Below are 1,146,560 nucleotides of genomic sequence, written 5' to 3'. Positions count from 1 at the left end.
AGAACATCGTTTCAGATTTTAGTTTTAATAAGTTGCATAATAAAAATGACATGATATTAATATAATTGATGCCTTAACCCTGAGTTTTTGGACACAATAAACTCGATCTGAATGAATATGCCACGGCCGTCACCGACTTCATCAAGACCTGTGTGGATGAGTGTGTGCCTTCGAGAACATATACCGAGTCTTCCCAAACCAGGAGCCCTGCATGAACCAGATTTGCAGTCTGCTGAGGGCTGGATCTGTGGCATTCAAGACCAGTGACCCAGAACCCTACAAGAAGTTGTCAGGTATGACCTACAGAAGGCCATCATGAGAGCGAAAAGGCAATTCCACGTGAAGTTAGAGACACAATCAGACACACGACAGCTGTGGCAGGGTTTGCATGCCATCAATTCCTAATAAGGTGAAACCTAACAGCATAAATGGCAGCGATGCTTCGCTCCCTGATGAGCTCAACACCTTTTATGCACGCTTTGAAAGGGAGAGTAACACTAAACCTGCGCAAATCCCCACAGCATCTGGTGACCCTGTGATCTGTGTCTCGGAGGCCGACATCAGAAGATCCTTCAAGAGGGTGAACCCTCGCAAGGCATCAGGCCCCGACGGTGTACCTGCAGGGTACTGAAAATCTGTGCCGATCAACTGGCTGGAGTGTTCAAGGACATCTTCAACCTCTCACTGCTGCAGACAGAGGTTCCCACCTGCTTCAAAAGGGCATCAATCATACCGGTGCCCAGGGAGAGCAGGGTGAGCTGCCTCAAGGACTATTGCCCGGTAGCACTCACATCTACTGTGATGAAGTGCTTTGAGAGGTTGGTCATGGCTAGAATTAACTCCTGCCTGAGCAAGGACCTGAACCTGCTGCAATTTGCCTACCGCCACAACAGGTCTGCAGTGGACACAATCTCACTGGCTCTCCACTTGGCTTTGGAGTACCTGGACAACAGCTAAACATGTCACGCTGCTGTTTATCGATTACAGCTCGGCGTTCAACACCATTATCCCCTCAGTATTAATCAACAAGCTCCAAAACCTGGGCCTCTGTACCTCCCTCTACAACTGGATCCTCGACTTCCTTATCGACAGACCACAGTCAGTATGGATCAGTAATAACATCTCCTTGCTGACAATTAACACAGACGTACCTCAAGGATGCATGCTTAGGCCACTGCTCTACTCTCTCTACACTCATGACTGTGTGGCTAGGGACAGCTCAAATTCCATCTATAAATTCACCAATAACACCACTGTTGGCAGAATCTCAGATGGCGACAAGGAGCCGTACAGGAGTGAGATAGATCGGCTGGTTGAGTGGTGTCACAACAACCACACTCAACATCAGCAAGACCATGGAATTAATTGTGGACTTCAGGAAGGGGAAGTCTGGAGAACACACACCAGTCGTCACTGAGGGGTCAGCGGTGGAAAGGGTGAGCAGCTTCAAGTTCCTGGGTGTCAACATCTCAGAGGATCCATCCTGGGCCCAACACATTGACACAATCATGAAGAAGGTACACCAGTGGCTCTACTTCATGAGGAGTTTGAGGAGATTCGGTATGTCACCAGAGACTCTTACAAATTTCTACAGATGTACGGTGGAGAGCATTCTGACTGGTGGCATCACAGTCTGGTGTGGAGGCTCCAATGCGTGGGATCGAAAGAGGCTGCAGAGGGTTGTAGACTCAGCCAGCTCTGTCATGAGCACAACCCTTCCCCCCATCGAGGACATCTTCAGGAGGCGGTGCCTCAAGAAGGCGGCGTCCATCATTAAGGATCCTCACCACCCGGGACATGCCCTCTTCACGTTACTACCATCGGGGAGGAGGTACAGGAGCCTGAAGACCCACACTCAGCATTTCAGGAACAGTTCTTCCCCTCTGCCATCAGATTTCTGAACTACCTATGAATCCATGAACATTACCCCCTTTTTCATCTTTTGCACTATTTATTTATTTTTGTAACATAGTAATTTTTATGCCTTTGCACTGTCCTTCTGCCGCAAAACAAGTTTCACGACATATGTCAGTGATAATAAACCTGATTCTGATTCTGGGGTCAAGGGAGCTACATTCAATGTTCTGCTGAATATCCGTACATCTATGTCTCATCTCTACTTATGGATAATTAAATTGCTGTTCACTCTGTGAGAGTCTGGATGATATACAAGTCAGATATGAAACTCAATATCTGCTGAAGAAGTCAGATAGCCAGAGTTTGAATGAAATTCAGATCATGACTCCCTCTTCTGGCAGAGAATGATAGACCTCAGACATAAAATTCATCTACTAGCAAGCAGTAAAGGAGAACTGGTGGATGTGGTTAATTTGGATATCAATAAGGCATTTAATAAGGTACAAAGTGTAAGGGCTCATAGCATTAAGGAGGAATATAACTGTGATGGAGGTGGTTCACCAAATGTTCACCATGTTGATTCCTGGGATGAAAGGATAGTCTTGTGAGGAAATTGAACAGGTTGGGCTAATAATCACTTGCATTTCGAAGAATAGGAGGTGATGTTATTGAAAGGAACTACATTCACCAGGACACTGAGTGGTACTGAATAAATTGTTGGAACTGCTGCCTGCCAAGTGTCCGGGTCCTGATGGATTTCATGCTAGGGGTTTAAATGAAGTGGCTTGTGAGACAGTTGATGCATTGGTTTTACTCTTCTACAGTTTGCTAGATTTGGGAAAGTTCTATTTTATTGGAAATAATGAATGTAACTCCTTTATTCAAGAAATCAGGAAACTACAGACCAGTAACAACATCTGTCATGGGGGAAACTGTTAGGAGTTATTATTAAAGGTACCTAGAAATATTCAGGGAAATCAATTTTGACCGTTACTGCCATTTTTTGAAGAAGTAACATGCACTGTGGATAAAGGGGAACTAGAGGATGCTTATCACAGCTTGGTATGGCAACTGCTCTGCCCGGGACCGCAAGAAACTGCAGAGTTGTGGACACAGCCCAGCACATCATGGAAACCAGCCTCCCCTCCATGGACTCTGTCTACACTTTTCGTTGCCTCGGTAAAGCACAATCAAAGACCCCACCCACCCCGGACATTCTCTCTTCTTTCCTCTCCCATCAGGCAGAAAATACAAAAGCCTAAAAGCACGTACCACCAGGCTCAAGGACAGCTTCTATCCCGCTGTTATAAGACTATTGAACAGTTCCCTAGTGCGATAAGACCTCACAATCTACCTCGTTATGACCTTGCACCTTATTGTCTACCTGCACTTTCTCTGTAGCTGTGACACTATACTCTGCATTCTGTATTGTATTGGTTTATTATTGTCACTTGTACTGAGGTACGGAGAAAAACTTCTCTTGCATACCGATCGTACAGGTCAATTCATTACACAGTGCAGTTACATTGGGTTAGTACAGAGTCCATTGATGTAGTACAGGTAAAATCAATAATAGTACAGAGTAAAGTGTCACAGCTACAGAGAAAGTGCAGTGCAATAAGGTGCAAGGTCACAACAAGGTAGATCATGAGGTCAGAGTCCATCTCATCGTATAAGGGAACCGTTCAATAGTCTTATCACAGTGGGATAGATGCTGTCCTTAAGTTTGGTGGTACGTGCCCTCAGGCTCCTGTATCTTCTACCCGATGGAAGAGGAGAGAAGAGAGAATGACCCAGGTGGGTGGGGTCTTTGATTTTGCTGGCTGCTTCACCAAGGCAGCGAGAGGTAAAGACAGAGTCCAAGGAGGGGAGGCTGGTGTCCGTGATGCGCTGGGCTGTGTCCACAACTCTCTGCAGTTTCTTATGGTCCTGGGCAGAGCAGTTGCCGTACCAAGCTGTGATACATCCAGATAGGATGCTTTCTATGGTGCATCGATAAAAGTTGGTGGGAGTCAAAGGGGACAAACCGAATTTCTTTAGCCTCCTGAGGAAGTAGAGGCGCTGGTGAGCTTTCTTAGCCTTGGCATCTACGTGATTTGACCAGGACAGGCTGTTGGTGATGTTCACTCCCAGGAACTTGAAGCTCTCAACCCTCTCGACCTCAGCACCGTTGCTGTGGACAGGTGCATGTACACCACCCCCTTTCCTGAAGTCAATGACCAGCTCTTTTGTTTTGTTGACATTGAAGGAAAGGTTGTTGTCATGACACCATTCCACTAAGCTCTCTATCTCCTTCCTATACTCTGACTCATCGCTGTTTGAGATATGGCCTACAACGGTGGTATCATCTGCAAACTTGTAGATGGAGTTAGAGCAGAATCTGGCCACACGGTCATGAGTGTATAGGGAGTAGAGGGCTGAGGACGCAGCCTTGTGGGGCACCAGTGTTGAGAATAATTGTGCCGGAGGTATTGCCGGCTATCCTCACTGATTGCGGTCTGTTGGTTAGAAAGTCAAGGATCCTTCTGCTACCTCAATGCACTGTGTAATGAATTGATCTGTACGAACTGTGTGCAAGACAACTTCTTCACTGCACCTCGGTAAAGTGACAATAGTAAACTAATTCCAATAACTGGGCTGTCTAGTAGGCATTTGGTCAGATGCCGCATGAAAAGATATTGTAGAAAATAAAAGCTCATGATGTTGGAGGTAACATTGGCGTAGGTAGAAGATTAGCTGGCTAACAGGAAACAGTTGGCATACATGGGGCTTTTCTGGTTGTCAAGATATAGGGAATGTGCCACAGAGATTGGTGCTGGGGCCTCAGCTTTTTACAATTTATATAAATGACTTGGATAAAGGCACTAAAGGTGTGGTTGCTAAGTTTGCTATAAAGGTAGGTAGGAAAGTAAGTTGTGAAGAGGATATAAGGAGGCTATGAATGGGAATAGAGATGGGTTAAGTGAGTAGCAAATATCTGATAAATGGGTACTCACTGGAAACCGGCTTATGGCTGATCTGATTGTAACTTCAAGTCTCCATTTCCAGTGTATACTCTTCCTGGTGCCTCGGGGGAGAAAAAGCCAACATGATCAAGGACCCCTCCCACCCTGATCATTCTCTCTCCGGTTCCCTCCCTTCAGGCAGAAGATCCAAGAACATGTACCATCAGACTCAAGGACAGCTTCCATCCCATTGTTGTAAGACTCTTGAATGGACCTCTTATACAATAAAGATGAACTCTTGACCTCTCAATCTACCTCATCATGATCCATGAACTTTATTTGTCAGCCTGCACTGTGCTTTCTCTGTAACTGTAACACTCTATTCCGCATTTTGTGTTTTTCCCCCTTTTGTACTACCTTGATGTATTTATGTATGGAATGATCAATCTAGATGCATGCAAACAGAAATTTTCCACTATATCTTGATACATGTGACAATAATATACCATTTATCCATGCTGACTTTTCACTCGTTTATTAAAAATGTCAAAAACCTGCATTGGGGTTAAAGTGAGGAAAATGCTGGAAACACTCAGCAGGTCAGGCAGCAACTGTGGAACGAGAACCAGAATGAATATTTCAGGTTGAGGTCCTTTTCGAGTTCTGCAGATGTTTTGATTTTTATGAGATGCTGAGAAGATGTTTCCCCTCGTGAGGGAAGCTAGAACCAGGGTGTATAGAATCAGAGTCAGGAAATGCCCATCTAAGACAAAGATCAGGAGAAATTTCACCTCTGAGAGTTGATAATTTATAATTCTGAGAGCTGAGCAGGCTGAACCATTGAATATAGTTAATGCCAAGATAGATTTTTGGTCATTAGAGGAACCGAAGATTATGTGGAGCCAGTAGAACTGAGGCCAAGTTCAGGTAACTATGATCTTGTTGAATGGGAGAACAAGGTCGATGGACCGCATGACTCCTTCCTAATTTCTAAGTTTATGTCAACGCTGCTGTTTGTCGGATCTTGTGCGCATTTTGGCGAATGCACTTCCTCCTTTGCAGAAATGTTTATGTTTAAAATTGTACTGAGGCTGTGGGGTGCCGCTACAGGAAAGAAGACGCACTGGAAATGGAAGCAAATGGGGTCGGAACCTTGTTCGGGAGCTGCGTGTGTGTGGGCGCCGCCGGAGCGCTGAGTGGGTGCACCGGGGGGCACGTGGTGTGCGGGCTGGTAATGGCGGTGCCTGGCAACCGCGTGTGAGAGCGGGACCCGGAGCCCCGGCACCGCGTGTGAGAGCGGGACCCGGAGCCCCGGCACCGGGTGTGAGAGCGGGACCCGGAGCCCCGGCAACCGCGTGTGAGAGCGGGCTAGGCCGGAGCAGCAGGACCCGGGCCGAGCCACACGATGGGGAAGTGCAGCCGGGTGAGTTGGGGGGACTCACGGGGACGTTGCGGCCTCAGACCCGGTCCCGGTCCGGGCGACGCCGCTCGGCTGCCTGACCTGTCACCGGGACGCACCTGAGGGATAACTCCTGACCAGGCTGACGGGCGTGGAACTTAGTAGAAGGCCATTTGGCCCTTCGGGCCTGCTCTCCCATTCTATAGGATATCGTGCGTTCCTTTATCTGGGCACTTGGAACAGTACAGGAACAATAGAGACACAAGAGACTGCAGATGATGGACTCTGGAGCAACAGATAATCTGCTGGAGGAACTCAGGGTCGAGCAGCATCTGTGTGGGGGGGGGGGGGGTGGGGTAGAGGGTAGGAATTGTCGATATTCAAAGTTGAAACCTTGCATCAGGACTGGGGCATTGAGTCCTGATGCAGGGTTTCAACCCAGAAACGTCGACAATTTCCGCCCCCCCCGATGCTGCTTGACCCACTGAGTTCTTCCAGCAGATTGTTTGTTGCTCCAGCACAGGAACAGGCCCTTTAGCCCACCATGCCTGTGCTAACTGTGACGCCAATCCAAAATAATCCCCTCTGTCTGTACGTGATCTACATTCCTCCATTCCCTGCCTGTTCACGTGCCTGCCTCTTAGACACCACTATCATATCTGCTTCCACCACTCCCCCTGGCAGCACATTCCAGGCACCCACCACTCTCGGTGTATTTAAAAAAAACTTGCTCTGCATATCTACCTTAAACTTTCGCTCTCTTACTATAAAGCTACATCCTCTAGTATTTAACAATTCCACACTGGGAAAAACACATAATTTTATAAACCTCTACCAGGTTTTCCCTCGGTCTCCAACACTCCAGAGAAAATGGTCCAAGTTTGTCCAACCTCTCCTTATGGCTACTGCATTCCTGCTCTCTCCCCACAACCTTGATGCCTTTCTGTGTCTATCTGGATCCTTCTTAAGTATATTCAGTGACTTGGCCTCCATTACCTTCTGTGGGAGAGAATTCCTCTAGTTCACCACCTTTTGAATGAAGAAATTTCTTCTCGTTGCTACACGTTCTGCCCCTTATTCTGAGAGACTGTGACTCCTCTCTTGACCCAGTCAGGGAAAATGTCCAGCCTGCTTAGCCCTAGAATAAGCAAGAGCAAAAAACAAACTGCTGGTGGAACTCAGCAGATTGAGCAGCATCTGAGTGGGGAGTGGAATTCTGCAGTTTGTTTCTTTTTTGCACCAGATTCCAGCATCTGCAGTTTCTTGTGTCTCTAGTGCTTCCTTGCTCTTCCAATAGTGCTGTGGGATCTCTCACCCAAGAGAGCAGATGTGATCTCCATTTAATGTCGCATTCACATAGGAGCACCTCTGATGTGTAGCAGTGCTCCCCTGGAGAGTGGGGTTGGGTTTTGTTCTTGGTCTTTGGAATCATGTCCATTTGACTCAGGAGGTAAGGCTGCAGCCAACTGAGCAATGGCTGGTGCTTAATCCCAGTGAAGTCCTATCCTGTGCTCAACCAACATGGTGACAAGGAAGGTGAACTACCTTCCCCTTCCCTTGGATGTTTGCAGATTTTCTGCACACTTAGGTGAAAGGCAGCCTCAGGTAAAATCCTGTTATCCGTGGAGGAAGCAGGGCTTTTGGAGCCTGTGGTTGGATAAGTTAAGATGCAGCATAGGTCTATCTGGTGAGCGGTGGGTGATGAGGCAGACTGGCGTTTGCTGAGTCTGATCATGATGTGGGTGCTTGTAAGAAGTCATAGTTGGACTCTATCTCCAAGGCATGGGAAGGGAAAATGATATCAAATTTCCAGCTTCTGTTGCATTGGAGACACTGGGCTTGACTAAGACAGATGGTATAGTCAATTGTAGATCTGAGCATGAAAAGTGGACCTGTGCACGTGGGAATTTTACACGAGAGGGATCAAAAATGGAGCCAGAAAATGTTTCATCAATTCTTAAACATAAGCACTAAAGGACTGAGGAGCTCCACTGAGAGTGTGTTTCCTTGAGGTTTTAGAATTCGTGTATCCATAGGAGATTTACCAGGTTAATTCTTGGGATGAGAGGATTATCCTGTTGAGAGAGGCTAAACTGGTTGCATCTGTGCTCTTGGGAATTAGTAGAACGTGAGGCGATCTTATTCAAACATACAAGATCCTAAGGCAGCATGAGTGTTTAGATGTTGAGGTGTTTCCACTAATGGGAGATTCTTGAATGAAGGGACACAGTTTCAAGATAACAGGAGGTCACTTAAAACCGGTGTGCAGGAATTTTTTCTCGCAGAGGGTAGTGAATCCCTGGAATTCTCTGCTCCTGTGAATTGTGTTTCTTTTTGAGGTTTTCCATAACCTCAGGATGATCCAAAGCTCTTCACAACCAAAGAAGTGATAATGCAGTATAGGCACTATTGCAATGTTTTTATTATTCAGACTGCTGTTTTAATGATTAATTTTGCTCTAAATCATGCTTCAGACTAAGAACCAGAAGAAAGCTCGGGCAAATGCAATCCACCTCGCGCAGGAGGACTTTGCCAGCGTCCCTCATTCCTTTGTCTTCCACCGAGGTCAAGTTGGACGTAATGTGCTGCAGTTGATCACAGATATGAGGCGGGTGATGGAGCCTTACACTGCCCGCTCGCTGACGGTGAGTCTTATCCTGCAATGTCTTGTAATTTAGAAACTTCCATGAGAAGCAACTAGCTACAAGCATGTGAATGGGTAAGAGCATAGGAAATAGGAGACAAGGTAGGCCATGTAAAACAAAATCATGGATGTTCCTTGACCTTGTTCACTTTCCTGTCTGATTAAGTAGGTGTCCAGAAATCAGAAGTGACCTTCTTAGGCCTATGGATTCACCTGCAGAGGAATTTCCTCATTGAACCAAACTATTAACTCCATTTCATTCTCCACAAATGCTGTCTAACCTTCTGAACATTTCTAGCACTCTTTGATTTTATTTCAGACTTCCAACATCTGCAGTTTTTTGCTTTCTGAATTTGTCTCCTGCTGACTCGGATTTAGCAATTATTTGTTTGCTTTATAAAACAAAAGTTTCATAAACAGGAATGAAGGGGAAAGGATTATAGAAAAAGTATGCTAACAACATTATGTGGATGGGCAGCAAAGTAACGGGACAAAAAGCTGACAAGTCCCCTGGATGTGACAGCTTGAACCCTCTGCTCTAAACGAAGTGGCTGACAGACAGCAGATGCATTGATTGTGGTTTTCCCAAAGATTCTGGATAGTGAATTGGAAAGCTGCAAATGTAACATCACTACTCAAGGAGGGAACTTTAGAACAGTTAAAAACACGATGATGCTGGAGGAACTCAGCAGGTCAGGCAGCATCCGTGGAGAAAAGCAGGCGGTCAACGTTTCGGGCCAGGACTGACCCAAAACATTGATCGCCTGCTTTTCTCCACGGATGCTGCCTGGCCTGCTGAGTTCCTCCAGCATCATTGTGTTTTTCATCTAGATTCCAGCATCTGTAGACCTTTGCTTCTCCTGTAGAATGGTTAGCCTCATGTCTGTCACTGGAAAGATGCAAGAATCCATTATTGTGGAAGTGGTAACAAGACACTTAGAAAATCATCAGGTGATTAGGCAATGTGGTTTTGTGAAGGGGCAATTACATTTGATGGATTTATTAACATTCTTTGAGGATGGCACAGGTAGAGTGGATAATGGAAAACTAACGGATGTGATGTGGATGGATTTCCAAAAGGCATTTGATCCCACGTAGATAGTTACCACACAAGATAAGGGACCACGGTGTTGAAGGTAATATGTTAGCGTAGATTGAGAATTGATCCCACGTAGATAGTTACCACACAAGATAAGGGACCACGGTGTTGAAGGTAATATGTTAGCGTAGATTGAGAGGATTGGTTAACTTACAGAAAGCAAAGAGTAAGATGGGATGGGTCATCTGCTCACTAACTAGTGAGTGCCACTGGAATCGGTGCGGAGGTCTCAACTATTTACAGTCCATAATGGGAAATAAACAGCTTGATCGCCAGCCAAAAACTGATGTGTTAAGCGTGGATGGGCACAGACTTGTCCAAATGGGTTGCTGAGAGGTCGTTAGCCTGGATGGTGACATCAGATTGGTCATCTATAATCTGACCATGAAACAAGCTGGCTAAGTAGATCAAAGAGAGGTGTGGCCTGACATCGCTGGAACAGGAGACATTCATCCAACTTGGCCAGAAGTGACGGAGAGATCGGAGAAAGGCGAAACAGATCAGTGGATTTCAGCATGAAGTAAATGGGAAGACTTTGTTACCAGGATCTGCTGGTCACAATAGAAAGTCAGTCACGCCCTTGTCCTTGTTCCACCGTTCAGTTAGATCATGGATGTTCAGTATCTTGACTCTGATTATTGCCTCAGCACCATAACATTGATGAGGTCTTGTGATGAGTGGGTGAAAATTTCATTTGATGTCCTCTGGAGCCATGTGGTGGGGGCAACAGCTGACTATCTCCTTCCGCCAGGTTTGGCAAGTGACTGCAGAGAAGATTTAAGCAGTGTACCACATTGAAAGTACAGGTGATCACAGGTCTGTAAGTGATGATGTGGATCACATAAGTATCTGATCAGCTTATTAAAATGGGAGATATCACTGAAAGAAAACATTAATGCTGGTGTTCCTCCAGTAACGATGGTGTTACGAGGCAACTCGGACTCAGTTTCTTAATAAAATCATTTTTCAGGTGCGGAAGAAGAACTTGCTGAAAGATTTTGTCTCGGTGGCTGGACCGCTTGGGGTGACGCACTTCTTAATTTTTACAAAATCACCGACAAGTGTAAACTTTGTAAGTAGGTGAAGCTCAGTCCCTTTTGCAAATGTTATGCCTGTTCTTCCTCTCAACAGGAAAGTGACCTGACACTAGTCCACTGGAGAGGTGGGCTTGTGAAGGTTTCGACAGTTTGTGGTGAACCTCTTCTTTCTGCCCAATGCCCGAGTAGTTCCACCTGCCTTCTCCCCTTGGCGTCAAACAGCACTGCAGATTGCAGTGAGTTCACCCCAATTGCTTTTACATACTTGGCATCCAGTCGCAAAACCAGATTAACAGAAGCCTCGGAAACAAGTTGTCTCGCGTCCCTCTAGGGCTCGGTTTGTTGCCAGGATTGGGGGAAGGTTTTACTGATAAAGGTGCAGCATTATTTTCAGATCACTCACTTGTATTTTCTTTCTTCTCCACCCCTCTCAGAAATTAGCTCGTTTACCAAGAGGCCCCACACTGACTTTCAGAGTTCGCCAGGTAAGTGTGTCCTGTTTTGTTGTATGCTCAGAGTTTCCCTTGGGTGATCGCTGTAGGTAGCGATCTTGGACTCCCACAGATCAGACATCGGTGGCTGATGTCTGATTGCCCCAACAGATAAATCAGAACTCAATGCATCTAATGTACATCAATAAATGAATCAAAATTTTAAAAAGCTGCAGATACTGAAAATGTGATTTTAAAAACAACAGAAAATGCTGGAAATATTCAGCAGATTGGGCAGAATCTCTAGCAAGAGAAATAGAGTTATGATGTTTCAGGTTGAAGGCCTTTCATCAGAACACACTATACTTCTTTCCCAGTTCTGAAGAAGGGTGTTCAATCTGAAACATTAACTCTGCTTCTCTCGCCACAGATGCTGCTTGACTTACGGAGCGTTTCTAGCATCATGTGCTCTTATTTCGTGACTGAATGGTCAGATTGCTTGGAACCAGAGAATGCACTGTGGAAAGGCAGTCAGTTTCTTGAAGCCAAAATGATAGAGATTAGTTACAATTAAGTATCTCCCGGGATACCAAAAGCTTGAATCCAAATCCCTCAGTCCAGTAGATCCAGAAGAATGTTATGCCAATATTAATCGTGTTGTGTTCTGGTATTGGCCCTACTTGTGTTCCGTTACTTAATCCCACTGATTGTTTCTGGCCTGTGTTTAGTCCTTTCTGTGGGCTGACATGATAGCTGCTCAGTTGCCAGGTTTCTTGCTGCTGGAATGGAAGGTAATTGGTTTGATAGGAGTGAAGAAACAATTAGGGGAGCTTGCGGAAAGACAAGGATTTGAGGGACCTGATGGCAGGGTAGACTTGGGGTTACTCCTCAAACAGGGACTGCATCGTTGGCACGAGTGATGGAGCGTCCTTTCCTAAGTTTTCAGATTTGATTCCCACTCCAATCTCTGCCCATATTCCAGTGTGGTGTCCATGAGCCTTATTTTCCTCTGCTGCTGGCCCAGGTGAATATTGAAGATACAGTAGGAGTCTATCACATGGAGTCAGGCACCCCCATCCCAACCCAATCCACAAACCAATCTCAGGGCCCAGAAATAGCACGTGTAACCCTTCCAACTCCCTGCCCCACTCTGGGACTATCCCTTTCCTCCCTTGTACCCTGTGTCCCTCCCTGCCCCCACTCCTCTGACCACACCTGTCCCTCTTACTTCCCCCTCCATCTTGCTTTTCTCCCTGGGCCCACACCATACTACAGCCACCCCTCTCTGCTCCATCTCTCTGGTTCCACTCCCATCTCCGTGGGCTACATCTGCCTCTTCCCCTGCCTCCCTCTCATCCTCCCACAGCTGCCAAATCTGAAAACTTAGGAAAAGCCACTCCATCGCTTGTGTCAATGATGCAGTCCTGTCTGAGGATTAACCCCACGTCCACCCTATCATCAGGTCCCTCAAACCATTGTCTTTCCACAAGCTCCTCTGATTGTTTCTTCATTCCTTTTGGCCTTCCTGGAACATCATTTTGCACCCACATGAGTAACTCCCACCTCTAAAGAACATGAGAAATAGCTGTTGGCTGGCACTGCCATTCACCAAATGGGTCCACAATGATTCTTTATCTTAATTCCACTCTCCTGCCCAATCCCCATATCCTCTCATGCCCTCAAGTGTCCAAAAACCTACTGCTCTCAACCCTCAGTACACTCTGCAACTGAGCATGCATTGCCAGCTGGGGTAGAGTATCCCAAAAATTCATAACTTCCCCCTGAGGGTTTAACCGATCTTACGATAAGGTGGGCTCTTGACCTCATAATCTATCTCAGCACCTTATTGTCTGCTGCACTGCACCTTCTCTGTAACTGTAACACTTTATCCTGCATAGTTATTGTTTTCCCTTGCACTGTCTCAATATGCTGTTGTAATGAAATGGTCTGTATGGATGGCATGCAAGACACAATTTTTCACTGTACCTCAGTACACGTGACAGTGATAGACCAATTTACCATGGTGAGCGGTTTTCCCAGATTCATCCTGTCCTTGTGATTCCCAGTATTCCTTGATGAAGGATGTCGTCTCGTCGCTGAAGAGGCACCGGATGCACGAGAGCCAGTTTACCCATCACCCTCTGCTGGTGCTGAGCAACTTTGCAAAGGCTGGCATGCACATCAAGCTGATGGCCACCATGTTCCAGAACTTGTTCCCAACAATAAATGTCTATAAGGTAGGAGGTTGCAGAAGGGGTTGAAGTGGGGCCAGGGCTGGTTATTAGGCGGGCGGGTGATGGAATTGTGATTGGCTTTGTGAAGTGATGTTTGGATCAGAGAGTGTCCTTTTCGAGAGAGAGAGAGAGAAGAGTGACAATCAGAGTTGCATCCTCCAACGCCCACTCGCCAGTCCCGACTTCTTTTGTTGTACCATTGGTGAACGTGTTTTCAGCTGGCAAGGCCCTTTGGAATTCCCTTCCTAAAACCTGTCCCTTCTTCCTTTCTTTAAGATGCTCCTTAAAACTAATGGAGTCCCAGCAAAGGAGTTGAGACTCCAGGTGGGCTAAAAATTGATGGAGGACAACTAGAAAACTGCATCTAAAAGTGGATTAAGTCATCTGGGCAAAGTGGTAGATCAGCAGTGGTGGACATTTAGGAAGACATTTCCTAGATCCCAGTGGAGGTATACTCCAGTGAGGAAGAAAGGATGAAGCATCCACGGCTGACCAAGGAAGTTAAGGGTGGAATTAAATTGAAAGAAAAGGCATTTGGTTTTATGAGGATTAGTAAAAGCCCAGAGGATTGGGAGATATTTAGAAACCAGCAAAGGATGACAAATTATAAAGAAAGAGAAGATAAAGTATGAGAGTAAACTAACAAATAATATGAAAACAGGAGAAGAAATTCTACAAAGAATAAAGTCAATGTTTGAGCCTTGGAGGGTGTGCCTGGGGAATTAAAAATGAGATATGGAGAAATGAATTCAAATGAATTATTTTGTAACTTCTCAGTAAAGACATTAAGAACATCCTTATGATAATAGCTAGAAAAAAAGTATTAGTTAAAACTAATGGCTGTGCAGGCTGCCAAGTCTCCCAGACGTGACAGCCCACATCCTAGGATGTTAAAGGAAGTGGCTTCAGAGTGGGTGCATTAGTTGTAATTGACTAAAATTTCCTCCATTGTGGAGAGGTCCCAGAGATTGGGAAACTGAAGCTGTAAGGGGACTATTCAAGAAAGGAGGCAGATAGAAAGTAGGAAATTATAGCCAGTTAGCCCAGAATGCTAGAAGCTGTCATTGATGAGGTACCGACAGTTCTGCTATAATGTGTGTTTCCATAATGTGAATTGGTTATAATGTGATTGATGGATTAGGGCTATAACCATTGCAGTCCGCATTATAGCAGAACGCTAATTCATATAATGCGGACTGCAATGGTTATAGCGCGATTAGAAAAAACCTGTTTAAACCTGAGCTTTGAAGGCAGCTACAGCCTGTTCTGCTATGACGTGACTTTCTATAACGTGAGGTTTCTTAGGAACATAGCTATCGTGTAATGGCAGGACGTTTACAAAATTATGAGGATCAAGCAGATGCAACATGAGGGTTTTTGAAAGGAAAACTGTTTGACAAATTTGCAAGAGTTCTTTGACAATGTAACAAAGAATATACTAGTAGATGTGGTGTATTTAGATTATCAGAAGATATTTGATACGGTGCTGCATAGAAGGTTAGAGGATAAGAGCACATGTGGTTGTGGTTAGTATTTTGGTTTAGATGTGGGGACTGGCTAAAGTGAATGTAAGTCCCTTGGAAGATGAGAAGGGGCAATTAATATTGGGTAATGTGGAAATTGCCAAGGCTTTGAATGACTATTTTGTGTTGGTCTTCACAGTTGAGGACATGTCTAATGTGCCAAAGAGAGATGTTATGGATGTGATGGGAGGTGAGGACCTCGATACAATCGCTATCACTAAAGAGGTAGTGCTGAGCAAACTAGTGGGCCTAAAGGTAGACAAGTCGCCTGATCCTGATGGGATGCATCCCAGGGTACTGAAAGAAATGGCAGAAGTTATAGTAGAGGCGTTTGTGATAACTTACCAAAATTCTCTGGACTCTGGGCACGTCCCGGTGGATTGAAAGACAGCGAACGTCATGCCACTGTTTTGAAAAAAAGGATGTAGGCAAAAGGGGGGTAACTATAGGTCAGTTAGCTTAACTTCTGTAGTCGGGAAAATGCTTGAGGCTATCATTAAGAAAGAAATATTGAGACATTTGGATAGAAGTGGTGCCATCAGGCAGACACAACATGAAGGGCAGGTCCTGTTTGACAAACTTACTCGAGTTCTTTGCGGATATAACGAGTGCATTGGATAGAGGGGAGCAGGTGGATGCTATATACTTGGATTTCCAGAAGGTGTTCAATAAGGTGCCACATTGTAAAAACTTATCCATACGATAAGGATGCATTGAATTGGAGTAATGTATTAGCATGGATAGAGGATTGGTTAACCAACAAAAGGCAGAGAGTTAGGATAAATGGGTGTTTCTCAGGTTGGCAATCAGTGGTGAGTGGGGTGCTGCAGGGGTCAGTGCTGGGCCGCAACTGTTCAATATATACATTAACGATTTGGAAGAGGGGACTGAGTGCAGCGTATCTAAGTTTGCTTTGACACCAAGTTGAGTGGAAAAGCAAATTGTGCAGAGGATGCGGAGAGTCTGCAGAGAGATATAGATAGGCTAAGTGAGTGGACAAGGGTCTGGCAGATGGAGTACAATGTTGGTAAATGTGAGGTCATCCACTTTTGGGGGGGAAAAAATATAACATCAGATTATTATTTAAATTGTGAAACATTGCGCCATGCTTTTGTGGAGAGGGACTTGGGAGTGCTTGTGCATGAATTGCAAAAGATTGGTTTGCAGGTGCAACAGGTTATCAAGAAAACAAATGGATGTTTGACCTTCATTGCTAGAGGAGTTGAATTTAAGACCAGGGAGGTTATAAATGACCTGGATGAGGAAGTGGAGGGGTGGGTTAGTAAGTTTGCGGATGACACGAAGGTTGGGGGTGTTGTGGATAGTTTGGAGGGCTGTCAGAGGTTACAGAGGGATATAGATAGGATGCAAAGTTGGGCTGAGAAGTGGCAGATGTAGTTCAACCCAGATAAGTGTGAAGTGGTTCATTTTGGTAGGTCAAATATGTTGGTGGAATATAGTCTTAATGGTAGGACTCTTGGCAGTGTGGAGAATCAGAGGAATCTTGGGTCCGAGTCCATAGGACACTCAAAGCGGCGGCGCAGGTTGACTCTGTGGTTAAGAAGGCATATGGTGTATTGTCCATCAATCGGGGAATTGAACTTAGGAGCCGGGAGGTATTGTTGCAGCTATATAGGTCCCTGGTCAGACCCCACTTGGAGTATTGTGCTCAGTTCTGGTCACCTCACTGCAGGAAAGATGTGGAAGCCATAGAGAGGGTGCAGAGGAGGTTTACAAGGATGCTGCCTGGAATGCGGAGCAAGCCTTATAAAAGCAGGTTGAGGGAACTTGGCCTTTTCTCCTTGGAGAGACGGAGGATGAGGGGGGACCTGATAGAGGTGTATAAGGTGATGAGAGGTATTGATAGGGTAGATTGTCAGAGGCTTTTCCTCAGGGCTGAATTGGTAGCCACAAGAAGACATGGGTTTAAGGTGCTGGGGAGTAGATATAGAGGAGATGTCAGGGGTAATTTTTTTACTCAGAGAGTGGTGAATGTGTGGAATGGGCTGCCGGAAACGGTGGTGGAGGCTGATACGATAGGGTCATTCAAGAGACTGTTAGATAGGTAATGGAGCTGAGTAAAATAGAGGGCTCTGGGTAAGCCTAGTAATTTCTAGGGTAGGGACGTGTTCGGCACAGCTTTGTGGGCTGAAGGGCCTGAATTGTGCTGTAATTGTTCTTTGTTCTATGTTCTAATGAGAGGGGATCTTATAGAAACATATAAAATTATGAAAGGGATAGTTGTTTCTGCTGGTAGGTGAGACTAGAACTAGGGGACATAGCGTCAGGATTCAGGGGAATAGATTTAGCATGGACATGAGGAGAGACTGCTTTTCCCAGAGAGTAGTGAACCTGTGGAATTCTCTGCCCAGGGAAGCAGTAGAGGCTGCCTCATTAAATATATTTAAGACACGTTAGATAGAATTTTGCATAGTACAGGAATTAAGGGTTATGGGGAAAAGGCAGGTAGGTGGTCCATGGCCAGATCAGCCATGATCTTATTGAATGGTGGAGCAGGTTCAACGGGCCAGTCAGCCTACACCTACTCCTTATTTCTTATGTTCTTATGGGTGATGTCTCACTGACAGAAAACACAATTGGCATAAATGTGTCAACTGGATTGGCGATAAGTAACTGGTTGGGTGACACAGAGACCAGTATTGGGGCCTCAACTGATTGTAACCTATATTAGTGACTGAGATGAAGGGACTGAATGTGTAAACATGCTATTTTTAATTATAAATTCAGCTGACCTATGGGCTGTTATAGTCTCTGCGATCTCAACTGCTAAGGCGTTTTTGACACCATTAAATTTCCACCCAGACGCCTTCAGTTCTCATGGATTCCTCTTCAGGGTGGCTGTGTGTTCTCTCTGTTGGGTCCCTGATGCTTCAAGGCACATGATTTGCCCAGGAGCAGCTGCACCATTAAACCAATCCCATACCTCACACTCATCCTGCACTTCATGTTCTCAATCACCATCTTCTTGGGTATCGTATGAATGTATCACTTGATCAACGTGAACCTTTTGACAACGTATCTCCCATTCCTTACGTCCAAGACATGTAAAGGCTCCCTTTTGCCACTTCTCCATGGTCTGGTGGGTGGAGTACTCTCACACTGGCCCCCCAGCTGAAACCATCTCTCTCAGCCTTGTAACTTCTGCCCCCTCTGGTGTTTCTTTTCCTCCACTTGCCTTCCCAGACTGGGCTGCACCAAACTTCCTGCTCAATGTTTCCTTCACTGTGCAGATTGTCAGCTTCCCCTTCAGATGCTGGGTGGTAAGGGGACATTAAGGTATGTTGGATTCCATCAGAACAAAGGCATGCAACGCACCGTTCCAACCTTCTCTCAGGCCTGTGATCAGAAGCCACTTCCTCAGGGAGGCTGTTGGTTGCAAAAACTCATCTCAAAGCTTCCATGATCTGATCTGTTGAGATGCATGATTCTGGTAAGACAAATAGTGTAAACAGCAGGGACCTTAAGATGTACAAATTGCATTCCCTGTTCTTTGAGGTATTAGGTGACCTCAGCCAGATGACCTCCCTCTGCAGGGGACACATCCTCAGCTAGCCAAGGGAAGTAGGTAACCGAGACCGATGCAGTAGGATGCTGTCTTGTATGAATGGCTGAGTCTGACAGGAGCAGGTTTTGTTTCTGCTGTGCTCGGGCTGCATGCTGTCCCAACCCAGCTGTGGGGCAAGCTATTTGGACCACGCCCTCCTACAGCAGCACTGGAACAGGCCCTTTGGCCCACGATGTCTGTGCTGAGCACGGTTGGATTAAACTAAATCTCTTCTGCTGGCATGTGATCCATATCCCTCCATTCCCTGCATATTTATGTGTCTATCAAAAAGCCTCTTAAGTGCCACTTTTGTATCCGCTTCCAGCACTACCCCTGGCAGCCCATTCCAGGCACCCACCACTCTCTGTGTGTAAAACAAAAACATGCCCCGCACATCTTTAACCTTTCTCCCTCTCACCTTAAGTGCATGCCCTCTAGTATTTGACATTTTGACCCTGGGAAAAAGGTTCTGAATGTCTACCCTATCTACACTTCTCATAATCTTATAAACTTCTATCAGGTCTCCCCTCAACCTCCGACACTCCAGAGAAAACAAACCAGGTTTGCCCAACCTTATAGGCAACATCCTGGTTAAACCTCTTGTGCACCCTTTCCAAAGCCTCCACATCCTTCCTGTAATGCAGTGACCAGAATTGCACACAATACTTTCTATGTTTGTTGTTGCCATGTCTTTTATGCTGTTCTTCTGTCTCCACTTACAGGTTGGCCTAAACACCATTAAGCGCTGTGTCCTGGTAAACTATAACACCACCACTCAACTGATTGAAGTCCGGCACTAGTAAGTGAGAGCTCGGCTTCCAGACTCAGAACCACAGCCTGCATATTGTTTGCAAGTTATGAATAGGTAGGGGCAGCATTCTCCCCCAGAGTTGGGGGCTCAACACACAGCCCCAGAGCAAATCAGCCTCTCTATGATCCCAGTGAGGCTGGAGAAGAATAAGTGATCGGTGGGGTGAGGGAGGAAGTCAGCGATTCAGAGTTGTTGGGAGTGGCAGTGTCAAGGTTGTTGGGAATTTGATAATCCTGGGGGGGAGTGGGTGGGGGAATCGTAAAATGATGATAAGGCAGGGTAGAATAGACCCTGGAAGACTCCACTGATTTGGAGCCCTCTCCCTCGCAGCTCCCAATTAATGGGAACAGTTTGGGGATGAGCATACCTCTGGGGAAATTTGGAAAACCCCTTGACTCCACCCTCCTGTAGAGCGAGACTGAGGGTGTGGGAGGGGCCACCAAACCTCTCACCACTGGCCTGGAGCTTTGGTGAGTCAGGGTGTCCGGAAACCAAGGACAGGTAAATGGAGTCATGCTACAGGTCACTCCTAATGGAAGAGTGGGTAGAGGGGCTGAATGGCCTCCTACTGTCCCTGTGTAACAGGCTCAAGGGGCTGAATGGCCTCCTGCTGTCCCTGTGTACAACTGAAGGAATAACTAGAGTCTCCTCTGCAGCTCCATCAAGGTGGTTCCTGCTGGGATGAGCCGCGGTGTGAAGAAACTGCTGCAGGAAAAGTTCCCCAACATGAGCAAGTTTGAAGACATCAGCGAGCTGCTGGTGAAGTAAGTCTTGCCTTTGCATTCCAACACCATGTATCTAAGGGCACTGGCCGTTATAGGGTGATAGAGTAATACAGCACGGAAACAGGCCCTTCGGCCCAACTCGTCCATGCCAACCAAGATGCCTGTCTAAGCTTATCCCATTTGCCTGTGTTTGGCCTGTATCCCTCTAAACCTTTCCTATCCATGTACCTATCCAAGTGTTTTTGAAATACTGGTATTGTACCCGCCTCTACCACTTCCTCTGGCAGCTCGTTCCATATACGCACCACCTTCTGCATGAAGAAGTTGCCCCTGAGGTGCCTTTTAAATCTTTCCCCTATCATCTTAAACTTATGCCCTCTAGTTTTTGATTACCCAACCTTGGGACAAAGACTGGGTGTATTCACCCTGTCCATGCCCCTCATAATTTTATACACCTCTGTAAGATCATCGCTTAGTCTCCTACGCTCCAAGGAATAAAGTCCTAGCCTGCCTGACCTCTCCCTTTCACTAAGGCCCTCGAGCCCTGGCAACCTTCTGGTAAGTCTTCTTTATAGTCTTTCCAGCTTAATGATGTCTTTCCTATAACAAGGTGACCACAACAGTACTTCAGGTGCAGCCTCACCAACGTCTAGTACATCTGCAACATAGTGTTCCAACTCCTCAACTCCTGTACTCAGTGCCCTGACTGATGAAGGCCAGCATGCGAAAAGCCCCCTTCACCACCCCATCTACCTGTGACGCCTGTCTGTAAGGAGTTTGTACGTTCTCCCCATGTCTGCGTGGGTTTCCTCTGGGTGCTCCGGTTTCCTTCCACTTTCCAAAGACGTACCAAAGGGTTAGGAAGTTATGGGCATGCTACGATTGCGCCGGAAGCGTGGCAACGCTTGCAGGCTGCCCCCAGAACACTCTATGCAAAAGATTGATTTCACTGTGTGTTTCAATGTACATGTGATTAATAAAGATATCTTACAGCTAGGTCCCTCTGTTCTACAACACTCCCCAGGGCCCTACCATTCTCTGTGAAAGTCCTACCGTCATTTGTCTTCCCAAAATGCACTTACCTGAATTGAATGCCATTTGCTGTTCCTCAGCCCACTTCCCCAGCTGACCAAGATCCCCCTGCAGTTTTTGATAACCTTCACTGTCTATGACACCACCTCTTTCAGTGTCATCTGTTGTTGACAGCGTGGATCCCAACACTTTCAGTGTTTAGTCACTTTTAGCCCCGAGAGGGTGAAGGAGACAGCAGTGGGGTAATGGTCCATGGACAGGGAGACGGTGATCGTGTGCAGGAGCCATCATATGGGACCAGGACCAGTGACAGGGTGTTGCTGTATGAGGGCTCAGAGTCCGGGGACTTTGTTTCATTGAAGGGAGGAAATATTTAGGCGTCACTCCCCGCGGGAGCCCGGCGGCGTCACTCCCTGTGGGATCATGCTGCCCGGCGGTGCACCCCCTGTGAAAGCAGCAGCAGGGAGTGTTTGCAGTGACAGTAACTTCACACCATGGGGAGAGATTGATGGGGGTGCATCTCTCTGCCAATGGTGAAGCAGTGACTGTGGGCTTCACTGGCAGGGGTTCAGAGTTACTGGGTGTGTCGTTCTGTTGGTTGTGGGGACTGAAACTGGAATTTAAGGAAGCTGATTGATTATGGGTTAATTATCCAAGGAGATACTTGTGAAGAATGACTGAGGTGGCATCCATGTGGATGTGGTGACTGATGGGGGTGAGATGGTTGAGACAGTTACTGGATTTGTTGCTTTAGTCAGTGAGTGTAACAGCATCGTGCTGTCGTCTCTCAGTCTGCATCTGGGTGGTTTACACGGTCACTGACTTGTGTTCCTTAACTGTAGGTGTTGCTTGGATTGAATGTTGCCTGAGCTTTTTAACTTTGCATTTCACATATTCTCATAAAACCATGAACAAATTTACTATGAGATATTGCCACATCCTTCCAACCACAGAGTGGAGCTGTTTCCTTATTTCATTCGTTATCTGCAACAAGCTGCCAGAGGAAGTGGTAGAGGCAAATGGAATTACAACATTTAAAAGGCAGTTGGGCAGGTACTGGGATAGGAAAGGCATCGGGGAATGTGACCTAAAGCAGACAAGTGGATTAGTGTCGATAAGCAAATCAGTCGTTACAGACAAGGTGGGCTGGAAGGGCCCATCTCTGTGCTGTATGATTATATAATTCAACTCTGTCATACTCACCTAGTTGTCTTATTATGTCATATATACTTCCTGTGCGTTTATAAAGTGAGGCTTGGATGCAGGCTCGCTTGCTTGCAGCTTCTTGTTTGTGCTTTGTTAATCAGCGTACTTATTTTTATTCTGCACACGGTCTTGTACTCACTTACAGTTAAATATCAGAATGCTATCTTCCCCAATGCACACGTTATGCATAATAATATATCAGGATGCCCTCACTCTCACACATTCCCTAGTAATAAAATTGAGACATATATAGTAATATACCAGGATGTGGTCAACGTCTCGCACTCTGTCTCCCCAGTCATCCTTCCCGCTCATTAATGCAGTGATTCTGGGTCATTTTTTTGCATCTGTTTGCAGAGGAGCCAATCTATCTGAAAGTGAGGCTGAGCAGGACGGAGACCACAACATAACTGAGCTACCGCAGCATTATGCAGGCCGTGGGAACTTCAAGGCTCAGCAGAGTGCGATTCGCCTCACAGAGGTCAGTAGATTTTGTATAATAAACAATCTGCTGAAAGAACCTGACGGGTCGAGCAGCACCTGCGAGAGGAAAGGAATTGTCGACGTTTTGGCTTGAAACCCTGCATTAGGACCAAAGCTTATTGTCTCTTGTGTCTCCAGGTTTGGCGCAACCCTGGCAGAGCTCAATCAGCTCTGGTGTCAGTGGTCTGCTCATACACAGCAGGTTGGAGCCCCTCTCATTCCGCTGTTGAATAGATGCACTGCTGACGTGGGTATGAAGACTGACAAATTGTTTAGGGACAGATTCCAGACTGTACTGTTGTAATACATGTCCTCTGGATCAGTAAGGGAATAAGGCCCAGGGTTATTAGAATACTATCCCCACTGCCTCTCCCCATCAACACACCATTACCCCAGCTGTGAGAGGAGATCTCCCTTCAACAAAATTGTATAACGATTTTCTAAATATTGAATTCAGCATTTCCCCAAGTGCAGATGTCAAACCAACCTGCCTAGAGTTTTGTGCTTTCTGTGACTCTTTCCAATTGATGTATTACATTTGCAGTTTTCTAGTCTGCTGAGACCTTTCCAGGGTTTAGGGAATTTTGGAACATCACAACCAATGCATTCGCTGTCTGTGCAGCCACTTCTTTGAAGATGGTAGAGTGCAGGCTATCAGGTCCAGGTGACTTCCGGCCTTTAGTTTGGCCATGTACCTGTAGGCTCCCCCATCCCTTTTGTTCCAAGCTCTTTTATTGCTGGGTTGCTTTTAATGTTGTCCAATCTACAGACAAAATATTTATTCAAAGTGACTTCCATTTCCTCATTTTCTATTGTAAATTTCCCAGTCTTATCCTCTAACAAGACCATTGTTTGCTACTTGCTTCCTTGTTATATACTAACAGAAACTATTCCCGTCTGTGTTTATATTACTTAATGGCTCGTAATCTGTTTTCTTCCTTTTTTTTGTTCTCTTTTGCTAATTTCTAAAATTCTCCCAGTTTTCTAGCTTGCTGCTAATCGTCATAACGTTGTTTGACTTTCCTTCCGATGTGATTACATCCTTATTTTAGCCAGGGATGGTTCATCCTCGTGTTGAAAATTATGAAATATCTCCTTAAATGTCTGCAACATCTTACCTTTTAATCTGTTTTCCCAGTCCACATTTTCCAACTTTATCTTCATACCCTTGTACACACTCAGATAATCTGCCATCCGACTATTTGCAAATCCCATCTGGCTCACACGGTGATGTTGGCTGCTCCCTTTCCATTGACCGGGGTTCCCATTCCTGTGCTCCCTTTCTACTTCCATGGCCCTAGTTTGCATGTTCCCTTTCAATTTCCCTGGAAAGATGAGGGTCGGTTAGGGGTAGTCAGCACGGCTGTGCGTGGACGATCATGTCCTACGAACTTGGTTGAGTTTTTTAATGATGTGACCAAGCAAGTCGATGAGGGCAGCGCAGAGGACGTGGTTTATATGGACTTCAGTAAGGCCTTTGATAAGGATCCACATGGTAGGCTGCTCTGAAAGGTTAGATCACATGGAGAGCTGGCTAATTGATTACACAATTAGCTTGATGGTAGGAAGCAGAAGGTGATGGTAGAAGATTGTTTCTTGGACTGGACTAGTGGTGTGCCTCAGGGGTCGGTGCTTGGCTCAATGTTGTTTGTCATCTATATCAACAATTTGGATAAGAATGTACAAGGCATGGTTAGTAAGTTTGGAGATGACATTAATGTAGCTGGTATAGTGGACAATGAAGAAGGTTATCAAAAATTACAGGGGGATCTTGATCAGCTGGGTAAGTGGGCCAAGGAATGGCAAATGGAGTTTAATTCAGATGAGTGCGAGGTGTTGTATTTTGGAAAGTCAAATCAAAGTAGGATTTTCACAGTGAATGGCAGGGCCCTGGCGAGTGTTGTAGAACAGAGGGACCTTGGAGTACAAGTACATAGTTCCCTGAAAGTGGAGTCACAGGTAGATGGAGTGGTGAAGAAGGCTTTTGGCACACTGGCCTTCATAAGTCAGGGCATTGAGTACAGGAGTTAGGAGGTCATGATGCAGTTGTACAGGACACTGGTGAGGCCGCACTTGGAGTATTGTGTTCAGTTTTCGTTGCCTTGCTATAGGAAAGATGTTATTAAACTGGAAAGAGTGCAGAAATGATTTACAAGGATGTTGGCGGGACTTGAGGCATTGAGTTATAGGGAGAGGTTGCACAGGCTAGGACTTTATTCCTTAGAGCATAGGAAACTGAGGGGTGCTCTTACAGAGGTGTGTAAAATCATGAGGGGCATAGATACGGTGAATGCAGTCTTTTTCCCAGGGTTGGGGAATCAAGAACTAGAGGGCATAGGTTTAAAGTGAGAGAGGAAAGATTGAATGGAAACTTGAGGGACAAATATTTTACACAAAGGATGGTATCTGTAGGGAATGAGCTGCCAGAGGAAGTGGTTGAGGCCAGTATATGGATTGGAAAAGTCTAGAAGGTTATGGGCCAAATGCTGGCAAATGGGACTAGCTTGGACAGGCATCTTGGTTGGCTTGGGCCAGTCAGGCCAAAGGGCTCATTTCTGTGCTGTATAACTCTATGACTCTATGATTCACTGGAAAATTATTCTCAACCTGTTTAACATTTTTTTAAAATGAATTAAAGGAGTGTCGAGATCTTAATAGAAATAACATCCAGTAGTCTGGAAAATCTGTCAGTCCGCCCCCTCCATAATCCTGAACATGCTGGATTATCGGAGTTTTACCTGAAACTAGTGTCTTAAATTTAAGTTTCTTCTCTCAAGCAGAATGTGAAATGTTATCATGTTAAAATTGTTCTTCCCCAGAGCATCCTTTACAATGAGACCATTAATTAATCCTGCCTTATTATACATGACCAGATTTAAAACAGCCTGCCACCGTTGCTTCCATAACATATTGTTCTGAGAAACTATCCCAAGTACAGTCCATGAATTCATCATCAAGGCAATCTTTGCATATTTGATTTGGCCAATCTATATGAAGATTAAAGTCGCCCACAATTATAGCTGTGCCTTTCTTTAAGATCCTCATTATTTCTTGATTTGTACTTTGTTCAACTGTGTTGGGAGTTTGAAGGCTGCTCCACTATTGACTCCCTTGTTATTTTTATATCCACTGAAAATGATTTTGCATCCTTATCTTCAGAGCCAAGATTTCTCACTACTTGTTTATCAACAAAGCCAACCTACCTTCTTTTCCTTTCTGTCTAACCTTCTGAAATGTCAAGTACCTCCTTCACAGGGTTGTCTCTGCAATAACTATCATACTCTTTCATTTCTGTTTGCCATCAACTTTTGGCCAACTGATTACACTTTGAGCCAAGAGAACAGACAAAATCCATGGTGAATGCTTAAAGGTTAGAAGGGATGGAGGTCCATTGTGACCTGCAGGGCCACATACAAAAATGATTAAAATGTCAGAGCTGCAAAAAATAATCTAAAAGGTTAATAAACTGTTGGCTGTAATATTCAGGAAAGATCCTTGCATTCTTATGTAGCAGTTTTCTGCAGTCTCAGAATTCAGGGACTCCACCTTGAGTACCCTGGTACCTCCCCAAGAAGTTTCAGTATGTGTGAAAGTCGACTCGCTCTGTAACAGATCAGACAGCAGCAGAACCAAAGAACATACGATTAATGCTTTATTAGTTTAACACTCACGGGAGTGAGGGGTACAGAGAAAGAGTAAACAGTGTAACTCGAGCTCTGTACTGATCCCACTCGGAGATCTGTGGTCACTGGCCCTACTCGTATACCCACTTCATGGGAAACCTTCGTGGGAAGTTGCACTTACTAAGGCAGTTGCGTACAGCAAGCTTTAGCAAAACAAGATAGTCTAAAAACTTCTTTCTTTCTCACCTGCACCTGGACATTTTTACAGCCATAACTATAGTCACCCCATGGTTGAGGCATTATCACACCATGGGAAGAATAGCTGCACACCATTAACCCTTACATTGCCAGTTGTCAACTCTTGCATTCCCAGCTATCTTTTACATGTGGAGATATTGCCACTAATCCCTGTGTGTCTGTGTGCCTCTTCTCGTAGATCGGCCCCCGCTTAACCCTGGAGTTGGTGAAGATTGAGGAAGGGATGTGTGATGGAGAAGTGATGTACCATTCGTTTGGTGAGTATCAGTGAAAGAACTGCACCCACCGCCCGTCATTGGGGATGGTGATGAGTGGGCTGGTCTGGCATCTCTGGAAAGGCCTCAAAAGGCTTACAGTAAAAGCAGGCAAATAAATAATGGTTGCTTCAGAAACCCCAGCTGTCAAGCTCAAAGTCCATTGAGAATAAATTGTATTTTCCATGGAAACATCTTAATATTTGGAAAATGGTAATGACTGTGTCTGATCCTTTATTCCAGTTGGAAAGTCAGAGGAGGAAGTCCAGCAGCTGCTTCAACGTAAAGAGAAGCGACAGAGACTGAAGGAGGAGAGAAAGAAAAGGCAAGAGGAAAATATTCGTCGCAAGAAGAAAGAGCGAGAGCAGCACAAGTAAGTGTGACAGCATGTAGACTGCTTCACCTACGCTCCCCTCCGCTCCTCGGGAGAGTGGGTTTGGTGCATTGTTGCCCAGTTCACTTTCCCTAGACTGATGGAAAGAGTGGATGCAGCCTGCTTCACCTGCTCCGGTCTCGTCTGGTGAGTCAGTGTGACTCTGCACAACAGAGCAATCCTATCGCCTGTCATTAGTGTGAACACACCCAGTCTCCACAATTACTGCTCAATCAATCCAGTTTCTCATGTTGGAAGGTCAATGACAGTCGAGATATCTAACTGTCTCCGCTCCCATTACCTGAAGGACAGTAACGTGCGTGAGCAAGAAGGCCACAGAGCGACTAGGCAGTGGCTGAAGTCTAGATAGGTATCACATTTTGACTAACCATAAAGTGCAGTTCTGGATTGTGGGTGATAACAACAGGAGTTGGTGTGGATCACTCGGGTCAGTAATTCAGCAGAGTTAGATTTCCCGGAGATTGTAGGAGTAAGTGGTGGTAGGATGAGAAGCCAGAGTAGGAAGGGGTTGTGATTGGAGTCACAAGAGACTGCAGATGCTGGAATCTGGAGCGAAACAAACTGCTAGAGGAACTCAGTGGGTCAAGCAGCATCTGTGGAGGGAAATGGTCAGTTGACGTTTCGGGTTGAGACCCAAATGAGAGGCGATTATCAACAGTCTGAGGAAAGGTTTAAGCAACGAGGGGAGCATTGCGCCTGACAGCACACTTCCTCTGTCTGAAACATTCAGGCAACGTTCAGCTCAGCCAACACATAGTCAAGGAACTATGTGGTTTAGGACTATGATAGGTTTAAAGTAAGAGGGGAAAGATTTAAAAGGGATCCAAGGGGCAACTTCACGCAGAGGGTGGTGTGTACATGCAACCAGGTGCCAGAGGAAGTAGTTGAGACGGGTACAACAACAACATTTAAAAGACGCTTGGACAGGTACATGGATAGGAAAGGTTTAGAGGAATATGGGCCAAACGCTGGCAAATGGGATTAGTTTAGATGGGAATCTTGACGGTATAGACCAGTTGGGCCAAAGGGCCTGGTTCCATGCTGTATAACTCTATGACTATAACTGCCCTCCAATATGAAGGGTCTTGACACGAAATGTCAACTGTTCATTTCCCTTTACAGATGCTGCCTGGCCTGCTGAGTTCCTCCAGCAGTTTGTTTTTCGAAGGAGTAGTGACTCTTGGCTTTAACACAGAGAAGGAATATCAGGGGTATTCATTATGAGCTGAGTCAGACGTTTGTGGATTTAAGTCCCACTTTAAAGACTTAAGCACAAAAATCCAGGCTAGCCATCCAAAGCAGCATCATTGAAGGTGGTATCGTTCAGATCAGGTGCTAGCCAAGATCCTGGCTGCGTTAAGGTGGATGAAAAAATCTAAAAATACTGCCTTAAATAAGAGCAGAGGAATTGTCCCCAAGAAAAAAATGTGGTCATTTTCAAAGGGCTGCTTGTGGGATTGTCATCTGTTTGAGTTGCCTGCTGTGTTTCCAACAACAGTGACTACATTTGAATACTGCTTTAGTTGTAAAGCAGCTGTAAAGAACTACAGAAATGGTAGCGCAGGCACGGTAGTGTAACGGTTAGCGTACGCTATTACAGCGCCAGCGACCCGGGTTCAATTCCGGCCACTGTCTGTAAGGAGTTTGTACGTTCTCCCTGTGTCTGCGTGGGTTTCCTCTGGGTGCTCCGGTTTCCTCCCACATTCCAAAAGATATACAGGTTAGGAAGTTGTGGGCATGCTATGTTGTCACCGGAAGCATGGCGACACTTGTGGGCTGCCCCCATAGCACTACGCAAAAAAGATGCATTTTACTGTGTGTTTCGATATACATGTAACTGATAAAGATATCTTATCTAAATGTAAGCTTCTTGAAGGCTCCACAGAGGAAATTTCAAAGAAGCATGGGCCTTTGTTAACACTGTATTGTAACCAATTGTTTTTTTTATTCCAGGAAGAAGAGTCTGGAAGGGATGAGGAGGAAGAAGCTTCAAGTAGGTGAGGCTGAAGGCGACAGTGAGGCTGAAGACCCAGGTACTGGCGAGAATCAGGATCAAAGTGACAAGTCTGAGGACGACTCAGACCGGGAGCATTACAGACAAGAAGTTGGAGTTGAACCAGATGACGGTAACCATTATATTTCATTTTGGAATCAGACAGGGTGCCTTTCAATCCCTCAAGTCTGTTTTACCCCTCGGTGAGGCTGATCTGTAACCTAGCCATCTATCCGCAGGGGTGCTGAAATCATTTCGTACTTGAGGTGCCGCAAGATCTGCCTCGACCCTAGTTCCTGCACTTTCATCAGACTTGTTTTAATGAAATGTGTTAACAATGTCAGGTTTATGATTAACGCTTCAGTGTTAATCATAAACAGCATCAGTTACAGCTGGTGGAAGAGCTTCCAATTCCTACCGCCCTGTTACCTTCTGTCCAATACAGATCCTCCCCAGGTTATGAACACCTGACTTGCGTATAGCCCATATGATCATGTGGAAGACAGGCGGGATAGAGTTGCCGGCTGCCGCTGGGCTTCAGACATCTTCTGCCGCCTGGGAGCTCAGTTCACGGCTGAATTACCAACTTGTGGACCGTTCAGGTTGCAAACAGTTCACAGGAACGGAACCCTGCTGTAACCTGCAGACAACCTGTATTAGATGATCCTTAGAAATGATCAGCTACCACGTTGAGGCAGTAAATGTGGTGACTTGTGGGGGTGGGGGGGGGGGGGAGTGGTGGGGGTGGTTGCTGGTCTATAGGAGGGTGCTGATCATTGACTGGACTGTAGGTGGAATGCATAGGATCTATCACTTTTACTTTCTTTCTGAGAAGCATTCTTTATGGGGGAAAACTAATGTCCCCCTCACTTATTGTTAATAAGTAAACAGATCTGTGCTTGTCCAATGGAGAGGAAAGTAGCTCGATATCTGGATCTTCCAAATGGACTTTTGCCCCATCTCTGAAGGCTATCTAGGCAGAGTTCAAAACTTGAAAGATTAAACTAATTTATCATTCTTCCTCTGTTTGTACTACTTTGATAAATATTATTCTCAAGTATATCTCTAATCAGGACTTTCCTCCAAATTTAAAAGTTTCTTTTCCATAATTTGGCTGCTACATAAGTCAATTGTTATTATTGTGCATGTTCCCTATTCCCAAACATCTGCAAAAATAAGATACAACTGTCATTACCATTTAAAATAAACAAGAACATTTTAGAAGGTTGAGAGTGAAACATGTGATTCTGAGCTGAATTGAAAGGGGAGATGCTAAGAGGTTGTTTTCTCTGCCTGGAGACTGGAGATCTTGGGGACATAGCCAACCCCTTATTCTGAGACTATTTAGGTCTGAGATGAGGAGAAATTTCTTCATTTAAGACTCTGATTGTTTGGAATTCTGTGCCCCAGAGAGCTGTGGGTGCTGTTTTTAACTGTGTTTGCAACTGAGATCAATAAATTTTGGGGCACTGAAAGAAACATTGGATAGGGCAGGAGAATGAATGAGATAGAGAATCAGACCTCATAGAACGTAGAACCATACAGCACGGGACAGGTCATTCAGCCCACAATGTTGTGCCGATCTTGATGCCAATTTGTACTAAATGCCCTCCTCCTGTGTATCATCCATATCCCTTCATTGCTTTCATATTCATGTATCTATCTAAAAGCCTCTTAAACTCCACCAAACTGCCTGCTACCCCTGGTAACCTCATTCCAGGTACCTACCACTCTGCATGGAAAAAAAAATCTCACCCCTCACGTTGCCTTTAAATTTCCCTCCGATAACTTTAAAAGCATGTCCTCTTACGCTGTTGCTTATTTTGTCCATGTCATCTTGGAGGAAAAAACTGAACGGGAGGGGCTGACTGGTGTGCTTTAGTTTCTTGTTCGTTTTTATGTTTACCATTTCAGTATGTCAAAATTTGCATATAGCAGGTCCAATCTGCAACTCCTGTCACCCCTGAAAAGCTGCCTCAAAGATATGACGTGCTTCGATGTTTATTTAACAATAATATTCAAGTTACATTTAATAGGAATGAATTCCTCAGAAAATTATTTCACCATACATAGCAAGCAGATTATACACATCACACAACAAGTCGTGACATGTTCAGACAATCGCCTTACTTGTTCCCAATCGTTAAACAAAGTCAACAAAGATTCTTTTGGGAAGTTGCTCTGATTCATCTTGACTAATTTGAACCAACTACAGCAATAGTCCTGGCCATGGATTTAACTGAGCCCAGTTTTTTTTAAAACATACACAGTCTATTGTTGTTGTTGAATACCATCCTGTATCAAATCAATTATGGGTGCAAGTGTGATGCCTGCAATATACAGCCAGCAAGATGTGTCCAAATTTAGAAGGGTATGCTGTAAAATTACAGTTTGCCAGTTATTTTGAAAATTCCAGAAATGCACAGTACTAGAACTACAAGCCTCCAGAATCTTCACAAGACCACCCTTGAATAAGCTCTCACCTGAATGGTGATTAACTTGTGCAGTGTTTACTTAATATGGTGTGCTTGAATAGCAACTGAACAACGTACGGAAGGGCAATTCTAAATGACCTTTATGAACAACACCACCTTTAAACTTGAGCTGATTTTCCTGACCAAGGAGTCAGCAACAATATCCTCCATTTATGTAGTGCCTTTAACATAACAAAATGTCCCAAAGCACTTCACAGGAGCCTTGTCAAACATAAACTCACACATGCCACCTAAGTGGGTGTTAGGACAGATGACTAAGCTTGATAAGAATTAACTGTGATGGTGAGTCTTAAAGAGAGGCAGAGGGGCGTAGGAGCGAATTCCAGAATTTAGGGCCTCGAAATGGAGGAGCAATTAAATTGGGGAATGAGCAAAAGGCCAGAGTTAGAGAACCACAGAGTTCTCTGAGAGTTGTAGGGTTGGAAGAGATGGGAAGGGATGTAACCATGGAAGGATATGAAAACCCAGGATGAGAATTTAAAAATCAAGATGTTGCTAAACCAGGAGCCAGATCAGCAGGCATGGGGTGATGGGTCAACAAATTGGTGTGAGTCACAACACAGACAATAGAGCATTGGATGACTCTTAAGGATGTAGAAGCTTTGGAATGGATGCAGAAGAGGTTTACTGGGTTGCTGACTGGATTAGAGGGTATGAGCTATAAGGAGAGTTTGGATGGACTGTTTTCTCTGGAGCATTGGAGGCTGAGGGGACACCTGATAGAAATTTATAAAATTATGAGAAGCATTGATAGGGTAGACAGAATCTTTATCCCAAATACTAGAGGAGTGCATTTAAGATGAGAGGGGGGATGTTTAAAGGAGATGTGTGTGGCATGTTTTGTTTTCACACAGAGTGGTGGATGCCTAGAACTGGCTGTCAGAGGTAGTGCTGGAAGCAGATATGATAGTGCCATTTAAGAGACTTTTAGAGAGAGACATGAATATGCAGGGAATGAGGGAATATGGATCATGTGCAGGCAGAAGGGTTTTAGTTTAATTTGGCATCGTATTCGACACAGACATTGGGGATGAAGGGCCTGTTCCTGTGCTGTACCACTCTGTTTTATGCTAAGTTCACAGAGAATAGAATGAGGGAGGCTGACCAGGAGTGATTTGAATTTGTCAGTTCTACAGGTGACAAAGACGTGGATGAAGGTTAGGTGAAGTTACTCGTGTTTAAGAATGGGACCATTCTTAACTGCCTCCTTCTTCACACTCGCAGTTCCATCACTTTGTTGCATTCATGGTCTGGGGAAAGAGTTGGTGATGGTGCTGACCTGCATCTGCTCCTGTGCTGCGCACTCTGATAGGTTACCATGATGACTTGTGCTTCTGATTGCCAGCTGCTTGTGTTGGAGTGTTTTGTCCAAGTGCTATGTCCTTGTCCTATTTGCAACTTTTCTTTTTTCCAACAGATCTGTTCCCAGGGGCTTCGAACAGGAAAAGGAAGAGAGACAGATCGTCTCAGTCTTTTGGGAAAGTCAAGAGGTGGAAGGGCCCAGAGGAAGTTCCCAACAAGCAGCACACTGAGCCAAAACCTGAAAGCAACAGAAGGAAGAATTTGCAAGGGAGGAAATCTCATCTTGTTGGCACTTCACTTGGTAAATCCAGATTCAAGAGCTCGATACTGAAGAGTAAAGTGGCATTCAAGGGCAAAGGTCGTCAACGTATGAACTCCAAGGCCAAGGGTGAACATCCAGGTTCCAAAGGCAGAGGTCAACGTCCAGACTCCAAGGACAAGGGTCAACATCCAGGTTCCAAAGGCAGAGGCCAACGTCCAGACTCCAAGGACAAGGGTCAACATCCAGCTTCCAAAGGCAAAGGTCAACGTCTGGGCTTCAAGGCCAAAGGTCAACGTCTGGACTCCAAAGGCAAGGGTCATTCTCATAAAAAGCCCCAAATGAAATCTTAATTTGAACAGAAATGGACACAAGACCGGAAGAATGCACGTACACACAAAGACTTATGATTTGCTGAACTAACTTCTCCACACTGGGGCCAGTCTTGAAGCATTCATTTACCAATGACACAGTGTAAATCTGTCAGTAAATTTCCAGTACTGGTGGTTGGTGCCTTTATGTTGAGTTCAATGCTTTCTGCAGCCTCAAGGAACTGTTGAGGAAAAGAAGTTGCTGTTAAAGATCACAGCAAGTACCACTTGTTATAACGTGTTATAAAGATCACAGCAATTACCACGTGTTATAAGGTGTTTATCAGGTGTTGTTGAATTGAGATGAAGGGTGGGATCGAAAGCCTGTTTTGGCCGTCAGTCAAAATGGGGGAGTTCTCTTATGTGTGTTAGGGCAGGTGATTATCTTTCAGCCCAGGTGATTACATTGCTGTTTAAGGTAGTCTGCTGTGCACAACCTGGATGCTGCACTTCGTAGTTGACTGCACTGAAAAGTATTTTTGACAGTAAAATGCTTTTGGGTGAACTGTCAGGGATTTGAAAGGTAGAAATGCAAGAGTCTTTTTTTCTAAGATGTTTACCTGAGAGCCTTGCAGGTTGCAGTGTTAATAATTCCCCGAGAAAGGTCCTCATTCTAAGTGGGCTCCAGCAGTGGTGGGAAAGGACCAGTCATCGACAGCTGTCCACAGTTTATCTGGAGTCTGTAAATCCTGACGTATTAATCCGGGAGTCGATGCTTCCACCCAGAGTCTGCACTGAATCAGGTGCGTCACTATAACCCCAGCGAGCAAAGGTACTTCCTGGCAGGCTGCTTGAGCAGAAGTGTCGAAGAGCAGGTAAAAGTGGAGGTGAGCTGCTGGAAATCCTTCCCTCAGTGAATGGCTGTGGAGTTACATCTAGTTGCAGTTCTCGGTATAACCTGGGATACTGATGTGAGGCAGCATTTGCCCAGAAAGCCTTGGTTTGAATTTAATGTATTGCACTGGTCCCAAGGCACAGAATGGAAGTGAATAATCAGGGGTACTGAGCTTTGGTGGGGAGGAGCTGGGGGCAAGGGTGAGGAAATAGCCCTTTGGGAAAAGGAGGATTGTGACCATTTGCTCAGTGTGCGGGGGTGGTGGTGGGTGGGCAGGTCAGGCACTAGATCAACCTAGGTGCACTGTGTGTTTCTCTGGGCTGTGGCAACTGCAGACCGTATGTGAAGTAAATGATGGAAGTGAAGTTGAGCAACTTAAATACTCTCATTTAGTACATAATAAATTAACAGGAGTTTAGTCCTGTGTTACTAGATTTGTCCAACTACAAGAATCATCAGGCTGAATTAGCAAATTGTCAAAATGTAGACTTGCCTGGGACCCATGTCAAGTGCAGAACAGATTGAATGTGGGTGGAGTTCCTTCCCATTGAAACCCTGACTGAGTGATGCTGAAAAGAAACGGAACTTCCAAATAAAAGTCCTTTTGCCTGTGCTCGGTCTCTTTCCTGCTCTCATACCTGCAATATTTGTGTGGGTGGACCAGTTAAGGTTCTGGGGGAAGTAGAAGAGAGTTGGGCTCCGGATGTACTGGATTTCACTGTTTCAATACCGTTGAATTCTTTCTCCGGCCACATCGCAGTGCAACTTCTGGTTTTGCGACAGTTCACAAACAGCCCTCCTCATGTCTATCGGTGTGTAAGGTCAGTACTGTTTGAACATGGACCCTTTATAAATGCATTTCTGGTAGTTTTGAGCGCTTGCACTGGAGCTACCAGCACTTGTGTTATACATCTTCAGTATGAAATTCCGTGCTTAATATCTCTGTGACTTACACTCGGAAATTTCTCCATCAACCAAAAGGAAATGGGAGCTTGAGTAGACAGCCACTGTTTTTGAATGCTCAGCTTTTCCCAAGTCCTGTGACCTTTCATTCTTCCTGGTATTCTTTCTGTGTTATTAAACTGTGCCTTAATTTTATTTTCTCTCCTCATCCTGATTTCTCTCGCTTCCTCTTTCCGAGTTCCCTCATTTCCTTTCCCATTTTGACTTTAATTTCTGTCTTGCTCAAATCCCTGTGTACCAGAACCCACAGTCTCTCAGAGACCTGGCTGATGTTTCTGTACCCTGGTAGGTCATTTCGTGTTCTTGTTCCTAATTCAACATCGCTGCTATAGCATGGGGGCAGTCTTCAGTGAGTGAAAGTGTGAAAGCTGTTTAATTGGTTATCTGTCTGGCAAGAGTGGATGCATGGGTAAATGTTTTTTGTGGGATATATACATAATCTTGTTGAAGGCCAGGTGATTTAACATGTAACTGAGTGTCCTCCCCTACACTGGGAGCACCCTAAACTAAGAGGAAGGACTGAACTTCGAGCCCTGGTTTAATTGCTCTGGGTTCCTTTCTCGAGGCATTCCTATACTGTGATAGGTTCTTGCTCCTGATTCAGTATCACTGCTGTAGTATGGGGGCAATCTTCAGTGAATGAAAGTATGAAACTTCTAGTTGGATATCTGTCTCACAAGACTGGACAGTTAGATAAAGTATGTTTCTTTTGGTTCCTCGAGGGATATGTGCATCACTATAAGGCCAACATTTACTCTCTGTCCCAAGTCGCTCTTAAAAAGTAGGTTCCTCTTTTGTCACCGGTTTGTATGGTGAAGGTTGGTGTTGGTATATAATTCAAGAATGAGGAAAGAGTTACTGCAATTATATGCCATAATGAGCTAAAACCTTGTTGACCCTATTACCTCAACCGATGTGTTAAACAAAAGACTCTAAACCAAGGTTTAGTACAATTTAATCTTTAGTACCACTCAAGTTACCTTCACATGCATGCATACCACTTACTTTTATTGTTCGAACTTATCACTTCTTACATTAAATCAGAAAACTTACAGCTTTGACTTAAGTACTACCTGTGTGAGAGAACACTGGTGAGGTTCAGTCCAGCAGGAAGTCTACTGAGTTCTGAACTCGGGGCCCTCCTTGCGATGGTTGTTCCCGGGTTGTCGCTGCCAATGTCTCAGGCAGCCCTTGGACAGTATTTCTTCCAATCTTCTTAAGGCTTTCTTTCTTCTTGCCAGGAGCTCACGATTCTGAAGGTATTGGTATTGGTTTATTATTGTCACTTGTACTGCGGTACAGTGAAAAACTTGTCTTGCGTACCGATCATACAGGTCAATTCATTACACAGTGCAGTTACATTGGGTTAGCACAGAGTGCATTGATTCAAGCTGTCATTCATTCAAGGACTGAACAAGACACATCTATTTCCTCTCTTCCATCCTTAATTTAGACTTGGGCCCCACTAATGTTGATCACCCATCACAGTTAACCTCCAGGATGTGGTAAACAAGAGCACATATTTTCTTATCAGCCAGAGAGTTCTTTACTTGTAAAAAGTGCCTGTGCTTCACAATTCACAAGTGTTTTGTCCACAGAATGACAGTCCCAAAACAACTTTGTTTACTTATTCTGCTCTCTGGATGGTTCATAGTGGAATAATTTACAATGGCATAGTTCACAGGGCTTTGTCAGCATAATGCTATTTCCTCACATTGAAACTGACCAAGCGTTGATCTGCTGATCTTCCTTCAATGAGCTCTTTGTTCTGCAGTTCCCAGCATCTCTTTCCAGTCAGAGTGTCCTGCCAAAGCCTGATAGGATACTTGACACCTTGTCTCCAGCTTACAACCTGAAGTACTGGGTATCATTCTGGTCTCCTTACTTGAGAGAGGAAGTGCAACAAAGATTCCCTGAACTGGTTTCAGGGATGGTGAGTTTGCTGAATGAGAGACTGAGTCAGCTGGCTCCATCTTCCCTGGCGTGTAGAAGAGTGAGAGGCAATCTCACTGCAGCTCAAAATTGTTGCAGGGTTTGACAGGCAAGATGCAGGGAGGATGTTGCCTCTGGCTGAGGAGTCTAGATCCAAAGGTCACAGTTGCAGAATAAGGAGTAAGCCGAGTAGAGTGAAGATGAAGAGAAATTCTTCTCTCAGCGAATGGTGAATTATTGGAATTCTGTACCTGGGGAACCTGTGGAGGTTCAATCATTAAGTTCATTCAAAACAGAAACTGATTTCTGGATGATAATAGGATCAAGGGGTAGTGCAAGAAAATGGTGTCAAGATCAGCCATGATCCATGGTGGAATAAACTTGAAGGGCCAAATGGCCTAACCTCGCTCCTATTTCAGAGGTCCAGGTGGCAAAGGGCCAACCATGTTAGTGACCTAGAGTCACATAGGACATGCTGGGTAAAAGTAGATCTCCTTCACCCTAGGATATCAGTGAACCAGAAAGTTTTCATTGAAATGAAATAGATTCAATAGTCACCATTACTGATGCCAGCTCTTTATTCCAAATTTAAAGTCAAGTTTATTGCCATTTGCACAAGTACATGTGTGCACAGGTGCAGTGAAAAACTTACTTGCAGCAGCATTACAGGCACATAGCATCAGATAAGGAGCATTCACAAGAGAAACCTAAAACAAATTATATACAATTTTTTTTTACAAGAAAGAACACAATTAGAACAAAAAAAGAATTACATTTTAGTGCAAAGTGGTCATAACTGAGGTAGTTAGGCTTGTGCAGGTTGGTTCAAGAACTGACTGGTTGAAGGGAAGCAGCTGTTCTTGAACCTGTCGGTGTGGGACTTCAGGCATCTACGCCTGCCTGATGGTAGCTAGTGATTTATTGGTGGAGTGCTTAGTGCTGCAGAGCAGGCTCCAGGGTGGCCTGTGTTGCAGACTGACGGCAGAATTGCCATGTGATTTGAGTGGTGAAGTGTCTCCTGATTTCAAAGCAGTCCAGCAGAAGTGACCCATGCACGAAATTAGCCCTTCAACCCACATGTCTGCATCAGCCATCCATGTGCACTGATCCTACACTATTCTCCCCACATTCCCATCATCACCTCACAGACCCTACCGCTCACCGACACACCAACTTGTACATTTTTGGAATGTGGGAGGAAACCGGAGCACCTGTGGGAAAACCCATGCAGTCACAGGGAGACCATGCAAATTCCACACAGACAGCACCACAGGTCAGGATTGAACCTGGGTCACTGGAGCTAAGAGACAGCAGCTCTACTGCCCCTCTGCTAGGGAATAGTCTCAGCTGCTAGAAAAGGGTACGGCTTCTAGTCTAATGCATCCATCACTGCCGTTCCCATTGCTGCCATTACAGTTAACCAAAGCTGGTTTACAAAAGACTGATGTGAATGGTCCAGGAGCAGCACCAGGTACACCAGAGGAGGAGGAGTACAGCTGGCAAAGCAGGCATCCTGAATGTTGAACGGTGGCACCGTTAAGACAAGCGAACCCACACCAATGGCTCAGAACGAAGTCCTGCAGGTACAAGAGCAGATGCTGGAACCTGGAGCAACAAACAAACTGCTGGTGGAATTCAGTGGGTAAGGAAGCATCTGTGGAGGCAGAAGGATGGTCAACGTTTGGTCGAGTCCCCTCCATCAGGACTAATACAGGGTATTGACTTGAAACATCAACCTGTCCCGCTGAGTTCCTCCAGCAGATTTTTTTTTGCTCCAAAGCAAGGTTCTGTTGTCCTGCCACATTAATATGTGACTGGTGGTGAACAATTAATCACATAATGGGAGAGAGAGCTCCTGGAATGCTGTGTAGCCTCTTCAACAGTGGAGTCCAGCAAATGAGTACAAGAGACAATACAGAAGTGTTGAAAGATTTTTAGCCAGAAGTGCTGAGTAAACCTACGGCTTGGTTAAGGATAGCTCCACGTGCCATCTACAAATTCGCCAATGACACCACTGCTGTTGGCAAAATCACAGATGGTGCCGAGGTGGCGTACAGGAGTGAGGTAGGTCAGCTGGGTTGAGTGTTGTCATAAAAACGTCCTTGCACTCAATGTCAGCCAGACCAAGGAAATGATTGTGGACATTAGAAAGGGAAAGTCAGGTGACCATGCACCAGTCCTCATTGGGAGGGTCTTCAGTGGAAAGGGTGGGCACTTCAAGTTCCTGGGTGTCAACATTTAGGATCTATCCGGGCCCAGCACATAGAAGTAACTGTGAAGAGGATGTGCCAGTATTTCTAAGAAATTTAAGGAAATTTGGCGTGTCATCGAAGGCTCTGACCAAACTTTTACGGACGTACAGTGGAAAGCATTCTGAGTGGTTGCATCCTGGCCTGGTAATGGAAACTCCAAAACACAGGGACACAAGAGGCTACAGCGAGTAATAGATTCAGCCAGTTCCATCACGGGTACAGCTCTCCCCACCATCGAGAACATCTGCAAGAGGCAATGTCTTGGGAAAGCAACATCTATCCTCAGGGACCCCCACCATCTGGGCCATGCCCTCTTCCCATTGCTGCCATCAGGCAGGAGGTATAGGAGCCTGAAGACCCACACCTCAAGGTTCAACAACAGCTTCTTCCCCACTGCCATCAGGTTCTTGAACTGACCTGAGAAATCTTAACACCACCTTGGACTTTATATATTTTTTCTCTCAGTGCTGTTTTGTTTATTTTGTACATGTATAAGTTATGTATAATTTATGTCAACTTGAGTTTAAGTTACCTTGTGTTTGTCCTCCATCTTATCATGCACTCTGCTGCTGCTGCTGCAAATAGCTAACGTTCATGGCATTCATACCCTGAGTATGTATGCCCATGAGAATAATGAATTTGAATGATTTATCTCAATTGTTTCCACCACTACAAAAACCAATGTTATTGACTCCTCCGAAAAACTCCCTGCCTGTGCTTCTGGCTGTTATGAAACCTTACAGCACCAACACCAACCAACGCAGTTACATCCTGTTTACAAAAGAATAACCCATTCCAGTCAATTACTATTCCATCAGCCTGCTCAGAAAGAACCAATGTTAAAGGGTCGCAGGAACAGAGAGAACAGGGAACATTAGTGTATGAATCTTTGATAGCAGCAGGACCAGGTTGAGCAAAGAGTTTAGTAAAGATTTGTTTTCTAGGCCAAAACAGAGGCACAGAATACAAAAGCAAGGGGGATTGAGTGTCTATAGCACATGATTATATGGTTTGTTGAATTTTTGGAGTGATGTGAAATGCTGGGAAAAGATGTAGAAAGTTTGAATGGTGTGAGCTCTGACATCGACAAACTGGAGATTTTTGCTTTGAAGTTTGAAGGTCAAAGGATTTGATAAGTTCAGAATCTCAAAGATGTAGGCAAAGTGAACAAGGGGAATCTACTTCCACTGGTGGAAGGGCAGAGGACATAGGTTTAAGGTGGTTAAGCAAAGAGCCAGAGTGACATGGAGCAGAAATGGAATTTAAACTGCAGATGCCCTGGGGAGTGTTGTAGAATAGAGGGAGCTAGGAGTACAAGTACATGGTTCCCTGGAAGTGGCGTTACAGGTGGACATGGTGGTGAAGAAGGCTTTTGGCACACTGGCCTTCATCAGTCAGGGCATTAAGAACATAATTGGGATGTCATGTTGCAGTGTACAAGATGTCGGTGAGGCCGCATTGGGAATCTTGTATTCATTTCTGGTCACCTTGCGATAAGGAAAGGTGCCAATTAAACTGGAAAAAGTGCAGAGGAAATTTACGAGGATGTTGCTGGGACTGAGTTATGGAGAGAGGTTGAGACTTTTTTCATTGGAGTGTAGGAGAATGAAGGGTCATCTTTTAGAGGGTGGTCTGTATATTGGAATGAACTGCCAGAGGAAGTGGTTGAGGCAGGTACACTAACAATGTTTAAAGGGCATTTGGACAGGTCCATGGATGGGAAAGGTTTATAAGGATATGGGCCAAACGTGGGGGAATGGGACTAGCTCAGGGAGGCACCCTGGTCAGCATGGACCAGTTGGGCCGAAGGGCCTGTTTCCTTGCTGTATGACTCTATGCTACAACTTGAAACAAAAATGGAAAACGCTGGAAAACAGCTCAGCAGGCCGGGCAGTATCTATGGGAAGAAAAACAGAGTGAATGTTTCAGGTCAAAGACTGAGGTTCTGACACACAACCTTGGTCTTCAGCCTGAAACATTCACTCTCTTTCCACAGATACTGCCTGACCTGCTAAATGTTCTGAGTTCTTTTTTCTGCCTTTGTTCCTCGAGGAGTGAGTAGATGTGATCTAGAATTTACTGCCTGATGGGCGGTGGAAGTAGACTCGATAACCACTTTCAGAGAGGACTTGAATGGGCACTTCAGAGAGGAAAAAACAAGGATTATGGACAAAGAGGTGGGGAACAATGACTGATGGGATTGCCTTGCAACCAGTTCAGCAGGTTGACTGGTCTTCTTTCATGCTGCAATAATCATAGATTCATTGAGTCAAACAGCACGGAAACAGGCCCTTCGGCCAACTCATCCATGCTACGCTAGTCCCATTTCCCTGCATTTGGCCCATATCCATCTAAATTTTCCTATCCACGGACCTGTCCAAAGGCCTCTTAAACGTTGTAATTGTACCCGCCTCTACCACTACCTCTGGCAATTTGTTTCCAGAACTGCCACCCTCCATGTGAAAAACTTTCTCCTCAGATCCCCTTTAAATCCTTCCTCTCTCCTTAAACCTTTGACCTCTAGTTTTAGACTCCCCCTACCCTGGGGAAAAGACTGTGAATATCTATTCATGCCCCTCAGAATTTTAGAAGCCTCTATATGATCACCTCTCTGTCCCCTATGCTCCAGGGAAAAACAGTCCCAGCCTGTCCAATCTCTCCCTCCTCACTCAACCCTTCCAGTCCAGGCAACACTCCTGTGAATCTTCTCTGCACACCCTCTAGCTTAATCACATCCTTCCTATAGTGTGGTGACCAGAACTGCACCAGTACTCCAGCTTCAGCCTAACTAACAATTTGGACAACATGATGTCCCCAACTGCTATACTCAATGCCTCAGCCAATGAAGGCAAACATACCATATACTGTACTTTCTTCACCAGTCTAACCTGGGTCTCCCATTATCAGGCAACTTTGTCCTTGTGCACCAAGGTCTCACTGTTCAACAACACTCCCCAGGCCCTGCCATTCACTGTGCATATCCTGGCCTAGTTATCTTCCCAAAGTGTATCATTTCACACTTGTCCACTTTCCAGTTGAATCTAGGTCCTGTTGTAACCTGAGACAATCCTATGATTCTGTGGGTGAGCACACGCCAACAGTCGGCACACCATCCAGCTCCCTTCATGAGCACCACCTGCACCAACTGAACTTTTACTCCTTCCACCACTTGGCACACCATGGGTTAGTTACTTACTTCAACATGATCTCAAGCCTGCAAAACTCTACAAGCAGGGCAACAGCTGTGGGGTTCTATTCCAACTTGCATGCCTCCCAAATTGGAACTAGCCCATGATCCCTTTCTCAGGGCTAATTCCTGGAACAACCTTGTCTAACAAGATTTTATACCACAGAGGTTGCAGTGAGACATTATGACTTCTCTTTGCCAATTATGGGTGATGTTAAATGCTGGCCTTGTTGGTGACGCCCACAAATGATTTGAAAAACAAATGTGAAGTTGGGTGAAAAGGTTGTGTGCAAAATCTAGCAAGATAAAGCTGAGAGAATGCGTTATGGTTGGCAGAGAACAGACGTGTTTGAGAGGTTTCATTTACTGGAAATACTCAGTTTTTACTTTCAGAAGGTTTCCCGCTACTCGTTATGTTTTACAAATCCTGAAAGCTGTAGCGTGAGCAACTGCAGTGCAGAGCTTTGACATAACAAACGAACTGGGAGCCCACCTTAGCTGTGCACTATTACCCTCTCCTTTTTCTTTGCCTTTCTCACCTGAACCCTTCTCTTTGCAGCTTACCTTTCTTCCTTCTATCTTCAGGTTCCCACCTCCCTCCCGCACCCCCTGCCCCCCACACACCAAATGAGTTTGAAAAGCCTCTCCAATAGCATTAGCAATCCCCTCCCCCACCATTCTCTATTCATGTTAAGGTGCAACCCATCTGACTTGTAAAGGTCCTACTACCTCCCCCAGAAATGATCCTATTTCCTCAGGAACTTCAAGCCCTCCCTCCGCATACCCCAGCCACACCTTCTTCTGCTCAGTCTCCCTGTATCTGAAAACATGTGGCCTCTGTAGTAATGTGCCAGGTTGCTATTTGAAGCTCGTGTTTTATAACCTCTTTCCTAGCTCCTTGAACTCTGTCTGCAAAACCTTTGTGCCAGTGCTGTTGGTACTGGTTTGGACTATGACCTCTGGCCGTTCAATCTCCCCCTTCAGTGACACCCTTGATTCTGCCTGCAGGGAGGCACCATCCTTAAGTCTCAATTGGCCACAGAAATGCTTGTCTGTCCTCTTAACTGTTGAATCTCCTGTCATTATTGCTGTCAGATTTAACCTCCCCTCGTTATAGCTGAACCACATGGTTGGACTGGTTAAGATTCTGGTCTGTGGTGACTCCCCCCCCCCCCCCCCCGCCCCCCAGGGCAGTGATAGTGTGGAACTCAACAGTGGCAATGCTATCAAATGTGAAGGGGAGGTGGTCTTGTTGATGAATGGTCATTGCCTGGCCTTATCAGGCACAAATATTACCTGCTACCCCTCAAGATAAGCAGAATGTAGAAGTGCGCTGCTTTGTTCTCTCAGGAGTTGTCACTAGCCACAGGATTACCCACCTCTGACCTGCTCATATAACCACAGTATTCTTGTGGCTGGTAGCAGCTGTGGTCATTGTGACCTCCAGGATGTTGATGGTGGGGTTCACCGTGATGGTAATGCCAGTGAATATCAATGGCAGGTGGTTAGACTCTCCCCTATTGAAGATGGACTGTGTCTGGCACTTTTATAGCACAAATGTTGCTCGCCACTTACCAAGCCATGCCTGAACATTGTCTAAGTCATCTCCTCCCATTAGTTACACAGGCACGGACAGCTTCATTTGCTGAGGAGCTGCAAATGGAGTTGAACATTGTGCAGTCATTGGTGAACGTCCCACTTCTGATGTTCTGATGGAAGAAAAGGTCAATGATGAGGCAGCAGAAGATGGTTGGGTCTAAGACACTGTCCTGAGAACTCCTGTACGGATGTCCTGTGGCTGAGATAATTGACCTCCAACAGCCTTTGTGTGAGATATGACTCCAACCATCGGAGTGGTTCTCCTTTCCTGCCCATTCAGTTTCACCAGCGTGCCTTGATGTCGAGGACAGTCACTCTCACCTTACTCCTGGAATTCAGCTCTTTGGTCCCAGATCAGACCAAGGGTTGTCATGATGTCTGAAGCAGATCGCTCCTGTGAAACCAAAGTGGGCATCGGTGAGCAGGTTGTTGGTGAGTGAATGTTGCTTGATAGTAGCTCAATAACTGCTTCCATTACTTTGATGATGCGAGTGGACATTGGGGTGATAATTAGTTGGATTGGAATGTCCTACTTTTTGTGAACGGGATACACCTTGGGCAATATTCGGGTAGATGCCAATGTTGTAATTGTACTGGAATAGCTTGTCTAGACACAGCTAGTTCTGGAGCACAAGGGCTTCAGTACTACAACTGGCCTTTACTGAATCCTGTGGTCTCAGCCATTCCTTGATACCACGTAGAGAGGAGGCGGTGGGGATCTCATGAGGGAGTCGGGATGGATCACCACCCAGAACTTTTGCTGAACATGGCCTGCGAATGCTTTGGCCTTGTCACATGCTGGGTCCCATCATGGGTTGGGATTGTTCTTAGAGACACTTTGCTCCCATAATCTGTTTCATTGTCCACCACATTCATAGTTAGATGACAACAGGGCTGAAGGCCTTTGATATGATCCTTGGTTCTGAGGTTGATTGCCTCTGTCTGTTCCATGCTGTTTCCTGATGTTTAACAGGAGTCTGCTGCAACTTTCAACTAGTTGGCACCTTAGAGGTTGTGCAGGTTGCTAGAGGAGTCCAAACTCATTGATAAATTCCTTCACAGAGGGGAACCTGAAGCTCTTGCCCATTGGAATCCTAACCCTCCTGTCACTTCTCATTCTCAGCGTAACCAAGGATTGGTTACATTGTCCACACCCGAACAACCAGTGCAAAATAACTTGTGTCAGCTGTGGCTTCAGTGGACTGGACAGTTAATCTGTGCCCTTGTTACTGTCTCAATGGTGACACAGTGGTTAGAGGCTGCTGCCTTCACAGCTCCGGAGACCCTCGTTCAATCCTGGCCCCCGGTGCTGTCCATGTGGAGCTTGCACGTCCTCCCTGTGACTATGTGGATCTCCCCCGATTTCTCTAATTTGCTCCCACATCCCAGTTGGTAGGTTAATTGGCCACTGTAAATAGCTCCTAGGGTGTAGGTGAGAGATAGATTGTGGGGAGGTTGATGAGAATGAGGGGAGAATAAAATGGAATTAGAATAGGATTAGTGTAAATGGGTGATCAATGGTCAGGCCAGACTCATGGAATGAACGGTCTTTTCCATACTGTATAATACTGTGAAATGAGTGTAAAAGAATCCCACAGCACTATTTCAATGAAGAGCAAGGCAAATCTCCCAGTGTCCTGGGGACAATGTTATTCCTCACATCACTAAAACCAGACAGTCTGGTCATTGTGGCTGTTCATGGGAGCTTGTTGTGAGCCAATTAGCAGCTGTGTTTCCTCCATTACAACACTGATCACAGTACAGAAGAATTTAATAGGCTATAAAACAATTTGGGATATCTGGAAAGGGATAGGAAAGGTGCTATAAAAATGCAAGTCTGTGTTAATTTAGTTCCTTTTAACCACAGAATCCTTTTAAACAGTTGATGGGCAATCTGAGGAGGAATAAGTTACAGGGCTACAAGGAAATGAGGAGAGGGGGAATAGGAGTGAGGGGATTGCTCTGCTGGGAGCTGACATGGGCCAAATGCCTGCTTTGGTGTTGTACTAAATAAGTATAACACAAGAGACTGCAGATGCTGGGAATCTGGAGGCTTAGCACACAAGATGCTGGAGGAACTCAGCAGGTCAGGCAGCATCTATGGAGGAAATGGACAGCCTGGACGGACGAAGGGTCTCGACTCGAAACGTTGATTGTCCCATTCCCCTCCATAGATGTTGCCTGACCTGCTGAGTTCACAAGATCACAAGACCGAGGGAGCAGAAGTTGGCCATTCAGCCCATCGAGTCTGTTCCATGAGCTAAGGAAAATTCCTCCAGCATCTCATGTGTTATGAGCATATTACATATTGAAAGCCAGCCTGTTTCTTTGTAGATGCGTTTTTGTAGAGGCAGTATTGGGCAGGACAGTGAGAAACTGTCTCCTAATAGATCTGAACGGAAATGGCTTTAGTTTTAATCTCTTAACTCAGAGTGCAAGGCTGAAACTTCAGCCCCATCTTTGTATCTTCATTATCTACCGTGAGATTTGCAGTGAGTTGATGTTGACTCAGACATCATGTGCAATCGTTGAAAAAGGTGACAGTCAAAGTGAGAGATAGCCCATCTAACGTTACTAGTGGTTTTCTGCTTGACTTCTTACAGAACACATAGTGATTGATTGGATGGAGAAGACTTATTTCTTCTCCCTGAAGGGGACTGGGCACAACCCCCAGAATTGTCCACTGTTTGGGAGTGCGGCAGTGTGTGCTGCTGACCGGGAGGTTGCTCTGAAAGGGAAGTGTCAGCAGTGCCAACTTTTGCAAACCTAATCTCTTTCAGAATGGAAATTATGGAGAGCTGCAAACTTAGATCCTGTAGGTAGATTCTTAGACTTCCTTTAGTCTGTACTGCCACATCTTGTGCATCTCTGACCAAATGATGTCAGGCTGCTTCGGTGAATGTAAGAAATGAGTGCAGGTGCCCGAATATAATCAGTGTGGGTCTGATTATCGGCCTCAGTCCCACTTTCCTGTCCGGGTCCTTGGTTGCCCTGAAGTCTAAAAATCTACCGGTTCCAAAAGATAGATTTGCATTTCCATAGCACCTTTCACTTCCCTTTGAGGGAAGTGGTTCACTTCCCTCTGTGGTTTACAACTAATTAAATAATTTTTAAAGTGTTGCCGTGTGGTAGTAATGGAAGTGCGGCAGGCAGTCAGTGCACAGCAAGCTCCCATAAACAGTAACACAATAACAACCTGACCATGTTATGTGCAGGCTAAGTATTAGACATGACTCTCTGCCCTTTTTAATAATAGCACCATAGGGTTTTCCATGTCCCCTTGTGAAAGCAGGCAAGGTGTCAACCCAACTTACCTTCCAAACGATGGCACCTCTATTGGTGCAGCACACCCTCATTGTTACTTACATCTTGTGTTCAAGTTCCCGCCAGTGGAATTTGAACTTAGAATGTCCTGAAAGGAAAGTGGAAGGTGCTATAGAAATGCAAGTCTTTGTTTGTGCTGTCATGTGCTGAATCTTAGATTTTGGAGCGATATTTGACTATATCCTAGTTATCGTATATATCATAGTTGAGCCTGACCTTGACTCAGTGATCGACAAGGAAATGGAGTCATACAGCACGGAAACAGGTCCTTCATCCCGTCGGGTCCACACCAACCATCAACCACCCATTTACACTAAACTGACACTAATTCTATTTCATTCTTCCCACATTCCCACTTCCATCAGTTCCCAGATTTCAACCATTCATCTATACCTAGAGGCAATTTACAGTGGGCCAGTTAATAAGGACAGACTGGAACATAGACCAGTACAGCACAGGAACAGGCCCTTCGGCCCACAATGTCTGTGCTGAACATGATGCCAAATTAAACTAAATCTCTTCTGCCTGCATGTGATCCATATCCCTCCATTTCCTGCATATTCATGTGTCTGTCTAAAATTCACATGAGCACCACTATCATATCTGCTTCCATCAGCGCCCCTGGCAGCCTGTTCCAGGCGCCCACACTCTCTGTGGGGGGAAAAAACTTACCCTTGCATATCTCTTTTAAAACTTTCCCCTCTCACCTTATAGGCATGTACTCAAGTATTAAACATTTCTAACCTGAGAAAAAAAGTTTCTGTTGACCCTATCTATGACTCTCATAATTTTATAAACTTTGATTGGGATGGGCTGGGACTGTTTTCCATGAGCGTAGGAGACTGAGGGGTGACCCTAATTGAGGTATATAAATCATGAGGGGCATAGATAGGGTGATTGATCAACAGTCATTTTCCCAAGATAGAGGCATCTAAAATTAGAGGGCATAGATTTAAGGTTTGAGGGTACCTGAGGGATGAGTTTTTTAGACAGAGGGTGATGGGTATAATGGAACCAGCTATCAGAGAAAGCTGTAGAGGCAGGTACAATTACAACATTTAAAAGGACCAAATGCAGGCAAGTGAGACTAGCTCACTTGGTCGGCATGGATGAGCTGGGCTGAAGGGCCTGTTTCTGTGCTGTGTAGCTCTATGACCACACAAACCTGCACGTCTTTGGGATGTGGGAGGAAACCGGAGCACCCGGAGGAAACCCACATGGTTACAGGGAGAATATGCGAGCTCCACACAGGCAAGGCCAAAGGTTAGGATTGAACCCTGGTGACTGGAAGCTGTACCACTGTGACACCCAATTACTGAAGCCTTTTCTACTCTTGGAAACAATGGGAACTAACTGTGAGCTCACTACACTAATTTAGCACAGGGTGTGATCACACACCAGGCTCTGTCAGGTCTGTAGGTGGCCTGGGACAGGAAGTTGGCCTGTGCTGTGAGATTGAGTAATATTGTCCGGTGAGATCAGCATTTAGAAGGAAAAGAAATTCAATGAAACAAAAGAGAAGCATTAGGCAGAGCAACTGCCTCGAGAGTCTAGAATTAGGGATAAGGACTCAGGACAAGTGGTCAAGCATTTGGAACTGTGGTGAGTAATCATTCAGAGGACCGTGAATCTTTGGAACTCCCCCCTCAGAGGGCTGCTGTCGCACAGCATAGATTATAAACTGGGTTGAAATGAAAGGATTGTTGGCCATTCAGGGGTTAGGATGGGGGGGAGGGCAGGATTTAGCTGCAGGAACTGCCCTGATCATTTAACAGTGGAGCAACTCAAGAGGCTGCCTGCCCTCTTCCCTGATTTATTTCTTTCTAATGTATATAGACATGCGGGAGAACTGCAAATCAATATTCAAAGTGCAATCACAGGAAACAGCCCTTAGAGCTGAGGTCTCCCCAGCAAGTGTTTACAGCTCCACCCCATGTTCTGATGTAGACCGGAGTCCTGTGTCGATTGCATTTTACCACAACAAGGTCCAAGCTCACTTGGCACAAAGGTTCAATGGAGTACTTGAACAACGTAGTGCTTCCAAAACACGCTGAGAGTTTTGGCTTCTGTGATTTTTGCAAGCAGGCAGGTGAGTATGAAGGAAATTATTCAAAACTTGCTTCAACTTGTGTTTGCACTTCCTTGTTGTCAGTGATTGTATAATAAACCCACTAAGGGTTTCTGGAGAAACCTATCTCGGGAGAACAGTGAGAACGTGGAAAGCCTAAGTGTTTTCCTTCTTTCTTTATTGGGTGAGATTTTTATTGTTTGCAGGATCAGTTGAAAATCGAATTAATTTGTTTTCTCCCTGAGGTAAAAGTAGTTCTTTCCTTCCTGCTGTTAAAATCCCCAACAAATTAAGCCATGATTCATCTGGACTAAATTACTCCCTTCCATGTTAGTTGACTTCAGTCAGTAACTGCACTCCCAAAACTCAAGCACATGTTCCAGGCCAGTGCAGCTGATGCAGTCCAGCTGCAGTCTGGATGCTACCTTCCATGTGACATGTTAAACCAAGTCTGCACTCCATGCTGAATGCAGGAGAATTACACTGAGGAAGACCCGGGGGAATTCATGTTGCCCTGACCAACGTTTACCCTTTCAGCCAGGTTTATTAACAGATTATTTGAACTTTACATCAGTGCTATTTGTGGGATCTTGCTGTGTACAACTTGACTGCTGTGCTTCCTTCATACCATTTCAACAGTCCTGAATTAATGGTGAAGTGCTTTGGGATATCCTGAAAGGGATGTTAAAAAACCCCATAACAACGCAAGTCTCTTCTGAAAGAACCAAAAGAGCCACGTAGTTGTACAGAAGCAACATCCTGAGTTTCTGCACCCTGCTGTTCACCGTCACACTTTGAGCATGGGGTTCACTGAACCTCCATTTAAACCCAGGGTGGAAAATATAGATGTTGTAGAACAGGAGAACAGCAGAAAAACAGGAAGGCCAAACCCATCCGGCAGATGTTGTGGGGACAGAAGCAGAGTTAAAGTTCTTCAAAAACTCTGTATCTCTCTCTACAGGTGCTTCCTGAATTGCTGAGCATTTACAGATTCAGATTCACATTAGTTTATTGTCATACACACCAGGGTGCAGTGAAATTCCTTGCTTGTGTGAAGCTCACAGAATAAACAGTGCACACATAATAATAAGTACAGTGATGGGCACAGAACAACAGAACGGTGCAAAGATTGTCGCACAATCTGAAGCAGCGCATCAAGAAATGCTAAAGTGACAATAACGGAAGAGGTAGAATTAAGGATACGAGAACATGGCAGCACCACCGGGAAGGGGATGTGAAGGAGGTGACTGGTTCAGATCCGATAGCAGTGGGGAAGAACCTGTTCGTGAGTCTGGATGTCTGGGCTTTCAAGCTCCTGTATCTTCTCCTGGAAGGTAGGGAAAAGGGAATGGCCAGGGTGGCAGGCATCCTTGACGATACTGTTAGCCTTCCTGAGGCAAGCACCATGAAGATGGGCTGGATGGGAAGTGACGAGCTTGTGATGGACTGGGCAGTGTTTGCCACCCTCTGCAGGTTCCGTTAGTCCAGAGCAGGGCAGTTGCAACCCTTCAGGGTACTTTCCATAGCACATCTGTAGAAGTTTGAGAAAATCTTCATGGACATGCCAAATCTTCTCAGAGGTCTAAGAAAGTACATATGTTGATGTGCTTTCTTGACCAGCGCATCAGTGTGGAGGGACCAGAAGAGGTTGCTGGTGATATAGGAACTTGAAGCTGTCGACCATCTCTACAGCAGCTCCATCGATGAGGACAGGGTCGTGCTCACACCCCTGCTTCCTTGGGTCAACAACCAACTCTTTTGTCTTGCTGACACCAAGGGTTAGGTTGTTGTTCTGACACCATGACACAAGGTTTGTGTTCTCTTTCCTGTACTCCGTCTCATTGTTGATGATCTGGCCTATAACAGTGGTATCATCGGCAAACTTAAAGATCAAGTTGGCTCTGTGTCTGGCCAAAGAGTAATGTGTATATAGGAGCAGAGCAGGGGACTGAGCACACAACTCTGGGGATATTAAGGGTCAGAATGAAATCTTATGACCAATTCTAACTGACTGAGGTCTGCCGGTCAGAAAGACTAGAAGCCAGTTTTCCAGCATCTACAGTAATTTGCTAAGTGTTGTCTATTCACTGCCAGTTTTTGTTTCATTCTGTGCGACCTGGCAAGGCCAGCATGTATTGTCCACCCTTAATTTCCCTCAAACTGAGTGCCAAGTTGGACCACTTCAGTCAACCATATTGTTGCAGGTTTGAAGCCAGATGAGGTAAGGACAACAGAGTTCTTCCCATGAAGGACATTAGTAAAATAGTTTGGTTTAATATTACTGTCACATGTACCGAGATACAGTGAAAAGCTTTTGTTTGAATGGTATCCAGACAGGTCATTCCATACATAAGTACATCGAGGTAGTACAAAAGGAAAACAAGCAAAATGCGGAATATAGTATTACAGTTACAGAGAAAGTGCAGCCCAGGAGACAATCTCAAGCTTGCCCAATGGGAGGGGGCAGAAGACAGAATGGTGGGGTGGGAGGGGTCCTATATTATGTTACTTGGTCATCATTGGTGTGGAAATGATCTGAAGACAAGAGGAGGCTGAAACCAGGGCTGTGCTGGGACAGTCCTGTTTGTGGATCTTAGGGAGGAGCTGGAAGCAGACTGTGGTGTTGCTGGGAGTTTGAGGCTGTGGGCGGAAGTTCTCTGGTAGGAAGTGAGGTCAGAAATTATGGCCTGGGTGTTCTGTGGCCTTTGGGAGGTGTGGTTGTTGTGAAGCTAATGTTAATGTTTGTGGGTTAAACAATCTCACACATTTCCTACATCACACCATGCAAAGCAGCAGCAATGGCTCTCAAGCACTCTGGAAAACTCAGAACAGAGCGTGAAAGGCTAAAGAAATAAAAATGTGAGAAATAGAGGCAGGAATAGGCCATTCAGCCCCTCATGATTGCCCTATCAATCAATAGGATCATAACTGATCTGTTATTCCAGCCCCACTTTCCTGCATTGACCCCATATCCAAATAATATCCAAAATTCTATCAATCTCTGTCTTCAATCTACTCAGGGACTGAACCTCCCACAGCTCTCTTTGGTAGAGAATTCCAAAGATTCACTGCCCTTGACTGAAGAAATTTCTTCTCAGCTCAGTCCTGAATGGTGAACCTCTTACTTTGAGACTGTGACCCTGCAAATCCTTCTTTAGCCATCTGTATTCATACTGCATTGCCAGAATTCACATGTTTTAATAAATTGGTAAATTTGTCTTATTATTGTCACATGCACCGAAGCACAGTGAAAATCTTTGTTTTGCACGCCATCCAGACAGATCATTCATTATATCAGTACATCAAGGGAAAAGCAATAACAGAATGCAGAATAAAGTGTTACAGTTACAGAGAAAATGCAGTGCAGGCAGACAATAAGGTGCCAGGGCAATGACAAGGTAGATTGTGAGGTCAAGAGGGTTGTTCAATAGTTTTACAACAGCAGGATAGAAGCTGTCCTTGAGCCTGGTGGTACGTGCTTTCAGGCTTTGTATCTTCTGCCCGATGGGAGGGGGGAGAAGAGAGAATGTCCGGGTGGGTGGGGTCTTTGATTATGCTGGCTGCTTTACTGAGGCAGCGAGAAGTGTAATACAGTATAATCTGGCAATTACTTCACAATGTTGCTCAGTTCTTCTTTGGCAGATCCTGTGAATTGAGAATGACTTGCTTTTACTCCAGTTCTATAGATCTGGGGCTACTGATGAGGCCAATGCGGACTCTTCCACAGCTGGGACAGGAGAGCGCAGACAGAGCAGATGTTTGGGTAGTTTGTGACGTGGTCCACTCCTTCCACTGCTGACACAGGGCTTCTGATGCATGGACTCGAGCACTTTCAATACATCCCCAGTGCCCCGTCTCTACTTTGACTGTTCATGGTCCAGGGATTCCCAAGAGTTAGTGGGAGTGTTGCATTTATTTTTCCCCAAAGAGCAAATCCTTGGACCTTTCCCCCGGTATCTCTTCCTGTGACAGAACCCAGAGGAGAATGTCTCTTCTTGGAGTGTGGTGTGACGACAACGTGATCTTCCCAGGGTGTAACTGGGGCCTCGGTGCTGGGGATGTTGACCTGGGAGAGGACACTGATGTTGCTTCACTGATCCTCCCAATTGCTCAGTACAGTGAACGATGTGTCCTCGGGTAGCACTGTGGCTTTGCAATTATCACTGAGTGGAGTTCCACAAGCGGTCAGTGTTGGGACCACAACTTTTCACGTTAGTGATTCAGGTGAAGGAACTGATGGCATTGCGGCCAAGTTAGCAGACGATACAAACAGAGGTGGAAGAACAGGCAGTTTTGCGGAGGCAGGGAGTCTGCAGAAGGACTTGGAGAGTGGGCAAAGAAGTGGCAGATGGAATACAGGGTAGGGAAGTGTGTACTCTGGTTGTAAAAATAAAGGTGTAGACTATTTTCTAAATGGCGAGGGAATTCAGAAATCGTAGGTGCAAAGGGACTGGGAGTCTGAGTTCAGGATCCCCTAATGGTTAATTTGCAGGTTGAGTCAGTAGTAAGGAAGGCAAATGCAATGAGAGAGAAACAAAGGACTGCAGATGCTGGAATCCAGATGAAAAACACAATGATGCTGGAGGAACTCAGCAGGCCAGGCAGCATCCATGGAGAAGGGTCCTGACCCGAAACATTGACTGCCTGCTTTTCTCCATGGATGCTGCCTGACCTGCTGAGTTCCTCCAGCATCATCGTGTTTTTCTTCTTCAAGGCAAATGCAATGTTAGCATTCATTTCGAGGGGACTAGAATATAGAAGCAAGGATGTACTGTTGAGGCTTTATAAGGTGTTGTTCAGACCACATTTGGAATGTTGTGTGCAGTTTTGGGCCTTATATCTAAGGAAGGACGTACTGGCCCTGGAGAAGGTCCAGAGGAGGTTCACAAGAACGATCCCGGGAATGAAAGGGTTAACACATGAGGAGTATTTGATGTCTCTGGGCCTGTACTCGCTGGAGTTCAGAAGGATGAGCGGGGAGGCCTGGATAGAGTGGATGTGGAGAGAATGCTTCCATTAGTAGCAGAGTCTGCCTCAGAATAAAAGGACGTCCCTTTACAACTGAGACGAGGAGGAGTTTCTCCAGCCAGAGGGTCGTGGATGTGTGGAATTTGTTGCCACACAGAGGGCTGTGGAGGCCAAGTCATTGGGTGTATTTAAGGCAGAGATTGATAGGTTCTTGATTGGTGAGGGGATTAAGGGTTACGGGGAGAAGGCAGGAGAATGGGATTGAGAAGAAAAAAAATCTGCTCCAGTATCTTACGGCCTTGTGGCTCCAGAGACCCAGGTTCGATCCTGACCTCGGGTGCTGTCTGTGCAGAGGGACATATTCTCTCCATAGCCACACACGTTTCTCCCGGGTGCTCCAGTTTCCTCCCACATCCCAAAGACCTGCTGATAAATTAATTGGCTACTGTAAATTACCTTGAGTGTAGATTAATGGCAAAAAGAATCAAAGGGGAGTTGATGGGCTTGTGTGAGAGAGAATAAGTTACAGGGTACATAGAAATAACAGGAAGGGGAGTGGGACTGATGGGGTTGCTTCCCTGGGAACCAGCACCGACCCAATGGGCCAATGTCACAGAATATTTTCTTCTTAGTAATTTGAAGGAGACACGGACAATACAATAATGGAAGGGAAACAAACATTCCCTCCACAACCGGAAGCTGCAATTACACAATGCCTTGGCCCCACAAGGAATGCTTTCTATTCAAAGTCCATTTATAAGCAAACTCAGTTTGGGACTGTTTGTTTGTAGAAGGGATATGTGGCAGATACAATATTTGTTTAGATGATAGAGGGAGGATCTGAAGGCCACCTCCCCCTCAAAATGCTGAACTTGTGGGTACTTGTTCACCGGATAAACATCACTGAAAAAGCTCAGGGCAAACTGTACTTACCTGTTGGAACCAGCTCATTTCCTGTTTATCTTCCAGGATCTCTCTGAGCCCTCATGTTGCTTCAAAGGGGAGATTAAAGCTTGGTATCTGCAAGTTCGCGCAAGTAAAAGAGGACCCTGGATCGAGGGAGAGAGGGAGAGAGAGAAGAAAACAGCCGATCCATGGAAGGACAAAAGAACAGCTTCAATGCTTCATACATAGAAAACCTACAGCACAATTCAAGCCCTTCGGCCCACAAATACGCTGACATCCAGAGGTCACTCTTGCCGCCGTTCTTTGGGGTGGAGTTTGTCGTGGCCTTTATCGGGAACACTCTCGCAATCTGCCTGTTCCTGAGGCAAAGGAGGACCTGGCATTCAGGCATTGTCTATGCCTTCAGCCTGGCTGTCAACGACTTGCTGTATGTCATCACCCTGCCCCTGCTGGTCGTGTACTACTCCATTGGCAAGCACTGGGTGTTCGGCGTGGCCCTGTGCAAAGTCGAGCGCTTCCTCTTCACCTGTAACCTGTATGGGAGCGCCCTGTTCATCACGTGCATCAGCCTCAATCGCTACGTGGGCATTGTGCACCCCATGTTTGCCCACAGCCACCTGAAGCTAAAGCACGCCAAGATCGGGAGCCTGGTGGTCTGGCTCCTCGCTGGCGCCATCACCTCACCGACCTTTGTGTTCTCGGAGGTGATGGTGAAGGAGAACAAGACCGAGTGTCTGGGCTCCGCCAGCGACGAGGCGTTGCCGAGGTACTTCACCTACAGCCTGTTCCTGGCGGTGGTGGGCTGCGCCATCCCCTTCCTCCTGACCTTCGTCTCCTACCTCTCCATTTTCAAGGAGGTGCTCTGCAGTCAGAGCGTCAGCAAGTCGGAGTGCAGGAGGGTGGGTCTGCTGGTGTGCACTGTCATCGTGCTGTACGCCGTGAGCTTCATCCCCTACACGGTCTTGCGGAACATCAACCTTTACCGTCGGCTGTACAGACTGGACAAGGGGAAGCCCAGCCCCATATACACAGCCTACCAGCTGAGCAAGGGCCTGGTCTCCCTCAACACCTGCATCCACCCGCTGCTGTACGCCACCCAGCTGGACAACCTGAAGGAGATGTTCCTGGGCTGTGGGAGACAGAGTGTTAGCACGCAGGAACATTAACCCCACCCCACGCCACCCCCCAAACCAACACCATCAAGTGCCAGAGACTGCTGCACTCTCGTTCCTTCTGTATTGCTGGTCTTTCATTGGACAAAATCCATGGTCAGAAGGGGGCTGCTTGGCTCACTGGTCGGGAAGGAACCTCCCAGCCGAACCTGCCGACACCCTCAGTCCTGGTGCGGGGTCTCAACCGGACTCGTCGACCATCCCTTTGCCTTTGCTTGGCCCGCTGAGTTCCTGGTTTCAGGTTCCGAAATCTGCCATCTCTGGTGGCCCCAGACCTGTCCCACCCCCAGCACTGGGTCCGTGGTCCTGCAGGGGACACTTCTTCGAGCACAGCTCTGACTGTGGGGAGAGGGCGGGCAAGTGTGACCGGCTGGGTTGCCCTTAGGTGGAGCTGGGATGGATGTGATGGGCCGAATGGGCTTCTTCTGTGCTGTAACCACCCTGTAACATCTGCAGGCGGAGGAGGAGGGGGAAGGGGGGTCAGAGGGATATCCCTGGATACGGAGTGTGTGGGAGAGAAGGCCAGTTGGAAATTCTCAACCACATCCTGAACTATCAAAGACGAGAAGTAAAACTCAGATAATCCAGCATCCGATCATTGGGAAACCCTGGTGGTCTGGCACCTGGCTCGCTCATTAGTCCAGAGTGTAAGTCAAGGGTCCAGAGTCTAGTGCAGCCGGAACACAGGGGTCAGGAACGTTGATGGGTTTGCGGCTGGATCCAGGGTCTGGAGTGTTTGTGTATTTCCCATCCCCTTTAAACAGTCTGGGTACACTGGAAAACTTATTAAACTACAGTGTAACAAGGAAAAAAAGTGAAATCAAAGTATATCTGTGTTTTGTAAAATGATGTGAGGTATGGTTAGGGAAGTTAGCTCGAGTCTTTTTCCCAGGGTGGAAATGTCAGACTGTTGCTTAGACCACAGTTGGAGCACTGTGTGCAGTTCTGGTCACCACACTACAGGAAGGATGTGATTAAGCTTGAGAGGGTGCAGAAAAGGTTCACGAGGATGTTGCCGGGACTGGAGGGCTTGAGTTATAAGGAGAGGCTGGATAGGCTGGGACTGTTTTCCCTGGAGTGAAGGAGGCTGAGGGGTGACCTTACAGTGGTTTCTAAAACTCTGAGGGTCATAGATAAGGTCACAGTCTTTTTCCCAGGGTGGGGGAGTCTAAAACTGGAGGTCAGAGGTTGAAGGTGAGAGGGGAAAGATTTAAAGGAAGGCAGAGGTTGGTGGGTACGTGGAATGAGCTGCCAGAGGAAGCTGCAGAGGTGGGTACAACTATAACGTTTAAAAGACATTTGAATAGGGACATGGATAGGAGAGGTTTAGAGGGATATGGGCCAAACGCAGCTAAGTGGGACCAGCCCTGATAGACATCTTGGTCAGCATGGAGAAATTGGGCCGAAGGGCCTGTTTCCGTGCTGTATGACTCGTTATGACTGGAGGGTAAAGGTTTGAGGTGAGAAGGGGAAGGTTTAAAGGAGATTTACCAGGCAGTGAGTGGTCGGTGGCTGGAACAGGTTGTGGGCGGAAGTGGTAGAAGCAGGTACAAAGGTAACGGTTAAGAGGCATTTAGACAGACACATGAACAGGCAGGGAATGGAGGGATACAGACCGCGTGGGATTAGTATAGATTGGCATCATGGGCGGCACAGACATGGTGGGCCGAAGGGCCTGTGCTGTGCTGTTCTATGTTCTCTATATATACCCAAGTACTGTATTGGTATTGGTTTATTATTGTCACTTGTACCGAGGTGCAGTGAAAAACTTGTCTTGCATACCGATCATACAGGTCAATTCATTACACAGTGCAGTTACATTGAGTTAGTACAGAGTGCATTGATGTAGTACAGGTGAAAACAGTACAGAGTAAAGTGTCACAGCTACAGAGAAAGTGCAGTGCAATAAGGAGCAAGGTCACAACTTTACTCTTCACTCTCTCCAGTGCAGTCACAACTTTGACCAGGACTGTGTGGACAACTCTGGGTGTGGCCCAACTAGTGTTGCTTCCTGTCCCGGTTTAACCTCCCGGCTCTTATATTCTGCACCTCATCTCACATGCCTTTTACACCACCTTATCAGTCTATTCTGCTAACTGAAGGATCTCTGAACAAATGCTCCAAGGTCCCTCCATCCCTCCACACCTCTCAATATCCTGTCATTTATTGTGTATTCCCCGAGCCCTGTTGTAACTTCCCAGAAGTATGACCTCACGCTTGTCTGGATTAAATTCCCTATTCCCAGTCCATCTCCATCTTCCTGTTGACTGCATCTTTCCTCCTCACCGCCTCCACGCTCAATTTTTGCATCAACTGCAAACTTCTTTATCATGCAAGTCTGAATTATTTGCATGTACCACAAAAAACAACGGACTGAGCTCCGAACCCTGTCAAACCTTGCTGGTTACAGCCTTCCCGTTCCTAGTTGCCCTTTCAAATATTTTGCTAGGCCACTTCAGCAAGCATTTTAAGGGCACACATTGGTCCTAGAGTCACCAATAAGCCTCATTCGTGTACTGGGTCATTAGTGTACCGGGTTATTCGTGTACCAGCCCGGATACTACACGGTCAGGCAGATGCACCTTCACTTTTATTGACACCAATTTTACTTTGCCCAATATAGTTGTGCTTTAATTATATTTGAAAGTTTCAGTGAGATTTGAAAACATATCTCTGGATTTTTAAATACAGGAAATTCACCAGGATGTTGCCTGGATTGGAGGACTTTAGTTCAGGGAGAGATTGGACAGGCTGGGTTGTTTTCGAAGGAGGCTGAGGGGTGACCCAAAAGAGATGGGTAATATTATAAGTGGGATGGATAGGGCAAGTAGTCAAAATCTTTTCCCCATGGTCGGGGTATCAAAAGCAAGAAGACGTGGGTTTAAGGTGAGAGGAAAGAGTTTTAAAGGGGATCTGAGTTGTTTGTGCAGAGGGTGGTTGACATCAGGAACTCGCTGTCAGAATGTTCAGATACAATCACTGCATTTAAGAGGCAGACATTTAAATAGGCAAGGCATAGAAGGATCTGGTCCTAATGCAGGCAAGTTGGATTAGTGTGGATGGGCATGGACACGATGGGCCAAATGGCCTGTTACTGCATTGTATGACTCTGTATGAGGATTCTGACATAGCTCTGGCCACACAAGTACTGATTGCCGGCACACATTCACATCATCAGTGGGCCTTCATTACAATATCTCCCACCCAAAAAAACTGGGGACACATTTACATTGAAGAAACGGCTGAGCTACTGACATCATCAGTGGAGATAACATTTGCTCAGCAGTGACTAGATACGGCCCAACAACAATGGTTCAGTGGGTTTGTCCTGAGAGGGCAGAGAGAAATTCCAACCCGTAGTTCCATCCCAGGAGCACAGACTTCCTGGAATTTGCAATCCCTCATACGACGGATAATTCTTCCATTGGCCTCATGGTCGACCAGCCACATGAGCGAAGATCAAAGAGTCAGCACAGGGCTGGACAGGCCTCTGGGATCCCTAGGCTGACAGGGACTGGTTGGTTTTGGTGACAGGGAAGGGAAGGTCAGGGGTGGGAGGATGTGGGGCATCTGTTGTCCACCTGTTACTGACGTACGTTGACGGGGTTCATTCAGGGTTACGTTTCTGGCTGGACTGAACCAGTGGGATTGGCACTAACATTTCAAGTCTCTGATGGAATGGGTCTGATGAGCAGGAGGCACCTCCATCCCAGTTCTTTCTCTGTAATGGGATCCAGGCACAGGGTAGGGACCTCTGCTCGACGTAGCCCCTTCCTCAGAGTACCGTGCACACTGGGTGGTGGTCAGAGGGAATGTCACACTACCCACTCCACAGCTGAGTGACTTCACCAAATCATGATTGAAAATTGTGCTTTTTAATTTTCTCAATTTTAAATAAAGTATTTTGCTCCCGAATCTCTTGGACAATTACTGTGTTACGGATTAAGTTACTATTGGTGAATGTCCCTTTAAGACATAGTACAGTATTGTGTGTGTGTGTGTGTGTGTGTGTGTGTGTGTGGCGTCACCACGGCAACAAAATAACAATGTGCTGACGTTTGTTCGGAGAGTCAGAATCAGAGAAAAGAGAGAGAGAGGGAGAGAGACACCCTGCCTGCTGGTCTCTGTATCGATGGATGATAAACAATAACTGTGTCTGTCACTACAATCCACGTATGGATTTTTGGAATGATCCCAGTGGAGTTCACTTTGTCGTTAACCTGTAGAAGGAAACAGGTATTTGTGTGGACGGCAACGATTCGAATGCTTTTCGGGGTGGCAGATACTTTGGAACAAAGCAGTGGAGTGGTCACTGCTGAGCAGACACTGAGGTGTCATATGGGTTCCATCGTGGAACATTTGGATTTGGTGATTACTCTCTATTTTCTCTCTACATCTTCTCTACAGTCAACGGTGGTTTTGCAGAAGCCTTTGCTCACGTTTCACCTTATGGCTTGCTGAACTGAACTTTGAGAACCATTCCTGGACTTGGAGTTTGGGAATTTGCCACACACACACCTCGGGTTTAGTTTTTGGGGTTAACGTTTGATATCTAACATTTTTACTGCTAACATTCTAACATTATTACTTTTATTTTTCTTAATATCAGAAGTAGTTTCTAACACTTATACATGACTCGGTGTGTTTCTTTTGTTGCTGGTACGTAACGACTGCAACATCTTGGTTCTTCCCTCCACAACATCGGAGTGTTGGAGTGAAGTTCAACAAATTCACATGTCAAGAACCCCAGATCAGGGGTAAGTTTTTTACACAGAGAGTGGTGGGTGCGTGGAATGCACCGCCGGTAGAGGTTGTGGGGGCGGATACATTAGGGACATTTAAGAGAATCTTAGATAGACACATGAATGATAGCGAAATGGAGGGCTATGTGGGAGGGAAGGGTTAGATAGAGCAGGATAAAATGTCAGCACAACATTGTGGGCCGAAGGGCCTGTACTGTGCTGTAATGTTCGATCCCCTCCTCTGCCTTTTGCAAGTCTCAGCCTCATCAGCTGATTATTTTTTGATTTATCTTATTTACTGTGATACAGAAGGAGGTCATTCAGCCCATTGGTTCCACACCAGCTCCCATCAGAGCAATCCCATCAGTGCCATTCCCCCCTCCTCATTCCAATAGCCCTGCAACTTATTCTGTCTCACATGCCCATCGCCTAATTCTCTGCCACTTATCTACACAGAGGGGCAATTTACAGCGGCCAATTAACCCACCCAGCTCGTCTTTGGGATGCGAGAGGGAGTCGGAGCACCCGGGGAGACCCACGCAGTCACAGTTAGAACACGCAAACTCCACGCAGAGAGCACCAGAGGTCAGGATCAAACCTGAATCGCTGGGACCATGAGGCAGCAGCTCAACATCACCAACATTTCTTCCTCTGTGCTTCCAGTCTCTGGCACTGACTGTCCGATGTCTTAGAAGTAAGCCCGGCCCTCATTTCCCAACTTGTTCAACTGATATCTCAGGGACAAGGAACACAACATCACATAATGGTTGGACTCTCTCCCAGATGGGAAGAACATTGAAAGGTAGCAATCAATTGGAAGGTGGAGTGGGAACAGGGATCTGGTGATGTCAGGACCTTGGTCACCACTGAGGTCCGACACCACAGCCATGTTGTTATCATTCTGACCTGAGAACGGAGTGAACTGCAGACATCAAAACAGCTCTGAAAATGTCCCATGACCCACAAAACCAAGTGGTTGCGCTCAGAATGCAGTGGGACAAAGGCTTCTGGACTCATCTCACACCTGTCCTGGTCCTGGGAATGACTTGATGGGGAGTGTGTTGAGGGAGCTTTATGCCGAGTCCATACTGTGTTGCCCCTGCCCTGGGAGTGTTTGGTGGGGCAGTGTCAAGGGAGCTTTACTCCAAGTCAACCCCATTTTTCTTTTGCTCTTATTTCGGGAATGCTGCATTCTCCCCCATACCCCTGGGCCTGGTAACTGGCAGTGGGCAGGGTATCGCTGGTAATCACACCGCCCCCCCCCCCCCCCCCCCCAACACCACCCACTCCTCACCACCACCCTCCCCCAGCACCCTAGATCCAGGCTGCAATATGAGGGGCTCCTCAAAATACTTCCCAGCCCAGCAGTACACTCACTACCAACTACAGACTGGATTTTGAAAAGTTTAAGATAAACTTTCACTGACCACCATCTGTTCCCACAGCACAGCTTGGGACAGTGTAGAGGGAGCTTCACTTCTATCTAGCCCCTGTTGTACCTGCCCTGAGCGTATTTGATGGGACAGTGCAGGGGGAGCTTCACTCTGTGTCTAACCTGTGCTGTACCTGCCCTGGGAGTGTTTGATGGGACAGTGCAGAGAGAACTTTATGGTAGCGTAGCGGTTAGCATAACGCTTTACACCGCCAGTGACCCGGGTTCAATTCCCACTGCTGTCTGTAAGGAGTTTGTACATTCTCCCCGTGTCTGCGTGGGTTTCCTCCGGGTGCTCCGGTTTCCTCCCACATTCCAAAGATGTACAGGTTAGGAAGTTGTGGGCATGCTATGTTGGCGCCGGAAGTGTGGCGACACTTGCGGGCTGCCCCCAGAACACTCTACGCAAAAGATGCATTTCACTGTGTGTTTCAATGTACATGTGACTAATAAAGATATCATATCTTATCTTTACTTACCCTAAGAACATCTGATTGTCAGCATAAGGAGTTTAACTCTGTACTAACCCCCTGTTTTTGGGACTATGTATAGGAAGCTATAACCTGCATCTGTACAGTGCTGTACCTGCCCTGGGAGTGCTTACTGTTGGCTCACAGTTTAAAGCTGAGGGGTGGAATGTGACTGGAGTCAGTGTGGGGTACAACTGGCTTTAAGAGCTGGATTCCTGGCCCCAAGCAACGTGCCGTTTGGGTGCTAACGACAAAAAGGCAACTTCCTTCTTTGAAATCACGAATTCTCACAAGGTGTAACAGTCCACCTTGACCTGCAGCAAAACCTTCCGCTCATTGCTGACCAGGGGCGACCAGGCCCAAACATCTGCTGCTCCTTTGTCAACCGTCTTCCTTCCATTGAAAGGTCAGAAGTGGGGATGTCCACTGATTATCGATTCCGTTCACCACTCCTCTGTCTGTACCAGTCTACTGAACACAGCTGCATGCAGTGAGAACTACACAACATGCGGGCATGGGCTGATGAGTGGCAAATGATATACATGGGAGACAAGTGTCAGGTATTAACCAACTCCAACAAGAGAGAGCGACTAACCACATCCCATTGACGTTTAACGGCATTATCTGTGCTGAGTTCCCCGTGCTCTGTGGCTTGTCATCGACCAAGAGGAACAGGTTACAAGGGTGAGTCAGGCGCTTTGGATTCTGTGGCGAGTGACTCATCTCCTGGCACCCCAAGGCCTTTCCGTCACCATCCAGGCGTGTCAATAGTGTGGTGGGTGAGTGCAGTGCCAACAACACCTTAGAACCTCAACACCATCCAGGAAAATGGAGACACAGGAGACTGCAGATGTTGGACTCTGGAGCAACAAACAAACCACTGGAGGAACTCAGTGGGTCGAGCAGTGTCTGTGGGAGTTCCTTCCGCAGATGCTGCTTGACCTGCCGAGTTCTTCCAGCAGGTTATTTGTTGCATCGCCCAGGAAAAAGCAGTCCACAATTGCTAGCCCGTCCTTGACCCAAAACGTTCACCCTCCAACCCCGGTGCACCATCTGCAGATACTCACTGGGGCTGTTCCAACAACTCCTCCCAGCCTGTGAACCCTCCACCAGGGAGACCAGCCTTGATCTTCAGGACATTTCGGAACTCCGTGTTTCATTACAGACAGTTGCGATTCCTGGACATCGAGTGGCCTTTTACTGGAGCCCCCATTGGAACTGCTGCTTGCGGTTCACGATTTGTCCCAATTTAGTGACAGGGTCTCAAACAGAAGCTCAAGGGCTGCTGTGTCAAATAAAAGCAAAATTAACTGAGCTTTAACAGATAGGTTGTAGGCCGAGATTAGAGCCAAAACCTTCCCAACAATTTCCTGCTACCTTAATGTGACATAATCAAGGTGCAGACCAATTGACTGGGACCTCCTTGCCACTGACCAAGACCTTGCTTCAAGTGTGGCCACCCCACATTAAAGTAACTCCCACACAGGCATCACCCTCTCCTGAGGATGTTGGAGTGGCAGCAAGTCCTAAACCCTGTAAAACCACCTGAGAAGAAGAGCTGGGTGTGCCAGCACACTTAGCCACTGGCCTCAGGGAACCAACATTCTGTGTTACCGCAGAACACCTTTATTACAATGGCACCTTTCACAACTTCAGGATATGCTTGACAGCCAATTATGTACTTTCTGAAACATAGAGTAGGAAATTCGGCAGCCAGTTTGTGAAGAGCAAGCTCCCACAACCACTGAGGTGATAACTTCTGGATGATCAGTTGAAGATATGTTGGGGGATTAATACTGGGAAGAACATCAGAGAGAATTCCCCTGTTTTTCTTTGGTTGATGGCTGAGTGGTTGATGGTCAGTGTGGACTCACTGGGCTCAAAGGCTTGTTTCCCTGCCGCATCTCTCTATGAATCCAAGGCTCTTTGAAATGGTGTCACGTTGACCTGAGAGAGCTGACATCTCATCTGAAAGATGGCACATCTGATGGAGTCAGATGGGTGAAGGGCTGGGGGGGCAGAGATTCAAGCAAATGGTTAAAAGATGGAACCAGAATATGAATCAGACAAAATATTCAAAGACTGTTATGATGTGGAAGCCAGTTCCTGTAGTGGAGAATTGGTGAGGGTTTTGGAAAGAAAACTGGATGGGGACTTGAAGGAAAATATAGAACATAGAACATAGAACAGTACAGCACAGTACAGGCCCTTCAGCCCACAATGTTGTGCCGACATTTTATCCTGCTCTAAGATCTATCTCACCCTCCCTGCCCACATAGCCCCCTATTTTTCTATCACTCATGTGTCTATCTAAGAGTCTCTTAAATGTCCCAAATGTATCTGCCCCCACAACCTCTGCCGGCAGTGCGTTCCACGCACCCACCACTCTTTCTGTAAAAAAACTTACCCCTGACATCCCCTTTGTACCTTCCTCCAATCACCTTAAAATTATGTCCCCTCATGTTAGCCATTGTCACCCTGGGAAAAAGTCTCTGACTGTCCACTCGATCTGTTCCTCTTATCATCTTCTACACCTCTATCGTCACCTCTCATCCTCCTTCTCTCCAAAGAGAAAAGCCCGAGCTCGCTCAACCTATCCTCATAAGACATGCTCCCCAATCCAGGCAACATCCTGGTAAATCTCCTCTGCACCCTCTCTGAAGCTTCCACATCCTTTCTATAATGAGGCGACCAGAACGGAACACGATACTCCAAGTGTGGTCTGACCAGAGTTCTATAGAGCTGCAACATCACCTCGTGGCTCTTGAACTCAATACCCCAACTAACGAAGGCCAACACTCCACACGCCTTCTTAACAACCCTCTCGACCTTTGCAAGAACCTTGAGGGATCTATGGACATGGACCCCAAGATCCCTCTGTTCCTCCACACTGCTAAGAGTCCTGCCACTAACCTTGTATTCTGCCTTCGAATTCGGTCTCCTGAAGTGTATCACTTCACACTTATCCAGGTCGAACTCCATCTGGAATATAATTGGCCAAAATACTTGGCTGATCTGTCAGGATGTTGGTTTACAAGAAGCTGGCATGGACACAGTGGGTCAAATGACCTCATTTTATGATTCTAAGCCTTCAGCACCACATTTGGGATGGCGTTTGCTTCCATAAGTTTGGTTATGAGCACCAGCTCTGGCTGCCGGGTGGAAGGGACCAAACTGGCCAATGTCTGGTTCCCCAGAAGATGCCAAGATGGATCAACCACTCACACTGCCGGCTAAGCATGGCTGCTGGTGCTGCAGCCTTGCCTTTGGTATTCCCATGCCTTCACTGAGGAGCAGGATATTCTTGGAGACCCCTCCCCCCATAACCAGATGTGGCAGCATTGCAGAGCTTTGACCTGATCCATCGGTTGCGGATTCTGTTTAGAATGCTGGGAGACCAACAATTTTCGGGCAGACCAAAGGGCATTTTTCACCAAGTTGATGACCTTCCAAGCAGCAGTTGATGTCTGCCTCCATGTGCGTCCCCGGGAACAGCCCGTAGATCAGAGAATCCTCTGTTACACAGCTGCTGGGGATGAAATGTGACAAGGACCCTTGCATCTTTCGCCACAACCTCCTTGCAAACCCACAGTCTGCAAAGAGGTGGGCGACCGTCTTGTCCCCAGCGCAGTACTCCCAGGGGCAGCGCGCGCTGGGTGTGAGGTTCCGACCATACAGGAAGGATCTGACTGGGAGGGCCCCTCTCGCCGCCAGCCAAGCGAGGTCGGTGCTTGTTGGTGAGTTCTGGAAATGAGGCATCCTACCAGATGGTCTGGGCAGTCTGCTCCGGGAACTGTCCCGCAGTATCCATCGAGTCCTTCTCCTGTAGTGTCTGCAGAATGTTCTGCGCTGATCACTGCATGATGGACTTGTGGTCAAAGGTATTGGTCTGGAAGAACTTTTCCATAGGGAATGCTGCTGACTGGCACATTCCAGGATGCAGGAGTACGTGCTGAGGGATGAACTGAAGCTGGGTGCAGCCAGTGCAAGGGCTCAGTGGGGAAGGACGACAGTTTAGGGTTCTCCTGCCACAGGAGAGGGAGGGGCGGGGTCAGGTGAGGAAGCCTCTTAAATATTGTAAATATGGGATTGGGGTATCACCCCAGGGAGCCACACAAACGGCATCGGTGCTGCGGTTTTTTATAAAAAGTAACACTAATGATTGATCCGTACATGAATGTAAAGGTTTCCACTGTTTTATTATTGTATATAGTTTGTCTTTTATTATGAATAAAGTTTATATTGAATAAAAAAAATCTGTTTAGAATGCACGTGGTCCCGCGTTGAAGCTTCACCAGCTTGGCCTTATACTATAGGTCCCCCTGGTGCTGCTCCCAGCACATCCCCTCTGCACTGCTCTTTGAGCTAAGGCTGATCTGCTGGTTTGGCAGTAACAGTAGAGAGAGGGATATGACAGGCAGTTGACAGATTGTGACAGTGTACATTTCTGCTGTTGTGCTCCATGGACACCCAGCTTTGAACTGACAGAATGGCTCTAATTCTTTCCCATTTATTACTGTGGTGATGCCACACAACAGGATCAAGGGTATAAAGATTGGACCTTGTGTCCACATGGACCATGTGGTGGTCACTTCAAGGACTAATGCATCTGCCACTGGTGAGGATGAGGTCAAGAATGTTCAATGTTGGTTCACTCCCTGCCTGCCGCAGACCCAGCCTGGCAGCTGTGACCTTCAGCTCTTGACCAGCTCAGTCAGTGCCGGTGCATCTAACCCACTCCCAGCGATGTACATTGAAATCCCCACCTAGGGGGCATTCTGTGGCTCTCCTACTTTCGGTGCTTCTTCTGCACGTTGTTCAACAATGGAGGTGCCCCGATTCATCACCGGAGGGATTTTGTCATCAGAATTTGGTTCTGAGGTCGATGCTGGGAGGCCCACTGGTTTTAATCCAGTTCAGAGTGTGGTTCAGAGTCAGCCACATTACTGTGGGCCTGGAGTCACATATAGATCAGCTTTCCCCCACCCCTGAAGGTTAATTCTGCCCCCAAGTCTCTGTCACCATCAGACCAGATGAAGGGTCTCAACCTGAAACGTCAACTGTCCATTTCCCTCCACAGATGCTGCCCGATCCGCTGAGTTCCACTGAGCTCTTTGCTTGTTGCTCTAGATTCCAACATCTGCAGTCTCCTGTATCTCCAAACCTCTGTCACTGTTCAGCGGGATCAGGGCTTGTCCCACGCTTAACTTTGCCTTATTCCTATGTCCCCACACATTTGTTGGATAAAAGACCTCTCAATCCCTGCCTTAAAAATTGACCAAGTTACCACAGCCCTCTAGGGCAAATTCATGATACTCAGAGAAGAAAATTCTCCTCAGCACCCTGCTAAATGGCGGTCCCCATATCGCTGGATTCTGGACTCTCCACGCTGGGGAAGTATCCTCTCAGTATCAACCCTGTCAACCACTCTCATGAAGTCTCAATGAGGTCACCTTTCATTCTTGTAAACTCCAGTGAGTGTAGAGCAATCCTACACAATTGCCCCCCAAAAGACAGCTTGTGAATGAACCTTCTTTGAGCTTCCTTTAAAGTAAGAACCTCCTTCCTTTGGTTAAAAAGGAAGCAAATAAGCGTCTTAGGCGACACAGTTCCAGACTTTCATTATTGTCTTGATCAGCCAGACCAGAAACCGTGGCTACAGGAGCAGGGCAGAGGCTGCCTGTTCTACAGCAAGTGACTCACCTGAAAGCCTTTCCACTGAGGCACTTCAGGAGAGAGATGGAATATTTTTGGTATTGGTATTGATATTGGTTTATTATTGTCACTCGTACCGAGGTACAGTGAAAAACTTGTCTTGCATACTGATTGTACAGGTCAATTCATTACACAGTGCAGTTACATTGGGTTAGTACAGAGTGCATTGATGTAGTACAGGTAAAACAATAACAGTACAGAGTAAAGAGTCACAGCTACAGAGAAAGTGCAGTGCAATAAGGTACAAGGTCACAACAAGGTAGATCGTGAAGTCATGGTCCATCTCATTGTATAAGGGAACCGTTCAATAGTCTTATCACAGTGGGGTAGAAGCTGTCCTTAAGTCTGGTGGTACGTGCCCTCAGGCTCCTGTATCTTCTGCCCGATGGAAGAGGAGAGAAGAGAGAATGTCCTGGGTGGGTGGGGTCTTTGATTATGCTGGCTGCTTCACCAAGGCAATGAGAGGTAAAGACAGAGTCCAAAGAGGGGAGGCTGGTGTCCGTGATGCGCTGCGCTGTGTCCACAACTCTCTGCAGTACAACTTTCTACTTGCCTGGATGAGTGCAGCACTAATTAGGTTACTCAGCACTATCCAGTACAAAGCACTCTGCCGGATTGGCACCCCATCCACCACCCAGAACGTTCTGACCCTCCACCATTGCTGCACCATGGCTGCAGTGAGCATAGCTGCAAAATGCACAGCAGTTGCCTGCCTGGGCAACACCACAGCTCCCAAACTTGCAACCTCTATCACTGTGCGGGGGACACAATGGGCGCAGCCAGCAGGTCACTGCCTCACGGTGCCAGTGACCCCGGTTCGACCCTGACCACTGGTGCTGTGAGGAGTTTGTCCATTCTCCCTGAGTGTTCCAGTTTCTTCCTGTGGGGGTTGCTAGGTTAACTGGCTGCTGTAAGTTGCCCCTAGTGTTTAGGTGAGGTGTAGAATCAGAGGGGAGTTGATGGAAATGTGGGGAAAGTTATAAATGGGATTGACGGGATTAGTGTAAATGGGTGGCTGCTGGTCGGTGCAGACTCAGCGGGCTGCCATGCTGTATCCCTCTATTATTCGATGACCGGCAGACCAACGGGAATGAGCTCAGCTGGTTCCCATTGTCATACAAAATATTAACTTAGAAATACATCGCCATTGTTTCATTGTTGCCGGCCCAAATCCCGCAGCTTCCAACCCAGCAGGACTTTGGGAGCACTTTAACCACACACACACACACACACACACACACACACACACACACACACACACACACACACACACACACACACACACACACACACACACACACACACACACACACACACACTGTAATGGTTCAACAAAGTGGCTTACCACTACAACGTCAAAGGCAGCTAGGGATGGTATTGGTATTGGTTTATTATTGTCACTTGTACTGAGGTACAGTGAAAAGCTTGTCTTGCAAACCGATCGTACTGATCAATTCATTACACAGTGCAGTTACATTGGGTTAGTACAGAGTGCATTGAGGTAGTACAGGTAAAACAATAACAGTACAGAGTAAAGTGTCACAGCTACAGAGAAAGTGCAGTGCAATAAGGTACAAGGTCACAACAAGGTAGATCGTGAAGTCATGGTCCATCTCATTGTATAAGGGAACCGTTCAATAGTCTTATCACAGTGGGGTAGAAGTTGTCCTTAAGTCTGGTGGTACGTGCCCTCAGGCTCCTGTATCTTCTACCAAATGGAAGAGGAGAGAGGAGAGAATAAATGATGAGCTTTTCAGTTACACCCACATCCTGAAAGCAAGTAAACAGAATAAAATCTATGGTCTAGGACACTCCCAGTGATCCAAAAGTGAAGCAGGTGCTGGAAATCTGAAATTACAATGGAAAATTCTGGAAATACTCAGCAACCTTTCATCAACCTGAGATTTCAACCCCGTGCTGCCTGAACTGTTAAGTATTTGCAGCATTTTGTGCTTTTACAGTTCATTTTTCAGTCCTAAAGAGTTGAGGACTCCTTCCTATTCCCGACTGATGGAAGGAACGAGTCTCCACACAGTTCCTCCCGGCCTGTGGTGGCGCTGTACCACCCGGTCCTCCCGGCCTGTGGCGGCGCTGTACCACCCGGTCCTCCCGGCCTGTGGCGGCGCTGTACCACCCGGTCCTCCCGGTCTGTGGCGGCGCTGATTCACTCGGTCCTCCCGTTCTGTGGCGGCGCTGATTCACTCGGTCCTCCCGGCCTGTGGCGGCGCTGTACCACCCGGTCCTCCCGTTCTGCGGCGGCGCTGTACCACCCGGCCCTCCCGGCCTGTGGCGGCGCTGTGGAGGGCGGCCTGTCTTTCCTTCCGTCGGCGAGCGGCGGTGCCGGGTGTGCGGCCGCTGAGCTGGTGGATCCCGCCGATGGATTTTGAGTGAGTGCTGCCGTGCGGGGACGAGGGTCGGGTCAGGGCGGGGCTGGGGTGGGTGGCCTTGGTTTGCCGCGGCTTCACTAACCGCTGCCCGTTTTCTCTCTCCCGCAGCTCGAAGCCCAGCTGGGCCGATCAGGTGGAGGAGGAGGGAGACGAGGGTAAGGAGCAGGCGGCGGGCCGGGGCGACACGTGGGGGCAGCGGAGGGCCTGAGCCCGCAGTCCTCCCACTCGCCCTTGTGGCTGCTCTCATCATTCCTTACCCTGGCTGCTAGTCTATTCAACTGTGGGAGGCATCACTCCCCACTTCCCTCTCCTCAACTCCCCCGGAGAGAGCCCTCCCCCCTCCCCCCACTCTTCCCCTCCCCCCTCCCCCCACTCTTCCCCTCCCCCCTCCCCCCACTCTTCCCCTCCCCCCTCCCCCCACTCTTCCCCTCCCCCCTCCCCCTCCCCCTCCTTCCCCTCCCCCCTCCCCCTCCCCCTCCTTCCCCTCCCCCCCCCCACTCTTCCCCTCCCCCCCCCCCCACTCTTCCCCTCCCCTAGTTGAGAAAATTATGTTTTCTCCACTAAAGCACCACCGGTAACTGCATCTGGGCAAAATGATTTGAATTGCTTCATAAGTTTGTTATCAGTAGGAATTGTATAGAGTTTGGAAGGTTTTAAAATCCTCCTGTTTTCAAGGTCTCCCTTTCTCTGCTATCTCCTCCAGCTGTAATGTCTGACACAGAAGTTTGATAAGTTGAGGGCACGTAGAGGGAGTAACATCCCATCACGGATGGAGAGAGACACAAAAGACTGCAGATGCTGGATTTAGGAGCAACAAACAATCTGTTGGAGGAACTCAGCAGGTCGAGCAGCATCCTGATGCAGGGTTTCAACCAAAATGTTGATACTTCCTTTCCCCCCACAGATGCTCTTCGACCTGCTGAGTTCCTCTAGCAGATTGTTTGTTGACCATGGATTGAGAGTTGGTTAACAGATTAAAAACAAAGGGTTGGAATAAATGGATTGGCAGACTTTGGCTGATCAGGTTCCGTAGGGACTGGTGCCCCAACTGTTCTCAATCTATAACAATGATTTCACTGAGGGACCAAATGTAATATTTCCAAGTTTGCTGCTTATACAAAACAGTAGGAATATGAGTTGTGTTCAGGAAGTAAAGAGTTCAAGAGATATAGATGGGATAAGTGAGTGGGCAGTGCTATAGATAATGAGAAACTTTTTCCCTCAATAGAGGTGTCTATAACCAGAGCTTTAAGATAAAAGACAGATGTAGAGGGGAATTGAGGAATTTTTTTCACCTGGAAGGTGGTTGAAATCAGGAACGCACTGGATAAGTGGATGATGGGGGTGGTTACCCTCAGGAGTTAAGAAATATTTAAGATGAGCACTTGAAATGTCACATAAAGACTGACTGAGTAGGGTAGGCTTCTATCCTCTGGCATCTGGGAGAATGAGAGGTGACCACATTGAAACATATATCAGGGCTTGACAGGTATGTGCAGGAATGATGTTTCCTGTGGCTAAGGAGTTTAGAACTAGGGATCATGCTCTCAAAATAAGGAGTAGGTCATTCAGAACTGAATAGTGGTGATTTGGCTTGGACTATAGCAAGTGGGTGAAGGTGCTGACGGGTAGGGAGTTGCAGGATATAGACGCAGCAACAATGAAGGAGTGGCTGAATGATGTGTGACTTGGAGGGGAAACTGCACATAATGATGTGGTCGTATGCTGCTGGGGTTGTGGGTCATACTGGTAGGGGTCACAGGTTTGAGAGGTAGTGTTGAAGAAACCTTATAGATGATGCACTCTGCAGCCAGTTGGTGAAGGAGGTAAATGTTTAGGGTAATGGATTGCAGGCTGGTCCAGTTAGGTGGTCCAGATCACCCCTTCCCCTCTCAGATAGTTCCATATTTCCTTGCAGCATAGGAGGAGGCCATTTCAGTACATCATGTCTGTGTCAGCTCACAGAACATTCCCATTCTTCACTAATTTCTCCATAACTTAATCTCCCCATGTTCCCATCAACTCCCCCAGAATTATACCGCTTGCTGACACACTAGTGGCAATCAAACTACCATTCCACACATCTATGGAATATGGTCGGAAACCAGAGCACTCAGGAAATCTGTGCATTCACAGGGAGAATAGATAGCAGCAGAGGTCAGGGCTGAACCCTGGATGCTGGAGCTGTGAGGCAGAAGAGCTAACAGTGCGCGGCTGAATCGCCTTTGCTGATGATGGTCACTGCCTGGTATCTGCATGATATGAGTGTAACTTACCAACCCATGCCTGGATGGTGGATAGATCCTGTCTACAGACATGGGCTGCTTCACGATACAAGGAGATGCAATCATCAGCAAAACATCTCAACTTGGTTAAGCGGCTTAGGAACTCTTGCAGCAAGATCTTATAGGTTGAGATGATTGGCCACCAACTTCCTTTATGATGGTATGGCTATAGCCGCTGGACAGATTTTCCATTATCTTCAGTTTTATTAAAGCTCAAATGATGCCTCAATATTAAGAAGGGTCGCTCTTGCCATGCCTCTGGAATTGTCCATGTTTTGGGCTAAGGTTGCAATGAGGTCGGGGACCACGTCACTTGGTAAAATATGAGCTCAGGGTTGGTGAGCATGTTTGGATGAATTGTAGGTGATCCCTCAAGGATTGAGAATGACTTGATTCCACTGCAGTTCTGTGGGTTCTTGAGGTGACTGGTGAGGTCATTGTGGGACCCCTGGATTTTGGTGACAGACAGGTAGGGGTAGTTTGGGAGATGGTGTGCTCCTTCTTCCGTTTACGTTGGAGTCGTAGAGATATACAGCACAGAAGCAGGCTGTTTGGCTGAACTTGTCCATGCTGACCAAGGTGCCTATGTGAGCTAGTCCCATTTGGGCTTCTTTAAGCTTCCAACACATAGCCTCAAGATTCTCAATGTCATACTGAATGTTGCTCTGCTAGTTTGAGATTTCCAGGAATCAGTGGGGATGGTTGCATTTTTTTTCCCCCAGGGAACCTTTGACAATATCTTTGAATCTTTTCCTCAGTCTGACTGGTAATCTGTTTCCCTGACAGCTTGGAAAAGGGTGTCTGATGGTGGGAATGTGTGATCCGGCCTGCCCAGTGGAACAGACTGTGTAATGAGGGCTTCAGTGTGGAGATGTTGGCCTGAGAGAGGCCGGAGACATTGGTTTGCTTATTCTGTCAGGGATTTGGAGGGCTTTGCAGAAGTAGTGTTGGTGGTACCTTTTCTGTGCTTTGATCACCAGAAAATAGCAGGAGTAGGCCACTTGCCCTCAAGCCTGCCCCACCATTCAATATGATCATGGCTGATCTATGCTGGCCTCAACTCCTCTTCTGTGCCAGTTCCTTATAACCCTCAATTTCTTGATCTTCCAGGTATTCATTTACCTCCACCTTAGATATATCCAGTGGTCCAGCCTCCACCACCCTCAGAGGCAGAGAATTCCGGAGGTTCACCACCTCTCAGAGAAGGAACTTCTACACAACTCTGTTTTAAATGATCGGCCCTTTATTTTGTTGCTCTGTCCCCTTTTGACTCTCCCACTAATGGAAACAATAATGCCAGCTGTAGGTAGTCCAAGTCTCAGAAGCATTCAGAAGGCAGGGAACACTGCTGCTCAGTGGACCACGGAGTTTGTGGCAAGTTTGAGCAGTCGAAGGCTGTACTCGTGCACTAAAAGCAGTGGTGAATTTCATCATCGATGTCCGCCTTTGCTGAGAGGTGGCTCCTGCGGTATGGGAAGTGGTTCACCTCTTCCAGGGTCTTGTTATGGACCATTAGCGTTAAGCATTGGTGTTGAACAACACAGAGGTTGGAAGAGGATGCTTGTGGATGTGGACTATAAGGTCTGTCTTCATGTACACATCAGTGAAGGAGTCAGCTGTGACTTGGAGCTCGGCCTCTGCAAGTGCAAGTGGTGTCTGCTTAATGCAGCTAGGTCACTGAGATTGAGAGACTTGGTTCTGGAGTGGGGCAATGTAGGTTGAATAGTTTCCCATTAGTCTTGTAGATTAGTTCCACTCCAGCTGGCAGGTGAGGTACAGCACTGCAGGGGGAACGAAGGAAAAAAGTGTTGGGGCAATGACACAGCCTTGCTTAACACTGGGCTGCACTGAGATTGGATGTGTTGTGGATCTGTTGGTTAAAATCACAGCTTGAATGTTATAAAGTGTGAGATAAAGACAAATTTCTGGGGGCAGTGAATACTGTGGGTTTCCCCTCTATTTCTCTCAGATTTGCTGCATTGCTTAAAATCATGTGCACAATGCCTCCAGATGAATGACATCTGCTCTGCAACGTGTTAGCACTATCAGTAGCAGCATTAGTTTGATCGAGGGTTGTCGACTGGGCAGTCATTGGCCACTTTGGGTTTGTCCTGGTTTTTGCAAACTCCCCGCATTTAGTCAATCTTCCACATTGTCTGGCAGCCACAAGTTGGAGAGCACACATCTTCTACACCACAGCTGGGATGTTGTCCCGTGCTGCAGCCTTCACTGTGTGTAGGGTTCCGTTTTCTAATGTTAGCCAGGTTCTGGCTGTTGGGAATTTCAGGAGGAAGCTGTGATGGATCATCCTCTTGACACCTCTAGTTAAAGATGTTGCATATCTAGGCATTTGTGCATTGGGTTCTGCCATCATTAAGAATGGAGATGATTTTGGAGCTGTCTCCCTCTGTGTGGTCCTGGCTCTGACCTCATGGTTGGCACCTCACTTGTAGATACATCTGGTGTTGCTTCTGGGGTGTTCCTCCACACTTCTTTTTGTTGGTGCCCGGCTTGATGGGAATGGTTGTGGAAGGGTATGCTGGGCCATGTGGTTACAGCCTGGTCCTCCTAGAGTTGTGCTCTTTATAGTTAGGACACAAGTTGTAGTAATCTCAAGTTTATGGAGAATAGATCGAAGGAGTCTGGCAAGCTGACCTGAGGAGGGTGGAGTTGGAAACGCATGGTTTAAGTGATGGTACGGAAATGTAGTGTGAAGCTTAGTGCAGAGGTGAGTCACCGAGGATGTGAGTGGCCTGGTTCAGCCTCAGCCGCAGGAGAGGGATGAGGGTGGTGGCTGTGGAACAGAGTCTATGGCAATGGCTTCAATATTCCCAGTATCTTTGGGGAGGGTGGTTTGGAATTTAACAGTAGATAAAAACTCCTGTGCCTTTAAGCATCTTGCGGAAGTGGCAAGTGGGAACCGGATTGATTCATGTGATTTTAAATGCTGTTAGAATGATTTGAAATACGGTGGATATTTGTTTTAACAAAATAGCAGGAAGGTTCTCCAATAGTTGATCTGTTTTAGTGGCACCACTTTGCTTTATGTATTGTGGGATAACCAGAGAAGAGGTTGGGAGAGACCTGCAAGCTTTGTCACTGCAGCACTGACCTGCTGTAATAAATGAGCCTTGCGGTGGCATCAGTGGGTTTGCTGAATTATGCACACTGTGCCTCATCTTGTGCTCAAAATGATAAATTCCCCCACTTTTTTCCTTCCGGGTAGCTGCTGACATCGGTAAGGCCATTATTATTGGCCCTTACAAGTGGTGAAGTAGTGATAGTTTTTGTAACTAATGTGCTGTCTTGCTCAGTCAAGCCTATTTTAATGTTACACTGGTTTCCCCCTTATAATGACTTCAGCAAGTAATGGGCAGCGTCTTAACAGCTTAGCTGTTGTAGGTAGTTTTCTTTCACTTCATGTGATTGCTGCTCTTGAACCTGCCCCGTACGGTGTGGTGCTCAGTGCCCCATCGCTTTTATTGTCCAGCAGTCATTCAGTGGAGTGTTTAACCACTTTGCCATTCCAGATAAAAATACTGACAGTACATTTGAAGGAGGTGAGGATGGATCGAGGCAGAAAGGTAGGCAGCAGAGATATATAATAGTCAAAACAGTTAAACTTTAGGATAAGTGGTTCACACTTCTCCCCATCACAACTGCACACATCTCTTACTTGGATAGACTTTGATCCCTTGCATTGAGTGGCTGTTGTGACTGTAGAGCCTAGTTGTGTTCTATCGGCAGATTGAGCGACACTCTGATTTAGAACTGTTCGGGTGATTGGGGGTGGGGAGCAGGTGTTGCTTGACATGTACCCCAACCTCTGCACAGCTCCTGCATTCACCTGAGAAGGCCAGACGCGGCTCAGTGGTTTGCATTCTTAACTCTGATTCAGAAGGTTGTGGGTTCAAGACCCACAGGTTTGAGCATGTGACCCAAGTTGATGGTCTAGTGCAGTGATGAGGGAGTGCATTGCTGTCTTTCAGATGAGAGGATAAACCAAACTCTTGTTGGTTCTTTTGAGTTGGCCAAAGACATCCTTGGTGCCCGGCACTTTTGTGGTGAGAGTGTTACTGGCCGTGTATCAGCCCATATGTGAATGTTGTCTTATTCTCGCTGAATGCAGCTGCGATCTGATTCATTGGATTAGTATGGGCTGAGGAGTTGTGAACAGAATTGCTCATCAGCAATCTCCCCACTTCTGACCTTATGGAAGGAAGGTCATTGATGAAGCAGCTGAAGATGGTTGGGCCTAGGACACGGCCCTGACAAACTCCAGCACTGAAATCCTGGGGCTCAGATGATTTACCTCCAACAACTGCAATAATTTTCATTTTAGAGGTATGACCTCAGCCATTTCCCCATGATATCTACTCAATTCATTTTGCTGGTCCTCCTTTATGCGCTGATGATTCAGATGTTGTCTTGGTATCAAGGCAATCACTTTTACGTCTAGAATTCGGCTCTTTGGTCCATGCTAGGACCAAGAGGTCTAGAGCTGGGTGGCCCTGATAGAGCCCACACTTGGCGTAGGTGAGCAGGTTATTGGTGAGTAAGTGTGGCTTGACACACTGTCTATGACACATTCAGTCACTTGCTGCTTATTGGGAGTAGACTGTACCTATATTGGATGTGTCCTCTACTTTTTTTTTGTGAACAGAACACATAACCAATGTTGTAACTACACGGGAGCAGCTTGGATAGAGGCGCTGCTTGTTTTGTGGCCCTGGTCTTCAGTACTGCAGCTGGGCTGTTATCTGGTCCCATCACCTTTGCTGCATCCAGCACTCAGAGTTGGATGGCACAGAGACAGGCCCTTCAGCCCACCATGTCCGTGTCGACTGTTCTGTCCATTCACACTAATTCCATCTGCCAGCACCAGGTCTGTATGCCTCTATGCTTGGACTATCTAGTGCCTGTTTAAATGTCTCTCGAACGTAGTGATCGTATCTGACTCATCCACCTCCTTTGGCAGTGAATTCCAGATATCAACCACTGTGTGGGGGGCAAAAACTTTCTCTCAAATCCTATTTAAAACTCCTTCCTCTCACCTTAAACTTATGCCCCCTCCTTGCACTTGTTGGGATTAAATTTCATCTGCCAGCATTCTTCCACACTTTCTATCTGATCTGTATCCTGCTGTAGCCTTAGACAACATTTCTCACTATCCACACCACCACCAACTTTCGTGCCATCCACAAACACTAATTATACCTCCTATGTATTGGTTTATTATTGTCACTTGTACCGAGGTACAGTGAAAAACTTGTCTTGCATACCGATCGTACAGGTCAATTCATTACACAGTGCAGTTACATTGGGTTAGTACAGAGTGCATTGATGTAGTACAGGTAAAAGCAGTAACAGTACAGAGTAAAGTGTCACAGCTACAGAGAAAGTGCTGTGCAATAATGTGCAAGGTCACAACAAGGTAGATTGTGAGATTGTTCAATAGTCTTATCACAGTGGGGTAGAAGCTGTCCTTAAGCCTGGTGGTACGTGCCCTCAGGCTCCTGTATCTTCTACCTGATGGAAGAGGAGAGAAGAGAGAATGTCCCGGGTGGGTGGGGTCTTTGATTATGCTGGCTGCTTCACCAAGACAACGAGAGGTAAGGACAGAGTCTAAGGAGCGGAGGCTGGTGTCCGTGATGCGCTGGGCTGTGTCCACAACTCTGCAGTTTCTTGCGGTCCCAGGCAGAGCAGTTGCTGTACCAAGCCGTGATACATCCAGACAGGATGCTTTCTATGGTGCATCGGTAAAAGTTGGTGAGAGTCAAAGGGGACAAACCAAATATCTAATGTTCATATCTAAGACACTAATATGTATCACAAACAATAACAAAGGTCCCAGCATCGATCCTGGCAGTACACCACTGGTCATAGACTTCTAAACAGAAAAGCATTCTTCTACCACTGCCCTCTGCCTCCTATCACCAAGGCAATTTTGGATCCAATAGGCGAACTTGCCTTGGATCCCACATGTCTTAATGTTCTGGACCAGCCTACCATGCAGAATCTTGTTAAGTGCCTTACTGAAGTCCATAGGGACGACTTCTACCACCTGGCCGTCGTCAATCTTCTCAAACTCCTCAAAAAAAAAACTCAGTCAAATTAGTGAGATGAGATTTCCCCTGCTGACTCGCCCTGATCAGCCCCTGACCTGACTTTCCAAATGCACATAAATACTTTTAAAGAACTTTCTCCAATAATTCCCTTACAACTGACATAAAGCTCACTGGCCTGTAGTTACCTGGTTTATCCCTGCTGCCCTTAAATTAAGGATCAACATTAGCTGGTCGTCAGTATTCTGTTACCTCACCTGTGACTAATGAAGGTGCAAAGATCTCCATTAGGCCCACAGCTCTATCAGCCCTTGTGCATCCCATGACCTCTAACACCACCTCCTTAATACAGACCTGCTCCAGATTATCCACATACCCCTCCCTGAATTCACTACCTTCCACGTCCTTTTTGGTGAATACAGATGAGAAGTATTCATTTAGGAACTTGCCCACATCACTTGGCTCCACACACAGATTACTCCTTTTGTTCCTAAGAGGACCCACTCTTTCATTGCCTACCATTTTACTCCCAGCTGCTTCTTGGTATGACATGGAGTGAATCGAATTGGCTGCAGATTGATGGAGGAAATCTCAGGAGAAGGCAGTGACGGACCATCTGGCTAAACATGATTGTAAATGTTTCAGCCTTGTCTGTAACACTCCCGTGCTCGGCCCTGCTGTTGTTGAGGGTGGAGGTGTTCTTGGAGTCACCTCCTCCTGTTAGCTGTTTAATTGTCCAGCACCTTTCACCACCAGATGTGGCAGGGCAAGTGTTTTGCAGAGTTTTGATTGGATCCGTTGGTAGTGAGGCTGCTTAGCTCTGTTTATTGCATGGTGTTTAGTCCTGTATTGTAGATTCATTTAGCTGGAAACTTATCATGTTAGGTAAGTGTGGTATTGCTCCTGGCATGCTGTCCTGTACTCATTGAGCCAAGGTTGATCCCCTCGTATTGAAATGATGGTAAAGTGCTGGCCCACGATTACCTTGGTGCTTAGATCTGTTGTTCAAAAGTGTGCCTCACAGATGCCCAATCCTGAGCCTGAGTCCATCGATTTAGCACAATTACAGTGCCACACACACAGTGAAGGGTTTTTTCAGTATGAAGTTGGGTCTTTGTCTCCACATGGTCTGTATAGTGGTCACCTCTACAAATGCTGAACTGATGCATCTGCCGCAGGTGGATTGATGAGGGTGAGTTGGCTTAACCCACTGTATCTTGTCTTATCACTGCCTGGTGCAAACCCAATCGTGGAGGTATGTCCTTTGGATCCTGACCAGCTTGGAAAAAAAAGAAGCCACTCTTGGTGATGGACATTGAACTCCCCCACCCTGGATACTTTCTGTACCTGTTTACTATCAGTGCTGCTTCTGCATGCAGTTTAACATGGAGGAGCACTGATTCATCTGGACAGCAAGTGATGATCAGGAGGTTTCTTGCTTGTGTTTGACCTGCTGCCATGGTACGTCATGGGAAGTGGAGTCGATGTTGAAGGCTCCCTTCTGTTAGAGTAGCACTGTCTCAGCACCTGTGGTGGGCTGGGACTTGCCCAGGGCTTGTGATGGTGGACCTGGCACATTTTCAGTAAGGTACAATTCTGTGAATAAACCACGCCTGGTTGTTGCTTGACTCATCTGTAGGGCAGCTCCCCCCAGTCTAGAAGCCAGGGTACAGATGTTTACGAGGACGACTTGGCAAGGTTGATTGAGCTGGGAAAGACTTTTCCATGTCCATATACGGCATTGTGGTTGATGGGTGATCCATCTGGTTTTGTTGTTTCTCTGTTTGAACACAGAAGACAACTGAGTGCCTTGCTGGGCTGTTTCAGGGATAACCACATGGGGTGGTCTGGAGTTGAGCATAGTCTAGACTAGGTAAGGACAGTGGGTTTCCTTTCCTGAAGGACATTGGAGAACCAGATGGGTTTTTACTACAGTGGAGTAGTTTTTGTGGTCAATATTATGAAGAGAACTTGTTGCTTTTAAAAATTCCAGGTTGTCAACTAAATTTAAATTTCACTACTGTCTTGGTGGGATTCGAATTCTGGTCTCTCAATTGCCTCTGGGTGGTTAACAGTGCTGGATTTGTATTGTGGAAGGAATAGACCCTGAGGCTGAAAACTCAAAGCACACATTGCTTCAGGTAGCAAGTGCTTGTGGCAGGGACTATTTCCCTTCAGTGAGGCAGCACAAGGAAGTACTGGGTGGAGAAGAGCAGGGGCTGTGTTATTAGTTTGGAATTAACACAGGGCGAGGGTGGGGGATGGGGAGAGCAGGATTATTCTGGGTTTACACTGAACAATGAAAAAAACCTTGGCAGAGGGGTTAGGTAATGGATTGATACAGGGCCATAGGAGAAAACGGGACTATGAGCTCGGTATGGTATACAGGGCTCTGGGAGTTACTGGGATTACTTGGGTATTGATATCAAACTCTGGGGAGAGTGGACCAGTGGGGTTAATAAGATATTGGACAACACTTTGGAGAGAGTGGGGCAATGGGATTAGTTCAGTATTGTTACAAAACTATGGGGAGAGAGTGGGATTAGTTTGGGATCATTACTTAGCTGTGGGGAGAGAGTGGGGCAGTGGCATTAGTTTGGGATTGGTACGTAGCTGTAGGGAAAGTGGGACAGTGGGGTTAGTTGTGAATTGGTATAGCAATGGTGGGGGGCAGTGAAATTAGTTTGGGCTCAGTGCAGGCCAGTGGGGTGAGTGCAGAAGGGGCTTTAGTTTTACATTGCACTGGGGAAGGGCATGGATATGATCTGTGTTGAAAGGCCTGTAAGTTGTGTGTAAATGTGCTGAGCTGGGGAAGTGAGACATAGGAGGCTTCTACTTTGATACCATGAGCTCTGCCTCACAGTCTCTTCGCAGCAGTGCACCAACGTGCTTTCATTAATTATATTTTTTCTCGATCTTTAGGTCCTCTGCCTTCACCCAAAGAATTGATCAAAGGGAATATTAAAACTGTCATTGAGTACAAAATTGATGAGGATGGGAAGAAATTCAAGGTGAGGTTCCCTCTGTGCTTGGAGATCTGGTATTGAAAGATCTCGCTTTAACTTGCCCTCGGTTCCTTCGTTAACTCGTTGACACGGTGATTGGAAAGTTGGCAGTGATCATTCTGAGGAAGTTACTGCAGATTGAGTCTTGCTCTGTGAGTGTGTGCGTATCATCTGCTCCACTCCATGCTTTGCAGCTTGTATGAAAGAAGGAAGGCAGTGGCACTTTCACTTCCACTTTGAAACGGGCCATGATATTCTATCATTGTTCTGGCTTGTGTGACTGGACGAGCAACTTGAAATCAAACTCACCTTGTGGTTTGTGTTGACAAACCATGAAACTGTGGGTATTGTATTAAAACTGCTTCACCAGTGTCCTTAGGAGAAGGAGACTTGCCGTCATTCAGGACTCTGGTTCACTCGCAATTACCCACCAAAATTGCCCTTGGTTTAAGCAGAGGTTCTTCATCTCTTGGGATGACTAGTGATGAGTAGGAAATGCTGGCAAAGATCACACCTCGATTCACTTAAACTGTTTCTTCCCATCAATGGAGAAGCAAATTTTGTATTGCAGATTTAGTTACATGGGTACGTTCCCTTTAGCTGCAGAGTAATATTGTGTATGATGTGGTATAGCCCTTTAATATCCTATCTTCCAACAGCTCAGGCCAGTGCCTTGGAGATAGGTTGGTCATTTTGCTGGGGTCTTGCTTCCATCACACTTGGGAGATCTGGTTTGTATTCTGCCGTTGATGTAATGCTGGCCTGCCAGTCTCCGGAGTTTTTCCCTGTGATCGTACCCCTCAGTTTGCACGGCTGTTCCAGTGATGGGCTGGCTGTCCACTCTCCCTGTTGCTACATTGGGAAGCAGTGAACCTGGATGGAGCACGCCCATTGTTCTGTAGAGTTTACCGCACACGTCATTGTCCCAGCTGGTCCATGTTGGTGCACGTGGGCTTCCTCTTACCCCTCTCTCGTGGATCCAGTTTCTTTCTCCCTCCTGTTTGTTCAGCTCCTCTTATAGAGGCACACAGCCCAGAAACTGGCCCTTCAGCCCACCGAGTCCATGCTGACCATCAAACACCCATTTACACTAATCCTACGTTAATCTCAATATTTACTCTCCCCACATTTCTATCAACAACCCCCAAATTCTACCCCTCACCTACACACAAGGGGCAATTTACAGCGACCAATTAACTTACCAACTTGCATGCCTTTGTGGGATGTGGGAGGAAACTGGAGCGCCTGTGGGAAACCCACACGGTCAAAGGGAGAATGTGCAAAACTCCACACAGACAGCACCAGAGGTCAGGATTGGACCTGGGTCACCAATGCTGAGGCAACAGCTCTACTGACTGTGCCTCTGTGCTGCCCAATAGCTCCTTGTGGGTTAAAAAGTTCCCTTTGAATTATGCATTTGATTTATCCATGACTATTGTATGTTTTTGAGTTTTCCCACAAGTCTTCTGCACATTTTCCCTGTCAAATGGCTGCATCACTTTAAGTGACTAAGTCCTCCATCAGCCTTCAGCCTTGTGGTACGAGCAGTGATTCAGCATCCACCTGGACTCGGACAGGCTGCAGCCAGGGGGAACCAGTGGGCTTGCTCGTAAGTGAAGTAAAACAGTTACTCTCAAAATGATAAACTTTGATTTTTCTGCAGATTATCCGCACATTCAGAATCGAAACCAGGAAAGCTTCGAAAGCTGTGGCCAGGAGAAAAGTGAGTGTCTTTTTGAGCTAACGTAAAACAACCACATCAAGCAGGAAGTTTTAAAGCTTGTACTCTTTAACAGTGAGCTGTTGCCAAAGGGTTTGCTTGTTTACTTGGTAAGAACAAATAATTACGTGGTCTGTGTTTGTGCGCACACTTTCCTTTATGTACGTTCACATCCATATTTCTGTAACCTCCTGAACTGATTATTTCTGCTGTGCTTCCTCAACCCACTCTGTTATATTAAGCTTTCTGAAATTCTTCTGCTGTACGCTAATGAGCACCAGAATCCACTCCCTCATCATCCCTCTGCTTGGTGATGCACACCGGCTTCTGGTTAATTAGCACTCTCTTAAAATTGACCTGTTTTCAAACCCTTCCATGGTGTGGCTCTCACTACTTCTCTTAATTTCCTCCAGCGCTGCAACTCTTGGAGACTTTTGTGCAGAAGCCTTGGGTGTGGGATTTGGATCATGAATCCACTGACTCAGAGGGAGAGTGTGACCCACTGAGCCATGATCGTCACTGCAGGAGGAGAATGTGCCAAACTGCAAACTCTGCCATTCAAACTCTGATCGGCTTTTATCTGTTTTCAGAACTGGAAGAAATTTGGAACCTCAGAATATGACCCACCAGGTCCTAATGTCGCCACAACAACGGTCAGCGATGATGTGTACATGACCTTCATCACCAGCAAAGAGGTGAGACACGAGGCGTGGTGTGACCGGTGTTCGGCAGGTTGAAGACGAGCTGCACTTGCCAGAGCTTGAGGCTACTTAGCTTGTCACTTGTGTATCAGCCTCTATAAAACTTTGGATCACTTGAGGTGCTTGTTTGGCCAATGCTATCCCAACATCGCTTCAAAATTGTTCCAGTTCCTTCCTCCCTGTTGAATCTGCTTTCACCACCTTTTCAGTCACTGTGTCCCAGATCACAACTAGTGTGAAAACATCCCCCTTCATCTCCCCACTTGGTCCTTTGATCAAAACAAATCTAGCTTCTGACCCTTCTAGTTTGTCGTATCAAATTTATAAAAGGTTTTGTATCTATTAAATCTCGCCCCCCACTTTTTCTCTGAAGCTAAATATCACCCACATCACTGAAGTCTCTCATCGCTGGGGTCATTTCTGGTAAATCTCTGCACCCTCTCCAGTGCCCTGATATCCTTCCTGAAGTGTGGAGCCCAGACATGGACACAGTGAGGGGTGACATTGCAGTGAAACGTTTCCTCTGTGGGGCATACCCTCTGTCCGACGCCTTGTGTCAGCCTGATCTCCTGCTCTGATATCTTGGAGCTGGGCTATAATTGCCCGCCAACAGTGCTGCATCTTTGTGTGTTGCAGCCTTCAGTGTTGCTGGTTCAAAAGCCTCAAACATCCATAACAACAACATGCATTTGGGAGTGTAATATCCCAAACCGATTTTCAGGAGTAGTATCAATGAAGACAGACAAGGAGATATTGGGAGGGGTGGCCAGGAGTTTGGTCAGGGAGGTGGGTTTTAAGGAGTAACAAACAATCTGCTGAGGGAACTCAGCGGGTCGAGCAGTAGCTGTGGGAGGGAAAGGAATCGTCCATGTTTTGGGTTGAAACCCTACATCAGGATCAGATGCAGATGGTTCCAGGTTCCAGCATCTCCAGTCTCTTGGATCTAGGTTTTAAGGAGTGTGTTGGAGGAGAGGGAGGTTTGAGGAGGAAATTCCAGAGCCAAGAGGGGTTTGGCAGCGGAAGGAATGATCAAGATCTCAGAGTTGGAGGAGTGGAACCACCTTCGGGGTTCTGGGGCTGCAGCTGAGCAGAGAAATTTGAAAATGAAGGCAATTTTAAAATCAAGGTTTTAGCTGGGAACCAGTGAACACAGGCGATAGTGAATGGAATACCATGAGCTTCCAGCATCCTCCAGTACTATGGCCATTGAGAGGACGTTGGGTGTGGTGGGATATCGTACAGAAGTGGGCAGTTTGAGATGGAGATGATCCTTGTTGGAACAGATGCAGAAGTGTCTCATGTTTCAGGAAGAGCCTGAGCTTACAGGTGAAGTTTAGATCAGCTCCAACGTGTGGAATGGTTCAGTATTTTTCAGGATCTCCCTGCATGTGAGGGTTTGGTTCATTCCGTGCTGGAGGTGTCTCCGATAAATTGACCCTTTTAACCCTCTCTGTAGGATCTGAATAACACCGAGGAGGACGACCCAATGGCCAAACTGAAAGGCCAGAAGATCGTGTCTTGCCGAATCTGTAAAGGGGACCACTGGACCACACGCTGCCCGTACAAAGACACCCTGGGACCCATGCAGAAGGAACTGGCCGAGCAGCTGGGGCTCACAACAGCCGAGAAGGAAAAGGGATCAGGTACCGTGGGTGTTGTACACTTCATGGATTGTAATCCAGTGCAGGAAGCCACGCTAAAGATCAGGAGACCAGTTCAAGTCCCATCCTGGCAGCTGGGGAATTTAAATCCATTTATTAAAGAAGCAATTATGAGATGGCATCAATATATTGACCGTGAATTACTGTCATTAAAAAATGGTCTGGCTTAGGCAAGGAAGGCTGCTGTCCTAACTCAGTCCGACCTATTTGTGACACCAGACCTCCAGTGTGACATGGACATGGACACAGGCCCTTCAGCCCACTGAGTCCGTGCTATCAACCACCCATTTGCACTAATCCTGTGTTAATCCCATTTTCTTCTCCCCATATCCTCATCTACTCCCCCCAGATTTTGCCACACGTCTGCACACCAGGGGCAAATTACAGCTGCCAGTTAACCTACCAACCTGTGCATCTTCGGGATGTGGGAGGAAATCCGAGCACCCGGGGTCACAGGGAGAATGTTCAGACTCCAGGTGACTGGAGGTCAGGATTGAACCCGGGTCTCTGGCACTGTGAGGCAGCAGCTCTCCCAGCCGAGCCCCTGTGCCTCTTAACTGCTGTTTGACAATGTTTTGCGCAGGCACAGATGGCAATAAATGTTGGCCCTGTCGATGGCGCCTGGATTCTGCAAATGAATGCAAAAGATGTAGCTGTATCACAGCATCATTTGTGTCGATGAGTGATTTAGTTATCTCAAGGAGTTTACTCGTACTTACTGTAGTTAGTTCCTTGATGACACATCAGACCGGCTGTTCTTCCGTTGAGTAATGTGTTAAGGTTTTTAGTCATAGGAGGCTTTCCAGGTAAATCATTGGCCTTGGAGACCATGGCCAACTCCCTCTACTTCTCCCCAGGGATTGTAGCCTGAGGTTTGAATTGTCGCCTCTCTGGTTTGGCTGCCCTTCCAGCTTGGTCACTGCCGGAGCTAAATTCCTTGTTTCTAGCTTAATCCAGTGTGTATAGGTCCATGTTGAAACTGCTCCAGATATTTCCTGTACATTTCACCTGCTTTCCCACTGTCTTCAGTCTGTGAGTGAGCCCAGAGTTGCTTTAGATTTCCATGACGTCTCTGGCAGCTGCCAATCACAGGAAAACTTCCCTGGAAGCACGTTGCAGTACTGCCAGCAACCAGGAGATGGTAGCAGAGCCCCTTGGTGCTCATTGGATTTTTTATTCCTTAATATTGTTAAACAATGGTGGTGCTCTCTGGGTAGGGTGGCTGTTTTTAAGGAGTGCAAGGGATAAATTTTTGTCAGGAAGAAGACTCCTCTCGCCTTCATACTAGTGCCATGGAAACTTTAGTATCCATCTGAGAGAAGATGGAGCTATGGTATATAGTCATGCAATTTGGTGAGAGGAAATAGAAAGGTGGATGATTATCTAAATGGTCAGAGATTTCAAAGGAATGGGGTACACGGGGATCTAAATATTCTTGTGCATGAAACACTATCGGCAGGCAGGTGCAGCAAAGTTAGGAGGACAAATGGGATTCATTGCAAGGGGGTTGGCATTTCAAAATAGAGAAGAATTGTTAAAATTGTACAGGGTGTTAGTGAGGCTGCACCTGGAATACTGTGCAGGTTTCGTTCCCTTACTCAAAGGATAAATTAGCATTGAAGGCAGTTCAGAAGAGATTCAGTGAGCTAACTCAGGATGAGATCGATGTCCTATCGCAAGCAGCTAAGGATGTTAGAACTACGTTCTTTGGAGTTCAGAAGAATGAGTGGGGATCTTATTGAAACATCAGATCCTAAGAGGGTATGACAAGTGAACATTGGGATGTTTCCACCAGATCCAAATGAGGAGGTGTAGTTAATAGATAAGGGGGCAGTCGTTTAAACCTGAGGTGTGTAGGAATGTTTTCTTGCAGAGGGTGGCAAATCTCTGGAATTCTGTACCCCAGAGAGCTGTGGAGACCAGATCACTGGAGGTATTTAATGAGGTGGGTAAACTTTTGAAAGATTGGTGAATTGAGGGCTTATGGGGAACTGGCACAGAAGAGTTGACAGCGGGGACAGATCAACCATGGTTGTGCTGAATGGTAGGTAGGGCAGGCTGGAGGGGCTGAGTGGCCTATAACTTTCTTGTCTGTGTCAACGTCTTGCATGTAAGGTGGCACCTCTTGCAGTGCAGCACTCCTTTGGCTCTCCACTGGACTGTCAGCCTGGGGTTTGTGTGCTCAAGTCTCTGGAATGGAACTTGCATCGTGAACCTTCTGACACATCGAGATGTGTGCCCCTCTGAGCCATGGCCAATACTGGACATTTTCCTGCAGTAAGGCTGAGTGGGGGCAGTGGTCTCTGTGTGGATTTTTAAAAAAAGTTTCATTCCTTGTCCCCAGATCCTGAACCAGTCCAACCAGCACAGAGTAAGACTGGGAAATACGTTCCACCCAGCCTGCGAGATGGAGCCAATCGACGGGGAGAGTCCATGCAGACAAATCGCAGAGGTGAGAGTGCTCTGACAGATGGACAGGGTTAAATAACACTACACTGTATTTCAAATGTCACATATCCACAACAGAAGCTGTCAGAGGGTTAAATTTGGCACAAGTTCTTCAATGTTTACTGCTCCTTCCTCTGAAAATGTTGACACCCCTGACCTGGTGAGCTTGTCCAGTGACCAGCCCCTGGCTCACTTATGCCTCGGTGCACCTGTAATTAATGGGGAGGTTGAGCAGGGCAGTATTTCTTTTAACCTTGAGCCTCTGGCTCCCAGAGATTGCTGTGTGTTGTTCTGATGCACCTGTTGTGCTTTGTTCCAGCGGATGACAATGCCACAATCCGTGTCACCAACCTCTCTGAGGACACACGAGAGACCGACCTGCAGGAACTCTTCAGACCTTTTGGTTCCATTTCTAGGATCTACCTGGCTAAGGACAAGAACACAGGCCAATCCAAGGTAATGTCATTAATATCTTGACTTGAGTTGGCTTTGTGTTCACTGTTTCCTTCTTGAGGGTTTAAGTGCTACTGTCTGTATTCAGAGCAATTTGATTGTGTTTTCATTTTCAGGGTTTTGCCTTCATCAGTTTCCATCGTCGTGAGGATGCTGCCAGGGCCATTGCTGGCGTTTCTGGTTTCGGTTATGATCATTTAATCCTGAATGTGGAATGGGCCAAGTAAGTGTTTAAGTACATGCTTTGCTGACAGTTGTTACTGGTGTCTGTTGTCAATGGAGGTACTGGCCACAAACACAGCATATACAAATGTGTACAGGCTTGTCTAATGAGACCCAGTAGCACACACCTCATGATGTATTGTTAGCATGTAAACCCATTGACTACCTTGTAGAAATTCCTTTGGGAATTTATTTTTACTTCCACACAAGATTGGAATAATACACGTATGACAGAAATAGCTTTAGAATTAGCTAAAACATTTAACACAAGATAACAAAAAAAAATGGAAACCTTTGTTTGTATGGTTGTGTTCTCTCCCTTTTATACTTGGATGATTTTGACTAGTTTAATCCAGTAAGAAGGTGTTTATTTCATTTTGTCTAATGATGCAAACTTTCTTTTTTTTTAGGCCATCAAACAACTAGAAGGTTATGTCAGCTGAGCAAACCAACTTCAAACTAAAGTCAGAGTCATTATCATCAAATAAAATATCTGGATCAGACGTTTGCTGAGCCTTCAATGCAAGTTACTGAAAATGAATCCTAGTGTCAAGTTGCTCTTCGTACTCAAAGAACTTCTCCCTGAAACTCATTTGCACATAGGTTTAGATGGAATTTCTATTCCTTCCAAAATTGCAGCTTAGTGACACAAGTCAGTACTACTGCCTCAGAGGCCCTGACCTCCTGTTCTGTGGGTGTGCTGCTTGGTTAATGCTACTGTAAAACTATCCTTGTAGGTAAGTGGCAAAGAGGAGACAATGGAGGGAGAGGAAATGGAGTCACTGAGTCCAGATTAAGGGTTTCAACCCAAAACGTTGACTGTCCATTTCCCTGAATTCCTCCATCAGCTCATTTTTTTTAAAAAACTATTATTGTGGAGGAAATGAACTAAACATGTGGCTGAATCCAGAATTGATGAGAATTTTAAACTGGATGGTGTAAGGAATCAGTCATCTCCACAGATGTTGAGTGTTTCCAGTCTCTTGTGCTTGTAGGCCATTTATCCCTCGTTCTGCAGTTCAGAGATCCTGGCTGATGTGACCAAAGTCCATAAACAAAAGAAAATATTATTCATTAGAAAACTAACTTCCTTAAAGCTTAATCTAGAAACATTCTGGGGCTTTTTCCACATTGTGCTTTAATTTTAAATTCCCTATCTGATTGACTTTGTCTAGTGTGCTATTTTCTATTCTAGATTGATGCATGTTAATATCAAATATTCCCTTTACAATGTTACCAGTTTAAAGGACTACACTCAGATACAAAAAGATCACAAGCTTTTTTGTAAGTCTTGCTATTTTGCCACATTTTGTTTTAAACAAAATGGAAGCAAAAATAACCTGATACCGGGTGAATTTATTAAATAGAGTGGCTTACCCTAAAAGTCTGCTTCCTAGATCTTAGCATTAACCTTTAATTTCTTAGTGGTCCTAAATTTTAAAACTGTTTTCTCAAGCTAAAGTGTTCAAAGGACTACACTCTACCCTTTTCCAAAAAGGGTAGGAACAGCAATGAGGCTAGGATCCAGATAAATTAACATTGAGCTGGAGTTATTTAAATTTCCTAGCTCCTAATCTGGAATGAAAATGGTTACCATGATTTTACATTACTGAAAACCATTGTGGTTAGTTCTCAACTATTGTCCCTGTAACTCACTAATTGTGGCAACTAGGGATATTTAAACACTGCAACATCCATAATACCATGAATGCATAAAAATAATCTGTCACCTAGATCTGTGCACATGCACAAAAGAACTTGCAAACTAAACAGGTATTCAGCACACTAGCGTTCCACTTAAGATATTTATTGAAATATTACAACATATAAAAACTACGTTTATTAAACATTGAATTACCACTGTAGAAAGTGGGCAATTATTCAAATACTGTGCATTTTAAAACCACATTAAAATCCACAATGCATGACAGCACTGCACAATCAAGAGAAAATGTTCATTAACTAAAAACAATGTTACATCTTCATTGGCTGCATCACAGCCAGTTAAAAAAGGACATCGCTTCACTGAACAGTCACAGGAATCCCATCTTCTTTCCTTCCTCCTGCCCTTGAATGTAGTGCATGAAAATTCGGTGGGAACATCAAGCTCAAGGAGATGAATTAGTTGCTCGTGTCCATAGTCTCAAGTTTGATGGGCACTGTTGGAAAGTAGTAGAGTAGAGTATTGAATTTTGTAACTGGCCGAGTCCTTATCTCCTTTCTGTAACCCTGTCCTCTACCCTCTAAATGTATTATGCCACAAACAAAAAAAACACCTCTGGCTGACTGGTCTCATCCCACAGCCCTGAGAAAGTCTGTTCAAATATTCAACTGGGAACTCCAGTTTCAAAAGCAAAGACATTACACACCCATTTACAGATTATACCTCGAGAGGGCAAGAACAGTCCAGCACAATACAGGCCCTTCGGCCCACAATGCTGTCAGAGAGGAGCAGGATCAGTTTCCCATAGCACTGTCAGAACCCAACCATAAAGAGGAAGGCCACACCTGTGAAACCTTTGGTTATATTTGAAGTTGCAAAGACTGTAGTAGTAATGGTCTCTCAAAATATGATTATTGACAACGCCCAAGCACCTCAACAGCAAATTGCTTTCAAGTCCAGAGAGGTCAATGAGCTAGCATCTATGCACAAAATTCAAAATTAATTCCCCTAGATTAGATTCATCATTTAGAGTGTGTGTGTGTGTGTGAGAGAATGTTTTAAAACACTGGAATTAACCAGTACGATTAGATTATATCCACACATCACTAGAGATTTAAGGTTTGTTTCAGTGCTTTGGTTTTGGAATGGGCTTCAAATCTACAACCTGCCGTGCGACCGATCCATCCACTGAACATTTAGTCCTGGAGTATCAAGTATCAGACTTAGAAGTCAAATGATATTTTAAAGATAATAAAATGTTATCCCTTCCTAGTATACACACTTTTTTTGGGGGGGGGGGGGGGGGGGGGGGGGGGGGAGAATACATTATTTCCACTAGAGCCACATCTCTAACCCTACCCTCAGCACTGTCCAAAGATTAACCACAAAACTAAAAGAGTTTGAGCTAGCTCACCACAATCTTCTTGACAGCAATAAATGCCAGTCTTGTCACATCATAAGAATGGACCATACTGTATTTCTCAAGTGATATTAAAGGAAGCGGTGAATCAGACAATATCAAAACCTCTTCCACCTACTACAGGTAAAAACCCACCCCATAAGACCTGGCTGGAGCCATCCCACCTCCACGACTACAACCATTCCCTGTGAACCAATTCAATTTTTTTCTTTAAAGAGGAAACATTTCCAGGGTCAATATTCTCTTCTAGGTCAGTAGTCCAATTCTGACACTAGCAACCCACCCACCACCAGCACACACTGGCTGAAGTTGTGTACAATCCACAAACTGCAGTGCAGTTACTATATCACCTCCAAGCCCAGGACCTCTACCACCAAGGAGAACGAGGGCAGCAGGAGATGAGAACACTAACTACAAATTCTCTTCCAAGTCACACACCATTCCGATTCAGAAATGTACAGCTATTTTGCTCATTGCTGTGTTTAAATGGCAGAACATGAAGGCAGTTCACCTTCACTATGGACTAGGTCCATAGGTCCTAGTCACTTAGGACTAGGAAATAAATGCTGGTCTTGCCAGCAGCACCCAAGTTCAGAAAGATAATAAATAGAAAATAGTAGTCCAAAAGGATTAAGGCAAGTTATGAAAGTTGTATACTAGCAAGTTTCACTCCATTTACCTGTGTTCCCTTTCTTCCTCTCAAGTGCGCAGAGTTTAATTTCCATGCCGATAGCTTTAGCCAGAGGTGGTGGTACTGCATTGCCAACCTGATAATTTTAAAAGTGGTAATTAGTTAATGATGGAAAATGCACAATAGGTGCAATTCCACAGTGAATGAAAGCCATTGCTTTGGGGGAGCTGCAGTGGTAGCCTGGCTCCTCCGGTGTTCAATATCCCAATGACTCTTATTTGCAGAATGCAAGAATTACAGGCCATCTGATCCCCCTACTGTACCATGATTGGCAAGCAAGTGACTTGCTCCTAAACCACTGGCGATTACACTAGATCCACTCCTCTAAACCCTGCCTACTTTCAAAAAGATTTAACTTTACTCCTGGATTCCTGCAAATATTGAGATCACAGCTCCATGCCAGTAGCTCAAGATGCAAATGTCCCTGCATTCTTATGGCAGAAAATAGTTTGAATTAAACAAGTTAATTTCAGGTTGAGAGACTGCAACAAGTGGGGGTGTCACAGGAATCAGCACTGTTCACAATCTGAATCAATGATTTGGCAGATGGGATCAAGTATAACATGTCCAGGTTTGCTGATGATTAAACACTAGATGCCAATGGTGAGGAGGATGCAGAGGGGCTTCAGGGAATAAAGACGAAGGTACGAATGTGGTAGATGGAATATAATGTCGAAAAACACGAGTTCATCCACTTTGATAGAGAAAAAAATAGAAAACTGAGTATTTTGTACATGGTGAGAAACTGAATGGTGGTGCTGCTCAGTGGATGACTTATACATGAAAATTAACATGCGGATTCAAGCAATTTGGAAGGTAAAAGAACTTGTTGGGCTTTATTACAAGATTTGAGTATAGAATAAAGATGTCTTACTGGAATCATGTAGGGGCTTGATGAGAATGTACCTGGAAGGTGCTGTACTGGTCTCATCTCCTTATCCAAGATGATATATATACACAATAAAGAGTGCAAAGATTCACCATATTGATGACTGGAATGGAGGGGTGGGTGAAAGATTACACAGACTCTTCTGAATCAGAAGAGTGAGAGATAATCTTATTGAAACAAAAAAAATCCTGAGAGGCTTGGTAGGACAGATGCAGAGACAACGTGTTCTATGACTGGGGTACTTGGAACCAGTGGTCATAGATCGAGTTGGCCATTTAGAACAGGAATTTGAAAAATGATTCTTCACTAGAGGGCAATGAATCTATAATTCTCTACCCAAGAGGGCTGTGGAGGCTTGGTCAAGATTTTGACAGATCTTGGGGGCAGCACGGTAGCGTAGTGGTTAGCGCGATGCTATTATAGCGCCAGTGATCGGGTTTGATTCCGTCGCTGTCTGTAAGGAGTTTGTACGTTCTCCTGTGTCTACGTGGGTTTTCCTCCGGGTTGCTCCAGTTTCCTCCACATTCCAAAGACGTACGGGTAGGTTAATTGGGGTTTTAAAATGGGCTGTGTGGACTTGTTGGGCTGGAAGGGCCTGTTACCACGCTGTAAATAAAATTTAAAAAAAATTTAAATTTAAAAATTTAATTTAAAAATTTTGGGTGTCAAGGGAATCAAAGGATATTGGGTTAGTGCAGGAACTAGTGCTGAAGTAGAAGATCAGCTGTGATCTTGCTGAATTGCAGAGCAGGCACAAGGGGCAAATGGCTGCTCCTGCCTCCCATTTTATTTTCTAAATGGAGCAGTGTCAGTAAAGAACAACTCTTAATGTGAAATTAATATGGTACTTCAGCAGATCTGCCAGGTGAAGGATGTCATGCCTAATTACACTCAACCACCTTTTTCAAATCACAGACAATATGAATAATTAAAAAAAATCAGTAACACCCACCTGTCTGTGCTTGTCTAAAATGTTCCCAAAGAGCCTGTATGTATCTGGGAATCCCTGGGAGCGTGCGCACTCCCGCACACTCACCACGCGGTGCTGCTCAGGATGTAGAACACGACCCTGGAAAGTGCAATGTTAGATCTCTTCATAAATACTATTTTAGCTCTTGTCCTTCCTGATCGCCCCTCTTGAGGGCACCCATTATGCCCCTGAAACAATCTCTCAGCAATCTGTAGCACTCCAGTGCTGCATTCAGGGACCACGAGAGCCCACAGAGTAAGCTGTCCACAAAAGAAATCCCATCAACTGTTGAATCACAGAATGATGGATTTTTGATATTAAAAAATATTAATGGATTCAGGAAAAAAGGGGCTAAATAGCCGTCTTCTGTGTTAGTTAAACAAAATAGCCGAGTCCACCCCCTTTCAAGCAACAGTGCCACCACATTGTAGGAGGCAGCTGACACATCAAGAGTAAAGATTATCCCAGATATTCCCCTCCACTGAAGTTGCACTCCAACTACAACGGCTGCCTGGTCAAGGTCAGACACCAAATCCAAGAGTGTTCTGGTCTTTACAACAGGTGCTGCCTTTACCTAGCAGGCAGCTCAATACATTTATTTAAAAGAAATGGACAGGCTGCAATAATGTCATGTAAATTAGTTCCCAAATTATTCATGCGGTGTAAGTAAACCATAATATAAATTTCCTTCCAAACTGGGTTTTCAAATCAACAGTCTGATCAACACTGGTTTCAGGTAATGTAAAAATAAAAGCCCAACTTTAGATACCAAGTCCAGTCTTCTCCCGAATTCTAAATCTTCCTTGAACAGCCCCTCAAACTTAAAAGTGCCAATAATAGTTCACATGTTTATTAATTTCATTTTTGACAGATCTCACCAGCAGCAGCAGCATCCTCTTGCATCTTACCTGTTTCCCCATGGGCTCAGGATTGGTGACAGTGGTGCTGAAAAATCCATCCCATTCCAGCCTACCGTACAGGCCAGCCCAGTGATTGTGTCTGTTTCCAGTGTGGGGCAGACACCATGGAATGAGCGTGTTGAACTGTCTGTCAGCTGAATCACACTGCTTACCTACAAACCAAAACGTCAGCTATAAATCATTCTGCTCCCAGAATTCTTCCTGCACTTCATGTAGGCGACAGTCATTGCAGCATGTGTGATTAGGAAAAAAAATCCCCTTGAAATAAGCATTAAAGTCAGCAATGATTTCAGTCAAGAATGGACTAATGGTAAATTTAAATCCAAGTACATTTTTCTGGAAGGTAAATTGGAGTAATTTAAATTTTGCATCTTACACCAGATAATGAGAATGCCATGATTATAAAACCCAAGAAAATTAAGTTCATGAGAGGCTACCAGTCAGTCTTCAAACAGAAAAGCTGTGCTCGTTAATTTTTTGGTTCTATCTCATTGCCCGTGCACGGACATTTAACACTTTGGAGCTCTGATCCATACCAGTCTCTTTTTAGCATCTTGGTGTGACTAAGCTGTCAAGTCCAGAGCCACACATCAACCCCAGAAGAACATCAGAAATAGTCATTTGTGTGCCTCTGCTCCTGAACCTAGTGCATTGTTCAATAAAATCTTGGCCAATCGAGTACTTAAATTCCCCTTTCATTTAAAATCTCCACACTGTCCAAAGATCTATTCATTCAAGCCTTGAATATGCTCCATGACTGAACATCTAAAGAGAATTTGAGTAAATAATTTTGAAATTTTGCACCTGCAGAACAAATTTCACATAATAGCAGTTTTAGATGGCTGACTCTTTATCCTAATACTATGATCCCAAATTAACATCAACTCCATGGCAAAAAGCAGTACTCCAGTTGTGATCTTACCAAGGTCACTTATAACTATACCATTAATTCTGTTTGTAAACCAATCCTCATGCATAACCACCACTCCAAGTCATCACTGTTGAAAGGCTGGTGTTGAGTCTCTATTCCCTCACCTCCCATTATTTAATCATTTAAAACTACCTCCTATTCCATCCTACACAACACCAAGTTCTTCTTCACCCAATCCCTCAAACTCATATGTCCCACACCCATGGTTAAATCTTACTCTCCATTTTTATAGCATCCTTCATTTCTCCCTGAAATCCCAAATCATGCTGTCCAGTTTTCTACTGAGGCACCCATCTCTTTGCCAAGCTTTTAACACCTTCCCGCTACGGGCAATTAATTCTTTGGCTTGGTACCTAAATTTTGATTATATATTTGGAGAAATATCTAGGACATTTTGCTAAAGGTGCTATACAAATTAAAGTCCTTTTTAAAAAAAATCATTATATTTGGTTCTTTTGTTTCTCCACTAACTCAATACTTCATCCAATAATCTGCAGCCCGAGCTGACTCAGACTGATGACCGCCTCTTCTCGAACTCATTCTCAGCCAGTACTTCAGAGCTACACGAGTTCAACTCCCTCAAATCCCTCGACTTTGTAAACTGGAACCTGTATTTTAATCTTCACTACATTCTATTGTACTGCAACTTTGCACCATCAATCATGCAATTTTGTCTTGACCTCAAAGAAAAAGAAGTCACACCACTCCATCAAAACTTTCAGTTCCCCCGTATTCCTGCCCGAGGAAAATGATCCTTGCTTCTCTACACAAGGACTTAATCCTAGAAAATCTCCGCACCTTTTCCAGGTTCTTGGCATTGTCCATGAATCATGGAGCTCAAAATTTAATATTCCAGCTGAGGTATAAACAATGATTTGCAAATAAGCATCATAGCTCCCTTTGTGTTTGTTAACTTATCCCGGCACCTTCAGGTTTTGATGTTCGTTATACTAGTTGATTTGTGTCACCTTTTCTTTATTCCTCCTCTCCTAATGAGTTAAGTACAAACATGCACAGAGATACACAATTGTATATGGAACACTCATCTCCACCAAGTACTTGTTCCACTAACCTTCTGCGCAAGAGCACACTCCACGTACAGCACCAGTGCTGCTATGTCCGTTCTTTTTGTCACGATGTGTGTACCTCAGCTTTTTGGTCATGGTGCCATCGGAGAGGCGCACCTCAATATTTGGAAGATCACGCCAGTCAGACCCTGGGGCAAGGGGAATGTGACGCATTCTGCCTGCGACCAAGGCACTCATATCCTGTAGAGGGGGAGCAAGAATGGATTCGGTTTGGGAAAAAGGAGACAAAGAGGGACCAGAGTAGTTTACATTTTGTGATCAGGAGAGACCTTTAGAGGATAAGAGGCTAGAATTTCATTGACATAAGAAATGACCGAGGTCATTAAAACTGGAATATTACTTGGATTAGTAATTGTGTGGATATGTACATTTGAAAAAAAAAAGTTAAAGACAGACTAGCATTTCTATAGCACCTTTCAGAACACCGCTAAAGCCCTTTTTCAGTCAATGAAATACGTTTGAAATTTCAGCACTGCTGTAATGACAAATACAGCAGCAAGTTTGCACACAAAGCTCCCTCAATATGTAATTTAATAATCAGATATTCTGCTTTATGGTTGAGGGATAAATATCAGCATGGAGTCTGATGTTTCATCCAAAAAAGTGGCATCTCTGGAAGAGAAGTCCCTCAACATCGCACTGTGGTGTTAGCCTGGATCCGGGCTCAGAACTCTGAAGCAAAAATTGAAGCCACACTTTCAGTCTGAGGCAACAGTGCAATGCACTAAGCCACAATTACACAAAAGATGATAAATCTTTGGATTAGTCAGGCAGGCAAAACAAGATCAACCAAGGCAAAGAAAATGCTGGGGATGATTTTAGGTGTTTATCCAGACTGCTTTTCCCCCCAAATTGTGTGTTTGACCTGCAAGGATTGCAAGCTTCTACAGGTGGAATTAATTCTACACGGAGCTACTGAGTCCATTGTATAAAGTCCTCCTACCTTACAAATATGATCCCGCAGAATGGGCTGGTACTGTGTGCCCCGAATCTGCCGCTGGAACCAGGACTGGGGTTCGCCATTGTACGAAATTTCCAACGCAGATGCCCCATTGCGAATTTCAGGCAGATCGGACATGGTATCTCTTACAGTGATGGTTCTGTATGGAGCCGACTTTGTCCTATGAAAGATTTAACTGTTTTTAAATCCTTCATCTTATGTCACTTCACATCATCTACGATATTAGAAAGAGCTCCTCACTGCTCATCTAATAATTGCATCATACAGCATAGTAGTGAACCTTTCAAACCAAGACATCCCAGGTGCAACACCTAGGATTAAGTTAGCTGTCTTCAGTCAAGAGACATTGAGTCATATGATCAAGAGTCCAAGGAGGTAGTAGCGTGACACTGCTTACTTGCAGGATAGAAGAAATGAGAATGCATTGTATTTTAAAAAAGATTACATTTTCTTCTTTGGGACAAGGTTCAAGGCTGCAAGGGTCTGCAGTTTAGAAGAATGAGAGGTTATCTCATAAATTGAAATTCTAAGGTGGGTTAATGGGGTAGGTGCTATGAGCATATTTCCACTGGTGGTGATGGTGGGGGAGAGGGGGTGAGGAGGGGTGAAAATCTGGGGTATAATCTCAGGATGTTAAATATATTCAAGGCTGAGATTATTGGGCCGAAGGGAAATCAAGGGTTATGGGAACCATGCAAGAAAGTGGAATTGATGCCAAAGAACAGAACTACCATCTACTGAAAAGCAGAACATGCTTGGGAGGATGCATGGTCTTCCTCTGCTCTTAATTTCTTACATCTGCCAGTTAACCCCCTACTGAAACAATGTGCATGGATAAGCTCCACCTAACCAAATGTGGTTCAACTGCCTTTAATGTTCACCATCAAGACTAGTGTAAAAAAATGGCTAGTTGGAGGAGTCAAAGGGGGAGAGTGCCACTGAAGGCAATTGAAGTCCAACAACAGCCAGCACGTTTGGGAGGGGAACAGTAATGGCCAAAAGAACAAAAATTCTGCACAGTACAAAGTAGAAGTGTCAGCACTAGAGGGTGCAGAGGATATGGTCAGAGCTGGAGAAGTTTAGTTACAAAAAGACTAACTAAACTGGGTATGATTTCTTTGAAATGGAGACAGCTAAAGGAAGATTTAATGGACACAAAAATGATGAGGGCCTAGACAGTTAATGACTAGGTCATAGATTAATGCCACTTGTAGAAAAAAAGGAAAAATCTTTAGATCCAGAGAACAGTGGGAGGTCTGAAATTCACTGCCCTGTTGGATGGGAAAGAAAGCTCATTACATTCAATAAGAATCCCATTGAGCATTTGATGAACCATAACCTACAAAGAGGGCCATGGATCAAGAGATATGAAGCAATATTGTCTGTTTACACCTAATATGATTTTACCTGGTTATGTTGCTGACAAACTTCTTATCATCCACTGCCACACTCAGCTGGCAGGCCCTTGGCGCAAAGACATGCAAAGGCTCTGGGAAGAGTGGCAGTTTCTCTCCAGGGGCAGCGGCCAGAATGATAGCTCTCCGGCGGGTCTGGGCAACTCCATACTGACCAGCCTGACCAAAACAAAACAGAATGTGTTAAATCCAGGGATTAAATCTGCTTGTAAACTAGAGGTTGAAGAGAAGAACTTTAATTTTTTCGAACTTCTACAATGCTCAGCACCACTGCCTTTCACCCATTCTATTCACTGGAGAGGGGACTAACCCACATCCTCCTATTCCACAGGAAAGCCAAGCAGCTACACTACATAAAATTATACCACACGTATTGTTTGGAATACCAAAGATGGGCAGGGCTTGTACATATAGTCTGGGGCTTGATCCCTACTTTTAAGCATTCCAATATACAGGCAGTCTCCAGGTCACGTTCCTGAGAAATGTCCATAAGCTGAAATCTTCGCAAATCAGAAGCACGTTTCCTATCGTAACCCATATCATATCGCTCTACATACACTTGCTATAATTCACAGCAAATCATTTCATTGAATAATCACCTGAACACTACCCATAATTAAACTCATGGAATATATACTGTATCCAGTCATTAGTGAATACCATGAAATACTTTGATCATTACTAACTTGAAAAATGCTTTTGAAGTGTATGAGAGATTTTGTGTAAAGTCAGATTTCCATAGGTCAGGTCATTTGTAACACGGGAACCCCTGTACATTCATTCACAGGATGCGGGGGCTGCCAATGTGGGTGGAATTTATTGCTAGTCCCCAATTGCCAATGGAGCTAATTGGCTTGTTGGGTCATTTCAGAGGGCAGTTCAGAATTAAGCACAGATTTCCTTCCCTAAAGGAGCCAGTGAATATGATGGTTTTTACAACAATCTGGTCGTTTCATGGATGCCACTATGCTTAATTAGGTACCTATGGGACACAGTAACATCGTGGTTAAGTCACAAAGTTACTTTAATGTAATTAAATTTAAATTCTTACCTGGTACCATGGGGTCCGAACTCTCATCCCCAAGAGCACTACTCTAGGTTTACTTGTCCACGAGGTGACCAGCAATGGGCCACAACACCCTAGTGCAGGGCAAGTGTATGGAGGTGGTCCCCAGAGTTCTTGCTACTGCTCACTATTTAAGGCCCTACTGGAAAACATCCTCATATTATCAGCAAGTGAGAAGCCTCTTGCTACTTTTTAGGTTCACAAATGAAGGAACACTGGGGCTGTCAGTGGAGGGAATGTAGCTCAACAGGAGCCAGAAGAAAGCAGAAAAAGTGCAATAACTAATTTCACAGTCAGATAGCAATCTTTCTCAAACAACACCAGATCAATTAAGCCATCTTATTCAGTACAAATATCTGAATAACTTAAGAGCCCATGATTTCAATTCTTGGTTTTATAATCCAGTACATGCACGAGAATTTCAGAAATACAAGAATAGTAATTAATAGTCTCACAGTAGAGAACACCGTACTAAGATTACTTGGTATGCACAAGTTCTATAGAAAACACATTCTGCTAACAGATACACGTCTGCTTCATGTGAGGAAGAGGAGAAGCTTACCTGCAACACACCGAATGTGCACTGGTAGCCCATTCGCACAAGGCACCGAAGGGTTAGCTTCAGAACCATGGAGCGCTTGAACGATACAAAGTTCCTCACATTTTCCAGCAGGAAAAACCTGGGCCGGTAATAGTCACAATAGCTGCAAGGTAAGAGAATAAACACAATTTGAAAGTTGTGCACAAGAAACAAGTCTGAAAGTAAACCATCTTAGTAATCACATGGGAGGAGATCTGCAAGTTCTGTTAGTTTCCATTTCTGAAAATTAGCAAGCTCCTTTTCTCAAGAAAGGTTGCATGGCTGGGAATCAAGGTGAAAAAAAAAATCAGACACCAAATTTTCTCAACAATATATACGCACACGACAGCAATCCAAGTGTTTATACAAGATCAAATCCAATCTAACTAGTGCTCCAGTCATTGTAATTTCCAAGAGAGCAGAGCATACTGAGTAGCAAAGTGTAGCTTAAAAAAAAGCCTTAAATGTCAGTTTCTGGCAAATGTTTCACCAACCCATCCTTGAATAATTTCTGTCTGTCCACAAAACCCTAGTCTAAGACTTGCACATCGACTTATATACCAAAATGATAATGTTTACAGTCATTAATTAATAAACAAAAAGCCATTTCTATAGCCCCTTTGAAGAGATACCAAAGTACTTTACATCTAATGAATTAATTTTGAAATGTGGTCATGAAATATAACAGACAACTTTCACACAGCAAGTTAATACAAACAGCAAATGATAACAGGCAAATGATCTTCTTTCATAATATGCTGCAAGGAATAAATATTAGCCAGTGGACATTGTACATAAACATGCTACTCTTTGACATTGTGCTGTGGGATCCTTTATGTCCACCTAAGATCAGAGGGGACTCTGGTTTAATGTGTCACCTGAAAAGTAGCACCTCCAACAGTACAATACTCTTTCAGGATTGCACAAGGTCAAGAGCCTGGAGTTTGTGCCCAGGTGTCCACAATGGAACTTGAACCCAACCACTGCCGGGAGTGCTGTCTACTGAGCCATGGTTTACACTGATCTGTTTGACTGGTTAATCAATGAACAATGCAGAATACCCAAACAAACATGCCATTAGATATGCATAGGTAGAGTCCAGCATCCAGCACACTGACCTGAGATAAGACACTACAAGGGAGTTCTTGAATTTGGAGTATGTACGGGAATTGAAGCGATTCATTCCACTGAAGCCCTGGCATGGAGGGCCACCACACAGCAATTCCACATCGCCCTTTTGTGGCAGTTTCTGTCCCAGTGAATTGGTCTTCTCCCCAGCCATGACAAGTTTCAAGAGAACGTTGCAGTCCTCTGTGAATACGGTTGCTCCAGGATTGTTCAAGCGGAAAGCCTGGGCTGCTGGATCCCACATCTCAATGGCCCAAAGGGTTTCCGAAAGACCTGTGCAGGAGGACAGTTATTTTCATGTAACATTTTACAAGAACTTCAGTGCACAGTAAAGTGGCCATTTGGCTTACTCCACCTGTGATAGTTTTTACCAACTAAATTGCACAAGTTCACTTATACATGTCCATTCAAAAATTAAAATGTTCTACAGGGTTCAAAAACTTTAATTAAGTGGAATCAACCTTAAACCCACCATCCGGTGGGGAGGGAGGAAGAGGAAGGAAGGGAAAAACAGCTCCTGCTTTACAAATTACCAGGTTCTGCCAAGATTTGCAATCTAAAACTGGGTGGCAATGTGCAGGTGTGATGAGGATACAAAGAAGTGAAGTGAATGGCTAAGAATGTAAAGAATGAAATATAATGTGGTAAAGTGGGAGGTCCTCCATCTTGATGGAAACACTTTCTTTTAAAAAAAAATTATGTGACTGAAGTGCGTTCAGACGAATCTGGGTGTCCTTGTACACAATTACTGCCTAGGTACAGCATTCCTAATTGCTTGGAAAAGCTATGTTGGCCTTTTTTGCTAGAGGATTTGATTACAAGAGCAGTCTTGCTCCAATTATATAAAGCCTTGGTGAGACCACATCCTGGAAACAATGTGTACAGGTCTGGTCTCTCTACTTTAGGACGGATATACTTGGAATAAATGGAATGCAGCCAAGGTTCACCAGATTGATTCCTGGATGGTGGGTTTGTCATACAGGTGAGAACGAGCTGATTGCCCTGTACTCTCAAGATTAGAGGAGAGGTGATCTCAGTGAAGTGTACAAATTTCTTATGGAACTTGCCAGGGCAGATCTTGTGTTAGCCTTTCCCCTGGCTGCAGTGTCTAGAACCAGGGGTCAAAGTCTCAAAATAAGGTTTAGCCATTCAGGGAAAAAAAAATCTTCGCCAAGAGGATAGTGAATCTACAGAATTCACTACTGAGAATTTTAGATATTAAGGGAATCAAGAGACATAGGGTTAGTGCAGAGAACAAGCACTGAAACAAGATGTGCAGCTCCTCCACACTAAACGAACCTGCCTGATGGAATCCTTCAGACAGCCCCCCACAGCCTGAGGAAAACATCAAGGCCTGCGAAGTTTCTCGAATTTGTTGTCCGTAACCTCTGGCTCTGTTTGTTCAGGTTCAGTTGTAGACTTCCCCTTTCCTTTGCCTGTAAATAAATAAAAGTCATTATAGCTGCTCCTTTGATAAAAACCTATAGATTTGATCTTAATTATCCCTGATTTTTGAGTCCAATCTGCATAAGCGGAGTTTTCCTGTCTCCCTCTGTGGATGCTGCCTGACCTGCACTTTTTTGTGAGTTGCTCCAGATTCTAGCATCTGCAGAATTTTTAGTGTCTCCAGCATCCTCCATCATGTGTGGCAATTGGGCATTGATGGGAATTATACTCCAGTGTTTGGAGCATTCTCAACAAAATAAAATAGCTCTGGTTGTTGGAGGTCAGTTATCACAACCTCCAAGATATCACTGCAGTTCTTTAGGGTGCCATCACCGAGTCCCTACCATCAGCAACCTGGTGGTCACCATTAACTCAACTAAGGTAGGACATGTTCGGCACAGCTTTGTGGGCCGAAGGGCCTGAATTGTGCTGTAGATTTTCTATGTTCTATGTTCTTCAATCCATCACGATACATCCAAATTCATTCATTCTTTGCTGCTTCGACCACATCACTATTCCCAACGTGCGAGCATATGCCGCAAATATATCGGATTATTTAATTACAGGGCTATTGAAAAGAGGCATTGCAAACAATTATAATACCTTCAACATCCACACAGGCAAAAGTAGTAATTAGCCTCTTGTCACTATTCCATGGGTATGAAAGCCAACCGTCATATCCAAGATTATCCAGCAGCACAGAAAGAAACGAAGTAAACATTCTAAACTTGGTCCCATGTTGCCTTTCCTAATGAAGGCTCTGGGCAAACTAGAAATCAAACCTAAAGCAAAAAACTGCAGATGCAGGAAGTTTGAAATAAAAAGAAAAAACGCAGGAGATACTTGGGTCAAATGTGTCATTATTCCTGACTCATCTTCCTCTCCCCCTCCCATCATGCTTCTTCCATGGCACTCTGGCCCACTCTTCCATCTCCACATTCCCCCCCTCACTCTCCTCCTTATGGCACCTTCCCACGCAAAAGAAAGTGCAACACTTGTCCTTAAACTTCCTCCCTTCTCACCACCATGACCAAAACACTCCTTCCAATTTAGGATACTGCAGTCAATTCTAACGGCATGTCTCCCCTGCAATAGGGAAAGCAAATGCAGATTGGACAACCACTTCTGCAGAACACTTCTGTTCAGTTTGCAAGGGTGAACCCAAGCTTCCAGTCATCTATCACTTTAACTCTCCAATGCACTTTGACTTGCGTCTTTGGTCTCCCTTAGCTGTTCCAAGAAAGTTCAGTGCAAGCTGGAGGAACAGCATCTCATATTCCAACTTGGCACATCACGTCTTTGAGTATTCAGCAACAAATTCAACAATTTCAGATAATCAGCCACTCCAGTATTGCATTTCATTTCTAGCATTTTTTCCCCTTTTCCTCTTCTAGTGTTTCACATTTACACTTCTTCCAAATATACCTTTACCAACCCTTCTCAGTAAGCATCACCACCACTTGTATAATTTAATGTCTCCTGGTCTTTGTCCCTTGACAGTTTTACTGCAACTTGCTTAATTTCTAACTTTTCCCAATTCTGATGAAAGCTCATCAACCTGCATTACAGTTGTAAAGTCACACTGGCCACTATTTAGTGCCAACCTGCAACCTCTGAACACCATACCTTTGCCTTTCCCTTTACCCTTGCCTTTGTTGGCTGAACTGCGGGCACGGTTTGGAGGGTCTTCAAAGGATTTCATCTTTGCATTGTAGGCCTGTGAATTAAAGACAAAGTACAGTGTAAGGGTCCAAACACAGAATGTGCATGCTGAAAGTGTGTACATTTTTAAAAGTATCCTTCAGCTGTATTGTTTTGGCATCCATTGTCTACCTAAAATGGACTTCATGTTTCCAACCTGGCAAATGAGACATTCACTGGCATGACGTTGAACACAGAAAATGAAGTCTTTTTTGCTAAAATAAACCATGATATATAGTACTGGTACACACTATACTATGCACATCCAGGGGTGGATTCACAGTCTGTTGAATTTAGCGACATGAAGAGAGTCATTAGCAGGGCAAGTACAAACGCTTTCCATGTATTTCGGGCATCTTGTGGATGATCAGCATTCAGCATCTTCCACTGCAAATGTACTGTATAACCACTTGGTGGTTATACAGAGACTATTTATAATCAGCACCTAGCCAAGCCGTACAGTACCTCAAGGCACCGTACAGCCAATCTAGTAATTCTGAAATTTATTCACCATTATAATGCAGGAAAGATGCAAGACAATCTATTCACAAGTTCTCACCAACAACAATTAAATAAAAACAAAAAATGATTTATTCCTCAACCAACACATCTTTAAAAGTTGCTGGAATAGCAGCAGTGGGTTTTTATTTTAAAACAGCCCTGAAGGCCAACCAAACTTCAGTTTATCTCATGTGTGAAAGCCAGTTAGTGGCTAAGCTAACAGAAGGACACAGCACAAATGGGAAGGAAACAATACCATGGACTTACTTGAGTAATTCTGCTCTCTACCACTGTAGGGATTATGGAATCTAACGGAACCCACAATACAAGGATCAATTCGCCAGAAGGAAAGTTGTTATTAAAGATGGCAGCATTATTTGTATAGTTTCCCTGCCATTTGTTATCTACAATTTTTTTTAAATGAATTAAAATCAAAACAATGTTTTCTAAAAGATCTTACCTCTAAGAAATAGAATCTGTCTGGGCCTCCAGCACAGTATTCCTGAATGGACACAGAGAGGTCTTCACCATATTCCACAGTACAGCGACCTTGGATGTCTTTAAAGTCCACAGTCACTTCTTCATCACTCCAGTATAACAAGTTGATATCAGTGTGGTAACTGGCTTTAAGACCCTGTGCGTGTTCTCAGCTCTGAAAGGAAACTTTCAATCAGTGGCACTTACAAGAGGACACCTTAAACTCTCCAAGCAATGCAAAAATGCAACAAAATGCCGACATCACAAAAATCAATAGTGTCTTTAAGTGGAAAAGATGCCTGGCATTCATCAGATTTAGATTGTCAGCTTAGTGGCATAGACTATTGCTCTGGTGCAGTACTGAGATAGCTTGCCAACATACTGAGATAGCTTGCCAACACAACAGAGTACAATGAGGGGAAATACAAGTTTATCCTTCTATGGATAAGGCACATATGACTGAGATGAGGTGGTATTTCTTCTTTCCTAAGTATGTGAATCTTTGGAATGCTTGTACCCCAAGGAACTGTGGATGTGCAATCATTGTTCAAGGCTGAGTTGGATGGTTTTTTTGAAATTCAGGGTAATGGGGATCAAGTAGGAAGTAGAGTTCAGCGCCAACATCAAATCAGCCACTATATTATAGAATGGCAGTGCAGAAGTGAGGAGATTAATGGCCCTTTTTACTCCCCATTTCCTATCTTTTTGCATTTCAAAGAAACAAGTGTATTCCAGGATGTTTACATGCACTGGCTTGCTACTGGCTGCCAAGTAGAACAGAGGGAAATTTTTCTTCAACATAGCTGTAAATCCCCAAGATTGTTTAGCTGAGGGGTCTGCGGATATTCAGCTGTTGAGTATATTCAAAATGAAAATTGATAGATTTTTGAGGTACTAAGGGAGTTTGAGGATGTGGATGGGGTGGAAAGAGTAGAAAGAGAGTGGATGTACATTCAGCCACAAAAGGCTGTAGCAGGCTCAAAGGGTACTCCCATTTATGCCTTATTCTCAAGGGTTATTGCTTCTTTTCTCCACCTCCCCCCCCCACCCCCACCAAAAGTTATGTGTTCTGGTTTTCCTGAGCGGAGAAACGGTCCAGGCTAATATAAATTTCTAATTTAGAAACCGTAAGAGTCCCAATATTCTGCAGGAAATAAGTAGAATGCCTAAACTCTTTACCCCAAAAGTTCAGATAAAGTGGAGCAAGTGGCTATAAACCAACATAACATGAACGCTCATTGATTATTCAGCAATAAGAACAGAGATTGCAAACAGAAATACTTGCAGCAGGTTGGCATCAAGGAATTCTACGTACCGATAGAATTTATTGATTCGGAGCTTAATATCTGCTTCATTGGGTTTGCCATTGCTCCGCTTATGACAGAAGATTTCTTGAATGCGGCCAATTCGGAATGGTTCGGGAATATCAAGATTGCTGCCTTTGATGTAATCAGATGACTTGCGATAGTACTCAGGGTAAAGGTCCTCATCAACGTCATCTTTTTTTATTGGTCGCTTGCCAGGACTGGATGGCTTAACACTGAAGACAAGACACCCATGGTGGAAAGTTACTACAGATGAACCATTAAGGTAGACAAAGAATGGGGAGACTGACGTGTGTGTGAAATTCCTTCCTTTGGTCATGCTTGCTTGTTTATGCACTTTGGCCTCGTTATCCATGTGGAATGGGGCATGGACTTCCTGCACATAAAAAACCATGGATACCATGAAGGTATCCAATACACTGCACTCAACACATCCCCAAATAAATATGCCTTATAATCTAAAAGCATTAACACGATAATAAACACATTAAAGCATCTAAATATTTAAAAAAGATATTAGCTAACCAGCTACTTCCATTGAAACTTAGAAGCAGTGATAGGTTTTGAAATCACAAGATACAGCAGTGTAAGCATAGACTGCTCTCTATTAGAACACTGCAGCAAGATATTTGACACAACTTGTCTGTACAAATACTGTGATCATTTTCCAGACCATGACATTAAGAATGGTGAATGGTATTTTAATACGTCTGAGTAAACATACTTGGGGGAGAAAAGTCACTTAAAGCAAGAACTAAAATAGAAAAAAAAATGGGATAGTAAAAATACACAGGGCATCTGTGGAGAGAACCATTTTGGACTACTGATCTTTCATGATTAGTTGGAAGTAAAGAAGATTTGTAAACAGAGACAAAGTAGAAGGAAAGGATAAAAGTAAACGTGCAATAAGATAGAAAACTGAAGAAAAGAAATGACCACGTATGATGGTATGAGATGAAAGAATGTAAATGGGAAAGGGAAAAAATGGACTCAGTTGTAAGTTAGAGGGGCAGAATAACAAAGGGGAACATGAGAAATCTGGCAAAGGAAGTATTTTCTGTAGTCTGAACAAGATTCATACATTAGAAGGTCTTTTTTTTCTTAGTTATAAATCTTATGTTAATGAAACAATTTGCTTTAATCATGTATCTTTCATAATACTGGTATTTTAAACTACTGAGTAATAAATTGTGTCAACAAACGAATATGCTAAGTGAGGTGACTAGAGTTGCAGAAAGAATGGAACAATAAAATGCAGAGGGCAATGCAGATATTTAATTGCAGTTTTAGAAATGTAAAGCTTTCACCAAAAGCCTTTAAATAACCAAAAATACCAATTTTTGCCACACAATATTAAAACAAATCTCCAGATCAAAATAAAATCTTAATAATCCAATCCCAGATCACACAATATTAAAAGTAATGTCTATATTACCTGCTCATTCCAATCAATCATGTTAGTTTCTTTAAAAATACATGTTTCGATCCATAGGTTAAAATCACTAACATTGGCCTTTAATGCTCAAGCTTTCAATTTAATTGTTCAGAAGGACTAAATTCATCATTTGATGTGAACCTCCCCACCAATGTCCCAAACAGTCCAACTTGCAAAGTGTTAGAATAGTAAGATAAAACCATTCTTTCACAAGTGCAGTTTATAGCACCTAACATCAAATTAGTATTGGACAAGGGAAGTGCATTGGAGACAGAAGAGACTGCAGATGCTGGAATTCTGGAGCAAAAAACAAACTGCTGGAAGAACACAGCAGATCAAGCGGCATCTGTGGATGCAAAGGGATGGTCAACATTTCAGGTTGAAATCCTGCATTAAGAACAAAGAGTGTAGTATAAGGAGGAATGAGGAAGGGTGAGATGGAGGGGGTGGTGGTGAAGAGGACGATGATGGGCAGATGATGGGGTGGGGGTGAGGGAATTTAAAGATACAGGCTGGTAGGTGACAGGTGGAAACAAATAAAAGGGAAAAAAGGGCAGATGGAGCCAGGTGGGGGGAGGGGAGAGGAGGGGGTAGGTACAGAGAGGATCGAAGGTGGGAAGTGGAACCAGATAAAGGGAAGTATATTACCTGAATGAGAATGCCTCTTGTAGGAGGTAAACACCATCTCCAACTTTATACTGCGTTCCATTCTTAGAAGCCAATGAGTAGAAAACCTTTGAATCGTCCTTTACCTCCAATGGTTCTAGTACCCGTGGCATCTCTCGTTGCCTGATTTCAGCCAACCGAGTACAGCTGTCACAGAATCTAAAAATCCAGTGGCCCAAAGAACCACAGTTATGATTGTGTAATGGTATTCAAGTTAAAAATTTGCATTGCAGAATATTTAGAATCAGCACATCTTAAAATCTTTTGGACTCTAATGCAAATATAATTCGATGTAAAATACTTGATCAAACTGCTCTCCCCACCTCAACAAAAGGGCATAGGCTTACCGTGAGAGGAAGGAGTTTTAAAAGGGGATCCAAGAGTTTTTTTAAAAATATAGAATGGTTGGTTTCTGGAATGTACTGTCACAGGAAGTAGTGGAAACAGACACAATTAGTACATTCAGGAGACTTTTAGACAGGTACTTGAATAGGCAAGGTATAGGAGGATACAGTCCGGAACCAGGCAAATGGGATCAACGTAGATGGGCCAAGAAGGTCGGCATGGACATGGTGGGCCAAAGGGGCCCATTTCTGTGCTGTATGAGCATGACCAAAATGAAATAGAATTGGAAATGAACTAATCATACACAAGGCAAGTGCCTTAATTCAGGAGATGTAAACCACTCATACAAGAACTAAGCAAAGTCAACAGCTGTATTGTCCCAGTTATTGGATAACTAATCCTGGACTCTTCACACTTTCAAGTCAGCATTATATTCTTTTGTAAAGTTTCTGAACTCTGACCATCTTTTGATTTGAGTTACAAAAGAAACCTTGAGACAAGCAAGACAGTGATAAAGGCTTGGAAAGTGAGCTGAAGGATTCAGTATCAGCGCTGGGAATTCAAGTCTTTTAACCCATTTGGCTAAGTATTGCCCAATCATCAATGAAGTGAAATCCAGATAAAGGAGTGGGCATTTTTCAGGACTCTTTAGTGCTCCTGCATCAGAGCAAACACAGCATACAGGTATAGCAAGTAATCTGGAAGGCAAAAGGAATGCCGGCCTTTACTGCAAGGGGAGTGGAGTACAAACACAGGGAGGTATTGCTGCAACCACACAGATTCTGGCGAGACCACACTGGGAGTGCTCCATACAGTTTTGTCTCCTTATTTAAGGAAGGACATACTTGCCTTGGAGGCAATGCATGGAAGGTTCACTAGTTTGATTCTAAGTATTAATGGGTTATCCATCAATGGATGATTAAAGAGACTGGGCTTGTGCTCTCTGGAGTTTATTGGATTGAAACAAGTTCATTGAAAACTAGATTCTTTGAGAGCCCTTAACAGGATACATGCTGTGAATTAAAGGGAATAACCTCAAGGTGAAAGGTTACCCATTAAAGGCTGTGATGAAGAGAAATTTCTTCTTTCAAACTATGGTGAATCTTTGGAAACCTCTAACACCAGAAGACCATGGAAGAAAGGTCAAAAAAAGTAAATTCAAAGACGAGATAAGTTTTTGGACCATGGGAATCAGGTAAGAAACTAGCCAATTTTAGGTCAAACATCAGAACAACCATGTTTCTTACTGTGGCACATGTTCAACTCCTGCTCCTATTTCTTAAGTCCAATAGCACTGTTGATCTTCATGAACCCAATGATGGATTTAAATAAAGCCTAATTTACTACACGAACTCTTGCCTTTAAAGCTCCATGCTTGACATTTCCTTATTCAGTTTCTCATTCTTCTCAATAAAAGTTTTGAAAAATTAGCTTCCAGTACTGGACCCAACATGCATCTGTGTTCTAATCAAACATAAGAGCATTGCAGGGATTTGAAAGTATCACAGTTTCAGTTTTTAAAGATGATGGTCATAAAAATATGTTTAGTGACAAAAGTCTCCCCAGAACCCTGAGAGAACAATTTTCCTAAATTAAAGTTGTGGATTCAAGTCTCACAGCAGAGACTCGAAAACAAATCTAGCCAGATGTTTAAATATGGTGCTGAGGGCCACCAACCATAAGGCATTAAATGAGTTCCCATTCCCCACCCCACACCCCCATTGTCAGATGACCACAAAAGATCCCCATGATATTATTTCAAAGAATTGGGGGGAGGTGGGAACATGTAATCTCTGATGCCTTGGGTCAGTATTTATTTCTAATAAACATGAAAGTAAAAAGACTATTTGGTCATTACCAGATTGCTGTCTATGCAAGCTTACTACATGCAAATTGGCTCCAGAGTGTCATAAAATTACAATGGTGATTCCACTTCAAAAGGATAATTTGTTGTAAAACGCTTTTTGACACAATGAAGGGGACATGAAAGCGACTGCAGAATTGCAAGTCTCCCTTTACTCACTTGTGCTTATTCTCATCCGTTGATTCAGAACTAGGAGGAATCTGGAATCGTGAATACTCCGGATCATACCACATCTGGTAGAAGTAGGTCTTTCCATCGTCTTCAACCATCTTCAGCTCAAAATTATCATCCATTCCACCCTAGGGTGTACAAGCATAAATTTCTCACTTCACAGACTGCACAGTTTAACTTAGTACATGTACCTACAAAAGGAAAACATTGAGGGTGGTACTGCGCAATGTTATTTTGTTCTCCAGGTTGTTTAATTCTAGTCTGCTAGATCAAGTCATTTCTTTGCAGAGTACAAACAGGATTTTTGTTTTGCAGTAATTTTTTTTAATTGCACCATTTTCTTTTGGATCAATAGATGATTTAAATTATGCAACTGCATTATATAAGGGTAAATTATATTTCTAAAGTTCAGTTAAAGGGTTGGTGAGTAGGGCGAGACAGATATCCATTCCTCATCAATAAAGATCAGCAGTCATCGGGCAGTATGTTGTATTCTTGCCTCCAAGTCAGAAGGGTACGAGTTCAATTATCAGTCTAGAGGTCTGAACACAAAACTGGCACCCCAGTGGGAATGCTACACTGCCAATTTGTTGTTTTGGAGCGGTGTTAAACCAAGGCTCGGTCTGGTCTCTCATGTAGATCCAAAAGATTCTGCAGCACTATTTTGAAGAACAGCTGTAGTTGGTGTTCTGGCCACTATTTAAAAAAAAATCCAGTTTTGTACATTTTCATATGCTATTTTCAAGAGCTTGCTTTATGTAATAGTTTTCCCACTTTTCCTACATATAATGCTGACAACACTGCAAAGTGCCAAGAAAACTTTAAAAGGAACATTAAAGAACAATAGATACTCCAGCCTCTTATCAGTACCATTCTAGTGAATGGAAGTTAAGCAAGGACAATTTTTCCTTAGTTTTTTTGGCAGGTTATGCTTTAACAAATCTCCTAGCTAAGGCACTAGAAGGCCAAGAAAGAAAGATAAACATTATGCACTGTGTCTTTTCATCCACTGATTGTACCTAAATTCAGAGCACGGAAATGTTGACCAAGATGCCCCATCCAAGCTAGTCCCATTTGCCAGCGTTTGGCCCATAACCTAAATCTTTCCAATCCATGTACCTGTCCAATTGTCTTTTAAAAGTTGTTATTGTACCTATGTCAACCATGTCCTCTGGCAGCTCATTTCACATAGATATCACCCTTTGTGTTAAAAAATGTTGTCCCTCACATTCCTCTTAAATCTTTCCCCTCTCACCTCAGGAATCTAACTACAGTAGCAGCAGATTGCTTCATTTCAAGCTTTTAAGATGTCAAGAATCAAAAAAAATTTAAAAATATATAAAACAGTAAGGAGACCAAAGTAGCACTTGAAATAGTCTAACAGCAGCTTGAAACTTGGGCAACATAGGTACTTGGAAACTACATTAGCAAGGTTTGAAAAGCCAGCCTTGAAGACATTGTAGGACCATATTTATGCATCAGAACAATTTGTCATTTATAGAAGAACACAATTTATGCACCTAATCTGGCTACATGAAAACAATTAGACAGAAAGCTAATGATTTGGCTTTCGGTTTCAAAGCTTCCTCACCTCCAGTGCCCAGTTCTCTGAGGCAGCCTTGTGGATAACCTTAACTTTGCTGTCTACATAAGATAACTGCATGTCTTCACACTCATCCACTAGAAAGAGCTCAAGTGGATCAGAGGTCTCACCCAGCACCGTGTCTGTGCCACGGCAAAACCAATTTGCATGGAACATCTTCCCATTGACATCTTCCCACATGGATGTGATTCTGTAGAAAAATGTACAGAGGGTCATAAAAATACCATTACATAAAATACTCAATCATGACTTTTTGGAACATCCAGACACCCTGGATGATACACGTGCCAAAAGAGCTAACCTATCATTTAATCACAGGCCAGACCACCACTAGAGACCAATAGGAAGCCATAATATAGTGAGTTTCCTGGCAGATGTATAACATAGCTGCAGAAAGTTTTAAAGTCAACCTACAGAAATTGGAGGACACCTTAAAAGCAGTGATACGTAATCTTTTCTTCTAGGCATTTTAGTGAATCTCTGGGGGACTCCAGTTCTGCAAATGCAATAAAATTGCAAGTCATCCTCTCCACACACCACATTCTAATTTTTAGAATAAACAGCCCTGTCGACCTTCAAGAAGTCACCTCAAATATAACCGACTGCAGACGTCGGAATCCAGAGCAACACAAAAGGCGCTGGAGGAACTCAGTGGGTCAGACAGTATCCATGGCGCGAAATGGGCAGTCGACATTTTGGGTCAAGACCCATCTGGACTCTAGATGAAGGACTGCGACCCAAAGCGTCAAATGTCCATTTCCCTCCATGGATACTCCCTGGCCCATTGAGTTCCTCCAGTGCTTTTTGTGTTACCTCAAATACAACTTGAGTGCAGACATAAAAATTTTAGTATAACAAATGCACAAAACAATAAATCATAAAGATTTGTAGAAACCCAATAACTTCAGTTTTCTTTCTGGGTTTGTTACAAAAACCTATAATTTAAAAAAAGATACCAACCTTGCTAAGTAAAGGGGTTTGGTGGGGTCGTCTGGGCTGACTGCCACACAGTCATTGATTGCCAGAGTTTCATCATCAACAGACACTTTCTGGTAATAGGTTTTCCTTCCATCAGACTGAAAATAAGTATCAGACAATCGCGTTTATTGTCTACTTACACTTTCAAAAGATTCTGTTAAGTTAACAGACTGCAAACGTTACTTCTATTAAAATTGTTCACTGAAATGTGAAAAAGGAATCCCATTATCTTGGTACTGCATTGTTACAAGGAGCTGCATGGATAGGGTACAAGGAAGGAAACCTGCAGTCATTAATTTAGCTGGTTGTTCATTGTGGGGGGATAAAAAAGTGAAAAGGTATGAAGGAAGGTACAGTGCAAACAAATGTGGGAGAAAACACCATTTCCCCAAAGTGGCAAGGAGGTGAGCTAGAGCAAGATACTTTCTTTCCAAACTACAAATGTGTATATTAGGATAGGGCAGGGAAGGAGAATTTAAACAAATATTTTTCCTTTTAAAACAATTTTTTGGGTATCCAAACCTACATTTAAAAATTTTCAGATTACTGATACCCAACAGCAAACAGATTCCTCTCACGCACCTTATGACCAAATAAATCGCCAACCTAATGCTGAATTATGAGTATTTTTGTACTGGCTTCACTCCAGGTTAAATTCAGATCCAGGTCACAAAAATCAAAAGAGTAACATCAAATAGACTGTTATTTGATTCTAGTGACATCTAAATTGATACCTTACTGTTGATGAAATAATCTATTGCATTGTCAAAGGTGCTGTTGTTTCAATGATTCATTAAACCAAGGCTCTCAAAGTACCTAAATGGGTTTAGATGCATAAACATTGGATGGTGCTACTTGATCCTGGGACTTCTACCAGAACTGTGGTCAACATGTGGCCAGTCCTGATGAAGGATCTCGACCAGAAACGTCGACTGTTTATTTCTCTCCACAGACGCTGCCTGATCAGAGTTCTTCCAGGTGTGTGTGTGTGTGTGTGTGTGTGTGTGTGTGTGTGTGTGTGTGTGTGTGTGTGTGTGTGTGTGTGTGTGTGTGTGTGTGTGTGTGTGTGCAGTCAACATGTGTTCCTTAACATTGCTACAAATAAATTAATAGATCAATTATCTTGTTGTTCTTTATGAGACTGTTATTTTGGCACTGATTTTAATTATAACAACCTCTAGTACTCTGTTATTACATTAAAATTGACTACTGGTAACTTCTGACACTTGTATGCACAGTTAAATGTGGAAATTTAGCAGTTGCCAACACTGATCTTGTTCTGCCACGTGCAATACTGTAGCTTTTATAGATGCAATTGCCATACATGTGATCTAACATACTACCTTTTTGCACACTACTGTCACTAAAAACCACTGTTCATTCAATGACATGTAATTGAGTTTTTATTGTACATCAAGAAAATTATAGCTAAATACCTGGTTATTCAGGGCTAGACACGTTGTGTGAGTGGACTCTCCTCTTCTCAAAATGACATCTGAAAATTCAAGGCTTTATAGAAAAACTAATTTCTCATATAAACTTATCTTCATACCATGTGCATGTCCCAATTTGTGAAGTGTGTTTAGAAATGTTATAAAAAATTAGCTGCCTGTGATCATCTTTCCCCCAACCACTTGGTTACTCAAATAGCCTGGTGTTTAACATTATAGATACCCTGCAAAGTCTCCTCACAGCAAACTGCATCAGAAAAGAGGAAACCTACACCATAGATTCTACAAGATTTGTGAGCTGGTTACTCAGAGCTTGGTGGTGAGCACTGTTCTATTGCTGTTGATTCAAAGTCTGCACAAATTCATTGCACATTAAATACACTGGGGACATATGAAAGGCATGAAACACATAAATCAAACTCTTTGTGGTTTCAACACTGCACCAAAACAAACTCCTCACTTGAAAAGAACAGAATTGAAAGTGTAGAATTGAGTAGTTCAAAGACCAGCTGTCTGGTTTTAGACCATTATTGTGAACTAAACATTGCTTACCTTGATAGCCTCTCCAATCCAAGAGATGCGGCTTTTTGACTGCTTCTTTTTTCTACCCTGCAACATTCTTTTGGGAGAAGCTTTGTCAATTATCTCGGAATCATCTTCATCGTTCTCGTCATCATCAGCCTCCTTCACGGCCAGATTTGGACACCTTCAGAAAAATGTGCAGCATGTTACACGGCCAAGCAGAGCAATCATTAAATGAAGGATTTGCCTTACATCAGTTTTACTGAATGCACCACGCATCAGTTGGAGTTTCTCTCTTATTCACACGTGTCCCACCCCTCAACCTTATTTTCCTCCCCATCATCTCCAAAACCAGCAAATTGCAACAACAGAATCCTTGCTTTTGAACTCACTTTGCAGCTTGCCCATTCTCTTTGGCTACTGGCATGTTAGGCATCAAAGTATACTTAACAAGCAGAAGCAATATTACAGCCACAAGTCAATTCTATGAAAACCATTGTACTCACTGATTCGGTTATTGTTTAATTATGTTTAACAAATCATTAATAGTTTATATTAATCACTATTAACCAAAGCCCTTAAAATCTTCGGCAGAAAAATGTCCCTGCATTCATACCACAATAATTTGACATCCTATAATGACACAGGATAGTTAATTTTACCTTCTTTGTAAGCAGGCTTGTTTGCTACGACCAAAGCCCCCAAACTTCACCATGTCCTTACAAGCTTTGCACTTCCCACAGTCAGGCTGTTGACAAACCTATTACAAAACAATAGTAAAAAAAAGTGCTGTGTGGTGGAGCAAAGAATAAATAGTTGTATTCTTCTAGTCTTCTTCCCTTAATTTGTCATTAAAATGACAGCCTCATGTCAGCATCACATATTATACCAATGGAAGGAGATCCCCACCATATTACATGTCATACATATTATAGATTACATTCACATAAATACTTCACCAAACATAATGAAATCATTGATTAGAATTAAAAAAACAGAAAATGCCACAACTACTCATCACATCAGGCGCGCATGACAAAAACAGTTAATCTGCCAGGTTGATAAAAGATCACTGTCATCAATCTAAAACATTCATTCTGTTTCTCTCCCCAAGTACCGCCCAATCTGCTGAACATTCCCGGAATTTGTTTTTATTTCCGATTTCCAGCATCTGCTGTTTTTTGCTTTGAGAAAATGTAAAGGAGATTGGGTTATAATACCTCTTGAGCCAAGAGTAATAATTAGGAGAATTTTAGTCCAAATTAAAATTTTAAAAATGTAATTAAAAATTGGACAGAAAGCTGTAGAGACTGAGATGACTCATTTACAACGCAACCTTAAATCATAGTTCAAGTATATTAAAAACTAAAAAACATATGTAACTTCATCCATTGAAATCCGTGATCAAGCAATCAAAAGATACAAGTCTTAAACTGTAGTACAATGCAAACCATTATTGATTTTGTTGTCAAGGGAACCCTGGTGTTCTATACAGAGGGAGCTTGATCAACCTGCAACAATTTCTCTGCAGCCAGCACTCGATGGGCAGACTGACACCGATGACAACTCAGGCCCCTGCTAACTTCCTACTTCATAATGATTCCACAGTGAAAGTTGCTTTTGGATTATAATATAGCCTGGCTTTCCATTAAACGCTGTATAAATACCACTAATCTGCAAGATGGTCATAAATCAGTCTACCAAATACAATATTCCCCAAGCAACAATCAAGAACATTGATTCACACAGCACATACCTCACACACTCCACAGCGCCTGCGTTTTGAACCATTCTCTTTGTCATTCTGATCAATTTCCTCAGAGAAGAAGGTATCAAAGATCTGATACACCAACTTGGTGGTAGTGGCTTTAGTGGGCCCCTTGTCCTTATCGATCTTGGTAGGGTGACGTATAGCTTGTCGTCTTGCTGCTCGCCTGGAAACAAAGTAACCGAAGTGAAGGCAATCCTCTGAGACTCATGTATCCTGGAATACTCCTCAAAACAAGTACTTCCTTTGTGGCTATAGGTTAAGCTATGATAAACAAACAGCTGGTCAAGTACTGCTGCTTTGAAGAGCAAGTAAAGGCATGATGGTAAGAATCCTGTCATATTCTACACCAGTTGTGTCAATGGCAAAAATTTAATATCCAGTTCACAGTCAAGTGCATCAAATCCAAAACGATTTCATCAATGTAAACCTAATGAGGCAAGTCAATCAATTAGAACTCACCTTTTACTAACACTCAGTATCAGGGAGCATCCACCGACTATGGGATGGAAAGATAGGAGGGTTGGGCTTTTGAATTCTGCATGGATCATCTCATTTCTCTACAGCCATGCATCTCTCCAATGTTTTGGACACAAGTTTGTTTCTCCAGCTCAAGAAATCAAAAGGTCTCAGAATACAAGAATACCTCACTGGATCTCTCTTTAATATTTTTCTCCCATCCTTCTGTACAAAGTAATTACCTTTTCCCGAGGGTGACACCAGCCAGCTTGATCAGATCTCTCATACAGGGAGTTATAATGATCGGCTGTTCATCAACATCACCAGCCTCATCATAGCTCTCCACTTGTTCCACAACAAACTGAGCATGTCTCAGCAGCGAATCCTCAGTGAAGCGAGTGAAACTCAGTCCAGCAGGAGGTACTGTGGTCTGTCAACAGAAACATGTACAATTTTAGGTTTAACCACAAGTTGCTACTGTTTCGAAAGCAATAAAACCAAAGATTTTATAAGGAGTGTTAAATTAATTTACAAAGAACAGGATGATTCCAGATGACATTACTGGCTAAGTGATCTCACTCAGGGCAAAGAAGAACCTCATATTTATGACTGAAGGTTTGGTTTGGGTGGGATTTCTTTGTTTGGAACAGAGGAGGTAGAGATTGTATTTAATTAAGAGAAGCCTAGATAGGGTGCACAGGAAGGACCTATTTTAGGAGAATTCCTCATTAACTAAAGGACAATAGGGGTGAAGAGGAGAAGGAAAAGATATTTTGACAAAGAAAATGGAGTTGAACTGCACATCTGAAATGGCTTTGGAGGCAAAATTCCTCATATTGTTAAAAAGTTCTTGGAGGAGCACTTCATGAGCTACAACTTACACAAGTTAGGAAGAGGTTGGACAACTTTTCTTGAATGGTGTGGTTACAATAGGTCCTGCAGCATATTTTTTGCGCTATAGGTTTTGTTGAAATGAAATTAGCACAGTACCTACCTCTATCTTGTTTAACAGGTCTTCATAAGTGGAATCAGGATTATTTTGTAGAAACTCGATGACTATTTTGCTTATGTGGATTTTCTCTTGCATCACAGCAAAGATGGTTGCATATTCATCACTGGGATCCATTAATATATAGTCAGCAAATGCTAGAGATGAAAGAAACATTTTAATGTCATCCAATTACCCAAAATACTGCTCCACTACTACTGCCCATTACTGAAGTAAAGAGATACTCAGCACAGGAAGCTAAATTGTATAGCAGAACCTGAGTTTTCAATATCCCATAGCTTACTATTCAGTGACAGATCAGCAGACCCCTACCTCTCTCAACCTGGGGTTGAAGTTTTGAACAAGTAAACCCAAACTACTGTGCCAAAAACATTGTATTCAAAAGGGTAGAAATCAGGAGGCAGTGAAAGTGTAGGCTTAGGTTCAGCAATGCAGTACCAGCATGAACTACTGCACACTAGCACTGAAAATATTAAGACCGGAGTTCTGAAGTGATTTCAAAGAGAATAAATCTATTATTCAATGCTTATAAATGTGAAGATCCAAAAGATCTGCAGAGAAGACAAAATTTAACAAATCAATGACTGAAGCCTACACCAGATTTAATGTCCATTTGTGCTGTATTCCTCTCAGACATGGTAGTACATCAGCAAGTAACTCCAATTCACATGGATAGGGTACAGCAGCAGAGGTTTGGAAGAAAAATCAAGCAAAATTCATCTAAACTTTGTTGCAAATTCCATGCCTTTCAAATCTGTTACAAGTCAACACAAGGGAGCAATGCACAACTCAAAAACACATGGTTTAGATCAGAACAGAAACTTTAATAGCCCTAATATTTCCTTACCTGTTGTAAACCCAATCAAAGCCTTTTCTCCACCATCAAAACCAGTTATCCACCAGGCATTTATTGGTCCTAGTTTTTTAGCTCTGACTCCACCTGTTTAAAAAGGGAAAAAAACACATTAATTCCTCACTATGCATTGCCATACCACAACCTACAAATGTCTCCACGAAGTCAATCACTCTACTGATCTAAAATTGGTTACAGTCCAGAAATAGCCAATAAAGTGTACTGGTGTTGACTAGCACATGAGAACAAATGATACACAACAATCAAGTTTTAACAACACTAAGGAGATACAACACCACTAGTGTTATTGCTGGCATTTCAGTCATACTGCCAATTTTGTTTTTTGAAAATGTCACCTTGTGAAAAAGGCAGATGGTTGTTTCCAAAATTTGGTTGCGTTTAGAGTGCATTTGAAACAACACTTCCCAGGAAGCATAATACACAACACTGTCCAGTGGACAGAGTTCTCTCTTGCAGCATGTATCAGCAATTCTCCGAAGTATGGCGACTGTAACAGCAACTAAACTATTGGACTAGTAATCCAGAGGACCAGATACACTCAAAACTGGATTGTTATTTAAATTCAAAGGAAATTTAACATCTTTACTTAAGCCTTGCAAGTACTCGACTCCAGACCACAGCAATGTTGTTGACTATTAATTGTCCTCAGAAATGATAAAAGTTGTAACAAGCCACCATGACTGTGGAAGAGCCTGCACAACACAGACTCATGTAGCAAACTGTCACCCAAGGATAAATGGGTTTAATCATTAAACCGCTCATCTTACTAGTTACATCAACATAGCCACTCTTTGATTAAAATAAAGCCCAGATAAAAGTCTTTCCACAGAGATAAGGAAATGTATTTCATAGCAACATATTACAAATAAGGAGAAATTAATAGCAAGATTTCCCCTACAGCAGATGACATGGTAATAACCAAGTATGCCTATTTTGGAAGAATACTTACTAATTCAGCATTAAAAGATAAAGACTCATTCCTTGTACTTGTGTTTAAGTACAAGGACCAAGTCTATATCTTATAATGCTGAATTAGGGACAGCATCACTGGGTCAGGTATCTGAAAGGAAACTCACTCACCATCCAGGCTAGGGTTATCATCATAGATTGGTTTCACCACACCACTGAAGTATAGCTCCACATTCTTTTCGATCAGGCCAGTATCAAAAGGACATAAGTGGCCTTTCCGATCATAAATACTGAAAAGACAATGGTCATTTAAAAAAATATTAACCAGCTTATTACAAAGAGACTGAAACTGCAAACTTAAAAACTATTTTTTTAAATGAATATAATTCACTGGTCTTCCTTGTGCTACTGCGACATTAGCTGACTTGTAAATCAACCATTACTTCACAGTACATGCAATAACTATACTGTTTTACACTGAAAAAATAATTCCACCCCACTTGAACATTTAGTGAAGTTTAACCTCAAGTGGTTTGAGGTTTAGCCAATGGGTGATCTTTGTGTTACACTTATACCACCACATCCACTCGTACTGACCTGAAGAAAGTGACTTTATGTTGAGGCAAGTCATCATAACTTTCAAACCCTTCATCATTTGTTCCTTCAAATAGTGACAAACGCTCATTAGTCAACATCTCAGGCTCTTCTAACTGTTGAGGCAATAAGATTTTTTAAGGCATTAAGCTCTTTCCCATCATTGCAGTGGAAACTTACCACCACCCAAACAGATCAGGGAACCAGCCAATTCCCAAACATTTCCTCAAATATTACACACTGATGGGCTTGCACATGAATCTTGTAAGCAGCTGTCCTTTTCAATACCAGAAGCAGTGCTTCTGGTCTGTTCCTGCTTCCTAACATGTATTTATAGAGCACTTTTAACACGGAAGTGTTATATAATGTCTAACAGAGCTACAAAGAGGACTTAAAAGGCAGATGACCAAATGTTTTTTGATCAGTGGCATGCATAGAACAATGTCCTAAAAAGGAGAGATGGGGAGAGGAAATGAGCTTTATAGAGAGAATTCCAGAGCTTAGAGCCTTAGCAGCTAAAGGCACAACCACCAATAGTGGGACAATTAACTTCGTTGATAATCAAGGAGCCACAATTGAGGCAGTAAGACATGGGAAGATCGGAATACAGGAATTAGAATTTTTTTTTAAATCAACACTCTGCCCAAGCAACAACCAGTGCAGGTCAGTGAACACATAGGTCTACGCGACTGTGTAAAATAGGACATGATCAATAGCTTAGCATGACCCTAAATTTATAGTCACCAGGGGTTTGTTGGAATAGTCAAGTCTGAAGACAACATACCCATGGGAAGATTATCAACAGATACTGCAGAGTACAAAACGAAATGCAAATTGCTTTGCCTCAACCCTAGGTACCATGGAGCATCACATCCCCAATTTACCGGAGATTCAGATCAGCCCCAATTTAAGTGAATAGCAAAGCAGACTCAAAGATCTCACTCCTGTTTTTCCACTATGTGCTATCAGCAATGTGTTAGATCTAATAACTTGAACAAAGACAGTTCAAGTACTTCTATTACTTTCAGATATGGCAACTGCATCTTAAACAGATGGCTCCTATTTCAACTGTAAGTCAATTGGAAATCTTCTCTCAGAACTCAAGGTAAAAGGTATTCCTCTTGAGATATCATTGAACACTTGGGAGCCCAAAAAGGGAACTTTATCTTACCAATAGCAGCCAGCTGAACAGAAACATTTCCAGAATATGAGAGATGCTCATAGCTTCATTTTATTAGGCAATGCACAGCATTGATAGACACAAATTTCATTGCATGGGGAAATGAAATGAAATGGTGGGCAGGCACAGTAATGTAGCGGTTAGTGTAACGCTATTACAGCTCCAGTGACCCAGGTTCAATTCCAGCCACTGTCAGTAAGGAGTTTGTACATTCTCCCCATGTCTGCATGGGTTTCCTCCGGGTGCTCCGGTTTCCTCCCGCACTCCAAAGACATATGGGTTAGGAAGTTGTGGCCATGCTACATTGGCACCGGAAGAATGGCGACACTTGCGGGCTGCCCTCAGAACACTCTACGCAAAAGATGCATTTCGCTGTGTTCCGATGTACATGTGACTAATAAAGATAGAGTATCTCTTCTTATAAATGCCCAGGTGTGCATCACTTCCCCATTTAATGCACCGTGAACTTGGACATATTCAAAGTGTAGCAATTTGCACCCCCTTAGTCCAAGATAAAATAAACCAATATAAATATGCATCAATGTCTTTGTTGATTACTAAGCTTTATAACTGGCCTCAAACACTTCTAAGCTAGCCTGAGGTCTGCTCCAGATTGCTACCCAGTGACTCTTGGTTGAAAATGTTTGCACATGGACGTCAGACAATGGTAATCTGCAGCTTACCAGAGCAGAACATCCCCTTGATATTTGGGAATCAAATATGTAGAACACAGGTGGAGAACAGTCCAGATAGGCTGCTAACTTTTGGTCAACTTCGGGTGAAAAGTGCAAAATAAAAGTTACTCACTGCATCATCAGGATCCCCCTGGAAGTATTTGAGATCTGGATCATCCAAGAGCTGCTTGCAATCTGTGCATTTGGGAGGTGGCGTCTGCAAAAATAAACAGTGAGAATAAAGCAGAAGTAGGCCATTCACCCCCTCGTTGCTGCTCTATCATTCAGTAAGTTCATAGCTAACCTTTTACCTCAGCACAATTTCACATCCTGAATTCCATTAACACAGTAATGCTTCACTTTACAAAAGATGTGTGCATTATTAAAGCAAAATGTCATTATTTGAAATGACTAGGCAAAGCACATTACTGGTATTTCACTACAGTTCATTTCTATCCATGGAAGTGGCTTGCTATTTGTTCTAGTAAAAGGCTTTTTAATTGAAGACACAACCTAATGTATCAATGGCATTAGTGAAAACTTGTCAGTCAAACATTCATAAAGTGAGAGGAAGTACTTAATGCAAAAATCTACCAATTCACAGCTTGTATATATTCAACAAGGTGTTGATGTTCAAAGGGACCTGTGTACAGTTGAACATGATAATCACTATCTGACCATTCAGAAATCCCAATGGTTCAGCTCACCAAGTGACATTTGCAATTTCCATTCATCGGAGCCCCAATTCCTGCGCTCCCTGTCCACTCTCATGGCTGTTTCACTCCCTTGAAACTTCCCTGGTTCTGTTTCCCACACTCTTTAAACTTACTGAATTCACTTAAATGTTAGTGTGCAATATCTTAAAAATAAACGAATTAAAAGTGTGTTGGGAGTAGTAATAAAATAACATCCAATAGTCTGGAAAATATGTTAGTCCACCATGCCAGATTAACAGAGTTTTATACACATCTTTGTACACATCACTGAAAATTAACTAGCATACAACAGTTAGGAAGACAGGAAGACAAAAAGTATGAAGGCCTTTATTGCAAGGGTATTTACTTCTTGCTCCAATACAGTGGGCCCTGGTAACACCACACCTAAAATATTGTATACAGGTCTGATTGGCATACCGAAGGATACATCTGCAACTGGTGGAGCGCAGCAAAGGTTCACTTCACTGACTCTTGGAATGGCATGTTTTGTGTACAGGGAAAGATTAGGCAGACTGGGCCTATGGGCTTGCATTTAGAAGAATGAGGGCAATCTCATTGAAATTTTCAAAATTCTTCAGGAGCTTTTCAAGGTATGTGCAGGGACGATGTGTCCCCTGACTAGGATGTCGAAAAGAAGCAGGATACGGTCTCAAAAAATGAGGTTAGCCAATTTGTTCAAAGAAGAGTAGTTTCTTCACCAAGAGGCTCAACACATTGATGCAATCACAAAGAAGTCACGCCAGCAGCCCTACGTCATTAGGAGTTTGAGGAGATTTAGTATGTCACCAAAGACTCTTACAGATTTCTACATATGTATGGTGGAGAGCATTCTGACTGGTTGCATCACTGCCTGGTATGGAGGCTCCAACGTGCAGGATCGCAAGAGGCTGCAGAGGGTTGTAGACTCAGCCAACTCCATCAGGAGCACAACCCTCCCCACCATTGAGGACATCTTCAAGAGGTGGTGCCTCAACAAGGCAACATCCATCATTAAGGACCCTCACCATCTGGGATGTGACCTCTTTGCGTTACTACCATCGGGGAGGTGGTACAGGAGCCTGAAGAACCACACTCAATGTTTTAGGAACAACTTCTTCCCCTCCGCCATCAGATTTCTGAATGGTCCATGAACACTACCTCGTTATTTCTCTTTTGCATTTTATTTGTAACTTACAGTAATTATGTCTTGCACTGTACTGTTGCCGCAAAACAACAAATTTCACGACATATGTCAGTGATAATTTAACTCTGATTCTGAATCTTTGGAGGTTCCTATCTAAGAGATGCCATAGAGTCGATAAACTAATTGTTTTTAGAAATGGGAATCTAGATGGGATTAGTGCGAGATCAACTGTGATCCTACGAGGTGGCGTAGGGCTGAATCCTGCTTCTATTTCTTATGCAACCTAAAAATGGCATATTTATTCTAAATTTTCCTATTAACATTTCCTCAACCCACATCTGTATATTATCCCCAATTCCACGTGCTCTAGTTTAAAAATCTCTTCTCAAAAGGCATTCCAGAAGTTCAAATATATTGCATCATCTGCTTCTCTTTTCTAATCTGTTAATTACAACCTGGAAGAAAAAATAAGATTTGTCAAACATGACTTTCCTTTCATAAATGCACAGCTTTTTCAAAACCCTGGGATTTATTAGCTTTGTGTTCTCTAATACTTTTTAAAAAAACTAATATTAATTTCATTTAGCTTCTCAATCATTCCAGACCTGTAGTTCTCTACTGAGAGGCTTTCTATGTCTTCTCCTACAAGGACAAAATATTTAATTTCTCTGCCATTTCCTTCTTCCCCAATACAAATTCTACTGCACAAGTTTGCAAAGGACCTCCCTTTCCTAACTTTTTTGTCCTTTTCATATATTTATAAAAGCTCTTACGTTTTTTAATATTTCTTGCTAAATATTCTTTTCTTTTCCATATCAATTTTCTTGGTCCTCCTTTGAAATCTAAAATTTTCCCAATCCCCAAGCTTACAGCTCTTTTTAGCAACATTCTAAATCTTCTCCTTTGATGTAATACTACCTTTAATTTATCTTGTCAGCCACAGCTGGACTTTTATGACTGGGGTTTTATGCCTAAACTGATAAATATTCAGTGTAGACTATGCATTAATTCTTTAGATGTTAGCCACTGTTCGTTAACTGTCAGACCTTTTATAGTATCCCAATCCACCACAACTTGTGCTTCATATCTTTGCAGTTTCTTTAGTTTAGATTTAAGACCCTGGTTTCAGATTGAATGAACATTTCTGAATCCTAGATTATAACTAACCCATCTTCAAATGCATAGCAGACAACAAAAGAATGGCTTTTATTTGAAGACATATCTTCAAAGGAAAGAAAAATGGTCCTGCTGTGCTGCTGATACTGCAACATGGGCATGGACATACAAATTTTATTTACTACTAGTAAATTGTTATGCATGGAATAGATTTTACTGCAGCCACTCACCAAAATAAAACAAATGCATAAAAAGTGCACAAAGTTATTTGTGGTCCCAAGAATTTAGAAGGTCAAGGAGCAAATCCATTGAAAATTTCAAGATGTTAAGTAACTGATGAGGTAAATAATACTGTTTGGGAAGTGTAGAAAAAGAGAACCAAGATTTTTAGGAGTAAAGTGAAGAAACACTTCTAAAAGCAAAAGCTGGTAAAAGTTGAAACATTTCCTCAAATGATATGTGATGCTAGGTTAATCGTTTATTTAAAATCCGTGTTTGTGACCCAACTCCATACACCCACTTTTCTCCAACTTCCTTAATAAAGCATGTTGGAGAAAAGGCAAGGATAAGGAGTCAGGTCACAGATCAGCTATGATCTCAGTGATCAGAAAAACAGGCTCATGAAGCTGAACTGACTCCTCCTGTCCCTATAAAGATATCAGAAACAACTAGGTTCTTCTAATATTAGACCAATTTTAGATGAAGCACTTGTTTAAATTATTGAGCTTCACCTTATCCTACAACATAGTGCATCCAACTGAAAGGTTTCCTTCTTGGGTAATAGATCCATGTTTAATCCTACTCACCTTAGGAGTTTGTTCAATTTTGGGTTTGCAGTCAGAGGTAGCCTTGGTCCCACTAAACAGCCTGGAAAACAAATACTTGTTCAAGCTTGTGATGAGGCAAAATTCCCCACTATCACAATCTGTCATTAATACAAGTTTCATCCCTTTTACAGCAGAGACAAATGACTACCATTTGAAGATGGACCACTTGTTTTTCTAGATTATGAGAGACCTGAGCCATCAGTTCAGTTACGTTCAAATCTACCTCTACAACTTCCTTCTACTCCCCACCACACAATTCTCACATAAACCATAATTCTCTCACCTCTCCCTCTATCTACTCCGGAGAAAAATATTGCCCTTCCAAATTTCCAGTTGCCTAGTTTTAGATCCTCAATGTTTCCTCATCTCCACCAATTAAGTCTTTCGCTTCATCAAAGCCCTTTAGTCTTTTATCTGGGTTACTCTCTTGTTCTTTCAATTCCAAAAGGTGATGATTTCATAATGCAGACTAAATTACCCCTTTGACAATGCATGGAGTGCATCAAACATCACCATTCTCATATCAAATTGCACACTATCCCCTCCAAGAGAAAAGTCCCAGACCTTTCCCCCCCACTGTCACCTTACTCACTTCTCCGTCTGATCTTACTTGGAGCAAGTGTTAGTGTTTATTCATGTCTCATTCCCAGCAAAGTCACCTTCTAACCAGACACTTTACAACTTTTAAAACTCACGTTTCAACTATTTCAGATAATCAGGTATTCCAGAGTTCTCTCTCATTTCCCAAATTCACTGTTTTGACTTCCTCCTGGTACTATCAGATTATATTCATTTCCTCCTACTTATGCCTCTCTAGAAATAGCTTGTTATTCATCTTTACTATTGTCATTCAAAGCCTGCCCTCTAATGCACCACAGAACATTCCATGTTTTCTCCACACCTCCCCATGCATTTCTCAAAACTTTAACCATTTTATCTGTAACTTTTCCTAGCTCTGATGAATGGTCATTGACCTAAAGCATTAAATTCTGTTTCTCTCTGTAGATGTTGACTGACCAGCATTTTGTTTCACTTTAGAAAGTGTGATTATAATAAAGTCATTGCTGAATGTTGAAAGGCAAAGCCGAAATGTGTGCACATTTTAATTCTTAATGTAGTATAAACTGGTAACAAAAAACAAAACACTTACTTTTGTTCTGATTCAACTTTAATTTTCTTTTCATCCTGCTCCTAAAAATGGAAAACACCCCAAAACAGTAAGGCTTTCAACAAGAAATCTCAACAAGACAAGCAATTCCACTATTAACATGCAATATACTAAAATTGGTAATTCTGATCACAAAAAGATGAAATGAAATCTCATTTAGAAGTTAGTGGTCAAACAGGACAACACTTTAACAGTAACTGCTTAAAAAACACAACTAACTTTGCTGAATCACTGCAGGAAAGTCAGTTTTACATGTAAAGGGGGCAGAGTGATTTGATTAAATATTGAACAAATCGCTGCAATACCCTCCTATCGGACTTGTTTAGCCTCCATTGTCAGCCTTCTCAATTTAAAATAATTCTACCTAGCCTACCACTAGCTAAATCTACTAGAATTTTCCAAATGAGCAGCAAAGGGAGGAATATGCTTTGTTGGATGATGCTGCACAAAAGACACCAACATCTTTTTATAATGAAAATGTACTTCCTTTAGCAGCCTTCTAAATTCCAAAGCAATGGGAATTCTTGTGCACACCAAACACTCACTAATAGCAAAGGACTAGTATTAACAGAATAGTATTGATGATAACAAAATCAATTTAACATTGAGAAGGCCTTTGAAACCAGTCTAACAAGTTTGAATCACATCTATATGCAAAATAGTGGCAAAATACTAAACCTTACAGGTCAGCAGCCAAGGTTCAATTGTGCTCAGTGACTGATCTCCCATTACCAAGAGCATAACAATTAGTGAGAATCTTGACTCAAGTAGTGTCCCCAGCATTAACTAAGGATTTTTACTGAAGAACAGTGAGGAATTCAGGAATGAGGTGTGGGTGTGATTTTCCTCAAACATCCCCAGCATTAAACCCTCTTCAGTGTAATTCTACAACGAGGATTGCAAGCAAGAGTCAGCAGGACGAGGAGGAAAAGTAGCAAAAATGAAAGTCTACATTGTTTCACTTGCAAAATTAACTTAATGCCATTACCTGCTCATCATCACATTCTTCTGCTTCAATATTTTTTGATTCTAATTCACTTAGGTCCTCTGACTTGCGTTTGTTTGCTCTAGAACAAAACGATAGCAAAAACCCATGCTTAGAATATTCATTGCATCTCCCATTTTATGCAGAGCATTCTGTGCATTTCTTGTTGATTGATGAAATGTGAGAGCCTCTGGCAAAGAAGGCATTTAATGCTTGAGCCTAACTGGCATTGAACTAAGTGGCTTGCAAAGATATTTCAACAGCATGAGGGCCTGGAGTCATATATACCACATTGGGCAAGGATAGCAGTTTTCTTTCCTTGAAGGACATTAGGTAACCAGATGGTTTTGAGAATAACCCGGTAGCTTCATGGACACCATTATTAATACCAGCTTTAATTCCAGATTCTTAAATTCATTCTAATATTTCCAAGCTATAGCATTAAATTCATACTTGGCTCAGCATCCAAGCCTCTACATTATTAGACTAGCAACAAGAGCACCATACCACGTCATGACAGCCTACTCATTGGCAATTAATTCATCATATTGTCCCTGAGCAGGCAACCTCTGATGAACTTAAATAGGTTAAGATAGTTGATCTTCAAAAAGAAAATTCTATGACTAATGTTATCACCTTCTCCTAACACCAATTCTTTCCAGCCTAGCATGGTGCTCCTGAAGCTTTCCATACACAACATTTCAGTATTCTCACAGTAACCCTATACTCATTCCTGTACGAACAACAGACCAGCATTCCTATTCTTGGATACTTCAAGGGGAACTGGTCTTAGAAACATCATTACAGTGGCAAATAATCACTTATCTATAGGCACTGAAGTTCTGTTTTTATTTGGTTCATTTTGGGGGTGATTCAGTTATTATCATTGTTCGGCAAACTGGATATTTTGTGCAACTTAATAAAACACTTTGGAACGTGCATCGACATTTGCATCCGTCAATAGATGACAATAATGTCTACACATTTTTATTAATCTATCCTCCCCATCCCCACATCCTGGTAACCTATTGTGCGTTCACAAACAAATGCAATTTGTCAGTAATCTATACACAATATCTCCGTTGTAAAAGCCACATCCTTCAAGGAAAGTTAACAAATTATATTATGAAGTATTGCCAGCAGAAGTTTTATTGGCAGAAAAAGAATACAAGAGCTTTGCTAAGAGTGTTCTTTTTATATATAAACACCATTTTTAGTTTAAAAAATTTCAAACCTTATACAGAACTGAATAGGTTACACACTTCTCCAATCTCTACCTTGTTTACATTATTCTTTATTGCCACAGTTTTATTTCAGAGAATTATTTTTTAATTACTCAATTCTTTTTCAAATGAATAGCTATACTTGAGTGAAGAACACACTACCTTAGTAATCATCAAGCACTGTATTCAGTTACACACAAAAACCTAATTTTCTTTCGGTTAAATGGAGCAATTCCTAGTTTCACCAACAGAAATTGTCAGATCATTGATCAAACTTGACCTACCAAGAACTCACAATTCATTGCAAAAGCTGCCATTGATAAAAAATAATAAACTGATCAGATAACTGCAGGCAAGTAAAATCCAGTCAGCAAATTACTTGAGCTTTACTGTTTCTTTGTGTCACCCTAATCCAACTGCTATTGCCCTGTGATCCATCAACCAGGCAGAGTCAGAACACTCACACTTTAGCAAACATGGATATAATTGTAGCTTGCTGCTTTGCTGAGTTCCTGGTGACCCTTGGACTTCCCGATAGTCCTAGAAGAGATAATACAGAAACTGTTATAGAGCTTCAAAATCAACATGGGATCTAAAAGACAGCAGCATGTGGAGAAATTGCAAATGAAAGATGTTGGCAAGCTCATTCAATCCTTGGCATTAAAAATGCATTTATAGAACACCTCCCACAGCCATGGAATATCCTGAAGTGCTTTAAAGAAACTGAAGGACATCTGAACCGTAATTATTGTAATATGGGAAATCCAGCAACCACGGTAGTGTAGCAGTTAGCGCAATGCTATTACAATGCCAGCAATCCAGGTTCAATTCCTGCCATTGTCTGTAAGGAGTTTGTACATTCTCCCCGCGTATGCGTGGGTTCCCTCCGGGTGCTCCGGTTTCCTCCCACATTCCAAAGACCTATGGGTTAAGGAAGTTGTGAGCATGCTATGTTGGTGCCGGAAGCGTGGCGACACTCGTGGGCTGCCCCCAGAACACACTATGCAAAAGATGCATTTCACTGTGTGTTTTGATGTACATGTGACTAATAAAGAGATCTTATCAATTTGTGCACAACAAGCTCCCATAAACAACGATTTGATTAGGAACCAGATTTTTGGAAGATTAATGAAGGATTCTGCACCCGCAGCAACAGAAACTGCAACATCATCCAGTACAAGAAGACAATACAAGAACCAGCACAGGTTAATGAACTCAAACATACGTTTGTTGTCTCCATTGGATTTACTTAGTCGCTTCCCACGACCCTTCGCTGTTGGGAAAACCACTGCTTCTGTTTCCATATTGCTCTCCTCTTGGCCATTTGGCTCATCAGATACACCATTGGTGTCACTTTTATCACTGTCCTTAGCTCCATTTTCTGTGCAACCATTTGAATTGACACCAAGCTCTGAATCTCCATTCCCTATTGAAAGCTCTTGGCTGAGCAATGCTTTCACTTTGGCTAGATAACCCTCCTGGGAAGAAAGACATTTGCATCAGGGTAAACTTTCCATGCAAGCAGTAAGCAATGACAGATTACTTCTAAATGAAAGAGATGAATGAATCCAGCCCGATATGCAGATGTCAACCCAACTCAGATTAACAATGATGCTTCCAAGCCTCATTGTCAAGTGGGAACATCTATCGTCTGCAAAACACACCGCAATTACTCACTAGGCTATTCTGATCACATCTCCTAAGTCTGTGACCTTCCTCAGAAAAAACAAGCAAATGGAAACACCACCTGCAGATTGCCTTACATCACACAGAATACAGACTTGGAAATACACTGCCATTCCTTCATTACTGTGTCCAAGACCCTGGAACTCCCTAGCCAACAGCATCTTCAGTACATGGATTTAGTGATTTAAGGTGATGACTGACTACCACCTTCTCAAAGGTAGTTGGGAATTAATGGTGTTCTTGCCAGCAATGCACTCAGACCTTAATTAAAAACAAAAGGTTAATTGCTTTTTGGAAGCCTGAGTTTCACAACGAAAATTCAGGCAACAGAAGACACAAGTGGTCTCTTATTTGTAAGCAACTCAGGGCTGCGAAATAAAAGTTAACTGCGAACAGTCTTGGAGAGGGATGATGTGGTTTCATAATCTGTAACCATGCACTCTTACGTTTCCCATGGATGAGAACAAGGCACCACGTTTTGCAAGAATAGCAGCAATTCAAGTTCACTAGTATCAAAATTTGGATCAAGGGGCAAAATGTTTTTCTGCACACCCATTCCCTGACCTTGCATTCTAAAGGACAGACATGCTCCCCACTACCTTATTTAACCAGACTTCTTTACCAACTTACCTCAGAGAGCTCTTCTTTCTGAAATTTTGTTTCTAGCTCGCTGAGGTCGTTTTGTGCATCTGCTTGTAAGAAGCCATGCAGCAAACTCAGCTTTTCTTTCACACATTCCTGAAAGAGATTTTTTTTTTAAAGTTGCGATTTTGTGCTTTTATGACTGTTAATACATTGAAATAAAAACTTCACAAAAGGAAGAAACAGAATATGGCAAGAAAAAAACTTCTACTTTCTTTTGCATCACCAAAACCTGGAAATAGATTTGATTTGATTTAATTATATTTATGATTAAGTAATCTATTCAATTTAATTCAGAACAGTAAAAGCAAAGCAACACACCCCAAGCATGCGAGAAAACAGGATGGTGGTGAGTTGATACTGTAAAGAGAAAACACCTTATACTAAAAATTCTGAGGTAATAAAAGATTGCAGAAGCCTACAGTAGTCACAGAAATAAAAGAGTTGATTGATCTCCCTCCACCCAGGCAACCAGTTGCCAAGTTTATTCAAATTTTTGTTTGGTGGATTATTACTGCATCTGACAAGGATCTCTCTGAAACCACTAAAATACAGATTAGAAGGCAATACTTAATATTTCAACATACCTTCTCTGTGAGACCAACTTTATCCTCAAGTGCTTGAAGCCTGCAAAAAAAGTTAATGATCAAAGCCAAAACCAAGAACGTCAAATACATTTCCTCAATATTTAGCATGCTTGCTTTTCTAACTTACCAATCAATCACACACTTAGGCCGTGTTAAATAATATATTTAAGGACCTAATGTAGTTTCACAGGGAGGTTGGTGTTAAGACCGTGACAAGCCATTCAAACACAACTCAACACCCCCTCCCCTTTTTTTAATACACAATTCATTGTCCCTAGAAATTCATTATAATCTATATAATTTCCAAACTTTGTAAATTCATCACATTATAATTGGAACCTAGCAAATGGCAGCAATTCCTAAATGGAAAGCTATTGCAGTGTATATGCATTGCATATTTCTGAAGTATATTTGGGTGTAAGAATTTATAGTGGAAATAACTGCCAGGAATTAAGAAAAGAATGAGCCATTCAACACCGAGTGTATTCCCATTCATTTAGGCTACAGCTGCTTCAAAGTTGCCCTTGCCTCATATCCCTGGGATATCTTACAAGAAAAATCAAATAGGTCTGAGCCTTGAAAGTTTCTATGGAGGCAGACAGAGAATTCAAGATTTATCTATCCCTTAAGGAAACGTCTCCCGATTTCACCAAGGATTGGTAAGGCTCCAATTTTTAGCTTACATTTCTTATTCCAAATTCTCTAACCAGAATGAAGGTTTCTCTTGTATTGAACTGTTTATTATTTCAAGTACTTCAATTATCAGATTACCAAGACAAATAGGAGATGGGCCTGAACAGCCTGCTCTACAATAAGCTAGCATGGACTTGACAGGCTGAATTGCAGACTCCTATATCGTAACAATTTCCCACCATAACCACATCACAGAATATCATGATAGAGAGAAATTCATTTGTTTAGTAATTCCGTTCCCTATTGAGCAACAAGTGACATAAAACAAGATTAGAAATGCCAATAATATCCAGCAGATCAAGCAACATCTATTGAGAGTAACAGAATTAAGTTTACAGATCAATGGCCTTCCATTGGAACTAGGAAATAAAGTTAGAAGTCAAACTTATTTCAGATACAGAATAAATGGAATGTCAGTGATAGGGCAGAGACACAAGTGGTGGATGGGGTCGGCTGAGAGAGTGTGGTAAAGATTTGTTAATCGCAGCTGGTCTGAAGATCCAAACAGAAAGATGAAAGAAACAAAAAGCCTGGAACTAGTACACATAAAACGACAGTTGCTAGAAATCTGGAATAAAAATGACTTAAGTACTCAGTGGGTCAGGTAGCAGAAAAAAGGGAAGTTAATATTACAGGTTGACAACCTTTTATCAGTACTGGCCAGTTCTCATGCTAAATGAAAAGGCTGGAAATCCAAACTAAATTCAAAGTTGAGATCCGAGGGCCGTAACATGCCTTGTCAGCAGATGTGATGTTATTCTAAGTTTATATAGGCCTCCTACACTATTCCAATGAAGCCCAAAGTAGGATGAAGAATTAAAGTGGCGGGTAACTGGAAGCTCAGAGTAACCTTTGCATACCATATGGGAGTGTAGTGCAAAGACGCCACTCAACCTGCATTTGATTTCTCCAAAATAGAGAACAGAATGTAATAAACTAAATTGAAGGTAGTATTGCTGCTTCACCTGGAAGAAGTGTTTGGAAAATGGGATGGTGGAAAGGGAGGCGGCAAGTGGACAGATGGACATTTCCTGAGGTTTCATGGGAAGGTTCTGTGAGAAGGGAAGTGGGTGTTGATGAGGATGGAAGAATGAACCAGAAACACTGAAATGCTGAAAGGTGGGGAAGATGTTTCTGGTACATCATATTTAAGGTGGCAGAAATGATGGATGAACTGTTCAATGTGGGATGCAAGGTGAGAACTAGGGGAACACTATTATTGCTCTGAGGAGGAGGAGAGAGGACGAGGACAAATGCGTGGGAAGTGAAGCAGACATAGTTGAAAGCCCCATCAACTATGTAAAGAAACTACATAATGTGGTCTATTCTACATTAGAGAAACCAAATGCAGATAAGATGGACCACTATGCATTACACCTCCATTCAGATTGCAAAAGTGACCGTGTTGCTTTAATCCCCTGTCACACTCTGACCTACGTCTTTGGCCTCATACTGTTCCAATGAAACCTAATTGGAGCTCACGGAACAGCATCACATCTTCCAGCTGGGCACATTGCAACCCTCAGAATTCAACACTTCAGAAGACCAACACTTCAGATCTGTTTCAGAACTGGCCAGTTCTAATAAAAGTGTGTCAATCTGCAACTTTAGCTCCCACTTTCTTTCTGCAGAGAGATCCTGCCTAACCTGGTGGGCATTTTCAGCATTCTCTTTTATTTCTGATTTCAAGCAGTTTCAGAGTTTAGTATCTCAGCTTCAGCACTGTTTTCTTTCAAACCTTTCTCCAGTCCTCATCCATGACTTCCTATTTGTATCTCTAGACAGATCAACTGCAATCAACAACCTACACCACCCTCTCATTCACTTTCTGTTTCCACCCCTTCCCTTCTATGCAACTTAAAATAGTAAGTGTTAGAAATCAAACCGAATTATGATGAAAGGTTATCAACCTGATACATTATGTTGCTCTCTCCACAACTGCTACATAACCTGGTGAAATATTTTGAGCATTTCAGATTGTATTTCAGATTTCCAGCATTTTTTTGTAAACTTCTCAAGCCTCTTACATGTTTTGCCATGATAAAAGGACCAACAATGCCAATATCATGCTAGACTGAAATTTAACTGTCAAAAGTGTGCCCATCCCACACTTTTCTCAGCAGACAGCACTTACACAACAATGAAGCTCTCAGTCTATGATTATGTGGGTTGTTCAGATTGGCAGTAGGGAAAACCTTGAGTATATACCAAGCATGCAGCAGAAGTAGAAGTCTGAATGCAGGCAGATTTATGCAACAGCATTTAAATCTGACTGAATTCATTGGCTACATAACATATTTTGGTGCTATATTATAACTTTAATACAGAAACTGTGTTAAAGTGTTGAGATATAAAGAAACTATAAAGAAAAAAAGCAAAAATAAATTAGACAGTTGAGAAAATATTTTAGATCAGTTAGATACTCAACTTGTTCACAGGCAGCGATGTGCTTGAGCTGGTTTTAACTAGTCTCGCCATTTTGACACAGCTCAACAGCACCACCAGGAAATCCAGCGCTAATTTAGAATCATTCTAATGTACATCAGAAATACTTCCTTTTGCTACAATTCAAAAGGTAGGATACAACCTTCATCTATACCATATTGCACAAAATATAACTTTCATCTCAAGACAAACCGTAACCAAGTATTCTCCGTGTTTTTAAAAAGCGACTCCACTATACATCAGGGTCCAAACTCAGTGAAACCAAATCCTGTGGTTGAGGCCACAAAAACAAACAACAATGGAGAACGAGAGAGAAATAAACTGCCCGACCACCATGAATCTGAATGAAAAGTAAACTTGCAGGATGATGGAATGTGCCAGGAAACAGGACTCACTCTATTGCTTTTACGTGGGCTCAATGGACCAAATAGTCTGCCATGCAATAACAATTCTGATTCTATTTTCTCCATTTTTGAAGGGGGAACAAAGCTGGTCACAATTAAATTTTTTTCACCCAAACATTACAAATTTAATCCAAGTCCAAAGTCAGGAATGCACCTATATGTCTTATGGGGTATCTGGACCAACTTTAGTTTCAGTTCTACTCAGACCCGCCTCCCTCAATTTCCACACCGCTTCCCCCCTCCGCCCCCCGAGTAAGTGCTTTATTACTTTTGCTACCAATTTCCTGCTCCCTGCTCTAACCTTCACATGGTCATAAGCTTACAGAATCTCCACTGTCTGGACTTTGCTTCCACCCACCCTGCCTCATAAGAACTCCATTCCATCCTCCCTATTCTTCCATCTCCTTCAAATTTGCTCTGAGGACTAGACTTTCCACACAGGAACCTGCAAAGTCTTCCTTCTTCCTGAACAATGACTTCCCCTGTAGCATAGATAACAGCACCTCATCTATTTCCTGCACCTCAGTCCCTCTCCTGTACAAAGCAGCAGTAGAGATCCTGTCTTCACTTCCATCCCACCAGTCTTCACATTCAACAGATCATCCTTCGCAATTTCCACCCAAAAAAAATCTTACTTGCCCTCCCCAACATTTCGAAGGTACCAAACCCATAGTGAATCTCCGGTTTGCTTTTCCATCCCCATCAACCATGCCCATCTTTCGGCACTCTCTCATGCAACCACAGGAGATGCAACACCCACCCTTTCACCTCTTCTTTTTCCATCATCCAGGGACTCTAACAGTCATTCCAAAAGCGCAGCAATTCACTTACACAGTTTTGTATTGCATTTGGTATTTGCAATGTGGTCTCTTATATTATACATATTGGAGAAACCGAACACCAACTGGGTGACTGCTTTGCAGAGGTTTGATACTCAGTCACCAGGGGCTACCTTGAACCTCTGTGGTCTCCTGTACTGTTGTAACAAGGCACAACGCAACCTTGAGGAGCAACAGTTCATCTTCCATCTCAGCACACTGCAGTCTTTCAAGCTCTATGTCGAATTCTAGGCAACTCATTTTCTGTTTTCGAAGTGGCCAATCCACCTATGACATTGGCTTCGTCTTTCCTCACTCCATTAGCATAGCCTGAGCTACTAAGCATGTCCTACAGCTCTGCATTTAGCAAAGTTTGTGTTCTCACTCTCCAACTGTCAACAATTCATAGCTTTTATGTTCTCTTGTTCAGATTCTCTCTAACTGCCTCATTTAACTCACTGACTGGATAACTTTGTTTATATTTATCCCCATGGCAACTTGAGATGCATCTTACAGATATGCCCCTTGTCCTAGTCGCCCCTCACCATTCTCTGCAACTTAAAACCAACTGTTTTCTCTTTCCCAGTTATGAAGATGAGCCTTTGACCTGAAAACTCTAATTCTCTTTCCACAGATGCCTGACCTGCTGAGTGAAGCCAGAGTTTTGCTTTTATTTCAGATTTCCAGCATTGGCAGTTTTTATTTTAATTTGACATGTCACTATTTGACATGTCCAGTTTACTAATTAATTTCTGGCAAATGTATCTTAATGGTCCATGTTGAGTTCAATACCAACAGTTAATTCAAAATCCACAGTGAATCACTGGTAAAAGATAATGATTTTATGGCATCTACATGCACAGTACTGTTTCACCAATTGCCATGGACTCAATAGAATCAAATGTAAATATTTAAATTCAGAGGTTCTGCTTGCATCACTCCAGGGAAAAAAAGCAACTGAAATACACTTACTGCCCAATTTATTTTAAGCTGCTCACAAAACTTTTCACTGAGATTCTAAGACACAGTCTAATGACCAACACCACTCACTATTAGGATCAAAATACTACTACTTCATCTTAATTTGTACATTGATATATTAACATATCATTTCTGTGCTTGCTGACCAATGCTGGCTACTGGTCCATCAAAAGCTAGTCTTAAAATTCAGCCACCTTGTGTCCAAATCCTTCTATGGCCTCAGTATTCCTTACTCTTGTAAGCATTTGAAAATTATGCATCCTTTCGACACTGGCCTTTGTCACATTCTGCACCCCACTACTGGCAACTGTAACTTTAGCTGCCGATCTTTCAAATTCCCTGCCTAATTCTCTTCACCAGATTCAAGGACAGCTTCTATCCCGCTGTTATCAGACTCTTGAACAGACCTTTCATACACTAAAGATGAACTTTCGATCTCCCAATCTACCTCGTTGTGGCCCTTGCACTTTGTTTACCTGCAATGTTCTTTCTCGGAAGCTACAATACTATATTCTGCATTCCATTTTCCTTTTTACTATCTTAATGTATGCATGATCTGACTGGATGACACTCAAACAAAAGATTTTCATTGCATCTCAGTATGTGACTATAATAAACCAATACCACCTTTGAAGCTGCACCTTAACACATACCTCTTTCACAACAGAGCCAGTCACTTGATGCAAGGTCTTACTTTGGTTCAGTTTTTCTGCCTGAAACTTTGTTGGGGAGAGTCACTATCCTCTGTGTGGAGTATTTTGGGACGGGTCACTATGTCAAGGGCACTATACAAATGCAAGTTGTTGATTATATGTCACAATCAACAATTAATTTTGTTTGCAATGATTTGAGATATCTGATGCACAGAATAAGATGCCAGTTTAAAACAAGTTATACTAAAACAACTCCACTCATTCAAACAGAGGCCTCTTTTCAATCACAGGTAATGTTGCCTGATGTTGACATTTACAGGTACTAGTGCACAGAAGCTAACATCCAGCTCCAGTACCTTACAACTGATACATATATGTAAGCTAGAGAGGGTACAGAAAAGATTCACAGGAATGTTGCCACAGGACTGGAGGGCTCAGATTATAAAGAGAGATTGGATAGGCTGGGACTGTTTTCCCCAGAGCAAAGGAGGCTGAAGGGTGACTTTAAAAAGGTTTATAAAATTATGAGGGACAGAGATAGGGTAGATAGTCTTTTTCCCCCACAGTAGGAGAGTCTAAAACTAGAGGGCATAGGTTTAGGGTGAGAGAGCAAAGATTTAAAAGGTGATCTGAGCAGCAAGTTTTTCCACACAGAAGGTTGAGTACTTGAAATGAGCTGCCTGAGGAAGTGGTAGAGGCAAATACAATTACGATGTTTAAGACATTTGGACAGATACATGGATAGTAAAGGTTTGGAGGGATACGGGCCAAAAGCAGGCAAATGGGATTAGCGTAAATAGGCATCATGGTCAGCATGGACGAGTTGGGCTGAAGGACCTGTTTCCATGCTGTATAACTCCATGCTTCTTTGTGAATTTGCAACTTCTGACACTATTTAAACTACAAAAGTAGAATTAATTTGCAGTCCCTTATAGCATGGAAATTAGCTTTCTAATCAACTGTCATTAAGAATATACTGCACCAAAGAGTAAAACTGACAGAAGAAATTGTATTAACAAACGTTGCAGTGCTGCAAACCTTTAAAGAAAAATTAAGGGAACAAATTTGTCTTAAAAAGGCAAATTTTACAGGAGGAGGCTGAAAGACAGACATATTAGAACCAGAGTGGAACAGAACAGAAACAGGCCAGTTCAGCCCACCACACCCATCTTGCCTGTTGTACCGCTCGACACTAATCCCACTTATCCGCACATTGGATTTCTATGTACAAAGTGCATTTGCACACAACACTTCTAATAGTGCCTTTCACCATGCAAGGACATGCTGAAAATTCTTCACAGCCAATAACTGTACTTTTAAAGTATGGTTACTGTTGTCATGTAGACAGCAACAGCCAATACGTACACAGCACACTCTTGCAAACACTCAAGTGATATTGCCCAGATCATCTATATTTTCTCCCCAACGTTAACAGAGGTGCAACTGGCCTTGGGACACCAGAACTCCCCTTTATTACAAAGTAAAACTAAGTTTCTTTTATATATACCCAAGAGAGCAGATGAAGCATCGCTTTAAATGTCTCCTTCAAAAAATCACTGCAACAAACAATCTGCTGGAGGAACTCAGAGGGTTCAGCAGCATCCGTGAAAGGAAAAACTGTCGACATTTCGGGTCAAAACCCTGCATCAGCACAAATGCCACTTGACCCACTGAGTTCCCCCAGTAGATTGTTTATCGCTCCAGACTGCAGCATCTGCAGTCTCTTCTGTCACTGCACTGCCTCAATATTGCATTGGAGCTCTGGTCTGGATTTATGTCTAATTTCAACAGTGGGTTTTGAACCCACCACAACCTTTCAAGTCATCTGTGAGTGTGCAACCGCATCCCACCTAGGCTTGGATACCGGTGGAAAATTAATCCAAGCTGGGACCTTTTAATCGTTCACCTCCTTGTGTAATTGATGGTCAGCCGTGCCTGGGTGGCTCACGCTCTCACCTTCGACTCACAAGGTCCACACTCCAGAGACCTGAGCACAAATTTCAGCCAGCACTCTGCTGAGGGAGTGCAGCACTGACAGAGGCGCAGTCCTTCAGATTAAACTTCGGCTCCCTAGGGGCAAGAAGCCTGACAGCCCCTGATTTTGGGGGTGGGGGTGGGGTGGGGGGGGTGGGAAGGACATTTCCACCCAACTGTCTGTGGGTTCTTGCTGTACACTAACCGGGAATCCGCGCTGCAACAGCGAGCCCAGACCCCGGAAACCTGTTGGTGGCCGTGAAGACGGTGCTGCGGTGAAAGGGACGGGAAGGGCGCCACGGCAATGTAACTTTCCGCTTCCTTCTCTACCCACCACCCCCCTCAAACCATTTGGCGCCAAAATGGTTGAGAGGAGGAGGGGTGGGAAATAAAACGTCCCGCCTGTTGTTATCAGGAACAAAACACTCAACAGATGGGGGGTGTCGATAGGCGGGGGAAGAGGGGGGGCTTCACCCGGGCACCGGGGCAACCGGGCACGGTTAAAAAAAAACCCGGGCGGGAGGCCTCAGGCCCCGGGTTCCCCATCAGCCAGAACTCACCGCTTCTTGACATCGTCGGGCAGGGGGCAGCAAGAGGGATTGCGGGTGGTGCCGGGCATGCTGGCGGTGGCCGGAGCGGAGCGGTGCGGGGAGAAGCCGCGGACGCCCGCCGCCCGCCGCCGGGAACTAACGGACGGGCAGGCGCGAGGCGGCGCGAGCGCGGGGTTTGGCGCGCGAGCCCGGCCCGGGGACAGGGCGGCCGCGCCGAGGGGTGAGCAGCCCAACCGTCACCAAACTGTACCCCTCTCCGCCCACAACAGCCCTCCTTCTCATTGCAACCTTGTATCATTCATTTTAATAGAGGAAGATAAAAGATTCCCTGCTCCTTTTATTTAAAAACTGGAACTGTTTGTAAATCTAATTTTTCTTCCCCCCCCTCCCCATCGTTCCGACTTATTCCGTCCCAAACCATTAATCATCAGACCCCGCAGATTGCCAACAGAGGGGGGGATTTTCAGTGGTTGACAATGGTTTTTTAATCTATTCCTTTTATCATAGGGAATATAATCAAGTATTTCATAGAAGTAATAATAAGATAAAAATTATTACAGAAGTGGCAAGAGTTATAACACAATATTTGATGGTCGGTGTTGTTGTTTAAGTCTTCCCCTTTTTTGAAATGGATTCACCCACAGAAAAGATGAATGGGACTGGGGAGGGAACGACCATGATGTGGTGTAGGGGGTTCCTAATATTTATAATCGTAGTAACTCGGCTGAAATATCCCAGACGTTATAATCTTCCACATTATTTCAGTAATATTAGTTAAATATTGTCCCTGTTTGAATAACTCGGTTGTAGTTCGGTTCATGTTTTAATTTCGATCTTGTACTTCAGTGACCCTCCCTCTGCGGTGTTTGAAAAAATCCACGAGTTGGGATCCTCCCTGGGCTTCCAATGACGTCAGACGGGGGAGCCACAAATCCCTCTCTGTAGCTGCAGAAAGTGTTACACCTAGTGCATCTTGTGCACGCCTACAAAATAATCTTAGCTTCACTGCAGACAGTTTTGTTTTTTGCATCCTTCCTCTCCTCCTGCATCAATGCATCGTTCGCGGACAGAGAGATTCTTATTGTTTTTAATTTCGCAGCGGTAGAGGAAAGCAATAGGATAAAACGCGGGAGGTTGGCCGCTTTTTTTATGAGCAAGGTTTATTACAACGTATTTGTATTGGTTTATTATTGTCACTTGTACCGAGGTACAGTGAAAAACTTGTCTTGCATACCGATCGTACAGGTCAATTCATTACACAGTGTAGTTACATTGAGTTAGTACAGAGTGCATTGATGTAGTACAGGTCAAAACAATAACAGTACAGAGTAAAGTGTCACAGCTACAGAGAAAGTGCAGTGCAATAAGGTGCAAGGTCACAACAAGGTAGATTGTGAGATCAGAGTCCATCTCATCGTATAAGGGAACCGTTCAATAGTCTTATCACAGTGGGGTAAGAAGCTGTGCAGGCAGGGTAGTGTAGCGGTTAGTGTAATGCTTTACAGCGCCAGCGACCCAGGTTCAATTCTGGCCACTGTCTGTAAGGAGTTTGTACGTTCTCCCTGTGTCTGTGTGGGTTTCCTTCGGGTGCTCTGGTTTCCTCCCACATTCCAAAAACGTACGGGTTAGGAAGTTGTGGGCATGTTATGTTGGCGCCGGAAACGTGGCGACACTTGTGGGCTGCCCCCAGAAAATTCTATGCAAAAGGTGCATTTCACTGTGTGTTTTGATATACATGTGACTAATAAAGATCTTATCTCTTATCTCACCAGCAGAAAAAACGGCGGCAGCAGAGTGCGGGCTGTTAAAACAAGGTGAATAAATATTTGAAAATAAAAGTCTGTTTAAAAAATAAGTTCTTTTTAAAGAAAAAAAAGTATCATAAAGGAAAGTGCCAGACGTGGGTCACTGGGTAGTCATAATTATGAGGTAATTATTGTGGAGTGGAAATTGCCTACGCGTGGTCTCTATTTGTGTGGGTAGCTATTCCACATCAGCTACCACAGACTTGACAGAGTGAGGTCTTGAGCCAATGGTTTAAAAAAAACTGGCTCTGTGGTATAGGTATTAATGACGGCCGGTACCAGGCTCCCGAGACAGATACTCTAATGTGAATACTGTTGCAGGAAGGGATTACCAAGTGGACAGAGGAAACAATTCAAGGATGTGCTAATAAAAACGCAACATCCTCATTGTCCCTTGCGAATGCCTGGCCTGTGATAGCTCAAAGTGGGGAAGGAGTGTTGGGCTTGGCACTGAGAACCTCAAATTTGGAAAAGCAAAAAGCCCAGCATAAGCGGTGGAAGGAGAGCATCGCCTCACAAACCACCAACCTGTCTGCCCTGTCAGCTATCTCCTGTCCCGTCCGTGGAAGAGTCTGACGTTCTTACATTGACTTCATCAGTCACCTTAGAACCCACAGAACTAGAGTGGGAGCAAGTCATCCTGCATCCTGTGGGATTGCTAAGAAGAATTTAATTATTAGTATGTTGTTTATTTTCCTAATAAAGCCTATTTCCTGTGAGATGATAATGCACTAGCTGGATACCTGATATTAAGACAGTGCAGGAATCCTTTGAGATGTGTCGAAGTTTGTACCTACACAGAAAAGTTTGAAAAACATGAGCAGCATCATTTTAAAGCCAGGAGAAGGTTTTCGGGTTGAAAATGTTTCACCTTTTCTCCAACACACTCCCTCGATGAACCCGCATTATGCTTTGTGTAAAAATATTCCACCTGACTACTCCCTTTACTCCTAATTTTGTAATTATTAAATATCACATTTAAAAGACAATTACAAGAAATCTATATGTTGTGGATAATCACAGAGTGGTTACTATTATTAAAGACCTAGACCAATGAAGTTGTGACATGAATTCTAATTCCACCACGGTAGCTGGTGACTTAAGTTCAGTCAAGTAAATACAAAGTGAGTTTCAATAACATTTTTCTTTCAGTTTTATTTATTCCTTTTCTTGGATCTGTGCATTGCTGATAAGGCCAGCATTTGTTGCCCAGTTCCTATTCATCCTGAATTACCCTTGAGATGATAGTGGTGAGACACCTTCAACTGCTGCCGTCCTTCTGATGAAGATATGCCCACAATTCTAGCATTTAGACCCAGAGATGATGAAGGACTGTCAAATATATTTGATAGATGAAAATTAATGCAAATAGTGCAAAAATATGCAAGTTGAGTCTTTGGAGGGGAACCTGCAGATGGTGGTAATCCTATACACATGCAGCTCTTGTCCTTCTTGGTAGTAGAAGTTGCAGGTTTGGGAGGTCCTGTCAAAGTAGCCTAGATAATTGCAGTGCATTTTATAGGTGGTAAACACTACAGCCATTGTTTGCCAGTGGTGAAGGGAAAAGAACAAATGCTAATCAAGTGGGCTGCTTTGCACTGGGTGGCATGAAGCTTTTTGAGAGTTGTTGGAACTGAAGGTCATCAACTTGGTGAAAGACGCCCTTTGGTCTGCCCAAAACTTATTGGTCTCCCAGCACTGCGAGATGTCCATAGGGGAATGCTGCAGACTGGCACATTCCAGGCTGCAGGAGTACGTGCTGAGGGACGCGCTGAAACTGGGTGCAGCCAATGCAAGGGTACGGTGGGGAAGGACGACAGTTTAAGGTTCTTCTGCCACGGGACAGGGAGGGGCGGGGTCAGGCGAGGAAGCCCCTTAAAGATTGTAAATATGGGATTGGGGTATCACCCCAGGGAGCCACACGAGTGGCATCGGTGCTGTGGTTTTTATAAAAAGTAATTGATCTGTACACGAATGTAAAGGTTTGCACTGTTTTATTATTGTATATAGTTTGTATTTTATTATGAATAAAATTTATTTTGAATAAAAAAAACTGCACTCATTTGTTAAAGTGGACAATATTACATCCTGCTCCTGACTTGTGCCTCGTAGTTGATGACAAGCTGTGAAGTGGGTCATTTGCCACAGAATTACCCAGCCTCTGTCCTGCCCTTGTAATGACAGCATTTATGTGGCTGAACCAGTTGAGTTTCTGGTCACTGGTGACCCCCAGAATGTTGATGGTCAGACATCTGATAATACCATTGAATATTGTGGGTAGGTGGCTAGACATGGTCTTGCTGGAGATGGTCTTTGCCTGGTACTTTCACGGCACAAACCTACCAGCCCATATCTAAGTGACGTCTCGTTCTTGCTGCATATAAACAGGCCTGATTCATTTGCTGAATTCAAAGTTGTGCAATCATTAGCAAACATCTGCATTTCTGGCCATGAAACCACTAGAATCAGAATCAGGTTTATTATCACTGACCTATGTCATGAAATTTGTTGTTTTGTAGTAGCAGTACAGTGCAAAGACATAAAGACATAAAAATTAAAGTCACAAAAATAAATAAATAATGCAAAAGAGGAATAATGAGGTAGTGTTCATGGATCGTTCAGAAACCTGATGGCAGAGGGGAAGAAGCTGTTCCTGAAACATTGAGTGTGGGTCTTCAGGCTCCTGTACCTCCTCCCTGATGGTAGTAACAAGAAGAGGGTATATCCTGGGTGGTGAGGGTCCTTAATGGTGGATGCTGCCTTCTTGAGGCACCACCTCTTGAAGATGTCCTCGATGGCTGGGAGGGTTGTACCCGTGATGGAGCTGGCTGAGTCAACAACCCTCCGCAGCCTCTTTTGATCCTGCGCATTGGAGCCACCATACCAGGCAGTGATGCAACTGGTCAGAATGCTCTCCACCGTACATCTGTAGAAATTTCCAAGAGTCTTTGGTGACATACCGAATCTCAAACTCCTAATGAAGTAAGTCGCTGGCATGCCTGCTTTGTGATTGCATCAATATCCTAAAAAGCCATCTGTTTCACTGATGTTCCTACCCTGGTCTGGGCATCATGTTACACCATACCCAGAGAATTGAGGTCGATTCTGAACTGTTTGCTGAAATGGCCCAGCAAGCTATTGGTTCAAAGGTGGACTATAAATACAAAGTCGAGCCTAATGTCATCTGCACGAGTACATGTATGCAGAAGTGTAGTGAAAACTTACTTGCAGCAACGTTGCAGGCACATAGCTTCAGATAAGTAGCATTCACAAGAAAAACATAAATTATACAAAATTATACAAGAAAGAACACAACTAGAACAAATAAAAAGTCCATTGTAGTGCAAAGTGGTCACAATGTTGCTATACTGGGGTAGTGATTAGGGTTGTTCAGGTTGGTTCAAGAACTGAATGCTTGAAGAGATGTAGCTGCTGCCAGTGGAGTATATAGATGAATAAAAAAAGGATGCAAAATGAACAAGGTGGGTATTGCTGACTGCGGCTGGGAGAGTTCTCCTGACTATTTCAGGGGAAGAATTGATTCTCATTCACTGATATATGTAACTCTCCAAGACCTTGCCAGAGTAACTCTTACCATGGATGAGCCTGCAGTGTGCTGATGAGCACTTTCCCCAAGGATGGCATCAGAGACGTGTCCACATTTGCTGTGAAATTGACTGAACCTTGACTCATTTCCTTTTAAGAAAAGCAGCATTGCTGCCTCACAGTCCAGTGACCTGGGTCGATCCTGACGTTGGGTGCTGCACCTTTTCTCCCCTTATTGCTTCTTTGGTTGCTTTCTGTTGTTTCTTTAAAAACTTCCGAATCCTCCAGCTTCCCACTAAAGTTTGCAATATTTTATGCCCTCTCTTTTGCTTCTATGCTGTCTTTAACTTCCCTTATCAGCCACGGTTGCCTCATCCTCCCTTTAGAATGCTTCCTCTTCTTTGGAATAAACTGATCCTGGGTCTTCTGAATTACTCCCAGAAACTCCTGCCATTGCTGCTCTACTGTCATCCCTGCTGGGGTCCCCTTCCAATCAACTCTGGCCAGCTCCTCTCTCATGCCTCTGTAGTTATCTTTACTCAACTGTAATACTGATACATCTGACTTTAGCTTCTCCCTCTCAAACTGCGGGGTGAATTCTATCATATTATGATCACTGCCTCCTAAGAGTTCCTTAAGCTCCCGAATCAAATCTGGTTCATTGCACAACACCAAGTCCAGAATTGCCTTTTCCCTAGTGGGCTCGACCACAAGCTGCTCTAAAAAGCCATCTTGTAGGCATTCTACAAATTCCTTCTCTTGGGATCCAGTGCCAACCTGATTTCCCAATCTATCTGCATATTGAGATCCCCCATGACCACAGTAACACTGTCCTTTTTACATGCCTTTTCTATCTGTCTCCTGTTGTAATTTGTACCCTACATCCCGGCTACTATTCAGGGGCCTGTATACATCTCCCATCAGGGTCGTTTTACCCTTGCGGTTTCTTAACTCTACCCACAAGGATTCTACATCTTCTGATCCTATGTCACTTCTTGCTAAGGATTTGACTTCATTTTTTACCAACAGAGCCACCCCATCCCCTCTGCCCACCTGCTTGTCTTTTCGATAGGATGTGTGTCCTTGGATGTTTAGCTCCCAGCTGTGATCTTCTTTCAGCCATGACTCTGATGCCCACAACGTTGTACCTGCCAATTTCTAACTGCGCTATAAGCTCATCTACCTTATTTCGTATAATGTGCGCATTGAAATATAACACCTCAGTCCTGTATTCATCACCCTTCTTCTTAAATTTGTTTCCATTTTGCCTGAAGTTAAATTCTTATCCCTTTCTAAACTTTCCATCTTATTCTTTATTCTGGAGACTTCAGTAACCTCTCCTACACTCTCCTTCCCTTTTACTTTATCCATACTTTTCTAATCTGTTGAACCCACCCCCCACTATTTAGTTTAAAGCCCTATCCACAGCCCTAGTTATGCAATTTGCCAGGACCTTGGTCCCAGCATGGTTCAGGTGAAGCCCGTTGCAGCAGAACAGCTTCCTCCTCCCCCAAAACTGGTGCCAATGTCCAACAAATTCAAACCCACTTCTCCCACACCAATCTTTGAGCCACGCATTTAATCCTCTAATGTTATTGACCCTTTGCAGAGATTATTGCCTTTTTGGTTCTGCTTTTTAATTTAGTCCCTAGTTGCTCAAATTCCCTCAGCAGAATCTCTTTCCTTGTTCTACCTACGTCGTTGGTACCCACATGGACCACAACAACTGGATCTTTCCTCTCCCATTCCAAATTCCTCTACAGGTCAGATGAGATGACCCGAACCTGGGCACTGGGCAGGCAACATGGCCTTCGGGTGTCTCGATCCTTGCGACAGAGAATTGTGTCTATTCCCCTGACTATACTATCCCCAATTACAACTACATTTCTCTTCTCTGACCCCTCTTCAATGGCTCCCTGAACCATGGTGCCACGGATTGGTTGCTCATCCTTCCCACAGCCCCCACTCTCATCTGCACAGGGAGCAAGAATCTCAGACCTGTTGGACAAGCTCAAGGGCTGAGGCTCCTCCAGCACTACCTCTTGGATCCCCCTACCTGTCTCACTCACAGTCACACCCTCTTGTCACTGACCACAGACTGAATTTGAAGTAATCTAATGGATGTGACTGCCTCGAAACACAGCGTCCAGGTAACTATCTCCCCCTCCCTGATGTGTTGCAGTGTTTGAAGCTCAGATTCCAGGTCATCAACTTTGAGCCTGAGCTCCTCGAGCAACCAACACTTGCTGCAGATGTTGTAACCAGGAACCACAAAGGGGTGGACCGGCTCCCACGTCATGCAGCTACACCACGTCACCTGATCCTGCATCCCTACTTTATCCCGATTTTGTGTCGGTCTTCACGGTGGAGGACACGTCTAACGTGCCAAAGAGAGATGTTATGGATGTGATGGGAGGTGACGACCTCAATACAATCACTGTCTCTAAAGAGGTACTGATGAGCAAACTAGTGGGCCTGAAGGTAGACAAGTCCCCTGGTCCTGATGGGATGCATCTGAGGGTACTGAAAGAAATGGTGGAAGTTATCATAGACACGTCACCTAAATTCTCTGGACTCTGGGCAGGTCCCAGCAGATTGGAAGACAGCGAATGTCACGCCACTGTTTGAAAACGGATGTAGGCAAAAGGCAGGTAACTATAGGCCAGTTAGCTTAATGTCTGTAGTCAGGAAAATGCTTGAAGCATTAAGGAAGAACTAGCGAGACATCCGGATAGAAGTGGTTCCATCAGGCAGATATGGCATGGATTCAGGAAGGGCAGGTCCTGTTTGACAAACTTACGGGAGTTCTTTGAGGATATAATGAGCACAGTGGATAGAAGGGAACAGGTTGGTGTTGTCTACTTGGATTTCCAGAAGGTGTTTGTGACGCATAAAAGACTTATCCATAAGATAAGGATGCATGGAGTTGGAGGTAATGTATTAGCATGGATAGAGAATTGGTTAACCCATAGAAGGCAGAGAATTGGGGTGAATGGGTGTTTCTCAGGTTGGCAATCAGTGGTGAGCGGGTGCCGCAGGGATTGGTGCTGGGCCCACAACTGTTCATGATATACAGTACATTAATGATTTGTAAGAGGGGACCAAGTGTAGCGTATCTAAGTTTGCTGATGACACTAAATTAAGTGGAAAAACAAATTGTGCAGAGGATGCGGAGAGTCTGCAGAGAGATATAGATAGGTTAAGTGAGTGGGCGAGGGTCTGGCAGATGGAGTACAACGTTGGTAAATGCGGGGTCATCCACTTTGGAAGGAAAAATAGAAGATCAGATAATTATTTAAATGGTGAAAGATTGCAGCATGCTGTTGTGCAGAGGGACTTGGGAGCACTTGTGCATGAATCGTAGAAGGTTAGTTTGCAGGTGCAACAGGTTATCAAGAAGGCAAATGGATACTTGACCTTCATTGCTAGAGGGATTGAACTTGAGCAGGGAGGTTATGCCGCAACTGTGCAGGGTACTGGTGAGGCTGCGCCTGGAGTACTGCGTGCAGTTCTGGTCTCCTTACTTGAGAAAATATATACTAGCTTTGGAGGCGGTGCAGAGGAGGTTCACCAGGTTGATTCTGGAGATGAGGGGGTTAGCCTATGAGGAGAGATTGAGTCACCTGGGACTATACTCGCTGGAATTCAGAAGAATGAGAGGGGATCTTATAGAAACATATAAAATTATGAAAGGGATAGGTAAGATAGAGGCAGGAAGGTTGTTTCCACTGGTAGGTGAGACTAGAACTACAGGTCATAGCCTCAAGATTTGGGGGAATAGATTTAGGACAGAGATGAGAAATTGCTTTTTCCCAGAGAGTACTGAATCTGTGGAATTCTCTGCCCAGGAAAGCAGTAGGGGCTACCTCATTAAATATACTTAAGACACAGTTAGAGAGATTTTTGCATAGTAGGGGAATTAAGGGATATGAGGAAAAGGCAGGTAGGTTGAGCTGAGTCCACGACCAGATCAGCCATGATCTTAGTGAATGGCGGAGCAGGCTCGACGGGCCAGACGGCCGACTCCTGCTCCTATTTCTTATGTTCTTAAGTTTTTTTGTTTCTTGGCTTTGGGCACTTAGGATTGTGTGGGAGAGTCTAGGGCCAGAGGGCACAGCCTCAGAATAAAAGTACGTCCCTTTAAAACAGAGATGAGGAGAAATTTCTTTAGCCCGAGAATGTGAATCTGTGGAATTCATTGCCACAGAGGGCTGTGGAGGCCAAGTCATTGGGTATATTTAAAGTGGAGATTGATAGGTTCTTAATTAGTAAGGGCATCAAAGGTTACAGGGAGATGGCAGGAGAATGGGGTTGAGAGGGAAAAATAAGTCAGCCAGGATCGAATGGTGGAGCAGACTCGATGGGCTGAATGGCCTAATTCTGCTCCTATGTCTTATGAGCTAATGTAGTGACCAAGCTTATTCAGTTACACTAGGGAATCTCCATCCATTTCCAATAACGTAACATCACCCAACCCATTCCCTGCCTCAGCTCTCCTCCTGCTGAAGCCCTCATTTACACCTTTGCTCTCTCCAGACTTGACCATTCCAACATGCTCCTGGCTACCCTCCCTCGTTCTACTCTCCATAAGGAGCTTGTGGTTGACGGCGAAGAGGAATGCGTTAGACTGCAGGAAGATCTAGATGGTCTGGTCAAAAACCTTGATAAATGGATTTAATCCAAGGAAATGTGAGAGGATACATTTGAGGAGAAGGGGAATAGATAATAAAAAGGAGGCCAAGTGATGTGGAAGAACTGAGTGTTCTCTGGTGCATATCCACAGGGCCATAAAGGTAGAAGGACCAGCCAATAAGATAGGTAAGGAGGCAAATAGGATGCTTTACTTGAATTGGAAAGGTATAGAGTATAAAAACAAGGACATTATACTCGAGTTGCATACAATCTTCGTTAGGCCACAGCTTGTGCACTGTATATTATTCTGGTCATCGCATTATAAGTGCAACTGTGTTGGAAAGAATGCAAAGATTTATAAAAATGTTGCTAGGAATGGAAGATTGTAGCTATAAGGAGAAGTTATACAGGCTGGGGTTGTTTGCTTTGGAACAGAGAGGCTGAGGGAAGGCTTCATGCTATAAAATTATGAAGTGTCTAGACTGAATAGGTAGGAAGGCCTATTTTGCTTTGCAAAGGGTTCAAGAACCAGGGGGCATAGGTTTAAACTGAAGGGTAGAAGGATTGGAAAGGTGATTAGGAAGCTTTCCCCCCTAATCCTGGTGGGGATCTGGAACTCACTGCCTGAACAAGTGGTAGAGCCAGGAATGCTCTTCACATTTAAATAGGGAGTGGATATAAAGTTGAATACCTGTGACCTGCAGGGCTATGGACCTCGTGTGGGAAGAATGGATTAGATTGGGTAGGTCATGGGTTGAAAGGTTTCCTTCAATGTCAAGGATTGTCGGTGATTTCCTGAACTCTGCTGTCCACATCCTAACACCCACCAACTCCATTCAAGTCAAGTCAACTCGAGTTTATTGTCACATGCACAAGTATGATGAGGTACAAGTACAATAAAAAACTTGCTTGAAGGAGTATCACAGGCACGTAGACTCAGACAATACACAGAACCTAGAACACACATCTTCCCTCCATTCTCTTACCTCCTTGAGGGTCTTGATTTTAAAATTCTCATCCTTGTTTTCCAATCCGTCCATGGCCTTACTCCTCACCTCTGTAATATCCCCCAGCTCCCAAACCTTCCAAAATCTCAGTGCTCCTTCCAAATCCAGTGTTTTGGTCTTCCCAAGTTTAATCAGTGGCCCTCTTTGGTAGTTACCTCTTCAGCTGTGAAATCCCTAAATTCTGGAATCCCCTCCCTTAAGCTCTCTGACTCTTTGGCTTAAGATGTTCTTCCAAACCTACCAAAATGGAACTCCTTACCCAGTTGTACTGTAGAAGCACCTTCACCACAAAGATGGCAACAGTCGAAAAAGGCAGATCACCACCACGTTAAAACCAAGTAAGGGTGGGTAAGAAGTGATGATTTTGTTGGTGATTCACACACCAGTTTGAAACAAAAATGAACCCCAAGCTTTTGGTCATTTGCACAACATATCCTTTTGTGACCAGCATCATTTTTGAACTTAATCATGTTGTACCACTTGATATAAATTGAAGTTCTTCAACCAATGTATTCATATCAACTTATGTTCACATTGATGCTGAAACAAGAAGGTAAGTGGTGGTATAAATCTTTTATGTAAGAGTTAGTTGCAAAATCAGCCAGGCAGAGGCTCTGCTGGTTTGATTGGTGTAGTTGTTCTTTATCAGGACACAAGATGGCAGTGTTCTCCATAAATTTAATGCTTCAGTTACTTTCAGTTACTGTGACCTGGGTTCAGGAATAAGCCCAGATATATGGAGAACCAGTCCATGGCAATTAAAAACTGTAGCAACGTTACGGCACTGAAGGAGATTATGCTAGCCAAAGAGATCAAGTATTTACAATTGTGAGATACAACCTAGCGCAGAAGATGCTGATTAATAACAGCATGGGAAAGAATGATAGTGTATAGACCCTAAACAGTAGCCACAACTGTAGGAATGGCTGTAAATCAACCACTAATTGTGGCATGTAAAAATGGTGCAGTAATTATGGTAGACTTTAATCTTCATGTGGATAGGGTTCATCAAGTTCGAAAGGGTAGCTACAAGAACACATTTATAGAGTGTATTCAGGATAGTTTCATAGAGCAACACAATACAGATCCAACTAGGGAACAGGCTATTTAAACAGATATTTTGCACCAGTCTTCAGAGTGGAAGATACTACAAATATCCTATTTATACTGAATAATGCAGGGATGGAATTCCTTACCATCACAATTACTGGAGAATTGGTATTGGGCAAAATAAAGGGGCTAGTGAACCTGGTAGGTTTAAAGAGATTGGGAAATAGACAAGCACTCCAGACCCTGGCTCCGGCCTCACACCCAGCCCACAGTCTGGATTCTGGCTCTGGCCACACATTCCACTTGCACTTTAGACCCTGACTCACATACCGGACTAATGAGTGAACCAGATGCCAGACCATTAGGATATCCGAATAATTGGATACAGGATTACCAGAGTTTTACTGTATGCAGTTAATGATCAAATAATGAGCTTCTGTGGTGTTGGCTGAGGGGCAAACATTGTCACCGAGCTACTGGGATGGTCCCTGTGGTTTTCAAAGTAGTGTGGTGGAATCTTTTATGTTCCCTTGAGAAGACATGTTTTTTAATACCTCATCTGAAAGACGGTGCCTCCAGCAATGCAGCACTGCTCCACTGCAGTCCTTAAATGTTGACGGAAGTTTTGGAGCTCCAGTCTCTGGCATGGGACTTACACCCAGAACCTGCTGACCCATAGGTCAAAATGTGACCCATTAAGCCACGGCTGACAAAATACTGACAAATGTTAACCAGCAGACCAGAACCTCCCCATACTTTTCCCAAATTATATCACAGGATTTGTTATGCACACCTGAACAGACAGACAGGGTGCAACTGCACCTCATGCAAAAAACATCTTCAACGTTGCCCACGTGTTATCTTGCAGTGGAATCCAAGCAGGGGCTGGGTCGTCCAACCTTGTATCAGAGCCTTAAGTTCTACCAGCTGAGTTGACACTTCAGCTACTTGCACGTCAAGAATAAACTCATGGGGACCTTGAGCCCCCTCATGTCGGTGTGTACAGTACAGTGCATGATAATTGCACCTACAGTAAAAGCATTTCCACCCTAGCCATAATACTGCACAGCAGCTGAAGTGGGATTTTCACATCTTTTTTTGTGCTTCAGAACCTTTACACAATAACAGGGCCTCAGGGCATCCACTCTAACCAATCCTTTTGTTCCTGTCCATTGGATTGGATTGGTTTATTATTGTCACGTATACTGAAATACAGTGAAAAACTTTGTTTGCGTGTCATCCAGGCAGATCATGCCAGATGCAAGTACATAGAGGTAGTAAAAAGCAAACAGAATATGGTGTTGCAGCTACAGAGAAAGTGCAGTGCAGTAAGCAATAAAGTGCAAGGGCTGTATGAGGTAGATCAGGAAGATCAAGAGTTCATCGTTAGCATATGCGAGGACCATTCAAGAAACTGATAACAGCAGGACAGAAGTTGCCTTTGAGTCTGGTGGTACAAGAAACTATCTTTGGGTCAGCCCAAAATCATTAGGTTAAAAACCATAATTAGTTTTACTAATTAGTAAAATTAAGGGGGCAGAATTTGTTAGGTGTGTACAGGAAGGATTCCTGACATAGTATGTAGACTGGCCGACAAGAGAGGCCATGCTGGATCTGGTATTAGGCAATGAACCTGATCAGGTAACAGACCTCTTGGTGGGCGAGCATTTCGGGGATAGTGACCACAACTCCCTGACCTTTAGCATAGCCATGGACAAAGATAGGAGCAGGCATTATGGGAAAGTATTTAACTGGGGGAGAGCAAATTACGATGGTATTAGGCAGGAACTTGGGAGTGTAAATTGAGAATAGATGTTCTCTGGTAAATGCACTGCAGAAATGTGGAGATTATTTAAGGACCACATGGGGTCTAGATAGGTTTCTCCCACTGAGACAAGGAAAGGATGGTAGCATGAAGGAACCATGGTTAACAATAGGGGTGGAAGCATATTTAAGGTTTAGGAAGCAAAATTCAGTCAGGGCTCTTGAGAGTTATAAGGTAGCCAGGAAGGAGCTTAAGAAGGAACTTAGGAGAGCGAAAAGGGGGCATTAGAAGGCCTTGGCAAGTAGGGTTAAGGAAAACCCTAAGGCGCTCTACACATGTGAGAAACAAGGGGATGATGGGGGTGACGGTAGGACCGCTCAGGGATAAGGGAGTAAAAACGTGTCTGGAGGCGAAGGAGGTAGGGGAGGTCCTAAATGAATACTTTGCTTCAATGTTCACAGAGGAGAGGGACTTAGATGAATGTGAGGTTAGCATAGAACAGGCAAATGTGTTGGAGCATGTTGAGGTTAAGAAAGAAGCCGTGTTGGGGCTATTTAAAAGCATTAGGGTAAGTCCCCGGAGTCAGATACGATATACCCCAGGGTACTATGGGAAGCGAGGGAAGAGATTGCTGGAGCATTAACGATGATTTTTGAGTCCTCCCTGGCCACAGGAGTGGTACTGGAGGACAGCAAATGTTGTTCCATTGTTCAAGAAAGGTAAAAGGGATAATCCTGGGAATTATAGACCAGTTAGTCATGCTTCAGTGGTGCAAGCTATTCGACGGGATACTTAGGGACAATATTTATGAGCATTTGGAGACGCATAGTCTTATAAGGGATGGTCAACATGGCTTTGTGAAGGGCAGGTCGTGACTCATGAGCTTAATAGAGTGTCTCAAAGAAGTGACAAATGAAGGTAGAGCAGTGGATGTGGTATATATGGCAAGGCATTTGACAAGGTTCCCCATGGGAGGCTCATCCAGAAAGTCATGAGGTGCAGGATCCATGGAAAATTGGCTGTGTGGATTCGGAATTGGCTTGTCCACAAAAGACAGAGTGTGGTTGTAGAAGGGGAGTATTCGACTTGGAGGTCGGTGGCTATTGGTGTTCTGCAGGGATCTGTTCTGGGATCCATGGTCTTTGTGATTTTTATAAATGTAGAGTAGTGGGTTGGTAAGTTTGCAGATGATACGGAGGTTGGTGGTGTAGATAGTGCAGAAGGTTGTCATAGGTTGCAACGGGACATTGACAGGATGCAGAGCTGGGCGGATAAGTGGCAGATGGAATTAAATTTGGGGAAGTGTGAAGTGATACATTTTGGAGATCTAACTTGAAGACAGAGTTCATGGTTAATGGCAGGATTCTTAGCAGTGTGGAGGAACAGAGAGATCTTGGGGTTCTAGTACATAGATCCCTCAAAGTTGCTGCGCAAGTTGATAGGGTGGTTAAAAAGGCATCTGGTGTGCTGGCCTTCATTAGCCAGGGGATTGAGTTCAAGAGAGGTAATGCTGCAGCTCTACAAGACCCTGGTTAGACCACATCTGGAATATTGTTCAGTTCTGGATATCACAGTATAGGAAGGATGTGGAGACTTTGGAGAGGGTGCAGAGATTTATAAGAATGCTGCCTGGAGTGGAGAATATGTCTTATGAGGAGAGGCTGATCAAGTTAGGCCTTTTCTCCTTGGAGCGATGGAGAGGCGACTTGATAGAGGTATATAAGATTATGAGAGGCATAGACAGCCAGCATCTTTTCCCCAGGGCGGTAATGGCCAATACTAGAGGTCACCCATTTAAGGTGCGTGGAAGAAAGTTCGGGAGGGATGTCAGAGGTAGGTTTTTTTTACACAGAGTGGTGGGTGCCTGGAATGCACTGCCCGGGGGGGTGGGGGTGGTGGCAGGTGCTAATATGATAGGGTCATTTAAGAGACTCTTAGATAGGTACATGGATGAAAGAAGAGGGTTATGGGAGGTGAAGTAGAGAGGGGAATAAATAGAATGTGAATAGGTTTATATAGGTCAGCACAACATCGTGGGCTGAAGGGCCTGTACTGTGCTGTACTGTTCTGTGTTTAATTGCAAAATCGTCCACATGGGAACTCCTTGTGTAGCCCTGCATTCTGCTGCTAACTCTGGCTTCACCTATTGTCATTTCATTTTGGTAGTTCACAACTGAAGTACTGCATCCAGTTCAGGTGGATGTAAAGGTCCTCAAAGAGTTGCAGAATAAATTTACTACCATGATTCCAGGGATGAGGACTTTCAACTAGATTGTTGAAGCAGGGGTTCTTGGTGTGGAAGCAAAGGAGATTTGAGAGGAAGTTTGTTGGAGGTGTCCATAAGCATGATAGCTTTTGGTAGTGTAATTGGAAATAACCATTCACTGATGGGAACAGTTTCAGAAATCAGGGGACATGTAACTAAATAATGGGTCAAAGATACAGGGGGGATGTGATTTTTTTTGTGTAGGTAGCAGGCACGGGTTAGTGGTTAGCGTAATGCTTTACAGCGCCAGCGACCCGGGTTCGAATCCGGCCACCATCTGTAAGGAGTTTGTACGTTCTCCCCATGTCTGTGTGAGTTTCCTCCGGGTGCTCCGGTTTCCTCCCACATTCCAAAGACGTACAGGTTAGGAAGTTGTGGGCATGCTACGTTGACGCCAGAAGCATGGCAACACTTGCGGGCTGCCCCCCAAATCACTACGCAAAAAAAGATGCATTTCACTGTGGGTTTCAATGTATATGTGACTAATAAAGATATCTTATCTTAATGATATAGAACTTACCGCCTGAAATCAAAAGCTTTCAGAAGGAAATAGAATCAATACACAAGGGAAAAAATACTTGCAGGGCTAGAGAAAGATGGGTGTGGAAAGTGCAGATGCAGTGTTCAAGGATCCAAAGGCAGTTTCCTGTGCTGTACAATTTAGATTCCATATAGAACAAACCACAGTTTTTCAATGCATTTAATGTCATCCAGCAGAACTGCAAATACAGCCACAATGTCAAGACATTCAAAAGTCAGCACTGCCTACATTTACTGCTGCAGAATCTTCAGACACATTTGTACTAAACACATTAAAAACTATTTATAAAATGGTTGTATGTCTACATAAGGTGGTTTTGGCAAATACCGCAGGCTTTAGAGAGCAAAACCATTGAATTTTGGCATGTCTTGCAACTTTGATTTCATACATGTGTAACCTGCAGTCTCCTCTTCCTCTGTTCTGAACCTTTCTTACTGCAGCTGCAGTCAGAAAGTCAACAGCAACAGGGGCCACTGGTCACCAGAAAAGTCTAGCGTTGAAATATCTTAATCACTATCAGACCTCTCACTTTATTGGTGACTCCACACAGCTGTCAAAACACAGTTACTACATCCCTCACATATCTAATTTTTACTTTTGCTGTGCTATCATGGAGTGACACCTAACAGAATATAGGCACTTCCAAACCAATATGGGAGAGAAGAGGAGGGAGGCTGCTATGCACCCAGTCCATAGTACTTGCTTGTTGCCTAATGGCAGTGGCAAAAATATCAGAACATTTGACTACTAAATTATGACCAATAAAAATAATTGGCCCTCCAACACATAGAAAAGAGAGGTTGGCTATAACTAAGGAGTTAGTAAAGGACAAGCAAATAATGAGCATTTTAGGTACAGTGTCTGGTAAAAGATTGTTCAAGAGTTACACAAAGCTTGGCTCCAGTTGATTACTTGACTGCTTGTTCAGCCCGTCACAGTGTACAGGTATTGTGCCCAGCCTTTATCCAGCCATTGGGTGCTGGCTTGCCAAAGACATTTAATTAACCACAATGAAAACAAACATTTGGTCTTCAGTCTGGCCGGGAAAAGGACGCAGAGATTTGCTGTGCTATCATGGAGTGACACCAAACAGAATAAAGTTGCCTTCTGTTTAAGAACTAAGTTAAAATTCAAAACAATAACACATTACTGTGCAAGGCACTTCAATTTGTAGTAAGGTAGTTGTATCATGTTTTAAGGTTTATAGCATCTGAATAGTCATTTCATTTAAAACGGTCAGTCGATAGGATATTCGTGATAAACTGGACCAATTTATCAAAGGATATAGTTGTTTTATTTATGATAGCAGTTGAAATGAAGGTCCAAGATTGAGGAATGTGCGTGAGCCACCTGTTTAGATAACCCATTTGAGACATGGTGCCTTCAATGTCCATTTTTACTATTAAACCTAAGAGAATATTCCAAGTACCCATGAAGTCATCTTGCTTACAGAATTCATTAAATACATTGTCTGAAACATCGAAGAGGAAGGAAGGAAATATCTCTCAGCCAATCAGCACACAGTACTGGCTGTACCACAATGTTCTGTGAAGAAAACTTGTACCAGAACTGATGCTGGTAAATTTTGGCACCGATTTAAACATGACTTAATACCCAAATACTGACAGGGAAACGAAAATGGATGTGTGGTTTTTAAATTTCACATGAAAGAAATCTGATGAAAAAAATTAAGCTTCAGACGAAGAAACTTTACGGTAGTAAAAATAATTAAAAAAATTACACAAATATATATATATATTTTTTTCTCTTCTCAGGATCCCATCACCACTTCTTTTTATGTTCGTCCATCGAGACTCCACCAGGCCCCAGTGCTACAACTAAGAGAAGGCCTCCAATTACAGACATGGTTTGGAAAAAGTCATACTTTAAGAAGTCATGCAGGGGACTGTAAACTGCAACGCGCCAGAAAGGATTCTGAATCACATTCAACACAAAGAGCCAAATGACCAGTGTGAGAGCAGCCAACTTAGTCTTGAAACCAATGGCCACGAGAATTATCAAGGTAGTGCCAACAATGTCTTGAAGAATCTAAGGAAGAAAAAACATTGCAAGATACATTTAGGGAATACTCCACTTTTTCAAAATACTCTTACATCACTGTTTCCTACAAATGTGACTCCACACACATCAATGTGGTTGAATTTCCCTCTGAAATGGCCCAGTAAGTCACTCTACTCAAGGGAATTCATGCTAAGCCTGCTGGTAAATGTCCACTTCCCAGGAATGAAACAAAGCACCGTGGACGACAGTGTCCCATCTTTGCATGGTCTTTTAATGTATGACACAACCATGAGTGGGAGGGACAGAAGTGGCCCATCAACCCTGTCCCACTATTCAATGTTTTGTATCTCAACTATTTGATGACTTCTGCAACCATTAATAGCCTTGCCCAATAAAACAATCAACTTTAGTGTTTTCGGAATTTTAATTTACCTACTTCAACAGAAGGTTTGGGTAGAAGTTTCTGAACCTGACTGTGTGAAGAAGTGCTTCCTGATTAATCGAGATATAATTTTATTATTCCATCTTGTTCTGGACTAAGCAAGGAAATTGTTCCTCTCTATATATCTAATCAAATCTTTAATCATTTTAAAACACTTCAGTTTCATCACACTTTATCTTCTAAGGTCAAGGATCTTTGTAAGTTTAACCAGTTAGCCTCAGCAGCCCTTTCAGGCTTGAAGTATAATTTGAAAGGTGGAGTGAGCAGCACCCCAAATACCAATGCACAACAGGACTATTTTACTATGACTCACTGCTGAGCAGGAATCTGTCCTTAACCAGTATCAGCATCTGTGAAACTTCTCGGTTGACAGGATAAACTTGTTGGCCAAGAGTTGATAAGCAGATGGGAGTAGCATCTAACAGTACAGGCCACCCATGGGTAACAAATAGGTTCTGTTTTTAATCAACGTCCATAAGTCGGAAAATACACAAAAATCACTCGATATGGTAACCATATCTTCATAGTTTTGTAATGAACAGAACCAAAAGCACATAAAACATAAGGATGTGGAAGCTTTGGAGAGGGTCAGAAGCGATTTACCAGGATGCTGCCTGGACTAGAGGGCTATAAGGAAAGGTTGGACAAACTAAGGTTGTTTTCACTGGAGCAGCAGAGGCTAAGGAGAGACCCAATAGAAGTATATAAAATTATAAAATTATGAGAGGTATAGATAGATTAGACAGCTGGTATCTTCCCCCCCCTCCCCACCCCCGAATGTGCAAGGCAAGTTTTTCTTTAAACACAGAGAGCGGTGGGTGCCTGGAATGTACTACCAGGGGCGCTGGTGGTGGTGGAGGTAGATACGATAGAGGCGTTTAAGAGGCTCTTATATAGGCACGTGAAAATAGAGAGAATGGAGGATATGGACCGTGTGCAATGCCATTACCTTATCATCATACCTCACAAAGGGATTAGTTTAATTAGATCGGCGCAACATAGTGGGCCGAAGGGCCTGTTCCTATGCTGTACAATTCCATGTTCGAGGACAGATAGGAACAATTACTAAAGAATGGGGGGGGAGAGGAAATTAGTTCTGCCATTCGTAGGAATGAATGTATGTATGTACGTTGGAATTTTGAATTAAATAATGTTATGGGAGCTCGTTTGTATCTAGAGGTGTCCATAAGTTGGGTGTTCATAACCCAGGACATGTAAAGGGGTAATAATATTGTGTATTTATTCAAGCCTTTAACAATGCAAAATATTCCAAGGTAATTCGCAAGAGCATTGACAAAAATAGATTGAGTGACATAAAGAGATACAAGGGAAACTGGCCAAAAGCTCGGTTAGAGAAGTGGGTTTTAAGGATCATCTTACAGAAAGAGATTGAGAGGTTCAGGGATGGAATTTAAGAGCTCAGGTCCTCAGGAACTGAAGACATGGCTGCCAACTTTGGAGCAATTAAAGTCAAAAATCGAGTTTATTGTCATATGCACAGGTACATGTATGCACAGGTGCAATGAAAAACTTACTTGCAGCAGCATCACAGGCACATAGCATCAAATAAGCAGCATATACAAGAAATCACAATTAAGTTTACGGAGTTTAAGAAGCCAGAATTACATTTCAGGGGCCATAGGGTTGGAGGAAATTACAGAGCAAAGGAGGACTGAGCCTGTGAAAGAACTTGAAAACAAAGATTAGGATTTTAATTCTCCTTTTAATTTTAGTTCTCCAAGTAAACTTTGTAAGAAACCAATTATAATTGGTGTAAAGTTTACTTTTTTTTAAAAAGTGAGGCAAATATCTTAATCAGGAACCAGCGTATCTCAGTGAGCACAAAAGCTGATAGGTGAATGGGACCTGGTGTGTCAAGAAACAGACACCAGATTTTTAGATGACCTTAAGTTTACAGATAGTAGAACTTGGAAGGGCGGCAGGAGTCTGTTGGAGCAGTAACAAATGCATTGGTGAGGGGTAAATGGAACATGTTACAGGTTCCCCACACATCTTAGGCACCCAATTTTTTTTCACTCACACACACATGCATCAAATCTGAAGCTTTATATCTGTTTTTGCACATGATGCTAAGCTGAGAAATTTGTACTGATAGGAGCAGGAAGTTGCTATTGCACATCAAAAGGGAGTGGGCAAGTCCTGGCAGAAAGAAATCAATGTGGATGAACAAGAAGATTCAAGCACTCAAACTACAATCAGAACATTCCCTGGATCAATAATAAACCAAAAGTTAAATTAATGTTTTGCTGATCTTAATTAGCAAAAGGGATACAAGGCTTACATTTGCCAAGGTTTAATTTTTAAAACACTGCTATGCACTAATATCATCAAATATCAATCACATTAATGAAACTTATTAATCAGTTTGGCTGCAGCTCCATAGGTGACGTTACTTACTTAACTGGCTGGGTATTTACTGGTTTCAATGTGGCACTCTGAACAAATGCTAACCAAACAACTGTGGGATTGGACGAAGCAACTGTGGGATTGGTAAGGTTACAGGTAGTTACACAGAAGCAAAGTTAGTCTTTAACATTTCACAACTGGTTCCAGAAGTTGAATTCAGTTCGGACCAAGACCACAGAGGCTGAAAGCTGCAATTTATTCACCAACATTGTCACAATTGAACAATGAGGTAGAAGTTTCCTGTTTACTATATGGAGCAGACCTCCCTTGTCTAATATATTGCAATACAAGGTTTTGTACCAAATTAACTAGTATTTGGCAATTTAAATAGAGGTCATTTTCAAATCACTCACCATTAGTGCATCAAGGGAGAAGTGCAACAAAGTCATAAACATCAGGACAAGTAGGACGCGACCGCCCAGCTGCATGTACTGACGTGGGGAATTAGTACCCATGGTAGGCACACCTGCAAACATGGTTTTCCCTTCTGATCGAGATTCAGCCAAGAGCAGTAGCAAGCCACCTCCAAGTGCAAGACTCCTGAATAAAGGGTCAAAGGAGATTCCATGTCATTAAATGTAATGGCTAAAATCTGCAAAACAGAGTCCGTCTTCCAAAAGTTCTCCAATTTGCAATTCACCATGAAGTACAGAAAGCTGGGACAAGAGACACTGACATCTAATCTCATCTTCAAAATGGTTCTCATCCCCAGGTTCTAGCACTTCCCTGTCTCATTACCAAGTGGCCTTGGAAGCAAGCATCATTAAAGGCCAAGTCACAGACTGAGCATTGTACTCAACCTATTTTAGTTCAATATCCACAAACACATATAACCAAAAAAAACGACTCAATACCAACTGAATGCAGGGAAGCTGGTCAACATCTCAGTAATTTTGGCTTAGAACCAAGAGAAGTGCAGCTTAGACTAGGCATGTATTCTCGAGAATTTAAAATGAAAGGAGATTTCATTGAAAAACGCAACATTCTTAAAGAGCTCAACAGACAAGATGCAGGGAAGATGTTTCCCCTGGCTTGATTAGTCTAGGACCAAGAGTATAGTTTCCAAATAAGTGGCAGATCATTTACAACTGAGATGAAAAGGAATTTGTTCACACAATGTCCAGAAACGTATAGATCCGTGTCTTGAATGGAATACCAACCAAGGCTCCACAGCCTTATTGGGAAAAGAATTACAAACTTTACCATGTATTTCTTTTCCCAATAAGGCTGTGGAGCCTTGGTTGGTATTCCATTCAAGATATAGATCTATACATTTCTGGACACTAAGGGAGCCAAAGGTTACAGGGAAATGGCACAAAGGGAGAAGATCAGCCTTGATTTTAGTGAATGGTGAAGCGGGCTCGAGAGGCTGGATGGCCAACTCTTGCTCCTATTCCTTCTATAAAAGTTTATGTACAGGTATGTATAAACAAGAGTTGGATCATCTTATTCTTACAATGGATTTCAAAATTTCCTCATCAAAAGAATTAGCTGGAATAGAAAAACCTTTCTAACTGGATCTTCAGTTTAGCCAACACAAGGAATCATGAGAATATAATTTCACACCTGAAGGCAAATCTTTAGTAACTGCCGAGTTTGCAATAACACCTACAAATTTACCTCATTAGGAATTTGAAGTCCCAGAGAATACTGTATGCAATCGTCTGTCAGGAAAAAAAAGCAACAAAATTGCATTATTGCTTGAAACCTTAACGATCAAGGCAAGTGATAAGTACATTCGTCTTGGAATCACTAGGTGTTATAGGACAGGAGACTTATCACACAAATATCCTTTCCTCATTCCCCTTTTTTCCTTTATCAAGTATATACCAAATTATAAATTCTGCTCCTGTGTTTCAAGTAAAAATAAAATCTCTTAAGCATCACTTGCCTTTCATCGGTCTCAGATTTGTACCCCCAAAACTGATTGCTGCTTAGTTACAAAGATTTGCACTTACAAAGCACTTTAAGACCTTTTCAGGGTGTCTGTTTTAAAGTCAATTAAATAATTTGTAATGCAGCAAAAACAGAAGCCAATTTATGCACAGCAAGCTCTCACAACAGTAATGACCATATAACCTGTTTTTATAAATATGGCCCAGGTCACCAAGGATAGCTCCTCTGCTCTTCTTTGAAAGATGGACCTTTTACTTCCACCTGAGGACAAGCAGCTTTGCTTCATCCAAAACAGTATCCTGAGATGTAACGCTCTCTCCAAAATGTACTCTCTCTGGGGTGGGACTTGCATTGCCCAACAAGTCACAGCTTACACTCTTATCACGTCTTTTATAACTTCTAAGCTCTAATTCATTGGATGGAGGCATTTATTTATTTATTTTTATACACATTAATGTATTATATTTCAACAGCTGCATATTTCACAGCTTCACCTTTGACTAAAGGCTGTTTGGGATGAAAGAGAAGGCTCAATGATAATGCTGCTGTTATCTTCATCAATTCTGTTTATCAGACCATTACCGACAAGACTTCGAAGCAGGGGAAGTACTCTTCAGGGCACGTGGAAAATATTATTATTTCACTTTTTTGATATCTGTCAACCATAACCAAGGCTGGATAGGAAAAAGAAAAATCAAGCATACATAAAATCAAAGAAAACCCAAAGAAGTACAGTTTAAAAACCAGGTACAAGTCTCTGTTTGACAACAGCTTAAGAGACTTATTTTCACATGGCACATTGGGAAAGGCTAATTTATTTGGCAAAATGTTGCACCCTCCCAAGAGAACATCAGATGAATAAGACACCATGTACTGTACTCAGAGGGAATATTAAATTGGGACTACAACGTTTTCTTCAACATAAACAAGGTAATATATCTCATGGAGGCAGCAACGTGATTAATTCCAGTCCATCAGCACACAGCCTTCTTGTCTAGAAGGCAGAACGTGTTAACAACACAGCATCATCACATCCTACAGGCTAGTAACTCCAGTGTGAAGATGGAGGGAAGGCTGAAAGTTCTATGAAGAGGTACTTCTATATTTCACGAGAGAAAGAATAGATTTGCTGTCCTGGGTGGGTTTTTGGAACTTACCTGCAATACAATGAGTGAAAATAGACCACAGCAAGCATAAGGCACAAACTTCCGAGTCAGCACTAGGATGCAACCACCTGTTTAAAAAAAACAAGTGACTTACAGAACATACTTCACAGCAACAAAGTTATAAACACTGCCTGCAAGAGTTTATCTAAAACATCTTCAATGAATACTTACCTAGCTTCGTCAGAAATTAGCAAGGACTGAAAAATTCAAGTGCATACCCACTATCTCAAACCACATCTCTTAGAGTCATAGAGCTACACAGCACGGAAAACAGGACCTCAGGCCCAACTCGTCCATGCCGACCAAGTTGCCTAACTGAGCTAGTCCCATTTGCCTGCGTTTGGCAAATATTTATTTTTATTAATTTATTTTGATGAAGTGAACACGAGGAAGATAAATCCAAGTACAACACAAAGTATGTACCATTAATTTTCTATGACTGCAAATAAAAATCATCCATTACTGATTATTTCTTGTTTACGCTTTTACACATTTAGAAAGATAATCAGGCAAATGCAATGTGGTTTTGCAGAAGGGAAATCATGTTTGAGCAAGTTATTGGAGTACTTTGCACTTTGGATAAAGGTGCACTTTGGATAAAGGTGATCCAGTGAATGCACTATGCATTTGATGAGGTAATGTATCCAAGGTTATTGTGAAAAATAAAACTTCACGGTGTAGGAGGTAACGTATTGGCGGGGATAGACTGGTTAGCCAACGTGAAGCAGGAAATAGATATAAAAATGTCTTTTTCTGGCTGGTAAGATTTAACAAGTTATGGGCCACAGAGACTGTTGCTCAGGCCTCATTTTTTTAAAAATTGAGAACTTATGAGAAATGACTTGGATGAAGACACCAATAGGTATGGTTGGTAAATCTGCCGATGGCACAAAGGGTGGGAAATAAGTTGTGAAGAGGACATAATGAGATATAGATAGGTTAAGTGGGCAAAGATTTGTCAAATGCGGTATAAATGGAGAAGTGAAATTGTCCATATTGGTAAGAAAAATGAAGAAGCATATTATCTAAATGGTGAGAGACTGCAGAGCTCCAAGAGGCAGAGGGACCTGGGTGTCCTAATGCATGATTCATAAAAGGTTAGTACGCAGGTACTGCTAGTAATGATGAGATCTAACAGAATGTCATTGTCTACTGCCGGGGGCACTGAATACAAAAGTAGGGAGGTTATGCTTCAGCCATATAGGCATTGGTGATACCGGTGCTGCAGTGATCTCCTTACTTGGAAGAATGTTAAAGCTTTAGAAGCAGTTCAGAGGTTTACTAGACCAAAGCTTATAATGGGAGGGTTGCCTACGGAAGAACAGGATAGGTTTGTATCAAGTGGTGTTTCCTTTTGTGGGAGAACCTAGGGTCAGGGGACGTTACCGTTTTAAAATAAAAGGGTCACCCGTTCAGGATACAGATGAGCTGTTTTTTATCCCTCACAGGGTCACGAGTCTTTAGAATTCTCCCCCTTAAAAGAGTGGTGGAAGCTGAGTCTTTGAATATTTTAAAAAACAAGGTAGATAACTACTTGATCAGCATGGCGGTGGAAGATTATTGCGAGTAGTTGGAATATAGAGTTGAGATTACAATCAGATCTGTCACGATCTCATTAAATGCTAGTGCAAACTTGATGACTGAGTGCCCTACTAATTTATAAGTTCACATACTCAGTGGCGCATCATTGACTGCAAATCCATGGAGGCAGCTTGCAGCACCATGCATTGACTTGTACCCAGCACTGGAGAGGCTGTTGTTGCCATCCTTCCTCATCTTATGCAACACAAAACATTAGCAGCACAGAAGCAGACTATTCAACCTACTGATGCCATCCCACCTTTTCATTTGAGAAACCCAGTTAGTCACATTCCTCAGTTCTCTTCCTCAACACTTTCAAATATTTTCCCTTTAATTTCTTACTCTACTCCCTTCTGAAGAGACAATTAGACATTTCCACTATCCTTTCAGGCAGCATATTCTGAACTACTTGCTGCTTAGAAATGTTTTGCCTCATCACCTTTGGTTCTCTTGCTAATCACTTTAAATCTATCCCCCTGGTTCTTTGATCCCTCCATCAACAGGAACAGTTTATCTCCATAAACTCAATCTGGACCTTTGGACATTTGTTAAATCCTATCTCAGTCTACTCTACTTTAGGTGCAGTCAATTTAGAAAACTGAAGTCCCACTTTACTGGAACCATGCTTTGCATTGTTTTTCTGCACCCTCCAAAGCCCTTCCTACGGCATGCATGGGTTTTCAGCAGTTTAACTTCCAGAGCAATGCTCATCCTGAACTGCTACTCACTCATGTGTGAGTGCTGCACTGAAGCCTATCTCTGTACAGCAATTCCTTGACTTAGAAAGGAGATGCAACTTGGAAAACATTTCGTTAAGTGAAATTTCGTAAATCTAAAAAGGCTGAGCAAAATGTATTTTGGATACTTCTGCACAGTGTTTTTCTATGCAGAGAGAACAACACACTTTTACTGCAGAAAGAGCTTTGTTAATCAAAGTCATACTCCAAAGAGTCAACAGCGTTCAGCAAAAATTTGTAAACTAAGGAATTGCTGTCGTTTAATTGGTGATCCAAAGTGCTCTCAGTGCTCCCAGCCCACCCCTGCAGTGGTGATTGTTACACCAAGTGCTGCTGGTATATTATGTTACATACAGTGTCACCTGTGACTAGCTGGAAATTCAGAAGAATGGACCATTATAAAGCCTGGGTAGTATAGATGAGACCACTCACTCCCAAAAGCACAGTGCGAGTAAGGAAGAGCTGAAGAGCAGAATACAGAGAATTGTCCCCGTCACACAAATATTCTCACTTTGTCTCTTACTTGCTCTAACGTGATGCACATAGCTACACAAGGATGGTTTTCAGATTTAGCAATCAGATACCCAAGCTGTTTGAGCCTTCTGTACTTCAGGAAATTGTTACTGATTAAGCAGGCATCCAGGCTAGATGCACATTAGAGGAACAACACCTCATATTCCGTCTTGGTAGTCTCCAACATGATGGCATCAACATCAATTTCTCTTTCAGTAACCATTCCCCTCTATTCCCCCCCACCTTTATTTTCCCTTATCCTTTTGGTCCTATTACCCCTTCTCTTCCTCCTCCCCCGCCCATCACCCACATCTTCCTCCCTCTGGTTCCCCACCTCCTTCCCTCTATTCCATGGTCCACTGTCCTCTCCTATCACATTCCATCTTGTTCAGCCCTTTGCCTCTTCCACCTATCACCACCTCCCAGCTTCTCACATCATTCCAACTCTCCCCCCTCTCATCTGGACTCATCTATCATTCGCCAACTCATGCTCCTCCTCCTCCCCCCATCCTCTTATTCTGGCTTCTGCCCTCTTTCCAGTCCTGATGAAGGGTCTCGGCCCAAAACGTCAACTGTTCATTTCCCTCCGTAGATGCTGACTAACCTGCTGAGTTCCTCCAGTACTTTTTGTGTGTTGAACCAGGCCACATTGAAGGGCCAGACAAGTCACAGTTATTCTACCCTGTGGTGTCCTACCCATTTAGTTCTGGATAATCCTCTATAAAATCTGTAGGGAATGGTGTTTTTACTGGACACGTAGCAGTGAGCATAAAAATATTCTGTGATGGTAAACTGTAGAGATTTAGCTTGTGTATCATGGGGGACTTCCCAGATTTGGTTACTGCTGACTTGCACCACATTTTCTGAACTTACTCAAGCGCAAGGCTCCCATGGGAAGATCTGCTGAGCAAACAATACCTGGTGTCTCTCTGGTCCCCAACTTTCTCATTAAATTCTTGTGTAGCTTGGTTTAGAGAGGCATAGAAAGGGGTTGTGTTTTGACTCTTGTGAACCACTCAGCCTACCAAGCTAAAGCTACTGAACTAAATGATTGTATAAAATACTTACATTGGAGTAATTACTAAAATTAGGTGGCATCTGGGAGCAAAATAAGGCCTTTATTACCAAAATTATTAAATCTTAATAATTAAATATTACTTTATATCTTTCCAATGTTCTCCTGTAGCCAAGACTGTAGGTTACAACACTTCTCTTGGAGAAATAAAACTATTGAGACCTTGAGAACTATTCATTGATAATAATGAAAATGAACTGCCCAACACAATCAATAAGCAAGTACTATACTCAGTGCTACCACGCAGAGTGCTGTTATCCGAGAGTGGAGTCACGTATAGGTATGCAACCCCGTTAAAACAAAATTGCTTACACATGTGTTGGTGAACAGGGAACTTGGTAATGAACCCCAACCATTCACTAGTGCATCCAAAGCAATGAAATGGTGATCTCATTGCTGCATGATTAAACCACTGAGACAATGAGCAATGGCTGCCTGTGGGTGCTGGTGTAATGCAGGCTGACATGGACAGCGCAGCCACACAATGCTGAGATGCGAGACTCAGGGATGGTTACTGGACTTTGAGCCTGTTAGAGAGATCCTTGGGTTGGGAGAACTGTGCGGCCAAACAAAGAGAAAGGGAGACAGCAGCTTGCATCACAGCACTTGTCCCACCCAACACTGGCAGCTAATGCACATTGCCTCAGTGGCTTACACTGCACTAATCAAGGCCAGCGGAGGGATTAGACCTCAAACAAATTCCTTGGCACAGTAGTGTGCAGCAGTAGGGAAGGCAGGGCTTTGCACCAGGTTCCCAGCACAACACCGTATTTATAAATGCTATAATGAGCCATTTTAGCACCAATTCCACTAGCACACTCGTCCCTGGGAATAAATCCTGAACATTAATCAGAATGTCAATGTACACTTTACAACCATCTGTAAAGTCACCTACGTTAGCAACATGAAATCAAAGTGAAAGATAATAATGACAAAGATGATAAGGTGAAGGCTAAAAAATTCCTCCCACATTACATCATAGCAGATATCACTACACAACATCTTCCATATAGAATTAGTGTTGCAACTTGTATTTGTTTATACCAGGGGCTTTTATTAAAGTTTCTCTAAGCAAGAATCTTTCGAAGATAAAGGAACAATTAGCACAAGACCACAGTACAAAACTGAATATACAGCTGCAAGTATGATGTAATTTTCACATTACCTGCAAGAACACACTGCAGTGGGTGGTTCTGCTTCTGTGCATCTAAATGCCACTCTCCTGGCCTGCAGACAGCATTCCATTTAGGCATCAGTACAGATTATTTTTAACCACTCTTTTAAATAAACAGTTTCTGTTAATATTTTAATAACCTACACCTTTATGCTGTTGCTTGCCCAAATTAGATGAAAGAAGAATTCCCACAATTTGATTGCAAACTTGAGAAACAAATTTCCAAGCTTATTGAGACTGAAGTGGGAAACCATTTTAAGAAGTTCAGAAGAAAAAAGGTACAATACAAATATTTATATAAAAGCAGGGTTTAAAAAAAGATCATTCACCGATGTGGGGGAGTGGTAGCAAGAAGTGAAAGAGTCAAGTGGGGGAAGGCAAGGAGAAGCATGGAGATACCCCCACGAAAAAAAAGTGGGCAGAGGAGTGGGAGGAATGAACAAAGGTGATAATCTGGGGACAACCGTAGCATTCTGGAGGGCAATGTAGGACTGCAGCTCGAAAAGGTGTAGATTTAAAGAATAAAGCCTGTACTCCACGCAGAGGGGTACATGGTGATAGGGTACTATTAAGTTAGGTGTTGTACGCTCTTGTGGAGTATAATTAAAACCTAGATCAGTTACGACAACTGGCCTGTGTCTGTGCTGAAAATACTGCATGCCTCATGCTCAGCATCAATTCCTGGAAATTCCAAAATTTCTTTTATTTCAATGCTGTTGAAACTAAATCCTCTTTTTGGACTTACCCAGTTTCTCAATGTCTTGGACTTTCTCCTAGTACACCTTTCTAGTCACCCCTTATCCATAGCTCTGGCTCTTCAATAGTCAGCTGCATAATTTTTACAGAAATAATTGCCATCTTTGATCTTTGCAACATCACATGTCTGAATCCCTACCTCTCCACCACTGCTCCTAACACTCTGACTCTTCTCCAATGTTGTCCTCTGTAAGTTACAATTCACTTAGACTTCCATGGCCCCTCTAACTATAGTCCTCTGGCAACTATCTTGCTTGATGACGAGCTTCAAAACCCACATCCTCTGCAACACTAAGATGACCTACTTTTAGACGACTAATACTCCTTACCATAGCTGCACTACTGGTCTCCTGCTCTTTAATCACCTCAAGTCTTCACTTGAAAGCCATTCCCACCAGCTTCCCAAGCTCAACATATACTCTTAGCTCATAAACATTCTTGCTCATACCCTGCTCTGCATGCACATCAGCTCTTCTCAAAATCCTTCTATTCCCTGTACCTCAGCTAATTCACACTTCCTCAGTTTTCAAATGTCCTCGAGCTACCTTCTCCAGCTACGTATTTCTACAATCCACCTTTGACATCACTCTATTCCTCTTTTCTGTGATTGTTCTTTAGTTATTTTGCCTTTCAGAATTCTCTCATAAAACAGACCTTGTCACCCACCGCTTAGTGGCCCTTTCCTAATTTATCTCTGTGTTTCTGCTCAGAGCTCCTTTCCCCTGATTAGACCAAAAGTTGGATGGCTCATGTGAAGATATCTGTTGTTGTTTTCATAAACACTTCCTTGTCTCCTATCTATTACATTTTTTCTCCTTGTAACAAACTGTTTTCCGACAAAATAAATTTAATGCTTGGCTGATTCAAGGCAATTGACTTCCTCCTCACCTCCAATCATCACTTAGCTAAGAAAACTGGGAGATGCAAAATCTACAAAATTGATTTCCCTGTCATACAAAACCACTTCCTAGGGAAATTCACCACCTACTGCATTACTGAGGCACACAGATGAGAAAGATACATGCTTCAATTCTTTAGTCTGCATTAAGTTAGTTGATTCCTATTAGGACACTACATTAAGCTACAGTATCTTCTGCTGATTGCTAACCAACAGCTTTGTCGGTTGCTATGCCAGTGAACGAACAGGACTGCACTTTCAACCGACGCACATAATTGTTTTATTGCTGGACAATGTTGGTTAGATTTGTACACAATGAACAGTCATTTCAGCAAGAATCCGTCGATCCATGTGTGGATCAGGTAAGTGCCAGGTCAACGGAAAATTTCAAGATAGATTGAAAGGTGTTTTTTTCAGTAATAGTTTCAAGGGCATTACGGGGAAAAGGGAAACTGAACAGTGTTACAGGTAAACCGTGAGCTAATAGTGTGGTTGAGTAAACTCAAAAGAGGGGCAGGCAGGGAGGAGATGGATGGGGAAAGAAATAGTCTAAACCCTTTCCTCAGACTCAGTGGAGATAATGGCAAAGCAGTACTCTTACTGGACTTGTGATGCAAAGGCATGGAGACATGAGATCAAGTCTCACCATGGCAGCTGGGAAGTTTAAATTGTTAAATAAAAATCTGGAGTTAAAAGACTAGGATCAGTAACTGTCATAAAACCAGGCTGCCCTAATTAATGCTCTTTAGGAAAGGAGATTTGCAATCCTTACCTAGTCTGGCCTTTAGGCAACTCCAGATTCAAAGCAATGTGGTTGACCCTAAACAGCTCCATGAACTTTGCCCAGCAATACCTTCAGTTCTACCAAAACTACTATACACTATTAGGAGCACCTTCACTACACTGACTACAATAGGTGCAAGGTAGTGGCTCACCACTATTAGCTCAAGGCCAATTGTAGATGGCAATAAATGTTGGCTTTGCCAGTGGCATCCACATCCTGTGAGTAAACAAAAGTACCGTGAAGTAATACAATTCCAAACAAGATCTTGAATAATACTTTTGGACCTGAACACCTGATCCAGTTTACAGCCAAATACAGAATCTTGCGCCCATCACCTGATATGACCAAATTATATACAGTTGAGCATGCTGTGAACTTCTTCACTACCATCACAATGACTCACCAAGCTGCCCGATCATGTTAACCAAAACAAACAGAGTGCCAAAGAAGGCCCCACAGTGCCAGCTGGTGCTGATGTAATCCCGCTGATCACTCCATTGGAACCACATGCGAATCCCATCTTCCAGGAATGTGCTGATCAGACACAAGTGCGCAACGTGAGGCAGGAAACGCTTTGTTACTCGCAGAAACTGGAAAATGAACAGAAATGTAGCAATTCTCAAAACAACAAACAAAATTCGGACTATACAAAGTACCTATTAATTAATCATGTCCGGGTATTTTGCACTTGCCCTGGACAATATCATTTCTGTTGCACCAGATGGTTGGTTAGTTACTTTACCTTTAGAACAAAAACAGAAGAATATTGGAAAGTGCAATAAAAGGCAGAAAATGGAATGCACTAACTCTTTAATGAAATTACTCAACTGAGGAACAAACAGCTTTTCTGAATGAATACCCCTTATGAAAATCAAAAATAAAAAGTTAAATGATAGCATTAGAATGCAGTTGTGTGGGCTATAGGAATCAATTTACAGAAGTTCAAAGAGTACAAGTAACCCTGAGGTAGAACTTGGCCAATGTTATTCTATGGACAAAAAAGGCACGTAGAAAAGAAATATTCACCAAGGAAACATAATATAAACAAAAAACTTCTGTGAGCTGTAAAATGAGATTGCATCTCAAAGATTTTTGTCCTTCAATTATTCTGTTGGATACTTGGAGCTTAGTCTGATAATTTTTAGATGCTTATTAACAAAATTTTAAAAAATCCAAAGGTCATTGTACTTAAACCAATAAAGATTTGTTTTTGTTTAAAAATATACCTATCAAACCAGCTGGGGTTCTGGGTGAGCATGTACCTATGAGGCAATAATGTCACAATGGATTAATCCCATAAAGGAAAGCTTAAGTGGTTTTCAAGAAACACCATCACCTTTCAGACACGGTCCACAAAGTATCATAAACACAGTAAACCATTCAGACTATTACATCAGTTGCAGCACAATGAAACATACCCTTCAGTCTTTTAAATTTATTTTGGAAATACTTACCCATTTTTTTTTAAAGAAAAGGTTAAGGATACAATTTCTGGTAGAGAATCTCCCTCTGCATAATAGTCTTTCTTGTCACTCCTCTTATAGTCTTATAGATAATGATATTCACTTCATGATGGCTTTTGTGCTTAAGAGTCGGTGACTCCACAATACACCATTTAATCAGTAAACTTCTGTCACCTTAGAATGTGGCCGTTTCCAAACTAATAAAATAATTTACCTTTAGCGACAGAATATTGTGGCTACATGGTGCACCACTCCCACCATCTTGAAACATGTCCTATGGTTTAATATAAACAATTTCACCACAAATCCACTCATCAGTATCATATAATTTGGTGCCCGATTTGATGAACCCCTCTATCCTGAAAGTATCAACACATGGAGGACAATTCTGGGAAATGATGGAGAGGACCAAACTCAAATCCTACCATGTGCGGCTGTGGAATTTTAATTCAGTTAATCACTCCCCCCCCCCAGGACATTGCATCTGATGTCAGATATGGCAAGATCAGATGAGGATGGCAGATTCCTTTCCATGAAGCACATCAGTGAACCTGAAAGGCTCAACAAAAACCACATTGTTTTATGCCCCACATTATTGAAACAACATTTTATCCCAGGATTCATTTAACTTAACTACCATGGTGTGATTTAAACTAACATCTTCTGAGAAACAGTCCTGTCTTTTGGATGCCAGCCCAGTAAAAACCACTATGCTACTGTATCCTCTAAATATATAATTATTTAATATGTAACGAAACATTATCTTTGACAGTGCCTCAGGGTTAAGGATTAGTTGCTTCCTCTCCAGTGTTAGTATCAGTAACGGTGCCCACTCAAGAAGAAGATCACTGTTAAAACTTATCAGATAGGCTTTCCTTCTGTAAAAGATATCCAGTATCTTCTAGAGAAGGAAATCTGTCAGCTTTAGCCAGTCTAGACTATATATGACTCCAGATCTTTTACTGCACTTTGAAATCCTGCCCCAAGGTGGTTTCCAGAGGTTTGTTCTACCTTCCTTTCCTATCAGATTCCATCGTTTAAAGTCCTTTGGTGCCTCCACCAATCACCTCCCAGCCTCTATCGCTATCTCCACCCTTCCCTCCCCCACCTGCCAATCAACCCCTCCTCCTATCCGGATCCTACCTGGATCCACCTATCACTTGCCAGTTCTTGCCCCACCCCTCCCTCTCATCCCTTTATACCAGCCATCTGCCCTCTATCGTTCAGTTCAGATGAAGGGGCTTGACCGGAAACATCAACTATCTGCTTCCTTCTACAGATGCTGCCTGACCCACTGAGTTCCCCCGTTCATTTTTTGCTCTAGATTCTAGCATCTTCAGTCTCTTGTGTCTCCAGTGGTTCTCAAGGACAATTAAGAACAAGCAATAAACGCTGGGCTTTCTAGCCACGTCCAAATCCCAGGAAGAAAAAGAACTACTTACAGCTGTGGTCAAACACATTTAAGTTTGCTTTCCTAACCCTGTGAGCACAGGCCAACTTTTGTGTTACTGAGAGCTAATGCCAACTTATACCATACATCATTATACCACATGATGCATTCTCCCTGAAAAGTCTGGATGGAACATACAATTTCTCATGCAACAATGAAGCTACTTGGTTTATCCATGTTGCGGAAAATACGTCAGGCCATTAATTAATCACAAACTGGCGACTCAATAAAGGAAGACGTAGTTGAGACTCTGCATGGGCTAAAATTGATAAATTAGAAAGGTTAGTTGTACCTCAAGTGGATAAATCACCTGGTCCATGGGAAGTAAGGGAGGAAATTGCACAAGCCCTGGCTACTATCTTCTAAATATCTAGAGATTCAGGGTGGTGCCCGAGGACTAAAAAATTGCTAATGTGACACCCCTGCTAAAACAAAGGATGTAGGGATAAACACGGTAACTATGGACCAGTCTATTTATGCTTGGTGGTGGGTAACATTATGGCAACAAAAATAGGCACAGAATAACAGTGATTTGGGCACATGGAGATTAATTGGAGAAACCCAGCATGGATTTGTTAACAGCAAATTGTATACAACTTGATAGTTAATTGATGAAGTAACAGAGAAAATTGATGAGAGAAATGAGTGGATCTTGTGAATATGGACTTCCAAGAGACACATTGTGTCACATAATAGGTTTATCATCAAAATTGAAACCCATGGAAACAAAAGGGTCAGTAGCAGCATGGATGGAAAATTGGCTATGTAACCGGAAACAGATGGTAGTGGTGAAAGATTGTTTTCAGACTGGATGGCAGTGTACAGTGGAGTTCCCCAGAGATCAGTACCAGGACCACAGCTTTTCTTATTGTCTATTAATGACACAGACCTGTGTTTAGGTGGCGCAGTTTCCAAATCTGCAGATGACACAAAACTTGGAGGCTCAGAGAAAAGTGAGGAGGACAAAATGGACTTCCAGGAGATATAGAGGCTATAGGAAGAGGCAGATAGTGCCCAGTGAAAATTAATGCTGAGAAACATGTTACATTTTGTTAAGTATAATAAGAAGCAATAGAAAGGGCACAAATCTAAATGATACAAGAACAGGAAGATCTGGGCTATGTGTGCTTTGTTCATTATTAGAGGCACCATAGATACAGAATGTGGTTAAAAAATGTTTACAGAATATGGAGTTTTATAAATAGAGGAATAAAGTACGAGGGCAAGGAAGTTATGATGAGCCTTGAAAATACTAGTTTGGCAATCACTGGAATACTGTTGTGGGTGCCACATGTTACGAATGAGGTAGAGGTTTTAGAGAAGGTGCAGAGGAGACTTACTAAAATGATTCCAGGGATGAAAGATTTTAGTTAAGTGGAAAGACTGGAGAAGCATTGTTCTCCTTAAAACCTAGGACGCTGAGGAAATATGATAGAGATATTTAAAATTATTAAGGGTATAGACAGAATAAATATAGGAAAATCTCTTCCCATTGGCAGACAGATGGACTACTAGGAATGAGGTGATTGGCTACAAGTGATATGAGAAAAAACATTTTAACAGTGAGTGGTTAGAGTCTGGAATGCATTGCCAGGGATAGTAGTGAAGGCAAATTCAACTGCAGTGTTCAAAAAGGAGCTGGATTACAACTGGAATGGGAAGAATTTGAGGCCTATGGGGAAAGAGAGGGGGAGTGGCACTAGTTAGATTACTCCTGCACCCAGCCAATGTAGACTCAATGGACTGAATAGCTCCTTTCTTGCTGTAATCATTCTCTGATTCTGAGAAGCAGTCACTTCATGCACTAAATGGTACACATGGAGTTCCTCAAGAGTTGGCAACCCTGGTCAAACATTGTTCCACACAACAACACTCTGTTCCCTACACAATAACGTCCTGAGGAAAGGACATTTAACTCAGTAATGTTTAACGTCAAAATGGACTTCTTATGTTGTTCCAAACCAACCTTTGAAGTTGATGACCCAGAATGATCTTCATGAACTAATCTGACATGGTAAATGTGGCTTTAGTGGAAGGCTTTTAGGCCTTCCAACCAAATACTGCAAAGTTTTCCAAACAGTACAACATCTGTTTTAGTGTATATTACCATATCACAAGCTATTGAATCACTGGCCAACACACAAACGTTCATGCTCTCTCCAGAACAGGTTTTAAACTGTCATCTCACAATGCATTGTTCTTTTTAAACTTTCTCTTCCACTGGGAAAAACTCACAAGGTTGCTCCCCTACTCTAGTCCTGAACTTGCAGCTTTCACCAATATCTCTTCCATCTTCCCGATGTAAGCTTTCTAAGCCCATCTCATCCACAAGACTCACCTCTTGCTCCTTTGACACTATTCTGTTAAATGTGCTGACAACTAAACTTCCCATCCTGGCTCCCAGGGCACCTGTTCTTGTTAGCAGTCCTTTCCTCAGAGACCATCCCCTGTTTCTTTGAAATCTGTTATCATCATTCTGTTAAAAATAGAACTACATAGTCCTTGCAACTACCATCCCAGTTCTAACTCTTCCCCTTCAAAATCCTTGAACGTGTTGGAGCCTCCCAACCTGGGGCTATTTCATCACAACTAATCCTTTTAATTATTTTCCCACTCTAGCTGCAGTAGAGGAACATCTGAAAGTCACTACTGACACCTTGTGACCATGACAAAGGGGATCTACACCTACCACTCCTTCATCGTCAACCTGCCAGGAGCCTTTGACACCAATGATCACACTACCCAGCTCCAAGGCCTCTCTGCCATCATCCAATTGCGTGGGACCACTTGCCTGATTCTATTTTTTGTCTATTTGGCTGTAGCCCAAGAATAATCTGTTAAAAACCTTTCTTCCCATAACCGTTTTCCACTACGACCTCAGTAGCTCCCTCCTGTTTCTCAGCTGCATTCTGAACCTTGGCAACATCATCCAAAAACTGTATCCATGTATGTCGACAATGCCCAGCTCCTTCACACCATGGTTTTAAGTTCTGATGGAAGATCATCAAGCTGAAACATTAACCATTTTTCTCTCAACAGAATCTCTGTGACCATCTGAGTACTTCCAGTACTTTGTGTTTCTACCTAACCACAACCTCTTTGACTCCTCCCCTCGCTCTAAATCAGTCTCAAACACACAGTACTAGCTGATCAAAACTTTCTTGAAAATAATATTAAGAAGACGAAGGGCATTTCTTTGTTCCTCTTCACAAACTCCATACTCCATTCAAAGCTTCATTCTTCTCTCTGATACCCTTCTGTTCTGGACAGAATGAAGAGGTAAACAAAATTATTACTAAAAACATACTGTATTTGTACAGTATTGAAGAAATTGATGGGACAGGGAATCAATACATTCCCGGGGCCTGATGACCTGCATCCCCAGATTTAGAAGCGAAGGATGTAGAGACAGTGGATGCTTTGGTTGTCATTTTCCAAAATTTCATAAATTGTAAAACGGTTTCCGCAGAATGTGAGGTAGAAAACATAACCCCACGATTGAAAGGAAGAAGAGAGGAAAGCTAAGGAGGAGTTAGCCTTGTGTCAGTAAGAGGGTAACTGCTCTAAACAATTATTAGGGAAGTGGCACCAAGGTTCTTAGAAAATAATAATAGATTGGGCACAGTCAACGTGGAGCTATGAAAGAGAAATCACATTTGACAAATATTAAGAGTTTGTTTGAGGTTGTAACCGACATTGTAAGTAAGATAGCATGAGTAGACATCATGTATTTGTACTTTCAGAAGGCCTTCGATAAGGTAGAAAATATGAGTCACTGGCTGGTTAACAGAGGAAAAACACAGTAGTGGCAATAACAGACAATTTTCAGGTTAGAAGGCTATGTCTAGTAGGGTGAAGGAACTGAGTTCAATACATCCAAGTTTGTGATGACAAAAAGCTAGACAGTAGTGCTAGCTGTCAGTAGGATGCAGACACACTCCAAGGGGATTAAAGACAGGCTAACTGAATGGGTGACAGCATGGCAAATAGAAAATATTGTGGAGAAACATTAAGTCATTCACTCTGGCAGAAAAACATAGAAAAGCAAAATATTTTTTCAAATGGTAAGAGACTAAAAAACACCAAGTATTCAGAGAGATCTGTATGCTCATATTACCAAAGCATTCAAAGCTCACATGCAGGTACAGCAAGCAATTAGAAAGCAAAATGAAATTCTGGCTCTTAGTGCAAGGGAATTCAGGTACCAGATTAAAAGCATTTTACTAAAATTATACCTAATTGTGCTATAATTCTCCTGGAGAATGGCATATAAATCTGGTCAAGGAAGGATATACTTGATGATGCAATACAACAAAGGTTCCCCCAGGCTGATTCTTGGGAATGCGAGGATTATCTGAGAGGGATTAAAGAGAATCAGAGATAATCTCATTGAAATGTACTAACTTCTAAAGGATCTTGACAGGGTGGATGTAGGGCTGATATTTCCTTTGGCTGAAGTGACCAGATTCAGGAATCAGAGTCAAAGGGGTCATTCATTCAGGTTTGAGATGAAAACAGATTTTGTCTCTCAGAGAGTAGTGAACCTTTGGAACTCTCTAACCAAGAGGACTGTGGAAGCTCAGTCACCGAGCACATTCAAGATCAAGATCTATAGACTTTTGGATATTAAGGGAAACAAAGGACATGAGTGAGCAAAGGAAAGTGGCACTGAGATGTAAAAATCAGCCATCACTTTACCATATGGTACAGCAGGCACAAAGGGCCAAATGGTCCTCTTCTAACATTGTTTTAAAACTAAACCATCTGTTTGCAACTTTGCTGTTATATTTGATCCTGCATTAATTTTTAGACCCCAGATCTATGCCATCATGAAGATTCCACTTTTCCATCTCAGACATATTATCTGATGCCATTACACCTAGCTCACTGACTGCTAAAACTCTCTTTCATCCTTGTCACCTCTAGATAAGACAATTCCAACACACTCCATGAATACACTTGAGGTCATTGAAAACTCTTCTGCCGGTATCTCAACTCACACCAAACCCTTTTCACGCATTAACTCTGTGCTTGGAGTCCAGTTAGGTAAAGCCTTGATTTTAAAAACATTCATCCTTGCTTTTGATGCCCTCTATGCTCTTGCCCCTCCCTACCTCCAATTTCTTTCAGTCCTACAATTCTCCGAGATCTCTGAATCCCCTAGCTCTGACATCTTACTCACCCTCAATTTCCACTGCTGCGGCACCAACCTCTCAAATTCCCTCCCCAAATCACTCTACAGCCCTTCTCCTTTAAGACCTCAGAACCCACCTCTTGACGAAGCATCTGGGCTCCCGTCCTTGCATCTCCTTATGGGGCTCAGCATCAATTTTTGTTTGGAAACACAGCGGGAGCTTTTGCTACATCAAAGGTGATGTGTAAATAGGGCTTTAACAAGTCAAATGCAAACTTCTGGGTAATGTTAATCTCCAAAAAGAAATATTTCTTAAGTGTGTTAAATACTGATTGATGTAGATCTGTTGGGGTTCGGCTCAGGAACCGTAACTTTTGCTTCACAGCTGTTCCACTATTTCCACAGCACCAAGTGCACAGTTATTCCCAACTGAATGGAGCCAGGATCAATGTGGATGTAACCTCTTCAACACCCAGGGCCTGGCTGAGGGAACCGACTCACGGCCGAGGTCACAGCACCCTGACTGGGCCTTGATGGGGTGGGGGGGAGATAACCGAAGCCTGAGCTGTAGCCCCCTGACAAGGCCGGGGGAGATAGGGAGGGAGCAGACGCTGCGGCCCCGACAGGGCAGGAGGGACGAGGCAGAGCCGACGGAGCTAGTATAGGGAGGCCAAGCTGAGGTTGGGGGGGGGAGGGAGGGGGACGTACCTGGTCGGCGAGGTCCTCGGCGGTCCCCATGATATCAGTCAGAGCCGCCATGTCGCTGCCGCCTCCCGCTCACTCTCGGCGCTCGGGCTCGCGAGGGGGCGGGGCCGCCGGGCGGAGGGGGCGGGGCTCCAGCCCCACTGCCACGTCAGTAGCGGGGAGCGCGGTCACGCGTGCCGGGTGCGCGCGGGGGGAATCCAGCGGGAGAGCAGACATCGAAGCGGACGCGAAGGAGAGAAACCGTCTGTGACGTATGGGGTGGGGGGGAGAAAGCGAACGTGTAAGAGCGAGTGTTAGTCGGCCTGCAAGCGCGGACCCAATAGGGAATATGCCGGCAGGGGAGGGGAGGGGAGGGGAGGGGAGGGGAGGAGGATGCGGACGCAAAAGTGACGGGGCTGCTGGAGCCGGAGAACTGCTCCAGGACACGTGATGGGGGCGGTGCCGCAGATACAGGAGGAGGGGCGGGAGCGGGAGCGCGCCTCCATCGGCGCGCGTCCTCTTGAGGGACCATTGGGAGAGCAACACGTGGCGAGAGTTGAGGCTGGTCAGAGGCCTCGCCAAGTCAATGTGGTCGTTGGGGAAGGCTTGCTTCTGCTCATCGCTATTCAGACGCAGAAGTACTGTGGGAGCGTAGTTACCTTTGTAACATAAGCAACGCAGGAATCAGTTGCTGTTGTGGGAGCAATATTGGTTGCGCACAATGTTTACATGATGCTAACTGTCATGAACCGTCTGCTTTTCTCCACAGATGCTGCCTGGCCTGCTGAGTTTCTCCAGAAGATTGCTTATTGCTCCGGATTCCAGCATCTGCAGTCTCTTGTGTCTCCATCTCGTTAACTTTGCTGCCAATTTCCTGCTCTCGGTTTACATGGCTCATATCTGACTTATTCCTTTCTTAACTATCCTATTTTCATCTCCAATGTATCAATAGCCATTACAAGCTCACAGCTATCTGGACATTGGAGGAATCAAACACAGGTTGGGTGACTACTTTGCATGACAGGTCGGTTGACTGCTTTGCATAACAGCTCTGTTCAATCTGCAGCAGTTACCTTGCGCTTCCAATTGCCAGTCACTTTAATTCCACTGCCACTCTGATCTCATTGTCTTTGGTCTCCTCCACAATTCCGATAAAACCCAATGTAAGCACCTGTGTATTACAGGTATGTTGATTCCCACGATGAAAACGTGGATGGATGGATTAGTAAATTTGCAGATGACACAAAGATTGGTGGCATTGTGGATAGTGTAGAAGATAGCCAAGGATACAGCAGGATATAGATCAGTTGCAGATATGGGTGGAGAAATGGCAGATGGAGTTTAATCCAGCCAAATGTGAGCTGTTGCATTTTGGGAGATCAAATGTAAAGAGAAAGAACACAGTTAATGGCAGGACCCTTAACAATGTTGATGTACAGAGGGATTTTGGGGTCCAAGTCCATAGCTCCCTGAAAGTGGTCACACAAGTTGATAGGGTGGTAAGGATGGTGCATGGCATGCTTGCCTTTATTAGTCAAGGCATTGAGTTCAGGAGTCAGGAAGTTATGTTGCAGCTTTATAAAACTCTGGTTAGGCCACATCTGGAGTATCGCATTCAATTCTGGTCGCCCCATTATAGGAAAGATGTGGAGGCTTTGGAGAGGGTGCAGAAGAGGTGTATGAGGATACTGCCTGGATTAGAGGGCATGTGCTATAAGGGGAGATTCGACAAACTTAGATTGTTTTCTCTGGAGCGGTGGAGGCTGAGGGGAGACTTGATAGAAGTTTATAAAATTATGAGATGCATAGATAGAGTAGACAGCTGGTATCTTTCTCCCAGGGTTGAAGTGTCCAATACAAGAGGCATGTATTTAAGGTGAGAGGGGGAATGCTCAAAGGAGATGTGTGGGGCAAGTTTTTTTTTACAGAGAGTGGTGGGTGCCTGGAATGCGCTCCCAGGAATGGTGGTGGAGGCAGATACGATAGAGGCATTTAAGTGGCTCTTAGATAGGCAGAGAATGGAGGGATATGGACCATGTGCAGGGCAGAAGGGATTAGGTGTCATTAGTTTAAGTAGTTTGGCACAACATTGTGGGCCAAAGGGCCTTTTCCTGTGCTGTACTGTTCTATTTGTAGCCTTACCCCACTTTCCTGTTCTCTCCCCGTACCCCTTGACTTCCTTGCAGTTCAAATGTCTTCCACTCTCTGCCTTGAGTATATTCAATGATCATACTTCCACAGCTCTCTAGGAGAAAGAATTCCAACAATTCATGGGATTAATGCATTGAGCCTGCTGATACGTTATATGTCACTATAATGTGTTGAATTCGAGTCCCGTCAGGTGTGTATTCCAATAAAACATCTGTGTTTGGGTGGGGCTGTGTTGTACTTTATCCAAATCAGGATGATTTACTTAGTACTCTGTGTATCCACATTTTTGATCAGAACAAGTGTTTTCTTTCCACCTTTTGCAAATGCTTCCAGCTTGGGTGGGGTCAGGTATGGAATACATTATAGGTACTTAAGCTTGGGTTGAGTTCAGAGTGTTTGGGTTAGGTCAGATTTTAATTTTACGCTTGAAGAGATGTCTCTTTGAAATGGCCCAGTAGGCAGCTGAAATCAGTGTTTAAAGACGGGTAATAGGTATTGTCCTTGGAGAATGTTAAAAAATACATATAAAACATAGAACCATACAGCACAGGAACAGTCCCACAGCGTTGTGCCGAATTTATTCAGCTAATGATGCCTAATCCCTTCTGCCTGCACATGGTCCATATCCCTCCATTCCCTGCACATACATGTGCCTATCTAAGAGCCTCTTAAATGCCTCTATTGTATCTGCCTCCACCACCACCCCTGGCAACGCATTCCAGGTGCCCACCACTCTTTGTGTAAAAAATTTGCCAAACACATCTCCTTTGAACTTTCCCCCTCTCACCTTAAATGCACGACCTCTGGTATTAGACAATTCGACAGTGGGAAAAAGATACCGGCTGTTTGCTTTATGCCTCTCATAGTTTTATAAACTTCTGTCAGGTCTCCCTCAGCCTCCACCGTTCCAGAGAAAACGACCCTAGTTTCTCCAACCTCTCCTTATAGCACCTGCCCTCTAATCCAGGTAGCATCCTGGTAAGTAAATCTCTTCTGTACCCTCTCTATAGCCTCCACATCCTTCCTATAATAGGGCGACCCGAATCGAATTTAATACTCCAGATGTGGCCTAACCAGAATTTTGTAAAGCTGCAACACGTCAAGAGATTGCTCCAGATTTGAAAGCTGAAGTTTGATATCCTATATCAGTTTGGCAGGATCAGTGTGGAATATGTTTTTTTGGTGCTTCCCTGTTAACAAGTTGTGAGCTACTCTGATTAGTTACTTATGCTAGGTGCATAGCTTCCACAGGAGAACCCACTCTGTTTACTGGCGAATGTATTACATGCATGAAGTAATTAGAGAGGGAAATCAGCCAAGAGTGCTCCATTAAATCTCTTGCCACTGATTCACTTGCCCGGCCATGCACAGGACTTCCTTACTGCTGGGGGACCAACAGACTGCACAGCAGGTTAAAAAGAATGAATTAGATTTCTTCAGAAATATTAACAACAGGAGATACTACAGTACAATTTACATCTCTTTTAAAACAATACTGTTTAAACAAGTTGATCAAATGCCTCAATAAGAAAAATATAAGCTCCTGCAAACTTCTGTTAGCCATAGCAACAGATAAACACTAAAGGAGGGCGATTGAGAAACAGAAGGAAGAGCCTTCAACCTGAAACGTTAACTCTGCTTCTCTTCCCACGGATACTGATAGACCTGTTGAGTATTTCTGTTTTTATTTTAGATTTCCAGCATCGCTGTTTCTTTGATGTTCAGGAAGACAGTTGAACAAGGAAAGGATTTTACTCACAGCCCAATTGGTAATCATTGGAAGGTTGCAGACGTAAGTTCACTTTAGAGACTCAACCATACAATTGAGGCGGAGGCTTTAGTGAAACGTTTAAGGAGTATTAATTTGTTAGAAGCTTTATTTTTCTAAAGCGTGATTAAATGGAAGCAGCATTTGGCTGTTCAGGTGGAAGGTGTGGAGGGTGATTTACTTCTACTCTGGTTTTGTAGGTTTGAGGTGGGTGATGAGGGCAGTGTAGGAACTCCAGACTCTTCCACCGATGGGGCAGGAGGTACCTGATTTGGGGGGAGGGGGTAGTTTGTGAGGGTGTTACAGTGGTGGTGAAGACTTTGCCCCTGGATAGACAGAACCTACATTATGATTCGGAGAGCAGCTTCTTGGCCATCGGAAGGAGATGGTTGAGGACTCTGGCAATGACTTTCCTTTTGGCGGACAGCAGGAAGAAGCCTTTCTAGTTGCCACAGTCAGACATGTCTCCTTTCTTGAAGATGGTCATAATTATGGCTCCTCTTGAGGTTCCTTGGAATATCCTTCTCTTTCCGGATGTGGGATTTGAGACTGGACTTGTGACTGAAGGTCTTCCCTATCACGATTTTCGATTTTAGCGGGGTTACCAACTGCTCCCAACACTTTGTTATTTTTGAGTTGGGATGTGGCCTTTTCAACTTCGTGTTGGTCAGAAGTGTGGCAAGACTGGCAGGTGTGGGATGGAATCAAGAGCACTCATGGCAAGGGCAGAGTCATGATTGAGAAGGTCTTTGAAATCTTCCTTCCAGTGGCTGTTGACTGCCTCTCAGTTCCTGGCTCTCAGTTGCGTGGGGCTTTGAGGCACAGGTGACCTTCAGTCTGCTGAGGAACCCACACAGGTCATGGTTGTCAAATGAACTACTGAGTCTCCTCCGTCCACCATCTGTTCTTTCGATCCTGAATTTTCGGCTGGACCTTGGCCTTCAGGTGCCCGTAGAGTTGTTCTTTTCCCTTGAGGGAAGATGGAGCTTCCAATTCACGAATGCCTTGCAGCTAATTAGCTCCTCGATCACCTCGTCATTCTCATGAAACCAGTATTGTTTCTCCCTGTTGGAGAAGCCAGTTCTCTTCACAGGTGAGGGTTATCGCCAGGTCATAACCTGTGGACATTTGGCAGCTCTTGTAGTCTGGGAGTCAACAGGTTGTTGGGAGGCAGTGCCTTGGGGCCCTCCAGAGCTTCAACATCGATCTTGCAGCAACACCTCTGATGTGTTAGGGACAGGCTGATTATTGAATTAGGCACAGTCGTCGGTGCCTGTCATGCCGTGGATGATGTGGACATTTTTACAGTCCCTCACTTGGACAACGATATAACCTTGTAGGAGACGGTTCTTGGACTGGGGCTCTCGTCCTTCTTGCCTTGTGGATACTCTTCCTTACACTGCCTACTCCCCAACCTTTCATTTGGTATTGGTATGAGTAGATCTGTAGAGAGCAGCTTGCAATAAGTTGCCATGCTCTGGCGCCAGCTTGCAGGCTGCTGAGATGGGCTTTCATGGGCTTTGCCATCCCCCAGTTCTGACACGTGATGTGACAGGGATCTTCTTACCTTGGCAGGATGCCCTGGATGCTTTGCCACACAATCCTGAGCTTAACCTCTTGGCCTGTGCATCTGCAGAATAAGGATCCAAGCTCTGCCGAAATTACTGAGTGGTGAGAGGATGTGGTTGGATGCTGGGAACTGGGGATTCCCTACTACTTAGACCTACTCTCCTTTTTGAGTTCCGCTGAAGAGTCTTCAACCCAAAACATTAACTGGTTTCTCTTTCCGCAGATTCCGCTTGACTGGCTGAGTTCTTCCAGCGTTTTTGTTTTTGTTTCAGATTCCAGTGTCTGCCATTTTATTTGCTTCCTGATAGGAATCAGAGCTGGAGCTCAGGGTGCATGGTTGGGTGTGTGGAGACCTGGTTCATGGTTGCATTTGCCAAAGCCAGGAGTCGGGGCATGGATGTGTGGCTGGATCTGGGGATTAGACACATGGTTGGAGAATGTGTTAGGAGCGCAGCTACAACTGAGATCAAGCACATGGTAGGGTAGTGGCCAGAGTTGGGGGTCAGGAACACATTAGGTGTGGTGGAGCGAGAATCCAAGAGCATGGCTGGGTGTGCTTTTGAAGATAGGGACCGGGAATGAGTTCGGTGCGTGGCTAGAAATGGGGTTCTATGCAGACACCCAACCCTGAAGATGCAGATGAGGCCGAGAAGGACTTCTACTCTGACCTAGTTCACAACCCAAAGGGCGATAAACTGATTGCCTGGGTAACTTCTAAACCAGGGTTGGGATGGACACACACCTCTGGCAGGTGTAGTTGGCAAGGAAGGAGAAGGGAACTCTATGTCCAACTCTATATCCTTCTTGTAACAAAATGCTTAGAGCAGGGCTTCATCGTAATAAACTCCTTGTTTTGTCAGAGGGACAAGCACAGGACCTGATGGAATTTTATATGATGCTTGTTAAGCCACAGCTCTGGTTGTGTACAAATCTGGTCGCTACATTACAGGAAAGATGTGATTGCACTGGAGAGGGTGCATTGGAGACTTACCAGGATGTTGCCAGTTCTGGAACATTTTAGCTGCATGAAAATATTGGATAGGTTGGGACAGATGGAACAGAAAAGGCTGAAGGATGACTTAATTGAGTTTTATAAAGTTATCGGGGAGGGCTAGATGGATTAAATAGGAAGGATCCATTTCATTTAGCTGAGGGGTGAAAAAAACAGGGGGTCTATATTTAAAGTAATTGGCAGAAAGGTTATAGGGGAGATGAGGAAAAATAATTTCACTCAGTGTGGTAGGGATTGGAGCTCTGCCTGAAAGAGTGGTAGAGGCAGAAAGTGTCACCAAGCATTGTGTAAAATTTGATGACATCTTGTGCTTCTGCCTCTGATGAAAGAGGAAGTTTATTTTGACCACGCTCCAAGCATCTTGTCAGGAGAAGGAGCTCATCAGAAATAGCTGCCTTTTTCCTCACCAATTACACCTTGCCAAAGTGTGTTGTCCCTTCCCACCATGGCATTGAAGTCAGCCTGGACCATCAGTTTGTCTCCTTAGGGATACAGACCAGGATTCTTTCCAGGTTTACCTATGGAGCTATGACCTGCAAGGCACTGACTCAAGTGCAGGATGATAGGTTGGGCGAGTCAACTTAAATGGCTTAAATTTGTGCTATAAGTTTTCCATGATTCCAAGTAAAAGATCCCAAGGACAGCAAGGGTGCTTTCCTGAGATCCTGGAGAATATCTGCCAACAAACCACAGTCTATAGGATTTTACCTTCGTCATGCCCCTCCTTTCTCCCTTTAAATTGGTATCCTGTCTTTGTCTCTGACCTAACAACATGCCACAAGATCTTTGTACATGAAAGCAACAAATTCATTTCCTGACTCCATCCCTGCTTCAGCTCATTGGCAGCTGGAACCCTCGTCCATGCCTCTATTAGCCCTGAACTTGATGATTCCAACACAATTTAGGCCGTTCTCCACTGAAGTCACCCAAAGCTTTGTTGCCTGTGTCCTAACTAGCATCCGGTTCTGTTCACACATCGCTTGTTAATTCTGCTCCTTGGCTAAGGAACACCACAGTGTTAACACATGGCCCTTGTTCATAAATCCCTCTATGATCGTTACCCTCACTGTGATCTCCTCCAGCCCTACAACCCTCCAAGATCTCAGCAATTTTCCCATTCACTTAAAAGCCTAGCCTGACCTTACTACCACTTCTCTTGACACTGTTTCTAAGTGTTGATCTATTTTCTTTGCTATTCAATGCTGGATAAGCAAAATTTTAACTCCACTAAGTATTGCAAACAGCAGCATAATTATGACCAGAAATCTATTTTAGCAACATTGATTGAGGGGTCAGCAAAGGCCAGGACATGAGTTTAACTAAAATAAAAGCCAAAAATGCCAGAAACACACATCAGGTCAGGCAGCATCTGTGGAAAGAGAAACAATTAAGGTTTTGGTTCTGGGACCCTTTATCAGAAGTGGGAAGGAAGGAAAACAACCAGAAGGATGAGGTAGGGATGTGCAGAACAAAGGGAATATCTCCAATAGGGTGAGACCAGATGAAATAATGTAGCAGTTAGGGTAGCAGCTATGATCAGATTATATTTCTTTGTCTGTGTAATGTGTTCCTGATAGCAAGACCCTGGGAAATGCCCAGCAGGCCAGACTATACTAACAGAGAAAGAAATACTGAACCATAGAACAGTACAGCACAAGACAGGCCCTTCGGCCCACAATGTTGTGCCGACCTTTAAACCTCACGTAAGACTATCTAACCCCTTCCTCCCACATATCCCCCTATTTTAAATTCATCCATATGTTGAGCCAAAATGTTGACAGGCCACTAATGAAGGATTGAGTTATCTAACGTTAGAGAATTTGATATTAACGTTAACTTACCTGCTTTTATTCCAAATAATGCTGAGATCTTTTATATCAAGTTCAAGTTTGTTGTAGTCATGGGCATACATACCCAGGGTATAAAAGCCATGAAAGTTAGCTATTTGCAGCAGCAGCACAGTACATTACAAGAAGAGGACAAACATAAGTTAACGTAAACTTAAATTAACATAAATTATATATAACTTACACCTAAGACAGCAGATAAATATTTGCTTTACAGCTCATCCAAGGAACAAAACCTCTGACAGAGCAACTCTCAGCACCATACTGGTGAAAGATTTTTGTACTTGAATGTCTAGAGTGAAAGTCCATCTTTGTGACTCAGAGGCAAGATTGCTACCTACTGAGCCATATTTGGCATGCCCTTGTTGGCAAACGTGATAGGACAGTGCAGCAATCCACTGTGACAGCTCCTCTTTTCCATATTTAGTTACATTTGCCACCTCAGTCTGAAGCTTTTCTTCATGCTCCATCTGTAATATGCGTAATAAAAAATAATTGTTGGCTCTGTCATTCATATGACTGTAGCTAGTGAATTTCCTCTTCATCTTTTAGTTTAAACACAGGCAAACCTGACATTTTGTCTGTTTTTAATGGCACGATAAAATAAAATTGGAAACTTGCACAGAATTAGTTAGAAAAAACCGAGCCATTATTTTTAGCTCTGGGATAAAATCCAAACAATAGCAGTACAATGCTCAGGCATACTGATGTTCCATAATAGTTCTACGTGCTGTCGCCAGTCTCAAAAATGCTATTCAATGCACAAAGTTAAATTCCATTTATGACTCCTGAGATACGAGAGCAATCAATGTCTGCATCCAAGACCTAGACAACATTCTGCCTTGGCTTGGTGAGCAGCAGGTAGCACTTATGGCAGTATAATGCCAGGCAATGACCACCGTCAACAAGACCATGTCTCCCTGACAGTTGACAGGATTATCATCGCCAAGTACCCCACAATCAACATCCTGGGTGGGGCGGGGAGCAGGGGGGGTGGTAGTGGTGAGTCACCATTGATTAGAATCTTAACTAGCCCAACCACATAAATACTGTGCCTACAAGAATAACTCAGAAGTTGGGTTTTCTGCAGTGGGTAACTCACCTCATGGTCTAAAGCCTTTGCAGCATCGTCAAGGCACAAGTGAAAGTTGGATGATAGTTTACCATCAGGTTCCTGAACCAACCTGCACCACCCTAACCCTACCTTAGCAATGGAACAGTATGGACCACCTCTGGCACTACTTTGGACTGTCTGTTTTTTACACCAGTGTCTTGTTTTGCACAGTTTTATTTTCACAGTCTTGTATAATTTATGTATAACATATTCTGTATGTTGTTTTCTGAACCAATTTGCCTGTTATGCTGCTGAAAGTAAGTTTTCTCATTGTCCCTGTACCTCACTGTACTTGTGTATATGACTTGACATGACTCTGTATTTGCTTGGCAGTAAATACAGACCTGATGACATATCATCCCCAATGCATGCTACCCTTGGGACGGCTGTGGTAGGGAAGAGACGGTCACCCACCTCTTTGCACACAGAATTAACTAAGAGGACATGGAGAGGGATGCAAGGGTCTGTGTCTCAGTTCATCCTGAGCAGCTGCGTAACAGAGGACTCCCTGATCTACAGGCTTTTCCCAGGGATACACACCGTGACAGACATCGAGTGCTGCTGGAAGGTTATCAACTCAGTGAGGGACGCCCTTTGGTCTCCCTGAAACTTGTTGGTCTCCCAGCACTGTGAGATGTCCATAAGGGAATGCTGCTGCTGGCACATTCCAGGCTGCAGGAGTACATGCTGAAGGAAGCTCTGTGGGGAAAGACCACAGTTTCGGCTCCTTTTGATACAGGACATGGAGAGGCTGAATTGGGTGGGGAAGCCCCTCAAACAATGGAAGGGTGTATCACCCCAGGGGACTACGTGATGTCAATGGTGTTATCGTTTTAAAAAATAAGTTAACACTACTAAATGTAATGACAATGAATGTAGAAGTTTTGCACTGTTTCTTCTTTTGTATATTTTTTTTATTATGAACAAAGTTTATTTTTGAAATACAAAAAAGATCCACTGACCTGAACATCCAACCAATGGGAGTTAAGGCAGACAAGTAGCCAGGTGCTGAAGGTTTCAAAGGAAGTGACTACAGAGGAGCCATTGGTTGAGGTGTTTCAAAACTACCTGAGTTCCAGGAAGGTAGCAGCAGACTGGAAAACTGCAAGAGTTTTCCATATTTCAAGAAGGGGGGGAAAGACAAAAATGAGTAACTATGTGCCTGTTAGCTTAATGTCTGTTGTTGGCAGGACGCTGGAGTCTATAATCGAGGAAGAAATAGCTAATCACATAGAGAAACTTAATGTGATCAAATCAAGTGAGCATGGTTTTATGAAAGATAAATCATGTTTGACAAATTTGCTCGAGTTCTTTGTGGATGTAACGAGCAGAATTGACAGAGGGAAACCTGTTGATGGAGCACATTAGGATTTACAAGAAGGGATTTAATAAGGTGCCACTTAAAAGGCTGGTGCATAACATAAGGGGAAGTGTGTTAGCATGGTTTGAAGGTTGATTATTGCATAAAAGACTAAGTCAGAATAAACAAGCCTTGTTCAGGCTGGAAGGATGTAACAAGTGAAGTGCCCCAGAGATCAGTTCTTGAACGTCAATTATTTCAATTTATATTAATGACCTGGAGAAGGGGCAGAGTGTATGTATTCAAGTCTCCCGAAGACATGAAAAACCATGTTGCAAAGAGGGTATTAGGACTCCGCAACTGGATTGTAGGTAGATTGAGAGAGTGAGTGGGTGAAAAATGGAGTTCATTGTAGGAAAGTGTCAGGTTATGCACTTCAGTGAAAGGAATGTGAAGACAGACCATTATCGAAATGGAGAAAGATTGCAAAGGGGTGAAGTGCAGAGGGATCTGAGTGTTCTAGTGTATGAATCACTAAAAGTTAACAGGCACGTGCAGCAAGTGGTTGGAAGATAAATGACATTTTGACCTTTCTTACAAGATGGTTGTAGTTTAGAAACAGGGAAGTATTGTTGCAATTGTACATGGTTCTTGTGGGGTTGCAGCTGGAGTACTGTGCATGGTTTTGTTCCCCTTATGTAGGAAAGGATATACTAACTTTGGAGACAGTCCAAAAGAGATTCATTTAGCTGCTTCCTGGGATGAATAGATTGTTCTATCGCAAGCAGCTAAAGAAATGAAATCTAAATTCTTTACAGTATAGACGAAGAAGTGATTTTATTGAAATCTAGATCTTTTCTGGGGAGGACAGGGAAGACATTGAGATGTTTCCACCAATGGGGGAATCTCGAATGAGAGAACGTGGATACAAGATTAGGGACAGTCATTTAAAAGTGAGCTGTGCAGGAACAGCTCCTTGCAGAGGGCGGTGAATCTCTGGAATTCGTTATTCTGGAGGGACGTGGAGGCTGGATCACTGGAGGCGCTTAAAGAGGAAGTAGTTCCGTTTTTGAAAGATCAGGGAATGTAGGGTTATGCGGAACTGGCACAGAAGAGGAAGTGAGGCCTGGGACAGATCAGTCGTGATTATGTTGACTGGCAGGGCAGGCTTGAGGGGTTGAATGACCCACTGCTGCTCCTATTGTGTTCTAGTCACTCCATCACCGAAGATTTAAAGGGATGGGTGACCGTAAGCTCTTAAGTGTTTTAAAAATTATTATTTATTTAAATTTAAATCTGAATTTACTAAATGGAAGTTTTTCATTGGACTTGTACCTCACCGTACTTGTGCACAGGACAATAAACTCGACTTGAAAGGACTAGATACATGTTCTGTTTCACCAGGAGAGTGTTTGAGGCTATGGACTGGCTGAAGGAAGGAGGTGAAAGGCCAGCACCTGCATCTCCTGGTTGCAAGGGAAAGTGCCGTTGGAGGGGAATGCCTGACAGAATAGTGGAGGCAGGATTTCTCACAACATTTAAGAAGCATCTGGGTGAGCACTTGAATCACCAAGGCATATTAGGCTGCAGACCAAGTGCTGGGAATTTAGGTTAGTAGTGATAGGTACTTGCTGGTCAGCATGGATGTGGTGGGCTGAAGGGCCTGCTTCTGAGCTGTGTGACCCTGAACCTGGTTAAAAACTCATTCGTTGATGTGCTTCAGGGAAAGAAATCTGGCACCCCTCTCTGTGCGGGCATTGTGACTCTAGACATTTGGACAGGTACATGGATAGGAAAGGTTCAGAGGGATATGGGTCAAACACAGGCAAATGGGATTAACTTAGATGGGCACCTTGGTCGGCATGGACAAGTTGGGCCGAAGGGCCCGTTTCGTGCTGTATGACTATGACCCACGATAATGTGGGTGGCTCTTTACTGCCTATGAAGCCACTCAGTTCAAGGGAGATTAGAAGCAGGCAATAAATCTTGCCTACAACACCCACAAGTGAATAAAACAGAGGCAGGTACACTTCAGTTCCAGTGCTGTACTGAAGGAGTGATTAATAATAGGACACCGGCATACCCCTGATGCTATAGTGAACAATCTGGGTGTTCGCTGCCACTCATTAGGTAAAGCTCTAACCTCTAGATTTGTCAGTTCAAATCCCACTGCAAGGACTTTTTTAATATTCCTTGCTCAGAGATTCATCAACAAATGGGAGTATCGCAAACAGTGGGACCATCATTTTATTCAGATATTGGTTATCGTGCCACCCGAAATACTCCTTAAAACCTACCTCTTTAAACAACCTTTTGGTCATCTGCCCTAATATCTCCTTATATTGCGCCTTGTTGATTTTTTTACTATTAATTCTGAATGGGATATTTATTGTATGAAAGAAGTTATATCAATGCAGATTATAGTTGTTGAAGTGTTTGCTTTGCTTTTTGCAACCAGTAGAGGTCCCCAGCACCTACATGAGGACCAGGCACTTGGATGAAATAATCTGACAGGCAAAGTACAAAGAAAAGTGAATTGAATTCCATGCAGTTTAGTTTGAGCCATGTGATACCATTCTTGCTCTGTCTTGTGCTGTATACTCGCTATATAATCCATTCACCCTCCTCGCTATAAGGATTAATACTATGGTATGCATTTACCTATTTATGCAACGCTTCTGGATCTGGTACTCACTCAACAACCTCTTAGAATCATAGAGAGATAGAACAGAGAACAGGTCTTTTGGCCCACTGAGTCTGCACCAAGCATCAACATGAACCCTGCTTATCCTCTCCACCTTCTCATCAACTCCATCCATCAGGGAGGAGGTGTGGGAGCCTGAACACCTACACTCAACGATTCAGAAACAGCTTCTTCCCCTCCACCATCAGATTTCTGAACTGTCCATGAACCCATGAACACTACCTTTTCTCTTGCACTATTTATTTATTTTTGTAGTTTATTAGTAACATGCCTTTGCACTGTACCGTTGCTGCAGAACAACAAATTTCACATCATCTAAGTCAGTGATAATAAATCTGATTCTGAACTCCCCCAGATTCTATCACTCACCTTCACACCAGGGACAATTTACAGTGGCTAATTAACCAACCAACCTGCAGGTCTTTTGGTCCCACATAATCACAGGGCTAACATGCAAACTCCACACATACAGCACCCGAGGTCAGGATTGAACCCAGGTCTGTGCCACTGTGCTGCCTCACAAGCTCTAGGTGTCAAATGAACATAAAGATAATGGAATCAATTTTTTTTTGCTAGTTTCTTCTGAATTTGCGAATGCCCATACATCTATTAAATTTTCCTGAACACCAATTAATCTCCATTTTATATTGGAATTTAAGGCGAAACACAACAACAGCTTGTCTTTGTGTGATGTCAGCTGCTGGTCAGTCAGTGCAAATCTTGCTTCTGAGTCTGAAAGTTCTCGGTTCAGGTCCCACTCAGTGCCAGTGCTTATTTTGAGTAGGTTCTACGTTTCAGCAAGCACTCCCGGTGGCTCGTCAGGCACATCTAAATTCACAGGGCAATTTTTCTGCTTATTTATGTCGATCCACAAACTCATCATTTCCACCCTTGAAGCTGTGATGAGTTGCTTCACAGCTGCAATTAGCTCTCATTCAAGTTTTGCGTAAAACAAGCTGTCCTCTGTTCTTGTACCATTCAGAATTAAAATATCTTTCTCAGTTTTTCCATATGCTTTTTTGTCATGTTCATTCACAAGACTTGTGGGGGTGGGCCTCTCAACTATGTATTACCCATCCCTAATTGCCCCTTGAACTGTATGTCTTGCTGGGCCACTTCAGTGGGCAGTTAAGAATCAACCAACCACTGGACCAGCTGCATAAATACTGTGCTTAAAGAGCAGATCAGAGGCTGGGGATCCTGTGGTGAGTGACTCAACTCCTGACACCCCAAAGCCTTTCCATTAGCTACAAGGCACAAGTTGGTAATGTAATGACCTACCCTCCACTTGCCTGGATGTGTGCTGCTGCAACAAGAAGTTTGACACCATTTAGAGCAAAGCAGCTCACTTAATTGGCCTCCCAATAACTATCCTAAACATTCATTCCCTCCAACACTTGTGCACAATGGCTGAAGTGTGTATCATTTACAACATGCACTTTGGTGACTTGCCCAGTCAACAGCACCTCGCAAACCCACGACCTTACCACCAAGGATTTAAGGCAGAGATTGATTGGTTCTTGATTGGTAAGGGGGTTAAGGGTTACAGGGAGAAGGCCAGAGAATGGGGTTGAAAAATAATCAGCCACGATTGAGTGGTGGAGAAGACTTGATGGGCCGAATGGCCTAATTCTGCACCTATATCTTTTGGTCTTTTGGGTTTGAACTCTTGTCTCTGAATCATTAGGCTCACTGTACTGAATGGATCGGTGTTCTGGTGATATAACCCCTAAATCATAGTCCGGCGAGCCCTTTCTTGGGGACTCCCAGCTGAATAACCTTATCGGACCCTGTGAAGATACACTGGAGTTCATCTTGCTGCCTGCATCAGATACACCCCGACAATCTGCTGATGTTGGTCCTGTTGAAGTGCTTGAACAGTCGCTCCGTCACCCACTGAATGTGCGTCTGATTTGAGCAGCCTTCTTTGAAGTTACTGCCACATGGACTGTGTGAACAGCATTGACCGTCATCAAGTAAGATCCACCTGTGACCTTATCAGCTTCTCTTGCTTAACGTGTGTCTGGGCAGCTTGTGTTTCTGTTTACTCATTGCTTAACATCACTAATGCAAATTATTTTGCGTGGTACAGGTTCTGATGAAGTGCAGTAAACTAAAAGAACCTTCAGTTACCTTGTAAGTATGTCCATTGAAAGAAGACTGCAGGCTTAACCACAGAATGCTAATAGTGGGAGTGTAGTGCAGTGTAGTGCCTTTATTTATAAGGCTGAATTTTTGGGTAATGCTGTAACAAGCCTGAGTGGAATTGGACTCCTGATCCTCACAATCTACCTCATTATGTTCATGCACCTTATTGTCTACCTGCACTGCATTTTGGTTACACTCTGCAACCGTAACACTTTATTCTACATTCTGTTATTGTTTTACCCTGTATTACTTCAATGCAGTGCTGTAATGAATTGATCTATATGAACGGTATGCAAGCCAAGTTTTTCACTGTATCTTGGTACATGTGACAATAAAAAAAACAATTTACCAATTTACGGAATTAGCCTTCACTCATTGCGCTGTTCTGGAGAAATTACATGGCTTTTATCAGGAGAAGTTGAAGCAGTTTTTCTTTCTTCTGCTGTTTAAATAGACACTGAGCAAACTGAAAATCAATTCTGATGAAGGGTGTTTGACCTGAAGTGTCAACTCCGTTTCTCTTTCCACAGATGCTGTTGAGGGTTTTCCACCATTTTCTGTTTCTGTTTCTGAGTAAATTGACGATGCTTGTACAGTTGACAGTGAGTCAAAAGTCATCCTTTGCCCCTTTAGTGTAATCATTCACTGGGCATCACTGGTCCTGCTGACATTTATTGGCTGTCCCTGACTGTCCCTGAGCTGAGTTAGACCATTTCTGAGGGCACTTTAGAGTCGGCCAGAGTCTAGAGTTATAAATAAGCTCAAAAATTTTCCTTCCCTAAAGACAGATGGGTTTTTACAAAAATCTAATACTCAAGAAAGTATTAATTTCATAGTTTATTCAATTAACTGAATTTAAGTTCCAATGTGGTGGGATTTGAACTCATATTTCTAATAATGTAGTCTAGTGTATTGGAGAAAACAACACTATCGTATTGTCTCGTTATCACTGAGCACATCCCTATGGGGTGGGTAGCACAGTGGTGCTGCAGGTAGTGCAGCTGCCTCACAGTGATCCAGGTTCAATCGGTTCAATTCTGACGCCCTGGTGCTGCTCATGTGGAGTTTGTGTGATCTCACTGTGACTGCATTTTTCCTCTGGATGCTCCAGTTTCCTCCCACACCCCAAAGACGAGATGTTAGGATAATTGGCCACTGTAAATTGTCCCTAGGACAGGTGAGTGATAGGAGAAACAGGGAGCAATTGATGGGCAAGTGAGGGAGAATAGGCATCAGGGAAGTAAGGGGGGAATGGGATTGCTTTGACAGACAGCATAGACCCGATGGGCTGAATGGCCTTCTATGTCAAAGAAAATATAAGAAATATGACAATGGATGGAAGGAGATAGGAGGGAAGGTAAATGGAAGGAAATTGGAGAGAGGAAACTGGAAGGAACTTGAGCAAAGGGGATGAAAATGGGAGGTAATTTCCTGTTGTTTTGCTTATTGCAAAGTGGGGAGGCCACGTAACCACCCTGCTCCTCCCTTGCCCACCAGCACCTCACTTTGATTGCAGCCACTGATATCTATAAACCATTTACATCAGCTGTTCTCTCCAGCCTTCAGAATGGTGAAAGTCAAGAAAGATGCTTGAAAAAGCCGGACTGGTGCTAACTGGAGCATAATCTGAAGGGCTCACGTTGATACCAACTCACTGTACACATCAGCGAGGTGACAGGCAGACGGAATGAGACACTAAAACCAGCCATTCAGAAAAAAAAAAGAGTCAACAGAGGTAATATTTATCGAAATGACAGGGTGCGGACTCATCGCAAAAAGCTGCACAAGCTTCCTGTTGCTGATTTCCACATTGTGATGTTGCCATAGTTCCAGGATCAGAGCGACTGACTCAAATGCTCAGCTGCACAAAGCAAATACACAGCTTGGCAGCCTGTTCTCTCATTTATTGACTGTAAAACCTGCCTATGATATATGCTGTTCCAGGCCCCTAGACAACCTTCAAGCCTTTTCACAATTGCAAAAAAAAGAAATTGGATAGATTGCAAATCCATTTTTCCCAGTCTCTTTTCCTAATCTCTTGGAAGTGTTGAATCTAACCAGTGTACACACCCATAGACAGCTCTTGAATAAGTGCCCACTATTTACTGGGCTGGAAGGTCCCACTCACTGACTAGTGGTCAGTATTTACCCAGTCTTGGGTCAGAATGTGGCTGGTTGCTCACCAGTCAAGCTGCTATCTCACCGCTCCCAAAGACCCCAGCTTGTCACCTCCCCTATCTGCTGCTCCTGCCATTGGGATAGTTTTCCTTCCTGTCACCGCCGTTTAATAGGGCACTGGACCAGGGAAAGAACATTGAGCTTGTCCAGTTCCCTGTTACTTATTATGCTCTGATATTTGTTTTGTAGCTTACTGGTAATTTTACCTGTGTTGGTTTTGGCTACTCTTACTGTTTGAAATGTACCTAAAAATGTAAATAAAGTAGATAACATTTTATTTCCTAATTACTTACAGATATGTTGTATATAACTACATGGCGAATAAAGCTTTGCAAGTAAATATTTCATATCCACCTGCTTCTATTTCGATGTGTTGTATGAAGTTAATCACAAAGAATGAAGTTACTGATGACAGTTGGTGTTAATTACTTTGGTGAAAAAAATTACTTAATTAAACTCTAAGCACTGCACCAATGTGGTACGCAGAATAAGGCCATGTGAACATAGGAGCCTGTGTTTGCCATTTCATCTCTCAGTCCCACCCAACAATGCAAAGAGATTTTGGCTTTTCTGTGTCCAAATTCCATACAGTGCACTTGCACAGATTGACAATTGGTCGGCAGAGAAGCAGAGTAGGGAGTAAATAGGTCTGTTTTGGGCTGTTGATCACTAATGGGGTGCTACAGGGATCAGTGCTTGGACCCAAGCATTCAGAGGATATATAGGGTCATAGAGCAAAGCAGCATGATACAGCCCCTTCAGCCCAGCGAATCCATGCTGACCACGTTGGATCAATATCCATGAAAGCAACAGAACATAATGTTTTTAAGTTTGCTGATGGATTGTGAACTGTGAGGGAGAGATGAGGCAACTTAGGTTAAGCAAGTGGGCAAAAACACAGCATTTGCAGTATAATGTAGATAAATGTGAAGCTGAATTCTTCAGTAGGAAAACCAGAACGGCTATGTATCATTTAGCTGTTGTGGGCAAGTGTTGATATACAAGAGACTTGGGTGTTGAACATCCGCCACAGAAAGCAAATGTGCAGGTACAGCAAGCATTTTGGAAGGCCTGTGGTATGTTAGCCTATATAGCAAGAGGGATTTGATCGCTTTATCTTTAACGTCCTTATTGTGAGCAGTTCTGGTCGCCCAGCTTGGAAGGATGTAATTAAGCTCAGAAAGGTGCAGATAAAATTAACAAGGATATTGCCGGGACTGGAGGGCTTGAGCTCTCAGGAGAGAATGGTTAGGCTGGGACTGTTTCGCTGGAGCACAGGAGGCTGAGGGGTGACCCTATAGAGGTTTATAAAATCATGAGGGGCATAGTTAAGGTGAATGGTCACAGTCTTTTTTCCAGGGAAGGGAGACTAAAAACTAGAGGGCAAAAATTTAAGGTGAGAGGGGAAAGATTTAAAAGACACCCGAGGGGCAAATCTTTCACACAGATGGTGGTGGGTGTATGCAGTGAACTGCCAGAGGAAGTGGTAGAGGTGGGTACAATTACAGTGTTTAAAAGTCATTCAGACAGGTAGATGGATAGGAAAGGTAAAGAGAAATATGGGCCAAACACAGGCAAATGGGACTCGTTGTGGTTAGGCATGGAGGAGTTGGGCTGAAGGGCCTGTTTCTGTGCTGTATGATGTTATGACTATAGAGATATACTTGCCACAGAGAGAGTGTAATGGAGGCTGATTCCTGGGATGGTGGGGTTACCATGTTAGGAGGGATTAGACTGAAAGAAATTTGGCATGTCCCCGAAGACCCTTACCAATTTTTATCATTGCATCATAGAAAGTATCTTATCCAGATGCATCATAGCAAACTGCTCTGCCCATGACCGCAAGACCTGCAGAAAGTTGTGGACACAGCTCAGCACAAATCAGAAACCAGCTTCCCCTCCATGGACTCTGTACTACACTTCTCGCTGCCTCAGTAAAGTAGCCAACATAATCAAAGACCCCACCCACCCTGGACAATTCTCTTCTCCCCTCTCCCATCAAGCAGAAGATAGAAAAGCCTGAAAGCACGTACCACCAGGCTCAAGGACAGCTTCTATCCCGCTGTTATGAGACTATTGAACAATTTCCCTAGTACGATAAGATGGACTCTTGACCTCACAATCTACCTAGTTATGACCTTGCACTTTATTGTCTGCCCTGCAATGCCACTTTCTCTGTAACTGTAACCACTTTATTCTGCATTCTGTTATTGTTTTACCTTGTACTACCTTGATGCACTGTGTAATGAATGATCTGTATGAATGGTATGCAAGACAGTCTTTTCACTGTACCTCGGTACATGTGACAATAATAAACCAATTCCAATTCCAATTGTAGTCACTGGAGTTTGAGAGAGGATTTAGTTGAAACTTACAAAATTCCAACAGGGCTCCATGGGCCAGATGTGGGGAGGTTGCTTCCCCTGACTGAGGCGTCACAGTGTCAGATTACAGGGCAAGAGATTTAGGACCGAGATGATGAGGAATGTCTTCACTCAGAGGGAGGAGAACCTGTGGAACTTGCTACCTTGTAGGGCTATTGAGGCCAAGTCACTGAATATATGTATGAAGGTGCTAAATTCCTAAATGCAAAAGCCATCAAGGTATGCGAGGAAAGAACAGAAATGTGGTCTTGTGATAGATAATTAGCCATGATCACATTGAGTGGGCTGGTGCAGGCTTTAAGGGCTGGAATGGCCTAGTCTTGCTTCCATTTTCCATGTTTCTATCTACCTTTTCTCCATATCCAATTAAATCTTTAGTTAATAAATATCTATCAATTTTAGACAAAATTTAATAATTAACCAGCTCCAAAGTTCAAAATTTCTACCACACTTTGATGTGTCCTGAAAGGCCTTGCTCTAAATGTTAAAACTATTTTAAGACAGTAAATGGTAGGACCCTTAGGAGCATTGATGTACAGAAGGAACTTGGGGTACAAGTTCTTAGTTCCCTGAAAGTGGTAGCACAAGTAGATCGGGTAGTAATGAAGACGTATGGAATGCTTGCTTTCATCATTCGGGGCACTGAGTATAAATTTGACAAGCCATGTTACAGCTGTATAAAACTTCTGGTAGGCTACATTTGATGTATTGTGTGAAGTTTTGGTTGCTAGATTACAGAAAGGATGTGGAGGCTTTGCAGAGAGTGCAGAAGAGCTTCATCAGGATATTGCCTGGATTAGAGAGCGTTAGCTCTGAGAAGATGGTGGACAGCTTGGGACTGAGAGCATTGTAGATGCCTGGAACGCAATGCCAAGGGAAGTGGTGGAAGCAGATCTGATAGCAACATTTAAGTGGCATTTAGACAGTCACATGAACAGGCACGGAATAGAGAGATATAGACTACTTGCAGGAAGATGTGCAGCTTAAATTGACATCATAGTCAGTACAGACGTGGTGGGCCAAATGGCCTGTTCCTGAGCTCTACTGTTCTGTGTTAATTCCTAATACAGAAATTGCTTCCGTTCATCCTATCTGCTCTCTTTAAAATCTTGAAAACTTCATTCAAATCATCCCTTAACAATTGAATGGTTTGTTTATTTTGTTAACTCAAACGTGTGCTGCAAACTAACCACGGACAATTAGACCTTTGTTCATTTAAATGTTGTTGCAAATGCATCAAGAGAGTGCTTGATCGTGAGTTAGATGAGACGGCAACAGCAAGTATGTAAAGTTGATTTGGTGTCGGGGTCAAAACCTGTCGTTCTGTTTTCAAAATAATCCCCAGTGGGGGGGTAAGTAACACTGACAGTGATTTGACGAATCTGAATCTGCTGAAATGTTCCGTAAGAAACTGGGTGTTTAGGGGATGGTGTGAGAAGGCCAAAAATAATTGAAAAACAAAATGTGAATGCAGAGAACCAATATAAATTAATGTTAATCAAAAAAAACACTGCGGTTGCTAGAAATCTGAAGTAAAAAACAGAAAATGCTGGGAATTTTCAGAAGGTCAGGCAGTGGTCTTGTGAAAGAGAAACTGAGTTAGTGTTTTGGGTCAAGACCCATTTGATGAATGGTCTTTGACCTGAAATGTATAGCAGTTTGAAGCTGCAGAGAGCAGTGGACTCTGCCCAATACATCTTGGGCACATCCTCCCCACCATCAGTTTGTATCTACAGGAGGTGCTGCCTCAAGAAGGCAACATCTATCGTCAAAGGTCCCCACCATCCAGGCCATGCCATCTTTTCACAGCTACCATCGGGCAGGAGGTATAGAAGCCTGAAGTCCCACACCACCAGGTTCAAGAACAGCTACTTCCCTTCAACCATTCGGTTCTTGAACCAACCAGCACAACCTTAATCACTACAGTTTAGCAATACTGTGAGCACATTTGACCACTTTGCACTAAATGGACTTTTTCTTGTTCAAATTGTGTTTTCTTGTAAAAAATAGTGTACAATTTATGCTTAACATGTTTTTCTTGTGACTGCTGCTTTTCTGATGCTATGTGTCTGTGATGCTGCTGCAAGTAAGTTTTTCATTGCACCTGTGCACACATGGACTTGTGCATATGACAATAAACTCGACTTTGACTTTGAACTCTTTTTCTCTTGCCACAGATGCTGCCTGACAGGTTGAGTATTTCCAGCATCTTCTAAATTAATGCTAAACTTGCTGAGAATGTGCTTTATTTATGCACAGTCACAGAAATAAAATGAGTCAATAATACAAAAAGAAATTCAAAAACTGATAGCAGATGAGGAGATAGCTGGGGCCCCTTGGGATATACTTCTACACTTCTCTGTTTTGGGGCACCAATTTTAATCTTTTCATTTACTTCCCTCCAGGGAACCATAAATCGCCGGGGCTCATTTTGTCTTTAAGTGGGTAGAAAGCAATTGATTGCTGCCTTGAAGTGCCTTGAAGCTTGTTTGAGGATATGCTCATTATATTTTTCAATCCTCACTGTAAATCTCATCTGAAGTCAGTCAAACATTTGTATTGCTAAGAACATCAACTTCTTTTTTGAGAGGATGTTCTATATTATTGCTTGAGCTCTATGGTTTAACCTATTTGTTTTTTGTGATTTTTTTTTGCTGCTGCTGTCATAATAGCATGGTTTTGGGGAGGTGTGCCGTTGGAATCGATGTCATCAGTGTGTAGTGAAGACTAGTCAAATGGTCTCAGGCACATGTCAATCACGCCTGCCTTGCAATGCGAATGCCAATCAAGTGGCTAGCCTGAATTTCATTGGGAGTTTGGCAGGGATAGCAAGGGAAGGAAAGGGGAGCATTGGGTACTGTCATGAGACAAGTTCGAGGTCTCAAAAGTAAAGGACTCTGAACACAGTCTGGCAAGGAAGGATTTTATTTACAAAGACAAATGCGGGTAAAGGTAATGAGGGCAACATATGCACACACGCACCGGTGATAGCACACGTGGGGAAATCGCAACAGGGGTAACACACACACACACACACACACACACACACACACACACACACACACACACACACACACAACGAACTGGGTACAAACAATCAAGGAAAAGCACTACGCTACCCGCCACCCCTTGACTCAATGCAGGCATGGCTCCACGCCCCTGGGAATCCTAACTTAAGATGCTTCTAAACCTGTCGAGGTGCACAGCTTACTGGTGGTCTCTCCAGCGTTGTTGCCCAATTCCACTTGGGCAACAAAGAGACAGAACCAACACATGGAGCACTCTTTATAGTGCTGGAGGGCTGGGGGTGGCCCAGCCCACGTAGTTTGAACGGGCTAATGGCCCAGGGCCAGGTGCAAAAGTGTTTACCGAAGCCAATCATCAAGGTGTGCCCTGATGGGTGGGGGTGGAGCCAGGCCTTGATTGACAGTGGTGTGGCTTTTGACCAGGTGCTTGGCCGTGCTGTCACATGACAGCACGGCCCTCCACAATACAGGTACCCAGAAAATAGCCAATGAGTGCTTAGATGATGCGGTCTCTTTGTTTGAGTGGTCTAGCTGGAGGTGTTGGGGAGGAGATGTGGATATCCCAGATGCACCCAATCTCTCCCTTAGTCATCCTTATTTACTTTCTAGTTGAGATTGATCAGGAGGAATTATATTCTTCTCTCTCACATTAAGAGTCATAGAATTATAAAACTTTAGAAATCCATGGCACAGAAAGAGGTTTCTTTCAGTAGCATGAATTTCTGAGGTTTGATCATTGTTGGCCCCATTGTGTCCATGCTGGGCAAAAAATAACTTGTTGGACACCACTTCCATGCACTTAGATATTAGCCCTGTGACTTATTACACATTAAAGGTTCATCCCGGTTCTTTTTAACAGGATGAGGTTTCTGTCTCCACTGTCCTTTCTCTCAGTAAGTTCCAGACTACCAGCAGCCTCTGGCAGAAAAATCTTTATCACAATTCCTCTCTAATCCTTTCACCAATTACCCTAAATCTAGCTAGAGCCATGACTCAGGGCAAAGTCAAAGAGAGATGCTTCTCAGGGAGATTTTATTCATTGATGATGATCCCCTTATGAAGACTGACTTCAAGAAGTTACAGATCGCCTTTCAAGATCTTGCCAGGCAGTTGCTCTCACAATCAGCAGAAAGGAAGCGGTTGTACTCGAACAGGTGGCTTCTCAGGGTCCATTTATCACTGTTAATGAGAACTGGTTAGAAGCAGTTCAGAAGTTCAACTACCGCAGTCTTACAATGTTCAAGTACTCAGTGTTCCCATCAGAAAACTGCTTCCACTCACAGCAAGCTAACTAAAAGAATTTGGAACAACTCCAAACTCAGCATCGAATGCTGGTGTACAAAGCATGTGTACCAGGTATGTTTGGTGGGGAATTTGGACAGCAAGAGAAGAGGTTAACCAGCTTCCATCTGCGCTACCTACGTTACACACTTTATATCAAATGCCAGGACAGAGTCACTAATGTGGAGGTTTCAAAGAGATAATTTTACCAAGTACAACAGACCTACTCAGATGAGTGATTGTTCGGCCATCTGAGCAGATTGGAGTGTGATCACATACCTAAAGATAAGCTACATGGGGAACCAATGGAACGAAGGACATTGGGATGCCCCAAACTTCACTGTAATGATGCACGGAGGTGTTTGGAATTGACCCTGACCAATGGGAAGTTCTGGTATCAGAACAAGTGTTGTCAGTGTCTCCTGCAATATGACAGGAATTGGTTTCAACAACTCGAAGAGAAAAGTATCCATAGCTTCCAAACTATCCAATAATGCCACATACACTGGTAATCATGGCTGTAGATCATGCAAGTCTTAGTTTGAACTATTTAGTCCTATGAGACATTGTAAGCCATCTGTATCTTAGGCTGTAATATCCACTATGTCCAGCAGTCAACCATGCCCTCTGGTTATTAATCTCCCTGTGGCGGGAAATACGTCCACCCTATTCCAGACCTCACATGACTTTCATACATCTTAATTAAATCTCTCTTCAGATAACAACCTCAGCCCTGCTTATCATTCTGTGTAACTAAATATCTCTTGGTAGTAACCTCAACCCTCTCTGTACATTCTCTGGAGCCATCAGATATTACGTGTAATAGCTTGAGCAGAACTCTCATACTCCTGGTCATCTATCAGAATCAGATATATTATCACTGACGTGAAATTTGTTGTTTTGTGGCAGCAGTACAGTCAAAGACGTGAAATAACTATAAATTACAAAAATAAAGAGTGCAATAAAAAAGGAATAACGAGGTAGTGTTCATGGGTTCATGGACTGTTCAGAAATCCGATGACGGAGGTGAAGTACCTGTTTCTGTTACATCACCAACGATGGGCTGATTTCAAAGACTTGGCACAGGAGGGTTGTTTCTCAGATTGGAGGCCTGTGACCAGTGGTGTGCTGCAGGGATCAGTGCTAGGCTCCTTATTGCCTGTCATATACATTAACGATTTGAATGAGAATGTAGGTGACATCCAATACCCCCTACTACTTTTCAATGGTTCTCTCAAACTATATCATGTTTAAACTTGGAAAAAATTAGGAGTGGTACTGTTGATCCTTCACTTAAACTTGAGGAAGTTTAGAATCCATTTATTCAATATTTTCACATGATATAGATCCCCTTGTAATAACCTTTCAACTTAGAGGAATGGAGTTGACGACGTAATATTGCTCTGTTTCTACTGAGAAATTCTAGTCCAGTTTTTTTTTCTGTTTGTTTTTTTTTGAATTTTTTTTTCTTTAGCTTAGTTTGGTTTGATATACTGTTTATAAATTTTCTTATTGTTTTGGGGATTTTTTTTTCTTTCTTTTATATTTTATAATAAATCTTTTTCTTTCCTTCCTTTCATATTATATTCATTCACTAAGAGATTGTTGGATCTACAGATTTTTTTTAATATACTTTATTGTTTTTTATGATTATCCATGCCATGATTGTTCTCCTGATCTCTTTGTATTACACGTATGAGCATTGATGTTATATATTAATCTGTATTAATTTGAAAACTAATAAAAAGATTGAAAAAGAAAGAGAATGTAGGTGACATGATTAGTTTGTGGATGACACAAGAATTGTTGTGGTGGAGACTGAAGAAGGTTGTCTAAGGTTACAACAGGATCTGGATCAACTGGGAAAGTGGGTAAAGGAATGGCAGATGGAATTTAACTCAGACAAGTGTGAAGTGATGAATTTTGGAAGCTTAAACCATGGCAGGACATACACAGTGAATGACAGGGCCCTGGGGGTGTTGTAGAACAGGGAGACTTAGGGGTACAAGTACATAGTTCCCTGAAAGTAATGACACAGGCAAACTGATCAATGAAGAAGGCATATAATTGCACGCTTGCCTTCATCGGTCGGGTCACTGAGTACAAGAGTTGGGATGTCATGTTATAGTTGTACAAGACATTGATGAGATTGCACTTGGAGAACGATGTGCAATGTTGGTCTCCATGCTCTTCGGAATGATATGATTAAGCTGGACAGGGTGCAGAAAAGATTCACGAGGATGTTGCCAAGACAGGAGGGCTTGAGTTGTAAGGAAAGATGGGATAGGTTGAGATTGTTTTCCCTTGAGCATGAGAAGCTGAGGGTTGCCTTTACAGAGGTTTATAAAATCATGAGGGGCATTAGATAAGGTGAATGGTCACAGTCTTTCACAGGGTAGGGGAGTCTGAAACTAGAGGATGCAGATTTAAGGTGAGAGGGGAAAGATTTAAAAGGGATCTGAGGGGTAAGTTTTTCACACAGAGGGTGGTGGGTATATGGAACGAGCTGCCAGAAGAAGTGATGGAGGTGATACATGGATAGGAAGGATTTAGAGGGACATGGGCCAAATGCAGTCAAATGGGACTAACTCTGGTAGGCACCTTGGTTGGCATTGATGAGTTAGGCCTAAAGGCCTGTTTCTGTGCTTTATAACTGTGTGATGTATTAAAGGCTGACTGGCTACCTTTAATTAATGATCCTCTAACTGCCTGGAGTTTGTGCATCTTTGTTTGGTGTATTGTGATTGGTTCTGAGCACCACACTTTGGGGAGGATATGAAAACCTTGGAGGGGACACAAGGCTAGCGAGACTGGAGAAATTGGAGCTGTTCTTCTTAGAGCAGCAAAGATATGGCAGTATTTAACAGAGGGACTCACAGTCATGGGAAGGGTTTTCACAGAGAAATTGTCAATAATTAAGAGGGGAAAGCTTTAAGGCAAATGAATAAGAGCCAAATGAAGCAATTATTTTTTGGCTGAAGTGATGTGATCTGGAAAGTGCTGCCTGAAAACTCATGAGGAAAAGATTAAATATTGGAAAACATTGTCAGTATTGTGGGGCAAGAGATGGGGGAAGGGACTAATTGCTCTTCCAAAGAGCTAGTACAGGTACATAGGGCCAAATGGCCTCTTCTTGTGCTGGATCATTTGATAAGTGCTTGAGTTGACTGGGTGGGAAAAGTACAAAATCGACCTCAAGCAGCAAACAATCTGCTGGAGGAACTCAGCGAGTCGAGCAACATCCGTGGAAGGAAAGGAATTGTTGATGTTTTCGGGTCGAAACCCTGCATCAAGACTGAGAGTGGAGAGTGGAGACGGCTGGCACAGAGACGAGAAGGGGAGTGGCAAGAACGGATTCTGAGGCGATCGATTCAAGCACCTATCTGCTACATCTACATCTATTTTTGATGGTCCTGAATTATTCTGCATTGTAGTCAACCATAAGACCATAAGAAAGAGGAGCAGAATTAGGCCATTCGGCCTGTCAAGTCTTCTCCTCCATTCAATCATAGCTGATTTTCTTTTAACCCCATTCTCCTGCCTTCTCCCCTAACCCTTAACCCCCTTACCAGTCAATGTAAATTATGCTCCATAAACTGGTTACAAAGTATGACAGTCATCTGGTCATGTTATATTTTCCTCCATGGTATCCCACTTGGAATCTAGAATAGTATTTGGAGTTGAGTTGCCATAGAGCTTGGTCTACGTTTAAAACCTGCATTAAGTGATTATAAGCATATTAGACAGTGCAAAACAAGAAATCTGTCACAGAATGTATTGAAATTAATGAGTGAAATCCAGATTTTCTGATGGAGAGACAGGGAAGAATAAACTCCCAACTGAAAGAGAACATTGTGGTAACTCCAGAAATAAGATCGAATGCTGGAAACACTCAGCAGGTCAGGCAGACAGAGAAACAGAGTTAACACTTAAGGTTTTAACTTTCAACAGTGCTGGGGAAAAGGTTTTAAAAAGCAGAGGAATGGGGGAAGTACAGGAAAGAAGAGAAGAAAGGTCAGTGATGAGGTGGGGGACAGGAAGGGTTGAATACAAAAGGGTGATGGTGCAGGGTGAACGGGGCTGAGCAGAAGGCCAGTAATAAATCAGAAGATGGGTCTGGATAAGGAAGCAGGACCAACACCTGAAGCTGTCGGAGCCAATGTTGAGCTTTTTTGGAATGTGGCTCTTGCCGTTAAGTGCAGCGTTTATTGCTCATCGTTAGTTGTCCTTGAGAAGGTGGTGGTGAGCCATCTTCTTGAGCTGCTGCAGTGCTTCTGGTGAAGCTGCTCCCCCCGTGCTGCTGGGCAGGGAATTCCAGAGTCCCGGAGACTCAACGTGATTGTCGAAAGGTGAAGTGCCAGTCCTCCAGCTTGCGTTGAACTTTATTCGAGACATCTCAAAAGCAATTGAACAGCTGTAAAATACTTTAGAACATCCTGTGGTTGTGAAAGTACATGGTACTTCTGCCATGAATAGAAAGGACAGTTGGTTATATTGGTAAGACGATAATCATTATCTGTTTGAATCAACTTCAATTTCAAACATGCTGTTATAATGTTTGCAGAACTCTGTTTAATCCTGACTAAAACAGCTGTGTTTATTTGCAAGCGCACACATCATTGAGGCTTTCTCTTCATTAAATCCACCTCCTTATCCAGTCCATTCATCTAGTTTGGATATTTTGGAGTATTGCGCACGTCATTCTGATCTGCAAGTCCAATTCACATTCCCACAGCTTTCTACACTGCCAGTCACTGATGCTGAGAAGATGTAGCATTTAGCTGCAACCCTCTCTAGGAAGAAAGGTGAAGGATTGTATTTTCATAGCATCTTTCACCTTTCTTTCAGTTTACATTCAGTGGCGTAGTTGCAGCTGTAATGGAGGATCTTGGCAGCCAATTCACAGACAGCAAAATCCTGCAAATAGCAATGCCAGAAAGACCAGGCAATTTGTTCCTTTGGCAGAGTGGTGCAGCTGATAGAGCTGTAGTCTCACAGCTCCAGCGACCCAGGTTCAATCCTGACCTCGGGTGCTGTTTGTGTGGAGTTTGCATGTTCTTTCCTGTGACCGTGTGTGTTTCCTCTGGGTGCTCTGGTTTCCTCCCACATCCCAGAGAGATGTGGTAACTTAACTGGTGCTGTTAAATGTCAAATGTGCAGATGAATGGTAGAGTCTGGGAGGGCAGTTGATGGGAATGTGGAGAGGATAAGATGGGTTAGGATGAGATTAGTGTTAAAATGGGTGTTTAATGATTGGTGTGGACTCAATCTGCTTCTGTGCTGTATCTCTCTGATTCTATGTCTGTGCCTATGACATTGATTTATGGATAGATACAGGGCACTTATTTGTTTCAATTAATGCCATAGGACTTCTTACCCCCTCAAGAGCATACAGCACCTCGGTTTAACAAGTCATCCAAAGAACGGTTCGTCTGCCGAAGCAGCAGTCTCACAGTGTTGTATGGAATTATCAGCCTAGAATTTTGTGCTCTTCTCTAAAGCGGGACTTTAACCTACAGTCTTCTGATTCAATGTTCCAATGGGTCACAGCTAGCACATATAGGAAGAATCTTAATGGGCGAATGGAGACCACCTGATGTAACACCATGAAGTGTAACACTTGATCCAAGTTTATGATCTCCCTTTCTGTAACCAGCTACTTGATTTACAGCCTTTTTATTCGGAGGGAATCGGAAGCGGGCGAACCATGGCTGGGAATGTGCTGATTTAAAAAAAAATGGGAAAAGCTGGAAAATTTTGCAAAATTAAAAATTGCATTTCTAACCGTTTTGCACAAACAAAATGACAAAATGCTCAACAGGTCAAGCAGTATGTGGAGAGAAAAGGTTTCGGGCCAATGACTTTTCACCAGCATGTTTGCATGAAGGGTCTGACTGGGACTGTGTGGTCTACAAGCATTTTCATCTTCACAGCGGTGTAATGTAGAGTTAGAGTCATAGAATTTTTATGACACAGAAAGAGGCTGTTTGTCCCATTGAGTTTATGCTGACTCTTAGTGGAACAATCCCACCCCTTCCATTCCTCTGCTCTTTCCCCACAGACCTGCCAATTATTCTCTCTCAAGTACCTGTTCAATTCTCTTTTGAAGGCATTGAGTTGACCAGCTTTCCAGATCCTAAATATCTTCTGAGTAAAATGTTCTTTCCCACATCTCCCTTGTGTCTTTTGCCCATATTTTTAAATATTTGTCCCCTAGACCTTGAACCACTCATGGGAACAGCTCGCCTCTATCTGTGCTACCTAAACCCATCACAATCTTGTCCACCTCCATCAAACCTCCTCTCAGCCTTCATTGCTCCAAGGAGAATAACCCCATGATCTCTGGTCTAATGTCGTAGCTAAAATCCCTCATCACCTGGAACCATTCCAGGAAATCTTTTCTACACCCTCTCTTGGGTCTTCATATCCTTCCTAAAGTGTGGCAACTGGCCACACCACAGGTTCAAGAACAGCGTCTTCCCTTCAACCATTCAGTTCTTGAACCAGCCTGCACAAACCTAACCACTACCCTCAGTACAGCAACACTATGACCACTTTGCACTACAATGGACTTTGTTTTTTTTTGTTCTAATTGTGTTCTTTCTTGTATAATTTTGTAGAATTTATGTTTAAGTTATGTTTTTCTTGCAAATGTTGTGCCTCTAATGCTATGTGCCTGTGAAGCTGCTGTAAGTAACTTTTTCATTGCATCTGTACATGCACGTACTTGTGCATATGACGTTAAACTCGACTTGACTTGGAATTGGATGTATTACTCCACTTGGTCTAACCAGTGTTTTTATACAGGTTCAACATAAGCTCCTTCCTTTTGCACAATATACCTCAGTTCATGGAACACAGGATCCCAAATGCTTTACTCTTCAGAACTGTGACTATATTGTCTCCCTTTATTCCTTCTGCCAAAATGTATCACTTCACTCTTCTCAGCAATAAACTTCACTTGCCATTAGTCTAGCTATTTGGTCAGCAAATGTCTTATTGCAGTCTATCGCTATCTGCCCCACTATTTATAACACTTCCATGTTCATACAAACATTTTGTTCCCATAACTGTGTATCATAGCCAACTGAGTCAGCTTCTCAGTTTACAATAGGAGGCAGTTCGTACTATACTTTTTATAAATTCATTGCATTCATTATTGCCAAGGGAGCAATTTAAAATGTTGCAAGCCAGGCACTTAATTGGGTTTGTAAACTGCATAATGCTGAGAGTGACAGTGTTTAGGAAGTGTGACACAACATAATCCTTTGCCTGTTGATTGTTTCAATATTAATTGTTCCTGGAGCCTTGCAATTCCCTGCCAAGTCTTCTTAACAGTTGTGCATGTCTGGTAGCTCTGAAAGTGCTTCCTTTTACACTGATGGCTTAGCAGTCATAATCGTTTCTCTTTGGAGACATTCCGTGTTAAATTATTGACTGCTCTTGCAACCTAGAATGCTCCAGGAGTACGTCCCGAACAGTTTGTCATGTCTCACCCAATCCATTCCAGTGCATCTCCATGTCATACTTGGCCGGAGGAGGAAGAAAATGATCAATTAAATGGAACTGGCTGGCTTGGCAATCAGAGGAGATGAGATCTGTTCTGAGACAAGGAGCAGGTCTGGCGTAGCTTTTACTGCTGCCACACACACTGATTGCTATAAGATATAATGGATCTGTCACATAACTGTAAAGGGTACAACTTCACTTAATTCTTTTTCATGGTTCATTACGGGAAAACCCAGTGGCCATTCATCTTGTGAGCTAGAAGTTAGGAGACTACTTCCAACTTTTACAAACGGCTGATCAGCAGAAACTCAGCCTCCTGGGTCCTAAAGCACACCAAGTCCTGTTCACCCATCTCCTCTGTACTTGCCAACTGCTTGAGTTAAAAACTCCCATTCATGTTTTTGAATCTCTTCCTACCCCTGTAACCTATAACCCTCTGAGGTCTCTGCAGTTCCCTAATTCTGGTCATAATTGGAATTGCTGACCCACTAGAGGTTGAGCTTTCAGTTTCCAAGGCTCTGAGCTCTGGAACTCCCTCTCTGTCTTTCACCTCCTTCCCACTTTAAGAGGCTCAATTTTCCCTCTGGGTGCATGTACCATTCAGGTTTCCAAGGAAAGACAATCTTAACACACGGAAGCCTTTCAGCCTCTCAAATGTGTTCCTCATTCAATCAGGTTAACTGCTGTCTAAAGTGGCCAGACAAGCTAATCAGTTGCACCAAAACTCTACAACCTTCACATACAGGTTGCACTGGTTCATCACCACCCCTCAGGGACAATGAGGGGTCTTGCCTGTGACACCCTCATCCCATGAGAGAAAAGGTGAAACTTGATTACATCCAATTGCCTGCTCTTAACTTTGTATTGGTCACTATCTGCTATTGAATGGGTAAAGTACTGCTGGTATGTATGGAGATATATAGAGTGTACAGAGTCAGCTCAGCAAAATAAAGATATTAAGTATGCCCTTGGCAGATCCATTCTGGCATCTGATTCATTCAGCTCACACAAAATCTGACCTAACTCAAGCCATGTTAAGGAAACACTATTGTATGGCTCATGGATTTGAAATAACTATCCATCAGCCTCTTGTAAAGAAAGAAAGTGTTTATCTTTCAAAAATTATCTTCACATAAAAGGCAGAAACACAAGAGGCAGCCTTAACATTTCTTTTAATGCTGCATCGTTATGTCTGACTCACACTGGGAGAAAGAACACATTAAATGCGAAGGAGATTCTGAAGAGAAACGTGGTTTAAAAATAATGGTGGTGCTTTTTACGTACTTACAAAAACCATCAAGCTTACGTCAGGATCTGCTTGTTTTTCTGGCCTTGGCAAAATGTAAGACGATTTTCATTATCGTCATTCGGTTTTTGAGATAAAATTAATCAAACTCAGTGAGAGTGTGTGGTCAAGCAATCTTCTACTGTCATATGGGAAAGACAGTTTCGTAAGAAGGTTGTGAATAGTTTGCCAAATTCTGACAAATTGCAAGGCAATTTCAAAAGTCCAGTACTGGACAAAGGCACAAAATGAGGAAGGACATTTTTCTTCCATTGATCTTGCTGTTTCTACAACCCACGGACAATCTTCAGTGAACAATTTGGTTTTATTGACAAAAAGAGTCACAGAGATACTCAAGTCAGAAGGACACTGTTCAGCCCAGCTTGTCCATGCTGGCCCAAAATGACCTGTTGAAACTATTCGCACTTCCCAGCTCTTGGTCTGTATTACCAGTCATCCTCAGATACTTCTTATAAATATGTTGAGGAATTGAACTTTATCACATTTTGAGGCAGCAAGTTAAAAACACTAAAACAAAATAAATAGCAGAAGGAGTAGCCCAATTGATAATTGGCTTATTATTATCACATTCCAAGGTACAGTGAAAACCTTTGTTTTGCATGCCATCCATAGAGGTCATTTCAAAACATCAGTACATCGAGGTAGAACAAAGGGAAAACAATAACAGAATGCAGAATAAGGTGTTACAGTTACAGAGAAAGTGCAGTGCAGGTAGACAATAAGGTGCAAAGCCATGATAAGGTAGACTGTGAGGGCAAGAACTTATCTTTATTGTACAAAAGGTCTGTTCAAGAGTCTTATAACAGCAGGATAGAAACTGTCCTTGAGCCTGGTGTTGTGTGTTTTCAAGCTTTTGTATCTTCTGACCAATGGGAAAGGGGAGAAGAGAGAATGTCCAGGGTGGGTGGGGTCTTTGATTATGTTGGCTGCTTTACCGAGGCAGCGAGAAGTGTAGACAGAGTCCCTGGAGGGGAGGCTGGTTTCCGATTTGTGCTGAGCTGTGTCCACAACTCTCTGCATTTTCTTGCAGTCTTGTCCAGTTGCCATACCAAGACGTGATGCATTCAGATAGGATTTTGCCCCTTGATCCTCTTCGCCGTTCAATATGGTCGTGGTTGATGTTCCATTTTCCTGCCTGTTCCCCATAACCCAAAGATGTGATCTATTTCAGCCTTGAATATGTTCAGTGTCTCAGTCCCCACAGCTCTCTGGGTAGTGAATTCCAAACACTCACAACCCTCAGAGAGAAGAAATTTCTCCTAATCTTCACCTGTGTTATTCAGAAAACATAGCCCCTAGTTCTAGACTTCCACATGAGGAGAAACATTCCTTCAGCAACTACTCAGTTGGAAGCCTCCTCAGAATTGTAAATGTTTTAATAGCAAGACCCCTATCTCACTGGGTAAAAGCCTTTTCCTTGGCTCCTCTCTAATCCGGCCATTTATCTTAAATCTCTGGTGCATGATATACCAAATAGAAAAGGTTAATCTGGAGATTATTTTGCGATAAACAATGCCTTTGGATGATGGGGCACAGGTGCAAAAAGCAAATTCTGCTCAATGTCAAGAAGTACATTTCAGACAGAGACATTAATGACTAAAACATGTTTCTGGAGAGAACACTATGGAGTCATTTCAGAGACACCTGGTGGTATGATTGCTTTCTGTATATTTCTACTGAAAGACAGGTAATGACCAGAACAGCCTCCTCCTCTATAATTCCACGATAAAGCTCCTCCGTCTTAATCTAATTTCCAGAGAAAGAACCTGCAAAATTTCTGCTGAACTCCCTGAGGGTAAGTAACTCGCAAGTTCATGCAGAATACCTCTCTGCCCTCTCATCATCCTTCTCTGTTCCATCTGGAATATTGTGGATCACGGATCTGTGCAAGGATTTAAATTTGACCTCTTTTGGTGGGGACACATCAAACATCCATGACTTGTACACAAATAAACATACATGCATGGGCTTAACATGCTCAGTGACTACTGGGGAGAACTCATGTATATTGTCTACCGGTCCCATCCACACCCCTGTTCCCAGTCGACATATTCGACAGTACAAATATTCCCTTCCATAGTTACTGTCATAGTCTTAGAGCCATACAGCACAGGAACAGGCTCTTCAGCCCCCATGTCCATGCCAACCATCGAATACCAATCCATATTAATCCCATTTACTAGTATGTGTTCTGTAGCCTTCTATGCCTTGGTGATTCAAGCGCTTGTCTATATACTTATTAGATGTTGTCAGAGTACATGCCTCCATTACCTTTTCCAACGAAGTGTTTCAGATTCCAACCACCCTTTCAATGAAAAAATTCTTTCTCAAATCTCCTGCAAACCTTCTACCCCTTTCACTAAACCCAGGACGTTTCAAGGAGGCCTGGGAACTAGGGCCCAGGTGAGTTTAAAGGGAGTGTGGGAACTGGGGCCTTGGTGTTTTAGAGGAAGCTCAGGAACCAGGACACTGGTTTGTTCATGTGAGCACAGGAACTGGGGCCACGGTATGGTAGAGGGAGTGCAGGAATCAGCAACAGTGAGTCAAATTCCAAACCTTCGGGATTTCCGAACAATTGGATAGCAGATTGTCAGAGTTTTACTGTGTTCGGTGATGATGATGGGCCACAAAAACGGGGTTGCCATCAATCACAACCCTCTCTATTGAAAACGCCCTAATATCATCAGTAATGGTTTACCATCCTGTTGTCTGACTAACTCCCAGTTGCAAGCGGTGTCATCCATTTTCAATACTCTACAAAAACAACTAGCACACAGAATGATTCACGGTTACAGTATGTGATAATGACTAAATAACATGTAAATTTATTAATCTTGATTGAGGGACAAATATTAGCCAGGATTCCTTGGGTAACTCACCTCTTCTTCAGAGTAGCGCCACAATTTATTTTACATCCACTGAGAAAACAGATGTGGCCTCAGTCTGACATCCCATTGGTAAGATGAAGCTTCCAGTACTACACTGGAACGTGAGCCTAGATTTCTGTACTCAAGGTTCTGAGTGATGCTTGAACCCACAACCTCCTAACAGTGATGGGACCCACTTAGCCACAGCTGACACTGGATGTCATCGAATGGTTCCACAGATGAGAGACTTCAGCTACAAGTATGGGCTGGGGTGATTGTCTTTGGAGTAGAGGGGTTGGGAGGAGACTTGGTAGACATGAACAGGATCATGATGGGTTTTAATAGGGTAAATAGAAAGATGGTGTGCAGTAATCAGGTGACTAAGGATACAGGTCTAACGTTAAGAGCAAAAAGTGCAGGGGGGTGTGAGAACTATCTTTTAAACACGAAGGTGTTGATGATTTGCAAGTTACTGTCTGTACGGAGAATGGAAATGGAGATTGCCAGGGCTTTCAAAAATAAATTGCACAGAAACTTGTGGGAAAATAATTTGCAGCATTGTGGGAAAAAAGTCAGAAAAATGGGACTGAGTAGATTTATCTACAGGGAGAGGTCACGGACATGACTGGCTGAATAGCCTCCTATAATACCGTAACAATTTTATGGTAAATAGATACCATAGTGTCATTGCTCTAGATTCTGATTCCCTGATTCCAACCTCGGTTCTCTATGTGCAGTTGATTATGTGCTCACATTCTTATCTCATTACTGTTCAATGGGCAGGTTTGATCGATGAACCAGTGTGTCGTTGGATGTCGTTTCAAATAAATACAACAGCAGGGACGGGGGAATCCTGATAAATGTCTTCAGTTGACCCTGTAATTGAGAACACAGATATTTGCATTTCACTCCTGGCTGTCCTGGGAAGGGAGGAATTAGGCAAGATTTTTGATTCTTGTCGCTGGTCATTGCTGGGAAGTGTAAGTAATGGACAGCAAGTATGAATAGAATGGAGAATTAGAGTGTGGGAGGCTATTCAATCCCTTGAACCTGTTCTGTCCTCCAATGTGGTTATAGCTGGCTCCACATACCTGCTTTTTCCCTGTATCCCCCCAATACCCTCAGAATCTAAAAATCTAGTAGTCTCTTTTTAAAACTAACTGTTGACCTGCCATCAATTATCATTTGCAAGGGGTTGGCAATTATGCTTCAGCTTCACAGAGCCCTGGTTGGACCACAGCTGGAGTACTAGGAGCAGTTCAGGGCACCATACTTAGGAATGATGTATTGGCCTTGGAGCAATGTATATTGACCAGAATAACACTAAATTACAATAACTAATGTTGTATTCCTTGGATTTTGAAAGCCGAGAGAGGTGTGATTGAAGTTTTCAAGATTTTAAGGGGAACTGCTGGGGTACTTGGAGAGACATTATTTCCATAGGTTGGGAAATTTTGGACCAGGGAATAAGAGTTTATCAATGTCAGTCAGGAGTGAATTTAGGAAACACATCTGCACGCAAAGTGTGGGAGCAATATAGTCGACCAACGCTCACAATGACTGGTTGCATCGTGGTCTGGTACAGCAATTCAAATGCGCAGGAATGTAAGAAGCTGCAGAGAGCAGTGGACTCTGCCTAATACATCCTGGGCACATCCCTCCCCACCATCGGTAGTATCTACAGGAGGTGCTGTCTCAAGAAGGCAACATCTATCATCAAAGATCCCCACTATCCGGGCCATGCCATCTTCTCGCAGCTACCATCGGGCAGGAGGTACAGAAGCCTGAAGTCCCACACCACCAGGTTCAAGAACAGCTACTTCTCTTCAACCATTCGGTTCTTGAACCAACCGGCACAACGCTAATCAAAAACCGGCAAAACCACTTTGATCACTTTGCACTAAAATGGACTTAGTGTATTTTTGTTCTAATTGGGTTCTAAATTGTATATAATTTATGTGTAATTTATATTTTTCTTGTGAATGCTGCTTATCTGATGCTATGTGCCTGTGATGCTGCTGCAAGTTTTACATGGCACCTGTGCATACATGGACTTGTGCAGATGACAGTTAATTCTACTTTGACATTGACTTTGAATGAAGTAATTCTTTGGGCTCGATATTATCAGAAAGATGGCTGTGGAGGTATATCCCAGGGTATTGGCATCTTCAGGAGAAGGGGAGGAAACAGTGCTCACTTCATAATGTGATGATCATCAAAGCATCTCTCTCCGATATAAAGGCACACATTGGTTCAATAAACTGTGCTCCTTGATCATCCCAAATTAACACCAATTCAAAACCTATTGGAATCCTCATTTACCAAAGAAAGTTCCTGATGGTAACAAAGACAAGCAGTGGCTCAGTTTCTTCACAGCTGTGTCCAAACAGCATACATGGCAGCATTCTACTGTGTATACAAGGTCCCTGAGGACACGAAGGAGTAAAGCTTGCTTCAGCCTTAGATACAGCACTCCTCCCTGCCTGGCCCATGGCTCGGGAGTGCAAGGCATCCATCTTCTTAAGTTTTCCACTGTTATTGATTACCCTCCAGCCCCTCCTCAGCAGATGTCCTCAGCCCCGGTTCCCCGTCATCTGCCCTCCCTCTCCTTTCGGTGGTCTTCCCATTCCCCACCCGATCACTTCCCAGACCACTTGTTCCCCCAATCAACTGCCCCAACCTTCTCCACAACACCCACTCACTATCATCCACCCAATTCCCTGCTTCCTAACTTACCGGATCCAATCAGCATCATCAGCCCAGCCACACCCACCCACCCATCTGTCCCCACCACCAATCATCTGCCAGACTCGTCGTCGAGTTTATTGTCATGTGCATAAGTACGGTGAGTTACAGGTACAATGAAAAACTTGTTTGCATCACAGGCACGTAGGTACAGACAACACACAGAATATAAATTATACATAAATTATACAAAGTGAAGAGAAAAAAAAGACAGTGCAAAGCAAGACATTTAGTGCAAAGAAGCCCACAATCAGAGACAAGTCCACGGCAGTGCAAGAGGTGGTTCTGTAGTGTTCCATTGCTGAGGTAGGGTTAGGGTTGAGCAGGTCAGTTCAAGGACCTGATGGTTGTAGGGATACCAACTTCATTTGGAACCATTCTGGGTTACATCACATGATGCGTGATGTCAGATGTTACATCCAACATAAAATGTCATGTGCTGCAATCACATTGATAACTAGCCTCCAAGCAGCAGCCAAGCAACCTCCCTACAAGCTGGGAGGGGCTCCCACTGCCCAGCCTGAGGGACATTATCTTTATGCAAGTGCAATTGTGCTGATGTACCATTGCACGTATCGGAGGGGAAGGTCCAAGCCCCTTGAATCATCAGCCCAGGTGCTTCAGTCACTGTGGGTCTGTCAGCTGGGCTGGTTCAACCTGTGGCCTGGACAAGCACCATTACCCACTGACTGACAGAGACAGCGTCAGTAGAGTGGCCTCTGAGGGCTTCTGTTTATTTCTGGGAGGCTCCTGGGCAATCCCAGATGGTTGGCAATCTTGCACCCAATTTGCAGCCCACCCTTTAAGATTTTTAAGATATCTTCATTAGTCACATGTACATCAAAACACACAGTGAAATACATCTTTTGCGTAGAGTGTTCGGGGGCAGCCCGCAAGTGTCGCCACACTTCCGGTGCCAACATAACATACCCACAACTTTCTAACCTGTACATCTTTGGAATGTGGGAGGAAACTGGAGCACCCGGAGGAAACCCACGCAGACACAGGGAGAACGTACAAACTCCTTACAGACAGTGGCTGGATTTGAACCCAGGTCGCTGGTGCTGTAAAGTGTTACGCTAACCGCTACATTACAACGGATCTTTCCCTCCAACCCCTACTCCTACTGCCCCCAGCTATCCTCTCCTCAACTCCCTTCCTCCACCTCCTCCACTCTCTATAATGGTGCAACCCATCCCACACTTTCAGGGGGCCTTATTTACCATGCTCAATGCCATGTGGGCCTCCAGAACCACAAGAAAGTGGTTGAATCTTAACTGCCATTCAAAATGCCACTCAGTTCAAGAGCAATCATTACTGTCCTTGCCAACAGTACCCATACCCTATAGATTAATAAATCTCAACTCTCTTTAACTCACCCCATCAACACATCCATATTATCTGGTTTAATCCTTAATTCACTCATCCTTAAGTCAACATTGCCTCTCGGACCATTTCCATCAGTCCTACTCTCTGTGTAAAGTCATTTCTATTGAACTCCCTATTGGATTTATTTGTGATGATAAACTCTATGTCAATCATATCAAATCCTCCCATGATCTTAAAAACCAGAATGGGGGAGCATATTCCAGCCTGAGATATTTTTACCCATTAGGTCACATGCCAAGTGTGTAAGAGCACTGACTCACGAGTCATGTTCTTTCGCTGTTCTAGCCTGGGGCAGTTATCCAGCTGTAACAGTTCCCCAATGCAACCTCATCCGAGGTCTTCCTAGACTGGGGATTAAACTGGTAACTTAATGGATGTGTATCACACCACATGGTGCCTTTCCTGAATGAGTCACCGCAGGAGCTTTCCAAACATATGCTGCCAATGGCTTTGATCTTTAACACCTATTCATCTCATTAGCAGTTGTAAATTTGAAATGCAGCAGTTGCAAAGACGCATGAGATTTAGGGTTGTTCCTCTGTGCCATAGTCATAGAGTCACACAGCATGGAAAAAGGCCATTCAACCCACCAGGTCCATACTGACTCATCTGTATTATCCCATCCACCCGCACTTCCCTTAGCCTACTCTGCCGAGACAATTCAGGTTCTTGTCTGGAAAATTTTCAAATGCTGTCAGTGCAGGTCATCTATTTCCTTCCCGCTAACATTACTCAACTTCACCCTGCCTCAGTACAATAAGATGGACTCTTGACCTCACAATCTACCTTCTTATGGCCTTGCACCTTACTGCCTGCCTGCACTGCACTTTCTCTGTAACTTTCTTTGTAACATTCTGCTATTGCTTTTCCTTGTACTACGTCAATGTACTGATGTAATGAAATGATCTGTATGGATGGCATGCAAAACACTGTAGATGTGACAATAATAAACCAATTTACCAGTCTCCTGATGAAACTAAATCTCTAAGTTTGACTATTGCAACACAGCCCTGACTGACCTCCCTCCCTCTGCTCCTTGTAAACTTGAGGCCATTCAAAGCTCTGCTGGCTGTGTCCCAACTCACACCGAGTCCCGTTCACCCACCACTCCTGTGCTTTTTGACCTTTAGCTGCGGAGTCCAGAGCCAAGGGACACAAGGGGTGCTGTTTGGAATGGATATCAGGAGAAATATCTTCACCTGGGCCAGTGAACCTGTTGAATTCTCTACACAGAAAGCAGTGAAGTAATAAGATGTATTCAATTAGGGAGAAAATATATTACTTAATGTTGAAGAGGTCAAGGGATATGAGGGGTAGGTTGGAATGGGGTACTGAGGTGGATGATCAGCCATGAATGGGGGTGCAGACCCAATGGGCCGAATGGCCTTCTCCAGCTCCTACTTTCTGTCTTTATGTTTCAACTGGCTCCAGTTTTCTCATTTCTCCTACTTTCTCACAACACACAAAGAGGCCATTCAGCCCACCAAATCTATGTTGGTTCTCGGAGCCATCCCATCAGTCCCATTCCTCCACTTATTTCCCCTGTAAACTGTCCTCTTCCACACTCCCACCAGCTCCCCTGTGATTCTCTCCTTACCCACCCACACTGGGGGTAATTGACAACAGTCGGTCAGCCTGCCAAGCCACATGCCTGTGGGAGGAAACCAGAGCACCCGGGGGAAACCCACGCGGTCACGGAGAGAACGCACAAGCTCCACAGACAGCATCCGAGGTCAGGATTGAACGTGTGTCAGTGGAGCTGTGCAGCAGCACTAGCTGATATGCCACTGTGCTGCCCTCTAATACCAGAACTTTTCGAATCCCTCTCCCCCTTCCTTTCCGTGTAACCAATCCAGCATCTGTTCTCCTCCCATTGCTCACCCTCGCATTTAATTGCTCCACCATTTGCCGCTGTGACCTCAGCTGCAAAGGTTCGAAGCCCTGGTTTCATCCCTAGACCTCTCTGCCTCTCTATTTCTCCATTAAGACACTCTTAAACCGCTCTCCCTGCACCCCCGACCAACTTTTGGTCACCTTCGCTAACATCTCCTTAACCTCAACATATGATTGATAATGCTCCAGGAACTCTTTTAGTAGATATAAATGGATATTCAGGTCAGCAGGCATCGAGCTCATTTAACATCCATGGTGGCATCAGCTGAGCTCCTTCCTGAGTTTCCTCTCTTGAAATGTACAGGGACAATTTATTAACTCTGTTGTCACACAGGAAGATTACCTAAATATGAATTGACGATCTAACTGAAGGTTTCCTTTCTTCAGTGAACAGAAAATCACTTTATAGGAGCATTTCGAAGATACAAAACAGTCTGTGTGACAGTCTGATACTTATTTGCCATCAATCAAATAATATTTAACGGTAAGGTTTCTGGTGATTGTGGACGGGCACCAGGTCCACCAAATTTCTTGGCCTCTCAGTGATGAGGATCAGCAGTCAGTAGAGTCCAGTCATACTGTATGAAGATGTCTTTGATCTCCTTCATCTACATATTCCTGATATTAAGCCGCTAATGCTTTGGTCATTCTCTCTTCTTCCCTCTCCTACTGGGTAGAAGATACAAGAGCTTGAGAGCGCGTACCCCAGGCTCAAGGACAGCTTCTATCCTGCAGTTATCAGACTCTTGAATGGACTTCTCATACACTAAAAGATGAACTCGTGATCTCCCAATCTACCTTGTCATTGCTCCTGCACTGTATTTGTTTACCTGCTCGGCACTTTCTCTGTAACTGTAACATTATATTCTGCATTCTGTTTTCCTTTTTAGTACCTCATTGTACTTACGTATGGAATGATCTGTCTGGATGGCACACAAACGAAAGCTTTGCACTATATTTTGGTACACGTGACAATAATAAACCGATACCAATACCAAACGATTGATGGATAGCACCAATTTGAGCCATGTGATCACCACCTTTCAGACAAACTCTGATGCCGACACCGGCAATTCATTCTTTGTCCGACAGCAGAATGGTTCCAACAGTTTGTACTGTAACGTCTTTGGCTCAAGCTGTTCCAGAGGCCCGTCATTCACTTTGATGAGGCCATTCCTCCTTTTGCAACGAGCAACAACAGTTGCTGTTTTCCTTGGTTTGGACACACAGTTTCCCACTTCCATTATCATTACTGTCTGAGCCATCAGAGGAAGAATTTGTTTGTCTTTAGGGGCAGCATGGTGGTGCTAGTAGAGCCACTGCCTCACTGCTCCAGTGACGTGGGTTCGATCCCGACCTCCAGTGCTGTCTGTGTGGAGTTTGCACGTTCTCCCTGTGACCCCATGGGTTTCCTCCGGGTGCTCTGGTTTCCTCCAACATCCCAAAGATGTGCAGGTGGGTAGGTTAATTGGCCCATGTAAATTGCCCCTAGTGGAGAGGTGAGTGGTGGAATCCAGGGTGGGAATGTGGGGATTGGTGTAAATGGGTGCTCGATGGTTGGTGTGGACTCAGTGAGCTGAATGACCTGCTTCTGTGTGGTGACTCCGGGATCAATCCCTACTGATTTCTGGTGCTGCTAAATAAAGACAAGGAAAGAAACTGGACATCTCAGACACTGCTGGAGTGTTTGGAGCCCTAAGGAAACTAAGGCACAGAAATGGGTTCACACTTCCGGTCTGGGACCCTTCAGCATCAACTGTTTCCTATCCACAGATGCTGCCTGACCTGCTGGGAGTGTCCAGCATTTTCTGTTTTTGTTTCAGATTTCCAGCATCTGCAGTTTTTTAGTTCTTCACAGAAATGATTGGCTGCGTTCTCACTGTACCATCTCGTCCCTTTGACTTCAGAAGGTTGTGAGTTCAAACCCTGCTCCATTGGTTTGAATACACAAATCCAGATCCAGTACTATGGAAGTGCTGCAATGTCAGTTGTGCTGACTCTTTGATGGGATGTTAAACTGACCCTTCAAAGAAGAGGGGAGGGGGAGAGTTTCCCTTGATGTCCTGATACTTGTTTATCCATTACTAAAGCAGCTTATAATTGTTGTTATCACAGTGCAGGTTGCCTTGAACAAATTGGCTGCTGAGCTTCCTGCATTGGGAGACAAAATACACTTCTGAAATACTCGATTGACTGTAAGGTAACTTTGGGATAAGATAAGATATTTACTTATTAGTCACATGTACATCGAAACTCACAGTGAAATGCGTCTTTTTGCGTTCCTGAGAGTGTGCTGGGGGCAGCCCGCAAGTGTCGCCAAACTTGCGGCACCATCTTAGCATGCCCACAGCTCCTAACCTGTACGTCTTTGGAATGTGGGAGGAAACCGGAGCACCCGGAGGAAACCCACACAGACACACGGGGAGAACGTGCAAACTCCTTGCAGACAGCAGTGGGAACTGAACCTTGGTTGCTGGCACTGTAATAGCGTTATGCTAACCGCTACACTACTGTGCTGCCCACTATGAGAAAGGCACTTTAGAAGAGCCGGCCTTTTCTTAAAATCATTTGAAAAATTAATTACCTAATTGACCCACAAGAAAGTTTTACATTTAAGTCATTTAAGTCATTTATCAGTAGCACCCTGTTGGCTAAGAGACTGGAGACAGAGCAGTGTCTCTCAGCCAAGTGTCTATTGTATTGCAGTCAAAGCAATTGACTCAGAAAACAAAGAATGAAGAAGCTAGAGACAGTACAGACTGCAGCAACACACAAGATGCCGGAGGTACTCAACGGGTCAGGCAGCATCTATGGAGGAAAAGGCACAGTCAAGGTTTCAGTTCGAAACCTTTCATTTAGATTGCAAGATGGAGGGGAAACAGCCAGTGTAAAAAAGTTGTACCCTCTTGTGTCTGCACTAGAGATGCTGGAACGCCTTCCCAATTCTGACGAAAGGTCTCTGACCTGAAACGTTAACTCTGTTTCTCTCCTCACAGATGCTGCCTGACCTGCTGAGTACTTCCAGCATTTTCTGTTTTTATTTAAGCATCTACGGCAACTTTCTCAAAAAAAGCAGGGTAATTTCTCCAGAAAAATGCAGTGAATGGAGGATTGCCCCATGAAAATGATGTGGATAAAATCAATCATCTGTTTCCTTCCACATCCCAAGCTGATTGATGGGAGAATTACCCATTTTGGCTGCTGTACTGTTGTCACAATATGCAGACTTTAAGACCCATGGAACTACAATGAAAGGACAGCCCTGAGACACTTTGAGATCCACTGTCCAAGGGGAAATCTGGAGAATGGAGACACAAGAGACTGCAGATGCTGGAATCTGGAGCAAAAGATAAACTGCTGGAGGAACTCTGCAGGTCGGGCAGCATCTGTGGAGGCAAAAGGATGGTCAAATTTTGGGTTAAGACCCTGCACTAGGAAATCTAGAGAAGGTGGAATCAGACTTTATCCCCTTCTCACATCTCCATCCAATTTCAACAGTGAATTAGTCTTGAATTACTTTCATTAACACATACAATTCTAATGAATTGGTAAATTGTAAATTGGTTTATTCTTGTCACATGCACCGAGGTACAGTGAAAGACTTTGCCATCCATACAGATCATTTCATCACATCAGTGCATTGCGGTAGTACAAGGGAAAAGCAGTAACAGAATGCAGAATAAAGTGTCACAGTTACAGAGAAAGTGCAGAGCAGGCAGACAGTAAGGCGCAAAGGCCATAACGGGGTAAACTGTGAAGTCAAGAGTAAAAACGCTGTGATTCATTTGAGAGAAAAACTTCAAAGGCCGCAAAGAGAAATGAAGAATATGCTGTCATGGACGATCTGGGTTCAAATCTCACCATTGCTGTTGAGGAGTTTAAACTCAGTTATAGAGAGTAATACAGCACGGAAACAGGCCCTTTGGCCCAACTGGTCCATGCCGACCAAGGTGCTCACCCAAGCTAGTTCAACTTGCCTGCATTTGGTCCTTATCTTCTCAACCTTTCCTACCCTTGTACCTATCCAAATGTCTTTTAAATGTCATTGTCGTACCTGCCTCAACTACTTTCTCTGGCAATGAAATAAATCCGACATAAAAAAGACATTTTCGGTAATGGTGACAATGAAGCTACCAGATTGTCATAAAGCTCATCTGATTCACTCATGGTCTCAAGGGAAGGATGTCTACTGCCTATGCCTGGTCTTACTTATCTGTGATTCCAGTCCCACCAATGTGGTTGACTCTTAATCATCTTCTGAAATGGCTGAGGCTTACGAAGAAGGTGGCTCACCACCGCCTCTGCAAGAGCAACCGAGGATGTCCGTACAATGCTGGCATTGGTAGCAATGTCAGTGTTCCAGGTTTCCTCCGGGTGCTCCAGTTTCCTCCCACGTCCCAAAGATGTGCGAGTTGGTAGGTTAATTGATTGCGGTAAATTACCCCTGTGTGCAGGTGAGTGTCAGGAGAGTCTGGGTGGAGTTAATGGGCTTGTGAGAGAGGAAAATAAGTGGGAGAATGGGATGGATAGGATCACACTGAGAGACAGCATAGATGGGGTCAGCAAACATTTGGTGATGCGCCAAATGGCCTCTTCTCTGTTGTATGAAATATGAATCATATGAAAAATAAAATGGCAAATCATTGTCCCAAGTGTCAGTTTTGCATCCTGTATCAGTAACTTTTTTCCCCAAAATTAGGAATAATGATTAATTTATTGGTTGTTTTTAGAGATTTTTCTTAAAAAGAAGTTTTGCTTACAAGACCTTTTACTTTTACAGAGTCTCTCGCGCAAAGCCCAGCTCTAATGACTCTGATGGGTGTGTCTATAGGTTTGGAGGTAAGGTGATTCCATGCCACTGATGCTCAGCAGTTCCACAGGAGCACATGGACAGGATAGCCCAATGAGGGAACCAATCCTGACCTTGACCCCGAACCTACATCCCAGGATGGAATCAAATGAAGAATCAGTGATATTAAATTACAGGGAGTCAATGAGAGGGGGGAGGCAGTCATTTTTCTCTCAAATGGATCACAACATTTTTTGTGATATTAATTGAAACTATGCATATTAATGAAAAGTAGCTCATCAAGAGTTTGAAAAGGGTGAGGAATTGGGATTAACAAAATTAAGGGATGAAGATTAGCAGAGAATTTTAATACTCCTCTCTCTCATGCTTAATTATGAGAATGCTGACTGAGCTGTTGAAGAGTTATTAAATGATGTAACTAGATATATTATGTGAGGATCATCAATGTTTCTTTGATAAACTCAGGCCCTATGAAGTCTGTGGGTGGATGACTAATATTTTTATGACTCAACTGACCTATGCTGTTGCAAGATAGGCTAACCCTATTTGCCCCTGCATTCAGTACTCACTGAAAATCCCGTGCATTCGGACATCTGGCTGGAAGAAAGATAGTTCTGATGACAAATATTTGGAAAGTTGGTTCTTGCTTGCTGGTTGTGATTAATTACAGCCAGGTTTAAAGCCAGTCACAGGATTTTGCTCTCTTCTACCCCTCCCCCAAATGGTTTCCTGCTCCCTTCTCCTGAAGACATTGTGCTGGGATTTTTAGTCACGATTCTCTGTTTCATGATCTGCTCCTGCGACCCGTCGCTGCTGCCGGCAAGAGTCTAATAAACAGACTGGATAAACACACGTACTCACTGCAGTGTTGTTGTTATCAGGAGGGAGCCTTCTTCATCTCCCACACAAGCCGTAATCAAAGGCAAGCTGGAGGAATGTAAGCCTTTTTATATAGATTGGATTTGTATGCAGTATAAAATATAGAGCTACATCCAAAAAAATAACATATGCAACAAAATGAAAATAATGGTATAAATGTTATGTTCAATGGTTTGCACCGGTACTTCTTAATTTTTCTCTGGTAGAGAGCTAGCACAGACTTGATGGGCCAAATGGCTTCCTTCTGTTCTGTAACCCTGAGCTATCTGCTCAGCAGCACCATGGGAGCACTTGGGGAAAGGCTTGGGGAACTGGGAGCTTCAAAATTTAGGGATATAAAAGTTCATAACATGGCAGAGAATTGGTTTATGATTTTATGGAGGCTGTGGGATCAAGTTCCAGCCCAGAGGTCTGTACAGAAAAATCTATGTTGATGTCCCAGTACAGTACTGAGGGAGTACTGTTCTTTCAAAGTGTGATATGTCTTAAACTACTTTACTATTAAGTCTGCACCCTCAACTAGGTGTGAAAAATTCCAATTACTACTTCAATGAAGAGTGGGTCCTTGATCAACAAACAAATTGCCAGAGGAACTCAGTAGGTCAGGCAGAGTCTGTGGAGGGAAATGGACATTTGACATTTCGGGTTGAGACCCTTCATTTGGGAGTTCCTCCAGCATCTTGTTTGTTGCTCCAGATTCCAGTATCTGCCGTCTGTCGTGTCTCCAAGTTATTCTTGATACCCGAGTCAATGATTATTTTTCCAGCATTATATGAACGTTACATTGCTGTTTCAGGGAGCCTGTCCTGCTCAAAATGGCTGCTTAGATCTATCCATTGTGCTAATAATAGTACCTCACCGTTTGTACTTCACTTTCCAATGTCCTGAAGGAGATGTAAGTGGTGCTATAAAAATGCAAATCTTTGTTGAAACCTAGAATGAATAGTTACTGTTTTATTTAAAATATTGGTGAATGAGTCAGTAATACAGACAGAATTTGAGAGATTATGGCAGGTGACTAAAAGCTTACTTAAGTGGGGATCTTGTAAGGAATCACAGAGACACAAGAGACTGCAGATGCTGGAATCTGGATCAACACACAATCTGCTGGAGAAACTCAGCGGGTCGAGCAGCATCTGTGGGGGTAAAAGAACTGTCGATGTTTGAGTCAAAACCCTGTATCAGGACACCTGAAGCATTGACAATTCTTTTCCTCCCACAGATGCTGCTCAACCCACTGAGTTCCTCCAGCAGATTGTATTTTGTAAGGAACATCTTGAAGGAGGAAGGCAGGAACGTTCAGAAAGCTGACAGCCCAGGCAGCAGGAGGCACAGCTACTAGTGAAGAATGGTGAACAGGAGGCAAACAAAATTTATGTAGCACCTCTAACCTATAAAAGTATTCCAGAAGCATCATGAAGAAGAAGTTGACATTGAACCACGTAAGGAGGTGTTAAGGCAGTTGTCCAAGAGCTTGGTCAAAGACGCAGGTTCTAAGGACCACCTTAAAGGAGGAACGAGAGGCAGAGAGGTTGAATCATAGATAGATACATCATGGAGACAGGCCCTTCAGCCCATCGAGTCTGTGTCGACCATTCAACCACCCATTTACATTGATCCTAGAGAAATCCTATTTTTATTCACCTCGCATCCTCATCAACCTTCCTCAGGTCCTACCACTTTCCTACACACTGGAGGCAATTTACAGTGGCCAACTCCTTATCAGTATAGCACCTCCAGCACCTATTTTACATCCGTCTCTATCACATCTGAACCATCCAAACCCTGGAATGTTGAGCTGCCAGTCCTGCCCCTGCTTCAACCAAGACCCTGTAATGGCTACAACATCGCAGTTCCATGTACTTACCTATGCCCTAAACTTATCTGCCTTACCAGTTGTACTCTTTGGATTAAAATAAACATACTTCAGACCATCAGTCCCACCATGTTCAGTAACCTGGTCCTGCCTGTTTTTGCTATAAGACTTGCTTGACTTAACCTACACCTTCTTCGTCTCTCCAGCCACTGAGCCAATGCTCTGGTTCCCAACCCTGCCACACTCTCAAGTAGCAGTAGCAAACCTCCCTGTGAGGATATTGGTGCCCCTTCCACTTTAGGTACAACCCATCCCTCTTGTACAAGTCCCACCTGCCCTGGAAGAGAGCCCAATGATCCAAGTACCTGAAGCCCTCCTTCCTACACCAGCTCCTTAGCTATGCCTATACCTGTACTATCTTCCTATTTCTTGCCTCGCTTGCAAGTGGACAGGGAGTAACCCTGAGATTACAACCCTGCTTTGTAATTCTCTACTAACTCCCTAAATTCCTTTTGCAGAAGCTCAGCCCTCTTCATGTCTATTTCATTAGTACAAATACGGACCACCACCTCTGGCTACTCACCTTCCCCTTTCAGAATACTATTGGAAAGAGCTCAGTTACAAACAGAGGTTCCTGCAGAGTGGGAATTCAGGGAGGAAGTGGGTTTGCATGACAAAACAGGATTGTTGTTTTGAGCGCTTTTAGCAACATTTCTTATTCAAATCATAGAAAAGTCTCTGAACATCCACAAAACCAGAACAAAAAACCAACTGCTGGAGGAACTCAGCAGGTCAGGAAGCTTCTGTGGAGGGAAGCGGACATTCGAGACATTCCCTCCACAGATGCTGCCTGACCCGCTGAGTTCCTCCAGCAGATGTTTTTTGCTCCAGATTCCAGCATCTGCAGTCTCCTCTGTATCCACAAAAGCAGGTCTGAAGGGTTGGGTTGGCTCAGTAATAGCACCACACTTTTCACAGGGACAGATGGAAAAATCCATTAGGAATAGTGCAGTGCTCCAGGATGTCTGTTGAGGCAGATGCAGACATGGTCTGTGGTCAATCGCGGATCTTTTGATGTGTATTTCAAAGGGAAATGAAATGGGAGTTGATAACAACGGGAGTGAGGGGAGGATTACAAATAACACACACACACACACACACAAATACACTGACACACGAACACACGTTGACACACACACACACACACGCAGACACACACACAAATACACTGACACACACACACACACTGACAGAGACACACACACGCACACACTCTCTCACACTGACACAGACACACACTGACACATACACTGACACACTGACACAGACACACTCACACACACACACACACACACACACACACACACACACACATGCATAGGCACAAACACACTCACTGAGACACACACACACATTACTAGTCAAACAGTGATCAAGTGTGAGAGGGTTAAAATGAACTTCCAACAAAAAGCGACTCATATTTGAAGGATCTTTCCACCAAGTTTAATCCTCTGCAGGTTGCTTGAGGATCTCCTTTCTTCCTGGTTTTATGGCTCACTCTCTGATTAGACTGAGACCATCAGATGGCAGGCTGTCTACTGTTGCTATGACAGCACACTTACTTCTGAGGCTGCTGTTTGCTGTTATATTACGGGAGGCCAGGAAACACATGAAGCAATTTGGACCACAAACCTTACCTTATTTACATCCAATCAGTTGGTAGGGCACTGGGATCAGACGGAAGAACCAGTTACTTCTCTATTACTGACAATAAGCAAAGGACTCTTTAGGTAATAAAAACATTGGGGTGGCTGTCATTGGTATTGGTTTATTATAGTCACATGTACCGAGATACAGTGAAAAGCTTTTGTTTTGCGTGCCATCCAGACAGATCATTCCACACATAATCACATCGAGGTAGTAAAAAGAAAACAATGTAGCATATAGTGCTGCAGCTACAGGGAAAGTGCAGAGCAGGGAGACAAATAAAGTGCAAGGGCCACAACAAAGTAGTTTAGGAGATCAAGAGTTCAAGGCTTCATCTTTTAGCATATGAGAGGTCTGGTCAAGAGTCTGATAACAGCGGGATAGAAGCTGTCCTTGAGGCTGGTGGTTCGTGCTCTCAGGCTTTTGTATCTTCTGCCCGACGGGAAGGGGTGAGAAGAGAGAATGTCCGGGGTGGGAGGGGTCCTTGATTATGTCGGCTGCTTTCCCGAGGCAGAGGGAAGTGTAGATGGAGTCATTGGAGGGGAGGCTGGTTTGCATGATGGACTGGGCTGTGTTCACAACTCTCTGCAACCTCTTGCAGTCTTGGGCAGAGCAGTTGCTGTACTGAGCTGTGATGCATCTGGATAGGATGCTTTCTATGGTGCATTTGTAAAAATTGATGAGTCATCAGGGACATATCAAATTTCCTCAGCCTTCTGAGGAAGTAGAGGCACTGGTGTGCTTTTTTGGCTGTAGTGTCCATGCGGCTGGACAAGTTGTTCTAGGAGCTTGAACCATCTCCACCTGAGCACCACTGATACAGATGAGGCTCCGACAGATGCATTCCCAATGAATGTGATGTATGTGTACACCTCCCTGCACATTAGTGACACGTTCAAATGTCATGAGTTCAAAACCCAACAACATCAATCTGAAAAACATAATTGAGGCTTATACTTCAGTGCAGTACTGAGGGAGTGCTACATTGTCAGAAGTGCTGTCCTTAAGATGAGTCCTTAAATAAAGGTCCCAACTCCAATCTCAAAATCAAAGTCAAAGTTGAGTTTACTGTCAGATGCACAAGTACATGTGTGCACAGGTACAATGAAAAACATACTTGCAGCAGCATCATAGGCACATAGAAATAGGGACACAGCATTCACAAGAAAAACATAAATTATACAAGAAAGAACACAATTAGAACAAAAAATAAATAAAATCCTTTGTAGTACAAAGTGGTCAAAGTGGTCCCAGTGTTGCTATAGTGAGATAGTGATTAGTGTTGTGCAGGTTGGTTCAAGAACCAAATGGTTGAAGGGAAGTAGCTGTTCCTGAACCTGGTGGTGTGGGACTTCAGGCTTCTGTACCTTCTGCCCGATGGTAGCTGTGAGAAGATGGCATGGCCCGGATGGTGGGGATCTTTGATGATGGATGTTGCCTTCTTGAGGCGGTGCCTCCTGTGGATACTTCCGATGGTGGGGAGGGATGTGCTGGTGATGTATTGGGCAGAGTCCACTACTCTCTGCAGCTTCTAACATTCTTGTGCATTGGAATTGCCGTACTAGACCTTGATGCAACCAGTCAGGACACTTCCAACAGTACATCTGTAGAGGTTAGTTAGCGTGGTTTGGTGACAAGCTGAACCTCCTTAACCTCCTAAGAAAGTGAAGGCACAGGCGTCTCAGGTGGACATTGAAGGTCCCAGGGCACCATTTTGAAGAAGACCAGGGAAAGTCTTCAATGGAACAATTAATGGAGAGGAGGGACCAAAAGGCTTGTGCTTAGAAGTTGCTCCACACCAATTTTTGGCAGTAAAGCAATGTTGTGGGTTGGCCCAATTTGGTTTGTGAATGTTGCAGTGTGAGAACCTCAGCTGCAAGCCTCACGGACAGTGTGTGCAGGGTTCCTGCATAACGCTGCCTCAAAACCAACACTGCTGCTTCTGTGCATTGTCTGCGGCCGGGATGCTGCGAATCCTTGCAGTTACAATGTCACACAGCAGATGAGATCTTTGCAGCCAGCTCTTAAAGGGACATCCCACGATGCAAGCGACCCTCTTCCAGATACAGGGGAGTGTTGTGACTGTATCAATGTATGGTGTCATGATAGGAGAGGGTGGGACAGAGCCCCTGGTGGGGTGGGTGGGTGTAGGACCTGGACAGGCTGGTGAAAAGCAGTGCTCCCAGGAGGCATGTTCTTAGTGCCAGTGGGACATAGGGTCCTTGTTGGGGCACAGACAGTGCTCCTGGCTGGAGGTCACCTGGGTGATCTCTGTAAATGAATGCTTAATGTTGATATGGGCAAACGCTCGTGTCCTGCTCCTGTGGGCTGAAGGAAGAGTAGATGAAGTCCTCTCTACGGCACTATGGAGCTTGTGTGACCACCTCAATGAGAGATGCGGCAGAAGTCAGCAGCAGAAATTGGTAAGGTCATACTTGGAGCTCTGTGTACAGTTCTGGTCGCCCTGCTACAGGAAGGATGTCATTAAGCTGGAGATGATGTGAGAAAGATTTATGAGGGTGTTCCCGGGAGGTGGAGGGCTTGGGTTGTAAGGAGATGCTGGATAGGCTGGGAATTTTTTCCCTGAAGTGTAGGAGGCTGAGGGGTGACATTATAGAGGGTTATAAAGTCATGAGAGGCATTGATAAGGTGAATGGTCGCAGTCTTTTCCCCAGGGTAGGGGAGTCTGAAACTAGAGGGCACAGGTTTAAAGTGAGAGGGGAAAGATTTAAAAGGGACCTGAGGGGCAACTTTTTCACACAGGGTGGTGAGTAAATGGAACGAGCTGCCAGAGGAAGTGGTAGTGGCGGGTACAATTACAACAGTTAAAAGTCATTTTGGCAGGTTCATAAATAGGAGAGGTTTAGAGGGACATGGGCCAAACGCGGGCAAGTGAGACTGGCTCGGTTAAGCAACTTGGTCAGCATGGAAGTGTTGGGCAGGAGGGCCTGTTTCTGTGCTGTGTGGGTCTATGACTCCGTGACTTGCAATGGCGCACGCTAGGAATCTGAGATTGAAAATGACCTTGACCTCCATGGGCTAATCAGTGAAGGCACACGCCAGTTTATGTTTAAAGTTGCAGAAAATCTCAGCTCTCATTGAGGACAAAGAGGTGTTGGCTCTTTAGCTAGCATAATGTTGGCAAAAGCTGGTTGTTCTGTGTGCAAGTAACTATTGTTCCGCAGATCAATGGGGTTGAAACTCTCACTGCAAACAAATTTGGTGTGTTGCATCACTGCTGATGTTAAATATTGGTGTTTTAGACTGGGAGGAAAAGTATCAAGGCGAATGAAAAACATTCCAAAAAGCGGGAAGACCATTTTCCCAAAGAAATATGCACAGCATTGCCCCGCTCGGGGTTACCTCAATTTTTGTTCACGTGGCATCCTTTTTTTGGGAATTGTGTGATTGAATTTATAGCTCTTGCATTTCTGAAGTCCCTTTCACATCCCTTCCTGGGCATGCCCAAAACATTTTCCATCCAATGAAATATGCCTGGACATTTCCACAGGCAGCGATGTGATATGGCCAGATAAGTTGATTTTAATTAATTGTACAAAGGATATTGACCAGGACCTTGGGGAGGTGTCCTCCAATCTCTGGATCTGTAACATGGGACCTCACTTATCCAGCAACGAGAGCAGACGCAGCCTCGGAGTGACCTAACGTCGGTATCTCCTCGGTACTGCAATGGAGCATCAGCCTGAATCCTTGTCCTCTTCCTCTTAACCCCCAGTTCCCCCTTCCTCCATTGCTCCCCTTTACCCCCAGCTCCCCCTCTCTCTCTCCCAGCCACCTCTCCCTTAGCTCTCCTCCTCTCTCTCTCCTAGCCCCCTCTCCCTTAGCTCCTCTCTCTCCCAGCCACCCCTCTCCCCCTCAGCTACCCCTCTCACCGCTAACTACCCACATCTCTCCAACCTCCCCCTCTCTCTTAGCTCCCCCTCTCCCCATCCCCCGTCTCTCCCCCAGCTCTCGGCGCCACCTCAGCTCCTCCTCTCTCCATCCGACCTCCCCCCTCGCTCCCAGCTCCCTTCCCTCCTCCCATTCTCCCCCGTTGCCCTTGCACTTCATCTCCCCTTCTCAGCTCCCCCTCTCTCTCTCCCAGCACTCCCTCCTTCCCAGCTCCTCCCTCCTTCCCTCCCTCCCTCCCAGTTCCCCCTCTCCCTCACCCCCTCCGCAGCCCCCTAACGAAGAGGTTAGATTGCAACCACTGAGTCACAATGTATCCCAAGACCAGGAACGTGCAGGTTTCAGTTTTCAGGGTGGGGCCATGAAAGTGTCTGAATCCCACAGCCTTCTCCGAAGTCCAAGATTCCTCGGATTCCCTGATCACCTCAGAGGGACTGGTCTGGTCTGTTCCATCGAACCACAGAAGTCATTGTCCATTTTGCCTGTGGTAATTGTGTGCTGTAATTTTCATCAAATGCAAGTGTTGAATGTAGAGAGACTGATTTGTTTCAAAACTCTTCAATATCTGGGTCAGTCCACAAATTATGGGCAAGCCTCTGACTTACTGAGGTCATGCGGAGCCATTTTGCTTGTGTTCAACTATCTCCTGCTGTAGAGTCTGGGTTCTGTGCCAATTCTGTCGCTTTCTGCCTGAAGAAAAATGTGTTAACTGAGGAAATAAATCTCTCCACTTCGATGTAAAAATTCAAGGCATGAACATGCTCTCTCCTCTTCTTCAGTGGTGGAGATCACACTTGTGGCAAATTGGCGGTTCATTTTGCACCCTTTTCATTTATTTTATTGCTGATCAAAGCTTTAAGCACTAAAAGCTTGACAGTAATTTGAACCCAAAACACCAGATTAGTTTTTACTCAGGGAGTTGAGCAAACCCATCAGTCCCATTCATATTTACTTGTAGCCCTTCTCTCTCACATTCCAGCAAGTCAAAGGGTCATGGAGGCACAGAGCACAGCTACAGATCCTTTGGCCCATTATGTCCATGATGACTGCTGAGTACCCATCCATCCCAGTACTTGCACTGAGACCTCCTGTGTCCTTGGTGAATCACGTGCTTGTCAGAGTCATAGAGTCATAGAGTCATAGAGCAGTACAGCACGGATACAGGCCCTTCAGCCCAACCAGTCCATGCCGACCACAGTGCCCACCTAGCTAGTCCCAATTTCCTGTGTTCGGCCCATATCCCTCTAAGCCCCGCCCCTCCCTGTACCTATTCAAGTGCTTCTTAATGATACTATTGTACCTGCCTCAACCAATTCCTTTGGCAGCTCGTTTCACACACTCATCACTCTCTGTGCAAGAAATTTGCCCCTCAGGTCCCTTTTAAATCTTTCCCCTCTCACCCTAAACCTATGTCCCCTAGTTTTGGACTTCCCTACCCTGGGGAAAAGACTTTTGCCGTTCACCTTATCTGTGCCTCTCATAATTTTAAACATTTCTATAAGGTCGTCCCTCATTCTCCCATGTTCCAAGGAATAAAGACCTCGCCTGGCCAAATTCTCCCTATAACTCAGGCCCTCTAGTCCTGGCAGCATCCTCGTACATCTTTTCTGCACTCTTTCCAGCTTAACCATGTCTTTCCTATAACAGGATGACCTAAACTGTACACAGTACTCCAAGTGCAGCCTCACCAAGAACTGCAATATAACGTCCCAACTCCTACACTCAATGCCCTGACCGATGAAGGTCAGCGTGCTAAACGCCTCTTTCACTACCCTGTCTACCTGCTTTCAATGAACCGTGCACTTGTACTCCTAGGTCTTAAATATTATGGGAGTCTCTGCCTCCCCCACCAGCTCAGGCAGTGTGTTCCAAGTTCCAAACACCCTCTGGGTGAAAGGAATCTTCCTCAGATGCTGTCTAGACCTTCCACCCCTTACCGTAAACCTATGCCCTCTAGCTTTAGCCTATGCCCTCTTAACTTTAGATCTCTCTACTATGGGGAAAGGTTAGAGTCATTGTCATAGATGTGTACAGCGTAGAAACAGGCCTTTGGTCCACCTGTTTATGCTGACCATCGTGCAGATCAGTACCAATCCCATTACCTGCATTAATTCCATATCACCTCTCTCCCTTGCTCATTCAAGTACCTGCCCAGGCGCCTCTTAAATGTTGTTACTGTTCCTGCCTCCACCACATCCTCTGGCAGCTCATTCCAACTACTCTTTGTGTGAAACATTTACCACTTTAAATCTCCTCCCTCTCACCTTAAACCTGTGTCCTCTAGTTTTAGACACCCCTACCATGGGAAACACTATCTACCCTCTCTATGCCTCTAATCATTCTATATACCTCTATTATGTCACTTCTCAGCCTCCTTCACTTCAGGGAACACAGACCCAGCCTGTTCAATCTCTCCTTATAACTCAAGCCTTCTAATCCAGGCAACATACTTCTCTGCACCCTCTCTAGCTTAGACACATCCTTCCTATAGTGTGGTGACAAGAACTGGACATGAATTTCTCACTACCTACAAACTATCTATGCCCCTCATAATTTTGTATACCTCAGTCAGATCTCCCTCAGCCTCCTCCACTCCAAGGAATACAAGTTCAGCTTATCCAATCTCTTCTCAAATCTGAAACTCTCCGTCCCAGGCAACATCCAGGTGAATCTCCTCTGCATCCTCTCCAGTGCAATCAGGTGCTTCGTATCGTGTGGTGATCACTACACAGAGTTCTCCAAGTGTGGCCTTACCAATGTTTGATATATAATTGTGCTCTTACGTTCTACATCGTGGGTAATGAAGGCAAAATTTCCAAATGCCTTCTTAACCACCTTCCCTTCCCATGTTGTCATCTTCAGGGATCCTTAAACTCATACAGTGCAGTCCCTCTGTTCCTTAATACTCCCTGGGGCCCTACCATTCATTGTGTATGTCCTGTCCTCATTAGTCCTCCCAAAATGTATTACCTCACATTTACCTTGATTAAATTCCATCTGTCATCTCTCTTACAAACTCATCAAATCAGCCTATTGCCCAAGAATACTCTCCTCACTTTCAACACCACCACCCAGGTTTTGTGTTATCTGCAAACTTATTCGTCATACCTCCTACATTCACATCACTTATATCCAAATCGTTAACATAAATGATAAACTATAGAGTCATACAGCACAGAAACAGGCCTCTTGGTCCAACTGGTCCATGCCAAGATGCCCATCTAAGCCAGTCCCATTTGCCTGTGTTTGGCCCATATCCCTCCAAACCTTTCCTATCCATGTACCTGTCCAAGTTTCTTTTAAATGTTGTTGTTGTACCTGCCTCAACCACTTCCTCTGGCAGCTCATTCCGCATACTGACCACCCTCTGGGTGAAAAGGTTGCCCTCACCTTCCTGTTAAATCTCTCTCCTCTCACCTTAAACCTATGTCCTCTTGTTCTTGATTCCCCACCCCGGGAAAAGACTGTGTGAATTGACCCTATCTATGCCTCCCATTTTACACACTCTATAAGGTCACCTCTCATTCTCCTATGCTGCAATGAGATTGAGACTGCTCAACCTCTCTCCATAACTTGGTTCCTTGAGTTCAGGCAACATCCTCGTAAATCTCCTCTGCACGTTTTCCAGCTTAATGGCATCTTTTCCAAAGCAGGGTGACCAAATCTGAACACAATGTTCCAAATACAGCCTCACTAACATCTTGTACAACTGCAACATAACATCCCAACCTCTATACTCAGTGCCCTGACTAATGAAGGCCAGCGTGCCAAGCTACGTCTTCACCAACTTGTCTACCTGTGACGCCATTTTCAGAGAACTATGTATTTGTACTCCTAGGTCCCTCTGTTCTACAACACTCCCCGGGGGCCTACTGTTCACTCTGAAATTCCTACCTTGATTTGTCTTCCCAAAATACAACACCTCACGCTTATCTGAGTTAAACTCCATTTGCCATTCCTCAGCCCACTTGCCCAGCTGATCAAAATCTCCCTGCAAGTTACTGCAGCTAATAAAAGTAAATATAACTTCTCTATAATTTTGTCCCTCTTACTTGACCATAACCTTTTGAAGGTCATCTGGCAATTTAGGTAGCGCCTGAACAGCCATCTCTAATTGCTCCTGATGCAATGTCTCGTTTGGCCATTGAGAAGGTAGTTAAGAGTCAAACACATTGCCGAGGGTTTGGAGTCACACGAGCCAGACCGCATCTCAGTGGCAGATGTCCTTCCCTGTATTGGACATCAGTGAGCCAGAAGGGGTTTTACAACACCCTGTCATTTCATGGACACATTTCTGCAGACTGATTCCAATGAAGCTGTTTCACCGGCACTTTGGATGATGCTAGTCTTTCCTCCTCTGTTTGTTCGGGCTCTACTACAGGGCCGAAAGCTGATCCAGTGCTGTTGGTTAACTCTTGAAGCTGGAGTGGGCAAGTTGTACTGGAGCCCATTGTTGGAGGGTACAGGAGACGGCACAGACCAAGGCTGGTCACAGAAGTGGGATGTGGTGAGGCGAATGGAAATATTTATAGAGGAATAAACCTTGCTTTATTTTCTTCATAAGACACCTTTTCCTAAAACGATAAACCATATTCAGTCCTGTGACATCATCCACTGCAAACCTGTCGCAGTCGTGTGCACTTGATTGAAAAGAAAAGTGGTTTTGTTTCCCATCAAAATAACTACCACATCCTAATTGATAAACAGTAAAGTTTAGCACACAGATGGGTTGAAAAGATGCTGTTAAAGTGATTGGTGGGATGCAAGTGTAGGACGTCCTCCCAGAGTACAATGCAGTCCATAAGGGGGGCTTTTCTCTGCTGCTGTGGATTGTGGGAAATGCAGCCTTCCATGGCCAAGTCATTAACTGAACGAATCCAAGTCCTGGCTCCCTCTAGGAAGCTGCAACCCGCTGCTGTCACCTCAGACACAATGTGGGTCCCACAACGTTCAGTGGGTAGCCTGGAGTTTTGCGAGCTTGTTTTGTCTGCTGTAGATGTGTGTTTGTCAGGAGACCCTGGAACAAAGGCAGTACCAGAGCTACTCTGCCTTGGATTAGGCACTTGTTGTTCAGATTGCAATACCGTTCCACACAAGCAGCAGTGAAGCAGATTTAGATTCAGCCTCCATCTCACTGAAACAAACCCAAAGGAGCAGAACGACCTCTTCCTGTTCCCCAGTCCCATTAATTCATGGCGGGAAAACAAAAGACACGGAACCACATGCCAATCACAGGTTCCCCAGGCATCAGTCAGTCAAAGGACCAATGGGAGCCCCATTGCACACACGAAGAAATGAAAACCATGAACAACTTTAAAGTCATCCTTCCAACTTCTATTATGCATGTAAATATACACAGTAAATCAAGCGTGGGAACAGGTAGCTGGAAATATTAATAAGTAGCACTCTTTCTAAACCCATGTGTCATGTTTTGCATAATATGTTTTGCATAATAATCAGGTGCTTTATAAATCCCGAAAGCTTCCGTTTCTTTCATTATGCAGTTACAAGGTGTGGATGTTGCTGACGGGACCAGCATTTATCACCCATCCCTAACTACCCTTGAATTATTTCAGGGTTATTTCAGAAAGTACATTCAATTACATTGCTGTCTGACTCATGAACAGCCCAGATAGGTTACAGACAGCAGCCTTCTCTCCCAGAAGGACGTCGGGTGGGGTTTGATGACAATCTGTTTCCGTTACTGTCTCTAGCGTTTGGTTCCAGTTTCAATGGAGTCTACAGAAAAACGGCAAAATGTAGAAGATCACAAGATCACAAGACAAAGGAGCAGAAGTAGGCCATTTGGCCCATCGTGTCTGCTCTGCCACTTCACCATGAGCTGAACTATTCTCCCATCTAGCCCCAATTCCGGGCCTTTTCCCCATATCCCTTGATACCCTGACTAATTAGATACCTATCAATCTCCACCTTAAACACACCCAATGATCGGGCCTCCACAGCTGTACGTGGCAACAAATTCCATAAATCCACGAACCTCTGGCTAAAGAAATTTCTCCACATCTCTGTTCTAAATGGGAACCCTCTAATTCTAAGACTGTGCCCGCTAGTCCTGGACTCACCCACCATGGGAAACAACTTAGCCACATCTACTCTGTCCAGTCCTTTCAACGTTCAAAATGTTTCTATGAGGTCCCCTCCCATTCTTCTGTACTCCAATGAATACAGTCCAAGAGCCGACAAATGCTCCTCGTATGTAAGCCCTTTCATTGCAGGAATCGTCTTCATAAATCTTCTCCAAACCCTCTCCAACATCAGTACATCCTTTCTAAGATAAGGGGCCCAAAAGTGCACACAGTATTCCAAATGAGGTCTCACCAGTGCCCCACAGAGCCTCATCAACTCATCCTTACTTTTATACACCATTCCTCTTGAAATGAATGCAAACATAGCATTCGCTTTCTTTACCGAAGAGAAGGTATGTTCTATCAGGAAGCAGTGTTTAGATGCAGATCAGTTAGATGCAGGTCTTCATAACAGAGGAGGCCATTCAGTCCATCAAGTCTATGCCAGCTCAGAGCAAACCCAGTGGTCTCATTTCCCCACTAGTTTCTCTGTAACCGAGTCTCTTGTATCCCCCCCCCCACCCCCAACACCCACCACCCTATTCTCCTGCCATCACCTACACTATGAGATAATTTACAGCGGCCAATTAATCTGTCAGTACACCTTAGGGATGTAGGAGGAAACTGGAGCACCCGGAAGAAACCCACTCAGCCAGAAGGAGAACGTGCAAATTCCGCACAGATAGCACCCGAGGTCAGGGACAAAGCCTGGGTGTCATGGAGCTCTGAGGCAGCAGCACTACCTGCCACGTGACTGTACCACCTTTCACTGACTGTTTCACCATTATCCATGTGGAAAATCTGCATAACAACAGCAATATCTTCTGATGAAGGGACGTCAATCTGAATCATTAACTTTCCACAGATGCTGCCTGACCTGCTGAGTGCTTTCAGCATTTTCTGTTTTTTGGTTACATCAACAGCTTCTGTTAATATAATTCCTTTACCATAGCAAAAAATCCCAAGGGGCTTCACAGTTCGATACTGAGCCACACAGAGAGATATTAAGGCTGGTGACCAAAATCAAAAGAGGTGGATTTGAAGGAGGTTTTGAAGAGGCGGGGGGGGTGAGAGGTGGAGAGGTGGAAAGGTTTAGGGAGGGAAGTCCAGAACCTGGGGCTTCTGCTTTCTGGGACATATCCGCCAATGGTGGAGTGATGCAAGTCAGAACTGGGCAAGAACAGGAGGGCCACAGAGATCTCCGAGGTTTGTGGGGCTGAGGAGATTACAGAGACAGGGGTCCATGAAGGGGTTTGAAAACAGGAGTGAGATGCATGAACAGGAGCCACTGTGGCTCAGCGAGCACGGGAACGGTGAGTGAATGGTGCAAGTTAGGACACAGGTTGTAGAGTTCCAGCTGTAGAATGAGAGGCCAATGTGTTGAAATGGTGAAGTCTAGGTGTAGGAGGCAGGGATAATCTCCAAAGTGATATAGAGCCAACGCCTCCTTAATTATAGAACCACGCAAGGTTACAATATAGAAGGAAGCTGTTTGTTCCAATGTCCATGCCGATTGTAAAGTCCCACCTCCCAGCTCTTGCAGGTTATGGTGAACAAAGTGTTCACTGAGGTACATTTGTCTGCGTGGGTTTCCTCCGGGTGCTCCGGTTTCCTCCCACATTCCAAAGATGTATGGGTTAGGAAGTTGTGGGCATGCTATGTTGGCGCCGGAAGTGTGGCGACACTTGTGGGCTGCCCTCAGAACACTCTACGCAAAAAGATGTGTATTTCGATGTACATGTGACTAATAAAGAAATCTTATCTTATATTTACCCCCTATTCAAGGCTCTCCTACCATTGGAAACATCTCAACATCTACCCTGTCATGCTCCTCAAATTCTGATATGTAAACTAAATCATCTCAACTCCTGCCTAATCTTTCAATTACCTGAAATCTGGCCCCCCAGTTTTTGACCTCTCTGTCAAGGGAGATCAGATCATCCTGTTCACTACTCCCCTCAGCCCCTGCTCTCAAGACAACCCTGGCCCAGCTAATCCCTCATAAATGAAATTCTCCAGCCCCGTAAAAGGCTCAAAATATGCTTCTTAAGGGCGGGCAGCTATAGTTCAGCACAAGGAATGAGATCTTTCAAAGATCACTCAGTCCATTGTAACTCTTGAATGACATCCCTCGTCCTAAAATAACTTTGACCCCTCATGGTCATTACTTGAACCACTTGGTCTTGATGTAAATATATAGCCCCATAATATTATGATGGGTTTACTTGGTCGAAACAGTTAAGAAGTGTTGGCAGCGACTGAGGTTCACAGGGAGCAGAGTTAACTGGGCAGAAATCCGCCACAAATGACCCGTCATCAAATCCACTCAGCCTGAGAAAATCTGTCAGTTCCTGATGGAGAAGTGTCTAGCAGCCCCTGACTGGGTTCTGCATTCACACTGGTAGGAACAAAGGCTTGGAGAGAACTTGCACGGCTAATTGTGTGGTACCAGATCAGTGTGACTGGGTGTTGAATATTCATCTGCTTGAGTAACTGCTCCTCCACACTGTAGAACACACTCCTGGCAGTCCGGAGCACATGCATGTGGAGGAAACAAAGGCAGTACTTTCACGATCAGTGTTAATACAGCTCGTTCAGTGGCGTGCTGGTCTATAAATGGAGAAGGTTTCCCTGCTGGGGGTACTGGTATAGGCATTGATAACAAAAACAGACTTGCATTTTTGTAGCACTTTTCACGTCCCTTTCAGGATGTCCTGAAGTGCTTTACAGCCAATGAAGAACTTTTGGAGTGTAAAAAGCAAAAAAAAGAAAACTGCAGATGTTGGAAAATGAAATAAAAACAGAAAATGCTCAACAAGTCAGGCAGCACCTGAAGAGAGAGAAACAAAGTTAATGTTTAGGTCAATAAAGAGCAGTTTTTCTTATCGAGAAGGAAGCACAGCTGTCAATTTCTGCACATTGTGATAATTATAAAATAAACTCTGAATCAGAATCAGAGTCAGGTTTATTATCATTGACATATGTCGTGAAATTTGTTGTTTTGTGGCAGCAGTACAGTGCAAGACATAAAGACATAAAAATTAATATAAGTTACAAAAATAAATAAATAGAGCAAAAGAGGAATAACGAGGTAGTGATAAGATAAGATATTTATTTATTAGCCACATGTACATCAAAACACAGTGAAATATGTCTTTTTGCATTGCTAAGAATGTGCTGGGGTCATCCCACAAGTGTGGCCACTCTTCCGGCGCCAACATAGCATGCCCACAGCTCCTAACCTGTATGTCTTTGGAATGTGGGAGGAAACCGGAGCACCCGGAGGAAACCGGAGCACCCGGAGGAAACCTACACAGACACAGGGAGAACGTACAAACTCCTTACAGGCAGCAGCGGGAATTGAACCCAGGTTGCTGGCGCTGTAATAGCGTTACGTTAACCGCCATGCTACAGCGCCGCCCATAGTTTCATGGGTTTATGGACTGTTCAGAAGCCTGATGGCGGAGAGGAAGAAGCTGTTCCTGCAACATTGAGTGCGGGCCTTCAGGCTCCTGTACCTCCTCCCCGATGGCAGTAATGAAAAGAGGGTATGCCCCGGATGGGGAGGGTCCTTAGTGATGGATGCCGCCTTCTTGAGGCACTGCCTCTTGAAGATGTCCTCGGTGGCGGGAAGGGTTTGTGCCCCTGATGGAGCTGGCTGAGTCTACAACCTTCTGCAGCCTCTTTCGATCCTGCACATTGGAACCTCCATACCAGGCGGTGATGCAGCCAGTCAGAATGCTCTCCGCCGTATTGTTGAGGAATAAATATTGGCCAGGATTCTGGGGAAACCTCCCTTGCTATTGTTCAATATAGTGCTCTGGGTCCATTTCTGTCCACCTGAGAGAACACCTAAGTCAGTCTAGTTTCTTGTTTGCAAGTCTCAGGACTGAGCCTTCAACCCACAATCTTCTAGCTCAGAGGCAAGAGTGAAGTACGACTGTGGAGGTAGGAGGCAAGGTTGGCTGTTCGACCAAGGTTGGAGCAGTTTGATCAGTGGGCCGATAGAAGCAAATCATGGCTAGCCAAGGCAGCAATAGAAGAATGGAGGAAGGCAAGAAGGGTTGGTTGTACATAATACAATTAACTCCATGTTTGCCAGCCTGAAAAGGAAAGCAGAAATCAATCAAGCTTCCAGTGGTATCCGTCTGTTGTTTTAGTGAAGCCATTGGCCCATTTGTTTCACATCTGCAAGCACCTGCACATCGTAGAGCGGGATGAGCATATGAACAAGAGGAGACCGCTCAGCCCTTCCAGCCTGTTCTAGCAGTCAACAATCCTCACAGTATTCTGTTGCCTTTGCTCCATATAACACAGATCTACAATTGGGTATTCATAGGATGTAGAATCACAGAAACATACAGCAGAGGAGCAAGTGCTTTCGGCCCATCTCGTCCATGCCGGCTGTGATGCCTTTCTACCCCAATCACACTTACCCGCATTATGCCCATGTCCCTCAACTCCTTTCCTATCTAAGTACATCCAAACATCTTTTAAATCTCTGTAGAACTCTGGTTAGGCGCATTTAGAGTATTGCGTACAATTCTGGTCACCTCACTACAGGCTTTAGAGAGGGTGCAGAGGAGGTTTACTAGGGTGCTGCCTGGATTACAGGGCATGTGCTATCAGGAGATGCTGGACAGACTTAGGCTTTTTTCTCTGGAGCAGTGGAGGCTGAGGGGTGATCTGTTGGAAGTGTATAAAATTATGAGGGGCATAGATAGGGTAGACAAGCAGTATCTTTTTCCCATCCAATACCAGAGGGCATGCATTTAAGGTGAGAGGGGGTAGGTTTAGAACAGACGTGAGGGGTACATTTTTTTGCTGAGTGGTGGATGCCTGGAATGCACTGCCTGTTAGGGTTGTGGAGGCAAATTCATTGGGGGCTTTTAAGAGGGCTTGGATGGGCACATGAATGAGAGGAAAATGGAGGGAAATGGGCATTCTGTAGGTAGGAGGGATTAGCTATGACGGCACAACTTTGTAGGCCGAAGGGCCTGTTCTGTGCTGTGCTGTTCTACGTTCTATGGTCTATAAATGTTGTAGTTATATCTGCCTCCACTACCTCCTCTGGAAGCTTGTTCCAAATATTCATCTTACTTGAAAAACTTACTTCTCAAATCTTCCTTTAAATTTCTCCCTTGTCACTGTAAACCTGCTCCCTCCCTGCCCCAGGAACAAGATTTTGACCATCTCTGCTGTCTATCCCCCTCATAATGTTATAAGGTCATTCCTCAGCCTCTTAGAATAAAGCCAGCCCGTCCGATCTCTCCTGGTGACTACAGCCCTCCATTCCAGGCCCTTTGAGCCACAGCAGGTTTTCAGAGCAATTCCATCCATCCCGTTCCCTCATTTATTTCCCCATAACCTCTTCTGTCTGATGTGCCTCTCAACCTCCCATTGATTCCCCAACCACCCACCTACACCAGGGGTAATTTACAATAGCCAGTTAACCTACTGACCAGCACATCTTTGGGATGTGGGAGGAGACCAGAGCTGTCGGAAGAAATGGAGAACGTGCAGGCTCCATGAAGACAGCACTCAAGCTTGCTGTTGGGCATTGTTGGAGAAATATAGGATGCCAAAGATAGAGAGGACAGAGTGGACAGAGGGAAGGAGAATTAAACTGGAAGGTCAGGGTCACCCTGCAGATGGAGCCAAGGTGTCCTGCAAAGCAGTGGCCCAATCTGTGTTTGGTTTCCCCAGTGTGGAGCAGACTGCGTCATGAACACCAAATGCAATACACTCAGTCGGAAGACGTGAAGGTGAATCCCTGTTTGGGTCCCTAGATGACAGGAAGGGAAGGGCAGGATTTTCGTTTCCTGTGCCTGGCCAATCACTTTAAATTGTTCTCTGGATCTCAACTCTTCTGTCAATGGGAACAGACTCTCATTATTCACTTTGTTTGGGTTATTGTTCAGTACACCTTGTTTCTGTTTTGTGTTTGAAAATGAACAACTTGAAATGAAGCAAACTAAAGGATAGAATTCTGATCTCTACTGTGTAAAGGGCTTGGATCAAAATGGGAATAATATTAAGGTGCTTTATTAACTGGGTTATATCCACTCTGTACTGTTAAGTTAAGCTCGGGCTTTACTCTTGCAAGCTTGATTTCACATTGACACTGACCACTGTCTAGCACAGTGACTCCAGTGCCAACAGAGACGGAATTAGAAAGTTGTCCATCAAGTTCTTTGCCCATATACAGTAGTCTCTGTACAATATTGTTTCAATTGACCAGCTCAAAGCATTAGTCATCTTCCAGGTTGCTCAGCAGACTGGTCTAAGCCAACCAACTGTAGAATTGATTGGATGGGATCCTGTGACAACTTACGAAACGTGCTTTGATACTGATGAAGATTAATGGAAAATTTTAATAAGTGACAACATCAAATACCCTTGCAGTAAATTGAGAGGGGATTTCTAGTGGAAAGGCAGACCTTTGATGGGTAGAGAGGGAGAAGGGAGAGATAGTGAAGGGTTAAGTTTTTAAACTTGAGAAACAGGGCGATCAACAGGAGCTGAGACTGCCAGATTCACAGAGTGTGTGAACCTGGAGAACACTTCATTCCCTCTAACCCCTGGGGCAAATCCCCACTGTCTATCTCCCTTCCCGCATTGGTCAAACCCCTGCTCTGTGATCAACCACTCCCCTTCCTGAGAAACCCAGAAATTCTGTATTCCAGCATTTACAGGGTGTAAATATGTAGGATCCTAAGGGGGCAAGACAGGGTAGACGTTGATATGTATTCACTGGTGGGAGAGTCTTGAAAGTTTCAAATGTAAGGGGCGACCATTTAAAATGGAGGTGCATGGAAATTCCTTCTTGTAGAGGGTGGTGAATCCCTGGAATTCTCCATGCAGAGGGTTGTGGAGGATAGATCAGTTAAAGTGAAGTGAAGGTGGATCGATTTTTGAAGGATGGGGGTGATAGAGGACTGTGGGGATCTGGCACAGAGCAGGAGTTGAGGCAGGTAGATCAACCACGATCATACTGAACAGCGGGCAGGCTTGAGGGGTCGAGTGGCCTACTCCTGCTCCTATTTTTTTGTGGGTAGCACAGCGATCATGTTGTTGAACTAAGAATCCAGAGGCACGGAGACAGGAATTCAAAGCCCACCATTCTCACTGAGGAATTTAAATTCACTTGAAATAAATAAACTTGGAATTACAAAGTTAATCTTAGCATCTATAAAACTACTGAATGGTTTAAAAAGAATAAAGATCCTCCTGCTTCACTAATGTGAAGAATTGTGTGTCATTGAGTCTGGCCTGTAAGTGACTCCAGACCACAGCAGTGTAGTTGACTCTGTTCTCTGAAAAGGCACTTGGTTGACGAGGAGATGCCTGGTGTGTAGGTGAGTGGTAAAATCTCAGGGCAGCGGATGGGAATGTGGGGAGAATAAAATGGGATTTGTGTAGTATTAATCTCTTTTTCTCTCCTGCCTCTAAAAGCTATTTTTTTTTTGAGTAATTGTACCCTTGACCACTTCAGTCTGCACCTGATCAAAGTCCAGTCGAGTTTATTGTCATCTGCACAAGTACATGTGTGCACAGGTGCAATGAAAAACTTACTTGCAGCAGCATCACAGGCTCAGAGCATCAGATAAGCAGCATTCACAAGAAAAACATAAATTAAACATAAATTATACACAGTTTATACATGAAAGAACACAATTAGAATAAAAAAATTCTAAGTCCAATTTAGTGCAAAGTGTTGCTGTACTGAGGTAGTGATTAGGGTTGTGCAGGTTGTCTCAAGAAACGAATGGTTGAAGGGAAGGAGCTGTTCTTGAACTTGGTGGTGTGGGACTTCAGGCTCCTGTACCTCCCGCGAGAAGAGGGCACGGCCGGGATGGTGGGGATCTTTGATGATAGATCACAGACATCCCTTTCGTTCTTTCCTCCCCTCCCGGTCTCTTCTGCAAGTTAAAATGCACCTGAAACGCATCTGTCTTCTCACTTTTGGCTGTCCTGATGAAGGATCCTTGACCCAAAACACCGACGTTTCTCTCCCCATGGATGCTGCTTGACCTGCTGAGTGTTGCTAACATTTCTGTTTTTGTTTTGGATTTGCAGCATCTACAGTCTTTTGTTACAATGACTACAGTCTAACTACTTCCACATTATGAAGCAACTGCAAAGATCTTGAAGATTGATGTTATTTTTGTATTATATCTGCTTTGCTTTGGGCTCTCTGTTTGCGGAGAACTGTCTGTAGGATTCCAGATGTGTCACACACGTAGGTTAAGCAGATCATTAAACATCAGGCAGGGAATGTCACTGATGTCATGTGACATTCAACAGCAAGACTGTAAGATGTAAGCAGGTGACACTGAATTGGATCTGACTGCAACAAAGAAGGAAGCCATTTGGCCATCTGGTTCATGCCCACTCCCATCAGGCCCATTCCCCCCTTTCCTTATCTCCCTGTATCTCTGCAACTTACTCTCTCTCAGATGTCCACCAACTCCAGTCTTTTGCTACTTACCTACACTGGAGGTAATCTGCAGTGGGCAGTGAACCTACCAGAACATCTTTGGGACGTGGGAGGAAACCTGAGCATCCGTCAGTAACCCACACAGTCACAGGGATAACGTGTAAACTCCACGCAACAGCATCTGAGGTCAGGATCGAACCAGGGTCACTGGAGCTGTGAGGCAGCAGCACTAACTGCTGCACCACCATGCCATACAATGGACAAGATCTTCAAACCCAAGGCTATAGATTACAGCTGCCCATTATGGACCCCAATCCCTTGAATCTGTTGTACCTCTTGTTACCCCCAAACCTTTGCACCATTCACTGACATTCCTGGAGGGGTGGTAAAGGGCTGGTGGTTGAAGAACTTATGATGAGTGCAATGAAACTGGTAGGTCCTTGCATCAGGCTTGTGCAGTGATCACATACCCCACTAATGGAGCAGAACCCAAACCACTTCTTTTCAGCATAAGGCAGGAGAAGTGGTGGCCAGTGTCGGAACAGCAAGCTCCCACAGATGACAGTGGCCAGATCCATTTCTGTTAAGCAATGTTGAGTGAGGAATAAATGGGATCTGAAGAGAACCTATTTATCAACAGAATAGTTCCATGGGATCTCTGAGAGAGCAACATCTCTTTAGGATGGCACCTCCCTCGTCACTGATCCAAACATCGGTCCGGAGTTTGGTGCCTCTTTGGCCTTCCTCAGGGAAGTGACAGTGTGTTTCCTTTTTGAACAACCACAGTGCATCTGGTGGGTGAACGCACACAGTGTTGTTGCCTCAGGAACTCCAGGGTTAGGTTTTAATGGTCAAGAGGTTTGCCAGTTAAGGGTACCTCTGTGTGTCTGAAGACTCATGCAGGTCATTTGGAATTAGCTTCCCCAAAGTAAGTCAGTGAATCAGTTGTCTCTTATAGCAGTCTGGTTGCGCCATGGCCTCTGTAACTGATACCAGGTTTTCAATTTTATGTTTATTTAATTAACTCAGTTTAACTTTCCCAGTTGCTATGGTAGGATTCAAATTATTATCTCCAGGTAATTAATCAAGGCTTCTGGATAACTAGCCCAGTGAAATAATTACAACATCACTGCAACACCACAATCAAAGCTTATCAACATATTTACGTCTGTTTTTACAGTAACACTGTTTTTTCTTTCCACAGATGCTGTCTGACCTGTTGAATGTTTCCAGCATTTTATTTCAGATCTAGTTAATCAGCTGGCCATGGAAGACTGTGAAATGCCCACAGCATCTTGGCAGGGTTAAGGGATAAGGGGTTAGTGCATGAAAATGGCACTGAGGTGAAAGCTCAGCCGTGATGTTAGTGAATTAGGGAACTAGGGGCTGGATGACCTATTCCTGCTTCTATTGCTTATCTTCTTATGAAGAGCCAGGATAAGAAGCAGGGGGGAGGGTTTGTTGGGAGACGGCAGGTGATCAGCCTGTGGCTAATGGAATGAAGGTCGATGCTGACATGGGTAGCCACTGGCAAAGTCTTGCAATCCAGAGCAGCAGGGAGTGAAGGCAGTGTGGAGCACTGACAGCCAAGCCGGGTGAAGCCATCTCTCGCACTCCTCCTAGGAAGGTTTCAGAAATCAGCTCATCTCATAGGACTTACACGAGCCGTACTTCCATTCCCTGCCATCTCCTAACAGCTGCCCCCTCGCCACTTCTCACCCTCACACTGCTTCTTACTCTGCCTCTTCTTAAGAAATCAGAGCAGGAGTGGGTCGAGACTACTTTACCAATCAACAGGGTTCTGGCTGATCTTCTACCTCAATGTTACTTCCCATTCTATGCCCACTTTTCCACGTTCCCCTCATATCTAAAAATCTATCGATCTCTGTTCTGGATGAACTCAATAACTGCACCCCCCCCCCCCCCCCCAAAGCCCTCTGAGGTTGGGGATTCCAACAATTCACCACTATCTGAGAGAAGAAATGTCTCCTCATTTGGGAGTTGATGCACACTGCAACCACTGTGTGAACCCCAATGGGAACCCTTTACTCTGAGACTGTGGTCCTTGGTGCTGGTCTCTTCGACCAGCGGAAACATTCTCCACACTTCTCCCATGTTAAGCCTTTTGTACATTTAGAACATAGAACATAGAACACTACAGCACAGTACAGGCCCTTCAGCCCACAATGTTGTGCTGACATTTTATCCTGCTCTAAGATCTATCTAACCCTTCCCTCCCACATAGCTCCCTATTTTTCAATTGAGTTACCTCTCATTCTTATACTCGAAGGAACTCTAGCCTAGTCAGTCTCTTATCCGACAGACCTGTCATTCCAGGACGCAATTCCAGTGGCTTCTCTTTCCCCAGTAGTCCATCAGTTCAAAGTGTGAAGCAAAAGCTGAAACTCAGACAGCAAGAACATAAGGAGAGCAGGTGGTTCAACAACAACTTCCATTGATATGGCAGCTTTAATGTAGCAAGAAAGTCCCACAGCACTCCACAGGAGTGTTAGCAAACAAAAGCAATGAGCTGCATAAGGTCAGAGGCTGGGTATCCCGCAGATTCACCCACTGACGCCCCAGAGCTCTCCCACTGTCTACAAGACACACGTCAAGAATGTGATACAATGCTCTCCACTCGCCTGATGAGTGTGGCTCCAATGACACTCAAGAAGCTTGACACCAGATGAAAAGATGAACTCTTGGTCTCCCAATCTACCTCTTCGTGGCCCTTGCACTGTATTTGTCTACCTGCACTGCATTCCTCTGTATCTGCCACACTATATTCTGCATTCTGTTTCCTTTTTACTCACTTGATGTACTTCTGTGTGTCATCATCTGCCTGGATGGAACGCAAACCAAGGTGTTTCACTGTATCTTATTACACATGACAATACAATACCAACACCATCCAATACACTGTAGGCTGATTGGTTGACACACCATCTACCACCTCAGGTTACTCACCACGGCCAATCAGACAGCACCTCCCAAAGCCATGATGTCTGCTATCAAGGACAAGGGCAGCAGATGTAGGGGCACATCACCACCTGCAGATTCCCCTCCAAGTTGCTCACCATCCTGACATAGAAATATATCACTGGTCCTCCACTCTTGTGTCTAAATCCTCAAGCTCCCTCCCCAACAACGCTGTGAAATCGCCTTCATTGGAAGGACTACGACAGCTCAGGAAGGCAGCTCGGATCCACCGTGTACAAGTTTCAAGTCAGGAGTGTGAGGGAACACTCTCCACTTGCCTGGGTGAGGGCAGCTTCAACAACACTCAAGAAGCTTGACACCATGCAGGACATAGCAGCCCGCTTGATAGGCACCCCATCCACACCCACTCACTCACTCCACCACTGACGCACAGTAGCAGCAGTTTGTACCATCTACAGGATGCACTGCAGCAACTCACCAGGACTCCTTAGGCAGCACCTTCCAAACCCACCGCCTCTACCAGCTGGAAGGACAAGGTTAACAAAAGCATGGGGAACACCAGCCCCTGGAAGTTTCCGCCAAGCCACACACCATCCTCACTTGGAAATGTATCGTTATTCCTTCGCTGGGTCAACTCCCTCCCTAACAGCACTGTGGGTGTACCCACACCTCAAGGACTGCAGCAGTTCAAGAAGGCAGCCCGCCACCACCTTCTCAAGGGCAACTAGGGATGGGCAACTAAATGCTGGCTCAGCATCCCTTGATGCTCCACTTGATCTCTTTCACATCCCTCAGATGAATAAAAAAGAGTTTGAAGGAGGAGAAATGTTCAGGAACTCTCAGAACTTGGTGGCACGGTGAGGGTTGGGCAACGTATGAGGAATGATAAGATTTAGTATGATTGAAAGGGCAGAACAAGTGAGGCATGGAGATCACGGAAGGCAGACACCGTCCAGGAGTTTTCAGCACCTCACATTCCGCCTGGGCAGTCTCCAAACTGGCGAATGAACATTGAATTCTCAAACTTCTGGTAACCGATTCACCTGCCAGCTCTTGCTCCAGCCATTCCCCCCCACCTTCTTATACTGGCTATCTCCCCTCTATCTTTCAGTCCAGATGAAGGGTCTTGTTCTGTCCATAGGTGCTGCCTGACCCGCTGAGTTCCTCCAGCGCTTTGTGTGTTGCTCCAGACTCAGGCATCTGCAGTCTCTTGTGTCTCAGATTTTTAAAACTGAGCCATTGCAAAATATACAGGAAGTGTCAGTCAGTGAGTGAAGGGTTGGTTGGCGATCGGGTCTTGTAGTGAGTTCAGACTTGAGCAGTAAGAACTTGGGTGACCCCAGGTTCACGGAGGGAGAAAGAGGAACAATAACACAAGAAAACAGGAGCAGGAGTAGGCCACTCGGCCCTTCAAGCCTGTTCCGCCATTCTATATGATCATGGCTGATCGATGCTGGCCTCAACTCCTCTTCTGTGCCATAACCCTTTCAAATATCCATCTCCACCTGAAATATATCTAATGATCTGACCTCCACCACCCTCGAGGGCAGAGAATTCCAGAGATTCACCACCCTCTTGAGAGAAGAAATTTCTACCCACTTTAGGTTTAAATGACAGGCCCCTTATTTGGCAACTGTGCCCCGGTGTCTGCGACCCTCCTGCCAGAGTGCATGGGTGGGCATAGATGAGGGTCTCAGCACCAGACGAGCTGAGGCAGAAGTGGAAGTGGGCGACGTTCTGGGGTTATGGTGACGGTAAATGATCCAGAACTCTTCTGGGGATCTGATCTAACACCAGGTGCCTGGACAGTTCACGCTGTTCCATACTCAGAGCGAAGAGCAAACCTGAGAGTCAACAGGAAGTCCAATGTCTCTACCAGTTAGTGGGAGGTTGTCACCCACATCACCTGGGGCTGGTCCTCTGTAGCAAGGACCTCAGCACTTTCAAACCTTAGGGAGGCACCAGGAATGGGAAAAGGACAAACTGCGGGCTGCGGCCCACTCTGGGAAATATGTGAGCAGCTCGTGGCAAAGTTGGAAACCCAGGACGAGACTTCACAGCCGTCCTCAGACCCTCTGATAAAACCTTCCTCGGGAGACCATGGGGGATTTCCACCGAGTGAATCTTCACACACACAGTGCGCATTCGTCATAAATGGCTATGTGGGCTTCCCCCTTGTAATCCGGTTTCCTCCCACTTCCCAAAGACAAGCAGGCAGTAGGCTAATTGTCCGCTATAATGGCACTAGTATAGGATCAGTATTAGACCTAACACTGAGCTACTTAGATTGCCCTGGACCGAAAAGGCACTCCCCAAGATCTTTATGGAGGCAGACCAGCTATACTGCACCAGACAGGAATAACTGGGCAATAACATCTGGATTTATGATGGGCTACTTCCTAATGACTTCCAAAGCACAATGGTTACAACCTTTGGCGAGAAGGCAATAGCATCCTGACAGCTCAGAACGAGTCAGGACTGACAGGGAGTGCACTATCACATCAGCAGTTTGATAAAGCATCTCTCGTTTTGAACACTGGTCTGGGTGAACTCAATAACCAACCCAAGGGCTTAATCTATACAGACTCCAACACCAACAAAGTCCAGATAGAGGCAATCTTTCATTGTCAGCAAATGAAACAGAAAGAAAGCAAAGCAATATATGTGTGGTGGCTTGGTATATCATGAGTTCAGATAAGCCTCATGATTAAAACTCTGAAGAGAGGATGCAGATTCACATCACTCTCCACTCCTGCTGGGATAGGCTACAAGAAAGCAATATATTCTTCACTCCTCAGGAAAAGAGTTAAATCTGCCCCTGTCATGTTACAAATCATGTATTAAAATTTGGAAATAGTTTTCTTTGGGCAAAAGCATAGAAACGTAAAAGAAAAATGTCTTCAATTCAATAGCACCTTCTGCATCACTTTCAGGACACCCAAGAGTGGATTACAACCATTGAAATACAATGAACAACACCAATGCTGAAAGTTGCAGTAGAATGTCAGGCGTTCAGGCAAAGATCATTAAAAGAGGCTGTGTGTGGGAAATGAAATGAAAAGGAGAAATGGGTTTCATTTAAGAGGCTTTGATGAAGCGGCTGTGCATGACATTGGTTAGATTAGAGCTGAAGAAAAGATATTAGGGAGATGGGGGTTTGAAGGATGAGAGATTTCAAACACCATGGATTGCTGTGGAGGAATCTAATTGAATTGTTCAAAGCTTTGAAAAGATCTCTGATACTAAATAATGAAAAATGATTTATATTTGCCAATGAATTATTACATTGGATATCCTGGAAACAAGAGGAGGCCATTCAACCCTACAAGTCTGTTCTAGCATTCAAGGCTGCTAACTCCACATACCCCAGTACCTTTGCTCAGCAATAATCTACCAAGCTAATTTTTAAAATCAACCGTCCACTTAATACCAGTTGCTCTTTGCAGAAGAGTATTCCAAATCCCCACCATCCGCGCCATGCCATCTTCTCCCAGCTGCCACTGGGCAGGAGGTACAGAAGCCTGAAGTCCCACACCACCAGGTTCAGGAACAGCTGCTTCCCTTAACCATTTGGTTCTTGAACCGACCTGCACAACCCTAATCACTACCTCAGTATAGCAACACTGTGACCACTTTGATCGTGTTGCACTGATATGGACTTTGGCTTTTTTTGTTCTAATTTGTGTTCTTTCTTGTAAAAATTGTGTATAATTTATGCTTTTCTTGTGAATGCTGCTTATCTGATGCTATCTGCCTGTGATGCTGCTGCAAGTAATTTTTCCATTGTGCCTGTACTTGTGCATATGACAATAAACTTTGACTTTGACTTTGAAATCCCTAACCCCCTCTGTTTCTAAACTTCGCTCCTGAGAGGCCTGGGTCCGATTTTTAGACTTGGTCCCTTATTCCGGGACTCCACAGCCAGAATGATTTGTCTCTCGATTTGTTTCATCATTTCTCTTGATATCTTGAGAACTTCAGCCAAAGGTTCCGTTCCCTGCATCCCACACTACAACCTCCACTAACCTCCTAAGTTCAAATACAACCCTGGTTGGTTGGTTTCTCCTTTTAACATCCCCCATGAAGTCCAAGAGATGTTCTGGCAACCTATGCTGTGCTTCATAAGATCACAAGAAAGTAGGAGCAGGAGTAGGCCACTCGGCCCCTCAAGCCTGCCCTGCTATTCAATATGATCATGGCTGATCTGCCCTAGGTCTCAACTCTTCTGTGCCAGTTCCCCATAACCCTCAATTACCTGATCTTTCAAAAATATATCTACTTCTTCTTTAAATACCCCCAGTGATCCAGCCTCCACAACCCTGCAGGGTAGAGAATTCACCACCCTCTGTTTTAAACGGACCTCAGTTTTGAATGAACCCCTAATTTTGCAAAAATGCGACAAGCTAACAACTGAATCAGCTAAGGATTAACACCAAAACATAAAGGGAACTTACATTTACTTTTTTTCATCCCAATTTCTCATTAAAACTATTTGCATTAACCATTTATTGAAGTTTTCCAAGCTTTATCACCACAGCTAATATCTTAAATAAGAAAGAACTTGCACTTATCCAACACCTAATATGGTAATTGTCAATTGGTTCATTATTGTCACATGTACTGAGATACAGTAAAAAGCTTTTGTTTGCATGTCATCCAGACAGATTATTCCATACACAAGTACATCAAGGTAGTAAAAAGAAAAATGGAGTGCAGCATATAGCGTTGCAGCTACAGAGAAAGTGCAGTGCAGGTAGACAAATAAAGTGCAAGGCCTCAACAAGGTAGACTGAGAGATTAAGAGTTCATCTTAATTGTATAAGAGGTCCATTCAAGAGTATTATAACAGTGGGATAGAAGCTGTCCTTGAATCTGGTGATATGCGTTCTCAAGCTTTTGTATCTTCAGAACATCCAACAGTAGTTTACCATATTTTGTCTTGGAAACATTTTGTAAGTCCCTTAAGGGGAAAGCATTGAAAGGTAATGAGAAGTGGAGAGCAAGTATGTATGGAGGATGATCAGAGGTACAGGGAAAGGTGTAAGGGTAATTACACGTGGCAGGGACGTATGCTGGTCCCATTCAGGGGTCCCAAACCGCTTTAGCGCAAATGAAATGTGGTCCTTGCTATGTGAAAAACAGGAACCAACTTGCATCAGCCACTTCTCACCGGCAATAATGTGATAATTACAAAATAATATTGTAAGTGATAAATATTGTTCAGGATGCCACGGAGAAGTCTGTTGCCCTTCTTTGAAATAATGCATGGGATCTTTTCATATCCACCTGAGGGACCAGATTAAGTTTGGTTTAAGATCATATACTAATGGTATTTCCTTCAACAAGTCCGCTCTCCCTCAGTACTGCACTGGAATTTTAGGTTGGAGCTTTAAGATATCTTATTTGTTACATGTACATCGAAACACGCAGTGAAATGCATCTTTTTTTGCGTAGGGTGTTCTGGGGGCAGCCTGCAAGTGTTGCCACGCCTCCGGCGCCAACATAGCATGCCCACAACTTCCTAACCCGTACATCTTTGGAATGTGGGAGGAAACTGGAGCACCCGGAGGAAACCCACGCAGACACCGGGAGAACGTACAAACTCCTTACAGACAGCGGTCGGAATTGAACCCGGGTCGTTGGCGCTGTAATAGCTTTACCCTAACCGCTACACTACCATTCCTGCCCTACACTACCGTATAGATAAATGTCTGGAGGGGGACTTGAACCCACAACTTACTGACTCAGAGACTGGGACCCATTATTTCATGGTTAATAAGGGGTGGCGCATGGCTGTTAAGAAGGGAGGGGATGAAAAATGTTTGGTCAGGAGGGAGTAAACAATATTTGTCCTCTTCATTGTCCTGCTCCACCTTACCTGCCCACCCTGGCCTCCCTCATGTTCAATTCCATTCGTAACTCCCCAGCAACTGAAAGAGCCCGTGGCTACATGCAGCAAGACCTCGGGAATGTTCAGGCACAGGTTGATAAGTGGCAGGCAACATTCGTTCCACAAAAGTGCCAGGTAATCTCCAACAGGCGAGAGTTGAAGCACCTTCAATGGCACTACCATTGGTGAGTCCCCTCCCTCAACATCTTGTGGCCACCATTAAAAACTCACCTGGACCAGCCATGTAAATGCCATGACTTCAAGAGCAGGTCAGTGGTTGGGTATCTGTGGTGTGTGACTCATCTCCTAACACCCCAAGGCCTTGCCAGAGCCTACAAGGCACAAGTGTGATGGAATGTTCTTCACACAAATGGAGAAGTGCAGCTCCAGTGACATTCAAGAAGCTCAACAACATACAGGACAGAGCAGCCCACTTGATTGGCATCCCACCAACCACTGTAAACGTTCATTCTTTCCCCCACCTGCGCACAGTGGCTGCTGTGTGCACCGTCTACAAAATTCACTGCAGTTGCTTGCAGAAGCTACTCCAACAGCACCTCCCAAACTCACGGACAGCACTAAGGACAGCAGGCACATGGGAACGTCACTACCTGCAGGGTCCTCTCCAAGTTTCTGATCATCCTGATCTGTCCTTCACCGTCACTGGGTCCAAACTCTGGAACTCATTCCCCAACAGCTCTGTGGGAGCATCTTCACTGGAAGGACGGCAGGTAATCAAGAAGGTGGCTCACCACCACATTTCAAAGGTGGTTAGGGATGAGAAATAGATGCTGGCCCTGCCAATAACTTCCGGATCCCAGAAAATGAATAAATAAAAACATGGAGTAATTGTGACATGAACATTAGTTGACATTGAGCAAGAGACACACACATTAATGTTGGGGTAGTACGTGATATGTGGAAATAAGATGTCCGACTGGCTGAATAAATATTTGCCTTTTCCATTTTTCTTCACGTCCTTGTTATTTCACATGGTCTTGTACTGAACCCAGTTGGTAAAGCAATCAACTCATCAAGTTAGATGCAGTACTGTCCATGTTTAAGTTAGATAGACGCCCAGTTTTATAAGGCAACTAGCCCCTCTTTGCTTGCCTCTGCGATTGGCATGATATTTATACCATGATTAAGTAGGGATATTATCCAGTTATTTGATAACTAATGTTAAATACGCAGACCTTAATTCATTTGTAATCCACACATCCTGTGTCATAATTATCAAGTGGTTGGTGGTCCTGATACTGTACAGCTGGGAGTTACAAATGGAATTGAGCATGAGAGAGGTCAGGATGGACAGGTAAGGGACGGAAGTCACAGGCTGCAGGCTAAATACATTCTGCTTGAGCTGAATGCATTTGATGACCAGTCAGTTTTGTTGTTCACTTGGTAAAACTATTGTCTCTGGGTCTAAAGTTGAAGTCCAGAGACTCCATTCATTCAAGGACAGAATCTGTCCTCGTATCCCGGTGCAGAACTGAGGGAGCATCACACTATTGGAAATGCCTTCTTTGAATGAAACGTTAATCCTGTTCCTGCCTGCTCATTCAGGTGGACACAAAAAGACCCATTGTCCTACCTGCTGAACATTTCCAAACAGATTGTCTGGACATGGTGAGAGCTTGCTGTGCACAAATCGGCCGCTGCCTTTCCTCATCGGCTGTGATGCACTGAAAGAGGTGTGAAAGATTCAGTAGGAATGCCTTTGCTCCCCTTTTGCCCCACTGGTTCTATTGCTGATGACAAATACTTTGAGTCTGTTACATTGCAGACGTCAAATTATTTATTAAAAAAAGCAAAAAAAATCATTTATTTCACTCCAGTATTGTCTGATATAGAGCCAGGAATCTATAATAACTGTTCCAATCTGCAAATCTTTCTCAGCAACATGGCAACCTCTAGCTGGTGCAGTGGTCCTACAATTTACAGTAATTTGACATTTTGACCTGCAGATTGCAGGGATGATAATTCTCACGTCACACTGTACAATACAGCTGACATCCTTTCAGTTGAAGACTAGAACAGCTTGTAAGGACAGCAAAAACTGTGAGGTCAAAATGACTTTGAAATCCAAGTGAGACAAACTGGATAAAATATGGGCCTACTCAGTATCTCAGATACTCAGTTCCACAATCTGCTTTTATGAGTGAAATGAGAGTCCTGAATTTGTATTGCACCTTTCACATCCTTTCAGGCTGTCATTGGTTATTAATGTTTGAACTGTTGTGATATAGAAGACTCAGGAGCCGTATTATGCACTGCAAGATCCCACAAGCAGCAATGTTATAGAGTCACACAGCATGCAAACAGGTTCTTTGACCTGACTGGTCCATGCCGGCCAGGGTTCCCATCTAAGCTGGTCCCATTTGCCTGCGTTTGGCCCATATCCCTCTAAACCATTCCCATCCATGTACCTGTCCAAGTACCTTTTAAATGTTGTTAATGCACCTGCCTCAACCACTTCCTCTGGCAGCTCGTTCCATATACTGACCACCCTCTGGGTGAAAACGTTGTCCCTCAGGTTCCCATTAAATCTCTCCCCTCTCACCTTAAACCTATGCTCTCTAGTTCTTGATTCCCCAACCCTGGGAAAAAGACTGCCCATTCACCCCATCTATGCCCCTCATAGTTTTATACAATGTGACAATGACCATTTTAGTGATGTTGGTTGCAAGAGAAATGTTGGTCCCAGTACATCAGTGACATCTCCCCTGCTCTTCTTTGAAATAACGGCTGGGATCTTTTACCTCTGACTGCAGGGCATTGTTCAAAAGACTGGCCTTCTGACAGGGCAGTGTCCTCTCTGTACAGGGTCAGGGTAGACTTTGGTGTCACATCCCTGGGAACCTGCTGACTCAGAGGTGAGAAGACACACTTGGCACCACACTTACTTTTCACATTTGCCCTGCTAAGAATCATACGTGAAATACATCTTACCACCTCAAACCAGCTCCCAGCTTCAAACCAGCTCCCAGCTTCAAACCGACTCCAGTGGGAAAAGGAATCCGAGGGGATAACTGATCTAGAAAGTGAAGCCATCGTGTTAGTGCAACAAATGTTCTCCTGGGTCTTCAGTAAACGTTACTCAGATTGTGTAACAACACCACTCCGAGGGTATGGAGGCCGAGTGAGGATGGTAGGTGGACCTGTAGCCCCACAACTCCATCAGCCCGGGTTCGATCCTGACCTCTGGTACTGTGTGTGTGGTATTGGCGTGTTCTCTCTGTGTCCGTGTGGGCTTCTCCAGTCTCCCCTCACCTCCCGAAGATCCGATGATAGGCAGGTTAATTGGCTCCTGTAAATTGCTCCTGGGGATAGGTGGGAGGCAGGAGACTCTGGGTATGAGACAGAATAGGGTGCAGGGAGAATGGGATTGATGAGATTGCTCTGAAACTCCATGGACTCAATGGCCTGCTCCTTTGTCATGGTGAAATAAATGACTTTTCTCTGGAGCTTCAAAGGCTGAGGGACGACCTGGTAGATTATGAGAGGCGTTGACAGGGTAGATAGTTAGTCTGTTTCCTAGGGTGGAAGTGTCAAATACTAGAGGGCATAGGTTAAAGGTGAGAGAAGGAAAGTCTAAAGGCACATTTTTTTACTTATAGAGTGGTAGGTGCCTGGAATGTGCTGCTGGGGAGGTGGTAGGAGCAGATGTGATAGCTTTTAGACAGACATATGACCAGACAAGGAATGGGAGGAATACAGACCATATGCAGGCAGATGGGATTAGTTTAATTTGCCATCATTGCTGTCAAAGGCCTTTTCCTGTGCTGTACTGTTCTATGTCCTATAAATATGTGACATTCACTGCTGATCTTGAATAAAGCTGCCCCAAACACTCAGCAATCTCCATAGCTTGGGTTTCCTTCCCCTTTCCCAACCTTTGGTCCTGTCATCCATCATTTCCACAGGATCTCTGGTGCCCGGCAGCTGTGATGTCAACAAGTTGGCCGAGCAACTGATCGCATTAAAGAATTCTCACAGACTCTAAACCGGGAAACAAAATTGCAGGTCTTTTCATTATCTTTATAAATAGTGTCACAAATATAATAAAGAAAGGAATGTACAGTTAAGATTAGAGGCTGTAATATCATAAATAAATTCCAATGTTCCAAGATCTGGCATAGATTCAATGGGCCAAATAGCCTCCTTTTATGCTGTGAGGAAAATAATGAGAAAATATCTTCTGTCTTAACATGATCAGACATGAGAAATCCAGAAGTCGGCTTTATAAACTATTTTTGGTAAAATACAAATCCTTCTCCAAAACAACATTCTTTCCTGTCAGCCCAGACCCTGTTGTAAAAACTGTGACAGTAACAATGAGTGTAACCCAGCAATAAAGTAAAACTAAAACCCTGTTCAAGCGAAGAGAAGAAAGAAGTTTAGTGACTGGAAGAGCTTGGCATGATAAGGATGTTTCTGAAAATCGAACATCGCACTCCTGGGAGCGGATTAGAGGTTCTTATTTCTATTGGAAGTAGCACTCTAAGATCAACAATTCTGTCATTCTGCTTTGTGGAGTGTGGCTTAGTAGGGATGTAGCTTTAATTGAATTGTTTTTAAAATAATTAGTTAAAATGTCTGCTGAGAGGCTTGGAAACCACTGTGTGAAGGGAAGGTGGAGGCAAAAACATTACTCTTAAAGAGTACCTGGATGAAACTTGATGTATCGTAACCTTTTAGTTTCAATAAGCTGGATAAAAGTTTTATCTAGTTTATCTAGTCTGAAAGGTAATGATTAAGCTCAATAAAAGTCTGCCAGACTAATGGGTGAATGTCTTCCTTCAGTCCTGTAAATGTCTATGATTTTCCATTGACCAACACTGATAGATTAGAACTGGTTTTGTTTGTAAGTTTGTGATCAAACTACTCATTGAAGTTCTTGAGACACAAGAGAATGCAGATGCTGGAATCCAGAGCAACACATAAAATGCTGGAGGAACTCAGCAGGTCAGGCAGCATCTATGGAGGGAAATGGATAGTCAATGTTACATCTGGATCCAGATAAAAGGTCTCAACCCGAAACGTTGACTGTCCATTTCCCTCCACAGATGCTGCCTGACCCGCTGAGCTCCTCCAGCGCTTTGTGTGTTGACACCGAGATTCTTCACATTTTACTTTTTGGTGGATTGAGCACATCTGTGATCAGTGTACAAGAGTCCCAGGCACATCCCTATTCTGTTAAGATTATTTTGCTGAATATAGTGACAAACCTTTGGTGAGCGAGAGTGGAGGTGATTAGGAACTTCTCATTTCAATCAAGCTTGGTGACCATATGGTATAAGTTGTTTTATGCACATAATTTATGTGTAACTAACCTCCATTCACTATACTTATCAGGAGAAAGATCCTGTTTTTATCAGGAGAAATTGCTGTGGTTTCCCTGTACTTTAAAAATATCCTGTTCTGCGTAGATTGACCTTGCCTGTGTGCAATAGACTGGTTGCCGTGACTTGCATGACCTGCCCCAGTTCCAACTCATTAACTAATATCATATTGTCAATAAATACTTAACTAGGTACGATAGATGACTGAGTGAATCCAATGGAAATTACCCCGTATTTGCACACACACACTTTGTTTTCTGGGTTATTGGGTCCCAAAGGAACTTAAAGAACAGGGCTCTTGAAAACACACACCACCAGGCTCAACGACAGCTTCTATCCTGTTGTTATAAGACAGTTGAACGGACCTCTTGTATGTTGAAGTTGAACTCTTGACCTCACAATCTACCTCATCATGGCCCTTGCACCTTATTGTCTACCTGCACTACACTTTCTCTGTAACTGTAACCATAATAAATTTGGCATGTCCCCTCTGACCCTCACCAATTTTTATCGATGCATCGCAGAAAGCATCCTATCCGGATGTATCATGGCTTGGTATGGCAACTGCTCTACCTGTGACCGCAAGAAACTGCAGAGAGTTGTGGACACAGCTCAGCACATCATGGAAACCAGCCTCCCATCCATAGACTCTGTCTACACTTCTTGCTGCCTTGGTAAAGCCACATAATCAAAGACCCCACCCACCCGGGACATTCTCTCTTCTCCCCTGTATCAGAAGATACAAAAGCTTGAAAGCATGTACCACCAGGCTCAAGGACAGCTTCTATCTCACTGTTATAAGACTATTGAACAGTCCCCTAGTACATCCCTCCATACCATCGGTAGTATCAACAGGAGGCGCTGCCTCTGGAAGGCAACATCCATCATCAAAGATCCCCACCATCCAGGCCACGCCATCTTCTCGCAGCTACCATTGGGCAGGAGGTGCATAAGCCTGAAGTCCCACACCACCAGGTTCAAGAACAGCTACTTCCTTTCAACTATTCGATTCTTGAACCAACCGGCACAACCCTCACCTACACTATGAACGCTTTGATCACTTTGCACTAAAATGGATTTTGTGTTTTGTTTTTGTTCTAATTGTGTTCTCTCTTGTAAAAATTGGGTATTATTTATTTAGTGTATATTATTCTTGTGAATGCTGCTTATCTGATGCTCTGTGCCTGTGATGCTGCTGCAAATAAGTTTTCATTGCACCTGTGCACACATGGACTTGTGTATATGGCAATAAACTTGACTTTGACATTTTCTCCTCTTCACCCCATTTCCCTGCATCGCTGTACTCAGTCTTGGCATGAGGTCATCCACCTGAAATGTTAGCTCTGCTGCTCCCTCCACAGATGCTGCCTGACCTGCTGAGCACTGCCAGCGTTCTCTTTTTTGTCCTGCACAAGAAAAGGAATAAACCATTCAAACCTGTTCTATAGATTATTCCATATAATCATGGCTGACCTGTGACCTAACACCATACACCTGCCTTTATCCCATATTCCAGAATATGGTTAACAAATATTTATTAATCTCAGATATAAAATTAATATAATATCTTTTGCATTTTACAGAAACACATCCAGACAATCTCTAATATAAAATCAAAAACTACTGTAAATACTCAGCAGGTCAGGCAGCATCAGTGGAAAGGGAAACAAGGTTTTTTTTAGAGTGGATGGTCTTTCATCAGCATTTACTTTTTTGGTTTCAGATTTCCAGCATCTGCAGTAGTTTACTTTGGTTCTATGAATCTCTGTCTACAAGCTGCCAAGTTCTACAAGTCCGGTTGACAATGAGTGGTAGTGTTAACTGATATGTTTTAATTCAAAGTCAAAGTTGAGTTTATTGTCAGATGCATAAGTCCACGTATGCACAGGTGCAATGAAAAACTTACCTGCAGCAGCATCACAGGCACATAACATCAGAGAAGCAGCATTCACAAGAAAAACATGAACATAAAATAGACACAGTTTTTACAAGAAAACACAATTAGAACGAAAAAAGGTCCATTTTAGTGGAAATTGGTTATGGTGTTGCTGTACTGAGGTAGTGATTAGGGTTGTGCAGGTGGATTCAAGAACCAAATGGTTGAAGGGAAGCAGCTGTTCTTGAACGTGGTGGTGTGGGACTTCAGGCTTCTGTACCTCCTGCCTGATGGGAGCTGCGAGAAGTAAACATGGTGATAATAAGTACAAATACAACAACAATTACAATGGCAAGTGCAAAACCACAGAACGGTGCAAAGAGTGCAGTGCAGCCTGAAGTAGTGCAAAATGAAACGTTAAAGTAACAATAACAGAATAACCGAGGGAGGCAGAGAGAGGGATATTAAGGGATGGATAATAAATGCTACCTGACTAGTGATGTCCACAGTCATACAAAAGGAAACAAACTCATGGAATTGTTATAGCACAAAAGGGGGCCATTTGACTATGCTGGCTTTTTATAAGCACAATTCAGTTGGTCCTTCTGATTTTTAATGTCAACTGCCTAAATTAGTATTTAATGTGAGAGATTTTAATGTAAGGACAGGGGACATTTTTGCCGTTTTACACTCCTGGTATGAATATCTAGAACTCTCAGGTTGGATCTCATGTGATGTAGGGAGAAGGTTCCTTCTAATCTGCTTAAAGATTATGACTCAGTCCTTCCCCTTAAAAAGCACAGTGCTGGAATGAAACAGTTACAGTCCTGCCAACTGTGTGACGTCGTAATTTTCCACATTATTGAGACCGCTGATTTAGGTTCCCGATAGACTTCTTCCTGAAGAGAGAATCATCCATGTATTTTTCTTCTCCCAACTTCCCCTTTTCCAAGCGTTCCCAGTGGCCCACCATTTATCCAGAACTCCAGGGCTTATCCTGTCATACTCTGGTCTGCAGTCTGTCCTCACCTCTCTCCATTCTCCACCTAAGCACTCATTCTCTCTGTAATAAGCTCTGAGAAGACAGAGACACGTGCTGTTCACTTGCATGCAGTCATCTTTACTTTTTTTTAGTAAAGATGCCCTGTCAGCCTGTGCTGCTCCCCCCCACCTTCTTATTCTGGCTCCTGCCCTCTTCCTTTCCAGTCCTGATGAAGGGTCTCGACCTGAAACGTCGACTGTTTATTTCCCTCCACAGATGCTGCCTGACCTGCTGAGTTCCTCCAGCATCTTGTGTGTATTTACTTTTTCCCTCCTCCTGACTCCCCCTGCTGGTGGGTTATACTACAGCAACCCAAGGCACAGCTCAGTCATGTCTCACCATTACATGCGTTACATGCGCTTGACACCCTCTACCCTTTCCACCATCTACAAGGCGCCCAGGAGCATAATGGATTGATCGGATGGGAACAACACCAACAAATTTCAAGAAGCTCAACATCATCCAGGGCAACGAACAAACTACTGGAAGAATTCAGCGGGTCAGACAGCATCTGTGGAGGGAAACGGACAGTCAACATTTCAGGTTGAGACCCTTCATTTGGACTGTTCATCCAGGACAATGCAGCCCAGTTAATTTTCTCCCTAACCACTGTCCAAAACGTTCATTCCCTTCACCGCTGGTGTACCGCGGCTGCAGTGTGTGCAGGTCACAACATGCTTTGTGGGGCTGGAGCAACACACAAGATGCTGGAGGAACTCAGCGGGTCAGGCAGCATCTAGGGAGGGAATTCAGAATTTCTGGGTTTCTCAGGAAGGGGAGCGGTTGATCACAGAGCAGGGGTTTGACCAGTGCGGGAAGGGAGATAGACAGTGGGGATTTGCCCCAGGGGTTAGAGGGAATGAAGTGTTCCCCAGGTTCACACGCACCGTGAATCTGGCAGTCTCAGCTCCTGTTGATCACCCTCTTTCTCAAGTTTAAAAACATAACCCTTCGCTCTCTCTCCCTTCTCCCTCTCTCTCCATCAAAGGCCTGCTTTTCCACTAGAAATCCCCTCTCAATTTACTGCAAGGGTATTTGATGTCGTCACTTATTAAAATTTTCCATTAATCTTCATCAGTATCAAAGCACGTTTCATAAGTTGTCACAGGATCCCATCCAATCAATTCTACAGTTGGTTGGCTTAGACCAGTCTGCTGAGTAACCTGGAAGATGACTAATGCTTTGAGCTGGTCAATTGAAACAATATTGTGCAGAGACTACTGTATATGGGCAAAGAACTTGATGGACAACTTTCTAATTCTGTCTCTGTTGGCACTGGAGTCACTGTGCTAGACAGTGGTCGGTGTCAATGTGAAATCAAGCTTGCAAGAGTAAAGCCCAAGCCTAAGTTAACAGTACAGAGTGGATATAACCCAGTTAATAAAGCACCTTAATATTATTCCCATTTTGATCCAAGCCCCTTACACGGTAAAGATCAGGATTTATCCAAGTTTGTTTGCTTCATTTCTGCAACACACAAAGTGCTGGAGGAACTCAATGAGTCAGGCAGCATCTGTGGAGGGAAATGGACAGTCAACGTTTCGGGTCGAGGCCCTTCATCTGGACTGGAAAAAGAGGGGAGATCGTCAGTATAAAAAGGTGGGGGGAAGGGGTGGAGCAAGAGCTGGCAGGTGATAGGTGGATCCAGGTGAGGGGGTGATGGGCAGGTGAGGGAGGGGGGTAATGGGAATGATGTACAAAGCCGGGAGGTGATAGGTGGAAGTGACAAAGGGCTGAAGACGACGGAATCTGATAGGAGAGGAAGGTGGAGCCTGGAATAAAGGGAGGGAGGTGGGGAGGGGAACCGGCGGGAGGCGTGTCTGGCGATGGGCAGATGGAGAGGGTGGGGGGGGGAAGATGGTTATAGGTGCAAAATGCTTTGCAGCTACTTATTCAGGTCACCCCCTTAAAGCCATGACCTCTCAAAGTGCATGGGAACACCGCCGCCTACAGCTTCCACTGCAAATCAAACACCAGCCCAATGTGGGGATGTATCGCTGGGTCCCAAATCCAGTATCTCCTTCCCCAACAGTATGGTGGGGGCCCACCAGAAAGCCTATAGTTGTTCAGGAAGAAGCATGTCATCACCTTCTCAAGGGCAGGGACAGATGGGCTACATACACGCGCCTTGCCTCCGTGCTGTCAATGAAATGGAAGGATCACCAGAACTGATATTGGTATTGGTTTATTATTGTCACTTGTACCGAGGTACAGTGAAAAACTTGTTTTGCATACTGATTGTACAGACCAATTCATTACACAGTGCAGTTACATTGGGTTAGTACAGAGTGCATTGAGGTAGTACAGGTAAAAACAATAACAGTACAGAGTAAAGTGTCACAGCTACAGAGAAAGTGCAGTGCACTAAGGTGCAAGGTCACAACAAGGTCGATTGTGAGGTCGGAGTCCATCTCATCGTATAAGGGAACTGTTCAATAGTCTTATCACAGTGGGATAGAAGCTGTCCTTGAGCCTGGTGGTACGTGCCCTCAGGCTCCTGTATCTTCTATCTGATGGAAGAGGAGAGAAGAGAGAATGACTCACGTGGGTGAGGTCTTTGATTATGCCGGCTGCTTCACCAAGGCAGCGAGAGGTAAAGACAGAGTTCAAGGAGGGGAGGCTGGTTTCCATGACACGCTGGGCTGTGCCTACAACTCTCTGCAGTTTCTTGCAGTCCTGGGCAGAGCAGTTGCCATACCAAGCCCTGATACATCCAGATAGAATGGACCAAATGGCCTTCATCAACCTTCCAAACCCTGCTGTTTGAATTCACAACCTATCTCCGAGACCATAATGTAATCTGGTGTTCAGGTAGAGAACACTGGAGAGGTTGAAGTGCAGACCAAAATGTTAAACTGAAGTAAATAATATTGCTTTGAAATGTACATTTTAGCACCTAGGGACACTGTAAATAAATTTGCCTCTGATTTTAAATTAAACAAATACACATAACCACTCCAGGAATGCTGCACCTTTTAAAAAACATGTCATCTGTGGCTCAGTGGGTAGCTTTCTCTCTCCTGAGTCGGAGATTGTGGGTTCAAATTCTACCCTAGACTCCAGCACAGAAATCTAGGCTATCAGTGTAGCACTGGGGGAGTGCTGTACTGTTGGAGATGTGGTCTTGCTGACCAGATGGCAAATATTTTGAAGAACCATAGACCCATAGAACAGTACAGCACAATACAGGCCCTGCAGCCCACCATGTTGTGCCAACCTTGCCTAAGTCTATCTAACCCCTTCCTCCCACATATCCGCCTATTTTAAATTCCTCCATATGCTTATCTAACAATCTCTTGAATTTGACCAACGTACCTGCCTCCACCACCACCCCAGGCAGTGCATTCCATGCCCCAACCACACTCTGGGTAAAAAACTTCCCTCTGATATCTCCCTTGAACTTCCCACCCATTACTTTAAAACCATGGCCTCTTGTATTGAGCATTGGTGCCCTGGGAAAGAGGTGCTGGCTGTCTACTCTATCTATTCCTCTTAATATTTTGTATACCTCTATCATGTCTCCTCTCATCCTCCTTCTCTCCAAAGAGTAAAGCCCTAGCTCCCTTAGTCTCTCCTCATAATGCATACTCTCCAAACCGGGCAGCATCCTGGTAAATCTCCTCTGCACCCTTTCCAATGCTTCCACAAGTGGAGGGAAGCTTCCCCCAAGGGTGTTGTGTAGCTAAATCATCTCCCTCAGGTAACAGCTCAAGAGGGAAAGGTCTGGTGATTGTCACGTTACAACTAGGTGGCGGTGGAGCTGCAGCCTCTCAGCTCCAGTGACCCGGGTTCGATCCTGACCTCCGGTGCCGCCTGTGTGGAATTTGCACCTTCTCCCCCTCGGGTTTCCTCCGTTTCCCTCCCACATCCCCAAAACGTGCGGGTCGGTAGGTTAATTGCCCCTAGCGTGTAGGCGAGTGCTGGAATAGCGGGGAGAGTCAGGGTAGGATTGGGCATGGGGAACTAGGCATGCCTCCGTGTGGTATCTGTGACACTGTTAGTGGGAGCTTGCTGTGCGCGACCTGGCAGTCACGTTTCCTACAGCACAGTTGGGACTGCATTTCGATGGTTTCTGATTGGCTGTGGAGCGCTTTATCGAACAGGAAGGCACAATGTAAATACTTCAATATATTTTTAAAAATATTTGTATCCTATATACTGCAATGGAATATTTAAAAAAAAACTAGCCTTAAAAATAATTCTTCAAGTCTCCTGATTTTTATTTATTTGGTTGGAAGGTAAAATAATGGTGTTATATATGTTTCTGTTTAAGAGAAGTGTTTGAATCAGACACGGCTGGGAGATCTGGCAGTGCCAGTTTGCAAGGTGAAGATTTATTCGGTCCTTTGATCGTCGGAGAAGCTGGTCTCTGGGATCTGAAATCGGTTCGTGCAGAGATTCCCCCCGTGGATGGAAGGGAGGGGAGCCGAGGTTGGCGGAAATCCCTTGACCCTTTGGTAGGATGGCCCCGGACCGGGTCCTCCCCGCTTCCGACGCTGTTGGAGCAAACCTGGGCTCCGGTGAGACTACGAGCCAGTTTTAATCCTGGTTCGTGTCGGTTTCCAGTGGATTTCACAGTCCAGTGACCGTGTCCCTCTCTCTGCACTCAGGAGCGCATGGATTTCAGGTGAGTGACTTCTTCTGCGGCTTAACATTCGGCGATTTAAATAAAAAAAATCTCCACACACTATTTTAATGAATAGAACGGTTTAGCAGCTCCTTCGGAATTTGACTGCTTTTTAAAACAGGCTGCGCATAATTTCATTTTAGATTCAGAACTCGTTCCAGGATCCAGTGGGTTTAGCACCTGTTTAACGGAGGGGGAAGGGATGGTCGGAGGCATTTCATCCTCAGCCTGTGGCGAACACACTCGGTTACAGGGTTAGATGGTTGGATGGTTCTCTCTGGGGTTTGACTGGGAACTTTTAGCCTCCAGCGTTGTAGATAGTCACGCTTCTGTCTGTGAAGACTTGGGCTGTTTTAAGTAACCCCCGGTATCTTTCCAGACTTTATATGTGATGTACACCCCAATGTTGCTTTAAGGAACGGGCTGAACGGATTGATACAGCTACTCAAATGCTTTCACCTGGCCCGGATAACGGGCATCTCTATAGGGCAGGGGTCTTCAGCGTTGAGTGACATGTGCTGGTTAATTCCCCGTTTAGATAAGGCTGGAAGCCAGTGATGTGGAACCCCTCCTCAGGAGTTAACCGGCTACATTTCTTACATTCCCTTTGTGGTGCAGAAGGCGGGGATTCGGCCCGTCGAGTCTGTGCAAGCTCTCAGAACGTTCCTGGCCCACTTGGGTTTTCTCCGGTTTCCTGCCACACTCAGAGGGTTGGTAGGTTAACAGGTCACTGCAAATTGCCCCTCTGAATCTGGGAGTCTGAATGGGAATGTGGGGAGAATAAAATGGGACTAATGTAGAAGGCAGCTCGATGGTTGGCATGACCTCCGTGGGCTGAAGGGACTGATTCTGTGCTGCATGGTATGAGTCCAGTCTCCACAGATGCTGCCCGACCTGTTGAGTATTTCCACCTTTTTCTGTTTTTATTTCAGATTTCCAGTACCTGCAGTTTTTTTGACTTTTGAATTTGTATTTCCTTGTCTTATCCAGGTATACTTAACAATTTTGCTCTCCATGGTTGCTGCCTGACCTGCTGAGTATTTACAGTACTTTCACTTTTTAAATACAAAGTTGAACTGGGGAAAGGCAGCATCCATATGGCGAGACAAGAAATTCTGCAGATGCTGGGATCTGGAGCAATGCACAAAAAGTGCTGGAGGAACTCAGCAGGTCAGGCAGCATCCATGGAGGGAAATAACCGGTCGACGTTTTGGGCCGAGACCCTTCATCAGGACTGGAAAGGAAGAGGGCAGAAGCCAGAATAAGAAGGGAGAGAGAGGTGCACACGCAGACAGGGGATAGGTGAGTCCAGGTGAGAGGGGGAAGGGAGGTGAGTGGGGAAGATGTAGGAAGCTGAGAGGTGATCGGTAGAAGAGGCCAAGGGCTGAAGAAGGAGGAATCTGGTAGGAGAGGGCAGTGGACCATGGAATAAAGGATGGGGGAGGAGAGGAGAGAGATGTGCAGGTCATCAAGGCAGGGGAAGGGAGCCATAGGAATAAGGGAAGACAAAGAAGGGGAGGGGTTACCAGATGTTAGAGAAATCGACGTTGAGGCCATCAGGTTGGAGACTCCCCAGGCAGAATATGAGGTGTTACTCCTCCAGCCTGCGCCTGGCCTCAACGTGGCAGTAGAGGGGGGCCGTGGATAGACACGTCAGTATGGGAGTGGGATGTGGAATTGAAGTGGGTGGCCACCGGGAGGTCCTGGCTGTTGCGGCGGATGGAGTAAAGGTGCTCGACAAAGCGGTCACCCAATCTGCGTCGGGTCTCACCGATGTACAGGAGGCAAATATATCCCTGCTACCAGGAATTTCTCTGTAGAGAATGCAACAAGTGGAGTGTAACCCTGGGTAGAACATGAATAAGGGTCATTTGCCACAGTCATGCCCATGTAATTCTGTTGTTAGTTCTTTGTGATTTAATGCTCTATTTTCAAAGCCTGTGGAACCTCCTCAGATGAGTCACTGGCAAACCTAGATGTATGACTTTCTATTCCCTCATTTGTCATTGAGTTATACGGTACAGAAACAGGCCCTTCAGCTCAACTCGTCCATGCTGACCAAGTTGCTCAGCTAAGCATGTCCCATTTGCCTGTGTTTGGCCCATACCCTTTCCAAATCTTTCCTAAGAATGTCACTGTCCAAATATCTTTTAAACATTGTAATTGTACCCACCCCTACCACTTCTCCACTTACCCCTTTAAATTTTTCTCCTACCCTGGGGAGAAAGACAGTGACCATTCACCTTGTCTATGCCCCTTATGATCTTGTATACCTCCAGAAGGTCATCCCTAAGATTCCTTCGCTCCAGGGGAGAAAAGCCCCAGCCTATCCAGTCTCCCCTTATAACTTAAGCCCTCCAGTCCTGGCAACATCCTTGTGAATCTTTCCTGCACCCTCTCTAGCTTATTCACTTCCTTCCTATTACCACGGCAACCAGAACTGCACACAATACTCCAAGTGTGGTCTCATCAATGTCTGGTACAGTTGTAACATGACAGCCCAACACTTGTACTCAATGTCCTGATCGATGAAGGCCTTCTTCACTGCCCTGTCTACCTGTGTGGATATTATAATTGTGTACATATATTTATAACATTATAAACCATGTTGCTCCAACACCCCAACGTAAGTCTTTGCGTTTCATGGGCAGCGTCTTTAAATAATAGAATACTTGGGGACTGAACTTACCAGGAGGTAGAAGTTGTGCTGCAGCTTTATGCACTTGTGGTTAGACCACATCTGGAGCAGATGTGGGGTGCGCCTTAAGGAGATTATATTGGTTTTGGAGGAAGAGCCCTTTTGATTTACCAGAATGATACCTGGACTTCAAGGGTTAAATTATGAGGAGATTATACAAGCAAGGGTTCTATTGCATGGAATTTAGAAGGTCAGTGACTGATTTTGATATTAATAGGGCTGGGGGGAGGGATGAAGAGAAACTATTCCAAGGGGGTTTCCAACTGGGAAGCAGAGCCTAAGTATTGAGCCAAGTCTTTCAGGAATGAACTTTCAAGAGTGACAGGACTTCAGCACGAGGATTTCTCTTCCAGAAACAGCAAACGATAGAAGTTTTAAATTTGAGATTGACAGACTTTTGTTAAAGACTGTCAGAGATAAAGAGAAACGACCTGTTTCCGGAGTCAGACCCCAGATCAGGAACAACCTCAGTGAGTGGTGGAACAGTTCTGAGAGGCCAAATGGCTTCCTCGTGTGTGACGGAGGGCAGGAAATTTGGTGGAAGGAGCTGAGGTGGATTTGAAGATCTTGTCGCCGTTGACTTCTAAAACCTGATTGCATTTGGTGTGAAATGGAGATTCACAGAAACCTCCAAGTAGGTTTGTTAATATTTACCTGGAGGTAGTCTTACTGGATCACTGCAGTGAAGCCTTGGCTGCTCACACAGGCAGTGTTATTCATATTGGCCTAGAGTGACTGTTGGATATTTGTGGAAACTCTCACCCACCCCATTGTCCCTTTTGGACTTAACTACTCCACTGTTCTCTTGGCCAGACGCCTTTGCTCTTCTCTCTGTGGGCATTGTGACAATGCAAAACTGCTCTCTGTGTCTGAACTCGCACTGTATCCCATTCACCCGTCACCCCTAACCTCGCTGACTCACACTGAAGCCTGGTTCTGCAACAAACCATACTTTTTTTTGAAAAATTCTTCTCCTACTCTCCAAAACCTTCCTTGGTCTCACCCCTCCCTATATCTGCAGTCTCCTCCAGCTCCAGAGTCCAACAAAATATTTGCCTTCCTTCGGTTCCAGCTTCTTAATTGTCCCTGAATTTAATTGCTCCACCACTGGCTTCTGGCAAAGTCTCTCTCTGATGCCCCTCTTGCTCTCTGTCTCCCTCTCCTTTAATATGCTTCTCTTAATTTACTTCCTTCATCAATGTTTGATTGCCCATATTACTACTTGTGTTAATTACAGTTAATGTACCTGTGAAACTGCTCAGGGCATTTTAGGTGCTGAATGAATGGAGTTTAGTGTACAGTAACCCATTTATCTTTTTTTATAATATTCAATTTTGGGATCTGGGCTTTGGCAGCAAGGGTAGAATTTATTGCCCATCTCTAATTGCCCTTGAGAATGTGGTGGTGAGCTGTCTTTCTCAAACCTCTATGGCCCTGTGAAGGTATGTCCACACAGCAGAGGGTTCCAGGATCTCGAGCCGGTGATATTCCCAAATCAGGGTGGTGCGCAACCTGTAGGGGACCTGACTCCTGCTTCTCTTGTCCTTCTGATCGGCAGAGGTTGGGGGGGGGGGGTGGGGGGGGGGGGGGGGTTGCTGGTGGTGGTGCTGTTGGAATATCCTGGGCAGGTAACTGCACCGTGTTTTGCAGGGGGTACCCACCACAGCCACTGTGGGCCCATGGCGGAGGGGGAGAATGTTTCGGTTCATTGACGGGCTGCTTTATCCTGGATGGAGTTGAGCTTCGGAACTGGAGGGTTTGGGTTATAAAGAGAGGCTGGATAGGCCAGGACACTTCTCCCTGGAGCGTAGGAGTCTGAGGGATGATGTTAGGGTGGTTTATAACATCATGAGGAGCATAGATAAGGTGAGTAGCCAAAGTCTATTTTCCCCAGGGTAGGGGAGTCCAGAAATAAAGGGCATAGGTTTAAAGTGAGAGGGGAAAAATTTGAATTCTACCACTTTAGGTGATCCCCCCCCCCCCCCCCCACCAGGCTTCTTCTCTTCTTCCCACTCCTAGCCTCTTTTTTTCTACCATTTTATTCCTCTCCTTCCTTACCTTTGACCCATCTCCCGGTGGATCTGCTCTCCCCTCCTCCCCCGCACCTGCCTATCACCATCTTTTGCCTGCATCTACCTATCACCACCCTGTGCCCATCCAGCCTCCCCTCTTTTGTCCACCTATCACTGCTCTGCTTTTCCCTCCTATATATCGGGCTTCCCCTTTTCCTATCTTCAGTCCTGAAGAAGGGTCCTGACCCGAAACATTGATCGCCTGCTTTTCTCCACGGATGCTGCCTGGCCCGCTGAGTTCCTCCAGCATCATTGTGTTTCTCATCCAGATTCCAGCATCTGCAGTCCTTTGTTTCTCTAGGATTTAAAAGGGACCTGAGGGGCAACTTTTTCCACACACACAGTGGTGGGTATGTGGAACCAGCTGCCAGAGGAAGTGGCAGATGCAGGTACTATTGTGACATTTAAACAGCATTTGGACAGGTACATGGATAGAGGAATGTGAGCCAAACACAGGCAAAAGGGACTAGCTCTGGTAGGCAACTTGGTCAGCATGGATAGGTTGGGCTGAAGGGCCTGTTTCTGTGCTCTTTGACTATATGACTGTTGAGAATTGTTGGAGCTGGACTCCATTGATCTGACTTGATCATATCCTCCCCCTTCTATTTCCCTGCAGGGTTTTCCCAGTAGCATTAGGAGCAGGAATTGAGGCTGATCTCTAGGTCTCCAGCCTGTCTCACCTGCATTTAAACCCCCCCTCACCCAAATCCTAAACAACCCCAAACTCCCTGAGTACTAGTTGCCAACACCCATGTCCTCCCTTCCTAACTATGTCATGTCGACTCATATCCATTGATTCTTAATAATTTACTTCCGTTGCTGAGTCCTGTGAGTAAGGCAGCAGCAGGCAGCAACGCTCATTTTAATTGAGTAAATCACTTAGTCGTGATATGTGCTAGATTAAAGTCATGAGTCCCTGCAAGGCAAGAGTGGGAGAAGACTGTGTTCCTTGCAACTAGATCCAAGATTATTGATGGTACTGTAACACAAAGATATGCTGATGTATAAAGGTCATTCTATTTCATTAATCTGTTCCCAAGAGCATCCTGTTGTATCTGATTTTCACAGGTGCCTCTCCCCACTTGCTGCAAGATGATTTGACACGCAGACTTGTCCTCTAGCGCACGTGTGGGGCATCGTAGTGACCTTGGAGGGATGTCCCAAAGGGGGCAAGGTTGCTTCAAGGAGGTAGAAAAGGCAGACAATTTATTTGTATAGAGCCTTTCACATCCTTTGAAACAGTGTAATTGTACCCGCTTCTACCACATTGTGCAGACACTGGAGATGCAGCAGCCAGTTTGTGCATGGCAAGATTCCACAAGCAAGCAATTTAATAATAGAACATGCAACAGTGCAGCACAGGAACATGCCCTTCAGCCCACCTCGTCTGTGCCAGCCATGATGCCCATGTAACTAATCCCATATGCCTGCATGTGGTGTGTATCTGTCTATTACATGTGCAGATGACTGTTTTTGAGGAAGGAGTAAATATTGTTGGGACACTGGGAGGAACATATTTTTGAAATAGCATCACTGGATCATAAAGCCCACCTGGGAAAGCAAACAGGCCTTGATTGAAAGTCTCATTCACACGGTGGTCCCCAGGCATGATTGCAGTCCCTTGGTACTGCACCCAGAAAGTCAGCTTTGGGGTTTTGTTTGTCTCTGGAGTGGGGCTTGAACTTCCGACTCGGAGCTGAGAGAGAGTAACCCAGTTGACACTAATGCACCAGAAGAGTAAAGTGCAGATTTAATGAACTGTTCTTGCAGTGAGTACTCCAGAAGATGGGGGCAGCAAGTCTTGTAATTGCAACGAGAAAGATATTGTTTGTTCTCCCTGTGATCAGATGGTTTTGGATCCCAGAACAATATGCAGGGTGAATAATAAAAAAAAAGGATTAATGTAGGAGTAACTGGGTGTTTGTTGGTCGACATGGGTTGTCCATGCTGTATGACTCTATGACACCGATTATTAATGGCAGGAGAGGTGTGGGTTTGCTATTGGTACCGTTCCATCAGAGTTAAAGTATCATGGGCTACGTTGTGCATAGGTTGCCAGCTTGGTCTGTCATGACAAACTTAGCCCAAAAAATTCTCCATTTAGTTTTCAGGGTCCCTTCCCCTCATTGCCACCTTGTGTGAGGTGAGGCAAAGATGAGGATTGACTGAGGGCAGGGCGGTAGATTGGTATTGGTATTGGTTTATTATTGTCACTTGTACCGAGGTACAGTGGAAAAACTTGTCTTGCATACCGATCGTACAGGTTAATTCATTACACAGTGCAGATACATTGAGTTAGTACACAGTACATTGAGGTAGTACAGGTTAAAAAAAACAATAACAGAGTACAGAGTAAAGTGTCACAGCTACAGGGAAGTGCATTGCAGGTAGACAATAAGGTGCAAGGTCATAACAAGGTAGATTGTGAGGTCAAGAGTCCTTCTCAACCTATAAGGGAACACTTCAATAGTCTTATCACAGTGGGGTAGAAGCTGTCCTTGAGCCTGGTGGTATGTGTCCTCAGGCTCCTGTATCTTCTGCCTGATGGGAGAGGAGAGAAGAGAGAATGACCTGGGTGGGTGTGGTCTTTGATAATGCTGGCTGCTTCACCAAGACGGCAAGAGGTATTGATAGAGATGCACTTTAGATGTTGGACTTTAGCAAGGCCTTTGACAAGGTCCTGCATGGTAGGCTGATCTAGAAGGTTAGGTCATGGGATCCAGGGTGAACCAGCTAATTGTTTACAAAATTTCCTTGGTAGTAAGAGGCAGAGTGTGGTAGAGGAGAGTTGTTTTTCATATTGGAGGCCTGTGACCAGTGGAGTGCCACAGGGATCGGTGCTGGGTCCACTGTTGTTTGTCAGCTATATTAACGATTTGGATGAGAATGTGGTTGGCACAGTTAGTAAGTTTGCGGATGACGCCAAAATTAGTGGTGTAGTGGACAGTGAAGAAGGTTATTTAAGATTACAACAGGATCTAGGTCAAGTCGAAAACTGGGCCAAGCAATAACAAATGGAATTTAACTCAGACAAATGAAAAGTGCTGCATTTTGGTAAATTAAACCAGTGCAGGACTTGTGCAATAACAGACAGGGCCCTGGAGAGTGTGGTAGAACAGAGAAACCTAGGGGTACCAGTAGATAGTTCCCTGAAAATGACAACATGGTAGCAAAGAAGGTGTTTGGCACACTTGCCTTCATTGGTCAGGGCATTGAGTACAAGAGTTGGGACATCATGTTACAAATGTACAAGTGAGCCCACACTTGGAGTAGTGTGTGCAGTTCTGGTCACTGAGCTGCAGGAAGGATGTCGTTAAGCTGGAAAGGGTGCAGAGGAGATTCACAAGGACATTACCCTGACTGGAGGGCTTGTTATAAAGAGAGGCTGGAGGGGCTGGGGCATTTTTCCCTGGAGGGTAGGAGGCTGAGGGGTGAACTTATAGTATAAAATCTTGAGGGGCAAATATGGTGAATGGTCACAGTCTTCTTCCCAGGGCAGGGGTGTCTAAAGCTGGAGGATGCCGATTTAAGGTGAGAGGGGAAAGATTTAAAAGGGATCTGAGTGGTAACTTTTTCACACAGGGTGTGGTGGGTATAGGGAACAAGCTGCCAGAGGAAGTGGTAGAGGTGGGGACAATTACGATGCTTACAAGACATTTAGACAGGTACATGAATAGGAAAGGTTCAGTGGGATATGGGCCAAATGCGGGCAAATGGGTTTAGCTCAGGTAAGCAACTTGGTCCGCATGGACGAGTTGGGCCAAAGGGCCTGTTTTCGTGTTGTACAAGTCGACGATGAGATCCCAGCACCCTCCCCACTGCTCACTCTCAGCTTCACTTGCATCTTGCTGCCTGTGGAAGGTTTCCTTCACTGCAGAAAGCCACAGAGTAATTTTTGATATCTCCCCCCCTTCCCCCCCCCCCCCCCCCCCAAATCACAATAAAAGATAAAGCAAATTGTAGAGGCAACTATCCTGAAAGGGTTGTGTTTCATCTCGGAGTCTAGCATTGCTTTTTGTCTTGTTAGAAGATATCAAGAAATATTTAGAGATGAAAATTAATGAAGATAAAGAGTGTTTAATTTTGTTTCTAAATCCTCATGTGGTATTGCTTCCTGAGAAGGACGGGGTCTGAGCTCTCAACAACAAAATGTAAACTCTTCTCATGGGGCCTTGGTGAACTTAAGCATGGGAACAAGGCCATTCAGCCCCTTGATGTTAATCTGCTGCACGCTGAGATCACGGTTGAGCTGTGACCTATCTCTATGTACCTACCCTTGCATAATATCCCTGAATAACCTTGGTTAGCAATAGTCTATCATTTTCAGATTTAATATTCAAAAATTGTCATTTGTGGAGGAGAGCTCCAATTTTTAAATTTTAGTTGTGAAAGGCCTGGCTCTAATTTTTAGACACTACCCCTTAATGACTGGGTGTAATTTAGACACTATCCCTTAATGACACAGAGAGTCCCCAACCATTTACCCACTAGTCCCCAATCAACTATTTACTTCATCGACTCAGTTCCCCTTTGATATCTTAAAAATGTTAATATAATTATCCCCAACCTTCTAAAATCCAGGCAATGCCACCATCAGAACTAAGAAAAGTTAGAGATCAAACCTGTCTTAAGTTGAAAAGAAGGAACAAGGTTGGAGAGAACAAAGTCCATGGTAGGACGGAGACCAAGAGCGACTGAGTGCCACGGGTTGTGATGGTGCTGGCTGAGAGAGGGTGGGGAGGGATTACTAATCACAGGTAATCTGTCTGGAGGAGGGGTAAACAGAAGGTAATGAATGAGAAGTGAAGGAGAGAGGGAAAAAGTTACAGTGCAGGAAATGAGATATCAGATAGCCAGCCTTTCCAGTTTGTGGCAGAATTGGCCAGTTCTGATGAAAGGTCATCAGTCTGTAATAGGAACTGTTTTTCTCTCTCCACAGATGCTGGTTGACCTCCTGGTTGTTTCCAGCAGTTTCTGTTTTTATCCCTTTTTTTGCAGTTTTTTGTTTATTTGGATGCTGAGGGGCTGTTTTTTCAGCCGGAGAATCCAGAACCAGAGGGCACAGTCTCAGACTTGGGGATCGTCCATTTAAGACTGAAATGAGAATGAACGTCTTCTCTCGGAGGGTTGAGAACCTTTAGGATTCTGCACCTCGGAGGCTGTGCGTGCTCGGTCATCGAGTTTATTTGTGGTCGAGCTTGATAGACTTCAGGGGATAAAGAGAATTGAAAGATCAGATGGAAAGTGGACAAGCTAGAGGCATTGGCCAGGATCTTACTAATGGCTGGTCTGCCATAAGGTCAGTTCTGAGCTGATGGATTGATATTGAGGGTTGGCTGGGACATTGGACAGTCAGAGACTTTTTCCCAGGCCGACAATGACTAACACGAGGGGACATAATTTTAAGGTGATTGGAGGAAGATATAAAGGGGGTGTCAGGGGTAAGTTTTTTTTACACAGAGAGTGGCGGGTGCGTGGAATGCACTGCCAGCAGAGGTTGTGGGGGCAGATACGTTAGGGGCATTTAAGAGACTCTCAGATAGACACATGAATGATAGAAAAATAGGGGGCTACGTTGGAGGGAAGGGTTAGATAGATCTTAAAGCAGGATAAATTGTTGGCACAACATTGTGGGCCGAAGGACCTGTACTGTGCTGTAGTGTTCTATGTTCAATTGGCCACAGGAAGGGGCAAATCAAACACGTTCCCTAAAACTGATTAGTGTCCATCCATCTTTGAGTAAAATCAGAATCAGTTTTATTATCACTGATATATGTTGTGAAATTTGTTGTTTTGTGGCAGCAGTACAGTGCAAGACACAAAATTACTATAAGTTACCAAAAAATAAATAAAATAGTACAAAAGAGGAATAATGAGGAAATAGAAGAAAACATATGTAGGTGAATATTGGGCAGTGACCTGGTCTGTGTGCGGATAGAGTATGCATTTCCCATCTTTAACTCCTCCCCAACAAGCCTTGTATTGGTTTATTTATCGTCACTTGTACTGAGGTGCAGTGAAAAACTTGTCTTGCACACCGATCGTACAGGTCAATTCGTTACACAGTGCAGTTACATTGGGTTAGTACAGAGTGCATTGAGGTAGTACAGGTAAAAACAGTAACAGTACAAAGTAAAGTGTCACAGCTACAGAGAAAGTGCAGTGCAATAAGGTGCAAGGTCACAACGAGGTAGATCGTGAGGTCATAGTCCATCTCATTGTATAAAGGAACCATTCAATAGTCTTGTCACAGTGGGGTAGAAGCTGTCCTTAAGTCTGGTGGTACGTGCCTTCAGCCTCCTGTATCTTCTACCTGATGGGAGAGAAGAGAGAATGTCCCGGGTGGGTGGGGTCTTTGATTATGCCGGCTGCTTCACCAAGACAATGAGAGGTAAAGACAGAGTCCAAGGAGGGGAGGCTGGTGTCCGTGATACACATTGCCAACAGGACTGAATTAATAGAGCTGTAGACTGGTACAACACAGAGGGATATTAAACCATCCTCTGTTTAGTCTCTTCCCCAGTGTAATCCAGTCAATCCCACATTCCCTGCTCTTTCCCCACTTCCCTAAATTATTTTTCCTTCGAGTGTTTATCCAGTTTGCTTTTGGTCCCTATTGTGTGTGCCTGCATTTTTCTATGAGGCATTGTATTCCAAATCCTAATTACTCAGTGCATGTAATCCTCACGTCACCTCTGGACCTTAAACCAATGCCCTCTGGTTATTGATCCTCCTGCCACTAGAAATGATTCTCTAAATTTCTAACATCAAAAACCTTAAACACCTCTCTTAAGACTTTTTCCTCATCTCCGGAGCAGAAACCTGCAGACAGTCAGAGACTTTTTCCCAGGGCAACAATGGCTAACACGAGGGGACATCATTTTAAGGTGATTGGAGAAAGGTATAAGGGGATGTCCAGGGTAAGTTTTTTTACACAGAGAGTGGTGGGTGCGTGGAACGCACTGCCTGCAGAGGTTGTGGGGGCAGATACATTTGGGACATTTAAGAGGCTCTTAGATAGACACATGAATGATAGAAAAATAGGGGGCTATGTGGGAGGGGAGGGTTAGATAGATCTTAGAGCAGGATAAAATGTCGGCACAACATTGTGGGCCGAAGGGCCTGTACTGTGCTGTAGGGTTCTATGTTCTATCTCCCAATGCCCACTGGTGCTGAGGTTAATTATAGCTTTGTGGTGTAAATCCTTCATTTTGGCAAGGATTTAAGGATGAAATCTGGGAATTTCTTGGTCTTTGTCACTCACTGCTACATTCTACCCAGTCAGAAGAGAGCCTAAAACACAGGACTAGAAATTATGGATGCAATGATGATGACGCGTTCTATAATTTCTCCATTGGATTCCTGCACACATGTAGCTTTCCCCCTAATCCAGAAGCTGCTGTTAGTGACTCAGAGCTTCTCAAAGGCTGTGCTGTGTGCAGTCTTCACCACTGCAATCAATGGTAGTCACTGGAATTGATGGGAATTTCAAGTTACATGAACTAATCTATGCATAAAATACCCTGGAAGGCATTCACTTTGTTACATGAGGTCAAAGTGAGTTATAATACCCCACTAAATCGTAATTATTGCTTAGCAAACTATCTGGGCCTAAAAATTACAATCTTATGTATCTTGATTGTAATTTCCTCTCGTGCATATTCCAAAGAAGCTTTTAGAGTATTTTTACGATGTCTCAGCCTCTACTTTTAATCAAGTTAATGTTCCTTTCTTAACGTTACACTCCATTTAACGTTTAAAAAGTTTGATTATGAATTTTCTCCTTGTTTTCTGTCTGTGGGAATTCTTCAGTCTGATTGGCTGATCACAAGACAAAGGAGCAGAAGTAGGCCATTCGGCCCATCGAGTCTGCTCCGCCACTTCACCATGAGCTGAACTATTCTCCCATCTAGCCCCAATTCCCGGCCTTTTCCCCATATCCCTTGATACCCTGACCAATTAGATACCTACCAATCTCCTCCTTAAACGCCCCCAATGATCCGGCCTCCACAGCTGTATGTGGCAATGAATTCCATAAATCCATGACCCTCTGGCTAAAGAAATTTCTCCTCATTTCTGTTCTAAACAGGTATCCTCTAATTCTAAGACTCTGTCCTCTTGTCCTGGACTCGCCCACCAAGGGAAACAACTTAGCCACATCTACTCTGTTCAGTCCTTTCAACATTGACGAGAGCACAATTGGACTGATGGAGGTTATAGTATCATAGAAAGTACAGCACTGATACAGGCCCTTCAGCCCATCGAGTCCATGACAACCATCAACCACCCATCTACACTAATCACATTTTATTCTCCCCACATTCCCATCAACCTCCTCCCCTCCCAGATTCTAACACTCACCTCCACAGTAGGGCTAATTTACAGTGGCTGATTAACATACCTACCTACACGCTTTTGAGATGTGTGTGTGGGGTGGGGGGGGGGAGCAGAACCCACCCAGTCACAGAGAGAACGTGCAAACTCCACATAAGCAGCACCAAAGGTCAGGATTGAACCTGGATCACTGGAGTTGAGGGTAGCAGCTCTACAAGCCGTGCTGAGGAAGGGGAAGGTCCAGCTACAATAACCATTCTGATTGCGGGCGGCTGTCTTTGAGGTTAGCAGTAAATCCTGACCCTAAATGCTGGGCCTTCAGTTTATCAGCTGTGGTATTTCTATAACATTCACAGCCAGATCTTACTGGCCATCTCCTGTCTCCACTCCTGAGGAAGGGTTTTGACCCGAAACGTCGACGACTCCTTTCCCCCCACCGATGCTGCTCAACCCGCAGAATTCCTCCAGCAGATAGTTTGTAGCTCCAGATTCCAGCATCTGCATTCTCTTGTGTCTCCCGATCTCAGGCAGTGTTCTACAGTGCCCACAAGATGGAAGCACAAGACTAAACTAATGAAATGAGGTGAATGTGAACCAGCGTCAGTGTAGTGGTCCACAGTACCAAACTGTAAATACACCACCTGAAGGGACTGAACTGTTACCTCAAATTAGATTTGAAGCAGAACAAAGCCTTGCTGCAAATCTAAAGCATTTTGTCTCAGGGCTTTGCAAATGTTGGATCCGATCTGTGGCGTTCACATGTAAAAAGCAGACCATATAGTATGACCCAAAGGGGTCTAGCTACCTTACATGCAAATTAACTTCATAACATATTTCAGAACTGGATGTATTGGTTTATTATTGTCACTTGTACCGAGGTACAGTGAAAAGCTTGTCTTACAAACCGATCGTACAGGTGAATTCATTACACAGTGCAGTTACATTGAGTTAGCACAAAGTACATTGATGTAGTACAGGTAAAAACAATAACAGTACAGAGTAAAGTGTCACAGCTACAGAGAAAATGCAGTGCAATAAGGTGCAAGGTCACAACAAGGTAGATTGTGAGGTCATAGTCCATCTCATTGTATAAGGGAAATGTTCAATAGTCCTATCACAGTGGGATAGAAGCTGTCCTTAAGTCTGGTGGTACGTGCCCTCAGGCTCCTGTATCTTCTACCCGATGGAAGAGGAGAGAAGAGAGAATGTTGCAGGTGGGTGGGGTCTTTGATTATGCTGGCTGCTACACCACGACAATGAGAGGTAAAGACAGAGTTCAAGGAGGGGAGGCTGGTGTCCGTGATGTGCTGGGCTGTGTCCACAACTCTCTGCAGCTTCTTGCGGTCCTGGGCAGGGCAGTTGCTGTACCAAGCCATGATACATCCAGATAGGATGCTTTCTATGGTGCATCACTAAAAGTTGGTGAGAGTCAAAGGAGACAAACCAAATTTCTTTAGCCTCCTGAGGAAGTAGAGGTGCTGGTGAGCTTTCTTGGCTGTGGCATTTACGTGATTTGACCAGGACAGGATAGGATAGAATAGGATGTCCATTGTATTGTGTATGAACCAGCTAAACTTCATCGGTTCTGTTGATTCATTTGTTTGAACTGTGTTAAGTGGGCCTGCCCCTTGTGTGAGCTGTTCAGTGGGAGCTGTCCACGCCAATCGCCTCCGACGTGATGAAAACATCCCAAGGTCTCAGGAGGTTTATCTCACCAAATCTGACTCAGAGCCACAGGATGAGACATCTGGGCAGGTGGCTGAAAGTGGAGGTTCCTGGAGAGAATTCCAGGGCCCAGGGTCCCGGTGGCTGAAGGCATGGCTGCTAATTTCTCATGTGTTCTCATATTTGCTTATGGTGTAGGAGTATATTCAGCCCATCATTATGGTGCAATCCCATCTATCCTGTTTCCTGGTAACCTGTTATCTCTCACATACTTATCAGCACCCCCTGATTCTCCTGACACCCACCCACACGAGGGGGAAACTACAGCAGCCAGTTAACCCACGCATCTTTGGGATGTCGGAGGGAACCCACGCGGTCACAGCGAGAACGTGCAAGCTCCACACAGACAGCATCCAGGGTCTGGGAGCAATGATGTGGTAGCAGCACCACCTGCTGCAGCACTTTGTAGTGTCAAAAGGGAATCGATGGGCATGTGGAGGAATCAAACTGAGGGGTGACGAAGGGGATTGGACTGGAAGGGGATTGGACTGCACCGGACTAGATTGGATTGAAAAGACCGAACTGGATTGCCTGGAAAGGGAACTGGACTGGATTGGATTGAATGAACCGGACTGGATTGGACTACACTAGACTGGATTGAATGGAATAGACTAGACTGGATTGGACTAGACACGACTGGATTGAATGGAATGGACCAGACCAGATTGGATTGAATGGACTGGACTGGACTGTATTAAATGGATTCCCTCCACGGCCTCCTCCCTATATCTATAGTGGTGTCATGGTGTTACAGCAACCTCGCAGCTCCAGGGATTGGGTTCGATCTTGACCTCGGGTGCTGTCTGTGTGGAGTTTGTATTTTCTTTTTGTGACTACATGGGATTCCTCCGGCTGTTCTTGTTTCCTCCCACATCCCACAGACATGTGAGTTGATAGGTTAATTGGTTGGTGTAAATTGCCCCTAGTGTGTGGGTGAGTGGTCAGATCTGGGGGTAGTTGATGGGGATATGGGGTTAATGTAGGAGTAGTGTAAATGAGTAGCAGATGGTCAGCACTGCCTCAGTGGGCTGAAGGGCCTGTTTCTATGCTTAAAAATTGCTTGGCAGATTGTGCACTATCATGCTCTGTGACTGATGTTTCTGATTGTCATTGCTGGGTAGAGAGGGCTTGCTTTAGCTCTGCATTTTCTTTCTGGTCACCCAATTATAGGAAAGATGTGGAGGCTATGGAGAGGGTGCAGGAGAGGTTTACCAGGGTGCTGCCTGGATTAGAGGGCAGCAGGAGAGGTTGGACAAACCAGGGTTGTTTTCTCTGGAGACACAAGAGATTCTGCAGATGCTGGAATCTAGAGCAACACACACACACACACACACACACACACACACACACACACACACACACACACACACACACACACAAGGTGCTGGAGGAACTCAGCAGGTCAGGCAGCATCTATGGAGGGAAATAAACAGTCGACGTTTCGGGTCGAGACCTTCACCAGTACTGGATGAATGATGACCAGTTCTGATGAAGGGTCTCAACCCAAAACGTCGACTGTTTATTTCCCTCCATAGATGCTGCCTGACCTGCTGAGTTCCTCCAGCATTGTGTGTGTGTTGTTCTCTCTGGAGTGGTGGAGGCTGAGGGGAGACCTAATAGAGGTTATAAAATGATGAGAGGCATGGATAGAGTAGGCAGCTGGTATATTACTCCTCGAGCCAAATGTCTAATACCAGAGGGCATGCATTTAAGGTGCAAGGGGGTAAGTTCAAAGGAGATGTGTGGGGCAAGTATTTGGACACACAGACTGGTGGGTGCCTGGAATGCGCTGCCAGGGGTGGTGGTGGAGGCAGGTACGATTGAGGCATTTAAGAGGCTCTTAGATAGGCACATGAATACACAGAGAATGGAGGGATATGGACCATGTGCAGGCAGAAGGGATTGGGTGTCATCAGCTTAATTAGTTCAGCACAACGTTGTGGGCCAAAGGGCCTGTTCTTGTGCTGTACTGTTCTATGTTCTATGTTCTTTTGCAGCAGTTCCTGTACCTCGCTCTGGACAGAAAGACCGATGAATGCAAACACAAGAAGGTGGGCGGACCCTAGAGGTCGCCCTAGGGCATCTGCTCCCGACCTTCGGCCCTCGTCCCCTCCGAGCTACTACGACGCGGTGTGCGACATGAAAGGCTCGGCTGGCAGTGATTCGGCCATCCACCGCGGTTCCGGTGCTTTCCGTGAGGGGCAGTACTACCAGATGACGGATGGCGGGTTGGCAGCTCCCTACAGGAGGCGAGGCGCCTTGGTGGATCACAGAGATGTCATCAAGGCCCACGAGGCCCACAAGATGCACAGCACCCCTCAGGCAAGGCGCAAGGAATGGGAGTAAGTCTTGGTTTCTGCTGCATACCAGCCATTTGCTTACACGATCGTGGTCCCTGTTGGGGTGGGTTTCCTTCCAAGCAAGACCCCTCCAGAACTCTTGACCTCAGTCATTGAGTATACTCGAGGCTGCGATCGATAGTACTTTTTCTGTAAGGAATTAGAGGATCTGGGAATCAAAGTTTAAACAAGGGCTCAACTCAGTTAATGTCCCAGAAACAGCTATAAATCGGGAATTGGAAGGGAAGGACGAATTCAGGGAAAATTACAACATCTACGCAAATGGTGCTGAGCCAATAGTTGGAGCCATGTGTGGACAAGTCTCCAGATCCAGGTGGACTTCATCCTAGGGTTTTAGAAGAAGTGGCCATGAATTGATGCATTGGTTTGAACTTTGCAAAATTCCCTAGACTTGGGGAAGGTCCCATTAGATTTGAAAATAACAAATGTAATGGTTTATTCAATAAGGGAGACAAAGTATAAAACAATAGGTTAGGACAGAAAGTATAAAACTGTAATCTTGCATCTGGCGTGGGGAAAATATTAAAAGTTATTAATTATTAAAGGTGTATAGCAGGACATTTAGAAAAATCTAAGGTATTGGGCAAAGTCAGCATGGTTTTGTGAAAAGGAAATCATATTTGACTAATTTATTGGCGTTCTTTGAAGAAGTGATGTGTGTTGTGAATGAAGGGGAACCGGTGGATGGACTATACTGAGACTTCCAGAAGGTATTTGATAAGGTGCCACATTGAAGGTTGTTGGGAAAGTAAAAGCTCACAGTGTAGGAACTAATATCTTGGTGTAGATGGAAGGTTGGGTGGCTAACAGGAAACAAAATGGGCATAAATGGGGCTTTTTCCTGCTGATGAGACGTAATGTCTGCCATAGGGATTGGTGCTAGGATCTCAACTGATAACCAATTATGTAAATGATGGATGAAGGCATTGAGGATGTGGTTGATAAATCTGCTGATGACACAAAGGTAGGTGGGAAAGAAAGTTGTGACGAGGACTCAAGAAGTAGACCAAGGGGAATCGATAGGTTAAGTGAGTGAGCAAGGATCCAGCAAACATACTTCTGAACTGAGATATCCTTGTATTGGTTTATTATTGTCACTTGTACCGAGGTACAGTGAAAAACTTGTCGTATACCGATCGTACAGGTCAATTCGTTACACAGTGCAGTTACATTGGGTTAGTACAGAGTGCATTGAGGTAGTACAGGTAAAAACAATAACAGTACAGAGTAAAGTGTCACAGCTACAGAGAAAATGCAGTGCAATAAGGTGCAAGGTCACAACAAGGTAGATCGTGAGGTCATAGTCCATCTCATCGTATAAGGGAACCTTTCAATAGTCTTATCACAGTGGGATAGAAGCTGTCCTTAAGCCTGGTGGTACATGCCCTCAGGCTCCTGTATCCTTGTGCAAGGATCTAGGACTAGGAATCCCTCTTACAAGTGGCCCACTCCTGGCAATTCAGTGCCTGTATGTGTGTGAATGGTGGAACATTGGTTCAAGGGCCCGAATAGTCTTCGGCTCTCCTGTTTCTTATATATTGGGAGAAATCCCTTGGTCTAGTTTTTATTTTGATACCAATTAGGAAAGTGAAGTTGGACCAAAGAATCAGCTCGGTAACATCCTGGAAATGGCTGTAAATTGGGAATTGGAAGGGAGGGAAGGAGGAACTCAGGAAATTTATAACCTGTCGGGAAATGGCAAATAATTAGAGCTGTGAGCTGATAAGTCTCCAGGTCTAGTGTAGGTTATTGGACTAGTTGCCGGAGTACTGGGTCATTGACCTAGAGACACAAGTTCAAACCCCACTGGGAAATTTATTCAATAAATCTGAAATTATAGGTAACAGTAACCCATGAAACTACTGGATTATGAAAATCCATCTGCTTCATAATGCCGTTTCTGAAGGAAGTCTGCCATCCTCACCTGAGACTCCAGCCCACTGATGTGACTCTGAACTGCTGTTGTGAAACAGATTCAGGGTCTCAGAAAGCGAGAACTCCAAACACAGTCTTAGAGATAAATGATTTATTTACAAAAGACAAATGCAGGGAAAGGGTAATGGGAGCAACACACACACACACACACACACACACACACACACACACACACACACACACACACACACACACACACACACACACACACACCCCACCCCCCCCCGAACCAGGTACATACAATCAAGGAAAAACCATACGATACTTGCCACCCCTTGACTCAGTGCAGGCACAGCTCTGTGCTACTCGGGACACTAACTAAGATGCTCCCAACCCTTTTAATAGTGCACACCTTACCAACGATTTCTCCAGCGCCATTTCCACGGTCCTTGGCCTGGGATGAAGCAGTGTGATCCCTCGGGGCAGGAGAAAGAGGGCGAGCCAAGCACATGTGGCACTCTTTATAATGCTGGAGGGCTGGTGGGGTCCAGCCCAGGTAAATTACAAAGGCCAATGGCCCAAGGCCAAGTACAAAGGTGCTTAAAGGAATCAATGGTCAGGTGTGAATTGATGGGTGGGGTGGAGCCAAACCTTGATTAGCAGTGGTGTGTCTTTCGACCAGGTAATGGGCAGTGCTGTCACGTGACAGCCACGGCCCTCCACAATACAACTACCTAATCATCTTGGGGGGAATTAAGGATAGACAATAAACGCTGGCAAAATCCACAACCTGTTTTGAAAAAAAAAGCTTCAGGAGAATTTTTGGTCCTGGCTACTGTTCCCAGAGGCAAAGCTTCTTGCCAGTACTTTAGCCATGTAAAAACTGTCACCAGAGAGATAAAGGATTGCAGATGCTGGAATATCTAGATGAAAGACCCGATGATGCTGGAGGAGCTCAGCAGATAATCTTCAGTCCTGAAGAAGGGTCCTGACCCGAAACGTTGGCCACCTGCTTTTCTCCACGGATGCTGCCTGGCCTGCTGAGTTCCTCCAGCATCATTGTATTTTTCATGAAAACTGTCACCAAGTGTTTTCAGGGTATTGAACTGCAGACAGCTTCACAACAGGGCCCTCTGTTGCCCACACTCGTGCACACTTTCCAGAAGGTTCCCCAAGCTCTGATCAGGAAAGGAAAGCAGTTTAATTTTTTTCACCCAGGTCCTCAGTGAGATGAATAAACAGACTTGCATTTTTATACCACCTTTTACAGCTTCCCAAAGTTCTTTACATCCAATGAAGTGCTTTGGAAGTGGAGCCATTAATGTACCTCAAACAGGTGGGTGATAATGGCCGGATTATTCTTCATGGTGCTGTTGATGGAAGGATAAATGTTAGCTCCAGGACTCCAGGCAAACCTCCCACTCTTCTTTGAAATAGGTCCCCGGAATCTTTTATATTCACCTGAGAGAACAGTCTGGGCTTGTTTTAACATCTGCTCTGAAAGATAGTCTCCCAGACGGTGCGGTGCTCCCTCGGTACTGCCCCTTGGACGGCGCTGCGCTCCCGCTGTAGACAGTCGACCTGAATCATTGGACTTGCGTCCTGGGGTGGGGCTTGAACCCACAATTTTTGACTCGGACGTGAGCGTGGGACCGAGTCAGCCACAACTGACACAGAACTCAGGAGAAGGACACTGTTAATGTGACCAGGTCCATGATCTTTCTTTAGTCGGAATTGGTGATGTGCCCCGGGTGTCTGCCTTCTAATTCCTGGCCATCACTCGCTGACACTTTAAGTGGAGGTGATGATCAGACTGGGAGATGATCAGAATGCAGTGACCGAGGTGGCTGCCTGATAAAGTTGCCGATTACAGATTGAGGCACCACCAGACAATATCATCGATAGGCTCAGTGGAGATGATGTAACATCTATGGGGTGGTGGGGGAGACGAGGGTGCAGAGATAGCGTGTCACGGGTGCTCACTCTCCAACAGAGGGATATGACAAGGGGAGAATTTTTGACAATCTACCACTGGCCAGACAGCAGATGAGGAATTGGCCATGAGATGGCACCAGAGCGCGTTATATACGGAGAGAGAGTTGTATTTTGTAAAAGGATATATCGATACAGCAGGGAAACAGACCCTGCGGCCCATCAAGTCTGCACCGACCATCAACCACCTGTTTACACTAATCCTACGTTTATCCCATTTCTTAAATTTTACCCACTATCCCTTCAATTCCCCCCAGATTCAACCCCACACCTGCACACTGGGAGCAACTTAAAGGGCCAATTAATCTGCCAACCTGCACGTCTTTGGGATGTGGGAGGAAATCAGAGCACTAGAGGAAACCCACACGGTCACAGGGAGAATGTACAAACTCCACACAGACAGCACCGGAGGTCGGGATCGAACCTGGGTCTCCGGCGCTGTGAGACAGCAGCTCTACCAGCTGCGCCACTCTGCAACCTGTGAGTTGCTGCAGTGTAAATTCTCACTTGGTTGATCCCTGGAATTAACGGGTTGTCCAATGAGGAGAAATTAAGATGGGATATTCTCACGGGAGTTCAGAGAGAGGATCTTATTGTGACGTGCAGGATTCTGAGGGGGGTTGATGGGGTAAACATTAAGCGGCTGTTTCCTTGAGGTGGAAAGATCAAGATCAAGGTGCAAATTCAAGTTTGTTGTTTTACAGGCACACATACAGTGTGTAGGTGTCTTGAAAATTAACTTTTTGCAGCACAGTACATTACAAACTTAAGTTAGCATAAATTATACATAACTGTGGGGTTCACCACTTACAACCAGTGTGTGAAGTTGTGAAATTCTACTTGGAGGCAGTGGATGTTTAGTTGCTTGTATTGAGGAGACGGTGATGTGGTGGTGCACCAAGAAGAACAGCTGGCTCACAGCTGCAGAGACCAGCGTTCAATGCTGAACTCGGCTGATGCCCACCTGGAGTTTGTTCTCTCTCCTAACACATGGGTTTCCTCCGGATCCTCCGGTTTCCTCCCACATCCCAAAGAGGTGCTGATAGGTTAATTGTCTGCTGTGAGTTGCCGCTAATGTAAGTAGGGGGCAAAAAAGTCAGAAGGGAATCAATGGAAGAGAGAATAAGTTGCAGGCTACAAGGAAATAAGGAGAGGGGAATGGGACTGATGGGATTGCTCCTCTGTGGGGTGGCATGGATCTAATGGACAGACTGGCCTCTTTCTGTATAATAATGAGTAAGCAAAAAGCTAAGACTGACAGATTTTTGATTACTAAAAGTACAGAGAGATCTTGGCGTCCGAGATCATAGTTCCCTGAAAGGGGCCATGCAAGTAAATAGGGTGATAAAGAGGGCGTATGGCATGTTTGCCTTCATTGGTTGGGACATTGAGTTCAAGAGTCACAAAGTCATGTTACAGCTGTATAAAGCTTTGGCTAGGCTGCACTTGGAGGTGTGTGCAATTCTGGTCGTCCCATTACAGGAAGGATGCGGAGGCTGAAGAGGGTACAGAAGAGGTTTACCAGGATGCTGCCCGGATTAGAGGGTGTGAGCTATAAGGAGAGGTTGGACAAACTTGGGTTGTTTTCTTTGGACTGTCGGAGGCTGAGGGGGAGAACTGATAGAAGTTGATAAAATTACAAGAGGCATAGATAGGTTAGACAGTCAGAATATTTTTTCCATGGTCAAAATGGGTTTTCCAGGGTACTAGAGGACGTGCATTCAAGGTGAGAGAGGGAAGGTTTAAAGGAGATGTGTGGGGCAAGTTATTTTACTCGGAGAGTGGTGGGTGCCTGGAACAGGCTGCCGGGGTGGTGGTGGAAGTAGATATGATATTGGCATTTAAGAAGCTTTTAGATAGACGGATGGATATGCAGGGAATGGAAGGATATGGATCATGTGCAGGCAGAAGAGATTTAATTTAATTTGGCACCGTGTTCAGCACAGGCATTATGGGCTGAAGGGCCTGTTCCTGTGCTGTTCTATGTAACTATGAAGTTGAGGGCTATGGGCATTGGGTGGGAGAGCGGCCCAGCGTCAGTCATGGAACGCACAGGTACGTGAGGTGGTCACAGTGGCTGGCATGCTGTGGGCACGCGGTTGGAATGTCTGGTTGCCTGGAAGGCCCAGGCTGTCTCCACTTCAAACCAGGTCTGGCACCATTGCGTAGAGGAAACCGGGTCAGTCCGGGCTGGGTGTGGAGCTTTCCCAGAGGTGGATGAGTTGGTGACTGGGCAGAAGTTCAAGGCCAGGCTCAGGACCAGTGGTTGGGTGGGGGAGGAATCAATTCGGGAAATCCAGTTGTTTTGGGGGGGTGGGAAGCGGGGGCTTCAGGTTAGCATGGTGGCCATGGAGTCCACAGGAGACCTTAAAGGGAACTTGCCTGTGCTAGACTCTTTGTACTGGCCAATGACCAGCTCAGTAAGGTCTCCTTTAAGATTCACAGAAGGTGGCTTCCTGGACACCTGCTTCTGTCTGGGTGACCCATGGGCATTTCCAAGGCCAATGAAAAGCCAGGAAGCAAGGCCTGGATGCACAGAGGAAGGCAGACTGAAACCTGATGATTCTGCAATACACAGCAAGACTCCAACTTTTCCTCCATGTTTAATCTTTCACAGAAAATTGGATTACATAACGTGGTGGGGGTGGTGGGAACCTGGAGGAAAACCATTCAGCTTCTGAGCATGGGCACCAGCTCAGACATAATGAAAGATATAGCAGAACTTGAGGAGCTGAATGGCCAAGTCTTGCTCCAATTCCTTTTCACTCCCCATGCAAACACTTGTAAACCCCCAACTATGCCCCGTGATTTAGACACTTTCAATTTATTAAGGCGGATTGACCCTGTTGCCTTTGGCTGAGAGAGCTGTGCATATTTACAGCAATGTGGAACACCTTGCAGAATTCCAGAGCTCCAGGCCTCAGCAGCGGAGGCTGTGGCCTTCAGTGAGAGAGCAGGAGACGAGAGCAGGAGGTGTGCTGAGATGTCGGAGGAGATTACAGAGGGGGAGGCCACGGAGGGCTTCTCTAACAACGATGAGAATTTTATAACCAAGTCTGGGTCAGAGGGCAGGCGGGTAAAGAGCGGATGGGATGAGAGGCCCAAAAATGCCTCTGGTGGAAGTCCAAGGTGCCTCAGTAGGTTACTGATTACCAAAGAAAGAAGGCAGTTGGCCCCAAATCTTTCACTCAGAACGATCCTGGACGATGGCAGCTAATCTAAACTAATAGTCATAGAAAAGTACAGCACGGAAACAGGTCCTTCAGCCCACAGAGTCTGTACTAACCACAACCACCCACTTAGACTACTCTGGCATTAATCTCTTTCTCTATTCTCCCAGCATTCCCATCAACTGTCCCCCAGATTCTCCCCCTCGCCCAATGTGAGGACAAACTTGCAGCGGCCGATTAAACTACCAACCACCATGTTTTTGGGATGTGGGAGGAAACCAGAGCACTTGGGAGAAACCCATAGAATCACCGGGAGAACGTGCAAGCTCCATGCAAGTGTCACCGGAGGTCAGGATTGAACCTGGCTCATTGGCACCGTGAGGCAGTGGCTTGTCTAGCTGCGAAAAGTTTCAGTTAAGTTGAAGAACTGCAGAAAGCAGTGAAGGACATTTCTACTCTGTGTTTCCTGTTGCACAGACAAAAGGATCGATTCAAACACAAACTGATTCCAAAGTAGGATTCCCATGTTGGAAACTTTGGATAAAATCACTGAGTACCAAAATAAAGAAAAGGAAACAGATCAAAATTGTAATCACAGGGGATCTTCACCTTAAATGAAACTTTTCACAGCTAGACAAGGCACTACCTCACGGTGCCAATGACCCGGGTTCAATCCTGACCTCCGGTGACACTTGTGTGGTGACTCTGTGGGTTTCTCCCAGGTGCTCCGGTTAAAGTACTTGACCAGTAATCCAGAGGTCTGGATTAACAATCTAGAGATTTGAGTTCAAATCTGACCATGGCAGGTGTGAAATTTAAATTTAGTTTGTATCTGGAATATAAAGAAAAGCAATCATTACTAATGCTGACCGCAGACTACCAGGTCCCATCTAGTTCACTGCTGTTATTCAGCAGACAAAATCTGCAAGCATAGTACAGTACAGCTCAGGAACAGGCCCTTCGGCCCACAATGTCTGTGCCGAACACGATGCCAAATTAAACTAAATCTCTTCTGCCTGTACATGATCCACATCCCTCCATTCCCTGCATATTCATGCGTCTATCTGCAAGTCTCTTGAACACCACTATCATATCTGCTTCCACCACTGCCCCCAGCAGCCCATTCCAGGCACCCGCACTCTCTGTGTAAAATAAAAACTTGCCCCACACATCTCCTTTACACTCTCTCCTTCTCACCTTAAGTGCATGTCCTCTAGTATTTGACATTTCTATCATGGGAAAAAGATTCTGGCTGTCTACCCTATCTATCCTTCTCATAATCTTATAAACTTCTATCAGGTCTCCCCTCCGTTTCCAATGCTTTAGAGAAAACAACCGAAGGTTATCCAACCCCTAACCCAGGCAGCATGCTGGTAAACCTCTTCTGCACCCTCTCTAAAACCTCCACATCCTTTCTTCAATGGGGCGACCAGAATTGCACACAATACTTCAAGCATGGCCTAACCAAAGTTTTATACAGCTGCAATGTAGACCTTACCTAGTCTGGCCTATTTAGAAAAGATTGTTATTTATTAGTCACATATATATCCAAACACACAGTAAAATACGTCTTCCTGCATTACTGAGAATGTGCTGGGGAGCAGCCCGCAAGTGTCGCCACTCTTCCGGTGCCAACACAGCATGCCCACAACTCCTAACCTGTACGTCTTTGGAATGTGGGAGGAAACCGGAGCACCCGGAGGAGACCCACGCAGACAAGGGGAGAACGTACAAACTCCTTACAGACAGCAGCGGGAATTGAACCCAGGTCGCTGGCGCTGTAATAGCGTTATGCTAACCGCTATACTATGTGACTTCGGACCCACTAAAGTGGTTTACTCTCCAATGACTCAGGCACGGTAGTGTAGCGTTGGCATAACACTTTACAGTGCCAGCGACCTGGGTTCAATTCTGGCCACTGTCTGTAAGGAGTTTGTATGTTTTCCCCGTGTCTGCGTGGGTTTCTTCCGGGTGCTCCGGTTTCCTCCCACATTCCAAAGACGTAGGGGTTAGGAAGTTGTGGGCATGCTATGTTGGCACCGGAAGCTTGCCGACACTTGCGGGCTGCCCCCAGAACATTCTATGCAAAAGATGTTTTCGATGTACATGTGACTAATAAAGAAATCTTATCTTATCTCATTATGGCACTTTAGATGGGCAGTAAATGCTGGCTTGTAAGTGACAACCATATCCAAGGAAGTGGATAAATATACTAAATATCCAAGATGAAAAGTCCAGTTCAAAAGGGATAGTTGATTTCTCCGGCTGTTCCATTCAAGTCGTGGAATTACTGTTAAGCTCAAAGACTTGCTGGCATTCTGTTGTGATTGCTTCCACCCACCACAGAGTGATGCCCTCGGAATATCCGACTGACGCTGAAGATCCTCTCAAATGGCTAACTCAGCAGAATGATGGTGTAAAATACTGAACTGTGGATGGGAGTCTCCACAAATTAACAGGGAGACTGAAATGTGATTAGCCCCAGTCTCAGAAGTAACAACTTCTCTCAGGGACTGGAATTACCACCAGTATAAATGAGGCCTTAGAAGTGCAGTAAGCACTGACACAGATGGAGAAGGCTTTAGACCAAGGTACGCTCTTGTCAAAAATATCTAATTTCGGATCCATTAGAGGTTTTACAATAATTTCCTTTGAAGCAGCATTTTTAATTTTGAAAAAAACATCCCGAGGTGCTTCACACAAGCAATGTCACACAAAACCAGGCACCAACCCTCATGAGGAGATAATTGGATGGGAGAGCAAAGGTTTGGTCAAAGAGGAAGGTTTTATGAGGAGCGTGAGAGAGGTGGAGAGGGTGTGGGGGCACAGTATCACACCCAGCCGCTAGGTCTGCTGCCTCACATCACCAGCGGCCCAGGTTCGATCCTGACCCCTGGTGCTGTCTGTGTGGAGTTTGCATGTTCTCCCTGTGTCCGCATGGGTTTCCCCTGGGTGCTCCAGTTTCTTCCCACATCCGAAAGGCATGCTGGTTGGTAGGTTAACTGGCCACTGTAAATTACCCCTGGTGGTAGATCTGGGGGGAGTTGATGGGAATGTGGGGAGGATAGGTTAAGAGGAAATTAGTGAGGATTGTTCTGTGCACTAGCATAGACCTGATGGGCTGAATGATCTCATATGTCATAAGGAAATATGGAATGTGAAAATTCCAAAGCTTGGGGTCTCACTAGCTGAAGGCACAACTGACCATGGGGTAGCCATTAAGAGACAGGAATTTAAGGAGCAGCAACATCTCATGGGGCTGAAGGAGGTGAAGGGTGAGGTCACAAAGGGATTGTGTAAGGGGAAGCAAGGGTAAGAGCTTTGAGATTCAGGCACTGGTTAACTGGGAGCCGGTGTAGGTGCAAATTAGAACACGGGTGGCAGAGGTCTGAGCGACCTTGAGAGCAGAGGTGGAAGCTGCCCAGGAGTGGGTTGGAATGGTGGAATCTGGAAGCAGGAGGATGAGACAAAGCTCTGGACTTCCATCCCTAAACCACGTGGCCTCTCCTTCCCCCATTAAGAAGCTCCTTAAAACCTCCGTCATTCACCAAGTCACCTGCTCGAATTTCTCCTTGTGTGACTTGGTGTCAACTTTAGTTTGACAGTGGTTCTGCGAAGCTACATTAGAGATGGGAGGCTGGTGTTTCTATGTGGCTAACTCCTACCTTTCTCATTTATCACAATAGCTTTACTACAGAGTTAAAATGAAGCAGAACTCTGTGGAGCTATATTGATTGGAGTGTACACCTGGTTCTATCACATTTTCTCATGGTTGTGGTATCCTCAGTCAACAAGATGAATACTCTGCAATGTCGCAGAAATTTCCCGTGCAAATTGTTCTGCCAGGTGTCAGCCTGCAATGAGAAATGGTCCTTCGTTCAGGGTTTGAGTTATTTCTGATTTGAAGCAGTGAACAATCTGTAGGAATCTGTGGGAACTGCAGCAGGGAGACAGGGTGAATGAATCCAGCTGCCTGTCTGTTTCTCAGGTTAGCGAACACAAAGGTGCACAAGGTATTTGCGCGCGAGCTTCCACTGGGTCATGTTCCCATCCTGTCAGTCCGTGGGTTCAAGTCCCACTGTAGGGATTTAGAACATGGTATAGCACAGGAACAGGCCCTTTGGCCCACTGTGTCTTTGTCGACCATGACGCTAAATTAAACTAATCCCATCTGCCTGCATGTGATCCATATCCATCCATTCCCTACACAGTCATGTTGCTTAAACACCTCGTATCTGTTTCCACCACTACCCCTGGCAGGACGTTCCAGCAACCCACCACTCTCTGTGTAAAACAAAACTTGCCTCACACATCTCCTTTAAACTTTCCCCCCTCTCACCTTAAAGCTATGCCCTCTAGTTTTTGACATTTCCACCTTGGGGAAAGAGACTCTAATGATCCCATCTGTGCCTCTCATCATTTTATAAACCTCTATCAGACCTCCCCTCGGCCTCTGATGAATACAAACAGAGGCTATCCAATCTCTCCTTATAGCTAATGGTCTCTAATCTAGGCAGCACCCTGACGAAGATTTGAGCACAAAAGTCCTGGCTGACACCCCACTGCAATACTGAGTGGGTGCCACAGTGTCTGAGGTGTATGGTGTTAAACCAGTGCACTGTGTGACCCTTCGACTGGGTGCAAGGGATCTGAAGCCAAAATTTGGACAGACTGGGCTAATAACACCACACTCTGCATTATTGCGCTGCCATTTGTGAGAACTTAGAACAGAGCACAGGAACAGGCCCTTCGGCCCACTGTGTTGTGCCGAACTAATTAAACATCTAACTAAATGAATCCTTTCTGTCTGCACAATGTCCACGTCCCTCCATTTCCTGCACATTCACGGGCCTATCTAACAGCCTCTTAAATGCCTCTATCGTATCTGCCTCCACCACCACCTCTGGCAGCGCATTCTAGTCACCCACCACTCTCTGTGTAAAAAGAAAAATCTTGCCCAGCACACCTTCTTTGAACTTTCCCCCATCACCTTAAATGCATGTTTTCTAGTATTAGATACTTTGACCCTGGGAAAATGATACTGGCTGCTCTGTCTATTGTCTCTCGTAAGCTTGTAACTTCTATCAGGTCTCCCCCGGTCTCTGCCTCTGTGCACAAGCCTAGCTGCCACGTTTCCTGCTCTACATCAGTGACCACACTTCAGAAGGAATTCACTGGTTTCAAAGCAGTTTGGGAGATGTGAAGGCAGCAAAAGAAATTTATCCTTTCTCCCCTAATAATGCAGGCACAGCACAGGAGATGGAGGGAAAGATGTGCACAAGGGAGCAAGGGATGTGCAGCACAGAACATTATATGACATCTTTTTTGGGATCACATCAAGTTGAGTTTATCGTCATGTGCACAAGTACAGTGAGGTACAGGTACAATAAAAAAACTTGCAGCAGCAGAAAAGGCACTTGGGTTCAGACAACACACAGCCTATAAATTATGCATAATTTATATAAGACACTGAAGAAAAAAAGACTGTGCAAAACAAGACATTAGTGCAAGAAAAAAAGCACAGAGACAAGTCCACGGCAGTGCAAGAGGTGGTCCATAGGGTTAGGGTTGTGCAGGTCAGTTCAAGAACCTGATAGTTGTAGGAAAGTAGCTGTTCCTGAACCTGGTGGTGTGGGACTTCAGGCTTCTGTACCTCCTGCCTGATGGTAGCAGTGGGAGGAGGGATCTGATCAATGTCTTCAATGCCAGCAGTTATTGCCCATCCCTCACTGCTATCGGTCTTAGTCTCTTGGTATGCCATTTTCAGGAGATAATCTGATTGGCGGGACTGGAGTCAGCCTGGGTAAGGATGGCAGATTCTCTCACCTGAAGCACATCAGTGAACCAGGAGGGAGTTTCCAACAATCCAGTAGTTTTGCCATCATTACCAATGACTTCTTAAAAAAAAAATCAAGATGCAGTAAAAAATCAAGGTACAGGCACCTGAAGACCCACCACTCAATGTTTCAGGAACAGCTTCTTCCCCTCCACCATCGGATTTCTGAACGGTCCATGAGCCCATGAACACTACCTTGTTATTCCTCTTTTGCACTATTTAATTTTTGTAATTTATAGTAAGTTTTATGCCTTGCACTGTACTGCTGCTGCAAAACAACAAGTTTCAGGACATATGTCAGTGATAATAAACCTGATTCTGAACTCCGATAATCTGATGTACTGGGGGCTTTGGTGGTGTTGGACTAACAGCTTTTCTGAACTGTTAGATGTTTCTCCTGTTAATATCCAAACACACTTTTATTTCACGTTTTTACATATTACACATTGTATAATAAATATTCCAATGAACCTAATGTTTAAAGTGAACAGTAAAAATTCAAGCTCTCTGGACCCTGGTTCCAGCCACAATCCCACACACTTTCTTGACCCCTAGTGATCCAGACCTGAACCCCAGCTGTAGTCACGCAGCCTTTTTGGACTCTGGACTGCCGGCTTGCATTCCAGATTAATGAGTGAGCCGGATGCTGCACCATCTAGATTTCTGAACAATCAGATGCCAGATTATCAGGGTTTTATCTTAACTGAAATTAAATTCCACAGTGCCATGGTAAAATTTGAACTCGGGACTCTGCATTGTTAGTGCAGGCCTCTGGATTGCTACTCCACTAATTTAGCCCCTACACAACCTTTGGTCCCCTTGAAGGTGAGAACACATATAACATCAGGACAAAGTGATCCCACACAGATGCACGTGTGACGCGGGAAGGGCAGAGACTGACTGTTACACCAAACTGAGTGATACTTGAGAGAATAGGGATGACCACAGAACAGTGTGAGACAGACAGAGGCAGATGGTGAAACACAATGCAGAGTGAACAGGAGAAAGATCTAACAATGAAGTTGGGCAAGTAATCCAGTGTGAATGCGCCCGAAAACGGTGAAATGAAGGAAAACAAAATGAGAAAGAGAGATAAATAAGGAGAATCACCCACTAATTTTTAACCTAAAGTATCTGGGCCTTGTCGTATTGTTATGTTGAGTGTGTGTTGCCTGTTGTATTTCCTACATGAAAATAGGGCTGTTTATAATATAAAATACTATATTATAATATAAATAACATAAAATAGGAGTCACCTACTGGATCCAAACGTTCCTACATACTCCTGGTTGGTCTCCCTCCCTCCACTCTATAATCTTATTCAAACTTCAGTTATTCGAATTCTAATTCACTCCGAGTCTCACCAACTCCTCACCCTTGTGCCTTACTCACCTGCACTGGCTCCCAGTTAAACCATGGCTCAATTTGTCCTCATTTTCAAACCCCACCCCCCGTGGTCTGACCCTCCCTTGATGTCTGTAACCTCTCCACGAACTCTCTGAGCTCCTCTAATCCCATCCTCTAAATCACCCTCCACATGTATCTGTCTCACTAGCCTTCAGCTGCCAAGGCCCAGAACTCTGGAATCCCCTCCAAAGACCCCTCTGCCTCGCTATCTTTCTGCTCCTTTTGGTCATCTCTCCTAATATGTGGCTCAGCATCAATTTTTGTTTGTTTGATGTTCTTCTGTAACATCATGGGGTGTTAAGGCGCTATACAAATGGAAACTATTGTTCCAAACCATTCTCCCCTCTGGTTCTTTGCATGTCTCCTAGTTACTAAGCTACTTCTGTCTAATTAATTTCTCTTTAATTGCTTTATCTGAATCTTTCTTAATTTTAAATATTAGTATGAAGTCTCCCCCTGACCTCCCCTGCTCTGAGAAGAATCCCAGGTTTTTCATCTGCATGCAGGAAGGCCCAGCAAAGGCTGCTACGTGGCAAGTACCATTTGTACCACAAAAATGCAAGGCAATGACCATCTTCACCAAGAGAGAGTCTCACTGCCTTCCTTTGACACTCAGGGGTGTTACCACCACAGGTCCCTCACCATCAACATCTGGAGGTGTCATCATTGACCAGAAACTCAACTGGACCAGCCACGTAAACACTGGCACTACAAGAGCAGATGAGAGACTCTGTATTCTGCGGAGAGTGACTCACCTCCCGACACCCAAAGCTTTCCATCATCTACCAAACACAAGTCAGGAGTGTGTTGAAATACTCTCCGCTTGCAGTTCCAACCACACACTAAAAGCTTGGCACCATCCAGGACAAAGCAGCTCATTTGATTGGCACCCTATACCCCCGCCTAAATGTTCATTCCCTCCTCCACTGGCCCACTGTAGCTGCAAGATGCATGGAAAATAAAAAAATACTAATACAATTAACAAAAATAATCAATGAAAATACAAAATACAGCACAGTTCCTCACCCTGGCTACTCAGACAGCACCTCCCAAACCAGTGACCTTTACCACCACGAAGGGCAAGTGCTTCAGATGCAGAGCAGCACCACCACCTATAGGTTTCCCTCCAAGTTGCATGTGACCCTGACTTTAATTGCCAGTAATTCGTTGTCACTGGGTCTAAATCCTGGAACACTTTGTCGCACCCGCCTCCCCCAACCCTGTGGAAATACCTGCACCACTCAGACACTGGCAGTTCAAGAGAATGGATCAGCACCATCTCTCACAGGCAAAAGGCCGATGGACAATGAACGCTGGTCTTGTCAATATTTCTGAAAAATGAATGAATAATTAGTGTATTTGCAAACTGGGACTGATCTGGTTAATATCCCCGCATCCTCTCGCAGTCAAGAACTGCACAATGCACTCCAGCCCAGGTCAAACTATCAATTTATTAAAATCTAGTTAACTCACCTTGTTTTTGTGTTCAGTGTTGCTCATGCAAGGATCAAATACCATGGGGCAGGCACGGTAGTGTAGCGGTTAGCGTAACGCTTTACAGCACCAGCGACCCGGGTTCAATTCCGGCCACTGTCTGTAGTGAGTTTGTACATTCTCCCTGTGTCTGCATGGGTTTCCTCCGGGTCCTCCGGTTTCCTCCCACCTTCCAAAGATGTACGGGCTAGGAAGTTGTGGGCATGCTACGTTGGCGCCGGAAGCATGGCAACACTTGCGGGCTGCCCCCAGAACACTCTATGCAAAAAGATGCATTTCACTGTGTGTTTCGATGTACATGTGACTAATAAAGATATCTTTCCTAATCGCCTCAACCGACTATCAGAGGCTTGGTGATGGAGCAAAGGACTTTTACCAGGACAATCCCAGGCACGAGCAAAGAAGCTGGGTTGAGAGCAGAGCGGGTTAAGGGGAGATTTGATTGAAAGCTTCACTCTAAAAAGACTTGTCGGAGTAATTGAGTGAATTTGTATTGGTGGCAAGAGGATACAGATTTTAAAAATAATCAGCAAACAAGCTAAAGACAACATGAAAAGTTTTGTTTTCATATTGAGAGTTGCGCAGATCTGGGATATATTATCTGAGGGTGCAGTCAGTTTCCACAGGAACTTTCAAAAGGTGCTGGGGGTCACTAAAAAAAGAGTTGCCCATTTAAGACAGAGATGAGAAGAATTTCTCCGAGGACAGCAAATCTTTGGAACGCTCTTCCCCCACAGGTGGTAGAAGCAGAGTCAGAAAGTCTACAGAGCTTCAGCCCGGAAACAGGCCCTTCAGCCCATCAAGTGTGCTGACCATCAAGCACCCATTTACACTGATCCCATGAGATTCTCCCCACCTTCCCATCAACTCGTCCCCAGATTCTATCACTTACCTACACACGAGGGGCTCTCTCTCCTTCCCTCTCTCCCCTCCCCTCTCCCCTCCCTCCCACTCCCTTCCTCTCCCTCTCCCTCTCTCCCTCCCTCCCTTTCTCCCTCTCCCCCCCTCTCTCTCCCCCGATCTTTCCCCTCTCCCTGTCCCACGTAGATCTCCCACTCCCCTTGCTTCCCCCACTCCCCTTAACCTCCCTCTCACTCATCTTGTTGATTTACCTACAAGTCACTGTGTGATGTTAGAGAGTGTGCAGTGCTAAGATCCAGTTCTGCTTCCCCAGTAAGCAGAACAGACCCATCTCCCGCCACCCGACCTGTTAATGTGGCACTGCTCACTCACGTCTGCTGTCAGCCACTAATTACCTGCGGTGACGCACATTCAGGACAGGCAGGAAGCTGTACTTTAGCGACTGCTTCATGCTTCACCTCAATATGTGTCAGTGGGGATACTCTGCTGCATTGAAGAGCTGCTCGTCTGAAAGTCCCAGCCTTGCTGCTAATCCCTGAGTCTGTTGCACTGTGTGCACCGTGATGCAGGCAAGTTGCACATGCTGTAGATTTTACTTTAAAAACCCTCATGCATTTGCCCTTAGGGCTTCATTTATGGAAGACACCTGTAGTTATAGTAACACACTGCTTATTCAGCAAGAATAATCTTTCCACCTAGATTAGGAGAGATAAGTACAAGAGGACATGGCTTTAGGGTGAAAGGGGAAAGGTTTAGGGGGAACATTCGGGGGAACTTCACTCAGAGAGTGTGGAACGGACTGCCATCTGATGTGGTAAATGTGGGCTCACTCTTAAGTTTTAAGAATAAATTGTATAGATACAAGGATGGGAGAGGTCTGGAGGGTTATGGACTGGGTGCAGGTCAATGGCACTAGTGGAATAAAGTTTTGGCACAGACTAGAAGGGCCGAATGGCCTGTTTTCTGTGCTGTAGTGTTCTATGGTTCTAAGATGTATTTGTTTCTGTTAGGAAGACCCGACCTAATAGAATATCCCCTGGCATGTTCTTTGTCATAGTCACAGAGTCAGACAGCATGGAAACAGGCCCTTCAGCCTATCGAGTCTGTGCCAACCATCAACCACCCATTTACACCAATCCTACACTAATCTCATTTCATTCTCCTCACTTTCCCATCAACACCCACTCTGATTCCACTACTCACCTACACACCAGGGACAACTTACAGCGGCTGACTAACCTACCAACCCGTATGTCTCTGGGATGTGGGAGGAAACCGGAGCACCCGGATGAAACACACGCAGTCACAGGGAGAACTCCACACAGACAGCACTTGAGGTCAGGATTGAACCCGTGTCACTGGAGCTCATCCCAGTACCACTGTAGTCTTAGTGATGATAATCGGGAAAATTACCAGATTATCGTAAAAAACAATCTTGTTCACTAACGCCAGGGTTACACCCTAGTTGTTGGAGTGTGAGATTGTGGCTTCATTAGCTGCACCACTGTGTAATCCTGTGTTTTATACAACCAAATCTATATAGAATATTGAAAATCAAAAAATGTTTTGGGTTGGAGATCCTTGTCAGATGTTCTGACGAAGAATCATTGACCTGAAACATTAACTCTGTTTCTCTCTCCGCGGACGCTGCCCTGACCTGCTGAGTGTTTCTAGCTTTCTCTGTTTTGAGCCAGATTATTTATTGCGGGTATCTTCTCCGAGTCTCGCCAAAGTTGGGTTGGTGGTAATCTTTGGAGCATGTTTTACTCTGATCTCTTGCCGTTTGTTTTCCTTCTGTCGACAGCCCATATTCGGGTGAGAGAGGATATTTCCCAGCCTACTAGGCACTTGGCAATTGAGGCAGCCTCCAGGGGATGGTTGAACATTTCACTTGGCCTCCTGAATGGAGTGCTTGGTTATGTGCTGGGGAGATCCCAGCCCTGGCTCACTGGGTTTCCCTGAGTCAAAGTCAAAGTTGAGTTTGTTGTCATGTGTGCAGGTGCAATAAAAATCCTCCTGGTTTACTAATGTGAAGGAATACCGTGTCATTGAGTCATGCCTGTAAGTGACTCCAGACCACAGCAGTGTAGTTGACTCTGTTCTCTGAAAAGGTACTTGGTTGACGAGGAGGTGCCTGGTGTGTGGGTGAGTGGTAAAATCTCGGGAGCAGATGGGGATGTGCGGAGAATAAAATGGGATTAGTGTAGGATTAATCTCCTTTCTCTTCTGCCTCTGAAAGCTGTTTTCTTTGAATAATTGTTCCCTTGACTACTTTGATCTGCACCTGATCAAAGTCAAAGTCAAAGTTGAGTATTGTCATCTGCACAAGTCCATGTGTGCACAGGTGCAATGAAAAACTTACTTGCAGCAACATCACAGGCACATAGCATCAGATATGCAGCATTGACAAGAAAAACATAAATTATACCAAATTACACAAGAAAGAACATAATTAGAACAAAAAAGTCCATTGTAGCATAAAGTGGTCACACTGTTGTTATACTGAGTTAGTTAGTGTCGTGCAGGTTAGTTCAAGAACCGAATAATTGAAGGGAAGTAGCTGTTCCTGAACCTGGTGGTGTGAGACTTCAGGCTTCTCTACCTCCTGCCCGATGACAGCTGTGAGAAGATGGCGTGGTCCGGATGGTGGGGATCTTTGATGATAGATGTTGCCTTCTTGGGGGTTGTTAAGAAACTCTGCGCCAACTCCGGAGACTTGAGTGCAAAGTTTTAACTGACCTTTTCCCAGTGCTGCAGTCAGGGAACACAATACTGTCATCGTCACAGGGAGGATGAGCAGGGTTCCCGGGCTGGTGTGAGGGTGAGGGCTGGGATCCGGGGGAGAGCTAGGATCCTAGGGTGGAATGGGGGGAGAGCTGGGATTGCAGAGAGGTACGGGTATGGTGGGAGGAGAGCTGGGATCTGCCGGTGTTATGGGACAAGAGCTGGGATCCCAGGGTGTCACAGGGGGTTTGCTGCCCTGTCCAAGTTATTGTCTTCTGGATGAGATGTTAAAGTGAGGCCCCCTCTGGTCTCTCATTCAGGTGCAAAAGATCCCTCGGCAATAGCTGCCGCCAATATGCACCCCCAACATTTTACCTTCCACCAACACCACTACAACACACAATCTAGTTACTCTCACACACCTGGTTTTGGGATCTTGCTGCACATATATCAGCTTCCACATTTCCTTCAGCAAGCATGATTCCAATGGGCTTCATTGCTCTAAAGCCCTGTTGGGACATCCTGAATGAGAAGTGCAAGGTGCCATAGAAATGCAAGTCTGTCTTTAAGGGTGATGCTGCTGGAGGAACTCAGCAGGCCAGGCGGCATCCATGGAGAAAAGCAGGCAGTCAACGTTTCAGGGTTCACCCATCACTGCTCTGCTTTTCCCTCCTATATATTGGGCTTCCCCTTTCCCTGTCTTCAGTCCTGAAGAAGGGTCCTGACCCGAAACGTTGACCGCCTGCTTTTCTCCATGGATGCTGCCTGGCCTGCTGAGTTCATCCAGCATCATGGTGTTTTTCATCGTGATTCCAGCATCTGCAGTCCTTTGTTTCTCTATCTTTAAGGGCAGTGTGACAAACAAAATCAATTGGTAATATGATGAGTAGACCTGCTGAGAGCAGCTTGCAAAGAGTCACCGCGTTCCGACAGTTGCAGGTGGGTGTAACGTGATGATAACCCTTCTTGGTCACCAGTTGACCTCTGGTGGCATTGCCCATCCATAGACTGAAGTTGATGTTCTGTGGGTGAAGTGGAGGTTTGGTAAGTCAGTTTAAAATTGTTGCACTGTTAGTGCATCGCTTGTGGGTGGGAATAAGACATCTTCATTAGTCACATGTACATCGAAACACACAGTGAAATACACTTTTTGCGTAGGGTGTTCTGGGGGCAGCCCGCAAGTGTCACCACTCTTCCGGCACCAACATAGCATGCCTACAACTTTCTAACCCGTATGTCTTTGGAATGTGGGAGGAAACCGGAGCGCCCAGAGGAAACCCACGCAGACACGGGGAGAACGTACAAACTCCTTACAGACAGCGGCTGGAATTGAACCGGGATCGCTGGCGCTGTGGTACCGTCACGCTAACCACTTCTTTGCTGAGGGATGCTTCTGTAGACTGGCAGCTATTTGTAAACCCAAGGCTGATACCTTTGAGGCTCAATCTCAAGTTCAGGGAATTACTTAGATGGCTCCTCCCTGGGTTACGTAGCCTGACTTATGGACACCCCGTACACATGAACGTGGATTTGCCAGGTGCTGCGGGGCTGCAGGCATCTTCTTCCGGGTGGGAACAGGGCATTTCCACGTGCCTTCTCTCCCCACTCCTGAGCCACAACAATCGGGGGCTGGGTCGAGCTGGGGAGAGCTGGGAGCACCGAGCAGACTCGTTCGTTCACTGACTCAGTGAGGCCGGCTGGTCGCTCTTCCCGTGCCTGCACGCTCCTGTCACTGCAGAACCCTCTCATAACCTGGGGACTGTCTGTCGTTTTCACCTTCAGCGTTGCCCTCCCTTCCTCCACTTGGTTTTCTTATTATTTTAATTATTTATTATTATTTTTAAAATTAATTCACAGGGTTTTGTTGGAGCTGGCAATGGCAGCATTTATTGCCTGTCCCCAAATGCCTGGGAAGATTGTGTGAGGCCGTCACCTCGAACGGCTGTAATCAGGAATGAAAGTAACAAAAGTCTGTGTGGCTAACGTTGCTGATTTGACCCATTTGTGCAGATTACGGGGCCACTCTCACCTTCACCTCCGCAGTCCTTCTGGTGAAGGTGCTCCCACAGCGCCATTGGGGAGGAAGTCTCAGTATTTACATCCAGGGACGACAAACTATTGGTATTGGTTTATTATTGTCACTTGTACCGAGGTACAGTGAAAAACTTGTCTTGCAAACCGATCGTACAGGTCAATTCATTACACAGTGCAGTTACATTGGGTTAGTACAGAGTGCTTTGATGTAGTACAGGTAAAAACAATAACAGTACAGAGTAAAGTGTCACAGCTACAGAGAAAGTGCAGTGCAATAAGGTGCAAGGTCACAACAAGGTAGGTCGTGAGGTCATAGTCCATCTCATTGTATAAGGGAACTGTTCAATAGTCTTATCACAGTGGGGTAGAAGCTGTCCTTAAGTCTGGTGTTACATGCCCTCACGCTCCGATGGGAGAGAAGAGAGAATGTCCCCGGTGGGTGGGGTCTTTGATTATGCTGGCTGCTTCACCAAGACAACGAGAGGTGAAGACAGAGTCCAAGGAGGGGAGGCTGGTGTCCGTGATGCGCTGGGCTGTGTCCACAACTCTCTGCATGTCTTATGAGGGTAGGTTGAGTGAGCTAGGGCTTTTCTCTTTGGAGCGAAACTCTCTGCATAAGACAAAGGAATCAGAATCAGGTTTATAATCACTGACATATAGTATGTTGTGAAATGTGTTGTGTTACGGAGCAGTACAGTGCAAGACATAAGACATAAAAATTACTATAAGTTACAAAAATAAATAAATAGTGCAAAAGAGGAATAAAGAGGTAGTGTTCATGGGTTCATGGACCGTTCAGAAATCCGATGGCGGAGGGGAAGAAGTTGTTCCTGAAACATTGACTGTAGGTCTTCAGGCTCCTGTACCTCCTCCCTGATGGTGGTACCGTGAAGAGGGCATGTCCCGGGTGGTGAGGGTCCTTAATGAACACATCATTGGTAAATTAACCAATGTACATCAAACATTACAGCACTGTACAGGCTCTTTGGCCCACGATGTTGTACTGACATTTTATCCTGCCCTGAGATCTATCTAACCCTTCCCTCCCACATAGCTCTCCATTTCTCGATCATTCATGTGTCTATCTAAGAGTCTCTTAAATGTCCCTAATGTATCTGCTCCCACAACCTCTGCCGGCAGTGCATTCCACACACCCACCACTCTCTGTGTAAAAAAAACTTACCCCGTCATCCCCCTTATACCGTCCTCCAATCACCTTAAAATTGTGCCCCCACTTGTTAGCCATTGTCGCCCTGGGAAAAAGTCTCCGACTGTCCACTCGATCTATGCCTCTCATCATCTTGTACACCTCTATCAAGTCCCCTCTCACCCTTTTCGCTCCAAAGAGAAAAGCCCTAGCTCGCTCAACCTATCCTCATAAGACATGTTCTCCAATCTGGAAAGCATCCTGGTAAATCTCCTCTGCACCCTCTCTAAAGCTTCCACATCCTTCCTATAATGAGGTGACCAAAACTGAAAACAATACTCCAAGTGTGGTCTAACCAGAGTCTAAATGATGGATGCTGCCTTCTTGAGGCACCGCCTCTTGAAGATGTCCTCGATGGCGGGGAGGCTTGTGCCCGTGATGGAGCTGGCTGAGTCTACAACCCTCTGCAGCCTCTTGGCTCAAGAATTATCTTGGTCAAGAATGGTGATATATTTCCGGATCATGTTGGTGTGCGACTTGGAAGGGAACCTGAAGGTGGTGGTGTTCCCCTGTGCATGCTGCCCTTGGCCTTCTTGGTGGTAGAGGTCATGGGTATGGGAGGGGCTGTTGGAGTAGCCTTGGAGAGTAACTGCAGTGGATTTTGTAGACAGTGCACACTGCAGCCACCCATGGTATAAGAAGCCAGTAAGGCTACACTTGCATTCAGTTCTGGTCACCCTGCTATAGGAAAGATGTCATTAAGCTGGAAAGAGTGCAGAAAAGATTTACAAGGGTCTTGCCAGGACTTGAGGGACTGAGTTATAGGGAGAGGTTGGACAGGTTAGGACTTTTTTTCCTTGGAGCGTAGGAGACTGAGAGGTGATCTTATAGAGGTGTATAAAATCATGAAGGGCATAGATAGGGTGAATGCACAGTCTTTTTCCCAGGGTTGTGGAATCAAAAACTAGAGGGCATAGGTTTAAGGTGAGAGGGGAGCCATTTAATAGGAACCTGAGGAGCAACTTTTTTACACAGAGGGTGGTCCGTATATAGAACGAGCTGACAGAGGAAGTGATTGAGGCAGGTACAATAACAACTTTTAAAAGACATTTGGACAGATACATGGATAGGAAGGGTTTACAGGGATATGGGCCAAATGCAGGCACATGGGACCAACTTAGATGGGCATCTTGGTTAGTATGGACCAGTTGGGCCGAAGGGCCTGTTTCCGTGCTGTATGACTTTGTGGTGAAGGGAATGAATGTTTACTGAGGTTTATAGGTTGCTAAAGTCGAAATACTTGATATAAGAGGAACAATGGATATTTACAGGCTCAAGGGCCGGACCAGGGCTGTGGGAAATGGCTGTTTCTCTCGGCAAGAGGGAGCAAGGGATACACCATTTCCCCAAGGTCCATCTGTGCATCTGGAATGAGTATGGCACTGATGGAGGCCATTTGGCCCAATGTGGCCATGCCTGTGGAAAATAAAAGGAGCACTCAGATAAATCCTACTTCCCAGTGCTCAGTCCATGCTTACGATACATCAGATACAGCTGATTCCAATGTACATCTTTTAAAAATATATTTGTTCTTGGGATGCGAACACCCCAGCAATGCCAGAACTCCTTATTGATCTGAACTGACCAATCAGTTAAGACTGAACTAAGTTGATGGGTTTGGATTCACCTGTGGTCCTGACCAGGATAGGGTGGCAGACTTTTCAGACTGGAGTCTCAAGATCTTGGCCCTCAACTACTTATTAGCTATCTTAGTGACTTGGAGGAAGGGGTAGAGTGCAAGCTATCCAAGTTTGCTGATGACACAGAAATAGATGGGAGGGCATGCTGCGGTGAAGATAGTTGACTCCGAAACAAGCTGTAGAAAGGTTGAGTGAGGGGGTGAAAACTTGGCAGATGGAGTTTAGTGGAGGAGAGTGTGAGGTCATGCACCTTAGTAGGAAGAATCACAAGGCAGATTATTATCTAAATGGAGAAACATTGCAAATGTGTGGAGTGCAGAGCGATCCATGTGTCCTTGTGTCTGAAGCACAAAAAGTTAACGTGCAGGTGAAGTGAGTAATTAAGAAGGCAAAAGGCATATTGGTCTTTATTGGTGGGGAGTTAAGAGTTTAAAAATAGAAAAGTATTATTACAATTGAAGAGGGTATTGTTGAGGCCACATGTGGAAGACTGAATATAGTAAGAAAGGACATATTGGTGCAACAAACAATCTGCTGGAGGAACTCAGCAGGTCGAGCAGCAGAGCAGGCACAGTAGTGTAGCAGTTACCATAACGCTATTACGGTGCCAGCGACCCGGGTTCAATTCCCGCCGCTGTCTATCAGGAGTTTGTACATTCTCCCCGTGTCTGTGTGGGTTTCCTCCGCGTGCTCCGGTCTCCTCCCACATTCCAAAGACGTACGGGTTAGGAAGTTGTGGGCATGCTATGTTGGCGCTGGAAGCGTGGTGACACTTGCGGGCTGCCCCCAGAACACTCTATGCAAAAGACACATTTCACTGTGTGTTTCAATGTACATGTGACTAATAAAGAAATCTTATCTTAAAACAAAGATTGTTTGTTGCACCAGATTCTAGCATCTGCAGTCTCTTATACTTGTGTTGGATGTACTTGTGTTGGAGGCAGTGTAGAAGAGTTCATCAGGCTCAGACCTGGATGAGAGGGTCATGAACAGCTAAAAGAGCTTGATCTATATTCTTTAGAATGAGGGGTGATCTTATTGAAACATTTAAGATCCTAAGGGGGTATGATAGGGTAGATGTTCAGATGTTTCTACAAGTAGGAGAGTCTCAAATGAGAGGACATAGTTACAAGGTAAGCGGGCAGTCATTTAAAACTGAGGTGTATAGGAATTTCATCTGACAGAAGGTGTTGATCTTTGGAATTCTTTACCCCAGAGGGTTGTGGAGGTAGATAAATTTTTGAGGGCTGTTTGTTAAAGCCTGGGACATATCAACCATGATTATGTTGCATGACGGGATAGGCTTGAGGGGCCAAATGGCCTAGTGTTCTTTTTCCTGTGTTCTTGTGAGCGACATCTTCCTCTGGTACACAAGCAGAAACATTGTTCAGCCTGTGTACTGCGGGTGTGGAAAGGGGAATGTTTGTTTTTTTATATAAGGAAACCCTGAAGTTGTGTTGAAGAAAAGAAAATTTTATTATAATTGCAACTCTTAATGACTCTGAAAATAAAATAATGATTCATGTCTGGCACCATTCACCAATGTGTTAATTGTCTCACCTTTCAGGTGATTGAAGGCGTCGCTGAGGACATTCTGGGATAGTAGTCAGTTTGTTTCGTACTTCAAGCACTGCAGGGAGTTCTGGCTCCATTGTGTACAGTAAGGGACTCTCACCCTTACATCCCAGGGGATTCACACTCTTATGGGTCTGGGCATTGGGTGGTGCAGTTGGAGTTCACCCACAGAAAAGACAATTGATGCAAATCTGAGAAAAGAGATCGGGGACCTAGATCATAGAGCCATGCCCACTCTGAGTGCACCAGCCATCAAGTACCTGTCTATATTCGCCCAGTTCCCAGCCCCTGACCCATAGCTTTCTATGCCATGGAGGCCAAGTACTCATCTAAATATTTCTTAGATGTTGTGAGGTTATTTCCCTCTCAAGCAGCGTGTTCTAGATGTCTACCATACTCTGGATGGCAACATTCTTCCTCAAATCCCCTCTAGATTTCCTGTTCCTTACCTTATACCTATGCCTGTTGATCATGGATACCTCTGCTAAGGGGAAACATTTCTGATTACCTGCCCTATCTATGCCGCTCATAATTTTGTACGCATCAGTCAGGTCACCCATCATCTTGCTCTTCTCCCAGCCTATCCACTGTGACAGGGTAGATGGGGGATGTCTTCCTGAGCTAGGATATCTAGAACCAGAGCTCCCAGTCTTAAGGGGTCGGCCAGAGGGTGGTGAAGCTTTGTTCTCTGCTCAGGAGGGCTGTGGAGGCTCAGTCTTAGTATATTCAAGGCAGAAATGGGTGATTTTTAGGTGTTAAGGGATATGGGGTTTGATGCAGGAAAGTTGTATTGAGGTAAAACAACAGTCAGGATCTTATTGAATGGTGGAGCAGGTATGAGAAGTCAGATGGTTTATCCCTGCTTTGGTTCTTATGTTAAAACTTAGTGAGCAACTGGAGTACTGTAATGAAAGCATAGGCAATACTGAAAATACTCAGCAGGTCAGGCAGCACCTGTGGAGAGAGAAAAGGCCGTGATTTTTCAATGGAGTGGTGATGGGTGCTGTAGTTGTGTGCAGTGACTGTATCCTGTCCGGAAGACGTAAGTCCATGGTGTCACACACAAAAAACTGGAGGAACTCAGCAGGTCAGGCAGCATCTGTGGAAGGAACTGGACTGTTGATGTTTAAGGTCAAGACCCTTCATCTAGACTGGAAGATAGAGGGGACATAGCCAGTATAAAGAGGTGGAGGGAAGGGATGGAGCAAGAGCTGGCAGGTGATAGGTGGATCCAGGTGAGGAGGGGTGATAGGCAGATGGAGGAGGGGACAGCGGGAATGGTGCCAGAAGCTCGGAGATGACAGGTGGAAATGACAAAGGGCTGAAGATGATGGAATCCGATAGGAGAAGGTGGTGGAGCCTGGAATAAAGGGAGGGAGCTGGAGTGGAGTAGTGGGAGAAGGGAACCCGTGGGAGGAGTGTGGGGGTGGTGGGCGGATGGAGAGGGTGGGGAGGGGAAAGAGACTGGATGATGGGGGGGGCTGGGTAGATCAGGAGGAGAGAGAAAAGGGACAGAGGGGGAGCAGCTACCAGGGGTTAGAGAATTCAGTGTTCATGCCACTGGGTTGTAGACTGCCCAGGGGGAATATAAGGTGCTGTTCCTCCAGTTTGTGTGGTGGGCAGTATATGGCATGGTGGGTGTAAGGCAGACAAAGAGGGGGAGTGCTTCTAAATTGGGAAATAAACCATAAAACCTATAAACTCTCAGAACCTGACAAAATGAGGTGAATTTTTTCAATATATGCAAGATTTATTTTCAAATTTCTCATATGTAACTTCTCGGGTACAACACCCCAGTAAACATGATTAAGAAGGCAAAAAATATGCAGATGTTGGGAAGCACTAGATTATATTCAGCATCTGTGCAGAGAGAAACTGAAATAACTTTTCTGACCTATCCTCAGAACTCTGCTGCTGGGGAGAGAGTTCTGGGGTTCAGACCCAGCCTGAGATAATTCCAGGACAGGATGGTGTGTGACCTGGGAGGGAACCTGTAGGGGGTGGTGTTCCCACACACCACCTGCACTTGTCCTCCTCAGTGATAGAGGTGGCGGGTTTGGGATGTGCTGTCAGATGAGCCTGGGTGAGTAACTGCGGTGCATTTTGTGGACGGTGCACACTGTGGTGACTGTGTGCTGGTGGTGGGGGGAGTGAGTGAACAGCCATCGACCTCAAACGTTAACTGTGTTTCATTCTTTACAGATGCTGCCTGCCCTGCTGAGTATTTTTAGTGTTTTCAGTTTTTAATTATGAATCCAAAATATTTTTGTCATAACATGGTGGTAAATATAACTCTTCCAGCTATCCAAACCTATGCGTAACAGAAAGAGTTTCCAAAAAAATCAGGTGACAGAAATCCAATTTGTGAAGTGAGGAGGCTAGATTGTCTTAGCTGAGGTCTGTGGTAGTGGATAGAAATGCCAGGAAAGGGTTAACAGCGCTATGAAAAAGGCAAGCTGTGCGCAGTTATCGCATGGGGGAGGAATGCTGGCAGAAGACAGACTTGCATTTCTGTAGCACCTGTCACTTCCTCTTCAGGAAGCCCCCAAAATGTTTACAACCAATGATGTACTTTTGAAGTGCGGTCACTCTTGTAAAGTAGGGAACGCAGCAGGCAATCTGTGCACAGCAAGATCCCACAAACGATAAAGTGGTAATGAACAGATACCCACAAGATGATGAAGGAGTTGAGCAGGTCAGGCAGCATCTATGGAGGGAAATAAACAGTTGACGTTTCAGGTCAAGACCCTTCTTCAGGACTGTTTGAAGTGTCTCAACCCAAAACATCAACTGTTTATTTCTCTCCATAGATGCTGCCTGACCTGCTGAGTTCCTCCAGCATTTTGTGTGTGTTGCTCCAGATTCCAGCATCTGCAGGATCTCTGGTGTCTCAATGATAAGATACCTATGTTTTCTTTCAGAAATGTTGATCGAAGAATAAATTTCCCCAAGTCTTCTCCAAAATAGTCCCATGGAGTGTGCAAAAGAGAGAAAACAGGTTGAATGACTCAACCGTCTGATCACATTCACATTGATCTTATACCAAGGTGACCAAGGTGCCTTTCTGAGCTAGTCCCATTTGCCTGCATTTGGCCCATATCCCTCTAAACCTTTCATAGCCATGAACCTGTCAAAATGTCTATTAAATGTTATAAGTGTACCTGCCCCTACCACTTAGTGTTTCCTCTGTCTTGGGAACTTCTGCTGTGATGGAACTTGGAGCAAAGTGCCTTCTCAGGAAGCCATTGAGCAGACAACTGACATGGCCCGCACTTCAAAGGTGGCGGAGAGTAATTGGAGCCTCTGCTGGGATATTAGCTTTGGAGAGGATCATAGTCATAGAGCCATACAGCATAGAAACAGGCCCTTTGGCCCAGCTGGTCCATGCTGACCAAGATTCCCATCTAAGCTAGTCCCATTTGCCCACAGTTGGCCCATATCCCCCTAAACCTTTTCTATCCGTGTACCTGTCCAAGTACCTTTTAAATGTTGTTAATGTACCTGCCTCAACCACTTCCTCTGGCAGCTCGTTCCACATAATGACCACTCGCTGGGTGAAAAATGTTGCTTCTCAAATTCCTATTAAATCCCTCCCTTCTCACCTTAAACCTATGCCCTCCAGTTCTTGATTCCCCAACCCTGGGGAAAAAGACTGTGCGCATTTACCCTATCTATGCCCCTCCTGATTTTATACACCTCTGTAAGAACACCGCTCATTCTCCTACGTGCCAAGGAATAAAGTCCCAACCTGCTCAACTTCTCTCCATAACTCAGTCCCTGTAGTCCCGGCAACATCCTCGCAAATCTCCTCTGCACTCTTTCCAACTTCAAGGCATCTTTCCTACAGCAGGGTGACCAGAACTGAACAAAATGTTCCAAATGTGGCCTCACCAGCGTCTTGTACAATTGCAACATAACATCCCAACTTCTATACTCAATGCCCTGGATGCAGATATTCAACATATTTGAAGCATTTTGCAGAGATAGATTGGTGATACCTCCACTGCTTTGAGATACAAACAATAGGTGGTTTATGTCTCCAAACTATTCAGGAGGCTGGAGATCATGGCTGCCTGGTAAATGATGAGCTGAATGTCAGGTTTGAAGTCTTGGTCTTCAAACACTCTTTTCCTCAGAAGGCAAATGTTGTGCTGGCACACTGAGAATTTCAGTAACTGCACAGTAACAAATTCTTGTAAATGGCCACTCAAAGTGTAATAAAGAATGTTCCTTTCACATTGCTTGCTGAGTGATTAAATTGGCCAAGATACTAATAGGCACCTGCAAGAAATGCTGATGTCAGCTGTGCTAAAATTTATTAAGCCAAGATTTTATTTATTCATAATTTGAAAAGAAAATATGAATTTATGTTTCTGTCTCGGTTGATAGGTCAATTTCTTGGCATGATATTGAAACCACAAAGCTACAGGTTCTCTCCCTGAGATGTACTGAAATGGATGCTTAACTCAAAGAAACTTTTGCATTTCTATAGAATCTGTATGATGTCTCAAAGTGCAAAGAAATACAAAGTGAAGAATAGGCATTCATTTGCGCAAAGCAGGCTCCTACTGACAGTAATGTGATGACAACTAGGGTTGTTTAAATCAATATTGGTTGAGGGATTAATTTTGGAGAGAACTTCCTCGGTCTTCTTTTGTCTTTGGATCTTCTACACCCATCCAAGGTGGTCTCTTGTCCGAAAGACGGCAGCTACTACAGTGCAGCCCTCCCCCGAAACTGCAATGTTGTTTCAACCTAAACTTTCACATCCAAATTTCTAGAACCTGGGTGAGGGTATCATTCGACTGTTATCCAACAGAAGCCAAACCCCTCGGGAGAGAAGTGGAGGCAGTATGAAGAGATACATTTAAAGTAATGAATTATATGAGGGGATATATTAGATTTAGTAATTAAAAAGCTTTTACGTTTGCTCTCTGTTATAGAGTGCTTAGTTTTATTTTGGAAAGGATCTGGATGTTCCTGTTGTCATGATAATCGGGGGCGTGAGGATGGATTTACCTTTCAGAACTTTTCTTGAAGGAAGTTATGATGAATAATGTTTTGAGTTAGAATAATGGATATTGTGGGAGGCATTGTATATCTTTGGGTAGCATCAGCCTTGGAAAAGCTAAATTAATTGAGAAGAGCTCCTTAGAACTACGGTTAAAAAAGTAACAGCTCGGAGAAATAGTGGGCACTCTGTGTGTTTTGTAGCCAACTGTATGTGGACTCACAGAGTCATAGACGTGTACAGCACAGACACAGGCCCTTCGGCCCATCAAAGCCATGCCAACCTTTTTGCTCATCCTTGCTAATCCCATTTGCTCACATTAGGACCGTATCTTTCTCTGCCTTGCCTATTTAATTGTCTGTCTAAACGCCCCTTAACTGACTGCATCTGATTCCACCACCACCTCTGGCAGTGGGTTCCAGACGTCATCTGCTCTCTGTGTAAAAAAAACTTTCCCTCAGATCCACTTTAAAACTTCTTTTGCTCACCTTAAACCTATACCTTCTTGTTTTTGATACCCCTACCATGGGAAAGAGAGTCTGACTATCTACCTTATCTATGCCTCTCATAATTTTATCTACCTCTGTCAGGTCACCCCTCAGCCTCCTTCGCTCCTGGGTAAACAAGCTCAGCCTATCCAATCTCTCCTCATAGCTAAAGTCCTCCAATCCAGGCAGCATCCTGGTCAATCTCCTCTGCACTCTTCCCATAGTGTGATGACCAGAACTGCACAGAATACCCCAAGTGCGGACTAACTAACGTTTTGTAAAGTTGCAACATAACGTCCCAACTTTTACTTTCTATGCCCTGACCTATGAGGCAAACATACTGTCGGCCTTCTTCACCATCCTGTCTACCTGTGTTGCCACTTTCAGGGAACTTCCTCTGTGAATTCTATAAAGGACGGAGCCCCTTTGTTATAGACTCTGCTGATGGCACTGAGTGGGGCTCCCAGCAATGGTACTGCAGCCTCTGTCCAGCAGTACCAGTTTCTATCACTGTTGGACTTGGGCCCTATAGACACGGACTCCACGTTCAGAATCAGAATCACAATCAGATTTATTATCACTGACTTAGATGATATGAAATTTGTTGTTTTGTGGCAGCAGTGCAGTGCAAAGACATAAAAATCTATAAATTACAAAAATAAATAAATAGTGCAAAAAAAGGGAATAATGAGGTAGTGTTCATGGGTTCGTGGACCATTCAGAAATCTGATGGCAGAGGGGAAGAAGCTGTTCCTGAATCACCGAGTGTGGGTCTTCAGGCTCCTGTACCTCCTCCCTGATGGTAGTAACGAGAAGAGGGCATGTCCTGGATGGTGAGGGTCCTTCGTGATGGATGCCGCCTTCTTGAGGCACCGCCTCTTGAAGATGTATTGGAGCCTCCATACCAGTCTGTGATGCAACCAGTCAGAATGTTCTCCACTGTACATCTATAGGAATTTGCAAGAGTCTCTGGTGACATACCAAATCTCCTCAAACTCCTACTGAGGTAGAGCCGCTGGTGTGCCTTCTTCGTGATTCCATCAATGTTTTGGGCCCAGGATGGATCCTCTGAGATGTTGACACCCAGGAACTTAAAGCAGCTCACCCTTTCCACCACTGGCTCCTCAATGAGGACTGGTGTGTGTTCTCCCGACCTCCCCTTCCTGAAGTCCACAATCAGTTCCTTGGTCTTGCTGATGTTGAGTGCGAGGTTGTCGTTGTGACACCACTCAACCAGCTGATCTCTCTCACTCCTGCACGCCTCCTCGTTGCCATCTGAGATTCTGCCAACAATAGTGGCAAATTTATAGATGGTGTTCTTCAGTGCAGCTGCTGATCTTGTGTCTACTAACTCCCTGTTGGAGGTGTACACGTGAGGATGTTGTGATGTTGTGTTTAGCTGCAGTGCTTCCGCTCTAGGTGCTGAGGGACGGGATGTGCTCTGTCCTCACGGGACCACAACCAGTGAGAAACCTTCCTGGTGGGAAAATATTACACTTACCTTGATTTTGTGCAGGATCCTGGAAACATCACATCACACAGGAAGCCATTCAGCCCACAGAGCAGGCTGCCTGTTGAGCAATCCTCTCCCGCTCCTTTCCCTGCAAACTCTCCTTCCATAAGGACTGATCCATTCAGGCAATGAATCCCGGACCTTGGATCGTTGCAGGAAATTGATTCCCCTTCTGTCATCCCAGCTTCAGGTCCCTGTCCTCTGGTTCTCATCCCATCCAGGACCTTCTGTTCAAGACTAACTTTGTCAACATAAAGTTGTTCATTATTCATGAAACTCACCGATAGGTTTCTGAGAAATGTGATCAAATTCAAAATGTAACATACTGTAAATGCAACCCTTAGAACCCAATCACAGAATTAGAAAGACATACGATAAGGGTGATCTTGGTAGTGAGAACACATTCCTTCATTTTGTGTGTGTGTGTGTGTGTGTGCATGCTGATATGTTTTGTGTATGTGTGCTGCATATGTATGTTTTGTTTGTGTGCTGCATGTATGTTGTGTGTGCACTGCATATGTAGGTTTGTGTGTATGTATGCTGCATATGTATGTTTTGTGTGTGCGCTGCATATGTATGTTGTGTCTACTGCATATGTATGGTTTGTGTGTGTGTGTGTGTGTGTTTGTGTGTATGCATGCAAGCATGTTTGTGCTGTGGAGTGATTGAGGCAGGATTCATTAAATTTGCATCTGGTTCAGTGGTTTATAGTCTTACCTCCAAGTCGGAAGCTTGTGGGTTTGAGAGCCACAGAGACCAGAACGCAAAGCCCCAGGCCGAGGTTCCGGTGTGTCAGTGAGGGAGTGCTGTCTTGTGCCTTCTCAGCTCTCTCCGCCCATCACCCACACCCTCCTCCCACTGGGTCCCCTCCCCCCCACCGTTCCCATCTGCCCTCCCCACCTCCCTTATCTGGTTCCCTGCTTCTTTTCTCATCAGATTCCACCATCCGCAGCCCTTTGTTGCCTCCACCAATCACCTCCCAGCTTCTGTCGCTATCTCCACCCTTCCCTCCCCCAGCTGACTCCATCTGCCAATCAACCCCCTCCCCACCTGGATCCACCTATCGCTTGCTGTCCGTTGCCCCACCCCTCCCCCTCAACTCCCATCTCCCTTCTCTCCCTCAGTCCGGATAAAGGGTCTTGACCTGAAACGTCGACTGTCCATCTCCCTCCACAGATGCTGCCTGACCCGCCGACTTCCTCCAGCAGTTTTTTTTTCCCCTCAGAGTATCCTGTGTGGCTAATTTGAAGAAAACCAGAAAAGTTCTTCAGTAACCTCAACCAACGATCCAAAAACAGATAATGTGGTCATGATTACATTGCAGTTAGTGGGAGCTTGCTGTCTGTAAATTAGGGGCTATGTTTCCCACATTACAACAGCTGAAGCACTTCATTGAGAAGTGCTCTGGGATGTCAAGGTTGCTGTATTTTTCTGGAAGGATATAACAGTACAGGTACTCTCCTGTGTATATTTGGAGATTATCTCATATTTTTCCATGGCAATGAAGGAGGCCATTTGGCCCACTGAGGTTATGCCGGCTCTCAGAGCAATCCCATCAATCCCATTCCCCCCAGGATCTCCCTGTAGCCTGTCCTCTCGCATGACCATTAATTTTCCCCTCCCCACTATTCTCCTGCCACTGTCTACACTCGGGACAATTTACAGTAGCCACATAAGCTACCTGTACGGCTTGGGATGTGGGAGGAAACTAGAGCGCCTGAGGAAACCCACACAGTCACGGGGAGAACATGCATACTCCACATAGACAGCGCTGAAGGTCAGGATCGAACCTGGGTCACTGTGAAGAAGCAGCACTACCTGCCACGCCACTCTGCCGCCCATTCAATGATTCTGTGGAGTTGATGCAAGACCATGAAGACAGTGTGAAGTGCTCTGCTGCCCTCACTTAAGGTCTTTTTTTAAATACAACATGGGTTGTGATGGGAGGCGATTTATAGTTGCGGTCCCCATGTTAAAGTTTGCCTCCATGTCCCAGATATGGAAGGACTCGTCACCTAATGACTCCCAGCTCTGACCACCACCAAAAGCCCAGCCTTCACTCTGTGTGGGAGACGTGGACAAGCTGTGGGTCATCTGTGATGTCCACCCCCACCATCTCCCCTGGGCTTGTGGTGGGCTGAGCCCTGACAATCCTCACTGTGGAACAGAGGATGGCGAGAACAGCACAGGCTCAATGGGACAAACTGCCTCCAGCAGCCATGAACATTATAGGAAGCAAGGGAAAAGAGAAGATAATGTAGGATCTCTCAGTTACCCGTTCCTGAAGTCTGATCACGAAAGGTAGCGCTCTCAACTTACAATAACAGCTTTTAAAAGACAGTTGGACAGGTACATGGATTGGAAAGGTTTAGATGGTTTATGGGCCAAACGCTGGCCAATGGGACTAGCTTGGATGGGGCATTTTGGTTGGCATGGATCAGTTGGGCCGAAGGGGCTGATTCTGGGCTGTATGACGCGATGACTCAACCATTCAGGTAAAGTAAACATAAGTTAAGGGCCAGAAAGTTGGTGCAGCGGGTAGAGCCGCTGCCTCGTGGCTCCAGAGACCCGGGTTCGATCCTGACCTCGGGCGCTGTCTGTGTGGAGTTTGCACGTTCTCCCTGTGACCGCGGGGGTTTCCTCCGGGTGCTCTGGTTTCCTCCCACAACCCAAAAATGTGCAGGTTGGTGGGTTAACTGGCCGCTGTAAATTTCCCCTAGTGTGTGGAATCTGGGGGGAGTTGAAGAGAATATATGGAGAATAAAATGGAATTAGGGCAGGAATAATGTAAAAATGGTCGGTGAGGACTCAGTGGGCCAAAGGCCCTGTTCCGTACTGTATCTCTCTATGATTCTAAGATTGTTTCTCAAATTCACACATCTCCCACTCCCAGGAAGATGGATGCACTTTCTCCTGTCCACCATTAATGACCACTATATTTTGCAATCTGTTCTCTATCTGGGCATCTCACTTAATTTCTGTATCCCTGATGAGTAAAATCTGGAGATGTTCGGGACAGGATTAGTATTCACCAAATCTTACAGCCCATACTGCACATAGCAGCTCTCTGTTGTAGTTCTATGAAACCAGAATCAGTACTAGCGAGAGATCTGCTCACCCAGACTGGATCATGGTGCCCAGTTCCCAAAGGCTACTGAGCCATATTGACCTGTTACTTGGATGAGATATTGAGAATGGGAATTATCGTGCTGGATGAAGCTTGGCGGATCACATTCTAAGGCAAGAGGTTGTGGATTGAGACCCATCAGAAGTGCAAAATTCTAGTCTGATGCTCCAGTGTGCTACAGTAGGAGGTGCTGCCTTTTGACTGTGCACCCCCACCCCCCCCCCCCCCCCGCCCCATCTGCTCTCTCAGATTGGTGTAAAGACTCCCAGGACACTTTCTTGAACAAGAGTAGGGCACGGTAGTGTAGCGGTTAGCGTAACACTTTACAGCACTAGCGACCCAGGTTCAATTCTGGCCGCTGTCTGTAAGGAGTTTGTACGTTCTCCCCGTGTCTGTGTGGGTTTCCTCCGGGTGCTCCAGTTTCCTCCCACATTCCAAAGACGTACAGGTTAGGAAGTTGTGGGCATTCAATGTTGGCACCGGAAACGTGGCAACACCTGCGAGCTGCCCCCAGAAGACTCCACGCAAAAAAGATGCATTTCACTGCGTGTTTCGATGTACATGGGACTAATAAAGATATCTTATCTTATCTTCTTCCCGGTGACTGACCAGTTCATCGACCAATATTTCAAAAGTGAGTTATTAGGACATTATTGCATTGCTCTTTGTGAGATCCTGCTGAGTTTGCTACATTAGGATGATGACTACACCTCAAAAGTAAGTCATTGCTGAAAGGCGCTATGGGAATGCATTTTGTTTTTATATTTTGAAAAATCACATGAACTGCAGATGCTGGAATTCTGAAATAAAAGCAGAAAATGCAGGAAACCCTCAGCAGGTCAGACAGCATCTGTGGAAAGAGAAACAGACTTAACATTCAGGTGAGCGACACTTAATCAGAACATTTATTTTTATATTTCTATTCATTTATTTTATATTTAGTTTTATACTGTTTTTCTTCTCTGGGCATCCATCCTCACCCTTGGAAGTACCTGGGGCTCCAGAGTTTAAACAATTCCCATCAATTCCGAATCCTGATTCTGGGGATTGAGGAAGTCTTGCCTGATTTTAACTGCTAACACACTGTTCCCTGATGACCTCCAGGCTGTCAGGGTTGGGATGGGAACCAGTGCTTCATCAAAGTGCCCTGAATGTTAAAATTGTGTGTGCAGCTGCTCTCTGACCCAATTCGAGTCTGAGAGTTATACAGCACGGAAATAGGCCCTTCGGCCCAACTTGTCCATACTGACCAAGATATCCATCCAAGCTACTCCCATTTGCCTGCATTTGGCCCATCTCCCTCTGAACCTTTCCTATCCATGTCCCTGTCTCAGTGTATTTAAAGATATCTTTATTAGTCACATGTGCATTGAAACACACAGTGAAATGCATCTTTTGCATAGAGTGTTCTGGGGCAGCCCCCAAGTGTCACCACGCTTCCGGCGCCAACATAGCATGTCCACAACTTCCTAACCCTTACGTCTTTGGAATGTGGGAGGAAACCGGAGCACCCGGAGGAAACCCATGCAGACACAAGGAGAACGTACAAACTCCTTACAGACAGCAGTGGGAATTGAACCCGGGTCGCTGGCACTGTAATAGTATTACGCTAACCACTACACTACCGTGCCTGCTCTAAATATTTACATTTACAATAAACATTGTAAATGTTTCCACCTGTACCACTTCCTTTGGCAGCTCATTCCATGTACCCACCATCCTCTGTGTGAAAAAGTTGCCCTTCAGTTCCCCCTTAAGTTTTTCTCCTCTCATCTTGAACCTATGCCCTCTAATTTTAGACTCCCCTACCCTGGGATAAAGACATTCTGGGCTGCTACAGAAAGTCAGTCCCTTCACTTTTTATCTTGTGGGAGATGCAGAGTAAAAATAAAGCAATGTGCTGATCCGGACTCCCTCGGAATATCCAAAGGAGGTATTGGAGAAAATCCGATACATGTTTACCCATCTCGGAGAAGAGGATAAAAACACTTTAAAATTAATAGATTATTCCCGAGACAAATTACCGGGCAATTACACTGTAAACTCCAGGGGAAAAAAGACATAATATGGTGTGGACTGTGAACTTTACACCATGAGAAGTTGTGTTCTGATATAAAACGTTAATGTTGTAAGTACACATGCCAGGTTCTGAGAGGGATTGTTGGGGGGGAATGCTAATGGGTGTTTCCCCAGGCTGGGGCATCTAGAACCTGGGGGTATTTAGGACTGAGATGTGAAGGAACTTCTTCCCTCAGTTGGTTGTGAACCTTCGTATTTCTGTGATGTTGAGGGCCGCGGATAGTCAGGCCTTGAGCGGACGCCAAGGGAACCAGAGGAACTTGGCACCGGGTGAGAAAATGCATTTAAGACACAGGATCAGTCATGATCCTTTTGAGTGGTGGGGTCAGGCTTGAAGGGCTGAATGGCCTACTCTGTATTTTTATGTTCTTACTCTCATTAACATTAATTGTTCTGCTCTGTAAATAAACATCTTGTAAAGAGATATATTCAGGCTTTCTTGAATTTTGCTATAGGTATTTAACCTTGACTTTGATTACTTGGGACTCTTGCTCAGTGGGTCATTCAAAGGCAGGTACACTCAACACTGCTGCATCTCCTCTGTACTGCACTGCCGCAGTTTGAGTCTTGCAATGGGACATGACTCCAAGCTTCTGAGTCAGAAGTGAGAGAGCTGCCAACTGATTCATCCCAGCAATCAATCTCATTTGCAATGGGTAGAGCAACCCTACATCGTGACTAATATTGCTGGAATGTTGAAGTCCGTAAAACATTCTCTCTAAATTTGTCCTGTAATGAAGAAATGCAATGAATGAGGAGTTTATATGTGACTGGGACCGATTGAACAGATCATCTTTTGCCATATTTCAGTTAAACAAAATCTTCCTGGTACTAAGCCCTCACTCAAGACTTTTTTATTTGTTCATTGCTGGGATACGGATGTCATGGCAATGCCAGCATTTATTGTCCATCCCTAACTGCCCCTGAAACTGAGGCCATTGAATCTGCCATATTGGTGGGTCTGGAGCCACACATGGGCCAGACCAGGTGAGGGTGGCAGGTTTCCTTTCTGCAACGAACTAAGTGGGGCTTTTACAACAATCTGATACCTTTACCATTACTGAGGCCCCCTTTAATGCACAATGTATTCAGTTGCTTGAATTTAAGTTCCCCAGCTGTGTTGATGGGATTTGAACTCATGTCTCTGGATCAATGGTCTATTTGCTTAAATGCAATGCTACAATCCTCCATGTGCTAAAGAGCAGCTATCCTTAAACCTGAGGCCATCCGGAGTTCTGCTGCCTATGCCTTACTTTGCACCACTGCCTGTCACCCTTGTGTTTGCAGATAAGATAAGATCTCTTTATTAGTCACATGTACATCGAAACACACAGTGAAATGCATCTTTTGTGTAGTGTTCTGGGGGCAGCCCACAAGTGTCACCACGCTTCCGGCGCCAACATAGCATGCCCACAACTTCCTAACCCGTACGTCTTTGGAAAGTGGGAGGAAACCGGAGCACCCAGAGGAAACCCGCACAACACACGGGGAGAACGTACAAACTCCTTACAGACAACGGCCGGAATTGAACCCGGGTCGCTGGCGCTGTAAAGCGTTACGCTGACCGCTACACCACCAGACCTCCACTGGATCCTGTTTATGCGATGTCCTGATTTTAAAATTCTCTCGCCTGTTTTCACATGCCCTTCGTGGTCTCACCCCTGCGTGACTCTGCGAACTCTGAAGCCCAATTACGAAGTGCCATCTCTGAAATCCTCCACTTTCGACTCTTGCTCATTGCCCCATGCAAATGCTCCATCATTGATGGCCGTGCCTTCAGCTGCCTGAATCTAAAGCTCTGAAATTCACTCCCTAAACCTCTCCACCTCCCTTTCCTTCTTTGAGACAAAACCTACATCTTTAACTAAGCTCTTGTTGCCTGGCCGAATAGAGGAGAGGTGGAGACAACAGGCCTCGTTTGTCTGCGGTAGGTTTTTCAAAGAATAGAATTTATCCAGATGGTGTTCCCCCATATTCCTGAAAATCCTCCCCCATATCCTGCCAATTTTCCCTTTGAAACATTTATCCAATTCTCCTCGCATGGCTGAGTCAATTTTTCTATGCAAAGTCGAGGCATGTCTTTGTTAAAAGTCAAGTCGAGTTTACTATCATATGCACAAGTACAGTGAGTTACAGGTACAATGAAAAGATAAGATATCTTTATTAGTCACATGTACGTTGAAACACACAGTGAAATACATCTTTTTGCGTAGTGTTCTGGGGGCAGCCCGCAAGTGTCGCCACACTTCCAGCACCAACAAAGCATGCCCACAACTTCCTAACCCGTACGTCTTTGGAATGTGGAAGGAAACCAGAGCACCCGGAGGAAACCCACGCAGGCACATGGGGAGAACGTACAAATTCCTTACAGACAGCAGCCGGATTTGAACCCGGGTCGCTAGAGCTGTAAAGTGTTACGCTAACCACTACACTACTGTGCCTGCATTAGGATTTGCTTGCAGTAGGATCGCAGGCACATAGATTCAAACAACAGACAGAACATAAATTATATATAAATTATACAAGATGTTTGTGCAAAAAACACAATCAAACAATTTGATGACAGTGCTTTAAGATGGTAGTCCATCTTAAATGTAGTGTTCCGTTGCTGAGGTAGGATTAGGGTTGTCAGGTCGGTTCAAGAACCTGATGGTTGTAGGAAGGTAGCTGTTCAATGGCAGTTGTTGTTGTAGCTTGCTGAGTTCATATGACCAGAAGAGAACTTTCAACACATACTAAACACATCTGGTGAGAATTTATTGGGACTGACGTTTTTAGTGCCCAGCTCTGTGAGGCTGCCAATCAGTGGCATTTTCTGGATATATTTATACATTGCATTCATGCCTGCCAGGAATTGGGGACCCCTGGCGTAGGGAAGAGTTCAATGTTCCACTAGCCAAGGCTGATTTAGGCCCAGGCCCCACTGGGAACAAAAACTGTCACAGCTTATCACTGCTGACAGAACATTAGGGCTGGCGTGGGCAAGTCAGAATTCCGTGCATGCAATGTTAAATAAATATCAGTGAAACATTTGACGCCTACTTTTCTTCTGTATCCCATCCCACATCACCTGAAATAGTATCAGCTTCCAGACATATGCCTAACACTAGAGGGCATGCATTTAAGGTGAGAGGGGGAAAGTTCGAAGGAGATGTGCAGGGCAAGTTTTTTACACAGAGTGGTGGGTGCCTGGAATGCACTGCCAGGGGTGGTAGTGGAGGCAAGTACGATAGAGGCATTTAAGAGGCTCTTAGACAGGCACATGATAGGGGCAGCACAGTAACGTGATGCTATTACAGCGCCAGCGATCGGGGTTCAATTCCCATCGTTGTCTGTAAGGAGTTTGTACGTTTTCCCTGTGTCTGCGTGGGTTTCCTCCCACACTCCAAAGACGTACAGGTAGGTTAACATGGGTGTAATTGGGCGGCGTGGATCCGTTGGCCCAGAAGGGCCTGTTACCGTGCAGTAAATAAAGTTTTTTACGAATGTGCAGAGAATGGAGGGATATGGACATTGTGCAGGCAGAAGGGATTAGTTTAGTTAGACGTTTAATTACTAGTTTAACTAGTTCAGCATAACATTTTGGGCTGAAGGGCCCATTCCTGTTCTGTACCGTTCTATGTTCCACATATGCTTAGGGCAGGCGCAGTAGTGTAGCGGTTAGCTTAACGCTTTACAGCGCCTGTGACCTGGGTTCAAATCCGGCCACTGTCTGTAAGGAGTTTGTACGTTCTTCCCGTGTGTCTGCGTGGGTTTCCACCAGATTCTCCGGTTTCCTCCCACATTCCAAAGACGTACGGGTTAGGAAGTTGTGGGCGTGCTATGTTGGCACTGGAAACATGGCGACACTTGCGGGCTGCCCCCCAGAGCACTCTACGCAATGATGCATTTCACTGTGTGTTTCGATGTACATGTGAATAATAAAGCTATCTTATCTCATCTTATATGCTTGTGATATTGTGACCTCATCAGCTTCTTTCTTGACCCCACCACTCACTCTTTGAATTGTTCCGCTGCTTGTTCAGCACTCAAGATGAGGTTAGGTGAATGTTGGGAATTCTGAAATTATTGCCTTCTGTAACCATCCCAAACTTTGTTCCCACACCATCCACTCTATCCCTCTCCTGGGTGATTGTTTGAAACTGATCCAAAAATGAGAAAATAGGAGCAGGAATAGGCCACCAGGTCTCTGAAGTCTGCCCAGCCTTTCAATGTGATCATGCTCCAGGCCTCAATTCCTCTTCTGTGCCAGTTCCCCAAAGCTCTTTCCAGAAAGTATCTGTCTCCTCTTTAAACACCTCTAGTGATCCAGCCTCCACAAACCTTGAGATAGAGAATTCCAAAGATTCACCACCCTCGGTGAGAAGGAATTCCTACACATCTCAGTTGTAGATGACCGCCCCTTATCTTGTAATCATGTCTCTTCCTTCAAGACTCTCCCACTAGTGGACTCGTTGGGCCGGAAGGGCCTGTTACCATGCTGTATAAATAAAGTTTTAAAGAATAAAGTGTTACAGTTCCAGAGAAAGTGCAGTGCAGGCAGACAATAAGGTGCAAGGCCATAACAAGATAGATTGTGAGGTCAAGAGTCCATCTCATCGTACAAGAGGTCTGTTCAATAAGATGGACTCTTGACCTCACAATCTATCTCATCATGGCCTTGCAAAGGCACTAGAAAGATACAAGTCAACCCTGGCAGTGTGAACTGGGAGAAATCATGGGAAACTCTGCACACTGGTTATTGATAGGTGTCTATTTATCATCACAATGTTGAAAGAGTTAAACCTAATGTTTTTCCTGTGCTCCAATCTACATTTTTTGCCTTCAGGCCAGGTTTGAAAAACGGACATCAGAATAGATAGTTGTTCATGGCTATGAATATTCTTTGAGCACCGTTGGTGATCAGGGAGTGTTTATGCAATCTCTTTCTCAGTCTCTTAAATGGAAGTGAAATTCCATAACGTGTTTGTAGTTGGAAGCAGCTTGAGGGAACTTATAGCCTTTAGCCATTTCATGTGTTATTTTCTTGCATTTAGAATGGATTCCGGAGACTAGTAATTAAATTTGGGAATTTTGAGTGTCCTAATGTGACTGAATTAACACAGGTCACCAAAATAGTGGAGGCTGGGTCATCCAAAGGCTTGTGCATTGCATCTCAGAGAGGTTTGGTAGGAGTCATGATAAATGCTGTAAGAATGTGAGCACATAAGGGGGAAAGCAGCAGTAGGCCATTCAGCCCCTCTTGCCTACTCTGCCACTCAATAAGATCATGGCTTTTCTTCCTCAGACCCACTTTCCTGCAACAAACCCTGTCTCTTGATTCTCTCCACATACAAAAATCTATCGATCTCTGTCTTGAATATACTCAGTGACTGAGCCTCTTCTGTCATACAGGCCCTTCGGCCCACCAAGTCCGTGCCGACCATCAGGCACCCATTTCCACCAACCCTAATGGGTGAGGAACTGCAGGGAGTCAACACCTTCTGGGCAAAGGAATTTCTTCACATCTCTGTCCAGAATGGTCAACCCCTTATTCTGAGACTGTGATCCCTGATTCTAAACATCCCAGCCAAGGGAAAGGTCATCCCCTGTATCTACTCTGTCGAGTCCCACAAGAATGTTTTACGCTTAGATGAGACCACCTCTCATTCTTCCAGACTTCATACAGGCCCAGCTTGCTTAATCTCTCCTGATAGGACAATCCCCATCCGCCCCCTCATCACCCATCCCAGGAATCAATCTGGCAAAGCTTTGTGGCACTCCCTCCATCGCAAGGATTTTCCATCTCTGTTTCCTCTTGGATCATCTGTTCAGATTTATACAGGCAACCAACAGTCCACTGCATCAACAACACCTACTTTCATTAATGTAGCACCTTTAATGTGTCAAGAAACATCCCAAGAGTGTTATCAAACAAAATATTGACGCTGAGCCAATAGGGAGATGTTGGGGCGGGTGCCCAGAAAGGGATAAGTATTAAGGAAGAATGAGAGGTAGAGAGGCGGAGAGGTGTAGGGAAGGTATTTAGACTTCAAGACCTTGGCTGCTGAAGCCACGGTTGTCAATGGTGGAGCAACTAAAATTAGGATTAATCCAGGGGTTGGGAATGGAAAAGAGCAGAGATCTTGCAGAGTTGCTTGTTGGAGAACTTCACAGAAATAGGGAGGGGTGAGACTGTGGAGGGATTTCAAAACTGTGTGAAGTTTGAAAGTGATGCCTACCAGGGAGGCACAGGTATGTGAAGGAATAGAAATGGTTCACGTAATTCCCCCGCCCAATGAGGAGATAAATACCAGATTCTGTTTTTAGCTCAGTGAGACAAGACCAATAAATGTTTATTATCCCTTTTAAAATGGGCTGGTTTAACCGGAGATTTTAAGAAGGCTGAGGGAAGGGAGTGAAGTAAGAGTCAGCCTAACAGTACTGCGCCTTGCTAAAATACCCCAGCGTTCTCTCAGGATCCAATGGATATTAAGGGCAGGTACGGTAGTGTAGCAGTTAGCTTAACGCTATTACAGCGCCAGTGACCCGGGTTCAATTCCCACCACTGTCTGTAAGGAGTTTGTATGTTCTCCCCGTGACTGCATGGGTTTCCTCCGGGTGCTCTGGTTTCCTCCCACATTCCAAAGACGTAGGGGTTAGGAAGTTGTGGGCATGCTATGTTGGCACTGGAAGCGTGGTGACAATTGCAGGCTGCCCCCAGAATATTCAACGCAAAAGATGCATTTCACTGTGTTTCGATGTACATGTGACTAATAAAGAAATCTAAAAAAATTGTAGGGCTGCTTTTATAAGGAGAAGGTAAAAGGTAAATGACTGTGTCATTAATTTATTTTGGTTCAGTTTAATGTCTTGAATTATTTATCTATTTTTACCATAGAATTACCATAGAACAGTACAGCACAATACCGGCCCTTCGGCCCACAATGTTGTGCTGACCATTAAACCTCGCCTAAGACTATCTAACCCCTTCCTCCCACATATCCCTCTATTTTAAATTCCTCCATATGCTTATCTAATAATCTCTTGAATTTGACCAATGTACCTTCCTCCACCACCGCACCAGGCAGCGCATTCCATGCCCCAACCACTCTCTGGGTAAAAAACCTCCCTCTGATATCTCCCTTGAACTTCCACCCATTACTTTAAAGCCATGCCCTCTTGTATTGAGCATTGGTGCCCTGGGAAAGAGGTGCTGGCTGTCCACTCTATCTATTCCTCTTAATATCTTGTACACCTCTATCATGTCTCCTCTCATCCTCCTTCTCTCCAAAAACTATTTATGTAATTATTTAGTTATTGTGTCATTCAAAATCTTCATGCTTTGGCAGCCAGCAAAGCGGGGGCAAAGTTTTGCTGACTGTCAAAGCTGTCTGGGGTGTTTGGGAGCAGGGCAAGGAGCTTCTGCTCTGAATTGCTGGAGCCTCACCATTGTGCAGACCTTTAAGCTAACAAGAGTGCAAGGATGATTTACGAGAATGTTGCCAGGAGTCGAGGGTCCGAGTTATAGGCTAGGACTTTATTCCTTGGTGTATAGGAGACTAAGGGGTGACTCTCTAGGGGTTTATAAAATTATGAGAGGTGTAGATAGCGTGAATGCACGCAGTCTTTTTCCTGGGAAAGGGGAAATTAAGATCTAGAGGGCATAGGTTTAAAGTGAGAGGGGCAAGATTTAAAAGGGACCTAAGGGACAATATCTTCACACAGAGAGTGGTGCGTATATGGAACAAGCTACCAGAGGAAGTGGTTGAGGCAGGTACAATAACAACACTTAAAAGACATTTGGACAGGTACATGGATAGGAAAGGCTATGGGCCAAAGGTGGGCAAGTGGGACTAGCTTAGACAAGCATCTTGGTCAGTGTGGATGAGTTGGGTTGAAGGCCTGTTTCTGTGCTGTACGACTCCATGACCTCACTGTTTGAGATGCTTCAGGCCATTGGGGTTGGTCCTCTGCGACCGGACATGTGTGGGGAGGCAATGGGTGGCGGTTCCAGATGATGGGACCAAGGATGGTGCGGTTCAGTTCCACTCATCACTGGTCACCTTTGGATGGGTATGGGTCTCACTGCAAAGTTGTGAGTGTGCAGAATAGATAAGATTTCTTTATTAGTCACATGTACATTGAAACACACAGTGAAATGCAACTTTTTGCGTAGAGTATTCTGGGGGCAGCCCGCAAGTGTCGCCACACTTCCGGTGCCAGTGCAGCACTCCCTCTGTAATGCATCCGGTGTCGGTATACAATCTTGAGTTCCACTCTCTGCAGTGGGAATTGAACCCACAACCTTCCAGTTCGAGGTGAGAGTGGGACCCACTGAATCACATGATGTATTGAAGGGGGAAGGAGGGTACACAGACATGAGAGAGAAGGGAATATGGGGAAATGGGTTGGCTGGTGGGAGTCAGGAGAGGCAAATGTAGCCTCTCTTGGGCAATATTAATCTAGGCAAAGACTAGTTGGGCTGAATGGCCTGTTTCTGGCTGTTCTATCTAAAAGCAACTTAAGTAGAGGCTGCACGGTGTCCATGGAGTGAACTTACTTGAGAGAAAGTGGGAGAATTGAGAAATGAAAATCTAAAATGTATAGAAGCTGGAAATCAGAAACGAAACAGAGAGCGGAGAAACAAAGGATTGCAGATGCTGGAATCTAGATGAAAAAACAACAAGATGCTGGAGGAACTCAGCAGGCCAGGCAGCATCCGTGGAGAAAAGCAGGCGGCCAATGTTTCGGGTCAGGACCTTTCTTCAGGACTGAAGATAGGAAAGGGGGAAGCCCGATATATAGGGAGGGAAAAGCAGAGCAGTGATAGGTGGACAAAAGAGGGGAGGCGGGGTGGGCACAGGGTGGTGATAGGTAGATGCAGGCAAGAGATAGTGATAGGCAGGTGCGGGGGAGGAGGGGAGACCAGATGGGTCAGAGGTATGGAGACAGGCAGCATGGGGGGAGAGGAGGAGAGGAGAAAAAAGATAGGTTAGGAAAGGGAAGAACAGGCATGGTGGTAGGGCGGGCGGGTGGGAGGGGTGTGAGGGATTTTTTTACTTAAGGTGGGAGAATTCAATGTTCATGCCATTAAGCAGTAAGGTCCCAAGATGGAAAATGAGGTGCTGTTCCTCCAGTTTGCGCTTGGAATTCTCCTGGCAGTGGAGGAGGCCGAGGACTGTCCTATCAGTGATAGTGTGGGAGGGGGAGTTGAAGTGACTGGCAATGGGGAGATGCAGGTCGCAGTTACAGACAGAGCGCAGGTGTTCTGCGGAATGGTCACCTCGTCTGCGTTTGGTCTCGCCAATGTAGAGGAGGCCACACTTGGAGCACCGAATGCAGTAGATGATATTAGGGGAGGTGCAGGTAAATCTCGATCTCACCTGGAAGGACTGCTTGGGTCCCTGGATGGAGGTGAGGGAGGTGGGGTGGGGGCAGGTGTTGTACTTATGGCGAGGGCAGTGGAAAGTCGAAACAGAGAATGCTGGAAACACTCAACAGGTCAGGCAGCATCTGCGGGGAGAGAAACAGGGTTAATGTCCTGAACTGGCGAAGTAGAATGGGAAAATCGCCTCAGGGATTTCTGTTTCAAATTTCCAGCTTTTCATGATTTTCATTCATTGTTGTGGGAAATGCCGCAGCAATTCGGGCACAGGGAGTCCTCGCAAACTGCAACGTGACAATGACCAGATCATCTGCTCTTTTGTGATTGATTACGAGACACTTATTTGTCACAGGGAGAACTTCCTTCTTCTTGAAAGTTATGCCAAAAGATTCATCCGATAGAGCAAAGGGTTGCCCCCTCCCTCAGCTCAAACAGAAAACGCTGGCAGAACTCAACAGGTCCAAAACGTTGACTGTTTCTCCGTCCACAGGCGCTGCCTGCAGAGTATCGCCGGCGTTTTCCGTTTCTGTGTCCTGCAACAGTGGGCGACTCTTCAAGAGCACCCCATTGGTTCCAAAGGGCTTCGGGCACCGTGACAGGCGCAACAGAAATGTAAAGTCGGTCTTGTGTCCCTTGGGAAGGAAGCAGGGGGAAGCTGGAACACAAAGTCAACACAGAGTGATGAAACATCTTTGAATGGAATGGCAGAATCTGGGTCAACAGAGTGTCCACTCTTAAAGAGTTAATAATCCAATGTGGGGTTTGAATCGGTTCCTTCATACTTTTTAACCAAACTGATGGCTATGTTTAAATCCAATTCTGCCCCAAATCTGCTGGATCTTTTTTTTCCAATGGGGGAGGTGGGGGAATGAAGATAGTCAAGATTTTTTTTAATATAAAATTTGGGGTTTGGCTTCTCATTGGGCAGGAGGAATCACGTGGCCAGCGTTGCTGCTGAAGGCTGTTGGTTGATGTATAAATCTGATCAGATGTATCTTCCATTGCTTGCTCGTTACCAGTAGCTCCGACGTTAGCGCGTTAGATTGCATTACATCTGATTAACATCAGTAGAAGAGGGGGGAGAGAGAGAGAGATAGAGGGGGGGGAGGCAAAATGTGCGCTGGTGCAGCCCCTAGTACAACCAGATGAGAGGCATGTGTAAACGGTGGACGTTTTCTTGGGATGCCGTGTGGATTTTACTGTGGGATGCTATTTCATTGAAGGTGCAGATGATGCATCGGCGACCGGGAGAATAGACAGGGGGGAAAAATCTGCAGATGCAGGAAGAAAAAAACGATCGAGAAAATAACAGACCTGATTTTGATTTCTGACTGAGAAATTTATATCTGGGAAGAAATTCTGCAAATGAGCAAATTATCTGCAGGACAATGCAAAGCTGAATATATATCTAACAGTGTGGGAGAAAAATAGTCGGAAGTGATAGCAAAGGGCCAGCATTGGTACAGACGGGATGTAATGTGGAATTGCGGTCGCTTGCTGCTCAACGGTGATATCTGGCATCTGTTTTTAGAATGGCGAGGTTTGGCGACGAGGTACCCGCCAGGTATGGCACTGGTCAGGGAAGCTCTGGACGAGGAGGCAGTCGTCAGGGCGGACCCCCAGGAGCGCCCCAGAGGATGTACAAGCAATCTATGGCTCAGAGAGCCCGGACAATGGCTCTCTACAACCCCATTCCCGTCCGTCAAAATTGCTTCACAGTTAACAGATCCCTCTTTCTCTTCAGTGAAGACAACTTTGTAAGAAAATATGCCAAAAAGATCACAGAATGGCCATATCCTTTTCATTTCTCTCTCGATGTGTATTAATGTATAAGTATTGACGACAGCAATTCTCTCGATCGAAAAAAGAAACCTACACAATGTTAATGTGGTACCGAGGAACGGTGCTGTCAGTTACACTTGTTATAATGAGTACCGTGTTAGTTTCACTGGTTATAACCGTAATATTATTTAGTCACCAGTCATAAATAATAACTATTTTAGCTTCACTGGTTATAATTGTAACAGAATGTCCGTCACTAATTATAATGATCATCCTAATTTCCTGGTTATAATGAAAACTGTCAGTTTTACTGGTCATAATGGTTGCATGATGTCTGTTACACTGGTTATATTGAGAACCATATCAATTTCTCTGGTTAATATGGTAATCATGTCAGTTTCCTGGTTATAATGGTAACAGTGTCAATTTCACTGGTCATATAGGCTGCATGATGTCAGTTACCCTGGCTATATTGAGAACCATGTCAATTTCTCTGGTTGTAATGGTGACCATGTCAATTACAGGTTACCATGATTACATAATGTCAGTTTTCTAGTCATGGCAGTTCCACTAGTGATAATGTCTTTTTCAAAGGTTATGATGGTAATCACGTCAGTTTCACTGGTTATACAGGTAGAATAATATTCATTTCACTGTCAGTATGGTGTCATAATGTCAGCTTCGCAAGTTATAATGGTGGCATAATGTTGGTTTCACTGGTGGAATGATAGGACTTGCTGTGATTATCCCTCTATGTGTATAATGTGCCAGTGCAGTCAAAGGACTAATGGCAACAATAAGGCAAAATAAATCCCCCCAAAATTAAGCTGGGCTTAAAGATTCCCCACACAGTGATGCAGCCAACTTCACATCCAGGAAATATATACACAGCCATCTGCAAATACCTATAATTGTTGTTAATGCACCAGGCCAATTGCAGCCATTCCTTTAGAATAAATTACAGGGGCCTTTTATTTAGCATGTTATTGCAGACTTTTTTTGTAGTGCTTCCGAGCTGGTTAATTGCCTGATGGGAGCAGGATGCATTAACTGGTGCTGCTGACGTGAGGTTGTGTCTATTTTAGGGAACCGTTCAGTAGGTTGGTGTGATGAATAGGATTTTTTTTTCATTCTCGTGTTTGCACGATCACCTGCTCTCTGTGGGCTCGTGATTGTACAGATAAGATGCACGGATGGATTAGAATCTAAGCCATTACAAGATCCTAACCTCAACCCCTGCAGCTTTATTTTTAAATTCCCATTCACCTGGGAATAGAATGGAAGAAAAATAAATGTGCCTCTGTGTTTCTAAATTTGTCAATAGGGTCTTTAGTAAGTGGGTAAGTTAAATTGCATCTTTATTAATTGGAGGCCATATTCTTCACTATAGTTCAGCAGTCTGCTGTTCTTGCTTTGATGTTGAACACAATCTTTGATCCCAGGGCTTTTGTTGATGGGATACCCCTGTAAAATTTAGGGCTGGGACGAGGAAAGATGTTGGTGGTGAACCTTTGGCCCTCTCTACCCCAGAGGCTGTGGATCCTCATATTCAAGGCTGTGAATCCTGGATTTATGGGCAATAAGGGAATCAGAGGATTGGGAATTGGGTGGGAATGTGGATGATCTTAATGAACAATGGAGAAGCTCAGTGGACTGAGTATTCCACTCCTCGTTCTAAACTTACAAAGGGGTTTGCTGCCTACCTCTCTCTCATTGGGAATATCATATTTTTTGAATGTCAAAGGGCAGAAGGATTATGGATCCATGTGTAGCAGGAACCGGTACCAACTTTCGAGTGACTGGTGAGGACTTGCAGCTGGCACCTTGGTTAACCCGAGCTATTGCCACAGTTAGTGCCACGAATTGTCAGAAGCAAGCATTCCCTGGGCAGTTATATCACAGGTGGGAGAGCCTGGTTCCCCGAGCCCAGCCTAACCAGGTCTGACCATCTGCACTGGGTTTGGGTCAGGGTACATTCTGATAAAACATCTCAATTCGGGTTGGATTGTCCAGGCCGGTAGTTTATCCGGGTCATAATGACTGGCTAAATTTTACCTCCTGTGTCTGTTACGGATCAGCATTTTCTAGGTTCATATTTGTCATTAGGTATGAAAAGAATTATAAGTCTTCGGGCTTAGGTTGGGTTTGGATTGACCATGGTCTGGTCAGGTTTCAATTTTATGCTCAAACAGATCTTTAACACCTTCTGTCCCAAGCATATGTTGTAAGCCCTAACCTGGGATGCTGGCCTTTATCTCCCGAGGACTAAAGTACATGTTATTGCTCCGGGTACTTAAAACCCTGGTGAGACCTCACCTGGATGCTGGGAGCAGTTCTAGGTATAACACCTGAGAAAGAATGTCTTGACGTTGGAGAGAGAGCAGTGTACATTGACCAGAATGATACCAAGGGATAACTTTTGTAGAGATTGCTAAAAGTGACGTCCTATTCCCTGAAATTTTGAAGGGTGATTTGGTGGAGGTTTCCAAGGGATTAAGGGGAACTAAGGAGGCAGAAGCTGTTTCCATTGATTGGGGAGTCTGGGAAAAGGGAGCAGGGCTAGTTGGAACCAGGACCTTCTGGGATGTAGTTGGGAAACACCTCTACACACGTGGGGGCAGAGGTTTAGAATTTTCTTCCAAAAATGTAAAATAATGTGCCAATTGTTAGTTTGAAATCTGGGACTGGTGGACTTCAGTAATCCAAAAGTATTGGGCAAAGGCAGGTTCATGGAGTTAGGTCAGAGATCAGCCATAATGTCATTAATTAGTAGAAAAAACTCAAGGGGTTGAATGAACTTCTCCTGTTCTTCTGTTCCCTGGAGCTATTGGCACAACAGTTTTCCCATACTAATTTCCCCCGAAGTTAGTCCAAGGTCCTGGAACTAGATAGTGACCTGACAAACTAATTTGGACTTTTACCATCAATGAACAAAAGAGATTGTCATCCCGAGTCTAAACCCAATTCCCAGTTGTCTATTCCACTAGATTTGGAAATTCCCTGTCCTCTGGACAATGTCTTTGCCTCCTCCACCTCACTGCTATTCCTTGTTTCCTTCCCACCGATGTTCCATGTCGATTTCTTTCAGTGGCTGGATTTCTCCCGTGTTCTCGCTTTATCCACCCCTTGTTTTCTATGCTTCAGAGAAATGACTATTTACAACACCTCAACCATCTCCTTTCAAATCCCTGCCCAGCCTCTTTGACTTCCTCCAACCACATGTTCCAGTGTTCATGGGTCTACCTTGTGTTCCTTGTTCCACCACTGGCTGTGCTATCCATCCAGATCGTCAAGTGTCTGTCCTCTGCATTTCCTTCATCCTCTTGACTGTATTTTTCTACATCTCCCTCTACAAATACTCCAGACTGTTCCTGTCTGAATGTGCTTGCCTCTGTTCCTATTTCAAGGACACTTCTCTCCTGCTGAATATCCCTTTCCTATTCACTGGCCTGTAAAATCTTCGGAGACTTTGTATGGAGTGGGTGCTATAGAAATTAAGTGATTCATTTTCAATTGTGCATTGGCACCAGCTTAACAGCAGTGATCTCAGATTGTATGCAATCAGTATGGACACAGTCCCAGTGATTAGACAATGACTAATAAATAAATCTCCATGCATTATATTCAAAGCAGTATTATTTTTACAATTCTGTTGCACAGTTGCATACAGAGTATAATATGAATGGTATTCTGCTTCACGTTGCTGTGTATCAGTAGGACATAAAGAAGATTTGCATTTCTATGGTGTACTATGTGCCTCCTTTCAGAACATCTCAAAGCGCGTGAAGTGGAGCCACTGTTGTAATGCAGGGAACATGGCAGCCAATGTATGCCCTACAAGATCTCTCAAACAAGGATGTGATTGGACTGGAGAGGAGGAAAGACTGGATAGGCTGGTTTTGGTTTCCTTGGAGCAGAGGAGGCTGAGGGGGGGATCTGACAGAGGTGTACAAAATTATGAGGGAGATAGATGGGGTAGATAGTAGGAAACCTTTCCCCAAAGCAGAGGTGTCTAACACTGGAGGGCTTGGATGAGGGTAAAAGGTAAGAGGTTTAGAGAGGCTATGAGGAAGAACTTTTTGGAATGTGGAATGCACTGTGGATGCTGAGGCAGGTGCTCTCATGACACTTAAGAGGTATCTGGACAAGCACCTGAATAGAAGGCCTTGGACCAAGTGCTGATAAATGGGATTAGTGTGGATAGGTACCTGATGGTCAGCATGGGCACGATGGGCCGAAGGATCTGCCTCTATTTTGTGTGACTGACTGTAATGCGATAAGAAGGCACAGGATCATCTGAGGTCTTATCAAACTGTGGAGCAGGCTTGAGAGGACATCTGGCCTCGTTTTACTTACATTTCTTGTGTTCTAATTGGTCAGGCAGCCTCATTTTTCAGTGATGTTGAATGAAGGACAGACACTGACCTCAAGACACTGCGGAGAAGCCTGCTCTGTTTTGAAGTAGGATAGTGGGGTTAGGACAGTACCTGTGACATTGGATCACTCCGTGTTGCACGGGGTGTGCCAGCCCAGGATTTTGTGCTTTGTCTCTGGTGTGGGACTTGAACCGACATCCTCCTGACTTGGAGCTAACAAATCAGGAATGTGCAAGAGAATATATAAATTATTCAACAGGCAGAATTTCAGTCTGTTCCTAAAAGACCTTTCTCTTAAATATTGTGAACCCTTTTGGAGAACTTATTTATGGCGAGTTAGTGTAATATTTGATAAGGGGCAGTACAGGAAGCAGATGGTGGCTAGGTCTCAGAATGCATGTTCTCAACACTCCCTAATACTGACTGGTTGCTGGGCAATTGAATCATCCAGCAGATTGTGCCCAGGTCAGAGCTTGGCACAACTACTGGTCTGCCAGCCTATCAGGTGCTGTTGAATCTGTGCCCACTGGTGACAACCCCATGGATGTACTCACTCAAAGACAACTGCGCGGCCAAGCTGCTGTGGGGATATGCGAGTGGGTTCTTCAGTCACTTCTAACTATCTGGTGGCTGTCTCCCTGATCTTACTATTTCAGCTGTAGGGTTAAATTGCAGAATATGAGGTTGCTGTCCTTTGACCGAACAAGGCTGAGGGGAAGTTGCACAGAGGTGAACTGATCTTGTCCAGGGTTAACTAGGGTAGGCAGAGGGAAGCTGGCCCCATCTGCGGATGGTTTTGGGGACCAGAGAACACATTTAAAAATCTTGGATGAAAGATTGGGAGGTGAGGAAAAATTTCTTTACTCACGATGATGATATAGAACATGTTGTCTGTGGGAGGAATCATTCTGAGATTAAGGGGGAACTGGATAGGCACGAAGGAGAGTAATTTGCACATTGTGGTTGAGTGAATGGATTTGTCTGCAAGGAACCAGCATGGACTCGAACAGCCTCCTTCCTGGCCATGAGAATGTTACATCTCCATCCTTGTTCCCCATCATCTTCACCTCCCTCTCACTGTTTATCTGCATCACATGCCAGTCTCAACCTCTGGAGACTGCATCTGGTGCAATCCAGATTCTTCCCTGTCAATTTACTTTTTAGACATAGAAATTGACCTTTCCTAACTTAAGGCCCACAGATTCATTTCTCTCTGCCCTCCACTGGCTCCCTGCTCTCTGCCCTCCACTGGCTCCCTGCTCTCTGCCCTGCACTGGCTCCCTGCTCTCTGCCCTCCACTGGCTCCCTGCTCTCTGCCCTCCACTGGCTCACGATTTCAAAAGTCTTGACCTCTTCTCCAGATCTCCACAGAACCATGGTCAAGCCTGCCTCTGCGATCATCCCCTCTCCACATCACAAACCATCCAACACTGGCCTGGTGTCCATCACAATCCACCTTCAGCTTGACGCCTTTCTATGGGTACAGAAGCACAGAGGTTATGTTACCAGACCAGTAATCCAGTGGTCTAGATTGTTGAACTAGACACATCAATACCAATCCTATCAAGGCTGCTGAATTTAAATTAAATTACTGGAATATATCTGGTACAAAGATGGTCCCAACAATGGCAGCTGTAGAATAACTGGGTTGTCATTAAATCCCATCTGGTTCAGCAATGGTCTTCAGGCAAGGAAATCTGACCTGGTCTGGTCTGTGTGCCACTCCAGAACTCACAGTATGGGGATCGACTGCCCTCTGAGGTGGCCCAGCAAGTCCCTCAGTTGTTTCAAAACTGCCCTACTCAGTGGGAGTAGACTGCAAAGTCTGCTGTGGCTTAAGAGGACTGGTTACTACCAGCTTCTCGAGGGCATTTGGGGATGGAGATGATGTGTAGCCTTGGCACCACGTTAGCGTGAAATTCCTCGTCGGGTGGAAATAATTGCACCACAGCTACTTGTGAGACAATGACAGTAACCTGGACTATTTTGATTCCTAAGATCCATCACTGTGAGTGAAAGGGGAAGTCTGCTGTTGGTTAATCCATCAGCCTTGCCCTCTAAATGCTGAGCTGTTGGCTGTTTCATCTACTGTAGAAAATGGCTCCTGGTTGATAGCTTGACCAACACTCTACCCTGTGTTGGTCTGAGACATTTGAACCGGATGGTCTGCGGTTTTGATCCTTGGTTTTTGTCGTTAGTGGGCTACTCGTCCGTGATCTTCCCCAGAATCTCACTCCCCAGCCATACCGGAGAGGTTGAATCTCCAATAGATAGCAGGGCAGCCACTAATGTTCCTTCTGCCTCGGGCCTATTCTCCTGTATCACCGAGGTGCCTCACACCTTCAGGGACCCATGTTGGATCCTGACCTCGATGCCCTTAGTGTGGAGTTTATATGTTCTCCCTGTGAATGTGTGTTGGTGGGGTGGGTTCTGCCCTTCTCCCTCCTCCCTTCTCCACCCCCCCCACTTCCCCCTCCACCCAAACACATGCTGGTGGGTTAATTGCCCCTGGTGTAGGTAAGTGGCAAAAGGAATCAAAAGATGATGGAAATTTGAGAGAGATAAGTTGCCAGGGTGCAGGGAAATAAGAAGGGAGAATAGGACTGATGGGATTGCTCTACTGGGAGCTGGTACAGACCTGATGGGCTGAGTGGTTGCAGTCTGAGTTGTAGTAAGATCCAATTCAGTATAACTTTCTGATATTTTATAGCCTTGCTCTTGAATGTCACTTGACCTCAGTCGTACTTCCAGGCAGGTGCCTAATGATCTGTCGAATTAAAATGAAGTTAATGGTAGTGTGAGAGAGAACGTGTTGCAGGTTACAGTGGGAGCCCGTCCATGAGGAAATATCGGAGAAGGTAGGGGGTTTGTTAGAGGAGGAGGCAGCTGGTGAGACGATGAAATGAGAGACTGGTAGGTGTTGGTGTACTGGGGGCTGTGGCTTACATCACATGGCAGATACATCAGGACGTATGAGACAGGAATCTGTCACTGGCTGCACTACCCTGATCTGCCATTTAATCAGGTTGTGACTGATGCAGTTTGTAACGTCAACTCCACATTCCTTCAACCCGCCTTGTCCTTTAACCCCGTGCTTATCCATAATCTGTCTCGCTCTGCCTTAAAAATATTCAAACATCACTGCTTTCACCACCTATTGAGGAAGACAGTTCCAAAGACCCGTGACCCTCTAAGAGGAAAGATTTTGCTTCATCTGTCTTAAATGGATTGTTAAACAGTGACCTGTAGTTCAAGAATTTTACCATAAGAGGAAACGTCTTCTCCGCATCCAATCTGTCAAAAGCTCTCAGGATTTTATAAATTTAAATGCACAGCATATTTGGGAAGGCAAGTAGTACATTGGCCTTTACTCTAAGGGAGTTGGATTTCAAAAGTCTTCAAGTTGTACTACATAAAAACAGGCCTTTCGGCCCATCATGTCCATGCCAAGTTTTATCCCCATCTACGCCAATCCTATTTGCCTGCGTTAGGACCATATCCTTCTATGCCTTGCCTACTTAAGAGTCTGTCTGAATGCCTCTTAAACATAGTGATTGTACCTGATTTCACCACCTCCTCTGGCAGCGAGTTCGATATCAACCACTTACTTCTTACAAAAAAAATCTTACCACTCAGATCCCCTTCTAATTTCCATCTCCATCTCCGTCCTTAAACCTGTGCTCCCTTGCTTTTGATGCCCCTATCATGGGAGAAAGATATTGACTACCTACCTGATCTGTGCCCCTCAGAATTGTACGCACCTCTAACAGGTCACCCCTCGGCCTCCTTCGCTCCAGGGAAAACAAGCCCAGCCTCTCCAATCTCTCCCCATAACTAAAGTCCTCCAATCCAGGCAGCATCCTGGTGAATCTCCTCTGCACTCTCACCAGCGCAATCTCATCCTTCCTACAGTGTGGCGACCAGAACTACACACGGTACTCCAGCTGTGGCCTGACTGATGTTTGTGTAAAGCTGCAACATAACTTTCTGACTCTTATATTCTATGCTCCGACCTATGAAGGCAAGCATGCCATATGCCTACTTCATCACCTTGTCGATCTGCGTTGCCACTTTCAGGGAACTATGGACTTGAACCACAAAGTCCCTCTGTTCATCAACATTCCTTAGTCCCCCACTATTTACTGTATATGTCCAACCCTTTCTTGACATCCCAAAATACATCACCTTGCACTGAAAGTCATACAGGGCTTTGGCAAGATCACACTTGGAGCACAATATCAAAATTATGGCTGACCTTTTGCTTCAGTGCCACTTTCAAGCACCATTGCCATATCACTTAATTCCTTTAATGCGCAAGAACCTATCGACTGCTGTTTTAAATGAACACAGCAACTGATCTCCACAGCCCTCTGGGTCAGAGAATTCCAAACGTTCACCATGCTGTGAATGAAGGGATTTCTGTCTTCGACGGCCTAACCCTTATTCCCAAACTGTGCCCCTGGTCCCAGATTCTCAGTCAGAGGAGACATCTTCCACGTAGTTTGCCTGTCAAACCCTTTGTATGTTTTGATGAGATTACCTTTCATTCTTCTAGCGGATCTCACCCTGTAAGTCTTCAATGCACTCCTCCTATGGCCAGTACATCCTTCCCTAGGTCAGGAGACCAGGACTGAGTGATCCCATTAGAAGATAAGGCTCTGAGAGAGACTGACAAAGTAGCTGCTTTCCAAGAGCCAGGGGGCATAGCCTGGACTGGGATAAGGAGAAAATCCTTCACTCAGAGGATTGGGGTGAATGCACCCAGCCTTTATTCCCAGGGTTGGGGAATCAAGAACTACAAGGCATAGATGTAAGATGAGAGGGGAAAAATTTAATCAGAACTTGAGGGATAAGGGATGAGGGGCCAACTTTTTCACACAGAGGGTGGCATGTATGTGGAACGAGCTGCCAGAGGAAGTGGTTGAGACAGGTACAATAACAACTTTTAAAAGACAGTCAGACAGGAATGTGGGTAGGAAAGGTTCAGAAGGTTACCGGACAAATGCTGGTAAATGGGGCTAGTTTGGATGGGGCACCTTGGTCGGCATGGACCAGTTGGGCTGAAGGGCCTGCTTCTGTGCTATATGACTCTATTGCCTGCCCGAGCATCTGTGGTTACTTGGTAGATGCGCAGTCCAGGACTGAGACCGGCAGATTTTTGGGCCCAAGACATTAGGCAGGAGAGTGGGCCTGCGGTTCAGGATCAGCCATGATCTTCCTGAATAGCAGAGCAGGCACTAGGGGCCAAATGGCCTCTTCCTGCTGCAATGAACAGGAAGTACAGAGAAGGAAAACCATGCACTCCATTGGATAGCACCCTGGCATTCACAGGGTTAATGATATACAGTGCAGAAAATCAAATGGAAAGGAGACAAAAACTTGATTAAGTTCCCTTTTTTTTCTTAAAAAATCCTAGTGATGCAGAATCTGTGGATGCAGTCCTGTAGGCTTAGACAAATCTTTTCTCCTAATTGAAATTAGTTTGTCTAAATTATGTCTCCACTGTACTCAGCAAAAAAACAGCCAGTCACAATGTTAACTTTCCTTTCCCTAATGACAGAATTTATCTTCATGGAATAATCCAATTTATAAAAAAAAAACACCATGTTGGCAGCAGTGCCTCAGATTGAAGCCAGCCTTGGCAATGGCAACCCAACAGCTGGTGAAATATTCAGTGAGAGCTTAACCAGTTCTTTCTGTTTAGTTTGATGCATTTTGGAAGAAGCAAGTGATTTTAGCGACACACAAAGCACTGGAGAAACTCAGCGGGTCAGGCAGCATCTAAGGAGAGAAGTGGGCAGTCCAGCTGAAGGGTCTCGACCCGAAACGTTGACTGTCCATTTCCCTCCATAGATGCTGCCTGACCCGCTGAGTTCCTCCCAGAGCTTTGCGTGTTGCTCCAGATACCAGCATCTTCAGTCTCTTGTGTGTCCAAGTGATTTTAGCTTCTGTTTAGTGCCTTGATTTTTTTCCATGCTGGGTTTATTGCTGATTTGGTCCAAATGATGCAATTTATTTCCTTCAACACACAGAACGCTGGAGGAACTCAGTGGGTCAGTCTGCGTCTGTGGAGGGAGATGGACAGTCGACGTTTCAGGTCGAGACCCTTCATTTGGGTTTTGGGACTGATGAAGGGTTTTGACCTGAAATGTTGACTGTCCATTTCCCTTCATAGATGCTGCCTGACCTGCTGAGTTCCTCCAGTGCTCTGTGTGTTGCTTCAGACTACAGCATCTGCAGTCTCTTGTGTCCCCAATTTATTTTCTTGCTGGCTCTTATGTCTATTATTGCTCCTGTCTCTTTCACACCATGCCTTCCATTGTTTCAATTGATCAACTCTTTGGTGAGTTGGAAGAGGGAGGGTGTTCAGATCAGTTGCTTCCCAGACCTGTGTAGGTCCTAGTGTTGAATGGTCCATTGTGAAACAGGAGCATTTGGTTAACAACATTTAAAAGACACTTGGACAGGTATATGGATAGGAAAAGTTTTAGAGGGGACATGAGCCAAATGTGGGCAAGTAGGACCAGCTTAGATGGGAATCTTGGTCGGCAAGGACCAGTTGGGCTGAAGGGCCTGTTTCCGTGCTGTATGACTCTCTGACCCTGTTATGTTATTCAATAAGATCATGGCTGATACTGATTCAATCTCTGCATCCTCTGATTCTCCTGGATTCTGTAACTACATTGTTTTTGACCTTGTTTATACTTAGCAAATGAGCATACACAGCCCTGGGGCAGGCAGCTCCAAAGGTTCACAATGTTGAAGACATTTCTCTTCTTTTCATCTCATTATTGCAAAATGTATAAAAATGGGGAAGTTTTATATGCCAGACTTTGATGAGACTACATTTGGAGATTTGCATACAGTTTTGGTCTCCTTATTTAAAGAAGTTGATTAACTTGTGTTGGAGGCAGTGCAGAGAAGGTAATTAGGAAAGTTGTGCTATGAGGAAAGATTAGACAGATTAGCCTGCATGCCACAGAGACTGGAAGAGTGAGCAGTATAACAAATAAGAACTCGAGGATGCTTGACGGGGTAAAGGCTGAGAGGGCATGTCCTCTGGTGGGCAATCTGTAACTAGCAGAGGGTTAGGGTAAAGGGTTGTCAAGTTCAGATGGAGATGAGGAGGGATTTCTTCTCTCAGACGATTCTCACAGGGTGGTGAACAAGGTATTTGGCACATCGTCAGTCAGGTCATTGAGTACAGGAGATGGAACGTTATGTTGCAGTTGTACGAGACGCTGGTGAGGCCACATTTGGAATGTTGTGTTCCATTCTGGTCACCCTGCTGTAGGAAAGATGCCATGAAGCTGGAAAGAGTGCAGAGGAGATTTACGAGGATGTTGCCGGGACTCGAGGGACTGTTATGGAGAGAGGTTGAGCAGGTTGGGACTTCTTTCATTGGAGCGTAGGAGAATGAGGGGTGATCTTACAGAGGTGTATAAAATCATGAGGGGCATTGAAAGGGTGAATGCGCACAGTCTTCTTCCCAGAGTTGGGGAATCAAGAACTAGAGGGCATAGGTTTAAGGTGAGAGGAGAGAGGTTTAACAAGAACCTGAGGGGCAACTTTTTCACCCAGAGGGTGGTCTGTATATGGAATGAGCTGCCAGAGGAAGTGGTTGAGGCAGGTACATTAACAACATTTAAAAGGTCCTTGGACAGGTACACGGATAGGAAAGGTTTAGAGGGATATGGGCCAAACTAGGGCAAGTGGGACTAGCTTAGATGGGAATCTTGGTCGGGATGGACGAGTTGGGCTGAAGGGCCTGTTTCCATGCTGTATGACTCTATGATTGTGAATACTGAAATTCTCTCCCCTAGAGAGCTCTGAAGCCTGTGTCATTAAGTTTATACAAGGCTAGAATTGGTAGACTTTTAGAATTTAGGGAAATCGAGTGTTGTTGATTGTGGCCAATGATCAGATTGACCATGATATTGTACTGTGGGGCAGGATCGAGGGGCTGAACGACCTGCTCAAGCTTCTATTTCCTATGCCCAGTTAGCCATCCGGAGACTCTGCCCCCTGGTTGTGGTCTCTCCATCCTGAGGACATGGCCTCTGGGAGTATTCTCTGTCCAACTCATTTGGAATTTAATCGGTTTCAATGAAACCAGTGGACCTTGGGAGAAAGTGCTAAACTTGAAGGAAGGCTAATTACGACAGCATGAGGCAGGATCTGGGGAGAGTAGATTGGGAGTGGCCAAGTTCACATCTGATGTGGGAGTTGTTCAAAGGACAGCTGCTCAGAATTCAGGACCAACAAGATGACGAGATGTTGTAGATTTAGTCAAAAAGATAAAAGAACCTTATGTAAGGTTTAGGAAGCTGAAATCGGACAGGGCACGAGAAATATAACGGAAGCAGGAAAGAACAAACAGGGAATCGGGAGGGCTAAAAGGCCACAAAATGTCCTTGGAGAGTTGTTGTTGTTGTTGTTGTTGTTGTGGCTATCCCTCAAGGTTGAGGATGATGGTCTTCGTTCCGTTGATCAGAAGTAGCCCACAGAGCGAAGACGCCAGTGCGTGTATTTGTTTAACGTGTACTTGATGTTGCACTGCAAAAACCACACGATACTTCACAAATCAACCAACTGATTCCAATGGCGTGGAAACCACGACGATTGGAGCTGATGGATTTGTTGCAGCCTTCATCCGCCTTCACAGCCGTTGAGTTCGAAGTAACTTTGTCCGCCTGTTCCACCGTTGAGGTCTTGCTTGGATTGTTCTTTGTCAGGGACCTCACCATCAACCTTACTGCCATGGGTGACCCTACCAGGAGCATAGCTCCAGACGGCACTGCTCTCGGGATCTCAGAACCACACAAGCTTCTCCACCACGACAAGGTGACAATCCGCGGAGAAGCCTTGGAGAGTAGGATTAGGGGGAATCCCAAGGCATTTTATGCATACACTTAAAACGAGAGGGTAGCTGGGGAGAGGGTAGGACCACTCAAGGACAAAGAAGGGAATTTATCCCTGGAGCCAGAGGGAGATGGGATTAGTTGAGATCGGCATCATGGTCGGCACAGACATGATGGGCTGAAGGGCCTGTTCCCACTCTGTACTGTTCTATGTTCAATGTGTACAGGCCCCTTTTACTCGCTGACTCCTCATGGAGCTGCCCCATTGGTCCATTAATATACTGCTGAAGTGCACTGCAACATAACATCCACACCACTGGGGGAGCTGTGCTTTCCCTCCCTGCCCAGTTATTTAATGTTTCCTCCTTCCCGTCACCCTCAGAGTGTCTCACTCACCCTGGAAAGGATGGGGGTTGGAGAAAGATGAGCGAGACACTCCTTTGCTCAGCATCCATCCATCTGTGACGACTGAATGGGAATCATGCGACAATTGTATTTCCGCGGCGCTTTGGACGCAGTAAGCCAGAATAAAAGAGTGGGGGTAGGGGGAGGAGCACGAGCTGGCAGGTGAGAGGTGGATCCAGGTGAAGGGGAGGTAGGTAGGTGGGGGAGGGAGGGTGGGAATGATGTGAGAAGTCGGGAGGTGATAGGTGGAAGAGGCAAAGGGCTGAACGGGGTGGAATCTGATAGGAGAGGACAGTGGACCATGGAATAAAGGGGTGGGGAACCAAGGGAGGAAAGTGTGGCTGATGGGCAGGTTGTGAGGCCAGGGGAGGGGAAAGAGAAGGGGTAATGAGGCCAGAGGGATGAGGGGAAAAAGAAGGGGTAATGGGCGAGGGAAAATGAGGGGAGTGGTTATTTGTGGTGCTTCATTGTGAACTTGTGACACTGCCCTGCCCAACCTGGGGTGAAATAGGTACCAAGAACCGGTATGTGCAAAGCTCTCAGTACCTGTGAGTTACTCAGGCCGCTGGTGGGCAAGATGCTTTTGAAAGTCGGAAGTTATGAAGAGGAAGGGATTTATAATGTTCCCCTCAGTGACGGAAGGCTCTCTTATTTCCAAGACCAACTCAGCGGTCCTGTCGCCTCAGCAGGCTGTGGGTTCAAGCCCCACTTCAGAGTTGGCAAGGCCCCAGTGGTGGAGCAGGTAGTGCAGCTGCCTCACAGCTCCAGCGATCCGGGTTCGATCCCAACCTCGTGCGTGGAGTTCGCACGTTCTTCCTGTGACATTGTGGGTTTCCCCTGGGTGCTCAATGCACCCCTGCATCCACAAAATAAATAATAAAGTGGCTGGGACAAGTGGGCGCAGAACGTGGATATTGATAAAGCAGTGGGGGTGGTTTGGGAAAAGTTACAAGGGTCAGGTGGAATGGGATCCCATGGATTTCTAGCCCATTATAGTTTTATATATTTACCACTGGGAACACTTTGCAACACTAATGTGTTCACTCTTGTCATATAAATGATGTGGGTTGATCATGTTGATAGTTTTCTTCAAGGATTCTGTCAGTGGGGGAGTCCTTTAACTTACCAGTGACTGTTCCAACACCAGGTGAAGTTCAGCGCAGTCAGTCTCACTGTTAACGCTTGGAAACACTCAGCAGGTCAGGCCACATCTGGGGGAAGAGACACCGAGCCGTCGTTTCAGCTCGAAGCCCCTTCGTCGGAACTGGAAGAAGCTGGTTAAGCTGCAAGGAGGATAAGATACCTTTAGTAGTCACATGTACATCAAAACACATGGTGAAATGCATCTTTTTGCGTCGAGTGTTCTGGGAGCAGCCCGCAAGTGTCACCATGCTTCTGGCGCCAACATAGCATGCCCACAACTTCCTAACCCGTTCGTCTTTGGAATGTGGGAGGAAACCGGAGCACCCGGAGGAAACCCACGCAATCATGGGGAGAACATACAAACTCCTTACAGACAGCAGCCGGATTTGAACCCGGGTTGCTGGTGCTGTAATAGCGTTACGCTAACTGCTACACTACCGCGCCTGCCCTTAAAGGGCGATGTTTCTCCCTCCTTATGGAGGGGATGAAGACCCCCTCGTCGGAATGTTCTGACGAAGGGTCTCGGACCTGAAATGATAACTCTCCATAGATGCTGCCTGACCTGCTGAATGTTTCCAGCATTTTATAGAGTTAAACAGCACGGAAACAGGTCCTTCGGCCCAGCTCATCAATACCGACCAAGATGCCCATTTTAGCTAGTCCCATTTGCCTGCGTTTGGCCTATCCATGTACCTGTCCAAATGTCTTTTAAATCTTGTTATTGTACCTGCCTTGACCACTTCGTCTGGCAGCTCGTTCCACATACACACTACCCTCTGCGTGTGAAGAAGTTTCCCCTGAGGGTCCTTTCAAATCAATCCCCTCTCACCTTAAACCTCATGCCCTCTAGTTTTGATTCCCTTTCCCTGGGAAAAAGACCGTGTGCATCCAACCTGTCTACGCCCCTCATGATTTTATCCACCACCATCGGGTCACCCGTCAGTTTCCTACACTTCAAAGAATAAAGTCCTAGCCTGCCCAACCTCTCCCTATAACTCAGGCCCTCAAGTTAGATGGGCAGCTGACGATATGTGTTTGAACTAGTGTTTGAGGTGCTCTGGGTATTGAGGTGATGATGCAAAGCTTTGAAGCACCCCCCCCCCCCCACCCCGCCCCCAATTGTAACAAGGCCCCAAAAATAGTTTGCTGTGACACTTGAATGTTTTTTGTATATCAGTGATCCACAACTACACTTTACTCTCCTTAATTAACACTTTTTCCATTCGGGGTTGCAAGTAAGTGGCAAGAACAGGTTTTATTTTTCGTCAACTGATTTAGGATGGAGAAGAAACTGAGAGCAAAGTGTTAGGAAGGTGCACTTGCATTTCTGTAGCACCTATCACATCCCTTCCCAGAGCACTTGACAGCTAATGAGGTCCAAACATTTTTGTATAGTAGGAAACAGTACAGCTAATTTAGGCACAGCAAGCTCCAAATAGTTGTGTGATAATGAGCAGATGATTTGTTTTAATGAAACATAACACCATCTACTTTAATGTCAGTTGAGTTTATTGTCAGATGCACAAGTACATGTGTGCACAGGTGCAATGAAAAACTTACTTGCAGCAGCATCACAGGCTCATAGCATCAGATAAACAGCATTCACAAGAAAAACATAAATTAAACATGAATTATGCACAATTTTTACAAGAAAGTACACAATTAGAACAGAAGAAACAAGGTCCATTTTAGTGCAAAGTGGTCATAGTGTTGCTAAACTGTTGTGATTCGTGTTGTGTGTTGAGGGATAAATGTTGACCTCGGGGCACTTGGAAGAAGTCCCTTGCCATTTAAAGTTGTGCTGTGGGACCTTTCACATTAACCAGAGAGAGCAAAGAGGGAATTGGTTTATTGTCTCGCCTGAAAGAAATTTTCTCCAGCAGCACTGTGCACCCTTGGTACCTGGGAGCGTCAGCTTGGAATGTGTTCGTCGGTCAGGTGTGAGAATTGAATGCAGAATCTTCGTGCTCAGGGTTAAGAGTGGTGCCCTTGGAGAGTTTGGGAACACAAGAGACTGCAGATGCCGGGAACCTGGACCAACAGACAGTCGGCTGGAGCAAGTCAGTGGGTTGAACAGCATCTGTTGGGGGGAGGGGAAGGAATTGTCGACGTTTTGGGTCGAAACCCTGCATCAGGACTGAGAATGGAGAGGGGGGGGGGGCGAATGGCCTGTGTAGAGAGGAGAGGGGGAGGGGTGAAGTGGGAGCCCGAGGTGATTGGTGGACTGAGGACAGGTGAAGGATGATGGGCAGGTCGAGCCAGGTAGGGAAGGGGGAGGGGTGGAGTTGAGAGAAACAGGTGGGTGATAGATAGAGGTAGAGGAAAAAAAGGAGAAGCATCTTCCTATCTGCCTGTCCTCTTTTATCACTCCATTTGCCTCCCTTTTTCCTCTGCCTCCATCTAGATAAGATTTTTTTATTAGTCACATGTACATCAAAACACACAGTGAAATGCATCTTTTTACGTAGAGTGTTCTGGGGGCAGCCCGCAAGTGTCGCCACGATTCCGGCGCCAACATAGCACGCCCACAACTTCCTAACCCGTACGTCTTTGGAATGTGGGAGGAAACCCACGGGGAGGATGTACAAACTCCTCACAGACAGTGGCTGGAATTGAACCTGGGCCGCTGGCACTGTAATAGCGTTACGCTAACTGCTACACTACCATGCCTCTGCCTCCCAACTCCACCCCCCTCACCACCCCCCCCCCCCAACCTGGCTCGATGTGTCTGTCATCATTCACCCCTCCTCTATCCACCAATCACCTCAGGCCTCTGTCTCAGCCCTCCCTCTCTCCTCTCTACACTGACCATCACCGCCCCCTCCATTCTCAGTCCCGATGCGGGGTTCCGACCCGAAACGTTGACCGTTCCTTCCCCCCACCCCCACCCCTGCAGAAGCTGCTCGATCCGCTGGGCTCCTTCAGCAGATTGTTTGTTGTTCCGTCAGAGAGTTTACCCGGGAGGGTCACCGTCAATATTGCTGTGAATCTGGAGTGGCCTGCTCTGTGTTTATGGTACTACGTGTAGTGAAGTTCAGTGTCCAGCCTGTGCTGAGTGACACTGTTTGCTGGGGTAACATTTAGCTTCTTTTGCCCTGGGAGGAGACCTGTGCAAGTTTGGTTTTCTGCTCTTTGTCATCACTGACTTGGGAATGTCTGGGTGTGGCAAACAAATCTGCAGGGACTGGAGCATGAAGATCTGGACTGGCACCAGGGTCAAACTTTTGCAACAATGTTCAACTGTGATCCTGTCCGCCCTCTGGTGCACAGAATCCCATAGGCAGTCTTTGCACGAAGAGCTCCCTCCAGTGCCTTGGGGCCCACATTTATCCCTCAGTTAACATTTGAGGAAACAGATTATCCTGTCATCATCGCCTTGCTGTTTGTGGGATCTTGCTGTGCCCATATTGACTTGAGAGCTTTGGGATGTCCTGAAAGGGGTGCTATGGAAATGCAAGTCCTTTCTTTTCAGACTAATGAAGGAGTTTCCATGGCCACATACGTCTTGTGATGCTTCACACACAAAATGCTGGAGGAACTCAGCGGGTCAGGCAGCATCTATTGGAGGGAAATTAAAAGTTGACGTTTCGGGCCGAGACCCTTCATCAGGACTGGAAAGGAAGCGGGCAGAGGCCAGAATAAAAGAGTGGGGGGAGGGGGAGGAGCACGAGCTGGCAGGTGAGAGGTGGATCCGGGTGAGGGGGAGGTAGGTAGGTAGGTAGGTGGGGGAGGGAGGGTGGGAATGATTTGAGAAGCTGGGAGGTGATAGGTAGAAGAGGCAGAGGGCTGAACAAGATGGAATCTGATAGGAGAGGACAGTGGACCATGGACTAAAGGGCAGGAGGTGGGGAACCAGAGGGAGGAAGGTGTGGGTGATGGGCAGGTCGTGAGGGTGGGGGAGGGGAAAGAGAAGGGGAAACGGGGGAGGGAAAATGGGGGGAGCTGTTCCTTGTGGTGCTTCATTGTGAACTTGTGACACTGCCCTGCCCAACCTGGTGTTAAATGGGTACCAAGAACCGGTATGTGCAAAGCTCTCAGTACCTGTGAGTTACTCAGGCTGCTGGTGGGCAAGATGCTTTTGAAAGTCGGAAGTTGTGAAGAGGGAGGGATTTATAATGTTCCCCTCAGTGACGGAAGGCTCTCTTATTTCCAAGACCAACTCAGCGGTCCTGTCGCCTCAGCAGGCTGCGGGTTCAAGCCGCTCTTCAGAGTTGGCAAGGCCCCGGTGGTGGAGCAGGTAGTGCAGCTGCCTCACAGCTCCAGTGACCCAGGTTCGATGGGTAAATGGGTACCAAGAACCGGTATGTGCAAAGCTCTCAGTACGTGTGGGACTGTACCACAGTAGGAGTCGGTAGCTTCAGGAGAGGAAAGAGGCAGGGGGAAGGGGGAGGTGATGACTGACGACCGGAAAACTGCGGCCTTGGGTACTCAAAGCTTAATCAACGGTGTCCGAAGTGTCTCTGTCCGCACAGAAATGGGTATTTATACTTTCAGGACCAGCTTTACTACCTGTATATTGTTAACAACTATTAAAAATATGCTTTTGTGCTTATCTCTGACATAAATAGGTGTTTCTTCTACAGTGTAAATTAGTGGGTAATCTGTTCAAACAAGGATGGGGGAAAAGTCCAGGAATGTTGCTGCGGTGGAGTATTGTGTAACTTGCCAGCTCTCTAATGCTACAAAGGCTGAGTGGCTGTAATTGGAGACATTGTTAAATCAGAGGCTGCTTAGCTCCTCCTCAAGGTTATAATAAGCAGGAAAAGGCTGTCTCTCGATTTAAAGAGAGACGGAAAAGATACTGAGAGTGGTTGACAGGGAAGATGCTCAGTGGCCGTCTCCTGAGGCAGGAGAGTCTAGTATGAGGGTCACAGTCGCAAGGTGAGGGATCGACCATTTGCAGCTGATGAGAAGAATGGCTCATTGAGAGTATTGTGAACCTTTGGAGTCCTCTATCCCAGAGGATACTGGGTCATTGTGAATATTCAAGGCTAAGGTTGATAAGATTTGGGGATGTGGGGATCCAGTGGGAATGGTCTAGAGGATCTGCCATGGTCTTAATGAATGAGGGAGCAGGCATGAGTGGGTGAATGGCCTCCTGCTGCCCCAGTGAATGCAAAATAAGTAAACTTACAACCAAAGTTGAGCTGGCGTTGTAGTGCCAAACTACCAATTCCTTCTGAAAGGTTCATTTAAGAAAAGCATCTGCTGTTCACCATGATCTCGTGAAATGGGAGTACAGGTTCAAGGGGCCGAGTGGTCTGCTCCTGTCCTAACTCATAAGTTCTCAGGCTGATAGGAAACCAACTCCTGCAGTAGCCTTTCTGTTCCGTCATCTCCTCTTCCACCCCTTGCATTCCTATAGTGCCTTTAACAGCATCTCAGAGTGCCTTACAGCCTATTCTTGCTCCTATTTCTTATGTTCTTACTGTTGCAGGGTAGTTACTGTTGTAATGTAGGAAAACCAGCGGCCAATTTGTGCACAGCAAGCTCCCACAAGCAACAACACAACAGAGATCAGATTATCTGTTGTAGTGGTTCTATTGGCCTTCAAAGCAGTGTCATGGCACCTTTTGGGTCCACCTGAGAAAGCAGATGGGACTTCAGTGGCACCTTCAACAGGGAGGCACACCCTCAGTCGAGGGTTGGAGAGATTTTTCCATTTAAGTGTCTGGAGGGAGATTGGATCCCATAAGCTTGTGTCTCAGAGACAAGTGTACATTCCGTGGTGATGGAATATTTAATGTACCTCTGCCTATTCATGAAATTGTTGAGTGGTACATGCCTCAGTCATAGAGTAACACAGTATGGAAACAGGCCCTTCGGCCCAACTTGTCCGTGCCATACAAGTTGCCTGTCTAAGCTAGCCCCATTTGCCCATGTTTGGCCCATATCCCTCTAAACTTTTCCTATCCATGCATCTGTACAAATGTCTTTTAAAATGTTGTAATTGTACCCGCCTCTACCACTTCCTCTGGCAGCTCATTCCATATACGCACCACCCTCTGGGTGATGAAGTTGCTCCTCAGGTCTCTTTTTCAATCTTTCCCCTGTCACCTTGAACCGATATGGAGTCCTTGCCTCATTGTTTCATTCCTTGAAGAATTGCCTCTGTCTGACTCTTTAATTCCAGAACTTTCCGTTTTTCTCATTCTGCCTGGAAATGGGCCCCACCTTGTCAGAGTGGAGAATGACCAGACGGAACCAAGATAGGAGAAGCTGGGATTGCTCTCCATGGAGCAAAAGGTTAAGGGAAGATTTATGGAGCTGCTCAAAATAATAAGGCGTTTTGGCAGAGTAAGTAAGTCGCAGGAGGGTCAGTAACCAGAGGTCATCAATCAAAAGGTGATTGGCAAAGGAACCCACAGGCAGATGAGGAGAATTTACTAACCCCACGTGTTGTGATGCTGCCAGGAAGCAGATTCACGTCAATAGGAGCTTTGCAAAACCACAGTGGTTTGGCTGGTAGAACTGCTGCCTCGCTGCTCCAGGTACGCAGGTTCAATCCTGACCACCGGTGCTAACCGTGCAGAGATTCTTCCAGGTGCTCCGGTTTCCTCCCATGTCCCAAAGATGTGGGGGGGTGGGAGGGGTGCAGTAGGTTAAATGGCCACTGTGAATTACCCCTGGTGACAAGTTGAGTTGAGTTTATTGTCGTGTGCACAGGTGCAATGAAAAACTTACTTGCAGCAGCATCACAGGCACATAGCATCAGAGCCTCAACATTCAGAAGAAAAACTTAAACTAAATATAAATTAAGCAAAATTATACAAGAAAGAACACAATTAGAATGAAAAAAAAGTCCATTGTGGTGCAAAGTTGTCATAGTGTTGCTATACTGAGGTAGTTAGGGTTGTGCAGGTTGGTTCAAGTGTGTCATTGAGTGGGTAGAATCTGGGGGGGGGGGGGGGGAGTTGTTGGGAATGTGCGGAGAAGAAACTGGGATTCACGTAAATGGATGCCAGAGGGTTGGTATCCATGAGTAGTCGGACAAGGCAAAAATGTTGTCGTGGTGGAAGAGGAGCAGAGGGTAGGACTAACTGGATCTTTCTTCAAAGCTGCTGGCACAGACACAATGGGACAAATGGCCTCTTTCCACCCCCTTTACCCAATGATATTACACGATTTCATTACGTGCAGTATTTTGACTTCGTTCTCGAGATGTGAACTGCAGCACCGGAATGTGATGCTGGAAAGGAACCTATCCGTGTCTGTTCCTTTTCCAACGAGGTTTAATACAATCCGCATTCCATTAAAATCGAGCCTGCTGAGCTGGTTCCTGAGGCTGGCTATGAATAACTCCAAGGGTATTTCAGTTGTGCTGTGTAGGTGCTATTGATTTTAGTTACAAGCATGAAATTGCAGATGTTGTAAATTCAAAATTGGAACTGGAAAAAAATAATTAGGGCTTGCATTCTTATAGCGCCTTTCACATTCCCTGGCTTATCCAAAAGGCAGCACCTCTGACATGGCAGCGCTCACTCAGTACGGTACTGGAATGGTAATGCCGCTTGAAGTCACGGCCTTCTGACTTGGAGATGTGCAGAACAGGATTCCTCTTGGGGAGGTGGGAATCGATGAATGATGTGGACATCATTGCCAACCCTGGCTCCTTTCCTGAGGTTAGGGTTGGTGGGGAAGGACTGGCCTGTGAATCCAAGGTGTATTAGCCAAGGAAGAGCAGTCCATGATGGACTCAGAGAGACCAGTGGAAGTAGTCACATCATCAGGAACTTTGCAAGAGCACAGTGGTGTAACTGGTAGAACTGGTCCCTCACAGCTCCAGGGACGCCATTTTGTTGCTATCCTTGTGACCTCGAGAAGCGAGGTAAACGTGAACAGGAAGGAGAATCCACCAGGAATACAGGCACTTGGGAATGGCAAATGGGATAGGAGCAACTGAGATTCAGTGGGTGAGGTAGAGACTTTCAGAATAGTACAGGGCTCTGCACTGTGTTCTAGGCCCAAAACCTACCCCTCACTCAAGAGCACAAAAGCAGGTAATCTATTTATTATAATGGCACTGTTTTGGGATCTTGCTGTGCATGTTGAGTGCATTGTTTCTTGCGTTACAATCAGTAACTCCATTTGATTGGCTGTGGGACTCCTTGGGGTGTCTCAAAAGGCATGTGAAAAGCACCTTAAGAATTTAGCTCTTCTGGATTTGAATGCCTTGATGAGGATACAAATTCTGACGTACAAAGGCTTCAGCTCCTCCCCCTTCCTACATATGACAGCAATGGGGATCAGCCAACAAGTCTGTTGGCAAATATCAGCATCAGAAAGATGTAGTAGTCTTTCAAATCCCTAGTGATTGAACTAATGAACAACGGTTGCGTTTTCTGTTAGGATTGTACAACATTTTGATTGTGATCATTTCTATTGATTCTATATCAGAGTTGGATTTCCTGTGGTTACTTGTTGGGGGAACTGTAAGAAACAGGAGCAAGAGGAGGCCATATGGCCCCTCGGGTCTGCCCTGCCATTCGGTGAGATCGTGGCTGATCCTGTACCTTACCCACTTCCCTGCTCACGAGTCCCCCTGATTGTAATTCCTTTTTGTTTTGCACTACTTATTTATTTTTGTATTATATAATAATTTTATGTCTTTGCACTGTACTGCTGTTGCAAAACACAAATTTCACTTCATAGAAGTCAATGATAATAAACCTGATCCTGCAATCTCCCAAAAACTATTGATTTTAACCTTGAATATACTCAAGCAACTGAACCTCTGGGGTAGAAAATTGGAAAGACTTAGACTTTGAAAGGTTGTATTCTCCAAATGGCAGACCCTGAGACTGTGCCCCTGGTTCCAAAGGCTGCAGACCAGGAGAACAGCCTTTTGATATCTATCCTGTCAGTCCCTCTAAGAACCTCCAGAATCAAAATCAGGTTTATTATCATTGGCTTAGATGACATGAAAGTTGTTGTTTTGTGGCAGCAGTACAGTGCAAAGCCATAAAATTACTATAAATTATAAAAATAAATAAATAGTTCAAAAAAAAAAGGAATAATGAGGTAGTGTTCATGGAGCGTTCAGAAATCTGATGGCAGAGGGGAAGAAGCTATTCCTGAAACGCTGAGTGTGGGTCTTCAGGCTCCTGTACCTCCTCGCCAAAGGTAGTAATGAAAAGAGGGCATATTCCGGATGGTGACAATCCTTAGAAATGGATGCTGCCTTCTTAAGGCACTGCCTCTTGAAGATGTCCTCCATGATAGGGAGGGTTGTGCTTCTTGTGATCCTGTGCATTGGAGCCTCCATACCAGGCTGTGATGCAACCAGTCAGAATGCTCTCCACTGTACAGCTGTAGAAATTTCTAGAGTCTTTGGTGACATACCGAATCTCCTCAATCTCCTAATGAAGTAGGGCCGCTGGCATGCCTTCTTCATGATTGCATCAATGTGTTGGGCCCAGGATAGATCCTCCTAAATATTGACGTCCAGGAACTTGAAGCTGCTCACTCTTTCCACCGCTGACCCCTCAATGAGGACTGGTGTGTGTTCTCCCGACTTCGCCTTCCTGAAGAATTTTGCATGTCTCAATGAAGTGTGTATTACAGAATGATGAGTTGGAAACAAGGAATTCTGAGATTAGGAACAGGACTTCCCTGGGAAAAATTTAATGGTGGATGGAGCATTCCTTGAACATATTTTCCTCCCCACCAGCACTGAGCTCTATAAAGAAGCTCTAGCATCTATTTTTGCTCTGTGGTTACCGTCCAATAACACCTCCATTGTAATTTTCTCGCCGTTGCTTTCAATCCCACCGTGGTCTCTCCCCTCGCTGTCTCTGAAATCCCCTCCGTTCGTACAAGGCTCTGAGCTCTTCCAGTTCCGGCCACTTGCTCATTTTGGATTTTAATGGCTGTGCCTTCAGTTGCCCGGATCCAATTAGAGCCAAAGAGTCATGCAGCTTGGAAACGGTCCCTTCAACCCATCCAGTCCCTGCCAATTGATCTGCTCATTTGCACTAATCCCATTTTATTCTCCCCAGATTCTGAACAACCCTTCCCCACCAGATTCTACCACTCACCTAGGGGTGATTTACAGCAGCCAATTAACACACCAACCCGCACACAGTTAGGATGCGGGAGGAAACTGGAGCACCCCAACAAAACATGCACGGTCACAGGGGAAACGTGCAAACTCCACACACACACACAGCATCGGAGGTCGGGATTGAACCCGTGTTGCTGGTGCTGTGAGGTAGCTGCTCCACTGGCTGTGCCTCTGTGCCGTCCTACTTCTAGCTGTGGGATTCTCCCCTACCTCATTGCCTCTCCGCCTCTCACTCCTCCCTGAACCCTCCGCTTTGACTGAGTCTTTGATTTTCTGTCGAAATCTCTGCTTATGTGGCCCGGTGCAAAATCATGCTTGCCAACATTTGTTTGAAGCACTGTGGACTTTTTTCATGGTGAGGGCCCCATCTCAGTGCTGGTGGTTGCTAGGCTTTAGGGAGGTGGAAACAGCCTGCATTCCCACCCTGTAGTTGCTGTTCAGCTATGCTGAGGGGTAGGGTGAGCCATTTCTGCCTTTCTGAATATCCTGTTGGACTTCATAATTTCAATTCATTATTTGGAATGTAGGCCTGTGTTAGATGCAGCTCAGTGGATTGTACGCTTGTCTCTGAGTTGGAATTTCAGAGGCCTGCTCTAGAAATGGAGCACTGAAGCTTTGGTGCAGTACTGCAGGAGGTGATCGGAGTTTTACTGTAATTCAAACTAACAACAGTATCTTTGTTAGGAAACAGTTTACAGAGTTCATGTCACAATGGCTTTCTTCCTCGGGAAACTGCCTTGGGAACTTTCTACACTTGCAGCCCAGAGGTCACTGATAAAGGTGCTGTTTCTCAGGTCAGTGGGAAAGGTCCCACGGTGTAATTTTAATGATGAGCAGGAGAGTTCCTGGTGCAAGTATTTATTGCTCAAACACCTTATGAAAGCAGATATACTAGTCTTCAATTTTTGCAGTTTGCGGGAGCTTGCTATGTGCAAATTAATTGCTGTGTTTTATTGTGACAATAACTGTTAACATATGTGGCATACATAATATCGCTTCTGAACAATAATTTTGTCTTTATGCCTATCACCCCTTCAAGGATTATATCATGTGATTTCTGGGCTGCAAGAATACGCTAGTGTAGAAAGTTCCCAAGGAAGAAAGCCATTGTAACACTAACTCTGTAAGCTGTTTCCTAACAAAGATACTGTTGTTAGTTTGAATTACACTAAAATTCCGATAATCTGGCTCCTTCAGACCTTTGGTAGCACTTGTAGATTTTCCGGACTATTGGATGTTACTCCAATTAATATCCCAACATACTTTTATTTCACTTTTGTTTTACATGTTACATAGTAAGAGTAAGAAAGTAAGATAAGTTTTCCAATGAACTTGCGTTTAAGGGGGGCTGTGGGAAACAGAATCCGATGAGCCAGATATACAGCCTCAGGATTTTTGAATAATCGGATACCAGATTATTGGAGTTTTACTGGTATCAATATTTTCTGGTTTTTCAAGAGTGAATGAGAGACAGTGAATATGCTAAAAGTGCGTTATTGGCAATAAAGCACTTTTGAACATATTAGAAAGAGAAAGCAGGAGTGGGGCTTTCATCATTCATGTGGGCCGAAGGGCCTGTACTGTGCTGTAGTGTTCTATGTTCTATCCCCTCATGCCTACTCCACCGTCCAATATCACAGGTGGTCTTTTAGCTCAGTGCCAATTTATCGCACTAATCCCAAGAGAAATACAATGTCTTTTTGTTTCTACCCCAGCATGAGGAAGCTTGCTTCATGACAGTTGGGGAAAAATTGGAGGGAGGGCAGATTAAGTGGGAGGGGATGCCTGGCTTTTATTTCAGAGGGTCTTTTGAAGGTTAAGCAACATAGAATGCAGACTTAGTGAAAGTTGAATATGTAGGTCAAATTTCATTAGCAGATTTAAAGCCTCTGTATTGTTGAACATTTGATTAGTGGGCCAACTCCTGTGTACACATTTCAGTGCATAATCCCACAGTTACTCAGATGTCCATAAAATAGCATGCATAAATTACACATGCCTCAGTAAACACATGCAATCTGTTTTCTTATTAATTCCTAGGTTATGGTTGTTGTTGGCAAGGCCAGCCATTTATTGACCATGTCTAATTCTTCTTGAGAAGTTGGTGGTGAGCCTGCTGCTAGTTAAGGCACTCTTCCAGTGCTTTTGGGTAGGAAATTGCAGGATTTAGATGCAGTGACAATGAAGGAACTAAAGGAGATTTCCAGTTCAGGATGGTGTGTAACATGGAAGGGGATCTGAGGGTGGTGATGTTGTCAAATGTCTGCTGCCTTTATCCTTACTGGGGGTGGAGGCTGTAGGCTTGGGCAGTGCTGTCTTGGTAGTTTAGGAGAGTAACTGTAGTGCATTTTCTCGATGGTACACTACTGCACAGTTCCAGCAACCCAGGTTCGATTCTGACCTTGGGTGCTGTCTGCGTGGGGTTTGCATGTTCTCCCCGTGACCGTATGTGTTTCCCCGGCGCTATCCGATTTCCCTCCCATATCCTAAACACATGTTGGTTGGTAGTTTAATTGGCTGCTGTAAATTGCCCCTAGTGTGTAGGTGGGTGGCAGGAGAACTGGGGAAAGTCAATGGGCATGTGAGAGGGAATAGGTTACGGGGAAATAAGTCAGGGGGTGAGAGTGACAGCATTACTCTGAGAGCTGGCATAGACTTGATGGGCTGAATGGCCCACATACGTACGAAAATAAATATGTATGTTTGGGGTGCTAATCTAGCAGGCTGCTTTGGGCTGCACTCAGTGAATAGATTGCAAATGGTAAATGTAAGAAAATAAATATAATAAGATATTTTGATATATTATTGTGTTCACTTCATATCAGAATCCCACAGCTGGGAGATATGTACTCTCTAATTCCAGATATGTTTATATTATTGAAAGCTCAAATTCAAAGTTGTGTATTTTTAACTGTGTGGCTTCAATGCTATCATTAAACCTGTTTGAAATAATTTTTTGTTGTAATCACATAATCCTAAACTGAAGTTATTCATGAGCTGCCTATGTTGTTCATAGTAATTGGTACATGTGGTAGTTTGAATATCTGTGAAGGAAATGCTTACATTTCTTAGAAATGTGTGAGATTGTTTTCATGACACTTCTGATATGTGCATACTAAATGGGGAAAGTTTAATATGTTAAGAATATGAATAATATGAGATTTACGTTCCTGTTTCAAAGTGTCTTTACAGAGAACAGCAGAGGAACAGGCCCTTCGGCCATGCTGAGTTAAAACTAATCACTTCTGTGTACACACGATCCATATCCCTCCATTGCCTGCACATTCATGTGCCTGTCTAAAAAAACTCTTGAAAGCCATTATTGTATCTGCTTTCATCACCAGCCCTGGCAGTGTGTACCAGGCACTCACCACTCTCTGTGGGGAAAAGAAAACTTGCCCCACACATCCCCCCACCTCATCTTAAACCTATGCCCTCTAGTATTTGACATATCTGCTTTGGGAAAAAGATTCTGGCTGTCTACCCTACCTATGCCTCTCATAATTTTATAACCTTCCATCAGGTCTCCCCTCAGCCTCCGACACTTCTGAGAAAACAACCCAACTTTGTCCAACCTCTCCTTATAGCTAATACTCTTGAATCCAGGCAGCATCCTGGTGAACCTCTTTTGTGTTTAATTTTTCAGTGTTGGCAGTGAATTGCCATTCCCACCACCACAACCCCACCCCAGCGCTGCCTCAGCCCACCTACTGCTGAAACCCCCACCTGTCACCTCTACACTTGTGTTCCAACACATCCCTGCTAGCCTCCTACTCTCAGCAAGCAGGAGGTCAGCTGAACTTCTGTTGGCTGAGTCCTAATTTGGTCGCTCATAAATCTTGTGCTCTTGTGAAGTACCTTGGAATGTTCTGAGTGTTAAAGGCACTGAACAAATGGAAGTTGCTATTGTTAATTGTCAGCGTTGATAGTAATGCAGCAACTAAGAACTAATTTTAAATCTCTCTCATAGTACTTTGTACATTGAGGAATGTTGTTTGTTTTAGTTAATTCGGATCTTTTATAATGTGAGGTTTGAACATAACCAAGTTCTCATAACTGTCGGTTAACTTTTTTCTGTGCTCATTTATGGGATGTGGGTGTCACTGGGACCAGCATTTATTGACCATCCTTAACTAGCCTTTGAGAATGCAGGTGGCCAAGTGATAAAGGTGCTAAGCAAATGGAGGTTGTTATTGTAAAATGTCAAGGTTGATCAGCTAATCTGTTCTTGTGATGCTGATCGAGAGAGGTATGTTGTTCTGGACTCCACTGCTCTTCCAAGTAGTGCCAAGTGACTGTTTGAGTCTTCCTGAGAGCAAAAGGTCAAAGAAGTGACATGGTCCTCAAGACTGCACTGGGGTGTCAGCCTAGATCTTTACGCTGTAGTGTATGTGGTGCAACGGAGCCCTCAACTAAACTGGTCAGCCAAAGAGTCCCCTCAGACGCAGACTTGGAGGCAACAGGAGCTGATGGTAAATTGATTTATTATTGTCACGTGTACTGAGGTACAGTGAAAAACTTGTCGCCTACCGTTTGTACAGATCAATTCATTACACAGTGTATCGAGGTGGTACAAGGTAAAACACTAACAGCGTGCAGAATATCATACTAGGGAACTGTTCAATAGTCTTATGACAGCCTTGTCATAACAATAATCTTGTTTACCTTGTGTTGGTTCTTTACACTGTAATTAGGAGGGTGCTGTGATGGTCAGTGACCAAGGGATGTGTGATTGTTGGTGAGTGAGGGAAAACTGGGGTTACTGATATTGCAGTTGTTCACGGGTAGAGATGAAGTCTAGAGTTTGCCTTTTCCCTCCCTCTGTCCCCAACCTTCTGCTCTTCATCTGCTCCCCACAGAGCTGGTGCCCGAGGCTCTGCCCTCATGATGTTGAGGATGTGCAGCAAGCAGCAGACCACAGTGTGCTTTGCCAAGGACAACAGGGCAGCTCCAACAGCGTGCAGAGGCTGGGAGCATTGCTTCAGCATCCCGACCCATTCAATGTGCCGTCCATTGTGTGTGTGCCGTACATGGGCGCAGGCTGCATACAGGACTTGCAGAATTGGAGGAATCTACAACAGACAGTGAGTCTATCAAACTTGCACTGTCTGAATATTGGTAATTAGTTTATTATTGTCACATGTACGAAGATAGGGTGAAAAGCTTTTGTTCGTGTGCCATCCAGTCAGATCATTCCGTACATAGTACATTGAGGTAGTACAAAAGGAAAAAAAACCAATGCAGAATATAGTGTTACAGCTACAGAGAAAGTGCAGGTAGACAAGTAAAGTGCAAGGGCCAATTCGAGGTAGATGGAGAGATCAGCAGTTCACCTTATCATATATGAGATGTGCAAATGGTGCATAATTCAGTTCTAAATGACAAATTTTCTACAGGATTGATTGTGTATGGAAAATGTAGAATACATTAGCACTGGCTTATTTGACATAAAATTTGTCGTTTTGCGGCAGCAGTACAGTGCAAAGACATAACGTTACTATAAATTACGAAATAAATAAATAGTCCGGGAAAAAAAGGAATAATGAGGTAGTGTTCATGAGTTCATGGACCGTTCAGAAATCTGATAGCGGAGGGGAAGAACCTGTTCCTGGATCATTGAGTGTGGGTTTTCAGGCTCTTGCACCTCGTCCCCAATGGTAGTAACGAAGAGGCAATGTCCCGGATGGTGAGGGTCCTTGTGATGGATGCTGCCTTAGGCACTGTGTCTTAAAGATGTCCTCAATGGTGCGGAGTGTTGTGCCTGTGATGGAGCTGGCTGAGTCTACAACCCTCTGCAGCCTCTTGCGATCTTGTGCATTGGAGCCTCCATACCAGACTGTGATGCAACCAGTCAGAATGCTCTCCACTGCACATCTGTAGAAATTTGCAAGAGTCTTTGGTGACATACCGAATCTCCTCAAGCTTCTAATGAAGTAAAGCTGCTGGCATGATGCCTTCGTGATTGTATCAATTCTTGCGCCCAGGACAGATCCTTGAAGACATTGACACCCAGGAACTTGAAGCTGCTCACCCTTTCCACCGCTGACCCCTCAATGAGGACTGGTGTGTGTTCTCCTGACTTCCCCTTCCTGAAGTCCACAATCAATTCCTTGGTCTTGCTGACGTTGAGTGCGAGGTTATTGTTGTGACACCACTCAACCAGCCGATCTATCTCACTCCTGTACGCCTCCTCATCACCATCTGCGGAGGGGGAGTCAATTCAATGCTGTTGGAGTGTAGACACAATTATAATGTGGGAGATGCTGGAGTCAAGTAACACAGAGCGAGCAATGCATTCATGACCTAATAATTCATTTTTAATGATGTTGATCCAGGGATAGATGTTGATCCAGGGATAAATGTTGACCCTGGGATGCAGCTGGGAGCTCCTTTGTTCTTCTTTGAAATGGTGTCATGGGATTGTTAGTGAAAGTCAGAAAAAAACCCATAAATGCTACAAAACTGAAAGAAAAACAAAAATTACTGGAAACACTCAGCAGGTCAGGCAACATCTGTAGTAGGAGAAACAGAATGAAGATTTCAGGTGAAAGATGCTGCAGAAGTGGTTAATTTTTAAGTTGAAGGGAAGGGGGAACACAGAGAATTTCTGGGGTAAGACCAGGGTTGCAGCAGCGATAAGTTGTAGAGGGGTTGTTGAAGGCAGTCAGGACCTTCAATTTAATGTCTCATCCCAAAGGCAGCACTTCCAACAGTGCAGCACTCCCTCAGGACTGCAGTGACCGTATCAGGACAGAGTTTTGTGCTCAAGTTTCTAGAAAAGACATTGAATCCACAACTTGGAGTCTAGAGAGGGACACAATGATCCATATACACGTGCTTTGTTATTTAAGGATATTCATGAGGGGGAGATGGAACTTGAATCTGAAATATAAACAATATTTCCACTTCAGAAGACATGAATATAAGTAAGGATGTGGACACTGTAGTGGCTGTCAGGAAGTGCACCTGTAAACGTAAATCAAAAAAATGCAGATGTTGGAAATTTGAAATAAAAACACAAAGTGCTGCAAAAACTCATCAGATCAGGCAGCATCTGTGGAAGGAGAAACAGTTAATGTTCCTGATCTGGGACCCCTCATCATTTACCCATTCTGATGACCACAGATACTGCCTGACCTGCTGAGATTTCCAGCATTTTTTTTTTGTTTTTATTTCAGCTGCAAAGGTGCATTGGGATTCAAAAAATGTATATATTCTTAAACTAGATTGGGGAACTGTTAGAAGCACAATCCTTTTACCGGTTGCTTAATTACTAATTAACAACACTCGTCTTAATGAGACAAAGATCACCCCTCCTGTTAGGGAGGGTTTAGTAAGCTGCCAGATACAACCTTGCATTTCATTGTATCCATGGCATCTCTTTTCAAAAAAGGCAAATGGTGTATCAGTGGGTGGTTTGGCAATATGTCCTTGGCTCTTCCCTGCTTTGTTAATGGAAGAAAACACCAGTACTGAGTTAAAAGGAGGCGTCTTGCCATTGACAGACACTTCATTCAGGAATATCCAGATTCTCTTAAGGAAATATTTGAACACCTAAGCAGCTGCTCAGGTATGTTTGGAGGATCCCAGGTTTGGCAGTTCATAGCAGGCAGGTATGATTTTAAGGCAAACAATATCAAGGAGTATCTTGCATTTTTTTATGGACCATAGAGTTGTACAGCACAGAAACAGGTCCTTTCGGCCCATCTCGTTCATGCCAACCTCGATGCCTGGATCCCATTTGCCTGCACTAGGCCCATACCCCTCTATGTACCTGTTTAAATGGCTTTTAAACATTGTCTTCAATGACTAGTTCTTTCCTTTGCAGTCATTAAAGTCTTGTAACATTGGAAACATAGCGGCTGATTTATGTTCAGCAAGATCCCACAGACAGCAACATGGTAATAATTAGATAGTGTTTCTGGAGATATTGATTGTAGGCTGAGTATCAGTCAAGAACAGCACCCCTAATGTGCCACAGGATCCCTTGGAGCTACCTGTGACGGCAAACAGGACCTCACTTAAACATCGTAGTTAAAAGGCAGTCCCACCAACACCGCAGCACTCCCTCAGTTTACAGACGAGCCTGGATCTTTGTGCTCAAGCCTCTGGAGTGGGCCTTGAACTCATGGCCTCCAGAGGTGAGAGTATGGTTCGCTGAGATACAATTAACAGCGAGGGCTTAAAAATTTTTAATTGGAAATCTAATGAACTATTAGGAGACGGCATGTGGTAACTGCTGCTGGTGAAAATGAAGTCATAGTAAATCTTTTAAATGAGAGAGTTAACTTAAGACTGGATTTTAATTATGGAGCCTGGGCTCACCTCTTTGCTTCCATTGGATGTAGTTTGTTTATTATTGTCACGTGTACTGAGGTACACTGGAAAAACTTTGTTTTGCATACCATCCACAGATCATTTCATCACATCAGTACCTCCAGATAGTACAATTGAAAAGCAATAACAGAATGCAGAATATAGTGTTACCATTAGAGGAAGTGCAGTGTAGGCAGACAATAAGGTACAAGGCCCATGATGAGGTAGATTGTAAGGTCAAGAGTCCATTCTATTGTACAAGAGGTCCGTTCAGTAGTCTTAGAACAGCAGGATAGAAGTTGTCCTTGAGCCTGGTGGTACATGCTTTCAGGCTTCTGTACCTTCTAACTGATGGGAGGGGGGAGAAGAGAGAATGTCTGGGGTGGGAGGGGTCTCTGATTATGATGTACTTAGTCAGCTGTGGTATTTAGGAGTCACTGGTACCTTCTCCTTTAAGTTTGGTTGCCTGTATTCCCTGTGTGTGATGAGTCTCCACTCACACACTGTCTGGTTTCAGTCAGTCGATAGAACTGATTCTGGAAGTCTCCTTCTCATATCAGATATATCAGAGAACTGCTGGCTCCACATTTCTGTACCTATCTCTCATTTCTTCTCTTCAACACCCACTTCTCCCCACCCACAAAACATGGAAATGTATCTCCAGACATTACATGGAGCCACACAGCACAGAAACAGGCCCTAAGCCTGCCGAGTGCGTGCCAACTATCAGGCATCCATCTGCACTAATCCTATCCTAGTCTTATTTAATCTCCCTATCTTCCCATCAACTCCCACAGATCTTACCACTTTCCTACATGCTAGAGGCAAGTTGCAGTGGCCAGTTAACCTACCAACCTGGGTGCCTTTGGGATGTGGGAAGAGATTGGAGCAACTGGAGGAAACCCACACGATCACAAGGAGAAGGTGCAAACTCCACACAGACAGCACCAGAGGTCAGGATTGAACCATGGTTGTTGGAGCTGTGAGTCTAACACATCCCCCTGAACCACAGTTCACCATGTTCAGTATCAGGAGCTCCTAACTGCTCCACCACCACCTGTCATGTCTTGGCCAAACTGGAGTGTTACCTGGAAAAACTGACACTCAGCCCCATGAGGAGGTATTAGGGCAGGTGACCCAGAGCTTGGTCAGAGGTTAGTTATAAAGAGCACCTTAAAGGAAGCGGGAGAAGTTGGGGATTAGGGTGAGAATTCCAGAGTTTAGGGCCTTGCCAGCTGAAGACACGGCTGCCAGTGGTGGAGTGGTTAAATCTGGAGGTTGGGATTGGAGGAGTGTGGGGATTGAGGAGGATTGTAGAAGTGGTGGACATTACACACATAGGAAGGGACGAGAACAGGGAGGGATTTGAAAACAAGTGAAAATGTTAAAAATCGAAGCATTGTAAAACTGGGAGGCAGGTCAGGGTTGCAGGTAAACAAGAGAGTCAGGTTAGGACCCAGTTAACAGAGTTGATGGACACCTTAATGCAGGGGTTTAAAATCTATTTGGGAGATTCAGTGCAGCGACGTAATCCTCCACCAGGATGTTGCGACGTTCCCTGCTCGGTTTTTGTTGGAGAGTCTGCCCTGTCCGCAGAGTCGTCTAATGCTCACAAATTGGTAGATAAGGATTTTTGAGAATGAGCAAAAACCTTTACTTCAGTCAATGAATCCATTGCCTCACTGTATCCTTCAATCCCATCTCTCTTCAGTAGCCAGTTCAGTAGTTTAATTGAATTAATTTATAAAGTACATTTTACAAAGCTTCCATTCAAGAAAAAAAGCTTTTTAAACAAGATTTCATATCCATTGGGTCACCTTAAGGTGAATGGAGCATTCTTTAAATGCTCAAAATATTAAGAAGCAAAGCAATCAATTAATTTTTAGTGGTGTTAATTGAGGGTAGAAATTTATAAATAATAGGAGGCCGTTCAGTTCTTCGAACCTACTCTGCCATTCACTATGATCATGGTTGGTATCTCAATACCAGCTCTCTCCCCATACCCTTTGATGTCTTTGCATCTAGAAATTCACTAATCTTCTTAAATACTCAACAACTTGGCCTCTTCGCTTCTCTGAGGTTGGGAATGCCACAGATCCACCATCGTCTGCAGGAAGAATTTCTCCTCATCTAGGTTGTAGATCTCTGGCCCTGTAATCTGAGACTGTGACCCTTCAGTATAGGCACCCCAGCAAGAGGAAACAACCTCCCTGCATCTCACCTGTGGAGCCCTGTCAGAATTTGGTCAGTTTCAATTAGGTCCCCTCTCATTTTTTTCAACTCTAATAAATACAAACCGAGTTGACTTAATTTCTCTTTATATGGCAGATCGTCATCCCAGGAATGGTCTGGTGAATCTTTATTGCACTCCCTCTATTACGGATAAGGAGCCTAAAATGGCACACACTGCTTCAGGCATGGTATCACCAAGGCTCTGTACGGGTGTGGCAAAGCGTCCTTGCTCTTGTACTCAAATTCTCTGGCGGTGAAGGCCGGTGTGCTATTTGAATTCCATATCGACTGAGTCACCTTAAAGTGAATAGGGAGCCTCTTAACACTCAGAATTTTCAGAAACATTGCAACCAAGTAATTTTTAGTGATGTTAATTGAGGGTAAAAACATGGAAAATAGCAGAAGGAGACCACCAAGATCCTAAGATCCCTTCTTAAGTTCCTCTCCTTCTCCATCCACCTCTTTCCTACTTTAAGACGTTTCTTAAAACTTATTTCTTTGACTAAGCTTTTTGTCATCTGCTGTAATTTCCCCATCGATCCTGTGTGTGATAGTACTCCCTTCAATCACCTCAGGATATTTCTGCATTAAGTTGTAGTTATTTCTCAAAGTTGTTTTATGGGTATTGTACCAAATTCTGTCAGTTCCCTTTATAACTTCAAGTTCTCCATGAGGATAATAGTTTGCATTTATCAACAAAATCAGTTCTTTTAATCGCTCAGTACAATTTGTGACTTTTTCTACGAAGCTGGGCTATGGAATCGCCAGAACCTTTCTGTCCTGGAGAGAGGTGGATGCAGATTTCTTCCCCCGGTCCAGTTCCTTCCCATACCTTTGTTTCATTTCACATGAAAGAGATTCCAAGGAAGCCTTGGGTCAAAGTCCCACTGCAGAAAGTTCAGGCTGACACTTCAGCACTGAGGGTGTGCTGCACTGTCAAAGTGCCATCTTTTGAATGGGGTGTTAAATTGAAGTCCTGTCTGCTTCCTTGGGACAATGTAGGAGAATCCAGGGCCACTATTTTACAGAAGAACAGGGTAGGACTGTGACCTAGGCCGATATTTCTATCTCCACCAGCCCTAAACTGATTATCTGGTCATTACCACCTTGCTGATTGTGGCTGCCTGCTGTGTGCACATTGGCCACTATGATCTCTACAGGTGCTCTCAATAACCTTGTTAGGGAATCTAGAGCGGGGACATAGTTTTAGACTAAGGGGTAACCCACTTAAGAGGGAGATGAGGGAGAATTTCTTCTTCCGGAGGGCTTTGACCCTTTGCAATCCTCCACTCCAGAAAGCAATGGAGGCAGGATATGTTCAAAGCTGAGACAGACAGATTTTTGGACTATAAGGGAGTCAAAGGTTATGAGAACCAGGCAGGAAAGCGGAGCCAAGGCTACAATCAGATCAGCCATTCAATGATAGAGCAGGCTCAAGACTCACAAACCCATTCCTTCTGGAGACACAAGAGACTGCAGATGCTGGAATCTGGAGCAACACACAAAGCGCTGGAGGATCTCTGCAGGTCAGGCAGCATCTATGGAGGGAAATGGACAATTGTAAATTGATAAATTGGTTTATTATTATCATATGTATCGAGGTACAATGAAAAACTTGTCTTGCATACCATTCATACAGATCAATTCATTACACAGTGCATTCTGTTATTGTTTTACCTTGTACCACCTCAATGCAGAGTAAAGTGTTACAGTTACAGAGAAAGTATAGTGCAGGTGGACAATAAGGTGCAAAGTCATAATGAGGTAGATTGTGAGGTCAAGAGTCCATCTTATCGTACTAGGGAACTGTTCAATAGTCTTATAACAGCAGCATAGAAGCTGTCCTTGAGCCTGGTGGTATGTACTTTCAGGCTTTTGTATCTTCTGCCTGGTGGGAGGAGGGAGCAGAGAGAATGCCCAGGGTGGGTGGGGTCTTTGATTATGTTGGCTGTTTTACTGAGGCAACGAGAAGTATAGACAGAGTCCATGGAGGGGAGGCTGGTTTCCGTGACGCACCAGGCTGTGTCCACAACTCTCTGCAATTTCTTGCGGTCCCGGGCAGAGCAGTCACCATACCAAGCTGTGATGTATCCTGATAGGAAGCTCTCTATGGTGCATTAATAAAAATTGGTGAGGGTCAAAAGGGACATGCCAAATTTCTTTAGCCTCCTGAAGAAGTAGATGTGCTGGTGAGCTTTCCTGGCTGTGGCATCTACGTGGTTGGACCAGGACAGGCTGTTGGTGATGTTCACTCCTAAGAACTTGAAGCTTTCAACCCTCTCGACCTCAGCATCGTTGATGTAAACAGGAGCATGTGCACCGCCCCTCTTCCTGAAGTCAATGACCAGCTCTTTTGTTCTGCTGACACTGAGGGAAAGGTTGTTGTCGTGACACCATGTCACTAGGCTCTCTCTCTCCTTCCTGTACTCCGACTCATTGTTATTTGAGATATGGCCCACTACGGTGGTATCATCTGCAAACTTGTAGATGGAGTTGGAGCAGAATCTGGCCATGCAGTCATGAGTATATAGGAAGTAGAGTAGAGGGCTGAGGACGCAGCTTCGTGGGGCACCAGTGTTGAAGATAATTGTGGCGGAGGTTTTGCTGCCTATCCTCACTGATTGCGGTCTGTTGGTCAGGAAGTCAAGGATCCAGTTGCAGAGGGAGTTGTTGAGTCCCAGCTCTTGGAATTTGGAGATGAGTTTGCTTGGAATGATAGTATTGAAGGCAGAGCTGTAGTCAATAACCAATAGTTTAATGTAGGTGTCTTTACTGACCAGATGTTCCAGTCAATGTTTTGGGTTGAGCCCCTTCCAGGTTGCAGCACCTGCAGTCTCTCTTGTGCCTCCATTTTGCTGCTCCACTGTGAAGTCTCTTCCAGGTAATCCAGATGATCCTGAACCGTTGACTGTCCATTTCCCTCCATAGATGCTGCCTGACCCACTGAATTCCTCCGGTGCTTTGTGTGTTGCAACCTATTTCTTCTGTGAGTCACTAAAATGTCATCATCCAGAATTCCCTTCCCATGGAGCAGTAGATTAGCTCAACCATTGAAAATTTAATCACGGGTGCATTGTTGCTGGTTAGCTCCAGTGTTTGTCGCCCAACTCCTGAAGTGAGGGGACTTTCTTGCTCCTTCAGAGTGAACCACATTGCTGTGGGTCTGGTTCCCACACAGGTCAGACGGTAAAATCCTTCTCTAAGAGATATTATTGACCTAATACATGTTTTTGCAACCAAACAGTAGTTTCATGGACTAGCTTTTCAGTTGAATATTTAACTGAATTCTAACTTCTCAGCCGCATTGGGATTTGATCTCATGTCTTTGGGCTATCAGCACAGAGCCTTTGATTATGAATCAAGGGAAATAACAACTACACTGCCCTACCCACACAGGGTGTGTTCATGTATTCATGTAGGGTTTTAAGTGCAGGCAGTGAAGATAAAGGGATAACTCAACCTAATAAACAGTGAAAAATCTTGAAATTTATATTAGCAGTACTTCTAGAACAATCATTCAAATTTTATATTTTTAGGTTTTGTAAATGTCAAACTGGTCGTGTTTGAATAGAAGCCGTTTTAATTGCAGAGGCTGGAATTGTATATGATGCTTTGGTCCCTGCAGGCAATGACTGAGACAACAGGACACACTTGAAGCTTATCAGTACAGCACCACTCCTGCAGTGACTGCCTTAATGTGTTTAGAATGTCAGTGTTGTTGCATCCCCTGTGATAATTGTATCTGTTCATGAGCTGACATCTTCCTCCCCAAGCCGGGCGTTTTAACAAGTTCCAGTCCAGAGACGGGAGCACAAGGATCGAGGCTGTGTTTCCAGAGCAGTGGGGGTGCCCTCTGTCAGAGATGGCTGCATTTCAGATCAATTGAGACCCCCATCTGTTCTTGGGTGCAGTTCTGAAGAAGAGCAGTGGACTTCTCCTCGGTGTCCTGAGGCCAATATTTATCCCCCCACCACCGTCGTTAGAAACAGATAGCAGCTTGAGGAAGCTCACTGTGGCGAAATTGGCTACTGTGTTTCCTGCATTACAACAGTAACTGCACTTCAAAAGTACTTTGTTGGCTATGAAGCTCTTTGGGGTGTGAAAGGTGTTAAAAGAATGCAATTCTTTCTTTCTCTAAAACACTTGTTTTTCTGTTTTCCTTATTGGAAGCAGTTAGTTTGAGTGAGCATCAAAATCTGCAGTATTAGAGTCAGAGTCATAGAGCCCCTTGATCAGTCACCCTGAGTTCCTCTATCCTCAGATCCATCAGGCCTATTCACCTTACCAAGACTCACTTGGTCAGGCTGAGAAACCAGACACCCAAACTGGAAATGTAACCAAACATCTTCCATTGAATTGGAACTTTTAACCTGGTTAAAAAAAATGTTTCAGGGTCATCACAGGAGTGTTGTCAAACAAAAACTGATGCCAGACTACATAGGATACTTGGTTAAAGTGACAAAAAACCTTCTTAAAGAAGGAGGGAAAGGCAGAGAGGGTTTACAAGGGAATTCCATAGCTTTGAGTCCATACAGTTGAAGACGTGGTTGTGAGTTAAATTTGGGGTCAATCAGAAAGTTAGAATGAGAGGAGCACAGTCATCCTGCAAGATTACTGAAATCAGCAAGCTCAGGGTGATGAGTGAAAGGAACTCGGTGAGTTAAGACACGGACATCAGAGTTTATCCACAGTTTATGGAGAGGAGGTGAGAGAGGCACATTAATGAGTAATGAAGATCACTTCAGTGTCAGATACGGCACTGAGGGTGTGACCTGGTCCCTTTCTAGAATTAACCTGGTCTACCTCCTAGCCTTTCACGGGGAATGGGTGTGTGGCACTCACTTTAATTGACAAATAACTTACCTGTATAACCAGCTATCAAAATAGAACTGACCCAGGGACAAAATTGGAAATTTGGGAGGAGAAATGGCAGATGGAGGTTCATCTGGACAAGTGTGAGGTGATGCATGTTGGGAGGTCAAATGCATGAGGAAAGTATACAGTAAATGGTAGGACCTTTAGAAGCAATGATGTACAGAGGGATCTTGGGGTGCAAGTCCATAGCTCCCTGAAAGTGGCAATACAAGTAGATAGGGTGGTAAAGAAGGTGTATGGCATGCTTGCCTTCATCAGTCAGGGCATTGAGAATAAGAGTCAGGAAGTCATGTTGCAGCTGTATAAAACTTTGGTTAGGCCGCACTTGGAATATTGTGTGCGGCTCTGGTTGCCACACTATAGGAAAGAAGTGGAGGCTTTGGTGAGGGTGCAGAAGAGGTTCACCAGGATATTGCCTGGATTAGACAGTATTAGCTATAAGGAGAGGTTGGACAAATTTGGATTGTTTTCTCTGGAGCAGTGGAGGCTGAGGGGCGATGATAGAAGTGTATAAAATTATGAGAAGCATAGATTGGGTAGATAGTCACAGTGTTAGGGTAAAAATGTCAAATACTAGAGGGCATAGGTTTAAGGAGAGAGGGGGAAAGTTTAAAGGAGATGTGCAAGGAAAGAGTGCCTAGAATAGCTGTTGGTGAGGTGGTGGAAACAGATACGATAGCAACATTTAAGAGACATTTAGTCAGACATATGAATAGGCAGGGAATAGAGGGACATGGACTGAGTGCAGGGAGATGGGATTAGTTTAGGTTGGCATCATGGTCGGCACAGACATGGTGGGCTGAAGGGCCTGTTCCTGTGCCGTATGTTCTATGTTCTGACAGAAATGGAATAGGAGGAAAACCGAAAAGGGCTGGCAGAGCAAAGTAATTAGTAGAAGGAGTCACAAAACAGCTTGGGGGAAGAAGTGGGATTTAGGGAGGAAAGGCAGACAGAGTGGGGATTTGGGCAAGAATCCCAGACCTTGGGGCCTAGATATTTAAAAGCGCAGGTCCCAATGGTTCAGTTGTGTCAGGCTAACCAGGCGTAACTGTGATAGTGGCAACACTGTACTTACATGAAACAAATGGCAAACATTTGAGAACTGGTTCTCTCAGACCAAGATACTTATGAAAGATTAAAACTAAGGAAGTATCAAAGAGATACTTCGGAGAAGTCAACTCTTTCTCACAGTTAGGTCTCTGTAACCTGTGCACTGAGATTGAGCTCCTGAACATATAATCATGAGAAAGCAATAGTTGGGGGCTTTGGAATGTGGGTGAAGGGTTGCGATGGAAGATTGCAAGGAGTAGGCTGCAGCTTAAGTGATGAAGAACCCATTTTTTAAACAAGGTTATCAGATTGCTATTTTTTAAAAAATAAAATGCAAACCCAAAACAAAATTCAGATCATGATCTTGACAAATTGGCTTTGTGCTGTGTTGATTCAGCATACATTTTGAAATGTATCTAGGTCATTCACAGTAAAGCAAAACCACTACCTTATTAAGCAACACCAAGCTAAGCAAGACCTACATTTAACAAAGCACCTTAACACAGCTCTCTAAGTTTCCATCAATTACTTTGAAGTTTATTGGCTTCTGTTTACTAGGCAATTTTGCAGAGCAGAGCTGCACTTTGTGTGGTCAGCTAACGTGGTTCCTTTTCAGACACCATCTCTAGAACTCCACATTCAACAATATGGCTTCTTTAACATCCAGCTGCATGAACACCAATTTTACAGTCAAACACACCTCTGGTAATGTAAGAGAAAGACTTGCATTTTATTGTACCTCTCACATCCTCGGGGGGTTTGCATCCAATAAAGCATGTTCAAATTTCAGTTGCTATGCAGCAGAACAACACGGAAAATAGTGACTGGTTGATATAAGAAAAACTGAAAAAGTGCTGGAGATCTTCAGCATGTTAGGAAGTATCTCTGGAGAGTGCAGAGTTAGCATTTCAGGTGGGTGAATTCTGATGACAGATCACTGAGCTGAAACATTAAGTCTGTTGCTCTCTCTTCCCATGCTGCCTGAACTGTTGACTATCTCCAGCATTTTCTATTTCAGATTCCCAGCATCTGCAGGGCTTTACTTTGCGTCACCTTTAGTGATGCTGATTGAGGTAGACCTAAAGTAATCCCATGCGATCTTTTCTGTACATCTGAGAGGGGGATCATCTATATCCATCTCAAAGTCAAAGCCTCTGACAGCTTCCCCTCTGTATAGTACTAGAGCATCAGCCTAGATTAGACCATAAGGTATAGGAGCAGAGCTAGGCCATTCGGCCCATCGAGTCTCCTCCAACATTCAACTGTGGCTGTTTTTTTTTCAACCCCCTTCTCCCGCCTTCTCCCCATAACCCTTAATCCCTTTACCAATCAAGAACCTATCAGTCTCTGCCTTAAGTACACCCAATGATTTGGCCTTCACAGCCCTCTGTGGCAACAAATTCCACAGATTCACCGCCTTCTGGCTGAAGAAATTCCTCCTCATCTTAGTTTTAAAGGGACATCCCTTTATTCTGAGTCTGTACCCTCAGATACTAGACTCTCCTGTCAATGGAAACATCCTTTCCATATACACTCTATCCAGACCTTTCAGTATCCAGTACGTTTCAATGAGATTCCCTCCTCATCCTTCTGAGCTCCAGTGAGTACAGGCCCAGAGACGTCATAGATTAATCCCTTCATTCGGGGATCATTCTTGTGAACCTATGGACTCTTTCCAGGGCCAGCACATCCCTCCTTAGATATGGGCCCCAAAATTGCTCACAATTCTTGTGCTTAAACTCTGGCGCAATATTTGAGCTCACGACCTTTTGAGTCAGAGATAGGAGCGTGACCCACAGCTGACTCCAGTATATTTACCCATTTTTTAAAAAGTTATGGGATGTGGGCATTGCTCACTGGACTGCCCATCAAACGTCCTTGAGAAGATTGTGGTGAGCCGCTTTCTTCAGCTGCTGCAGTCTGTGTGGTGAAGTGTTCCCAACATGCTGCTGGGAGGGGGTTTGAGGATTTGGACTCAATGACGAGGAGTGGGAGCTTATTTCCAAGCCTGAGTTGTACCAGGCCTGTGTTCGGTGCCAAGGTCAATGTCAGCAGCTCCATTCAGTTCATTCATGTTGTCCTTCAGTGCAGTGATTTTGACACAAGTGAATGGCTTGCTGAGTCAATTCAGAGAACAGTTACTCATCAACTGCATAGCTACGGGCCCTGGAGTCAAGGATGGTTCAGACGAGATAAATAAAGGCAGATTTCCACCCCTGCTAGTGAACCAGATGGGTTATTACGGCAATCCAATAATTTCATTATCACTGTTATTAGTAGTTTATTTCTTAAAAAAAAGAATTAATTCTTTTGACTGAATTTTAATTCCAGAGCTGATTTGAACTCGTGTTCATGAACTGCGCAGGTTCAGTCTCTGGATTATTCATCCATCCCCCTCTATTGCTGGTCATGAACCTTAACTACATGCCCCACCATTTCCCTGGTTTGCATGCTTAAGACCTCAAGGTGGTCTTGAACCTACAGCTGATGGGAGAACAGAGCAGTTGAGCTAAGTCGAGCTGACTGATCTTCTACCTGTTGGAGTGAGGATTCTGGCTTTACTTGTTCGTCCCTTGATCCTCAGATCAAACTGGATTTCACTCCTTCAGATGGGTTCTATCTGTTCCTGCCCCTGCAATGCTCTCCAACCGAACCACAGATGGGATTGGTAGTTCCCTGTGATCAGAAATCCTCAAGTGTGTTGCAGCTGGACTGATGTGCCAGTGGTGTCAACAGCAGGCGATTCAGAGATCAGAACTTAAAAATGTAGTCTGATGCTCTAGTACAGTATGGAAGGAGAGCTGTACTGTTGTCGGTGCTCTCTCTCTGGAGATGGGTGTTTCAATCGAAGCCCTTTCTGCTGCTTGGGGCCAATATAATAGATTCCATGACACTGTTTCAAAGGAGAGCAGTAGAGACCTGCTTAATTTTGCCCTCAATCTACATTACTTAAAAAATGATTATTTGGTCATTGTGCCATTGCTGTCTGTGGGAGCTTACTGTGCACAAATTGGTTGCTGCATTTCCTGCATTCATTAGATGCAAAAAACAAACCGCTGGAGGAACTCAGCGGGTCAGGCAGCATCTGTGGAGGGAAATGGACAGTCGACGTTTCGGGTCGGGACCTTTCATCCGGACTTCATTTATCCAGATGAAGGGTCTCGACCACATACATCGACTGTCCATTTCCCTCCACAGATGCCGCCTGACCTGTTGAGTTCCTCTAGCAGTTTGGTTTTAGCTCCAGATTCCAGCATCTGCAGTCTCTGTGTCTTCATTTGACGTAAAGTGCTCTAAGATATTGAGGCGGTCTGCAGAAATATAAGTCTTCCTTTCCACCACTGCCATCATAGAAGCAGAGAGCTAGTAACGTATTGGAGAGTTGCAATAAGACAATATGCAGTGAATGAGAAGGTGTTGAGAAGTGTGAAGGAGTCTTTGTCTACTGATCCTTAAAGTGGCAGGGTAGGTTGATAACATGGTCAAGAAAGGGAAATGGGATGTATTCCTTTATTATCCCAGAGGTAGAACTGGGAGGTCATGCTAGTCATACTAGTTAGACCACAGCTTGAGTACTGTGTATGGTTTTGGTCACCGCATTACAGGAAAGATATAATTATAGTGCAGAGCAGATTTATGACGATGTTGCCCAGACAGGAAAATTGTAGCCATGAGGGAGAAGCTGAAGTTGTTTTCTTTGGATCAGGGGAGGCTGAAGGGAGACGGTTGTGGTGGTAAAATTATGGGGGGGCTTGCTAAAGCAAGCAGGAAACATAGTTTTCAGAGTAAACTGTGGGGTCAAAAACGAGGGGTTTTAAGTAAGGAGTAAAGGAGGGATGAATTTCTTTTTCTCTTGAGGGTGGCGGAGGGAGAAACCTTCGTCACTTATTAAAAAGTATATGGTTGTGTACTTGAAGAGACATGACTTGCAGGGTTATGCATAAAGTGCCGGAAGGTTTTTTCCTGACTGGAGACAGACACAATGGGCTAAATGGCTTCCTTTGGTGTTGAAGATCTTCTGTGGCGGCTGGAGCTCTTGAAATGTTTAGTTTTGGCCACAAAGGCCAGAGTTTGGAACAGCAGACTGTCCTTCAGGAGACCTTGAGGTGTTTACTGAACTCAGCACTACAAGGAAGCAATCAAGTGGTGGCTCAGCATCCGCCTCTCCCACAGGACAACTGATGTACCACCTCACACAGTCACTCCTAGAAAGATGTTCCAGTATCCCAAGCCTGGTTTCAGTGCTCTTCACTCTGCACTCGTGTCTAGCCATCTCCTCATCTGCATTATGGAATTTTGCCTATTTTCTTGGCTCCTTCAGGTTAATACTTTTCCTTTATCTGTGTCATTGTAAAAAGCTGCTTCTGTGACTCACCCAAGGATCAGAATTGACTGAATCTTTCTCAACAAACCTAAAGGCTTTTCATCATGAAAAATAATCTCTAATTGCCTTGGACCCACACCAGCGGGGGAGAAGGGATCAATATTTCCTGGCAAATAGACAGTGAGAAACAGAATGCATTTCATGCAAGGATTGCAATTAATCAGCATCTAATAAGAAATGGCTTGCAATTTAATTTACAAATGATCTCCTGACTGCCATCAACATTTTGGTCAAAGCTCAACCTGTACTTTCTGAATAAAATCATGAAAAGGAATCCATTTTATCCCTACTAAAGCAAGAAAGTAAGAAAAGTTTGGAAGTATTTTTTATGTTGCGTTTAGAATATCTCAGGAAAAGTTGGTAAAAATGGGATTAGTATAGATAGGCACTTGATGGTTAGCTTGGGTACGGTGGATTGAAGAGCCTGTTTCTGTGACGTTTGGCTATGACTTTACGATACCAGTGGAGCTGGTGTAACTGGATTGATCCCTGGGACATTGCAATGAAGTGAGATTGGAGCAACACACAAAATGCTGGAGGAACTCAGTGGGTCAGGCAGCACCTATGGAGGGAGATGGACAGTTGATGTTTTGAGCTGAGACCCTTCATCAGGACTGGAAAGAAAGAGACCAGAAGCCCGGATAAAAGGGTGGGGGGAGGGGGAGGAGCAAGAGCTGGCAGATGATAGGTGGATCCAGGCGAGAGGGGGAACATAGGCGGGTAGGGGGGGTGGGGTGAGAATGACGTGAGAAACTGGAGGTGGAAGAGGCAAAAGTTTGAAGAAGATGGAATCTGATAGGAGAGGACAGTGGACCATGGAATAAAGGGAAGGAGGTGGGGAACCAGAGGGAGGAAGGTGTGGCTGATGGGCAGGTCGTGAGGGTGGGGAGATGTGGGGTGGAGGAGAGAATGTCTGGGGTGGGAAGGGTCTTTAATTGTGTTGGCTGCTTTACTGAGGCACCAAGAAGTGTAGACACAGAGTCCAGAATCAGATTTATCACCACTGACATAAGACATGAAATCTGTTGTTTTGCGGCAGCAGTACAGTGCAAAGACATAAAAATCTATAAATTACCAAAATAGTGCAAAAAAACCGGAATAATGAGGTAGTGTTCATGGGTTCATGGATCGTTCCGAAATCTGATAGTGGAGGGGAAGAGGCTGTTCCTGTATCTCTGAGTGTGGGTCTTCTGGCTCCTGTAACTCCTCCCTGATGGTGGGAATGCAAAAAGGGCATGTCCTGGATGGTGAGGGTCCTTAATGCTTTCTTAAGGCACCACCCCTTAAAGATGTCCTTGATGGTGGGGAGGGTTGTGTCCATGATGTGCTGAGCTGTGGCCACAAATCTCTGCAGTTTCTTGTGGTCACAGGCAGAGCAGTTGCCGTACCAAGCCATGATGCATCCGGATAGGATACTTTCTATGGTGCATCTATAAAAATTGGTGAGGGTCAACGGGGACATGATATTGAACAAACTGTACTCACTGGAGTCTGCATAGGTGACATAGAGACTTCTGATAGGATATGTGCTTCTTCCTTAGGCTGGAGAGACTGGAACTAGGACCATTGTCTCAGGACAAGAGATCAGTTACTTAGGGCCAAGAGCAAGAGAAATTTCTTCACTCAGAAGGTTGTAAATGCTGTCGATGTTCAGTAGCTGAGCGTATTCACAGCTGAGATCGATGGACTTTTGGATGCCAAGAGAGTCGGGAATAAGGTGGGAAAATAGACGAGGCCAGCGATCTTGTTAAACTGGAGCAGGCTTGACCTACTCATATTCCAATTTCTTTTATTTTTACAAGTAGCATTGAAGTGCATCAGTTCATTATTAGTGTAGGGAACACAGCACCCAGTTTTCACACAACAAGCTCTCAAAATGTGACAACTAGATAATTTGTTTTTAGGGATATTGATGGAAGACTAGATATTGGTCGGGACATTGGCGGTTCTTCCCTATTCTTCTTTGTAATAGCGCTGTGGAATTTTTTAGCCAATGTAAAGAGCAGAATGGGTCCAAGTTAAACATTCTGACAGTGCAGGACTTCCTCTGTAATCTACTGAAACATCTGCCAGGGTTTTTACATTCAAACGGAACACTCCAGTTCTACAATGCAGCAGTGAAATAAAGTGGATCGCTGTAAACTGTCCAGAAGTGGATCTCACACATTTTGTGTGGAAATGTCTACGGACTTTAATCTGGGAAGAATCATGAAGTGGTTAGAGAGGACCACTAATGTTGGCCAAAAGCAATCATCATCTCTGTCACCGAGGAGATTGCCTCTCAGTCATAAGGTTCCTTGTCATAGAGTCAAAGAGAGATACAGCATGGAACTATGCCCTTCGCCCACTCAGTCCATGCTGACCTACAGTAATCCTTTCTTAAACTCTCCCCACATTCTCATCAATTCCACAGAGATGCTGCCACTCACCTGCATGCTAAAGTGACCAACTAACCTACCAACCCGCACGTCTTTAGGGTGTGGGAGGAAACCGGAGCACCTGGAGGAAAACCAGGCAGTCACAGGGAGAACGTGCAAACTCCTTACAGAGAGCACCCAAGGTCAGGACTGAACCTGGGTCTCTGGTGCTGTGAGGAACCAACTCTACCAGCTGTGTCACAGTGTGCCACCCAAATGTAGAGAAAGTGAATCCGAAGTCTGAAGCAAGTCTGCTCTGCTTTGTGTGTTACTGGTGCTAATTAATATATTATCGTTAAGAAACTTAATAATATGAAAGAAAGCCAGACAGACCTTCACATGACCTCAGATATAGGACGAGCCAGCCTCAAAGTAACCCAGGAGATCATAGGAGTTGTATTCTATGACCTCAGAGGATCTGAGCAGCAGGTTTCATGCCACCATCCGGTAGAACCAGTACAGAACTGTTCACTATCCTTCAACAGCCATAGAGTGCTGTCCTTTGCCACATACAAACAACTTATTACTGTTCATTGCTCCTTAGGTGAAATATAGTGCAGCCCATTGTCCTTTAGCAGCGGTTTAAGATCATTCATTGTTCTTAAGCATTTACCAACCACGCAGCCATTCCTCAACTTATGAAAGTGTGGCGTTCCTGGAAAATGTTTTGTATTGGTCTTGGTTTAATATTGTCACATGTACTGAGATACAGTGAAAAGCTTTTGTTTGTGTGCCATCCAGACAGATCTTGCCGTACATAAGTACATCGAGGTGGTAAAAAGAAAAAACGAAAGCAGAATATAGTGTTGCAGTTACAGAGAAAGTGCAGCGCAGGGAGACAAAGACAGTGCCAGGGTCACGCTGAGGTAGATTGGGAGATCAGGAGCTCATCTTTCGGCGTATGAGAGATCCATTCAAGGGCCTGAGGATTGTGCCTCGAAGGACTGAACTTCCATGGAGCGCAGTGCAGCAAAGTGACAGAAGCTGCATTAGGGTGATGCTGCTCCTGCTGGGACCTGCACAGATCGTGATATCAGTGCATCTTAGAAGTGGAAGCCACACTAACGCTCTCGCACTCATGGCCTTGACCAGCTGTGCAACCTCTGCGGCGGGACCTGATTTGCTGCAGTGCTGGACATAACGTGTGTTCCTATGCTGCTGCCTGGGACCTGACGGTACTCCGTAGGACGTACAGCACCTTGCTCGTGTGCGAGATCTTTTGCATTGGTTACAGTCCTGCCTCTAAAGCAAGTGGTTCTGAAAGGGACAAGCACCAAAATGCAGTCTAACACTCCAGTGCAGGAAGGATCAAGTGGATAGAGGCTGCCTTTCAGGCTGTTAGAGGTCTAACCTGTCCAAAGGTGGATGTAAAAGATCCAGTGATGTTTTGAGAAGGTGGTACATATGTAGAATGAGCTGCCAGAGGAAGTGGTTGAGGCAGGTACAATAACAACTTTTAAAAGACACTTGGACAGGTGCATGGATAGGAAAGGTTTAGAAGGATATGGGGCAAATGGGACTAGCTTGGATCAGCATGGACCAGTTGGGCCGAAGGGCCTGTTTATGTGCTGTATGAAGACAGAGAACAGTTGACCCTGGCCAATATTATCCCTCCGGAAAAAAAAACCTGCAAAATATCAATCACTCTGCCTTTGTTTGTGGGAGTTTGCAATGCATCAGCTGCTTTTTTCTGCATTTCAACTTTCAAAGTTGCTCTAAAGCATTTTGGGATATCCTGAATAGAGACGCTAGCTTTTTATTCTACACTTAAAAGAGATCTAGGCATTCATTTCTTTTTCTTCCCAGAGAGGTTTCCAAATGTTGGGCTGCAGCACGATTTCATAGTGCATTGTAAAGAAAGGATTGATGCCTGTAGCAGCTCCCAGTCTCTTGAAGCTCCGTCCTGCAATTACTTCAGTGCCAGAAGTGCCAGAGTGAATGGCCAATATAGAAATCCACTCGTCATACACGCTGATTCAGCCACTATTAGCCCTGCACCAATCAGTGCTGCCTAAAAGTCCGCAGCAGGGTGTATTTATCAGTGAGTGATGCCTCCAGAGCTCTATTTCAAAGTGAAAGCAGGTCATTGATGAGAGCTACAAACAACGGAACATGCTGTGTGGACCTTCAGTGCTTGGAGCGAGGAAGGAAGCCAAAGCTGGCTGTGGTCCCTCTCACGACATGAGAGCTGAAATTGCTGCAATGATTATTTGAAACAATTGTGAAAAAAAATAAAAGGAGGAGGGCGGGGGATAGAAAACTTATTTCAATTGATTTTGTATCCTGATGCCTTAATGCCGCGGATGTCAAATGACCAGGCGGTGGGAGCCTAGCACCTCGGCGAATGTTTAGAGAGCTGATTTATTGGCAGCCCTTCTGATGAATCTAAGAGATTTATGGGCTTGCTGAGTAGATCTATTGTAGCCTCACAATCTCCTTAAGTGTTAGCCTAGCAGGAGGGTGCCTGATTTCAAAATGTGAGTTTACCCAGGAGACACAAGAGACTGCAGATGCTGGAATCTGGAGCAACAATCTGCTGGAGGAGCTCAGCAGGCCGAGCGGTGCCTGTGGAGAAGCAGCAACTGTTGGTGTTTCTGGTTGAAACCCTGCACCAATCCTGACGCAAGGTTTTGTCTTGAAACTTCCACAGCTCCTTTCACCCAACATAAGCTGCTCGACCAGCTGAGTTCCTCCAGCAGATCACTTGTTGCTATGAATTTACCCATCTATGTTTACAATACTGAGGAGACCGTTCAGCCCATTGTGTCCATGCCAGCCAGAAAAATGCTAGCTGGCCTAATCCCACTTCCCAGCTCTTGGTCCTCGACCCTGTAAGTTATCGTGAGTGATTCCCTGTGCCTCCCTAATTATAGGATCACATTGGGTTCACCACAAGAGGAGGGTATTTGTTCCAATGTGCATGCTGGCTGTTAAAGAGCTATCTGGCTTAATCCCACTTCCCAGCTCCTGATCCTTGGCTCCTGGAAGTTCCTGCTAATCAGCTGCTCATCCAAGTACTACTTCAGTGTGACCAGAGTCTCTGCCTCCACCACCCTTTCAGGCAATGGGTTCAGACCCTCATCATCCTCTGAGTGAAAATGTCCTGGGATCCTCCGGGCATTTAACTGACATCATTGGCGTTCGGTTATTGACCTTTCTGCTGATGACGTTGGGTTCTTCCTACGATGGCTCAGCTGGTAAAAACAATGTGTGATTGACCTGAACAGTGAAGAGAACAGTGTAGGAGGTTGCTGTAGATTACAACAGGATATTGATGGAATGCAGAACTGGGCTGAGAAGTGACAGATGGAGTTCAACCCGGATAAGTGTGAAGTGATACACTTTGGGAGATTGAATTCGAAGGCAGAATACAAGGTTAATGGCAGGACCCTTAGCAGTGTGCAGGAACAGAGGGATCTTGGGGTCCATGTCCATAGATCCCTCAAGGTTCCTGCACAGGTCGAGAGGGTTGTTAAGAAGGCGTGTGGAGTGTTGGCCTTTGTTAGTCGGGGTATTGAGTTCAAGAGCCGTGAGGTGATGTTGCAGCTCTATAGAACTCTGGTCAGACCACACTTGGAGTATCGTGTTCCGTTCTGGTTGCCTCATTATAGGAAGGACATGAAAGCTTTAGAGAGGGTGCAGAGGAGATTTACCAGGATGTTGCCTTGGCTGGAGAGCATGTCTTATGAGGATAGGTTGAGTGAACTAGGTCTTTTGTCTTTGGAGAGAAGGAGGATGAGAGGTGACTTGATAGAGGTGCACAAGGTGATAAGAGGCATAGATCGAGTGGACAGTCAGAGACTTTTTCCCAGTGTGACAATGGCTAACACGAGGGGACATAATTTTAAGGTGATTGGAGGAAGGTATAAGGGGGATGTCAGGGGTAAGTTTTTTACACAGAGAGTGGTGGGTGCGTGGAACGCACTACCTGCAGAGGTTGTGGGGGCAGATACATTAGGGACATTTAAGAGACTCTTAGATAGACACATGAATGATAGAGAAATGTGGAGCTGTGTGGGAGGGAAGGGTTAGATAGATGTTAGAGCAGGATAAAATATCGGCACAACATTGTGGGTTGAAGGGCCTGTACTGTGCTGTCGTGTTCTATGTTCTATGACTCCTGGCTGTACTCGCGATCTGGGCTGGGGTTGTGTTGGGAACAACCAGGGCAGGTCAGGGATGTTCTGGGGTAAGGGATGGAAACATTCTGCCCCTGAGCCCAGGTTAAATAGTCCCCATTTCCTTGGGGCACAGTATCTATGTTATGGACTAGAGGTTTGGACCAGGACTTGGAGAAATTACATTAGTAAATCTGACTGTTCTACCAGACATCCACGTGTTTGGGGAAAGGCCTTTGAAGAACAATCAGGGTAAGTAGGTAATCCTCACAACACTCCCCCCCCCCACCATGCTTCTTCTCTTCTTCTTTTTCCTAGCCCTTTTTCCCGCTCCCTTACCTTTGACCCATCCCCCGGTGGATCTGCTCTCACCTCCCCCATACCTGCCTATCACTATCTCTTACCTGCATCTACCTGTCACCACCCTGTGCCCACCCCGCCGCCCCTCTTTTGTCCACCTATCACTGCTCTGCTTTTCCCTCCTTTATATTGGGCTTCCCCTTTTCCTATCTTCAGTCTTGAAGAAGGGTCCTGACCCGAAACGTTGACCACCTGCTTTTCTCCACGGATGCTGCCTGGGCTGCTGAGTTCCTCCAGCATCATCGTGTTTTTCATCTAGATTCCAGCATCTGCAGTCCTTTGTTTCTCAGGGTAAATGAAGTAAATCTGAAATAAACAATGACTAACAATAATGGTGACCATAAAGGATTGTCGTGCATATCGACCGAGCTTACTATGTCTTGTATGGGGGAGGAAATCTGCCCCTTCTTACCTGGTTGGGTCTGTATGTGACTTCAAACCCACAGCATCATAGTTGATCATTAACTCTTCTCTGGAATGGCCTAACAAACCATTCAGTTCAAGGGAAACTAAGGATGGGAAAAAAATGCTGGCCTTGGCAAAAGTGTCTACACCCTGTGAACGAATAAAGCCACCCTGATTGTTCTTCAAAGACCTTTCCCCAAACATGTGGATGTCTGGTAGAATGGTCAGATTTACATGGGTCACCCTTCTGTTGTTAGTTACAAGCTACATCCACCATGACAGAGGGGAAGCCACATTCCAGGAAGGAGGAGGACATTTCGGGGCACCAGAGTGGAAGCCCTCATTATTGGAACAAATCCTCAGACACTTAATCTCTCTGCCTTCCACCCTACCAGAGGCCTTCCCTTTCATTCTCTCTTCTCTTGCCCATTCTATTTTCTGCACCTTGAAGCTTTTTTTTCCCCAGCTCTGAATTATAATTTCAAATTGCTTTTCTATGCAAAACAGGAGCTTGCTTTATCTTGAAATTTGCTGCGGAATTATGCTGTGGAACGCAAAGCATGAGTGGGTGTTTTTTACATATATTAGTTAACTTTAAAGTGGGATTGAAAAGTTTTAGCTTTGAGTAGGATTTGCCACTATGAGGCTGTTTTCTTTGGAGCAGAGGAGAATTCAGGGAGATGTAATCGAGTTGTATCAAACTATGAGATCGCCAGAGTGAATAGGGAGATCCATTTTCCATTAGAAAATGGGTCCATGTCTGGGGATGGACGTTTAAGGTAGAGGGCAAACGAACTGCAAGGACGATGAGGAAATGTATTTTCACTCAGAGCTGTGGGAGCCTAGAACTCATTGCCCGAGAGGGAGTCAGATTCGGAAAACCTGACTGCATTTGAAAAAAAAACAACTGGGATAGAACTTGACCTGCTGTAACTATAAGGGCGCAGGTTTATGGTGAGGGGGGAAAGATTTAATACGAACTTGAAGGGCAACTTCTGTATATTTGTGGAATGAGCTGCCAGAGGAAGTAGTTGAGGCAGGTACAATAACAACTTTTAAAAGACACTTGGACAGGTACATGGATAGGAAAGGTTTAGAAGGTTATGGGCCAAACGCTGGCAAATAGGATTAGCTTGGATGGGACATCTTGGTCAGCATGGACCGGTTGGGCTGAAAGCCCTGCTTCTGTGCTTGTATTACTCTATGACTCTATAACTTAGAGGCCTACAGATCAAACGATGGGCAGTGTATTACTTGGATAGCTCTTTTATTGTCCAGCTTGGACTTGAGTGTCCTTATGCCTCACTGTTAATTCACACGGTTCTATATGATATTGCGTCTGATGCAGTGGGAAGTTCAAACTTCCTTCCTGCTGAAAATGCTGGAAAAACTCGGCAGCATCTGTGGAAAGAAACATTTAATGTTTCAGGTCATTAGAAGGGTCATCTGATGAAGGGTCCCACCTGAAACATTAACTGTTTCTCTTTCCAGACTTGCTGAATGTTCCCAGCATTTTCTGTTTTTATTTCAGATTTCCAGCATCTGCAGATTTTGTTTGATTTTCGTGTACTTCCTTCGTAATCACGTGAACTGCCAGTTGAACACATCCAGCCAGTGCCTGAGTGGAAATCACAGTCTTATGATGCAGTTAGAACCATGATGTGAATAAATTGAGTGGGACTGGAGCACTGTGAAGCTGTCAATCTTGTAGGATTGGCTTCGGGCAAGAACTGGGATACCAGCATCAGCCAGATGCATTTCCACTACACCTTTCCCATCCCTCTCAGGATATCCTGCAGTGCTCTGCAACTAATGAAATACATTTGAAGTGCAGCCACTGGTATAGTGCAGGAAATGCGATAGCAAGATCCCAGCCATGTGACAATGAGCAGACGGTCTGTTTTGATGTATCGGTATATTGAGAGACGGATGTCGGTCTTAGGACTAGGCTTTCGGTTTTTCTTCATCCATCTGAAAGAGGAGAGGGGTTCTTGGATTTACCTTCTTATCCAAAGACATGCCCTCTGATCTCTGAAGTGGGACTTGTCTCTGGAATGGGACTTAAACCCACAAGCTTCAGACCGAGGAGTTTTGAGCCAGTGATATTGTGGTATTCAATGAATTTCAGTGGCTTGTTGAGCAAGGATGATACTTGTTTCAAAAAACAAACTGCTGGAGGAACTCAGAGGGTCAGGCAGCATCTGTGGAGGGAAATGGACAGTGGACATTTCGGGTCAAGACCCTTCATCTGGATGGAAGGATAGAGGGGAGATGGCCAGTATAAAGAGGTGAGGGGAAGGGTGGAGCAAGAGCTGATTGCTTGTTTTGTGGTTGGTCTTTGTTTTGTGCACCTTGGTAAGGCTCCCTTCCATTGTATGGGCACATTGTTTACTTCATTGCTTTGCAAAGAAGGAGAGGGTCATTGTTTTCGGCAAGTGGGTCCATCCAGTGAAGGGAGATGGTCAAGTAGAGTTACGCACAGAGGAACTTAGCTTTATTATTGCTGGAATTGCTTTATTATTGTCACTTGTACCGAGGTACAGTGAAAAACTTGTCTTGCATATCATTCATATAGATCATTTCATTACACAGTGCATTGAGGTAGTACAAGGTAAAACAATACAGAATGCAGAATAAAGTGTCACAGCTACAGAGAAAGTGCAGTGCAGGTAGACAATAAGGTGCAAGGTTAAGAGTCCATCTTATCATACTAGGGAAATGTTCAGTAGTCTTATAACAGTGGGATAGAAGCTGTCCTTGAGCCTGGTGGTACATGTTTTCAAGCTTTTGTACCTTCTGCCTGATGGGAGAGGGGAGAAGAGAAAATGTCCGATGACCGGGGTGTTGGGGTCTTTGATTATGTTGACTGCTATCGAGGCAGCGAGGTGTAGACAGAGCCCATGGAGGGGAGGCTGGTTTCCGTGATGGGTCAGAGAATTCTGGACCCGACTGAAGAGCATTCCTTCAGGAGTCTGAGCCAATGTATTCAGCCAGCATTCTCATAGTGATAAAGCACACAAACAGGCCCTTCGGCCCACCATGTCTATGCTGACCATCAAGTACCTACCTGTACTAATCCCATTTCCAGTGCTTGGTCTGTAGCCTTCAATGCCCTGGCATTTCAAGTGCTCATCTAGATACTTCTTAAATGTTGTGTGAGTACTGCCTCCATCACCCACTCCTGTTAAAGTTCCCGGACTTTTTCAAGGCTGTCACTGGTGAAGTAGCCTGGATTTTACTGTTTGCGTTGTGGGATCCAACTGGCTAAACTCTTGGCTGTGAACTAAAGTCAGAAAATGTTGGAACCATTCAGTTCAGGCAGCATCTGTGGAAAGAGAAGCAGACGTTTTAGGTCAATACCCCTTCCTCAGAAGCTAACCTGTTTTCTATTATTTTCAGTTCTGACAAAGGATTTCAAATCTGAAGCATTAACTGCTTCTCCACAGACGCTGCCTGACCTGTTGAGTGTTTCCAGCATTTTCCTGTTCTTGTTTCAGATGTCCAGCATCTGCAGTTATTTGATTTTCCTTTACCTTGGACACCACCTTTCAAAATGAGCAGAGTTTGGTGCACTTGCCCTGCCTCGAGACTGGGACACGAGGGACTAAATACATCGACCAACATGCCAGTACCCAAGTCAGCGGCTTTCTTTGACAGGGACATGTGTGCATCCATTTAAGGGCTTTATAATTGGCAAGAACTGAGATCAAATTTTTGTCAGTGGACTGACTCCAACTTAAGAACAACTGCTGGAGGAACACAGCGGGTCGAGCAGCATCTGAGGGGGAAAGGAACTGTCGATGTTTTGGGTTGAGACCCTGCATCAGGTTTGATTTTTCACTCCAGATTCTGGTATCTGCAGTGTCTTGTATCTCCCCGACTCAAGCCTGATCTCAATTCAGCTCAATGTGGGGGCATTTTGGCTCTGTGCTAATTACAGAGGGGGATGTCCTGATCCCCACTCTTTCACCCAATACGGAACCTGAACAGGGGCTTGGTTAAGTAAGAGAGGGCCACCAACGACACCTCTGCCTTTCCTGAGCACTTGCAGTGTGGCGAGAGCCATAGCCATCTCTGGGTGACAGGTTGCACAAGATAGCAAAGGACAGGGAACCGAAGCTGGAAGGGACAGAACACAGTGAGGAGGCATCCACTGGTGGGGACGAGCAGGATGGGGACACAGAAGGACCTTGGGAGCCCATCAGTCAGGCACTGGGAGACCAGACCTTCCAACTCTTGCTAATTTCTCCCCCTTTCAAAGGTGCCTGAAGTTTCCCCCTCTGCCCTCCCACCACATGCCTTCATTAGCCACTTTTCATTCTCACTTAAAAGCTGACATGCCCTCTGGAATGAACTGTTACTGGTGACTGTTCCTGAATCTCCATGCCTCCCAGTCCTGCCCCTGTCTGAGGCAGTAGGTGTGAGATAAAGCCCATACTCCAAAGGTGAACAGAAGGCAGTACTGAGGGAGTGCTGCACTGTGGGAGGGGCAGTACTGAGGGAGTGCTGCACTGTGGGAGGGGCAGTACTGAGGGAGTGCTGCACTGTGGGAGGGGCAGTACTGAGGGAGTGCCACACTGTCAGAAGGGCAGTACTGAGGGAGTGCTGCACTGTCAGAGGAGCAGTGCTAAGGGAGTACCGCACTGACAGAGTTCCCAATGCCATCTTTGAGATGAGAATCCAGCTCATGATTGCATTAGGTGGGCTTGAAAGAGCACATTTAAAAAATTTACTAACAGGATGTGCGTGTCTCTGGCAAGACCAGCATCTTTTCCCCATCCCTAGTTGCCTTGCAATGCACCACTTTGTTGAACTGCTGCAGTTCTTCCTGTCGGGGTATCTGGGATTTTGACCCAGCGATGATGAAGGATTGGCGACATTGTAGCGTGCAAGTTGGAAGGAACCTGGTACCCGCTGCCCTTTGTCCTTCTCGGTGGAAGAAGTCACAAGGTTGGGAGGTGCTATCGGAGTAGCCTGGGTGAATAATAGCAGTGCTTTTTGTGGAAGTTACACACCGCGTCCCCTGTGGAGGGAGTCAATGTTCGGAGTGATGGGTGGAGCATAGGATATAGGAGCAGAATTAGGCCATTCAGCCCATCGAGTCTGCTCCATTCAATCATGGCTGATTTTTTTTCAACCCCATTCTCCTGCCTTCTCCCTATAACCCTTAACCCCCTTACCAGTCGAGAACCTATCAACCTCTACTTTAAATATACCCAATGACTTGGCCTCCACAGCCCTCTGCGGCAATGAATTCCACAGATTCACCACCCCCTGGCTGGAGAAATTCCTCCTTGTCTCAGTGTTAAAGGGATGTCTCTTTATTCTGAGGCTGTAGCAGTGGACGCTGCTATTGTGGTCTGCTGCTTGGACAGTTTGATGAAGGCATGATCAACATCAACATGAACGCCCTCAGTATACAGCTCCAGCACTTCGAATGGCCCATTATTCCTGTCATTTATAATCCTCTGTGTGAAGATGTTCCCTCTGGGGTTCTGTGTGTACTTTTTACTGGTTATATTAATGACCACTGGTCACACTGATGTGTCTTATTTTGAAGTAATAGCCAGCATTTGTCAGCGTAACTTCCATCTGTAGTATAAAATTATTTTCTTTGGATGTTAAATTGTAAATATCCAGCCTACTGAGCCGCACAGACTGGTTGTCTGTCAGCTGCTGTTCCTCCCTGTGCTGCCTCCTTGCTTCTGGCTAAGGCTGTGGTTTCAGTCCCACTCGTAAGCACATAAGTTCAGCCCAGTCCATCACACAAACCGGCCTCCCCTCTACTGGCTCCGTCTGCACTTCCCGCTGCCTTGGATAAGCAGCCAATTCACCCCTCCCACCCTGGCCATTCTCTATCCTCCCCTCTCCCATTGGGCAGAAGATACTATAGCTTGAAAGCACAAACCACTAGACTTGAGGACAACTTCTATCCCACTGTTATCAGACTCTTGAATGGACCTCCCATATGCTAAAGGTGAACTCTTGATCTCCCAATCTACCTCGCCGTGGCCCTTCCACTTTTTTTTGTTTACCTGCACTGCACTTTATCTGTAGCTTCAACATTATATTCTGCATTCTTTTTTTCTTTTAATATCTCGATGTACTTATGTATGGCACGATCTGTCTGGAAGGCATGCAAACCAAGGTTTCTCACTGTATCTCGGTACATGTGACCATGATAAACCAATAAACCAAGTCCCGGCTGATCCTTCTGTCCAATATTGGGGGTGAGCTGAATGGTTGGAGGTGCTTACTGAGCACCCTGGCTACTTTGAAGAAGAGCAGGAGAACTCTCCCAGTGTCCTGGTCCCCTCCCTCAACATTAACCGGTCAATGTTGTGCTGTCGAAACTTGCTGTGTGCAGATTGGCTGTGTTGATTCCCACAAAGCATAGTGAAAGATATTGTGTCTGCTCCTACCTGGCCTTTGCTGTGTTGTTTGACATCAGTGGATGAGGTGGAGACCTGCCCTCTGGAGTGTGGTGGACTCCTTTATCGCAAGGGGACAGGGTGGCAAATGCTCAGTGCTGAGAAGCCCAGGTAGGCAATGGGCCAGAAACTAATTGACAGCAATAAAGGGACGGACAATGATTGTCTAGTCCCAGTGTTCACTGCAGCAAAGATCAGCAGGGCACAAGACCCAAGGTGTCGAGTGCTGGTGAATGTGCCTTGTGTGATCATAGGCCTCTGTGTACTTCACTCGTGCAAAATATGCAAGGGAAATCAGAAGTCCGGGTGGGGTGGGGGGGAGCTGGGTGAGGGGTGCAGGAAGGAGGTGAGTGCATCGGTGTATCTGGTGGTTGAGAGGTGATATGGAGGCAGATCAGGTGGGGCAATGAGTAGTGTTGAGTGAAGGAAAACACGATGATGCTGGAGGAACTCAGCAGGCCAGGCAGCATCCGTGGAGAAAAGCAGGCGGTCAACGTTTCAGGGTCCACCTATCACTGCTCTGCTTTTCCCTCCTATATATTGGGCTTCCCCTTTTCCTATCTTCAGTCCTGAAGAAGGGTCCTGACCCAAAACCTTGACCGCCTGCTTTTCTCCACGGATGCTGCCTGGCCTGCTGAGTTCCTCCAGCATCATCGTGTTTTTCATCCCGATTCCAGCATCTGCAGTCCGTTGTTTCTCTAGTGTTGAGTGAAGGTTGTGAATTGGGGGAGTGGGGATTGTAACGGGGCGCAGAGTGAGGGTCATAGGGAGACAGCTGGAAGCAGGTTTCTAGGACCCTTCACCACAGGCTGGGATCTGCTCAGTAAACCTGCAGAGTCATTGTGAGGGCCTGTTTCTGTGTAAGTGACCGGGGCTAAAGCCATGGGCTCTGTCGAGCTCATTGTGAGTCACAGCTTTTCATAAAAGTCAGAGAGAGATGCAGGAAACAGGCCCTTTGGCCACCATGCCAACCATCAAACACCCATTTTAACACTAATCCCACCCTAACCCATTTTGTTCTCACCCACCTACACACCAGGGACAACTTACAGCGGCTAGCTAACCCACCAACCCGCACGTCTTTGGGACATGGGAGGAAACTGGAGCACCTGAAGGAAACCCATGCACGTGCAAACTCCACACAGACAGCACCAGAAGTCAGGATTGAACCCAGGTCGCTGGAGCTGTGAGGCAGAGGCTCTTTTTGCTGCATCGCCCTGACACCCTCCTTTTACGAGTGATGCTTTTTATTCAGACTGAACCACAGAAAAAAGCAGTCTAAGTATTACGGTCCAATTTCAAGGTTAATGGTCCTTCTCTGAACTTCCAACCATTTTGCTCCCTTCAGAAGTGGGCAGATTGTTCCCCAAGCACATGATTGATTTAGCTTGTCCAATGGTTATAGATTTCGTGCTGGCCTGCACAATGGACCTGGATCCTATAACTGGGTCTCTTGATGACAGGGTAGAACAAAACCACACTTGCTCTGGTGCAGAAAAGCTCCTGCCACTGCTGGCCTGGTGAACAGATTGACCAAGTTTGATGGGAAACTAGGGTACTGAACGATGGCTGCAAAATAGGCTCCACAAACCCTGAACCTGTGTACCGACCTGGCACTGGGTCAGCTTGTTTAGATTGTGTAATCGTGGACATTTATCAAAAGGAGTTGCCAACAGGTAGTGGCGCCATGGGGACATTAAAGGAAGATGATTAAATGAAGGAATTGATTTTCTTTTTGTTTAATTAGCAGAATGTACGCAAAAGTATCAGTCGCCATCAGAAAACTTGCTTAGCTCACATCTTATAAGCAACGGTATGTTACTGTTCCAGCTGGGAGTTGCCAGGATTGTGAGTGTACCAGTGCTGCACTGTGAGGCAAACGCTGGCTTGTGTGGTCGACGAGAGGGGGAGAAGGGCTTCGGCTGCAGGAGGGTCTCCGTGCATTGGTTGGGATGTTAAGGGGGTTGCAAATGGAGGCAGAGGAGTGGCAAATGGAATCCAATCTGTGATGAGTTTTGGGGAGGGCAAACAAGGAAAGGGAATCGGTGATGAATGGGTAGGATAATGAGGAGTGTGGGAGTGGCAGAGGGACGTTGGAGTGCATGTCCACACACTGCTGAAGGAAGCAGGACAAGTGGATGAGACGGTTGAGAAGGCAAAAGGGGTGCTCTGTTGATGGAGCCATAAGGTACAAGAGCAGGGAAGTCATGATACAATTGTACAGCACTCCAGTTAGGCTACAGATAGATGAGGGTGTACTGTTGTGGTCACCACACTACAGGAGGGATGGGATTGCACTGGAGAGGGTGCAGGGGAGATTGGCGAGGACATTGCCGGGTTTGGGGAGTTGTGAGGAGAGACTACACTGGGCACGTGGAACAGAGGAAACCGAGAGAAGATATAACGAAGTACACATTCACACAAGGTGAATAGGAAGAAGTCATTTCCCTAACCAGAGAGGTCATTAACTAGGAGGCATTTAATAAATAAATAATTGGTGGCAGGATTAGAGGGGAATTGAGGACAATTATTTTTCCCACAGAGGATGGTGGGACTGGAATTCACGACCTGATAGGTGGTGGAGACAGAAACCCTTGGCACATTTAAAGTTGGTGATGTTCCATTACTTAGAAGGTAATGATTAGGAGTTGGGAGATTGCATTAGAATGGATGGCACTTCATTGACCAGCACAGACACAATAGACGAAATGGCCTTCTCCTGTGTCGTGAATGTCCATGATTCTAAGTCTTATAGTTTAGTTATTCAGTTACTATTATATAGTTGGGTAAGGCACCAGCTAAATATGGTGCAGCAAAGGGTGTACATCATTGGCTTTGTAAAGCAGCTGAAGAGCCGATGCTGGAAATCTGAAATAAAAACACAAAGTGCTGGAAATAATCATCAGGTCAGTGAGCATCTGTGGAGGGAGAAACTGCGTTAATGTTTCAGGAGTCACGCTCGTGCTTTTTGTTTGTTTTCTGTTTTAAAAAGAATGACATTTAAGACATCAAACAAAACGTAAAACATTGGAGGGCAGCTGTGCTGATCATCATCCCTCCCCTGCTCGTGCCTTACAGTCAGAAGGCTGTGGGCAAGTTTGGTGTCATTGGATAAGACACTAAATCAAGGCTCAGGCTCTTGTCTCAGGTGAGTGTAAAAGATCCCTTCTGAAGAAAGGAAGAGCTATTCCCGGACTGATGTTTGTCCCTGAATTAACGTCTCTTAAATACAGTCATTTGGTTATAATTTCACTGTGGGAGCTTACCTTGCGCAGAGTTATAGAGGAATACAGCATGGAAACAGGCCCTTCAGCCCAACTCGTCCATGCTGACCAAGATGCTCATCTTTGCTCATCCCATTTGCTCGCATTTGGTCCAAAACCTCTAAATCTTTCCTGTCCATGTACCTGTCCAATTGTACCCGCCTCTACCACTTCCTCTGGCAGCTCATTACATATATGCACCACCTCTGTGTGAAGGAGTTGCCCCTCAGCTCCTTTTAAATCTTTCCTCTCTCACCTTGTATGTAGACAGACTACAGAAACTGGGATTGTGTTCAGAGGAGGGAGGGCGGTGTTTACGAACGTGTTCACTGCAGCGCAGTGACGCAGCAGCTGGTGCTGTGGTTTGCAGTTCCAGAGACCCGGGTTCAATCCTCTCCTCCGGCGCTGTCTGTGTGGAGTTTGCACGTTCACTCTGTGGCTGTGGGGGTTTCCGACAGGTGCTCCAGTTTCCTCCCGCCATCCCAAAGCCATGCTGCTAGGTTAATTGGCTGCTGTAAGTTTCCCCTGACATAGGGGAGTGGCAGGTAAATCAGGAGGGACTTCATTGGCATGTGAGAGAGAACAGGGTAATGGGGACAATGTTGATGCTCAAAGGTTCAGCATAAACCAGATGGGCTGAATTGTTTCCTTCTACCTTGTAAGAAAATATGAAAAGCTTGGTTGCTATGTTTCCTGCATTGCAATAGTGACTCCACCATCAACTGTACTTCTCATGGAGTCACTCAGCACAGAAACAGGTCCTTCGGCCCATCCTGTCCATACCGACCCATCTACACTAATCCCATTTACCAGCGCTTGGTCTGTTAGCCTTCTATGCCTTGGCAGTTCAGGTGCTCGTCAAGATGCTTCTTAATTGCTGTGAGAGTCTCTGCCTCCACCAGCCTCTCAGGCAGTGCGGTCCAGATCCCAACAACTCTCTGGGGAGGAAAATTGTTCCGTATATCCCTGCAGAACCTGTTACTCCTAATTTTACACCTTTGGCCTGTACTTCTCTGGGTGAAATGTCTGGAACGGTGTGATAGAAAGGCAACCTCCTTTTATTATATATTATTGAAGAGAAAGAGTGTTGAGTAGCAGTGAGTAACGTTTCAGTGAAACATTCCAACTGGCATGGAATTGATGTCTTGCCCCAATGTCTCCACCTCATCTGGGCAAGCTAGCGGGTTCTGAACCATCCCATGAGGGGCTTTAACTCATTCCAGGGTTGTGATTGTCACTGGCAAGGCTGGTATTTAATGCCTATCCCCATTTGCCCCTTGAACTGATTGGCTTGCCAGACCACTTCAGAGGGCAGCAAAGAGCCAATCACATTGTGAGGCTCAGGAGCTGTGTATAGATCAACGCAAGTTGGGAGGACGTATTTCATTTCTGTCAAGGATATTAATGAACCAGATGGGTTTTTATGACAGTTCAGTAGTTTCATGTTCACCATTAACGAAACTAGGATTTTATTCAAGATTTATTTAATTAAAAATTTAAATTTTGTAGATGCTCTGGAGGGAGTCAGGATGAGAGCTAACAAAGCTGAGGGCTTTGGCAGGCAATGAGCGGAGGCAGGGGTGGGGTGAGCCCAGCTGCTGTGGTGTGAGAATCCAGAGCCCAGTAACAGCGGATGCGCAGAGCTTGTGTTACTGGGACTGAGATCCGGCTCAAAGCTCTGCACGTGGTAACAGCAGCAATGGGGGCCGTGAAACTAGCAGAATCGCAGCGTACAGTTCTGGTCACCACACTGCAGGGAAGTTACGAGTGCACCGGGAGGGCTGCAGAGGAGACTTACAAGTTGAAAAGCAAAAAAGCGTAGATGTTCAAGATCTGAAATAAAAACAGAAAACGCTGGAGATATTCCTGCTGCTCTTTCTTATGTTGAAATTAAATGAATACTCTGCTGTTCTACCCCTAGATATGGATGGATGCTGAGATTTTGAGTCCTATTGGAAATAAGGATCCTGGACATTCGTCTTGAAGTTTATCTTATAATCTGATACAGGGACAGAGAGACCCCACGGTCTGGGATTGTAAGCTAACAGGTTCCATGGCACACCACAGGGTCACTGCTGCTCAGTGCTGAGCCAATCCCTGGCTCAGTGGCAATTGATTTTTGAAATATTACCCGTCAGATTCTTTGACAATATTTCCTGAGGCAGTAAACTAGCCAGGGGCCGGGGAAGTATTAAAAGGATTGGTTGGTTTTCTAGTGGGGAAAGGAATAACCTATATCGTCACGCCCTGGAGAAACTACGTCCAGTTTGAGGGAAGTGACTGATTATTCTGCTATCTTAAGCAAGAGGTCCCCAAGGGGAATCCATGCCAGCCCATCACCTGTTGCTCCTTTGATTTACTCTCTCTCTTTCCCCTCTGTCAGTCTGTCTCTTCCCCTCTCTCTCTGTCGCTCCCTCTCCTCTGCCTCCACCTCTTTCTCTCTCGCTTCCCTCTTCTCTCTCTCTCCCTCCTCCCATCTCCCCCCCTCTCTCCCCCCCTCTCTCCCCCCCCCCTCCCCCTCTTTCTCTCCCTCCCCTTTCTCTCCCCCTCCCCTTTCTCTCCCCCCTCCCATCTACCCTCTCACTCCCCTTCTCTCTCTCCCCCTTTCTCTCTCTTTCTCTCCCTCCTCCCATCCCCTCTCTCTCTCCCTCCCCTTTCTCTCCCTCCTCCCATCTCCCCCTCTCTCTCTCCCTCCCCTTTCTCTCCCTCCTCCCATATCCCCCCCACTTCCCTCCCTCCCTCTTTCCCCAAGCCATGCCTGCTTTCCTTGCACTGAACGGAGAGGCACGGCGTCGGAGACAGATGGGATGGAGGTCGCCTCCGATGCTGTCAAAGATCTGAATGAAATGAGAACGGGCGGCTCCAGCCGAGCTCCCGGTGGGAGATGCTGCAGAAAGATGCCTCGTCAGTCCTTCGCAATAAACAGCACACTGGTCTGAAAAGGGCAGCATTCTGTGAAATACAATGTTTTGCAGACTCCAGACAGAGGTTTTAACCCTTTGTACATCTACAGGAGAGTGTATTTATCTGGAATGCAGCCTTTTGAATCACTTTTGGTCAGGTATGAACAGAACAGCAGCAAGAGGACCATTCAGCTCCTCCGTCCTGTTCCTCGGATTAGCGACAGAAGTGAGGTTCTGGGGGGCCTTTACCTGAAGCCGACGTGAGTGCCCCCTCGCCTCGGTAGCCGGGGCAAATAGGAAGCAGCATGCAAGTTGTTGGCCGTCTAAAGGGGCGACTCCCCAATTTCAAATGCATGTCCTCTCAGTTTGAAAATCACCCCCACATAACTGAGGATGAGATCATATCTGATCGGTGGCCTAACCCCACATAGGACATAGGACATAGAACAGTACAGCACAGGCCCTTCGGCCCACCATGTCTGTGCTGACCATGACGCCAATCCAAATTAATCCCACCTGCCTGCACCCGGTCTGTATCCCTCCATTCCCTGCCTGTTCATGTGTCTGTCTAAATGCCTCTTAAACGATGCTGTTGTATCTGTTCCACCCCTTTCCCCGGCAGCGTGTTCCAGGCACCCACCACTCTCCGTGTTTCAAAAAAAAACTTAGCCCGCACATCTCCTTACCCCGTCTCACCTTAAACCTCTGCCCTCTTGTATTTGACATTTCAACCTTGGGAGAAAGACTGACTGTCTCCCCTCTCTATGCCACCCCTTACGTTGTTTATCTTGCCCCATGCCAAATACTAGAGGACATAGTGAGAGGGGGAAAGTTTAAGGGAGATGTGCAGGGCAAGTTTTTCCCCACAGAGGTTGGTGGGTGCCTGGAATGCACTGCCAGGGGCGGTGGTGGAAGCAGATATGATAGAGGTGCAGGGAATGGAGGGATATGGATCTCGTGCTGGCAGAAGGGATTTGTTTAAGTTGGCATCAGGTGCAGCACAGACATAGGGGCCTGTTCCCATGCTGTACTGTGCTGTGTTCCATCTCCTCAAATGTTTTCTCCATCCTGGATTTAACGTTGCATGCTGGGTTTGGGAGGCTGGAACATTGAGAAGGGGAGGGGGTCATTTCCATCTTATCCGTGAAATGGCCGCTCTGTTGTTGGGACGTTCTGTATCGTTTTCAGGCTTGGGCAGTTGTCTGCGTGGATCTGGTGGAACGCAGGCATTGAACGGGTGGTTCTTGGGATTGTGTGGCTGCCGGGACTGGCTAAGTCCTCGTCAGCAGATGCAGAGCAAGGGTGCAACTCATCCGTACCAACTAATGCCAATCTGACCTAGTCCCATTTGCCTGTGTCTGGCTCACATTCTTCTAAATCTTTCCTACCCCACCCTACCTTCTGGGGTGGGGTGGGGTGGATACTGATGGGAGCAATGTAGGGAGGGGGTTAGGGAACATGGGTCTGCTTCATACAGTCTCGAAGGAACGACAGAATTTCAGAGGTCCTATTTTTGGAGCAGATACTAATGCCCCCTGGGGCAAATTAGAGAATTGTGCATTTTACACAGCATGGAAACAGACCCTTAGGCCCAACTCATCCATACCAACCAGTGCCTACCCGACCTAGTCCCATTGGCCTGCATTTGGCCATATTCTTCTGAACCTTTCCTATCCCTGTACCTGTCCAAGTGTGTTTTGAACATTGTAATTGTCCCTGCCTCTACCACTTCCTCTGGCAGCTCGTTCCACACACCCACCACCCTCTGTGTGAAAAATTTGCCCCACATGTCAGCTTCAAATCTTTCACCTCTCACATTAAACCAATGCCCTTTTCTTTTAGACTCTCCTACCCTGGGAAAAAGACTGTGACCTCCACCCTATCTATGCCCGTCATGATTTTATATACCTCTATAATTGGTCAGCACCAACAGATCACTCAGAACTTTAAATTGAACATCACCTCCGGTTCAGGTGAGGAAAGGGAGCAGTCTTGAAAGCCATCCCCCGTGTCATTCAGGATTAAACAAGGCCCTGCTGCCCCAGAAGGAGGGAGTCAGTGAAAGGACCAAAGAAACCCCTCTTCTGGGGGGGTTGACAGGGTAAATGTGGAGCTGAGGTTTCTCTAGGCTGGAATGTGCATAAGCAGGAGTCACGATCTCAAAGTCAGAGATGAGAAGGAACTTCTTCACCCAGAGGAGAGTGAATCTTTCACTCAGGAGTGGCACGCCAGTGCCTCACAGCTCCAGTGACCCAGGCTCAATCCCGATCTCCGCCACTGTCTGTGTGGAGTTCGCACGTTCTCTCTCTGACCACGTGGATTTCCTCCCGGGTGCTCCGGTTTCCTCCCACAACCCAAAGACGTGCAGTGTCGTATGTAATTGGCCATTGGAAATTTGCCGATAGTGTAGGTGAGTGACGGAATCTGGGGGGAGTTGTTGGGAATGGGGTGGGCGGGGGGGGTGGGAGGAGCATAAAATGGGTGCAGACTCTGCGGTCCAAGGGCCTGTCCTGTGGTCTGAATGAGGAGGCTCAGTTGCAAGAGAAAGGGAGTGATAGAGTTTTAGATATTTAGGGATATAGGGTTAGTGCAGGAAGTATGAAATCAGCCATGATCTTATTGACCGGCACGAGGGACTGAATGGCCTCCTCCTGCTTCTATATCCTACGTTATTATGGTTATGACTATGAGGGGAAGGATGATAAGGAAGGCACAGAATTGGTGGGTCTGCAGTTCAGTCACACCATTAATAACATAGAAGGTGTCCTAACAGACGATTCTAAAATAGCTGTCAGGATGGAGGTGTTTATGTAGTGCCAAGAACATCCCAGAGCACCCTGCCACAAAATACAGTGCTTGCTGCTATGTGTGGAATTATGGCAGTCAAACTGTTTGCAGGAGTATCCCACAAATGGGGCATGTAGTGAGTTAAAAGCAAAAGACCGCAGATGCTGAAAACATGAAATAAAACAGAAATTCTAGAAATACTCAGCAGCTCAGGAAGAGATGAATAGGTGTGTCTCAGACCCAGACACCTGTAGTTTTCCCCTGATGAGTTGTTCCATCATTTTCTGTTTTATTTCATAATATGAGTAAAGTGTTATTGATTTTTGTTTAGGGAATAGGTTGAGTGAGCTTTTCTCTCTGGAGAGGAGGAGGATGAGAGGTGACTTGATAGAGGTGTACGAGATGATAAGAGGCATAGATCGAGTGGACAGTCAGAGACTTTTTCCCAGTGTGACAATGGCTAACACAAGGGGACATAATTTTAAGGTGATTGGAGGAAGGTATAAGAGGGATGTCAGGGGTAAGTTTTTTCACACAGAGAGTGGTGGGTGCATGGAACGCACTGCCTGGAGAGGTTGTGGGGGCAGATACATTAGGGACGTTTAAGAAGCTCTTAGATAGACACATGAATGATAGAAAAATAGGGGGCTATATGGGATGGAAGGGTTAGATAGATCTTAGAGCAGGATAAGATGTCGGCACAACATTGTGAGCCAAAGGGCCTGTACTGTGCTGTAGTGTTCTATGTTCTTTGAATGAATGTTGACCTGGACATCAGGTGTGCATTGTGAGAATCACCTGCTCTTTGCACAGCCTATACCTGTAACACTCTTACCCCCCAGATGGGAGCTTGTGGGTTCAAATCCCACTCCAGGAGCATAAAGGTAGGGCTTTCACTTCTGTGAAATACTGAGGGAGTGCTGCACTGCTGGAGATATTAAACCAAGTCCCTATTTGTTCACTTGGGTAAGATAAGATAAGATAGCTTTATTAGTCACATGTACATCGAAACACACAGTGAAATGCATCTTTTGCGTAGAGTGTTCTGGGGGCAGCCCGCAAGTGTCGCCACGCTTCCGGTACCAACATAGTATGCCCACAACTTCCTAACTCGTACGTCTTTGGAATGTGGGAGGAAACCGGAGCACCCGGAGGAAAACCACGCAGACACAGGGAGAACATACAAACTCCTTGCAGACAGCGGCTGGAATTGAACCCAGGATTGCTGGCGCTGTAAAGCGTTACACTAACTGCTACGCTACCATTCCTGCCTTTGTAAGATGTCCTATGTAGTTATTTTGATGAAGAGCAGGGGAGTTTTCCTTGGGGCATACACACATATATCTGATCTACGAACTAACTCATCTTCATTTTCTTAACATCTTTGGTTAACAAAAATCTCTCCATCGCCAATTTAAAAATTAATCTGACATCAGTTGCTATTGGCAGAAGAGAATCCCAAATCTCCACCAGTCTCTTTATGTAGAAGTGTTTCCAGACTTCACCACTGGAAGGCCTGACTTGAATGCCCCTGATCCCGGACTTTGCAACCAGTAGAAATTGTTTCTCCAAATCAGTTTTCCATGACTTGGAAAACTCAGTCATTTTCAGAAACACAAAAAGCACTGGAGGAACTCAGCAAGTCCTGATGAAGGGTCTCGACCTGAAACGTTGACTGTCCATTTCCCTCCACGGATGCTGCCTGACCCGCTGAGTTCCTCCAGCACTTTATGTGTTGCTCCAGATTCCAGCACCTGCAGTCTCCTGTGTCTCCAAATTCAGTCATATTACCTCTTTATCGTCTAATTTCCAAGACATTCAGCTCTAGTTTGTGTAACTATCCCTTGTAATTTAACCCTTGGAGACCACTTATCAAATTGCCAACTCCAACTGCACTCTCTCTGACCCCAACTCTCTATCCTTTCATCTATCTGAAACTACCATTTTGCGATGGAAGCTTTGCTGGTTTTTGTCCACAATCGGGAAATATTGGCCACTGCTTGAGATGCAACCAGTGCGTCAAGTTCCAACAGCTGCGGTGTCCAGTTCCAAACAGTTTTGCAGCACCACAGGACATCTGCAACTGAGTTGTGTTTTGTGCAGGAAGACATGATATTATTGTTTATCATGTTCAGATGCTCTGCGCCATCACTCTGGGCCCTTCCACTCTCTAATGCATCAGACTGCAAGTTATACTTGGTGTGCATCAGACCTCATATTCCCACCACCACTGAGGCCACCAAGTGTCATCTCTATAACGTTGCCCACTCCGCTCTAACTCAGCTCATCTGAAACCCTCATCCCTGCTTTCGTTGTCTCCACACTTCATTATTCCCAAACACTCCTGGCCAGTTTTCCTCATTCCCTAAACAAGCTCAATCCAAACTCAGACCCTAACTCGGACCGTCCCATTTGTTGATCACCCCTGTGTTCACTGACCCATATGAGGGCGTAGGTTTTGGGTAAGCAGTAAGAGGTTTAGAGGGGATCTGAGGAGGCGGTTGGAATTTTGAACACACTGCCTGAGGGTGGGGATTGGGAACAGGTGCTCTCACAACGTTTAAGAAATTGGTAAATTGGTTTCTTATTGTCTCATGTACCGAGGTACAATGAAAAACTTTGTTTTGCATGCCATCCATACAGATCATTTCATCTCATCAGTGCATTGAGGTGGTACAAGGGAAAAACAATAACAGAATGCAGAATATAGTGTTACAGTTACAGAGAACGTACAATGCAGGCAGACAATAAGGTGCAAGGCCATAACGTGGTAGATTGTGAGGTCCATCTTATTGCACAAGGGATCTGTTCAATAGTCTTATAATAGTGGGATAGAAGCTGTCCTCGAGTCTGGTGGTATGTGCTTTCAGGCTTTTGTGGATGAGCACTTGAATTGCCAAAGGAACAGAAGTGCTGGTAAACGGGATTAACATACTGTATATGGGTAGTTGATGTCCGGCATAGATACGGTGGGCCGAAGGGCCTGTTTCTGTGCTGAGCGACTCTTTTATCTTCTTATAAGCAATGCCTCAATTTTAATTTCTTATTCATGTTTTCAACTTCCTCCTTGGTCTTACCCTACCATGCCTCTGTGAGTTTCTCCAGCCCACCACTTCCTTGAGATCTCTGTAAAACTCTAGCCCTAGGCTCATCCCCGAATTTAATCGCTCTATCATTGTCAGCAGTGCCCTCAGTTGCCATATCCCTGAGTTCTAGCTTCCCCTCCCTGAACCTTGCTGTCTCTACCTCCTCCTCTAAGGAACTAAGGTCTTGGTCCCTGTTCCAATAGCTCCTTGCTGTTTTTTTTTGTTTAATTAATACCGCAAAACAACTTTGGATGTGCAACATGAAAGGTACTATATCAATGGAAATTGTTGTTGTTTCAATGTAACATTTCTGAACACCGGATTTTGCCTTAACTCTCGCACTCCATTTGAATACATGATTTTAGCAACAATCATCGCCAACTGCATCGTTTTAGCACTGGAGCAACACTTACCTGATGACGACAAGACTCCCATGTCTGAACGACTTGTGAGTAATCTTCTTTCTCTTTTTGTTCTCTGTCTTTCTTACTCATGTACTTGAGGTTGGTGGATACTGGAGGTTGAAGGCAGTGTAAACCAGCCTCCATTAATCCACAAGCTAGCTGGGACTGGGAAATGCTTGGATGTGGATGTTGGAGGAAGTAAAGCTTTTGACAAATAATTTACTGATGAATTAAAGTCTCCTTTATTTATTTCTGGGGTTTGGGTGCTGTTAGCAAGCCCAGCATTTATTGCCTGTCACTAATTGTCCCTGAGATGGTGGTGGTGAGCCATCTTCTTGAATTGTTGTAGTCAGTACAGTGAAGGTGCTCCCACGGTACTGTTGGGGAGGGAGTTCCAGGATTCAGACACAACGATGATGAAGGAACAAGTTTATTTCCAAGTGGGACACCCACCATCCAGGCCATGCCCACATCAGGCAGCAGGTGCAGGAACCTGAAGACCCACACCTCAAGGGGAGTGGTTTACTCTTATGTTACTAGTTATAGGACTTTAATGTGTTTTTAGTATCTATTTTTAACATTATTTAAGCCTGTTTAAACTTAATGAGCTGTCAAAAGGCCATCAGGGCAGTCCTGGGGGCAGGGCCTTGGGCTCTAGGTGCGGCTCTACCTGGTGGGAGACTTCACAGGAAGGAGGGTTGGTTGACCTGCCGGCTAGATGGGCCATAATGGGACAGTCAGTCTCTGTGGGCATCAAAGACGGATCCCGTACAGTCTGAGCCATTGTTTCAGAGGCAGGGAAAGAAGAGGGAGAAGCTGATAGGGTGGAAGGTGGCAGAGATTAAATCACACAAAGGGCTTGTTGATCGATGATCTTATCAGAGAGTTGTTGTTATCATGTTGACAATTTTCCAAGGAAAGTTTTTCAGGAATTCACATTTTTCCATTTGCTGAACTGTGCTGCAAATGAAACTAAGATTGCATTCTTATAGCAACTTTCCCAACCCTTTAAAACATAACACTTTCCAGCCAGTGGAGCACTTCTGAAGGACAGTCACTGCTGTAATGTGGGAAATGCAGCAGCCAATTTATGCAAAGGAAGCTCCCACAAGCAGCAATTGCAGAAGTGACTGTTTTTAAAATGTAGGTTGAGTGATGAATGCAAGTCAGAATTCTTCAAGTTAGCAACCACAGGACCCTTTGTCTGCACAGGGCCTACGTTTACGGTCTTACTGAGACACAACAGTTCCTATAGCGCAGCACTTACTCTGTATGTCCCCTCTGATAGTGCAGTGCTCCCTCAACATTGTCCCTTGGGCAGTGTGGCGCTCCCTCAATACAGGCCCTGTAATGGTTTGTATGGTGTGTCCTCAGTACTGTTGTTCACTCTGCACTGCCCCTCCCACAGTATGGCTCTCCCTCAGTACTGCCCCTCCCACAGTGCGGCACTCCCTCAGTACTGCCCCTCCCACAGTGCAGAGCTCTGGTACAGCTGCACTGGACAGTCATCCTGGAACTTTGTGCCCATGCCCCTGACTGGGAATTGAACCCACAACCTCCTGTGAGAACTTGCAGCTACTGAGCCACATCTGTTGTCAACAATGCTAATGTGGAGAACTCTCAGACAGGGTCATTTGTTATCAACGCAGTGTATATTGAGAACCATGCAATGACTATGTTTCTACTTTGTTTCAGGATGACACCGAGCCATATTTCATTGGAATCTTTTGCTTTGAGGCAGGAATCAAAATAATCGCCCTTGGATTTGCTTTCCACAAAGGCTCTTACTTGCGGAATGGTTGGAATATCATGGATTTTGTTGTGGTTTTGACTGGGTAAGTTATTCCTGTATTGTCTTTATAATATTCCTGGGTTTGGGACAGGGTTTCTTCTAGACTGGCTTTACACATATTTGTGCTGGTTAAAGACATGTGGGGTGGAGTGCTTAAACTGTACTTGAGGGAAGAGTAGAACTGAGGGGATCAGGATAAGTGAACAAGTTAGGCAGAGAAATAACCTGACTGGGAGCTTGAAGATGCTAAGAGTCTTTGACGGGGGAATGTAGAGAAGATGTCTCCACTTGTGTGTGAGAGCAACAGTTTTGATGGCTTTAAGGGGAAACTGGACAAGGAGGAATGGATGAGATGTAATTATGGATGGGTGGAGGTTTGTGTGTAACATCAGCATTGGCCTGGACTTGTTGGGCTGAATGGCCTGTTTCTCTGCCATAAATTCTGTTCTTTGTGCACTGTTGAGTGGTGGATTAATCTGAACTGTTGCAAAGTTCTGAAGGGTCTTGGTCTTTGTAACTATGTTGGATGGAAGCGGGCTATCGGTCATTTTGTGTTAAGCCTGCTTGGTGTTGACATTATGGCGTTGGGAGGGGGTCTGTGTTTTGACCAACAGCCAGGCAGGACCAGCTGGAGATGGTCTGGGATGCTTGCTGGAACCATTATAGGATCAGGTGGTCTTTGTTGCAATGACTTTCCCCTTCTAGCCAAGGGAGTTCCTGGGAGGAGGAGGGAAGGATCAACTTTCAGTGTGAAATGCTTCTCCCAACCCATGGGAATTTATTTGGAGGTTGGCCTCCCCCAAATGTTGCTGGCAGTGAAGTTAGATTCACTCGGTTTGACCGTCTTGCTGCTGTGAACAACTCTGTGTCCTCATCCTTTGAAAGACCTTACAAGGTGTCAGTGTCCTGGTTAAATCTCTTGTTTCCAGCTGGAGCAACAAACCAATCAGGCTCCAATGCAGACATGAAGAGTTTTCCTAATTTGGAGGATGTGATGTCCTAGGCAGAGGATTGGGGTTAGAACACACTGGAAATTCTACCACGTTCTTATGTGGTATGTAATAGTTATTTATCTGAAAATCATTCTCTAAATATAGTAAATTTGGAAATGCTCCTCTCTTGGCTTGTACATGGAAGTTCCCCCGTACACTCATTCTAAACCCATAGCTCTACAGGTTGAGTGGCTTTCTGCCATTGTTATAATATCTATTTCAGTGATGTATCTGACAGGACCTGACCATCCACAGCACTAGATTATGGTATCACCCATCATTTTAAGGTTGGTGACAGTACAGGTCGATAATCCACTATCAAAACCTACAGTGGATGGTGCTTTGCAGTTGTAAAGCTGTGATGCGTTAGGGGATAACTGATGCAGGCCATAAACTATTAGTGGTTACTCTGTGCTTTGCCAAATGATCCCCACAACTGGATTTCTACTTGTCAATTGGTGCTGTTCAGAATTCAAGCATCCGTGTTATCCTGGCAGCTGGCTGGTTTGACTTTGTTGTGTCTTTGTGTGGTATTGGCATCTCGCTGTGTATGGTACAGGATGCCAGGTTATTTCTGACGTGAATGATGAAAATATTGTCTTGTACATGCAAGTTATTAATTGATACTGTACTCTATACTTTGTCTTTTCAATGTCAGTGTGGTTCCTGGTGCTCCCTTCCCAAGTTTGCCAGGTTTAATTTAAGAACTTTACAGCTGGTGAAGTACTTTTTTTTAGAGTGTAGTCACTGTTGTAATGTTGGAAACAGCACAGAGTGAGATCTCACAGACAGCCATGTTATAACGAGCTGATCATCTATTCTTTTGGTGGCTTTTGAGTAAGAGATAAATATGTAACCCCAGACACTTGGGAGAACTCCCCTTCACGCCTTTGAAACTATGTCCCTGGCTCCTTTAGAGAGAGCTGACAGGGCCTCAAGTTTAACATTTCATCAGAAGACTGGCACTTCTGACAGCGCAGCACTCCCTCAATGCTGGACTGTGTGTCAGCCTCGATTTCTCGCCTCATCTCCCAGGTGGGGACTTGAACCCATAACCTTCTGACTCAGATGCGAGAGGGAGAGAGAATGGTACCCATCGAGCCACAGCTGACATCAAAAATAGCCATTATGTGGCACAAAATGATTGCAGGTACCTCTGACAAAACACTGATGGATTATTTTAGAAACCACTTCTTGTTGGATAACGTTATTTAGTGTGTCAGGCTCATGCACATCAGTGGAGACTGTGTGTTGCATTCTCTCCTGACATCAAGAGGTATTAAGGCAGGGAACTTGGTTTAAGCAGCGATTGCTGGAAGTAAAATACATCAGGTTTACGGGACTGAATGACCAGCTTCCGTGACCACACTACACAAGCCATGAATTAATTTGTTAACTTGACCTCTCATGCTTTTCATAAAACTCAGTTCTGTATTTGAATTTGTGATCCTCTCACTCACTTTGATCTTAATTATTAACTCCTAACATTGTACAAGATAAAAGCCGGCGGAGGCCATTTGGCTTCTCAATCCCGTTCCACCGCTCAGTGAGATCATGGCTGATCCTGTGCCTTCTCCACTTTCCTTCCTGATCCCCGTATCTCCTGCTTTGCCCAAGCGTCTATTCCTTGATTGCATTTAGTGACTGCACATCCCGTAGCCTCAGGGTTAGAGAATTGCAAAGATTCACAGTCCTCTGTGTGAAGAAACTTCTCTGCTCGTCGCTAAGTGGCTGACCCTTTGTCTTGACGCAATGCCCCCAGCCTGAGGACACAGCTTCCCAACATCTCCCTTCAGCCCCTCTCGGTGTTCTTGTAAGTTTCAATGAGATCACCTCTCCACCTCCTAAACCCCTGTATGATCCATCCAATTCAACCTCTCTTTAAGATGTCCCAAAGCACTTTATGAAGTACTTCTGGTCACCGTTTTAACACTGGAAGCACAGCATTCAACTTACCCCAGGCAGCTTCCACAAGTGTGATAATGAAGAGATTATCGGTTCTAGTGATGTTGTTTGAAGAAAAATATTAGCCCCAGGACACTGGGGGAGAACTCAGGAACACCCGTCTAGGATGGAGGTGAGGAGGAATTTCTTCTCTGAGGGTTATGAATTTTTGGAGCTTTGGATGCAGGGTCGATGTACATTCAAAGCTGAGAAGTTGTTGCACTACGAGTGAATCGAGGGTTATGGGGAGCAGGCAGGAAAGTGGAACTGAGGCCGCTCCAGGTGAGGCTCAAAGGGTCATGTGGCTGACTCCTTTACCCGTTTCTTGTGTTTGTTGAACTTGTGCTGTGGGATCTTTTGCTTGGTAAATTGGTAAATTGGTTTATTATTGTCACATGTACCAAGGTACAGTGAAAAACTTTGTTTGGCATACCATCCATACAGATCATTTCATCACATCAGTGCATTGAGGTAGTACAAGGGAAAACAGTAACAGAATGCAGAATAAAGTGTGACAGCTACAGAGAAAGTGCAGTGCAGGCAGACACTAAGGTGCTAGGTCATGATGAGGTAGATTGTGAGGTCAAGAATCCACCTTATTGTACTAGGGGACTGTTCAATAGTCTTATAACAGCGGGATAGAAGCTGTCCTTGAGCCTGGTGGTACATGCTTTCAGGTTTTTGTATCTTCTGCCCGATGGGAGAGGGGAGAAGAGAGGATGTGTGGTGTGGGTGGGGTCTTTGATTATGTTGGCTGCTTTACCGAGGCAGCAAGAAGTGTAGACAGAGTCCACGGAGGGGAGGCTGGCTTCTGTGATGTGCTGAGCTGTGTCCACAACTCTCTGCAGTTTCTTGCAGTCTCGGGCAGAGAGTTGCCATACCAAACCGTGTTGCTTCCACCCGAAGGGCAGATGGGACCTCAGGTTAACACTAGACACACCCTCCAAAAGTGCAGCAGGGGTGCCAGTCGCGTTTTGTGTGCAAGTGTCTGGAGTGAGACTCGAACCCACAACCTTGTGCCTCAGAGGCAAGAGTGTGACCCACTAAACCATACTGGAGAAGCATCAATTTGTCCTGTTCTCCCTCTGGCACGCTTGGTGTTTTGCGTCGCACTCTTCACAGGTGAATAACTACACACAGGTCTATTTTTAGCTGTTGCAGTTGAGCCAATTCCACCTTCAGCAGAGGTCACAGACAGGACCATTTGGAGCCAGATTGCACAGTGAATAATGGAGAGGCCCAGAGTATTCAGTGAATCAGAGTGGGTATGGAGGAAGCAAGTAAAATTAGAGTTTTTAACAGTTTCAGGTTCTGTCTGTACACTGGAAATATTCAGCAATGCTCCCTGCTGCTGATGCCCCCAGAATGTCTGTGTTGCCACTTCTGCTTCAGAGTGGCAAGGCTTCAGGAGTTTTCTGACAGACTCTCTCCGTTCCTGCGAGCTGCCTCACGTTGGAACTATATGGGCAAAAGCAGAAGGCATCTTTTATTTTGCACTCAGATGTTCCCACGAGCAGCTGATGATGGGTAGGTTTTGTGTTGCTTTGCAAATGGAATGTTATCTCATCTCTTATGACATGGAAGCGGGCCATTCAGCCCATCGAGCCTGTGCCAGCTCTCAGAGCCGTCCTATTCTTTCCATTCCCCAGCTTACTTCCTTGCAACAGATCCTCTTACACATACTCATTAACTCTCCCCAATTCTCCTGCCTCCCACCAACACTAGAGATAGTTTCCAGTAGCCAATTAACCTACCAGCAAATCTTTTGGATTGGGTGGGGGGGGGGAATCCCACACAGTTACAGGGAGAACGTGCAAACTCCACATAAACAGCACCTGAGGTCAGAATCGAACTGTGGTTGCTAGAACTGTGGGCCCGCAGCACCCATGTTACTGGAGTGTTTCTTTTAATTCATGGGTATGGGCACCAGTGGCAAGATCAGCATTTCATGCCCTTCCCTAATTGCCCTTGAGCTCGTTGAGTCATTTCAGAGGACAATTAAGCATCAGGCAGTTTGCTTCGAGTCTGGAGATGCATTTAGGGTTGACTACGCCCTATAGTGAAATAGATGGGTTTTCAGAGACAATCCAGTAATTTCATGCAATAATCAACTGGAGGAACTCAGCAGGTCGAGCAGCATGTGGGGAGGAAAGGAATTGACAACATTCCTGCATCAGGACCCGAAACACTGACAATCCCTTTCCCCCCTCAGCTCGACCCTCTGAGTTCCTCCAGCAGATTGTTTGTTGCTCCAGATTCCAGCATCTGCAGTCCCTTGTGTCTCCAGTAATTACTGGCACCAACCTTTTAATTCCATTTTTAATTCAGTAATTGAATTCAAACTTGAGGCAGCACAGCGGATCGCAAGGTAAACAACATCACCACCATGCTATCATACCACTTAATACCTGATGAGCTCCCTGCTTTTTGTATCAAGCCATGGGATCTTGGTGTCTCACATATAGGCAATGGCAGGGCCTCAGTTTATCTGAAAGATGGCTACTCAAGCAGTGGAGCAGTGGCTTAGTGCTGCACTGAAGCAGTATGTGCTCAGTGGGGCTTGAATCAATTCAGAGGCAAGAGTGCTGCCAGCTGAGCAAAGTGGCAGGCTAATGGAAGGATATTGATGGGTTATATATAGAATAATGGACACCTGCAAGTGAACTGTAGGAAGCAGTCTGACTGTGTGTGTTGGTTGGTTTATATATGGAATAATGGGTGCCCAGGAGTGAATTACTGAGTGGACTCTAATCGAGGGGTTCAAGTTACTTTATTAACCATCCGAACATGTCACAAGCTGTTTCCAACTGATTGCAAGAACTTGTGACTTTGAGGTGGCTCCAGGACGTCAATCGTTTCCTGTTAACTTATCCCGCAGTTCATGGGGTGAGGTTACTAAAAGCGAACGAGATGTTTTGTTGATGGCAGTTTCCCTGTGTGGACACTGTCAACTGATGCACTGCGTGTGACTGAAACTGGTGTCAATGGAGAATAATAGATTGTCAGGCAATTGGACTAAATTTATCTGTGCAATTAATTTACCAGAAATAATTCTAATTTATAATAATGCTTTGAAACTTTGCGCTTGGACCCCTACCTCTGTTCCTCTCCTGCATCTCATTCTAAGGTGGCACCTTCATAAACACCATTCAGAAGCACGACCTCAGATTCCTCATGACCACACCATTGCCTTTCTTGACCCCTCCGATGTCTCCAATTCTCATCAGAGGGTTAATGGGCTGTGCAGTGCTAGATGAGAAGTGGCCTCCAACTAAATATGTTGCCATTGTCTTTGGTCCCCATCACGGACCATTCCTTAACTCGGTTGCCTCTCCATGGCAAGTGCCCGACGTTGCACCTGACCAATCACGATGGTCTTGTGTTTGAACCCCGGAGGAGTTTTGGATCGCAACTCTGCTCCATCACCAAGACCACCTGTATCCGTCTCTGCCTCAGCTCAGCTCCTGCAAACCTCATGCACACCTTTGTTCCTTCAAGTTCTAACTATCCGAGCAACCACCTTCATTTCAACTGCTCGAGCTCGGCCACCCATGTCCTCCCTCACACCGAGTCCTGTTGCACCACTATCCTCTGTTTACCAACCAAATCTGGCTTCTGGCTAAGCAAATCTGGAATTAAGAAATTCTCAGATCCCTTCATGGCCTTGCCTTGAGGATATTTGGTCTCCCCCTGTTCCTTTCGCTCTCTGATTCCAACCCCCATCCTCCCCTCTGTCATCCTGTTTCATTCCCCTTCCCCACCGAGTTCCGTCGCCCATCATCCCTCCCTGATCTGGTTCCACATCACCTTCCTTATTTATCAGATCCGACCATCGGCAGCCTCGTGTCTCCACTTATCACCTTCCCCTCCCCCAGCTTGCTCCCTTTTTCTCTCTCCTTATCTCTCTACCTACCACCCTCCAGCTGCCGTCTCCTAACTCCACCCCTCCACCTCTCCCTCCAAGCCCATCACCCCCTTCCTCACCTGGTCCCACCCATCACCCTCAGCCCCTGCCTGTCCCCTCCCTCTCTCCTCTTTATTTTGGCCATCTCCCCTCAACACCCTCAGCCCTCACGTAGGGTCTCAACCCGAAACGTTGATCGAGGCTGCTTGACCTCCTGAGTTCTTCCAGCAGTTTTATTTTCTGACTTCAGATTCCAGCATCTGCAATCTCTCTTGTGTCTATTTGTGAACCAAATTGGTTTTCAAACAATCCAGGAGTTTCAAGGTTACTGTTGCTGATTGTGGCTTTTTAATTCCAGGATAATCATTTGATTGGATATATTTTCTAATTGCCATGGGAGGATTTGAACTTGAGTCCACAGATCACAGGCTACCACCTTGGATAGCCAATCCAGTAACATAATCACTCTGCTTTTATTATCCTAATAAGCCGATTGATCTGCTGGGAAAAGCCAAAACTAATCCAAGACATTTTACCAATCTAATAATGAATAACCACAAACAGAATGCTAGAAACACCCAGCAGTCGGGCAGCATCTGTGGAAGGAGAAACAGGGTTAACGTTTCAGATGCTTCCACAATTACTGACATAAGAGACTGCCAATGCTGGAATCTGGAGCAACAAACAATCTGCTGGAGGAGCTCAGCGGCTCGAGCAGCATCTGTTGGGGGAAAGGAATTGTCAACGTTTCAGGTTGACACCCTGCGTCAGGATTGAAAGTGGAGAGGGAGGATGGCTGGTATAAAGAGGGGAGCGTTGAGGCAGGGACCAGTGGTGGACCGGGGGATGGTTGGGAGGTGAAGGGTGATGGGTGGATTTAGCCAAATAGGGGAGAGGGAGGGGTGGATTTGGAAATGGGGTAGGTGAATGATAGATGGACGTGGACAAAAAAAGAGGCAGATGGAGTGAGGAGGGGAGGGTGAAGGTGGAGACAAGGCTGGAGGGAGATAAATAGGAACACAAAAGGCTCCCAGTGCTGGAATCTGATCAGTAAGGAAGGTGATAATGGGAACCATTAGGGGAGAGGTGAAAGGCAGATGAAACCAGGACCAGGATTCCCACGATTGCTATCTGACCTGCTGAGTGTTTCCAGCATCTGCAGTTTCCTGATTTTCAATGACTTCTCACTTTGGTTAACTGTTAACCCTCACCCTCCAGGATCCTTACAGTTGGACAATACCTGTCCTGAAGCCACGTCACTGAAGTGAAAGATGCTCACACCTGCTCTGACCAATTCTGCCTCTGTCTCCGGGGAAACTCCTCAGAAGTTTCTGAGTATGTTTTCTGATCCATTTTCCCATCAACTCCCCTTTTTGATTGTGTTTTATTTTAACCAATTAACCTGCACCAGGGATATGGGAAGGAACAGGAGTACCTGGGTTCAACCTACACAGTCACAGGGAGAACATGCAGACTCCCCACAAACGGTACCCAAGGTCAGGAACAAACCTAGGCTCCTGGAGCTGTGAGAAAGCAGTACTAACCGTTGCTCACCTTGCTGCCCCTGATAACAAACCAACACAGAAATCAATGCTTCCATCTATGTTCAGAGCAGACACCCTTCCCATTCAAACAAACTGCTGGTGGAACTCGGTGGGTCAGTGTGGAGGGAGATGGACAGTCGATGTTTCGGACCGAGACCCTTCATCTGGTCTGTAAGAGTAGAGGGGAGACAGGCTGTATAAAGAGTTGAGAGGGAAAGGGGGTAAGTGATAGGTGGATCCAGGTGAGGAGGGGTGATAGGCTGATGGAGGAGGGGAGGTGGATATCGTGTCAGAGGCTGGGAGGTGATAGGTGGAGGCTACAGAGGGCTGCAGATAATGGGATCTGATAGGAGAGGAAGGTGGATCATGGAACCAAGTGAGGGAGGTGGGGAGGGCAGAGGGGAACAGTGGGGGGAGGGGACCCAGTGGGAGGGGTGCGTGGGTGACGGGCAGGAGGAGTGTGTGGAGGAGGGGAAGGACACGGTGGTCGGGGGCTGGAGGAGTGGTTGAGTATGTGGAGGAGGAACTGGGTAGATCATGAGGAGAGAGAAAAGAGACGGGGGAGGGGGTGGGGTTGGTGGGGTGCCCAGAGGAAGCATCTGTAGAGGGAAATAGACAGTTGACGTTTTTGGGTTGAGAACCATTGAACCTGCAGATGCTGGATGGCTGTCCAGATGAAGGGTCTCGACCCGAAACGTTGACCGTCCGTTTCCCTCCACAGATGCTGCCTGGCCTGCTGAGTTCCTCCAGCAGTTTGAAGCTTGAAAACAATCACTTTGAACTAGTTTCAGACACTTTAGCAGTAAAAGCATTTATCTGAAAAAGAAGTCCTTTGCCTAGAAAGTACAAACGGATGAAACAGGAGCAGGAAAAGGCCATTTGGCTTCTTAAACCCCACTCTGCCATTTAATGAGATCATGGGTTGATCTGATCCTGTTTTCAGCTCTGTAATCCCACCTACCTGCTGTAATCTCTCAGCCCGTCAGCAATTTATCTACCTCTGTTTTAAACATCTTCAGACTCTCCCTCCACTGAGGGAGAGAGTTCCAAAGAGTCTCAGTTCTCTGAGAGATAAGACTTTGCCTCATCTCTGGCTTGTAGGCAATCCCAGATTGTTAAACAGTGAAGTCCTAGTCCCAGGTTTTCCGACAAGAGGAACCATCCGCTCCACTTCAACTGTGACAACTCTCCTCACAGAATCTTACACTTTTGCTTGAAGTTACCTCACACCGCTGTAAACTCCACAGGATACAGATCAAGCCTGTCTAACCTTAGCTCATCAAGCAACCCACCCATTCCAGCTGTTTGTCTAGTAAGCCTTTTCTGAACTGCTTGTAGGGATTAACATCCTTCCTTGAATATGGAGATGATTACTGTACATGGTATTCCAGATGAGGAATCTGGGATTGTCCTAAACCTCAAAACTGAAGTCCCCGTCAGAGCAAGAGGAACGTTTTCTGAACTCTCTTATTTATTTGTTTTTGAACATCGGGAAAAGGGTTTTTTAAAGTGTAGGGAATATTTCAGTTGGATAAGAAAGAGTTGGTGCCTTTCCATTTGGTCAACAGAGGCTGGACAGGAATGCGAGGGATTGCGTCTGGGAGGTCAGGATGGCCGTTGCAGTGCTCTGCCAACCGGTTGCCTGGTCTGGACACTGCAAGGATGCACACAAAGTGTTGGGTCTGGAAGGCTGTAATGTACCTTGTTGAAGGATGAGGTGTAGTTACTCAAACTTAGTGAAATAGACACCGGACAAAGGTCAGAATAAGATATCTTTATAATATATCTTTATTAGTCACATGTACATCGAAACACACAGTGAAATATATCTTTTTGCGTAGTGTTCTGGGGGCAGCCCGCAAGTGTCGCCACGCTTCTGGCGCCAACATAGCACGCCCACAACTTCCTAACCCGTACGTCTTTGGAATGTTGGAGGAAACTGGAGCACCCGGAGGAAACCCATGCAGACATGGGGAGAACGTACAAACTCCTTACAGACAGCAGCCAGAATTGAACCTGGGTCACTGGCACTGTAAAGCGTTACACTAACCGCTACACTACCATGCCTGCAATGGGACTGCAATTGGGAATGATCGTGACAGGCAGCCTGAAGCTTGGATCGCATTAGAGATGTTCTGCGAAGCAGTCTACCCAATCTGACCCTAGTCTCCAGGATTATATTTGACCAGAGTTTGGTGGTGGACTTCAGCCACATCAGCATTGATGGGTTCGTATCCCAGCAAGAGCACGCATTCAAGGGAAAGGGAGGGTTGCAGTAGAACACAAAATATAGAGGCATTAGTCACACAGTCTTGTGCATGATCTCATGTACCAACCATTATAAACCATCAGTCATCACAGTGTGTACCCATCTGCTGGTGTGAGTATCAGAACATTCATACTGTGTTGATGCAACCTTCCAGCATTGCAGAGCTGTGTGTCTTCAGATCTTACCTACGAGCTCCTTGTCCTAACAGTGCGAGTGAGCCTGCTGTCTCCAGCCCCCGGAGACACTGGTTACTGTAAGCTTGTGCTAATGACTCTGGCAGGCTGACTTCCAACACACAGTCCCCGCACTTACATCCGTGGCTTGGCCTGGCTTCTTGAAATCCTGTTCTTTTATTTTCATGGATTTCATTACAATTGTCCGTATGTAATCAACAGATTTAACTTAGGCCGTTTTGTTTGCAGCCCCTGAGAGCTCAGAGTGAATGGAATATGAGGCAGTCACCCTCCATCCCCCAGCAGCTGTTAGGCTGACCTTGCTGGGCAGGAAGGCAAAGGAAACTGTGGGGACTGAACTGAGGCCCAGACAGGCTAAGTGGAGAGATTTCTTTTGGTCATTTATGGTGGCCTCTTTGTATTTCAGTGTGATTAGGGGAAAGCAAAATAAAAGGGGAAGGTTACACACCTACATAAATCAGAGGCAGGGAAGAGAACAGAGGAGTGTGACAGAACTCACAGTGCAAAGCGCCCTTGCAGTCACCTTGGTGAGCCAACCATCTGTCTTGCCTCTGTGTCATTAGGAAATGCTGCGATTATACACGATCGGCAAAGGAACAGTTTTACTTCCCAATTCATGAACCTCCTGCCGACTAAATCATTCAGATGAAGTAATTAGTAAGAAATCAAGGCACTTGGGGGCCAAGGTGAGTGGGCAGTGATGACCTGTTTGGAAGGAAGATTCAGGGCCTTCAAATCTAGAGGACAGAGCACAGAGGATATGCTGCAGCTATAAACTACCCTGGATAGACCACAGCTAGAGCACTGAGAGCAGTTCTGGGCACCACACCTTAGGAAAGATGTACTGGCAATAGATTCATCAGAATGACCCCCCAGACTCCAAAGATTATAGAGTCAGAAGGCCGTACAGCAGAGAAAAAGGCCCTTCGGCCCACCATGTATATGCTGACCTTTTTGTCCATCTACACTAATCCCACTTGCCGCATTAGGGCCGTATCTTCCATGCCTTGCCTATTCAAGTGCCCGTCTAAACGTCTCTTCAACGTACTGATTGTATCAACTCCACCATCTCCTCTGGCAGCACATCCCAGATATCAACCACTCTCTGTGTTTCAAAAAACACTCCTCAGATCCCCTTTAAAGCTCCTTCCTCTCACCTTAAACCTACCCCTATCATGGGAAAAAGATATTGACTATCTACCCTATCGGGTCACCCCTCAGCCTCCTTCGCTCCAGGGAAAAAAAGCCCAGCCTCTCCAATCTCTCCCCATAACCAATGTCCTCCAATCCAGGCAGCATCCTGGTGAATCTCCTCTGCACTCTCTCCAGCGCAACCATGTCCTTCTAATGCTGTAGCAACCAAAATGGCACACAATACTTCAAATACAGTGTTTGTTGCAACATATTGTCCCATTTCATACAGTATGCCCCGACCTATGAAGGCAACCATGCCCAATGCCTTCTTCACCGTCCTATTGAATTGTGTTGCCACTCTCAGGGAACTGTGGATTTGGACCCCAATTTACTATGCATGTCCTACCCTGTTTGACTTCCCACAATGCATGAGGGGAGATTCTACAAATTCAGATTATTCTCTCTGGAATTTAGAATGTTAAAACGTGATTGGAGTTTTCCATGTTTAGGGGAACTGGTAGGGTGGATGAAGGGAAACAGTTTCTGCTGGTTCAGGAGTCTGGGTCCAGGGGGCAGAGTCTAAAAAGAAGAGCCAGGTCTTATAGGAACAAAGTTCAGCAGCATTTTGGCATGCAGGTGGTAGAGGTTTGAAATTCTATTCCACAAAGGCATTTGATGCTCCATTGGATGCCAGGTGAAATGGAGGAAGGAGTTGTGTTTGGAACCATCAATTTTGCAAACAGGGAAGAGACAAGACCCCTGAGGTGAGCAATGATGTGTAACTATAGACCTCAACTCATCTATAATATGTTCAGTAGTCTTATATGAACCTGCGAGTTTCACTTCAGACCACCTTGAGTAACTGTTGATCAATGGACTGGTGTGACCAGTTGCTATCATTGCAATGGCCATCACTCACCACAGACTCTAGTTGGAACAACCCAATTGCTTCTGTTGCTAAAGGAAAGGTCACATGTCAAAAGCTCATAAACCCAAGGTCAAGGCAAGCAACCAAAACAATTTCAGTGATGATTCAAAACAGGACTTCAGTCTGAGAGTGAGGAACTGGAATTGGACAACATCTAAGCCATAAGCAGTAACGGAAGAACCAGGCAGACATTTGAGTAAAGTTGCTGATTAATAAACAGTACATTGACATATGATGGACACCACCACAGATATGTAGATATTTACACTTGCATGTTCAGCCAAATATCGTTGAAGGAAACCACCCAACTGAAAACCTACTCCAGTGCAGTTTGGGATTAGGATCTCCCATTTTCCTGGATTTTGGATAATGTGAAAATAAAGCTTACAAAGAATTTTTTGCACTTGCTAAATTTTCTTCCTGTTAAGTCTCTTCAAAGTCAGGTCAGGACAAATAATGGCGCAGCACAACGGACGGTGAGTACAGTTACCTCCAATCAAATCCAGTCAACTTTAATGGTTGAGGCAGCATAAACTGGATTGGAGGAAGGTCTTCAGTAATGACACTTCAAAGTAGCACCTTACACATTGTTGGAAAGGTATGATGATATGTTCAACGGCAGCTCCACTGATATAACCGCAAACTAAAACCAGACCAAAATTGCAATGCAAGGATAAACTTGTTAATGAAACATTGTACTCAATAATTGTCTTACCCAGCCTCTGGTCCCTTGCCTCGAACTTACACCATTCAACTATTTATAAGTAATTTAAAGTAAGCTTCAGTTTCTGCACAGCATCCTTAAACAAGAATTTTACTTGAAAGTTTGCTGCTGTTACTGCTGTAAGCCATAGATGCCAGATAATGACTTTGTGGGAGTGCGAGGATTTGTGGCGTGTCACATGCATCTGACCATATGTAATGCTCATTCACATATCACGTGTCGCAATGTTGACCTCCTTCATCCTTCAGGACATTATTGGCTTTAAAGAATGTGTCTATTCATTTGGCATACGGGCTGAATGGTTCTCGAGCTTGTTTGTAGATGTCCAGATTCTATGTGTAGCCAGTCACAACAGCCATGATCTCCCGCTCCTATTCAAGAGTGACACGGCTGGACTTGGTTCATGTGAAAGTCCAATGATAAGTTGGTCCCGTTGTCTGTCACCACTGTGGCTTGCTGTGCCAGGTACTCTTGTTGGTTTGCATGTAGAGGTTGTTGATGAGTGGTCACAGGGAAACCACAGCAAATCAGCTTTGGTTCTACACTATTACCTACAACTTGCAAAGTGAGAATCATCACTGTCCTTTAACAGTTTCAAAGGAAAATTACCATATTGTCACCAATTTGTACTGATAAAGACGTTGGTCCACGCACAACACATACTGTATATCCAAAAAGATTGTGGTTTTATTAGCAAGACAGCAGTCTTAATCTGTTCATGTGTTGAGACCTGAAGCTCTTGCTGCAGCTCATACAGAATGAGTATTTCAGACACTGTGACAGTGTTACATTACTGCAAAGCAGGCACAGCACACAACTCTCCCCAACTAACAGGTCCACTAGAATGAATGCATATACATTGACCTTCAACAGAATGTGCATGCTTAAAGATGCACTACAGTAATGTATCCAGTGGGCTTGCTGGTCTCCTGATAACATACAGCCATTTCTCAACTTGTGAAAGGCTGCGTAACTGGAAAATGTTATTATGTCAAGCGAAATTTTGTAAATCCAACTGGCTGTACAAAGTAGATTATGGGCATTTCATCGTAGTGTATTCAAGCTATTTGTTAACAGAAATGGAAGTCACACAATGTAACCCAGAGTTAATACTGTTATAGGGAAAGATTGTAAATTGAGGAATTCCTGTATTAAATTCACAGGGAACTATTTTTGGGCTTGCCTGCTGCTACAGGCACTTTCTGGGGTTATAATATTTACCAGTGACACAGGATCTTCTGCAGGCAGCTGTCAGCATGTTGCTGCCCAGGGCAGGTGTTGGAGCAGGATATTGCCTGGTTTTGACTAGTTTTGCAGATGTGAGTATTTAACCAGCAGTTTCAGAATAAATGCTTCAGAAAATATCCAACGCTGCGCACTGGTTTAACCATAATTTTGTTTTCTTTCTTCAAACAAGAAATTGGAGCACATCTTCAAAATAAACTGACCAGTGATGTAAACGTAGATCCAATCCAGTGTCCTCGGGATTGGGATCTCGTGTTTTCTAGGGTTTTGGACAATGTAAAATGTAAAGCTTAAAAAAACATTTCTTGTAAATAAAATCGGGAAGGGCATAGGTAGGGTCAATGTGCACAGGGTTGGGGAATCAAGAACTAGAGGGCATAGGTTTAAGGTGAGAGGGGAGAGATTTATTACGAAACTGAGTGGCAACTTTTTCACCCAGAGAGTGGTCAGTATATGGAATGAGCTGCCAGAGGAAGTGGTTGAGGCAGGTACATTAACAACATTTAAAAGGTACTTGGACAGGTACATGGATAGGAAAGGTTTAGAGGGATGTGGGTCAAACACGGGCAAATGGGATGGGAACCTTGGTCGGCATGGACCTGTTCCCGTGCTGTATGACCCTAAGAATTTATTTTGCACTTACCAAGTATTCTTCCTGTTAACTTGCATCCAAAGTAAGGTTGGGTGTTTCGAACCAGATCAGGTCAATTGAAGTGCAGGGATTAGACCAACAAGATGCAACAAAACTGGACAACCAGCAGCCCTAGAACTTCTGGAATTGTCCGGCTTCAGACAATTCTGGTTTGCGGTGGTTGGGTTTTAGACATCAGACCTTTATGTAAATGTGTGTGTGAGACAGAGAGAGAGACAGAGGGAGAAAGCACACCTTTGAGTCAACAGAATAAACCCTTTAGCTTTAGTTGCATTTGCTATCAAATTACAGAACTTCATAGAAAGGTTTAGAGTTTCCTCTATCTCTCTGTAAAGCTCAGCTAGTTCAGTACATCCACCAGCACGGTCTATTGGTCAGTAACCCTGAGCCTTGGAGAGTACACAGACTGCAGACATTCCAATGTTTGGCTTCTTGTCTTATGGACTGGCACCCAGTCTGTCACCTCAAGCATTCAGTCCTTCCATCACCAGCCCATCAAGCCAGCGGTGTTTGTCATCTCCAAAGTGTTACTGCTGTAACTTGCCTGTACCACTCTGACCCCACCTTCCAAATCCACAACCTTTACCAGCGAGAAGGTCAAAGGCAGCAGGCATTTGGGAACACTATCTTGACTTGGAAATATATCACTGTTCCCTCATTAGCGGGTGTTGTCCGGGGTGGTGAATTTCAGTTGTGAGGAATGATTGGCTTGGCTGGGGTTGCTTCAAGTAGAACAGAGGAAGACGTGAGGAAATTGAGAGGCCAAGGTAACATGAACAACTTGGTCAGAGAGGTGAATAACTGGGAAGTATAAATTGAAGGTTAGTGATAGAAGGAATAGAACAGAATTGTGGAGAATTTGTTTTCACCAGAAGCCACTGGTGGTCTGGAGCTTATTGCCATGCATAGGATACACAGCGCAGAAATAGGCCACTTGGCCCAACCGATCCATACTAGCATCTATGTTCCCTATGAGCCTCCTCCCATCTTTCCTCGTCTAAACCTATCAGCAAAACCTCCTCCCTCGCAAGCTTGTCCAGCCTTCCCTTTAATACATCCGCACTATCCACCTCTGCCGCTCCCTGTGGAACTAAAGAGGTTTGTTCAGAGTAAGTAAAATGTGAGGTCATTTAATAGCAGTAGCACTCTAAAAATATTCTTTATCCTTTTAATCTAATAAACAGTGGGGTGGCAGAGCTTGTCAGAATGCTCATCCTGTGCCCTTGTGGGACGTCCAGGATACTTCTGCGTTCTGGACACCAACAACAAGGGCAGGAAGTGATGTTAGCTTGAGTCCTGAGTTTTGGAGCTTGAGGAGTAGCTGATGTCACTGCGGTCCACCCACGGTGCTGAGTATTTCACGGATAGCGCACTTCGTGGACGATCAAGATGGGGTAGTCAAATTGGTGATGAGTGACAAGGATTGAAGTGGAGGCAGGTTGTTCAGGACATCCCTGAGATTATCTTGTTCTCTAGCCAGTGTTCAGTTCTGAGTGGGCAAGGATTCCCCTGGGTAGTGCCGCCATTGGCTAGCTTGTAGCACCATTGGTTGCTGAGATGTGTGGGGAAGGAGGAGATAGGTTGAGAGGAATAGTTACAGGGAATTCCAGGGCAAAGGGAGGAGATGGTTGTTTCTAAGACAAAAAAAACAGAATGCTGGAAGAACTCAGCAGGTCAAGCAGCAATGGTGGAGGCCAAGGGTGTAAGTCTACGTTCTGGGTCAAGACCTTGCGTCAGGACTGAGAGGGAAGAGGAAAGATTGTCAGTACGAGGGGGTTGGGTGTGGGATAGACACACAAGGGAGACTGCAAATGCTGTAATCTGGAGCAAAAAATAACTGCTGGAGGAACTCAGTGAGTTGAGCAACGTCTGTGGAGGCAGAGGGATGGTCCACGTTTCATGTTGAGACCCTACATCAGATCTGAGAGTGCAGAGAGGAGACGGTATAAAGAAGGGAGGGGATGGGTGAGACAGGGGCTGGCAGGTGATAGGTGGAACCAGGTGAGGAGGGAGATGATGGGCAGCTGGAGGCAGGTGGGGGAGGGGAGGGTGGTGGAAGAGATAAAGAGGCTGGAAGGTGATAAGGAAGGAAGGTGATAAATGGAACGAGATAAGGGAGGGATGTTAAGAGATACAATTGCAGTCAAATGGGAGCTGAATAGGGTCTGAAAGGAAGGAACCTTCAGATAAGAGAGGCTGATGGGCGGGTGGAACGGGGAATGGGAGAGGTGAACAAATGGAGGAGCTTTCTGGGTGTAGGGGTGTGTGTGTGTGTGTGTGTGTGTGGGGGTGGGTGTGTGTGTGTGTGTGCGTGGGTGTGTGTGTGTGTGTGTGTGTGTGTGTGTGTGTGCGTGGGGGTGTGTGTGTGTGTGTGTGTGTGTGTGTGTGTGTGTGTGTGTGTGTGTGGAGAACACCAGTGTTGAAATTGGAAAATTCAATGTTCATACTACTGGAGGTGGTTCATGCAGAGAGATAGTTGTTTCTGTGGCTGCAGAAGTGAATCCAGGACGTATGTTGCTCCTCTGGTGCCAGGGTTAAGGACATCACAGAGTGGCTGTAGACACTTCTGGAGGCGAATAGCCAGATGTTGTGGGCCCTGTCTGTCTTAGTGACCTAGCAGAGAAATTGATGGAGTCTTGCAGGCAGATGTTAAGGACTTGGATAAGAACCTCAAAGTGTGTGCTCTGGATTACTCCTGGTGCCATGAAGCTGTAGGTTTAAAGATACAGTAAAATTCCAATAGCCTAGCATCTGATTGATTGGAAATCCTGAAGGTCGGACACCTGGCTCATTCATTGGTCCAGAATACAAGCTGGGAGTCCAGCGTGCATATGGGGTGGGTGGCCAGAACCAGGGGTCTGGAGTGTAATCAGGTGTGAGGCAGGAGCTGGGGATGGGCTCCGGAATACTTTCGTTTTCCCTTTTCTGAAGGAGGATTATTCAGTGATTACAGCATCACATTAATACAATACTACAGTATTCTACAACTCACAGCATTTACAATCAATACCTTCAAATTACAACGTGGTCATCTCTACCCAGAATGCACTCGAGCCCCTGTGGTGCCCACTGGTCCTGGAAAGCCCCCAGTGTACCTGTGGATACCACATGTTCCTTCTCCAGGGAGACACAGGCATGGATGTAACCCCGGGAGAGGGGCTGGAGAATCCAGAGTACTAGGGGTCAGGAACACGGGTAGGTCTGTGGCTGGAGCCGAGGTCCTGAGTATATTCCCCACTCCCTTTAAACTCACCAGGTTCACTGGAAAATGTATTGTGTTTGTAATGTACCGTGCTGTTACTGCAAAAAGCTAATTTTAATGGCATTTATGCCCTGGGTATGTCTGCCCATGACAATAAACTTGAACTTGTAAAACAAAGTGTGTTTGGGTGTTAATAGGAGTAACATCCAATAGTCCAGAAAACCTGCTGAGGCAGCATTACCAAGTCCCAAGGGTGTTGGATTAACGGAGTTTTACTGCAGGAGGATGTAATACAAATAAATATGTGGCGGTAGAGATGATGCAGGAGAGAGGACTTTAGACTCCTCGGGTATTGCGGTCAGTTCAGAGGGAGGCAGAATTTGTTCAGGCTGGAAGGAGAAGTTGGCTTCTTGTTCCCTGGTAACGGGGTGTTTGTGAGGGGACCTGAAGGAGGTGTTTAAAATCATGAAGTTGTACAGACAGAGTAGATAGAGAGAAATTCGTCCCATTGGCAGAGGAGTCAAGAACCAGAGGACATCAAATGAAAGCGACTGGTAAAAGGACTAAAACTAACAGGAGAAAAAGCTGATTGATGTAGCGAAGGGCTACGATTTGGAAAACACTGCTGGGCTAAGTGTAGTGTTCAAATGGGAGCTGGATAGTATCAGAATGGAAAGAATTTTCAGGGTTATATGTTCAGGGCAGGTGAGAAGGTCTAGCTGGATAGCTGTTGCATGGAGCAAGTATAGATTTGACAGGCCAAGTGGCCTCTTTCCGTGCTGTGATCTCGTCCATATTTTTGCCACTACTTGAGCAAAGAGAGTGGTGTAAGGGCATGGTAGCAGAAACCCTTACCACATTTCAAAAGAACTTCAGATAAGCACTTTAAGAAATGTAACTTGTAGATCTATGGGTTAAAAAACTGGGGAAGTGAGACTAGAGTGAATAATATGGACGTGTTGGGCTGAATATATGCTCTGTGTTCTAACTGTCTACGATTCCCTGGCAAAGTCCTTACACCTGCTGGTTGAGAAGTTTCAAGATCCTTTATATTAGACACTATTGTTCTTGAGATCCAAATACACCGATATCCTTCGTGAATAAATGACCTAGTTTGGCTAACACACATTCAGCAATGAAGAATTTTTTCCTGACTGATGATTTTCTTTGCTGTTGAAGGTCAATGCTGGATTTGGAAATAAAAACAGAAAATGCTCAGCAGGTTGAGTGACATCTGTGGAGAGAGAAACAGAATTAAACTTTCAGGTCGATGACCCTTCTTCAGAGTGCAGAGGAGATTTACGAGGATGTTGCCAGGACTCGAGGGGCTGGGTTATGGAGAGAGGTTGAGCAGGTTGGGACTTTTTTCACTGGAGAGTAGGAGAATGAGGGGTGATCTTATAGAGGAGTATAAAATCATAAGGGGCATAGACAGGGTGAATGTGTACAGGGTCTTTTTCCCAGGGTTGGGGAATCAGAAAAAAGGGCATAGGTTTAAGGTGAGAGGGGAGAGATTTAATAGGAACCTGAGGGGGCAACTTTTTCACCCAGAGGGTGGTCTGTATATGGAACGAGCTGCCAGAGGAAGTGGTTGAGGCAGGTACATTAACAACATTTAAAAGGCACTTGGACAGGTCCGTGGATAGGAAAGGTTTAGAGGGATATGGGCCAGATGCGGGCAAATGGGACCACCTTAGGTGGGAATCTTGATTGGCATGGACCAGTTGGGCCGAATGGCCTGTTTCTGTCCTGTATGAGATGGGATTTGGGAAAGACTGATTGCATTCTGTGACCACATCAAGCAGTCCAAAATAAGCAAAAACACAGGGTGATAAGAGGGTCAAAGTCTCCTCTGATCTGCTAGCACAATGCAATAATCCCAGTTTTGAGAGTACCCCACACTCCACCAGAGCTCCTTGTTATGTCAGGTATCCTGATGGTGCAGCTGAAACTGCCATTGCATTATGCCACAGTTTTCTTTGGACCAATTTGGGCATATTGTATTGCACTGGTTTGACCAACCTCTAATTGAGACACAGGAGACTGCAGAGGCTGGAATCTGCAGCAAAAAACAACCTGCTGGAGGAACTCAGTGGGTTGAGCAGGACCTGGGAGATGGGGGTAAAGGAACGGTCAATGTTTCGGGTCCTGATGCAGGGTTTTACCCGAACTGTTGACAATTCCTTTCTCCCCACGGATGCTGCTCGGCCTGCTGAGGAGTTCCTCCTGCTGAGTTCCTCCTGCTGAGTTCCTCCTGCAGATTGTTTGTTGCATGAAATTACTGGATTGTCATTGAAAACCGGTCCATCTCATTACAGGGTGTAGTCAACCCTAAATGCATCTCCAGACTCGAAGCAAACTCCTTGACGCTTAATTGTTCTCTGAAATGAGCCAGTAAGCTCAAGGGCACATAGGGAAGGGCATTAAAAGCTGGTCTTGCCACTGATGCCCATACCCATGAATTAAAAGAAACACTCCAGTGACATGGGATGTCAGTGTTTCAGGTCCTGGTGCAGGATTTTGACCTGAAATATTGACAATCCCTCTCCTCCCCCACAGATGCTGCTTGACCCGCTGAGTTTCTTCAGCAGATTGTTTGTTGCTCTAATTGAGATGTGGGCCCAAGACTACTCTAGCATTGCAGCCTGACTGAGTGAAGAAAAAATGCTTTAAGTCAACTATGGGTTATACATCCCTGGGTCAGAAGGTTGTGGTTCCGATGAGAAGATTACGATGAGATGGACTCTGACCTCACGATCTACCTTGTTGTGACCTTGCACCTTATTGCATTGCACTTTCTCTGTAGTTGTGACACTTTACTCTGTACTGTTATTGTTTTGACATGTACTACATCAATGCACTCTGTACTAACTCAATGTAACTGCACTGTGTAATGAATTGACCTGTACGATCGGTATGCAAGACAAGCTTTTCACTGTACCTCTGTACAAGTGACAAAAATAAACCAATACCAATACTAAACCCCATCCTAAGACCTAAGCACGGAAATCAAGGCTGACATCCCAGTGCAATACAGAGGGAATGCATCACTTTCAGATTAACCATTAAACTAATGGGTGCATTATAAGATCTCAAGGTAATATTTTGAAGAAGAGCAGAAGTATTTTGTCCCTCAGCCAACATTTCAAGAACAGGTTACTGTCACACTGCTGTTTGTGGGATCTTGCTCTGTCCAAAATTGGCTGCTATGTTTCCTTGATGCAACAGTGACTACACTTGAAAGTATTTCACTGGCTATAAAGTGTCTTGAAATGGATGTGAAGGGTGTCACAGAACTGAAAGTCTCTCCCCAACCCCAACATCATGTCCACTTTCTCACTGTCATTACCTGGGCAATATAGTCAAAGAGCTGTATAGTATGGAAACAGGCCCTTTGGCCCAACTGGTCTATACCGACAGCAAGCTAGTCCCATCTATCCATAGCCCTTGAAACCCCTCCTATCCATGTACTTATTTGAATGGCTTTTAAATGTTGCTTTTGTGCCTGTCTCAACCACCATTTCTGGCAGCTCATTCCAAATACGCACCGACCTTTGCATGAAGAAACTGCCCCTGATGTCCCTTTTAAATCTCTCGCCTCTGATCTTAAACCTGTGCTCTCTTGTTTTTAGCACCCCCTCCCTGGGAAAAAGACTATGTGCTTTCACCCTGTCCCTGCCCCTCATGATCTTGTATACCTCGATCAGGTCACCCCTCAATTTCCTACGTTCCAGGGAATTATGTCCCAGTCTACACAACCTCTCCTTGTAACTCAGGCCCCCAAGTCCAGGCAACATCCTGGTAAATCTTTTCTGCACTCCTTCTAGTTCAATAACGTCTTTCCTATAACAGGGTGACCAGAACTGTACACAATACTCCACGTGCGGCCTCACCACTGCCTTATACAACTGCAACATAACTTCCCAACTCCTGTACTCAGTGCCCTGACTGATGAAGGCCAGCGCACCAAACACCTTCTTCACCACCCTATCTACCTGTGACACCACTTTCAGTGAACTATGCACTTGCACTCCTAGCTCCCACTGTTCTATAACACTCCCCAGGGCCCTACCATTCACTGTGTTAGTCCTACCCTGGTTTGATCTTATGGTGAGACAAAGATGAGCCCAGGATTTTCCTCTGATCCTTTTCTGAAGAACCTGTGCTGAATCCATTTTATGTTTTTCTTTAGTGCTTGTACTGCAGTGCTGCACCTTCCTTTGCTCAGCATTAATTTTCATTTGCTATCTGCCCATCCAATTGCATAAATGATCCACCTTGGCGTTTACTGTGAATCTGACAATCTTGTGGTTCATTTCAGAGCTGGGGTAATTTATGTAAGTGCAAAGCAGTAAGAAATCCAAGCACTGATCCTGCAGAATTCTGCTTATCGCCGTCCCTTGCCCACCTCCTTGGTGCCTGTTGTTTCCGAATCCGCAGGAAATGACTTTGTGTTCAGTTCCCAGATTTGCTTTAATCCAAATTGCTCCGCTTTACAGTTTAATTAAAAGGCTTGCATTTCGGAGCTGCCTTTCATATCCATTTCATGACACCTCAAAGCGCTTTGCCGCAAGTCTGAAGTGTAGTCACCGCTATTTATTCACAGCAGGCTCCCACAAACAGCAATGTAGATACTGACCAGGCAATCAGTTTCAATGCTGTTGCATGGAGTGTGAACAGTGGAATTAGGAGCAGGAGTAGGTCACTCTTCCTCTCGAGCCTGTTCTGCCATTCAATAGACCACGGCTGATCTGATCGGGACCTCATCCCTGCATTCCCATCCACCCCGCTGATCTTTCATCTCTTTGCTTATCAGGAATATGATACGCAGCATGTTTCTTTTCTCACTTTTCCAGTCTTGACAAAGAGTTGTTGAGCTGAAACATTAACTCTGTTTCACTCTCCACAGCTGCTGCCTGACCTGTTGAGTGTTTCAGCGTTTTCTGTTTTTGTTTCAGAATTCTAATTTTTTTGCTTCAAGAATCTATCTACCAGTGGCCCCAAAATATTCAAAGACTCTGCTTTCACAACCCTTGAGCATGGAGGTTCCAAAGATTCACAACCCTCTGTGTGAAGCGTGTTACCGCACTCTGTCTTAAGTGTGTGACCCCTTATTGTTGAGTAGTTCTAGATTCTCCTACAAGAGGAAACTTCTCCCCATCCACCCTGTCAAGAGCCCTCAGGATCTTATCTACCATTCCATAAGATCATGGTGAATATTGGGACATTGGGGTTAAGCCCCCTGTTCTTTCGAAGTTGTACCATGGGATTGTTTCAGAGAACAGATGGATTTAACTTCTTATCTTAAAGACAGCATCTTGGGACACTATGCCGGTATCTTCCATTTGGGCGTTGCTGCAGAGAGTTGCCTTGAAGAATATTCAGCACTATTTTTTTACTTTGATCACTATGTTGTGTGCACAACAGCAGTAAAACATAATGAAATGAAAATGCATGGAAGTAGCAGAATAAAAATAAGGCTGAACCCACTAAAATGCAGCAAATCCTAGCTAGAGCATTGATCACTTCACGGCTGTAGTTATCTCCCATCTGGGAGATTATCGCCCTCCCAGCCTTTTCCAGTAGTTTTATGGCCTTAGTTATATTGTCCTCCCGAACTCTTCCAACTGTTTTATTACTTCTGTCACTCTGTGGGATATACTTGCCTTGAACCCGGCTCTGCCCTGACCACATACACAGCTTACAGTCAGTTTGAAAAGTATTTTAAATCAAGTTGTAGCCAAACTGGTGGTTTATAGATGATCTCTGTGACTTTGACGGGTTTATTATATATATATATATATATGTGTGTGTGTGTGTGTGTGTGTGTGTGTGTACACACACACATATAAGCACACATACATACACATGCATGCACACATGCGTACACATGTGCACACGCATGCACAAGTGTTCATACATACATACATAACACACGCACACAGCTTTGGGTCTGGCCATGGAAGCTGAAATTGCCCATTTCCAGTGGTTCCTCCTCATGTGATGAGGACCTTCTCTCGCTCTCACTGGTCCTGTGCTCTTGTTGGCGAGGAAGAACTGAGCCAAGGTGATGGCAGATGGTCATCCAGTAGATGTACTGTGATCTGATGAGGCAGAGGCTTGGCAATAGACTGACAGGTACTGGATGGAGGGGATTGGAAGAGAAGGATGGATGGGCCAATGAGGCGGGGAGCCTTGCGATGGAGCAAGGCGTGAGGAGGGCAGACTGCGAGAGATGTGGATGCCTGTCTCACGCAGCATGAACTTCCTGCTGCAGACTGCTCAACCTGGGAATGTGCTTCACCCTGCTGCTTCTGACCCCTCAACAACCATTGATCCTGTCCACTCCCAGCCATGCCTACATCTGGGAATTCTGGTAATTTCTCCAGGGAGCGGACACCATGACCTAACACCTGCTCCAACTGGCCCAGTTACACCCTGTTGCCCACATGCACCAATTGGAGTGTGGGCTTGTGAACATAAGAAATAGAAGTAGGAGTAGACCCTTCTGTCCATTCTACTGTTCAATAAGATCATGGCTTAACTCTACCTATGGTGCCACATCTCCCATTTGCTGGGGAACGGTATCTGAACATGGATCCTCAGCACTGCAGTGAGGCTGCCCATGAAATGGTCCACAAACTTCCACCATCCAACCTCTTATCCCTGTTCTCTGTGAGCCAACTCACACAGATGCAACACAGGCCATTCAGCCCTTCGAGGCTGCCCTTTCATCCCCAAAGCCCACCCTTTCCCCACAACCCTTATCAACCTCAGTTAACGCATTCTGAGGCTCAAAATTAACAGTTCATTGTCTATGAAAGAAAGTTCCAAATCTCTACCTTGCTCCGTCTGTCAAACTATTTCTGATCTTCGCTTCTGAAAGGCCTGGCTCCAAGCTTTAGACCCTTCCCTCTGGTCCCAGACACCACAACCAGTGAAAAGAGTTTCTCTTCATCCATTGTATTGCTCTCCTTAATATGGTGGAAACTTCAATCAAACACCTCTTAACTCTCTGAATTCCAGGGAAGTTAACATGTTCTCTTTTCTTGGATTAACTTCTTTGAGTCTGAAGTAAATTGAAAATTGGATTAACTTGGAGCAGAGCAATTTTCCACACATTCCTGGGTGCCTTATCACCAATCTTCCCTCATCTCAGCCTTAAGACTGACCTGCTTATTCTTGGCTGACTGATGAATTTTCAGTCGAGACCCTGGTGGTCTTCTGAAATTGGATAAATTTAAAAATTACACCTTTGCTTTAAACAACTATTTTACCTGGAATCCATTGATTTGGGTTGTTGAATAAAAACAGAAAATGTTGCAAATACTTAGCAGGTCAGGCAGCATCTGTGGAGAAAGAAGCAGTCTTAACTTTCCAGATCAATCATTAGAACAGGAAAAGTGAGGAAATAAGCATGTTTTAAGATGCGGAAAGGGGGTGGGGGCGGGGCGGAGTGGAGAGAAAGGAATATCTGTGATGAGGAGAGCAAGGTTGTCCAGGGGACACAATTGCTTTAGGATTATACTCCTAAAGCATTATAGTCCGTCACTCCTATCTTTCTCTTTGTTTCCCTTTCCCTGTTAATTTAGAGATAGATAGATGGAACCTTGAGATTGCAAACAGTTTGACAAATGGGTTCCAGGCAGCCCATTCATCACCCAAGATGTTACAGATGCTCAAGGCAAGCATTTGATTGCCTTGATAAAACTAGAAGATGCTGCAAGAGCTGAGCAGATCAGGCAGCATCTGTGGAGAGAGAAACACAGTTAACGTCTCAGGTTGATGACCTCTGTGAAAAGTTTGAATGTGGGGAAGGGAGATGAGAACAAAAGGAGAGGTCTGTAGCAACAAATGGTCTGCTGGAGGAGCTCAGTGGGTCGAGCAGCATCTGTGGGGGGAAAGGAACTGTTGACGTCTCGGGTCAAAACCCTGCATCAGGACTGAGAGTGGAGAAGGGAGATGGCCGGTATAGAGAGGAGAGGGGGTGGTGAGATGGGCCAGTGGGTGATTGGTGGACCGAGGAAGGGGATGAAGGATGACGGACAGATGGAGCGAGGGAGGGGTGGAGTTGGGAGACAGAGGCAGGTGGGTGACGGTGGAGACAGCTGCTGGCGGGAGATAAGCAGGCTGGACTCTGATAAGCAGAGGAGGTGATAATGGGAACCATTAGGGGAGAGGTGCATGGCAGATGGAACCAGAACCAGATGGGAGAGGGGGGGGATCAGGTGGGTGAAACGTGTGGGTAGTAGGTGAATGGAACCAGGAGGGGGACAAAAATGTGTGTTGGATAGAAGGCAGGAGAGACAAATAACAAACAGGATGACATTGTGAGGGAAATGGAACACAAAGAAACAAAAAGTGGGAAGGAGCAAGTGTGAATAGAAAATGGCAGATTCATTCTGTTCTGATGAAAAGTTATTGGCATAAAACAGTATCTCTGTTTCACCCTTCCCCATAAGCTGCCTGACCTGCTGAGTATTTTCTACACTTACAACAGAACCATTATCTGGACTTGTCGGACTCAGCACCGGGCGTGGAAGGCAGTAATCTACTTGGTTTTGCAGGAGATGTTTTAGTGCATCCCACTCCAGGGTGTGAGAACACGTGGGGCCTCTCGAGGTGACTTCCCATAACTCGGTGGGGAAGTCAACAAGGAAAGGCAAGACGTAAGATAAGATATAAGATTTCTTTATTAGTCATATATACATCGAAACACACAGTGAAATGCATCTTTGCGTAGAGCGTTCTGGGGGCAGCCCGCAAGTGTCGCCACGCTTCCGGTGCCAACCTCAACATAGCATGCCCACAACTTCCTAACCCGTACGTCTTTTGGAATGTGGGAGGAAACCGGAGCACCCGGAGGAAACCCACACAGAAACATGGGGAGAACGTACAAACTCCTCACTGACAGTGGCAGGAATTAAACCCGGGTCGCTGGCGCTGTAAAACGTTACACTAACTGCTACACATGGGCAGGAGGCACTGTGTGACACAGTGTTCAATGTGCCTTTGCTCTGAACAGCAGCGTTCTCCGTCCCACAGTGGAGGACGGGATCTGAAATGTTCAAATTATTTTCTCAAATAGGTTGAGGCAGGTACAATTTAAACATTTAAAAGTCATTTGGACTGATACATGGATAGGAAAGGCGTATGGATCAAACATGGCCAAATGGGACGAGCTTAATAGGACTGGTCCACTCAAAGGAGATAGTTTAGCAAACATTTATTACTCCTTTTTGAATAATTGAAATTTAATGAGGAATTTCTGTATGGATGGGTGGAAAATTAGATAATTATTATAATTAGGTATGCAAATGAGAGACAAATATATTCATGTGTGCCTCGAGGGCTAGTCTGTGTAGTGAAAGAGTATGTTTGCAGAGACTCTCACTCCATTCTTCCTCTGGTGATGGGCGCTCTCTGGAGATAATTTCTCATTTAAAGTTAAATTTGACCTTCATTCCCCTCTCCATCACGGTTTTTACTCAATGGGTTGCGGTCATAGAGTTATACAGCACGGAAACAGGCCCCTTGGCCCAACTCATCTATGCCGATCAAGATAGCTGTCTGAGCTCGTCCCATTTGCCTGCACTTGGCCCATACCCCTCGAAACCTTTTCTATCCATGCACTTGTCCAGCTGTCTCGCCCTTGAGTCAGGTTCTAGTTTCAAGGTCTGCTCTAAAAGTCAGAGAGTCATAGAATCACACAGCACGGAAACAGGCCCTTTGGCCCAACTCGTCCATTCCAACCAAATTGCCCACTTAAGCTCATCCTATTTGGCCATGTTTGATCCATACGCCGTTCCTATCCATGTACCCGTCCAAATGACTTTTAAATGTTGAAATTGTACCTGCCTCTGGCAGCTCGTTTCAGATACCCACCATCCACTGTGTGAAGAAGTTGCCCCTCAGGGCCCTTTTAAATCTTTCCCCTCTCACCTTAAACCTATGCCCTCTAGTTTTTGATTCTCTTCCCTGGGGAAAAGACTGTGTGCATTCATCCTATCTACGCCCCTCATGATGTTATACAGCCCCCAGTCTCCTTGGAGCGTAGGAGAGGAAGCAGCAAATACAATTAAAAATACCAGTAGATCTCAATTTTGATTTAAAGGCTGTGGCTCACTCCTACACTGTGGGAGTCCCCAGCAACAAAACAACAATTTACATTTCTATAGGAGCTTTAAATGTTGCAGAAATGTGAAGGTGACTCTTAGGAACATCATCAAGCAAATATTCACACTGTATATATAGTGTGACTTATTTATAGTCACACTATATATATGTATATATAAAGATATATTAGGCTAGTGGCCAAAAGATTCATCAAAGAGGCCGATGTTAAGAAAGCACCTTAAAGGTGGAGAGTTTTAAGGAGGGAATTCCAGAGCTTAGGACTTTGAAGATGAGGGCAGGGTTGCCAGTGGTGGAAGTAATGGAGTCAGGATGATCAAGTGGTGAGCATTGAAGGAGCACAGAGATCTTGAATAGTCATAAGAAGAGGAGATTATAGATAGAGGGGGGGGAGAGACCACGGAGGGACTTGAAAACGGGGATGGGGAATTTAAATTTGAATGTTACTTGACTGGGAGCTGGTGTAGGCCAAAGAGTACAAGGTGATAGATGGAATTAGGACATGGGCGGCAGAGTTTTGTGTCGGCTCAAGTTCATCGAGGGTAGAAGGTGGTGGATTGGTTGGGGGGGGGGAGTATGGAACTTGACAAGTCAATGTAAGTTTTCACAGCAGGTGACCTGAGGTAGAGGTGGAGTTGGGCGCTGTGATATTGGCGGTCTTAAAGGTGATGGTCTTGAAGGTCTTAAGTATTGTCTGAAGCTGAGCCTGGGATCAAACATGACACCAACATTGGTTTGGACTCAGGTGAGGCAGCGATGGAAAGGTGGCCTGAAAATGGAATTTCTGAGGGCTTCAAAGATAAGGGCTTCAGTCTTCCCAATATTTTGTTGGAGGAAATATCTAATAAGATTGAGGCTAAGACTTTATTTCAGTGCCACTTTCTGGAACCAAGTCTAGATTCCCTTATTTTCCAAAAATCTACCAATCTCTTTCTTGAATATATTCGGTGACTGATTCCCCCACAGCCATCTTGCGTGGAAAATTCCAAAGATTCACTACCCAACAGAGATAAGAAGAAATTCCTTCACCCCGTCCTGAATGGCCAACCCTTTGTTTAGAGCCTTCTTCTCTAGACAGCCCAGCTGGGGAAACATCATCCTTACAAGTACTCTGTAAAGTGCTGTAAGAATTGTCTCACACCCTGCACTCCCCTTCAGCTTACATGGGTCCCATTTCCCTCGCTCCCTTTAAACTTACCGGATTCACCGGAAAGTGTGTTGGGATATTAATAGGAATAACATCTGATAGTCCAGAAAATCTGGCAGCACCAAAATGCGGAGGGAGTCGGACCGTTGGGGTTTCACTTCTTATCACCTTTCATTTTTCTAGACTTTCGTGAGTGTTGACCCAGTCTGCTCATCTCTCTTTATATGACAGAGCCCACTACCCCCCACCTCCCCTCCCCACCCAACTCTCCAGCCCAAAAATCAACTTGGGAAATCTTTGTTGCCCTCCCTTATCACAAATCCATTAGAACTCCAGTAATCCAGCACTCTCAGGACTTTGGTGGAACCTGACTGTCAGATTTTCTGGACTATTGGATGTTATTCTCATTAATACCCCAATACACTTTCAATTCACTTTTTTTAAATGTTACACAGTGATGTAATAAACTTTCCTGAGAACCTCAGAAGTTTAAGCAGAGTGTGGGAACTGTGGCCTTGGTCGATTTGAACATTGAAATTGGGACCCTATGATTTGAAGTGTGGGAACCAGGACCCCATGAGTTGAGAGGGAGAGCAGGAACCGGGACCCCTTCAGTTGAGAGGGAGTGTGAGAACCGGGACCCCATCAGTTGAGAAGGAGTGTGAGAACCAGGATCCCATCAGTTGCAGTAAGCAAAATGGGTCTCCAGTGAGTTGATATGGAATGTGGGAACTGGGGTCCTGAGAGTTGAAAGGGAGTGCGGGAACCCGGGGCTCCGGTGAGTTGAGAGGGAGTGAGGGAACTGGGGCCCTGAGAGTTGATAGGGAGTGTGAGATATTAGGCCCTGGTAGGTTGAGAGGGAGCGCAGCACATATCACCTGGTGTCCCAGTTGCTGAACCATTAGGATTTCAGAATAGCTGGATAGCACATAATTAGAGTTTTGATGTACATCCTTTATTAGGAGAGATCAGACCTGCAGACAGGATTCCAGAGGTGGTTTCACTAGGGCCCTCAGTAAACACAGTTATATGTCTTTACCCTTGTACGCAACTCCTCAAAACTAGATGGGCAACACTGGAACCAGGTTGAGGAGAGAAAGAAACCAGGTTAATGGTTGACAGTGGAGAGGTGTTGAAGTTGGGTCCAAGACTGAAGGCAGATTGAGCTGAGGAGGTGGGTTATCAAAATTATAAAAAATATAATTCGTAATTTGGTTTAGAATTGCTTTGGCAGAAATCTGACTGGAGGGATTGAAATGGAAGATTGCTGGAAATATGGACACGAATTTGGGAGGTGACAACATTTAAGATCTTTGGACACGAGAGAGAGTTTGGAGATAGGGTGGAGGTTTGCAACAATGGAGAGGGCAAGGGATAGGTTTTTTTTCCAGGAGATGGGTGAGGTCGACTGTTTCTGAGGGGAAGTGGAGCATCAGGACGGGAGGGGAGAGAAGCATTGAGGCTTGAGGTTCTTGAAGGAAAGTGGTCAGCTGTTCATCTGAATTCGTATGACCCTATCCACCTCCCTTGCTGGACATCCCGTAGCACCTTAAAACCAGTGAAGTGCTTTTGAAGTAGAGTCACGATTCTAAAGTAGGAAACGAGAGGGGAAAACTTTAAAGAGGATGTGAGGGGCAACTTTTTCACACAGAGGGTGGTGGGTATGTGGAACCAGCTGCCAGAGGAAGTGGTAGAGATGGGGACAATTACAATATTTAAAAGACACTTGGACAGATACATGGATAGGAAAGGTTTAGAGGGATATGGGCCAAACACAGGCAAATGGGACTAGATCAGGTAGGCAACTTGGCCGGCATGGACGAGTTGGGCCGAAGGGCCTGTTTCCATGCTTCATAACTCTTATGACTCGATGAGCTTGCACGTTTTCCCTGTGACAGAGTGGGTTTTTCCTGAGTGTTCTGGTTTCTTCCACCACATCCAAAAGACATGCCGGTTTGTGGGTTAATTAGCCGCTCTAAATTAGCCTAGTCTGGGTGGGTCAAGTCAAATTGAGTCGAGTCGAGTTTATTGTCATGTGCACAAGTACGGTGAGGTGCAGGTACAATGAAAAACTTGCTTGTAGCAGCATCACAGGCACAGCACACAGAACATAAATTGTAGAAGACAGTGAAGAAAAAGTGTGTAAAAGCAAGACACTAGAGCAAAAACATCATTAGAAACAAGTCCACAGCAGTGCATGAGATGGTCAGTTGTGTTCCATTGCTGAGGTAGGGTTAGGATTGTGCAGCTCGGTTCAAGAACCTGACGGTTGTAGGAAAGTAGCTGTTCCTGAACCTGGTGGTGTGGGACTTCAGGCTTCTGTACCTCCTGCCTGACGGTAGCAGTGAGAAGATGGCATGGCCTGGATGGTGGGGATCCTTGAAGATATATGCCACTGCGTCCTGCAGATGCTGTCAATTGTGGGGAGGGCTGTGCCCATGATGGACTGGGCTGTGTCCACTACTCTCTGCAGCCTCTTGCGTTCCTGCACTTTGGAATTGCCGAATGAGGCTGTGATATCAGCTGGTTGATGAGCATGTGAGAGAGGGTATGTTACAGGAAAATGAGAGGAACAGGATTGATGAGATTTTTCTGAGACATCGACCTGATAGGCCAAATGATAAGTTGGTAATTGGTTTATTATTGTCACATGTACTGAGGTACAGTGAAAAACTTTATTTTGTATGCCATCCATGCAGATCATTTCATCACACCAGTACATTGAAGTAGTACAAGGGAAAACAATAACAGAATGCAGAATAAAGTGTTACAGTTACAGAGAAAGTGCAGTGCAGGCAGACAATAAGGTGCAAGGCCATAACAAGGTAGATTATGAGGTCAAGAGTCCATCTTATCATACTAGGGAACTGTTCAGTAGTCTTACAACAGTGGGATAGAAGTTGTCCTTGAGCCTGGTGGTACGTGCTTTCAGGATTTTGTATCTTCTGTCTGATGGGAGCGGGGAGAAGAGAGAATGTCCGTGGTGGGTGGGGTTTTTGATTATGTTGGCTGCTTTACCGAGGCAGTGAGAGTCTATGGAGCGGAGGCTGGTTTCCATGATGTGCTGAGCTATGTCCACAACTCTCTGCAGTCTCTTGCAGTCACCAGGCAGCGCAGTTGCCATACCAAGCCGTGATGCATCCAGATAGGATGCTTTCTATAGTGAATCTGTAAAAATTGGTGAGGGTCAAAGGGGACATGCCAAATTTCTTCAGCCTCCTGAGGAAGCAGAGGCGCTGGTGAGCTTTCTTGGCCGTGGCGTATACATTGTTGGACCAGGACAGGCTTTTGGTGATGTTCACTCCTAAGAACTTGGAGCTCTCAACCCTTTTGACCTCAGCACCGTTGATATAAACAAGACCATGTGCACCGTCCCCTTCTTGAAGTCAATGACCAGCTCTTTTGTTTTGCTGACATTGAGGGAAAGGTTGTTGTCATGACACCATGTCACTAGGCTCTCTGTTTCCTTCCTGTACTCTGACTCATCATTACTTGAGATTCGGCCCACCATGGTGGTATCATCTGCAAACTTGTAGATGCAGTTAGAGCAGAATCTGGCCACGCAGTCATGAGTGATTAGGAAGTAGAGTAGGGGGCTGAGAATGCAGCCTTGTGGGGCACCAGTGTTGAGAGTAATCGTGGTAGAGGTGTTACTGCTTATCCTTACTGATTGCGGTCTGTTGGTCAGGAAGTCTAGGATCCAACTGCAAAGGGAGGTGTTGAGTCCCAGGTCTTTGAGTTTGCTTGGAGTTATAGTATTGAAGACGGAGCTGTAGTCAAACTCCTCCTACGCTGTGAGGAAATATGAGAAACAGGAATTAGATTTGAGGGAACAGGAGGTGGGAGTCACGGATGGGAGGAATGTGGGAGATGGGATCAGATCTGGATAAAGACAGGCTGGGGCAATGATAAATTTTCAAGGTTGTACCACAGAGACAGTATTTGATGTGAAGGCATTTTCCATAGGGGTTCACCTTCTTCTCAGCCATCTTCCACACGTTGTTTCCAAAATGCTCACTTTGTAATTGTTCTGCCTAAATGCTAAGCTCCTTGCTGGTTCTCAATGAGTTTACCACCTTACCTATTCACACCATGGCAACCTTCTGTTGTTGCAGCAACTATGCATGGCAACTGGTTGGGTTAAGTTAAGAAAAAGCTGTGCTCCAGCCACACATTAAAATATTGCAGCTTGTCTAGTGTGAATTGAGTTAATGTACACTCATGTCAAGAACAATCCAGTCAGCACTTCATGTTTGGGGAATGTAATGTGCCTTAAAAGCATTTTATATCTAGGCCAGGTGAATAAGCTTGCTATTCTGTCAAACACTTTATTGTAGTTTTGGAAAGGAAGGGTGGACATTAGTGCTGGCAATGGTGACACTTCCCTCAGTGTTAGCATTAATTGTCTGTGGGTCACACACACAGCTTTAGTCTAGGTGAGGGTCATAACTCCCTTGGCACTGCTCCAGTTTTGTGCTCTGGGCTCTTTTGGAAAGCTCACCTGTTATGAACCTGCAACTTCATTCAAACGTGTCAATCTCCATGTGAATTGACTCACTGGCAAGTGTGATCTTTTCTGGTGCATAGGCTGAAGGTGAGAGGGGAAAGATTTAAACAGGATCTGAGGGGCAACCTTTTCATACAGAGGGCAGTGGATATACGGAACGAGCTACCAAAGAAAGTGGTAGAGGCAGGTACAATTACAGTGTTTAAAAGACATTTGGACAGGTACATGGATAGGAGGTTTAAAATGGGACTAGCTCAAATAGCTGGACGAGTTGGGCCAGACGGCCTGTTTCTGTACTGTATTATTCAATGACTAACATGCCAACCAATAAAGGGCAGGTGAGAACTATAGAGGGCAGGTGAGAACTGCAGAGGGAGATGCTGTATTCCTCCAGTCATAAGTAGATGCCATTATAGCAACACCAGCCCAACAACTTTCCATGATCTCAGCTTCTCCGTTTCTGGCTTCTTGCTCATCCTTGGGTTTAGTTACTCCACCACTGGCGACTGTGCCTTCAGCTGCCGTGGTCATAAGCTCTAGAACTCTCAACGCTAAATGTCTCCACCTCACTTTCTCTCTCTCCTCCTTAGAAACCAAGATTTTAATCACTTGGTCTTATGAGGCATGGTATCAGCTTTGGCTTGAGGATTCCTTGAGATGTTTTGCTGCCAACAATGCTATGTAATTGCAAGTTTTTGATGTAGAAACACCCGGCAGTGCTAAAGACTGGGCTCATGTTTGTGATGTTTAGTGCCATAACCTTGGTGACATCCCACCTCCTTGTAGCTATGGGAGTTCTGTGACACCCACATCCCCCAGGATTAGTTATCCTTCAAAAACTGATGTAGGCTTGAATATTACTCTCTACTCCAGAGATTAATTTGTATGAGCCAAAAATAGTTCATAACTAGAACCAGTCCAAAAGGAACTGGAGTCCCAATAACATTTACGATACCTACACACAATTCAGAAATTTAAAGCCACACGCTGTACAATTAAAGTTTTCAGTCATGGACGACCTGCTATAGTTTCAAGTTGAACCTTCCACTGGATCCTGAAGAGAAGAGGCAAAAATTCTTGACAGAGAACTGAAATTCTACAGCTAAAATCTTGCCATTGTTGTAGCATCATGAAGAGATGCAGCACAGAAACAGGCCCTTTGTTGCACTGTCAAGTAGGCAACTTGGTCAGCATGGATGAGTGGGGCCGAAGGGCCTGTTTCTGAGCTGTATAATTCCACGACTCCCTGCTGACCATCAAGCACCCATTTTTACACCAGTTCCACACATTATTCTCCCTCTGTTTCCAACACCTCTGCCCAGATTCTACCACTCACCTACATACTAGGGGCAATTTACTGTGATCAATTAACTTAAAAAATCCACATGTTTTTGGGACGTGGAAAGGAAACTGGAGAAACCCGGAGAAATCTCACACAGTCTACAGGGAGAACATGCAAACTCTACACAGACAGCGCTGGAGGTCAGCATTGAACCCAGGTTCTCTGGAGCTGTGAGGCGGCAGCTCTATTAACTATGTCACTGTCCCACCAACATCCTGAAACAAGAGGGATTTGGTTTTTGAGCATGGGATATATAGGTGGGTGTATTGTGGAGGGTTGTGGCTGTCACGTGGGCAGCACTGCTCCCGACCTGGTTGGGAGACACACCACTGCCAATCAAGGTTTGGCCCCGCCCCACCCCATCAGCGCACAACTGACAATTGGTCTCTTTAAGTACCTTTTTACTTGGCCTTTGTAATCGATTAGTCCTGGCTAGCACCGGGCATTGGCCTTAAATTTACCTGGGCTGGAGCCCCCCCCCGGCCCTCCAGCACTATAAAGAGCGCCACGTGTGCTCGCTCTTTCTCTTCGTCTCTGAGGGATCATTCTGCTCCACTCTAGGCTGAGAACTGTGGAACAGCACTGGAGAGATCATTGGTGAGGTGTGCACTGTTAAAGGGGCTGGAGCGTTTTAGTTAGTGTCCCTAGTAGCACAGAGCTGTGCCTGCCTGAGTCAGAGGGTGCCGGGTATCGTATGGTTTTTCCTTGATTGTGTGTATCTAGTCTGTTTTGTGTGTGTGTGTGTGGTGTGTGTGTGTGTTGTGTGTGTGTGTGTGTGTGTGTGTGTGTGTGTGTGTGTATAATCTCTTACCCCCATTGCAATTTTCCCACATTCGCTATAAACCTGACCACGTGTGTGTGTGTCTGTGTAAGTGTGCGTGTGTGTGTGCGTGGTGTGTGTGTGCGATGTGTGTGTCTGTGTGTGGTGCGTGTGTGTTATTCACGTTACCATTTTCCCCGCTCATTTTTTGTAAATAAATCATTTACTGCCAGACTGTGTTCAGAGTCCTTGCCTTCTGAGACCCCGAATCTGTTTTCACAACATGGGGTTAATTAATGGTGGAGTGTGATGCTGAGTCAGGCAAACAGAGCTGATCAGTACGGGGTCATGGGAGCAGTCTGTGCAGGTCACACTGGGGTTAAATATCTTCTTAACCACTCCCTTGTGCTCTGAGGTGGTTGCCGAGCTAATGTAGGAACTGCAGGTTCTTCACAGATGGGGCAGGAGGTGATGAAGGGGTGGATGGGTGGGTGGGTAGTTTGTGATGTGGTCCACTGCTTACGCAATGCTTCTCTTGGCAAGGGGTATGGGGGCAAGGGTTACTGGGTCACGGGCATATGAGGTCACAAGGTTGGAGGTAAACAGTGACAGGGTAACATAAGTAGCAGGGGTTCATTGTCATGGGATGTGGCATTATTCAAGGCAAGGGTTCAGCTTCCCTCAGAGTAGGGGTTTGCAGCAGAGGGCGTGGGATTTTGGGGTCATAAGGAGCAGGGTTATGAGATTACACAGACCACTGCCTCTCACAGTGGAGCCTTGCACTGGGCCAAGTTATCAGATTTCACTCAGGATCAGAAAAGTATCTTACTGTTGATATGAGTTCCCTGACTCAGGAAGATTACTGGTATTGGTTTATTATTGTCACTTGTACCGAGGCACATTGAAAAACTTGTCTTGCATATCATTCATTATACAGTGCAGTTACATTGAGTTAGTACAGAGTGGCATTGAGGTAGTAGCAGGTAAAAACAATAACAGATACAGAGTAAAGTGTCACAGCTACAGAGGAAGTGCAGTGCAGGTAGACAGTAAGGTGCAAGGGTCATAACAAGGTGGATTGATTGTGAGGTCAAGAGGGAACTGTTCAATAGTCTTATCACAGTGGGACGGAAGCTGTCCTTGAGCCTGGTTGTATGTGCCCTCATGCTCCTGTATCATCTACCCCGATGGAAGAGGAGAGAAGAGAGAATGACCCGGGTGGGTGGGGTCTTTGATTATGCTGGGACAGAGTTAGCCAGGATTCCTTCTTCCAGAGCCCAAAGGAAGGGCTGAATTGTAGTTAAACTGATAGAGTTACCCATCAGTCCAGATGAAGGGTCTCAACCCGAAGCGTTGACTGTCCATTTCCCTCCATAGATGCTGCCTGACCCGCTGAGTTCCTCCAGTGCTTTCAGATGTTCCAGATTCCAGCATCCCCAAGTCACTTGTGTCTCTGAGTTACCCATCTGATCCCATTGTCAGGCACCATGCTAATTTGCTCTGTGAGTATCTGAGTTTAGGAATAATCCATGCTCTATGTTTACTGGCACCACCAGCCCATCCCTCATTGCCAAGGTAGCTTCTGAACCACTGCAGCTCCTGTGGAGAAGGTGCACCCACAGTATAGTTGGGTAAAGACTTCCAGCAGTTAGACCCAGTGACGATGAACTTTCATACTTTCAGATCTGGAAGGTGTGTGACCTGGATAGGAACCTGCATGTGGTGGTATTCCCCCTTGCATCTGAAGCCCTTGTCATTCTTGGTGATTGTGGGTTTGGGCGATCCTGCTGGAGTAGCCTGGACAGGTAATTGTAGACGGTAGATACTGCAGCCACAGTGTGTGGTAGAGGCATTGGAATCTGCAGTCCAGGGATTGAAGATTAATTTTATGGAAATTATTGCAACTAACTTGGAGAAAAGAAATAGACAGATGATTTTTTAAAAAATTTCCTTTGTAGACTTTCAATTATTTGTTATGAAAATATTGGAGGTAGCCAGTGGGAGGTGGGTGGAGCTTACACCAGGGTCACAGCAGAAGTCAATAGTGCAGCAAATAAAATCAACTGACTCTGAAATCGAAATATTCAGTGTGAAACATGAAAAAATTACTGTAGTTTCTCCAGAAGGATGCATTGAGTGGAGGATGGTGACATATAAAATCTGTGCATAAAAATCAATCTCAGTGCCAGGTTTGATTGACAGTGAATTACCCAATCACCTTCATTCTGGTTGGGAACAACAAACTCACAAAATACATCCAAAAAAAAGTTTGAGAATGGAAACCATTTAATTGGATGATAGAGTGCTTTCACTTGCCAGTTGGCTGTAGATTGACATGTTGGACAGCCAATGGCAGCAGCTTGGAGGTGGGCCCATTCTGGGTGGGAGGTTCTGTGGTAAAGCCCGGAGAGGTGTGTTGAATTGGAAGCCAGACCGGTTGCTGTTTGGCAACAAGAGCCGGCACATTTAGGAGGTTGAAGCCTGTAAGTTTAAGATGTGACCTTATGTCATCATCTGGTGGTGAAGTCAGTCCTGAATCCTGTTTTATCTTTTGTTTTGGCAAAGTATTTTGCTGGACCATTTCAAAGGGCAGTTAAGAGTTAACCATACTGCTGTGGATATGGAGTTATGTATGGAACCAGACTGGGTAAGGGTGGCAGATTAGTAACCCAAATGGGTTGAGCGAGCTAGGGCTTTTCTCTTTGGAGAGAAGGAGGATGAGAGGTGACTTGATAGAGTTGTACAAGATGATAAAAAGCATAGATCGAGTGGACAGTCAGAGACTTTTTCCCAGGGTGACAATGGCTAACACAGGGCACATAATTTTAAGGTGATTGAGGGAAGGTATAGGGGGATGTCAGGGGTAAGTTTTTTACACAGAGAGTGGTGGGTACATGGAACGCACTGCCTGCAGATGTTGTGGGGGCAGATACATTAGGGACATTTAAGAAGCTCTTAGATATAAAAATAGGGGGTTATGTGGGAGGGAAGGGTTAGATAGATCTTAGAGCAGGATAAAATGTCGGCACAACATTGTGGGCTGAAGGGCCTGCACTGTGCTGTAGTGTTCTATGTTCACACAGACTGACTTCTGGTAACATTGCCTTGATTTTAAATCTCTCAAAATTGTTTCACACCTCTCCATGGCCTCACTCTCGCTGTGTCTGTGATCTCCTCAGCTCTCTAATTCTAGTCTCTTGCTCATACCTGAACTTAACTTCTCCCCTATTGGTGGCCATTCCTTCGACTGTTTTGAGGTCCTAAGCTCTCCACCTCTTCACCTCTCTCCATTTAAGATGCTTCTTCAAACCTATCTCTGTGACCAAGCTTTGGTTCACCTGCCCTAATATCATTCGGCAACAAATTATAATTGATGATGTTCTTCTATTTTGCTATATTAAAGTTGTTACATAGATAACAGTTGTTGTTGACAGAAAAGGAGAGGTGGGGAAGAAAAAAATTAAATGTACCAAATTTGTGTGGCCCCAAGCAGTTGTGTGTCAGTGAACAGATGATCTCTTTTTCTGATGTTGGTTGAAGGATAAGATTGGCCCCAGGGTAATGGGGAGAACTTCATTGCTCCCTTAACACCACAGTGTCTGGACTGGATTGAACCCACAACTTCGACCTCGGAGGTGAGATTGAGGCACATCTCAACACACAGGAGGGTAGATGCAGTTATATACTTAATCATAGAGAGATGCAGCACAGAACAGGCCCTTCAGCCCACCAAGTCTGTACTGGCAATCAACCACCCAGAGTTACACTGATCCTACATTCTCCCACATTCCCTCCAGTCACCTACACATGAGGGGCAATTTACAGCAGCCAATTAACCTACCAACCCGCATGTCTGTGGGGTGTGGGAGGAAACTGGAGAACCCAGAGGAAGCCACGCAGTCACGGGGAGAAGGTACAATCTCCACACAGACAGCACCGGAGGTCAGGATTGAAACCCGGGTCTCTGGTGCTGTGAGGCGGGAGCTCTACCAGCTGCGCCCACTCGGCCGCCCTTTTTGATGACATGGCACGCTGGAGGGTGTTGGGTGCTTGCAGAGGGTGAAGTGATGCCCAGTTGGGGAGTTGAGCATGGTATGAAAACAGGTTTGACTGGTTCAATCCCAGTTGGTCCAGGGTACCTCTGTCACACTTGTGTGCCAGGAACTTTGAGCTAATGGTTTCCTGGCTGCATTGCAAGAGACCAGCAATTTGAACAGATGGATTAGGCTGCCCCAGGCTGCAGCGGAAGGGCTGCCCAAGAGCTGATTTCTTTCAGCTCAGTAGCAACAGATTCATTTTTCACCTCCCCTTTATATGGTCTTACAGTTTAGTTATAAAGCTTTAAGTGGATGTGTTGGAACCTTATCTCTGGCTCCTTCCTCACCTTTGCAGAAGATCTGAGATGAAGCACGTTTGACAGCCATTGTCACTCCTTCCCGCTCTTCTTCAACAACAACTACTTCCATTGATATAGCACCTCTTGTGTGGTAAAGCTGTGCCAACATTCCTCACAGGAACAACACACAAGATGCTGGAGGAACTCAGTGGGTCAGGCAGCATCTATGGAGGGAAATGGACGGTCGATGTTTCGGATTGAGACTGGATTTGAGCAGTCCATGTGAAGGGTCTCGGCCCAAAACGTCAACTGTCCATTTCCCTCCACAGACGCTGCCTGACCCACTTGAGTTCCTCCTGTGTCTTGTGTGTTGCTCCAGATTCCAGCATCTGCAGTCTCTTGTGTCTCCATTCTTCACAGGAGTGGTTCCAAAGCAAAATTTGACTCTCTGAGCCATGTCAGAAAACACTGGGGCAGGTGACCAAATGTAAGAGGGAGGTTTTAAGCAGCATCTTCCGTAGGAGAGTGAGGTGGAGAAGCAATTTTATGGAAGGAATTCTGGAGCTGGAGACATAGGCAGCTGAAGGGATAGCCACCAATGGGGAGCGATTAAGTTCAGGGCAAGCAAAAGGCCAGGATTGTGCAGGATTGTGGAGGGTTAAAGGGCTAGAGTAGATTACAGAGAAAGGGGAAGGTGAGAGAATGTTTGAAAATAAGAATAAGAAAGTTAATATGGTAGCATTGTTTAACCAGGAGCCAGTGTGGGTCAGCGAGCACAGGGAATAAGGCTGAATAGGACTTGGTGAGAATTAGGACATGGGCAGCAGAGTTTTGGTTGACTATAGGCTTATGGAGGGTAGAACATGAGAGTTTAGGCAGGCGTGTGTTGGAAGGTCAAGTCAAGGGGAAACAAGGGCAGGGATGTGAGGAGGAGCTGAGGTAGACCCAGAACCGGGCAGTGTTACAGAGGTAGAATAGGCATTGCAGATGGGTTATTTGAAATTCTTGAACTCAGTGTTGAGTCTGAAAGGCTGTAATGTGGCTAGTTGGAAGATGTGGTGCTGTTTCTTGAGTGACTCTAGAAGGGCAGAGAGGTTAGAGTCAGAGGTGAATGGAAACTTGAAGTGACGGCTAACTGGGGGCTTGGGGTTCATTTGTGGTCTGAGCGACAATGTGTCAAGCACTTGTCTCATACGTAACTCCCAATCAGAATCAGGTTTATTATCACTGACGTATGTCGTGAAATTTGTTGTTTTGCGGCAGCAGTGCAATGCAAAGACATAAAGATCTATAAATTACAAAAATAAATAAATAGTGGAAAAAAAGGAATAATGAGGTAGTGTTCGGGGATCATTCAGAAATCTGATGGCAGAGGGGAAGAAGCTGTTCCCGAATTGCTGAGTGTGGGTCTTCAGGCTCTTGTACCTCCTCCCTGATGGTAGTAATGAGAAGAGGGCATGTCCTGGATGATGAGGGTTCTTAGTGATGGATGCCGTCTTCTTGAGGCACCGCCTCTTGAAGATGTCCTCGATGGTGGGGAGGGTTGTGCCCATGATGGAGCTGGCTGAGTTTACAACCATCTGCAGCCTCTTGCGATCCTGTGCTTTGGAGGCTCCATACTAGGAGGTGATGCAACCAGTTGGCTATTGGGAGGTTCACAGACTGCTGCTAGGTGCCAGTGAACTATCTCAGCAGATTGAACAACTGCTTTACCCTCAGGTGGTCAAACTGTGCATGAAGTGATCCAATGTGCTCATAAAGTGGTGGGAAACAACATAATTAGATAAGAAAGGATCAGCCTTCTTCAGCACAGAGAACCCCTTTTGTTAACAAAAGCCAGATCTCAGGACTGGTAATTTCCTTGATGCGATCCCAGTGACTGTGATTTAAAGTTTACTTCAAGGTGAATGATATTTGATAACAAGCCATCAATCTCTGGCTAAGGCTGAATTTAACTCCAAGGCTAGATCGAAGAATACTATAGATTAGATTTAGTTGTATTTCCCTCTCATAAGCTGGCTTCTTTCCTGTCTATATCTTCTATCTATTTATATAGAATCTTGGAGAGCATTGGTTACATTCCAGGTGACATACTTCCTGTAGAACCCTATCAAATTGCAGCTGGCTGGTCTTTTTAAAACAAAGTGAGCCATTTCATCTTGGGTTCTCTGACTGGCCTTTCACCAATGAGCTGGCAGCTGGCATTTTGGAGGGGCTATCTTGTTTTGTACTCCTGGCACAGCAGCGCTCAGTTGCTTGCCTCTTGTTGACCCCCCTTGCTGTTTGTCACAGAATAACATAGCCTTGGCCTTAAAGGAGAAGGTCAGATTCATGGCTACATATTGATAAATTGGTTTATTATTATCACAGGTACCGAGGTTCAGTGAAAAACTTTGTTTTGCATGCCATCCACACGGATCATTTCATGACATTGGTGCATTGAGGTGGTACAAGGGAAAAGCAATAACAGAATGCAGAATAAAGTGTTACTGTTGCAGAGAAAGTGCAGTGCAGGCAGACAATAAGGTGCAAGGGCCGTGATGAGGTAGATTGTGAGGTCGTCTTATTGTACAAGAGGTCTGTTCAGTGGTCTTATAACAGCGGGATAGAAGCTGTCCTTGAGCCTGGTGGTACGTCCTTTCAGACTTTTGAATCTTCTGCCTGATGGGAGAGGGGGAGAAGAGAGAATGTACAGGCTGCACCAGATCATAGACTACCCATGAACAGTTCTTAAGTTATTTTCTTGGAGCTGGTAGAGACATGGTGTAACATTTACAAATGAAGACTCCTTGGACAGCATCTTCCGACCGCACCACCTCTACCAGCTAGAAGGACAAGGGCAGCAAAAACACGGGGAACACCACCCCCTGGGAGTTGCCTCCAAGCCACACACCATCCTCACTTGGAAATGTTTCATTGTTCCTTCACCGTAGCTGGGTCAAAATCCTGGAACTGTCTCCCTAATAACATTGCGAGTATACCCACTGCTCAAGGACTGCAGCGGTCCAAGAAGGCAGCTCACCACCACCTTAAGGGCAACTATTTCGATAGGAAAGGTTTAGAGGGATATGGGTCAAATGCAGGCAAATGAGACTAGCTTAGATGGGCACCTTGGTCGGCATGGACAAGTTGGGCTGAAGGGCCTGCTTTCCACTGTATGTCCTGGGATGGGCAATTAAATGCTGGCTCAGCCTGCGCAGTTCACACCCCCTCAATAAATATATATAAACAAAATACAAGTTAGAGTAGGAGTGTGTTCCTCATCCCTGATCTGGCATTTAATAAGTTCACGGTTGTAACATCAGACCCACATTCCAGTCCATCCAAGGGTAACCTTTCACTCTTTTACTTATCATGAATCTATTTCATATTTCTCACATTTCCTTATGACACTGAAAGAGGTCATTGGGCTGATCAAATCAATGCTGGCACACCTTGTCCATCAGAGGACACCAATCAGTCCCATTCCCCCACAGTTCCTTACAACCTTTCTACCTCTACCTTAAATATATCTGCTTCTACTGCCTTCTGAGGGAATTCCAAAGAGCCTCTGCCCTCTGTGAGGGAAAATTGTTGCCCTTTCTGCATCTTATGAATAGTTGTAACAATGAGCAGGTAATCAGTTTTAGTGTTGTTGCTCAAGGGACAATCATTGGCCCCATGTCACTTCCTTAACTTCAAAATAGTGCCTTCAGATCTTCGGTGTCCACCTGAGGGAGCTGACTGGGTCTCATTTAGTTCCACGTCTGAGAGTTCGAACTCTAGTGCAGCACTCCCTCAGGTGCTGTAACTGAAGTGTCAGCTTAGGTTGTTGTGCAGTGTACATTGATCAAGGGAATCCGAGGGTCAAATTACGAGAGGCGATAACCCAAACTATTAGTTCATCACTTGGGTAGAAGGTCAAATGATGATTTAAATGAAACTTTCAAGATATTGTGAGGAATTGATAGTTTTCTCCATCCACCTATTTCTGCTGGTTGGAGAGTTTGGACCTTGGGGCAGAGTCAAAAACTTAGAGAATTATAGAGTGACACAGCATGGAAGAGGACTCAAGGCCACAAGCACCCATTTACACTACTGCCATGTTATTACCCCACATTCCTATCAACTCCTTCCAGATTCTACCACTCACATACACACGAGGGACAACTTACAGTTCCCAGTTAATAGAACATAGAACATTACAGCACAGTACAGGCCCTTCGGCCCACAATGTTGTGCTGACATTTTATTCTGCTCTAAGATCTATCTAACCCTCCCCTCCCACATGACCCTCCATTTTTCTATCATTCATGTGGCTATCTAAGAGTCTCTTAAGTGTCCCTAGTGTATCTGCCCCCACAACCTCTGCTGGCAGTGCGTTCCACGCACCCACCACTCTCTGTGTAAAAAAAAAACAAACTTACCTTTCTCCAATTGCCTTAAAATTGTGGCCCCTCATGTTAGTCATGTAGTAACATCGTGCGCTGAAGGACCCTGTTCCTGTGCTGTACTGTCAATGGACCGGCTCACAGGTTTTTGGGAGAGCTTGGCTTTCCATGGCTGAAGTTCTGAGACAGCCTACATCCACCAGGTACCAGAGATTTAGAACTCACTTGCACAAACGGCAGTTGATGCTGGGACGATTATCAGTTTCTAAGCATGAAACAATCTGCTGGAGGAACTCAGCGGGTCAAGCAGCATCTGTGGAGGGAAAGGAATTGTCAACGTTTATGGTCAAAACCTTGCATTATCAATTAATTTTTAATGTTAGTTTGGAAGATCGCTGTTAGATAAAGGGATATATGGTGAAAACCCAAGTAGATAGTTAGATTATAGATAATCCATAGTCTTGTTGAAGGTAGAACAGACTCTAGGGCTGAATGGCTGCCTCTTCTACCAGTGTGCTCAGTTAGTTAAGCTGAGCTGGTCCATAATAAAGTTGTTAAAACTGGCCTTGACATCTTTCAGTTAGGTAGAGGGGAATAAACTAGACTCCCGCAGCAGAGATTCATGCTGAAACGTGACTGTCTGTCTGTATATGCATGATGCATACTTGCAGGTGATTGATTTTTGCATAGGGATTTGTGTATGCATGTGTACATGTACCTGAGTGTGTGTGTGTGTGTGTGTGTGTGTGCGCGCGCGCACACATAGATGTGTGCATGAGTGCATGCATGGAGATGTGTGCACGTTTCTCTGCATGTGCATTATGTACGGGGTTGTGTGTGCATATTTAGGTAGTTGAGTGTGCCTGTGTGCATGCATGGGGCTGTGTGTTACATTTGTGTACGTGTAAGCACGTTTGTGTATCTGTGTGTGTTTTGGGGTTATGTGCACATGTGGATATTCTTTATGCGTGTGCACTTGCCGGGGTGTGCGTGTTTTGCTGTGTTTTCATTTGTGGGTGTGATTATGTGCGTGTACTTCATGAGGAAGGTGTTATCTGTGTGCTTCCCTAGTGGTTTCATGCTCTGCTACTCTGGCTGTTCAAGGAGCAGTCACCTGAGCCAGATACGAAAGGTGTGTCTGTGCCAGCCGTGTGTGTGTGTTCCAGCAACTTCTGGAACCTCTGACAGAGGAGGCGAGCAAACGGTGGAGGAATAAAGAGCTGCTTATAAATCACACTCTCTACCCTGCTGTAATCTGATGCTTGCCCGGGATATTTGGACAATACTGGATGTTTTGGTGAGGGATCAGTGGTACTGATGTCAGCTCCCCCACCGAGAGCAGGCAGCTTGTTCTGACATCACACGGGCTGGAACTCAGGCTCTCGTGTTGATTGGTGATGTCAAGTATTAACGTTGAGCAACCAGAAACAAAAGCTTGTGTTTCTACAGCAGTTGTAGCCTCAGGCCACCAGGTTCAAGAACAGCTACTTCCCTTCAGTTAGTCAGTTCTTAAACCAACCTGCACAATCCTAGTCACTACCTCAGTAGAGCAACACCATTTTGCACTACAATAAACTTTTTTTTGTTCTAATTGTGTTCTTTCTTGTAAAAATTGTGTATAATTAATGTTTAATTTATGTTTTTCTTGTGAATGTTGATGCTGTACCTGTGTCTACATGTACTTGTGCATATGGCAATAAACTCGATGTTCACTTTATAGCAAGGGAAATGCTTTTGAAGTGTAATTACTGTTGTAGTGTGGGAAACATGGCAGCCAGTCTGTGCACAGTAAACTCTCCGAAACAGCAATGCAATAATGGACCACCCCCTCATCCTTCTGGTTCAGGATAGTAGCTCACCAAGGCCAGTGTGGGATACAATAAATGCTGCCCTGGTCACCACAACACCATCCATATCCCATCAAGACATTAAAAAGAACAATCCAAATGATCAGCAAATGAACACCAATAATTAACCCTTTGAACACCACCAGATGTCACATATAGCATCGGAAGTCAGTTAGTCCATCAAGTCAATGCCAACTCTAAGAGCATTCCCATCGGTACCATATTTCTCTGCAACCTCTTGTCTCTCACCTGTCCATCAATTCCCTCTCTATTTTCCTGCCATCTACCGACATTAGGGGTAAGTTACAGTATCCAATTACTCAACCAGGTCTTTGCGGGGGGGGGGGGGGGGGGGGCTGGGGAGGTGGGTAGCAGAAGGAAACAGGAGTCTCAACAGCCACAAGAGGACAAGTAAATTCCACACAGACAGTACCTAAGGTCAGGATTGAACCTGGGTCACTGGAGCTGTGAGGCAACTGCACTAACTGCTGTACTAGCCCTACCACCCCGTAAAAGAATGGCCTTCCATTGCCAGCAAGAGTTATTACAGTCAGCCCATGAGAAAACACGAACAATCCTTCAGAAGGATGTCAAACTGGTACAGTATGTGCTTAATATTCATTGTTCCACATGGTGAATTTACAGATTACTGTGGAGCAGCAATTAATCAAGTATCTAGTACCGAGCTACATTGCCAGATCACTGGTTTAGAAGTCTAATGGCCTTGTATGTTGTAGTACAGTGTTCAGCTTGACTATTAGGCTTTCCTCAGGGTGACCATCCAAACCTTGAAGACAAAGTCACAGGAATATGTTTCAGAAGACAAAGCTATGAAAAAAATGCCCGGAAAATCAAAGGAGTGAAATTCAAACTCAATAAACACTTGGCATGGTGGCGATTGCACACTCCTGAAGTTATAGAAAGAACAAACACAAGTCGGGTAACTGTAAGGCTTCCTATAGAGAATTTGTTTCCAGGTACAAATTGTTAACCGAGCTGATTCGATTAATTCAAGGGTTCCCAAGAGCAGGGACAAGGGTTCTAGGGTTAGATTCTGTCACTTTTGTTTTTAGGATAACACAGCTTATCGCTGCTAAAATTATCTCAAAGGTGTTAAGAATTCACGTCGGTTCACACAGCGAGTGGATTTCACAACAGAGGCAGCGTTATTGAGAGAGGAACAAAAGACTCCAAAATAGTCTGCAGCAGTGAGCGACTTGCAGTGCTGCCTATAATTATACAGTCGGTGTATTTATAGACATTCCCCTGTTCAATATTTCTTTCGGTGTGCCATTTAAGATGTTGGCTTAGCAATATAAATGTTTAAATATATGTGTAGCATTCCAGAAACATTACTTCCTCTCTGTTACACACTGGCACAAAGACAGACAGAAAATGAGTGAGCAAAAAGGTACTCCAGAATCTCCTGAGTTGTATCATTATTTCCCCTCACCTAAACTTCGCACATCATGGGATGGATGAGTGCCTGGGTGAGTGCAGCTTCCAAGCACTCAAGAAGCTCGGCACCATACAGGACATAACAGCTTGATAGGCACCCCATCCACAACCACTCACTTACTCCAACATCAATGCACAGTAGCAACAGTTTATGCCACCTACCGGAGGCACTGTAGTAACTCACCAACACTCGTTAGACAGCACCTTCCAAACTCACCACCTCTACCAGCTAGAAGGAGAGGAGCAGCAAAAGCACGGGGACCACCACCCCCGGAAGTTGCCCCCCAAGCCACACACCATCCTGACTTGGAAATGTATCGCCGTTCCTTCACTGTCACTGGGTCAAAATCCTGGAACTCCCTCCCTCACAGCATCGTGGGTGTACCCACACGTGAAGGACTGCGGCAGTTCAAGGCAGCAGCTCACCACCACCTTCTCAAGGGCAACAAGGGATGGGCAATTAACTGCTGGCTCAGCCCAAATTCTTTGAAGGAATATGTGTAAAAACAATCACAGATCAGTCCAAGTTTTAGCAAAACATTGGAACAGAAGGAAGCCACTCAGCCTTGACTATGTTCTGCCACTCCATGGGTGGTCTGTGACCTAACTCCTTATACCCACCATTTCCCCAAATCTCTTAGTTAACAAAAATCAAACAATCGATCTCAGATTTAAAATTAACAACTGACCAAGAAGCTATTGCCATTTGGAGAAGAGAGCTCCAAATCTCTAGCACCCTGTGTGCAAGTTGGTAATTGGTTTATTATTGTCACATGTGCCAAGGTCAGTGAAAAACTTTGTTTGGCATACCACCCATTCAGATCATTTCACCACATCAGTACATCGAGGTAGTACAAGGGAAAACAATAACAGAATGCAGAATATAGTGTTACAGTTACAGAGAAAGTGCAGTGCAGGCAGACACCAAGGTGCCAGGTCATGATGAGGTAGATTGTGAGGTCAAGAGTCCAATTTATCATACAAGAGGGACATTCAATAGTCTTATAGCATCAGGATAGAAGCGGTCCTTGAACCTGGTGGTACGTGCTTTCAGGCTTTTATATTTTCTGCCAGATGGTGGGGGGAGAAGAGAGAATATCCAGGGTGGGTGGGGTCATTGATAATGTTGACTGCTTTATGGACGCAGCGAGGAGTGTAGACAGAGTCCATGGAGGGGAGGCTGGTTTCCATGATGTGCTGAGCTGTATCCTCAACTCTCTGCAGTTTCTTGCAGTCTCAGGTAGAGCAGTTGGCGTACCAAGCCAATACGTCCCACCTAAAGTACTATTGGTGAAGGGTTTTCAGCTTGAAATGTTAATTCTGTTTCTCTTTCCACAGATGCTGCCCAATCTGCTGAGTCTTTCCAGCATTTTCTGTTTTTATTTCAGATTTACATAATCTGCAGTTATTTTGATTTCATTCAGAATGTCCACAGCAGCTCTCAGTACTTCAGATGCGGTGGAGCCAATACTTTAAATACCAAAATAGCATCATGCACAAACATCCTCCATTGTTTGAATTAGTTTCAAATAACTGTAATCTTTTGACCAAATCCCTAGGTCAATAACTATGGTGCTTTACAATTTATGTTTAGAAATTTCTTAATAATTTCTTTCTTGCTTTCAATACTTGTTCGTGTCTTTCTTATATCTATCAGAATTTGTTAAATTGCAAAGAAAAAATCCTTATGCGGTTACGTTACTTAAAACAGACCACTTCTAGTGAGTTAAAAAAAGTAGTTTGATGGCTTCACATTTCAGTTCTCATAAGATGAAAGAGAATCCAAACAAAGAACCTACTGGGTACTGAAAAGCCTGGATAGAGTGGACGTGGAGAGGATGTTTCCATCAGTAGGAGAGTCTAGGATCTGAGGGCACAGCCTCAGAATAAAGAACATCACTTTAAAACTGAGATGAGGAATTTCTTCAGCCAGAGGGTGGTGAATCTGTTGCCACAGAGGGCTGTGGAGGCCAAGTGATTGGGTGTATTTAAGGCAGAGATTGATAGGTTCTTGATTGGTAAGGGGGTTAAGGGTTACAGGGACAAGGCAGGAGAATGGGGTTAAAAAGAATAATCGGCCATGATTGAATGGTGGAGCAGATGGGCTGAATAGCCTAATTTTGCTCCTATATCTTATGTTGTTGGGGGTGAAGATGCTTCCATGGTAATTACAGGTCAGGTATTCTGAAGTTAGCACTGCAACTACATCCAGTGGGGTGAGGAGAGCAGATTTCTTTCCCTAACACCATGGTTTCATGGAACTTAGTACAGTGCAGCACAGGAGTAGGTCCTTCGGCCCACGATGTTGTGCCGAGCTAATTAAACTAATAATTAATTGGCTAACTTCACTAATCCCTCCTACCTAACAATGTCCACATTCCTCCATTCTCTGCACATTCATGTGCCTATCTAAGAGACCCTTGAGAGCCTCTATTGTATTTGTCTCCACCACCACCCCCGGCAGCGCATTCCAGGCACCCGCCACTCTCTGTGTAAAAAAAAATTGCCCTGCACATCTCCTTTGAACTTTCTCCCTCTCATCTTGAACGGCCTCTAATATTAGACATTTTGACCCTGGGAAAAAATTACTGGCCTCTCATAATCTTATAAACCTCTATCAGATCTCCCCTCAGCCTCTGCAGCTCTGGAGAAAGCAACCCAAGTTTGTCCAACCTCTCCTCACAGCACATGCCCTGTAATCCAGGCAGTATCCTGGTAAACCTCTACTGCACCCTCTCCAAAGCCGCCACATCCTTTCTATAATGGGGTGACCAAAATTGAATGCAATACTCCAGATGCAGCCTAACTGGAGTTTTATAAAGTGCAACGTAACTTCCTGATTCTTGAATTTAGTGCCTCGACTAATAAAGGCAAGCATGCCATGCACCTTCCTTACCACCCTATCAACGTCCAGCCACAGGTTTCCTGGTCACCAATATGGATACCACTTTTTTATTGCTGATTTCCTTAGTTAACTGAATTTAAATTCCTCGGCTGTTGCGGCGCAATTCAAGCTCACGCAATGATCAGCCCAGGCCACTGGATTACTAATCCGGTAATGTAGCCATAACGTTCCCATTAAATTGTTGGTAACAAATCAACACAGTGCAGTGGCCTCTTGGGCTTCCCCCCGGGTGCTCCAGTTTCTACCCAAATCCCAAGAACAAACTGGTGGGTTAATTAGCCATAAATTACCCCTTCGTGTAGGTAAAGGGCTAAAGATTCAAAGGGGAGTTGATGGGCATGTGAGAGAAATGAGATTACCAGGGTAGATGGGGAATGGGACAGATGGGATTGCTCCCCTATGGACCTGATGGGCTGAATGGCCTCCTTCTGTGACGATCAAGATCAAAAATAAAACAGGAAGAGATCAATTACTGAATGGAAAAGGCAAATTAAACATTCCTCCCTCTTGGAGTTGCCAACCATCCCACAATGGATGTAAATGAAAATTGTGGTGTGCTTATTCCCAGATAATTTTCCCTACCCATGACAGTTGAGTCCTATGCAGGACCTGAGCTAAATGCCTCCAGGCAGAGGTTTGTCCCAGAGTGACCTGTCGTTCACAGTGGTGGTTGGTGATGACCTTTAGAATAAACTTACAACCTTCTCAGAGTGAGCCTTTCAGTGGGAGCTCCTGAGATCCAGTGGGATGAATCCTTCCCCTGAGGTGCAACAAATCATGCCTGCAACATACATTGACAGCTGGCTGTCAAATACAACAGCAGGGCCTTGGGGACTCCACATCTGGAATACTGCGGTGGCAGTTTTGGGATCCTTACGTAAGGTAGAATCTACTTGTCATGGAAGGTACACCAGCCAGATTTCTGGGATGGTGGGACTGTCGTATGAGCAGAGATTGGGTCAGCTACGCCCGTATTCAATAGAGTTTGAAGAAATGAGATCTCAGTAGAATGTACAAAGTTCTGACAGGACTTGACAAGCTGGGTACAGGGCGGATACCTCTCCTGGCTGGCGGGGGGGGGGGGGGGGGGGGAATTGGGTGTCTATTACAAGCGGTCATAGTCTCGTGATACAGAGTCATACATTCAGGACTGAGACACAGAGAGATGTCTTCACTCAGGTGGTGAAGCTGTCAAATTCTCTACCACAGAAGACTGTGGAAGCCAAGTTGTTGAATTTACACCAGCAGGAGACGGATAGATCTCTACATCCAAAAGGCAAGAAGGGGAGTGGGGAGAGAGCATGAATTTGATACTGACTGAGAGAATCAGCCATGTTCGTATTGAACAACAGGGCAAGAGTGAAGGGCTGAATCGCTAAACTCCTGCTACTTTTCAATATTTCTATAACAACAGTGGTGCTAAGAGAAATCGCTTGATCTTAAAATGTTGCATTGGAAGTTTAACTCCAAACTTATCTTTCCAGGTAACCCGCTCCCCCCATGTTCCTTTCCCACTCCCACTGCTCCACTCAAGCTTTACTCTCCCTTTGCTCAGCTTTTCCATCCACCCACCTTCCTCCCCCAACACCCACACTCCTTGTTGCCTCGACTCTTCACCCTCCCCACATCGTTCCATCTGCTCATCATCCCTCCCTTATCTGGTTCCACTTCTCACCTCTCAGAGCTCCCCCCCCACCTGGCTCCATCTGTCCATCGCTCCAAACCCCGCGCCCCCATCTGTTTCCGCCTATCACCTACCGGCTTCTGTCTCACCCCGCCCTCTCACCTCTTTATACTGCCTTTCTTCTCACTATGCTCATTCCTGATGCAGGGTCTTGACCCAAAACATGACCATCCTTTTGCTTCCACAGACGCTGCTCGACCCGCTGAGTTCCTCCTGCAGTTTACTTTTTGCTCCAGATTTCAGCATCTGCAGTTGCTTTGTGTCTCCAAACTTACCTCTCTCCCTCTCTCTCTCTCTTTCTTCCAGTCCATTGATATCAGTTAATCAAGTACATAATTAAACATTGGAATAAAGAAAAATCAACAGAAAACTTGACTAAATTTGCCTTTTAAATGAAGGTCAAGTGACCCCATACAAATGGTAGTGGAGATCAAAAGCTACAGAAGAGTTGGAGAGCATGTGATGTGTCACGGACGTAGGTGGGAAGGGATTGGACCAGGGGGGACAGGATAGCGTCCAGGTACGAGGATACGAGCTCTGTGGGGCAAGAGCATGCAGAGGCAATAGGTCTGCTGGGACAGTCCTTCTTGTGGATTTCGGGGAGAAGATAGAAGCGGGCAGTCCTAGGTTGCGGGACTATCTTGTTGGTAGGTGTTGGGGGGGGTGGGGTGGAAGATCTCCATTCAAATGGTAGAATTGGGTACAATGCAATATTTAAAAGACATTTGGACAGTTACATAGATAGGAAAGGTTTAAAGCGATATGACCCAAATACAGGCAAATGGGACTGGCTCAGGTAGGCAACTTGGTTGGCATGGATAAGTTGGGCCGAAGGGCCTGTTTCCATGCCGTGTTACTCTATGAATCTCTCTGTCCATGAATGGGCCACGTTAGATGTGCCAGTTGTCGCTGATAGTAAGCTGAGGGAGCAGATACAAACTGGATCTGGAACCTCAGCTCAACAACTTGCAGAAACACCCCTGGGCTTGGAGGCAGGGTCAGAGGACAGATGACCTTCACCTCCAGTGAGGTCCCAGTGTCCATTGAAGTCCAGATTATTGGCCAAGGTTGTTAAATGCGAGTGTTGGAGGGTGGTTCATCAAACCCATCACATTGAAAACTTCTTACAGTCAACAAACTAGGAAGCAATAAACACTTAAAAAAATATTTAGAATGTTGAATAAATTTTGGAGCACGTAGATATGATATCTGGCGATTCTACCTTAATCATGGGTTAGTGGACTATCAGTCCAGAGGCTGGGAGACTGATGTTTGCTATCTGTAAGAATCCTTTAACATGAATGACTATTCAGGGAGCTTGTTAACATTGGAATTGAATTGGTTTATTATTGTCACATGTACCATGGTACAGTGAAAAACTTGTCTTGCATACCGTTCATACAGATCAATTCATTACATAGTGCGTTGAGGTAAAACAATAACAGAATGCAGAATAAAGTATAACAGTTATAGAGAAAGTGCAGTGCAGGCCGACAATAAGGTGCAAGATCATAATGAGGTAGATTGTGAGGTCGAGAGTCCATCTTATCGTACTAGGGAACCGTTCAGTAGTCTTATAACGGCGGGATAGAAGCTGTCCTTGAGCCTGGTGGTACGTGCTTTCAGGCTTTTGTATCTTCTGCTGGGTGCTGGGGTCTTCACCTGCTTCCTCAGCTTTCCCCCAGACATGGTTGTCAATCTAGTCCATTCATTTAATAGCAGGAGTAGGGAAAGGGGAAGTTTGCACGACAGAGATTGTTAGGTCTTCCTGGGTAACTTCGAGGTCAGCCAAGAGCACTGATCCTTCCCCACTGACTGCAGATGGGAACTATTGATCTTATCCTGGTCTAGGGGCCATGAGGTAAAAGGGTGGAATTATATCTGTTATGTTTTTCTCAGTGCATAAATTTACATAATATTAGTCACAAATTATCAAACAAAACCCAGCTACAAAAGCTGATCTCTCCACCGTTCCTGTATCTTCAGTAAAAGATGTAGCAATGTGAATTTTTCATCTGACTTGGATCACAAGTATGCAGGTTTAAAGCATGTACTTTTCGCTAAATACTTTTAAAGTTATGGTTTGTACATGACACATGAAGGAATGTGAAAATGAATGCATTTCCTCTTCATCAAACCCATGATCTGAAGCCTTGAGACTTTCCTAATGTGTTTCCCATACTCCTCGATAATTAATGGGCAACCTTTCTGTTCTCTTCAATCACCAAATAATTCTCTCTCAATCTTTTTGTTTTCTGTTTTATCAGCAATACTATCATGATTGTAAATCTCTTGTTTTTTTCCACACTGTTCTCCATCTTATTTGTTCTTCAGGCTTGCACCTTCACATGGTTAGAATTGAGACTGATCACACAATAATCGCTGGCCTTGTTGGTGACTTTCACATCTCAGAAGCTGAATAAATTAATAAAAATCTCCTCCAGCTTGTACATTTCTGGGTGGCACGGAATTTGGGTTCAGTTTTAAAATGATAGCTGTTGAAATCTCTACCCAAAGATTTGTATGGACTTCACTTTTCATGACTGCTACAACTAGAGTCACAGGGAGTTACAGAAACAGGCCCTTCAGCCCACAGAGTTCATCCCAACCATCAACCATCCATTTACACTAAAACTACATTAATCCCATTTTTTTAATTATAGTACATAGAACAGGATGTTCTGAACATGATGCCAAATTAAACTAAATCTCTTCTGCCTGTATGTGATCCATTCCCTCCATTTCCTGCATATTCATGTGTCTATCCAACAGCCTCTTACACACCACTACCAGATCTGCCTCCACCACTACCACTGGCAGCCCGTTCCAGGCACCCACCACTCTCTGTGTAAAACAAAACTTGCCCTGCACATCTCTTTTAAACTTCCCCCTCTCACCTTAAATGCATGTCGTCTAGTACTTGACATTTCTACCCTGGGAAAAAGATTCTGTCTATCCTATCTATGCCTCTCATAATCTTATAAAATTCTATCAGGTCTCCCCTCAGCCTTCAATGTTCTAGAGAAAACAATGCAAATTTATCCAACCTCTCCTTAATCCAGGCAGCATCCTGGTAAACCTCTTCTGCACCTTCACCAAAGCCTCCACATCCTTCCTGTAATGGGACGAAAGAATTACACTCAATAGTCATCAACTCCCCACAGATTCTACCACGCACCTACATACTAGGGACAATATACAGTGACCAATTAACCTTCCAACCTGCACATCTTTGGGACATAGGAGGGAACCAGAGCAATTGGAGGAAACCCATGCGGTCACAGGGAGAATGTGCAAGCTCCACACAGACAGCATCCAAGGCCAGGATTGAACCCGGGTCTCTAGCGCTGTGAGGCAGCAACTCTGCTAGATACGTCACCGAATTAGATATGTTCAAGTGGGATCACTGGCACCCAGCAGCTGTGATGTCACCAAGCTGGGTGAGCAATGAAGTCACACAATCGTGGCTGATCTATGCTGGCCTCTGTAGGTCGTATTGTAGACAGTGAAGAGAATCATCAAAAATCACAGGGGGATCTTGATCAGCTGGGTAAGTGGGCCAAGGAATGGCAAATGGAGTTTAATTCAGATAAGTGCGAGGTGTTGGGAAGTCAAACTTAAATAGTGAATGGTTGGGCCCTAGGGAGTGTTGTAGAACAGAGGGATCTAGGTGTACAAGTACATGGTTCCCTGATGGTGGTGTCACAGGGTGAAGAAGGCGTTTGGCATATGGCCTTTATCAGTCAGGGCATTGAGTTGGGACGTTATGTTGCAGTTGTACAGGATGTTGATGAGGCTGCCCTTGGAGTATTGTGTACAATTTTGGTCACCTTGTTATAGGAAAGACATCATTAAACTGGAAAGTGCAAAGGAGATTTATGAGAATGTTGCCAGGACTTGAGGGCCTGTTATATGGAGAAGTTGGGCAGGCTAGGACTTTATTCCTTGGAATGTAGAAGACTGAGAGCTGACTTTATAAAGGTGTATAAAATCATGAGGAACATAGACAGGGTGAATACACAGTCTTTTACCAGGGAAAGGGAATCAAAAACTAGGGTTTAAGGTGAGAGATGAAAGATTTAAAAGGGACCTGAGGGGCAACTTCTCCACACAGAGGGTGGTGCAAATATGGAACGAGCTGCCAGAGAAAGTAGTTGAGGCAGGTACAATAACAACATTTAAAAGACATTTGAATAAGTACTTGGATAAAGAAGGTCTAGAGGGATATGGGCCAAACATGGCCAAATGGTGGGGACCGTGGTCAGCATGGAGGAGTTGGGCCGAAGGGCCTGTTTCTGTGCTGTATAACTCTGACTTCTTTTCTGTGCCATTTCTACATAACCTCCATTCCTCCATCTTCCAAATATTTATCTTAAGACACTTCCAATGACCTGGTCTCTACCACCCTCGGGAGCAGAGAATTTCAGAGACTCTCTGCCTTCTGAGAGAAGAAATTTCTATATACCGCACTTTTAAATAACCAGTGCATCAAAGGTAGAAGCTGAAATGTTGTAAACATTTTTATTTTGTTTCAATATCTCTTATATTTTGAAATGCGTATGAAGAAATTATAATCTACACACATAAAATTAGATACTTTAAGGCTGATGGGTTAACGTTTCAGGCTGACGAGGCTTCATCGAAACTGGAAAACGTTCCAGCAGTTCATTTTTTGCTGCAAAAGTTAGAGATAATCATGTGTTAAGATGTAGAGAATGGTGGGTGGGGAAGAGAGAACAAAAGACAAGGTCTGTTCGGAGAGGACATCCAAGATTCAGCTGTTTGTGTCCCCGTCATCTATCATCCCAGTGCTCGCTGACCTGTGTTTTGCTCCTGGTTAAGCAATGCTTCGATTTTGAAATTCTCATCCTTGTCTTCAAATCCCCCCACGCTTGACCCTCAGTAATCTCCTATAAATAAGGACATAAATACTTAAGAAACAGAGGCCAATTAGTCCTGTGAGCCTGCTCTGCGATTCGGTTAGATGAAGGCTGATCCCACCTTGGCCTCTGCACCACTTTTCCGCTCTCTTCCCAAACACACTGACTCCCTGACTTGTAGTTTAAGTGACTGCCAGTCTCCACTGCCAACATTCACTGACTATGCCTTCACAGCTCTCTGGGGTAAAGTATTCCAGAGATTTGGGATTCTCTTAAGTTACAGTTGTAGAAGACATTGCTGAGGCCACACCTGGGGTATTGTGTGCAGTTGCATCAAAACTTCCCAACTCTTGTACTCCACACAGCTTGCAATAAAATTCCATTAGCTTTCCAAATCACCTGCTGCACTTATCTGCTAACTACAGCAGATAAGTACAGAGGTCGTAGCACTTGAAACAGCCATCAGCCTTAAAAACATCAGCCTTAAAATATCGTGCTACGACCTCCAGATCAACATTTTGTTGTCTCATTCCATTTAAGTACAAATTTGAATTTTCATTTTCCCTTCCAAAGTGGGCAACTTTACCTCTTCACACCTTATACTCCATCTGCCTTTGTTTTGCTCACTCACGTAACCTATCTATATCCTTTTGCAGGCTCTTGGTGTTCTTCTCACAACTTGCTCACCCACCTAGGTTTGTATCTGGTGCAATGTGGATAAATGTGAAGTTATCCAGCTTGGTTGGGGAAACAGAAAGGCAGGGCGTTACTGAACTGGTGATAGATCAGGAAATGGTGATATACAGAGGGACTTGGATGTGCATCAGTCACTGAAAGCAAGTAAGCAGGTGCAGCAAACAGTTGAGAAGGCAAATGGTATGCAAACACATGGGTGCTGTCAAGCAGAAATACAGAGCTGAAGGGTTAGAACACACAAGGACGAGTAATGATGGATGAAGACAAAGAATCAGATTTTGCTCCTGCTATTTTCTTATGCATCTCATACACCCACTGTCGACGTGGAGTCCATTGTGCATCAGGAAAGGTTTTCGCTGTGGTAGAGTTCCTTTAGTTTCACTGAGTGTAAAAGCAGCAACTGCCTTCTGTGTGTAAAAATAACATTTAGCTGTTGCATTGACCATGTCTAATTTCTCTGTCATCAGCAGGTTTACTGCTGGGCTGCATCACATGAAAGTTCAGGGTTATTAGTTACCCTGATGATGTGGAGCCAGAGGCTGGATTATATTCCGCAGCATTTGTAAATAGTCCTTTGAGGTGAATAGGGAATAGAGGAGCCTTGCACAAGGCATACTGATGTTAACAGTGAGTCCTTCAGTCATGGTTCTCCAGTGCAGTAAAGTCACACACTGACGGAGCCCTCACTGTTCCATTTATATCATTAAAAGAGGCAGGATCAATCCTTCAGAAGTTGGAATGGCAAATCATTAGATCATTTGTGTGTGTGTGTGTGTGTGTGTGTGTATACATATATAAATACACACACACACACACATACATGTGGTAGCTGGTGTGCATTAGCCACTTCGCACTAAAAGGACTCACACATAGGTTTTCCACTGCTCAGAACAGTCATCCTCAATCTTAAGGTACTACCTAAGAAGAAGGGTGTGTGGACATGTGTGGAGGCCCATGGTATGTCAGTGTGTGTGTGTGCACAAGTGTAGTATGCGTGTGGTATGTGAGAGTACATGCACAGGTAGTCTGTGCACAGATGAGGTTTTGTGTGTGTGCGGTATATGCATATGGTTGTGTGTGTGTAGTGTATGTATGTGTTTGTGTCTGTGTGTTTAATGCTTAAGGAATATGCCCTTTCATTTCATTCTTCGTGTGTGGGAGTCATTCTCAGGGTCAGCATTTGATGTCCAAGAGTAAAGGGCTTTCTTGTGTTTCACCGAAAGGTGAAGCTTCCTCACCAAGGGGGTGAAGAGTCGAACACTTTGTGGGTCTGGAGTCGCACACAGGCCCAGAGCAAATGAAGGCAACGGTTTTCTTCTTGAAAGAACATCAATGGACCCTTTGGGCTTTTAACAACATCAGACTGATGTCAGCTTTGTAATTGTAGTGTTTATTAAAAAAAACTGAACTCGACTGATCGTGCTACGGTGGCACCATCAGAATTCCTCTTCTCTGGGTCACTGGGTCCAGAATCCAACCAGTGCACAGTCAGCCCAAGGGACTGGTGACAGTGGGCATACTGTTACAGCTGCCACTGTAGACAGCAGACTCACCCAACTCCCAGATCACACATGAAATACCTAACCCATGGGGGCAAAGTTTAACCTTGGATTGCCCTGGTCTTTTTGTCTTTATTAGTCCATGTTTGGGAGTCAATCCTGAGAGTTCATGCCATAATAGCTAATTCCAAGCTCCTAACCTGGGTCAAATCTGGAGAGCTCCTAGTGTGGGCTACACCAGGATGCTTGATGACATTGACAATACAATTTTTCTGTAGGAAGGATCTGAGGGACATAGACAGGGAGCAGAAGAAATTACTAGTTTGATTCCAGGAAAGAGGGAAAATCAAAAAAAAAACTCCAGATGCTGGAAATCTAAAAACAGAAAATGCTGGAAACACTCGGCAGGTCAGGCAGCATTTGTGGGAAGAGAAACAGAGTTGATGTTTCAGGTCAAAGACCCTTCATGAGAACTAGGAAGGGGACAAAAGAAGCTGTTAAGTTGCAGAGAAGGTGAGCTGCAGAGGGATTTCAGCTCCAGCGTTGGATGGGAGAAGTTGGGGTTGTTCTCATTGGAGCAGAGTTTGAGGGAAGGTTTGGTTTGGAGTGTGGAAGATCGTGGTGGGTTACAAGTTCAATAAAGGGAAGATATTCCCATTGGCTGATAGTTTAAGGGGCAGAGGTTGCAGATTCAAAGTGATGGGCAAAAGAGAAGAGGGTGTGAGGAGCTATGCAGAGTGGTGAAGACCTGGAACTGACTGCCTGTAGGTTGTGGGAACAGTCATTCCTGGTTTTCAGAGGGAATTGGATAGGTGCTTGAGGGGAACTTATTTGAGGGGATTGCTCCACAGAGAGCCGGCGGACAGTCAATGGGCCAAACGGCCCACTTCTGTGCGATTCTATCATTTTACCCCTGAGTCTTGAGTTCACAGAAACTGTTGATCCCTTGTGATAAATCCTGTGGGCATTGAAAACGGAGAGATGATGGGGAAGAACTTTCTTTGTGCTAGCCAGAATTAAACATGTAGAAAAACATATATATGTTGTCCTTTACTAGGTGTGTAATTATTATGTCTTTGGTAGAGTTATAATTTGTATGATGGAGATTTATAGGGACAATATATTCATCAACAACATTTAAACGATGAAGCTCTTGCACTTCCAGATATTAAAGAGCAGTAAGTGAATGACTGCACATTCTCATCTTGCACACGTTGAGTTCTCACTGAACAGTCCAACCATGCCTCAGATTCCAGCATCTCCGATGTCTTGTGTCTCCCTCACTGAGTAGTGGCTGGAGACTACCTATTGGTAAGCAGGCAGCTTACATGGATAGGGAGTGGCACCTTTTTTGTCTGCAAGAGATGAGCCCCAATAACTTTGGCAAATTATGGGAGATTCCAGATCACATCCAAAGAGTTCTTGGGTGTAATAAGAAGAGACTGCTGAACCTTTTGGTTTGCGATCTAAACCATTAACTCTGTTTCTCTGCACAGATGCTGCCTGCTCTCCTGGGATTTTCCAATGTTTGCATTTACTTCAGATTTCCAGCATCTGCACTTTTGTTTTTGCTTTTGGAATTCCAGGCTGTGATCTGTGACTGCCGAATAAACTTGCTGAGCATTAACTTTTTTTTTAAAGTCCCACCAAATGGTCATAGAGAAATATAGCACAGAAAGCAGGCCCTGCAGCCCATCGAGTCCACACCGACTATCCGCTGTCCATTTGCACCTGTCCTACATTATTCCATTTCTTATTCTCCCCACATTCTTATCAACTGCCCCCAGACTCTGCCACTCACCCACACACGGGGTAATTTACAGCGGTCAATTATCTACCGACCCACATGTCTTTGGGATGTGGAAGGAAGCTGGAGCACCTGGAAGAAGCCCACATGGTCACAGGGAGAATGTGCAAACTCCACACAGACAGCACCTGAGGTCAAGACAGGCAAAAATCAGTATTCTCTGTGGCCAGAACAAACAGGCATATTGTAAATCTGCTAGTTTTTTCAACTGGGAAGTTTACATTGGAGAGCAAGGAAGAAATCTGAGCTTTTATACATTTTGTCAAAGCATTTTTTAATATTGAATATTAGGCACATGTGGGATTGGATAGACAGTGAGCTGGGATGGATTCATTGTAAAAGCAATGAATAGATTTGGACAAATGTGGACCTCCATTTTGTGGTTGGGATGGGAACGAGTCAGCGGTTGGGCAAAGACCTGGGTTTTATGTCTTGTTACCCATTCAAACCATCTCCTGCAAAATGGGCTGGGTTATTGCTTATCATTCTTCCCTTACAAGAGCATTACTAGAGAACATGTATTTAAGGTGAGAGGGGTAAAGTTTAAAGGAGATGTACGAGGAAAGTTTTATTTACACAGAGAGTGGTGGGTGCCTGGAACAGGCTGCCAGTGGTAGTGGTGGAGGCAGATCCGGTAGTGGTGTGTAAGAGGCTGTTACATAGACACATGAATATGCAGGGAATGGAGGCAATGGATCACATACAGGCAGAAAGGATTTAGTTTAGTTTGGCATCATGTTCGGCACAGACATTGTGGGCCGAAGGGCCTGTTCCTGTACTGTTCTAGGTTCTATTCCGTCCCTGTGACGTCATCGTGAGGTGGCACAGGGGTGGATGAGGAGATCGGAGATCCCACTACTCCCTGCTCCGGAAAAGACCTGCCGCTGTGTTTCGGTCATGCATAGGAGTGAGGGATCAGGCACTACTGCCCGCCAATGTACTTCAGTGCCCAACAAGGAAACTTGGGAAACTTTTTATTTAATATTCCATGATTAAGATTTTACCATGAAGAAATTGACTCAGAACAAAAAGGGGGTGATGTAAGATGCTGATGATGAGATATTCTCCCTGGAGCTGCCCAGAGCCTGCTGATATTTAGCTGTGGTTTGTGTTGCACCAGAACCCAATCCCCGGCTCACTGACCGAGGCTGAGTTTCTGGCACATAACCCCACAGATGGTGTGCACTTGAACATTCAAATTGCTTCCTCGAGCTGTAACTCTTTGTGTGCTGGCTTTCCTTTAGGCATTGTGAAAGATGTTTCTCCCACGTGGAAACCATTCCCACTCCTGTTTTGTCATTTGGATACCAGCCATCTGATGAAGCACTAAGACCATCTGTTTCCATCTCTGTAATGTCCGGCTGTCCTGTCTCAGCTCACCTGCTGAAAACTGGCACACTCTTAGCCAGCCTCCCTTTGTCCAGCTCCCCCTAAGCTTGAGGTCATCCAAAACCCTGCTGCATGTCTCCTATCTCATACCAAATCCTGTTCACCCATCACCTCCACGCCATTGACCTGCACTGGCTCCTGGTTTTAAAATGTTCATCCTTGTTTTCAAGTCTCTCCTTGGTCTCACCCCTCTCTGTAGAATCTCCTCCAGTTCTATTACTCTGTGAATCTCTATGTTCTGCCAATTCTGGCCTCTCGATCATCACTTTATTTAATCGCCTCACCATTTTCTGCCATGTCTTCAGCTGACTGGTCCCCAAGCTCTGGAATGCCCTTCCTAAACCTCACTGGCTTTCCCCTGTAAACCTCACTGGCTTTCCCCTGTAAACACCACCTCACTTGGAGTAATGTGTCTATTGATCTCCTTATTTAGGGAGGGATATTCTTGGCCTAGAGGTGCTGCTGAGATGTGACAAATACCATTATTTAAAATTTATTTTAAAAATGTGTCAGTCTTGGTTCAATGACTCAGGAGGTTGTGGGTTCAAAAGGCGCTCCAGAGACTGGAGCACAAAAATCTTGCCTGACACCCCACTGCGGTCCTGAGGAAGTACCATACAGTTGGAGATGCAACTGTAGGGAGTGCTGCACTGTTGGAGGTGCAGATCTGAGGGAGTGCTGCTCTCTTGGAGGTGCTGTTTTTTGAATAAGAGAATACTCTGAAGCCCCTTTTCCTCTCTCAGGCTTGACTTAAAATATCTCACAGTTCTATTTTGAAGAAGAGCCTGGAAAAAGGAAGTAGCTCAGCAGGGCGTTGCTGGTGACAGGGCCAGGGAGAGGAGACAAGTGATGTGAGACTCATCCTGGCTCCATCGGTGTCACCTCAGTACAGTGCTGATAGCAATTCACTCCATCAGAATCAGTGCAAGGTATCTATTTCACCCAAGCTGCACAAAACATTGAAGCAAACCTTGAGATAGAACATAGAACATAGAACACTGCAGCACAGTACAGGCCCCTCAGCCTACAATGTTGTGCTGACATCTTATCCTGCTCTAAGATCTATCTAACCCTTCCCTCCCACATAGCCCCCTATTTTTCTATCATTCATGTGTCTATCTAAGAGTCTCTTAAATGTCCCTAATATATCTGCCCCCACAACCTCTGCAGGTAGTGTATTCCACGCACCCACCACTCTCTGTGTAAAACCTTACCCCTTATACCTTCCTCCAGTCACCTTAAAGTTACATCCCCCCATGTTAGCCATTGTCACCCTGGGAAAAAGTCTTTGACTGTCCTCTCGATCTATGCCTCTTATCATCTTGTACACCTCTATCAAGTCCCCTCTCATCCTTCTTCTCTCTGAAGAGAAAAGCCCTAGCTCACTCAACCTATCCTCATAAGACATGCTCTCCAATCCAGGCAACATCCTGGTAAATCTCCTCTGCACCCTCTCTAAAGCTTCCACATCCTTTCTATAATAAGGCGACCAGAACTGAACGCAATACTCCAAGCGTGGTCTGACCAGAGCTGCAACATCACCTGTGGTTATTTGATCATTTGTGGTATAACTTCTTTTTTATTGGTACACAGGATGTGAGTGTTGTCCATTCACTGCCTATCCCTAGTTGCCCTTGGGAAGATGGTGGTGAGCTGGCATCTTGAACTTAGCGAGTTCCTACTTCTTAGAACTTAGAGGTTGGCCAGACGAGGTCTTTATTCCTTGGAGCGCAGGAGAATGAGGGGCAACCTTTTAGAAGTGTTTACAATTATGGGTGGCATCGATAAGGTGGATGGTAGCAGTCTTTTCTCCAGGGTAGAGGAGTCCAAAACTAGAGGGGGGGGGGAAGGGGGCATAGGTTTAGGGTGAGCGGGGAAAGATTTAAAAGGGACCTGAGGGGCAACCTTTTCCACGCAGAGGGTGGTGAGTATATGGAACAAGATGCCAAAGAACGTGGTTGAGGCAGGTACAATAGTATCATTTAAGAAGCATGGAGGGGCGGGGGTCAGAGGGATATGGGCCGAACGCGGGAAATTGGGACTAGCTGGGTGGGCACCATGGACGGCATGGACTCGTTGGGCCGAAGGGCCTGTACCTGTGCTGTATTGCTCTGTGACTCTAACTGCTGCATCCCTTCTGGTGAAGGTGCACCCACAGTGCATCGGGAAAGGGAGGTCCAGGATTCAATCCCAGCGATAATGAAGGAACGGCAATTTACTTCCTAGTCAGGGAGGTGTGTGGCTTGCAGGGGAACCTGCAGTTGGCGGTGTCCCCATGCCCCTGCTGTCCTTACCCATCTGTGCGATGGAGTTCGCAGGGTTTGGGAAGTGCTGTCGAAGGTTTCCAAGGCTGTGGTGATGATTCTCTCAGCTGCTGCCCGTGTGGTGTTAACGGCACTTATTACAATTCAAATTAAGAAGCTAAGCTCCAAACCGATAAGCAGCGGATCAATGGCAGCAAAAGGAAGGATCAGGAAGTAATTATTACTTGACATGCAGACACTGTACCAGCAGGCTCGTGAGGCCTAGTCTGTGTGAGCAGCCTGTAAATCCTGTCCAATTTGATTTGAACTGAATTTCCAAACTGGTAGTCTCTCCATCAAAGCACGGTTCAGGTACGTGCAGGGGTGGGGCTTTGAAGGATATGGGCCGAACGCAGGAAATTGGGACTAGCTGGGTGGGCATGGACTAGTTGGGCCGAAGGGCCTGTATCCATGTTGTGTTGTTCTATGACAAAAACATCATAAACCTGGGTGCTGATGGGGCAGAATGCACGACGGCTCGCCAAGGTTATTCCCGTAATGCACAGGCATTTGTCAGCCGGTAAGCAAACCAGCATAGACACCCTTTTGCCTGTCCTTGCATATTATCAGTACTCTCCACTGTGAAGCTCAGCGTCTCAGTGCAATCTCCCAGCCCATCTCTCAATTGTATTACTGCTGGATGGTGGGATTTGTTGGCACTTCTTTGACTGATATGACTTTTGACCAACTAGCTTTCTTCTGTTTCATAAATATTCTATGCCGCTTTTCGATGCCTCTAATGTTGAATTTCCAATCTGTGCTCTGTTGGTAGTTGGTAATTGGCTTATTATTGCCACACGTACCAAGATACAGTGAGAAACTTTGTTTTGCATGCCATCCATACAGATCATTTCAAAACACAAGTACATTGAGGTAATACAAAGGGAAAAGCAATAACAGAATGCAGAATACAGTATTAAAGTTACAAAGCAAGTACAGTGCAGGTAGACAATAAGGTGCAAGGGCCATGACGAGGTAGATTGTGAGGTCAAGAGTTCATCTTTATCACACAAGAGGTCCGTTCAAGAATGAGAATGGGATAGAATCTGTCCTTGAGCCTGGTGGTGCGTATTTTCAACCTTTTGTACCTCCTGCCTGATGGAAAGGGGGGAGGAGAGAGAATGTCCGGGTGGGGGGGTCTTTGATTATGTTGGCTGCTTTCCCGAGGTAGCGAGAAGTGTAGACAGAGTCAATGGAGGGGAGGCTGGTTTCTGTGATGCGCTGGACTCTATCCACAACTCTCTGCAGTTTCTTGTTGTCTTAGGCAGAGCAGTTGCTGTACCAAGCCGTGACGCATCCGGATAGGATGCTTTCTATGGTGCATCTATAAATTGGTGAGGGTCAAGGGGGAACATGTCCACTACTCTGCTTAGCTGGCCTCCCATCCTCCATCTGAGCGTGATGCTGCCATGCTCTGTCGCACCCTCATCCACCTTGTCCTTCCGGAGCTCCATTGTCTGCTAGCCCTCTGCCATCAAGTACTGGAAACTCTCGCTGCTGTGTTTCAATACCTTGCTGCCCCTGTCCAGATGAAGGGTCTTGATCTGGAACGTCAACTGTCCAGTTCCCTCCATAGATGCTGCCTGACCCACTGAGTTCCTCCAATGGCTCTTTTTTTGGCTCCAGTTGAGTTTCTGGTCAGTGGTGACCTCCAGGGTGTTGAAGATAAGATAAGGTATCTTTATTAGTCACATGTACATCAAAACACACAGTGAAATGCATATTTGCATAGAATGTTCTGGGGGGCAGCCCGCATGTGTCACCACACTTCCGGCGCCATCATAGCATGCCCACAACTTCCTAACCCGTACGTGTTTGGAATGTGGGAGGAAACCGGAGCACCCAGAGGAAACCCACGCAGACACGGGGAGAACGTACAAACTCCTTACAGACAGCGGCCGGAATTGAACCCAGGTCGCTGGCGCTGTAATAGCGTTACGCTAACTGCTACACTGTCTTTGAATATTGTACAGGTGGTTAGGTTGTCTTATCATACGTGGTCATTGCCTGGGACTACCGTGGCGAATGTTACCGCTATTTATCAGCCTGAATTGATAGATTTCCTTGTTTTTTCTCATTGGGGGTGGGCTGAAGTCAGTGAATGGAACAAACGGATTTCAGAACATCACTCTTCAAACTATTTTTTAAGATCAGCTTACAGATTGACGTTAGCTAGCATCACCCATTTCCAACTCATGCAACAGCAATGCCGCCCATCACTCCAACAGTGAGGATTGTATCCTGTAACTTGGACGCTACTGTGAAGTCAGATTGTCGGCAGAGTTGTCATCCCAGAACTGGACTCAAGCCTTTAAATTGCAAGTGCATAAATAGAGTCAGTCATTCGGTAAAATGCAGAGTGAGTTCTGCATACTTTGCATTTATTCATTCCCAGAGTGTGGGCACTACTGTCACAGCTGGTGATTAGTGCTCGCCCTTGATATGGCCTCGTTCAGCATCAGTCCAGATGAAGGGTCTCAACCCAAAACGTCAACTGTCCATTTCCCTCCACGGATGCTGCCTGACCCGTTGAGTTCCTCTAGGTTATCGAGAGGAGGTTTGATAGAGGTGGACAAGATCATGACTGGTTTAAGTTGAGCGAGTAAAGGGAAGCTGTGCCCATTCCTGCATGCTTGGAGAACACGGGGCCACCATTCACAGTCATGAGCTAAAGGCACGGGTGACGTGTGGAAAATCTTCAGATGATCAGAAACTCACTGCCTTTAAAGATGGTGGTGATAGAACTGATCAGGGCTTTGGAAAGAAATCTGGATTGGGACGAGAGAATTTGTTTTCAGAGCTCAGGGAAATAGTAAAGGAATAGAACTGAGGAGCTATCCTGACTTCATGGGCAGAATGGCCTCCTCCCCTGCAGGAGCAATTTGATAATGCTCCTGTGAAAACATCCTGGGTTAAATGCTAGTCGTTGACTTTGATAAAGAGGAACTGTGGTCAGAATGACAAGTGTGCATGTAGTCAGGGTAGGGGTATATAAATGATGAGAGGTATAGATAGTGTAGATAGAGCCTTTTCTCCCAGGGTGGAAATGTCAAATACTAGAGGCCATAGCTTTAAGGTGAGAGGGGGAAAGTTTAAAGGAGATTTATGAGGCAAATTTATTTACACAGAGAGTGGTAGGTGTTTGGAACACACTACCAGGGGAAGCGGTGGAAGCAGATACATGGCAATGTTTAAGAGGTAATTAGACACATGAACAGGCAGGGAATGGAGGGGTATGGACCGTGCGCAGGCAGATGGGATTAGTTGGTGCATCGTGGTCGGCACAGACATCATGGGCCGAAGGGCCTGTTCCTGCGCTGTACTCTTTGACGTTCAACAGCCAAAGGAGATTCAGTTTGGATTTTGTCCCTTGACCGTGTCTGAGGAAGCAGCAGTGATCTCTGGAAAACTGGATAGATTGGCCTGTCAGCTCGCTCCACCATGTCGCGGATGGTCAGTGCCCATGAACTGGACAAGTCTGTGACCTCTAGGGCACTGCTGAAGAGCCTCTGGTGACAACAATCACATCAGGCAAACTACTCTCAGCACATTTTGGATCTTTGACCTCACCCTGATCTAAGCAGAGAGGAGCAGCAACCCTTACCTGTGTGGGTATCAGTGATGTCTCTTTGTGTTGGTGGAAAGACCCTGTCCTGTAACACAAGCAGATTCAGTCAAGGGAATGACGGCAACAATTTTAATTGACATAGTCATTAAAAGCAGCATAAACAGCCAAAATTGCTTTGCAGGAGTGTAATCAAACAAACCAAGATTTTGGGGAAGGTGAGCAAAGCTCACTCAAGAGGTTAGTTTTAAGAATGATCTTAAAGGTGGAAAGAGAGAGAGTTTAGGGCTCTAACAGCTGAAGGCATGGCCGGCACTGGGAAACTAATAACATTTGGAGGTGATTGGAGGGTCTGCAGAAGCAGAGAGATCTCCAAGGGTAATATGGTCTGGAGGAGATGACAGAGATGGGGAGGGGAGAGACCACCGAGGAATTTGAAAAGAAGGATGGAATTGTAAAGTCAAAGTGTTCCCATAGCAAGTCCGCAAGCACAGGACTGACGGGTGGACAGGGACACTGAGAGTTGGGTCATTGGCCACAGAGTTTTGTCTGGCCTCTAGTTCGCAGGAAAGTAGAATGAGGAAGGTTGAACTAGGAGTGTGTGGACGGATCGATTCTGGAGGAGAACGAGGGCAGGGATGAAGTCAAAGTGTCCCCAGTTATCCGTGGCCTTGCTGTGGGATGACGTTGATCAGCTCTGGCACCATTACTGTTCTCCCAGGAAGAGAAAGCAAGCGGCTATCCACTCTTATCAGACTCTTGAACAGACCTCTTATGTGCTAAAGATGAACTCTTGATCTCCCGACCTACTTCGTTGTGGCCCCTTCCACTTTATTTGTCTATCTGCACTGCACTTTCTCCATAACTGTAACATTATATTCTACATTGTTTTCCTTTTTACTGCCTCGATGGAATGATCGTCTGGATCGCACGCACACCAAAGCTTTCACTGTATCTCGCTATATGTGACAATAATAAACCAATACCAATATAGTGTTGAGACAGGTGGTACAGTCTCAGGGACAAGGGTCTTGCCATTTAGGAACTGGGATAAGGACTTTGATGAATCTTTGGGCCGTGGATGCTCAGATCTTGATAAGTTGAAGGATGAGATTGATAGGTTCTTGAATACTGCCGAAATCAAGTAATATGGAGAGTGGGGTGGAAGCCTGGTCTTATATTCCTTGATCAGGAATGATATTGAATGATGGAGTGTGTTCGAGAGGCTGTATGATCTATCTACTGCTCTTATTGTAGGAGTCCTTGTTAAATAATCAATATTTACAGTTACTTCCATATTCTCTCAATTGGGTCTACTCTACTTTGTGGCCAAGTTTGCAGATGATACAAAGATAGGTGGAGGGACAGGTAGTGTTGAGGAAGCAGGGAGTCTGCAGAAGGACTTGGACAGGTTGGGAGAATGGAGCAAAGAGTGGCAGATGGAATACAGCGTAGGGAAGTGTACGGTCATGCACTTTGGTAGAAGGAATAAGGGCGTAGACTATTTTCTAAACTGGGAGCAAATTCAGAAACCAGAGGTGCAAAGGGACTTGGGAATCCTAGTGCAGGATTCCGGAAAGGTTAACTTGCAGGTTGAGTTGGTGTAGAGAGGCAGGCAAATGCAACTGTCAGCATTCATTCGAGAGGACTAGAATATAAAAGCAAGGACGTAATGCTGATGTGTTGGTCAGACCGCATTTGGAGTATTGTGAGCAGTTTTGGGGCCCTATATCTAAGGAAGGATGTGCTGGTGTTGGAGAGGGTCCAGAGGAGGTTACAAGAATGATCCCAGGAACGAAAGGGTTAACATATGAGGAGTGTTTGATGGCTCTGGACCTGTCTTTACTGAAGGATGAGGGGGGTCTCATTAAAGCCTACTGAATATTGAAAGGCCTCGATAGAGTGGACGTGGAGAGGATGTTTCCAGTAGTGGGAGAGTCTAGGACCAGGGGGCACAGCCTCAGAATTTTCTTTTAGAACTGAGATGAGGAGAAATTTCTTTAGCCAGAGGGTGGTGAATCTGTGAATTCATTGCCACAGACACGCTGTGGAGGCCAAGTCATTGGGCATATTTTAAAACGGAAGTTGATAGGTTTTTGATTAGTAAGGGTGTCAAAGGTTACGGGGGAGAAGGCAGGAGAATGAGGTTGAGAGGGAGAAAATAAATCAGCCATGATCGAAATGGTGGAGCAGATTTGACGGGCCGAGTGGCCTAATTCTGCTCCAATGTCTCCATTTGAGCTCCAAACCCATGCTCTGCAGATTGTATGAATGAGCATTGCATGTGCATTGCTCTGGGAACCATTATGAATGAGTTATGGGCTGTTGCCATGACAACAGTTATGAATGAGCAGTGGCCAGTTGCCAAGGAACTATGTGAATAAGCAGTGGTGTGTTGCCACAGAGATGATGTGACATGACTCCATCAGATAGGCTCCAGAAATACGTGCCTGTAAACCATGCACGTTTTTAAAAAAAATTATCAGTCATGTGCAAAGCCATTTCAGAAGCAGGTCTGAGGCACGGCATGAAAGGCTGAAATTCAGAATGTAACATCGTTTGCAATACTGTTGTAAGGGGTTGCTTTAATTTCAGTCGGGACCTTTTCCTGCCTCCAAATAGTCAGGTGACTGTCCAGTGCAGTACTGAGGCTGCACTGTCATAAGTATTGTCTTCATTAGTCTCTCAGCTGGCTGAAGCAGAGGAAGAGGGAATGCTCTGGAGCCAATATGTATTCCTCAACCAACATTGTCTGGTCATTATGAGCCCGGGAGAGTGTTGCAGCTGGCGGAGCCGCTACCTCTCAGCTCCAATGATCCGGGTTCAATCCTGACCTCCGGTGCTGTCTGTGTGGAGTGTACACATTCTCCCTGTGACTGCGTGGGTTTCCTCCACGGTGCTCTGTGCAGATTGGTAGCTTAATTGGCCACTGTAACAGGCCCCTTGTGTGGTTGAGTGGGAGAATCCGCAGGAGTTTATGGGATTGTGGGGGGATTAACTAGGACTAGTGTAGGATTAATGTAAATGGAAGCTTGATAGTTGTTATAGTCTCGGTAGGCTGAAGAGCCTGTTTCTGTGCTGTATGACTGTATGGCAATGATTATCACATTGCTCTTTGTGGGAGCTTGCTGTGCACAAATTGTCTGCTGTGTTTAACACGTGAAGACAGTGACTGCCCTTCAAAAGTACTTCATTGTGCTGGTTGAAATACATCTCCTCTCTATCATCTCAAGTCACCTGAGACCATCTCACTGATTATGGAATGGGAGAGGGACTCAACTAGCTCGCTGTAGTTTTTAGTGATTTATTCTCGCTAATAAATCTGTGTAATAGGCTATACCCCGGTATCATATGATTAACAGTGGCTCAGGTCACCGAGTTAGCTAAGGAAATCATCAAGAGATGCCATAAATTAGCCCCAGTGCCCTTGGAGTAGGGAAAAGACAAAACACTTAGGCATCTTGTTCCTGGCAGCACCTTCTTCCTTCTGCTGGAATGTATTTGAGCCATACTGTAGGAGTACAGCAGCAAGTTACTGGCTTAGTTTCCAGACTAATGATCCAGGTTCCCCTCCGTGGTAATTAGGGAATTTAAACTGGTATCTTAAAGTAAAATTAGTGACCTTGAAACTACCAGTTGTTGTAAAAGCCCATCTGATTCACTGAAGTCCTTGCCCAGTCTAGCCCATGTAAACTCCAGACCCCCAAGCAAGTAGGTGGATCTGAAATAGACCAGTTCAAGGCCGATTTAAGATTGGCAAAATGATCAACTTTCTGCAAAAGGAAATAAAGATTTGGTGAATTATGATCTTAATTGATGTCACTAGGCTAGAAAGGGTCAAATGTCCAACTCCTGGTCCTTGTATGTTCTTAAGTATAAACAGACAATCTCAAGCAGGAAGATTTTGGCCTAGACTCTGGTTGGAGGAAGTCCCAGAGGAACTGCACCAGGACATGAATCAGGAGAGATGGGTGAAAACTAAAACAGGTGTTTGTTCTGCAATGTTTTCGTCAGAGATTTACAAGTGCGCTGGGCCCAACATTCCTCTTGTTTGAACACACAGATCATCACTCGTCTGCCAATGTAGAGGATTGAACTTGCAGTGCAATGTGGATGGAGTTGTTTCTATACGTGGCACAGTTGTTACTCTGGTTCTGATGTGTACATTGCCAGCCCCCAGCTCTGCCTAACTACCCCTTCCGTCCCTCTTGAACCTTGCCTCTAAATTGTCAGGCTATTTTTCCAACACCCAGTACTGGATGCTGAGAAATATCCTCCAGTGGGAAAGTTGGAAGTTTTGCTGCCAATTCCTGTCACAAGCTCTGCTTCTGAGCTGCCACCTCTGTTCCCTTTTTGGCACTTGACCCTGTTTACAACTATTTTCTCCCACTTCAGTAATGCCCATCCCGACCTCATTTCATTGACCGCTGAAGCCCCCCTCCGTGCCTTGTTACTTCCAGCCTTGACCGTTCCAACATACTCCTGGGCCTCCTCCCTCATTCCCCTCTTTGTAAACTCAAGGTCATCCAACACTCCATGTCCTAACTCACACCGAGCCCCATTCACCCATCCCACCGCATGCTCCAGTTTCTTCCCACATCCCAAAGATGTGTGGGTTGGTAGATAAATTGCTTTCCAAATCATAGTCATGAGTGATAGAGCATGAAAGAGGCCCCTTTTGCTCATGGGGTTCATGAGTGGTAGAATCTGGGAGGAATTGATGGGGATGTAGGGAGAATAATATGGAAGCAGTGAAGGATTAGTGTAAACGGGTGATTGATGGTTGGCATGGAAGTGGGCTAAAGGGCCTGTTTCCATGCTGAATGATTCCATGATGACGCTTGCTAACCCACACTGGCTCCTGGTTAGGCAATGCCTCTATTTTAAAATTCTTGTCCTTGATTTCATATTTGTCCATGTTTTCACCTGTCCCTACCTCTGTAACTTTCTCCAGTCCCACCACAATCTTTGTGACCCCCCCCCCCCCCCCCCCCCCCCCCCCCCCCCCCCCCCCCCCCCCCCCCCCCCCCCCCCCCCCCCCCCCCCCCCCCCCCCCCCCCCCCCCCCACCCCCCCCCCCGTTCTGGGCATTTGATTATCCCCGAATTTATTTGATCCACCATTGTCAGCCGTGTCTTTACCTGCTGAGGTCCTAAGCTCTGGAATCCCTGGATAAATCTCTCTCTCTCCCTCTCCCTCTCTCTCTCCTCTCCCTCTCTCTCTCTCTATCTCTCTCTCTCTCTCTCTCTCTCTCTCTCTCTCTCTCTCCCCTTCATGTAAAATTCCTCATTTCAATTCCTATGACACCAGAAATTTCAAATCAGAAATTGAAATTAGGAAAGAGACAATCCTCGTCTTTGGTCATTGGCCCTATTAACATCTGTTTGTGCTTGCCCCACCATTTTATTTATTTGATTACGCACCTATGAACCACCTTGTGATGTTGTTGCTACATTAAAGGCACTATATCAATGAAAGTTATTACAGATCGTCCCCGGGTTACGAACGGTTCCACTTTTACAGACATCCATAAGTTGATTTTGTCCTTAAGTTTGAAAATGCACAAAAATCTCTGGATATGGAAACCACATCTCCACAGTATTGTAAGGACTGACATCAAAAATACATGAGACTGATAAGAAAGAACAATTACTAAAAGTGGAGAGAGCAAACTAGTTCTGCCATTCATAGCAACGAATATATGTACGTATGTCGGACTTCTGAAGTTAATAATATTATGGGAGCTTGTTCATATGTAGGGGGTGTCCGTAAGTCAGGAGTAACCCAGAGACAGCCTGCGTTGTAATTGACACCTCTTGTGATGGATCCGCTAGGTTACAGAAAGGTAACTTTACTAACTTAACCAGGAACATTGATTTGAAGCTTCTGGTGTCATAGGAATTGAAATGAGCATAAGTTTAGCACCAAACTTATAATTTTAGTGTGTAAGCTTGTAGAATGTCACTTAGGTGGAATTTTAATTATCCGGATCCAAAATTGGAATGGATCCAATCTTTAGATTTGTATTTTTGATTTTATTTCCTCATGCTAATAAAAATCATAAGAAATAGAACAGAGTTTGGGTTCGTGTCCCTGATTTCTGGAAGATAAGATCTTGCTGAACTTCAGCTTCAAGTCCACTTTCCCACTTCAGCTCCATATTCCTTGATTTCCTTAAGGTGTAAATATCTATCAATCTCAAACTGAACATACTCAAGGATTCTGCAGCCTCAGTCCTTTGGAGTAGAGGATTGTGAAGTTTTACCTCATTTCAGTCCCAGTGCGTGACTCCTTGCCCTGAGACTGTGCTCCTGGTTTGATCCTCTCCACCCTGAGCAACAACCCTGCCAATCCCTCTCAAATGACTGAAAATGGCTTTAAAATTCTGTGGAGAACTCTTTATCTGTTGCATAGATGCATGTTTTTCCATTTCTTAATAAGTGTAACAGAAGAAAATGCCTAATCTTAAGGGTCTCCTCAAAGTCGCATAAAATTGGTATTGGTTTTGGTTTATTATTGTCACTTGCACCGAGGTACAGTGAAAAACTTGTCTTGCATACCGATTGTACAGATCAATTCATTACACAGTGTATTGAGGTAGTACTGGGTAAAAACAAAAACAGAATACAGAGTAAAGTGTCACAGCTACAGGGAAGTGCATTGCAGGTAGACAATAAGGTGCAAGGCCAAACAAGGTAGATTGTGAGGTCAAGAGTCCATCTCATTGTATAAGGGAACCGTTCAATGGTCTTATCACCATGCGATAGAAGCTGTCCTTGAGTCTGGTGGTACGTGCCCTCAGGGTCCTGTATCTTTTGCCTGATGGAAGAGGAGAGAAGAGAGAATGACCCGGGTGGGTGGGGTCTTTGATTATGCCGGCTGCTTCACCAAGGCAGCGAGAGGTATAGACAGAGTCCATGGAGGAGAGGCTGGTTTCCATGATGCGCTGGGCTATGTTCACAACTCTCTGCAGTTTCTTACTTCTGACCTTGCATTCCTCCTTGCATCACTCTGCATCCCAGCAACAGTTGTGCCACTTCTAGGATCATTACAGCACAGAGGTGAGGCCACTGGTCTATCGAGCCTCAGCCATTTCCCAACCCTTTTCCTGTTCCCTTACAGATCTGTCCATTTCCCTTTTGAAAACCATGGCTGAATGTGCTTTAACTGGCCTCTTGGGCAGTGAATTCCAGAACATGATGACCGGCGATGTTAAAAGGTTTCCCCTCAAGTTGCACCTGATTCTTTTTTTTGCCAGTTACCTTGTATTTGTGATTTATGACCCTCTTGCCAATGGGATATGTTTCTCCCTATTCACCCTTCATCTTTTTTATCCTTTTTACTACCTCAATTTACTTATGTATGGAATGATCTGTCAAGATGGCACACAAACAAAAGCTTTGCACTGTATCTTGGTACATGTGACAATAATAAACCAATTCCATTTCCAAGATTATACCAATTCACATCTCGAACTTTTGTAGTCGAAGAACAGTTCTGGTTTCTCCAGCCTTTCCGCGCTTATGTCCCTCTTCCCTGGCATAACCTTTTTATATTTTAATTCAATGCTCTCCAAAGTTCTCAAATCCTTCCCCAGGTGTACTGCACACTATTAACCAGCTTTTCTTCCTTAAATAAAGTCCCGAAATTCCTCTGAATATCCTTGCAGTGTAGCTTCAGTCATCTTGGCACTGGTCTACCACTCACCCCTTACTCTGACTCGTGTAAGTGAGATTAGTGAAGATTCAGCTGCCAAAGCATTTGAAGCATCAAAAAACACAGTGAAGGGGAAAGTATTTAGTGTTTAAAAACTTCTGTCTTATTTTCCTGCCTTAACAAAGTTGCAATGCCTTTTACATATTAACCCAGCGAGGAAATCCTGCCCACTCCACCCTCCCACCCCAAAGGTAAGTTCTGAAAATTTCTGCACAAATGTATTTTATTAAATTAAAAAGGCACTAGAATGTTACTCATATAAAAGGAATATTTGAAGATGTGGAATGATAACATTTGATTTTGGGTCCTCATGCCAACTGGTTGAAAGATTTTTCAGGCATTAGTTGAATGCACCTCCCACATATCCTGATCCAGTGTGCCTACAAAATAACAGAGAGGGTAGTCCAGGGTGATGTAGTAGATGTACTATATTTTGATTTCCAAAAAGTATTTGATAAACTGTTGCACAATGAAAGGTCAGAACTTATATGCCCAGCAAGTTAGCTAAACAACAGAAAACAAAGGTTAGCTAAAGGCAGTGACTTGGGTATGTGGTGTTACAGAGACTTTTGCACCAAGACTTGAGTTGTACATAAGGACAGTTTGGACTTTTGAATCAGAAGTACAATTACCAAATTGAGGAAATAGCCAATACTATGATAAGCTCAGCAAGGTATTAATAAACTTGTACAAAGAGCTAGTAATTGGCAAATAAATAAGCAGGAGGCAGCACATAGAAAGAATAATGAGGCCACAAACTCTTTGAGAGGAAAATGTGGTGCAGTTGAGACTTGAGGTTACAGTATACAGATCACTAAACCAATATAATAAGGCCACAAAGAAACAGGCAGAGCACAGGAGTTCAGAGGGATACAACTGAAAAGCAGAAAAGTTATGTATAAAGCTTTTATAAAGCCTTGGAACACCAGGCACAGTTCTTGTCTCCATTTTACATAAAGAATATAAAGGTCCTGCTGTTAGAACTGGGAGCTGTTCTTGTCAGGAGGGATTGAATAAGCCGGGACACAGCAACAGGGAGTACTGAGGGATGATCTGATTGAGGTATGAAAGGACTAATGTAGTCAATACATTTCCTCTTCCAGGGAAACCAGGAGTAGCAGTCAAACAACTAATCCGGTTGTGGATTTGTAACATCATGTTACAACTGTACAGGTCATTGGTGAGACCACACTTGGGGTATTGTGCTCAGTTCTGGTCGCCCAGCTATAGGAAGGATGTCATTAAGCTGGAAAGGGTGCAGAAAAGATTCATGAGGATGTCACCAGGACTGGAGGGCTTGAGTTATGAGGATAGGCTGGGACTTTATTCCCTTGAGTGCAAGAGGCTGAGGGGTGATCGTATGGAGCTATATAAAATCATGAGGGACGTAGATAAGGTGGTTGGTCAGTCTTTTTCCCAGCATTAGGGAGTCTAAAACTTGAGGGCATAAGTTTAAAGTAACTGGGGAAAAATTTAAAAGGGACCTGCACGGCAAATTTTTCCACACTGAAGTTGGTGGGTTTATGGAATGAGCTGCCAGAGGAAGCTGTAGAGGTGGGTACTGTTACAACATTTGAAAGACATCTGGACAGGTACATGGACAGAAAAGGTTTAGAGGAATATGGGCCAAACGTAGGCAAGTGGGATTAGCTCAGGTAGACAACTTGGGCGTCATGGACAATTTAGGCAGAATGGCCTTTTTCCGTGCTGTGTAACTCTATGGGTTCAGGAGAAACCTCCTTGCCCAGCAAGTGGTGGGAAAATGGAAGACCCTCCCTTCCAAAAGGATTTCAGCAGACTTTTATGAAGGGATCTTAGACAAAGTTGAAGGAGAAAGGAATTCATGGAAGTATTGGTGGAATGAATTGGAGGGATGGGAATCATGTGCAGCATAAACCAAGGCATGGATCAGATGGAGTGGTCCGTTTATGTTTTGTGAATTCAGTCTAATGGTTTGCAGATTCAGTTTTAGTCATTCTTCAATTCCTTGTTGAAGTTAATCCGAATGCCAGGCCTTACTCTGGTTGAGAGTTTTCTTTCATACTTCTGTCGGATGTGGATGAGTGGCTCTCGCCGTTGTCTCTCAGTCGTCTGTGGGTTCAGGTTCCCAGTCCAGAACACAAAGATCTAGGTTGAAAGTCTGGCGTAGTTCTGAGGGAGACCCAATCTCTTTGCATTTTTGTAGCCTCTTTCACACCGCTTTTAGGAAATTCTAGAGGGATTTATAGCCATTAAGTACTTTTGAAGTGTAGTTGCTATTGTAATGAAGGAAATGTTACAGCAAATTTGCACACAGCAAGATCCCACAAACAACACTGTGGTACTGCTGAATCTATTCTTTCGATTTTAGTTGAGGGATTTGAAATAGCCAAAGGCACCAGGGAGAACTACCTTGCTCTTCAAAAAAGAATGACACATGTGGCAGTAATAAACCGATTCCAATTCCAAGTTTTATCAATTCTTTTCCATTCTCCCAAAAGGGTAGAATAAGCCTTGTCTCAGTATCTCATGCAATAAGCAGCACTTCCGTCAGTGCGTCATTCCCTCAGGTCTGGACCGTAGTGTCAGCCTGGATGGTTTTGTGTGTTCAAGTTTCCAGACTGGGACTTGAATCCACGACCTTCTAATTCTGAGGCAGATATTGGGCGCCATTGAGCCCTGGCTGACACGGTGCCGCCACATCCTGTCTATCAGCTTTCTGTGCTGAATCTGTTTGTTACTTTGCTTTAAAGATCCTTGTCATGTACAATGAGTTCCAGTTTCTCTCTAACATCCCTTTGTAATTCTGAAGTGGGGGAAAATGAGAAGATTTGTTTATGTAGAAGAAAAATCCCTGGAGGATTCTGTGGAGGTAAATGCAGAGAGACTTGAAGTTTAGTGTCACAGTCATACATACATAGGGTATAAATGCCATGAAAGTTAGCTTTTTACAGCAGCAGCACAGTGCATTACAAACAAATTAACATAAACTTCAATTAGCATAAATTATATGTAACTCACACGACAAAATAAATATAACAACATTAATGCAAGTTAAAAGAGAAAAAAGGAAATATAGTCCGAGGTAGTGTTCGGGTTTTTTATGTTGGTTCAAGAACCTGATGGCAGTGGGGAAGAAGCTGTGGTTGAACCTTGAGGTGTGGGACTTCAGGCTCCTGTACCTCCTGCCTGATGGCAGCATCGAGAAGAGGGCATGGCCCAGGTGGTGGGGGGAGTTTCAAGATGGGAAGGACAGAACAGAGATGAAGGAGACCAGGGAGGTTAACACAGACACTGGAGCCTGGGTAACTGAACATATACTCCTAATAATGCGTCTAATTGGAAGGCCCTATCAAAGACCAAACACAGGCACAACGATCTCCAGCTGTAGAGTAAGATCCTTGGAATCTTCAATGATTGTGAGGGAGGAGTGGGCTTGATGGACAGAAACACCGAGGAGTTGAAGGGCTGGAAGAAGAGGGAATGCACAGGCAGACAAACAGGCGGAGCTGCTCCGTCGCCTCTCCGCTTGACTAAGTACATGTTATTTAACAGAACAGAGAAACCAAGGAGCTCCTGTACAAAAACAAATGTTATTTTTCTTGCTCTATCCTAGACAGCCCTGGATATTTTAGTTTTGCAAGGGAGGCACTATTTTTCTGCTGGTTTTGCTATTCAGTCAAGAAGCTTTGCTACAGCAGAGTCACCTGACCTCATGAAAATGCATGAAAAACATCTTCGAATGCGAAGCTGCTGAGTTTACAGAATGTGAAGCTGGTCTGACTCCATCCTCAGATCCTGAAAGGAAGGATTGGGACTGGAGAAGGAGGAAGGCCTCAAGTTTGGGAACTGGTGTGTACAATTCCCACCGGGGATGTGACAGCACTTCAGGGGGAGCCGAGGAGGTGAATGGGGATGTTAGTTTAATTTAGTTCATTGTCAGGGTGCAATGAAGTTCCTTGCATGAAGCTCACAGAGTAAGCAATAAACATGGTAGTAATAAATACCATAACAAGCTCAAAGCAGCAGAAGGGTGCAGAGACTGCAGTGCAATCTGAAGGAGTGCAAAAGGATGAGAGAAGTAGAATTAAGAGTCTGAGAATATGGCAGCACCACTGGGAACCGGATGTGAAGGAGGTGTTTGGTTCAGAAATCCGACAGCAGTGGGAAAGAAGCTGTTTTTGAATCTGGACATCCGGGCTTTCAAACTCCTGTATCTTCTCCCAGAAGGTAGAAGAGAGAAAGGGAATGGCCAGAGTGTTACTGTGTACACTGTTTACTCTGTGAGCTTCATGTGAGCAAGGACTTACATTCCCCCCTGGTGTTTCTGATGATAAATTAAGCTAACTTAATTAACTAACCAAGTTAACTAACATCCCCATTCACCTCCTCTGCTCCCAGGGTGTTACCAGGATTGGAGAACTGTAGTTGTAAGGAGAGGTTGCTCGAGCTGGTGTTGTTTTCTGTGAAAGGAGAGAGGCTGAGGGGAGACATAATTGAGGTGCATAAAACGTCTTCATTCCACCCCTTTCCAGAAGGTGGTGGTGAGCTGTGTGCTGGAGACTTCTGTCTATCTGGTGAGGGTTATGGTGGCTTCAGTATAATTGAGCCAATTCAGCAGGCAAGCACATTGCTGTCAGTCTGGTGTCATGTAGGTCAGAATGCTGAAGGGCCTTATGGCACAGGAGGAGGCCATACAGCCTGTCATGTCCATGAAGACTATCCCACTTCCTAGCCTTTAACCCATAGCCTGAGACAACAGGAGATGTTAGTGATGGATGAGTTTATACAGCAACCCAGTAATTTGTGTTCACCAGACCATACTGCTTTATGAATTTCAGCCTCAGTTAATCAACTGATCTAGGTTTAGTTTGAAGCTGGGTCTCTGAAACTCTGAGCCAGGCCTCTCCATTACTGGGCCAGTAAGCTCAGCATCACCACACCTTTCTCTCTACCTTAACCACATGGTCTACACTGTGGGCTTATCAGATGCCTGTGTCTGTCTTCATGGTGAGCACAGACAAAATGATCCCACTCTGCTAAACCCAGCTGGCCCAGGGAATTTGCCCAGGAACCCGGGACACCATTGCAGTGCATGAAGGAAAAACAGGAAATTAATTCTCTTTAATTTCTGGTAACCCATTCTGGAAGCTGCTGGTTCTCATCTGTGTCTGTCCCACGGGATCAGGGAATCACTTGCATCTGCTCCGGTTCTGTGGGTTCTGAGGTGACTGATGAAATTAATGTTTGTTAGGAAATGCACTCCTTCCAATGCTCACACAGGACTTCTGTGTGCTCTTGGTGCACAGATTTGAGGTTCTAAATTCAATCCTCAATGCTCCATCTCTCTTTGGAGCAGTCATAGGCCGGAGATTCCATTAGCTAATGGGGATCGTGCTTTTCCTCAAGGAGGCTTTGAGCACATCTTTGAACCTTTCCCTCTGTCTGCCTGGGGATCTCCTCCCATAACACAGCTGAGAATAGAGTGTCTTTCTCAGGACCCTGGGGCTGGGCTTGTGAACCATGTGGTCTGCCCAGTGGAGCTGACTGAGTGTAATTAGGGCCTTAGTGCTGGGGATGTTGGCCTGGGAGAAGACATTTACGTTGGTTCGCATCCTGCCAGTGGATCTGGAGGATTTTTGACAGACATCTTTGGTCGCTACTTTCCCTTGCTTGAGGTACCTGCTGTTATAGCATTGGTTTATTTTGTCACTTGTACCGAGGTACAGTGAAAAACTTGTCTTGCATACTGTTCGTACAGACCAATTCATTACACAGTGCATTGAGGTAGTACGGGTAAAAACAATAACAGAATACAAAGTGTCACAGCTACAGAGGAAGTGCAGTGCAGGTAGACAATAAGGTGCAAGGTCTTAACAAGGTAGATCGTGAGGTCCAGAGTCCATCTCATCATATAAGGGAACTGTTCAATAGTCTTATCACAGTGGGATAGAAGCTGTCCTTAAGCCTGGTGGTACGTGCCCTCAGGCTCCTGTATCTTCTGCCTGATGGGAGAGGGGAGAAGAGAGAATGACCCAGGTGGGTGGGGTCTTTGATTATGCCGGCTGCTTCACCAAGGCAGCGAGAGGTATAGACAGAGTCCATGGAGGAGAGGCTGGTTTCCGTGATGCGCTGGGCTGTGTCCACGATAGTCCAGATATCAGAAATGTAGAAGGATCACTGTTGCCTGATAAACTCTAGGTTTTGTGTCAGTTGTGAGATCTTGGATTGTAAAACACCTTTTCCACAGAGAACCTGGGCAAGATTGTGGCTTTGGGCTGGGTATGGAGACAGATGTGCAGACAGATGTGGTGGGGAATGGGGCCAGATGTGAGGACAGGGTGCAGTGGGGGTGGGGCGAGGTGTGCAGACACTGTGGGGAGTGGGACCAGGTGTGCAGACACTGTGGGTGGGGCTAGATGTGAGGACAGTGGGGAGCGGGACCAGGTGTGCAGACACAGTGGGGAGCGGGACCAGGTGTGCAGACACTGTGGGGAGTGGGGCTAGATGTGAGGACAGTGGGGAGCGGGACCAGGTGTGCAGACACTGTGGGGAGCGGGACCAGGTGTGCAGACACTGTGGGGAGTGGGGCTAGATGTGAGGACAGTGGGGAGCGGGACCAGGTGTGCAGACACTGTGGGGAGTGGGGCTAGATGTGAGGACAGTGGGGAGCGGGACCAGGTGTGCAGACACTGTGGGGAGCGGGACCAGGTGTGCAGACACTGTGGGGAGTGGGGCTAGATGTGAGGACAGTGGGGAGTGGGACCAGGTGTACAGACACTGTGGGGAGCGGGACCAGGTGTGCAGACACTGTGGGGAGTGGGGCTAGATGTGAGGACAGTGGGGAGCGGGACCAGGTGTGCAGACACTGTGGGGAGCGGGACCAGGTGTGCAGACACTGTGGGGAGTGGGGTAGATGTGAGGACAGTGGGGAGTGGGACCAGGTGTACAGACACTGTGGGGAGCGGGACCAGGTGTGCAGACACAGTGGGGAGTGGGACCAGAAGTAGGGTCAGTACAGTGGGCAATGGGGCCAGATGTGAGGACAGAGGACAGTGGGGAGCGGGACCAGCTGTGCAGACAGTGCAGTAGGGAGTGGGACCAGAGGTGAGGAGAGGGTGCAGCAGAGGGCAGGGTCGGGTGTGTGGCTGCAGTCCCGCCAGAACGCAGGGGCAGAAGCCGTGTGCGCGGCTGGGAGCCAAGGTCTGGGCACAGCTGGAACTGTGTTTTGTGACTGGAGTGTGGTGAGTATCGGGATGGAGAGTTTGGAGCATGGTAGAGATCAGGATTGGGGGTTAGGTGTGGGGGGAGGGGGGAGGGATAGTGATCTGGAGACGAGCGGAATCGGGATGGGGACTCAGGGACTCGGGGGTCGTTGGGAGTGTGGACTGATGTGCCTGGAGAGGGAGGGGTGTGAGGGCTGATGGAAGGGGGTCTGTGGAAAGGCAGGGGTGGTCCGAGTGCGAGGTAGTGAGAGGACACTCAAAGTGAAGAGGTTCAGGGACACCGAGGACTGAGGGTTTGGGGGGGGGCAAGGGGTGGTTAGGTGAGGAGAAGACCCTGGCTGTGGACCTGTCTCTGAGCCCACTCGTGTGTGCATATGTGTGTGTGTTTTTACATGCTTGTGCCTCTGAGAGAGTGCATGCTTGTGTGTGTGTGTGTGTGTGTGTGTTTCTGAGAGAGCAAGTATGTCCTATCCTTTATCGCGGATCTCAGCTTGGAGGTGAGGTCATGTGACTGTTGGGCAGGTCAGAATTGGCCTTGGACACACAACAGACTGTGTGTGGTGGAATCTGCAGCAACAAACCCCATGCAGAGTCTCGACCCAAAACATCGTTGATTCCTCTCCCCCACAGATGCTGCTTGACCCGCTGAGTTCCTCCAGCAGATTGGTTGTAGCTCCAGGGTTAGGCTTGATTGAAGGTCTGCTGCTCCTGCTGTTGCTAGGATCCACTTGAGGGGAGAAATGACAAAGTTGTGGAACTGGTGATTTCAGGAAACAAAAGAAAATTGAGAAAGAATGGAAAAAAATCCACTCTCCGTGTTAATTGAGTTTTGTAAATGCAACAGGATGATGCAAAACGCTTTCATCAATATTCACGTGGGAACCAACAGTACATTGAAATAAATCATGATGAAAGACAGTCATTGATCCTCAGCTTAATATAATTCCGATTCAACTGAAACCTGCCTTGCTATGTAAACAAGCCAACCCTTGTCAGTGTTTCCACTGATATTGAATGCATTGTGTGGGATTCTGATACATTGCTCGTGCCATCATGCGTACTCACTCTGGTCAGCCATATCAATGGTTGGAAGCTGCTGGTGTGAACTCGGTGATCCTGGCACACACTTTGGTGTGGAGCTGGAATGGAGTATTGTGCGATGTTTAAGCCTGTGTTCCTCCAGTCCTTGCAGACCCTGTGGTGGGCATCAGAATTGTGAATGTCACACAGAGCCGGCGGCACAGCTCAGGAGTCTGCTGACGGCTGTCCCTTCACATGGTCCTGCATCCTGTGGTACCTGGATTTCACTGCTGAACCCTGTTCACCCCACAGAAAGATTTCAAGTCTAGTGAGGCTGCTGAGTTCTCAAGCTACAGTGTGCACTAGTGTGTTCCACCTGCAAGGATCAGTGCATCCAGAGTCTGTAGAAGGACAAGGGCAATGGGCACAGGCGGACACCGCCACCCACAGATTCCCCTCCAAGTTACACATATTGGAAGTATATCACTATTCCTTCATTGACCTGAGACCAGAAACCGACCTCCAGGTAGTTGGTAAATGGTTTATTATTGTCACAGATACAGTGAAAAACTTTGTGTTTTGCAAGCCATCCATACATATCATTTCAAAACATAAGTACGTTGAGGTAGTACAAAAGGAAAAGCAATAACAGAATGCAGAGTATAGTGTTACAGTTACAGAGAAAGTGCAGTGCAGGCAGACAATAAGGTGCAAGGACCACGATGAGGTAGATTGTGAGGTCAAGAGTTCATTTTTATCATACAAAAGGTCCATTCATGAGTGTTATGACAAGATAAGATATCTTTATTAGTCACATGTATATCGAAACACACAGTGAAATGCATCTTTTGTGTAGTGTTCTGGGGGCAGCCTGCAAGTGTCGCCACACTTCCGGCGCCAACATAGTATGCCCACAACTTCCTAACCCGTATGTCTTTGGAATGTAGGAGGAAACCGGAGCACCCGGAGGAAACCCACGCAGTCACGGGGAGAACATACAAACTCCTTACTGACAGCAGCGGGAATTGAACCCGGGTCGCTGGCGCTGTAATAGTGTTACACTAACTGCTACACTACCGTGCCTGCCCTTAGGAGAAGTAAAGGGAAAAAATAATTGGTGGGAGTTGTCTATAGGCCACCAAATGATAACATTACTGTGGCACAGGAAATAAACCAAGAGATAGATGTAGCAATGGGACAGAAGCTGTCCTTGAGCCTGGTGGTGTGTGTTTTCAAGCTTTTATATCTTCTGCCCAATGGAAGGGGGGGAGAGGGGAGAATAACCAGGATGGGGTCTTTGATTTAGTTGGTTCCTTTCCTGAGGCAACGGGAAGTGTAGACGGAGTCAATGGAGGGGAGGTTGGTCTTCATGGTAGACTGAGCTGTGTCCACAACTCTCTGCAATTTCATGAGGTCTTGGGCAGAGCAGGTTCCATACCAAGCCATGATGCATCCATATAGCTTGCTATAACAATGTATGAGAACCTTCACCACGTGAACTGCAGCCGTTCACCTTGAAGACAGTCTGGGTGGGCAGTAAACATCGACATCACCACTGATGCCCAGCTGCCAGGAAATAGTATTGGATTTCAAAGTACGATCTCAGATTCTGTGTAATTAGAAGCGAAGGACTGAGCTCTTGGTTTAGAGATGTTTCAAGTTGGACCCTTGGCTGTTGTTGTGTTGCCTGCTGCCTATCGTAGGTGTTACTTGGCGATTTACAATTGGCACAAACATTGTGGGTTCAAGTGAAAAAGAAATCTGTTTCAAGCTCCCAGTCTTGACTTGGATTCAGGGATTTTGTTGGAAAGTAAATGTGTGTAAGTTAGTTCAGGATCAGGCTGATAAAATTTGCATGAACCAAAATTCAGCAGCAAAAATAAGACAGTGATGTCTTCTATTATGTATGGGGCAACATAGGTGTGTGGAATCCCCAATTGCCCCTGTACTGAGGGCACGCTGAGCCATTTCAGAGGGCTATGGAGAGTGAGCCAGGTTGCTGTTGTCTGGAATCACATATTGACCAGACTGGATAAGGATGGCAATTTCCTTCCTTAAAGTGTCTCACTGAACCAGATGGGCTTTTATGATTATTCTGTGTGTTCATGGTCACCATTACTGAGGCTAGATTTTTATGCCAGATTACTTAATTAACTCAAACTCCCCAGCTATCATGGTAGGATGTGACACCTGAATCTTCAGCACAGTGTCCAATTGCTGGTCCAATAAGATAAACAGCCAATGATGTGAAATTGTCACTTGCATGATGATCTATAATCTTATCGGAGTATCTAAAACAGGCAGGAAAGAGGAATGGACAAACTGTCTGCCTGTGATTCTGTATTTTCCTACATACGTTGTACAAGGGCGAATCAATGGGGATGTAGAGACGGACATAGAGTATATAGAACATAGAACACTACAGCACAGTGCAGGCCCTTTGGCCCACAATGTTGTGCCAACATTTTATCCTGCTCTAAGATCTATCTAACCCTTTTCTCCCACATAGCTCCCCATTTCTCTATCATTCATGTGTCTATCTAAGAATCTTTTAAATGTCCCTGATGCATCTGCCTCCACAACCTCTGCAGGTAGTGCGTTCCACACACCCACGGCTCTCTGTAAAAAGCTTACCCCTGACATCCCCCTTATACCTTCCTCCAATCACCTTAAAATTATGCCCCCTCGTGTTAGCCATTGTCGCCCTGGAAAAAAAGTCTCTGACTGTCCACTCGATCTATGCCTCTTATCATCTTGTACACCTCTATCAAGTCACCTCTCATCCTCCATCCTCCTACTCTCTCTATGAGAGTACAGCTCTGATGTGTTGTTGTGGGTGCAGATATAATGTGATCTTTTTTCTGTTTCACCTCCACAGTATTGTTGCTACAACGGGGGCAGAATTTGACCTTCGAACTCTGCGCGCAGTGAGGGTCCTCCGACCCTTGAAGCTGGTTTCTGGAATTCCAAGTAAGTATTGCACCTTGTTCCAACGTCTGTCTCAGAAGTACTAAACAGTAGATTGTCCATCAGATGCACTCAAGAAGAATGCTCCACACAGTACTAAGATATGCACTTAAATAACCTTAACCTGTAGGGGAACGTCTAAGTGTTGAAAGGTGGGATTGGGCAGCAACCAGAGGTGATGGGCTGAATGTCCTCTTTCTGCTTCATATTTTTCTTATGATTATGTAAGTGTTACAATGTGGTCTTCATCGTGTCAGCTAGCAGTGATGTACCCACTGTACTGAACCTTAATGCTGGCAGGAGGACCTGAATTTCATTCTGGGCAGGTGAAAAGTCAGATGAATTGGAAACTGATATCCTGCTGCAGAAATGAAGATTGAGCTACCCTCAGAATAAAGCAGCAGGAAGAGTAAGCCTGTTTCACCATTCAGTGAAATTATCAAGAACACCACTTTCCCTGGCTTTCCCTATAAACCCTTGATTCCCTTGTGGTGTAAATGTCAATCTCTGATATGAATATATTCAGTGGCTCTGCCTCCACAGCTCTCTAAGGTAGAGAATTCCAAATATTTGCAACTCTCTAAGAGAAGAAGTTCCTCCTCAATGATCGATGTTGTATCCACCCTGAACCCAATGCTTCGATGAAAGGGGAGAGAGTTGGGGACACATAGAAAAGCTAAAAATGTGGTTCATTTTGATGCTGTTGGCCACCTACGACTTAGTTAAAATTGAGAGTGGTTTCCAATGTTACCATCCGTACATCACTCAGAGAAGAAAGCCATTAACTTGGACTGGTAGAGCTGATTAACACTCAGAAAGACATATGAGCAGCAACTTTCATTGTGGTTCCTCCGTCATAGCAAGGTCAACCTAAGTGCCATCAAGGGAGTTATCATAAAACAAACTCTTGATACCAAGGCATATGAGATGCTAGGTCAGCTGACCAGAAACTTGGTCAAAAAGAGGGGGTTTAGGAGATGTTTAAGGAGGACATTTCGGAGCATAGGACCTTGGTAATTGAATGTGTGGCCTCCACTGTTGAAGCAATTACGTTTAGGAATGAGCCAGAATTTAGGAGCACAGGGGTTTGGGGGAACAGGAGGAGAAATGGAGGGGTGGGAACAGGGAGGGATTTGAAAACATGAATGAGAATTTAAGGTGTGGCTTAACAGGGGGTTCGGTGGTTGGTGCAGGTTAGGACACGAGTGTCTTCTTTGGATGCCCGCAAATTTACAGAGAAGGTTAGAGTGGTTAAGTCTGGAGGTAACAAGGGGCAGGGTGTGGGATTTAGCAGCAGATGAACTGAGGCAGTTTGGAGAAGTTCTGGTGAGATCCAGGGGAATGATCATGGACGAGGAGGTCCATTCACTTGCCTGATTTTGCACAAAGTCCTCACCTTCCCTCAGTTAATATCCTTTGTTTGTACCATATTCAGAGTACATTAAGATTCTTCTTTGCGGAAAGGAGCTCATGGAATATCTTTGTTTTTCAGGTTTGCAAGTGGTGCTGAAATCCATCATGAAGGCAATGATCCCCCTGCTTCAGATTGGGCTGCTGCTGTTCTTTGCCATCTTGATGTTTGCCATCATTGGGCTGGAGTTTTACATGGGCAAATTTCACAAGGCGTGCTTCGACAGCAACAGTACGTCCGTGTGTCTCGTCTGTGTTTGTAGAATCAGACATGACTGCAATCTTTTCCAGAGATTTTCGTTCATATTCATATTTCATATCTTATAGCATAGGAGTAGATTGTTCGGCCCATTCTGTCTATGCAGGCTCTCAGGGCATTCCCATCAGTCTCGTTCCTCCATGTATTTCTACATAACCTGTTCTGTCTCTTACACCAATCAACTCTCCCCGATTCTGCTGCCACCCACCTACACACAGAAGTATTCAGAGTAGGAGTAAGCCATTTCTGGTGGTTAGTGAATGCTTTTTCTTTATTTAACAAGGGATGTAGGTATAAGCTAGGTACCTATAGGCCAGTGAGCCTTATAATATATCTTTAAGATAAGATATCTTTATTAGTCACATGTATATCGAAACACACAGTGAAATGCATCTTTTTTTTGCATCGAGTGTTCTGGGGGCAGCCCACAAGTGTCGCCACGCTTCTGGCACCAGCATAGCACGCCCACAACTTCCTAACCCGTACGTCTTTGGAATGTGGGAGGAAACCGGAACACCCAGAGGAAACCCACACAGACAAGGGGAGAACGTATGAAATCCTTACAGACAGCGGCCGGAATTGAACCTGGGTCGCTGGCGCTGTAATAGTGTTACACTAACCGCTACACTACCGTGCCTGGTCAGGAAATTATGACTGATCATGTAAATTTATTATCCTGCTTTTTCCCCATATCCTTGGATCTCTTTAGCCTTTAGAACTATATGTAACTAATTTTAATACATTTGCTCTAGGGATAAATAACCTACTAACTAATACATCTTTGGGACGTGTAAGGAGCTTGCAGCACCTTGGGAATCCCAGATGGTCACAGGGAGAGCATACAAACTGCACACATACCTCACCTGCGGTCAGGTTCAAACCTGGCTTGCAATAAAACACAACAGCTCCAGTATGAGACATGTCTTCTCCTTGACCAAGCTGGTAAACCCTGAGACTAAGTTAGATTTATGTCCTCTTCTCTGGTGCCTGAAGTTAGTGTATTTGTTGTAGCTCATTGGTTTACGCGCTTGTCACTATCTGAAGTTTGTGGGTTCAAGTCCCACTGCAGAGACTTGAGTGCAATAATCTTGGGTGCAGCACAGGTTCTCCCCAGGTTATGGGAGCGTTCTGTTCCCGTGAACTGTTCACAACCCGGACTGTTTGCAAGTCGGAAATGCGGCCACTAAACGAGTTCACAGGTGGGCCGAGATGCCTGGAGCCGTGCAGCAGCCAGCAAATCCATCCCTCCGGTCTCCCAAACGCTCGTTCAGATGAATGGGATGTACATATGTCTAGTGTTCATAACCTGGGGACGACCCAGACTGAGAAAATGCCACATTGTCAGAACTGAGGCCCCGTTTAATCCCAGGTGCCTGTCAAAATTCTGCTGGAATAATTTCAAAAAAACAGCACAGAGTATTCTCCAGTGTCCTGGGCCCAATGTTTACCCCTCATTCAACATTACTAAAAATTAGATGATCTGCTCCATCCCATGTTTATGTGAGCTTGCTGTGCATAACTTGGTTGCAGTGTTCCCTTCCTTGCAGCAATGACTACACCTAATTGTCGGAGATTGCTGGGGGATTGAGAAAGGGGCTTAATAAATGGACCTGCTCTTCTAATAAAAACAGAGAAGTTGTAGAAGCGCTCAGCAGGTCAGGCAGTATCTGTGGAGAAAGAAACGATTAACGTTTCAGCTCCAATGCCGTTCATCAGAAGTGGAAAAGTTTTAGGTGGCAGAGAAGGTGGGGGGAGGGATGGTGGAACAAAGGAAATATCCTTGATAGGGCAAGACTTAATGTGGCAGTTAAGGAACAGTTAAAATCAGATTAAGCTTGCTTGTCTGATGGTAACACTGTGGGACGTGACCAGGAGGCCAGACTATACAACAAAGGAAAAACTGAGCCAAACTGCTGATAGGCAGAAATGAACAGATCTGATCCAGGCAGAAAGTTACCTGATGTTGGAGAATTTGATATTGAGTCTGAAGGATGTAATGTACCCAGGGGTGTCATTGTTGAAGCTTGCATTGGACCCCATTGTAACAGCGCTGTTACAGTGCTTTCCTCCTCTCCTGTCTGGTATTGATGGGAATTGACTGCATGGCTCGTGTGGTTCTGAAACGCATGGACTGCCTGTCTGCTCTGTTCCCTGGTGTGCTGATCTCAGTCACAGTGACAGCTGGAGGCACAACAACACCTCCAGACCCATTTGTTACGGAGGCGATGGAACCAGCGTGTCTCAGACCAGGATCCAGATAAAGTGAATGGGAGATTTGCCATTAATAATGTCCACAGGAAGACAGCTTTACATTTATGTTGTGCCACTCTTTTCCGGACGTCCTAAGGTGAAAAAAGTACGTTTGATGTGCAGTCACTGCTGCAAGGCAGCAATGTGATCATCAGTTGTAGTCACACTACGAGGTTCCCCTGCTCCTTCAGCATGCGACCGGGAACCTTTCCCATCCACCTGAGAGAGCAGATGGGGGCTTGGTTTAATGTCTTAGCTGAAAGGTGGCACCTTCTGGTACAGCACTGGAACATCAGCCGAGGTTTTGGGGCTCGTCTGTGGAGTGGGCGTTGAATCTGCAACCCTCTGACTCACAGATGAGAGCACATCCCACCGGGCAGACATTATGCATTAACCTTAAGGTCCGATCTGAAAGAAGGCACATCTGGCACTGAAGCACTCCCTCAGTACAGCACCAGCCTAGATCATTGTACTTGCTTCTCCTTTGGGCAGGAGTCTGTGTCCTTATAAATTCATTCTTTCTTTGTGGTTCTGATGTATTGCCCTAATTCCCCTCCCTCATATCTGAGAGCTGACATTAGACATGTACGACAAGCCTACTTGGGAAACTAATTGATGCAACTCTTGATGGTCTGAACGACAGTCTGAAACATCTCTTGTGTAACCATAACTTAACCCTTGGATACCAGGTTTCATTCAAGCAAATCTACACTGCTGTCCTTGCAAAGTCCTGAAATGATTCCTAAGATGCCCAGAATTGCTTCCAGCGTTCGAGGTGTCATAGAGTCATACACTTGGAAGCAGGGCCTTTAGCCTACCGAGTCCACATTGACCTTCAAGCACTCATTCTACACTAATTTTATTCTTCTCATCAGCTCCCCCTAGATTCAACCACTCACCTACGCACTAGGGATTACTTACCGTGACCACGGTCTAACCAGGCTTTGTATAGCTGGAAAACAACTTATACCCTCTTGTTTACTCCATAAGTAAAGGCTAACGTTTCATTGCCCCTTTTTGATCGTTCTATATACCTTTCTGTGATACTTTGTTGATCAGTGTTTGTGAACATTTGAACTAGTTGTTGCAGAAATGTGAGTTTTATATCACCATTCGAAACCTTCCATAATTTTGGGATGCATGATTATCAGGTGCTTCTTTCCCTCAAAATATTTCACAGTATATGTTACCGTTCTGTAGTCAGAGGAAATAAATGAATTCTACCCGGCGAGCCTGACATCAGTCATGGGTAAATTATTGGAAGGTATTCTGAGGGACAGAATATATGTGTATTTGGATAGACAGGGCCTGATTAGGGATAGTCAACATGGCTTTGTGCGTGGTAGGTCATGTCTCACCAATCTTATAGAGTTTTTCGAGGAGGTACTCAGGAAGGCTGATCAAGGGAAGATGGTGGATGTTGTCTACATGGACTTCAGCAAGGCCTTTGACAAAGTCCCACATGGGAAGCTGGTCCAGAAGGTTAAGTCACTTGGCATTCAGGATGTAGCCGTCAATTGGATTCAATGTTGGCTTAGCGGGAGAAGCCAGAGAGTGGTAGTAGATGGTTGTCTCTCTGATTGGAGGCCTGTGACTAGTGGTGTGCCGCAGGGATCGGTGCTGGGCCCGTTGTTGTTTATCACCTATATTAATGATTTAGGTGATAATGTGGTAAACTGAATCAGCAAATTTGCAGATGACACCAAGATTGGGGGCGTAGTGGACGGCGAGGAAGGCTATCAAAGCTTGCAAAGCGATCTGGACCAGCTAGGAAAATGGGCTGAAAAATGATAGCTGGAATTTAATGCAGACAAGTGTGAGGTGTTGCACTTTGGGAGGACAAACCAGGGTAAGACTTACCCAGTGAATGGTAGGGCTCTGAGTTGTGAGGTAGAACAAAGGGACCTGGGAATACAGATCCATAATTCCTTGAAAGTAGCATTACCGGTAGATAGAGTCATAAAGAGAGATTTTGGCACTTTGACCTTCATAAATCAGGGCATTTGAGTACAGGAATTGGCATATTATGTTGAAGTTGTATAAGACGTTGGTGAGGCCAAATTTAGAGTATTGTGTGCAGTTCTGGTCACCTACCTACAGGAAAGATATCAATAAGCTTGAAAGAATGCAGAGAAAATTTACAAGGATGTTGCCGGGACTTGAGGATCTGAGTTACAGGGATAGGCTGAATAGGTTAGGACTTTATTCCCTGGAGCCACAGGAGAATGAGGGGAGATCTTATAGAGGTATACAAAATTATGAGGGATATAGATAAGGTGAATGCATGCAGGCTTTTTCCCCTCAGGCTGGGTGAGACTAGAACTAGAGGTCATAGGTTTAGGGTGAAAGGTGAAATATTTAAGGGGAATCTGAGGGGGAACTTCTTCAGTCAGAGGGTGGTGCGAGTGTGGAACAAGCTGCCAGCGGAAGTGGTGGATGCGGGTTCAATTGTAACAGTTAAGAGAAGTTTGGATAGGTACATGGATGAGAGAGGTATGGAGGGCTATGGTCTGGGTGCAGGTAGATGGGACTAGGCAGAAAACCAGGCTGGCTTGGACTAGATGGGCCAAAGGGCCTGTTTCTGTGCTGTAGTGCTCTATGACCCCTCACTATGAAGAAATTACACTGTTTCGTATGCAAAGAATGGAGATGTAAAGTATAGTTCTGGGCTGGGGAAAGGAAAATTTGCTTTTCTACAGCACCTTACACCTCCCTTTTTGGGAATCTAAACTTCACAGTCAATGAAGTACTTACAAAGTTTATTTACTATTGTAATGTAGCCAATTTGAACATAGCAAGATCCCACAAACAGTGATCTGGCAATAAGGCAGGCACGGTAGTGTAGCAGTTAGCGTAACGCTTTGCAGTGCCAGTGACCCGGGTTCAATTCCAGCCACTGTCTATAAGGAGTTTGTATGTTCTCCCCGTGTCTGCGTGGGTTTCCTCCGGGTGCTCCGGTTTCCTCCCACATTCCAAAAGGTATACAGGTTAGGAAGTTTTGGGCATGCTATGTTGGCGCCGGAAGCGTGGCGACACTTGCGGGCTGCCCCCAGAACACTCTATGCAAAAGATGCATTTCACTGTGTGTTTTGATGTACATGTGACTAATAAAGAGATCTCATCTTGTCTTATCTGGAGCCACACACAATCTGCTGGAAGGACTCAGCAGGTCAGGCAGCATCTGTGGGGGAAAGGAACTGTCGACGTTTCGGGTCGAAACCCTGCATCAGGATTGAGATTGGAGAGGGAGATGGCCGGTATAAAGAGGGGAAGGGGAACGGCGAGAAAGGATTCCGAAGCGATTGGTGGACTGAGGAGGGGTGTAAGATGACAGGCAGGAGGTGCCAGGTAGGGGAGGTGAGCAGGGGTGGAGTTGGGAGACAGTGGCAAGTGAATGATAGATGGAGGCAGAGAGAGAGAGGAAAAAAGAGGAAAGAAAAACAGGTGTAGCGAGGTGGCGGGGGATCGTGACGTTAGGTGACTGCTGCTGGAGGGAGGTGAGCAGGACCACAGAATTCTACCAGTGCTAGATTCTGATAAATAAAGGAAGTGAGAATAGGAACCATTAGGGGAGAGGTGTATGGCAGTTGGAACCAGACTGGGGGGGGGGTGGGGAACCAATTAATCTAGTTTATGTTGATTTGAGGGATAACATCATCCTCGATATGGTCCTGATGCAGGGGTTCGACCCAAAACGTCGACAATTCCTTTCCTCCCACAGATGCTGCTCGACCCGCTGAGTTCCTCTAGCTGATTGATTGTTGCTCCTTGATATAGTGTCCAGGGATCTTTTACCTCCACCCAAGACAGCAGGTTGGTTCAGTGTCTCATCTGAAGGATGGCAGCTCCAACACTGCAGCACTCTTTCAGTTAGTTAGTTTAATTTATTGTCACCAGGGTGCAATAAAAGTCATAGTCATACAGTTGTACAGCAAGGAAAAAGGCCCTTCGCCCATACTTGTCCATGCCCACTAAGATGTATATTCAAGCTAATCCCATCTCCCAGCACTTGGCCCGTATCCGTCTAAACTCTTGTCATCCATATTCCTGTCCACATACTTCTTAAATGTATCTAGTGTATCTGCCTCAACCACTTCCTCTGGCAGCTGGTTCCATACTGTATATCTACCGCCTGCTGTGTAAAAAAAGTTGTCCCTCAGGTTCTTATTAAATCTATCATCTCTAACCTTAAAAATATGTCCTCTAGTTTTCAATTCCCCAACCCTGGAAAAAAGATTGCTCACACTATCTATGCCCCTCATGATTTTATATACTCCTATCAGATCACCCCTCAGTCTCCTGCACTAAAATTCTTTGTTCGTGTGAAGTTCACAGTACTTGACAGGAGTGTCAGCCCAGGTTACTGTGTTCAGTATCTAGAGCGGGACTCGAACTCACAACTTTCTCAGAGGCGAGAAAAGAACCCACAGTTGAAACAGCTCATATAACATAGGAAAGACCGATACCTGGGAATGAGTAATAGGTATCTGTCTTATCGGGAGATTTGACTGATATTACAAAATGAATCAAATTAAAAGAGCTATCATGAGAAAAACAGAATTTTTACTTCCTTGACATCTGTGGGGGTTTGATTGAGTCTCGAATGAAATGGATCTGCGAGTTTTGATGGCAGTGTGGAATGCTGAATGTAAATTGTCTTGTTTCTTTATCAGATGAAATTGTGGGCGAGTCTCCTTGTGGGACTGACTTGCCAGCTCGTATATGTCCGGCTGGATCCAACTGCACCGAGTACTGGGAAGGACCAAACTACGGAATCACCCAGTTTGACAACATCTTGTTTGCTGTCCTCACCGTCTTCCAGTGCATCACCATGGAGGGCTGGACTGACCTCTTGTACGACGTGAGTAACGGAGGCTTGTTTTGCCTTGAGATTGATTCAATCTTTCAATTAATTTAAATGTTACTTTTGAGCTCAGCCCTCAATGTTGTGTCATGTCATTTGCAGCATTTTGGAAGATATTTAATTCTCGTCTTAGCTTAATATTTTTCCTGAGGTTCTGGTTTTATTTTGACATGATTATCAAACCTAATTTTTGTTTCTTGAAAATTTTCTTCAGCAAAGCTTTTTCTTTGGGAATCATGTAATATGAAGTATTTTTAATTGGCCTTTAGCCCAATCTGATACAGATAATACAGAATCTTTTCTCCTAGGGTAGAATTGTCAAATACTAGAGCACATGCATTTAAGGCGAGAGGGAAAGGTGCAGGGTAAGTTTTTTACACAGAGAGTGGTGGGTGCCTGGAACGCACTGCCAGGGGTGATGGTGGAAGCAGATTGGATAGTGGTGTTTAGATAGACACATAAGTATGCAAGGAATGGAGGGATGTAGATCATATGCAGGCAGAAGAGACTTAGTTTAATTCAGCATTGTGTTCAGCACAGACATTGTGGGCCGAAGGGCCTTTTCCTGTGCCGTACTGTTCTATGTTCTATGTTCCAATTTATTAGGTAGATATTACAGTGACTAGCTTGAGATGTCACTGTAATATGTGCAGTGTGCTGTAGAGATTAATGTGTGCAGGTTCAAAGAGAGCTTTATACTTTTAATCTAGAGGCCAAGAACACGTCAAAGTGTGAATGGCTAAACTGGGCTTGTTTTGTTAACAGCCCAGGGGCATGTTGTAGGCAGTGTAGAGCAGTGTTCTCAGAGGGGTGGGGGGGGGGGGGGGGGGGTAGAAACTCCGAAGATGATTTTGTACCTCTAGGGGATGATAAGAGGATGGGAAAAAAAGAAAGAAACCTTGCATATCCTTCTCTGGACATTTTGGAAGGTTTTACAGTCAGTGCAGTTATGGTGGTAATGTGGAAAACGTGGCTTTCACTCTTCCCCAGCATGATCCCAAGAAGCCTGTTTTGGTATCTGTGGAGGGAAAGTGACAGTTGACGTTTCAGGTCGAGACGCTACCTACGCCAACCCTTGCTTTGCTTCCACAGATGCTGCCTGACCTGCTGATTTCCTCCAGCAGTTTATTTGTTGCTCCGGATCCCTGCATGTGTGGTTTCCTGCATCCCCGTCCTGTTTTAGTCATGTCGCTCTCAGGACAACAGGGAGATCTTTCCCCTGCTTTCCTTGAAATAGTGCCCAGGTATCTTCTGTTTGCACCTATTAAATGTCTCATATGAATGACAACACCTCTGACAAGGAGTTTGGTCTGGAACCTTATGCCTGACGGACTACTGGATGCATACCCCCCCCCCCCCCCCAATTTAAAAGACACTTAATGTATTTTAATTTACAAAGATATGAGCCAAGATCTGGGAAGTGAAATTAGCCTGAATATCTCTTTTTTACTATTATGATCAAGATGGGAGAAGCATTTCAAAGAAGAGCAGAGGATAAATGTAAAGTTCTGTGACCATGCTGCACTCCCCCAGTCCTGCATTGGAGCATCTGTGTTGGACCAGAGTGGGACTTGAACCCATAACATTCAGACAGAGTAACCCGGGGAGAGCCAGAGCTGACATGGAGCCATAGGAATGATCCTAATATTAAGAATATTTGCTTTCAAGGTTTAGCCATTAAAACTGAAAAATGAATTGTTCAACAAACAATCTGCTGGAGGAACTCAAAGGGTTCAGGAGCCTTCTGTGGGAGGAGGGGAATTGTCGGTGTTTCGGATTGAAACCCTGCATCAGTCCTGACGTAGGGTTTCGACCTGAAACATTGACAGTCCTGATGCAGAGTTTTGACCTGAAGTGCCGACAATTCCTCTCTCCCCACAGATGCTGCTCGACCTGCTGAGTTCCCCCAGCAGATTGTTTGTTGCTCCAGATTCCAGTCTCTTGTGCCCCCATTGGAATTGTTCATTTGGTTTGAATTATTCTGGAAGGGGTTATGAGAATATCTTTTCCAGATGGTAGTTAGTGTGTGGGATGCTGGAATTCTGATAACAGAAGCAGAATCTACAGAAGCACTTATTAAGTAACTGGGGAAACATTAGAAGTAAAAATGGAAAGACCACAGCAAAGGGGCTGGATAGTTTGGACAGGCAAGAGGGACCGAATGGTCTTCTTGAGGTAGAACATTCTCTGTCCTAGGGATTCTAGTGTACCCAAAGGATTTGCTGGACTGGTGTTGCAATAGGGTGCCATTAAGATAAGATATCTTTATTGGTCACATGTGCATCAAAACACACAGTGAAATGCATCTTTTGCATTTGTTCTGGGGGGGGAGCCTGCAAGTGTCACCACGCTTCCGGCGCCAACATGGCATGCCCACAACTTCCTAACCCGTACGTCTTTGGAATGTGGGAGGAAACTGGAGCACCCGGAGAAAACCCACGCAGACACGGGGAGAACGTGCAAACTCCTTACAGAGAGTGGCCGGGATTGAACCCGGGTCACTGGCACTGTAATAGCATTATGCTAACCGCTACACTACAGTGCCTGCCCAGCTGGAAACATCAGTTATGCCTGTGGTTTTCAGTGCAACTGAACAAATGTTTCATATTCGAAGAGTGCTGCCTGGGATTCAGGCTGAGGGGGTTTGGGGTGGGTGGGATGGATGGTGGCCATAGCCTTTAACGGGAGGGGAGGAGGTTGGTGGGGGAAGTGATGGTGGTTGGAGCCTTGGATTGGGTGGGGGCGAAGGATGACAGGGACGTGTGCTGTGGTTGTGTAGAGAGGTGTAGGGGAGAGAAGATCGAAGAGAGCTTCTCGTCAGCGGCGAGGATCCAGCAACAGCAGGGGTGGTGCTGAGGTAAGGGGATGGAAATGGGGGAGGGGTGGATCAGTGGGAGGGAACGGATTACGAAATTCAGTGAAACTCAGTGTTATACCTAGGGTATAAATCCAATGAAAATTAGCTTTTTGCAGCAGCAGCACAGTACATTACAAATACGGTGTTTGTAACTGTGTGTGTTGGGACAATTAGGGGGCTGTGAGGTATTGCGACCTGAGCTCTGGCAGGGTGTGTTGGGAGTGGGGTGGGGTGGGAGTGGTCAGTACAATGAGGGGAAGGAGGGCCAGACTGATGGGAAATATGTAAGGTACTTACCCAATGAGAGTCTCAAAGGTGATCGATCTCAGCACAAATTAATCTGTCGTTCCAGATCACTCTATGCCCAGTCAAATTTCCAGAGTGATGCAAACCAGGAAAATGAGTGTTAATGCATTTCACTCCTGATTTTAAAAAAGTTTCAATTGCATGAAACTGGGAAAAAAATTCATTAAATGTTTAAATTTCTTGGCAGCTGAGACCATTTGTAAGACTGTTGCAACACGTGAGAAAGGGTAATTCAGGGTCAGACAATAAGCACAACACCAACAAGTTGTTCCATTGATATAGCACCAAATCAACCCAATATTCTTCATAGAAACCTTTCAAAACTTCATACTGAGCTACTTACGGAGATACTGGAACAGATAATCAAAATCTTGGTCAAACAGGTAGATTTTAAGGACTGTCTCAAAGAAAGAGAGATAGGGAGGATTTAGGGAAGGAATTGAAGAGCTTAGAGCCTTGGCAGTTGAAGGTCTGGTAGCCAATGGTTGCAGGATTAAATTTGGAGATGGTCAAGAGGCCAGAGTTGGAGATTATGGTGGGTTACAGGGCTGGAGGAGATTATAGAGATAGGGAGGAGTGGGAATGGAGAGGTTTGCAACTCATATCATTTCTCATATATTTCCTTATGGCATAGGAAGCCATTCAGCCCATAGAGTCTATTCTAGCTCTCTGAGCAGATTCATTCGCCCACTTTCCTTGTAACCTACTCTCTTACACATGCCCATTAATGTCCCCAGATCCACCACCCACTTACGTACACTAGGGGCAATTATATTTGCCAATTGATCTGCCAACCAACACGTTTTTGGGATGTGGGAGGAAATTCATTGGGAAAACATGTAAACTCCACACAGACCGCACGAGAGGTCACGATTGAACCCGAGCCTCTGGAGCTGTTAAACAGCTGCACTGCCTGCTGTGTCACTCTGCCGCCCCCAAGGATGAGAATTCTGAAACTGAACACTGTAAAATTCGAAAATGAACTCCCCAGTTAAGGTCCAGTGGAGTGTGAGTAATCTTGGCTTCTTTCAGTGTTCGAATGCACAGAATTAGTGACGTGTTTCTCATGCCCTTTTACGTCACTGCATGATCCCAGCAGGCTCTATGTATACACCTGTAAATTTCAGGGTGTGTGTACACATTTAGAATTGCATAGTGCTATGGAACAGGATCTCCAGGTCTTGTATATACTTCCCAATTATGTGGTTAAATGAATGGATAATATTGTGTTTCATATCATTGATCACTTTCTTAATACCTTTGCTCTAAAGTCTTGTCCCTTATCAAATGTCTTGGGTTGGAGTTGACAGTCTTCTCTGAGCTATCATGCCTGTGACATGAGTTTCTGGCTGCATCTCTGCCTGCAGTTCCTCGTGTGCAGTGATGTGGAGAATCACAGCATGCATCAGTACAGTTTTCTCTTTGTAGCCTTGTTTTCTGTACGTTTCCTCGGGATATAACAGTATCTGTGTACATTTGTCAAATGATTTCAAAACCAGCTGGAGGATGAATTTTAAAATCTATTAGAGTTGAGATTTGCGGGAAAGCTGTGATGAAGTGTACAGAGGCTGGCTTAGAGCGATAGTGGACAGCATTGAGAACCTGGAAGAATTATTGATGGTATAAAGCATTATTTGGCTGTCTTCAAGGTTTATCTGGTAGGCAATTGAGAACAATTAATGGACTTGAATTTGCAGTGAGTATTATCCTCAAGGAAAGATCTAACAAACTCTGTGGTATAGACTTTGCCTTTCCTAACCCCTACTGCTGTTAGTCATCAGATCATTGAAATTCCAGGCATCCAATGGCTATGAAGTCAACAAGTTGACTGAGCAGCCAATCACATGGAAGAGTTCTCAAAGACAACAAACAAGGAATTAAAAAAACAATACTTTTTTAATCAACTTTAAAAAAAAAATCATCTGTTGCAGAATCTATTGAATTTTGGAATATTTATGACAGTTAGAATTCTCATGCATCAAATCAGTCTTGGGGGAAAGATAGGTTGCTCAGAAGTGATTATTGCTTAACAACAGACATAGTAAAAAGGTTAAAGGTTATCGGGGTATCTACCAGCAAGTTTGTGAATAACTGAAATCCTCATCAGTTTCCTTTGAAGACAAGGTTACAAGCAATGTAGCTGGATCACTGACCAGCAACTTCATCACTGCGTTAACCGCACATGCGATCAGTTTCATAGAGTAACTACGGCAACTGCTTGTAATGTTATATGTTTATAACTGCTTGCTGCTTATCTGATGCTTTGTGCCTGTGATGCTGCTGCAAGCAAGTTTTTCATTGCACCTGTGCACACATGGACTTGTGCATTTTTGACGATAAACTCGACTTTGACCAGTTTCACTGGGGTTACTGATTCAAAGTCCGGGCAACTTTTCCTCCAGCAACCAAGCCAAGTAAGGAACAAAACAACGTCTTCTGTAACTTGGTGAAGGTGTCTTTCTACAGCAGGGCAGAGAAAGGTGGGGTCCTTATGCAGGCAAGTCGCGTTAGTATCAATGGGCAAAAAGGTCGGCATGGACATGGTGGGCTGAAGGGCCTGTTTCCGTGCTGTGCAGCTCTATGGCTCTATTCCTTCTCAACACCAATGCTCACTACCACAGTCTTGCAATATCACACTCTCTGCTGGGTTAGTGAGCAGTACCTTCAGTGATCAGCCAACGGCGGTCTGTATTCAGCATGCTCGACTCTGGCACCTCGTTACTGATGTAAAATCATTGAAAAATATACAGGAGGAAGGGAGCTCACAATTCATCCCTCCCTTTTGCTGTGGGGCTGAGAAAGTTACAATTGCTCCCAGTTCTAATGCTTAACCAGCAGAAACTGTGGACACCGTAGCATAATGGTTAATTTACTGGATTAGTAACTAGAATTCAGGGCCATTGATCCAAAAGTGCAAGTTCAAATCCCACCCTGCCAATAAGGGAATTTAAATTAAGTTATTTAATGAAAGTAATTAAATAAAGCTGTATTTTTTTTTAAAAATCTAGTCTAACAGTGAGCATGCAACTTCCAGATTGATGTAAAACCTCATCTAGTTCCTTAACCAGTTTGAACTATTTGTGATCTACACCCACAAAAGTGATTGACTCTTCTTCTGAGGAAGTCCCCTGGGCTCAAGGTTGACCTGCTTCCACCCCAGGTTTTGTGGATCCTGAGGTGACTGATGAGGCAAGTGTGGGAACTGCAGACACTTCCATGTGGTGGAAGATGATTCACTTATGAGGTGCTGCACTGCTTGTGCAGGGCCTCTGTGTGCTCCCAGTGTATGGCCTCGAGGTTCTCAAGTATATACCGACACTTGAATCAGGAGCAGGGGTCAGCCACTCAGCTCGTCCAGCCTGCTCCACCATTCAATTAGATTGTGGCTGATCTGTTTGTAACCACGCATTTCCGCCTACCCATGGTAACCTTTTCTCCCCTTGCTTATTGAGAATCTATCTACTTCTGCCTTAAAAATATTCAAAGGCTTGGTTTCCACCATCCTTTGAGGACCTGAGTTCCAAAGACACCCAGTCCCCTGAGAGAAAACATTTGACTCATCTCTGTCATAAGCAGGTGTCTTGAAAGATCCAGTTTGTATCTGCTCCCTCAGCTTTCTATCAGCCACTGCTGGCACATCTAATGTGGCCCATTCATGGACAGAGAGATTCATAGAGTTATACAGCATGGAAACAGGTCCTTCGGCCCAACTCATCCATGCCGACCAAGTTGCCTGACAGAGCTAGTCCCATTTGCCTGTGTTTGGCTCATATCCCTCTAGACCTTTCCTATCCATGTACCTGTCCAGATGCCTTTTAGATGTTGTAATTGTACCCGCCTCTACCACTTCCTCTGGCAGCTCGTTCCACATACCCACCACCCTCTCTGTGGAAAAAGTTGCCCCTCGGTCCCTTTTAAATCTTTCCCCTCTCACTTTAAACCCATGGCCTCTAGTTTTGGACACCCCTACCCTGGGGAAAAGATTTCGGCCATTCACCTTATCTATGCCCCTCATGATTATATAAACCTCCATAAGGTCACCCCTCAGCCTCCTATGTTCCAGGGAAAAGGTCCCAGCCTATCCAGCAGCAACTTATAACTTAAACCCTCCAGTTCCAGTAACATCCTCGTAAATCTTTCTTGTACCCTCTCAAATTTAATGACATCCTTCCTATAGCAGGGCAACAAAAACTGTACTCCAAATGTGACCTTTCCAACAGCACTCCAAATGTGACCATACTAATGTTTTGTACAGCTGTAACATGACATCCCAACTCCTGTACTCAATATCCTGACCGCTGAAGGCAAGCGTGCCAAACGCCTTCTTCACCGTCATCTACCAGTGTCGTCACTTCCAAGGAACTTATGTACCTGCACCCCTAGGTCTCTCTGTTCTGCAGCACTCCACAGGGTCCGACCATTTACTGTGTAAAATGGTCAGTTCCCTGCTTAAAAATAGGGGTGACCCTTCATGTTTAAGGAGTGATCCTTTGTTCTGGATTTTCCCACAAAAGGAAACATCCTGTCTACATTCACCCTGTCAAGGCCGCTCAGGATCTTATTAAGTGCAAAACTCTTCCACAGGGAAACAACTAGCTAACTCTGAATTATTTGTGAAGATTGGCCATTAAGTGCAAGATGCCAGAAGGTGTCTATGGGACTAATTCAAAGGAGCATTTATGGTCAGCAATATTAGATATTAGTGCAAAGTTCAATCAAAGAGGTAGATTTTACTGAGAATTTTAAGGGAGAGGTGAATTTTGGGTAAGGAATTCCAGAGCTTGGAGCTTCGATAGCTGAGGCCACAACCTTTAATGGTGAAGTGATTAAATGCAGGGAAGGTCAAGAAATACAAATTGGAGTTGTAGGGCTGGAGAAAGTTGAAGGGGGGGAGGGAGCATAGAAGGATTTGTAAATGAGTATGAGAAGTTCATGGTCTACAAGCTGAAACTTTAACTCTGTATCTCTTTCCTCAGATGCTGCCTGACCTCTTGAGTGTTTTCTGTATTCTCATTTTGTTTATTTGAGAATGTTACAATTGATACATTACTTAACTAGGATTCAGTAGAACACAGCAAGTACAAGGGGTGATAGACCAGTGAGATTCAGTGCACCTTAGGACACAGTTAGAAGAGTTTTGAGACACCTCGAGTTAACCATTTTCAGAAGGTATTTGGCAAGGTGCCACATTAAAGTCTGGAGCACAAGATGAGAGCTCATGGTACTTGGAGAAGTGCATTCGTGTGGTTTGAAGATTGGTTACCGCATAGAGGACAGAGAGTCGGAATAAATAGATCTTGTTCAGGCTGGAAGGATGAGACTAGTGGAGTGTGCCAAAGATCAGTTCTTCACCCTTAATGATCTGGAGGAGGGGGCAGAATGTAAAGTATTCCACTTTGCCAATGACACAAAAATAGGTGGGAGGGCACACACAAAAAGCACTGGAGGAACATGTTGTAATGAGGAGATTTGGACTCTGCAAAGGGCATAGGTAGGGTGAGTAAGTGGACAAAAACTTGGCAAACAGAGCTTAAAGTAGGAAAATGTGAGGTCATGCACCTCTATAAGGCAGACTGTTATCTAAATGGAGAAAGACTGAAGGTGAGTGAAGCCCAGGGAGATCTAGGTGTTTTTGTGCAGGAATTACTAAAGGTTAGAGGCAGGTGCAGCAGATGGTTAGGAAAGCGACTGACATTTTGGCCAGAAGGTTGGAGTTTAGGAAGAGAGAAGTATTACAATTGTTTATGGCACTTGTGGGGCCACAGCTGCAGTACTGTGCATGGTTTTGGTGCCCTTATGTAAGAAAGGATATACTGGCATAGGAGGAGGCAGTGCCGAAGAGATTCACCAGGCTAATTTCTGGGATGACAGGGTTGTCCGACAACAAACAGCAAAAGAAATTAGATCTATATTCTTTGGAGCTGAGAAGAATGAGGAACAATGTTGAAACATAAAAGATCCTGAGGGGGTGTGACTGGGGTGTGTGACTGGGGTGTGTGACTGGGGGTGTGTGACTGGGGGTGTGTGACTGGGGGTGTGTGACTAGGGGTGTGTGACTGGGGGTGTGTGACTGGGGGTGTGTGACTAGGGGTGTGTGACTGGGGGTGTGTGACTAGGGGTGTGTGACTGGATAAGTGTTGAGAAGTTTCCACGAATGGGAGGATCTCAGATGAGGGGACGTAGTTACAAGATTAGGGGCTGATCATTTAAAACTGGTGCATAAGAGATTCTTTTTTCAGAGAATAGAGAATCTCTGGAATTCTTTACTGCAGAGGGTTTGGAGGCTGGATCACTGGGGGTGTTAAAGAGGATCTAAATAATTTTTTTAAAAAGTAAGAGAATTGAGGGTTATGGGGAAGTGGCCCGGGAGGGGAGTTGAGGTCTGTGGGAGACATTGAATGGTGGCCACACTTGAGGTGCAGAGTGGCCTCCTTCGGCTGCTATTTCCTTATTTGTTACATACGTTCTTATGAAATCGGCTGATCGGGAGTTTGCTGAAATAGTCCAGCCTGGAAGTAAAAAGGGCACAGATGATTTGAAGCAGAGATGACAGCGGACAATGTTATGGATAAATCAGGTAGAAAGTAAACCTCTGATACCTGAGTCCCAAATGTAAAACCAGAGCCTGCAAATTGTGCCTCAACGAAATTAGCAGTTTATTTCTTGAAAATGCAAATTTTCCTGTAGCTTTGCATTCCTTCTGCGATGTTCTCCACCCTCATTCCAGAAAGACGATTCTCATGTGTTTGTTCGACTGTGTCCCTGCTGAGGTTGCATGGTTCACTTTGTTATTGATTGACTGCACGGACCTGTGTTATATATAGTACAATAGCCTTTGGTCACAATCCAAGATGGGATTCATTGTGCAGAATAAGATGGATAATATTCCACTTGCAAGAAGAGGCAGAACATTAATGTCCTCTTTTACTGCAGGCTGGATAGGGATGTCACATCAGTACATTAATCCTTTACTGCCCGGGTACAATAGTGTGCACTAAGACCTCTGAGTTTTTATAATTTAGGTTGAAATTTCTTTGCCTGAATGAGCAGGTTTAGCTGCAGGGTTGAAATCATGACTGGAATCTTTAGCTGTTGAAATTTTAGTGTGCAAACCAAGAACTCATTTCTAAGAAGATCTTTTAGATTCACTTCAAATGTTAACCTTTATTTCTTAGAATAAAAACAGAAAATGTTGAATACACTCAGCGGGTCAGGCAGATATCTCTGAAAAGGGAAATAGAGTTAACATTCCGGCTTGAAGACCACTGCATTGTCAGGGAATGCCGTATTGTCTTTTGGGTGGGGCGTTAAGGCTCTCAGATGGATTTCAATGACCCCAAGGGTGCTGCTTGGAAGAAGAGGATGGGAGAAATCCCCCCCGCCCCCCCCAGCATCACTAAAAGGGCAGATAATCAGGGCATCATTACATTGCAGTTTGTGGGAATGTGCAGTAATGCAAATTGATGCGCAGTTTCTACATTACAAGGGTGACCACACTTCAGAAGTGCTTAATTGGTTGTAAATTGCTTTGGGATTTCATGAAAGGGTCTACATAAATAGCAGACATTACATGGCATTTGTACGTGCACAGAAGAGGATTTGGAGATATGTGGAGGTGTTTCAAAGTTGTGTCGTGGGAGCAGGCAATTCAGCCTAGTCTTTGTCAACCTCTGCCATCACTTGGACAAATGGTCCTAATCACAGTCACCACCTTGTCCCACTGCCTCTTCCTTCACTTATCTGTCCAAATTAATTTTAAGTATTGTAAGGAAAACTTGCTGCTTTGATCTGCTCTTTCATGTTATTCCATAATTTAAAGGATTTCTGTTGTTTTTTTTCTTGAGAGCTTCTTGCCAAATGGTGTGCCGTTTTGTGTCGAGCACTGGTGTCGAGTTAAATTGAAGTCAGCAGTGAAGGAGGCTGGAGACCACCTCCTCCACGTCTGGGCAGGGTTTGAACTTGGACCTCTGAGGAGACAGGACATACGATGACCCAGTGTGCACACAGCTGCCTGCATCTGGGTCCTGACATTCATGCTCTGAAAAACAACAGCAGCATTTTCCATTTACGTAGTACCTGTCACATCACAGGGTGCTTTGGATGCAGACGCAAGAGACTTCAGATGCTGGAATCTGGAGCAAAAAATAAACCGCTGGAGGAACTCAGCAGGTCAGGCAGCATCTGTGGAGGGAAATGGACAGTTTTGGGTCAAGACCCCTCATCAGGATGCAGTGCCAAATGCAATTAAATTTGTCGGCAGGCAAGAGGCGACAATTGGAGGCGCACAGAAATCTCGAAGGGTTGTGGGGGCTGGAGGAGATTACAGAGGTAGGGAAGGGAGCAGTGGCATGGCAGTCAGTGCTGCTGTCTCACAGCCTCAGAGACCCGGGTTCAATCCTGACCTCCGATGCTCTCTGAGTGGAGTTTGTGTATTCTCTCTGTGCCCGTGTGGGTTTCCTCCAGGTGCTCTGGTTTCCTCCCACGTCCTAAAGTTGTGCTGGTAGGTTAATTTGCCCCTGTAAATTACCCCCAGTGTAGGTAAATGGAAAAAGAATCATAGAATCATAGAACAGTACAGCACAATACAGGCCCTTCGGCCCACAATGTTGTGCCGACCTTTAAACCTCGCCTCAGACTATCTAACCCCTTCCTCCCACATATCCCTCTATTTTAAATTCCTCCATATGCTTATCTAGCAATCTCTTGAATTTGACCAATGTACCTGCCTCCACCACCGCCCCAGGCAGCGCATTCCATGCCCCAACCACTCTCTGGGTAAAAAACCTTCCTCTGATATCTCCCTTGAACTTCCCACCCATTACTTTAAAGCCATGCCCTCTTGTATTGCGCATTGGTGCCCTGGGAAAGAGGCGCTGGCTGTCCACTCTATCTATTCCTCTTAATATTTTGTATACCTCTACAAAATATTAAGATATCCTCCTTCTCTCCAAAGAGTAAAGCCCTAGCTCCCTTAGTCTCTCCTCATAATACATACTCTCTAAACCAGGCAGCATCCTGGTAAATCTCCTCTGCACCCTTTCCAACGCTTCCACATCCTTCCTATAATGAGGCGACCAGAACTGGACACAGTACTCCAAGTGTGGTCTAACCAGAGGTTTGTAGAGCTGCATCATTACCTCGCGGCTCTTAAACTCGATCCCACGACTTATGAATGCTAACATCATAACAAAGTGGAATTAGTTGGCATGTGAGGGAGAATGATGGTGGGGTTAAAGAGAGAGGGGGGCTGGGACTGATGGAAGCCAGCATGGACTTGATGGACCAAATAGCCTCCTCCTGTGTCATATTAAGTAAGTGACAGCAAATGAGTTTGAAAACAAGGGTGTGAAGTTTTAAGTGTAAGTGCAGAGTTGTGTCACAGTGTAGATCAGTGAGTGCGGGGTGGATGGGACTCGATGAGAGTTAGCACACAGATCACAGAGCTTAGGTGACTTCAAGATGACTGAGGGAGGGAGTCCAGCCCGGAACACTTTGGAATCATCAGGTCTAGAGGGAAGAAAGGCAGGGATGGGCTCACATGGGGTGGAGTTGGTTGACGTTGCAGGGGAAATAGGTGACCTCAGCGACTGCTCTGATTTGCCCTGCTCTCACAGAACGGTTGCAGAGCTGGTGAAGCCCCTCGCCTAGGCTGCAAGCTGTCAAAACTGCGGCTTAAGTCCAACTTTTGTGAATGTCTTTGATTCCCACAATCACTCAAAATACCTGGGAACTGTTTAAAAGTAAAAATGATTTGGTGTTTGGATACTAAGATAAGATTCCTTTATTAGTCACATGTACATCGAAACACACAGTGAAATGCATCTTTTGCGTAGAGTGTTCTGGGGGCAGCCCGCGAGTGTCGCCATGCTTCCGGCACCAACATAGCATGCCCACAGCTCCTAACCTGTACGTCTTTGGAATGTGGGAGGAAATCGGAGCACCCGGAGGAAACCCACGCAGTCACGGGGAGACTCCTTACAGATAGCGGCCGGAATTGAACCCGGGTTGCTGGTGCTGTAATAGCGTTACACTAACCACTACAGTACCGTGCCTGCCCTACTGCATAGACTTCTGGTCGCCCCGCTATAGAAAGGATGTCATTAAACTGGAGAGAAGATTATTAAAGGATGTTACCGGGCTGGGAGGGTTTGAGTTGTAAAGAGACACTGGATAAGCTGGGACTTTTTTCTGTGGCGTGTAGGAGGCTGAGGAGTGGCCTTATAGAGGTTTATAAAATTGTGAGGGGCATCAACAGGGTGAATGATGACAGTCTTTTTCCCAGCGAAGGGAAGTCTAAAGCTAGAGGGCATAGATTTAAGGTGAGGGGGAAAAATTCAAAGAGGACCCGAGGGGCAACTTTTTCACACAGGGGGTGATGAGTATATGGAATGAGCTGTCAGAGGAATTGATAGAGGCTTTTAAAAAGATATTTAAACAAGTACATGGATCGGAAAGTTTGAGTGATATGGGCCAAACTCAGGCAAATGAGACTAGCTCAGTTAGACAACTTGGTCAGCATGGATGAGTTGGGCCGAAGGGCCTGTTTCTGTGCTGTGTAGCTCTATGACTCTATAAAATCAAAAAATTAATATGATTAAGAAACGATTTTAGAAGTTAAAATACTCAAAATACACACTCAAACAACAATTATTGAAGAAACTTAAATGAAAAGCTTTCTCACAGTAGCCACTTTGTCCCATTGATCTTGTTGGGTTCCCTGCCTTTGCGCCCAGTAACCTGGCGCTGCTTCAGTGAGTGGGAGCCAGGAGTTCTGCAGAAGATGGCGGCGCCCTTCTGGCTCCACAAGGAGTTCTCCGGCCCAGCCGAGGTGTCCTGCAAGCAGCACTCTACTGAGCTGCAGCCTTTGCCCAGAGATGACTCAGCGAATGACCCACCCATTGGCAGATCCATGTGGGTTTCAGCTGGAGGTCGGCCCCAGTGTCTGTTTGTCTCCAGAAGGGGCAAGTATTTACACAGAGAGGGGTGGTTGCCTGGACAGGGCTGCCAGGGGGAGTGGTAAGTTGGTTTATTGTTGTCACATGTACTGAGGTACGGTGAAAAACTTTGTTTTGTGTGCCATTGTACAGATCATTTCATCACATCAGTACGTCAAAAGTACAAGGGAAAAGCAATAACAGAAGGCAGAATAAAATGTTACAGTTACAGAGAAAGTGCAGTTCAGACAGACGATGAGGTGCAAGGCCATGACGAGGTAGATTCTGAGGTCAAAAGTCCATCTTAACATACAAGAGGTCTGTTCAGTAGTCTTAAAACAGCCGGATAGAAGCTGTCCTTGAGCCTGGTGGTACGTGCCTGGTGGAAGCAGATACAATCATGGATTTTCAGAGGCTTTTAGATAGACACATGAATGTGCAGGGAATGGAGGGATGTGGATCATGTGCAGGCAGAAGAGATTCAGTTTAATTTGGCATCGTGGTCAGCACAGACGTTGTGGGCTGAAGGGCCTGTTCCTGTGCTGTACTGGTCTGTGTGCTGTATTCTATTATGCATTCAATAGGATCATGGCTGATTCAACATTCCTGAAGTCCAAGACACACTGGCAGTCAGCCCAGTCCCACAATCTCCTGTGTGTCTTCTACTTTTCTTCAGGTACAACACCAATAGCGTCACCCAATAATAACCAGGTGTGTGGAAGCGCTAATGTAGGAACAACATCAGCATCAGTGGCAGTGTGGGAACGTGGGCTGGATGCTGAGGTTGCAACTGAGCAACCTTTGGAGAGGTTTGGGAGAAAGGATATCGATTTCAGGTGGAAGTAGAGTCATTCTGTAAGGCTTTGCGCTCTGCATCGGCACCAAAGTTATGTCATGTTTAGAAATAAATCAGTGTTTCTTCTACTCAGCCACACTGACCCTGTCTTATTCAAACCCAGGAAGATGGTCCCCCACCGTGCTAATTGTTCCCTTTTCACAATCACTACTCAGTGGGACTGCTGACTTGCCCGGTTGTAATGGTTTTTCATGCTGTGGCTCTACCATTATCTGTTTACCCGATGTGCTGCCCCTGGCAAGGCCAGCATTTACAGCAGGGGGTTAAGTTACCGGACTAGTATCCAGAACTCTGGACTGCTGATGTGAGGATGAGTTCAGATCCCACCATGGCAGCAGAAGAACTTAGAGTGAAGTAATTAAACAAATCTGGCCAGGATGTATCAGGTTATCAGAAAACCCTCTAATGTTCTTCAGGGAAGGAAAGCCACTGTCTTCACATGATCTGTAAGTCATCCCAGACTTGCCAGTGTGTTTGATTTAGTTCAGGGGCATTTAGGGATGGACAATAAATACCTTCCTTACCAGCGACATTCATATCATGTGAACAAATAAACTAATAATAATAATTTAAAAATCCCTAATTGCTCTTGAGAAGGTGGTGGTGAGCCACTTGCTTGAACCGCTGCAGCCTGTGTGGTGAAGTTGCTCTCAGTCTGCTGTTGAGCAGAGAGTTCCAGGATTCAGACCCAGCAACAGTGAAGGAATATTCCCAGGTGTGTGGTTTAGAGGGGAACCTGTAGGATGAGGCTCATTCCAGCAATGTTGTTCCACAACTGGACTGCAGTGGGTGGGTGTCAGCCTTAACTCCTGGTGCTGACTTGTAACCACAAGCTGTTAACTTCAGTGGCAAATAAGATCGTAAGGAAGTGGGTACAGGAGTCGGCCATTCAGTGCCTTGGGCCTGCTCTGCTGTTCAACAAGCTGATGTGGCATTCCTCATGTCCAAGGGACACTGTCACGACCTAATCCCACTCACCCTTACGTTGCCATATCGTATTTTTCATTAGGTAATAGCAACAACAACAACCTATTACCTACCAGCTTCTGTCTCAACACTCCCTCCTTTCTCCCGTCCCATCTGGCTCCATCTGCCCATCATCTCCACTCATCTTGTTCCACCTATCACCTACCAACCTCTGTCTCAACACCCCTCCCCCTGTTGGCTCCGTCTGCCCATTATCCTCCTCCACCTTCATCTAGCTCCACCTATCACCTACCAGTCTCTCTCTCAGCCCTCCCTCTCACCTTTTGCAGGTGGCTATCTTCCCTCTACACTGTCAATCCTGATGCAGGGTCTTGACCTGAAACATTGATCCTCCTTTTGCCTCCACAGATGCTGCCTGACCTGCTGAGTTCTTCCAGTAGTTTTATCTTCTACAATCACCAGTTATATGCAACTTTTAATGTCTCAACGACTTCCCAAGGTACTTTACAGTAGTGTTATGAAACAAAAATCTACACAGGGAGTTGGACAGATGACCCCAAGCCTGGTCAAAGAGGTCAATTTGGAGGAGGAGAGAGGATTTTGTGAGGAAATTCCAGAGCTTTCAGCCGAGCAGCTGTGGAAATGGCAAACAGGAGTGGAGCAGTTTAATAAGGGGAGAGCCAAGGCTAGAACTGCAGGAATGCAGAGATCCTGGAGGGTCATAAAGCTGGAAGAGATTGCAGGGAGATCATGGCTAATTTATATAAGATGGGCATTTGAATATTTACGTGTTGTTGAAAAAGGGGCAAGTGCAGTTCATTGGCGGTGAAAGGGTTAGGACAGGCAGCAGACTTTTGGATGTTCACAGAGAGTGGACAAGATGGATACTTGACTTAGTTGCTCTGGTTTCAGGGGAGTGCGGCGGCACAGTAGTTAGTCCTGACCTCTTGTGTTACCTGTCTGGAGTTTGCACTTTCTCCATGTGACCGTATGCTGGTAGGTTAATCGGCCACTAAGTAATCCTCTAGTCTAAGTGAGTAGCATTAGAGTGGGGCAGGGAGTTGACGTGAAAGAGAGAGAAAATAAGTGGGGAATGGGACCTCAATGGGCTGAATGGCCTCCTGTACCATGAGGAACTATGAATAACATATGTTGATCTGTGCATCAGAGTCACTAGTAGGCTGTTGGTGAGGACAGCAACCTTGGACAAAAGGCAGAGCAGGGGGTTTAATAAAAACATCTGTGCTCCACAAGGAGAGCTGCTCTGCCACAAGGCTGCTGTCCTTCAGATGAGATGACAGCCAATGTAAAAGATCCTGTGGCTCCATCTCAAAGAAGAGCAGGGAAGCTCTCCTCAATATTAACATTATTCTCTCAACTAGCATTACTAAAAGCAAGTTACCTGGTCATTCTCATTTGTTCTCTGTGGGAGATTGCTGTGTGAAAGTTGGCCTCGGGTTTCCAACACTGCAACAGAGACTGCACTTGAACACGATTTCATTGGCTGCAAAGTGCTTTGGAATACTGTGTGGATGTGAAAGGCAATATAGAAATGTAAGTGTGCCTTTAGTTTTTGTTTTTAATGTTTTAAGTGCAGTGGGTATATAAAACATAATTTGACAGTGGCACCAAGGCTAGCGAATTGGATGGATGCATAGAATCATGCAGGCACAGAGCACATTGTGTGATTATATATAGCAAATTACAGTATATCCATTTTCATGCAATAGTAATGAGAAATACCAAAAGCAGCCTCACGGTTGCAATAATAGTAGACTATATTATTAAAATACAATCTATTTAAGGATTTAGATTACCAGGACATACAGTATAGCTTTCACCTATAAGATTACATTGGTTGTAGTCTGTCTTGGTTTAATCACCATATTCTCGATGGGTTCCTAATGGTTTCCAGATATTGCTGCCACCCACGGTTCTGATGGAACGGCATTGACTGCAAACTCCATTAGTATGTAGCTGTTGTTCTGTATAGCTAGCTTGCTACTACGTAAAGACACATGGGCACAGCACGTGTGATTGCATGAATAGCAAGCGCACTGGCTGCTGTATCTGAGAAAGTATCTTTTGTGTCAGTCTGTCACCAGTGTACTTGGTTGTCGGATCTGAATTGCCTTTTATTTGAATCAACCTCTGAACTCTCCCCTCTCAAAACGCTTACAGAAAGTAGAATTCTTTTCAAGTTTATGCACGGGCTGCAGGAGTCACTGGCAAAGCCAGCATTTATTCCCCCTCCCAAATTGCCCTTGAGGAGGTGGTGGTGAGACACCTCCTTCAGCTGCTGCTGTTCAGGTGGGGAAGGTGCTACTGAGTAGGGAGTTCAAGGATTGAGACCCAGCGACAGTGACAGAATGGTGATACGTTTCCAGGTCAGGGTGATGCACGACTTGGAGGGGAACTGCATGTGGTGGTTTTCCTAGTATCTCTTGCCCTGGTGGTGGAGGTCAGGGGTTGAATGTTCAGGGTGATAGATAAGCTGGGTGTTCGTAACCTGGGGAGGGCCTGTGAGGATAAGAACCAGCTCGCCTGATGACTATTAAATAAAAAATTTGTGTTTCTGTAGAGAAATAAAGGACTGCAGATGCTGGAATCTAGATGACAAACACGATCATGCTGGAGGAACTCAGCAGGCCAGGCAGCATCCGTGGAGAAAAGCAGGCGGTCAACGTTTCGGGTCAGGACCCTTCTTCAGGACTGAAGATAGGAAAAGGGGAAGCCCGATATGGAGGAACAGCACTTCATTTTCTGTCTTGGAACCTTGCAGCCTAGCAGCATGAGCTTTGAATTCTCCCATTTTAAGTAATCCCCACAGCCCTCTCCAACCCCCCCCCCCCCACACACACACACACACACACACACTACCCCCAACCTATCTCTCTTTTTTCTACCCCCTCTTTTTCTCTTACCTTTGACCCATTCCCCAGTGGATCTGCTCTCCCCTCCTCCCCCACACCTGCCCATCACTATCTCTTACCTGCATCTACCTATCACCACCTTGAGCCCACCCTGCCTCCCCTCTTTTGTCCACCTATCTCTGCTCTGCTTTTCCCTCTTATATATTCGGCTTCCCCTTTTCCTATCTTCAGTCCTGAAGAAGGGTCCTCACCCGAAACGTTGACCACCTGCTTTCTCCATGGATGCTGCCTGACCTGCTGTGTTCCTCCAGCATCATCGTGTTTTTCATTGTGCTTCCGTAGCACATCTTACAGCCCTTTCAGGATGTCACCAAGGAGGTGAGAGATGGTATCAGAGTAATGCAGTGCTCTTTGTAAATAGCTTGCAGTGGACCCTGGATGGTGGAGGGGGTTAAATGTCCAGGGTGATGGATGAGGTGTCAATCAAGTATCCTGGATGGTGTCGAGCTTCTAAAGTGTTGGGAACAGCTTAATGAGTCCATGTTGGAACACTGCATCACCTGGTTGTCACCACATTGCTGTCTGTGGGAGCTTGCAATGCACACAACTCATTTCCTGCAGCAGCTCAATCCAAAATTGTTCAATTACCCACGGTCTCTTTGACACATCCTGAAAGGGCTGTAAGAGGTGCTACAGACACACAAAATTTTTTATTCAATTGTCATCAGCCAAGCTGGTTCTTATCCACACAAGCCCTCACTGGGTTACTAACACCCGACTTATGTACAGCCCGTACGTACGAACGAGTGTTTGGGAGACCGGATTAGTGGCCTGCTGCGGGGCTGCATGCATTTTTCTGCCAGGTGGGAACTCAGTTCGTGGCCAGATTTCCGACTTGCAAACTGTTTGGTTTAGGAACAGTCCACAGGAATGGAACCCTGCCGTAATCTGGGAAGACTCCATATTTGGCTTAACTGTGTCCACCTAATAGCCAGGGATCCCTGAATCAAATCAAAGGCAGAATCATTGTCCGGTTCCTATTTCTTTGCCTCTTTCTCTGTTCAGGGGCATGCAGGCGCCCAGTAGCATTGGCTCCTCCCTCACTGTCATGCCTTTGTTATCTCCACCTTGTCGATCCCAGCCCAGCCTCCCTCGATCTACACCCTCTGAGCTGCCGCCTCTGTCCCATTACCTATCATCCTCATACTCGCTGACTCACACTGGTTCCTAGTTAAGCGACACCTCAGTTTTAATGTTCTCACTCTTGTTTTCAGATGTCTGATGATCCCACCCCTCTCCCCTCCTCCATTTCTCTTAAGTCCTCCAGTTCTTGCCTCTCCCTCATCCCCTTGGGAATCTATGCACCACTGGTGGCCAAGTCTTCAACTGCTGACTTCCTATGTTTTGGAATTTTCTTCCTCTTCTTTAAGTCTCTCCCTCCATCTCCGAACAAGCTTCTTGCCACCTCTCCTTACATTCCCTCTGAGGCTTCGTGTCGGAACTTTGTTCAGCGTTGCTCCTGTGAAATGTCTTGTGATGCTAGGCAACCGCGTTGCCGAGCACCTGCGGTCCGTCCGCCATGGCCGTCTGGAGCTCCCAGTCACCAGACGTTTTAATTCTCCTCCCCACTCCCACACCGACCTGTCTGTCCTCGGCCTCCTCCACTGCCAGCGTGAGGCTGAACACAAACCAGAGGAAGAGCAACCTCATATTCCACCTGGGTAGTCAACAACCCGAGGGCACGGACATTGAATTCTCCAGCTTCCAGTAACCTGCTCCCCCTCTGTCCCTTTTCTCTCTCCTCCTGATCTACCCAGTTCCTCCTCCACCAACCCCAGCCCCCATCACCCACACCCTCCCCCCACTGTTCCCCTCTGCCCTCCCCACCTCTCTTATTTGGCTCCATGCTCCACCTTCCTCTCCCATCAGATTCCACCATCTGCAGCCCTCTGTAGCCTCCACCAATCACCTCCCAGCCTCTGTCGCTATTCCCACCCACCCCTCCTCCATCTGCCTATCACCCCTCCTCACCTGGATCCACCTATCACCTGCCAGCTCTTGCTCCATCCCCTCCCTTCACTTCTTTATACCAGCTATCTTTCAGTCCAGATGAAGGGTCTCGACCCAAAATGTCGACTGTCCATTTCCCTCCACAGATGCTGCCTGACCCACTAAGTTCCTCCAGCAGATTATTTGTTGCTCTAGACTCCAGCATTCACAGTCTCTTGTGTCTCTGTGATAACCTGATAACCCTGGTCTGGTAAGGGTTCTATGTGTGTGGAAGTTACTGTTGCCTTGGTCAGTCCTGAAACCCTGATCACTGTGATCTGAGTGTTAGGCCAGGCAATGTTTTTCCTCATTAAATCACAGGGGAACAATGATGCACCTTCAATAGATGACGTGCATTGTACTCAGCCTCGAGACATTCCTCAGTGCTGCTTTATGCAGTGATTAAATATAGTAACAGCCAGGCGCAGTGTGTACAAGCACAAAGTCCAGGATGAAGATTATTTTCCGAAGCAGTGTGTAGGCTGTGGTGATGCAGTTCTGCTGATTTCTGAGCTCTTGCATTCATTATGGGACCCTGTGTTTCCCACTCTTGTTCGTACATTGATGGGCTGCCTCAACGTCTGATGTGCGCTGAGCTTTTGATAACATAAATCACTTTGTCTTGTGGAAATGGCTGCATAACGTTGCAGCTGAGTGAGTCCCTTTCCATTTCCTTTGTTATCGGAGAGGTTTACATCACACAGGGAGGACATTCAGCCCGTTGTGTCCACCCCAACGCAAAGAGAGCTTTCCATTTTAATCAGTAACCCTACAGCTAATTAAGTGCTAACTTTAAGTGTGGAGAGGGTTTCTGCCTCCACTACCCCCACAGGCAGTAACTCTCAGACCCGACTAGAGTCAGGGTGAACAACCCTTATGCCAGTGAAAACAATCCCCCCTCATTGCTGACACCTCTGCTATGGAATGTAGGTCCTCTCTGTTACTTGACCTCTCAGAAGTTTTTCCACTTTAATTAAATTTCTTCCCAGTCTCCCCCATTCCACATCTTCAGCCTCAACAATCCATCCTCCTAAATATCATTCTCCATCTCTGGCACCTCCTCGTAAATCCCCCTGTGCCTCCTCTAGTGTTATCACATCCTCGCTGTGCTATGTTGACTAGAGCTGCACATGTCCAGCTGGGGTTTAACTGTTCTAGTACGACCTTCCTGCTCCTGTACTCTGGACCTCAATCAATAATGACAAGGAACTCATTTGCCTTCCTAACCTTCTAAATTGCCAGTCCTACTGCCTCCAGAGAACTGCGGGCATGGTGTCCTAATCTCCGTTCCTTTCCCTCTATGGAATTTTCTTGCATGTTCTTCCTCCCACTCTGACTGTGCAAGGGTGATGGTTTCATGGCAAATAACAACTAGCACTAAGCTCCCAAAATGACCATTCATCATGTTTGCAATGCCTTTAAAGACACAGGATATTGGAGCAGGAATAAGCCATTCAGCCCCCCGAACCCGCTCTGCTGTTCAACAAGATCATGGCTGATTCTCTACCAGAGGTCCATGTTCCCACTAGATCTCCAATCTATTACTCTGAGTAGGGGAGAAAATTCCAAAGGGAAAGTGGGCAAGGGAATGGTTGATAGAATTTAACTCAGACAATACCAACATTTAGCTCTGTACGTTGGGGTGGGCATTAACTACCATCGATACCTGCAATTGGATTTGGGATGACCTCAGGTTTAGAATGTGGAACAAATGAGACTGGCTTGGAATGTGTTGGAATAATCAGGTCCAGGGGTGACAATGGATGTGGGTTGAGCAATAGATGAGCTGAAGCAGCATTCGGGTAGCTCAGGAGGTGATATGACAGACAACAAGAACCACCTCAGCCAAAGCCCAACTTTCCCTGAGCTTGTGTGTCACTTGTGTGCTCTTTACCGATGTTGGGCAGTGTTTTGGAGTGGGACCCTCCGATTTCCCCCACCAGGACACTGAGGGTGCTTCAGTGGTGTTTTGAGGTATACACTTTAAAATTGACTTCCCTGACTGTTTGGTTTAGGATACAGACCTAACGTGCTGGACCCATAATCTTAAAGTCTGAATCCATTGTGATCTAGTGAACATAGAACAGTACAGCACAGGAACAGGCCTTTCAGCCCACGATGTTGTGCCGAACTAATTAAACTAGTAATTAAATGCCTCACTAAACTAATCCCTTCTGCCTACACAATGTCCATATTCCTCCATTCTCTGCACATTCATGTGCCTATCTCAGAGCCTCTTAAATGCCCTTATCATATCTGCCTCTACTACCAGCCCTGCCGGCACATTCCAGGCACCCACCACTCACTGTGTAATAAAACACTTGCCCCGCACATCTCCTTTGAACTTTCCCCCTCTCACCTTAAATGCATGGCCTCTAGTAGTAGACATTTCGACCCTGGGAAAAAGATACCGGCTGTCTACTCTATCTATGCCTCTTGTAATCTTATAGACTTCTATCAGGTCTCCCTGAACCTCCACTGCTCCAGAGAAGTCAACCCAAGTTTATCCGACCTCTCCTTATAGCACATTCCCTCTAATCCAGGCAGCATCCTGATAAACCCCTTCTGCACCCTCTCCAAAGCCTCCACATCCTTCCTACAATGGGATGACCAGAATTGAATGCAAAGCTCCAGATGCAGCCTAACCAGAGTTTTACAAAGCTGCAACATAACTTCCTGACTCTTGCCTCGACTGATAAAGGCAAGCACACCATACACCTTCTTTACCACCCTATCAACCTGTGCAGCCACTTTCAGGGAACTATGGATTTGGACCCCTAGACCCTTCTGTACATCAATAGGATCCATTGTGATGCGAGTTCAATTCTCAGCACGGCATGTGGGGGATTTAAATTCATTTAATTAAATGCATTTGAGACAAAAAGCTGTTGTCAGTAATGGTGGCAAATGAAATAACTGGATTATTGTAAAAATCCACTCAGGGCAAGAAATCAGCTGTTTTTACCTGGTCTGGCCTAAATGTCACTCAGTGCAATGTGGTTGAGTCTTAACTGCCTCTGAAATGACCCAGAAAGAGTTATAATGAATCTCCGTGTCAGCTCCCTACGTAGTTACCACAGCAGGAACACTTCACCAGGATCGCAGCACTTCACAAGGGGCATATTCAGCATTTCAGCTATGTAATTTGGCACGGGCATTAAGTACTGGCCCTGCCAATGATGCCCATATCTGTGAGAGAAGTGCCATTCTCTTTTCGACTGAGCCATCGGGGGTCTGCGTTGACTGCGGGTTAAAGTTAATTTGATGACAGCTGAAATCGGAACTGCTGAGCAAATGCCAAAGTATAAACCTAAAGCTGGCCTTTAAAACAGACCTTGTTTCTGCAAAATTGTAAGACTTGTGACTCTAATTGCTGTGTCAGAGCCCTGGTAACAGTCCCAGGGTCCCAGTTGGTGTTTTTCATGCAGGAAGCTCTGTCTCTCACGCTGCAGACCAGATCCACAGTATCCATGCATCCCACAGTGTGGCAAACTCAGACTGTGACAGCACCTCTGAAACACATCATTAAGAGTGGCTGCTCCCCATCAGAAGTAAGGCAAGGAGTGGTGGAAATACTCAGTGGGTCAGGTGGCAGCTGCAGAGAAAGGAACACTTAATGTTTCAGGCCAACAACCTATCGTCAGAAAAGGTAGGGAGAGGGGAGAGGGAGGCTGGAACAAAGGGGAAGGGACATGTTGGGGTAGAGCATGGAGAGATTAACTGACGAAAGTGGTGATCGTGCTAGGTGAATGAGCAAGGTAAAGAAACAATAGGGTCTGCAGAGGGCAACAAAAAGGCAAAGGAGGAATATCATTGAAAATTGTTGAACTCATTGTTGAGTCCGGAAGGCTGTAATCTGCCTAGTCAGAAGATGAGGTGCATCTCAAATTCGTGCTGAGTCTCACTGGAGCTGTGTAAAGGCCACGGACAGAGAGTGGGATGGGGAATTAAAATGACAAGTGGTTGGAATATTCAGTGTCGCAGTCAGGCTGAATGGAAGTGATTATCCAGTCTTTATTCACCCGTCAGATTGACTTTTCCGTCCCCCATAACGAGGCATTGTTTACCATTATTAATCAACAGAATCCTTGGTTCAAAGTAAATCCCCTCTCAAGTGCTCTCTCACTTGCACCGCACAAGTGTCAGGGGACTGTTCATAAACCAAGTTAAGATTGTTCTTTCATTCAGTAAAAGGGATATAGACACTATTATGACATTGGTTGAAATATTCGGTAACCTACTTCTGGAACAATAAGGGATGTGCATAAGGTGATTAAGTTTTTAACGAGCAGAGTGTTACAAGCAGAGGGACCCTCTGGTCTCGGCTGTTTACTTCCCCTCCCCTGTTTGCTTCACCACTAATAGCCAAGTTCTTTCAATGACTTCAAGCCCCCTGAGAGTGTGGAGTGAGCAGGCTGTGCCAACTCATTCCCATTGAGCACTGCAGCAGCGAGGTGAATGTCACACACAGCCGCAGCTTCTGTTGTTGAATGCACCTTCCGAGAACGTCGAGCCTCAGCTTTATATCCCCAGGTGGGTGAAGGTTGTATTTCACTGTTAATTGGCCTCATTGATGGAAATATCCAGGCAGCAACCATCACGTCAGCTTATGACAACTCATCAGTGTCCTTCCTCCTGTCATAAGGTCAGATGTGGGGATGTTTGCCGATGATTGCACCAATTCCATTCACAACTCCTCAGTGATGAAGCAGCCCATGCCTGCACGCTGCAAGGCATGGACACCGTTCAGGCACAAGCTGATAAATGGCAAGTAACGTTTAATAGTAACAGCTACGAGAACACAAAGGCCAATAAAAGCACACCAGTGCCTCTACTTCCTCAGAAGGCTAAGGAAATTTGAAATGTCCCTGATGACTCTTACCAATTTTTATAGGTACACCATAGAAAGCATCCTGTCTGGATGCATCACAGTTTGGTAGTGTAGCGGTTAGCATAACACTATTACAGCGCCAGCGACCCGGGTTCAATTCTTCTTCTGTTTTGACGTACATGTGACTAATAAATTAATATTATTATAACTGCTCTGCCCAAGACTGCAAGAAATTGCAGAGAGTTGTGGATACAGCTCAGCACATCACGCAAACCAGTCTCCCCTGCATTGACTCCGTCTACCTTTCCTGCTGCCTCGGGAAAGTAGCTAACTTAATCGAGCCCTCCCACCCTGGTCATTCTCTCCTTTTCCTTCTCCCATCGGGCAGAAGGTACAAAAGTCTGAGAGCACAAACCACCAGACTCAAAGGACAGCTTCTATCCCACTGCTATCAGACTCTTGAACAGACCCCTCATATGCTAAAAGATAAACACTTGACCTCCCAATCTACCTCATCTTTCCCCTTGCACCTTATTGTCCACTGACACTGCACTTTCTCTGTAACTGTAACACTATATTCTGCATTTTTTTTTTCCTTTTTACTTGATGTATTTATCGATGGAATGATCTGTCTGGATGGGACGCAAACAAAAGATTTTCTCTGTATCTCGGTACAAGTGACAATAATAAACCAATAACCAAGAGTATCCAGCCATCTCCCTTTGGCATTTACTGGCCTCAATATTACTAAGTCTATAATTCACACATTGTATAGCTGGACCATCCATATAAATAACGTCTACAGGATGAATTTGGAGGTGAGAAGCTGGTGGAATGTGACTTAGCTTCTGACCCCCTGAAGCTCTTCCACCAATAGCAAGTCAGAAGCATGTTGGAAAAGTCTCCACTTGTCTGGATAAGTGCAGCTGAAATAACACCAAAGGTACTCAACACCATCCAGGACAAAGCAGTCCACTTGACAGGGACCCTGTCCACCATTCGACGCATAATCTTCCTCCACACGTGCTCTTGCCTATCCTTGAATTTAATCCCTTTACCATCGGAGCCCATGGATCTAGTGCTGAGGCCTTCAGAATTCCCTCTCAACCTCTCCGTCCCTCCACTTCTCTGGTGGTCTCTTGAAACCTACTTCTGGCCCTGCCTTTGGTCACTTCATGTAACTGGGCATCGGTATATCGTGTGGTAAACTTTCTGTGATATTTTGCTACATTAAAGGTGCTGTTTCAAAGGATTTCTTTTATATTTGATTCACTGAATACAGTTGTCACTGGCAATGACAGTATTTATTGTCCATCCCTTATTGTCCGTGAATTGAGGAGGCAATTAAGAGTCCACCGCATTGGTGGGTCTGGAGTCACATGCTAGGTGAGGATGGCAGATTTCCTCCCACGAAAGACATGAGTGAACCAGATATTTTGTTTGCAACAATCCAGTTGTTTCATGGTCACTGTTACTGCAACTGGCTTTAATTCCAGATCTGTTTAATGCCCTGATTTTAAGTTTCCCATTGCAAGATGCTTTGAACAGACATCTCTGTTTGCTAAAAAAAAAATCAGATGATACTGATTCTGCCTTATGAATTGAAGAAGGGGGTTAAATTTGGAAGAGTGAATACACTAACCGAGGTTGTAGTCTGTAGAATTTAGAAGGTTTAAAGAGGTGATTAAAGATTAAAGATCTGGTGAATGAGGGGAGATTTGATAGAGGTTTACAAAATTATGAGGGGTATAGACAGAGTAAATGCGAGTTAGCTCTTTCCATCTAGATTAGGAGAGATAAGTACAAGGGTGAAAGGGGAAAGGTTTACGGGGAACATTAGGGGGAACTTCTTCACTCAGAGAGTGATGGGAGTGTGGAACGAGCTGCCATCTGACGTGGTAAATGTGGGCTCACTCTTAAATTTTAAGAATAAATTGGATAGATACATGGATAGGAGAGGTCTGGAAGGCTATGGATTGGGTGCAGGTCAATGGGACTAGCGGAATAAAGTTTCGGCACAGAGTAGAAGGGCTGAATGGCCTGTTTTCTGTGCAGTAGTGTTCTATGGTTCTAATGATGCAAAGTTATTTCTGTTGGTTGAGGAGTCAGACTTGGGGACAGAGTCACAGAACTGGCATTAGGCCTTTCAGGGGTGAAGTTAGAAATGTGACCACAGTAGGTGCAAGAGGTCTGGAACTCTCGCACCAATGCCAAGTGAATTGTTTAAATCTGACACTGGCAAGATTTTATTAACTGGAAGATTTAAGGGATCTGAAGAAAAAGGCGAATAGAGTCATAGAGCCACACAGCACAGAAACAGGCCCTTCAGCCCAACTGGTCCATGCTGACCAAGATTCCCGCCTAAGCTAGTCCCATTTGCCCACGTTTGGCCCATATCCCTCTAAACCTTCCCTATCCATGGACCTGTCCAAATATCTTTCAAATGTTGTCATTGTACCTGCCTCAACCACTTCTTCTGACAGCTCGTAATACAGCCCTCCCACCCAACTCATCACTTATACTCACCACCCTCTGTGTGAAGAAGTTGCCCCTCTTACCTTAAACCAGTGCCCATTAGTTTTTGGTTCCCTTTCCCTGTGTACATTCATCCTGTCATAATTTCATACCCCTCTCATTGTTGGCCCAGGATCACTAGTCCAGAACCACAAGCACACTGTCACAGCTCTGTGGATTAAAACTGATCTACCTGCCAGTGAGGTAGTGAAGGGCTGGCTGAGCTCCCCATTACCACACCAGTGAATGCCAGACCACACTGGATCAGAGGGGCACGACACATTGCAATGAAGATGTTATACCCACTGTTCCAATTACTATCTCCTGACTGAACTTGCACATAAATCTTTCAATGGAACAGAGACACAAAGATTCAAGGCATTGTCCAGAGGTGCAGTGGTACATAAAAACACAAAGGCAGAAATGGCAGTGTTAAATGGGAGCCGGACCAGAACATCAGAAATAGAAGCAGCAAGAAGGCATTCTCCACCGTTTGATGAGATCAGGCCTCAGCTTTTACTTCAGTGCCAACCTCCCACATGATTCCCATGTTCCTCGATCCCTTAATAACTAAAAATATCTTGAATGGTACAGAAAGGCTGGGATTTTAGGATCATGCTAAAACCCATGTTTTAGCTGTGCTCTTAATTTGGGAACATGGTCGTGTGGTCAAGAAATTCCTCAATTATCGACCAGAGGCATTCTGGGGAATTTAAATTTAGTTAACTAAATAAGTCTGGAATAAACATTTCTCTTTGGAGAGGAGGAGGATGAGAGGTGACTTGATAGAGGTGCACAAGATGATAAGAGGCATAGATCGAGTGGACAGTCAGAGACTTTTTCCCAGGGCGACAATGGCTAACACGAGGGGACATAATTTTAAGGTGACTGGAGGAAGGTATAAGGGGGATGTCAGGGGTAAGTTTTTTACACAGAGAGTGGTGGGTGCGTGGAACGCACTGCCTGCAGAGGTTGTGGGGGCAGATACATTAGGGACATATAAAAGACTCTTAGATAGACACATGAATGATAGAAAAATAGGGGGCTATGTGGGAGGGAAGGGTTAGATAGATCTTAGAGCAGGATAAAATGTCAGCACAACATTGTGGGCCGAAGGGCCTGTACTGTGCTGTAGTGTACAATGTTCTGAACAAGATAATAACGGGTCCGGTGACCATGTAACTCTCAGAATGTGGTAAAAGCCCACCGACGTTTGGTATCTTTACCCAGTCTGATCAAAAGCTGACTGAACATGTATAGGAGCGTGGTTAAGTCTTAACTGCCCCATGAAATGCCCCAGCTCACCACCTAGATCATGTCTTACCAGCACCCTGGACAGGGCAGGGTGTCACTACTGATCGCTCAGTTGGACCAGCCAAATACTGTGGCTGCAAGAGCAGGTCAGAGGCTGGGTCCCTGCAGTGAGTGAGTCACCTCCTGATGCTCCAAAGACTTCCCTCCACCTTGGAGGTACAAGTCAGGAGTGCAATGGCAAACTGCTCCAACAGTGCTCGTCATCATCCAAGACAAGGCAGCTTGATCGGCACCCTGTTCACCAGCTGAAACGTTGCACTTCTGCACCCCAAGGCCATAGGGTTGCGGTCTACAAAATGCACTACAGCTATGCCCATGCCAACCAAGGAGGACAGTGGCAGCAGGTGCCTGCAAGCACCATGACCTGCTGTTGGTACGGCCAGCATTTATTGCCCTAGGTAGTAAGCTGCCTCATGAACCGGTGCAGTCTGTGTGGCTCCCTCCAGGTCACACGTCATCCTGACTTGGAAGTAGATCACCATTCCTTCATCATCACTGGGGCTAAGTCCTGGAAGTCACCACTCGACAGCACTGTGGGAGGACCTTCACCATACGGACTGCAGCAGTTCATGAGGCAGCTTACTACCTAGGGCAATAAGGGATGGGCAATAAATGCTGGCCATACCAGCAGCGTTGGTACCCTCTCAGCTTAAACCTATGCCCTCTAGTTTTTGGCGAAAAGGACTGTGTACATTCACCTTACCTAAGCCCCTCATGATTTTTTACACCTCCATAAGGTCACCCCTCGGTTTCCTACGCTCCAAGGAATAAAGCCTTAGCCTCCCCAACCTCTCCCTATAACCTCAGGCCCTCGAGTCCTGGCAATGTCCTCGTAAATCTTTTCTGTACTCTTTCCAGCTTAATGATGTCCTTCCTATAACAGGGTGACCAAAACTGACCACATCCTGTGCTGATCCACAGTGACGTACAGTTGCCCGGTTTTGAATCATTATTAACCTTTAATCATCATTAAGTGTTAACAGAGGCATAAGAGATTGCAGATGCTGGAATCTGGAACAGCACACAAAGAATATAGAGGGTCCAGATGAAGGGTCTTGACCCGAAACGTGAGTTAAGATGAAGGGTCTCAACCCGAAACGTTGACTGTCCATTTCCCTTCATAGGTGTTGCCTGAACTGCTGAGTTCTTCCAGTACTTTGTGTGTTGATTAAGGGTTAACAGGTTATTTGACCCTACCATGAACATTGTTCCCATAGCAACCATGGAACCACATTCAGGGCCTGGTTCATGGCTTCTTTTCCTTCCATGAGTCAGGGATGCTACAGTCATTTTAGAGACTGTAGTCCGAAACCTTCATCAAGAAATGATAAACTCATGGTGACCAAAAATTCTATCCCAGCCTGCTGTGGGGAAGCCAGTGTGTCTGTGCTGAACTTTTCAAGCAGGGCAGAAGATGGAAGGGAATGATAAAGAAATTGTTTATCGTGGTATAAGCTCCTGTTTAGAACCCTGCAATATGGCAATGTGACCAAAGATTTATGTGTCAACACGTACGTAATTAGGCTAGTGCTGATGTGTCTGCTTCTGTCTCCAACAGTGCTCAGTGGTAAACTTAAGAATCGTTATAAGGTTGAAACCTGTTCACCAATCTTTCAGAATTCTGATAAGCTTAGACTCCCCACCGAAACATCTTTGTGGGACTAATCGTCAAACATCAAATAGAGTCATAGGGTCAAAAAGCAAGGAAACAGTCCCCTCAGCCCAACTGGTCCATGCCAACGATTCCCATCTAAGCTGGTCCCATTGGCCCACGTTTGGCCCATATCCCTCTAAACCTTTCCTATCCATGTACCTGTCCAAGTACCTTTTAAAGGTTGTTAATGTACCTGCTTTAACCAATTCCTCTGGCAACTCATTCCATATACAGACCACTCTCTTTTTCCACCTAAAGTTGCCCCTCAGGTTCCGATTAAATTTCTCCCCTCTCACCTTAAACCTATGCCGTCTAGTTCTTGATTCCCCAACCCTGGGAAAAAGACTGTGCGCATTCACCCTGTCTATGCCCATCGTGATTTTATACACCTCTATAAGATTACCCCTCATTATCCTACACTTCAATGGAAAAAAGTCCCAGACTGCTCAATCTCTGTCCATAAGACAGTCCCTCGAGTCCCTGCAACAACCTCGTAAATCTCCTCTGCGTTCTTTCCACATTAATGGCATATTTCCTATAGCAGGGTGACCAAAACTATCGGAAAGATGCCATTATATTCCTATATCGGAGAATTCAAGGTCTTGTAGAAGGCAATTATGATGAAGATGGTTCAATCAGAAGGGGATTTGCATCACTAATGTTGTCAGAGGTATGATATTTGTATTATAAAATAAGAAGGGCTTAGGGAAGACTTTAGCAACATGTTGCAAGCTGTGGTCAGACTGTATCACAATCCAAGTGATCACCAGAGTGAGTTACGTCCACAATAATGTAGAATTAAATCAATGTGTAATATTTAAAGGACTAAGGATAAGGCAGGCAGAATTAATCAGCAGTGCAGAATCAAAGAGACGTACACATGAATAGATGTGCTAAGTTACATTGGCTGAGAGGGCAGATGGACTTCTGTTTAACCTCTCATCCATAAGGTGACAATGCAGCTAATTGGTTTTGGGAACTGATGGTAATATTTTACTGGGAGTTTCTTCCTTGCACACAACTTGTGGGTGTTTGGTGTTAAATCTGGTATAAATGCTGATTAATGGGAATGATTCCTTGAATCATTGATTTAATCAACTCGTTAGAGCCTCCTAATTATGTGCATTGTTCATCTTGTTGATATAATGGTTGCGACCTGATTGTGTATGTGCAGAAGAAATGTTTCCTTCAGGGAGCAAAGTAATTATTTCTCAGATGGATTACTTGACAACAAGGTGCCAGAGCATAGCAGGTGCCACAGTGCGTGGGTGCAGCCTTGTGCCTATAATGTGCATTCCAAATGCTTCAGAGAGAGAATAAAGTCTGGAACTCACAGAGGCAGTAAAACCAAGAAGGTTTTGGATACAACTCCCACTCCATGGACTGCATTGTAAAAATCTAGGCTGATGCTTTGATGCAGGACTGAGGGAGTGCCATCTTTCACATGAGACATTAAACCTCGGCTCCATCTGCTCCCTCAAGTATATCCCTTGGTGTATCGGTCAAATGAGGGACACGTGTGGAAGGCCATGTTCCTCCCAGTTAGCCTCAGTGTTACCAAAGCTCAGGAAAGGAGGAGGGAAGAGGTTTATGCTCCTGCCTGCAAGTTTGGACCTGATTTCCTGCTACAATTTTGTAGAGGAGAATGTGTGTTAAGAGTCCATTACAGGCAATGCGTCATAAACCCATCACCCCTACCATCCAGAACAACAGGTGGTCTTGCGCTCTTGTAAGTATGGTAGATATCTTGTATGATAAGATGGACTCTTGACCTCACAATCTACCTCATCATGACCTTGCACCTCATTGTCTACTTGCACTGCACTTTCTCTGTAACTGTAACACTTTATTCTGCATTCTGTTATAGCTTTTCCCTTGTACTACCTCAATATGGTGATCTGTATGGATGGCATGCAAAACAAAGTTTTTCACCTTGGTACATGTGACAATAATAAACCGATTTAATTTACCAATTTAGGTGCATAGGAACACTCCCGCCTGCAGGTTCCCCTCCAAGTCACACACCACCCTGATTTGAGCTGGTGCCGCTGGTTATCAAATCCTGGAGCTCCCTCCCGAACAGTACTGTGGGAGCTCCTCCATTAAATGTGGTTCAAGAGGTGGGTCACTGCCGTCTTCTTGAGGATGTGCCCACACTTCATGAAGAATAAACAGATGGTTGAAGGAATGGTTCCCAGCCTGTTCTCTCTCTGCACAAAGATAAATAAAAACAAGGTTGTAGGAAGGAAAAAGGGGAAGTGATAATCAAAATCTACAAGGAAGCAGAGTGAGGAAGAACTTCTTCACTTAGCTCTCAGGTGAAAGTTTCAGCTTTAACAAAAACTCTGTGTTTCTGTACATCTGGAATGGCCTCCATTTACTGGCACAGGGAGTGATTCCCGGACACAGGGGCCAATATCAGTATGGCCCATTTTGTGGCACTTGCACTCGATTCAAAAGGCTGTGGGTTTCACCTTCAGACCAGGTCTGGAATCGCAATCCAGGCTGAAATTATAGCACTTTCCTGCATCCTGGCATACTGCATTGATGGACCTGCAGGGGAGAAATTCACAAATAGCCATCAGTTCTGAACATGTAGTACAGTATTACGGTACACTAGTGCAGTATGGTATTTTAGTATCTGCTTGTTGAACTCCATTTGGCTGCATTGAAGACTATCGAGCTGAACTTTGGAAACATAGTCCAACATGTATGTGGCACTTTATTGTACACATGAAACGATTTGCCTCACTGCTCCAGAGATCCACGTTCAGCCCTGACCTTGGAGGATGTTTGCATAGATTTTGCACATTCTCCCCGTGAATGCATGGGTTTTCTCCTGGGATAAATTCTTCCTCCGGCATTCCAAAGTTAATTGGCTACTGGAAATCACACCTTAATGTAGCTTAACGGCAAAAAAGAATCAAATGGGTTTGTGTGAGAGAGAATAAATTGTAGGGGTACGGGGAAATAAGGACTGGGCTGACGAAGCCAATGGAATTGCTGCCCTGGGAGCTAATATAGACCTGATCAGCAGTAGCCTCCTTAAGTATAAGATAAAATTTCTTTATATCTGTCACCTTCTTAATATCCTGTCACCTTTTACATTAGACTGACCGCATAGTTGTTTGAAAATGGCTGTTATGACATGATGATGTAACGATAGCTATACTTTGAGGCAATTTTTCTTGTCAATGTTAGAAAGAATCATTGAAGCTGGTCATAAAGTTTGTGATAAGGAGTGAGAGTATAAAAGCAGAAGCTGTTGGAAACACCCAATGGGTCAGTCAGCATCTGTAGAGAGGAAAGCAGAGCTGATGTTTCGGATTGGTGGCCTTTCATCAGAACTGGTCAGAGATAAAAACAAGATTTAAGGTAAAATAAAAGAAGGTGGAAGGCAGGAGAGATGAAATGATTAATGAGGTGATGGGCCGGGGTGGGAGAGGGGAGGGAGTGGGACAAGTAAAGAGACAGAAAGGTTTTGAGGAGAGTGAGTGAGATGCCCTTGCAGATAGAGGACTGCGCTTCAACCTTCATGTGCTGAGCAGATGGCGTGCTGGTTCATTGTGTGTGAAATGCTCTGAGCTGTTTCTGAGTAATGCACTGAGTTGCACTGTAAATGCATGTTTCCCTTTGAGTCAGTGACAGGATCCAAAAGACAACATGAGGTCCAGGCATCATGAGCCTGTGAAAGTTCAAACCCGAGGTGTTGACTGAGTCCTGCCTCTCAAAACCAGGGACAGTTGGACAGTAATGGTAACTTCTAAAGTCCTTGATATTTTCTAGGCAGTGGCATGATGTTTTTATGGTTTCTTGCTCCCTCTTTTGGGGACCCAGTGCCATACATCCTTTGCTGCAGTACCATCTGGGCAGATGCCAGTTACCCATACACTGCCACATCTTTCTCTAAACAGCTGGTCAGAGATCAAGCCACCTTGCTGTACAGTAACCATGCCAGAGAGCTTGGTAAATTGGTTTAATATTGTCACATGCACCTCTTGTTGATCCCCCCCACCCCCTTGCTACTTGTCACAGAGAATAACAACCCTGGCCTTAAAGCAGAAGTTCAGATTCATGGCTACATATTGATAAATTGGTTTTATTATACTCACAGGTACTGAGATACAGTGAAAAACTTTGTTTTGCATGCCATCCATACAGATCATTTCATCACATCAGTGCATTGAGGTAGTACAAGGGAAAAGCAATAACAGAATGCAGAATAAAGTGTTACAGTTACAGAGAAAGTGCAGTGCAGGCAGACAATAAGGTGCAAGGCCATGACGAAGTAGATTGTGAGGTCAAGAGTCCATCTTATCATACTAGGGGACCATTCAATAGACTTATAAAAGTGTCCTTGAGCCTGGTGGTATGTGCTTTCAGGCTTTTGTATCTTCTGCCCGATGGGAGAGGGGGAGAGGACAGAATGTCCAGGGTGAGTAGGGTGTTTGATTATGCTGGCTGCTTTACCAAGGCAGCAAGAAGTGTGCACAAAGTCCATGGAGGGGAGGCTGGTTTCTGTGATGTGCTGGGCTGTGTCCACAACTCTCTGCAGTTTCTTGTGGTCCCAGGCAGAGCAGTTGCCATACCAAGCTGTGATGCATCCAAATAGGCTGCCTTCTATAAAAATTGGTGAGGATCAAAGAGAACGTGCTGAATTTCTTTAGCTTCCCGTGGAAGTAAAGGTGCTGGTGAGCTTTCTTGGCCATGGTATCTACGTGTTGGACCAGGACAGGTTATTGGTGATGTTTACCTCTAGGAACTTGAAGGTCTCAACCCTTTCGACCTCAGCACCCTTGATGTAAACAGGAGCATGTGCACTGCCCCCCCTTCCTGAAGTCAATGACCAGCTCTTTTTTTTTGTCAGGTTGTTGTCAGGACTCCATGTCACTAGGCTCTCTATCTCCTTCCTGTACTCTGACTCATCGTTATTTGAGATTCAGCCCCTATGGTGGTGTCACCTGCAAACTTGTTGATGGAGTTAGAACAGAATCTGGCCACACAGTCATGAGTGTACAGGGAGTAGAATAGGGGGCTGAGGACACAGCCTTGTGGGGCACTAATGTTGAGAATAATCCTGCTTGAGGTGTTGCTGCCTATCCTCACTGATTGCGGTCTGTTGGTCAGGAAGTTAAGGATCCAGTTGCAAAGGGAGGTGTTGAGTCCTAGGTCTAGAAACTTGGAGGTGAGTTTGCTTGGAATTATAGTATTGAAGGCGGAGTTGTAGTCAATAAGCAATAATCTAACGTAGATGTCTTTACTGTCCAGAGTGTAGGGCCAGTGAAATGGCATCTGCCATGGACCTGTTTCAGCAGTAGGTGAATTGCAGTGGGTCGAGGTTGTCTGGGAGGCAGGAGTCAATGTGTGCATTACCAGCCTCTCAAAGCACTTCATGATGGTGGATGTCAGAGCCACCGGGCAGTAGACATTAAGGCACGTTACCTTGTTTTTTTTTAAGGTGCTGGGATGATAGTGGTCTGCTTAAAGCAGGTGGGAACCTCAGATTGAAGCAGGGAGAAGTTCAAAAATTTCTGCAAATACCCCCGCCAGCTGGGCCAGATCCTTTCCAGGGGTTCTCTTACCAAGGAGGGCTGTGGAGGCTCAGAAGTACATTCAAGACTGATAGGTTCCTGGATCTTGAGTTAATGAAGTTAATGCAGGAAGGTGACACAGAGATGAAGGATCAGCCATGATCTTATCGAAGGGTGGGGCAGGCATGTGGGGCTCAATGGCCTACTCCTGCTTATATTTCTTATATTCTAAAAGGCACTTCTTAAAATCTACCTCTTTAACCAAAGATTTGTTTCCCTGTCCTTAATATCTCCCTTTGTGACACAGTATCAATATTTAATAACACTGCAGTGACATTTTGCATACTTTAAAGGTGCCATATATATTTGTTGTTGGAAGAAATTTGGGGGAGTGGGAGGGAGGGGGTGGATATATTACTGACTATATTACTCTGAAATGTTTCATTGGCTGGAAAACACAGGGTGCTATGGAAATAAAAGAATGAATAATAAGAAGTTTATAGTGGGAATCTATCAACAGCAAGTAAGTCTTGATTAACTCACAGGCTAACCAGTAGAGGATGCTGTGGTTTTAATAATTCATATTTTTCTTCTGGAACGCACTGTAACACGTGCAACTAAACACCTTCTCCTGAGAAGGTGGTGGTGAACTGCCATCTTGAAACACTGCAGTCTCAGTGGAGAAGATATTCTCACAGTGCGGCAGGATAGGGTTTTCCAAGGTCGAGACACAATGATGAAGGATGACTGGCGATATATTTCCAAGTCAGGATGGAAGGGAACCTGAATATGGTGGTGTTCCCATATGCCCGCTGCCCTTGTCCTTTGTGGTGGTAGAAGTTGCATGTTTGGGAGGTGTTGTCAAAGTTTGTGATAAGTGCAATTAAGAAACATAATCACAGCAGTTCTTAGTCTGCTGACCTGCCGATTAATTCCCAGTGTTTCGAAGGTGGTAGGTGGACATTTTGTGGCTGATTTTAATGGGAGAAAGTGAGTGGTTGCAGAATAGCTGCCCCAGTGGTAAATACTCTGGTCGATTTTACATTTTCTAGTTAACGTTAAGAAACGTTAACGCCTCTAGTTAACAAACAATCCGCTGGAGGAACTCAGCGGGTCGAGCAGCATCTGTGGGAGGCACGGGATTGTCGACGTTTCAGGTCGAAACCCTGCATCAGTACTGATGCCACCTATCACTCTCTGTGTAAAAAAAAACTTGCCTTGTAAATCTCCTTTAAACTTTCCCCCTCTCACAAAGTATGCCCTCCAGTATTTGACATTTCCACCCTTGGAAAAAGACTATCAACTCTATCTATGCCTCTCATAATTTTATAAATTTCTATCAGCCTCCGCCGCTCCAGAGAAAACAATCCAAGTTTATCCAACCTCTCCTTATAGCTAATACTCTCTAATCCAGGCAACATCCTAAACTTCTTCACCCTCTCTAAAGCCTCCTCATCCTTCCTGTAATAGGGAGATCAGAACTGCACACAATCCTCCAAAGTTTACTACAGCTGTAACATGACTTCCCAACTTTCATACTCAATTCCCTGATTGATGAAGGCAAGCATGTTGTACCCTTCTTTCCCACCCTATAATCCAGCTAATTACCAACCACTCATCCTCAAAGTGAAGGAAAGTGTCATCAATAGTGCTGTCAAGCAGCACCTACTTACTAATCTCCTTACTAATGCTTAGTTTGGGTTTCACTAAAGCCAGCTCATCCACACTCTAAGTATTCATTCCCTCTACCGCTGGCGTACTTTGGCTACAGTGTGCACCATCTATGGAATGCACTACAGTACCTCCCAAACCCACAACCCTTACTGTTCAGAAGGACAAGGGCAGTGGGTGCTTGAGAACACCTCCATCCCCACCTTGACTTAGAAACATATCGTCGGTCAGTCTAACTCCTGGAACTCTCTCCAACAGTACTGTGGGAGAACATTCACCAGAAGGATTGCAGCAGCCACAACTGTGGCCAACCATCTTCTCAAGGGTAATTAGAGATGGGTAATAGATGTCAGAGGTGCCTACCTTCTGGAAATGAATGAAAAAATCTGAAGTGATAGTCTTCTGAAGTCTCCACTCACAGTTTTGGCTCGTGAACTTCAAATGACTTCCACAATTTATGTTGGCTTTTGAAATGTTGGTCGATGGGTAACTGAACAGATCGGAGAAAGGGGCCAGTTGAAGATGTAACAGCATCTACTGTCAAAATGAGCTATGTAGATCTGAACACCTCTACTTGTCTCCGGGAGCACCGGTTGTGGAATGAGGAATTGTTCTTGGTCCTTGGGAAAAGTTCTACTAGAGAAGTTGCTGCTGATTACAGTCCTACCCTGATGATGACAAATAGAGTCAGAGAGTAGTACGGCACAAAACAGGCCCTTCGGCCCAACTCATCCATACACTCTCCACCCTCTGCATGAAGATGTTGCCCCTCAGGTCCCTTTTAAATCTTTCCCCCCTCACCTTAAACCTATGCCTTCTAGTTTTTGATTCCCCAACCCTGGGGAAAAGACTGTGCGTTCAACCTACCTATGCCCCTCATGATTTTATACACCTCTATAAGGTCACCCCTATAAGGTCTCCTACGCTCCAAGGAATAAATGGAGCGTTATTTTAATGGTACAAGAATCCTAGCCTGCCCAACCTCTCCCTATAACTCAGGCCCTCGAGTCCTGGCAACATCCTCATAAATCTTCTCTTCACTCTTTCCAGCTTAATGACGTCCCTCCTATAACAGGCTGACCAAAACTATACATAATACTCAAGGTGCGGCCTCACCAAGGCCTTGTACAAGTACAATATAATGTCCCAACTCCTATACTCAGTGCCCTGACCGATGAAGGCCAGTGTGCCAAACGCCTTCTTCAACACCCTGTCTACCTGTGACACCACTCTCAGGAAATACTGATGGGTGTTATCTGCTGACAGTATCATTGAGTTTGCCAGTGATGTCCTTATGATAATTCAGCCTGCCAACTCGTTATTTTAATGGTACAAGAATCTTAGCACTGGACTGGGTACATTACACTGGCACTAAATGCCCGGTGCCCTTACAAGGGGAGGCAGAGGTAGATAAATTCTTGATAAACAAGGGAGTGACAGATTATTGGGGATAGACAGGGAATCTGCGTTGAGTTTACAATCAGGTCAGCAGTGATGTTATTGAGTAGTGGAGCAATTTCAAGGGACTGAGGCCCTGTTCCTGCTCCTAAATTCATATGTCATTTGTACCCCAGGCATTAGCTAGAAGATTGACAGATTGTGAGAAAGAGAATAAATAGTTTTAGAAGGTTAGAATTACATGCTTTTGTTTGATTTTGCAGGTGGACTGTGGTGGGTTTGTGGCTTTAAATGAGAGGCACCATTGACCACTTCACCATTAAAAGGCTTCTCATCCCCAACACTGTTAATGTGCAAACCCAGTCTCAGAGGGAGGGTGACTGACTTGGGAGTAAAGAGGAGGAGTAAGGTGTCCAGGGAACCAGACCTGCATCTGCAGCAAGTAATAGAACATAGAACATTATAGCACAGTACAGGCCCTTCAGCCCACAATGCTATTCCAACATTTTATCCTGCTCTAAGATCTATCTCACCCTTCCCTCCCACATTACCCTCCATTTCTCTGTCATTCATGTGTCTATCTAAGAGTCTCTTAAATGTCCCTAATGTATCTGCCCCCAACAACCTCTGCGGGCAGTGCGTTCCACGCACCCACCACTCTCTGTGTAAAAAACTCACCTCTGACATTCCCCCCATACCTTCTTCCAATCACCTTAAAATTATGCTCAGTATTTCCTAAGTAATGAAGATCATGCGTTCCTCACTTCCTTATGACCAACGTTCAGTTACAGAGAAAGTACAGCGCGGAAGCAGGCCATTCAGCCTGACTCCTCCCTGCTGTTTATGCTCCACACGAGCCTCCTCACACTCCCTTCACCTTCTGTCAGTCTTAACCTCTTTTTCCTTCTCCGTCATGTGTTCACCCAGCTTCTCTTTAAATGTATCTCTGCTATTTGCATCAGTTATTCCTGTGGGACCATGTTTCACATTCTACCACACTTTGGGCAAAGAATTCCCTAGTGGATTTATTAGGGATGTATATCTATGATTCCTAATGAAGTCAACATGAGTTTCGGAAGTGGAGTTCAATGTGCAGGTGCTGAGTCGTGTCTTTAACTCTGTGGTCCAGGGATGATTTGCTATGGATTTCCTCCATAAATGGAAACACCACTAAAAGACCCCCTGGTGTTTTTTGTCAGTTGATGGAAACATTGAGTGGGAGAGGGACTAAAGCTTGGGTAACCCTCTTGAACCGTTAGATGTTCCCTTCTTCCCACCAACCCCTCATTTACCCATTTTTATTACCTTTCCCTCCTCCCCTTCCTGTCCTCATTTCCTTTCCCACCTTCCTCTGCCCTCTCCTATTCCTCTCCTCCCAACCACTCATCCATTTCCCCTTCCCTACCCTTTGCCACCTCACACTCCCCTCCCCACTGCCCCTACCCTTGTCTACCCTCTCCTACTCCACTCCCACCAACCCCCCGTTCCTTTCCCTCCCTCCCTCTGTCCTCTCCTATTGCCCTACCCCTACCGTCCTCTCTGTTCTCCATTCCCAACCCTCCCTCCTTTGCCTCCTCTCCCCTTTCCCGTACTCCCCTCCTTTCACCTCTCCCCACTGCCATCACCTCCCTCCTCCCCAGTGAGGGAATGGCGGGAGGAAGAGCTGGTGAATAGGTATGTTTGAGAGTAGGAGGGAACTGATGGCACTGTAGGGCTGAGCTTGGTACCAATGAGACAGAGAGAGACAACAATGGAGCCTCACCACCACCTCCCCCACCCCCGCAGGGGGATGCAGAGGAGTGGCGGGGATTTGAGTGTACGCGGACGGCTAATTTATTCTTTCCTTTCTTTCTCACAGAGCAACGATGCCTTGGGGAACACTTGGAACTGGTTGTATTTCATCCCCCTCATCATCATTGGCTCCTTTTTCATGCTGAACCTTGTGCTCGGTGTCCTGTCAGGGTAAGTGCCTCATGCCTGCTGTCCACTTTCCGTCAGCTCACGGACCTCAATGTCAAGCTCATTGTGAAGTGTCAGCTAATGGAAGTGACTTAGAACATAGAACACTACAGCATAGTACAGGCTCTTCGGCCCACAATGTTGTGCCAACATCGTATCCTGCTCTAAGATCTATCTAACCCTTCCCTCCCACATAGCCCCCTATTTTTCTATCATTCATGCATCTGTCTAAGAGTCTCTTAAATGTCCCTAATGTATCTGCCCCCACAACCTCTGCAGGCAGTGCGTTCCATGCACCCACCACTCTCTGTGTGAAAAAACTTAGCCCTGACATCCCCCTTATACCTTCCTCCAGTCACCTTAAAATTATGTCCCCTCGTGTTAGCCATTGTCGCCCTGGGAAAAAGTCTCTGACCGTCCACTTGATCTATGCCTCTTATCATCTTGTACACCTCACTGGTCAGTGAGTGAATGGGAACAGTTAGAGAGTGAGAACATAGACAAAAGAATATCAGAGTTGCAAAATGCAGGGCAGGAAGTCATGCCCGGCAGGTCACGCTGGGTATGTCCTCCACTCCCAGATAGGAAGTAAAAGAACAAAAAAACAATAAATTTGAGCCAATATCCCAGATGGGTGACTAATAGAGACTTCTCCTATTCATTGCTGTTGCAGGCCATGATGTTTTGATTGCGGTGATGAAACATGGCTTCCTCAGATATTTTGAGGAACATCCTCCTGCTGCCCCCACCACCCCTGTCCTATCAACCACAGGCACCAGCCCAACTCTCCCATTGCCACCTTTGATCTACTTCCCTTTAACACTTCGATCGCATTATAATAGAGAACAAAAGTTCAGCATCTCTATAGCATCTTCGGGACATCCCAAAGCAATTCACACGCGTTGAAATATTACTGCAGTACAGTCAGTGTTGTTGAAAGGCAGCTAATTAGTACACAGCAAGCAGTAATGTGATACTGACCAGATCATCTATTTTGTGATGTTGGATGAGGGATAAAGTTCTGATTTTAGGCAACTAGGGAGAAGTCCTCCAGTCTTCAGGGATACATCAGAGGTTCTTTTACATCCACTGGACAGAGAGAGCAGGCTAAGAAATCATCAGCTCTGACAATGCAGCACTCCCTCAGTACCGCGCTGGAGCTTCAACATAGATCTTTCTCCTCAAAGTTCAGGTGTGGGATTTGAACTCGCAACGTTCTGACCCAAGAGGCAAGAGTGGAACCTGCTGAGTGATGGCTGTGCCCAGATAGAGGAAGATTATCCCTTTGTAGCTCTCACCAAGTAGATTCTGAACGGGATGTGGAAAATATCTCTGCCTGTCTCCTGCCAGACAGCCACTGGTCTGCCATCACTATTCATCACTCTAGAAAAATGACACTATCTCTCCTGAAAATCAAAAGGGCTGCTGATGCTGGAAATCTAAAATAAAAACTGAAAATGCTGGAAATACTCAGCAGGTCAGGCAGAATGTGTGGGAGATGTAAGCAGAGTTGAAGACCCTACATCAGAACTGGGAAGGAGACAAATGAAGCTCGTTAGGCTGCAGGAAGGGTTGTGAAGGGGGGGATGCCACTGATAGGGTAAAACCAGGCTGACCATGGGGATAAAGTCCAAACAAGGTTATCTGGTCAATGAGTGAATGGGAGCAGTTAGAGAGTGAGAACATAGACAAAAGAATATCAGAGTTGCAAAATGCAGAGCAGGCAGGCATGCCCGGCAGGTCATGCTGGGTATGTCCTCCACTCCCAGAGAGGAAATAAAAGGAGAACAAAAAAAACAATAATCTGGGCCAATATCACAGATGGGTGATGAATACAGAGAGAAATCAAGTTACCTGAAGTTGTAGAACTCAATATTGAGTCCAGAAGGCTGCATTGTGCCTGGGCTGAAGATGAGGTGCTGTTCCTCAAGCTTGTATTGGGCCTCACTGTGACAGTTCAGGAGGCCACAGACCAATATGTCAGAGTGGGAGTGGGATAGGGAATTGAAGTGGCAGGCAATGCGAAGCTCAGGGTCACCCCCGCGCATGTGTTCTGCATAGCAGTCATCCAATCTGTGTTTGGTTTCTCCATTGTAGAGGAGACCACATCGTGAACGCCCAGTGCAGTGCACCAGATTGGAAGAAGTGCAAGTGAATCACTGCTTCACCTGAAAGGGCTGTTTGGATCCCTGGGTGGTGGGAAGGGAAGAGGTGAATGGGCAAGCTTTGCAGTGCCTGTGGTTGCAAGGGAAAGTGCCATAGGAAGTGGGGTGGTTGGTTGGTGGGAATGGAAGGATGGACCAAGGAGTCACGAAGGCAGTGGTCCCTGCAAAATGCTGAAAGGGGAGGAGAGGGGAAGGTGCGTCTGGTGGTGGAATCTCTTTAGAGGTGGTGGAAATTCCGGCGAATGATCTGTTGAATGCAGTGGATGGTGGAAGGGAAGGCGAGGATCAGGGAGCTCTATCCTTGTTCTGGCCCGGAGGAGGAGGGGTGAGAGTGGGGGGCATGACAAATGGATGGGATGCAGTCAAAGGCTTTGTTAACAATGATAGGGGGGAAGCCACTGTTCAGGGAATAGAAAGGCATTTCGGAGACACCTGTATGACCGAGATGGAGGAACTGGGAGAATGGAGCAGAGTCCTTACAGGGGGCAGGGTGGGATAAAGGGTAGTCGAGAGAGCTGTGGGAGTTGGTGGGCTTGTAATGGATATCAGTCACTCTTCTGTCTCCTGGGATGGAGACGGAGAAATCCAGAACAGGAAGGGAAGAGTCAGGGATCGACCATGTGAAGGTGAGGGCAGGGTGGAAATTGGCTGCAAAAGTAACGAAATGGTCAAGTTCTGTGTGAGAACAGGAGGCAGCACCAATGCAGCCATCAATGTACCAGAGAAAGAGTTGAGGGATTGTGCCCAGGTAGGACTAAAAATGTAATCTCTCCTATCCATCTGCCTTAGGGAATGAGGGACTCATTCTCTGGAGAAGGGACATCCATTATCTGCTTTCATCTCCACTGTGGGTCTGAGTCTGTCGTATTATAATCACATCAGATTTAATTACGCTGGAGTAGTTGCTGAGAAGATATTTTCCCTGGTGAGGGAATCTAGAACCAGAGAGTATGAGTTCAGAATAAGAGATCGTGAATGTTTGGGATTTTCAGCCCCAGGGAATTGTGGAAGCCAAATCATTGAATGAAGCTGTAGCTGCCTTAAGTACAAGCAGTGAGGAAATGGTTAACTCCTTGTAAAAAGGAAAACTGAAGTTTGGAACCATGCTTTATAAAATGTAAAGCAACCCGAGGACAGCAGAAAACCTCTGTGTGACTTATTCAATTTTTCAAATGAATAACACTTTTCAATCTCTCAAAACCATGTTTTTTTTTAAAGTCACTCCCAGAGTGTAGGAGTACCTGGCAAGGCCAGCTATTATCGCCCATCTCTAGTTACCCCAGAGGGGGTAAACCCCCTCTGTGAACCGCTGTGGTCCTGCTGCTCCCCATCTGTGAACCGCTGTGGTCCTGCTGCTTCCACAGTGTTGTTGGGTAGGGAATTGCAGGAGGGGCCCCAACATTGAGGAAGGACTGGCAGCAGGTTTGCAAGGTGCTGGCAGAGAGGCCTTGGCGAGCCACTGCAGGGCATTTGTTAAATGGGACACACTGCAGTCAGAGTTTGCCAGTAGTGGAGGGAATGGATATTCAGTCTTACACTTCTGATCCCCCTCACCCTCCTGAGGTTCAGTTTCCCTTTGCCTTCAAAGTAATGAGGGGAAAGAGCCGTCTCGATACCCTGGCAGGATTTACACTGATGGAATGATTGGCTCCACAGCTTTTCTCTTCACTGGATAACCATCCAGGCAAAGTCAAAGTCAAGTTTACTGTCATGTGCACAAGTACATGTTTGCACAGGTGCAATGAAACACTTGCAGCAACATCACAGGCACATAGCATCATTCACAAGAAAAACATAAATTATACACATTTGTTACAAGAAAGAACACAATTAGAACAAAAAAGAAACTTGTCCATTTTAGTGCAAAGTGATCAAAGTTTTGCTAAACTCTTGTGATTAGCGTTGTGCCGGTTGGTTCAAGAACCGAATGGTTGAAGGGAAGTAGCTGTTCTTGAACCTGGTGGTGTGGGACTTCTATACCTCCTGCCCGATGGCAGTTGTGAGAAGATGGCATGGCCTGGATGATGGGGATCTTTGATGGATGCTGCGACCTGGAGGCAGTACCTCCTGCAGATACTTTCAATGGTGGGGAGGGATGTGCCCGTGATACATTGGGCTGAGTCCATTACTCTCTGCAGCTTCTTACGTTCCTGCACATTCGAATTGCCGTACCTGACCATGATGCAACCAGTCAAGATACTTTCAACAGGACATCTGTGGAAGTTTGTTAGAGTGTTCTGTGACAAGCTGAACCTCCTCAACCTCCTAAGAAAGTAAAGATGCTGGCACGCCTACCTTGTGATTGAGCAGGGTTGAAATCAGCAATTTTGGGTGGAATTCAATCCTGGCATGCTGCAGGCCAGAACAATTCTTGAGCAAGGGAGTACAGTTCTTGCTGAATGTCCATTATCACTGCTCTAACGGGAGTATCTTTGTTGCAGGGAGTTTGCCAAAGAGAGGGAGAGGGTAGAGAATAGGAGAGCGTTCCTAAAACTGAGGAGGCAGCAGCAGATTGAGAGAGAGCTCAATGGCTACTTGGAGTGGATTTGTAAAGCAGGTAAGCGTGGGATTCAGACAATAGAAGCACACTGAGCTGGGCTTTACCCCCTGTTCTTGGGTGGTCCTTGGACGCCAAGGATGACTTGCCTCCCTTCCAGTTCTGCGGGTTCTGAGTTGGCTGACGAGGTCAATGTAGGACTTGCAGTCTCTGCCACTGGTGGGTAAGGAGATGCTTGACCAGGTGGGTGTGTGGGACTGGTCTGCCCCTCCCCCCCCTTCGCCCCCCCCCCCCACCCCTGTTTCTGTGTGTTCCTTACAGAGTTCAAAGCTTTGCACATCGTGAGCAGATCACTCACAGAACGGCATTGCTTTGGAGAGGATACTGGTGTAATCAACAAATGACGCATCAAGCTGAGAAAACTGTTTAAATTGCAACTTGGTTCTTTAGCTTAATTAATAGTAAGGAAATTATACTAATACTTTATGTATTTCTTGTAATCACTCATCTGGGCCAATTCTGGCACCGAATTTTAGGAAAGAAGTGAAGGCAAAGGAGCTGTAATGACATTTCAAGGGGCCGGAGAGGTGGAGATGTTCACCAAACACAAAAAGCCAGGAGACTTAATAGAGGGGTTAGAAATTAGAGTGGTTTGGGAGGAATTGCTTTCACTGAATGGAGGATCCGAAATCATAGGGGAGATTATAACTGGAGGAAGGACCCACAACAACAATGAAAAAGCCTGCATTGTTTTACATGCAAGTGCTTGTAATGTTCCAAAGGCTTCGCAGGAGTATTGTGAATCAAATGTTGACCGAGTCACATAAGGGAGTTTAAGGAGTGTCTTAAAGAAGTAGAGAGAGACACAGAGGGAGTTCCAGAGCTGTGGACCTCAACCGCCATTGGGGAAGTAATTATGTTTGGGGATGAGCAATGAGTGGGGACTGCAGGATGGCCGAGAGGGTGAGAAGGTTTTGACCACAGAAGGATTTGAAGGCAAATAAAACTTAACCAGGAGCCATTGTGAGTCAGCGAGCAGAAGGCTGATGGGGGAGTGGGGCCCACTATGAGTCAGGAAGAGTTTTGGGTGACCTTGAGTTTAGGGAGAGCGGAACGGGGGTGGGGGGGGGGCCGGGGCAGGGATGTGCTGGGGGTGGCAGGTGGCAGGGATGGGGGTTCAAGCAGTGCGTGAGCTGAGGCAGGAGTGATGTCAGCCAGTAGCATGGACACGGGTACCCTAGTGAAGGGTGGTCTGAACATCCATCCGGGGTGAAGTAAGATCCCATGGCTGCAAACAGTGAACTTAAGCTTCAGGAAGAAGGATGGAGCCAGTGTCTGGGGTACTGTAGCTGTCAGTGTTGTATTGGGATTGGGATTGGTTTATCATTGTCACCTGTACCGAGGTACAGTGAAAAACTTGTCTTGCATCCTGATCGTACAGGTCAATTCATTACACAGTGCAGTTACATTGAGGTAGTACAGAGTGCATTGATGTAGTACAGGTAAAAACAATAACAGTACAGAGTAAAGTGTCACAGCTACAGAGAAAGTGCAGTGCAATAAGGTGCAAGGTCACAACAGGGTAGATCGTGAGGTCAGAGTTCATCTTATCGTATAAGGGAACCGTTCAATAGTCTTATCACAGTGGGGTAGAAGCTGTCCTTGTCTGGTGGTACGTGCCCTCAGGCTCCTGTAGCTTCTGCCCGATGGAAGAGGAGAGAAAAGAGAATGACCCGGGTGGGTGGGGTCTTTGATTATGCTGGCTGCTTCACCAAGGCAGTGAGAGGTAAAGACCTCTTTTTTACCTGTACTACCTCAATGCACTCTGTACTAACTCAATGTAACTGCACTGTGTAATGAATTGACCTGTACGATCTGAGTCCAAGGAGGGGAGGCTGGTGTCCTTGATGCACTGGGCTGTGTCCACAACTCTCTGCAGTTTCTTGCGGTCCTGGGCAGAGCAGTTGCCGTACCAAGCCCTGATACATCCAGATAGGATGCCTTCTATGGTGCATCGATAAAAGTTGGTGAGAGTCATAAACACTGATTGTGGCTTCCCCTGTGCAGGTCGGCGTTGAGTTGAATCAGCAGACTGTGTGTTGGGCAAGGCACCCTTGATACTTTATTGTCATTTTACTGGGAGTTTCGCCCTTATGTATTTGGTAGATGCTTAATGCCAATGAAGATACTGCCATTAACTTGAAACGTACTCTCTAAAGATATTGAATAACTAATAGCAATTTGTCATGTCAAAATTCCCAACAATCAAATTAATCTTGTGTTTTATGAATGTATAATACTGTTTTAGGACATATTGTACAGATATAATTTATGACTGGTCCCTTCATCATATTCTCATTTTTTTTCCTGTTATTTGACTATTCATTTCATGCAGAGGAGGTTATCCTGGCAGAGGAGGAGACAGACACCGAGGAAAAATCACCCTTTGATGGTAAGGCTTTCTTAAAAAAATGCATTCACTCAACCTTGGTCACAAGCTGCAGAACGCGTACAATGTGATAAGTTGTTCATTGCATCCGAAATTTAAAACACTTGGACAAGTACGTGGACAGGAAAGGGTTAGAGGGATATGGGCCAAACACGGGCAAATGGGACTAGCTTAGAGGGGCATCTTGCTCAGCATGGAGGAGTTGGGCCGAAGGGCCTGTTCCTGGTCTGACTTTGAATTCCGATCTGCTCGGCTGAGTCGAGCTGTTGGCTTGTGGATGTTCCCAGCTCGGCTCTCCTCGCATCTCCGGGTAGGCTCGGCCAATCACAGGAGCCCAAAGGAGTAAGGGGGCCGCTCGATCCGCCTTTGAGCCCAGTGGCAAAGCACTGACAGGCTGGAGGGAGGGATCGAGTGCACCTCCCATCCGACCCCTCATCTCCACTCCAGGGAGGGCTGGTGTAGGAAGGACCACACCATTCAGTTTATTGGTATATCCAACCTACACTGGTAATGTTTTACTTTATTTAATGTTCATAGTTTAGGGTCATAAGGTCACACAAACAGGCCTTTCGGCCCATCGAATCCGCACAGACCGTCGACCAGCCATTTACACTAATCCTACACTATTCCCATTTTACTCTCTCCACATTTCCACCAACTTCCCCCAGATTCTACCACTCACCTACACGTCGGGGTAAGTTACAGTGATCAACCCACAGGGACTTGGGATATGCTTGGAGTATCCGGGGGAAAATCTCAGGAAGAATGTGACTCTGCACTGGAGATCTGGATCAAACCCAGGTTGCTGTAGCTGTGAGGAAGCAGCACTACCTACTGCATTACTGCGCTGCTCCCTGTGCTTTTAATTACTTTTAAAAATTCTCTTAATAATCTTATATTTTCAATTGCTCAAATCTGTTTCAATCATTTTTCAATGTTTCTATCAGGGAGATTTAAAAATAGTTCAAAGACCTTTGCAGCTAGCAATCAGTCAAAAGGTATCCAAAGTGGGGCCTCAGAATATAAAGCTTGAGGCCTACTTGCTGCCCAGAGCCTGCTCTGCCAGGTGGGGTACCTCTAGGGTGCAGAAGGTCAGCTTATCCAGGTCTCCACATGGGGGAAGGGGAAGTTCAGGAGGGCGGGCAACTGCGGATGGTAAGTCTGGGGAGTGGGACAGTGACGGGGCAGTCCACCTCATTGGATGTGCTGCACTGTGCTGCATGTTTAGCTCTTGTGATTGAGAAGACATTTCTGTCCCAAATTCTCCTTTAGCAAAACCTCACACTTCGAACGTTTTGGATAATGATTAAGCTTTTGAAGTCCTTTTGAAGGTTCAAGGACAGCTTCTATCCCACTGTTGACTGGACTTCTTGTACGATAAAGATGAGCTCTTGGCCGCACAATTTACCTCGTCATGGCCCTTGCACCTTATTGTCTACCTGCACTGCACTTCCTCTGTTACAGTAATACAATATTCTACATTCTGTTATTGCTTTTTCCTTGTACTACCTCAATATACTGATGTGATGAAATGATCTGTATGGATAGCATGCAAAACAAAGTTTTTCACTGTAGCTCGGTACATGTGACAATAATAAACCAATTACTAATTACCTGGGAAGTGTGTAGTATTTGCAAGAACTTCCCTAGAGTCTGATTCAGAAGAATGAAAGGTGATCTTACTGGAGTACGTAGGTCTTCCCCATCTGACGAATGCCTGACTTAGGTACGGCCTGTACATACGTACAAGTGTCAGGGAGACCGGCGGGATGGATTTGCCGGCTGCTGCAGGGCTGCAGGCATCTTCTGTCGCCTGGGAACTCAGGTCGTGGCTCGCATTTCCAATGCAAACTGTTCAGGTTACGAACAGTCCACAGGAACAGAACCCTGGGCACGAGCTGTAATGTTCTGAGAGGTCCAGACAAGGGTAGATGCTGAGAGGATGATTCCTCTGTTGAGAAAACCTTGAACCAAGAGGCATGTAAGTTGGAGGTGGGGAGGAATTTCTTCTCTCAGATGGGTGTGAACCTTTGGGATTCTCTGCTCCAGGAAGCAGTAGATACTAACTGAATAAGAATATTTAAGGCTGAGGCAGATTTTTATATCACAAGAGAATCATGGGTTGTTGGGACTGGGCAGCAAAGGGGATTTGAGGTTAATGATCTGACTTTATTGAAAAGCAGAGCACACAAGAGGAGCTGAACAGCCTACCAATCCAATTTTTTATGTTCCTCGTGGATTTCTTGGGTATGTTTCCCGACTTGGAGGGAGCTGAATCTCCAGCCACTCTCTGTGAATAATTCCTGGGAATGCATCTGCACTTGCAGGGAATTCCCAGAACTGTGCTCTTCCTTGTTGAAAAGCCTCGGATGGATTAGAAACTCCTCTTTCCTACTAAAAGCCGAGTCAGGGTTATTAGAAGAATTAAGTGTTTCTGAGCTGCCTCATTCTTTTTCTCCTTGTCTGTCTGTCGGTCCCAGCTATGAGAAGAGGAACAATAAAAAAGAGTAAAACTGACCTACTGAATCCTGAAGAGGGTGAAGATCACCTGGCAGACATCTCCTCTGTAGGTGAGTGTTGGACGCACCGCAGGTGTCTGTATATTCGCGGTGGGATGTGTCAGGAGCACTGGAAGAGCAGGTTCAAAATTCCCCATTTGGAAGGTGCATCATGGATGTGGGGAAGTGAGACCCGTGACGTTGTGTAATCAACTCCGGGGAGGGACTGGAGATGCCATTGCTGTAGGGGTAGGAATTGAGATGGTTAATAACTGGTAAAATAGGATGTGGCTTGTGCTGATGAGGTAACAGGGAACCACTGATAATGTTCAACAATAGAGAGATGGGATGCTGCTGTAACTGTACCAAGGTACAGAAGCCTGATGATTATGTTACAGCACGCCACATTTGCTGTTAGATGTGGATAATTAAGTGTTTTATTCTGTAACGAAAACCTAGTTTTACTGTTAATTAAGTATGTGTAATGATGTGATCAGTAACAATCAAAACTTAGTTAATCAAGTTTTCTGTGTAATCAGGTATGTGGAGAAGTGTATAATGCTGCCCTGAAATTGTGTTTGGGCAGATCAGCTATGTCTGGCCCCCTGGTGTGCACCGGTTTCAATAAATCGCCCGTGGTTCAGACACCAACTTTGTGTTGCCTTTCTCGTTTGCTCCTACACCATCACTGAGAGCCTCCTATTCCCATCTCCCAAACTGGGACTCCACCTCTATTCATGGATTGGTGAAACCCTCGACTTTGTTCTGTTATCTCCAGACTTAACTATTCCAGGACACTCCTGGACAACCTCCCCCATAAACTCACAACTCAAAAGCCCGAACTCGTACCGAGTCCCATTCACCTAGTCCCGAGCTCACTGATCTACGATGGCTCCTGGTTCAGCAACACCTCAGTTTTAAAATCCTCGTCCCTGTTTTCAGATCTCTCTGTGGTTTCACCCCTTCCTTTCCCTGTCCCTGTAGCTTCCTCCAGCCTTAACTGTTTTGAGATCTCTGTGCTCTTCCAGTCTCTTGCTCTTCCCTGAGTTTAATCACCTCCCGATTGGCAGCCGTACCTTCAGCTGCCGAGGCCCCAGGATCTGGAATTCCCTCACTAAATTGAGGATCGTCATCCTGGAGTTCTAACAGTGGCCCGTGAGATTTATGGGATAGATGTCTGGCCCGGAATTCTACCATTGTGATGATCCCACAATTGAGTAGCTTGTAGATTGTTAATGGAGCAGCTGCCAAGCCTTACCTTCAGAGCAAGACGACATCTCAAGGAGCAGCATGAGTGTTGATGGATGCACTAATTGTTGTTCTCTCTCTGGGACAGGGTCTCCATTCACAAGAGCAAGTATTAAAAGTGCCAAACTTGAGGGTTCTTCATTTTTCCGTAAGAAGGAAAGACGCTTTCGATTCTTTGTCCGACGGGTAGTGAAAACTCAGGCCTTTTACTGGACTGTGCTCAGTCTGGTAGCCCTCAACACCCTGTGTGTTGCGATCGTGCATTACAAACAGCCAGACTGGCTCTCTGACTTCCTCTGTGAGTATCGTGGTGACTTTCATTGTGTGTTGGGGAGCGGAAGACGAGTAGTACATGGTTCAGAGAAAGAGTGTTGAGGACTTCACCGGGAGGATGTTTTTGCCCCTCTTGCTCGAGGTTACATCTTTACAGTTTTAATCAATGACTGTTTTTTGTACATACCAACATTAATTTGCTGTAAAAATTTGCAAATGCTGGAATCTGAAAAAGCAACAGAAAATGCTGGAAATTCTCAGCAGGTTAGGCAGCATCTGTGGAGAGAGAAACAGAGAATGTTTCACGTCAAAAATCCTTTGCAGCATTTTTCGAAAGAGCGTCCTCAACCTGAAATGTTAACGGCCCAGTTGAAAGGTCTCAACACAAAACGTTGACTGTCCATTTCCCTGCACAAATTTCACCTGACCCACTGAGTTCCTCCAGCAGCTTTGGCTTTTTTTTGGCTCCAGATTCCAGCATCTGTCATTTCTTGTGTCCCTGAAATGTTAACGTTGTTTCTCTCTCCACAGGTGCTGCCTGACCTGTTGTATGTCTCAGCATTTTCTGTTTATATTTCAGAGTTATTTCAAAGTGTGTGCCAAGCCGCCAACAATTGTTACCTTTCATAAGATTCTTAAGAGGACCAGTGGTTATGTTACTGGATTAGTAATTCAGAAGCTTAAGCTAATGGTCTAAAGCCATGAGTTCAAGTCTCAGATGGGGAATTTAATTTTAATCAACAAATTGACAGCCATTCAAAAGGTAGTGTCGTGTCAGCTAACCTAATGTGTACAAAACGTTGATCAGTGTGAAATTAGCATAAGTGAAAAGAAAAGCAAACTGAAAGACATTAAATGTAATGACTGGCATTCCAAGGTTTGAAAGAGGTGGCTGTGGACACAGTGAATACATTGATTGTCATCTTCTAAAATCCCATAGACTCTTGAATGGTTCCCCCAGACTGGAGGGATGTAATTGTAATGGTACTGTTTAAGAAGGGCGGGCGAGAGAAAATCGGAAACTACAGAGTCATTTTGAAAGGAAGGTGAGAGGATCAGTAGAAATTCTTTCCAATTAGAAAAGATTTTGTACACATTGGGTGAGATTTGTAATTTGTACGTTGGGGAGTGTGGAGATGCATGCCTCATTAGGAGAAGTACCCCTTGCGTATTTATATAGAAGACCATGCTTGGTAGAAGATGTGTTAAGCGATACTTAGCTTGGAGTTGAGCAATCTAATTTCTCTGCCTCCTTTTGTAATGGGAAATGCCAATGTTGACTGTATGAATGACTGGTCAGGTTGTTATTTAACTTGCTCTGTCGTCAACATATTGTCCGTTTCTCTCTGTTTCAGACTATGCAGAATTCATATTCTTAGGACTCTTTATGTCAGAAATGTTTATAAAAATGTACGGTCTAGGCACAAGACCCTACTTTCATTCTTCTTTCAACTGTTTTGATTGCACGGTAAGTGGCCCCCTGCAATTTCTCTCTCACACTTTCATTCTTGTGGATCTCTGTGGGGACTTGGTCAGTAGATGCAGCCATACAGATAGGCAGAGAACTGGGAAAGACCTGGATTTAATGTCTGCCCCGCACTGCGTTATCAGACTTCACTGCTGTGGTGTTGGATGGATGATTCTGGAGCCCCTGCTCTGTATATGTCACCATGTTCATCAGCAGAGCTGGAGAAATATCAGACCAGTTGTTAGAAGAGTTACATTTATAATGAAAATGGGTTTGCTTCTGAATTGAATCTCCTGAAGGGTGAATATCTCATCATTCACCGATCTGAGCCTTGAGTATACTCAATGACTGAGCATACACAGCCCTCTGGGATACCAACTTCCAAAGATTCATACCATCTGGGTACAGAAACTCCTCCTCAACTCAATCCTGAATGGCCAACCTCTTATCCTGAAATAATCCCCCCTTCCTTTGTACTAAACTAGAAGGAGTGCAGAAAAGATTTACCAGGAATGTTGCCTGGACTTGGGGGCCTGAGTTACAAGGAGAGGTTGCATAGGCTAGAACGTAGGAGATTGAGGGGTGACCTGATCGAGGTGTATGAAATCATGAGGGGCATAGACAGGGTGAAAGTACATAGTCTTTTTCCCAGGGAGGGGGTGCTAAAAACAAGAGGGCACGAGTTTGAGATCAGAGGGGAGAGATTTAAAAGGGACATCAGGGGCAGCCTCTTCACACAAAGACTGGTGCGTATTTGGAATGAGCTGCCAGAAATAGTAGTTGAGGCAGGCACATTAGCAACATTTAAAAGCCATCAAGATAAGTACATGGATAGGAGAGGTTTAGAGGGCTATGGGCCAAACGTGGGCAGATGGGACTAGTTCGCTGGGTAACAGAGTTAGCATGGATGAGTTGGGCCGAAGGGCCTGTTTCCATGCTGTAAGAATCTGTGACAGCAGCCAGAGGAAACAGCCCCTTTGCATCCACCTGCCAAACCCTCTCAAAATCTTCTGCTGTTGCTTACTCCCAACCTTATGTTTGATTTCAGTATTTGGGGCCTTTTCCACTCTGTTGACTGTGATTTTCCCTTTGTTTCCTTGCAGGTTATTATAGGCAGTATTTTTGAAGTGCTCTGGGCTGCTGTCAAGCCAGGTACCTCTTTTGGCATCAGTGTCTTACGGGCACTGAGGTTACTCCGTATATTCAAAGTCACAAAGTAAGTTTGCCTGGTTTTCTGTATGTTCTGGGTGCTGTTGATGGTCACATAGCCCTGACGGAGCTAAGATTGCTGATTCACTGGTCACTTTGACTGGAGTTAAATTATTTCACATGGGTTAGAACATGAAGTTGTTTCTATGTGAAATAGGTTAAAATTGACATGTTTGATTCAGAGAGTTTGAGATCACAACATGGAATTTCATCCTTGATTACATATTGTTTTGTTGACTTCAGTGGGACTACATTTCATAAGCAGATTCCTGGGACTATTGGCAATGATGGACAAATTTCTCATGGGTGTCTTCGGTGAAAAATGTGTTTTGTTCCCCATTCCTGACCCCGACCAGCCAATTGCACAAAAAATATTCATCCTGTATCCTTCCTTAGTGACCAGTTTTAGACTGATTCCAGTGGGGGCGACCCTCCCACTCACACATTCCTGGCTCCACTTGGATTGAACGCTCCCCAATTAAGGAAGAACGGACAAATTTAACAACCTGATGGGTGGGTCTGCATTCCTGAGCATTTTGCAGCTTCAAGTGGCACTGCAAAAGCACTGCCTACATTTTTGGATAAATGTAGTATCCTACTATCTCTCACCAGAATTTAGGACAGTTAAAAAATTGTTTTTCTCTTAAATATTTCCAATGGCACCATGGGGGATCTTTGATGTGTTTAATAGTTGACCTTGATGTAATGACTGCATTATCGATTCAAATTTACAGATCATTTTTGATTTTAAATTGGATTGGCTGTCTGATATTTATGGGGGAGGACGTATCATTCTGGGGAGATTGATCTGTTAAAAAAGGCAAATATATAATGAATGCAACACTGATATGTATTGATGTGACACCTGCCTCAACAAAGATATCCCAGAGTAGTTTGCGTGATCATTATTGAAGCGTTGAACAACGTCACTATTGAACAGATGTTAGGGCAGGTGACAGAGGCTTGGTCAAGGGGCTGGGTGTTAAGATGCACCAAACAGGAGGAAAGAGAGTTGTGTTGGAGTTTTGGAAAGGGAGTTCTGGTTTTAGGGCCTTGGCAGCTGAAGGTGTGTCCATGGATAGGGGATTAATGGGCCAGAATTAGAGGAGCATGGAGAACTTGGAGAATTTTGGGGTTGGAGGAGATTGCAGAGATAGGGAAAGGCTTAGACTGTGGAGGGATTAGATCAAGGATGAGCATTTTAAAATTGATTTTTTTTTAAAACCAGGAGCTAGTATAGGTCAGGAAACACGGGGAAGGTGGGTGAGCAGGACAATGTGAGTTAGGACAAGGGCAGCAGAGGGATCCTACAAGAGACTGTAGATGCTGCAGTGTGGACCAACAGACAGTCTGCTGGGGGATCTCAGCGGGTCAGGCAGCATCTGTTGGGGGGGATGGAATTGTAGACATCTCAGCTTGAAATGCTGCATCAGGAGCCCTGTTCCTTTCCCCCCACAGATCTTGCTCAACCTGCTGAGTTCCCCCAGCAGATTGTTTGTTGTTTTAGAATAGAATAGTCTAGTCTATAGAGAACAACGGCAGGGACGAGGGTTTCAGCAGCGGGAGGGGCAGAGTCATGTGGTCTTACAATGTCATGAGTGTGTGGTTTGAACATCATTGGAGCCAAGACTATCAGCAAGGGTACACAGAGCCTGATTCACCTGTACTGCTTTTGTACCACTGCCACAGGGGTTATTGCTGTATCAAATAATGACTCCCTATAGCCCTGTAATGTAACTGACAGAGATTTCTGTTTCTTCCCCAGGTATTGGGCTTCTCTCCGTAACTTGGTGGTCTCCCTCCTGAGCTCCATGAAGTCTATCATCAGCTTATTGTTCCTATTATTCCTCTTTATTGTTGTCTTTGCACTTTTAGGAATGCAACTCTTTGGTGGCCAGTAAGTACAAATTGTCTACAATTTCATCTTTGGTCAGATCTTGCATCAAGTGGGGAGTATATTGGTTTATTATTGTCACATGTACTGAGGCACAGTGAAAAACTTTGTTTTGCTTGCCTTCCATACAGATCATTTCATCACATCGGTGCATTGAGGTAGTACAAGGGAAAACAATAACAGAATGCAGTATAAAGTGTTACAGTTACAGAGAAAATGCAGTGCTGCAGACAGTAAGGTGCAAGGCCATAACAAGGAAAATTGTGAGGTCAAGAGTAATAATTCATTACATAAAGGAAACGGTTTCCTGATGAGGAGTGTGGCACATGTTATTGTGGGAGCTCTCCTCACATCAACTTGCCAAGTCATTGGAGTCTGCTAGGTCTGCGGCCTGGAGGTGCAGGCATTCTGCACACATGAGGAGCTGTTTGTCCGCCTATGGTACATCATACTTTGCAGATTGTTGCATTAAAGCATCCAGCTTCAGAGCAAATAAAGTTTGGTTAAATTCCCAGGGATGTGCTGGTAGGTTAATTGGCTGATGTAGATTACCTCTCAGTATTGGTTAATGACAAAACTAATCAAAGGGGAGTTGATTGGATTGTGTGAGAGAGAATAAACAGGGAAAAAAGGAGTGGGGAAAGGGACCAATGGACTGCACCCCTGGGAGTGGGCACGGATCCGATGGGCCAGATGGTCTCCTTCTGTGTCTCACAAAGTACAAGAAAGTTTAGTTTAATCCCTAAGTTGTGAGTTAGCTCAGAGTGAGCAAGGTAGGATGTTCAGACGCTGGATGGGATATTCAGTCACTGGATGGGATGGTCAGTCACTGGCTGGGATGTTCAGACACTGGATGGGATGTTATATAGAGCAATACAGTACGGATATAGGCCCTTCAGCCCAACAAGTCCATGCCACCACGGTACCTACAGCTAGTCCCAATTTCCTGAGTTTGGCCCATATCCCTCCAAGCCCCACCCCTCCATGTACCTATCCAAGTGCTTCTTGATGATGCTATTGTACCTGCCTCAACCACTTCCTCTGGCAGCCTGTTCCACATACCCACCACCCTCTGTGTGAAAAAGTTGCCCCTCAGGTCCCTTTTAAATCTTTCCCACTCACCCTAAATCTATGCCCTCTAGCTCCGGCTTTCTCCCATATCCCAAAGACCTGCCGGAAGATTAATTGTCTGCTGTAAATTACCCCTGAGTGTGGGTTAATGAGTTGGTGGGCATGTGTGAGAGAGAATAAGTTGCAAGGGTACAGGGGAATAAGGAGAGGAGGAACCGATGAGAGCTGGCATGGACCTGTTGGGCTGAAGAGCTTCCTGTGTCATTTTAACATAAGATTTTGGAAGTAGAATTCAACATTACCACTTAGTGCCAGCAAACAACAACACATTTCTACAACATTTTCTTTTCAGGTGAACTAAAGAGGTAAAAAAGCAGAGCTTTGATTCCCTCTTTTTCTATATTCCAGGTTTAATTTTGAGACTGGCACACCCTCCACCAACTTTGACACATTCCCTGCAGCAATAATGACTGTGTTTCAGGTAAGTGCACTCAAACCTGTCACAAGTAAGGACAACGGAATTCCCATCTGTCTTTTTGTGTTACGGGTAAAAAATTGTCTTGATTTAAATCCTTAAATAATTAAATAATCTGTGCTTTTTCTAAGAAGTCTTTTATGACAGCAAGCCTTGGAGCACTTCACCCAACAAATTAGTGTTGTGCAGGCAATTAATATAGCCAATTTAACCATATTTAATTGTGAAGATTTTGTTCTTCAGGCTTCTAGCCTATTAAACTGCAATTGGTGAATAACAGCTCAGCTTAATCTCTCCAGAATGATACAAGTCTTTGATGCTTTTGGGTTTCCTAACCCTAACCTTAACCTCCTACCAACTAATTTTTCAAAAATATATTTGTGTAGTGAAAAATGAAAAGATTGAACTTCAATTAAAATTTCATGTATAATGCATTGTAGCCTCTGGGCTGCCCACTGGTTGGGGAAGGCTTTGAGTATACTGGTGGATCAAGCTCGATCTCTCTCTCCCTCTCCTGGAACACTCAGCTGTAAACTCAACTTGGAAAGTGTGCAGGAGAGCAGGATGGATGGATGAAACCATTGAATGGCTGCCTTGTGCAGACCCAGGAGGAGCGGATGAGGAGGTTCCTCCACCATCCACCTTCCTGCTTCCCAGTCTACAGTGAGTGCCCAAAGATCAGAAGCATGGGATGGAAGGCTCACTGGGTGGCCCCTCCAGGAATGGAGAAAGGCTACCCAACCTCTCGTACGTTTTTGGAAGAGGGGTTCCTCCAGGCCACCGCAGTTACAGGCTTCAGACTTGCGTAAGATTTATTGGACGGGACCGTCCTGTGCAACCCTCTCCACCCCAGGTCCACAATGGAAGCAGATAGTGTGAGGGGTGACAGTCATGTTTCTTTGCTTCCAGATCCTGACAGGTGAAGATTGGAATGTGGTGATGTACGATGGCATAGAATCCCAGGGCGGCGTCAACAGAGGGATGATCTCCTCCGTCTACTTCATCGTCCTGACTCTCTTTGGCAATTGTATCCTTGACGTTTCAAAGCACAGAGTCTGGTATCAGTGTTGCTTCCCAGGAGCGTGGCCTCAGCCTGACAGAGCAGGTTATATTTCTACTAACACTGTCTTCTTTATTCATGGGTGCGGCATGCACTGGAAGGTCCAGCATTGAATGCCCATCACTAATTGTCCTTGAACATTGGTCAACAAAAGGTGCCTTCAAAGATTTCAATTTAATCCTCTGGTCTCTGGAGATCCAGGATAGAAGCCCTTTGTTACTCGCAAGGCTATCGCTTAATGTATGAGGAGCGTTTAATGTCTCTGGGCCTGTACTCGATGGAGTTCAGATGTGTGGGGGGGGGGGGGAGGGGGATCTCATTGAAACCTACCGAATACTGAAAGGCCTGGATAGAGTGGATGTAGAGAGGATGTTTCCATTAGTAGGAGAGTCCAGGATCTGAGGGCACAGCTTCAGAATAAAGGGACGTCCCTTTAGAACTGAGCTGAGGAGGAATTTCTTCAGCCAGAGGGTGGTGAATCTGTGGAATTTGTTGCCATGGAGGGCTGTGGAGGCCAAGTCATTGGGTGTATTTAAGAAGAGGTTGATAGGTTCTTGACTGCTAAGGGGGTTAAGGGTTACGGGGAGAAGGCGGGAGAATGGGGTTGAGGAAAAAGAATCAGCCATGATTGAATGTCAGAACAGACTCGATGGGCCAAATGGCCTAATTCTGCTTCTTATAGTCTGATGAACCCTGTTCCCAAAAATTCTTAGTTAGCAGAACTGGATAGTGGACTTGACGCTCTTACAACGCTAGTTTCTCCCCCTTGGTATGTACAATTAAGAACAAATATCTAACCCCCCAACAACTGGGATTTGATCTTGTGAGGGTTTGTTCAGCTCCTGTTTTGACCTTCACTCGGCCAACCAGACACCCTGCTGAATGTATTCTTGGCCATTGCCGTGGACAACCTTGCCAATGCGCAGGAGCTGACAAAGGTAAAAGACAGCAATTGCGCCAGCACCTGGTGTTTGTGGAGGAACAATAGTGTTGGGGTGGGCCGGCTGCCATTTCAAATGCAAACTAGAAGAACAACACATATTCCGCCTGGGTAGTCTACAACCCAATGGTACGAACATTGCATTTTCCTGTTTCAGGTAACCCACACTCCCTGTGCTCATTCTCTCTCTGTCTGGCCCACACACATTCTCCCAACCCCTCTTCTCCCCCTTCCCTGTCACCCAGTTTTGTTTCTCTCCCCCACCTGGTTCCAATTACCTATCACACCATACCTACCTGGTCTCCCATCTCACCTTCCAACTGGCTGCACCTGCCCATCATCCCTCCCTTATCTGGTCCCACTTATCGCCTTCGTTACTCATCAGATTACAGCATCTGCAGCCTCATGTCTCCACTGATCACCTTCCAGCCTTGTCTCTGCCTCTCCCCTCCACCTCCCCAACCTGCCTCCATCTGCCCCTATTTCATCTGTGTCTACCTATCACCCCCCAGCCACATGTCTCCCAACTCCTCCCCTCCTCCCCTCCCCCACCTGGCTTCATCTGCCCGTCATCTCCCTCCTGGCCTGGTTCCACCTATCACCTGCCAGCTCCTGTCTCACCCCTCCCCTCTACTCTCTCGGTCCTGATCCAGGGTCCAGACCCGAAACGTCGACCATCCCTCAGCCCCCACACATGCTGCCTGACCCGCTGAGTCCCTCCAGCGGTTTGTGTTTTGCTCAAGAAAAATGGTGACCAAACCGCACAGCAGGATCCCACAACCAGCAATGCGATAAATGGCCAGATAGTGTCTTTTCGGTCGTTTTGAGTGAGGGATAAGCATTAGCCAGGATTCCCCCGCTTACCTCCGTGTAGTGCCATTGAATCCAAGAGGGTAAATGGGGTTTGTTTTAGCATGTAATCCAACAGCTTCAACAGTGTAGTACCTCACTCAGTGCCCACTAAAGCACTCTCCTTGAATGTGAACCCACCTGCTACTAATTCAGAGATAAGGCTGCAACACAGCTGATGTATGCTTGGGTACAGTTATTAACAGCTGGATCACAGCAATGCTACACACCATTGCCACAGTTCACAGCAACCAGCGTACAGCAGTACTGCAGCCGTTCGACAATCGGTGTACGGCATTACCACCACCGCTGCTCTGTGTCTCTTGACAGTCTGTTTAAGTCTCTCACAGATGCTCTCAATGTGTCACACTAGGATGAACAGGAAGAAGAGGAGGCAGCCAATCAGAAGCTTGCCTTGCAAAAGGCCAAGGAAGTGGCTGAAGTGAGCCCGTTGTCAGCTGCCAATCTCTCAATCGCTGCGTAAGTGGAGTCTGATTAACGTGTAATATTGTGGTCCTGAATAACATGAATTTAATACCTTACAACTGCAATGAAGGCTGTATTTAAAGAAACATTGCCAGTGTGGCTGATTCCGCTGTGACTAGTTTGGAACTGTTCAGTTGGATGCACCATTTGTTGACGTTTTTTTCTGGAAATTACAGGAGCAGGAGTAGACCATTCGGCCCTTCCATCCTGCCTGCCGTTCAATATTATGGATGATCCTTTGCCTTGCCCATTTCTCTCTGTTTCCCTCTATGTCCACAGACCAGCTCTGAATATGTTCAACGGCTTGAGTATCCACAGATCTCTGATGGAAAGAATTCCAAAGGTCCACAAGCTTCTGGGTAAAAGCACTTCTCTTCTCAGTGCTAACTGGATGACCCTTTTTCCCCAAGTCTATGCCCGTAATTGGTTACCTGGTATACCAGATGGCATGGTGCCCAAATGTTGTGTGCCAGTTTGCTATTTCATTGTCTAGTAGGGACATTGAGTGTATGAATCTGCAGGCTCTTGTCCTGCGATCAGATTAGGGGTGAAATCAGGATCCTTCTTCTCAGTGTAGGGTGTATATTTAATATTAGCATTACCTGGAAGCAGCTCAACTCTCTGGCACCTTGGATTGGAATGGGAGGGGTAGAACTTGTGACAATTCCTTTCAGTCCAGGGATGGGAATGTGTAATATTGTGGTCCTGCTGTGCTGGTTCAAATCAATCTCGTTTTGATGGGGACATCCTGTGTGAAGTGAGCTCAGTCGCAGTGCAGAACCCATTGGAAAGTAAATGAGAGCAGCAATTAATCCAGAAGTAATCACTAATTTGGCATCCATTGCTGGACTGGGCTTGGTTAATAGGGGAGGAAGGATAGAGTCAGGTTGTGAGAACTATCTCTCCCGTTGCTAGAAGGTTACTTGATTTGTATTAAAGTAACGTTAAGGGGTTGAAATTCCTTCTCGGTAGATTTGCTGAACTTGTGTGGAACCAGATTTGAGAAGCAAATACAAATTCCAGCTATTTCTATGTGGTGGGTTTAGCATGCCGAACAAGGATACATTTCTGACCCTTAATGTCTCCCTTCTTGAAGAGGCCTCTGTGGCTCTAGGATCACATCATTGTGGTCACTTCGGTTGTACACACACCCTCACCTCTGAATCAGAAGGTTCAAGACCAGGCTGGTACTTCCAAAGCAGTACTGAGAGAGTGCAGCAGTGTTGGAGGGACTGTCTCTTGGATGAGGTGTTAAACCAAGGCCCTCTCTGCTGGGCGTAGAACATCCCATTTTGTTAGTTCGCAGGGGAGTTCTCTCCTGGTATCTTGTCCAATATTCAACCCCCAAACGACATCATGGTCAGGCCGTTGTCTTTTGTGGGAGTTTGCTGTCTCGAAATTAGCTCCTACACAAAAGAAACCACACTTCAAAAGTACTTTAAGGACTGCAAAGCGCTTTGGAATATGTTGAAAGGTGTTGTGGAAATGTAAGTTGTGCCAAGCAGTGACTTTTAAACATGTTGCCTTTGGGGTGACACTAACAAAGTATTTGCCCTGAATGGGAGCCTAGATCAGTCCCTTCTGCCCCTCTCCACTCTCCCCCCCAACCCCCACCCCCACCACAGGTTCCCTCAACCTGCTGAAATGAAAGCACAGATTCTGAGACATGGCACTAACTTCACCTCAACTGTTGGGGCAAAAAGAAAGACCTGCATTTCAATAGCGACTTTCAAGACATCCCAAAGTGCTTCATAGCCAGCGGCAGTCATAATGGAAACACAGCAGCCAGTTTGTACTCATTAAGCTCCTATCTGTTAATGGCCAGGTAATTTATTTTAGCAATGTTTATTGAGTGAATATTAACCCCAGGTATTTCTGACCTGCTCTTCTTAAAATAGGGGGTGTGGGATCTTTTACATCCAGTTGAGACAGATACTACACCTTGGTTTAATATCTCATGCTGAAGGTGGCGTCTCCAAAAATGCAGCAGTCCCTCAGCGCTCAACCTAGATCTATGTGTGTAACTCTCTTGTAAAGGGCTTAAACCTACAACCTCCTGCCTCACAGGCAAGAGTGCAACACCAAGCACCACAGCTGACACCACTGAAAAAGATGGCTTCATTTAGCTCAGACAATCTTTTATCGTAAGAACAGTCTCTATACCTCTCTGCGAGAGATAGAAAAGACTACTTTGCACAGAAATCACTGAGAATTGTCAAAAAAACCTCTAACCAAGCAACCTGATAGCTGAAATTGTGAGACTAGTAGTCAGTTGGGATATAAAGTTAGAATTTCATCCAGACCTGAATTGAACACGGACAATCTGCACCAGCAAACCTGCATTTTTCAAACCCGACGGACACAACTATAACCGCAACTATGATGATCCCAAATACTAATGATCGATGGCATTCCAATCTTTCAATTTCCTTGAACAGTTATTGTAAAAAGTATTAGAGATGGCTGGGTAGGCTATTCAACTGTGTTGGGAAGCGTTACGGCTTTATTTATGAACCCCAAGATAAATGTATGAATCTGAATGGATACCAAACCAACCCAGTCCAACCTAGGCACAAATGTATGACACACAATGTCTACTCAGACCAACCCACCCAAACCCAAATGTGTGACGCACAATGTAAACCCAAGCTGACCCAAACCAGACATGTCGTCAGGTCCCATTGTGCCTGAGTCTGGTTGACAGCAAAGATTAGTGCATTTTTTTCATGCATGTTCCAGTCTTTCGGATGCATCCAATTTTAAATTTTATCCACTTGTTCAGATCAGGCATACATGTTGTATAACTCTTATTAAATTTGAATTTAAATATCAGCACATCTTTCTTTGACAGAAAGCAATTTTTATATCCCTTAGCATAAAATAATCATTCCTCATGAAGCAATCACTTCTTTCTAAGTGAATATTACTCTCTGATGATTTACTGATCAGAGTTCCTCAGGTGTTTTAAAAGGATTGTGCACTGTCCTGTAGGATACAGATGCCTGGAGTTATGGTACAGGAGTGGGTCATTCAGCCTCTTGAGTTGATGCTGGGTTTTCCAAAGGAAAAATTAACTAGTGTTGCTGCCTTACCCTATACTCCTTCAACTTAACTCCTTCAAGTATTTATCCAACTTCCTTTTTGAAGACTGCTATTGAATCTGCTTCCACAGTCTCAAGTGGTGCATTCCAAGTTCTACCTGTATGGCGTTTAAAAAAAATGGGTTTCCTTCTTGTCTTTTTCCAATCACTTTAAATCTAGCCAAGAAAATGTCATTTTTGTTCATGGTGGGAGAAGGCATGGGGAGTGAGCAGGAAATTGGACTGAGATTAATTAATTCATGTGCAGGAAAATGGGACCCATTGACATACCAAGGTCTCTGATGCTGTGAAATATGGGACATTTCTATTCATCTTAATAAACAGTTCAGGGTCCTCTTAATAAGCAGTTCACATTAACTGCCTGCATTGCCAGAGACATCCACTTCCTGTGAACGAAAAAATTTATAAATGTATAGGCAGAGGGAAAGAAAGATTGGTTCAAGCTTCACAGTGAAGAGCACAGAGGATTTCTTCATCCTGGCTGTTTACCACCCTGGGGTGGCAGTGGGGCCTTTGTGCATTCAGAGCTACATCACGTGGTCTGATGCTCCACTTGCCTGGAGAGCTCCATGTGGCACAGAGGGAAAGGTGGAGTCAAGATTGAGGCTGCAAACCGTTTCTTGGGAGTGGATCAGCCACTGTCTAATTGGCTTTTAAGCACATTTAGGATGGCTTTTAAGCACATTAAAAACAGGAGAAGGCCATCTGGTCTCTCCAGAATACTCCTCCACAGAAGATCAGGGCTGATTTTATGCTTCCCTTTCCCCTTAACATCCAAAAATCAGTCAATCATTACCTTGAATATAATTAGCGACTAAGCATCCACAGCCCTCTGAGGTAAGGAATTCCAAAAATTCACTAACCTTTGAGTGAAGAAATTTGTCCTCATCTCAGTCTGATATAGTTGACCTATTATTCTTGAGACTGAGGTCCCTGGTTCTACATCTCCAGCCTTAGGAAACTGTCCCCCTTATAGAAGTCTTTAAAATTATGAGAGGCATAGATAAGGTGGATGGTGACAGTCTTTTTCCCAGTCCAATACTAGGGAGCATAGGTTTAGTGTGAGAGGGGAAAGATTTAAAGGGGACCTGAGGGGTAACGTTTTCATGCAGAGGGTGGTGAGTAAATGGAATGAGCCATCAGAAGAAGTGGTTGAGGCAGGTGCAATAGTATCATTTAAGAAGCACTTGGATAGGTACATGGAAGGGCGAGGCTTGGAGAGATATGGGCCGAATGCAGGAAATTGGGACTAGCTGCGTGGGCACTGTGGTCGGCATGGATTCGTTGGGCTGGAGGGCTTGTATCTGTGCTGTATTGCTCTATGACTCTCCAACCCTGTCAATCCCTCTCATATAAGATTTTAAGATATCTTTATTAGTCACATGTACATCGAGACACACAGTGAAATGCATCTTTTGCGTAGTGTTCTGGGGGCAGCCCGCAAGTGTCGCCATGCTTCCAGCGCCAACATAGCATGCCCACAACTTCCTAACCTGTACGTCTTTGGAATGTGGGAGGAAACCGGAGCACCCGGAGGAAACCCACACAGTCACGGGGAGAACGTACAAACTCTTACAGACAGTGGCTGGATTTGAACCTGGGTCGCTGGCGGTGTAAAGTGTTACGCTAACCGCTACACTACCATGCCCGTTTCAACGAGATCATCTCTCATTCTTCCAAATTCAAGTCAATTTTATGGTTCCTTCATCTTCTTCTATTTTGCCTCCCACCCTCACTCCCATTGATGAATTTTCCCTCATGAAATTGGTTGTTCCAGAGCTTTATCACCAGTAAGGTCTTTATAACCAAAAATGTCCAAAACTTGAATCCTGATTATGGTGACCTAGTTGAACTCTATCCAGAGATAAAGATCCAGCAACAGTCCCGAGCTTCTCCAATCAAAGAACTGGAAATAAAACAAAAATTTCTACTGCCGTTTGCTAACTAGTTATTCCTTTCAGAAAAGCTAGCTGTCGGTTGTTGGGAGAGAGCCAGTCTGCCCATGGTGCCTGCTATTTGAGGTCGCACATTGAGAGTGGGTAATCAAGTAGCAAACAGGGATCCAAGAATTGGACTGCAGTAAAGAGTCCTCAACTTTAGTGTTATACTTTAAGAAAAAATATCAAGAATATTTCACTGAAAATTGTTATGGAGTAGGTTCATTACCAAGTCAATTCACCTCTCATAAAGGGTGGTTGTAGTTGTTGGAGATTGACCATCTCAGACCTGGGACATCACTGCAGGAGGTCCTTGGTGTTACCCAAAGTCCAGCCATCTGCCGCTGCTTGTTCATTCACATTCCTACCATCATAGGCTCAGAAGTGGGATGTTCCCTGATAATTGCTCCTTCAGTTACATTTGCAGCTCCTCAGATGATGAAGCAGTCCAGACCTGCCTGTTGAAAGACCTAGTGAGCTTTCAGGCAAGGGTTAGTGAGTGTCAAGTGACATTTATCCCACTCAAGGGCCATCTCCAGTCTAAACAATTCCACTTGATTTTCAAAGCCCCAACATTAACAGAGACACATAAAACTGCAGATGCTGGAATCTGGAGCAACAAACAATCTGCTGGAAGAACTCAACAGGTCGAGCAACATCTGTGGGAGGAAAGGAAAAGGTCCTGATGCAGGGTTTTGACCCGAAACGTAGACAATTCCTTTCCTCCTTCAGATGCTGCTTGACCTGATGAGTTCTTCCAGCAGATTGTTTGTTGCCCCACCGTCAACTCCCTTGGGGCCACCATTAACCAACAACAGCTGGGTCGACCACATAAATATTGTGGATACAAGAGCATGTGAGGGATGGGTATCCTAGTCACCTCCCAACAGCCAAAGATTCCCTTCATTTAGAAGGCACGTCAGGAGTGTAATGGAATACTCAACGCTTGCCTGGATGATCGCAGTTCCAACAGCACTCCGGAAATCAATGCCATCTAGGAGAAAGCAGCGCACTCAATCCATCACCCTAAATATCGACACCTTCCAACACGGTCACACACTGGCTGCAGTGTGTACCATCTACAAAATGCACCACAGTTACTTGCCTACACTACTTCAACACCACCTCCCAAACTCATGATCTCTACCACCAAATTAGGACAGGAGCAGCAAGCACATGGAACACAGGTTCCCATCTCACACAATCCCGCTTTGGAAATATGTTGCCCTTCCTTCATCCTTGCTGTGTCAGGTCCCCAACTCTACTGTGGAAATACCTTGACCAGAAGGAGTTCAAGAAAGCCATTCATAACCATCTTCTCAAGGGCAAATATGGGTAGATATTAAATGCTGTCATATCTAGTAACAGAATACATTTAAAAACCTCTGCCAGAGAGAGATCTTGGATGGCAGGGTGAAGGAATCTAAAATGGGAAAATAAACCAGGACCTTGCAGATATTTATTTTAAGCCAAAATTTTCCTAACCAAAGCAAAAAGATACTGAATAGTGGCTGGTGGTGATGAGGGTTACACACTGCGCTTTCAAATCCAGTTCAGTGAAAAATGATGATTCATTTTTCATCGAATCTTAGCGTTGTACAGCACAGAAACAGGACCTTCGGCCCATCATGGACAGTCTGACCTTTTTGTCCATTTACACTGATCCCATTTGCCTGCATTAGGTCCATATCCTTCTATGCCTTGCCTGTTTAAGTGCCTACTTAAACATCCCTTCAGCAAGGTGACTGTTTCTGACCTCACCACCTCCTCTGGCGCTGAGTTCCAGATACCAATCGTTCTCTGTGTAAAAAGAGTTTGCCCTCAAATCACCTTTGAAACTCCTTCGTCTCACCTTAAACCTATGTCCTTTTTTTGATCCCCTACCATGGGAAAGAGATTCTGGCTATCTATGCCTCTTAAAATTTTATATACCTCTATCAGGTCACCCCTCAGTCTCCTTCGCTCCTGGGAAACCAAACTCAATCTATCCACTCCCCATAACTAAAGTCCTCCAATCCAGGCAACATCCTGGTGAATTGACTCTGCACTCTGTCGAGTGCAACCACATCCTTCCTATAGTGTGGTGACCAGAACTGGCCAGTTCCAACCAGTGTCTTGTAAAGTTGCAACATAACATCCCATCATTTATATTCTATGCCCAACCCACGTAGGCAAGCATGCCAAATTCCTTCTTCACTACCCTCTCTACTTGTGTGGCCACTTTCAGGGAACTGTACACTTGAACCTCAAGGTCCCTCTGTTCATTAACATTCCTTAGCACCCTACTACTTACTGTGTATGTCCTACCCCTATTTGACTTCCCAAAATGCATCACCATCTGGCAATGCTCCTCCCAACTTTCCATCTGATCCATATCCTGATCATAGCCTTAGACTACCTCTCTCACTATCCACAACACCACCGACTTTCATCTCATCAGCAAACTTAATAATCATATCTCCTACATTCCCATCCAAGTCATTAATATATCTCACAAATAACAAGGATCCCAGCACCAATCCCTGCGGTACACCACTGATCACAGACTTCAATCAGAATAGCACCCTCTGCCTCCTATCAACAAGCCAATTTTGGATCGAATTAGCCAGCTCACCTTTAATTCTAAGTGCCTTGACCAGACCACCATGCACAACCTTGTCAAGTACCTCACTAAAGTCAATATAGGCAACATCCACTGCCCTGCCTTCATCAATCTTCTTAGTTACCTCCTCAAAAAAAATTCGACCAGGTTAGTGAGACAGGATTTCCCCCGCACCATGCCATTCTGATCAGTCCTTCCCTTTCCAAATGCACATAAATACTATCCCTTAGGTTTTTCTACAATAATTTCCTTACCACTGACCTAAGGCTCACCTGGGATCGATTTCATCAGACCCTGGGGATTTATCAACCCTTGTGCATCCCATAACATCTAACACCTCCTCCTCCGTAATACTGACCTACTCCAGATCATCCACATACCTCTCCCTGAACTCACTATCTCTCACATCCTTCTCCTTGGTGAATGCAGATGAGAAGTTTTCATTTAGGACTTTGCCCACATCGCCTGGCTCTACAGACAGATTACCCTTTACTCTTTCCCTGCCTACCCTCTTCCTCCTGATATACATATAGAATGTCTTGGGATACTCCTTAATCTTACTTGCCAAGGATATTTCATGACCCCTTAAACTCTCTCCTATACATTCTATATTGCTCAAAAGACACCCTCGATTCCAATTACTTACAGTATACCTGCCATATGCTTCCTTTATTTTCATGATCAAACCTTTGTTATCCAAGGTTGCCTAATCTTACCATCCTTTCCTTTCACCCTGACAACATGCTGACCCTGAAGTCTTTCAAAAGACTCCCACTTGTCAGCTGACATTTTACTCCCAATCTACTTTCACCAGGTCCTCCCTAACACCACTGAAATCAGCCTTCCCCTAATTCAAGATCATAACTTGAGGACCAGCTTTATCCCTTTTCATACTTTTTTCTTGTTTCTTTGTTGCATAAGACTTGGTTGCATTGTGTTTGGAGTGGTCTGATTCCTAACGAACATAAAATCACCTCTAATTTTGTTCTCATTGCCAAGCCCAGTAAGAAAATGGGAAAGTTAAAAAGACACCGATACAACATCTTTCATTTACTTTGCACATTTAATGTAGCATCTCACAGGACGATTCTGAAACAAAACAAATTGAGATTTGTAAGTAGAGCCACTGCCTCACAGCTCCAGAGACCCGGGTTCAATCCTGACCTCGGATGCTGTCTGTGTGGATTTTGCGCATTCTCCTTATGACCGTGTGGGAGCTCTGGTTTCCTCCAACATCACAAAGATGTGCAGGCTGGTAGGTTAACTGGCTGCTGTAAATTACCCCCAGTGTATAGATGAAGGGTAGAATCTGGGGGGAGCTGATGGTTATATGGGAGAATGTTAAAAATAGAGTAACATAGGATTGGTGTAAATGGGTGGTTGATGGTCAGCATGGACTCAGTGGGCCGAAGGGCCTCTGTGCTGTAGCTCTCGATGACTATGAATTATCAAGACTAGAAGAGATGGAAGATGAAGGTTTCAGCAACAGGGACAGAGTCAGGTGATGTGACGGAGATGGAAATGGGTAGCCTTGGCATAGTTCATATCAGGATTCGGTTGAGTTTTAGACAGATTCCAGGGAGAGGGAATGGGATTAGTTTTGGGTTAAATATCATTCCACCTGGTCATAAGCACCGTGATCCTGACTCTGGAGAACCTGGCACAATCCCATGGGAGATCAGTTTGGCCTTAGTAAGTGATGTTAATACACGTTCCTTAAATACAGTCACAGTAACTTTGCAAATAAACATTTTGTAATTCGCACTGTAATTAAGACAATTTTATTTGCTCAGTCAATGTCATCAATGCTAAACCCTCAATTAAACTGTTCAAAAAACAAGAAGATACTTTGAAATATTATCACAGATTATGTGTTAATGATAATTTTACTACAATGGCTTTGTGTCCATTAATTCATCTTATTAAAGTTTATTGAATTTCTCCCCCCCATTATGCTCACCCCTCACCTTTTTTGCTCTGTACGCACATAAAACAGGCTATTTGGCCCATCTAATTCCTGGAACCATAGATGTTTATAGCACAGGAACTGGCATCCTATTCATTGTCCCCCTGCTGCTCTTCATTATTGTAATCCCTGCAAGATTGATCCACAGTGATTTCCCCTTGGAAGATTGCAGAGACTTTTCCTTCAGCACTAGAAGAATGCCCTGTGACAGGTTAACACATAGTATGGAGAGTGGCCAGTCCCTGTAGAACCACGCTAACCACATTCGGGGTCTTTAGGTGGGATATCTTTGTCTGTCACTGCTGACTCTGCTGAGGGAACACTGCCCCCAGGTTGCAGAGAAAAGTAAGTCAGCGAAGAGTTGTTCTGCTCACCATTTTTTGCTGCAAACTGTTCACATGAGACCACTGAGCGAAGCAGTGGTAGGTTCCACGGTGAAGCACAGAACGTTACAATACTTTGAGGATGTGTAGGCTCAGGCAGCTAGTGTGGCAAAATAGAAATGCCAGAATCTCAAAAGTTGAATATTCATTTGTACCCTGATACCAGCAGAAGAATCCTTAATGACATTGCCAGGTTAAATCTATAGTAACACAGTGGACAGCTTTTATCAGTCTCTTTTGTCAGTGGCATACAGTATTAGCTATAAAATTACTCTTCCAAATCCTCATGAAATGGCTTCTGGAAAACGTGAATGATTGAAGGTTGATTTCACTGTCTGTGCAGGGCAGTGATACATCCTCAGCCAGCAACAGAAGTCCTGTTCATTCCACTTCCAAAGTTTCATTACATTGGAAGCACAGTTGTTGCTACTTTAATGCGTTTAGGACAAGTGGCAAAGGGTGGATATCTATGCCCTGGTGCTCAGGTAGGGTATGAGTGGAGGACAAAATTCAGGCTTGGGCTGAGATTCTGTTCTTAATTAAATAGTGTGCCACCCACTGCTAAGGGTCACACTACTTGGATGTAATACTGGAGACTGCTGTCGCCTGCAAAACTCCATCCAAATAAGGCTTGACACCTCCAGGAGGGAAGGACTGGGAGATGTGTTGGTTGAAGCAAACTGATAGTGCTGCCTTTGGACCGAGCCAGCTCTGAAACACTCTTTCTTGCCTATCACTACATGACTTTGTTTCAGGACTGCAAACCTTCAGAACATGCCATTGTGTACCAATTTACTGGTTAATGTTTGTGACTTTTTTGAATTGTATGTTTTTATATGACAATGTTTAAAGATAAACCTGACTTTCCTGGCTTGGCTACGTGGCAGCCCCAGTCTAAGTAGCCTCATAGGCTGGGAGGGAGCCTCAAATTTAGCTCCATGAATCAGAAATGCTAGGCTGGCATTCAGCATTGTGACATGATATTGAATGGTTAGAGTATTGGATTTTTTGAAAAGAATATGTTCTACTACACGGAAAGGTGAAGAGTCTCGGCCCTTTTGCTTTTTGATCTTGATTCTTTGCTCAGTTGAGATTAAGAAAACGTGAATCTATCAGCTGTAATTAACACAAACACATGTTGATAAAATGTTACACTTTAACTAGTCTGGATTTATCTTCCCCTCTGTGTCCTAAACCCCGTGCCTCCAAGTGAAGGTATTTATCCTTGGTCGAGATGCAATACAGAAATGGCTAACTTTGATACTTCGTTCCAAAATATTGTCCTGTTGACTTAAGTAGGAGTGGATTACAGTGCATGATTGCTACTGTATTTCATATCCAGTGCCAGCAACCAAGGACAAGTGTCCATCCATCAGTGCTCAGTAGGCTCCTTTATTGTGATCACTTGGGAGAGGGCTGGGTGGTGGCTGTGAGCAACCTGGTGGACCTTTCGAGTGGTGGAATAAGGTTAAGAGGTGAAACAGTTTTCTGAGGGGCAGGTTGGTGGAGGGTGGTCTTTTCTACCATGTAAAATACACAGCTTCCATTTATTTTGTTTAAAACTTGGGTTTGGGAGTCTCAGGTTATTTGTTGAGGAATTTTTTGTCCTTTCTCTGGTCCTGGAGTTTTCTGGGAATTGTGTCATCTATAGCTACCAACGCTATTGGGTGATCCTCATTGGGTGACCCCGGCGCCTGTCTACTTTTTATTCACCCTCAAGGTGTATGAAAGGTTGACAAGGCCATCATTTGTTAGACGTTTATAATTTCCCTTGAGAAGACGGTGGTGAGCCGCCTTCTTGAACCACTGCTGTCTTTGTGGTGAAGGTGCACCCACAGTATGGTTGGAGAAGGAGTCCTAAGATTTGGACCCAGCGATGATGAAGGAGCAGTGATGTTCCCATGCCCCTGTTTGTTTAGGCAGTAGAGGTCGTGTGCTTGAGAGGTGCTGCTGAAGAAGCCTGGATGACTTGTTTCTAGATGGTGTGTCAGTGGTGGAAGGAGTGTTTAAGGTGGTGGATGAGATGTCAGTCAAACTGGCTGCTCTGACCTGGATGGTGTAACAGAGTGCTGGCGCTGCACTCATCCATGGAGCGTATACCATCATGGCCCTGATTTGTAGAGGTGGAAATGCTTTGGGAAGTCAGGAGGTGGGTCACTCGCTGCAGGATAAGGGTGAGCACCCACAGAATCAAACACAGAGACAGCACAGAATAAGCACCAAACTGCACCAATTAATTCACATTAATTGCGATAATCTCATTAGTTGCACATCACGTGATTGGCTCTTCTTAAAGTCCTTGAAACATTGGTTCTAAAACGAGGGCATTATCCCAGTCCCCACTCTGCAGAATCCAATACTCAAACCTTGAAGGCAATTTGCTATTCTTGAATTTCAATGAATTTGATTTTTCTTTCGAAGAGAGATTATTGATTTTATCTGAAGTAAAACTAGCCGAAGATTTGCAAACCCAGTGGAACCAGGACAGTCATGATCAGCAAATGCCGGAATGTGTGCACTTCATTTCGTGTTTGGTAAAAGAGAGCATTCTTCTGAACTTTGACACTTTTTCCACATGTCTGGACAGTACAGAGAGGGTAAGAGCCCCTTCCCCTAGGACCTCAGTGTTCAACAGTGATGTCTGCACTCAAATGTAAGTATCCATGCAGTGCAGGTTAGAAATGAAACCAAAAGACTAGAGCTTCCCCTTGAAACATCCATGGAATTTGTTCCAGAAATTAATCCCCTGTGTAGTGTGGAATCATTTTATATGTTTGTTATACAACAAATGCTGAGATACAACAAATTCTATCAAATCTGGTCTATGATTCCCTCCTGTGTTTATCAAAAATTTGAAAATGGTTATAAACCAATTTTTGTACAATTATAAAATAAAGATTTGTCTTTATAGTAATACAGGAATACCACCAGTATTTATGCAGCAGTTTTGATGTAATGCCTTTTTCATGCGTAGTTGTTTAGAGATAAAACAAGCAGATTGTAAATGACAGAACATAATTAGACAGAATCCCGGTTGGTTTTGCCATAGGACAGATCTTAAATCTGGAAGAGTTGGGCACAAATTGTAATGATTTCTTTGGAGCAGTGAGATTGAGAAGGGGTCTGGGGCAGATATTTTGAATGTTGTCAGGAAACACGCAGTATATATGAACCTCAAGGATAGAACCACATTAACAGAACATGAAATGAGAGGAAAATGACCCTCCTCTCACCCGCCCCACCACCTAGAGCGAGGGAAGATTATTTTAACTCCAATGTATGACCTTAACATTTTCAAAGTAAGTTCATAAAAATGAAGTGACTTGCACTTCTATAGCTCCTTTCACATCCCTTTCAGGACATCCTGATGCACCTTACAGGCAATGAGCATTTTAAAGTTTGGTATTAATGTAATGTGGAGACCCAAGCAGCTAATGTGAATACAGCAAGTTCCTGCAAACAAAAATAAGATAATCTGTTCTTAAAAATGTAATTTGAAGGATAAATTTTGGCCCCAGGCCATCAGGGAATGATCTCTCATCCTTCTGTGGGATCTTCTGCATTTACTAGGGAGAGTAGAATGGATTTTGATTTGAGGTTTATAATAGGGAAAATATCCTTGGGGTATTTTTGTGAGTGATCTTCAGCCATCCCTTCAAGCATTGGAGATATCCACAGATGCTGCCTGATCTGTTGAGTTCCTCCAGCATTTTGTGTGTTGCTCCAGATTCCAGCATCTGCAGAATCTCTAGTGTCTCCACAGGAGACTAAGTCTCCAGTAGCAAATCCTCTAGCTGTTTCTGCTTGGGTTAGCAGAGAGATGACAATCCAAAGATGCTGTGCAATGATCTGGACACATGTTCAAATCCTATCATGACAGCATGGCAGGTTAAACTCTGTTAATTAAATAAATTTAGAATAAAAATAAGCTTGAACCTATTGTAAAAGAAATCTATCTGGTTAACTAATGTTACGAGAGGGAATCTGTCATCAGTAACCTTTCCAGTCTATTTATGACCCAGTGTGGTTGACCCCGAATTCCCCTCTAAAATGGCTCTGACGGCATCGCTGTTCAAGAGCAGGTAGATGTTAAATGTTGGCATCTGGTGAAAGCATCAAACAACAAAATTATAGCTCCAAATTGGAACTGGAGTTCTATTTGTCAACAGACATGGTACCTAAAAGAGGCAATGTTCTCACATCCAAGATGCCACTGGTGGGAGAACCAGTGGAAGTAGGGTGAACCCAGTTCTGCCACTGTCTCTGCTACCTGGAATCAGTTAAACTGTTACCCTGGAGATGATGCTGAGGATCACTGACAGTTCCCCAGTGTAGAATTAGGCTGGTGACATCGAGGTAAATTGAGGAAAGTATCTAAAACCATTTTCTGAACAATCAGGGAATCTTCACATCAAGAACCCCTGTCTCTGGTTGCAGTCAGTTCTCCTCCCCCAACATTTCAAAGACCTGCTGGTGGTTTAATTGGCGATTGTAAATTGCCTCTTAGTATAGGGAATGGATGTAAAATCAAACGAGAGTTAATGGGTATGTGAGAGAGATTAAGTAGCAGGGTACAGGGAAGTAAGGAGAGGAGGAATGGGAGCTGGCATGGATCCAGTGGGCCAAATGGCCTCCTCCTGTGTCATAATAAGTAAGATAGAAAACAAAAGAAAGTACCAGGAGTTGTTATATAAAATAACTGCTCAGCATGTAGCTACCATGAAGTTAAAGCAGGGAGCTTTGCTCTTGCAATAAATAATCTCCCCCTGTGTATTTCTATGTAGTTCACTTGCTGCTAACCATTCTAGTGCAGATAGATTTTCATTTCAAATATCCCCAATATTACAACATTCTGTCTACATACAGAAATGCTCTAAGCTGTTGTCTTCATAAATGTACTTTGGTGGATTGTAATTTTTTTCTGTGTTTGGGCTATTTTGCTGTCTTGAACATGAATTTGTTTCAATCTTTGTGTTTTTTTAATTTGCGTTTGCCATTGACTTTCATTCATTGCTTTTCATGATTTGCATTTTAATTTTTTGGTTGGTTGACTTTGCAGGTGGGAATGGAGTAATATCTCTGGATAATGATGGAGGCACTAAGGTTTCAAAACGAGAATGGTTTTGCAGTTGTTCGCACTCCCCGTCCCTGTTCCCCTCTGCTGCACACAACTGTGTGGGGAGGGATTTGTGTTATCGGGATTGATATCCAGACTTTTGATCTGGAGACATCTCCGAATCCCAATGCGGCAATTGGACAAGTTTAATTTTGGTTGATTAAATAAACCAGTAATGGTGACAGCAGAATTATCAACTTGTTGTTAAAAACCCATCCTTCATTAATGTCCTTCAGAGAAGGAAATCTTACCCAGTGTGACCAATATACGAGATCAGAGCCACAACAACTGCCCCCAGCAAGGCAAACAGTTCAACACCGAGAGATTGAGTGGTCTGGCTGCTTCCCGTGATCAAGTACCTGAACCACATGATCCCTGATCTTTGATGGGTGGAGATTGACCAAGATTAGGTATAGCTGGTCTCTTAGAACATGTGGGCATGGTCTTACTGTATATCAGGGCTTGGGCCTTGTTGTTGAAACCACGTGGCAGGAAAATTCACCCTCTCTCACCCCTAAAAACATGGATAGTAGGAGGGACAGAGCTAAAGCAGAACAATTGGATATGCTTTTACCCGCTTCCTACCTGACAAAGTGGCTCACACTGAACTTTGTGCATTTAACTAATTGCATGCTGCATGGAATGCACTGGATTTTATTTGCACTCTGGTAAGTAGATTGTGCCAACAGCTGCTGCTACTTTGTTAAATCTCCATACTTTTCTTCTTCACTGTTTTGTGCTTTGTGTGTTCTTTCAGTTTGAAACTTAGTAAAATCAGATAATGGGAAATGTATTTGTGAACATCTTGCCGTAAGACATTCTGTTTGGTGCTGTGATGATTATTGCCCCATCCGGAAAAGCATTGCTGGTTGGGGTGTCTGGGACGAGGGGGGCAGAGACTGAAAATCGGAGACAGGCCTTTTGAGAATGAAGTTTGGAAACACTTTCACGTGCTGAGAATGCCCTTCTGGAAGTGAAAGTTGGTGTCCAAATTGTAGTTCATTTTAAAACTGTGACATTGGTGGGTTTTTGTTCTCACTAAAGCTCCAATAATCTGGCACCCTCGAGACCTTGATGGTGCTGATTTTCCGGACTTTACGCCTATTTATACCACAACATACTTTACCTTCACGTTTTAGAAGTTATGCAGTAATATAATAAATTACCAGCGAACCTGGTGACTTTAAAGGGAGTGCGGCAAACAGGTCCCTGAGTTCAAAGGGAATGTGGGAAACAACATCCAGCAACCAGATGCTGAGCCTTTGGGATTTCTGAACAATCGGATAGCAGATTAATGGCGTTTTAGTGTATTAGGAGATACGGGGTTAAGTCACAGATCAGCCATAATGTTGTCAGATGGTGAGACAGGCAGACGGGCCTCTTGACCTCTGTCTGTTCGTGGGTTTCTATATTTTCTTCACCTCTCCCTCTCCCACCCAAAGTACTGGTCAATTAGAATTTTACTTTTCTTGGAGCATAATAGGAATAGGCCATTCAGCCCTTTAAGCCTGGTACTTTGTGAAATAAAATCATAACTAACCAAGTGGCTAATTGATTTTCCCACCTTGTTGTCAAACCTTTTGATATCTAAAAATCTGTTAATGTCAGCCAGAATATACTCAACAACTGAGTGTCCACAGACACTGAGGTAGAGAATTCGCAAGATTCACTACCCAGTGAAGAAATTCCTTCTCATCTTGATCCTACTTTTCCAACCCTTAGTACTTAACTGTCCAATCGTAAGACCATAAGATTTAGGAGCAGAATTAGGCCATTCGGCCCATCGAGTCTGCTCCGCCATTCAATCATGGCCGATATTTTCAACCCCATTCTCCCGTCTTCTCCCCGTAACCCTTAACCCTCTTACCAGTCAGGAACCTATCAATCTCTGCCTTAATACACCCAATGACTTGGCCTCCACAGTCATCTGTGGCAACGAATTCCACAGATTCTCCACCCTCTGGCTGAAAAAAATTCTTTCTCATCTCAATTTTAAAGGGACGTCCCTTTATTCTGAGACTGTGCCCCTGGATCCTAGATTCTCCTACCAATAGAAACAGCCTCAGAGTATCTCCCCTGGTACCGTCTCTAGAATTTCAGGTTTTTCAGTGGGGTCCACACTCTTCTAAGTTTCTGTAGATATAAGCCCAACTTCCTTAATTTATTTGAACTAAAGTAATTAAATCAATCTGGAATTAAAAGCTACTATCAGTAAAGTTGTCCATGAATCTACCAAATTGTCATTATAACAGATATGGTTTGCTGATGTCTTTCAGGGAAGTAAACTCTCAATCTTTCTGGTCTATGTAATAGAGTCACAGAGCACGGAAACAGGCCCTTCAGCCCAACTCATCCATACTGACCAAGATGCCCATCCAAACTAGTCCCCCTTGCCAGCACTTGGCCCATAACCTTCTAAACCTTTTCTATCCATGTACCTGTCCAAACGTCTTTTAAAAGTTGTTATTGTACCTGCCTCAACCACTTCCTCTGGCAGCTCATTCCACATACGTACCACCCTCTGGGCAAAAAAGTTGCCCCTCAAGTTCCTATTAAATCTTTCTCCTCTCAGCTTAAGCCTCTGCCGTCTAGTTCTTGATTCACCAACCCTGGGAAAAAAGACTGTGTCATTCACCCTGTCTATGCCTCATATGTGACTCCATGCCCTGTGCCTTCTGAAATGGCCAAGCAAGCCTCTCCATTATATCCAGGGCACTTAAGGGCTCAACGGTAAATTCTGGTGTTGCTCATATTTTGGGAATATCTTACTGCTTCGATCAATAACATGTTCCTCAGCTTTGTTGTTTGGCATTTGGAGTATATCCCATGTCTAGAATCCAGAATTATTCAAACTTGATTTGATTTATCATTTGATTAGGTCATAAAAGTTATCTGAAAGAAGTGTCTTTTACAATTTCTGTACACTATTTACAATCAGGCTTTAACTCCATTGTGTAACTTGACAGACAAAGTATCCTTTGCCAATTGTCCATAACTGGGTAGATTTCAAACCGCAACACAATTTGCCTGAAATCAGGCAAGGATTGAGGTATTTCAAACACTCAACTCAAGTCATGTTCCCATAGGCAGAGAAATTCATCCTCACTCGAAACCACTAAGCATGCATTATGCAGTGGTGCCTGTGCCTTGTATTCAGGTTCTGAAATTTGCCCCCATTCTGCTTCATGGAATGGAATCGCAGAAACAGAGTACGATGTGTACTCTCTACTCTACCGTGTGTTTAGCACCAGCAACTGAAGACAAATTTTTAGGTGATTGTGTAGGAAGCAGGCCCCGGATCAGATTAAACCCCTGAGCAGCTCCCTCCTTATTGCGCTCATTAATGGCATTTTGAGGAAGCTCTTAAAATTAAGCTGCAATTTCTCAGCGGAAGGGCACAAAAACACACTTTCTAAACATTGTTAAATATTAGAAGATTAATTTTCTAAAGAACTGACTGGCACACGCCAATGAAACAGGTTTGATTCTTAAATTAAACTACTGTTCTTTAAAATTTGGCAACTTACAGGTTTGCTTTTCCGTGATAAACCTATTTCAACTACATTGATCAACCGGGACTGAGAAGAATGAGAGGGGACCTCATAGAAACATTTCGAATGTTGAAAGGTCTGGACAGAGTAGATGTGGCTAAGTTGTTTCCCTTGGCGGGTGAGTCCAGGACAAGAGGGCACTGTCTTAGAGTTAGAGGGTACATTTAGAACAGAGATGAGGAGAAATTTCTTTAGCCAGAGTGTCGTGGATTTATGGAATTCGTTGCCACATACAGCTGTGGAGGCCCGATCATTGGGGGTGTTTAAGGAGGAGATTGATAAGTGTCTAATTAGACAGGATATCAAGGGATATGGAGAAAAGGCCAGGAATTGGGGCTAGATGGGAATAGTTTAGCTCACGGTGAAGTGGCGGAGCAGACTCGATGGGCTGAATGGCCTACTTCTTCTCCTTTGTCTTGTGATCTTGTGTGACTCTTAAAGATAACATTGATGGCAAACTAAACAATCCTTTTCCTACAGTAAAGGGTCCAAATCTGTTCCTCAATATATGATAGCACAGTGGCTGTGTTACTGGATTAGTATCCAGAGATTGGCATTTAAATCCCATCCCAGTCACTTGGAAGTTTAAATTTAAAGTTAAATGCTAAAATAAATCTGGAATGAGTGGCTGATACCCATAATGGTGAACATGAAACTCCCAAATCCATTAGCGGGGAGGTAAATAATGTCAGTGTCCTGTCCCAGGCCAACACCTCCATCACTGAGGCTCAACCAGCACCATTGTGTGAGCCATGTTGTCTGGGTGCCCAATGCCAGACTTCTGAAATAAGCTCGCTCCTCTGAGCTCTGTCACAGCAAGGGATTTCCAGGAGGAAATAGAAAGTGCTTCAAAGACATTCTCAGAGTCAGCTTGCAAAAATGTGAGATCCTTACTGACTCACGGTTAAGAATGGAGAAGGAGCATCCAGGAATGTCTGGAATCCCTCCAACAGGAGCATGGGAAGGCCACACATAAACAGTGGACGGGGCACATAGCATTTCGAACAAGCCGTCCACCCTGTCAATCACCTCCTGCTCCAGCTGAGGCAGTCTGCAGGTCCCACGCAGGATGCTCCATCCATCTCAGAACCCACCGAACTGGGGTGGAAGCAAGTCATCCTCGAACACCAGAGGCTCCCTAAGAGGAAGGAGGCTGAGAAACTATTGGATTATTGCCAATGGCAGGACACTGACATTGTTTGCCTCCCTGCTAATGGATTTGGGAGTTTCATGTTCACCATTACAAGTATCAGCCACTCATTCCAGATTTATTTTAGCATTTAACTTTAAATTTCCAAGTGACTGGGATGGGATTTAAACCCCAATCTCTGGATACTGATCCAGTAACACAACCGCTGTGCTATCATACGTTGAGGAACAGATCAGGACCCTTTACTGTAGGAAAAGATTGTTTAATCTGATATCAATGCTATCTTTAAGAGTCCCAGTTGATCAGTGTTTTTGAAATAGGTTTATCACGGAAAAGCAAACCTGTAAGTTGCCAAATTTTGAAGAACAGTAATTTAATTTAAGAATCAAACCTGTTTCATTGGCGTGTGCCAGTCAGTTCTTTAGAAAATTAATCTTCTAATATTTAACAATGTTTAGAAAGTGTGTTTCTCTGGAAGGTGAGGAGGAAGCGTCGGCTTTACAGCCATTGAGCCTTCCCTGCTGCTCAATAATATTATGGCTGACTGATCTTTGGCCTCAGCTCCACTTCCTGCCTGCTCCCAGAGTGCTTGGACCTATCTCAGCCTGGAACATATTCAGTGTCCCAGCACTCATAACTCACCAAAGGTTCACGACCCTTTATCCTGACACCCTACCCCCTTTCCCTTGATTTCCCCACAAAGAGAAACAGCTTCACAACATTCACTACATCAAGCCTCCTAAATGTTCTGCACACTTCAATGACATCCCCTCTCATTCTTTTAAACTCCAGGCAATATGATCCTCATTTCTTCAATCTTTTCTCATAAGACAGCTCCTTCATCCCGGGAATCAATCCAGTGAACCCTTTCTGCACTGCTTTCAAGTCTATTCTTCCTTAAATAAGAAGTCCAAAACTGCAAGTGTGAGCTCACCAAACTCCCAAAACGTGGCAAGACAACCTGCTTTTCCCGATTTTTTTACTCCATCCCTTTTGCACATTCCAGTTGCCTTTGTAGTTATTTCCTGTTCTTGCATTCTTTGTGTTTCCTGTACGTGGAGATCAAGATGCCTTTGAAAGCCAACATTCATCTTTTCACTTTTAAATAATATTCTGCTTTTCTCTACTTACAACCAATATAGATAACCTCACGTCTCCCCACATTATACTCCAACTGCCAAATGCTTCCTTTCTCACTTAACCTGTCTAACTATTCTTCAGTGAAGAAAATCTCTCTGTATCTGGTCTGGTGTATGTGTTGTTACGTACCAGCAACAATAGAAACACACCAAGTCATGTACATGTGTTAAAGACTACTTTATTAATAACTACCTGCGATAATAAGAAAGGTAAAGACATCAGATATCAAACATAACCCCAAAACTAAATTCAAAGTGTGTGTGTGGCAAATTGCCAAACCCCAAGTCTAGGAATAGTTCTCAAAGTTCAGTTCAGCAAATCTTCAGGTGAAATGTGAGCAAAGGCTTTTGTTAAACCACTGTTGACTGAAGAGAAAATGTAGAGAGAATGTAGAGAGAAATTACGAAATCCACATGTTCCACGATGGAACCCATATGACACCTCAATCACTGAAGATCTCCACTGCTTTGTTTCGAAGTATCTGCCACCCTGAAAGGCATTCTATACGTGGCCACCCCCAGAAATACGTTTCCCACTACAGATTAACGACAAAGTGGACTCCACTCGTTTGCTCCAAAAATCCATACATGGATTGTATGTGACAGACACAGCTATTGTTCTTCATCCATCAATACAGAGACCAGTCTCTCTCTCTCTCTCTCTTCCTTCCTTCGACTCTCTTCTCGACTCATTTCAACTCTCTGAGCAAAACCGTCAGCATGTTGTTATCTTCTTGCTGTCTTGAGGACACCACACACACACACTACTACTCTACTGTCTAGGTGCTTTAAAGGGACTTTCACCAAATAGCAACCTGGCTCGTAACAGTGTGTCTCTAGACCCACCAATATAGGTCACTCTTAACTACCTCCTTACTTCAAGACCACTCACAAGGTGTGAAAACCACCTTAGAATAAATAATTGGAGATTAATGCAGCCAAACTGATCAAATAGAAGGGCACAGATAAAAAATTGAAATTAAATTTTCACTCAAAGCTATGGTCAAAGTGGATGGCACTGAAGGACTCAGAGGCAACACGTCTTTGGAGGGAGCAGGGTTTGAAATAAAGTGATGCAGACATTTTTTTCAAAGGAGGTTTATTCAGTGATTACAACGTCCCATCATTACAATACTACTGTATTCCACGATTCACACTATTTACAGTCAATAGTTTCAAATTATAACACGGTCATCTCTATCTAGAACGCACTCAGGCCCCTGTGGTGCCCACCGGTCCTGGAAAGCCCCCAGTGTACCCCTGGATACCGCAGGTTCCTTCACCTGAGACACACGGACATGGACATAACCCCGGAAGAGGGGCAGGCAATCAGCTCGGGCAGAACCCTCGATTGCCCACCCCCTGGACTCATGAATAGACACTTTGGCCAGCCCCAATGGTGCAGACTTTGGGGTCAGTGGGTGAAGCTACGTCGCTCTATACTGACCTTGAGGAAAACCACGTGCAATGAACCAGTGATTGCTGTGACATGGATTTCTTTTTTCCTTACTCCTGCCACTGTGACACACCTCAGTTCTGGTGGATCCTGACACCAGCAGCTGTGACAGCATCATAAAACATAGAACATTACAGCACAGTACAGGCCCTTCGGCCCACAATGTTGTGCTGACATTTTATCCTGCTCTGAGATCTACCTAACCCTTCCCTCCCACATCACCCCCCACCACTGTTTAAGTAACAAATCACATTGAAGAAATTCTCACAAACAGTGAAACAGAAAGCAAAAAGTACAACATTTAATTAAATTTTTAAACGTGATACTAAATAAAGATCGGAATATACACATGTGATTTTACCAGTGTCAAGCTATCACAAATGAACTTCCTAAAACTTTTAAATAAAAATATCCCTTCAAACTTCTCAAATGAGAGTTAGATAATCCACTGATGTACATTGAGTTTGGGAAGATCAGAGAGTCTGCTACCACTAATTGTGGTTTAGTGCATCACTTAAAACTTCACTTAGACCCCATGTGAGAAAGTGTAAGATTTTCAGGGTATTCTACGGGGGGCTGAAATTTCTGCCAATTTCACTGATTCCCTTGCTAAGGTGGGGTAGGCTACAAGTAAAGGAATCCCTATGGTTGCTGTGGGATCGTGGACAGCGACTTAAGGACCTCCACATTAAACCACACGTGTGGAAATCCCAAAGCTACTGTTAGTTTCACTTTCATTGTGATACTTTCATTGCCGTTGCTACTGGAAGGTCCTAGAGAAAACTGGTTGACTCCTATAACCTCCTAGGCTTATTTGTAACGTTGCTACAGGCAGGGAGGGCTTGGTTACTAGGGGGCAATCTGATTGTGGGTCCTGCTGTGTGCAGGCAACCTGATAACATCTGGTTTCTTTTCAGGAAGGAACAGCAGAAGAACCAGAAGCACGGGAAGACGGTGTGGGAGCAGCGGATGAACGAGATGAGGAAGCAGAACCTGATGACCAGTCGGGAAGCCATTTACAACGAGCTGGACCCCGATGAGAGGTGGAAAATGGCCTACTCCATGAACATCCGCCGGGACATGAAAACCCACCTGGACCGGCCTTTGGTGGTCGATCCTCAGGAGAACAGGAACAACAACACCAACAAGACCCGGCCTTCGGAACCCACGGTGGACCAGCGCAGCAGTCAACAGAGGGCAGAGGAGTTTCTGAGGAAACAGGCGCGTTACCACGACCCCAACAAAGACAGGACTCTGGAGAGGGAGGTGGCGGTGGTGGAGCAGGGCGAGAGGACTAGGAGGTACCACAGCAACAGCAAGGAAGGGGATTCGAACCGAGATGGGGTGCCGAGGGACATGGAGTACCGGGGGAGGGAGCAGGAGGGCAACCAGGAGAGGGGCGTGAGGGATGGCGATTGCGAGAGGAGCCAAGCCGGTGAGCCCACGCACAGGCGGCACCAGCACAGGCAAGGGGGGAGCAAGGAAGGGAGGAGAGCCGACGGTGACAGGGAGCGGCGCCACAAGGCGCACCGGCGCAGCGCGGAAGCCCACGATGCCGGCGGGGCGGAGGATGGAGTCAAAGGCGAGAGGCGCTCGAAGCACCGGGAGGGCACCCGGGGCAGCAAGGAGGGCAAAGGGGGTGCAGACGGTGAGCACCCAGAAGGCGCGGAGAAGCGACGGAGGAACCGCCATGCTCAATCCACGTACGACAACGACGGGAAGAAAGAGAGGGAGGAAAAAGATCCAGCGTCAAAGGAGAGGAGGCACAAACGAAAGAAGTATGTAAAGTTTTAAAGTAATTTAGCAAAGTTGTGTGACTGCTTTTGAGGTTAGAAATTTATCCTCAGTCACTCAGTGCTTCTGAGGTTGGGTTCCATTGGAGTGAATGTTGCTGCTTACATTGTGCATTGAGGACAAAGCACTGTAGCATAGCGGTTAGCGTAACGCTTTACAGCGCCAGCGACCCAGGTCCAATTCCCACCACTGTCTGTAAGGAGTTTGTATGTTCTCCCCGTGTCTGCGTGGGTTTCCTCCGGTTTCCTCCCACATTCCAAAGACGTACGGGTTAGGAAGTTGTGGGCACGCTATGTTGGCACCAAAAGCGTGGTGACACTTGCGGGCTGCCTCCAGAACACTCTATGGAAAAGGTGCGCTGTGTGTTTCGATGTACATGTGACTAATAAAGATATCTTATCTAGAGCCACTGATAAACCTCTGGTCTCTCTAACCAATGCAATACAAACATACAAATTAGGACCAGGCCATTCAGCACCATGAGATGAGATATCTTTATTAGTCACGTGTACATCGCAACACACAGTGAAATGCATCTTTTGCGTAGAGTGTTCTGGGGGCAGCCCGCAAGTGTCGCCACGCTTCCGGCACCAACATAGCATGCCTACAACTTCCTAACCCGTACATCCTTGGAATGTGGGAGGAAACTGGAGCACCCGGAGGAAACCCAAGCCTGCTCTATACTACCCTGGTGTGCATCCTGTCTTCGAGAGGCAGCAGTCGTTGGTGTAAAACAAAACACCAAAGTGTTCCAGTTCACCAGTTTATATCATTCCAGCTCAACTGGCAATTGTTCTCGACCTTGAGTCAGGAAGCTGTGGGTTCAAGTTCCAGTATCACTATCTAGGCTGACACACTGCTGCAGTGCTGGGAGTGCTGCCTTTTGTATGGGATTTTAAACAAAGGCCCTGACTGCCTTTTACTCAGCAGATCAGGCGGCATCTGTAGAGAGGGAGAGAGAGAGGGGGGAGAGAGAGAAACCCAAGTTAAAGTCCAAGGTCAATGGCACTTCACTAGATCATCAATATGAAACGTTCTCCCTCTGTGCCTGACCTATTTACAGCACTTTCTGTTTTTACTTCAGATTTCCAGCATCTGCAGTTTATTGCTTTCAGTTCCACCCCCGGCTAGTTCTGAATGTAACTCACTCTCCTCCACAGACACTGCCTGACCTGCTGAGTTTCCTCTTTCGTTCAGATTTCGAGCAGCTGCTGTGCATCTGAATTCCAGCACGTTTGCCTTTTGTTTCCTTGCTCCTCTGTTCTGGCTCTGCTTCCACCTCCTCCACACGGATTAGTCACCAATAACAAGCCTTCACCACCCTCTCTCAGTCAGCACCACCACAGCTTGTGTCATTCAGTCCCTCTTGGTCTCCACCCTGTCACAGATATTCTCATCATTTTTCCCAACTTAAAACATTTCTGTTTCCTAAATGTTTCCAGTTCTGAGGAAGGCCATCAATGTGAAACGTTAACTGTTTCCCTTTCCTCCTGCCTGACCTCCTCAGTGTTAACAGCACTTTTTGTTTTTATTTCAGATTTACCACATGCTTTCTTTTGTGGGATGGCAAATCCTGTTCAATAATCCAGTCACAAACAAAAACAAAGTATTGCATTTCTTTAGCACCTTTGCAACCTCAAGTAGTCCTTAAGTGCTCTCAAGTTGCTGTTGCGATTTAGGAAACAAGGGAACTAAATTTCGCAGTGTGAGATTCCAGAAGCCGCAAAATAAATGACATCATTCATCTGTTCTGTTGCTTGATGTACGCCACGTCAAAAGAGGACTTACTTTTCTAGAGGCTGCATGCAATGGGAATGTTATAGCCAGTATGAGTGGAAATGATTCAACACACAAAGTGCTGGAGGAACTCAGCAGGTCAGGCAGCATCTATGGAGAGAAATGGACGGTCGACATTTCGGGTTGAGGGCCTTCATCTGGACTCCACAGATTTCCCTCCACGGATGCTGCCTGACCCACTGAGATCCTCCAGCGCTTTGTGTGTTGCTCCAGATTCCAGCATCTGCAGTCTCTTGTGTCTCCAGAGTGGATATGATTGGCTAATTCCTCCGTCAATTAAACCTGGTGCCCACATTGCTGTAAGTAACTCAAACTGATTTTACACACGAGATTAATGTGGAAATATCCCCAACTCACTGCAGTTTTTTAGAACGATTACCCTGCTTTTATAAGAGATTGTGTATTTCCCGTACTCCTTAAATAGATTTAGTTTCCTGAGTAAATTTCCTTTGGTGAACAACTGAGTGTCAGCTGTGGGCAGCAGACTCTGGAATGTAGCAGGGATCAGCAGCAGGCCAGAATGGCCTGAGGTGTCAAAGTGAGAGGGACTGTGACCCCTAATTCATGGTCGAAGCGGTCAGGCCTCACATGTCAGGTTATATACAAGGTGCAGAAGGACTGAAATCTCAGTGACAGAAAAAATATCCTGACTGGTTGCGTCATGGTCTGATACAGCAATTTGAATGTGCAGGAACGTAAGAAGCTGCAGAGAGCAGTGGACTCTGCCCAATACATCACAGGCACATCCCTCCCCACCATCGGTAGTATCCACAGGAGGTGCTGCCTCAAGAAGGCAACATCCATTGTCAAAAATCCCCACCATCCGGGCCATGCCATCTTCTCGCAACTACCATCAGGCAGGAAGTACAGAAGCCTGAAGTCCCACACCACCAGGTTCATGAACAGCTACTTCCCTTCAACCATTCGGTTCTTGAACCAACCGGCAAAGCCCCAATCACCACTACAGTTTAGCAACAATATGACCACTCTGATCATTTTGCACTAAAATGGACTTTGTTCTTTTTTGTTCTAATGTGTTTTTTTCTTATAAAAATTATGTATAATTTATGTTTAATTTGTGTTTTTCTTGTGAATGCTGCTTATGCTATGTGCCTGTGATGCTGCTGCAAGTAAGTTTTTCATTGCACCTGTGCAAACATGTACTTGCGTATATGACAGTAAACTCGAATTTGACTTTGACTTTGAATACAGTGTGAGCATTGGCCCTTTAAATAAAGATGGAGACTCAAGAGACAACAGATGCTGGAATTTAGAGCTAAAATCGATCTGCCTGACCCACTGAGTTCCTGCAGCAGCTCATTGTTGGCTCTTTAAGTAAGATGGTTTCAGGGAAGCAGGATTGGTAAAGGCCAGTTGTCCTGTGCGTAGTTAAGAACTGTTGCTTTTCTGATGAGTGAGGTTGAAAATCTCACTGTGGATGAATTTTCCATCACCACTGATACCATTTGGGGGATTTTTACACCATACAAAAAGTATTAGAAAGAACAAAAAAATCGCAGTGAGATTTCTCGATGGGCACATACACATCCAGAGATCTGTGCAAAATTGCTCTGCTCTGGGTTAACCCAATTTCCAACAATGCGGCACCACTTTTGTTTGGAGTCATGTGAATGAATTTCTAGTCCTCTGTTCTTATTTGGGTCAGTGCAAGGTTGAACAAACTTGGATTGTTTGAGTCATAGAGCCATACAGCACAGAAACAGGCCCTTCGGCCCAACTCGTCCATGCTGACTGTGTTGCCAGCGAGTTACTACCATCTGCCCGCGTTTGGCCCATGGCCCTCTAAACCCCTCCTACCCATGTACTTATCTAGAGGGCTTTTAAATGTTGCTAATGTGTCCGCCTCAACCACTATTTCTGGCAGCTCATTCCAAATACGCACCACCCTTTGCGTGAAGAAGCCGCCCTGACGTCCCTTTTAAATCTCTCACCTCTGATCTTAAACCTGTGCCCTCTTGTTTTTAGCACCTTCTCCCTGGGAAAAAGACTACAATATGTGCTTTCACCCTGTCTATGCCCCTCATGATCTTATATACATCGATCAGGTCACCCCTCAATCTCCTACGTTCCAGGGAATAATGTCCTAGTCTACACAACCTCTCCTTGTAACTCAGGCCCCCAAGTCCAGGCAACATCCTGATAAATCTTTTCTGCATTGTTTCTAGTTTAATAACATCTTTCCTATAACAGGGTGACCAAAACTGTAAACTATACTCTAGTTGCAGCCACACCAATGTCTTGTAGAACTGCAACATAACTTCCCAGCTCCTGTACTCAGTGCCCTGACTGATGAAGGCCAGCATGCTAAACATTTTCTTCACCACCCTATCTACCTGTGATGACGCTTTCAGTGAACGATGCACTTACATTCCTAGGTCCCGCTGTTCCTTAAAACTCCCCGGGCCCCTACCATTCACTGTATAAGTCCTACCCTGATTTGATCTCCCAAAATGCAATACCTCACACTTAACTGAATTGAAAGCCATTTGCCAGTCCTCAGCCCACGTACCTGGCTGATCAAGATCCCCCTGTTGGACATCCCCCGCTGTTAGAGGTGGGACAAACTTGGATTGTTGTCTCTGGAGTGTCAGAAGCCGAGGGGAGACCTGAAAGAGGTTCATAAAATTATGAGAGGCATAAATAGAGTAGATAGCTGGTAACTATAAGGAGAGGTTGGGCAAACTTGGATTTTTTCTCTGGAGCATCGGGGGCTGAGAGGCGAACTGATAGAAGTACATAAAGTTAAAAGAGGCACGGATAGGTTAGATAGAGTCTTTTTCCCAGGGTCGAAATGTCTAATACTAGAAGCAAGAGGGGGAAAGTTTAAAGGAGATGTGTGGGGCAGGTTTTTTACACAGAGAGTGGTTGGTGCCTGGAACAGGCTGCCTGGGATGGTGGTGGAAGCAGACACAAGAGCGGCATTTAAGAGGCACTTAGACAGACACGTGAATATGCGGGGAATGGAGGGATGTGGATCATGTGCAGGCAGATGGGATTAGTTTAATTTGGCATCGTGTCGGTGCAGACATTGTGGGCCGAAGGGCCTGTTCCTGTGCTGTTCTATGTTCTCTGTTCAAACTCTTTATGACATGTTCTGCCTAATGCTTTCCTGCTTTGATTTGCAATTCCATGTTATTGTTAAAGGGAGAGCCAAGGGAATGCTCCTCCTGCTCCTGGGGGCCCAGCCTTGTCCACCACACGGCCGGTACAGCAGGACCTCAGCAGGCAGAATGGACAGCACGCCGAAGACATCGACAACCTCCGGAACAGCAAGCTGGCAACGCAACCTGCCAATCCCAGGAACGCCAACAATCCCAGGGATGCAGCCAATCCCGCCAACCCATCCAACCCCTCCAGTCTTCATAACCCTGGAAAAATGGCAAACCACACTAACCCTCCTAATCCCAGTAACCCCTCCAATCCCCTCAATACAGCCAATCGTAAGGCCCCCACTACCACCCCCGGGAATCCAACCAATCCTGGCAACCCCAAGAACCCGGAGAATAACCTCATCCTGACCAACCCAACCAATCCCAACAATCCGGCAAAAACCGTCCAGAAGCCCGATCACACAACTGTAAATATTCCGTTTGCAGATCCCACTCTACAAGGTAAAGCTGTTGGTACTGGGGGTGAATGCAGTAAAACTCCGGTAACCCGGCATCCGATGGTTCAGAATTCCCGATGGTTCAGCATCCGGGGCACTCGTTAGTCTAGAGTGCGGGATGGGAATCTGTGGACTGTGAGTGGAGTGTGTAACTGGAGCTGGATGCCAAGAAAGCAGCTGGGACTGGGATCAGGGTTGGGAATGTTGAAGGTCAATGTCAAACAGACAAGCTGAAATTTACAAACTCAAACACACAGGGAGGTTTCCCACTCCCTTTAAACTCAACGGATCCAGTGGACAATTTATTGCAGTACTACATATATCAAACAAAGTGAAATAAAAGTGTGTTTTGGTATAAATAGGAGTAATGTCCACTAATCCTGAAAATCTGCTAGTCCTGTACCACAAGAGACCTGAGGGTGCTGGATTATTGGACTTCTACTGTGTAACATTATTTGGCATAGTTAAGAAAGGAAGTGCTACTGTTACACAAGATGTTGGCAGGACTCTTTTCTCTGGAGCGTCAGAGGCTGAGGGGAGATCTGATAGAAGTTTATAAAATTATGAAAGGCATGGGTAGGGTAGACAGGAGGAATCTTTCTCCCAGGGTAGAAATGTCAAATACCCGAGGACGTGCATTTAAGCTGAGAGGGGGAAAGTTTAAAGGAGACGCGTGGGGCAAGTTTTTTTACACACAGAGCGGTGGGTGCCTGGAACACGCTGCCAGGGGTGGTGGCGGAAGCAGATAAGATAGTGGCGTTTAAGAAGCATTTAGACAGGCACATGAACGTACAAGGAATGGAGGGATGTGGATCATGTGCAGGCAGAAGAGATTTAGTTTAATTTGGCTTCATGTTTGGCACAGACATCATGTTCCTGTGCTGTACTGTTCCATGTTCTATGACAGGAGAATTATAGGTTCTGGCTAAAATGGGATTGTTTTCTTTGAAACAGTGGAGGCCCAGGGGAAATTTAATTGAACTTTATAAAATACTCAGGGGCCTCCTCAGGCTGACAGGGTGGATCTATTTCTCTGAGCATTTATTTATGGTAATTGATGGAAGAATTAAAGGGTTCCCCCCAGACATTGGTGAGGGTACGGAACCCATTTCCTGAAAGGGTAGTGGGGGCAGAAACGCTCGCCATGTTATAAAGTGGCTGAGCACATGCTTGATGCCAAGAGCCGGGAAGGGGGATAGTCTCAATTGTTCTTTCCTGGCCAGTGATGGGCTGAATGGCCTCCTCCAATCTTGGGATGCAGCAATAACCTGAGGGCAGGAAACCACCCAAGTTCAGCAATGGGTGGGTTAGCGCCAGACCTGCTGGTGTGACCAGATCGAGTAGATCCCATTCCAGAGTAAGGATGCAGCCGATCATGTAGCAGAAAACAAAACTAACTGTTGGAGGAACTCAGTGGGTCGGGCAGCGTCTACAAAGGTAAAGGGAAGATCGATATTTCGGGTCGAGACCCTGCGTCAGAGAGAGGGTAGCTGGTATAAAAGAGGAGAGGGGGAGGGTTGAGACGGGCTGGCAGGTGATAGGTGGAACCAGGTGAGGAAGGAGATGATGGGCAGGTGGGGGGAGGGGAGGGGGTAAGGTAGAGATGAAGGCTGGAAGGTGATAGGTGGAGCTAGATAAGGGAGGGATGATCGGCAGATGGAACTGGATGGGGAAGGGCATAGGAAGGGTAGACCCAGGGAGAAGAAACCCAGGTGGACATGTATGATGGAGCCTGGTGTACATGGCAACCACAAGCAATGAGACTCTTCCTATTTTGTCTCCCCAGTGAATAAAAATGCAAACACAGATGCCGTGCCCAAAAAGGAAGAAGAAAAGAAAGAAGAGGAGGAGGTGAAAGGTGACGGGGATGACGGTCCAAAACCAATGCCACCCTACAGCTCCATGTTCATCCTGAGCACCACCAACCCGTAGGTCACTCCCAGCATCCGTCTGATCTAACGCTGCTTAACCACAAAGCCTTGCTTGACTAAGCTTGCTCATTCGGGTTCCCCAGACATTTTCATCAAAGTAAAACAAGTTGCCCTCTTTTATCAGCAAGTTAAAAGCCAAGATTTCTCTTCCTTGTTAATTTATTCCTGGGATCTGGGCATCAGTGGCATTTATAGTCATAGATAAGATATCTTTATTAGTCACATGTACATCGAAACACACAGTGAAATGCATCTTTTTGCGTAGAGTGTTCTGGGGGCAGCCCGCAAGTGTCGCCACACTTCCGGCGTCAACATAGCACGCCCACAACTTCCTAACCCGTACGTCTTTGGAATGTGGGAGGAAACCGGAGCACCCGGAGGAAACCCACGCAGACACGGGGAGAACGTATAAAATCCTTACAGACAGTGGCTGGAATTGAACCCGGGTTGCTGGCGCTGTAAAGCTTTATACTAACTGCTACACTACCGCGCCTGCCCTAGAGTCGTACAGCACAGAAACAGGCCCTTCGGCCCAACTCGCCCCTGCCAACCAAGCTGGTCCCATTTGCCCGCATTTGGCCCATATCCCTCTCAACCTTTCCTCTCCATGCATTTACCCAAATGTCTTTTACATGTTATTATTACAATACCTGCCTCAACCACTTCCTCTGGCAGCTTGTTCCATATACACACCACCCTCTGTGTGAAGAAGTTGCCCCTCAGGTGTCTTTTAAATCCTTCACCTCTCACCTTACACCTATCCCCCCTAGTTTTTATTTCCCCTTCCCTGGGAAAAAGACTGTGTGCATTCACCCTATATGATTTTATACACCTCTATAAGGTCACCCCTCAATCTCCTATTTTCCAAGGATAAAAGTCCTAGTCAGCCCAACCTCTCCCTATAGCTCAGTCCATCGAGTCCTAGCAGCATCATAAATCTTCTCTGCACTCATTCCAGTTTAATGACGTCTTTCCTACAACAGGGTAGCCAAAACTGAACACAATACTCCAAGTGCGGTCTTACCAACATCTGTACAACTGCAACAGAATATCCCAACTCCTAAACTCAATGCCCTGACTGATCTACCCCTGAGAAGGTGGCAGTAAACCCCCTCTACTTGTGGGTAGGGGGCTCCCACAGTATGTAGCAGTTTTACTACAGTTGCTGAAGTTTGGACTCAGCCACAGTGTTGTGGGTCTGGAGTCACATCTTACCCAGACAAGTATAGGATATCAAATGGCCTTCCACAAGGTGCACTAGCAATCTAATAGTTTCATGATCACCGTTAATAACAGTAATTCTCCCAGATTATTTAATTAATCGTATTCCCCAGCTGCTGTAGTAGGATTAGAATTGTGTCTCTCGATCGTCAATTTGGACCTCTGTAACGTAAGTACTGCACCACTATTCCCCACGGAATATCAGGTTTAGCAATTCCCCACCTCTGAATGTTCCAAGACCAAGCAGCAGTAGATACAAGGCCCTGTTATCACTGACTTGAAGACAGCAGTAAACTCCCTCATTCAGGTCACTGTGGTAAATTGAAGATTAGGCACTCTACAGTGTCCAGGAGTAACCCTCCAATGAGTTATTAACCTGAGCAAAAACCAAAAGGTATTTATGATGGGACATTTAGGGCTCCCCAGTTCATCTGCATCCATGAAATCTAAGCTAACCCAGCATAGGATCCGACCCTATCTTCAATCGTTGTAGGAATCCTTTCCTGTGTGGTTACATGGAAGTTCAGTGGAGACACGAGACTGTGGATGCTGGAATCTGGAGCAACAAACAGTCTGCTGGAGGAACTCAACAGGTTGAGCAGCATCTGTGGGAGGAAAGGGATTGTTGACATTTCAGGTCGAAATCCTCCTGATGCAGGGCTTCAACCTGAAACGTCGACAATTCCTTTCCTCGCACAGATGCTGCTCGACCCGCTGAGTTCCTCCAGCAGATCATTTGTTGCCTGTAAGTTCAGTCCATGCACAGGTCAATGTTTTCTGCAATGTCACCTTTGCATTTAGAACATTCACTCAACAAATGGGTCAGGGCAGAGTGTGTGAGATCGATTTTTACAGGCCCACTCTTCTGCCTCACCATGGCTCTCGAATGCTACTCGGAATCCAAATTAGACAGAGGGAGTAACACCAGAACCCTGTTAGGAGAAATTTCTCTGACTTAATATTTGGAAGATTGTCATTTTTTTGTCCCCAGGCTTTTGTTTCCTGGCTAACATTTCCACCCCTCTTCCCAGTTAACCAGGTTGTTCCTAACACCAGTCTTACATCTGATGCTAAGATAACATATTAGCCATCAGGTATCAATGTCACCACATATCAAGGCCTTCTCTGAAATTGCCTACATCTACCTCAAGTTAAGTCGTCAAGTTTATTGTCATGTGCACAAGTATGGTGAGGCACAGGTACAATGAAAACCTTGCTTGCAGCATCGTCACAGGCACACAGATTCAGACAACACACAGTACATAAATTATACAAGGCAGTGAAGAAAAAAGTGTGCAAAACAAGACATTGGTGCAAAGAAAAACACACGTCCATGGTGGTGTAAGAGGTGGTGTGTAGTGTTCCGTTGCTGAGGTAGGGTTAGGGTTGTGCAGGTCAGTTCAAGAACCTGATGGTTGTAGGAAAGAAGCTGCTCCTGAACCTGGTGGTGTGGGACTTCAGGCTTCTGTAACATTGACTGACTCAACCACTCCTGCACCTCATCTGCTGCTGTTTCACAGGGACCTGAAATTCCAAAACACTGCCGGCCAGCCTCCCTTGATCTACACCCTGTCAACTCGAAGCTAGTAAAACTCTGGTGGCCGTATCCTCACTCCATGGCCTGTCCACAAATCACCCCCCCCCCCCCACCCCCTGCCATGCTCACTGACCCACGCTGCCTCCTAGTTTGGTAATGCCGTGATTTTAGACTTCCCATCCTTCTTCTCAAATTTCTCCTTGCCCTCCCGCCTTTCTCTAGATCATCTCTTCCTGCTTCATAACCCTCCTCCAATTCAGGCCTCTTGCTCACTTAATTGGTGCCCATGAACCACGCACTGAAATCCCCTCCCTGCACCACTGCACACCTCCTGTAGTATGCCCTGAAAAACCTTCCTCAAACTTTAGCTCAGTTACTTCATATCTCCTCGTGCATTGTTCCTGGGCCACATTGCTGTGTTCCATGTGTTATGGAATGGGAGGTTGCTGGAATGGTTACCGAACTGGTTAATTTTACTGCTGCAGTAAATCTCTTTGCTGTGAAATCTTCTTGACAGATTACGCAGAGCGTGCCATTACATTGTGACCCTCCGCTACTTCGAGATGTGCATCCTCATGGTCATCGCGATGAGCAGCATCACACTGGCCGCAGAAGATCCTGTCCAACCCAATGCCACCAGGAACAACGTGAGCTTTTTCAGGAAATATTTTTGTGATTCTGTTGCACCAGGTTCACTGTGGCATTTGACATAATACAAGTAACGAGAATGTTCCTATGTGCAGATGGGGGGAGAAAGTTAATGACGGAATTGTGTGCGATTCTGGTTGCCCCATTACAGGAAGGATGTGAAGGCTTTGGAAAGAGTACAGAAGAGGCTTACCAGGATACTGCCTGGATTAGAGGCTATGAGCTATAGTGAGAGGTTGGACAAACTTGGATTATTTTCTCTGGAGCGTTGGAGGCTGAGGGGTGACCTGACAGACTGCTCGGGGTAGTGGGAGAAGCAGATACAATAGTGGCATTTAAAAGGCTTTTAGGCACTTGAATATGCAGGGAATGGAGGGATATAGATCATGTGGAGGCAGGGGAGATTCAGTTTAAATTAGGATCATGTTCAGCACAGACATCGTGGGCTTGTTCCTGTGCTATACTGTTCTATGTTCTGAGCTATCTTTCCAATATTAGGCAAGAACTGCTGTATTGTGGAGTTATGTAAAAAAAAATTGAATGAATAATTTTATCTTAAAATTATCCCTTGAAAGAGCATTTGACCTTAGACACTCAGATTCTTTAGTAGGTTTGCTGATTATCTCATTATTAACCCAATAAGGGGGCAGCAGAGAGACAAAATGGCTGGCTTCCATTTCAATGTCATTGCTCAGTGACTCCAAGCAGTAGATTGCTAAAGTTTGGCTAATAGTTTTTCCCAAACTTATAGATGAAAACTCTTCGCTGCTCCACACTTAGGTCATTTAGTTTGGCTCACAATTGGTGTGGATTCAAAGTACAAAATGGCTCCTAATTTGAGCATTGGCCCAGGCCTGGAGAGGAGAAATTTGGCTGGATTCACATTGCCTTTTCTCAAATAGAGGGGAGAATGGGGAGAACGAAGCAATGTGTATAAATCTATGAGGTCTTGGTAAACTGAATGGGAAGAAGGTATTTCCCTTGACAAAGAGGGCAGTGAGTGGGGGGCAAAATTGGATTAGAAGAGAATTGAAAAAAAATTTTTCTTTGAGTGTCAGGAACTCCCTCTGGAAAGTGTTCTGGAGGCAAAAACTCTCATCAGATACACAAAGTAACAGGATAAGCACTTGATGTGCTGTAATCTACAAGGACAAGGGACCAATAACTGGCAAGTGGGATTGGGATGGGTAGCGCTCTTCAAGTTTTTGAAGACACAGTTGGCCAAATGGTCTCCTGTGTCATTACTATCCAGGACTCTGGTGTTATCAGTCTCGTCAAAGAGTCCAATCATACCTGCTGTGAGAAACGTTCTTGTGTGTGGTTAATGTAAATTCGGAACGGACTCTGTAATCTCATCTCAAGGAGTTTGAACCAGATATTTGAGCCAGAGGGTATTGCAGAGATCACTAAACCAGCTATTGAGATATGTGCAAATGATGTTCTACTTGCCCAACATTCCTTTCGAAGCTCTGCCTGGGAAATTAATGTTCTGAGAAGTGAGCTTCACTAGTCTTTTCCAGAACTATTGGGGTTTATTGGACCTACGCGGAACTAGGGTTAGCCCCATATTTACTTTCTGACATACAGGCCCACTATCTGCAGGACTTACCCTTTCACAGCCTGTGAACCCCAACCCTCAGGTGACACTGGTCCTCAGACGGCCAACCCTCCCCTCTCTGGTTCCAATCTGACCTCTGACCACCGGCTCTTTCTCCTTTTCCCAACCCCATCCAACGGACTCAGTCTCAGTCCAGAAAGCACACTTGCCTTCTCCAAAATGGTGACTGTTGTACTGCATGACGATCACAGTGCTCGCTGACAGTGACAGCTCGCAAGTTCTAGCCTCTTAATTTGTCCGTCAACTTTCCGCATCTCCTGGTTGGTGAGGGGTACCAAATCGTCATGGAAGATCAGAGCTAGGTCTTTGATACTGGTTCCACCAAAGGGTGGAACAATATTGAACCATACTGTTCTCGACGATATTGCTTCAAGATGTTGGTGGCTCCTTGCGAATTCCATTCAATGGTGTTTTGCAGAGCTTCTGCCTTTGCTAAGAGTAAGGAAGGAACCCAAGTATTGATAAGGTCACAAAAGCCCTGGCTTTACTACAAGTTGTGCTCCAGCTGTATAAACTCATGGTGAGACCATACCTAGGGTGCTGGAAACATTTCTGAGCACCACACCTCTGGAAGGGTATATTGGCCTTCCAGAGAGAGAGCAGCAGCAACCTACCAGGACTCCAAGGGTTAAATTCCTTGGACCAATATTCCCACACTGACATGTCTGTCCACGGCCTCCTCCACTACCAGGCCAAGGCTAAATGCAAATTAGAGAAACAGCACCTGAATATTCCACCTGGGTAGTCTCCAACCTGGCGGCAGGAACATCGAATTTTCAAACTTCCGGTAACCGCTCCCTCTTGTCCCTTTTTTTCCCTTTTCTCCCCCCTCTCCCTACATCTGCCCACCACCCAAACCCTCCTCCCACTCGTTTCCCTCCCCTCTGCCCTGCCCTCCCCTCCCTCCATCCCTTTATTCCGTGCTCCACTGTCCTACCAGATTCCATTGTCCTCAGACCTTTGTCACTTCGACCTATCACCTTCTAGCTTCTGACACCATTCACACTCCCCCTCCCTCACCTGCCTATCACCCCCCTCACCTCCACCTATCACCTGCCAGCTCTTGCTCCACCCCTTCTACTGGGATTGTAGAGGGAAGATTTCCTCTGATCGGCAGTATGGGAGTAGGAAGCCAAGTCTAAAAATTGGAGACAGGAGTAACTTTGGAAACGCAGATATTCGAGGTTTGAAACTTTCTTCCCCAAAGGGCAATATATGCCGGGACAGATGTTAATTTTAGATCTGGGATTGGCAGTTCTATGAACCAATGATATTAAGGAGAAATGATAGGTCACAGAACAGCAGTGATTTAACTGAATGGAGAAACAGACTCAAGGGCTGAATGGCCTCTTCATGGTCCAATATCCATGTACTTCCATTGTCAAAAATCTTTAGTTTCCTAGTTGAAGGAGTAGAGAAGTTTCATATCTTTTAGATTGTGCACAGAAAATTTCACCTTCTTCTTAGGCAGTCCCTCGGGATCGAACCTGTTTCCGCTGCATTTGTGCAGGTTCTGAGGTGGCTGATGAGGTAGATGTGGGGACCGCCAACTCGTCCACAGATGGGGCAGGTGGTGGGTGACATGCGGGTCGTTGGGTGGACTGTGAGCTGGTGTGTTCCTTCTGCCACTTCTGCAGAGCTTCTGTGTGCTCCCAATGTGGAGACTGCTGGTTCTCAATGCTGCTCCACTTTGAGACATCATGGGCCAGAGATTCCCAAGAATCAGTGGGGATGTTGCATTTCTCTAAATTAAATTGGTTTATGATTGTCACATGTACCGAGGTACAGTGGAAAAACTTGTCTTGCATACCGTTCATACAGATCAATTCATTACACAGTGCATTGAGGTAGTACAAGGTAAAATAATAAGAGAATGCAGAATAATGTGTTACAGTTACAAAGTGCAGTGCAATGTCATAATGAGGTAGATTTTGTACATTCTTGAACCTTTTCCTTTGTCCGCCTGGTAAATTCTCCCCTGATACAACTCGAAGTACTACAGATACAGATTAGTTTATTGTCATATACACCTGGGTGCAATGAAATTCCTTGCTCGCGTGAGGCTCACAGAATAAACAGCTTCATGGTAATAATAAATACAGCGCAAAACAACAGAATGGTGCAAAGTATAATAGTGTAAACTGGGGTAGTGCAAAAAGAAATGCTAAAGTGAGGTAGAATTAAGGGTTCAAGAACATGGCAGCACCACTGGGAGGGGGATGTGAAAGAGCCGATTGGTTCAGAAGCCTGACAGCAATGGGGAAGAAACTGTTCTTGAGTCTGGATGTCCGAGCTTTCAAGCTCCTGTATCTTCTCCCAGAAGGTAGGAGAGAGAGGAAGGAGAATGGCCAGGGGGGCAGGCACCCTTGACAATACTGTTAGCCTTCCCGATGCAAGGCACCATGAAGACGAACTGGGCGGCAGGATGGGGCGAGCTTGTGACGGGCTACGCTTTTTTTGGGAATCTAGTGTCAGGCATGTGAGTGGTGTGGCCCGCCCAGAGGAGCCAACTATGTAACCAGCGCCGCAATACTGGGGATGTTGCCTGGGAAGAGAACATTAACATTTGTCTGCTTGTTCTTGCAGTGAGAATAAGTCAGTATAGGCGATAGAAGCATTTAATCATGATTGTTGTTAATTATTAGCTGTCACCAGGATGGGCAACACGGGTTTCACTCATCATTTTCATTCCTTCTTTCCACAGGTTTTGAGATACTTTGACTATGTGTTCACAGGAGTCTTTACTTTTGAGATGGTTATTAAGGTGAGTCAACACTGCTCAGTAAGGAATGAGTCACAGAGAGGAGGAGGTCCTGGCTTCAATACCTGGCTCACGTTGATTGACCTGATGCAAAGGTTGGCCCAGGTTGGAAAGGGGAGTGTCTGCCCTTAATTCCCTTTGAAACCCAAGACCACAACAGAAGCAGCCGCCATCTCTTGTCCGTGCGTGCGAAGGTTCCTGATTCAGTTGTACTCCGTCCCAGCAACACTTGGGTTTGGTCACGAACACACGGCTGGAATTTCCAAATTTAAACCAGCCTGTTTCCCAACTGCACCTCCGACCTGAGAGTAATCTTTCAGAGTATGGAAGTATTTGACAGGGCAACTGTACAGAACATGTTTCCTCCAATGAATGTCCTAAAACTGGGTCCGTAAACAAGACCGTAATGTATAAATCCAGTGGGGACTTTGACTCTGACCCCTTCATCCTATAAGTGGTGGGAATGTGGAACTCACTCCCGTGGGGACTACTTGAGGCAGGAAATAAGGAAGCCTTTAAATGGGTGGCTGGGTAAGGGAGATAGGGGGATTGGGCTGAATGGCTTATTTTTGGTCTATAATTATCTAGAAACTTTGCACAATGTGTGGTGATGCTAGCAAACAATGGTAATGCATTTGGCTTCAATGTGACATATTACTGAGCTTTCACCTGGCTGAGCAACTAGTAGAGACATCACATGGAAATGGACCAAAGTTGCTGTCTGCAGGGATGACAATTGGGGAAAGCCATCAAGGCTCCAAAGAGATGAGCTACTTCCCTATTTATTGTTTGACAATGAGGCTTGATTAAGCCTTGAGTGCCAGGACCATGCAGGGGCACCACTGGCATCCCAGCTTCTCTGGTTCCACTTGTCTGGAATCTACATGTTCTCCCATAGCCACATGGTTTCCCCTGGGTGCTCTGATCTCCCCCCAGAGCTGTGCTGGTAGGTTAATTGAGTGTAAGTTAATGGCAAAAAAATTAAAATCAAAAGGGTGTTGTAAGGGAGAATAGATTGCAGGGGAACACAAACATAAGGGGAAAGGGACTAATGGGATTCTGCAGGGAGCCAACATGGACACAATGGCCAAAATTACCTCCATCTGTGTCATTTTAAGGTTTATCTCAATCACCAGAGGGTACATAGAACACAGAACACTACAGCACAGTACAGGCCCTTCGGCCCACAATGTTGTGCCGACATTTTATCCTGGTCTAAGATGTATCTAACCCTTCCCTCCCACATAGCCCCCTATTTTTCTATCATTCATGTGTCTATCTAAGAGGCTCTTAAATGTCCCTAATGTATCTGCCCCCACAACCTCTGCCGGCAGTGCGTTCCACACACCCACCACTCTCTGTATAAAAAGCTTACCTCTGACATCCCCCTTATATCTTCCTCCAATCACCTTAAAATTATGCCCCCTCGTCTTAGCCATTGTCGCACTGGGAAAAATTCTCTGACTGTCCACTTGATCTATACCTTTTATCATCTTGTACACCTTTATCAAGTCACCTCTCATCCTCCCTCTCTCCAAAGAGAAAAGCCCCAGCTCACTCAACCTGTCCTCATAAGACATGCTCTCCAATCCAGGCAACATCCTGGAAAATCTCCTCTGCACCCTCTGTAAAGCTTCCACATCCTTTCTATAATGAGGCGACCAGAACTGAACACATAAAGTACTGACATAAAGTCATTGGCAAGAAAAACAATGATGACATGAGGAAATACAATAACGCGGTGTGTTACGGTCACTGCCTGAGAGACTGGTGGAAGCAGAACTTTTAAAAGGACATTGGCTAAACAGTTAAAGGGGAACCATTTGATGTATATGTATTAAGGGCAGGAGGAGTGGACTCTTCCAAAGGGCAGGGGCAGGTACAGGTACAATGGTCCCAAAGGCCTGCTCCTTCCCTGTATCTGTCTATCTATGAGTACATGAAATTTTCCTGTACTCTGCAATTCTTAATGATGGACAGTGGCCCAGAGACCTAACAGTGAGGCAAAAGGGGGTCAGGCAGATGGAGTGGCAGAGACCAGTCACAGCTGAAAGTGGTGGCAAACCTCAGCAGGGAGCGAGTGGTGGGAAAGCGTCACCAAGGGAATGGAGTCTAAGGAGAATGGGTAGGTTGTTTTATGAGGAGTGGTTGGACTTGTATCTGCTCGTGTGTAGAAGACTTGATTGAAACAAATAAGGTCCTGACGGGTTTTAACAGGATGGATGTGGAAAGGATGTTTCTTCTTGTGGAAGAATCTACAGCTAGGTGTGGCTGTATAAAAATAAGCGATTGCCCATGGCCATGTATGATAGAGACGAGGCAATTTTTTTCTCAGAGGGTTGTGGACACTCTTCAAAGAGTGGGTGGAAGCAGTCTTTGAATATTTTAAAGTAGAGATGGATTTAGGTGAGTGGTAGAACCTGGGGGAAGTTAATGTGAATGTGGGGAGATTAAAATAGAATTAGTGTAGAATCACTTACCAGGTTCATGATGGTTAGTATGGACTTGATGGGATGAAGGGCCTGTTTTCATTCAGTATGAGGATGATTCTTGATAAGCAAGGGGTGAAGGGTTATGGTGGGGTAGACAGGAATACAGAGTTGACGTTCGAATCAGATCACCCATGATCTTATTAAATGACAGAGCAGGCTTGAAGGGCCAAGTGGGTGACACTTGCTCCTAATTTGTTTGTCCGTATGCAAAATGGTGCTGTGGTACGGTGTGGAAGCTAGGAGCTAAGAGCATGGATAGAATGTTTAAAGAAAAGATACATTTGCATATCTACAATCACCTTTGTGTTCTCCTCAGGATATTCCAGAGCGTTTTACATCAGTTGTAATGTAGGAATTACCACTGCCAAATTGTGCACACAAAAATCCCACAAACAGCAATAAAATATTTTGGGTATTGTTTGAGGGATAAACGTTATGCAGCATATGGTAAAGGAGATGAGGGCCACGGTTTAATGCTTGACCTTAAAGAAACCACCTCCAATAGTCCAGTGTCTCCTCAAGGAGACATCTGTCTCTGACAGAACCTCCCAAACTCTGGACTTATGCCACCTTTGTGGTCAGCAGGGCATTGGAACACTCACTCTTGCAGTACTGACCTAGAGTATCAGCTGCGTAGAGAACCAACAGTTATTGAAGGAGCTTTGAATTGGCAGTACACCTGCCCCAAGAAGCAGCTAAGTAAGGCTCAGTAGGTGTCACTCAGTACCCTGCAAGAGGTTGATGATGTCTTTAAACGGCACAGGAGGGGAGAGTCCCTCCCCACTGATGAATGGTGTCCGTGATTCAGCAACTTGGAGCTCCAGTTTGCCTGTGCTGACCTCAGATAAGACCATACAGAGAAACAAGAGAAGGTCATACAGCACCTCAAGCTTGCTGTACCTGTTTGGCAACATCAGGGGAAGGGAGGAAGATGTATTTGGTGGAGGAGAGGGAATCCTTTGCATCATTATCAGTTGCAGAGGGGACTGGGTTTAGCTGTGACGTCCTTCAACTAGAACTGTCTGCCAAGTCTCAGAAACTTGGAGAATGAGTCAGCTGGCACAGGGCAGGACATGCCAAGCCAATCCACCAGCACCTGGCACGAAAAGTAAGGAACAAAGGAGTGGTGAATCTGAAGGTCAGCTGCGTTTAATTACTTCCTCTGTCTCTTTAAAGATGATTGATCTTGGCTTGGTCCTGCATCAGGGAGCGTACTTCAGAGACCTCTGGAATATTCTGGACTTCATCGTCGTCAGTGGGGCCCTGGTGGCTTTTGCATTCACGTAAGTTTCTTCCCCATCTCCTGTGCCTGCTTGGAAGGGGTTTGCCACCCAGGAATGGTGTTTGCGGTGTGTTTGGTTTCCTTAATGGCAGTCTCTCACGGAGAGGTTCGGTATGTGGCCTCTGCTTGTATCTCTATGCCTGCAGAGAGAGGAGGGGATGCATGCGGACTGTACTTAGCGAATATTTCACGTTTTAAGTTTTCATAAGTGTTCAGGGCCAGATTCAGAGGGGCCAGGAAGAGCAGTCTCCCGTGACAAATCATATGACTTCCAGCAGCATTCAAACACAATAGAAATTCCTCTTGATACTAGCTGATGAGAACTTTATATCACATTCATAAAGTCCATTAACGTTAACCCATTGATTATACAGTAATTGGTCTCTCCTGGAAGGAGATAACACTCTAATGCTAGTTAATGCCAGTCTCCATTCCTAGCCACCCCGGGGATCTTTTGCAAGGAGCCCACTGTGTGCTCTGTCAGGCCCTGAGCCACACTTGGTACCAGTGTAGCTGTCTTTCCCACCCAGCTTTTCCCATCACGGGTGGGTGCGCTGCTTCCAGGTTTTGGACCTTGTATGTGGGCATGAGATTGAGGTAGGATTCACTCCTCAGAGCACTGTAAAGACAAAGCGATTGTCATACAGTTCCTGCAGACTCCTGGTGAGACCCTGTGAGTTGCTGGGAGCCACTGCCTGGACTCAGACAGGGATCCAAGTGAGATGCAACAGGACGGCTTCCACCCACGGGGACTGTAACCTTGCACAGTCTGCACCTTGGGGTGAAGCTGAGTGACCGAATGTCGCTGCGGATAATCAGGTCACGTATCAGGCAGTGAATGGGGTAGGGCTGTCGAATAATTCATTCAGAAGCTGGCCCAGAAAGTAAACCGATCTCATCAACCTACGTGATTTGGTTGGGACCACACCCATCGCTATTACTGTCACACTGCAGTGTACAATGCGCTGCAGTTACTTGCTTAGGTAACTCCAACAGCGCCTCCTAAAACCACAACATCTACCTCCAAGTCAGGGCAAGAGAACACCACACCCTGTTGGTTCCCCACCACCACCCTGACTTGGACCCTTCATCATCGCTGTGTCTAAGTCTTGAAACTCTCTCACCAGCAAACCTGTAGGAGTAACCTTCACCAGTAGTTTGAGGTGGCAGTTCCCCACCATCTTCACAAGGGTAATTAGAGATGGGTGATAAACACTGACCTTTCCGGGGACACCTGCATCTTGTGACAGAATAAAAAAAATGGTTTGCAGACCTTGTTCCCCACCCCATCGGTGTTTGCATGTTAAGGTGGGGATAGAAAGAGAAAAAAGATTATATACACTTGTGAAAACACTGAAAGTTGTGAAAATGGCTAAGTAGTAAACACGATTTCGATGTTGTTTCTGAATGCAATGCTGTAATGTAGACTGTAGATCAACAGCAACAAGGGTTTGACTATTGGTTGGGGCTTTGTTTGATCGGTCCACTTTAACCAATAATCACATGAGGTATTGTTGTCAAATATACGATTCAAATTTCTACTAATGTTCCATCTGGTGCACTTCAGAGCTTCAATTTTCCTTCATTACCCTCACGCACAAATTCCCTCTGTTTTGAGTTGTCGATTTGACTTTTCATTCTTTTTGCTCCTCTCATTTTCCTACCATTTTTTTTCCATCAGTCACCTCCAACAACCAGCTGAAGATGTATGTGGGATCCTGTGATAATCCCCATTCATTCTAGGTTAGGACATGAGTAACAGGATAAAGCCACGCTTTTATGTTTGTGACCATTCAGTAGTCCAACATCATGTTGGTAGTTTCATTTGGGTTTAAACACGTAACCAAAGTGTATTGGAATACATGTACTGGAAGGCACAGTCAGTGGATTTTGAATGCAGTATGACAGTGGTATTATACCTATCATAGAGTGCTCGAACTATTGCATTTTAAAAGGAACTTAGGAGGTTTGGAATGAATGATCTTAATTATACAGAATCTCCACAGCAGTGTAAGCTCTCCACCCCAGGGAGAAGGTTGTTAATGGTTATTCCCGTTGATTTCAGTATAAAATATTACTGCTGGCTGAACACAGCATTACTTTTAGCTCAGTCAGGCCACTAATATTAGGGAGCCAATGTTTAAATGAATGAATGAAGATGCATTTAAACCGCTCTCAGCAAAAGGACAGTTTTTCTTAATGGATAATTAAAGTATGCAGCAATTTGCATGATTAGAGTGTTCTGGTTAGACTGGGTGAATGAGGTCATCTGGCTCAGCACTGAATGGCTTTGCACATCCTTGATATTTCTGTTGTTCTGGTAAGATGTCATTTGCTGATGTAATCCTGGTGTTCTGACAGTGAAGGAATGGAGTAAGTGAGGGGTGATGGAAGGATTCTTAAGGCTTGTACATCTTGTCCTACTTTAACCCAGCAAATAACATGATGTGCCTTTAAGATTCAGTACTCCAAGGAGGGCACTTGTTTACTTAAGTATCTTCCATCTCATTGGTTTTCCAAGTTCAGATTGGACTGGTTGTACTGTACCAGCACTTGTGTTGTTACCAAGGAGAGGTCTGTGATTTTTGCTATTACAGCAAATTTGACCAATAAATGACCATTTTTTATATTATTGGCATTGGTTTATACTCATTTACATCATGAGTTTGAACAGAACCAAGTAGGAAGTGAACATGAAATAATGACAGTGAGACATCTTTAAATTAACCATAGAACCATAGAACCATACAGCACAAAACAGGCCCTTCGGCCCACCATGTTGTGCTGTCCATCAAACCACCCTCACACTGCCTAACCCCTTCCTCCCGCATATCCCATTAAACTGTTCAATGCCTTCATGGAATAAAAATGAGGCAACTTACCAGCTTATTGGCCATAGACTGAGCCCTGTTCTTGAATAATAATAAGCAGTAAGATCACATGACAACCTCATGGGTTGTGTGACTTTGGCAAGATGGAGACTTGGGAGTGGGGCAGTCAGTCCATGGTCTTTCCTTGTATTGGGGGGGGGTGCTCAGGATCAGTACCAGCAACCATTCGAGCAGACAAGAGGAAGGAGGGGAGAGGCAGAAAGACAACAAAACAAATTAGTTATATAATTTACAGCTTTCTTTTGCTGATTCCATTTTTTTTATCATGATTTCAACCTGGTTTTAGGGTTTGGAGAAGCAATATTCAGGAAATTTGTTTAAGAACAGGAATGTGTAGAGAATGGAGGATATGGACCAAGTGCAGGCAGAATGGGACTAGTGTAATTAGGCATCATTAGCTTAATTAGTTCGGAACAACATCATGGGCTGAAGGGCCTGTTCCTGTGCTGTACTGTTCTATGTTCTATGAACGAGGAAATTGTTGACACAGAAGGCGGGGTGAGATGACTCGTGTGACATTGGTACCCAGAGAGAGTTTGGGGCCACAGTAAACGTGGATTAGGTTTGTTGGATTATGGCATTTTGCAGTTAGTGATGGAGTTTACTAGGTGCTGTCTGTAACAGTACATTCTTCCCCCACCCACGAGCAAAACAATGCTGAGATTTATTCCCACACCTTTGCATACATGCTCCATGTAACGTCCCTCATTATTCCTTCCTGCCTGGGACGCCCAGCATTATAAAGTATAACTGGAGAGTTTATCTAAGCCACCAAAACATTCTCACATCCATATCCTTGTGGGAAGGTTATTCATGAACAGGGAAAGGATGGGAGGAGTTTGGGTGTGCCCACTCACCAGGGATGGAACAACAGAAGTCCCTTTAACAAAATAACCAAACATTGGACAGGACATGCCTGAGGAAGGAGGGAGGGAAGATTTAAGGAGAGGACCATAGACTGAATGTGCCACTTCTGACACAGGTCCCAACCTGAAACCTCTCTCTGCCATTCACAGAGTCATGGATACAGGCCCTTTAGCCCAACTCATCCATGCTGACCAAGTTGCCCATCTAAACTAGCCCCATTTGCCCTCGTTTGGCCCATATCCCTCTAAACCTTTCCTATCCATGTACCTGTCTAAGTGGCTTTTAAATGTTGTTGTTGTACCTGCCTCAACCATTTTCTCTGACAACTCATCACCCTCTGCGTGAAGAAGTTGCCCCTCAGGTCCCTTTTAAATCTTTCCCCTCTCACCTTAAACCTTATACCCTCTAGTTTTTGATTCCCTTTCACTGGGAAAAAGACTGTGTACATTCACCCCGTCTATGCCCCTCATGATTTTATACACCTCTAAGGTCACCCCTCAGTCTCCTACGCTCCAAGGAATAAAATCCTAGCCTGCCCAACCTCTCCATATAACTCAGGCCTCAAATCCTGGCAACATTCTTGTAAATTTTCTTTCCAGCTTAATGACCTCTTTCCTATAACAGGGTGACCAAAACTGTACACAATACTCCGGATGCAGCCTCACCGATGTCTGTACAGCTGCATCTACCTGTGACACCACTTTCAGGGGACCATGTACTTGTACTCCTAGTTCCCTCTGTTCTAGCTCCCTTCATTTGCTGTACATGTTCAGCATTTTAAGTTGACAAGTCCAATATTTCTGATTTTGCTCTGTGGGTGACACTCTCCGAGAGAAGATCATCGACTTAAGTCCCTCTGTAGGGAGGACACACAAAAATTTCGACTGATGCTCCAGTCGGTGATGCCACCTTTCAAACAAACTCTATCTTCTCCCTCAGGTGGACCTCAAAGTCCCATGGGGCTATTTTGAAGAAGAGCAGAATTACTTTGCCAGCTAACCTGGAACCAATGTTTACCCCTCGCTGAACATCACAAACACACTAACTAGTCATTATCACACCGCTGTCTGTTGGAGCTTGCTGTGTTTAGGTTAGCTGCTGTGTTTCCAACATTACAAGAGTGATCACACTTCAGGAGGACTTTGTTGAGAGCTTTGGGGCATCCCGAAAGGGAGGTGGGCACCATGGAAATGCAAATCTCTCCTATAGTTTTATGAGAGTAGAAAATCTGCTTGTCTAATCCTCACATTGATGTGTTCCCTGTAACCTTGGCCTCAAGATTCAAGCATGAGTCATTGTCTGAAACATTCAGCATAATCAGAATTAGAGTCTTGGTGTGTATGATACATGGGAGTTACTGGAAATTTGTTCTTGATTCATACAGTGGATGTGGTTTTTTTATATTTCAGTTGCTGATAAGGACGGTTTTTCTAGTTCATCCCCTATTGTCTTTGAACTGAGTGTCTTGCTGGGAAATTAAGAGTCAACCCTATTGTGGTGGTTCAGGAGTTGTATGTGGGAGGCAAGGCAGAAGGATAGAGCTCTACAAAGCTTGGGGTTTTATGTAAATCCCGTAGATTCATGGTTTCCATCATTGATACCGGCTCTTTACTCAACTAACTGAATTCAAATCCCCTCCACCCCCACTGACGTGGCTGGGTTTGAACTCCTGTATCAGGATCATCAGCCCAGGTTTCTTGATGATAATCCAGAAATGTTCCCTCACCGTCACCCCACCCAATAGTGTAGACCCACAATCTAATCCTGAGCCAATAGAATCCTACAGCAGTGAGTGAGGCCATTTGGCCCAGTGCCCTCGTGCTAGCTCTTTGAACGAGTTCTCCAATTAATCCCACTCTCATGCTTTTTACCCACAACTCTGCAGCTTTTCCTCTTACAGGCAGTCATCAAGTTTCTTTGTGAAAACTATGTGTAGATTGTCAATGATTTGTGACGTGACCTATGTCCCTCAACTTGGCCCCAGTGGGGAACTCATGGGTCATCTTAATTCAGAACTCCGCAATTAATTTCCAGTCTGTTGTGCTACCCACATGCCCAAAACTCTTTGGTGATCTCAAGTTCTCTGTTACACAGTGACTTTTCTTTAAGTTTTTACAGCAGAATTGTTTTACTGCAGTTGAGATTGCAAACCTTTCTGAGGTTTAAATTTCAATCCTGATGTCTTTTGCTCACCTTGTACATTTATGGAATATTCTGCCTCAGGGGTGAGGGTTCTCAGTCCTGTTCAAGACTTGTCACTGATGAATCTTCATTCACCCTGGCAATCAATGGATACGGGGACTGGAGGGGAAGATGATGTTGAGGTATTGGATCAGCCATGATATCATTGAATATTGGATCAGTATCAAAGGGCTGAATGGCCGACTAGTTCTTGTTCCCTAATGGCCAAATAGCTTGCTATTGATCAACAATGCAAGGCAACACTAAAGCTGAAACAGGTCAGAGTTTGGTGCATCAAGCCTGTGTATTGTAGAAGGAAGTGAGTGGAGGAGAGTTGGGTATAACCATCTGGAAGAGAACATTATCACCTTTGGGTTGGGTGGACATCGAGGCAGAGAGGTCTGAGTGCCAGCTGCCTGAGTTTTGAACAAGGTCTAGAAAAATCTGTAATGTGGTTTTACAGAGGGGCATAAGATTATTAAATGTGTAGGAAAAATTAAACAAGGATAGCTATAAAATAAGCAGAGTAGAACAAGATGAAGCAAGTTCAGATGAGTAAGCATTGCTTCATATAAAGCCCCACAAATACTGTTGAGCAGGTCAGATGCTGGGTATCCTGTGACGAGTGACTCACTTCTGGACTCCCCGAAGCCTTTCCACTTCCTACAAGGCAGAGGTCAGGGGTGTGATAGAATGTTTTCCACCTACCTGGATGAGTGCAGCTCCAACGCTCGGGAAACTTGATACCATCCAGGATAAAGCAGACTGCTGGATTGGCACCCCATCCACCACCCTAACCATGTACTTCCTCTGGTTCACGAGTGTCTACCATTCACAAAATGAACTGTTAGTTACTCACCAAGGTTAACCTGACAGCACCTCCCAAGCCCATAACATCTACCATCGAGAAAGACAAGGGCAGCTGGTGTCTGGGAGCACCACCACCATCTCTGGATTCCCCTTCAAGGTGCACATTGTTCTAACTTGGAAGTGTATCGTTGTTCCTTCATCATTGGGTCTAAATCCTGGTATTCCCTCCCCAAACAGCACTGTGGGAGCACCTTCACCAGACTGACAACACTCAAGTCCGTGGTTAGGGTGGCGGATGGGGTGTTCACCACCACTTTGTGAAGGGTTGTTAGGGTTGGGAATTGAGAGCACACTTTGCCACTGATGTTTCAACCTCAGGACTGTAAGCACGTCTCTGATATGAATTAAGATGGGCTGAAGACCTTATCATCCATGGTGATCTTGTGTTATCTATTTGGACAAGGGTACTAAGAGAGAGGATTTCACCGTCGTTGACAGGACCACAGATGGTGCGTAGAGATGTAGTAAGCACTGTCATTCCCATGAAAAGTTCCAGATTTCAGCAGATCAATTGGAAGCCAGTGTAGTGAAGTGAGCATTCTCAATCCAGGTAATATCTCTGGATAAAGGGAGAGCCCTTATTCCGAATTGGGAAAGAACAGAGTTGACATGTTAGGGAAATGTTATCCAGCTACTCCCAGACCCCCACCATATCATAATCCCCACCCACCCCCCCTTAGAACATTAGCCCGATTACATTAATGAAAGTTGAAGAAATAAGTGTAGCTTCAACACTCAGTAAGCTTGACACAATCCAGGATGTAAGATGTATATCAATAAAACTATGCGTATGAATGTAGATGTGACTCTCTACAAAGTGGTAACTATTCAGACAAATATAAAGTTGAAATAATATAAATCCTTCAAAATCTTGGACTATTAAGCTTTTAGGAGTTTCTGAATGTTAAATAGTCCTTGGCCCTTTACACCAGACCTGACTTGTTGCACGCTGATGCGATAGGAATTGCGTTTGTTCGTGTTTGGGACTAGTGATTTGCTCGAATCCCCTTGGAAACAACAAGGGCGTCTGTCTCCAAGACCTTTTATGTCAAACGTCAGCCCCTCAGGCTCCCGGAGTGTGTGCAGGATTCATGGGATCGTTGGTCCACACCAAATCACTTGTACCAATCACGCCCAGTACCTCCTAGAGTGGGATCATCTTCTCCCTGTCGCTAGGGGGAGGAGAGCGATCCCACACATTGCATGTCGGTTGAAGAGTTGAGTTGGATCCTGGTTGGATGCAGTGTAAGTTATCGGTGAGGGTAGAATATTAGCACAGACCTAGATTGAGAAACGTGGTTGCATGTTGCATGTTGATGCATGGCAGATGTTTTGGTGCTCAACTGCGACTTGGTGAGACTTCGGTCACCAAAGTGTGAGATCTTGTTTATTCACCTGTGGGGTAGAGTCAGGTCGTGGGTTCAAGCCCACTAGGCTGATGCTCCAGTGCAGTACTGAGGGAGTGTTGGACTGTCCAATGAGCCGTTAAATCAAGGTGCCATCTTCTCCCTCCGTGACCAATGTGAAGAAGAGCAGGGGAGTTTCCCCTGGAGTCCTGTCCAATTTTTATCCTTTGAACATCAACATTCCTTACAAAAAAAGTATTGTTGTGGGATCTCACTGTGCACAATCTATCTGTTGCAACAGAACAATGGTGAGTAAGCTTCAAAGGCACTTTCTTGCCTTTAGGACATACAAAAAAAGGGTCCACATGATGTCCAAAAGTATTCTAAATTAACATTCATGGTATTTCAGAGATAGTTATCAAAGGTGAGGTGTAGACACCAGAAGTGGCAACCATCCAATGTCCCCTAAGAGCAAAAGCTAATCACAGACAAGTGCACTAGGTATGGAACATACAATGATCTCCAATATTCAACCTTCATCTTCATCCGCTGAGAAACTTAAGCTATTTACCAGCTCATCTGAAGCCACTGACTGTTGGGGTAAAGATAAGAAATGCAGGAAATGACCAGTGAGTCAGGATGCATCTGCGGAGAGTCAAAGTTGAGTTTATTGTCATGAGCACAAGTACATGTGTGCACAGGTGCAATGAAAAACTTACTTGCAGCAGCATCACAGGCACGTCGCATCAGATAAGCAGCATTCACGAGAAAAACATGAATTAAACATAAATTATACACAATTTTTGCAAGAGAAAACAATTACAACAATGAGGGAAGCACAATCAATGTTTCATACTGAGGGCCTCTCTTCAGAATCGGAAGACGTCAGTGATAAGCAGGCTTTGTAATGCAGAGAAAAGGGAGGAGGGAACAAAAGGGAAAGTCCTTGACGGAGTAGAAACCAGTAAGGAGCGGATGATGGTGCAACATGAATGGGAAAGGGAATAGGTTCGATAAGAAAACCAAACAAAAGGGGTCAACGGGAGGTGTGAATGGGAATAACAGAAGTGTTATGCAAAGCTGTTGAACCTAGTTGAGGGTCTAGATGGCTGTAACAGGCTAGTGGAAAGATGAGTTGCTCCATGTGGAGTTTACATCACAGAAAAGGCCATTCGGCCCTTTAGGTCCATGATAGTCCACACACTCCCACTCTTTCCGCCCCTCCTCAGTTCACTCTGGCAGCATGTCTCTCTCTTGAGTTAGTCCTACTTCCCCTTAAAACCATGGCCAATTTTCGCCTCAACTACACCTTGTGGTCGTGACATTCTCACCACTCCCTGGGTAAAGGAGTTCCTCCTGAATTCCCTTCTGGATTTATGAGACCCAATGTCGTATTCATCAACCCAACTTCTGGACTCCTACAAGTTGAAATACCACCCGTACTTCAAGCCTATCTATCCGTCCATAATTGTAAAGACCTTTATCTGGTTACCCGTCAAGTTTGCATTGAGCTTCTTTGGAACAATGTAGGAGGCGAAGATCAAAAAGGCACAAGATGGAGATTTAAAGTGACAGGTGACCATAAGCTCGGAGTCATTCTTGCAAGAGGAACACAGTTGAGAGTCGACAAACCCCATTGCTTTAACCAAATTCAACCAAAGTGTCAGCTACGGCTTGCTGAATACCGCTCTTGCTTCTAAGTCTGAGGGTTGTTGGTTCAAGTCCCAGCCCGGATACTTGAGGCTGACACTGCAGTGCAGTATTGAGGGTGTGCCCCACTGCCGGAGGTGCTGCCTATCAGCTGAGGCATTAACTGAGGCTCTGGGGTGTAAAAAAAGAAGTCCCATGACATGAAGTAGTGTAAGGAAGCCTTTACACTGTGCCCAGCCGGAATTTATCCTTGAATTAACATCACTGAAGCAGGTTACAGGGTCATGGTTACACTGCTGGTTGTGGGAGCTTGCTGTGTACAAATTGGCTTTTGTGTTTCCTATGCTACAATGGAGACCACACTTCAATATGAATTTATTGGCTGTGAAGCACGTTGGAGCATCCTGAAAGGTGTTTCAGAAATCCCCAATGGTGCAGATCCATGTAATTTGGTACCAATGGGATGTTCTTAATTTTACATCCTTCGATACTGTTAAGTGAAACTAACATGTTTGGTCCCAGTCAGTGAACTGTTCTCCTGAAATCCTGCTCTTTCCAAACATCCTCAAGTTGCTGGAATCTCCTGCGAATGGATATCTCCTGCGAGGTTTGAAAACAAATGTTGGCCACGCTCAACCAACATTAGGATGGAGTATTTGAGAGGATACTTGTAAAACCTGGAGTGGAAGATAGCCAATATTGCAAAGCAGCGAGACATCCTGATTCAGTGGATTATCAGCTTTCATCCTGAGAACACTTGCAAGTATTTCCTCCCTCAATAACACAGGACAATCCACAAAGAAAAAAAATGGTTTCAAGAGTGAGTAGTGTTCAGAAATGTATGCCGGGGTGTGGCTCACTTTCTGCAAAATTGCACTGAGTCAGAAACAGACTGATGGCCCCTCTGGTTTGCATTAAAATTTCTGCTTCACACAGGCCTCCTCCCACCCTTCCTCATCTCACCCCATCAGTATCTCCTCGCCTCCCTTGTTCTGTGTGAGTTCCCCTAATGGTATCTCTTCTGTCCACCTCAACTGTTCTCGTAAAAGTCTTCAGCTCCCACTCGGGGACCTTCAATTTCTTCCTAAGCTGTGGTGAATAGATTGGATGCAGTACTGTAGACATGGCTTGAACAGTGTTTTACAAAGATTCAACATAGCCTCTTTGCTTTGGTATTCTATGCCTCACATATCATGCACTCTCAATCTATGTTGACACTTCCAGAGATTTACGCCAGTGTACACCTTGATCCCCCTGTTCCCATATATCCTTTAGAACTGTACTTAATAGTTGTATACACCTGTATATTCTCCCCTCAATCTCCCCTGTATAATCTTAATACGCCTGTGTAATCTCCCCTCAAATTTTCTCTCCAAATATATCTCTTCACACTTTTCTGTACTGTATTACTTTTGCCCCTTGCTAGCCCAGTCTCCTGGTCTACGTACCAAAATATTACCATCCTCCTTTCTGCTGACCATGTTTCCAATCTGGGTGTCGTATAGCAAGTGTGAAATTTTACACCACATACTCATTTGCAAGGCATTAATTTTCTGATACTGGATTATATAAATGTTCCACTGCTACCTCTCCCCTTCCTTGTGGTTATACTCAGCCTCCTGAAGCAAACAAAATGCTGGAGGAACTCAGTGGGCCAGGCAGCATCTATGGAGGGAAATAGACAGTCGACATTTTAGATCGAGACCCTTCATCTGGACTGATGCAGCCTGACCCGCTGAGTTCCTCCAGCGTTTTGATTTTTGCTCCAGGTTCCAGCATCTGCAGTCTCTTGTGTCTCTGTTCAACGTCCCCTCTGCTACCAGGTAGTATCCCTTACTAACGTTAATATGATCTCACCAGCCACTATCAAGCATTCCTCTACATTTCCCATCTTGACTGCTGTACTCACCATGGTGTTGTTATAGACCGTTCATTCTCGAAACTTGTTTTCCTCTGTGCATTGAACACATGTTTGACCGAGCTTTGAGAGCACTTCCTACTGTCATTAGTTTAAAGAGGTGCCAAGTATTTAGAGTTATAGAGTTACACAACACAAAAACAGGCCCTTTGGCCCAACTCGTCCATGCTGCCTACCTGAGCTAACACCATTTGCCTACATTTGGCCCATATCCCTCTCAACCTTTCCTATCCATGTACCCGTCTAAATGTCTTTTAAACGTTGTCATTGTACCCACCTCTACCACTTCCTCTGGCAGCTCGTTCCACCTACCCACCACCCTCTGTGTGAAGAAGTTTCCCCTCAGGACCCCTTTAAATCTTTCCCCTCTCACCTTACATCAATGCCCTCCAGTTTTAGACTCCCATATCCTAGGGAAAAAAAACTGTGACCTGGTAACATTCTTGTGAATCCTTTCTTCACCTTTTCCAACTTAATGACATCCTTCCTGTCGCTCGGCAACCAGAACTTCACACAACATGTGTGGTCTCACCAACATCTTGTACTCTTGTAACATGACGTCCCAACTCTTGTACTCAGTGCCCTGACTAGTGAAAGCGAGCGTGCCATATGCCTTCTTCTCCACCCTGTCTACCTGTGTAGCCACTTTCAGGGAACTAAGTACTTGTACCCCTTGGTTTCTCTGTTCTACAACACTCCCCAGGGCCCTGCCATTTACTGTGTAAGTCGTGCCCTGCTTTAAATTCACAAAATTCAACACTTCGCACTTGTCCAAGTTAAATTCAATCTGATGTTTGTTTTCCCAGTGTAATCTTAAATAACCTTCTTCACTGTACCACTGATGTTAGTGCCATTCACAAACTTACTAATCATGCCCACAACATTCTCATCCAAGTCGTTAATGTAGCTGATGAGTAACAGTGGACCCAGCAGCCAGCACAGGGTATTTGGCTTCTCCACCTCCCTTGTTAAATCTCATCAAAACCTGAACTTCATCGCCACTGCTGAGTGTAGTTTGTCGCCTGTGTTTTGTTTTTAATTCTTTCACGAATGCGTTAATTTTTGACCAGCCTTAGTTTCTCTTGGTGAAGATGATGGTGAGCTGCTGAGACTCTTCCGACAAAGGCAGTTCCACAGTGCTGTTGGTCAGGAGCTTCGGCATTTTGACCCAGCGATTTTGGAGGAACAGTGGTATATTTCCAAGTCAGGATGATGTGGAGGGGAACCCACAGGAGGTGGTGTCCCCCTACTCCTGTAGCTTTGTCCTTATTGGTGTTAGTTTGGGAGGTACTGTTGAAGAAGCCTTGGCAGTGAATTTTGTAGATATGACGCACTGCAGCTATGGTGTGCCAATAGTGGAAGGAGTGAATGTTTTGGATGGTGGATGGACTACCAATCAAGAAGGATGCTTCACATTGGATGTTATTGAACTTCTTGAGGTTGTTGGAACTCCTCTCTAAGAGAGTATTCCATCAAAGTCTTGATGTCTGCTTTGTAGACTATGGAAAGGCTTTGCAGAATGAGGAGGTGAGTCACTCACCTCAGAGCTGTCCTATGGCCATACTGATTATGATGGTTGAATCTTGGGTCCAACATATTGATCATGGGTGACTTGGAAACAGTAATGCTGTGAGATGTCAGTGGGAGGTGGTTATGCCCCCTCTTGTTGGAGATGGTCATTGACTGGCACTGGTTTGGTGTGAACGTTACTTGCCACTTATCAGCCCATGCCTGAAGATCTTGCACTCTACTGATGTTGGCTGCTTCATTTGTTGAAGATCTCCAGATTGAATTGAAAATTGCACAATCATTAATGAACACCGCCACGTCTGACATTATAGAACCATAGAACAATGCAGCACAATACAGGCCCTTCGGCCCACCATGTTGTGCCGACCTTCAAACCACTCCTAAGACTATCTAAACCCTTCCTCCCACATATCCCTCTATCTTAAATTCCTCCATATGCTTATCTAACAATCTCTTGAATTTGACCAACGTATCAGCCTCCACCACCACCCCAGGCAGCGCATTCCATGCACCAACCACTCTCTGGGTGAAAGACCTCCCTCTGACATCTCCCTTGAGCATCCCCCCCCCATTACCTTAAAGCCATGCCCTCTTGTATTGAGCATTGGTGCCCTGGGAAAGAGGCGCTGGCTGTCCACTCTATCTATTCCTCTTAATATTTTGTACACCTCTATCATGTCTCCTCTCATCCTCCTTCTCTCCAATGAGTAAAGCCCTAGCTCCCTTAGTCTCTCCTCATAATCCATACTCTCTAATCATGATGGAAGGTCGTTGATGAAGCAGCTGAAGATGTGAGCTCTTTTCTTGCTAACTAACAAAGCCATTCCTCAAACCCATCGATGTTCTTCCTTGGACTTGTAGGCCTTTCTGGAATACCTTAACTGCCCAAAGAAGCCTAACTGCACCTACTTTATGTAGCTGGCAACTGCTGGCATTGACATTTCAACTCGGAAAGATAGTCCTGAAGCTGCCAAAATGCTGTCAAAGATGTCAAGGTATTATAACTTTACACTTTGTTGGGGAAGTCAGTTAAGAAATCTTTGTAATGTTGACAAATTCTTCCATATTCCTTCAATAAACCATAACTGGCTGAACCACTTCGGTTCAAAGCTGTTGGAGTGACTGGTTGCAATTGCCACAACCTTAAACAACAGGTTGCACACTTACAAATGTGTAGAAGCTCACATGTGTACACACATGTACTTGTATGTGCAAGGAAGCATGTATGCTCTTAAACATTTGTTTTCTCTCTCTCACTCTCTCTCTCACTCACTCACTCACTCTCTCTCACACACACCCTCTCCCTCGCCCCTCTCTTATAACATAGAACAAAGGCTTTAATAAGAATTATAGTCAAGAGTCCTATCCAATTGCTCACTATACAGAATCATACCTGCCTTTTAGATTATGTTTCTCTTGTTCACTAAATCCCAGAAGTACTGCCAGTAAAATAAAGATACCTTGTGATAAAAGAATAGTAAGTGTAATTCTAGTGGAATAACCAAATACGTTCATCACAGAGCTGTTTCATTGGGTGGGGAATTGGATCTGGGAGCAAAGACTCAATATCAGAGACAGATTTTTGGAGAAAGGTTCGAAAACACTTCTACACACAGAGGGTAGCAGAGATCTGGAACTTTCTTCTGGAAATGTAAATGAATTGGGGTCAATTGTTAACTTTAATTCTGAGATTAATCACTTTTTGATAACCAGAGGCATCAAGTCAGTGGGGACGAAGTGGGTCTGTGGAGTCAGGTATCAGCTGTCATGATCTGATTGAGAGGCAAAACAGGTTCAAGGAACTGAATGCCCTCCCCCTGTTTCTGTGGAATCAGGGAAAAATCAGCCAGGGTTCCTGAACCAAATTGATTTCCAGTGACTTCAGTTAGGAAGGTGCATTGACATCCAACAGAGCAGGATCCAGTTCACCTGTGCTGCCAACAAACTCCCACTGTGCACTGTCCATTCACGTAGTCACATGAACAAATCTGGTGGGAGCCGTTCCCGTTCATAGAGGCAGGCCCGAGGTCGGGGGTGGGGGAGAAGGGAAACACGATAGAGCTGAGTGAGGAGCACTGATGTTAGAAACAGTTGATGTTTACCATTTGCAAGTGGTGCCAACTCTCACCAGCTTGTTTCACCTGGCACCAGTTGGCACTGCATGTTGCAAGCTGAAGACGCACGTCACTGAGCCCACTTCCCCCCCCCCGCCTCTCCCCCCCCCCCACCCCCACGATTACTGTTGCAAACTGACCATTTGCATCGTTTACATCTTCATGCTGCCACCGTGACCCAATGGGGAACCCCTGGTATAGACCTCGGTGGTGTCTCCGTGCCTTGGTTCTGGAGCTGTGCCTGGCTTTGACTCCCTCCTACCTTGGCAGAGGTGGCTTTGACATTCCCGGCCAGAGATTTCTGAAGGAATGCCAAAGGGTTTGGGGTCTAGGGGGAGTGAGGGTGGTTGATCAGCCATGTCCAAGCATTGGAGTGCAGCATCCTGCATGTGTGAGTTGCCACTGGGGTTATGGAGCTCGTGTTTTTTTTTTGTTTAAATCACTTTTACCTTTTTCAACAGGAGGCCTCCATCGCCGGAACTGGGGTCAAATCAGGAGTCCTCTGAAATGTAAATCAACCAATGCATCTGGTGTTGGGATTTATTAAAGACGTTTATTGCACAATTAGTTATTCATTAGCATCTTATTGGTATCAGAGGGCCCTATCCATCTGTTTTAACTTTTGCCTCCTCCATTTTTATTATTTTCATTACTCATGCACCATTATTCCCGTTGCCTGGCAACTGAGATGGACTTGAGGCCTTGCCTTGTTCCCTTGACTTGACATGAAAAGTTAAACCAGTTAAGACCCTGTCTACCCTCTCGGGAGGGATTAAAAGATCCCGGGGCACTTTTTTGGAGAAGTTCTGCTCATCATTAGTCCCTTACAGTGGGGCTAAAGTAGAAACCATCTGATTAGTATCGCATTGATCTTTGTGGCAGCTTGCTGTGCCAGAGTTACTGCCACAAGTCCTACATGACAACAGTAATTACTCTTTAGAAGTACTTTATCCACTGCATAGGGGCATTCTGAAAGGAATGTGAAAGGCACTATAGAAATGCAAATCTGTAGCTCATCCTCCAACAGAACTGTAGAGGGGAAGGACACTGGAACACCATTGTCCTGGTGGTTTGGGGAGGAAGGCCTTCTCTATGTCCAATGTCTGCTTAATAAATTCTAATTAAATTCAGGAAGAAGCAGAGTATATCGCCCAGATTGCTTTTTCCTTTCCTTTGGATTGTTGCTAGGGACAACTGCAAGTTGTTTTAAATAGATGTCTGCCTTTACGCTGGTGTGGTTCTGTACCATACCAACAAGGGCATCCAGGGTCTGCAGTGAGTGGCTAATACGATCAAAGAAATTTACATTATAGGAACCCATTGTATCCATGTGGCCAGAAAGAGCAACTGAGTCAGATCCTCCTTCCAGTCCTGTAGGCTGCAGCCTGTTAAATGCTTGTCCCTTAACTGTGGCGAGGATTTCAATTTTCCCAAGCTTTTCGGGTAACCCCAGCACCACTGGGCAGGATAGCCTTCTCCTCAAATTCTTCATCTGCGGAGGTATCTGCACACATTCTGACAGCTCGAACATCCATGTACGTGGATGTGAGGACAAAATTGACAATGTTGCTGGCTCATAGAACAGTACAGCAGAGGAACAGGTCCTTCGGCCCACAGTGTTGCACCAAACTAATTAAACTTGTAATTAAAGGCCTAACTAAACTAGTTTAATTAGTTTGGCCTACACAATGTCCATATCCCTCCATTCTCTGCATATTCTGATGTGAAGTGACCTTGAACATCACAATCGTTGGAGATTGGTTCTGGTGTTTATGTTCTTTTACCCCAATTTGTTTTTTCTTTCACCGCATCATTTCTGAAGTTCCTTGTCACCAGGGTAACAAGTCTCTGGTTCCTGAAGAGCCAATGGGTGGGCCTTAAAGTTGAGAGTCAGCAGGAGCTTGTTTTTCCCAAGGTCAAAGTGTCTAATACTAGAGGGCAATTTTTCTGAGCTTTTCAGATAACCCCACCACCACTGGTCAAGTTTAATTAGTTTGGCCTACGCAATGTCCATATCCCTCCATTCTCTGCATATTCACGTGCCTGTCTAGGAGTCTCTTAAACGCCTTTAACGTATAAGCCTCCACCACCAGCCCAGGTAACACATTCCAGGCACCCACCACTCTCTGTGTAAAAGAAAACCTGCCCCGCACATCTCCTTTGAACTTTCCCCTCTCACCTTAAATGCATGCTCTCTTGTATTAGACATTTCAACCCTGCTGATTTTCACCTTTAAGCCCCACCCGTTGGCTCTTCAGGAACCAGAGACTTGTTACCCTGGTAACAAGGAACTTCAGAAATGGTGCAGTAAAGAAAAAACAAATTGGGGTAAAAGAACATAAACACCAGAACCAATCTCCAATGATTGTGATGTTCAGGGTCACTTCACATCAGAATAGCCGTAGGAGCCTGCTCCACCATTCATCAAGGTGAAGGCTAACCATGTACCTCAAGTCCTCCTTCCCACCTGATCCCCAGGTTCACTCCCGGTCCCCAAATCTGTGGATCTCCAGCTTGAATATACTCAACAACTGAGCACCTGCAGCCCTTGGAGAAGAGAGCGCCAAAAATTCACAAACCTCTGGGTGAAGAAATTTCTCTCAGCTCAGAATGAAGAGCCTTGTTTCGAGACTGTGTCCCTGACTCTAGACTCTCCAGCCTGGGAATGTAGGAGGAATAGGTAACAGGGAAAATTAGTGGGTAATCGGATTTCTCAGTGACTTGTTGGGCCAAAATGGTATGTAGTTATGGAAGTATAAAATATGAGTAAACAGTCTGTCAGCATCTTCCCCCTCAGCACCTTATAGGACTCTGTGAGGTCACCTCATTCTTCTAATCCTCACTGAGTATAAGGCTATCCCATTTAATGTTTTCTCATAGTACAAGCCCCCGTCTCATCCCAGGAACCAGTATCCCTCTTCGCTGCAGACACAAGAGACTGCAGATGCTGGAACCTGGAGCAACACTCTGCTGAAGGAACACAGTGGGTCGAGTTGCATCTGTGGAGGGTTGCAGTCCAGACGCAGGATCTCGACCCGAAACGTCAACGTTTCCCCACACAGATGCTGCTCGACCTGCTTAGTTCCTCCAGTAGATCCTTTGTTGCCCATCCTTCCCTGTTCTGACTCAAAAGTTCCTGAGGTACCGAGATCTAAACTGCAGGCCATCCCCATTTGTGATCATCAGACATGTGGTCCCTGGATTGAACTGTCCCCCAGTTAAGTTCACAAACTGGACGAGAGTCAAGGATCAAATGGAGATGTTCAGGGCAGGCTGGCAAACACAAGATTGGGCCTGATGTCAGCAGAATACCTGTGCGCTACTGAGGGAGTACTGCACTCTCAGAGGTTGATCCTTCCCATGAGACGTTTTCTTCATAAATGGTTAAAAGGAATCCACTCTCCAACTGAGATCATGAACAACAGATGATGCGATCATTTCCATACTGCTTTTTGTGGGAGCTTGCTGTGCACATGTTAAGTGCCGCACACCCAAACGTTACAACAGTGACCACACTATAAAGGCATTTATTGACCACGAAGCACTGTGGTACACTCAGTTGGTAGAGTGGACCCTCCCCCCAGCCCCAGCTCCCGAAATTTGGACAGGCAGCTAGACCCCAGCAACAGGGCAGTGCAATTGAGAGGAGGAACAATGTTTGGTTTGGGGGAAGTCAGACTGATGACGGTCGATATTTCGAGGCTGAATGAAACCATTGTCCTATGTTAGCAATCAGTAGTTTCATTTCTGTTACATCAGAAGCCAATGGTTTATTTATTGTAATGAAGTGGCTGGACACTGGGAGCAGTTGGGACCTGCAGGGAGGGACGTTCATTGAGCTTTCTACCTTTGTCCTTCTTGACAGTCGAGGTCAAAAGTTTGGAAGGTGCTGTCAGAATAGCCTAGGCGAGGAGCCTGCAGTGCATTTTGTAGACGCTACACAGTACAGCCACTGGTGATGATGGAAATGAATGTTGGGGGCTGAGGAAGAGGGGACATTTAGGTGGGCTGTGGATGGTGCTGAGGTCATTAGAGCTGCAGCCATCTAGGCCAAAGGTGGGTGTTCCATAACACTGCTGCCCCATGCCCAGTGGATGATAGAACAACCTTGGGTGTCAGTTGAGTCACTCGCCACAGGATATCCAGCCTTTGACCTGCACAGTCAGCGGTGAAGTAACTTAAATATTTTACTAGTATGGCTGTACCTCTGATATTGCTGATGACCTATGTGTACTGATTGAATTGTCCGCTTCCCTCCGGGTACACTGCACTGGTTCCGATCAGTTTATTTCCACCTCTGGCCATAGTACTTATGTGGCCTGGTGCAGTTGAGTTTCTGGTCAATGGTGACCCAGTGAAGGGGACTCAGTGACGGTGGTGTCCTTGAATATGGAGGGTAGGTGGTTAGACATTCTCTTGTTGGAGAAGGTTATTCCCTGCCACTGATCAGCCCAGGCCTGAATGTTGCTTAGATCTTGCTGCACACAGGCACAGACTGCTTCATTTGCTGAGAAGTTGCAAATGGAGTTGAACACTGTGCAACCCAGCAAACATCCCCGTTTGTGATCTTACGAGGGGAGGAAGGTCATTGATGAAGTAGCTGAAGATGGTTGGGTCCAGGACATCCTGTGGCTGGTATTATTGATCTTAAAATCACAAGCTCACACCCTGATTCATGTAGCACATATACCATCTTTGGATCTGTATCGATTCGTGTGATACTTTGTGCAGTACTGATCAGACACAGGTTAAGAAGTCCTGAGATTTAAACAATGGCTTGTGTGATATCAGTCGAAGTGGAAGTAAAGTGACCACAATTCACTTCATTGTACACTAAATTTTAGCTTGCTTTCCACTAAATCCAACTGGAATCTGAGTTGGCTGGCACTGGGGGTGGTCTCATTGCTGATTCCCTTCATGGTCAACTCTGTCCATCCCATGTAACGGATGGCCCATGGTGTGAAGTAACAGATATTTGCCATTGCCTTTGGGTTTGTAGTTCCAATATGAGACACCCAGGGGACTGGGAAGGGGAGGGGTCGCAGGCAAGGGATGCAAATGCTTTCTCACACACAAATCTTTAACTCTGTTTGCACTTGCATGGTATTATTTGATACTTCACACCAGGCTGTTAAGGAATTATTTTAATACCCTATTTGAGTTGGGTTGAAAGAAAATCTTGCAATCTGCACTGAACCATTCCATCTAAAGTTTGTACTTTATCTGCAAGCCAATAACCGTGGCACTTTCTTCAGTTCCTCCTGACGGGCAGTTGTGGCATTCGATAAGAGGTTGCCTGTTTCTGGCTAGTCTCTGGATAAGGCATGAGTTGATACGATCCGCTGCGTTGGAGTGGTTAAAAAAATCATTAGAGGGTCATTTTTGGGAGAATTCCTCCACGTAATAACTGCAGTGGTGCACCCCTTTGGTTCTTTATTCCTCCAAACTCTCTTGCACGGGCAACCAATGTGTACTCTCCCTGCTGTGCATTTGTCTTTGCCCCAGATTACTGTTGCAATTTCAGCCCCACCCCCACCTCAGAGTGGGGGAGATAAAAGAATTCCGAGTGTCCGATCTGGGCAAAAGAGAAGAATGAGATTAAGGTGACTGTCCCCTGCCTTACGTTCCTATCAAGTGGAAAATTCGTGTTTTATCCACAGACGGGCAGAACCTCAGAAGCCGTGTGCAGTGGGCAACTCCCTGTAGTAATGCAGAGGAGGTTGCATGCCCAAACCTTCAGAGGGACTAACAAGGGGGAAACGGGAAACACAGGGTACTGAACAGGCATCTGTGGTTCATACATTAATAGTCACGGCAAATCTGGTGCTTCTGCTGGGTTTTGGTTTGACTTCCAATTAAAATGCAACATGGATGCCCGTTAGTATTTTATTTGTAACACTCCTATTGTTGTGTTTTTTTCTTACTGGAAGAGATGGAATTTTTTTGCATTGTAAGAGCTGGATTGTCTCACCACTCTGTCACCACTGGTGTGGAAATACAATTGAACAGAATGAGTGTGATAAAAATGTTTTCGCTCTCCACTGACACTGCTCTGCATTCACACCCAAATAAGACACTGGAAGTTTAGTTAAACCAATTTCTTCCATCAGAATTAAATCTGATCTGTTTAGTGTCTGATTATTGGAGTAATGTGAGCACAGAGTGGTGGAGAGCTGGCCTGGTGTTTAAATCGTTTTTTTTAAGGTAACCTGATTAGAGTGAATGTGAGCTTTTAATTGCGTGCTTGGTTGTGGTGAAGGTTCCCCGTCCAGAGCAGGTAGTGCAGCCAATTCTTGAATGAATTCTGCAATATAGCATGACTGACATGACTGGGGAATTATGCTTTGCCTCTCCAATGTCCCGTTTCCCTATTTGCCGCCATGTCTGTTCTGCTCCTTCAGGGTTTTATAACTGTGCTTCCTATTTTCTTAGTCTCATTCTCCTCTGTGCACGCAGTTCGTGTTCCAAGCTTTTGTGTCCTCTCTTCACACTGACTCTCTTCTGATCTTTCTTCCCTGCTGGATCAGGAGCCTTATGGGGTAATATATCTGTTCTATTTCTTTGCAATACTGTCAGCAAATTTGCACTGTGTTCTGTTCCTTTCTGTGTTTCTCTCTTTGCCTCTCGATTTGAATTCTCCTTATGTATGTATCTGTGTGCTGTTTGATAAGTGATTCTGTTCCTGTCCTGCTGAATACAAGGTAACGTGTTATTGTGCTAGACTGTACTGGGGTACCAAAACTGATTTCTTATTTAAAACAACTTTTTTTTACCTTAGTCTGATGACATAGCCAATGTAAAATTGGCCCATCTGGTTCAGCACAATCACTTTGATTTGCTAACTCCTTTTCAGTTGTCACACTGAAATCGTGAAATTTTCGCTGGAAGCTCCGTCCTTCGATGTAAAATAAAACCCAATTCAAATCCCAGCTGTCCAGTCTGAATCTGACCCTAGCCTCTGGACTTACCTTGCCTGACTTATTGGTGTAAATGTAACAACCTCAAATGCTCTGAGACACCAAGTATTGATTGGTAAAACTAAGCAAATCGTCCTCACCTGAATAAAGCACTGATCTGGGCCGGTCTAACCAGTGTTTTATCAGTGTACACACCCGACCCTGATGTATAAAGTTCTGTCCTGTTGGGGTTGGGACAGGTAACCAGGCACAAGTTTGTGATGTTGCCTGTTTCTTTGCAACACAGGCTGCAGAAGATGACCTGCAAGTGTGTAGTCTTTTCAAAATGGTGTCGTGCTCCTGTCTATTCATGTCCCTTTTGTAGAATCCTGCCCTGCCCTGCATCTGAAGAAGGGATTCATTCCATGGGTCACTCTCTTCCCTCTGAGTCTGAAGGTCCAGGATTCAAGAAACGTAGCCACAAAAATTTAGGCTGACACCACAGTGCAGTGCTGAGGGGGCACTGCACTGTCAGGAGTGCTATCGTCCAGATGAGATGTTAGACCAAAGCCCTGTCTACTCTCTGAGAAAGATCAGGTTGCACAGCAGGGGAATTCACTCTGATGCCCTGGCCAATCCCTCAATCAATATTGCTCCAAAAAAATTATCTGGTCATTGTGGCATTGCTGTTTGTGGGCACTTGCTGTGCTCATATTGGCTGCTTGTATCTCCCACATCAGAATTGTCTTCAGAAGTACCTCACTGGCTGTAAAGCACTTTGGGGTGTTCTGAAAGGGATGTGAAAGGTGCCATAGAAATGCAGATATTCTTCTGGTCCTAGATGAGTTTAAATGAAATACATTCACAGTTGTGGTTTAGCAATGTTACTTGCCCTGATAATTTGTGGTTGGCAAGACACAGTGCCACACTTTGAGATGTGGTGTTCTGTAGGCAACATAATCCATTTGGGGTCCTCATTTTATTTGGCGTTTTTTAGCTCTTTCTGATGTCCAGTGTGCAATGGGCAGGCTGCAAAAATACCACCTAATGAGTCACACATTCTGCATATATTCACCATGTCCCTGAGAAACTTACCAAAAAACACTGCACAGTCTATGATTTTCCCTGAGTTTAAAGGTAAACTGTAAGGTAGAGAGCAAGTTGGATTCAGTGGCCTACATTGGTTGCAACTGTGTTTAAAATTCAACAGAAACCCATCAATTCTCTTGTGGAAGTATGTATGAAGTGCGTTAGAATAACATTTCAGAGGGATTCTTTGTGCTACTTCATTGGCCCAAAGGATCATTTCACTTTGCCTTGATTTTTATTTGCAATTGAAAATGTGTAAATCATCAAGTTTAGAAGTTATCTCATCCTAAGTAAATAATCCAAAGGCATAATCCATCTCCTGAAGACAGATAGATAGTCAACCTGACGTTGTACAATCCTTGGACATAACCACTGCTCAGTCCTTGACACAACAGCGGGTTTTGTTGGTTGTTCGACACTGCAGCCAACATATCCTGAGCTCTGGGATGACAGATGGCACCAAAGCGAGAATGGCAGGTCACCGGGCTGTTATAAACATCTGCATTAACGGCCACTTGGCCACTTGAATTTCCTCAGCCATTCAATAAGACTGTGGCTGATCTAAGTAACCTCTGCTCCCCGTATCCTCGGACTCCGGTAACATTTCACCTCCTTGCTTTTTGAGAATCCATCTACCTCTGCCTTAAAAAGATTCCACCACCCATTGCATTGCAACGACTTACAACCCTCTGAGCGAAAACCATTTTTATCTCATCCCTGTCTTAAATGGATGGCCACCTACTTTGAAATAGTGACCCCTAGTTCTAGATTTCCACAAGACATCCTCTCTATTTCCACCCTCTCGAGGCCTCTCAGGATCTTAAATGTTTCAAATGTCCCCTCTCTCTCTTCTGAACTCCAACATATACAAGTCTGTCCAACCTTCCCACATAAGCCAATCTGCCTATTCCAGGTATTAGTCCAGTAAACCTTGCCTGAACTGCTTCCAATCCACTGACAGCCTACCTTAAATACTGAGTCCAGTACAGTACACCGTACTGCGTTTGTGATTTTACCAATCCCCTATGCAAGCTTAGAGAAACAAAGGACTGCAGATGCTGGAATCTGGATGAAAAACACGATGATGCTGGAGGGACTCAGCAGGCCAGGCAGCATCCATGGAGAAAAGCAGGCGGTCAACGTTTCGGGTCAGGACCCTTCTTCAGGACTGAAGATAGGAAAAGGGGAAGCCTGATATATAGGGAGGGAAAAGCAGAGCAGTGATAGGTGGACAAAAGAGGGGAGGCGGGGTGGGCACAGGGTGACGATAGCAGGTAAGAGATAGTGATAGGCAGGTGCGGGGGAGGGGAGAGCAGATCCACCGGGGGATGGGTCAAAGGTAAGGAGAGAGGGGAAAAAAGGGGACGAAAAAGAGAGGCTAGGAAAGGGAAGAAAAGAAGCATGGTGGCGGGGGGGAGGTGGGTTACCTAAAGTGGGAGAATTCAATGTCCATGCCGTTAGGCTGCAAGCTTCCAAGACGGAAAATGAGGTGCTGTTCCTCCATTTTGCACTTGGAATTCTCCTGGCAGTGGAGGAGGCCGAGGGCTGACATATCAGTGATGGTGTGGGAGGGGGAGTTGAAGTGACTGGCAACGGGGAGATGCAGATCGCATCTATGTGACCTTCCTACTTCTGTGTTCACTTCCGCTAGCAATAAACAATAGCGTTCTCAGTCCTTAGCTCAGTCCTGCTGCAGGGGTTTCAACCTGAAACATTGACAATATCCTTCCCCCCCCCCCCCACCCCCCCAACACAGATGCTGCTCAACCCGCTGAGTTCCTCCAGCAGGTTGTCTGTTGCTCCAGATTCCAGCATCTGCAGCCTCTTGTGTCTCAAGAATAATATTCTGTTGACCTCCCTAATTACCTGCAGAAGCCGCACACTATCCTTTTGCAAACCATGCATCAGAACATCTGGATCCCTGTGCACCTCAGGGCTCTACAATCTCTCACCATTTAGGGAAGATGATTCCTTTTTTAAAAAATTTTTCTTGCTAAAATGGACAGTTTTATATTTTCCCACATTGTACTTCATTTGTTCACTCACTGTCTATATCCCTTTGTAGTCTGATTCTGTCCTCTTCCCATCCTACATTCCTACCAATCTTTGTGTCATCAGCAGACCTGGTAACCGTATCTTGATATCTTTATCGCAAGTCATTTATATAAAGTGTACCAATCCCTGCAGCAGCTTATTCACTGCATCTTGCCAACTAGAATAAGACCCATGTATGCCTTCTCTCCATTCCTATCCACATCAATGTGTTATTCCTACATCATGAACTTCTAGTTTCTTAGATGCAACATCCTATCAAATGCCTTCTGGAGATCAAAGTACAGTGAACCCCCACATTACATCAGTTCAAGAAATGGAAATTCACCCTTACAGAGTTCACAAATCACTACTGAAAATCTGAGATGTGGAATAAAAATTCGCTCTTACAGAATTTATACAAGAAAAAGAAACAAATAAGCACAAAATGCAAAAGAAGCAACAAATTTTGTCAATTTTAGTGAAGGGTTTGCGTTAAGGAAAATCATGATACGGATGGTTTCCTTGGGACACAGCCCCTCCATAATGCAGAGTGCACTGTATATACATCCACAGGTTTCCTCTTTATTTACAGCACATGTTATTTCTTCAAAGAACGCCAATAAATTGGCTTAAAATGATTTCCCTTTCACTAAAGCATTTTGAGTTTGCCTGATTACCTTGAATCTTGTAAAGTCTCTACCAAATTCTATAGGCAATTTTCTGCTCAATCAATTATAGAATTGTAGAGAATCATGAAATCATTCAGCACAGAAACAGGCCTTTTTGGCCCATCTCATCCATGCCTATCTATGCTAATCCTATGAACCCACATTAGACCCATATCTTTCTACGCCTTTCCTATCCAAACTCCTTTTAAAAGTTGCAATTGTGTCTTCCTCTGGCAGCTCGTTCCAGATGTTCACCACCCTCTGTAAAAAACATTCCTCAGATTTCCTTTAAATTTAGACCTGTGCCCTCTAGTACTAGACTCCCTAGAAGATCTGGTACAAGATCACTCCTCAGCCTTCTACATTCACCCTTTCCAATCTTTCCTTATAACTACAGTCCTCCAACCCAGGCAACATTAAGCTGGAAAGAGTGCAGAGGAGATTTACAAGGATGTTGCCAGGACTCGAGGGACTGGGTTATGGAGGGATGTTGAGCAGGTTTGGGACTGTTTTCATTGGAGTGTAGGAGAATGAGGGGTAATCTGAAAGAGGTGTATAAGATCATGATGGGCATAGGGTGAATGCACTCAGTCTTTTCCCCAGAGTTGGGGAATCAAGAACTAGGCCAGGCTAGGTCTTTGTTCCTTGGAACGTAGGAGAATGAGGGGCGACCTTATAGAAGTGTTTAAAGTTATGAGAGGCATAGATAAGGTGGACGGTAACAGTCTTTTCCCCAAAGTAGGGGAGTCCAAAACTAGGGGGCATAGATTGAGGGTGAGAGGGGAAAGATTTAACAGGGAGGTGAGGGGCAACTTTTTCACACAGAGGGTGGTCAGTATATGTAATGAGCTGCCAGAGGAAGTGGTTGAGGCAGATACATTAACAATATTTAAAAGGTACTTGGACAGTTACATGGGCAGGAAAGGTTTAGAGGGATATGGGCCAAACGCAGGCAAATGGGACTTGCTTTGATGGGAATCATGGTCGGCATGGACCAGTTGGGCCGAAGGGCCTGTTTCTGTGCTGTGTGTCTCTATGACTCTGTAATGTCCTGGTGAATCTCTTCTGCACTCTCTCTGTTGCTACCATTGAAAATGCTTGATTGCATTGAATCAGAAATCTGCAGCATAGAAGGAGGTTATTCAGTCATTTGTGCCCCACAACTCCTGCCTATCCATTTTTCCTCATAACCATAACTTTCCCATCATGGCAGCACCCTAGTAAATCTCCTTTGCACCCTGTCCAGTTTCAGCACATCCTTCCTACAGTGTGCTGACCAGAATGGTATTACTGTGCTTTAGCTGTGGTTTAATTAATGTCTTATCCAGTTTCATTAAAACCTCCCTGGTATTATATTCTATTCCTTAGTTACTAGAAAATCCCACACATTATCTACTTGTCCCATTACCTTCAGGGATCTGTGGTCACCCACTCCAAGGTCCATATATATTTTGTCTTCACCAGCCAAAATCCAGCACCCCAGAATCATTCCACTAAGTTTCTTCTGCACCCTCTCCAACCCTTTCATATCCTTCCCGAAATGTGGTGGCCAGAACTTTCGAGTAGTTGTGACCAAGCTGGGGTTTCACAGAGGATTCTTGATTCAGTACTCTGTGGGATAGATGTGCACGATCAGGCGATTACTAAATGTCCATGATCGTGGAATATGCCCATTACATCACACTTCTGAAGAATGGTTATAATTAGTAAAGGTGGCACAATAGCTGCCTCACACTCCAGCGACTTGGATTCAATTCTGACCTCGGGTGCTATCTATGCAGAGTTCACACGTTCTCCTTGTGACCGTGTGTGTTTGCTCCGGTTTCCTCCCACATCCCAAAGACATGCGGGTTGGTAGGTTAGTTGGCCGCTGTAAATTGCTGCTAGTGTGTAAGTGAGTGGTAACATCTGGGAATGCTGATGAGAATGCAGGAAGAATAAGATGCAGTGAAAATTAGTAGGGAAATGGGATTGCTCTGTGAGCTGGCATAGACTTAATGGGCCAAAGTGTCCTTATATGTGTCAAAAGGAAATACATGAAACATCTAGAACACAAACTGGATAAAATATACAGGAATTCCCTATGCAAATGCACAAAGCAGCTGCCATTACATTGCACATTTAATGCAGATAAGTTTCTATTCCTGTGTCTTTTTGCATGAAGTCAAAGATCCTTACCTTCTTCTTAACCAGTTTCTCAAAGTCAAACAGCTTTCGGTCTAAAAGGTTTTGGAAATTCCTTCAGCAGCACTTCCAATGGATGAAGGAAGGTATCACATCCGAGAAGCTGGCATGCAGCATCCCAGGTGGAGTCTGTTGGACGAGCAGGTTGCACATCATTAGCTGCATGTTTTCCTTCAGAGGGATAATGCACTGAGCCTTCCAAATGCCCCATCTCCAGGGTAGTTTGGAAATGTGCAAGCAAATGTAATTAGAAAAAAAGAAGAAAAGTAAACATTGGAGTATCTGTGAAAAAAATTGTTGCACAATGACTGTAGGACACCAAGTCTTTCACTCGAGGTGAATGAGCTAAAAAAGGGAATGTATTGACTCCAAATAAGTGGCATTTTACTTTAGTGTGACATTTTAGAAGTTAACTGAGGTTGTTAGATGTATAAAAAGCACAAGAGTTCTTGTAACCAGTTACAAGGCTCGGCTGCTGTTACCGTTGTTCTGTGAAGTGCTTATTTTCCATTATTTTCTTGTCAGCGGGAGCAAAGGGAAAGACCTGAATACCATCAAATCTCTGAGGGTTCTTCGGGTACTGCGACCCCTGAAAACCATCAAAAGGCTGCCTAAGCTTAAGGTAACGAAAATAAGTGTTGCTTTGGATGTGGGATGTGGTGTGCGTCTGGGCTTGTGGTCAATTGTACAACCAGTGACATTGATGTTCTTAGAAAACAGAGTGCATTTAAGGAGCAAACTAAAGAGAAGCTACAGCAACTTCTATGAATAAAAGAAGGGTAATTCCTCCAGAAATATGCATTGAGTGGAGGATAGTTACATGTGAATTCTTTACGTAAAATCCATCACACTCACTTAGTCTTCTCTCAGAGGGTAGTGAATCGTTGGAATTCTCTGCCCTCAAGGGTGGTGGAGGCCAGATCATCAGATATATTTAAGGTGAAGATAGTTAAATATTTGAAAGATCGTGGAATTGAGGGTGATAGGGAACTGACACAGAAGGGTTGAGGTCAGCATGACCCACCCCTCCTCCTATGTAGTGTACCTGTGTACAGCAGTGTTCACTAAGTTTGACTAACAATGGAATCGGGTAGTCTCTATTCTGCTTATCTACAGTGTTGTTACTATGTACATCCATGAAGATTTGCTCTGATTTCCTCAGGTAATTTACCTTAGATGATACAGTAGTCCAGTTAGTAGAGCAGCTGCCTCACACCTCCAGTGACCCAGGTTCAGTCCTGATCTCCAGGGCTTCTGTGTGCTAACGTGTTCACTCTCTAGGTGCTCCAGTTTCCTCCTACATCTCAAAAGACCTGTGGGTTGGCAGGTAAATTGACCACCGTGAACTGCTTCTCATTCAAGAGAGTGGTAGAGTATGGGTGAGTTAACAGGAATGTGGGGAGAGTAAAATGGGATTAGTGCAGGATTAGTGTAAACGGAACAGCAACACAGACTTGGTGGGCTGAAGAACCTGTTTCTGTGGTGTATGTCTCCGTGAGCTCCTCCTCCTACATCATAGGGATACTTAACACATATTCCCAGTGAGAGAATTACTGCATTGCCTTATGAGGCTTTGTAAGTTTTGTGTGGAACTTCTGCTGAAGTTGCAAATATACCTGCAATCAGATGCTGATGAAAATTATAAACTCATTTAAGATGTGCTTACACACAGGCACAGAACTCACGATCCACAATACAGGAACCCTGCTCACCACTGTTCTTCAAGAAAGCTCCCCACCAAGTCCTAGCCTTCAGTGTGGGTTGGACTTCCCCTTTACCTTCCTGCTGCTGTCAGGCGTGACTTCAGTGGGAGTCCCTGCCATTCTAAATCTGTGATGAAGTTAAGCTTGCTCGGCGATCAATCAGCTTACACACAGCCAATCAAGAGTTTTAATTAATTTTGGAAACATTTTACAGAGTGCAAAAATGTGATTAAATGAGATGCTAATCAAAATTAAACTCTTTGACAATGTCAGAGAGAAAGTAAAATCAGGTATAGTTTGAAATGTTTGTGTGAGAGATTTGAAAGTTATGAACATAAAACTATTTTTTCGGACCAGATAATTTTCAAAGCAGTAATTATGGCTCAGTACTAAAAATTTACTTAGACCTCATGCAACAGGGTATTTTGCAATGGGTCTAGTTTGTAAACTCATGTCAGTTCAAGTGTTTTCACTAGACCGCAATGGAGAAGGTCGAAGCAACTGGTGGATGGTTGGATCATTGGCTGCAGCTTCGGGATTTCCCAGTTATGCTGCACGTATATTGCTATGTTCATGGAGCAAAGACGGAGAAGACACTGGTTTCACTGAGATTCCTACCACTAAATGTGGGAAGATTTTGACAAATATTTCGGTTTTTTTCCTGGCTCATTTTGTTGCTGTCTCCTTCCAGGCTGTCTTTGATTGCGTCGTGAACTCCCTGAAGAACGTCCTCAACATCCTGATCGTTTACATGCTCTTCATGTTCATCTTCGCTGTGGTGGCAGTGCAGCTTTTTAAAGGCAGGTTTTTCTACTGCACTGACGAATCCAAAGAGTTTGAGCGGGACTGCAGGTACTTGGTTTAATGTTTAGCACATAGAATTATAGTCATAGAGTTGTAGAGTTACACAGGCCCAACTCGTCCATGTGTTCGTTCCTGTAAGTGTTGACTACTAGAGGCACAGTGGATCTGCCAAGGTGCAGAGTTGTGTGGTGTGGTGCCATACTTCTGATGACCAACATAACGGCAAATCAACGTCTGTTCATTGTGCTTTTAAAGAGGGAACAGTGCCACAAAGGTGCTCTGATCTGTCGCATTGCTCTCCTCACTGGGAGCTGTGGACTCCCCGGATTGGGTGCCTGTCGTCTCTTTCGAGTGGCGTGCATTATGTTGCACAGGGAAGAGAAGCATGCCTGAATTTAGAATGATCTGGTTCTTAGTTGGCCAAGTTTTCAGTGATCAGTCCTGGGGGATCCAGCGATCCTGGAAAATACTTCTGGAAGAATTAAGACTTTGCTATGCATGTCAACAATCAAATCACTCTACACTAAATCAGGGATCAAGCCTCACAAGTACTTTGCTGACCATGGTATTGGTATTGGTTTATTATTGGTATTGGTTTACTATTGTCACTTGTACCGAGGTACGGTGAAAAACTCGTCTTGCATACCTATTGTACAGGTCAATTCATTACACAGTGCAGTTACATTGGGTTAGTACAGAGTGCATTGAGGTAGTACAGAGTAAAGTGTCACAGCTACAGAGAAAGTGCAGTGCAATAAGGTGCAATGTCACAACAAGGTAGATCGTGAGGTCAGAGTCCATCTTATCGTATAAGGGAACCGTTCAATGGTCTTATCACAGTGGGGTAGAAGCTGTCCTTAAGTCTGGTGGTACGCGCCCTCAGGCTCCTGTATCTTTCAAAAGATTCTGAGGTAGTTAAATATTAATGCAGATCCCTCCCATTCTCTTTCTCCCGCTGGTTATCCCTCTCTCTGTAAGCAGTTGTTCCATGTTGACTATTCCTGCCCACCTAATTCACCACCCTCCGCCTCTGAAAATTACACCATGGTTTGAACATTCTCTATTCCTTGTTGCCTTTATATAACACTGCTCCTTTACACATGTTCTGCAATTCCTTCCCTCTTTGCTTTCCTTATTTTTCTTTGAACCTGTTGCCTTTCCCTGCGCTCTCTTTTATAACAACAACTACCTCCATCTGTAATCTTTATTTCCAGCTTTTCTCTTGATCCGTGCTATCCTGAGAATCCAGAGGGTGGTGAATTAGGGAAGGGTAAGTCTGAATGGGCAGGGAGCAACTGCTTACAGAGAGAGGGATAACCAGCGGGAGAAAGAGAATGGGAGGGGTCTGCATTGATATAGTGAATTTAACTACCTCAGAATCTTTTGAAAGATACCATGGCCAGAAAAGTACCCTGATTGAGTGTAGAGTGATTTGATGAGAGTGTTTTAGATTTATTCTGCAGCTTTGCATTCTGTTTTAAACCACCTAATTCTTACCTGGTGCTAATCCCTACCCACTTTCTCTATCCTTGTCATACCCGTCCAGTTTCAATTAACCTTGTTCTTTTACGAATAACGTTTCTCCATTCCAATGTGAGTGTGCACCTTATATTGTGGTTACCACTGCTCACACTCTGACTCCCCACCTCCCTCTACATAACATGTGTGCCATGGCTGAGTAGGTTGTGGGTTCAAGCCCCACTTCAGATCTTTCAGCACACACTGAAGGAGTGTTGCATTGTCTCGTGGATGAGATGTTAATCCAAGGTCGGAGGCATTAAATGCTTTAATGACTGTAAAAGATATCCAGGTGCTAATTTGAAGAAGAGGAGATTTCCTGGGTGTCCCAGTACATATTTATTCCTCTCTCAATATTACTAAAAATAAATTATCTGACTGCAAGTATCTTGATAACTTCAATCAAATCACCTCTCCCATTCCGGGAAGTGTTGTGCTAGTTTATGTAATACCTGGTAAATCTACACTACTGTTCCTCTGAAGTCAAACCTAGGATGTGGGCCCCAGAACTTTGCTCAGTGCTCCAGGTGTGGTATTGGTATTGGTTTATTATTGTCACATGTACCGAGATACAGTGCAAGGCTTTTGTTTTGCCTGCCATCCAGAAAATCATGCCATACATAATGACATCGAGGTAGTAAAAAGAAAACAATGCAGAATATAGTGTTGCAGTTACAGAGAAAGTGCAGTGCAGGTAGACAAATAAAGCGCAAAGTCCACAAGGAAGTAGATTGGGAGATCACGAGTTCAAATTTTAGCATATGAGAGGTCCTTTCAGGAGTCTGATAACAGCGGGATAGAAACTGTCCTTGTGGTACGTGCTCTGAGGCTTTTGTATCTTCTGCCTGAGAGGAGGGGGGAGAGGAGAGAATGACCAGGGTGGGGGGGTGTGTGGTCCTTGATTATGTTGGCTGCTTTCCTGAGGCAACGGGAAGTCAATGGAGGGGAGGCTGGTTTGCGTGATGGACTGGGCTGCGTTCACAACTGTCCACCATTTCTCACCAGTTCCTGGATCCTTGAGTGAGAACGGTGTGGTTTCAAGCCGTGTGACAAGTCCATGGGTTACTCAATGAGTCTGCATGGTGCAGGATCAGATCTTTTCTGCTCCCTGCTGCTTTTGATGGCCTCTCAGTCACTTGTGGGATCGTGAAGCACAGCAGAACTTTCTACCTGTCTTTCTACTCAAATAACACCACGAGAAGTGGATTAGCTGGTCATTTCTGGGTCGCTGATTGTGGGAATTTGCTGCTGTGCACTGTGTCCATCCACCAAGGTTATTGATCCAAAGTCAGTGAGATCCTGAACCAAGTCCAGCTTGTCTTTGAGCAGCAGGCTGACTGAATGGTCCAGTTCTCAGTGTGATTCCTGCTCTTGGGTAAGACAGAGAACCACATTTCGCCGTGTCAGGTGTTGACTGGCCGACTCATAGAGGGTCCATTTGTCCTACGCCCTCAGAAGGAAACCAAGGTTCCTGCTCACCCCACTGTCAACATCTGCAACCACAGCTTCTTGGAGGTGTTGGGTCATCATTAGGGAGGCTCCTGTACATAGAGGGTGCCTGCATCCCTTGCCAGTTCCTTGCGCTTTGGCTGGCAGTGACTCTAAACACGTCTGGTGGGGTTGTTCCAACGAGGGCGGACAAGTTATTGGTTGTTGGCTTAAGGCACCCGATGACGGTTCTGCAGCTGTCACTCAACTCTGGGTTGACTTATGTGCGCGGACTGTGTAGGCAGAGTCTTCCCTGGAGATACGGCTGTCACAAAATGGTGGCTGCATTGAGCTAAAGGAACAACAGTCATTGTATGTGAAATGCTTTGAATGTTTTTCGAAGTTGTTTTAATGTTACATTTAACTATAAAGCATGCTTTCATTTCTCTCTTGTCTGTTTCAGAGGGCAGTACCTGGTATACATGAGGGAGAGTGATATTAAGGCGCAGAAAAGAGAGTGGAAACGATATGAGTTTCATTATGATAACGTGCTGTGGGCCTTACTCACACTCTTCACTGTATCTACCGGAGAGGGCTGGCCAGAGTAGGTATCGCTATTAAACACCAATGTAATGCAATCTTTTTAACCTTATTCATTCTTTAGTCTGCCGTTTAGTACCATGTGATCTTCTGTCAGGAGAAATCTGAGTTTGACAGTGAGCTCCACACTTCCAACGTCCACCGCGCCCTCAAGTTCACTTGGTCCGTCTCTCCCCTTTCTTGATCTTTCTGTCTGCATCTCAGGAGACAGACTATCCGCCGACATACCTCTCCTCCTCGTCTCACTCCCTTTGTTCACCTTTTCCATCCCTCCCTTCCCTATTACTCTCCCCCCCCCTGGCTCCATCTACCCATCACCCACGCCCCTATCCACATGTGTTTCTTCTCCTTTGGCCAACCTTCTTATCCCCTCGCCCACCTGGTTCCATCTGCCAATCATCCCTCCCTTGTCTGGTGCCACCTATCACCTACCAGCCTTTGTCTCTATCTTCCCTCCCCCCACCTGGCTCAATCTGCCCATCTCACCTGGTTCCACCTATCACCTGCCAGCTCCTGCCTCACCCCTCCCTCTCGCCTCTTTATACTGGCTATCTTCCCTCTACACTCTCAGTCTTGACCCAGAACGTTGACTATCCCTCCACAGATGATGCCTGACACACTGAGTTCCTCCAGCAGTTTGTTTTTAAGAACATAGAACATTACAGCACAGTACAGGCCCTTCGGCCCACAATGTTGTGCTGACATTTTATCCTGCTCCAAGATCTATCTAACCCTTCCCTCCCACATAGCCCTCCATTTCTCTATTATTCATGTGTCTATCTAAGAGTCTCCTAACTGTCCCTAATGTATCTGCCCCCACAACCTCTGCAGGCAGTGCGTTCCACGCACCCACCACTCTCTGTGTAAAAAACTTACCCCTGACATCCCCTTTATATCTTCCTCCAATCACCTTAAAATTATGCCCCCTCATGTTAGCCATTGTCGTCCTGGGAAAAAGTCTCTGACTGTCCACTCGATCTATGCCTCTTATCATCTTGTACACCTCTATCAAGTCACCTCTCATCCTCCTTCTCTCCAAAGAGAAAAGCCCGAGCTCACTCACCCTATCCTCATAAGACATGCTCTCCAATCCAGGCAGCATCCTGGTAAATCTCCTCTGCACCCTCTCTAAAGCTTCCACATCCTTCCAAGAATGAGGCGACCAGAACTGAACACAATACTCCAAGTGTGGTCTAACCAGAGTTCTATAGAGCCTCATGGCTCTTGAACTCAGTACCCTGACTAATGAAGGCCAACACACCATACGCCTTCTTAACAACCCTATCGACCTGCGCAGCAACCTTAAGGGATCTATGGATGTGCACCCCAAGATCCCTCTGCTCCTTTTTGCTGAAGACAAATCCTGTCCCTTCAAATTATTTTCCAATACCACTGATGTAAAACTCACTGGCCTATAGTTATCTGGCTTATCCCTGCTGCCCTTTTCAAATAAAGGGACAACGTTTGCTATCCTCTGGTCATCTGATCCAAAAATGTCCATTAGGGCTCCAGAAATCTCCTCCTTAACGTACACTCACTGTGCCATCGGGTAGGGAGTTGCTGGACTTACACCCAGCAACAAAAGAGCCTTTGCCAATCCCATGTCCTGGTGATGGAGGGAGGGAACGTCCAGGGTGGTAGAAGGCAAGCCAATAAACCAGGCGCCTTTGTCCTCACTGATGCCCAGCTTCTCATCCAGGCATTCCACCTGGAGACAAAGTGTTGAGGCTTTGGAGCGTCAGGAGGTGAGTTTGTCCTCAGGATACCCAGCCTCTGAGGCACTGCTTTTACAAGGCTGGTCTAGTTATCTGCTAATAAAAAGCTATCCTTTGGAACTGCAGAGATAAGGTCAGCTTCTGAATTCACGTGGACCTTATGGCCAGTGACACTAAAACCATGCGTTTGGGATTGCTAAACATTAAAGGTAAAGATCTGCCATTAGATTGCGGGTGAGACGCAGGTCTACACCATCCCAGCAATGCACCTTTAATCGACTTTAGCCACCTTGTTCAGCAAGGAGTGTGGGGAGACTGGGAATGAAACATTGGTTTAGTATGGCCCACAGAGGTATATTGTGAGGGGTATGTAGATTGGGCCATCTGTACACTTTGCTGACAAGTTCAGGGCAAAAGAATGTTTGCCGAAACAGTTTGCAGATGTGACTTTGCAATACTTGATGTTCAAGTTCAAAGTTATTGTCATGGTCATTCATACCCAGGGTATAAGTGCCATGAAAATTAGCTTTTTGCAGCAACAGCACAGTACATTACAAACATGACAACTGTAAATTATATTAACATATGAATGCATGCATTAAATGCAGAATCTGGGATAAATACTATGACCACGGACAAGCCCGACTGTGTTGCAGTGATACGGAGCCCTGGTTGGATCATACCCAGAGCATTGGGAGAAACTCCGGGCAACACACTTCAGGAAGGATGTATTGGCCTTGTAGGGAGAGCAGTGAAGGATCACTCCAAAGATAGAGGAAAAAGAGCAGAAATTAGGGCTACATAGAAGTGAGCAGCTTAGGGGGTGGTTGGTTTCAAGACATTAAGAAGGCAGATGGAGAGAAACTGTTGCTGATCATCAGGAGTCTGTGAATGGGGGCAGAGTCTAAAGGTTTGAGCCTGCCCTTTCAGGAGTGAGGTTCAGAAACTCTTCCACACACGGAGCGTGGTAGAGGTTTGGAACTCCCTTCCGTGAACAGTCCATCATTCTGGGTCAATTGTCAATCTCAGATTGATGGATTTTTGTTAATGAAATGTCATATTTTCATGTTATTTCAAAGAAGAAGGCCATTCAGCCCATCATGACTAGGTCAGCTAGCAGTCCCAATCTCCCATTTCTTTCTGTGTAACCTATTCTCTGTCACCTGGCTACCAATTCCTCTTAGTTTTTCTGACAGCCACCCACACTTGGGGCAAGTTAACCTGCCACCCTTGAAATGTATTCACAGAGAAAAGGCAACATTGTGGTTTGGCTGCGGAATATCCACGATCTCGCTCAATATCAGCAGGATCATCGGGGTCTTCAAGGCCTCCTCTTGTCTCCAGTGTAGCTTCACTCCTCCCAAAAGGAAAGACATCTCTCGAGAAAGCCGAAACCAAGTCACTCATTGCAAATTGTTTTGAATAAGAGTTATCTTCAGGCATCTCAGTCAGGCAGCAGAGGTTTAAGGGAAGCGGTGTAATTTAGCTAAACCTAGTCTTCATAATGAATGGCACCACCAATGTCAGAACAGGCTTGAGGGGCCGAACAGCCTACTCCTGCTCCGATGTCCTCATGAACCCTCCTTTTCTCTACAGCGTGCTGAAACACTCGGTGGACGCTACTTACGAGAACCAAGGACCCAGCCCCGGCTACAGGATGGAGATGTCTATTTTTTACGTCGTCTATTTTGTGGTCTTCCCTTTCTTCTTTGTGAATATCTTTGTGGCCTTGATCATCATCACATTTCAAGAACAGGGGGATAAAATGATGGAAGACTGCAGCCTGGAGAAAAATGAGGTATGAGGTTTGCCCAACATGGCAGTGAAGTGTTTGCAAGTCATTGTAGAGTGGACAGAAATTAATTGTATTAATGTCAAGGATATCAACCACCGGGTGGCAAATGTACAGTACCTTAAGCATGAATAGATGCACATGGTGACAATTGTGTAAGATAAGATAAGGTATCTTTATTAATCACATGTACGTCGAAACACACAATGAAATACATCTTTTGCGTAGAGTGTCTTGGGGGCAGCCCGCAAGTGTCGCCACGCTTCCGGCGCCAGCATAGCATGCCCGCAACGTCCTAACCTGTATGTCTTTGGAATGTGGGAGGAAACCAGAGCACCCGAAGGAAACCCACACAGACACACGGGGAGAACGTACAAACTCCTTACAGACAGCGGCCGGAATTGAACCCGGGTCGTTGGTGCTGTAATAACATTACACTAACTGCTACACTACCGTGCCTGCCCTGGGGACCATAGAGAAACTGGGTAATTCCCTGCCAATCATACTTGGTTAGCACACTGCTGTTAGTAACTGAGAGATTTTTTCAAGCATAATTGTTCTCTGCATTTTTCTGGAGTAATTACCTCGTTTTTATCAGGAGTTGCTTTTGTTCTGTTTTCCCTGCTCTTCAGTTGGACTGTTTCCTGAGTAAGTTGCCTTTCGTTGTGGTACAGTTTACGACATTGAGCACAGATGAATCCCCGGCCCCTGCTTCCAGTTCATTGACCAACATAGTGTTGCCAGTGGATACTGCAAATGCATATATATTAAGAGGAATCCCAGAGGGAAATGTTGTGGGATGCATCCTCTTGGGTCACAAGTGAAGGATTTTACTTGGAATCTATTCCTAACCAAATAATACGATGCTGAGGTTAGGCTAAGACCATAAATATCCATAAGACTATAAGATTCAGGAGCAGAATTAGGCCATTCGGCCCATTGAGTCTGCTCCACCATTCAATCATGGCTGATTTATTTTTCAACCCCATTCTCTTGCCTTCTCCCCATAACCTTTAACCCCTTTACCAATCAAGAACCCCTCAATCTCTGCCTTAAATACAGCAGACGACTTGACCTCCACAGCCCTCTGTGGCGACAGATTCCACAGATTCACCGCCCTCTGGCTGGAGAAATTCCTCCTCATCTCAGTCCCTTTACTCTGAAGCTGTGCCCTCGGATCCTGGACTCTCCTATTAATGGAAACATCCTCTCCACGTCCACTCTATCCAGGCCTTTCAGTATTTGGTAGGGACCTGGGATCCGGGAGGCCTTGATATCCTTCATCTGGACTAGTGCCCGAACAGCCATCAGATTTGCTGAATCGATAATTACTGAAGGCTTCAATGTGGGATTATGGAGTTAATGACTTTATTACACCCAGCCCTCACTTTGCCTTATCTCTGTGGGCCACTGCACCTTTGTGAACCACCTTAAGTGTTAATATTACTTTGTGTGCTCGTGGGTGCCCACATATGACCCTCACCTTTATATTTCCCTCCAAGATGTGTGGGAAGACGAGCCTGAAGTTCAAGTTTATTGTTGTCATGGGCACACATACACAGGGTATACATGCCATGAGAATTAGCTTTTTGCAGCAGCAGCACGGTACGTTACAAGACAAAGACGAATATAAGTTAACATAAAACTAAATTAACATAAATTATACATAACATACACACGTGTAAATTAAACACTAGTGCAAGATTGTAGTCCGAGGTAGTGTTGGGGTTTTTCAGGTCGGTTCAAGAACCTGACGGCAGTGGGGAAGAAGCTGTTGTTGAACCTCGAGGTTTGGGGTCTTCAGGCTCCTGTACCTCCTGCCTGATGGCAGCATCAAGAAGAGGGCATGACCCGGATGGTGGGGGTCCCTGATGATGGATGTCACCTTTCTGAGACCGTTGTAGATGGCCTCGATGGTGGGGAGAGCTGTGCCCGTGATGGAACTGGCAGAGTCCAGCACTCTGTAGTTAATGCAGTTAACACTTAAAGACTGGTCTTCAAAGTCATTTCACTTGTTCAGTGAGGGTGAGGAACTTTACCCAACCTTCCCACCCAGAAAGACATTGCAATCTTTCCAACGCAAAACCCACCATGAGTGGCCTGGGTGGTTTCACATGGAGAGAATGAAGGGGTGAGAGAGGGACAGAACTTGATTGTTAGGGACAACACAAGGTTTGGATAGTGACAGCAATAACTTCAGTTAATTGCTGGGCACTGCAGGGGCCTGACAACATCCTGGAAAGTCAGGGGAATATTTCAATTTCAATTTTTCCCAGAAAAATATCTATTATACAGATATAGCATATCTATCACTGTCCTCTAGAGTTATGCAGCACAGAGGCAGGCCCTTTGGTCCAACTGGTCCATGCCGACCAAGATACCCATTTGCCAGCATTTAGCCCATAACCTTCCAAACCTTTGCAATCCCTCTACCTACTCACTGTATTTTTCTCCGGAGAGATGCAATGGGTGGAGGATAGTTGTAGATAAATTATGCACAAAACATCAATCTCAGTCACTAATAATATTGTGTGCAGCGGGCATGATTGAGAGAGAACTACCTGGCGTTGTGTACGCTGCACAGGGGCACAGCTGTCACCATATACAGCTGTCCATAAAATACTTCAGCAACTGTACCATTTCAATTCTCCCAAAGAACACATTTTAAATAAACACACACGACGCTGGAGGAACTCAGCAGGTCAGGCAGCGTCTATGGGGAGAAATAAACAGTTGACATTATGGGTCGAGACCATTCATCGGGACAATCTTCATGAAGAGATTTGAAGAGAATTCTCAACATCATTTTCTTGCTTACCTGTGATCGAATGCCCATTAGCATGCATGGGGAGTGATGGAGAATGGGCTCAGTGTGAGTCAGGACAGACCAGCAGATCACTTCATGTTTGGGAGCAGGCCGGGAGGACATTGGAACAATGTGATAAAGCACAAAAGCAGAGCTTATTGGTATTGATATTGGTATTGGTTTATTATTATCACTTGTACTGAGGTACAGTGAAAAGCTTGTCTTACAAACCGATTGTACAGGTCAATTCATTACACAGTGCAGTTACATTGAGTCAGTACAGAGTGCATTGATGTAGTACAGGTAAAAACAATAACAGAGTAAAGTGTCACAGCTGCAGAGAAAGTGCAGTGCAATAAGGTGAGGTCACAACAAGGTAGATCATGAGGTCAGAGTCCATCTCATTGTATAAAGGAACTGTTCAATAGTCTTATCACAGTGGGGTAGAAGCTGTCCTCAAGTCTGGTGGTACGTGCCCTCAGGCTCCTGTATCTTCTACCTGATGGAAGAGGAGAGAAGAGAGAATGTCCCGGGTGGGTGGGGTCTTTGATTATGCCGGCTGCTTCACCAAGACAGCGAGAGGTAAAGACAGAGTCCAAGGAGGGGAGGTTGGTTTCCCTAATGCGTCTGGAAGATTTCCCAGAGACCATGATTGGCTTTGCTTAAACTTACTGAATACTCTTCATTTATATTTTCTGTCAGGTAACTAATTTCATTTTTAATTAAATGTTATGCCAGTCTTGAATAGTGTAACTGGTTTCTTTGTTATTACTAGGCTGCTGGATCCAATGCTGTTTCTGTGTGAGAGTTGGTTATCAACAAGAAGGGGGAATTAGACCTCATTCACTCAGGTTCAACAGGCTGTGTAGCAGCAATGGGTTTTACACAACTTACGACATTTTCCATTGATTTCAATAGCACTGATTACTGAAGCTAAGTTACAATGCAGAGCAGCTCTGGTGCCGGTAACTGTGGAAAGAATTCTCTCCTACTGCTCAACGGGGAAAATTGTTGCTCGTTTTAATGTTCCCACCTGCATTAATACCCATTCGTGCTTTCTGTGAATGCGTAAATCCTGCAGAAAGTGTCTTGCACGGGTTGTAAAGACTTTGTGCCCATTTCCTGTTGAAGTCTCACCCATGGGGAAATTGGGCCATCAACTTCCTATCAGATTCTCTTATTGGGTTTTCTTCTGACATCAAGTCTACACCAGCTCACAGCAGTCCCACCAATCCCACTCCTCCACTTATTCCCCTGTAACTCATTCTCCCTCATATCTTCCTCATATACCTCCACACTGATTCTCCTACCAGCCAATAGGGAGACTTTACAGCAGCCAATTAACCTACCATGTGCAATGCCTTTGGGACTGGCATTTCCCAGTCGTATTCCATCTGCATCAGCACATCAACAGGCAAGGCGGCCACCTCAGGGAATGGAGGGATATGGACCATGTTCAACCAGAAAGGATTCATTTAATTAGGTAACTGGATCCAAAGGTCATGATCGACAACATGATGCTTCATTCACAGTTAAACAAGGAGCAAAAGGTCGGGGGCCATGGGTGACTCGGGGAACCTTGCTGGGACATTATTTCCATCTTCGCTGACTCCCCCACATTGATTTTGATGTGCTGCCTTTTGCAAACAAGCAGCCCTTACAAGACTGCAGCATATGAAGCCTAACCTTACTGCCCTATAGTGTGGAAGACCACATAACATAGCATTGTTTAACCCCTCCTCAATTTCCTCTCTTCCCCAATTTCCCGCACTCCTCCGACCATGGGGAGAGATCTTGGACCGGAGAACATACAACAGTACAGCACAGGAACAGACCCTTCGGTCCACAATGTTGTGCTGAACCAATTAAACTAATGACTCCTAATTAAACTAATCTCTGCTGCCTGAACATGAACCCTCCATTATCTACATATTCATGTGTCCATCTAAGAGCCTCTTAAAAGCCTCTATCTTATTTGCCTCCACCACCACCCCCGGCAGCCCGTTTCAGGCACCCACCAGTCTCTGTGTAAAAAAACTAGCCCCACACATCTCCTTTGAACTTCCCCCTTTACCTCAAATGCATGCCCTCTAGTATTAGACATTTCGATCCTGGGAAAATGATACCGGCTATCTACTTTATTTATGCTTCTCATAACTTTATAACATTCTATCAGGTCTCCCCTCAGCCTCCACTGCTCCAGAGAAAACAACCCAAGTTTCTCCAACCTCTCATTATAGCACCTGCCCTCTAATCCAGACAGCATCCTGGTAAACCTCTTCTGCACCCTCTCCAAAGCCTCCACACCCTTCCTACAATGGGACAACCAGAATTGAAAGTGATACTCCAGATGGGCTTAACCAGAGCTTTATAAAGCTGCAATGTAACTTGCTGACTCTTGAACTCAAGTGTCCCGACTAATGAAGGCAAACATGCCACAAGCCTTCTTTACCACCTATCAACTTGTGCAGCTACTATCAGGGAGTGGTGGAGAATCCAGGCAGTGCAAGTGTGCAGACAGTGTGGCAACGAAGAGCTGACAGAAGAAGCCACCTGCGAGTGCATAGCTCAGCTTCCAGAGCGTTTAAACGGGAGGAAAGAACAGCGGCAGCTTCTTAAAGCAGGGATGCCGCAAATGGTGACACCACAGCAAAATCCAGTCCTCAAAATTGAATGAAATCAAATTTCTAAGCAAGCATGTCCTTTCTGATCAGGGTAATGAGCATCTGCAGTCTCATGTGTCTCCAGGGTAATGAGTGGGGCTGAACACAATACACCTGGAGGAACTCAGCGAGTCAGGGAGCATCTAAGGAGGAAGATGGACAGTCGACGTTTCAGGTCGAGACCTTTCATTTGGAATCTTGAGTCCTGATGAAAGGTCTCGACCTGAAACATTGCCTGTTCATTTCCCTCCATAGATGCTGCCTGACCCGCTGAGTTCCTCCAGCGTTTTGTGTTCAGCCCCACTCATTACCCTGGAGACACATGAGACTGCAGATGCTCATTATCCTGATCAGAAAGGACATGCTTGCTTAGAAATTTGATTTCACTCAATTTTGAGGACTGGATTTTGCTGTGGTGTCACCATTTGCAGCATCCCTGCTTTAAGAAGCTGCTGCTGTTCTTTCCTCCCATTTAAACGCTCTGGAAGCATCTGCAGTCTCTGGTGTCTCTAATGCGTGGAGCTTCCCGGCACCTACAGAGGTTAGCCTGGTATTTGCTGTATTCATTTTTAATAGTTTGTAGATTGCCTGCTCCTGCTGAATTGTCATTTGTTCTCTTGCAGAGAGCCTGCATCGATTTCGCTATCAGTGCCAAACCCTTGACACGACATATGCCACAGAACAAACAGACCTTTCAGTACAAGATGTGGCAGTTTGTGGTGTCACCTCCGTTTGAGTACACAATCATGGCTATGATTGCCCTCAACACTGTGGTGCTTATGATGAAGGTCAGTGCATAGAACTTTCTTGCCATTCGCACTCCAGTTCTCTCCCACCTCTTGGTGTGCTTATCCAGGAGAATGTCACTTCCAAAGGAGCATCATCTACTGGGGGCAGGGGTGGTTGTCGATGATTCTGTTGGTGCTCCTCCAGTAATTTGGACCCACAAAATGTCCCCCACCATTACATTTACTGGGTGCACAAAAGGCACGTCTTGTCCATTAAGCCGTTCATGCACACTATCAATCCTTGCCAGCTCGCTACATAAGCTCCTAAAGAGGTAAAGAGACCAGTTTATCTCAGATGGGTTGCACCTGGAACATTGAATTATTTGGAAGCCCAGTTGTAGCGACACAGTGGCGTAGCTAGTAGAGTCACTGCCTCACACCACTGGTGACCAGGGTTCAATCCTGTGTGTGTGTGTGTGTGTGTGTGTGTGTGTGTGTGTGTGTGTGTGTGTGTGTGTGTGTGTGTGTGTGTGTGTGTGTGTGTGTGTGTGTGTGTGTGTGTGTGTGTGGAGTTTGCATGCTCTCCCTGTGACCACGTGGATTCCAGAATCAGAATCAGATTTATTATCACTGACTTATATGACATGAAACTTGTTGTTTTGCGGCAAAGTCCTAACGAAGTAGAGCCACTGGCATGCCTTCTTCGTGATTGCATCAATGTGTTGGGCCCAGTTTCCTTCCACATACCAAGGACATGTGGATCAGCAGGTAAATGAGCCACGAAATTGCCCCTAGTGCGGTAGAATCTGGGGAGTTAGTGGAATGTGGGGAGATTGGAATTAATGTAGGATTGGTGTAAATGGATGGTTGATGGTTGGCACAGACTCAGTGGGCTGAACAACCTGTTTCTGTGCTGTAATTCTCTACGACGCTAACATACTGTACCTGGTCAACAGTATAAAGTGTATCACACCTTGTTGTCAAAAATCCGGACTGAGTGTGCTGCTGTTCAGATGAGGCCATGTCCATACCCTTAGTGGATATAAATGATCCCATAACACTGCCTTAAAGAAGAACAGGGGTCCTGGCCAATTTTTGATTCATTATGAAGGGCCCTCAGACTGTTTCTCCTCCCACACATATGGCCCAACCTGCTGAATATTTCCAGCATTTTCTGTTTTTACTTTAGATTTCCAGGACCTGCAAGGATTTTTTTTGATTTTCCCTTTTTTATCTGGGTAAAATTATCCCTCATTTTTCTATTCACCAGTAGGTGTAGGTCCTCTCTGCTCAATCCCTCCTCATAAGACAACCCCTTGTCCCAGAAATTAGTTTAGGAACTCTACACTCTGCTGCCTCGAGGACATGTGTATCTTTCCTTTGGTACACAGACACAGTGCTCCAGGTATGGCCTTACCGAAACCCTCTATAATTGCAGCAAGGCTTCCTTATAGAGTCATAGAGCAATACAGCATGGATACAGGCCCTTCGACCCAACGAGTTCATGCCGACCACATCCTTGCTTTTCTGCTCCAGCTCTCCAGCAATGAAATCCAACGTACCATCTGCCTCTCCAATTCCTTGCTTTATCTGTAGGTTACCTTTCTGTGTCCTCTTTACAAGGAAACTCAAGTCCCACTGTGTTCCACGGTTTTCTGATTATCATTTCTAAAAATATTTTTCTATATTTCCTACCAATGGGAATAAATTCACATTTTCCCACATTCAACATTTAAGACATTTAGACAGGTAGATGGATAGGAAAGGTTTAGAAGATTGGATGGGCATCTTGGTTGGCACGGACCAGTTGGGCCGAAGGGCCTGTTTCCATGCTTTATGTCTCTATGACTCTGTAACAACTAAGTGTTTATTTGCTTCTCTCAGTGTCCCTCTGAAGTTCATTGTGCTCTGGTCACTTTTCCACCCAGTTTTGCACTCTCCAGCAAGCCTTGGTACATCCCATTATGTCCTCTTATCCAAATCGTTAATATCGATTCTGTGTTGCTGAGGCCAGCACTGATTCCTGTGCTAATAGTCTGCCAATCTGAAAACAGCCTATTTACTCCTATTCTCTGTTTTCTTTAACCAATCTTAATATGTGAACCACCCTCCCAAATCCCAGATCAGTATTTTATGTAACAAAATTTTATTAGATCTTTCAAATGGCTTTTGAAAACTCAGATACATGCATACACTAGCTCCTCCTTATCTACCATCAGAAAACTCCACTAGATTTGTCAAACATGTCTTCACTTCAGAAAGCAACTTTGACTCTGCCCAATCACATTGTGATTTTCTTGGTGCCCTGTGGGCACTTCCTTATTTATGGTTTCTGCCATCGTCAAGCCAACTGGTCCATATCTCCTTGATTTCTCCCTCCCTCCCTTCTTGCACATGTTTGCTACCTTCCACTGGGACCATTCCAGAATCTAGGAAATTTTGGAAGATCTCCACCAATGCAGCCACAATATTTACAGCAAACTCTTTGAGAACTTCCCTAGTTTTCAGTCCTGTTATCTCCTCCAATACTTTTTTTTCCCCTATATTGCTTGGTTCTGGAGAACCCATTGCATCTTCCCACATGAAGGCAGATGATGCCTCACCTATTTCCTTATTTATCTGTATCCTGTCTTGACCTCACAGTGGATCTTGCTCCTTTGTGAATGTACTCCTGTTGTATCTTCCTCTCAATTACTTTGTCTATGTTGGGGTCTAAAACTTTCCCAGTCCACTTTTGAATGACTTCTGAAGCCAGGACATTGCGGAGAGATGTAGAGGTCTTTTGCTGAAGGTGGTGAGATTGTTAGTTAAAGTGAGTTGCACTATTTTAAGCCCACATGGGTCATTGTGGATGCTTGAAAATCCACATATCAGAGACTTGAGTCCAAGATCACAGCATCATATAACAGTCTGCCCAAACCAGCAACAATGACTTCTATCTATACCATGTTTAAAGTGCAGCAAGAACACCGCAAGCTACATCTCTGGTTATCCAACAGTCATTGACGCATAAGGAGGAGTTAGGGCAGGTGACCAAAACTTGGTCAAAGAGGAGCAGCTTAAAGGAACAGAGTGTTAGGGAGTGAATTCCAGAGCTCAGGACATTGGCAGCTGATGAAGTGGTCACCAGTGGCGGAGCGATTAACTTCAGGGATGAATAAGAGGCCGGAAATAGAGTGCAGAGATCGTGGAGAATAATAGAGTAATACACAGTCCTTCTGCCCAACTCGTTGTTTGAGGTAGTATGGAAGAAATAAATGTTCCATCCAGATGCTCAATGATTCCTGTAGCACTGCTGGGAAGAGGAAGAACATTGCTTGAAAACTCATGCCAACCAAGATGCCCATCTGAGCTAGTGCCATGTACCTGCAATGGGCCCATATCCTTCTAAACCCCTCCTATCCATGGATCTATCCAAGTGTCTTTTAAATGTTGCTATTGTGCCTGCCTCAACCACTTCCTCTGGCAGCTCGTTCCATACACTCACCACCCTCTGCATGAAGAAGTTTCCCCTCAGATCCCTTTTAAATCTTTCCCCTCTCACCTTAAACCTATGCCCTCTAATTCTTGATTCCCTTTCCGTGGGAAAAAGGCTGTGTGCGCTCACCCTATCTATGCCCCTCATGATGTTGTACACCTCCATAAGGTCTCCTACACTCCAATGAATAAAATCCCAGCCAGCCCAACCTCTCCCTATAACCCAGGCCCTCGAATCCTGGTAACATCCTCGTAAATCTTCTCTGCGCTCTTCCCAGCTTCATGATGTCTTTCCTATAACAGTTCCTACAACCAAAACTGTACCCAATACTCCATGTGCAGGGATTACAGAAGAAGGGAGGGAGAGCGAGACCATGGAGGGGTCTGAAAGCTGAGAATTTGAAAACATTGATGTTGCTTAACCGGGAACCCAGTGTGGGTCAGGGAGTACAGCAGTGAAGGGTGAATGGGACACTGTGAGTTAGGATATGGGCAGCAAGTTTTGAACAGCCTCAAGTGTATGCCAGGAATGGGCAGGGCAGGGCAGCCCAGCCAGGGGTGTGGTGGAATAGCCAAGTCTGGATACAACAAAAGATGTGAATGAGATGAGGGCTTCAGCAGTGGACTGCAGTCTACAGTGTTGTGGAGGAAGTATTAACAACAGCATAGAGATGCAGTGTACTGCAGGATACACGGTCTGATAAATTATATGACAGGTTGCTTCTGGCAGTACCAAAAACAACTGTGATTAATAGTCATATCCTTGTAGGGATTTTGCTTCTGGTCAGCAATTAATCCTGTACTTCCACTGGAGAAAACCACTCAAAGGAATTTTAATCAATGTTTTTTAAAGTTGCATGGAAATTTGTCGGGGTGATTAAGGTGAGGGGTTGGTTTTGAGACATTTTAAGGGGTGAGTAATGCTGGGCAATGTTTTTGCAATTAATTGAATCTGGGAAAGTAACCGGTATGTCGTTTGTTGCAAGCGGGTGGAAGGTAGCCTTGTTGCGATCTGTGCTAGATTGTGGTGATACACACTTGGAGTTTCGGGGTAACTCTTTTGCTCCTTGGTTAAGGAAGGAAATATTTGGAGGCAGTGCAGAGAAGGTTCACTGGATTGATTCCAGGAATGAGGAGGTTGATCCATGCAAGGGGATTGACTAGATGAGCCTGTGTTCACCAAAGTTCAGAAGAATGAGGGGTGCCTCACTAAAACAGTGGGATTGACAGGATAGATGCTGTTTCCTTTGGCTCGGTTCTATGAAATCATGGGTGATAGCAAAGGAAAGGGGTTGGCCATTTAGGTCTGAGATTTCTTCCCTCAGAGTACTGTGGATCTTTGGAATTCTCTACCCCAGGGGCTTTGGATCTCAGGCTGAAGTCAGTAGATTTTTGGACAGGAAGGGAATCAGAGGATCCAGGGATTGGTGGGAAAGTGGATGAGGCACGGGGTCAACTGTGACCTTATTGAATGGAGCAGACTCAGGGGGCCGAATGGCCAGCTACTGCTCCAGTTTCTTACGTTCTTACAGTTTGCCTCAAGCAGTTACTCAAGCAGAGAGCATTCCTATTTATCAGGAATAAGTGGGCGGTGTTGGACACCAAGGTACTTCCAATTTTTTGGGAAAAGCTAGGTTAAGTTTTACTCGTAAAATTGGGTCTTCCTATTCCCTTGGAATCAGTGTATATCATTCTTAAGTGACAGGTAATGGGTCCGACAGGTGGAATAACCAGAGTGCCTCAAGTATGGAATAAGTAACCAAACTCTCTTTTCCTTATTTTAGTTTTCCGATCAACCACAATCTTATGACGATGTTCTCAAGTATCTCAATATGGTGTTCACCATTTTGTTTTCATGTGAATGTATTCTGAAGATTATTGCCTTTGGAATTCTGGTGAGTATATGCCGTGAGTCTTATATCAATTGCATTGGTTCCCTTCTCCTGACAAGGGCTCAGTAACCCTCAACCACCTCAACTAGGCGACTATTCATCATGTGTGAGGTGATGTAAATGTTGATGCTCTGTTTGCCAATGGCCGTATCGCAACCAGGGACAATTCTGCCTTAACTCAATGCTTAGATGCATGCACTTATCAGTCATAATAAAACCAAAACCAAAGTTGGTGACTAGTCAGCAATTGATGATTCACTTCCTCAGCTAAATAACATGGCAGTCAGCTGTATCATTCTACTGAATGGTTTGACCTAGTTCTGGATAGCACTTAATGTAAGGCACCAACAAAAGTGACCTGCATTGATGTAGCACCTTTAACATAATAAAAATGTTCCAGGGTGTTCCCCAGGAGCGTCATCCATCAAAGATAGTTGCTCAGCCCCGTATTGGTGCAGGTGACCCAAAGTTTGGACAAGGAGGTAGAGGAATGGAGAGATTTAAGGAAGGTATTCCAGACCTGAAGGCATGTCCGTGGATAGGGGAGACTTACAAAAGTGTGGCTATCTCATGAGGATTGGAGATCATGGAGGGATTTGAGGGCCGGGAAGAGAATTTTAAAACTGAGACACTGCTTAACCAGGAGCCAGTGTAGGTCAGGAATTCTGGGCTCGGGAAGGGAGGAAGAAAAAGTCACTCAAAACTGGCACCTCCTGATCACCATCTAGTGCTGGGCAGTGTGCACAGGAACTTGTTGGTTTGAAGGCAGCTTCTAACTAGGCTGCCACACTTTGTTTTTCCCAACTATGATCCAACACTCGTTGTTGGAGGTAACACATGAGAAATAAATGCTCCATCTAGACCGCTCGATGATTCCTGTAACACAGCCGGGAAAAGGAAGAACATTGCTTGAAAACTCACCATTGCTAACGTTGTTGCTTTCTGCTCCACAGAACTATTTTCAGGATGCTTGGAATGTATTTGATTTTGTCACAGTCCTGGGCAGTGTCACTGATATATTGGTGACAGAGTTTTGGGTAAGTGCAGATCAAAAGCATTTGTTTTGAACGCAGCAGTTAATCAACAATGGCCACATCTCTGCTGTAGGGATATGCAGAGGGTTAAAAGGGGCAGCAGGGAGATGACAACCCCTCCTTCCCATCATCAATGAGAACATTAAGGACAAGCACATATGCTTAACATGTGATTCACATGGCCCTCCAAAAGTAGTGAGATTTAAGTCCGTACATTCTCTACTGCCGTAATAAGGAGTCAGCTTGTTGGTGATTCATAAGCAACAAACAATCTGCTGGAGGAACTCAGCGGGTCGAGCAGCATTTGTGTGGGGGGGAAAGGAATTATCAACGTTTCAGGTCAAAACCCTGCTTGACCGGCTGAGTTCCTCCACCAGATTGTCTGTTGCTCCAGATTCCAGCATCTGCAGTTTCTTATGTCTCTATTGGTGATTCATAGACGTTTTTACAATCCTCAGAGCACCTCCATCTGTCCCCATTGCATAATTGTGTTCTCATCAGTGTTTGTGCGCAGAATCCCGTCGGAAGAATGTTTAAGGCACGCAGCATGCTTAATCGGTCAGCAGGGGGGCTTCACAGCCTAATCATTCAGGCAGGAGGGGACTGGCTTCACAGCCAGACTCTTGTAATCAGCTCATCGTTACACAGGCCTTTCTCAATCTTCCCTGCCACAAGTTTGCACCTCAACTCCCAACCAGGTTTCTGCTGGAATGGAGCTAATCTACAGGACAAATGGAAACCTGTTCAACCCACATTGCCTCCAAGAACCAAGGTCACTCCAACCTCCAATAAACAGATTATGCAGACACCCCTTGTGTACATTTAGAGGCTGATCTCCAAGTCATTATCAATGTGCTTGCTGAAGCTTATGAGAGAATGTGTCTTACCCCTGACCACATCCACATACCAAATCACACCCCCCACCCCCCCAGTGGACTCTAACCTTCTTGCAGATCTCAACACAGCCTCCCGCCCAGACCTGATCTGGGATTATGTGGCAGTCAACTCGTATTCTGATGCCATTTCCTGCCCAGATCTTCAGCAGGGAATCTGGACACCAAACGTTGATGGAGTGAGATCCATCCAAGAGCAAAACGTTTGGTCACACACTCAACCATCAAGTTTCTGGGCTTCTCCCGGCACTGTCAGTATTGGGCTGCAATGAACTGCATTCATACAGGACTTAGAAGGTCCACCTATGGATGAACAAATGGAGCATCATGGGTTACATAGAACAGTACAGCCCAGGAACAGGCCTTTCTGCCCACCATGTCTGTGCTGAGTATGATGCCAAATTAAACTAGTCCCTTCTCCCAGCACGTGATCCACATCCCTCCATTCCCTGCATATTCATGTGCCTGTCTAAAAGCCTCTTGGACACCAGTATTGCATCTGCCTCCACTACCACCTCTGGCAGCCCATTCCAGGCACCTACCACTCTTTGTAAAACAAAAACTTGCCCTGCACACTCCCCTTTAAACATTCTCCCTCTCACCTTAAAGCTATGCCCTCAAGCATTCATCATTTCTACCCTGGGGAAAAGTTTGTGTTCTCCAAACTACGTGCACAATGAGTCACAATTGGTCGAGAGGCCGAAATGGCTCAGCTGACCAGCCTGAATGTTGTCAACCAACTGTCAACCCACAGCATCCACTGCACCTGTTCTGCTCTAAGGTTACCGGATATACCAGTGTTAACTCAGTCATTCTTATTTTAGGGGCTTTGTCCATCAAATTTCTGATCTTCCTTTACAAAGCTTATGTAGTTACCAAAAACTTTCAAAGAGGCTTTAAGTGGTTCACAAGGCTTCCCAGAGTCTCATAGGCCAAGACCACCCCTCCAGGTTGCTCCAGACTATATAGTGCCTCCCCTTCCCAACCGATGCCTTGTGCCTCGAGCTCTTACATCCGCCCTCTCCCAACCCTTCTCCACGTTGCCTCAGACCTCCATCCTCCCTGATGCCAACTCTCCCAGGGATGAAGTTGCCACAATGGCATAAATGAAAGGGAAATGTGCATATCCCCTGTTGCTGTCTCTCTTAAATGTCAATCTAACCTGTATAGTTGTGATGTTACGAAAGGTGTGGATGGAAAATGAGATCCCTGGATAACTGAACAATGATGGGAGAAACTAAAGTTTCTGCCCAACACAGAACGATGACAGATGTGAAAATAGTTTGATGTGATGTTACGGATCGATCTAACATATTATCCTAATTTTCTCATCTTTTACTGGTAGACTTGGAAGTCTTAGAACACTTATATTTAAAGGGGTCATGACTTAATGACAAAATGTTCAGGAGAGGGAAGAGTCAATGGTTATTATTTTTAGGATGATGTTGTGCTTATACAGTGCTGAAATAAGTTTGGCTCCATAATCATGAAGAGGGTGTTTGCTATTTGTTTATTTCAGGTGCCCCTTTGAAAAGTGTGTGTGAAAATGGTGAATGGGAAAATATTCAATGTGAACTTTTCTCTGCATGCCTGATGATCACTGCTACATAGTGATGGATTGGTTCAACTGCCAGGAAGCAGACGGAAACTGGGAAGCATTTTGGGGATTAGTTCTTGCTTTGCTCAAGCCTGGTCAGACCCAGAGTGTGCGTTACACTTTGACCTCCTGTACTATTGAGAGAGATCAACTGAATGCAAGTGAACAGAGCAAGCCAAATGTACCCAGCTCCTCGTGTGGGAGTGTTATTCATTTAGCCTTTATGCTTATTTTTGGATCCTGTTTTATCAATCCTGAGTTTTACACTGGGAATTTTTCCCATTACTTTTGACCATGTTGCATTGTTTTACTTCAAAACTGCAAATGGACTCTTTTTGTACAAATAGTACTAATATCACAAGCCCAAACTAAAGGTGCAAACCATGCACAAGGAAGAGTGTGCTTCCCTAACCAACACTTGTGAACCATTCCTGTCTGTATCAGTCTATTGCTATTGTATTTTGATATAGATCATTGCCAGCGAAAGAAAGTGAGATACCTATAATGATTGACTTTTTATCTTGTCTTATCTTTTCACATGCTGTCTTTAATCTGTGCTTTATTGGCGCAACGCCTTCTGAAATAACTCATCCAATCAAAATGCACTATGAAATTCATGTGTCCATCCATGTATCCGTCTGTGTGTCCATGCCAACTAATTTTAAAACTGGTTGCAAATCAATCCCAATGCAATCCAATTCCAATCATCCATCAACAACATCTACATATAGACCACGGTTGGTTTGTAACTTTTTGAGCCTAATGCATTCACAAACTAAGTACCCTTGGCATGGCACGCAATGCTGAATTGGGACTTGCTGTTACTACCTTGGCATGGTTTTTTGGCATGGCTTTGGACTCCTCACGTCTGCCCTACGCTTCCAAAACGTAGAGAATTAGTTTTGCCTTGACCTTGGCAATGAAAAGTCTAGACAAAGCAAGACCATGGTTGTATCTACACATTACACCTTAAGGTCTCAAAGGCAAGATGAACAAACTTTACAGGACATGTATTTTTGCTTCCTATTTTGTACACCTTTGATGAACTGCTTTGATCATTACAATGAGATTGTTGTATGAAAGGGACCCTTGCCATCTTTGGCACTCTACCTTGCCCAGATGCCTTATGCTCCATCTCCAAACATACCTTTGCACTCTATTAATTCCTCCATTCTAGAAGATTCCCCCAGTTATACAACACAGACTGCAGCTTCTGCATTTCTGAGATTAAGTGCAAATAAGCAAACGGGTAAAGTTTCTTTCCAGTTTACCTGCTCCTAAAGCCAGGCAGAGGGGAGAGGATGGAGCACTTTCACTGACAATCAGACTTGGCAACCTTTGCAGCCTTAAGTGACTGAGACTGATTTCATGCACAGAAACTATCCTCCACTCACTGCTTTGTTCCTGTGGAAATTACCTTGCCTTCATCAGGAGACGTCACTGCAGCTTCTGTTTGCTCTTCACGTTATCTCTTGTTTCCTCAGAGAATTAACTTTGACTGTTTGCCATGAAAGGTGGGCCTGCATTGCCACCAACGCATTGGCTGATGCAGCGTTACCTTGTTTCTTCAATAGTACCAGTGACAACTGTCAGCTTTATCAATATGCTCGATGCAATATTCGAGCCAATGCATTGTAAAACAGTGAAAGAAGGCTTTTATTTCACCACTCAAGAACAATATTGTCCCAGGGGCTTGCTTGGTGTTATAGTTCAGTTACCCAATTCACAACCGCTTGAAGCAGCACATAAAATCATTGATCGGATCAATTTTACTTTCCGCTGAATATACTGACTAACATGATGTCAGTAGATTCCAGTAGAATCCACAGTTCAAAATTCCCCTGACTAGTCGCCTTACGAGAGTTCAAAGATAAGATCAGAAATGAAAACAGCCGTTCATGCAATGTCTGAGCAGAGAGAAAAAGAGGTGACGTTTCAGGTCAACGGCCTTTCAGCAGAACTGGGAAAAATTACAGTTGCAGAGGGGAGGGGAGGAGAAAGTCAAGGGTAAGATCGGTGACGGGGTGGAGAGCAGGGTGTTTGACAGAAGGGATGATAATGTGAGGTGGAAGGCGGTGGGAATGGGACCCAGAGACACAAAAGATGGGACCACAGGAGGGCTTAGTAAGAAGAGCAGAAACATTATGCCAAAATTATTGGACTATTTATAATAGAAATGTCCACAGTAATACAGAGTGTTGTGCATCAGTGGACTGCACCCGCTCCACCCAGTTCAAAGGTTGAGTTCAAGTCTCGCTCCAGAGAGAACTCGGTACAGTGAGCTGAGAGCTCACATTCCCAAAGGTACCGCATTTGGGATGTAACGTTAAACCAAGGTCCCGCTGCCCTCTCAAGTGAACTTAAGCTAGCGTTATTTTCAGAAAGACCAGGGAGATTCTCCCGACAGCCGGGGCCTAATTTTTCTCTTTCACTGTCACTGAGGCGTCATTGTCACGTAGCTGTGCTCAAATTGGTTATTACAGGCAGTGACTACATTTCAAAAGTACTTCATTGGCTGTAAAGACATCCTGAAGGGGATGTGAAAGGCGCTATGGAAATGCAAGGCCTTTCCTCAGATGGGGGGGGGGGGGCTGCGCTCAAAGAAGAGTGAGAGGAAATTTCTTCTTGCTGTTCCGGTGCTCTCTAGTCAGCCGGTGATGGGGCGATGAATTTGCTCAGATGTCACCATTCATCATGTTGTTGACCCACTTTCTGTTTCCCCAAATGAATAGTCAGAAAATCAGTGCATCGTTAATACAACTGATGGACCGGATCTGATAAAAGGCAGCCCTGAGGTTCGATCTGCCACATTACCATATGATTTGTGGTCAGTTTGAAAGTGTAATCGTCAAAGGAAGTGGGAAACCCAAACGGTGGAGAATTCACACCAGAGATTCTGCAGGCGGTGGAATCTGGAGCAACACACACAAAATGCGAGGAACTCAGCAGGTCAGGCAGCATCTGTGAAGGGAAATAAGCAGTCGACTTTTCAGGTCGAGACCCTTCATCAGGACTGGAAAGGAAGAGGGCAGAAGCTAGAATAAGAAGGTTTGGGAGGGTGGGGGAGGGGGGAGGAGGAGCACACACAGGCAGGTAATAGGTGAGTCCAGGTGAGAGGGGGAAGGTAGGTGGGTGGGGAGGGGGGATGAAATCGAGTAATGTAAGAAGCTGAGAGGTGATAGGTGGAGCAGGCAGAGGGCTGAAGAAGGAGCAATCCGGTCGGAGAGGACAGTAGACCATGGAATGAAGGGAAGGAGGTGAGGAACCAGACGAAGGTGATGGGCACGTCGTGAGAGCGGGGGAGGAGAAAGAGAAGGGGTGAGGGGGCCACAGAATTGAGGTAAAACAAAGAGAGGGGAAGGGAAAACGGGGGAGTGATTACCGGAAGTTAGAGAAATCGATGTTCATGCCGTCAGGTTGGAGACTCCCAAGACGGAATATGAGGTTTCATAAGAGGAATCTGAGAAGCACAGACTTCTTGGAGGCTTGTAGGGCTGGAAGAGGTCACAGCTATGGAGGAGAGTGGACAGCAGAAAGGAAGCTTGAAGTCAAGGCATATCGAGGAGAGGCCCAGTGGCGCAGCGGGTAGAGCCGCTGCCTCACAGCTCCGGCGACCCAGGTTCAATCCTGACCTCGGGTGCTGTCTGCGTGGAGTTTGCACGTTCTCCCTGTGAAGCTTTCCTCTGGGTGCTCCGGTTTCCTCCCGCAGCCCAAAAAAAAGTGAATTAATTGACCACTGCAATATTTCCCTGAGTGAGTAAGTGAGAGGTAGAATCTGGGGGGAGTTGATGGGGAGAATACAATGGGTTGATGGTTAGCATAGACCCGGTGGGCTGAAGGGCCTGTTTCTATGCTGTATCTCTCTATGACTCTAGCAACCAGAGAGGTGACGAGTAAGTTAGGTTTCTAGGAGCAGTTTTTGATAAAAACTGCTGCTCAGGAGAGAAGTGATGGTGAACATGGGTGAAGGAATTCAACAATTCAGACAGCCCCCGGGGTCAGGATTGAATCCAGATCACTGAAGCTCTGAGGCAGCAGCTCGACGAGCTGCACCACTGTGCCACCCCATCCCAAGCAGACATTTCATGGATCGACAGGAATCTGTACAAGTTGTTCAGGAAGAGATGGAGTAATGCTAATACCATGCTGGCATTCTGACCTGTTCCCTCCCCAAGTGGGGTTGCCCCACCTTCCTTGACCCAGGTCCTGGGAACGCTGCGGCAAAATAAAAGAAAATTATTTTTTTAAAAATCAGAAATTATATACTAAGGCTACAAAATAATAAAGCCAATTCAGCTCATTCTCTTGAATAATATAAATCTCACTATTATTTCCCAGAGTATGATTTTGGCGTTCATACATGGATAGAGAGGTGCTCCATGCAGCACTTAGGTTTATAAATAAAGTAGATATTTATTATAATTTATTAAATACTAATCCAACCTATCCAGCATACAGTAACAGAATCAGCATTGGAGGGGTATTGACCTTCAATGATGAAAATACACATTAAGCTAAGGGAGAATATTATAGGTGCAGGATGATGCAAAGAGCTGTGGTGTAGAATCATGGAATCACTACAGGCCGTTTGGTCCGTCATGGCCTGTCTGCAGCCAATGGGAATACATAAAAAGCAACGAGACTTGATTTGTGGCAATAATATAGGTGATGGAATTACCTGGGACAATGGAGGGAACCCATTCAGTCCCTCGAACTCCCTGTACCTTTTCTGTGAGGAAGTAACTGAACTTGTGAACTAACACAGAATCTTGGAAATTTAAGGCACAGAAGGAGGCCGTTTAGTCCGGCCAAAATAGAACCTTCCAGCCTAATCCCTGTTCCTATTTTTTACTCTGTAGTTTTGTAGACTACGGCACATCAACTGCTCATCTGTGTACTTGTTTTTACTGCTTCGACCACTCTTTCAGGCAGTGAGTTCCAGACCCACACAATATCTGAGCTTAATTGCCTAACTTAGTACCCTTCCCTCTCTACTTTAACTGGGGAGTTATAGATTTAGTTTTAAAGGTCTGTGTCCATGGAAGCCCACTCTGCCCTGCCCCTGCTTCCTGCTTCTCACCACTCAGAAATTGTATCTTACTTAGATCCAAAATGGATGATCTCAGACTTCCCTTTATTAAAATCCTCTTACCACAGCTTTTTTCCCCTTTCATTGTCTATTAACATCTCTAGTTTAATGCTTCTGTGCAAACCGCTTACCCTGTCACCTGTATTTGTGTCTCTGGCATACTTAGATAAGTGCCTCTCTGCGCCCATTGATAGAGTGACTCCACAAGTCAGACCTTTCCCACTTGTGTACCTGTCCATGAACCCTTCTTTCTGCTGATTGCTCATCTAATTTCCTAACCATGTCAAAGATTTGCCCTCATGAGTAAGGGGATTTGGCCATTGGCAGTGGGAAGCACTACAAGGAATAAATGGGATTACAACAAAGCCAACAGAACGTTAGGAAGGGCAGCGATTACGTTACAAGTCAAGAAGCAGAACCAACGACACTGGATTTGTGTTATGTCATTCACAGGTGTTTTTTGAGATGGATGGCTGTTGAAACCTTTAGAATCAAAAAATCCTTTGGTTTGTGTTTCCCCTTCTAGCCAGTGGACTCCACTCCCTGCTTTGGACTCTTCCCCTGCTACTGGGTGTATAAGTCTTGTGCATGTGTCTGATTAGCCTGCTGTTTCCACCTTATCTAATGAAGTATCCATGGACGATGGATAAGAATCCTTCATTACAAAATGCAATATACCGGAACAGACTAGCAGCTCTGAATTATGTGCAATCTATTAACAAATTAAAATGGACAAATAATGTTGGATAATGACATTATTCTTTGAATGAGCTTATTGTATATGCAAGGAAAGGACTGTATTGAGTCATGGGTTAGTACCAGTTTTTAACCTCTAAGATCAGAGTTGAATCCAACATATAAGGGATGGCCCTGCACAAAATAAACCCGGGAATTTTTGAATCTCAGTCCAGCTCTGAGTGGCCACAGAACTAATGTTCTTTCAATGGCAATTTTAGTCAATATTTGGCAAAACAAAGCTTCCAGATGTAGAATGCCAACGTTTTGCAACTGAGAGCAGAATGATAGTCATTGTGTCAAACAGAGAAACAGGACCTTCAGCCCACCATGTTTATGCTGACCGTCAAGTCCTATCTATACTAATCCTATTTACCAGCACTTAGTCTGTAACCTACTGTGCACGTGCTCATCTGGATGCTTCTTCAATGTTGTGAGAATACCCACTTCCAGCATCGCCAAAGGCAGTGTGTTCCAGATTCCAACCATTCTTTGTGTGAATAAAGTTCTTCCTCAAATCCCATTTAAACCTCTTCCCCCTCACCTTAAACCATTGTCCTCTGGTCTCAGACAGTTCTGCCATGGGGAGAATATCTTACCATCCACCCTATCGCTGCCTCTCATAATTTTGTAGACCTCTGTCAGTTCCCCCCTCAGCATCCTCTGCTCCAAACCCAGCCTCTCCAGTCTCTCCTCATAACTGAAACACTCCATCCCAGGCAACATCCTCTGCACCCTCTCCAGTGCAATCATGTCCTTCCTGTAATATGGTGACCAGAACTGCATGCAATATTCCAGCTGTGTTCCAACCAATGTTTCATAACGTTGTACCAAGACCGCCCTGCACTTGTATTCCATGCTCTGACTCATGAAGTCAAACATCCCATATTCTTTCTTCACCACCTTATCTACCTATGCGGCCATGTTCTGGGATCTGGGATCTTGTACACCAAGGTCTCTTTTTTCCTCAATACTCCCTAGGGCCCTACATTCCGGATATAGGCCTACTCCATATTTGACTCCTCCAAAATGCATCACCTCCCACTTATCAGGATTAAATTCCATCTTCCGTTGCCCTGTCCAACTTCCCAGCCGATGCGTATCATTCTGTAGCCCAGGACTACCCTCCTCACTATCGACAACATCACCAAGTTTATTGTCATCTGTGAACTTACTAATCATATTGCTTACATTGATATCTAAGTCATTGATGCACATAATAAACAGCAAGGGACCCAGCACCAATCCCAGTGGCACCCCACTGGTCATAGACTTCCAATCACAACTAATATTACTAACCCAATTTTGGATCCAGTTTGCCAATTTGCCTTGGATCCCTTGGGCTCTAACCTTTTGGACTGGCCTTCCATGACGGGTTTTGTTGAAGGCCTTACTGAAGTCCATGTAAACGACATCAACTGATCTAGTTAAGAATATATATAATTCAATAAACATATTAGACAGACAGGATTTTCCACCAACAAATCCGTGTTGACTATCCCGGCCTTTCCATGTATAGATTAATCCTGCCCCTCAGAATTTTTTTCCAATAATTTCCACAGACTAATTGGCCTATTATTACTTAGCATAGAGGTATCATCTGCCCAGTGATTACCAATGCTGTTGAGAGGAAGGGATGAGAGTTTCCCTGCCAGCAGATTGCTCTGTCTCCAATGGGTAGCAGTTTGCATCCTGGTATTGGACAGTTTGAGCTTTTTTGCCATTTTAAGGGTAGTAAAAGTCATTGTCCATGAGTTACATAAGGCTTGTGTCCAGTCCTTCACTACTTGCCATAGGGAATGCTTTGGAGAAACATTCCTGAATGGAAAATGGTCCAAAAGGTTAGAGCCCATGGGATCCAAGGTAAGTTGGCAAACTGAGTCCAAAATTGGGTTAGTAATGTTAGTTAAAGGGTGAGGGCGGAAGGTTACTTTTGCGATTGGAAGCCTATGGCCAGTAGTGTGCCACTGGGATTGGTGCTGGGTCCCTTGCTGTTTGTTATGTGCATTAAGCCAGCGTAGGCAGTTCCAACACTCAGGAAGCTTGACCATGCAAAATAAAGCAGCCTGGTTGATTGACTGTCCATTCACTACTCGAAACATTCACTCTATCTACCATTGGAACCATCCATTGCAACAACTTGCCCAGGCAGCTTAGTCAGCACCCCCACAAACCCACGTCTGTCACCTAGAATCACCATCACCTGCAGGTTCCCCTCTGAGTCTCACACAGTCTTGTCTTGGAAAAATACCGCTGGTCCTTCATTGTCAATAGCCCTAAATCCTGGAGCTACCTGTCCAACAGCACAATGAGAGCATCTTTACCACATGGTGGCATCTCACCACCTCTCTTCTCAAGGGCAATTATCAATGGACAACAAATATTGACCAAGTCAGTGATGCCCATATCCTGTAAATTAATGAAAAATGCCTTTATCTTTGAGAAACCCAGATGGGAAATTCAGGAACCTGCGGCAGGACAAGAGCAAAATTGAAATGATAATGCAAATAGAAAGTTGGAGGTTGGGCAACTTCAAGATTAAGGATTTATTCAACTTATTTTCTTCTCCCCTGTTATTGCTCTTTGCCTTTCTGTGTGCGGGTGTTTGGGAGCTGGGTCTCACTGATAAGCTATGGCATGAGTGCAAACATTCATTTGCTGCATGCATTCCAAGGGCTGCTGACTTAGCGACGCCCCAACCACCCCAATGCCACCCAGCTCTTTTCGAAGACTGCTACCAGGTTATTGCCTTTTGCCGGTGCATGCTCATTGGAGTCTATACATAACTTAAGGAATTGTGGTTCGATATTTGCGGTGTGCTTGCCTTTCTTGCTTTCCGTGCATCTCTGATGTATCGTAGACTCCACATTATGCCTTGCTCGTGTCAAAGAACAGTGCATTTGGTTGTGTTAAAAATATATATATATGCAAATATTTATATATATTTTAACATTTTAACGAGGAAACCCGTTCTTTCCCATGATTGGATGATGGCCAGACTTGTTTATTGGGAGTGTTCTTTTAAGTGGCATTCTTGTCAAGTACAACCAGCGAGAGTGGGCAGGCATTCACCTTTAACCTTTGTTGCTAACCTTGCTTTTGTAGAAAAACATTATCAATCTCAGCTTCTTGCGGCTGTTCCGCGCTGCTCGACTCATCAAGCTCCTGAGGCAGGGTTACACCATCCGTATCTTGCTGTGGACGTTCGTTCAGTCTTTCAAGGTAAGGCCTGCTGCAGCTTTTGGTTTCTTCCTGAGCCTTGAGATGTCAACTCGTGTCGGCCACACAATGCATTGGTCGACGGTGCGGGTGTTGTGGTGGTGACCACGGTGACGTTTGCCGTTGTTGCACTGTGATGCTAACAGTGCTCACTTAAAACAGAAATCCTGAAATTATTATCATTGATCCAGTAACAATGTTCAAGTTAATACAACTGACAGGAATTTCAGGTGTTTGCAAAGCAGAGATGTGTGGCTGTTAGCACGGCTGACTCACAGCTCCAGTGGCCTGAGTCCGATCCTGATCTTCAGTCTCCCCCTGACTATTTGGGTTTCCCTTGGGTGTTCTGTTTTCACCCACATCTCAAACATGTGCTGGTAGGTAATTTGCTGCGGTTGATTTACCCCTTGGCAAGTGGCAAAAGAATCAAAGGGGAGTTGATTGGCGTGTACAAGAGGGTAAGTTGCAGGGTGACAGAAGAGGGGAATGGGCTGATTGGATTGGTCTCCTGGGAGCCATTTTGGCCTGGCTTACTCACCATCTGTGTTGCCCAAGGCTGGTCAGCACCTGATCCCCAGGTGTGAAGGTCCATAGAGGGGGCTTTTTTCTGATCCAGGTGAGCACGGGCAGTGTTTGGACCATCAGTAAAACGAGGTGACAATCTAGTAGTTTCATAGTCATGACTACAAATATCAGCTTTTTATTCCAGATTTATTAAATTAACTGAACTTGCTTCCCTGCTACCAAGGTGGGATTTGAACTCATGTCTCTGGATCATTGCTCCAGTGTTTTACTTTGCACCTTTTCCACTGCCATCACTTTCTTCCTGCATGGTGACCAGCTGTCTAGCTGCAGACTAACTAGTTTACTGGTTCGATTGTGACCTTCCTGCTCATTTGTTCTGTGCCTTGAACAATAGAGGGAAGAATTCTGTTTGTTTCCTTTAATCAGAATAGATTAAGACTGGAAGGCAGAATACAAGATAAATGGCAAGGCTCTTAGCAGTGTGGAGGAACAGAGGGATCTTGAGGTCCACACCCATAGATCTCTCAAGGTTGCCGCACAGGTCGATAGGGTTGTTAAGAAGTCGTGTGGAGTGTTGGCCTTCATTAGTCGGGGTATTGAGTTCAAGAGCGGCGAGGTGATGTTGCAGCTCTATAGAACTCTGGTCAGACCACACTTGGAGTATTGTTTTCAGTTCTGGTCACCTCATTATAGAAAGGCTGTGGAAGCTTTAGCGAGGGTGCTGAGGAGGTTTACCAGGATGTTGCCTGGATTGGAGAACATGTCTTATGAGGATAGGTTGAGTGAGCTCGGGCTTTTCTCTTTGGAGAGAAGGAGGATGAGAGGGGACTTGATAGAGGTGTACAAGATGATAAGAGGCATAGATCAAGTGAACAGTCAGAGACTTTTTTCCCAGTGTGACAATGGCTAACATGAGGGGACATAATTTTAAGGTGATTGGAGGAAGGTATAAGGAGGATGTCAGGGGTAAGTTTTTTACACAGAGAGTGGTGGGTGTGTGGAACGCACTGCTGGCAGAGGTTGTGGGAGCAGCTATATTAGGGACGTTTAAGAGACTCTTAGATAGACACATGAATGATAGAGAAATGGGGGGCTATGTGGGAGGGAAGGGTGAGATAGATCTTAGAGCAGGATAAAATGTCGACACAACATTGTGGGCCGAAGGGCCTGTACTGTGCTGTAGTGTTCTATGTTCATCTTTTCTCCCCTTTCTTTAAACGTCAGTGAGAATGCACTCCAAGATCCCTCTGGTCATTTACACTTTTCGGCATCCTACTGTGTGTTAAGAACAGAAGAAGGAGAAGCCGGCATAGGCTATTGGCCCTTCACACCTGCTGTGCCATCCAGAAAGATCAGGGCTGATCTACCTCAGCACTACTTTACTGCACCAGACCCATATCCCTGATTCCTTTAATATCCCAAAATCTCCCCATCTGTGCCTTGAATATACTCAGTGACTGTGTCCCCACAGCCCTCTTGGGTAGTGAACTCCAAAGAATCTCCACTTTCTGACTGAACTTATTCTACCTCTGTCCTGTAAGATTGAACCTTATTTGAGATTGTGACCCCAGTTCTAGACACCCCAACATCATCCCAGCATTTCTCCTGTTAAACCTCATAAGAATTTGTATGTCCAAATGAGATCACCTCTCATTCTTCTAAACTCTGGAGAATATAGGCCCAGTCTCTCCTCAAAGGATAAATCCTCATTCCAAGAATCAGTCTGGTGAACTTTCATTGTGCTCCCACCATTGTAAGTATATCCTTCCTTAGGTAAGAAGACCAGACCTGTAGATAATATTTCAAATGCAATCTTGCCAGGGCCCTATAATACTGCAGTTAGAAATCTTTACACCTGAAATTTCAAGTCCTCCTGCAATAAAGGCCAACGCACTGTTTGTCTTCCAAATTGCTAGCTTTATCTGCATGCTAACTTGCAGTGATTTGTTTTCAGGGATACCCAGGTTCCTCTGAACTCCAACATCTTCCAATCTCTTGACAAAAAACTTTGTTTCTCTATTGCGTATTCCCTCACCTTGTTCCCCTCCCCAGATGCATTAACACACAGATCTTATTTCACCTCTGCTCAGCTCTGTGTCTGCTGGTGTCAGTCTCTCCCCTTGTTGACCAGAATTTAATGATCCAATTGCTTATTTCAGCCTGAGCATTGACTGAAAGCTTCTGTCTTTGGTGAGCTGTTTTATTAGGAATGGTGGAGTGGGTCAGGTGCTTTTGAGCATTTCATTCCTCAATTGTGTGAAGTAAACCAGTTGATACAATGCGTCTGGTACCCAAAGTATATTCCCAGAATAATACATAACACATGCATAATGAAGAATTGAATAGGATCATAGAATCGCAGACTTGTTAGAGGACAGAAGGAGGCCATTTGGCCCATTGACTCTGCTGGCCTCGAAGAGTTGTCCTGTTGGTACCATTCCCCAGTCTTCTCCTAACCTTGTAAATTATTGTCACAAGTGCCCATGCAGTCTGAACATCCTGCCTGGTTCTGTTTCCACCATCAGTAGGTAGTGAAGTCCAGATCACTCCTCTCTGAGCCAAAACAGTTCATCCTCACATAGCCCTTGTACCGGTCACTCAAAATTGTTTGCTCCTTGAACCATCTGCTAATGGGAACAGCCTCTCTCTATCTGTCTTGTCTACCAACCCTGTCCATCACGGGATCCAAAACCTCAACAATCTCAAACTGTTGGTGACTCTGGCACAATGTTTTGACCAGGAATACAGCAGCAGCTTGTGTCCACCCTCTGCTAGTTGTATCTACACACTAACTTTCAGTGATTGCAGCATCAGATTGAGTTCAGGCCTCCTCCCAACTGTCTTTGCTCCAAGAAGAACAAGCCCAGCTTCTCCTGTCTAACCCTGTCGTTGAAATCCCTCATTCCTGGGACTTTCCTGAACCCTTTTTAGGACTTTCACACCCTTCTTAAACTTCAGTGACCAAAATTGGATGCCACACTCCTGTTTGGACTAGCCAGTGTTTTAGAAATGTTCAATATCTCCTCCCTGCTTTTTTATCATTGCAATACACAAACAGTGCTGGAGGAACTCAGCAGGTCAGGCAGCATCCATGGAGGGAAATAAACAGATGATGTTTCGGGTCAAGATCCTTCATCAGGACTGGAAAGGAAGAGGGCAGAAGCCAGAATAAGAATGTGGGGGGAGGGGGAGGAGCTCACGCAGGCAGAGGACAGGTGAGTCCAGGTGAGGGGGGAAGGTAGGTGGGTGGGGGAGGGGGACAAGATGTAATAAGCTGATAAGTGATGGGTAGAAGAGGCCAAGGGCTGAAGAAGAAGGAATCCTGTAGGAGAGGGCAGTGGACCATGGATTAAAGGATGGGGGAGGAGAGGAGATGGGCAGGTCATCAAGGCAGAGGAAGGGAGCCACGGGAATAAGGGAAGACAAAGGAGTTGGGGGGGGGGGGGAAGAAGAAGAAGGTGTGGGTTTACTGGAAGTTAGAGAAATCGACGTTGAGGCCATCAGGTTGGAGACTCCCCAGGCGGAATATGAGGTGTTGTTCCTCCAGCCTGCGCCTGGCCTCAACGTGGCAGTAGAGGAGGCCATGGATAGACTTGTCAGTATGGGAGTGGAATGTGGAATTGAAGTGGGTGGCCACTGGGAGGTGTACTCATAGCACTGTTGATGAAACCAAGGATCCACATGCTTTATTAATGACTCTCTCAACCTGCCCAACCACTTTCAAAGATTAATGCACAGAGCCTTCTGTTCTGCTCAACCTTTATAACCATGCCAATTACAGTCTCTCATTACTTCTGCTGAGGTGTATCGTTACCTGTGTGGTTGATTTTGTTTTCCAGGCCTTGCCTTACGTCTGTCTACTGATTGCGATGCTGTTCTTCATTTATGCCATCATTGGAATGCAGGTGAGTCCGAGTTCCTCTTCATAACCTATGGATAAGGTAGATGGGGGAGAGAATGTCCTCAAACTTCACAAACAGGGCTTTAATTCATACATTATTAAATTGGTATGTTGTAGGTCTCCCTCCGCAGCTGGATGGATGAGTGTCTGTGTCAGGAAGTGTTGAGAGTGTCGGGAAGTCATGTTGCAGCTGAATAAAACTTTGGTTAGGCCACATTTGGAGTACTGTGTGCAGTTCTGGTAATAGAGCCACACAACATGGGAACAGGCCCTTCAGCCCAACTCGTTCATGCCGACTGTGTTGTCCAGTGAGCTAGTCCCCTCTGCCCGTGCCTCAACCACCATTTCTGGCAGCTCGTTCCAAATACGCACCGCCCTTTGCGTGAAGAAGCTGCCCCTGATATCCCTTTTAAATCTCTTGCTTCTGATCTAAAACTTGTGCTCTCTTGCTTTTAGCACCCCCTCCCTGGGAAAAAGACAATGTGCTTTCACCCTGTCTATGCCCCTCATGACCTTATACACCTCGATCAGGTCACCCCTCAATCTCCTACATTCCAGAGAATAAATTCCTAGTCTACACAACCTCTCCTTGAAACTCAGGCCCCCAGGTCCAGGCAACATCCTGGTAAATCTTTTCTGCGCTCCTTCTAGTTTAATAACGTCTTTCCTAACTCAGGGTGACCAGAACTGTACACAATACTCCACGTGCGGCCTCACCAACATCTTGTACACCTGCAACATAACCTCCCAACTCCTGTACTCAGTGCCCTGACTGATGAAGGCCAGTGCGCCAAATGCCTTCTTCACCACCCTATCTACCCATGACGCTGCTTTCAGCGAACTATGCACTTACATTCCTAGGTCCCTTTGTTCTATAACACTCCCCAGGGCCCTACCATTCACTGTATAATGTGTCAGCACATCACAGGAACCATGTGGAGACTTTGGAGAGGGTGCGGAAGAGGTTCACCAGGATGCTGTCCAGACTACAGAGTATTAGCTATAAGGTGAGGTTGGGCAAATTTGGATTGTTTTCTCTGAAGCATCACAAGCAGAGTATCTGGAAATTCCCCTGACTAACTATTGGCTGCTCTGAAGCGTATGCCCTCAGATCCCATCACAAAGTTCCATTGGCTGGCAACAGACCCTGTCCATCAGCCCAGCAAGGGAATTGAACCAGTCTGTTGGGGATTCCGGCATCGTCCTCTGGACCCCCCCAGAACTTGTATCGTTAGAATCACGATTTCCACCACTCCGTCCTGGCTCAGCTCTTCCCTTGTTGCAACCCTCAGTTTGTGCATCCCTACCTCCAAACGATGATTCCACCCTGCTCCTGCCCTCCCTGCTACTCTCAGCAAACCTGAGGCTATCCAAACAACCCACGTCCGAACTCACACCGAGCATCTTTCAGCCATCACCACCACCGCCTCGCCCCAACAACACTGGATCCTGGTTAAGCAACACCACAATTTAAAAATTCTCATCGTTGTCTTCAAATAAATCCACAGTCCAGTTCCTCCCCATCTCCATAGTCCTCTGCAGTCCAATAACCCTCTGAGGTCTCTGCATTCCTCCAATTCTGGCTTCTTATTCAATAATGAATTAATTGCTTCCTCCATTGGCGGTCAGTCCCTCAGTAGCCAAGGTCCTAAGCTCTGGAATTCCCTTCCTAAACTTCTCTGCTTCTCCCTTTTCCTTCAAGACATTTCTTAGAACCTCCCTCTTTCACTCAGCTTTTGGTTAACTGCCTTATTTCTTCCTTATGTAACAAAAATCAAAATTTATTAGATAGCACTCCAGTGAGGCATCTTGGGATGTATTTCCTGCGGTAAAGTGCTATGCACAGTCAAGCGCATATCTTTCCCGTTCCGTGAAGGCAAGATCTATACATAGTGATCCAACTGTGGCCTAACTAATGTTTGGTACAATTCCAGCATGAACTCTCTGCCTCAGCCAATAAAGGGAACTACGCTCTATACCTTCTTAACCACCCTTATCTATCTGTCCTGCTACCTTCAAGGATCTGCACGCGTGCACCCTCTGGTCTCTCATATCCCTTTTCCCGCTTTGCTCTTCCCAAATTTGTTACCCCACACATCACCAGACTCGTGTCTTTATTTTTTGTACTGAGGTCTTGTTTTTTCACAGTCTTTTTTTCTCTCTCCCTTCACTGTCTTGTATAGTTTATGTGTAATTTATATTCTGTGTGTTGTCTCTACCTGAGTGCCTGTGATGCTGCTGCAAACAAGTTTTTCATTGTCCCTGTGCCTCACCGTACTTGTGTAAACTTGACTTGATTTGAACCCCATTTCCCACCATGTATCCCTGCCTGACTACCCAGACCATACCTTTCCTCCGCAATCTAAAGATCTTTACAACCCAAGTTTGCCGTCACCTGCCGATTGATCTGCCTCTCTCTCTCTCCTGAACCTAAAGTGTTATCAGACTCCCAATCCTTGTCCTGTTGAGGCTGTGGTTCAGTGCGGACTTAGTTCTCTTCTGGCCTCACCGTGGAGAGAGAGGAATCCAGCATCTCCTATAAATCATTTCACTTTCTCCGGCTGCGGAAAGAGGCCCCTGTCGTAGAACCGTGATTAGGGACTCACAATCTCGGGCGGTTGTTTGGTTTTGCAGGTGTTTGGGAATATTGCTGTGGATGACGATGAAGATAGTGAGATCAACCACCACAACAACTTCCGGACATTCCTCCAGGCTCTGACCCTTCTTTTTCGGTGCGTAGTAATAACTTTATCCTCCTTTCCCTTTCTCCTGACGGCTGCTGGAGTGACGGTTTCTCCGGTCGCTAGCTCCCTCTCCAGCATTTACCCCTCCCATCTGCGACTCTGATAGCCCAAAGCATCAACACATTTCCCAGCGACTGTCATCCTGCCCGCCCTTAGCATTCATTTCGGCGTGGAACGACGTGCTGGCGTTGGAGAGGGTCCAGGGGAGGTTTACGAGAATGACCCCGGGGATGAAAGGGTCAACGTGTGAGGACTGTTTGATGGCTCTGGGCAGCAGTACAGTGCAAAGACATAAAATTACCATAAATTACAAAATAAATAAATAGTGCAACAACGAAGAAATAACGAAGTAGTGTTCATGAGCTGATTGGAAATCTGATGGCGGAGGGGAAGAAGCTAAATCATTGAGTTTGGGTCTTCAGGCTCCTGTACTGCCTCCCAGATGGTGGTAATGAGCAGAGGGCATGTCCCGGGTGGTTAACGGTGTTAACCAGACGTTGTGTATGTGTTTCAGAAGTGCAACAGGAGAGGCGTGGCACAGCATCATGTTATCATGCTTGGGCGGCAAACCATGTGACCCTCGATCTGGCATCGTAGGAAACGAGTGTGGCAACGAGTTCGCCTATTTCTACTTTGTCTCCTTTATTTTCCTCTGCTCCTTCCTGGTGAGTACACCCACGTACGTGTCCGCCTCAGTGTTTTAGTGTCTGAAGTCAGATCACGCCGGAGAGACGCGGTGACGTGCACCCGTAATCCGGGCTACTCAGAAGCCGGGGGGGATTGCCTGAGACCAGGGTTTCTGGGGTGCTGCGGATTGGGTGCCTGGCGTGGTATCTCCGGGTGAATTCGGGATCACCAGGCTGCGTAAAGGGGGTGAATCAGCGCAGTTCGGAAGCGGAGCTGCTCAATGCTCCTCTGCTCGTCACTGGTTGGACGGTGCCCGTGAATAGATGCAGCACAGCCTGGTTATGTCAATATAAAATAAACATGATATAAATATATAGATCTACACTGTGATATATAAAGTGGCCTTATTTTCACTTCCACCACGCAAACTATCTGCAAGGTTGGCACAGTGGCACACTGGTAGAACTGCTTCCCACAGGTTGGGCTTAATATTGATCCCCGTTGCTCTCTGTGTGGAGTTTGGGTGTTCACCCTGTGACCGCGCAGGTTTCCTCCGGGTGCTCCGGTTTCCTCCCACATCCCAGAGGCTTGAAGGTTGGCAGGTGAATTGGCCGCTGTCAGTGTGTGTGGGTGCGGGTTAGAATCTGGGGGGAGTCGATGTGGCTGTAGGGAGAATAAAATGGGATTAGTATAAGTGGGTGATCGGTGGTCAGTGCAGACTTGGTTGGCCAAAGTCATGCTGCTTCCATTCTGTATGACTCTGTGATTTGCAGAAAATCTGTCAATTTCAGTTTAGACTGTGCATCCTTCATGTCTTTAACCCAAATTCGATTGTGTCTTTCCATTGGTTTCTGTAAGGAAAGAGTTAAATTTGCCAGAAGTTGTATTTGATTCCTCTTTGGTATGTGCAAAAATGTGTAACACAAAATGGTGGCTGTAAGACAAAATGATGTCAGCTTGGAATGTGGGAATGTTTTGAGAAAGTTAAAGAGTGCCAGTCCAGAGTCTTGCGAATACTTCTCGCTGCTGAATCAGAAAAGAACAAGGAACGAATTTTAAAATATTTTCGTTTCAGTTTCATAACTTGTCCTCTCAGTTTCTACTGTGGACTGACAGAGCTAACAAAAGCGATTTCATCAATCCCCATTTTCCAAAGGAAATTCCCCAATTTTCAAAGTGAAGTTTGCCATTGTTTTTCAAAAGGGAATCTTGCATTTCCATTGTGGGTTTTATGCCCCTCCAAAAGTATCTGAGATCTTTTGAAGCATGACCACCTGCTGTAATTCAGGAATAACTGCAGCCATTTTACTTACAGATCCCAGCCCACAAACAGCAATGTGATCAGGGCCAGAGCACCTGTCAGTAATTTTGGTTGAGTGTTAGGTGTGGGGAGAACTTGCCCTCTTCTTTTTCGAAATGGTGCCCTGGGGTCTTCTACATTCACCTGAGAGAGCAGACGGGGCCTTGGTTTCACATCTCATCCAAGGAATGGCTTCAACGGCAGTGCAGCCCTCCCTCAGTACTGCACCGTGTCAGCTTCGGTTTTAGTGCTCCAGTCACTGGAGGGGGACTTGAACCAACAACCTGCAGATCCTAAGGCAAGCACACTGCTCATTGACCCCAGCTGATTGGCTTAGGTCACTTGTGTCCCTGAGTTGGTGGTGGAATGAGCTTCCAAGCTGACTGCTCATTTCTAGCCCATAACATTGACTGAACCTCTGCTTACTCAGCAGCCTGGAACCAACCTGTCTAGAATCAATTTTAACTTATTATGAGGTCATTTGGCCCATTAGGTCTTTATCAGCTCCCATCAGAACATTCGAATCAGTCCCATTCCCCTCTCATTATTTCCCTGTAACCCACCAATTTATCCTCCCCCACATGCCCACCAACTCCCCTTTCATTCTTTTGCCACTTAGTTCCACTAAAGGCCAATTGACAGCAGGCAATTAACCTACCAGCACGTCTTTGGGATGTGGGAGGAAATTGGAGCACTCAGGGGAAGCCCACATAGTCACAGGGGGAGCTCCACACAGGCAGCACCGGGTGTCAGGATTGAACCCAGGTTGCTGGCTACCACTTCTCTAGCCCACCTTTTACACTTCACGGTGAAGAAATTCATTAAAGTTCTAAGAGTCCTCAAGTTGGTATTGGTCCATTATTGTCACAGGTACCGAGATACAGTGAAAAGTTTTTGTCTGCATGCCATCCAGACAGATCATTCCATACATCAAGGTAGTAAAAAGGAAAACAATGCAGAATATAGACAAGATAAGATATTTATTTATTAGTCACATGTACATCGAAACACACAGTGAAATGCATCTTTTGAGTAGAGTGTTCTGGGGGCAGCCCGCAAGTGTCGCCGTGCTTCCGGCGCCAACATAGCATGCCCACAACTTCCTAACCCGTACGTCTTCGGAATGTGGGAGGAAACCGGAGCACCCGGAGAAAACCCACGCAGACACAGGGAGAACATACAAACTCCTTACAGACAGCGGCCGGAATTGAACCCGGGTCACTGGCGCTGTAATAGCGTTACACTAACCGCTACGCTACCCTGCCTGCCTAGTGTTATAGTCACGGAAAAGGTGCAGTGCAGGTAGACAAGTAAAGTTCGGTGTTTTTTTTTGCCGTTTTCTACATCAGATGCTGAACCTTTTTGTTGCTGTCATCATGGACAACTTTGAATATTTGACAAGGGACTCGTCCATCCTGGGTCCGCATCACCTGGACGAGTACGTCAGGGTCTGGGCTGAGTACGACCCTGCTGCCCGGTAAGCCTGTGTCTGATGCAAGTTTAATCCTGGGAGATGGGAAACAGGAAGAGTAAGCCACGTCCACACATGTGCCAGAAGCAGTGTATCTTCACAGCCAGTGCCCATTGGTTGTTCTGGGAGCTGTGGGACAGTCTGAAGTGTCTCCCAGCTCAGATCCAAGCGACGCAGTTGTGGGTGAGTGGCTCCAGCAACCTGCAGCCCCTTCTGGAGGACCTGTCAAAGGAGTCCTTCCTTGAAGAGGGTGGAACCTCTCTGCCCCTCTCCTCTCTCCCCATCCAGGAAGGTTGCAAATGATCTGGCTGAGAACTTCGGCTTTGCGGGCCTTAAATTGCAGGTGCCCTGGGCAACACTGTTCCTGTTAAAATATTTTGTTTTAGAAATCTGTTCTAGGCTCACAAGTTGAGTGGGTCTGCACAAACTGTGCAGTGGAACACATAAGTATCCTCTCAGCTGACAGTCCATGTATTTGCAATCTTCCTGCTCTCCCTTTAAGAAAGTGCCGCCAGTTTATGGTAGAACAGAGCATGCCCAATAACTTCAAAACAATTTTAGAACACTCTTCCTTAAGCTTTTACTGCAGGGCACCAGAGAGCCCTATTTCTTGGACTCCTCTCCCTCACCTGTGAAAACATTTCCTCCTGTTCCCAATCAGCATTCCCACTTAATCCAGTGTTTCAGCTTTCATATTTGATAATGGCCCGAGCAGCAAGTGTACAGTGTGTGCAAAGTCTGAGAACTAATGAAAATGTTGCTTCCAAAGGTGCAATATCTCCCTCCACTAGCGCGCTGTGTATTCTTGGAACAGGCACGGTGCTGCCCTGGTTTAACAGTTACAGGCAGTTATGATAGCTTAACAAGACTCAGGGGTGCATCTCAGGTCTTGAGGTTGTAGGATGTGGCCAGGACTGGTCGTGGTGATTCCAATTTCCAATCCCCAATGCAGTCAGCATGGATGATTTGGGCCAAAGGACCTGTTCTCCGTGTTGTACAGCTCCATGACTGTGACTAACACAGTTGTAAATCTTAGAAGATAGAACAGTACAGCACAGGAACAGGTCCTTCAGTCCACGATCTTCTGATGGGATGATCCCTCACTTTTTGGTAATGGGGTGAATGGGAGAACCAAAGACCCCAGTTGGGCATGTGTCTGGAGTGACTGCAAGTTGGTTTATCTCCATTTTGGTTCTGAGAAGAAAGCACGGAAAGATCACCACTACCCAGATAGAAGCCCCGATCTCCATAGTGGAGGAGGAAGTATCTTCGCTCTCTGCTTCTCGCTGAGTGAAAGATCTCTAACAAAGCCCTCTCCATGTGTCCAGAACAGAGATAAACTGTTGGACATAAACTATTGTCAATGCTCAGTTTGCAACCCCATCTGGAATAAAATGGATTATGGGATGAGTAGATTCAGGGGAAACCATCCATTCTCTGGAGCAGGAGCCCAGTCTGCTGATAGAATCAGTGTAGCATTGAAGAAGCCCTCGTGTTCATGTTGACACTAAAGGAGGTATTGAGTCTAACCCCACTCCCCAGCTCTTGGTCCACAGCCTTGCAAGTTGAACAGGGCCTCAAATGCTCTTTCAAAATATAACTAGAGTTTCTGCCTCCAACAGGGAGTGAAAGTATTTTTCCCGAATTGCCATGAATCTAAAGCCCCTGGTTATTGACAACTCTCTGCCATAGAAACGGGCCCTCACTTTCCATTCTGTCAATGCCAGTCAGAATTTCAACTCTCCCTCCAGATCCTCTGCTCCAAAGAAAACAATCGCAGTTTGACCAGTCTGTTCCCATAAGTAAACTTCCCCATCCTTGGTGACATCCTTGCGAATCTGCAATAAGAACAGAAAATCTCAATGGGTCAGGCAGCATCTGTGAAGTTAACACTTCAGGCCAAAGACCTTTCATCAGAACTGGGAACAGTTAGAAATCGAACGTGCTTTAAGTTGCAGAGGGGGTGGTGAAAGCTTGTAAATCACAGCTGAATTATAAACAGTAGGACTGTTAAGATACTTTTTTCCGTAACAGAGGGGTCAAAAATCAGAGGACAAAGTGTTAGGGGTAAGAGGTTCAGAGGGGATTTTTTTCACCAGAGGGTGGTTGTAATCTGGAAAGCACCGCTTGAGGGGGTTGGAAGTGTGTACTCTCACATTTAAGATTGAGACAAGTACTTAAATCACCAAGGCATAGAAGGCTACGGACTGATTGATGGTAAATGGGATTAATGTAGAAGGTTGATCGATGGTCAGCCAAAGGACCTGTAACTGTGCTGTATGATTCTATGAGTCCATGACAAAGTAGAGAGAAAAAATTTGTTTGCTGGAACTGTGTAATTTTTGGTAATATCCAGCAGGTCAGGCAGCATCTGTGGAGAGAGAAAAGCACGTTACAGGTCAGATGAGCTGCAGTTAACAAGCCTTCACCACCCTCAGCCAGCACCAGCACCTCTTGTGTTATTCAGTCTCTCTTGATCTCCAGCCTATCACAGACTTCCCTTTGTCTATCCACTCTTCCCCCTTCACTGCAGCTTAAAGCAGGTTCAATTTTCAACTTTTCTGAGCTCTGATAACTGACCATTGACCTGAAACATTCATTCTATTCCTCCCTCTGCAGATACTCCGTGATCTGCTGAGTACTATCTGCATCTCTTATTTTTGTTTCAGATTTCCAGTATGTGTCGCATTTAGCTCCTCAATCCTTGTGAATTGCCTCTGCAGCTTCCCTAATTCTATCACGTACATTGGTTCTAGTTCCACAGTAGTAGCTGTCTTGGCAACTCACCTAGTTGTCATGATGAAACATTGCCTGCTGTAGGCATACGCAGCCGGTCACAGATTTGATTAGATTCCAACTGGCTGCTCCCAGCAAATGCTCCAGAGAAAGAGATCATTTAATTAATCTCCTTCTGGTGTAAAATGGGGTTATTATTTTGGCAGAGTGGAGGGAGGGGGGGTGGGGAGGAACACAAGATGAGAGTTTAACACCAAACAAATAACAAGAATTAGAAGGAGTCAGTCTTTGAATAAATTTGAAGAGAATATAAACCTTCCTTATTTGCTTACGCTAAGCGTACGATAGAGTAACAGCTGCTCTCCTACTCCATTTCCATAATCATTGGAGCCAATGGACCCAAACTTTGGAACCTGGTAGATGCATAAATGTTCTGCATCTGCCCTGTTGTGTGAACTAGCAGAGAAAAGAAATTGATCAATGGTTGAATTGTGGAAACCAACTTGACAATGTAAGGTCCAATTTTTTGACATAATCCCCTCCTGCCTGTCACCAGACCAAATTAAAAGTGGTTTTGCACTTAAAATAAAAGCTTCCCTTCTTACCTTGTTCGTGATGCACCTGCAGTTCTTTGCGGGGGTCCCAGCCTTGTCCACCAGCATCCCATGTCGTGTGTCAACCCTGCTGTTGTTTCTCCGTCATACGTCTTCTGGGAGACTGTCATTTTAACAAAAAAAAATCTGTTTACAAGAAGTTCTGTGCTGGAAATGTGTGGCTAATCTCAAATTCATCCTGCATAAATTTAAAGTTGCATTGTGTTGTCAAGGCTTACCCCAGCTTTGAGATGTTACAAAACCATATTGGTGTCTCATCGGAACATTACATAGTCCTGGCCCGAATCTCTGCAGCATGACAATTGGAAAATGTAGGTGCTAACGTACTGGCTGAAATACAAACTGCCTCCCAATATTGAACAGCCTTCTGGCACTCACTGGCTAAACTGCTGCATTAGCATATGATAGCATTTGTGGATTACGCCCAGCAAGAGTGCCTTTGGAGAGGACAGGGTATAAAATATAGGACAGCACACCACAGGAAAAGGCCCTTTGACCCATAATGTCTGTGCCAACCATGATGCCAACCCAAATTAATCCCATCTGCCTGCACCTGATCTATCCTGAAGTCCTTCCAAGGCCAATATATCCCACCAAAGACCAACTCCCAGAACTGGGTACAATCCTGCAGGTGGAGAGGCCCAAGGCAACTTTAGACTGGGAAACACACCTCCCAAATACAGTGACAGCAAAAGATCCCAAGAATAACACTATAATTGTTATGGAGGGATGAAATTTGTAAGTGATGAACAGAATATCTTTTCTTTATGTTCATCAAAAGCTATAAATGTATCCTACAGGATTTTGAAGTCAGCATGGCAGAGGTTTTTAGGTTTAATGGTTTAAATGACTTGGAACAAAAAATGTTCATCCTAAAGCATTCCTGAGAGGACCAGCCCTGAGACTGAATTTCTTGTTCAGATGTAGTTTTTTTTATTTATTCAAACAAGGGATGCAGGTATCATTGGCAGGGCCAGCATTTATTGCCCACCCCTAATTACCCTTGAGAAGGTGGCAATGATGTCCATTATGGTGAAAGTGCTGATGGGGAGGGAGTTCCAGGAATTAAAAACGATGACAGTGAAGGAACAGCGATATATTTCCAAGCCAGGATGGTGGGTTGTTGGAGGGAGACTTGGAGTTGTAGACGGTCCCGCAGAATAGGAGCCTGAAAAGTTTGATAAAAATGGGGGGAAAAGGTCAAGGTCAAAGTCGAGTTTATTGTCATCTGCACAAGTGCATGTGTGCACAGGTGCAATGAAAAACTTGCAGCAGCATCACAGGCACAGAGCATCAGATACACAGCATTCACAAGAAAAACATAAATTATACACACTTTTTACAAGAAAGAACACAATTAGAATAAAAAAAAAGTCCTTTTTAGTGCAAAGTGGTCATAATGTTGCTAAACTGTAGTGATTAGGGTTTTGCCAGTTGGTTGAAGGGAAGTAGCTGTTCCTGAACCTGGTGATGTGGGACTTCAGGCTTCTGTACCTCCTGCCTGATGGTAGCTGCGAGAAGATGGTATGGCCCGGATGGTGGAGATCTTTGATGATGGATGTTGCCTTCTTGAGGCAACATCCATCATCATCATTAAAGCAATCATCATTAGGGAATTCAATCACCAGGGTTCAGTCGGAGAACTGTTGAATTTACCAGTGGAATAAAAAGGTTAAACACCTGAATCAACACCTAAATTCCTTGCAACTTATCAAACTAATGAAAATATTATTGAGGTTAAATGTTCAAGAAACTCACCTTCTTTAGATTGAAGCAATAAAACACTTACTTAAATCTGCCAAACCCAAGATGGAAAGGAAATTGTTGGACTGTGGTTTCCTGCCACAGGAGCTGGTTAGCTGAGGATTTCTGAGTACAGAGGAGTAGGAGCTGATCCCAGCAAATGGTTCCACCAGTTAAAGAGTCATTAGCTTCCAGAAATGTACAACACAGAAAAAGACCCTTCAGCCCATCATATCCATGCCAGCAAAATACCGAACACATATAGGTAAATAGGACAGAACGGGATATGTTATTGGGGAAATTGTTTGAATTGGGCCCAACATATCAGAATGTATCAAATACATCAGTTTCATTGAAAAAAGGCTTGAACTCAAACAACTTCCATTGTTGTAGCATCCTTAACATAGCAAAATCATCCCAATTCACTTCACAGGAGTGTCATCAAACAAATATTGATACCTACCCACAAAGAAGGATGTTAGGGCAGGTCAAAGAGATTGGATTTAAGGAGAGTCTTAAAGGAGGAGATAGAAGCAGAGAGGTTTATGGAAGGAATTCAGGGGCTTAGAGCGTTGGCAGCAGAAGGCATGGCTGCCAGTGGTGCTGAGATTAAATTCAGGAGCCAAGATTGGAGGAGGACAGGGACGTATAAGGCTGTAGGAGATTAGAGAGATAAGGAGGGGTGTAGCCATGGAGGTATCTGTAAGCAAGGAGCCAGCATACGCCAGTGAGTACGGGCATGATGACTGAATGGTGTGGTGTGAGTTTGGGTGTAGGATAATCTCACATTTACGATGTTTTCAAGTGTGGATCCTTTGTTGGAACTTAGTCTTTACTCTCAGAATCTGACCAACTTGCAGGGCGTTCAGGAGGCCCATCAGAGTGGAGGTTGGCAGATTAGTGTTCCTTGCCCTCTGACAATGTAGCTTGGGTCAAAGAGACTTCCAGCAGCAGAAGCTCTTCAATGACCCTTGCTTCAAAGCCAGGCTCTTCCAGACTCACTCTTACAAGCTTTGTTACTTTATGCTCTGTCCATACAGTTGCAGCAACCTGACCCGAGCTTTCTCGGACTTTTGGTAAAGTTTGTGTCTTCTGCCTTTAACCTAATTCTCTGCGTAACAGTCCAGCACAAATACAGTTTCAGCATTCTATTCCTCTACATTTGACAAATCTAAAAACGTTCAAACTTCACGCTTCTAATACTAAGCTCAGGTTCACTTACCAATGATGTGTATTTTAACCATTTGTCTTCTCAAGTCATTCTGTAATTTGAAATTCTTCTGCCAACTCTTTCTTAGTTTTCATTGCATGTGAATATTTAATACTTAGTTTTCAGTGTTACAATAAATATATCCTTTTATCCTGCATATCGTTATTGTAAATATGCTTTGCACATATTCCATCACTGCATATCAAAAAAAACTGCAAATTTTGGAAATCTAAAATAAAAGACAGAAAATGCTTGGTACGTTCAGCAAGTTAGGCAGCATCTGTGGAAAGAGAAACAGAATTAACAGAGGATCTATGACCTGAAATGTTAACTCTCTTTCTCTTTCTACAGATGCTGTCTGACCTGCTGAGTATTTGCAGCATCCTCTGTTTCTTTGCTGCAGTCCTGTATCTGCACCTCTTAACTCCAGATCTCCATCCATCTCTCTGCTATTCATACATTTCTTTGATTCTCCGTTATTTAGATTTTAGTTCCATTCTCCCTATGTTTACGTTTTCAGATTAATATATATTCAACTGCCCTCTCCCCTAACTCTTGTCATTCTATAATCTCCCGCCTGTGTTTCTGTATCAACCATTTAGGTAACACAAGAAAATAGGAGCAGGAGTAGGCCATTCAGCCCCTCCGCCATTCAGTATCATGGTTGATCTACGCTGGCCTCAGCTCCTCTTCTGTGCCAGTTCCCCATAGCCCTCAGTTCCTCTGCCCTTCAAATGTTTATCAATTTTCACCTTCTAAAGGTCTGGCTTCCACCATCCTCTGGGGCTGGGGAATTCCAGAGATTCACAACCCTCTAAGAGATGAAATTTCTGTGCATCTCAGCTTTAAATGACCAGCCTCTTTTCTTGGAACTACGGCCTCTTGTCGAAGACTGTCCCACCAATGAAAACATCTCAACATCCACCCTGCCAAGCTCCCTAGGATCCTATAAGTTTGAGTAATGTCACCCCTCATTTTTCTGAATGTCAAGGAATACAGACCCAAACTCTTTAGCTTTCTTGATAGAACAACCCTCTCATCCCAGAAGGAATATGCAAGCTTAACCATTCCATTGCACCCCGGATGGCCTGGCTTATTCTACACTTTGTGAACAGGACATTCTCCATTACTCTGCTTCCCATGCATCGTTCCGTCATTGCTGTGCTCACTGACCTATGCTGGTCCCTGTTAAGGAGCACAATTCTTGTCCTTGTTTATAAATCTCACCCCCTCCATATCTCTATGATCTCTTTCACCCCTCCAACTCTCTAAGATCTTGGCACTCCTGTAACTCTAGCCTCTCCCAAATGTAATCACTCTACCACTGCCAACTCTGCCTTCACCTGTCACGGCCCTAGTCTCTGGAATTTCCTTCTCAATCCTCTCCAACTCTCCCTCCTGCTTCAAGATGCTTCTTAAAATTTACCTTTTTGCCCAAGCTTTAGGGCACCTGTCCTATCGTCTCCTTATATAGCTCAGGGACAAATTTTGTTTGATAAGATTCCTGTGAAAAAGCTAAGGATACCTCACTGAAGGAGCTTCTTCAATGGAAGCTGTTGTTCAATGATGTAAAAAGCACATTCAACAGAACCAGAAGATCAGAGTGAGAAAAGCCCTTCATCCATACAGTCTATATGTATCTACAGTCGTCTTTGACCAAAATACCCGATCCCTAATCTCCTTCTGTCAGAACAGCAACATGATGGGAGCATTGACCAGGCTCCTCCTGTAGTTGGCATGTAATGAGGACAAGCAGCTGTTGAGTGAGATGGAGCTGGACTGATAACATCCCAAATTTTTGCAGGGGAAATAATTTTCTCTTTGTTCTCTGTCCAACGAATTTATAGAGTTGCACATTTGGTCACTCAGTTTCTCATTACTTGGGCAGGAGTTCCATAATGGTTCACGTCCAGACCAGTGGATAGGGGTGGCATTTGCCTCGTGGGAGTTCAGGTGAAACCCCTACATGTTAATGATAGAAATATTATTGGATTCCCCCAAGTATTCTGCCCACCTTCTCACTCCTAATGCCTTCCTCACCCTCTGTAAGTAAAACTAACCTGATTCATTGGGTAATCAGTCTTGTTATACAGCTTTTACTAACTCTACAAGCCACACAGACTAAAATAAAACAGTGGTTTGTCAAAGGTGAAATAGGCAACTGAAACCTTTACCATCCTCTGCAACTTTAAACAACTGATTGGCTGGTTTGTTAGTATTTTTATTCCAAAAGTTATTCTTCCCCGAGTCTGTTGAAGGCAATATCCTGGTTGAATTCCGGTTGAGTGATGGACACCTGTAGCTGCTGTTTGCCCTGTCACTTGTGGATCGCTGCCATTAAGCGTGATGATACCATAAGCTGTACTTGTAATCTACTTGAATCTTCACAGAGGGATGCTCATGCACAGAGGGAGGCCCTTCAGCCCATTATGTCCATCCAGCTAAATGACAACTATTGGGACTATTTGCTAGCTGTTGGATTGTCGATTCCAGCACATCAATTGGACCTCCTGGTACTTTTCAACTATGTTAATGGTTTCTGCCTCTATACCCTCTCTGACAATAAATTCCAGACCCGCAGCACAGTGAAAAAACAAGTCCTCAGCTCTCTTATCCATCGACCTTTAATCTGTGGAACATAACTGACCAAGCCTCATAGGTCCTTCCTGTTTATTCTGTCTGGGTTCCTCATACTTTTATGCCTCTTGATTAAATCTCCTCTCAGCCACCGTTATTCTGATGAGAATTACCTTGAGCCAATGTTTCCTCATAATTAAGCTTCTCAAGTCCTGACTGCCTCCTCTGAAACCACTCTCATGTTAGTGCAGCCCTCCCTGCGGTGTGGTAAGCAGAACAAACATTGTAGTTTAAGTATGATTCTAAAGAAACGTTTGAAAATTAAATCCTATCGGCTATCACTTTCTTCAAACGTAAGAATAATATGTTTTAACATATTATTCAAATTCAGCTGTCCACAGAAATTCATCTTCATTTTGTGTTTGCTTCATGGTGTTGTGCAGTTCAGCGGCTCTACAACAGAGACATTCTCTTTGAACCAATCTCAACACCCTACCAAGCCCAATTTCCAAAGCAGATTGAAATGAAGCAAGCACTTTGCATTTTGAAATAATTTTTGTGAAAGGCCCTTAGATCAGGTTTTTATTAATTCATTCTCAAGGTGGAGGCATTGCTAGTAAAGCCAGCATTTGATACCCATGAGAAGGAGGTAGTACAGTGTCTTGAATCACTATGTGGTGAAGGTACTCCCAGGGTGCAGTAAGGGACAGAGTTTCCAGGATCTATACCCATTTACAAAGGAAAACAACGATGTATTTCCAAGTTGGGAAGATTGGTGAGGGGAAGCTGTAGGTGGTGATGTTCCTGGATACCTGTTGCCATTGACCGTTGAAATCATGGGTTTGTAGGTAATGTTAAATAAATCTTGCCTTGTTGTAGATTAATTGCAAGTCACATTACAATCAGGTTCAATTCTACCTCTGTGCAGATGCTTGGTTTGGGTACCTTATCCCATCCCTAGGAATCAGGGATGGGTTAAGACTTTAATTCTGGTGGTAGCTTTTGCTGCTAATGAGAACCTCCAAAAACTAACTCCTCCACATCAGAGGAAAACTGGACTGATGAAGAGTTTGGATTGATGTTCTTGCCATTGACAGAGTACGGCACCTTTGTAAGGTGGACTTTAAGTACTGGTTGATGTGACTGCTGAACAGCTACAAACCAGCCAATCGGATTCTCTGACATGCTGTGCTTTATGATGATGTTTTTACCTTAAGCTGCTGTATGTTAATTTGTGAAAGTTCTTCTCTGTTTTAACCTCACAGCCTTGTTTTCACTAACTGATTGTATTCTTTTTCCAGCGGCCGCATTCATTATAAGGATATGTACAGTTTATTGCGTGTAATCTCACCCCCTCTGGGCTTAGGCAAGAAATGTCCTCATAGGGTGGCCTGCAAGGTTTGATTTCCACTAAGCTACCAACCTCGGCATCAATGAATGAGTGTGCTTCCTTCTTGTTTTGCATTTCTCGGAGTAGAATGTACAGGAAAATGCAGTCAGCTAGACAATCCAGCATGGAAAATGCACATACTTACCTCAGCCTCAGCCATTGCTGCTTGTTTGAACCAAAACCACTTGGCATCTTGGGTTTAGTAGTGTTCATTAGTGCTGTGGGGACAGAAACTGCATTGACAAAGACTGCATCTCCTCACAACAGGCTTCTCATCAAAGATTTATCTTTCTGTGCGTCTATGCAATAGTTAGACATTGCATAGGAAGTGGGTGAATTTCTGTGATTGACAGACCCGTAAAGAATAACCTTGTAATTTTTTTTGTTTTTTTTTGTTTGTTTCCTTCCGTTTTTTTATCCTTTCCGTTCGTCACGGATGCATCTTCTTTATTGCCTCATTTCTGCTGCACAGCGGCCGCATCAGTTACACTGATATGTATGAGATGTTGAGGCACATGTCTCCGCCTTTAGGCCTGGGGAAGAAATGCCCAACGCAAGTTGCTTATAAGGTAGAAATGTGTCCTTAGTGTTCAGTGTGTCGGAGAAGCTCTGTGACCTTTGAACTGTTAGGGTCAGGGTTCGTGCAGTCCAAATGAAGTGGGAGGAGTCAGAGGGGGTTACTAATAAACATGATCTACCTATAAAGTTGATGGAACCATTACCTAAATTTAACCCAGTTTCATTCAGCTAATTTACTTCACCAGCACAGTTAAGTTAAACCCCTGTCCACACCCATATAGTATTTTGACCCAACAATTGATTGATTGAAACAACTTGACCCTGAGTGTGTGATATTGAGCTAAATAAACCCCGTCCTTTGCCGTTAAGAATTTATAAATGTGGGTCTTAGTGAGCCTGGAAGTAAGAGCTCGCTGAGTCTCACAAAAGCAAACTGTCTTGTGTTCTTCCCCGAACCCACGTTACTTTAATACTTGCCCATCTCTTCCTCCCTCCCAATCAGTTTTTGTTGGCCCACTGACTTGCTAGGAGTACTGACAAACAATCTGTCAATGTCTGCTGAGACAGTGTCAGTCTTTTTGGATCACCTTGTGAGAGGTTAAGGTGGAGGGGAACCAAATCCTTCGGGGAATTGATGATCCATTTTGGGACTTCAGTTTATACTGCTCTCACTGAGCTTGATTTAAACAGAGGCCTTTTCATTCATGGGATGTGGATCTAACTGGCAATGCCAGCATTTATTGTTCACTCCTAATTCCCCCTGAACTAAAGAGATCAAGGATCAACCATGTTGCTGGGGCTGGGGTCATCTATGGGCCAGACCAGGGAGCGCCAGCAAATCTCCTTCCCTCAAGGACATTAATGAACCAGATGGGTAATTATGACAACCTGGCAGTGTCACATTTACTGTAACTGAGACAGTTTAATTATTTGAAGTTAAATACCCCAGCTGTTGTGGCGGGATTTGAACTCGGTGATCCAGAACTCTGGATGCAGGTCCAGTAACATAACAACTGGGCTACTATACCCTTAGAACATGTTAAACTCCTGTACCCACGAGGCACTCTTTTCATAATCTCCTCGGGTTGGATTTACTCGAGATAAAGCATCCTGAATTTTGCAACAATTAAGGGGATGTGGGTGCTTCATCCCCTCCGCCCACTTTTTTCCGAGTCTCCGTTGAAAGCACTAATTCTTACAGCTTCCACAGATATTTTCAAAATGCATTCTCTGTTTTTGGGCATTGCTGGCAGTGCCAGCATTTATTGCCCATCCCTAATTGCCCTTGAGAAGGTGGTGGTGGGCCAACTTCTTGAAGTGCTGCAATCCATGTAGTGAGGGTGCCCCCACAGTGCTGTTGTGAAGGGAGCCCCAGCAACATACTTCCAAGTTAGGATGGTTCACGGCTTGGGGGGGAACCTGAAGATCATGGTGATCCCATCAGCCTGTTACCCTAATCATGCCAATTGACTGGCCATTGGACATCAGCCTAGACATTACTTGGCTGATGAGATGGCAATGGTCATCAGACCTGACACGGATCCTGCCTTGAGTTGACATGCATGGCCCAATATTGGTCACAATGGAAATCAAAGGCAAAAATCATAGCTTTTTCCATTATTCATTGATCTAACCCCCATTCCAACCGTGCTCAGCAAATAAAAAGGATAGACCCTGATCTCAGTATCATGGTGGACTGTGCATTTTCTCACTGGACCTTGAGTTAACATCGTTCCCTTAAACCAATTCCAATCTTTAAATCAAAAGTTGACAAAAAGTGATCCTCCAATGAGGATCCTGCTCAAACAGGTGCAGAACTGCTCAAGTATACATTACCATCTTTGAATAATCTTCTCTGCTGCCACATTCATTCAGAATGTGTTGCAGGTCCACTACAGATGTCCGGGTGTGGAGTTCCCATGTTCAACACAGTTGTTGATCTCCTAGAGATTTGAAGAGACCCAGAGAGGCTGTGAGATCTGAACATTAGACAGAAATAGCTGCATTTATAAGGCGTCCCCACACCACCTTAATTCACATTCTGAATATTAAAAAAAACGGTTTAAATCCTGTCCTCTTTAGCTTTGCAAAATCTCAATTGGGAAGGAGGGGAAATACCATTTATTTAATGGATCCAACAATATTTAACAAAAAATACATTTGAATAAATAAGGTTGTTTAACAAAAAGCACACTCCCCTTCCTGTGGGTTGCATGACTTTCGTTGTGTGTTTCAGAGAGGGCAGTTCAATTTCTCTTCAGGTATTTAGGCTGAAGGAAAGCAACAAGTACTCTTCAAGCTCACCTCTGAACGTTTAGCTGTTACTAACTTTTCCAGCTATTACCTATTTTCTTTCTGTCAATGCAGTTCTAACCTGTATTGGTCCCTTTTATTCCCTCCACGTCACCCACCTAGTTAATCATGAATGCGTTCTCTTCATCCTGCATGTTGCGGTGTAAAGATGTGCCAACATTGAAAGGCAGGTCATGTGTAAAACAATGAGGCAATCCGTGGTAGATGGCGTCAATTTACTTGCCCTAAAGTTGTCCATATCATGGCATATTTAATGCTAAAATCAATTTCACTTATATTTCAATTGCAAACATTATGAACAGTGTTCACTGAGATGCTGGAATTTATATTATCCAATAATTAAATGAGAGCAGAAAACCTCATTAAAAGTTCCAATGTTGGCAAACCAATGCACCTAACCAAGGCATGAATTCTCCACTTAAAGTGCACATTAATTCATGATTTCCCTCTCTTTTCCAGCCCATGGATAATCTTTCTTTTCTGTTTCTTCTTCCTTCTCAAAGTTCAATATTTATTTTATCCTTAAGGCAAGACAAATGCCCAGTTTTTGAACAGCAGGGATTGGTAGTGAAGGAAGCCCTTTAGACCTAATGCATAGTGTCTTATTGGAACCGGGCTAGCGAAAATAAAGGTGTTCTGTTTATGGCAGTGATCGTCCTGTAGTGCCACAGGGTTTCTTGCTGCCCAGTTCTTCTGATCTCTGTCCCTCACCTGTTGCTCCCCTGTTCTCAGTCTCGTCCTTCATCCCTGCTGTCTGTAGGAGATGAAAGAAATTTACCTCACAAAAGAGGGGCCATTCACCCATTTTGCCCATGCTAACTGAAGGAGAACTGCACAGAGTAACCCACTTACCAAAAGATTCCCCTTGGTTTGCTTTATTCACAGGGAAAGGCAACAAGTTTTAGACACAAACAAATATCAAGGATAATTATCATGGAGTTCATATCAGTTTGGAGGTCTCTTTACACCTTTTATTTCTATAATACCGGATTAAGTTTTTTGTACAGTGTGTTAGCTAATAGGTTGATATGGGGCAGGGTGTATGACTCAGAAAACTGTTGGTTTAAAGAGCAGAGTACTAGAACAGCCTGGGTTCACACCACTAATTACTGCTCACTTGCCGAGAGATTCTTACCCCATCCTTTGTCTGATGCCCCTCTCAAGGAGATGATTTAAATCAGTAATTGGTTAATGAGCAGTGGTGGCTGATCTTGTACCCTCCCCCATGAAAATCGCCCACCCTCCCCTCCTACACTCTTCTGCCTTGGATGGTCCGTATATACCCCTCCCCACTCACTACTGAATGCTACCCACCCACTTCTACTGTTCCTCAGCTGTTGACCCCTGGCAAACCCTGAAAAGTAAGCAATTCAGTTGGTACCTTAAACTGTTTCAACAGCCTCATCCTTCCCTGCCCCTCCCTGTCTCTGTGTTCTGCTCCAGCGCCCTAACCCTCTGCGTTCCTCCAGTGCTGGACACCCGAGATCATTCCCAAATGTAATTGCTCCACCGTTGATGGCCGTACCTCCAGCTGCCAAGCTCAAACCTCTGGAATTCCCTCCCTAAATCTCTCTGCCTCTTGTCCCCTTCATTAAGATGTCTTAAAACCTCCCTTTTTGACCAAGCTCCTGCCTACCTGCCCTATTATCTCCTTATGTGGTTCAGCGTCAGTGTTTTGTTTGATGATGCTCCTGTGAAGAAACTGGGGACATTTTTGCTGCTATTCTAATGAAAGCTGTTGTTGTCGAATGATATAAACAATGACTAATTACTCTAAGAAATATTCCCCTGTAATTTCATAAAATCACATTCAACTAGTATGAATAAAATGAACAGGAACAGCCCCTGAAGCCTGTTCTTTTATTCAGTAAAAATCTTAGCTGTTATATGATCTAACTTCATCTACCTGCCTTTTCCAATTTCCTTTCCCATCTCTGATTAATACAAATCTATCAATATCAGTTTGAAAATCAGCAATCCAATATTAATTACCATTTGTGGAAGAGAGTTCCAAATATCTCCCAGCCTCTGTAGATAGGAACATTCCCAGTCTTCACTCTCAGAAGACCTGGTTCCAATCTTTAGGTCCTGTTCCCAGTATATACAGAAGTATTTACTCTCTAACTGTTCCCATCAGTTCCCCTTAATAAATTCCCCACTTAACTTCTAAATTCCAAGCAATGAAACTCTAGTTTGTATAATTTCTCCTCATAATTTAACCCTTGGACCTCTTATCATCTTTGTGAATCTGCACCACTGTCCATGCAAGGGTAGTCAATCATTCCAAAGATGTGGTGCTCAGGACTGTTCCCAGTACTCCAGGTGCAGTCTAACCAGGGCTTTGTATAACTGGAGCATAACCTCTGCTTCTTGTACTCCAGATGTAAAGGCCTGCATTGTTCCTTTAGCTTTTATGATCATCTTTGGTAGCTGTCCATGAGATCTTAATGACCTAAGTATCTGGATCCCTAAATGCGTCTCCACTTAGTCAATCTTTCATTTGAAAACTACTCTGTCCAACATTGATGCCTGTATTGCCATTTGACACAACATTGTCTATCTGCTTAAACCATTAATATTATATACCATCTAAATTGCTTATGGCACTGCTATCTGTTGCATCAGCAAGCTTGAACATTTGGCTTTCTATGCCATCATTGAACACAGAACTCTCTATGTCGCCTCATTAATTAACTGGTCCACCAATAACACCTTTAAATCTGGAAACATATCTGATTGAAAATTCAAAGCTTTCACAAAGGGTGAGAACGGAATTACAAAATAGCAGCAGTAAATGATGCCAACATTAGGCATTCCAGGAATCAGCTAGATGACAAAACTCTCCATCCAAAGGAAAGCTCCCTTTTGGAAGGTGGCACTTTTATAAAACCCATTCTCAAAATCGACTCCCAAAGTCTCAGACAACTCTGACAAATGGAGCCAGCCTCTTCATTTCTTGATCGCACAAAGACTGATGAGAAGTACGGGTCACACACTTTTTGAAGAATCTGTCCTTTGAACTTTACCCTCTGATTTCCCCATGTGTCTCCATCTGTAAGTTTCCCCCTCTATCCATGGGCTTTTCCTTTACTTTCCTGACCTTCATCCTCTCTGACATTTCATGTTCTTCCAGACAATGAGGTTACAAGGAGTGCCAGAAAATGTCTGTGCTGTTGGGAGGAATGATTTGTTATGCCTGTTGACGATTTTGCACGCCGGTTTTGAGCTGCTGTGTTAACAACCACATGGGCCTTTTTGCCATCAGTTGTATAACTCTAAGTGTGGTTGTAGCAGTCGTGATATGATGTGGGTAACCCCTGCCCGCTCGATGTACCCTCCCTCCTTGCTGCTACGAGATGCCGCAGCATTTCTGCAGAGCTGTTAATCACTTCACCTTGGGCCTGAGCAGCTGCTGAATACAGGCACAAGATTAGTCTTTCAATAGCTGACTCAATGCAGTTACATATTCTTAGAGACTGAAAGTCTGTGATACAAGAAGATAGTGAATTGGAGTTGCTGGGAGATGTGTTATGCTTCGTACTTGGGAAATCTCCCAGTTGGATATGAACTCCCTGGTAATTCATGGAAATTCTTGGGGACATCATAGTGAACTCCAGATCTTGCATATCACAGGCTGCAATAGGTGAGCACCCACCCAATATTGTTTGGCAGCAGCAAAGTGCGTGTACCAATTGGAGTCTGTGACCTTCGGGTCAACACCCTGGTGATGTGTGTTTGACCATTCCTGGGAGCAAAATTCAGGCAGGACTCCTTTTGGGATTCCAAATCAAAGATTAGCAATACTGGGATGAGCAGGCCTTGAGTTTCTGAGAGGCACCCTTACATCCAACACAGTCTGCTACAGCTGATCTTAACTTCGTACCTTCCAAACTCTTGTGTGTTGTTCTTCTCAAATTTATTTTATCACTATATTTTATCAAATATACGTCAGTAGCTCCCCACTCTAACTTTGAAATTCTAACTGTTTATTGGAGCACTGATATCAAAACAAAGATCTTTATGTCAGTTTTCAGGGTACAATGAAAATGCATTTTCAGCAAATGCAAAAATATAAAGGCTTCACTTCCCTTGGTGTTTCCTTGAGGAACACCCTTTGGAACAAGTGTGCTTTATGTGAACTCCACCATTCCTCACTCAGCACAAGTCAATTTCTATCACTTCTTACCCCTCGCTCATTTGTCTCAACCTCTTTCCATCCTCTATTTGCCATTGTCTTCCTCTCCCTATTATCTCTCTCTCTCTAACTCTCTCTCTCTCTCTCTCTCCCATTACTGGCATAACACTTTTCTGAAGAAAATATCTTTGAAACCATTCCATTATTTCAATTGCAGCAAATGCACCATCCCTAATTCACACAGGAACTACTGGATGCCGCTGTTAATGATCTCTGAATGACGCTCCATTGCACTGGGAGAGCAGATTTTAAGCATTAGCATAGCTGCGAATGGAATCCAGCGTCTTATCCTTAGAAGCTTCTGTGTCCAGTGTAACTGCATTGCTTGTTCTGTGGGGGTACCTGTGTGCATGCTGCATGTGTCTGCATCCCTCTGTGTTTGTTAACAGGATGTCAGTACCTCAAGTGGATCTGGGAATGCCCATTGCATTGTGTTCTGTCCCGCGGATTATGTGTGTGTGTGTGTGTGTGTGTGTGTGTGTGTGTGTGTGTGTGTGTGTGTGTGTGTGTGTGTGTGTGTGTGTGTGTGTGTGTGTGTGCGTGTGTACAACTGTGTGTGTGAACATGTGGTTGTGTGCGTGCGTGCGTTGTGCTCGATTGCAACTGTGTCCTAAGTGCTTGAATTTTGTATACGAATGGAATGAATTGTTTGAAACAATATTGAAAGGAACCTCGATTGGCTCTGCTTTGCACCAGGCGGCTAATGGTGCTTTGGGCTAGGTCTGTTGTGTGATTGCTTCTCCACAGAGGCTCTTGCGAATGGACTTGCCAGTTGCCGAGGACAACAGCGTGCATTTCAACTCCACGCTTATGGCTTTGATTAGAACAGCCTTGGACATCAAAATTGCTAAAGGTAAGGCTGTATCACTGATGTCCCTGCTGATCACCCCTGCTACAGGACACAACAAACAAAGGGAAAGTTCATTCAAAGGCATCCAAGCATTTGCTGAACATTCAACCCCTGTGGCATCATAAGACCATAAGATATAGGAGCAGAATTAGGCAATTCGGCCCATCGAGTCTGTTCCACCATACAATCATGGCTGATTTTTTTAACCCCATTCCCCTGCCTTCTCCCTGTAACCCTTAACCCCCTTACCAATCAAGAACCTATCAACCTCTACCTTAAATACACCCAATGACTTGGCCTCCACAGCCCTCTGTGGCAGCGGATTCCACAAATTCACCATCCTCTGGCTGAAGAAATTCCTCCACATCTCAATTTTAAAGGGACATCCCTTTACTCTGAGGCTGTGACCTCAGATCCTAGGCTCTCCCACTGATGGAAATATCCTCTCCATGTCCACTCTATCCAGGATCACCAGCTTATACTATTGAATGGACCATGGGGCGATCATTTACTTTTCTTTGTTTACAGGATGTGAGCATTGCTGGGAGGGCCTTCATTTAATGCATGTCCCTAGTTGGCCTTGAACTCCTCCATTTCAGTCAAGAGTCAACCACATTGCTGGACGCACACATAGGTCACACTAGGCAAGGAACTTTCTCCCATTGGATGTTACGTCTAGAGGGTGCACATGGGCATCTTTTGGTCAGGTTGGTGAATTAGTCCCAGAGTGTATTCTCACCTTTGAGTCAGCAAATTGAACAGTTGACACCTGACGTCAGGAGCCTAGTCCGCCTGTCCAGTGTACCGCTGGGGGACCATGTTCTTGTGGCAAATGGCCTTGGGTGAGACATTGACCGGAGCTCTGTGTGTTTCCTCCTGATACTTCGGACGGCAACTAAAAGTGGTGTCATTTGAAGACAGATCTCGTCCTCCTTTACCCTGCATACAAACCTCAGTTTAACTCATGACTTCCTTGAATACTAATTCAGGGATCTTGTTTTAAGCAAAGAAAAACTGCCTTATTTTCTCATCACTGCACTTCAGTAATTTGTGGTCTCTGAGAGGAAAATCAGAAGGCCATCTAATCCCTCGAGTCTGTTCTACCATTTGATGAGATCAAGCTAGATCTGTAACAAAACCTACTGCTCTGTTTCTCTTAATATCTTAGAAATCTACGAATCTCAGATTTAAGATTTACAGTTGATTCAGTTTCAAATCCCATTAGTGATAGAGTTCAAAATGTCCCTGTATGTGGAGGTATTTCTGAACTTTACTCCTGAAACTCTGGCTCTCATTAGAATCCTCCCTCTAATCCTAGACTTCCCAACCAGCGGAAGTGTTTTCTCTTCATCTGCATCCCATTCCCCCTTAATAGCTAAAGATGTTAAGGCATGCGGGAGCTACAGGTCCATTTTATTTCTGGCCGGGGAAAATATCCTGCTGCAAGGTCTGACCTAAGCCACTGCAAGATATAGCGACTGTGCCAAATCAACTGTGGTTATTGCACCTCATGAGCTAGGTACATGAGATTTTAATATGGTGGTAGAGGAAATCTGGCTCCTCAGTGGTTGCCCATAGAGACATTTCTTGCAGCCATGATGGCTTAATCAGCGTTAAATGTATTGATCAATCGTATATTGACTACCTCTTTATTAGGAGGGGCTGACAAGCACCAAATGGACCGCGAGTTGAGGAAGGAGATGATGTCCATTTGGCCAAACCTCTCCCAGAAGACAATTGATCTGCTGGTTACACCTCATAAATGTAAGTAGCGCATTTTTTAAAATTCATTCCCTTTGTCATCTCCCTATCTTTCAAGCAACCAGTAGGCCAGGTTCCTGCCACCTTATTGTCAGTACTGTGCTCGAACAGGAGTTATTCAGCCTCTTCTGCTGTTCAACTCCATAGATTTGCCTTTGCCCCCTGTGCCTTAATACCTTGGTTTTAAAAAACTACCAGTCTTGGATTTAGAATTAGCAATTGACATGTTATCAAATACCTGTTGGAAAAGAGTTCCAAATTTCTATCATCTCCTGCATGTAGATGTACTTCCTAACTTCATTCCTGAAAAGATTGGCACTAAATTTGAGACCTTGCTGCCCAGCCATGGACTCCAGAACCAGTGAAAATTGTTTTTTCTCAATCCACATAATTAGTTCCCTTGAAAACTTCAATGAAGTCTGTCCTTAACTTCTGAACTCCAATCAATACAACCCTAGTTAGTGCAATTTTACCTTGTAATTTAATCAGGCTCATTGGTAATTCTGTGTCACAGCTCGTTCAATACGTCCTTCCGTAGGTGTGTTGCGTGGAACTGCTTCCAGTGCTCCATGTGTGGTCTAGCCTGGACTTTGAATCACTGAAATATTATTTCCACCCCTTTGTGCTGCAAACCTCCAGATATAAAGAAGGTATTTTAATGTACCTGGACCCCCAAGTCTCCTTGGACCTCCACTGTTCTTGCTTTACATCATTTAGACTCTATCTGTTCTATTTTGAGATCCAAGTGAAAGACCTTATACTTACCTGCATTGAAATCCATTTACCACAACCTTGCCCATTTGCTCAGTCAACTAAAATCTCTTTGTAATGTAATGCCTTCACATACACTGCCTACTGTGCTTGTTTTTGTTTCATTAGCTCAATCGTCACAATGCACCAAAGTTTCTAATTTCAGCTCCTCTTTTGAGAGGCAAAGAGCTCTGCGGCCACAAGCTATGCCCTGCATGTTTGCTTTGTTATTGTCGGTTCTTGATAGCTGGATTTCCTCATTTGTTTAAGTAACAGTGAATTGTTCATGCTGTGAAACCAGTGTTTCTCTGGTACAAAATGGAGCTATACATCTCTGATGGTGGAAACTTAAACCCAAAAATGGCAATACTGTACTAGAACTAGATCCCAGCCTTATCTTCAACACCATCACTTCAAATTCTGGCAGTAATGGTTACCTTGACAACTTTGGTCTACACCCTATCAAAGGCAGACTCTCTGTTCTCTCCACCTACTTTCTGCAATTTAAAACATGCTTGTTTTCTTACTTTTCCAGTTCTGATGAAGGGTCATCGACCTGAAATGTTAACTCTGTTTCTCTCTCTATGGATGCTGCCTGACCTACAGATTTCCAACAATTGCAATTTTTTGCCCCTGTCATTTTTCACGTTGTAATTTATCTGCACTGTTTGAAGGAAGATTCCTACTTTGGTGTCTTCACTACAGATTCCTCATCAGACATTTGTTGTGGTTTCAGCATTTTCCGAGAGCCCTCCCTCTGATTTTAGCTTCTCTTTACAGCTGATTTATCATAGCCATCCCATTCCAGTTCTTCCACTTTGAAGTCTTCGCCTTGTTTTTGTCGTAATCGAACGGTCCCAGCATGAAACATTTTGGACTGATTTGTCCTATTACCTTGGACAACAGGTTATATGCATCCTCGTGAAGTTAGAACAATACTGGATCAAAGTTTTACTGAGATACTTTACTCACAATTAATATATGATTGTCTACTATAGAGAATTCAACTTAACCATAAAGGCTTCCTTTCCATGTAAACCATAAATAAAACAGACACAGTAAGTGATGACAATGCCTCTTTTATTTTCTCTTAATCACTTTGCAGCCATAGTTATATTGGTTTTCTGGAACTTTATTAAGCACTTTACAACCATGGTAATATTGCCCCTTTGATTTTTGTTAATCACTTTATATCTTCCTACTGTTTAATTATTTGAGGAATCCACCTGCTTTAAACCCTACAACCAGGCACAGATCTTGGTTTGCGTAATTCCAAAATGCTGGTTTAACTCATCATATTCTGGTCCTACAGGCTTTCCAGGTCAGTGAGATACTCAGGTGGTTTGAACTGTTCCTTCCTACAACTGATTCCTCTGGCAAGTGTGTTGTAACCAGAGCCATAGGTTTAAAATAATTGGCAAAGGAACTAGAGGGAGAAATGGGAGGATTTTGTTTTCACACAAGAGATCGGCTAAGATCTAAAGACCACCATCTGAAATGGTGGTAGATTTCATGAGAACTTCCAAAAGCTAATTGGGCACGTGTTTGAAGAAGTTTAGTTTTGGGGTTTTTGGGAAGAGTTGCATGTGTGGGGTAGTTTCAATAAGCTTCCTAATGCACTGCAGTATTCTGTAACAAGGAATCTCATTGCACACTGGTGTATATGGCAATAAATTATTCTAATCTAATCTTATCTAATCTGTGATCTAATAGGTAACTCCAAAACTGGATGCTCATGGATTTTGCTTTCTGTGGAGTTGTCCTTCATGAAGAAGCATCAGAGTTGATGTAAATGAGTTGGTCGAAAGAATTATTCACCCTAATGACTGTTTGGGAAAGTTAACCAGTTTTAGGAATTTGGAAGGAAATATGTGTGAAAAGCTAACATTTAAGGCTGGGGATGGGATGTCAACAAGCAACTAATAATGAGGCCAACTTTTGACTCCTGCTTCCTAATTTATCCTCTTACCTTCCCCCTCCTGCAGCTACGGATCTCACGGTAGGGAAGATCTACGCGGCCATGATGATCATGGAATACTACCGGCAGAGCAAAGCCAAAAAGCTCCAGCTACTCCACGAGGAGCAGGTACTAGTGTAGCAGAGAGCATCCATTCAATCACAAACCCTATCAGTCAGCACCCCAAAAAAAAAGAGAAATGCAAAACAAAGGCTCACCCAGAGAAAGAACAAAGCTTTCCTTAATTTGCTCGGCTTACAATTTTGCTTTGTGATGTTTGCTTCTTGCACATTCGCATTCATTGGTCTTCACGTTAGATGTCACGATAGCAGAGAATGGAACTTTCCTTTGGCAATGTTGAGCTTCCAACCTGGTTATTTTTGCATCTCAGCAAATCTGGGGTATCCAAACCATGGAGCATGTGTCATTCGAGCCTCCTATCTGGCCTTTCTTCACGCTTCTATCTGATACTGGCAGGTTTGTGGTGTTTGACCTCTCTGTGGGTCTGAAGGTTTGGTCGTGGATCGATCCAAGTGCAGAACTGCATTGCAGCACAAGCATCAGTTGATATCAGGACATTGAGATGCAAAGGGAACAAGACTCAATCTTTGAGGGGCAGAAATTTAACTTCAAACAGTGCAATGGACGCACAAAATGGTAGCAGCTGTGCATTATACTCTACCGCTGAAATTCAGTTCCATTGTCTCCAATGGAATAGACTACACAGCCGCCAGTGTACGCCATGTTTAACACAGTCAACTGAGGAAAAATTTGAAGATTTATTGCTTCTGAGGATCCATAGTTAGATGTCATTGAAGATAATTCTCAACATTCCTCCAGATCCTTAGGCTGGAGTTAAATATACTGAATGATTTTTTTCATGGTGCGCCGTGGTGGAGGAAGCAAATGTTTAAGGTGGTAGCTGGGGTGTCAGTCAAGCAATCTGCTTTGTCCTGGGTGGTGTCGAGCTTCGAGTGTTGTTGAGTTTGTGAACATCCATTGTTTATACAACTCCTGAGTTTTCTCAGGGGATATTGGTGCTTGTGGATTTTTCATGTATTTCCCACTGGTTTGTTTTCTGTAGTTAATGTCTTCCACATCAGGATCCCATTTACTTTGAATAATTTATGACCTCACGTAGTGTACATGTGTGAGACTGGGCCAGTTACTGCTCTCAGCCATAAATCAGTGCACTGCCCATGTGGTGTTAAAGTTCTCCATCAATAACCAGTGTTACAACTGAGGACACCAAGCTTTTGAAATGTATTCAACAACATGAAGTATTATTTACACTTAAAACACATTGAAGCAAATGGCTGTAAATTCACCTAAAGGAAGACTTGTATACCTAAAGCACCTTTCACATCCCCTCCTGGACATGCTAAAGTGCTTTACAGTCAATTAAATACTTCAAATTGTGGTCACTCTTGGATTTGAACCTCATACCCAGTCCATGCACAGTAAGCTCCAACATACAGCTACGTGATGCAAGTCAGTGCCTTCAGCAGAAGGGGAAGCGGAGGGATCAGCTTAACAAACAAGCTGAACGTCTCTCCCAGTTGTAGATGTAGCCCAACGTGTACAAGTACTGGTATGGTGTATCCTGCTATTGGCTTATTATTACAAGCCACTTTTGACAATGTTTAAGGCAGATTCAGACCTTAGATGGCAAAGTGAAACATTGTAAGCGACCAAAATTTTTTTGAGACTGCTGAACCAATTTTCTGCAAATGAAGCTGTTATTACAATCTGGAATCTCAATTGTTAGTTGATTGATCCAAGTTGTTCCGGTGTTAGAGCTGTCTTTGCCTGGGCCGTTTGTAGTTCACTCTGGCTCATTGGTAAGAGGCGTTTGGAAGGGAGTTTTATGCCAAGTTGTGGTCTTCCACATTGTTTGTTCTGTTTGTTTTTGCCAATCTACGTGGTCAATCAAAAAAGGTATCTCATCTCGAAGAATGTTCCGAAAATGATGGAGAAAGGTTTACCCCGGATTTCGTTTCTGCATCTTGCCTTTAAAGCACTGAAGAGATGCTAGTTACCCGCATGATCTTTTTTTTAATGAATGCTTTGGGTTCAGATGATATTCATTTACTCAGGATGGTCATTTAACATTGAATTTGTCAGTACCTCATGAAATCCTCCAAAGGCAAATTTAAGACATTTATCAAATTTTAATTATTGGGGAGCCTCTTCCAATGAATTGTAGAAGCACATCGGGATTCCAGGAGTCAAATTGTATCCGATTTCAATTTTGCTTAGTTATCCTGAGTCCTGAGTCAATGGGTGGATGACCTGTTAATGGCCCACTGCCATTGTTGCTCTGAAGTCACAAGATCACAAGATCACAAGATAAGGGAGCAGAAGCAGGCCATTCAGCCCATCGAGTCTGCTCCAAGGAAAAGGGAAAAAGAAATGGGGTGGGAAAAAAGAGAGAGAAAAAAAAACTATTCTAATCCCATTTGCCAGCCTTATCCCCATATCCCTTGATACCCTGACTATTTAGATATCTGTCTATCTCCTCCTTGAATACCCCCACTGATCTGGCCTCCACTGCTGTGCGTGGCAAGGAGTTCCACAATTTCACCACCCTCTGGGTAAAGAAACTTCTCCTCATCTCTGTCTTGAAACTGTACCCTCTAATTCTAAGATTGTGCCCTCTGGTCCTGGACACGCCCACCAAGGGAAACAGCCTAGCCACATCTACTCTATCCTTACCTGTCAACATTTTAAATGTCGCTACGAGGTCCCCTCTCATCCTTCTGTACTCCAGCGAGTACAGTCCAAGAGCCGACAAACGCTCATCATACTTAAGCCCTTTCATTCCTGGAATCATTCTCGTAAATCTCCTCTGAACCCTCTCCAACGTCAGCACATCCTTCCTAAGATGCGGGTCACCTCCTAGGAAGGCTGTTAAGATTGGTGTGAGGGGAATACTCCTTTCCTCACTCTAACAGTGTGGATAATGGTTACTCCCTCTTCTTCCTGCAAAAGGGAATGGCAACAGTGTCCATGACTAACCAGAGAAACAGAACAGGACAATATGTTGCAAGTTAGTCTTTGCTAAACATCTAGTTACAACATGGAGACACAAGAGACTGCAGATGCTGGAATGTGAAGCAAAAAACAAACTGCTGGAGGAACTCAGCAGGTCAGGCAGCATCTGTGGAAGGAAATGGACAGTCAACATATTGGGTCCAGGTGCAGGGTCTCGACCTGAAACAGCAACTGTCCATTTCCCTCCACAGATGCTGCCTGACCTGCTGAGTTCCTCCAGCAGTTTGGTTTTTTTGCTTCAGATTCCAGCATCTGCAGTCTCTTGTGTCTCTATGTTGTAACTAGATGTTTTTGATCCAGTTCGAGCAATTTTCAATCCACTGATAATGACAACCTTTTTCAAATGTAATCATGGGATGTGGATGCCTGTGGCAAGGGCAACATTTCTTGCCCATCCCTAAATTAACCTCTGCTTCATAGGTCAATAAAGAATCAGCCAGATAGTTTTGGGTCTAGAGTAACGTTTTGGCCAGACCAGGTCAGACTGTTAGATTTCCTTGCCTAGAGAGTAAGGAGAGCATTGAACTAGATGGGATTTTACAACAACCTGCTAGTTTCATGCTCACTATTACTGACATTAGAATTTTATGTGAGAGGTATTTAATAGATATTAAGTTCCCCAGGTGGGATTTGAACTCGGCCCCTAGGCAGTCTGTCAAACATGATGTAACCTTTTCTGCAACATTATTCCTTTGGAGGCTATCTTTAAGAATTTGCAATGGTTGATATTTTTAAGGAGACATATTCTTCAGGTATATTTTTTCCTAACAATTTCCTTCTCTCCTTCTGCCAGTTGTTCTGAAGTCTGAAAGTAGTTTATGTGAGGTTTGCATGGGCAACTCTGACTGTCCATCTCTCCCCAGGGGAAGGGAAGTATCTGACCTTCAGTCTCATCACATTGTCCCTCTCCCTAGCCCTAGACACACTCAAACATCCCACCACCTCAGCTTAAACCCCCCCTGCCCCCCCACCCCAAAATGACTCAACTTGAATTTTTGGATCAAAGATGTAAACACAATAATTTTTCCCAATGCATTTTGAAAATATTTGACTGAAAATGATCTGATTCCTTGTTACATTATAATATTTATAAGTATTTTTGGGGTATGAATCAGACAAATTAGTTCTCACAGAGCCACGGTGTTAAATGACCTCCTTTTTCCCAGAATCCGGAGTGACCTGGGAAGTAAATGAATCTTCTTTCGACATCACATTCTGAATCTGATATCTTCATTCCCATAAGTCTGTCTGATGCCAGCCCGAGGCCATGTTATATCTCACACAGAATCGAACGCCATTACTATTTCAGCGCATGGAGCCACCGTCGCCTACCCAGGAGATGGATCCAGGGCAGAGCGCTTTGCCGGAGCAGCAGCATGTATCTGGGAATGCCCTGTAAGTTCCAATGCCAATGAGTTAATTCATAAAGTGGTGTAATCCATGGATCTAACAGGCCAAGAGGATTAGATGCTGCACACTTAAGAGTGGGTCATTGGGTTAATTGTGAACTCCCAGTAAATCCCGATTGGAACTGTTGTGCTGAAGAATCACTAGTTAAATGTCAGTCAGTGAAATGTGTAAATTATGTGTACTCTTAAAATTTATGACTGTAAATTATTCCTTTAGTTTTGCTTTCTTCCACCTCAAGAGTCAGGAGAGTGAACCAATCTACACTAATATGATTGATACCACTTTTTTATCTGACCTTCTGCGGGATCCACGGGCTAGAAGGTAAAAAGGATATTTATTCCTAACTCTCACTCATCCAGTCCCTGACAGTTATCTCCACCGAGGTCACTATGAGGAGAATCCTAAACTCTTAAGAATCTATCAAAACCATGAATTGAGTCCAGGTATGATAGTTGAGAATAGTACTTGTAATTGTCCTCTATGATTGGAATTTTGGATTGAGTTTCTTTGTTTCATTGGGATACTAAATCTCTAATTGGAGTTGTGTTTATTATCCCATCCAAATTTAAATTTAGGTGCAGGTATATAATCAGATTGGGATTAGTACTGTGTCTAATTTGTGGGTTTCGAGTTAAGATTAGGATTTGTACTCAGTGGGGTTATATATCCATTTCAAGTTCGGACTGATTATTATTTGATTCCTGCCTGAGAATCCAATTCCACATGTTGATGATGTTGGACTTTAAACATAGAAAATAGACCAGTACAGCACAGTACAGGCCCTTCGGCCCATGATGTTATGCCAACCTATATAAACCTACCCCATGATCAATCTAACCCTTCCCTCCTACACAGCCCATAACCCTCCTTTGTGTAATCAACACTTCTAAATTTTCTTGCTGAGTTAATTCAAATAGATATTCAATATCAGAGGATTCAGACGACAATTCCACACTCTTTGATGCTTATGAGCTTCTTCCTACTCCTGTTCATCTCACCCCTTCAATATATCCCTCTATTCTTTTCTCCCGTGAGTGTTTATCCTGCTTCTCCTCTGATACATTTTCGCAATTCGCCTCCACCACTCCCTGCAGGAGTGAGTTCCAACTGTCCACCATCCCATTTTTCCCAAACTTTGTAATTATTTTGCTCCTTTAATCCATTAATTGATTGGGTCATCAAAATCTCAAACTGAGAATGTAGTGAATGACTTTGCTGGATGAACAAGATTGAAAATGAGGCCACTTGTGGCAGTGAGATTAAAGTTACTTACTTCCTGACAAGATTCACGTAAAATGCTCTCAGCTTCTAACTATTAGCTGCAGGAGGCCTTTGAAGACATAATTGCTTCAGAGTTTCTATATTTGCTCAGTAATATGCTGGACTATGTCACTGCAGGAGACATACTTTTGTGTTCCAGAGCATATATCTCTGCTGTTACACTCCGAGCAACGTCTTCCGAATCATTTGTGTTTAACCCAAGGTAGTGCAGGTTGTTGGGATTGAGTCAGTCCATATCTGAATATAGCTCCTCCTTTCCAAATGTTCTTCTTGGATTAATTGGAATCAAATCTCAAACCAATGCACAGAATTTACAGTGTAGTAACACACATTTAGACCAACTGTTAATACTGTTTTATGCTCCACACAAGCCTTCTCCCATCCTGTATGTCTTAGCCTTTCTCTCTGGTGTGTGGGTACCTCGTGTGGACATTGCCACCATGGGTGTCAGTTGGCAGAGTGATGTTGGCCTGAGTCCCGCCAGGAATTGTTGAAAGTGCTGCGTAAGTGGATGCTGTTGTGGTTGCCAGAGGCTTAGGGCTTAGCTAAAAGCAGAAGTTCCAAGGTTGGTTCCACAGTCAATGACGATCCTCTGCTATGTTACCCAAAGGGGCCAACCTCCAATGTTTGTGCATGAAACTACTTAGTTGTCACAAAAACCATCTTACTTACTAATGTCCTTTAGGGAATGGTATCTGCCATCATTACCTACTCTGGTCTACATGTGTGGGGTTGTCTCTAAACTGGCCCAGAAAACCATTCAATTCAAGGACAGTTAGGCACAAACTATAAAAGCAGGCTTTGCCACCACAGGCCCACACCTTATGAGGGAAATAAACAAAAATACTGGCACCTGCTTTCCCATTAATCCTGTCCATGTGTTTTGGACTGGCTCCCCAAGCATGCGGAGTTGAAAATTCTCCTCTTTGCTTTCAAATCTTCCAAACCTTCTCAACAAAGTAAGAGGTAGTATGAATCCAATAAAGAACCCAAATAATTAGTGTGCCAGAGGGATGAGTTTTCATTATTCTCCTCCCTGATTAAGACAGTGATATTGATTTCACAATTTCCTCATAGTCTCAAACTGAGGCACTCAATCCTCCTCTTTACTAATGCAACCCTATAAGTGTGCATGCTTAATAATAAAAAGCAGGTGCATTTATTTAATGCCATTCACTGCATCCCAGCCAATGAAATACTCAAAGTATAGTTATTGCAAAAATGTAGGAAATATATGTAAATAAACATTTGCATAGAAATAAGAGGCTAAATATATTAAACTGAGGAATGCCTTTTGAGCATGTGTTTTTCCACTCGTATCACCAATTATAATACAGGTTCTTCCAAAATTACAACCAGGTTCCATTGCTGAGAATTGTCTGTAACCCAAACAGTTCACAAGTCGGAAATGTGGCCGCCCAGCAATATATTTAAGTAAAAACATAAGCCAACCAAGGGCAACGTGCAGTTAAACCAAGGTGTTTAACTCAACCATTCAGACTTCTCTGCAAGATGCAACAAGTTCCCACACGGCAGAAGATGCCTGCAACCCCACAGCAGCCGGCAAATCCGTCCCGCTGGTTTCACAAACACTTGATCATATGTATGGGCTGTACATAAATCGGGCACTTGTAATCCAGGAAGGATCTGTATTTTTATTCATTGGTGTCATTGGTAAGCCCAGCATTGTGCATTCATAGCTGCTCTTGAGATGGTGGTGTGCTGTCTCCTTGCTGATTGGTTGGCTTGCTAGTCCAGTTAGAGTGAATCACATGGGATAGGTCTGGAGTTAGCAACGAGATTGGGTAAGGATGGCAGGTTTCCTTCCTGAGGGACATTAGTGAACTAGATGTGCTTCTTCAAAAAAAAACTTCCCCAGTTAGTTTTACTGATAACAGCTTCTTAAAAAAATTACTTAACCAACTAACTTCACTTTCCTCAAGATTTCAGTCCAAACTAATGGATTACTAATCCAGTAAACACAAAACACAATCTGTTCCAACTACTCTCACCCTAGTAGTTCATAGGCACCAGTTATAACATACCTCACACCGCATCACATTGCCTGGCAGAGTTGCCTACAGGGCTGCCATGAATTGGACTGAGCACTGAGTCTGGGGAAGGGAATGATACAGTAGAAATACTGATGATTAATGGTGGAGAAACAAAAACAACAGTGTGAGAGGACCTGGAAGGCCAAAGCAACTTGTGCAGTTAAAGTGGACAGTGGAGGGCTGTATAGCTGAGGAAGAGGACAATGTATTTTCTTTTTTGGGGACCAGGTGGCACTATAGGTCAGTGAGAATGGGGTGTGGGTAGTGATGGAGGACCTATTTAACTGTTATGGTGCTCGTAGATTGTGTAGGTCCAGAAAGTAGGAGTCAGATCATGCAGCAACAATAGCATGGGGCCAAGAGTCTTGGCGGCAGTGAGTAGCAAGTCAGGGAAGAGGTGATGATAAGCAAATCGGAAAAGGGATTTGAACTTGACTGTCGACAGGTAAAATGATGAAGTTGTTTGCAGTCTGATTCAGTCTCACTGGGAATGTGGGTGGGGAAAGCAGAGTGCGGCAAGCCAATTCCCGATGGATGATACAGATGGTGGGTGGTACAAGAATTAGGAAGAGGATGAAAGGTGGAGCTAGGGAGGACAACAGAGGTGGTGTGATGTTGAGGAAGGATGGCACCACACATGGGTCTTCTTCTCAGACAGTCCCTTAGGATCAAAGTTGACTTGCTTTCACTCAGTTCTGAAGAAAGGAGGAGCCCTTTGCATGAATTCTTTTAACATGAGGTGGCCATGGCACACCAGTTACAACACAGTTTGGGCAGAGTAAGGTCTTGGTCTGAATGCCAAAGAGGTCCTGGACAAATGGAGATGAAGCCCTGCTGCAAGAAGTTAGTTCACATATGTAGACATACACGGACACAATCTTGCCCACACCCTCTTTGCAGTGAGCCTTGCAAGGGTGGTTGTTTGAAGGCAATGAAGTGGAGTCAGAAATCCACCTCCATCTATGCAGGATTAAAGCTACCACCTCATGTGATGCACCGGGCAACAGAGATGGCCTTTGGGAAATGATATGTAATTAGGCATTCTCCTCAGAGACTGGCTGGAGAACAGGGTGCTTTACATTGTAACTAACCATTTGTACACTTCTATCGGTATCAGATGGGAAGTAAGAAAATGCCACAGTGTTTGGCACTCACACCCCTCACCTTGACAAACCACAGGATGTCAATCATTGATCAGCTACATGTTCTGTGAATGAGGGTGCAGTGCATATCTTAGAAAGAGTACCTTTCCTTAAATATACTTTGCATATCTTTTCCTGCCCACTTGTTGCTATGGATGTTACCCTGAGAAACCTCAGTCAGAAGTGCCACACCTCTTTAAATCAGTTTCCATGTTCCAGTGTAGAGGGGCAGTCTATTGCTCCCTGAAGATCTGACACAAGCTACTGTTTAATAACTCACAGGCAAGGTGATTTACTCAGGTGTTCTGCCTAGTACTGACCAGTTTCATCACTGTGTGTACTGATGTCCTTACTAAATGCATGATTCTTCTGCCCAAAGACCACAAGATGGGATAATGAAGGAGAGTCAATCTTGGGTCACGGATCGAGCTCAAAAAATGTTTCAGCAGACGGGGGCTTGGAGTCCTGAAAGAGGTCGATCGGAGGAGATAGAAGACACTCGGCCAAACTCTCAGGTACAGGTTGTCAAAACATTGCTTGGTGTCGCAGAGTTAATTAGCACACTTTATTGTCTTGTGGTTATTCACTTTGTGTCAGGCAAAGAGTGGCCATCCACACCCGAATCCAGTTCGAGACCAGCCCATTAAGAGCGCCTCTGAATACACTGGCTTCTGCTGCCAAGCACACCGAATTAGATGACCCAGAATTTGTGGTCAGTAATGAGGTAACAGGGCATACTTCTGACCTCAGTAAAAACTTGCCCACAATGATCTAGTGGTCTTCTGGCATGGATTTCCGTAGGTGTAAATTCAATGCAATCCCTGATGCTCAGTGGCTGTGATGTGATCGAGCCCTTCAGTGTAGGTTATTGGCCCAAAGAATCAAAGGGGAATTGATGGGCATGTGTGAGAGAGAATAAGTTAAACAGCAAATAGGGAGCAGGGTAATGGAACTAATAGGTTTCCTACCCCAGGAGCTGGCATGGACTCACGGGCTAAATGGACTCCCCTGTGTCGTTATAAGTGGAAGCTGACTGGCTAGCCAATAAAGAATTCTCACACCCCACAAAAAGTTCAAAACAAAGCAAAACAATACATACACTGGAAATCTAAAATAAAAGCAAAAATCCCTGGGATACCCAGCAGGTCAGGCAGCATCTGTGGAGAGAGAAGCAGATTTAACATTTCAATTCAATGACTTCATCTGACCTGCTGAGTATCCCAGCATTTTCTGTTTTTCTAGCAAAAACACAATGTTTTATCAATATTTAAAGCATTTTACAGAGGACAAAATAAATTCTGGAACAACCATTATGGGGATGCTGAAATATCGTTGACAAAGTTTCTTTTTTAAAATCTTTATTTTGTATGTAAGGGAATTAAAATCCACATAAATTGGAGACACAAGAGACTGCAGATGCTCAAATCTGAAGCAATAAGCAATTTGCTGGAGGAACTCAGCGGGTTGAGCAGCATCTTTGGGAGGGGAAGGAATTGTACACATTTCAGGTCAAAACCCTACATCATGTCCTGATGCTGGGTCTCGACTTGAAACATCAACAATTCCTTCCCCCTCCCCCATGGATGCTGCTTGAGCCGCTGAGTTGTTCCAGCAGCTTGTTACTTAAAATTGGATTTTCAGGCCTGATACTTTGCCTAGCAGAATCTGGGATTGGGATGTTATTACAACTTCAGTTTGGGCTCAAGTGCAACGTTTTACTGTGGGTCTAGTTTGCAAATTCCCAGTGATTTCCCTTGATTGCAGTGCAGGAGGCTGCAAACAACACAGCCTGTGAAGGAACGTTGAATCACTCAGAGCAATGCTGGGATTTCTGAATTATTCAACACATGCAGAAAAATGCCAAAGTTATTGAATGATAATGGTGAATGCCACTATTTAAAAATTAGCATTTCTCCATAGGCTGTGTGGTTTGCAGTCATCTTATTGTCTAAAAAATCCAGATTTATCTGCTTTCTACAGTTTAGTGCAAGTTGGTAGTTGCACATTTGGAATGGTTTCCTAATCTGTTATCTGAGATATCATCAAGCAGTATCAAGTGTTGAAATGCTGAGTACTGGCTAATCTAGTTGTATAACACAACTAAGACTCTTTATGGTATTCTTTTCTTATTTAAAGACTTGCATTTATATACCACCTTGTCACATCTCTTGGAAACATACCAAAGTGCGACAGATGGTGTGAAGTACTTTGAAATGCATTGAATGTTGTGATGCAGGCAAATATGAGAGTTACTTTATGTACATATGATAGAAGGTGGCTGTTCCTGCTGGTGTTGATTGAGGGGAAGGTGTTGACCAGGATAACATTCATATGTTTTCTGATTCATAACTTTACACTGGTTATTTACCAACATCAGGTGGGCATTGCTGGTTGTGGGGAGAAGGCAGGTGAGCTAGAGAGAGGGACAGTAGACATCAAGATCTGTTGAAACACACAAACTGGGGGCTTGACAAGGTAGATGAGGAATGGGGTCCGGTGCCAAGAACCTGGCGACACAGTCTTAAAGTAAGTTATTGGACATTCAGAACAGAGATAATCAGAAATTTCTACATCTGGGGATACAGAATCTTTGGAATTCTCTACCCAAGAGAACTGTGAAGACAGTATATTCAAGATAGAGATGATAGATTTTTAGATACTGAGGGAAACAAGAGATATGGGGTTAGTACAGGAAACTGACCGTGAGGTAGAAGTCAGCTATGTTCTCATTGAATGGCACACGTTTTGTTGTACGCAACATTGCAAAACATCATAGTTCAGGGAATTCAGGAACTGCTCTGCAGGTCAGGCACAAAGAAACAGAAATGTTTCCGATCAATGACCTTTCATCAGAACTGTGAAAGGTTGGAGGTGAAATAAGGTACAGAGGAAGTGGGCAGCGGAGAACAGAACAAAGGGAAAGGTTTGCAATGGTGGGCAGAGCAGGAGAGATTAAATTTTTTAAAGAGCGATGGAATGAAGTGAAAGTGGGTGAGGTTAGGAAACAGAGGAGTCTAGAGGAGGTGCAAATGGGGGAAGAAGAATCAAAATTGTTGAATCCAGAAGATTTTAATGTGCCTACTGTAAAAATGTGGTCACGTTACTTTAGATTGCACTGCCCTTCATTGGAACAGTGTAGAACTTTGAAACAGGGACAGAGATGGAGAGAGGTGACTGGAAGCTCATAGTCATAATAAAGCACTGAATGGATGGATTCCACAAAGCGGTCATCCAATCTGTGTTGGGTCTCCCCTTTTCAAAGGAGCTCACATGCAAAGCAGTAAATACATTATATAAATCAAAACAAAATTAAGGCTTATTACTCTAAAATCTGGATGGAGTGCATAAATGCTGAGAAGGGGGAGATAGAAAGGAAAACAACTGCAGGTGATTTTGGGATTAAACATTTTGTTCATGCATATTGGGTAGCATGTCATGAAACACCATATTCTTCCTGTAGCATCATGTTATTGATGGTGTCGGTCAGAGTGAATGGTCTGTTAGTGGGGTGCAATGGGCTAAAAGTAATGGAGCTAGAGGGAAAGACTTGCAGTTCTGTAGCAATTTTGACAACCTCAGGACGTCCAAAGGATTTTACACCCAATGAAGTATCTCTTGAAGTGTAGTCACTTGCGTTGTAGGAAACGTTACAGGCAGTTTGTTCTTAACTATTCATTTTCCGTGGATGCGTGTGTTGCTGGAGAAGCCAGCGTTTATTGTCCATCCCTAACTGCCCTTCAGGAGGTGGTGGTGGAGCCATTCTAAAACAGGAAACCTACGAACAACAACCTGATGGTTAGTTTTTGAAATATTGATTAAGGAATAAACATTGGAGCGACAATATGGAAAGTCCCAGTGGTGTGCTCCAGACTAGTGCTGAGGGATCTTTTACATAATTGAGCTAAAATTGGCACTGAAGTAGTGAAAAACAGCAGACTAGTGGATTGTGGCAGTGATGGAGAGGGAGGGAGCACAACTCCAACTTGAACCCTCATTTTGCCAAACCTGGAAGTGTTTCACACTGTTATTGAGGACAGAAGTTGGTGAAATTTTCCACTCCAAAACCCAATAGCTCCACAAAGGCAATGAGTTAAAAGTTTATCATATACTGTACATATTTAAAGCAGTTGAAAATATCGAGCTCTTAGTCATGAGAGTGATGGGCAAGTCCTATAGCTCACTACCTGTTCAGACACTCAAATAAAATGATGTCGGTGAGGATACAAGACTCATTGAAAACACTGTGATTCGTTGCTACAAACTCATCCAGCGCCACTGCTAGAGAGAAAAATAAGAGTTCTTCTTTACCCTCCCCCATGTCGATCTCAAAATTAACTCTAGAAATATCCGTTTGTGGGACTATCATCACTTTAGGGACTGCAGCGTTTCAAGGCGGCATCTCAGGACAACCTTCTCGATAGAGGGCCAAATCGATCATTGTCCTTCCTCAGGGGATCCAACCGAGCTCAGTAAAACAAACTCTGCTGCGTCCTGCTTCACGTTTCATTAATTTAACAACTGCTGACTCAGTTGTCAATTTTAAATATAGAATTGATGGATTTTTGTTAACCAAAAGTACTAAGGAAAAGGGGAGAAGGCAGGGTATTTTCAAGTAATATATATCCTCTGTTTATAGAGGGTGTAATGAGTTAGATCACTGAATAAACATGAGGACCTGAATGGCCTTGTTCATCCTTTCCTGATTAGCTGGCAATGAGCAATCAATATTCACAAGATCACAAGACAAAGGAGCAAAAGTAGGCCATTCGGCCCATCGTGTCTGCTCCATTAGCTAAACTAAAACTATTCCTATCTAGCCCCAATTTCTGGCCTTATCCCCATATCCCTTGATAACCTGACTAATTAGATACCTATCAATCTCCTTCTTAAATGCCCCCAGTGATTGGGCCTCCACAGCTGTATGTGGCAAAGAATTCCATAAATTCACTACCCTCTGGCTAAAGAAATTTCTCCTCATTTCTGTTTTAAACCGGTACCCTCTGATTCTAAGACTGTGCCCTCTAGTCCTGGACAACAATACCAACGTCCCATAAATGATGAAAATCAAACAATTAGTGTGCAGGCTAATTATCTGGTATAAATACCAACTAAAATTCCCCTCTCCTTAGCTGTTTGTTTCTGTGAACGCATTGGGCAGGTGGAGTGTACACCTGGCACACACTCAGGAGCAGCAGAGAGTACGAGGAGCCTTCTAGCTCACTCGAGTACAGCTGTGGCTGATGTTTCCTTCCCTTTAATACCCCCCCAAATTTGGCTTTGTCTTGCAGGCTGTGGAGATGCAAGAAATGGGGAGGGACGCCTACTCGGACAGCGACCATTACCTCCCGATGGAAGGCCAAAGTCGAGCATCCTCCATGCCACGACTACCAGCAGGGAACCAAGTGAGCTCAGTGAGACTTACTCTGCTGCGTCCTCTATCGCGTGCCATTAACATAACTCTTTCAATGAGACCTGTGCCAATGAGTTTGCACCCAAACGCATTACAGGAGAAATCATTAGGTTCCAAATAAGCCCAAACGAATTGTTCTTTCAGTTTATACCCAAAAAAGCTAGTAACTAATAAATGGGAAGAAATTTGACTCCAATAATTAGGATTGAGCAAGCATTATAGCAGCGGCTTCCAAGTTGCTGTCCACTTCTGAAATCTGTAGACACTAGAGACAGTAGATGATGGAACCTAGAGCAAAAAACCTGTGAGGCAAACAGCATCTGGGGAGGCCAAGGGATAGTCAATATTTCAGGTCAAGACCCTGCCTCAGGTCTCGACCCAAAACGTTGACCATTCCTCTGCCTCCACGTGTGCTGCTTGACCTGCTGAGTTCCTCCAGCAGATTGATTTCACTTCTGAAATGTCATGCTTTTGATTTCAGTGAAACTGAACTTCAGAAGCAGAATACAATTTCTGCTGGATGCTACTGATTTATAGGGAGAGCATTAGCTAAATCCATATGGGAATTTTATTTACTTTTTGGCAAATTTTGCTGAATATTTGACTGGTAGAGCCAAGCAGGGAACTAACATTTTAGCACAGTGCAATGAGACCTGAATTCTGATTCATGCAATGAAATAGTGAGATTTGAAATGCTGACGTCCAACCAGGAATAGGAATACTCCTTTTAAATAAAGATGTTGTTATCCTTGGCAAATGCAACACTGAAAGAGTTAAAGTGGGATGATTGTTAAATTAAAAAAGGGAATTGTTTGTCTCTTCCATCTGTTTTCATTTTGTTTTAGTCTTGCAGACATTCCTAAAACAGGGGAAGTGTCTCAATTACCAACACTGCAGATAGACTGCTAATCAGCTTTGCCAAGCATTTGTTTTGTGATGATCGACAGTGGATACTTAAGACTTGACGTAGTTTTCTCAAAGACTTCAGCTATGGTGAATGGCCTTCATTAGCCAAAAATCTACACAGATTGGAGGGCAGCAAATGTAACCCTACAATCAAGAAAGAAAGGAGAGAGGAAATGGGGGACTGACGACCTGTTAGACCAACATCAGTGGTCGGGAAAATGCTGGAATCTATAATGAAGGATGTAGTGTACTTAGATTTTCAGAAAACTTTCGATACAGCATAGGAGGCTGGTCAACAAGGTTGGATGACGTGGAATTGGGGGTAATAAATTGGCATGAATTGGGAATTACTTAACAGACAGAACACAAAGAGTGGGAATAAATACCTATTTCTCAGATTGGTAGGCTATGACTTTCGAGCTACCATAGCACTGGGCCCCACCAATTCACAATCTAATTCAATCGATTTGGTTGGTGGAACAAAGTGTCATATTTTCAAATTCCATATTTCTAAACTAGTTGGGATTGTGAGTAGTGAGGAGGATGCAAATTTATGATAAACTAAGTAAATAGGCAAGAACATGGCAGGTGGGAGATAATGTGGAAAAATATAAGGTCATCCAGGAAAGCAGAGTATTTTTAAATAGAAATGTTGATATTTAGACGGACCTAGTTGTATACACATCTCTGGGAGCTAACGTACAGGTGCAGCAAGCAATTACAAAAGCAAATACTACATTGGCCTTTATTACAAAAGGATTTGAGTATAATTAAATAGTACCTTGATGAGGCTGCATCAGGAGTATGGTGTTCAATTTTGGTATTCTTACCTAAAAACAAAAGGATCTACTTACCGGTGAGGGTGTGCAAAATTCACTAGGTTGTTGCTGGGATGGTGTGTTTGCCAGATGAAGAGAGATTGAATGGGCTGGGCCCATATTCTATAGAATTTAGAAATTTGAGAAGTGGATTTTTTTTTAAAGAGGACTTTACAGGGTGGACACAGGGAGGGTATTTCCCCAGCTGAGGAGTCTACAACCAGGGATCACAGTTGAAGAATTAGGTTTAAGCGACTTAGGGCTGAGAGGAGGAAAAGTTCTTTCACTCAAACTTCAGAATTCTCCATCCCAGAGGGCTGAGCCTCCCCAGTCATTGAATATATTCAACCTTGGCATTAAGGGAATAAAGGGATATGAGGATAGTGCGGTAAGTGTGATAAAGGCATAATCTTGATGAATAGCTAGGCAGGCTTCAAAGGCCAGATGGCCTGTACTTGCTGTTAATTGACAAGCGGTGACAGTAAGGCTACAATGACACAAAAGGATCTTCAAAAACTTTGTGATACACCCTGCTAGATCATCCAGAATTATTACTTTCTGAAATAAAAACAGAAAATGCTTGTAATTTTCAGTAGGTCAGGCAGCATCTGAGGAGAGAGAACAGTTCAATGATTTTTCATCAGAACCAGAAAAAGTTAGAAATAAAACTTGTTTTAATTTGCAGAGAAGGGGAGAGGGGTGGAGAGCACAAAGGAGATGTCTGTGTTTGGGTGGTGACCAAGAGAGACTGAAAGACACAAATGGTGGTGGGGCTTGTTAATCTCTGCTGATCTGTCTGGATGAGATGTAATTAGAAGAAGATGAATGAGAGTAGAAGAAAGAGAAAATAAAACAATGATGGAACTGCGAGATATCAAAATACTTCAGTTGCTGGAAACACTTGAGTTGATGTTTCATCAGAACTGGCCAGTTCAAAACAAACCAAAATGGTCATTATCTGAAATCGATGTCTGAGGGCTTTAATGGGCTTAGCTGGAAGATGAAATGCTGTTTCTCGAGCTTATGTTGGGCTTTGTCGGAACAGCTTAAGACAGAGATGGGAATGGGGTGGAAAATTAAACCGCCAGGTAACTGGAAGCTCAGGATCACCCTTATGAAATGAATGGAGGTGTTCCACCAAGCTGTCACCCATACTGCATTCCTCTTATATTGGGACCACATTGTGAATATCAAATAAAGTTCAATTAGAAGAAGTACAATTGAATTGCTGCTTCACTATGGAAGAAGTGTCTGGGTTTCTGGATGGTGAAAAGGGAAGAAGTAAAAGGGCAATGTTGAATCCCCTCTGATTGCAAAGGAAGATGCTGAGAGAAGTGGTGGTGGACAGGAAAGAGTGAACCAGGGAGTTGCAAAGGGAATTTGGAATGCTGCAAGGGGAGAGGAGGGTAAATTGTGTCTGTTGGTGGCATCATGTTGTACTGTAGGTGGGAAAAATCATGGAAGATGATCCATTGATTGTGGAGGCTGGTAAGTTGGAAGGTGAGGATAAGGGGAATCTTGTTCTGTGTGGAAGGAGAGAGAGTACGAGCAGAAATGTGGGGAAAGGAACAGACATGGTTGAGAGCTCTGTAAATTAAGTGGAACTGGTAAAATGAGGTTTCGCTGGTTCTGTCATTTCTGTTCTTATGGGAACACTTTCCACACCAGTTTTTCCAAGATGTCTTCCTTTTTCCTTTACTTTAGCTTCCTCTCCACCATGGTGGAGAGCTCTCAATTACATCTGCTCCATTTCCCGACTTAGGAGTTCTCAACTTACAAGTACTTACGAGGGTAAATGCTGGTATTTGAGGCAGTACCCCGACATTTTATTGCAGGTTCTGGCCCCAACACCTGAATTAGCCACAGCTGAACTCAGGCTTACACTAAGGAGGATGTATGTAGCAAAGTGATTTACAACCACTGGAGTATTGTTTGAACTGTGGTAATGTAGGAAATGCAACTGCCAATTTGAGCACATCAAGCTCCCACAAACAGCCATGTTATAATGACCAGATAAGTCGTTTTCATAACATTATCTGGTAGATCATATTGACCAGGTAGCCAAGATAATCCCCCTTGCTCTTCTTTAGGATGGTTCCATGGGACCATTTATTTCCAGTGCAGAGACATTTAACAAATGATCCAAGTCTCTGACAGAGTGGCCCTCCCTCAGTACTGCAATGGACTGGCAACCTGGCTCTTCCCGTATTTCAGATATCCCTATTTCACGGGAGGCCATTCAGCCCATTGAGTCAATGCTGGCTCTTAGAGTACTCCCATTCCCCCAATAACTTCCTAGTCACCTATTCACTCTCACATGCCTATCACCTTCACCCTGATTCTGCTACCACCCGCCTACCTTCCGGATAATTTACAGTAACCCATTAACCTACCAACCAGCATATCTTTAGGATGTGGGAGGAAATTAGAGAACCAGGGGAAACCCACATAGTCACGGGGAGGACGTGCAAACTCCACACAGACAGCACTGGAGGTCAGGATCGAACTCGGGCCACTGGAGCTGTGAGGCAGCAGCACTGTAGTCAAACCTGGGGAGTAGGATTTGAACCCCCAGTTTTCTGACTCAGGGGTGAGAGAGTGGCCTATCAAATCATGGTGGACATGGTTCGTGTTATTTCAGCATTTTATAAGCACAGGACTATGCAGAATAGAAATTATGCAGTCCTTTTGTTATTTAGTGACTGCACTTCACCACATTTTCTGTAAATGCCGCTTATGGAGGATTCTCATCATTCTGGATAAAAGATTGGGTTCCATTGTGCTGCTTTCTTCAGTAGTGTTACTGCTGATATGTTTGCAAGCTCCAAATGTACATTTTTAGTGGGGCTCGCGATGTCCGGCCATGGGTTTACATGGTAACATGTGCGCCTGGATTATAGAGTGGCTGGATTGTGACACCATTCCTCATTCAGCTCAAATTAAACTCAGCTGAGCTCATGCATCATGTGTAAAGCATGCCCAGAAACCTTGGTATCAAGCACCAAGGCTGCCACACCTAAATTGTTTAGGAGGATCACCAATTATGTGCAGATTTGTTGAGAATTGAATGCAAATTGAGGTAAAGGAGAGATGTGTGAACCTTTAGTGAGAAATCGGCAAAGTCTTGTATGGACCCTTCAACCATACACAGTGGACAACAGTCATGGGGGCTTTGGGTGCCAGCCCATGGGAGGGAGGATGAGGAGAGCACTTCCCAACCAGAACAACTGACAGGAAGGAGTAGGAGGGGAAGAAGGATTGTCAGCAGGGGAAACCCTATCTCCAGAGGATCTTATGGCTCTGTGATTTTTTTTAAAATCAGACATAGGATGTATCTTAATAACCTCATACACAGAGCTCCCAAAGGTGCAAATACATTTATCAATACGAATAATCATCAACCCATTGTATACATGGATACACCTGGTCAAAAGCTCATCACATCTCAGTCAACTTTCTACTACCTCAAGAAGCATGCCTGCAAATATTACAAAATAATTATTGCATTTAAAACTTTAGGCACATATAACCAAAATGTATATTGCTGGGACAATCTGTTGTAGGATTATTGCCTCAGTGAATGGTAGAATGTAGCCTCTTTGAAGGACTGATGTAGATTATTTTTTCCTTCATTGGTACTTGAGGATTTTAATTGTGTGATTCTTATGTTAATTCAGTAAATGTATGAGGCCAGTCCACACGAATTTCTTACTGGGCACAGATCCAAATTGGCTAATTCAAATGATCATGGGTAAATATTTGAAGGCTGTGTGTCTGTATTAATAATGTTGAACCCACAGTGTTAGAAGTGGCACTGTACCAATGCAGACTTTCTCACCTCTTGTTCAAGAATACAGTGGCAGTATCAGTTGATACATCATTGTGTAAGGTCAGCCAAACACAACAGTAGGAGACCTTAAGCTTTGGGAGTCTGATGGTATTCATTGTAAAGGAGGGATTCCACAAAGTAGGATTCTATTCCCTGAAATTTAGTAATTCCTTGATTGAAGTTTTCAAGATAATGCGAGGAAATCATAGGCTAGGGTAAGCTATTACCATAGTTTTGAGAATTCAGGACTAGAAGCAGTTTAATTTCAGGAAAGTAGTTAGGAAAGGCTTCTGCACACAAAACTCCAACGTCCTCTGTCAATGTCTGTGTACAGGAGAAACTTGGAACTCTCTTCCACAATGCAATTGCTGTCGGGATCAATTGTTAATATTAAATCTAGGATTGGCTGGATAAGCTTCATTACCTCCCCATGTTCTTATCAAATCAATTACCTTCATTAATAAAGAAAATATTAGTTTTATTCGTGTTGTTGTAGAATATTCCCATCCAAGCTCCCTGCAGTGCAGTCTGATACAGGAAAGAATAACGATATCTGGGAGGTGAGCAAAAAGTTGGTGAAGAGGGTTGGCTTTACAGAGGAGAGTTGGGGAGAGAAAGCCAGTGTCCATAGGTTGGGCAGCTGAATCACGACCACCAATTGTGGGATAAAGTGATGGGAATTTGTGTGGGGGAAGGCAAGTTTGATAGCTGGTGAAGCTGGAGAATGTTAGAGATAACTTCCTTCTTCAATATCCCTCCCAAACCCATGACCTCCACCACTTGCTGGAAGAACTTTCCTTTTACAATGGATTTCCCACACACTTGCAAAAGTTGACAGCAGTCTTCATCTGTCAGATAAAACATTACTTCATTTGAAAGAAATGTTTGCAGAGCAGATCTTCTGCAATGTCTACACACTGAGACATTGACAGACGACATTGGAATTTTGGTTTGGACAAAAAACATCTACCCTGTCACTAAGAACAGGAATGCACAAATTAACCACTGTTCTAGTTTTGCTCTAAGCAAATGGGGAACTACTACAATTACCCCCAACAACTCAAGATTAGAGAGGAATTATCATTCAGAGTTATCATATTGTTCAGCAATGCCTGTTTAGAAATGCCTTTTTCTCTGAAGCCTGTTAAGAAAGAAAGCTTTATAGCCAATGAAGTATTTTTGAAGTGTATAAACTGCTGTAATGTAAATAATATGGCAGACAATTTCTGCACTGCAAGCTCCCACAAGCTGCTACATGAATACCAAGTCAGTTGCTTGATGATATCCACTGAAGGATCAACATTGAATTCTCTTGCTCTTTTTTGAAATAGTACCATGAGATTGTCAGTACTCACTAGCAGGGCTTTAGTTTAACATCTTGTCTAACATAATGAATCAACCCATGGATTCAATACAAGTCTTCTCTATAATAGTTGTAGGCAATGACTGTGCCCATAATCCACCCTTATCTGGTACATAACTTTGTTCTCTGACTGAAATTCCAAAAGGAGGATGTGAAAGAGAGCAACACACAAAAAGGTGGAGGAACTCAGTGGGTCAGGCAGCATCTATGGAGGGAAATGGACAGTCTACATTTCGGGTCAAGACCCTACATCAAGATGCTCAACCTGAAATGCCAACTGTCTTTTTCCCTCCATAGATGCTGCCTGACCAGCTAAGTTCCTCCAGCACTTTGTGTTACTCCAGATTTCCAGCATCTGCAGTCTCCAGGTGAAAAAGAGAAATGTTTTTACACTGAGAGTTTGCTGCCCTGCCTCCAATCTGTTCTGTACCTGATATCATGTTATCTAAAACCTTGAATTTAAGCCAAGCCCAGTCCACTGAAAATGGAATGATGCCATTGAAGGCTGGCATCAGGAAAAATCCAAAATGGACATTCAACCAAAAGCCATTTTTTTCTCTCACAGACTGACATGTTTTCAATTTCTCATTCTCACACCATTTTCTAATATCACCTCTAAAAACTGTGATCCCGCCCTGAACCTCTGCGAGTATAGCTCCAACTGCTCAGATGGAACAGACTGCCTGCTGAGAAGGGATTAGAAGCTAGTTGTTGTCACCCAAGCCCCAGTGTATCGCACTCATGCCTCTAGGTTGCAAGGTTGTGGGTTTAAGTCCCACTGTAGGTTGCAAGGTTGTGGGTTTAAGTCCCACTGTAGGATGCAAGGTTGTGGGTTTAAGTACAAAAACCAAGGCTGATACTTTGGTGCAGCACTGAAGGAGTGCTGCACTGTCAGAAATACTGCTGCATGACATATGAAACTGAAGCCCTGTCTGCTCTCTTCAGTAGACATGGCACCATTTCAGGGAGGAAACGAGAGGGTTCTCCCAGAGCCAATATTTATCACTGAAGTATCATTAACTGGTCATTATCACATTGCTACCTTTAGGAACTTGCTGTGTCTGCCACTTCCTACATTACAACAACAACATGTCAATAAGTACCTCATTAGCTTGTAATGCTCCTGGGATATCCTAAAAGGGGTGAAAAAGGCATGACTAACATCTAGTCAGTGTGACAAAAGGAAACTAAAGAACTTTTTATGGGGTGCAGGAAAGGATTGAGGGGAAAAAGGTGTGCTGGACTGTTTGATCAGCCTGGCGAAGTGATGTAAAAAAATGTGGAACTGTGGAACTCAAATAATATTGACCTTCTCTATCTCCCTCCGCCTCTATCTGCTCTCTCAGGTGGACTTAAATGATTCCATATCTAAATCCTGGAACTCCACCCTCCCTAAAAAAGCCACTCTTCCATCTTAAAGAAATTCTGTTGGTCTGGTCAATCCACTTTCTTTGACAACTATGAAACCGTTTGGTGTGTTCTATTCTGCTCTATCTGTTTATTGTATAACTGTTGGATCTTTGCTTTTTCCTTCCATCCGTTTTTTGTTTGTTTTGTTTACTTAATAATAAAACCAACTGTGTCCTTATCTGTGCCCTTCTTTCCACACCCTGGACATCCTCGTTGGTGCCTTTTCGATGTGGGGGTCCTCCTGCGATCATTTTCTGTCACCTCTGTCCTGTCGCTGCCTTCTCTCCTGTCTTGTGTTTTTACTTCCTCCCCTTCTCAATATGCACTCTCTTGTGTGGCTGTTAGCAGAGGAGAAAAGTGCGGAACCGTGGGAATAACCTCAGTGTATGTACCCTGTCTCAGTCTCTCTTTTGTGTTTCGATTACTCTTGTCTGTCTCAAGGCTTCATTTTGTCAACTGTGGCATTTACTGGGCATGTTCATTTGTTGAAAGGGCAAATATCTGGTGGGAGGGGGAAAATAATCACTATTTTTTTCCCAAAATAATTGTCTGCAAACATCTAACAGTCGATATGATTATAACTAAGATTATGCAACAATGACAGTTCTTCCCCCAAGAACAAAAAGAGTACTAAATATATTCTTCATGAAGAGAATGGCCCTTTAATTGTCTTCAAAGAGCTCTATTTCCCAAAGTTATGTTTAAATATAGATGGTGCATATAATTATTTTAAACCCAATCTGTGACAGGAAATCTGCTTAGCAAAAGAGTCAATTGATCCACTCTTGATCACCTCTAATTTTTGTCCAATGTGTCTGACATCTTTGTGGGGCCAATGATTGCCCAGGTTTATCTCACCTCTGTTGATCTGCCAAGCACTCCTCCAGTGTTGCTCTGTTGCAAGCCGTAGGCTTCATCACCACTTCTGCCTCAGGATTTGAAAGGAAGGCAGACAAGACTATGTCTGTGGTCCTGATCTTGCTGATTGAGATAACACAGCATGGACCGAATGTTGACACCTGATTCCTTCTTGGCCACAGTCACACCATGCCAGCCAAAATCCTTTTCCACTGAACTATTGGGGGACCTGTTGTAAAATGTTTTAAAGCCCTATACTGATGACAACTGAACGTGCCCTTCCAATAGCGTGCATGGCGAGGGTCTTGCACCCACACAGAGGCTGAAGGATTGCATGTTCCTGGAATGATTCTGTATTGAAAACTCAGCGCGAGTAAGCATGCGTTGTGATCATTAACTGTCTGAAGAATAGTTTTGATTTAAGGGAAAACCCTTGCCACGTCTGAAGAGGAGAAACAAAATTCAATTTCTATGTTAATAACAGATTGATATCAAAGTGTTTCATCTTGATTGAGATAAAGGGTGCAGTCCTTAGTCTATAAATATTTTCCATTATTGTGAAGGAACAGTAAGAATGTCAGCAAGTTCTCTGTTGAATAGTAGTTAAGACTAATGGAGAATCTGATTGGATCAGAACTACTGTAAAACCAGTGACATCAACAAGGCACAGATACTGGAGCTCCTGTGAGCAGCACTATGGACAGGGGAGGGGTGGGGGTGTGGGTTCAAGCACAACCATCACTACACCCAGTCTCAATCAGGATGGGAAATATGTGAATGTCATCTCCTTCAATCTACCCAACAGAGTTAAGTTTGCTCAGGTGGGAAAAGATAAATAGGGCAAACCATTCAGCCTGTTGAATCAGTAACCAACAACACTGTGGCAGATCTGTGACCTATCCCCCTTCTCACATCCCCAATTACATTGGTTAACATCTGTGATCCAGATTTAACATTAACAATTGAATTAGCTTCAATTGCCACTTGAAAGAGGCACTACACCAATGGCATATTTTTCATTAAGGCCTGATTTCAGTCTCTTCACTGCACCATTTTTCACTGCAGGAATTGGGCAGGAAGATTGGACAAAAATAACAAACATCCTGACCATTGCTCTTATAAAGAATGCCGATTTAGATAATGTTCCTCTGCTGGTCACAGGCAGCAACTATATTATTCTCTGTAAACTGGAATGTCTTGGGGCCCCCCAGTGCTATTTTAATTCCATTATAGTGGCTGCAAAGTTCTGGGAAGTCTCCAGTGATCAAAGTGAAGAACAACCAGAATGGTTGAGCCCTTGGAGGCATCATTGGGAATGAATTTGAGGGGAAAACAAGTTTTTGCAAATATGAATAATTGTGTGCCTGCATATTGCAATTAACCATTATGAACCTACTACCTCCTTCCACTGGCCCACGTGAATAAACCTGTTCTCAATGGCCCAAGGAGTTTGTCACATGCCAAGTGCAACTAACTGCCTAGCGTAATAAGGAGCAGTTGGCAACTCAACAATTGGAATTAAAAATCCCTTTCCTGACAGTGTCACCAGTTGAACATTTCATTCACAATTCCCACCCCACCCAGCCACTCCCTGATTGACATTTGACGATGGTGAATATTGACCCCATTGTTGTATTCAGTCTCAAAATCCAAAGTAAATGGTCTGCCATTGACCAGTAACTGAACTGGACCAGTCACAAATACTGTGGCTGCAAAAGCAGGTCAGAGCCTGGGCATCCTGCAGTGAGTGATTCACCTCCTGTCACCTTAAAGCCTTTCCATCATCTATGAGATACAAATGAGGAGTATCATGAAAGTCTGTCCACTTACATGGATGAATGCATCTCCAGCAGCATTCAAGCAGCTTGACAGCATCCAGGACAAGACTTGAATAGTATCCCATCCATCACCTTAACCATTCATTTCCTCGCCCACTCTTGCAGAGGGCTACGGTGTGAACCATCTATAATGTACACTGCAATTATTCAACTGGGCTACCTCGACAGTACCATCCAAACCTGCAATCTCTACGATCAGCAGGGACAAGGGTATAAGGCACATGAGTGTGCAACCCCTGCAGGTTCCCATCCTAGTCTCGACATGAAAATATTTTGCTGCTCCTTTGTTGTCACTGGGTCAAAGACCTGGAACCTTACCCACGAGCACTGTGCAAGTATCTTCACAACTAAGGATGGACAATAACTGCTGGCCTTACCAGCAAGACCCATTTCCTATTAATGAAGAAAAGTTAATTGGCCTATGCCAGAAAATTCAGATAGCAACTCAAAATGACCAAAATACAAAATGCACCCACCCTACCTAATGGAAATAGAGAGTGTGCTTAATGTTTAATGGGTTCTGATGCCCTGGGGCAACTGATATCCAACTTCAATTGTTAAGTTTTACCCAACAGAGTAGTGCTGGTCAAACTGGCTCAGGAACCACCACACATATATGCATTATGCAGTGTCAAGGCCAATGTGGCTTCCTGTGTTAGCCCCATGTTGAACCTCCTGACGCCCACAGAGAACAAAGGATCTTAAAATCTTTCTTCCCACACGCTTGGAATCCCATATTCCCTACTGGAACACATTCCAAATCTACAGACTAATAAGAGCTCCACCTCTGGATTGCATATTCCTTGGCTGACTGCAAACATCACTAATCATGATCTGGTAACTCACTGGAGTGAAGGCGGCTCTGATTTTAACTGCCACAGAAAACCTGGGCAACCTTCAACTGCTTGAGGACTGTCCAAAGAAGACATGACCACCTGTTGCACAAATGGAACATGGGCAAGAACCCAAATGTGACTGTGGCCACCCAATCAGATAATCACCCACACAATTCATTCTTGAGGGCATCACAGCCGTTCACATTGTCTCATCAGAACCTTCTGAATGGATTGCTAATTGTGACATCAAACTATCACTGCTTGCCCAATCATGTGAAGTTTGTGTTAAGTATTTGCCCACTCTGTTCTTATAATCAATGTCTGAATGCCTTCTCCCATATCATAGAGCAACCAGAAAGGATTAGATTTTTTGATATCATTTAGAAAGGGCATTATCCTTCCCAATCAGCTTCTGGGAATAGAGCAAATATCATACATCAAATATCATATATCAAATATCATACTCTTGAGGGATTGTTGGTTAGATACCTTTGCTGTTTAAAAGTAACTAACATCTTCTAGGTGTTCTAAATGAACATAATTTTTGGGCTGTTGCTGCACCTTCAAGGAAAAAGTAAGAATGGCAAAGGAAAACAATCTCTTGTTGGAAACTGAGGGAACACAAGCTTTATAGCTATGGGCTGGTGGAAACAGGCATGGTATTAGTTGGTAGAGGCAGACAGACGTTAGTGGTATTGAGCAATGGAACTACATGAACATGCCTGCTAATTGATTGTGGGAATACACAAAAATTCCTGTAATTGGATAGAGGGAATAGACATACTGTACATAGAGGCTGTGTATTGATACATCACATATACACGGTATGCATGTACTGCTTATTTACTGTATATTTATAGATAACACATCAATGGTGGATTTATATATGTACATGTGTTCTTTACATGTAGAATATGTGTATGTCTATAAATAGTGTTAATAATTTGGTTACTACAGACCGCATATTGAGAAAATTAAACATATGTTTAATAACAGGTCATAATAGGTCTAAAGGTGGACAAAAGTGTAATGTCTAAGGTTGCCAGAAATGTGCATTATACAAGACATTTAATATAATAACAACAGCTAGTTGGTTGGTTTTTCTCTGCTGCTGAATTTTTGTCCATAAAATCAGTATCAGGACAGCATTCTGTCTGACATTATGCAACAGCTGTCAGGAGTTCAGTTAAAATTGACACCTCATGTCTATAGATTGTATAGATACTGTGCATGTAAGTGGTTTGTATACCGCAGGGTAGCAAGTGCACTTTCTGAGGCAAAATCCTACAGAGGTGGGAAATCCAAAATGAAGACAGAAACTGCTGGAAATACTTAGGAGGTCAGATAGTATCGGCAGACAGCTAATCATGGTTGACATTTGAGGTTGATGACTCTTCAACAGTACTGGGAAATGTGAGATATGTGAGAAGTTTTAAATCCTACAAAAAGGGGGAGGTTGGACAAAGGAGAGTCGCTGGATGTTATTTACTTGGATCTTCAGAAGGACTTTCTTTGACAAGGTGCTGCACATGAAGCTGCTGAACAAGATAAGAGCAAATGGTGTTAGAGGCATGGAACTAGCATGGATAGAAGACTGGTTAACTGGCAGAAGTCAAAGAGTGGGAGTAAAGGGATCCTTTTCAGGATGGCTGCCGGTGACTAGTGGAGTTCCACAGGGGTCAGTGTTGGGACAACTTTTTATACATGAATGATCTGGATGAAGGAACTGATTGCATTGGGGCTAAGTTTGCAGACGATACCAAGACAGGTGGAGGAATAGGTAGTGTCGTAGAGGCAGGGAGTCTGCAGAAAGACTTGGACAGGTTGGGAGAGAAGGTAAAAAGTGGCAGATGGAATACAGCGTAGGGAAGTGTGGGGTTATGCACTTTGGTAAGAAGAATAAAGGTGTAGACTATTTTCTAAATGGGAAGAAAATTCAGAAATCAGAGGTGCAAAGGGACTTAGGAATCCTAGTTCAGGATTCCCTCAAGGTAAACTTGCTAGTCGAGCCAGTGGTAAAGGCGGCAAACGCAATGTTAGTATTCATTTCAAGAAGACTAGAATGTAAAAGCAGGGATGTGCAGCTGCGGCTTTATAAGGCATTGGTTGGACCACGTTTGGAGTATTGAGAGCAGTTTTGGGCCCCATATCTAAGGAAGGATGTGCTGTCCCTGGAGAAGGTCCAGAGGAGGTTCACAAGAATGATCTCAGGAATGAAAGGCTTAACATATGAGGAGCATTTGATGTCTCTGGGCCTGTACTTGATGGAGTTCAGAAGGATGGGGGGTGGGGGGGGGGGTCTTCTTGAAACCTATCAGATACTTAAATGTCTGGATGGAGCAGACGTGGAGAGGATGTTTCCATTAGTAGGAGAGTCTAGGATCCAGGGACACAGCCTCAGAATAAAGGGATGTCCCTTTAAAACTGAGATGAGGAGTTTTTTCAGCCAGATGGTGGTAAATTTGTGGAATTTGTTGCCGCAGAGGGCTGTGGAGGCCAAGTCATTGGGTGTATTTAAGACAGAGATTGATAGGTTCTTGATTGGTAAGGGGATTAAGGGTAACGGGGAGAAGGCGGGAGAATGGGGTTTAAGAAATATCAGCCATGATTGAATGGTGGAGCAGACTTGATGGGCCAAGTGGCCTAATTCTGCTCCTATATCTTATGTAGGAGGGAACAAAGAGGGTGGTCTTGACAGGGCAGAAGGCAAGAAAAAAGAAATGACAAGGATGAAGATGTGGTGAAGTAAAAGCTGGAAGGAATGAGACAAGCAAATTAACTGAAGAGGTCTAGGGGAAATATAAATGAAGAGTATAAATTATCATTGAGCTGACTTTGGGTCCAGAAGGCTGTAATGTGCCGGATCAGATGATGAGGTGCTGTTCCTCAAATTTACACCAAGCTTCATTGGAATGGTGTCGGAGGTCATGTACAGAGAGGTCAAGTGGGAATGTGGAATGGAGACTTAAGGTGATAGCGATGGGAAGTTGTTGATGTACAGTGTGTAGTGGCAAGCTTTTAGCCACTCTAGAAAGAGCATTTAATAATTTTATTAAAGTCATATTTCATAGATGTTTATTATAGCTTATAAATGGTCTGTAAAAATAATATATTTGTAACTGATGCATGAAGTACATTACTGTTATATATATCCAAACTGAGTATATCTACAATGCATTTGAGTACTCTAGTTATATATTAGCATGTCATTAATATATTTATGGATAATATAAATGTCCTGACATTTTATAACAGACTTAGGAATTTATAATGGAAAATATGTAAACTAGTAACATTGCAATTATTACTTCAGTGGAGAAAGGTACATTTTCAGAGGCATACTTGTATGGATGGATGTCATAATTTATGATGATAAAAATTGCAAAAAATGTGTGAAAACATGTCAGGAATATCAGACATTGACAGATATTTAGTAAGGTGTATTCTATGTATAAAATGTGCATGCGTCTATGTATGGCAATGCATGCAGAAGTTGATACTTTGTCTCAAAAGTGGTTATGGTATTTGAGGATAAAACAAGGCACTTTAGTGATGGGAGAACCAGTATTTATCTCATGCAGTTGGGTTCAACAGCTGTATAAAAATTGTGGCTTTCAAGTGCCGTGCATTTTCACAAAATCCTGTTCCTTTTCACACACTGACATTGGCTGCATAACTTTGTTTTAAAAAAGTGTTTCTTTCAGTGATACACATTTTGTTTTGCATCACAGACCATCGAAGACACGAGCCCAATTAAGAGATCGGCGTCCACACTGGGCCATCAGCGCTCCAAGGGCATACGGCTAGATGACTACTCGCTGGAGCGGGTCATCCCTGAGGAGTCACAAAGGACCCATCGCCGCAGGGAGAGGGGACACAGAACATCGGAGAGGTCATTAAGCCGATACACGGATGCTGACACAGGTAAGCCTTTTTTTAACTTACTGATTCAAGGAATGTGATTTTGCCTTTGAACTGAGTGTCTTGCTGGGCTGTTTCAGGTGGCATTTAAAAGACAAAGACAATGTTGTGGAACCTGAGTTATATACTGGCTCAGCCAGGAAAGGATGGCAGATTTCCTTCCCCAAAGGATATTGATGAACCAGATGGGTTTTTAGTTTTATTGTCATGTTAACTGACACAAGCTTTTTGTTGCACATTTATCTCGCTGAATTTAAATTCCCCGGCAGCTGTGGTGGGATTTGAACTCATGTCTCCAGATCTCTAATCCAAGTAGGTCAGGTTGAGAAACAGATTTAATATTTATGGTCAATGATTTTTCATTAGATGTCATTGTTATAAGATGATGAAAGATCATCGATCTGAAATGCTAACTCTTAATTCTCTCTGTAAATGCTGCCTGGCTTGTTGTTTCCAACATTTCCTTTTTTTATTTCAGGTTTTGACAAGTCTGTTGGGGATTTTGCTATTGTTACTACTGCAGCCCTCTTGATTACTATCTTCCAGGACACAAAGAGCCACTATTCCCTGTAGTTATGATTCCACAGAAAGGCCAAAGCATGCCTATTGAATAGTACAGAAAGATATTCCATGAGGAAACCAGCCAACACACTCATTATGGAATTATGGTTCATGTCTCAGTGGGATTAGTTTTATATCCCAATGATGTTCAAATATTTAACGGCAACATTTCCTTTGGTTGGGCTTTAGACTATACCACCTGGTACATTACTGACCCAAACAGTGCAAAAATGCCTCAGACTCAGTTCAAGGTTAGGTTTTGAAATAAATTCAGTTCACTGACAATATTTAGAGCACTATAATTCAGCCTCCTTGAGCCAGGGATACTTTTTGATGGTTCAAAAATCACCAACAATCTGACTTGATTGCTACATAATGATTTGTTCTTTAATGGTTGTATGGATTTAACTTTACACCAATGAGATTCACTCTTAAACTGAATTGAACATAGGAAATAAGTGGAGACTATCTGGCTCCTCAAGGCTCTTCTGCTGTTCACTGACAGCATGGCCAACCTGTGACTCTTGACCTCACTGTCTACTTTGTCATGGCCTTGCCCCTTACTGTCTACCTCCACTACATTTTCTCTGTAACACCGTATTCTGCATTCTGTTATTGCTTTACCCTTGTACTACCTCAATGTCCTGATGCGATGAAATGATCTGTATGGATGGCATGCAAAACAAAGCTTTTCACTATACCTCGGTACGTGACAATAATAAACCAATTACCCAGCTCCATTTCCCACAAATTCCATACCTATGGTTTAAAAAAACGTATCAATCTCAGATTTAAAATGAACAACTGGCCCTGCCATTTGTGGAAGACATTTCTAGATTTCTACCACCCTCCGTGTGGAAAAGTGCCTCCAAAGCTAATTCTTGAAAGGCTTGGCTCCAATTTTTAGACTCTGTCCCATGTTCCCCACCCAGTGGAGGTAGTTTATATCTACCCCAGTCAGGTCTCCTTGATATCTTGAAAGCCCCTTAACCAGGTTTGTATATTCTTGCCTTGTAATTTAACCCTTTGTGTCCAGGTGTAATTCTGGTAAATTTACATTGTACTCAGTCAAAGAGCAATGTGTTCTTCCTGAGGTATAGCACCTTGAATGTGTTACTGTCATTTAATAGGTTGGCCTATGAATAACAACCTATTGGGTAAGGGGTTAGATGGCACCTTACTACCACAGATTTTTTTTGTCATTTGTTCATGGAATCCAGGCTTCACTGGCAAGACCATCATCTATTGCCCATCCCTAATTACCCTCAAGGTGATGGTGAGCTGCTGGTTGAACTGCTACTGTCCTACTGGTGAAGGGGCTCCTGTAGTGCTTTTGGGGACGGACTTCCAGAATTTAACATCACTGTTCCTTCATACATATGTCCAAGTTGGGATGGTGTGTGACTTGGGAGGTTAACCTTCAAGGGTAACCTACAAGGCAAAAAAAACTGCAGAGGAGACACAAGAGACTGCAGATGCTGGAGTCTGGAGCAACAAACAATCTGCTGGAGGAACTCAGTGGGTCGAGCAGCATCCGTGGGAGGAAAGGAATTACGGGTCAAAATGTCGACAATTCCTTTCCTCCCACAGATGCTGCCTGACCCGCTGAGTTCCTCCAACAGATTGTCTGTTGCTCAAAAAAATCTGCTGAAGCTGGTAATGGAAATACTGGACACTCAGCAAATCAGGCAGCAAGTGTAGAGAGAAACAGAATGATGAAAGGTCATAGGCTGAAACGATGTGACCACATGCCTGCTGCCATTATTTCTCTACAGGTCACAATTTTAGGAGGTGCTAAGAAGCCTTGCCAAATTGCTGCAGTGTATCATGTAAATGGTAGATAATGTAGCCACAGGGTCTCCTGATGGAGGAAATGAATGTTTTAGAATGATAAAAGTGGTACCAGTTTTACTCCAGTATTCCTCAGGGAAAGAGTGCAAAGAAGAAAGCTGGAGAATGCAAAGCTTTACAAAGAACAACCCTCCTGTCTATAACAAGCCCAACATCTGAGAAACCACAGTTTCATCAAACTTTGCCTTTGCTTTTTCTTCTAATCTTCAACACTATTTCTTACTGGACTACATATGCACAGTAAAGGGAGGAGGCAGGGGAAATGTGGATTTATATCACTGATCAAACATGATCTCACTGGATGGCAGAACAAACTAGAGAAGCCAAATGGCCTTTTCTACGTACCTGTTAATCCAGAGGAATTACTCGCATAAACAAATAGTTGAAATCAAGGGGGCGTTGGTAAAAAAAAATGAAAAGCAAGTCAGGAAAACAAATTGGTCAAAAGGTGATCAACAGAGAGTAACCAGAGTGTAAGAGTCTGCAGATTGGGATGGAATAGAACACTGAACTTGTCACTGCTTTCCTTCATCATTCTTAGTTGGTGCTGCCATTTATGTGATAATAAGAGCCAGTAAAATTACAATATGTAAATTAGTCACAAGGGCACAGACTGTGATGACATCAGCATCTACATGCATAGGCACCACTAGGTCAACCATTGAATAAAGTATGCATAGCTTTTTAGAAACTCCAGGTGTTCTACAATTATTATTGTGTTTAGAACTTACTAGCAGTCCCAGCCTTGTTCACAGTTCAGCCTCGTAACAATTGGCAACATGAACCTTAATTACTGATGTAGGTTGGCACCAGAAGGAAAACCCATGCAGGATCACTGTTCCTTTGAAGCAGTTACTGGATGCTATGAATATTCATGGTTGCACGGCAGATATGTTTCCAGAGTGAGAGTTCCCGAATGTGGTGAATTCATTGGATTTATGCCAGTACTGGTGAGTTGGTTCAGTGGGAGAGAAAACAAAAAGTGCACAGAACAACCCTTGTCCTTAAAGGAGCAGCAACTAATTTTTTGGTGAAGTTGAAGCAGGCTAGGCACACTTAATGTGTGACATAGCTAAAAATACTGGGTGAAACACCAAACATAAGAGGCTTGTATAAGGCTACAGTGTTTTGGTGGCTCAAGCATAAACAAGCTTCATTGGCAGCCTGGGGTTTACAAGACTTGTGAATCATTCACCACTTGTGGAGAGAATGGAAATGCTTTTTGTAATGTCCTTCCTGGCTAATAATATTCTTCAGAGACCATATGCAGAATGCCTAGGCTGCAATGGGTAAATGAAAGAAAGCTATTTTAATCATGGAAATTGACTCCCAATGTATTGTGCACTTATTAATTTAATAGCAACAAGCTAAAGATATCCCATTTGAAGAGGTAGTATGGAGGTTAGAACAGTACTTTAATCTCCTGCTCTTTGAGATAACACGCAGTAAGAAAACTGGAGACATAGTGAATGGTTATTTTGTTTTGCTGAAAGATGTATCGAGGCAGTGCAATTCTGAAGAGCATATAGAACGTATACTGAAAGATACAATTTCATCTGTGGTCTAAGCAGGAGTCCGGTGTGTAGGATTGATGGTTCATAGGAGATGGGAGCGAAAAATGCCAAAGAATTCCATCCTTTACCAGCCACATATATAATGGCAGACTATACTCAAAGGAGAGCCCCTAAGCTTTGATCCAGAAACTGGAGCAGCAGCATGTGACTTGGATCTGTTTTTGTACTGGCAATAATCCCCCACAGAGAAGTTCTTTATGCAAGGCATACCAGAAGAAAATGCACACAGCAGCAACCCCTCAACAAAGGCAACAGATTCTGTTCCAAATGCCATGCCTAATAAAAAGTTGCAACAAGGGAGTGTGCACAATGTAGATAATGTAGAATTAAATCATACAGCATCTATGCTACAGGTAACCATGATGTGAAGCAACAAGATTTTAAGGTCACAGATGACAAGTCATCAGTAATGCAGCTTGGCACAGCAGTGGGTTGTTCTATTATGGATAAGGATATCTATGACCATAATTTCCGTCACCTACTCTTAGTCAGGAGCAGGGTCAGTTTAAAAACTTTTGCTATGATGTCCAGTGTCTTGCCTACCAATCGTTGTAGTTAACCATACTGAGCATTCTACTCTGTTGGGAAAGGATTGCTCAAAAGGTTGATATTCATTTATAAGGTTGTATTTGGTGTCTATACGAATTCTCTAAGATCCTGTGTGGGAGACATTGCAAATATGACAACACTTTCAAAGATACCTACACAGGAATCTTTGTTAAAAGGACATATATAGAAATTAAACCTATTTTTATACCAACCTATTATGAGCCTTAGCCAGTACCTCATTTCGTGATGAAGAGGAGCTCACAAAACTAGAAATAGAGTCCTAGTCAAAACATTAAGTCCTAGTCAAAGCGAGTGGACAACTCTGACATCAAGATAGGTAAGACAGTCTGATTGCGTGATGCAATACAATAACTTTAAATCAGTCAACAATTAACAATAAACTTCGCTGATGCCTCAAAACTGGAGACAGGTTTTTCAGAAAAATGAACTTACCACCCACAAATGCAAAGCTGGATGAAGAGGAGGACAGTTAGAAGTCCCTATCAACACACATAAGGAGTTGTAGTCCTGTACACAATCAAATACTCACTAATCATCTCTCAGCCCACCATGAACAAAATTTTGTGGGGCATAGATAATTGTGAAAAAAGATATTATTCATCACTACAACGGTGTAGAATTTACAGATTTTGATAAAAAATACTGAAGTAACTCCATCACAATTGAAAATTGAAATGGTCTAAGTGCACCTTTGTACAGCTAGAGGCAACTGTATCTTGGTTTGACTGTTGATGCTGTCAAGCTGAAACCTGATAGATATATTTTGAAAGCTAAGGAAACAGAATATTGTAGAGTCTTTTCTGGGAATGATTCGATATTATTGCAGGTTCTTTCCCGACCCAGTGATGGTACTTGCACTGTTGCACCAACTTCTTATAAAGAATGAGAAATGGAATTGGACCAACACTTGTTAGATCAATGTCGGCATTCCGTGAGCAGGGAACTGCAACACAGTAAGAACCTTAAAGTTCGCCTGCATTGCCTCAATCTACAGCTGTCATCAGCCAGATGATGGGTAGGGAAAAGCCTTCAGCTTTTCCTTTGCATACTCCTGACAAGAACAAACTATTCAAACTGAGAAGGAAGCACTAGCAATTATCTTCCATGTGAAGAAATTTCAATATAGAAATTCCAAATAGATGATCCCTTACTCTCTTAAGATTGCAATCCATCATTGGTGATTCTGGGTCTTAAAGCAGCAATTCCAACAATGACAGCTTCCAAGGTTTGGAGGTGAGCAATTTTGCTGTTGCAGAATGATTATTCTATTAAATACAGTTCAAAACAGAATGTAATTGGTGATGCTCTGTCCCAATTACCTCACAAAGCTTCAGATGTAGGCAGTGAAAACATGACCTCCATAATGCAAGTTATACATGAGGAACTGCTGTCACAGGTTTACAAACACACGATGAAAAGGTGGGCCAGCATAAAGAATAGTCCAGATATAGACTTGCAACTTTCTACTGTAGAAGATCTGTAATTGTCAAGGCTACAGATTCTTTGAAATGGGGACACTAAGTTGGTATTCCAAATGCTTGCAAAAGTCTTGGATGAGTTACACATGCAGAACGCCATCAACATCCTGGCCAATGCCAGGAATTTAGAATACCAGGCAATTTATCAAGAAGGGTTTGGAAGAGGTAGTGTCACTGTGTACTGTTTGCCTGCAATGCAGAGCAATACCATCTTAGACACCAGAAAATGACTAATACCACCTCTGCACTGAGTCTAAATCAATGTTTGTCAAAAAAGAGACAATAATTTCCTCATTTTCATCAATATGGTCTCAAAGTGTTTGTACAACAGGCAAGTGAGTGCTCATGTGATAACAAGCAGTATCATTGAAGAGTTAAGGTGGATCATTGCAACACGTGGCATACCAGAAAAATATCCAATGATAGATGACAATTTACTTTGCATTCTTATTTGCAATTCATATGATGTAATGGCAAACATTTATCAATTCCTTCTTATTCTGCTGCTTCCAGTGGGGCAGTGAGGAATTTGTACATGTGTTAAAGGAAGCCTTGAAGAAGTATTTGGAGGTTCTTCTAGCTTTGCAATGAATCATCAGTTGGCCAACTTCCTTTTTTTTTAAATACATCAAGACAGTCTACAGAGCTGCTAATGCATCACCAGCTTCACAAGCATTTGAGTTCAGTCCACTTACTGAAAGGGGAAAAGTAGATTCAGCAATTAAAACAAAAGGTAGCAACACGAGTCAAAGAAAGGCAATTCAGACCAAGCTAAAGAATCAGCCTCTCCCAAGCAAGCAAGTTTGAGACACAGAGACTGGACAGCAATTAAGCAAGCCAAGCCCGTGATCCAAAACAGTATGTGGTCCACAGTGATCAGATGATCACTGCAAGAGAAGTACCTGGAGACAATGAAGGGATCTGTCATCATGAATACATTCCTGATGTGTACCCAGAATCAGCAATTGTTGAAAGCTGCAGAACAGCAGTGAATTGTCATAGGAGGCTGTATAATCTCCAGTTTAAGGAACAAATGCAGTATCAGAGATGAGTGCAGAGTTGAAAAGGTCAAAACAACTGAAGAAGCTGTGATTGTGTCTATAGTGCTTATATATGTTTGAAGTGTTCCCACGTGTCTTCAGAAAGCAGTATGATACATTTATGTATGATGTGTAGGCAAGTCATGTGGACACAGGATATGAGTAAGCACCAGTTGTTCACCCATTGTTCCTTTTAGACCACACCGTTGTTTTGAAGTGCCCAGCACTCTCAGCCTCATTCACAGCCTAGCCTCAAATATGCAACAAAATCATTCTTGGGTTTCTCAGAATGCAGATGAGGAAGACGTTCATGGAGGGAGGGGGTGGGTGGCATAAGAGAGGTTCCATCAGCGACTCAAGATCTGTGTCTGTGGACTGCCATTTATACCTGGATGTGCCAGACGAAGACCGTCTTCAGCACCTCGACTGCCCGGAGGATATTTTCAGAGTTCGACCAGTGTAATGCCATGCATTCTAAGTGGATGCTATAAATGGCACTATGCCAGCCAGGCAACTTCAGATATGTTGGATGATCTACTATGCACACATTTATTAAGCAAGAGACCAACTCTTATGTTTGCAAGAACTAACGTTTTGATAACTACTTCTTCAGAAAGGAGGCATCGGCTGGTCAGGATACTGACCCTTCACTAAGATCAAGTGGCAAGTGCACACTTCTGGCGAATGGGTCCTCATGCAACCCGACAGCTTGTATCAATAATTTATATCAATGTTGAGGTGGTAGCTGACCACAGAATCAATGGTGCCTGAGAATAACCACTATCTTGCTATTTCAACATCACCTCCAAACCCACAACCTCCACTATCTTGGACAAAGGCAGCTGGCACTTCAGACACCACTTGCAGGTTTTCTTGCAAGATGTACACAACAGTTGAAAATATACCACCGTTCCTTAATCATCACTAGGTACAAATCCTGGAAGTCCATAAGGCTACTGTGGGAGCACCTACACCACATGGAATTCAGTAGTTCAAGATGACTCAACACCACCTTCTCACAGATTGTTGGAATGGGCAATAAATGCTAGCTTTGCCAGTAGTTCCCTCATCCGTAAATAAAGGCCAAAACATCTCCATTAAGCGACGTGAGTGGGCACCTGCATTAACTGAAGGTGAAACAGTCAAAGACGGGTGGCTTGGGAAACCATTGTCAAAATGGATGGCTTCTATGCCAATCGTCAAAGTAATTCTTTATATATATTTAGATATATTTAGTTACTGAGAGAAATATTAAGGTGCTCTATAAATGCAAGTCTTTCTTTCTAAACTTTTTCCGATTTCTTTTTCTTTGCCTAAATGATCAGCTTTTATTGATATAGGGCTCGGAACAGATCTCAGTACTACAACACAGTCGGGTGACCTCCCTCCAAAAGAGAAGGATCGGGAGCGAGGAAGACCCAAGGACAGGAAACACCACCATCACCACCACCACCACCACACATCATCTGACAAGGAGCGTTATTCCCAGGAACGGCATGAATACAGCAGACCTCGATCAAGGGATAGGCGGTGGTCCCGATCCCCTAGTGCAGGCCGCGAGTGTGTCCCCCATAGACAGGTGGGTCTGCAGACTTCACAGATCTTGGCTGTGTAGAGGGATTGATAGACAATCATGTATCCAACATGGAAATTACCCCGCAGAGAAACTGGCAACTAAAATAACAGTGGAAATCATTAATCCTTCGCTGATAGAAAATAAATAACTGAATCCCACTTATGTATATCCTTAGCTCCAAAGCTTTGTTAGATAACACCACCTTTCCCTAAATTACAAACCCAATCCCACCCAATACTATCTGCAATTCCTGCTGTAGATAATACTAATTTTTATCCTAGAACCACCAAATCTACCAGGTGGTGAAGCCTACCCCTACAACTTTGCTCAAAGATATTCAGACACAAGCATCACTTCACTTATGTTTAAGGAAGGGGACTGTTAATTAAATTCAGCCTATACTGCCATCCTCTTTAATTCCTGTTCAATGTGAAATATCTATTCAGAAAAAGAAATAATCAGTTGCTATCAAATGGGAGGCTTTTCCAAATTGCTTTCAATGTCTAAAAAGTGGACCAAATCTCATCTACTGATTGGTGGAGATTTGTATTTAGCAATAGTTGTAATCCAAACAAATTTTGAGTGTAATTAGATAGCCAGCATTTTGTAATTGATGACTGACCAGCAATAATTTTAAGCTGAAGGGCAACACTAGCCAACCACTGGAGTCCAAGAAGGGACAGGGGACAATAAGCTGAAAAATAAAGTGCCAAAATCACAAAACTTTAATGGTGGGAGTATTTTGATAAGCCATCATTTTTGATCAGCCACTTATGAGGTGGTTGCTTACAACCAGAATGGCAATACAAACCTTCCACTAAGCCCTAGTCCACTGATCTGGAGAGAAAAAAAAGACCAGCTTCCCAACATAGAGACCAGATCAGTGTATTCTATCTCAGGCAGAAAACCCAACATTCCCATCCGCCCCCTCCCCCCCCAATTCCCCCTATTTCTCCAAATACCCAGTAATCATATTTTCTGCTGGATACTTAGCATAGCAGATAGTAGGTGGTGACACGCACAAGGCTTTAAAGTGGTGTTGACCCCATTTTATGTGATAACTGGCAAGAGTGTGTCACTTTGGATCAGGGTTGGTGTCCTGAACCTAATGGCCAATTACTCTGCAAATCTTGTGCGATGAAGGTAGCTCTTCTAAATTCAAAGAATGCAATTACTGGTTGTGTGTTTTACTAAGAACCAAAAAGTATATTGTGAAGGTTATTTCCCTCTGGTTCTTGCTTTCTAATAAGCTGATAGGCCATACAGATTAAACATCTTGGTTAACAAATGCTTCCCACAACTCTTGTACCCTAGTAGCAGGTGATTTCCTTAGCTAGTTTCCTCCTCCTCCACTCAAACAAGATGTATCTGAAGGACAAGGGTTCACCAAAGCATTAGATTTATTTGGATTTTATTTCAACAACTTTTAAGCTCCCCAATTTTATCCATTCGGCAGAGATTGTTCTGCATGTGGTGCCCTCCAGTCTCAACAACTATTGTCATCTGCAGCCTTTTCCCTCAGCTTAATGCTGAAAACATTTATAGAAGTGGAGAGAGTGGCTGTCCATCCTATCAATCCTCGGGTCTTCCCCAAGTCATTCACTGAACATTCAGAATGGGGAGGAATTAAGCTAATTAATGCTGCTTTTACATGCTGTATCCACCATCAAAGTGAGCAAGGTAAAAGGGACAATACAGGAAAACAGCAGAGGAGAGTTAATAAATGAAAGCAAATTCAGTTTTATTTATGGCAGAAAATAGAGTGGAAAGAGATTAGAAAATGGTCAACAGAAAGAGGTAATTACTCAAATACTTCTTAAGGTTAAACTTTGCAAATGTGTTTCATTTAAGAATTTATTGTCCAGAATTTGCAATCAATGGTGAAGCAATTGTGCTCGCTACTGACCTCAAGGAAATCTGCCGACAGAAATCTAGCCATCATTGTAGTGCAGTCTTCCCTTTTCCCAAATTGTTGACCCAAATAGGCATCCCACTCCAGATGAGAATTCTGCAATTCTGGCTGCAATAGTAATTTTTTTCAAATTTCACTTCAGCACATTGTAAATAATTGTATGCTGAGCACACTGAGATGGTTCTGACAGTTTTGATAAAGCTTATTTTAAATTTTAAAAATCCTTTACACAGCACACAAGCTAAAATCAAAAACAGGAAGCCTTGAAAGAAAGGAGTTTCACCAAAGATACCAACACGCCAAGAATTTGTTGTTCCACTTTATTTTTTCTGGCAGCTGTTAAACTCAGCAAAGGACAGAAATGATTGGCAGCGATGGTACTAGATGAGTGCTAGGTGCCAATCTTTATTATACCATATTATTCTCAACAGTGGAAATATTGACTCCAGATTTGCCGTCTGTGGTAAAGCATATGCATTTGATGCCAATCTCAAAGGAAATTGTCCCTAAAGATCTGACAATCTCTGTGGCTGCTGACCCCTTCAGTTTTAAGGGATCCCTAGCCCCCAGTAGCAATGTCATCAAGCAGACAACATCAATTGTATTGATAATTCACACAGATAGCAAACTAGGAAAGAAAAAGGTGATTTTAACTAATATTTTCAATATTTCATATCATCTTAAAGATACCAATGATAATTGAAATATTAAGTTTTCAAAAAAAAACTAAAATCAGTATATTTTGAGTTAATGGGAAAGTTGCAGTACATGTATATATTCATTTTTTGGAGCCAAAGAGCAAACATTAGAGACCACTGAAGTTGGAGAATTTAAATTCATTTAAGTAAATTTCAAATAAAAAGCAGGTATCAATAATGTTGACCATAAAACACATAAAAATCCATCTGGTTCCCCAGTATCCTCAAGGGAAGGATAGCTGCCATCCCTACTGTTCTGATATAGATGTACGTGATTGCACACCCATAGCTGACTTCTAACTGCCCTCTAAAATGCTCAGTAAGGCAACTGATTGAGGGGAAACTGGAGATGTAGTGTAGATGGCACCCACATTCCCCCAACAAATAAAAATAAAATTTTATTCTCATTCTTCATTTAATCACTGACTGATGTGAACTATTTTAACTCAACTTTAAGTTATACTTACTTGAATTACAGCATTGCACCCACTGATAATCTGAAGCTAAAGCATGAAATGTTCCAGATAATCATCTGCGAGCATATCAGTTGGTGTTTCAAGTCTACCTTTCTTGAGAAATGTGTCCCTTTCAATAAGGTTGAACTTTTCTATTCATTCATGGAACTTGAATTCATTCATGGCACTGTTGGCAAGAAAAGTATATATTGGCCATCCCTAATTACCCTCAACAAAATGGTCGAGTTACCTTCTTGAACTGCTGCAATCTTCCCACAGTACTGTTGATAGGGAGTTCCAGAATATAAACAGGGCAACAATGAAGTAACAGCTGATATATTTCCAAGGTAGGATAGTGCGTGACTCAATAGAAAATCTGCAGGTGATGATGTTTCTGCCGCCCATGTCCTTCCAGGGGGTGAAGGTTGCAGATTTGGGTGGTGCAGTTCACTGCGTGCATGTTGTTTAGTGTCTTCATTAGTGCTAGTTCTTCCATGGTCAAATGTTGACCATGGAAGAAAATAATATCTTGGCAATTTTTTTACATTTATTTGAGAGAGCAGAGGTTAATGTCTCAAAGACAGCACTTCTAGCACTACAGTACTCCCTCACTACTGCACTGGGGCGTCATCATGAACCTTCTGCTTAATTCTCTGGACGGAACTTCAACCTCAACTTTTTGACTCATAGTCAAGAGTGGGACCCACTCTTGTCTGATCACACACAGAAGATGGGAGAATGTGGCTGTAATTAACTTCAGTTAACAACATAGAATCCTGGTTATTGTAGCATTTCCCTTCCTCCCCTCCCCCACCCCACCACACACACACTTCTCCTCTCAACCACAATTTTTCATTTTGTCCTTTTTTGTCTCATTCTCAACAAGATCCCAATCCTCCAATCTAACATGGTGATGGGGCTTTTGCACCTCATTGGTTACAACATGGACATTAGAAAGGCTCATTGGGCCACATTTACACATGCATCCATAATAATTCACCTCCTACTCGTTGTAATATATGTTCATTATTAAATACTTGACTGGTACTTCAAACACAACCCTATACATTCACTCCTTCCGCCACGGTGCACACTGTAACCTTGGTGTGACAATCTGCAAATTGCACTGCAGCAACCCACTGAAACAAAAACAGGTATGTATCTGTGAACACACCCATCTCCAAATTCCACACAATCATGACTCATAAAATTTTGTGTTTCTTTTTCATTGTTACTGGGGCTCTCACCACCCCACCCCACCCAAAGTCCTGTGGGAACATCTTCAAGCAGACTGCAGTAGTTTAAGGGTGACTCACCAGCTTCTGAAGAATTAGGAATAGCCAGTAAAATAATCCCAAAATTTAGTTGCCATTATCTGGCCTGAAGTCTATTCCAGTCTCTATGTGAAGAACATTGTGATACCAGCTCCTGTGGCCACTTTCCCAGGTTAATAAGATTTTAATATTTCTCTTTGTATTGCATTTCTATTTATCTTGCATCCATATGTGAAAGCAGTCTGGTTTTCAAATCATTTCATTGCTGCACTACCTGCCACCCTCCCCACAATCTCTGTAATCCCTTCCTACCCGCTATCCCTCTGATATCTCTGCACTCTTCCAATTCTGGCCACTTGATCATCTCTGAATTTAATCCCTCCATCATTGGACATTGTGCCTTCAGCTGCTGAAGTCCAGGGTTTGGAATTCTCTCTCTAAATCTCATTTCTTTTCCTCCTCTAGACCTACCTCTGTGATCAAAGCTTTGGCTTTAAGCTTTATAGTTTTGTGTTAGGTTTTGCTTGTTAGTTGCTCCTGTGAAGTATGCCAACTCAAGTTTGCTATTTTGGAGCTCTCGCATCAATGGAAATTGTTGATCTTGCTGCATTTTATCAGTGTAACAGCGGCCATTATGTGAGAGTTACTGTGTACAGGATATTAACACCTTTGATTTGCATCCCAAGGCCCCAACAGAACATACAGGTGTTCAGGGGGCAAGGTCACAGGATAAGGGATTAGCCATTTACATTCATTCAGAACATTGTGAATCTTTGAAACTTTCCACTCAAGGGCTGTGGATGCTCAGTCATTCAGTATATCGGGAGTGAAAATAGATTTTTAGATGATTATCCAACAACTGAAAGGAAGAAGTGCTACTGGATCCACAATGGAGGTTGTTTTTCACTTTCTTGGTGGATCCAAATCCTTCTGGAGGGCAACTAAGACTGGCCAATAGATATCCTGGCCTTGTTAGCAACACATGTCCAAGAGTAACCCAAAAAGTCCCAGAAATCAATCTAATTAATCAATGTTGTGCTGGCTCTAAGGATAATATCTGTCCTTAACTCCTATCACCATTACATTGTTGTGCGCTTTTCCAATCTTACTCTCTCCTTTCCTGATGAGCTAGATTACTGGATTCTCTCAGTTCGCTGGGTGGAAGCAGATACTGAGTCTGGGCATGCTATCTAAGACAAATGGATACTTCAGCTGAGGAATATCCTGTCCTTGTTCAATGTCCACATATCTGCAGTTTCCCACTGGTGGCTCTTGGAATAAGGATTACCAATGGCAACCTTAGTTAAAACCTTTTCTCAGTCTAGAAGTGCTGAGGAACCTTGGGAACTGTAGACAGCCATGCGGCTCCTCGAGGCTGGTCTACCAGTCACTGAGATCTTAAATGAACAGTAACGTAACTCCATGTTCCTGCCTTCCCCACCACCCCATTTCCCTTAACAGCTTTAGTTATCAATGTCGATTAATTGCTAGTTTAAATTAACAACTGATCCAGCATCAGTTTCCATTTGCAAAAGAGAGTACCAAAACTCTATCATCCTCTGCCAGTAGAAATGTTTTCTACATCAGGCTCTAATCTTTTGACTCCACCTCCTAGTCATAGCTACTTTGAGAATTATTTATTATAATCCAGGGGATGCAACCCTAGTTTTAACCCTTCAACTCCTGCTAAAATTCTCACTAGTCTATGAAGTCCTTCCAAGGCAGATATATCCTGCCAAAGACTGACTCCCAGAACTGACTATAATCCTGCAGTGTAGAGGCCCAAAGCAATTTCTAATTGGTAAATGCAACTTCCAGATTCAATGACAGAAAAAAGATCCTGAGAATAGCACTATAATTAGTCATGGAGCAATACAGCATGGATACAGGCCCTTTGGCCCAACGAGTTCACACCAACCACATGCCCACCCAGCTAGTCCCAATTTCCTGCGTTCAACCCATATCCCTCTCAGCCCGCCCCTACATGTACCCACCCAAGTGCTTCTTAAGTTATACTATTGTACCTGCCTCAATTGTTGGAGATGAAATACGATTATAGATTTGATGAAAAAAAATGGGTTGATCAAAGTTGATGGGGAAAAGCATGACATCAGGTTTTAGTTAGAAATTATGAACTCAATTGCATAAATATCAAATGATGGATAAGTGGCTCATAATTATGCAGATCAGAGAGGTCCTTGAGATTTGTAAACTGAAATTAGAGGTTTATTGATTTAACAAGGAGGTTTTGCTGGTTTTATGCCAGACACACTGGATAATTTGGAAAAAGACCTTTATTAGAAACTCATACAGGCTGCAGTGTACAATTGTTGAAAGAATACACCAACATCCTCCACTAATTTAAGAACAAAGAACTAACTGCCTTCATTTGTGACCATGCATTCATACTTTCTAATTTTCATTGCAACCAATCGTGGTCTGTATTTCAGAAACAGTCCTAACTAAAACAAGAAAAATGCAGAGATTTTGCCAGCTGTGACTCAGTGGGTAATAAATTCCACTCCCAAAACATGCAGAAAAATCTAGGCTGATCATCTTCCTGATGAAAGGTTAATCTGAGGCTCAATCAGCATCCTCAGTTTACAGACCATATTACTGTTTCATAAAAACATTATCGAGTTCTCCAGTGTTGTCATTAACATTTAACCCTCAGTCAGTATTTATTGTAAAACATACCTGCTGTTTCTCAGAGCCTGGTAGTTGTCATGTTTCCCACATTTCAACTGTAAACTTCAAAAGGCAGAATCAAGTTTATCACTTACTTGTATGTCATGAAATTTGTTGCTTTGTGGCAGCAGTACAGTGCAAAGAAATAAAATTACAATAAATTACAAAATAAATAAAGTGCAAAACAAGGAATAACGAGGTAGTATTCATGGACGTTTCAGAAATCTGATGGCAGAGGGGAAGTAGCTGTTCCTAAATCATCGGGTGAGGGTCTTCAGGCTCCTGTAACTCTCCCCAATGGTAGTAACAAGGGGGTATGTCCCGGATGTTGAGGGTCCTTAAGTGATGGATGCTGCCTTCTTGAGGCACCACCTCTTGAAGATGTCCTCGATGTGGGGAGAGTTGTGCCCGTGATGGAGCTGGGTGAATCTACAGCTCCCTGCAGCCTCTTGTGATCCCGTGCATTGGAGCCTCCATACCAGGCTGTGATGCAACCAGTCAGAATGCTCTCCACTGCACATCTATAGAAATAAAGCACTTTGAGACCTCCTGACATCAACAAGAAAGGCATTACAAAATTGCAATTCCCCCCCCCCCCCCCCCACAACAGTTAGTCAAGAGGGCAATCAGTTAACTTTTCAGGGGAATGTGGATACATCATGATCAGAGTCAGCAGTAGCCACCCTCTGATATGGGTATGATACATATGCAGCTCCAGAGGGAGAAGAAAGTCAGTGTGGTAATTCCTTCTTGGTCGTTAGCATGTATTGGCTGCACATTGTACACCAATTCCATCAAACTCAATATAACATATTTTTTGGACTGGGATACAACACGCAGCCGCAACTGCAGCAAGCATTTAGCACTAGCTAGCACAAGCGAATTTTCCACCATGGATTTTCCTAGCCTGGGCTAACATTAATCCACCTTTTCTTTCAATTAACGGGGCTCTGGAGTCCCGACATTTTCAGTTTAGACTTTATTCTTCCAGCAGTGCTGGCATTTCCCCTTCAGTTACCAGCATAGTCTCCAAGCTGTTTAATGTGTACGGCCTTGCGATGCGCTTTTAAACCCATGTTATCTAAAGCACAATGCCTGCTCTTTCTCAACCCCTTGACTTACAGACGTCAATTTCTCTTTTTACTTTCTTTTGACTTTTTTTGTTGTGGTCGTTGCTTCCTTCTTTTTGTTCCTTTTGTTACCTCTTTGCTTTCTCCGATGGTTTTCCTGTCTGTGTTTTTGCTCCTGATTTTTTATTTTTGATTTGCTTTGTTTCGATTTTCATCTAGGGCAGTAGTTCTGTGAGTGGGAGTCCAGTTCCTTCCACTTCTGGTACCAGCACACCGAGGAGGGGACGCAGGCAACTCCCCCAGACTCCCTCCACGCCCAGGCCGCATGTCACCTACTCCCCCGTGGTCCGCAAGGCCATGAACACATCGCAGCAGCAGGGCAGGACACCGACCCCTGTGCCACGCCGGTACTCACCCCCACCCCCGGAGCACCGAGGCGAGAGGCACAGCAGCAGCAGGTCCCCTGGCACGGAGAGAGGCACCGTCCCGCGCAACGGCTCCCCCCGACTGCATCGCCAGAGCAGCGGCCAGTGGTCCACCCCCAGCTCCCACCTCTCCGAGCCTTACCTGGGGTGCCACGACGATGACTATTACCGCAGCCCCGACTACGACGGCGCGCCGAGGGAGGAGACTCTGACCTTCGAGGTGGCCATGGCGACGAGCTCCGGGAGGTCGCCGAGGACTTGTCGGGCACCGTCCTCCTCCGTGTCCCTCCCGAGGCACGGGCGCCGGGTACCCAACGGGTACTACCACAACCTGGGGCCGACGAAAACGAGAGGGCCCGGCGCAAGGAAAGGGATGCACGAACCCTACAGTGAGACCGACGAGGACGACTGGTGCTAGCCCCCACCCTCACCCCGCCATCTCCTCCCTCCCACACCCCCCCCCCCCGACACCTCCATACTTCTTACATTGCCAAGCGAGCCGGAGGAGCGAGAGTCTCTGGGCCTCCTGAGGAGCTCTAGCCTTCCAAACATTATTTAAAAAATCAATGAAGGGGAGAAAAAAAACACAATCTTTACAGGGAATGCGGGGAGGGTTTGGTGCAAACGGGTGCGCGTCGAGGAATCAAAATGGCGGCGGTCTGGTCACGTGCTTAGTAAAATTGAGCGGGAAAAGGAAAAGAAGACCTATAGAAGGACTGTTGGCGAAGCTGTTGGGGGTTTTATCGATGAGTTTTATCATCCGTTACCTGCTAATATGTTATTGGTATTGTTTTGGCTCGTGTGGGGTGGGGGGTGTAGGTTTGCCGCGCTCTCCGGCAGCCTCAGAGGAGCGGTTGCTAAGCAACGGTGATCGTCCGGCGACGTGGGGAGCCTGGCTTCAGCTTGGAAATTGTGCTGTTACCGCCTCATCAGAATGGCCCATCACAGCATGGATTCCTCTCTCTCTCTCTTTCTATAAAAGAGCATGTCGTGGCCAAGAGCACTTTGATTTACTGTGCGTATGTTGGGGTTTGGGCGGGGTGGGGAGGGAGCGGCGGCGGTGGTGTGTGTGGGTGGTTTGTGGGTGGTTGGGGGGTGGGGGCATGAGGTGGGGAGCGGTTCGAGGGATGCAGCTGCCAGCTTGGCATCTAACTCCCTGCAAACTCGCGTGAGATCATTTCCATTTTATTTGTAATTCTACTTTTTCCAACCCTGTGGATTGAATGGGTTGGGTTGGGTTGGGTTGGGTGGGGTGGGGGGTACTGTGAACCCTCACCTCGATGGGCGATAGGTGCAGAGGAAGGGGAATCACTCTGTGCCAGACATTCAAACGCTGGCAAAATGACACCAGCCCAGTGCAAAGTGGAGTGTATGTTTTTTAAGTGTGTGAAGTTCTGAGTGCCTTTGTAGTTTAATCTGTTTGTTAATTTTCCAAATTCACCCTTTTTTTTCCTTTCATCCCTCCTTTATCACTTAGGATTGCGTTTATTCTCCTTAATTTATTCCACACTTTGACCAGGATCCCTTATCGTTTATGGGTGATAGGGAATGGTGAAATTTGAAGGGATTGGGACTTAGGTTCTGATTGTTTAAGGTTTAATAATTGTTAATGACACCAAAAAAATCAAAGTATGTGGAACAAAGGCAAGTGTGTATTTTAAGAATTAGATTCCTGGTATCCAGCTTTGCACATTCCCAATACTGCACATGTGACAGTGCCCGGGAGTCAAATGGACCTTTCAATGCTCCCTTCCCTCACTGTATTCCCCCAGCGAGAGAGGCTTTGATGTATTTCTGAAGTTACTGTTTAACCTCACTACGAGTTACCTCAGAAATTACAACCAAGATCAGTTTCTGGCATGTTGTAGGAGAAAAAAGTTCCACTGCTCTTTAAGGACATGCAAAGAAAGGATCAGAATAGCAAAATGCACTGTTAAGGGAGGAGAAAAATGATGTATTTTATTTATTTATGAGGAAGAAGTCCATCATTTATTAGCCATTCCTAATTGCCCTTGGAACAGTGTGGTGTGCTGCCTCAAACTGCTGCAATCCTCTTGATTAAGGTGCTTCCACAGTGCTGTTGAGAAGAGAGTTCTAGGATTTCAACCCAGTGATGAAAAACCTCCAGATGTGTGACTTGAAGAAAAACTCCAGGTCAGGTGGTGTATTTGAAGCTGTGGAGGAACATGAATATTTATAGTTTGCCCAATTCTGTAGAGTAATGCCAGCCTGGCTAACCTGCCACATAGACTCGGTGAACTTTTCGAGAAATGTTCTCTCACAGTCACACAGGGCATGATTGGCTGTGTAAAATATTCTGGTGGATTGTGATGCAATACACAATTAGTAAACAAAAGACATCCAGTGAATCAGGAAGAGTATTTTCAGAGTTGGCCCTTGCATTGCTGAATCAGTAACTGTACAGCTGTGCTGAGCTGCTGAGTGTTTATCCCATCAAAAAAGGGCTGACCTGCCCTGACTTTTAGCTCCTCCCCACTTTCCCCAAGGCTTCCAAGAGATCAGAGTGGGTGACTTATCCAAGCCTCCAAGATCTCATGGAAGGAGACTTCAGGCAAACAAACAATGGGGATCAGACTGGACAATTTTCTACTTGGGCTGGTTTGTATTTCCTACCTAATCAGGCAACAGCCAGTCAACACACTTTTCATAAGATGCATCCAGGTGTCCTTCCTTACTCAAAACTATGGCCATGAGAACATCCATTCCAGAATGCTATTTTTTGAGAAGATGGTCATTGATACAAACACTACAGAGTTGCTGAAATGTGTGTGGGGAGTGGGGTTGTGGTTCTAACAGCCCCATCCCCAATATAACACTGTCCTAAGATGCGCAACTGCATAAAGTGCCAGCCTTAAAATATCCAATTGCACTACCTGTGGGTACAGCAGGAATATGCACAAGCCAACCAAGTCTGGAGGAACTGAGATAAAGCTGGTCTTATATTTTCGTGCACTATGGCAAGTCTGCTATCCAAACCCAATGAAGGTGGTGGGGGGGGGGGGAGGGGTGGTGGTGGTTAGTGGTGATGGGCATCAGTCTTGAACAACAGATCAAACTGGGAAAACTAACATCCAGAGTTCTGCAAAGGCAACAGGATCTTTAATAATGAATATGTGAGATTTTGTGTGAAAAAGTTTGCCTGTGGCCATGCATTGAGTTCACTGTAAATAAGCTGATGGCCCTCTTAGAATAATGTCAGTGATTTGAGTTTATAATTAGTACAGTTCCAAAAGAAAATAGAGATTATAAATTTCTGGGAAATATATAAATATATATGTATATACATATATTTATGTATGAAGAATATTTATTAATATAAAGCATCTAATAAGGCACTGCAGGTCCAAACAGTAATGTCTCTGTTACCCGAAATGTGAAGGAGGGCAGAAGATGAAAAAGAGAATTACAAAATACACATCTTGAATCTTAATGGAGGTGATCTCGTAAAGTTTTGATGCATTCTATGCTCCAGGTTCGATTGCAAAACTTTTCATTTCAATGTCATTCTGATACACTCAGCTGCTGGCTCCTGTCTGGACATCCTTTCATATGTGTAATTTTATCTTTTACATGCCTCTATACACTCAAATAGAAGATTGGATGTTTATCCTAACTTGTGGGGCTAAATGTACAAGGGAGGCAGGTGGAGGGCTCATATCTTCTTCCCAGTGAATCAGTTTTTCCAATGATAGCCCCCAGTATGTGGCTCAATTTACTCTTAAATCCAAAGGGTGTGGGTTCAAGTTCCACTCCAGGACTGGAGCATAAAAATCCAGGCTAGCACTTAGCGCAGTACTGTGAGAGTGCTGAACTGAAGGTGTTGCCCTTTGGATGAGATGTTAAACCAAGGCCCCATCTGCTTTCTCAGGTGTAAAAGATCCCATGGAATTACAGCAGAGAAGAACAGGGGAGATTTCCCTGTTGTTCTGCCAAGTTTTTTCTGTTTGTCAACATTTCTAAAACACAGTATCTGGTCATTGTCATTCTGTGATTAGTGGGAGTTTGTTGTGTGCAAATTTATTGCTGTGTTTCCTACATTACAACAGCGACAATGCCTCAAAAAGTGCTTCATTGGCCGTGAAGCATTTTCGACATCCTGACATGAATATAAAAGGTGCTGTAGAAGTGCCAGTCTTTATTTGTTTCTCTGACTTGGCTTTTCATCACAGGCAAAGCTAGATACCAAGAGGGGCCATCTAATATGATTAGCAGGTGTCATTGCTGGAGAGAAGGACAGATCTTAAAATTTTCCCAAGATATTAGACATGATTGAAAAGAAATAGAATAAAAGGAAATATATTCCAGGGCAAAATATGATATGTAGAAAGAAAAGAACTGCTGGGGCAAGTTCTGAAAAACTAGAAATCAATATATTTATTTTTACTTTTATTCCCTGCCAAGAAAAAAATAAACGATCACAAAAAAACTCAGCTTTAGACTGTTACAGTGTAATGCAGCAATTTACAATGTTTTCTCCTCAAAATTACTTCTGAGGTGATATTGTAAATAAATGGTCAAAATCATTTCTGCATCAAATAGTTAAAAATTGTTGAAACTCAGTTGTGAAGTGATGACAGTTTCCCACCTGTTCAATAAAATGCAGAGTTAAAGACCATTTAATCAGTGATGCCATGCCCTTAGAATTATCATCTTTCCCCAGTATTGCAGTATTGTGCTTTCACTTGTTTCTGGTTCTTGCTTAACGTGAGATGAATTAAGTGAAAAAGATGGGCCTTGAATTGTGCACAATTAAATCTGTTCTGACCCATATCAAGACCAGGAAATTGGTTCAAATACATAACCATTGCAGTTGGCACCTTAAACTTTACTCCAGGAATAAAAACTAAATATCTGAACCACACCACAGAACCACAGCAACAAATTGCAGTTTTGCACACAGCTAGCTCTAAATATTGTTTTAAGATTGTTGTGACCTTGTGGAAACATAGTTATAATGTAAAATAAGTCTTTGGAGAGTAGATATGTGTCAGAAATGGGTGAAAACTGTCCTGTCTTATTTCAAAGTACATTCTATTGTGTCATTGCTCCAGTATTTTCCAAATGTTACTGTATAGAATGTAAACTGGCTTGCAACAATATCCTGCTTGGGTTCCACTAAGTCTATTACCATTTATTATACTGAACTATTGGCAGTGCAAGGCATGTCTTTGTTGAGCAGTGTCCAGGCAGACAGTGAATGCTTAAATACTAAATATTTCTACTTGAGAGCTTGTATTTCAGAAACACACTAAAAATATTATCTTTTAGAAATTAAAGATATCACACTAATTATTGTTTACTGATGCCCAGGTTCAGTCCCTTATCTGTATTCAAGAGGCAGACATAATTTTATTAAGGCTGAGAAGATCCATCAATATGTACCTGGAGAGTTCTGTGAACTACTGTTAAGGGAATGTTATTTCATTTAATCCCCTCTCCTCTCCTTTCTTGGATATTATTTTCTTGCAAACTGGGGAAGGAAAATGTGCTGTTTTCTCTGACAGTGCTTCTGTGGGTGATGCAGTGAGAGCTGTGATCTTTGAATGTTACCCCTCAGCTCCCCTGAAGGAGTAAGTTTATTTTATATTGATGGAATGCCTGAGAATGCAAACAGCAGCACATATGCCATGGCTTTGTGCTGCCACTCCATCCAACATTACAAATCCAATCAAAATATAATTTCCAGGATCTCTACATTTCTCTAATTCTGGCCTCTCATTCTTCTCCAAATTTAGTTGCTCCACTACAGTCAACCATGCATTCAGCAGCCCAGGTGCTAGGGTCTGGAATTCCTTCCCTAAACTTCCTGCTCTCTACCTCCCATTCTTTAAGACTCTCATTAAAAACAAACTCTTTAACACTGATTTTGGCTACCTATTCTAATGTCTGATTACGTGGCTCAGTGTCAACTTTCTGCCTTGTCAAGGCTTCCAGAAAACTACTGACATCTATCCATGAATTAAAATTGTCAGCTAATTTAAACAACTAGTTCAATCCATCATGTATTCCCTGCAGCTCCACACTCAACTCTCTTTATAGATTATTTGAATTATATCATCTTTAAAAATTAAAGCACCTGTTAGAAAACATTGTGAATGAGAAATGTTAGTGAATCCAATTGTTAAAATGCCAGCAATAAACCATAATTTACAAAGTGTAGGACACAACCCCATTATGAGCATTTATCTCTGTAAACTTGCAACATACATGATTTAAAGAGGTAGAAATTTGTCATTGTCAAGAACTAAATGTGTGAAACAGTATCAGATGTGTTCAATACTTTGAATTTGAAATTCAGTTCTGTTGGCTCTTTAGCAGGGGGTCCAATGCATGTTTAATGCGTGCAGTTGAGAAGGAATTTCCATTGCAAATATTTCACACAACAGACTTGTGTGTATCATTTTCAACCAAAGTAGTGAATATTACTGATATCATTAAACCATGCTTTCAGAAAAATTGGGGCCAGATACACTGAGGGTAAGAACATAAAAAATAGAAGCAGAAGGTCTTTGGTCTCTCAAGCCTGTCCGCCATTCAGTAGAATCACAGCTAATCCCCTACTTTGTCCACTTTCTGCACAATTCCTTTCTTTTTCAATCTTTTTATTAAATTTCAAATTAATGCACATAGCAATAGTGATTATACACATGGTGCGAAGAGATCGGAATTACAATAATTACAGTTGACATATACAAACACAGGGAGTAAAATATATAATGTGAACCTCCCAATCTCTTACTAAGTGAACATGATATAAAAGAATTTGAAAAGAAATTTGATTATATGAAAAGAGAACCCCAAAATTAAAAAAAAGCAAACCAAAAACTTCAAAAAAAAAGCTGGACTGTTATTTCTTTGGTTAAAAAACATTACGTCGTTAGCTCCGCTCCTCTATATTCAAATAAAAGGTTATTGAAAGGGATTTGAAAAAGGTCTGCTTATCTGCCCAATTCCTATATTCTCTGAAACCCTCAGTGTCCAAAAAAAATCTTAGTTTCAGCCTTGAATGTAGGACTAGAGAGTTCCGAAGACTCGCAACCCTCGAAGTGAAGAAATAACTAAAGATTACTTAAAAAGGATTTACCTTTATCCCGTGATTATTTTGAGAGACATTCATAAGCACCATTTTTCAAAGCTTACCTACGCAATGTATGTTCAATAATGACTTTTTAAAGACATCATAATCTCTTCTGGTCTGCCACAATTTTCACAATATTTTTTGTCAGGTGTGGCTCAGTGGGCAGCATTCTTGCCTCTTGAGTTAGAAGAATATAGGTTCAAGTCTCACGTCAAAATCATGGGCCCAAAAATACAGGCTGACACATTGAGCAAGTGCTGTCTCTTGATGAATCATTACCCTGTTCTCTCAGGTCCTCTTGAAATATCACTATTTAGAGAAGAGCAGGAGAATTCTGTCTAGAGTCCGGACCAATATTTATCCCTCATTCAACATCACTATAAACAGATTATCTGATCGCTATCCCATTGGTGTTTATGGGAGCTTATTATGTGCAAAGTGGCTTCCATGTTTCTTGCATTCTTGTAGTGACTACGCTTCAAAAGTATTTCATTGGATGTAAGATCCTTACAGATTTCCTAATGTGCTTTATGAATGCACATTATTCATTTATCCAGGTTCATGTTCACTCACAATCTCTTGTACTTCCTATATATCCCTGATAACCACTACCTGTTTTCCATGAAGTCCACATTCTCAAGAAGCATCTTTGACCAAGGTTTTGGTTACTTTCTCACTATCTCCTCAGAAGGCTTGGTGTCGATGTCTGATAACGCTCCTTTGAAGCACTTTGGACTGTTGTTACTATGTAAAAGGCATTAGATATATAAAAGTTGCCATGTGTCCTATATTACAGCAGAGACTACACAACAAAAATACTTTATAGGCTTAAAGCACATTGGGATGTCCTGAAATGGATGTGACCATCACTTTAGAAATGTAAGTCTTGTTGGCAGTCTGTCACTTATTCATTTATTGTAAAGACCAGAAACATAGTTTAATATGAGAACAGCCTATCAAATTGTTCATAGGACCAATGATAAGGTAGTATTCTTCACCTCTAGCCCATGTTTTTATATTATCTTTTGGAAGCACCAAGAAGACCAATGTTTTTTGCCAATCCCTAATTGCCCTTGAGAATATAGTAGTGAGCTACCTTCTCATCCCTGAAGTCTCTGTGGTGAAGGTATTTCCACAGTGAGGTTGGGGAGGGAATTCCAGGATTTAGACACAGCGACAATGGAGGAATGGCAGTACAGTTCCAGATCACGATGATGTGTGGTATGGCAATGAACCTGCAGGTGGTAGTATTCCCATATGCCTTCTACTTGTGTTCTTCTAGGTGGTGGGGGGGGGGGGGGGGGTGTCATTGGTTTGGGAAGTGCTCTCAGAGTAACATTCCGGATGGAGTACCTGTCCAAAGTGCTATAAAAGAGAAAACATTCCCCTTTCCCTAAGCCTGTTTCAGCCCATAGAGATAAAGATTGGTTTATTTAACCCTGTATTCAAAAAGCTTAACATTTGAACACTTCTGTTACAATATAAGTGAAATAGGCTAAACCACTACCCAGATTGAACTGCATTCATAGAAACATAGAACTTTATAGCCAGAGGAGAGTAATCAGTCTATACTGTCAGTTATACAGTCTAGCTGAGAAAGATGTCCATGCCAGCCGAGAAAGCATTCAACCCTAAGCCCATTTGGTTGGAGCTTAACCATGTATGTTTAAAGTGTGTTGAGAGATTGTGCCTCCACTTCCCTTTCAGGCACTGAGTTCCAGTCACCTATCAACCTCCAGGTGATTTTCCTCGACCCCTCTCAAATCCTCTCACCAATTACTTTAAAACTTCACTGTATATTTTACATGTATATATACAGCAAACATGGATACATGTTTAATTGAAAATAATGAACAATCTAAGGGATAAAATAAATTTAGCTTTAATTGGCAATATGGAAAAAGATTTGTATGAAAGTCTGAAACTTCACATCACTCTTGAGCAGGATCAGGAAAGGGGAATAAGCAGTGATGTATTTAAAATAATCTTTATGATATTCTCCAAAAAAAATTAAACAACTGGCCTTAGCGTTGGCAAACAATTACCATGATCAACAAAATGCCATCATCTGAATCCAACAATGTAGCAAAACTGAAGTAAGCTCAAAATTGAAATTATTCCCTTTCCTAAGGACAAGGAATGAAAGAAACTGCAATGTTCACTTATGGCTGGTTGACATTCAGTATTTTCAACATATTTTATTTAAATTAATATTTAATTGACTAAAACTTGTTTTCAGGAAAAAAATACATTGTCTATAGACATGAACCAATGCTGGGTTAATACATACTTGTGTCTTAATGTCTGACATTGTCAATAGATCATGTCAAAAGGATCAAACACATCACTTGAGGTTGGGAGAGAAAGGGAGAATTTAAGCAATGCATGCTGTGGAATTCAGGAACATTTTCAAAGCTCATTGTCTGTTTTTCTCTCTGCTCAACAAATTTACAATTAAATTTATGAATTAGAATATGTACAAGTGGGAATAGAGGCATTCTTTACAATGCAGTGACTGAGTATATTTTTAAATGTGATCTGGCTCCACCACCCTTTCAGGTAGTGAGTTCCAGACCTCCAGACTTCCACTGGGTGGAAAAAAATGTCCTCGGCTCTTCAATAATCCTTTTTCAATTACCAGAAATGTATGTTATTGATTGAACTGCCCTTTCTATGCCTCTCATAGGCTATCATACTCTGTCTGTCTATGCACGTGGGATATATATTTAATAAGAATGGGCAATAAATAATGGGCAATAATATAGTTTTATACATCTTAATTAATTTCATTCATTTATGGAGTTTGGGTGGCACAGATGAGGCCATCGTTTATTGCCCATTCTTATTAAATATATATCCCACATGCATAGACAGACACAATGTGATAGCCTAGCCTGTGACAACAACATTCCCATAAATGAATAATATTAATTGTCTACAAAAATTGTTTTAAACAAAACAGTGATATATCCACACCAAAATTGTCTGGTTGGAATTTCAGTACTGGACTATCTAATGAAATCTGTCCTGGTTGTATGATTGGGTGGCTGAAGAACCTATATTGCACTAGCTGGAGATTATTGCAAGCCTAGTATACAATGCATTGTGGAATGGTTAAATCCATGCGAATGGACGTTGCAATGATTAGTTCAAGAATATTCTGTCTTTGAGCAATAGTGGATACATTGGAAGAGCCACAGTGTTCTTCTTTGCGTAGAAGTCTACATTCGCAGGATTCGGTGGAAACCTGTCCCACACATGTCCACTGTGGCACCTCTATCAATTGTAAAGGATTTTCATTCTCATTTTTCAGTTTGATTGTTATATGTAAGTCAGTTACCAGCTGTTTACAGGCTCTTCCGCAACTACCAATGCCAACCTTGGAGTCAACTGGTACCAGCGCATTGTGGCACCAATAGCATCGATGGTAAAAGTCATACTGGAGAGAGGAGTCAAAGAATATTGCAGATTCTGCTATTGTAAGGAGGTGTGAATGAACTGAGGGGTTCCTTTTGACACACATTCATATATGTCAAATATTACGATGTTACTGGTGGTGACTAATCATTTGTCACCATAGAAGATTGTTCTACCAGAGTTAGTTATTGTCTTAAATGGTGCAGTATGTTTAAAAAAGGCTCAGGACTGAATTGTGGTTTAAGCCCAGGCTCCCTTCCATGTGTATGTCCAATGATGCTTCAATAACTGGTCTACTGTGGTGCAGCAGCCTTTTACACTAAAATGCACTGTATAAGATGAGGAAGGTAATGAACAAAGTAAATGGAAAGGATCAAAGAAGTAATATATGTGTCTCTGCAGCAGTTTTGCAATTTTGTTGATGATGTCGTGGAGTTGGGTACTCCACGGCACAGGTCAGAGTGGCTCTAACCCATTGACTGAATGACTGACCCAAGGCCAATATGAAGTCCTTTAATTCTGGTAGACTGAATGTTGGTTATCCAGGATGCTGTCCTTTAATCTCTATGATCAGGGTCTATATTTTAGCTGAAAAGTGTGGCCAAAGATCTCCTGCACTTTCTGCTGCGTGTTCTTTGTGAAAGTGAGATCTGTAGGATTCAGTAGCAGATTAAGTTGCTGATTTAGAAATCCCAATGATACAGAAACACAAGTTCAAATACTACCATGGCAAATGGGGAACTTAAATTCAGCTATTTAAATAAATCTAGAATAAAAAGCTAGCAGCTATGAAATCTATTTGGTTCATTAATGCACCTTATGGAAGGAAATCTGCCATCCTTACCCCCAGAGTGGTCATGCGGTTACTCTTGGCTGCCCTCTGAAAAGGCCCAGCAAGCTCCACAAGTGCAAGGGTAATTAGAATTGAGCATTCGTTGTGATGTCTACATCCTGTGAATAAATAATTTAAACAGATTGCTAAAAGTCTGATCCCAGTGTTGAAATGGAGCAGTGATAATCCAGTTCTCACTCAGTTCACAATGATGGCTGGTGCAGAGAGCGATAATGTAGCCAAAGTACTTGGTTTTGCACTACCTATGTTGTGCATAATAAAAACAGAGAATGCTGGAAGTACTCAGAAAGTCAGATAGCATGGGTGAAGAGGAAACATTAGAGGTAAAAGAAGTTTTGTGTAGAGAAGAGGTGAGGGAAGAGGAGAAAAGGAAAGGTTTGTGAGAGGGTGACAGGCAGGAGAAATTAAATGGCAAAAGAGATAATGGTACAGGATGAAAGGAGGAGGAAATGAGACAAATAATGGCTGTAGAGTCACAAATGGGAAAGGAGTAGTCATTATCTGAAATTGTTGAACGATGTTGAGTTTAGAAGTGAGGTGCTGTACCTCAAGGTTACATCAAGCAACTTATTGAAAGGGGAGAAATTGTTGTGCATGACCTGAGTCTCCTGAGACTTAGTTGAAATTGATAGCTTTCCTGTCCTCTGTGCTAATATCTTTCACCTCACAAAGCTATGAAAATTGATCAAAAATATTCTGTGAGAAAGCTGTTGCCTAGGCAGAAGGGTTGTAATAGCCATGATTCTCTATTGGAAGTAATCTCATACTTGTGAGTTGATACCATTGTTTCACTAATGTTCCAGGATTTACATTTTATTTACAAAGTGTGATTGATGCCAGTGTGTCAGCCAGTGAGTTGAGGAAGGGTGTACATTACACAACAAGCAGTGTGTTGTAGTGATTACCAACCTCAGTCTATGATCCCATGGGGGGGGGGGGGGGGGGGGGGGCGTGGCAAAAATTACAGGGCTTTAATAATAGAGATAATGTAATAGGAAACCACAAAAAAAAAGAACAGCATATTTTGACATCATGGACAAATCGGTGTATATCAAAAGTCATGTAAGTTTCCTCTGTGCATGGATGCACCAGTCTGCAATTTATGTTCTGCACAGTCTACATGCAGATCAAACATGGAAAGGAGGCAAATTGCAAATATTGCTACCAATTTATAATCGGATCGATGCCTGTAAAGTACCGAAGGGATGCTTTCCACTCAGCAGCAGGCCATCTGTTTGACAGACATCAGCATTGTTCCTTTCCTCAGTCACCCTTTTCTGTAAAAACATTCTGAACACCCCCCAGAAACAATGATCATACAAATCTAATAACGTTTATCATTTAAAATATTATTAACATTACTGTTACACTACTGGAGTTAAAAAGTAAATTTACTGTCTGAGGGAAAAAAAACACATTTTTGTAGCACCTTTCCTATCCTTTTCAGGACATTACAAAGTGATTCACAGCCAGTGAAGTGCTTTTAAAAAGTTGTCATTGCTATCATACAGGTTTCTCCATTCTCTCTCTGAAAGCCAGTCATCTAGCTTAGAATCAGAGTGTGCCTGTGCTCATCAATCTTTTCCTAGAAATTTGAGGAAAATATTTATCTTATAATGGAAAACAAACTCAAATCATTTTAAAATTAGATTTAATGGGCAGCCAATGTGTGTACGTCATTACTCAATGGGTCCTATTTCAGAAATTCAGCCCGACACTGCCTTGCAGTACCAAGGGACTGCCGTGCTGTCACAGGCACCACTTTTCAGACAAGAATTAAACAGAGGCCCTGTCTGCTCTCTCAGGTGCAAGGGCACCATTTTGAAGAACAACATGGCAGTGGTGTCCTGGACAATATTTAACATGCACTCAAAGTCACTGAAATAATTATCTGACCATTACCCTATTGCAGTTAGTGAGAGCTTGTGTACAAATTTTGCATTGAAACAGTGGCTATGCATGAGTGCTCCATTGGTGATAAAGCACTTGGAACATTCTGAAAGTGACATGAGAAGGAATTTAGAATGGAGACCTCTTCCCTCACTGAGTAATTGGGTATATGGTATAGAACTAAGGTAGAAAGGAATCAGCTTTGTTTTCTAGTCTGTTTAGAGATGCTAACCCAGGCAGCAGGCAATGATCTGTTTGGACTCATCTGTTCTTGCACGCATGTGTGAAAGGAAGAGGTACTGGATCTAGAGTAAGCTGTGGAAGTATTGCACGGATCTAGTCTATTCACACTTGCCTTTAAAGATTGGCCACTTCATCTCGGGCAGCTGCAATACTTGTGGAAAATAACTGCAGTATCTTTTATACATCCACAGGATGTTAGCATTAATAGCTCGTCCGACATTTATGCCCAGTCCTAACTGCTCCTCAATGTGTTGCTGTGCTGAGGACACACTTAAGATGGACCAGATTAAGAGAGCAGATCTTTCTTAAATTGGGTTTCTGTTCACCATTGCCGATACTGGTTTTCTTATTCCAAGTTATTTACTTAACTCATTTTAAATTCCCCAGCTGCCAGGGTGGGATTTAAACTTAATTCATTCATCCAGCCCTTGAGATTATAGTGTGCAATATCTGAATCACCAGACCTTGACACTGTGTGTGTGATTTTTGCAGTGGAGAAAATGGTGGGAGGTCATTGTAGAATAACTGAGAGGAAGGACACAGCCAGGAGCACTGAGGGTAGTTCTCTCACTTCCAGAGGGAAGAGGAAGAAATTGCGGAGAGCGGGGGAAACGATGACATTCTCAGGATTCAGTGTTACCAATCATTGGACATAACACTGTACAGATAGGAAGCAAATGCCTGTGGGTAACAATCTGTCCTAAATCTTTCATGCAAAAACAGACTAAATTAACCTCTGGTTTCTAAGGTAAATAAAATTATATACAAAAGTGAATTTACCCCATTTTCCCCCTCACCTCCTCAATTATTTTTAAAAGCTCTGCCTACCTTTCTACTTATCCCAATTTTCCATTTTTTTGCCCCATCCTTGGCAGTGCAGACAAGTTTCTCAGGAAACGGTGTCTCATGGAGAGATTGTGTTCCCTTCCCTACGTCTCAGGGTTGTCTGTATTACTGTAATATACGTGCCTGATATTGGTGAAATTGAGTTCTGACGGTCATTCAGTTTTTCAAAATTTCTCAGAAAAACAAGAGGCTGGTGCATCAATTCAAAGTGCCTAAGCTATTTAATTCCAGTATAAAAGATAAGAAAGCCAGTCAGTTTCTGCTGGCTTTTTTGAATTTGATAACTCACCTTCTTCCCAGATGCAGGTTCTGGATGTTTCACAGCCTGCTGTCAAGATGAATAAATCCCTCTATGCATCTGCGTTCAATGTGTGTGCAGACCACACCTACATAGAGGTAGCAAAGCTGTGGACTTAACAAGAGCAGCAAAGTTATGCAGTTTGCTGAAACTGCACTTGGATATTCTGTTGTGATTGACCCTCTGTCGATTTTTAAATATAACATGTCTTCTGTATCACTAGAAATAATTGGAATTATGCAAAGTTTGGCTTTTCACAAACTAAAACTTTTAGACTAATGACATATGACCCATTTGGCAAGGCAGTAGCAGGTTTTGGCAAGCATCCTGGTCTTTGAGCACCGTGCCTACTTGTCTTTCTGACTTAATTTGAGCAGAAAAGGGACCAACGTCACCAAGCAATCTAGGAGCAGGACAGGTTCCCTTGGGAGTTTCTCCGAAGTTCAGAGAGTTGAACACAACCATTGCCACAAGGTCTCCACCCCCACTTTCCTCTAACCAAAATCATTTTCTTGTGTTAGGGTTAGGGTGGTGTTCCTTTCCAGCTGCTGCTTGGGGTAAATGGTCACTGAAATTCCAAATGTATAAGAGCAAAGGAATGAATGAATTCCAGGAGTTAACAGTGTGTCAAAAAATGCGCCTGTGACCTTTAATAAGTAAGGGTTTTTAATATGTTCCAGGAAACTAGGGAAGGGAGTACTGTCTTGTTACATTTTTAAAGTGAGGTCAACAAACTGAATTCCAGATGTGACAGATCCCACCCAGGCACAGCTCAACCTTAGAAACCAGCAGCGGCTAATTTAATCTGACTACAAGCTTATGTCAGTGTGTTAAGTATGTTGTCTTAAAGAGCAAGGGATATTGATATTGCCGCCTGAATCCAGTGTACTATGACCCAAGGCCCTCCTGGACCAGGGAAAAGTGACTACAACCTCCTCCTCCGCCCCCCCCCCCCCACCGGGACTGGAAACCTGAAATAAAACTGAATGTGCTGGAAATGCTCAGAGGACCAGGCAGCATATGCAGAGGGAGTAACAGAGTTAACATTTCAGCCCAATGACCTCAGGCAAGCCCACACCAATGTTGCCTGACCTACTGAGTATTTCCAGCATTTCCTTTAGTATTCCGGGGTTTCTTTTATTTAACATAAAGAGGAAAAAATCCATATTCTGCAGTACAGTAATGTCCAGGCTAACGGTTAACCTGGTTCAGTCTACTGAACTTGCTTGACTCTCAATGTAAATTTGATAATCTGGTTAAATCTCACTTCCCCTTTTTTTCTCCTGGATGGTGTCAGTGCAAGTAACCAAAGGCCCGAACATTCACCATAAAATTCCATCATTGTGACCACTCTGTCTATATTTTCTGATATCCTTTAGAAGACAAGGAGCAATTTTTGATAGCCAAATGAAAATGCTGTTTTACAAAAAATATAATAATCTAGATTTTACAGTAGACAGCCTGGATTCCTACTGAAGTGTGAACCCCAGGTTAAAATGGTGAACCATTCCCACAGGGAATCCAAGGTGGCGATATCACAGACCTGCTCCAATGGAGATTAGTCTAATGAACAAATAACTCTAGCACTTGGGAGACCCAGGCGAGGTTCCCAGTGCAGTGCATTGGAGATTGTTGTAGCTTTTGCTGGAGGTCTAGAGTCGTTTCCAGTCGCTTGTTAAATGCATGTTTCTTTCTTAACAGAACAGTATTACTTCTGTGACTAACAACCCCCACACAAAAAAAAATAACCTGGGCACACATCCAGTGGACTATGCAATTCTGTAAACTCCTATACTCCCTTCCCCCTGGTATTTATCCAACAGTATTTGCTCGTTTCTAGGCGGATGTTGCAAGGTCCGTGACTCTGTAAATGTAAGAGGCGACCTTGCAACAGTGGTATCTGTATTCTGCATGGTGTATAGTCGCATGGCTTCTGGCACTGTCCTCTTTCCTCTTCTCTCTCCCGGATCTTTACGTTGCTAACAATCTGCAGCCATGCACTTCCTCAGATCATTACAGCTTTCTCTCAGTAGGAGTGCTGGTCAGTGGTATGTGGATATAGAGGAAAGACTGTGCTATCTAGTATTAGCATATTAAGCACATATCTAAAATAATACCTGATTGGGTGAAACCTAATTGAATAATGTTACAAAACAACCTCTTTAGCAAGTGACATCGCAAGAATTTCATTGCCAGAGTTCTATTAGAATTAAGTCTTTCAAAATGACATCTTGTACCATATCTTCTCGTGGCAACGGTCTGAAACTAAATCAGACCCTTCGCAGCCTTAGTGTCATATTTGATCCCCTGCTTGAGCTTCAGACCACCTGCACCTTCACTAAGGCCGTCTTTTTCGACCTCTAAAAAGTTGTCCATTGCTGCCTCAGCTTATCTGCAGCCAAACCCTCCAGACTTGGCTATTCCAACCACTCCAGGTCAGCCTCCCTTATCTACTCACAGTAGATCAACCAAACCTCTGCTGTCTGTGTCTCAACTCACACCAAGTCCTGTTCACCCATGAGCTTCCTGACCTACATCAACTCTTTTTTTAAACAATCTTTTGGTTTTAGTTAATTCTAAATCTCCTTGGTCTCATCAATCCCTCAAGACCTACACGGCCCAAAATTTCTGCACTTCACCTATTTCACCCTCTTGGTCATCCCCAAATTTAATTAGTCCACCATTGATGGCGCTGAGAGCTGCCAAAGCCCAAACCTCTTTTGGTCACCTGCCCTAATATCTCCGTATGTTGCTCTGCATCAAATTTTTTGCCTGATAACACCCAGTGAACACTTCGGAACATATTTGCTACATTGAAGAGGCTATATAAATGGAAATTGTTGTTGCTGCTTCTGTGCTCCCTAAACATTTAAATTGACTCTAGGCAGTTTTAAGAAGTGCATCCCCTTTGGCAATTCTTCAGTCTTCCAGGTTATTAATACAAGGGATTGTCACATTCTCTTTACTCGGCTCTCTTCAGGATAATACTAGAGGTGGTATAAACACATTTTTGCTTGGCCACAATATCAGCTTTGCAATCCACACATACAGTTCACTGGGCAAAATAAATTTGATTCTTTGGCTCTCAGCTGGGAGGGTTAAAATCAGCCTGAACTCCTTTGGATTGTCAAGGGAGACTTTGACTGATGTTCTTCCCCTTCTTGGGGAATGCTGTGCTGAATTTCCTGTCAAAGCGAGGCCACCTACTTGAGATTTTGATGTCGAGTGGGAACTCAAACAAAGAACCAACATTTTCAGGAAAGGCAGGGAGGAAACAGCCTTCCGTTGATGTCTCTGGATGATTGCAGCTCTGCAGAAGGAGTGAGGGGCAAGAGTGTGGGCTGCTAGTGTCAGGGAATTAAATCTATATCAGTCTTTAAATTCAACATTAATTATCTGTGCACTCTTATTTTAAATATCTTTAGAATATTGTTACTTAAATTACGTCCCTGAAATGGATTGCTCAATTCTGTCTTTACAAATGTTGAATTAAATCTAGATTGGAATTATTTTGTGTTGCAGCAATATGGTAGCATAATGATTAGATCACTGGAGCAATGATCCAGAGACATGAACTCAAATGCCCGACACAGCAGCTGGGAAAGAATTAATTAATGTCTGGAATAGTGACCCAAGAATCCATCACATTGTCTTTATAAATACATCTGTTTCACTAATATCCTTTAGGGAAGGAAATCTGGCCTATTAGTAACTCAAGATCCACACAATTATAGTTGGCTCTTAACAACTCTCTGAGTGGCTCAGTGAGGCACTTGGACATCACCACCACCTTCTTGAGGGCACTTAGGGTTGGCATTAAATGCTGGCCTTCCCACAACTGAATACCTGTCTTGGATAATTAACTTGGCTCAATATTTGATATTTGAACAGGAAATGCATTTCACTATCACCTACCTTGCCCTCCTTCCAAAGACCAATTTCAACAATCGCTGCCACCAATAATCGAGATATAGAAGAGTATGGTACTGTGAAGCTCCTTGAGTTTATCCTGACTTCTCCATCCCATCTGGTTATTAACCCTTCAGTCACTGGAAACAGTTTTCCCTTATTTACTCTGTCTAAGCTCTCCTTTTTATCAAATCTCCCAGCTTCCCCCCATTACCACCACTGCCTCAAAGGGAACAACTCCAGCCTCCCAGGTTTGTCAGAGGGAAGAAGAATTGATGCTAAAGTTCAATCAGGAATCCCTCCTCCATGTTACAGTGCTGTTCTGGTCACTGCTCTCCCTCTCAGCCCCTTCCCAAACCAAACTCCATGGGCTGATTGAGAAGTCTTCGATCCTTCTGTATCCACATGAACAGTTCCAGAGTTTGATGGGAAATATGTTCAAAGTAGTCAAGAAAAGCAGAATCCCAGTGAGGAGAATGCTTTTGCCTTCAAAAACAGAACCAGAACATTACAAAGGATTAATGCAACTTTTAAAATAACGCTTGCATCTCTCATCTCCTGATTCTAATCACTTTATAGATTCTGGTTTCTCTCCCAGGGTTGGAAATCTGAAATCCATCTTTAGATAATGGCACGACTGTGCATTTATATCATCTTCACACCCACAGAGCAATCTCCCTTGAAGTGAAAATCTAGTAGCAGCAAAGATACTTCACCTGGTACTGAAACTACTGTGCAAAGACTAAAGAACAGTATTCCCTAAAAAAAATTAATCTTTTGCAATATTTTGCCCTGCAAACTCAGACAACTATAATTGCAAATACTTTGAAATGCTTTTTACATTCACAAACCTTAACAACCACAGTGGGGAGTTCCTAAACCCCATTTTTCAGGGCTGATCTGATTTTAAACCCAAAAATTCTTGAGACTGAAATAAGGTCTTCTGGACCTCTGCTGCCCTTGTCCCAATTCACACTGTCATGTTCACCTATCACCTCCGTGTTTACTGACCTACAGAGGCTACACAGTAAGCAGCATTTCAGTTTTCAAATTCCCACCCTTGTTTTCAAATCCGCCCATGCCTCCATCCCTCCCTGTCTCTATATAATCTCCTCCAGCCCTATAACCTTCTGAGATCTCTGCACTCCTCTGATTTTGGTCTCTTGCTCATTCACAAATTTAATAGTTCCCCACTGGCAGCCATGCCCTCAGCTACTGAGGCCCCAAGTTCTGGAATTCCATCCTATTACCTCTCTACCCCTCTCTACTCCTTTAAGATGCTCCTTGAACAAGCTTTTGGTCACCCATCCTAATGCAGTTCAGGATCATTTTTTTTATTTGATAAAACACTCCTGTGGAGTGTCTTGGGACAACTTGTTCTATCCAGTCATTTGTAAGTACAGAAAATATATGATTTTTGGGCTTCCATCAATAGATCCCAGCAGGAACTCTGTTTAATTCCCTTACAACAAAATAATTTGTTGGAGAGAGTTTAATCATGAAATACATAACTTGACCTTGTAATCTTTACACTTATCATTATCATAGCTCCAGTTTTTTTTGAAATACATAAAGAAAGATCGAAGTTTAAACTGGAATGTCTTTCCATATTTACCCCTCGTTCTCAAAAATAAGTTCAAAACAAAAATTAAGTGGCCTTGTTCGCACACCACTGACCAGAAATTTGGCTTGGGTTTAGCACAGAAAAAGTAGGCCTCAAATGTATGAACTAAACCAAATATTTAATTTCATATTATTTTTTTATAATTCCTTTTCGTTCAGAAGAGTATAATAAACTAAGTTTTGAAATTATTTAAAAAGAAAATTTAAAAAAGTATGCATGAGATTTTTAAGATGCATTTTAAGCTTCTTAATTCATTTTCCTCACTTGATACTCGAAGTGTGCCTCTAAAGGCTTCGGGGCTGAGCTCACTTCAATCTGGGGTCCCCTGATGCTCCAGTCCACTTTCCCACTCAATGCACCTGTCGGTCATATGCAGAACATGCAGATATAACATACCGTAGGGGCCGTTGGTAAACAAGACTACTAAAAGTAAAAAAAAACTGCATGTGCAATGTGCATGCCACTATATGGGTAAATGTCATCTTCAGGATTATAGATGTTTTTAGGGCAGTGTGTTCTTTCCTCTATTTTTAACAAATTTGGTAAATTAATGGAAGTTTGTTTGAGATATTTATATACATGCTGTTACTGAGATGGTCAAATCCTTCACCAGGTACACCTGAGTAACAAAGTCTAACAAACAATGACAGGATAAAGCTGCCTGGTAATGTAATACTTTGGCTTTGGACTATCAGTGCTGTTTCTACCAGTGCATTTTGTAATCCCAAACAGAACCTTCCTTACCAAACCTGAATAAATCAGAGAGTATGCACATGTGAACTGTCTGGAATGGGTGTAATTATTTAAATCAGCTTCCCTTCTCTCATTTTTTGTCTTAACTTTCTGCTTTCCCACACTTCAATTGGTATTTAGTGACAAGATTCTAGTACTTCAGTCCCATTGGTTCATTACAGAGGTTCTCCATATCAATAAATGTTGCACCAAATTTAATTGAAGTTACAATAGACGGCATCATTCTTCTCCTCCAGGCCATAAGGTGGTGCACAGGTACCATTGAAATAGTCTTTCAGACCACCAAGCAGTGCAATAGATGGCATTGCTGCAGTTCTCCAAGCCGCCAGCCAGTGCTGTTGGTAGTAATCCTCCTCCAAGGCGCTAGGTTGTGCTGTAAGTTACATCACTTTGGTCCTCCAGTCCAGTAGGTGATGTTTCAGTACTATTGCTGTATAAAGAAGAAAATGCTGCGACAGGTCAGGCAACGTCTGAAGAGAGAGAAACAGGAATATTGTTTTAACGTTGATGACCCATCAGTTAGAATCAGAATCAGGTTTAATATCACTGACATATGTCGTGAAATTTGTTGTTTTGCAGCAGCAGTACAGTGCAAGACATCAAAATTACAAAGTTACAAAAATAAATAAATAGTGCAAAAGAGGAATAACGAGGTAGTGTTCTTGGGTTCATGGAGCGTTCAGAAATCTGATGGCAGAAGGGGAAGAAGCTGTTCCTAAAATGTTGAGTGTGGGTCTTCAGGCTCCTGTACCTCCTCCCTGATGGTAGTAATGAGAAGAGGGTATGTCCCAGATGGTGAGGGTCCTTAGTGATGGATGCCGCCTTCTTGAGGCACCGCCTCTTGAAGATGACCTTGATGGTGGGGAGGGTTGTGCCTGTGATGGAGCTGTAGAGAACAAAGGGAATGTACCAAGAGAAGATAGAATGTACAAATTGGTGTCGGCTGAAGATGGTGAAAGCTTGTTATTGGCAGCTAATCTGCCTGGAGAAGGTGTAATTAGAAGAAGAACACGAGAGAGATAGAACACTAGGATACAGAAATCAACAAATTCTGGAAGTCTGAGATGAAAGAGAAGAGCAGGTCGGGTGGTATCTCTGGAGAGAGAAAAATTTGAGTTAGTATTACAGGTTGATGACCTTCCAATAGAATCGACCTGTTCTGACACAAATTGGATAATCTGAAACTCCTGAATTCAGTGAAGAGTCCTGAGAGCTGTAGTACACCTGGTGGAAGATCAGGTGTTCTTCCTCAAGCTTATATTGGGCTTCATTGAAATATGGTAAGAGGCCACAGACAGAGAGTGGGATGAAGAATTAAAGTGGCAGGAAGCTCAGGGTCACCCTTGCAAAGCAGTCGCCCAATCTGTGTTGCTTCTCCAATATGGAGAAACAATGTCATAAACAACATATCAATGCAGTCAGTAAATTGGAAGAAGTGTAAGTGAATCGCTGGTTCACTTGGAAGGAGTGTTTGGCCCCTGAATTATGGAAAGGGAAGAGACAAAAGGGCAAATGTTGCATCTCCTGCTATTGCTTGGGGAGGTTCTATAAGAGGGGAATGGATGTTGATGGAGATAGCAGGGTGAGGCAGGGAGTTGAGGGAAGGTCCCTTCAGAATGCTGATAGGGGATGGTAGATGAAGATGTACCTGGGAGTGGTATCTTGTTGACAAAAATTACAGGGGATTATCCATTGAATATGGAGATTGGTGGCATTGCCCTGTCAGTATGGTGGAGAGGGAGCCTTAATTACAACAAATGGAAGACATTTCAGAAGCACTGATGTAGAAATTATTGCTATCGGAACAGATGTGATGGAGACAAAGAAAGTGGGGGAACAGAATGGACTCCTTACTGGGAGCAGGTGTAGCCAAGATAGTTAGAGGCCTGCAAGTGATGTTGTATCTCCTGAGCTGGGAGCTCACAAAGTCAGTGGGCAGGGTGGAAACTAGCAGTGAAGGTACCATTATTGTGGTCATCCGAGCCATTAGGTAGTGGTGTAAGCAGTTTCACTTTGGTCATACAAGCCAGTAGGTTGGTGCTGTAGGTGGTAGCACCGGTAGCACCAGCAGCACTGCCTTGGTCCTCCTGATTATTAGGTGGTGCTGTCAGCAGGATTGCCCTGGTTCTCCAAGGCAAAACATGGCTCTATAGATGATTTTGCTTTAGTCCTCCAGAATCAGAATCAGGTTTATTGTCACTGACATGTCATGAAATTTGTTGTTTTGCAGCAGCAGTACAGTGCAAGACATAAAGATTACTGTAAGTTACAAAGATAGTGCAAAAGAGAAATAACAAGGTAGAGCACATGGCTTCATGGACCGTTCAGAAATCTGATGGTGGAGGGGAAGAAGCTGTTCCTGAAGCATTGAGTGTGGGTCTTCAGGCTCCTGTACCTCCTCCCTGATGGTAGTAATGTGAAAAGGGCATGTCCCGGGTGGTGAGGGTCCTTAATGATGGCACAGCCTCTTGAAGATGTCCTCAATGGCGGATAGGGTTGTGCCCTTGATGGAGCTGGCTGAGCCCACAACAAGTACTAGTTTGCCCAAGGCACTAGTTTGAGCAGGAACTTACATTATTTAGGTCCCCTGAGTCACTAGGTGTTGCTGCAGTTAGCTTCACTTTGATCCTCAAAGTGAATGAGAAAGAACTTGAATTTAATTGATGTGTTATGAAAACATCAAGCTATCCCAAATGTATCACAAGTAATTCATAGGTGCACTCACTATGTGGCCAAACACAGTAGCTATTTTCCAAGCATTGAGAAATCACAAACAGCAAGTCATTGAACAACTAAACTTGCTGCACTTAATTTGCATCCACCTGAAGAGACTTCTTTTATACCACTGTCGGTGCAGCTCCCCCTGAGTACTGCACTGGTATCAAGTTAGTGTGCAGGCTCAATCATCTGACTCACAGAGCTGACACTAAGGCAAGTTCACACTTTTGTGTGTTCTATCAATAGATCAGAATATTGGGATAGTGGTAGTGCAATGTTAGATTAGCAAACTGCAAAAGACGATACAACTATGAAAATTGCCTGATTGTTTTCTTCACCCTACTGATTCCTTCATGACCTTGAGGGAAGTAAATCCCTCACCACCATCTATCTAGTGACCTCTGCATGGAGACTCCTCCCCAACTGGGTCTACATCTACTTCAGTCCCCCAACTACTTTCTGCATATTGGGTGAGAATTCAATGGATAATGTTTGTCTAATTTCGTATGTGAGACCAAAAGGCTCTGTAAATGTGTCTACATATTAGACTATGCATATGAATTTACACATCATGGTGTGCCTTCCTCCCCCTATTGACTGGCTGCCAAGCTTCTGAGCTGCAGAATCCCCACACTAAATGTCTCTGCCTCACTTTTCCCTGTCATGCTCCTTCCTAGCTTTAGATCATCTGTCTTATATCTCTTTATGGCTCTGCATCATTTTTTGTTTCATTCAACGCTACTGTGAAGCACCTTGCAACATTCCTGCAATGTTAAAGGTTCTTTATAATTAAAAGTTTCTCTAGTTTTGCTCTTATGTTTTCCCAGATCATCATGGTACCTTCCTATTTTAAATGCTCTTCTGACTCAACTTCATGTCTTCTGCCAGCCCCAGACCATCCTCTAATGAGCACTCTTCTTGTTTGTGCTGTAATAAAACATGCGTGCACTTGCAAAGAATTTGCAAGCTCGGACCGCAGAATAAATAGTGGCAACTTTTTTTATTGTTAAAATTTCAAGAAACAACATTTATATGTTATGAACCATCATCTGTAAAAATATATTCAGAAAGCAAAACAAAAATCAATTCACAGTGTGGTTGTGGGTGTTAATAATACCCACAATCCCCTGGTACCTTCTGCATGCTCTTGGGACACCCAGAGACCAACATGCACACAGAATACATGCAGGCACATGGGATGAACATCGCCTTGCTGGCTGGGTACCTTGGCACAACTCCACAATGAGGTCTCTCGATCTGCTGCTTGCCTTCCACTGAGGGCTGCCAATCTGAATTCCGAAATAAGTGGTCATAGATGCTTCCTGGATGAGCAAGCAGGTAGGGAAGTTTATATATACCTCAGGTTCACTTCCCTTAATTGGCAGATGGTCTGATTTCCCTTACATTGGTGTTTGAGGGAACTGACTGTGCACTAATTGGCTACTGCATTTCCTACAACAGAGACTGCACTCCTTTATTGGCTACAAAGCACTTCAGGACTGTACGTTCTGTAAAAGGTGCTATAGAAATGTAAGTCTTTTTTTGGACTGGAGACAGGTGGCCTGGATGGGTTGTTTCACTTGGGCTGGGGTAAATGTGTTTTATCATTTGTCAAATCTAACAATAAATGTATGCAAGAGTGCCAAACGTTGGATAGTTGAGAGGAAGGAGGAACAGTACAAATGATGTTATTTTGAGGTAAATTCTCACTGGGGGAAGTCTTGCCAAACAATCTTCCTGGGCATCATCAAGACAGTGCTAAATCATAACAACACTTTTTCCCTCTGCCACTTTGACCCAGGGACACTGATGACAGGAAGAGGAAGCATGCCCTTTTAAGCAGATTTCTTTTGCCTCTGATCTTAGTGGTCTTGGGCTAATTGTCAGTCTATTGGGGGGTGCCTCTTTACTGCTTGACCTGGCCCCACAGATGTATTGGGTGATTTGTTCATTGGAACAGCAGGAGGCCATTCAGCCCCAATCTGTTGCACCATTCGGAGGTACAACTTACACCTGTGCTCTCCCTTAATACCTCTGGATAACAAAAATATATTTAAATAAAACTTCATCCAGCATCAATTACTACCAACCTCTTGTGTGTAGAGGTGTCTCCTAACTTCACTCCTGAAAGGCCCAGATCTATTTTTTTTGGACTCCCCAATCAGGAGAAAGTTTCCCTTCCACCCGCCCTATTGTAATATCTTGAAAACTTCAAATGATGCACGATGTTCTAAATACCAGCCAGTAAAACACTACTTATGCAATTTCTTTTCAGATTTTAACCCTCCAAATCCAGATGTCATTCTGGTGAATCTATGTTGCTCACCCTCCAAGGCCAATCCATCCTCCCCAAGGTGTAGTGCCCAGAACTGCTCTCGGTGCTCCAGGTGTGATGTAACTATGGCTCTTGATTAGTTCCAAATCCCTTACATCCTCTGGATATAAAGACCGGCGTTCCTTTAGCCTTCATTGTGTTCTGAAGTTAAGAAAGAGGAAGTAGCATTCAGGAGGCGAATTCCCCAAGGTACAACAGGACTTCAGTGAAGTTTGGACAGGCTTTGTTTTACCAACTGAAGCAATATTTCCTCTTCACAATAAATCAATTCTCCTGCATCAGAGAAACCACATTTCAGACCAATTCTCAAAAGCTCCTGATGGAATGGTAAAGGGATTAATTAAGGAGGTGGTCTTAATGTAGATCCATTTTGATGTTTCTTGGCAAATATTGAACAAAATGTCCAAATTCACAAAAAGTCTATTTCAAAAATAGACTTTATTCATGATAAATAACATATACAAAGAAAGAAACAGTGCAAAAACAAAAGCTTAACATTCATAATTGTTACATTCACACAAACATAGCACTACTGCCACTCACATGGCTCGCTGAGGTGATACCCCTTAAATTGTTCGAGGAGCTTCCCCACCCAACTCTGCCCCTCCATGTGCAGTAGCAGGAGCAGCCAAAACTGCGGTCCTTCCCCGCAGAGCCTTAGCATTGGCTGCACCGAGCTTCAGTGCATCCCTCGGCATGTACCCCTGCAGCCTGAACTGTGCCAGTCGGCAGCATTGCCTTATGGACATCTCGCAGTGGTGGAAGACCAGCAAGTGATATCTTTGTGATGAGGAGGATCTCTTTGTTCCCGATTACTGTCTCTTGACTTGGCTCAAGTGCTTATACACTCACCTCTGAGTCAGGGAAACGAAGGCCGAAGCCCTGCCTCAGCATTTGAGCATAAATCATGGTTAACATTAGAGCACTGTCAGAGATGCTGACTTTTAGATGAGTCATCAAGCAAAAACCCTGTTCTGCCAGTCCAACAAGACTAAAAATTTCACAATGTGAGTTGAGGGACATGGGGTTTTCCAGTGCACCATCACGGCCAGGAGTTATGAATGGATGGTACATCTGGAACCAAACATGAACACAGACGACACTCAACCCTCAACCAAAAAAAGCAGTTTAACTTTGTTATGTATGGGATCTTGCTGTGTGCCAAATTGCTTTCACTGTTACCCACAAGCAGTTGTTGCTTGGCGGCACAGTGGCACAGGTAGTAGAGCTGCTGCCTCACAGATCCAGTGATCCGAGTTAAATCCTGACCTCTGGTGCTGTCTGTGCGGAATGCATGTTCTCCCATTAACCATGTGTATCTCCTCCAGGTTCCTTCCATGTCCCAAAAACGTGCAGGTTGGTAGGTTACTTGACCACTGTAAATTGCCCCTAATGTGTAGTGTGAGAGGTAGAATCGAGGAGGAGTTGACAGGAATGTGGGGAGAACAAAATGAGATTAGTATTGGATTAGTGTAAATGGGTGCTTGATGGTTGAAGTGGAATTGATGGGCTGAATGGCCTATTTCCATGCAGTCTGACTCTATGACAGTTCATTCAATGTTAACCGCTTTTGGACGCTACGTAATATAAAAAGATTATCACTCCTAACGTTTATAGCTTGCCCCTCAGAACTGCAAAAGGTCAACAGTATAGTTGAAGTGTAGTCAATCTTGTAAGAAATGCCACAGCCAATTTTGTGAGCAATGAGTACCTACAGACACCAGTGTGATAATCCAATTATGGAAATGGTAGTTTAGCAATAACTTTTGGCCAAGGGATTGTTTACCTCCACCTGAAAGCAAACAGGGGTAAAAACTGAAACGTTTGGGATACTCAGCAGGTCAGACAGCATCTGTGGAGGGAGAAACAGAGTCAATGTTTCAGTCCCCTTTGTCAGAACGACAGAAGTGAGAAAACAAATGTGCTTTAAATTGCAGAGAGGGGGATCGGTGGGAAGAAGACAGGGAACATCTTTGATGGGGTGAACAACAAGGTTATACAAGTGACGCAATTGCTTTTGGCGCATCTTTAGAGGGATCTGTCTGGGGGAGTATAAATAGTGGAGTATGAGTGAGGACTGTTAGGGAAAAAACCTCCTTTGTCACTACCACAAACAATTATGTCACCCAGACAATCTTGGTCTTCCCCTTATCCCTGACATTCCCCTTGTCTTCTCCACCCATCCTTCCTCTCTGCAACTTAAAACACTCTTTTCCTGTTGTGATGAAGGGTTATTAACCTGAAATGTTAACTCTCTTTCTCCCTCCACAGATGCTGCCTGACCTACTGAGTATTCCTAGCATTCTAGCATTTTCTGTTTTTATTTCAGGTTCTCAGCAACTGCAGCTTCTCTGCTTTTCAGAGCCAACAAGTTCTCAATTTAGCATCTCATCCAGAAGTAGGTCTCTTCAACAGTGCCAGGCAGGATCACCTCTTTGGCTTTTCAAACTCATATCTCTGGAGTGAGGCTTGAACCTAACGGTTTCACATTCACGAGTGGGTGCCCGACCCATTGACAAAAGATGAAGGTTCTGTGCCTTTGTAGATGCACCCTAATTTAGAGTCAGCACTTTGAGAAGTAGACAGAGTGAACAAAGAACATAGAAAAAGGTTAGCTATAATCTCTGTCAGGCCAAGGGACACACAACATAGGAGCAGAAGTAGACCACTCGGTCCCTCAAGCCAGCCCTGTCATTCAACATGATCATGGCTGATCAGCTCCAGGCCTCGACTCCTGTGCCAGTTCCCCATAGCCCTCAATCCCCGATCTTTCAAAAATTTATCTACCTCCTCTTTAAACACCTTCAGTGATCCAACCTCCACAAACCTTTGGGGGAGAGATCACTACCTTCAGAGAGAAGAAATTACTATGCACCTCAGTTTTAAATGACTAGCCTTCGTAACTATGTTTCCTTGTTCGAGACTCTCCCACTAGTGGAAGGATCTCAACATCTACCTTGTCAGGCCACCTTAGGATCTTTTATGCTTCAGTAATGTCACCCCTCATTCTTCTAAACTCCAAAGAATATAGACACAAGAAATTCTGCAGATGCTGGATGTATCTGGAGCAATACACAAAAAGCGCTGGAGGAACTCAGCAAGTCAGGCAGCATCCATGGAGGGAAATAAACAGTTGACGTTTCGGGCTGAGACCCTTCATCAGTACAGGGTCTCGGCCTGAAACGTCAACTGTTTATTTCCCTCCATGGATACTGCCTGACCTGCTGAGTTCCTCCAGCACTTTTTGTCCAAAGAATATAGATCCAATTTTCTAGGACAAGCCTCTTCATTGTAGGAATTAGCCCAGTGAATTTCTTTTGGACTGTCTCCAATGCTTCTTAAATAAAGAGGCCAAAATTGTACATGGACTCCAGTTGTGGCCTCACCAACACCCTGAACAACTGTAATAATACGTCTCCCATTTTTAAACTCCAATCCCCTTGCAATTAAGGCCAATATGTCATTTACCTTCCTCACCACTCGTTAATTTTTTGAGACTCAAGCAGTCTGCAATTACTGTCCACTTAGATAGTAGTCTGTCTTTTGATTCCACTAACTGGAGTGCATGACCTTACATTTTCCTGCATTGAGCTCCGTTTGCCAAGATCTCACCCACTCAGCCTATCTATATCCTGTTGCAGAATCTAAATATCCTCATTGCAACATGCCCTCCCACCTACTTCAGTGTCAGCAGCAAACTTGGATCCTTTACATGCTACCCCCCCCCCCCCCGCCTCCAGATCATTAAAATAAATGGTCAATAATCGAGAGCCAGGAACTGTTCATTGGGGTACTCCACTAATTACATCTTTCCAGCCTGATAAAGCTGCTCTCAAGCTTTTTCACCAGATAAATCGAGTGGCGCAGTTTTGAATTCATTAAGCACTAACTTAGCCCACCACCTTGAACCCAGCCTTTCTGTTCCTGGCGTCTATCCCAATCCTGGAACCTCCCTGTCCCAAAAGGAAATGAGAGCCCCGGAGGAAGCTGGAATGTCGCCATTGGATCCTGGACTTGTTGGTCCAGACCCTGAGCCAAATTCACAGGAAAATAAAACCGTAGAAGGAAACCATTCAGTTAATCCTGACCCTCCCAAATGAATGGATGCTCTCCAACATAGTCTCACCACCCAGCTCTCAGCCCACAGCTCCGTAGGTACAGGTGCCTTCTAAATGTAGTGAGGGTTTCTGCCTCCACCCTCCTGTTAGGCAGTGGGCTCCAGAAACGCACAATTCTTTGAAAAGCTATTTTTTATCCTCAGATCCCTTCTCATCCAATTACTAACTCAATACCCTGCTGGATATAGAGCACCCTGCTGAGAGAAATAGATCCATCCCCATCACTCTATGCTCAGCGGTGGATACTGTACAACTAACAATCGTTCACAGGATGTGGCCATTGCTGGCAAGGCCAACATTTATTGTTCATCCCTAATTGCTCTTTCTGAAGGCAGCACCCACACTGGTGCAGACACGAGAGACTCCAGATGCTGGAATCTGGAGCCACAGACAATCTGCTGGAGGAACTCAGCGGGTCGAGCAGCGTCGGTGGAAAGAAGGGAATTGGCAACCTTTCAGGTCAAAACCCTGCATTCTGGGGTCATGTGTAGGTCAGACCCAATGAGGACGGCAGATTTCCTTCCCTGAAAGACATCAGTGAACCAGATGGATTTTCACACCAGTCTGGTAGTTTCATGGCATTAGCTTTTTATGGGAGATTTATTTAATTAAGTACATTTAAATTCCCCTGCTGCCATAGTGAGATTTGTATCGCTGGGTCATTAAAGTAGGGTCCTGGGTTCTATTCATAGAACATAGAACGGTACAGCACCATGTCTGTGCTGACCATGATGCCAAATTAAGCTAATCCCATCTCCCTGCACATGGTCTGTATCCCTTCATGTTCCCTTCATGTGTCTGCCTAAATGCCTCTTAAATGTTGCTATCGTATCTGCTTCCACCGCCTCCTATGACAGTGCATTCCAGGCATCCATTACTCTCTGTGTAAAAAAAACTTGCCCCACACATCTCCTTTAAACTTTCCCCCTCTCACCCCTTTGACATTTCCATCCTGAGAAAACAACCCTGTCAACGCTATCTTTGCATCTCATAATTTTATAAACTTCTATCAGGTCGCCGCCCCCCACCCCTCAGCCTCCGACACTCCAGAGAAAACAATCCAAGTTTAACTGACCTCTCCATGTAGCTAATACTCTCTAATCCAGGCAATGTCATGAAACTTTTCTGCACCCTCTCCAAAGCCTCCACTTCCTTCCTGTAATGCAGCATCCAGGACTGCACACGATACTCCAAATGTGGCCTAATCAAGGTTTTATACAGCTGCAATGTGACGTGCCAATTCTTATATTCAATACAGGGAAGTATACCATACACCTTCTTTACCACCCAATCTACTTATGTTATCACTTTCAGGGAGCTATGGACTGCAACCCAAGATCTCTCTGTACATCAATGCTCCTGCCATTCACTGTATACTTTCCTCTTATATTTAACCCCCCCAAGGTGCAACCTTTCACACTTGTCCAGATTAAACTCCATCTGCCATTTCTCTGCCCATATTTCCAACTGATCTATATCCTGCTGTATCCCTTGACAACTGTCCTCACTATTCACTTCCTTGCTAGTCCCGCAATATTACCACTATGCTACTGCACCTCTTTCTTCAGCCTCATCTATTTTAAAGAAAGCAAGTCTAATCTAGTCAATCTTTTCTCATAACCAAACGTAGAATGTAAACAGTGCACCAAAAGGACAAGTGGCCAAAATAAAACTTGTATTTCCCCACCACCTGATTAGTATCTGCAGAGCTAAAGGACACACAATTCTAGTTGCAGGTTTGTCCACGCCTCCCAGAATCTCACAGAGGAGCTCAGAATAGTTCCAAGGCATTTCTCAAGTGAGCCTGCCATGTGTGTCAGACAATGTGACCCTGGTAGCATTGGCTTCATAGATGGTGGACGTGGGGCGTATTTGCCCTCCCTAGGCCAAAGTTTACTCCCACAACTGGTCTCCTGCATCTTTTACTCATGTAGGAGTTGCCAACTTTCCAGGAATTCCCAGGCTTTGAAGATTAATCTCTGGGACACCACTGTGAGTTACTGGGGAGGAAGGGAAATAATACTTCCATCATCTTTAACAGTTTTGAGAATTATAACATCTTCAGAATAGAAAATCATCTCAAGGTACTTGAGTATTAACAAAGGCAAGGTTTGTGCCTTTGAACCAGAGCTTAGGCTCCCGGAAGCTGAAGGCATGGCCACCTTTGGAAGAGTGATTACATTGGTATTGGTTTATTATTGTCACTTGTACCGAGGTACAGTGAAAAACTTGTCTTGCATACCGATCGTACAGACCAATTCATTACACAGTGCAGCTACATTGGGTTAGTACAGAGTGCATTGAGGTAGTACAGGTAAAAACAATAACCGTATAGAGTAAAGTGTCACAGCTACAGAGAAAGTGCAGTGCAATAAGGTGCAAGTTCACAACAAGGTAGATCATTAGGTCAGAGTCCATCTCATCGTATAAGGGAACCGTTCAATAGTCTTATCACAGTGGGGTAGAAGCTCTCCTTAAGCCTGGTGGTATGTGCCCTCAGGCTCCTGTATCTTCTACCTGATGGGAGAGGGGAGAACAGAGACTGACCCGGGTGGGTGGGGTCTTTGATTATGCTGGCTGCTTCACCAAGGCAGCGAGAGGTAAAGACAGAGTCCAAGGAGGGGAGGCTGGTTTCCGTGACACGCTGGGCTGTGTCCACAACTCTCTGCAGTTTCTTGCGGTCCTGGGCAGAGCAGTTGCCGTACCAAGCCGTGATGTACCCAGATAGGATGCTTTCTATGGTGCATTGATAAAAATTGGTGAATGTCAAAGGGGACATAACAAATTTCTTTAGCCTCCCGAAGAAGTAGAGGCACTGGTGAGCTTTCTTGGCCATTCTAAGCCATTCAGCCCATCAAGTCTATGCCGCCTCTCAAAGCATTGGCAACAATATCATTCCCCCTCAGTTTCCCTGTAACCTATTCTCTCTCACAAGCCCATCAGGTCCACCCACACTGGGGTAATGTACAGTAGTCCATTTTACTCTGCATACATTCCCATTTATTGTCCCCAAATTCAGCCCATCAAGTACATGCCAACACACAGACTCCCCTCCTTTATACTTCTATAGTAAAATATCATCCATGTCGACGCACCAGTGTACATCTGATACGCTTTTATTTTGTGTGATGTGTGAGTGCATGGCACAGTGGTGCAGCTGGTTCAGTTGTTGCCCTGCATCTCCAGTGATGCAGGTTCAATCCTGAGCCCCGGTGATGTCTGTGTGGAGTCTCTCTGTGACTGCGTGGGTTTCTCCAGATGCTCCAGTTTCCTCCCATATCCTAAAAACACACAGGTTGGTAGATTAATTGTCTGCTGTAAATTGTCCCTGGTGTGTCAGTGGATGGTGGTACCTGGGTGTACGATCGATGACAGGTGCTCCCCAGGTTACGGCAGAGTCCTGTGAACTGTTCGCAACCTGAACAGTTCACCAATCAGAAACACAGCCACAAACCGCGTTCCCGCCCTGCAGAAGATGCCTGCAGCCCTGCGGCAGCCGGCAAATCCACCTCACCGGTCTCCCAAACGCTCACATGTGTACAGGCTGCACATAACACAGGCACTGGTCAGCTGCGGAGGATCTGTACAGGGAAAACCGGTGGGAGAATGAGATTGCTCTGTGAGCCGGCACAGACTCAATGGGCTGAATGGCTGAATCTTTCTACCTCAGAGGAAAACATGGAACTATGTCAGTGCTTCTCCTGTGCTGTGTGTGTGTGTGTGTGTGTGTGTGTGTATGTGTGTGAGTGTGTGTGTGTATCTGTACGATACGATACAATATACGATATATCTTTATTAGTCACATGTACATTGAAACACACAGTGTGTGTGTGTATATGTGACTGTGTGTGTATATGAGTATGTGAATGTGTATGTGTGTGTGTGTGTGTGTGTGTGTGTGTGCGCGCATGTGTAGATGTGCGTGTGTCAGAGCTGGTCATCGCACAAAAGCACGTGACTGAATCCTTCCTCGGGTGGTGCCAGTATGAAACCCAGCAGCAGGCGTGAGCCAACAGGATGTCACTTCTCCATTCAATGAAAATCAAAAAAAAATGAAGTTGCTGGAAATCTGCAATAAGAGCAGAAAATGCTTCAAATGCTCGGCAGGTCAGGCAGCATCTGTGGAGAGAGAAACGTTTCAGCCCTATTGACAGATCTGGCCACTTCTAGCACTCTGCACAGTCAGCACTTCTCAAAGAGCTGGCACAATCCCAATCAGTTCCTCTCAAACTCATGCAAGTTGATGTTATCAGACATTGTGTCTGCCAGTAACGCAATGTTCACACGAGAGTTGGCACAGAGAGATATGAGTCATAGAAACTGGGGTGTAAGTGAATCCTTGTGTCTTAGTCAGTGAGCACACTGCATATCAAACCAAACAAATAGACATTTCTAAATTCTGACACAGCAGATTCCAGCCTCTCCCATGAGCCTGTGGACACACGTTCCCAGGTCACAAAGCAAGATGCCAGTGAGGGACCCATAATGACCTGGGGTATGGGATGCATTGCCAATGGTAATGGCCTCCAGCCACCGTCCTATCGAATTTGGCACTGTTCCTGGGATCCATTGTGCATAGAACCTCTTCATGCGGGGAGGTCTTCAGCATTACAGTCACTGAGAGTTGTAACAAGCTGGCTGGATTCATTGCCCTGGCTTTCCAGCATTCCTTGTGCATGAGATCCCACACAACATTCCAGCCTTCCTGCTCACTTCCTCTCCCCCAAACCCACAGCCAAAAGCACAGTGCGTCAGACTCGCCAACAAACATAATCCCGGGGGCTGGAATCTCCTCACCTATACTTCCTGCCAAAAAATGTTGGGAGGAGTTCAATCAAGTCACGTGTAATAGAACAGAGGATGTGATTCAACCAAGCCCACTCCCCCCAGGAGTGAGGCAGTCTGGGCTTGCAAAATATAACCTCAGTTTAATCCACACCTCCGGAGAGTGTGGATCAAACACAACAGAGGAGAGTGCGGTGTTAATGGGCAGGAAAACTCACTCCAGATTTAGGCAAACAAAATAAGAGAGAGGAGAACAGGGATACAACAGGAGGTCATAGAGTCATACAGCACAGAAACAGGCCCTTTGGCCCAACTTGTCCATGCTGGCCAAGGTGGCCATCTAAGCTGGTCCCATTTGCCCATGTTTGGCCCATGTCCATCGAAACTTTTCCTATCCATGTACTTATCCAAATGTCTTCTAAATGTTGTTATTGTACGTACCTCAACTACTTTCCGTGGAAGTTCATTCCATATACCCACCACCCTCTGCGTGAATAAGTTGAACCTCAGGTCCCTTTTAAACCTTTCCCCTCCCACCTTAAACCTATGGCCTCTAGTTTTTGATTCTCTTTCCCTGGGAAAAAGACTGTGTGCATTCACCCTATCTACGCCCCTCATGATCTTATATACCTCTATAATGTCACCCTTCAGTCTCCTACACTCCAAGGAATAAAGTCCCAGCCTGCCCAACCTCTCCCTATAACATGGAACTTTTTGTAAAGGTTCATCATAACTTCCTTGCTCTTGCACTCCATACCTCTTCTTATAAAATCCAAGGATTCTATAAACTTAACACTGAATTTAGGCTAGTTCTGATAAAAGGGCGTCAAGCTGTAACATTATCTCTGTGTTCGTGTCTCTACAGATGCTGCTTGACCTGTTGAGGATTTCCAGCATTCTCTGCTTTATCTCAGATTTACAGCATCTGCAGTGTTTTATATCTCAGGGGGCAGCATTGTCTTTGCTCTCTCCTTTATGCCCACTTTATTTCCTGTAGCTCCGCTCTCACCCCTTGTCCTCCTGGACAGAGCAGGAACAGGATGCCCCACCAGCCTTCACATTCAACGGATCATCCTTGGCAATTTCCACCAGATCCGACAAGATCCCACCACCAGCTGCACATTCCCCTCCCCTTCCAGCATTTCGAAGGGATTGCTCCCTTTGTGACTCCCTGTTCCACTCTTATATCTCTGCCTACCACACCCCATCAGAGGGTACCTTGCCACTCTTCCAGGGACCCAAACAGTCCTTCCAGGTGAAGCAGTGATTCACTTGTTTTTCCAGTCTGGTGTTTGGTGTCACAGTGTGGTCTCTACACTGGAGAAACCAAACACAAGCTGGGTGACCACTTTGCAGAGAACCTGAGTTCATTCTACAGGAGTGAGCCTGAGCTTCCAGGTGCCTGCTTCAATTCCCCATCCCACTCCCACTCTGAGCTCTCTGTCTGTGGGCTCCTGTACTGTTACAACACGGCTCAACTTAAACTTGAGGTACAACACTCACCTTCCGTCTGGGCACACTGCAGAACTCCATGTCGAATTTTCCAACTTTGGACAACTTGTTCTATCTTTCCATTTGTATGAGAACTGGCCATCTATAAATTCACCGATGATACCACTGTTGTTGGTGGAATCTCAGATGGCGATGAGGAGGTGTACAGGAGTGAGATAGATTGGCTGGTTGAGTGGTGTTGCAACAACAACCTCACACTTCAGGAAGGGGAAGTCGGGAGAGCACACACCAGTCCTCATTGAGGGGTCAGCGGTGGAAAGGGTGAGCAGCTTCAAGTTGCTGGGCATCAGCATCTCGGAGGATCAATCCTGCGCCTAACACATTGATGCAATCACAAAGAAAGCACACCAGTGACTGTTAGAAATTTGAGGAGATTTGGTATGTTGCCAAAGACTCTTGCAAATTTCTACAGATGTACAGTGGAGAGCATTCTGACTGGTTGCATCACCGCCTGGTATGGAGGCTCCAATGCGCAGATTGCAAGAGGCTGCAGAGGGTTGTAGACTCAGCCAGCTCCACTATCGGCACAACCCTCCCCACCATCGAGGACATCTTCAAGAGGCGGTGCCTCAAGGTGGTGGCACCCTTCACCAAGGACCCTCACCACCCGGGACATGCCCTCTTCACGTTACTACCATTGGGGAGGAGTAACAGGAGCCTGAAGACCCACATTCAATGTTTTAGGAACAGCTTCTTCCCGTCCGCCATCAGATTTCTGAACGGTCCATGAACACTACCTCGTTATTCCTTTTTGTTTTGCACTATTTATTTATTTTTGTAATTTATAGTAATTTTATTTCTTTGCACTGTACTGCTGCCACAAAACAGCAAATTTCATGTCATATAAATCAGTGATAATAATCTGATTCTGGCCATTTTTGTCTACCATTCTTTTTTTCCGCTAGGCATGTCCCAATAAACCAGACAATGCATCATTACACAGACTATACACATTATCAATACATTATGCAGACAAAGAAGCTTAATCTGATCTTTACTGCTCCTTAACTTGTCACTTTCTTTCACCTGATCAGAGAATTCCCTTTGTCCCACCCATCCCTCTCCTCCACTTCTGTGCTACTGAGACTACAGGCCCTCCTAAGTTACAAACACCCAACTTATGGACACCCTGTACATACAAGCAAGCTCCCATAAATATTATTAAATTCAAATGAGAACCAGTCTTGAAAAAACCATTTACAAGTAACCTCCCTGCAGTAATCAGATAACACTGACTCTTAAGAATACTGGCTGCCAGTTTCACTGCAGGAGGCCACTTAAGAGAGTTGCTTTGGAAATCGACAAGTAATTCTTTGTATTGACACTTGTGCAACAATACTCCATTGAACAATGTAACATGCACTAATACTTCAAGCCCATTGAAAAAGCCTTTGAGTGTGGGACATCCTGATTCTTAATTGGGTCAGTGGTTTATTATTGTCACGCGTACCAAGGTACAGTGGGGAAATTTTGTTTTGCATGCCATCCATACAGATCATTTCATCACATTAGATGAAGATAGTACAAGGGAAAAGCAATGACAGAATGCAGAATAAAGTGTTACAGTTACAGAGAAAGTGCAGTGCAGGCAGACAATAAGGTGCAAGGGCCATGAGGAGGTAGGCTGTGAGATCAAGAGTTCATCTTTATTGTATGAGAGGTCTGTTCAAGAATCCTCTAACAGTGGGATAGAAACTGTCCTTGAGCCTGGTGGTACGTGCTTTCAGGCTTTTGTACCTTCTGCCCAATGGGAGGGGGCAGAGGAGAGAATGTCTGGTGTGGGTGGGCTCTTTGATTATGCTAGCTGCTTTACTGAGGCAGTGAAAGGTGAAGAGAGAGTCTGGTATACTCCTCTGTGTGGAGAGTGCCATGCTGTTCAATGGAGCTGTCCCCAGGTAATGGGTTCCGTTCTTGTCAATTTTGTCATAAGCTAGGAAACAGACAGTCATAAAGTCATACGCCACGGAAACAGGCCCTTCCACCCAAACCCTCCATGCTGACCAAGATTCCCACCCAAGCTAGTACCATTTGCCCACATTTGGCCCATATCCCTCTAAACCTTTCCTATCCATGTACCTGTCCAAGTGTATTTTGAATATTGTAATTCTACCCACCTCTACCACGTCATCTGGCAGTTCGTTATGGTAACCATACCTCCACAGTGTTGTAATGAATGGCATTAAAAGCACATGACTGATAAGAAAGAACAATTACTAAAAGTGGAGAGAGAGCAAACCAGTTCTGCCATTCATAGGAATGCACGTTGGAGTTTTGAATTTAATAATATGGGAGCTTGTTTGTATGTTAGGGCATCTATAGGTTGAAAAACATGATGATGCTGGAGGAACTCAGCAGGCCAGGCAGCATCCATGGAGAAAAGCAGGAGGTCAATGTTTCGGGTCAGGACCCTTCTACAGGACTGAAGGTAGGAAAAGGGGAAGGCCAATATATAGGAGGGAAAAGCAGAGCAGTGACAGGTGGACAAAAGAGGGGAGGCAGGATGGGCACAGGGTGGCGATAGGTAGATGCAGGTAAGAGATAGTGATAGGCAGGTGCGGGAGAGGAGGGGAACACTATGATGCTGGAGAAAAGCAAGCGGTCAACGTTTCAGGTCAGGACCCTTCTTCAGGACTGAAGTCTATAAGTTTCCTGGGGATGGCCTGTAATAAAAAATAGCTTTGTAAGTCAAAGATGCATGCCCTGAACAGTCAATAATGCTAAATTCATAAATTGGGTGGCACAGTGACACAGCTGGTAGAGCCACTGCCTCACAGCTCCGGTGATCCCAGTTCAATCCTGACCTCCGGTGCTGTCTGTGAGGAGTTTGCGCGTTCTCCCCGTGACTGCGCGGTTTTCCTCCGGGCACTCTGGTTTCCTCCCACGTCCCAGAGATGTGGGAGTTGGTGGGTTAACTGGCTCCCCCAGCAGAATAAAATGGAATGAGCATAAAATAAGGTGCTTGATGGTCAGCATGCTATCAGTGGGCCGAAGGGCCTGCTTCCATGCTGTATAACTATGAGGAATTATACAAAACTAGTGCAGTGCTGAGGGAGTGCTACTCTGTTGTTTTGGATGAGACAATAAAAACTGATCTCTCTCTGATTGACGTAAAAACCCTGCGGCATTATTTCGAAGGTGCAGGAGAGTTCTTGGTATTCTATAGTCAATCTCTAACCCGCACTTAATCTGCTTTGGTGATGTTATCATTATGACATTGCTGATTTTGTGCACAATGTGTCCCTGTATCTCCAACATCACATTGCCTACACTTAAGAAGCACTTTGGGAAGTCCCGGGGCTGTGAAAAAACTTCTCAGGCTCAAAGCTTTGCTTCCCCCGATTGGAGATCAGTGTGGGCAAACCACAGCCACCCACGTGTCTGCTGTCAGATCCTGCCTTGTCTAGTGCTGTATAAATGGGCCATTAACTGCACAGGAAGCTTGAGGTAACACGCAGGGCTGTAAGGAAGAACGGGCGGGCCTCGGGACCTGCGCGCAGTCATGAACCGCAGCTCCACCCACTTCCCGCTGCGAGTGGAAACTGAGACGCATCGCAGGCGGCAGATCATAAGCAACTTGGCTGTCCTCAGGTCCTAGCGCCCGTACATTCCACCGCAAAACACTGAACTGATTGGGAGTCAAAGTTCAGAATTTCGACAAAATTAAAGCTGGGGCGGGAAAAGATTGGACCAGATTTTTTTTGCAAAAGTGGAGGGAGAACAAAATACAAAAAAATTGTTCAAGGGCCAACATCCCAACTTTTACAGGGAGAATGGTGAATTTAAGACCTTGAGGTTTTGAGTTTTGCACCAGGTTTTGTCACAGAGCAGTACAAACGCTCAGGGCGTTTTACATGCGAGTTTGCAGACACAACTAAATTGGAGTCAGACGAATCTTTTCCCACAAAACCAGGCACCTATCCCAGGCCAGCATTGTTGAGTTCTCCCTACCTCAAGATCTGCCTGAGATACTAGAAACTACTTGGTGATTTAAATAAGCGAGGAAGAGCAAGAGAAAAGCTCACAGTGAGGGTCTACGTCCTTGCTGTAGCTGACTTCCATGCAGGTAAACCAGTTCACACAACGGTCACAGGATGAAGGAGGACATTTAGCCCATTGAGTTCATGCTGGCTCCTACATAAGAAACATCTAGCTAGACTCACTCTCCCACCCACTCCCCACAACTCTGAAAATATCCTTTCAGGGCCGTATCCAATGCCCACTGTTCCCCTCTGCCCTCCCCACCTCCCTTATTTGGCTCCATGCTCCACCTATCAGATTCCGTCATCTGCAGCCTTTTGTTGCCTCCACCTATCACCTCCCAGCCTCTGTCACTAGTTCCATTCTTTCCTCCCACAGCTGAGTCCATCTGCCAATCAACCCTTCCTCCCCTGGATCCACCTTGCCAGCTCTTGCCACCACTCCTCCCACTTACCTCTTTATACTGGCTATCTCCCCTCTACTCTTTCAGTCCAGATGAAGGGTCTCGACCCGAAACGTCGACTGTCCATTTCCCTCCACAGATGCTGCCTGACCCGCTGAATTCCTCCAGTGGTTCCTTGTTTTGCTCCCATTCGAACACTATGCCTGAATCTGTCTCCAGTACTCACCCAGGCAATGCATTCCAGACTCCAACCACTCAATGCGTAAAGAATTCTCTTCCTGCGTCACTTCTGGTTCTTTTGCCAATCATCTTCAGCCTAGGATCCAAGTTCTACATCAAAATATCAGCACAGAGATCAGTTGGTAACATGCCAGAATTCTTACAGCGGTACACGCCCTACATTACATAAGTCACTAGCATGTATTGGGGTTTGGGAGGCTTTTCAAGTCTGGCTTAATTCCTTTGGCACATTTTAAGTGTATCTGCCATTCCGTAATGTACTAAATTTACTAACAAATTCGTTCGCTGTGGCTCTCACTCCCTGTCCTGTGATTCAGAAGGTTGTAGGTTCCAGTTTGATCAGACCCGATCACATAAACCTAATCTCCAGTGCATTAATGGGGGAGTTCCACACTGCCAGATCCAACCAAAGCCCCAACCACTCCCAGTCAGATATAAAGAAAATTCCCACGATATGTTTGCAAAGAAGAGCAGGATTTATCCTGGTGTCTGAGATCAATGTTTCTCCATTAATCAAGAAACGGATTATCTGCTCACTATCACACTGCTGCTTTTGGGATCTTGCTGTGTACAGGCATTTCCTTAGAAATGACACATAAAGTGCTTTGGGACCTCCTAAAAGGGAAGTGAACAGCGCTATAGAAATGCAGACCTCTCCCTCTTCTGAATGGACATTAAATAGTTCAGTTTATTGTTTCCTTTAAGCCTTTTTGCTGTAATTTTAAATCTGGATATTCAGTCAACATATGAACATTATGTTGACATTAAAAAAATGTTTTTAATGCAAATGTTTATGACATAGAAGGAGGCTATTTGGCCCATTATGTCCATGCCAGCTCCCAGCAGAGTAATCCTGTCCCCCTCATCTTATTCTCCTGGGGTCCTGCAACTTAAAGTCTCTCTTTTTCATTCTTACATGCACTAAGGGGTAAATTATAGTGGTCAATTCACCTACCTGCAAATCTTGGGGAGGAAACCAGGGCACCCAGGGGAAACGCATATGGTAGAGACATGAGAAACTGAAGATGCTGGAACCTGCCGCAAAAAACGAAGGGCTGGAGGAACTCAGCGGGTCAGGCAGCATCTGTGGAGGGAAATGGACAGTCGACATTTCGGGTCGAGACCCTTCTTCTAGACTGAAAGAGTGGAGGTAGCCTGTATAAAGAGGTGAGGGGGAGAGGAGGGGAGGGGCAAGCGATAGGTGGATCCAGGTGGGGAGGGGGTTGATTGGCAGATGGAGTCAGGTGGGGGAGGGAAGGGTGGAGATAGTGACAGAGGCCGGGAGGTGATAGGTGGAGGCAACAAAGGGCTGATAGGAGAGGAAGGTGGAGCATGGAAGCAGGTAAGGGAGGTGGGGAGGGCAGATGGGAACAGTGGGAGGAGTGTGGGAGTGATGGGCAGATGGAGGAGGGGAACAAAACTGGGAAACAGGAGGCTGGAGTTGGGAAGAAGGGCATGTGTGGGAGGACGTGGGTCAATCAGAAAGGGCAAACGTGCAGTCTCCCCACTCAGAGAATCCCAGGTCAGGGTTAAACCCAGGTCCCTGTAGTGCACTTCACCCTTATGCAAGTCTCTCAGGCTCCTCAGGTTACCCCTCCAAAATATATTGAGGAATAGATCTATAATCAAAGTCTTTCACCATAAATAACTGTCCAAACCCATTACAAGGTTTCAACTCGTATTTGCTTTAGGAGGACTAGGACTAAGTGGATCAGGGTTGAGGTGGAGAGAGTGACTGCTTGACTGGGCTGCATGATGTGTCAAAGTCAAATTCGAGTCTATTGTCAGATGCACAAGTCCATGTGTGCACGGGTGCAATGAAAAACTTACTTGCAGCAGCATCACAGGCACATAGCATCAGATAAGCAGCATTCACAAGAAAAACATGAATTAAAGATAAGATATCTTTATTAGTCACATGTACATCGAAACACACAGTGAAATGCACCTTTTACGTAGAGTGTTCTGCGGGCAGCCCGCAAGTGTCACCATGCTTCCGGCGCCATCATAGCATGCCCACAACTTCCTAATCCATACGGAATGTGGGAGGAAACCTGAGGAAACCCATGCAAACACAGGGAGAATATACAAACTCCTTACAGACAATGGCTGGAATTGAACCTGGGTCGCTGACGTTGTAATAGTGTTACGCTAACTGCTACACTACTTTTACAAGAAAGAACACAATTAGAGCAAAATAAAACTAATTTCATTGTAGTGCAAAGTGATCAAACTGGTCATAGTGTTGCTATACTGTAGTGATTGGGGTTGTGCCGGTTGGTTCAAGAACCGAATGGTTGAAGGGAAGGAGCTGTTCCTGAACCTGGTGATGTGGGACTTCAGCTGCCCAATGGTAGCTGTGAGAAGGTGGCATGGCCCGGATGGTGAAGAGGTTAAAGGTGCGAGGGGTAATACAACCAGAGTTGGAAACCAAGTACATGGTCACAGATGACGGTCCCAAGGAGGGGAGGGTTCATTAACCTGGTTCAGTGGGTCTCCAGCTCCCCACACCCACCACTGGGAATGGTAGCCTGGAAGCCCGTTCCCCATCATCATCAGAGGGAGTTTGTACAGTGGTACAGCACAGAAATGGGCCCTTCAGCACACCAAGTCCACACCAACCATCAAATAATCATTTCTACACAGGCCCGACCTATTTTATTCTCCCCACATTCCCATCAGCTTCTCCCAGATTCTACCACCCACCTACATACTAGGGGCAGTTCACAGTGGACAATTAAGCTAACAACCTGGGGGGATGCTGGAACACCCGGAGGAAACCCATGGGGTCACAAGGAGCACGTGCAAACTCCACTCAGGCAGCGCCCAAGGTCAGGATTGAACCCAGGTCTCCGGCGGTGAGGCAGTGGCTCTACTAGCTGCGCCACTGTGTCACCAAACTGGTGACCAACGGAAGGAAATAAGCAAACCAAGAAGAAGGACAACACACAAGATGCTGGAGGAACTCAGCGGATCAGGGAGCATCTGTGGAGGGAAACGGACAGTTGATATTTCGGGTCGAGGCCCTTCACCTGGACTGGGAAGAAGAGGGACAATCCTGATCCAAGAATATGTAGTGTCAGAAGTAGGACTTGAACCCACACCTCTAGGGGTGACTGCAACTGAAACACATCACCTCAGACCCCTCAGCCACCCTGAGCACAACCTTTTGGTGAAGGCAGTCCCATAGTGTCATTAGAGAGTTCCAGGGTTTAGACCCAGTGAATGATGAAGGAACAGCAATATACTTCCAAGCCAGGATGGTGTGTGGCTTGGAAGGGGTGATCTTCCCATTGCACCTATCTTGCCCTATTGTGCCGGTGACAAAGATTTTCTGGACACTGACACCTACCTCCCTTTGGATAAATTCTGCGTCAGACACAATCAAAGGGGGGCCAGCTGGAGGTAAAACAGAGCTTGGGACACGAACGCAAGAAAAAAAAAGTAGGGGTTGTCCGAAGACACAAAAGAGACAGCAGTTGATGTGATCAGACAGGTCCTCGCTCAGTGCCTCTGAGCTTTTGGCACGGTGTCAGCAGTCAATTAATGGCACAAGGCTGCTCCGCCACAGAGTCTGGCAGACAATGCAAAGCAGGGCATTTCCATGACAACAAGACAGCATTCCCACTGTGATTCAGCTGTGCGTCAGTGCTCAGGCAGCTTTCCCTACCTCCCCCACCTACCCCACTCCACCCCCCCCCCCCACCCCACCAGCTGAGTAGACAGGCAGCAAACAATAGAGGATCCTGGCAGCTGGGAGGAGGTGTTGGGTGTGGAACAACTGGGACTGAACAAGCTGGGTAGGTTCTGACTGATTTCCTGCAGCCATGCAAATTCATTTTAACTCCTAATACAGTGCAGAATTTGTAACCCTGGTGAGGTACAAAGACTTCTTTCATTTCTCTAGCACCATTCACGTTCTTTTCAGAACTTTCCAAAGTGTTTTACAGCCTATGAAGTAATGAAGTACTTTCAACATATTTCAAAGTTTCAAGGTCAAAGTCGAGTTTATTGTCATCTGCACAAGTCCATGTGTGCACAGGTGCAATGAAAAACTTACATGCAGCAGCATCACAGGCACATAGCATCAGATTCGCAGCATTCACAAGAAAAACATAAATTACACATAAAATTATATGCAATTTTTATAAGAAAACACAATTAGAACAAAGAAAAACAAAGTCCATTTTAGTGCAAAGTGGTCATAGTATTGCTATACTGCAGTGAAAAGGTTGGTTCAAGAACCAAATCATACAGCTTCTAGATGCAATATTAATTTGTTAGTTTAGTTTATTGTCATCTACATATAGTCATATTAAACTGAGGGCTATGTCTCCTCTCTCAGGAGGATATGGAAGATCCCTTGAGGCTATTTAGAAAATCAGGGTAAATATCCCTGGTCCCCTCATCAACGTTTATATCTTTTGAAAGCGGTATCTGCTTATTGCCATATTATTGTTTGTGGGATCTTGCAGTGCACACATTGGTTGCCCATGTTTCCTACATCACAGGAGTGATGACAATTCGAGTCCACAGGAACGTAAGAAGCTGCAGAGAGCAGTGGACTCTGCCCAATACATCACGGGCACATCCCTCCCCACCATCGGGAGTATCTACGTGAGGCACTGCCTGAAGAAGGCAAAATCTATCATCAAAGATCTCCACCATCCGGGCCATGCCATCTTCTCACAGCTACCATCGGGAAGGAGGTACAGAAGCCTGAAGTCAGACATAACCAGGTTCAAGAACAGCTACTTCCCTTCAACCATTCAGTTCTTGAACCAACCTGCACAACCCTAATCACTACCTCTGTGCGGCAACACTATGACCACTTTGCACTACAATGAACTTTATTTGTTCTAGTTGTGTTATTTCTTGTAAAATTTGTGTAAAATTCATGTTTAATTTATGCTTTTCTTATGAATGTTGCATATCTGATGCTATGTGCCTGTGATGCTGCTGCAGGTTTCTCATTGCACCTGTGTACACATGCATATGACAATAAATTTGACTTTGACCTAAGTTTGGACTTCTAACGCAAGCAATGTTACAGAGGCAGAAATAACTAAGCTACAGATTCAGTGTAATAATGAGTAACTGTACAACAATCTGCTTTGTGTGTTGACCATTACTCAGTGAGGTGCACTCTTAACTGAATCAGTCAGATCTTGTGTTCAAGGTGTTTGTGAAACTGCACCCTTCGCCCATCTCATACCGACTTTCTCTGCTCGCTCACTGGTGGATGAGATAGGGTGGGGTCCTCACAACCCAAATCATAATGCCTTGCTGAGCAATATTCAAACTTGTTTGCCTGCATTCCCTTTCACTTCTGAAAATTCTCCACCCATAGTCAGGGAGGAGCTGAGCTTTTCTCTCTGGCTACCAAGGACTTGTTTACAGAAAACAGACTTATTGAAGTTCCAGACACTTGGGCAGGATGAAGAAGGCAGTCCAGGAAACTCTCAATTTGGTCACTGTCAATTAGCCGGCTCACAGGACGGTACGGTGGACGGAAACCAAAACACTGCCGATGCTAGAAATTTGAAGTAAAGACAGAGAATGTTAGAAACACTCAGCAGGTCAGGCAGCATCTGGTGAGAGAGGAACAGAGTTAATGTTTCAGGTCAATGACTTTTTGTTAGAAAGTATATTGCTGTAGGGTCATCTGTGGCTCAGCATAGCCAAGAAAGCACACCAGCACCCCTACTGCCTCAGAAGGCTAAGAAAATTCGGCATGTCCCTGTTGACCCTTACCAGTTTTTACAGATGCACCATAGAAAGCATCCTATCTGGATGCATCACAGTTCAGTACGGCAACTACTCTGCCCAAGACCACAAGAAATTGCAGAGAGTTATGAACACAGCCCAGTCCATCACACAAACCAGTCTCCCTTCCATTAACTCTGTCTACATTTCCTGCTGCCTCAGGAAAGCAGCCAACGTAATCAAGGACCCCTCCCACCCCAGTCATGCTCTCTTCTTTCCCCTCTCCTCAGGCAGAAGATACAAAAGCTTGAGAACACGTGGCACCAGGCTCAAGCACAGCTTCTATCCTGCTGTTGTAAGACTCTTGAACAGACCTCTTGTACAATAAAGATGAACTCTTGATCTCCCAATCTACCTCACCGTGGCTCTTGCACCTTATTTGTCTACCTACACTGCACTTTCTCTGTAATTGTAACACTATATTCTGCATTCTGTTGTTGTTTTCCTTTGTACTACCTCAATATACTATGTATGGAATGATCTGTCTGGATGGCACTCAAACAAAAGCTTTTCACTGTATCTTGGTACAGTGACAACAATAAACCAATTACCGATCTTAAGCAGTCCCTTGGGCTCAAGTCCAGGTGAAAGGTCTTGACCCAAAACACTGACAGTCCATTTCCTCCCACAATTGCCACCCGATCCACTGAGTTCCTCCAGCAGCTTGTTTTCTTCCTCGGGCTCAAGGCTGACTTGCCCCCTCCACATTTCTCCCAGTATAACATGAGATTAGAGACTTGGGTAAAGAGGGGGTGGGTAGATTATTGCACACTCATTCCGCTCTACACTCTCCTCTATTGCTCCCGTTGGAGAGACTTGAGGTGTTCAGAGCCTTCTGGGACGTTTCTCCACCAATCATAGATTAATACAGTGCAGAAACAGGCCCTTCGGCCCAACTGGTCCATGCTGACCATAGTGCCCACCAAGCTAGGTCATCTGCCCGCGTTTGGCCCATATCCCTCTAAACCTTTCCTATCCATGTACCTGTCCAAGTATCTTTTAAATATTGTTAATGTACCTGCCTCAACCACTTCCTCTGGCAGCTCATTCCAAATGCGGACCACCCTCTGGGTGAAAAAGTTGCTCCTCAGGTTCCTGTTAAATCTTTTCCCTCCCACCTTAAACCTATGCTCTCTGGTTCTTGATTCCCTGGGAAAAGGTCTGTGTGTATTCACCCCATCCATGCACCTTTATCCACCTCCATAAGATCACCACTCATACACTTATGCTCCAAAGGATAAAGTCTTTGCCTGCTCAGCCCCCCTCCATAATCAGTCCCTCTCAATATCCCTCAGCCAAGAATCCCATGAGATAAGGAAGACATTACATTTTTGTCCACGTGAGGCTTCGAGGATGTCTTTGAAGCATTTTCTCCGACTCAGAGGTTTGTGGGTTCAAGTCCCACTGCAGAGACAAGCACAAGGACCTAGGCTGATGCTCTAGAGCACATCCTGAGAGAATGCTGCACTCTCAGAGCTGTCCTTGTTGGAATGGGACAGTAAATGTAAAAAATCTCATGGTGATATTTCATGGGAGGACAAGTGAGATATCCCCAACTTCACTAAAAGCAGAATATCTGGACATTACCACGTTGCTGTTCGTGAGATCTTGCTGTGCAGTGCTTGGCCACTGTGAGAACAAAAACTCTTCATTCGCAAGAGAAGTCCTTTGGGACTTCCTGAAGGGTGCCTTAGAAATGCGAGTTCGACTCCACGCTGGAGCTAGGGAAAGTCAGCCGATCTTTCACAGAATCAGAGAGTTGTGCAACTCCGACTGGGAACGTTCCACCTATCGTACTAGGGATGGTCCCTTCTGAAAGGGGCCATCCAGTTGGTCACACTCACCCAACCAATTCCCCCGTTATCCTGAGGAGTGATGGGGATGCGGAAGAAGTCATGAATTAAAACCAACTCATTTCAGAAACGTTGCCACATTTCCTGGCTCACAAGCTAAATAACATCTGATCAGGATCTAATCTTGGCACATGACTAATGATTCACAGTGGGTGGGGGAATTGACTGACGTTGATCACTTGATGGGTTGATACTAATACTTGTAATAAATATCCAGAAACATACAATTAAGTAAATGGATTGGTTCCTAATTAACTTCAAAATATCAATGCTGTGGCCTTGGAGGAACAGATTGCATTAGTGTGGCATTGGGACACGGGAACACAAGAAACAGGAGGAAGCCAAACAGCCCCTTGTCCGCTCCACCACTGAATTAGATCAAGGTACCCTTCCTTATCCCCATTAACAATTGACTTGGCCTCGGTTTGTGTTTGTAGAAGAGGGTTCAAAAGTTCAACCACTGCATGTAGAAGTGTTTTTAAACCTCACTCTTCGACGGCCTGCCTCTAATTTTTGACTCTGCCCTCTAGTCTCAGCCAATGGAAAGAGGTTCTCTCCAACTGCTCAGTCAGTTCCCCTTATTATTTTTAAAACTACTACCTAACCCGTTGGCACTGCCCCAACACTACTTGGATTTGAGCCAATACAACCCCATGTTCTCCAATCTCACCCTGTAACACAACCCTTGTAGTCCAGGTGTTATTTTGGTGAATCTGCACCGCACTCTCTGCAGGGCCAGTACACACTTCCCAAGCTGTGATGTTCAGAACAAGTGCTGCAGGTGTGGTTCAGCCAGGGCTCTGCTTCACTTGGTACAGCACAACCTCTGTGAGCTTAGAGCCATACAGTAATACAGCATGGAAACAGGCCCTTCAGCCCAACTCGTCCATGCCAGCCATGGTGCCCACCAAGCTAGTCCCATTTGCCCGCATTTGACCCATATCCCTATAAACCTCTCATATTTTATGTACTCTTGTTCTCCAGGTAGAAAGGTCAGCAATTCATTAGTTCCTTTGAATATTTTTCTACCATGTACATATGTATATAGATCAGTCTAGTTCTATTGCTGCCTGCTTTTCATCACTTAGAAAGTTTCATGCAGCACATTACAAAGGAATCTCTTTCTTTGGGCAATGCTATGGAATTGCCCTTTTTTTTAAACAATGTAATGTTCTCTTTTTTCTCTTGTCATCTTCTAGCCCGTCAACTCTTGCTGGGTCTGGCTCCAAGGATGTTGGCCATCTTCCGACAACAAAACTGTTCACGTCGGAGGCAGTGAATTTCAGCAGCCTCCTCCATTTGGCTTAACTGTCCCAGCACACTCCTGGCCATCTCTCTTTCCTGCAAATCTAAGGCCATCCAAAAGTCTACCTGTGCCTTAACTTGTACCTCATTGTCTACCTGCACTGCACTTTCTCTGTAGATGCGACACTGTATTCTGCATTCTGTGTTCGCTTTACTACCTCGATGTACTTATGACCTGCCTGGATGGCACGCAAAAAATGTTTTTCACTGTGCCTTGGTACAATAAACCAAATCCAATACCAATACCAAATGCAGTTCACCTCATCACTCCTGACTGACATTGCTGACTGGTTAAAGATGCCTCAATTTTAAAGTTAACATCCTTGTTTTTCAAATTCCTCCATTGTCTCACCTCCCCCCCTCCCCCCCTTACTGTCTCTCATTTCTCCTCCAGTTCTGTGGGGTCTGTGGCCTCTTCTCATTCTGGTCCCTTGCCTGCAATTGCCAAGGCCATGGTCTCTGCCATTCCCATCCTAAAATCCCCTGCCCCTCTTTCCCCCTTCAAAACCTACCTCACTGACCAAGCTTTTGATCGTCTGCCCTAATATCTCACGGTGATCCTCAGCATAAAGTTATGAATTAGGAACAGGACAGGCCGACTCAGCCCCTCAAGTCTGTCCCACCATTTAGTAAGTTCATGGCTGTTCTGATTGCAAACTCAAACTTGCAATCCCCACCCAATGCACTAAATCCTTTCTTAAATAAGGTGTACAAAATATTAAGAGGAATAGATAGAGTAGACAGCCAGCGCCTCTTTCTCAGGGCACCAATGCTCAATACAAGAGGGCATGGCTTTAAAGTAATGGGTGGGAAGTTCAGGGGAGATACTGTATCAGAGGAAGGTTTATTACCCAGAGAGGGGTTGGGGTGTGGAATGCGCTGCCTGGGGTGGTGGTGGAGGCAGGTTCATTGGTCAAATTCAAGAGATTGCTAGATAAGCATATGGAGGAATTTAAAACAGAGGGATATGTGGGAGGAAGGGGTTAGATAGTCTAAGGCGAGGTTTAAAGGTCGGCACAACATTGTGGGCCGAAGGACCTGTATTGTGCTGTACTGTTCTATGATTCTATGAAGACCAGTACTGTAGACAGCACTCCACTCTCACTAATGTCCAAGATATACGAAGCATAACCTCCCCTCATACACACCATTATTCTGTCAGCTGTCCGAATTATTTGCAGAGCCGGCACATTACCTTTGGCGAGCCATGTGGCAGATTCCTCTGCAACTGTTTGATGAAGCTCCTGTGAACCAGCTTGGCATGTTTTAACTAGTTAATGTTGCTATAGAAATGGAAGTTGTTTATTCTCCTGCTGAGGGCTGAGAATGCCTCGCCCACCCCCAACACCACCAGTGGTTCTGAGGTACTGAGGGTAATGATGCTCCTCGTGTCAGGTGAACGGAGGATTAGCACAGCAGGACGTGGGCGTTGCCTCAGTTGTGGACAGTGCAGAGAGTTTGGAACAATCTGTGACCTGAGCTTCATTCTTTGGCTATGTTCCACAATGATGAGTTGGAGTTGGGTACTGAAGACCAGCAATGAATCTGACATTGACTTCTCACCACCTGACTGATACGATTAAAGTCCGAAACTACAAGTGACCTTAGTTGCAACACCACAGTAAAAATGTACATTAGAAACACAACATTCTCCTTTGTAATGGACCCATCCCTCCCATTACACTCCACCTCAGCCCTCTCCATTACAATCCAACCCAGTCCTCCCCCTCCCAACACCACCTCCCTGTTACACTCCGACCCATCTCAACCCATTACTCTCCATCCCAGCCCTTGCCACATTACACTCCATAGAACAGTAGAGTCATACAGCACGGAAGCAGGCCCTTTGGCCCAACTCATCCAAGCCAGCCAATCAACCAGTCCCACAGGTGGATAGGGTAGTTAAGAAAGCTTATGGGATGTTAGCATTCATAAGTCGTGGGATTGAGTTTAGGAGCTGTGAGGTAATGATGCAGCTCTACAAACCTCTGGTTAGACCACACTTGGAGTACTGTGTCCAGTTCTGGTCGCCTCATTATAGGAAGGATGTGGAAGTGTTGGAAAGGGTGCAGAGGAGATTTACCAGGACGCTGCCTGGTTTAGAGGGTATGTATTATGAGGAGAGACTAAGGGAGCTAGGGCTTTACGCTTTGGAGAGAAGGAGGATGAGAGGAGACATGATAGAGGTGTACAAAATATTAAGAGGAATAGATAGATAGAGGAATAGACAGACAGTGCCTCTTTCCCAGGGCACCAATGCTCAATACAAGAGGGCATGGCTTTAAGATAATGGGTGGGAAGTTCAAGGGAGATATCAGAGGAAGGTTTTTTACCCAGAGAGTGGTTGGGGCGTGGGATGCGCTGCCTGGGGTGGTGGTGGGGGCAGGTACGTTGGTCAAATTCAAGAGATTGCTAGATAAGCATATGGAGGAATTTAAAATAGAGGGACATGTGGTAGGAAGAGGTTAGGTAGTCTTAGGTGAGGATTAAAGGTCGGCACAACATTGTGGGCCGAAGGGCCTGTATTGTGCTGTACTGTTCTATGTTCTATGATTCTATGATTTGCCAACATTTGGCCCTTATCCCTCTAAACCTTTCCTATCCACTCACCTGTCCAAATGTCTTTTAAACAGTGTACCCACCTCTACCACTTCCTCTGGCAGCTCGTTCCACATACTCACCACCCTCTGGGTGAAAAACTTGCCCCTCAGGGCCCCTTTAACTCTTTCCCTTCTCACCTTACATGCTAATTTTAGACCCCCATTCACTGGGGAAAAGGCCTTGACTATATATAATATCTACGCCTCTCAGGGTCTTATAAACCTCTATAAGGTCACCCCTCAGCCTCCTTCACTCTAGGAAAACAGTCCCAGCCTGTCCAGCCTCTCCTTATAACTCAAGCCCTTCCAAGGCAGCCCTTGCTGTTACCGTCCATCGAAGTGTTCCCTATTACACTCCAGACTGAGCCCTCACTGGGTTCACTCCTTACAGAGAGGACTGACTGCTCTTCTCCTCAGGACATGGTTGTCACAGCGACCACACCAGGTGAACACACCATTAGCCGGGGATCTTAAGCGGGATCGTGGAGTTGTTAGCTGATTGGTCAAACAGCTCCAGTTCTAACCCAAGAACAAAGGTAACGTTTAACTCTGTTACTTACTGACTGTGCCTGCTGATCCAGTGTATGTGGGAGGTGAAGAAGGAAGAGAAACCAGAGGAGATTGCCACATTGTTTCAAGAGACTTCCTCATTATCTGTAACGTACAACTGTCACTATTTTATCTCTAACTGGATTGAATGGGTTCCTTTATTACTACTGAGGTGCTCCATTTTGTTTTCTCTTGTCACTTGCCTGGACGTCCACAGGGCAAGAGCCTGCACACACAGCCACCACCTCATGTTGACAAGCAGAAATTATGAAGTCATACAGCACAAAAACAGGCCCTTCGGTCCCTACGTCCATTCTCACCTTTTTGTCTAATCTCATTTGCCTGCATTAAACCTGTATCCCTCTACGCCTTTCCTATCCGTCCAGGCCCTGATGCAGGGTTTCAACCCGAAACGTCAATGATTCCCTTCCCCCCACAGATGCTGTTCGACCCGCTGAGTTCATCCAGCAGATTGTTTGATGCTCTGTTTGAATAAACATTATGATTCTATCTGCCTCTGTCACCCCCTCTTACACCACGTTCCAGGTAACCACCACCCTCTGTGTGAGAAACTTACCTCTCAGATATCCTTTAAATTTCTCCCCTCTCACTTTAAACCTCTAGTTTTAGACTGCCCCCACCCTTGGGAAAAGACTCTATCTATCCTATCTCATCATTTCGTAAATCTCTATAAGCTCACCCCTTGGCCTCCTGCATTCCAGTGAGAATAAACGCAGCCTATCCAATCTCTCGCCAGAACTAAAGTTCTCCAATCCAGGCAGCATCCTGGTGAATCTCCTCTGCACTTTCTGCAGTCACAGTGTGGGACCAGAATCACACACAATACTCCAAGTGTGGCCTAACCAATGTCTTGTAATATTGCAACATAACATCCCAACTCCTATGTTCTATGCCCTGGCCTATGAAGGCAAGCATGCCGTATGCAGCCTTGGAGACACTAGGGACTGCAGATGATGAATTTGGAGCACACACAAGCCACTGGAGGAACTCACTGAGTTCCTCCAGCATCTTCTGTGTTGCCCCATACGCCTTCCTTCACCACCCAATCTACAGGTTCAACACAGCTTCTGAAGTTTGTTTCCACTGCAGCCAATGCAAAGCCCTTAACAACTTCTACACCATACATCAGTTTTAAATTGGTGGCTACATTAGAATTTTAAAACTGCTCCTATTCATACTTACACTATGGGCAGTTTTACAAGAATCATATTAAAGCTGAGAGATGATGCTAATCAGGACATTAATCAGGCTGGGTTCCTTTCTCTGGTAAGGAGAAGACTTAAAGAGGTCTTGATTTTGTAAGACACAAGAGAGACTGCAGATGCTGGAAATCTGGAGCAATGAACACAAAATGCTGGTCAGGCAGCATCCATGGAGGGAAATGAACAGCTGATGTTTTGGGCCGAGACCCTTCATCAGGACTGGAGGGCAGAAGCCAGAATCTCCCGGTGGCTAGCCATTTTAATTCACTTGGCACTCCCATACTGACGTGTCTATCCACAGCCTCCTCTACTGCCACGTTGAGGCCAGGCACAGGTTGGAGGAACAACACCTCATATTCCTCCTTGGGAGTCTCCAACCTGATGGCCTCAACATCGATTTCTCTAACTTCTGGTAACCCCTCCCCTCTGTTTTCCTCCCCCCCCCTTTGTTTTCCCTCATTCCTGTGGCCCCTTCACCCCTTCTCTTTCCCCTCCCCCACCCTCATGACCTGCCCTCTTCCTTCCCTTTATTTTGTGGCCTACTGTCCTCTGCTATCAGATTCCTTCTTCTTCAGCCTTTGCCTCATCCACCTATCACCTCCGAGCATCTCACATCACTCCCTTTCAATCTCTCCTCCCCTACCTACCTTCCCCCTCTCACCTGGACTCACCTATCCCCTGCCTGCATGTACTCCTCCCCCTCCCCCCACCTTATTCTGGCTCCTGCCTGCTTCCTTTCCAATCCTGATGAAAGGTCTCGGACCAAAACGTTGACTGTTTATTTCCCTCCATAGATGCTGCCTGACCTGTCGAGTTTCTCCAGCATTTTGTTCTCCTTGATTATGTAAGGTTTGGATACAGTAGGTGTGGAGGAGATGTTTCAATTTCTGTGGGAGACTGAAACTAAGGTCCATAAATATAAGACAGTCATTAATAGATCCAACAGGGAAGTCAGGAGAAATGTCATTATCCAGGGAGTGGTCAGGATTTGGAGCTCACTACCACCAGAAGTGAATGAGGTGAATACTGTGGATCCACTTAAGGGAAAGATGGATAAACATCAGGTACAAAGGATAGGCAGAAATGGTACAATGGAAGCATGGGCGGTAGGAGCCTTGTGTGGAACATCAGCATAAACCTTGGGGTCCAAGTCCATAGCTTCCTGAAAGTGGCCACACAAATTGATAGGGTGGTAAAGAAGGTGTATGGTGTGCTTGCCTTTATTAGTCAAGGCATTGAGTTCAAGGGTCAAGAAGTTATGTTGCAGCTTTATAAAGCTCTGGTTAGGCCACACCTGGAGCTTTGCATTCAATTCTGATCACCCCATTGCAGGAAGGATGTGGAGGCTTTGGAGAGGGTGCAGGAGTGCTTCACCAGGATGTTGCTTGGATGAGAGGGCAGGTGCTATAAGGAGAGGTTGGACAAACTTGGGTCGTTTTCTCCGGAGCAGCGGAGGCTGAGGGGAGACCTGATAAGATTATGAGAGGCATAGCTAGAGTAGACAGCCGGTATCTTTTTCCCAGGGTTAAAATGCCTAATACTAGAGGGCATGCATTTATGGTGAGAGGGGGAAAGTTCAAAGGAGATGTGCGGGGCAAGTTTTCTTTTACACAGAGACTGGTGGGTGCCTGGAATGTGCTGCCAGGGGTGGTGGTGGAGGCAGATACGATAGAGGCGTTTAAGAGATAGGCACATGAATATGCAGAGAATGGAGGGTTATGGACCACACGGAGGCAGAAGGGATTAGGTTAATTAGTTTGACACAACATTGTGGGCTGAATGGCCTGTTCCTATGCTGTACTGTTCTACGTGCTGTGTTCTGTATCAGCTGGGCCAAGTGATGTGAATATTGTTGCATTACCCAAGTCAAGCCAACACTTGACTCCAGCTTGCTGGAAATGCACCAACTAAATGGTGAACAAAGTGGGGAGGATATCATTCGCTTGGCCCAACCTAGATCATCAATCTTGAGCCCCAAGCGTTCACATTCTGCTTCAGAAATGTCTGACGTTGTAGTTTCATCATTGCCAACACTCATAGCTCAGAGGTAAGGTCAATACTTATTAATTGACTTTGACCTGATTGGCCTGCTAGCCATTTCAGAGGCACTTAAGAGTTTTGGGACTGGAGTCACACACAAACTAGACTGGCTAAGAGCAGCAAACTTCCCTAGAAAACCAGATGAGATTTTACAGCAGTCTAGTAGGTTGTGAGCATCATGATGACTGCAGATTGTAATTATGGAGCGATAATATTGAATATACTTTCAATGCCCACGAGTCTGACCCCACTTCCAACTGCAAAGGTCTTTCCGTTGACTCATTATTTGAGGAGTGTATGTCAGTGCAGCTCAGTAACTCCTCAGAATAGTTCATGGAAGGTTATCGACAAGAAAAAATATTTGCACAAAGCACAGGATAGGAAATTGGAGCAGGTTTTCCTGGTTAGCAGCACAAGATTAAATAATGCCCAAATGTCACAGGACACTCTTCAGTTTCAGGGAGATCAGTGGAGAGCTGAAACTTTAGACAGTATTGAATTTGGACTTTTAAAAGTTCAAAGCCTGTACAGGAGAACTTTGGGAGGTATAAAATGACATAACATTGAGTGTTAACCTTGTTTTGATCCAACACACATCTTGGCTGATCAACAAACTCACCGAGCCCACGGGACACGAAGCTAAAGCAGAACCTTCAGACCTCAGCTCCTCTGCAAGCAGGGGACTCATTCCAGTCCTGATGCCTCAACCAGAAACATTGACTATTTAGTTCCCTCCTTAGATGCTGCCTGACCTGCTGAGTTCCTCCAGCATTTTGTGTTGCTCCAGATACCAGCATCTGCAGAATCTCATGTCTCAGATTTATTATCACTTGAAATTTGTTGTTTTGCAGCAGCAGTACAGTGCAAAGGCATAAAAATCTATAAATTACAAAAATAGTACAAGAAAAAGAAATAATGAGTTTGTGTTCATGGAGCCACTGTGGAATGTCAAAACTTATTCAGGGGGCTCATTACCCTGATTCTCAGAATGCTGCTGGTGTTTCAAACTTCAGAGAGCAGATTGTACAATCACATTTAGCCAAACTGTGCATATTTGGCAAAAATAATTTTTATCCCCAGATATGGAAAATAACTAGTAAAGCAAGCAAGAAGTTTCCTAATTCTTCTATGATCTTTACACAGGATTTTGTACTTTGAATCCTGACCAGATGCTATTGTTTAACTGGTTAGATAATAACGTTGCTTCAGTACCTCATTGTCAGACTATTCACAATTGGGGACTCACAGGAATTAGGTCGCCTCTCACACCCCATTTATAATGATCTGGCTGACCTGTCCGATGGCTCCTGTAGCACAGTGCAAGGTGGGGTGAGCAGAGATCCCCTCAGCAAGACCCACCCCTCTTTGCTATTTCTTTCTCATCTGTAAATCTGTGGGGGTGTGTGTGTGTGTGTGTGTGTGTGTGTGTGTGTGTGTGTGTGTGTGTGTGTGGTCACGTAGTCCTGGTGTTGTACAGAGATCTCAATAGATAACCAAGGCTTCCCTTGCAGTGCAGTGCAAGGGGAGCCCTTTACGGTCACAGGTACTGTTTTATTCCAAAAAAAGACTTTAAACCAAAGCTCATCTACCACTATCAGGTTGGGAAAAGTCCTATAATATTTATCCTGCAAGATCCCCAAATCATTCTCATAGGAGTTTGTTAAGCACAAGTTGGCTATCACCTACATTACAGGTGACTAGACTGCAAAATAATTGCCCAAAAGTAGTGGAAGTTGCAAAATAAACTTTTTTTTTTGTTTCAAATCACATGAACCTTCCTAAATGAAATTCTAGCTTCCTCAACCTTTGCTCAAAGTTCAGCCGGGATCAGTAGCAGGAAACAGGGCCGATTTCCTGCTCTCTCGCCCAGGATGTAGGGACTAAGGAATTTCCAGTTATTAGCTACACCGGGGTGGATTACATCAGCAATCAGGGCTCAATACTGCACAGCACATCTAAAACTTGCAAGCCATCACCCCCATCCCTTTAATCATTTATCCTTCACTTTAAGGAAAGTGCTCTTGACCCTTCAATTATGCCCACTCTGTGGAACCCCTTTTGCTCACTTGACCTTATCTAAACCTCTCATGATCTTGTACACATCATCGAATCTCTGTGCTTCATTAACAACCCCAGCCTCTATCCAACCTTGAAGTAGAAATCCCTGCTTTATAAACAGAACCATTTTAGTAACACACAAGAGCATTAAAATGGCGTAAGCGTTAATAACTAGCATAGAATCAGTGATAACTAGCTTTTTTTAAAAAAATCAGTTTTATTGGTCCGTTTTATTAACAAGTCCTGAATTTTAGAAATACATTTCAAGTATACAGAAGTTAACTTCTGAAGAAACAATGCCATCAAGTATAAAATAGTCTTTAGAAGCTGGTGCGTGGCACTCGGTGCCAAACAAGTCCTGAATTTTAAAAATACATTTCCGACTTCCATATAATTTACCTTCTGACGCAATGAGGTGCAACAGTCCAATGTGCGTGACTCATCTCGCCCAGAGCTAATGACAGGCTTCCTCTCCCTCTCTCACACACACACACAGACATAAAACAAATAAACGCAGTTCGTTGAGGATTCGATGGACAAGCTGAAGTGTCCATGATTAAATAAGGCAGGATTGTTTACGCCGCTAGACTCTGCTGTGCAATTTGATACTAATGAGTCTGTCTGGTCGCTTTTCTGGGCTCCAGGCACCTTAATCTTCGCTCAGTCTTTCCAAGGCAGGCTTTGTCTTCAGTTTAAGCCTGTGAACACTTCGTCGCTGTTCGGACACCTTTAGGGCGACTCAGTAGCACCAGATAGGCGGATCTCTCGGCCAGTAGAGAGTTGCCTCGTCTGGATTTCAGGGCAAGCTTCCCTTGTCAATTCTTCCGGTCAGTTTCCGAGCCAGAAACCCGCTCTCTCAATAAGCCACAATGGGCCTGACCCACATGGATAAGTGCTCGCCCAACACTCTGTCTCGCCACATCTGTCCCTGGGGCACCGGCTGCTCTTTGACTTTGACCTGTAGTCCCGTCCCGTGGCTGGAAGCCAGGATGTGGGTCGAAGGGGTTGTCTCCTCCCCCTCCTCCTCCTCCTCCTCCAGCCGAGCCCGCTTGCTCGGTAGTCCCTCGGGCTCAGGACAGCCTTTCCTCCGCTTCCTGCCCCTGTCCGTCCGGGGAACAAGTTGCTGGTGTTCGGGCACTTCCTGACCCTCTGGGGGAGCCGGCTCAGCCACATTGTCCTGTCCGGGTGTCCCGGGTTGGTTACACTCTCCTGACTGGATACATTGCCCCGAAACTCCCCCCGATTCGATACATTCCGCCGAGTCAAGGCGCCCAGCCGCTTCGATACTTTGCGCCGGACTTTCCGCGGAAGCGAGGGGTTGCGCCGAACAGTCCATCAACTCGATACCTTGCGCCGGACTTTCCGCCGCCGGGGCCGGGTCGGATCCTCGGACCCCACTCTCCACTTCCATTCCGGTAGCGGCCGGCTCCTCCCTCCCCGGCTGCCGGGCGGCTCTCAGGCCGAGGTAGACATCCTGGGCTCCCCGGAGCACCAGGGACAGGAGCAGGCTCCGGTGGAGGCGAGCGCCGCCCCTTTGCAGCCGACAGCTGTACATCTTGCCCAGCGCCACGGCCATAACTCGCTGAGCCTCCGCTTTCATATCCATGGGCTGGCGAGGTTAGGGAGGTAATGGGGCAGACTGGAAATATGACCAGTGGAGCAAGACTTGTAGAGCTACTAGTAACAAGAGGAGGGGCAGAGGTAGTTGCGACTGGAGGGGAGAGAGAGAGCAGGAACACTTTTAATGAGGCTTTTAAAAAGAAACCACAACCGACAGAAACTTGACAGTGGACGTCCAAACCCCCTCCTGCCTCTTCCTCGCCGCTCCTTCAATCACCGGCCAGCGGGGAGGAACCTTCCTTATGTAGCAGTACCAACCCCCTCGAAACTACACACCCCTGTCCCGTCAACACCCCCTCCCCGGACATTGTTCAGGATGTCCCGCCCCTCCTCCAATGTTTACCAATTTGCCCATAATTTCTGTTCGGCGCTGTTACAAACTTTATTCACCGTGTGTATTAGCAGTGCAGTTATTTTCAGGGATTTTAAATGAAATAAAACAGTAAAAAATTGCTTCATAAATTAGCCTCGGAGTTATCAAAAGAAATTTCACACTCTTTCACGCCAAAAACTTCCAATACTCCATACTCTAATTTATCCTTGCTGTTGTCACTTTCCGACCCCTCTAAATATTAAACCTGGCTCAAGTTATGCCCCAGTCTCTCAACTTTATTGCGGACCCCAACATTTCTCCGTTTGCCCCCATATATGGTTTGGCGGATGCGCCGCCAAGTCATTTCTGTGAGCGGAAAGCCCGGGTGACGTCTGTGGTTCCGATGTCCATTTATGGTATTGTTGGAAACTCCCAGATCCGTTTCCCTTCCACTTTCCCCGCAGGTGGAAGGCCAGTTCCGGGTTTCTTCTCGGAAGGGACTGAGTTTTTTTTTATTTGGCGCCTCTCAGTGGAGGTTGTAATGAAGGGGCAGCGAAATCCCACGGGCTGTGACATGGAAAAGCCAAAACACAACTCCCGCAGATGCCTGAAATCTGAAATTAAAAACTCCGAAGGATTCTGGAAATACTCATCAGGTCAGGCAGCTTCTGTGGAGAGAGAAACAGATAATGTTACAGATCGATCTCCACAGATGCTGCCAAGTCTGCTGAGTATTTCCAGAATTTACTGCTCTTTAAAGTGATGTCTAGATATCTTAGGGGTGGCAAATGAGGATTATACAGCAACAGTATATACATAGTACACATAGTACACATAGTACATATAGATTATACACATAGTACAGAAACAGGCCCTTTGGCCCATCGAGTCCACACTGATCATTTTTACTCTAATCCCCTCCTAACCCATTTTACTCCCACATTCCCATCAATTCCCTCCAGATTCTACCACTCAACTCCACACCAATTAACTCACCAACCCACACATCTTTGGGATGTGGAGCACCTGGGAGAAACCCACACGGTTCCAAGGAAAATGTGCAAACTCCACACAGACAGCACCCGAGGTCGGGGTCAAACCTGGGTTCTAAAGCTGTGGGGCCGCAGTTGCGCCACCGTGTCGATATGTCTTGGCCTGGGCATTCTCCAACGGTTATGGTGTTGGTATATTATTGTCACTTGTACCGAGGTACCGTGAAAAACTTGTCTTGCACACCGATTGTACAGGTCAATTCATTACACAGTGCAGTTACATTGGGTTAGTACAGAGTGCATTGAGGTAGTACAGGTAAAAACAATAACAGTACAGAGTAAAGTGTCACAACTACAGAGAAAGTGCAGTGCAATAAAGTGCAAGGTCACAACAAGGTAGATCGTGAACGAGGTAGAATGGCAAAGCTGTGAGCAGGAATTTAAATTTGATCACATTCTGGGCATGAGCTCTTCTCCCTAATAAGTGTGATGGATATTCACTGTCCCAGCCCAGGATGCTTGTTGCTAAACTCAGCTTTTTAGCACAGCAGAAGAAACTGTCCAAGATGCTTATCGTTAAATAGTTTAAATACCTAACCAGTACTCTTTGCTCATCCTCTTGACCTGATCAAGAGAAATGATACTGTCCATGTTGACCCAACTAAGACTGTTACCTAATCGGGAGGAACAACATTGTCCATGTTAAACCTAATCAAGACGCTCCATCCACTTGATCTGACCAATGCAGTTATGAAACATTGCTTGCAGATGAGGTCGTTACCAGATAATTGGTTAAAAAAATGATATAAATATTAGATGGCAGTGAGGGTTGTTAGGAGTTCCAGAGATGGACACAGAATCCACTCCCTAGCCTTGGACCAAGAAGGGTCTCTTCCCAGAGCCTTCTTCCTGCGATGGATGACTTGTTTGTCTGCGGCTCATTGGTGTGGTTTTCTAGTTTGTAAGAACTGTACTTGTGTTTTGGAAATCTTTGTAGAATTATAAGCTCTGTTAGAATTTACTCTTCAAAATAAAATGTTCTCCATTTAAAATAAAATAACTGTGTTTAATCTGCTTCATTAGATGGAATTATCTCCTCCTTGGTAGGGAGAGGGGACCCACTGCTTGAGAATATTGACAGGTGGACCCCTTCAGAAAAGAGACTAATGTAGTTAAGCAAATTAGTCTTTGAAATATGTTGATACAGTATAATCTCCCTATAGTGAGGATACTGGTAGACACTTATAACTGATAAAACTTAAGATAAGATTCTTTATTAGTCACAGTGAAATGCATCTTTTGCGTAGAGTGTTCTGGGGGCAGCCCGCAAGTGTCGCCACGCTTCCGGTGCCAACATAGCATGCCCACAACTTCCTAACCTGTACGTCTTTGGAATATGGGAGGAAACCGGAGCACCCAGAGGAAACCCAAGCAGACAAGGGGAGAACATACAAACTCCTTACAGACAGTGACTGGAATTGAACCCGGGTCGCTGGTGCTGTAATAGCATTGTGCTAACCGCTAGGTTTTGACTTAAGTTTAGGACTCTAGAACAGGTACAGTAAATATCATCACATAAGTACTCGGGTAGTTGGCATGTCCCTGCTTCTGAATTATACCATTTGCTCTGTCTGTCTCTCTCTCTCACACACACACTTCCATACTGCTGAGTCAGAGGATTTGTGGGTTCAACTCCCATTCCAAAGAACTGAGCTCAAAAATCCAGGCTGACTCACTGATGCACAACTGAGGGATCATTGCAGAGTCATGTATGCCATCTTCCAGAAACAGTAGTAAATTAAAGACCTTCCTGTTTCCTGTAAGCAACCCCATGACTCAATGAAGTAGGAGAATTAACCCTGACTCCATTGCTGCAATGTATCCCACAATCAAGGCCAACAAAACAGGTTATCTGATCATTATCACCTTGGGAAGTTCAAACCACTTTCAAATGTTTTGAGCCTGGTATTATGGAAATGCAAATTCCTTCCAAATGCCATGCTCAAAACGTGATTTGATTTGGTTTTGAATCTGTAACCAATGGTGTCACGTGGCATGGCATTTAGCATAGTGATCTGGCACAGTGGTAGAGCTGCAGCCAGCCCTGACCTCAGGTGCTGTCCATGTGTGGAGTATGTACATGCTCTCTTCCACCACCTGGATGCCCCGGTTTCCAACCACACCACAAACTTGTGCAGGTTAGCAGGTTAATTGACTAGTGTGAATTGCCCCAGCAGATAGGTGAATAGTGGAAGCTTGAGTTGATGAGAATGTGGGGAGAATAAAAAAATGCTATTAGTGGAAATGGGTGGTTGATGGTCAATGCAGACAGTATGCTGAAGGCCCATGCTCTACAATAACACCATCGTTCAGTTATTCTGCCTGGTGTCATTGCAAGGTCTTCTGGAAACTGCATCTGGAAACTGCAACAAACAATATTGCAATCCAGACAGCAATCAATCACCTGACACTGAACTTAAGGCAACAACTCCTTTCATGATCAACTTTACATTCTGATGTTTGCAATATAGGAACAGGGGAAGGTCTTTAACACACGGAATCAGTCCCGGCATTTGAAGATTAAGGCTGATCTGTGACCATTTGTTCCACACCCTTTAACACCTTTGCCATTGAACATCTTTAATTGGATAACCTGTGCTCGGTGTTTCTCTGGGTTGGTTCTGGGGGTAGATGGTGGGGTAGAGTCACACAAGGTCCACACCAGGTAAGGACACCAATGAAGCAGATGGATTTTTACAGCCTTGCTGTAGTTTCCCACACACCGTAGTTCATTTCTTTAAAAAATACCAGATTTATTTAATTAATACTTAAGCGGGATCTGAGGGGAAACTTCTTCACTCAGAAGGAGGTGTGAGTGTGGAACGAGCTGCCAGCAGAAGTAGTGTAAAACTCACACAGACATAGCACCATTGACATTAATGTGGCTCCCTGAGGTTGCTCACTGCTTTTTTAAAAATTATTCCAAAATAAACTTTATTCATCTTAAAAAACAAACTATATACTACAATAAAACTGCGCAAACCTTTACATTCATGTACGGATCCATCATTACTGTTACCTTTCTATAAAAAATCACAGCACTGATGCCACTCATGTGGCTCCCTGGGGTGATACCCCAATCCCATATTTACAATATTTAAGGGGCTTCCTCGCCTGACCCCGCCCCTCCCTCTCCCGTGGCAGAAGAACCCCAAACTGTAGTCCTTCCCCACCTAGCCCTTGCATTGGCTGCACCCAGCTTCAGTGCGGCCCTCAGCACGTACTCCTGCAGTCTGGAATGTGCCAGTCAGCAGCATTCCCCTACGGACATCTCGCAGCGCTGGGAGACCAACTAGTTTTGGGCAGACCAAAGGGCGTATTTTACCGAGTTGATGACCTTCCAGCAGCAGTTGGATGTCCGTCTCTGTGTGTGTCCCCGGGAACAGCCTGTAGATCAGAGAATCCTCTGTTACACAGCTGCTGGGGATGAACCGTGACGAGGACCTTTGCGTCTTTTGCTACACCCTGCTCGCAAACCCACAGCCCGCAAAGAGGTGGGAGACCGTCTCATCCCCAGCGCAGTCCTCCCGGGGGCAGTGCGCACTGGGACTAATGTTTTGACCATGCAGGAAGGATCTGACTGGGATGGCCCCTCTCACCGCCAGCCAAGCGAGGTCTTGGTGCTTTTTTTTGATTATTCCAAAGTAAACTTTATTCATAATAAAAGACAAACTATATACACTAATAAAACAGTGCAAACCTTTACATTCATGTACGGATCAATCATTAGTGTTACTTTTTATAAAAACCCCAGCACCGATGCCACTCATGTGGCTCCCTGGAGCGATACCCCAATCCCGTATCTACAATATTTAAGGGGCTTCCTCGCCTGACCCCACCCCTATATCTCCAGTGGCAGAAGAACCCTAAACTGTAGTCTGCCCCACATTGTCCTCGAACAATAAAAGTTCTCCGTGAGATCCTGGAAAATGTGGGCCACTTCCCATATCTTTGGAGCCACCTTTGGGTGGAGACAGACATCGGTGGTGACTAAACGAATCACCGGCACCTTCAATGAGGTGATCGGTTCAGAGTCTGGGACAGGGTTGATGAGAGCCACCTGTACACCTACACCTGCACATCTGGCTCAGAGGTCCCAGGAGGTGCTGAATGCAAAACCTCACTGAATTATTGGCCACCCAGAGCTTTACCTCCCACCGCCAGGAGCTGGAGCCACTCACTTTAGCTCTCACACTTTGCAGAAGAGCGGATCTTGTTTGTTATTGAAGCCTGGACCCTTGTCATGTGACAAGGACGCCGAGGCCGGATGATACTGAGAGAACCTGATTCTGGGATCCGTGCACTGCAGAACGGCTAAAGATGTCACTGGAAGACCCTTTCTTTGTAGTGAAGGGGTGAGTTATCAACCATTGCACCCTGTCCTGTCACTGGGAGGGCGTGGCTGACCAGTCAGTGATTGCATCCCCTGCTTTGACGAACTATTGTGTCTATTTCTCTGTTCCCCTTTGAGTTTAAAGGGCTTTAGGAAGTTTTCCAACCCCGTCCATTCCTCCAGTCTGCTGGAGTTGAAGCTTCCTCCAGTTCTCTCAGCAGATTTTGCACGGGATGGGATTCGCCGGGAGGGAGCGGGAGGGTGTTTGCAAAAACTGAGCCAATTCCGCCAACAACAGATTAGGGGCGAGTTTAAGCGTTGGAGGCTGCTTTATTTGTTTGAGGTGGGTGTGAATTCACGCGAGTGCAGATGGCCAGATTTCATTCCTGTTGGAAGCAGCTTGCGTTCAACGGATCGATTGTTTTGTTTTGCATCCTCTGGATGTCCCGGTGCATTTTAAGTGCCGGCTACGCACAGTGGAACATCCTGAGCTTTGAGGGTTCGAGTCCCAATGCAGAATGGAGCACAGAAGTCCAGTTTGACTCTGGCGTTGCACCGAGTGCTGCGGTGCCATCTTTTAGTCATCGAGCAACACAGCACAGAAACAGATCCTTCGGCCCATCGACTCTGCACTAACCACCAATCTCATATTATTCTCCCCTACGTTTCCATAAACTCCCCCACACTCCCATAAAAGTTCCGGGGGAGGGGGGCGTTCTGCCTGTATCCTGGGGGTTAAAGTGAATCCTTCCATCAGAATTTGCCTGTTACCCTATTGCAGTTCATGGGAGCTTGCTGTGCACAAATTGTCGGCTGTGTTTTAGAACATAGAACATTGCACAGTACAGGCCCTTCAGCCCACGATGTTGTGCCGACATTTTATCCTGGTCTAATATCTATCTAACCCTTCCCTCCCACATAGCTCTCCATTTCTCTATCGTTCATGTATCTATCTAAGAGTCTCTTAAATGTCCCTAATGTATCTGCCCCCACAACCTCTGCAGGCAGTGTGTTCCATGCACCCACCACCCTCTGTGTAAAAAAAAAAGCTTACCCCTGACATCCCCCTTATACCTTCCTCCAATCACCTTAAGCTTGTGTTCCCTCATGTTAACCATTGTCACCCTGGGGAAAAGTCTCTGACTGTCCACTCAATCTATGCCTCTTATCATTTTGTACACCTCTATCAAGTCACCTCTCATTCTCTTCAAAGAGAAAAGCCATCGCTCACTCAACCTGTCCTCATAAGACATGCTCTCCAATCCAGGCAGCATCCTGGTAAATCTCTTCTGCACCCTCTCTAAAGCTTCCACGTCCTTCCTGTAATGAGGCGACTGGAACTGAACACAATACTCCAAGTGTGTTTTCTGCCTGGAAATAGTGACAGTGCACTTGTGCCTTGGGATGCCTGAGCAGGTGGAGTCCCTGGAAGATGCACCTTCGACAGTGTAGCACTGTGAATGGACAGGTAGACAGGGTGGTGAAGAAGGTGTTTGGCACACTGGCCTTCATCAGTCAGGGCATTGAGTATAGAAGCTGGGATGTGATATTGCAGTTGTATAAGATATTGGTGAGGCCGCACCTGGAGTATTGTGTATGGTTTTGGTCACCCTGTTATAGGAAAGACGTCATTAAGCTGGAAAAAGTACAGAGTAGATTTACGAGGATGTTGCCGGGACTCGAAGCTTGAGTTATAGGGAGAGGTTGGGCAGGCTGGGACTTTATTCCTTGGAGCGTAGGAGACTGAGGGGTGACTGTATAGAGGTGTATAAAATCATGAGGGGCATAGACAGGGTGAATGCACAGTATTTTTTCGAGGGTTGGGGAATCAAAAACTAGAGGGCATAGGTTTAAGGTGAGAGAGGAAAGGTCTAAAAGGGACCTGAGGGGCAACTTCTTCACACAGAGGGTGGTGCGTATATGGAACGAGCTGCCAGAGGAAGTGGTTGAGGCGGGTACAATTACACCATTTTAAAGACATTTGGACAGGTGCATGGATAGGAAAGGTTTAGAGGGATATGGGCCACATGTGGGCAAATGGGACCAGCTTAGATGGGAATCTTGGTCGGCATGGTCAAGTTGGGTCGAAGGGCCTGTTTCCGTGCTGTATTGCACTATGACTGTATGTCAGGAGAGGGCTGCCCCAGGGGAGGGACTGTGAAAGTGGGAGTGTTGTGTTGTTGTAGGTGCTGAATTCCCAAAGGGAAATTAAGCCGGCACTCCACCTGCTCCCAGGCGGAAGAGGAAGAGCTGGGGACTTCTCCCTGACATCCTGACTGATATTTTTCCCTCCGTTAACATTGCTGTTGGGATCCAGTCATCATCGCTGTGTGTGGGGTATCACTGTGCATACTTCTTCTGTCGCTGTGTTTTGTAGATTGCCACTCCATTCATTGTAAGGGCACCCCCCCCCCCCCCCCCCCCCAAAATCAACGTGAAACGTGTGTTGTAGTAATGTAATCTGTGCCGTCCCTGGTAACGCGGGGCGGGGAGAATCAGCTCACCCCGGTTGTCTCATCTCCTGTTGGTTGTGGGTCGGCCGGTGATCCCCTGGTTCCTAGTTTCTGAGCTGGGTAGGAGAGGTTCTCCCAGACCGGGACGGCCCAGCATCTAACACCAGTGGCATGTAACACCACCCCTCTCCACACCTTCCCCCACCCCCACTGGACAACTCACCCTCCCTGCCCACCGAGACAGGATTCAATACCACGTCTGGTGGAATCTCCCACCAACCCCCATGTCTATGTTTTCCATACTGTCCTGTCTCCCAGGGCCTGGCGTAACCCTCCCTCCCCGACCATATCACCCCCTCCCTCCCTTTCATATCACCCCCTCCCTCCCCACCCAAATCCCAGGCTCAGGGGGACTCCCCTCCCCCAAGGGACTATTAGAGACCCCACACTCTCCCCCACATTCTGCATTACCTATTTCCCTTCTCCTAGGGGTAAAGGGGGGCTGGTTTAACCCTTTCCTTCGGGGTGAAGGTTAGATCCCCCCCTCCCCCCACCTGTATCCTCTCCCACTGTCCAGTGGCTTGGATTTACCTCCACTCCCCCTTTATCCCCAGCAGCTTCCCTGACTGGGATCTAGCTGCCCTGCCCAATGCTCCCCCCCTCCCTCGGGGGAGTGGGGGCTGGGTTAATTCTCCCCTGCCCTAGTCTGTGTCACCCCTGCCTCCCAATTCCCTCCTTCTCCGGGAGGGTTGGAGTTAACCCCCAGCTGGGTCTGAGTCACCTCTGTCCCCTCTCCTGGATCCCCCTCCCCACCCTCAGATCACCCCAGCAGACGGGGGGGGAGGGGGGGTGGTGTATGTGTGTGTGTGTCTCTGAGCTGCCTCGCTCGTGTTCCCAGGGAGGTGCAGAAGGCGGTGAACTCGGCACGTGGACTGTACCAGCGGTGGTGCGAGCTGCTTCAGGACACGCACGGCGTCAGCAAGGAGGAGTACGACTGGACCACCAATGAGCTCCGCAACAGCCTCCGCAGCATCGAGTGGGACCTGGAGGATCTGGACGAGACAATCGATATCCTCCAACGGCGACTCCTCTCCCCCCCCCCCCCCCCCCACCCTTCCCACACGCACGCTCACTCCGAGTCAGAAGCTTCTAGGTTTAAGTTTCACCCCAGGGACTTGGGCGTAAAAAGTTAGGCTTGCAGCACTGGGGGAGTGCGGCAGTGTCAGGGGCGCGGTCCTTCAGATGGAGTCAATGGTTCCCGGGTCCACAGTACTTGTCTTGGATCACGCAGTGAAAATACTATGGTGCCATTGACAACAGAACTAGGGAATTATAGCCGAGAAGGAGAACGTTCAGCCCATCACTTCCACGTCAACCAATTAAGGAGCTCCCCAACTCTCCATAGCCCAATAGATGATGGCACTTCATTATTCATCCAGGTACCTTTCTGATCTGGTGAGGGTTTGTGCTGGTCCCACTGATATCTTCCTATGGTCCAGTTTTGGTACTTAGTTTAGGTACCATCAGTTAACTTCTTGGTCAATGAATTACATTTGCATGCCTGGATTAGAGGGCACGTCCATTGTGCTTATTGCCTGTTTCTCTTTAGAGCTCCCCAGTTAGTCCCACTTCCCTGTCCTTTCCCAACAGTTGTAAAACCCCCCCTCACTGATCTCCTTCTCCCTCAACCAGGGCTGAGGGAGAAGGAATGCCCTGAATTTTTACAGCCTTCTCCATAATAATACTGCTGATGACCTCCTTGTAGCCTTAAATGCTCAAGTCCCTCCCTATTTCCTGCTCTCTGCAAAAGGTCCTGGGAGTATAAAAAGGAGGTATCCTTATGTTGGGAATTAATGTTTTGCCTTAAGGGTGGGAGGGGGTCAGGAACCTGTACCTGATAGGGAGATGGGGGCAGAAACTCTCATCACAATTATTGCGGATGAGCACCGGATGTCCTGTAACCCACAGGAGCAAGAGCTGGGAAGGGAGCAGTAGTTCTTTCCTCAGCTAGGATGGTCGCGATGGGCTGAGTGGCCTCCTTTTACGATCTCTTGCTGGCTTATCCATTACTCTGCAGGAGACTGGTCTCTCCCCCCTCTCTCTTTCCCCACCCCCCCTTCTGGATTTTTATTCTCCCTTAACTGTTGTGAACGCATTGTGGAATCGAACCCTCGGAAGTTCAAGATTGAGACGGGGGAGCTGTTAGAGAGGAAAGCATTCGTCGTCCAAACAAGACAGACTGTGAAGGTAGTGTACACCACAATAACAACTTTTCTTTTAAAGAAATATTAAGGAGGTTGGCACTGTGTCCTCTGGCATTTTGAAGAACCAGAGGTATTGCTATATGGCATAGAAGGAGGCCATTTTGGCCAATCAAGTCTTATGCCAGCCCACAGGGCAATCCCATTCCCTGTAATCTATCCTGCCGATGTTCCGACCAACTCCCCCCAGATTGTATCACTTACCTACACACTAGGGGCTGTTAACAGTGGCCAATTAACTCACCGACTCGCATGCCTTTGGGATGTGAGAGGAAACCAGAGCACTCGGAGGAAACACATATTGTCACAGGGACAAACTCCACACAGATAGCACCAGAGGTCAGGATCGAACCCGGGTCTCTCACAGCTCCAGGCACTGTACCTCTGAACTACCCAGTTCACGGAACCATGAATAAGGGGACCTGACAGGGTGGGTGCTGTGAATAGGTTTTCCCTAGTGGGGCAATCAAGAGCTGGGGGATGTAGTCTTAGGGTAAAACGTTGCCCATTTCAGACTGAGGTGAAGAGGAATTTCTTTTGTGGGGTTGTAACTCTTGGAATCTGTACTCTGGAGAGCTGATGGCAGAGAGATTTTTGGACTGTAGAGGGATGAAGGGGTGTGGAGAATGGGCAGGAAGATAGAGTTGAGGAAAGCAATCAGATCAGCCATGACTTTCTTGGACAGTGGAGTGGGCTTGAGAGGTTGTATGGCCTATTGTTTCTTTAGTGTCAGATCCGGTTATTTTCGAATCTGCAGGTTCTTTCAGGAGTCCAGGAATGAGTTGAAAATAACTTGGAGCTTCACCAAGTTTTATGTGAAAAGTTTAAAACAAAGAAACAGTCACAGAGCACATGGCACTAGCTTTACTACAAGAGAGAGATTAACAAAAAAAAATGACACCTTTTATACCTGAGATAAGAGGTACTCCTTAGCTAACAATAGTCCAATCAGAAAACCTATTAGATACCTGTGGCAGAACCAACCAATGAGAAAACACGTATTCACCTGATGGCCGAATCAATAGGCTAGGAAGCGGCCATTCCTTGTACAGCCACTTGAGGTGTATTAAACACTATACATGTTTAAAAAAACTACTTAAAACAGTCAAATCCAACAGTTAGGTTCAGACTTCCTTTGTATAGCACCTTTAGTGTGCCATGCAACTTCATACATGCATTTCCTGACTGAGCCACTCAGGGAAATAATGGAGCAGGGGATCACCAGCTTGGTCACAGGCAGAGGTTAGAGGAAGGAAGAGGTTTAGGGAGGGTATCTCAGATCCCAGGGCCTAAGTAGCTGAAGGCACACCTGCCAATTAAGCTTGAAGATGAGCAAGAATTGGAGGAGTACAGACTTCTTGGTGGGTTAGAGGGCTGGAGTATTGAGATGGGGAGAGGTGAGATCATGGAGGGATGAGAGAAACTGGTTCCTTGCCAATCACACCTGGGTTACACACCGGCTGGTAAAGGATTTTCTGGGAATATCGTCTGGAACAAAGGACCATTGACTGGAAATAACAGCTAAGGCATTCAAGAAGAGGCAAGAGTCTCTTTACAACCCCAAGAATCTCTTCCAGAGTACCGTGGGAGGGTGGAGTGGGCTGAAGTGAAATTGCCAAACGCGAGAGCTTTGTTTGTGAAGGAAGTTGCGGGTTGTGGGATCAAGGTGGGGAGGCAAAGTTCAGATTGGTCTTGACAGGAGTTGAGGAAGAGAGGCTTCTCCTTGGGAATTTTGGGTGATGATGCTTGGTTGGAGTGAGTCACAGGTTGTAATCTGTTCACTGAAAATTCCTCTGCTTGGTCCCTGGACCCCCAGGGTTAAATCCTCCCGCCTCCCCACCCCACGCCACTCTTAGGCTGATTATAGCAGCATCAGCAAATTATTTGGCACAGGAGAAGATCACACAGTCCATTGTGCCTATTGCCTTTTATCTATAGAGCTTCCCAGTTAGTCCCACTTCCCTGTCCTTTCCCCACAGTTGTAAAAGCCCCCCTCACTGATCTCCTTGCACTCCTTTATTTTTCAATTAACATATTTACCTCCATCGACCAGTCACGCAGTGGACAGCTTGGGTAATTGTAACGGCTATAGCCTTGCCTGTATGGGACTGATCCCTCTGTCTGAGCGTCACTGGCTATTCTGAACTTCAGAGCTAATTCTCACTCATCCGTTAGGAGGGATCTTTGCGACTTCACTCTTAAGCCCAGCCTGCACTGTGGCTCTTTGTAGGAAGAGACTGCGGATGCTGGAATCTGGAGCAAAAAACGAGCTGCTGGAGGAACGCATCGGGTCAGGCAGCATCTGTGGAGGGAAATGGACGGTCGATGACCTGAAATGTTGACTGTCCATTTCGCAGTTTGCAGACAATACAAACGTTGGTGGTTTTGTGGATAGTGTAGAGGGTTGCCAAAGGATACAGCGGGATATAGGTCAATTGTAGATATGGGTGGAGAAATGGCAGATGGAGTTTTTAATCCGGCCAAATGGGAGGTGTTGCACTTTGGGAGATCAAATGTAAAGGGACAGTACACAGTTAATGGCAAAACCCTTAACAGTGTTGATGCACAGAGGAGTCCAAGCCCATAGCTCACTGAAAGTGGTCGCACAGATTGATGGGGTGGTATGGAAAGCGTATGGCGTGCTTGCCTTTATTAGTCAAGGCACTGAGTTCAAGAGTCAGGAAGTCATGTTGCAGCTTTATAAAACTTTAGTTAGGCCGCATCTGGAGTATTGCATTCAATTCGGGTCGCCCCATTACAGGAAGGATGTGGAGGCTTTGGAGAGGGTGCAGAAGAGGTTTACCAGGATGCTGCCTGGATTAGAGGGCATGTGTTATGGGGAGAGGTTGGACAAACGTGGGTTGTTTTCTCTGGAGTGGTGGAGGCTGAGGGGAGACCTGGTAGAAGTTTATAAGATTATGAGAGGCAGAGATAGACAGCCAGTGCCTTTTCCCCCAAGGTTGAAATGCCTCATACTAGATGCATTTAAGGTGAGAGGGGGTAAGTTGAAAGGAGATGTGTGGGGCAAGTTTTTTTTTAACAGAGAGAGCGGTGGGTGCCTGGAATGCGCTGCCAGGGGTGGTGGTGGAGCCAAATACGATAGAGGCACTTAAGAGGCTCTTAGATAGGCACATGAATGTGCAGAGGATGGAGGGATATGGACATTGTGTCGGCAGAAGGGACTAGTTTAGTTGGGTGTTTAATTAGTTCAGTACAACATTGTGGGCCAAAGGGCCTGTTCCTGTGCTGTGCTGTTCTATGTTCTGTGTTCCTCCAGCAGCTTGTTTTTTGAACGTGGTGTCTGGTTCTGGGGATTCAGTAATACAACAGCTCAGATTTTACCCTCGTTTGCCAGGCAGCAGGTTAGCTCTGAGGTCCATGAATCCCCAGTGTTCTGAACGGTAATCTCTCCCTCTTTCTTACCAGCAAATGAAAGATCACATTTCCAGTCCATCCGCTGTCGCATTTGCTGAGAGAAGTGAACGGCAGGTGAGTTGATTTATTCACTGTCTCACCCGACTTGGATCCCATTTTCCCACCTCCGTTCGGTTGGCTGGGGGCACTCTTGCTTCTGAGTCAGAAGGTGGTGGGCTCAAGTCCCACCCCAGAGAACTGAGCATAAAGTCCAGGCTGACCCTGCATGGTAGTACTGCTGTTGCATGAAGTGTCTGTCTGCCCTCTCAGATGTAAAAGACCCTGCGATGCTGTGGCAGAGGGGAGTTTAGCCCAGTCTCCTCTGGCCTGTGTTTATCTCTGAATCAGCTCTGTGCCAATGTTATAGAACATAGAACACTACAGCACAGTACAGGCCCTTCGGCCTACAATGTTGTGCCGACATCTTATCCTGCTCTAATATCTATCTAACCCTTCCCTCCCACATAGCTCCCCATTTCTCTGTCATTCATGTGTCTAATAGTCTCTTAAATGTCCCTAAAGTATCTGCCCCCACAACCTCTGCACCCACCACTCTCTGTCTTAAAAAAAAAACTTACCCCTGACATCCCCCTTCTACCTTTCTCCAATCACCTTAAAATTACGTCCCCTTGTGTTAGCCATTGTCGCCCTGGGAAAAAGTCTCTATCATCTTGTACACCTCTATCAAGTCACCTCTCATCCTCCTCCTCTCCAAAGAGAAAAGCCCTAGCTCACTCAACCTATCCACATAAGACACCTCATTAGTTATCTCATCACTATCATGTCACTGTTGTGGGATCTTGCTGTGCGCAAATGACCTCTATTTCCTACTTTACACAATGCTTACACTTCATTGGATGTGATGAAAGGGAGTGAAAGATGCTATAGAAATGCAGGTCTCCTTTATCTGCCAGGTATCTGGTTTTGTACTGATTCTGTTCTACATTTGTCCTCACCCCCCCCCCCCCCCCCCCACCCACCTTACAAATGGGAGCCAAGAGAATGAGAGCCAGATTGTTGAGCTGCTATAATGCTTGCAACTGAGCCTTATTTAAGTTGGTCACTCTCAGCAGGAATCATTGTGTGATTAGTAACAGGAGACCTTTCTAGCTCAGTGGTCAGTGGTGTAAGGTGCTGATAGACAGTGTGGCTTTCGGATCTTCATCTGGTTTGGGCCCAGGTCATTGGACATGAGTGTCCATGCTCTGAACTTGGTCTCATGACAGTTTGGTTGAAGAAGTAAATGATCCGAACTAGCAAATAATTTGAAGGAAAAGAAGCAATGAAGACTGAATTTACTAAATACAGAAATCTCTCAGATTAGTCTCACTCCATTGATCTTTCTCCACAGTCCTGCAAACTTTCTGTTCAGGAATATATCCAGTTCCCACTGCATTCCAGATTACAATAACTCACTGCTCTAACATCACTCTGCATAGTTGGGACACCGGAGAAGCAGAGATTATTCTCCAGGGAGTAAAGCAGGTTGAGGAAGAGTCATACGGCACAGAAACAGGCCCTTCGGCCCACCGAGTCTGTGCCAACCAAAGAGCATCCATTTACACTTGACCTACACTAATCCCATTTTATTCTCCCCACGTTCCCATCCACTCCCCCCCCCCCCCCCCCCCCCCCCCCCCAGATTCACCTGCACACTGAGGGCAATTTACTGTGGCCAGTTAACCTAGCAGTTCACACGTCCTTGGAATGTGGGACGAAACTGGAGCACCCGGGAGAAACCCACCCGTGCAAGGGAGATCACGCAACCTCCACACAGGCAGCACCGGAGGTCAGGGTTGCAACTGAATCGCTGGAGCTGTGAGACAGCAGCTCCACCAGTGTGGCGCCTAAATTGAACAGAGACATTTAAAATTATTGGTGTCAGAGGGACGAGGGCACATGTGAAGTAACTGGCTAAATAGAGAAAATGAGACTTTTTAATGCAGTGAGTTATTGTTATTTGGAATGCAGTGGGAACGGGATATGTTCTTGGAAGGAAAGTTTGCAGGTATGTGGGGACAGAGCAGTGAAGTGAGACTAATTTGAGAGCTTTCTTAAGGAGTTGGGACAGGTATGATGGGCCAAATGGACTCCAATAGAAAACACTCTACATGGTGATTTGAGTGGTTGCTTTGAGTTGAGAAATATATTTAAGATAAGATCTTTATTAGTCACATGTACATCAAAACGCAGAGTGAAATGCATTTTTTGCCTAGAGTGTCCTGGGGGCAGCCCGCAAGCGTCGCCACGCTTCCGGCATCAATGTAGCATGCCCACAACTTCCTAACCCGTACATCTTTGGGATGTGGGAGGAAACCGGAGCATCCGGAGGAAACCCACGCAGACACGGGGAGAATGTAAGCCACGAAGGAAATCTGATGAGGTTTCATTTGACCATATCCTGGGGTCGCCTGATCTTTCAAAGTCCATGACATTACTGTTGCAATGATTGTTGTGTCCGTTAACACCTCCCAACCATCACTGGCATGTGAAGGAGCCCAGTGGTGGAAGCAAGACTTAATGTACTGTGATGTTGTTGTAGAACCTCTTTGGAGGCATGGACCCTCTGAGGAAGCCCGCAGATCCATATAGGCATCTGGATCAGGAGCTGGAGACCGCAAACTCCCAGTATATCGAGGAGCAGCGGGCACAGCAGAGGGTATGTACACACCCATGTGGTTTATATCTCACCAGAATAAAAGGGAAGGAGAAAGAGTGCAAGGTAGGTGTGGTTGTGTGAGTAGGTAATCTCTATTTAGCATCTTTAACAATACCCTGAGGCGTATCAGAGGAACAGCTGTCAAATTTGACACCTACATCAAACGAAAGGCTTGGCCAACAAGTGTGGACTATTGTAATGGAGGAGAAAGGGAGAGGGAGACAGAGCTTTGGGGCTCAGGCAGCTGAAGGCACAGCCACCAGTGGTGGAGCCATGCCAGTCAGAGGCCTGGATTGGAGGAGTGCAGGGTATCGGAGGGCTGGAACAGCTTCCAGAACTGGCGGGGGCGGGGGGGGGGGGGGGGGGGGGGGGGGCTGCTGCACAAGGCCACAAAAAGCGAGGACGAGGATGGGGAACGAGCAGTGCCTGTTCTCTGACAGCTGTGTTTGATCAGAACCAGGTCTGTACACACCCGTTGGGCCAGGGTCTGGGATAATGTTACTGAGAGCCACCTGTACACCGACGGTCCAGCTGGCCTAGTTTCTGTTGAAGTGATTGGGCTCTCGGGTGTCCTTTCAATTGACCAGTTGATAAGCAGTGTTTCACTGCGAATGGTGTACCTACTCATGGTGAACTGACTCCTCTAGATTGTCCAACATTCAAGACATCTGTTACCCTGAACCTGCACTCCCTCACAGATGCACCACTGCTACAGTGTGGACCATTTACAAGACACCCAAGTTACTTTGACAGCACTCCCTGAACCTATGACCTTCATGACCAAGGAATACACAGGCATCAGAGGCTAGGGAACACCACCAGCCACAGATTCCCCTCCAAATTGCGCGCCATCCTGACTGAGAAAGGTATCGCCATTCCTCTTCACTGGGTCTAAGTCTAGGAACTCCCTCCTCAACAGAACTGTGGGAACGCCTTCGGCACCTGGACGGTGGCAGTTCAAGAAGGTGGCTCACTCCCACCTTCTCAAAGGCAAGTAGGATCGGCAGTAACCACTGGTCTTGTCTGCGAAGCCTACAGAGTGAGAACAATTACTCATTGTTTGCTCGTGAGGTGGATGTCACTGACATAGCCGGAAATTATTGGCAATCCCTCGTCTTCCTTCAGCTGAGTGGTGGATGGACTATTTCAGTTGAAAGTCATAATGCTGTGGTCTGGAGTCACGTATAGGGCAGACTTCAGCAGGTTTCCTTCCCTCAGATACGGCACTATGGTGCATTGAGTAGAACCGCTGCCTCACAGTGATAGGGACCCGGGTTCAATCCTGACCTCCGGTGCTGTCTGTCTGGAGTTTGGAACTGGAATTGGTTTATTATTGTTACATGTACCGAGGTACAGTGGAAAAACTTGTCTTCCATACAGTTCATACAGAGCAATTCATTACACAGTGCATTGAGGTGGTACAAGGTAAAACAATAACAGAATACAGAGTAAAGTGTTACAGTTACAGAGAAAGTGTAGTGCAGGCAGACAATAAGGTGCAAGGTCATAACGAGGTAGATTGTGAGGTCAAGAGTCCATTTTATCATACTAGGGAACCATTCAATAGTCTTATAACAGCGGGATAGAAGCTGTCCTTGAGCCTGGTGGTACATGCATTCAGGCTTTTGTATCTTCTGCCTGATGGGAGAGGGGAGAAGAGAGAATGTCCGGGGTGGGTGGGGTCTTTGATTATGTTGGCTGCTTTACCGAGGCAGCGAGAGGTATAGACAGAGTCCATGGAGGGGAGGCTGGTGTCCGTGATGTGCTGAGCTGTGTCCACAACTCTCTGCAGTTTCTTGTGGTCACAGGCAGAGCAGTTGCCATACCAAGCCGTGATGCATCTGGATAGGATGCTTTCTATGGTGCGTCGATAAAAAGGGAGTTTTCACGTTCTCCCTGTGTCTGCATGGCGTTCCTCCAGGTACTCCGATTTCCTCCCACATCCGAAAGATGTGCCGATCAGTAGGAGAACTGGAAATTGGCCCTAGTGTGTGGGGGAGTGGTAGAATCTGTGGGGGGAGTGGATGGGAAAGTGGGGAGAACGGGTTACAGGGAAAATTAGTGATGGAGTGAGATTGCTCTGTGAACCTACACAGACTCGATGGGCCCAATGGCCTCCTTCTATGGTATAAGGAAGCATGAACCACGTAGGTGTTTATAGTTTGACAGTTTCATGGTCGCCATTACCTACACAGGTACTTAATTGCAGTTTTATTTAGTGAATTGTTTAAACTCCCAGCTAATCACATCTCCAGATCATTAGAGTTGGTACCTGGATAACTAGTCCAAAAAAAAAAGAGATGTTGGTGTTTAGGGAGGGGCTGCAATGATCAGTGTTTTGTTGGACGGCAGTGAAAGGGGAGTCGTGAGATAACTGTTGACCCTTGATATCTGCACAGCTAATAGCAGACCAGCAAGACCAACAGCTCGAGCTGGTGTCCGGAAGCATTGGGGTCCTCAAGAACATGTCCGGCCGAATAGGAGATGAGTTGGACGAACAGGCAGTGTAAGTAGATAAGTGCTACTGAGGGCTGACCAGAGAAATTGCTCTGTACACCCAACTCTTAAAATTCTATTAGTGGAGTGATTGGATGACCTGGAAAATGGAAACTCTCATCAGAGGTGTCACGGATGTAGGTGGGAAGGGATTGAACTGGGGAAAGAATAAAGTAGGAATAAGTTCTGTGGGGCAAGAACTGGCTGAAACTAGAGGTCTATCGGAGTCCTGCCTCTGGGTTGTGGGTGAGGGAGGGGAAGTGGAGACTGTTATTGGGGGGGGACTAGGAGGCTGGGGGCCAGGATGGGAAGATCTCCCGAGGAAGGTCAGTAGATGGACTGGGACAAGTGTAGGAGAGTGGGGTTCGGAAGGAGGGTTATTGGTGAGTGGAAACTTGGGGTCAGGTGTGCTCTGAACTGAATAGTCACCCCACCTGCCTTTGGTTCGCTTATTGTAGAGGGGAACACATTGTGAGCAGGGAATACGTTGTACTAAATTGAATGCAGCAGAAATTCCTTCCAGCCAAAGCTGTGATTAATGTTTTAGGCCCTGGAGAAGGGGAATGGAGGAGGTCAGTGGCAGGTGTTGCAGTGGGACCCTCTGATACCTTGGCCAAATGACCCCTTTTTGGCTGGGTGTCATGTTGGGGGAAGAGGAGATGAAATGTGTGTGTGGGAGACATCCGAGTGAAGGGGCTGGAGTGTGGAGTGGGGAGGTGTGACTGAGATCGTCCCATCCGACGTTGAATAGTCTGATCAGCACAAGAGACTTGCCCAACAAACCTGGACCAATCCCACAATCAGTTGATAACCACAGTGGGGGAAAATACATATGGAGATTGTTTTGGTGAATGTTTGCCATGTAGCAGTTATGACCTGGCAATTTTGGAAAGCTCAGTAGATACTGATTAAACAGTAACTTCCAGAAAGGATGCTTAGAGGGGGTAAACGAAGTAGGGCTGTAGTGGAAGAGCCAGGGAATGGGGTTAACTGGTGCTGTTACAAAATGACAGAACAGGTTTAAGGGCCGTATGTTCCCCTATACTGTAATAAATCTGGGATATCCTCTGTTCTTCCCCCCTTTAGATGAGCAGAGTTAGCCCAGGGAACCTCTCTTGCTCTGATCAACCAGAGTTATGTTTATTCTTAGCAGGACTAGGTCCAGCTAGTGTTTGAAGCCATTGCGTAAGCTGGCAACTTGATTCAGAGGTGTACTGGTCTCTGGGAAAGAGATTCACCCTGTTACATCTCGCCCTCATCTGTTTTCCCTGTGCAGGATGCTGGATGAATTTTCCCATGAGATGGACAACACCCACTCACATTTGGACAGCACATTGAAGAAATTAGCCAAAGTCTCTCACATGACCAGTGGTAAGCATTTCCTGCCCCCCAACACACACTATGCTCCCACCTCCTTGCTGTACTGGAGGAGGACATTTGGCCCAGCATTCCTGTTCTGATACTAGCTCAATATCCCAGCTTCCACTTTCCCATTTTCCCGTTCCCTCTTCAGATACACTTTGGAATATTTAATTCTATTCTAAATTTTAGTTGCTCCACCGTTTGTGGCCACGCCTGCAGTTCCAAGGCCCTACACTGCGGCATTCCGTCTGTAAACCCCTCTGCCTCTGTTCCGCAAGGTGTTCCTTAACACACAGCGTCAGATAGCAACAAACAGTCTGCTGGAGGAACTCAGCAGATTGAGCAGCGTCTGTGGGGGGAGGGGAAGGAATTGTCGACGTTTCGGGTCAAAGCCCTGCATCAGTTCCTGTCCTGACAATCTGCTCGATTCTCTGAGTTCCTCCAGCAGATTGTTTGTTGCTCCAGATTCCAGCATCTGCAGTCTCTTGTGACACAATTAGACGACATCTTACGTGGCTTAGAGTCAAATTTGCTTTGATGTGCCCCTATTAAGTTGAACAACGTGAATAACAATTTCCATTAATATAGCATATACAGATCATTGGTCAGCCAATCTGGAGTACGGTGTACAGCACTTGTCTTATTTAAGGATGTAAATGCCTTGGAAGCAATAGATCGATTAACTAGATTGATACCTGGAGTAGGTTATTAGGTTTGCTGGACTGATAACTGCAGTGGGTTGTTTGTCTATGAGGAAAAGGTTGGATAGGTTAGGCTTGTATAGGTGAATTTAGAAGGGTGAGAAGCAATTTGAAACACAGAACATCCTTAAGGTGAATGCGGAGAGGATGATTCTTCTTCTGGGAGGATCTAGAACAAGCGATTGCTTGTATAAGATGAGTCAAAATTTTTTCTCTGAGGGTTGTGAATCTTGAGAACTCTCTTCCTCAAAGAGTGGTGGAGACAGAGTCTTTGAATAATCTTAAGAGAGAAGAAGATAGATCCTTGGTAAGCAAGTGGGTGAGAGGTCACCACAGGTGTATGGGAATGTGGAGATCAGGTCAGCCATGATCTTATTGAATGGTGGAGCAGACTTGAGGGGCTGATTGGCCTCTTCCTAATTTGCACGTTTGGATTTACCATAGCAACATCTCCCACCATGCTTCAGAGGAGCATTCTCAAAGTTAAAAATTGACAGCAAATGGCGTTAAGTGATAGCAAGACAGGTGATTAAAAAGCTTGGTCAAAGTGGTGAGTTTTAAGTGTTTTTTGTAGGAGGAGAACGAAGCGGAGAGATTCTGGGATGGAACTCCAGAGCTTACTAGCTTGGGAGCTGCAGGGATAGGCTCCAGTGGTAGACCAATCATATTCAGCAATGAACAAGATACTGGAAGAGGAACGGGGATACGGGAGACATACGAGACTGCAGATGCTGGAATCTGGAGCAAAAAACAAACTGCTGGAGGTACTCAGTGGGTCAGGCAGCATCTGTGGAGGGAAATGGACAGTCGACATGTTGGGTTGAGCCCCCTCATCAAGAGATAACGGATGGTTGTGGTTTTAGAGATAGCGAGGAGTGGTACATAAACTGTCATTTCTTCAAGCCCACAAGTGGCACTTGAATTGTCGACCCAATCGGAGTGTGCGGTCCGACACTAACCAAAACCACCTCTTGTTTGGCAGCTCGTCGTCAATGGTGTGTGATCATTGCCCTTCTTGTCATCCTGATCGTGGTCCTCGTATTGCTCTTCACTCTGTGACCATTGAGTTGCGACTTTTAATTTGGTTTACAATGGGGTGGGTTGGGGAGGGGGTTGGTGGCTGCCAAGGGCAATTGGCAGCTGGAGCATCTGTCCCTGCAGAGTTGGAGCAACGTACGGGGAGTCCCACTCAGGTCGAGACAGGATACTGGCCTGTTTGAATACATCAACGTGATCTGAAATTACGTGACCGAACTTGCTGTGTGAATGCTGAAGAGCAAGGAATGTAAAGAACTTCATTTTTATTTAGTTACTTGTAGATTGTAGTGTATGTATTGTGGACACAGGGTCAGACCATTATCTTCAATCATTTTAATAAATATTTGCAACAGTAGGTAAAGGAACCCCAGTTTGCCAACAATAAAGGGAGTTGTTCTGCACCTGTGTTAATAGTAGCTGCCTTAAATTCCACAGCCAGGTTTCCATAGATTCCTCTTATCTAAAGAACTGATGTGGGATTAAGGGAACAGGGATTGTGATATCTACGGACACAGAGGGTGAGTTGTCTGGGTACACAGCAGGTCATACATGCAGGTTGGAGATCTTGCTTGCTATACCTTACTCCCTCCGTTCTTGAGCAACTCCCACACTCTGATCCTTTTGGAAGGGTTTTTACTGGGACCTTCGATTTCTCTTGGTCACAAGTTCCAGACTCGATCCAGAGAACTGAATGGAAAAAACCCTAGGCTGACATTCCAGTTTATTGCTAAGAAATAAAGCAAGAAATTGCTGAAGATTAATATTCTCAAAATCAGGCAGTCAAACTGCTGGAGGTTATTCAACCAGGTTGGGAATACCACGAGCTCCTGCCTGCACCTGCTGGGGACAGGTGGTCTTCTTTCCAATGAGAGCCACTGGCAAATATGTGGGAGCAGGAATATAAAGAACTGTTTGTTTGTTCACGATCTTGGAATTATTGTTTTATTGGATGAAATGTTAAACTGAGGCTCCATCTGCTCTCTCGAGCACAGGTAAAAATCCCTTGGCTTTAGTTTGAAGAGCAGGGTTCCCCCCCTAGTGTCCTAAACAGTATTTAAGAGAGTCTCAGTTTGTGGAGCAGGTATCTAATTCATCCGCTTTTCTGATCTCTGGCTCCCTCATTCTTTAGCTGGTCAAGATTAATCTTCAGCTCTTTTCTGTCAAGCATAAATGTCTGTCTCTACATTAGCTGGAGAAAGTTTTTTAAAATGTTTGCCTCTGCATTCCTCCACATTTTACTGTATTCTTAAAGGAACTGGAGCCACAGCCATCAGGCAACCTCAGATGCCTTTTCATAATGTTCCATCATCATGGACCAGGCGAGAGCTTGAGCACAGCTCCCAGCCTCAAACACAAAGAACTTGGGCAAACAGTCCAAGTTAGGAATACTTTATTTTACTGTGTAGAGATGCCAAGTTCATACTTTTATTTTTGTACATGTTATTCTGTGCATCGTTTCAGTATATATTTCTTTGCTTTACAATAGCTCCTTTTTCCCCCTCATTTTATTAGTTTACAATTAAAACAATTAAATTATGTGTCAAAAATTCTTCAGCTAAATTTGTGGGAATAAAAGTAATTTAAAATAAATGTGTGTGTGTGTGTGTTTTTTTTTACACATTCTATTTATGATAGCAGAGCTTTGGCAGTGGGGTGTTGGTGTTTCAGATGGGTACTCTGAAATTAAAATTCTCCCGCTCAGGCAGTTGAGTATGTGGACTGCTGGAGTTATTCGACCAGGTTGGGAATGCCAATGAGTTCTTGTCCCTCACCTGGTGGTGATGGGTGCTCTTGTTTCTAATAAGAGCCACTGGGGAATAAGACAGTAAAGGAAGCCATACCTTGTCCAAACATATAACAGCCTGAGCAACAGTTTGTGTTGGATTAATTGGTCTGACCCAATTAGAACTTTTCTTGTAGCTACAATTCAAAGGACTACCATTGGGGAATTACTTGTAGGTTTTTCTTTGGAGCAAGATTGGTGATCAAATGCTTAATGTGCTTGTAACTTCAATCCGTTTGCCTCAGTGCTAATGAAGCCCTCATCTTGTATGTCTTTGTTACTTCACGATGTGATCATTCCATCCTACTCGTTAGCCTTCCTCCTGCTCTTCGTGAATGGCATCCAAAGCTCTGCTGCCTGTGTCCCAGCTCCCTCAAAGTCATGTTCACCCCTCATCCCTCTGCACTACCCCCTGGGGAAGCAGTCTATGAGCAATGTCTCAAACATCCCACACCCCCAATCACTCCACATCTTTCTCTTCCTCATCTCTAGTCTCCAGCCTTCGACTTGAAGTTTTCACACTTCTCAGATGTTGATTTCTCATTCCCAAATTTAATTGCTTCACTTTCCTAACCTCTGCAGCAACAAACAATCTGCTGGAGGAATTCAGTGAGTCCATCAGTGTCATGGGGGGGGGGGGGGGGGGGGTGGAAGGGTAAGGAAAAGGAAAATGGGGGGTCAAAACCCTGCATGAAGATGAGTGGATAAAGGGAGATGGCCAGTATAAAGAGGAGCGAGGGAAGGGAGATAGGCCAGAGGTGACTGGTGGACTGGGGGGGGGGGGGGGGGAGAAGGAGGGTTGGAATGACAGGCAGATTGAGCCAGGTAGGGGAAGGGTAAAGTTGGGGGGAAACAGGCAAACAGACGAAAAAAAAAGAGGCAGGAGGGGGAAGGTGGAGGGAGATAAGCAGGAACACAAAGGCTACTAGAGCTGGAATCTAATAAGGAAGGTGATAATGGAAGCCATTAGGGGAGAGCTGAAAGGCAGATGGAACCAGGACAGTGTAGAGGGGCAGGGAAGAAGAGCCAGTGGGTAAAATATGTGGGTAGTGGGTGGATGGAACTGGAACAAGGAGGTGGACAAAAATGGGTGATGGGGGAGCTGGATCCTGCAGATTGTTTGTTGCTCCAGATTCCACCTCTGTAATTCTCTCTGTAATCTCTTTAAACTTCCCTCTTTAACCAAGCCTCTCATCAAACACCCTTTTTAAGTTAAGGACCCTGGGATATTTTGCTGGGGTGAAGGTGTTAGATTAATGGAAGTTGTTTCTGCAAAGACACCTATATTAGCTTCTAGGTTAGACAGCAAGTAACTAAGCGAGAAGGAAAAAACTTGTCTTTTTAATAGTCACAGGCTATGTGATACACAAACTTTACAAGTATCAGTCAATATAAGCAGCAGCTGGAAAAAAATTTATGCACAAGTATTTTGTACAAAACTGTTATGATATTAAAAATGCAGATCTGCATGAACAACAGAGATGACACTGATATACATGTAAGGCAACAGCGACAAGCCATCAGCAAAGAACCTGGACTTGTATGATAATCTCCACCCCCACCTCTCTGAACTAAATTTAAATTGACAGTAGTTAAGCCAAATAAGAACTATATATACATATTAGCCTAAAAATGCTTTAAATTATTCTGTTTTAAAGTAGCTTTAAGAAAAAAAAAACACCTTTCCTTAGAGATTGCAGGTAAAAGTGCAGGCATCACTTTCATGCCTTGTCAGGGGTAAGAGAAGTGTAAGATAAAAGACGATGGATTTTACTGAATGGCCAAACTGAATTTTGGCACACACACTAAACCCAATTTTTTTTTCAGTTCTTTGAGCCCATCTTCAGCAGGACAGAGCACAAAAACATTCTCTTAATAACTGGAATCCCAGAGCTATGTAATTTGTAAATGGAGAAACTGCTGAAAGTTGATACTTGTAGTAAAGCTATATTTTGTTTCCTATCACTGAATATTATCTGAAATATCATCATTATCTGAAATCTAGATGAGTCATTTCTCCTTTACATTCTTATCCCACTGATAATTTGTTTAGTGACTTGCTTATACCAGCCCAAATGTGGTACAATAAATGTTATTAAAAAGCAGGTTACAGCTTGCCATCTTACCTTATTAATACACAGCCTGTGGCATACTGAAGGCTGGAGCTTCAAATAAATACAGATCAAACCAGCATCCAGTATTGCAGTGAAGTCACTGAACCTTAAGTCTCAATGTATGGAATTCCATGGACCCAGCCACTTCCCATTCACTCCAAATGAAAGGACTTCTACTGTTTAATCCACTTCCCATTGAATACCACTGTATAGACCTCTGTCAATTAAATTACTCCAGTTACATATATATTCATTGATCAAGCCACAGGATTCATCACACCTAACTGAATTCTCACATTTTGCGGTCAGTGCATTGGTCAGCAATCATTTGCACGCTAATACTTTTGTATAAAAATGTACTATAACTGCATCCAAATTTGGACAAGTATTTTGAGGCATTAATCTTTAGCCGATCTTCAAGTGATGAACATAATATTAAACATTAGAACTGTGAATTAAGATAGCTCTCATCTTGGTAATACCTACATTTAATCTTTCATTGCCTTTCTGTGATGGTTACAGATCATAGAGAAAAGGAATAATAATTCAACTAATAACTCATAGAATTTTCCAACTTTTTAAAAAAATTTCCATATGGAAGATGTTTCTACTGTTTCTAAAATCTAAGTTGCTTCCGCATCATCATCATACATTCCTAAGTTGGGGTGCAATGGTTAAGTGTGAGGAAAAGCTCCCTCAACCTTGCTCCAACAAAGCTCTTTAGCACCAATTACATTCCCGAAATACAAGATCAAAGTGTAGAACTAAGGTCATTTTACCCTGCATTAAAAGTCAAGATGGAAAGGGTTTTAATGTGGTACTACATTGGTGCCCGTATTGCAAGAGCGGTGAGAGATATGATAGAGGTATTTGCTTTTATACTGCATTGCACCAGCAGCATAATGACCTACAGTAAAGACGTAGGAAGGATTAAAACCACAGACCACCGCAGCTATCTTAACTAGGCCTCATCCCACCCTGCTTTCTGCAAGGATTCCATTTCATTCTCCCAATTTCTCTGGCGCCATCACATCCACTCTGGTGACACCTTCCACACCAATGCTGCCAAGGAGCCTTCCTCTTCCTCAGCTATGGCCTCGATTCCCATCATAGTCAACAGAGCTCTCAACTGCATGTGTTTCATTTCCTGCAAATCAGTTCTTACGTGGTCTCTTCCCACCCAGAGCAAGGACAGGGTCCTTATTGCCCTCACTTTCTGTCTCACCAGCCTCCACATTCAACAGATCACACTCCATATCTTCTGCCACCTTAAACATGATACCACCACAGAATGAATCATCCCAGCCCCTCCACTTGCAGCACTCGGAAAGGACCATTTGTTCCGTGACTCTGGTTCACTCTTCCATCGCCACCAACATCCACCGCTCTTTCTATAGCACCGTCCCTTGCAGCCACACGAGATGTAGCACCTAACCTTATTCCCACCATCTAGAGATGCAAACACTCCCCCTTTACTTGCAGTCAGAGCGATACAGCATGCACTGCCAACTTGGTCTACTGCACTTGATGCTCACATTATGGTTTGATCAATATTGGATAAACCAAATCCAGACTGGGTGACTGTACCATGCAATACCTCTGTTCAGTCTTCACGGGTGACCCTGGGCTTCCAACTGCCTGTCATCTTAACTCTCCATCCCACTCAAGACTTTTGTTTCTGGCCTTTAACATTCTTCTAATGAAGCTCAAGAAACAGCATCTCATCCTCTGACTGGACGTATTACAGTGCTTGGAACTCATCGAATTCGATAATTTAAGATAATCAGCAGTTCTGATATCTGGCTAGTTCTGATAGCTCACTTGTCTCTCTCAGTTCTGGTGTTTATTTTCCCCTCTCTCATATAGGTTCTCATCCCCATTTGCATCTCCTTCACAGTTCAGCTGTGATCAACAACCCTTCATCACCATAGGCAATCAATCTCCCTTGACACCAAGCTTCCAATTGCCTCTCATCTTAATTCTCCATCCCACTCACTCATTCCCTTCGATCTCTCCACCTTCCCTGCAACTAAAACCATGCTCAAATTCTATTTTCTATTATTAATGAAAGGTCATAAACACAACACTTTAACACGGTTTCTCTACAGATGCTATAGGAGCGGCTGAGTGTTTCCAGCATTGTGTTTTTGTTTAATACAGGAGGGAAACTAGACTGTATTACTCAGTGGCCAGCTGAAAATACTTGCACTCTTATCTTTTAATGTGTCTCCCTGCTTATCTGCTGCAAGCCCACAATCCCTTTAACTTGGAAGCAACAATTGGACATGCAAGACTTGAATGTGTACAAGAAAGATCTGATGGCTCCCAATGGTGTACATGGGAGAAACAGAATATCATACAAGACAAAAACTGAATACTGAGGTGTGTTGATTAATCAGAACTTCTCAGTTATGATGAAAGATCATTGACCTGGAATTTTAACTGTATTTCCACAGATGCTGTTTTACCTGCTCAGAATTTGTACGTTGTGTGGTAAAAATAAAATCCCCTGTGAAATAACTTCATGATACCAGTCTGTCTGCCAATTCAGTTGACTATATTTCATTATGGCAAGATATACTTCTGGGGGTTTCAGCACATGACCTCTTGGTCCCCTACCCCTGCCATTGGTTACTCACACGATCACCAGACAATCAATTGAGGCCATCAGACAACAGTCTGAGGCCGTTTGAAAAAAATGTCTCAAATTTCAAGGGAAGCTCATCTTTGATTTTCCTTTGCACTTAATAATACTGAATAAACCGACTGGTGAATCAAGTGGTTAATCATAATCTTCTCTCTCATAGCTTCTCTGTTTTTAGTTTATACCCCTGAAATAGTTTTAGGAAGAATCCTTTCTTTAAAAAAAAGGGGGGCAAAAATGCAGCAGAATATTGTGATGGAAGAATTTTGTTAAAAGGCGAACACTCATTTCTATGAAAACACAAGTGATTGAGAAAATAAATCAGGTATACGTTGAGAAATTGTGTGATTGGTATAAATCTTCTAAGGGATTTCCCCTTACCAATGGCGATATTCAACGTGGCAAGAGACTGAGTCCTGATGAAGGGTCTCGGCCAAAAGGTCAACAGTTAATTTCCCTCCATTGATGCTGCCTGACCTGCTGAGTTCCTCCAGCATTTTGTGTGCGTTGCAGGAGATTAACAGTTTATTGTCTTCACAAGATGCCATTACTTGAACCTTACAGTGCCCAGAACCATCACTTGACTCCTCTAGTGGCCTCTACACTTAGGGCTATTCTCAGAGTCAGAGATCCAGCATGGAAACAGGCCCTTTGGCCAACCAAGTCAACACTGACCATCAAGCATCCATTTACACTAATCCTACATTAACTTCATCTTCTTTTATTCTCCCCACATTCCCATCAACTCTCCCCCCATGGTCTATCAATAACAAACTAGGAGCAATTTACAGCAGCCATTTAACCTACCAACCTGCATGTTTTTGGGATGCGGGAGGAAACCAGAGCACCCAGAAGAAACCAATGTGGTCACAGGGAGAACATGTAAACTCCACACAGACAACACCCGAGGTCAGGATTGAACTAAGTCTCTGGCTCTGTGAGGTAATGGCTCTACTTGCTGCACCACCCCAATAGTCTATACTCAAGGACAGCCTCATTATTGAATGTTGGGCTGTGGTGGAGTCACTAACTGGAATTTCCCAATAGACCCATCCCCTTCTATCTCTCGATCACAAGCCCTTGCTGTAGCCTTCACAGTATCCAAGACCACATCATCCCTTAAACTTTGCTTTCAGAAAGAATCACATCTTTTATCTACACCACGCCATGGGCAACTAGCTGATAACTGGGTCATGGATGGGTTGGTAATATTGACCATTAACCAGCAGTTAAAACAGGAGAACAAGGAAAACCATCAGAAAGGTTAGAATGGAACCAGACTATGCATAATGGAGCTGGGCTCTATTGTGATCTACACATGGAGCTCACTGGAATGGTATCTTCTAATTAGAGAAAGAGATTGCCCAATGCCCTGTGCAATAATGACCATGATAACTAAGGAAGAAATCATCTGCTAATATTAATACAAGCCTTTCAATGGCTGTGTTATTCCTTTGAGGACACAGAGGGGTCTATTCTGGATTCAGTACAAGACTTCACAACACTTTTTTTTAAAAAATAGATTTCAAACCCATAATACTGAGACTTTATAGAACTGTATGAGAACTTCTCTCTGCTAAAGTGGGTATTTGCCACCAGGGTCTTTCTCCCTCCTTCAACTAAACATCAAATGTGGCTCAGATGGTAGTGTGCTCGAATCAGGATCAGTAAGGAAGATGTGGGTTCACTCTAGAGACTTCAGCACACAAATCTGGGCTGATGCTCGGTGGAGTACTGAGGGAGTGCAGCAATGCTATGGTGGACTTTTTCAGATGGGATATTAAACAGCTCTTCACCTGAACACCAAAGAAATCTGGCACTCTCTCAAAGATGAGCAGGGGGAGCTTTTCCCAATGTACTGGGGCCACTACTTTTCCCTCAACCATCACCACCAAACAGGTTACCTAGCCATAGTCACATGGCTGTCCGAAGGAACCAGGTAGGTCCAATTGATTATTGTGTTTCCTACAATGACAACAATGGAACCACTTCAAACAAGAAGAACTTCCTTTAAGCTTCAGAAATGTAGACCTTCTCTCCTTTGCTCTCTCCATACAGTGTCATCATTAAAGAAAGTCATTACCATTTCTACACATTTCAAAAAATATTTAAAATGACGCAGCATTTTACTTTTAGCAGGTCAATCCCCTGCAGAGCAGAAGCCCAGTATTTCATATCGATGGCTTTGGCCATGGGAACACATACTCAGCCAATTTTGTGTTAAAGTGAGAGAACACACAATATGGACATCACGAATTTCCAGGTCAGGTTATAGGAGTGTCTGATGCAGCTGTGGGCTCTCCTACACCACCTCACCAATAACACAACACACCCAACACAATATTTAACAATGTTACAAGGGAGCCACCTCATAGCACTAAATTATACACAATATATTATGCTGTTGCAACTCCTGGGATAGTTTCAGACCACTTCAGTTTCATTTCCATCACAATATTGTCCACAATTTACTGCTGTGCATTCAGAGGTCAGTGCCTGTGCCTAACTGATCACACCACTTTCACACCCACATTCATTTTAAACCAGCCCTCCAATGGAAAATGGCAATTAGGTAATTACAGGTCATGGTGAGATTTAATGGGCATTGTCATAGTTGTGGAGAAGTTTTAATAGAATTGAAGGGTGGGGACCTCACTTCACTGGTCGGATGATCAGCAACCAGAACACTCAGATGGTTGTTGGGGTAAATGAGGCCATTTTTTGTTTAAACTTGGTGACCTGGAACATACTGTTGGATCTTTGAACCATATAATTGGAAGGGAAAAGTAACCAAGCAAAAGGAAAAGAGCTGCAGCATGGGACTAATTGGAAAGTAAGAGTTAGCGCAGGGATGAGGATTGAATGGCCTCCTTCCACATATTCCTAGCTTCTTTGTCAAAGCCACTAGACTTTGCTATTCTAATGCACTATTCGATAGCTTCCCAGTTATACCTTTGTTTAAATATTACACGATCCAAAATTCTGCTGCCTGTATCCTCACACAAGTTCTGTTCACCATCACCCCCCTGCTTGCTGGCCTGGACTAGTTCCATGTTATGAAATGACTCACATTTAAAGCTTTTGCCCTTTTTTCCCCCCAAATTCCTCCCTTTCTCTGTAATATTGTCCAAACTATAACCTTTCTAGATCTCAGGTGGAACTCTAGCTCTTTACTGATTTGGATGGTGGCCTTACCTTCAGCTACCAAGGCCCCAAGTTCTGCAATTCCTTCCCCCAAACCTATCCACATCTCCAGCCCCTCTCCAGATCTCTTTGACCAAGCTTCACATGATCTCCTCTAACGCAGTTTACCATCAATTTTTGCCAATGTTTCTGTGGGACATTGTCTATGTTAAACACCTGCTATATCAGTAACAGTTGCTGCTGATTGCAGCATTAGGCTGGTATATTTGCTGGAGAAACCCTGCACAAGAAACTGTTTTATTGCCGAGCCAGCTAATATCGTCTTCTGTTTTTCATACTGGGTTGGTCTTTATTTGAGAGCAGAGGTAAATGTGGTTTGAAGACCCTGACATTTTCTGTGGGGGATGGGGATTCCTCAATTATGCTGGATGTGAAAGTTCAGCTCTGTGCGTATATACGAGCAGAGATTTTTTTTTGTTTTAAAATGCTGCAGCTTCTGTTCAGTTTCTGGTAGTGGGTGTAGAATTTTTTAAATAATAAAATTATTCCTATTTTTTCTTTATTAACTAACTCTTATGTGATTATTAGAGTATTGTGATCTCAAGTATGACTTAACACAATATATTCAGCAGTATTTTATCCTCTCTTTGATGCATGTACTCTATTTTTTTGTGTGGAATTAATAAAAATATTGTAAAAAGAAAGAAAATGCTGTAGGAATTTAGACAATGGTGTCTGAAGTCTAAAGCCATTCAACCATAGCCAGCTGGGAGCATGTGAGCATACAATCGCAGACAAGCAGCACAAATTGAATTTCTAGGCAGTTATGCCCAATCAGCACCTACTGGTCTTAAAGCTGTATTACTTTAGTGTTACTTTACATTTTTCTACAAATTTTGAAAATTCAAATAACAATTATTTTAGCAGAATTTCATAAGTAAACTTGTACAAGGTTAAAGCCAGTCAGCCTTCCAAGAAAAGGCAGGAAAATTGCTTGGTTTTATTTTTAGCAACTTCTGTACTCAAAAGTGGACTGTAATTTGATTGGAAAAAAAACATACTGATGAGAGATGTTACAGAATGCACCAATCTCAGCCAGACCGATCACACAGAAGGTAAGTGAGCTTTTAGATAACCCACCCATGGTCTGCACTGAAGTCCCATACCTTGCTGGATTGGAGAGGAATTTCCAGAATATTTCTCCCTTTATTTGCCCTGCTTTTTCTTTTTAAACTTTGTTTTGCCTCTGACAAAAGATTACATGCTTTTTGTTAACTTGAGTTACAGCAACACAAGAGTTTAAGTTAGTGGACTATCAATGCAAATTCTAATGATCTAGAGTTATGATTTCAAATCTCACCAGAACAGCCGTGGATTTTAAATTCAGTATTAAATAAATTGGGAATGAAAAGCTAGAATCAGTAATGGTAACCTTGAAAACCAGATTGTTGCAGAAAGCCATGGTTTCAAGCAGGGAAGTAAATTTGCCATTCTTTGTTCGTTTCTGGTATATAATCCGTTTAAGGGCAACTGGGGACAGTAGCAAATGCTGGCCTTGCTAACAACACCCTCAGTAGGGATATATAAAAGGACAATGAGAAGCAAACGTACCAAATGAAGGACTTTGAAAAGAATTTGATGGGATACGTTCTAACATGAAGTAAGTGGGGAGGCAATTTAAAAAAAAATTGGTTTCCAGGGAGGATGACTCACTTGGAACCCTTCAGTAAAACATGAAGATGCAGCTCCAAATCAAGTTGCATGCTTTAGCAGAGAAAATCTGTGGAATAATTAATGCAACCAAAACCCTCATTGGTACTAACTTGAGCAAATATTAAATAAAATGGAGCAGCAATCTCAGTGTGTGAAGTCTGCCTTTACTCACTAGTTAAAACCCTATTCAACAAGAGCCGCTAGACAGTCCACAAAGGGTTAGAGATTATTGCAAATGCGATAAAAAGCAGTTTGAAAAAAAATCCTTCAAGACAGTAGCTTAATGAGACTATTATTAAATATTACCATAGTGTTGATTTAGTAAAACAACCAAAAAAAAATGCACATGAGACACAAGGTTTGTGTCGATTTCTGGTTTCCCCGCAAACACATAACAGTGTCACCTTCAAATCTTTAGACAGAGAGAGGGAGAGGAGGGCCGGGAAACCAAGCTGAGAGTTGGAAGTGTAACTGTCTTCGTTTCGGACAGATGCCTCAACCTGCCCAATTAATCTAGGCTGCAAGCTTTCAGGGTTCAACCTAGGCAGAGTCCCTTGGCAATGGGCATGACTATTTATCAAGTGCCCCTCCCACCCACAACCTGTGGAATTGTGCAATACCTAACCTATAACAGTACCCAACCCCTTTCCCCCCCACCCCTTTCACATCTTGAAGACTCACTGATGCAGAATAAATAGGTTCTTGTTGTTTCTGTGCTACTTGTGTGTGCCAAGATGCCAGATTGTTTTCCATTCTGCAATTCACGAGCCATTCTAGGTTGAACCCTGGATTTTGACACCTCCTTCCAGATCATTCTTGTCACTGGGTTGACTCCAAGGAAGATCCTGCTTCACCCTCATGGCTGGCAGCCTCGAAACCCTGCTCTGCATTCAGTACATCCGATTCCAGATTGAGCCCTGTAGTGTCCGATATAAAAGAGTGGTAGGCGTCTCCTTCCACCATCAGCAGCTTCAGCTTGGGAATCCAGCTCTTGCGGACCACACGGCGAGCATTGGTGCACATGTCCGCCGCAATGGCATTCATCTCGCTCTCCTTGAAGTTAGGAGCAAAATTCTGGCAGTAGACTGCAGATAAACAGCAACAATGTTAGAGCAAAGTGGCTCAATGGATAGCACTCTCATCTGTTAGTCCCTTGACATTTCTGTGACAGTCAGGAAGCACAGCATTATCAAGTTACCATCTTTTCAATGAAACATTAAACTGAAATCCCACTTGCTCTCAAGAATCCCATGGCACAATGTCAATATTCAATATTGCAGCCTTAAAATTAAATTCCCTTCCTTGTTTCTCCTCTCCCTCCTGTCTTGCTGGGATATAGATTTGGGGAGCTGACTGTCCTTCAGCATTTAGTGACCATTCTCCATGTGTGAAACAGGCAAGGGATTGTAGACAAGTGCAGTCTGCCCTTTAGTCACCTTCCCAACATCTCTCTGTAACACTGAAGACGAGGAAACCTGACTGATTAGTAGAACACTGGATATGGTTAAGAATGAGGGACACAAGCCAGAATTTCCTATCCCTTTGGGTTTTCTTTTATTGCTAAATTGAAACACTTTTGTTAAATGGCACAACAGAGCATAGTGATCCAGTGACTTGGACATGTCCTAGAAACAGGAAAAGCAAGGGAGCTGCATCAATTGTATATAATTAAATAAACTTGGAAATAAAAATCTTGTAACAGTAACACTGACCGTGGATATATTGGATTACTACAGAAACCTAGTCTGGTTCACTAGCATCCTTTGGGGAAGGGAAGTTGCTGTCTTTACCCTGTTTGGCCAACAGGTGACTCCAAACCCACAGCAATGTGACTGCCTCTTAAACGCCTTGAGGAAAATGGGATGGGGAGGGAGAAGGAGCAGCAATGTTTATGGTGATCACTCCAGACACACAGAAGCACTTGGAAAACTGTGCTGTCACCTGTTAACTCCAACTACAACGTTAACATGGTTTTATATAGTATTTATAATGAAATAAGATTTCCTAAGGAGCTTCACAAGAGCATTATCGATTAAAATTTGACTCCTAGCCATATTAGAAAGTAATAGAACAGTTGACCAAAATGGTCTTAAAGAAGTAGAAAATTGAGGTGAAGGTTTGATTGGAAAATTCCTGAGATTAGGGTCTGGACACTGAAGATACATTGGCCAGTGATGTATCTTCACTTTTTTTTCCCCAAGACCATGGGAGAGATTTGAAAATGAAGATGATAACTTTAAAGTTAAGTTGGACCAGGAGCAATTGCAGGCTACTGGGCACAGTAGTGATAAATGAATGGGACTTGCTGCTAGTTTTGAGGTGAATGTGCACAGGTTTAGGAGACTGAGCAGGAACAAGCTGAAATAGCCACTGCTGAAGGTAATAAAAGAGGTGAGTGAAGGTTTCAGCAGCTGATGAGTGGAGCAGGGATGGAGTGGGCAGCTACAGAGGTTGGAGTAGATACTCGCAGTGAGAGTGGGAATGTGGTCAGTTGTTGATCTCAGGGAAAAAAAATAGGACTCCAAATTGTGATTGTTCTGGCCCTTAAACAGTGGCCAGAGAGTGGATGAAGTTGTGTTATCCACGGAGGATAACCCCAAGATCAAAATATACTACACGCACAGGCAGCTTTCAATAAAGTGCCACATACAAGGCTAAATGCCCCAAGGGGAACACTCAGTGCCTCAGCAGTCCTGTGAGTGTAGAGTCTGTGCCTACTGTACTCACTTTTTACAGCATTAAGAACCCGACTGTCCAAAGGCTTCCTGCTTGGATCATTTGTGGAGGAGCGGATTCCCGTGCCACAGCTGTTTGCCAGTGTGTTCCTGTAGTGGCAGACGAAGTGAACACAAAGTCAAATCAATCCACAAAATACTTCTGGTTTGAACTACAGTGCCTCCTTTAGAAGATGGTGACACCTTTGATGCCTTTTCATTTGTAGAAATCGGGATGAAATTTGTACCTCATTCTGTGTCCCCTTCCCTTCTTGCCCCTGCCTTCCTTTCCATCCATGAAAGCACTGGCCCAAACTGGGATCCAGTTTCACAAAAATGTCTGCATTATCTGCACAAAACTCTTAATGTTAGTTGGCTGTTCACCCATGAGGGGCATCTCCTCACCGTCCTTGCCTGCTAAATGCAATGTTTCAGAGTTTAAGGGAAAAGTTAATGGAAACTGGTATATATGGTAAACCAAGTGCAGCAGCATAGTTGTGTTATTGGAGTAGTAGGCCACAGACATGGACTGTTGATCCATTGACATGACCACAGTAGCTGGGGAAACTTAAATTAAATTAATAATATTAAATAAAAAGCTAGTGTCAGTATTGGTTACACAAAACCACTGTAATGTTGTAAAACTCACTAGTTTCCACTGCAGAACAAAACTTTTTTTTATTGTCTCATCTGAACTAAATTGGACTCTACATCAACAACAATGAGGGTATTTCATCTCTAAAATGGCATAGCAATTCCTTCAGTTCAAGGGTAACTAGGGATGGAAAATAAATGCTAGCCTTCCCAACAATGCCCTTATTATGAACCAAGATAAAAGTGGCATTTTCAGTCTGATTTGAGACCCAAATCCCCCCCTTTAGCTTACACCTCTGACGAAAACTCTGTATTTTGTCATTTCAGCAATATCATAAACCTTCACTTTTGCTCTTTTTCCTCCATACTTAAAGAAGAAAATAAGAAATAGCAGGAGTAGGTCATACGGCCTCTCGAGCCTTCTCCATTACTCAGTAAGATCATGACTGATCCTGTGCCTAAAGTCCATTTTTCCACTTGCAGCATTTTGTCCAATTCCCTCAGTGTCCAAATATCTCAGGTTACCATCTTCCAATTCCGAGGGAAAAGTCAAACTGAAATGTTAATTCTCCCCACAAAGCCAGCCTGGCCTGTAGAATCATCTTCTGTCTCTCGCTTCACTACTCACACAGCTTACCGGTCAAAGAAGGATGCGAGCAGCCTTCGGAGTAGGACTTTGTGGCGGGTTCCTGCACAGACGTGACAATTCATTAACTGGGCTCGAGTGATAAAGACACTAGTTCCTGTCACATACAGAAAAATTAAAAAAAAACCACAAAATTAGCAAGTCCAGGCCAATGAGGGCCAAGTTGATTGGGCAGATTGGGAGAGGAAGATCTTGCTGAGAGGGAAAGTCACCCGAAAGGAGGACTGTACCTGTTACAAGTTCCAGCTTCTCGGTGGGATCACCTTCCGCGTAAAGCTTGGGGTGACATCGGTTTCCAATCTGGGTGATGAGTTCAGCCGGCAATGCTGCCAGATCTCTCCTCATTCTGACCCTTGAGCGGGCATCTGTGGTCAAGTGATCAGGCAGAGCTTCAACCCGCTCGGTCGCTGGCAAGAAAGCAACAGAATAAATCTAGCGATTAGAACCTACAGAATGGATAACTTGGCCATTTGTCTTTACAGTCCACTCTGTATTTATGCTCCACTCAAGCACCTTCCCTCTTCATCTCACCCATGAGCACGTTGCTTTATTCTTCTCTCCTTCTTCTCTATTAGCACATTGCTTCATTCTTCTGTTGTCATTTAACTTCTCGTTAAAGGCTTAAATGCTGTTTGCCTAAACTGCGAACGTAGTAGTGAATTTCACATTACAACCACTTTTTGGGTAAAGGAGATTCCTTTCTGCAATTACGAGTAACTGATGTGTCAACCTAAGTTACCAGGTGTGACTTAGTTCTAATCTCTTCCATCTAGGACACCTATTCTCCACCTGTACCTTAACATAATTTTTTTAAAAATCTGGAAACTCCCCTTCTAGAGAAAACAACCCCAGCCTATTCAACCTTTCTGGATAGATATGCAGTACTTAAGGAGCACTGGGCTGGATGTGATGTTGCTGGGATGAGACATTAAACCATTACTCGCTCAGGAGGACGCAAAATACTCCATGGTTCTTCCTGGTGTCCTGGCCAACACTTATCCCTCAATCAATATCACACAAAGAAAATCTGCTGTTTGTGGGATCTTACTGTGCACAAACTGATTGCTGTATTGGAGAATAAGCAACAGTGACTACACTGAAAATGCTTCACGTGGGATGGCCCAAGTCTGGGCAATATGCTGTAGAAAAGCAAGACTCTGGTTTCAGTTTGTTTGGAAAAGTGCTTTCAAAGGAATGTGGCTGCCAACAGAAGCTGTGCACCTCTCCAATGCCTTCCTTCCATTGTATAAAGAACCTAATTCCCAGGTCTGCTGTAGGAACCTTGGGAATTATTTGGCAGATTATGTAAATGACTTAATGGCTCCCCATTTCCATTGAGGCACAGCCCGGATCTACACATTCCACAGAATAACCCAGTGTGGCATGCCTGAAGAGAGGGACACATAGACAGGAGGGAACCTGAATGGTACCCAATGCGTGTGAGAACCCTGACATGTTTCAGAGAAAGGAAATGCATATACACGAAGGGGTTCTTGCATGTTCCTCCAACAACTACTGTCTTTCAGTGTAAACCAATGCCAGCTTTCTACCTTGAATTCTAAAGTTCTGTCAGAAAGACCTCAGCCCTCTGGACTTTGTTGGCAAGTCATCACAACAGAAGGTTTTATAACCAGTGTGTGCAGCTGCAATCCCTCTCTGGCTCACTCACATCAAACATCTCTGTTCTGGCTGTGCCATTCCTTCCCTCAGATTCCTGAACGGTCCATGAGCCTAACCTCATTATTCCTCTTTTGCACTTTTATTATTTATTTTTTGGTAACTTATAGTAATTATTATGTCTTGCACTGTACTGCTGCTGCAAAACAACAAATTTCACTACATATGCAAGTGATGATAAACCTGATTCTATGGTAACTAGCCAAAGGACAGAAGCCAGTATGTGCTCCTCCTGTATGACTGAAGAATCTCTGTCCCCCTCCAACCTACCTCTCACTTACAACCATAAGTGAGCGAGGGCTTTTCTCTTTGGAGAGAAGGAGGATGAGAGGTGACTTGATAGAGGTGTACAAGATAAGAGGCTTAGATCGAGTGGACAGTCAGAGACATTTTCCCTAGGGTGACAATGGCTAACATTAGGGCACATAATTTTAAAGGTGATTGGAGGAAGGTATAAGGGGGATGTCAGGGGCAAGTCTTTTTACACAGAGTGGTGGGTGCGTGGAATGCACTGCCAGCAGAGGTTGTGGGGGCAGATACATTAGGGACATTTAAGAGACTCTTAGATAGACACATGAATGATAGAGAAATGGACGGCTATGAGGGAGGGAAGGGTTAGATAGATCTTAGAGCAGGATAAAATGTCGGCACAACATTGTGGACCGAAGGGCCTGTACTGTGCTGTAGTGTTCTATGTTCTATGTTCATGTGGAGCCAATTTAAATCTCCTTTTTAGTTACCGACTCAGATATTGCTCGGCTTACCTGGCTGTCCCACATTCATCATGCTGTACATGGTGTACATGTTACAGATCTGCCTATAGTGCTCCTCGGTCATATCTTCGCTGCCCTCCTCCTCCTCATCCTCTTCATTCTGGTAGGAGTTAGGACTGTCACTGGTGTAGGCACTGGAGGTGCCAGGGCTGGTGCGGTCCGCGCTGCCCGGTCCACCTCCTCCGCAGCTCTGCTGCCTCCCTGCCGGTCCTCCGTGGGAGACCCGCGGGAGCTTGGATCCCACGCTGCCGTTCCCTTCCCTCAGGCCGCTGTCCCACAGCCGTTTGCCGATGGGGGTGAACTGCACGGAGTCCGACTCGCTCTGCTCTGTCTTGACGCGCGACACCAGTGACAGTGGGGTGGCTGCCAGCGAGCGGGGGGGCTTGGGCAGGGCTCGGGGGCTCAGATGCGGTCTCCTCTGCCTGGAGCCCCTGGGAGTCGCACTGCGGCGAGCTGACCTTCAAGCAGAACTCCGTCTCCTTGTCCATAATCTGCTGGATCTGGAGGAAGCCGGCTGTATACATCAGGAGGAACTGGTCGCCCATGTTCATGCTGAGCCTGCCGGTGTAGCAGAAGGACAGGATCTGCTGGAAAGACTGCTGCTGGACTGCTGTGGGAAGCTCGAAGCTCGTGCAGTTATTTGAGCTGAACAGGTCCCGGAAGTAGGAACTGCTCGCTGCCAGGACTGCACGGTGTGCCTTGAATGCCTGTCCTTTGACAACAATGGAAACATCACAGTATAATCCCTGCAGCCGCTGCTCATTCAGACATTCCAGGATGTTATTTCCAAAGTTCGGAATCTCCATTTGCAGGGTCTGAGCCATGATGTCTACTCAGCACGCTGCGGTACCTGCCAGGTTAAAGGAGGAGATGGAAGTATTAGAACGTTAACAGATATCACACACAGATGTTCATTTGCTTTTTGCATGCATCTTAGAATGTGGCACTCTTGCATTGGTGTCAGAAGCCTCTGGGTTCAAGTCCCATTTTGAAGCATGATAATATTCTATTGCCAATCTCCAAGAAGTGCTGCACTGTCAGGGGAAAGATCTTTTGGAAGAGCCCCAGGCTCTGTCCATCTTCTCAGGTGAATGCAAAAGATCCCTTGGAACTATCTGAAGTTCCTTCCCAATATTTATCTTCTGCCAGCACCATTTGAAAAAAAATTAACCTGGTCATTAGCCCTGTAGTCTTTGCGTCAGCTTGCTGTGCATGCCAGTACAATGACAATAACTTCAACCCTGCGGAAAGGAATCTGGGCAGAATCTAACCCTTCCATACAAAAATACTTTTGGTCAGGAATCACTGGATAGCCAGCAAGAGTCAAGGACTAAAACAAGTGAAGCTCTACAGTTGCCGGAGAGGCCAGACCTCATTTCGACATTTCCTTCCTTACAACTAAATTACTAAACCAGATTATCTAGACATTATCACTTTGCTGTTTGAGGGAGCTTACTATGTTCAAATTGGCTGCTGCATTTCCTACATGACAGAGATGCTATTTCAAAAGTTCTTTGCTGACTGTACAATGCTTTGAGCGTTCTAAAATGGATGAGAAAGATTAAATTGAAAACATAACAGATAGTTTAACTTCAGAGGTGGACAAATTATTGGAATCAATTCTAACGAACAGTATAAACATTAATTTAGAAATGTGTAGATTAATCAGGACAGTCAACAAGACTTTGTTAGGGGAACGTCTTGCCTAACTAACCAAATAGAATTATTTGAAGAAATAACAGACGGGTCAATGAGAGGAGTAAGTTTAATGTAGTCCTCATGGATTTTAACAAAGTCTAACATCACACCAAACAGATGTTTTTTCTGACTGGATGGCCAACTACCTCAGGGCTCAGTATTTGGTTCTTGCATTTTGTTTTAAAAGGAGGCATGGTAAGGTAGTTTGCAGTTGATATAAAAATTAGCTATGTGGTCATCAGCAAAGAGGAAAACGTTAGAATATAGGAAGATATAGATGGTCTGGTCAGTTGGACAAATGTAATTTAATCCAGACAAAAATGAGGTAATGCTTTTGGGGACCTGAAACAAGGCAAGGGAATACACAATAAATGGTAGGATACAGGGCAGTGGAGAGAAGCAAAGGGACCACAGAACCTTAAAGGTAGCAGGACAGGCCACTAAGGTGGTTAAAAAGCCATACAAGCTAAGGTATTGAAAACTAAAGCAGGGAGATTATGCAAGAGCTGTACCCGATGCCAATTTGACCAAAACTGTCTACCATTTGCAGTTTTGGTCACCACTTTGCAGATAGAATGCAAACAGCTGGTGAGATGCAGGAGATTTGAGGAAGTTGTCAGTCTTGGAAAAAATTAACTATGAAGGAAGATACATTAGGCTGTTTTCTTTAGAATAAAGGAGGCTAAAGGTAGATGATACTGTGTTATGCAAAATTATGAGGGACCTAGACAGATTAAGTAGGAAAGGCTTATTTCTTTTAGCAGCAGGGTTAAATATCAGTAGGATAGATTTAAAGTAATAATGGCAGAAATAGGGTTGAGACAAAAAAAAAGTTCTCTCTCAGAAGGTGGTAGAGATCTGGAACTTGCTTCTTGAGGCAGAAAGTCTAATCACATTTAAAAAGTACTTGGATGAGCAGTGACCTATAGGACAAGAACCTTGTGCTGGAGGTTGGGTTAGGGTTTCTTTCAAGTAGCATGGACATCATGGGCTGGATGGCTACCTTCATTTGACTCTGTTCTCTCAGGCCTTATACCCTTCATGTATGACAATCCAATTCCTTCCACACGACTCTTGGACAGGTACATGGATAGGAAAGGTTCAGTGGGATATGGACCAAATGGGATTAGTTTAGATGGGAATATTGGTCAGTATGCAGCAGTTGGGCCGAAGGACCCGTTTCCGCTCTGCATGACTCTGTGACTCAGGGAGGAGGAGGATGGGAAGGAGAGGGTGTCAATGACTCTTACATTTGATTTTAATGCAGTCTGTCAGGAGGGAAATCCTGGGCTCTTTCCTCAGTTGGGTGTCTGTTGTAAATACAATATCTCACATGGTACTTTTCTTCCAAGTGAGTGCTTGAGAAACACTCTGCCATTAACTCTTGCTCCCTACTCAGCAGCCTCAATGAATGAGCAGTCAGATCCTGCTCCAAAGACACTGAAAAGGATCAGATCAAGGTTTACATTATGCTGACATATTGTTAAAGTTACTGGATGAGCAAACAAGGAGGCCTGAACTGATGATGTAGAGACACGAGTTCAAATCTAAAGCACAACAGCTGGGGGAAAATAAATAAGTAGTAAATAAAATTGTTTGTCAGTTTGGTGACTGCAAAACTATTGAATTTATCTAGTTCCCTTATGTCCTTTAGAGAAGCAAATCTGCTGTCCTTGCGCAATCTGACTCCAGATCCACAGAAAAGTTAGCCTGCTCTTCACTCCTCTCCGAAATGCCCATGGAACCATTTGGATCAAGGGCTACTCGAGAACAGCATGAAATATTGAGTCTTTCCAGCAATACCCACATTGAGAGAATACATATATCAGAAAAGATCCTCATTTTGGATGCCTCCCCCCCACAGATGATATTCATTATCCTGACATGCAAATGTACATGAAGGCGGCACGGGTCGGGAGCCAACGCGAGAGGAATTGTATTTCAGCATAGGGTCATGATCTTTAGAGGTGAGAAGCAATCAGGGCAACAAACAGGAGAAAACAAGATCTTAACTTTAAGTGAGGAAATAATTTTCAGATGACGATACTGATGCATTTTACCATTACGACTCCTCAGCTGCAATATCTTGTGCAATAATAAAAAAAGAAAACACCAAGGCAAAGAGGGATATAACCACTAAGTAAAGGATGCATAATTTCATTCAACAGTTGCAGACTGAACTTTTCTGCTTTTAAACCTTCGGTACTCATCAGCGTGAGAGGGTTTTGTTCTGTAAAACGGCAAAGCTGACCAGTGTTACCACTGAGGGTTGGAAGCTCAGTTACCTGCAAAGTAAAGCCCTAACTTTAGCACATGGGTGCAACCTCAAATGGCATAGCTTACAGCACCAATGTACTGTGGACATCTCAGTACCACAGATTTCAAAAGTTTGGAGGGACTTCTGTGTTGAGGTACCAAATTAAGGGTTAGATTTTAAGGAGAGATTACACAAAACAGGACGATAGTCCCTGGAATTTAAAAGATTAAGAAGTGACTTCATTGATATTTTCCGGATATTATAGGAGTTGACTAGGGTAGATGGAGAAAAAACATTTGCACCAAACTAGTACCAGACAATAACCATCTCCAACAAAACAGAGTCTAACTACTTGTGCTTGGCATTCAACAGCATTACCAATAACAAAGGCTGATCACCAATATTGTGTGGATTACTAATGATCAGAAACACTGTGGCTACAAGTGCAAGTCAGAGGCTGAGTATACTGTGGTGAGGATCTCACCTGACTCCTCAAAGCCTTTCTTCCGACAAACAAAGATACAAATTTGGAGTGTGATGAAATACTCTGCATTTACCTGGATGTGTACAGCATGAACAACAAGGTGATCAACACCTCCAGGTAAATGGCATCACATCCACCACTTGAACACATTCACTCTCTCCACCGCCAGCACACTGTGGCTGCAGTGTTTCTCATCTTGAAAAAAAATGCATTGCTGTTACTTGCCAAGGCTTCTTCCCAGTAACCCCCCAAACCTACAGCTTTCACTACCAAATACATGGGCACCACTGACTGCAAGTTCTCGCCAACTTAGACACAAAGCTGACTTGGAACTTTTGCCACTTCTTCGTCACAGCTGAGACTAAATGCTGCAAGTTCTTAGCATACACGAGCTTCACTAGAAAATCTGCAGTTGTTCAAGGTGGTGGGCATCCCACCATCTTCTCAAAGGCAATTAGGAACTGGCAATAAATGCTGGCCTTGCCAGCAACATCTACATCCCATAAATTAAAAACAAAGTGTTTCCATTGGTTGGGGCATCCAGGACCAATGGGATGCTCAAAAAAAAAATGAAGCCAGGCCTTTTAGGACTGAAGCTAGGAAACACAGCTGCATGCACAGGGTCAATGAAATTTGGGATTCTCTTATACAAATGAAATTGACATTGGAACTGTAAATTTGGGACCAATTGAATTTTAATCAGCCAGAAGTATGGGCCAAGCACGTAAATAGAGTTAGGCCTTAGGTCAGGCTGGCTCAAGGGGATAAATAGCCTTTTCTCAATCTTTTACTCAAAATGTTTTTTTCTGTATCACACAGTGCCTAAAGTGTGACCTCTTCCAACCATACTGTAAATTAGTGGCCTATAAACAGTTGGGTAAAGATTCCCTAAATCCACAACTGACTGCAGCAAGATCTATGGTCTCATTCAATCTCTTTGAACTTCTACAGGGATTCTCAGGTGAATTAATCCCACTGTACCACACAAAAGTATTCTTTTTTCTTTTCAAATAGCCCCAGAGTTATTGCTTGACCTACACATGGAAAGATGGTCTCACAATGTTTTAAACAAATTACCATTTCAAGGTCCAGATATTTTTCATTTCACTGCATTTGAAATTAGTCTATATTGGGGACCCATCAAGTCTCTCAGAATAAAATTGCAAAACAAATCTGGACAACATAAAAAACAATTCAGAGAAACATAGCTGCTCAGTTACAATGCGAAACTAAAATATTGGAGATGCAGGAAATCTGAAATAAACGTATACAGGAGAGGAAATATTCAGCTGCATTTATGCAGAGTACATGAAAAGGACTAATGTCTCAGATCATTAAATGACAACGTTAAGTCTCTTTTCCTTGCCACTGATCTTGTCTGATTTCTCGAATGCAAATCTAGTTATAAACAAAACTAGAGTGTCAGTCCTAGCTGGATTTCGAAAATAACTGGTAATTGGTTTATCATTAGCACATTTACAGTGAAACACTGTTTTGCATGCCATCCATACAGATCATTCCAAACAGAAGTACATCAAAGTAGTACAAAGGGAAAAACAGTAACAGAATGCAGAAAATAGTCTTACAGTTACAGAGGAAGTGCACTGCAGGTAGACGGTAAAGTGCAAGGACTAAGAGATCAAATAGACTCAACAATCCAATTTTGATTTCTGCCAATACTGAATTAATAAATGACAAAACATGCCCATATTAAACAAATCATTCATTTTCTCATTACAGTATTGAAACTAGGAAAATATATTCCTTTAAGCAAAATTAAAATGCTGTCCCACAATGACTAGATACATAGAGAAGAAATAAAGTGATAGTTTAACTTTTTAAAGAGCGCAGCCTGATTGTAGAGGATAACTCCGACACATAGGAACAGTTTCCCCAGCATTTTTCCATGGGTTTGGCTGTTATTTTGCTACTAAATGATTAAAGTAAAGCTGTCCTACTGCGGGGACCAGCTCTCCAGTCCCAGTGCCCAGGGTACTGGGTGTGTGGGGAGTGCTAGTGCAGAGTTTGCTGCAGCTTTGAAGTTTGCTTGCTGTCCGAAGGGGGCCCATCCCCCACCACAGCCACAACCCCCAAACACACACACAAAGGGGGCTGAATACCCCAGGGAGCGGGCAGTGAAGCCGCCCAGGGGCCGCCCCAGGCTAACAGGCAGGGCTTTATGAACAATTGGTGCAGGCTGTGAGCGGCGGCCGGGCCTGGATGCTCAGGACTCACCCCAGTGTCTCTCAGTGTCTGCCAGCAGACTCTCAACAGCAGCCATTCATTGCCAGGACAGCTAGCACCTAGCAACCGAACGCATCGAACGGCGAACTTTGAACCCCCCCTCCCAGCCGCCCGCAGCCGAGCTGCCGAGCGCATCGAACAACGCCACACGTGACGTCGCATAAGCCCCGCCTCCTCCCCCTCCGGCATCCGTGATTGACGCGTCAGGCGGCCGCCGACGTCAGGTAGCTCCACCCCTCCCGCGTCTGCCGCCGCCGCACGAAACCCCGCCCTTCACACGCCAAGGCAGCCGATGACGTTTGGGACCACGCCCACATTGCCCCACGTGGGACCGGGACTTCCCATTAGGCACTGCTGACTGCAGCAAAATGGCAGCTGAGCTGGAAAGAAGCTGCTTCCCTGTTTGTTGACATTATTAGTAAGTTATCTTTATATTTTAGAGACTAAATCTTATTTATTGTTTGTAATTTTAAGCATGTATTAAATTAAATGCATTTTTGTAATAATTCTGGCTGCTGCTGCCTGAGTTGTTCAACATTTTCCTTTATATTTTCCCTCTCAGGGTCTTTTTTTCATGTTATCTGAATCTGCCTTTAGATCTGTGGAGGTGAACAGGTTAGAGCAGGGACTGGGTGAATAGAGTCTGAGGGCGCAGCCAGAGAATGAAGGGATGTCCCTTTCAAACTGAGATGGGGGGAGTTTCTTCAGGCAGAGGGTGGTGAATCTGTGAAATTTGTTGCTATAGAGGGCTGTGGTGGCCAAGTCATTGGTATTTAAGGCAGAGATTGACAGGTTCTTGATTGGTAAAAGGGTTAAGGATTACAGGGAGAAGACAAGAGAAAGGGGTTTGGAAAAAAATTAACCATGATTGAATGGCAGAGTAGAATTGATGGGCTGAATGACCTGATTCTGCTCCAATACCTTATGGTATAATACATACAAAGAGAGATTTCTGTTTTTGTAGCTATTTTTGTCTCTATCAGCATGTCCTGGAGGTACTAATGTACTTTTGAAGTGTTGTAATGTAGGAAATGTATCAGCCATTTTGTATGTGAGAAGGAGTGTTGGGATCACCATTGCTTTGTACACTAACATTTTAGTGCCTGTTCGGATGTCATGATCACGAAAGACTCATGTTCGGAGACATCCAAAAGCTGTTCCAGCGCATTTAAGACGATGTTGGATCTCATCATTAAGGTTGACGTTGGAGGAAAGGTGAGTCCAGTAAATGCCAAGGACAGGAAACTGACAAGCCATCATCCAAGGAGGAACAGCAACTTTCGAAGCTGACAGATGTGCAGAATTAGAAGAAAAGAGATGAAAATGGAAAGAAGGCAGCAACAGCCAAAGCCCAATCTGCCATCTGGAACTACCTGTCCTGAATGCGGAAGAACTTTCAGAGCCAAGATTGGACTCGTAAGCCACTTGAGAGCCCGTAAATAGATCAACAGAATGAAGACCATCATCCTCGACCTTGAGGGATAGCCACGACGATGACCTAAGTAGATCTATGTGACAAGCATATGATGCTGCTGTTCTGATTTATAAATGTCAAGCAGGGGATTAATATTGGCCTTGAGATACTAAGAAGAATCCTGTTGCTCTTCTTTGGTGTAGGATCTTTTACATTCTCCTCAGAGGTCAGATGGCATTTGTTTAATGATCTACACCTAATAAATGCTGCATTTGATATATACTTCATTGGTGTGACCGTCTAAATTTTTTGTGCTCAGTACTCTGAAGTGTGACAGTGAGAACAACATTGGGCTGGCTGTGCCATAGCTGACACAGGTTTGCCCCTTTTCATGCATGTCGGATGTCCAACAGATCTGATTGAAGCTCTGCACTCTGGAATGGTGATGAACAATTCAACAGGTGGAGGCTCCAAGAACATTCTCATCCTCAGTGATGGCAGCACACAGCAATGTGAGTGCTACAAAAAAGGCTGAAGTATTTGCAACCACGTTCAGCCAGAAGCTTCCTCCACTGTCACAGTAGCTAACAATAAATGAATATCAAAAAAAACTGCAGATGCATTGGGCCTTGTTAAAACAGTGCAGGAGACCAAGGACACACAGATTGGAGCAGGATGGGGAATTAAAGTGGCAGGCAACAGAAAGCCAGGGTCTCCCCTGCAGATTGAACCCAGAAGCTCTGTACAGTGATTACCTCAACACGTGTTTGGTTTTGCTGATATGGAGAAGGTCATGTTGTGAACACCGAGTGCAGTACCCTGGATTGCAAGAAGTGCTTTTGAATTGCTGCTTCACCTGTAAGGACTGTTTGGATCTGTGAATGATGGGAAGGGAAGAGGTGGAAAGAAAAGGTATTGTATCTTCTGTGGTTGCATGAGACCTATCTGCCTGTGGCCTCACTTTATCAGAGAGAATCTCTTTGCCCTCTCCATCTTTCCCACCCTCCCTGCAGCTTGATACTAGTTTTCTTTCCTTTCCAGTTCTGATGAAGTGTCTTCGTCCTGAAACGTCCACTCTATTTCTCTTTCTACAGATGCTGCCTGACCTGAGTGTTTCCAGCATTTTCTGTTTTGATCACAGAAGCCAGTCTCCAGCCAATTTGATTCACTCCATGTGGTGTCGAGAAACAGCTGAGAGCACTGGATACAATGAAGACTACAGTACTAGACAATATCCCAGCTGCTGTATTTGAAGGCTTGTGCTCCAGAACTAGTTGTGCCTCTCACCAAGTTGTTTCAGTACAGTAACAACACTGGCATTTACCCAACAATGTGGACATTTGCCCAGGTATGTTCTGTTCACAAAAAGCAGGACAAATCCTCTCTGACTAATTACCACCCAATCAGTCTATTCTCAGACATGAGCATTTGATGGAAGCCATCATCAATAGTGCTACCAAGTGGAACGTAATCACCAATACCTTACTTACAAATTACCACTTCATTTTTGCCAGGACCTCTCAGCTCCTGACCTGATCACTGTCTTGGTCCAAATATGGACCAGAGAGCTGAATTCTAGCGGTTGGGTAAGAGTGACTGCCCTTGACATCAAAGCAGCATTTGACAAAAGTGTGGTATCATGGCCCTCTGGTAAAACTGAGGTCAGTTGGCATCAAAGGGAAAACACTCTAGAGTCATACCTGGCAAAAAGAAAGACATTGGTGGTGGAAGTTCAGTCATCGCAACCCTAGGATATCGTTGCGGGGGTTCCTCAGGGCAATGTCCTAAGCCCAACCATCTTCACTTGTTCCATCGATGACCTTCCATCATAAGGTCAGTACTGGGGATGTGCAATCATCAGTAAACAACATTCACTTCCATTCATAACTCCTTAGCAAGTGCTTGCGTGCAGCAAACCTGGTTAATGTTCAGGCGTGGGCTGATAAGCAACAAGTAACATTCATGCCACAAAAATGCCAGCCAGTGAACATCTCCAGCAAGAGACAATTTAACCACTTTCCCCTTGATATTCAGTGGCATTACTATGGCCAAATTCCACCACCAATATCCTAGTGATTACCATTGAACAGAAGGTCAACTGGACCAGCCACCATGGCTACAAGAAGAGATCAGAGGCTGGGTGTCTTCTGGCAGGTGGCTCACTTACTGATACTCCAATTTTGAACAGAAGGTCAACTGGACCAGCCACCATGGCTACAAGAAGAGATCAGAGGCTGGGTGTCTTCTGGCAGGTGGCTCACTTACTGACACTCCAAAGCTTTTCCACTCTCTACAAGGTATAAGTCAGGGCATGATGGAATATTCTTCACTGGCAAGAAGCTGAACACCATCCAGGATGAAACAGCCCGCTTTACTGGCAGCTCGTCAACCACCCTAAATGCTTATTCTGTCCACCACTGATGGACAGTGCAGTTGTATTTTCTACCAAATGCACTGCAGTTACATGCTGAGCACCTCCCCAAACTGTGACCACAACTAATAAGAAGGATAAGGGCTGTAGGCACAAAGAACCACCTTCATAATTATGTACCGTCCTCACTTGGAAATATATTGCTGGTCCATCATTGACACTGGGTTTAAATTCTGAAACACCCTGCCCAACAGCACTGTGGAAGCACTGCTACCAGAAGGAGTACAGCAGTTCCAGACTGCTCACTTCCACCTCCTCAAGAGAAATTAGGGATTGATAATAAATGCTGATGATGCCAGGTCCCAAAAATGAATACTTAAAAATAGTCAAATTTGTGTCCTTTGCTGTTGGGTGCTTTTGAGTCTTACTAGCTTCTATTCAATTCTGTGTGAGATTTACCCACCTCCTGATCTGTTAGACTTGCCTGACTTCCATTTTTGTTAAGAAATAATGGGGGAATTCCTGAGGGTAATGCTACATTCTTGTATTTAAAAAGAATCTCTGGATAAGTGCCAATTTGATTGGTCAAGATCTCTCCGAGGGCACCTACGTTTCTGGATAAATTAATAGTGTTAATCATGCTGATGCAGGATCTGAACCTGAAATGTTGACCATCCCTCTGCCTCCGCAGAAGTTGCCTGACTTGCTGATTCCTTCAGTGGTTTGTTTCCTTCTGCAGATTACAGCAGTCTTTTGTGTATCTAGTAGTTTAAATTCATTTTGGAAAAGAGGGGCAAAGTCCTCTGTCTCCAGTCTCACTGCTGCCACGTTTTCTGAGCATGCCTGGTTAAATTGCCCCTCCTTCCTGCTGCATATGTGCCTTCTCCCTTTTCCTATGATAACATTACACCGTACCTGCTTAGTCTACTTGTGCCTTCTGTTCTAGCTTCTGCTTACTTTTAAGACTTTACAAAGTATGAGTAGAGTAGCCCCTTGAGCCTGCTACGTTATTCAGTAAGATCATGGATGATCTGAGTTTGACCTGGTTTTTTTCCCCATAATGACCTCAAGACCAATCTGTCTATTTTAGCCTTGAATGTATTCAGTGATGTATCCTACACCGTGCATCAAATCTGTTGTTACTTGTGAGATGCTACCACTGTCTGTGGTTGCCAAGGACTGCTGGCCAATATACTACAGATCTGCAAACTGCTTCCCACCATGTTCGATTGTATTTGGGTAACGTTAGCTACTTATTATGCTGCAATATCCTCATATCAGTGAAAAGCCACGGTGTATTAGCAGCATAGGAAAATAAAACTGAAAGAAGGAATAATAGGCCATTTGTACTGGCATCCATTTTTGCTTGTGCCTATGTAAAACATATACTTCCAGGCCTGATGTTAAACCAAGGATATTTACAGTATGTTCATCAATTAGGCATAAAAGATCTCATGGCCCTTATTGGAAGAAGAACGTAAGAGTTTTTCCTGGTCTCCCCACCAATGTTTATCTCTTAACTAACAGACTAAAGATGGAGTACCTGGTCATTATTAAATTGCTGAGTGTAGGAGCTTGTATGCAAATTGGGTGTTGTCTTTCCTATATTGTAATACTGACTACATATCATAAGACATGTAAATCCTTTAATTTCAATGAAATGTAAATGCATATTGTTGAAGTGACATGATGGTTCTTTACTGCTTTTAATTCTGATTTATGCTGATGGATGTTCCTTGTTTTCCATAGAGTTAAAGAACCATCGGTGAGGCTGTTGCTTAATGCTGGTATACCGAGTGTTACAGGTCAGGCACGTTGTTTACCGCACACTGACTGGGGCCCAGATTGCAGCAAGGAAAGCGGTTTGGCCAGAATCTTTCCTCCATATTCCTGCAGAACAAAGCTCTGCAATGGAAACGGGAAATGAATTGCAAGCAGAGCCACAGCTGACATGTCGAGGCAATGGTGATGACCAGTTACAAAAAGTGAACCTTTTGGAGGGTACATCAAACCCTTTGCCGGATCGTGAAACTTCTCCAGGTGCTCCGATCGGAGAAACTGTTATAAATGAAGGGAAGGCAGAAATTATTTTTCCCAATGCCAACGAAGTATTTTACAATCCTGTGCAGGAGTTTAACCGTGACCTGACGTAAGTAGCAGTGTTATAGATCAATGTTAACTTCTGAACAAGTTTTATACAAGAACTCTAATTATAGTGACACAAAGGACTATACATATGTTTTTGCTGTTACTTTCAAAGGGAGGGTCTAAAGTCGTAAGAAAACAAGAATATAGGAACAGAAGAAATCTATACGGTCTATTGAGCCTGCTCCTTATTTATTAGGGTCACCGCTGATTTGATAAGATAAGATGTTTGGACAACTCCACTTTCCTGCCTGATCTCCATAGCCCTTGAGTGGCCTGTAATACAAAACTCTATCAAACTTTGCCTTGGACATACTCAGTAACTCAGCATCCACAGTTCACTCTGATGAGAATTCTGAAGGTTCACAACCCTCTGGGAAAAGTCTGTACAGTTGTTGATATTAAAAACTGCTGAGTACTAGAATCAAAAAGCTGAGTTAATGAACCTAGTTGTGCCACACTTATACATGTTTCTCTGCATCTCTCCACCTTGCCCCAACCCCAACCTATATGTGATTTGTATTTCTGCTAATATAACTGTTGATTTTGGTACTAATGTTTCCAAGCCAAGTCACCAAACTCGCCAGTTAACCATGAAATTTTAAATTTATTTATTGACTAAGTTTGGGGTTCTAGATTGTGACATCTCTTCAAACCAATAAAGTGTCAAAATATAATTCTCAGAGTGCACAAAACAATAATGTTTGACTTGTGTAGTTTAGATCCATGTTACCAGTATCCCTTGTTAAAAGAACAGGAGAAAGCACTTCAGTATCTAAATCTGATTTGCCATTCAATACATTATCACTGACCTGTGACCTGATTCCATATTCTTAGCTTTCCCCAAATCCCTTAGAATATTTTAGTTAACAAAAATCTGTCAATTGCCATTTGCTGAAGAGAGTTCCAAATTTCTGTATATTTCCTAACATTACTCTTGAAAGACCTATCTCTAATTTTATGAATCTTCCCCTGGTCCTAGACTCTTCAAACACCAGAAATAGTTTTTTCCATGGATTTCCCGTAATGACTAAATTTTCCATGAAATCCTTAATCTTACAAACAGCAGGACGTGTAACCTTGCTTAGGGCAAATGAAAATCAAAAAAAACTGCAGATGCTGAAAATGTGAAACAAAAATGGAAAATGCTGGAAAAACTCGACAGCGTCTGTGGAAAGAGAAACAGGGTCAATGTTTTGGGTCTGTGAAGGGTCAATAGCTGAGTTTTTCCAGCATTTTGTTTTATTTTGACCCCACTTTGTGTAGTCTCTCCTTATACCTGGATTTCATGCATTAAATTATAATTCTGGTAAATATGTGTGGCACCTGCTCCATGGCTAATATTTCCTTCCTGAGTGTGGTAGCTAGAATTACTCCCTGTTTACCTGATGTGTTTTAACCAGGGCTCTCTATATCAGGAGCATACCCCGCATTTGCTCCCTTTCTACCCTACCTTCCATTTCCATTCCTCTAGATGTAAAGGCTGACACTAGCCTCCTTGATCATTTAAGATAAGATATCTTTATTAGTCACATGTACATCGAAACACACAGTGAAATGCATCTTTTGTGTAGAATGTTCTGGGGGCAGCCCGCAACTGTCGCCACGCTTCCGGCGCCAACATAGCATGCCCACAACTTCCTAACCCATACGCCTTTGGAATGTGGGAGGAGACGGGAGCACCCGGAGGAAACCCACGCAGACACGGGGAGAACATACAAACTCCTTACAGACAGTGGCCGGAATTGAACCCAGGTCGCTGGTGCTGTAATAACATTACACTAACTGCTACACTACCGTGCCTGCCCATCTGTGTCCTCGTCTCTTTGGAATCTACATTGACTGCTTTGTTTTCATTACTTAGGAAAGACACTTTCTAAACGTTGTGCATGGGTAAGGGGTGAAGGCGACGATTTGTGTATTTCTACAAAAGTTGTGAATTGTTATCTCGGGTTAGCCGAATTGTGGATTAATCCACTCAAAGATGATGGGGACGACTTCGTTTGTGCATCAGGAACACACAGTGGTGGAAGAAGTGCACCATCACCTCACGGACTATTCGCCTGCTCCCTCCATAAGGCACCTCCTGTCCTATTTGTGGTTTCCACATTGGCCTCAGGAGTTGCCTCAGAGCTCTCAAAACCAGAGCGGGAGCAAGTTGCCCTCTGTCCAGAGGGACTGCCTGGGAAGAAGAAAGCTTGGCCCTTGTTGAAGAAAGAAGTTTTAAATAAAAAAAATAGCTTAAATCTCAGTTGGGGAGGACCAGAAGAAGTTTATAAAAGAGCTTATGCATAACCATGGTCTAAGGTACTTCACGGGGGCAGTGAACTGAGTTGGATTTGGAGGTAGTCGAGGACGTAACCAACAGCAGATTCAGTGAGAAGTGACAAAGCTGGTAATGGAAGAGTGCAGGTTCATTTGGTTGGACATTTGACTTTTGGAGGCAGGGAAGCAGGAGGAGCGACATAGGACGATGTGATGGAAGGAAATGGAGACCATCGAGGTTCTTAAAGTTGAAAGTTGCTCCACTGTCAGTACTGTGTTTCAGAACTGCGAGCACGAGGGAGCTCTCAGCCAGGGAACCTTGATGGGGTCTAATGATGCATTCTTTAGGGAAAACCAGGTAGAGTAGGAAGTAACTGTGTGAATTAATTAGAGTAAGATAAATTGTATTATGTGCAGACTTAATAAATAAACAGTGGATTGAGATTCTTCTGACTAATGGTAAATATAATGCTATAATTAGTCTTGTTCCAGGGCTGTCTGATGTTCCCGGTGGAGAAACGTGCGTGTGGATTCAGGCTGGGGTTGACTAGCAAACTTGATCATTCTGAGCAGCTCTATCCTCTGGCTAGAGAGTCTAGAATCCGAGGCTCAGCATTGTTAAGGGGTTGGTCACTAGGGATTGAGCTTAGAAATTTCTTAAATTGTAATTGTAAATCTTCACAATCCTTTTTTCCCCACAAGGCTGAGATTGATAGGTTTTTGGATACCGAGGGAATTGGTAGGGGTGCAGGGATCGGGTAGGAAAGTAGAGTTGAGGCACAAGGTCAGCTGTGATCTTGAACGGTGGAGCATGTTTGAGGGACTGAATGGCCTACTTCTGCTGTACTGTGGGGAAATAGTCTGACTGCATTTGAGTTTTATATCCAAAACAAAGCTGTTTATATCCAAAACAAAGATGCAGCTCTACAAACCTCTGGTTAGACCACACTTGGAGTACTGTGTCCAGTTCTGGTCGCCTCATTATAGGAAGGATGTGGAAGCGTTGGAAAGGGTGCAGAGGAGATTTACCAGGATGCTGCCTGGATTGGAGAGTATGGATTATGAGGAGAGACTAGGGCTTTACTCTTTGGAGAGAAGGAGGATGAGAGGAGACATGATAGAGGTGTACAAAATATTAAGAGGAATAGATAGAGTGGACAGCCAGCGCCTCTTTCCCAGGGCACCAATGCTCAATACAAGAGGGCATGGCTTTAAAGTAATGGGTGGGAAGTTCAAGGGAGATATCAGAGGAAGGTTTTTTACCCAGAGAGTGGTTGGGGCATGGAATGCGCTGCCTGGGGTGGTGGTGGAGGCAGGTACATTAGTCAAATTCAAGAGATTGTTAGATAAGCATATGGAGGAATTTAAAATAGAGGGATATGTGGGAGGAAGGGGTTAGATAGTCTTAGGTGAGGTGTAAAGGTCGGCACAACATTGTTGTGGTTTATTTTGTGGTAGAAGTGGGAATCGTGAAGTTTGAAGAAAGCACTGCAGTTATTGCTGCTTTGTTATCTCTCTTTCTCAGGTGTGCTGTCATCACAGAGTTTGCTCGTCAGAAGCTCCTGGCCAAGGGGATTCAAGGTGAGTGGAGTTACTTCAGTGCCACTTGGTATGATGGAGTTTTTGCTAAAAAGGGACTGTGTTAATCAGCCTTAAAATATCCTGTGCAGTGTTGGTCCCTGGAGAGCGGGAGAGACTGAAGATGGTTGTAAGCCTGACGGAAAGTGAAACCACTGAGCAAGGAGATGCACCAGTGATTAAGAAGACGACCAGTGTTGGGGAGAAATGTGAGGTGAAGCAACTCTCCTTAAAGTGCATTTCCAAATGAAAGGTGGATCTTGGATCAGATTCCCTGTTGGTGCAGTTCCTCATTTCAGTCACACAACCTGTGTACGAGGACTGGCTAATGTGAAGAGCAGCACTCAGTGCCGTAGGATCCTGCTTTATTTGCCCTGCTGGGGGAATTTGAAAGGATGGTGCCTTTGAAAATGAAGCAAATCCTTGGAACTCCCCACATAACAGTGCAGTGATAGTATCTGCCACTTAAACTGCAAAAGGCCAACCAGGCACCTTGCTACCACACTAGCTCATTTCATTTGAGATTTAATTGGCTTTGGGTGCCTTTCAGCTAGGGACAGGGCTAAAAGAATTTATCCTGGTTCATCTCCTCATAGGGTCGGTACAACATCCCATTAGAGAGGTGGTGCCTCAGATACTTTATCACTCCCTCTGGTGTCAGCTTGGATAATGAGGAAAAAGGGGTTCGGTGTATTTTTGCTGAAGACTTTTGATATTTTAATATGGGTTGTGAAATGCTGGTCTTGATGAATTCCATTAGAATTCTCTGTGCTGTGCCTCAAAGTTAACTTCTCTCCTTTTTATGTGCATTAATCCTTGTAGTCTCTAATTATTTAATCTGTGTGCTTGTGCAGGATGGGATCCGTATACTGGAAGGACTGGCGGCATCTGGGCTCCGCTCGATCCGATTTGCCAAGGAAGTCCCTGGAATTCACAGTATTGTGGCAAATGATTTTTCCTCAAAAGCAGTGGAGCTGATGCAGAGAAACATTGAGCTCAATGGAGTGGAGCACATGGTAACGGCAAGCTTGGCAGACGCAAGGTACTGGGTACATGTTTAATTAATTAACTTACAGCGTGGTAACAGGCCCTTCTGGCCCAACGAGTCCGCACCGGCCTTTTTTTTAAGACTCAAATTAACCTACCCGTATGTCTTTGGAATGTGGGAGGAAACCGGAGCACCCAGAGGAAACCCACGCAGACACAGGAGAACGTACAAACTCCTTACAGACAGCAACGGGAATTGAACCCCGATTGCTGGCGCTGTAACAGCGTCGCGCTAACCGCTACGCTACCATGCCACCGTTAAAGGGATGGGATGAGGAGTGTTTCAGTGTTTGTACCAGGCTATAATCGGGACTGTTCTTGGGTTTGTATACATGCAGGGTTATTGAGAAAGAACTTGTCGATATACTGCCTTTCAGGACAGCACTTCTGTGCACAACAAACTCCTAGAAGCAGTAAAATGACAGGGATCAGATAATGAGATTTGGCATATGGGGGCCCTGGTGTAATGTTTCATCAGAAAGAAGGCACCACCAGCTGCACAGCATTCCCTCAATTTTGCATTAGGCTTTTCAGCCTGGAGTTTGTGTTTCAGTCTCTATAGCGAGACTTAGACCCACAATTTTCTGGTGGGGTGGGAACGCTACCACTGAGTCAAGGCTAATGCATTTCTTGTATCTTCTTATGACAAAGAAGGAAGCCATCGAGTCCATGCTGGCAGCTTTCAGAGCAATCACATCAATTCCCCACTTATTTCCCTGTACTGTATTTGCTCACATGCTTCTCGCTCCTCCCCTACCCCCATTCTTCTACATCAGGAGGTAATTTATAGTAGTCAATTAACCTACCAACCCGCATGTCTTTGGGAAGTAGGAAGAAACCAGAGCTCTTTGAGGAAATACACTTGGTCATAGGGAGAACTCCACACAGAGAGTACCCAAGGTCAAGATTGAACCCAGGTTATTGGAGCTGAGAGGCAGCACATTATCTGCTGCATCAGTGTGTCACTTATGAGACAGTACCTCCAAGGAAAGAGAAGAGAAACTTTTGTTTGTATTATTCTTTTGTGGGATGCAGGCATTGGTGGTAATGCCAGGATTTATTGCCCATCCTGAACGCCCCTTAAAGGTGGTTGTGCGTCGGTGCCTTGAAACCATTCCAGTCCACGTAGGGAAAATGCTCTCTGCGGAGTTACAAGATTGGACCCAATGATGCTGAAGGAATGGGTGATGTATTTCCAACCCAAGATTCCCATGTCCTTCCAGGCTGGAGAGGTTACTGGTTTGGGAGGTGTGGTCAAAGAAATGTATGAAGGATATAATTCCTCTGTTTGTAAACCAATGATTACTACTTTTTCAATGATTGTTTTCTGTTGTCACCTGTGTTTTCTCCGTTGACCGTTAATTTGCTTACACTTAAAACTTGGCTGTTTCTGCTGTGAGACCCTGAGATTATTAACCAGGGAGGGTCTGCACTCTTTGACACTCTACAGCATGCTCCTGTATGAGTCCAAAAGGAGACGGGACCGGTTTGACGTGATCGACCTGGATCCCTACGGAAGTCCGTCGCAGTTCATTGATGCAGCCGTCCAAGCAGTGAGTGAAGGAGGTGAGAGAGGGCAGAAACCGCCTGATCAGAATCTAGGCAGGAGGATGTTGTTGCAACGTTGGGGTGTTTGTAAGGTTTGTTTGGGGAGGGGGTGGTGGGTTCTACAACTGCCCTTGGGCTTCCTTGCCCAAGGAGCTCAGACAGGGTGCATGTTTAGTCTGAGTACTGCCTCCCTGGGAGGTATGGTTTCTGTACTGTGGAAACGTGCTGAACCGTTTTCTTTCGACCAGCATTTCTCTCCCTTAGCAGTGGAAACCTAACACCACCCCCTCAGGTAGTGTGTACATTCCATGTACAGTAGCACTGGGTATTTGCATGCCTGAATTGGCTTCTGTTGAACGTTGTTAGAGACGAAATTATAAATCTAACAAGGTATCATGTATTTTTTTAAGGGCTTCTGTGTGTGACATGTACAGACATGGCAGTGATGGCTGGCAACAGTGGAGAGACGTGTTACAGCAAGTATGGAGCCATGTCGCTGAAATCCAAATTTTGTCATGAAATGGTGAGTTTCAGCAGATTCCTGGTCCTTGCGACTGGAGGGTGTTGGAAAGATGAGTACATCATTAGCAATAAATTGCAGTTCATCCGCGTGTTTCTATCAGAGAGCAGAACAGAGGAGCTTTCTAAGATGGGTGTGATCAGTGAACTCTCGATGCTGTACTGTGTACATTTCTGGTTAATATATTAAACAAAGATGGTGATTGCAGTACAGAAGGTGTAATGATGCTGCCAGGGTATAGAATTTTGATTATGCAGAAAGATTGGGCAAGTGAGGCTGTTTTCCATATAACATGAGGTTAATCATGACTTCCATTTAGTGTTTAAAATTTTATGAGCCATTGGTGGGATCTTCCTATTCTTCCTGAATTTTCCGGTGTGGTGATTAACTGTGGGACCTGGATTTAAAGCAGTAGGTAGAAGGATCAGAGGGGAATTAAGGAATCTTTTTGCCCAGAGGGTAGTGGGATCTTAAAGCTGTGAAGGCATTAAACCCTTAGCATAAAATACACCTGAAAGAGCACTTGATGTGATGTAACCTAAAGACCGAACTGGGAAGGATTTAAGTCCATAGGATAAAAGGTGCACTGGCTAGATGGATAGGAGATTGGCTAAGTAACAGGAAAAGCTAGTAGTGAATAGTTGTTTATGGATGGAGGGAAGTGGATTTGGCGGTGGGAGCGCTGCTTTCCTTAATGCATATCAATGACATGGATGTGGATATACGGCACAGTTTCTAAATAGGCAGACTACACAAGGCTGTGTTTCCTCGGTGGACTCCACAGATGGATGGGCTCCTTCCGTGCAGTAAATTTCAATTATTCTATTTCTTATGATCTATTCCCCTTGAAGTGGCCATGCCGTTTTCAGTGGTTTATGTATGTACATGTATCTTCTTGTTCTTCATTTAGAAAGTAATACTTTGCAATTTTGTGTTAAATTTCATCTGCCTATTCCAACAGCCTATCTGCATCCTCTTGGTCTATTCCCATCTTCCCATCAACTCTACCATCCACCTACTCCAAGGGCAATTGACCTACTGACCTGCATGCCTTTGGCCTGTAGGAGGAAACCAGGGCACCAAAGGAAACTTAGGCAGATATCAGGAGAACGTGAAGACTCCATGCTGACAGCACCAGAGATCAGGATTGAACCTGGGATGCTGGAACTGTGAGGCAGCAGCTCTAATTGTGCCATCGCCTTATCCAAAGATGTTTGGAAGGGTATAGCCAGTACCTCCTCAACTTCTCTTGCTTTCCCTTGAAACGCTAGGATGTATCCCCTCTGGACTGGGTGATGGTCCATTTAAAGTGCAGTGAGCATTTCTGGTACCATAACCTTATTAATTTTTAGCCCATCAAGTGCCTTAGCTGTATTTTTCCACTGCTGAGACTGATTTAGTACCTTGGCCATGACTTCTTCCTCCATGAGTAGATCTCCATATTGGTCCATGATTACTCTCCACTTCTAGATGCACGTAAACAGTAATAGGAGATTTTTGATTTTCTGCCATTCTTTTCTCATACTCTTCTTCCCTCTTATTTCCTTCCTCTGAACTTTCTATAATCAGCCTAGTTTTCACTTGTGTTAACCACCTGTTGTTTGCTCTTTTTCTTGGTTTAATTTACACTCTATCTCTGGTCATTCATCTGGTTTTGATTTACTCAACTTTTCTCCTTCATGGGAATGTACCTATATAAATGGAACTTGTTCATAAAGAATCAACTACCTCTACACTGGTTATAAGTCCAGGTGATAAATTGCTTCTATTCTGGACAGAAACTGAAAGTATGGGATTGTTTGGTTGGTTTTTAATTAATTGACCCAATGTCTTTCTCCCTGTCTATCCCCTGACCTTATTGCTCTCCCCCCGACCCCACAGGCTCTGCGTATCATCCTGCATAACTTGGACCTGCGAGCAAACTGCTACCAGCGATATATCGTCCCTGTCCTTTCTGTCAGCGCCGACTTCTACATCCGAGTGTTTGTCCAGGTGTTCACAGGACAAGCTGTGGTTAAAGCATCGGCCAGGTTAAGACTCAGTCAAACTGCTTGATGTAGCTGAGTAAAATGAACCTCATTTGAATGCTTAAAGTAAATAATGTTTAGTCAATTACTTCCCCTGTGCCTACTAGATGAAGTTGGCCGTGAATCAGAACCAGATTGTTGTTTTGGGGCAGCAGTACAGTGCAAAGACGTAAAATTACTATAAATTACAAAATAAATAGTGCAAACAAATAAAAGAATAACGAGGTAGTGTTCATGGACCGTTCAGAAATCTGATGGCGGAGGGGAAGAAGCTGTTCATGAATTGTTGAGTGTGGGTCTTCAGGCTCCTGTACCTCCTCCCGATGGTAGTAACGAGAAGAGGGCATGTCCCAGATGGTGAGGGTACTTTATGAAGAAGATTCCCCTGGTGGGTTGTGTTGTGTCCGAGATGGAGCTGGCTGAGTCTGCAACCCTCGGCAACTTCTTACGATTCTGCACGTTGAAGTATCCATACCAGGCAGTGATGCAACCATTCAGAATGCTCCCCACCGTACATCTATTAGAAATTTGCAAGAGTCTTTGGTGACATACCAAATCTCCTTAAACACCTAACGAAGTAGAGCCATTGGCGTGCTAATTTTTATGGTACAGTTGACTTGCTTTAATTTTAAGTACTGCTCTTGGTCTAATCCTCCTATTATGGGCTGTTCCTTATACAGCCATTCCTACTTTGTCAGTGAGTATTAGGTGGGGATTGAGACTGATCACAGCCGACCCTGACCTTCTCCTGGCCCCACATTCATACCAATAGATTTGCACTGCAGTCAAGAGATCTGTCAGATAAGGACCGTTCTGCCTCTTCCCCTCTCTAGGGGTCATGAACTGGGACAATCTGAGCCAAGATCTTAGTGGGAGTGGTCTGCACTCAAAGTTCTTTCTCTCGCTGACCATTTAAGAAAGCATAGAGGAACAGTATGTCCAAAGACCCTTGAGGAAGTGGCATAGAAGATAAGCTGTAAGGCATACATCTTGGATACTTTCCATTATTGGATAAAACATAGAATTCCAGCAAAGAAGTCCAGGTTGAAAGGTGCAAGATGGTAGTTAGGCCACAGCTAGAGTCCTTGTACTGTTCTGGACACCCGTTCCAAGGATGTATGATGGGATCAGAGGGGCAATGGGGAGATGTGAGGATATTGCCAGGGCAAGTTGAAGTTCAAGTTTATTGTTGTCATAGGAATACATACACGAGAAAAATGCCATGAGAATTAGCTTTTTGCAGCAGCAGCACAGTACGTTACAAGATGAGGACAAACGTGCTTAAATTAACATAAATTATACATAACTTACACGTGTACAAAATAAACACTAGTGCTGTAGTATGATGAAGGTTTGGCTCGGCTGGGGCTGATTACTTTGAAACACAGGAAGCTGATGGGAGATTTTAAGGGTTATATAAAATTGAGAAAACTATATTAAAAAGATGCATTTTCTTAGAAGGGGTCAATAACCAGGGGGCTTAGATTTTAGATAACTGCTAGAATAATTAGAATGGAAATGACAATAACATTTTTCATGTAAAGAGTATTGGAGGTGGAATGTTGTCTATTAACACTATCATTGACAGCCATGAGTTTGAAGCAGGGTGGAGCATATAGTTCCACTAAATGGTCAATTCTGCAGTAATCTAATCCAGTAAGTGGTCTAATTATAGACTGGAGGACACAGAAATTATGAAACTTTTCCCAATAAAAGCAGGTAAATTGTTCCAGAAGAATACAGAGTGGAGGATAGTTAGGTACGATAAGATAAGATCTTTTAGTCACATGTACATTGAAACACACAGTGAAATGCATCTTTGCGTAGGATGTTCTGGGGGCAGCCCGCAAGTGTCGCCACACTTCCGGCGCCAACATAGCATGCCCACAACTTCCTAACCCGTACGTCTTTGGAATATGGGAGCACCCGGAGGAAACCCACGCAGACACGGGGAGAACATACAAACTCTCTACAGACAGCGGCCGGAATTGAACCCAGGTTGCTGGCGCTGTAGTAGTGTTATGCTAACTGCTACACTACCGTGCCTGCAGAAATCGGCTGCAGAAATCAACCTGTCATTTGCAGTGATGTCATCACTGGGCTTGATTGACAGGAAAGTTGTACAATCATCTCTACTATAATTGGGAAATAATATTGTTATTTTATGTAACCTTAGTGATAAATCAGTGACTGATTCAGTAACCTCAAAACCAATTCTTCACCATAAGAAGAGAGAAGAATTATTTATCATTCAGTGTATATCTCATTCTGGAAGGTCTGTAACTACTTGTGTTTCTCTGTTGCAGCAAGCAGGCTTTGGTGTACCACTGCGTGGGGTGTGGCTCCTTCCACATTCAAAGGATGGGAAAAATGATTCACAATGGCAAAAAGTAGGTGACCTTAAGCATTGTTTTGCTTAAGTGTATATTCCAATGACAGTAAGGTGCCTGGGGTATAGGCGGCTAGGGGCCAAATGCTAGAAAATGAGATTGGTATAGAAAGGTACTGTCAATGGTTGGCATGGACATGCTGTGCTGTACGATTCAGTGGTTGCAAAGTTCCTTGCTAATGCTGCCAGGACACTCTGCTCAGCCAAGCCAACTGGTGGCCGTAAAAGATCCCCTAGCATTGCTTTAAAGAGCAGCGTGGGGAGTCCAGGGACCAATATTAATTCCTCGACCATAAGTCTGCCTGGTGTTCATCACAAAGACCGTTGTGAAACCTTGACCTTGTGCAAGTTGGCAGCCGCATTTCCCACATCACAACTTCAGAAACTCTTTGTAAACCAGGTTGGAATGACCTGAGGTTGCGAAGGCTGCCGTGGAAATGTGAGCTCATTCGTTCCTCCACTCTTACTGGATGAGTCAAAATTAGACTTGGTTGTTTTGGATACTGGGGAGCAGGGACACTGAGTCAGTAGATTAGTCAAACCTTGACAGCTTTTGAGGCAACAGATTTCAGCGAGTGAAAAGGTGCTGTTTAAAAGTAAAGTGAATAAGTATTGCCAGAGAGGCATGACGCATGAATATTCAGTTAGCTGTGTTTTGTTGGGAGGTGATATAGAGTTAGAAGGTTGGGTTCAAATGTCATTGCAGAGTCTTGAGCTCTGGTGTCTCAACTGGCACGTTAGTGAATTATTGGTGGAGTGTTGCATTGTCAAAGGTGCTGTCTTTCCATCTGTGGTACTAAACCAAGGCGTTGCCTGCTTCCTTTGGTAAAGATATTGGTTCTCCCTGGTGTCCTGGACAATATTTGTCGCCCTGTTATCTTCAAGAAAAGCAGGCTATTCTGTCATTATCACACCACACCGTGGGATCTCACTGTGTTGGCAACACAGTAGTGCGGACAGCAGCCTATACTTAAAATCTTTGGGCCTAAAATAATTTGGGATGTCTTTGAGTTGTAAAATCCCCTACAGAAGTGCAAATTTTGGTTGGAGTAAGTAACCAGGGATCTCTTGTATTTTTCAGTTACAAGTACACAGCAAGTTCGGGTCCACCAGTGGGGGCAGAGTGTGAGTATTGCTGCCACAGGCACCAGGTAAGGGAGCAGACAATTCGGGCATTCCTTCCCTTTGTTGGAATACATCTTCCAAAAGTGTGATAGTGCTGAATTCAGACCTCTGCCAAAGTAGATGTCATCAGCCATTAGGATGTGAATGGGAGTAGCTGAGGGACTAGGACAGGAGATGTAGAGAAATGGCCTGTGGAAAAGGAGCAGAGGGGCAGAGAACACTGAAGGGCCTGTTTCTGTGCTCTACTGTTCCAACTTGAAGAAAGAACTGGGAGAATTGAGAGTCTGGGCTGGTGCCAGTGTTGGTATGGACACATTGCAGTCCCAGTAAGAACTTTGACTCATTTTCAATTAATCATTGTAAACTTAGTTTCACGTTTTGTGATGTGCAAACACTGGCTGACTTTGTTTGCTGCAGCTGGTGTTTATAATCATACCTTCAGAAACTCCCAAGAAATGAATCCATTCCCTACTAAATTTGACAAGAACTTGTGGCTCTGTAGTCTGTGCACTTTTTCTAACCCAGATCATTGGTATTGGGGGTGGTCTGGCTTGTTGGAATAGGGGACTGGGTGGGATTGCAAACCAACAAGTTAGTTATGCCACCTTTAAGATGTCCATGTTACTGCTTCATGTTAACTGGCCTTTATTAGCCTAGCACTAAGAAGATTAGAGATTCTTGGCTGATTTTTGACTGTAAACTCTTGCATGAGTCATTTCTTATGTGGTTCCAGCTGTTATGACCGGACGATTCTTTGCTATTCCAGCCTGCACTTGTTAGTGAATGTACAGATGATCTTGGGGATGGGAGTTTATAAGTGGAAATCCCTATCCTGTCTTTAATATTGAGACAACCAGACAGATTCTGGAATCTGGAGCAAAAGCGAGTTGCTGGAGGAACTCAGCGGATCAGGCAGCATCTGTGGAGCAAAGGGATAGGTCGCAATGCAGGGTCTTGACCTGAAACGTCAAATTTCCCTTTGCCTCACAGATGCTGCCTGATCTGCTGAGTTCCTCAGCAGTTTGTGTTTTGCTGCCTTTAATATCACTGGTGCAATCCGTGAAGCTACTGGCCCCTGCAGAATGGAATCTGAGTCAGGATGGGTGGGTGTTGAACTGAGAAGGTAAAGAGGGCAGCCTGCCTTAAGGTGGGTGTTCACCAGGAGAAGGATATCCTCTTGTGTTTTTGTGTCTCTTGAGACCAGGGGCTCATGCTTCTTTTCTGGTTCCAGCTTGGTGGTCCAATCTGGGCTGAGCAGATCCATGACCAGGGTTTCATCAAGAAAGTCCTTGAATCGGTGGAACAAACCCCGCAGCGGTTCAAGACTTCGGACAGGATACTGGGCGTGCTGAGCATGGTCACAGAGGTGAGGCTTTTTGTTTTTGGTGGACTACAGAATGACACAACATTTGGCCCATCTCTGTATTGATGTATAAGTAAATGAAGCAGCCATTTTGACAGCCAATAGATGCTTCCATGTGTAAATAGAGTCATACAGCATGGAAACAGGCCCTTTAGCCCAACTTGTCCATGCTGACTGTGTTGCCCAGCGAGCTAGTCCCATCTGCCCGTGTTTGGCCCATAGCCCTCTAAACCTCTCCTATCCATGTACTTCTCTAGATGGCTTTTAAATGTTGCTGATGTGCCTGCCTCAACAACTATTTCTGGCAGCTCGTTCCAAATATGCACCATCCTTTGCGTGAAGAAGCAGTCCCAATGTCCCTTTTAAATCTCTTGCCTTTGATCTTAAACCTTTACCCTCCCTGGGGGAGAAAAGACTTTTTTTCACCCTGTCTATGCCCCTCATGATCTTGTATACCATGATTAGATCACCCTTCAATCTCCAGTGTTCCAAGGAATAAGGTCCTAGTCTACGCAACTTCTTGTAACTCTGTATTTAGAACAAACTCTCAATTCAGTTTCATCAGCACTGGAATTGAGAAAGAGATGGTTTTGGAGACTGCTGATGCAAGGGAGATAGGAGGAAACAAGTGATGTGCTTAGCAGTACAACATCAGGAAGATTTGAAGCCATCCTCGACAAACCCTGTGCCCTTATTATGATTTCTATCTCTCTTTCTCGGGTGGCTGAAGAAGGGCAAGATTTAATTTTTCCCCAACACCTCACCCCCACCCCCCACAGATTCTGCTTGACCCACTCAGTTCCTCCAGCAGTTTGTTTTTTACCACTCTGGATTCCAGCATCTGCAGTCTCTTGTGTCTCTAGAGAAAAGGACCTCTTGTTTCAGGTCTAAATGCCTTTACTCCACATCACAGTGAACAAACTTGACACCAGCGTGGCCTCTGTCTATGGAAATGCAAGGAGTTTTCACTGCAAATCATTGTGGTGTTCACTTGAAATTATTTTCTCTTTGCCAGGAGTTACCAGATTGCCCTCTATACCACACAATGGATCATCTGAGCAGTGTTATCCACTGCAGTACCCCATCGCTCCTACAGATGAGGTAAGATTATTGGTTTTGGCTTCTCCCTTTTTCCTCTGAGAATCTCTTACAAAGCATCGGGAGATGAATACTGGTACTCTACTGCCAGAGGGTCTTCGTCCTGAAATGTTAACTATTTCTCTTCCCACTGATGTGGCCTGACCTGCTGAGTATTTCCAGTATTTTCTGTTTTCCCTTATTTTCTACTAGTTAACATTTCTTTCCATATTTTGTATGGATTGAAACCTGTCTTCATTGAGCAGTGATTTGTTTGTAGCCTGCTTTAAATGTATGCAGGCTAATTTGTTTTTTCTCTAGAAATAGCTATCAGTGATTAACCCTTTTATCCCAGGGATGCACACAGAAAGGAGTATTAACCGGTGCTAGGAAGCCATCAGAAGAGAGAAAGACCCTCTCTGGTATGCCCAAAACTCGCGGGTGTTCCAGAGCAAGGTGTTGTCCACAGTCGAATGCTGTAAATTAGCATGCTCAAAGGGTGGGACTATGTGCCAAGGGACCTGCGGGAGCTGGGTGCAACCTTTGCAAGAGCTGTAGTAGGAAGGAGTACAGATTAGAACCATGGCAAGCTAACACCCTGTGAACTACTTGCTCAAGTGTTATATGATGATTAAGATGTGCTACCGTTTAGCAATGGGAATAACACAACTTGTTTTGAAAATGTTGATTGCATTTTCTGTATTACATTTGCATTTTATGGATGAAGTACATACATTTTGAAACAAACATATCAAAACGTGTCAATACGCTGCCAAGATGGGCAAATGATATGCTAGAGATTTTAAAAAAGAGAAATTAAAAAATGCCAGGGAGATATCAAGCTGGTAAAGGGAGCATGGAAAGAATCCTGATGGAATATTTGAATAAATCAGAAGAATTCAATTAAGAACATCTTTCTATCTACATACTTTTTAACTGTGTGTTAGAAAGTTTAGAGTCGTAAAGTGATATAGCACGGATATAGGCCCTTCGGCCCAACAGGTCCATGCCGACCATGGTGCCCACCTAGCTAGTCCCAATTTCCTGCGTTTGGCTCATATCCCTCTAAGCCCTGCCCCTCCATGTACCTATCCAAGTGCTTCTTAAATGAGAAACAACGGACTGCAGATGCTGGAATCTAGATGAAAAAAACATTCAGCAGGCCAGGCAGCATCCGTGGAGAAAAGCAGGCGGTCAACGTTTCGGGTCAGGACCCTTCTTCAGGACTGAAGATAGGAAAAGGGGAAGCCCAATATATAGGAGGGAAAAGCAGAGCAGTGATAGGTGGACAAAAGAGGGGAGGCAGGGTGGTGATAGGTAGATGCAGGTAAGAGAGAGTGATAGGCAGGTGCAAGGGAGGAGGGGAGAGCAGATCCACCAGGGGATGGATCAAAGGTAAGGGGAGAGAGGGGAAAAAACACATGATACTATTGTATCTCCCTCAACCACTTCCTCTGGCAGCTCGTTCCATATACTCACCACCCTCTGCATGGAAAAGGTTGCCCCTCAGGTCCCTTTTAAATCTTTCCCCTCCCACCCTAAATCTATGCCCCCTAGTTTTGGACTCCCCTACCCTGGGGGGGGGGGGGGGGGGAAGACTGACTGTCCGCCTTATCTATCCCTCATAATTTTACACACTTATATAAGGTTGCCACTCATTCTCCTACATTCCAAGCAATAAAGACCTAGCATGGCCAACCTCTCCCTATAACTCAGGTCCTTTAGTTCTGGCAACATCCTCAAGTTTCTTGTGACAGAACTGTATTGAGAATGTTGATTTTAAGCAGTGATCAGTTAACTGGCACTGATACCCAGTGGGAAGTCTGTGTGGATTTTGTGTTTGGTTTGCATGGGGGAAACACTATCCCTGTGTGCCTTCCCACTCTCCCTGCTCGTCAAGTGCAGTACCTCAGCTTGTGCAGCCAGGAGAGACACTGGCCGGATGGCAAAATACTGCTGATTCTGGCAATCTGAAGTAATGATGCAAATTCTCAGCAGGTCTGGAAAGAGAAACAGTTAATGTTTCTGGCTGATGGCCCTTCATCAGAACTGGAGAAGTGAGAAAGCAGCAGATAAGGGAAGGGTTGGAGATAACAAAGGTGATGGGGTGGAAATCGAGTTTGTGCAGGTGATGTACCTGCTGCTTGTGCCGTCCATGAGATGGTGGCGAATGCTTGTTGTACAAAGATGGCAAGATTGCTCTGCTCTAGGGGGAGTTGTGTGGGGAGAGAATCATTGGGGTACAGTGAATCTGATGCCAGGTACTCCATTTAAGGACATGCCCTAGCTGGGGTGTTGATTGTCATTGCAGAGCAGCTGACTATAGCTGTGTAACTGTGTTTGGAAGATCTGCCACATTGTGCTCTTGACTCTATAAACCTGGGTTCAAAGGCAGATAAATGCAGTGAAAATATAAGTCTTTTGCTAATTGCAGAGAATTGCTAATGCTAACGTGTACCCCAGTATATTTATAAATCAACATGAGAACGAACTTGCATTTTGGTAAGGACAGGAAAGCTACTGCGGGAATTGATTGAGCAACAGATGCCTTTTAAAGACTGTGTGTGTGAGAGCGTAAAAGGGCCTTTACTCTGCATCTGACTTTGAAAGTGTTGGATATCAGTGTTGTGAAAGATTGCATGTCGTTCATCTCCTGGTTCTGAGGTCCCAGACTTTGAAAAGCACGAAACAAAATTGGGTGGCACGGTGGCGCAGCTAGTAGAACACTTGCCTCAACTCGAGTGACTTGGGTTCAATCCTGACCTCCGGCGCTGTCTGTGTGGCGTTTGCACGTTCTCCTCGTGACCATGTAGGTTTGTCTCCGGTTTCCTCACATATCCCAAAAACGTGCAGGTTGGTAAGTTAATCGGCAAGTTGCCCCTAGTGTGCAGATGAGTGGTAGAATCTGCGGAGGGTGGAGTTGCTGGGAATGTGGGGAGAATAAAATGAGATTAGTGCAAATGGTGCTTGATGGCTGGTATGGACTTGTCGGGCTGAAGGGCCTGTTTCTGTGTTGTATGGCTCCATGAATGACCTCCAAAAGTGATTAAATAGTGACTAAATACACAAGGATTTAGTGTGCCGTATGGAATTGTACGTTGAATGCTGAAATGATTTTAATCTTTCTATTCTCCTCCCCCAACCCTGTAAGGTCGTCCTTGCTTCACGCTGGTTATCGGGTGTCACTCTCTCACGCCTGTAAAAATGCGGTTAAAACTGACGCACCACATTCAGTGATCTGGGATATCATGAGGAGCTGGGTAAGAGGCGAATCTGTCTGTGTTTATGTTGGTTTTGGCACGAAATGCAATAAAGTCAATAAAGTGTCGACTCTTGAAAAGTCTAACTGTGAGTGCAGGTGCTGGGCTTGGGCACGGGATTTTGAGGTGCAGGTGCTTAGTAGCTTAGCGCTGACTCTCTTTCTGGTACAGGCAAAGATCCACCCAGTGAAGCGAGAGAAGCTGTCCGAGAGCAGTCCTGCCTTCCGGATCCTCAGCAAGGAGCCTGTGTAAGTGGGTTTCAATCATTTGGATTGGGTGTTGCAGCTGTTTGTTCTGAGTTGGCTACAAGTATGTTCTTCGTCAGCACCTCCCAAACCTTGTAGATGGCCCACCCTGTGGCCATTTGTGCCCACAAGGGAAGGAATGAATGTTCACATTGGAGGAGTGATTATTAAGTAACTAGTTTAGTTTACTTTTCTCACTTTTGGAATCTTAAGTGCTTCTTGTTTTGAGATTCTGCTTCCCCATTACTCCATCTCACCTCCAAGATGGGATTGACAGGGTTGCTGCTGAGACTGGGGTATTTAGAGCAAAGGGGCAGTGGCAGAATAGTCAGGAATACTCTTGTTATGTTGCTCTTTCAAGCACATTCCGACCAAGTGAATGAGGTTTTCAGATTGCTACATTTGCCGGTTATGCTTGAACCTCTGGCACCTAATTCCTTCAGAATAAACCTGTTCTGGCAGAATAAGCCACTCCTGTCCGAACTGGTTTTTACATCCACTGTATGTGTATGTAAGTACTCAATACAAGAGGGCATAGCTTTAAAGTAATGGGTGGGAAGTTCAAGGGAGATATCAGAGGAAGGATTTTTACCCAGAGAGTGGTTGGGGCATGGAGCGTGCTGCCTGGGGCGGTGGTGGAGGCAGGTACATCGGTCAAATTCAAGAGATTACTAGATAAACATATGGAGGAATTTAAAATAGAGGGATATGTGGGAGGAAGGGGTTAGATAGTCTTAGGCGATGCACAACATTGTGGGCTGAAGGGCCTGTATTGTGCTGTACTGTTCTATGATTCTATGTGTGTCAGTCTGCAGGCTTGCTTTGACATCCGGGAAGATGCCAATCCAAAATCTAGGAAGAAAGGGCTGAAGCGATTCCAGGAAAATCCAGAAGCCAACTGGGGGCCCAAGGCAAGGGCCAGGGCCAGGTAAGGTTCGGTGAGAGTGATGGCGCTGTTACACTGACGGTGGGGGGAAGGCAGCGGAGGGGGAGGGCTCCTTTGGTTGCAAGGTCAGCGGGGGACATTTCATCTGCTCCATGTCTCGGATTCCTTGCTCACAACCCAGCAAACACCAGCAGTCACCCCTGCTGGGATGTCACACTCACTTGGATGTAAATGCAGGAAGGGGGTATGATTAAGTCTGCAGATGGCACAGAAAATGGTAACAAGGAAGGTTGTTAAAGGCTACAGCAGGGTATGGATCAGATGGAAAATTGGCTGGAGCATTGGCAAATGGAATTTAATCCCAACAAGTGTGAGGTGATGCATTTTGGGAAGTCATTTAGGGGTAGGGCATGTAGAGTAAATGGTAGGGCACTTAGGAATGTTGATGAACAGCAAGACTTCAAGATCATTGGGGACCTTCGAGATTAGGGACTTCAAGATCATTGTTCCGTGAAGGTGGCAACACAGGTTGATGGGGTAGTGAAGATATATTGCGCACTTGCCTTCATAGATCAGGGCACAGTATACAAGAGTTTGGATGCTGTGTTGCACTATACAGACGCTGGCTAGGTCGCATTTGGAGCACTGTGTGCAGTTCTGGTGGCCACTCTATAGGAAGGATGTGGTTGCACTGGAGAGAGTGCAGAGGGGATTCACCAGGGTGTTGCCTGGATTGAAGGACTTTAGTTATGGGAAGAGATTAAATGGGCTGGGCATGTTTTCCAAGGAGTTAAGGAGGCTGAAGGGTGACCTGATAGAGAGATGTAAGATTATGATAGTAGGGTAGATAGTCAAAATCTTTTTTCCCCTGGTAGGAGTATATGTAGAAAAAACAAGAAGGTATAGGTTTAAAGTGGGAGGAAGGAGTTTTTAAATGGGTTCCGAGGGGCAAGTTTTTTTTTTACACAGAGAGTGGTTAATACCTGGAACGTGCTGCCGGAGGTGGTGGAGGAATCGGATACAATTACTGCATTTAAAAGGCATTTAGATAGGCAAGGCCCTGTGGACTCTGTTTACACTTCTCATTGCCTCAGTAAAGCAGCCAACATGATCAAAGACCCCACCCACTCCAGACATTTTTTCTTGTCCCCCACTGCCCCCCCCATCGGGCAGAAGATACAAAAGCCTGAAAGCATGTACCACCAGGCTCAAGGACAGCTTCTGTCCCACTGTAATAAGACTGTTGAAAGGTTCCCTTGTACGATAAGGTAGACTCTTGTCCTCACAATCTACCTTGTTATGACCTTGCACCTTATGACTTGCTCTGTAACTGTGACACTTTATTCTGCATTCTGTATTGTTCTACCTTGTACTACATCAATGCATTGTGTAATGACCTGTGTGAATGGTATGTAAGACAATATTTTCACTGTACCTCAGTACATGTGACAATAATAAACCAATTCCTAACATGGGCAAAAAGGTTGGCACGAACGTGGTGGGCTGGAAGGCCTCTTTCTGTGCTGTACAACTGACTCTATGGCTTCCTTACTGTCAACTCAATGAAGTGAGTCTCATTCTGCCACTCCCACCTGCCAATGCCCTCGCTCCCCTGCCCTCTGTGCTGAAAGAACTACATTGTGTGTTTTATACTGACAGGAGTAGAAGCTGTAGCTGGAGTTGTTTCCATCTCTTTTTGCCCTTCAGTGTTTTCAAAGGGAACGATTCCCAGGATGATCAACCAACTCCCAGAGCAGCATTGTTTTTTCTTTGCCCTCTTGCCTCGCAGAAGAGTGAGCAGAAACAGGATTATCAGGCTGATTAATGTCATTGCCTTTCCACCCCCCACCCCCACCCCCACCTCCACCTCCACCTCCACCTTCACACCCTAACCAGTGAATTGGGCTCTGGTAAACCAAGACACGGGAGACTGCAGATGCTGGAAATCTGCAGCAACACACCAAACCGCCGGAGGAAATCAGCGGTTCAGGCAGCGTGTATGGGGTGAAATGGACAGTCGACGTTATGGGTCGGGACAGTCAGTTGAAGGGTCTTGACCCAAAATGTTGACTGTCCATTTCTCTCCATAGATGCTGCCTGACCCACTGAGTTCCTCCAGCGTTTTGCGTGTTGCTCTAGCAAACCAAACAAGGATTTTTCGGGAGGTGGGATCTCAAACTCGCCCACTAGATATGAGTACCCTGCTGATTATTGACCCACAGTTCACAATTACAACTCCATCTCCCACTCCCTTTTGTCTCCAACCCCTACCCCACCCCCAATAAAACTTAATCAACTTAAGTAAGAGGGCTGTGACTAGCGGTGTCCCACAAGGATCGGTTCTGGGACCTCTGCTTTTCGTGATTTTTATTAATGACTTGGATGAGGGGGTAGAAGGGTGGGTTGGCAAGTTTGCAGATGACACAAAGGTTGGTGGTGTTGTGGATAGTATGGGGGACTGTCGAAGATTGCAGAGGGACATTGATAGGATGCAGAGCTGGGCTGAGAAGTGGCAGATGGAGTTCAATCCGGAGAAGTGTGAGGTGGTACACTTTGGAAGGACAAACTCCAAGGCAGAGTAAAAAGTTAATGGCAGGATTCTGGGCAGTGTGGAGAAGCAGAGGGATCTGGGGGTCCATATCCACAGATCCCTGAAAGTTGCCTCACAGTTGGATAGGGTAGTTAAAGAAAGCTTTTGGGATGTTAGCATTCATTAGTCGTGGGATCGAGTTTTAAGAGCCGCGAGGTAATGATGCAGCTCTGCAAAACTCTGGTTAGACCACACTTAAGAGTACTGTGTCCAGTTCTGGTCGCCTCATTACAGGAAGGATGTGGAAGCGTTGGAAAGGGTGCAGAGGACACTTACCAGGATGCTGCCTGGTTTAGAGACTATGCATTATGAGGAGAGACTAAGGGAGCTAGGGCTTTACTCTTTGGAGAGGAGGAGGATGAGAGGAGACATGATAGAGGTGTACAAAATATTAAGAGGAATAGATAGAGTGGATAGCCAGCGCCTCTTTCCCAGGGCACCAATGCTCAATACAAGAGGGCATGGCTTTAAAGTAATGGGTGGGAAGTTCAAGGGAGATATCAGAGGAAGGTTTTTTACCCAGAGAGTGGTTGGGGCATGGAATGCGCTGCCTGGGGCGGTGGTGGAGGCAGGTACATTGGTCAAATTCAAGAAATTACTAGGTAAGCATATGGAGGAATTTAAAATAGAGGGATATGTGGGAGGAAGGGGTTAGATAGTCTTAGGCGAGGTTTAAAGGTCAGCACAGCATTGTGGGCCGAAGGGCCTGTATTGTGCTGTACTGTTCTATGTTCTAACTTGTTATGGCCACATCTGCTCTAGTGATCAACCCCTGGAGCTTCTGAGTCACAGTGACCCAATGGGCATTTCCGTGCTCTATTAAGGGATTCTTTCCATGCTAGACTTGGTCATAGACGTAACAGTAGTTTGCTGCTTGAATGAAGGATGAGCTGGAGTGTTCAAGGACTGGTACTTTTTATCTCCTAGTGGAGGAATCCATCCGTGTCTAGAAGAAAAAAGAAAACGGCTGCAGAACAAACGGAAGCAGCGGAACGAAGATCTGGAGTGTGGGAAACAAATCCCCTGTAAGAAGTTCAGAGAGGTAAGGGCACTAACTCGTGGTGAAGCTTCAGTGAACCAGCCTTGTTCCCATCAAGTTCTCAGAGCTCTGAATGGTGCTTACAGCAGGCACTTATGACAGGTCAAGTCGGATACACAAGTCATTAATCCTTGCACTAAAATCATTTCTGTTCCTTCTCTGCATTGATCCGGCAGCCATACTTGGGTTGCTAACTGTGTAGCTTATCCTCCACTCTAAGTTTTCACTCCTTCACTGGCACACACTGGCTGCAGTGTGTACTGTCTACAATGTGTACTGTCTAGAAGATGCACTGCAGTTGTTTACATTGACTTTTAGAGCACTTGAGGTCAAGGGCAGTTTGGAAACACTACTACCTACTGGTTCCCCATAAACCTGTGTAACACATCGACTTGGAAATATAACACTTGTCATCACTGAGTCCTGGAATTCTTCACCCAACAAATGGGAGTGATGGTTCAAGATGGTGGCATCTACCACGTTCTTAAGAGCACCATAATGGCCTTGTCCTTGATGCCCACATTCTGAGAATGTAAAGTGGTGAATGTTTCACCAGCTAGCATTGTTTGGGGTCAGGACTTCCTTTGCTATTTACATAAATTTGTAGAGTATCCCAAAGAGATGAAGACCTACTCATCCCCCTCTGAAATGCTACTGTTCCATGCCAGACTGCAATGCAACCACCTTGTGTGGTTTGTGTACAATGCAGCAGTCATTTAGGCTCAGGACTCCCTTGAAGATTCTCCAACTGATCTTTTAAGCCATTGCTCCAGTAATTGAGGTGTGGTTAATTTTCCATCTCAACCAGGTGGATTTAACACTTCATCGTGTTGCCACTCTGAGTGTAAAATGGAAGGTTTAACCATATCACACCACAGCAGACTGCTGGCCTTTATGGGTATTAATACACATGACAAGCAGTGGTGAACTATGGGTATAAATCTTTGGCTGATTTTTCCCTTCTTACCACAGGGTAACTGCACATATGGACAGGAGTGCCATTACTCACATCAACAGGAGAGTGAGACAGTGGAGAATGGGCCCAAATGAAAACTCTCCAAAGCACCCGCCCTAAGATGTGCAGTTGTAATTACCACAACTACTGACTCTATGCCCTCACTGTAAGTGGTGCAGAATCTGTAAATGGAATGTAAAGTTCAAGATTCTACATGCAGTGTTTCAATTTTATTTTTAATTAAACTTTTTTTTAAAGAAATCTGTAGCTGAAGTGTAACGAACCTGTCTGTACTAACACTCTTGAGGTGTAGTTCCAGGAAATCAGTGCCCCACCACTGACAAACCCATCCCAGTCATGCCTCACATCTAAGTGTGTGGGTTACTTAACAGTGCCCTAAGACAGGAATTTATGCCTAATCCCTTGTGTGTATCAAGGCCAATTTTAATACTTCTGTTGATCTAAAACTTGGCCCTTGATCAATTATAAAGTAATCCCATCCAAACAGAGGAATGCAGTGCTTCTTTGCTTTTTTTTTCAACCACTGAAACACCAAGGATGTTGTAGCAACAGCATGCCCCATCTTGCCAAGAGAGCTGTTGATTGAACTCATTGATTGCTGGAGGTTGGAATTCTTTTTGTTGAAGGCTTTCTTTTTTTTTGTTCAAGTTCTTTTCCACTGTATGTCTTTCTCCACCATCTCCCTCCCTTGCACAGTAAACCTTTCCCCTCTATAAATTAACATTGCTGGCATGAGGATAGTACTAGCATTTAAAGGCGTGTGGAGAGAAAAAAAAATACTTGCACTGGTACGTGTCGACCTGAGGTTTATTTCGTTAATTTTTATGGCCTTTGTTTAAAAACAAGGTACAAATTTACACTTCATGTTCGATGCTGTCACATTTTAGTGGTTGCCCCCTTCCATTCAAATCCTTGTATCTCTCCCAGCACATTTAGTCCCTTAAATGCCAATAATTTGCCAGACAATATTTCCCCCATGTTCCCTTCTCTCCAACTCCCACCATTGCCTGGTTTTCCCCAGATATCCTCAGAGTGCACAAGAACCACACATTGGGAACATCTGTTTTATGTCACTTGAGTAGGGGGCACAATTAGCTGATGGGCAGTTTCACCTACTTCTTATACTAGTGTTTCCATGCTTTGACTCTTGCATTAATACCCAAGTTAAACAATACTTTGACCAAATCTATCTTTCTTCATTATTGGATTCAAATGGGACTTTCTGTATAAAAGTGGTCACCAGGAATTTAAAAACCTATTGCACAGTCTCCCAGATGCTTTAATCTGAATTATACAGACTCCCTTCATTTTATTGGGGTGGGGCTGGTAGAGGGGGGAAAAAAAGGTTAATGATTGTCTGGTCAGTTCAGCCACAATGCATTTGTTGTTTTCAGGGTTCCAGCAAAGGATTTGTTAAAGGGAGGAAGGAACCTTGTACTTTGTACCCCTTGATATAGCAAAGATTTTGCATGGATGCACTTAACCAAGGGCACATTTTGGAAAAGGTATATTGCACACTTATAGAATCTTTGTTTGGCCTAAAATGACTGTTAACCTGCCCCAAAAGGTTAAGAACACAAAATCCTCCCTCCTTGTAACAGAAAGGCTGGCGCGTGGGTTCGTGGATGTGGAGGAAAAGAGTACTGAACGGGAATGGATCCAAAATATTACCTGATTGCTTCTTGTTATTTTCCCTTAACCATTGAAATAAAAAGGAGGCAAGTAAGAGGGTAGCTGCTCCAAGGTGTAAGATGCCAATTATATTCCAAAATCAGTTAGGTGACTGACTGACCCCTTTAAAATGTGCCAATAGAAGCCAAATCCACGAAGTATGGATTAAGAAGTGCAGGAACTTTTAAAAAAAGGCCCAGCCCTTGCTAATAGGGAGGCATTGGAGCAGTGGAAGGCACTATCCAGCCAAGGTTAAAAGACCCAGTGTGGATTGATTCAGGAATGTCATGTGCCTGTTTGGCTCATTCTTGCAGTATTCTCGGTCCTAGTTAGCCAAAGGTGGTTAGCCCTGGCGAATGCGAACACGAAAGGTGCGGATTTCCATTGGATGAAGAGTCACAGTGTGCTCGGAGGTACTGTTATGGCTGGAGAACGAGTTGGAGCCATCCTTCTCTGGGGGGGGGGGGGGGGGGGGGGAAGAGATAAAAGCACATTATATTAGAAATATTACATGCACTATACACAGAGTCCCTTCGGTTTGGGCTACTGATTACATTTATTTCCAGTCACAATTTCCACTGAATTCTTGACCAGCCTCCCCACTTTAACCTTTCCTTAAGTTATCCAAAACTCTGCTCAACTCAGTTTTGTCATTTGCTTCTGTGCTGTCTTCCTACTCAAGCTCCTGGTGAAGCAACACATTTTTCTTCAATTCTCACCCTTGTTTTCACATCCAAGCCGTCACCAATTCTTCTTCTCTAAACTCCTGTGGGCCTTATAACTCTCCATGATAGCCATACTCCGAATTCTGGCCTCTTGAGGAAGCCCAAATCTAATTATTGACTACTGGTGGCTGTGTTCTCAGCTGCCAAGTCTCTAAGCTCTGGAATTTTCCATCACCCCTCTCACTTTCTCCTTTAAGACCCTGCTTAATATCTTGTTATCTCTCCTCATTTAGCTTGGCATAAGTTTTCTTGATTTTGCTTTATTGAAGCACCTAGAGTTGCTTTGCAAAGTTAAAGATACCTTATTTAAAATAGAAACAGTTGAAGGTTCCCCAAACAAGGTCCTGTCTCCAACCAGGCAACACAGTCGAATAACCCTTAATCCAATTCTCCTAGATTTCTTTAACTCTAGGAGCCTCTGTTAATCTTGGCGTTGGCAATGTGATCAGAACACACATTGGCCTCTTCCCCCCCCCCCCAAGAAGTTTCCTTGGAGCCCACAAAAGTTGCTACGCTTTCATCCAACTGTCTGGATTTAAATGCTAGGTTCAGGGGAGGGTGGGGACACCAGCCGAGCTCTCTTTCCACCCCCTCCCATTGTTGCCCAGGCCCAAGTGGGGGGTGGAATTGGCAGCTGGATATGAAGCTGTCTTGCACAAGGACTGGCTTCAGAGCAGCTGTGTGAGTTGAACAGGTTCAAGATCTGAAAAACAAAATACTGTTGGAAATCTGAAATGAAAAACAAAACACAAGATACCAATGATTCTCAGCAGATCAACCAGCATCTACAGGGAGAAATAGTTACGGTTTTAGGTCAATGACCCTTCATCAGAACTGGGAAAAAGGGAGGAAACGAGTATGCTTTAAGTTGCAGGAAGGAACGTATGTGATGGGTTGGAGACTAAAGTGGCAATTGTTTCTTATACTATTTGAGAGGGAATCATAGCTAGTTTGGCTGGAGTGTAGATAGAGCAAGATTACCAAGCATTCACCTCCCTCTCTCAGATGGTATCAAAAGCAATCCTGTCACCTGGACAATCTTGGTGTCCACCACACAGGCATTTCCTTTGTTCTCTCCACTGCTCCTCTCTGCAACAGAAGGTGAGAGACCAGGGTTCTTTTTCCAGTTGTGGTGAAGGGCCAATGTTAACTGTTCCCCACTCCACAGCTCCACGCTCTGCACTGCAGAGAGGGACAAATTATACCCAAGGCCTTGAAAGGAGTTTGAGTCAGAAGCTTGGAATTGCAGGACCAACCTTGTGCAGTATTCCAGGTGAGCCTGGACATGTCCTTCTTCTGCTGGTTGAAACCCAGAGACATTTCCTCCACGGATGTGATCTCAAATGCAGAAAACAAATGCTGGAGAGGAATAAGAGAAAAATGATGAGGGGGGGCTACAGTTCACTGTTTTCTGCTTCCCTCCCCCTGAAGACTTTGGTTGAAAATGTCCTTCTCTCAAGCAGCTAGCATAGGCCAACACTTTGAACTGAGTGACCTACAGAATCATACAGCACATAATCAGGCCCTTCGGCCCACTGATTCCACACTGACCTTCAAGCAACAGTTTACACTAATCCTATTTTATTCTCCTCGTACACCTGCCAATCCAGCCCCCAATCCATCACTCACCTACACACTATGGAACTTGGTGGGCAATTAACTACCAACTTGGCACATTGGAAACAAACCAGAGGAAACCCCTGTGGTCAGAGGCAGAGGGAACTGTACTTCCATGTTTTTCTTTGGACCATTGAGCAGTCCCATTCCCCCTCTAATTATCCTGTAGCCTCTTCTCTCCACATTCCCATCAACTTCTCCCCAGATTCTATCACTCACCTACATTAAGGGGCAATTTACAGTGGCCAATTCAACTTCCACCGAACATATTGGGATGTGGGAGGAAACCCATGCGGGCACAAGATCACAAGACAAGAGAGCAGAAGTAGGCCATTCGGCTCATCAAGTGCTCCGCCACTTCACCATGAGTTAAACTATTCTCCCATCTAGCCCCAATTCCCAGCCTTTTCCCCATATCCCTTGAAACCCTGACTAATTAGATACCTATCAATCTCCTCCTTAAACCAATGATCGGGCCTCCACAGCTGTATGTGGCAACGAATTCCATAAATCCACGACCCTCTGGCTAAAGAAATTTCTCCTCATCTCTGTTTTAAATGGGTACCCTCTAATTCTAAAACTGTGCCCTCTTGTCCTGGACTCACCCACCAAGGGAGACAACTTTGTCCCATCCTTTCAACATTTGAAGTGTTTCTGAGTAGATGTTTCTATGAGGTCCCTTCTCATTCTTCTGTACTCCAATGAATACAGTCCAAGAGCCGACAAATGCTCCTCGTATGTAAGCCCTTGCATTCCAGGAATCATCCTCGTCACAGGGAGAACATGCACACTCCAAACAGACAGCACCCAAAGACAGGGTTGAACCCAGGTCTCTGACACTGTGAGGCAGCAGCTCTCCCGGCTGCACCAATGCGCGGCCCTATAACCCTGGCACAGATCTTGTCTTGTCTACTGTTGCTGCGTGTTTCCTGGAGCAGCCAGGAGCAGGGACCCTGCCTGCTAGTTACCTTCTTCTCAGGTACTGAGACCCACTGTGAACTACCAGAGTAGATAAAATCAGCACCCTTTTAGGTTTATATCTGGCATGGAACCACACTGGGTGCATGACTGCCCCCACTTAAAAGACAGTGGATTTGTCCTTCACATTTCCCAAACCTTTCCTTTCTCTGCTGGTACACAGCCCAAGCTGCCACCACTACCTTCTGTCCTCAATGTAGAGTTAACCCAATGGTCTGTGGCTTAAGACTCACGTTCAGCACAAGCTCAAGAACAAAAGTTGCAGCACAGTGTCTTCTGGGTTCAATCCCAATTCATCAACTGGAGCACAAAAACCTAGACTGTCTGAGGGAGTGCTGCACTGTCAGCAATGCCGACTTTCAGATGAGCCATTAAGCAGACAGTCTTGTCTGCTCTCGAGTGGATGTCAAAAGGTCCCACGACAATATTTTGGGCCACCTTGGCGACATTATTTTTTCCCCCCTCAGCCAACATTTGTGGGATCTTGCTGTGCGTAAACTGAATACAGGCGGAGGGGTTGCGTTCCTAGAAAGTGGTCCACATCACAGTTTTCCATAATGTGAAGCAGTGCCATCTGCGCGTGCGTCAAGACACACAAGTTGGGAAAAAAAAAGTTTTTTCTCTCCCCACAAATTCCATGAGAGCAAAGCTTTCTCTCAAATTTTCACTAGTGGTTTGTGAATTCTTCAAAGGCAAATTCCTGTTACCCGAACAGCCATAACACAGGGGTTGCCTGTACCCATTTCCCTCAGTTGCAACTGTGACTACATTTGAAGCACATTACTGGCTTTGGATCAGCCCAGAGTCACTACAAAAAATGCTAATCCATCTTCCTGCCTGGATCATCCCAATTATGCTCTACCTACTGTAATTCCAAGTTTACAGAAGCATAAGATGAATTTAATAACGTCCAATAGACCTCCAACCACCCCCCCCCCCCCCCCCTTGCCTCCTCTCTTCCCACATCTTTGCCACCTCCAAAACCAGGTAAGGAACCTACTGCCAAATTCACGGTCTGGGGCTTGGAGTAGACTTTGCTCTCGCTTTGTTCAAACTGATGCTCCAGGCGTAGAATGATGGACTCGGAGTCCCACTGAGCCAGGGTGAGGAGGTGGACGTTGTGGGGAAGCTCCTCCTTCAGGGCCGAGAACTGTAAACGTCAGAGAAACAAGACCCTGGTGAAGTTATAGAACAAAAAACAGCAGTTCAATTGTATTGCAGGAGAAAGTACAGCATAGAAAAAGGCCATTTGGCCCAACTGAGGCATACTAGTGTTTGTGCTCCACAAGGCCCTTTCCCATCTAGTTTGTCTCATCCCTTTGGCATAACCCATTCCTTTCTCCTGCATGTATTTATTCCAAGTTTCTCAAACACACCTGTGGTTTTCCCCTCATCCTTTTATCTGTGGTATTACCCTGATGTCGGAATAGTTTCCTCATCCTCATTACTCTCAGGCTAAAAGATTTTTCCTCAAATTCCCAGCTGGATTTATCACCGATGATCTGGCACCTGCCACAGTTCTAATGAAAGATCTTTCACCCTAAATATTAACTCACCCTCCCCATAGAAGGTGCCTAACTATACAAGGATGGGTAGGAAAGCAAGTTGTGAGGAGGACACCAAGGGGATATAGAGAGGGGCCAAAAATCCTGGTTGGTGGTTATATAGTGTGGGAAAATAGCACAGTAGTGTAGCGTAACGCTATTACAGCGCCAGCAGCCCGGGTTCAGGAGTTTGTACATTCTCCCCGTGTCTGCGTGGGTTTCCTCCGGGTGCTCCGGTTCCCTCCCACATTCCAAAGACGTATGGGTTAGGAAGATGTTACGGGGTTAGTAAGTTGTGGGCATGCTATGTTGGCACCAGAAGCATGGCGACACTTGCAGGCTGCCCCCAGAACACTCTACGCAAAAGATGCATTTCACTGTGTGTTTCAATGAACATGTGACTAATAAAGAAATCTTATCTTGTAGGTAGGAAGAGTAGTAAAGCAAAATATTATTTAAATGATTTGAGGTGAATGAATGTTATTGTTGAGATCTGGGTGCCCTGGTACAAATAGTACAGTAAATGAAAGATAAAAGTTTAGAAGCTAATGGAGTCATCAAGTTAGTCGTGCAACATAGAAACAGGCCCTGCAGGTACTTGATGGTTGGCATGGACTATCGACATCAATCCCATTTACCAACACCTGGTCCGTAGGTCTTCCATACCATGGTGATTGAAGTGCTTAATAAACATTTCTTGAGGTCTTTATTGTAAAAGGAATGGAGTACGAAAGTGGGGAAGTGTCATTACAAATGGACAAGACCTTGGCGAGCCTACACCTGGAGCACTGGGTGCAGCTTTGGCCTGCTTATCAGAGAGCGCGAGAGAGCGCGAGCGCAGAGAAGGGTCACGGGATCGAATAGGTTGAGAAAAGCCTCAGTTTGACAAGATAGATGCTGAGAGGATTTCCCCGGTGGGGGAATCCGGAACAAGGGGAGGTAAAGTCTCGGGATAAATGGGTGTTCATTTAAGACTGAGGTGAAGAGGAATTCCTTTTTTGGATTGTGATTCTTCTCAAAGAGCTGTGGATATTCAGTAACTGAGTATATTGAAGGCAGAGAAATGTCTGTATCATAGGGCAATCAGCAGTTATGGAGATCAGGCAGGAAGTTGAAATTAAGTGATCAGATCAGCCATGATCTCATTGAATGGCACTGCAGACCCGAGGAGCCACACAGTCTCTTCTTATATCATATCACCCACTAAACATATTCCAGTACCTGACCAGGTTCTTAAGATGTGGCTAAGTTGTTTCCCTTGGTGGGTGAGTCCAGGACAAGAGGGCATAGTCTTAGAATTAGAGGGTACCCATTTAGAACAGAAATGAGGAGAAATTTCTTTAGCCAGAGGGTCATGGATTTATGGAATTCGTTGCCACATACAGCTGTGAAGGCCCGATCATTGGGGGTGTTTAAGGAGATTGATAGGTATCTAATTAGTCAGGGTATCAAGGGATATGGGGAAAAGGCCGAGAATTGGGGCTAGATGGGAGAATAGTTTAGCTCATGGTGAAGCAGACTCGATGGGCCGAATGGCCTACTTCTGCTCCTTTGTCTTGTGAACTGTTTGCAAGTCAGAAATGAACAGAACCAGCAGTGATGGGGGAGCGAGCAAACGCGGGAAGAGCGGCTGCCAGCTGGCCTCACTGACTCAGTGAGTGAGTGAGCGAGTCTGCTCAACGCTCCCGACTCTGCTCCATCCAGCCCCCGATTGTTGTGGCTCAGGGGTGGGGAGAGAAGGCATGAGGAAATGCCCCGTTCCCACCCGGCAGAAGATGCCTACAGCCCCGCAGCAGCCAGTTGCCAGTCTCCCAAACGCTCGTTTGTACGTACGGGGTGTCCGTAAGTCGAGTGTTCGTAACCCAGCGAGGACCTGTACGGGATTTTGCTTGTGTTAATATTAATAGCCTTTTGTTTGATTTGCCCTCAAGTGGAAAGTCAAGTCAAGTCTCAACTCTCTCTGCTGGGAAAATTCACCCCAGCTTGTTTAATGGATATGATTTCCAAGTTCTCCATTGATATCAAAGTATTAAACCAAAGATAATATAAGTGGCAGGGAAATGTTATATTTATCAATTAGCATATCTGCAAAATTGTTGCTCCTGGTTATTCTAAAATGAGACCCTAGCTGTTGCAAGTCGCTGCTCTGCCCCACTGCACCTGTTGTCAAAATCACAAGCCCAGTCTTAAGCCGGGTTACCTCCTTAATGGGAGCCTGGTGTTCGTTGTAGGGTGCCTCTGAGCCCACACCCATAACTGCCAGCGGAGCCATGTACTCTGCCTCGGCCTTCAGCCGCTGGAGCTCTGGAGAGTCCTCAACTGTATCGAGGAAGACGAAGTGCTTCCCTCGCACCATCAGACCCTTCCCATCGAAGCCAGGCTCCGACAGTGGCTCACCCACACCTCTCTGATCGTCCTGCAGCAGCCTCCGATGAACCTGTAGGGGAATTGTGCAGAGTTACAGCACCGCAAGCTGTTTGGCCAACTAAGTCCGTCCTGTCCAGACTAATCTCACTCCCCAGCATTTGTACAGCTCGCAATTTACAGCACCATCCAACAACCCAGGTACTAAAATATAGATGGTGAGCAGTACAACTGGCAGAGCTGCTGCCTCAGATCTGGGTTCGATCCTGACATTGGGCACTGTCTGTGTGGAGTCTGCACATTCTCCCTGTAGCTGCGTGGCTTTCCCCCGAGTGCTCCGGTTTCTGCCCACCTCCCAAGGTCGTGCGGGTTGGTAGTTTAACTTGCCACTGTAAATAGTCTCTGGTATGAAGGGAGTGGGAGAATCTGGGGAGGGGGTGGGAGGGTGGGGAGGGAGTTGGTGGGAATGTGGAGAGAATAGGCTACAGGGAAAATGAGTGGGGGAATGGGACTGCTCTGAGTCAGTGCAGGCTCGATGGGCTGAGTGGCCTCCGGTGTCAGAGAAAGATATGGGTTCTCTCTCCATCTTTCTTCTGGGTAGTGAATTCCAGAACCCCACCGCACTAGGTGAAAAACTGTTTCTTTAACTCCCCTCCAACACTTATATTAAACCACAAGTTCATGCCACCTATTTATCATAGAGTCAGAGGGATACAGCACATTACAGGCCCTTCAGCCCACAGAGTCTGTACCGACCATCAACTCCCCATTTACACTAATCCTATATTAATTCAATATTTTTTGTACTCCACCACCCTCCCAATTGCATTAAATCCCCCTCCAGATGAAGGGTCTTGTCCCGAAACATCGACTGTCCATTTCCCTCTACAGATGCTGCCTGACCCACTGAGTTCCTCCAACACTTTGTATGTTCCTCAAAATTGAGGCCCAATCTGGCAATTGCAAACAAACCAATTGAATGTCTGGCTGTGTTGGTAATTTTATTCACCGTCAAGCACTTCACCGCCCCTGTCCCAACCCCATCTTCCTGCTTGGTGTGTAAACAACAGGGTTTTTTTTTTACCATAAGCTCTAATGAACCATCTGCAATGCTGCTCCCTCCCTGCGATCGGTCAGTCAGCACAGTCAGCTGAATCTTGCCGTCCTAAAACAATAACAGTGCCGTTAGTGCAATCCCGAGCACTCCGATGGGTAAATCCCACTCTCCCCTCCTTCCCAGGGTGGTGGTGGTGATGGTGAAGGTCCCGGCTCCAAGCTGACACCACAGCTGCTGAGGAGTGAGAGTTGCCTCAATTGCCCTGGTTGTGTCCTGGTCAACATACAGTGACCACTGGTGCACAGTCCAGGTTCAGTGGTCGTGTTCCAGTGCTAGTAATCCCGAGAGATGGCTGCATCAATGACAAATCCAATCACAGCAGCTGAATAATTTAGATAGTTAAATCTAGTATCAAGAATGGTGTTCACGAAACTGCTGGACTGTTGCAAAAATCCATTACATTTATAAAAGGGGATCTGTCATCCTAACCTGGTCATCACTACATGTGCCTCCAATGTTAAATGGACTGAGAAGCTTGCTTAAATGGTCCAGCAAAGCAAATTAGGGAGGGTTGTAAATGGAGGGCTTCACGGTGATGTCCACATCCAGTGAACAAGTTTGAACTGAAATAATCTTGGTGGAATGCACCAAGTAATGGAGCAGAGTCAGCGCTTACCACAGCCTCACAGTGTGTGTGTGTGTGTGTGTGTGTGTGTGTGTGTGTGTGTGTGTGTGTGTGTGTGTGTGTGTGTGTGTGTGTGTGTGTGGCAATGGCTATTCCCTTTGACAATGAAGGGGTTGGCGTGAACTTGGCTTTAAGTTTATTGTCATAGGCAAACATACCCAGGGTATAAATGCCAATGAAAATTAGCTTTTTGCAGCAGCAGCAGAGTGCATTACAGACATAAGTTAACATAAACTTAAATTAACAAATTATACAGAATAAACATGAGTGCAAGCAATTTGTTACTGCAGTCACTGAGGCTACAGATTTAAAAGGCAAGGACAGGAATATTTTATTGTTCCCTTGGGAGCCGGCTGCAAAACGTTGCCACTCTCCAGAGCCATCACGTGGATGCAAGTATGAATGACAGTACGAAAAAGGCAAGACCTTCATCCCAGGAGGAGGATATGAAGCTACTTAAAATGAATCCAGGTTTACCTTCATGTAGATACGACTATTCACAGGGTAGTAGTTCCCAGCCACTGGCTCGGTTTGATTTAATGGCCATGTTGGTCGATAATTTCTCCTTGAAAGCAAAAGAGTAATCGTAGTCTAGATCATGAGGCACTTCCCATCACTAAACCCATAATGATTAACTACTACCCTAAATTCCCCGTTTAAAGTCATCGAATAATACCTCACGGAAACAGGCCCTTTGGCCCAACTTGTCCATGCTGACCAAGGTGCCCACCTGCTGACCAAGGTGCCCACATTTAGCTCATTATCCCTCTAAACCTTTCCTATCCATGTACTTATCCAAATGTCTTTTAAATGTTATTGTCCCTGCCTCTGCCAGCTCACTTCATATACATATCACCCTCTGCGTGAAGAAGTTGCCCCTCGGGTCCCTTTTAAATCTCTCCCCTCTCACCTTAAACCTATGCCCTCTAGTTCTTGGTTCCCTTTCCCTGGGAAAAAGACTGTGTGCATTCACCCTATCTATGCCTCTCATATCTTTTTTACACCTCTATAAAAGGTACCCCCCTCAGTCTCCTACATTCCAAGGAATAAAGTCCTAGCCCACCCAACCTCTCTATAACTCAGGCCCTCAAGTCCTGGCAACATTCTCATCAATTTTCTTTGCACTCTTTCTGGGGCATGCATTGCAACTTAAACTCTGCGGTCACGGACAGGTTTAGAGTAGATCCTTTGTGGGAGCACAGCAGACAATTCGCTGTGCCCTCGGAGTCTAATCTCACAATCTCACTGCAGTGGGATGTGACCCAGCATTTAGTGGTCAAATGCAGATCAGCAGCAGCGCTGTCAGCTCTGAGGGAGCAATCCACCAAAGGTGACAAGTCCATCTTTTCACCTCCTATAAGAGTACAGGGAAGTCCTTTATAAAACAAAAACTGCTGGAAGTACTCAGCAGTTCAGACAGCAACTCTGGAGAGAGAAACGGTTAACATTTCATCAGAACCAGGCAAAGTTAGAAAAGAAGTTGCAGGGTACTGAAGATGGCAGGGTAGAGAGAACAAAGGGAAATCTCGTAGCGTATTGAGTACAACCTCAGGGGCTGTCCCACTGTATTCTCTGAAGGTAGTTTCAACATTATAGAACATAGAACAGTACAGCATAATACAGGCCCTTCGGTCCACAATGTTGTGCTGACCTTTAAACCTTGCCTAAGTCTATCTCACCCCTTCCTCCCACATATCCTTCTATTTTAAATTCCTCCATATGCTTATCTAGTAATCTTTTGAATTTGACCAATGTACCTGCCTCCACCACCGCCCCAGGCAGCGCATTCCATGCCCCAACCACTCTCTGGGTAAAAAAACCTCCCTCTGATATCTCCCTTGAACTTTCCACCCATACTTTAAAGCCATGCCCTCTTGTAGTGAGCATTGGTGCCCTGGGAAAGAAGTGCTGGTTGTCCACACTATTCCTCTTAATATTTTGTACACCTCTATCATTGTCTCCTCTCATCCTCCTCCTCTCCAAAGAGTAAAAGTCCTAGCTGCCTTAGTCTCTCCTCATAATGCATGCTATCTAAACCAGGCAGCATCCTGGTAAATCTCCTCTGCACCCTTTCCAACGCTTCCACATCCTTCCTATAATGAGGCGACCAGAACTGGACACAGTAAGTATAATATTACTATTTACAAGTAGGATTCTCAATTGATGTTCTCACCTTCGTTTTAGGATCTCTCTCCCATTGGAATCTGTGTAGAAAGTTCCACTTGTTTTTAAGGATGTGTCAAAACGGCTGATGACTTCTTTGCCAACTAGGTCACTAAAGTTTAGGAGAAAGATACGTTTAAATTTCCTGTTTTTTTCTTCTGATACCACCAGAGGGCTCAGTGAGAGATGTTTCTTTGAGTTAAGGACAGTCTAAATGCCCGATGATGCTTTGCTGCATTTAACATGGGAAGTCCAGCATTTAAAGATGGTTTATCCCGTAACCCTTTTGCTTGTGTACTCTTGTTGATACAGAACAAAGACAAGCAAAACACACAGGCTCCAAGTCCAACACGCTGACTCTGTGTGTCAAGGTCATTCCCTCTCTCCCTGACCCTGGGTGCTGTGGTCATTCTGCTGTGACCCCATGTCTCCCTGTCCCTCGGCTGAGATATAATTAGCAGCAAGTGTGCCTTTATAATAGGAACCCTGGGTACTCACGACACAGGAATCGGTCCAACAGTCCAATCCAGTTCCACAAACTTCTGCTTTTTGTACAATCTGACTACCTGTGAGCACCACGACGAGAAGTTCTGATAAACTTCCTGAAATAACTCTGTCTGTGAAATGGACGGATGAAAAGGAATACTTTAAATCTCGTCACCCACCTCCCCTGCTGGTCCATCTCTCCACCCCACCTTTGAGCAGATTCACACTGTGTCACTTAGGCACTTAACCCAATATTTGCCATTAATCCTTAAAACCTATGTCGAGTGCAGAGAATGGAATTAAGTGACCAGCACATCTTTCTAAAGTGATAGACAGGGAAACTAAGAGTGTGTGTTGATTCTACAGTACTGCACAAAGGGAGCAATGCACTACTGTAGGTTCTGCCTCTTGCACGACTTGTTAAACCCTATCTTCTGTCTCTCAGATGAATGCAAATGATCCCACAGCAATGCGTTTTACAGTTCTACAGCAATGGTAACAGGCCTTACTCATCTTTTGCACTTTAGGAGATCACAAATGTAAGGGGACAGTACACTGTTAATGGAAGGACCCTTAACAGCACTGATGTACAGCGGGATCTTGGGGTTCAAGGTCCTAGCTCCCTGAAAGTGGCTTCACAGGTTAATAGGGTGGCAAAGAAAGCATAATGACATGCTTGTCTTTATTGGTCGAGGCACTGAGTTCAAGAGTCAGGAAGTTATGTTGCAGCTTTACAAAACTCTGGTTAGGCCGCATCTGGAGTATCGCAGTCAATTCTGGTCGGCCCATTATAGGAAGGATGTGGAGGCTTTGGAGAGGGTGCAGAAGAGGTTTACCAGGATGCTGCCTGGATTAGAGGGCATGTGTTATGGGGAGAGCTTGGACAGGCTTGAGTTGTTCTCTCTGGAGCAGCAGAGGCTAAGGGGAGCCCTTATAGAAGTTTATAAAATTATGAGAGGCATAGATAGGGTAGACAGCTGATATCTTTTTCCCCAGGGTTGAAATGTCTAATACTAGAGGGCATGCATTTCAGGTGAGATGGTGGCAAGTTCAAAGGAGATCTGTGGCGCAATTTTTGTTTTTACACAGAAGGTGTTGGGTGCCTGAAATGCACTGCCAGAGGTGGTTGTGGAGGCAGATATGATGGAGATGTTTAAGAGGCTCTTAGACAGGCACATGAATGTGCAGGGAATGGAGGATATGGTCATTGTGTAGGCAGAAGGGATTAGTTTAATGAGGGGTTTAATTATTTCAGCACAACACTGTGGGCCGAAGGGCCTGTTCCTGTGCTGTACTGTTCGATGTTCATCCATGCTGACCAAGTTGCCTACCCAAGCGAGTCCCATTTTCTAAGAAGAGTAGGAGGCTTTTCCCAACGTACTGGCCAATATTTATCCTTCAAATGCCATTATTAAAAAGCGAGCACTATATTGCTGACTGCGGGATCTAACTAACTGCACAGCGGTTCCTACGTTTCTGACAAAGCGCAGTCCCTGACCCTGGTCAAATCTTTGAAACTGCAACTTTCCAGTCAGTCCCCGACTGCTGTTCTCACTTATTATAAGTACGTCAATGCTTGGACTTTACCTGTACTGTGTATGTGTTCACGATCTTAGACATTGGTAAAGGTTCTTCTTGGTATGGCCTGAAAATGTAGGCACCCGAGGCTTGGTTGCTTTGCTCGTTGCCTACACTGGCGTGATACCTGTCCACAACACATCAAAAGTGTAGGTTCAACAATAACATCGTGCAGATAAAACTCTTTAAAAACTGGAATTAAAATATTTTCATCCTAAATATGGTTACTTTCACTGGTGGTTCTGCTAGATCCCACCAAAGTCTATCAATAGTAATCTGCAACATATCAGAAAGCTGTGTCCTTACCACTGCATCCAGGCTGGTTATAAAAATCCCATTCCGTCCCACTTTCCAACTCTTGGCTACCGTTCTGTAGGGATGAAGTTTTCTTCCCCCACCACTCTTTCAGGCTGAAAGTTCCAGACTCCCATCACCTTATTTTTCCTCAATTTCCCCCTCATCCTTTTTCTATTTATCTTAAGTGCATGGCCCCAATCTGTTAAAAGAAGCAAGGTTTTCCTCTTCACCATCCCTGGGCCCCTCATACATTGGAATAGAGGAGGCTCAGGAGAACTTCAGCCAAAGAAAACATCCACACCCCCAGCTGCTCCTCAGAGCTAAACTCCTCCCTCCCCACCCTCAAGCTTTATCTGTAGTGTGGTGACCAGAACTGTATATTGTCCTCCAGGTATGGCCAGAACAGTCCTGCTCTTATTCTGTGTCTTCGCCAACGAAGCCAAGTGTCTTGTGTGACTTCAGAATCATTTTATCTCCTTGTTAAGACCATGGCAGTGAGGCACTATTTTACCAAAGACTTCATCTGACACTGCCATGCATGCATTTCGACAGAAGTCGTTGGTCAATGATTGGAAGCAGGATCTGTATCCGAATCACACCCTCCTCAGCCCCGAGGCTGATACAAGAGTCAAGTCATCCTGCCAGTTGAGAGTTGGAGAGATGCCATCTTCTCCGAGATGGTTGATACCACTCCATAGGGTGCACTACACCACTGATCCAAGAAACTGCTGCACAGTTAAAACCTTTCGAGTCGTACACTGTGGAAACAGGCCCTTTGGCCCATCAAATCCATGCCCACCACCAAGCACCCACCCACATTAAAACAAATTGGGATTAGTGCACCATTATTCTCCCCACATTCCCATCAACTCCCTACCGATTCTACCAGTCACCTGCACACTAGAGGCAATTTACAGTGGTTAATTAATCTAGCATCCTGCATGCTTTTGAGATGTGGGAGGGATCGGAGTAGCTGGAGGAAACTCACACAGTCACGGGGAGAACGTGCAAACTCCACACAGACGGCACCCGAGGTAGGGATTGAACCAGGCTGCTGCAGCTGCAAGGCAGCTGATCTACTAGCTGTGCCACTGTGCTGGCCAGGGATTCGGGGCACACGCTCCCAGCCTCGCACTCCCCTGCCTCTTCTTCCACTCCCCTTAAATCCACGGTAATCCAATCCTCTGCTTCCCACCCCCTAACCTGCATTCATCCATCACGCATCTGCTCGCTGACTACTAACTGCCACGACACGTCTTGATTTTAAAATTCTCATCCACATTTCCAGGTCCTTCTCTCTCTCTCTCTCCTTCTGATCTACTCAGGTCCCCCTAGAGGCACCACCACCGCCCCCCCCCCCCCCCCCAGCCTCATATCACATAGTTTCTTTCACCTTCTCCACCTGCCCTCCCCACCTCCTTTACTTGGCTCCACGCTCCACCTTCCTCTCCTATCAGATTCCATCATCCGCAGCCCTTTGTTGCCTCCACCCATCACCTCCTGGCCTCAGTCACTATCTCCACCCTTCCCTCCCCCACCTGACTCCATCTGCCAATCAACCCCCTCCCCACCTGGATCCACCTATCACCTGCCAGCTCTTGCTCCACCCCTTCCCCTCACCTCTTTATACCGGCCATCTCCCACCTACTTTTTACAGTCCAGGTGAAGGGTCTCAACCTGAAACGTCAGCTGTCCACTTCCCTCCACAGATGCTGCCCGACCCACTGAGTTCCTCCAGCGGTTTGTTTTTTGCTCCAGATTCCAGCATCTGCAGTCTCTGGTGTCTCTCTTCCCCACTCTGAAGTACCTGCGTTCCAATCTATGGCCTTCTGACCCTCCCAAATTTAATTGTTCCACCATGAATGTCAAGGTTCAAACCTCAGATTCCTTCCCCAAACCTCTCCACCTCTCTTTCTGCCTTTAAAAGTCTCCCTAAAGCCTATCTCTTTGACCAAGTTTTCTGCCATTTTAAGTAATAGCTTTTGTGTGGCTCAGCTTTTGTTTGATAGAACTCCTATGAAGCTTTGTTACATTAAAAGGTGCTGTTTCAAAGGAATCTGTTGTTAATTAGTACAGAGAGAGAGTTCCCTGTATGAAGTTAACAGAAAACTTGTTTGATACAGAGAGAGAGTTCCCTGTATGAGGTTACTAGTGAACTTAATTGATAGAGGGTGAGAGTTCCCCATATAGGGTTACTTACCAGTAGAAATTTTGTGTAACAGGTAGCGTAAGATTCTTGTGCAGGTTCTCAATGGCACTGATCAGACCGGTGTTCTTGTCAAATGACACTCGGACATACTGCACACGAGGAGGAAAGAAAAGCAACACTTACAACCTTTATCGCAGCGTTAGACCGTCCCAGTGATGGGGTCGGCGTATAACAAACGGGTGCTGGTGGTGACATAGGATGAGGAGTATGGGTGGGTCCCCGGTATTGAAAGGAATCGAGAGGGGTCGGATCGCAGAAAAGCTGAGGGCAGCTCGCTGCATGCAAGGACTAGGGCAGTGAGAACATAGAACAGCACAGAACAGGCCCTTTGGCCCACAATGTTGTGCCGTCATAGCTAATCCCTCCTACCTACAGAATGCCCATTTCCCTCTCATTCATGTGCGCATCCAAGCCCCTCTTAAAAGCCCCCAGTGAGTTTGCCTCCACCACCCTCAGGCAACGCATTTCAGGCATCCACCACTCGCTGAGTAAAAAAAAACACCCCTTACGTCTCTTCTGAAACTACCACCCCCCTCACCTTAAATGGATGCCCTCTGGTATTGGATCACTCAATAATGGGGAAAAAGATATTGCTTGCCCACCTTATCTATGCCCCTCATAATTTTATACACTTCCAACAGATCACCCCTCGGCCTCTGCTGCTCCAAAGAAAAGAGCCCAAGTTTGTCCAGCCTCTCCTGATAGCACATGCCCTCTAATCCAGGCAGCACCTTCTGCACCCTCTCTAAAGCCTCGATATCCTTCTGATAGTGAGGTGACCAGAATTGCACGTAATACTCTAAATGCGGCCTAACCAGAGTTCCATAGGAATGCATCATAACTTCTTAACTCCTGTACTCAATACCATGATTAATGAAAGCAAGCATTCCATAAGCCTTCTTAACCACCCTGTTTATCTGTGTAGCCACTCTCAGTGAACCATGGATTTGTAGCCCAAGGTCTCTCTGCTCTTCAACACTGATAAAGGTCTTGCCCTAAAGAGTGTACTGCCTCTTGACATTAGTCCTACCAAGGTGCAACACCTCACATTTATCCGGGTTAAACTCCATCTGCCATTTCTCTGCCCAAATCGGCAACTGATCTACGTCACGCTGTATCCGTCACCGGTCTTCTGCACTACTCACAACTCCACCAATCTTGCAGCAGGCGATTTGGATGTGGGGTGGGTCACAGACAAACCTGATCTGCACTTCCGTTCCCTGTCCACAATCACGGCCCCCTCACTGGGGGGTGTCTGATGCACCAGAGGGGACGGCATTAAGCAGTGACCAGGAGGTGGTCTCAGTGTTGGGCCAGACCCCCAGTGAAGGCAGTCTTACATCAAGCACCCAGAGGAGATATACGAGGAGGTTTTCTATGCACTGAGTCACAAAGGCACGGAAAGCGGTTTCAATGGAACAGATGAAGTGCAATCAGGTAAAATTCACAGCAAGGGTGAGGGACTGAGTGACCACCAGTGCTGGACAACACCATTCAGGAACGTTTACCAGGCAACCCTCAGTGTCAAGGCACTGGATCAAAAATTCCCCCGGGAACTGCAACCCCAGCTTCAGCAACACAGTGAAATACATTGCCCCATAACACGTCGCCAAGGAAGGCACTGCTTACATTGTTTTCAATGAACAGGGTGCTCGTTCTCTCGTCCTGAAGCTCACCCAACGACCTGACCAGTCTGCGGAACGTGAACCTCTCCGGCTTCCTGGACACGTCGTAAGTGCTAAAGCCCAAAGCTGGAACCCAGGCCTCAAACACCAGCTCGTTCACTGCGTAGCCACGGTTCTTCCGCAGCGCTTTCGTGAAGTTTGACACGGCAACAACCTGGGGGGCACAGCAGTGGGTGGGAACAGAGAGAGAGAGAAAGGGGGGGGGGGGGGAGAAGAGAAAAGGGAGAGAGAGAAAGAGGGAGAGGGGGGAGAAAAGGGAGAGAGAGTGTGTGTGTGTGTGTGTGTGTGGGGGGGGGGGGGGGGGGGGGGTAAGAAAAGTAAGAGACAGACGCACACACAGAGAAAAGTTACCACCAAGTTTCTACACCACTGCACCACGTATACGTTCCTACTTTCTGATACAATGACCCCAGTAGGTCCTCGCGGAAGCTGCTAAAACCAGCAGTAATTAAATAGCAGGTTTGATACATTAAGGGTAAACAAAACCCATCATATATCCAAGAATTTCTTACAGATCATTTCAGATTCACATTACCTCGTTTAGCACTGAGCTGCCTTTTGGGTCAGAGACGATGTACTTTGTGCCATTGACAGGTAGTCGCACGTATGTCCTCACTGCCCTGGCCAGGGGATTGTACAGAGTGACTGTGAACTAAAGTCAGATGGAATGGTTAACAATGAACCTTCAATACCGAGTAACACCTCACCTTCCATTTCCCACTACATGTTGCCCCTCAGCACCTCACTGAAAAACACTGCACCAATTTCCACACGCACACCAAAGGCACTGCTGTTATCCTCAAATCTTCCACTGGCCTCTAAACAAGCAGATTGTTTACCTAGCACCATGTATTGGACAAGCAGGAATCTCCTAAACACTGGGGAAACAGAAGACACCGTCTTCCATCCCTGTCACAAACTCCATTCCCACTCCACCGAAACCATCCAGGCATCTGTCTGAAACCAAGGCAGACTGGTGCCAGTATGATTATCTTTGACCCCAAGATGAGCTTGGAACTGATATCTATGCCAACCCCAAGATCACCCATTCCCATAGCATTACCCAATGTTTCTCTCCCCTCGACTCAGCAGCAGCCAAAACTCATTCCTGAATTTGTTACCGCCTAACCTGGTTGATGCATGGCACCCTGAGCCAATCTCCCTTGTTCCACTCCCCATTACTCTGTTGCCTACAGTCGTCGTCGTGGCTATCCCTCGAGGTAGAGCATGGTGGTCTTCGTTCCGTTGACCTATTTATGGGCTCTCAAGTGGCTCATGAGTCCAAACTTGGAAAGCCCACAGAGCGAAGACGCCGGTGCATGTATTTGTTTAACATGCAAAAAGCACTCGAAAAACTTCACAAATCAACCAACTGATCCCAATGGCATGGAAACCACGACAATTGGAGCTGATGGATTTGTTGCAGCCTTCATCTGTCTTCATGGCTGTTGAGTTTGAAATAACTAGGTCCACCTGTTCCACCATTGAGGTCTTGGTTGGATTGTTCTTTGTCAGGGACCTCACCATCGACCTTACTGCCACGGGTGACCCTACCAGGAGCATAGCTCCAGACGGCACCGCTCTCGGGATCTCAGGACCACACAAGCTACAGTATGTCCTAACTCACACCAAGTCTTGTCCACCCGATAGCTCTGTGCTCTCTGACCTACACTGGCTCCTGTTAACTGGATTGAAAGGCAAAGGGAAGGAAGGGGGGGGGGGGAGTTCCAAAGCCATACCGAGTTGCAAAGAACTTACATTGCTAAGCTCTTCGATTCGAGGACAGACACTGATGTTGAGTTTGTTACAGAAGACAAAATCCTGCTTGGATCCACTGAGACTTGACAGTGCGTTACTTATGAGCACCTGCAAGCACAACGGCATAACATGAGCAATGGATACGTAACAAACTCCATCTAATCTGAACATTGTGATGTAAAAGGCAGAACTTTGAATACAACACAGAGTCTTAATATTTATTGGAGTTTCCTCTTGCCTCAGTCGCCTTTGGTGTGGCAAGTTCCATACAGAGAGGAGATAATTCTTCCCTCCTACAGAATGTGTAACAATACCCGAAGGAAAACGAGACCACAGATGCTGGAATCTAGAATTTTAAAAAAAAACAGGATGCTGGAAGAACTCAGTGGGTCAAGCAGCATCTGTGGAGGCAGAAAGTGTACGTCGACGTTTTGGGTCGAGATTCTGCATCAGGACTGAACGGGAAGAGGAAGGATCCGGTGTATAGGAGCGGGGGGGGAGGGGGGTGGTGGTGGGGTTGGGACAGAGGCTGTCTAACCAATACCTACCAGTCTCTGTCACACTCCTCCCTCTTATTAGTGGGGGAATGGGATTGCAGTGCAAGCCAACATGATCTCAATAGGCTGAACAGCCTCCTTCTACGTTGTAAGGAAATATGGAAAATGGATATGGAATACACAGGGTAGACGCTGCTCGTACCTCACACCGATCCCAGCCTTTGGAGAGTCTCTTGGCGTAGTCATTCGCAACGTGCTGCTTCTCTGTCCCAGAGACTGCATCGTGATGCTGAGCCACCCCCATCGCCTTCCCTGAATTCAAAAATAACATTAGTTCCAGGGTGATCACAGACCAGTCCTCAAGCTGCCACGAGGGAGGGGTGTGAGATAGTCACCCATCTCCTCCAGCAATAGAAACCTCAGTCACAGAGTTACACAGCACGGAAACAGGCCCTTCGGCCCAACTTGTCCATGCCAACCAAAGTGTCTTCCTGAGCTAGTCCCATTTGCCTGCATTTGGTCCATATCCATTGAGAGAGAGAGCGAGAGAGAGCGAGAGAGAGCGAGTGTGTGTGGTGGGGAGAGAGAGAGAGTGTGCACGTGTGTGTGTGGTGGGGAGAGAGAAGTAAGAGACAGATGCACACACAGAGAAAAGTTATCACTAAGTTTCTACACCACTGAACCATGTATACATTCCAACTTTCTGATACAATGACCCCAGTAGTTCAATGTGCCTGCCTGTCCAAATCTCTCTCCAACGTTCTAATTGTACCTATCTCTACCACTTCCTCTGGCAGCTCGTTCCATATACCCACCACACTCTGTGTGGAAAATCTTGTCCCTCAGCTCCCTTTTAAATCTTTCCCCTCTCACCTTAAACCTGTGCCCTCTTGTTTCAGACTCCTCTACCCTGGAACCATCTACCTTATTTCCCCCCCCCATGACTTTATTCTGGGAGGCAAGTCCCATTCCGACACATCACCCTCCCAGACACCAGATTCAGCGCATCTCCTCTCCCACAAAGTGAGGGGAAAAGAAGAACATAATTAGGAGAAGGACTTCTGCTTGATGATGTGGAGTTATTTTTAAACCGCTCAAAATTAGAAAACTAATGCAAACGTCTGCAGAACTTCAATCAAGGGATATGGGATAGAGGTAAAAGGTCAGCCGTCATCTTACTGAAAAGCAGAGCAAACACGAGGGTCAATTGTGTCCTTTCATTCAGCATGAATCAAGGATCCGGGACTCTTTCCTCCAGTTTGGAAACATTGCACCGGAATCCAAACCCACTCCCGGGACCTGATACGTTTCCCAATAAAATAAATATAGGAACTTTTGAGATGCACTACTAATTACAGCCATTTTTTTTCTACACAGGAGTTTGGGGCCACCTTTTTAAAACTTCAAGTACTTTGAAAGAAACTATACGTACCATGAAATTGACAATGTAGCCAGGAAACAGGAATGCAGGGTTTTATACTTAAAGTCATTTTTCTGTTACTCGAGATTGGTCCATTCATAAGGCACTGGACTAGAATTTGGTTTTAAAAAAGGTTTATTTTTTTTTCTGATATGACTCCACTTTCAGCTGTTTATGGAATTGCAACTGGTTACCCCATGGGACAGAGGAGAACATTGTCAATGCAACACTTTTTGTGACATGTTATAGATAGATGTCCGATTACGCTGCTTTATGGAGGATTTTCCATTCACCGATTTGCAAACTAGTTCAGTTTTGGATAGGATCTGCATTGCAACCAAAGCAATGCCTACTTCACAGTGACTGGCACCTCCTTGTTGGTAGCAGTGTTTTGGGACAAGGCACCCTTATTAGGGTTTGATTTGGTCAGGTTCTTCCCATCCCCTCCTGATGATACTACACACAAGAAGATGCATAAGAAATTAGGAGCGGGAGGAAGCCACTCACCCCCTCATGCTTTCCCACTCAACCTATTCACATCCCATTGCGGAGTCCAAATATCCTCATTGCAACCTGCCCTCCCATCTATCATTGTATCATCGTCAAACTTGGATACCTTGCACTCTGCTCCCTCCTCCAAGCCATTAATTATATGGTGAAGAAGCTGCACCTAAAATGGAGGGCTATGTGGGAGGGAAGGGTCAGCTAGATATTAGAGCAGGATAAAATGTCAGCACAACATCGTGGGCCAAAGGGCCTGTACTATGCTGTAGTGTTCTATGTAGTGAATAAATGAGGGGCAAGAACTGATGTTTAGGACTCCAGTAGTTGCATCCTTCCACCATTCAGTCCAACCATGGATGATCTGTCCCAGTCCTCATCTCCTGTTCTGCACCACTTCCCCACGGCCCTCAGTTCTCCGATCTTTCAGAAATTCATCTGCCTCCCCCTTAAATACCTCCAGTGATCCAGTCTCCACGACACTCTGGATTGGAGAATTCCAGAGATTCACCAACCTCTGCAAAAAGAAATCCCTACACACCTCAGTTTTAAATGGTTACCTCCTTATCTTGTAGCCATACTCCCTTCTCGTTCAGGACTCTCCCACCGGTGGAGGCACCTCAACATCTACCCTATTTTGCCCCCTTAGGATCTGATACGTTTCAATAAAATCACCCTCTCATTCTTCTAAACTCCAAAAGAACACTGGTATCTTTCTTGTTAAGTTGTTTGTGATCGGACAACCTTCTCATCCCAGGAATTAGTCAAGCAAATCCCTTCTGGACCAACTCCAATGCCAGTATATACTTGCTTAAATAAAGGTCTCAGTACTTCAGGGACTGCCTGAACAACACCCTGCACAATTGTAACAACACTTCTATTTCTAATCTCAAACACCCTTGCGTAAAGGGTGTACCTGCATGCCAACTTGGTGTCTCATGCATCCCTCTGGACTCCACTCATCTGCCATCTTTCTCCATTTAGATAACAGTCTCCCTTTTGATTAAGTGCGTGACTTCACACTTCCCCACACTAAAATCCACTGGCCAAGTTTTTGCCCACTCAACCTATTTACATCTCATTGAAGAGTCCAAATATCCTCACTGCAACATGCCCTCCCATCTATCATTGTGTCATCGTCAGACTTGGATACCTTGCACTCTGCTCCCTCCTCCGAGCCATTAATTATATGTAGTGAATAAGTGAGGGGCAAGACCTGATGCTTAGGACTCCAGTAGTTACATCCTTCCAGTTTGAAAAGTACTCATTTACTGTGACAGTCCCCTCTGATAAACAAGTCTTCAATCCACATTAACGCACTTCCCCCAATACTACGAGCTCTCATCTCTACTTGGCATGTTATCAGAATCAGATTTGTTATCACTGACAGATGACATGAAAGTTGTTGTTTTCCGGCAGCAGTACAGTGCAAAGACATAAAAATTTATAAATCACAAAAATAAGAAGTGCAGGAGAAAAGGAATAATGAGGTAGTGTTCATGGAGCGTTCAGAAATCTGATGGCGGAGGGGAAGAAGCTGTTCCTGAAACGTTGAGTGTGGGTCTTCAGCCTCCTGTACCTTCTCCCTGATGGTAGTAATGAGAAGAAGGCGTGTCCCGGACTGTGAGGGTCCTTAATGATAGATGCTGCCTTCTTGAGGCACCGCCCCTTGATGTCCTCGATGGTGGGGAGGGTTGTACCCGTAATGGAGCTGGCTGAGTCTACAACCCTCTGCAGCCTCTTGTGATCCTGTGCATTCTTTCAAATGCCTTTCAATCCAAATACAAGTTCCCCTCTAAGTCACTGAGTACAGTAAAGACAGATCCATAGATTTTGAGTAATGAAGGAAGGTTACTGCAGGGAAGTGGTGCTTAGTTAGAAGATCAGCCATGACCTTACTTGGTCAGCATAAACAAGTTGGGCCGAAGGGCATGTGTCCTTACTGTATAACTCTCTATGGATGGTGGAGCCATTGGGAGAGCCTCCTCCTGTTTCTGTTTCCTAGCCAACACTAACAGGGAAACAATGGATCGACACTCACTCAATACAGAGCTGTCTCCAACACCATAAGGACCGTTTTGAGCCTTTGAAGCTGCCAGGACCTCCAACTGATTACAGATCTGTAAAGGAAACACACACAAGAGACCGTAACTCCCTGACCTCAGAAGTTCACTATTTTGCTCATTCCAGGCCCCATAACCTGTTGGTGACCTTACACAACATTGAGCCTCAGAGGGAGGACTGGCAGCGTTACTGCCTCCAGCTCCAGTGACTTGGGTTCAATTGCAACCTTGGCGCTGTCCATGTGGAGTTTTCAGGTTCTCCCTGTGACAGAGTCATGGGGAGATACAGCACAGAAACAGATCATTTGGGCCACTGAGTCCATGCCGACCATCAAGCACCCATTTACACTACTCCTACTTCATCCCATTTTATTCTCCCTACATTTCCTTCAACTCCCTCCAGATTCTACCCCTCGCCTACACACTAGGGGCAATTTACAGTGGCCAATTAACCTACTAACCTGCACGTCTTTGGGATGTGGGAGGAAACTGGAACACCTGGGGGAAACAGGGAGAACATGCAAAGTCCACACGGACAGCACTGGAGGTCAGGATTGAACCTGGGTCTCTGGTACTGTGAGGCAGCAGTTCCAATAACGTCACTATGCTGCCTGGATGTATGAGTTTCCTCCAGGTGCTCCAGTTCCCTCCCACATCTCATAGATTGCGGCTGCTGGGTGAAATGGCCTCCGTAAATTTCCCTTGTGTGGGTGGAGGGAACACAGGGAGAGTGGCATTGCACAATGAGCAGGCATAGACTTGATGGGCCGAACTGCCTCCTATATTGTAAGGAAACACATCAAATACACATGATAAATGTCTTAGGAAGTCATGAAGTAGACGCGATCTCACTGGCTCTCCACTCACCCATCATTAAGGACCCTGACCACCCGCAACACGCCCTCTTCTTGTTACTACCATTGGGGAGGAGGTACAGGGGCCTGAAGACCCACACTCAACCATTCAGGAACAGCTTCTTCCCCTCCGCTATCAGATCTCTGAACAGTCCATGAACACTACCTCGTTATTCCTCTTTTGCTCAATCTAATCTGATTCTGATTAGATCACCTCTCTCCTCCACCCAGCCCAACCCAGAGATAACCTCAACATACTACCCCGCTGCTTAAAACTCCAAATGTACTCCCAGTTCATGAATTATCCTAATTCACTTTAAGATTACAGCTCCTTCTGTATTACACCTTTAGTGTAGCAAAAGCATCCCAAAGTCCTTCACAGGAGTGTTTTCAAACAAGAGTATGGTGACATGGTGGTAAAGTTACTCAACTAAAGACTCACATTCTGGGCTATTGATTCAAGTACACAATTTTGTAACTTACGGTAATTTTTATGTCTTGCACTGTACTTCACAGGAGTGTTTTCAAACAAGAGTATGGTGACATGGTGGTAAAGTTACTCAACTAAAGACTCACATTCTGGGCTATTGATTCAAGTACACAATTTTGTAACTTACGGTAATTTTTATGTCTTGCACTGTACTGCCACAAAACAACAAATTTCACAACATATGTCAGTGATAATAAATCTGATTCTGATTAGATCACCTCTCTCCTCCACCCAGCCCAACCCAGAGATAACCTCAACATACTACCCCGCTGCTTAAAACTCCAAATGTACTCCCAGTTCATGAATTATCCTAATTCACTTTAAGATTACAGCTCCTTCTGTATTACACCTTTAGTGTAGCAAAAGCATCCCAAAGTCCTTCACAGGAGTGTTTTCAAACAAGAGTATGGTGACATGGTGGTAAAGTTACTCAACTAAAGACTCACATTCTGGGCTATTGATTCAAGTACACAGGTTCAAATCTGACCATAGCTGAAGAATTTAAACAAATCAAATATTTAAATAAATGTGGGATTGAATCTGGGATTGAAAGATAAAGCCAATCAATATAACCATGAAACAAGTGGATGATAGAAACCCAACTGATTCACTAATATTCTTCACAAGTACCCCACTCTACGTCAGTCCCACTAATAAAGGCTGACTCAGGGGAAATTAAGGATGGGCAATAAATGCTGTCACTGCCAGTGACATCAAATCCTCAGAACAAGTAAATAAATAACAGTCCCATTCGCCCGCATTTGGCCCATATCCCTCTAAACCTTTCCTACGTACCTGTCCAAATCTCTTTTAAACCTTCTAAATTGTACCTGCCTCTACCACTTCCTCTGGCAGCTTGTTCCATATACCCAGCACCTTCTGTGTGGAAAAACTTGTCCCTCAGAACCCCGAGCAAAGACGGGAGTTCTAAGGGGAATCTTCAAGGAAGAGGAGCGGTAGAAAGGTCTTGGGAGGGAATTCCAGGGCTTGGTGTCTTGGCTACCAATGTTGGAGTGACCCAACTGTAGCATGACCAAGGTCGAGTTTATTGCCATGTGCACAAGTACATCTGTGCACAGGTGCAATGAGAAACTTACTGGCAGCACCATCACAGGCACATCGCGTCAGAGACACAACATTCACAAGAAAAACAAATTATAGAAGGAAGAACACAATTGAACAGTTAAATTGGAGGAGATTACAGAGAAAGGGAGGAGAGACCATGGAGTGATTTGAAAACAAGAACAGAGAACAGTTATAGAAAGAATCTTGAAATGTTGGCCAGAGAGCGCAAGGAACAATTGCTGGGACAAATGTGTGCGTCCGCATGGGGGAAGGGTGAACTCGGTGCTAGATAACCAAGGTATTGTCTCTGCGGACATAAGCCTGCAGTGCCCGAGGCAAAGGTCACGTGAAGGGTCGACCTGGACAAGGGATCGACCCAGGTAGGGGCGGAGAGAAGTGACCAGGGTATAACAGAGTGAGCGCATCGGTGGTGAGGTCTCTTGGATTTGGGCTCACCACAGGTTAGGACGCGACTGACGCTGTGGACCGATTGGAACGGGGCGCTGCAGTTAAACGGGCTCAGGCGCACTTCTAAGTACCACTTGTAACCTAACAATAAAGTGTGTTGTGTGCAGCACTGCGTATGCAAGGCTTATTTCTATCGGATCTGCGAACATTCCTGTTTAACTTTGGCACAACAATAGTACAGCACAGGAACAGGCCCTTCGGCCCATCTTGTCTGTGCTGACCATGATGCCAATCGAAACTGATCCAAGTGCCTGCACATGATCGATATCCCCCCCCCCCCACACCTCCTCCCTGTTCAAGTGTCCGTCTAAATGCCTCTTAAACATTGCTGTCATGTTTTACGTTGCTATTGTACTTTTAAAACAACTCGCACTTTAAGTGAGAGGCAGTCTAGCCAGCAAACACAGGGTGAACAAGATTTGGTGTAGGACAGGACACAGGTTGAGTTTTAGTGACTAACTTACAAGGGCAGAACGAGGGAGACCGGCCAGGGGTGGATTGGAGTGGTTAAGTCTGGAGACAAGGGTGAAGGTTTCAACAGCAGACGAGCTGAGGCAGAGTTGGGGTGGGTGTGGGTCGTGCAGGTGGAAATGGGTGCGGATACTTGGTACCAAACTCAGAGTGGTCTCCTGTCACCAGTTGAAACTCTTCAACATCCAACCAGGACCAACGCACTGGGGCCAAAAGGTTAGGCTCCGTATATACAAGTCCTACCCACTTGTAGGAAGTTGTTGCTCATCCTCTCATATCGCTTCAAGGCAGGGCGGCTGGTGAAGTAACCCGTCCAGAACTGATGAGGACCGTCTGCATATGGGAAGAAATCATCGGTCTTGACCGACCTGCGGACAGTGGGGTTAAGACGATAGTTATACTGTTGATTTTCACATCATGGGGTGACGTTGTCATAACTTGCCATGTACTTCTAATATTTTTATTTTATTAATTTATACAAAACCAGCAGTGTGACTGAAGAATACACCACCTTATAACAATAGTGTGACAGAATCAACACACGTGGTTAGTTTCCCTGTCTATCACTTTAGAAAGATGTGCTGGTCACTTAATTCCATTCTCTGCACTCAACATAGGTTTTAAGGATTAATGGCAACTATTGGGTTAAGAGACCTGGGACTCAACACCTCCCTCTGTAACTGGATCCTTGACTTTCTGACCAACAGACTGCAATCAGTGAGGATAGGCAGCAAAACCTCTAGCATGATCATTCTCAACACTGGTGCCCCACTAGGCTGCCTCCTCACCCTCTGCTCTACTCCCTATACACTCGTGACTGTGTGGCCAGATTCTGCTCTAACTCCATCTACAAGTTTGCAGATGATACCACCGTAGTGGACCGTATCTCATATAACAATGAGTCGGAGTACAAGAAGGAGATAGAGAGCCTAGTGGCATGGTGTCATGACAACAACCTTTCCCTCAATGTCAGCAAAACAGAAGAGCTGGTCATTGACTTCAGGAAAGGGGGCGGTGTACATGCACCTGTCTACATCAATGGTGCTGAGGTCGAGAGGGTTGAGAACTTCAAGTTCCTAGGAGTGAACATCACCAATAGCCTGTCCTGGTTCAACCATGTAGATGCCACGGCCAAGAAAGCTCACCAGCACTTCTACTTCTCAGGAGGCTAAAGAAATTTGGCATGTCCCCTTTGACACTCACCAACTTTTATCGATGCACCATAAAAAGCATCCTATGTGGATTCATCACAGCTTGGTACAGCAACTGCTCTGTCTAAGACAGCAAGAAACTGCAGGGAGTTGTGGACACAGCCCAGTGCATCACGGAAACCAGCCTCCCCTCCCTGGACTATACCTCTCGCTGCCTTGGTGAAGCAGCCAGCATAATCAAAGACCCCACCCACCTGGGTCATTCTCTCTTCTCCCCTCTCCTATCAGACAGAAGATACAGGAGCCTGAGGGCACATACCACCAGGATCAAGGACAGCTACTATCCCACTGTCATAAGACTATTGAACGATGAGATGGACTCGACCTCACGATCTACCTTGTTATGACCTTGCACGTTATCATCTACCTGGAATGCATTTCTCTGTAGCTGTGACACCTTACTCTGTTATTGTCTTTACCCTGTACTACCTCAATGCACTATGTAATGAATTGATCTGTACGAACGGTATGCAAGACAAATTTTTCACTGTACCTCAGTACAAGTGACAATAATAAACCAATACCAGCAGCAGTGCTGCGGTTGTGTTACTGGACCACTGACCCAGTGACAGGGGTTCAAATCCCCATTTGCATATTACAATTAAATAAACCTAATCTAATGTCAGTGATAGTGACTATGAAACAAGAGGACAGTTTTAAACCCCCCTGTTCACTATTGCCCTTCAGAGAGGTCAGCTGTCCCTACATGGTCTGGCCTGGCTGTGATTCCAGACCCAAGTTTTGACCCTGAGCCGTTCTCTGAAAAGCCTCAGCAAAGCCATCAGTTCAGGGACAATCAGGGGTCGGTGATAGACACTGACCTGGGCAGTGATGCTGCGTCCCATGAACATGTGAAAGGTTACAGCACATGTGTACCATAATAAAATATAAAACAGCACAGGAACAGGCCTTTCGGCCCATGACGTCTGTGCCAACCATGATGCCAAAGGAAACTAATCCCATCTGCCTAAACGCCATCCATGTCCCTTCATCTTCACGTGTCTGTCTAACTGCCTCTTACACACCACTGCCGTATCTGCTTTCACCACCACCCCGGCAGCCCGTTCCAGGCACCCACCACCCTCTGTGTAAAAACACTTGCCCCACACGTCTCCTTTAAACTTCTGCCCTCTAGTATTTGGCATTTCGACTCTGTCTTTGCCTCTCAGAATTTTACAACCTTCTATCAGGTCTCCCCTCAGCCTCCGACGCTTCAGAGAAAACAACCCAAGTTTGTCCAACTTCTCCTTATAACTAATACTTTCTAATCCATTCTGGTGAACCCCCCTCTGCACCCTCTCTAAAGCCTCCCCATCCTCCCTGTAATGAGGTGACCAGAACCGAACACAACTTTCCAAGGGCAGCCTAACCAAAGTTCTATACAGCTGCAACATGACTTTCTGACTCTTATACTGAGTGCCCTGAGAAATGAAGGCAAGCTTGCCATACACCACCTTTACCACCCGATCTACTTGTGTTGCCATTTTCAGGTAGCTATGGACTTGGACCCCAAGACCCCTCTGTACATAATCCCTCTAACCAGTGCTGGATATATTTTCGGTGCCGTCCTTTACGTGCTATAACGTTTGGGATACAGTGCTCCAAAATGCAAACACAACCCCGAGGATCTTTATAAAAGCAACACCTGTGGGGTTCAGTGTGTGAGAGGGGATGTGCAGAGACAGCCACAAGAACTTTGAGTTACCAAAGTTCCCCAGTGTTCACATTTCTTCACCTTGTGTCTGGGCCAATGGGAGACTGATCAGAAGAGTTCAGTAACCAACTATGCTTTCCTTGTATGATCAATGAAGCAGCCAAACTACTTGATCTTTACCCGACTAGTAACTCTTCTCAACTTGCCCAAGACCGCTACTGTCAACGCTTCCATGGGTCTGTGAGAGTCAATGCTTCTGGGGAGTGAGGGGATGAGTTCGGAAAAACAGCTCAAAACTCACCAGGTGAGGTTTGCCTTGTTTAACTCGTGCAGGTAGCAGGAGGGGGTGGAGTAGAGCACATTGACGTTACTCCCGGAGCTTTGCTGCTTAAACACAAAATGAGAGATTCCAGTGAATGCATTCATCCAACATGCAATGTCCGGTTCTTACATACGAAGCCCACACCTGCCTGAGTCCCCCCAGAGAGATAGGACTGGCTACAAACTAATGACCTCAGAGAAACTCCAGTCATCAATGGACTGTGCACGACCCAATCCCAGGCTAGGCCAGGTTGCGAGGGACAACTGCATCTGTCAGGTAACGGCAGATTAAAAACACATTCTCAACACATCCAAAGGTGTTGGTCAGACCGCGTTTGGAATATTGTGAGCAATTTTGGGCCCGTATCTAAGGAGGGGGTCCAGAGGAGGTTCACAAGAATGATCCTGGGAATGAAAGGCTTAATGTATGAGGAGCATTTGATGTCTCTGGGCCTGTACTTGGAATTCAGAAGGATTGGTGGGGGGGGGGGGGGGGAGGGGAGGGTGGGAAATCTCATTGAAACGTACTGGATACTGAAAGGCCTGGATAGAGTGCACGTGGAGAGGATGTTTCCAGTAGTGGGAGAGTCTAGGAACAGAGGGCACAGCCTCAGAATAAAGGCTGATGAAGAGGAATTTCTTCAGCCAGAATCTGTGGAATTCGTTGCCATGGACTGCTGTGGAGGTAAGTCATTGTGTGTAGTTAAGGCAGAGATTGATGGGTTCTTGACTGGTATGGGGGTTAAGGGTTACTGGGAGAAGGCAGGAGAATGTGGGGTTAGGAAAAAAAAATCAGCCATAACTGAATGACAGAGCAGACTCAAAGGGCTGAATGGCCTTATTCTGCTCCTATATCTGATGATCTACGTTGCAAAGGGATTTACAACCAACGATATACCTTTATGAAGCCCAGTCACTGCTGTAATGTGGGAAATGCGGCAGTCAATGTATATACAGCAAGTTCCCACATTCATTGAGTGAATGGGTGAGTGCTGTTACTAGCTGTTGGTTGATGGTAATTCACAGGCAGGACAATCAAGGTGGTGGGATCAGCAACAGTTCTAATATCCTTTGTACCTTCAATATTTCACATGTTACCCTGCAAGGGCCAAAGGTGGGGCTCAGCACACGAGTGTCACCCACAGCTTATAACTTACTGGCTTAACATACCAACAATTGTAATAATGAGTGCATCAATGGATCAGTTTGTCACCCTTCACAGGGAGGTGTGGTCCAAGTCCCATTCCAGAGATCAAGCACAAAAACCCAGCCAGTGTTACATCAAGGACTTTGCACTGTCAGATGGGTTATTAAACAGAGGCTTGGCCTTCTCCCACAGGTGGGCCCAACAGATCCCACAGTTTACAGAGAACTCCCCACGCTCTCTGAAGTGTCTTGGCCAACGACCAACATTGGCAATACAACGTTACACTGCTGTCTGTGGGAGCTTCCTGTGCACAAATTGGCTGCCTCATTTCCTACGTTACAGCAATGACATCGCTGTGCAACATTTTGGGACATTGAGAAAGGACCAATAGAAATGCATTTCTTTAACTGCCCCACCACCAGGATCTGTGAGCAACAAACAATCTGCTGGAGGAACTCAGCGGGTCGAGCAGCATCTGTTGGGGGGGGGGGTGGAGGGGGGGTGGTTAAAAGAGGCGGGAGTGGAATCATCAATGCTTTGGGTCAAAACCCTGCATCAGGACGGAGAGACATGCAGGGTTTTGACTTGAAATGTTGACAATTCCTTTCCTCCCACAGATGCTCTTTCAACCGCCGAGTTCCTCCAGCAGATTGTGTGTTGCTCCAGATTCCAGCATCTGCAGTCTTGTGTCGCCGAGATCTGTGAGCTGGACTCAGGACCCAGGAGGATGACGGAAAGGTAAATACCATTGGTGAATAAGCCCGCAAATGCATAGGAGTTGTGCAAGAACATTACCGCAGCATTCACGTATTTGATGAGCTTGTCCAGGTTCTTGTACCACATGTTTGCATCTTGGAATTGGAAGTCCGATCCCATGGTCATAATGATGTGCTTGGTTCTGTAATGCTTTGCCTTAAGATGAAGGACACAAATGCTCCATTAAACACTCATTCGCATGCAGTCACAACCAAACATCTCAAACCCTTGAGAGTTTCAGATCTGCTGTCTCCTTACAACCCCAAGTGTCAGGGGCTTTTATAAAATGTTGGCTGGGGTTCATCTGGTGCGCGAGTGTGGGCTTGACAAGATGTCAAGCTGTGGACTGAGCGATGTCAGTGGGAGACTGGAGAAGGTGGGATTCCCAACACTATGGAGAGGGTCTGGAGGAGATTTCACAGAAGCGTTTGCCATCACAAACAGGCTTAACAAGTAAGCCGAAATGGTTTTCAGCAGCAGACAGGCAACAGACTTGGAGTGAGAGACAAGGAAACCTTTTCAAGACAAGAGACTTTTTCTAAAAAAAAGTATGATAAGGAATGCTGTCAGATTCAAACTTTTTACAAAGGTCACAGTTTACCTAAAGGATGGAGAAATAATAAATTATTTGTTTATGGGTAACATTTAAGATATTTATTAAGATATTTATTTATTAGTCACATGTACATCAAAACACACAGTGAAATGTGTCTTTTTGCGTTACTGAGAATATGCTGGGGACAGCCCGCAAGTGTTGCCACTCTTCCGGTGCCAACATATCTTGCCCACAGCTCCTAAACTGTATGTTTTTTTTAAAAAAAGAATATGGGAGGAAACCCACGCAGACATGGGGAGAACATACAAACTTCTTGCAGACAGCGGTGGGAATTGAATCTGGGTCACTGGCGCTGTAATAGCATTACGCTAACCGCTGCGCTACCATGCCATCCCTATTTACATTTACAATGTAGCGAATTCCCCAACAAGATAGACAGTGGCCAGAGCTCCACAGAAGTTCTCTCTCCTTGCACCTTTCCATCCATCTACCCAATATCAGGGGCAGGCCTTCATTTGAACTGCTAGCCTGGGAAGACAACTCTCCAATATCTGTTATTTGGGCAACATGCATCCACTGCTACAGCACTTGAAAGGCATCTTTTAACACTTCCACAGGTTGTTTCTCCGAACTACACCCACAGACAACTTATAAACAACTTCACCGCACACATATTAGGGCGAGACAATTCGACAGATGTCCTTTCACACCCGAGGTAAACGGCCGCATTTCAATTAGCAAAAAACGATCGGTACAAAGGGTAGATTCACTTAAAACATCCTCGGTTATTTCTTAGACCACTGGAAGGGCAGTGGATGTAGATTTGACAGGAACTTACATACTTGGAGGAGAGATCACAGGGGCTCAGGTGAAAAGAGCTGGGGGGTGTGTGGGTCCTGTGAGGAACGAGTGGGCACCACAGGACAGTCCTCCTCTCACAGTGTGTCCTTTTGTGATTCTAGTGTCCGCACTGTTCTGACTGCCCCATCACTTAGGGAGAGGCAACAGACCACTAATCATCCACAGCCCACGTATGGGTGAGTGTTCAGATCACCTTGGCTTGGGCTGTTGTTCATTCTATTCTGAAGTCCCGAATAGCTATCTCCATGCCCCCGATGATGGATAGAACCACCCCAATGTCTGATTTGGCCCCCATCACTCACCCTGCCAGCATTTTGGAGTGAGGCATTTATTAGGAATGAGGTCTCACACTATGTGGTCAGAGCCAGGACTTGAGAAAGTCCAAGCTCATTCCTTAGGAGGAGCTGGATTACGGGATGATGGGAATGGTGTTGAGGAATTGGATGGGGAAGGGGAATGAGTATGGGTGTGAGATGGTTGGATGGAGGGCGGAGGACTCCAGTAGACTGCTCCGAGCAGTCTCTGATGGCATCGGTCAGACTTTTGACTAAGGAAAGCATCGCACCTGACCCCCCTTCTATCAAGGGTCATCCAGCAGGGTGCTTCGGGTATCTGCTACTGATGCCAGTTCTACCCTGGATAAAATACTCAGGATAGCGCCAGCCACACTAAAGCAGATCTGATCGTCGGTGGCTCCAACCACCTCCTGACCCATCAGTGAGGATGGATACTCACCTGTACGTGCGCAACTTGTCGGAAGTATGACACAATTTCATCCACATTATACTCATCCAAATCTTTATCATCTTTGATGGGCTCATCTGAACAAAGGACATCCCAGCACAACATCCTAGGAGGGTTGTATCCATTGGGGAGGACACCTGAAGAGAAATGTTGAGAGCGTTGGCATAATGCCTCAGGACCAATCTCCTGACCAAAAGCTAAAGGTCAGAAGCAAACCTGATGGATTTCTGATCACCCCTTTTCACTGCATTTGGAGGAGTTCATCTGAAGCACAGGTTCCCTGCTGTGTATCCAGAGCGGAGGAGGAAATTCTCCCATCATTCCTCTCCAAGTCATTGTCCTTTACTTGGACAACGTCCATCCCCAAATCCAGCCGATAACCAACTCTGGCACTGGGATCTAAATATAACCAATAAGCAACTCTCGTTCTTACACCCAACCAAAATAAAGCAAAGATTGACAAAGCAACTAAATTATTGGACTAGTAATTCAGGTCCCAGAATAATAATCCAGGTCATCTAACCATAGCAAGAGGCAAATTTAAATTCAGTTAATTAAGTAAATCTGAAAACAAAACTACTGGTGTTCGTAATGGTGACCATGAAACTGCTGGGTTGTTGTAAAAAAAAACATTGATTCATTAAGTAGAGGAGGAAATCTTGTCCTCGCTCGTTCTGTTACGCAGGTAGTTGGTTTGTTATGGTCGCGTGTACCGAGATACACTGAGAAGGTTTGTGTACGATCCAGACAGATCATTTCATACACAAGTACATAAAGGTAATAGAAAAGGAACAAAAAGATTCCTTAGCCCGGTGTGGTTTCTTGGCTATGACGTCTACGTGTTTGGACCAGGACAGATTGTTGGTGATATCTGCACTTAGGAACTTAATGCTCTCAACTCGATTCCAGCTCAGCACTATTGATACAGACAGGGGCGTGTGTACTATGGTTGTTTCTTAACCAGTGAGTGATTTAATTCACGTGTAATTGGGGAGGGGTGGGGTGAGGAAGAGAAAAGAGGAGGAGAGAAGAAGAAAAAGAGGAGATTGGAAAGAAAGAGGCCTGGTCGGCATGAAGGGGGAAGAGTGTGAACATCCCTCGAGAACATCCCACTGTCCTTGAGACACGCTGTACCAGGGACACTGGGAAATTGTAAAAGCATAAACACTCTGGTAATTTCATTCCATGTGGCTAAGTGATAATGAAAGCCAGGAGGAATTAAAATAAGGAAAGTAATGGACTTATGGACATACAATTGGCCATAAAATCAAGGCAATATCTGGGAGGTATGGGGATGAAACGAATAAAGGCGCCTCGGAGGATAACTGGCAACAACAGCTCCAGAGGAAAACCACAGCAGGAAAGGAGCTGGAATCAGGGACTTGGAGAAGAACTCGTCAAGTTCATCCAGTGCAGGTAATATCTCAACACAAGTAGTGAGTTTTGGAAGTGGTGTAACTAAAATAGTTAATGAGTTTTGTTTGAAACTTTATAATGAATCTTTGAGTTGTTTGTACTAATCGTTATTAATATAGTTATTAGGCATCACATTGTCTGGTGTGGTTTATCACGCACTGTATCTAATTGGCAACACCGGAAGACTAATACATTTTCCAGTGGACTAAGGAGTTTAAAGGGAGCACAGGGAACAGGGCACTGGATGTTAAACTTGTCCACTGGAAAGTAGGACAGAGGATTATTACTGTACTTGAATTTCATTTCCATAGTGGGATTCGAACTAGTGTCTCCAGGTCAGTAGACCAGAACACTAGATGCTAGCCCAATTTAACCACTACGCCAATGCTCCTTCACACCCAATTATGCACTTAATCGCTCCTGGAGAAATCATTTTCAATGCCACAATTTTTTTTTTTACAAAATTTTTGTTTAAGAAGCTGAATAAGTAACAAGAAACATCTCAATCAACCTGTGAACAAATCAGCAGTTGGTTTTGGGAGATTGGCGCTGGCTCTCCACACCATTTCCATCTCTCGGAGATTCTTTCTGATATTTTTGTCCTGATAATCAATGCGGCCAAAGAAAAGGCCGTCGAATCCCATCTGCAGAGGAATAACAAATAAATCAAGATCTGAGAACAGCAGGTGCAGTCCTGATACAAGTTGTAAAGGCAAGTTCGATGAAATTTCAAAGTCCGGTATTGAACGTGGAAGGCCACACTGTACCCAGACAGGAGAGGTGTTCCTCATGCTTACCTTGGACCCTGGAACAGTACAGGAGGCCACAGACCGAGAGAGTGGGAGTGGGATGCAGAATTAAGGTGCCAGGCAGCTAGAATCTCGGGGTCACCATTGTGGACTGAACGGAGCTGCTCCGCAAATAAACAAATGTTGCGGCTATAGAGGACCCTGGTCAGACCCCACTTGCAGTACTGTGCTCAGTTTTGGTCGCCTCACTACAGGAAGGATGTGGAAGCCATAGAAAGGGTGCAGAAGAGATTTACAAGGATGTTGCCTGGAATGCGGAGCATGCCTTATGAGAACAGGTTGAGTGAACTTGGCCTTTTCTCCTTGGAGCGATGGAGGATGACAGGTGACCTGACAGAGGTGTATAAGATGATGAGAGGCATTGATCGTGTGGATAGTCAGAGGCTTTTTCCCAGGGCTGAAATGGTTGCCACAAGAGGACACAGGTTTAAGGTGCTGGGGAGTAGGTACAGAGGAGATGTCAGGGGTAAGTTTTTTACTCAGAGAGTGGTGAGTGCGTGGAATGAGCTGCCAGCAACAGCGGTGGAGGCGGATGTGATAGGGTCATTTAAGATACTTTTGGATAGGTACATGGAGCTTAGAAAAATAGAGGGCTATGGGTAAGCCTAGTAATTTCTAAGCTAGGGACATGTTCGGCACAGCTTTGTGGGCCGAAGGGCCTGTATTGTGCTGTGGGTTTTCTATGTTTCTAAGTACATCCCAATTCAGGATAGGGGTCGACTGCTTGAGATAGTGAAGAGGAGGGCGTGAATTTGGGATCCTCTACCCCTGGGATTTGTGGTTGCCATGACAGATCATTTTATTTTTGACTATGCAGAGTCAAGGATGATGGAAGTCAGGCTGGAAATGAGTTGGGAACAAAGATCTTACTGAATGGTAGAGTGAGCTCAAGGATCCTGCTCCTATTTCTTATAACATAACGTTTGCATTCTGTAGCACCAGCAACAGGTCTGACTTGGTACTCTTTCGGGGCTGCATCAAGGGTTAATGCTGGTAACTACCACCCACTGGCAGGTGAATCTTTTCTCCTCTCCCTTGAGAGAAAAGTGCCTCTAATTCCTCGAGGGAGTGAATCAGCAATAAAACCATTCCAGCAGCTGGCAGTGACTCCCATTCTGTATGCATCAGGCAGTCTTACTGTGCAGGACCACAGTGGCCAGAATCTACAACTGCATCAAGTCCTCGTTATCTGGGAGCAATAGGGGCACCGACTACCCACAGTAAACAAAAATAAAAACACGGATACCCTCTCCTTTGTATCCAATGCACCACCATATGCCCCATAATGTTCTAAAAACATAAACATTCTAATGTGTTTGATTATAGTGTGTTAAAATTTCAAAAAGAAATTTCTAATAGCTAACGAAATACTTCCAAGCAGCGAGAGGTTTCGAAAATCTGGAGATGCAGCTGTGTAAACACAGACGCTCTCTATTGGAAGGGTGCACAGTGGGTAGCCACTTGACACAAGTGGTCTGCAATGTGATCACCTTTATACGGACAGTGATTGGCTGCTTAAACTGTGCATGTATACACACACACACATATATATATATATACATAGTACCTCCACAGTCTTGTAATGAATGGCTTCGAAAGCACATAAGACTGATAAGAACAATAATTAAAAGTGGAGAGAGAGAGAGGAAATCAGTTCTGCCAATCATAGGAACGAACGTGTGTATGTACCGTTGGACTTTTGAATTTAAGAATGTTGTGGATATTCACTTATAAATAGGGGTGTCCATAAGTCAGACGACTGTAACCCAGTGAATGCCTGTAGATATATTTGTTCGAAAAAAAAAACAGAACGTGCACAGATCCGCAAAATTAGACTGAGGACTGAGTTTACTCCTTGACTGTTGATGCGAAAAATTGATTTAGAAACAGCAACTTCAAATGATGCAAAGCTTGGATGGTCCGTGGGCTGAGTGTTGGATGGTCCGTGGGCATGGCATGACATTGACATGACCAGTATTCCTACCTGTGCGAACAGGGAAGCTTGCTCTCTGGAATGTCCGAACGGGTCGATGTGCCAGGCTACACGGGGACGCCCGCACTCTCCAAAAGTATCGTTGAGAAACTGGAAGCCCAGGGTCATCTGATCGATGATGGAACTGTAGTGGGTGGTCGCCTCGTCATTCATGCACCAGCCCCCATTTACAAACTCCAGCCTACCTGCAGCAGGAAGGCAGCGGTGCATGGTTAGGGACAGAAGAATCCGTCCACTGGTCCAAATGGAACCCTCCCCAACCTGACAGCTGCCCATCAACCCCACCTCACCCGGATCCATCTGTCGCTTGCACCCCTCCCCCCCCCGCACCTCTTTACACTGGCCATCTCCCCTCTACTCCCTCAGTCCAGATGAAGGGTCTTGACCTGTAACGTTGACTCTCCATTTCTCTCCACAGATGCTGCCCGACTTGTCGAGTCCAGCCTGTTTCCTTCAATGGAAGGAATACAACACAATGTGTGAAGGGAGTTAATGCCTCAGTTTGATGACCTGATTCGTTAACTCTCCTCACAGGCTGCCTGGTCTGTTGGGGATTTCCAGCATTTCCTATTTTGGATTTTGGATTTGGCGCCGGAGCGTGGCGACTCGTTGCAAGCTGCTCTCTACAGATCGACTCATTACCCTTGCTATAATCGATCTCACTCTGTACTAACCCAATGTAACTGCACTGTGTAACGAATTGACCTGTACGATCGGTATGCAAGACAAGTTTTTCACTGTACCTCAGTACAAGAGACAATAATAAACCAATACCAATCTAATGGCCGCTTTCACTGTTAACAAAGGAAATCATCAACACACAGTCCAGAGTTAGTACTTGTGACCGATTGCAGGATCTTCCACCCCCGCAGTCCGGGCAAGGCCCCAATGCGGCAAGGTGATTGGCACGTTACCTTCGTTGACCAGCTGCTTCACCACGCTCTTCACTGCCTCCGTCTGCTGCTTCCACCAGCGATAGAAGAAGGCGATCTCCACGTAGATGAATCGCTTGCTCGGGTCAGCCTGCAGCTGTGGGATGACAGAGTCTAGGATGTACTGTACCCCAGCGCGCTGGATCTCTGTCTTGCCTAACGGGAGGAAACAAACACCAATTTCTGAAACGTCTTTGAAAACATTACACTCGGTTCTTGAATGGACTGAGATAGGGATAGAGAGCGCCAAAAGGACATGTACACTATGCAAACCACAGAGTTGCAAGCGCACACACATGCAGGAAAGGTTTACCCATGCATACTACACACAAGCACACATGTATCACACAGGCACATGTGCACGCACATACAGGCATGAATGTGTACACACTTGCATACTATAAATACGAGGGCGCAAACACGTGTGACACACACATGACACAGGAACAGGAGGTGGTCTCCTTCATTTTACACCTGAACTATGGTTAACATTCTGCCTGTTTATCTGCTACGTGCTTTCACACAGAACAAAATTAATTTATTGCGGTCTCAAAAGCTCCAACTGACCCGTGCATTTATCACACGTGTATGATGTGTGGAAACTTTCCTTCCTCATTTCATTCAGGGGGCCCAGTTTTAAGTTCAACACCCACACACAAGGAAGAACATTCACCCAGACATCAGGAGCACTTACAACCAATGAAGGAATTTTCAATTATCGTCATTGTTTCCATATAAAATGCATGGCAGCTAAATTACACAAAGTGGGCTCCCACAGTCTTGAATGATACTAGCAAGGTAATTTGTTTTCAGTGATGAAGAAGGATAAATATTGGTAAAAAACCTCTCCTGCACTTCCAAGTCCTTCCATGGGATCCTTTGCATCCACCCACGCACTGCCCACGTCCACAGTAATCCATTGTATCGCTCTGGGGTGCCAGTGTAGAGTTTTGTGCTAAAGTCTCCTGTGCGAGTCTCAAACCCAGAACCCTCCGAAAATGCAACCCAGTAGGCCATGGGCAACACCATCAGGACATCCAAAGACACTTTGTCGCCACCCCTCTGGTTCTGGTGTAGGGGTAAGGTGCTATCAAGTAGGTAAAGAACTTCAGTATAATCACCTCCGTAATAGTACTGATCCACTGTCTTTAGCCAGCCCACATCATCATGAGTGTGGGCCACCAGGTGAACATTGAGCATCTCAGGCTTGACAGCAGGACAGGCCTGTGGAGAGGAAAACACATCAATACTTAATGTAAACTTAAGCTGAATTAATCGAGAACACCAGTCGTTCTCTCCATCCCAGACCTCACAGGCAGCAGCTGGTGAGTCAGAGCCTGCACCAGCCAGCAACCACCCATTTACACTGATCCCATTTTATTCTCCTCACAATCCCATCAACTCTCCCCAGATTCTACCCCTCACCTACACACTAGGAGCAATGTAGTATCCAATTAACCTCCCAACCCGCACGTCTGTGGGACGTGGGAGGAAACCGGAGCACCCGGGGGAATCCCACGTGGTCACAGAGAGAACGTGCAAACTCTGCACAGACAGCACCAGAGGCCAGGATTGAACCAGGATCACTGGAGCTGTGAGGGAGCAGCCACGACACTGTACAACTGATAAGAGCTGTGGGAAATGCTCACTTCAGTTCAACAAGTCAAAAGGTCAAAACGTTTCACGTGACCTCAAGTCCGGATTCACAAAGCCCTTTTTGGTCATCGAATCTTCGTCCGAACTCACTTTGTCCCATTTACCCCACTTGCTCACGGACTGACAATAGCTCTCCGTGATGGAGCACCTTGATTGGATAACATTTTCATTCTTGTTTTGAAACCCCTCCATTCATCTCGACCCTTGCTTCCTCCAATTTCCAACCCTGCAACTCTCGGAGATATCCATGCTCCTCAATGCTGGCCTATTGACCAGATACCTGGAATGGGTGGGTCGTCTCATGAGGAAACGTCGGTTTGTATCTGCTGCAGTACAGAAATGTGACAGGGGACAATTGTCACATACAAGAGGGGTCTTGGCAGGGGGATGTGGTGAGGATTCTTGTGGGAGAAGACCCTATTTAAAAGTAAACTATCACACATTTAAGACAGGATGAGGCAATTGTATTTCTTCAGAGGATCACAAGTCTTTGGAACGTTCTTCCACAAGGGGTGGTGGAAGCAGAGACCCCGAATGTTTTTAAAGACAAGGCTCTTGACAAGCAAGGATAGGAGGGAATGCCAAGGAGGAGGTTAAAATCAAATTAGCCATGATCTTATTAAATGGTGGGGGGAGGGGCGGGGGGGTGGGAGACTCGAGGGGCTGAGTGGCCTACTGGATGTACTTTGGGGGAAGCTGTATAAATACAAGGAAGGAGGTAGTTACAGTGATAGAGGTAGGTGAGGAGGATGCTGGAGTGGAGGGTGACCACCAGCATGGACTGGTTGGGCTGAATGGTCTGGTACTGTGCTGTAGGGTCCCAGATGGAAGGGTTCATTCCCAGCTGACAGAAGGAACTGCACCTGGGGTGAGTCCCCTCAGATCGTGTCTCTTCTCGAGAGGAGGTGGGAACATCATACATGAGGAACAGGAACTTTAACACAGAACAGTACAGCACAGGAACAGGCCCTTCAGCCCATCATGTCTGTGCTGAACGTGATGCCAAATCAGAAGTGATCCTTTCTGCCTGCAGGGAGATCCATATCCATTAATGTTTCTGGGAATAGGATCTTGTTATACACAAGCTGATTGCCAAGTTTTCCATATGACACAACCTACGTATCAAACACGTACCCACTACTGTAACATGGGCACTGATTATCGAGGGGTCTTGGGGATGTGCAAAGAGCTATAGAAATGCAAGTCTTATTTTTAAAGTTTATAGAGTTGCAGCTCTGTAGAACTCTGGTCAGACCACACTTGGAGTATCGTGTTCAGTTCTGGTCGTCTCATTATAGGAAGGATGCGGAAGCTTTAGAGAGGGTGCAGAGGAGATTTACCAGGATGTTGCCTGGATTGGAGAGCATGTCTTATGAGGAGAGGTTGAGCGAGCTCGGGCTTTTCTCTTCAGAGAGGAGGAGGATGAGAGGTGACCTGATAGAGGTGTACAAAATGATAACAGGCAAAGATCGAGTGGACAGTCAGAGACTTTTCCCAAGGCGAAAGTGGCTAACACAAGGGGTAATTTTAAGGTGATTGGAGGAAGGTATAAGGGGGATGTCAGGGGTAAGTTGTTTTTTTTTATTACACAGAGAGTGGTGGGTGCGTGGAACGCACTGCCGGCAGAGGTTGTGGGGGCAGATACATTAGGGACATTTAAGAGACTCTTCGATAGACACATGAATGATAGAGACATGGGGGGCTATGTGGGAGGGAAGAGTTAGATAGATCTTACAGCAGGATAAAATGTCAGCACAACATTGTGGGCCGAAGGGCCTGTACTGTGCTGCAGTGTTCTATGTTCTATAAGAGCATTCCATGTAGATGAAGAGATGTCACAAATAAAATTTCATACAATAACGGGAAAGACTAGAATGTACAAAACTAATCACGGAACACCTCGGGGGGAGAGGGAGATTAAAGTTTTGATCTCTTCATCAGAAGGGGTTATCACCAGAGGTGGGTCACCTCTGACTGACCAACCTCTGGACCTCTAGTCTGTTGTCCTCTGCTCCAATGCTCTTTGTAGCTTCTAGCCCAAGTTTGAAGGCTCTGTGACCTTCCTGATGACAAAACAGTGAAAGTGTTGGGGTTAATGTGTTTGTAGGTGCTGGGGGTGGGGGGTTGGCGGTGGAAGCAGATTGATAGAGGCGTTTAGAGGCTTTTGGTTAAGCACATGAATATGTAGGAAATGTGCTGACAGTGGCTCTCTACGGTGCTTCCCAACAGACTGCGACACCAACACTGCAGCAGACCCTCAGCACTGAGACTTCAGCGTAGCTTCAGAGCAGGACTTGAACGCAGCAGCTCCTAACTCAGAGGAAGTGGGCCTTTCACCCGAGCCACAGCTCACCCAGGGTTTAAGGTAATCAAGAGGAGAGAAAGACTTGCATTTCTATAGCACCTTCCTCAAGCTCAGGATATCCCAAAGTGCTTTACAGCCAATGAAATGCTTTTGAAGGATAGTCAGTGTTATGACACAAGAAGTGCAGCAGCCAAATGTGTGGCCACTGTCAATGCAAAAACCCAAGAGCTTTGAATGACGGATGTTATTCCACTGTAGGAAGGGAAACAGAGTTACTTCCAATTCATGCACTGTGGCTCCATAGATGGAGACTGGGAGCATGAACTTCAAATTGTAGTTCTAAAACGTGAGCTGCAGGGTCCACTCTTAACAGTGCCAGAAATGTTATTTACTGAATCATCGAGACTGGGCAGGCACGGTAGTGTAGTGGTTAGCGTAACGCTATTACAGCGCCAGCGACCCGGGTTCAATTCCAGCCACTGTCTGTAAAGAGTTTGTACGTTCTCCCCGTGTCTGCGTGGGTTTCCTCCCACATTCCAAAGACATACAGGTTAGGAAGTTGTGGGCATGCTACGTTGGTGCCGGAAGCGTGGCAACACTTGCGGGCTGCCCCCCCAGAACACTCTATGCAAAAGATGTATTGCACTGTGTTTCAATGTACATGTGATTAATAAAGATATCTTATCTTAGACTTTGTAACAAGGAATCCAAGTCAAACATGTTAAGACAGCAAGCTCTCACTCAATTTACGAGAACAAACAGCCAGCCAGCAGGCACGTATCCTATTAGTGAAGCAGCTTCCACATAACCTGGAGGTTATCAAGTGCCCGATACCAGCACCCTTTGACACTGAAGCTAAAAGCAAATTTATTTCACAATACTTTAAAAGAGGAAGGATAGGATTCATTTTAAACTGTCCCTCAAGGCTTATGTTTCCACAACCCAAACAACTATACAAGTTGGCGTTGAAGTATTCAGTTATTGATGCAAGAAGGGCACAGCAGAAGCCACAAGCTGCAGTGTGATAACGGTCAAATAACCAACATCACTAGATCCAGTTGAGGATAAAAAAAAATGAACAGGAAACCAGAGAGAGCACTCTGCTCTTCTAGACTTAGAATTTTCTTTTATTCATTCACCAGTTTCGGGCATCACAGGCAAAGTCAGGATTTGTGGCCCATTCCCAATTGCCCTTGAGGAGGTGGTGGTGAGCTGCCGTAGTCCGTCTGGTGAAGGAGTCCCCACTGTGCTGTTGGGGAGGGAGCTCCAGAACTTAGACTCAGCAAACATTAAGGAACAAGCAATAAACACCCAGGCTAGGATGATGTACCACTCGCAGGGGAACTTACAGGTGGTGGGTTTGCCTTGCATTTATTGCGTTTTATCATTCTAAAGAGGTAGAGGTCACAGATTTGGGAGGTGCTGAGTGCTCTTACTGAGGTACAATCCTTGAGACCCACTGCAAGGAGCAGACAAGCCTTCGATGCAGTGCCAGCTGACAGACTGCACGTCAGGCACTGTGGCACCCTTTCAGCTCTGCAAAGGGAATGTCGGTGGGCACTGTAAATTGGGGCTTTGACCTACTAACTGTGGGGAGGGAGGGGTGGCATAGACCAAGCACAGTAAGCACATTACTACTGAAGCACTAACTTCCACTTCACGGGTGGTTTCAGAAGTGTTGTAGAAATTGACTGTTTTGGAACATTGTCTCGTTCCCATCAATCATCATCTTCTACAGTGGTGCAGCTGGTAGGACCTCATGGCTCCAGTGACTCAGGTTCAATCCTCACCTCGGGCACTGTTTGAGAGGAGCTTGCATGTTCTCCCTGTGGCCACATGGGCTTCCCCTGGGTGCTCCAGTTTCCTCCCACATCCCAAAGACTTGCAGGTCGGTAGGTTAATTAGCCAAACTGGTGTGTAGGTGAATAGTGGAATCTGGGGGGGTGGGGGTGGAATTGATGGGAATGAGAGGAGAATAAAATAGGATTCATGTAAGTGGGTGCTTGATGGTCAGCAAGGACCTAGTGGACTGAAGGGCCTGTCTCCATGCTGCGTGACTAGGACACACCAGTATGCAGAATATTTAAAACTTTTTTTAAAAAAGAAATGACCCATTCTGGGCCCAGCAATCATAAGGAAGGCACACCAGCATCTTTACTTTCTCAGGAGGTTAGGCTGGTCACCAAACACTCTAAAAAATGTCTACAGCTGTACTGTTGAAAGTATCCTGACTGGTTGCATCATGGTCTGGTGTGGCAATTCGAATGTGCAGGAATATAAGAAACTGCAGAGAGAAGTGGATTCAGCCCAGTACATCAGAGGCACATTCCTCCCCACCATCAGTAGTATCCACAGGAGGTGCTGCCCCAAGAAGGCAACATCCATCATCAAAGATCCCCACCATCCGGGCCACACCATCTTCTCGCGGCTACCACCGGGCCGGAGGTACAGAAGCTGAAGTCCCGCACCACCAGGTTCAAAAACAGTTATTTTCCTTCAACCAATCAGTTCTTGAACCAACCTGCACAACCCTAATCACTACCTCAGTATAACAACACTATGGCCACTTTGCACTAAAATCGACTTTGTATTTTTTGTTCTAATTGGGTTCTTTGTTGTAAAAATCGTGTATAATTAATGTTTAATTTATGTTTTTTGTGTGACTGCTGCTTATCTGATGCTATGTGCCTGTAATGCAGCTGCAAGCAAGTTTTTCATTGCACCTTTGCATGCATGGACTTGTGCCTATGACAATAAACTCGACTCTGACTTTGTACATACACACAGTGTAAACTCCACAGAAGAATCAGCAACCCAAGGACAGTCCTATGTATTGGGGTAGCTACACGAGATTAAAGTCCACCACATAAGACATGCAGTGGGCTGCCTTTTCATCACCTGTCCCCTCTAGGGGCGGATTTTGTTCAAATCAGAGCTGGAAGTTGCGTGAGAAGTCAAAACCCAGTGTTTAGTGCAGAGCTGAGAAAATGCCCACTATCCAATACAGTTTTATTAGTTCTCACCGTGCAGCTGTGGTTCAGTGGTTTGCACTTGTGTCTCCGGATGGCAACGTCGTGGGTTCAAGTCTCACATCAGAAAAAAAAACTTCAGCACAAGCAACTAAAATGACATTCAGGAGGTTTCACCTTTTGAATTAGGCACTACACTAAAGCACCGTGTGCTCCCTTGGGAACGTGCAAAATAGATAGAGTCATGGAGCTACACAGCATGGACACAGGCCCTTTGGCCCAACCCATCCCTTCCGAACAAGTTGCCTAACTGAGCTAGTCCCATTTGCCCGTGTTTGGCCCATATCACCCTAAATCATTCATGTACCTGTCCAAATGTCTCTTAAACGTTATAAGTGCATCCCCCTCTACGACCTCCCGTCAACTCGTTCCAAACACCCACCACCCTCTGTGTAAAAAAGTTGCACCTCGGGTCCCTTTTAAATTTTTCCCCCTCTCACTTTAAACCTATGCCCTTTGGTTTTCCCTACCCTGGGAAAAAGACTGATCATTCACCTTGTCTATACCCCTCATGATTTTATAAACCTCTGTAAGGTCACCCCTCAGCCTCCTACACTCCAGGGAGGAAAGTCCCAGCTTCTCCTTATAACCCAGGCCTCCAGTCCGGTAACATCTGCATGAGTTTTTTTTGCACCCTCTCCAGTTTAGTGACATCCTTCCTATAAGCAAGGTGACAAGAACTGCACACAGGACTCCAAATGTGATCTTACCAGCATCTTGTCCATCCGTAATATGGTATCCCAACTCTTATACTCAATATTCAGACTGATGAAGGCAAGCATGACAAAGACTTTCACCACCATCTACCTGCATTGCCATTTTAAAGGAAATTACATACCTGCACCCCGGCTCTCTCTGTTCTACAACATTCCCTGGGGCCCTACCATTTACTGTGCAAGTCCTGCCCTGGTTTGCCTTACAAAAATGCAACAGATCCTATTGATAGGAAATATCTAAGAAAAGCCAGTCTCAGTGAATCCACCCCTCAACCAATAATAATTATATCCATAAAGAAGCTAGAGTTCAGAGTTGGAATATGGCCAATAATCAGAGGGTCACAGAACTGGAGGAGATTACAGAACAGCATAAAGTACCAGACTCAGCAGTTACCAAATTCACTTCCCTAAACCGGGACCAACCCGTGACTTAATGTTGAACCATTGTGGATATCCTGCGTAAACGTGATGGCCCTTCTGAACCAGAAACGTTTTAGTTAAATACGAGTAAAAAATATTTCCATTATAAAGGCGGCACTCGGTCACACCCTCTTTAGAGAGTTTACACCCTTTTCATTCTGCTGATACTTTGCATTCCCAACATTTGCAGCCTTTATTCCCAGCTCCCGAGCCACTTTCACTCAAACAGCACGGTCCCGGACCCAGTCAACAGGAGGAATCCCCCACCGGGACGGGTCACCACTCACCTGGTACCCACATCTTGGGGTCGAATCCTCATCCCCCAGGATCCCAGGACAGAGGAGAATGAAGCAGAGACACAGGAGCGCACCGTCCGGCGCAGCCATCGTCCTAAGTCATATGACAAACAGCCAGCTGATTCGCAGGAAGATACAAGGCAGGTCAGCTGACCCCGAGCTGTGTGACCAGGGAACCAATAGAAAGTTGGAGGCGCGGTTCATTGCTCCGCCTTGACATCATAATAAACTCGAAATGTCACAAAGCGGCGAGAGAAGGAGACTTTCCTTTGCTTCTCTCAACAACCCAAGAGCCATTCAGACCATGAATCGCCGTTGTACATTGTAGCAACTCAGGAAACTGAAACAGCGCCCACACATTGGACCAGCACTGTTTTAGAAATTCACTTTGTGGGACAACTGCTGGGCGGGAGGCCCCTGCTCCCCCTCATCCCAATACAGCCCGGCCTCAGCACTGGAATGTCAGGGACTTGGAACCAACATTCACACTCAGGTGTACAAACAGAAAATGTTGGAAATACCCTTATGCATGTCCATTGACTTGATTTGGGTGAAAGTGGCTCGGGAGCTGGAATAAAGGCTGCAAATGTTGGGAATGCAAAGCATCAGCAGAATAAAAAGGGTATAAACTGTGTAAGGAGTGTGTGACAGAGTGCCGTCTTTATAATGGAAGGAATTTTTTTTTACTCGTATTTAACTAAAATGCTTCTAGGGTGCTACCGACTGCTCAATTAGCTGGTAAACAGTGCAGCTGTACACATTTAGTTATGGGGAGAGATTGAACAGTCTGGGCTCTTCTCTCCACAGCTCGGACAGTCTGGGCTTCTGTCTCCACAGAAGCTGCCTGACCTGCTGAGTATTTTCTGGTTTTATTTCAGAATGCCAGCTTCTGCATTTTGTTTCAACCCAGGGATAAAAGTGGAGCCTATTGAACCATGGGTAACATTAATTCCACTGCCATTTCCCTGTCCAACCCACATTGCTCAGCATTTAGAACATAAACAAGCCTTTCAGTCTGTTTGGTTCATACTGCACAAATGGCCTCTGCCACACTTGCACCTATTTCAACATGGCATTCACCTCTTGGATGACATGTTAAACCAAGGCCATGACTGAGGCCACAGTGCGATTTCAAAGAGCTGTCAACCACCGTCATTAAAGAACTGAATTTTTTTTTTAAATCAGTCTTATTTGTGAGAGCTTGCTGTACACAAATTCGTTGGCTGAAATAATTCATTGGCTGTGAAGAGCTTTGAGACAACCAGAGTTGTCCTGCAGAAATAAAAGTTGTTCCTTTAGCTCAGATCAGTATACCCCTCTATTCCTTCCCCCTCCATGTCCTTGGCTAACATCACCCTAATCATTCAGACTACCCATTTCCATCTCTGTAACATGGTTTTGTTCCTGTGCTGCTAATTCCTTGTCCAAGTTTTGGGTACTTCAGAGCTTTCCATTCCCTTCACCCCTACCAGCCCCTCCTTAAACCTTCCACATACTTGAAGTCAGCTAAAACTCTGCTGCTTGTGTCCACCCATCATCTGCACTCAATGACCTACAGAGGCTCCTGGCTACGCATTGCTTCTAAATGGGGTGCTACTGACTGCTCAGTTAGCCGGTAAATAGCGCAGCTGTACACAGCGAGTTATGGGGAGAGATTGGACAGTCTGGGCTTGTTTTCCCTGGAGCGAAGGAGGCCAACAGATGACCTAATAGAACTATGCAAGATTATGAGAGGCATAGATAAGATAAATAGTCAGTCTTTTTTCCCCCATTGGTAGCAGTATCAAAAACAGGAGGACATAGGTTTTAAAGGGGTTCTGAGGGACAATTTTTTTGTTTTACAAAAAAAAAAGACAAACTGGTTGATATCTGGAACTCATTGCTGCTGAAAATCAGATGCAATCACTATGTTTAAGAGGAATTTAGACAAACACATATAGGCAAGACACAGAAGGTTTGAATGCAGGCGAATGGGATTAGTGTAGTGGACAGAAAGGTCAGCACAGACATGGTGGGCCAAAGGGCCTGTTTCTGTGCTGTTTGACTCAATGATTCTGTGACATCACAGCCTTGTTTACAAAAGGTGAGAATATTGTTCTCTCCTCCACCAAGCCAACGTCATGAAGACAGCAGTTCTAATGTCTCACAGTAGATCCAACACAGGTTCTGCAGAGGGTCACTCAGTTGAAACAGGTTCCTAAACTGAAGTTAACCAGGTTATTTACTGAGCTGGGGGGGGGGGGGGGGTGGTGTGGTGGTGGTAATGAAAGATGCCCGAGGGTTAATATTCCAAACAAACAACAATAAAATCTCTAGCTATCTGACTATATTAACACTCACACCCTTCACTGCATACAAGCCAATCAAATAAAAGTAAGGCCATTATATTGGCAAGAGAAAGTTTATTAAAACACACTTTTTGGATGCTTGTCAACACTGCAATAGTACAGAGTCTCAAACATCAACTTATTTCTACATGCAAATCCTCAGGTTCCAGAATGTCTGTCAACTGTACATGAACTGGGGACAATTTAAAATGCAGTTGTACATCACATAGACCCAAGTGGTTGGGGATCACATCTCCAACCTTAGTTATCCTGGGAACGAGTTCACCATTCTAAAACTTTGCGATAAATTAGGTCATTCTGCTCTGCAGCAAAATGTTGTTTCAAGGAGAATTAACTCCACTAAAAACAATTAGAAATCTCATCCTGACCCAGCAGCAAGGCAAGGAATCGATTATTGCAGACACTGAGCAGCTGACACCTGCTTCTCAACTTAAGTGTATACAACTGTAGCAGAAGAAATTAGACCATTAGACTGGTGTGTGCAAGTGCCCAATGTAGAAACAATCATCAGATTCATTCACAAGCAGGGCCGTGCTGATCCATCCCAAATCGTTCCTCGGTTGGGTTGCCGAATCTCGCTGGACAGATGGGCTGTCTCTCGTGCTGCAGGATCTTCCTAGTCGTACAGTAGTTGCATTCCTGAAGCTGTAGGAGGTATAACAAGTCAAAAGTCAGTAGAAGAAACATTGAAAGATGGTCCAAACGCATCGAGTCACACTGATCAGACATGCTGTACTCCTGCAGCCAAAACATGCAGAATTTCTGATTGAAATAAGAGAAGTGCTCTCTTAAAGAGGCTGCATCAGGAAGGCTTGTTGAATAAAGTTAACACTGTAAGAGGATATTTGTATGTTAGCAATTATCCCAGCCGGTGTATTAGTTACAAGATTAGCACATCAAGGCTGCACCCCAAACATACTGAGAGTCTTGTCAGAGGAGGTGGGAATGATGGTCACTCCCATTGGTGAAGGTGTTAAAGTGAATAAACCTGAAGAAAATGTGGATCAGTGCAATGAGAAGTAGCCTTGCTGCAGTTGTACAGTACTTCAGTAAGACTTCAGACTACATTGGTCTCCTTGTAAAGGAGAGCTTTGCCTTGGAGGCAATGCTCACATTGAGCACTGGTGCCAACCTTGATGCCAATCTACACTAAATGTCCTCCTCCTGTGTATCATCCATTTCCCTCCATGTTCCTGTGTCTATCGAAAAGCCTCTTAAGTTCCACCAAACTGCCCACTTCCACTACTACCCCTGGTAACCCATTCCAGGCACTTAATCATTCTTTGTAAAAAAAAATCTCACCCCTCACATTGCCTTTAAATTTCCCTCCTCCAGCCTCTGTCCTCTGGTGTTTGACATTTTTACCCTGGGGAAAGGATTCTGACTGCCTACCCTATCTATGCCTCAATTTTAAAAACCTCTATCAGGTCTCCCCTCAGCCTCTGATGCTCTAGGGAGTGCAACCAAAGTTTGTCCAACCTTGCCTTATAGCTCATGCCCTCCAATCCGGGCAGCATCCTGGTGAACCTCTTCTGATTCCTTCCTACAATTGTGTGACCAGAACAGCACACAATACTCCGAGTGAAATCTGACTAAAAAGTATTATATAATTGCAGCACAACTTCCTTACTCTTATACGCAACACCCCTACCAATGAAGGCAAGCATGCCATACGCCTTCTTTACCACCTTATCCACTCGTGCAGCCACTTTCAGTGAACTATGAACCCAGATCCCTCTGTACCTCAATGCTATTAAAGCAGCCTACCATTAACTGTATACTTTCTCCGTTCATTTGACCTTCCAAATTGCAACACACCTCACTTGCCCGGATTAAAAACCATCTGCCACTTCTCTGCCCATATCTGTAACTGATTTATATCCTGCTGTATTCTTTGATAGTCCTTTACATTGCCTACAGTTCCACCAAAGTTGGTGCCATCCACAAACTTGCTAATCCACCCATCTACATTTTCATCCAAATCACTGATATACAATCAGAGGTCCCAGCACCGACCCTTCCAGAACACCACTGGTCACAGACCTCCAGCCAGAACAACGGCCTTCCACCCCTACTCTGTCTTCTATGGGCGAGCCAGTTCCAAATCCAAACTTTCAATTCACTGTGGATCTTCTGCATCTTTATCTTCTGATTCAACCTACCATGAGGGGCCTGATCCACATGGACTTTAGTAAGGCATTTGATAATGTCCACTGCCATTCCCTCATCAAGAACCTTTGTCACTTCCTCAAAAAAACTCAAGTTTTTAAAGGCATGACCTGCCCCACACAAAGCCATGCTGACTGTCCAAGCCCTTCCAAATGCACATACTGTACATCTTAACCCTCAGTATCCTCTCCAATAGTTTCCCCACCACTGATGCAAGGCTCACTGGCCTATAATTACCTGGTTTATCCCCATTTCCCTTCTTGAACAGAGACACAACATTCACTACTCACCAGTCCTCTGGGACCTCGCCTGTTGCTTGTGAGGACACAAAGATCCTTGTCAAAGCCCCAGCAATCTCCTCACTTGCTTCTTTCAATATTATGGGATCATCAGGCCCTGGGGATTTATCCACCTTGATGCTTTTAAGACCCAGCACCACCTCCCCAATCTCAAAATATCCCAGCACATTAGCATGCCCCACTCTCTTATCACTATCCTTCAAACCCTTCTCCTCGGTAAATACTGATGCAAAGTCCGCACTTAGTACCTCAGCCACTTGCTCTTTTCCAAGCAAAAATTCCCTCCTTTATCCTTAACTGGACTTACCCTCTCCTTAGTTATCCTTTTGTTTAATATAATATCTCACTAGATCGATTTCTGGATTGCATGGAATGGGCTTTTAACAAGAGACAAATCTCAACAAACCAAAATTCAAAGGTGTTGACAGGGAGATGTGGGAGGGTGTTTTTTGGATAGGCTAGAACTATTGAGCACTGAGTTAGGATAAGGAGTTGATCACTTTGGAATGAGAGGAGGAAGCACGTGGTCCCAGAGGATCGCCAATCTTGGCAATTCTCTGCTCCAGAGGACTGGATTCTGAGTCATTAGGTATATTCAAGTAAATTGATTCTTGGACAACAGAAAAATAAAAGGGTTACAGGGAACAGGCAGCGAAATGGAATCAAGACCAAAGATTATAATGAACTGTGAACAGCTTTGCCCTTCCATCTATGAAGTCTGTGCCAACTACGATGCCAGCATAAACTAATCCCATCTGCCCACACACAGTCTATATCCAATCCCTACCTGTTCATGTGTCTGTCTAAAAGCCTCTTAAAATGTTACTATTGTGTCTACCTCTACCACTTCCCCAGACAACATCTTCCAGGCACCCACCAGTGTAAGAAAAAATCACCTTCCTTGTGCATCTCCTTTAAACATTCCCCCTCTCACCTTAAAGCTATGCCCTCTAGTATACGACTTTTCCCCTATGGGAAATAGACTCCATCTATGCCCCTTATTATTTTATAAAATCAGGTCACCCCTCACCTCATTCTCCAGAAGAAACAATCCAAGTCTCTCAAACCTCTCCTTATAGCTAATACCCTCTAATGCAGACAACATCCTGGTAAACCTCTTCTGCACCCTCTCCAAAGCCTCCATATCCTTTCTGCAATTTGGTAACCAGAACTGCACACAAAACTCCAAATGTAGCCTAACCAAAGTTCTATACAGCTGCAACACGACTTCCTGACTTTTCCGCTCACCCTGACTGATGAAGCATACCACCATATCTACTTGTGTTGCCACTTTCAGGGAGCTATGGATTCACAGCCCAGAAGCCTCTGTACATCAATGCTCCTGAGGATCCTGCCATTGACTGTATTCTTTCCTCTTACATTTGACCTCCCAAAGTGCAAGACCACACACTTATCCAGATTAAACTGCATCTATTTCTCTGCCCACATTTCCAGCTAAGATAAGATATCTTTATCAGTCACATGTACATCGAAATACACAGTGAAGTACATCTTTTTGCATAGAGTGCTCTGGGGGCAGCCCACAAGGGTCACCACGCTTCCGGCACCAACATAGCATGCCCACAACTTCCTAACCTGTACGTCTTTGGAGTGTGGGAGGAAACCGGAGCGCCCGGAGGAAACTCATGCAGACACAGGGAGAATGTACAAACTCCTTACAGACAGTGGCTGGAATTGAACCTGGGTCGCTGGCGCTGTAAAGCATTACGCTAACCGCTACAATACCATGCTTGCCCTGATCTATATCCCACCGCAACCTTTGACAACCTGCCTCACTAGCCATAACTCCACCAATTTTTGTATTATCTACATTTTTTTTTAAAGAAGTAATTTATATACAAATCACAAACAAGAGAGTGAGAATGGGAGAAGTTCTGGAGGGAGTGCTGGATACCATCATATAATGATTATTAACACTTACTTCCATTCTGGAATTAGCCCCAAAACTTTATACAACTCATGGGTCATTGGCAGCGAATGTCGCCGGGAGGTTGTGCCTTTGGTTGGCGGGCTCGGTGTGTGCAGAGGACGGTGCGAACACATGGTCTGTGTGCCCATCCTGTGACTGGTTGGAAGCAGAGGTACGTTTTGTTTGTCAGGGCCTGGAGATGAGAGGCAAGGGTTAATTAGTAAATCTATACAGGTTGCAAGCATACAATGAGGAAGCTCCACAAATATGTCCCCAACACACCTTGTCGTCACAATAGAAATTTACTGGAAGGTGGGACTTGGAAGTGTGTGCTCCACCAACAGCCACACCATATTCTGCCTTGAAGGTGAGAATTTTGTCTCTTAGTATCACCGGCAAGGCCTGAATTTATGGCCCTCAAGGCGGCAGCGAGCTGCCACTTTGAATCTCTGCAGTTCTTCTGGTGAAGGTGCTCCTAGGAGGAATTCCTGGATTCAGACCCACTGATGAAGGATCATAAACAGGGGGATGGTGGAGGGAAGGCACAAAACTAAAGTCTCCTCTAACCTCTGCCCAGTTTTATTTTCACTTGTGTCCAGAGTGCACAGTGCTCACTGATCTGGATTTGGGTGGGAAGGAGCGTGGGTGCAGGCAATGTTCTCAGTGCTGCAGTAAACACAGGCTTGATGCAAGGTGGTATCCCATCCAATGTCACTGTGCAGAGGAAAGGACAAGGGCAACCAGGGCACAGGAACACCTCCAAGGATCCTCCCCCAAGTCACACTCCATCCCTACTTGGAAAGACATCACCGCTGGGTCAAATTCCCTCCAGGAGCACCTGTACCAGAAGGACTGCAATGATTCAAGGTGGCAGCTCACCTCCACCTTCGAGGGCAATAAATGCTGACCTTGACAGTGACAGAAAGACCCCAGATATGAATAATAAAAAAAGAACACTCCAGTTTTACAACTGTACTGTAGTGTTCTATGTTCTATAATAGGGGATTATGTGGGAGGAAAGGGTTAGATAGATCTTAGAGCAGGATAAAATGTCAGCACAACATTGTGGGCTGAAGGGCCTGTACTGTGCTGTAGTGTTCTATGTTCTGCTCAGGAATGGGTGGCAGTTTCTGGTCCCAAAAGGCATGGTAGGTAGGGTGAATGAAGACAGGGTGCTGACCTACAAGTGTTTGGCATTCTTTAGAGAGCCTAACCTTGAAAGGTAATGATGCTTGGAATACTATATGACTTTCCCCACAACCAGTTGTCTACGAAAGTATCAAGGCGCAAGAGATAAGTTAAAGCTGTGTGGCTGGGCTTGGATTACAACAGTTTGAAGCTCTGTTAGGAAGGACATACCAGAACATGCAACCCAGGCAGCACTTGGGAAACCTACAGCTTTCTTCTCCAGACTGTGGCTCAAGTGAAACTTTCAACATAGAGATGGAGGTATTTTCAGTGGACATGAAATGGTAGCATTGGAAACCACTGCTGGTCCTCAATGACACAGAGAGATACTCACTGGCCATAGCACAAGGAGTCCGTAACTTCCGACTGGGTTTTGCCCTGTGTTGCCGAAATGGGGTCAAGTTAAAGAACTGCTCCTTTCTGAGTTGTGCACGTTCCTCCTCAAACAATTTTCTCTAAACCAATAAAACAAAACAAGTGATTAGAGACACTGATTGTGTGGAGAGATCTGGCCTTCTCAAAGATTCTGCAATTATCTCATGGGATCTCTAGAACCTCCATTCAGCTGCAGGAACACAAGAGCCATTTACAACTCACCTCCCGGCCCAGACGGATTGCTGCCTCTGTGAACGTTTCCCTCTCCATCTTAAAATTCTCCCTCTGCTCCTCAAACAACTGCCGCTCCTTGTTAAACCATTCCATTTCTTCCAGCAAATCGGGGCCTTGGGTGAGATCTTCCTTCTTGATGGCCAGCTGGTCCTAGTGTATTAAAACCATGTTTGTGGGAAAAGTTAGGGCTCTTACTTGTGTAAGCAAGTGGTGGGACCTGGGGAAGTTGGTGGGAATGTAGGGAGAATAACTACAACAACCCTGCCGAAGAAGCTGAAGGAGACAAATATTCCCACACTTAAGCATCATCTGGATGAATCAGGTTGCTGTTGTATAAAACTCTAGTTAGGCCACATTTGGAGTATTGTGTTCATTTCTGGTCACCCCCATTACAGGAAGTGTGTGGAGGTTTTGGGAGAGGGGGCAGAAGAGGTTTACAAGGATGATGATTGGATTAGAGGGTAGGAGCTACAAGGAGAGGTTGGATAAACTTGAATTGTTTTCTCTGGAGCATTAGAGGCTGAGGGGAAACCTGAAAATGTTTATAAAATTATGAGACACACAATAGGGTAGATCGTCAGAATCTTTTCCCCAGGGTGGGAACATCAAATACTAGAGGGCATGGCTTTAAAAGAGAGAGGGGGAAAAGTTTAAAAAAGGGAGATGTGCAGGGCAAGTAGTTTTCTTTCAAAGAAAGTGGTGGGTACCTGGAACAGGCTGCTAGGGGTTGTGGTGGAAGCAGATATGGTGGTGTTTAGACAGACACATGAACATGCAGGGAATAGAGGGATGTGATCATGTGCAGGCAGTTGGGATTAGTTTCATTTGGCATTAGTCAGCACAGACATTGTGAGCCGAAGGGCCTGTTCAAGTGCTGTACTGTTCTATGTTCTAAGGCTATGGACTAAGTGCTGGTAAATGGGATTGGTATGCATGGGTATTTGATTGTTGGCATGGACACAGTGGGCTAAAAGGACTCGTTTCTGTGCTGTACGACTATAAAAGTTGGATTAGTGTAAATGGGTGTGTGGTGGATGGTATGAATTCGACTTACCTGACTGACTCTACGAGCACCATAGGAGAAAAATAAAACTGGGAACACACGCTAATTAAACAAAGATTTGCTGCTCACGTGTTAATATTGTAGCACTAAAGGGGGTGTAGGGGAAGTCAAGATAAGATTTCTTTATTAGTCACATGTACATCGAAACACACAGTGAAATGCATCTTTTTGCGTAGAGTGTTCTGGGGGCAGCCTGCAAGTGTCGCCATGTTTCCAGTGCCAACATAGCATACCCACAACTTCCTAACCCGTACGTCTTTAGAATGTGGGAGGAAACCCATGCAGACACGGGGAGAATGTACGAACTCCTTACAGACAATGGCCGGAATGGAATCTGGGTCACTGGCGCTGTAATAGCGTTACGCTAACTGCTACACTACCATGCCTGCCCCAACAAAGTTTACAAGCATCTGGGCATGACTGGAGAATCTTTACTTGTGAGGAAAGATGGGCTGGGATGAGGTTTTCTCTAGAATAGAAAAAGCCGAGGGGAGTTTTAACCCAGATATACAACTCAAGGGTAAACAGAAAGATCCGTTCCTGAAGAACCAACATCTGGGGGCATCAATTGACTTTGATGGATGGACTGAAGAGAAGGGCCATCACCCAGAGGGTGCTGGGGCTCCGTGACTGCCTGAGAAGGTACCTGGATGAGGATTTGATGTGAGGCAGTTTACAGGGTTACAAATCAACAGCTGGGAAGTGGGACTGGTCCAGGTGGTATTTAGTTGGCTGGCACGGACACAACAGGAGTCTTCTTTGGCTGCAACGTCCTATATTTGCTTGACCCGGAGCCTGTACCTGGAGAACCTGCTGCTGCTCCCGGATGATCTGTTTGCTCTGCTCAAGTTCCAGTTTCAGCTTGGCCATTTCCTTGTCGTGATCAGTAACACTGACGACGTGCTCACCCTCCCCAGCAATTGGTGACTTGTGGGCAGCTGAGGAGACAGATCAGATGGAGACACAATGATCAATTGGACCACACTTATACCGGCAAAGATTTACGGCTGGCACATTTACTTTGTTCTCAGGACAAGAGGTTGCTGACAGATTCAGCATTTACTGTCTGTTCAAACTTGCTGTAAAAAGACATGAGTGAGTTTGATGCAACTGGCTGTTCCTGATGGAATTAGATCTACCACAGGTTACCCTCAACTCAGTTACAATTAGACCAAAATGGCAAGGATAATACAAGACCATAAGATATAGGAGCAGAATTAGGCCATTCAGCCCATCAAGTCTGCTCCGACATTCAATCATGGCTGATTCTTTTTACTCCCTCCAATCCCATTCTCCCACCTTCTCCCCATAACCCCCTTACCAATCAAGAACCTATCAATCTCTGCCTTAATACATCCAATGACTTGGCCTCCAGAGCCCTCCGTGGCAATGAATTCCACAGATTCACCACCCTCTGGCTTAAGAAATTCCTCCTCATCTCAGCTTTAAAGGGACATCCCCTTATTCTGAGGATGTGCTCCTGGATCTGGGACTCTCCTACTAATGGAAACATCCCCTCCATGTTCACTGTATCCAAGCCTTTCAGTATCCAGTAGACTTCAATGAGATTCCACAGCCCCCCCCCCACCCCCCAAACCCTCCCCATCCTTCTGAACATCAAGTACAGGCCCAGAGCCATCAAACTCTCCTCATACATCAAGCCTTTCATTCCTAGGACCACTCTTGTGAACCTCTTTTGCATTGTCCACAGTGCTAGCACATCTTTCCTTAGACATCGGGCCTGAAATTGCTCACAATATTCCAAGTAACGGAATGTCTTCCCCAAATGAGCCTTTAACATCTTTTACAGACCAGCCCAAGCTTTGCGGATAGTAAACTCTCCTTAGAAACAGAAAATATAAGCAGGAGTAGGGACAAATGGCCCTTCGAGCCTGCTCCACCATTCAATATGATCATGGCTGATCTCAGTACAGGTACATAGAACAGTACGGAACAGGTCCTTCAACCCACGATGTTGTGCCAACAAAGCTAATCCCTCCTACCTACAGACTGCCCATATCCCTCCAATTTCCTCTCATTCATGTGCCCATCCAAGTCCCTCTTAAAAGCTCCAAATGAATTTGCCTCCACCACCCTATCAGGCAACGCATTCCAGGCATCCACCACCAAGTAAAAAAACATACCCCTCACACCTGTTCTGAACCTACCCCCTCTCACCTTAAATGCATGGCCTCTGGTATTGGATCACTCAATAATGGGAAAGAGATATTGCTTGTAAGGTAGTTCTGCTATAACACGATAGTTATGTTCCTGAGAAACCTTGCATGATAGAAAGTTGCATTATAGCAGATTAGGCTGCAGTTGCCTTCAAAGCACAGGTTTAAGCAGGTTTTCCTGATCCCAATATAACCAATGTGGTCCATGTAATGCAAATAGTGTTCCCTGATCCATCAATTGCTTTGCAAAGCAATTCACGTCATGGAAACACAGGCTGTAGCAGAACCACATTCCCGCACTCTCCCCACGCTTTTCGTCGAGATATCCGCCTACCTCCTCAAATGTGCCCTGCAAATATATTTTGTCACTTCTATATTGTGGGAGACATGGTAATCATGGGCACAGCAGGTTTCACACCAGCAATGTTATAAGGTCTAGGTAATCTGGTTTATTACAAGGTTGGGGGAAGGATAAGCACTCTTCAGGAGACTGGAGGGAGATCTCCCCAGAGTTTCTCAAAATAGCACCTTTAACTAAGAGCAGACAGGTGTCATTCAATGTTTCATCTGAAAGATGGCACCTCCAACATTGCAGTGAGTGAACACACAGACTCTTAGCTCACCAGTGGAGGCACTACTTGGGTGATGTATGGGGTGGGGGAAAAAGATCTGTTCACAAATTAGATTCAGTACACAACATATTAAAGGAAACACAGAGCATGCAGGAAACAGCAGGTCAGGCAGTATCTGTGGCAGGAGAAACAAGATGTTAGTGTTTCAGGTTGTAAACCCTTCATCAGAACTGGGAAAGTGAGGAATCTCTCTGATACATTGAGGACAGGGTTACCAATGATTGGAGAGCCACCTGATGTGAGAAGAGACACACAGAGACAGAGGGAAAAGGGGACATATTAAAGCTGCAAAATGCAGGTCATCCAGTTGTTGAAACCAAGAGGAATGTTGGAAATGCCCTACAGATCAGGGTATGAGAGGACTCAAAGCCTCACTTTCCAGTAGAATCAGAGTGTCATTAACCCATCAAAAATGGACAGGGGTAGTCCCACTTTCCAGCTCTGCACGTTACGGCCCTTCGATTGCTCATCGGCTACTTTAGGATATCTGAAGGTCTCTCTCTCCATCATCCTTTCAGGCAAGAAGATCCAGATCCCCACCACTGGGTGAAATAACATTTTATCAACTGGAATTAAACCCTGGAACATAGGAGGTTGAGGGGTGACCTGATAAAGATATACAAGATCATGAGGGGCATAGATAGGGTGAAAGTACAGTCTTTCCCCCCCAGGGAGGGGGGCTAAAAACAAGAGGGCATAGGTTTAAGATCAGAGGTGAGGGATTTAAAAGGGACATCAGGGGCAACTTCTTCACGCAAAGGGTGGTGCATATTTGGAATGAGCTGTCAGAAATGGTGGTTGAGGTGGGCACATTAGCGACTTTTAAAGTACATGGATAGGGGAGGTTTAGAGGGCTATGGGCCAAACATGGGCAGATGGGACTACCTCACTGGGCAACACAGTTGGTATGGACAAGTTGGGCTGAAGGGCCCATTTCCCTGCTGTATGACTGCCTGGTTACTGATCTCTCTGCCCAGGGAAAATAAGCTGTTTGTGTATTAATTCCCAGTCAGGCTACCTTAACGAAATAAGGCACCTAACCACATTACCAGCCATTCCTAGTTTTTCCAAGTGATCCTTTAACAAGTTCCAATGCTTTTGAATGCCATCCATAAGGAGCTTTCTGTCCATATCCTGCGACTCATTGAGGCTCACGTCTTCCTCCTGTTTCAGGAAGGCAGCGTTTTAGAAGCTTGTTGAACATGTTACTTCAGTATTCAACACCAGAGAATCAAGTACAGTTCACACAGACATTACAAGATCTCCTGGAAGCCTCTGGCAGTTCACCAGAAATCCTCCATGTACTGACGACTGAGTCATAAACCTACCCAGGACAGACCTGATCGGCAATCATTCAGCCACCGATTAAGCCAAATTATTAGGGACAAAAACGATGCCCAGTTCCAGTAAGAATTCAGAAACTGATGTGACACAGTGTTACGAGAATACTGCTCTGCTCACTATTTACAGAATCTTCTCTCCAACAATATTGAAGAGCATTAACAGTTACTGATGGCTGCAAGGGTTTCATAGACAGACATTCAATTTAGTTATGTGTACAGAGGATTGGAGGAAGAGGGAAAACAAACTCAGACTGCCCTTCACATCTTTGAGGCAGCAGTGGCCCAGCTGGTAGAGCTGCTCAGATGACCTGGGTTCAATCCTAACATCCAGTGAGGTCTATCCGGAACTTGCACGTTCTCCCTGTGACCACGTGAATTTCTTCTGGGTGCTCTGGTTTCCTCCCATTTCCCAAAGACATGCAGGTTGGTAGGTTAAATAGTCTCTGTAAACTCTGTATAGGCCAGTAGTAGAGTCTGGGAGGGAGTTGATAGGAGGGTATGGAGAATAAAATGGGATCAGTGAGGTCGGCATGGATTCGGTGGGATGGCACTGAAGTGTACGTCACAGCCAATTTGTTACCTGTACAGTTTAACTATTGTTAAACAGCAGCCCATCTACCCACAACAAGGACCCATGGACAGTAAATAAAATAAGTGAAGTGTTTTGGTGTGGTCAGTTGAAAGTAATTGGTCTTCAACAGGACAATGCCACAATCTTAACATTACGCTCCCTGGCAAGTGGTAGACAGGTCCTTGATTTAACATCTCCGGAAAGGAACAGCCAGCACTCCCTCAGTGTGGCACTGGACAGTCTGCAAGTCCTGCATTGGGGCTTCATCCCACTCAGTAAAACTGGCACTAGTGAGACAAACTGCCAGTTGTTTGAAACAAAATCCCATTAATTTAAGAGGAATAACCCTTACAGTTCTGTATCATTATAGGATATTGAAAAGGTTCTCATTTTGATGAGCCTTCTCTCACCCTTAGATCTTATTGCAGAAATTCAGTTTAGTGGAGATGAAAGTGGTTAAAACAATTCGCGCAGTGGTCAGGACACTAACATTCAAGGTAATTGCAACACAACAGATAGCCAGTTTGTTGTAACTGTACCAGATTTTAACAGGACACCTGGAGTATAGATTGCAGTTTTGGTTCCAAAGCTGCCTTGGAGTCAGTGCTGTGTAGAGTGTTGTCCTACAAGGAGGAATTGTGTAAGTGCTTACAGGCTTCAACAGGCTTGATGCATTAGAGATTTCACCCCCACCACCAAGAAGTTTAGGGACAGGGGATGGTCACAGACTCAGAATAAAGGGTCAGACATCTTGGACTGAGGAGAAGGATTTCTGCCAAATTTTTATACCAGAGAAGCTCAGTCTTTGAGATTGTTCAAAACAAGATTGATAGCTTTCTGGATATTAAGGGAATCAGGTGATATAGGGACAGTGCAGGAAAATGGTGCTGGGGGTAGAAGATCAGCTGTGATCTTGTTGAACACAGAACAGGCTTAAAAAGGACCACTCCTGCTCCCATTCCTTATGGTCTTAGAGGGTGAAGATTCACAACTCATCTGCAACTGGGGTCAGGTTGATGCTTAATTTTAAATCAGAGTTGATCAGTCAAAGGCACCAGGTGTATGGGGGAAGGGTGTGGAGTTGTAATAGATATTCACTTCACAGGCCCCCATGGGGCTTATTGCTATCCTCAGCTTTTTAAAGCACAACAGCAGAAATTGTCCAAGGTTCAAGATGTTTGTTGTTCAATAAGTTAAACTTCTAACCAGTACACTTTGCTCACCCTCTTAACTTAATCAAGAGAAACAATAGGGTCCACCATGACCTAGCTGAACTATGACCCAATAAATAGAAACAGGAGGGTCCACATTGGCCCCATCCACCTGGCCTTATGAATGTAGAGAGAAACATCACATACCGATGATGTCAACCTGGCAGAAAAACAGTACAAATGTTAGAAAGCGGGGGGACTGAGAGGTGGGGAGTGACAAATAGAAGGGGTGACAGAAAGACCTAAAATTCATTCCTCAGTCTTTGGTTTCTGTGACAGATGACTTGTTTGTCTGCAACTTGTTGGTATGACTTTTTAGCTTGTAAGAATTGTACCAGTGTTTGGAAATCCTTTGTAAGTTACAAATATTTGTTAAGAATTAGAATTAAATGTGTTCCACTTAAAATAAGCCGTGTTGAGACTGCTTCATTAGCTGGCAGTAACGACCCACCACTCAAAGTGGAGATTATCAACAGCTAAAGTAGAGACTAAAGTAGTGAAGTAAACTAGTCCTTGAAGTGTAGGTTCATACCGTATAATCTTCCTATGGTAAGGGTACTCATAGATGTTCATACCATAGGGCTTAAGTCTTGACTTAAGTTTAGGGCTCTTGGATGGTACACTCAATATCACCACAGAGTAGGGTAACAGGTCATTATATTGCTGAACATGTTCGAGAGGCTTAATATGCTCCCCCTACTCTGATGAGAACAAACAGTGATACAAGTGCACAGAGTGTGAAACAAGCCCTATAGGCAGCAGTGGAACAGCTATTAGTGTTCTTCACAATGGGACAGTAAGAGGGATCTAATAGTCCACAACACTACCAGTTTTTAAATGCTTACCAAGTGACAACCATGGAGAACACAGGATACTTTAAGAGTCAGTTAATAAAACAACAGCTTTGGTTGTTATTTCCAAATTGGTTTCATCACAGAACCCACACTCACCACCAGGGACTGAAGGGAACCTGATTTCTCCTGGGGGCTGAGAAGTTCACTCATCTCCTTCTTCATGTGGTTCAGAGCTCTCTTCAACTCTGCATTGTCCAGCACCAGCTCCTTGAGTTGTGTCTCATAGTTATTGGCAAGAACCTTGTACATCTCCTCTTCCCTCCTGCAGCACAAAGATTTCAAAGAGCAGAGCATCGTTCTCAAGATACACAATCTGTTCACCTCTAGTGCATCCAACCAGGACACAGGAGCTGACATCAACCTCACTGTTTGTGCTACAAGCTCCACAGTAGAAAAGGTGCAACTCTTGACGAAAGCTACTCGGGGTTAAAGTAGGAACACCACCTGGTTAAGTTGTATTAGTGAGCATCAAAGGAAAAAGTTATCCACCCTTTAGACCATGGACTCATCAATTCTACATTCATGGCAGAATAGCCGAGATGGTGAGTTTACAGAATGGGCTGTCATAGAGCTATAGAGCACAGTGGGCCCTTCAGCCCAACTTGTCCATGCTGATCGTGAAGCCTATCTACACTAATCCTATTTTCCCGCATTAGGCCCAGATCCCTCTGCACTTTTCCAAATGTCTTAAATGCTGTAATTGTATCTGCTCCGCCACTTTGTTTGGAAGCACATTCCAGATACACACCATGTTCTGTATGAAAAGCTTACCTCTCAGATCTCCTTTAAAATTAAGGAGGGCACAGGTTTAAGATGCGAGGGGAGAAATTTAGACTTCCCTACCCTTGGAAAAACACCATGTACGCCCCACAACTTTATAAACCTCCACAAAGTCACCCCTCAAGCCTCCAGTGAGAACAAACCCAGCCCTTCCAAACTAAAGCCCTCCATTCCAGGCAACATCCTGGTGAATCTCCTTTGCACTCTTTCTTATGCTTTAATTCTTCTAGTGTGTGGTGACCAGAACTGTACACAAGACTCCACAGTCTCAGCCCCAAGATCAGTGGCACTCACAGGGCGTGGTGTGCTGCACCTCTCACAGGCAGAAGTGGACGAGACAGGGAAGCCAGTGCAATAAAGGAAACGGGCGGCTCAGCCAATGCAGGACTTTACAGAAGCTGACCAGTGAATGAGGGAGAGGAGGACAAGTTGACAATGGAGCAGACAGCCACCTGTGCTCTTACCCCAAGGATATGATACAGCACACCATGTTGGGGGAAGGATGGTAATCATCTCATCACCTGACTACTTGTCACCTTTGGATCAGGGACTCCTGTCTGGATTACAAGTAGAGATACCCTAGGGTCAGCAACAAGGGTGCTCTGGAACTTTGACAAGAACTAATCAAACCAATTCACCCATGTCCTCTCCTGAGCAGTCTGTTCAACATCACCGTGTAATCTCTCCCAACTTCAAAGCCACTACTACCCATTAGTTTACAGCATCAAGGATATTATACATTTGACACAGGCATGTTGTGCTGGGAGTGTAGGAGAACCATAATGGGTTCTACCTGGTAGCCTCTCGCAGTACAAGATGGGTTGACAACACTACATGATGCGATATAGACTTCCTACCTTGATTCAGTCTTTCCCGTTCTCCACAAGGAGCGCCTTCCATCAGGTCGCCCAATGTGATTCAGGATATCTATAGCTTAAAGACAGAGCAAGAGATGTTGGTGTTGCATTGACTGCACTGGCAATTGACGCATCCCTTACTACCTACAGCAGAAATATTCTGATTTCACAGAAGCTGCCCAGAAACCATCCACACTCTTCCTTCCCAATGAATTCAAAGGTCACCCATAAATATCCTCCATGGTCCCTAGCAGAATCCCAACTACACAGCTCTGTAGAAACAGGCATTATGCTTACATTTGAAAGACTAGAAATCCATTGTGTAAATAGGAGGGTCGGTAAGGAATTTTACATGCACACACACACGCACGCACACACACACACACACACACACACACACCTCAAAGCTTAAGATTTGCTGTAATTCTTTGGCTACAGCAGCTTTGGGATAGGTTCCCTGGTGTTCCAGATCATGTTGATCACCAACCAACGTCCTTGGATGGAGGATTAGACAATTGTAGAACAGTCTCTTCACTTGGGTGCGTTGGTGTGAATGTGATTTGGCCACAATGCTTAAAGGATGTTTTCAGTAACTTCAGTTTTAAAAACAGGTCACCTCCTCTCAGCAACATTACCAGATCACTTTGAGAATGTCACTGTTAGGATGGTCACACCTTACCTCACCATGAACTTCAGATGAAAAACTACACAAAAAGACAGAACTGTGACCAAAATCAGTTGAGGTGTTAAAATGGAGATGTATAGAGTTATTATTTCAGAACAGTCATCACAAAGATGATGTAATGTCATAGAGGCAAAACTTGAACCTTCTCAGTATTAATGCTGCCTGACTTCATGTTTATAACATCACCAGTATTTTGCTTCAAGGCAAAATGAAAAAAAAAATGAATAGTCAAAAATGATCAAAAACATGATGCCGGAAGAACTCAGCAGGCCAGGCAGCATCCGTGGAGAAAAGCAGGTGGTCAATGTTTCGGGTCGGGACCCTTCTTCGGGACTGAAGATAGGAAAAGGGGAAGCCCAATATATAGGAGGGAAAAGCAGAGCAGTGATAGGTGGACAAAAGAGGGGAGGCGGGGTGGACACAAGGTGGTGATAGGTAGATGCAGGTAAGAGATAGTGATAGGCAGGTGCAGGGAGGAGGGGAGAGCAGATCCACCAGGGGATGGGTCAAAGGTAGGGAGAGAGAGGAAAAAAAGGGGTAGAAAAAAAAGGAGAGGCTCGGAAAGGGAAGAAAAGCAGCATGGTTGGGGGGGGATTACCTGAAGTGTGAGAATTCAATGTTCATGCCGTTAGGCTGCAAGGTTCCAAGATGGAAAGTGAGGTGTTCCTCCAGTTTGTGCTTGGAATTCGCCTGGCAGTGGAGGAGGCCAAGGACTGACATATCAGTGATAGTGTGGGAAGGGGAGTTGAAGTGACTGACAACGGGGAGATGCAGACCGCTGTTACGGACAGAGAGCAGGTGTTCTGCAAAATGGTCAAAAATGATCAATGTGTAATACATTCTGAGCAGAGTGTCGGTGAATGGTTAGGCCAATATATTCCATTGCCCAGGATACCAAGGACACTCCAGTGGGGAATCCACCCACCCCCAGGAAACATTACCTACCCATCCTTTTGTCCCGTTTATCTGTCAGGTGCTGATGCATCTTCTCCTTCAGTTTGCCCAGCTCCTGTTCCTTCCTCTTCAGGTCGTGGGTGTGCTGAGCAGCACGGCTCTTAATGATACTCTGCAGCTTCACCACCTGAATTAGAGGCAGCTGTGATCACCATCAGAGAACAGTGTTCCTCACTGAATCCTGGGCTCCCCAGCTCCCTCCCCTTCCTCCAGTAATACAGAACACAGAACAAACAGTACAACACTGGAACAGAATCTTCAGCCCACAATGTCCACATTGAACATAACGCAGAATTAAAGTAAATCTCTTCTGCCTGTACATGATCCATATGTCTATTTAACAGTCCAAGCACCACCATCACATCTGCTTTCACCACTACCCCTGACAGCCCATTTCGGGCACCTACCACTGTGTAAACAAAAACCTTGCCCCACACATCTCCTTTAAACTTTACCCCCTCACTTTAAATGCATGTCCTCTAGTATTTGACATAGACCCTGGGAAAAAGATTCTGACTGTCTATCCTACCTCCCCTTCTCATAAATTTACAATATAGAATAGTGCAGCACAGGAACAGGCCCTTTGGCCCACAATGTCTGTGCTGACCATGTCAATTTAAACTGCACATCTGCCTACTCATGGTCTTTAAGACTCTTTAAATAACAAATGATCTACATTTTTTTTGAAAAAAGAGAAACCAAACATTCATCTGCCAAAATATTTTCTCTGCTTCTGTGTCAAATGTTGTTTGATTACATCTTGGGATGCTTTGCCTTATTGGAAAATGCTTTACAGATACCAGTTTTGTGTCTCTATCCACACCTAGCAGCGTGCATCACATCAGCTGTGTTTAAAACAGAAAATAGTGGAAACAATCAACAGGTGTCAGCAAATCAAAAGAGCTGGTCGCTGACCACAGGAAGCCGGGTGGAGTGCACGCCCCTGTATCACTGGTGCTGAGGTGGAGATGGTTGAGAGCTTCAAGTTCCCAAGTGTAAATATCACCTATGTCTTGTCCAAGTTCAACCACATAGACACTATGACTAAGAAAACATGCTAGTGCCTCTACTTCCTCAGAAAGCCAAGGAAATTCAGCATGTCCCTGTTGACCCTCACCAATATTCACAGATGCACCATAGAAAGCATCCTATATGGATGCACCACAGCTTGGTATGGCATCTGCTCTGCCCAAGACTGTAAGAAATTGCAGAGGGTTGTGAACACAGCCCAGTCCATTACAAACACCAGCCTCCCCTCCATCGAGACTGTCTACATTTCCCACTGCCTCAGGAAAGCAGCCAATATAATCAAGGACCCGGATGTTTTCTTCCTCCCCTCTCCTGTCAAGTAGAAGATACAAAACCTGAAAACATGTACCACCAGCTCAAGGACAGCTTCTATCCTGCTGTTACAAGACTCCTGAATTGACCTCTTGTACAATAAAGATGAACTCGATCTCTCAGTCTGCTTTTTCATGGCCCTTACACCTTACTTGCACTGCACCCTCTGTAACAATATCCTGCATTCTGTTATTGCTTTTCCTTTAGTACTATCTCAATGTACTTGTGTTTGGAATGATCTGTATGGATGGCACGCAAAACAAAGATTTTCACTGTATCTCAGCACATGTGACAATAATGTACCAATTACAAGTCAGGCAGTACCTGAGGATAGGGAAACGGTTAACATTTCCAGTAAAAGATCCTTCATAGAACAGGCACAGGGTCTTCAACCTGAAACATTCACTGTTTCTCCTTCCACAGATGCTGCCTGACCTGCTGAGCATTTCCAGCATTTTCTGTTTTTATTTCAGATTTCATCAGTGTTTAGATTTTCATACATTGGTTGTTGGGAACACATTTAACATACCATTTGGAAGGTTGGAGAGTGGACAGAGGGGATCCCAAGGGAAAGCTCACTCACACCCTGAACCAACTGATGAGTGGTGTCCTGATCGAACGCATCACCACCATCTCCGAGACAAACTGTAGACCCCGTCAGCCACACCCTTCTCCCCCACACCCCTGCAGCTAGGCTCTGCTAACAGATCAAGGATCAGGCTGCCGTAATTCAGTGTAATAATCGTTATACAAAGGAGAAAGAGTGCCTGCTACAAGCACACAGCAATGGTACAATGGGACCTCTCACCCCAAACACACCTGAAGGGTCCAATACCTCCTATTCTTCCCCCCCCCCCCCCCCAACAGCAGATCAAAGAACAAACTCCCGAAAACGTCACCTCTGAAGTGGTAGAGGTGGAATGGAGAGCAGGTTGCAGCAAATCATTACAGGCACTACCAACAGCAGATCTTACCTCATCCTTATTGTTCTTTAGGAGGTTATTCAGATTGTGGATGCTTTTCTGCGCTTGCTGTTCCTTGGCCTGTAGCCCAGCAAGTTCCCTCTCGAGCACTTCTACTTGTTCCTGTTGGGAGTGCAGAGAAACAGCAGATATGGAAGCACTGCTTTCAAGGGGACGGACTGGTGCTATTTAATTCTCCCCCCTTCAAACTGGCTCCCAAACAACAACGACACAAGAGACTGCTCCAAATTCCAGCGCCTGCAACACACACACACACAAACTGCTGGAGGAACTCAGCAGGTCGAGCAGCATCTGTGGGAGGAAAGGAACTGTTGACGTTTCGGGTCGAAACCTTGAATCAGGAGCGACGCAGGGTTTTAACCTGCGAGGTCAGCAATTCCTCTCCCCCCTCCACAGATGCTGCTCGACTTGCTGAGTTCCACCAGCAGATTGTTTGTTGCTCTAAATAATGACATTTAGTTTCAGTGGCTTGGAAGACTTTGGGAAGGTCTGTCACACCACAACGTCATGCCTTTTAATAGGTGTGCAGGACTGCAGTGTTGGATTCTCATTCTATGGCTTGCTTGGTAACACTCATCTGTCAAGTCAAGGTTCTGGCTTCAGATCAAGGCAGCAACTTGAGTGCAAAGATCTAGGGCTACCCTGAGGGTTTGTGTGGCACTGCCATTTTCAAACGAGATATTCAACTCTTTCAGGTAAAGACAAGGGATCCCACAGCACTGTTTTGAAGAGTGGATGGTCAATGTTCATCCCTCCTTCAGCATTACTGAAAGGAGATCATCATCACACTTCTACTTGGGGAAGTTGTTGTCCATAAATTGGCTGCTGCACTTCCCCATAGTTACAACATAAATGTACTTCAAGAATACTTTGATGCTTGCAAGACTCTACAGGACTTCCAGAATGAGAGGTGGAAAGGTGCAATAAAAAAAATGTAGGAGTTGTTTTTGAAGCTTTCCATCTCCAAGGGGTTAATACTGAGGCATCTGTCAGCAGAATAGTGACAATGCACACAACAGGAAAGGGACAAGATTCTCCATTGCACTGACTGAACAAAATCACTTCTCCTTGGAGAGCTAGAGGAGTGAACCAACTCAGACCACTTCCCTGTTGCACACTGAGAGGGGCAGGGAGGTTATTTACCCATCTGTCTCCACGTCCAGCAACAAAGTGGCTGCACAGGGTGATGGGGTGGTAAAGAATGCATATGGCATGCTTGCCTCATTAGTCAAGGCATTGAGTTGAAGAGTCAGAAAGTTATGTTGTAGCTCTATAAAACTCTGGTTAGACCTCATCTGGAGCATTGCATTCAATTCTGGTCACCCCATTATAGGAAGGATGTGGAGGCTTTGGAGAGGGTGCAGAAGAGATTTACCAGGATGCTGCCTGGATTAGAGGGCATGTGCTACAAGTAGAGGATTGAACAAACTTGGGTTGTTTTCTCTGGAGTGGTGAAGGCTGAGGGGAGACCTGATAGAAGTTTATAAAATTATGAGAGGCAGAGATAGTCAGTATCATTTTCTATACGGTCGAAATGTCTAATACTAGAGAGCATGCATTTAAGGTGAGAGGGGGCTATATACACACAAACACACAGACAGAGTGGTGGTGCCTGGAATGCACTGCCAGGGGTGGTAGTGAAGGCAAATACAACAGAGGCATTTAAGAGGCTCTGCGATAGGCACATGAATGTGCAGAGAATGAAGAGACATGGACATCGTGTAGGCAGAAGGAATTAGTTTAGTTAGGAGTTTAATTAGTTCGGCACAACATTGTGAGCTGAAGGGCCTGTTCCTGTTCTGTGTTCTAACCCAAGCTTGGATTTTCTGGAACATTATGTCAGCAAGCCCCAGTTCCGGTACAACCCACCTGTAGCTTTAATTGGCTGTTTCTCAAGCGGTCCTGCTCACTGAAGGATTTAAACTGCGCTGATTCAAGTTCATCCATTCTGACCACATCCCTCCGATGGAGCTGCAGCAGGTAGTGTGTGCAATTTATCAGGGCAACAAGGTTAAAGTTTGAAGTAGGACTCTCCTCAAAACTGTCATTGGCGTACAAAGAAGGCAGTCCCAAGACACTCAGCTCCTGGAATATTTAATGGACAGTTAATTCCACTTGATCAAAGTACTCAAGAATTTGAATTCTTGAAAAGCAATTCAAATGCACAGGAACGCAAGAAGCCGCAGGGAGTAGTGAACTCAGCCCAGTGTATCACAAGCACATCCCTTCCCACTATCAGTAGTATCTATAGGAGGCGCTGCCTCAAGGCAACATCTATCAAAGACCTCCGCCATCCAGGCCATGCCATCTTCTTGCAGTTACCATTGAGTAACAGGTACAGAAGCCTGAAGTCCCACGCCACCAGTTTCAAGAACAGCTACTTCCCTTCAACCATTTGGTTCTTGAACCAACCTATAAATCCCCCAATCATTACCTCAGTATAGTAACACTATGGCCAATTTAACCACTCTGCACTACAATGGATGTCTTCTTTTCTGTTCTACTCGTGTTCTTTCTTGTAAAAAGAATGAATAATTTAGGTTTAATTTAGGTTTTTCTTGTGCGTGCTGCTTATCTGATGTTATCTGCCTGTGATGCTGCTGCAAGTTTTTCCATTGCACCCGTGCACACATGTACTTGTGCATATGACAATAAATTCGACTTTGAAATAAGAGACAGTGCTGGAAATCATCAGCAGATCAGGCACTCAGGGGAAACAGAATTAATATTTCAGGTCAGTCACTTTGCATCACAACTGGGAAAAGCTAAAGGTGAAGTCAATTTTAGCATCAAAACTCCAACTGTTCACGTCTAACCTTTGCTGGTTCTGATGAAACATCAGCGACACGAAATGTTAACATGGAGAGTCAGAGTAATAGAGCACAGAAACAGGCCCTTCAGCCCAACTGCTCCGTGCTGACCACACATCCTCCCTGCTAGTCCCAGTTACCCACATTCAGCCCATAACCCTCCAAGCCCCTCCCCTCCATGTACCTATCCAAATGCGCCTCTTAAATGTTGTAGTTGTACCTGCTGATTCCAGGTATTCACCACCCTCTGTGTAAAGCTGTTACCTCTCAAGTCTCTTAAATCTCTCCCTTCTTATCTTGTATCTGTGCCCTCCAGTTATGGACTCCCAACCCTGGGGAAAAGACTATGACCATCCACCTTATCCATACCCCCCATGATTTTGTTAACTTCTACGAGGTCACCCCTCAATCTTCTAATCTCCAAGGAATAAAGATCATATGTGACCAACCTCTCCCTATAACTCAGGCCCTCTAGTCCAGGCCGCATCCTTGTAAATCTCTTCTGCACCCTCTCCAGCTTGACAATGTCTTTCCTACAACAGGGGTGACCAAAACCGTACACAATACTCCAAAGTGCAGCCTACCGATGACTTGTATAACTGCAACATAACGTCCCTAGGGATTTGCTCACCTTAATGCACTTCAAGGCTGCAAATACCTTCTTCCTCATAATATGCACATGATCCAAGACCTCACTACTATTACCCTCATTTCTCTGGCATCCATGATGTTCTGCTTAGTAAATACTGAGGAGAAATAGACAAAAATCTCAGCCATCTCCTGCCACTCCACACATCGGCAGCCCTGATGGTCTTTAAGAGAACTCAGTCTCTCCCTAGTAACCCTTTTGCTGTTGATATAACTGAAGAACCTCTTGGGATATCTTTAACCCTGCCTGCCAAATCCATCTCATACCCTCTTTGTCCTCCTGATTTTCCTTTTAAGCCTGCTCTTAAACTTTTTATATTCATCAAGGAATTCATTTCTACCCAGCTGCCTAAATACAATGCATGCTTCCTTCTTTTACCTGACCAAAGCCTCGATCTCTCTCGTCAGCCAGGACTTGGTACATCTTCCCTTCACCCTGAGGAACATGCTGCCCCTGGACTCTTGATATGACCCTTTTAAAAGCCTCCCACTTGCAACTATTCCTTTGCCTTTATTTAAAGTCACCCAGTCAACCCCAGCTAGATCCTGCCTAACGCCCTCAAAGTTGGCCCTGCTCCAGTTCAGGACTTTAACCTGTGGACCTGTTCTATCTTTCTCCACAACTATTTAAAAACTAATGGAATTTTGGTCACCAGACCCAAAGTGCTTCCCCAAATGCCACTTCAGTTACTTGGCCTGCTTCGTTCCCTGACGAGGTCCAGCTTTGCTCCTTCCTGAGTAGGTTCCTCTATATATTGCATGAGGAAACTATCTTGGATGCACCTCACAAATTCGGCCCCATCCAGGGGCTTTGTACTCTGGGCAGCCCAGTCAACACCAGGAAAATTGAAATCTCCCAGTAGCGCTACCCTACTAGTCTCACAACTACCTGCAGTTTCTCGACACATCTGCTCCTCAAGTTCCCGCCGACTACTGGGGGTGGGGTTCTATAAGATAGCCCTACCAAGGTGACCATCCTTATTTGTAAGTTCTACCCAAATGGCCTCGTTAGATGACCCCTCGTGAATATCCTCTCCAAGCACTATCGTTATGTCCTCCCTTATCGAAAAAGGCAACATCCCCTCCACTCTTACCTGTTCCTCTGTCACGCCTAAAGCACCGGTATCCTGGAACATTGAGCTGCCAGTCCTGCCCTTCTCTCAGCCATGTTTCTGTTATGGCCACAATATCCCAGTCGCTAGAGGCAATCCAAGCCCTCAGTTTGCCCACTTTACCTGTTAAGCTATGTGCATTGAAATAGATGCAATTTAACCTGTAAGCATGGCTATCTGGATTGCTAGTCTTACATTCTTTGGTTGCTGCATGTATGCGTCTTCTCACCGACTTCACTCGAGTCCCACCCTGCTGCTAATCTAGTTTAAGCCCTCCCTGGTAGCAAAAGCAAAGTTGCCCAATAGGATATTGATCCCCCTCCAGTTCAAGTGCAGCCCATCCCTCTTGTACAGGTTGCTTCTACCCCAGTAGAGGTCCCAATGATCCAAGAACCTGAATCCCTGCCCCCTGCACCAGCTCTTCAGCCACACATTTATCTGGCCCATCTTTTTATTCCTGGACTCACGTGGCACCACAAATAATCCCAAGATCACTACCTTCAAGGTCTTGCTTTAAATTTCTTACCCAACTTCCTATACTCATTCTGCAGGACCTCATCCCTTGTTCTACCCATGTCATTTGTACCGACATGCGCAACCACCACTGGCTGTTCACCCTCCCCATTGAGAATTTTCTGCAGATGCTCAGAGATATCCTTGACCCTGGCAGCTGGGAGGCAACACATCGTCCTGGCATCTCTTCTGCAGCCACAGAATTTCCTTTCCGTCTCCCTCACTATCGAGTTTCCCATCACTATCGCTCTGTCTGACTGCACCCTTTCCCTCTGAGCCCCAGAGCCAGTCACAGTGCCAGAGACCCGACTGCTAGCCCCTGAAAGAACATCCACCTCAAGAGTATCCGAAGAGGTATACTTGTTAGTGAGGGGAATGGCCATAGGGGAACCCTGCACCTACTGCCTACTCCCCTTACTTCTCCCTGATGGTCACCCATCTATGTGAAGCCTGTACCTTGGGTGTGACCACCTCAATAAAAGTCTCATTTATGAAGCTTCTCAGATGATCCCAAGTACCTCCAGATCCAGCTTTGTTCCTTGACCTGGTCTGTCAGGAGCTGCACTTCCCACGGATGTAGTCATCCGAGAGATTCCCCGACTTCCCACATCTTGCTGGAGGAGCATTCCACTGCCTTAACTACCATCCTGCCTACACTGAATCAAGGATTAAGGATTAACAACAAAATAAAATCTTACTTGTGCCTTCTCACTGAAGCCTTTCTTTTAAAGAAAAGAGAGCTGCTCTCACTCCCCATACCTGGGCCACTTACTTAGCTTCTTCACACCGAAGACTCTTGAGCCAAACCCTCAGCTCCCCACTCTTATACTGGCCCATGCTCACAATGGCCGCTCACTTCTCTCTTCACAGGTGGTGCCTGACCAGCTGAATATCCCCAGCACTTTCTGATTTCCAATATCTGCAGAATTTAAACTGTGGTAAACCTGGATTTGTTTTTGCTTCACATTGCTATGGCAACTTTAATTCAGTCCCCTGTTCCTATTTCTCCCCACACTTCATCTCTTTAGCTCTCCCCTCAAATAAACTTCAGGATTTGGCCTCAACTGGCTTCTGTAATAGAGAATTCCACAGGTTGCTCACTCTGTTTTTCCTCCTCGGTGCAGTAATAACTGGCCTACTCTGCCTCTTTAGGTTGTGACCCCTGGCTCCAGACACCCACACCACGAGAAACACCTTCTCTGCATCTTGTCTACCTAGTCCCATTAAATCTTTATAGATTTCAGGCAGTTCCCCTCTCATTCTTCTAAATTTTGGAGAAACAAAGCCAAATTTTCAGTCAATGACCCTTTATCAGATGCAAGGAAACAAATTAATTTTGAGTTGCAGAGAGGGTGGGGGAAGGATGAGTAGGATAAAAGGCCAAGGTTGCTATGGTGATAAGCTGTTGGGAAGTCAACTGGTTGATCAGTTAGAGGACGGATAGAGTTGGGGGGGGGGGGGGGGGTAGGAAACAAAGGAACTTGTAAAGACTGTGCAATGTAAGAAATGCCCAGGAGATCATAAGGCCATAAGACAAAGGAACAGAAGTCAGCCATTCGGCCCATCGAGTCTGCTCCACCATTCTATCGTGAGCTGATCCATCCTCCCATTTATCAGTGGAGAGAAAAAGGAAAAGAAAAACACAAATACCTATAAATACTTTTCTTCCAAGTTCTTACCCAGTTTGAAAAGGTTCAATCAAATTACATTTCACCTTTCTTTCAGGCAACACATTTGAGATTATAATCAAGGAAACAAAACATTTTTTCCCTCTGGTTCTCAGTCTTTGTTTAAAATGGGCAGCGCGGACTCGTTGGGCCGGAAGGTCCTGTTACCACACTGTAAATAAAATTAAATTAAATTTAAAAAAATAACTTTGTCTACATCCAGGTGATTTTGGACACTTCCTCTCGATCTTCTCTACTCCAAGAGGAACAACCCCAGCTTCTCCAGTTTGCCCACATAATTGAAGTCACTATTCCCTGCATCAATTCCACAAAACCTTTTCTTCACTAATTACAAGGCTCAGTGCCCAGAACTGGGTGCAATACTCCAGTTCCTGGAATTTGTGAAGCAGTTGCCAAACTATTTTAGGTGATATTTTTGGGATTAGATAGCCTTGTTGGTAAATACTTAGTTGCACAATGACAAGCAGTAGAGTTTTTCACATCCACAAACATAAACAAGTACTAGCTGTACTTAAAATCAAAGTTAACATGGGCGGAATGTTATAAACAGGGCGAAGAAGTGTGGTTTATCCATTCCAAAAAGAAACAGGAATGCAGTGTTTTCTTGGAATAGCAGCACATTGGCTAGTGTGCCTGCAATTGCTGAGTTAAGCAGCCTCATAGATACAAGAAAAACTTGGATCAGGAATTATCAAATCCAAAGTGGAGCAACCAGGGACAGCTTTACGTTTTAGATTACAGAGGTTGACTGTCAGGCTTGTAAATATTTTTGACCTGGAGTCTTATTAAAATAAATATTAAAAAAAGGTCCATGTCTTTCAATGTTATGCCTAGGCAAGATTCTTAGACAACTCTTGCTCAAAGTTCACTGTCCACCCAAAAATCAGTGAATAGTTGACTACTTTAGCATCCAATCCCAAGAAATGTTACTCAAGCACTGGTGTTAATCGGTTGTAGTTAAGTAAAAGACTCAGAACTTATTTTCCTTTGTACTCAATACTTCATACACACATTTTTTTTTAAAAGAAAAAAAAGAGCTATCTGCTGGGAATTCATAGATGCTTTGATGGGGAAACCTTGGATTCTCTGGTTAGGAAACCAGGAGAAGCACATGGACTCCCAGTACAGTTAGTAGAGAGATATGGAACAAACATAGGCAAATGGGACTAGCTCAGTTAGGCAACTTGGTCAGCATGGACAAGTTGGGCCGAAGGGCGCATTTTCTGTGCTGTATAGCTCTATGACATGCTATTGCTGGCTCAAGGTCAGAAATGACCAAGGTGTGCTGCAGTAACATCCATTAACACATTCCACACACTGCAAGTGATCAGATCACTGTGGGCTTCCAATGAGTAACATTTACACTTACCCAAAAAGCATTAAAGCATTCACACAATGAATTCTGTCACTTGAGGATTAGTGAATTGGCTGCAAACATTTGTTGGGGGGGGGGGGGGGGGAAGCAGTGGCAGGAAGGAGGCCGGTGAGAAGAGAGGTGGGGAAGGAAATTTAATTTTTAAAAAATTTACACAAAACATGATTTAATTTCTGGATAGAGCTTTGGGTCTGTCAAACCAGACTGGTGGCTTCTTGATACACATTTCAGAGCCCACATCACCTACATCAATAGAAACACCAATTGACTCCATCACAGTTACCTTGCTGAGGTATGAGAGGCATTCTTCTACGTTGTCAGCCCAGCAGAAAGCAGTTTGGCCAAAAACCTTCTGGAGTGACACCACTGGAGAACAAAGCAATGTGACAGTACCGGCAGTGGAGAACGGTGAAGCAGACTGAGAAACATGCCTAAACGCAAAATTCTTTGCATCTGTGGACAGATGAATTTAAAAACAAAAGGTCACTGGCAACATTTTGTTTGGCCCAGGGTGCCCCGCATCCCCAGGCAGCACAGTGGCTCAGCTCCAGCAACTCGAGTTCAATCCTGGTGCCCGATGACGTCTGTGTGGAGTCTGTACATTCTCCCTGTAATCACATCGGTTTCCTCCCACATCCCAAAGATCTGCAAGTTGGCAGGTTAATTGGCTACTATAAATTGCCCCTAGTGTGTAGGTGAGTGGCAGAATATCAGGGGGTGGTGAAGTTGAGGGGAATATAGAGATAACTTGGGATCAGTATAGGATTAGCACAAATTGTTGTATATTTGTTATGGACGGGTGAGCTGAAGGGGCTGCTTCCCCTTTTGATTTTGTATGATTTTGAATCTAATCCCAATCTAGAGACTAGAGCACAGAAATCCCTAGTGCACTACAGGGTTGAAGATGCCACTATTTGGTGTGATGTCTACTCTCACTGGGAGGTAGAAGACAAGAGCTCATCACATTACACCAAAGAGCAGGGACGTTCTCCTCAGCTTCCAGCTAATATTTATCCCTCCACTAATGTCACTAAAAACAATTATCTCCTCATTAGCTCATGGGTTCATAGGAATTTTCAGTAAAACAGACTGACTGCTACAATCCTACATTACAACAGGATTCCACTTCAATAGCACAATTGATTGTAAATCCCACAATAATGAGCAATATTTTAGAAATGCAAGTCATTCTTTTAAAAGTAATAGGAGTTGGACAAAAACACACCTGGGGTAGTTTCAGCTTCAGTAAAAGACAAGGTCTTCCAATCACCCATCTTCCCAATTGATAATCCAATTTGCACAAGGAAGGAAAAACAGGATTATTCTGGTGGTATGAACAAGAAAGAGAGGCAGGGACAAAATTGAGTGAGAGAAAAGAAAGCTGCTGGAACTTTTGTGGCCTAGGCAGTCACATGGCCCATTTTGACATGGGGGCAGCTTATTTGTGAAACAAAATGCCAAGAAACCAGAATGATCATTATTGGCAACATACACACCACAGAACACTCCCACACCAACTTGACCTTGAAACTCAGGTATGGTTCAAGAAGGTAGAATGGTCCTCAAATTATCTGCCCCTCCCTGATTGCCTCTGAAATAGTTGATGACAATCACTACCATTCATATAGCACCATTAAACAAGGAGAAAACCAAGGCACTTTACAGGAGCTTTATCAAAAGAAAAAAAACATCGTAAAGCAACAAAAGGAGCTATTAGAATTGATGACCAAAAACTAAATTAAAAACGTAGGTTTAAGTAGTAACACCCTGTGCTGTGTTATTCTATGCTGTTCTATAAACAAGGTAGAAAGATTTAGGGAATATTCCAGCTAAAGGTCTTTGCTCATCAAAGACGCATCAATTTTGAGGAAGGACTAAAGTAGTAGAAGCAATACAATACACAACAGGTAAATTAATAAGAGATGAAGACTTCATTTAAGATGTGCTCTAATACACAACAAGTGCATTGGTTATGCCAGTGTTGGCAGGTGTAATAGAGCCGGATGTGTAACTAGAACTCGGTAAAGTAGCTGTCACCATCTCACACCACCCTCTCTCAAACACCAAACCTTTATCCACCAGCTCCAGAGAGAAGGGATTAATCTTCACCCCAAACTCTCTCCGAGTTGCTCCCCAGACCCTCTTTAAATTTCCCCCCAAGAACAGCCCCAGCAGTCATTGGACCATCCCTTTGGCGTTCCTCCAATCAAACACAAAACCCAGTGGGAGAACGGGCCAATGGTAGTGTGGCAACCGTGCGCATGCGTCTATTGCGGTGTGCATTCTGGGAATCGTAGTTCTGCTGCTGGTTGGGACAGCTGCCTGGCGTGCGCTTGCACTGCCACCTGCGGCGGGACGTCCACGTTATTCGTGGACTCATGAATGCGTGGGTTCCATTCATCCTAACTCCAGCTCAACCAAGATTAAGTACCTCCAAAATCCGGGAGAGGAATTGAGATGCAAAAGACTGCAGATGCTGGAACGTGGAGCAACACACAAGATACTGGAAAAACGCAAGCTTCAAGTGCAAGAGTTCCTCCAGCATCTTGTGTGTTAAAAGGATTGAGATTGCTGGAAATCTGAAGCAATGCAGAAAATGCTGGGAACATTTAACATCCTTGGAGAGAGAGGCAAAGTCAAAAGTTTTCAGGTTCTGATGAAGGGGCATTCAGCTGACATATTTGCTCTGTTTCATTCTCCACAGATGCTGCCTGACTTGCTGGGTATTTCCAGAATTTTTCATTTTTCCTTGGGAAGGATGAACCTACCCCTCTCACAAATTGAATAATTCCCATCATCTCAAGGAATCTGGGATACAAAGGGCTAAGATTCATACTAAATTTACATAAAACTTTGGTTAGACAAATTTTATCTTCCGGTTATAGTTTTGGCACAGTATATTAGAAATGGCAAGGTCTTTACAGATTCACTAGAAATGAAGCTGGGGCTAAAAGGGTTAAATTATGAGGGACAGTTGCTCAGACAAGGCTTAAATCCCTTTGAATATTGGTTAAGGGTTCATTTATAGATAATAAAAAAAGAAAATTGGTATTGGTTTATTATTGTCACTTGTACCGAGGTACAGTGGAAAAACTTGCCTTGCATGAAAAACACGATGATGCTGGAGGAACTCAGCAGGCCAGGCAGCATCCGTGGAGAAAAGCAGGTGGTCAACGTTTCGGGTCAGGACTTTCATTTCTCTAACTTGTCTTGCATACTGTTCATACGATCAATTTGTTACACAGTACATTGAGGTAGTACAAGGTAAAAGAATACAGAATGCAAACTAGTGTCACAGTTGCAGAGAAAGTGCAGGTAGACAATAAGGTGCAAGGTCATAATGAGGTAGATTTTTTTAATCTCAAATTTTCAGCATCTGCAGTTTTCTTGGTTATTTAGATAACTATCATGAGTAAAGGATTTGATAATGTAGAGAGAAACTGTATATTGGTGAGACCACACATGGACTGCGTGCAGTTCTGGTCATCTAGCTATAGAAAGGATTCACAAGATGTTACTGGGAGTGGAGACATGAATTATAAGGAGAGATTAGATAGGTTGGGACTGTTTATCCTGGAACATAGGAGGCTGAGGGGTGACCTATAGATATTCATAAAATCATGAGGGGCATAGATAAGGTGAATGATCAATACCTCTTTCCCAGGGTAGGGGAGTCTAAAATTAGAGGGAATAGGTTTAAAGTGAGAGGGGAAAGATTTAGAACGGACCTGATGGACAACATTTTCACACAGAGGGTGGTGGGTATATGGAAGGAGCTGCCATAGGAAGTGGTAGCGGCAGGTACAGTTACAATGTTTAAAAGACCTTTAGACAAGTACATGCACAGGAAAAGTTTAGAATGGGCCAAATAGGGCCACCTCAGGTTGACAACTTGGCCAGCATGGACGAGTTGGGCCAAAGGGTCCCTTTGCTGTGTAACACTCTGAGCTCTTTGCTCTGCTGGAGAAAGTCTAGACTTAAGGGACATAACCTTAAATCTCGAGCTGGGCCACTCAGGAGTGAAGTCAAGTTTGGCTTCCTGAGATATGGGGTTGTCAAAATCCATAACACTCTCCCCCAAAACATTTAGACTGGGGTCCAATTGATTGCATTTCTTTTTATTAGGCAAAGTCATTAAGATGTACAGAACCGTGGAGGATAAATAGAGATATGACACAGATCATCCAAAAAGTCACAAAACACCACAACAGGTATGGTGGGATGAACAGCCTGTTCCTATTACAGGCAGAGGGAACTGTGGCTGGCAGATAAAAAGTACTAGGGTCTTTCCTGTAGTACCTGAGGCCAAGGTGAGGGAGTGGTCTATCCCCACAACAAGAGGGAATCAGTTCCTTTTTGTCCCATGCAAAGCTCATCACCAAGGGAACCACCAGGCAAAACACACAGGTGTAGGCATTTGGCTTGTTTTGAAAGAATCTCTTGCGTCCCCCAGTCGACAGTACCAGGTAATGGAAAGGGATCTGATGTGGAGGCAAAGCAATGTACAGCTGCAAGTCATTTAGCTGCAGACAGATTTCTGAGGTCAATTAGGTAAGAATGATGCTTTTAAGGAGAGGAGGTATCTTGCTCTTTTTTATTCTTCTCTCTTACTCTAATCTTTCCCTATCAGTATTTCTATTTCTGTTCCTGATTTGATTCTAATCCACCTTGTTTCCTTCCTTATGTTTCCTGTTACAATCTTTAAACATCACTAGCTCAAACAGTCTATTGATCTTGATCATCACCACAGAATGTGTGCACAGATACCCTGTTATCACCTCACATTTCCAGCAACCTACAATGCAAACAATATTCAAGAGGAATGGTTCAGAAATAGATCTAATGGTCCATACAATGAGATGCAGTCCTTTGTTCTGGACTCTCCTAACAGAGGAAATAATTTCTGTCAAGAAATTCCTTTATCATAAATACTTCAGTTAGATAACCTCAAACTTCTACATTCAGGGAACTACAAGCCTAGTCTGGGCAACCGAACACTTTTAGCCCTTTTACTGCTGAACTCATTCATGGTCTAAATGCTCCCCTTCCAAGATCCATCTATTTTATCTGAGATGTGATGTCCAAAGTTGAACTCCTGTAACACAAGGTATTCTTAATGTCTCAACCTGGGTGTTGAACCTCAGCTGCCTTGCAACTGCACTGGGATGGAGAATCCCAGTTGAATCCCACTAGCTCCTTATGAAGCTCCATGCCATGTTTAGCTTGTACAGCCCCTTGGGATGCTTTGCCACATTAAGGACACAACACACTTGTAGATAAATTTAAAATCTACCATACCTCTTCCTCCCTAACTTAACCTCGAACTAAATGAAACATGCTAAGGCTTGAGATATGTACAAGTGTTTTGAGGGTAAAGTTTGAGAGGTGTGGGTCATTGGTGGAAGGACCATGTTGAAGCTGTTCTGGGATCAGAGCAGAATTCTCAGGCTTATGGACAACCATCAGGTTCTTGAACTGACCTGCACAACCTTAACCCTACCTCAGCAACAGAACACTATGGACCACCTCTTGCACTACTATGTACTTGTCTCTGGTTGTGTCTACTTTAGCAGTCTTTTTTCTGTCTCTCTTCATTGTCTTGTATAATTTTATGTTCTGCGTGTTGCCTGAACCTACATACCTGTGATGCTGCTGCAAGCAAGTTTTTCGTTGTAACTGTACCTCATTGTACTTGTGCACATGACAATAAACTTGACTTGATTTGGAAGATTGCACAAATTAACAAGTACATCAAGACACTGGGAAGAAGTTTGAATAGTTACTAATCGGGTAGCATGGTGATGAAATCAGTAGAGCTTCTGCCTCATAGCTCCAAAGACTCGGGTCAATTCTGACCTCTGCTGCTGTCTGGAGTTTGCACATTCTCCCTGTGATTGTGTGGGTTTCCCTCCACATCCCAAATTCCTGCGGGTTGGTGGGTTAATTGCGGGTGGGGAGAATGGTGTGGAATTGATAGGAATGAGGGGAAGAATAAAAAACAGGATTAGTTCAGATTAATGTAAACAGGTGATTCATGGTTGCCACAGACTCAGTGGGACGAAGGGCCTGTTTAGTGCAGTGTGACTTTATGGTGCTAAGCACATTTGGCACAATTCCATTTTCCATAACAACAAACAAGATGCTGGATGAACTCAGCAGGTCAGGCAGCATTTATGAAGCAAAATGGATAGCTGACATTTTGGATGGAGACCCTTTGTCTTGACCTGAAACATCGACTGTCCATTTCCCTCCACAGATGCTGCTCGACCTACTGGGTTCGTCCAGCATCTTGTTTGCTGCTCTAGATTCCAGCATCTGCAGTCTCTTGTCTCCATTTTCCCAACACTGATCCCAGAAATCTAGGTTACCCTTGCCTCCAAAGCTAAAGGTAACCTCAGTGAAGTCTTTGATCCAACCCCAGTGGAATGGCTAGGGTGAACCTTTCAAAAATGTGGAGGGCATTAAAAGTTTTGAATTTCTCTGGGTACCTTCATGAGGTCCCGAAGTCTTTTCCAGTCAATGGCTCTCCTTTTTGATGTGTGCTTACTGAAATCAGGCAAGAAACATTGCACAGCAAGCTCCCACAGAAAGTGAACTAACATAGTATTGTTGATTCGCAGCTAGTTATTGGTGAACTCCAGCACATTTCTTCATAGGGCACAATCACCTGAGAGCAGGTGGAGCTTTGGTTTAATCTCTCAAATGAAAGACCCCACATGTGAAAGTGTAGGTCTCCCTCAGTACTGCATGGGATGCGCTGGCCGAGGTTCTGTGTTCACATCTCCTGGGCAGGGACTCGGAAAGTGAAGCAGCACAACATTTGAGAGGCTTCTGGTCATAAATGTTTAATAAAAATGTTGATCTACACACGGCGGAGAAATTGGGCGAAGGGTGAATCAGACGGACCTTGCAGCTCAGGGCTCAGGGGAGCCTGATGTCATGGTTTCATCCTTGTGAACCAGTTGTGGCTCATCTTCCCCATTTTGTGGAGGGTGGACAAGGACCTTGTCGATTATCCCAAATTCCTGAGCCTCCACGGGGCTCATGTATCGATCCCGCTCCATTGCTCCTTCTGCAAAGCAACAGAGTCGTGAGGGTGTCAGATAAGGGCAGGTCACTTATGGTTTGGTAATTGGTTTATTATTGTCACGTTTAAGTTTATTGTCAATGGCATATATACCAAGGGTACAAATGCCATGAAAATTAGCCTTCTGCAGCACCTCATTGTCTACCTGCACCACACTTTCTCTGTAGCTGTTGCACTTTATTCTCCATTCCATTATTGTTTTACCTTGTACTGTCTCAATGCACTGTGTAAATGAATCGATCTGTATGAATGGTATGCAAGACAAGTTTCTCCACTGTACCTCGGTACATGTGACAATAATAAACCAATTCCAATGTACTGAGATACAGTGAAAAGCTTTTGTTTGTGTGCCATCCAGTCACATTGTTTCATACACAAGTACATTGAGGTAGTACAAAAGAAAAAAACAGAATGCAGAATATAGTGTTACAGTTACAGAGAAAGTGCAGTGCAGGCAGATAGTAAGGTGCAAGGGCCACGAGATCAAGAGTTCATCTTTATTGTACAAGTGGTCTGTTCAAGATTCTTAGAACAGCGGGATTGAAGTTGTCCTTGAGCCTGGTGGTACGTGCTCTCAAGCTTTTGTATCTTCTGCCCAATGGAAGGGAGGAGAAGAGAGAATGACCGGGGTGGGAGGGGTCCTCGCTTACGCTGGCTGCCTTTCTGAGGTAGCAGGAGAGTATGAGACCCCAGACTGCCAGCTACGTGGCCAATGGCCATGTGGATGGCTGCCTCCAGTGGTTGAATATCACCCACTGTTTACCATCCCATGGCCAGGGAAAACAGAGGCAATGATTAAACAATATTATAGCCAGAGTACAGCGTACAACCTGGAGAACCAGTAGCCGAAGTGGATGTTGTCGATGGTACACATTGCAGGCATACTTCAGGTTTGGTCTTCATACCCAAGGAAGATATACTTGCCTTGTATTAAGTGCAATGTAGGAACCATATCGATTCCTCAGACATGGGAGTCTGAGCCAATGAAATTGGCCCACTTTCACTGAATTAAATGGTGATTTCCTTGCGACAGAGGATCCCGAGAGGGGTCGATGGAAGATGCTTTCTGCCTCACTGTGACTGTTACCAAAGCAAATTACTGGTACCCATGGGCTGGTAGCACAGACATTGTACTTCTTTGCCATGACAAGGAGGCAGCCATTTGGCCCATCAATTCTATGTCAGCTCACTAAACAATCCCATTGCCTCACTCATTTTCTATTCTCCTCACAATCCCATCAACTTCGCGCCCCCCCCCCCCCCCCACCCCCCCACAATAGTGGAAGTTTACAGCGGCCAGTTAACCCACCAGCCTGCACATCTTTGGGACGTGCAAGGAAACTGGAACCCATGTGGTCAAGGAAGAACATGCAAACTCCACGCAGACAGCGCTGGAGGTCAGGATTGAACGCTGATCCCTGGAGCTAAGGCTGCACCACCGTACTGGACTGGACTGATCATCTCGATAAATGAATTCGATTCAATTCATTAAGTAAATCTGGAATAAACAGCTAGCGTTAGTAATGCTGAAACTGCTGTAAAAACACATCTGGTTCACTGACGTCCTTCAGGGAAGGAGATCTACCTGGTCTGGTCTGTGTGTGATTTCAGGCCCACAATGATGAGGCTGACTCCTAATTGCCCTTGAAATGGCCAAGGGAGTCCCTCAGTTCAATTACCAATGGCCAACAAACACTGGTCTTGCCAACACTGCCTGTATCTCACAAAGTAATTAAAAGACCTGGAGAATCAGAACAAAGATAGTGTATGTGGGAAGCTGTTGGCTTTCAGCCTCCCCTCTCTCCCCCCACTGCCCTACACCTGCCTCTCGACGGTAACGCATTAACTTACATCTCACAGTCTGCAACATCACGTACGTGGGCAAATTGCCCACGTTCACACAGTCCGAGGAATGAACGGGGGCAGGGAACCATTGGGAGACACCTCGCAGCTCATCTCGAGTGAAGGTTGCCATTTTCTTTCAAGGTAGGAGTTCACACCTCAGCTTTGCAGCTCCCACTACTGCTGCTGGCTACTTGCCAAGTGACCAGGAACAAAGGGATAGTGAGTGTGGAAGGGTTGGTCAACCAAGTAAGGCATCACAGGTGAACAGCCTCTTTGTGTGCTTCATGCAGAAGCTACCAACATTGGGAAATTGGTCAAGGCGCCTCTGTTTCCTAAATTGTGCTTCTCTAACACTCAAGAAACTCAACACCATCGAAGACAAAGTATTCTATGTGAAAGGCGTTCCAATGGCCACCCTGATTATTTACTCACTCCATGCCATGGCTCCAGTGTCTACCATCTTCCCTACTTTCTGTAACAACTCACCTAGATTATTCCAACAGCGCACCCCTAACAGTTACATCTGAACAAGGACAACAGGCATACTGAACACCACCAACTGCAAGTTGCCTACCCTTCTCACTTGTGTTTCGATGTACATGTGACTAATAAACAAATCTTATCACTTGGAAATACATCACCGGTCTTTCACCAGCACTGAGTCTAAATCCTGTAACTCCCTCCCCAACAGCACTGTGGGAGCACCTTTACCACATGGACCGCAATGGCTCATGAAGGCAGCTCACCTTGACTTTATGGAGGTTAACTGGAAACTGGCATTACAGTAAAAGCTCAGCTCTGCAGCACTTCTCGAGCTGTACCTTCCAGTAAACATCACCTCAGAGGGAGTGAGAGCTTCTACTGTAACCTCGTCTCATCAGCGATATTTAGATCCTGGGAATGAACACAAATAAACCCCAGTGCCCTGAAAGAGATCAGCTAACCGGTGGGACACTACGTTTCGGACTTCTAATGTTCCCTCAGCCTAAAATCCAAGTGGAACACAAGCAGGATTACTCCCAGCTGGAAATCTGAGAGATTCTCCACTGCTGTTACCAGGGAAGTACCGTGGGTGCTGGACAGGAGAAATGATCACTACAATTTGCCAATTACTGATCACTTGGCACTGCACTAGGCACTTACCAATCACCGGGAGTGGCTGCTTCGTGTGCTTGGCATAAATATTATTGATCTGCCTCTTAATTTTAAGGATCTCCTCTGCCTGAATGGCGATGTCAGTGGCCTGGCCCTGTGAACAAACACCACACAGCAGCAGTCAGAGTGTGTACATGGTCCCTCATTCCAAATGGGTTCTCAAGGCTTCCTGCAGCTTCAGTAACTTTATTACTCAAAGCCACTGATATAGATTCATAGCAGAGAAATAGGCCCTTCGGCCTGCCACGTCCATGCCGACCTTTTTGCCTATTGATGCCCCTCCTGAGGGCTGCGATATCTACAGATGCCCCACCTGAGGGCTTGGTACCTACAGATGTCCCTCGTGAGGTCTGTGGTACCTAAAGATGCCCCTCTCGAGGGCTCGGTACCTGCAGTTGCCCTTCGTGGGGTCTGTGGAATCTACAGACGTCTCTCTCGAGGGCTCAGTACCTACGGATGTCCCTCGTGGGGTCTGTGATACCTACAGATACCCCTCCCGAGGGCTGTGATACCTACAGACGCCCCTCCCAAGGGCTCGATACCTGCAGATGCCCCGTGAGGTCTGCAATACCTACAGACGCCCCTCCCGAGGGCTCGGTACCTGCAGATGCCCCGTGAGGTCTGCAATACCTACAGACACCCCTCCCGAGGTCTCGGAACCTGCAGATGCCCTTCGTGGGGTCTGTGGAATCTACAAACGCCCCTCTCGAGGGCTCGGTACCTACGGATGTCCCTCGTGGGGTCTGTGGTACCTACAGATGCCCCTCCCGAGGGCTGTGATACCTACAGATACCCCTCCTGAGGGCTGTGATACCTACAGACACCCCTCCCGAGGGCTCGATACCTGCAGATGCCCCGTGAGGTCTGCAATACCTATAGACTCCCCTCCCGAGGGCTCGGTACCTGCAGATGCCCTGTGAGGTCTGCAATACCCACAGATACCCCTCCCGAGGGCTGCGATACCTATAGACGCCCCTCCCGAGGGCTGTGATACCTACAGACGCCCCTCCTGAGGGCTGCGATACCTACAGACGCCCCTCCTGAGGGCTGCGATACCTACAGACGCCCCATGAGGTCTGCAATACCTACAGACACCCCTCCCGAGGGCTCGGTACCTGCAGATGCCCCATGAGGTCCACAACACCTACAGATAGCCCTCCCGAGGGCTGTGATACCTACAGACGCCCCTCCTGAGGGCTGCAATACCTACAGACGCCCCTCCCGAGGGCTCGGTACCTGCAGATGCCCCTCCCGAGGTCCGCGGTACCTGCAGATGCCCCTCCCGAGGTCTGCGGTACCTACAAATGCCCCTGAGGGCTGCGATACCTAAGGATGCCCCTCCCGAAGGCTGTGGTACTTACAGATGCCCCTCCCGAGGGCTGGTGAACCATGATGCGAGCATTGGGTAGAGAGTGCCTCATTCCTGGGCAGCCAGCAGCCAGCAGCAAGGAACCCATGCTGGCAGCCTGTCCCACGCACCAGGTGGAGATGGGGTTCAGGATGTACTGCATGGTGTCGTAAATAGCCAGGCCAGCTGTCACCACACCACCTGGGGGGGAGGCGCAATAAAGTAAACGCAGTTGTTAAACAGCTCAGTGTAACAATGAAGGGTGAGCTGAGGAGCGACACCCAGCTACAGACTCAATGCAAAGAGTCACAGAGAGATATAGAAACAGGCCATTCGGCCCACCGAGTCCAGGCCAACCATCAACCACCCATTTATATTAATCCCCGTTTTAAAAAAATTTCATCCCACGTTCTCATCAGCCCCACTTAAGTTCAACCACTCACCTCCACACCAAGGGCAATTTACAGTGGCCAATTAAAACCAGAGCATCTACACAGTCACAGGGAGAACCTGCAAACTCCACGCAGACAGCAGCCAAAGTCAGGATTGAACCTGGATCACTGGTGCTGTGAGGGAGCAGCTCTATTAGCCGCCACTCTTTCACCTGACCAACACACAGAGGCTTCTGTCTGCACTGAGACTGATCGCTTCTCTTCAACAATCTGTGGGTCTTCCTGAATGACCTCCCTGACCCCCTACACTTTAACCCCTCACCTTTCTCAATAAAACCAACAACACAGGGAGTGATTTCCTGGTCATTATCACATCAAACCTGTGGGAACATGGTGTGCACAATATGACTGCCGCAGTTATAATGAAGCTCAGTAAGCTCAGGGGCAGATACATTAGGGACATTTAAAAGACTCTTAGATAGACACGTGAATGATAGAAAAATAGGGGGCTATGTTGAAGGGAAGGGTTAGATAGATCTTAAAGCAGGATAAAATGCTGGCACAACATTGTGGGCCGAAGGGCCTGTACTGTGCTGTAGTGTTCTATGTTCTAATACTGAACTGCAGACTTATCAGGCAACTGTGCTCACAGACATCATCACATATCCTGGCTGGTGTGTGACATCAGTTGCAAATTACAGTAGAACTCCAGTAATTTGGCAAACTTAGCAGTAGCAGATTTCCTAACAACTGGATGTTACTTCTATTAATCCAGCATCACACTGTGGGGAAGCTGGGCCCTGGTGAGTTTAAAGGGAGCATGTGAAATAGAACCCTGTAAGTTACAGCCTATCAAACAAGCTGAAATATACATGGACTCTGGTGTGTGCTCTCGACACCCGACTAATGAATGAGCTGGATGCTGAAACATCAGGATTTCTGAAGAGTCGGATACTGAGTGGAATGTGCAGCGATGGAACTGAGCTCATAGTGACCCTGTCCCCAGAATCAGCCCAAAACACACATTGACCTATCCCAGGGGCTCTTTCACACCAAAGACTGACATAGTGATAGCATTTCATGCACTTGAGCTCACCAGGACTGTTGATGTACATGTGGATTGGCTTCTTGTTACTCTCTGACTGAAGGAACAGGAGTTGAGCGATGACTAAACTGGCAACGTTGTCGTCTATCTGAGAGAAACACAGCCAGTTAATGAAGTTGACTAACACAGGCAAAATAAGGAGACACTTAAAATAAATAATACTCACAGGTCCCATGACACAAATAATTCTCTCTCTCAGTAGCCTTGAATAGATATCGTAAGCTCGCTCCCCACGACCCTGGAGAGGAAAGATGATTACTGGGCACAGCTGTTTGCTCATTCGATGTCCTAATTAGTTCTGCGGTGAGCCTCTAATTCCACAACCCTCCATTACCATGACCATTAAGACCTCCACATGAAGTACCTAATACCTGAGCCCTGCCTCAAAGCAGCTTGTTATTAAAACTCACGCCCTGTGCCATTGTTACCTACAGATTTGAAGATTCTATCACACCCCTGGTCTACTTTCCTTCAGCTAATCCAAAGTTCTGCTGCCCCATGTTCTAACTCTCACCATGTTCCATTCACCCAGCGATCTTGCTTACCTTCAGTGGCTCCTGGTTACACAAAGCTGCAAATTTAAAATTCTTTTCCATGTCATAGAGTCTTACAGCACAGAAACAGGCCCTTCGGCCCAACTGGTACATGCCAACTGTGTTGCCCAGCGAGCTAGTCCCATCCGCCTGTGTTTGACCAATAGCCCTCTAAACCTCTCCTATCCATGTACTTATCTCGATGGCTTTTAAATGTTGCTAATGTGCCCGCCTCAACCACTATTTCTGGCAGCTCATTCCAAATACGCACCGCCCTTTGCATGAAGAAGCTGCCCTTGATGTCCCTTTTAAATCTCTCGTCTCTGATCTTAAACCTGTTTTTAGCACCCCCACCCTGGGAAAAAGACTGTGCTTTCACCCTGTCCCTCACGATCTTATATACCTCCATCAGGTCACCCCTCAATCTCCAACGATTCAGGGAATAAAGTCCTAGTCTACATAACCTCTCCTTGTAACTCAGGCCCCCAAAATCCAGGCAACATCCTGGTAAATCTTTTCTGCACTCTTTCTAATTTAATAACATCTTTCCTATAGCAAGCTGACCAAAACTGTACACAGTACTCCAAGTGTGGCCTCCCAAACGTCTTATTGTGTTCAAATCCTTTCATGATCTCATTCTCCCTATCTCTGGAACTTTCTCCAGACTTACAAACCTCAGAGATCTCTGCACTTTCCAAAGAGTGGGAGGGAACCAGGGAGAGGGGAATTCAGGAGGAGATTAAAGCAGGATGACAGAGATAGGTAGGTCGGTAGGTAGGAAGGGGGAAGGACTTGGAAACAGGGGGGCAAACAAAGGCAGTTGGACACAGATGTTGGATGATGGCATTTCTGCCCAGGTTTGTTAGTTGAATGGACAATACTGGAAGCTGTGCGTTATCCAATTCATGGAGGGGTTTGACCCCCTCAAAGCAATTACCGTCTGTTCAATGACTATGGGGATTAACGGATGGTTACAGCCTGACGTCTGATGTATCTTCCTGCATCCTGTCACGAGCCACCTGGAATGGTGCACAAATGTCTATAAAAAAAGACAAATACATGCACGGAAATGTAAGGTGGATATTGAAATAAATTTAAGAAGGTTTTAAGACAATCACGCAAGGCTGTACTGTCTCAGTTATCCTTCTCTCCACCAGCCTGGTGCTCTGTTACCTCAGCACACTGGGTTACTCTTGTGACTGATCCTAACAATGATCCATTTGTCCAATCACTGGGAACATCACAGCCAACACCAATCATAGAACCTCATAGCACAGTGGGAGTCCATTTGGTCCATCGTGCCTCTGTTGCTCTTTAGCTGAGTGACCCAATCAATCCCACTCCATCTGTTCTTACCGGGGACGCTGTTGGTTTGACTCTAGGGTCAATTCTAACATCTCACCACAACGAAATTGGCTAATTCACCACATATTGCTCTTATAACAAGAATGTAGGCAATGTTAACAAGGCCAGCATTTATTGTCCATCTCTAGTTATCTCATGAACTCAGTAGCTTCTTGGCCCATTTCAGAGTCAACTTCATTGAATTCCAGTCCAAACTAGCAGAACAACATCTCCTATGTTCTAGGAGGCACAAGCAACCAATAATGGAATTTGGAGCAAAATATAAACTTCAGGAAAAACACAGCAGGTCGAGCAGCATCTGCGGAGGCAAAGGGATGGTCAATGTTTTAGACCTGAGACCTGATGCAGGGTCTCGACCTGAACCGTCAACCATCCCTTGGTCTCCACAGGTGCTGCTTGACATGCTACGTCCTTCCAGCAGTTTATTTTTTGCTCTAATGTACAAGGGCCTGATATGAATTTGGGCAGTTTCCTGTCAGTTACTGCTGGGTCGAGGCCCCAAGCCATGGTTTTGGCATAAACTCAAACCACAGACTGGAGGGAGAGTTGGAAGAGTCTCATTGGTAGCAAAAGAAAAATAGGGAGACAGTTACTAACCACGTGGATAAGAGACATGCATAACACAGAAACATCAGACAAAAAGATGCAATAGAATTAGCATTTCCACAGCACACTTTGCATCCCTTTAAGAAGGTCCCAAAGCACTTCAGAAATGTAATCACTGCTATAACGCAAAAAACAAGCCCCCACAGATAGCATTGTGTTAATGGCCAGATGAATTTTTGAACAACATTGATTAAGGGATAAATATCATCTAGGGTATTGCTACCTTCAGTATAGCATCCTATGGGATCTTTAATATCCACCTGAGACAGCAGACAGGGGTCTCAATTTAACATTTCATTCAAAAGACAGCACCTCCAACAGTGTGGCACTCCTTCAGTACCACATCTCATCAGGTTAGATTTCAGTGCTGCAGTGTCCAGAGTGGGACCTGAGGCCACCAGCTCTTGACTCAGGGGCCACCAGAGTGGGACCCGAAGTCACCACCTCCTGACTTGGAGACAAGGGTGGGACCCGGGGCCGCCAGCTCCCGACCCGCAGACAAGGGAGGGACCCGGGGCCGCCAGCTCCCGACCCGCAGACAAGGGAGGGACCCGGGGCCGCCAGCTCCCGACCCGCAGACAAGGGAGGGACCCGGGGCCGCCAGCTCCCGACCCGCAGACAAGGGAGGGACCCGGGGCCGCCAGCTCCCGACCCGCAGACAAGGGAGGGACCTACAGGAGACAACAAACTGGGTCAAACACTGAAACTAATGACAGCAGAGCTGCAGCTTCGCAGGGGCAAGTTCTTCACTCTTGCAGAACCTTTTATTTTAAGATCTGCACTTTTATAAAACGTCTGCAATTGCTCCGCACGGATCCGCCCCGGGTCCTCTGCCCCAACGCAGACCTGTCCCACGACTCACCCTCAGCGACGCCATGTCTCCCCTCCACCCGGATATCCAGCCCCACAACCATGGCTTGACCCGGACGCAGAATGTTTTCTATCTCCATGACAACGCGGCCTAGTGCAGCGGCCGACGGAAACTTCCAACGTTAACTTCTCCTTAAGTAACGCCCGCTGCTGCCAAGTGGAAGTTCGGTCAAAGAGTGAAAGCGGCAGAGCTCCCACTGGGGGCAAGTCAGGTCTGATGATGGGGGAAAGGGGACAAATGAGGCTGGAAGTACTCAGCACGTCGGGCAGCAGCTGTGGGGAGAGAAGGAGCAGCAGCTTTACCTCAACACACACACACACAAGATGCTGGAGGAACTCAGCAGGTCGGGCAGCATCTGTGGAGGGAAATGAACAGTGGACGGTTCGGGTCGAGACCTTTCAGCCAGTCCTGATGAAGGGTCTCCCTGAAACGTCCACTGTTCATTTCCCTCCACAGATGCTGCCCGACCTGCTGAGTTCCTCCAGCATCTTGTGTGTTGCTCCAGGTTCCAGCATCTGCAGAATCTCTGGTGTCTCCAATGCAGCTTTACCTCCTGTCATGGCTGGGACATCTGGAACCAGAGGGTGAAGGGGTCAGCTACATTGGGACTGTGATGAAGAGGAATCTCTTCACACTCTGGAGGTTCAGCTGTTGACTATGTTCAAGGATGAGAGCAATAGATTTGTAGACACAAAGGGAATCAGAGGATATGGGAGTTGGCTGGAGGGAGACCTGGCATGATGCCAGCCTTCACCTTACTGAATGGTGGAGCGGGCTCAAATGTTGGTGCGGCCAGTTCCTGTGGCTCCGTCTTATCTCCTCATTAAATTTCACGTCCGTCGTGGAGAAGAGTTGGGTTAAGGTCTCATCTGAGAGTGCAGCACTCCCTCAGCACTGCACTCGGGTGACTGTGCAGTGTTTTGGTCTCTGGAGTGAGACTTCTGACTCAGGCCAGTGTGTGATCCATTGAGCCACAGCTTTGCCTTCGTTTCTCTGACCTGTTGAGCATTTGTTTTATTTCAGGTTTCCAGACCCTGCTTCTCTATAGCCCCCTGCCCTTTTGTGTTTGAAAGAAATATTTACATAACTTTAATGAGAATATTTACTTGGTTCTCAAATTATAACATCATCCTTATCCAGGAATGCACTCCAGCCCCTGCAGTGCCCAACAGTCCTACAGCAAGCCAGTGGGCATCCAGGCATGGGCGTATCCTTGGAAGAGGGGCAGGCAGTTGGCTTGCTGTTGCTTCTCCCTTTCCTCCACCACATTTCAGCTCACTCCTACTGACTGATTGGCCTCCCCTTGTCAACCTGTCCCATCGATCCATTAGACCGGCCAGGCATAGGTCACACTCCTGTGTCTGGGTCAGAAGGTTGTAGTTCAAGTCCCACTCCAGAGACCTGGGAGCAGAAAGATGCTGCGACAGTACTGAGAGAATGCAGCACTGCCAGAGGTGCTGTCTTTCGGATTAGACAGTAAACTAAGTCCCAATCTGCTCTCAAGCAGACATGAAAGATGCCACCACAATTTTTTTGAGATGTTGGGGGGGAGGGGAGGAGAGGGGTGCAGTCACTATTTATTCATAAAACAATACCAGATTGTCCGATATATCACAGTACTGTTTGTAGGATCTTGCTGTGCAGGTAGTAGTTGCTGTGTTTTCTGAACTAGGACAGTGCTACATTTCAAAGGTGGTTTGTTGTTTGTAAATTATTTTGGGCTTCAGTAGAGGGTTTACGCCTCATCATTGCTGACCTATACCATAACTTCACTTAGCTGCTTTGATTCCATTATCTCTTAATACACTGACCTCTAATATAACACAAAAAATCTATTATTTTTACATTATAAATCTTGGTTTTGAAATTTTCAACAGATCATAACTTCATGGAAGCATGACAGATTTTCACTACTCTTTTACGAATTACTACCCAACATCACTCCAAAATGGGCTGATAGTTTTTATCTAGAGAATCTCATCTGTGTGCAGGTTAAAGACTGAGCCTTGTTCTTTTATGATTTGGTCACATCAGTGTCAAAACAATGAAGTGGGAAGGCCGTGGGGTAGGCTGTACTATTGACTGGATAGGGTGAGGTGCACAGACCTTACAGTCTCTGCTGATAAAACGTTGTGTAACTGTGATCAAACAAAGCCTTGTGTAAATCCCAGTCTGTGGGGATTGATCCTGGAAGCAACAGCCAGTTTGCAAACTTCCATCAGGAATCTCATCTCTTTCTCCCCCTTCTGTTCAACACTGTGATCCATGCATAAATTATATATTTAAAAAAAAATTTCCACTGTTTATTTTCAGATGTTAAACTTGTATCCAACAAATTTAGAAAAGAAATTCAGGTATTTCAGAAATTCAGGTACACCACCAGTCAAAAATAAACAACTGCAAATGACTTGAAACCAGTTGACAGATTGCAGAGTTCTCTATTTTGAGTTGTCAAGTTTGAACAGAAATTGTCAGCAATCCTTTCTAACACTGTTGGCTGCAGTAGCCTTTAATGGTCTGGAAGCTGATGACATTCCTTAAGGCCAGGCTGTCTTTAGTGGACTGGAAATGCTTCCCAGTCCCTTCAATAGTTGGTTGAAACATCATTACCTAAACATTGAAGGGTAGAATGATGGGGGAGGGTTGGACCCAGGTTATCAGATGCATTGGCACAATTTTTGGGGGAAACTTTTCTTTAGGTGCGACTTTGCTTTCAGAACAATTTTGAGACAAAGGACATGCTTTTCCCCTCTTTTCCTGGCCCCCATACGATGGTTACTGTCAGCACATCCCAAAATTCAGCCTGTTGACGTGCAAAGCCAGCTCACGATGAGGAACAGAAACAGAGACAACCACAAGGGTAGAAAATGCCACATTATCCGAATAATTAAGAGGAACTTACAAAGAGGTACCAGGAGGTGGCTAATGTTGTGGCTTTATTTAAGGAGGCCTGCAGGGACAAGTAAGGGAACTACAGGCCGGTGAGCTGTACATTAGTGGTGGGAAAGTTACTAGGATTCTGAGAGACGGGATCTATCTGAATTTGGAAAGGCAAGGACTGATTGGGGATAGTCAGCGTGGCTTTGTGCATGGGAAATCGTATCACACAGACTTGAGTTTTTTTTTGAAGAGGTGACCAAGAGGATTGACGAGGGCAGCGTGGTCTGTGTTGTCTGCATGGGCTTTAGCAAGGCTTTTAACAAGGTTCCACATTGTGGGCTGGCTTCGAAGGTTAGATAACATGGGATCCAAGGTAAGCTGGTCATTTGGTACAAAGTTGGTTTGGTGGTAGGAAACAGAGTGTGGTAGTGGAGGGTTATTTTTCAGATTGGAGGACTGTGGCCAGTGGTGTGCCGCAAGGATTGGTGCTAGGTCCCCTGTTGTTTGTCATATATATTAACAATTTGCATGAGAATATAAGGGTATGATTAGTAAGTTTTTGGATGACACCAAAATGGGTGGTGTGGTGGACAGTAAAGAAGGTTGTCAACAGTAGTGTAGCGGTTAGCGTAACGCTTTACAGTGCCAGCGACCCAGGTTCAAATCCGGTCACTGCCTGTAAGGAGTTTGTACGTTCTCCCTGTGCCCGCGTTGGTTTCCTCCAGGTGCTCCGGTTTCCTCTCACATTCCAAAGACGTACAGGTTAGGAAGTTGTGGGCATGCTATGTTGGCGCCGGAAGCGTGGCAACACTTGCGGGCTGCCCCCAGAACACTCTACGCAAAAGATGCATTTCACTCTGTGTTTCGATGTACATGTGACTGATAAAGATATCTTAAATCAATTAGGAAAGTGGGCAAAGGAACAGCTGATGGAATTTAAATCAGATAAGTGCAACGTAGTGCATTTTGGAAGTTAAACCGGGGCAGGACATACACAGTAAATAGCAGGGCTCCGGGGGAGTGTGGTAGAAGAGACCTAGGGGTGCAAGTACAGTTCCCTGAAAGTGGCAACACAGGTGGACAGGGTAGTGAAGAAAGCGTTTGGATACTTGCCCTCATCAGCCAAGGCATTGAGTACAAGTGTTGGGATGTCATGTTACAGCTATACAAGACGTTGGTGAGACCGCACCAGGAATACTGGGTAGTTCTTTTTGCCATGCTATAGGAAGGATATGATTAAGCTAGATGGGGTGCAGAAAAGAATTATATGGATGTTGCCTGGACTGGAGAGTTTGAGTTAGAAGGGAGACTCTGGATAGACTGGGACTGTTTTCCCTGGAGTGAAGGAGCCTGAGGGGTGACCATATTGAGGTTTATAAAATCATGAGGGCCATAGATAAGTGGATGATGGGAGTTTTCCCCCCCAGGGTATGGGAAAAACTAGAGGGCATAGGTTTAAGGTGGGAGGGAAAAAAATTTAAAGGGGATCTGAGGGGCAAGTGGTAGTGGGTATTTGGAACCGGCTGCCAGAGGAGGTGTAGAGGCAGGTACAATTACAATTTTTCAAAGACATTCATATAGTTACATGGGTGGGAAAGGTTTAGAGGGCTATGGGCCAAACACAGGCAAATGGCAATAGCTCAGGTAGGCAACTTGATTGGCATGGATGAATTGGACCAAAGGGCCTGTTTCTGTACTGTATAACTCTGACCTTAGTGCTGATTTTTTTTGTTGTTGGATGTTCTCCACTGTACGGGATCAGAAGTTTAATTGACCAAGACATTATAATGCCAAGCTGCTGACATATCCTAATCCATGAACATTTTTGTCCCCAACAATCAGGCCATCATTCAGAAGCTGTAAGGTCCTGGTCCCAATCCTGACAGTTCAGCTTCCTATTAAGAACTGGCAATGGATGCCCTTGATTAACCTTCACTTTAATGAATTTGTCCTGGAAGCCTGGCCTCTGTTGCTTTGCAGAGACTGCTCTTCTCACCATGACAACAGTTGGATGTTATACTGCAAGGCATGGTTTGAATTTCCAGGAAAGCGTTAACCAGAACCATCATTTGCAGCAACATTTTATAGCATCCTGGAGATAAGGCAGCCCTGAACAACTGAAGGTGGAAACAGTTGATTCAATGAGTGTCCTGCTTCTGTATTGATTGCCTGAGTTCCTGGAGCAGATACAAGTCTGTCTGGTAACATCAAATTGCTCAAATGGTTTTCGAAACAGGTTCAATGAATCCAACACAGGTCAATACCTGAGACCTATGCAATATTCCAAGTGTCAACCATCTGAAAACAAACTTCCAAGACACTCAATTCCAGACTCTGGGTGACCTTTGTGTTAAGTGGATGAAAAAACCTAAATGGCAAGAGTGATCTTACTCAGTCTCCCAACTAGGCTTCCAGAGAAGACTTTGGGAACACACGTACCCAGGAAGGTGTTTCCAAACTTAGGGAAGCTTGTTGGGCTGAATCAATCTTCCATCAAGGGTGGCTATTACCAGCCACAGGATCATGAGAACAAGAACCAAATATGTTGAGGTCTTGACCCGAACCCCTACCACACAGGCTAGGCGCTAATGACGCAAAGGAATTTCAGCAGGGAGAGGCCATAGAATCTAGATGCCTTCATAGGAACAATTGGGAGTGGATCAACACAGATTATTAAGATCCAATGGAGATTTACAACTGCCCTCATCAAAGTAGGAATCATCTGTGTCATAGGTGATCCTAATGTGGATGTAGTCTAAGTGGTTGGTGCCCTCAGATGAGTTGGCACCAACTGGAAATCGATGCCCTGGAGCTGGTTGGTGTCACCAGAGAACATGTTAGATGCCCCTGAACAACATATCAACAAAACCAACCTGAATCAGGCACCAGTGGGCACAGAGAACCTGGAACCAGCTTATACCAGAAGAGACTGTATTGTGCTGTATTGTTCTATGGTTCTATGGTTAAGTTTTACAGCCAGGATTTGCATTGAGCATTTACCTCAAATGATTTACTGCTGGGTGGAGCTATAAAATTACTTGTGGGTGTTGCAAAGCAGGATTTTTTTTAATCACTTATTTTTCTGCAAAGGAGACACATTTGGCACCAAGCTGAGAGGAAGTGGGTGGATTTATGAACCAGCCATGGTCTAAATTTGAGTCTAACAACCCAACAAAGATGTGTGGATCACACTTGGGAAATCGCAGATTCTAAGTTGGGAGGCCTCAGTACCAATTGGTAACAGGGTTGACCTTATCGTATGGACTGGAGGAGTTACATCTGATTGGCGAGTGTCCTTTATCAGTCCTTCCCACTCTACATTATTGAAGCTGCAACTGCAGGGATTTCCCCTATTTTCTGTTTACTCCCTAGGTGGACTTCCCAGCAGACACTAGTGGAGTTGACTGGAAGGACTGAGCCCTCCCCAGTTCTCTGATAGCCCTTGCTTGATATTAAAGACGAGACAGGAAGGTTCACCTGTAAAATAAAAGGGGGGTGGGAAGAAAATGTATTGGGGCCAATGTTTACAATTAACAAATTAGGTCAACAGCAGATGTAGTTCTTGGCAGTGGCATTTTAAAGGCATATGCACACAACCTACCCCTTCACGATCCATCCACTAAGATAGCATGGGAAAGAAATAGATTCGTTTTCAGATAGAATCTGCTATTTCCCAAGTGTGATCCACACATCTTTGTTGGATTGTTAGACTCAAATTTAGACCATGGCTGGTTCATAAATCCACTCACTTCCTCTCAGCTTGGTGCCAAATGTGTCTCCTTTGCAGAAAAATAAGTGATTAAAAAAAATCCTGCTTTGCAACACCCACAAGTAATTTTATAGCCCCAACCAGTAGTAAATCATTTGAGGTAAATGCTCAATGCAAATCCTGGCTGTAAAACTTAACCATAGAACCATACAGCACAATACAGGCCCTTCGGCCCACCATGTTGTGTCGACCTTTAAACCACGCCTAAGACTATCTAACCCCTTCCTCCCACATATCCCCCTATTTTAAATTCCTCCATATGCTTATCTAACAATCTCTTGAATTTGACCAACGTATCAGCCTCCACCACCACCCCAGGCAGCGCATTCCATGCACCAACCACTCTCTGGGTAAAAAAACCTCCCTCTGATATCTCCCTTGAACTTCCCACCCATTACCTTAAAGCCATGCCCTCTTGTATTGAGCATTGGTGCCCTGGGAAAGAGGCGCTGGCTGTCCACTCTGTCTATTCCTCTTAATATTTTGTACACCTCTATCATGTCTCCCCTCATCCTCCTTCTCTCCAATGAGTAAATTGAATAAAATGAGTCTCTCCTCATAATCCATACTCTCCAATCCAGGCAGCATCCTGGTAAATGTCCTCTGCACCCTTTCCAACGCTTCCACATCCTTCCTATAATGAGGCGACCAGAACTGGAGACAGTATTCCAAGTGTGGTCTAACCAGAGTTTTGTAGAGCTGCATCATTACCTCGCAGCTCTTAAACTTGATCCCACAACTTATAAATGCTAATATCCCATAAGCTTTCTTAACTACTCTATCCACCTGTGAGGCAACTTTCGGTGATCTGTGGATATGAACCCCCAGATTCCTCTACTCCTCCACACTATCCATTTCCTGTCTTATAATGTTACTGGCCACAGATTCTGATATCATCTGAGTTTTAATGGCTAGCGAGAGCTCAGCCAATCTCAATGAGCCAGCACTGACATTCCCTTATTACATTTCCAACAAAAGACTATTCACACCAAGCTTCTGTCTCTCCTTTATTAATAATCAGAGAGGAACACATCCATACTTGGCAACAGCTCGAACTGGAAACTGGTTACATCGCTCGTCACCTGCGATTCTGTAACCAGAACACCAACCCACTGAAGAATTCTGAAGGAGATTGGCTGCTATGAAGAATCTGCCTTCTGTTCAGTGACAAGCAGCATTCTTAGTCAAAAAGCCATGAACCAGGAGGATTCAAGGAAGGAATGTAAGCAGCTCTTCGCACTTTCAAACTAGATCCTAAATAATGTTAAAGGTTACTTAAATGGCCTTTCTAAAAAAAAATCCAGCTAAGCATCCTGGAAATTTCCAAAAACATTAACACAGACTAACAAAGTTCTATATTAGATACTGAGGTAATACAGACATCAAAGATGTTAAACTTCAGTGAGGAGGAAGGATAGTACTTGTAAGTTAAGCACCGGTCTCCAAAAAAAACGTAACTATTCAATGTCGTGCACACTCTTGGAAAACAAGTTCTTATTCCTAAAATCTCCAAGGTTATGGCCTTAGTTAATGGCTTGGAAAGGAATGACTGAAACAAAAATCTGAATGAAGAGGTAGCTTTTTCAAACAAAAATATAAAATGTCTTAAAATCTTCAATGCATGTGCAGCTGGCTTTGTTCTTGAAAGATGGTCTCTTGATTCTTCCCTTTAAAAATTGTTGTCTGAATGAACGACGGTGAGTCACGACTACAGAACAATCCACATACTGCGTCCACTATCCGCCAGGCGCTTCAGCGAGCGACCTAGACAGAAGCCGAGATACATATTAAATCATCGTATTTATCCTGTTCTCCCTAGCTTTCCTGCCAAGCACCAAGGCCAATCTTTTGTTCATCAACAGCCAGTGAGATTAAAATGCATTTATAATAACATGATCGTGAGATTACTTTTAAGTAAATCCAATACGGGATCACTCATTAATATTCCAATCCCTCTACCCAGCACAGCACTGGTGATTTGTGTTGTAATGCCTCACATTAGCATGTGACTGAAACAACCTCACAGGTGGGGTGACTCAGACTCTAATGCTCTGTTGCTTGATAACCTTTTGCCTGGAGTGATTAACTGAGCAACTGTGTGAGGGGCTATTCAGAAAAAAAATCACAATAGATAGGTGCACAGGATGGCAGTGCATGGGTCGATAGGTTGCCCATGCATAGCTCCTGACTTCAACTCCATTATCAGCAGCTGCAAGTGAATAGCAGTTCGCCAAAGGGAGACCATAAAATACCTATTATTTCTATTGCAACAACAGGCATGCCCTTACCCTCTTTGGGTGTAGAACCAGGGAAAGAAAGAAACAAGACTGAATGCCAGCCCAATAATTGTCAACCAATGCTCAGAAGCCTCAAGGCGCTTGGAGCTGTGTGGCTGCTATATATCACTGAGGAAGGGAAGGGAAGGGAAGAGAAGGCAGGCTGTAGTTGATTATCTGGATCGTGTGTGCCACATGCAACTCACACCCATGGTATTACAGCATACCTTTATGCAGAGCTTCATTAGTCATCCTGTTCACATTGCGAAAGGTACTTTCGGGGACTAGCCATCGCATTGCTACATCAACACAGCTTTTCCGAAAGGTACTCCAAACGCTGCCACTGTATAAAAAGGGACAGAAAGAGAAGCAAATATTAGCCTGTATTTCCACTTCTCAAACAAGGTGGTGTTAGGGAAATGCATCACTTAACCTACCTTGTTTGACCCTGGACAGCGGTTAAGTCTCCAACGCCCACAGTCGCAAAGATGCCGGTATTTAGATTCCACGCGCCCTTCAAACATGTGTGATATGCTTTGGGCCTGAAAAATCATTAATGAAGTTTGATACCAATTTAATGTATGGCTCAGGTTACAAACATAGGATTGGTTATGGGGACAGGCCCATCAGAAAACACGATGATTCCTGTGCTAATATGGGGTGGAGAAACATACTGTGAGAGTGTAACAGCTAACCAGTACCATAGAATAGAGAACAACAACATGAATGAATCTGCAGTAGGGGTAGGTTTGATGGTCCGATGCTCAATTCCCATTCGTAATTCGTGTACTCTTATCTATTGGCAAAAATAATCGCAACATGTCTGTTCATTCCAGACAATATCCCAGTTGATGCTTTCAATGTGAACTCAAGGGTTCTTGGGTCAAGGCAGCCGTATGGTATAGCTCCAATTCCCTCCCAGTGCCACACCCCAAGACCGACTACAGGAGAGCACCTCCTGCAGCACCCAAGTAACATTTTCATTCCTGACCACAGCCATTGTTGTGATTGCTCCAAGTCAGTGAGTCAAATTAACGTCAACTGATCCTAAAGAGTGAGGCAGTTGGGGAAATTTTTCCATAACAGGAAATGGCTGCTATGAACCATGCCAAAATTTGCCAAATCCATTTCATTCTCAGAGCCACAATGTGAGGAAATTTGATTCTCATCAGTCAGGGCTGAAACTTGAATCTAGAGGTGAAAGTCAGCATGAAACTCACCCATAGAAAACAACGTTCAGTTACCCCATGACAGTAAAGTGTATAACCTAAGTGTAGCCTCAATTTAACAAGTCTTCACCATTTCATAGTTTGAGCTTACCTTACTTGTCCTTCCTCATCTGAAGGGTATGCTAAGAGCAGCAATCCTATGTTAATGATGACATGGTTGGTCACAGGGCATACCTTGAAATAAAAAAAACAGATCACTAATCTACAGCTGGTAATTACATATCCAAATGCAAGGAACAAAAATGAACTACACTTAAGTACAGCAACAAGTTGATTTATTTCTTGAATCTTCCACATGCCACACAAGGCCCTTCGGCAAACAGCACACAAGACAACTGGGTGTGTAAATAGAGAGAATGTATTGAAAGGTACTAAGAGTGATGATAATAAGTGTCAGCTCACCATCCATCCAAATGCAATAAAGGATGGTCAAGAAATGCTGGCTTCACTGCTGGCAGCAACATCTCTTGTATGAATAAAAAAAAACAGAAAAATAACCCAGTTGGTAACTGATGCCTAGTTCTAAAATAATTCTTGTGTTCTTATAACAAGTGCTTGAAGTTCAAGGGAATTAAGCACAGGAACTAGCCACTGGTTCCTGACACTACACCTCTTCCCTTGCAACTCCCACCTGCCAAGGGGAACAGTCTCAATTGCCCTTAGACTCCCCTGTAAAAAAAACATCTCTACTGAATTTCCTATGTCCTTTTCATGCCATCCCAATGCACTTTAAAAGAATACTTTCTTAGGTGTTCTAGAACACTTGGCAGCTTATTTGTGCACAGCAAGATTACAGTGTGATAACACATTATCCATTTCATAAACAAATGTGAAATAAGAGGTAAAACTTGTCCAGGACATCCGAAGTAATGCTCCTGCTCGTCATCAAAATAGCGCTGTAGGACCTTTTGGATCTAGAGGGACTAGACCAGGCCTCAATTTAAAGTTTAATCTGATGATATTGCACTTTTTCAGCAATGGATGAAAGGGCTGGTATGAATTTTGTGCTCAAGTTCCTCGACTCAAAACCCACAATCTTCTGATTCAAGAGACCTACAAGTCAAGTGGACACAAAGGACAGTTTCAGAGTGGATCCAGCTATAACTTTCTGGCAGGTCCTTCACATGGTCTCAGATAGTGTATGAAGCCATAACGACTTGCTGTACAAGACAAACTAGAAACAATGGCCCAGCATTTTCTGGCTGGCTGCATTTGCTGCTTACCTATCCACTAAATCTGTGCTTACCTTGTAAGATCCCCAGAAGTTGCCCTGACCCTCATGAGTGAAAACATATGCAATGCATCCCATCACTTTGTGAGCCAGAACAAGCTACACCTGCAGAAATACAGTACTGTAAAAAGAAAATCTTTTGACAACCAAGTAAGCCATGCCTCCTCATTGATTGTCAAAACCTTCAGAAATATTTTCAGATCCAGTCATACAGCATGGAAACAGCCCATTTGGCCCACCATATCCATGCCGACCGGTGGGTACCTATTCGTATTAATCCTATCCCCCTTCTATGCCCAAGCGATTCAAGTGCTTGTTTCAATGCATCTTAAATGCTGTCAGTGACTCTGCTTCCAGCACCCTGTCAGGCAGTGTATTCCAGGTTCTCACCATTCTCTGGATGAAAAAGGTCCCCCTCAGATCCCCGCTAAATCTCTTACCCCTACTCTAAATCTAGGACCTCTAGTTTTATTTACCTCTAAGGAGAAAAAATTCTTGCAGTCAACCCTGTCTATACCCCTCAATTGTATATACCTCAGTCATGTCCCCTCTTCACCTCCTCTGCTCTAGTCTCTCCTATACCTGTAGTGTGGTGACCAGAACTACATACAGTACCTCAGCTGGGGTCTGACTGTTGTTTTATAAAGTTGGAGCATGACCCTCCCTGCCCTTGTATTCAATGCTCCAACTAGTGAAGGCCAGCACATCAGGTATCTCAATGTCCTGACATTCAGAAACATGCAAAGAAAATATAAAATTAATCATAAAAAAATGAAATATCACTACAACAAAACAATTAAAAACATTAAGTAAACCAAATGTACATGTTATTCCTGAACCAAGTCTAATCATCTGCTACTGCTGGCATTTCTAGGGAAAATCCATCCCAATCTACTGGGGCTGTTTCATCAGCTGCAGCAGAGAATTCAGCTCTAATTTACGTAAATTATTATAATTTTATTTAGCTTTTATTATCTTTCTCACTTGCGTCAACTAAAACAATGTAGGCCGAGTAACTCCAAGACTAGCCTTTGACTCTGTCAATCGAGATGGAGTGTGGAGGTCCTTTCTCAAATTCAACTGTCCTCAGTTATTCATCTTATGAAAATGATGGTAGGAAAGTAGTGATTCTAACCTCAAGCTGCACCACAGATCTAATCCCATTTGGGTCTGTGGGGTCAAGCAAGGTTGTGTCACTGCTCCAACACTTTTCTCAATCTTTCTCACCACAGTGCTGCACCTCATCTCTAACAAACCTCCCAGTCCAAAGGAGATAACCTACAGGGTGAATGGGAAATAGTTAAACCTGTGGTGCCTTCCCACTTCCAGCCTTAGTCATTGAGCTGGACTATGCAGATGAGGCACCGTGTGCAGATTTCAAGGCTGAGCTACAACTCGTCATTGACTCATTTATTGAAGTATGAGTAAGTGGGTCTTAGAGCAAACATCTGCAAAACAAAGATCCTGCCCTTGTTGCACAACATCACTCAAAAAGAGAAAGAACCAGAGCAAGACCCTGGAAAACATGGACTCTTTCATATCTCAGAAGCTACCTCTCAACAAAGGTAGAGATTGATGATGAAATTCATGTCATGACCAGTGTCCCAGCACAACCTTTGATCAATTGAGGAAAAGAACCCAGCACTAATTTGGGCAACAGTGATCCCTGTCCTCCCGTATGGTTTCGAGACATCGACTACCTACAGCAGACCCTCAAAGCATTTAAGGAAGTACCACCAACTCTGGCTCTGCAAATTCTTCCCAATCCACCGAAAATGTAAGAGAAACTGCACAGTAGTGTAGCGGTTAGCGCGACGCTATTACAGCACCAGCGATTAGGGTTTGATTCCCGTCGCTGTCTGTAGGGAGTTTGTATGTTCTCCCGTGTCTGCGTGGGTTTCCTCCGGGTGCTCCGGTTTCCTCCCACATTCTCAAAGACATACGGGTAGGTTAATTGGGTTTAAAATGGGCGGCGTGAACTCATTGAGCTGGAAGGGCCTGTTACCACGCTGTAAATAAAAACAAACAAACAAACATAAATAAATGAAGACAATGTAAGCAAACTCTACCTAGAGAACATTTCCAGCACTGAATCCCTAATTACACTGAATCAGCTCCAAAGGGCAAGAGTATTGTTTGCATACCCCACAGTGAATTCCCAAAACAGTGCTTTACTCCAAGCTGTCATGAAACAAGATTACCGGAACAGCAAAAACGATTCAGATATATTCTCAAAGATTCCTTGAATGTTTAATATCCTCAGCAAAACATGAGAATCCCTAGACTATGAGCGCTCCAAATAGAAGAGGGACATCTGAGAGGGGACAGAGAACTCAACTATCTTTGACAGCAGCACACAGAAGCCTGGCAAAAATGATGGAATGAACATATCACCAGCTGTACCACCCACCAACTGCCCCATCAAGTACTTATTGTCCCACTGACAGTGGCCTCCCTCAGACCCCACAGAACTGGTTGAAGCAAATCATTCTTAACCTCTTCCTAAGAGGAAAAGAATTTGGATAAACTGAAGTAGAATAGACTGAGTACCTCCATGACTGGAAACCATATTGACCCCACATGTATTTATTTACTGAATGTAGATGGCACTGGCAAGGCCAGAATTTACTGCCCATCTGCAATTGCACTTGAGAAAGCAGTGGTGAACTGCTGCCTTGAGGTGCTATACTTTTGGGGAGAGGACCAACATTTAGACCCAATGACCACAAAGGCAACGTTTTTCCAAATCAGGATGGTGTGGGACTTGGAGGGAACCTGCAGGTGGTGGTCCACAGATGCCTGCTGCCCTTGTATTGGCTGTCGTGGGTTTGGGAGGTGCTGTTGAAAAGATCTTGGCAAATTACTGCAGGGCGTTTTATAGGTAGTACACAGTGCAGCCACTGTATGCTGGTGATGGAAGAAGTGAATATTTAAGGTGGCGGATCAGGAACAATTTAACATTTATTCAATATAGCAAGACACATTCTGACACCCACACCATTGCCAAGCTGCTCAAAAAGCATCTTTTGTTCTGTTAAATCACTTACCTCTAGGATTACTATATCATAATCACTGAAGGAACAGTAGCGTTTTGACCAGGATGCATCATTCCTTATAACCTCATTAATAACATATTCAAAGTCAAGTGTCAGTTGCTCTACAGTCAGGTACTTGCCCTAGAAATTGACAAAATATAGGACATGAACTTCAGGTACAAGGAATTACTCATCTCATTCGCTATAAATATATAAATCTATATCCATAGAACAGCCTCGACTGTGCACTGAATAAGGAGCACACATAATCCTTACAAGGATGACAGAACAAAAGTACTGAGGAATTGCCACCTGTTAGAGTTGCCATCTTTTGGATGTTACATTAAACTGAGGATCCATACACCTTCACAGACAGATGTAAAAGAAGGAATGGCAGTATTTCATTGAGCAAAAGGGGTTTCTCCCTCAAATCTATACTGCCATTTATCATCATGGCTAACTTTCCACCTGAAATCCACCACCCTGCCTTATCCCACATATATATCTTAATTCATTCTGTGCCCAATTACATCTGAAACATACCCAACTAATTAATCTACAATTAAAAAAAACCCACAAACAATGGCAACTCTGAGCACACAGACTGTTTAATGGCTAGAAATGTAATTTGCCAAAAGACCCATAGAGAATTGGTGGCAAGATGCACTTAAGTGGTCAGCTGATATCTGATTTCCTTGCCTGTACATTGCAATGCAATAGTCAGAACCACCCTATTTGACCTTCTCTCCCTTGGCTGGACTCCATCCTGAGCTGAGCTATACACCAACATGCAAGGCACATTTTACTATGCCTGAATGTTTTAATTAATTTATATTACTCCATTAAGTTTTGAAGTCAATTATTTATCCTTCTGATTAAATAAATCTTTTTGAACTGTTTTAAAATGTCTTTGTTCAACAGAAGCATTTAAGTGGATTTCAAAAGCCAACTTTAACAATAGACCTGTAAGAACCTGTTCTTCAGAACAGTGAACTCACTGCCAAGTGGAGATGAAAAGCATAGATCCATTATGGCAGAAATGAGCAAGCACTATTGAAGGAAAGGAATACTGATAGAGATGAAGGTGGGTAGAAGAATGGTTGTGGAGCATAAGACCTACATGGATTAGTTGGGCTGAATGGCCTGTTTCAAGTGCTGTAAACTCTATGAAAAGAAACATTTACAGACAGAGTTATATTTGAAAGGAGGAATTTAATAAACTAGGACTTGTTTCACACTTTCATATTGCAATAATCTACCCTACCTCCCACTATGTTAAAAGCATTGTTCAACATACCAAGAAGCTGCATAGTTATATCAATTAGTCCTTGAGACTCCTGGTGACTCAGTAGGGTTACTCAATAGGGAGCATTATCCTTGCATGTGGGAAAGAGTTATGATGCAGACTGGTTACGAGTCATTGAATATATTGAAGGCCATAAGTTTTTTTTAGCCTATGGGGGAGTCAAGAGTTATAAAGAACATGCAGGAAAATCGATTAGGCCAGGATCAGGTCAACCATTATCTTATTGAATAGTACAACAGGTCCATACAACCATAGTTCTCTCTATGTTTTATACTTTAGATTGGTTAAGTTACCTGATACAAGGCATTTTCTTTAAAAGGCTTCAGATTCCTTCCTCTCAGGTCAGTCACTACAAAGGGCAATGAGATCTTATCGTCATATCCTGTTAGAAAGAAAATTTATATCAGTTTCCCACGAAAAAGGTACAGCTGTACAGTGATGATGTAGCTGAATTAGTCATCCAGAGGTCTGAACTAATGATCCAAAGATACACATTCAAATCACAACACTGCAGTTAGGGAAGTTAAATTCAATTAATCAAATTAACCCTGAATAGTGAGAACAGTATCAGTAACATTGCCCATCGAATCACTGTACTGTTATAAAAGCCCATCATGTTCACTGACGTCCTTTGTGGAGAGAAATATTTATTACTCCAAGTCTGCAGGAATATAGTTAACTCTTTACTGCCCTTCTTGAAATGGCCCAACACTCAGTAAAAGGGCAATCAGGTATGGCCAACGAACACTGACAGAGCCAGTGATGCTACATCTGAGAATTAACTCAATGAAGCTCTTCTCTGTGTTAAAACCATCTGGAAACACTTGTAAGATTAACCAAGTCCTCCAAGATCTTTGATCACATAACAAAAAAAAATTGACCTGCAAGAGCTTTACAACCAAGGAAATAATGCTGGAAACATGGCAGTCCAGTCACACACAGCAAGCTCCTGCAAAGAATTATGCAAGAGTGATCAGCTTTTACTGATGCTAGTTGAGGGATAATTTCTGGCCAGGACACCAATGAGAAATTCCCTGTTCTTCAAAATAGAGTCCCAGTATCTTTTGCATTCACTTAGAAGAGTAGACAGGGCCTGAGTTTAATAACTCATCCAACAGACAGCACCTTGTACAGTGCCACACTTCCCAAGTTCTGCAGTGGAGTGTCAGCCCACATCTTAGTGCTTAAATCTCCAGAATGAGACTTGAAATCACAACCTTCTAACTCAGAGGCAAAATTGAGATGCACTGAGCAAAGTTTTGGCATTAAGTTGTAAAAGATAACTGGACATGCAAGGGTAATGACTGGCAATGCAAAGGTTAATGGTATGTAGCTATTCTCCTGATAGCTATTCTTCCCATGGTAAGACATTACCTCAGCCATGGGGTGACTATAGTTATGGCTGAAGTGAGGCCAGGTGTGGGTGAGAAAGAAATAGTTCTTTTCAGACATATCTTGTTTTGCTAAAACTTGCTGTAAGCAATTGCTGCAGTAAGTGAAACTTCCCTCGAAGGTTTCTCACGAAGTGGGTATAAAGGTACACACTAACTGGGGGGATCTTTGAGTGGGTCTAATACAGAGCTCGGGTTACACTGTTTACTCTTTCTCTGTATCCCTCATTCCCGCTAGCGTTAAACTAATAAAGCATCAGTCGTAAGTTCTTTGGTTCTGCTGTTGTCTGATTTATTACAGAGCATGGGTCGACTTTCACAAGTTCAACATCACACTGAGCGTGCATCATATTCTCCAATGGTCGATGCCACTAAGTGATTGTTTTACCCTCAGATTAGGTGCTGAGCATGACATTCATTTCCACCTTGGTACAGAAGTAGTGGGATTGGGTAGCTCCCAGTGCCAGTGTTGGCTTAACTTTCGATTTGTGATTCTGAAGCAGCAAATTAGTGGAGCTTTACTTATCTTCATGCTTAGCACTTTGCAGTGATAATGCATTAAATCAAAAAAAATTGAAAGCTTAGTTTATTTAAAAAAAAATTCAAAAGGCAAACATGAGATTTAGAACCGAATGGTAACATTGCCCAAAATCACTCATTTGGCTGAAAGTTTGATATATAACTTAAAAATTAAGTTTAAAGAAAATCCAGACAGAGTTACTTCTTACAAATTGTAGCTGGGTAATTTATCACAGAAAATTCCACAGAACATACACGCATTACTAGTATCAGTAAGAGACTATTTCACTTTTGGTGACAAGGTGAGATTTAATGATACGACATGTGAACTGCAGGCATTCTGGGAGAGATCTGGGATTTGGAATTGAGATCAATCGGAAATGAGAGAGTCATGTGGAGGTGACAAAAACAGAAATGCTGGAAAAACTCAGCAAGTCAGACAGCATCTGCAGAAGGATGCAGTCAACATTCTGGGTCTGTGACGCTTCATTGGAACAGGGAAAGAGAGAGATGCAAAAAAAAATTACAGAGGACTGGAAGGGAAAATGAGGTTGTGACCAACCAGAAAAAAATTAGAAAACAACAAAAACACTCATGCAGCATCTGTGAAGAAAGAGAGCAAATCCATCACTGAGCTTTATCTCCCTCCGCTGATACTGGTCATTGACGATTATTTCTCAATTTTCAGTTTTTCTTTAAAAGATTTCTACCATCCATTGTATTTTTTCAAAGAGACAGACTCACTTGGCCAGGTGGCCATCCTAACAAACATGTCCTCAAAAAAATACAACTACCAAAACTAGTTTTAAACAACTCAATGGGGATGTTATAAAATAATAAAGGTGCATTGCTGTGCCACTCATACTGTTAATCAAAAACATACACAGAAAAGACCTCCATGTACCCAACACCTTTCACAATGTTGCTAACTACAGCCATTAAAATACTTTTCATCTGTGGTCACTGCTGGAATATACTGAACACAGCAGCCAAAATATGTTTTAAGGTCAGGATGTTGGCCTCTAGTTCACATGTTGTTAACCACAGCAGGGTGGGCCACAGAGTGCAAACGGGGAGTTTCCAACCTCCATAATTGTAGCTTTGTTCCAAAGAAAGTACTTGGAGTTCACTTGAAGTATTGCGTGCAGTTCTGGTCGCCCCATTACAGGAAAGATGTGGAGACTATGGAGGGGGAGCAGAAGAGGTTTACCAGGATGCTGCCTGGATTAAAGGGTATGAGCTATAAGGAGAGGTTGAACAAACTTGGGTTATTCTCCCTAGAGTGTCAGAGGCTGAGGGGAGACCCGATAGAGGTTTTTAAAATTATGAGAGGCATAGATAGGGTGGACAGTCAGAACCTTTTCCCCAGGGTAGAAATGTCAAACACCAGAGGACATGCTTTTAAGATTAGAAAGTGGGGGGGGGAATGGAGTTTAAAGGTGGGTGAAGGGTGTTTTTTTTTAAGCAGAGTGGTAGGTACCTGGAATAGGTTACCAGGGGCTGTAGTGGAAGCAGGCAGTTTGGTGGAATTTAAAAGGCTTTTTAGATGGACACATGAATATGAAGGGAATGGATGTATATGAATGATACACAGGAGGACATTTAGTACAAATTGGCATCCAGATCGGTACAACATGGGCCAACTTGCAGAGTTTTAACAAGATTTTCTGTTTTTTGTTTGAAATTTCCAGCATCTGTAAATTTTTTATGATTTTCATAGCACATAAAATCAGGGTGGGGGTGGGGGTCAAGAGAAAGAGATGAACTGGAGATAAAATTCTGGTCTTTGACCTATAGCCTAGTTTCAAATTCAGCCCAGTGCCCAAGGGTAAATGATCAATGTTAAATGGGTTCACTATGTTTCAACATATTTTGGAAGACAAAATACCTTATAATTCATTAGTGGAGGGACAATCTCACCTGAAGTTATGGGCACACCAGGAGTTTGCTTTGCTGGCACTGATCTTTAATGTTAGACACATGCAGTGTTACTCCACTTCCAATGTGTTTCTGATGGGGAAATGCTCAATAATCTCCAGCATAAAAGAACTTTGAGAAACAAGGAAGGAATAAACAAACCCGAAAATACTGAATTCTAAACATTAAATATGGAATGCCGGTCAGTATTTGAACATTGGAAACAACCTGTTTTGAGTTGGAAGACCGATCGAGAACTAGCTCAGCGAAAAGTAACTGCTCATTCACCAACCCAACACTAGAATTTGTGCTTATAAAATGCTTGTCACATCCCAAAATGCTTCGCACATCCCAAAATCTTCACAGCATTTGAAGAATTTTTGAAGTGCAATTACTGTTTTGGGAAAAGTTGGCAATCAAATTATATGGGACAAGAAGAGCCCACAAACTGCAGTGAGGTTAAAGAGCAGATGATGCATTTTGGTATCGTGGTTGTAAGGACAGGATTGTGCAGAGGTTAATGGACATGCCTTAGTTCGTGAAAAGCTTTTATGGGATCTTTTACATTCTCTTGAATGGGCAGATGGAAACTCAGTTTAACATCAGAACTGACGGCAGTGCTTCCAACAACATGGACTTGCCAAGTACTACGCTGGGCTGCTGTACCAAATTGTGATTAATTCTTGAGAGTGCAGATGACCTTCTGACTTGGGCAAGACTGCTAAGCAATGAAAGCTGAGAACTGAATAACACCTTGCTGGTTTTAAGCACATTAAACAGGCAACACCAGAGAGATGAATCTTATGAAGGAATTTTTGAACAAGGGAAGAAACAAACAATGAAAACCTAGCAACCAATAACTATGATACATCATGGGATATTGTAAACCGAGAAACAGTGCATTGACACCCATAACAAATCATGACATATTTCACAAGACTATTTACCTTCATCATCTACCACCATGCCAGTGGGTTCCAGAACATAGTGCAGCTTTATGTAGTTCACATAAGCAGGATCTGTTTGTCCAGTTTCCTGGTGCTGGCTGCCAGTATTATCCATTGCGCTAGATTCATTCTGCACAAACTCACTTGTCCCTTCAGTCCTTGTTTGAGCAGCAGATGGTACACCATTGTCCAGAGTGGGTTTCCCAAGGGTGGTACATGTGCATCCCAAAACAACTGAACGTGATTCCTTGGTACTTAAGGCATAACCATTAGTGTCTGCAACACAACTAGAACACTGGATCTCTAATTTGGGTTCACAGGAGGAGGAAGGAAGGATTTCTGAAGTTCCGCTTCTTTGTGGATTAAGGATATTGAGGCAGTCTTCTGTGAGTTTCCTTTGCAGGGCACCCTCCTTTTGTATGTCCAAACTGCTCATTGTTTCTGGAGTGTTGGTAGCAGCTCTTGCTCGCCTGAAGATGTCAGCTGCAAATTCCTTTGCTTTGCCTGCAGCAGTGGTTCGGTCACAGTGGACAGGGTTACACACTGCCAAAACGGTGTGCTTACAGGCTTCATGTTCCCAGCTCGACACTTCCTCCGAGCAGTTTTCAGCGTGCAAGCAGTTGTTAGCATCTGCTCTGTGCGAGGTGGAGTCCAAGGTTTCTTGGCCACACAAAGGGCGTTTTGTGCCTTCGCAGTGACGGTTAGACGTGACACTGCTCAATCCCGGTGAAATTAAACTCCCAGGGTCCACCTCATGATCTCCTGGAGGTTCATCTTTTTCACTGCTCTTGCTGTACAGAACTTGTCCCGTTTTACCTGAGGCACACAGGGGAAAAAAAAGTGTAATCTGGATCTGAATTGGTAACAGCAGTTGTTTAAATCAGTTCACATCTCATAGATTGCTTTCAACACCCAAGAAAAGTTTTATAATCATTTTCCCTTGGGATTTTTTCTCTACTTTTCCTCTCTCATGAGGTTGCATGGCTGCAGGGACATAGGAAGGTCTCCAGTCCTAACCTCGCATCTTTACTTTCTCTCCCATCTCTCCATGTAAGCTCACCTTATCCATGACACCAATCTTCTGCTTTCACAATTCTGTTCTCACTAAACTGCAAACCATTCATTCTTTTTACTTGCTCTCCATATTCTTCCCTCAGGTTCTCCTTCAAATCATTATTCCCTACAAATAAAAACCCTCAAATCTGCTCTACTTGCAAATCACTGCCGCCCTCCAACTTCCCTTTCCTGTTCAGAGCGCTGGAGTCTCCTAAATCAGGAATTATGTAACCCCCCCACAAGAAAAAGTAGATTCCAAGTAAAGCCATTATAAACCCATCTTGGTTATGGTGTACAGTTATGGTCACTGAGACAAAGGAACATGGTGAGTGCACGGTGGAGCTAGAAGACTAAAATCCAACATCAGAAATATGAGAAAGGCAAAAAAGATTACAGAACTTTGGACCTATCAGCTTTGAAAAGAAATGCCCACCAGGCAACGTTCTGGAAATATATGGCCATTAACAGTAGTGAAGATATAAAACCAGAGAGTGAGTATGAAAGTCAAGAGGGTATGGGATCAGGCTTTAAGATATGTGTCATTTTAGTTCACAATGTGGTCAATACATTTATTTGGCACCTTTCACAATCTAAGTACTTTTGACTTGTAATCATAGTCACAGCACAGGGAAAATGACAGTCAATTTGCTCAAACTCCCAGAGGTAATGACTAAAATTTTTCTGTGATATCAGTTAAGGGATGAGCAATGTCCAGGACACTAGGGGAAATTCCTCTTCTTCAAAATAATGTCATAGGAACTTCTACATCCATCTGAGAGAACAGAAGGGACCTCAACTTAGCACTTAGGTCAAGCAGCATTCCTTCAGCGTTGCACTGGAGAGCCTAGAATTAGTGCACACTTCCCTCGAGCAAAACTGTGAACCCAACCACCTGATTCAGTGGAGAGAGGTCATAAGCAACTGGGTGATCCACTAGCCGGTGAGGCAAGCCGAGAGTACTCTGCCTGGACGAAATAATTTGAACCAAATGCCCTCACTTTCCTGTAAAATTATCTTATCCAAACCCACCCACATGAACAATGACCACTTTGGCCATACCTGCTGTATTTACAGATATTGCACATGCTACGAGGGAGTAGCTGGTGTTAAGTAACACTACTCCATCTTTCTTGAGCTGGAAAGCAGGCTGGAACGTGGGAAAGGGATACACCACCTGGTACTTGGTGTGAAGCATGAAGCCGTGCTGCAGGCAATAGGCATTCTGCTCACCTGCAAAACATACGAGTTGCAAGTGAGGTGCAATAATTTAAACACTTAAACATACACGCACAAGTTAAAAACAAAAGGGTTACTTTCATACCTGTGTTAAGCAAAGCCATGTCTCTGCAGTCGGGACAAAGCACAAATGGTGGTGTGGCAACAGTTGTAATATAAATATCTCTGTCATTTTCATCACTCATAACCATATTTATCAGCAGATCATTTACCGACCGAATGCTGTATTAAACAAAAAAAAAAATCACATTTTAACCTCATGGAGGGCAAGCAAAATTTTCTTCAAACCTCCCTTGCCCCAATAACAGTCCTGAAGAACACAAGGGAATCTCCCACACTTCTACCAGCTGGAAGGGGAAAAGATTCTATCACGTTGCCACCTGCCTTCTCCTATTGGAAAAAGCTAAAAAGGAGAAATATTAAAAAATAAACCCACCAGAACAACACGGTCACACAAAAAGCTAATGAAAGGTTAATATCTTTTGGATGGGATATGTTCAGAAAGGATACTGTGGTAACTACCTTTTTAAAACGCAGTGACAGAGAAGTAAATAAACTGGCTTGTCTCTCGTTACCAAAATACACTGAAGGCTGCACAAATTTTGTCCAAAGTCTACAAAGCCCAGTTTGAGCTCACAACTTTCTGAATCGATGAGAGGTAGACTTGCTTTTTATACACAAGTTTCAGGACATCCCCTGGAACCTTATGGTCAACACAGCACTACAAATGTCACTGCTATAATGTAGGAAAAGCGAAGTCCACTTGCACACAGCATGTTCCATAAGCAGCTATATAATAATAACCAAGTGATTCTGTTTTAGTAATGGTGAGTGAAAGATAAATATTGGCCAGGAGATTGGCAAGTAGTGCTAATGGATCTTTAACCTCAGCTGAAATCACGGACCACCAGGCTCAAGGACAGCTTCTATCCCACTGTTATAAGACTATTGAACAGTTCCCTAGTATGATAAGATGGACTCTTGACCTTACAATCTACCCCATAATAACCTTGCACCTTACTGTCTACCTGCACTGCACTTCCTCTGTAGCTGTGACACCTTACTCTGCATTCTGTATTGTGTTACCTTGTACTACGTCAATGCACTGTGTAATGAATTGATCTGTATGAACGGTATGAACGAAATGTATGACATTCTAAATGAAATGCTTAATGCTTAAAAAAAATTAACATAGAAAGCATTTCCTCAAGTAGGAATTTCAGAACAAACTTAAAATGATCACAAGACAACTTGGGATAATGTTGAGACCACTTCATCACACAAAAGGCAGTGGAAATTTAGAATTCTCCCCTACCAAAAGCCCATTAAGGCTGCTTTTTTGTGGTGTTAGGGACCATGGGTGCACCAGGGAAGGTCAAATGAAAACTGACAAAGGTATAAGGAGCTGAAGAACCAAGGAGGTAGATGGAGCTAAGGTACAGATAGGTCACATATAGACTAATGGAACTGTCTGATGGGCCTACAATAATAGTATTATTGGACTGAAGATCTGGAGACACAAGTTCAAGTTCCACCGTGGCAGCTGGGGAATTTAAATTTAAGCAATTACGTAAAGCTGGTATCAATAAGGACGACCAAGAAACTGGAGAAATGATGCTCAAACGGATTTAGTTCATAACATTCTTCAGGTAAGGAAATCTGCTGTCCTTCCTCTCCAGCATGTTATTCCAGACCTATAACAATGTGATTGACTCCATCTGAAAAGGTATAGCAAGCCACTCAATTCAAGGGAAATTAGGAATGGACCTCAAATGCTCAACAACATCCAAATCTTGTTTCAAGATTACTTACTTGAAGCCGAACACAATAAGCTTTGAGGGATCACTTGGCCATTCACAGACAGTTAGATACAGGTCACTGTATACTTCCTGATCTTTGAAAAGATGCACTTGCCTAACCTAAAATGCAATAAAGCAAAAAGGATTAAATAAATCTTCTACAGCACTGTAATTCAAATTGTAAAATTTCCTAAAAAACTAGAAATGAGTATGTAATAAGCACAGCTAATGTGTAAACATGCATCAGTGGGCATGGGAAATGGAAATCCCTCCCAGCCGCAGGATAACAACCCCGACTTTTTCCCTGCTTCCAGTATGTGATGCATTAAAGTATAAACACCAGACTTATGGACACACTGTATGTACGAGCCAGTGTTTGGGAGACCGGTGGGATGGATTTACCGGCTGCTGCGGGGTTGCAGGATCTTCTGCCAGGTGGGCATGGGAGATTTCTACACACCTCTCTCCAAAACTACTCTTCTACCACCGAGCTGCAGCAACTGGGGGCTGGATTGAAATGAGCAGAGCTGGGAGTGCCGAGCAGACTCACTCACTGAATCAGTGAGGCTGGCTGGCAGCCGCTCTTCCCATGCCTGTTCACTCTCCCATCACAGCTGTTTCTGTGACCCTCTCTCACGCACTGTTGTTCATTTCTGACTTACCAACAGTTCAGGTTATGAACAGTTCTCAAGAACATAACACTGTCATCACCTGTACAGACAACATACTGCAACAGTGACAGTGGTAACAGATGTAAACACAAATGCATGCACACGTACGCAAACACACACGCATAACTACAGCGTCATCTTAAATCTATTACTCTAATTTCACAACAAGCAAGTTTCCTGGGTAGAATAGTATCTGCTTTGGCTGGCACCAACCTCTACTGCTCTCTAGGTGGGGTTAAGGAGTGCACACGAGCAGGCCTCCTCCATTATACACTGCACAAAGAATCATAGGCAAGATCTCACTTTGTTTCACCACCTCTATTACCTATACTAGTTCTGGGACTCCCCAAGATACCTGTGGCCCTGTAATTCTTATTTGTTTATCCCCAAATTTAACTGCTCCACTATCTGTAGCCATGTTTTCAGCTGCCGAGGTTCTGAACTATGAAATTCCCTTTCCAAATCTCTCTGCATCTCTACCTTTCTGTTCTCCCTTAAATCACTTTTTTTAAAAACCTACCTCTTTGATTATCTGTCCTAATGTCTCCTTATGCAGCTCACTATCAAATTTGTTTTGATAAATCTCTGAGAGCTTTTTAAACATGTTAAAAGCATTATACAAATGCAAATCATTGAGAACCCAAAACTGATAGAAAATAGTCCCAAAACTCAGAGGAGAAAAGAAGCAAGACCCATCCAGGGATCTATTTGAATCACTGAATTTCAGTGTTCTTTCTTCAAGAATAAATCTTTGTTACTCACCTTTTTCAACTTATCATGGATGTTGAACTTCCACCAGTACAGATAATACACATAGTGGGGTAATTCATCAAACTCTTGCTCTGGCACATCCCTGGTGTAAGACAATACATACCTACCACATTTTGTAAAACCGAGGAATATATGGCTGCGAAACCAGGAAAAAGGGAGACAAAAGAGATTCATTTTTACGCTCTGCATTTTCAAGTAACAACAACTGGTTATTAAAGACAAGGATTTCAGAGCTGAATCTTCAACAAAACAATAAAATACTGTGGAAAAGGTATGAAATCTCCCCATTAAACCCAACATTATAGTATTTGGGAAGTGGCCTCTCCTAATCTCCTGAATACTTCGGTTGTGCTGCCCGGGGACAATTGTACAGACATGGTTTATCTCTAGTGCTTTATCGAGGTATCATAGTCACCACTGCTTTTCTATTCACTCGTTCTCTGTTACATGACACTGTGTGTTCACATACAGGGGTATGCAGGTGTGCAAGAATCTCAGAAACTGATCATCTTCTTGTAATCGATGAATTCCAACTCTTGCTATCTATTTAATTCAGATATTCTTTATGGATAATTGTTTGAAATACAGAGTTGAGTGGTAAGTTTGTGTGTACTGCCCACCAACTGTATTGCATAGTGCATTCTCAAAAGGAATACGGGATCATTTCTCGTCCTTTGGAGAAATGAGCAATGTTCCAGTTTCTGTTGCCTGGTTCAGACCATAACTTGAATCAAATCCACAACTTTCCTGATTTGTACAGCTACCTCGATCAGATCAGCCAAGACAACTGAATGGTAGCACGGGCCAGAGGGGCTGAATGATGCACTAAAAATGCTCATTATCTGAAAATGCGGAATTCAATGTTGACCTCGAAGCTGCAATGGCACAATTTTATCCCAGATCTCTTGAATTCCTTCCAAATTCCTTTGTTAATTTCAAATAAGAGTTCTGTATCAGGACCTCCCTGCATTATTCCTCATTTAATCCCTCCTATTTTCCAATCTATCACAGATCTTTCCTTTTGTTCTGGCCACCCCTCCCTTTTCCCTGTATCTCAGAACTTGTTTCTGACTATTCCCAGTTCAGATGGAAATGTATCGATCTGAAGATTTAACTCTGTTCCTGTCCATTCAGATGTTGCTGGAGGACAGGAGAAGGCAATTTAGCCTTGCGCCTGTTCTGCATTCAATAAGGTCATGGCTGATCTATGATCTAATTTCTCATACCTCTCCTGCACCATTTCCCTTGATACCTTTGCTTATCAAAAATCTATCAATGTCAAATTTATAAATAACAATCGATGATGTCAATTGCAATTTGTAGTATTGAGGTCCAAACTTCCAATAGCATCTGTAGAAGTGTTTCCTTCAACACCTGGCTCTAATTTTTAGACTGTTTCCTTGTTCAATACTCCCCAGCCAGTGAAATCATTTATATTGTGGTAACCTAACAATACCCCTAATATTTTGAAAACTTCAATCACATCACCTCTTAAACTTCCAAATTCCAGAATATACACACGGACTTTATGTAATCCCTCCTTGTAAATAGTATTGTAAACTCTGGTATCTTAGCATCACTCTAACAAATTTACATTACATTCTCTTCAAGGCCAAAGCATCCTTTCTAAGGTGTACTGCCCAGAACTACAGAGAGTCCTCAGGATATTGTATAGCTGCAGCATGATTGCTACCTGCTTTTTCTCTAGTCCTCTGGACACAAAGCCCAGCAGTCTATTGCTTTTTTTAAACATTATTTTCTGTACAAGTGAATGGCATTAAAATGATTCTGTACATGGACCCCAAGTATCTTTGGACTTTATAAAGCTTAACCATTTTTATAGTTTGCAGCATCTTTAATACCAAGCACAAAGAACGGTAAAAATTTATTTGACGTTTAAAGCTACACACTGGAAACTTCAGGCATGTTCAATGCATGTTGTCTAGTTCATGCATACTACTTATGGGCTTGTAGCACTCAAAATACAATGCATATGCCTTAAAAATGCTCCCCATTATTTCTGCACCACAATGAACATGATTAAATTTAGAGCTCATGGGCACATGGAATATGGCACAGCAACCTGCTGCAGACAGATATACTATATCTCACACAATCATTGCCAGACTTTGGGGCCTAGGATTCTACTTGTTAAGTCATAAATAAACCAACCACTGAATATTACTTAAGAGGTTGTAATATCTGTTATTAAAATGCTTGCTGACTCAGGAAAGTTTACATACCCAGCTAGTAAAAAATCATCATCCACAATGTTCTTCAAGGGGACACAAAGAATGGGTGGTAAATTTTGAAACATTCGATGAGAGAACTGGCCAGTTATCTGTAATAAAAAATGAAATATGTAATGTCCAACTGTAGCCAGCAAAATCAGAGCATGTGACAATGGATATCTATTATTCAAATTATGTCTTCCAGTCCTAGACTCCTCTCAAACCAGCAGAAATAGTTTCTTACCCTCTACCTAATTAGTTCACAGACAAGAACCATATTAAAATGGTTTGATACTTTACACTGGCCATGATCTTAAATCCATGAAACATCCAGGAAAGCACTGAACACTTTGATTCTCTCTATTGGGACCAAGTAAAGGTCAAAGTCAAGCAACAGAAGGAACATTCAACAGTACCTGTGCCTTCAAGCACACTTGTCTCAGATGTGATAGGGAGTGTGCAGGTTCCATATAAGAATCATTAATCCCTTCAACCCCAAGAAGACCACTTCCCTGAAGTGACGTAGCCATTCACCTGTGCGACAAACAGTGGAATGGGTAGCTACAATTGAACACTTGGCTCACCTTTCAATTAAGTGCTGAAGTTATGACTTATGAACCCACTGACCACTCATTCTTCCCTCTTGAGCAAACAAAAGACAAGAGCAATACCTGGAAAGATTCCAATAGGCTAGACTGAACAGATTGGTTTTAATATCACTATTTAATTAATTACGATGCCATTTTTGCATTAAGAAATAGTTATTCATATTAAAGTGATCCGCTGGGGCTCTTTATCACATTAATATGAAGAACCGTTTCCTTATGCAAAGGTGGCACTGGAATATAAAATTCATGGTTGTAAAGCAATTCTCTTTATTTGCTGTGACAATTAGAATCTGGCTTAAGAATCCCAATGAGTCTGTGACAGATTTATCAGATGATGAAAAAAACATGGTCTACCAATTCACAAACAGGTCCTTGCTCCCAAATAGGTTGCTAAATGTTTAACAATTTGTTAATCAAAATGGTAATGCTTTGTAAATTTATTCTATCCCAGGTAATTGAGAAAAGCAAAAGAGGAGATTGCTCGAGCTTAGAAGGAGATCTTTATATCCTCTTTAGCTACAGGTGACATCCCAGAGGACTGGAGAATAGCCAATATTATTCCTTTGTTTAAGAAGGGCAATAGGGACAAACCAGGAAATTATAGGCTGGTGAGCCTTACTTCAGTGGTAGGGAAATTACTGAAGAAGATTCTTAGGGATAGGATGTACTCATATCTGGAAAAGCATGAACCTATTAGGGATAGTCAGCATGGCTTTGTGTGGGGAAGGTCATGTCTTACAAACTTGACTGACTTTTGTTTTTGAGGAGGTGATGAAGATGGTTGATAAGGAAAGAGCAGTGGATGTTTTCTACATGGGCTTTAGTAAGGCATTTGACAAGGTCCCTCATGGTGGCTTGGCCATAGATGAGAGGGTAGTGGTGGAGGGCTGTTATTCTCACTGAAGATCTGTGACCAGTGGTGTTCCACTGGGATCAGTGCTGGGGCTTCTGTTTGTTTGGATGAAAACATAGGAGAGCTGATTAGTAAGTTTGAAAACAACACAAACATTGGTGGAGTTGTGGATAGTGAGGAAGGTTCTCAAAGGTTACAGCAGGATATAGATCAGTTGGAAATATGGGCAGAGGAAATGGCAGACGGAGTTTAATCTGGACAAATGTGAGATGTTGCACTTTGGGAGGTCAAACACAAGAGGAAAAAATACAGTAAATGGCAGGACCCTCAGGATCACTGATTTTGGGGTGCAAACTCACAGCTCCTTGAAAGTGGCAACACAAGTAGATAGGCTGTAAAGAAGGCATAAGGCATACTTGCCTTTATCAGTTGCGGCATTGTATAAAAGTCAGGAAGTCATATTGTAGCAATATAAAACTTTGGCTAGGCCACATTTGGAGTATTGTGTGCAGTTTTGGTCACCGCATTACAGGAAGGATGGAGAGGCTTTGGAGAGAGTGCAGAAGAGGTTCACAGGACGTTGCCTGAATTAGCCATAAGGAGATGTTGGACAAACTTGGATTGTTTTCTCTGGATCACCAGAGGCAGAGGGGTGACCTGAGAGAAAATATAAAATCGTGAGAGCCATAGTTAGGGTAGATAGAGTCTTTTCCCTTGGAGGGAAATGTCAAATACTAGAGGACATTGAGAGAGGGAAAGTTTAAAATTAGATTTGTGATGCAAGTGTTTTGTTTAAACACAGAAAGGTAAGTGCCTGGAACGTGCTGCCGGGGGAGGTGGTGGAAGCAGATAACAGCAATGATTAAGAGCATTTAGACAGACACATGAACAGGCAGAGAATAAAGGGATATAGACCACGTGCAGGCAGATGGGATTATTTGAAATTGGCATCACTGTCTGCACAGACATTATGTGCCAAAGGACCTGTTCCTGTGCTGTACTATTCTGTGACCATATTGAAAGATGGAACCTCAAAATAGGAGAGATTTGAGCACATGTCGTCGATCAAGCCTAAACAGAGGAAGTGAAATTAAATAATATTACACCTTTCATAGCATCAAGAAATTCTGAGATTTACATCAATGAAGTAACTTCTGAGAAACAGTCATTATTGTAATCTAGGGAACATGACAGCAATTTACTCATGGCAATATTCCACAACAACCAGATATGTTTAGTCAAAAAATAAAAAACAAAATTCTGGAAATAATCAGCAGGTTAGGAAGTATCTGTGGAGACAGAGAAAGAGAGAGAGCCACACACAGAGTTAATGTTTCAGATCAATAACTTTCAATCATGACTAGAAAACAAGCTTGTTTTAAGTTGCAGAGAAGGGGAAGGGTGAAGAGAACAAAGATGATGTCTATGTTAGGCTGGAGATGGCAAGAATGTCATGCAAATGGTGTGGTGCTGGCTGAGGGATAGGTGAAGGTTTGTTCATTGAAAATGATAAACCTGGAGAATACATAACAGAAGATGAATGAGAACAGAGGAGAGAGAAGCACAAAACAATGTGAGGGGCAGAACAGAACAGTTGCTGGAAATCTGAATAAAAGAAAATACTGGAAATACCCAGAAGGTCTGAGAGCATCTGTGGAGAGAGAGGAACTAAGTTAACATTACAGGTTGATGACTTTTATTAATCAGAACTGGCCAATTCTGAATCAAATGGGAAACATTGGTGAGCTGAAACTGATGAATTCAACGTTGACTCCTGAGGGCTCTAACACACCTAGTTGGAAGATCAGATTCTGTTTCCAGGCTCACGTTGCACTTCACTGGAAAAGTCTAAGATGCCAAAGGCAGAGAGGTCAGAGTGGGAGTGAGAGGGAGAATTGGAGCGACAGGCAACTAGAAGCACAAGGTTATCCTTAAAGATTGAATGGGGGTGTTCCACAAAGCTGTTGTAGCTGGAGACAAGATGTCAAGTATCCCATCAGGCTTTGGGAGGACACTCGACTGGAAAGAGATGCTGGGAACTACAGAACAAAGAACACAGTGAAGGAAGGTCAGGAGATCACGCTTGTCAGTTTTAATAGGAGGGAGTTGTGCTAATGTAGCCCTACGAACTATGCCATTGTAAATTATTCCACTATGAAGCATCTGGAGAGCAGAAGTAGTAAATGAGGATTTTTTTGGGACTGTCATTCTGTGGACAAAACATTTGAATTGTGAAGCACAGGCACTTTTTTACAATTAAAGAACCTTCTGGTTGATAAGAAAATACGTGCTCTTGTTTACCACATCCTGGATGTCAAGCATGATAATAGATAGTCAACACTGGTGGAGCTCAGGTCTAAGTTAAGGACGGAAAAAAGGAATAGAAACAGATGTGCTTTGTTGTTCAGCCCTTGAATGACTGACAGCTTGAATGACTGACAGCTTGAAGTATGATCTCCTGGACTGGGAGCCTTAAGAAAGATTGGGAGAAAAATTGTATAAAAGGACTGTCTGAGACATTGGTAATGACAATCAGGAACAACCATTGCTAGGAGGGTCCAGTGTGTGGAACTCAGAGAAGACTACCTGCTGGAGTGAAATGGCCAGTTTTAGCTCACATGGGTAGTATTTAAGTCCAAGCCATGAGCATTGTAATTTATTGTAAGTGATAAGTTGGGATGGTAAATTGAACGTGAGGTTGTTAGAAGACAGCGGTATACATGCATGTTTAAATAACTTGAGTGCTAATAAAGATAAATTTGAACTAAACTTTGGTTTAGAGTCTTTTGTTTGACATGTCAGTTGATACTCTATAGAGGTCATAGGATCAACACTGTCATCCAATCTACATTTACTTCTCCAGCGCTGAAGAGATCACATCAAGAGCACCAAGTGCAAAACACTAAATTGGAAAATGTGAAAGTGAATCATTGCTTCACAAGGACAGACTGGTTCCCTGGATGGTGAAAAGCAAGGAGATAAAGACATCCGTATGGAATGATGTGGTGAAAAGGGACAAGAATGCTGGTGAACATGGAAGAGTGTATCACAAAGCTGCAGAGGGAATAGCCCCTTTGGAATGCTGAAAGAGGAGGGGTAGCTGCTACTGATGGTGGCATCACATTGAAGATTGTAGATATGTTAAGGATGATCCATTGAATGTGGATGTTAGTGGAATGAAAGGTGAGGACATGAGGAATCCTATCCTTGCTCTGGTTGGGAGTAGAAATGTGGGAAATGGAATAGACGTAGTTTGAGAGCCCTGTCAACTATGGCGAAGGGAAGCCACGGTTAGGCAAAATGAAGGTTGGTCAAGGAAGCCATGGTTAGGTAAACTATAGGTCATCTTCAATTTCTATCACCTTTAACATCTTGTCACCACCAGACATCTTCTTCTCTTCCTTCCTCTTTCAGCATTTTGACAGGGCCATTTCCTCCATGATTCTTTGGTTCACTCTTCCTATCTCCACGAACACTCACCTTCTCCCCAGGCTTTAATCATGGTGACAGAGGCACAAGTTTTGCCCAGGATATCAAGTAGTACTTGCTTACTCTTAAAAATGACACCATTGTCATCTAGTAATGCTGCCAATTTCTACCCGATTATGACTATATTTTTTCTTTTTTCCCCATTTTCCTTAAGAACTGCATTCAAAATCCTCTTACATATCAGTCTTACAGAAGAGACTTTTTATGTACTATATCATAAGATTCCAAAGATGAACCACTATGTCTAATCCAGTGCAGTATTCAGCTCCCACTATCTGTTGTCCCATGTTACCATGCTGGCTCTCCCACAGCAACGAAACTTTTGAAGTGATCTTAGCGTTGCATGCCTCATGGGGAGTGAGCCACCAAGGCAGTGTCCAGGGGTTACTCGAGAGGGCTGGGGCAAGTGATGTGGCCATTCAGCACCGAGATGCAGTGCTTAAGACTGCATCCTGCTCAGCCCAATGAGGGCAAGCCATTGCCGGGGATAAATGACAATTGTTCCATGTGTTGACAGACCATCCTAATTCTAGGATCTCTCCCATAACCTACTGTTGGACATGATGGAAGACATTGTCTCCTCATGCCCAACTGCACAGCTCGCCCTAGCCCCAAGGTGACTCTATGGTAACAAACAAAATAGCTGGAGTCCATCAGCAAAAACAAAATGCTGGAGGAACTCAGTGGGTCTAACAACATCTGTAGAGGCAAAGGGATGGTCGACGTTTCGGGCTGAGCCCTGATGCAGGCTCTCGACCTGAAATGTCCAGCATCCCTTTGCTTCCACAGATGCTGCCTGATCCACTGAGTTCCTCTAGCAGCTTGTTTTTGCTCTGGATTCCAGCATCTGCAGTCTCTTGTATAGCCAGTATCTATCATTGACTGTAGGATACTGGCTGTCTGTGAACACATGGAGAAGTCACTAGTCGATCCAGATGATCTTTGCGCCCTCGCTTGCCACAGAAATAGTGCCAGATAATTGGAGGGTGGAAAATGTTGTTTCTTTGTTCAAGAAAGGGAGTAGGGACAATCCTGGGAATTACAAGCCAGTGAGCCTTACTTCAGTGGTGTGCAAATTACTGCAGAAGATTCTTAGAGACAGGATTTATGGGCATTTGGAGAAGCATAGGCTGATTAGGGATAGCCAGCATGGCTTTGTGAGGGGTAGGTCGTGCCTCACGAGCCTGATTGAATTCTTTGAGGATGTGACAAAGCACATCGATGAAGGTCGAGCAGTGGATGTGATATACATGGATTTCAGTAAGGCGTTTGATAAGGTTCTTCATGGAAGGCTCATTCAGAAAGTCGGAGGCATGGGATCCAGGGAAATCCGGCTGTGTGGATTCAGAATTGGCTCACCCATAGAAGACAGAGGGTGGTTGTAGATGGAGCATATTCTGACTGGAGGTCAGTGACCAGTGGTGTTCTGCAGGGATCTGTTCTGGGATCCCTGCTCTTTGTGATTTTCATAAATGACTTGGATGAGGATGTGGAACGGTGGGTTAGTAAGTTTGCAGATGACACAAAGTTGGTGGTGTTGTGGATAGTGTAGGAGGTTGCTGTAGGTTACAACAGGACATTGATAGAATGCAGTGCTGGGCCAAGAAGTGGCATATGGAGTTCAACCCAGAAAAGTGTGAAGTGATACACTTCGGAAGATCGAATTTGAAGGCAGAATACAAGGTTAATGGCAGGGCTCTTAGCAGTGTGGAGGAGCAGATGAATCTTGGGATCCACGTTCACAGATCCTGCAAGGTTGCCACACAGGTTGATAGGGTTGTTAAGAAGGTGTATAGTGTGTTGGCCTCCATTAGTCAGGGTATTGAGTTCAAGAGCCGCGAGGTAACGTTGCAGCTCTATAAAACTCTGGTTAAACCACACTTGGAGTACTGTGTTCAGTTCTGGGTGCCTCATTATAGGAAGGATGTGGAAGCTTTAGAGAGGGTGCAGAGGAGATTTACCAGGACGTTGCCTGGATTGGAGAGCATGTCTTACGAGGACAGGTTGAGTGAGCTAGAGCTTTTCTCTTTGGAGAGAAGGAGATTGAGAGGTGACTTAACAGAGGTGTACAAGATGATAAGAGGCATAGATTGAGTGGACAGTTGGAGACACTTTCCCAGGGCAAAAATAGTTAATACAAGGGGGCATAATTTTAAGGTGATTGGAGGAAGGTATAGGGAGGATATCAGAGGCAAGTTTTTTTTTTACACAGACAGTGGTGGGTGCGTGGAAGGCAGATACATTAGGGACATTTAAGAGACTCTCAGACAGCCAGGTGAATGATAGAAAAATGGAGGGCTATGTGGGAGGGAAGGGTTAGATAGATCTTAGAGCAGGATAAAATGTTGGCACAACATCGTGGGCCAAAGAGCCTGTACTATGTTGTAATGTTCTATGTTCTATGATCCCAGCAATGGCCTGCATTTACCTTGCCGGCCAGTATGCAGCCTTGAGCCCCATATCTCAGCACTAAACGGCCACACCACTTGCTCCAGTCTGCCCCACATCAGCCCTAAGCAGTAGCTTCTGTACACTCCTTTCGTGGTTCACTTCACACCAATCCACTTAGCAATAACCATTTCTTTGCTACAGGAAGACAGACGTTCACATCAAGTTCCTGGCATAACAGTGTGCAGTTCAAGCAAATGGCATTTTTTTTAAAATACAGGGTGAGGGAGAGAAGCGATATACCTGTCCACGTTCAGGCTTCAGAACAACAAGCACTATAACAATTCAGTGCGCTTGTGGGGGTAACACTAATTGGGATACTAGTGCATTCAACTACCTGCAAGTCCACATTTCAGTCTAAATCGTTAATGCACACTACAAAGGACAAATATCCTGTCAAAAGACACATTTCACTGTGTTTCAATGTACATGACTAATAAATAAATATCTTAATAATTAGCCCTAAACTAACACCTGAAAACAAAATTATCTGATCATTTTCACATCAGCAGAGAACGAAATGCTGCTTTCACATCGGCAAACCTAATAGACCATCATCATTTTTTAAGCGGGTTTCTTCCCCACTTCTTCAATTCCAATCACTGGGTTTACAGATTTTGGACTAGCCTCATGATTTAAAATAAAAGTTAACACTTCAAGAGTACCGAAAGTGGGAAGTTTCGGTTTACAAGCTGACTGTTGCATTTCCCACACTACAGCACTGGCTAGCTGAAAGTGGTTCTTTGTCTGCACCTTGGGACATCCTGGAAGGGACGTGAAAAATGCTGTAGGAATGCAACTCAGTCCTTCTGGGCAATGGCTTTCTGATGATTCCAAATAACACAATCCAAATTCGACCCAGGAACTCCAATTAGGACGTGTCTTATTTTTTGAATATAAAAGCAATGGTCTATTGGACGTGTTTCATTATGAGGGACATTCTGATTGTATTCTGTACGTTGCTGTGGTACAGGGTCAATTCTCTGCCCAGTTAACGCACTGGGAGCCTGACCTCCATCCCCACAGCCCGTTACGCTTTATTCTGGGGGAACTTTCACGTTGTAAATGCAGCATTTAGTGCTCCCAGCCCGGTCTGCCGCCGCCTCGAGTACCTTTAGCCGGTATAAGCTCCTCAGCACATTGTTTTTCCTCCTCACAGCCGGACCCTTACTCCGGCTCGGCGCCATTTTCTCCCTCAAACCGCCTGCTTCCGCGCAACCCAACTTGATGGCTTGATCCCGCCCCCACCGGCGCCTCTCCATTGGTTCCTTCCCGGCCGGGAGCTGCTTGCTATTGGTCGAACTCCCACGTCAATCTGGTGGGCTCCCCGCCCAACGGAGCTCAAGCAGCGACCTCTGGAGGACTGGAAGAGTGACAACTTGCAGCCTCCGAGCGCTGCAGTGATTTCAGATCTGCCAGGTCTTCCTCATGAGGATGTCCCAGAGTACAGCCAAAGAAAAGCATTTTGAAATTACACCTAATTTGTGTGCATTTACAATTCCTCTTAATCTGTAACTTTAAACTCTAATAAACCTCTGCTGATGTACTGTTGAAAGTATCCTGACTGGTTGCATCATGGTCTGGTCGGATTCAAATGCGCAGGAATGTAAGAAGCTGCAGAAAGTAGTGGACTCTGCCCAATACATCACGGGCACATCCCTCCCCACCATCGGTAGTATCTACAGGAGGCACTGCCTCAAGAAGGCAACATCTATCATCAATGATCCCCACCATCCAGGCCATGCCATTTTCTCGCAGCTACCAACGGGCAGGAGGTACAAAAGCCCGAAGTCCCACACCACCGGGTTCAAGAACAGCTACTTCCCTTCAACCAACCGGCACAACCCTAATACTACAGTTTTGCAACACTGACCACTTTGATCACTTTGCACTAAAATGGATTTTGTTTGTTTTGTTCAAATTGTGTTTTCTTGTAAAAATTGTGCATAATTTAAGTTTAATTTATGTTTTTCTTGTGAATGCTGCTTATTTGATGCTATGTGCCTGTGATGCTGCTGCAGGTAAGTTTTTCATTGCACTTTTGCGAACATGCACTTGTGCATGTGACAATAAACTGGACTTTGATTTTGACCTTTAATTATAAGCCGAATTTTCCACTGCAGATCGGTGTGGAGGGAATTCTCCATCCTAGAGGGCTGTGAAGGCTAGATTATTAAATGTATTTAAGGTGGAGGTAGGTGAATGTTTGAAAGATCATGAAATTGAGGGCTATGGGGATCTGGCACAGAAGAGGATCTGATGTCAATGTAGATCAGCCGTGATCATATTGAATGGTGGGGCAGCTTTAAAGGGCCGGGGACCTACCCCTCCTCCTATTTTCAAAGTCAAAGTTGAGTTTATTGTCAGATGCACACATACATGTGTGCACGGGTGCAACGAAAAACTTACTTGTAACAGCACTATTTTAAAAGTGATGTATAACGTAAACACGGTAGTGTAGTGGTTAGCGTAACGCTTTACAGCACCAGCGACCTGGGTTCAATTCCGGCTGCTGTCTGTAAAGAGTTTGTATGTTCTCCCCGTGTCTGCGTGGGTTTCCTCCGGGTGCTCCGGTTTCCTCCCACATTCCAAAGATGTACGTATGGGTTAGGAAGTTGTGGGCATGCTATGTTGGCGCCGGAAGCGTGGCGGCACTTGCAGGTTTCCCCCAGAACACTCTACACAAAAGATGTATTTCACAGTGTATTTCGATGTACATGTGGCTAATAAAGATATCTTATTCATAGTTTTTGGCAGCTTTGACAACTGGCTAAGGCAGCAGAAGTCATTCTGTGGATGAAGCTTGTTCTGCCCCTCCACCCCCACATACAAGGCATTGCATCTCACTGAACCTACTGCTGTTCAGGGCCTTGCTATCAACCATTGTAGCTGTAACTGTAACGTACCTGTACACTTTACCTCTATAACTGTAACACTATCCTACATTCTGTTGCTGTTTTACCTCAATGTTCCATCTTAATGAAATGATCTGTATGGATGGGATGCAAAACATAGATTTTTCTCTGTACCTCGGTACATGTGACAGTAATAAACCAATTTACCATTGAGCCAGCTTGGGAGTACAAAATGACTAAAGAGGTACACAGAAGATAAGCTTATGTGTTTTGGTTCCTGATAAGCAAGGTGCAAGTGTGGGTGATTTTCCTTTAATAACAAGTCATGGGGCAAGGTATCCAAAAGACAGCACCATGGCTGGAAGCCCTTCTAAGGTGCTGGCCTGAGACCTCTGAGGCTAAATGCTCTAATTGCCATGTGCACAAGTCCCCCTCACGTGAGGTAAACATGCACCAATTACCATCACCTGACCAAAAACCCAAGTTTGGTTGCAAATGCACAGGTCCGACAACTGAAAACTCGATAAAATAAATACTCAAAATAAATACTCAAAAGGGAAAATTTACAAGAATGCAGGGATAAGCAGCCCAGTCCATCACGCAAACCAACCTCCCCTCCATCGACTGTCTGCACTATCCGCTGCCTCGGGAAAGCAGCCAACATAATCAAGGACCCCTCCCATCTCGGTCATTCTCTCTTCTCCCCTCTCCCGTCTGGCAGAAGATACAAAAGCTTGAGAGTACGAGTGACCAGACTCCGATAGCTTCTAACCCGCTGTTATCAGACTCTTGAACGGATGCCTTATATGCTAAAAGATGTACTCTTGATCTCCTAATCTACCTCGTCATGGCCCTTGCACTTTATTTGTCTACCTGCACTGCACTTTCTCTGCAGCTGCCACACTATATTCTGCATCCTGTTTTCTTCTTACTACCTCAATGTAATCATGTACGGCATGATCTGTCTGGATGGCGCGCAAAACAATACTTTTCACTGTATCTCTGCACATGTGACAATAATCATTATAAACCAATAGAACAGAGAGTTAGTACACCAATTGAATAGGAGTTTGAAAGAGTGACCATAAATTGTCCTTAGTGTATAGATAAGTGGTAGAATCTGGAGATAGTTGAGGGAATATGGGGAGAATAAAATGGGAGTACCTTAGCATTAGTGGAAGTGCGTGTTTGATGGTCAGCGCAGACTTGATGGGCTGAAGGGCCTGTGTGTGTGCTGTATTTCTATGATCCTCCCTGTCTAGTTGGGAGAAGCTGAATGGGCTCGTTCTGTGCTGTAACCCCCCTCCCCCTCTTAAGACTTTGTTTTTGAAATGGCATCCATACACATCGTGGATTGAAGCCCTAATATAATTGATATTTAATCAGAGTAAAACCAGACCAAAAATAATGCAACAGGGCAAGTCCAGGGTTAAAATCAGGATTTATTGTGTTAAATAGTTACAATTTAGTGATAATTCAGACAAGGATATTTAGTCAGGAATACCAAGGGCAGAAATCCACGGCAGCAGTACAGGGTGTGAAAACTACCACCAGCGCCACAAGAAACAGAAGAACATCTACAGTGAACAACTTAACTGGGAGCTACTGACCGACGCAGAGAGGGGTAAGTTTTTGTTGTAAGGGAGGGGGACAAGGGAGGAGGTACGGTCGGTGTTGACTTGCTCCACATTTTTGTTGCAGGAAAATACTGGTTTTTTCCTTGTTAACTTATTAAAACTAGCATTTGTTCTAATGGCTTTACTGATGTAGGCAGCATAACAACCAAGTGAGGCAACAAAAGCTTCCATTGATATAACACCTTTATCATGGGGAGAGCTTCCCATGACCCTTCACAGAAGCATGATCAAACAAAAAGTGACTTACAGACATCTTACAGTGATTCATAAAGACAGTGGATTCTAAGGAGTGTCTTAAGAGGGGTTTAGGGAGGGGAATTCTAGATTTCTGGACTTGGCAACTGATGGTGGATTGGTTAACTTCAGAGACGAGAACAGGGACAGAATTGAGGAACTCAGAGGTCTCAGGAAAGAAGGATGAAACCATGGACATAAAGGAAGAAATTTTAAAATTGGAATGATGCGTAACAGAGAGCCACTGCAGGTAAACAAGCACAGGGGAGATTGATGAAGAGGACCCAGTGCTAGGTAGGACATTGGCACCAGAGTTCTGGCTGAGCTCAGCTTTACAGAGAGTGGAATGAGGACAAGAGGCCAGGAGTATGTTGGAATGGTCAGGTCTAGTAGAAACAAAAACAGTGAGGAAGGTACAGCAAAGGTGAGTTGGAGCAGAAAAAGAGTGAGGCAATGTTGTGGAAGTGAAATAGGAGATCTTAAATATAATGCAGATATTTGATTGGATGCTGAATTCAGAACCCAATATGACACCTAATGTTGTAAACAGACTGGTTCAATTTCAGTCTGTTCCTTGGGAGGTGTCAGAGTTCTAAGACATGGACTAAGTTCAAGGACTTTGGTCTTCCTGTTGTTTTGTTTGGGAAAATCTCTACCCGTGTGGTCCCTGGAGAAAAACAACACAATGAGCAAACATACAGCAGTGATGTGGGGCTCTGGGATCTTTTCAACATGGTCTTTATGTTTCAACTGAAGCCCAATTCTGTTTGGACCAGAGAGATAGGAACAGTCAATGGGAATTGAAAGGCAGTGAAAAGGAAAGACTTGCACCTCTTCCTTTCACATTTAGGAAATTTGAACCAATGGGGTATTTGTAAAGTGTATTCGAAGTGTAGGAAACAGCAACCGATTAGCACACAGCAAGTTCCCAAACACTGCAATGTGATCATGAGCACCCAGTCTGATTTTAGTGATGTTATTGGAGAGAAAGTATTGGGTGAGCTATTGAGGCAAATTCCATCTCTATTCTTCAAAATGGGTACTTTACATCTGCCTGAGGCCCTCAGTCTCTCTTCTGAGATCTGAGGGAAAATCTCGTTCCCGCCATCCATCAGAAGCCAAATCCTGGCCTAGATTGGATCCAATCTGAAGCTTGCAGGACAGGATCCCAGCATGCTGCCAGTGGTCAGGGTTGTCTCTGTGGGTGCTAATGTCCCCACAAGTTTGTTGCAAACAGACACAAAAGCAGAAAGGGGATGGTGATGGCTGTACATTGACCCAGACACTGCCAGTCAAACCCCAGCTCAGACCTTCCCACTGCAAGTACACTCGCAGAACTGACAGGACATAACAAGGCTCGAGAAGGCGTCCCAGACAACTGGGTCATCGTTGCAGACAGTTCCGCCTCCCCTTTTCTCTTGTGCCTGGTCTCGGTTGATATCCCCGATGCAGGTCCACTTGCTACCACCTCCTGGTCGTGTCACGCACCACTTCGAGTGATCCACGTGGGTGGAGAAACTGGTGCCAGTAGGGAATTTAATTCCCTCCACGTTGTACACTGCATAGTCCGCCGTGCAGTTGGAGGGGAGGGCGCGCCGAGAATTCAGCCACGTCTGGGCCAGCAGGTCACTCTGGAGGTCGCCTGCCACCCAGCCAGAATACAAATCTGCAGACATAAGGAACGGGAGGAGGGTTAAGTCACACAGCCCCTGCAGCGTGCTCTGCTGTTCAATCAGATAATGGCTGATCCAATCCTCTGCTTTCCTGCATGGCCCCTGTAACCCTCGATTCCCCTATTGTACAAAAATTCTATTAATCTCGGCCTTGAATGACTTAGCATCCATAGCTCTTGGGGGCACAATTTACACAAGAAAACAAATTCTTCTCCATCGGAAATAAGCAAGCCTTTTTTCCTGAGACACAAGAGACTGCAGATACTGGAGAAACACACAAAGGAGCTGGAAAATCTCAGCGGGTCAGGCAGCGTCTACGGAGGGAGATAGACAGTCTGCCATTTCCTCTGCCTGAGTTCCTCCAGCTCCTTTGTGTGTCTTTCCTGGAACTTTTTATCTTTGTTTCTGAATCACCTGCCAGGGAAAATGTTCTCACAGCATGTACCCTGTCATTCCCTTAGAATCTTCCATGCTACAATAAGATATCCCTCTGTTATCAGATTTCTGTACGGTCCATGAATATTACCTCGTTATTCCTCTTTTGCACTATTTATTTGTTTTTGTAACTTACAGTAATTTTTATGTCTTGCACTGTACTGCTGCTGCAAAACAACAAATTTTACAACATATGTCAGTGACAATAAACCTGATTCTGATTCTGAGATATCCCTCATTCTTCTGGGTAAAGGCCTGATCCGCTTAATAGTTCTTCTTTATTCCAGGAATCAATCTTAAGAGCCTTCTCTAGAAGCTCTACTTACATGGAGCCATAAATAATTCCTTCTCGGTACCGCTTCCAAGAGAAGTAAAGTAAAACTCAGATAATCTGTCTCCCTTTGGACTTGGTGGTGTTGGTGTAGCAGATTTTTTGGACTGTTGGATCTTATTCCTATTAATACCCAAACATGCTTTAATTTCACCTTTTTTTTGCATCTTACACAGGGGTATAAATTTTCCAGTGAACCCAACGAGTCTAAAGGGAGTGGACCCTTGCTCCTGCCGCAAGCCCACCCACGTTCCTCACCACAGGTGTTAAGGACCTCAGTCCCAACTCCAGCTGCACACTTGACCCATAGCCCAGACCCTGGCCCTGGCCCTACTCCAAACCCCTGGCCCTGGTCACACACCCTGCTTGCCTTCTGCACTCCCTGCTCACATTTCAGACCAATGAGTGAGCCAAATGTTGGACCATAAGGATTTCTGATTGATCAGATGTCAGAGTATTGGAGTTTTACTGTATGGCCTTCCTTAAATCTGTACACTTCACTCCAAACACAAGAGACCGCAAATGCTGGAAATCTGGAGAAACACACAAGAGAGCTGGAGGAACTCAATGAGTCAGGCAACATCTATGGAGGGAAACGAACAGTCAAAATTTCGGGTCTCGACCCTTCATCAGGGCTGGGTTTTGACCCGAACACATTACTCTAGGTAGGGTCTTGACAATTCCCTGTAAAATGGTAGTGAAATTTCTCTACTTTTGCACTCCATCCTTCCTGCAATGAAGGTCAACCTCCCACTTGTCGTCCTAATCACACCCTAACATTCTGTGCTCCTTCTTGTATGAAGACATCCCAATCTCTCAGAAAAGTAGTGAGACTAGAAGCCCTATTTATATGGAGGCTATAAATAATTCCAATGGGGAATGCAGGGGAACAATCCTTACCCAGGGTGGGGAACTCACGTCAGAGGGAGAGGTTGGGGAAAATAAAGACCTGCATTTTTATAGAGCCTTTCACCTTCCTTTCAATATGTCCCAAATCCTTCTACAGCCAATGATGAACTTTTGAAATGTAATTGATGTAATCTGGAAAATAACATGGAAGCATTTAAGGTGAAGATATCGAAGTACACAAGAAAAAGGATTTATTTTGATTTGGGTTCAAAGCGTGGGACAAGGCTCATGTAGACTGGCATGGTTAGGTTGAATAGCTGTTTCTATGCTGCAAATTCCATAATTATACGTGAATATAATTTCATTGCCTAATAATAGGTTTATACCAAATGTAAGACCCTAATATGCAAAGGGAGATAGGGGAGAGGAAGCAGAAGTAAAATAGCTGATGTCAAAATATTCACCACATCAGTGAGAGTTTTTTTAAACACTCATTCATGAAACGTGGGCATCATTGACAAGACCAGCATTTATTTCAGAGAGCAGTCAATCACATTGTTGTGGTTCTATAGTCACAGATGCCAGATTTACCTTCCCTAAGAGACATTAGTGAATTCGGTCACTTTTTACAATGGTCTGGTAATTTTGCTATCATCTTTATTGATACTACATCTTTATTCCTGATTTATTTAATTAATTGACAAGAAAATCAACTGGACTAGCCAGTTAAATACTGTGGCTGTAAGATCTGGTCAGAGGCTGGGTAGCCAGGCATTCACCTCCTGACAGCCCAAGCCATTCCTCTATCAGGGCACAAGTCAGGAGCTTGATGGAGTACTCTCCATTTGCCTGGCTGAGTTCTGTTCCAACAACATTCAAAAAGGTTGACTCTATCCAGGACCCCAAACCCCACTCTAAACTACCCCAAACCCCACCCTAAACTTTCATTCCCTCCATCACTGGCACACAGCGACTACACTGTGTATCATCCGCAAAATGTACTGCAGACACTTGCCTAGGCTGCTCCCAAATCCATGGCCCCTACTTCTAAGAAAACTTCAGGCACATGGGAACACCACTCTCAGCAGGTTCCCCGCCATCTATATTACCATTTCTTCCCTGTCGCTGGAACTAAACCCTGGAGCTCCCTCCCTAACCAGCTCTGTACCTTCACCAGAACAATTGAAACAATTCAAGAAAACAGTTCAGTGTCATCTTCATAAGGGCAATTAGGAATGGCCTGTAAATACTGGGATTGCTAGTGACTCCTAGATCCAAAAAAATGAATAAATAATTTTAAAAAAGTCAAATTTTCCAGCTGGTGTGGTGAGATTTGAACTCACCATCCATTAGTCCATTAGAGATTTACCAAGCATTAATCAAGCTATTGGACAAAGACATGGATGGGAAGAGAGCCACAAGTGACAATTGACTGGGTACTCTACCTGCTCCAAAGTTCTTGTATTTAGCAAAGCTGGTGAATTGTTTCCCTGCTGCCGATGAAAGGATGACCTTTCGCTTCCAGGGAGGGGTTTCCTTGTGTTTGCCACTTGCTGCACTCTGGAGGTCCGGTAGATCTTTACCAAAGGAGGGCGGGATTGACTGATCGTAGACATGAGGGTGGTTGTACAACAACTGAGTGCCTAAAGGGAATAATGTTTAGGGGAGTATTTACGTACTTTTCATCGTAGTTCAGTCCTTCAATGAATTGAAAAAACCCTCAGTTCATAAAATAATGGACCATACTGTTTTTCAGATGTGAGGTACTTGCCATACAATTTATAGAGAAAAAAACAATACTTCACTTTATAGAGAAAAAAACAATAGTTCCATTTAAGTGTTTATACTCTGCATAAGCCTTCTGGCACCCTGCTTTATCTCCAGTATAATCTATTCCATTTGTCTTTGTGCATTTTCCAGCAGAATCATAAAGAGATACAGCACGGAAACAGGCCCTTCAGCCCATTGTGTCCATACTGACCATCAACCATCCATTTACACTGATCCTACATCATTCCTATTTTTTATTCCCCCCACATTGTCATCAACTCCCCCCTGAGATTCTACCACTTCAGGGCAATTTACAGCGGCCAATTAACCTACCAACCCACCCGTCTTTGGAATGTGGGAGGAAACTGCAGCACACGGGCACAGAGGGAATGTGCAAACTCCACGCAGACAGCACCTGAGATCGGGAGTGAACCCGGGTCTCTGGCACTGTGAGGCAGCGGCTCTAATAGCTGTACTCTGTGCCACCATCGATAAATCTCCCTCTTTCCTCTCACCTCAACCATACCGTAGGGCAGTTTGTTCTGCATTCTAACATGGGTTAACAGCTTTGGCAAGGAGGTCACCAGTCACCAGTCAACCTCTTTATTGAGTGCCCACAGGCAATTCCAGCAACTGGAGCAACCTGTGCTCACCCAATGCACGTTGATGGGAAGTAAGGCTGAAGTCAGGAGTTGATTCCAATGGTCTACCCAGCTAAGGTAGTCTCAACTGAACCAATGACCACTCTGGGCTGTGCCCATAGCAAATGAGCTGCTGCACTCTATTAAAGAAAGACTTGTGTTTCCAAACCTAATTACATGCCACTTTCAGGACACCCCAATGTGCGTTACGCCCCTTGCATTGTTTCTGAAACATAGTCACATTTGTGATGAAGGAAACCCAGCAGCCAATTTGTGAATAGCAAGCTCCCACAAACAGCAACAAGCCAATAAGATAATTTGTTTTGGTCACGTTAGTTGTGTGATGAGTGATACTGGGGCAATCTTCCTAGCTCTTCATCAAAATAGTGCCACAGGAACTTTTATATCCACCAACAAGACCATTCAAGTTTTACATTTCATCTTACAACAGAGCCTCCAAAAGTGACATCCTCCCTCAATACTGTCCTTCAAATAGTGCAACATTCCCTCAGTACTGTCCAATCAACAGTGAAGCAATCCTTTAATGTTGTCCAGTCAACAGTGTGACACACCCTCAGGACCGCACCATCCAAAGCACAGAACTACCATGGGACTGTCCCTCCAACAGTGCAGCACTGCCTTAATACTGCCCCATCGACAGTGCAGCACTCCTTCAGTCCTGCACCAAAGTCAGACTAGATTTTTATTCCCAAGTCTCTGCAGCAGGATTTGGACTCACAAGCTTCAGGCTCAGAGGCATGTGTGCTCCCCACTGCCGACTCAAGCATAAAAGAAGTACCTTTTGAGAAAGGTGCCTGGTTTAGAGAGTATGCATTATGAGGAGAGACTAAAGGAGCTATGGCTTTACTCTTTGGAGAGAAGGAGGATGAGAGGAGACATGATAGAGGTGTACAAAATTTTAAGAGGAATAGATAGTGTGGACAGCCAGCGCCTCTTTCCCAAGGCACCAATGGTCAATACAAGAGGGCATGGCTTTAAAGTAATGGGTGGGAAGTTCAAGGGAGATATCAGAGGAAGGTTTTTTACCCAGAGAGTGGTTGGAGCATGGAATGCGCTGCCTGGGGGGGTGGTGGAGGCAGGTACATTGGTCAAATTCAAGAGATTGCTAGATAAGCATATGGAGGAATTTAAAATAGAGGGATATGTGGGAGGAAGGGGTTAGATAGTATTAGGTGAGGTTTAAAGGTCGGCACAACATTGTGGGCCGAAGGGCCTGTATTGTGCTGTACTGTTCTATGTTCTATGTTATAAAGCAACTTACCAATTTCCTGGAATTGAGAATATGGGTATGTGACGCAGAGGAAGGATTGACCATTATGCAATCCGCTGTGTGGCCATATGTAGCCTTCTCCAGTTCTCTGTGGAAAGTGTGGAGTACTGTGAACTAACCAGAAGCCTTGTTTCTGATCCAAAAGTACAACTCCTGGGTTTAGGAAGAAAATGGACAAGGATCAATAAACGTTTCCTTGTTAATATTTTCTAACCAACATTGTAAAGAAATATCTAGATTGAGATTTTCAATCTCTTACAGAAAGCAACAGTCACACATTACAATTCTGGATTCAAAGGAATAATGAGGATCCTATCGGGAATAAAACAACATCTTGCATTTATAAACCTCTTTTAATGTTGCAAAATGCCCTACACAGGGCACAGGACTGTCGGGAGGGGTGAACACAGTGGGGCAGCTGGTAGTGCTGCTGCCTCACAGCTCGGGCAACCCAAAGTCAATCCTGATCTCCGGTCTGTCTGTGTGGAGTTTGCATGTTCTCTTTGTGACCTCATGGGTTTTTTCTGGATGCTCTGGTTTCCCCCCACTTCCCAAGGATGTGCTGTTGGTGGGTTCATTGGCTACTGTAAATTACCCCTTGTGTGTGGATGGATGGGCAGTTGATGGGAATGTGAGATGAGTAGACATAAGTGTAGGGATGGGACTGATGGGAATACTTTGAGAGTTAACATGGATTCATTGGCCCTTTGTCAGAAGGAAATATGAAATTGTTGCGGGACACACAAAGAAACATTGGGACAGTTAGCTAAGATACACAATTCTGGTCTCTTGCTTATCCCCAAATTTAATCAAACTGCCAATAGTAGCCACACCTTCAACTGGCTTGTTTCTAGGCTTTCAAATTCCCTCCCTAAACCTCTTTATCTATTTGTCCTTTAAGGAGGTCAAATAGATAAGGAGGTTTAGGGAGTGAATTCTAAAGCTTAGAAACAAAGCAGTTGTAGGTGTAGCTATCATTGGCAGATTGATTCCAATAACTCTTCTAAGAAAGCTTATGATGATTTGTTTGAATCTCCTTTTGGGGTTAGGAGACTATTTTTGTCGATAATTCTCTTGTGAAACACCTTTGAACATTTTAAACATGGCACATGGCACTAAATAAATTTGTTATTGTTGAATAAGGGGCAGGTTTAAAGGAACATCTGAAAGAAGAAGAGAATTAAATGCCTAGAGACCTGAAGAAGAAAAGAAATGAGGGCTCTAATAGACAAGGACTGGAAGAATGCAGAGTTCTTTGCTCATCACCTGAGGTAGAGACAGCAAAGGTTGTGGTGGTACAGGGGTCTGAACACAAAAATGAGCGCTTTAAACCTGAGTCCAGATCAGACCGGGTACAACGTGGGTTACTTAGCTCATGATTCTGTGTGAATGAGGAGGTAGGCAGTAGAACTTCAGATGGGTTGAAGGTAAGGCTAGGTGTGCATTGGAATGGTCAGCTTTAGAGGTTCTAAAAGCATGAACATGCATTTCAGCAGACGTTAAGCTGATGGAAGCAATGTTACAGAGGTGCAATCAGATGTCTTTACAGGGAAAGGAACTGTCGATGATGCAGGTTTTCAACCCGAAAGGTCAACAATTCCTTTCCTCCCACAGATGCTGCTCGACCCGCTGAGTTCCTCCGGCAGATGGTTTGTTGCTCCAGATTCCAGCATCTGCAGTCTCTTGTGGCTCCACATGTCTTTAGAGATGGAGAGGGCATCGGTTTCAGAGGTTCAGTTCAGGAACACATAGGATGTCATGGACCACTCTTGACCTCACAATCTACCTCGTTATGGCCTTGCACCTTACTGTCTGCCTACACTGCACTTTCTCTGTAACTAACATTTTATTCTGCATTCTGTTACTGGTGTTCCCTTGTACTACCTCAATGTACTGCTGTGCTGAAATGATCTGTATGGATGACATGCAAGACAAAGCACCAGACCTTGGTACATATGACAATAATAAACCAATTTATCAATTTACCAATTTTACCCCAGACCAGACCTGCCATAATTGGCTGGTTAAATGCCGTACCACAAAATGAAGTCACACAAAGGTGTTTGTATTGATGTAGCATTTTTCATGACCTCAGTCGATTCCAATTATGCCCAGTGAAACAATAGTTACCCAGCCCACTTTAAACAAGATTGCTGGAACCTTGCTTGGGAAGAGATGTAGGTTTGGAACAAGTGAGGGAACCTCATACCGGTCTTTGCTCATCACCTTTTGTGTGGCCTCCGTAAGAACTAGAGTCGACACTGCTCTGGTCATTGTAGAGCACATAGGCCACCTCATCACTCTGCAAAAGCAAGACAGAGGAATTAAAATGGGAATGCCTCCAGCAGCTGCTCTTAATTCCACTCTTAGCTCCAGACTAAAACACAGACTGAATGCCGGAAACACTCAGCAGGTCAGGCAGCATCTGTCGACAGTGAAGCAGGGTTAATTTTAGATCAATGATCTCTCATCCATCTCCATAGATGCAGTCTGACTCACGAGTATTTCCAGTATGTTCTGTTTTTTTTACATTTCCAGCCCCTGTTTTTTTTTTGGCTGTCTTTAACTCCAACCATCTGTCATTCGTCCCCCCTAGAAAGTCAGCGTTTGCCTCCTTTCATCAACCCAATTCAAGTGTATTTTGCCCAAGGCCAAGTGTAATCCCTGCTCTCTGCAGTTGCAATCAAGAACAGTGTTTCCTTGGGAGGTAAATGGGAGGTGAGTATCGAAGGCATTTATTACACATCCCTATCTACTCCTGAGCTGAACAGCTGGCTGGGCCTTTACAGAATATAGTGAAAGGTCAACTTGCTTCTGTGGATCTGGAGTTACATATAGACCAGGATCTACATATGGACCATGGATCTGGAGTTTGCTGCCATCAGGCAGGAGGTACAGGAGGCTAAAGACCTACACCTCAGGGCTCACCAACAGCTTCTTCCCCACTGCCCTCAGGTTCCTGAAACGACCTGAAAAACCCTAACACTTCCTCGGACTGTATTTCTCTCCTCTCTATCTCAACTTTCACGATTGTCATTATGTGTATTTTGTTTATTTTGTCCTGTAAATTATGTATAATTTATGGTAATTTAAGTTGATGTTAATTCAAGTTTGGCATGTCTGTAATGCACTGTGCTGCTGCTGCAAAAAAGCTAATTTTCTTGGCAGTTATACCCTGGGGATGTTTGCCTATGACAAGAAACTTAAATTTGAGCTTGAACTTGAACTAGAACATTAGTCTGTCCCTGAAGGACATTAGTAAGTCACATTTTTTTATATAGTAATGAAAATCTGATTGTTTCCTGGTCTTTTAATAATGTGACCAGTTTTTTTTTGTTCCGTATTTAATTACTTGAATTTAGACTCCCCAACTGTTATGGTGGGATTGAAACTCATGTCTATGGATGAAAGGTCCAGATCTTGTGTGATTGGCTCTCATCACTTACCAAGATAGACAGCGTTCATCTGTCCAATCAGACGACTGTCAAAGTTAATTCACAGAGTTCTCATTAACTGGATGAGTTTATATGATATAATTGAAGTGTTTAAAATGATTAATGTATCTGACAGGTAGATAGAGACCAACCACAATATCCACTTAATATGGGTGATTTTTTTTCCCATTTAATATGGGAATGGTACAGCACAGATGGAGCTAATTTTGTCCATTTTGCTCTTTGAAAGATTTCTCTAATTAGAATCTAATTCCCCTGCATTTTCCAATGGCCCTGCAAATTTTCTTTTTAAGAGAGGTATGAACAAGGAATTTGGCTGTGATGATAAGGGGAGAGGGGATAGTTGGTTAAAAGAAATATGGAAGGAACTTAGATAATTTCTGGGCTAGCCATTCACTCGATGTGTCTGGGATAATGAAATACGCTTTAAAATAGTCATTGAAGCATTTCAGAATATAATTATACATCTGTTAATTAAGTACTCTGCACTCCCAAGTGGACATAGAGCACGATCCCATGGAATTATTTTAAGGAAGGGCAGGGGAGCTTTACGTCAACCGTCACCACTAATCCAGATTAGATATTTGATTATCCCACTGCCACTTGTGAGAGTTTGCTGTGTGTAAATTGGCTTTTATCTTTCCTTCATCAGAAGTGATAATTTTTTGAGAAGTAGCTCATTGGCAGTAAAATACTGTGGGATCATTAAAGTCCTTATAGGAATGCAAGTTCTTGCATTTTTTTCTCTGAATGCTGTGAGGAGGACACAATATCCACCCTGTTGGTCAACTTCCTCCAGGGTCTTGTTACGGTGGTGACCAGTGTGAGATTATTCCCTTTTCATCCATTCTATAAATCACCACCCCCCTCCGTTCAGTTCAACCACAGAGACAACCACTTCAGTTACCCGAGGTCTTGCATAGAGTTGCTGCAAAGTTGATCCCACAGCTCCACGAGTGTCATTTATTGGGTATTTCCCTGTTCTCCAACCAGGAGTCCCGTGGTCCATGTACATGTACTGTAAGCCAGAGCCATCAACATCTTTAGGCAACTTGTAAAGGATAAACCTGAAGTTAGAGATGGGGAGGGGGAAGACAAGCCAAGAAATGAACAGTAAAGGTCATTAATGTGAAAAAGGAATGTTCCATTATAACCCGATATTGATAGGTTCTGTCCTCTTAAATAAATGTCAATGTGTCTGAAACCTCCCTTGACATTGTTTTATTATGTCAGTGTAAGCTGCTGTTCTGAGTTCACAGTGACATAGCTTGTCTCACATCTCTGGTGACTTGGGTTTGACCTTGATCTCGGGTGTTGTCTGTGTGGAATTTGCACGTTCTCCCTGTGACTGTGTGGGTTTCCCCTGGGTGCTCCGGTTTCCTCCCACATCTCAAAGACGTGCAGGTTGCTGGGTTAATTGCCCCTAGTGTGTAGGTGAGTGGTAGAGTCTGAGGGGAGCAGGTGGGTAATAGAATTAAGATAATATATCTTTATTAGTCACATGTACATTGAAACACACAGTGAAATGTATCTTTTGTGTAGTGTTCTGGGGGCAGCCCGCAAGTGTCGCCACGCTTCCGGCGCCAACATAGCACGCCCACAACTTCCTAACCCGTACGTCTTTGAAATGTGGGAGGAAACCGGAGCACCCGGAGGAAACCCACGCAGACACGGGGAGAACATACAAACTCCTTACAGACAGTAGCCGGAATTGAACCCGTGTCGCTGGCGCTGTAATACCGTAATGCTAACTGCTACACTACCGTTCCTCTCCCACAATTGATGAGAATGTGAGGAGGAAAGGTCACAGGGAAAATTAGTGGGAGAATGGGAGTGTTTTGTGAGCTGGCATAGACTCATTGGGCTGAATGGCCTCCTATGTTGAATAAAAATATGAAAGTATACTAATGCAAAAACAGCTCATACTGTTCTTTGACCACTAGAAAGGATTTGTGTCCTGATCAATAAAATAAGATTCTTCTGGTGGATTAGGGGTTAAATGGCCATGGGGCTGTACGTAATAGTGAGATGGATCAAATGCCCAAGCCACTTTGAGAATTAGGTAGCTCATGAAGTCTTCACGGATCACGAGTATCAGACATCTAGCAAGCACCAAGGAAGAAAACAGGAAGATAGGATTCATATCTCCTTTTTGTTTTTGACTTACTTTCATTATGACTGTTTGTGGATTTAAGCTTGCTCAAAAACCAGTTGTGTTCTTTTATGATGCCTGTGCAATTGTTCTAAGGTAGAATCTCACTGTTATCTCACAAACTGTATTAATGTGGGGAGGAGGAGGGGGTGAAGGTGGTGTGAGGGAGGGGTGCGGATGGTGGAACAATGCAGGAGCTGTAGGATTGAGCCAAATGATAAAAGGCCTCAGTCTATCGTTTACCTCGTTCCACCCCGGTGTTCACTTGGGCTCCAGGAGAACTCCAAAAATCGGGCACTCTTGGGACTTACAAAGATGCTGCCAGAACTTGAGGCCCTGAGTCATAGGACAGGCTAGGACTTTATTCCTTGGAGCGTAGAAGATTGAGGGGTGACCCTATAGAGGTGTATAAAATCATGACGGCATAGATAGGGTGAAGACACAAAGCCTTTTTCCCAGGGAAGGGGAACTATAAACTAGAGGGCATAGATTTAAGGTATAAAAGGGACCTGAGGGGCAACTTCTTCATGCAGAGGGTGGTGTGTATAAGGAACAAGTTGAGGCAGGTACAATAACAACATTCGAAAGACATTTGGATAATTGCATGGATAGGAGGGGTTTAGAGGGATATGGGCAAAATGGGACTAGCTTGGTGGGCACTGTGGTTGTCATGGACAAATTGGGCCAAGGAGCCTGCTTACACGCTGTATTACTCTATGACTCTATTACTTTGGTGGGGCTGGACTCACAGATTTTCCAGACAACTGGATATTAAGATAAGATATCTTTAGTAGTCACATGTACATTGAAACACACAGTGAAATGCATCTTTTGCGTAGAGTGTTCTGTTGGCAGCCCACAAGTGTTGCCACGCTTCCGCCACCAACATAGCATGCCCACTACTTTCTAACCTGAACGTCTCTGGAATGTGGGAGGAAACCGGAGCACCCGGAGGAAAGCCATGCAGGCACGGGGAGGATATACAAACTCCTTACAGATAGCAGCCAGAATTGAACCTGGGTCGCTGGCGCTGTAATAGTGTTACACTAACCACTACACTACCGTGCCTGCCCTACACCTAATAATACTCCAAAGCACTCTTAATTCACAGTGGTACATTAAATTTTCCAGTGAAGTAGTTTAAAGGGCCCCAGTGAATTTAAAAGAAACTCAGGAAACTGGGCCCTGGTGCGCTTAAAGGTAGCATGGGAAATGGAACCAGGTGAGCCCAGATGCCAAACCATTGAGATATCCGAACAAGAGGACAGCGGATTATTGGAATTTTACAGTAATCACAGAAGAGATTCACAAGGATGTTACTGGGGCTGGTGCGCTTAAGCAAAAAGAAGAGACTGATTAGGCTGAGACTTCTTTCCCCGGAGCATGGAGGCCGAAGGATGACTTACAGAGGTTTATAAAATCATGAGAGGCACAGATAAGGTGAATGGGTCCAGAGTGGGGGAGTCTTAAATTAGAGGACAGGTGTTTAAGATGAGAGGGGAGAGAGGTTCAGAGAAGCAGAACCCTGCAGTAACCTGGGGAGAACATGTATATTCCCAGGGACAGAGGGACAGTAGAGTGCTGTAATTAGTCAAGCTGCTGCCTCACCTGGATTCAGTTGCCCCTAATGTGTCAATGAATAACAGATTCTGGGAGGAAATTGATGGGAATGTGTTGAGAATAAAGTGGGTTAATATAGGATTTGTGTAATAATGGGTACTTGATGGTCAGCATGGACCGGATGGACCGAAGGGTCCGTTTCCATGTTGTATCACTTTATGGCTCTACAGCAACTGCACATGTCCACGGTTCCATTCACCCACCTGTTAGCCAGGGGATTCAGGGTCCAGAGTGAGCATCTAGACTGGAGCCAATCATGATCTAGAGGAAGGACAGGACAGCTCTCAGGACTGAATGACTTCTTTGTTATAGAGTCATACAGCACGGAAACTGGCCCTTTGGCCCAACTGGTCCATGCCAACTGAGATTCCCATCTAAGCTGGTCCCATTTGCCCGTGTTTGGCCCACATCCCCGTATCCTACCCGTGTACCTATCCAAGTGGCTTTTAAATGTTGTTAATGTACCCGTCTCAAACCACTTCCTTTGGCAGCTCGCTCCATATATGGACCACCCTCTGGGTGAAAAAGTTGCCCCTTAGGTTCCTATTAAATCTTTCCCCTCTCACCTTAAACCTATGCTTTCTAGTTCTTGATTTCCCAACCCTGGGAAAAAGACTGTGTGCATTCACCCTATCTATGCCCCTCATGATTTTATAGACCTCTATGAGATCACCCCTCATTCGCCTACACTCCAATGAATAAAGTCCCAGCATGCTCAACCTCTCGCTGTAACTTGTCCTGGCAACATCCTCGTAAATCTCCTCCGCACTCTTTCCAGCTTAATGGCATCTTTCCTACAGTGACCAAAACTGAATACAATATTCCAAATGCAGCCTCACCAATGTCCTGTACAACTGCAACATAACATCCCAACTTCTACACTCAAAGCCCTGACTGATGAAGGCCAACATGCCAAAAGCCTTCTTCACCACACTGTCTACCTGTGACACCACTTTCAGGGACTTGTACTCCTAGGTCCCTCTGTTCTACAACACCTCCTGGGGCCCTACTATTCACTCTGAAAGTCCTGCCCTGATTTGTCTTTCCAAAATGCAACACCTCACACTTACATCCATTAAAATCCATTGGTCATTCCTCAGCCCACTTACCCAGCTGATCAAGATCCTGCCGTAATTCTTGATAACCACCTTCACTGTTCCTATATCACTTTTAATAAAGACAGCCCTGTCTTTAAGTTGAACAACCTCCTGGTTTGGAAGGTGAATGACCCAACTTACCAATCAACTGGCTGCCCATTGTCATCATGGCAGGAAATGTCAGAGGTCACCGATGACACCAAACAGGCAGCGATCAGAGAAGCCAACCTGTGCCAATGGCTGGACATGGCCATCTGAAAAACAGTGAAAATCGACATTTAAAGCATTTTGCTGCAGCCAGAAATTCCATTCTTATCCTTGTTTTCCAATCCATTCACTGTGTCTCCCCACATTTTCTCTGTAGTTTCCTCCAGCTCTGATCTCCTCCAATTCTGAATTCATAATCTCTCTCTCTCCTCCTCTAGGATACATGTTAAAACATACATTTTTGAGCAAGAATTTTTGTTGCTTTGCTTCAATAGAGTAAAATTCCGATAATCTGACACTCCTGGGACTTTGGTGATACTGGACTAGCAGATATTGTTGATTTTTTTGGATATTACTACTACTAACACCCCAAAACACATTTAATTCACTTTTTCTCATGTGATACATAGCAGCATCATAAATTTTCCAATATATAGGTGAGTTTAAAGGAACAGTGGAAGTGGGGTCCGAGTGAGTTAAAGGGTTGAATTCCTGGGCATTAACATATCAGATGATCTGTCCTGGGCCCAGCACATAGATGCAATCACAAGGAAGGTGCGCCAGTGTCTTTATTTTCTTAGAAGGTTAAAGAGGTTCAGCTTGTCACCTAACACTGTCACAAACTTCTTCAGATGAACTGTTGAAGGTATCCTGACTGGTTGCATTGTGGTCTGGTACGGCAATTCGAACGTGCAGGAACGTAAGAAGTTGCAGAGAGTAGTGGACTCAGTCCAATACATCATGGGCACATCCCTCCCCACCATCGGTAGAATCTACATGAGGTGCTGCCTCAAGAAGGCAACATCCATCATCAAAGATGCCCACCATCTGGGCCATGCCATCTTCTTGCAGCTACCACTGGGCAAGGGGTATAGAAGTCTGAAGTCCACCAGATTCAGGAACAGCTACTTCCCTTCAACCGTTTGGTTCTTGAACCAACCTGCACAACCCTAATCACTACCTCAGTATAGGAACACTATGACCACTTTGACCACTTTGCATTACAATGGACCTTGTTTTTTTTATAATTTTTTTTGTTCTAATTGTGTTCTTTCTTGTAGAATTTTGTATAATTTATGTTTAATTTGTATTTTTCTTGTGAATGTGTGTCTGATGCTTTGTGCCTGTGATGCTGCTGCAAGTAAGTTTTTCATTACACCTGTGCACACATGGACTTGTGCATATGAAATAAACTCAACTTTGACTTTGGGTGCACTGGGGTGTGGGAACAGGGACCATTGGGTTTTAAAGGTTGTGGGAACAGAGCCTTGGAAGCATTGGAAAAGGAGCCCCAGTGAGATTCCTGGCTAAAATCATTGCTGAGTAAGTTCGAAACATAAATGTTGGCACGTGTGCACAAACTTCAGTCATGCTGGTGTTCAGCAACAAAATCCAGACCAGTGATTGTCACGATCACGTTTCCTGCCACATTACCACAGTGACCTCACTTCAATGGTACTTCACGGGTTGCAAAGCACTTTGGCAAGTCCTTAAAGTTGCTATATAAATGCAAGTCTTTTCTGCATCCCAGAACCACAACTTTTAAAACCAAACCTTGTACCCTGTGGTCTCCTGTGTCTTAGCTGGGCCCCCTTTTGTATTTAATCATTGATAGGATGTGGGAGTGGCTGTAGGTCCAGCACTTATTACCTGTTGCTGTTTTAACCTAGAATGAAGGGGCTTTATGGGGCCACTTCAGAGGGCAGTCAAGAGCATTCAGATTGCAGGTCTGGAGTTCCATAAAGGCCAGACTGGGGAAGGACAGCAGACTCCTCCTTCCTTTTCCGGATGGATTTTTGTGACAATCCAGAATTTTCATGACCAGCATTCCCAAAACTAGATATAAATCATGAAAATGCGTGTGGTAGTGCTGTGTTTATGTTGCTTAAGTTGGACAGGCCATAACATCGGCACAGCTGTCTCCAGAAAATCCCAAAGAATGCTCTGTTCTGAGGTCTGCCACAGACAGAGGGCAGGACGTAAGGATCGGCTCAAAGCCTCCTTGAAGGTGGAGCACTTGGGGTGTTATTGAGAACCATGCACTGGAAGCACACAGAAACCCTGTGCAAATGGTAGAGGGAGCGTGTCGCCATGCAAACTACCCACCCACTACCCTGTCAGTCACCTCCCTGCCCCATCGGTGGAAGAGTCTGTGGGTCCCACATTGGTCTCATCAGTCACCTCAGAACCCAAAAAGCTGGGAGTGGAAGCATGTCATGTTTGATCCCGAGGACACACAAGAGACTGCAGATGCTGGAAGACCCACTGAGTTCCTCTCTGCTGATGCAGGGTTTCGACTATTCCTTTCCCCCACCATCCCCACAGATGCTGCTCGACCTGCTCAGTTCCTCCAGCAGGTTGTTTGTTGCTCTTGATCCTGAGGGACGGCTCAGGAAGAAGAGAAGAGTTGGCTCCTGAACCAGTACTCCAGAGGTTGAGACTGCTGTTCCAAGGAATTTGAGCTCTTTTTGTCGGCCAGTTTTAATTTAAAGAAATGATCATTTAGAGCTGCAGTCATGAGGTTTGTCTGCAGTGTTGTTGGAATGTCCACAAATGTCCTTCAAACAAAGAAACCAACAACCTATAAGACAGGCAGGTAGGATCAAATGGGAACCAAGTCTGAAGCAAACAACAAGAAAGACTTACTTTTCTCTTGCATTGTTCAGCTTGTATTCAGATCATTCCAAACGCTTCACAGCCACTTTTTGAAGCATTTATAGTCATAGAGCAATACAACACAGAAACAGGCCCTTCGGCCCAAATCATCCATGCCGACCAAGATGCCCATCTAAGCTAGTCCCACTTGCCCGCGTTTGGCCCAGATCTTTCTAAACCTTTCCTATCCATGTACCTGTCCAAGTGTCTTTTAAGTAGGAAACATGGCAAGCAGTATGTGCACGGCAAGGTCCCGCAATTAGCAATGCGATAATAGTCTATTTTTCAATGCTGCTCAATGGATAAATATTGGTCTCAGGACACTGGGGAAAATTCCCTTGTCCTTTAAAATAGTTTTTTGCATTCACTTGAGAGAGCAGATGGGACCTTGGTTTAACCTTGAAAGGGCTGTTTCTACGCTGTACAATTCTATGGCTCTATCTCATCTGACAGACAACTCCTCCAACAATGCTACACTCTCTGTGTGCGACACCAGAGCATTGGCCTAGAGTTCTGTGCTGAGGGTGTGTGGGAGCTGAGCACGGCAGGTGAAAGATCTTAATTGTGAAAGAGAGTGAGAAGACAAGGCTGAATAGTTGAGGAGGGAATACTCACAAGAAAGTAGTCTCTGGAGAGTGTCCAGATAGTCATGGAGGCATAGAGTCAGAGAATGATGCAGCATGAAAACAGGCCCTTCAGCCCATTGAGAGTGTGCTGACCATTAAGCACCGAATTCCTCTAATCCTACTCTGATCCCATTTCCATCAGCTCTTCCCGGACTCTACCACCCACCTACACTGGGGGTAATTTACAGCAACCAATTAAACTTCCAACCTGCACGACTTTGGGATGTGGGAGGAAACTGGAGCACCCGGAAGGAAACCCACTTGGCCACAGGGAGAAGGTGCAAACTCCACACAGACAGATCCCTGAGGTCAGGATTGAACCCTGGTTTCCGGGGCTGTGAGGCAGCAGCTGTACTAGTTGGACAGGCAGCATCTACGGAGGGAAGTAAACAGTTGATGTTTCAGGTCGACACCCTTCATCAGGCAGGCTTCTGCCCTCTTCCTTTCCAGTCCTGATGAAGGGTCTGACTGATAGATGCTACCAGACCCGCCGAGTTCCTCCAGCATTTTGTGTGTGTCGCTCCAGATTCCAGCATCTGTAGAATCTCTTGTGTCTCAGTTCTACCAGTTGGCTGCATTACTGTGTTGTCGTTGTGGTGTCTTATATCATGACTGTTCAGCTGGAGACTAAAGTGAAAGGAAACTGAAACACCGAAATAGAAATGGAACTATGTGAAGAATACAATGTTAACAGGTTGATGGGATTCACCCTCACTCTTCCTCATCCCTTTTCAGCTCAGTTTCACATTGGTTTCAGTGTCAGCACCCACCTCTACCACTCCCCCCCCCCCCACCACCTTTCTGGATGAGGAAACCTATCTGTCGCCTCAGCAGCTCTCTCTTTTGTTTTATCAAAATAAACTTTATTCATAATAAGAAACAAACTATATACAAATATAAAACAGTGCAAGCCTTTACATTCTTGTACACATCATTCATTAGTGTTACCTCTTTATATAAAAAACACAGCACCGATGCCACACGTGCCTAAATATTTGCAATATTTAGGGGCTTTCTCCCCTGACCCCGCCCCTCCCTCTCCAGTGGCAGAAGAACCTTAAACTGTTGTCCTCAGCAGCTCTCTCAGCCTTCCCCTCACACCCTTGTCACTCAGTCCAGTGAGTCACAAGCCAGAGGCCATGATTTATATTTGTCCGGCAGAGTCCATTTCAAAACTTGGGCGCGGGGAAGGGGGTGAGAGTAAAATCAGCATTGACCAAGTCAATAACACTTCATCAAGTACACTCTGCACATTAAACTGATCCTTTCTATTTAACTCATTCTCTTGGCTCTGATAAATAACCCTACAGATCCACAGAAGCAACATTTATCCTCTCTGCACTCTTAACAAACTTCAAAACTAAAGCTTACCTTTCCCTTCCGATCCGCACACAGTCGCTCTTCAAAGGAAGTGTGTGACTAGACAAACGAAACTGATTGGAAAGAAACAACTCTGAAGTGGAAAGGTTTGCTGTGTGAACACAACAGGCCAGGGCTAATAGAGGTTTCACTTCCCGCTTCTGAACACTACTAGATGTCAGTAATGCTCTGTGTCACTTGCTAACCACTGAGGGCAGGGCTTGAAATGGAATGAGAAAATGCTAGGTTAGTCAGCAAGTCAGGAGACCGTGGTGAAAGATACTGAGTTGACATAAAAGGCAGAGAATGCTGGGAATACTCAGCAGGTCAGGACACAACTGCGAGAGGAGCTAACGTTTTAGGTTGAAGACCCTTCCTCACAACTGAGAAGTAGGCAAAAGAGGCTCGTTAAGCTGCAGGGAGGGTGGGGGAGGGGTGTGTATTGCTCACAGGGTGAAACTGGGTTGACTATGGGGACAAGCTGTAAAACAAGATTATCTGGTCAGTGAGTGAATGTGAGCAGAATTAACATTTCAGGTCAGCACTCATTCGTCAGAACTTGACAGGTTCACCGATCTAAAAAATAGTTGCAGAAAAATGGGAATGACAGGAGAGAACAAGGGTGAAGAGAATCCAGTTCTTTTGTATCTGTTGTACTGCAGAACTTCCCAAAGGACTTAACAGCTGATGAAGTTCTTTGGAAGTGTAGTAAGTGTTTTCATGTTGGAAATGCAGTGACCTGGGGGCAGTCATGGAGTGACTTGAGTTCCAATCCTACCACAGCAGATCAGGAGTCTGAATTCATGTAATTAAATAAATCTGAGATCAAAAACTGCAGTCAGTAATAGCAACCACGAGGCTACCGGATTGCTGCAAAAACCCACCTGGTGCACTAATGTCCTTCAGGGATTACAATCTGCTATCTCTACCTGTCTGTGATATGTGACTTGACATGTGACTCCAGACCCAACAACGTGGCCTGCTCTCAGCTGCCTCCTCAGTTCAAGGACAATTGGGGATTGACAGTAAATGCCATCATGTATTGCCAGCTGTGGACATAAAGAAACAATAATGGGATCATTGTCAGACAATCCATTTCAGTTATGGTACAAAAGATACAAAAGCTTGAGAGCACGTACCACCAGACTCAAGGACTGCTTCTATCCCACTGTTATCAGACCTTTGAATGGACCTCTGAAACACTAAAAGATGAACTCTTGATCGCTCAGTCTACCTGGCTGTGGCCCTTGCACTTTATTTGTCTACCTGCACTGCATGTTCTCTGTAACTGCAACACATATACTGCATTCTGTTTTCTGTTTACTACCTTGATGTAATTATGATCTGTCTGGATGGCACACATACAAAAGCTTCTCACTGTATCTCAGTATACAGGGCAATAATAAACCAATCCAATCCAATCCAAGGCTGGTGGGGTGCAATATAAGGACAAGGGAATCTTATCCTGGTTCCAGGAATAGGGAGAAACTGGAGAAAGGGGAGAAAAAGAAGTGCAGGAAATGGAACATAGTCAACCCCGGTGGAGACGAATCCTGGGTTGAGGAGACGGGAAGACACACTGGAAGAATTGACATACAGATGGCATCATCAGAGTGGAGAAACAGGGAGAATCGAATGGAGTTCTTCCAGGAAGCAGGGTGGGAAGAAGTGTATTCCAGGTAGTTCTGGTAACTGGTGGGCTTGCTTGGATATTGGTGGCAAACGTATCTGCTGGGAAGGAGGTGGTGAGGTTGAGAAGGTCAGAGATGGGACCAAGTGAAGCTGAGGGAAGAACAAAAACTGGCAACAAAGTTGATGAAATTTTCCTTATCAGGGTGAGCACAAGATGGTCTCTTGTTTCCAAAATCTTTCAAAGTTAATATCGAGTTCAACAATTTCAGGCAGAGTCTGCTAGTCTCATCGCCACTCCTTTTCTTTCTTACCTTCTCTTTCTCTTATACATCATCACTTTTGTCATTGAATGCCTCGTGTCCTTCCCTTTGGTACTTCCTCCTCTCCCCCCATTCTTCTGTATTTTATCAGAAATAACTTATCTACAACTTTGATGAACGGGCAACCTGAAACATTAGCTCTGGTTCTCTCTCCACATATGCTGCCTGACTGGCTGAGTACTGCCAGTATTTTCCGGTTTTATTTTAGCTTTCCAGCAGCTGCGGTGTTTTGCATCTGCAGAGTCATAGACTCACACAGCACAGAATCAGCTCCTTCAGCCCAACTGGTCCATGCTGACCAAGATTCCTGTTTAAGCTGGTCCCATTTGCCCGCATTTGGCCCACATCACTCTAAACCTTTCCTATCCATGTATCTGTCCAAGTACCTTTTAAATGTTGTTAATAACTAGAGAAACCAATATAATAGGCTAACAGTCTACGGGAGGGTACAGGATCTTAAATCTCCCCAGGATAGACCCTCCATTCAAATAGACTGTGACACAGTCCAGTGAACGAGCTCTCCAGGGATACAATCACGGCACAATCAGGTGTCAAGTAAATGGTACCTTACAGACAATTCTGAAACATGTCTGAACAATCCAATGTCATTTTGGCTTACTGACAACAGAAAAATATTCTGTTCATTAGATCCAGGTGAAATGCATGTTGCAATAAGCAAATGTGCATCGCCTTTCAAACTGGAGGGAATGCTAAAGGCAACACCTGCTTATCAACCTTCACATTTCTTGGTAAACCTCTGCACGGTCTCACCCTTCGCTGTATCTGTCACATTCTCCGTGATCGCTGCGTTCACCTAATCCCTGATTTCTATCACTCCACCACTAATGGCTCTGTCTTCTGCTGTCTGGGTCTTTATCTCTGGAATCCCCTCCCCAAATCTCCTCACCTCTCTAGTTCTCTTTATTCCTTAAAATCTCCCTCTTTGACCAAGTTTCTGGCCACCTCTCCGGATGTCTCCTTGTGTGGCTTGGTTAGGAATCTTAATTAATAATCTTTTTGTGATGCATCATACAACATTTTTGCTACATTGAAGGAACAATAGAAATGAAAATTGTTGCACAGGGAAAATCCATCATTCCTTCCTCCCATTTCTCCCATGTCAGTCAACTATGGGGACTCTGGGAGGTTGAAAAGATGGAAAGAAAGAAATTTCAGAAAATCTCTTGGCAAGTCCTCTTGAACTCTCCCCACCTTCCACTCTACACAAGGAAAAGAACATGGGAGCAGAATTAGCCACTCAGCCTATCAAGTCTGCTCCGCCATTCAATGATTCTCCCATTCTCCTGCCTTGTCCCCATAACTGTTTAACCTCCTTACCAATCAAGAACCTATCAATCTCTGCCTCAAATACACCCAATGACTTGGCCTCCACAGCCCTTTGTGGCAATGAATTCCATGGATTCATCACCCTCTGGCTGAAGAAATTCCTTCTCATCTCAGATCCTAGACTCTCCTACTAATGGAAACATCCTTTCCATGTTCACTCCACCCAGGCCTTTCAGCATTCAGTAGGTTTCAGTGAGATTCCCCCCTCATCCTACTGAAAGGAAGCAGGTTAACTGGTAGCTGCCCCATTCCACACCCTCAATCCAGTCAACACCCACACAGAGCAACACCTTCCGCCTCCTTTCAAAAGTTTAAAATGATTCCACACGGCCGGAATTGTATTTTCTTATGGCAGAGACGGAGGCTATTTGGCCCATTGAGTGAATGCTGGCTCTTAGACCATTCCCATCAGTCCTATTCCTCTGCTTACTTCCTTATAATCTATAATCACATGGCCATCAATTCCCTCTGACTTCCTATGTGTATATATTCCAAGTGCCAAGTTTCTTCAGCACAAAACCCCAGGTTAGCACAGAGGAGTGCTGCTCTGTTGGGGGAGTTGTCTTTGGATGAGATGAGAGAGTGGTCCCACCTGCTCTCTCAGATGGGTGTAAAAATATTATCCTGAAGAAGAAACAGGGAGTTCTTCCCACTATCCTGAGGCCAATATTTTCTCCCACATCCAGGAAATTCCCTCTCCTCTCTCCGCAGCTGAGTGTGAGGCACTCAGCCAACGTGACCACTCGCGTCGATGCAGCATAACTTATCACATGTTATATGTTCTACACACTCGATGGATATTTGCGACTCCGAAACTTTTATTTCAAACCAAAAATTCAAATACATCAACTGCAAGAGAGGAGCGTTACACAAAGTGAATTCAGTTTCTGATTCCTTATGTTCTTTCACATTTGATGCTCATTCCTAATTGCCCTGGAGAAGGAGATGGCAAGTTCTTGAGATATTGCAGACCCCCCCCCCCCCCCGGTGAAGGTGTAGGGTAGGGGGGTTCCTGGACTTGAAGTGGAACCTGCAGCTCGTGGTGTTCCCATGCACCTGCTGCTCCTGTCCTTTTTGGTTGTAGACTGTAAGTTTGGAAGGTGCTGTTGGAATAGTCTAGGCAATGCATCTTGTGGGTGACACACACTGAAGCGTGTGCCAGTGGTGAAAGGTGTGAATGCTTAAGGTGTGGGTGGGATGCGAGTCAAACAGGCTACTTTGTCCTGGGTGATGTGCTTCATGGCTGCTATTTATTCAGGCAAGTGGAGAGTATTCTGATCAACCATGTATACTTTTGACCAGTTCTTTCGGATGACAGTCAGCATCACAGAACTGTGCATCACAAGATAAGGCCATCAGCCCAGAATTACAAGTGCCAGCTCTGTGAAAGAGCCAACTAACTAGCTCTTCTTCTCCGTGGACTTACAGTTATTTTATGTTAGCATGATTCATGAGGAAAAGTTTATGAGGGGTGCAATATAAAAACAGGGTCAGCTTGTTGAATATCTGGGTTCAGCGATAAGGAAGTTTCCTGTTTGCCTGGCTTGGCATTGGAGTAAAGACTCAGGTGGACACAAAAAAAAATCCCATGGCAAGATATGAGTGGGGGAGTTCTCTCTATTGTCCATGGATAATCACTAACCCTCAACCAACATCATTAAAACAAGTTGTTTTGTCTTAATCACAATGCTAATAGTGTCAGCTTGTTGTGCACAAGTTGGTTGTCTACATCATGACATTGGTGAAAGGGCTTTAAGACAGTTTACAAAGTGTTTTAGTAACACAAGATTTTCTTCATTGTTAGCTGTGCAAAAAGGTTTGAGAAGTCATTAAAGAAGGGAGAAAACAAAATGCAGTGACGTTGCAAATGTTCATTGGTGAGATTGTTTCTCACAGATAAAGTAGTCCTCCTTTGAGCAGGGTGCATCGTTCCACAAGCCATTAGTCCACAGGTGAGCACAGCCTTCAGCAAGGTCGTTTGGCTCCCCTGGCATCCAGAATCTGAGGAATAAAACCTGGTTATTAACATTTCCAGTCCCAGCAATTTACTGCTACACAGCACCTTCATTAAGGAGTGAATTCATCCATCATTAACCATTGGAAAGTTCCATCCTTGTTTTCATGTTCTGGCTCCTCCCAATCTCCATAATCTCCTCCAGCATAACAACTCAATGAGATCTTGGCCCTCCTCCATTTCTGGTCTCACCACAACTCCTGTACAGTTGTGGTAAATCTTCCCTACTTTTGTACTCCACTCCCCCTTCTAATAAAGGTTTTGATGAAGGGTGTTTGACCTGAAACATTAACTCTACTTCTCCTTCCATACATGCTGCCTGACCTGCTGAGTGTTTCCAACATTTTCCATTTATATTTCAGATTTCTAGATTGTGCAACTTAGTGATATTCATGACCTTGAAAGTTTGTTAAATGCTGCAACAATTGTTTCTAATAGATCTGGTGGCATGTAATGGAATTGAAAGGAACAATGGTCTCTACCATGGCAAAGTAGAAACACATGATAGCAAGATAAGTAATGAGACTCGAAGTGTGATAGAAAAGCACAAGAGGGTACAGCAGTAAAAGTACAGCAACAAACAGGCTCAAAGCTGGTATTTATGTAAAATTTCAGTCTCTTTATCTGAATGCACAGAGCATTTGTAACAATTAGGTGAATCAATGAGGCAAATAGGTGCATTTATTTTTACATTTATTCATTTCTGGGGATCTGATTGCCACTGGCAACACCAGTATTTATTGCCTATCCTGAGATGCACTTGAGAAGGTGGTAGTGAACCACTCCAGTCTTTCTGGTAAAGGTGCTCCCACAGTTGGGTAGAGAGTTCCAAGATTTAGACTCAGTGACGATGAAGGACCAGGGATATATTTCCAAGACCAGAAGGCGTGAGACTTGGAGGGGAATTTGCAAGTGATGGTGTTGCCAAGTGACAGCTCTCCTTGTCCTTCTTAGGTAGAGGTCGTGGGCTTGGGAGGTGCTGTGGAGTAGCCTGGATGAGTAATGGTAGTGCATTTTGTAGATGGCGCACACTGTAGCCGCGGTACGTGGTGGTATTGGGAATGAATATTTAGGGTGGTAGATGGGGTGCCAATCAAGTGGGGTCAGGTTTCTTGCTGGTTTGGTGCTGCACTCAGGCAAGTGGAGAATACAAGATAAGATAAGGTATCTATTAGTCACACATACATCGAAACACACAGTGAAATGCACCTTTGCGTAGAGTGTTCTGGGGGCAGCCCGCAAGTGTCGCCACGCTTCCGCCGCCAACATAGCATGCCCACAGCTTCTGACCCGAACGTCTTTGGAATGTGGGAGGAAACCGGAGCACCCAGAGGAAACCCACGCAGACACGGGGAGAACGTACAAACTCCTTACAGACAGCGGCCGGAATTGAACCCAGGCCACTGGCACTGTAACAGCGTTACGCTAACCACTACACTATAGTGCCTTCCCCCTACACTACTGTGCCTGCCCCCAGGAGAATATTCAATCATTCTCCTGACTTGTGACATTAGATGGTGTCTTTATAATTTCCTGCCATATTGACCAAATGAATCAACTTCACAGCAGGTGAAGTGCTCACCGATGTTGATCAGAGTGGAATCATGTTAAACCCAGCAACAATAAAGGAACGCTGATATGTTTCTATATCAAGATGGTGTGTGACCTAGAGGGGAACCTGCAATGGGGTGTTGTTTCCAGCCAATATAGAAACCTAGATAGGAAATGAATGGAAAGGAGAGGGCTGAGTTCTTAAAATGAAGGAAGGCTTTGAGACAGGGATGGGAAATGAACGGCTTAGGACATCGGGAAGTAGAATCAGTTTGGGAAGGGGAAAGGAAATGGTGGAAAAAGAGCCATTGGAGGGAATTAGTCTAAAGGACTCTAAACAGTATTTGTCCTTTGGAAAGAGCATTCATCAAGAAATATTGGGGCCTTCTAATAAAGGTCATGTTATATTCATGGATGACATTAATTGTCATATAAGAGTGGCAATATTAAGTTAATCTTGAAGATAAATTCATGGAAATACCTTTGAAACAATTTCCCAGAACCACATATTGTGGACCCAATTTGGAAATACGCTATTTTAGATTTGATCATGTGTAATGAGATGGGATTAATTAGTGATCTCCTAGTAAAAATCTTCAGGGCAAGAGTGATCATAACATGATAGAATTCCACATTTGGTGTGAGAGTAACTAACCTAGATCTGAAACTGAGGTCTTAAATTCTCTCTTTTGATTTACATTCCTATGACCTTTTAGGATGTTCATTCTGCCTAGTCATTATTTATTTATTTAATGTCTCTGTCATGTCTTCCTAAGGGATCAAAATTTTCTTTTTCTCCCCTCTTCCTTTTCCTTAGCTTGCAAGAGAAAGTGTAAGGAAACAGGAGGAGTCAGGCGTTTGCCCATTCCCTCCCTCAAACCCCTGAACCACACAACGTTTCCTAGTCTGTTCTGCCTTTTACTAAGACAATGACGGACTTGTTGGCCTCTACCACTTTCCTGCCTCTAGACCTTTCCTATACATGTACCTGTCCAAGTACCTTTTAAATGTTTTTAATGTACCTGCCTCAACCACTTCCTCTGGCCGCTCATTCCATAAACGGATCACCCTCTGAGTGAAAAATTTGCCTCTCAGTTTCCTATTAAATCTCTCCCCTCTCACCTTAAGCCTATGCCCTCTAGTTCTTGATTTACCAGTCCTGGGAAAAATACCGTGCAAATTCACCCTATCTATACCTCATGATTTTATACACCTCCATAAGGTCACCCCTCATTCTCCAACGCCCCAAATGAAAAAAGTCCCAACCTGTTCAACCTCTCTCCACGACTCAGCCCCCTGAGTCTTGGCAACATCTTCACAAATCTCTTCTGCACTCTTTCCAGCTTAATGGCACCTTTCCTATAGCTGGGTGACCAAAACGGAACACAGTATTCCAAGTGCGGCTTCACTAACGTCTTGTAAAACTGCAACGTAACATCCTAACTTCTAGTGCCGTGACTGATGAAGTTCTTACACATACACTTTCTGTTTATTGTACAAGAGTAATGACATTGAATGCCAGCAGTCAATAAGTCTCACACTGTTTAAGTAATAGTCTGTTTTTCTGTTCTTTCTACCAATGTGGATAACCTCACATTACTTCGTTATAGTCCATCTGCCATAATTTTGCCTACTCACTTTATATCCCTTTTCAGATGTTTTTATCACTTCCTCACAACTTACTTTCCTGCCTTTGTTTTTATATTACATACACCATGGTACAATGCACCTTGATCAACTCATCTAAACCATTAATGCAGATCATCCCAGTACTCATTCCAGCAGTACTCTACTAGTTATGGAACGCTAACCTGAAATTGACCAATTTAACCCTGCTATCTACTTTTGTTGGAACAGACTGAGCTTGAAGTCACTCAGAAAGGCAGTGCCCAGCGGTTGCATTGAGTAAACACCAAGTGAACTTACGTTGGGGTAGAATTGTAGGGTGTCTCATCTACCCAATGCCACATGTTGTTGCTGTTGTGATCGGTCAGACCAATCCAAAATCTCTTGGATTCACTTTCCACGGCAATAAAATACTACACAGGGAAGGAAATAACAGCATATATATATATATATATATATATATATATATATATAAAAAAATAACAAGGTATAGTATTTAATTAGTTACATTATCGGCAGAGTCTGAGGTGGGATCCTGGATTGGTTTAACATGAGACGTCAACCCGGGTGTTACCCTAGTACCACCAGCAAGTATATATCAATCTGGAGGGACGCATTCTGCTCCCCCCCCAACCTCCACCCTGCCGCCCTCCAGGTCCTCTACCCTATGATACTCCAAACACCACCACCTATAGACCCTCCATCCCTCTGCTCTGGCCCTCCAATCCTTCCCTCCAGTGCCTCCTGTGACCCTCCCACCTCATCCCTCTGACACCCCATCCTCTCCACCCTCACCCTCCAGCCCCTCCCGAGACCCTTCATCCTCTCCACAATTGGGACCCCCTGACTGCACTACCCTGAGGCCTTTCATCCCATCCAGTGTAAGCCCTCCTACCCCTTTAACCAGATCCTCCATTGCCTCCATCCTGAGACCATCCCTTCCACCCTGTTCCCCTGCATCTCCAACAAGAACGCAAGAAAATAGGAGCAGGCTGATCTACCCCAGACCTCAGCTCCTGTGCTAGTTCCCCACCACTCTCAATTCCTCAACCTTTCCATCTCTGTCTTAAACATTTCTAATGATCTGGCCTCCACCACCCTCTGGAGCAGAGAATTTCAGAGATTCACTACCCTCTGAGAGAATTTCTTCACAACTCAGATTGAAATGACTGACCCTTTATTTTGTAACAATGTTCCCTTGTTGGTGACTCTCCCACAAGTGAAAACATTTCAACATCTACCCCGTCCTGCCCCTTTATCATCTTATATATTCAAATGTCACGTCTCATTCTTTTAAACTCTAAGGAATATAGACCCATGCTGAATAGCATCTCTTGATAGGACAACCCTCACATTCCAGGAGTTAGCCTGGTGAATCTCCTTTGGACTGCCCCCAATGCTACTATATCCTTTCTTAGGTGAGAGGGCCAAAACTGTGCACAGTATTCCAGCTGTGGCCTCACCATCCCCCTGCGCAAACTGTAACAAAAATTCCCTATTTTTAAACACTTGTTGTGAGCAGTTTTGGGCCCCGTATCTAAGGAAGGATGTGCTGGCCCTGGAGAGGGTCCGGAGGAGGTTCACGAGAATGATCTCAGGAATGAAAGGCTTAACGTGTGAGGAGCGTTTGATGTCTCTGGGCCTGTACTTGCTGAAGTTCTGAAGGATGAGGGGGGAATCTCATTGAAACCTACTGAATACTGAAAGGCCTGGATAGAGTGGAGGTGGAGAGGATGATTCTATTAGTAGGAGAGTCTAGCATCTGAGGGCACAGCCTCAGAATAAAGGGACGTCCCTTTAGAACTGGGATGAGGAGGAGTTTCTGCAGCCAGAGGGTGGTGAATCTGTGGAATTTGTTGCCACAGAGGGCTTTGGAGGCCAAGTCATTGGGTGTACTTAAGGCAGAGATTGATAGGTTCTTGACTGGTAAGGGGGTTAAGGATTACGGGAAGAAGGCAGGAGAATGGGATTAAAGAAAATCTGCCATGATTGAATGGCAGAGCAGACTTGATAGGCCGAATGGCCTAGCTCTGCTCCTATATCTTATGGTCTTAATACTCCGTGTATTCTCACCAATGTCTCGTACAGTTGCAATGTAACATCCAATGACATCTCCACCCTGACTCTTCACCTTCCAGTAACCCAGCATCCCTTTCAGCCTGAGACACTTCATCCTCCCCACTAAGACCTTCCATCCCCTTCATGTCCCTCCTACCCTTCATTCTCAGGCCCTCCCCTCCACCCTGACACACCACCCTCCATGGAGACCCTCCTTCCCCTCCAGAAACTCTCTCCCTGAGACCCTCCATCTTGAGAACTTTCAAAACCTCCTGAGGTCCTCTCTATCTGCTGTTTCATACCCAGAAGAAGTCGTTCATACTAACCTGGGACACAGTTAGCAGGGCTTATTGTGAAAGCTTATCTTTACCTGCTCAATCTGGTCATTAATGACAAGAAGTTTAGCCCCATGGATGGAACAGTACTGCTGACTTGCATCCCATGTGGCTTTCTTTGTCGAGAAGTAGTAACAGCTCCCATTAAAGTGTATCCAGTTGTGAGGGCATTGAAGGTTCTGACACCCTGAAAAACATTCAACATTTACCTGTCTCTGAGAGAACAAATCAATAAGGTAGCAAACATTTTAAAAGAACATACCACAGCAGGAGTCACTGACAGTGGTATTAAGAAGGTGTCATGATGTGTCAGGTATCTATGACTCTAAAAATTCATCCCAATCCTGGTGCCTTGCTCAGTCCTGAATCCCATCACTCTACCACTGATGGCTGTAACTTCAGTGCTGGGGTCTTGAGCTCTGGAGTTCCCTCCTTAAACCTCCCCAACTCTTTTTCCTCCTTTAAGACGTTCTTTAAATCTACCCCTTTCACCATCCTATTGGTGGCCCTAATTTTATTTGTAAATCCCGTAAAAGTTTCCTGAAATTATGCAAATAAGGCTGCTGAAGCAGGAAGCCTGGGAGAAAGCTGCCAAAATAGTCCAGCCTGTGTGTTGTTGGTGTCAATGTGACCCATGATCGCTCAGTTGGACTATCTATACACTGGCAGATCTCGCTTCAGTTACAGTGACAGTCTTCAGACCACTTACCAGGTTCTGGCAGCATTTCCAACTTGATGGAGATCTGGGTGAGTAAGCGGGTGATCTCTGTGGATATCTGGGTTTGCACTGAAAGAGGGAATTAATAGAGCAGGATGACAGGAAAGATATGCTTATGTATAGATTTGCACACTCACATACACACACACACTCATACACACACACACGCACACGCATACACACACACACACACACACACACAAAACTTCATGTACAGACACACAGAAACAGACACACATAAAGACGCTACCTCCTACACACACATACACAAGCAGAGACACACATACACCCAAGCAGACACACGTAAACACAAAAACACACACTTAAGCAGACACACACAATACACACAGAGACACACATATATATATTCAAACACACACACACACACACAAACACACAAACCTGTAAGCAGACACACACACACACACACACACACACACACACACACAAACACACAAACCTGTAAGCAGACACACACACACACACTCACACAAAGACACCACACACACATGCACACATGTACTGTGGGATGGATCCTACTGGATCCGCACCCTGAGGGCCTTTTAAATCTTATCACCATTAAAATCTTGAAGATTTTAAAGTGCTTCTGATAGATGCATTTATCAACTATTTAAATAGATTTCTATTATTTAATAAAATACAATTTTCTATAAAACTTAAAAGATAAAATATATGTTCAATTAAAAACATTAAAATATTTAGCAGTAATTAAAGGTTAAAATAAAGCAAATTAAGTCAGTTCTTAACCGCACTTACCTCTGTTGACCTTCCCTATTAAAAACCAAAGGGCTAGATGCAAAGTGCATCCTGATCCTCTCCTCAGCTTCTATCACACTGCTGATCTCCAACTTGTGATGTATTTCTCATTGGGCTGAGCAGGGACAAAAGTCAGAGATGAGCTGAGGCGTGAACAGCTCACAGCTGGCAGATCCCTATAGACATTTGGACAGGTCCACAGATAGAAAAGGTTTTGAGGGGTACAGGCCAAACTCATGCGAATGGGACTAAACATCTTGGTCAGCATGGATGTTGGGCCAAAGGGCCTGTTTCTGTGCTGCATATACTCCATGACTCTAAACCTCTGGCTGAGAATTAGCTTGGTTTGGCCAATTGACATTATCTCCATAAATGCACACACGCAGACTCACACACATGCACGTGCGCGTGTGCACACACACACACACACACACACACACACACACACACACACACACACACACACACTTGAATCTGCATACACAACTGTCCCTCAGGTTGTCCCTCAGGTTCAAGGGTGACTTGCTTACAGTCCAGTTTCGTGGGTATTGAGGTACCTGTTGAGCCAGTGTGGGATGCACAGACTCTTCTACAGATGGGACAAGTGGTATCGAATGGGGCAGCCAGGGGGGTAGTTTGTGAGGTGGTGCATTACTTCCACTGTTTACTCAGGGCCTCTGTGCTCTGGATGCATGGACTTGAGGTTCCCAATACCACTCTGATGGTCTTCCTGCACTTTGAGCAGTCATGGGCCAGAAATTCCCAGCAGCCAGCAGAGATGCTACATTTAGATGTTCACAGCCATACACACAAACATTCATATCCACAGGTGTATACAAAGCACACGCAGCACGGAAAAAATATCACATGGCCTTATTTTTTCAATAACACTTGCATTCATTCATTCAAAAGAACCAAAAGATTGGCACACATTTAATCATTTTGATAAGTGTGGTTGCTCCTTCAGGACAGGGTCCTTCCACCAGCCCTGGGAGGAATGGACTTGTCCTGGTGTTGTCTGAGGGAAGAACATTGTTCAGAGTCCTCTGGAAACACAGGAGACTGCAGATGCTGGAAGCCGGAGCAACACACAAAACACTGGAGGAACTCAGCAGGTCAGGCAGCATCTGTGGAGGGAAATGGACAGTTGATGTTTTAGTTGAGATTCTTCATCTGGACTGAGACCCTTCATCAGACTGGATGAAGGGTCTCAACCTGAAATGTCGACTGTCCATTTCCCTCTGTAGATGCTGCCTGACCCGTTGAGTTCCTCCAGCGTTTTGTGTGTCATTCAGAGTTCCTGTGGTAGAGAGGTGTTCCTATCACAACAGTGGGAGGCAGAAGGATTGTGAGCTGCTGCCACCTATTGGTGTGTGATCCTCACCCTCTTACAGAGCTCTCCACTGATCAAATCACACTAAAAGAGGCTGCAATCAGTCAGGAGGGATTATTAAGTTCCTACTACTAATCAAAAGGAAAGTTCACATTGAACAGAATTCTTTTAAGACCTTGTTTTTTTTAAGGCAGAGGTAGCTTGATTCTCGCTAAGCAAGAGGGCAAAAGATTACTGGAGGTCGATGGGAACGCAGAGTTGAGGCTGCTATACATCAGGTCAAGGCAATCCCTGATCCCCAACACCAGCAGTCATTAACTCAGCTGGGCAGCCAATCACATCGAAGAATTCTCCACACAGCAAAACAGGAAGCAGAAGCCACAATTTTCAGAGGCTATTTTAAAAAAATATTGACAAATACACATACAATTAAAGCTGAAGTTTCATTACTAAATCCTGAAATTACATTAGCCAGGACCTTTTCGAATGGAAGAACAGGTTTGAGGCTTATTTCTGCTCCGATGTTTGTTTGTATTTTTCCTTTCTTGAAGGTGCAGGGCTCAAATGTGTCACCATAACACCATAAGACCATAAGATATAGGAGCAGAACTAGGCTATTCGGCCCATTGAGTCTGCTCCGCCATTCAATCATGGCTGATTTTCTTTAACCCCATTCTCCTGCCTTCTCCCCGTAACCCTTAACCCCCTTACCAATCAAGAACCTATCAATCTCTGCCTTAAATAAACCCAATGACTTGGTCTCCACAGCCCTCTGTGGTGACAAATTCCACAGATTCACCACCCTCTGGCTGAAGAAACTCCTCCTCATCTCAGCTCTAAAGGGACGTCCCTTTATTCTGAGGTCATGCCTACGGATCCCAGACTCTCCTACTAATGGAAACATCCTCTCCACGTCCACTCTATCCAGACCTTACAGTATCCAGTAGGCTTCAGTGAGATCCCCCCTCATATTTCTGATAGATATTTCACATATTCCAGGCCCAGAGCCATCAAACGCTCCTCATACGTTAAGCCTTTCATTCCTGGGATCATTCTTTTGAACCTCCTCTGGACCCTCTCCAAGGCCAGCACATCCTTCCTTAGATACGGGGTCAAATATTGCTCACAATACTCTAAAGGCGGTCTGACCAACATCTTATATTTGTGTTACCTCGCAACTAAGAGCCATTCTTTTGATATCTAATGCCACATCTGTCTCAAGAGAAACTGCACGATGGTATAAAGTGGAATGGAAGCCCAAGCCACCTGTGTAAGGGTGATGATATCTTTGACTGTGTCTTGAATGTTTGGTTTCATAGAACATAGAACAGTACAGCACAGGAACAGGCCCTTCAGTCCACGATGTTGTGCCAATCTAATTAAACTAGTAATTAAATGCCTAACTAAATTAGTCCTTTCTGCCCACATTTCCATATCCCTCCATTTCCTGCATATTCATGTACCTATCCAAGTGCTTCTCAAAGAATTTCCATTGAAGAACGGCCCAGATTTCACAAACAATGATGTTTGCAAAAATACCAGCATTTTTTACTCAGTGAAACTGACAGTATCTTAGGGATTTCAGAACATGCGACGTTTAACACAGATATCATGAAGTTACTCTCTGCTCCCATGTTCATGCAGAGAGTGTGTTGTTTCATTCCTTCTTCAGTCAAGGGACTAGCTGAACTGATGTGAATTTCAGAACCTTATGTAAAATATCCTGAAAAATCTCAAACTTTTCTACATAAGATCTGACTGAGTTTTTAAATGGCACACTAAGTCACAGTTACTGCTTAGCGAACTCTCTGATATAAAACATTCTTTTTATGTCTGTGGATTTTAACACTTTTCATGTAAATATTTCCAAATAGGAGTGATTTTACAATGAAAGACCTCGAGGATTTACTTACAAAATTTCAGCTTTTATTGTACGAGTATTCGCCAATCGTTGTTTAAAATAGTAGCTAAAATTGTGGTTTTTGCTTCCTGGTTTGCTATCCGGAGAATCCTTTGATGTGGTTGGCTGCTCAGAGAAGTTACTGACATTACAGGTGTTGAGGGTGAGGAGTTCTTTTGATTTGACATTTGACAGGAATGGGAAGCACGCTGAGGAAATTGCTGATTCATTGGGGGAAACAAGGAAATGATGTTTTGGATTTTGGCCCAAATTCTAGACCAATGTCCCACTCACGTTTTGAACTCATCTGATTCATTTTCTCCTGAATACTCAGATTGAGGTCCTCCAGCTCAGACTTCTTGGAAACTAAAAAAAATGAGAAATAATTCAAGTTTGGACATCAGAAAATAAGATCTCTTTATTAGTCACACGTCGAAACACACAGTGAAATGCATCTTTTGCGTAGATTGTTCTGGGGGCAGCCCGCAAGTGTCACCACGCTTCCGGCGCCAACATAGCATGCCCACAACTTCCTAACCCGTACATCTTTGGAATGTGGGAGGAAACCGGAGCACCCGGAGGAAACCCACGCAGACACGGGGAGAACGTACAAACTCCTTACAGACAGCGGCCGGAATTGAACCCAGGTCGCTGGTGCTGTAATATAAAATCAGACTTCTTGCATTGTGAGGTCTAAGACAGGGAGCATGAACCCTTCATATTTTTAAATTTCCTAGGATGGAAACTAATGCCGTAGCTCTGGATGAGAAATGCATAGGATCCACTGGCTTGTTGACAAAAGCTTTTCAAGGAGCGTAACATGTGTAATATTGGTTGATACCACTTTAGCACTTGTAGCCTGTGACCAACTGCTGACTTGGGTGTTATATTGTTTAGTGTAGGACGGTGGTGTACAACTTCTATTGTGGAGAGGTTTACAATTCCCACTCCCTCCTAGGGCCACGTAGGAGAAACAGGTTTTGTTTCAACCATATGTTATTGGTAGTTGGTTTATCATTGCAACATGTATGGATATACAGTGAAAAACTTTGCTTTGTGTGCCATCCATACAGATCCTTCCAAACATAAGTACATTGAGATAGTACAAAGGGAAAAGCAATAACAGAAAGCAGACTGCAGTTACAGTTAGAGTTACAGAGAAAGTGCAGTGCAGGTAGACAATAAGGTGCAAGGGCCGCGATTAAGTAGATAGAGAGATCTAGATTTCATCTTTTTTGTACACGGGGTCCATTCAAGAATCTTATAATAGTGGGACAGAAGCTATCCTTGAGCCTGGTGGTACGTGTTCTCAAGCTTTTGTATTTTCTGCCTAATTGGAGAGGGGAGAAGAGGGAGTGTCTGGGGTGGGAGGGGCCCTTGATTATGTTGGCTGCTTTCCTGAGGCAGCAGGAAGTGTAGACAGAGTCCATGAAGGGGAGGCTGGTTTTTGTGATAGACTTGGCTGTGTCCACAACTCTCTGCAATTTCCAGTTTTACTCGTGTTTGAAGACAAGAAGTGCTCACTGCCCTCTCACTGCCCCACTCATTGCCCTCTTACTGCTCCCTTGTTACCTCACTGTTCACTGCCTGGCATCAGGTTGTTCCCAGGGACTGGGCAGAATGCAGGCAGAGACAGCTGCCACTTTGGCCTTCAGCCACACCTTCACCTTCACCTCTTGACCTCCCCACACCTCCCCCATTGGTGACATGAGCGGCTCCTTCTCTCAAGCTGCGGGTGTCCTGGGGATCTGCGGAGACTCTTGACCACCCTCACCGGGTATTGCGAAGCACCAGACAGCACAGCGAGTGTCGGCCGGTTGGACCTATCACATAGGTTGCTGTGCATCATGGGTGCAGAGCCTCTGCCTCACAGCTCCAGTGATCTGGGTTCGATCCTGACCTCCGGCGCTGTCTGTGTGGAGTGTGCACGTTCTCCCTGTGACTGTGTGAGTTTCCCCCAGGTGCTCTGGTTTCTTCCCACATCCCAAAGACGTGCAGGTTGGTAGGTTAATTGGCCGCTGTAAATTACCCCCAGTGTAGGTGGGTGGCAGAGTCTGGGAGGAGCTAATAGAAATGGTTTTGGTGTATCATTAGTGTAAATGGGTACTTGATGGACGGAATGGACTCAGTGGGCCGAAGGGCCTGTTTCCATGCTTATGATTCTAACTGACCAGAAGCTATCTGCCAGCAAAATTACTGTAAGATTCACTATAAGGTTTTCTTTTGCTTCATGAGATACATTGATCATTTAGTTTACCAGTTATCCTTCTGTACCTTAAGGAATCGATGAGAGAAAGTTACTGAAACGTACACAGGAAAGGCAGACCAAGGGAGCGAATACTTGGAGGAAGTTAGAGTGGAAAGTGACAGGAGGAATCTAGTGCAGGTTAACTGGAGACACAAGAGACCGCAGATGCCGGAATCTGGAGAAACACGAAGAGTGCTGGAGGAACTCAGCGGGTCGGGCAGCATCCGTGGAGGGAAATGGACAGTCGATGTTTCAGGTCGAGACCCTTCATCTGGACTGGCTCATGGGACTTAACTCAGGGGACTCTTCAAATCCCACGCTGATAAATTGTGAAATTAAATTTAAAAGCCAAAAATCTGCAGATGCTGGAAATCTGAACGAAGAATATAAAATGCTGGAAACACTCGACAGCCAGTCTAGATGAAGGGTCTCGGCCTGAAACATCGACTGTCCATTTCCCTCCATAGGTGCTGCCTGACCCGCTGAGTTCCTCCAGTGCTTTTTGTGTTTCTGTTAGTGCAGATTAACAGTGCCTTAAATTGATATAGCCACACTAAAGGTATTATGTAAATGGAAACGATTGTTGTGGTTGATATAATAACTGTACCATTGTAAAATATCCCACCATGCACAAAATATCCCACCGTGTGTCAAAGTTTGATGCCAGGTTATATGAGACAGCAGGACAACAGCTTGCCCAAAGAGCTTGGCTTGAGGAATGTCTGAAAGGAAAGGGTGAGTTAAGGGGGTGGAGAGAGACTTCCAAAGCTTAGGGATCTTGGTCACTGAAGGCTCGGCCACCACAGATAAAGAAGACTGAGGAGGTGAAGGAGCTCTGCATTAGAGCCACATAGGAATATCATCAACACCATTGTGCTTATCCCAGCCCCTCAGTTTACATCCTTATTTCCTCAAAGGCCAATTGCTTTAATTTATTTTATCCTCTGCCATTGCATTTGTGCCTTCAGTTTCTCTGTTCACTTGCTTATGACTTTTGTGCAGTCAGACAATATCATGTGAGACTGAGTCAGTGAACTTAGGATTTTTTAGCTTGAAGTCAAATCTATCCCATTGTTCAAATCCAACCCTGATACATTGTGAAACCAGACTTAAAAGCAAAAAACTGCAGATGCTGGGAATCTGAAATAAAAATTGAAAGTGCTAGAAACAACTAGCAGGTCAGGCAGCATCTGTAGAGAGAGAAACAGGGTTAATGCTTCAGATTGAAGACCTTCACTTGGTGCTCACATTGTGCTCTCTCTACACCAGGGAGACCAAGTACAGGGTGGGGGGCTGCTTTGCAGAAATCTCCATGCTGTTTGCAAGGGCGACCCTGAGCTTCCTGTTGTCTGTCACATTGATTCTCCAGACCTCTCCCCCTCTGAGCTCTCCCACTCTGACCTCTCTTTGTCTTTGGCCTCTGATATTATTTCAAGAAGTTCACCATAAGCTCGAAGGCTGTGATCTCACCATCTAATGGGACCATACAATTGCAGTGTCTTAAATCTTTCTCCCCTCTTGAAGTGAGAGGGGTAAGATTCACAAGGGACCTGAGGGGCAACTTTTTCACACAGAGGAGTGAGCTGCCAGAGGAAGTGGCAGAGGCGGGTACAATTACGACATTTAAAAGGCATTTGGACAGGTACATGGATAGGCAAGGTTTAGAGGGATATGGGCCAAACGCAGGCAAATAGGACAAACTCAATTAGGCAACTTGGTCAGCACAGACGAGTTGGGCCAAAGGGCCTGTTTCCGTGCTGTATAACTATTATGACTCTCAGGTCTCAACAGGGAATTGAATAATTTCAGACCTCCAGCCTTGTATCTCACACTCCCAGCATTTCATCTTCCTCATCTCGTCCTACTTACACCTCGTGCAGACACACCTTCACCCCTCTCTCAACCGACACTACCACCACCTGTGTACCACAATCTTTCCCAGCTCCCACCCTATGACAGACCTTCCCTTTTGTCCAGCCCTCACCCCCCTTGCCCTTTCTTTGCAACTTTTATTCTATCTCTTACCCTTCCAGTTCCACTGACACATTAATCCTGTTCCAGCCTCCACAGGTGCTGCCTGACCTTCTGAGTATTCCCACCATTTTCTGCATTTTATTTTAACTTTCCAGTTTGTTCACTGATGCTCCTCGGTACCAAAAACCCAAGCAGGACTCTTAATTCCACAGTCTGGGGGTAACGATCTCTGAAGTGTCTGAACTCAGTCGTGCGAAGACCACAAAACTCTTGGGATGTATAAGAACTGTGTCCTTATGAGTTTTCCCCCCAAAGGACCAATTAAACTTAGTAAAAGAATTGTGGAGTATTTAGCAAATAACTCAACTGCCGTCTTGGTTATTGATCTTTTATTTTGGGGCAAGAGGACGTACAGGGAATATTTGTCAAGTGGCATGAATTCTATTAATGAATAACAACCCCAGTCAGGGAGAATAGTAGCCATCAGTATAAACCAGGCTTCAAACTCCTTTCAAATGTAACCTACAAGCAATGACTATTTTTTAAATTATATGTTCGGCTCTGTAAACAAATATCACTGCCTCTGAAGGGAGCAGGTAGCCTGCTCTTAAGAGAGCTCGTGCCATTACTTGCATAAAGGTGAACTGTTAAATAATATGACATCCATTGATTTAATAGATGAAGTTCAGGGTATTAGAACCAAGCAGCAGAAGTGAGACTTCCTGAGTATTGTAACACAGACTGGGGCATGCAATAGATAAATGGGGCTTGTGCCTCCTGTCCCAGAATGAAATTATCCCCCAATGGCATCAATTCCATGTAATCAATGATAGTTCACTCACCATTACTCATTGCCTGTGAGACTTCCATCTGGACCTGCTTCTGAAACTCCTCCACTGTTTCATTTGTCTCCGAACCTTAGAAATCAGTGAGAATGAGTTACCAGATTAGTTTATAGCAGATAAGAGATTGTAATAGATTCTCCAAATCCAGTTCACAAGCCAGTGACCCTTCAGTGAATGACTAATTCATAAAAGTCAGGAAGATCAACAACATTGGATCTGTAAAAAGCAGTAGCCCATGTGGTGTGGGAAGTAGCACGGTGTTTATAGTTTAAACAAGCTGTTTGAAAAAAGATTCCATTGCAGAGCAGACATTGAAAATGGGTGGCACAGAGCCACTGCCTCAGAGCGTCAGAGACCCCGGTTCAATCCTGACCTCGGGTGCTGTCTGTAAGGAGTTTGCATGTTCTCCCTGTGACCGTGCGGATTTCCTCCGGGTGCTCCAGGTTTTACCCACATTTGAAACATGTGCAGGTTGGTAGCTTAATTGCCCACTGTGAATTATACCCAGTGTGTAGGTAAGTGGTAAAATCTGGAGGGCTTGATGAGTATGTGGGGAGAACAGAAAATGGGATTAATGTAGGATTAGTGCAAATGCGTATTTGATGGTCAGCACAGACTCGGTGGGCTGAAGGGCCTGTTTCTATGCTGTATCTCTCTCTGACTCGATGATTGTATGGAGCCATCTACATCACAGTATATAGTGCATTTTTTAAATTGCATCTCAGTTTATTTCCTACTTCCTACTTCTATGTCTTACGACATGGAACTGTTCGTAAAGTTGCTAACATTCATATTAATTTGATCAACAATGCAGCCTCAGTAATCAGAGACATTGTTTTACCCATGTCGCCCTTATATTTCATGTTGTGACTGTGAAAGGTGCCACTAAGTAAAGACAAGTAACACTCGCTGCAGATGCTAGAAATTTAAAATACAACAGCTTTGGTGTTAGCTATTAGAGTCAGAAAATCGTGAAGCACAGAAACAGGTCCTTCAGCCCCCAAGTCCACACCAACCATTGTACCCTTATTCCAGGAGGCGTCTTCTTCCACATACACAGGTAAAATACTTACTTAATTTCTCTGCCCTTTCCTGAATTCCCAATATGCTTTCTCCTGTCTCAGTCCCTCTTGACTGACTAATTCTGCAGTACTTTATCTAATGGGTATGATTACCTCTTGGAATGACCTGTTCCGGGCACTTTTACCCTTCCTGATGCATCACAATGCTTGAATCTTGGGTTGCAACTCGTCAACTTTGAGCTACAGTTGCCAGGGATTCCAATGGTTTCCACCAACTCCCACATACTGCAGCTGTAACACATCACCTGCACAGCCACGCGCAGGTATTGTATTGCAACTGCAGTTTTTGGGAGCTGGTGGAAGCCATCGTGGTCCATGCATTTTCTTATATATAAAGCTGCATCATTGCCCTTACCTCATGCATGTACCCTACTCATTAAAATTTATACTCCATCAATGCTGCACAAAGAGGGCACTCATTGTGTTAGGACATACTGGTCAGCAGGAACAGGGGTGATGGGTGAATGGGACTTGGTGTGAGTTAGAACATGGGCATCAGAGTTTTGGATGGCCTTACGTTTACAGAGAGTAGAATGAAGGAAGGTGGACATGAATATGTTGGTACGGCCAAATCTAGAGATAACAAGAGCAAAGAAACTGGGGTAATGTTACTGAGAGAACAAGGAGTACAGGCACATAGTTCCCTGAAACTGGTGACACAGGTAGACAGGGTGGTGAAGGCAGCATTTGGCAAGCTTGCCTTCATTGGTCAGGGCATTGAGTATAAGAGTAGGGACGTCATGTTACAATTGTATAAATCAGTGGTGAGACCACACTTGGAGTATTGTGTGCACTTCTGGTTGCCCAGCTATAGGAAGGATGTCTTTAAGCTGGAAAGTGTGGGGAAAATATGTTACTAGGACTAGAGGGCTTGAGTTATAAGGAGACCTTTTGATAGGCTGAGACTTTTTTTTTCCTGGTGTAGAAGGCTGAGGGATGATCTTTGTGACAGATACAAATCATGAGGGGCATAGTTAAGGTGGAAGGTCATAGTCTTTTGCCAGGGTCGGGAAAACTAAAATTAAAAATTGTAAAATTGTAAAACTAAAAAACTAAAAATCTAAAACTAGAGGACATAGGTTTAAGTGAGAGGCAAAGGATTTAAAGCAGACTTGAAGGGCAAGTTTTTCATATAGAGCGTAGTGGGTAAATGGAACGAGCTGCCAGAGGAAGCTGTAGAGTTAGGTACAATTAAAATGTTTAAAAGACATTTGGACAGGTACATGGAAAGGAAAGATTTAGAGGTATATGGGCCAAACACAGGCAAATGGGGCATCTTGGTTGGCATGGACAAGTGGGGCCGAAGGGCCTGTTCCTGTGCTGTATGACCCTTTGATCTATGGGGTGCAAAAGAAAAGCAGTCTTAGGTTTAGCAGGTCTCTGGTCCACAGTTTACTTCAGGATCAAACATGAAACCACAACACTAGATTCACACAGTTTACTTCAGGATCAAACATGAAACCACAACACTAGTTTCGCACAGTTGTCAGCAGAGGGAACAAACTGATCAGCAGATAACAGAGTTTGTAACAGAGGGTGGTACTGGTCTCCACAGTATTTAGTTAAAGAAAATTTTGGCTTATTTAGTGCTATCTTTTGAGGCTGGAACTGGAAAAGCTCACAGATCTCAGAGGTCTTTAGAGCCGGAGGATGAGAGAGAGGGAGAGGTGAGACCATGGAAATATTTGAAAACTAATGTGTTTCCGCACATAGAATATGCTGTTCTCTCTGCATCCGATTTTGAGTTCATATCTTGACTCAGTTTGGACAGGAGAGTTTTGTGGTATTTCTGCTTTGTAGCAATGTAACATTCAGTTTGCAGCAACAGCTTAGAGACTCAACATTAAATGGTTTTAAGGGGTTCAGTCTTGCAAAAGAGACTCTACCTCTTTTGAAAATTTATGCTGTGTCAATGCATTCACCAATACATTTAAAGAAAAACAAGAATTAAAATTATAAAATATCATTCAGCCCCAAGAATTAATCAGAGTAAGAGGTATGAGGGATTATGTTACTTACTTTTCATGACCCTAGTGATCAGTAGAATTAGGGAGACTGTCAGAACGGTGACGATGAAGAGAATCAGACACTTCCGGCAGAGAGGTGACTTGAATCGACTACCTGAGATTTCAAACATAGACTATCAAATTATCTGTTAGTAACATGTCCCAGATGATGACAGTGTAATTGCTGCCTAGTTATTATATGTCATTGAAAGTCATAATCCTGGTGAAAGGCTAACAACATACAGTACACCCGTCTCTGCACTGGCAAAAGGAACCTTTGGCCAGAAAGTATCCTGACTGGCTGCATCATGGTCTGGTATGGCAATTGGAGTGCACAGGAATGTAAGAAGCTGCACAGAGTAGTGGACTCTGCCAAATACAGCAAGAGCACATCCCTCCCCACCATTGGTAGTACCTACAGGAAGTACAGGTAACTACCTGCAGGTAATTCTTTCATCAAAGATCCATACCGTCTTCTCACAGCTACCATCACACAGAATATAAATTACACATTAGTTATAAATAAAATTATACCATTCAGTGAAAAAAACTGTGTGCAAAAGCAAGACCTTAGACAATACAAAGCCATGCTCAGATACTTGGTCAGATCCACGTTTAACTATACCTCTCGTCCATTTAGCCTGCTGTTGATTTCGTTGACCGTCCAGGTTGAAATTCTCAAAGTCATCATAAGCAGGTTCTGCAGCCATTCTGTAGGGAACTGGCACTGAGCCTCACTGAGTTCTCAGGAGAATGTTTTACATCCGTTTGTTATATCAATGATGGAGAGAAGTTCCTAAAACCCAAGGCAGATTGCACATGTTGACCACTTGACCATATATTACAGAATTGAAACCAACACAAGAATAGCTGACATGGATGTTTATGGCTATTTTCAGAAATACGATGGCAGGGGCCGGAAGGTGACAAATACATAATTTGCAACTCTCAGCAATAATAAAGGAAACATTGCAGAAAAAAAAGGATGTTTCTGATATCTTGAACTTCCAGGATTTGTAAATTCACATATGGAACCTTAGATGAGGATAACATTCAGGAGCAATTTGACCTATAGTTCTAGTTGCTTTGGAACCACCTAATTTCCTTCCTGCAGATCTGGAAGTGCCAGTAAAATCCCTGCTTAGCAATTCCCATCCTCTGTGGCTGGTAGAAGTGTTTATGGAAAAGTGTTGGAAATATAAGAGAAAAGTCAGGTCTAAATGGCACCAGAAATTAATGGAAAAACAGGCAACATTGTGGAATAAATCAGGATTTGACTTTCTTTATTTATGGAATGCGGGTTTAGCCAGCAAGGCCACCAATTACTGCCCTTCCCTAACAGTCCCTGAGAAGGGGCTGTGAGCTGACTTCTTGAAACGTCTCAGGCCTTTTGGTGAGAGTGCCCCTCTAGTTCAGTTGGGGAGGGAGTCCTCACCCTTTTTCTACAGCAACTTTTTTATCCTTTTTCTCCAAAAGGTCAAATGTCTCCCGCAACATTTTGCCCTTCCTCTCGTGTCCCTGCACTAACTATCGTGTTCTCTGCCTACATTGCTGACAACTACACAGTTTTTATCTTTTGCTAATTTTTCTTGGCTTTCAGGATTTTGTCCCATTCCTCAGGCATCCTGTCATCTTATAATCGCAGGGTATTCTCTACCCAACTTACAGCTCCCCCCATCAGACTAACCCAGGGGTGCCAAATCTGCAGGTAATTCTTCCCCACACCTGTTCTGGATGGGAAAAAAGTAGTCACCACTCACAGGGTAGCACAACCCAAAACTCTTCTGATAAATTCATTGAGACTAAGTAAACACTTCAATTAAGGTAATATAAAACACTACACATTCCTCCGGGTGCTCCGGTTTCCTCCAACATTCCAAAGACGTACGGGTTAGGAAGTTGTGGGCGTGCTATGTTGGTGCCGGAAGCGTGGCGACACTTGCGGGCTGCCCCCAGAACGCTCTACGTAAAAGATGCATTTCACTGTGTGTCTTGATGTACATGTGACTAATAAAGATATCTTATCTCTTATAAAAGAATTAAATGCTATAAAATACTGATGCAGCCACTTATTTTAGCTTCAACCCTGATCACTACAGTTTAGCAACACTATGACCACTTTGATCACTTTGCACTAAAATGGACTTTGTGTTTTTTGTACTAATTGTGCTCTTCTTTGTATGTTCAATTTATGTTTTCCTTGTGAATGCTACTTATCTGATGCTATGTGCCTGTGATGCTGCTGCAAGTAAGTTTTTCATTGCACCTGTGCATACATGGACTTGTTCATATGACAATGAACTCCACTTTGACTTTGACATGAACACACATATACACCGTGGAAGACATAATGCCTAAACACATAAAGGACTTTGATGTTAAACTTAACCTCTTCATCTCTGATACCGCAAACAACTTCCTGATGCACCCTGTTCCCATGGAATCAAACAACACTGATAGAAGTTTATATGATTATGAGAGGCATAGATAGGGTTACCAGTCAGAATCTTTCTCCCAGGGTGGAAATGTCAAGTACTAGAGGACATGCATCTAAGGTGAGAGGGGGAACGTTCAAAGGAGATGTCCAGCGTAGGTTTTTTACATGGGGAGTGGTGGGTGCCTGGAATGGGCTGCCAGGGATGGTGGTGGAAGCAGATACGATAGTGGTGTTTAAGAGACTGTTAGACAGACAGCAGGGATGGAGGGATGTGGTTCATGTGCAGGCAGATGAGATTTAGTTTAATTCGGCATTGTGTTGGGTGCAGATCTTGTGGGCCGAAGGACCTGTTCCTGTGCTGTACTGTTCTGTGTTCTATGTAAGACGGAGACGGGCCCTTTGGCCCACTGGTACCATGTGAACATCAAGCACCCACTAACTCTAATCCTACATTTTATTTTCCCCATGAAGTCCCCCCAGATTCTCACTCACACTGGGTCCAAATTAGCTACCAACCTGCACATTCTAAAGTTGTGGGAGGAAACCGGAGTGTCCGAGGATAACTGCGGGGTCACAGGGAGAAGGTGTAATCACCACACAGAGAGCACCGTAGGTCAGGATTGAACCGGCTCGCTGGGGCTGTGAGGTAGCGGCTCTGCAGAAGAGTTCGTACAAAGAAGGTTCACCAAACTGATTCCTGGGATGAAGGAACAGACCTGTGCCACCACTATTCTACCCCAGTGTTACACAGTGACAGACCCATCCCCACCAGTACTGTACCCCAGTGTTACTCAGTGACAGACGCATCGCCACCAGTACTGTACCCCAGTCTTACACGGTGACAGACCCGTCCCCACCAGTACTGTACCCCAGTGTAACACAGTGACAGACCTGTCCCCACCAGTACTGTACCCCAGTCTTACACAGTGACAGACCCATCTCCACCGGTACTGTACCCCAATGTTACATGGTGACAGACCCGTCCCCACCAGTACTGTACCCCAGTGTTACATTGTAAAAGACCCTTTCCCACATTGATCTGTCTGTCCTCAGCTTTCTCCACTGCCAGGGTGAGGCCAAATGGTAACTGGAAGAGCTGCCCTCCTGGTCTATAGTTCACTGCTTTCTCCATCCCTCCTTTGTGAAATCATTCCGTTCAGTGAGATTATGAGGCTTGAGCGGCTTCAGTTCCTCTTCTGTGCCAGTTCCTCATTCCCATAAAGCCAAGTCAAGTCAATTCAAGTCAAGTCGAGTTTATTGTCATGTACACAAGTACGGTGAGGTACAGGTACAATGAGAAACTTGCTTGCAGAAGTATCACAGCCACATAGGTGGAGACATCACACAGAATACAAATTATACATAACGTTATACCATACAGTGAAAAAAAGAGTGCAAAGGCAAGACAGTGTGAGGAAAAACAAAGACACAATGGAAGACAAGTCCATGGTGTCCATATGGTACAAGATGTAGTTTGTAATGTTCTGTTGCTGAGGTAGGGTTAGGGTTGTGCAGGCTGGTTCAAGAACCTGATAGTTGTAGGAAAGTAGCTGTTCCTGAACCCGGTGGTGTGGGACTTCAGGCTTTTGTACCTCCTGCTTGACAGTAGCAGCGAGAAGAGGATATGGCCCGGATGGTGGGGATCCTTGATGATCGATGCCGCCTTGAGGCAGCACCTCCTGCAGCTGCTGTCAATGGTGGGGAGGTCTGTGTCTGTGATGGACTGGGCTGTGTGCTCTGCAGCCTCTCATGTTCCTGTGCGTTGGAATTGCCGAACCAGGCTGTAATGCAACTAGTCAGGATACTTTCAACAGTACCTTTGTAGAAGTTTGATAGACTATTTGGTGACAAGCTCAACCTCCACAACTTTCTAAGAAAGTAAAGAATCTGGTGCACCTTCTTTGTGATTGCATCTATGTGCTGGACCCAGGACAAATCATTCGAGATGTTAACGTCCAGGAATTTGAAGCTGCTTCCTCTCTCCATGTCTGACCCCCACTCCCCCACTGAGAACCGGTACATGATCTCCTGTCTTCCCCTTCCTGAAGTCAACAATCTGATCTTTGGTGTTGTTGACGTTAAGCCTGAGGTTGTTATTGTGGCACCACTCAACCAGGTGTTCTATCTCACTCCTGTACGCTGACTCAACACCATCTGGGATTCGGCCAACAACAGTGATGTCATTGGCAGACTTACAGATGGTATTGGAGCCGTGCTTAGCCACACAGTTGGGGGAATAAAGAGAGTACAGCGGGGTATATTCTGGAGGGTCGTGGATGTCACGTGACAGCACTGCCCACTACCTGGTCGGAAGACACACCACTGCCAATCAAGGTTTGGCTCCGCCCCACCCATCAGCGCGCACCTGACCATTGGCCTTTGTAAATTACCTGTGCTGGACCCCCCAGCCCTCCAGCACTATAAAAGGCGCCACATGTGCTCGGCTCTTTCTCTTTGCCATCTTCGAGGGATCACCCTGTTTCACTCCAGGCTGAGAACTGTGGAACAGCACCGGAGAAATCATTGGTGAGGTGTGTACTGTTAAAGGGTTGGGAGCGTTTTAGCTAGTGTCCCTAGTAGCACAGAGCTGTGCCTGCACTGAGTCAAGGGGTGCCGGGTATCGTATGGTTTTTCCTTGATTGTGTGTAACCAGTTCGGGGTGTGTGTGTGTGTGTGTGTGTGTGTGTGTGTGTGTGTGTGTGTGTGTGTGTCTCTGTGTTTTATCCCCGGTGCGATTTTCGCAAGCTCGCTATAAACCGTGTGCGTGTGTGTGTTATTCCCGTGACCATTTTCCCACGCTTGTCTTTTGTAAATAAATCATTTACTTTCAGTCTATGTTCAGAGTCCTTGCTTCTGAGACACCCCCCGAACCTGCATCCTCACTCACAACACAGGGTTAAGTACGCAGCCTTGAGGTGAGGAGGAGATGTTGTTATCAATCCTCACTGATTGAGGTCTGCCGATGAGGAAGTCAAGGGTCCAGTTGCAAATGGAGTACAGAGGGTCAGATCTTGGAGGTTGGTGATAAGGTTGAATGGGATGCTGGTGGTCACTGTATTTGGCCTGTGGTCGATGAACAATTCCCCAATCTTTTAGAAAAATTACCTACTTCCTCTCTAAGTGCCCTCAATAATCCAGCCTCCACAACCCTCCAGGATGGAGAATTCCAGAGTTCACCGCTCTCTGCGAGAAGTTCCTAAGTGCTTCAGTTTTAAATCTTGTAGCTATGTTCTCTTGTTCCAGATTCTCCCACTGGTGAAAATATCTCGACATCTACCCTCAGGATCCTATCTGTTTCAATGATCACCCATCATTCTTCTAAACTCTAAAGAATATTATTTCTTTAGCTGCTTGTGATCAGACAACTACTGATATTTTCTTCTGAAGTAGGGGGACATTTGGCCCATTGAGTCTATTCTGCTCTCTCAGCAGCTCCATTAAATCCATTTCCCCACTTAACAGCCCATAATTTATTCTCTCTCATGTGCTTTTCAAATTCTCTGACCATCTACCAATACAAGAGGTGATTTACAGTGAACCCACTAACCTGCAGGTCTTTGGGATATGAATGGAAACCAGAAAATCCAGAGGAAACCCATGTAGTCACAGGGAGAATGTGTCACCGGACAGGGCCCAAGGACAGGATTGAACCTGGGTGACTGGAACTGTGCAGTGCAACCTGCAGCACCACTGTGGCCTAACTTGTGTTTTATGTACTGTACATTAAGCCTGACTTCCCTGCTCTTACATTCTAAGCCTTGTCCAATAAAGGGCAAGTACCCATTATCAGAAAATGGTGGTCATGCCCATTGTGTCTTCGTGTTTCAACGCCTCAGTTTAATTTTCTCATCCGCAAAGACTGTTGCCTCAGATCTCCACCCGTGCTGGTTTAACACAACTCTAACATCTTAGAAAAAGATGAATTAACGTGTGAGGATATCATAAACTTATTCTCTGACACACACTCCCACACTCTCACACACACACACACACACACACACTCTCACACACACACACACACACACACACACTCTCACACACACACACTCTCACACACTTCAGACACACACACTCTCAAACACGCAATCTCACACACTCTCACACACATACTCTCTCACACACACACTCTCTCAAACACACACACTCTCACACACACAATCTCACACACACTCCCAGACACACTCTCACACACACAATCTCACACACACTGTCACACAAACACTCACACATGCACATACACAGCCCCACACACACACACACTCCCACACACAGGCACACACTCTCTCACGCACAGACACACTCCCACACACACCTGCACACCCATATACACACCCACTCCCAGACACACCCACCCACGAACACACACAGACCCACAAACACACCCATAAACACACATACACCGAGAAACACACACAAAGACACAAACACACACACCCAAACATACACACACCCACAAACATAGATACAGACATCCATACACCTCCCCACAAACACACACATACAAACATAAACACACACACGCATGCACACACACACACACACACACACACACACACACACACACCACACACACACACACACACACACACACACACACACACACACACACACACACACACACACACACACACACACACACACAGATGAATGAAGGCCATGCAGCTTTATTGTGATCCCTCAGATCTATTGAATTCACACAGTGATTGGAAATACAACAGGAGTAAACTGGTGAAGATGGTTAAAGACGACCTTGAGAGTAAGAGATGGAGTATTAGTTGCAAGTTAAGCAGAGACAAAAAAGGTCCTTGGCAGCAAACACCTCTCTTCAGAAAGCCCCTCTACATAAACACCAAGGCCGGTAAAATGCTAAATGTGAACCAGGGTCTGGGGTATAAGCAGGGAACACAGTCAGGGCTGGGGTTGGAGTCTGGAAAATCCGAGGTCAGGAATGCAGGTTGGTTGGCGGTGGGAGTCTGGGGCCGGAATGTTTATGTGTTTCTTGCTCCCTTTAAGCTCACCTGGTTCACTGGAAAGTTTATTATACTGCTGCGTAGCATGTGAAAATAGTGAAATAAAAGTATGTTTGAGTATTAGTAGAAATAATATTCAATAGTTCAGAAAACCTGCTGGTCTAGCACCACCAAAGACCCAAGGGTGTTGGATTATCAGAGTTTAACTGCATTGCATCAAATGGCATTGGGGATAAAAACCTGTGTTTACATGTCTTTCAAATCCACACAAATGCTCAATGCACTTCAAAGCCAATGAAATAGTTCTGTTGCAATGTAGGGAAAGTTGTGCCAATAAAGCAGCCTGGCACTGCCTCGGCACAGTTGTGTTGAGCCGAATGCACTGCCTCTCGACCGGGCAGGTTGTACGTTTTTCAGATCCCAGAGGGGAGTTTGGCGCAGGGTTGACTGGGTTTGTCCACAGTTAAGTCTTGAGGCAGGAGTTTCATGCTGAGTCTCTCTTTAGTTCGCAAATCCAGTGAAACTCAGAGCTGCATTCGTTGTCATTCCATTTTCCATGACTTTCAATGTGGACACAATCTTCCCCATGCCCTGCATTGTTGGGTTCACCGTCATTCCAAAACCTTTGAACAGGAAAGCCCCAGGGGTGACATTGAGTGTGGAGTTAAAGCATATCTGCTTCATTAATTATTGCTTAAACAACAATTTTATTATAAAATGTAAATGAGTTGTGCCTGCTTTCCATGCTTCACAAGGCTTCCTAAGAATTAAAAATGGTGCAGCAAACAACCTGCTAGAGGAACTCAGCGGCTTGAGCAGCGTCTGTAGAGGGTGGGTGGTAGGGGTGGAGCTGTCAACGATGCAGGGTCGAAACCCTGCGTCAGGACTGAGAGTGGAGAGGGGAAGGTGGCCGGTATAAAGCGGAGAGGAGGAGGGGTGAGACAGGGATCCGAGGTGATTGGTGGACTGGGGAGGAGTGAAAGATGCTGGGCAGGTGGTGGGGGGGGGGGGCAGGAGTTGGGAGACAAGAGGCAGATGGGTGATAGATAGATGGAGGCAGACAAAGAAGAAAGATGGAGCGAGCTGGGGAGGTGGAGGCAGCTGCGGGAGGGAGATAAGCAGGAACACAAAGGGCTCCCAGTGTTGGAATCTGATAAGTAAAGGAGGTGAGAGTGGGAACCATTAAGGGAGAGGTGTATGGCAGATGGGAGGAGAACCAGATGGGGGCGGGGGAGTGAGCGGTGGGGGGGTGTACCTGTGGGTGAACCGTGTGTGTAATGGATGGATGGAACTAGGGGTGGGCGGGTGGGGGGAGGCAGGAAGCACAGCCCAACTGGAGGAGGACCACATGCGATGTTGGAGTAAACCAACAACAACTTCCACTTTTATGGCACCTGGAAAATAGCAAGGCACTTTACAGGAATATCACTGGACAAAATAATTCATATCAAAAGCTATGTTAGTAAAGACCACAAAACATTTGGGCGAATGAATGGGTTTAGAGATTATTTTAATGTGGTAATTGAGTGCAAAGGTTTAGGGACCAGATTCCAGAGCTTAGGGCCTCTGAAGCTGAGGGTACGGTGGTGACCAATATCAGCAGAGGAAGTCTTCCCTCTTTAGCTGGACCCCAGACCCATGGCATTGTGCTTGACTCTTAATTGCCTTCTGAAATGTCCTGGGAAGCCTCTTGGTTCAGGGGGAGTTAGAGGAGGATGATAAGTGCTGGTCTTGCCACCAATGCCCACATCCTGAGAACTAATAAATAAAACGAGTGGAGCGATTACATCCATGGATGTGTCAGAACACCTTCAGCTGTGTTGGGGTACACTGTCCAGATTTATTCACTTATTTCCTTATCCGCTTTACAGAAGGGATAAAACATGAACACTATTTAAGACAATAAGACCTAGGAGCAGAATTAGGCTATTCAGCCCATCAAGTCTGCTCCACCATTCGATCATGGTTGATTTATTTTTCCCTGTCAACTCCAATCTCCTGCTTTCTCCCTGTAACCTTTGACACCCTTACAATCAAGAACCTATCAACCTCCACTTTAAATGTACCCAATGACTTGGCCTCCACAGCCGTCTGTGACAATGAATTCCACAGATTCATCACCCCCTGGCTAAAGAAATTCCTCCTCATATCTGTTCTAAAGGGACGTCCTTCTATTCTGAGGCTATGCCCTCCGGTCCTAGACTCACCCACTACTGGAAGCATCCTCTCCACGTCCACTCTATCCAGGCCTTTCAATATCCAGTAGGTTTCAATGAGATTCTCCCCTCATCCTTCTAAATGGCCAGAGCCATCAAAAGCTCCTCGTACGTTGACCCTTTCATCCCCAGGATCATTCTTGTAAACCTCTTCTGGACCCTCTCCAACACCAGCACATACTTCCTTAGATATGGGGCCCAAAACTGCCCACAATACACCAAATGTGGTCTGACCAACACCTTATAAAGCCTCAGCATTACATCCCTTCGCACCTCCTCCCCTTACTTGCAAGTTACCAGCAGGATCACAAGTCTTGAACTCCCAATCTTCCTCATTGCATCCCTTGCACTTTATTTGTTTACCGGCACTGCCTGTTCTCCGTAGCTGCTACGCTATATTCTGTGTCAAAACCTTGCATCAGGACCCGAAACGTTGACAATTCCTTTCATCCCACAGATGCTGCCTGATCCACTGAGTTCCTTCAGCAGAGTGTTTGTTGCTCCAGAGTCCAGCACCTGCCGTCTCTTGTGTCTACACTATATTCTGCATTCTTTTTCTTTTTACTGCGTCGATGTACTTACATATGGCACGATCTGCCTGGCTAGCGTGCAAACAAAAGTTTTTCACTGTATCTCAGTACACGTGACAATAATAAACCAATACCAATACCCCCTTCAATAAGCATTCACTTGGTCTATCAGAGGTGCACTAGCTCCAAATGCACTACCAGCTCTATCTACTAGCTGCATTGGAGTAGGTTGCAAAGTTGTAAAGATACAAGGGACTTACGTTGGTGTTGAGTTGTAGGCCGTGCCATCAACCCACTCCCATTGGCCTTCATTTCCGTGGTCATTTAGGCCTATCCAGAAATGAATGTGTTGAGAATGCAAGACGACAAAGTACTGCCAAATAATGGAAAGGAACAGCATCAGCATTTAAGTAAAGGGAAAATACTTACCAGGTTATATCATTTATAAGATCTACAGTGGAGCCTGGGGAAGACTTTCCTCTGAAATTGGTAATCTTTCCAACCTTCAAAAGACATTTGGACAAGTACATGGATAGGAAGGGTTTAGAGGGATATGGGCCAAATGAAGGCAAATAGGACTCTCTTGGTGGGCACCATGGACAGGTTGGGCCAAAGAACCAGTTTACTCTATGATTCTATAATTGGCCCAGAGCCAACAATGAGTCCCTTGGAGAAGAATAATGGAAAGCTGTTGGACAGTTTAAACTCACCCTGAATACTTAGCTTTACCTGTTCATCCTCTCGTTCAGTGACGAGGAGATTGGCCCCATAGATGGAACAGTACTGCTGACTTGCACTCCATGTGGCTTTCTTGGTTGAGAAGTAGTAACAGCTCCCATTGTAGTATACCCAGCTATGAGGGCATTGACGGTTCTGACATGCTGAAAAACATTTAACATTTACCTGCCAAATCAACTGCGACAGCAAATATTTACGCAGCAACTGGTGGGTCCAGAGTATAGGGCCAGAGGTGGTAGACTTAATGGTAGTGTTCAAAGGGGAGCTGGATAAATATCTGAAAGGAAAGAAGGGCAGGGTAGTGCGATCAGCTAGATCATTCTTATATGGACCAGAACGCTCTATGGGCCAAACGCCTGGCTTCTGTGCTGTGACCATTTGGTGATTTTACTGAATGAACACAGTAGATGTCAGCCAAGCTCAGTCATCATGATAAAAGAATATCATGGCATATGTTGCAAAGATATTAAAACTAAAGGTTTTGGTTCTTCAACTCTTGTTAATCTGCAGATTTAATCACTGCACCAGTGGTGGCCTTGCCTTGAGTTACTGACAGCACAAAACTGGGTGGGGTTGTGAGTTGTGAGGGAATGCAAAGAGGCTTTAGACAAGTCAATGAGTAGGGAAGTACCCAGCAGAAAGAATATGATGTGGATAATTATGAAGGTATCCATTTTGGAAGGGAATACAGAAAGGCAGAATATTATTTAAATAGTGACTGACTGGGAAAAGTCAATGTGCAAATGTTGACATTATTGAAATCAAACATGCAGGTGCAGCAAGCAGTTAAGAAGGCAAATGGTATGTTGGCCTTCATTGCACGAGGTTTTGTGTACAGGAGCAAGGATGTCTTACTGCAACTATAGAGAGCTTTGGTGAGACCACACCTGGACTATTGTGTGCAGTTCCACACACAAGAAAGGACATACTTGTCCAGAGGGTGTACAGTATAGGTTCACCAGACTGAATTTGGGGATGGTGGGATTGTTGTATGAGGAGAGAATGGATTAATTAGCCTTATAGAGATTAGAAGAATGAAAGATCTCATTGTAGCTTGGAAAATTCTGACAGGGCTCTATCATGAGGGGCATAGATTGGATCAACACACCCAGTCTTTTTCCCAGGGTTGGAGAAATCAAGAACTAGAGGGCATAGGTTTAAGGTGAGAAGGGAGAGATTTAATAGGAATGAGGGGCAACTTCTGGTACATGGATGGGAAAGGTTTAGAAGGATACGAGCCAAACGCAGGTAAATGGAACCAGCCTAGATGGGAATCTTGGTTGGCATGGACCAGTTGAGCTGAAGGGCCGGCTTCTGTGTGTGCTGTATAACTCTCTGATACTTAACAGGCTGGAGGACTTTTCTCTCCTGCCTGGGGTGTTCGCGAACCAGTCTCAGGATATAAGGAAGACGGTTAGGACTGAAATGAGGAGGAATTTCTTCAGTCAGAGGATTTGAACCTCTGGAATTCTCACAGAGGGCCGTGGAGGCTACGTCACTGAATATATTTGAGAAGAAGATAGGTATATTTCCAGATAGAAAAGGTAAGAAGTGGAATATGATATGAGAACAAATGACCAGCAGCAAACGTATTGAATGGTGGAGCCGACATGAAGGGCTGAATGGCCTACTCCTGCACCTATGTCTGTATGTTTCTTTCTAGTATTGGTATTGGTTTATTATTGTCACTTGTACCGAGGTACAGTGAAAAGCTTGTCTTACAAACAGATCGTACAGGTCAATTCATTACACAGTGCAGTTACATTGAGTTAGTACAGAGTGCATTGAGGTAGTACAGGTAAAAACAATAACAGTACAGAGTAAAGTATCACAGCTACAGAGAAAGTGCAGTGCAATAAGGTGCAAGGTCACAACAAGATAGATTGTGAGGTCATAGTCCATCTCATTGTATAAGGGAACCGTTCAATAGTCTTATCACAGTGGGGTAGAAGCTGTCCTTAAGTCTGGCAGTACGTGCCCTCAGGCTCCTGTATCTTCTACCCGATGGAAGAGGAGAGAAGAGAGAATGTCCCGGGTGGGTGGGGTCTTTGATTATGCTGGCTGCTACACCAAGACAATGAGAGGTAAAGACAGAGTCCAGGGAGGGGAGGCTGGTGTCCGTGATGCGCTGGGCTGTGTCCACAACTCTCTGCAGCTTCTTGCGGTCCTGGGCGGAGCAGCTGCTGTACCAAGCCATGATACATCCAGATAGGATGTTCTCTATGGTGCATTGGTAAAAGCTGGTGAGAGTCAAAGGGGACAAACCAAATTTCTTTCGCCTCCTGAGGAAGTAGAGGTGCTGGTGAGCCTTCTTGGCCATGGCATCTACGTGATTTGGCCAGGACAGGATGTTGGTGATGTTCACTCCCAGGAACTTAAAGCTCTCAACCCTCTCAACCTCAGCACCACTGATGTAGACAGGTGCATGTACACTGCCCCCTTTCCTGAAGTCAATGACCAGCTCTTTTGTTTTGTTGACATTGAGGGAAAGATTGTTGTCATGACACCATTCCACTAAGTTCTCTATCTCCTTCCTGCACTCCGACTCATCACTGTTTGAGATACGGCCTACAACGGTGGTATCATCTGCAAACTTTGGCTTACACTACCTGAAACAATGGTGGAAACCGATTGAATGGGAACTTCCAAATGTGAAGGAGACATACGCAAGAACGTAAGAAGCTGCAGAGAGTAGTGGACTCAGTCCAATACATCACTGGTACATCCCTCCTTATCATCGAAAGTACCTACTGGAGGCGCTGCCTCAAGGAGACAATGTTGACCATCAAAGATCCCCACCATCCAGGCCATGCCTTCTTCTCGCAGTTACCATTGGGCAGGAGGTACAGAAGCCTGAAGTCTCACACCACCAGGTTCAAGAACAGCTACTTCCCTTCAACCATTTGGTTCTTGAACCAACCTACACAACCCTAATCACTACCTCAGTATAGCAACAGTTTGACCACTATGCACCTCAATGGACTTTTTGTGTTCTTTCTTGTATAATTTTGCATAAATTATGTTTAACATGTTTTTCTTGTGAATGTTCTGATACTATGTGCCTGTGATGCTGCTGCAAGTAAGTTTTTCATTGTAACTGTGCACACATGGACTTGTGGAAATGGTAATAAACTCGACTTTGAGGTAAATACCCTAGAAGGGAAAGTAGTTACTGGACAGAGAGGAAAGAGCAGGGGGTGACTGTTTTAAGGAGGAGGCAACAAAGTCAAAGTCACCAGCTGGCCTACTTCCTCATCTAACAGAGGCTGGATGTGGAGGAGAACAGTCAATCTGTTTCCAACAGACTGGCTGGCTATTTGAATTTTATAATGTTTGCTTTGAGTTTTAACGCACGGCTTTCCCAGGGATTCAGGAAACCCGGCAGCTCAAGGGAGCTAAAGAGAGCTTTGGGAAGAAGGTAATTGCCCTGACAGCAGTGCTTGTGGGTGAATAGGCCGCCACAAGATCCCTCTCCCCACCTTCACCAGCCCCCTTCCACTCACTCTCCTAGGCAGCCCCAGAAAATCCCACCAATGGGACGATCTCTGCATGGAGTTCCAGGTTGATCTTCCAAATGTCTGCATCCTGTCCCTAACACATTGACAGTAACTACCTGGACCTCACTATATTTATATGGACCATATTCAGATAACTCACAGGATTCTGACAGTGTTTCCATTTTGACGGAAATCTTGACGAGGATGTCGTTGATCTTCCTTGACATCTCCTCCAACACTACACCACACGAGGCAAACAGGAGCAGATGAGGAAACACGTAAATAGACATTCACATACTCACATGTTAACGTTTACACTAATATGCATTCACAAAGCTCACATGCATATACACACACACATACGCGCGCGCGCACACACACACACACACACACACACACACACACACACACACGCATGTACAGGAACTATACTCACGCACTCAGGCAGACTGACAGATAGACACACATTCCCACATTCCACAGGCACACCTGCCAACTCTACCACTCTCCCTCCCCACCACCCACAGACACTCTAAGACACCAACACATACTCATAAACACTCACTAACTTTCCCTCCCTTGAACATAGGAAAACACAGGCACACATCTGTCCACGCACAACTGCAATGCACACGTGCATTCACGCACCCCCCCACACACACACACACACAAACACACATAAAACTATAAGTGCAAATGTTTACATCCAGAAACACTTCAGAAAAATACATCCACCAATCCCCACCCAGAGTCTAATCCATTTTTAACACTTATGCTTATTCATTGGACACGGGGAGCTATACAGCCAGGCTCCAGGGCTGCTCCTCCGGCAGGACAAACGAGGCTGACAACTGGGGCATGTACTGCCCTGTGAGTCTTCCATCCCACATCTGCCCTTCCAAGGCTAGTGATGCAGTCATGAATTGTACTGTCTTCTTCTACCCTGAGATGGGCAAGTGTAGCCACAGATGGGGATCAATCCTATCACCAGCTCAGCAAGGTACAAAAGCAGTAGAGCACACTGGTTAGGCCATAACATAACCAGGCAAGTGGAGAGTATTGTTGACCCTTGTAGGTTGTGGAAAGGGTTCTGGGGATCAAGAGTATGGTATCGAATGCTAGTATAAGGAGGATGGAAAGGTGAAGAAAAGAATTACCAGAATGGTTGTGGCACTGAGGGACTTGGCTACAGGAGAGGTTGTTCCCTTTGGAGTAAAGGCAACCAAGAGGCAATTCTTTGACCGTGACAGGAAGATAGAGGGAAGCTGTTTCCGTTAGCAGATGGTTCAAGGATCAGGGAGACAAATTCAAATTGGTGGGCAAGGGAGACGAGGAGTGTGAGGAAGAACTCCTCTACACGAAGGGTAATGATAAACTTTGTAGGACTGGCAGAAATGGTCATTTGGGGCATTTAAAAGAATTGGATAGGTGCAAAGGGAAATCGTTTCTCTGGGAAAATGTCGGAGGAATGGACTGACAGTATAGCTCTAAAAGGAGTCAGCACTAGTCCAATGGGGTGAATGGTCTCCTGCATAATAATAACACTATGATTCCTATACGTCATTACTCAACTGACTCAACAAAGCTGCTCACCTCTTGCGCTCATACGTGTCACCTCATTCCGAATACTCTGCTCAAGCTCCCTCATCTCGGTCCTGTGGGAAACTGAAACATGAAAAATAAATTCACCACAAAGTTCGAATGCAGAACACAAACTGGAGCTGGTTGCACTGTGTGATACAAGGCTGGGAAAGGGAATCCCCTGGGTTTGTGCTCCAATAGAGCACTAGCCAATGCCAGGTATTTGCAGAAACAAATGGTGTCCGGTGACACGTTTACAAAGGTTTGCAGTGCACAGTTTGTGACAGAGGGCATGAAACATCCCCACATTGGTTGTTAGTGGCAAACTAATTGTACAGTCATGGGGTGAGTGGAGTTAAGGAACAGGAAGGGTCACCAAATACTTTGTGAACGTTACTGAACTAGATCAGCCACTGAGTCACGTGGAGGTGTTGAGACAGGTGACCTAAAGCTTGGTCAAGGAATGGGTTCTAAGGAGCATCAGAAAGGGGAGGTGGAGAGGTCAGGAGGAAGAGAATCCCAGGACCTAGGCAATGGTAGAGCGAGTGTCCAGTTCGTCAGAGTTGGAGAAACATAGAAATCTCAGATACCTATCGACAATCCCTTGATCCACAACTTTCTATTTCCATTCCTTTAATGTCCACACAGCCATCTTCAAACCCTTAACGTCTATCCTTCCATCTCAGTCTTTCAGTCTGTTTCTCCCTGTCAAATCTCTTATGTCCATCTCTCCATCTTCAGCTTCTTCGTGTACCCACCTCCCTATCCCAAGCTCTGGAGCACATTCCTCTGACTGCAAACCATCTGTCTTTATTTGGCTTGTCCCTTTAGCGCTGATGTCAACTCTCCAAGAACTTTCTCTCCACTGCAGTAACTTGACTTAGAGATGTTGTACAATTATGATGTGATCAATACATGGGAATTTTGAAAGGGTGGAGAAACTCTGCAATTGTTTTTTTTATTAAAGCCAAATGTTTCTTTGATTCAGAGGCTGAGGTCAAATCCCATTCTAACAATTCATGAAATTAGATCTGGTTACATGTGATGTGGTGTTGATAGATGTGACCATGTACCTGCTCAGTATGTTCATTAACTTCATACTCTGTGCTTAATCCTTCTGATGGCTTAGCTCAGGGCAAGTTTATCAGCTTCTCACAAAGTAAAACTAATGTGAGAATTACAGGTAATTAGCAGGTAACTTGACTGTCATACTGGTCATTGGTCTTTCTCTCTGGGACTGAGTTCACGATCCTCTGATGACACCAATTCCATGTAATCAATGATAGTTCACTCACCGTTACTCATTACCTCTGAGATTTCCATCTGGACCTGCTTCTGAAACTCGTCCACTGTCTCATTCGTCTCTGTACCTTAAAAGGCAGAATCGAGCAGCTAAGTTAGTTCAGAATAGTTAAAAGATTCTCGATAAATTCTCGAAGCAAAATCAGGACAAACCCTTCATCTTGCGTCAAAAAAATCCCTGGAAGGTTTGCATTTCTCTCACACCTGTCACATCTCTGACAGGATGTTCTAAAATGCTTTGCTATGCTTCTAATTTGTGCACAGCGGGTTGTCAGAAACAAATTCTGGTGTTCATTAGATGAAGACCCACACCTCAAGGTTCAACTACATCTTCTTCCCCATCAGGTTCCCGAACCGACCTGAAAGACCTTAATTCTACATCGGACTATACTTCCCTCATCCTACACTAATGTCGTTATGTTATTTTTTTCATTTATTGTGTCATGTGAGTTATATATTATTTGTATTAATATAAGTTCATGCAATTTATGTTTGTCACCTTTGTAATGTACTGTGCTGCTGCTGTAAAAAGTTAGTTTTCATGGCATTTATACCCTGGATATGTATGCCTATGACAATAAACTTGAACTAGTCTGGTTTAATGATGTTGATAGGGGATAAATATTAGTCCCAGGATTCTGGGGAGAACATTCCAAGGAATTTCATTGCTACCTGCTGTATATGACAATAAAGTAATCTATCTGCTTATTTGTGGTTTTCCAAAAGACTGCCATTTGATCTTACGTCCACCTGCTGGAGCTGACAAAGTCTTAACAATGCATCTGAAAACCTCTTGACATGATGGCACTTCCCTTTTACTCCCCTGGATCGGCTAGATTTTTGCGTTCTGATCTCTAGAGTGGGACTTGAACTCACAACTTGCTACGGCAGAGGCAAGATAGTAAATTGAGCGTGGGTTCATCTCCACCACAAGGCTGTCGCAGTTCAAGAATACTGATTCACCACCTTCTCAAGGGCAATAAATACCAGCATTGTCAGAGATACTCTGTATTCTGTTATTGTTTTTACCCTGTACTACATCAATGCACTCTATACTACCTCAATGCACTGTGTAATGAATTGATCTGTACGATCGGTATGCAAGACAAGTTTTTCACCGTACCTCGGTACAAGTGACATTAATAATAAACCAATTCCAATATCAAGGACAAAGTAAAAAGGAACAGGCTGACTACTTACACTTAATGACTCCACTGATCAGAAGGATGAGGAAAACACTCACAAGGATGAGGATGAGGAAAACCAGCCCCTTTCCACAAAAAAGTGACTTGAATTGGTTGCCTGAGATTTCAAACATAGTTAGAATATCACATCGAGAGTCATACGGCACAGAAACAGGCCCTTCAGCCCACTGAGTCCATGCTGACCATTAAGCACCTATTTATATTCAACCCACAATAATCCAATTTTATTCCCTTCAACTTCCTCCAGGTTCTATCACTCACCTACGTGAGGGGCAATCTACAGCGGCCACTTAACCTACCAAACTGTGCATATTTGGGATGTGGGAGGAATCTGGAGAAAACCCATATGGCCTCAAACCCCACGCAGAGAGCAGCAAAGGTCAGCATTGAACTTGGGTCTCTGGAGCTTTGAGGCAGCAGCTCTAGTAGCTGTGTCACTCTGCTGCCTCATAATTACGTAATATATTTATTTTGCAAAAAATCTTTGGGAAAGTAATTATTGTCAAATTGGTTTACTTTATAACTTGGGGCAAGCACGGTAATGTAGCGGTTAGCGTAATGCTATTACAGAGCCAGTGGCCCAGGTTCAATTCCGGCCACTGTCTGTAAGGAGTTTGTACGTTCTCCCTGTGTCTGCGTTGGTTTCCTCTGGATTGTGGACGTGCTATGTTGATGCTGGAAGTGTGGCAACACTTGCGGGCTGCCCCCAGAACATTCTACGCAAAAGGTGCAAAAGGTCACTGTGTGTTTCAATATACATGTGACTAATAAAGATATACTATCTTATCTTAAACAAAACAACAGAAAGACTTAAATTTTATAGTGTCTCTCTCCCTCTGGGTGTGTGTCTCTCTCTCTCTCTCTCTCTCTATCTATCTCGCAGAGAGCCATCTGCCATCTTCTTCAAACAGTGATCTTACAATATCCAAATCATTATTTTAGCAACATTGGATGAAGGATAAACGTTGATTCAGCCAGGACTTCAATGTACCTTTAACAAGGATCCAATTCAAAAGGATGTTCCAATCTATGTGTGGACATTATTCAAGCCACAGTATTGACGAAGAGACTGACCACTAAAAAATTGTCCTGACCAACATTCAGCCCTCAGCCATAGCCAGCAGACCAAAAATCAGATTTACAGCTCTAATTGATGTTTGCGTAAGTCATAATTGAATACAAACCCATACTGGGACATTTTTTCTGATTCACACTAACATATACCTGTATTCCATTTGGCCTTCTGTTGACCATCAACGTTGAAGTTCTCATAGTCATTATAAGCCGGTTCTCTTGCCATCGCGTAAGACCGTGCAGGACCTGGCGCTGAGCCCCACTAAGTTTATCAAGGAATGGGTGGTTGTGCAACAACTCTTTACGTCAGAGATGGGGTTGTTGCATTGCGGTTGCACCCCACTGGCTGCGTTTTGAAGAATTGAAACTAGCTCAAGAAAAGCTGACATGGACAATTATGAATGTTCCAGAAAAATTACAAAAGGAATATGATCTGTGTCTATCCTGCAACCCTCAGCAAAATTAAAGCTAACAGTTCAAGAACTGCAACATCTCTGGATAGTAAAGAAGCTTATTGCTCCTTCCCAACCCCATCCCTCTGTGTGACTCTATAGGAAAGATTGAGGTGTTTGCATTATTGTGCATTTGATAATTAATGATGGTGTGACAAGTGTTATAGTGAACAATGCCTGGGAAATAATGAGTTTTCCTTGAAACAATGGATGCCATATCCCTCTAAACCTTTCCTATCCATGTACCTGTCTAAATATCTTACCAACGTTATTATTATACTCACAGCTTCCTCTGCCAGCTCGTTCCATATACCCACCACCCTCTGTGTGAAAAGTTGCCCCTCAGATCCCTTTTAAATCTTTCCCATCTAAGCTAGTCCCATCTGCCCGTGTTTGACCCATATCCCTCTAAACCTTTCCTATCCGTGTACCTGTCCAAGTGTCTTTTAGATGTTGTTATTGTGCCTGCCTCAACCACTTCCTCTGTAAGCTCATTCCACATAACCACTGTCCTCTGTGTGAAAAACTTGGCCCTCAGGTCCCCTTTAACTCTTTCCCCTCTCACCTTAAACATATGCCCTCAGGTTTTAGACTTCCCTACCCTGGGAGAAAGACTATGACCATCCACCTGATCTATGCCCCTCATGATATTCCATTGCAGGATTAGAGAACAGAATGAGGTAGATCTATCTCCATCTTTTCACGTATACCATCAAACTGAATTTACCCTGTGCTTTCTCATTGTCAATCTATCCATCTTTCCTGGAGTCTGCTTATCACACTACTTATTATATTGCCAAGATTTGTACCATATGTAAACTTTAAAATTGTGCTCCAAATACTCATCACTACAGTCCAAAGCTAAATTTGTGGAGAGATATATGAGGAACTGCGGTTACTAAATGGTCAGCGGGGGGCCTGTTACCTACTGGGTTAAACATAACTTTGATTTTAAAATGATCACCCTTATTTTCAAATTTCCCCTTGCTCCCCTCCAGCCCTTATATTTCCCCAAGATACTTACACGATTTCAGTTCTGGTATCCTGACCCTTCCTTAATTTAATTAGAAACATTGAAAACCTACAGCACAATAAGGCCCTTCGGCCCACAAAGTTGTGCCGTACATGTCCCTACCTTAGAAATTACTAGGTTTACTCATAGCCCTCTATTTTTCTAACCTCCATGTACCTACCAAAAGTCTCTTAAAAGACCCTATCGTATCTGCCTCCACCACCGTTGTCAGCAGCCCATTCCACGCACTCACCACTCTCTGAGTAAAAAAACTTACCCCTGACATCTCCTCTGTACCTACTCCCTAGCACCTTAATCCTGTGTCCTCTTGTAGCAACCATTGTTTCAATATTGGTGGCAAAGTTGCCAAGGTCCCAAGCTCTGGAACTCCCTGCCTAAACATCTCCACCTCTCTGCCTTCCTTCTCTTTTAAGACGCCGCTTAAAACCTCTCCCTTCGACCAAGCTTTTGGCCACCTGTCCTAATATCAGCATATGTGTAGCTCGTGCTAGTTTTTGTTTGATTTCTCCTGTGAAGCATCTTAAGGCATGTTTTGAGTACTTCAACCAATGAAGTACTTTTATTTGAACATGTTTATGGTTATAATGCAGGGAATATTACAGTCAACTTGTACCAAGCAAGCTCCCTGAAAGGGCAATGTGAAATTAAGCAGATATCTGTCTTTAGTAATGTTAGGTTAGTAATGTTACAGAAATGGAAGCTGTTGTCAACATTTGAAACCGTAATACATTCTGTAAAGGAAACCAAAACCTCAATCATGTGTGAGTAAACTGAATCCATGTCCTATGTATATCCAATGCACAGCTAGGATACCTTATATTGGGTATCACTGCTCTGCTTTTCCCTCCTATATATCGGGCTTCCCCTTTTCCTATCTTCAGTCCTGAAGAAGGGTTCTGACCCGAAACATTGACTGCCTGCTTTTCTCCACAGATGCTGCCTGGCCTGCTGAGTTCCTCCAGCATCATTGTGTTTTCTTACGTTACATCTCTCTGGTGGTCACTTACCTTTTCGTGACTACAGTTCATACAAAGGACCTATCCCTAAAATTGGCTTTGGACTGTAGTGATAAGTGATTGGAGAACAGTTTGGAAGTTTGCTGATCACATTTTGTTTTGAGCACACTCTTTTATCATAAGACACCTCTGATAAAAGATTGTTCTCAAGATGCAACGTTTAAATGGAGCAGGGAGAGAGAAATTCCTTACAAGCCAGCGGTGAATATAATCTGTGCGGAGCATGCAAAGCATGCAAAGCCTAAATGTAGAAGATGGCTGGTGGAGCGAGGCACGGAAAATCTTGAGGTCATTCTCCTTGTCAAGAGAATAAAGAAACAGAACTCTTTTAGTGTGTTCAGTATGTGTAGGTGTACTGAGGAATTAAACTGAGCTGTTCAAAGTGTGTAATGAGTTAAAATGCAGCTGCAGGGTTCATTGAGACATAAAAATCATATTGGTTTTTACTGGAGTACATGAAAGAGCAAGTCTTGCTGGGATTGTGCAGTGTTCAGATAAATTGGTATATCGGTTTGTTATTGTCACATGTACCAAGATACGGTGAAAAACTTTGCTTTGCATGCCATCCATACAGATCATTTCATCATATCACATCAGTGCATTGAGGTAGTACAAGGGAAAACAATAACAGAATGCAGAATATCGTGTTACAGCTACAGAAAAAGTGCGGTGCAGGTAGACAATAAGGTGCAAGGCCATGACGAGGTAGACTGTGAGGTCAAGAGTCCATCTTATCGTACTAGGGACAACTGTTTGCAACAAGAATAAATCAATAGAGAAGGAGAAAGAAAAAATACATATGTCTTTAAGGAAAGAAGGACCTGTATTTCTATAGCAACTTTCAGAACATCCAAAAGCATTTAGCGACCAATCAAGTACTTTTATTTGAACATTTTTATTGCATAATGCAGGAAAAATTGCAGTTAATTTATACCAAGCAAGCTCCCTCAAAGGGCCATCTGAAATTAAACAGATATATCTTTAGTAATATTGAGTGAAGGATAAATATTATTTAGGACATTAAGTGAGGAAATTTCCATTTTTTAAGCGGTGTCGCAAGATCTTTTACATTGACCCAAAAGGGAATACAGCCTCACAGATTATCATCACATCAAAATGATGGCACTTCCTCAACACAGCACTAGAGCATTAGAAGTGTTCTTTGTGGAATGGGACTTAGATCCAGAACCATCTGACGGGGAGAGAATAGGAGCAACTAAGCCACAGCTGAGACTTGACTATCAATCAGCTGAAGAGGAACTGGACGTAAAATAGGAAGAGTCAGCGAGCAACAACAGTCTGCAGTAAACACCCAACAGAAAATATTTAAGAACATTTTGTGTCCCATCACAAACAACTGAAGGAATTATTCCTTTTACAAGAGGATAAGGAAATTAGATCTGTATTTGTTGGAGCTTAGAACAATGAGGAGTGTTATTACTGAAACATCTAAGACCCTGAGGGTAGATGTTGAGGTGTTTCCTCCATGGGAGAATCTCGAATAAGGGAACACGGTTACAAGATTAGGGATTGGTCACTAAGGTGTGTAGCGGGTGGAGTATTGAAGAGGCTGGGTCACTGCAGGTATGAAGTGGGAGGTAGATAAATTTTTGAAAGATCAGGGAATTGAGGGTGTTGGGACCTGGCACAGAAAAGGAGTTGAAGCCTGGGGCAGATCGTGTTAAATGGTGAGTGGCCTCCTCCTGCATCTATTTTCTAATGTTCTTATGTAAAGAACACCCCAAAGTGCTTTATAGTCAATTAATTCCCCTTGAGCGTTGTCATTGTTGTAATGTTGGGAAAGATGTTGACCTGGGTAAAAATAACCTATGTGCATTTTTCACCTTTCTCCTTCAATGACTGAAACCTACTCGAATGGTCAGGCCTGATGCTGACCCTTTCCCCAAATCTCAGCACCTGGGAACATTGGCTCTGTCGCCAGCAATGTACAAAGATACCCCGGGTTCTGGGTGAACTCCCACATCCAGCATCACATGATCAAATGCTTCCAAGGCAATGAGTTGTCCAGGCAGTGCAGTGGCCACCATACAGAAGATATTGATGAACTGGGTTTTAGATAAAGAACATCAGGGTAAGCTAAATGCAATAGTTCATGTGGGCGTCAAAGACAGGAGACCACCTGATTGATCTATATTGTGAGGATTGGGTCTCTTGCACCATTTGCCTGACCCTCTATAGGATTGTGGCATGTTTAGACCAGATATTAACTTGGGTTAAGTTGAGTTTAGTTAGGTGAACTGTTGATCTGAAGTGTGTTGGAATGGGTTGGGATGTGATGAGTTGAGTCAAATTCAAGTTAGTTGGTTTCATTTGTTGAAATGGGATGAGTTGAATGATGATAGGTTGAATGATGATGGGTTGAGTTTGGATATCTAAGTTGGGATGTGTTGATTTGGGATTGGTTGGCCTAGACATGGGTTGAGTTGGGATGGACAGAGGCACGAGCAATTGAGTTGGGGGTGGAGTTAGGATGGGTTGAGTTGGGATGGGATAAGTTGAGTTGGGATGGATTGGGTTGGGATGGGTTGACGTGATTGGTTGGGTTGGGATGGATTGAGTTGGGATTGGTTGGGTTGGGTTGGGATGGGTTGAGTTGGGTTGGGATGGGTTGAGTTGGGATGGATTGGGTTGGGATGGACTGGGTTGGGATGGACTGGGTTGGGATGGACTGGGTTGGGATGGACTGGGTTGGGATGGACTGGGTTGGGATGGATTGGGTTGGGATGGGTTGGGTTGGGATGGGTTGAGTTGGGATGGACTGGGTTGGGATGGACTGGGTTGGGATGGACTGGGTTGGGATGGGTTGAGTTGGGATGGGTTGGGTTGGGATGGGTTGGGTTGGGATGGGATGGATTGGGTTGGGATGGATTGGGTTGGGATGGGTTGGGTTGGGATGGGCTGGGTTGGGATGGGTTGAGTTGGGATGGGTTGAGTTGGGATGGGTTGGGTTGAGTCAAGTTGAATTTAGTTGGGCTCAGTTGTTGAGTTGGGAAGGGGTTGACTTGGGATGGGGTTCAGTTGGGATGAGCTAAGTTGTGATGGAATGGATTGGAATGGGTTCAGCTGGAATGTGATGAGTTTGGGTGATTCAACAGGAACGATAAGGCTTATGATAGAATAAGGAGATTAAGTTAAGTTGAATTGTTGGGTTAGGATTGGTTAAGTGTGGCACAGTGGTTGGACCTGCTGCTTCACAGCACCAAAGGCCTGGGTTTGGTCCTGATCTTGGGTGCTGTCTGTGTGGGGTTGTTATGTTGTCCCCATGACCATGTGCAGTTCTCCCAGATACCAATTTACTCCTGGATGCTCCAGTTTCCTCCTATGTTCCAAGGCAATGCACGTTGGCATTTAATTGACAACTGTAAAATGTCCCTGGGGCAGGAGGATTGGTGGGGGAGGCATGAGGAGTTACTGGGGATGCGAGAGATAAAATAGGCTTCGTGTGGATGAGTCCTTGATGATTAGCATGAACGCAATGGGCTGAAGGACCCAATGATCTGCTGTGTGACTCATTGGGATGGGAGGAGTCAGGGTGGCTGGGATAGAATGCGATGAGAAGAATTGAACTGAATTTAGTGGGTTGGGCTGGATTGGGTTTATTTGAGTTGAATTGGGTTGGCTTGAGTTGAGTGTAACACACCATAGCTCGACACACAGTACTTCTGTCACAGAACAACAGACAATGTGAGCTTGTTTGTACTTTTAAGACAGGTTTTGTGAAATTCATGCTGAGTTTTTCTCGCAAATCCATCTGAGGTTTATGGAGCATCTGTTGTCATTCCATTGTCCTTTAGCATCAACGTGGGCACAGTCCTCATTGTTGAAGGCATTATTGGGCTCGCCATCAGCCCAGAACCTTGAAGCATAAAAGACCAAAGAGTTACCAATAAGTCTGACATACTAGGTTGGCTCGGAAGTAATTTGTCTCTAAAAGTCGCTGTAGTGATCAAATGAAACACAACTTTCAAATACACAGCAAAGTAAAATCAAAGAACTGCCAGTGCTGGAAATAAAAGGTGGTCTGGCAGTATCTTTGGAAAGAGAAACACAGCTGATGTTACAGGTTGAAGAACCGTTGTCAGAATGGGAAAGAGAGGTTGGTTTTAAGTTGCAGAGAGAGATAGGATTATTTTTCAGCTAAGAAAAGGGATTATTCTCAGCCATCATGGGCACAACCCTCCCCACCGTCAAGGACACCTTCAAGAGGTGGTGCCGCAAGAAGGCGGCATCCATCACTAAGGACCCTCACCATCCAGGACATGCCCTCTTCTCGTTACTACCATCGGGGAGGAGGTACAGGAGCCTGAAGACCCACACTCAACAATTCAGGAACAGCTTCTTCCCATCCGCCGTCAGATTTCTGAACGGTCCGTGATCCCATGAACACTGTCTCCTTTTTTCCTTTATTCCTTCTTTTGTGCACTATTACTTACTTTTGTAATTTATAGTAATTTAATGTCTTTGCTGCAAAACACCAAATTCCGCCCCATATAAGTCAGTGATGATAATTCTGATTCTGATTCTGCTATTTTTGACAGGGTGGGACCAGGGTTGCCATGGGGATAAGTCGCAGAGATCATCTCATGGGTTAATAGGGCCAATTAGAAAGACAAGAAATGGAACAAAAACCAGAAGATGAAGGCGAATTGAATGAGAGACAAAGGAAAGTGAAAAATTGTGGATTGGCGGCTGTGTGACACACTCAGAAGGTCAGGTTGTGTTAAAGGAGAGAGAAAAACTAGGCCAATGTCACAGATGGATGACTTACAGCAGAAATGTGCACTTCCAACAGAAAAGACGAGTTACCTGAAGTTGCGGAAGTTGATATTGAGTCCCAAATCTGAGGCAGAAGATGAGGTGCAGTTCCTCAGATTTGCATGGGCCCTCACCGTTGCAGCACAGGAGGCCACAGACAGGTAGGTCAGCGTGGGAGTGGGATGGAGAATTAAAGTGGCAGGTGGCAGGAAGCTCAGGGTCACTCCTGCAGACTGAGCTCCTGTGGACCCAATCTGTGCTTGGTTCCTCCCATGTAGAGGAGGCCACATTGTGAACCACCAAGTGAAGAAGTACAAGTGAATCACTTCTTCACCTGGGAAGACTGGATCTCTGGATGGTGGGAAGGGAATGGGGAAAAGAGCATGTGTTGCAGCTCCTGAGTTGCATAGGTAAGTGCAAATGTAAAGCACCACTTATATTTTATGAGCAAAGTCAGAGAAAAATAACTGGCCTTCATCAGTTGCTTACATTTTTGGACTGGGGCTCCAACCCATTATCTGTTGTGGTTGCCAACGTTTACAAGAGGCCTTAGCGCTGAGGCTTGGCAGGTCACCAGGTCCAAACCAGCATCTGATACCCCTGAGATGGTGGGCAGGAATGTTGCCAAATTCACCAGCAAAGTCTGAAGAAGTGGTGGAGACAGATACTCTCACAACATTTATGAAGCACCCAGACAAGAACTTGAATCGGCATGGCATAAAAGGCTACAGACCTAACGTGGGTAAATGGGATAGAATGGACAAGTTCTGTGCTGTACAAGTCCATGACTCTATGTCAGACTCTATGTTGGGTAAGGACCAAACAAACATGTCCTAAGCAGAAGTCCATTCACACACCTCACAGCCATCAGGAGCAAAAATTCTAACCTAGTCTTTCTCTGCCTGAGCATTCCTGATCTCATTTCCTATCCCTATATAATATGCTTTCCCCTAAGCTAAAACTGTTTCAGTGGTTAGCTCTCTTGACTCTAGCTTTAAGTCCTACTTCAAAGCACAAAATTCCAGAAAGATACTCTAAGTGCAGAACTGAAGGAATGTTACAATGCTGTTGGGGCTCTTCTTTCAGATGAGATATTAAACTAAAGTAAAAAGCCCCCCACAGAATTGTATCAAAGAAGATCTGGGAAATTTTCCTGGTATTTATCATTCATTCATCATCCAAAATTCATATAATCTAACATCACTGCTGTTTGTACCTGCCTGTAAAGCCTGCCGTGTTTCCTACCTTACAACAGTGACTATAGCACATTGTCTGTAAAACATTTTGGGACATGTTGAAAGAGAGGCAAAGGGTGCTGTAGATATGCAACCACTCATTATAAATTTACTTCTGGATTAGCGGATTAGGGTGAGATTGTGGGGAAAGAGGAGAGTTGGGTTAACAGAAGGGAAGGGAAGTCAGGCCATCAGTCAGTAAACTTAGCCTCCATCTTCTAGTTGCTTCACACTGTTGGCCGTGGCTTTGATCATTCAGACATATACTCTGGGACGCCTCTCTAAATCTCTCCACGCAGACCCTTCTTCACTGAGGAATCTCCTCCCAAAACAACTCCACGCTGCACCAGCGCACTCTAAACTTCTGCTCTCCACATTCCTTCACTGTGGCCGGGTTTGGAGGCATTCCCTAAGATTCCTTCCTCTGTTATGTTGTGATGGTGTTGTATTTGATGCCGAGTTGAATCTTAAGGAGATTTTAACATAGATCTGATATCTGTGCCATCTTTAATTGTGGTTCATTTCCACCTTATAATGTAATCCGACTCCGCTCGTTCCTCTAGACTTGACACACTGCACAATGGCACTCTCTGTTCCACTCTCTATAAACTGGAACCATCTGATACTCTGCCGCGTACATCATCCAGTTCATACTCAGTCTGTTCCGATGAAAAATGACTTGCATTTCCTTCTGGTTAAGCAATACTTTCCATTAAAAATTTCACTTCAGTTTCAGATCCCTCTGCACCTCCGCTCTCCCTACCTCTGTCATCCCCTCCAGCCCTACAACCTTCTGAGATCTCTGAACCCCTCTAATTTTGGTTGGTCTCCCAGTTCCAAATTTAATTGCTCCACCATTAGCAGCTGCCTGGGCTCTAAGCTCTGGAATTTCCTCCCTAAATCTCTTTCCTCTCACATATCCTTCGAAAAAGACCAACAAATGCTTGTTTCTAGGGAAACAGAATTGGAACTCAGAAAAAATAAGGTTCGACTTAGATAGAAGCTTGGTTAGACCACAGCTGGAAAGCACTTCATAATTCTGGTGATCATATTTGGAAGGCGCAGACATTGGGGAGCAGGTTGGGACTTTTCTCCAGAAGATATTAGAGGGGAGACATGTCAGCAAACTATGGTTATGGGGAAGCTCAACAAAGAAGATGAAGAAAAGATTCTTGCGCTTGTAGAAGAAAAAGGGAACTAAATGATATACATATAACAACTTCATTAATAAATCCAAGAATTCAGGAAATTTTATTTTTGTTAATAGGATGTGGACATCACTGACAAGGCAGTGTTAATGCAAGGCCAGCAGTTATTGCCCATGCATTATTGTCCTTAAACTGAATGTCTTGCTGGGCCATTTCAGAGAACAGTAAAGGGTTATCCATATTACTTGTCTGGAGTCACATACCAGATTGGTTAGGATGGCAGATTCCTTTCCTGAAGGGCATTGTTAAGTTATATTTGATTTTATGAGAAACTTGTAGTTTCATGCTTACTGTAAGTGAGAGTATTTTATAAAGTTGAGTTCATTTAATTAGAGAAAAATTCTGTTAATCTAGAATGCTTGGGATTTGGTCACTGCTGAACCAGCAGAGTCTACGGACTATTGATAAAATATGATAAGATAAGATAAGATTTCTTTATTGGTCACATGTATATCGAAACACACAGTGAAATGCACCTTTTGCGTAGGGGGCAGCCCGCAAGTGTCGCCACACTTCTGGCGCCAACATAGCATGCCCACAACTTCCTAACCCGTATGTCTTTGGAATGTGGGAGGAAACCAGAGCACCCAGAGGAAACCCACGCAGACACGGGGAGAACATACAAACTCCTTATAGACAGCAGCGGAATTGAACCCGGGTCGCTGCGCTGCTGTAATAGCGTTACACTAACCGCTACACTCAATACACTTTTAATCCATTTTTTTAAGATGTTACACAGTAACATTTAAGGGAACCTGCTATGTATAAAGAGAGTGTTGGGACTGGGGCCCCGGTGAGTGGATGGGGAGCGCTGCAAATATCATCTGGTGAGTCAGTGCCGATCTGTCAGGATTTTCCAATGGTCGGATGACAGATTATCGGAGTTTTATTATAAATGAGTTTTTATTGGTATTGGTTTATTATCGTCACTTGTACAGAGGTACAGTGAAAAACTTGTCTTGCATACCGATCGTACAGGTCAATTCATTACACAGTGCAGTTACATTGGGTTAGTACAAAGGTACCCAGCTGCTCGGTTGGGATTTGAACTCCTGACTCCAGATCTTCAGTCTATTATAGAGAGAGGCAAGAATGTGGAACTCAGTAACAGTGGAGGCAGATGTCATGGATAAACTTAAGGGAAGCTGGATAATCACCAGGAAGAAAGGAATGGAAGGGTATTTCAAAAGAGAGAGTAATAGAAGGGCTGTTAGGCTGAATGGCTCATTTTGGTTACCATAAACTAAATATAGTCTATAGTTTCAGTGAGACTTACTTTGGTGTTGAATCATAACTCGCGCCATCTTCCCACTGCCAATGTCTTTCAGTGACAGAGTCAGTCAGGCCAATCCAGTATTGCTCAGGTTCTGATCCTCTTTTAATAAACTTCTGTAAAAATATTAAACAGGACCGGAAGTGAACAAAAACACTCTTACGTTGATGTAGCACCTTTCCTGTTCTTGGGGGATGTGATTTATGGATGGGTTGAGAAACAGGGGTTGGGAGGTGGTGGAGATCCCAGAAGGTGGAGGGCAGGAGGAGGTTACAGAGACAGGGAGGGTTGGGGGTTAGGATTAGGGTTAGGGAGGGGTACATTTTAAATGGTTGCTGCGCTGGGAGCCAGCGTAGGCATACAGGTACAGAGGATGGCGTGAGTTAGGACTTGCACTGGATGCCCACAGACTTACAGAGAGAAAGAATGGTCAGGATTCCTTGGGATTGGCCAAGGTACATGTGGGAGCACAAAACCTAACAGCAATACCCCAAATCTCCATCAAGAAGTTAAGCTTCCAATGTAATATTCACATTTCCCTACAACATATAGGGTACCATTTGACCCATTGAGTCCATGCTGGCTCTTGGTCCTATTCTCTCACTTATTTTCCCTGTAGTCTATTCTCTCTTGCATGCTCGTCAACTCTCCCGATTCTTCTGTCACCCACCTACACACTGGGGGCAATTAACCTCCCAATCTGCACATGGTTGGGGTGTGGGAGGAAACTGGAGCAACCGGGGGGGGGGGGGGGAGGGACGCCACGAGGTTGCAGGGAGAACGTGCAAACTCCACATCTGAGGGAAGGATTGAACCTGGGTTGCTGGAACTGGAGCGCCTGGGGAAAATGGGAACTCCATGGAATTCTTTGTGTGCGTGCCCATGTTATACATGATTAATACAGGGTCTGTTCCTTTGCCTGACACCCAAGTGCCCACCCCCACCCTGAAAGAAATTAACATCAATAAAAAATATTCAGGAGCTGATAAATCCCCACCATCTACAGGAGGAGCTGCTTCAAGAAGGCATCATCCATCATCAGGGATCCCCACCATCCGGGCTATGCCCTCTTCTTGCTGCTACCGTCAGACAGGAGGTGTGAAGTCCCACACCACCAGGTTCAGGAACAGCTACTTTCCTACAGCCATCAGGTTCTTGAACCAACCTGCACAACCCTAACCCTACCTCAGCAACGGAACACTACAGACCACCTCTTGCACTACCATGGACCTGTTTTTAACTGTGTTTTTGCACTAATGTTCTGTTTTGAGCACTGTCTTGTACAATTTATGCTCTGTCTGTAACTATGTGCCAGCGATGCTGCTGTAAGCAAGTTTTCCGTTGCACCTGTACTTCACCGTACTTGTGCATATGACAATAAACTCGACTTGACCTAATGACCTACAATCCAAGCTTTTGAAAGAGGAGGAAATGGAGACAGTGGATACACTGGCTTGTCATCTCCCAAAATTCTATGGATTCCTGAACGGTTCCCATAGATCAAGTGGAAGCAAGCGTAGCCACAAAATTTAAGAAAAAAAAGGCAGAGGGAAAACAAGCAACTTCAGCCCAGTTAGCTTGATGTCACGGTGTGGGAAAATGCTCAGATCTATGATTAAGGAAGTGCTAATAAAAAGGAAAATGGACAGTGCTAACGTGGATTTACAGAAGTGAAATCATGTTTGACAAACCTGTTAGAGATTTTTGAGGTTGTGATGAGCAGAATAGATATAGATTTAATAGGAACCTGAAAGTCAACTTTTTCACCCAGAGGGTTGTCAGTATATGAAATGAGCTGCCAGAGGAAGTGGTTGGGGCAGGTACGTTAACAACATTTAAAAGGCGTTTAGAAAGGTTTACAGAGGGATGTGGGCCAAATGCAGGCAAATGGAGCTAACTTAGATGGGAATCTTGGTCGGCATGGACCAGTTGGGCTGAAGGGCCTATTTCCATGCTGTATGACTCTGACTCTATAACAACAGGAGGTCATTCTGTCCCTAGACAGGTTCTGTGCTGTACAAGTCCATGACTGTATGTCTGACTCTAGAAATGTCCTGTCCTTCTTCTAGATCATGACTGGCTCCAGTCTAGATGCTCACTCTGGTCCCTGAATCCCCTGGCTAACAGGTGGGTGAATGGAACTGTGGACATGTGCAGGTGTTGTAGAGCCATAAAGAGAACATGAAAACAGGCCCTTTGGCCCATCAGGTCCATGGTGACCATCAAGCACCCATTATTACTCTACTCCTACCCTAACCCATTTTATTCAAATACATTCCCATCAACTTCCTCCCAGCTTCAGTTATTCATCGACACATTAGGGTCAAGATGTCAATTAGGGTCAATTATGACTCCAAAGGGGAGCCAGTAGATATGACGCATGTGGACTTTTGGAATCCATTTGATAAGGTGCCACACAGGAGGTGTAGTACGAGACATGATTAGTCATATACGGCAGATGTCAAAGTCAAAAGTCAAAGTTTACTGCCCTATGCACAAGTACATGTGTGCACTGGTGCAATGAAAAACTTGCAGTAGCATCACAGGCACACAGCATCAGATAAGCAGCATCCACAAGAAAAACCTAAATTAAACACAATTTTTACAAGGAAGAACACAATTAGAACAAAAAAATCAAAGTCCATTTTAGTGCATAGTGATCATAGTGTTGCTATACTGAGCTAGTGATTAGTGTTGTGCATGTTGGTTCAAGAACCGAATAGTTGAAGGGAAGTAGCTGTTCTTGAACCTGGTGGTGTGGGACTTTAGGCTTCTGTACCTCCTGCTCAATGGCAACTGTGAGAAGGTGGCATGTCCTGGACGGTGGGGATCTTTGATGATGGATGTTGCCTTGTTGAGACAGCACCTCCTGTAGGTACTACCGATGGTAGGGAGAGATGTGCCCGTGATGTATTGGACAGTGTCCACTACTCTCTGCAGTTTCTTACGTTCCTGCTCATTTGAATTGCTGTACCAGACTGTGCTGCCGTGATTCGTGAGGCTCACCTGTAACGCAGGGAGGAAAGAACTTCCTCTGCAGTATCTTTCACAATTACTCACAACTCATGTGCATGTGCCCACACTCTGATATATAAATATCATTTACAGTATCTACAACTTAAGCTTAAGTTACTTTGCCTTGTGAATGTCATGTCTCCAATGCTATGTGCCTGTGATGCTGCTGCAAGTAAGTTTTTTCATTGCACCAGTGCATACATGTACTTGGTGCATATGATGTAAGCTCGACTTGACACTTACGTGCTCTGGAATGCTGTTGATCACAAGCAGATGTGACTCCTTCAAGGAACACTGTTGTTTTGCAAAATGCCAGGTGCCTGAGCTGGTTGAGAAGTAGTAGCAGGACTGGCTGAACCACACCCAGCCATTGGGACATTGGAGGCAAGAGCATCCTGAAGGGAGAGTAGGGAGTGAGAATTGGTGAAAGCTACATCACACACACTTTGCTGTAGACGGTTGAATAGTGAGTTTAAAAAGTCCAGTGACAATTCAAGCATAATCCATGCACTGTGCTGCACTTTACGACACGGTGGTACAGCTGGTCAAACCGCTGCCTTGCAGCTCCAGTGACCCAAGTACAATCCTGACCTTTGGTGCTGTCTGTGTGGAGTTTGCATGTTCTGTCTGTGAGTGCGGGGGTTTCCCCCGGGTGCTCTGGCTTTCTCCCAGGTGCCAAAGACACAGAGAATACAAGAGTACAGCACAGGAACAGGCCCTTTGGCCCACGGTGTTGTGCCGAACTAATTCAGCTAATGACACCTGATCCCTTCTGCTTGCACATGGTCCATATCCTCCATTCTCTGCACATCCATGTGCCTATCTAAGAGCCTCTCAAATGCCTCTTATTGTATCTGCCTCCACCACCGCCCCTGGCAGCGCATTCCAGGCACCCACCATTCAGTGTGTGTAAAAAACTTGCCCCGCACATCTCCTTTGAACTTTTCTCCCTCTCACCTTAATTGCATGCCCTCTGGTATTAGACATTTTGACCCTGAAAGATGTGTGGGTTGATAGATTGATTGGCTGCTGTAAATTGCCCCTAGTGTGTAGATGAGGGACAGAATCTGGGGGGAGCTGATGAGAATGTGGGGAACCTGCCTGCAATTAAGTCTTGCGGTCCTATGGACAACTTACATGTGGACCCATTATACAGCAGTGAGAATTATATACCATGTGTTTTAGACTGTCTACTCCCTCCCTTCTGAAGCATTCATTAGCAGTAACAGTGATTATGAAACACCCAGATTGTTGTAAAAACCCATTTGATTCATTACTGGCCTTCAGGAGGGAACCCTACCATCCTTACCAAGTCTGGGCTATATATTACCCAATAATATTGGTATTGGTTTATTATTGTCACTTGTACCGAGGTACAGTGAAAAACTTGTTTTGCATACTGTTGGTACAGATCAATTCATTACACAGTGCATTGAGGTAGTACAGAGTGCATTGATGTAGTACAGGGTAAAAACAATAATTGAGTACAGAGTAAGGTGTCACAGCTACAGGGAAGTGTAGTGCAGGTAGACAATATGGTGCAAGGTCAAACGAGGTAGATTGTTTATATGAAATGGTACTGCAAGTCACCAGCTTTGGGGTCAATTAGGGACAAACACTAATGTTACAAGGTCAGCAATATCCATTTTGTTTGATCAAATGTCCTTTAGGAAAGTTTTAAGACCAATTAAGGGTGGTTTTCTTTTATCAGGGAGGTTTCTCTGGAGCTCTCTTTATATGTTTATGCTTTTTGTTTTAAACACAGTGCAGAAATTTTCATATACGACAAATTATGACAGAATTACAAGATCATTCTGGGTATCTGCACATGTATATGTGCATTGGTGCAAACGTGTGTGTGTTTATGTGGCATGTATGTAGTATGTTATGTGTGTGCATGCATATGAGTGACATGTGTTCGTATGTGTGTGTCACTTGCATGTTATGTAGTGTGTGTGTGTGTGTCTACAAATGCATGCATTGATAAAATGGTAAAAGTTGACAGATGTTGATCATTTGTTGAGACACTGAATGTTGCAGTAGATTACCTGAAGACTGTCGCTGGGATTGTCCTTGAAGGAGTTTGCAATGATCCACCATTGCGATGGGTCAGATAACAGGATGTACTTTGTGTACACCCTTGTGTGGGAGCTGGGAGTTCCCTTGCTCCACTATCTCCACTCTCCGCAGTGGAGGGACATGATGGAGGAAAAGCAAAGGTGACTTATTCTACTGTGCAAGGTACCTTGAGCCTCGCTCGATTTGGATCCTCAGGACCCTTGGCCACCAAACTAGTGCTACCCACCATACAACGTAGCCTCGACTTTCATGCACTTCTTTCAGGTTTAATTATTTACAACTTACCTCCCACCTTCAGATTGGAGAGCTGATCTGCCATGTTATTCTGACTTCTCTTTACTTCTTCAGTCACTGGGAAACAAACCAGATTGAAACATTAACCAGCAAAACTCCCGTCAACTTGCCTACGGCAGGTTTGGGGACGTGTCTTCCATAAGGCTGGAAGAGCACCATCACCCTCCTGTGTTATTCAGCTGCTCTTTGGTGGTGCCCTTGGTGAGGCCAGAAAATCCAACCAGTTTCATCAAACGTCATTGACCTGAAATGTTGACACTGTTCCTCTCTCCACAGATGCTGCCTGACTTGCTGAGTCTATGCAGCATTTTTGTTTTTATTTCTGATTTCTAGCATCTGTAATTTTTGTTTCTCCAGCTGCTCTAAATTGTTGCATCCTGAAGCCAAATGCTGTTCGGCAGATTCTAAGGATGATTAAATCTTCTGTTCTTTTCACTAGGGCTTTCTATGCCTTTAAATAATTTTTTTAAAAAGTGTGGTACAGAAACTTACATGTGTGACAAACTGTGACCAGCAAAGTGTGAGAAACACACTCGAAATCTTTTCTATGGATGTTCATGGATGCACCTGCAAATATGCATGTCTGTGTAGAATGTGTGTGTGTGTATGATACTGTAAGTGTGCATCGTGTGTGTGTATGCGTGTGTGTGTGGTGTGGATGTGAGTGCATGTGTGTTTATTGTATGTGTGTGTACGTGCGTGCGCGTGTGTGCATATGTTTGTGTATGTGTGCATGTATGTGTGTGTATGTGTGTATGTATACCTACCTATGTGTGTGTATGCGTATGTGTGTGCATATATGTGTGTGTGTGTGTGTGTGTGTGTGTGTGTGTGTGTGTGTGTGTGTGTGTGTGTGTGTGTGTGTGCGTGTGCACGCACAAGTGTCTAGGGCCATAGAATTGATTGAGCAGAAAGGTCAAGGTCCACTGAGATTTTCTTTCTCAACTCTACTCATTGACTAATGATGATCATGTTAGACAGTCCTAAAAATCAATCTCCATCAATTAGTCCTCACTAGATGCCCACAGCAGTCAAAACTAAACTGCACAGACAAGGTTCGACTTCCCTCAAGTCCAGGATATTAAACGCCTTAAGTTCTGAGCTGTAGACTCCATCCATTCCCTGGCAGCTGTCTAGAATTGGATTCATTTGGTCAGAATCTTGGTATCTTATTCAGCTTTGATCACCGCTGCACCTTCATTATGTCTGCCCACTTCCACTTCCCTGGTCTCCATCCCTGCATCAGATCATCTGCTGCTGAAACCCTCAACCTTCTATTTGTTAAATGCAGACTGTTCCAGCACACTACAGGCCAGCCTCCCTTGAAACCTGAGATCCAAAACGCTGCTCCCCTGCATCCTAACTCACACCAAGTTCCCTTCCCCCTTCCCACCTGGGCTCACTGGCCCACACTAATGTTCTCACCCTTGTGTTCAAAACCAATCACAGCTCCTTGCTGTCTCTATTCTGCTTGTGTCCTACAATCCTTTGAGATCTCTAAGCTCCTCCCTGGATTTAATTGCTCTCCCTCTGGCAGTTAAAGGGTTAGACTCTGGAATTCCATCTCCTGCTTCTTGAAACCAAAACTCTTTTACCAAGCTTTTGGCCAAGTGTCCTACCATCTCCTCATTGAATCAGCATTAAATTTTTGTCTAACAACCTATGAAGCAGCCCAGTACAATAAAGGTGTAGTGTAAGTGGAAGCTATTTTAATTAATAGGTCATCTAACAGGTTAAGGTGATCAAAGAATTGGACAGGGTATTCATAGAGAAATTATTTCTTCTTATGGTAGAGTCTGGAACAAAGGATGAAGTTTGTGTGTGTAACCATCCCCTCATTGAATAGGCTGTGGGAATCCATCCACACCAACCCAGAGTTTGGAGCTAAACCCATTGTTGGCTCACATAAAAGGGGTCGTGGTAAATGGGAGGGAATATTCACAGACGATATCCAATGGGAAGAGAGTGACCACCAAGGTTCAGAATTAGTTATTGGATCAGAGTATTCACTACTTACTGCTGAGTTTCAGCTTTGAGAGCTCGTCTTCCATGTTACTCTGTGTTCTCTGAACTTCTTCAGACACTGGAAAGCGAATCAGATTAAAACATTAATGAGTGGAGATGTTGCGATCTTGCCTGTCGCAGGTTTTTGGATGTGTTGTTACAGAAGGGGCTTCTCTGCAATGTAAAACCAACTTGTTTTCTCTCTTTCTCAGTTCTGATGAAGGGTTTTCATCCTGAAACGTTAACCGTTTCTCTCCCCATAGATGCTGCCTGACCTGCTGAGTGTTTCCAGCACTTTCTGTTTTTGTTTCCAATTTCCAGCATTTGCAGTTTATAGATTTTCATTTCTAAATTCTTCCACTGTCTCCCAAGAAAGTTCACTTCATTAACAGTGTGCATCCTCCGTTTAAATTGATTTTATATAGAGTAACCAGAAAAAGGCCATTCAGCACAACTGCTCCTTGCCTGGATTAATACTTGCACAAGAGATTCCTCCTGCTACAATTGCCTCTCCTGACTCCCACCAGCCAACCCATTTCCCCATATTCCCTTCTCTCTCATGTCTGTGTACCCTCCTCCCCCCTTCAATACATCATGTGATTCAGTGGCTCCCACTCTCACCTCGAGCTGGAAAGTTGTGTGTTCAATTCCCACTGCAGAGAGCGGAACTCAAAATTTTATACTGACTCTGGTTGCACTACAGAGGGAGTGCTGCACTGTTGGATGTGCAATCTCTCATCTGTTCTCTCAGGAGGGTGCGTAGTCCCATGATATTCTGATGTAGAAGAGCAGAGGAGTTCTTGCTGGTACTCTGTGACCAATGTTTATCCCTCACTCGTTATCACACTGCTGAGTGGGGGATTCTGCTGTGCACGGATGAGCTGTTGCATTCCCTACAAAGCAACAGTCACCACATATTCAGTTCATTGGCTGTGAAGTACTTTGTGATGTCTTGAAAGGGAGCTGATAGGTGCTATGAAAATGCAAGTCTTCTTTTCTCTAAGGCCATAGAGTCATATAGCATGGAAACAGGCCCTTCAGCCCATCAAATCCTTGCTAAACATCAATCTCACTGGCTCTCCACTTGGCTTTGGAGCACCTAGACAACTGCAATGCATATGTCAGGCTGCTGTTTATTGATTGCAGCTTGGCGTTCAACACCATCCCCTCAGTACCGATCAACAAGCTTCAAAACCTGGGCTTCTGTACCTTCCTCTGCAACTGCATCTTTGACTTCCTTATCAGGAGACCACAGTCAATGCAGATCGGTAGTAACATCTCCTCCTCGCTGACGATCAACACAGGCGCACCTCAAGGATGTGTGCTTAGCCCACTGCTCTACTCATGACAAGGAACACCTCAAACGCCATCTATAAATTTGCCCATGACACCACCATTGTTGGCAGAATCTCAAATGGCGATGAGGAGGCGTACAGGAGTGAGATAGATCAGCTGGTTGAGTGGTGTCACAACAACAACCTCGCACTCAACATCAGCAAGACCAAGGAATTGATCGAGGACTTCAGGAAAGGGAAGTCAGGAGAACACACACTAGTCCTCACTGAGGGGTCAGTGGTGGAAAGGGTGAGCAGCTTCAAGTTCCTGGACGTCAACATCTCAGAGGATCTATCCTGGGTCCAACACATTGATGCAATCATGAAGAAGGCGCACCAGCCGCTTTACTTCATTAGGAGTTTGAGAAGATTTAGTATGTCACCAAAGACTCTTGAAAATTTCTGCAGATGTACGGTGGAGAGCATTCTGACTGGTGGCATCACAGCCTGGTATGGAGGCTCCAATGTTCAGGATCGAAAGAGGCTGCAGGGGGTTGTAGACTCAGCCAGCTCCATCACGGGCACAACCCTCCCCACCCCCCGCCGCCCCCCACCATCAAGGACATCTTCAAGTGGCGGTGCCTCAAGGCGGCGGCACCCATCATTAAGGACCCTCACCATATGGGACATGCCCTCTTCATGTTACTACCATCGGGGAGGAGGTACAGGAGCCTGAAGACCCACACAATGTTTCAGGGACAGCTTCTTCTCCTCCGCCATCAGATTTCTGAACGGTCCATGAACCCATGAATACTACCTCGTTATTCCTCTTTAGTACAATTTATTTACTTTTGTAACTTATAGTAATTTTTATGTCTTTGTGTCTTGCACTGTACTGCTGCCTCAAAACAACAAATTTCATGACATAGGTCAGTGATAATAAACCTGATTCTGAAGCACCCATTTACACTATTCCTACAATAATATCTTTTTATTCCCTTCACATTCCCATCAACTCCCCCAAGAGTCCACCATGCATTAGGGCTAATTTACAGTGACCAATTAACCTACCGGATTGGGATGTGGGAGGAAACCGGAGCACCCAGGGGAAAACCCAGGCAGTCACAGGGAGAATGTGCAAACTCCACACAGACGGCACTGGTGGTCAGTATTGAACCAGGGTCATTGGAGCTGTGAGGCTGCACGACTGTGTCACCCTACATTTCTGCTTTACCTCACTCCATGTGGGAGCAGTTACACACTGTCATAAAACTTCACGTGAAGAAATTCCTCCATCTGAACTGCTAAGGATCTGATAAATTTACTTCCATTTGCTCTGAACTCATCAATGAGGTCTCTACCCTCTCACAGTCTCTGTGTGATTTTAAAGACCAGTTTCTGCTTGGCCTTTTGAAGATTGCAACATGCACTTCAAAGTGCACCCGGGGATAAATCGTCAGAGGTCTTGGCAAACTCACCGTTGCTTTTGAACTGAGAAAGCTCCATCGCGTACATGTCCTGCAGCTCCTTCAGTTCAGTGTACATCCCTGAAACTGAGGGACAGAAGGTTAAACAGGAAGATGTGCAGTGGTCTCACTGTCATTTATTGAGACCCTCCTTTGTATGTACAAAAATCCTGCATTGGTAGAATCATCGGGTGATGTACATTGTATGAGCAATCAGGTATTTTTTCCTTGCCACTCTTTGTAAACTCTTCTGTTTGTGTCCCCACCCCACCCTAACTCCCATTCACCCACTTACCCTGTGTCAGTTGACTTACATTGGCTTCTGTTTAAGCAGCACCGATTTAAAAATCCTTATCCTTATTTTCAAATCCTTCCATGGCCCCACCCCTCCCTAACAATATTTAAAAGACACTCGGACAGAGACATGGATAGGAAAGCTTTCGAGGGATATGGGCCAAATGCGGGCAAATGGGACTAGCTTAGATGGGAATCTTGGTCAGCATGGACTGGTTGGGCTGAAGGGCCTGTTTCCGTGCTCTATGACTCTTATTTCTGGAGTATCCTCCTGCTCTCTAATCCTGAAATTCTCTGAGCTCTTGGCCTTTTAATCAGTGCTTCTGGCTTCCTGATCAACACTCCGTTGGCGGACATGAAAACAGGCCCTTCAGCCCAACAAGTCTGTGCCATCCCTCAAGCACCCATTTACACGAATCCTACAGTAATCCCATTCTATTCTCCCCACGTTTCCGTCAAATCCGCTAAGATTCTACCATTCACCTACACACTAGGGAAATTTACAGCGGCCAATTTTGGGAGGTGGTAGGAAAGCAGAGCACTGGGGGATCCCCACGTGGTCACAGGGAGAACGTGCAAATTGCATAGAGACAGCACCAGAGGTCAGGGTTGAACCTGGTTTTGCTGGAGCTCTGAAGCAGCAACTCTACAAGCTGTGCTACAGTGTCACCAAATGCTCTGGAGTTTCGTCTCTATACCTCCCATCCTATCACAGACATTCTCCTGTTTCCCTTTTCCCGGCCTCTATGCTTGCTCACACACCGTTCAATTAATCTCAGCCTAGGGTGTTAGCAACTGAAGGCATGTCAGCACTGTTTGGAAGCAAGGTCCCACTGCATTAGAGAAGCTTAACTCCTGTGTGGATCATTTACCTGTCACAGACCAGTGGCTGTCACACTCACAAGGCATGGAATGCTTGGAAATTCTCTCACCATTGAGATGGCAGATTTTGGGCTCAAGTCCCACAGTGGAGACTGAGCGTGTAATCTCAGCTGAAGATCTCCCATGCAGTATTACAGCAGTGCAGCACTGCCAGCGATGGTACCTTTCAGATGTGATGTTAAACAGAGACCCCCGTCTGCTCTCTCTGGAGGTCGGACAAGATCGCATGGCACTGCTTTGAAGACGGACGGGGAAGTTCTTCCAATACTTATCCTCAACCAATGTCACTGAAGCAAGACTGATCATTATCACAGTACAATTGTCGGGAGCTTGCTGAGTGCAAATTAGCTGTTGCATTGCAATAGGGAGCCACCCTTCAAAAGTACTTCATTAGCTGGAGAGTGCTTTAGGACATCCCGATGTCATAAAAGGTGCTATAGAAATGCATGGCAGATCTCAGGTTATTGTCATATACACCAGGGTCCAATGGAATTCCTTACTTGCATGAAGCTCACAGAGTAAACAGTATACATGATAATAATAAATATAGCGACTGGGGCAAAACCACGGAATGGTGCAAAGTATGGTTGTACAAACTGAGGTAGTGCAAAAAGCAATGCTAAAGTGACAACAGTGACTTCTGGTCTTTAGAACTGGTTACATAGCCTTCCTTGTACATAGCCTTCCTTGTGATTACAAAGATGCAATCACAAGGAAGGCATGCCAGAGTCTTTACTTTCTTTGAAGGTTAAGGAGGTTCGGCTTGTCACCAAACGCTCTGACAAACTTCTACAGATGTCCTGTTGAACGTGTCCTGACTGGTTGCATCATGGTCTGGTATGGCAATTCAAATGCACAGGAACGTAAGAAGCTGCCGAGAGTAGTGGACTCATACGAATACTTCACCGGCACATCCCTCCCCACCATCGGTAGTATCTACTGTATATGAGAAGGCAACATCTATCATCAAAGATCCCCACCATCCGGGCCATGCCATCTTCTCGCAGCTACCATCAGGCAGGAGGTACAGAAGCCTGAGGTCCCGCACCTCCAGGTTCAAGAACAGCTACTTCTCTTCAACCATTTGGTTCTTGAACCAACCTGCACAGCCCTAATCACTGTCTCAGTGCAGCAACACCATGACTACTTTGATCACTTTGCATGACAAACAACTTTGTTTCTTTTGTTCTAATTGTGTTCTTTCTTGTATGATTTATGTTTAATTTATGTTTTTCTTGTGAATGTTGTGTCTCTAATGCCATGTGCCTGTGATGTTGCTGCAAGTAAGTTTATCATTGCACCTGTGCACACATGTACTGGTGCATATGACAATAAATTCGACTTTGACTTGGACTTTGAACACAGGTTAGCAATTCATACCTGGAACTTCAATTAAAGATGCAGTCCAGTATTGAAGAGGGGGTAGGCATATCTACACAGCATGATTAGTTTAAAGATAGTGCTTACCTTTCACTGTCCCTATGACCAGACACAATAGGGTGAAGAAGAGACAGAGAATCAGGAGACCAAAGATGACCAGCATCATCTTCTTTTTGTCGGACTGCTCAACACTGAACCCTGCTAAAAACAACAGGAAATCTCATTAGATTAAAAGCACTTGTGCTTCTCTATTTCCTCATGATGGAGAAGGAGGCCATTTTGGCCCATCGAAATTCTGCCGGATCACAGAGCAATCAAACTAATTCTCCAGTAATTTTCGCTGTAACCTATTCTCCCCACATTCCCAACAACTCTCCTTGGGTTCTGCCACTGACCTGCACACTAGTAGTAATTTACCATGGCCAATTAACCTGCCAGTCCGCAGGAGACTGTAATTAAGAATCTTTTGTCAGTGACAGTGGCCGTGAAATGGTCATATGGGTCACTGGAAGGATGCAAGTCTCCCTCTCCATGTTACTCCAGTGAAAGTCACTGAGTCTCAACACTCCTCTGAATTAGAGATAGGCAACAGCTGGTGGGTAGGTGCAGCTAGCAGAGGGAGAATGTGAAAACTCCATGAAGACAACACTGGTCAGAATTGCATCCCAGTCTTTAGAAGCTCTGACTGACAATTTCCACCCTCTTTGCAGTAGTGAGCTCCAGATCATAACTAGTCTCTCTGTTAAAATTACTCCTCACAGCTCCCTCCCATCATGTTAAGTACATGCCCCTTGTTCCTGACTGGTTGCATCGTGGTCTGGTATGGCAATTCAAATGCGCAGGAACGTAAGGAGATGAAGAGAGTAGTGGACTCAGCCCAATACATCACGGGCACGTCCCTCCCCACCATCGGTAGTATCCACAGGAGGCGCTGCCTCAAGAAGGCAACATCCATCATCAAAGATCCCCACCATCTGGGCCATCCCTCTTAGGACATAGAGCATAGAAAAGGCCCTTCGACTCACAATGTTGGGCCAAACTAATTAAACTAGTAATTAAATATCTATCTAAACTAATCCCTCCTACCTACACAATGTCCATATCCCTCTATTCTCTGCGTATTCATGTGCCTATCTAAGAGCCTCCTTCAATGCCTCTATTATATTTGCCTCCACTACTATGGCAGCGCATTCCAGGCACCCACCACAAAAAAACTAGCCCACATATCCCCTCACACATCTTCTCATGGCTACCATTGGGCAGGAGGTACAGAAACCTGAAGTTCTAGGCTAGAAGAACAGCTACTTCCCTTCAACTGCACCTGCACAACCCTAATCACTATCTCAGTATAGCAACACTTATGACCACTTTAACCACTTTGCACTACAATAGACTTTGATTTTTTTTTGTTCAAATTGTCTTTCTTGTATAATTTTTATATAATTTATGTATAATTTCTGTTTTCCTTGTGAATGTTGTGTATCTGATGTGATGTCCCTGCGACGCTGCTGCAAGTAAGCTTTTCATTGCACCTGTGCCTGCATGTACTTGTGCAGATGACAATAAATGGAACTTTAACTTTGAACCATCTGCTTCCCATTATAAGCCAGTATGATCTTGTTCACCTCTATCAAATCTCCTCAGAGACCATAGCTCTAAGATCCTTCCAGTCCAACCTTGTATCCCTTGTTCCTGAAACACTCCAGTAGATAATTTCTGCACTTCTCTGAAGCCTTCAATCCCTCAAGTGAGCATCACTCCAGCTTGTTTAACTTAACCTCCTTGCTTTGCTACTTTCTACTTATAGAAGCCTAGGGTCCCATTTCACAACTGCCAAAGTCTATTATTCCACACTTCATGGAATGACATCTTATTAAACTTGCTAAAGTTTGCAAACTTGTAGTTCCCAAATACCTGCATCTGGCTTCTGATCACAGGTTGGTCCTTGCTGGTTCACCGTGAAACGACATTCACTATTTTCATATAAGTTCAGTTCAGACATGCTGTCGAGAAGACTTGAACTAATCCCTTGGAACTGAAGGAGCCTGAATTTATGCACTTCCTCTGACCGCCCTGATTGCAATATCAAAAACCATTAAACGTACCAACATCTCTGTTTCCCCTTTTTGTGAAAGTGAAACTCTGCATCACAATGCCATGCGATTCTGCTCCTGTCAGCACTTGGGAGGGAGTGACATGAAAAGAGACATACCTATAAAACCTAAGAAAATATAAAACATATGGCCAGCGATTTGGCTTGTTGCCAGCCAGGAGGTGTTGGACACAGCTCACTGAGTAGCACTGTTCTGAGTCAGAACAATTTGCATCCCTCTCACAGGATGTCCTGCAACACATTAAAAACAACAGAATGTGGTTGCTGAAAATCAGGAAAACTGCAGGTGCTGGAAATGTCATGGTTCCGAGTGCTGGTTCTCGATTCTGCCCCTTATCCCCATTGATGGGGCCTTGTTGTGCAGCACATGGTTTCCATGCACTACTCTTTGAGTAATGACACACACCTGAGTTCCATCAGGAGACTAGTATAAGAACCCTGGTTTCACAAACACTGGCTGCCAGATTATTGGTCTATCTCTGGGTGTACTTTGTCTCCTGGCTGCTTAGAGCAGTCAACTTTAGAGCAGTCCTGGTTTTGCGCTTTCTCCTAGAAAACGCTGTTTCCATGTCGGGACTCTGTGACATCCTTCTGTTCGTTGTTCTGCGTTTGGAATCGAGGAAGCATCCCGACTCCAGTCTCGGACTGGTGTTCCACATTTGGGTTCTCTGTGCTCTCGCTCTTCGTATGGTATTGTGACAGGAAATCTGAAAAACCACTCCAAACATTCACTGTCTCCACTATCAGGGCATGGTGACTGCAGTGTGAACCTTTCACAGAATGTTCTGCCACTCCTCACTAAGCCTTCTTCAACGCTGCCTCCCAAATATGCACCCTCCACCATCTCAGGTGACCAGTGGGCATTGGTTACCTGAGGAACAGCCACGCACAATGAAGGACAAGGGTAGAAAATGCATGGGAACACAATTTTTGCACTGTGGCCTCTGTAGGTAGCATTTGAAGCCAAGGTCGTTGATCTTGTGGTGGAAATGTTGTCACCAAGCCGTAGCTGATGAGGCTCAACACAAAAAAACGCTGGAGGATCTCAATGGGTCAGGCAGCATCTATGGAGGGGAATGGACAGTCGACACTTAGGGTCAAAACCCTTCATCTGGACTGTAAGAAAGCGGGGAGGTAGTACAAAAAAGGAGGGGAAGGGGTGGGTCAAGAACTGGCAGGTGATAGGTAGATCCGGGTGAGGAGGGTGATAGCAGGTGAGGGAGGAGGGAGAGTGGGAATGGCCTCAGAAGCTGGGAGGTGACAGGCAGAAGTGACAAAGGGCCGAAGATGATGGAATCCTATAGGAGGGGCATGGAATAAAGGGAGGGGAGGAGAACCAGTGGGAGGAGTGTGTGGGTGACAGGCAGATGGTGAGGGTGGGGGAGGCCAGGTGGATCAGGAGGAGAGAGAAAAGGGAACAGGGACAGAGGAGGAGCAGTTACCGGAAGGTTGAGGATCCGATGTTCATGCCGCCAGGTTGGAGACTGCCCAGGAATGTGAGGGAGGCTCACTTGATTTGCAAGATCAGGCTCCACCATTGGAAGTGAACATTGTTGCAGGAAACGAATGAAGTTGCATTGGTATTTGTATCAAGACTGGTCACTGAGGGGCGAGTCAGTTCTTCTAACTCCCCCCTCTAAAATACGCCATCAGTTCTGTGCTGTCGACGCTCGGAGTATTGGTTATGTCCTGAACTGCCAGCCTTTTCTTCTCCAGTGGGTCTTCAGCCCACAAACATCTGACACGGTTCTATTTACTGAGCCATGCCTTAGAGAAAAACTTACAATTGCTCTCTTGGAGGAAAGTTCAGCAACACCATGAGGACACTGGATAGACTTTGTTGTATAATTCCTCCCTTCAGGTAGCCTGTTGATACTCAGGGAGTGCTCTGTGTGCAAATTGGCTGCCTCCTTTCCTACTATGGAACAGCGACTACACTTCAAGGTATCTCTGGTTGTAAAGCACTTAGGGATGTGTAGAAATATGGGTCTTTCCATCCAGGACTGAGAGTTAATAGCATTGAAGTGCAGCCAGGGTAGACATCATTGACTGAGTCTGCAGTAGAGGCTGGTAACTGACCCTAGGGAGAGCATGTCTGATGTTAACAGTATATAGCATCTGACAGTTTGGCCAAAGAGGAAGCCTAATGGACCATCTACCTTCGAGATACTGTCATAACCATTTCATCTGCTACACTGCACAGTGCTGAGGGTATGTTGGCAACTGGCTCACTATGACATTCCAAGTTCGAGTGTATTTGCCAGCTCTAACTGAATATCTTCCCAGAGAAGTTGTCACGTGACCTCCTCTCCCCCAACCTCTTGCCACCTCCCCACTCTCCTATCATTGGCTGGCCAGCACATCATTCTCCATGGCAACCCTCCTTCCCCCAACCAGAAGGAAAGTAAAGAAATTCCTCATCGACTGATTGGATGGCTCCTGACTGTCAGCCAAACAGCTTTTTCTTCCCCTCCAAAAAGAACTAGATAAAAGTGTTGAAAGAAACTGAGAAATGACGCACAATTTTGTCAGCATCGATGAACCTTTTCCCCTGGAGGTGGCAACATATTGGAGCTCGACTTTCAATCCCACGCATTCCAGGAGTCCAGGAGCCTTGGTAGGCATTAACCTAGAACTCTTCCAAACTATGGGCATTCTGTACCTCAGAGTGAACCATAGGGATGACACAGGTTGAAATCATTGAATTTAGTACTGAGTCCTGAGGGACAGAGGTATACAGCACAGAAACAGGCCTTTCAGCCCAACTCATCCATGCTGATCAAGATGCCTACCTGAGCAAGTCCCATTTGCCTACACTGGGCCCATATCCATCTGAACCTTTCCTATCCATGTACCTATCCAAATGTCTTTTAAATATTGTAATTGTACCCATCTCCACCATTTCGTCGAGCAGCTCGTTCCACATACCCATCACCCTCTGTGTGGAAAAACTTGCCCCTCAGGTCCCCTTTAACTCTTGCGCAACAAACGATCTGCTGGAGGAACTTAGTGGGTCGAACAGCATCCGTGGGGAGAAAGGATGTTCTGATGGAAACGCCAACAGATGCTGCTTGACCCGCTGAGTTCCTCCAGCAGATTATGTGTTGCTCCAGATTCCAGCATCTGCAGTCTCGTGTGTCACCCCTTTAAATGTTTCCCATCTCTCTTTAAACCTATGCCTTCACTATCCAGGGAAGAAGATTGTGACTCTCTCCGTTATCTCTGCCCCTCATGATTTTTTAAACCTTCATAAGGTCACCTCTCAGCCTCTTTTGCTCCAGGGAAATCAGTCCCAGCCTATCCAGTCATAATTCAGCCCTACAGTCCCAACAACATCCTTGTTCAGTGTCTAGTCAGGCGAACTGTTGTTCCTGAACAGACATTGGGCTTCTTTAGAACAGTGTAAGGGGACAACAAGAGAGATCAGTGACATTGGGATGGAAAATTAGGTTGTCATTTTTTTCAACCCAAATGCACAGATCTCCTTAATGGCCTCTTCAGGACTCAGTGGTGATGCTGCAGTTATGTTACTGAACTAGTAATCCAGAGATCTGGGCTAGCAATGCAGAGACCTGAGTTCACCTCCCATTGTAACAGCTGTAGAATTGAAATTCAATTAATAATCTGGAACATGGAAAAACATCTAGAACTAATTTTAATAATGATGACCACAAAACTACTGGCTTGTTGTAAACATTTACCTGGTTCAATAATGTTCTTCAAGGGAGAAAATCTGCTGTCCTTACGCAGTCTGGTCTAAATATAACTCCAAACCAACAGTAATGCAGTAGCCTCCAAACTACCCTCTGAAATCACCCAGCAAGCCACTCAGCAGGCACGGTAGTGTGGGCAGGCACGGTAGTGTAGTGGTTAGCGTAACGCTATTACAGTGCCAGCGACCCGGGTCCAATTCCGGCCACTGTCTGTAAGGAGTTTGTACGTTCTCCCCATGTCTGTGTGCATTTCCTCCTGGTGCTCCAGTTTCCTCCCATATTCCAAAGATGTACGGATTAGGAAGTTGTGGGCGTGCTATGTTGGCGCCGGAAGCGTGGTGACACTTGCGGGCTGCCCCCGGAACACTACGCAAAAGATGCATTTCACTGTGTGTTTCAATGTACACGTGACTAATAAAGAAAGCTGATCCAATCTGATCAGTTGTACTGTGACTGCTGTGACCCAACAAAGAAAGGACAAACTGGACTGACTACATGGCCCTGACATGGCACTTCATTTGGACTCAACACAGTCGCTCCCAGCCAGTCACCGTTGTGAATTCTTCTTCATGAATATTTATGAACTGGTGCCTAAACTTATGACGAACTTCTTGCTGCCTTGGTAAAGCAGCCAACGTAATCAACGACCCGACCCACCCACCCACCCCAACATTCTCTCCTCTTCCCCCTCCCATCGGGCAGAAGATACAAAAGCCTGAAAGCACGTACCACCAGGCTCAAGGACAGCTTCTGTCCCACTGTTATTAGACTATTGAGTGGTCCTCTAGTCCGATAAGATGGACTCTTGACCTCACAATCTACCTCGTTGTGGCCTTGTACCTTATTGTCTGCCCGCACTGCACTTTCTCTGTAACTGTAACACTTTATTCTGCATTCTATTACTGTTTTCCCTTGTACTACCTCAATGCACTGATGTGATGAAATGATCTGTGTGGCATACAAAACAAACTTTTTCACTGTGCCTCGGTACATGTGACAATAATGAACCAATTTACCAATTTACCAAATGGGAGAGCTGTCCCACTGACCATAAGACCATAAGATATAGGAGCAGAATTAGGCTATTCGACCCATCAAGTCTGCTTCACAAATTCAGTGATTGCTGATTTTCTTTTTCAACCCCATTCTCCTACTTTCTCCCCGGTAACTTACCAATCGAGAACCTATCAATCTCTGCCTTAAGTACACCCAATGTCTTGGCCTCCACACAGCCCTTCATGGAAACAAATTCCGCAAGATTCACCACCTTCTGGATGAAGAAATTCCTCCACAGTTCTAAAGGGGTGTCCCTTAATTCGGAGGCTGTGCTCCCGGATCTGAGACTCTCCTAGTTATGGAGACATCATGTCCACTCTATCCAGGCCTTTCAGTATTCGGTAGGTTTCAGTGATATCCCCCCTCATCCTCCAGAACTCAAGTAGTCAAGTAACAACCCAACTTCATCATACTCACAGAGTCATGCTTTTGAGATAACTGCCAGACTCCTCCATCATTGTCCTTGGATACATAGAACATAGAACACTACAGGCCCTTCGGCCCACAATGTTGTGCCGATATTTTATCTTGCTTTAAGAACTATCTAACCCATCCCTCCCACATAACCCCCTATTTTTCTATCATTCATGTGTCTATCTAAAAGTCTCTTAAATGTCCCTAATGTATCTGCCCCCACAACCTCTGCAGGCAGTGCGCTCCACTCTCTGTGTAAAAAAACTTAACCCTGACATCCCCCTTATACCTTCCTCCAATCACCTTAAAATTATGTCCCCTCGTGTTAGCCATTGTCACCCTGGGAAAAAGTCTCTGACTGTCCACTCGATCGATGCCTCTTATCATCTTGTATCAAGTCACCTCTCATCCTCCTTCTCTCCAAAGAGAAAAGCCCGAGCTCACTCAACCTATCCTCATAAGACATGCTCTCCAATCCAGGCAACATCCTGGTAAATCTCCTCTGCAACCTCTCTAGAGCTTCCACATCGTTTCTATAATGAGGCGACCAGAACTGAACACAATACTCCAAGTGTGGTCTGACCAGCGTTCTATAGAGGTGCAACATCTCCTCGTGGCTCTTGAATTGAATACCCCGACTAATGAAGGCCAACACTCCATACGCCTTCTTAACAACCCTATCGACCTGCGTGGCAACCTTGAGGGATCTATTGACGTGGACCCCACGTCCAGTCTCACAAGCACGACAAACCACCAGAGGTGGCAGCAAAGTGATATAAAATAAAACTCAGTCGATCCAGCACATCCAGGACTTTGGTGATGCTGTAATAACTCGATGTTATTCTATTAATACCCAAATGCACTTTTAATTCAGCTCTCTTTAAGATGTTAGACAGTAGAACGATAAGTTTTCCAGTGAAGCCTCTAAGTTTCAAGGAGGGCAGGGAACAGAACCAGGCGAGTTTTAAGGGAACAGAGGCCCCAGTGAGTGGAAAAGGAAGGCAGCAAACATTACCTGGTGAGCCAGAAGCTGAACCATTAGGATTTCCAAACAGTTGGATAGTGGATCTGCGTTTTATTGTACAGGTGGCAATGACTAAACCTTGGTATTCTCAATAAATTGGTAAATTGGTTTATTATCATCACGTGTACCGAGGTACAGTTAAAAACTTTGTGTTGCGTGCCATCCATGCAGATCATTTCATTTCAACAGTGCATTGAGGTCGTACAAGAGAAAACAATAACGGAATGCAGAATATAGTGTTACAGTACAGAGAAAGTGCAGTTCAGGTAGACAATAAGGTGCAAGGGCCATGATGAGGTAGATTGTGAGGTCAAGAGTCCACATTATCATACCAGGGGACCGTTCAATAGTCTTATAATAGCCGGGTAGAAGCTGTTCTTGAGCCTGACTCCAGACCACATGAAGACTCATGGTGTGGGCCTGGCCCCGTTGCCGTGGACTTTGCCACACTACCTGTCCTTTGTGGAAAAGTTCTTCCAGACCAACACCTTTGGCCACAAGTCCATCAGGCAGTGGTCAGCATGCAGGAGAAGGACTCGATGGATACTGTGGGGTGGTTCCCTGAGCAGACTGTCCAGACCATCTGGCAGAATGCCTCATCGCCAGAACTCACCAACAAGCACGAAGACCTCACTTGGCTGGTGGTGAGATGGGCCCTCCCAGTCAGATCCTTCCTGCATGGTCGAAACATCACTCCCAGCACACGCTGCCCCCGGGACGACTGCATTGGGGACGAGACGGTCGCCCACCTCTTTGCGGGCTGTGGGTTTGCGAGGAGGGTGTGGCAAAAGATGCAGGGGTCCTTGTCACGTTTCATCCCCAGCAGCAGCATAACAGAGGATTCTCTGATCTTTGGGCTGTTCCCAGGGACACACATGGAGACGGACATCAACTGCTGCTGGAAGGTCATCAACTTGGTGAAAGACGCCCTTTGGTCTGCCTGAAACTTGTTAGTCTCCCAGCACAGTCAGATGTCCTTAGGGGAATGCTGCTGACTGGCACATTCCAGGCTGCAGGAGTGCGTGCTGAGGGATGCACTGAAGCTGAGTGCAGCCAACGCAAGGGCTTGGTGGGGAAGGACTACAGTTTATGGTTTTTCTGCCACTGGATAGGGAGGGGTGGGGTCAGGCGAGGAAGCCCCTTAAATATTGTAAATATGAGATTGGGGTATCACCCCAGGGAGCCACATGAGTGGCATCGGTGCTGTGGTTTTTTTAAAAAAAGGTAACACGAATGATTGATCCGTACATGAATGTAAAGGTTTGCACTGTTTTATTGTTGTATATAGTTTGTTTTTTTATGATGAATAAAGTTTATTTTGGAGTAATTTTTTAAAAAATCAGGTCTCACTCGGGCAGGGAAACCTCCTCTTGATTCTCACTATCTGGTGAATCAGTGGTCCTTCATATCGAGCAAACCTTGGATAAAGCACTGAAAGATAGTGGAGGCAGTGAATGTTTAGAGTGGGGGGTATGTGTGAAGCACACTGCCCATACTTATAACAACACAGAGGAGGCCATTTGGCCCAGCGAGTTCATGCTGGCTCCCCGGAAAGCAATCCCATCACTCCCTTTCCAACTCCCTCTATTTCCTTGTACCCCTGAAACTTAACCTCTCTCATACATGCCCATCAACTTGATTCCTTTTTGCCACTGTTCGCTTTGCATGGCCAAGGTGTTGAGCTTCTTGAGTGTTGTTGGAGCTTTACTGATCTGGTCAAGTGGAGAGCATTCCTTTAGCTTGCCGATGGTGGAAAGGCTTTGAGGTGTCCAGAGGTGGATCACTCATTACAGGATGCCCACATTTTGATCTCTGACCTTCTCCCAGGAGAAGGTGGACTTGATGATAACACCAAACTGATTTGAATAAACAGCTGCAGTTGGACACAGTTGCTTTAAAGGGCTATTCATGGATTTGGTAAGCATGGACCAGTTGGGCCGAAGGGTCTGCTTCTGTGCTGTGTGACTCTATGACTCGGCATCACTTGAATCACAAGCTCCTTTGTCCCTCAGAAAATCACTTACCTCAGCAACGTTGATGTGTCACCCCTGATGCTCACAGTTTGTAGTCTGAGACTTCACACTCCCCCACTATGTCCCTGGTTCTAACACCTTCCCTGCCTTCCTGTTAGAAGTGAGAGAGCTAACACGACCATTTTATTCTCAGAGCTGATCTGTCTTTATTTGCACCTTCCCTACAGAGCTGCTTTCCTGTTGAATGGAACCAAGTGAGTTGGAAGAGTTGATGAGTTGGCCCTTTTGAGTGCATGCATCTAACCACACTGCGACATTCTTGCTAACAAAGCACAAACAATGACGACATTGGTCACTCTTAGAGCCCTTAACCATCTGTGTTCCTAGGTGTAAATATCACTAACAACTTGTTCTGGTCCAGCCATGGACAAGAAAGCACACCAGTGCCTCTACTTCCTCAGAGAGCTAAGGAAATTCAGCTTTTCCCTGATGACCGTCACGAATTTTTACAGATGCACCATACTCCACACTCTTAGCAGTGTGGAGTATGCAACACATACTCCACACTCCACACATACATGCACCACACTCTTAGCAGTGTTGAGGAACAGAGGGATCTGGGGGTCCATGTCCATAGATCCCTCAAGGTTGCCACGCAGGTCGATAGGGTTGTTAAGAAAGTGTATAGAGTGTTGGCCTTCATTAGTCGGGGTGCTGAGTTCAAGAGCCGCGAGGTGATGTTGCAGCTCTACAGAACTCTGGTCAGACCACACTTGGAGTATTGTGTTCAGTTCTGGTCGCCTCATCATAGGAAAGATGTGGAAGCTTTAGAGAGGGTGCAGAGGAGATTTACCAGGATGTTGCCTGGAGTGGAGCATGTCTTATGAGGATAGGTTGAGTGAGCTCGGGCTTTTCTCTTTGGAGAGAAGGAGGATGAGAGGTGACTTGATACAAGATGATAAGAGGCATCGATCGAGTGGACAGTCAGAGACTTTTTCCAAGTGTGACAATGGCTAAAATGAGGGGGCATAATTTTAAGGTGATCGGAGGAAGGTATAAGGGGGATGTCAGGGGTAAGTTTTTTTACACAGAGAGTGATGGGTGCGTGGAACGCACTGCTGGCAGAGGTTGTGGGGGCAGATACATTAGAGACGTTTAAGAGACTCTTAGACACATGAATGATAGAGAAATGGGGGGCTATGTGTGAGGGAAGGGTTAGATAGATCTTAGAGCAGGATTAAATGTTGGCACAACACTGTGGGCCAAAGGGCCGTACTGTGCTGTAATGTTCTATGTTCTAAAGCGTCCTATCTGGATGCAGCACAGCTTGGTATGGCAACTGCTCTGTCCAAGGCCGCAAGAAAGTCCAGTCTATCACAAGACCAGCCTCTCAGGCAGTGGGTCTGTAGAGGGAAATGGAAGGTTGAGCCCCTTCATCTGGACAGAAAGAGTAGAGGGGAGATAGCTGGTATAAAGAGGGGAAAGAGTGGGCAAGGGCTGGCAAGTGATAGGTGCATCCAGGTCAGGAGGGGCTGATTGGCAGATGGAGAAGGGGAGAGCAGAAATAGTGACAGAAACTCTGGAAGGTTCCAGGGCCGAAGGAGGTTTACTGGTGAGAAAATTGGGAAACTATGGAGGTTTTTTGAGAATGAGGGTGAGATTTTTAAAGTGAAGGAATTGTTTAACCAAAAAGGAACCTGTAGATGGGGTGTTTTTTTTATTCTTTTGCAGTTTTCAGTCTCAGTGGCAGGCCAGCATTGATAGACCATCCCCAATGGCTCTTGAACTGAGTGTGTTTCAAGGCTATTTCATCAAGCAGTTATGAGTCAACTAACTGCTCGATTAGATAAAGACAAAGATTTCATTCTCTAAGAGACATTAGTGATCAAGTGGGTTTTTATGATAATCCAGTAGTTTCATGGTGACCATTATGGACAGTAACATTTCATTCCAGATTTATATAACTAAGAGTTTAAGTTCCACCACTGTCATAGAGCCACTGAGCCATACTGCACTGAAACTGGCCCTGCAGTTCACCAAGTCTGTATCTGCCATCAAACACCCATTTCTACACTAACCTAAACTGGTCCCATTTTACTTTCCCTACCCCGCATCCCTCCATCAACTCCCCCCGGATTCTACCCCTCACCCGCACACTGGGGGCAACTTATAGCGGTCGACTAACCTACCAACCCACACGTCTTTTAGATGTGGGAGGAAACTGGAGCACCCACACAGTCACAGGGAGAACGTGCAAACTCCACACAGACAGCACCGGAGGTCAGGATTGAATCCGAGTCGCTGGAACTGTGACTCTACCAGCTACGCCAATGTGCTGACTAAAAGAAAGTTAAAACTCTCCTGATGGGATTTGAACTCATGCTTTTTGGACCTAGGTTTCTGGAACCTCAGTCCATCTAGCCAATAATACCTCAATGGATGTTGAATAATCACAGCTAAATCTAATTGAAGATCAGCAAATGTGCAGTCCCCAGCAGGAATCAGGGGTGGGTCAGGAGCAGGAAGCCAGACTGATATTTTCACTGGGTCAGTCTAATGTTGTTAAATACAACATTGCATCCACAGGTAAATGAATTCAACATTACATCCACAGCCTGGTACAGCTCAGCGTGTCCATACAATGAAAGTACAATAGTCTTGTTGTCACATTACTGGACTAATATGACATAGAACATACACAGCACAGGAACAGGCCCTTCGGCCCACGATGTTGTGCTGAACTAATGAAGTTAATGACACCTAATCCCCTCAGCCTACACAATGTCCCTGTCTCTCCATTCTCTGCATATTCATGTGCCTATCTAAGAGCCTCTTAAATGCCTCTATCGTATCTGCCTCCACCACCACCCCTGGCAGCGCATTCCAGGCACCCATCTATTTATGTCTCTTATAATCTTATAATCTATCAGGTCTCCCCTCAGCCTCCACCTCTCCAGAGAAAACAATCCAAGTTTGTCCAACCTCTCCTTATAGTCCTGGATAAACCTAGAGATGTGAGTTAAAATCCAATCACAATTTAATTTCAGTTTATTAAATAGATTTGGAGCAAAACTATATCTGGTTTCCTAACTTATTATAATACAGCCTTACCAGAGGAGCAATCCCTTCAATCTCACTCCCCTGATGCCCTGCAACTTTTTTATAACATGCCCATCAATTCCCCTTTGATTCTTTTGTCATCACCTACACTAAGGGTGAATAAAGTAGCCTATTAATCTCCCAGCACATCCTTAGGATGTGGGAGGAAACCAGAGCAACTGAATGAAACCCAATCAGTCACGGGGAGAACATGCAAACTCCACACAGACAACACCGGAGGTCAGGATTGAACCCGGGAGGCTGGAGCTGTGAGTCAGGAACACTAATTGCTGTGCCATTCCAAGCAAGGACATCTGCTGCCCTTCCCTGGTCTGGCCTGTGTACAACACTAGCTTCCCCCTAGTGATCCAGCAAATCATTTGAAACACCGTGCACTGGTTCAGGAGGGAGAAATACAGTCATCTCCTCAACAGCAATGGTGTTGCATGTGTGATGTGGATGGAGGGGGTGGTGGTGTGAGGATGGGGTGGCAGTGTGAATGGGGGGGTGTGGATGGGGGTGTGGATGGGAGGGGTGAATGGGGGTGTGGATGGGGTGTGGATGGGTGTGTGTGGGTGGGGTGTGGATGGGGGTGTGTGGGTGGGAGGGGTGAATGGGGTGTGGATGGGGATGTGTGGATGGGGTGTGGATGGGGTGTGGATGGGGGGTATATATGGGGGTGTGGATGGGGTGTGGATGGGGGGTGTGGATGGGGTGTGGATGGGGGTATATGGGGGTGTGGATGGGGGTGTGTGGGTACGGTGTGGATGGGGTGTGGATGGGGGGTGTGGATGGGGTGTGGATGGGGGGTATATATGGGGGTGTGTGGGTATGGTGTGGATGGGGGGTGTGGATGGGGGGTGTGGATGGGGGTATGGATGGGATGTGTGGTTGGAGGTGTGTGGATGAAGGGCTGATGTAGATGGGGGTGTGTGATGCAGATGGGGTTGGGGATGTGTGGATGGGGTCGGGATGGGTGGATTGGGGGTGTGTGGATAGGGGTGTGTGTGGATGAGGGGCTGATGGAGATGGGGGTGTGTGATGTAGACGGGGTGGGGCTGTGTGGACAAGCAATAACCAGTGGCCTCGTGAACAACGCCTGTGCTTCATTAATGACAAACACGACCCTGTAGCAAACGTCACTTAGGGTGGAATCACTAACCGTGAGGCTCGGTGCTGGGACCAGTCATCCTCTGCTACTCTAGGGCACAGAATGAAGGTCAATCAACCCACTGTGCCCATCCTGACCAAAAAGGTAGTCTTTAAAGTTAATCCCATTCCCCAGCCCTGTAGCCCTGGTCTTCAAGTATTGAACCAGGTGCCTGTTAAAGGAGGTGAGAGGTTCAGCCTCTTAAACAAAAACTTTGTTCAAAACAAATGTGTTAACACGACTGAATGTATTGAACAAATCACACTACGAATGAAAAAAGTTTTTGCACTGTGTTTTTCTTTTTGTATTGGTATTTTTATTGGTATTGGTTTATTATTGTCACTTGTACTAAAGTACAGTGAAAAATTTGTCTTGCATACCGATCATACAGATCAATCCATTACACATTGAGTCAGTACAGAGTGCATTGAGGTAGTACAAGTAAAAACAATAACAGTACAGAGTAAAGTGTCACAGCATTCCTGGAGGTCGGAAGATCACCAAACTTGTAAGAAGATTTAAAAGAACATTATTAGTAATAGTAAGTGACATAGAATTTAAATTTAAAAGTGTAGAATGATTATAGTAAGGATATATGCTATGTTATGAGTAAAATTTATTTATGAAATAAAAAGCAGGTGAGAGGTTCGGTCCTGCCTCAGGCAGTGAATTCCAGACCTCCCTCGCTTTTTGACTGAAATAATATCCTCAGCTCCCCTCTAATCCTTCCATCGATTGAATATAAACCTATCCCCCAGTTACTGATCTCCCTGCCAAGGGAACTGCAGCTTTCCTGTTTATTCTGTCCAGGTTATACATAATGTTAAATGCCTGGATTAAATCTCCCTCGAGTCTCTTATTCCAAAGAAAACAACCCCAGCTTCTTCATTCTCCCCTGATAACCATGATTCTATAATCCTGGCAACATTCTTGTAAATCATCCACGCAGCTTCTTTGGGGATGGTGCTGGAGAGCAGTGCTAAGGTGGAAAATCAGCCATGACTTTCCCCGGATGGTTTCCTCCTGCAACTATTTCTTTTTATTGTCAGACCCTTCCTGTAGCATGGTGACCCAAACAAGACACAGTGCTCAAACTGTGTCCTAATTAGTGTTTTAAATAATTCCAACAAGCCCTTTCTGGTGTTGTAAGCCATGTCTCACCCCATAAAGATGACTATCCCATGTGGCTTTAATCACTTCATCCACCTGTCCTACTGCCTTCAAGGACATACACTCCAAGGTCTCTTTTGCCGTAGACTTCTTAATACCCTGCCATTTGTCTGCCTTGGTTTCTGTCCCTTTGTACCTATTTATTGATTCACCAGTATCAATAGAACATAGTACAGTACAGCACAGGAACAGGCCCTTCAGCCCATGATGTTGCGCTGAACTAATTAAATGCTTAATGAAACTAATCCCTTCTGCCTACACGATGTCACATCCCTCCATTCTCTGCACATCCATGTGCCTATCTGAAAGCTTCTTAAACACCTCTGTTGTATTTACCACAACTACCACCCCCGGCAGCGCACTCCAGGCACCCAACACTCTCTGTGTAAAAAACTTGCCCCGCACATCTCCTGTGAACTTATCCCCTCTCACCTTAAATGCATGCCCTCTAATATTAGAGATATCAACAGTGGGAAAAAGATACCAGCTGTCTACTCCATCTATCCCTCTCATAATCTTACAACCCTCTATCAGTTCTCCCCTCAGCCTCCATCGCTCCAGAGAAAACAACACAAATTTATCCAACCTTTCCTATAACACACGCCGTCTAATCCAGGCAGCATCCTGTTAAACCTCTTCTGCACCCTCTCCAAAGCCTCCACATCCTTCCTATAATGGGGCGACCAGAATTGAATGCAATACTCCAGATGCAGCCTAACCAGAGTTTTAAAAAGCTGCAACATAACTTCCTGACTCTTGAACTCAGTGCCTCACCTAATAAAGGCAAGCATGCCATGGGCAATAATCATACAACATCTCAAAATCTCCTTCAAAGTTTTGAAAATTTCTATCAGGTCACACACATAGATGTCCAAACTACTCTTTATAATAATAATGTATCATCAATGGTACAATTCTGTTTTCTTCTCACTGATATCCCTCATTAATGGGCAGTTGCAGAGGCTGAAAGCAGGCTGCTGGGAGGAGGTAAGGGGCTGGGAGCTGCTGGAGGTGGGAGGCTGCTGAGAGACAAGGCTGCTGGAATAGGGGAGATGCTGGGTTATTGGCTGGCTGTTGGGGTTGGAGGGCTACTGGTATCTGAGAGGCATCTGGGAGAGAAGACAGCTGCAGTTTGCGAAATCAGATGGGAAATGGGAGGCAACTGGAAGATCCAAGGCTGTTGGTAATTCCGTATCCTCACGGCTATCATCCCTCAGCCCTCTCCGTCAGGAAGGGGTTAATGAACAAGCCTTCGAAATGAATCTGGCGCATCTCCAGGTTACTTTATTCCATTCAGTTGCATGAGACCTTGGCGTCCATGGGAACAGTGACAGTGTGATTGTGTGAACTTCAATGGGCCTGTCACAAGGCAATTAAGGCTTCTGCGTTCTGCAGCCAGAGAATGGGAGGACGGAGAGATTTGTTTGTACAAAACCATGATCCCGGAAAATGTGGCAGAGTGTTGGAGTGGGCAGTGGTGAAGATGAGTACAAAGTTCGCTGAACTGATTACAGCAACAGGGGATGTAGCTCAATGAACTGGCTCCAGTGAAAGGGTTGTGCAATGATATTTAAAGCGAAAGGCTGCTGTCGGATCCTACTATTGTATTGCTGTGCTCCAACTGAGGAGTAATGAAAGATTACCTTTCAATGGCACCTTTCACTATCTTGAGATTTCCAAAGCACCTGACAGCCAATGAAATACCTTTGTCCTCATGTCTGTAGTGTAGGGAACATGGCATAGTGTCATGGAGTAATATAGCACAGAAAGAGGCCCTTCAGCCCATCTTGTCCATGCCGACCAAGGTGCCTATTTAAGCTAGTCCTACTTGCCTGTGTTTGGCCCATATCTCTCTAAACCTTTCATATCCTTATGCAAATGTATTTAAATATCGTTATTGTACCTGCCTTCTCTGGCAGCTTGTTTCATATACGCACCACCCTTTGTGTGAAGAAGTTGCCCCTCAGGTTCCTTTTAAATCTTTCCCCTCTCACCTTAAACCTATGCCCTCTAGTTTTTGGTTCACTTTCCCCGGGGAAAAGACTGTGTGCACTCACCCTATCCATGCCCCTCATGATTTTATACACCTCTATATGGTCACCCCTCATCCTACATTCCAAAGAATAAAGTCTTAGTCTGCTCAGCCTCTCCCTATAACTCAGGCCCTCAAGTCCTGGCAACATTCTCGCAGCTCTAAAGTAATCGTAAATCTCGTAAATCAGTCGATTTGTGCACAGCAAGCTCCCACAAAAAAGCAGTGTGAGAACGACCAGATCATCTGTGATTGTGCTGTGAACACAGACAAAAGAGTATAACCTGCTTCTAACTGCCACGTTGACCCATTTGGTCTCAACCTATCAGAGATATTTCCACTCACTCCTCCCCCACCTTTGCTGCTCCTGAAAACTAACTTGTTTTCTCGCTTTCCCAGTTGAGAAGAAGAGTTTTGGATCTGAAGTGTTTCTTTTTCCACAGACACTGCCTGAATCTACTGGGCATCTCCACCATTTTCTGTTTTGATTTTACCTGTGATTTTGGCTGCAGTCTCCTGCAACCCCACCACTCTCTGTGATCTCTGTGCTCCCCCGACCCTGGTCCCGTGCACATCCCTGAATGTAATTGCCCTGCCGTTATTATCCGTACCTTCAGCTGCCTAAGTCCTCAAATTCCCTCCCTAAACTTCTCTCCTCCTTTATAATGTCCCTTCAAATCTATTTCTTTCACCGAGGTGGGTGCTTGTAATAATACCTCCTCACGTGGCTTGGGTCCAATAATGCTTTCACATGTTACTATGTTAATAGCATGGGTGTTATTATGAGTGTAGGGCAAAGATTGGCCAGGATACCAGGGGTAAGCCCTAATGTTTTCGGTATCAGTGCCCTGGGATCTTTTACATCTCCTCAAGACAGCAGCTTGGTTCAGAATCAACACACAAAGGAGCTGGAGGAACTCAGCGGGTCAGGTAGCATCTATGGAGAGAAATGGATAGTCGACGTTTCGGGCCGAGACCCTTCATCAGGACTGGAAAGAAAGAGGGGAGGTAGCCAGTGTAAAAGAGTGGTGGGGGGGAAGGGATGGAGCAAGAGCTGGCAGGTGATAGGTGGATCCAGGTGAGGGGGGTAACAGGTAGGTGGAAGAGCATGGGAACGAGACCGGGAACGCTCTCCACGACCTGCCATGGACCTCTCCTCCACTTTGTCCTCCCCTGGATCTACACATTCAACCGCCATCGTTCCCACTCTCCTCCCTCCCTCCCTCACCTGCCTATCATCCTCCTCAGCGGTAAGCGTAACGCTGTTACAGCACCAGCGACCCGGGTTCAAATCCGGCCGCTGTCTGTAAGGAATTTGTCCATTTCCCCCCATGTCTGCGTGGGTTTCCTTCTGGTGCTCCGGTTTCCTCCCGCATTCTAAAGACGTACGGGTTAGGAAGTTGTGGGCATGCTGTGTTGGTGCTGGAGGCGTGGCGACACTTGCGGGCTGCCACCAGAACACTCTACGCAAAGACACATTTCACTGTGTGTTTTGATGTACATGTGACTAATAAAGATATCTTATCTTATTGTACAGATCATTTCATCACATCAGTACATCGAGGTTGTACAAGGGAAAAACAATAACACAATGCAGAATAAAGTGTTACAGTTAGTTAAAGTGTTAAAGTGTTACAGTTACAGAGAAAGTGCAGTGCAGGCAGACAATAAGGTGCAAGGCCATGATGAGGTAGATTGTGAGGTCAAGAGTCCCCTCCATATCACCTGCCTCTCTGACCAAGCCATCTCTTCATGAGGCTTCTATGTTAATTTTGACATGATATCACTCCTGTAAAATTCCTGGGACTATTTTACTGCCCTCTGCAGAATGTGATGATCGGCTGGGTTTGTGTCTGATGCCTTTCCTGGTGCAGTAGTACAATAATAAATGGCTTGTGGGAGAAGGTACTTGGCATAAGGAGCAGAGGGTGGGGGTGGGTCAGATGGTTTAAGCACCTTCTGCACAAAGGGAAATAAACAGAATGATATGAAGTCCTCACCTCCACTCACATTTCAAACACTCCCCTGCCCCCTCTTCCTCCCCCTCCCTTCCTGCTCCACAACCCCTGTTTACTCGATGAAGCGTGTCATTGTGTTTGGGGAACCTTTGGCTGAGACAATTGCTCTTTCACAAACCATTGTTCGAGAACTGGCCTTTATTCCCACCTATTGACTCGTCGGACTCCATCTCCAGCTCTGCTGTTTACCAATCCGACTCATTATTCCGTCAGCCTTTGTCCATTGTCTTCTCATCCTGGTTTATAGATTCCTGGTTTGCAGATTGTGATCATGCACTTTGCACCGGGAGCCAGGAAGATGCATTTGCATTTTAAACACTCATTGTTACCCTCCAGCTACCATTTCTGTGTCCCAATGGGTTTACAAGACTCTCTTGGAGTTTTTCAGTTTTCATTCGAAACAGCAAATGATTTTATGGACACTGTCCCATTTTAAGAAGCAGCATTACTTTTACACCTGATAATCCTTTAATTGTGTTAAGTGTTAAATTCCTTCTGGATTAATGCTTGTGTCCTGATTTCTTTTTTCTTTAAACCACTCTGTCTCTTCCTCTCTCTCCCCTTTCTCCTTCTGCTCTCTCTCTCTCCCCCCCCTCTCTCTCTCTCTGTTGTAGAGAGATACAGCACTGAAACAGGCCCTTCAGCCCGCTGAGTCTGCGCCATCAATCCTACATTGATCCCATTTTATTCTCCCCACGTTCTCATCAGCTCCCACCAGATTCCACCGCTCACCTCCTCATTAGGAGCAATTTACAGCAGCAAATTAAGCTTCCAACCCACACGTACTTGGGGTGTGGGAGGAAACCAGAGCACCAGAAGGAAACTCTCATGGTCATAGGGAGAACGTACAAACTTGTAGAACCTGAGGTCAGTATTGAATCTGAGATTCTGGCGCTGCAAGGCAGCAGCTCTGTGAGCTGTGCTACTGTCCCATTTCTCTCACTGTCTCTCTCTTCTGTCTTTCTCCTTGTGTCTCCCTCCCTCTTTGTCTCCCTCTATGTCTCTCTGCCTCCCTCCCTCTATCTCTTCTGCCTCTCGCCCTCTCCATCCATCTGTCTCCCTCTGTCTGTCTCCCTCTCTCCCTGTCTCTCTCCCTCTCTCTCCCCGTCTCTCTCCCTCTCCCTCCATTTGCCTCCCTCTGTCTGTCTCCCTCTCTGTCTCCCTCTCTCTCCCTCTGTACCTCTCTCCCTCTGTCTCTCTCCATCTGTCTCCCTCCCTCTCCATCTGTCTCCCTGGCTCTCTCTCTCTCTATCCCTCTCTCTCTCTCTCTCCCTCTCCCCCTCTGTATCTCTCTCCCTCTTGTCTCTCTTTCCCTCTGTCTGTCTCTCTCCCTCTTTCTCCCTCTCTCTCTGCTTTCAGATCTCTTCCTAAAACCCAATTCCATCACCAACAATTTGGACACCGAGCGTGGTGCTCATATCAGTGCTGATTATTCTCTAAAGAATCATAGGACAATTTTATCTATATTTTCAATGCTAAATAATTAGTTATAACAGTTTAGTTCAAAGAAGAACATTAAGTACTTTTTTGCTTCCAACCTTTTCTCGGCTCTTTATTGCTCGGGATGGTACGTTTTCTACAAATGGGCTGTGGTTTGGTGAGTTGCCCTTGTCTCTCTCTCCAGAGGCTTTGTGTTCCCATCCCATTCCAGAAGTTCTGGCTAACACACTGGGTTCACTCTGCTGCAGAGTGGTGAGCTCCTAGAACAAATGTCAGTTCAAGTTCAAGTTTATTCTTGTTATAGGCAGACAAACGCGGGGTATAAATGTCATGAAAGTTAGCTTTTTGCAGCAGCAGCACAGTACATTACAAGCATGACAAGCGCAAGTTAACATAAGCTTAATTTAACATAAATTATACAAACATTATACATGTGCAAAATAAACAACAAAATAAACATAAGAAGATTGAGAGAGAGAAATAAAATCCAGTCCCAGGTAGTGTTAAGGCTTTTCAGGTCGGTTCAAGAACCTGACGGCAGTGGGGAAGAAGCTGCTGTTGAACCCTGAGGTGTGGGTCTTCAGGGTCCTGTACCTCCTGCCTGTGGCAGCATCGAGAAGAGGGATTGGCCCAGATGGTGGGGGTCCCTGATGATAGATGTCACCTTCCTGAGACATCGTCTCTTGATCATAGAACACAGAACACTACAGCACAGTACAGGCCCTTTGGCCCACAATGTTGTGCCAACATTTTATCCTGGTCTAAGATCTATCTAACCCTTCCCTCCCATTTTCCTATCATTCATGTATCTATCTAAGAGTCTCTTAAATGTCCCTAATGTATCCGCCCCCACAACCTCTGCAGGCAGTGCGTTCCACGCACCCACCACTCTCTGTGTAAAAAACTTAACCCTGACATCCCCCTTATACCTTCCTCCAATCACCTTAAAATTATGTCCCCTCGTGTTAGCCATTGTCGCCCTGGGAAAAAGTCTCTGACTGTCTATGCCTCTTATCATCTTGTACACCTCTATCAAATCACCTCTCATCCTCCTTCTCTCCAAAGAGAAAAGCCCTAGCTCGCTCAACCTATCCTCATAAGACGTGCTCTCCAATCCAGGCGGCATCCTGGTAAATCTCCTCTGCTCCTCTGCATTGAAGATGTCCTCGATGGTGGGGAGAGCTGTACCCGTGATGGAACTGGCTGAGTCCACCACCCTCTGTAGCCGCTTGTGTTCCTGTACATTGGGCCCTCCGTACCAGGCAGTGATGCAACCAGTCAGAATGCTCTCCACTGGACATCTGTAGAAGTTTGTCAGAGTCTTCAATGATATGCTAAATCTCCTTAGACTTCTAAGAAAGATATTAAACTCTTGTGCCCACAGGTAAACACCCACAGATTTGTCACCTTCAGACCTGACCACTCCACACACTGCTGGCCAGCCCCACTCACTTCCTCCCCCCATCCAAAACTCCACTGCCTGTGTCCTGACTGAGACCGGGTCCCTTCACCCATCACCCTTGCGTGCTAACCTACGCTGGCTGCAGGTTTGATTTTAAAATTCTCACTCTTGTTGTCACGTCTCGACTCCTTTGCACCCCTGTAATTTGCTCCAGCCTCACAACCCTCCAAATTGGTGCAGCAGTTAGTGCTGCTGCCTCAACACTCGAGGGAGCCGGGTTCGATCCTGACCTCGGGCGTTGCCTCTGCAGAGTTTACACGTTCTTCTCTGTTGGTTTTCCCAGGGGATGCTCTGGTTTCCACCCAAATCCCAAGCACGTACTGGTAGGTTAATTGGTTACCATAAGTTACCCCTTAGTGTAGGTTGATGGCTAAAGAAGGAAAGGAAAATTGATAGGCTTGTGACAGAGAATAAGTTGTTGGGAGACAAGGAGGTAACAAGAGGGGGGAATCAGACACAAGAGACTGCAGGTGCTGGAATCTGGAGCAACAAACAATCAGGACCCACAATGTTGACAATTCCTCTCCCCCCACAGATGCTGCTCGACCTGCTGAATTCCTCCAGTAGATTGTTTGGTGCTGGGGAAATCGGACTGTTGGTATTGTTTCCCTGGGAGCCTGCATGGATCCAATTGGCCAAATGGCCTCCATCTGTGTCAGGCACGGTAGTGTAGCGGTTAGCGTAACGCTTTACAGTGCCAGAGACCCGGGTTCAATTCCGGCTGCTGTCTGTAAGGAGTTTGTATGTTCTCCCCGTGTCTGCGTGGGTTTCCTTTGGGTGCTCTGGTTTCCCACATTCCAAAGTCATACAGATTAGGAAGTTGTGGGCACGCTATGTTGGCACCCGAAGTGTGGTGACACTTGCGGGCTGCCCCCAGAACACTCTATGCAAAAGATGCATTTCACTGTGTGTTTCGATGTACATGTGACTAATAAAGATCTTATCTATCTATCTTATCTATTATAAGTATCAGATCTCCCTGGTCCTCCAGTCCTGCTCCTGAATTTCATCACTCTCCCATTCGTGGTGGTGCCTCTGTTTAGAAATTTCCTGTGTACCCCTCTCTCCTCCTTTAAGTCACTCCTCCCTCTTGGATCAGGCTTCCCTTGTTCTTAGTAACGCTCCAGTGAGGACCTGCTGGGAAATGAGCCACAGTAAAGATGTTGTGTGAGTGGAGGCCGCTGGAAGATGGGAAAGGGGGCTAGTGAGATGCAGGATGTCCATCCCGCCCAGTGCTCAGCCGAGCTGTTTCTCGCCAGCGAATCCCAGTGGTGGCTGGGTTCAGTCACAAAGAATGACTTGCCTGAGGCAATGTAGCTCTTTGATCCCCCTCCCCCCACTCAGACTCCCTGATTGGATTCCTGCTGTGCTGCCGTTGAAAATATGATTTAATTTAGAGAACAAGGCAATGAAACGAATGTCTGGGTGAATCAATACTGTGTGGTTTCTGTGTTCCCAGGCTGGGATCAATGATAACCCTGCCATAACCAGGCAGCCTGGAGACCTGTGGAGTCCCTGGGTCTGTAGGTTTGGTGTAATCCAGCCATGGTGAGGCAGCGAGTGCAGGCAGTGGCTTCTCCAGCCAGCCTCTGGAATCCGGTAGAGAAGAGGCACCGAATCAGGACAAAGCCAACAAGGCCCAAAAACCAACTCACGCATGGGAGGGACTAGGAACAGAGAGAAAAAGGGAGAGAGGGAAGGAGGGAGAGATTTGATTTGATTTAACTTGATTCCTTTATTAGTCTCACCTCAAGGTTCAACAAAAGCTTCTTCCCCATCGCCAACAGTGGGAACTGACCTGAAAAACCCCAACACTGCCTCGGACTGTATTTCTTTTCCTCTCTCTCAACTTGCACTAGTGTCATTGTTGTTATTTTGTTGTTTTTTTCTGCACATGTAAGTTTGGTATAATTCAAGAGATAACTTTATTAGTCACATGTACATCGAAACACACAATGAAATGCATCTTTTGTGCAGAGTGTTCTGGGGGCAGCCCGCAGGTG

General features: G+C 44.8%; 17 protein-coding genes and 1 long non-coding RNA gene across 28 annotated transcripts; 5 read left to right on the top strand and 13 right to left on the bottom strand.

The window, feature by feature from the left end:
* The first annotated feature begins 5,992 nt into the window (after positions 1–5,992).
* Positions 5,993–61,061, top strand: ppan (peter pan homolog). Its single transcript, XM_052041842.1, has 14 exons — positions 5,993–6,225; positions 8,676–8,846; positions 10,915–11,016; positions 11,416–11,466; positions 13,479–13,649; positions 19,457–19,533; positions 20,202–20,309; positions 22,866–22,989; positions 27,051–27,129; positions 27,370–27,499; positions 29,474–29,646; positions 33,426–33,912; positions 54,073–54,237; positions 56,114–61,061. Exons 1-14 carry the CDS (start codon positions 6,208–6,210, stop codon positions 57,138–57,140), a joined length of 2,883 nt encoding a protein of 960 aa, XP_051897802.1. The 5' UTR covers positions 5,993–6,207; the 3' UTR covers positions 57,141–61,061.
* A 10,720-nt stretch (positions 61,062–71,781) lies between these two features.
* Positions 71,782–90,960, top strand: eif3g (eukaryotic translation initiation factor 3, subunit G). Its single transcript, XM_052041787.1, has 10 exons — positions 71,782–71,892; positions 72,001–72,047; positions 83,165–83,253; positions 84,911–84,970; positions 85,558–85,662; positions 87,125–87,311; positions 89,674–89,781; positions 90,097–90,233; positions 90,347–90,453; positions 90,863–90,960. Exons 1-10 carry the CDS (start codon positions 71,882–71,884, stop codon positions 90,876–90,878), a joined length of 867 nt encoding a protein of 288 aa, XP_051897747.1. The 5' UTR covers positions 71,782–71,881; the 3' UTR covers positions 90,879–90,960.
* Positions 90,961–92,243: 1,283 nt separating this feature from the next.
* dnmt1 (DNA (cytosine-5-)-methyltransferase 1) lies at positions 92,244–144,893 on the bottom strand. Its single transcript, XM_052041786.1, is given in 36 exon segments — positions 92,244–92,611; positions 94,215–94,302; positions 96,068–96,184; positions 96,994–97,157; positions 99,009–99,204; positions 99,968–100,145; positions 101,393–101,559; positions 103,029–103,170; positions 104,165–104,447; positions 105,474–105,528; positions 105,531–105,610; positions 107,247–107,337; positions 108,283–108,455; positions 108,458–108,474; positions 109,615–109,839; positions 111,708–111,884; positions 114,094–114,233; positions 115,697–115,898; positions 116,669–116,784; positions 118,690–118,843; positions 119,322–119,419; positions 120,416–120,593; positions 121,129–121,316; positions 121,881–122,032; positions 122,743–122,835; positions 123,850–123,968; positions 124,276–124,388; positions 126,260–126,343; positions 129,888–129,948; positions 131,059–131,099; positions 132,065–132,143; positions 133,749–133,824; positions 134,510–134,762; positions 135,601–135,708; positions 136,200–136,239; positions 144,728–144,893. Coding segments are annotated over 36 exon segments (4,545 nt in total). The 5' UTR covers positions 144,787–144,893; the 3' UTR covers positions 92,244–92,573.
* Positions 144,894–161,473: 16,580 nt separating this feature from the next.
* On the bottom strand, positions 161,474–185,870 carry LOC127585044 (surfeit locus protein 4-like). The gene is made up of 6 exons (XM_052042175.1): positions 185,557–185,870; positions 177,205–177,391; positions 169,275–169,351; positions 167,842–167,885; positions 166,575–166,761; positions 161,474–163,379 (listed from the first exon to the last, which is right to left on the bottom strand). The coding sequence occupies exons 1-6, from the start codon at positions 185,605–185,607 to the stop codon at positions 163,113–163,115; spliced, it is 813 nt and encodes a 270-aa protein (XP_051898135.1). The 5' UTR covers positions 185,608–185,870; the 3' UTR covers positions 161,474–163,112.
* A 90,549-nt stretch (positions 185,871–276,419) lies between these two features.
* LOC127585070 (voltage-dependent P/Q-type calcium channel subunit alpha-1A-like) lies at positions 276,420–762,983 on the top strand. Of its 4 annotated transcripts, XM_052042222.1 has the most exons (50): positions 276,420–276,577; positions 276,737–277,090; positions 293,917–294,261; positions 343,211–343,471; positions 415,279–415,384; positions 417,036–417,175; positions 505,312–505,403; positions 506,893–507,042; positions 513,993–514,180; positions 555,757–555,860; positions 560,464–560,579; positions 562,915–562,971; positions 565,449–565,538; positions 566,803–567,012; positions 568,343–568,455; positions 569,559–569,671; positions 571,430–571,561; positions 573,038–573,110; positions 574,014–574,131; positions 575,035–575,102; positions 576,327–576,433; positions 589,016–589,081; positions 599,758–600,618; positions 605,597–606,063; positions 607,846–607,987; positions 611,266–611,395; positions 615,719–615,778; positions 619,444–619,550; positions 648,313–648,409; positions 650,182–650,342; positions 653,704–653,844; positions 657,152–657,353; positions 663,440–663,604; positions 668,806–668,916; positions 669,867–669,950; positions 681,367–681,483; positions 685,845–685,910; positions 688,541–688,638; positions 689,165–689,315; positions 691,927–692,054; positions 702,230–702,326; positions 710,093–710,198; positions 711,852–711,959; positions 714,692–714,792; positions 719,003–719,112; positions 723,984–724,119; positions 728,893–729,006; positions 744,604–744,796; positions 753,193–753,446; positions 761,760–762,983. In XM_052042222.1, exons 2-50 carry the CDS (start codon positions 277,080–277,082, stop codon positions 762,381–762,383), a joined length of 7,791 nt encoding a protein of 2,596 aa, XP_051898182.1. In that variant the 5' UTR covers positions 276,420–276,577; positions 276,737–277,079; the 3' UTR covers positions 762,384–762,983. The 4 variants fall into 4 exon arrangements, with proteins under 4 accessions (XP_051898182.1, XP_051898184.1, XP_051898183.1 ...); XM_052042224.1 differs by lacking the exon at positions 589,016–589,081 and having other exon boundaries at positions 753,208–753,446; XM_052042223.1 differs by lacking the exon at positions 589,016–589,081.
* A 36,455-nt stretch (positions 762,984–799,438) lies between these two features.
* Positions 799,439–816,110, bottom strand: LOC127585082 (uncharacterized). Of its 3 annotated transcripts, XR_007958465.1 has the most exons (5): positions 815,071–815,089; positions 804,935–805,040; positions 803,942–804,070; positions 802,973–803,076; positions 799,439–801,025 (listed from the first exon to the last, which is right to left on the bottom strand). It is a non-coding gene; the product is annotated as an uncharacterized LOC127585082 (long non-coding RNA). The 3 variants fall into 3 exon arrangements; XR_007958466.1 differs by lacking the exon at positions 804,935–805,040 and having other exon boundaries at positions 815,071–816,110; XR_007958467.1 differs by lacking the exons at positions 804,935–805,040; positions 815,071–815,089 and adding an exon at positions 810,340–810,530.
* Positions 816,111–820,590: 4,480 nt separating this feature from the next.
* Positions 820,591–822,214, bottom strand: LOC127584974 (immediate early response gene 2 protein-like). Its single transcript, XM_052042056.1, has one exon. It carries the CDS (start codon positions 821,984–821,986, stop codon positions 821,237–821,239), a length of 750 nt encoding a protein of 249 aa, XP_051898016.1. The 5' UTR covers positions 821,987–822,214; the 3' UTR covers positions 820,591–821,236.
* Positions 822,215–827,595: 5,381 nt separating this feature from the next.
* Positions 827,596–845,664, top strand: LOC127584969 (syntaxin-6-like). Its single transcript, XM_052042051.1, has 8 exons — positions 827,596–827,720; positions 831,050–831,219; positions 832,304–832,398; positions 835,839–835,901; positions 838,369–838,485; positions 840,885–840,991; positions 842,258–842,352; positions 844,027–845,664. The coding sequence occupies exons 1-8, from the start codon at positions 827,686–827,688 to the stop codon at positions 844,101–844,103; spliced, it is 759 nt and encodes a 252-aa protein (XP_051898011.1). The 5' UTR covers positions 827,596–827,685; the 3' UTR covers positions 844,104–845,664.
* A 1,526-nt stretch (positions 845,665–847,190) lies between these two features.
* Positions 847,191–868,659, bottom strand: nacc1b (nucleus accumbens associated 1, BEN and BTB (POZ) domain containing b). The gene is given in 7 exon segments (XM_052042081.1): positions 847,191–856,565; positions 858,208–858,305; positions 859,426–859,531; positions 859,665–859,841; positions 861,876–862,258; positions 862,260–862,734; positions 868,559–868,659. Coding segments are annotated over 6 exon segments (1,479 nt in total). The 5' UTR covers positions 862,709–862,734; positions 868,559–868,659; the 3' UTR covers positions 847,191–856,299.
* Positions 868,660–868,917: 258 nt separating this feature from the next.
* trmt1 (tRNA methyltransferase 1) lies at positions 868,918–899,111 on the top strand. 3 transcript variants are annotated; one of them, XM_052041886.1, is made up of 18 exons: positions 868,918–868,985; positions 871,076–871,329; positions 874,102–874,501; positions 878,288–878,343; positions 878,433–878,554; positions 879,195–879,382; positions 880,838–880,953; positions 881,346–881,458; positions 883,337–883,485; positions 885,789–885,872; positions 886,953–887,022; positions 888,228–888,362; positions 889,375–889,460; positions 892,588–892,696; positions 892,868–892,944; positions 893,750–893,869; positions 897,345–897,459; positions 898,429–899,111. In XM_052041886.1, exons 3-18 carry the CDS (start codon positions 874,134–874,136, stop codon positions 898,504–898,506), a joined length of 1,986 nt encoding a protein of 661 aa, XP_051897846.1. In that variant the 5' UTR covers positions 868,918–868,985; positions 871,076–871,329; positions 874,102–874,133; the 3' UTR covers positions 898,507–899,111. The 3 variants fall into 3 exon arrangements, with proteins under 3 accessions (XP_051897846.1, XP_051897844.1, XP_051897845.1); XM_052041885.1 differs by lacking the exon at positions 868,918–868,985 and adding an exon at positions 870,766–870,893; XM_052041884.1 differs by lacking the exon at positions 871,076–871,329 and having other exon boundaries at positions 868,931–868,985.
* A 91-nt stretch (positions 899,112–899,202) lies between these two features.
* On the bottom strand, positions 899,203–948,008 carry man2b1 (mannosidase, alpha, class 2B, member 1). The gene is made up of 24 exons (XM_052041882.1): positions 947,892–948,008; positions 940,600–940,702; positions 939,461–939,634; positions 938,538–938,731; positions 936,256–936,388; positions 934,320–934,465; positions 932,207–932,323; positions 930,245–930,327; positions 927,326–927,446; positions 923,709–923,787; positions 919,949–920,058; positions 919,250–919,357; positions 918,027–918,143; positions 917,436–917,645; positions 915,798–915,895; positions 913,310–913,427; positions 911,735–911,853; positions 911,247–911,348; positions 909,551–909,638; positions 908,416–908,496; positions 907,168–907,404; positions 904,424–904,573; positions 902,085–902,187; positions 899,203–900,556 (listed from the first exon to the last, which is right to left on the bottom strand). The coding sequence occupies exons 1-24, from the start codon at positions 947,988–947,990 to the stop codon at positions 900,447–900,449; spliced, it is 3,000 nt and encodes a 999-aa protein (XP_051897842.1). The 5' UTR covers positions 947,991–948,008; the 3' UTR covers positions 899,203–900,446.
* A 2,274-nt stretch (positions 948,009–950,282) lies between these two features.
* Positions 950,283–980,160, bottom strand: LOC127585080 (afadin- and alpha-actinin-binding protein-like). Of its 3 annotated transcripts, none has more exons than XM_052042239.1 (14): positions 980,110–980,160; positions 979,266–979,364; positions 978,324–978,493; positions 971,764–971,979; positions 969,886–969,996; positions 967,562–967,697; positions 965,932–966,007; positions 964,391–964,556; positions 961,365–961,479; positions 958,308–958,444; positions 956,432–956,593; positions 956,169–956,289; positions 954,659–954,839; positions 950,283–950,893 (listed from the first exon to the last, which is right to left on the bottom strand). In XM_052042239.1, the coding sequence occupies exons 2-14, from the start codon at positions 979,312–979,314 to the stop codon at positions 950,716–950,718; spliced, it is 1,818 nt and encodes a 605-aa protein (XP_051898199.1). In that variant the 5' UTR covers positions 979,315–979,364; positions 980,110–980,160; the 3' UTR covers positions 950,283–950,715. The 3 variants fall into 3 exon arrangements, with proteins under 3 accessions (XP_051898199.1, XP_051898198.1, XP_051898200.1); XM_052042238.1 differs by having other exon boundaries at positions 979,266–979,314; XM_052042240.1 differs by lacking the exon at positions 971,764–971,979 and having other exon boundaries at positions 979,266–979,314; positions 980,110–980,135.
* A 1,977-nt stretch (positions 980,161–982,137) lies between these two features.
* clpp (caseinolytic mitochondrial matrix peptidase proteolytic subunit) lies at positions 982,138–994,391 on the bottom strand. The gene is made up of 7 exons (XM_052042237.1): positions 994,339–994,391; positions 992,443–992,544; positions 991,139–991,210; positions 990,964–991,060; positions 989,489–989,676; positions 988,116–988,221; positions 982,138–985,112 (listed from the first exon to the last, which is right to left on the bottom strand). The coding sequence occupies exons 1-7, from the start codon at positions 994,351–994,353 to the stop codon at positions 984,955–984,957; spliced, it is 738 nt and encodes a 245-aa protein (XP_051898197.1). The 5' UTR covers positions 994,354–994,391; the 3' UTR covers positions 982,138–984,954.
* Positions 994,392–1,001,990: 7,599 nt separating this feature from the next.
* dcaf15 (DDB1 and CUL4 associated factor 15) lies at positions 1,001,991–1,031,222 on the bottom strand. The gene is made up of 13 exons (XM_052042068.1): positions 1,031,122–1,031,222; positions 1,022,624–1,022,721; positions 1,020,372–1,020,516; positions 1,018,952–1,019,058; positions 1,017,225–1,017,361; positions 1,016,963–1,017,133; positions 1,014,848–1,015,663; positions 1,010,367–1,010,455; positions 1,008,780–1,008,908; positions 1,004,593–1,004,675; positions 1,003,710–1,003,814; positions 1,003,500–1,003,615; positions 1,001,991–1,002,760 (listed from the first exon to the last, which is right to left on the bottom strand). Exons 1-13 carry the CDS (start codon positions 1,031,194–1,031,196, stop codon positions 1,002,705–1,002,707), a joined length of 2,127 nt encoding a protein of 708 aa, XP_051898028.1. The 5' UTR covers positions 1,031,197–1,031,222; the 3' UTR covers positions 1,001,991–1,002,704.
* Positions 1,031,223–1,034,287: 3,065 nt separating this feature from the next.
* On the bottom strand, positions 1,034,288–1,055,087 carry dnase2 (deoxyribonuclease II, lysosomal). The gene is made up of 7 exons (XM_052042115.1): positions 1,054,909–1,055,087; positions 1,050,191–1,050,303; positions 1,046,088–1,046,247; positions 1,043,952–1,044,027; positions 1,041,717–1,041,878; positions 1,039,469–1,039,666; positions 1,034,288–1,036,401 (listed from the first exon to the last, which is right to left on the bottom strand). The coding sequence occupies exons 2-7, from the start codon at positions 1,050,301–1,050,303 to the stop codon at positions 1,036,040–1,036,042; spliced, it is 1,071 nt and encodes a 356-aa protein (XP_051898075.1). The 5' UTR covers positions 1,054,909–1,055,087; the 3' UTR covers positions 1,034,288–1,036,039.
* A 3,904-nt stretch (positions 1,055,088–1,058,991) lies between these two features.
* Positions 1,058,992–1,079,481, bottom strand: LOC127585027 (hepatic lectin-like). The gene is made up of 8 exons (XM_052042149.1): positions 1,079,288–1,079,481; positions 1,078,676–1,078,777; positions 1,075,572–1,075,646; positions 1,070,802–1,070,873; positions 1,066,489–1,066,566; positions 1,065,815–1,065,966; positions 1,063,687–1,063,799; positions 1,058,992–1,060,196 (listed from the first exon to the last, which is right to left on the bottom strand). Exons 1-8 carry the CDS (start codon positions 1,079,370–1,079,372, stop codon positions 1,060,067–1,060,069), a joined length of 807 nt encoding a protein of 268 aa, XP_051898109.1. The 5' UTR covers positions 1,079,373–1,079,481; the 3' UTR covers positions 1,058,992–1,060,066.
* A 6,266-nt stretch (positions 1,079,482–1,085,747) lies between these two features.
* Positions 1,085,748–1,098,471, bottom strand: LOC127585023 (asialoglycoprotein receptor 2-like). The gene is made up of 8 exons (XM_052042141.1): positions 1,098,363–1,098,471; positions 1,097,134–1,097,235; positions 1,095,927–1,096,001; positions 1,094,644–1,094,715; positions 1,093,211–1,093,288; positions 1,089,545–1,089,696; positions 1,089,076–1,089,188; positions 1,085,748–1,086,692 (listed from the first exon to the last, which is right to left on the bottom strand). Exons 1-8 carry the CDS (start codon positions 1,098,436–1,098,438, stop codon positions 1,086,554–1,086,556), a joined length of 807 nt encoding a protein of 268 aa, XP_051898101.1. The 5' UTR covers positions 1,098,439–1,098,471; the 3' UTR covers positions 1,085,748–1,086,553.
* Positions 1,098,472–1,101,602: 3,131 nt separating this feature from the next.
* Positions 1,101,603–1,123,931, bottom strand: LOC127585008 (CD209 antigen-like protein C). 2 transcript variants are annotated; one of them, XM_052042114.1, is made up of 8 exons: positions 1,123,808–1,123,931; positions 1,121,981–1,122,091; positions 1,119,350–1,119,424; positions 1,116,611–1,116,676; positions 1,114,585–1,114,650; positions 1,112,464–1,112,615; positions 1,109,209–1,109,321; positions 1,101,603–1,104,590 (listed from the first exon to the last, which is right to left on the bottom strand). In XM_052042114.1, the coding sequence occupies exons 1-8, from the start codon at positions 1,123,893–1,123,895 to the stop codon at positions 1,104,458–1,104,460; spliced, it is 804 nt and encodes a 267-aa protein (XP_051898074.1). In that variant the 5' UTR covers positions 1,123,896–1,123,931; the 3' UTR covers positions 1,101,603–1,104,457. The 2 variants fall into 2 exon arrangements, with proteins under 2 accessions (XP_051898074.1, XP_051898073.1); XM_052042113.1 differs by having other exon boundaries at positions 1,121,981–1,122,094; positions 1,123,808–1,123,928.
* Positions 1,123,932–1,146,560: the final 22,629 nt, after the last annotated feature.

The sequence above is a fragment of the Pristis pectinata genome, chromosome 31 (assembly GCF_009764475.1).
Source record: "Pristis pectinata isolate sPriPec2 chromosome 31, sPriPec2.1.pri, whole genome shotgun sequence".
NCBI classification, from domain to species: domain Eukaryota; kingdom Metazoa; phylum Chordata; class Chondrichthyes; order Rhinopristiformes; family Pristidae; genus Pristis; species Pristis pectinata.
The sequence above is the reverse complement of the archived record's forward strand: the minus strand, read 5'-3'. Positions and strand labels throughout refer to the sequence as shown.

Bases quoted from the DNA above. Each gene is read 5' to 3' on its own strand.
- ppan (XM_052041842.1), top strand. The intron at 29,647-33,425 runs GTAACCATTATA...TTTTTCCAACAG, and splicing joins TGGAGTTGAACCAGATGACG to ATCTGTTCCCAGGGGCTTCG. The intron at 54,238-56,113 runs GTAGCACTGTGG...CAAGTAAAAGAG, and splicing joins AGTGAACGATGTGTCCTCGG to GACCCTGGATCGAGGGAGAG.
- eif3g (XM_052041787.1), top strand. The intron at 85,663-87,124 runs GTGAGACACGAG...CCCTCTCTGTAG, and splicing joins CCTTCATCACCAGCAAAGAG to GATCTGAATAACACCGAGGA. The intron at 89,782-90,096 runs GTGAGAGTGCTC...GCTTTGTTCCAG, and splicing joins CATGCAGACAAATCGCAGAG to CGGATGACAATGCCACAATC.
- LOC127585044 (XM_052042175.1), bottom strand. From the start codon at position 185,607: ATGGCGGCTCTGACTGATATCATGGGGACCGCCGAGGACCTCGCCGAC. The intron at 169,352-177,204 runs GTGAGTCATTGT...TTTTTTAAACAG, and splicing joins TAACATGATCGGGCAGCTTG to GTGGTTGCATCCTAGTGCTG. The intron at 167,886-169,274 runs GTAAGTTCCAAA...TTTTCCTGACAG, and splicing joins TTTCACTCATTGTATTGCAG to ACGATTGCATACAGTATTCT.
- LOC127585070 (XM_052042222.1), top strand. The intron at 573,111-574,013 runs GTAAGTGCACTC...CTTTGCTTCCAG, and splicing joins CAATAATGACTGTGTTTCAG to ATCCTGACAGGTGAAGATTG. The intron at 710,199-711,851 runs GTAAGGCTGTAT...CCTCTTTATTAG, and splicing joins GGACATCAAAATTGCTAAAG to GAGGGGCTGACAAGCACCAA.
- LOC127584974 (XM_052042056.1), bottom strand. From the start codon at position 821,986: ATGGATATGAAAGCGGAGGCTCAGCGAGTTATGGCCGTGGCGCTGGGC.
- LOC127584969 (XM_052042051.1), top strand. From the start codon at position 827,686: ATGTCACTGGAAGACCCTTTCTTTGTAGTGAAGGG. The intron at 840,992-842,257 runs GTAAGTAGATAA...TTCCCTGTGCAG, and splicing joins GAGTTGGACGAACAGGCAGT to GATGCTGGATGAATTTTCCC. The intron at 842,353-844,026 runs GTAAGCATTTCC...CTTGTTTGGCAG, and splicing joins AGTCTCTCACATGACCAGTG to CTCGTCGTCAATGGTGTGTG.
- trmt1 (XM_052041886.1), top strand. From the start codon at position 874,134: ATGCTGGTATACCGAGTGTTACAGGTCAGGCACGTTGTTTACCGCACA. The intron at 881,459-883,336 runs GTGAGTTTCAGC...CCGACCCCACAG, and splicing joins CCAAATTTTGTCATGAAATG to GCTCTGCGTATCATCCTGCA. The intron at 883,486-885,788 runs GTTAAGACTCAG...TCTCTGTTGCAG, and splicing joins GTGGTTAAAGCATCGGCCAG to CAAGCAGGCTTTGGTGTACC.
- man2b1 (XM_052041882.1), bottom strand. From the start codon at position 947,990: ATGGCTGCGCCGGACGGTGCGCTCCTGTGTCTCTGCTTCATTCTCCTC. The intron at 927,447-930,244 runs GTGAGTTTTGAG...CACTGTCCGCAG, and splicing joins AACAAGGCAAACCTCACCTG to GTCGGTCAAGACCGATGATT. The intron at 923,788-927,325 runs GTGGGTAGGACT...TTTCCTTTACAG, and splicing joins TGAGCAACAACTTCCTACAA to ATCTGTAATCAGTTGGAGGT.
- LOC127585080 (XM_052042239.1), bottom strand. From the start codon at position 979,314: ATGGGTGATTGGAAGACCTTGTCTTTTACTGAAGCTGAAACTACCCCA. The intron at 966,008-967,561 runs GTAGGTAATGTT...TCTGTCTTTAAG, and splicing joins TAAACGGGACAAAAGGATGG to CTATAGATATCCTGAATCAC. The intron at 956,594-958,307 runs GTACAGGCTCCG...TTAATACACTAG, and splicing joins AGCAGCAGCAGGTTCTCCAG to GACCAGCTGGCCATCAAGAA.
- clpp (XM_052042237.1), bottom strand. The intron at 989,677-990,963 runs GTGAGCTCAAGT...CCTCCCCCCCAG, and splicing joins CATGTACATCAACAGTCCTG to GTGGTGTGGTGACAGCTGGC. The intron at 988,222-989,488 runs GTAAGTACCACA...GTTTGTTCACAG, and splicing joins AGCCCTCGGGAGGGGCATCT to GGCCAGGCCACTGACATCGC.
- dcaf15 (XM_052042068.1), bottom strand. From the start codon at position 1,031,196: ATGGCGCCGAGCCGGAGTAAGGGTCCGGCTGTGAGGAGGAAAAACAAT. The intron at 1,022,722-1,031,121 runs GTACTCGAGGCG...TTTTTATTACAG, and splicing joins GGAGCTTATACCGGCTAAAG to ATAACTGGCCAGTTCTCTCA. The intron at 1,008,909-1,010,366 runs GTAACTTAACCA...GTCAATTTCTAG, and splicing joins AAGAAAATGCCTTGTATCAG to GGCAAGTACCTGACTGTAGA.
- dnase2 (XM_052042115.1), bottom strand. From the start codon at position 1,050,303: ATGGCCATGTCCAGCCATTGGCACAGGTTGGCTTCTCTGATCGCTGCC. The intron at 1,046,248-1,050,190 runs GTAAGTTGGGTC...CTCTAACTTCAG, and splicing joins AATGGGCAGCCAGTTGATTG to GTTTATCCTTTACAAGTTGC. The intron at 1,041,879-1,043,951 runs GTGATGAGCAAA...TCCTAAACCCAG, and splicing joins TTACGGAGGCCACACAAAAG to GAGTTGTACTTTTGGATCAG.
- LOC127585027 (XM_052042149.1), bottom strand. From the start codon at position 1,079,372: ATGGCTGCAGAACCTGCTTATGATGACTTTGAGAATTTCAACCTGGAC. The intron at 1,070,874-1,075,571 runs GTGAGTGAACTA...CATTTTTTTTAG, and splicing joins CTCACAGGCAATGAGTAATG to TTTCCAAGAAGTCTGAGCTG. The intron at 1,066,567-1,070,801 runs GTGAGTGGGACA...TCCCTCTTTCAG, and splicing joins GAATCAGATGAGTTCAAAAC to TGCAAACCCAGATATCCACA.
- LOC127585023 (XM_052042141.1), bottom strand. From the start codon at position 1,098,438: ATGGCAAGAGAACCGGCTTATAATGACTATGAGAACTTCAACGTTGAT. The intron at 1,096,002-1,097,133 runs GTAAGTAGTCAG...CTGCCTTTTAAG, and splicing joins GATCAGTGGAGTCATTAAGT to GTACAGAGACGAATGAGACA. The intron at 1,094,716-1,095,926 runs GTGAGTGAACTA...TTCATGTTTCAG, and splicing joins CTCAGAGGTAATGAGTAACG to TTTCCCACAGGACCGAGATG.
- LOC127585008 (XM_052042113.1), bottom strand. From the start codon at position 1,123,895: ATGTCTGAACTGAACTTATATGAAAATAGTGAATGTCGTTTCACGGTG. The intron at 1,119,425-1,121,980 runs GTAAGCACTATC...TCTGTCCCTCAG, and splicing joins GGTCATAGGGACAGTGAAAG to TTTCAGGGATGTACACTGAA. The intron at 1,109,322-1,112,463 runs GTAAGTGTCAAG...ATATTTTTACAG, and splicing joins TCAACAGCATTCCAGAGCAC to AAGTTTATTAAAAGAGGATC.